Genomic DNA, 1153433 nt, shown 5'->3' on the forward strand with positions numbered 1-1153433 from the left:
AATTTTATCAAACATTCAAAGAAGACTTGGTTCCTATTCTACTCAAAGTCTTCAAAAAAATTGAAGAAGAAGCAATACTTCCAAACATATTTTATGAGGCCAACATAACCCTCATACCGAAACCAGGCAAGGATGGCACAAAAAAAGAAAACTACAGACCAATATCTCTAATGAGTACAGATGCTAAAATACTAAACAAAATACTAGCAAACTGAATACAACAACATATTAAAAAAATAATAATCATGATCAAGTGGGATTCATCCCAGAATCTCAAGGATGGTTCAACATACATAAAACGGTTAACGTAATACACCATATCAACAAAACAAAGAACAAAAACCACATGATCTTATCAATAGACACAGAAAAGGCTTTCAATAAAATACAATACAACACAATTTTATGTTTAAGACTCTCAACAAAATGGGTATAGAAGGAAAATATCTCAACATGATAAAGGCCATATATGATAAACCATCAGCTAACATCATATTAAATGGCACTAAACTGAAGGCTTTCCCCCTTAAATCAGGAACAAGACAGGGTTGTCCACTCTCTCCACTCTTATTTAATGTGGTACTAGAGGTTCTAGACAAGACAAAGAAATAAAAGGCATCCATATTGGAAAAGAAGAAGTAAAGGTATCACTTTTTGCAGATGATATGATTCTATACATCGAAAGCCCCAAAGAATCTACAAAAAGACTACTAGAAACAATAAGCCAATACAGTAAGGTCGCAGGATACAAAATTAACATACAGAAGTCAATAGCCTTTCTATATGCCAACAATGAAACAATTGAGAATGAACTCAAAAGAATAATCCCCTTCACGATTGCAACAACAAAAAAATATACTTAGGAATAAACATAACAAGGAATATAAAGGACTTATATAATGAAAACTATAAACCATTGTTAAGGGAAATCGAAAAAGATATAATGGGATGGAAGAATATTCCTTGTTCTTGGTTAGGAAGAATAAATATAATCAAGATGGCCATATTACCCAAAGCAATATACAAATTTAATGCAATTCCCATCAAAATTCCAATGGCATTTTTTAAAGAAATGGAACAAAAAATCATCAGATTTATATGGAACTATAAAAAATCCCAAATAACCAAAGCAATAATAAAAAAAATAATGAAGCTGGGGGCATTACAATACCTGACTTCAAACTGTATTATAGGGCCACGACAATCAAAACAGCATGGTATTGGCAGAAAAATAGACACTCAGACCAATGGAACAGAATAGAAAACCCAGAAATAAAACCACATATATATAGTCAAATAATTTTTGATAAAGGGACCAACAACACACAATGGAGAAAAGAAAGCCTCTTCAATAAATGGTGCTGGGAAAACTGGAAAGCCTCATGCAAAAGAATGAAACTGGACTACAGTTTGTCCCCCTGTACTAAAATTAACTCAAAATGGATCAAAGATCTAAACATAAGACCTGAAACAATAAAGTACATAGAAGAAGACATAGGTACTAAACTCATGGACCTGGGTTTTAAAGAGCATTTTATGAATTTGACTCCAATGGCAAGAGAAGTGAAGGCAAAAATTAATGAATGGGACTACATCAGACTAAGAAGTTTTTGCTCAGCAAGAGAAACTGATAACAAAATAAACAGAAAGCCAACTAAATGGGAAATGATATTTTCAAACAATAGCTAAAAACAAAACAAAAAAAACAATAGCTCAGATAAGGGCCTAATATCCAAAATATGCAAAGAACTCATAAAACTCAACAACAAACAAACAAACAATCCAATAAAAAAATGGGAAGAGGACATGAACAGACACTTCTCCCAGGAAGAAATAGAAATGACCAACAGATATATAAAAAGATGCTCATCTTCTTTAGTTATTAGAGAAATGCAAATCAAAACTGCAATGAGATACCACCTCACACCTGTTAGATTAGCTATTATTAACAAGACAGGTAATAGCAAATGTTGGAGAGGCTGTGGAGAAAAAGGAACCCTCATCCACTGTTGGTGGGAATGTAAAGTAGTACAACCATTATGGAAGAAAGTATGGTGGTTCCTCAAAAAACTGAAAATAGAACTACCTTATGACCCAGCAATCCCTCTACTGGGTATATACCCCAAAACTCAGAAACATTGATACGTAAAGACACATGCAGCCCCATGTTCATTGCAGCATTGTTCACAGTGGCCAGGACATGGAAACAACCAAAAAGCCCATCAATAGATGACTGGATAAAGAAGATGTGGCACATATACACTATGGAATACTACTCAGCCATAAGAAATGATGACATCGGATCATTTACAGCAAAATGGTGGGATCTTGATAACATTATACGAAGTGAAATAAGTAAGTCAGAAAAAAAACAGGAACTGCATTATTCCATACGTAGGTGGGACATAAAAGTGAAACTAAGAGACATTGATAAGAGTATGGTGGTTACGGGGGGAGGGCGGAAAGGGAGAGGGAAAGGGGGAGGGGGAGGGGCACGAAGCAAACTAGATAGAAGGTGACAGAGGACAATCTGACTTTGGGTGATGGGTATGCAACATAATTGAACGACAAGATAACCTGGTCTTGTTATCTTTGAATATATGTATCCTGATTTATTGATGTCACCCCATTAAAAAATAAAATTATTAAAGAAAAAAAACAGGGTAAAATACCCCCAGAGAAACCTTTTGGGCTATCGTCAGAGAGGGAGACTGACAACAGAAGAAAGGGCAGAGAAATGTGATATTGCTGGCTTTGAAGATGGAGGAAAAGGTTATGAGCCAAAGAATGTAAGTGGTCTCTAGAAGCCAGAAAAGGCAAGGAAATAGATCCACCTCTAGAGACACCAGAAAGGAACACAGTCTTATCAACACCTTGATTTTAGCCCACTGAGACCCACGCCAGACTTCTGACCTACAGAAGTGTAAGATAATAAATTTTTGTTGTTTTTAGTAACTGTGGTAATTTGTTATAAGATCAATAGAAAACTAATGCAAGTGAGTATATACATTTGTCAAAACTTATTAAAATGTACAGGGGGTTCTTGGATTACAACAGTCTCGACATATGATGTTTAGAGTTTACAACGCTCACTCCCATAAAAACTTTAAAAAAATTGAGATGTGTATGTTTAGGCTTACTCATTTTTGTAATTTTTTCTGTGTATTGCAGTACAGTGTACTGTATATTTATGTCCTTTTCTTTTTCTGTGGCTTAGTTGTGTTTTTATGTTCTAAATTATTATTTTACAACTGTGTTAAGATAGGTAAGTGACTTAGGCCAGGGTGTGTTTAGACTTACACCAAAATTCAGCTCATGTCACTGTTGTAGAAATGGAACTGTGTCATAACCCGAGAACTTTCTGTACATTTAAGAACTGTACATTTTACTGCATGCTTGTTGTAGATCAAATTGACCTCACCTCTCCACCCTTCAAAAAAGGTATGTTAAAGTCCTAACTCCCGGTATTTCAGAATGACCTTATTTGGAAATTGGGTCACTGCAGATGCAGATAGGTAAGATGAGGTCATACTGAAGTATCATAGAATGGACTCTTGCCTGACCTGTGGTGGCACAGTGGATAAAGCGTCGACCTGGAAATGCTGAGGTCGCCAGTTCGAAACCCTGGGCTTGCCTGGTCAAGGACATATGGGAGTTGATGCTTCCAGCTCCTCCCCCCTTCTCTCTCTCTGTCTCTTCTCTCTCTCTCTCTCTCTCTCTCTCTCTCTCCCCCTCTCCTCTCTAAAATGAATAAAAAAAATAAAAATAAAAATAAAAAAAAGAATGGACTCTTAATCCAAAATGACTAGGATCCTTATAATAGGAGGGAACAGAGAGTGAGAAGACTGTATGACAACAGGGGTAGAGACTGGAGTCACGCAGAAGCAAGACAAGAAACACCAAGGACTGCCAGTCACCACTGGGAGCTGGAAGGCAAGTAAGGATCCCACCCAGTGTCTCACAGGGAACAGCCCTGTGACATCTTAATGTTTGACTCCAAAACCATGGGGGAATGAAGTTCTGTTGTTTAAAGCCACTTATTTGTGGACTTTGTTATGGCATCCCCAGGAAACAATACTGTACATATCTCCAATTTTAAAAAAGAAGAAAGAAAGAAAGAAAGAAAGAAAGAAAGAAAGAAAGAAGAAATCTGTAATAAAAAAAAAAGAAAATATTACAGCTATAGTAGAGGCTCTCTTCATAGTCCTCCCCAGTAAATTCCTTTCTCCACTGAGGGAACTGCTATCCTGAACGTCTTGCTTTACCATTCCATTGCTTGTTCTTGTACATTTGCTGTATATCTACAAATCATAAGCATTTTGCTAATATTTTAAATTTTATATAATTAGAATCATATTGGATTTATTCTTTCTTATTTTTTTACTCCATTTGTCTTTGTCAGAGGAGTTCATTTTGCTATGTACTGCTCTAATATATTGATTTTCATCCATTTTTTTTACAAAGCATAACTTCCCAACCCATTGTCTTGTAAATGATACTTAGGATATTTCCTTCTTGCCCTACTATTACAGACATTGATGCTTTAAACATTTTTTAATGCATCAGCATTTCTGAAGGACATATACTTAAGAGAGGAATTGCCAAGTCTTAAAAGATGTGCATCTTCAATTTGGTGATAGCACCAAATGGCCCTCTGAAGTGACTGCCCCAATTCACACACACAACAGTGGTTGACATTCCTATTATTCCACATCCTCTGTGACCCTTGGCATTTTCGGGTATTTCATACAGAAGAAATTTACCATGAAATAAATGAAGCTTGCCTGACCAGGCAGTGGAGCAGTGGATAGAGCGTCAGACTGGGATGCGGAGGATCCAGGTTTGAGACCCTGAGGTCGCAAGCTTAAGCGCGGGCTCATCTGGTTTGGGTAAAGCTCACTAGCTTGGACCCAGGGCGCTGGCTCGAGCAAAGGGTTACTCGGTCGGATGAAGGCCCACGGTCAAGGCACATATGAGAAAGCAATCAATGAACAACTAAGGTGTCACAACGAAAAACAATGATTGATGCTTCTCATCTCGCTCCATTTCTGTCTGTCTGTCCCTAAGTATCCCTCTCTCTGTATCTCTAAAAATAAATAAATAAATAAATAAATAAATGAAGCTTAAAGGCAGGACCCTTCATTTGCTTGGGCTCCTTTAAAAACCCATAGCTAATTTTGTACTTGTATGTCGTGTTCTATCCTTAAAATGAGCCCCACAAATCACATAAACTTCAGACTCCACCAAATCTAGTTCCACCCCTTCTTGTGATAAGTGTGGAATGTATCTCATTGTGGGTTTTGTTTTAAATAATTTTATTTTTTTAATGGGGCGACATCAATAAATCAGGATACATATATTCAAAGATAACAAGTCCAGGTTATCTTGTCGTTCAATTATGTTGCATACCCATCACCCAAAGTCAGATTGTCCTCTGTCACCTTCTATCTAGTTTGCTTCGTGCCCCTCCCCCTCCCCCTTTCCCTCTCCCTTTCCCCCCTCCCCCCATAACCACCACACTCTTATCAATGTCTCTTAGTCTCATTTTTATGTCCCACCTACGTATGGAATAATGCAGTTCCTGTTTTTTTCTGATTTACTTATTTCACTTCGTATAATGTTATCAAGATCCCACCATTTTGCTGTAAATGATCCGATGTCATCATTTCTTATGGCTGAGTAGTATTCCATAGTGTATATGTGCCACATCTTCTTTATCCAGTCATCTATTGATGGGCTTTTTGGTTGTTTCCATGTCCTGGCCACTGTGAACAATGCTGCAATGAACATGGGGCTGCATGTGTCTTTACGTATCAATGTTTCTGAGTTTTGGGGGTATATACCCAGTAGAGGGATTGCTGGGTCATAAGGTAGTTCTATTTTCAGTTTTTTGAGGAACCACCATACTTTCTTCCATAATGGTTGTACTACTTTACATTCCCACCAACAGTGGATGAGGGTTCCTTTTTCTCCACAGCCTCTCCAACATTTGCTATTACCTGTCTTGTTAAAAATAGCTAATCTAACAGGTGTGAGGTGGTATCTCATTGCAGTTTTGATTTGCATTTCTCTAATAACTAAAGAAGATGAGCATCTTTTTATATATCTGTTGGTCATTTCTATTTCTTCCTGGGAGAAGTGTCTGTTCATGTCCTCTTCCCATTTTTTTATTGGATTGTTTGTTTGTTTGTTGTTGAGTTTTATGAGTTCTTTGCATATTTTGGATATTAGGCCCTTATCTGAGCTATTGTTTTTTTTGTTTTGTTTTGTTTTTAGCTATTGTTTGAAAATATCATTTCCCATTTAGTTGGCTTTCTGTTTATTTTGTTATCAGTTTCTCTTGCTGAGCAAAAACTTCTTAGTCTGATGTAGTCCCATTCATTAATTTTTGCCTTCACTTCTCTTGCCATTGGAGTCAAATTCATAAAATGCTCTTTAAAACCCAGGTCCATGAGTTTAGTACCTATGTCTTCTTCTATGTACTTTATTGTTTCAGGTCTTATGTTTAGATCTTTGATCCATTTTGAGTTAATTTTAGTACAGGGGGACAAACTGTAGTCCAGTTTCATTCTTTTGCATGAGGCTTTCCAGTTTTCCCAGCACCATTTATTGAAGAGGCTTTCTTTTCTCCATTGTGTGTTGTTGGTCCCTTTATCAAAAATTATTTGACTATATATATGTGGTTTTATTTCTGGGTTTTCTATTCTGTTCCATTGGTCTGAGTGTCTATTTTTCTGCCAATACCATGCTGTTTTGATTGTCGTGGCCCTATAATATAGTTTGAAGTCAGGTATTGTAATGCCCCCAGCTTCATTATTTTTCTTTAGGATTGCTTTGGCTATTTGGGGTTTTTAATAGTTCCATATAAATCTGATAATTTTTTGTTCCATTTCTTTAAAAAATGCCATTGGAATTTTGATGGGAATTGCATTAAATTTGTATATTGCTTTGGGTAATATGGCCATCTTGATTATATTTATTCTTCCTAACCAAGAACAAGGAATATTCTTCCATCCCATTATATCTTTTTCGATTTCCCTTAACAATGGTTTATAGTTTTCATTATATAAGTGCTTTACATTCCTTGTTATGTTTATTCCTAAGTATATTTTTTTGTTGTTGCAATTGTGAAGGGGATTATTCTTTTGAGTTCATTCTCAATTGTTTCATTGTTGGCATATAGAAAGGCTATTGACTTCTGTATGTTAATTTTGTATCCTGCGACCTTACTGTATTGGCTTATTGTTTCTAGTAGTCTTTTTGTAGATTCTTTGGGGCTTTCGATGTATAGAATCATATCATCTGCAAAAAGTGATACCTTTACTTCTTCTTTTCCAATATGGATGCCTTTTATTTCTTTGTCTTGTCTAGAACCTCTAGTACCACATTAAATAAGAGTGGAGAGAGTGGACAACCCTGTCTTGTTCCTGATTTAAGGGGGAAAGCCTTCAGTTTAGTGCCATTTAATATGATGTTAGCTGATGGTTTATCATATATGGCCTTTATCATGTTGAGATATTTTCCTTCTATACCCATTTCGTTGAGAGTCTTAAACATAAAATTGTGTTGTATTGTATTTTATTGAAAGCCTTTTCTGTGTCTATTGATAAGATCATGTGGTTTTTGTTCTTTGTTTTGTTGATATGGTGTATTACGTTAACCGTTTTATGTATGTTGAACCATCCTTGAGATTCTGGGATGAATCCCACTTGATCATGATTATTATTTTTTTAATATGTTGTTGTATTCAATTTGCTAGTATTTTGTTTAGTATTTTAGCATCTGTACTCATTAGAGATATTGGTCTGTAGTTTTCTTTTTTTGTGCCATCCTTGCCTGGTTTCGGTATGAGGGTTATGTTGGCCTCATAAAATATGTTTGGAAGTATTGCTTCTTCTTCAATTTTTTTGAAGACTTTGAGTAGAATAGGAACCAAGTCTTTGAATGTTTGATAAAATTCGCTGGTATAGCCGTCAGGGCCTGGACTTTTATTTTTGGGGAGGTTTTGAATGTTTTTTTCTATTTCTTCTCTACTAATAGGTCTGTTTAGGCTTTCTGCTTCTTCTTGACTCAGTCTAGGAAGGTTGTACTGTTCTAGGAATTTATCCATTTCTTCTAGGTTGTTGAATTTAGTGGCATAAAGTTTTTCATAGTATTCTACAATAATCTTTGTATATCTACAGTGTCTGTGGTGATTTCTCCTCCTTCATTTTGGATTTTGTTTATATGAGTTCTTTCTCTTTTTTCCTTGGTAAGTCTTGCCAAGGGTTTGTCAATTTTGTTGATCTTTTCAAAGAACCAGCTCTTTGTCCTATTAATTTTTTCTATAGTTTTACTGTTCTCTATTTCATTTATTTCTGCTCTGATTTTTATTATCTCCTTTCTTCAGCTGGTTTTTGGGTTGTCTTTGTTCTTCTTTTTCCAGTTCCTTAAGGTGTGAAGTTAAGTGGTTCACTTGGGCTCTCTCCTGTTTGTTCATATATGCCTGAAGTGATATGAACTTCCCTCTTATCACTGCTTTTGCTGCATCCCATAGACTCTGATATGTCGTATTGTCATTTTCATTAGTCTGTATATATCTTTTGATCTCTGCACTTATTTCTTCTTTGACCCATTCATTTTTTAAAAGTCTGTTGTTTAGTTTCCACATTTTCCCTTTTTCTTGTAGTTGAATTCTAGTTTCAAGGCTTTATGATCAGAAAATATGCTTGGTACAACTTCGATTTTTCTGACTTTGCTGGTGTTATTTTTGTGGCCCAACATATGGTCAATTCTTGAGAATGATCCATGTACACTGGAGAAAAAAGTATACTCAGTCACTTTGGGATGAAATGTCCTGTAGATGTCTATTATATCCAGGTGCTCTAGTGTTTTATTTAAGACCACTATATCTTTGTTGATTCTCTGTTTGGATGACCTATCTAGAGCCGTCAGCGGTGTTTTGAGGTCTCCAAGTATGATTGTATTTTTGTCAGTTTTTGTTTTAAGATCAATAAGTAGCTGTCTTATATATTTTGGTGCTCCTTGGTTTGGTGCACATATATTAAGAATTGTTATGTCTTCTTGATTCAGTGTCTCCTTAGCCATTATGAAATGGCCATTTTTGTCTCTGAGTACTTTTGCTGTCTTGTAGTCAGCATTATCAGATATGAGTATTGCTATGCCTGCTCTTTTTTTGGATGTTATTTGCTTGGAGTATTGTTTTCCAGCCTTTCACTTTCAATTTGCTTTTCCTTGTTACTTATAATAGATGAGTTTCCTGTAGGCAGCATACAGTTGGATTTTCTTCTTTAATCCATTCTGCTACTCTGTGTCTTTTTATTGGTGAGTTTAATCCAATTACATTTAGTGTAATTATTTTTTTTAATTTTTTTTTAAGTTTTTATTATTTTTTTATTCATTTTAGAGAGGAGAGGGAGAGACAGAGAGAGAGAGAGAGAGAGAGAGAGAGGAGAGACAGAGAGAAGGGGGGAGCTGGAAGCATCAACTCCCATATGTGCCTTGACCAGGCAAGCCCAGGGTTTCGAACCAGCGACCTCAGCATTTCCAGGTCGACGCTTTATCCACTGCGCCACCACAGGTCAGGCCATTTAGTGTAATTATTGACACTTGTGAGTTCCCTATTGCCATTTTATAGATTACTTTCTGTTATTTTTGTGTCTTGTTTGATTCTTCTCTTTTGTTTTTATTTGGTTTTATTCCATACATCTTTCCTCTGTTGCTATCTTTTTTATCTCATGTGCTTCTGTGGTGGTTTTTTTCAATGATGGTTACCTTTAAGTAATGAAAAGGGTTCCTACCCTGTTCATTGTAGTGCACTATTTTGTGGGTACTTTTGCACTCCATCGTCCTTTGCTACTGTTAATCTCCATCCTCTCCTTCTCCCTTTCTTTTTGTTGTTGTCACAGTTTAAATTTGGTTTTATTGTGTTCTTCTTGGAGCTTTTACTTGTGGCTTTGTTTTTTTTGTGTGTGTGTGTGTGTGTTCTTTGTATCTGATTGGAGAACCCCCTTTAGTAGTTCCTGGAGTGGGGGTTATCTGATGATAAATTCCCTCATCTTTTCTGTATCTGTGAATGTATTTATTTCTCCTTCATATTTGAAGGATAGCTCTGATGGGTATAGTATTCGTGGCTGAAAGTTCCTCTCTTTCAGGACTTGAAATATTGAGGTCCACTCTCTTCTAGCTTGTAGAGTTTCTGTTGAGAAATCGGATGATAATCTAATGGGCCTTCCTTTATATGTTGTATTCTTCTTTTCCCTGGCTGCCTTGAGAATTTTTTCTTTGCCGTTGGTTTGTGCCAATTTCATTATGATGTGCGTTGGAGTAGGTTTGTTGGGGTTAAGAAAACTCGGAGTTCTGTTTGCTTCTTATATTTGAGGCTTTAGTTCTTTCTACAGGCTTGAGAAGTTCTCTTCTATTATTTGTTTCAGTATGTTCTCCATTCCATTTTCTCTCTCTTCTCCCTCTGATATACCTATTATTCTTATGTTATTCTTTTTGATGGAGTCAGATAATTCCTGTAGGGCTATCTCATTTTTTTAAATTTTTGAGTCTCTTTCTTCTTCTCTCTGTTGTGCCTCAAGTTGCTTGTCTTCTATTTCACTAATTCTACCTTCTATCTGGCCTGTTCTATTAGCTAAGCTTGTTACCTCGTTTTTCAGCTCGTGAATTGAGTTTTTCATCTTTGTTTGATTTGTTTTTATAGTTTCAATTTCCTTGGACATATATTCTTTGTGTTCATTGAGTTGTTTTCTGAGCTTTCTAAATTGTATTTCTGTGTTTTCTTGTATAACTCTGAGTATTTTTAGGATTTCTATCTTGAATTCTCTGTCATTTAGCTCCAAGGTTTCCAATATATTAAATTTTTTCTCCATAGATTTTTCCTCATCTAGCTGTGCTACCTCTCTTTCTTTTGTATCCATGATATTCGATTTTCTCTTCCTTAATGGTGGTTTTGTTGATAGTATTAGTGAGATTTAATAATGATTAAAAAGTTAAAAAATAAAAAATCGAAAAGAGTTGTTTTTTAAAAAAAAATTAATAATGAAATGAAGAAAAATGATATAAAATAAAAATTTTACAAAAGGAAATTATTCCCCCCCTCCTTTTTTTTTCTCCTCTCCTCTCCCTTCTTTCTTGAGAAAATCTTGTGGTGAACTGTGAATTATATTGTATTAAATAGAACAAACAATGCCTGTAATGGAGGGCCTGAATTGGACAAAAGTAATAAAGGGGCAAAATAAAAAAAGAAAGAAAGAAAAAAGAAGGGGGTATGGACCCACAAAAAGCAAATAAGGAAAAAATTTGGGTCAAGAGTAAAATGATTTGCTTTTAGGTGTTTGTTGACTAAGAGTTATGATGAGAGGAATAAGAGGGAAACAGGAAAATGGGGGGACAAATTAAAAAATTACTCTTGTATTTAGTGGAACAAGAACTAGATAAAATGGAGAGCCAGGGATGGGAGCACTGCTAGTGAGTTAAAAAGATAAGTAAAAAAACCCCAAAATGCCATAAACATAAGTTTGAGTCCCAGATAAGATAATTTGTTCGTTATTGAGGTTTGAATGATAGGAGACATAAAGGAGAAAGGAAGAAACTAATATAGAAGGAGAAAAGAAAGAGAGAGAGAAAAAAAAAGAGGGAACCACTTAAAGAAGAAAAAAGAAAAAAGAGGAGAGAGAGAGAGTTAAGGGTTTTGGAGTGCAACCCTCATAGAAAGAAAGGAAGAGGAAAGAAATGATAATGGGAGATGTAACACTTATGGGTAGTGTAGTTCAAGGAGAGGAGAGAGTAAGACCGGCAGAGAGTTAATCGACCAAATTGGAGGAGGAAAAAAATATATCAAGAATGAAGATAAGAGAAACAAACGAACAAATAAAATAAAATGGGATAGGTTATAAAGTCTGCAGATTATTCTTGATTTTGAGAGGTTATCTTCTTGCTTTTTCTTTTCTCTCTCTCTTCCTGGTCGGTGACTCTGTACCCTGGGTTCTGTCCCTTTGGCACACTAAGGTAGAGGTTTGCAGTTGATAAGTCTCTATGGCGATGTCATATATTGTGCTTTAGTCTCGTTGGCAGTTGAGGCTCATTAGCATTTATAGGCTCCACCAGTGAGAGAGTCCGTGTTCCTGGAGCCTCTCTCCTAGTCTTTCCTTCCTCAATTAGTAGCCTGATAATCCAGCTATGGGGTTGCTGCTGCCTCTGCCTGGATAGTAAGAGGCTCAAAGAGCTTGCAACTCCCCACTCTATTCCCACTCAGGACAGGGCTCTGGGTAAGGCTCAGTCAGTCAGAGCTGCTAGCATAATCAGGCGGGTCTTCTGCCCACTCAAAGACCTCTGGCTCTGCCACTCTGTCTGGTATCACGGGCGGACGCCCACTCCCGAGGCGCTTGGAGGAAACTCTCGCTCACTGTCTGTGTGCACAGACCAGGATATTAGGCCAGCAGTCTCACACTCTGAGTGTAACCCCCACCCACATGGAAAAGTTCCAGCATTGGAATTGGCTCTCACTCTGTCCTGTGCATGGCTTTTTCAAGGCACTGGGGCGGCCCGAGATTCCGCTTTTGGCCCACACAAAGGCCCCTGACTCTGCTCCTCTGTGGGATAACATGGGCGCACACTGCCGAGGCACTCGGAGGAATCTCTCGCTCACTATCTGCATGTGCAGATCAGGATATCAGGCCGACTGCCTCACCCTCTGAGTGAAACCCCCACCCGCACGGAGAAGTTCCAGCATTGAAATTGGCTCTCACTCCCTCCCCATGTGCGGCTTTTTAAGGGCACTGGGGCGGTCCGGAGTTTCCGCTTTCGGCCCACACAAAGGCCTCTGACTCTGCCTCTCTGTGGGATAACACTGGCGCCCACTCCCGGGGCTTTGGAAGGAATCTCTCACCTACTATCTGCATGCACTGACCAGGGGATCAGGGAAAATGGCTGCCCCACTTTTCTTTCTTCGTCTGGGTTTGGCGCGAGTGTTAGCTTGTACTGCCCAGGTTGCCACAGGAACAGTTTTTCCTCGGCTTGAATCTCCGTGCCACAGCCTGGTTTGGCTGTTTATGCCACGGCCTGGATCTATTCACCCCCTTTGCCCACCTTAGTTTCTATATTCTCAGTTCCCAGTGAAAGCCACCCTGTTTAAGTTAGTTAGGAAGGTGGAGCATTTCTTAGTCCCTATTTCCTTCGGGGTTTGATTATATATTTAGCCAATTTTTCACTCTACCATACCTTCGGGTGTATTGCGAAATATCTGGAGGCTCCAAGGATAGGTTTTTCTGTTTCTGATTGAAGATCTTGTTGAGTTTTGGGGGAGATTTATCGGTATCGCTTCCTACCCCGCCATTACTGTGACGTCATCCACCCTCATTGTGGTTTTAATCTACTTTTCCCTAATTACTAGTAAAATCAAACATTTTTTCATATGTTGACACTTTAAGTTTTCTGTAAATTGACAGGTCATGTTGACTTTTTGCTTTTTGTCTTATTGATTTGTAGGAGTTCCTTACATATGCTAATATTATCTTTTAAAGACTTGAGGCAAATACATTGCCTAGTCTGCACAAGATCATTTAAACTTTCCTTTATAATATGCACATTTTTGTGACTTGGTTAAGAAATACCATTATTCCAAGGTTATAATGGTATTCTTTTTTTTTTCTTCTAAAGGTTTTAAATTTTTGCTTTTTACATTTATGTTTTCAGGTAACTTGAAAAGTTTTTTGTGTGTCTGGTGTGAAGTTGGAATCTAAATTTTACTTGTTCCATGTGGATAGCCAGTTGTCTTAACTCTATTTATTAAATAGTTAGCTTGTCCTTTCTGCTGTAATGTCACCTCAATCATAGGTCAAGTTTAAACACATGATTCTGGGCCTTCTATTCTGCTTTGCTGGTGCATTTGTCTCCATCAGCACAAATAGAGCACTGTAATAATTACTAAATCTTTGTAATATATCTTTATATCTGACAGAGTAAGTCTCCCCACTTTTAGATTTTTTATTACATTAGCATATTATACATTAGATTAATTTGAGGGAAATGTCTTTATGATATTGAGCCTTGCATCCAGGAAAATGTATGGCTATATGTTTTTCTTTTCATCCCTTAATGATGCTTTGCAATATTCTTCATAAAGTTCCCATATGTCGTTAGCTAAGATTCAGTCTTACTTACCTTTGGAGCTTCTGTTGCTATTACCTATGGTATCTTTTTTTCTATTATATTTCTGTTTGATTATTGCTAGTATAAAAGAATGCTTTTGATTTATCTTTATTCAGCTTGTATTCTTTAACCTTGAAAAACTCTTATTTGTTCTAAAATAAGTCACTTTAATCTGATCAGTAGTTCTAAGATTCTATCTTATATACATTCTTTTTCCAGTTCTTTCAGCAACCAAACCTAAAAAACACAATTTGAGCAATGCACAGTAGTCCTGAATAAATGCTGTACATTTGTTAAAACAATTAAAAGCTTTTTTGAGAGAGAGAAGCATCAACTTGTTCCACTTAGTTATGACTTTGATTGCTTCTCATTTGTGCCCTGACCAGGACTCAAACTGGCACCTTTGAGAATCCAGTTGAGGACCCTGGGCTTGAGCTGGCAACATCGGTGCTCTAGAGCTGCACTGTAGCAACTGTGCCACCGGCTGGGGCTCCAATTAAAAGTGTTAAATGAGCCCTGGCTGGAGGGCTCAGTGGATGGGGCATGGTACAGGTACACCAAGGCCAGGGTTTGATCCCTGGTCAAAACATATAGGAGAAGCAATCAATGAGTGAGTGCACAACTAAGTGAAATGGCAAGTTAGTGCTTCTCTCTCTCCCTTTCTCTCTCAAATCAATGGGGAAAAATATATTTTTTAAAAGCTTTAAATTATTCCACAGCTAATTCAATTACACAGTTGGTATAAGTTTGAGCCAACTTTAAAATACAGGTTAGATTAATTTAGAACAAACTAGTGCCTTATCCAAATTCTTCAGAGTTGTGTTATATCAACTATAATTCATTCATTTAACTGTCATTTAACTAGTTCTATTATAGATTCACTCTGGGTACTGGGGATATAGTACTGAATAAGACAATCAAGGTCCCTGCTTATATGGAGCTTTCATTCTACCAAGGGAGCCAACCATTAAACAAGTAGTTTATTAGTTTATTTTGGAATTGCTATGCTATGTTGGAAAAGTAAAGGATGTTATGAGGGAATACCACAAGTGGAGCTAATTTAGATTGGGGGACCAAAGGAGCTCTCTCTGAGGAAGTGACACTGGAGCTAAGTAATAGCCAGACAGAGGGGAGGAGAGCATTTCAGCAGAGGACATGCTGGACAGGGGCTGGCCAACTCCACAGCATCAGAGGCTGGAATGGAAAGGCGATGGTGAGGCTGGAGAGCTGGGGAGGGCGACGGCATGCAAGACTCTGGAGGTCTGGTGTTATAGGATTAATGCTGGCTCCCTGGAGAGGACTACCTGGAAGTGATCTTTCAGACCACTGGACGGTGAAGACACGAGAAGGTTTAAGAGAGGAAGCAAGAAGGCATTGTGAGATCTGGTGGTGGGTTAGGCCAGGGAAGCAGGAGGGAGATGAAACACAATGGCTCTGTGGTACAATTGGGAGGTAGAGTCCACTGGACTTGGTGATGGTGGATTGGCTGGCATGGGCAAGAGGAAGAGTCAAGGGTGATTCCCAGGTTTCTGGCATGAGTAGAGGCCGGTGTTCTGTACTGGAATGATAAACACTAGAGCACATTTGAAGGAAAGATCAAGAGCTCAGATTTGGATATTAAGACTAAGGTGCCCCCGGGACATCCAGGTGTTCAATATGTGGATCCAGAGGGCTGGAGTTAGTGACCCGGAAGTCACTGGGAACCACTGGACCATCACTTATGGCATCAGGGCAGAGAGAAAGAGCAAAAGGAAGTCCAGGTTGGACACAGGGGAGTTGGCAGAGAAGCATGAGGTGGAATATAAAGAGAATCATGGTTAAGGAAAAAAAGGTTTTTAAGTTTATAGAAGATTTCCAAGTAAAGTCTTCAGCTGGTTAAATGCTAAGAGGTTAAGTAAGATAAGGACGTCAAATTCCACTGGCTGCAGTAACAAAGGGGTCACTGCTTTCATGCTTTCAGTGGGAATAGCATGAGGCAGAGGGGCAGGAATCAGAGTCCAGACAGAGGCATGTTGCCCAGAGTTGGGACAGCTTCTTAGCAAAGGCTGTTATCATACCATGAGTTCACCTGTACAGCATTCTTGTGCAGCTTCTGAGAGCTCCGTGGAGTCAGCCAGCCAAGAAGCAACCATCTAAACTCCCATCTAAACTGGTAGATAAAAGGGCAGAAAGATAACCCTTGCTGAATTTTTTTTTTACTTCTACATGCACATCAGCTGCACAAATCTCTGCAAACCAATGAAACACACACACATGTGCAGTGAGGGGTATGTTCTCACACGGAACTTGAGGAAGCTGTTATCATCCCTTCTGCAGATCATAGTCTCAAAGGTCAAGACCACACTGGAGTCTTTCCATTGTTGTAAAAGTTAATGAAAGTTAATTATTAAAGCTGACAGAACCATAATTTCCCCGTTGACTTACATATTCTATATATAGACACCTTTGTACATATGGATGCATTCAAAGGCTATAGATCTAAGAGAGTGGATACCAGCCCTTAGAACTGGATTACTTTATCTCAGAAATTGCCCACTGTTCCTGAGTGCTTCATTGAGTGCATATCAAGTAAGAACCAAATTTATGATTATTTTACTCAAACTGTTTTTCTGTTTCTTAAAAATAATGTTATTTTTATCAAAACCTATTTAAAACAATAGGCTAAGCATGAATGTATGGAGCCTTGACAATGTGAAGTAAATATTTGTGTAGAATTTGATTTGACCAAGTAAATGATTATATGCAGTGTTAAGGCTTTAATAGTTTTTCTTCAAAGATAGCAGAAGTTTTTCTTTTCAAAGTTTCTAAAATTTGTTTAAAATTTTTATTGAATTTATTGGGGTGACATTGGTTAATAAAATCATACAGGTTTCTGGCATACAACTCCATACATAACACATCACCTGTACACTATTGTGTGTGTTCATCCCAAGTCAAGTGCAGAGGTTTTTGCCTTAATTGTTCACATAATTCCTGTATTCCTGCACCCACATTTGACTTTATAGGCAGACTGTTTGTTCCAAAGCGTGGCAAATAGAGCAGGCTATTAGGAAAGGGTTTTTCCAGTAAATTGAATCATCTGTTAGAAGGTTTTGAGAAAAGCTTTTTAGTCCAGAAGTAAGGGATTTATCTGCCAGACACCTAAAAAGTCCAAGAAGGAAAAGGGTGGAGAATAAAAAGGAATAGAAGTCAGTACAATAGACAGTGAAAAAGAAGAGAGTAGAGAAAAAAAATTATCTTTGGAAAACAGCAGAGTGCTGTAAAACACAAGTAATATTACAGTTGACCCTTGAACGACACAGGTTTGAACTTTGTGGATCCACTTAATATGTGGATTTCTCTCAACAAATACTGCAAATGTATTTTTTTCTTTCTTATAATTTTCTTAGTATTTTCTTTTCTCTAACCTACTTTATTATAAGGATATAGTCTGTAATATACATATAAAGTATGTGTGAATCAGCTTTGTGTTATTGGTAAGGCTCATGATCAACAGTGGTATTAGTAGTTAAGTTTTGGGGGAGCAAAAGTTATATATGCAAGGGTCAACTCTATACCATGCAGGGGTACTTATCCCACAGATAACCAGCCCTAACAAGATATTTGGAAAAGATCACACAACATTCTTTAAATGTGCAAGTAAGAAAAAAAATTATTAAATCATTGGACTAAATAATTATTTTTCCAAAGTAAATTTGTCATTCAGAGAAACAGTGTAGTGAAAGTTGGCCACATAAAGATCATTCTTACTGAAAAATTAGAAAGCAACTATTTGATTTCAGAAACAAGTAGTTTATAGTGGATTAATTTATACCTTACCTGCTCCACCTGGATAAATGAGTAAGTATATAAATAAATAAATGTGTCATTATCTACCAAATAACTCATATTCAAGTGGAAAACAAAACAGTTCAAAAATGAGAATGGATATTTTTAATTACTACAATAACAAAGTAATAACTTAGTCTAGCTTCTCTCCATATGGAACTTTTTGGTTCTCCAAAGAAAAAAGGAGAGCTTCCTCTAGCCTCTGTTCCAGTTTTTTAGGGAACAAAGGAGAGACTAAACCACTTTACTTCAAGAAGACTTAACTCCTGGCTACCCAGGCTCACATTTTGTGCATAGAAGGTTGACAGTAGGGACTTATGTTCATGGGCAAGGGCACGGAGGCACCTCACCTGGAATCTTGTCCTCTTGTCTTGTCTCTCTTAAGATCAGGGCTCATTGTACACACACACACACACACACACACACACACACACGCACACACACAAACTGGCAGAAAAGAGTATATATTGGGGAGAATCATTCATAAGAACTAGTTTATTGTCCCAGCTCTGTCACTCGCTAGCTGTGAGACTTGGAGGAGTTACTTATCATCTCTGATCTTAATTTCTTCATATGTAAAGTTGAGGTAATAATGCCTTCCTTCTCTGTCTATGTCATAGGAAAATACTTAAGGGGGAAAAGGGAAAATGCTTAGAAAACCACAAAGCCTTACAGAAAGTCAAGTGATTACCTTTATTCTTTTGTGAGCCTCTGGGTCTGAAACACCTTGCTAGGGCGCATCTTTTTTCTTTTTTCTTTTCTTTTTTTCTTTTTTTTTTTTCTTTTTTTGTATTTTTCTCAAGTTGGAAACAGGGAGGCAGTCAGACAGACTCTCGCATGCACCCGACCGGGATCCACCCGGCATGCCCACCAGGGGGCGATGCTCTGCCCATCTGGGGCGTCGCTCTGCCGCAATCAGAGCCATTCTAGCACCTGAAGCAGAGGCCACAGAGTCATCCCCAGCACCTGGGCAAACTTTGCTCCAATGGAGCCTCGGCTGTGGGAGGGGAAGAGAGAGACAGAGAGGAAGGAGAGGGGGAGGGGTGGAGAAGTAGATGGGCGCTTCTCCTGTGTGCCCTGGCCGGGAATCGAACCTGGGACTCCTGCACACCAGGCCAACGCTCTACCACTGAGCCTATCGGCCAGGGCTGCTAGGGCACATCTTAACATTTCTCTGAAGTTGGCCAGCAAGGTCTTCTGTTCCAGTGCTTGGATCATTGTCCCTTAAACATGATTTTTCACATTCCTGTCTGGTTTTTTCATCATCTCTCCCAAACTTAAGGTCTAACTGAGATCCAGTTTTTTTATTAAATCTTCCTGAATTTCAACCCAAATTCACACCCTTCTTCTCACAGTTTATTACTGTATCAACCATTTTGGGCATTCCTCCTCTGTATGCAAACTTCAGCTTTTAGAGCTACATCATTTATCATTTATCTATCTTTTGTTCATAGTTCAGTTTAGTGAAACAAACTTTTGTGAGCAATTACTATGTTACAGGCAAGAGAAAAAAAATTATTGGCCCTGGCCGGTTGGCTCAGTGGTAGAGCGTCGGCCTGGATTGCAGGAGTCCCAGGTTAGATTCCCGGCCAGGGCACACAGGAGAAGCGCCCATCTGCTTCTCCACCCCTCCCCCTCTCCTTCTTCTCTGTCTCTCTCTTCCCTTCCCACAGCCAAGGCTCCATTGGAGCAAAGTTGGCCCGGGCACTGAGGATGGCTCCATGGCCCCTGCCTCAGGCGCTAGAATGGCCCTGGTTGCAACAGAGCAATGCCCCAGATGGGCAGAGCATTGCTCCCTGGTGGGCATGCCGGGTGGGTCCCAGTCGGGCGCATGCGGGAGTCTGTCTGACTGCCTCCCCGTTTCCAACTTCAGAAAAATACAAAAAAAAAATTATTAAGATTTGGGCCTTGCTTTTCAGGAACCAAGTCTCACCAGGGAGAGAAACTTGTAAACAACAACACAGTATGATATGGGATACAAATATAGTCATGTTTCACTTAACATTCTGAGGATACATTCTGAGAAATGCATCATAGGTGATTTCATCATTGTTTGAACACTTAAAAGCCATGATGGAAAAAGCAACACAAGATTAAATCAAGCATAAAAGATAATGATGCAATCATGAGGTTCAGTAAACATGGGCTATGAGAGGGCATTGCCAGGTAACACAGCACACTGTTTCACATCAAACTCTTTTATAAGCAGAAAGAGTGCACTCTAAATAAAATAACAATAAAAAGTATAGTATAGTGAATACAGAATTCAGTAACATAGTCTTTTATTGTCATTGGCAAGCATTATGTCATGTAAATGATTGTGTGTGCTATACTTTTATGTGATTGGTAGCACAGTAGGCTTCTTTACACCAGCATCCACACAAATATGCACATTGTGTACAATGTTAAGGCCATGACATCACTAGACAACAATAATTTTTCAGCTCCATTACAATCTTATGAGACCACCATCATATCTGCTGTCCATCATGTACTGCAACGTTATGTGGTGCATGACAGTACAAGGTATGTACAAGAAAGAAATGACTCACTCTTCTTGAAGGATCCCACAAAGACTCCACAGCATCTTTTTATCTTACATACCAACGTTAGGAAAGTTCCTGATAAACAATAGGCCAATAGATGCTTATTGAAGGAACAAGTCATCGTCTGGAACAGCGGAGTATTTTTCAGCATGAACTGGAACATGCCAGGTGTTGGAGTAGAACACAGTTAAATGTGTGCGGAGGTGTTGACGTGTTAAGTATCAGAGTGGGCTGGGAAACTGCTGTGATTGTGCAGGAGGAGGAGTGAAGAAGCTTGACAGACAGGCCAGAGCCAAAACAGCAAAGGATTATTATGTCATAGACAAGCAGATGTTTTATAGTTAAGTTAAAATAAGTGGGTAAGAATGGAAAACCGCTCATTCTGGAAAAGCTCAGAGTGAACAGGAAGTCACAGAAAAGATTGCAACACTAACATTGTCAGACAGGTTCTAACTGGCTTTGGTCATATAGGTGCAGTTGTATGTTGTGTTTACACTAAGTCAACGTTAAACTCAGCCTGAGGCCTTTACCTGTGATATGAAAGCTAAGAGTCTCTCCTTACATACCTTACGTTCAGTCTTGACAGCAGCCCTACAACGAAGGTCATGAGGTGCAGCCACATGCTGGGTTTACACCACGGGAAAAGGCATCACCATTGGAAGAGTCAATGTCGGACATGCTGGCCCACAGAGGTGCACTGAAGCAATGGCAGAGACGGTGTGAGCCGGTCTGCTGAGCTGCTACATTCTCATTCTTTCTGGCTGTACCTCCTACCTGAATTAGCTATGGCTTAGTTTTCCAGCAGTGTGGTCAATAATAATTGCCAATAAAAACAGTTGTCAACAATAATAATAAGTTTAGCACCTGACTAAGATAAAGCTAAAACTAAGTTCCCAAAAGACATGATCAGACCACGTAAGTCGCACACACAGACGTCTTGAATAAGCAATGCAGGACATATGATATGTTCCTGCCCACTGTGGACCCGGAACTAGAGTTGTGTGAATTATCCATATTATTTTGGTAAAACAAACAAACAAACAAAAAAATCTTTCCCTTTAGTCATCTTGCCGTGGGCCTTCCTGGAAGAACTGCCTCCACACCTCCAGGATCCCCACCTCAGTCCCATCGCCTTCACTCACCTCCCTGTCAGCTGTCCCCTCTCTCCAGGGAAAGACAATGTCTTCAGAAACGACCTGGAAGCGTTTGTGAGATGCTGGTTGTTTTCAAAGGCTCGTCACTAGAGACAAGGAAGAGCAGGTGTGTTTTTTATGTTCTAAATGATAACTTATTTCTTCCAAGAAAACAGCAACTCAGTTCAGGTTTACATATATAACATAGTTTCATTAATTACTTACCCTGCTATGTTTCAAAAGTGACTGAGGCACACAGGAATCACAGGATTTATCCAGAACTTATTGCCTCAGCCCTGACCCCTCCTGCCTTCTCTTCATCAGCACCTGCACTATTACTCACCCCCACATGGCCCACCCCCAGCACAGTCACTCTGATCACCTCCTGGCCCGGCCAGTTCTGATGCCATCCTCTCCCAGTGTCTGTCCAGTTTGGCATCAGCCAGAATGTGGGATTTACGTGCCCTTGATTTCTGGTCCCTTTGGTTGCTGATTGCGGTCCCTCTCAAGGTGCTCATTTTTTTCTGCTTATTTTCTTCCCTCAATTTTCAATTATTCTGCTTGTTCTCCTACTTCTCTTCTAAGTATAGCTGTCCAGATTCTGAAGTGTTTCCCACGGTCCATGGGCCAACTCATGAAATAAAACTGCTTACCTCTGCTTTTCCAGAAGTTTACTGACTGGCATGGGGTATTTTGAGAGCCTACTGATGGGCAGAGAAAGAAGAGCCCACCTTGTGAGAGTGGAGGAATCTGCTGTGAAGGGTGGGCAGGAACGCTCTGCACTCCTGTGTGCCTCCCGGTTTCATGTTACCACTGGTTAGAGGAAAACACCAGCACTGCTTTTCTGAGATGTCGGCTCGCAGCTGTTCCAGCAGAAAAGGCAGACCGCTGAGAGACCAGGACACTGAGCAGATCAAGCCGAGGAGTGGGACGGTCAGGGCCATGGCTGCCTCGCAGTGGAGTGGGGCAGGCAGAGTGCAGGCAACAAGCAGGCAGTGCTCAGAACTGGCTGCTGCTTGGCCTGCAGATGGAGATGTGGAGCTGGCAGGAAAGGAGAGTTGGCCAAGACCATCTTAATCCTTAGAAATATCGTTATTAATAAACCAGAATAAACTGGGGAAAAAATAAACTTAAAAAACTAATCCTAGAATTAAATTTCTGTTCGGAAAGAAAAGGAAAGCAGAGAAAGATAAGTGTATATGACTGAGCCCCAGCACCAAGATTTTATATATATAACCATATATATATAATAAAGCCCCCCAAATTAAAAAGAACACATCATAGGAAAGGAAATAAAAGTGGAAATGTATACAAACAAAGCTTTGAATTCTAAATTTCTTAGAAGGAAAGGTCTCTAAGAGTGAGTTTCCCCCAAGAGCCTCTGACTGCCTCAGAGCTCAGGGAGAAACTTTGTGCATAAAGAGAAAGCAGAATACAGAAAGCTACACATTAATGTGGTGTCATATTTGAAACTGGAATTGTGATTCTAGAAACCAAGGGAAATCTTTCTAAGAATTTCTGGGGAAAAGGTAAATTGTTCGGGTCTTTTAATTTTTTTTAAGTTAAAAAATTAATTTTGAATTCCCAAGTAATGCAGGTCAGGAATCCCTGAGATGATGAAAAGGAGAGTAACCTGGTGGGTGTGGCAGCAGAGCCCCCGTGGGGCGGTTGACTCAGTGGCTCATGTGGTTACATGTGTAATGTGAGGTGGCAGCTGTGGGGAGCAGGCATGGCGGCTAGGGGAATCCACGAGACTGGAATGTGGCCATTAAGGTCTCTCTCCGTCTTTCTCTTTAAATTCTGAAAAGATTCTGTCAGCTGCCCTGATTTCTGTCCTGAGCACTCACCTTTCATTCAGCTCTTGGTGTGAGGAGGCGGCCAGAGTTCAGGCCCTTAATCCAGCCATGCAGGTGTGACAGAGCCCACTAAGGAGCCAGCCGTGGGCATCCTCAGGGAAGGAAGCTTAACAGAAAGGAAGTCGTTCCTGCCATCACTGTCATTGGCAGAGCAGTTAGACCATGACTTGGCAAAGAGAAAACATTCAGCAGCAAAAGGAAGGAAAGAAGTACTTTCAGGATCTTTCTTAAGGAAGAGAACTAAAGTTTTTGTGAACAAGTTGGTGAAAATATGAGTAAAACAACAACATAGTGGCAGGTTATTTTGTTTTTTGTTTTCTTTTTCTGTTCCTGACAGCATGTGATGGTACCTGAGTCTTCTTCAGCTAAGGATTAAAGGTGTTCTTGAAGGACACTCCAGACAGCCTTTGCAAGAGGGCAGAGGTGTCAAAAGGCAGTAACATGAATGAGATCTTAAGTACTAATGGCTGAACCATATTGTTGGTAATTGGAAAATTAAGATAAAAATCTGTGCTGTGCCCAACAATAAGTAAACCAACTCTACTCTATGTACAAGGGTTCCTGACAATGGGCAGAAAGTACTCTACATGAGTGAACTGTGACAGGTGGAACTGAGGTGACAGATGGGAGAGGAGACGGACATAAGAAGCAGGGAGACCCAGCAGTGTGAGTGGGAGGAGGGTCAGAAAGAACAGGTGAGGGAGTTTACAGTCATAACAAAGCTCAAAGGGGCTCAAATTTTGAAGATCAAGCCAGAAGGTGAACAAGAAGCCCTCTGTGGTCAGAGAAGGTCAGTAGAGAGTGATGGGTGGTCAAAGACAGTCAGGTGGAGCCAGAACTTGAGGCTAGCATCTGATTCCTGGTCATCACTTGAGTTCTGCAAACATGCTAAAAATCCCTGAGCTATGAGAGAGTATCATGTAACAAGATACAATCTGGTTCGAGAGAATTCAATCAATAATTGTGATTGTGGTCAGAAAAGAAAACTCTGGGTAGTAATACAGAACCAAGATAAGAGAAGAAAATACTAATAGTTAGAATGTCCTTTCATTATGTTCACGTTGGACAATAGAGAAGCTGCATGTTGAAGAAAGAAGTCTGAAAACAGAAGTCACGTTTTGACACTCTACTAGCTGTGTGGCCTGAAGAAAAATACTTAGATTTTTGTGGGAAGGAGTATGTTATTATTTTCTCATTTGTAAGAAGAAGACAATAATAATAACTGCAAGTGCCTTAAAGAATTGTGAGGACTAAATAAGTAATGTGCATTAAAAGTTTTTGCAAAATCAATCTTTTAAATGAAATATAATAGATTGAGATAAGAACAAAAAATTTAAACATCTTGTGCAGAAAATGCAAATAGAATAATAACTATCATTTAATGAATGTCTATTGTGTGCTAGGCACAGGTTAGACTGAGGCTTTGAAAACATTCTCATTTAATCCTCAGAATCATCCTGAAATTCAAGTTTATTATCCCAATTACATAGTCGAGACACAGAGAGGTTAAGTAAGTTGCCCAAGATCTTTCCTGAAAAAGATCTCATCACTAGTGAAGTAGGTAACCAAGTACAGTAATACTTTGCGCCAGTGTCATCAACTATAAAGTTTTCCTCTATTTAACTCTCAGAAAGAATAGAAAAATAATTTAAATGGGCAATATTCTTTCATTTTACACTTTTTCTATGGTATTACAAAAATTCTTATGGGTGCAATGGAGCTGCCTTGATGCATTATGGACAGTGAGTAGACTTTCGATCTACTCTGTCCCAGTACTCCAATGCCTTGTCTTTAGAAATGATTCTAGGAAAAAAATTAAAAGTTCTTCTCTAGAGGAGATCTTACTTTACAAGTAAAAAATACACTCATTGCCCTGGCCGGTTGGCTGAGCGGTAGAGCGTCGGCCTAGCATGTGGAGGACCCGGGTTCGATTCCTGGCCAGGGCACACAGGAGAAGCGCCCATTTGCTTCTCCACCCCTCCGCCGCGCCTTCCTCTCTGTCTCTCTCTTCCCCTCCCACAGCCAAGGCTCCATTGGAGCAAAGATGGCCCGGGCGCTGGGGATAGCTCCATGGCCTCTGCCTCAGGCCCTAGAGTGGCTCTGGTCGCAACATGGCGATGCCCAGGATGGGCAGAGCATCGCCCCCTGGTGGGCAGAGCGTCGCCCCTGGTGGGCGTGCCGGGTGGATCCCGGTCGGGCGCATGTGGGAATCTGTCTGACTGTCTCTCCCTTTTAACAGCTTCAGAAAAATGCAAAAAAAAAAAAAAATACACTCACTGATTAGTAAACTGAGTCAATTTCTACTGCTTTTGATGGCCTTTTAAAATAAATAAATAAATAAAAGCTCTTGTTTACTTCCCAAAGGAGCAGTGTCCAGCTCATTGGAATATTACTCTCACAAAACACAATCCAGGTCCCTTAATCCTGTCTCTTTTGATCTCAAAAGGTAGTAACATTCAGTCCAGAGCTCACTCATCTGTAAATTGCATCACATTATCTCCGAGTTATTTAAGAAGCAAGCTCTCTTTGGTTTCTGGCATTTTAACCTGCTAAAGGCAAGAAGAGGGTTGGCCCCATCATTCCAAAGGTCTTTCACTTACCGCAGTGTCAGAGGAAGCAAAATGATCGAGCCCATTGGGAATCAGTACATTGTGGCCCGGCCAGTATATTCTGCAAATGCTTTTGAGGAAGAACATAAGAAGAAACAGAGATATCATAAGACCTTTCTGGATCACCTCAAAGGGTGCTGTAGGTAAGAGATTTTTTTTTTTTAAGATAATGGCATTAAAAATAAATGAAACACTTTCTCCTAACTTTTCAAACTTTCAAGCTCTCCTTTCTGGCTCCAGCCCCTAGCTTTCAAAGTCTTCTTATCTTTGGTTTCCAAACTTCCCTGCCAGAGCTGGGAAGGTCAGCTCTGCAAATGAACACCAGCTCAGCTATCAGCACCATCTTCCCATATCAGAGGACTAATAGAGGAGGACAGAGCTTTCTCAATGGGAATGTTGAACAATTCAAGCTGAGGGTGACAAATAAGCTTTATTATGACTGAAGAAAAGCAGCATTTTTCTTTTTAAGAATCCTTTGGTAGTGGCCAAGGGGCTGTTGGTATGGATAAGGAGGAGACAGTTCGTGGGAAAGTTAGTGAAAAGTATTACTTTGTTCTTTAATATATTATCACCTTTATCAGTTTTCCACCTACAATGAGGTACTAAACTTAAAATTTGATATTAACTGACCTGTGGCTTTCAATGTTTTCAGCTGTTCCACACAAAAGGCCAAGAGAATTGCCCTGTCTCTGTTCCCCATAGCGTCTTGGTTACCAGCATACCGGATAAAGGAATGGCTGCTCAGTGACATTGTTTCTGGAATCAGCACAGGGCTGGTGTGTGTACTGCAAGGTAAATTTTTTTTGAAATATAATTTATTTATATACATATTTTTGAGATTTAATTCATCTGTCATAAAATTCATTTTTTAATGTGTACAATTCAGTGTTTTCTGGTATATTCACAAGGTTGTGCAACCATCATATTGAATTCCAGAATGGTTTGACTACCACCACCACCACCCCCCAAATCTCTAGCCTATTAGCAGTCTCCTCCCATTCTCCCTCCATCAATGCCCCTTGCAACAACTTTTTGTCTCTATAAATTTGCTTATTCTGGGCATTTTATAAAAATAGATTCACAGAATAGGTCTTTTGTGCCTGGTTTCCTTCCCTTAGCATCACATTCTCAAGGTTCATCTATGCTTCAGCATGTATGGATCCTAATTTCCTTTTAATGGATGAATAATATTCTATTGTATGGATAGACCACATTTTGTTTATTAATTTTTTAATTTACTTATTGACTTTAGAGGAAAAAGGAAGGGAGAGACAGACAAACAGAAATACTGATCTGTTCCTGTATGTGCCCTGACTGGGGATCAAACCCACAACTTTCATGGATCAGGACAATGTTCCAACCAACCAAGTTATCCAGCCAGTACCTTTTGGGTTGTTTTTGTTTCTACTTTGTTGCTATAAGGAATGAACAGGGTGTACAAGTTTTTGTGGGAACGTATGTTTCAATTCTCCTAGGAGTATAATCGCTGTGTCATATGGCAACCCACTAGCAACATATAGGCTTAAAATTTCTTCACATCCTTGTGAACACCAGTTATGTCTGCCATTTTTAACTGTCCTAATAAATATAAAATGGTATCTCATTATGGTTTTGATTTGGATTCCTTGAATGACTAATGATGTTGAATATCTTTTCATGTGTTTACTGGTGATTTATAAATCTTTCATGAGATGTCTATTTAAATACAGTATTTTGCTTTTGATAATTAGGTTGTCTTTTTATTGTTGAGTTGCAGGTTTATTCATATATTTTGGATACTAGACCATTAGTCAAGATATTATTTACAAATACTTTCTCCCATTCTATGAGTTGTCATTTTGCTTTCCTTATAGTATCCTTTGAAGCACACATTTAATCTTTTTGAAGAAACCCATTTTATGTTTTTAATTTGATTGTTTATGCTATAGGTAGCTTTTCTAAGAAACCATTGTCTAATCTAAGATAATGAAGATTTGCACCTATGTTTTCTTCAAAGAGTTTTATAGTTTTAGCTCTTACATTTACATCTTTGATACATTGAGTTAAAGTAACATATTTAGGATCCAATCTTAAATACTTAAAGAATCTAATGAGAACTTCTATGATTCCCCTTGCATGAAATAAAGACCCTGACATTTGTGTGTTTACAGGTTTAGCATATGCTCTGCTGGCCAACATCTCTCCAAGCTATGGGTTATTTGCAGCCTTTTTCCCAATCATAATCTACTTTTTCTTGGGCACCTCTAGACACATATCTGTGGGTAAGTGAATTTCTGGGCTCATTAATGCTCACACTGCCTTTCCCTTATAAATTCCATTAGCCATACATTTTATCAGTTTCAAATTATGCATAATGCAGAAGAGTCATAGTTTCCCGTGAAAATTAGGACTGAAAGACAATTGTTTTAAGGAGACATTTATTGACCACAATTCACCCTCTATTAATTAGGTCCGTTTCCAGTTCTGAGTGTCATGGTGGGAACAACAGTTATGAGATTAGCCCCAATGGCCAATCCAGTTGCTATGAATTTCTCTGATAGCACAATGAGTGATGATGATCCGTTACTAAATGAACATAAGGTGATGGTGGCTGCCACAGTCACAGTTCTTTCTGGAATCATACAGGTGAGCACTTCCTCATGTAATCTACCCTCCCCAATCTGTGTGTCCTGACTGGCACACATTTTTTTGATTTCCCTACTTCTTGCCACCCCCTCCCCATTCTTTCATTTGATCTATAGCCCTCCTTCCATAGCCCATAAGAAATAATATAAGAAGGGTCACTCACCACAACCAGAAGTGGAAGAGCAGATCCATATTGCAAAGATGAGTGAACGTGGATCTACAGAGAGGGAAAAGTGGAAACAGTATGACACATGTGGTGAAGAGTAAAATGCTGAATTCAATACATACCTGAGAATTAATAGTCACTAAACATAACTCTATATGCCTATATGGAAGTACCAGTGAAACTGGAAGCTTTGGAATATTTTTCTTTCTAATTCCTCAAGGACTATAATCTAGTTGGAAGGGATTGGGGTTTTGAACTTTGAACTGTCCATATCAAAGATATGGGACAAAGTTGAAGAGGTTTATGGATGTGACTAAAACCTCTCTCCCAAGCCACACCATTGCTGATAGTAAAAATGTCACAGACTCCTCAAGATGTTTCCCAAGTTAATGAATAGTGGTATTATTGGTAAGACCTTTCCTTAAACAAAGAGTCATCTTATACAAAAGCATGAGTGGTGTGTCTTATTGACAAATAGTGTGGTCAGTTCTTTCTAAGACATTTCTGAATATAATGCCTTTGCATGTCCACTGTTCTGGCTGCATTCCGGGGACATGAATGGAAAGGAAGGCCAGGTATCCAAAGGAAGGAAAATCCATCCATTCACTTGGTTTCAAAATATGATGTTTGAAAGCATTTAATCATTTTTGCCCCCAGTTAAAACTGAGCATGTCCAATATGCAGTTATTTATTTCTTACCAAAGTCAAGCAGCCTGTTTGAGGGAATAAGAATGCAGCTAGAAAGTGTAACTTAAAATTACCTAGGAAAATTGTTGAGGACTGAGGCTAGATAAGATTCTGCTATGAAGAGTTTATAGGTAAGTCTTCTGAAGATATTGCACGTTTAAAACGGGAGGCAGATAAGCCTGTACTTTTGGAGTGTGATAGATTTGCATGCTATTTGAACAGCATGTACCATTCCACCTTGGGGGATGAGGTGGAGGAGGGAAGGTGTTCTGGGAGGCTGGGACTCATGCTACTTTAAGACACACATGGACAGACTGAACCTTTACATTGTGATCATTTCAGTTGCCGATCTTTCAGGTTAAGGAGCTGTACTCCGAATCCATACTAACAAAGGCCCTTGCCCTTCTCCTTCCAGTTGCTCATGGGGGCTCTGCAGATTGGATTCATGGTGATATATCTATCTGAGTCCCTCATCAGTGGCTTTACCACAGCCGCCGCTGTTCATGTTTTGGTTTCCCAACTCAAATTTATTCTTCAGCTGAATGTTCTTTCATACTCTGATCCATTTTCAATTTTCAAAGTAAGTATTCCTTTTGCTTAAAAAATATTTAAGTACGTGAAATTCACTATCATGTTTCTGGGAGTACTTTCCTTTCATGCCTTTACCGTGGGGCTTACCTACAACTTCCAAAAAACAAATGGGTTATGAAATTTATTCACATTAAGGAAAAGTTAGTACAAGAGAACAACACTGAAAATCAACCCCATCTGTTGTATAGCTAATGTGAACAACAGAAACAAAAGTACTGTTTCTCTTATATTTGACTCTTAAGTATTATTAAAAAGAAAAACCTACATGCGTTATTAAAAGCTTTAATATTTTGTCCCAAGTTTTTTAAATTTCCTCAAAATCTTATTTTGAAAAAAATGTGTTAACTGAGTGATAATGCTTCTTTATTTCTAAAAGGCAGGTCTCATTCTTTTAGAATGGAAGTTCTTGTGACCATTGTAGGCATCGCTGTTTATAAAGCAAAGGAAATTGGCCAGTATGTAAATAGGACAGCAGTTCTTTCCTCCCACAGAGGATGTGCCATGGAACAGACAGTGCTCTTATCTCTTTTGATTTTATTTATTTGAGTTCCCTCTTTCTTTCCTTGGTGAGTCTAGCTAAACATTTGTCTATTCTGTTTATCTTTCAAAAATCCAGCTCTGAGTTTCATTAATTTTTCCTGTTGTCCTTTTAATCTCTATTTCTTTTATTCCTCTCTGATCTTTGTTGTTTTCTTCCTTTTACTAACTTTGGGCTTATTGGTGCTTCTGTCAAGACAACCTTTAGGAGTCTGAAATAGAACTTGTGCCATATTGGAGCCAACACTCTCTCACTCCCCTCCAGAGCTGTTCCAACAGTGGATGGCTCTAGGAGCAACTCGTTTGGGTCTGCCTGAGCTGCCCGAATCCCATGGATATGAAACCCAGCTGGCTTTGAGAATTAAGGTTACTCCCGTGTAATTAGCCAGGTAACTCATTTCCAAAAGTGACACGAGGAGTAAACTAAGAAATGTGAGGGTTCTTAACTTAAAAAAGGAAAGGAATTAAGGGATAAATGCTGAGGAAAACCTATCAGGGGTCAGAGGTTATTCCCTGGATAGAGCAATAGTGATGATTGTAAAATAAAAATTGATGGCCAAAGAGACCTAAAAGCAGAAGAGGCCACTTTTTAAAATGTGAAAAGTGTCCAAGAAAATTTGACACAAGCCAAAGAGATTGCCAGCCAAGATGCAAGAAGCATCCCTAAACCCTCACGGTGCTGAGGCAGTGGTACCCTTCTCAAGAGCAGAGCAGAGACGCTGTCAGTCTATGTCAGTTCTTTTGTTTCAGTGCTTATTTTTATCTATTTGGAAATAATTGAATGTCATATTTCAATTATATATTGGTATAGCACATGACTTGTTTTTGTTTTTTTGTTTTTTTGCTTTTATAATTTTAGGTACTAAATTCTATATTCACACAAATAGAGAAGACTAATATTGCAGACCTTGTAACATCTTTGATTATCCTCTTCATTTTATTTGTGGTTAAAGAAATAAATCAGTGCTACAAAACCAAACTTCCAGTGCCCATCCCAATTGAACTCTTCATGGTAATTGATCATCTTAAGACTTTCTTTCATAATTCTTTAGCCTCATATTTGTATGTTGAAAGCCCTTTACCATCTGTAGATCAGGAAGTTTTAGTGGGACAGATGACATCTCTTCAGTTTCTGGGTCTAATATTTAGTACAGTTTTATCCTTATTCAGAATTCAAGAATTTTCTCTTATGACTTTGGTGTATTCTATCCATTTAAGAGAAGGCTGGTGCTGTGGTTCTCAACTCTAGTGGGACATTAGAATTGCCTCAGGACTTTTATAAAGTAGCAAAGCCTTGGCTTGAGATTCTTATCTAATAGGTCAAGGGGTGGTATTGGTGATGGTATTTTTTTGGAAAGCAAGACTCTTGGGTATATCTCACATTTCTAACTTGGGTAATTTGCAACTTTGCAGACTGTGATCGCAACAGGTATATCCTATGGCTTTGACTTTGAAAACAGGTTCAAGGTGGCTGTGGTTGGGAACATGACACGAGGGTAAGTGTGTCTTTCATGATGGTATCTCCAAGCACTAATGAGGTAGCAAGCAGTACTTACTGAAGACAACCAACGGAAGTTCATTATCCATGTCAGAATCCTCCCTACATCTGGCATTTATAAGGAAGGCTCCATACTCTCCTTCTAGGAAGGAGCCACAAAGGTCATAAGAGTCTGCAGTATTTAATTGCAGGAAGTCCCTCCTTAGGGAAGAACTCCCAAACCAGATGAACAAGGACTCAAACACAAGTAAAAGTGAGGTAGTAAAAGTAGAAAAGTAGGCACTTGAACCTGCTTCTCCTCATAAAAAACAAAGAAGCCAGGAAGGAAGGAAGGAAGGAAGGAAGGAAGGAAGGAAGGAAGGAAGGAAGGAAGGAAGGAAGGAAGGAAGGAAGGAAGGAAGGAAGGAAGGAAGGAAGGAAGGAAGGAAGGAAGGAAGGAAGGAAGGGAGGGAGGGAGGAAGGGAGGAAGGAAAAGAGAGAGAGAGAGAGAGAGAGAGAACCAAGTGAAACCAGATTTCCTTGTCCATAAATTATTATAAACAATATGTAGTGTTTTGTTTGAGGTTACTGGAGCCAAGATCTGACAGTTCAAAAGAGACCTGAAGGAACAGCTGGCATACTGCCCAAGCCATCCAGTTAGCACACTCTGTCCTTCCTTGTGATCAAACTCAAAACAAGATCTAAGCAACTCCTGCTACAGAAGGGTGGGAAGTCCAATTCCTATGAGGAAGTTGACAGTGTATCCCGTTGCACTTATTGAATTGAGAAGGGAGATCCATACCTGTGCTCTCTCTCCTCTCTCTGCCCCCTGACTGTGGCATCAATTTCTTCTAACTTGCTTCCAACAAAAGGTTGTGTTCCCGTTTAAAAAACAAACAAACAAACAAAGACTTACCTCCCTTCCCAAGCTTAAGAATGCCACGAATCAGATTCTATACATATATGCATTGTTGACTTAAAAATAGTCAAGTTCTTTTAAAATCAAGTTTACATTTTTTCAAGCAAAAACATGTTTTTATCAGCAGATATTCATGTGTTACACTTAGTGAATCTGAAACATCACTTTTAATTTAAAATACTTTAAAGTAAGAATTAGGTTGAAGCTGAAAGACTATTTCCAGGGTTTCTTTCCACACTGCAGTTTTCAAGTAATTACACTTTTAAATTAAAGGAGATCTTGTCAGAAGGGTTTTGGAAATAAAAGATAAAATTAGCAGCTCTGTTACAATCTTAGAGACTTTACTTCAGGAATATATTTTAAATGTCAATGGACCTCACTCCACAGTGTATGGGGGTGGGGAGGAGGGGATTCACATTTATTAATCATTATATTCTACAGAGAGGCAGTGTAGCTTGGTAGGCAAGCTCACACGTTCTAGTGGCAGAGGGCCTAGGACTTACTTCTGACTCACTTCATCGCCTTGGGCTCAGGGAGTTTGGTAAATAACAGAACCAAGAAATGAACTCACTTTTTAAGAACACTCTGTCTAGGGTGTTTAGAGGCTAGAACAAATGAGTAATAGCTGATTTCTGGTTATTTTTATACAAAATACAAATTTTAATTTTAATTATATTACTAATTTTAGATTTACTTAGTAAATAGACAGTATTCCAAGCTGACATTCTGATTCATGGTAGTTGTAGAATATGAAATAATAGTACTTCTTCAAAGTAAAGCTGAAGATTTTTTAGCATAGATAGTCACAAAACGTGAACAGCAATTAAAAACGAGTTGAATGGAGCCTTGCCGGTGGTGGTGGAGTGGATAGTGTCAACCTGGGATGCATCAGGTCCCTAGTTCGAAACCCCAGGGTCACTGGCTTGAGCATGGGATCATATAATTGCTGGCTTGAGCCTAAAGGTCATTGTCTTGACCAAGGGGTCACTGACCTGGCTGGAGCCCCTCCCCTCCCACCCCTCCTGGGCACAGTGTATGAGAAGCAATCAATGAACAACTAAGGTGTCGCTACTATGAGTTGATTCTTCTCATCTTTCCCCCTTTCTGTCTATCTCTCTCTCTCTTTCTTTCTCTTGCAAAAAAAAGAGAGAGAGTTGAATGGAGCCAATTAACCCACCTCCAAAAAGCTTTAGATGTATACACGAGCTGTGCATTCGAATAAGTTGCTGTTGAGTTTGAGATGTATGTACCACTTATAATTAACAAATATCATTTAACAGTTCTAAGTTCATGAGGCATAAGTACAAAAGTGTCCTTTGTGAGTTGAACTTGACCCTGACGCAACATCATTTTAAATGGAAGCCTCTCCCCACCAGGCCACTGCCAGCTCCCACAGTCCTGTGGAGCCCCACAGAGTCCAAGGCCCTTCCGTTTGCTAAGGGTTTTCCACAAAAGGTTGTTATTCAAGGGAAGAAGACTTTCTTTCTTGCATTGCTTCCTGATTGTGTTTCCTCAAAAGCCTTTATCCATGGGTAACTAGTAGAAGTATCATAGGCAATGCTTTGCCACCTGGTGTAACAGTGCAAGTGGTACCTAAGATATTTTGCATGAGGTTTATGGGGATATAAGTGTACATTATAATATGTTTACACTAACAAAATTATATCTGGTGTACCACTGTCATTGGACTGTATTTACAATCTTATATCAAATTCAAGCAGTGTTGTTTTTCAACAAGATAACAGATTCCAGCATTTTCTTTTGTGCTAAATTCTTGCTAGTCATGCTCCAAAGTGAGGCCAGTTTCATCCTAGATGGCATTTATTCATTGATTTTTCCCAACAATTATTGACCACCTGATATATACCATGAGGAGGGTCAGTTCTGCTCACAGAATAATGAAGCAGCCACAGTCTCCACTCAGTGTCTGGGTGGAAAGTTGGCTGGGGGTGGGTGCAGGTTGGCAAGTATTAAGAGTGAGGGAAACACAGAGAATCTCTCTTTCCTTTACCTTGGTGGTGAGGGAGGAGTTTCTAGAATAAAAGATGAGGGCCCTGGCCGGTTGGCTCAGTGATAGAGCGTCAGCCTGGCGTGCAGGAGTCCCAGGTTTGATTCCTGGCCAGGGCACACAGGAGAAGCAACCATCTGCTTCTCCACCCCTCCCCCGATCCTTCCTCTCTGTCTCTCTCTTTCCCTCCCACAGCCAAGGGTCCATTGGAGCAAAGTTGGCCCCAGGCACTGAGGATGGCTCTGTGGCCTCTGCCTCAGGTGCTAGAATGGCTCTGGTTGCAACAGAGCGACACCCCAGATGGGCAGAGCATCGCCCCCTGGTGGGCGTGCTGGGTGGATCCCGGTCGGGTGCATGCGGGAGTCTGTCTGACTGCCTCCCTGTTTCCAACTTCAGAAAATACAAAAAAAAAAAAAATAAGGATGAGGGGAATGGTTCAGGCAGAGGGAACAGCAAATTAGAAGCTTCCAAGGTAAGAGAATGGGTGATGCCTCTGAGAAGCAAACAAATAAAGCTGGGTGTGGTTGGAGTGTAAATTCTGGGGAAGATAGTAATTAAATAGCAATGGGGAGAGGGGATAGACTGGGTCCTTGCTAAGGAATTTGGGCTTTTTCTGGGAGCAAATGCTATGGAAGGTTTATAGGTAGGCTGGTAACATTCAGGCTTGCTTTACTTTAACTTCAGATTTCAGCCACCTATCACACCTGACATAAAGATTATTGAGGAAACCATTGGGGACAGCTTCAGCATCGCCATCGTTGGCTTCGCAGTGGCCTTCTCTGTGGCCAGTGTCTATTCCCTCAAACACGATTACCCAATTGATGGCAATCAGGTAAATCTGCAGCCCATGCTGGTCTAACTCGGCCACTTTAGATAATATTCTGTGTGCACAATATCAGTGATGCAGCTTCTGTTCCCTCTTCAGGAATTAATAGCCTTGGGACTGAGTAACATAGTCACTGGGTCATTCAGAGGTTTTGCCTCGAGCACTGCGCTCTCCAGATCAGCAATTCAGGAGAGTACTGGAGGCAAAACACAGGTATGCAGGTATCTTGGGATCCTTGTGGGGCAGGGGGTCCAGCACCAGTCCCTAGGGAATGTGAGCTGAGGAAAGTAGGCTTGTGACGGGAATGTTCTTATTCACACAGGTTGCTGGCATTCTCTCTGCCTCCATTGTGCTGATTGTCATTGTAGCCCTCGGAAGTCTTCTGGAGCCGCTACAAAAGGTAACACCCCCCCTTGGGTGCTGTTTCTCTCCTTTGGGTGATGAATCAAAGGCCCTGGTTCCCAAACTCTGGAAACATAAACTCAATGGGAAAATGAGGTAACTGCAAACTCTCAAGTACTCTTCTCAGCCAATACACTATGGGCCAAAAAAACTTATTTTTTTCTTGGGGGCATTTTATGAATGTTAGGAATGTACATGCCCAAAAGACCTTATCTACTTTACTCTTCTCCTATCCGTAGCCCAGAGTCTGATTAATGTTTAGACATAAAGATACCTGGTACTGTTGTAATGTAACCTGTGAGTTTCATAAAGACTCCAAGTCCAGATGAATTTTTGAGGAGTTTATTAGCCAGTTAGCTACATGGGGCTATTAGCCAGCTAGCTACATGGGGTACAATCCCAAATCATGTTGGGCCTAATACAGTTCTGAGCCTGCTTTTATACAAAATCAAGTACTGGTTGCAGTGGCTAAGGAGGGGCTTGTGATCCCTTTGTCTAGAGGTATATGTTACTCTCATGACTTTAGGGTGAGTCTGAGATAGGAATTCTTGATTAAGGTACATAAACATTGTTTTCTAAGGTTTTCAGATAAGTTCTATCTTCTTTGCTCTGCGGCAAGTGGCCCCAGGCACCCTTTCTGAGAATTCTAGGAATTATCTAACCATGACTAGATGACCCAGTTGCCCTTGTAAGCTAGAAAGCTCCTGCACTTTTCTCTTGCCTTTCTCCACAAAAAGGAGGGGTAAGAGGCCTAACTTTTCCTCTTTAAAATGGTGTTGCTAATGCTAAGTTTTACAGTTCTTTGGCACCTTTCACATTCCTCACTGGTTTTATATCATGGGTCAAATCCTTGACTCATTTGCCTCTACGAGGTGGAGGTGGGGTGTAAGTGCCTTGGAGGATCATTAATTTGTAGTTTGTAGCTGCACGGTGATCTCTATCATGCTCTTTATGCTGTTCACTAGCAGGGGCAACAGACACAGAACTATCAGGCAAGTTCCTATAAGCAGTAAGACTGCTTCTATTAGGGTTTTGAACCCACCAAAGGCTGAGAAACACCCCCCAAAAAAGGTTATCGGGGTTCTATCCGCACAGGCACATGTGCCAGTTTTGTCATCTTCTTGACAAGGTCCTCAACTGCCTGGCCCTGGTCATCTATTTGCAGGCAACAATCTAGTGAGATTGAATTTTCTATACACTCCTCCTTCTGCTGCTAACAGATAGTCTAGTGCAGCGGTTCTCAACCTGTGGGTCGCGACCCTGGCGGGGGTCGAACGACCAAAACACAGGGGTCACCTAAAGCCACCGGAAAATACATATTTCCAATGGCTTTAGCCACTGAGAAGCCACGCTACCGTCTGCAGCAGCGCTATTCAGCTTGAACGCAGGCCATTATGGACGTGCGTTCCAAACTGAATGCCTGCGGTCATGCGCAGACGTGACGTGATTGCATCATCCGTCAGGGGCCTAAGGGGTGGGGGAAGCAGGGGGAATGCTCCACAGCATGGCCGCTCGTCCATAGCAGCGCATTACGTGTGTCCAGTGCTTGCTGATGTCATCAGTGGGCAGGTGCAGCAAGTACCGGAGTACAGAAGCCTAGGAGGCGGAGAGGCAAGAGGTGGAGAGCCAAGAGAGCCTGCGAGACAGCCTGCTGGTGTAAAAAAGGTTAATAATGTAAAAACAGTACACACACCATACACACAATACTGTGTAAGTGTAAGGTGCTTTGTGTGTAATCATTACACAGTACACAAAGCAGCTTACACTTACACAAAGCACCATACATTTACACAGTGTGAACTACATCGGTCTTATACTATAAGAGACCACTATAAGATGTAGTTCACACTGTTCCCCAATGTATAATTATCTCCCATATCTCCCACTATTTTCCCATATTCTGAATGAGGAAACTGCTGAAATCAGCGGTTTCCGGCATTGAATCCGCCTCCTATTGATTTCATTGGGAGTGCGGCAGATTTTGTGGAAGAGAGCTCCCGAGAATCTCGGGTTACCACACAATCCGCGCAGCCTCCTTTTTTTTTTTTTGTATTTTTCTGAAGCTGGAAACAGGGAGAGACAGTCAGACAGACTCCTGCATGCGCTCGACTGGCATCCACCTGGCACGCCCACCAGGGGCGACGCTCTGCCCACCAGGGGGGCGATGCTCTGCCCCTCCCGGGTGTCGCTCTGCCGCAACCAGAGCCACTCTAGCGCCTGCACAGCCTCCTTTTGATTTCAATAAGAGGTGGAGAAATGACAGTTTCCGACACATTTCTTCCTCTCCTATTCAAGTCAATGGGAGGCCGCAACAGATTCCGCTCAAATATAGAGCATGTTGCTTAATTTTTTTCACGCTAGAACTTTTCCTAGAGCAGAAAAATTCCAAAAGTGGAATCCACCACCCCCAATAGACTGAAAGAGGCCTCACACTGAGGAATCTGGGGTGCAGATTCTGCAGTGTAAAAGATCTGCCTCCTATAGAAGTTTATTGGGGGTGGCGGATTCTACCTTTGGAATTTTTCTGCTCTAGGAAAAGTTCTAGCGTGAAAAAAATTAAGCAACATGCTCTATATTTGAGCGGAATCTGCTGCGGCCTCCCATTGACTTGAATAGGAGAGGAAGAAATGTGTCGGAACTGCATTTCTGCCATACAGGGGATCTCTCTTCTGCGGAATCCACGGGTCTCCCATTGAAGTAAATGAGATGTGGATTCCACCGCAGAAACCGCTGCTTTATAGTGTGAAAGAGCCCTGAAAGATACCATGCTGTGCAGAAACTGCAGTGTATCCTATGATGTAGTTCACACCGTTCTATATAGAAAACTTGCCACTAATCTGGAAAAAACAGATCCATTAGTTAAGCAGCTATTTATGGAATGGTAGCCCCAATACACTAGGTAAGGAGGTCCATTAGTAATAAATATTTCTCAATATATAATTAAATATTGTTTTTGTGATTAATCACTATGTTTAAATTATGTTTAATTTGTAGCAATGAGAATACATAATGCATATCAGGTATTTACATTCTGAATCATAACTGTAGCAAAATTACAGTTATGAAATAGCCACCAAAATTATTTTTTGGTTTGGGGTCACTGCAACATGAGGAACTGTATTGCAGGGTCACGGCATTAGAAAGGTTGAGAACCACTGGTCTAGTGCTAATCTGTTTTGATAAATGATGTTTCTCATCTGAATTTGCTGATGTGCAAGGAGGGTTAGGGCTCTCCCAGTCTCATTGGTAATAACTTCCAAAACTGCCTGCAATCAGATAATCCAGTTAAACATGTAAATGGGGGTGTGGTACCCCCAAGATCCATCATTTGCCCAAGTGGCAGGTCCATAGTATTGGATTATCTGCTCTGGGGGCCACTCAACATTTTTCCAGTCTCCTATCTGGAGTTCTCTTTTTACCCATTGTAAGGGCTGTGGAGCTGGGTAGCCAAGAAGTTCCCCTGTTTTCAGAGGCAAAAGGAAAAAGGAGGCTTTATCATACCTATTACACAGCTTCCTTCCCAATTCTTGGTGAGACAGGTATAAGCTCTGTTCCCACAGATCCAGTAAAGTCCACATGGTGCCATCCAGTATCTGGCCCTGCCTGGGTCCCACTAGGCTCCAGTTAGCTCAGGGAACCTGGCCAACGGACTTCTCTTTGTCTGGTTTCCCCACCACACACTCTGCTTGGAGGTGGCATTATAATACCGTGTCCAAGGCAAGTCAGTTCTCCAATTGATCCAGTCAGGTCTCCTCCTCCTCTGGCTAAGAAGTGCTGCCCTATGATACTATGTTTTAAATGATATGATACTATGCTGCCCTATGATACCATTGGCTGTCATCAGAGGTGCAGGGGGTTGTTACATTTGGCCTAGCCTCTGTGGGAACTAGTTCCTTGGTTTCCCACGTCCATTTGTCTCCCACGAGAGTTCTCTACATACATATAAAGAGGTGACATTTAGGGAATGGGCTATCCCCTCAGCTGTCCTTAGGAATAAGTTCTTAGTTGACTGTGGGGGTGGAGGTAGAGGTTCAGTTGCTTCCTTATAAAAAGACATATACTTGGAAGGCTTGTGCGGGGTGATCCAGTATCTGACCTCTAATAACAATTGGAACAATGGGATCTAGCCAGCCCTGTCCCATCAATGCCAAGTGTTAGCACTTCTCCAGCCTTCCAGTGGGGGGTTAGAGGATTGGTTAGGATCAGCTCTAAGGATTACACCTCTGTGTGGTGCAGTTTGACAGAGCTACCCCTCTCTTAAAATATACTTCTTTCCTTTTAGAGGTGACTTTTCCCAAGTACTCCATCAGACACATGACCAATAGTAACAGCTTATTCCACAGGAGTAGCTATGAGCACATATATACTTTTCATTTACACTATAGCTCTCTCTTACCTGGGAGACCTGCACTCCTTTTCTGTGTGATTTATAGCAGCACATGCATCAAAACATAAGGTGAATTGTTCTGGCTTTCCTTAGACCCTAGTTTGAGTCATGGTTGGCCCAACCTTCCATCCCCAAACTCCTCCTCCTTTTGCTATTTTTCCCTCAAACACTACTTCAGTAGGAGGGTCTGTGGAGCTATAACAGATATAAGGTTGGTCATTCCCTGGGTCACATAATGAATATTGAGTCTGATTATAGGTACAGGTCCCTTTCTGAGTTCCCTGGCATTCATAGAAGCTATAGAAAAGCAAGGTGGTGGAGACCTTTTGGCCTTCCTTTGTGATATGAATACACAGTTCACAGTCCTCTGTCCTAGTTCCCCACCCTCCCCAGAGTCTAATTATAAGGAGGCCTATGGGGAGGTTCCTCAGGCTTCGGTCATAAGTGGACCAGCCAGCTCCCAGTTTGTGGCTGGAGCAAGGCATGTTGTCCTTCTCAGGGTCAACTTACAAGGGTAGGTAGGGTCAGTCTCTGCTGTCCATGAGGGCATCTCCGCTGGGGCTGCAGGCTTCAACCGGCTGTGATGAATCTAGGCAGGTATGCCTTCTACCTTGGCAGCAATGGGAGTGGTCAGGATCACAGTGTGTGGACCCATCCACGTGGGAGTCAGTCCTTGGGTAGTGTACTTCTTTACCCAGACTGAGTTCCCAGGCTGGAAGAAATATACTGGATCTCCTGGCAGTGCTGGAGGTGTCTCTTAGACAGTCTTTTGGACAGCCTTCTGAGTAATCTGCAGACCCTGTAAGTATCATATTTAAGGAAGGAGTGGTTACTTAACTCAGACTTTATTTCTTATCTGAGTTTTGGTAATAAGGGAGGGGGTCTCCCAAACATTATTTCAAAAGGAGTGAATCCTTCCCTTTAGGGGGTGTACCTTGCCCTAAGGAGGGCTAAAGGGAGTAAGGTGGGCCTCTTTTCACCAATTTCAAAAACAAATTTGGTTAAAGTTTCCTTTAAGATCCGATTCATGCATTATACCTGCCCTGAACTTTGGGGCCTGTAGGCACAATGTAATTTCCAATTAATATTGAGTGCCTTTTCTACTAGCTGTGAGCTCTTGGATACAAATACAGGCCCATTATTAGACCCAATATTAATGGGCAAGCTAAATCTGGGAATAATTTAATATAGCAATTTCTTAACTGTTACTGTAGTCTCATTTCTAGTAGGAAAAGCTTTTATCTATTCTAGAAAGGTGTCAATTACTTCAGTAAAATTTATTTCTAAATGTTCATCTGGAAAAGTTCCTCTCTTCTTGTTTCTCTTTATAATTTCTTTACTTTGCTTAGTATTTATTTGGGCACAACACTAAACACTCGAACAATCTGCAATAGATTCTAAGTCTGGCTTTTCTAATTATTTCTTCTTATTCTTAGTTGTGTCTTTCCTGCTGGCAAAATCTTTTTCTAATTGGTTGCAAAAAAACCTTTTGTAACAAGGGTTCTAGTAAAGTTACTAAAATTTCCTAAAAACTCTACTGGTTTTAGGGCTATCTTATTGGTAGTATCATCAGCTGCTTGGTTTTTCTTGAGTTTCTAGGGAGTCCCCCTCTTTTGGTGCCCTGGACAGTGAATGATGGCCACTATTTCAGGGGAGCAGACTTCTTGCATTGTTGGGGTAAGGGTTTGAGCCTCACTTTTGTTAGTTCTTAAGCCTTCTCCTGATGGCCCCTCTTCAACTGTGTCTGTCCTAGGTTGTTCTTGCCTTCAGGAATCTTACCTGTCTTTGACTAACCAGCCATCTTAGGGGCCAAAAAGAGTTATGTGAGTGAGGGAGGAGTAATGTCCCTTCCAAAATGCTTAGTTTTTTTAGCAGCTGATGTTTCTTCCTTTTTTAAAAACTTATAATACATTTTCTTTCTAATTTCTAGAGCTCAATGCTATCTGAAGGCTAAGTTGACTGCCTTAGCATTTTCTGGTGCCTCTGGATCTAGAGGTGCATAGACTCTGTAAGCTTTCCATAGTCTAAGAAAGTTTCAGGGGTCTTTTCAGGATCCTGAATAATTTCTGACACCTTAGACAACTTTATGGTTCTTTTTCTTAGTATCTTCCCTGATCCTGGACAACAGAAACTGGTGGAAAGTGTCCAAAATTCCCTCTCTTGCTTGGGTGTTAGGGTCCCGCTTAGGCCAGGCAACCAGAAACATTTTCTTGAGGTGGTCTTGGTTGTCCTAAGTGGGGAAGCATATGTACAGTACAGATTCTAACAGTCCTGTTAGGGCTTGAGGCTTCCCCTAGAAAGGGGATTCTGAACTTTCTAATTCTATAGGTCATTTGGGAGAAAGGAGTTTAAACTATGTCCTATAACATCCATGCCTCTAATTCTAAAGATCTAGTTAAAACCATCAACTGAAATGACCAGTACTTCATAAAATAAATCTTATACTCTACTTCATCAAAAATCCCTTTTACATTCTAAGAAAACATACCTTATTTATGCTGTAACTTTATGCACCCTAACAGAAAATGTCCAAAAAGCTCAAGAGAAACAGATTTCTGTTCATATCCCTTAGCCCTTTTAATCTGAGCACAAAAGTTAAATGTTTCCTATTACCACAATTAGTCATCTATTTTCTCCTTTCCACCTACTATGTTGAGAATTCTACCATTAATCAATAGTAATATTTGTCACTCTGGGTTTGGTTACTTAATATTGAACAATAGTGCTTCCATGGTCTACATGCTCATGAGCAGACTGGACCTTACCCCTTTAACTGCTTCAGAAATGATAATAAGCTGAACATTTATACACTGTATAAAAAGATATTATTAATAATCATTACATAGCTCCTAATATTTAAACCAAGATTTTAACATCACAGGGCTATGAAATTGCAAATAAAAGAGAGAATTAACAAAAGACTTTTGAAATAACATATACATTTCTAACATAGAAAATATTTTTTCCACAACAACGGATCCTTGGTACAAAAGGAAATCTTCATATTTGGCAGAGTATACAATTTTATATGCCTCATAGTTCAAATTTATTACAATTTACTATAGTGGATTGTAAACTACCACCCCTCAATGAACCACTGATTTACTGAGAAAAATAAGGAATGGTCAAAATGCACTCACTATTTCATAGCTATCCAGCTGGCATAAGAGATGCTAACACTCTTTTTGACCTACAGTGCTTTTCACCATCAAGTCAATATAATGGTCGGGGTGCCTGGGATTCCTGGTGGCTAAGGAGGAGCAGGCGCTGGGAGCTGCACGAGGAGTCGCCACTTGGCACCACTCCTTGGAGCATAAGTGAGCACAGCAGGGGTCCTGAACACTATGGAGGCGGCACTATCCCTGCTGCTTTTTCCATTTTTCTTTTTTTCTTTTTGCAAACTTGACTTCTTTCTCTGCCTCATCTCCAGAAGACATTAGCAAAAAAATAGCCCCTCTCAAGCAGGAATGTAATCCAATAAAGCAGGAATGTAAATCAATCCACCACTTTCAATCAACTGCCCTGCTCTGAGTGGCTGCCCAGCACTATTTTTTTTTTTCTTTTCATTTTTTCTGAAGCTGGAAACAGGGAGAGACAGTCAGACAGACTCCCGCATGCACCCGACCGGGATCCACCCGGCCCGCCCACCAGGGGCGAGGCTCTGCCATGTTGCGACCAGAGCCACTCTAGCGCCTGGGGCAGAGGCCAAGGAGCCATCCCCAGCGCCCGGGCCATCTTTGCTCCAATGGAGCCTTGGCTGCGGGAGGGGAAGAGAGAGACAGAGAGGAAAGCGCGGCGGAGGGGTGGAGAAGCAAATGGGCGCTTCTCCTGTGTGCCCTGGCCGGGAATCGAACCCCAGCACTATTTTTAACAATAAAAGTAGCAAACTCAAAAAACACAAATTTTACAAACTCATTTTCCCAATAGCAGGCTATTCTAGTTCACATGAGGTCCTCAATTTCCACAGGGACATATAACCCCATAATCCCTTGAGAACCCTTTCTTACAATTCTTGACAATCATGGTTAAAGCAGTGGGTTTCCCCTGTGAACCTCATGCCTCCCATGTCAGACAACAATTATACCACACAAAGGAATTGGGGAAGGGTAGGGGAAATTTGGAGGGGATCCAATGCTCTCTTTGGCCCTGTGGGAGAAAGTCAGAACCCTCTCCTAGTGTCAGTCTCATTTATCCCACATTCATTCTTTCACACAACTTCTCACACACCAGTGGAGGGCGACAAGTCACTACTCCTAACCTATGGAGGGCCTATGTGACTTTCATGTCTCAGGGAGGGGAATGGGAGAAGCAGCCAGGGGGTCTGGTTTTGATAATCCCATCTCTCATGATCTTATCACGCATAATCCTATCACTCATGATTCCATTACCCAATCTCCTTCCTGAAGCTTTAGTTCATTTCAAGGAACTGATAACCAGCAAGGTCCACACCTATGGTTTGTTATCTTCCAAACATTTCCATCTGGCCTTGTTTTCTTTTCTTTCTCTAAGATTCTTCTAAAGAAAAGTTCTAATCTTTTCTACTCTATACTTCCTCCAGCACTCTCTTAGGCTTTAGTTAGTTTTAGCTTTAAGCAATATAATATTTCTATAAATTTTGCTTTGCTATTTTTTATAATTTGTGAGCTTTAGAATGGTTTTCTCAGAGTTGATTTTCAAAAGTGACAACCATCTGCTGAGTCCACCTTGGGATATTCACTCTCCTTAGTATAGGCCAGTCAGTATACACCCCTGACTAGGTCAGACCCGGAGATGGACGAGGTTTCCCTCAGCTTCTGGCAGACGGCCACTAAACCATATGGAGTTTACAAATTTCCTTTCACTTTGTCATCTCATTTTAAGCCAGAAATTTCCAATTGAAATCACCTCTTAAGACTAAATGCCTCACACAAGAGAGAGATAGGAGCTAACAGAAAAAAGCAATTTCCTCTGGGGAAAATGGGACAGAGAGCCTTAAAACTAGAGGTCTTAGATCCAAGAAAAGAGATCTAGCAAATCCAAGGAAGGTGGCTCAAACTAGAAAATGACACAAGAGATTTCTCTGACGAACAAAGAGAAACTTCAGAACAGGCCATTTACCACGTATATTGTATATTAACACCTGACCTTTTAGACACAGTCTGATGAACAAGACAAACAAAAAACAGGGGATGCCTTGTGAGGAGCCACTCAGGTGCCTGCCTGGCAGTGTCCCTCATGGGAGCTTAGGCATCTCATAGTATTGGTGGAGCCACAAACTGGAAACTCAGGTGCAGGCACCAGAGATCCGCATTTACACACCAATCACTCAGGGGTTTTTAAACAGAAATAATAAGAGCAAAGAAAGAGATCTCAACATGGACAGACAGTCCAAAGGTATCCCGGGAAGTTCGAGGAAGGACTTAACTCAGTCCCACTAATGTCTTTTCTGAGAACACAAACAGACATGTCCCAGGAAGTTTGAAGCAGGACTTAACTCTTTGCCAACGTCTTGGCCTGGAGAGCTTATTGCGTAAGTCCAATCATGTCCAATCTTTTTTCGCAATAGTTCCAGATTGACTAGTCACAAACAGAAAAGCTAGAATTCAAAACAGACAGAAAGCTAGAATTTAATAAAGCAAAATATTTGCTTTACCTACCTCCAGAGGTCAAATTTACAATCCTTGATTTCTGTGCCAAATCATCAAATTTTAGGGACTGGGAGGTGTCTGCTGAGAAGTTGTTCGAGACCCACAGGGAAACTGGAGCTCTGGAACGTCTCAGGGGGCGCCTCTCCTAGAGATTCAGTGAGATCAGGCAACCTTCCAGAGAGGCCAGCCGGTCCAGGTGTCTCTATCCAGTGTCGTGGAACACCAGAATCTCGCTGGGGCCTCCAGATGTTGTCATGTAACCTGCGAGTTCCATAAAGACACCAAGTCCAGATGAATTTTTGAGGAGCTTGTTAGTTAGCTGGCTAGCTACATTGGGCACAATCCCAAATCATGTAGGGCCTAATACAGTTCTGAGCCTGCTTTTATATAAAATCAAGTACAGGTTGGATTGGGTAAAGAGGGGCTTGTGATCCCTTTGTCTAGAGGTATACATTATTCTCATGACTTTAGGGTGAGTCTGAGATAGGAATTCTTGATTAAGGTACATAAACATTGTTTTCTAAGGTTTTCAGATAAGTTCTAACTTCTTTGCTCTGTGTGGCAAGTGGCCCCAGGCACCTTTTCAGAGAATTCTAGGAATCAGCTAAACTGTGACGAGACATTCTTTTAAGCTAGGAAGCTCCTGTATTCTTCTCTTTCCTTTCTCCACAGAAAGGAGGGGGTAAGAGGCCTAACTTTTCCTCTTTAAAATGGTGTTGCTAATGCTAAGTTTTACAGTTCTTTGGCACCTTATCACAGCACTGTGGCTTCAGTACAAATTGACTGAAGTGGAGGTTTTTGAAAGGCTGAGGTGATCAAATCAGAGAACAGTGCTACCAGCTGCACAACCTGTTCTCAGGAATCCGCCCTGCAATTCCCAGAGCTTGGCTTGACTCCAAGACCAAAGCTGTCAGATGGCAGATGGGAACATATAGCTGATCACAGACATGCTCTGTCCTTGGCTCCTCTGTCCATTCCTGAACTGAAATCTCTGAACTTTAGGTGAATGTTTTGTAAACTGCTGCCACACCCAGATGACAAACCTAACATCAGACTCTGGAAAGCACAGGATCTCTAGGAAAACCAATCAACAGTTAAACACATTGTTCTTTGTGGTGTTAATATGATTGTGAAGCAGGATGTAGAACCGGCTCTAGAGTCCTGTGGACCTGCTTCTGATCCGGGCTCTGCCAAGTATCTGTGGGCTTTTGGGCAAAGCACTTAACTTCTCTCAACTTTAAGTTCCCCATTTGTAAAATAGGGAGGGAAATAGCACCCACATCACAGAGTTGCTGCAAAAATAAAATAAAATAAGTAGGTAAAGTACTTAGCTCATGGTGTGGCACATGATAAACCTTAATAGCTTATTGCTAATATTGCTATTATAATTAGTCAATGAGCATTCTATTATGCTTGTGACTACAAAGAACATAAAAATATGACAGCCAACCAGGGTTTATTGGTTGATATCTAGATCTTTTTTCTTGTGGGTTGGTAGCAGGAATATGAATTTCATCCTGGGTTTCTGGATTCCCGGTGCAGTCACCCAAAAAAGAAAGCCTCACTAGCCAAATCTGTCTTTAACAGTGCAGAGGGCCCTGGCCAGTTGGCTTAGCGGTAGAGCGTCGGCCTAGCGTGCGGAGGACCCTGGTTCGATTCCCGGCCAGGGCACATAGGAGAAGCGCCCATTTGCTTCTCCACCCCTCCGCCGCGCCTTCCTCTCTGTCTCTCTCTCCCCCTCCCACAGCCAAGGCTCCATTGGAGCAAAGATGGCCCGGGTGCTGGGGATGGCTCTGTGGCCTCTGCCTCAGGCGCTAGAGTGGCTCTGGTCGCAACATGGCGACGCCCAGGATGGGCAGAGCATCGCCCCCTGGTGGGCATAGCATCGCCCCATGGTGGGCGTGCCGGGTGGATCCTGGTCGGGTGCATGCAGGAGTCTGTCTGACTGTCTCTCCCTGTTTCCAGCTTCAGAAAAATGCAAAAAAAAAAAAAACAGTGCAGAGTACTGTTTGCCAAAAATAGGAATTCTCCATATGCTAACCTGATTTCCAAAGGAATGGCATAAATGGAATAAAAAGTCATCCCCCCAAAAATATAATAATGTGTATGTCAGTAAAATAAATGCATATACAGCCCCCATACAGAGAGAATTCTGCCCTCTTGTATTTCTTCCAAGTGTGCACTGAGCTCTCCCTCATCCACATCAACTGGGAGAAACTAAAGAAACCATTGCCATATAGAATCTCATCTCTCTTGTGAATAAACAATACACAAGGACATTGTCCAGGATGTAAATCAAAACTCTTTCCATAAATGACTCATGTGACAAAATCTTCTTAGACCATGTGTCTATAATGACCTTGTTTCACCCGACATTATGGGGGCAAAATAACCCACAATGATAGCTAATAATGAATGTTTCCTGGGCACTTACTAACTAACCATCATTAGAGTTCTAAGTATTTTACATGTATTTAATCCTTTATATTAATAACAGTGAGATACCAGGTAAAATTCCTCTCTATGGCTTCTCAGTGATCTGCATCTTTATTTTTTAAGGGCTCTATGGCGTATGTATTTCATTTTAAATAGTTTCAAATTGTTTTCCATGGAATACTGACCAGGTTGGAAATGATGCCTAATAAAAAGAAAATTGTGTTTTCTGCTGTTGGTACTGGACATACTTTATGCTAAAGTCCCCCAATGCAAAAGGTTCATTATAGAGTCTTATGGAACCCTCCCTCAGCCACCATAGTGATGACATGTTCTATAGTGTTGTATCAGAACAGCAAGAAACAGATGTTTTGCCATACAATTAAGCAGCCAAATTAACGAGTCTTTATTTTAAAGCCAGCGACCACACAGAGACCTAAGTCGTTCAAATCATGCGGCCCCAAACACAGTTTAGGGCTAGCTTTTAAAGACAAAATTACAGACTGATGGGGTATGGGGAGGAGGGGAAGCCTAGCAGTGAAACAAGCTTTCTTACACTGTTTATCTATAAGATTAATTCAGGGAGAAACATTCTGGGAACACCTGCAACCTTGCAGAACCAGCCCAAGGCCACAGCCTGGGAAACCCGCCTCAAAGCCAGGGGTAGGGAGTCTTTCAGAAAAAAGTAAGTTCTGCTAAAAGTCTTTGTTTTAGGGAAAGTGAGTTCTGCTAAAAGTTACTTGTGCTAAGAGCCTTCTTTTATACATTTCAGTAGCTATAGTATGATAATCAAAACCGTACATTGACATTGCTATAGTTCTGTTAACTAGATTACAGACTTTTTCCAGGTTTCATCATTTCTTTTTTGTTTTAAGATTTTATTTATTGATTTTACAGAGAGAGGAAGGGGATGAGAGTGAGAAGTGACAACTTATAGTTGCTTCACTTTAGTTATTCATTGATTGCTTGTCATACGTGCCTTGACCAGGCAAGTCCAGGGTTTCGAACCAGTGACGTCAGCATTCTAGGTCAGCACTCTATCCACTGCACCACCACAGGCCAAGCTCACTATTCTAATTAACATTTATTTGTGTACAATTTCTTTTTAAGGTTATTTAAAACACCATAGGTAGTCTTCTAAACAATTTCCTGTATTCACAGTGAGTAAAATGAACTATTGAATAGTTAGGTATTAAATTGTGTTACTGGTGAAAATAAAAAATGCCCAGATCAGTTAAGTGATTTTTTTTTAATTTTTCTGAAGTTGGAAACGGGGAGGCAGTCAGACAGACTCCCGCATGCACCCGAACGGGATCCACCCGGCATGCCCACCAAGGGGCGATGCTCTGCCCATCTGGGGCATCACTCTGTTGCAACCAGAGCCATTCTAGCACCTGAGGCAGAGGCCACAGAGCCATCCTCAGTGCCTGGGCTAACTTTGCTCCAGTGGAGCCTTGGCTGCAGGAGGGGAAGAGAGAGACAGAGAGGAAGGAGAGGGGGAGAGGTGGAGAAGCAGATGGGCTCCTCTCCTGTGTGCCCTGGCCGGGAATCGAACCCAGGACTCCTGCACGCCAGGCCGACGCTCTACCACTGAGCCAACTTGCCAGGGCCAGTTAAGTGATCTTTAGATATAAAAATAAAAACTTGTTTGGTGTTTCTTTGTACACTGTGCTTTTGTGGTATGAAAGCAATCAGCATGCAAATTCCAAGTCCATTTGGAATGGGACAGCTTGAACAGGGGGCCAGGGCTAGGGATATGTTTCTATCATTGTGTTAAAATCCAGATAAGAAAGGGAGCATTCTTGTCCAGTCAGCATTTCTCACCTTGACCATCATTGTGCCTCTGAAACTTAGGACCTCACTGGGAGCGGTGGGGAATCAGGAGCCTCCGGTGTTGCTGCAGCAGAGCCGAGTTCTTTGCCCAGATCTCTCAGTGAATCTACTCTCCAGTGGTTTCAACATCAGGACTTTGGAAATATTAATTCATTAGCTCATGTGCTCATTCACTGAATAAATACTAAGCCCCTGCTGTATATATCTACCATGCTCGGTTCTGGGGACATAACAGAGAATGTGACAGATATGGGTCATGCTGTCCCAGAGAGCATGCCTCAAACCTTTGTCAAACTCCCTGTGATCTTCGGCTTCTTCTTCCAAAATGGCACAATTGTTGAACAGCATCAAAGTTTTTCATTCTTATTCTAGGACCCCAAACTCCCTAAACCTTTTTTTTAAACAAAGAGCACCCCCCCTTTCCCACCTCTAATACATATAGACCCACGTTAGACTATCTCTGATTGAGAAGACTTTATTTCCACCATAGATCTTAAGATCTGCCTTTCCCTGTCCCTAGGTACAGGCAGGCTAGTGTGTGTTGTCAGCTCATCGATGGCATGTCACTGTCATTGTGGTGGGGACAAGGTCATGCATGGCAACAGGTCAGCGTCTCAGACCTGGGCACTGCACACCGGAACAGGGTGTGCCCTTTGTTCGGAGACCTTCTGAAGGACTTGCTTATCTTCAGCCTTCACCTTTGCTTCTGCCTGGTGTGTCTGGTTATCTGAAAGCACATCTGCAGTTTATGTTTTCACAGTCTGTGTTGGCAGCTCTGGCTCTCGGGAACTTAAAGGGAATGCTGATGCAGTTCACGGAAATACGGAGACTATGGCGGAAGGATAAGTATGATTGTGTAAGTAGAGGCAGCAAAATGCTGATGTAAAATGCATGATTATGTTATTGTAAACTAAGAGAAATTTTATTTCAGTATACCTGTTAAAGTGACCTTTGTTTTATTTACTATCATTAAACTGCATACTCTAATGATCATTCTCTGGGATTTTAATTTAAAAAGATGGGCTTCTTGCAAGTAGGAAATGCTCCAAGAAACAATAGTAAACAACTTCCTTTGATCTTCATTACATCTTATGTGAGTTACCAGAGAATCTGTGAAAAACTTAAATTACAAGCATTACTTTTGGAAATACTCTATAAAGGCTCTCATTGCTCTCAACATGACTTGCTGTGAGAAGCAGAATGCATAATTATATTAGGGTCAAAGTCTGTGGCATAAAAATGCTTAACATATACTGTAGTACTTTACAAGCATAAAGTAATAAACTACATTTGGTTTACTTTTTTATTCCTGCTAGATAATTGTTGGGGGGGTCTTCACATCCCTTTGGCATACTAAAATTCTTATAGAGATCATAGCCATTAATGAAATCAGCGGTACAAGAGTAAGAGATTAGTATATTATACACCAACTATTTCCTCATTTTAAGGAACAGCAGCTGGTTCTGGAATTTTATTTTATTTTAGCAAGAGAGACAAAGACAAAGAGAGAGTCAGAGGGAAGATAGGAACAGACAGACCAGAAGGGAGAGAGATGAGAAGCATCAGTTCTTCATTGCAGCACCTTAGTTGTTCATTGCTTTCTCATATGTGCCTTGACTGGGAGGTCCCAGGTATTCCAGTGGCCCCTTGCTCAAGCCAGTGACCTGGGCTCAAGCCAGCAACTTTGGGCTTCAAGCCAGTGACCTTTTGGTCTCAAGCCAGTGACCATGAGGTCATGTCTATGATCCCACACTCAAGCCAGTGACCTCGGGGTTTCAAATCTGGGTCCTTGGCATCCCAGTTTGGCACTCTATCCACTGCACCACCACCTGGTCAGGATGGTTTTGGAATTTTAACTGTGATAGACTCATCCATTTCCTTACTTGGATCAGGATGGGATTAGCAATGGATACACTCTCTTTGGATTTTTAAAATATCTGCATGTGTTTCTGTGGTTCAGAACCTGAACCAGTGGAAATGACCTCTGGAGGCAGGTCCATTCTCCTGAGCACTTTCAGTCTCTGCTGTGGTCTGTAGAAATTCATGCTTTCTCATAGCAATGGACCTAAGACGTTGTGCTTGAACCAGACTCAATTGTAGTGTATATGTTGCCTTCTTTTTGCAGCTGATTTGGATCATGACCTTCATCTTTGTCATTGTCCTGGGACTTGCTTTAGGCCTGGCAGCTAGTGTGGCATTTCAGCTCCTGACCATCGTGTTCAGGACCCAATTGTGAGTGATTGTCACATTCTGTATCTTTGCAGACTTTGACCAACCAATGTCAGAAAGAGAAAAAACTTGTTACTAGTTAAGGGAAAAGTAGTTGAGCTGTTAGGCATGCAAAATTATCAAGATTGGCCAGTCAGTTCTTCCTCAGGCTGTTCACCCATGAAGGGCAATAGAATGGCCTGAGCTTAGAGCATCAGCCCAGTCCCACCTGCTGATGGTCTGCTCCCTGCTGCACTCCATCAACAAAATCATATAAATTTCTTTGCCTTAGACTTTTTAACCACAGGAACATGTTACTGAGAAGATTGTAAAATTCTCCACATCTGGTGGAGAGCTGTTTCTCTTTACAGGTTGTAACCTTGTACTCCCACCTGAAAAACATAGAGCTGAATTAAGAAAATTTCTGAAAGGCCCCTCTCATCCTAGAATTTCACAAAAGCCACTTAGAATGATTGATTCTTAATAGTCATCCAGTCCTAACTCTTTAAACCACTGCATATAATGTTACCACTATGTGGTCACTCAGCCTATGTAGATTAGTTATGTGACAGAAAAATAAGGCTTCTTAGGAGCCTAAGGAATTCTAGAACAGAGGGTTATCATAGTTCTGTATAATGTATTGACCAATGGAATACACTTACATTGCGATGTTTCTGCATTCATTTACTCGTTTATATCTTCACTCATTTCGTGGGGGTTCACCAAACATAGGGACAAACTAAGTGGTGATAGGCAAATCATTATACTTCTCCATGTCCTCATCTATTCAGCTGGGTAATCATATCTGCCTTATGTCACCAAATAACTGATATTCAGAATCAAAACAGCAGAGGCATATAGAAGCACTTTGTGAACTGGAGTATGGTCAATGGGAGGCACTGTCTTAGGAGCTGTGAAAGAATCAGTAAAACAAGACCTGCTTGGCCTGCAGGGTCTCTGATGACATGATGAATCTTTACATTTTGAAAAGTGACCCTGTTTTGGTATGCTAGAAACATCAGTGTTAGCCTCACAAACCTCCCAAATGTGTATGAGTGATTCACATGGTGTTGATTTTTTCTACAGTCCAAAATGCAGCACACTGGCTAATGTTGGAAGGAGCAACATCTACAAGAATAAAAAAGATTACTCTGACGTAAGGAAGCTAGCTCCATTTCTTACATTGATTTGCTGACTGATGCTGATATGAATCTACTGGGCACCATCTAACACTGCTTCTCTGCCTTACAGCTGTATGAACTGGAAGGCGTGAAAATCTTCAGATGCCCATCTCCTATTTACTTTGCAAACATTAATTTCTTTAAGCAGAAACTTATTGATGCAGTAAGTTTAGAGACTATCAATTCCTTCTTGTAATTCCACTGAATATCTAGAAACACAATGTTTGTTTTGTGACAGGAGAAGGACATTGGCCGCACACATGTTGGGGCTCAGTGGTTAGTGTCTTTGTATCCCCGTTCCCAGAGCAGGTGAAAAACTACCTTAGAAGGGCTCCATCGATATGTTGAAAAATGAGTCTTGAGACAGTGTCTAATATACAGTCATCTTTCATTAAATTCTGCTGTGAAGTAGAAAGACAAGATTTGGGGCTACTGGTTTTTAATAGATATTATCCTACAAATTTTCTTGAGGAACCAACTTCAGAAACAGCAAGAGTACTTAATATTTGACTATCATTGAAGAGATTCAGAATAACAAACAAATTTTGTAATATAAATGAAATTAATAAATATAATATAAATGAATATTTAACACAAAATATTCAATAACAACTTAGTGTCCCCGGTGGCCTGGAGAGAAGGTGACAAAGAAGCAATCTTTAAGGTTAAGAAACACAAGCTTGACACTTCCTTCGGAACCTGCATTCTGGGCAACTCTGTCCCTTGCATAGCGCTTCTGTCTTAACCCTGATTATTAGTAGTAGTAGTTTGCTATGCATCAAATATTTCTCTACCCAATTTTTTTATAATAATGGATCATATTGTGTATGTGTATATATATATATATGGCTTTATATACTGTCCTTTTCACTTAAGCTAGTATCTTTCAATCTAACTACATTTTTTTTGTCAAGGATTTTTTTTTATTACTTAATATAATTCTCCTTAGCTGTTACTCTGGAGCTACATATTGCCACATAAAAACACCTTTCTCTTGGAAAAGGGGAAAATGAAGGTTATCCTCAGATCTAATACTAAAATTATAAAATAAAATATATTATAATAGATATCATAAAATATACATTATAATAAAATAAAATTATATAGGAGCAGAATACTAATTAGATGCCACCAATATTCAATAAATGAAATAAAATCCCTTAAGGACTCACAAACAGGTTCAAATTAGAGTTTAGGCCCATTTGTGGATAATTTGTGGATAAATCCTGGATGGTACAGAGGTTTATAAGTGTAGATAACTGTGTAAACCAGGGGTCCCCAAACTTTTTACATAGGGGGCTAGTTCACTCTCCCTCAGACCGTTGGAGGGCCAGAGTATAAAAAAGAACTATGAACAAATCCTTATGCACACTGCACATATCTTATTTTTAAGTAAAAAAACAAAACGGGAACAAATACAATATTTAAAATAAAGAACAAGTAAATTTAAATCAACAAACTGACCAGTATTTCAATGGGAACTATGCTCCTCTCATTGACCACCAATGAAACAGTTGCCCCTTCCAGAAGTGCGGTGGGGGCCGAATAAATGGCCTCAGGGGTCCACATGTGGCCCCCGGGCCGTAGTTTGGGGACCCCTGGCGTAAACCATAGGTCTGGCACAATGCTCTTGCTGATGTTGTTTGAATCATTTACACTTTATTCCAAATATCTCTATTATGTGTCTCAATCCCTCAGCCTCTCCCCTTAAAGTTATTAGAATTATGCTATATAAGTATCAAAATATCCGGTACACTGTAACACAGCAGTGACCTTTTTCAGGTTGGCTTTAGTCCACTTCGAATTCTACGCAAGCGCAACAAAGCTGTGAAGAAAATCCGAAAACTGCAGAAGGAAGGCCTGCTGCAAGTGACACCAGTGAGTTTCCTGACCACGTTCTGTGTGTTAGAGCTAAGGCTTAGTTAAATGCAGGTCAAGATGTTGGTTCTATTCTTTTATATAAAATGCCAGATAAATAAGGTATTTTATGTGTCAATTAGTGTAGTATTTTAAAGTGGTATCTTTGGGGGTCTTCTTAAAATTTTATTCTCTTGAAACAATTTTTTTTCTCCAAAGAAAAAAATTTACAATCTTATTTGCTTGACCCAACTTTGAATCTGTGCTTCAGAAAATCACTGGTCATCTTCGGCCTGCAGATGTATTTCTTGGTCAGAATGATCATGCATGTTACTGTCCTCTCTTGCAGAAAGGATTTATATGCACCATTGCCGGCTTGAAAGATTTCGATGAGGAGCTGGACAACAATCAGATAGAAGAACTGGATCAGCCCATCAATACTGCAGACCTACCCTTCCAGATAGACTGGAATGCTGATCTTCCTCTCAATATCACGGTCCCGAAAATTGAACTGCATAGTCTCATTCTTGATTTTTCAGCAGTGTCATTTCTTGATGTTTCTTCAATGAGGGGTCTCAAAACGGTAACTTTTTTTCTTAATGGAAACAACCAATCGGTGACGAAAGGTGAAAATTGTATTTGTGGAAGGATACTCCTTTAGACCATATACCCTTAAGTAAAAGTAAATTTTAATCTCAGCATACTTCATGGAAAGAGTGGGAGAGCAAGTGGGCATTTTCAGTGAACTCTTTAAAAGTGCATGTCCCATGAGACTGGCAGTCAGTTTTGAAGGCAATCAAACCTACATTCTTTTCTCTTTTTTTTTTTTTTTTTTTTTACAGAGGCAGAGATAGACAGGGACAGACAGACAGGAACAGAGAGAGATGAGAAGCATCAATCATCAGTTTCTCGTTGTGCGTTGCGACTTCTTAGTTGTTCATTGATTGCTTTCTCACATGTGCCTTGACCGTGGGCCTTCAGCAGACCGAGTAACCCCCTGCTGGAGCCAGCGACCTTGGGTCCAAGCTGGCGAGCTCTTTGCTCAAGCCAGATGAGCCCGCGCGGGACCTCGGAGTCTCGAACCTGGGTACTTCCGCATCCCAGTCCGACGCTCTATCCACTGCGCCACCGCCTGGTCAGGCTCAAACCTACATTCTAATGTATGTTGAACCTGCTAGTAGACAACTGCTCACACTCCTTTGAAATTCCAATCCTATGGCACCCTCAGAGCCTTATGGACATTGAATCTAAATTGTCCTAAAATACGAGAAGATTTGAAAAGTTCTTGGGAGAAAGTGAAATAGGGGCTTTCATTATAAACTGATGAAATTTCATTTGGCTAAATAATAGTCTGTTTCCCCCCCAAAAAAAGGAGTTATGTGAAAGAATAAATGTCACAATGTCACATATCATTTAAAAGCAGGACTGAAACAATCAGGTTTCAGGTTGCAGTCTGTTTTCTTTCCACAGTTTTGTCTGCATTTCTAAAATAAATTATTTTCTAATAAAATTTCAGAAATAGATAAAAAGAAAATTTAAGAAATTCCACACTTTCCTTTTTTGCTTAGTTTTTCACATAAATCTGCCTACATAAGAACTGAACTAAGATAAGAGCTATTAAGTGTGGGTCAACTGGACACAAAATTAGAAAATAGGATCAACTTCAGTTTATTCTCTCTTTCTTTTTTTTTTGTATTTTTCTGAAGCTGGAAACGGGTAGAAACAATCAGACAGATTCCTGCATGCACCCAACCGGGATGCACCCGGCACGCCCACCAGAGTGGATGCTCTGCCCACCAGGGGGCGATGCTCTGCCCCTCCGGGGCGTCACTCTGCCGCGACCAGAGCCACTTCTAGTGCCTGGGGCAGAGGCCAAGGAGCCATCCCCAGCGCCCGGGCCATCTTTGCTCCAATGGAGCCTTGGCTGCGGGAGGGGAAGAGAGGAAGGAGGGGGGGGGTGGAGAAGCAAATGGGCGCTTCTCCTATGTGCCCTGGCCGGGAATCGAACCCGGGTCCCCCGCACGCCAGGCCGATGCTCTACTGCTGAGCCAACCGGCCAGGGCCTATTCTAGCTCTTTAAAAAGAATCTTAGGCCCTGGTCTGTTAGCTCAGTCAGTTGAGTGTCATCCCAAAACGACAAGGTTGTGGATTTGTTCCCCGGTCATGGCACACACGGCAAGCAACCAAAAAATGTATGACCTAGTAGAACAACAAATGCTTCCCTTCTCCTTCCCCTCTCTCTCCCTTCCTCTTCTGTCTCTCTAAAAATCAACAAAACATTAAGCCCTGATCTGATGGCTCAGTTGGTTGGAGTGTCGTCCTAGAACGCGATTGCCAGTTTGATTCCCCGATCAGGGCACACACAGAAGCAGCTCGATGTTCCTGTCTCTCTCTCTCCCTTCCTCTCTCAAAAAAATATAATAGTAATAAAAATTAGTAAATAAATAAATAAACATGTGAAAAAAATAATCCTTATTTTTTTAATTTATTCATTTTATAGAGAGGAGAGGAAGAGGAAGAAAGAGAAAAGGTAGGGGAGTAGCAGGAAGCATCAACTCCCATATGTGCCTTGACCCGGCAAGCCCAGGGTTTTGAATCAGTGGTCTCAGCATTCCAGGTTGACGCTTTATCCACTGCGCCACCACAGGTCAAGCTAAAAAGAGAATCAGAACATCAAATAATACTCAAGACTGCTTGCTTTTTCTTTTCTTGCTTTATTTTTGTGTTTGTTTGTGTCATCTTTAAAGGAAAAAATACACACATAATAATTTACTTTTTATTCTAGTAGGATAGCGCAAAGGACAGGGACTCTTTAAGTGTCGTGTGTTGTGTTTCTCTAAAGCTCTAATTTTTAGCTCAGTGTCTCATATATCAACAATATAAGTTCCTTTTCTCATCTTACATGACCTTAATGATATCACTACTGGTATTTGCTCTTAGCCTAGAGACCAAGAAGTTGGATAAAGATTTGTTGATAGTAGACACATCCAATCACTGTGGACAGGAATAATGAACAGCATCTGGGTCCTAGGGTTCTCTTATGTTTATGTATATACAAAGCTCTAGTCAAGATCATCTCATAGAAAAAAACCTTTTAAAATCAGGGAGTGACATCAGCATCCTGGCGTACTGAAAAGACTCCTTTGTTTTTCCCTAAATTTAAAATTAAATCAGAGTTTACTTTATGAGTTTAGGCAGAACATTTTCCCCTTTTAACTTTTTCATCAGGAGAATTCTTTCATTTGGATTTATTTCTTTCTGTCACAAAGTCTTGTTTTTAACTTTAGTGTCTTTGTACCATTATCTCTTTTCAAAATATAACAGGTTCTGAAATCAATATGTGATCCATTAGGTATAATTATGACAGTTTTCTTCACATTTCTGACAAGTGAAACTGTTTCACAAGAAGGGTCTACTTTTCTTTTTGACAGATTTTGCAAGAATTTATCAGGATCAAAGTAGATGTGTATATCGTTGGAACTGATGGTAAGTTGTTTTATTTTTATATTCTGACAATCCCTTCAGGTTTATTGCCAACTCTCAATCTAGAGAGTCTCTCCAAGAACAGCTGGTTTTTATGATCACCAAGAAGGGAATCTAATTTGTAGTTGAGCCTATAGAAGTCCCTCTGGAAATAGTTTCTTTATATTTTAGTTGTGTCGATTAAATTAAATTAACCTTACAATTTGAATCCTAGTTTAATAGGCAGTAAAAAGTGAATATGTAACCACTTTCTACTCTAACCTTCCTGGAAAGTAGGCTTGTTTTGTCTTCTTGGCCTCCTTTGTTCTTCAGCCCATGCTAACCTGGTTTCTGCTTCACCTCTCTGATGATGTCATCAGTAATGTCCAGATTGCCTCCATCCCAGCCTCATTTTCATCGAGCTGTAGCATTTGGCCCTTTCTTTAGCATTTGTCTTTGAAAGTCTCTCCACGGCTTCTGCAAGGCTGTTATGATTCACTCCGCCACTCTCACAGCTCCTTGGGGTCTGACGTGGTCCTCTCCCACTCTGTCCATCTTTCCCAGGCTTCACCCTTAAACCTTAATCCTGTGGACTCTTTCTAGTCAGTCTGCTACATGCTTATGACTTTTGTTAATGATTTCCCAGCCCTTTTTTGAGCTGCAGATCCATGTATTCAATTGTCTGGGTGTCTCCCAGGCACCTCAGAATCACATGTTCAAAACTAAACATATCATTCTCCCCCCAGAAACTATCCTTCTCCTTTCCAATCTCAGTCATGCCATCACCACACACCCAGTTGCCCAAAGTAGAAACCCTGGAGCCATCTTTAATATCTCCTTCTCCCCTTCCTTCTACATTCAATGAGTCACCTGTAGACATTGCCTCCTGACTCAGTCTCTTCCTCTCCACTTTCCAAACCTTAATCCAGACCTTTATCATTTCTCATCTAGGCCCTGGGGAAGAAGTTTCTAACTAGTGTCCTTGTCTCTAGAATGACTTCCAATCCCACTTTCTGACTAGACAACTCCTTCGAAAGTTTATCTCTCAGCAACTGTGAGGACTTCCTTGCTTCCTCAGGCAGAGCACCATGGCCTTCAGACTTTTTGCACCTGTAGGACTCACACATCACATTATTCTGCAGCTCTATGCTATCTCACTAGGTGACTTTCTCTCCCAGGGAAGGTTCTGGGTGCTAGAACACAGCTGCAAATAAGACAAGCCCCTGCCCTCGTGAATCCTACAGTCTAGAGGAAAAGCTAGATAATAAGTAAACGAAAACATATTTCGGGTAGTAAGTTCAGTGAAGGACGATGCTGGTTGAGAGACAGAGCAACAAGGATGGTGCTATTTTAGACAGGTGGGCAAGTATGACCGCCAGTGTGACATTTGCACAGGGCCTGGACTGAGTGAGGGACTCAGCCCTGACAGGGTCCTGGGGGTACAGGTCCTGAGGAGGCGTGAAAGTGGCATCTCTAATTTTCCCTTTCTACTGGCTCCTGTCCCTAAAATCTACAGATATATTCTAGATTCAAGGCTTCCCTCCACTTAAAAATATCCTCTTGATCTCAGTAGCCCTATAATCTGGTAAACAATTTTACTCCTCCATCATCCCACATCTTTTTCAAAGTCCCTCTTCCTGCTGCCTCTGCTGCCTGGCATCCCTCTCAGTTCTCAACAAAAACTGTCGCCTTCTTCCCCCCATGTGCCACCCACCTTCGTCCTGGGTTCTGGAGACTGAAGCCCCTCTCTTGCCTTCCTTCAGTCACTGCTCGGTCCTGTCAGTGTTGAAAGCTTGCCTGTGAACAGACTTTTCCACTTCCATGTTTTCATACTTTCTCTTCCTCCATTTTTCTCCAAATCTTAGTCACTTTTAAATGGTATCTGCTTGGTCAAGTTTTCCCAGACACCCGCCAGGAGAAAACAATCTTTACCTTATATCCTCTGAGCGGCCATAGCACATAATCTGTACCTCTCTTATTGATCCAGCAAAATGATGAGTATGTGCTGGTCATCAATTTAAGAACTAAGAAAACACTGATGATAAAGATCAGATTGCTTCCCACCTTTCTTATTCTATACTTCTCCTTTCATTACTATAGGTATACATAAATGTTCTTTATCCTGAGGGCAAGATTCATGCATAATTTATCTTCTGACCCCTCATATTACCCAGCCAGGGCTTTGAGGTAATATTTTTTGACTGATCTGTGCAAACAAGTGCCGCACCTACAAGAAAGAGATTCCTCCAAGGTGGCTGGAGATGGAATGTGGGGTGGCCAGCAGCTTCAAGAAATGGACTACAGAAGTAACTGGCAAATAGTAGGTCTGGCTATCCAGAATGACAGTGGAGCACTGCTTTGTGAGCATGTGTCCTATTCTGGCAGAATCCCAGTTTTTGCGAATAAGCCACATGTGATGTGCCAATCATTAACTGGGGCAAGTAACTCACTAGGCTTTCAAGAACTGCTGAAAGTTTTTTTCATTTATACCTTTTCCTTCAGACATTTTACCTTAGGGCATTAAATATATACTTTTATTTATTTATTTATTTTTTACAGAGACAGAGAGTGAGTCAGAGAGAGGGATAGACAGGGACAGACAGACAGGAACAGAGAGAGATGAGAAGCATCAATCATTAGTTTTTCATTGCGTGTTGCAACACCCCAGTTGTTCATTGATTGCTCTCTCATATGTGCCTTGACCGCGGGCCTTCAGCAGACCGAGCAAGGTTACTGGAGCCAGCGATCTTGGGTTCAAGCTGGTGGGCTTTTGCTTAAACCAGATGAGCCGGCGCTCAAGCTGGCGACCTCGGGGTCTCGAACCTGGGTCCTCTGCATCCCAGTCCGACGCTCTATCCACTGCGCCACCGCCTGGTGAGGCCATGTATATACTTTTATTAGAAAGATATCCTTTAGTTTCAGACGACTGTGCTGACAGTATCCTTTGCAGATCCCAAACACAGCCAAACACTGATGAAATATACATTTGCAAATGAAAATTAAATCCCCAGCCTCAAGTACTTCTTCCTAACTATTCTTTCTTTTCTCTCTTCAGATGATTTCATTGAGAAGCTTGTACGGTGTGAATTTTTTGATGATGAAGTCAAGGACTCAATATTTTTCTTAACAATCCATGATGCTGTCTTGCATATTTTGATGAAAAAAGATTATAGTACTGCAAAGTTTAATTCCAGTCAGGTAGTAGCTTTATTATAACATTCACATTTGTATAACCAAATATCTTTGCTTCTTAAATTTCCCTTTATTTTCCAATATTTAAAAATATTGTTCCTAATCCATTATTCTATTATGATTATTTTTTCAGGGAACAGGAATAAAATTGGATTGTACCACAAATACATATGGAGGATTACATAATTGGGGATGTAAGGTAAGATGAGTCTCCAGCAGTAGACATCACAACACAATCAAACATGGGAGCACTGAGGCCTGCTCCACGTGCTGCAGAGAGTCCAGCACTATTCGAGCCCCTGGGCCTCGTGCCGAGAAAACTGAAACAACACCAATCTCACACAGGCTTTGGGAGAAACGACTCAAACCAGGACAGGATGAAAAACAGGGATTCTAGATCTCAACTAATGCAATATTGAGCATACACAAAGAAAACTTTTATATCTTCAAAGTACTTACAACCAACATCTTTTTTTGGTCTTGTAATGATCCATGAGGTAGGAAAGTATTGCTCTTTTTATTTATAAACAAATTAGTGATGGAGCTGAGACACTAACACATACCTCCTGCCTCCCAGGTACATGGGAAGGCCCTCGCACAATGTCTACCTACTCCAGCAAAGCAAGTTAAGTTTCTTCCTTTCCTGACTAGGAAAAAACTGCCAAATTATCACTTAACTGGACAGTCCCATTCCATTCTAGAACATTCATTTTTAGAATATTCAGTCCTTTAAGAGAATATCTATAGTTTGGGAAAAGCAGAACCACAAGACAGGTATCTGCTGCAGGACAGGTACATGAAGGTGCATTATATTTGTTATCTCAATCCTTACAATATTCAAAGAAGATATCTTCAATTCACAAATGAGGAAGTTAGGAGGGCTTAGAGAACTTAACCAGTTTGATTAAGGTCACACACAATAGTGACAGCAACAGGATTTGAACCAAGATCGATCAACAGGATTTGATGCCAAGACCTGTGCTCTGTTCCTTTGATGGAAGATCAAAGTAAGGGTCCTGAGAAAGAATCTAATAATGGTCTTCAAGTATGGGAGGTGGCTGGTGGTATTTCTCTTATTTGAAGAAAGGTCTAAGAGAAATAGCAAATGGAATTTAGATTAGAAATAAAGAAGAAATGGTAAGAGTTACATTAAATCAAAGAAGGTTGGATAAAGAGCTAGTCCAGAAAATCAGACAGGTGTGAAATGAGCAGAGAGCTGAGAATGAATGAGCAGTGTTTATTTCCCAAGGTGGGGTTTCCAAGAAACTCAAATTTAGCACCTGCCTAAACCCCCATGCAGACAGCCTTCCCAAGAACCCTCTGCCTAAGAGCTGGATTCAGAATCATCACCAAGTTTTAGAAGATAAAGTATAAGAACAGAATTTAAACCTGATGCCTGATTAAAGCTTTAGAACCAACTAATAGAATGTAGTCAGCACCATTTTATACCCGTTTCTCCATATGACACATTTAACCCCCGCTCCTTGCACTACTAAGAGGAAAACAGATGAGCAGTCATGGGTGAGCCACCAGAGTGGCTTAACCGAGTGTGCCTGGTGGACACGCACAGCCCCTTGGAGCTTGGGTGCCACATGGAACAAACGTGAATGAATACACTGCTATGTGAAATGACATTGTTACTTTAAGTTAAATTAGACCTCCAAAATATATTTATTTTACAACCTGGTGTCACATGGTTTTATGTTAAACAAGTAGCAATGAAAGGTATTTGACTATTAAAGTTCAAGACAAAAATTTGTTGATGATTATGGCAAATTCTAGCTCCTAGTTTTAATCAGATTGATGATATTTTAAATGCAAGATATGATTGTTGAAAGGGATAGAATTTAACACATTTTTTAAAACAAGAACTTTCTATCTTCTTCCAGGTACCAATTGAAACGAAATTCTAATCAAAATTAAATTTAGAGGGATACTCATTTGACTGTCACAGAAACTTATTGTTAACTTCAAATATTATATGAAGAATGTTTTTATTTGACAGAATTATGTTTCAAACTTTAGAACAATGTTATTCTAGCTTGGTATATTTTTCACATATGTAGTATAAAATTATGTAAATACTCTTAATGTTATAGCTTGTAGACTTATCAAAGGAAGAAAAATTTTTGTTTATATGTATTTTTGTAGCACTGACAGATTTCTACCCAAGTCACTAATTTCATGCATGTTTTACAGTCTACTTACACTACTGCTTTGAATCTTGTAATTTATACTGCTCATACTACAATAATATAGCTCCACTTAAAAAAAAATCAGTTCGTACAGTAGATGTGTCTCTTTTTTTGTTAAATTTCTTCTTTGTTTTTTGAAACATGCTTGCTGCCCGTCCCTTTTATCATGATCCAGTTGGTAGCTTGCTTGCTACATGAGAATCTTCTAAACCTTCAGCAATGAGACTTCTTTGTCCAGACTTCATGAGTATCACTACAGCTTTTTACAGCATCCGTTCTCCTATCCAGATTTAGACACAATCTTTTCATAACTAGCTTTAGAAGCAAATCCTTATTTTTTTTCCACCTTTTACTATGAAAATTCTGTAAACTAAGAGGATAAAAACTGAAAAGGCAAGAAGGTAAAAAGTAAGGGATAACTTGATATGTAGCCAATTCTTCTTGGTCTTCCTGGGAGAAGAGACAAGATAGCAGGAGGAGGTCTGCCTCTTCATTGCTGGTGATTATTGTAACTCACAGGCAGAATGGCAGCTCTAAGGCTCAGCTGACTGGTGGGTGAGATTCAGCACACATCTCTTTTTCACTGGCACCATTCATGGTGCAAATTGTATTTCTGTAATAATTAAAAATAAACATCAGCACTAACAGAAAAAAGATTCAGTGCCCTCTGTTCAAATCAAACCACTTTGTCAATGGGAGCTATTGTATTTCCCGGTTGTTCTAGACCTCATCTCTAAACGTTTATTCTCAAACTATCCTTCCACCCTTTATCAGTGTCTTTACTGAGTGCGCTTGTCTGTTGGCCTTTTTTTTTTTTTTTTTTTTTTGTATTTTTTTCTGAAGCTGGAAACAGGGAGAGACAGTCAGACAGACTCCTGCATGCCCCCGGCCGGGATCCACCCGGCAAGCCCACCAGGGGCGACGCTCTGCCCACCAAGGAGCGACGCTCTGCCCCTCCAGGGCGTCGCTCTGCTGAGACCAGAGCCACTCTAGCACCTGGGGCAGAGGCCAAGGAGCCATCCCCAGTGCCTGGGCCATCTTTGCTCCAATGGAGCCTTGGCTGCGGGAGGGGAAGAGACAGACAGAGAGGAAGGAGGGGGGGGGGGTGGAGAAGCAAATGGGCGCTTCTCCTATGTGCCCTGGCCGGGAATCGAACCCGGGTCCCCCGCACGCCAGGCCGACGCTCTACCGCTGAGCCAACCGGCCAGGGCCTGTCTGTTGGACTTTTAAACCAATTACAGAAAGGTGAGACAAAGGTTTATTTACATAGCTACTCTTATTAAAAAACAGAGCATCAACCTTCTTTATAGCAACATTTCTTAAACTATTTGCATCCTGAAAACCTTAGAGAGCCTCATGCACCCTGAGGTCTTTAGGAAAGAAGATACACATACACATACACATTTATAGATGATGCCCTGTGAGTCTTGTTAAGAGTGCTTTCTTTATAGAAAGCAGGAATAGAAATAAAAAACATGAGCCTATTTAATTAATCGTTTGGCTTGGGAGTAAGAGGGGCCAAAGCCTTGTATAGGATTATCACTGACGCCTGCACCTTCCCAAGCAAAGGTGCCCTCTATTCTTATTGCCAAACAAAATATTATAGAGCTGGAACAAGCACTCCAGTTATCATGCTCCCGGCACAGTCCACTCAACCCTCACATCTTAGAGGTTCCCTTACCCTCACCCTTAAATGTTTTGCCTCAGCCTGACCTGTGGTGGCGCAGTGGATAAAGCGTCGACCTGGAAATGCTGAGGTAGCCAGTTCGAAACCCTGGGCTTGCCTGGTCAAGGCACATATGGGAGTTGATGCTTCCAGCTCCTCCCCACCTTCTCTCTCCTCTCTCTCTCCCTCTCTCTCTCTCTTCCATTCTCTCTCCTCTCTAAAATGAATAAATAAAATAAAATTTTAAAAAATTAAAAAAAATTATTAAAAAAAAGAATACATTAAAAAAAAAAAATGTTTTGCCTCCAAGGCCTCCGAGATGAACTTGCGTTGGGTAACGGGAACACACGGGACTTGGCCTCCACTGCCTGGCTCAGAGCAAGTACTAGAAATTGACTAGCACAAAAACCTGATCCCTGGTTTAGGAAGAGTCCAACAGAGCGTGTTGGAAGATGAAAATAAAACAAATTAAACCGAGCCAGATGGCAGGGACAGAACAACTTGTGAAACAAAGAAAGTTTGAAGCAAATATATGTTGAGCAGTTTATCTTTAAAATTGATTTCTATAAATAGTTTCATTGCAAATTTATCTACATTTTAAGCATATTTGCTGAACATATGAATATAAAAAATAACTAATGAATTAAAGTGGAAAATAACACTTTACAAAAATAAAATAATTTTCTAATAATTATTTAAACATTTGATATCTTGTTTAAACACAGTAACTTACCAGTTAGAAATGTAAATGAAATGTTTTAAATGCAAGCTTGACTACACTGTGTAAACAAGAACGGAGAAACGAAGCAATTCATTCGCTTTGGACCATCTACACCCGGATGTTCATGTGTCAAACCCATCTGCTCCTCTCCTCCTGGAATCGGCTCCACCAGCACCTCTCCACCTCAGTCAGTGCTGGTTCCGTCCTTCCAGTTGCTCAGGCTGAAAAATCGGGAAATTCTATTGATCCTACCTTTAAAGTACACCTGGGGTCAATTCGTTTGATTCTCAACCTATCATTCATAAGATGGGTACAATATTTATCCTCACTTTTTATAAAAGCAAAATAAATCAAGCCACAAAGAGGATAAGCAATTAGACTGTTATACGGTTGATGTATCAGAGCCAGAATAAAGTTGGGACGGTTCCTCCCCAGAGCCCAGGCTCCTAACCGTTGAGAAATACTGTCTCCTAAAAGAAATTAAAATCTGTCTAAAACTGATCTAGTAAACGGCAGGACTAAAGTCAGGAACAATATAGGTGCATTTTGCAGATTTGTTCCAAAGTCACTAACTTAGAATTGTACAAGTATATGTACCTAGAAAAGCTATTAGAAAATATATTCAGGATTATGTAAATAAACAATATTTTCTCTCTTTATAGTTGTGTGTATGTGTGTTTTAGTGATATGTCTTTTAAAATACATTTTTTTCCGGTCACTATACTTTGAAAAAAATTAGAAGAACTTTTTGAGGAAATTGAGGGATGACGACCACAAACAATTCCCAGACAAGTTAGAACATAAACTCCTAAAGAGCAGGGACTGCTTCTATCAACTCATCGTATATCCATATCTAACATATATAAAGTTAGTGTTTAATTTAAATACAGAAAATTTACATTTTACTTATTTTTCTTATATATTTGTCTATGATTCATATATTTATTTTATATGTGTGTGTGTGCACCTGTAACACTAGTCTTGTGTAATCTATCGTACTTCCCATGTATAAGGTGCACCCTTTTTCAAAAAATTGGGGGTCTGAAAACTGGGTGGCATCTTATACAGTGGTTGTAGACTTTTATGCTTGCATTTCCTGTTTTATTTGCACTCATTGTTGTAGTTTTTTTACTTGCTTTTTCCACTTTTTCGCGCTTGTTGTCTTTGTGTTCATTGTTTTGCACTTGTTACCAGTATATTACGGTAGGGTTATGTTTTGCCATGTTCTGCCCAGAAACAGTTCAGAAAAAGTTTTTGTACAGTGCTGAATTCAAGTTAAAGGTGATCCAGTTTGGAAAAGTGAATGGAAATCGTGCTGCTGAACATAAGTTTGGTCCTCCTCCAACTGAGAAATCAATCTGAGACTGGCTACGGGAAGAGGAAACCTACTGAAAACGCCACAACAGAAGAAGTTCATGAGAGGCAAGTCAGCAAAATGGCCTGATTTAGAGAGGGAATTGAAGTTGTGAAGAGCAAAGGGCAATTGAATTCCTGTGTCCACAAAGATGGTTCAGCATGAGGCAAGAAAAATTGCTGATGAAAAAGAAATTACTGATTTCAAAGTGGAATGGACTAAGCATGCATACATGCACCAGATTTGCCCAAAAGATGCCTGAAAGCTATGAGCAAAAGGTCCTTGAATGTAATCATTTTGTCATTCGATGTCAGAAGACACATCAGGTTGAATTGGAACAGATTGCAAAGATGGATGAAGTCCCCCTTCAATTTGATGTCCCAAGTAACAGAACTGCTGATAAGAAGGGGGTGAAGACTAACTGTGAAGACAAGTGGACATGAAAAGAGCCATTACTCAGTTGTTTTAGCTTGTTGTGCTGACAGAACTAAGCTGCTTCCTATGCTAATTTCCAAATGCAAAAACAATGCCAAAAGAAGACATTACTCAAGGAGTGATTATACACATTCATGACAAGGATTGAATAGATCAGGATGGGATGAAGATCTGGTTTGAGAAAATTTGGAGAAAGAGACTGAGTGGGCCAATTGGTGCTTGATCAGTCCAGGGCACACATAACAAAAAACACAAAGAAGATTGCTGCAGAGAAAAAAACAAAACTTGCCATCATACCTGGGGGCTTGACATTCCAGCTCCAACCAACTGATGTCAGCATTAACAAACCCTTCAAAGCTGCCATGAGAGATGAATGGAACCAATGAAGTTTCTTGGGGACAATTTGACACCAGCAGGAAGAGTGAAGAAAACAACTATAAGGAGAAGTTTGTACCTGGGTGAAAAGATCCTGCAATAATATCAAGATTGAGATCTTTGTTAAGTCATTTAAGAAGTGTGGCATTGCAAATGCCATAGATGGAACTGAGGATGGGGCAATATATGAAGACAGTGATTCATCATCAGACACAGATGAGGACAAGCTAATGATGGGAGTTTTGACAGTGATGGGGAGTTGTATGAGTTTTATAATGAATAACACTTGAGTTCAATAACTTTATGTAATACATTTTTTTCTCAAATTTCGGTCCCCAAAATTAAGTAGTGTCTTATACATGGGGAAATACAGTATTTAAGCAACTTTCTGACTGGTCTTTGTGTTCCTCATCTCCTCAGCAGATATTTCACTCCTTTGCTTAGAACCCCACAATGTCTTCCCATATAAGAGGAAGGTGTCTTATGATAGCCTAGGAAGCCTATGATCTCTGCATTGTTACCTCTCTGACCTCCTGCCACTAATCTCAATCATTCCACTTTACTCTGCTCAGTGTTCCTCAAATACGCCAGGTGCAACGTGCTCTGGAACTGTCCTCTGGAAAGTTCTGCCCATGTTATCTGCATGGCTCTCACCTACTTAAATCTTTGACCAAATGTCTTTTCAATGAGTTCTACCCAAACCACTCTAATATATAGTTACAACACTGTCAACACCCAATTATCCTGGCTTTTCTATTCCATAGGATTTTATACTCACACAATTTAGTGAGATGCTAGTTGATTCTAGACTTGTGTATCTCAAGTGTAGAATGGTGTTTAGCGTATAAATACCTGAATGAATAAATTAATCTTTATATCCCAGAGAGTAGGTGCCCAGTATGTATTTATTGAATATAAATCATAAAATACCACATTTATCATGGGTTACAATGCTCAACCAGAGCCTGGAGCCTATTTATAGATCAGCTCTGTAACTACATATAATGACTAGGTAGAAATACACACCAAAGTTGTAACAGTACTTATCTCAGGGAGGTAAGTGTTCATGGCATCAGTGGTCAAGGGGATCTGTAGCTTTATTTGTAATATTACACTTCCCCCCAAAGCTATATTATCACTCCTGTGACTGAAATGAATAAATTTTAAAACAAAAAATTAGAGGTTTTGAAAATAACACAGCAAGAGAGAATTTTTCTAACTTAAGGCAGCAAGAGAACAATTTTAAAGGTAGATTAATAAGAAATGGGCTTAAATGCAATATGAAACTTAGTGCCTACTACTTAGAAATGAGATATTCTAAGGTAGTAACTTCAAAATGCTAGATTTTTAAAATATATATGGTTCTGTCCCAAGTGTAAGAGCTAAATCCACATCCTATCATTGTTCCTTTCAATCCTGTGATTTTCTAATGCCTAAAAAGTCTGTAACATAGGGCAACAGGACAATGAAACTTTAACACTACAATGTTCCTTTAAGAATTCTACCTTGGCCCTGGCCAGTTGGCTCAGTGGTAGTGTCAGCCTGGCGTGTGAGTGTCCCAGGTTCGATTGCTGGTCAGGCCACACAGAAGAGCCTATCTGCTTCTCCATTCCTCCCCTCTCTCCCTGACTCCTGCAGCCATGATTTGAAGCCACTTGGCCCTGGGCACTGAGGATGGCTCCATGGCCTCCACCTCAGGTGCTAAAAAACAGCTCCAGTTGCAATGGAGCAAGGACCCCAGATGGGCAGTGCTTTGCCCCCTAGTGGGCTTGCTGGGTGGATCCCATTTAGGGTGCATGTGGGAGTCTGTCTCTGCCTTCCCTCCTCTCACTGAATATATTTTTTTTAAATCTACCTTAACATCTTTTCTCTCGATGGGAAATTAAAAGGACATTTATCAAAACAAAAAAAAAGTTTGAAAATCCAAATGTTTTTATTAGTATCACTACTAAGTATTTTAACTAGCTTACCTCCCTCTCCACTTGAAGTTTAGGATATCCAGTATTGCTTTTAGATTGTGTATAAATTGCAACAAGTAAACTCTACTTGGTTTCAAGGCCACCATTTAAGTGATTACAGTTACAAACCAGTGAAAAATACATCCACTTCAGAAAATGTTTGAATGATTATGTCAAATTTCAATTAACATCAATATACCAGTTTGATGGCTGATCTAATAAGAAGTTTTTTGTTTTAGATATTTGTGAGGGTTTTTTTTTCCATGCACTTCTAGGATTTTCACAAAATTTTTTATCAGATAGGGCTACAGGGCTTTTCCAAAAAGATGGGTGAAAAATACTCCCAGTATGTTAGAACAAAGTCTAGAGCAGCTCTGTATACTATGTGAGCTTAAATATACGGTCAAATATCTTTTCCATTTATATTGCAGCAGTGTCTAACTAGTATTTACACAATAATTTTGAGGCAGTGGATTTTACAGGGCAAAATGGATATAAAGTCATTTCTTTACGGTCTTTGCAACTATTTCCCCAAAATACTAAATAATACTCATGTTTAATAAACATGCCACTAAGAAATTTATCGTTCAACTTGCTGGTTTTGATCTCCAAAAGTGAATCTAATTTTACTGCAAGTTCTTTCAACAGAAACATGAAAAATTCTGCATTTCCCCAAATGTGTCATCATTAGGTAAAAACTCATTTAGGCAAAATAGTATTTATGCTTGCATTTTATTGTTTTTAAGAATTAAACTGCCACCTCAGTAGTCTTAAGAGCAATATAATGAAACATACATACATTTAATTTAGACTATGTCCATTATAGATTCAAAGGCTTCCCTGAAATAAGGCTGGAATTCACATCTTTTTTCTTTAAGGAAAAAACAATACTAACAGTAATTTTGTTATTCTTCTACTACCCACCCACCCTCATTCAAACAATAACTGGATGAATTCAAGTCTAACACATTTAAAAATTTTGCCTACTACACATTCATCTGATTTGCCTCCCTGCATAATTTGTATTTCTTAAACCTAAATGAAATCATTTTTTAAAAGCCTCAAGAACTCCTAATATGTGGAATTTCATATTATTTTTTTGTCCAATGCATAGGCTACGTGGTTTCATAACCACATTCAACTCTAGCTAATTTCAATAAAAACAGAAGAGTTCTTCACAAATGAGAAGCTCAAATGAATTTGGGTATTCTATTACATGAAACCAAGAATAGTATTGGAGTTTCAACAGTGATATTTAACAGCTCCTAAATAGGGGCACAAAAGGAATCAAGTATGCAGCAGTCCAAGGACCTACAGTAATATGACAGGAGCACTCACCAGCTTTCAAGCGACTTCACTCCCATGCTTCTAGGAACAACGTCTCACTAAGAATATTACAGTAACACTGGACTCTCAAATTTATAGGTGTGAAAATTTACTTTTAAAAAAAGTGAATTATTTATGACTGGTTGAGGTTGAAATGGGGATTTATATTATTTCTAACTTCAGCTCTAGGTTCATAGATGACTTTGCATCTGATTATCCAAAATGAGAAACTGTTTTGCCTGTACCTGACAGAATTAAATGGTAAATTCATAATCAGTTCACCCTTTGTCAAAAAGAAATGTTCTAAATTTATATATTACAAACTATTCAATAAACGATATCTGCATACCACACATTTCATGTTTATATTATGCACCATTTTAGGGGGGAGGAAATACCTCACAGGGGTTTATTCAAAGGATACATAATAGAATCCTAAGAATAAGGAATTGTACATGAGTTCTGTAGAAACTGAGTGGTCATCTTAGCTGGACTATGTAACAAGCCCCTATAATGCAGAAGCTGACTCTAAAGGCACCTTATAAAGCACTGAGATTCACAATTTAGTCATCACTTTTCTCCAATACAAAATTATCTGGTAGTCTTCATTGCTGATGCCACACTAAAGTACCCAAATTTTAGATTGCTTAACCAATAAAAGGAAAAAAAATCATTTAAGTTTTTAAATTTCAAGTTAGAGAATCCTTACCACACAGAAATGAAACCTGAGCAATGCAAGTTTGTGACTTTAAGAATATCCTTCATTAATACAGTACTCCATTCCTCCATGGCATTCAATTTGTAATTTAAAACCCGACAAACAAGACTTTAAGCACAGGATCAAACTCTATCATGAAATGAGGAGTTACATAAAGCCTATTCAGCCCTAAATATTGAGTTTAAGACAATGAGCAGAGTAGAACATACTTCATTTAAAGAACACCATTTAAACAATTCTATAAAATAATGTTTCTTAAGACTAGTAAGTGGGGTGAATCATGTGATTCCAACCATTCAGTAACAAGCATCAATGAGTAACAACAGCATCCTCTCAACAGCTTGGAGCCTGTAAATTACTATGGCCGTGTCTTTCCAAATAACTAGTATTGCCTTCAATGTTACAAACATATCTCAGTTCTGGAATGCCGATGTATTCTGGTGCTCCTGAGGCTGCCTAAAAATGAAAAGGCATCCATGTGAAGTGCATTATATACTTAATATACCTCAAAATTTCAGTGCCTAGAGTGTGAAATAAAATTCTCTACCATTTAACAGTCTGCCTAACAGTAAATTATATTTTTACTTTTAGGATTTTATTGTAACTTTGGGAAAGTAGTGGTAAAACACATGGTTTTAAAAAACAGTATGTGGCTGCACTTAAATTCACATAAAAATGGCATTTTTACAACCATATTGAAATTTAATCCTTTTACACAGGTTAACAAAATGTATCACAAAAAAAAACAAACCTAGGTTTAACAAAAGCAATACTTTTGAAAGTGGAACAATAAAAATTTTTTCAGATTTTTACAAATGGATGCCTCTGGGTAAATTTACCACCCCCGGGGATCAGTGTTGTTAAAATATAGCTGGGCTCTACCGAGCCACATATCTGCACAACAGTATAATACTTGAAATCAATCCTAAAGTGAAGATTTAAAACCATTTTAAGAGACCATGACCTAAGTATTCTATAGGCACCTCATAAGAGGTGTTTTCCTTCCCCAGTCAAAGCTTAATTAAAAGACTGACTATACATAAGTTTTTTCATCGTATCTGCAGTTCAAAATGCTATCATCATTGGTAATACGGTCTATATCTTGTCTGATCTGGATGATGCGGTCCAGGAAGTGGGGTCTGAGAAGGCGGGCCCTGCATTCGTGGAGGCGGCGGCGGCCCTCTTGGTGCGGGCCATATACCAGGGCTCATCCCCCCCGGCTGTGTAAATGGGGGGCTCAGAGTTCCTTGGTCTTCAGTGAACTGGGGTAAAGAGTTAGGGTTATAATGGTGAGGAGGGGGTGCAGTTACAGGCGGACCACCATGTTGAGGTGGGGGAGGTCCTGGAGGAGGATGATTCATATAAGGTGGCATCTGGGCAATAATATGTCCAGGGGGAGGGGTTATTGGTGGTGGAGCAGAGGTCATTGGTGGAGGTGGAGCTTGGCTATAAACCAAGTGAGGAGTACCTGCAGCCTGGGGAGGATGTGGCATTGGATGGCTTATTGGTGGTGGAGGAGGTGGGGGTGGTGCATAATGTTGCTGTGGAGGCATAATATGATGAGGGTGCGAGACCACTGGCTGCCCCTGATACTCAGGATGATGGTGAGCAGGTGCTGGGGCAGGAGGTGGTGGTTCTCTAGCACCTGAATTTGAGTCATCCTGAATAGGGACAGTTATCAAATTGCTGTGCTTTCTTGTTGAAATACGAAAGGTTTCCTGACTGACTGAACGAGGCGGAGGTGGAGCCATGGACAACTCTGCTGGAGGAGCACGAATATCCTCGTGTGGCTGAGTATAGTGCTCATGTGACACATGTTGCAAAGGAGGTGGTGGCATCAGAATGTGCTGCTTTGGTGGAATATGGCTCATATGGTGCTTGTCTGGTGGCATGATAAAGCGATCAGGGATTTCAGCTGGTGGCGGAGCAATAGGAGGATGAACAGTTTCGAGTGCAGCCCGGGGAGCAGGCTTTCCAGCTCTCATGTGGCGGTGGTTGATATGAGCCTGTAAGTCTCTCTGAGACAGATACGTTCGCTTGCACCCTTGAACAATGCTGCACATGAAGAGAGAGCCTCGGGCACACTGCTCAATTCGCTGTACAGGGTCACTGCAGCTGAATTAGAAGCAGAAAAAGAACTGATTTACTAAAACAGACTGTAAAGAATAATGCACTTTCAAAGATATGCTTATTTTAAAATTTGTTATGGAAAATATTGCAAAAGTTCACACCAGAAATTATACTCTAAGTGAGCCTTTAATCTTTCCCAATTTGCTCTGTTCACTACTAAGCATCAGTATATCTATCAACTTCAGAACTCTTAATACAAGAAAAAACTGGTGTATCAAACAATGTTTTAAGAAAAACCTTATTCTTACCAAGACCTAGAATTTATCTGATTTTCTCAAACAATGCTATGCTTTGCATCCATTTGCAAAAATACAAACCCAGGAAGGGCAAACCAAATGTTACAATCACAGAACTCAAACTTGTCCGATATTTACTAAGCAACAAGCATCTGCTGTGCAAATACTACTAAGTGAAAGACAGGAAGTTGAAGAAGATGCTGCAAGAACTACAGAAACAAGTAAGAACATCCTAATTATCAGGGCTCTTCACATTACACAACATAAAATTTAAATTCAAACCATGGCTATCAAGAGTCTCTTAAGAATCTTTCTGGATGGTCAGTCAAATTTGCCACTAAAAAGTATTACACACTCCTGTCTTTCTAAGTTGTAAGCACTAGTTTTAACTTAACATTTTAATGACTCCAGGTCAAAATTATAACTATTCTTCATTCTCTATATTTAATCCACTCTTGCCTTTACTCTTCTGAAATAGTGGAGAAATGACTAAACTAGGAATCAGAGAACTGAGATCTGGTACCAGCTCTATAATCCTGGAGAAGACACTTAAACTGTTTCTTCATCTATAAAAGGGTTAAAACCCTACTCAATGTTTTTATATCTACTTCACCCAAGACCAATGGAACAATGAAAATGATAGTATTTAATCACTCAACACTATATATGCATCACTATAAGCTATTATCATTGAGCATGCATGCTGAGTCATTTGACACTATTAATTGGCTCTATGTTCTTGAATCTGAGTTGTGTCTGTATCTCCATCCTGCTGTAAGACTGGTACTAACAGGCTTCTAACTAGTGGCCATCTGACACACTTCTCCTTTTTTCTTCTTATTTACTGTAAGCTCAGAAGTATCTCCACAGTAACAGGATATGAGGCACTTGCTTTTGGATAATGCTTTAAAGCAGTGGTATATAACATTTACATTAACTTGGGATTGCCATCTCTTGACTTTCTGATTTGGGTCGGTTAATCCAGATAGGCTTATGTTCTAAATAACTAAGGGCCAACCAGTGAGGTGCTTACTGGAGTTACATTTAATGCCTTGAAAATTAAATTCCATTTCAAATATTAACATTGTTCTAATCTTACAATCAAAGAAAAAAGCTTTTAATGTACTCTACCATAGTGTACATCGAAAATCCTTTATCCCAATGAAGCTAACAAAGTAAGTTTAACATATAGTAATTTAGAGTAAATGTACACCATGTTGGAAAAGTATGCATTAGAGAAAACTATGCAAACAAGCAAACATGCACTTTTAATTTTGTAATTCTTCTGAATTATAATTCTAGAGAAGAAATATTCTTTAAACTCATACCACAGATTTTAAAACTTGTGACTTTAAAGAGCTAGTAAAAATACGCCAAGAGAATCAGTTTTTACTACTGGTTTGTCAAAGAAGCACCCTTTTCCTCTCCATGACGCCAGTCTTCCTATCTCACAAAAGGAAATCACCCCTTACAACTGTCTAGCTTTGGTTTCTTTGCTGTCAACCAAAAGTACGACTCTGGAGATAGCTTCTGACCCAGGCCAGGAGGTATCTAGGACAAGGAAGCTTCTCTCAAAGTTTTCCTCAAGCCTTCTATCAGGGGTTCCCACTGATACAAAAACTCCTAATTTAATCTGAATCCTTCAAGCCCATTCATTCCAGCATAGATCAACATAAACCAGTACCTCTAGATCTTTATAACTTGTCTGAGTCTATGCCATGATGGTGTTATAAGATATTCTCAGGACACAATAGTCAGATTTGAAGATAATAAATAAGAAGCTTATACTTACATATAGTACTTACCATACACTATTCGCCATACATATATATTTATTTAATTCTGATAACACAAGGAGGTAGAAGCTATTAGCTCTATTCTACAGATGAAGAAACAGTGTATATCACATAGCCAATAAATGGCAGAACAGGAATTTGACCCAGGAATTCTAATTCCAAAGTCTTTGCTCTCAATCACTATGCAACACTATCTCTCTAGCGGCATCCTATCAAAACAAGAAAACAACTGTTTTTGGCTTACAACAAATCTTGTGATGACAAATATACTTTGCCATTTTGGACACTCTGAAGTGACTGATGACAGCTCAGTATCCTAAGGAGAAGGCAAAGGCCAACTCTGGGCTCACAGAAAAGGGCAGCCATGCCCACACATTTGTACTCTGCTTTACATCACCTCTGACCTTTAACCAAGATTATAAATCTACAGCACAAACTTTATTATTTAAAAATTTACTGATGATCTTACCCTGGACACATCTTATCTCCTTTTTTTTCATGTAAAATAGCACAGTCATAGCAAAAAACATGCTTGCATGGAATCTGTGAACAGAGACATATTACAGTGATACATTATTAGAACAAATTAAAATATTTCCAAAAAAAATAATAGTAAGAACGGTGACCTAGACATAGAAGGCACTGGAGAACTGCTTGTTAAAATGAACATTTATGAAGTACTAATTACATCAAAGCAATAACCTTTTCAGTCACAAGCCCTTAAGAGGTTATGATGAACACTTGGATCCTTTCCCCAATAAATGTACACACATTCGCTTACACTTTCTGAAGGTATAAACCCTATAAATTGCATCCATGGTTCCTAAAGGTTAAAACTCCTGAAAAAGAATACTGTAACCATGTTTTATCTAATGTTGTTCCTCCTGAAACTATTCCAAAGCATTAAGATAACTATTTCCTACATGTAATAAAGGTTGCATTTTTCCCTGGTAGCTTTATAGTAATAAACTTATAAAAATCTAAAACTAAATCAAGAATCAGAAAAATGATGTTTGGCCATTTTAAAACTCACAGCCCATTACTGTTACTTAGCTATGTTATACTGTAAAGCAACAGTGCATAATCAATGCCCTTTACCATCAGAAATATATTGATTCAATTTTTTTTTCAAACACTAAAGTAGCCCTGGCCGGTTGGCTCAGAGGTAGAGCGTCGGCCTAGCGTGCGGAGGACCCGGGTTCGATTCCTGGCCAGGGCACACAGGAGAAGTGCCCATTTGCTTCTCCACCCCTCTGCCGCGCTTTCCCTCTCTGTCTCTCTCTTCCCCTCCCGCAGCCAAGGCTCCATTGGAGCAAAGATGGCCCGGGCGCTGGGGATGGCTCTGTGGCCTCTGCCCCAGGCGCTAGAGTGGCTCTGGTCGCAACATGGTGACGCCCAGGATGGGCAGAGCATCGCCCCATGGTGGGCAGAGCGTCGCCCCTGGTGGGCATGCCGGGTGGATCCCGGTTGGGCGCATGCGGGAGTCTGTCTGACTGTCTCTCCCTGTTTCCAGCTTCAGAAAAATGAAAAAAAAAAACAAAAAAACACTAAAGTAAAAGTACATTTTTAAAAGATTATGTCAAAAATACTATAAAATTACAGTTAGGGTTGTATTTTTCTTAATAATTAATATTCAATTTTCAGGCCCTGGTCTGTTGGCTCAGTAGTAGAGCATTGACATGGCTGTGGAAGTCTCAGGTTCGATTCCCAGTCAGAGCATACAGGAGGAACAACCATCTGCTTCTTCACCCCTCCCTCTCCCTACCCTGTTCTCTTTCTCTCTCTCTTCTCCTCCTGTAGCCAGGGCTTGATTGATTCGAGCACGTTGGCCCCAGCCACTGAGAATGGCTTCATGGAGCCTCAGCCTCAAGAACTAAAAATTGCTCAGCTGCAAGCACTGGCCCCAGATGGGAATCACTGGGTGGATCCTGGTCAGGGTGCATGTGGGAGTCTATCTCCCCTACTCACACTTCAATTAAAAAAAGGAAAAGCCCTGGCCAGTTGGCTCAGCGGTAGAGCATAGGCCCGGTGTGTGGAAGTCCTGGGTTCAATTCCCAGTCAGGGCACACAGGAGAAGCGCCCATCTGCTTCTCCACCCTTCCCCCTCTCCTTCCTCTCTCTTTCTTCCCCTCCTGCAGCCAAGGCTCCATTGGAGCAAAGTTGGCCCCGGTGCTGAGGACGGCTCCATGGCCTCCGCCTCAGGCGCTAGAATGGCTCTGGTCACGGCAGAACAAGGCCCCAAATGGGCAGAGCATCGCCCCCTGGTGGGCATGCCGGGTGGATCCTGGTCAGGCACATGCTGGGTGGATTCTGGTCGGGCATATGCGGAAGTCTGTCTGACTGCCTCCTGGCTTCTAACTTCAAAAAAATACAAAAATACAAAGGGGAGGGAAGGGCAGGGGAGAGGAGGGGAGGGGAGGAAGGAGGGAGGGAGGGTTGATTCAATTCTCAGAAATAACAATGCTACTAATGCAGTTTTACACTAAAAATTATAGCCTTCAGAGATGAATAACTGGGCCCTGGACAGTTTGCTCAATGGCTAGAGAATCAGCCTGGCACACGGGTATCCTGGGTTCAATCCCCAGTCAGAGCACACTTGAGAAGTGACCATCGACTTTCTTTTCTTTTTTTTTTTTTCATCGACTTCTTTTCAACTCCCTCTTCCCCTTCTCTCTTTTTTCCCCTCTCACAGCCAGTGGCTTGACTGGTGCAAGCGTTGGCCTGGGACTCTAAGGATAGTTCGGTAGGTCCGAGCGCGTGAGTCTCAAGCACTAAAAATAGCTTAGCTGATTCAAGCATCGGACCTAGACAGGGGTTGCCAGGTGGATCCCAGTCGCGGAGCATGTGGGAGTCTGTCTCTCCATCTCCCCTCCTCTCAAAACAGGAAAAAAAAAACAACGAAATGAAAAATTGTATATTAAACAAGGGCGAGGGGAACATTTTTCCTTAATAAACAGAGTATCAAATAGTACAAAGAAATTACTTAGTTTTCAGAAGTTAGTTCACTTAATACTTGACAAGCAATTCAAAAGTTTGTCAAGATCATTACATTAAATGAATATTACCCCAAAATTTCCCTTAACTATTTCACATTTATTTTAAATGTCATAAACTTAGCCATTAACAGTGATAAACCTATCAACTTAAATTTCAGAATCCTACCTCTACAAAAATGTTTACATTTACAAAGACACTTACCATTCGACCATAGATCTTAATAGGCAATCCACATTTGTCACAGAAATGAACTGGTGTATCATCCTTTTCACCTAGGATGTTTATCTGTTGAAATGGTACAATTAAAACTTTCCTTTTAAGCATTTCTAAAAATCCTACCTATAATTTATATAATAAATTTACATTTTATAAATGTCATAAAGTAATTAGAAATCAAAATTTCTTGGTATCCTCACATATTCTACACCATTGGCTGAACTACCAGGGTTTTTTGTTTTTCTCTTTAGTATTAATGGTTTTTTATTTTACTTGACTTTACTAAAATGGTTTCAAATTATTTTTGGAAATGGTGGAATTAAGGCATCAATAAACAAATAAGTTGTGTGTGGTGAAAGACACAGCTATTTCAAAAGTTTATGTCACCTGACCTGTGGTGGCGCAGTGGATAAAGCGTCAACCTGGAAACGCTGAGGTTGTGGGTTCAAAACCCTGGGCTTGCCTGGTCAAGGTACATATGGGAGTTTATGCTTCCTGCTTCTCCCCCCTTCTCTCTCTCTCTCTCCTCTCTATAATGAATAAATAAAATCTTAAAAAAAAAAAAGTTTACGTCACTGCCTATGTATTTGCACTGTTCTAATAAAATATTTAAAATATTTTATTGTTCTAATAAATGCTTTTATTTCAATTATACCTGAAAGTCCCAAAAAAGGTGTCCAGGAAATCTTCGCTGACTTCCAAACAGTTCGCCCCCTTTACAGTCATACCGTTCTTCTTCAGTATAATCAAATCCTTCTGAGAAAGAAAGGGTTGTCTATTAACTTTTCACATCTCAAATTTCATTCTGGAAGTACATATACATGGTAAAATAGGCCTGTTCCCTGATGCTCTTCAAAGCTCTATGACCAAGATAATCAAGAATAATTTATCCTGAAATAAGAGGGCTGCAGGTTCAATCCCTGGTCAGGGCACATACATGAAGCACCCAATAAATGCAGAATTGAGTGGAACAACAAATGAATGCTTCCCTTCCGCTCCCCTCTGTCTCAATCAATAAATTAAAATAAAAAAATAAAAATAAGCCCTGGCTGGATAGGTTGGTTGGTTGAGTGCCGTGCCAGAGCACAGAGGTTGCTGGTTTGATTCCCCAGTCTGGGCACATAGAGGAGCAGCTCCCTGATCCTGTCACTCACTCTCGCTATTAAAATAGAAGACCAGTTTTAACACCAGCTGGAAATTATCTTGGTGATCAATGTCTTCCAAATCTCTACTTCAAAACTGAAAATATTGCAATAAGGAGACCATAGTAACAACACAAAGAGGCCAGATCTAGAAACAGACCTCAGACCTCTCCACTACCATTCTAGTACTCTTATTACTGGTTCAACTATTTCTAGTATAAAACTTTACTAATTACCATCATCATGCTTATTATACAAACTAAGATAGATCATTTAATCTATCTACAAAAGTAGTACCATTCAGCAAGAGGCTAAGGAATATAATGAAAAATAAAAAAAATTCTTCAGGTATTCTTGTTATGACTTAATAAATTAGATATCTTCTTCTTCAGACTTAAACTGAGCCTGATTTTAGAAATAACAGCATATTGATACTTTATCCCTCCAATTAAAACCACTCCCTGATTAATTATCCAAATTGAAGAAGCTACATCATATCTACTTACAAGTATCCTCCCCTATACTGCATATATTAGGATCAGCATACTTAAAAAATATGAAGATTAAATGAGCTCGCTTTCTTTGAACTAATGAAAAGGGTGATGGTAATCTTGTCATTCCATACAAAACGAAATGAAAACTAATGACCAGTCTGATTAGGATTCTAAAGAATCCAATGTACTAAAGTAAAGCTGAGAAGACAAATCTATCCCTCCAAAGTGCCAGGCTTCTCACTACTTTTTTGGCCCTAAAACTAGTAAACATAGTAGTGAAGCACACAAGTTTTAACTTTATCCACATGACTAAATTACAGCACCTGTGTACAAACACAGAAACACAAACTGGGATGAGACAGACAAATGGAGAGACAAACACAGACAGACACACAAACACACACAGTGATACAAGAATTTTTTTAAAGCTGATATATATACTTCAGTATACTGCTATGTAATTATCTCCAAACAAATGTAGAGTTCAAAGAGTGTTCTTATAATTTTTATCTGAGTGACTATAGGCTCTTATATAACCTAATTATACCTTATAAAGGCCAGTGTCATCTAAAACTCAAAATAAGGCCCTGGCTGGTTGGCTCAAAGGATAGAGCATTGGCCCAGTGCATGGACATCCCAGGTTTGATTCTCAGTCAGGGCACAAGGGAGAAGTGACCATATGCTTCTCTACTCCTCCCTCAGACAGGGGCTCAATAGGTTTGAGGACTGGTCCCAGGTGCTAAGAATAGTTTGGTTGGTCCTAGCCTGTCAGCATCAGGTGCTAAAAATAGCTCAATTGATTTGAACATCAGCCCCAGACAGTGGTTGCTGGGAAGATGCTGGTTGGGGCACATGCAGGAATCTGTACCACCATCTCTCCCCTTCTCTCAAATAAATAAATAAATAAATAAATCTCAAAATAAAAAAATCTATTTTTCTTATTTATCTAAAACTCAAAAAATTATTGAGTAGAACAAGTGCCAAGGAAATTAGGAGTGCATTATCATTTTTCAGAGTAGTTCAACCTGCACTGCCATCTATAACTAAACCATACATATATTTGGATAGATACATACCAGCCCCAAACACCACTATTCTGAACAATAGCTAGGAATAAAAACCAATCAGTAATTTTTATACCAAACAGGTGAATCTAATATATCCAAAAATTATCTTCAGCCTCAGTTTGCTCTATTAAGAGAGAGACTTTGGAAAGGGATGTAGGCTTGAGGCAGAAGGAATAACTGAGAGGTAAACGGTGATAGGAGGATTTTAGCTCTTCTGCACTGTTTGGGTTATTACTAGACATAAACATTACTGTGTAGTTTTAAAAAGTTACTTAAAAAACAATAAGGCCAAAGGGGGAGACCCGAGTGACTGTTAGTGTAATAGCAGCCCTAAATTGCTACCACTATGATTTACAATATTTGACTTTAAATACTTGTTCTAATGGGGAGAGATACCCTATAATAAAGGGAACAATAATATAAGGTATAACTGAAACCATTTGATTCTAAAAAAGGAAATATGGACAGGTTATTAGGAAAGAATAGAAAATCTAGAAATAGATACAAATACTTGTAGAACTTTAATATATGATAATGGTGGGATTCCCATTCAACAAGGGAAAGATAGATTATTCAATGGCTGGGAGAAGTAGCTAGCTGTTTTACAGAAAAAAATAAAGCCAAACTCCACTTTTTTTCTTAAATAGCAGAATCCATGATGCTCCAAAGCAAGGGTCAGCAAACTCTGTAAAATACCAGATAAGTAAATACTTACTTACACAATTACTCAACTATGCCACTACAGTGTGAAAGCAGCCATACAATACGTGAATGGGTGGGCATAGCTATGTTCCAGTAAAACTTTATCTGACTCACGGGGCATAGTTTGCTGACATTGTAAAAAGGTAAGATGGGAAAACTGTTTTATACTCACAGAATATGAGACAGGCCTTTCTAAGAATGTCATAAAACCTAGAAGTCATGACAGAAAAGACTAGATCTGCTACCCAGAATCTTTGAACTTCTCTACAACAAAAATTTTATATATAAAATTCAAGACATGTAAACAATGTATGACAAAGAGCTAATTTTATTAATTTTAAAAGAACTCATAAAAATCAAGACAACTAAACAGAAAAAAAGAAAATGAGAAAAGAATATAAACCAATAGAGCCCAGACAAAAGAAACAACTAATAATGTGAAAAGATATGTAACCCCACTCAGAATTAAAGAAATGTGTTTTTTTTTCATTTTTCTGAAGCTGGAAACAGGGAGAGACAATCAGACAGACTCCCGCATGCGCCCGACCAGGATCCACCCGGCAGGCCCACCATGGGGCAACGCTCCGCCCACCAGGGGACGATGCTCTGCCCATCCTGGGCGTCATGTTGCGACCAGAGCCACTCTAGCGCCTGAGGCAGAGGCCACAGAGCCATCCCCAGCGCCCAGGCCATCTTTGCTCCAATGGAGCCTTGGCTGCGGGAGGGGAAGAGAGAGACAGAGAGGAAAGCGCGGCGGAGGGGTGTTGAAGCAAATGGGCGCTTTTCCTGTGTGCCCTGGCCGGGAATCGAACCCGGGTCCTCCACACGCTAGGCCAACGCTCTACCGCTGAGCCAACCGGCCAGGGCAAGAAATGTTTTATCAAAACAAAAATTGTGAGCCTGGCCAGGCGGTGGCGCAGTGGGTAGAGCGTCGGACTGGGATGCGGAAGGACCCAGGTTCGAGACCCCAAGGTCGCCAGCTTGAGCGCGGGCTCATCTGGCTTGAGCAAAAAGCTCACCAGCTTGGACCCAAGATCGCTGGCTCGAGCAAGGGGTTAGTCAGTCTGCTGAAGGCCCGCGGTCAAGGCACATATGAGAAAGCAATCAATGAACAACTAAGGTGTCTCAATGAAAACTGATAATTGATGCTTCTCATTTCTCTCCGTTCCTGTCTGTCTGTCCTTGTCTATCCCTCTCTCTGATTCTCTCTGTCTCTGTAAAAAAAAAAAAAATTGTGAAAGGTTAGTAGTATGTACCAATATTGGTGTGTGGGAGTATAAACTGATGTACTGTTTTTGAAGAGCCATTGGACAATATCTGTCAAATTCTAAAATGCACAGTATCCAAAAAGTTCTAAAATGCAAAGTTTAAATTCTACCAAGTATATACACTAAAGTATATGTACAAGGATATTTACTGCAATATTGTTTTTAACAGCTAAAAATTAGATAAACTGTTAAATAAGTTATGGTAGCCATAAATGATATACACAGCCTGACCGGTGGTGGTGCAATGGACAAAACACTGACCCAGAACCCTGAGGTCACTCGCTCTAAACACACAATCTCAAAGTTCACCAGCATAAGCCCAAAAGGTCACTGGCATGAAAAGCCCAAGGTTGCTAGCCTGAACAAGGGGACACTGGAATGGCCCTGATCAAGGTACATACGAGAAGCTCAACGTACATCTAAAGCGAAAGCAGCCTGACCTGTGGTGGCGCAGTGGATAAAGCGTCGACCTGGAAATGCTGAGGTCGCTGGTTCGAAACCCTGGGCTTGCCTGGTCAAGGCACATATGGGAGTTGATGCTTCCTGCTCCTCCCCCATTCTCTCCCCCCCTTTCTAAAATGAATAAAAAATAAATAAAAAAATAAAGCGAAAGCAACTGAGTTGATGCTTCTCACTCTCCCTTGCTGTCTTTCTCTTACTCTCTCCCTCTCTTAAAAATAAATAAAATAAATAATTTTTAGAAAATGAAATACCTAAGCCTATTTTCTTAAATGATGTACGTATATCTGTATGAACTGACAAGGCAAAACCTCAAATGCATCTTACTTGAAAAAAAGGGCAGTTAGACCTGAAAAAATAACTATTAAAAAGTCACAACAGATCATTTTGGGGAGAAGAGTTGTAGGGGACAGAGGGACACTAATATGCTTTCTGCAATATTGTTTAGATTTTTTATAAACAATAAACAGTTTTACTTCTTTTGTAAAAGAAACTGAACCAAAATACAGGGTGGAGCAAAAATTGGTTTACAGTTGTAAGTATGCAAAACAAAATTTACAGTGTATTTTTGTATTATTAATTACTGTATTATCTTCCAGAAGAACTGAAGACTTACTTTACCACCACCCTGTATTTATAAATGGACAGAAAAGTATAACATGCCCCAATGAGACATCAGTAAGACTGAAGAATGAGGAGTGTACAAGTTTTAAAAGGTAGCTATAAGCAAATAACATCACATGGATTACTTGGTGAAATCAGATACAACAAAAAGACCTCCGGACCTGTTAGTTTAAACAAATTACCTTCATCACCAGGTGGAGCCTTGGCAGGCATTCTGTTTATAGTCCTTGGAGTACGAGGTACAGTTTTGGCTTTGTTCCCTTGTTTGGAGATGAGCTTTATAGGAATTCTTCTTCGAACATCAAGACCACCCAATGATCCAGAACTATTAGTGCCTTGTAACTCATTGTCTATTTTAGGGGAAAAAAATAAGTTGTAATTTCTTTTAGTTTTTCTTTTTGAAGATTATTCTGCCAGTTATTAAAGCAAATACTCAACATTATCAAGGGCTGAATATCTGGGTTCTGATTTTAAATACTATGTTATATAAGTTTAAGTGCTAATTTTCTCTAATTTGGAAAAACCCTTTAAGAAATGCTTTTGAGCCTGACCTGTGGTGGCGCAGTGGGATAAAGCGTCGACCTGGAACACTGAGGTCGCCTGTTCAATACCCTGGGCTTGCCTGGTCAAGACACATATGGGAGTTGATGCTTCCTGCTCCTCCCCTTTCTCTCTCTCTCTCTCTCTCTCTCTCTCTCCCCTCTGAAAATTGAATAAACTCTTTAAAAAAAAAAAAAAAGAAATGCTTTTGAGACATGGAACCTTTCAAAAAGTTGACAAGTTATAGAACTCTCTCTAAAAAAGTAGACAATAAAATTATTCATATAATTCCAGAGGAATTTATGGAAACATAAAACCCCTCATGAGACCAAGATAAGGACTTCTGTCTTAAAGTGACTAAAAGAGATATTTTAAAATAAAAAGAGCAAGAGGGAGAAAAAAAAGAAAGTAAACTACCCCTATCTCCACCAAACATGCATTCAATAAATTTAGTAACTAAAACTACATCAGAGCAATCACTAAAATTGAAAACACAAAACTAACACTGACAATGGTAAAATTAAATAACACATTCAATTGAAGTTTGGTTTAAGGAAAAAAAATATTCCTTTAATTGTAAAACAGTTTTTCTAAGAGCAATTGGAAATATAGTAAAAACTATAGCACCATTTAGTAGAAGCACACAATAACATTATCTGTGCCATAACATTTCTAGATGTACACAACTGTTACTCTTAGCACTGTAATGGAAATTACAATAGTTTAGAAAGATACAAGGTTTCTGTACTTCAACTAGGTCTAAACAACTGACACTTTCTAAGTTCCTGCTTGCTATTAACTATGAAATAACTCTTATCCCGTAAGTAACAGGGGCACTATTTCATAGAACTGACTCCATTGGAAGCTTAAAAGTCACCTTTTCTCAAAATATTACCTCACAGAAATTATTCACCTTTACCTACCAAAGACAGAAAGGAAAATGCCATGAGTAGGAAATACAAATAAAATAATTCTCTAAAACAGTAATGCTTTAAACACGGCTCGTCATTGAAGCTGTATGACTGCCATTGTAGGCAATAATACAATCGAGACTGATAGCCAAGCAATCCACATTAATAAAGCCAAATTTGGAAGTAGTAACTAATGACCTCCAAAGACATACTAAATTCACAATGATTTCCACTCCTTCTGAACAGTATCTATACGAACAAAATTCAAAACGGGACCTTAATAATTAATTAAAATATCTTTCAGTCTACTTTCTATTACTTTTATCCTGATTTTCAAATAACTAAAAAAGTAAGTTGTTGCAGACAGAGGATTAACAGAACACCACCGCCCTTCAGAACTCTTAATAATGTTACTTTGGTGAATGATCAAAACACCAACTTTCCAATACTAGAGGTAGAGGCCTTTTCCCATCTCCCTAAGCATTTGAAGTCACTAGAGTAGCTTGCTTAGCCTACTTCGACTTTCAAAAGCCTGCTGTCCCTTAATACTTCGCTGCCAGCTTCATTCTGGGTCTAGCTTGGGTATCTGGTTTATTAGGAATCAGAATATACAGCACAATTTCCCTTTGAACATGCCAACTAAAAAACATAACGCACGTTAACACCAAGTCTTTGGATATCACAAAGAAAGAACTAAGGATATAACTGGCCAGTTAACGTGAATCCACTTTTTTTTTTTTTTTTTTTTCTCTGAAGCTGGAAACGGGGAGAGACAGTCAGACAGACTCCCGCATACGCCCGACCGGGATCCACCCGGCACGCCCACCAGGGGCGAGGCTCTGCCACGACCAGAGCCACTCTAGAGCCTAGGGCAGATGCCAAGGAGCCATCCCCAGCGCCCGGGCCATCTTTGCTCCAATGGAGCCTTGGCTGTGGGAGGGGAAGAGAGAGACAGAGAGGAAGGAGAGGGGGTGGAAAAGCAAATGGGCGCTTCTCCTATGTGCCCTGGCCGGGAATCGAACCCGGGTCCCCCGCACGCCAGGCCGACGCTCTACCACTGAGCCAACCAGCCAGGGCCAAGGTGAATCCACTTTAAAAAAGGAAAAACACTTCTATATTCTATCATTTTCTAAAGGCGTATTTAGAATTTTATCTTGAATTAAAGGAACCAAGAAATATTTTATTTTCTAAAATTTAGGTTACAGTTACAACTAGGTGCTAATTCTTAGAATGAGCCAAGAATAAATCAAATGTTAACTATGTAGAAGTTTCTTGGAGTAATTTTTCCAGCAAAATGCTATTCGAACACCACCAAATAGCCTTCATTATACAATATGTTTGACTTTTTCAGCATAATCACAAAATCAGTACTTTTGCATAATTTTGCATCAATTTCCAAGAGCATCTCTTAACCCTTTGATATTAAAATCATTCTTTTGAGATGCCTATCATGGCCTAATGTCTCCAATTAACTGGCTAACTGCCATTTCCTCACTTGCCAATTATTTTATTTATAATTCAAATAGCTTGTGAATTTCATGAGAACCTGAGTCTTTTGTATGGTTTGAAACATCAAGGATGCATTAGCTAAAAAAAATAGAAAACAAGCTAGTGTTAAGCAGCAGCAGGGATTTCTGAGCAAAAATTAATTTTTAAGTGGTCACTCATTAGTGATTATTTTTATGTTAAGATGACTCTCACTTTCTTAGGCAACCTTCTAAATTTAAAATTAGGACACTAAATACACATTTACCCGTATTCCAATTTCCTAACATAACATTCTCTAAACTGTGAATGAGGCTTGAGTTCCATCTCCAGTAATATACTCAAATGAGAAATATTTTGCTAATGTATGTGTTTGCTACTCAAACATCAAGATCCTAGAATTTCAGTTCTATAGTATTTCTAGACTAGTACTGGAGTTCCTCCTCTGTATTCCCTTTCCTTAAGTAATCTTGTCCAGCCTCATGCATTAAAACATCAACTATGCAGTACCAGGTCCCAAATATGTTTTTTTCAACTCAAATCTTTCCTCTGATCTCTACCTAACATTTCCCTTTGCATGACTCAATATATATTTCATACTTAACAGTCCAGTCCAAAATCTTGTTCCCAAATTCCCATGAATCACCTCTACCCTTTTAAAACGTTTTCCTCCCTTCGCCCTGGCCGGTTGGCTCAGTGGTAGAGCGTCCCCCTGGCGTGCAGGAGTCCCGGGTTCGATTCCCGGCCAGGGCACACAGGAGAAGCGCCCATCTGCTTCTCCACCCCTCACCCTCTCCTTCCTCTCTGTCTCTCTCTTCCCCTCCCGCAGCCAAGGCTCCACTGGAGCAAAGTTGGCCCGGGCGCTGAGGATGGCTCTGTAGCCTCTGATTGCGGCAGAGCGACACTTCAGATGGGCAGAACATCGCCCCCTGGTGGGCATGCCGGGTGGATCCCGGTCGGGCAGGGTCGGGCGCATGCGGGAGTCTGTCTGACTGCCTCCCCGTTTCCAGCTTCGGGGGGGGAAAAAAAAAGTTTTCCTCCCTTCAATTACCTCAATTGTCTATTTTCTATTATTCTTGCCTCCCTCTCTTAAACCAATTATCATAGAAGAGTGGGCAAAAAGAGACCTACAACTGTTGAGTACTCAAAAGTTCATTCTTGTATTACTAATTGTATTATTTTCCATAAGAAAAACTGTAAACCGACTTTTACCTCACCCTGTATTTTTAAAAGAGATGTTCCTCCTCTACTTCTGTTCAAAGGCTCCATATCGCAATTAAAATAAAATCCAAATCTTTGCCATGGCCTTCAAAGTCTTGCACAAACTGACTCCTGCCCTCCTTCCCAATCTCATCTGAGAGCTCTATCCCTCTTGCTAATATAACTAAGCTCCAGCAAACTGGTCTTCTCCTTTTTTTCCTATTTGTGTTTGTACTTGCTTTCCTCCTGATTTATTCCATGGCTGGCTTCTTCTCAACCATCAGATCTCAAATTTAAATGTAACCTTTCCAGAAAGAACTTCCCAGACCACCATTTCTGAAGCACCCTCCAATTAGTCTTTACAACAGCATCCATTTACTGTCTTCACAGAACTTATCATGATCTGTAAACATTCGGGAATTTTTTAAATTCTATTGTATCTTCCCCAATAGAATGTAACCTCCATGACAGCAGTAAGGCAGTCGGTCTTGTTTCCCATTCCATTTCCAGCCCTACAAGTATGTTTTATATGTCTACACAATATATATAAAAACACACTGAGGACATTCCAACCAAAACTTAATACAGGGAAAAGCCTTTTTCTTCTACTTGTGATATGATTGACATAACTGTATGGAGCACTAACTTAACTCATTCAATGTCCAAAACCATAAGGAAGCAAAAGCCAAAAGAGCACATAACGAAGAGTGGAACCATTCTCCCTTGGAGAAAGATTTTAAGTACTGTACCTCGATTTTAAACTCCCTTTGTAAATGTCCCCAAATGATGAGTAAGGATCACAGGGAAAGAACGCGGGGCATGCTTTGGGTTTAGATGGGAAAGCAGCTCCGGGTATCGTTCCGAAAACCACATCTGATTCATTTCTCCTACTTCTATAAGGGCCGGAGACAATAACGACAAGCGGTGACTGCCGCTGCACCCGCCCAAAGCCGACTGAGACAGCAGGAAGTCTCCAACCCACTCTCGCGCACCGACTCCCGGCGTAACGAGGATTCCCCGACGCCGAGATCGCGATCTACCAGCCAGTCCCATAACGCTGGGCAGAGTACCCGGGATGAGTTTTTGAAAAGACCCAGCGCGCTCTCCTCCCCACAAGGCCCGCGCCGCCCGCCGCTGGGGCTCGGGCTCAGAGCTCCGCAGAACGAGAGAAGCAGCGGCTACTGCAAGCACGGAGGCTGTGGGTACCACACCGGACAGTAGGCCAGGAAGCAGCAGGCGCTTGCCGGGCACCGGGAGGGGTCTGTGAGATTTCTTTCTCACCGCCACACCCCAGTGCTGTAGGTTGAGCACAACCTCTCTATGCCCGCTAAGCGACCAGTCCCAGGCCAGCCAAGGGGGCATAGTACCGGGACCCCCCACTGCCTCCGCCTCCTTACCAGTGTGATCCATGATTCGGCTCGCACAGCACAGTGGGAGCGGAAGTCAACTGCGCCGGAGTCGCAGGGAGCGCGTGCGCGCTACCTTCCGGAGCCTGGGAGGCGGAAGTGCGCCCAGGTTACCCCGGCTTTGGCCTGCAAGGGCCTTCGTCTCTCACGTACACTACCCTACTCCGGTGAGGAAGTCGGGCATAGCTCGGGCCGAGGGAGAAAGAGCGAGTGTGCGAAGAGCTTCGGTGTCGAGGTTGCTACGGCTTCTCCTCACGTGCTTCAAGAAAGAGTAGCCTTTAACTGTGGAAAGGAGACCGACGGAAGGGGGAAAGCGGTAGTAACCGGTGTAATAAACTCCCGGCAGGTGAGGCGGTGACCCGCCCCCGCGGCGCGTGGCCTTCTGGGACTTGTAGTACGCCGGAGCCCTCGAGCCGGCCAGGCCCACTGCGCAGGCTCGGCGGTTGGGCTGGCCCCACCCCGCGGGCGGAGTAACGGTTTGGAGTCCCCCAGGTCAGCGAGCTACTGTCTCCTCCCCGAGGTCTGGGGAAAGTGTGCACTCGCGCTCCGGCGGGCGTCCTCCTGCGGGAGGTTGCCCAGGGGATGGCTGAGCTGAGTGAAGCGCCCAGCTAGAGAGAAAGGTTCTATGCGTCAACTCACTGTCGCTTTGTCGTGACGAGCTGCACAGACCCACGCACAGCGGACTTGGGTTCCCACCTCCAAGTCTAACTGCGGCAACACGTGTACAATGCTTGACCAGCGTCCACTGCCCGGCGGGCCGCTCGTGACCGTGCCCATGCCGGTGCTCGTGCCCGTGCCGAGGGGCAGCCAGAGCGCGGCCCGGAGGACGCGCGGGTCGGACGCGGGCGTGGCGCGGCGGGCGCTCGGGGAGGGCGGGAGGCAGAGGTTACAGAGGAAAGGCCTGGGATGAGGAAAGGAGTTACCGTAACTGACAGTACCTAGTTCCAGCTCTCGGTCCCGGAGGTTTGTGGGTGCAGCCGCTTGCATCTTCCTCTGCCAGAACAAAGGCGAGGGCCGGGGCTCCCGGGGACCTTCGGTGCAGCCGCCGACCCGCTGAGCCCGCGGCCTCTCAGCCCTTCACACCTGCCCTCGGACGAGTCGAGGAGCACAATTACCGGGAAACAAGCTGGGGAGTCGAGGGATTTGGGTTCTATTCTTGTCTTCCCTTGGTGACGACATCGTTACCGGGTTATGCACGCTTTCAGTGCCAGAGTTCCTAGATCAATAAGAGCTTATTTTGACCTCTTTACAGAAATATTTTCGTGGTACTGACGTCCAAATAAAGTGTGTGTAGCCATGTGCTCTGTATGATTATACAATAACAGCTTTTAATAATAATATGATCAGTGAGTGGTTTTACTGGCATCTTTAAAAGACACACTATCTGCAGCTCTATAAACAAGTTTTTAAGTTCATTCACAACTAAGCACAATTGTGTATCAAAATTACCCCTGCTTTTGTTAAAATGTAGGTTTTTGAATTTGTAAGTGGTTTTCACGATATTTTCAATTGCTTGGGCTTATTTTTTATTTTGAAGGTTGGAGAAAGCTTAACCTTTCTCCCATACGTCCTTATCTTTTTAAATACGGTGCTGATGTGGTCGGACATTTCACCAATTTGGGTTATTAAAGAAGGTAGTTTTCACCTAGAAAGGGCTCTTTATTTTTTCTATCCTCATATTAGCCTATCGACCATGCTTTAGATTGCTGCAAATTCAGGTTCTGAATAATATCGGTGTCTGCTGATGCTACTATTGAAAGAATTAGAATAAAAAAGAAACTTTAAAATGTATTTAGTAAATCAGAAGTTTTGTCAGCGTTTTATGGTCCATCAAGTTATGAAAATTTATTAAAGGAAGAATCACTTATTTAGCCTTTCTGTTGATAAAATGTTAAACATTTGTTGAATTATTTGACTTGACATCGGTTTCCATGCATTGCTTTAATATCTGTCCTCTATATCCATTTCTCCCTAGCTCTAGTTGCCTCCCTTTACCAGTGCAGTAACTTGACAAGTTATTCTCTTTGCCTAAAGTAATAAGTGAAACTATATATAGACTTTATATTTTATCACTGTGCTCTGGTATCTATGGTCGATGACCTGTATGCTGTAATCAGTCACAGGTTTCACAGGTGTTATTTTTTATTGAAAGTTGACATTCACATTTATTTTATAGCATGGTACTGTCCTAAGCTTTGTAAAAATGCAACATCACTGTAATATGTGATCTGAAGCACTGAGGTGCATACTTTCCTCTTAGTGACAGACCATTTGCCAGTATGAATCATAAGCCAATGTTCTTCAAGATGTTTTGATAGCTTTCTATTTACATATTGTTGTAAAGTAGCGTACCTTAATTCCGCAGTTAATGTAGAGACACCAAGGCAGGATACAGAAGAATTGTTAGGAGGAGATTTATTAATAAGCCAGCTGCATATGACTTACATGGGTATAACTAACCCAAGTCGTGCAAAATAGCCCTGCAGCTCATTATATAGACTTGATCACACACTGGTTGGGGGAAAAGGAAGGGGAGCATGACACAATAATCATTAACAAGTTTACAACATTCGTCTATAGGATCCACAAAAACATTCCTACATATTAAAACTTACAAGGTAACATAGTAGTGATGTCATTTTACATATCAAAGACATTCACAAATCTCTTAGTGTCTACCTCCCATCCCTTTGTCTAGAGGTATATGTTACTCTCAGGACTCCAGGAAGGGAGGAAGAGTTAAAATCAGTGTAGGACATGTAAATATTGTCTCTTATTGAAAGGGAAAGGAAGTTTTTAAATAACCTTTATCTTCTTTGTTGTCTAGCAAGTAGTGGCCTCAGTCTCTCCAGAGAACTATAGTTAAGTTATGACTAGATGACCCATTTGTCCTTGTAAGCCAGAAAGCTTCTGCATTCTTCTCCCTCCATTTTCCACAGAATGGAAGGGGCAAAAAGCCTGACTTTTCCTCTTTAAAATGGTGTTGCCAATACTGTACTGAAAAATAATATATGATTGTAAAGACCCTTGAAAAGTAAGATTTCAGAGTAACAATTAAGAAAGAACACTTACAGCCCTGGCTGGTTGGCTCAGTGGTAGAGTGTGGACCGATATGTGGACATCCCAGGTTCTATTCCCAGTCAGGGAACACAGGAGATCATCTACTGTTCTACCCCTACCCCCTCCTTCTCCTCCCACAGCCGTAGCTCAATTGGTTTGAGCACATTGGCCCCAGGCACTGAGGATGGCTCTTTGGAGCCTCACCTTCAGGTGCTAAAAATAGCTCAGTTGCAAGCATGGCCACAGATGGACAGAGCATCGGCCCCAGATGGGGGTTGCTGGGTGGATCCTGGTTGGGGCACATGCAGGAGTGTCTCTCTAGCTCCCCTCCTCTCACTTGGAAAAAAAAGGAAAAAGAAACACATAAACAAAACCTAGCATGATATATTTATATAAACAACATAATTCAGAGATATATATTTAAAACAATGAGCAAATCTTAAGTTTGAGGGGAGAAGTGAATACTTCTAATGTGAGAGAAAAACAAGTTGACCAAGAAGCCAGAGAGCCCTATGATGGCCAAAATGCCAGCAAGTGTGAGTGAATGTTAATAAGAGAACTGGTCAGGATAGTGTCCATATACATTAACAAGTTTGATTAAGTAGAATGGATGGGAAAGGCAGTAGGAAATGGTAGGTAGATATATGGATTTGGAGTTATAGACTGTGGGGTTCAACCCCAGCACTACCATTTACCAGCTGTGAGACTAAACAGATTACCTAATCTTTGTGGCTGACCTTCATTTGTAAAATGTGGATAATATTAGTACCTATCTTGGGGTTGTTGTGAGACTTAAATGTTATCTAAAGCGGCCCTGGCCGGTTGGCTCAGCGGTAGAGCGTCGGCCTAGCGTGCGGAGGACCCGGGTTCGATTCCCGGCCAGGGCACACAGGAGAAGCGCCCATTTGCTTCTCCACCCCTCCGCCGCGCTTTCCTCTCTGTCTCTCTCTTACCCTCCCGCAGCCAAGGCTCCATTGGAGCAAAGATGGCCCGGGCGCTGGGGATGGCTCCTTGGCCTCTGCCTCAGGCGCTAGAGTGGCTCTGGTCCCAACATGGCGACCCCCCGGAGGGGCAGAGCATCGCCCCCTGGTGGGCAGAGCATCGCCCCTGGTGGGCGTTCCGGGTGGATCCCGGTCGGGCGCATGCGGGAGTCTGTCTGACTGTCTCTCCCTGTTTCCAGCTTCAGAAAAATGAAAAAAATAAAAAATAAAAAAAATAAATAAATAAATAAAATAAATGTTATCTAAAGCACTTAGCATCCTTGGGCACACAGTAAGTCCTCATCAAATGGTAGTTATCATGACCAGGGCAGTTATTATATTCATTGCTTCTGGAGGTGATAGTGAAGATTAAATAAAGTAACACTTAGTAGAGCAGCTAGCACATTATTAAATGAGTAGTAAGTGTTAGCTACAATTTCACTGTTATTTATAGAAATGGACTGGACATAGGTTTGGAAGATAGGGTCAGTAAGGCTGCCTCAGACCTAGTAGCCTCCTGAGCCACACACAAGGCAGCCTGCTGCTCAGTCAGGACTCTGACTTCAATCTATTGGAGCTGATTGAAGGGATCCCCTCAGACTGGGTTAGCAGGCTTAAAACTTCAGCCCCACAGAGTCCCAGCTTTCTCCTCTCCCTCCCAGCTCTTGAAACTGATCCCCAACATGTTACCACAGCCAAGTATTATCAAGTAAGGCAGTGTGCATCCCAAGTATAAAAAACTGGGCAAGAGACAGATCTGGGGAACGAGAAGGAAGTAAACACTGCAAGGTGAGGACTGAACATTGCTGGCTGAAGGCATCTCCCCGCTGTCATCCTCTGAAGCTGGCAGTGTAAGTGCCCAGTTGGATAGCAGGTTTTTGGTCTAGAGGCCCTGCAGCCTTCCTCATCTGAGAAGGAAAGTTTTGCAGTGGGTATCCTTTGAACTGGATAGGCCTGCTTCTCCCTAGCCTCTCTGCTAAGAGATATTTGCCTTATTTTTTTTTCTCCCCATATTTTTTTTAACTTATTGGTTTTAGCAAGGAGAATTGAAAGAGAAAGAGACAGGAACATCAATCTGTCGCTCTGTGTGCCCTGACTGGGGATCAAACTAGCAACCTCTGTGCTTTGGGACGATGCTCTTAACCAACTGAGTCATCTGGCCAGGGCTCTTGCTACATTTCTATTCAGCTCACTCCTGAAAGAATGTTTAGGATATTAAACTGCTTTATAATTAGGCCATATTTGTAAGCAAGCAGTCTGTGATGCTGTTTTCTAGATTTGAGAAAAGTTTTGTACAATGGCTTTGCTGACCCTAACTCCAGCTGCCACTCCATGCCCGTCGGAAAGGGCTTTCAGACTTCCCTGGTGTACATGGTTTGTAAATAGGCCCTGTTACTGTTTAAATATCTCTCATTATCAGATATATATTGTATTTTACATCATAACCCAGTACATAAACACAAACACACACATACGCATATATAACTGGCATGAAATGTTCTTACCCTTGCCATATACAAGGCTCTCTGCTATTTCTGTTCTATTCTGTCCATTTTTTTAAATGTCGTTTATGGCTCACTACAATGTCAGAATAGGCTAATGGCTTGGAATTTAAGTTTAAAAACCACTGCTTTATATCTCGTGGTATTTTGAAGAGCTTATGCTATTTTACAGATATCTGCCTGGAAGAATAAATCTTAACATCAGGATGATTTAATCTTTGTGTGGCTGTGCAAACTGGTGATGAGGAAGAAAATAGATAGATCCCCAAGACCAAAGAATACCAGGAAAGTAACAAACAAGGCTACTTTGAGTTTTTTCCTGTAATCTGTATAGCTACCTTCTGAGAACTGGGTCTCCAAATAAACAAAGCTGTTTCTTGGCAGATTTAATCCCTACCAGTCCCCCCACTGAGGAAAATACTAGGCATGGATTTATGGTTCTTACTCCCACCTTAAACCCACCTATTTATTAAAACACTTTCTCATATGCCACTTTCTCCATCAAGCCTTCTTGACTTATTCTTACAACAGGAAATATATGTAGTAGAGAAAGAGCAAGCACTTTAGAATCAGGCAGACTGAGTTAAAATGTCAACTCATCCTGTGTGATAATTTGTCAATTACTTAAGCTTAATTTCTGTATCAGTAAAATGGGGATAATGATAACTTTACTTGCAGAGTTGTCCTGACGATCAAAGGGGATAACATCTGTGAAGTCTCTTTATTGCTTGCCAAATAACAGGCTTTCAGTGTGTCCACCTTGGTTCATTCCTCTGTAATTACTGCCCCTCAGAACATCCAGGCACTATGTTTCCTTGAAGACAGTCCATTCTACTTTTTACTGTTGCAACATGCTTATCCACCCTACAAGACAGGCTCCTTGAGGATAGGGTTCATTGGCCATCCATATTTGTATAATACACAGTATTTAGAAGAAAGTACTTGCAAAATACTTGTTGAATTACTGAAGAATATTATCAGATAACATGATACTGTAAAAAAATTTCTTTAAATTTTTCACACAAATAAATGTAGCACTGGATAAAAGCTGACAATAAAAAAATAACTAATTATGAAAGGAGGGCACTGACCATTCAGATTGTAAAGAATTAGTGACAATTCTTTACACCAATATTCAGAGTTCACTCAATCAAATGAGCAAAGAACATCTAATGCAGAAAGTAACATCCCAATTCAAACATGAAGGAACTCAGCATAGCCTGTCTGAGCTTGTCTTGAGTGAGAAAAAACCGTGTGTGTGTGTGTGTGTGTGTGTGTGTGTGTGTGTAGATATGCATGTATACAATAATGAAATCCAGCCCATTAGAAAAATTAAAAATTTTAAACTAAGTGAAGAACTGTGGTGAGTAATTTATTCAAAAAGTATTTATTAGTGCCCAACACTAATAAATGACTACAAAAAGTAGTCATTTTAATATATCAGTGAACAAAGCAAATAACCCACCTTGCCTGTGTGAAACTTACCTGCTAGTGAAATATAACTGGTTCAAATATGTAACTTTACTAATACTAAGCGATTATGGAAATTGTGGTATGGACTAGAATGTGAATGTTACAAACCTAAACAAAATAAATATATGTAATGAGAACTTATGGAGAGGTGACAGAAAACATGTAATTGTCTACATTTACTGTCTAAAATTGAAAAGTAGTTTAAAATCTTAACAAAAATTCAACTTCTGAGACGTTTTCATAATTTCTTTCCTTAACCTATAAAGAGCTCTTACAAAGTAATATCCTTCATGTGAAACAAATGAAAGAATTACCTCATGTTCTTTTGTTGTATAAAAGTCAAGTAAAATTCACTAAAATTAGAATATTTTAAAGTAGCATCTATCATAAAGTAGTCTGGATTGAATAATTTCAGTGAGATAATTTAAGGCAGGGAATTGGTTTTATAGGTAACGTAAGAGCTAAGAAGCCAAATATGACAATGAGATAACCCAGTGATTAGTGTAAGAGCCAAAAGCCTCTGAGCCCTTAGGCTGAAGGGACAAAAGGAGGAAGCAGTGTCACCTGAAGCACAGGGGACCAGAAAAAAACACAGCTGCTGTGAAGAATATGCCCCGGGTTCTCTCTGTTCCTCACACTCACCAGTCTTTCATCAAATGACTCAGCCAGCTGTCAGCTGAGCAGGAGCCAGGCAGCCTCCAGGAACTAAACCCCCTTGCAGTACTGATGGAGCAGAGACAGGGCAAGGATGGGCACACTGGCCTTGCACTGAATGAAGAGTACCTATTATTTTTATAAAAGAATTGCTACCTATCTGCCCATGTAGATGTACAGAGAGATAGTTGGACATGCCGTTGTTGGGGAATAAAAGTAATTTCCTCCCACCCTTCTAAATTTTGAATGGACTAGTGACCAAACTAACCTGAGACAGATTAACAGGAGAAAATAACCAAATTTATTACAGATACACACAGGAGGACTTTGTAAGAATATGAGACCTAAGGACAGAAAGGGCAGGTAAGGCTCAAGTGCCATCCTGAGCTAAGGACGGGGGAGGGGTTTGTAGTTTGGGACTTGGATGGAGAGGAAGCAATTCACATGGCTGGGCCATTTTTAACAATGGGGCACAGGACTTGGATCAAATAGGCCCGATAGGTTTGTCCCCATCTATCATACACTAGTTCATATTAAACTACAATGATCTCTGATAATACCTTTCTTCCTGGAGCAGGTATTCTTAATTCTTTCAGACAATTAGGAGCAAGGTCTGCAGTTCTTCCTGTCTTTTCTTTAAAAATCACCAGCTTAAAGTAATATCCTATAGGCCATATTTTTTAGTGGCAAGCTCTGCTTCACCTCACTGTTCAGCTGTTGTTCATATAGTTATTTCCATATAGACTGAGTGATTCTTGCAATTTTATTCTTGCATTTTTCTATATGGTTTGAGAATATTTTTAGTAAGACTTAAAAATTTTTTCATCCACATATTTTGACAAGCTGAACCATTGACATACATAAGTGTAAAACTATGGTAAATTCAAGCACAGTTCTAGAATTATGAACACATAGTGTATTTCTGTGTTATCACCATGTAACAATATGTTAACTTCTGCAGTTGATAAGCTTTCCAATTCCACTCAGGTAACAAGTTTAAATTAAACCTGAGATAATTATGCATTGTATTTTTGTAACAGCTTTTCCCCCGCGTTCCTGGTAAATATTTCTGTATAAATCCCTAAGAGGGAGGAAGACAAGATGGCGATGGAGTAGGCAGATGTACCAACTCCCACCTCCCAGAACCAAATGGATTACAAACTAATTTTAAGAACCATCATCTGGAAAAACCAACTTTGGACTAAACTAAGAGGAATCTTCAACCAAGGAACACTGAAGAAGCCACACCGAGACTGATAGGAAAAGCAGAAACGCGGAGAGGGCTACTCAGCTCCCTGGAGTGAACGGCAGCCGGGAGAGACCCACATGGTGGGAAATGAGTCTAGTGGAGAGGGGAGGGTCTTGAGTCCCAGGAACAAAGCCCCAGCCTGCAGCCCCAGAGCCTAGAAGAGGTGTATGGACAGTATTTAGCTGGAAACAAGACAGGATACTGTTTGTGAGAAAGAGACTGATTTCTCAGACCCAGAATTCTTCTTAAAGGGACCGTGCAGAAAACCTCTCTCACAACCACTCACACGGGGCTCCAGGGGACGGGGAGAGAGGAGAGTACCGGAGTAACAGGAAGAGAGTATAATCTAGGAGGCACAGGGAGAAACATTTTGAGAGACAGGCACCTTAACCTCTGGGATGAGTCACTCCCCAAATCTGAAGCGAATATTTCCCCTGGAAACAGCAATGCCAGCAAAGGGAAGCAGGACACCAGCCAAACAAGCTCTCCCGCAGCACCCAGAGCAGAGTCGCTTAGAAGGAGGGAGTTTTTGGGACTACAGTAGTTAGTGTTAGGGTCTGAGCTGCAGCGCCCCCCCACACACATGGCTGAGGGCTCGCTCGAGGGTGGGCGGCTGTGGGACGTGGAAGTACAGTTCCATCAGCAAGGGCAGAAGCCAGCTGGCCACCACTGAGGCCCAGGTGTGAGCTCGGTCTTGCCCAGCTGGGGAGGAGGAGACGTACAAAAGTGGTCAAGCCCAGGCCCTGGCCGGTTGGCTCAGTGGTAGAGCATCAGCCTGGCGTGCATGAGTCCCAGGTTCAATTCCTGGCCAGGGCACACAGGAGAAGCACCCATCTGCTCCACCCCTCCCCCTCTCCTTCTTCTCTGTCTCTCTCTTCCCGTCCCACAGCCAAGGCTCCATTGGAGCAAAGTTGGCCCAGGCACTGAAGATGGCTCTATGGCCTCTGCCTCGGGCACTAGAATGGCTCTGGTTGCAACAGAGTGATGCCCCAAATTAGCAGAGCATCGCCCACTGGTAGGCATGCTGGGTGGATTCTGGTCGGGCGCATGCGGGAGTCTGTCTGACCACTCCCCGTTTCCAACTTTAGAAAAATACAAAAAGAAAAAAGTGGTCAAGCCCAGCTGCAGGCCGCCTGCAATCCAACCTGCAGGGGAAGGGCAGGAGCCCCAGAAGGGGCGGAGACCTGCCCTTGAGCAAGGGTGCAGGAGCACAGCCTTGCCCTGCCTGTGGGACCGAGGTTTTTGGCTTGACTTGGAAGCCTGCTCCTCCTGCGGGGGTGGAGCCAAAAGCCCAGAACAGGCGGAATCCCGCTACTGAGTGTGGGCACACAGTCCTGCCCAGCCTGTAGAGCCAAGGCTTGCAGCTGTACTGCGAGCAAACTCCTCCTGCAGGGGTGGGGTAAAAGTCTGGAATCAGGCAGAGGCCCGCAGCTGAGCAAAGGTGCTCACCCCTGCCTTCAGGGCCGAGCATATGCCACCCGTGGGGGCGGGGTGAAGGCCAAGGCCACCGAGACTTGTACACCTGAGCACATGATCACAGCCACTCCCCTGAAGGAGAGATGGAAACCACAGCAACAGTCTCACTGAGCAGGCACTGGCAACGCCCATACCTAAATGCCCTAGGCAGCAACAGCAGAGGGGGTGGTGGGCCTGTAGACAGACCACACCAAGGGAACACAGAGGCCACACCCAGTGGACTCCAGTGGCCAAAACCTTCTTTTACACAGACAAAATGAGAAGGCAGAGAAATGCAACACAAATGAATCAAGAGAAATCCCCAGAAAAAGATCTGAATGAGTCAGATATAACCAAATTACCAGATACAGAGTTTAAAATAACAATTGTTAGGATGCTCAAAGATATTAAGGAATTAAAAGCAGGATGGATGAAGCTGTGGATCAAATCAGAGAGTTAGAGGACAAGATAAATGAAAGTATAGAAGCAGAGTAGAAAAAAGAAAAGAGACTCAAAGAGTCTGAGAAAACTCTAAGAGAGCTCTGTGACAACATGAAGAGAAATAACATTCGCATCATAGGGGTTCCTGGAGAAGAAGAGAAAGAACAAAGGATAGAGACTTTGTTCAATCATATCATAGCTGAAAACTTTCTTAACTTAATGCAAGAAAAAGTCTAACAAGTTTAAGACGCACAGAGAACTCCATTAAAGAGAAACCCAAAGAAATCTACACCAAGATACATCATAACTAAAATACCAAAGCTAAGTGATAAAGAGAAAATATTAAAAGCTGCTAAAGCAGGGGTCTCAAACTCGTGGCCTGTGGGCCACATGCGGCCTGCTGAACAATTTTGTGCGGTCCGCAGACTAATCCACGAAGTTCAAAATATTTTGGATAAAATTAAGTAAGCCTAGGGGCCTACTTGTATTTTTCATTTCTCTAGCATCCTAGCTAGATATTAGCTTAGTTAACAGCAGTTGTGATGCGAACTACAGTTTCTGGTCGTTTTGTGACACTGAGTAAACTGCATGTACAATTGTGCTTGTTGTACTGATTTTTTTTTGTTTTCAACTGCAGTGAGAAAAGTGTTGCATAACAGTTGCCTTTTGTAGACCTAGTGCGGCCCGCCGAATGGCTGTGATCTTGCTCTGCGGCCCACATGCTGAGTTGAGTTTGAGAACCCTATGCTAGAGAAAAAAGATTATCACCTACAAAGGTGCCCCCATAAGGATGACTTCCGACTTCTCAACAGAAACACTTGAGGCCAGAAGGGAATGGCAAGAAATATTCAAAGTAATGCAGAACAAGAGCCTACAACCAAGACTACTTTATCCTGCAAGGTTATCATTTAAAATTGAAGGAGAAATAAAAAGTTTTCCAGAAAAAAAAAATTCAAAGAATTCACTACGACCAAACCAAGGCTGCAAGAAATGCTAAAGGGCCTGTTGTAAACAGATCAAAGAAGAAAAAGAATATAGCAAAAGAGGAATGCAGTTTTATTTTTTTTTTAATTTATTCATTTTAGAGAGGAGAGAGAAAGGGGGAGAGAGAGACAGATAGGGAGAGAGAGAGGAGAGAGAGACAGAGAAGGTGGGGAGGAGCAGGAAGCATCAACTCCCATATGTGCCTTGACCAGGTAAGCCCAGGGCTTTGAACTGGCGACCTCAGCATTTCCAGGTTGATGCTTTATCCACTGCGCCACCACAGGTCAGGCGGAATGCAGTTTTAAAGAATAAAATGGGCTCTGGCTGGTTGACTCAGTGGTAGAGCGTCGGCCTGGCGTGCAGAAGTCCCGGGTTCGATTCCCGGCCAGGGCACATAGGAGAAGCGCCCATCTGCTTCTCCCCCCCCCCTTCCTCTCTGTCTCTCTCTTCCCCTCTCGCAGCCGAGGCTCCATTGGAGCAAAGATGGCCCGGGCGCTGGGGATGGCTCCTTGGCCTCTTCCCCAGGTGCTAGAGTGGCTCTGGTCACAACAGAGCGACGCCCCAGAGGGGCAGAGCATAGCCCCCTGGTGGGCAGAGCGTCACCCCCTGGTGGGCGTGCCAGGTGGATCCCGGTCGGGTGCATGTGGGAGTCTGTCTGACTGTCTCTCCCTGTTTCTAGCTTCAGAAAAATACAAAAAAAGAAAAAAGAAAAAAAAAGAATAAAATGGCAATAAACAACTACATATCTATAATAACCTTAAATGTAAATGGATTAAATGATCTGATGAAAAGACATAAGGTAGCTGCGTGGATAAAAAACAGGACCCATACATATGCTGTCTACAAGAGACACACCTTAAAACAAAAGATGCACATAAACTGAAGATAAAAGGATGGAAAAAATTTTTCACGCAAATGGAAATGAAAAAAAAGCTGGGATAGCAATACTTATATCAGACAAAATGGACTTTAAAACAAAGGCTATAGTAAGAGATAAAGAAGATCACTACATAATGATAAAGGGAGCAATCCAACAGGAAGCTATAACTGTTATCAGTATCTACACACTTAATATAGGAGCACCTAAACATATAAAGCAGACTTTGATGGATTTAAAGGGCGAGATCAACAGCAATACTATAATAGTAGGGGATTTCAATAACCCACTAACATCACTAGATAGATCCTCAAGAAAGAAAAGTAACAAAGAAACAGAAGACTTAAAGTACATACTAGATCAACTTGATTTAATAGATATCTTCAGAACCTTTCACCCTAAAGCAGCAGAATATACATTCTTTTCAAGTGCTCATGATACATTCTCTAGGATAGACCACATGTTAGGGCACAAAAGCGGTCTCAACAAATTTAAGAAGATTGAAATTATATCAAGTACTTTCCCTGATCACAATGGCATGAAACTAGAAACCACTATAACAGAAAAACTAAAAAATACTCAAACACTTGGAAACTAAATAGCATGTTGTTAAATAACAAATGGGTTAACAATGAGATCAAAGGAGAAATTAAAAAAATCCTAGAAACGAATAACGAGCATACATCAACTCAAAATTTATGGGACACAGCAAAAGCAGTCCTGAGAGGGAAGTTCATAGCATTATAGGCATACCTTAAGAAGCTAGAAAAAGCTCAAATAAACAACTTGACCCTGTATCTAAAAGAACTAGAAAAAGAACAGCAAGTAAAGCCCAGAGGTAGTAGAAGGAAGGAAATAATAAAGATCAGAGAAGAAATAAATGCCATAGAGGCTAAAGAAAGAATACAGAGGATCAATGAAACCAGGAAATAACAACTGACACAACAGAAATACAAAATATTGTAAGAAAATACTATAAAGAACTGTACACCAAAAAACTAGACAACCTATATGAAATGGACAAATTCCTTGAAACATATAATCTTCCAAAAATTAATCTGGAAGAATCAGAAAACCTAACAGACCAATTACAACAAATGAGATCAAAACAGTTACCAAAAACTCCCAAAAAAGAAAAGTCCTGGGCCTGATGGCTTCACAAGTGAATTCTACCAAATATTCAAAGAACTAACACCTATCCTTCTCAAGCTATTTCAAAAAATTCAAGAGGAAGGGAAATTTCCAAGCTCCTTTTATGAGGCGAGTATAATTCTGATTCCAAAACCAGACAAAGACAACACAAAGAAAGAAAATTATAAGCCAATATCCCTGATGAATTTAAATGCTAAAATCCTCAACAAAGTATTAGCAAACCAGATCCAACAATATATGGAAAAAAATCATACACCATGATCAAGTGGGATTTATTCTTGGGAGGCAAGGCTGGTACAATATTCACAAATCAATCAATGTGATTCATCACATAAACAAAAGGAAGGAGAAAAACCACATGATAATTTCAATAGATACAGAAAAAGCATTTGATAAAATCCAGCACCCATTCATGATCAAAACTCTCAGCAAAGTTGAAATACAGGGAACATACCTCAACATGATAAAGGCCATCTATGACAAACCCACAGCTAACATTATACTCAATGGGAAGAAATTAAAAGCAATCCCCTTAAGATCAGGAACAAGGCAGGGATACCCCCCTTTCACCACTCTTTTTTTATTATTAATTTTAATGGGGTGACATTGATAAATCAGGGTACAGATGTTCAGAGAAAAAATCTCTAGGTTATTTTGTCATTTGATTATGCTGCATTCCCATCACCCAAAGTCTTCCTTCACCTTCTAACTGGTTTTCTTGGTGCCCCTCCCCTCCCCCAACTCCCACCCTCTCCCTCCCCACCCTGTAACCCCCACACTCTTGTCCATGTCTCTGAGTCTCATTTTTATGTCCCATTTATGTATGGAATCATATAGTTCTTAGTTTTTTCTGATTTACTTATTTCATTCAGTATAATGTTATCAAGGTCCATCCATGTTGTTGTAAATGATCCGATGTCATCATTTCTTATGGCTGAGTAGTATTCCATAGTATATATATATACCAAAGCTTTTTAATTCACTCGTCCACTGACGGACACTTGGGCTGTTTCCAGATCTTCGCTATTGTGAACAATGCTGCCATAAACATGGGGGTGCTATGGTGTTTTTCAACAGTGCTATGGTGTTTTGGGGGTATATTCCTAACAGTGGGATAGCTGGGTCAAAAGGCAGTTTGATTTTTAATTTCTTGAGGAATCTCCATACTGTTTTCCACAGTGGCTGCTCCAGTCTGCATTCCCACCAGCAGTGCAGGAGGGTTCCCTTTTCTCCACATCCTTGCCAGCACTTATTCTGAGTTGTTTTGTTGATGAGTGCCATTCTGACTGGTGTGAGATTATATCTCATTGTGGTTTTAATTTGCATTTCTCTAATGATTAGTGATATTGAGCATTTTTTCATATGCCTATTGGCCATCTGTAGGTCCTCTTTGGAGAAGTGTCTCTTCATTTCTTTCTTCATTTTTTGATTGGATTATTTGTCTTCCTGGTGTTGAGTTTTACAAGTTCTTTATAAATTTTGGTTATTAACCCCTTATCAGATGTATTGTCAAATATGTTCTCCCATTGTGTAGTTTGTCTTTTTATTCTGTTCTTATTGTCTTTAGCTGTGCAGAAGCTTTTTTAGTTTGATAAAGTCCCATTTGTTTATCCTGTCTTTTATTTCACTTGCCCGTGGAGATAAATTGGCAAATATATTGCTCCGAGAGATAGCGAAGATCTGGAAACAGCCCAAGTGTCCATCAGAGGATGAGTGGATTAAAAAGCTTTGGTACATATATACTATGAAATACTACTCAGCCATAAAAAATGATGACATCGGATCATTTACAACAACATGGATGAACCTTGATAACATTATACTGAGCGAAATAAGTAAATCAGAAAAAACTAAGAACTATATGATTCCATACATAGGTGGGACATAAAAATGAGACTCAGAGACATGGACAAGAGTGTGGGGGTTACCGTGTGGGGAGGAGGAGAGGGAGAGGGTTGGGGGAGAGGAGGGACACCAAGAAAACCAGTTAGAAGGTGAAGGAAGACAATTGGACTTTGGGTGATGGGAATGCAGCATAATCAAATGTCAAAATAACCTAGAGATTTTTTTCTCTGAACATCTGTACCCTGATTTATCAATGTCACCCCATTAAAATTATATTTTTTTGTATTTTTCTGAAGTTGGAAACGAGGAGGCAGTCAGACAGACTCCCGCATGCGCCCAACCGGGATCCACCCGGCATGCCCACCAGGGAGCGATGCTCTGCCCATCTGTGGCGTTCTTGTGTTGCAACCAGAGCCATTCTAGCACCTGAGGCAGAGGCCATAGAGCCATCCTCAGCGCCCGGGGCCAACTTTGCTCTAATGAAGCCTTGGCTGCGGGAGGGGAAGAGAGAGACAGAGAGGAAGGAGAGGGTGAGGGGTGGAGAAGCAGATGGGCGCTTCTCCTGTGTGCCCTGGCCGGGAATCAAACCTGGGACTCCTGCACGCCAAGCCAACACTCTACCACTGAGCCAACCGGCCAGGGCCCCATTAAAATTAATTTTTTAAAAATTACTATAAACAGAAAAAAAAATCCCTAAGAGATATTGTAATAAAGAAAGTCACAGCATCATTTACACAGCTTAGTCTCTTCAAAATATCAATGTCATTGTGGGGAAAGGGTAGAAGAACTTCTATAAATAAATGAGACTAAAGAGCTATAACAGCTAAATGTAATGCTTGAAGCTTCATGAATTCAAATTCAGGAGAAAACAACTCTTACAGCTATTGGAAAAATTTTAATATGAATTGAATAGAAATTGATATAATGGCATCCTTTCCTTAAGTGTAATAAGAGTATTTTACCTAGGAGATGCATGTTTACATAGTTAGGGGAAGAATATCATGATTTCAGCAATATACTTTGAACAAAACATATATTCCCGAATAGGCATATAGACATATAGATAAGGCAAATATTCCAATTATTGAATCCAGGGGGCGGTGTACTATTGCTCCCTTCTTTCAACTCTGCTGGTGTTTAAAATACTATATAATAAATTCCAGTAAGACTCATTTGCAATAAAAAATAAATGTAAACAAAATAAAATTAAACATAGCTGGTGTTATGGACTGAATGTGCTTCCTCTCACTTCATACCGTTGAAGCCTTACTCCCCAATGTAATGGTATTTGGAGATGGAGCCTTTAGAGAGGGAATCTAATTGGGTTGAGATGAGGTCATGAGGGTGGTGCCCTCATGATAGGCTTAGGACCCTTACAAGAAGAAACACCAGAGCACATGTGTGCTCTCTCTTCCTGCACACAGACCTAGGTACAGTGTGGTGAGAGGTCTCTTCCTGGCTGCCTTCTCATGGAACGCTCTCACAAGAACCTGACTCCGGGCCTGACCTGTGGTGGTACAGTGGATGAAGCGTCGACCTGGAAATGCTGAGGTTGCCGGTTCGATACCCTGGGCTTGCCTGGTCAAGGCACATATGGGAGTTGACGCTTCCAGCTCTTCTCTCTCTCTCTCTCTCTCTCCCTCTCTAAAAATGAATAAATAAAATAAAATAATTTTAAAAAAAAACGCCCCCCCAGCACCGTAGTTGGAAGCCGCGGGGGCCGGGAGGGCCGTGTCTGCCTGGGAGCCGCCGGGGGCGCGCAGCCTCCGTGCGTCCCCGCCACGTCGCGGGCGACCTGCGGCGGAGCCCCCGACGAGCCGTTCTTAGGCGCCCCAAACTTGCCACCAACTTTGAGCGGAGTTTGGCAGCGCGTCTCCCGGCCCGCGCGCTGCGTCCTGGGGCTGCAGAGGACGGCAGCCGCTTAGGGGGATGCGGCCGTCAGGCTGCGGCGGAGTCCCCACGGCGTCCCGGGCGCTGCTGTTGCTGCTGCAGCTCCTGGTGCAGCTCCTGGGGGCGCCGCGCGGCGTGGGTGCCGGGTCCGGAGCGCCGGCGGAGCTGCGTGTCCGCGTGCGGCTGCCCGACGGCCAGGTGACAGAGGAGAGCCTGCAGGCGGACAGCGACAACGACAACATCAGCCTCGAGTTGCACAAGCCCGACGGCACCCTCGTCTCCTTCACTGCCGACTTTAAGAAGTATGTTAAGATCTTCCGGGCCCTGATCCTGGGGGAGCTGGAGAAGGGCCAGAGTCAGTTCCAGGCCCTCTGCTTTGTCACCCAGCTGCACCACAATGAGATCATCCCCAGTGAGGCCATGGCCAAGCTTCGACAGAAAAACCCACGGGCAGTGCGTCAGGCAGAGGAGGTGCGGGACCTGGAGCACCTCCACATGGACATCGCTGTAAACTTCAGCCAGGGGGCGCTGCTGAGTCCCCATCTCCGCAATGTGTGTGCAGAGGCCGTGGATGCCATCTACACCCGTCAGGAGGATGTCAAGTTCTGGCTGGAGCAAGGTGTGCACAGCTCCATGTTCAAGACTCTGCCCAAGGACACAGAGCAGGCTTTGCTACCTTGCTGCGGGCAGGTGAGGGACCGAGGGATGCCCTGTATGTGCCACTACAGCTTGAGCCTGGCCTGGTACCCCTGCATGCTCAAGTACTGCCACAACCGTGACCGGCCAGTGCCCTACAAGTGCGGCATCTGCAGCTGCCAGAAGACCTACAGCTTCAACTTCTATGTGCCTCAGAGGCAGCTGAGTCTCTGGGACGAGGACCCCTAGCCGGCCGGGCTCGGGGCTCACCACTTCTTCCCCCAACCCCAAAGAGGCCTTATTTCCCTCTCTGCCCCTCCCCTTCCCTCCTCTCCTTTCCCCTCCCCTCTCTTCTCTTCCCCTCCCCTTCCCTCCCCTCCCCTCCTCTCCCCTAATCCCAGAGCCTCTGGTCCCGTCACTCATGACTGTGAAAGGGATGTGGCACAGCAGGGGTAAACTCATGAAGGTAGCTCCCACTCCCACTGTGTGCCTTCCTTGAAGACAGGAGAAGGAGGTTCTCCTCACTGTACTTCTCACCCCTCCTTTATCCCCCCCTTCAAGCAACCAAAGTATCATGGCCTGTGATTCTTCTATTTAACTCTTTGAAGGTTTAGACCCTAAAAGGTGTCTTCGCCTGTCATACCCACCTCCCCACACAGAACCTCCTCCCCAACCAACTGGCCCTCTTGCATCGTCAACTGCACAACAAGGAGGGGATCATTGCCCTAGAGAGGAGGTTGTTGGGACTGATGCTGCAGCCCCTACACCAGCTCATAATGTGTTGTTTGCATCACTGGCCTTCGAGGCTGCATTGGGACAGGCGGGGACCTCCCAGCTCTGAGACTACCTGTGCCTTTCCCCAGACCCAGAGTTGGCCACAAGTGTGGGTACCACCTTTCCCCTTCTAAACAGAAATATGTTTGTAGGGTTCTGGGACAGGGAGGGAGCATGAAGTATGAGGAAAACTTGAATTCCAGATTTTTAATGCAAAGTATTTATCATTTCTACCAGAAATAAAAGTTTCAATTTTGTACTTGAAAAAAATAATAATAATAAAAATAAATAAATAAATTTAAAAAACGCCCCCTGGTGGGCAGAGCGTCGCCCCCTGGTGGGCGTGCGGGGTGGATCCTGGTCGGGCGCATGTGGGAGTCTGTCTGACTGTCTATCCCCGTTTCCAGCTTCGGAAAAATACAAAAAAAAAAAAAAGAACCTGACCCCCAAATCTCAGACTTTAAGCTTCCCAGAACTGTGAGGAACTAAACTTCTGTTGTTCAAACCACCCAGTTCATGGTATTTTGTTATGGAGTCTAGAGTGACTTAACTTTCCTTAGTTACACAGAAAATCTTTGACAGCACCTTGAAGGTAGCAATAAGGTTTACTCCACAGAGAAAAAGTGGCATTTGAGTGCATTGAATCTTTCACTGAGAGGCTAGAAAATGATACACACTTTCTTTATCAGTAATAAATACTTCAGATTGTCAGCATAGAGTCTGAGCTTTCTAATTCAGTGTATGGGAGAGAGCATGTCAGCCTGAACCCCACTTTTGTTATCCCATTTAGTGCCAATAACTGTTTATTTCTTGCAACTAAAGACAATAATAAATGGCCTAGTCCACCTGCATCCTTGTCCAGGGCACCAGAGGAATTCAGAATGAATTGTCTGCCCAGTGTTCAGCGCAGAACATTTCTGCTTGCTTGGAACCTGTTAGTATTTAAGTCTTCTTAAACCATCTCCCAGGTGCTAAACCACATCATCAACACCCCCTCACTTACCAATATATAAACACAGCATACAGAATCATCAGTAGAATTGACTGTTTTGGTATATTATTTAATTAAGGTCATCATTAGCTGCCATTTACTTCCCAAGTGGCCTCAGGCAACTCAAGTTTTCATTGTCTCAGTTTCCATATTCTGCAAAATAGGAATAGTTGCTCCCACCTCCTAGTTGTTTTTGAGGTTAAATTAGCCAATAAATTTAAATATTGATATATTAACATGACATCTAAAATAATGCCTAATAAATAATAAGCACTTAATGACTGTTAGTCATCTCCATCTTCATAACCACTTTGCCAGGTAGTTAAAAAATCCTGGATTTAAAGCTGTTTAGGAGATGATGACCACTAGGTGGCACCAGTTACAGGTAAATAAAATCTCCCACGCAATAAGTACTGTATATTGTATTTCACCAAAAGTTTGGAAGTCATGTGAAGAGACAGAAATAGAACTGCAATGTTAACAAGGTAATGTGCATATATGAATGTAAATATATTGTGGCCCATAAACTAAGCATTTGCTCCATAATATTGTAATTAGTGAAAGCATATCTAAAACAAGTCAAATGTGTTCTGGTTTGATTCCCAGACCCCAGGGGATTTCTCCACTGGAATCAGCAGAGAGGCTTTAAGGAAATTCCTATTTTGTATGGAAGTGTGGAGGTGTGATTCTTGGTCAGGTTTGGCTAACACTGGGTCGTTTGTTTTCCAGAAATTTGCTCCTCTAGCTTTGTTTTGCTGAGCAGGGTGTGATCTGGAGCATTTCTATGTGGTAAGGAAAATCTGTAGTGCTTTTGCTATATTAGCTATGCTCCTCTGATGTCTAAGAAAACAATCTTGAGATAGAGTAGGAGCAAATGAGCTGGATGTTTGAGTTACAGCATGTTTTTACTTTCCTTTCTTGTCATTCCATTCCATTATCTCTAAACCTTCAAATAAAATCTTGTTGAAAATATCTTGATTATATTTTAGGAAGTTAAGGGAGAGGTTTGTGTTCATCTTTGGGCTGGCTTATTATACCAATTGGAACCGAATTACAGAAGTAAGGTGATGAATTGTGTGGAATGTGAAAAGACTCCATGGGAATCCTCATTAAGACTTAGCAAAATCAGGTAGAAGCCTGGAAATCCTAGTTTCCTAGGATGGGAGGTTTTGTCACTTGTTATCAAAGAGCAGGGTGATTCCAGACTGGCCCCTAACCCAGCAGAAGGCCAAGGGCCTGCAGGTGGACCCAGAACAGGGAGGAGTTGACCGACAAAGCAGAAAGGGCCAAAGTGAAACAATGTAAACAGGGTGGAGCAGAATTAAATTGGGTAAGAGGAGAAATTGAAAAGGGCAATTATTTCTAAGGTCAGGTTTCTGAGCTTTCTGTTTAAAAAGAAAATAAAGCCCTGGCTGGTTAACTCAGTTGGTTAGAGTGTTGCCCCTGTACACCAAGGTTGCGGGTTTGATCCTTTGTTGGGGCACATAAAGAATCAACCAATGGATGCATAAATAAGTGAAACAACCAATTGGTGTTTCTCTCTCTCTTTCTCTTTCTCTCTTTCTCTCAAATATCAACCAATAAATTAAATTTTTTAAAAAGAAAAGAAGGCTCTGGTCGGTTGGCTCAATGGATAGAGGATTGGCCCAGCATGCGGACATCCCAGGTTCAATTCTTAGTCAGGGCTCACATGAGAAGCAACTATCTGCTTCTTTTTCCCTCCCTATCCCCCTCCTCCCTCTCCTCCCCTCTTGCTCTGTTGATTCTAGCACTGGCCCCAGACAGGGGTTACCAGGTGGATCCCAGCCTGGGGCACATGTGGGAGTCTGTCTCTCTATCTTCCCTCCTCTCACTTAAAAAAAGAAAAGAAGCCCTGGCCGGTTGGCTCAGCGGTAGAGCGTCGGCCTAGCGTGCAGAGGACCCGGGTTCGATTCCCGGCCAGGGCACACAGGAGAAGCGCCCATTTGCTTCTCCACCCCTCCGCCACGCTTTCCTCTCTGTCTCTCTCTTCCCCTCCCGCAGCCAAGACTCCATTGGAGCAAAGATGGCCCGGGCGCTGGGGATGGCTCCTTGGCCTCTGCCTCAGGCGCTAGAGTGGCTCTGGTCGCAACATGGTGATGCCCAGGATGGGCAGAGCATCGCCCCCTGGAGGGCAGAGCGTCGCCCCATGGTGGGCGTGCCGGGTGGATCCCAGTCGGGCGCATGCGGGAGTCTGTCTGACTGTCTCTCCCTGTTTCCAGCTTCAGAAAAAAGAAAAAAAAAAAGAAAAAGAAAAGAAAAGAAAAAAAGGCCAGTGGCAGGCTCATTTCCTTAGCTTCTTGGCCTCCCCCCCCCCCCCCCGAATCCCTCCTTATGTCTTTGCTATCTCACAGGAAAGGGAAGTCCTTGTTCTATATATGCTAACTCTGTGCTTGTCCACCCACCATCAGTGATCTGTTCCCTCCCATACATTTTCAATTCTTTCATTACTGGTTTTATTCTTCTGAACTATAGAAGTTGAAATCTCTTCCCTCTAAAACAAAACAAAACAAAACTCTCTCGTCGTTTTTGCACCTGTCACTATTGTTTTATTCTTTCTTCCCTTTGCAACCAAGTTTCTAGAAAGATCAGTCTCCCTGGATTCATTTTTTCTCTTCTCTTTCTACCCACCTAAAATGGCCCTACTGAGTTTACCAGTGAACTTCATGTCAAAATCATTGGGTGATTTTCAGCCTGAATCTAAGCTCTCTGCAACATTTCCAACTGTTAATGTTCATTCAATAATTACTGAGCACCTACTATGTGTTTGCCACTGTTCTAGGCACTGTGATGTACAAATAGATGAGGTCCTGCCTCAAAGATGTAGCCAGGTTCTGACATCAGAGTTATATGGCCAGGGGCCAGAGCAAGGACTGGTGAGCGCCACAGCTGTGTTTGGTGTGGCAGCAAGCACTTACAAAGACGTCAGCTTTTGACTGACTACTCTGCTTGCATTGCAATCTGAATTTCAGACTGCTTGTCAATGTTATTCACATCATATTATTAACAACTCTCTTATCAACATACTATCTTTAAATTGCTGAAAAGATAATACTTTGAGAGAAAATGATCGCTCCTATGCTCCTAAACCCCCACTTTTCCCCAAACTAAGCTTTCCTTATATAGCTTTTTTTTCCCTCTTATAGCTTTCTTTCGGGGGGGGGGGGGAGGTTCACAGTATATATGTAAACAATTAAACAATAACTTCAGAGCATGGTAAGTGCTTTGAAGGAAATAGAGAACAATGTGACATGAAGTTCCTGGATGGTCTGAATATTTGTGTTTCCCCAAAATTCACTCATTGAAATCCTAACCACCAAGGTGGACATGTTAGGAGGTGGGGCCTTTGGGGTGTAATTAGGACTGAGGACGGAGCCCTGTGAGTAGGATTAGTGCCCTTATAAAAGGGACCCCACACAGACCCCTGCCCCTTTTACTACATAAAAACACAGTGAAAAGCACTCTCTCTCGTGAAGCAGGAAGTGAATCCTCACCAGATACCCAATCTGCCAGAACCATAGTCTGACTTCCTAGCCTCCAGAACTATGCAGAAGAAATGCTTGTTGTTTATAAGCCACTAAGTTTATGGCATTTTTGTTATAATGGCCTGCGTGGACTAGCATAAACACCCATGGCACAGGGTAGGGATGGAGAACTGCTTCACATAGTGTGGTCAAAGAAGGCCCCTTTGGGAAAATGGCATTTAAGCTGAGACTTAACAAGTTACTCTTTAGAGAAGCTTGGGGGAAAGCGTGCCAAGCAGAAGGAAGAGTAAGTGCAAAGGCACAGGAGAACTTGGTATGTTGGAGTAACTGATAGGAGAGCCATGTGCCTAAAGCTTTGTGATATGACAGTGGTTAGAAAAGCAGATGGAAGAGGTAGACATTGTTCTGTAAGACAGGATATGTCACCAGAACACGTGTAAGTGCTAATAGATACGATTCAGTAGAGAGAGGAACTGAGACACAAAAAGGGCGGGATCCATAACACAAATACAGGGGTTTGCTCTAAGAGGGAAGCACACATACCTTTTAAAGCTCTTTACAGTCTGAATGATGTTTTATTTTTTAAAAATGACCAGATTCCCTCTGTTACATCCATCTAAGACTCACTCTTGACACTTGTCTTGGTCACGTAATACATTTATCCGTCCCACCCTAAAGACCAGTCCGTGAAAATATTTTCTGACATTAAACCAGTTCGTGGCCCAAAAAAGGTTGGGGACCACTGCTCTAGACCACTTTCTTGGGCTTTACACTTTCATATCCAACTGTAGATATATATTATTAATTTCCCAAATTATATCTCCAACCCATACCTGTCCTCTGACCTTCTGATTGAACTACTTATTTGACACCTCCGCTTGGACAGAGGCATCTTGACTTTGACATGTCCAAAACTAGGATTCTTGCATTCCCCCACCCCAAGCATACAAAGCAGTGCTGGATGGGACCCGGGGCAGGCGCAGTGGGAAGCTGGGGAGAGGTTGGTTCACACTCCACTTCTCTTCACAGCTTCTGCCCCAGTCTTTGATACAGACTTTCAAAGTGGTTCCATTCTTATGTGAAATAGCATTGTGAACATTATTAGAGCTTAGCAGCACTTCCAGCTCTCCTTTCTGTTCTAGGTGTGAGAGAGGCTTTGACCCATGTCCCTGAAGCCACACGTGGCTATGGCACTTATTGCTTCTGGATGGAAATATTTAAGAGCAGGCACATAACTCTACCTGCCATCTTTAATTCACCTTTCTTTGTTCCAGGGTTGTGATTTGTTGAGGTATAGATGCCTAAGATCAAAACAGCCTGGAATGCTGAGCCATCATATGGAAGAAAACTGCTCAGACAGTCGTTTGGATCCATAGCAAACTTAGAGCAAGCAAGAAACGATAGGAGAAAAAAACCTTTGTTTTATAAATCACTGAGGCTTTGCTTTTTTAGTTTCGTGGTGTGTGTACTTGTGTGTATTTTAGGTTACTACATTATAAGCAAACGTGGCCTCACTGATATAAATGCTATGTAAATGTATATTTAAGACAAATCTCTTCTTGTTCCTTCTTCTGACTAGCTGGCCATCTCTTAGCCTCAACTAAATAGAAATTCTGGAGCTGCCAGTGCCCCCAAACAATCCCTCTTCAAGTCTCCACAATTTCAGTTTTTATCACTATTCACTGAGTTGCTCAATCTCGAATCCAAAATTAGGGATCATCTCCACTCCCCCCCCCCCCCCATACACACACACAGTTGGATCACCAAGTTTTTCTAAGTATGTCTCAAATTTGTTCTGGACATCTGCAATGACTTCTTCTTGCTCCTGCCTCCAGTCTCAGGATATATATGTAATACCAGCCACCCAGTCCCCTTCCTGTGGCAACCCAAATGACCAGGTCTTTGTGAACCCTGCGAGAGCTCTCTGCCCATGGACACAAACAAATCTAGGTGTCTCTCAGCATAATCTTCTGAAAACACAAAACTAGCAATGTTTCCCAGTTTAAAGCCTTTCAACACTTTCCCATTACAAACTCTTGACTTTTAGGCCCTGTGTTGGCAACCTTCCCAGTCCTGCTGATCGTCCAGCTTGACAGCCACCTTCTCCACTGAGATCTTTCCTGTCTCGGGGTTCTCACCCATGCTGTTCCCCCTGCGCAAACAGTTTCCCCAGGTCTGTGCATGCCAACTCTGTCTTTAAATATGACTTTCTCAGAGACTTCCCCCTGTTCTCTGTCAAGACAACGTTCCATTTGTTGCCACCACAGCAGTTATCATATGTCTTTTCGATGTTCACTGGCCATCTCCCATACTGGATCATACATTCATGAGGACAGAGATTGTCTAAGGCAGTGGTTCTCAAAGTGTGTGCCAGGGCACACTGGTGCACCCTAGAAGATTTCCAGGTGCGCCCTATGGTATTCCAGAGAAATATGTGCCTGTTGGGGACCGAAAAAACCAACAGGGTTTTTGGAGTTTAGATTTTGGGGGACAGAGGTGTGGGGAATTCGCTATAAGCTGAAAGTCTGCCCAACCCCCCACCTCACTTGCCTGATTAGGTTGCAAAAGGCTGTTAAGCTGTGGTGCTGGATTGTTTACACTACCCCCCATGTTCCCCAGAAAGACTGGAGGCAAGTTTCTTCTATCCTTTGTTTGGTGTAAAGCTAAGATGATATGTATGGTGGGGAATTTGGATTGATGATTAAACATAAGGAATTGTCTCTTGAAGCCTTTTGGATTACTATAAAAGAAGAATATGAGGCAATATCTAAAAAAGCTTTAAACATTTTACTACAATTTTCAACATCCTATTTATGTGAATTAGGATTTTCTACCCTCAACACAATTAAGAGTAAAAAGAGCAGAATTCTTCAGTGTACTGACAAGGAAATGAGAGTTTGCCTTTCAAATATATGCCCAAACATTGAAGAAATCGCAAGGACACATCAGGCTCATGTTTCTCATAGACACAAGAATGAAAAGCTTGAAAAACTGAGTTTTGGGATTCAGAAGATGGCAGCGGAGTAGGCGGATGCACAGACACCCAGCTCTCAACACCAAACTGGAATACAAATCAATTTAGAAAAAATCAGCATGAAAAACCAACACTGAACTGCAAGAACAGCTCTCAAAAACCAAGGAGCAAGGAGGAAGCCACAATGATCCTGGTAAGGAGTGCCTGAATCTCCTCTGCTTGCAGGAGCAGAGGGAGGGGGGTGAGGCTGAGAGCCCAGAGAGGATTTCACAGAGGAAAAGGAGCAGAGACTACTGCTCACAGCCACTTGCCTGGCGACCAGGGAGCAGGGTGGGTTGAAAGGACCAGCTTGTCTCCCAGGTGGAAAAGACAGGGAGAGGGACAGACTGTGAGGGGCTAGGGTATGCAAGAAACGAAATAAAAGGGCTGACTCATTCGTGCTGGAGGTGGCCATAGCTGGGGGAGGGACTGAACCTTTCACAAAACAGAGCTGAAGTGCTTCCGGATCAGAGATCTCCGGACATCTAACCAGCTCCAATCAGCGCAACAAGACACAGCTGAAAACAAGAAGTGGGGAGGAGGGGCAGTAACTCAGGTCTCCATGGAGATCTGAGATACACCTCCCCCTACTGAAGCTGAGAAAAAACCCTGCCCCCAGTGAGATTAGTTGGTGGAAGAGACCTTCAGCGTCTCAGGTTACACCCACAGCATTCCTGGTTACAGTTTCAAGGAAGCCCCCTGCTGAGATCAGTTAACAAGACTATCACCTGTTAAGAAAACAAACAAATCAAGACTTCAAAGCTGCCCAAATCCGAAAGTGGATTACAAATAATAGCTGATACCAACCCACGAAGACCTAAAAATAACACAACTGAAAACTGGAGGCAGACAACACCAAGCCTAGACTCAACCACCTCTACAAATAAAAAAATTAAAAAAAAGATGAGAAGACAAAGGAGTGCAATCCAAATGAAACCACAAGAGACACCTTCGAGAGATGAACTGAGTGATATGGAAATAATCAAACTCCCAGATGCGGAGTTCAAAATAATGATTGTAAGGATGCTTAGGGATCTTAGAACAACAATGGAGGGGCAGTTTGAAAACCTAAATAAAGAAATAGCAAGTATAAAAAAGAATCAGTTGGAGACCACAAATACAGTATCAGAATTAAAGACCACAATGGAAGGAATTAAAAACAGGATACATAGAGCAGAGGATCGAATCAGCGAGTTAGAAGACAACTGGAATGAAGGCATGAAAGCAGAGAAGAAAAGAGAAAAAAGACTCAAAAAGTCAGAGGAAACTCTTAGAGAGCTCTGTGACAACATGAAGAGAAATAACATCCGCATCATAGGGGTTCCTGAAGAAGAAGAAAAAGAACAAGGGATAGAGACTTTGTTCAATCATATCATAGCTGAAAACTTCCCTAAATTAATGCAAGAGAAACTCTCACAAATCCAAGAAGCACAGAGGACTCCATTAAAGAGAAACCCAAAGAAACCTACACCAAGACACATCATAATTAAAATACCAAAGCTAAGCGATAAAGAGAAAATATTAAAAGCTGCAAGAGAAAAAAAAGTTATCACCTACAAAGGAGCCCCCATAAGGATGACATCTGACTTCTCAACAGAAACACTTGAGGCCAGAAGGGAATGGCAAGAAATATTCAAAGTAATGCAGAACAAGAACCTACAACCAAGACTACTTTATCCAGCAAGGCTATCGTTTAAAATTGAAGGAGAAATAAAAAGCTTCCCAGACAAAAAACAACTCAAGGAATTCATTACAACCAAACCAATGCTGCAGGAAATATTAAGGGGCCTGGTGTAAACAGATAAAGTGGGAAAAAAATACAGAAAAAAAAAAAAAAGGAATACACCTTTAAAGAAGAAAAGGGCAATAAACAACTACATATCAATAATAACCTTAAATGTAAATGGATTAAATGATCCAATCAAAAGACATAGGGTAGCTGCGTGGATAAGAAAACAGGACCCATACATATGTTGTCTACAAGAGACACACCTTAGAACAAAAGACACACACAGATTGAAGGTAAAAGGATGGAAAAAAATGTTTCATGCAAACGGAAATGAAAAAAAAGCTGGGGTAGCAATACTTATATCAGACAAATTGGACTTTAAAACAAAGGATATAGTAAGAGATAAAGAAGGCCACTACATAATGATAAAGGAAGTAATCCAACAGGAAGATATAACTATTATAAATATCTATGCACCTAATATAGGAGCACCCAAATATATAAAACAGACTTTGATGGATTTAAAGGGTGAGATCAACAGCAATACTATAATAGTAGGGGATTTAAATACCCCACTAACATCACTAGATAGATCCTCAAGAAAGAAAATTAACAAAGAAACAGCAGACTTATTGGAAACACTAGATCAACTCGATTTAATAGATATCTTCAGAACATTTCACCCTAAAGCAGCAGAATATACATTCTTTTCAAGTGCTCATGGTACATTCTCTAGGATAGACCACATGTTAGGGCACAAAAGTGCTCTCAACAAATTTAAGAAGACTGAAATCATATCAAGCACTTTCTCCGATCACAACGGCATGAAACTAGAAATGAATCACAACAGAAAAGCTCAAAAATTCTCAAACACATGGAAACTAAATAGCAGGGTGTTAAATAATGAATGGATTAAGAATGAGATCAAAGAAGAAATAAAGAAATTCCTAGAAACGAATGACAATGAGCATACAACAACTCAAAATTTATGGGACACAGCGAAAGCAGTGCTGAGAGGGAAGTTCATAGCACTACAGGCACACTTTCAGAAGCTAGAAAAAGCTCAAATAAACAACTTAACCCTGCATCTAAAAGAATTAGAAAAAGAACAGCAAGTAAAGCCCAAATGTAGTAGAAGGAAGGAAATAATAAAGATCAGAGCAGAAATAAATGACATAGAGGCTAAAGAAACAATACAGAGGATCAATGAAACTAGGAGCTGGTTCTTCGAAAAGGTAAACAAGATTGATGAACCTTTAAGTAGACTCACCAAGAAAAAGAGAGAGAGGACTCAAATAAATAAAATTAGAAATGAGAGAGGAGAAATAACAACTGACACAACAGAAATACAAAATATTGTAAGAAAATACTATGAAGAACTGTATGCCAAAAAACTAGACAACCTAGATGAAATGGACAAATTCCTTGAAACATACAATCTTCCAAAAATCAATCTGGAAGAATCAGAAAACTTAAACAGACCGATTACACCAAAGGAGATCGAAACAGTTATCAAAAAACTCCCAAAAAAGAAAAGTCCGGGGCCCGATGCCTTCACAATGGAATTCTACCAAATGTTCAAAGAAGAACTAACTCCTATCCTTCTCAAACTATTTCAAAAAATTCAAGAGGAAGGAAGACTTCCAAACTCCTTTTATGAGGTGAGCATAATTCTGATTACAAAACCAGGCAAAGACAACACAAAGAAAGAAAATTATAGGCCAATATCTCTGATGAATATAGATGCTAAAATCCTCAACAAAATATTAGCAAACCGGATCCAACAATATATGGAAAAAATCATACACCATGATCAAGTGGGATTTATTCTGGGGAGGCAAGGCTGGTACAATATTCGTAAATCAATCAATGTGATTCATCACATAAACAAAAAGAAGGAGAAAAACCATATGATAATTTCAATAGATGCAGAAAAATCATTTGATAAAATCCAGCACCCATTCATGATCAAAACTCTCAGCAAAGTGGGAATACAGGGAACATACCTCAACATGATAAAAGCCATCTATGAGAAACCCACAGCCAACATCACACTCAATGGGAAAAAATTAAAAGCAATACCCTTAAGATCAGGAACAAGGCAGGGGTGCCCCCTTTCACCACTCTTATTTAACATAGTCCTGGAAGTCCTAGCCACAGCAATCAGACAAGAAGAAGAAATAAAAGGCATTCAAGTTGGAAAAGAAGAAGTAAAACTATCATTATTTGCAGATGATATGATATTGTATATAGAAAACCCTAAAGTCTCAGTCAAAAAACTACTGGACCTGATAAATAAATTCAGCAAAGTGGCAGGATATAAAATCAATACTCAGAAATCAGAAGCATTTTTATACACCAACAATGAACAGTCAGAAAGAGAAATTAAGGAAACAATCCCCTTCACAATTACAACCAAAAAAATAAAGTACCTAGGAGTAAACTTAACCAAGGAGACTAAAGACTTGTACTCGGAAAATTACAAAACATTGATAAAAGAAATCAAGGAAGATACAAACAAGTGGAAGCATATACCGTGCTCATGGTTAGGAAGAATAAACATCATTAAAATGTCTATATTACCCAAAGCAATTTATAAATTCAATGAAATACCAATTAAAATACCAATGACATACTTCAAAGATATAGAACACATATTCCAAAAATTTATATGGAACCAAAAAAGGACACGAATAGCCTCAGCAATCTTAAAAAAGAAGAATAAAGTGGGAGGTATCACACTTCCTGATATCAAGTTATACTACAAGGCCATTGTACTCAAAACAGCCTGGTACTGGCATAAGAACAGGCATATAGATCAATGGAACAGAACAGAGAACCCAGAAATAAACCCACAGTTCTATGGACAACTGATATTTGACAAAGGAGGTAAGGAAATACAATGGAGTAAAGACAGCCTCTTTAACAAATGGTGTTGGGAAAATTGGACAGCTACCTGCAAAAAAATGAAACTAGATCACCAGCTTACACCACTCACAAAAATAAACTCAAAATGGATAAAAGACTTGAATGTAGGCCGTGAAACCACAAGCATCTTAGAAGAAAACATAGGCAGTAAGCTCTCCGACATCTCTCGGAGCAATATATTTGCTGATTTATCTCCATGGGGAAGTGAAATAAAAGACAGGATAAACAAATGGGACTATATCAAACTAAAAAGCTTTTGCACAGCTAAAGACAACAAGAACAGAATAAAAAGACAAACTACACAATGGGAGAACATATTTGACAATACGTCTGATAAGGGGTTAATAACCAAAATTTATAAAGAACTTGTAAAACTCAACACCAGGAAGACAAACAACCCAATCCAAAAATGGGCAAAAGAGATGAATAGACACTTCTCCAAAGAGGACATACAGATGGCCAATAGGCATATGAAAAAATGCTCAACATCACTAATCATTAGAGAAATGCAAATTAAAACCACAATGAGATATCACCTTACACCAGTCAGAATGGCGCTTATCAACAAAACAACACAGAATAAGTGCTGGCGAGGATGTGGAGAAAAGGGAACCCTCCTGCACTGCTGGTGGGAATGCAGACTGGTGCAGCCACTGTGGAAAACAGTATGGAGATTCCTCAAAAAACTGAAAATCGAACTGCCTTTTGACCCAGCTATCCCACTTTTAGGAATATACCCCAAGGACACCATAGAACAGCTCGAAAAGGAGAAATGTACCCGCATGTTTGTGGCAGCATTGTTCACAATAGCGAAGATCTGGAAACAGCCCAAGTGTCCGTCAGAGGACGAGTGGATTAAAAAACTTTGGTACATATATACTATGGAATACTACTCAGCCATAAGAAATGATGACATCGGATCATTTACAATAACATGGATGGACCTTGATAACATTATACGGAGTGAAATAAGTAAATCAGAAAAAAAACTGAGATGAATCCATACATAGAAGGGACATAAAAATGAGACTCAGAGACATGAACAAGAATGTGATGGCAACAGGGGCGGGGGGTTGGGGGAGGGGGGATGGGGTGAAGAAGGAGAGAGGGGTTAGGGGAGGGGAGGGGCACAAAGAAAACCAGATAGAAGGTGACAGAAGACAATTTAACTTTGCGGGAGGGGTATACAGCACAATCAAATGTCAAAATAATCTAGAGATATTTTCTCCCAACATATGTACCCTGATTTATCAATGTCACTGCATTAAATTTAATAAAAAAATAAAAAATAAAAAAAGAATGAAAAGCTTAACACATTTGCTCCAGGACCTGCTGAATTTACTAAATCTTACTAAGAATGTATCTCTATATATAAAAAGACAATTTTTTGTCATTTTATTTATTTTTAACCCCTTTTTTACAAATTCTAAAAAGCATAACTCAAAAAATGTAACATAAAAATGTTTTCTAATGTCAGAATAAATTTAATTTTGTTGTATTTATTTTTGTTTAATTACCATAAAAGCATGCTTGGACTTTATTTTTTTTTCTAACATTTGACTTAATTATTTTAATATATTTCTCAGAAATTTGTATATAGTGCACCTACAATTATTTGTAGGCTTTTAAATGCACCCCGACTTCACAAAATTTGAGAACCACTGGTCTATGTATTTACTACTTACCATATACCCAGCTCCTAGTTCTGCGCCTATCACAAAATAGGTGCATAGTTAAGAATGAGTGAATGAATGAATGAATGAATGAATAAATGAGGAATTGATTTTAAAACTACTGTCTTGGAAAAAAAGGGCAGATGATACTAAAAGAAGAATCTAGCCTCAACTTTTTAATTGTCTGTAAAAGGCTAACTGTTTAAGGAGGTCTTCCTGTTGTTTCTGCCCCTAGGACAGATTTTTATCCCAAGCTCCCTCATAGCGTGTAGCCATGCGGCCAGCTGTGTCTCTGTTTAGGCCAACCACTCCATGTAGGAGGGAGGGATAAGAAGCAGGACATCGTTCCCAAAGGTTCAAGACCAAAAATTCTTTGTGAGACAGTGGCTGCAAGCACAGAGCTCTCCTTGCCAGACCTTGTATTTTGTCACAGGCATTTAACAACTGGTTTAAACAGAAATATTCAGCAATCACTTCTTCTTTTGTTGTAGGGACCAAGAATTCTTTTTGTTTGACAAGCAAGTAAAACCAGAGAAGACAATGACTCTTATGTAGAAACAGCAAGATGTGTATAAGGAAATATTAACTCCACAATCTCAAATCAGTATCCATTTCTGCCCTTAGTTCTTTAATATAGCGATATTTTCCTAATTATAAAAGTAATGCCTCGTATCATTTTCAATAATAGAATATTAAAATTGTCCTTAAAAGAATAAACTAAGGAAATACAAATCACATCCACAGAACAAGTTTATTTTTTCTAAATCACAAAAGCTAATATGTCTGCATTTGTCACTCTTTCCTTGGAAACTAAACAACAAAAGCTTCATTCATTTCTACTTTAATTACACGTTCTGAATTCATTTCTAGGTATCCAGGTCAGTTGACTGGATTAGCTAAGTAATGTAACCCAGCCATTTTGCCCTTTTATCAGAGTAAAGGATAAAATCCAAAATGCTTAATGTGGCATACAAGGTCCCTCGTAATCTGGCCCCAGTCCACTCCTGGCCTCACTTCTCCCCACTTCCTTCCCTTACTCACTTAAATTGGGAGCTTACTAGAGAAAGATCGTGAGCTCACAAGTGTGTTCAAATGGACCAGTTCTCTCCTATTTATTGGAACACTTCTGTGCAGGGGTACAGAGGACGAACAGGCTGCCTTTGTCTGTGGCATAAATTTGGGGGAATGGGTTAAAGGATCCTGATGTGCTAGATTTACCAGAAATTAATGCACTAGGAAGTGAATTCACTTCTAAGGGGTAAGGTTGACTGATCAACTCACAGAGATCAGAATCTGTCATTGAGGGTGTGGCAGTGCCACCTAGTTCACAGGCGTTTTGAAGAGAGGACAATTAACCAAATATGCCCCCCCCCAATTATATGTTGAAATCTTAATCCCAAAGTGATGATATTTGGAGGTGGGTTCCATGGGAATAATTACATCAGGGAAGTGGAGCCCTCAATAGTATTATACTGCTCTTGCAAGAAGAGCTCAGCAAGCCTGACCAGGCGGTGGCGCAGTGGATAGAGCATTGGACTGGGATGCAGAGGGCCCAAGTTCAAGACCCCGAGGTCGCCAGCTTGAGTGTGGGCTCATCTGGCTTAAGCAAAAAGCTCACCAGCTTGGACCCAAGGTCACTGGCTTGAGCAAGGGGTTACTCGGTCTCCTGAAGGCCCGCAGTCAAGGCACATATGAGAAAGCAATCAATGAACAACTAAGGTGTTGCAACGAAAAACTGATGATTGATGCTTCTCAACTCTCTCCGTTCCTGTCTGTCCCTATCTATCCCTCTCTCTGACTCTCTCTCTGTCCCTATAAAAAAATAAAAATAAATAAATAAAGCCAGAAGAAATAGATGAATTTAAAAAAAAAAAGAAGAAAAAAGAAAAGCCCAGCAAGCTAGCGATGTGAGAACACAGCAAGAACACACCCCATGCGGACGAGGAAGAGGGCACTCACAGGACTGGCCATGCTGGCACGCTAATCTCAGACTTCCATGCTGGCACGCTGATCTCAGACTTCCAGCCTCCAGAACTGTGAGAAATGATGTTTGCTGTTTCAGCCCCCCACCCTCTGGTGATCTGTGACAAAAGCATGAACTGAGACAACAGCCATACCCAATCTCCCTTCTGAAGAGCCTCCTCCAACTTGCAGGGCTGATTGGTTAAGGACTTGTGCCCTTCTTTGACTCTAAAGGGTGACCATCAGATGTTCCTTCTCTATGGCCTAGGGTTCCTCCATGACTGAGCTGGGAATGACTAACAATGGAGAAAGTCACAAATAAATTCTAAAATGAAATATGACGTGGCCAACTTATCTTGGGCATAAGAAGTATATTTTGAGAGGTGTCCCTCCAACTCCAGCTGTCAGTCTGAGATGCCGTGATGTGGAGGGTATATCTGCCCTGGAGTGCTTTTACAAAGGGCCCCAGAAGGAAACTTGTGCTAATGCTACAATTAAACATCTTGATTTTGGTGGTGTTTATGTGAAACTATTTTAGGGATAAAATTGTATTAACACACAAACACACACATGAGTGTATATATAACTGGTGAAATACAAGTAAAATCTATGATTTGTACCAATGCCAATTTGCTAGGTTTTATGTTGCACTACAGTTATATCAGATGTTAAGACTGGGGAGGCTGGGTGAAGAGTGCATGGGAATCTTGCTGTGCAGCTCTTTGCAAATTCTTGTCAATCTGTATTTCAAAATATAAAAGTTTTTGTTGAGGGAGGGTCTCAGAAAACTGAAGTATTTGACCTAAGCTATAAAATAGTGCAGTGGAGATGGCCTTGAAGCTAGAAGATCCTATGCAAAAACAATTCCTCTGTGTCCAGTCAAAGAAGCTCCTGAAAAAAGAATGAAGTGGATGACCCCAGTGAGAAGACTCAGGAGTAGGATCTGGGAGGGCTAGAATAGGACTGAAAAGCCCAGGAAACTCTGGGTGTCTTACGCATTTAGATGACTGCCATTCACTAACTATGTAGGCTTATTCAGCACCACTGCAGTGGAATTCAGTCTTCCAACAATATTGATTAAGCGCCAACTGTGTGTCCGGCACTCTTCACTCTTCCATTTCCAGGAATAAAAACAAAGAACCCTGCCCCCTGGTGAAGCTTGTGTCTAGCATAAGGGAGGAGCCAGGAAAGAAAATCAATAAGAATAAGTGAATTACAGAGCATTCTAGCTGGTAATAACTATTATGTTGGAAGAAAACAGAGCCAAGTAAAGGAGACCAAGAATTAAAAGAAAGTGTGGTGTGTGAGAAAAGGAGTGATGCTAAATTCTCTGAGTTCTTTTTTTTTTTTTAATTTTTCTTAAGTGACAAGCGGAAAAGCAGAGAGACACACTCCCACATGCACCCTGACCAGGATCCACCTGGTAAGCCTGCTACTGGGTGATGCTCTGCCCACCTGGGGCTCTGGCTCCATTGTTCAGCAACCGAGCTATTTTAGCTCCTGAAGTGAGGCCATGGAGCTATCCTCAGCACCTAAGGCCAACTTGCTCCAATGGAGCCAGGGATGCAGGGAGAACAGAGAGATAGAGAGAAGGGAGGGGGGAAATGGAGAAGCAGATAGTCGCTTCTCATGAGTGCCTTGACTGGGTATTGAACCTGGGACTTCCGCATGCCGGGCCAATGCTCTACCACTGAGCCAACTGGCCAGGGTCTCTGAGTTCTTAAATGACATGATTGTATTGAAATTAATTCTCTATTTGAATTTTCTTTGCCCACTACCAATTTCTCTCTATCGTTTCTATTTTTTTCTTATATCTTCTCTCATCTTCTCTCCACCTTTTATTTTAGCCTTCCTTTTTTTCTGTTTTTTTCAATTAATTCCCCTTTCTTATTTCTCTCCCTTCCCTTTCCTAATGCCTTTGGTAGATTTTTCACTTTTTTATATGTCTCTTTTCCCCCCCTTTAACCTCCTTTCCTTCCCTCATTGTTTTTATTTTTCTCTCTCTACTTGTTATTATATGGCTTCTTTATGAAACTAAAGTTTATGTGATTGAAGTTAATGTGGCTTTTGTTACATTATTCTACTTTTTGCATGATGGATACTTTCTAAACTCCTATCTCATCTTATCACATAGGTCTAAGTCCCAGAGAGAGCAACCCTCAAATATTTCTGGAAGTTCCAAAGAGTGCCTCACATGTACTCATGAGCAAGTCTATTCTATCCAGGACTGTTCTCCACGCATTCTTGCTGGTCACCATCGTTAAGACATGAGGTATTCAGAGCTGCAGATGTGCCTGGAGCCAGTACAGAATGTCTTCCTTTACCTTTGGAGTTATATTTTTATGGTGGGTGCCAAGAACATTGCATGTGGCCATCCTTTTATAGAGGCCTCAGTAAAGCAGCTTCTTTGGGTTGTATATTTGCAGCTTCTTTTCTTCATAGGACCCAAGGATGAGTTTATGGATCTGGCTCTAGAACATAGCCCAGAGTAACACAGCCCTATATCACCCCCAATTACCATTGTTCACCAACAACTAAGCTCTGATACTGGGTCAACTCTTTAAGCCTGATCCTTCTTGCTTTAGAATAAATTCTCTCTCTCCCTGGAGGCCTGCAATCATTAAACAAAATTCTCTTTAGCCTTGCCCTTCAGTGGCAGTATCTGGACATATCTCAAACCCAATGAGACACATGACCTCAACCCAGGAGTTTACCATGTACATTTGTGAAGCATATGAGTTGAAATTTGTATGAGAGAAGAAAGGGAGGATCAGGAAGCATCAACTCCCGTATGTGCCTTGACTGGGAAGCCCAGGGTTTCAAACGGGGACTTCAGCATTCCAGATTGACGTTTTATCCACTGAGCCACCACAGGTCAGGCAAAATTTGTATTTCTATCTAACTTAAAACAAACAAACAAATACAAAACTCAAGTTGCTTTTGCATTTTGTATCATCTAATAAAACATAGCAATGGTTAATTTATGTGACTTTCAATATACATTATTTCTTTTTAAAATTTTTTTCATTGGTTGGAGAGGGGGGAGGGTGTGGAGAGGGGGGAAGAGAGAGAGAGAGAGAGAGAGAGAGAGAGAGAGAGAGAGAGAGAAGCATTAATTCATTGTTCTACTTAGTTGTTCTATTTAGTTGTGCACCCTTCAGTTGCTTCTTATATGGGCCCTGACCAGGGATCAAACTCACAACCTCTGGTGTATCAGGTCAACACTTTATCCACTGAAGCACCCAGTCAGGGCCTATTATTTTATTTCATGTAAAGCATAATTTAATTTTTTGAGGGTCATTGTCCCTCATGAAAATTTTTGCTAATTCTAGGAAATATATTCATAGTATTTGTTAATAATAGATAGGCTATTCTAAAATATAGATAGAAATAAAGATGGCTAGGCATAAATAAATATAATAGGAAAGGAACAAACTGGAAAAATTACACTTCCAAATATATAGAGCTACTAAAAATCTGTGGTAATCAAGACAGTTAAAGTATTAGTACAAGGCCAGAAAAATAAGCCAATGAAACAGAGTAGAGAGTTCAGAAACAGACATGAACATTTACATTCAGGTGATTTATGATAAAGGTTATACTACATTGAAGAAAGAGAAAGGGTGACATTTTTATTGAAAGGTATTGGGCCAGGGGGATATCTCTTTTTGAAAAAAATGATAAGTATCTTCACCCCTTGCCTCACATCATGTACAAAAATTGGCTCCAGATATATCATATAATTAAATGGGAGAGGTAAAACAAACATTTTAAACAAAACATAGGGAAGCATAACCTGTAGTGACAACAGTGGATAAAGGTCGACCTGGAACGCTGAGGTCGCCAGTTCAAAACCCTGGGCTTGCCTGGTCTTGGCACATATGGGAGTTGATGCTTCCTGATCCTCCCTCCATTCTCTCTCTCACTCCTCTCTCTATCTTTATTTATCTATCTCTCCTCTCTAAAATGAATAAAAACCTTTTAAAAAGCCCCAAAACATAGGGAAAATATCTTCATTATCTTAAGGAAGCAAAGCTCTTTTAAACTAGATACCAAAAAAAAAAAAAATAATTAAATGGCAAACCATTAAGGCCATTAAGGGGAAAATGATAAATTGTACTACATTAAAATTAAGAACTTCTGTTCATCAAAAGAAATGATTAAAAGAGTGAAAAGTAAATCCATAGAGTAAAATATCTACAATACATAGTTTCAACAAAGGATTTCTACCCTTACTATACAAACTCTCACAGGGAATTTAGAAAAGGGCAGATGACCAAAAATAAAATAGATAAACGAGTTGGGCAGATGATTCATAAAAAAAGGAGTTAAATGATAATAAACATCTGAGAAGGTGTTCAAATTGTTTAGTTCATCAGTGACATGCAAATTAAATCACAATGTAATACTACTACACACCTACCTACAAGAAAAGCTCAAATGAAAAAGACGTGCAGACCCAATATCTATAAAAATATGCAGCAACTAGAACTCTAATTCACATCCAAAAGAAGTATAAATTGATATGATCGCTTTTGATAAAAGTCTGCTGCCAACACTAAATGTCTATTGTGTTATCTACTGAAGCACAACATATGTGTTTGACTCAGCAACTCCACTTTCCAGAACTGGGTGCATGTATTCACAACAAAAATGAAAAAGAATGTTCATAACAGCACTATTCATGAAAGCCAGAACCTGGAAAAAACACAAATGTCACAAAAAATAGTGTGAATAAATAAATGGTGATAAATTCAGACAATGGAATACTATACAACAGTGAAAATTAACAAATGATTATGTGCAATAACGTGTGAATCTCACAATTGTGATGTTGAGTTTAAAGAAACAGAAAAAAGGGGGGGAATAATCTTGTTTGATTTCATTTATATGAAGTTCAAAAAACAAGTGTTAGAAGTCAGGACAGTAATTACCCCTTGGGACAATTTCTGGGAGGGAGCATGAGAGGGCTTCTGGGTGCTGGTCATATTCTGTTTATTGGTCTGGGTGCTGTTTACATGGTGTGCTGTTTGGTGAAAGTTCCTCAGGCAGTGCACTATAGCTTGTATCCTTGTGATATGTCTGTTACACCAGCATGACATGCTTGTTTAAAATAAGGAAAATTATTGCATAAAAAGCTGGAAATATTTGAGTAAGAATTAAGATTTAACTGAGTTATTTGTGAGTAACATTGTTCATTGCACTGTGTTTTTATAAAAAGAAATTACACACACACAGAAGATGGTTGCTCAGAAAGGACACATAAGAGTAGTTTAAAAGGTATCTTTACATTTAATAAAAAACATGTGCAATTATTTCCAAATGTATGATTTGATATTTTTACTTATTTAAATTCATATACAATACTAGAATCTAATATAGTTTAAAAACATAACAAAAGACAATTGCAATTTCAAGTAAAATTTCCTTTGGCAATACAAAATTAAAATATGCTCATTATTCAAAAAATGCCTAGAAGAGACAGTATTCCTAGAGTGTGCTTGGTAAACTAGTCAAATAGACTGGGTTTATCTAGTCACAGATGGAGCCAGGATTTCACAAAACTCTAGCCTTATTATATATAAAGGGGAACTTTGGTATTCCATTTAACTAACAAAAAAAATAAGCAGTGCATATTTCCTCTATTCAACAGAGGTATTCATCCATTTTCTGCAAGGCTTTATTATTTTTACTCTTTAGAGATAAGATTTGTTGCCATTAGAAGTAAGTACTACTATGAAAATGAGATAACATTATAATCCTGGTTATACTATATTCAACATGGGGAGAAATCTATTCTAAGGCAATTAAAGGTAGAATAACGCATGAGCAGGAAAGAATGGGATATTATCACAATCTATTACAACCCACTCAAATTCCAGTGTGCAAAATGGAGCGGGTGGTGATGGTGATTCTTTTAGTTAACCAATTTGGTATGATCACTGATAATATTCCTTCAGAAGTAGAGACCTTGTTTCTTACTATATTTAAGAAGAAACAGAGATAAGACATGTGGCTTTCGGATAGCCAAACACATTTAGGGATTTCACTCATCTGTGCTAACTGTGCAAGACATTGTCTCATTTGGGGACTTGAGTATTTATTTTTCTCTAGAAATAAAATACAAGTTAATCTACTCATGAAATATATGAAAATAATCCACAGGACCACAGCCTATATATCACATGTAATACCTAGAAGATCTTTGGCCATCAGAAAAGATTAAGTAAAACTAAGAAGTATAAAATAATATATTCTGGCTCAAAATATAGATTTTAAAAAAACCTATACATTTTTAATGTGTATATTTCAAAACAATTTTTTGTTCTGCTATTGAAGTCATGTAGAATGTTTTGTCTTTAAACACTAATTTTAAACATAGATTTATATCCAGGTTGTTTATTTTTCAGACTTTTTTGTTTTGACCAGTGGTTGGAATTTAGTTAAAGGCCACTTACTTTACATACTGCTAAATTTTAGAGAAAAACATAAACTTGTTTTGATCACTACAGTCTTATAAACATACCAAAATTGTTTTCTGTTCAAAATAGCACAATTTTTGTATTAGATTTTAAATAGATCATACAACTATGTACCTGCACACAATGATTATTGTTTGAAACTAAATTAAAATTGCATTTTTAAGCTAGAGATAGTCTTTCATGTATTTTATTTGATCTTAATTGTGATCCATGATTATGATATAAAAAAGGTTTTTATAAACCACAATAATTTTTTTGCTTCACCTCTCTAAATCAGTGTTTTTAAAATATGTCAACCCAGTTCTGTAGCTTTGAAGTGAACCATTTCTTTGATTCTGAATTCTGGTTACATATAGGGCCAATATAACATTCATTACCAGGTAATAAGAAGACCGGCATTTAAAAAACTCTTTTGATGTATTTACCACAAGTGATTTTGAGGCTTTTGTTGGTAAATACATTAACAGCTATGTCATCATTTATTCCGTCAAGGGGTCAAGCTGGTCAGAAGTGAGTTTTGTTATGATAATCATTCCTGACCCAACTGGCCACAGAGGCTGTGGAGTCACACCTACCCTGGCGGAACAGAGGCACCCAGAACCCATGTGAACATTGTTACATATGTCCTGGAGCGGCAGAACATCCTAGACCTTGTAAATCGCCAGGACAGTTCTCTTCACCATTTTGCACATTTTAGAAGTAAGCTATTTTATAAATAAAGCTTAGAAACAATCTTAAGTGACTTTCAATGGCTAACCTATTTTTTAAAAATCCAAGATTTTAAAAAAATTTAATGAAAAAAGAATGAGTGTTTCAAGTCCAAAGAAATAATCAATGCAGAAAATGCTTGCATAGAATGATACTGGTGGTTAAATTTGGCCCTGAGGTCCTTGCTTTTAGGGACCTCCTGAGCCCACTTTCAAGAAGCAAGTCTACGCATAGCCTGTGGAGACAAAGCGGAAAGAAAAGTGTCAATACAACTGAATTCTCCTTAGGTCTTTTTTACAAATGTGTTTTGATAATGTTGGTTGCTTACATTTATCCTCTTAGGTGTGTATCATCATAATAAAAATAAATAAAAATAGGGTAAAAACTTAATTTTGTAACTCATCATACTTTAATTAGTTATGTTTAAAAGCAATAATTACTGTTTATTTTTAACATTTTACATATTTATTTTACAGAAAGAGGAGGGAAAGAGCTAGAAGTATCAACTCATAGTTCACTTTAGTTGTTCATTGCTTTAAAGTAATAATTACTAAATATTGAGCACTTACTATGCATCTTTTAATTTTTACAACTCTCTGAAACAGTAGTTTCTATTTACATGAAGATAGGGTAAATAATTTGCCCTGGGCTACACAGCCAGTAAGTAGCAGAATCAAGGTTGCGCTAAAACTCATCTGGTTCTAAAGCCTATGTCCTTAGAACCACTCTGCTATACCGTTACACTAACTACAGGAAGCCTACCTGAATGATTTTTTATGTGGCAATCAAAAATACTTCTATATAGCCCTTGTGGCTATATAAGTAAGGTTGCTCAGTGGATAGAGTATTGTGCTGGCATGCCAAGGTTGTGGGTTCAATCAATGGTCAAGGTGCATATGAGAAGTGACCAATGAGTGCATGGATAAATGGAACTCAGTTCAGCATTAAGTTGATGTTTCTCTCTTTCTATCTCTCTATTTCTCTCTCTCTCCCTTCTTCCCTTTTTTTCTCTCAGATCAATGGAAATTTTTTTTAAATACTTTTATATAATGTGGTGATTTCTAAAGTTTCAATTTTGATAAATGGATTTGTACAAGGCCTTCAGTATTCACCCTAGCAGGGTGTTTCTTCAACAGAAGTCTTCTCTGCCTGTCATTCTCACTGCCTGGTTTTAATATAGGGTTTGAATATTATGTTTTTCAACATTTTTATCAGACCAGAAACAGGGCAAAGAAGGCATGCTTCTCAGATCTGCATATGACACCAGTGATGGTGCATAATTAATATGCTGGATGATAGACTTAGAACTCAAAAGGATGTCAATAAATGGGAACAAACAAAATGTAATCTACCGGAAATGTGCAGTACTGCACAAAGGTTCAAAACCAGGTACATAAATATAAATGGGGAGCCCAACTGAATGACAATTTCTGTGAAAATGCCCAAGTCTTTAGTTGAGCACTGCTCAACAGAAGCAAAGATTTTGATCTAGCTATTATGAAAATAAACATATTTTTAAAGTCATAGTAATAGAAATATCTTAATGAGATAAGTCATGGTTGCTTAATTGCCATGCTGGGCCAACCCTGTCTACAGTTTTGCGTCACTTTCCTTGCCAGAGAAGCACTGACAAATTTTCTGTCTCTAAGGAATGGTAAAGGGAGCTGGAGGAGTCCCACCTGGAGTGGAGTCTAAGAGAAGCTCTCAAATATTTAAGGGCTGGTCAGTGGGAGGGTTTGTATTGCTAGAGAAGGCAGATTTCAGTCACCAGTTATTAGAGAAAGGCCAAATCTAATTTTGCAAGCACAGCTAACGCCTGGAGATTTCCAAACATGTAACAAAATCTCTGGAAAAACTACTAGTTGTTAATATCTGGAAATAGTCATCCAAAAACTTAGTGAACATCCTTAGACATGGTGTAGGAGGGATCTCTGTGGGACTACTTGATTTCTAATACATCTTTCAACTTTAAAATTCTCTGATCTTCTTTTGTTAGTCCCATTTCACTCATTGGTAGAGCTATAAAGTTTACTTGGATAACTTCAAGCTCCAGTCAAGTTTCCTAGGAATTGACTGATGCTCCCAAGAGCAACAGAAATACACAGAATCAGTCTTTTCTAAGCCATTATTAGTCAGATGAAGAAAGGTCATGAGGTCATGAGGTTTCTGTCCCTCATATACTATTTCTTAAGTTTATGAAATCCCTAGATTAGAAATTCCTTCTCCCTCTAATTGCCCTTCCTCTGGTTCTTAGGTCTCTGGAAGAGAAAGTATGCAGAGCTTGAGGTATAAAATCAGGACCAGTGAGTGTGCTGACTGCTTCCAGCTTCTGATCATACTATATACCTGGGAGGAAGGTTCCAAGTTCTTACTGTCTTCCCATTTTCTCCTTTCTATTAGGCCATACTTTTGGTATTTTTTAAAGTATTTTTTCTCTGAATAGTTTGTATCAGATATACTCACCATATGTATTATTCTATTTATTCAATATTTAATCCAAATTATTTTCTTTGAAAGAAAATAGTGTTCATACCTCATCCTCAACATTAAGTTCTTCTTCAGTCAGTTCTGCTTCCATTAATTCAAGAGGATCTTTATGGTCTTGGATGAGGGAGATCTTGACAAAGAGAACACAGACAATATTTATTGAAAATATAACATCAACCCACCTGATACTCCACTGAAAATGACTTGAAGAGCTGCTGGTGCTTCTCATTTATAATAATCTACTTCAAAATCCTTTTCAGCTCTCTTGTCCGTTTGTATTTCTCACTTAGAATTTTCCCTGTACCATTTCTTCACATTCGAGTGGGAACTGGCATGGTTCTCCACTGTTAACCTTCTCCTCAGCTCTCTCCCCCAGCCTCTGAAGTGCATGCCTGCTCAGGATGCGCCCCACCCTGCCTGAAAGATTCAGCAGTCAGTAACATCTTTATCTCAAGGGCTAAACTAAAAGCACTTAGTACAGCATTGAGCATACACTAAATAGGCTCGTGATGATGACTGTCAACAGTCCCAAGTTTGCTTGACCAGGCTGTGGTGCAATGGATAGAGCATCAGACTAGGACACAGAGGATCCAGGTTCAAAACCTTGAGGTTACCAGCTTGAACACGGGTCATCAGGCTTGAGCACAGGCTCAACAGTTTGAGTGTGGGGTCATACACATGACCCCATGGTCGCTAACTTGAGCCCAAGGTTGCTGGCTTAAGCAAGGGGTCACTTGCTCTGCTGTAGCTCTCCCCCAGCCCCCATCAAGGCACATATGAGAAATCAATCAATGAACAACTAAGGAGCCACAATGAAGAATTGATGCTTCTCATCTCTGTCCTTTCCAGTCTGTCCTTGTCTGTCCGTCTCTCTGTCTTTCCTTTTCTGTCATACACACACAAACAGTCCTCAGTTAAACTGGATTGATATTAACTTGACGGGAGATAGAAACCGATCTCTATGGACCACGTTGGTTGTTCAGGAAACCGCTTTTGAGTGGCAATCAATAACAGAGGACACCAGTAACAGTTTGGGCTTTGTCTTATGCATAAAGAATATGCCCAAGCAACTCCAAATGTATATCAAAATAAGTGACATTTCAAAGAGCTTTTTAGCTATTTTTATTTTTATTATTATTACTATTATTATTATTATTTTGTATTTTTCCAAAGTGAGAAGCAGGGGGAGTCAGACAGACAGACTCCCACATATGCTGGACTGGGATCCACCTGGCATTCCCACTGGGGGGCGATGCTCTGCCCATCTGGGGCATTGCTCAGGTGAAATTGGAGCCATTCTAGCACCTGAGGCAGAGGCCATGGAGCCGTCCTCAGCGCTCGGGCCAACTTTGTTCCAATGGAGCCTTGGCTGCAGGAGGGGAAGAAAGAGACAGAGAGGAAGAAGAGGGGGAAGGATGGAGAAGCAGATTGGTGCTTCTCCTGTGTGCCCTGGCCAGGAATCGAATCCAGGACTTCCACACACTGGGCTGACGTTCTACCATTATGCCAACTGGCCAGGGTCTTAGCTACTTTTTAATCACACAAATAAATGATCCAATTCTGTGTGTTAGTGTGGAAATGAATTGGAGACTCTGCTCCTTGTGTAGATGGTCAGACACAATGGGGAAGTTAGAGAATAGGAATAACTACAAATTGGGACTTTCCTGAGATAGGTCTTGTGATGGTCATATGAAGGGTTGGGGAAAGAATCGTATCACTGCACTCACAATACCGTATCCATAATACATACAAGGCACACTTCATGAAGATTTACCATCGTTACTATACATCTAACAGGTGCAAGGCTTTGTGCTGGATACTACACAGAAGGATAAGGCTCCTGACCTGAGAGGCCACCACTAGTGCTCAATCCTCTATCCCATGTACCAGTAAGTACATAATACAAGCACTTAGTTATACTAAGTCTGACATTTGTTCAGGGTCAAAAAATCCATCCCAGCCAGTCATGATGCCTTCCTGATTACAACAATGCTGAGTCTAACACTGGGCAGGGCACTGCTGGTTAGTGGTTCCTGTGATACTCATGGAATCTGAGACCTTGGATCAAAACACATGTTTTCATGTTGAGAAAGAACTTGATACTTTGGTTCTATTTTATTTTTAATGAAGGGTCTTGATTTAGATACTTTATATGATTCTGCTTTGCTATTACCTATGGATTAGAGAGAATTTTAAGTTACATAGAAAAAGGTTTATGAGTTTTCAGATGAGCATTTTGCATGTTGGTTTTATTGTTGTTGTTATTGTTAGATTTGTGGTTTTACTGCTTTACTTTTTTTCTGTTTTGTATGTCAGACCCAGATGTTGGTGTTTGGGACTAGTATTCTTTCCAGCAGCATTAGTGAGCAGTCTGTCCACTAGCAGGAGCTTAGAAGAATAATGTGCTATTGTTTTCTAAATTAGTTTTACTTCAGACATTAACTTCCAGTTTATAATCAGAATCTATCTAAATTTTAGGGAGGAGAAATTTCCATTTAAAATAGAGTAGACTGTGTTGCTGAAGTAATTATTATAGTTATTTGTATAGGTATTGTTTTCATTTCCCAAATTCACTGTGACAGGTCCAGGAGAGAAGCGATTCTTGAATCAGGCCCAATTGTTGGCCCATCCCACAGCAGACCACATGCGCTCAGCCCCCCAGGTATATGAGAGAGCTGACACAGTAAGGAGTCCCATAAGAAACCAGCCCACACCAGACCACATGCGCTCAGCTCCCCAGGTATACGAGAGAGCTGACACAGTAAGGACTCCCATAAGAAATCACAGTCTGTTTTGTGAGGAACAGTTAACTCTGGGCTAATTCGTGGCTTTTAATTTTTTTTCTTTTTCAAAGATCTCATATAACCTAATGGGTCTTATTTCAAGACATTTATAATCAAGAGTTTCTAGACTGCTGAGAATTTAAACTGCATTTTTACACAAATCCCATAAGATCCGAGACACGGTGCCTAGATTCTAAAAAGGCACTACAGGTAACGCCTACTTTTATTAGTAAACCTGCACATTACAGAACTAATATGGACCGGGTACTTCCAGGTGCTTTCCTATTATCAGTCATACTTAGTCTTCATATTGGCCCAGCAGAGTAAATGTTTTTACTCCCATTTTACTGATGAGAAAACAGAGGCTCTGAGAAGTTAACCAGGTGGCTTAACGTCCCACTAGGCTGGGATTTAAATCAATATTTGTGGAATTTTTGCCATTTATAGAAATCATGATAGTTCAGAAAAGATACGTATGTAGAAAGGTTAAGTGTTTACCGTTTCTAAAATGGAATCTTGAATTTCCCGGGATTTAACCTGGGTCTGTACGTGAAGGACAGCGTCATGGACAGTCAGAAAGAATATGTCCTTTCTGTTATCATTAAAGAACCCGCACCTCTCCAGTTTTTCTATTACATGATCTTCAAAAGAAAGAAATGCTTAGTTAGGCTCTAGGAAAATATATTGTTCTAACATCAAGTAATACTAAGTTTGGGGAGTACTCTTTTCCATTCTTTTTTCTCATTTCCAAAATGTGACCACGTTCTACACCGAGTTTCTCTTCGTGTATCACACAGCATGGTTACAGCCTAACTGGTTGTAGTAGGTGACCTTGGTTCCTGACAGGTGTCCCCTCGTCCAGCTGCTGAGGTTCTGGAGGCTAATGGGTCACAGCTGCAGCCTTCTCTGGAGAAAGTCCATGGGCCGATGTGAACTGTCTCCCCTGAGAATGCCTGACAGGTTGCATCCCCACCCTTGGGCGGCCTGCAGCCACCATGGCTGATATGGGGAAAAGGCCGGCTCCTGGCCACCAGGAGAACTAACCTCTGGTACTGTTCCTGCTGGACACCCCTGAATGCGGCCAAGGAGGACCTGTGCAACCAAATCTCTGTCCAGCTTCTTCCCCTGCCCTATGCTGCTCCCCTCAATCCATGACTTTTCTCAAGTGGACCATCTCTGTAAACCACTTATGCAGAATCCCTACCTCAGCCTCTGTTTCTAAAGAATTCAGCCTAAGTGCCAGTATTTTCCTCCACACACACTGGTGCACAGACTCAGGGCAGGGCCAGGGACCCTCTCGTTTCAGAGGTCCCAGTCCTCTCCAGTCCGCGCTTCCTATGACACCGCTTCCCTGCTGGTCTAGCACTGCCGGCAGGATTCTGTTTCTCTGTATCACCAGCGCGATGGCACAAGCTGGAGTGATATTGCCCTAGGTTCAGAAGGCCCTCAGTGGGATGGATTAATGTGTAGAGTTTCTCTTCGTGGCGATGTTTGTGGTTGCACAACATTGTACATGTACTTAATGCCACTGAATTAAATGCCACTTAAATGTGACTAAAAGAGCACATTTTGCTATACATCTTTTTATCACAATAAAAAATAATCTTTCGAAGGCCTTTGGTCATGATGTATCCACATTCCAGGATAGGAGAAAGGGCTTAGGGAAAATCTTAGAGATAGATACATACGTATATGCATTTACCTTGAAATGATGCAAAGTACACATTTACATCAATTCTTTGGAATTCTTTGACAACCTAAAATTTTAAAAAGGAGAATTTGAGTAACTTCACATCCCAGAATTCAGTAGCATTTAGTTACTTGCTCAGGAGAAGCTTCAGTACTTCCAGGTTAACAACACTTTGAGGGAAGTTCCTTCTTGGAAAAGCACAGAGGTTGCAACCAGCGGTGACGATGTGATTAGGGATGAGAGCACCACTTCTCAAGAAACGGCAGCAAGTGCTCAATAGCACAGTGCTCACTAGCACGGAGGTGCTTAATAAATATTTGTGGAAGGGAGAAAACAAGGGTGCACAGGAGGCTTCCTGACACAGCCCCTGCAGGTCAGAAATATGAGTTCATATCTTTGACTGGAAGATAGGTTGGTGTAGATATGTGGCCACCAGATTCTAAATGCAAAAACTGACCTAAGCACCAAGGGCTCTGCATTTTGTCTGCATCAATCTTGGTATCCCAGATTGCAATTTTAGACGATAGTTATGCAAAATGTTAGAATTGGGAGAAACCCGGTAAGGGGTACAAAGGATCTCTCTGTATAATTTCTTACAACTTCATGGGAATCTGCAATTTTCTCAAAATAAAAAGTTTAATTTATCTTTGGCTAGTGGCTCAGTGGCCAGGGAGTTGGCTCAGTGTATGGATGTCTCAGGTTTGATCTCCAATCAGGGCACACAAGAGAAGCAACCATCTGCTTCTCTCCCCTTCCCTCTTCCCCATCTCTCCCTCTTCCCTTCCCTCAGCCAGTGGCTCAATTGACTCAAGTGTTGGCCCCAGCACTGAGGATAGCTCAGTTGGTCAAAACATCAGCCTCACGTACTAAAAATAGCTCAGTTCATTCAAGCATCGGCCCCAGACAGGTTGCCAGGTGAATCCTGGTTGGTGGCACATAACGGGAGTCTGTCTCATTATCTCCCCTTCTCTAACTTAAAGAAAAAAAGTTTAATTGAAAAAAATCAAGATGTAAGACCTATGAGCAATAATAAAATAGAATCTGACATTTCTGAGGAGATCAAGACCTCCATATAAGTATAAACTTTGGATTTTTTTAATAATTGCCATTATAACATTTGAAAGCAATTATTTGTTAGATGTGGGAAATATTCTGGCATTAAATATGTCAAGACTCTTCCCAAAAGTAATTCATTAAACTCTTTGGTCAACACAATCTATAAGGCAGCTGAGCCAGTGCCTAGAGTGAAGTACACATTAAAGAACAAAACTATGCTCTCAAATGAGCTGATAACCAGGTCTACTAAGACACCTGGAAGAAAACCTGTCTGCATTTTCTCACATTTTTGTTCAATACAATCACTTTTCTCCCTTACTTGTCCAACACTTGCACCCTGGAATGATTTCCTACCCTTGCAGAGGTAGCCAAGAAGCTCAGCAAAGCTAAACCTTGGCTGAGGGTCAGTTCCACATTATTATATCTGATTGTTGGTGTCTCTAACCTGCTTCACACCTACCTGAAGCCTCATCTAAACTTAACACTCCTAACCAAGATGAGACTGCAGTTAGTCTGCTTTGGAGCACTTAGTAGAGTTATTATTTAATTTTTTTTTTATTTATTCATTATAGAGAGGAGAGAGAGAGAGAGAGAGAAAGAGAGAGAGAAAGGAGGAGGAGAGGAGCAGGAAGCATCAACTCCCATACGTGCCCTGACCAGGCAAGCCCAGGGTTTTGAACCGGCAACCTCAGCGTTTCCAGGTTGACGCTTTATCCATTGTGCCACCACAGGTCAGGCAGTAGAGTTATTATTTAAAAGATTACTTAGGCCCTGGCCGGTTGGCTCAGTGGTAGAGCGTTGGCCTGGCGTGCAGATGTCCCGGGTTTGATTCCCGGCCAGGGCACACAGGAGAAGCGCCCATCTGCTTCTCCACCCCTCCCCCTCTCCTTCCTCTCTGTCTCTCTCTTCCCCTCCCGCAGCCGAGGCTCCATTGGAGCAAAGATGGCCCAGGCGCTGGGGATGGCTCCTCGGCCTCTGCCCCAGGCGCTGGAGTGGCTCTGGTTGCAACAGAGCAACGCCCTGGAGGGGCAGAGCCTCGCCCCCTGGTGGGCGTGCCGGGTGGATCCCGGTCGGGCACATGCGGGAGTCTGTCTGACTGTCTCTCCCCGTTTCCAGCTTCAGAAAAATACAAAAAATAAAAATAAATTAAAAAATAAATAAAATTAAAAAATAAAATAAAAGATTACTTAATGTTTGCCTTGCCCTCTAGACTGCTTAGTCCCATGAAGATAGGGACTATGACCACTTCTTCATCTGTCTCTTCTGCATGGCTTAGTGCTTGGCACATATTAGGTACTTCATATCTATTTGTTGAAAGAATAAACTCAAACTTGCATAACTGGTGCCTAAATATCATGAGTGTTCCTGTCCCACGTGCTCCTCAATCCTTTGACTTCCTGTGTGTCTGCACTGTTTCCTACTTTAATCTCTTAATAATGCCTGGATTTTTGAGTCCCATCAGGTCTCCATGTACCATGTTCTTCATTCTGCTGCTGTTCCCATAACAAATAAAAATGTAATTCTTAACACAAACTTAATTCTTTTCATATTCCATTTCCTATATATTCTCAAAGAAATAAAACACAATAAATGGTAATATTTGCTGAGGGATAACTATATGCCATATACTGTTCAAAACAATAAATAATTGTCTATGTGCTTAATCTTTATAAAAACCATATGAAATAGGTACTGTCATTATCCTCATATTACAGATGAAGAAACTGAGGTGCAGACAAATTAAGCAACTTGCCTACAGTCACACTGCAGCAAGTGGCAGAGCCAGGATTCAACCCCGGGTAGTCGGCTCCACAGCCTGTGCTTTAAATTGTCACATGTGGCCTTGGCCAGTTGGCTCAGTGGTAGAGCGTCGGCCTGGCATGCAGAAGTCCCGGGTTCGATTCTCGGCCAGGGCACACAGGAGAAGCGCCCATCTGCTTCTCCACCCCTCCCCCTCTCCTTCCTCTCTGTCTCTCTCTTCCCCTCCTGCAGCCGAGGCTCCATTGGAGCAAAGATGGCCCGGACGCTGGGGATGGCTGCTTGGCCTCTGCCCCAGGCACTAGAGTGGCTCTGGTTGCGGCAGAGCAACGCCCCGGAGGAGCAGAGCATCGCCCCCTGGTGGGCAGAGCGTCGCCCCCTGGTGGGCGTGCCGGGTGGATCCCAGTCCGGCGCATGCGGGAGTCTGTCTGACTGTCCCCGTTTCCAGCTTCAGAAAAATACAAAAAAAAAAAAATTGTCACATGCTATGGTGAAACAACAGAGCCTATGCAATCAATCATCCTCTTGCAAGACTGTGCAACTCATATGGTTTTACTGTTGCTAAAGCTCCCAGTCTATGATTCAAAACACTTGGAACCTTACCACTCGCAATGATCTCACTCCAACAACATCCAAGAAAGATACAGCTCCACAGTCAAGCACAAGGCTATGGATTGGCACTTTGGGAACGTTCACTTTCACTGGAATCTCAGAATTCCAATCCACTTGAATCTCTATTTCCTTGGTTGGGATATCAAATTCTTCCGGCTCTTCAATATCTTCATCAGGCTCGAAAGCATTATTCGCTGAACCAACATCACTGAAAATGCCATTCTAAATGAAGAAAATACTGCCAACTTAATTCTAATGATTGGGGAGGTCTTTCAACAATTTATTTCAAATTATTTAAAGTCCTACACACCATTCTTTGGTAAGCAAAACACAGAGGGGATGAACTCTTAAGAAATGAGGTTCACCTCAGTACCAACTTTGATGTTCTCTAGGAAAAACAGTGGAAGAGTGGAGGAGCCAGGAAACTCTCATTTCTGGAGGGTTGTGGAATTGGCCAAGAGACACATTGGCAGGACAATCAAAGGTAATACTCTAAAATTTCATAAACTCACTCTTATCTATTAAAATTTTGTGGCATTGAATTAAATTTTTTTGTTCTTTTCAGTAAAAACAAGGTTTATTTCACAATGGAAATTGTGTTTTTCTTGCTGATTTCATTTTATTTTTTCCCATTCTCTCTTGCCTATAAGAACAATTCAGCTGTTCTTTGACAAATGTGTGACATCTGCTTGTATACTTCTTGGTACAAAAGTAGATAGATTTAATTTCAGACTCCCGAATTGCTTTCATATTCACCTGAGAAAGGGAATAATTGAATAGGGGAAAGAAAGGTATTGCCTCACCTTGGTTGCTCTGAGTTGCCCTTTTTTGATGAGTTTCTGTATTTTCCTCAGTGCTTTCAGCCTCTTATTATACACTCTAATGGCATCAAATCCAACCTTTAGAAGTAAGTATCAAGTTACTTAAAACATCTGGCTCCCAATGTTCATTAATGGCAATTATTAACTGGAAAGATTATTTCCCAAGTGGTGTCATTCCTTGAGACATCTTACCAAATAGGAGATTCTTGAAGTTCTACTGGGCCATCTACCCCACCCACCCAGAGACTCAAGGAAGACAGTAGCATATCAAAGACTCCAAGACAGTAAAAGACAAAACAGCAAAAGGTAATTCTTTAGATTTAAGTCTGTGTCTTCCAAATTCCTGTGACATTACAGAGCCCTTTTGTTGCCACAAAGTCTGTGAATGCCCCTCTAAACCAGTAGTTGACCCCAGAACTCATGCAGTGAAACACAGATCTAGAGACGAAACCCAACTTTGAAGCATAGTATGAAATTCAAGGCCAGAATTCCCTGCTTTCAAATGCAACTTATACTTTTTAGCTCTTTAATTAGTCAACCTCCTACCTTTTCCTCCTAGTTCTCGTAGTTCCCAAACACCTGATATAATATCTTCCTTGCTCACTGCCACACAAAGTTGGTTAAATTAGTTCTAACCAACAGGGATCACTCCCTTTTATGAACTCAATATGCACTATCTATACTGGTCATTTGGAACTTGCTCAGATTCTACCTGGAGACAATTCTAGTGCTTTGGTCCAGCATAGTTATTACTACTAGGATTTTAACGTATGTGTATTTTTTCTCCCTATCGCCAGTAGAGCGTAAGTTATTCGAGGGCAAGAATATTATGTTATAATTCATAATGTTCTATAAGGGCACGGGGTAAAGGGCCTTATGATCAGTTTAAACCCAATAAGTATCTGTAGAATGAATGAAGTCTTAAAGGAGGTTAGCAACCAAATTTCTAAAGATAAAATACTTACTGTAGACTTAATACATTTTTTAAAACCATCGACGTTGCCATAAAATATAGGGCTAGAAAACCTAAGAATCTTCATTCCTTCAGGTTCTTCAATCTAGTATTTAAAAATAAAATGTCTGAGGTTAAATAATTTCAGGGCTCAGATATTCAATTACATTTCTGATTGTTCAACTAGAAGCTGAGTTACAATTGCTCAAAGGAGATGGGTAGCAGCACTCAACTTTTCTTGGATAGGAGCTTCATCCCAGTTGGGAGGCAGTTGGTTACCTCAAACTCCTAAACATCCACAGTCCCACGGAAAGTCATGACAGAAAGAGCCTTAGAAAGCAATTATTCAACCCTCTGATTTCCAGATGAAGAAACAGGCTCAGAACAGTTTCATGAGTTGCCTCAAGTTCATACTACTGCCCTGCCTTTTCCCCCTCAAATTCTTTTAAAATAGAAAAAGGAGTAGAAAGTCAAGGGGATCTTCAGGAGCTGAGTCCTGTGATGTCACTTGCTTGTTCTCACTCTGGCACAGAATGGCCAGATGAAAAGTAAGACCCACAGAATCACAGACTCACCTAGTCTTTAGCAATCATAACAGTTTTAGTTCAGCCACCTCAGAGAAGAAAACAAAGGTCCTTAGAAGCTGTGTGGCTTGGGCTAGGCCCTGCAAGACAGGGCCTAGAACTGCAGGACACAGAACCCAGAGCCAAGAGGTTCGCTAGAATCATTAGCCCTTGCGGGCCCTTAGCTCAACATAACTGAGGAAGTTTGTGGAAATAAATGTAGAAACAGCTACTGGAATTCCAGATTCAGTGTCCAACATTTTTTTTAATATTAAGGTAAAATTAGACTACAACTTCCTAAATTAATTTAAAATATTTTCTGCTAAATTAGTCTTTTCTTCATTCTGATTCTCTGAGCTTTCACCTTTGCTTCCCCTGCCGGTCACTAGCAATCTCATCTGCAGGGGCCACAAGCCCATCAGTAAGATGTTTATTTTCTTTGTTTTTTATTTCCTGTATTATATATTATTTCTTTCAATTCTAATGATAGAGCACCATGTCAAATAAGATTTTTGGTGACAGAGAACATAAAAGTCTCTTATTAGAAATGAATGAACCTAACCAGGTTGTGGCGCAGTGGATAGAGCATTGGACTGGGACGCGGAAGACCCAAGTTTGAAACCCTGTGGTTGCCAGCTTGAGCACAGGCTCAAGATAGAGAAAGGAAGGGAGGGAGGGAGGGAGGGAGGGAGGGAGGGAGGGAGGGAGGGAGGGAGGAAGGAAGGAAGGAAGGAAGGAAGGAAGGAAGGAAGGAAGGAAGGAAGGAAGGAAGGAAGGAAGGAAGGAAGGAAGGAAAATCTTCCAAAGAGTTTAGACAATTCCATGAGAGATAAGGATTACAAAGCAGGGAAATAGAATTTGTTCTATTTGTTTAGTGCCGTGGCTTTCAGCAGTGTTTCAGTGGCCACCCAGCTGTGGGCCTTTCTATGTACAGTGACCGGTTCAGGGAACATTTTGGATTTGTATGTGATGGTTTTTATCAATTTTGCTGAAATTTTTGTATTTATTCAACTATTGTATCTATCTTTTTCCTTCCTTTCCTCCTTTTTTAGGACTGTCATTATACATATATCAATATGTTTAATTTTGTTCTAGAGGTCTCTGAGACTGTCATTATTCTTTTATTGGGGTATAATTGACATTAGCATTATATTAGTTTCAGGTGGACAACATAACTTGATATTTGTATATACTGCTAATGATCATTACAGTAAGTCTAGTTAACATCTGTCACCATGCATAATTACAATTTTCCTTGTGATGAGAATTTTTAAGACTTATTCTCTTAGCAACTTTCAAATACATAATACAATATTGACTGTAGTTATCATGCTATACAATATAGCCCCATGACTTATTTATTTGACATCTAGAAATTTGTACCTTTTGATCCCCTTTATCCAAAGAAGTAGAATTGATTCGACTTCTGGAAGTAACTGAATTGCCTATATTTAAAAATTCTTTTTACAGTGCTTTGACATTAAAAAGACACTCTGCTAGTATATACAAAACTCATGTAAACCATGGATATCAGATGGCACATTTAGTCAAAGCTTCTTATAACACCCCAGTAGACTCTGGTGTTTCCTGAAAGAAGCTCCCCCACCTGTGCCTACCTCCTCCCTAACATACCAGAGGAGAAATACACAGTCCCTGAAAATCCAGTCTAGCAAACCCACATCCAGCAAATGTCTCACAAAGGCACTTACATTTTTGTACTTCTTGGTACTTTTGTAGATGTCTGTGCTAGGGATGCTTCCAAGGCCATTCCAGGAGGGACTAAAAGAAAATTTAAATCAGAATTTTTTAGAATAGGCATGTTTTAGAACAAAAAGTTAAAATAAATAACAGATACTAGAGTCCATCATTCTGATGTTTGGGGACTCTATCTCTGTTGCAGATGACATGCTCCCATAGCTACCTCTGCCATGAACAGTGTGTCTGTGCACACCTAGAGGAGGAGGGGAAACGGGGACTCTTTAGATAGCTGAGAAAAATAACGAGCATCAGGCTTTTATGTGTATAACACTTTATAGGATAAGCAAAGAGCTCTCACCCCTGTTAGATCTTACTTAATCTCCAGCATAACCTGGAAAGGTGAGCAGGAATATCCTCATTTTTATTGGTGAATAAACTGAGAATCAGAGAAGTTGGAAAGGCCCCAGAGGGCAAGGGCAGCCTAGCCCCATCTTTAACCTGTTGGTCTTCAGTGCCTGGCATGGTGCCAGGGCCTGGAACTTGTGAGTTATCACAACTTTATAATGAAGTACAGAGAGTCTGGAGCGATCAAATTAGTCTCATTTTATGGAAGTAGGAGCCTGGGAGGACCCTTCCCATTTCCTATTCCTGCTGCAATCAGATAAATTCCATGATCCTTCAGATGTGATTAAGGACATATGCTAATACAACTCCTGAAGAAAGAGTGTCTGTTTGGGGCACTCTCAGCACTGTGCTCCCTGGACCGGCCTTATAATTACTGGAAATTGAACACTGTGGAGGATACTGCTTTCTGTTGGCTGAGAGCCTAGTTAAACCAACTCAGCAGCTAAAATGTGCCACTGATTTCTCCTTGGCTTACTGTGCTGTGCTGATTTTAAATTTAAAGCTCATAGAGTCTCTTCTCACAAAACCCTCTTCCAACCACATCCACACAGGACAAGTAAATGCTGAGGCAGGCAGAGCCTAAGGCAGTGTCTTTTAAGGACAGCTCCTGAGTGATTATACAGAGCACACCAGGCAGTGTGGGAGCTTGTGCACTCTTAGGGGCCCTGGGCACCATTTAAGGCCCTGAGGCAGTAAACAGAAAAGCCTTTTGTATGTTCCTTCCTACCTGCCGGGAAGAAAAGAGGGAGAGAACTGGTTGTCGGAAAAGGAAAGGTGGCCTTATGTGAAATTGGATGTTCTTGTTGATGGTTTACCAGTTGTTGTTTTTTTTTTCTTCTTTTCCAAGGGAGAGGAGGGGAGATAGACTCCCACATATGTCCTGACCGGGGACCCAGCAACCCCTGTCTGGGGTCAATGCTCTGCCCATCTGGGGCCATGCTCGCAACTGAGCTATTTTTAGTGCCTGAAGCAGAGGCTCATGGAGCCATCCTCAGTGCTCAGGGCCAATGCTCTTGAACCAATCAATCCATGGCTGCGGTAGAAGGAGAGAGAGAGAGAGAGAGAGAGAGAGAGAGAGAGAGAGAGAGAGAAAGAAGGGGGAGAGGTGGAGAAGTAGACAATTGCTTCTCCTGTGTGCCGTGACCAGGAATCAACCTGGGACATCTTCACACCCAGACAGTTGGGCAGGGCCTCCAGGTGTTTTATTCCTTCACTGCCAAGCACAGGCAGAGAAGGGGCCAGAGGTCTAGAAGGTATGTTTTGAGGAGATGATTTCACAGACCTAGAGGGCACATACCAAAAGCCTCTCATGGTCAAAACAAAATCAACAGAAGTCAGAGCTGTTCAGGCGGCTGCACAGATGGTAGTCCACAACTTAAACTGTCTTTGCTACTTTACTCCAAAGATGGGCAAATTAGGTTTTCTCCATAACTGTGTAGCTTATTGGGCACGTGGCTTATTGGACGCATGCTTTATTTAGAATATTTGAATAAATTTTGGCCACAATGAACTGATCTAAAGTCTCCAGGGTCTGAGTTACATAACTTCTGGGTTACCATCTTCAAAAGAAATAAGCTAAAAATATTTAGCAGCTATTTTGTCCCAAACTTTGGGCCCAGTGCCGCACAGACTTCATCTTATTTTGAAAAAAAACTAAGAAGCAATCTCAGTCTTTTGCTGCATCATGGATCTTTCGATCTTCCCATGAGCAAGAAGGGAGCACCAGCATTACAGCATGTGGCCAAGTGTATAGATGTTGAGGAGAGATGCATATGGGTTCAAATCCTGGTTCTGCCTCTTACTAGCTATGTGATCTTAAAAAACATTCTTTTTTTTTTTTTTTTTTTTCATTTTTCTGAAGCTGGAAACAGGGAGAGACAGTCAGACAGACTCCCGCATGCGCCCGACCGGGATCCACCCGGCACGCCCACCAGGGGCGACGCTCTGTCCACCAGGGGGTGATGCTCTGCCCATCCTGGGCGTCGCCACGTCGCGACCAGAGCCACTCCAGCGCCTGAGGTAGAGGCCACAGAGCCATCCCCAGCGCCCGGGCCATCTTTGCTCCAATGGAGCCTTGGCTGCAGGAGGGGAAGAGAGAGACAGAGAGGAAAGCGCGGCGGAGGGGTGGAGAAGCAAATGGGCGCTTCTCCTGTGTGCCCTGGCCGGGAATCGAACCCGGGTCCTCCGCACGCTAGGTTAAAAAACATTCTTAACCTTGCTGAGCTTCAATTTTCTTAGGTGTAGAATGAAAATAATGTAACCTGTTCATAGGATTTCTTTTGAAGATTAAATATGATAATGTGTGTAAAGCATTCACTATGTGATTAACTCATAGAAGCACACAATATATAATAACTATTATGAAAGGGAGTCATTTTACTATATTTATCAAAATGGTATAAGAAATCTCAGGGTGTGTTGTCCTGTTTATAGGAATCTGGGTCTTGTATTACTCACAACTGAACTCTCAGGACCACAGTCAGTAATCCAAATACAAGGCCAGCTAGTAAACCAAGGTCCAGCCCCAGGATGATGGACACTATGCATGTAAACACCCAGATGACCTAGGAAAAGTGGAAATAAAGTGAATCATATTAATTTATCATGTACCATCAGGTGAGAGGTTATCTGTAAAAATAATAAGCTCAATTGTTCATAACAAATTACAGTTGACCCTTGAACAACACAGGTTTGAACTTTATGAGTCTATTTATACACGGATTTTTTCAGTAAGTTCTGTAGGTATATTTTCCTTACGATTTTCTTAATAACATTTTCTTTTCTCTAGCTTACTTTATTGTAGGAATGCATATATAATATAATAGCATATAAAATATGTTAATCAACTGTTTATTGGTAATTCTGGTCAACAGTAAGTTATTAGTGAAGTTTTGGGGGAGTCAAAAGTCATGTGGAATTTTGACTGTGTAGGGGTCAGTGTCCACAACCCCCAGATCACTCAAGGATCAACTGGACAGTTTTTTTAATGTTCTGATTTCATTTGCTATGTAAGTGGTAGTGGAAATTGGCATTTCCAATATAGACCAACTATCCTATTTAAATATTTTTTATTTAGTTTTTGAATAGGTAATATATTAACATGCTCACAGTGGAATTACTGTAAAAATGATATGCAGTAACAAATCTTGGGTGCAGCTCTTTCCCTTCTTCCCCCATTCCCACTCCCCTCCCCATTTGTACCCTTTTATTTCTCTCTCTGAGTGTGTGTGTGTGTATACACGTGTGCACACTTTTCACCAGCATGTCTTTTTTTGCAAATACAAGTAATTATAACTACAAAGCAAGTTATATTTTCCCATCTTTCAGTAGATTATACACACTATCCTATTCTGCATTGGTCTCTTTTTCACTTAAAAATTTTGTCTCTTAGAGATCTTTCCATAGCAATATATAAGAAGTTTTCTCATTCCTTTCATCTGTTCTGATTTAAATTAGAGCATAACTCTAAAAGACTTAGTTTCTGGTGTTTATAATTCCTCAGAACAGTGGTGAAGGTTACTCTGGTCAGAAGTATAATCAGCATTGGGGTTTGTATTTGGGCGTTTTTGGTTTTGTGTTTACTTTGTTTTGTGTTTTGTTCTTCTATATTAGAGGGGGTTTTGTTGTTTGTCTGGCTCTGGACTTTAGAAAACCACCTGTGTATGAATGAGCTTCTATATGATTTTTGCTGGAAATGGATCTTCCCGGAGATGCAGGACCTTCAAAAAAAACAATTCACCCTGACCAGGCGGTGGCGCTGTAGATAGAGCATCGGACTGGGATGCAGAGGACCCAGGTTCAAGACCCCGAGGTTGCCAGCTTGAGCACGGGCTCATCTGGTTTGAGCAAAGCTCACCAGCTTGGACCCAAGGTTGCTGGTTTGAGCAAGGGGTTACTCGGTCTGCTGAAGGCCCACAGTCAAGGCACATATGAGAAACCAATCAATGAACAACTAAGGTGTTGCAACAAAAAACTGATGATTGATGCTTCTCATCTCTCTCTGTTCCTGTCTGTCCCTATCTATCCCTTTCTCTGACTCTCTCTCTCTGTAAAAAAACAAACAAACAAAAAAACAGCTCATGTGGAAGATTTCAAAGCTCTGACTTATCTACACAATTTGAATTTCTATCCTAGGGCTCCCAAAATGCAACTAAGACTTAGGAGATAAGAAAATATAATGATATGGCAGAAAGCATGTAAGAACCAAATCTTATTTCAGAGAAAAGTGGGTGACTTACAGCATCAACCTTGTTCTGTCTCCATAGGCAAGGAACATCACACACCTGCATAAACATCCCTTTCAGGTTGGCGATTACAACAGCTGCCAAGACCGACTGCCAAGAGAAACAGGGGAGGCTGTGTTAGTCAGGGAAATGGTTTTCCATGTGATGATTTGTAAATCTCCCATTATTTCTCTGTTGGCAGAGCAGACGAATTATGCAATCAGTGCATCCAGAAGCAAGGATTTAGCTACCTTCTGCAAGGGTTCCAGCAGTTTCCCCAAGGCAACAATGGCGATCATCACGATCCCAGCCGAGATGAGGCCAGCAATCTGAAAGACACACATCTCCCATGAGAGAGTTCTTCACCCTCCAGGCTCCCAGCTTGCTGGATGTGCATGTCAGAGAGCCCATTCACAGGTGCACACAATGCTTCCTGACCTTCCCCCTTCTGCTTAATACTGTTGAGAGAAATAAGAATTCTTTGCTGAAACTCTACAAAACTGAAGAAAATGGGAACCACATATAGTAGCTATGGCAGAGAAATTAAAGAAAACGTGGAGACTGAGTCTGCTGAAGTAAAGCCAGTTTGACCTGGATTTCATCTGGAAAGTAGTTTTGGTGTCAATTCAGGAGGCTAAACTTCTCACTTGGCCATACCAGGAAACATGAACCATCCGTGCCCCATAGCAGACCACGGTTATGGTTTGGGGAAGTAAGTCCTCAGAGTGCACGCTGATTCCTCTGCATTGCTAAATCAGCCGCCAGACTAACAATTCTGATAACACTTTGTACTGGTAGCACACTGTTACCACCAAAGTCTCAGAGAGACTTGTCAGTCTTACTACAAACTCAGAATGCCACGTAAGCCTCTGAGAGGTGAGACCACGTCTCCAGCTTCCTTTAACAGTTCCACAGATGCAGGCTCAGAACTTCGACCCTGGTAGCCCAAGTGATCATGGGCAATAATGGATAAAAAAGTTTCAGAAACTTTACCTTGACAGAAAAAAACTCTCCTAAGATCCATAAATAGTTAGGAGAGAGGCTAAGGGGGGTGGGGACTATTCTCTGGTTTGAGCAGATGGCCAATGAATTCTCTGTTGACAGCAGGGCATAGCCGAGGCGAAGACTAGAAGCTCTGGAACAAAAGAGAAAAGGAGACAGGAAACCAGAAACAGAGCTATCAGAGAGGAAGCAGAAAAGGTTGCGCTGGGCACATGTGCTGCCCAGTACAAGATGTGTGAGTTAAAGGAGACACAAAAGTCAAGGAAATTCCATAGTCGCACTCACTCACTTCACCTAGCAAATTGATCATTTGTGTTCAGAATATAACTACGTCAGACTCAGGCAATAGACTGTATTGGTTGGCAAGAAAGTAATTTCAGTTTTGTAGTATGAAATAAAGCTTATTTTATACAAAAAAATAAACTTTAATCAATTACATATTTTCCATTTGTTCAATGACCTTTTGCCATCTTTCTTGCAGCTTCATGATCCCACACTCATAGAAATTTTGGTCCTTATCAGCAATAAACTGAACCACATGCAATTTAAGGTCATAATCATTTGTGAAAGTTTTACCATTCAAAGAGTATTGCAAACTTTGAAATAAATGGTAATCAGATGGTGCCAGGTCAGGGCTGTATGGGAGATATAATATCACTTCCCAACCAAGTTCCAGTAATTTCCCATGAGTTGCTAAAGAAGTGTGAGACTTTGCATTATCATGGCAGAACACAATTCCTTGGCGATTTGCCAATTCTGGCCGTTTTTTCTTTGATTAATGGGACATTTTATTAGTTGTTGACAGTAAACATCTGAATTGATCGTCTGGTTTCTTGGAAGCTGCTCAAAATACACAATACCTTTGTAGTCCCACCAAATTGACAGCATGGCCTTTTTTGATGCAGTTCAGCTTTAGATGTGGTTTGTGCTGGTTCATCACGCTTGGACCATGATCATTTTCTAATGATGTTACTATAGATGACCCACTTTTCATCACCAGTGATGATTCTTTTCAAAAAAGGGTCGGTTTCATTGCGCTTGAGATGCATATCACAAACATTGACTCATTGTGTTAAGTGAATCTCTTTCAATCATGCAGAACCCAAATATTGAGCTTCTTAGCGAGTCCAAGATATTTTAAGTGATTTTCAGTTGTTGTGTGAGATACATTTAACCTCTCTGCAATCTCTTCAATTATGGCTTTGATTTGGTCATCATCAACTTCAGTAGGTCAACCAGAACATTGGTCATCTTTGAGTGAAAAATCTCCAGAACAGAATTTTTTAAACCAACTCTAACATGTGCGTTCTGTTATGCAATCAACACTGTAAGCTTCACATACCTTTTTGTGAGCCTCAGCAGCTTTCTTTCCTTTACAGAAATAAAAAAGCAAAATAGGCAGAAAATGTTTGTTTCTGCACTCCATGTCAAAATTGACCCTAAACTAAGGTGACCAACTTTAGAATAGAAAGGAAGACAAAAATAAATTGAAGAAAACAATATCATAAATAAAAGAAACATTTTATTCATTGTAACAATAATACACTATAATATGATAAATGCATAATAAAAACATTTGTAATATTTTATATTGTAATTATGCTTATATGCCTATTAATTTTTAGTAATAATTGTAAAACTCATTTGAGTACTTTTCCATTGAATGAATATTTGTCAATGTATCATCTTGTAACAATATATTGGAAATATCAAACAAGAAATACCCTCCATATTGAATTTTATGGCAAGTGCTGCAGCTAGAGTATCCACATTTAATCTCCATCTCTCACTGTCCAAAAATCATTAGCAATTGAAAAAATACTTTCAACTGCTGCATTAGTTCCAGGGCAGTACAATGTAAATTGAACAAGAATAAATAAATTTTCACATGGAATATGTTTATTTTTGAAATGGCTGAATATTTCCACCCATCTTTTATCAATTTCGATGTGTTCATTTTCCCATTGTATTAATTTTTCATAATTTAAATATACATTCAGTCTTCTAATTTCTTCAGAGACAATTGTTGTCTATTTTAATGTCTGGCATTTCTTTAGATAAAAACTCAAGACAAGATTCAATATCTGTCCAATATACTTACAATGAAGTAAAAAAACACCATTGAAAACTGGTTTTTTTTTTTGTGATTTTTGTTTCAGACTATTCTTTGATATATTGAAAACATAGCTGGTAAAAATTCTGCACTTCTTTGATAAACTTTTCTTTTATGCCCGGATTTGATTTCTCTAAGTCTGACAATTTTCTTTTTATAATTAAAGGAAAAAATTTTTCTTCAAAACAAGATTTATTTTATTTATTTATTTTTTATTATTATTTTTTTTTTTTCTGAAGCTGGAAACGGGGAGAGACAGTCAGACAGACTCCCGCATGCGCCGGACCGGGATCCACCCGGAACGCCCACCAGGGGCGATGCTCTGCCCACCAGGGGGGTGATGCTCTGCCCCTCCGGGGCGTCGCTCTGCCGGGACCAGAGCCACTCTAGCGCCTGGGGCAGAGGCCAAGGAGCCATCCCCAGCGCCCGGGCCATCTTTGCTCCAATGGAGCCTTGGCTGCGGGAGGGGAAGAGAGAGACAGAGAGGAAGGAGGGGGGGGGTGGAGAAGCAAATGGGCGCTTCTCCTATGTGCCCTGGCCGGGAATCGAACTCGGGTCCCCCGCACGCCAGGCCGACGCTCTACCGCTGAACCAACCAGCCAGAGCCTAAAACGAGATTTACATTGAAGGATAAAGTCATTCAAAGTAAGACTAATTTCCGTAGCTGAAATGTGTTCACCTCCAATCTTTTGAATCATTTTGTGAAAAATAGATGCTTGATTATGTACAAAATACATTAATATTTCAGATATTTTTTATTATAAAACAATCATCTAAACTTAAAAAATATGAACGGAGAAGCTCAGTTTTAGAACACGCTCTATAGCAGATGTTAGACCAAGCCATCTAACTTTTGAATATCCTAAAAGTTTTTGTATTCAACATTTGCTTCTTCACAAAATTGTTTTAAAGTAGCAAAATGAATGGTAAAAAAACTAAAATGTAAATAAATTGTAGTTATTATTACTTCTACATCAATTGGCATGGCACATGATGCTGTGTTGATTGCATTTGACAAAATATGTGCATTACAACCTTCCTAGTATTTTCTTTTGGAGTAACTCTTGTAATTTTACACACATTCACCCCTTTGCGTCTTCGCCCACCAAAATTTATACTTGTATTATCAGCCGTTAGTGCAACAACTGTGGATTTCAAATTGTTTTCATTTATTACTTTGTATAGATGGTTTGACAAAATTTCAGAAATTTCACCCTCAATGGATTCTAAATTTAAAATTTTTACTTAAATACCTTTGGTAACATTAAAATATCTTACTATTATTGGATACAATTTAATTTCACTATAATTTGATGCATCAGATAAAATAGTTACAAATGCAGTTTCCAAGTCCTCTGTAAGTATTTTGTCACAGTAATTTTTAAATACTGATTTCAAAATAGCCTCTCATTTTGTCCTGGCACATGAAAATTTTGCATTGTGAAACTTTTTCAATAATTTAGTTGTACAATCCATACTATTAAAACTTTGATTGTGAATTATGGTATGAAATGCAAGTGTTTCCTCCATTGCAGCCAACTGTTTTTCATCTTCAGAATAATTTGAAGTTTTTAAAACAACTTGTTAATTTACAACTGGAAGCTGATACATCTAATGATTGCTTATGTTTGTTGGTTGGTCAAGTGTTTTGTTATTGCTGCTCTGCCTCCAACTGCAATTCAAAATTCTCCGCTGCAAATATTGCAGAAAATAATAATATCTTTCTTTGATATGAGGAAGGAAATTCCTTTTTCACTTTATCATTGAAAAATGGCATTTTCTCTTTTTTTATTTTTCTATCCCTTAAATGAAATTTGAAATTAAAAATAAAATATAGGCCCTGGCTGGTTGGCTCAGTGGTAGAGCGTCGGCCTGGCGTGCAGGAGTCCCGGGTTCGATTCCCAGCCAGGGCACATAGGAGAAGCATCCATCTGCTTCTCCACCCCTCCCCCTTTCCTTCCTCTCTGTCTCTCTCTTCCCCTCCCGCAGCCAAGGCTCCACTGGAGCAAAGTTGGCCCAGGCGCTGAGGATGGCTCCATGGCCTCTGCCTCAGGTGCTAGAATAGCTCTTGTCGCAACAGAGCGACGCCCCAAATGGGCAGAGCATCGCCCCCTGGTAGGCATGCTGGGTGGATCTTGGTCGGACACATGCAGGAGTCTATCTGACTGCCTCCCCGTTTCCAACTTCAGAGAAATACAAAAAAATAAAAATAATAAATAAATAAATAAATAAATAAAATATAGAGCTACACGAATGATGCAAGCATATTAGGAACTGAAAATGTTACATCATGGTAGGCGAATTTTCCAGGAGCTGTATTAACAAAACTAAATATCAAACAAAACCACTAATTTGAAGTGATATTCAGGTGTATTTATCATTTTCTAATTAAAAAACGTCTGTTTTATGCAACTATTTAATCAAAATGTGTTATTAATAGCTATGGTTTCAGGTTAGATTTCCACTTTAAAATTTGAATTTCGGGAAAATACTTGTAAATAAAATTATAGTTTTTTTAAATTATTAAATATATCATGAATTAATAAAATGTGAATTTTGCTTACCTGTCTATGATTGAATATTCACTGAGAAAGAAATAATCGTGAGTCTACAATGTGTATATGCCCTGTAGTGTTTCAGTAAGAAGTACACAAAGCCATTTGCACGCTCAGTATATCACGCGCACTCTCTCAAGATCTCCCGTGTGGAGCGCATGCATCTCATAATTGCATCTTGCCGCACTGTACTGATCCTTGACAAATTGTCATCTCAAATACAAATACATCACATCACACACAATGGATTAACTCTGCATCAATTGAATATAGACATTTACAGATTAGTCTTTCAATATCAAAAAGGAGGACATGTAGGAGGACACTTTTAGAGGGAGGACAGAACTTACAAAAGAAGGACTGTCCTCCCTAAAGGAGGATGATTGGTCACCTTACCCTAAACTAACAGGTACAAACAAAATTACACACAACTTGCTTTTTTTTTTTAAACATACAGTATTTATTTTAATTTTTTATTTATTTTTTTATTTTTATTTATTCATTTTTTAGAGAAGAGAGAGAGACAGAGAGGAGAGAGAGACAGAGAGAGAGAAGGGGGGAGGAGCTGGAAGCATCAACTCCCATATGTGCCTTGACCAGGCAAGCCCAGGGTTTCGAACCAGCGACCTCAGCATTTCCAGGTCAATGCTTTATCCACTGCGCCACCACAGGTCAGGCACAACTTGCTTTTAAAGTAACCTAAATGTGACTGATATCAAATGTCAAAAGGAAAAAACCATAACACTGACAGAAGTCCTTCAAAACAATTACAACGCTATGTGTGACAACCGAAAATACTTTCTTGCCAACACAATATGTGATGCACTATAAAGTTTGCTTTGTACACCCACATCCCCTTTTCTAGGCAGTTTGTTACCTCCTGGCACCACGCCTCCAGATTCCCAGCATTGGTGAGCTTTCCTATCTACTATCTAAGCAGAGAAGCTAGTATCTTCCCTTCCTCCCTCTTTCCTTTCTTCCTTTTTTCCATGCATTTACTTAACCAATATTTATTGTCTATTATGAGACACTTGCAGCTCACTCTGGATGTAGGGTTCTATGAATTGGTGAGAGTTAAGGAGATTGGAGGACAGGGGCTATAGCCAGCTGCCCAACTCATGCCAGATGGGTGGCCACCTACTACTCAACAAGTATATGTAATAATAAGCCTCTGATTATGGGAATCAAGACTAATTTTGGTTACTATATTAAATCTGTTAGAAGGCCCCTTATTTGTACTTATTTAATTACAGCTGGTTTGTGGGAAATGCTTTATAGATTTTGTGTTTATGTGCAGATTCAATTACTAGAAAATTCATTATTCTGTTAAGTGGAAGGGTAATCAGAGAGAGAATAGTTTGTAATTAGAATTCCTTTTTCATGAATCAGTAGGAATCAGATGGGGGTGACAGAAAAACAGGTTCCAATGTTGAGCTCTTCTATAAATATAATGACATGTGTAATATATGTATCATAGATATCATAGGTATTAAGACACTGTTCCTATCTCAAGGAGGTAATGACTGAAACCATTTATAAGTACATATGTGCCAGGACTTTACATACATTTTCTTACAACATCCCTACGAGGTGGATACATGTAAAGCCAGTAGTCGCGGCCACATTCAGAGCTGCCTGGCCCGTGCAAGTTCTCATTTAATTGGGACAGGTGGTAATAAAACAACAGAGTCAAGAACTGGTAGGCCATTACCTTTAATCCTAGCTTGCACCCTGCGGGCGAGAAAATAAACACAGGGGGAAAACACTTCCCTTTCCATTCAGGGCTCCCAAAGCCACTGACTCATCCGAGTATTCCTAGAATTAAAGGTTTCTACCTCACCAACCTTATTCACCTCTGTTCCCCATCTCCTTCTCTTTGCACAAACTCTGCAAAAACTGGCTTCTCCTTCAGCACTTTGCCATCTTGGCTGCTTCTTCTCTGCAATGCTGATGGCAGGATCTGAGCGAAAGTGCCCAGTCTCCCTTATTTTATAGTGTAGAAAATTAAAGCTTTTAAGCCAATATACAAACAAGGAAGTCTCTGATACAAAGCCACTTATCTGAGGCATAAATGGGATTCCTCATAAGAATGCACCACCCCCCATCACGCAATAGTCAAGGGTGTGGGGAAAAGCTTAGCTTTGAAAAGATCTTCGTGTTAAAAGGGTGAGAAAGGCTTAGTTTTAAAACTAAGTCTTAGGCTATTAGGACTTTGCCAGCTTACAGCCTGTCTCCTACACTAAATGCAAACTATAAGCAAGCAAACATATATATTATATTTACAAACTTATTTGACCAACAATACAATTATTAGGCCCATTGTATAGATGCTGAAACTGAGGCTTTAACGTAAAAGAAAACATGAGAACCCACACAAGACCAGTTTATTTGGTAATGAGTCCTTGGATTTCAGTCCAAGCACTTAGACTTTTAACCCCAGAACTTAGTATACATTTCGGTAATTAAATATCAAACTGTTTCTGTGCTTGTTTCATTCTTCAATACTAAAGGCTTGGCATCTTTCACTCTTAAATATAATACACACCAGTGTGTGGCAGGGGAGTATTAGCTTACCAGAACACCATTATCCCTAAACCTCTGCCAAGGAATCATTTTACATGGGCATTCTTACTGGGGCAGCCAGCCAGTGCCTCATTTGAACCTGGAGTTAGCAGCAGACAGTGGACATGGGCATTTGGGGATCTGCTTGTACCTGCTTTCAGCCATGTGGCTTGGAGAGCTTGTCAACGCCCCATCTCAAATAAAAGCAGCAGAAACTCTTGCTGCTGACAGCTGCCCATTGAACATGGGCGTAGCTTGGAAATCACCTCTGACCTCTTCCCCTTTGACCACAAATCTCTAGTTACACCCTCGGGTATGGGATAGAAATGTTTGCAAAAAAAAGTAAACTCAACTTTAAGAAAAATTATGAAAATTAAAATTGAATTTTTGTTCATCAGGAGCCAGGAAATTAGAAGAGGTACATTCTTCCAACCCTGTCACAAAGCCCCATTTTAAATGGGGAAGGAACATTATGTGCACTTGAGGACAATTAACACTCTCCCTGGGCAAGCCACTGTTGAAGTCAGTGTCCTCAGTTATTCTCTTTTATACATATCTGTAGTGCCTCTGCCTTAATAAAATCCTATTTGAAGACTCTGTGTGTGCGCATGCACAAATGTATGATATACTATCTAATTTGGATTTGTTGTTCTCCTTTATAGATTCAAGGTACTCTTTACTCTTTACTCACAGCTCTCTCTGTGCTGGAAGGAGAAAGCCCTTCAGGCATAACAGAAACCCAATTCCTAAGCTTGCTCTTTGTCCCCAACCACTTGATTTGGCATTTCTGACTCCATGTTTGGCTGGAAAGAATGGCCTGGGAGAATAGCTCCTCAGTATTCTGACAATTAAAAAAGGTACTGTCCAGAGATTAACTAGGATGCAGGTTCTGAGGTCACCTTGTAAAGCCAACAACTTGAGAACACATGTAAAAGATTAAATCCACATTCAGAACTTCAGGGGGAAAATCTTAAGAAGAAATGTCAAAATGTTTCAACAAAAATATTCTTGGCTAGCAAACTGTTATTCTGTGGGAGCAAAGGCCTCTGGAGGAAGTTCCTTATCTTTTTAAAGGAAATGTAAACAGATACTATAAATTTTTCTGAAAATATAACTCTCTCTCTAAGCCAGAATGCGCTTTTAGGAGGCTTTCTCTATCTCCAGATAACAAATTGATAAGAATCAGCATTCTTCATTACCAGTTCTTTATCAGTCGTTACCTTCCCTGGAAAAGCAGTTCAGGGAAGCCATTTGACAGCTCAGCACTGACCAGAAAGATTTGAGAATTACCACCCCAGAAAAACAAACACCATTTCGGAAGTCCTTGGTGAGGGAGACAGGCAGCCCTGTGCGACCAAATCAGAGAGCATGGCTTTCTGTTCTCCACAGCTGATTGTCCTGCTCAGGTCTTGTGCGAGCCTTCCTGAACAGCATTCCTGGCTCTGTGGCAGTGGACAGACATCACCGTGCTATCATTCCCTACCTGTGTCTTTCCCCCAGTGCTCTCCTGGACGGCAGTGCGAGACAGGGCGGTGGTGGCCACAAAGCAAGAGAAGAACCCCGAGAAGACGTTGCTGATCCCAAAGGCAATGAATTCCTACGGGAGAGACCGGATGACAATGAGCCTACAAATACTATCTTTTCAAGACCCTCACCAAGTGTTTTAGAACATTGAGAAAGCAAACTCCCAAACTTATCCTGCCTTATAGTCCCAAATTAGTTTTTACCATGAAAGGTCCTTGGGGTCCTGAGAAACATCAACAGTTTGGGATCCTTAAGAGCCTAAAAGAGGCCTCACTGCTCTCAGTCATGTGTAAGGCTGATGAGGAACAGTAACTGAGGTTTTGCTAAAATGTTTATTTCCCTTCCTGGTGAGTGGCATACCTGCTATACCTCTCACAAAAAACATTCTTCCACTTTCCCATAATGGCTTATTTCTATGGTTGAATATTTGCTGTGGAGTATATTATGACTAAGAAAGCTACTATTCTGCTTGATTACTAATCATTTAACTGCTGTAATTGTTATGCTGTGTTTTCAGAAACATACCATATTGAGGATTTGTGAGCTCACCTGTCAAGTACCATATGCCTACAAAAATTGTCCTGAGTACATTAATTGCAGTCAACCACCTCAATATAAAGTGGCCACAACTACTGTGTTATTAAAAGTGTTTGTTGCTGCTTTGCCATATGATAGCCACCACTAAAACATTGCCGGGAGATATGAGACTACAGGAAAAATTTTTATTCTGACTTAACATGCTAATGTTAAATGTTATTTATGACCTGACTGAATTAACTCTTAAAATTCTGATCCCTTGCCTGATCATGACCAAGTGGTGGTGCAGCTGATAGTTGACCTGGGACACAAAGGACCCAGGTTAGAAATTCCAAGGTTGCTGACTTGAATGTGGGCTCACCAGCTTGAGTACGGGTTCGCTGGCTTGAGCGTGGGATCACGGACATGACCCCATGGTCGAGGGATTGAGCCCAAAGGTCACTGGCTTGAAGCCCAAGGTCGCTGGCTTGAGCAGGGGGTCACTTGTTCTGCTGGAGCCCCCTGGTCAAGGCACATGTGAGAAAGCAATCAATGAACAACTAAGGAGCCATCACAAAGAATTGATGCTTCTCATCTCTCTCTCTTCTTGTCTATCTGTCCCTACCTGTCTGTCTCTCGCAAAAAAAAAAAAAAAAAAAAAAAAAATTCTGACCCCTTCAACTAATTTCTTAAAAACTAACATGATGCAGCATGCCTATTTTAAAATACTTTCAAATTAGCACACACAAAAGGGAAACCAACTCAGTAAGGACTGATGGGAGAAACCAATCTTTTCTTTAGCAGACAACAATATCTCTCACATTTATTTATTTTTCTTGTTTTCAGTGCTACAAACCATTCAGCACAAGGGTAAGCATACCTGGTTCCCATCGATGGTATAGTCATACTTGATGGCGTAGACTTTTCCTACAGACACTGCAATAGCATAAGCCACCACAGCAATGGAAAAAGAGGCAGCCAGCATCTCAGAGAACAGGTTCACAGGCGGCAGTGCGGGAGGCAAGAACCTGGTGAGTTTTTAAATGAAAAGTGCTATGAATATTTGATTATAATTTTCTTTTCCCATCTCACCAAATGCTAGTCAACCCTGCCACAAGTTAGACAAGAAAGTACACAAGTTGATCCAAGAGGGCAGGAGTACATGAGCATAAGTGGTAGCATCCACTCTTAGGATTTTTAATCAGAAGCTTGTGCCCGCTCCTTGGTTGACTTCTTTGTCCTCTATTGAGAGCCTAGAGATGCTGCCTCACCAGCACCTCTGACATGAATAACCCTGTCTGTACTGGGCCTTTTTTTTTTTTTTTTTTGTATTTTTCTGAAGCTGGAAACGGGGAGAGGCAGTCAGACAGACTCCCGCATGCGCCCCCCGGCACGCCCACCAGGGGGCGACGCTCTGCCCCTCCGGGGGGTCATTCTGTTGTGACCAGAGCCACTCTAGCGCCTGGGGCAGAGGCCAAGGAGCCATCCCCAGCGTCCGGGCCATCTTTGCTCCAATGGAGCCTTGGCTGCAGGAGGGGAAGAGAGAGACATAGAGGAAGGAGAGGGGGAAGGGTGGAAAAGCAGATGGGCGCTTCTCCTGTGTGCCCTGGCCGGGAATCGAACCCGGGACTCCTGCACGCCAGGCCAACGCTCTACCACTGAGCCAACCGGCCAGGGCCTGTACTGGGCCTTTAATACCATAGAATCTTATGCCATGCTCTTTCATACATTAGTGTTTCTTCTTACACAGTTTCATCTTTAAAATTTTTGAATTTAAAAGCTATTTTAGCCATAAAATGAGATTTACCCTGTATATGAGATATGAAGTTTATTAAAGAAACAAATATAAGAGGCTAAAAGAGCTAAGTGGAAAATCCATAGCTTTAGAGCCATGATATTCAAAATCTTCTTGATTTCAAAAAATGATTAAATTTATATAATTATCAGAATGCTTCATAATCACAATGACTAACATATGCCAATGATCATGGTGAGGTCAACTGACTACTGTTTTATAAATCCAAAGCTACTCTACAAACTATATAAAGAAAAAACCTGTAAGTTTATAATCATGTAGTTGTCTTCAAAAATGAAAATTTGGGTGATAACCTTCATGGAGTTATATCTTAATGACTATCCATATGGTATAATTCCAGAGGCCCTAGAAAAAACAAATCTCCCTTACCTATCTCACTTATGCCTAATGTGACCAATCATCCTCCTTTAGGGAGGACAGTCCTTCTTTTATAAGTTCCGTCCTCCCTCGGAAGTGTCCTCCTACATGTTCTCCTTTTTGATATTGGAAGACTAATCTGTAAATGTCCGTATTCGATGGATGCAGAGTCAATCCATTGTGTGTGATGTGATGTATTTGTATCTAAATGAGTACTTTTTTCTTACAATTATTATTATTAAAAATTAATAGGCATGTAAGCATAATTACAATATAAAATATTACAATGTTTTTATTATACATTTATCATATTATAGTGTATTATTGTTGCAATGAATAAAATATTTCTTTTATTGACGATATTTTCTTCAATTTATTTTTGTCCTCCTTTTCATTGTAAAAAAGTTAGTCACCTTACTTACGCCTGAAGTTTCTTTTATAACAAATTACATTTTTGGCTCTGGCCATTTGCTCAATGGTTAGGGTGTCAGCTTGGTGTATGGATGTCCTGGGTTTGATTCCTGGTTAGGGCACACAAGAGAAGTGAACATCTGCTTCTCCCTACCCCTTTTCCTTCTTCCTCTCCCACAGCGAGTAGCTCTATGGGTTTGAGTGTGGCCCCAGGTGCTGAGCTCTGTTGGAGTGCATAAGCCTCAGGCACTAAAAATAGCTCAGTACTCAAGCATGGGACCCCAGATGGAGTTGCCAGTGGATCCCTGTAGGGCACATGCGAGAGTCTTCCTCACATCTCCCCTCCTCTAACCGATAAATAAATAAATAAAATTTTACAAAAAGAAGAAAGTTACATTTCCCCCTCTATAATTAGAGGGACATGGTAAAGTAGAAATAAGATTCTTATCATGTAAGATTCTTATATGGATTTATTAGGAGTCAAGTAAGCCTAACCTGTGGTATTGATCATCAACAGGATAAAAGGAAACTCTCCCCAGTGGCCTGGCTTTCGCTCCCTGATTGGAGGACTGAACGAGGGCAGAGTAAGAAGGTGAGCCACCTGACCTTTCTCTGCTCTTCCTGCTTTCCTTGTACCTTTGACACTCTACCTTTGCTTCTCTTTTTCAATCTCTTCACCCTTTCTTTTTCAGGTTTGTTCATGTCTTTAGCCTTGTTTCTGTGTCATCACATTAGATCAGGAAACAAAGTCCTTTCTGGGAGCTTGTTTATAATGGCATGTCATAGACTTGGCTATTTTATCTCTTCAACAAGTATTTCCTTGGACCCTACTAGGAGATAGGGACCGTGCTGGGAAGACATAGCTGAAGAGTACTGATAGGCTCCCTGCCTGTGAAGGAGGCAGGAGGGTCAGCTGACCAGCCACCAGACGGTCTGTCAGAGGATTCAACTAGATCAAACCCAGGAGCAAGAGACTAGAGATGTGTTTTCAGAGGGAAAGCAGCCAGGAAAGCTCTGGATATGGGAGGAAAGAGTGACCTAGGGCAGCAGAACTGAGTTCTCCATATCAATAAATGAAACATGGATTTACAGGATGAAGCATTTTCTGTGGACACCCTCAAAGTGTTACATCTTAGGAAGTTTGACAAAAGGGATCCGTAATATATGTTTATGTAGTTGGTTTTAACTATTCAAATAATCTGATTGTTCTGGTACGAATGCTATAATTCAAGTAATCACACTGTATCTTAATTTCTTTCAGGGCTAGAATTTATTATCAAAATGTTGATCTTCTAAGATAGAGTTTCGCAAATACACCTGATCATAAGAATCACTTGAAGCACCTTTGAAAAGCACTAATTCCTAGCTTTCATAGCTTTGGAGTGGGAAACAGGAACCTGTTGTTAACAAGGGTCTCACAGAAAGGTAAGTCTGAGAAACATTAGAATGGGTAATATGTTAATTAATCCCCATGTAGAAATGATAATTTTTCGAATACTTTTTGAACAGATATTATAAAAAATCATAAGACTGATCAGATGGAAAGGCAACAGTCCCTGAGGAATGAGCACGGGGACTCAGCTGGCCTGGGAGTTTCCACTCAGAGCGCAGAGAAACAAAGCTTGGGCTAAGGTCCCTCAGCCTCAATTAGGGGAGGGAAACTAGCACTTAGTGGTTCAATAGCAGCAAGTCTAGTCACAAATGCTCTAAGTTACTGTTACAAGTTGTTTAATAAACATTTGAACTTCTTTTTAAATACCATATGGTAAAATTATAGTGTAAGATACTTGGTCCACTCTGAGCATTTTATGAGAGATCTCAGCATTTCACAAGCTCAGGTTTAAGTTTCAGCAGTTGCCATTTACCCTTGTTTTATAGGAGAATCCCCCAGGGCCACAGAACTAGATAGTGTCAGAGATGGACAAAGGACCTTCGGTCTCTACTTGTCTGATTCATCAAACGACCAAACATATATAAAACTTATATTGCAGGTTGTGTGTTTTATTTAGAGGAACAAATGACACAATTATTATCTAAGATTGACTAAACTAAATGGTGGAGAATTTAGATCATATGTCCCTGATTCCTTAAGCAGATTGTTCTCAGTGTAAAAATATGTTACTATCCATGATTCCATTTATGTTATAATTGTACAAATAAGTTTAAATCAGGAATCTGGCAGTAACAATATGTCTTGCCACTTTTTAAGAAAATTAAGGACAGCCTGACCAGGTGATGGTGCAGTGGATAGAGCATCAAACTGGGACATGGAAGACCCAGGTTCACAACCCCGAAGTCACCACCTTGAGTGTGGACTCATCTGGTTTGAGCATGGATCACCAGCTTAAGACCATGCTGGCTTGAGCAAGGGGTCACTCAGTCTGCTGTAGCCCTCCGGTCAAGGCACATATGAAAAAGCAATGAACAACTAAAGTGCCGCAATGAAGAATTGATGCTTCTCATCTGTCTCCCTTCCTGTCTGTCTGTCCTTGTTTGTCCCTCTCTCTGTCTCTGTCACAAAAAAGAAAGGAAAGAAAATGAAGGACAAAGACAGAGCATATGGGGGCTGCTTTTAAACAAATGGATTGAACTTTATCTACGTACACACTGTTTATCTTATAGTTTGCACAAATGGGTGTTTTTTTAAGATCATACACAAATAGGACTATTGAAGGAACACCAATGAAATAAAGCTTGTAATGAATTGTGTCATTTGAATAGAAAGTACTGACTTAATGTATTAGTATTGCCTAAGAGTAATGCCATACTCACCCCCGTGGGATGGATTTAACAATGCCAGCATTGTAATTTTTTTCCAGGTTGGCTCCATATGAAATGGCAGTAGCAATTATTGTCTGAAATAAAACAAAACAGGTTTTGAAAATCCATTTGTTTTAACAATCCCTTTCTTGTCAAACTAGTTAATGCTTAATTTTCTAATTACATATTCTACTTACCACAATTACTTCTATAGGAATAGGGATTGGGATTTTGTGTTTAAATCGATCATTCACTTCCTTAACTGCCATACAGATAATAATGGTGAGTAAGCCAGCAATGAAATCAGCAAGGTTGGTGTTACCAATATTTTGAAAAACCTCAACTAGAGTCTGTAAAAAAATAAAATAAAATTATATGCTTCCCATATGAAGAAATCACGATATCATCATCAAATAGCACTTAAGAGCTTTATGTGAAATAATAAAAATGTGTTGGCAAATACAGACCATTAAATCCATCCAGTCTTTGATATATATGTATGCATCTTAGATTATTTTTAAATTTATATGTATTGATTTTTAGAGAGAGAAGAGAAACATTGATCTATTGTTTCACTTGTTTTGCACTCGTTGATTGGTTCTTATATGTGCCCTGACCAGAGATTAAACTCACAATGTTGGTCTATTGGAATGACACTTTAAACAACTGAGATACCTGGCCAGGGCTATCTCAAATTATTAATGATGGTTTACTTTGAGTTATAAACTATGGGTGATTTCTAATTACTTATTTTTGCTATCTATATTTTTATAATAATAATGAGATCTCCTAAAATAAAAAATATCACCTGTACTGTCTTTTACTTGCAAGAAAACTTTAAGAGTTTATATCTTTTTTTAATTATTTTTTTTTAGAGAGGAGAGAGACAGAGAGGGAGAGAGAGGAGAGAGAGACAGAGAGAGAGAAGGGGGGAGGAGCTGGAAGCATCAACTCCCATATGTGCCTTGACCAGGCAAGCCCAGGGTTTCGAACCAGCGACCTCAGCATTTCCAGGTCGACGCTTTATCCACTGCGCCACCACAGGTCAGGCCTATATCTTTTTTTTTTTTTTAACTTTCTTTAATCATTTTAGAGAGAAGAGAGAAAGAGAGAAGGGAGGAGGAGCAGGAAGCATCAACTCCTATATGGGCCTTGACCAAGCAAGCACAGTTTTGAACCGGCAACCTCAGCATTACAGGTCAATACTTTGTCCACTGCACCACCACAAGTCAGGCTAAAAGTTTGTATCTTAAAGTGGCTTTACAGGTGCCATTAACTACCTAATTTTACCATATTAATATGGTATTATTGAAACTAAAGACTGATAAACAAATAAGGCCCAATTAGTCAGTATTTTAGGTAAGGCTCTTTCCTAAACCTGAATGATACAGGTGACAATAAAATACTTCATATGTATATACATATGGACAGACTTACTCATTATAGCAAAGAAAATCTATTGAATTGGTATATAAATCAAGTATAAATTTTAGAAAGTAATTTGACACTTTGTTCAAACTTGAACTAAGGTGACTTAAATAAAAGTAACTCTTTCCAAGTAGAAAGATAAGCCTGCTCAAGAAAAACTGGTTTTGTTTTGTAAATAGGAGGTTTCTGGACATAGAGGGATATTATTAGCAAGGGAGAATCCCAGGGAAGAACACTGATATCTTTGTTATAGCAACCTCAGTCCTGGAGAAAGCGTGACTTGAGAAGGTATTCATCAATTCTAAGACATGTAATCTCCACTTTTCTTTAAATGAGTCTTTTTATATATTTTTTTATGTGATGATAAATGAATGGAGCATCTTCTAGTTTATAATATATATCCCATTTATTTTTACAGATGAACTATACTTAAAAGAATTATAATGACAATCTAACAACAATGATGTATTATGAATGTTAAGTAATCTAGGAGTCATTTGCCAGCAACTTCAACCCTCTGGAACACATTCAAGAGTAAAAGAACGAGGGGAGAAGTTATAATGCAAGCAGAATTCATTCCACTAAGGGCTTGAACTGGAGGGCATGTGACTTGCAGGAAGCCTCTTGGACTTTCACTCAGAGAGTATTTTTACTTTTGCCTTAAACTCAATACTAAAAGGTTTACTTTGTTTTCCAGAGTCAGTGAAAATTTCTAGAGTCAGATACACTGAAAACAAAATGAGGCAAGTGATAGCAGATTGAAAAAGAAAAAGTGGAGAAACTACCACAAGCAGACACAATAACTCAAGAACTTTGAGCACCTACCATAGGAGCAAACAGCCCTAGGTCCTGAAGGGATTGCATTTGGCTCTTTTCATAAGCAGTTTTCTGATGATGACCCTCATTAATTCATAAGCTAGATGTAATATTTTGATTAATTGTCTACAAAATAAAGGTTTACTTTCAACTCAAGATGGAAGAATTCAAAGTTAAAAATAGACATGGTTAATTACCCTAATCATAAAAACATTTTCACCTTACAAAAGTGAATACTACAAGATTCTCATTTAATCTGAGTCATTTAGCACTTTGAATAAGAAGGTGGTGTATTAACAATGTAATGTGAATTCCAAAAAACAAAATCAGTTTATATTACACAATTGCTTCAACTAAGGCATGTGAATATATTAGTTGCCTACACAGTGAGTGAATTATTCAGGATCACTTGCAAAAAATTCTGCAATAGAAAGTTAAGTTTAGCCTACATGGAAATAAAACTCATCCATATAAACTGAAATAGTCAAACTGTGCTCAAAAATATAGAAAAGATACTCTAAGAAAGTTCTAAAAAGTAATTCTATTTAAGTTTATTATTAAAATACTTTCTAAAATATGTTTAAATATACACATATAATTCCACATCCAGCCTACTATTCTAAATAATTCAAATCATAGAAATGAGTTTTGCAGTAATGGATATTGTTTTACTATATTTTCTACCATACTTGGAGAATTTTAGGGCCATTTCATTTAGATAATTTCTTCATTCTTACCTAGCTAGCATTACCTGGGTGTATGAAGTCATAAGAAAAATATTCCATTCACTTTTGGAGCCAAATTTATTTTACTTTGTCTTATTTCTATAAATGTAGCAGATTCTTCATAATCACCCCTTGCTGTCAAGCATTTCCTGCTATCAGAACTTGTGTGTGTATATCTACAAATCAACACATAAAGTGTTACTTTATTATAATGGTTTAAATTTTACAAATTTCAACAGATTCAAAGTAATGAATCTGATCAAGCTTAGGGGTAGCTTTCAAAACTCACCATCAGGCCTGACCTGTGGTGGCGCAGTGGATAAAGTGTCGACCTGGAAATGCTGAGGTTGCCGGTTCGAAACCCTGGGCTTGCCTGGTCAAGGCACATATGGGAGTTGATGCTTCCAGCTCCTCCCCCTTCTCTCTCTGTCTCTCTCTCCTCTCTCTCTCCCTCTCTCTCTCTCCTCTCTAAAAATGAATAAATAAATTTTAAAAAAAACTCACCATCAGGGCAAAACTTTTCAATGTTGTCTTCCACCTTGTTAGGGAAAAAATGGGGCATGTAGCATGAGTTTAGTAAGCATGAAGAAAATCTTCCTTTGTCTATTGAGACAAGCCATTCAAAGTAAATGGTAGGAAAACATAATCACTCTTAAATAAACTTTGGGATTTAGCTACATGGTAACATGAAGAGTATTACTAATTCTGACTTTTCCTTTCTGCATCTTATACCCAGCATCATTTGTGAATTAGTGTTTATATATTTTTTCTTTCCATTTTTCACCTTCCATTTTTTTTATTCCTTATTTCTTGTTTTTTTTGGGGGGGTGTCAATCCAAAGTACAACTATAACAAAAGGAATGTTAAGTTAACTACATTCCAAGGAAAGCATCTTACAACAATCTTAAAGTCTTTCTTGGAGGAATCCATTACCACTTTACATCTGTTGAAGGATTCTTTCATGAATGATTGCAATTGGTGATGTCATAAGCAAAATTCTCTGTTCATGTACTGAGTTGCTCATTCCACACTTATGCAATCATTTCCTGACCCACTGATTCTTTTTACTCAGAAGAGGAAGCTTTATAGTCACTATCACACAGGGATGGTTGGCATAGCTCCATCTAACTTGACAGTACTGGAAGGAATTACTGCAAAATTCTATGACAGATTGTAACCTGAGATTCTGAGATTTCAATAATAATGTTCAACAGAACATGTAACTTAATGACTGTGTTTGGTTTAAAAACTTTTTTGACCTTTTCCTAGAGTTTCCTAGTTACTTTTGTCCACATCGATAGTGGGATTGTTGGCAGCAAGCTTCATCTTAAACATAGTCTGGGGAGACCAGAAGAGCCACGTCAGTCTACAGAGGTCCAACAACAGGCCAGGAACCCAGGTTATCCATTGGCCTGGGCCTCCTGTGATCTGTGTGGATGCAGACCTAACAATATTCACACAAGGAAGTGATTACACTCAGTAAGGGATATCTTGGTGGATTCAGGGATCAGTGGGTTTGTATAGGGAATGAATGGTGAATGCCCAGCATATAGTAAGTAGTCAATAAACACTGAATAGATTAATTGAATTAATGACAATGAAGGAATAAATGGATGAAGAGTTGATGAGGAAAGTATGAAAGCAAGAAAAAGCATGCTGTGTCAGGGACTGTAAAGTAAACAAGCCTGTCAGAAAAAGCAGTCAGAAGATTTCAAAGCGAACCAAGGACCTGGAAAAAAAAGCAACAATGACATAATTCTGAACCAAAAAAAAAAAACCAGCCATTGTTAATGTGTTCTGATAGGTTAACTGCCTGGGAAGTGAATGGTAAGCTTGATGATGTCTGTTCATCATGATAATGAAAATAACAATATTATTATGAGTTTTTACTATGTGGCAGATTTTTTTTTTTTTCAGAGACAGAGAGAGAGTCAGAGAGAGGGATAGACAGACAGGAACCGAGAGAGATGAGAAGCATCAATCATCAGTTTTTCATTGAGACACCTTAGTTGTTCATTGATTGCTTTCTCATATGTGCCTTGACCGTGGGCCTTCAGCAGACCGAGTGAACCTTTGCTGAAGCCAGCTACCTTGGGTCCACGCTGGTGAGCTTTGCTCAAACCAGATAAGCCCGCGCTCAAGCTGGCGACCTCGGGGTCTCGAACCTGGGTCCTCCGCATCCCATTCTGACGCTCTATCCACTGCGCCACCGCCTGGTCAGGCATGGCAGATATTGTGCTGAGTACTATACACAACTTTTTCTTTTTTAATCCTCACAGCTTTAAGAGCTTTAATGAGCTATTAGTATCCTCATTTTACAATTCAGGGCACTGAGACCTAGGGAAATATAACATGCTCAAAATCACATTGGTAGTAGGTGGTAGAACCCAGGCTACAACTCAAATTTACTGAAGTTCAAAATTTATGATCTCAATTACTGTGTTATACTGTCTCCTCTATTATTGCTTAGCATAGTACCTGGCTTGTAATAGGCACTGGATAATATTTGTTGAATGAATGGAGTAATATGAGATTATGTCACTATTGTGAAACTGATCAAATTCCTGACCACCCCACAATGTTTTACATATAGATACATGGCCTTACATTATTTTAGAAGCTAATATATAGATCACTAAAGGGCTCCATTCTTAATGTTGACACATTATTTTTGTGTAGTATCATTCTACTCAAGCTAGAGTGACATGGTATTATTATTACCATCACTTTTCATTATTATCATCTCTTTTCAATCATCAATAACATGTCTTATTTAGAACATATATTTAGATCAAAGAGCCCTTAATCTAATTAGTGGGATCTACATCCTTCTTTTGCATGTTGAATCATCTCTGAAGCTAACATTCTTTTCATCTGTAATTGCTGAAGCATTTATATTATACATTTATGGACTCTCAGAGTTAGAAAGTGCTTTAGGGATACATGTCCAATTGTTTCATTTTACAAATAAGAAAGAAAAGAAGTCTTGAAATATAAAATAATAATTTCAAAATAACTACTTTTATTGAGTACTTGTTCTGTGCCCGCCTCTGGGCCAATCTAGCCTTATTTAACTTAGTTGGTCAATACTATTACCAACTTCACTGTACAGAGAAAGAAACTGAGGCAAGGTGATTGCTCATGACTAGTAGTAGAGTCAAGATTTGAATCCAGGTCACTAGCTCCAACCCTGAGCTTTCAGCCACTATTGTATATTATGTGCCAGTGGTCACCTAGCTCAGCAGAGGCACGGCTGAGACTGGAACTCAAGTCTGTTGCATCCTTGACCAGCCCTAGCTTCACTAGGAATTTGTTTTCATTAATATTTTTAAGTGCAGTGACAGTTCTGAAACCATTTTGACCAATTGAAAATAATGATTTGCAAAATCTGCCTTCCTTGATGTTACTCCTGATTCTATTGTTTCTTTCAGAAAAGAATGGTTTCAGTGGCTCCTAGAGTGTGGCCTAGAGCAGGGGTTCCCAAACTATGGCCCGCGGGCTGCATGCGGCCCCCTGAGGCCATTTATCCGGCCCCCGCCACACTTCCAGAAGGGGCACCTCTTTCATTGGTGGTCAGTGAGAGGTGGTCAGAGGATGCATCCCATGCTCCTGAAGTACTATATGTAGTGGTGCCGCAAAGCGCGGCATCGCTCACATACAGTAGTACTACTTCTGGTGATGTGGGATGCACGCGTCACAGCTCCGGAAGTGCATCATATCACTTGTTATGGCTAGCAGTGACAAATATGGAACCGGACATTGGCCATCTCCTTAGCCAAAAGCAGGCCCATAGTTCCCATTGAAATACTGGTCAGTTTGTTGATTTAAATTTACTTTTTCTTTATTTTAAATATTGTATTTGTTCCCGTTTTGTTTTTTTACTTTAAAAAAGAGATATGTGCAGTGTGCATAGGGATTTGTTCATAGTTTTTTTACAGTCCGGCTCTCCAATGGTCTGAGGGACAGTGAACTGGCCCCCTGTGTAAAAAGTTTGGGGATCCCTGGCCTAGAGGAACACAGGCTCTACAGGCACAGGTTAAAGAGGAAAAGGATACACTGTTCTTAGTGAGCCATCCCTAGAGTAAGAAGAAAAACTTACGTAGATAATGGAGAGAATTCCATTATAGTTTTTGGTTGAAACATTGAGGATGATCTTTAGCTGTGAGACCAAAACCTGGAAGGCAGCAGCTGTCGTGAATCCACCAATCAAAGGATCAGCCAAGTATCTCACTATGAATCCAATCTGCAAACCCCCAAACACCAACTAGAACAAGAAAAGGAAGCAAAAATTAAAGATTTGCCTGGAGGAAGAACCTACTTTCTCGAACTATTAACAGATTAAACTTAACACCCATTAAAACTCTGATAGGGCCCTGGCCGGTTGGCTCAGTGGTAGAGTGTCGGCCTGGCGTGCAGAAGTCCCGGGTTCGATTCCCGGCCAGGGCACACAGGAGAAGCGCCCATTTGCTTCTCCACCCCTCCCCCTCTCCCTCCTCTCTGTCTCTCTCTTCCCCTCCCGCAGCGAGGCTCCATTGGAGCAAAAGATGGCCCGGGCGCTGGGGATGGCTCCTTGGCCTCTGCCCCAGGCGCTAGAGTGGCTCTGGTTGCAACAGAGCGACGCCCCAGAGGGGCAGAGCATCGCCCCCTGGTGGGCAGAGCTTCGCCCCCTGGTGGACGTGCCGGGTGGATCCCGGTCGGGCGCATGCGGGAGTCTGGCTGTCTCTCCCCGTTTCCAGCTTCAGGAAAAAAAAAAAATCTGATAGCTTGCCAATAACAAAAAAATACTTGTAGAATACAAATCTGAATTTCTTAATGCCCTTTCTCTCCCCTCCATCACCCTAAAATTTGAAAACCATGGGTAATATGAACCTTGAAGTATTACTAGATATGTTCTATGAAAATAAAAAAATAATAATGTCACTTATTCTGTGATCTTTTGCAATGAAAACAAGAAATCAGTAATTCTGACTACCAGACTGATGATTACTGGACTGAAAATTAAAAACATTGCTTAGATTTAACATCACTATGTTATCTGCACCTATAGAAACGCCTTCCTTCTACTGAGGTCATTGCTCCCCTTCCCCTTTACATAAACACCCATCACCTTTGTTCCCTAATTGGAACAGTATCAGGCTTCTGCCTGAATCAGTGCTTCTGGAACAGCTATTCTTATTGATCTCAGTAAATGACTGTTGCCTCTCACTTTGAAGGGCCTTTTATTTTTAGGTCAGCAATAGTTAGTTACTTCATAAGAGATCATGCTGCCTGACCAGGTGGTGACGCAGTGAACAGAGCATCAACCTAGGACCCTGGAGACCCAGATTTGAGACCCTGAGGTTGCCAACTTGAGCGCAGGGATGCCAGCATCAGCGTGAGATCATAGATATGACCCCATGATTGCTGGCTTGAGCCCAAGGTCTCTGACTTGAGCGAGGGGTCACTGGCTTGGCTGAAGCCCCCAACCCCCATCAAGGCACTTATTAGAAAGCAATCAATGAACAACTAAAGAGTCACAACTATGAGTTGATGCTTCTCATCTATCTCCCTTCCTATCTTTCTTTCTTTCTCTTGCTTAAAAAAAAAATCATGCCAATTTATATTGTACTTGTAAGTCCATTACCTGTATGATTCCAACCAAAAGAGTAAGGGTGCTCGCAATCAACACTCTTGCTGCATCCCTGGCCCCACTGTCTATTGTGGTGGCATTCAATGCAGTCCCATTACTGCTGGATAGGAGGAAGTGTTCGTCCGGGGCCAGGCTCAGAACAACAGATCCCACCATTAAACTGACCACTGGGAAAGGTCCTGGAGGAAAAAGTCTATCAATTAATAATTATTAATCACAAGTGTTTAGGTTTAACATGTCATTTCTACACAGGATTAAAGAGATAATGAGCTGTGATTGGGAAAATATTGTTTGTAAAAGAAGCTAATTTCTTTTTAAAGCAAATGTTTCAAGACATTCTACACCCAGAAATGAGCAAGAGAGACATGCAGGTAGGTAATTATAATACAGCATTCAGAATGCTTTCTAAGTATACAGAAAGGGTATGTTTGTGTGATCTTCATGTGTGTAGTGGGGGGCAAGTTGTCAGGAGAAGTTTCCTGCCAGCCATGGCATACAACCTTGTTCTGTTTTATTCTTATCTTGTGGAGGCTCATTTCCTAGAGCATCCAGTGTCCTTCCCTTGATTGATGCACTACCACAGGGTTAAGGATAAGGAGACAGTTAAGGGTGTACGGGTATAGTTTCCCTTTTTCTCATTCCAAGACAAATTATTTTTTTCATATCAAATGACAGTCTGTAAGATCCTACATTTAAAGAGTACTCCTTCTCTTCCAGCAATTGCTGCAGACACTGCAGATATGTTTATCCATGATGATTGTTCTATCCTTTAACCACAGAAGGACTTTACCACCTAGGAGGGCTCAGTACCAAAGTCCAGTAACCTGGAGTTTCTGAATGGACAGAATATCAAAGAGAAAAAATCAGCTTCTATGTTTCTTATCTCATCAAGCATTTCATACTGATCAATTCTCCCAGATGAGGAAGTTCTTTCAATCAATAGAACCTCTTACCAACCTTCCACAGACAAAGCAATATACCAGATACTGGGGTAAATATTTATACAACTAAGAACAAGGACATGGGCTGAGGATACAGTGAACAGTTATATTTGTTTCAAGAAGACTGCCTGACCAGGCGGTGGCGCAGTGGATAGAGCGTCGGACTGGGATGCGGAAGACCCAGGTTCGAGACTCCCGGGGTTGCCAGCTTGAGCACGGGCTCATCTGGCTTGAGCAAAAAAGAAAAGCTCACTAGCATGGACCCAAGGTCACTGGCTCGAGCAAGGGGTTACTCAGTCTGCTGAAGGCCCATGGTCAAGGCACATATGAGAAAGCAATCAATGAACAACTAAGGTGTTGCAACGAAAAACTGATGATTGATGCTTCTCATCTCTCTCCATTCCTGTCTGTCTGTCCCTATCTATCCCTCTATCTGACTCTCTCTCTGTCCCTGTAAAAAAAAAAACAAAAAAAAAACAAAAAAAAAAACGAAGACTGTCCAGATAGATCAGCAGATGGATGTAGCGCAAAATTATCTCAAGTATAAGCATCAAAGTTGCAAAGTAGCATTAAAACAGTTATTACTAGAACATTCTAGCAAGAGAATTAAAATTTTAAAAACTGGCCCTGGCCAGTTGGCTCAGCGGTAGAGCGTCGGCCTAGTGTGCGGAGGACCCGGGTTCGATTCCCGGCCAGGGCACACAGGAGAAGCGCCCATTTGCTTCTCCACCCCTCCGCCGCGCTTTCCTCTCTGTCTCTCTCTTCCCCTCCCGCAGCCAAGGCTCCATTGGAGCAAAGATGGCCTGGGCGCTGGGCATGGCTCTGTGGCCTCTGCCTCAGGTGCTAGGGTGGCTCTGGTCACAACATGGCGACGCCCAGGATGGGCAAAGCATCGCCCTCTGGTGGGCAGAGCGTCGCCCCTGGTGGGCGTGCCAGGTGGATCCCAGTCGGGCGCATGCGGGAGTCTGTCTGGATGTCTCTCCCTGTTTCCAGCTTCAGAAAAATGAAAAAAAAAAAAAAGTTTTAAAAACTGCAGGAAATAAACTAATTTTGAGATATGCTGAGAAGGAAAGCAAAGCTTAGTTTCTAAATTGTTTTGGAACAATTTTGCCAGTTTTCTCATCTTAGCGACTTAAAATAAGTATGCTCTTTAATGAAATAATGAATATGTATTTGATGAACATAATTTAGAAAATGCTAAATTATTCTGGTAAAACAGTAAATCCAAAGACTTCTTGAAGATTTTTTTCCTTGTTGCATTTTGTTTCGGAAGAGAATACTTTTTAAATATGGAGTTAAATCTATTACATTTTAGAAACAAAACCAGGCTAAAATTTGAAGGTAGACTACAATTTAACAATTTTTAAATTTCCCTTCTTCATGTAAAAGGTTAAATGTAAAGCAAATGAAAGGCAGAGTATTTTAAAAGCTAAGAGGGACCATTTGTATCACTGAATAGAAAAACAGGCAAAGCACTGATGCCCTATTTCCCTGGAAACATTGACAAAAAGTTGGAAGCATGATACAAATAATATCGCCAAAATACATTAAACATGAATAATACAATTGTAGTATAGGCTTATAATTACCAACTGAGATGTGTCTTGATGTTCCAAAAATAAAGTATGTCAGGATAGGGAAAAAAGCGGAGTAGAGACCGTATCCAACAGGAACTGCAGCTAGTAAAGCATACGCCATGCCTGAAAGTACATCAAAAATGAACTCACAAACAAAAGTTATGGACTATTTCTACTATAAAATGAAGGGCCTTTTCATAGAGATCCACAATTTGCAGCTTGTCCTGAGCTACCCCTTATAGTGCATACAGACCGCAGCTATGCTAGATGCAGAACATAATTCCAATCTGCTGGGGTAATGATGGCATCCACACGAATCAACTGCTCTAATGAATTGACTCTGCTAAGCAGTAATTCAATCAGGTCACTAGTCACACAAGTGGAAAAAAGAAGCCAAGTCAGTTAAGTTCTTCATCAATTAAGTTCAAAGGCTTATACCAGTTTTGTATGTCGGTGGTTTCATCTGAATTCAGTGTTTCTCTGTGTTCTGAGGGACACAGTCATTGTTGCTCTGTCCTTTCTCCTTGCTTGTTGGGGGTCAGAAATTAGATTCAAACAAAGAAAAAATAACAATTGTACATAGCAACAGGACAGACAACTCCCCTGGGCTCTCTACTAGGAGATGAGCTTCTCCACTAAGCTAACCCAAGCAGTTCTGGGCACATGAATGTCATCTGGTATGAAGAAATCTCAACCTATCTGTGTACATGAGGGTTGGAAGATGATAATAATGTGTTCTTTTCCTTAGTTAAATAATTGTTACATAGTAAGTACATCTTAGTCCATATTACCTTCCCAAATTTCATTCACTTACAGTGAGAAAAAAATCAAGCTGTTTATAACAGTAAAGAAAGAAAAAGTGTAGCAACAACATAAATATCTTAGCCCATAGGCAACCCAAATTATTTATTTATTATTATTATTATTATTATTATGTGCATGTGACAGAGATAGAGAGAGAGAGACAGAGAGAGGGGCAATAGGGACAGACAGACAGGAAGGGAGAGAGATGAGAAGCATCAATTCTTTGTTGTGGCACCTTAGGTGTTCATTGATTGCTTTCTCATATGTGCCTTGACTGTGGGGCTACAGCAGACCTAGTGACCCCTTGCTCGAACCAGTGACCTTGGGCTTCAAGCCAGCTACTTTGGGTTTCAAGCCAGCAACCTTTCGGCTTAAGCCAGCGACCAAGGGGTCATGTCTATGATCCCATGCTCAAGCCAGTGACCCCACACTCAAGCCAGCGACCCAGTGCTCAAGCCAGATGAGCCGGCACTCAGGCTGGCGACCTCAGGGTTTCAAACCTGGGTCTTCTGCATCCCAGTCCAATGCTCTATCCACTGTGCCACCGCCTGGTCAGGCCCCAATTATTTTTTTAAATGAATGCCTCAAAATAAGGAGGTGGTCAGGAGATGACGTCAGAGTAATGGCGGGGTAGGAAGCAATACCGATAAATCTTCCCCAAACCTCAACAAGATCTTCAACCAGAAACAGAAAAACCTATCCTTGGAGCCTCCAGATGTTTCGCAATACACCCAAAGGTATGATCGAGCAAAAAATTGGCTAAATATATAACCAAACCCCGAAGGAAATAGGGAGTAAGAAATGCTCCGCCTTCCTCACTAACCTAAACAGGGCGGTTTTCACTGGAAACTGAGAATATAGAAACTAAGGCAGGCAAAGGGGGTGAATAGATCCAGGCCACGGCACAAATGGCCAAACCAGGCTGTGGCATGGAGATCCAAGCCGAGGAAAAACTGTTCCTATGACAACCCGGGCAATACAGCTAACACTCGCACCAAACCCAGACAAAGAAAGACAAGCGGGGCAGCCATTTTACCTAATCTGGTCGGCGTGCAGATAGTGAGCGAGAGAATCCTCCTAGTGCCTCGGCAGTGCCTGCCCGTGTTATCCCACAGAGGGGCAGAGTCAGGGGCCTTTGTGTGGGCCGAAAGCCTCCAGGCCGCCCCAGCACCCTGGGAGAGCGGCAGACAGGGAGGAAGTGAGAGCTAATTCCAACACTGGAACTTTTCAGTGCAGGTGGGAGTTTTCACTCAGAGGGCAAGACTCCGGCCTCACATCCTGGTCTGCGTGCACGGAGAGTGGGCAGGAGACTCCTCCCAGCACCTCGGGAATGGGAGCCCGTGTTGTCCCAAGAGGGGCAGAGTCAGGGGCCTTTGTGTGGGCCGAGGGTGGAGTCTCAGGCCACCCCAGCGCCTTGAAAAAGCCGCACATGGGGATGGAACGAGAGCCAATTCCAACACTGGAACTTTTCAGTGCGGGCGGGGGGTTTCACTCAGAGGGCGAGACTTCCGGTCTAACATCCTGGTCTGCGCGCGCAGATAGTGATCGAGAGTTTCCTCCAAGCGCCCCGGGAGTGAGGGCCCGCCCGTGTTACCGGACAGAGTGGCAGAGCCAGAGGTCTTTGAGTGGGCGGAAGCCCCACCTAATTATGCTAGTAGCTCTGACTGACTGAGCCTTACCCAGAGCCCTGTGCTGAGTGGGAATAGAGTGGGGAGTTGCCAGCTCTTTGAGCCTCTTACTATCCAGGCAGAGGCAGCAGCAACCCCATAGCTGGATTATCAGGCTACTAATTGAGGAAGGAAAGACTAGGAGAGAGGCTCCAGGAACACAGACTCTCTCACTGGAGGAGCCTATAAATGCTAATGAGCCTCGACTGCCAACGAGACTGAAGCACAATACATGACATCGCCATAGAGACTTATCAACTGCAAACCTCTACCTGAGCGTGCCAAAAGGGCAGAACCCAGGGTACAGAGTCACTGACCAGGAAGAGGGAGAGAAAAGAAAAAGCAAGAAGATAACCTCTCAAAATCAGAATAATCCGCAGACTTTATAACCTATCCCATTTTATTATATTTGTTCGTTTGTTTCTCTTATCTTCATCCTTGATTTTTTTTTTCTTTTTTTCCTCCTCCAATTTGGTCGTTTAACTCTCTACCAGTCTTACTCTCTCCTCTCCTTGAACTACACTACCCATAAATGTTACATCTCCCATTATCTTCTCTTTCCTCTTCCTTTCTCTCTATGAGGGTTGCACTCCAAAACCCTTAACTCTCTCTCTCTCCTCTTTTTTCTTTTTTCTTCTTTTAGTGGTTCCCTCTTTCTCTCTCTCTCTCTCTCTCTCTTTTTCTTTTCTCCCTCTATATTAGTTTTTTCCTTTCTCCTTTACGTCTCCTCTCATTCAAACCTCAATAACAAACAAATTATTTTATCTGGGACTCAAACTTATGTTTGTGGCATTTTGGGGGTTTTTACTTCAACTTTTTAACTCACTAGCAGTGCTCCCATCCCTGGATCTCCATTTTATCAAGCTCTTGTTCCACTAAATACAATAGTAATTTTTTAATTTGTTCCCCCATTTTCCTGTTTCCCTCTTACTCCTCTCATCATAACTCTTAGTCAACCAACACCTAAATGCAAATCATTTTATTCTTGATCCAAATTTTTTCATTATTTGCTTTTTGTGGGTCCATACCCCCCCTTTTTTATTTTTTATTTTATTTTATTTTTTTATTATTTTTTTTTCATTGCGCCTTTATTACTTTTCCCCAATTCAGGCCCTCCATTACAGGCATTGTTTGTTCTATTAAATACAATATAATTCACGGTTCACCACAAGATTTTCTCAAGAAAGAGGGAAGAGGAGAGGAGAGGAAAAAAAGGAGGGGGGGAATAATTTCCTTTTTTTAAATTTTTATTTTATTTTATTTTTCTTTATTTCATTATTAATTTTTTTAAAAAAACAACTTTTTTGATTTTTTATTTTTTTAACTTTTTATTTTTTATTAAATCTCATTAATACTATCAACAAAATCACCCTCAGATGCCATTAAGGAAGAGAAAATCAAATATCATGGATACAAAAGAAAGAGAGGTAACACAGATAGATGAGGAAAAATCTATGGAGAAAAAATTTAATATATTGGAAAACTTGGAGTTAAATGACAGAGAATTGAAGATAGAAATCCTAAAAATACTCAGAGATATACAAGAAAACACAGAAAGGCAATTTAGGGAGCTCAGAAAACAACTCAATGAACACAAAGAATATATGTCCAAGGAAATTGAAACTATAAAAACAAATCAAACAGAGATGAAAAACTCAATTCATGAGCTGAAAAATGAGGTAACAAGCTTGGCTAATAGAACAGGCCAGATAGAAGAGAGGATTAGTGAAATAGAAGACAAGCAACTTGAGGCACAACAGAGAGAGGAAGAAAGAGACTCAAAAATTTAAAAAAATGAGATAGCCCTACAAGAATTATCTGACTCCATCAGAAAGAATAACATAAGAATAATAGGTATATCAGAGGGAGAAGAGAGAGAAAATGGAATGGAGAACATACTCAAACAAATAATAGATGAGAACTTCCCAAGCCTGTGGAAAGAACTAAAGCCTCAAATTCATGAAGCAAACAGAACTCCGAGTTTTCTTAACGCCAACAAACCTACTCCAACGCACATCATAATGAAATTGGCACAAACCAATGACAAAGAAAAAATTCTCGCCTGACCTGTGGTGGCGCAGTGGATAAAGCGTCGACCTGGAAATGCTGAGGTCGACAGTTCGAAACCCTGGCTTGCCTGGTCAAGGCACATATGGGAGTTGATGCTTCCAGCTCCTCCCCACCTTCTCTCTCTCTCTCTCTCTCTCTCTCTCCTCTGTCTCTCTCTCCCCATTTCTCTCTCCTCTCTAAAATGAATAAAATTAAAAAAATAAATAAAGTTCAAATTTTAAACAAAAAAAAAAAAAAAAAAGAAAAAATTCTCAAGGCAGCCAGGGAAAAGAAGAATACAACATATAAAGGAAGGCCCATTAGATTATCATCAGAATTCTCAGCAGAAACTCTACAAGCTAGAAGAGAGTGGACCCCAATATTTAAAGTCCTGAAAGAGAGGAACTTTCAGCCACAAATACTATACCCATCAAAGCTATCCTTCAAATATGAAGGAGAAATAAAAACATTCAAAGATACAGAAAAGATGACGGAATTTATCATCAGAAAACCCCCACTCCAGGAATTACTAAAGGGGGTTCTCCAATCAGATACAAAGAACAAAAAAAAAATAAAGCCACAAGTAAAAGCTCCAAGAAGAACACAATAAAACCAAATTTAAACTGTGACAACAACAAAAAGAGGGGAGAGGATGGAGATTAACAGTAGCAAAGGACGAGGGAGTGCAAAAGTACTCACAAAATAGTGCGCTACAATGAACAGGGTAGGAACCCTTTTCATTACTTAAAGGTAACCACCATTGAAAAAACCACCACAGAAGCACATGAGATAAAAAAGATAGCACAAGAGGAAAGATGTATGGAATACAACCAAATAAAAACAAAAGATAGAAAAACGAAAGAGAAGGATCAAACAAGACACAAAACTAACAGAAAGCAATCTATAAAATGGCAATAGGGAACTCACAAGTGTCAATAATTACACTAAATGTAAACGGATTAAACTCACCAATAAAAAGACACAGAGTAGCAGATGGATTAAAAAAGAAAATCCAACTGTATGCTGCCTACAGGAAACTCATCTAAGTAACAAGGATAAAAACAAATTCAAAGTGAAAGGCTGGAAAACAATACTGCAAGCAAATAACATCCAAAAAAAAGCAGGCGTAGCAATACTCATATCTGATAATGCTGACTACAAGACAACAAAAGTACTCAGAGACAAAAATGGCCATTTCATAATGGCTAAGGGGACACTGAATCAAGAAGACATAACAATTCTTAATATATATGCACCAAATCAAGGAGCACCAAAATATATAAGACAGATACTTATTGACCTTAAAACAAAAACTGACAAAAATACAATCATACTTGGAGACCTCAATACACCGCTGATGGCTCTAGATCGGTCATCCAAACAGAGAATCAACAAAGATATAGTGGCCTTAAACAAAACACTAGAGCACCTGGATATGATAGGCATCTACAGGACATTTCATCCCAAAGTGACTGAGTATACATTTTTCTCCAGTGTACATGGATCATTCTCAAGAATTGACCATATGTTGGGCCACAAAAACAACATCAGCAAATTCAGAAAAATCGAAGTTGTACCAAGCATATTTTCTGATCATAAAGCCTTGAAACTAGAATTCAACTGCAAAAAAGAGGAAAAAAATCCCACAAAAATGTGGAAACTAAACAACATACTTTTAAAAAAGGAATGGGTCAAAGAAGAAATAAGTGCAGAGATCAAAAGATATATACAGACTAATGAAAATGACAATACAACATATCAGAATCTCTGGGATGCAGCAAAAGCAGTGATAAGAGGGAAGTTCATATCACTTCAGGCATATATGAACAAACAAGAGAGAGCCCAAGTGAACCACTTAACTTCACACCTTAAGGAACTAGAAAAAGAAGAACAAGGACAACCCAAAACCAGCCGAAGAAAGGAGATAATAAAAATCAGAGCAGAAATAAATGAAATAGAGAACAGTAAAACTATAGAAAAAATTAATAAAACAAAGAGCTGGTTCTTTGAAAAGATCAATAAAATTGACAAACCCTTGGCAAGACTTACCAAGGAAAAAAGAGAAAGAACTCATATAAACAAAATCCAAAATGGAAGAGGGGAAATCACCACAGACACCATAGATATACAAAGAATTATTGTAGAATACTATGAAAAACTTTATGCCACTAAATTCAACAATCTAGAAGAAATGGATAAATTCCTAGAACAATACAACCTTCCTAGACTGAGTCAAGAAGAAGCAGAAAGCCTAAACAGACCTATTAGTAGAGAAGAAATAGAAAAAACCATTAAAAACCTCCCCAAAAATAGAAGTCCAGGCCCTGACGGCTATTCCAGCGAATTTTATCAAACATTCAAAGAAGACTTGGTTCCTATTCTACTGAAAGTCTTCCAAAAAATTAAAGAAGAAGCAATACTTCCAAACACATTTTATGAGGCCAACATAACCCTCATACCAAAACCAGGCAAGGATGGCACAAAAAAAGAAAACTACAGACCAATATCTCTAATGAGTACAGATGCTAAAATACTAAACAAAATACTAGCAAATCGAATACAACAACATATTAAAAAAAAAATACATCATGATCAAGTGAGATTCATCCCAGAATCTCAAGGATGGTTCAACATACGTAAAACGGTTAACGTAATACACCATATCAACAAAACAAAGAACAAAAACCACATGATCTTATCAATAGACGCAGAAAAGGCTTTCGATAAAATACAACACAATTTTATGTTTAAGACTCTCAACAAAATGGGTATAGAAGGAAAATATCTCAACATGATAAAGGCCATATATGATAAACCATCAGCTAACATCATATTAAATGGCACTAAACTGAAGGCTTTCCCCCTTAAATCAGGAACAAGACAGGGTTGTCCCCTCTCTCCACTCTTATTTAATGTAGTACTAGAGGTTCTAGCCAGAGTAATCAGACAAGACAAAGAAATAAAAGGCATCCATATTGGAAAAGAAGAAGTAAAGGTATTACTTTTTGCAGATGATATGATCCTATACATCGAAAACCCCAAAGAATCCACAAAAAGACTACTAGAAACAATAAGCCAATACAGTAAGGTCGCAGGATACAAAATTAACATACAGAAGTCAATAGCCTTTCTATATGCCAACAATGAAACAACTGAGAACGAACTCTAAAGAATAATCCCCTTCACAATTGCAAAAAATAAAATAAAATACTTAGGAATAAACATAACAAAGAATGTAAAGGACTTATATAATGAAAACTATAAACTATTGTTAAGGGAAATCGAGAAAGATATAATGAGATGGAAGAATATTCCTTGTTCAAGGTTAGGAAGAATAAATATAATCAAGATGGCTATATTACCCAAAGTAATATACAAATTTAATGCAATTCCCAATGACATTTTTTAAAGAAATAGAGCAAAAAATTATCAGATTTATATGGAATTATAAAAAACCCCGAATAGCCAAAGCAATCCTAAAGAAAAAGAATGAAGCTGGGGGCATTACAATACCTGACTTCAAACTATATTATAGGGCCACGACAATCAAAACAGCATGGTATTGGCAGAAAAATAGACATTCAGACCAATGGAACAGAATAGAAAGTCCAGAAATAAAACCACATATATATAGTCAAATAATTTTTTATAAAGGGGCCAAGAACATACAATGGAGAAAAGAAAGCCTCTTCAATAAATGGTGCTGGGAAAACTGGAAAGCCACATGCAAAAGAATGAAACTGGACTACAGTTTGTCCCCCAGTACTAAAATTAACTCAAAATGGATCAAAGATCTAAACATAAGACCTGAAACAATAAAGTACATAGAAGAAGACATAGGTACTAAACTCGTGGACCTGGGTTTTAAAGAACATTTTATGAATTTGACTCCAATGGCAAGAGAAGTGAAGGCAAAAATTAATGAATGGGACTACATCAGACTAAGAAGTTTTTGCTCAGCAAGAGAAACTGATAACAAAATAAACAGAAAGCCAACTAAATGGGAAATGATATTTTCAAACAACAGCTCAGATAAGGGCCTAATATCCAAAATATACAAAGAACTCATAAAACTCAACAACAAACAAACAAAAAATCCAATAAAAAAATGGGAAGAGGACATGAACAGACACTTCTCCCAGGAGGAAGTACAAATGGCCAACAAATATATGAAAAGGTGCTCATCTTCTTTAGTTATTAGAGAAATGCAAATCAAAACTGCAATGAGATACCACCTCACCCCTGTTAGATTAGCTATTATTAACAAGACAGGTAATAGCAAATGTTGGAGAGGCTGTGGAGAAAAAGGAATCCTCATCCACTGTTGGTGGGAATGTAAAGTAGTACAACCATTATGGAAGAAAGTATGGTGGTTCCTCAAAAAACTGAAAATAGAACTACCTTATGACCCAGCAATCCCTCTACTGGGTATATACCCCAAAAACTCAGAAACATTGATACGTAAAGACACATGCAGCCCCATGTTCATTGCAGCATTGTTCACAGTGGCCAGGACATGGAAACAACCAAAAAGCCCGTCAATAGATGACTGGATAAAGAAGATGTGGCACATATACACTATGGAATACTACTCAGCCATAAGAAACAATGACATCGGAACATTTACAGCAAAATGGTGGGATCTTGATAACATTATACGAAGTGAAATAAGTAAATCAGAAAAAAACAGGAACTGCATTATTCCATACGTAGGTGGGACATAAAAGTGAAACTAAGAGACATTGATAAGACTGTGGTGGTTACAGGGGGAGATGGGAAAGGGAGAGGGAAAGGGGGAGGGGGAGGGGCACAAAGAAAACTAGATAGAAGGTGACAGAGGACAATCTGACTTTGGGTGATGGGTATGCAACATAATTGAAAGACAAGATAACCTGGACTTGTTGATCTTTGAATATATGTAACCTGATTTATTGATGTCACCCCATTAAAAAAATAAAATTATAATAAAAAAATTAATAAAAAAATTAAAAATAAGGAGGTGGTTAACTAAATTATACTTTACATGCTGTTATTCAACAAAATGAAATTGATGTGATATATTGAAATACATTTACATGGAGATATGTAAAGTATAAAAAAGTGAGAAAAAGCAGAATTCAAAATAATAAGTATTCATGTTTCCACTTTTGTAAAAGTAAACATGTATGTTGTATGCATAAAAATAATCTGGAAAGCCTGACTGGGCAGTGGTGCAGTGGATAGAGCGTCGGACTGGGATGCAGAGGACCCAAGTTCGAGACCCCGACATCGCCAGCTTGAGCGCGGGCTCATCTGGTTTGAGCAAAAGCTCACAAGCTTGGACCAAAGGTCTCTGGTTTGAGCAAGGGCCCCTTCCTGAGCTGCTGAAGGCCCACGGTCAAGTCATATATGAGAAAGCAATCAATGAACAACTAAGGTGTTGCAACGAAAAACTAATGATTGATGCTTCTCATCTCTCTCCGTTTCTATCTGTCTATCCCTCTCTCTGACTCTGTCTCTGTAAAAAAAAAAATCTAGAAAGATTTTTAATACAGTACAAAATAATCACATGCAAAAAGACTGTAATACAATGAACACTCATGTATCCACCATCCAGCTTAAGAAGTGATTACCAGGACAGTGAGACTTTCTGTGTGCTCTTCCTCAACCACATACATCCTTTTTCCTCTCTCCACCTCAAGGAGACAAACATGATGCTGAATTTAGTGCTTATCATTCTCAGACACGTTTTATACTTTTACATGGATGAGCATTTATGTGTCTAGTAGGACATTTACTAAAATATTAATGGGTTGTCTGTACAGCAGGATCAAAGGAACCTTTTAGTTTGTTAAAGAGGTATTTTTTCATGTATTTTCTAGTTCCCTACAATAAACATTCATTCATTCATTCATTCAATAACTAATGATTACGCACCTACCACATGCCAGGCACAGTTCTAGGTTTGAGAGAATATAGGAGTGGAGCAAAGAAAGTCTCTGCCCTTGCAGAATTTAGAATGTAGAAAAATCTGTATTACTGATGCAATTGTTTTAATATATAAAACTAAGACGAGGAATTAGCAATAATCAAACATCCCAAGAACATGGACTAGCAAGGTAAGTCCACAAAGGGAAGACAAGAAAAGAAGGCTCAGGGAATGAAAACAACCTATTTTTTATGTCCTTTTTCTCAAGTCTTTCTTTTTCTTTTTTTTGTATTTTTCCGAAGCTAGAAACGGGGAGAGACAGTCAGACAGACTCCCGCATGCGCCCAACCGGGATCCACCCGGCACGTCCACCACGGGGCGACGCTCTGCCCACCAGAGGGGATGCTCTGCCCCTCCCAGGCGTCGCTCTGCCGCGACCAGAGCCACTCTAGTGCCTGGGGCAGAGGCCAAGGAGCCATCCCCAGCGTCCAGGCCATCTTTGCTCCAATGGAGCCTCGCTGCTGGAGGGGAAGAGAGAGACAGAGAGGAAGGAGAGGGGAGGGGTGGAGAAGCAGATGGGCGCTTCTCCTGTGTGCCCTGGCCGGGAATCGAACCCGGGACTTCTGCACGCCAGGCCAACGCTCTACCACTGAGCCAACCAGCCAGGGCTTCAAGTCTTTCTTAAACTTCCATTTCCTTAAATGGTCTGGAAAATGTTCTTAAAGGCCTGGAAAATGGGGAGTTTTTCAGTCTTTATATAGTGTCTTACTTGAGGACAATTGCTACTTAAATGTATTGCAATCTTTATTATAAAATGATTTGGTACAACAATTTTGAAATGATACAATTTGTAAAGAAATCTAGGACACTGATTTAAACTGTGGCTTCTCTGTTGTTGACACCATTCATGTGCAGGAAGGACAGTGGCATATATTAAGAGAAGGAGTGCTAACAAACATCTGGAAGGATCTAGAAAGCAAAAGTAGAAAGAGGAGGGCAGCCTCCCATTAGTTGTAAATAGAGGTAGCACTAGGAGGGCTGCATTGATCTTTTGTTACTTGGTGAGAATTTTTTTTACTAACAGAAGTCACAACTTGCTCTTCTCTTTAGCAACAGCTGACTCCTCAGCAGCTTGAGGCTGACGTCTCTGATGAGTTTCCGCACAGCTCTGCTGCCCAACACCTGGTGATATCACAGACCTGCCACCACTAGAAACTGCAGCAAAATCTCTGAGATCTCAATTTTGAGCCTCTTTCTCTTTTATTTTTTAAAATTTTTATTTATTGTATTGATTTTAGAGAGAGGGGAACAGAGAAAGAATGAGAGAGATAGAAACATTAACCTGTTTCTTTCTTTCTCTTTTTTTTTTTTTTTTTTTTTTTTTGAGAGGAGGGAAGATAGAGACACAGACTCCTGTATGAACCTTGACCAGGATCCAAGAATCCGCCTCTAGGGCCGATGTTTGGACCAAGCTATCCTCAGCACCTGGGGCAATCAAACCAATCAAGCCACTGGCTACAAGAGTGGAAGAGAGAGAGAAGGGGGAGAAGGAGGGGAAGAGAAACAGATGGTTGGTTCTCATTATGCCATGACCAGGGATTGAACTGGGGACTCCCACATGCTGGGCCGATGCTCTGTCCACTGAGCCAACTGGCCAGGGCCACGGTCTGTTTCTGTAAGCCTGATCAGGGATTGAACTGGCAACCTTTGTGTATCGAGAGAGCCTCTTTCTCTTTAACTACAGCCACCTAGCCTTTCCATTCACCTATTCCAGTATCCTAATTGCAACATTTCTTGTCTTCATGAGGCTTCTAATCTATTAACTGAATACTTTCTCCCTATCCTTGGTGTCCTCCTGTCTACACTTGTCTCCTTGTCCATGGAATTTCACAAATACTCTGAACTCCCTTGCTTCACTCCCTCTCTGTCCCTTTTCTTGTCTGGCAGAACTCCATCCGGCTAAACTTAAACACCCACCTTTCCTAAGACTAGCATGTGAGCAGCTGGGTATGTGAAAGACATCTACATTCGGGCTGACCAGTTTCAGATCATCTGTGATCACAAACCCTAGGTGGACACGCAGAGTTAACTGCCTGGCAGACCAATGACGTTTCCTCCAGAAATGTGCTTTTCTCCTCTCTGAGACAACTACTCAAACCTCACTACTTCCCTCAAACTCCCACCCCCTTCTCAACACAAGTGCAGTTCAGAGATGAATCTTGTACTTCATCCAAAACATGAAATCTGTGACATGCCCTTAATTTTTGTTTTTTACCAATATGTCAAACGTCTCTGCATCTAAACTGTGTTGTCTGTCTCTCTTCCTTTGAAAATCGTGGGGGGCTATCTCTCCTTTCTTTAAGGGACCACTTTCCACTTCGGTCCTGGAACCCACCTCTGCTGGCCCCTTCTTGGACTTTCAGTTGTTTCTCCTCTACCTCTGGGACCACAGATCTCTTTCTTTCTACTAGATCCTTCCCACTAAGTCACAAATAGGTCCTAGTATATCTTATATTAAAAGAAAAATAAGATTCAATAATATTGTAATAACTATGTATGGTGCCAGGTGGGCACCGGAAATATCAGGGGAAACACTTTATAAAGTATTTCATTGTCTAACCAATGAAACTAATATAAAATTAGTATATCCCTGAGACTAATATAAAATAATACTGAATGTCAACTGCAATTGAAAAAGAAAAGTAAATCACTCTACCATCATCCCTTATTTCCTTCCTCTTGCTATTCTGCTTCACAAAAGCCTTCTTACAGGCATTGCCTGAATCCCATCATCACACTCGCCCCTCGAGAGCATTGGGCACTATCAGCACCTCATCCTTTTAAAACTAAATCTCTTCTCTTGGTTTCTGATCCCACATTTCTCCACTTGTTCTTTTTCTCGAACTGCCTGAGCCCAGTCTCCTCCTGTTTCTTTGTGGCCCCTCCACATCTTACTGACCTCTAAGTACTCCAGCAGTCCTCTCTTCCCATCTGTCCTTTCTCCCCAGGTAGTCTCAGGCATTCCCACTTTTTAAAATGTCTACATTTTAAATTCTACAGTGATGTTTTCCTGATTGTTATGTCCAACCCAGCCCCTCCTCTGTCCTTCACATCTGTAGTACTTCCAACTATACATTTGGCATCTCTGCTTAATTGTCTAACACGTATTTCAAACTTAGCATATCCAAAAGAAAATTTGATTTTCCATCCCAAACGTCAGCCAGTCTTTGCCATTGTAATAAATGACATAACCTACACAGCCTGACCAATGGTGGTGCAGTGAGTAGAGCACTGCCCTGGAACAATGAGGTCCCAGTTTGAAACCCCAAGGTCGCAGGTTTGCTACCTTGAGCACAAGGTTGCTGGCTTGAGTATGGGATCAACATGATCCCAAAGCCACTGGCTTGAAGCCAAAGGTCACTGGCTTCAAACTCAAGGTCACTGGCTTGAGCAAGGGGTCACTGGTTCGGCTTGAAACCCCCAGTCAAGACACATATGAGAAGCAATCAACGAGCAACTAAAGTGAAGTAACTACAAGTTAATGTTTCTCATCTCTCTCTCCTTCCCTTCTCCCCCCCACCCCCACCCACTCTCTCAAATCAATTTAAAAAAACTAAACCATCTGTCCAGTTGCTCAAGCCAGCAACCTGAGGGCATGTGACTTTCATCTAGGTGTAATCCATCGGTGTATCTCAGCGATATTTTTCAAAAACTTTTATTAGGTCTATGCAGCTCTCTCATCTCCTGTTTGACCTGGTGTAAGCTGACACACTTATCCTCAGGGCTGAGACGAGGGTGAGCTGCCTGGAATACAGCAGTTAAGGAGGGACCCTGAGAATGAGTGCTCAGCTGCCTTGCTGATCCCAGTCCTGCCTACCCTCTCACACTGCTGACCCACTTTTCCCCCATTACACTCCCCCTGCACCAGATGCTTTCCTTTCCTCCCTTGAAAATACAAAACTGCTTTGGCTTTCAGTGCCTTTGCCCAATACACTCCTTTCAGATCAGTACAGGCAGCTCCTTCTCATCCTCCAGTCCCTGATTAAATTTCACCTCTGTCCCCACAGTAAGGTCTTCCTCGACCATTCTATCTAAAATCTACCCTCTCCCAAAATTAAACCCTATTATAGCATATTTAATACACCACACTCTGCAATATCTATCTATTATTAATTAATTTATTTATTCCTTTTACTTGCCCCCCCTGGAAATGAGCTCCTTGAGATCAGTGCCTGTGCCTGTCAATAACCCTTTGAATCCCCATAGCTGAACACTTAAACAGAATTGTTCTATAATGTTATTAAGTGAATGAGTCATAAATGAATGTATGAATAAAATAAGGTTAACTTCCCAGAAATTCAACTTACATAGACAAAGTTATAAAGATAATGTTTCTGGAAAACAAATTATCATAAAGTAAAGAACTGTGCAGTATATAATCTTAGGAATTAGAGTCTGGGTTAAAATCTCAGCTCTACCACCTACCATACCAGCTCCATGAGCTTGGGCAAGATTGAACAGATTTCTCATCTAATAAAAAGGAGTTAATAATAGTTGTTGTGAGGACTAAATGAGATAACTGGCCTAAACCCTTACATAGTGTCTGATAATTAATAAATAAAACTAAAATTCTTATAAGGTGCTTGTCTGTGAAAACTTGGGAGAAACCAAACTTGACATACCATTTTCATACATAAAGATGATTCATTACCAGGATACAATCGGATGATCTTCACTAATATGTAAGGCGCCATCTATTTTGTGCCAGTCTCTATGCTAGGTGCTAACTAAACAAACATGGGTTTGATGCTTCCTGTCCCCCAGGTGTGCCAGGTGCTGCCATGTCACAAATGCGAGAGTCCACTGTGCATGCAGGCACTCAGCTGTGTTTAACTCAGGCTGTGCAGTCCCACCTGAGGCACCCATCCACCTCTGTGATTGCAAACATAGCTGACCAGGCTGAGACTCCACACTGGGACCATGAGCATCCTCTGTCTCCATATGAATCTACCTGGCTTGCTCTGAGTAATCTTGAGAGCTCCATGGGCAAATTTTAGCTCATGAATTGCTCAACAACTATTACTAACTTCTGAAATAGTATATTACCAAGGCATCTTTCTACACACATCCACACCCTACCCTATTTCTCTCACTCGGCAAACTCAGATTTAACTTTTAGAGAAACTCAGCTCTGACAGCTCTACCTACAGAAAGCCCTTCCCAATCTCCTAACTTACTTACCTCCACCACAGCCACAACCTGACATCTGACTGTTATCTATTCCCCATGGCTATGAGCTAGCTCCTTGAAAGCAGGTGGTACATCCTATTCCAGTTGGCACACTTATGCCTGGCATGGCCACTTCATACTCCATAAAATCATGAGAAATAAATGGGATTTCTGTTTTCCTGATCCAGGGGCATTGTAAAGCTGGAGGAAGGGCAAAAGCAAGATGAAGGGGTCGGGGGACAGGGGAGAATGTTATTCACCAACTGGGCAACAGATTTCCAAGACATTCATAGAAATGAGATATAAAACCAGTTTTTTTAAAAAAGTAACAAAAAATCTATGCTGGAACATTTTGCCAGTGATTATAACACAGGGATGATTTAAAAAGGAGGGGAAAGGGGAACAGAAAAAACCACTTATGTGAAGTCCAGGTTAAAATACCTCCTCCATTTTCCCTTACGCCAGTTTCAAACTGCTGATCATGACCATGTGTGAGATATAAACCCTGAGGTCACTGGCTAGAGCATGGGGTTATCAGATTGAACACGAAATGGATTTGCCAGTTCGAGTACAGGATCATTGGCATGATCCCAAGGTCACTGGCTTGAGCCCAATGTTGCTGGCTCAGCTTGAGGCCCCCAATCAAGGCACATATGAGAAGCAATCAATAAACAACTAAAGTAAAGTAACTACAAGTTGATGCTTCAATCTCCCCCCTCACCTCTCTTTCTTCCTGTCATTCTCTCTCTCTAAAAACAACAACAAAAATCATGTGTGAGATGTAAAGTACCTTAATGCGCTGTAATTATATCTATAAACATAATAAAATATATAAGCATAATAACATAAAAATAAAAAATATCAGAGTGTATCATTTGTAGTGGGGTAAATGTTATTTCACAAAACTTGAGTTATGTATGCACTGATCATGATGTGATAGATATTTCTTACTGTGGGTTATGGTCAATAAAAGTTGGCAAGCCACTGCTTAGGTAAGAGGCCTTTAGTTGCAGCCATACAGCTAAGGAAGCCAGCACCATCTCCCAGAAAGAGAATTCTAAGGAAGAGGAGGGGGAAAGAGGCAACTTTCTCCACAAAGAGGCTCTAGAGGAAAGATGAAGCCTTCAAGGGTGAGTGAACGTTCGGTGCAGCCCCTGCAGGAGCCTATAGGAAGTTAAGAACTGCTTCTGGATACTGTGATTCACAGTCACTCAGAGCCAATCCACCATCTTACCTTGCAGCGTACCCACTAGCCCAGTGCTAACTCCCGATATGATGTCACTAAGCAACCATTCCTTGACCCGGTATTTCGGGAGCCAGTCCAAGATGGGCATGAGCGTCTTCAGCACACCAAGGGCTTTCTTTCTTGAACAACTGTTGAGAAGCAAGAAAATTGGTTTCCAATCTAATCTCAGCCACAAGCAATCACAAAGTTTTGAAACAAACTCTACTTATGCTTACAACTATTTAGAAAAAATGAGAATTGCAAATACCAGCAATGAAGCGCTTACCATGATTTTGCCAGGAACTCTATCTATCCTTTTAAATGCACTAGACGAGAAAACACAGGATTAATTGCCCCCTATACACACCTTCTTAATCCTCTGAGAAAATATCTCAACACAACCCATTTTATGATCCAGCCATACATTGATCAATGTGGACGGAGTCTCTAAATGGAGATTAATTTTCAGACTTCTACCTCTAGGTGCCTCCGCCTCCTCCTCCTCCTCCTTCTTTTTCCTCTTCCTCTTCCACCTCCTCTTCCTCCTCTCTCTCTCTCTCTCTCTCTCTCAAGAAAAATAAACACACTCTATATTTTGGCAACACAAGCTTAGAACTAGTTTTTACAAAACTCTTAACATGATATTTGTACACCTCGCTGTAACTTGCTACTTAGTATTCTTTTAATTTAACAACCAAAAGATAAAAAAATATTAACATGGGTTTCTTTAAAATATAATCACTATATATGTGTATATAGAGAGAGAAATAGATACACTAGATGCTTCAAAAGCTGGGAGGCAAGCAGATGGCAATAAATGAAACAAGATTAATTCTGTAAATCATCATTGAAGCTAGGTGATGCACAAAAACACGGAGAGAGGTTCATTATACTACATTGCTTACTATTCTATGTATTTGAAATGTTCTATAATACAAGTTTAAAAAAAAAAAAAAAAAAACAATCTGGCCCTGGCCGGTTGGCTCAGCGGTAGAGTGTCGGCCTGGCGTGAGGGGGAACCGGGTTCGATTCCTGGCCAGGGCACATAAGGAGAAGCGCCCATTTGCTTCTCCACCCACACCCCCTCCTTCCTCTCTGTCTCTCTCTTCCCCTCCTGCAGCCAGGGGGCTCCATTGGAGCAAAGATGGCCCGGGCACTGAGGATGGCTCCTTGGCCTCTGCCCCAGGCGCTAGAGTGGCTCTGGTCGCGGCAGAGCGATGCCCCAGAGGGGCAGAGCATCGCCCCCTGGTGGGCAGAGCGGCGCCCCTGGTGGGCGTGCCGGGTGGATCCTGGTCGGGCGCATGCGGGAGTCTGTCTGACTGTCTCTCCCCGTTTCCAGCTTCAGAAAAATACACACAAAAAAAATACAATCTGGCAGCAGTTGCGGGTTCTCTAGTTCTTTTTGTTTGCGATATCTATTATAATAACAGGTGGCCCATTTGGGTTTAGAGACAAGTGGAGGTTTAGCAGGGGGTTCCGCTGCCTGATGTGAGGAACAGCGCACCTCTCTCTCTGCGCTCTGGCCGTCATTCTGCATCTCGACCTGAGTGGCATCCTTCCTAAACGAGCTCGGGCTTTCAGGGACTCCTCCTTGTCAGGTGATTATCCATCACCTCCTTTTAATCGAGATCCTTTTCTCCCCACTTTCCTCAGCCTGGACTAAACTTGAAAGTAATTAGGACCCGCTGGACCCACCCCCCCAAGGAGCACTGCAGGTGTCCCCAAAAGAGGAGGAGAGACGAGACTCCTGGAACACACTCTCCCCAAAGTTACGTTTCTGAGACTAGAGTCAACTTTGGGCGGAGAACGCGGAGCCTTCTCCCAGCAAGAAGGACTCGTGGCGGCCGCTACCTGCAGCTCTGGGCCAGGCGCTCCCGCAGCGTCCTGCGCTCCTGCAGCCGCCGCTCGTTCTGCTGCTGGAAGGCGAGCTCGCTGTAGACCGGCCTAGACACCACGTAGCTGCCGCTGTACACCGAGAGCGGCGGCGGCTCCGACCTGCGGCCCGGCGCTTCCATGACCTTCCAAGACGAGAGAGGAGACCGAGAGAAGAAGAAGAAACGGTGAAGAGGACGGGATAGGGAGAAGCGACCACAGTTTAGCCGACTCCCGGCCCCAATTCGGATCTTGGAGAGCCTGGACCGCGCGCAGCCACTGTGGGCGCGCACCGCCCCCTGCAGGGGATCACCTGAAGACCTCCGGGTCCCGCAGCCTGAACCTGCTTCCCGGCGTTCCCGAACTCTGCAAGGAGTGAGCCCCGCGTTGGGGGGCTTCGGGAGCTCAACTAGTCTCTCCCTTCTGGCCGGCAGCCAGGGCGCTGTCCGCGTTCTGAAATGTCCCCGAACTCGCGCTGGGGCCCGGGGCGAGGGCAAGGCTGGAAGGGGACCACCCTCCCTGCACTCAACCCAGGGCGCAGCCCCAGGCGCGCACTGGAGAGAAGCACAGCTCCGGGCTGATCGTGGGACACTCAAGCCACGCTCCCGGGTCCCGAAGCTGTGTGCATTGTAGGCAGATTCCGGGGAGGTGGCTCGCACTTCTCCTTGGCGCATAACCTAGGGCGAGTGAGGCAGAACTCTTCCCCAAGCTTGTTTTCCCAGCTTCCTTCTCACTCTCAGCTTCTCGGAAAGAAGGCCGTCTTGCCCCTCGTCCGCCGGCTCCAGGCACTCACACTAGTCCCACCTCCAACCCCAGCGGGGTAGCGTGCGCTACACCTTCAGCGGTGATCTCACCTACTGCTCCACTGTGTCCCGCCCGCAATGCCCTGGGCAGGGCTGTTTCACTGACTTTATAGTGCTCGCAGAAGGCAGGGACACGTTTTATTTATGGAGCAATAGAGACACCTAAGTAGAAAAGAGGGACACACAGGCAGCGGTTTTTCCCCATCTATCCTACCGGGAAAGAAATCCTACCCCTTCCGCATTCTTTCTCTTTCCCGAACAGGAAAGGCTGAGAATCTTACCGGCTGTCACTCACTCTCCAATTACTAATGGAGGCTGCGAAATCAGGGGCGCGACAACCTTGGGGAACTTGTTATAGACGTGCAGAGCCCCACTCAGGAAACTCCACAGCCTGGCACACAGCGCTCAGGCCAGGTAGGGAGTTGAAAAGGAGCAATGGCCAGTTTTGTATTTAATACGGCTTTGGATTTCTAGAAAGTGGAAGAGAATATAGGAGGGATAAATGGTGTGGACATACAATACAGTGTACATCTGATATGTTGTTGAATTGTGCTCCTGAAACCTGTATAATTTTGTTAACCAGTGTCACCCCAATAAATTCAATAAAAATGAAAAGAAGAAGTGAAAAGTCTTTAGAAAAACTCAGTGAACGGAGGCCATGGAGTTCATAATTTATTCATAAGTTTTAGATACATAGTTTGCACTTCTCTCTGTCTCTCTCGCTCTCTCCCTCGTTTATGTTTCACAATCAATATCAAGTGTCTAGGTGGACCCCTTTCTTACTTGACTGACTCTCTGGTTCTTCCTTCTCATTTACCTGGACAATAAAGGAGGGAACAAGCTCGACTAGAGTAGAAGGGAGTGAGGGAAAGCAGATCTATCCTACCTCATCAGTGTTTTATTTCTCCTGGGAAGACTCTTGTTGAAACTGACATCTGCAGGTTAAGATAAAGGGAGGGAGCTTTGGTGAATGGGATGATTCTCCTGATTATCAGTGTTCTGAAGTAAACACAGAAGAGGTTCTAAAATATGGACCTCTGGACACCGCCCTCAGTTACCCATCTAGCTGTAAGCACAGGCCAGGACAGTCCTGTAAGCTCCCAGAAACAGAACTCTTCTCAGGAGAACCCAGTGTAAATCCCTGAAACTGTATTTGACGTGATAGGAGCATGTGTGTTTTCCTGAGGAATGAATGAGTCAAAAGCTTCCAACAGATCTTTAAAAGCTTTCTTGACCCAGTAAGGTTATAACCCTTGAATGGAACTAAATAAAAATCCAAATCATGAGCTTTAAAATTATTAGTGGATAAGAATTAAGTACAAATGGTTCTTAATTAAAGACTGTTTTGTCCTCCAGAAGACAATGTCTAGAGACCTTTTTGGTTGTCACACTTGGGGTCATGTTACTGAAATTTAGGGGATAGAGGCCAGGAATACTACTAAACATCCTATGATGAACTGTATAGTTTTTCTAAGATTCTGTATGTTATTAAAATGTACATTTACTGATAAACTGCTGTGTGTGCTAAATATGCATCTCTCCATATATATGGAGACATAGGAGACACACCTATACATAGTGTACATGTATTTCTATAAGCACATTATTGTTGGATATGAAACTCAACTACACTGAAATAGAGGAAAGAATTTTTTTATTTTTTTATTTTACTTATTCATTTTAGGGAGGAGAGAGAGAGAGAGAGAGGGAGAAAGAGAAAGGGGGGGAGAGCAGAAAGCATCAATTCCCATATGTGCCTTGACCAGACAAGTGCAGGGTTTCAAACCAGAGACCTCAGTGTTCCAGGTCGATACTTTATCCACTGCGCCACCACAGGTCAGGCCAAGGAAAGAATTCTTTAAAATAGATTTTCATATCTTTAAGGCCCAGTTACACCACTGTCTCCTCCATTACATTCCTTGCTACTCTTCAGTCAGAATTAATTTAATTTCTTTTCTGGATTCTCTTGGTAACTTATCTGATCCTCTCTTTTTATTTTATTTTATTTTATTTTAATTTTTTAAAGACTTTATTCAATTTTCAGAAAGGAGAGAGAGAGAGCGAGGTGGGGAGAGACAGAGAGAAGGGGGAGGAGCAAGACGCATAAACTCTTGTATGTGCCTTGATCAGGTAAGTCTAGGGTTTCGAACCGGCAACCTCAGTGTTCCAGGTCAACACTTTATCCCACTGCACCACCACAGGTCATTAAATAAAAAATTTTTATTGATTGATTTTAGAGAAAGAGAAGAATAAGAGAGAAAGAGACAGAGACAGAGACATTGATTTGTTGTTCCACTTATTTATGCATTCATCGATTGATTCTTGTATGTGCCCTGACTAAAGATCAAACTCATAATCTTGGTGTATCAGGATGATGCTTTAATCAACTGAGCTATCCAGCCAGGGTTGGTCCTCTCTTAAAAAGCCTTTTACTATCCACCTTAGTATCAAAATTTTATTTACATACAAGTCTTATCTCCCTCACTAGACAAAAATTTTCTTGAGAAAAAACACTATGACTCCTTCCAACAATTATTTCCTATGATTTCTACCAGATATATGCATAGCTCAAAGATTTTTAAAAGGACTTAAAAAATATTACGTATTGGTCTACAGCATTTGTTTTGAAATTAAAGCTATCTCACAAAATATCTTTCCATGTGAGTACATATGAATTTTTTCTAACTTTGTCAATAGCAGCCTAGGATCTAATACTATCATACACTGAGTTACACAATAATTCACCTAGAGGACTCACTATTCTTCCTTGAGTTAATTAGGAGACGTTCTTATAGCTCATTCTGATAGACATTTTTGCTCCCTGTTACTTCTGTTTTGACACTTTTGGTCTGGTCCAGTAAGTTCTGTGGACCACTTTGGATCAGAACTTGGTGATGATTTGGTGGTGGTGATGATTCCAAGGAATAAAGAGTATTGTAAAGGTGTCAGAAGACAGAGGCAAGAAAAGATTACCAAATAACACCAAGAGTAAAGTGTGTACTTTCCCTTAAAGAATACACAGAATTCTTGAACAGCATTATTCTATATAAGAATTAAATTGAGCCCTGGCCGGTTGGCTCAGCGGTAGAGCGTCGGCCTGGCGTGTGGGGGACCCGGGTTGGATTCCCAGCCAGGGCACATAGGAGAAGCGCCCATCTGCTTCTCCACCCCCTCCCCCTCCTTCCTCTCTGTCTCTCTCTTCCCCTCCCACAGCCAAGGCTCCATTGGAGCAAAGATGGCCCGGGCGCTGGGGATGGCTCCTTGGCCTCTGCCCCAGGCGCTAGAGTGGCTCTGGTCTCGGCAGAGCGACACCCCGGAGGGGCAGAGCATCACCCCCTGGTGGGCAGAGCGTCGCCCCTGGTGGGCGTGCCGGGTGGATCCTGGTCCGGCGCATGCGGGAGTCTGTCTGACTGTCTCTCCCCGTTTCCAGCTTCAGAAAAATACAAAAAAAAAAAAAAAAATTAAATTGAAGAAAAACCACACTATATTAAGCCCTGCATGGACCTAGATGAAAATACTGCTTTCTTCTGTTACATGCAAGGGATAAATGCTGCATGGACAGAACAGCACCTCCCTTAGAGGTTTCTATAACAGTATAAAACTGCTTTTCTCCTAGATCTGAATTTGGCTGTCTTTTAAAAACAGAGATGAGTAGGAGGTGAAAACAGCTTGCTCTCCCCACCCAATTTACTTGTTATATTAAATAACTCAGATTACTCACTGGGTCTTTACAAATCAAGCTTCACCTGTTTCCCATAGAGGTGTGTGGTTCTTTTTTTATGATAATTTAATCATTTCCAGGACTTCTTTTCAAAGAGATAGATGTCACTTCAAAATAGTTGCTCTAGAGTACTTACTTAACAGTTAATACTGATTAAAATGCATTTCCTTATTTATCATTTAGGCACTTGGAATGTAAGGCAAATCACTATCAGATCTGCATACTCACTCATTCCTTTATTCACTTATTCAAGGGTTTATTAAGAATTTATTAGTGCTGGCCATGGCACAATGAGGAACAAAAGAAGCATGAACCATGGTCTCCTATCTGTGAGTGCAACAAACATTCATCAAACGGTCACTAAATGTACATCCTATTTCACTGATTCTAAAATACACATTTTTCACATTTTATCAGGACTCATCTTACAATTGATGGTGTTCTATAGTTTGACAGGTTTTTTTTTAGTGGTTCATAAAATAATTGTGAACTTTACAGTTAATGGCATACCAGAATTGATAAAATGTGGATCTATATGTGTAAAAGTGTAAGTCTATGTTTTTGAGTGACTGTGTGTCACAAGAATGATTTAATTGAGTCCTATGTTAATTAAAATCGAGAGCAAGTACACTGTAGTCAGTCTTGCTACTTTTTTCTGGTCTAGAGGGCAGATTTTTATTTATATTTTCTTCCTTTTTAAAAATATAATTTTAAAAGTTCTTTAATCAGAAGAATTTCAAGTAAATAAAATTATATCTTCTTTTGTTTCCAGAATAGTTTGGCAAATTATGGCAATGTAATAGGTACTGGAAGAATACTTGTTAAATTATTAATTGATCATTTAATGATGGAATCTTAAGAAGTCATTGTGTTGGAAAGAAACTAATTTAAAAAGATGAGAGTTTATTCTTTAAAAATAAAAACCACTAAACAAGAAAATTCTTTCTAAATCCATGTGGCAATTCATTTCAATTTAAAGCAACTTTCCGTATCAATAAAAATTTATTTTTATACATTATAACTCCATAAATGTCTCAGATAATGGAGGAAACACACATTATTTAATATTAATTCAAATTTGATATTTGGTTAGTAAATTTGTCACTCACTAGCATAAAATAATGGCATAGTTTTCTTTTTAAAAATTTTTTGACTGATTGATTTGAGAGAGAGAGAGAGAGAGATTTGTTCCACTTATTTATGCATTCCTTGGTTGATTTTTGTATGTGCTCTGACTGGGGTCAAACCCACAATGTTGGTGTATTGGAATGATGCTTTAATCAACTAAATTACCTGACCACAGCAATGGCATAGTTTTCTAAGCAAAGAATAATTTAAGAGTCTGCCTAAGTTTTTTATTTAAATATTTAAGTTATCCTTGCACACCATATCCCAAGAACTCTGTGGTTTGTCCATGAAGGGAGAAAAGGGAAACTTGAGGGATGTTTCAAGTAAATACTGATGTGCTATGTTATCCTGAATTGGATGTTTAAGTATTTCATCCATCCATTTATCCATCAATTTATTCACTCAGTGAGTATTTATTGAGCCCATTACTTGTGTCAGACACCGTTGCAAGTGTTGGGGGTACAACAGTGAACAAGTAGTTTGACAATGTTCTGCCTTCAAAGGACTTATAGCCTAGTGGGGGTCCATGTCTCTAAGCAAGTAAATAAATCAGATTAATAGTCTGTTATGATAAGAAGCTATGAGAGAAATAAGCAGAATGATATGTAGAATTACTGAAAGGGGCAATGCATAGCATGGGGAGAAGGAAGACCTCTTGCAATGGGGTTATTAGGGAAAACTTCTCTTTTCAAGGAGGTGACATCTGAAGAGAGATTTGAAGTACCAGTAGAAGAATGCCTTCCTGGGAAACACAGCGACAGCAAAATCCTGAGTCAGACTAGGGCTGCTGAGCTTGAGAAACAAAGGCAAGCAGGGCGGTGGAAGGTCAGGTGTGCCAATCTGCAGATAACAAAGCTGGAGTCTGCAGCAGCATGTGGCGATCACAACCAGGTATTTAGGGAGTGGAGGGAGCCAGGCTCCAAGGCTGGCAGCTAGCCCCAGAGAGCTCCTGGGAGAAGGGGCTTCTTTTCTTCTGTAAGATGCAGGTAATCCATGAACTCACATGAAGAGAAAAAAAAAATTAAAAATAAAATCTTTGGAGAACAATTTTATTCTCTGAATAAAATTTTTTGGCAGCTATGTTTTTTAATGACACATGTAAAAGTACAGGAAAAATTCTTAAGATTTAGAATGTATTAAATTGTTTCTAATTCTTGCATGTAGTTAGACTTTTCTGGTACTGGCAGTGCTATCCACTCAGAAAGTTCTCGGCTGCGGTGACACGCGAGTGGATCTGAGCAGAAGTGGGCTCAGGCAGGAAAACGAACTGCTTCTGGTGGAAGGCAGCCGCGTCTCTTCTGGGGAAGAGTATCTTTCTCTTTTTGGCTGGCGGACAGTCACTTGGCTTTATAAAAATGCTTTTTAAATTTATTCATACGTCTCCTATTGAACAATAAGTTAGTAAAAACACAATTAACCCTAGAATCTACTGTCTAATTCTTAGTTTTAAAATGAATGTTGCCTGATCAGGCGGTGTCGCAGTAGATAGAGCGTCGTACTGGGATGTGGAGGGCCCAGGTTCGAGACCCCAAGGTCGCCAGCTTGAATGCGGGCTCATCTGGTTTGAGCAAAGCTCACCAGCTTGGACCCAAGGTCGCTGGCTTGAGCAAGGGGTTACTCGGTCTGCTGAAGGCCCGCGGTCAAGGCACATATGAGAAAGCAATCAATGAACAACTAAGGTGTCACAACGAAAAACTGATGATTGATGCTTCTCATCTCTCTCCGTTCCTGTCTGTCCGTCCCTATCTATCCCTCTCTCTGACTCTCTCTCTCTCTGTTTTTTTTTAAATGAATATTAAATATCAGCAGAGAGAAAACCTAAGCTGCACAATGAGACAGATCAGTGCAGTGAGCAGAGAACAGGGAGGAGAGGAAGAAGCTGAGGGAGACTGAGGAGGAAGAACTGAAGGGTCAGGGAAGGGAGGGAGATCTGAATGGAGGCCCACGGAGTAATTTCCACTCCATGTGCCATATTGCCAAGTGTGGGCTGACTAGAAAGTTGACTTGATAACTAAACTGCTTTTGAGTGTAAGTATTACCTTGAAATGAATATTGTTATCCCCATTTTACAAATGAGGACATATACACAGAAAGGTTAGGTAATTCACCCAAGTCACACAGTTGGGCTGAGCTGGAATATAAAAGTCTGCTGGAATAGGAACTGGGACATTAGCAGCATCAGTTCACCTCACCACAGTGTCAAAATTTATCGTCAGTCATCACCCCATCACAGGCTGCATGGTCCTCGGCTAATTACAGCTTTTCATTCTCCCCTTTGGACATAAGATGATCTTCATAGATGATGAGATACTAATAAAGGGGATCAATTATATATGGACAGGGAAAGAAACCCAAAGTCTTCTATAGATGAAAAAAATGTGTAAAGTTGCTCATATTTGTACAGAAGGGAATACACATTTGAATATATTAATCAGAGTCATAGGAAGAAAGAGACAACACAGTGAGATAAAGTTAACACAGGGAATCTATAAAAGTGCGGAAGGGGCCAAAGAAAACTAGCAAAGCGCAGGAAGCATCTCAGGGCCAGCTGCGGAGCTTGCTGCTGTCCACCATCAGAGGAGGGAGCTGTCAGCAATCCCAGTCTGAGGGTCGGGAGGAGGGAGCTGTTACCAGAACCCAAGTGTTGATGGAGAGGGTTGACCAAGAGAAACTGCAGCCTTCAGGAAAAAAAAAGAACCTCTGCTAAGTCTGAGCTGAACAAGGAAGGAACTGGGGAAACAGTCACCTGCCTTTCCCCCTTCTCCCCCTGATCTGTGAAGTAGGGGCTTCCCCTCTCCTCTCCATCGCCCCAATTCTATGGAAGGAGCTTCAGAGCTGCTGAGCATATACTGACTGCCCAAATGTCACTCTTCAGGGTACAAGGCAGAGAAAGATGGAGAGAAGGAAAAGGGGCGAATGGAGACTATCTCTAAATACGGACTATTTCTGGAGAGAATCACACTTGGTCCTGATGGAAGCAAAAGACTTAAAAAGAATACACTGGATTTTCAGAACAGTTTTAGAGTTATAGAAAAATTGAGAAGAAAGCACAGAGAGTTCACATGTACCCCATCCCAGTTTCCTCTGTGAGCTCCTTAAATTTGTATGATATATTTGCCACAATTTAAAAAATAATATTGACACATTATTATTAACTAAAGTCAATAGTTTAGATTTCCTTAGTTTTCCCCTAATGTCATTTTTCTGTTCCAGAATACCACATTATGTTTGGCTGTCATGTTTTCTTTGGTTCCTCCCGGCTGTGACGTTTTTTAGACTTCCTTTGTTTTGATGGTCTTGATAGCTTTGAGAAGCACTGGCCAAGTATTGTGTAGGATGCTCCTTTGTTAGAACATGTCTGGTTTTTCTCATACTTTAACTAGAGTTACGGGCTTGGGAAGGAGAAGTACAGAGGCATTTTCATCACATCATACTAAGGATACATACCATCAACACGATTGATCGTTGTTGATCTGGATCTTGATCATCTGGCTGTGGTAGTGTTTGCTAGGTTTCTCCACTATAAACAGACTCTCTCCACTTCTACCCCCTTTTTCTTTTCTTTCTTTCTTTTTTAAAAGATTTTATTTATTAATTTTATCAGTGTAGGACAGTGAGAAGTATCAACTCATAGTTGTTTCACTTTTAGTGGTTCATTGCTTACTGGTCCTATGTGTCTTGACTGGGCAAGCCCAGGGTTTGGAACTGGCAACCTCAGCAACCAGGTCGATGCTGTATCCACTGTGCCACCAACGGCCAGGCTTTACCCTCTTTTCTATACTGTTCTCTTTAGAAGGAAGTCACTCTGTGCAGCTCATACTCAAGAACTGGGGGATTAAACTCCCCCTCCTGAGGGCAAAATACAGACATAAATTACTTGAAATTCTGCAAGAGATTTGTCTCCTCTGCTCCCGATTTATTTGTTCAATCTTTTATTCATGTTAGTATGGAATCATGAGTGTTTATTTTATATTTTATATCATGACCCCACACTAGGTCATTTGTTGATCAGACTGTTCCACTTTGGCTGTCAGAAAGCTTCTTATGTGGCTCTGTGCCCCTGTGACAAGCCCTCGGTTAGTGTAGGGTGGCTCTGCTTTTTGTTTTTGGGGCACTTCCTTACTTTCTGGGACTATAAAAAGCTCCAGGCTTATTTTGGATATTTCCTGTGCCAGTCCTTGAGAATCAGCCATTTCTCCAAGAACTCCTATTTCTTTTATCAGAGAATTTTGCTAGAAATCAAGATGTGGGCAGTAGATGTGCTCTTTGCTATTGGAATGGCATTGCTTCTAGGCCCTATCAGCTGACAGAGCAAAGAAATATATGTGTGTATATACTGTGAAATAATGTTATGTGATATTTTATGTAATATATTATTAAATATGTACATAAACATATATAATAGTTCTGTATGTAACCATCTTATATCTATTAAGCTAAATGGAAGTTCATACCAGTGACAAGACTTACAGTATTATAAAATATTTTGTATTGTTTGAGCTTATTTTTTTACTAGATCCATATGTTAGTTTTTCAAAAATTTTTCTATTTTATTTAAAAATTTTTATTTAATTTATTGTTTACATAGATTCTAGTGTCGCCCCGACTACATCTCCCCTCCCCCGTATACCTCTCAACATCTCCCTTGCCCCCCTCCCAACAACACCCTCCCCGCTTCCCTTCAGGTTTAATTCCGTTCCTTAGTTCACATTGCTCCTTAGATTCCTCAAATGAGTGAGGTCATATGATATTTTTCTTTCTCGGCCTGGCTTATTTCACTTAACATAATAGTTTCCAGGTCCATCTATGTTGTTGCAAAAGGTAATATTTCCTTCTTTTTCATGGCCCCATAGTATTCCATTGTGTATATGTACCACTGCTTTTTAATCCACTCATCCACTGACAGACACTTGGGCTGTTTCCAGATCTTCACTATTGTGAACAGTGCTGCCATAAATAAACATGGGGGTGCATTTCATTTTTTGAATCAGTTATATGATGTTCTTGGGTATTTAAAAATTTTTTGCCTAACCTATGGTGGCACAGTGTATAAAGTGTCAACCTGAAACACTGAGGTCACTGGTTCAAAACCCTGGACATGCCCGGTCAAGGCACATACAGGAAGCAACTACTACGAGTTGATGCTTCCTGCTTCTTCCCCTACTTTCTCTCTCTCCTGTCTCTAAAATTTAATAAATAAAATCTAAAAAAATTGTTTTACATATTGATTTTTAGAGAAAGCGAAGGAGAGAGAGACAGAAAAAAAACACTGATTTGTTGTTCCACTTATTTATGTATTCAGTGGTTGATTCTTGTATGTGCCTAGACTGGGGATCAAACCCGCAACCTTGGCATATCGGGACGACGCTTTAACCAACTTAGCTATCTGGTCAAGGTTCAATTATTTAAAAAGAAAAATATAGTCTGGCTTGTGGTGGTGCAATGGATAGAGAATCAACCTATATAGCAATGAGGTATCCAGTTCAAAACCCTGGGTTTGCCAGGTCAAGTCACATATAACAAGTAAGCAATGAACAGCTAAAGTGAACACTCTATAAGTTAATATTTCTTGACCCACCACTCCTTCAGCTCCCTGTAAAATAAATGAATAAAATCTTAAAACTTTTTTTAATTTAAAGAAAGAAAGAATATTATATTTGCAAAGTCCTAGTGATAAGATAAAAAATGCATATGTATGTCTTAATAGTTGTGGATAACTAGATGCAAAAAAAAAAAAAGGTTCTATTGGAAAAATTTTGTAAAGCAAGCTTTTAAAAACATGTTAGGAAAACTAAGTGATTAAAATCACTTCCACGACTTTTTTCCCTCTCTCACTGCTTAAAGATCAGCACCATTATGAATGACACAGTAACTATCTGGACCAGGAAGTTCATGACCAACAGACTCAGCGGAAACAAATGGTCAGTGATGTCCTTCACCCTGTGAAGGCAACAGTACCCAAGAAAGAAATTTGGGAAAAACTAACCAAAATGTATAGAACCACACCAGATATTATCTTTGTGTTTGGATTCAATATCAATTTTGGTGGTCACAAGACAACTGGCTTTCACATGATTTATAATTTAGATTATACAAAGAATAATGAGCCCAAACATAGACTTGCAAGATATAGCCTGTATGAGAAGACCTCAGAAAAACAGAGAAGGAGACTCAAGAACAGAATGAAGAAAGTCAGGGGGACTGAAAAGGCCAACATTAGAACTGCGAAAGTGAGCTGGAGACTGGACAACAGAAGGAGTAAGGATACTCTGGTGACTTTATCTGGTGGTTGTGCAGATTTTTTTTTTTTAAGATTTCATTTATTGATTGGGGGGGGGAGCATCACCTTGCTTCCAGTATATGCCTTGATCAGGAAGTCCAGGGTCTTCAACCAGCGACCTAAGCATTACAGATCAACACTTTATCCACTGCGTCACCACAGGTCAGGCAGTGCAGATTATTTATGAGAGGATTAATAAACTAAGAACTCTTACGGGAAAAATAAAATAACTCACAAGTTATTCTTTTATAAAGAATGATTCCCCTATGTATTTATATGTTGCATAGATACCTCAACAGAGTCAAAATGGAATTATCTTCTTTCAGCTACATTTTTGAACCTGTTTCTCTGCCTGGATTTCCCATGTTGGTGAGTGGCATCCCATCCATCCAGTTGCCCAAGGCAGAAATTTCGGATCCATCCTTGGTTCTGTCTTCTTTGTTGCCTCTGATGTCATTCTGTCATCTGCACTGTGAGCAGCTCTCCAGTGGTCTGCTTCTCCCATGTCCACTGCTGCTGCCTTGGTTCATGCCCAAGGCAATCGTCTCCTAACAAATTCCCCTGCTTCTTTTCTTGCTTTATTCACCAGTCCTTCTCCAAACCAGTCAAAAACAGTTTCAGAAATGCAAATCAGGTCCATCCTTAGCATACAAATCTATCAAAATGGACTAAACCTCTCCTTCCAAGCTCCGGCCTGAGTACTCTTCTCTCTGGGACACTTGCCTCTGGCACCATTTCCAGTTTCTGTCTTGGTTTAGCCATCTCTTGCATTGCTCTTCATAGCCACAAGCAAGGTCCAATGGTCTCCTACTAAGGTCTTCTGCACTTTTACTATGTATACTTACCAAACTAAAGGATACTTGTTTGAATCCACTGTCAGGTTATAAACTCCTTGAGGTTAAGGACTTTATCAACAGTGTAATAAAGTCAGACTGTCTGAATTCCATCCCTGGCTCTGTCATTTTTTATCTTTTCCATCTGGGGAAGCTAACTAGCTTCCCCTTGATTCATTTCAATACGATTATGTGAAAATAGTATCTAACTCCTAATGCTGATATTAACTTTAAATGTAATGCCTGGCACATAGTAAACACTTGAAAAATGTTAGCTTAAAAAAATAAGTTAGCTGCCTGACCTGTGGTGGCGCAGTGGATAAAGCATTGACCTGGAACACTGAGATCGCTGGTTTGAAACCCTGAGTTTGCCTGGTCAAAGCACATACGGAAGTTGATGCTTCCTGCTCCTCCCTTCTCTCTCTCTCTCCTCTCTAAAATGAATAAATAAATAAAGTCTTTTAAAAAATTAGCTATTATAATTGAGTTTTGGAGCCTTAAGGAGCAGTTTTAGTTAGATCTTGATATATTTTGAGCTTCGTTTCAAAAAAAGGTATGTGAATACATGTATATATGTTATTTGAGTTTGCCAGAATTAGCTAATTTTATCTGTCAGAAATTTCTCCCTAGCACACTCTTTTTAGTCACAGATTTTGGCTTTTAAGTAAGCTAAAGGTTGTTTGTTGGGAGAACAGCCAGGAAAACTTGTCCACGGCTTTTGAATCACATGCTGAACAAATCTGGCAACATAAGCATCAAGCTGCCTTCTGTTTCTAACCATTTTTCTTCCTAAATTAGTTCATCCCATCAAAAGGGACTATAATTGATTTTTATTGCAGAGTCCATGGAAGATGTCACAAGATGTACAAGCAATTTTTTTTCGGGTGGATAGAACTCATGTTACTAACAGTCACCATTGACTTCATCCCAGGGGCTAAATAAATGGTGGCAATAGTTCCTGAGACTGGAACGAGGTGCCACTGAGCTGAAGGACTGCAGACATCTTGGCTGAGAGAAATCTTTCTTCTCACCTATACCTCTAAAGTTCTTATTTTTAAAAAAGGATGACAGTATCCAATTTATGAAAACCTTTTCAAGAGCATAGAGGTCACAAAAGCTTTGAGTCCAAGACCTCTCTCAAAATAGACTTTCATCAGAGAATTTCACTTTCCTAAACTCTAATATTTTTCCCCTTTCATCTCTTTATTTCCTGGTATTTACCCCTCCTTCCTTTGTCCTAACCTTCCTCCTCTTGAGTTCCCACACTCTGCTCTTTCATCCAGACTTCTTACCATTTTCTAAGCTTAGGCATTTGTTCCTGCTTTGAAAAAAGGGGAATCTATAAAAAGAGGGGAATCTAGAAATGATTTCTGTCAACAGAAAAGCCAATATTTTGTAAAATAATAAACATTTACAAGAAGAGGAAAATTGCAAGAACAATAACTGGGAACAATGCAGTTCACCCTCCTCTTTGACTATTCAGAATGGACCCATCAAGCCCAGGAAGTCTCACCAGCATCTCCCTTAGTTTTCAATGTACTTTCTTGGAGACCTTAACTGCACTCTTACTTACCCACACATAGGGCATCATCTGCAGTTGTGTCTCCTGTTGTTTGCATTAACTTCTAGGAGAAATAAATTTTTTGAGAGCCAAAGCTTATCTCTGGAACTCTGGGAAGGTCTCCTAACCTCTCTCACAAGTATAAGCAAGTAATAATCATTCATTACATTGTTGTGATAATAAATACAATGATAGTACTTTCTAGACCATAGTAAAGTGCTCGGTAGTTAATTTATTTCTTTCTCTTCTTTGGTTCTGTGGTCTCCTCCACAGGCTTGATTCCCTGCTTTGCTATTTCCCAAGAAATTCAGAAAATGTACTTATTTTCTCCAAGTCTCATTTTCTTTGTCTGCAAATTGGGAATAATAAATATTTACTTCATAGTGTTTCTGTAACAATTAAGTGAGTAGGTAAAACAATTAGAACTTAGCATACTTTGAGTACTTGACTGTTGGCTGTTATTATTTTCATAATGCTCAATGCAGAGTGGGTGCCTGTAAAGCCAGTAGCCATGGCCACCATCACAGCAGCCTGGCCCATGTAGGTTCACATTTGATTTGGACAGTCGGTAATGAAACAAGGAAGCCAAGAACTGGTGGGCCATTAGCTTTAATCCTAGCTTGCACCCAGCGGGCAAGTAAAAACACACACTGGACTCCAAAACCCACTCATTCAGCCTGACCAGGCAGTGGCGCAGTGGATAGAGCATCGGACTGGGATGCCGAGGACCCAGGTTCAAGACCCCGAGGTCGCCAGCTTGAGTGTGGGCTCATCTGGTTTGAGAAAAAAAAAAAAAAGCTCACCAGCTTGGACCCAAGGTCGCTGGCACGAGCAAGGGGTTACTCGGTCTGCCGAAGGCCCGCGGTCAAGGCACATATGAGAAAGCAATCAATGAACAAAAGTGTTGCAACAAAAAAACTGATGATTGATGCTTCTCTCTCATCTCTCTCCATTCCTGTCGTCTGTCCCTGTCTATCCCTTTCTCTCTGACTCTCTGTCTCTGAAAAACAAAACAAAACAAAACCCACTCATTCAGTGCTCACAAAGCTACTGCTTATCCAAGTTTCCTAGAATCAAAGGTTTCTAGCTCACCAGCCTTATTCACCTCTGTTCCCCATATCCTTCTCTCTGCACAAACTCTGCACAAACTGGCTTCTTTTTCAACACTCCACCATCTTGGCTGCTTCTCCTGGCCTCCTCCACATGGCCTGCTCTCTCCTCTAATGCTGATCTCAGGAACCGAAAGAGAGCAAGCTCCGGTCTGCCCCACTTTTTATTATAGAAATCAAAACCTTTAATTCTATATACAAACAAGGAAGTCTCTGATACAAAGTCACTTATCTGAGGCATAATGGGATTCCTCATAAGAGGCACCACCCTACATCAAAAAGGGTGGGAAAGGCTTAGTCTTAAAACTAAGCCTTAGGCTATAAGAATCTTGCCTGCTTACAGCATGTCCCCCCACATCCAATGCAAACTATAAGCAAGCAAACATATATATCATTATTTACAAACTTATTTGACCAACAGTGCCTAAAAATCTTTAAAATAAATTGGAAAAGAATTCCTAGCATGGTCCTTCTAATAAATAGATCTGCGGAGGTAACCTTACTCTCTGTTTTCTACACTATGGTTGTCTTCTTTTCTATTTAGTTTGTCAATTTTTCTTACACCTGGACCTTGTAAACCATCTGCTGGACCAGTATAAACTGCATTCACGTAATAAAAAATAAAAAATTGTTTGAAAGACAAAAACCAGGAGGAATTAGTGGTCTTATAATCTGTAAAGCCAGTAGCCAGGGCTGCCAACACAGCAGCCTCCTGGCCCATGCAGGTTCGCATTGGATTCGGACAGTCGGTAAAGAAACAATGGAGCCACAAACTGGTGGGCCATAGTCTTTAATTCTAGTTTGCACCCGGCGGGCAAGTAAAAATACACACTGGGCTCCAAAACCCAGTCACATTCAGTGCTCACAAAGCTACTGACTTGTCCGAGTTTCCTAGAATCAAAGGTTTCTAGCTCACCAGACTTATTCACCTCTGTTCCCCATCTCCTTCCTTATCCCAGATACAAACTCTGTACAAACTGGCATCTCACTCAGCACTCCGCCACCTTGGCTGCTTTTCCTGGCCTTCTCCACGTGGCCTCCTCCCGCTGCTGGCTCTATTCTCTCTGCTCTCTCATGCTAACCTCAGGAACCAAGAGCCAGTCTCGTTCTGCCTCCCTTTTATAGTGTAGAAATCCAAACCCTTAATCCAATATACATAATAGGGAAGTCTCTAATACAAAGTCACTTCTCTGAGGCATGATAGGATTGTACCACCTCACACAAAAAAAGGGTGGGACAGGCTTAATCCCAAAACCAAGCCTCAGGCTACAACAATTCTCAACACACATTAATATCACCTGGGCAATGGCCTCACGTAGGCAGCGCCTATTTTTAACAAAGTGAGCATAATACATTTTATCTGCCCAACATAATCAAATAAGAATGGTGTTTAACAAGGGTGAATGAGAGATTTCCATCCGCATACTTACTGAAAATCTTAATTAGAGCTCTGGAAAAGGCAAAGTCATATGCTAACATAATGTTAACATAATTGCATTAGGTACAAATGGAAATGCTAATATGAGTTGAGGACCAATATAAAGAAATTTAAATATGGCTATTTTATTTCAAAGAGTTCATAATAAATTATAAACATCTCTTTTTTCTTTTTTTTGTATTTTTCTGAAGCTGGAAACGGGGAGGCAGTCAGACAGACTCCCGCATGCGCCCAACCAGGACCCACCCGGCATGCCCACCAGGGAGCGATGTTCTGCCCATCCGGGGCATTGCACTGTCAAGACCAGAGCCACTCTAGCGCCTGGGGCAGAGGCCAAGGAGCCATCCCCAGCGCCCGGGCCATCTTTTGCTCCAATGGAGCCTTGGCTGCAGGAGGGGAAGAGAGAGACAGAGAGGAAGGAGACGGGGAGGGGTGGAGAGGCAGATGGGTGCCTCTCCTGTGTGTCCTGGTCGGGAATTGAACCCGGGACCTCTGCACGCCAGGCCGACGCTCTACCACTGAGCCAACCGGCCAGGGCCTATAAACATCTCTTTAAACATTATTTCCAAAAAAGTAAAATAAGATTAACTCAGCAATATTGCTTTTTTTAATTTAAAATTTTAATTTTATCACTGTAACAATTTAAGGAATTGACTAGTTCCACAAGGGAGAGTAAAATAAGCAGCATTTCTCAGTCCTCCCCGAGTCCCCCTGTCCCACGGGCAGCCATTTCCAAGTGCTCTAACACGGTCCCTGACATGCACGTCCCGTGGTCCCGTCTCTCCACCTTCAGCCTCCTGTTCACTCCCGCTTCCTCTCTGGGGTTCACTCACCCCTTAGCTGGAGCACAGCCTCTGTCTACTAGCTCCTCAAGGAAGGGTGTGTGGGAGGTGACATTTTTGAGAATTTACAAGCCTGAAAATGCTTTTTCTTCAGGAATACTTGGTTTATAACTTGAGGGAGTACAGATTTTTTGGTTGGAAATCTTTTTCCCTCAGAAATTTGACAGCATTGCTCCATTGTCTCCTACCTTCTATTGTCCTTTTGAGAAATACAAACTCATTTGGACCCCTTAACCTTTCTGTGTAGTGTTCTCCTGCTGGGAGCTTGTAGAAACTTCTCTTCGAAGCCAGTTCAGTGTTGTGGATCTCCTTTAAGGCACTGGATTGGGTATTTGGTGGGCTTCCTTCCATTTTTCCTAAGGGCTCTTTTTTTTTTTTTTTTTTTTTTTTTTTAATTTTTTTTTTAAAATTAGGGGATATTTTATTGCTTCATATTCATTTTGAAATATCTCCTAGTTTTTTGTTTTTGTTTTTAATTTTATTTATTCATTTTTAGAGAGGAGAGAGAGAAGGAGAGAGAGACAGAGAGAGAGAAGGGGGGAGGAGCTGGAAGCATCAACTCCCATATGTGCCTTGACCAGGCAAGCCCAGGGTTTCGAACCGGCGACCTCAGCATTTCCAGGTCGACGCTTTATCCACTGCGCCACCACAGGTCAGGCCCTAAGGGCTCTTTTTATTTTCAGAAAAAATTTACTTTGATTTTTGATTTCGTGGGTGTATTGAGTAAAATAAGAATCCATGACTTCTTTGAAGCTAGTTGCTGTTATATTGTAATGTACTTTTACTTCCTGCATATTTTCTATTTTCACCACATTTTTTGGTTTTAGTCTCTAGTTTTTCATATTAGATGCTGTTCTCAGGTCTCCTCATGCCTGCTTTGCTGCTCATATTTAAAGGCAAGGGCGTCAGAAGTTGCCTGGAAGCTCTGAGAGTGGGTGAGACAGCCCACCTGTAGGATGAGTTGTCGGGGCATCTGTTGGGAACCCTCCAATGTCAACTTTCTGTCAGTGTCACTAGGCCTTTCCTCTGAGTCTGATGGTCTCCTACCTAGAAGAAGACTTGCCTAGTTTTCGGCATGGAAGTGAGGGACTGGCTGTTGTCATTCTGAGTAGAGGAAGAAGTTTTGCAATTAGTATGAACACATCATTTACTTAACTCCTGTTTTCTGGTTACTAAAAAGACCCTCTGTTTTACTGTTCTGCCTGAGGAAACTGTTTGAGGCTTCCTCCGCTAGGCTAGGAGAACATCACCCAGCAGTCTGGAGAAGAAGAGGAACATCTAGGGATCCAACTGCTTCTCAAACAGCTTTCTTTTTTTCTTTTTTTAAGACCAACACTTTATTTATTTATATTTTATTTATTGATTTTTTAGAGAGAGAGAGACAGAGAGAGAGAGAGAGAAGGGGGAGGAGCAGGTAGCATCAACTCCCATATGTGCCTTGACCAGGCAAGCCCAAGGTTTCGAACCGGCGACCTCAGTGTTCCAGGTCGACGCTTTATCCCACTGCGCCACCACAGGTCAGGCCTCAAACAGCTTTCAATCACCCTCCCTAATGGCACACGCACCCACCCCATTTTGCCAGAAGGAGCTGATGCCACTCATTCCTGGACTCTGATTACTTGGTGGTTTAGATGGACTTTGCTCTTGGCCTTCTCCACTGAGGAGACAGAATTCATTCTTCATCCATTCTGTAAGTCAGTACCGCTTGTTCATCCATTTCACAGCTTCCAAAGAGTTGATGCTGTTTCTTCTCACATACACTTTATCCTTGTAGGATTATGTCTTTAAAAATTCCTTTAGTTTTAGTAGTTTAGGAGAAAGTAAAAAGTGTGTTCAATCAGCTATCTTTTACAATTCTGTTTTCTTCAGGTAGAAATCCTACACCTGGTGTCTTCTAGTGTTGTAGAGTTTTGCAGCTGCCTTCAACTGGAAAAACCCAAAGGAAGCAGGCTGTGGGCATACTAACCTTGACCTGCTCCCTTTCAATTCTGAAATGTCCAAATGTGTTTTGGCTTCACTCACAGATTGTCTAATTAAAAATTCTCCAAGTTCAAAAGAAGTATGCACCCCCATGTTCACTGCAGCATTGTTTACAATAGCCAAGATCTGGAAACAGCCCAACTATCTGTCAGTGGACAAGTGGATTAAAAAGCAATAGTACATATACACAATGGAATATTACGTGGCTGTGAAAAAAAAGGAAATCTTACCTTTTGCAATGGCATGGATGTACCTGGAGATTGTTATGTGAAGTAAAATAAGCCAGGCAGAGAAAGACAAATATCATATGGTTTCACTTATATGTGGAATCTAATGAACAAAGTGAACTGAGGAATGGAACAGAGGCAGAGGCAAGATCACAGAGAGCAGAGGGACAGCTGTCAGAGGGAAGGGGGATAAGGGGATGGGATCAGAGAAGGTAAAGGGATTAGTAAAATTATATATACATAACACGTAGATACAGATAACAGTACAACAAATCCCAGAAGGAAGAGAGGAGAGAGTTAGGGGGAAGGGGACAAAAGGGATGTAATGGGGAATGAGGGGGTGGGGTGAGGGAATTATATTGAGTGGGACACTTGAATCCATGTTAACATAATAAATTAAAATTAAAATTTTTTTAAATAATTAAAAGAAAAAATTCTCTAAGTTCATCCCGACCTGTGGTGGTGCTGTGGATAAAACGTTAAGCTGGAATGCTGATGTCACCAGTTCCAAACTCCAGGTTTGTCTTGTCAAGCCACATATGAGAAGCAACTATGAGTTGATGCTTCCTGCTCTTCCACCACCACCTTTCTCTCTCTCTCTAAAATCAGTAAATATAATCTTAAAAACAAAACAAAACAAAAAACCAGTTCTTTGCCTGACCTGTGGCGGCACAGTGAATAGAGCACTGACCTGGAACACTGAGGTCCAGTTGAAAACCCAAGCTTCCCTGGTCAAGGCACATATACAAGCAATGAACAACTAAAGTGAAGCAACTATGAGTTGAAACTTTTTGCTCCCTATCCCTCTCTTGCCTCTCTCTCCTCTCTCTGTAAAATAAAAAAGCCTAGCCTGACCTGTGGTGAGGCAGCAGATAAAGCATCGACCTAGAATACTGAGGTCAGCAGTTCGAAAACCTGCACTCGTTTGGTCAAGGCACATATAGGAGTTAAGGCTTCCTTCTCCTCCCCCCTTTCTCTCTCTCTCTCCTCTCTAAAATTAATTTTTTTTTTGTATTTTTCTGAAGTTGGAAACGGGGAGGCAGTCAGACAGACTCCCACATGCACCTGACTGGGGTCCACCTGGCACGCTCACCAGAGGGCGATGCTCTGCCCATCTGGGGCATTGCTCTGTTGCAACCAGAGCCCTTCTAGTGCCTGAGGCAGAGGCCTGGAGCCATCCTCAGTGCCCAGGCCAACTTTTTGCTCCAATGGAGCCTTGGCTGCAGGAAGGGAAGAGAGAGACAGAGAGGAAGGAGAGGGGGAGGGGTGGAGAAGCAGATGGACGCTTCTCCTGGGTGCCCTGGCCAGGAATCGAACCTGGGACTCCAGCACACCAGGCTAATGCTCTACCACTGAGCCAATCAGCCAGGGCCTAAAATTAATTTTTAAAAAAAATATATTTCTCCAACTTCAGAACCAGTACAAAGTTATGGGAAGCTGATTGCAAAGGCTGTTTTCAAAAGTACTTAGTATTGGCCCTGGCTGGCTGGCTCAGTGGTAGAGCGTTGGCCTGGCGTGCAAGGGGTCCTGGGTTCGATTCCCGACCAGGGCACACAGGAGAAGCACCCATCTGCTTCTCCACCCCTCCCCCTCTCCTTCCTCTCTGTCTCTCTCTTCCCCTCCCGCAGTGAGGCTCCATTGGAGCAAAGATGGCCCAGGTGCTGGGGATGGCTCCTTGGCCTCTGCCCCAGGCGCTAGAGTGGCTCTGGTCGCAACAAAGCGACACCCCGGAGGGGCAGAGCATCACCCCCTGGTGGGCAAAGCGTCGCCCCCTGGTGGGCGTGCCAGGTGGATCCCGGTCGGGCGCATGCGGGAGCCTGTCTGACTGTCTCTGTTTCCAGCTTCGGAAAAATACAAAAAAAAAAAAAAAAGTACTTAGTATTCAAATAATTTACTCACTGTGGTGGACAAAATAATGACCTCCCAGAATGAGTATATTCTAATCCCCAGAAACTGTAGGTTTATGAAATTACATGGCAAAGAAGAATTAAGATAACATATGAAATTAAGATAGCAAGTCAATCAACTTTTTTTAAATTGATTGATTGATTTTAGAGAGGGGGGAAGGGAGAGAGAGAGAGAAATATATCGATTTGTTGTTTCACATATTTATGTATTTTTCAGTTGATTCTTGTATATGCCCTGACTGTGGATTAAACCCACAACCTCTGCATTTTGGGGTGATGCTCTCTAACCCATTGGGTTACCCAGCTATGGCATTTTGACCTTAAAATAAAGGGATTATCCTGGATTATGTGGATGGGCCAATGTAATCACAGTTGTCCTTAAATATATGAGGGAATAAAAGAACAATGTCACAGAGCAGGGATGTGAGAGAAACAACAGCCACTGCTGGCTGTGCGGTAGAATGGGGTCCACACACAATAACGCAGAGAGCAAAGACCACAAAGCTGGACAAGGCAAGGAACCGCTTCTCCTTGAGGTCTCCAGGCTTTCTTGCCCTCTGATGTTAGACCCATAACACTCATTTCAGAGTACAGAATTGTAAGAGGATGAATTTATGGTGTTGTAAGCCACAAAATGTGTGTTAATTTGTTACATCAGCAATAAGAAACTAGTGTATTTACTATAAAATAAAAGGGATTGTGATTTATATTCTTTTAAATTTTGAAGTTTTCAGCAAGTAGATTGCATTCACTTTGCCATCCCATTTCACACCTAGAGACAGATTTCTACGGGGTTAATGGAACTGAAGCTTCAAGCCTCTCCAGTGCACAGGTACCTTGGAGTCCTGGGGTTGTGCAGTGAGACAGGCAGAAAGAGGGCAGGCTCAGCCAGGACACATTCCTGATAAGCAGCCTGAAGAAACCTTAGAAGAAAGGGATCTGCATCTCCAAGCTTCAAGCAATTTGTTGTGATTTCTGTTTTTATTCTGAATAAATTCTTATGTTCAAACCTAATTTTGTTTTGGTAATTTTATATTCTTTTCCTTACAGAGAAGTCTCCAAATTGTATCTTCTCTTGGCTGAAAAAAACCTAGATCCACCCATCTTTGCCTTATTCCTTTTAAACCAGGGGTAGTCAACCTTTTTATACCTACTACCCACTTTTGTATCTCTGTTAGTAGTAAAGTTTTCTAACCACCCACTGGTTCCACAGTAATGGTGATTTATAAAGTAGGGAAGTAACTTTACTTTATAAAATTTATAAAGCAGAGTTACAGCAAGTTAAAGCATATAATAATAATTACTTACCAAGTACTTTATGTCAGATTTTTGCTAAATTTGACAGAATAAATCTTTATAAAACAACTTACTTTAATCTATCTTTTTATTTATACTTTGGTTGCTCTGCTACCACTCACCATGAAAGCTGGAGCGCCCACTAGTGGGCGGTAGGGACCAGGTTGACTATCACTGTTTTAAACCATCAGACACACATACAAACACACAGCTGAAAAACAGGGGTGGGGGGTGCGGGGGAGAGTTACACTTAATGTTTGACTGGCTTCTAAAACATCCAGACCCAGCCCTTCCACAACATCAAATCTGCCACTGGGATTTGAAGGGAGTACACTAATGTCTAGGAAGGGAGACATTAATTTTTTTTTTTTTTTTTTTTTTACAGAGGCAGAGATAGACAGGGACAGACAGACAGGAACGGAGAGAGATGAGAAGCATCAATCATCAGTTTCTTGTTGAGCATTGCGACTTCTTAGTTGTTCATTGATTGCTTTCTCACACGTGCCCTGACCGCGGGCCTTCAGCAGACCGAGTAACCCCCTGCTGGAGCCAGCGACCTTGGGTCCAAGCTGGTGAGCTCTTTGCTCAAGCCAGATGAGCCTGCGCTCAAGCTGGCGACCTCAGGGTCTCGAACCTGGGTCCTTCCACATCCCAGTCCGATGCTCTATCCACTGCGCCACCACCTGGTCAGGCAGGAGACATTAATTTTTAAAGAAAGTTGGTCAAGGTCCTGGCTAGGTGCTCAGTAGATAGAATGTCACCCTGGTGCACCACACTCATGGGTTCAATCCCCAGTCAGGGCATGTATGAGAGACAATGAGTACACAACTAAATGGAACTAAGTGGAACAGGGAGCAGCAAGTTGATGCTTCTCTCTCTCTTTCTCATATTAATGGGGAAAAATTTTTTTTTAAAGAAAGGTGGTCAAGCCCTGGCCGGTTGGCTCAGCGGTAGAGCGTCGGCCTAGCGTGCGGAGGACCCGGGTTCGATTCCCGGCCAGGGCACATAGGAGAAGCGCCCATTTGCTTCTCCACCCCTCCGCCGCGCCTTCCTCTCTGTCTCTCTCTTCCCCTCCCGCAGCCAAGGCTCCATTGGAGCAAAAGATGGCCCGGGCGCTGGGGATGGCTCTGTGGCCTCTGCCCCAGGCGCCAGAGTGGCTCTGGTCGCAATATGGTGACACCCAGGAGGGTCGCAACATGGCGACGCCCAGGATGGGCAGAGCATCGCCCCCTGGTGGGCAGAGCGTCGCCCCCTGGTGGGCGTGCCGGGTGGATCCCGGTCGGGCGCATGCGGGAGTCTGTCTGACTGTCTCTCCCTGTTTCCAGCTTCAGAAAAGATGAAAAAAAAAAAAAAAGAAAAAAAAAAAAGAAAGGTGGTCAAATTGTAACTGATCCTATCACAATCTTAAGACAACAGGACACACTCTAAAGACAAGGAATGAGAAGAGTCATCTGAAGAGAATCTAATATGTTAGAATTGAATTGAAATCAATCAAATTAAGCAAACATTTATTGCATTCCTAAATAAATCCTGTACTGTGCTTTGTCTGGGGCAGTAGGACGAGCTGCGGCAGGGAATGGCTGTCCACAGTTGTGAGGAAAAGTCATCCTAAACTGCCCACAATACATTTTCATTAGAGAGAGCTAACTGTATTTATAAAATCTACTTTCCAATTATCTTTTTTAAAAATGAGGGCAAGTTATAATTGGGAACCAGTTTTGTATAATGTTCAAGTAGTTTACCACCAGAAAAAGTTCTTTTTGCTGCAAACAATCATATAAATGGAGCCACTTTAAAATGGAGCGATAGCTGCCATGCCAGAGGAATTTCCTCCCATATCTTTTGTCTCAAGCCTTTAGAATATTAAAACAGGGCAAAACAACCTTTACCTTTGGCCTGAGCAACCTTGTGCCTTACAAAAGAATTGTTTGCAAAGATAACAGGAAAGCAGTTATGACTACCAGACTGAGGACTACTGGACTGAACTAAAAACCCTGTTTAGAATGAACGTCATTGTGTTATCTGCACCAATGGAAATGCCTTCCTTCTACTAATGTGATTGTCTCCCTTCTCATAAATACCCATCGCCTTTGTCTCCTAATAGTAACATTATTTGGGCTTCTGCATGAATCAGTGCTTCCCAAATAGCAATTCTAATCACTTCAATAAATGCTTGTTGCCTCTCTCTGAAAGGTTTTTATTTTTAGGTTAACAATGTGTATTACCTCATCTCATCCTCTCAGCAAATCCCTGAAGTAGATGCTTAGGGTTACTTTAAAGGTGAAGACATGGAAACAACCAAAAAGCCCTTCAATAGAAGACTGGATAAAGAAGATGTGGCACATATACACTATGGAATACTACTCAGCCATAAGAAATGATGACATCAGATCATTTACAGCAAAATGGTGGGATCGTGATAACATTATACGGAGTGAAATAAGTAAATCAGAAAAAAACAAGAACTACATGATTCCATACATTGGTGGAACATAAAAACGAGACTAAGAGACATGGACAAGAGTGTGGTGGTTCCCAGGGGTGGGGGGAGGGAGGACATGGAAGGGAGGGAGGGAGAGAATTAGAGGGAGGGGGAGGGGCACAGAGAACTAGATAGAGGGTGGCGGAGGACAATCTGACTTTGGGCGAGGGGTATGCAACATAATTTAATGACAAAATAACCTAGATATGTTTTCTTTGAATATATGTACACTGATTTATTAATGTCATCCCATTACCATTAATAAAAATTTATTTAAAAAAAAAAAGGTGAAGAAAGTAAGATTCAAAGTGGGTAGTAAGTAAAGGAAATATAATTTGCTACCAATAAGATTTGTACTGTAATCATAATATTCTACTGCTTCTGGAGCATTTTCTGCCAGTAAAGACCCTCATGAAATGTCTGACAACAGGGATACATTAAATACTCTTATATCCTAGGATTGTGGGTTTCACCCTTTCCTTCTGCTCTCACATACTGGGTGTTAGGCACGGTCCCATCACTAACACTGTGGTGGTAGTGATAGATGGGACATGTGAGTATGAGTGTATGTAGTTTGAAAAAACCCTGACCTCTCAAGTGATGAGTACATAACCTATCAGAGGTAAGTTCTCCTATAAAGAATTCTGTTATAGAAGAATTTTATAATGGCCTGACCTGTGGTGGCACCAACCTGGAATGCTGAGGTCACCAGTTAGGGATCCAGCACTAGCTAGGCCAAGGCACATATGGGAGTGGATGCTTCCTGCTCCTCCCCACTTCTCTCTCCCTCCCTAAAAACAAGTACATAAAATCTGCAAAAAAATTTTTATAACATAAATTTACACAAATAACAATAAAACAGGTCACAAAATAGCATAGGTCATATAATTCCATTTTTGTAAATATTTCTGCATTGTTTTACTGTAACTTCTAAATTGTCTATATATGCCATATGTCAATTTTGTTTCAAGACAAAAAAAATAAACTAAAAACACTTTTCAAGAAGTAAACTCCCATGGAGGGTTATTTCAGGAAGCCCTTGGCTTCTAGAAGTCCTTCACATTTCGGGAAATTGTCAGCCCTTGGAAGAAGGAGAAGGAAGTTCTTTGCCACTGCTCATGCTTCTGAGAGAACACTCTTTCTGAAGGAGCAGTGCACTCTCTGGAAAAACCTGGCTGACTGGGAGGGTGTCTGCTTCATGGCAGCAAGCCAAAACTTCAAATGCTTTTGTTGCTCAAGTTTAGGAAAAGGGGTGATCACCAAGAAAATAACTCTGTAAGAACTTAAAGTTTTCCTCATTTTGTCAGAATGACACCTCAAGCTCTTGTCCACTGTGTATCTACATGATGTAACCAACACTCTTGAGTTTGTTCTTGTGGCAAAGTCACAGTGAGGAGGAGGAAGGAGAAGACACCAGGATCTTCTCTTGTAAACTCTGTGTGAAATGCATAAATTGGGGTACACTGAACATTGCAGATGTAGTGAAATATAAAAGTTGAAAGTGCAAAGTAGAGGACATAATTTACAATCATATCCTGTTGGAAAAGAGCTGTGTTAGGCTTTCTCACTTATATTTTGTATGATTAGTGTGTGAGCACATAGGATAATCACGTGTGTATAGCCTATGTAAAGCTCTGGCTACTTTCCTCAGGGTGGATTGCCTGCTTGCCACCTCAAGGGGCCATTTGGCAGACTGCTTGCCCACCACAGTGACGAGGGCATTTTCCTGTTCATTTGCCTGCTGTGTGAGAAGCAGTTTCCCCGTGCCTGTTTGCTCATCTGCCATTGGGAGAATCTAATAAACAGGAATGGCCCAAAGCTTTCTGGCTCCACAGTTCCTCTACTTTCTGCCTGAATCTAGTTTGAACCTGTCTGGCTTCAACCACTGGCATTATATCTGGCATAGTGGGCAGAATTTGATACAGATTGGCATGGAGCCACCAACACCCTTGAAGAATGGAATAGAACAGTGGCTCTTCTTGAACATGTGGTTCCCTGTGGCTACCCTGTTGGGGGCCATGGGCAGGGTGGTTTTTACAGCCCTGTGAGAAGAAACTGAAAGCTCTGTGCAAGAGGCTAGCTGAGTTTGAGAGCTGCAGACTGAGCGCCAATGACAACTTGAACTAGAATGGTCGCTTGAGAAGGAACTGCAAGTTTGAGAACTCCAGTTTGCCCTTGAACCTGAATGCTGACACTGGAAGTTGTTAGAGACACTGCTGTAGGTTCAAGAGCTCCAGTTTTAGCTTCAGGCCAAGAGCCAGCAGCCAAAACAGCTGAAGTAGTTGCTGAAGGAGCTGCATTTGTGTGGGTAGAGGGGCTCTGAGTCAGCAGTAGTAGGTGTTTCCAATTCCTCCCTCTCTGAGAAGGAGGTTCAGCCTGAAACTGCCACTGCAGACTCCAAGCCTGGCTGGTGTTCACACAGAAGGTAAAAAACCAGCACAACCCCCTCTACAGGTAGTGGAGCACTTTGTGGTCTGGCCCTATATCCACGCAGAGTGAATGAAGTTAGGGGCGAAATTCAAGCAGAAACCCACTGAGCCTTTGGCAGCTTGGTTGCTGCAGTTGACGGACATAGGGGTGAATTGCATCATGCTCTCCAGAACAGGGATGGAGAAATTGGCTGCCATAACCACACACTATTCCATGAGGCAGTGTCAGAACTTCCATGACAACCCAGGAAACCATACTCTATTAGAATATGCAATGTGGCCCTGGCTGTTTGGCTCAGTGGTAGAGTGTTGGCCTGGCATGTGGATATCCTGGGTTCAATTCTTGGTCAGGGCACACAGGAGAAGAAAGTACCCATCTGCTTCTCTACCTCCCCTTGCTTCTCTCTCTCTCTCTCTCTTCCTCTCCTACAGTCATGGCTCAATTGGAGAAAGTTGGCCCAGGCACTGAGGATGGCTCCCTGGCCCCCAACTCAGGCGCTAAGAGCTCGGTTGCTGAGCAATGGAGCAATGCCCCAGATGGGCAGAGCATCGCCCCTAATGGGCTTGCTGGGTGAATCCCATTCATGGCATATGTGGGATCTGTCTCTCTGCCTCCCTTCTTCTCACTGATAATAAAATAAAATAAAAAGAATGGGTAATGTCTGCCATTCGTACAGTCTGGCAGAATGCTGGAGACTTGCTGGGGACAGTCAGTGGCAGTCGTATACTGAGCTGTAGCAGTTCTTCTGGAACTAGGTATGAAGAATGCTACTTTTAACCTGAGGTCCTATGGCCAAATGAGAAAGTATTTATAGACGTCAGAGAAATGGCGCCATAAGGAGTGATACTGATAAATCTCCCCAAAAATTCAACAAGATCTTCAACCAGAGACAGAAAAATCTATCCTTGGAGCCTCCAGAAGTTCCACACTAAATGCAAAGGTATGATCGAGCAAAAAATTGACTAAATATATAATCAACCCTGAAGGAAATAGGAAGAAACACTCCGCCTTCCTCACTAACCTAAACAAGGGCTGCTTTCACTGGGAACTGAGGTATGGAAACTAAGGCGGGCATAGGGTGTGAACAGAACAAGACTGCAGGACAAACGTCCGAACCAGGCTGTGGCACGGACATCCAAGCTGAGGAAAAACTGTGCTTGTGGCAACCCAGTCAAGACAAGCTAACGCTCGCGCCAAATCCAGACAAAGAAAACAAGGGGGGCAGCCATCTGCCCCAATCTCCTGGTCAGCGCACGCAGATACTGGGCAAAAGATTCCTCCTAGAGCCCTGGGAGTGGGTGCCCGTGTTACTGGACAGAGGGGAAGAGTCAGAGGTCTGTGAGCCAAAACCGGAGTCTTGAGGTTGCCCCTGCGCCCCGAAAAGCAGTGCATGGGGAGTGAGTGGGAGCGAAATTTCCTACGTTCATACTTTTCTGTGCAAGCAGGGCACCTCACTCAGAGTAAGAGGCTGCCAGCCTGATCTCCTGGTTGGCAAGCGCAGATACTGGGCAAGAGATTCCCCCGAGAGTGGACACGCGTGTTACTGGAGAAAGGGGCAGAGTCAGAGGCCCTTGTGTGGGCTGAAACCAGAGTCTTGGGGTTGCCCCAAAAAGCAGCGCGCGGGGAGGGAGCAGGAGCAAAATTCCCTACGCTCGCACTTTTCCGTGCAGGCGGGGCACCTCGGAGTGAGAGGCTGCTGGCCGGATATCCTGGTTGGCGAGCGCAGATAGTGGGCAAGAGATTCCCCCGGGAGTGGGCGCTCGTGTTCCCAGACAGAGGGGCAGAGTCAGAGGTCTTTGTGTGGGCTGAAGCCCCACCTGATTATGCTAGGGGCTCTGACTGATTTGAGCCTTACCCAGAGCCCTGGGCTGAGTGAGACTAGAGTGGGGACTTGCAAGCTCTTTGAGCCTATTACTCTCCAGGCAGAGGCAGCAGCAACCCCATAGCTGCATCATCAGGCTACTAATTAAGGAAGGAAAGACTAGGAGAGAGGCTCCAGGAACATGGACTCTCTCATTGGTGGAGCCTGCAAATGCTAATGAGCCTTGACTGCCAATGAGACTGAAGCCCAATATATGACATCACCATAGAGACTTAACAACTGCAAACCTCTAACTAAGTGTGCCACAGGGGCAGAACCCAGGGTACAGAGTCACGGACCAGGAAGAGGGAGAGAAAAGAAAAAGCAAGAAGATAACCTCTCAAAATCAAGAATAATCCACAGACTTTATAATCTATCCCATTTTATTATATATTTGTTTGTTTGTTTCTCTTATCTTCTTGTCTTGATTATTTTCTTCCTCTTCCAATTTGGTCGTTTAATTCTCTGCCGGTCTTACTCTCTCCTCTCCTTGAACTACATTACCCATAAGTGTTACATCTCCCATTATCTTTTCTTTCTTCTTCCTTTCTCTCTATGAGGGTTGCACTCCAAAATTCTTAACTCTCTCTCTCTCTCTCCTTTAATTCTTTTTTTCTTCTTTTTGTGTTTTCCTCTTTCTTTTTTTTCTCCCTCTATATTAGTTTCTTCTTTTCTCCTTTAATTTTCCTCTCATTCAATCCTCAATCACGAACAAATTATTTTATCTGGGACTCAAATTTTTATTTGTGGTGCTTTGTGGTTTTTTTACTTCGCTTTTTTAACCCACTAGCAGTGCTCCTAACCCTGGCTCTCCATTTTATCTAGTTCTTGCTCCACTAAATACAATAGTATTTTTCCCCTTCTTCCTGCTTCCCTCTTATTCCTCTCATCATATCTCTTAGTCAACCATCACCTAAAAGCAAATCATTTTATTCTTGACCCAAATTTTTTCCTTTTTTGCATTTTGTGGGTCCATACCCCCTTTTTTGCCCCTTTATCACTTTTCCCCAACTCAGGCCCTCCATTATAGGTAGTTTTTGTTCTATATAGCACAATATAATTCACAGCTCACAAGATGTTCTCAAGAAGGAGGGGAGAGGAGAGGAGAGGGAAAAAAAGGGGGGGGAATAATAATTTTTTAAATTCCTTTTTGTAGGAACCCTCATCCACTGTTGGTGGGAATGTAAAGTAGTACAACCATTATGGAAGAAAGTATGGTGGTTCCTCAAAAAACTGAAAATAGAACTACCTTATGACCCAGCAATTCCTCTACTGGGTATATATCCCCAAAACTCAGAAACATTGATACGTAAAGACACATGCAGCCCCATGTTTATTGCAGCATTGTTCACAGTGGCCAGGACATGGAAACAACCAAAAAGCCCATCAATAGATGACTGGATAAAGAAGATGTGGCACATATACACTATGGAATACTACTCAGCCATAAGAAATGATGACATCGGAACATTTACAGCAAAATGGTGGGATCTTGATAACATGATACGAAGCGAAATAAGTAAATCAGAAAAAAACAGGAACTGTATTATTCCATACGTAGGTGGGACATAATAGTGAAACTAAGAGACATTGATAAGAGTGTGGTGGTTACAGGGGGGAGGGGGAATGGGAGAGGGAAAGGGGGAGGGGGAGGGGCACAGAGAGAACAAGATAGAGGGTGATGGAGAACAATCTGACTTTGGGTGGTGGGTATGCAACATAATTGAACGACAAGATAACCTGGACTTGTTATCTTTGAATATATGTATCCTGATTTATTGATGTCACCCCATTAAAAAAATAAAATTATAAAAAAAAATTAAAAAAAATAAATTAATAAATTCCTTTTTGTTTTTTTAAATTTTTTAACTTTTTATTCTTTATTAATTTTCATTAATACTAGAAACAAAACCACCCTCAGATGTCATTAAGGAAAAGGAAATCAAATATCATAAATACAAAAGACAGAGAGGTAGCACAAATGGATGAGGAAAAATCTATAGAGAAAAAATTTAATATATTGAAAACCTTGTGGCTAAATGACAGAGAATTTAAAATAAAAATACTATAAAAATACTCAGAGATATACAAGAAAACACAGAAAGGCAATTTAGGGAGGTCAGAAAACAACTCAATGAACACAAAGAATATATTACCAAGGAAATTGAAACTATAAAAACAAATCAGCCTGACCAGGTGGTGGCGCAGTGGATAGAGCGTCGGACTGGGATGCGGAAGGACCCAGGTTCGAGACCCCGAGGTCGCCAGCTTGAGCGCGGGCTCATCTGGCTTGAGCAAAGAGCTCACCAGCTTGAACCCAAGGTTGCTGGCTCCAGCAGGGGGTTACTCAGTCTGCTGAAGGCCCGCGGTCAAGGCACATGTGAGAAAGCAATCAATGAACAACTAAGAAGTCGCAATGCGCAATGAGAAACTAATGATTGATGCTTCTCATCTCTCTCCGTTCCTGTCTGTCTGTCCCTGTCTATCTCTGCCTCTGTAAAAAAAAACAACAAAAAAAACCCAACAAATCAAACAGAGATGAAAAACTCAATCCACAAGCTGAAAAATGAGATAACTAGCTTAGCTAATAGAACAGGCCAGATAGAAGGTAGGATTAGTGAAATAGAAGACAAACAACTTGAGGCACAACAGAGAGGAGAAGAAAGAGACTCAAAAATTTTAAAAAATGAGAAAGCGCTACAGGAATTGTATGACTCCATCAAAAAGAATAACATAAGAATAACAGGTATATCAGAGGGAGAAGAGAGAGAAAATGGAATGGAGAACATATTCAAACAAATAATAGAAGAGAACTTTCCAAGCCTGTGGAAAGAACTAAAGCCTCACATTCAAGAAGCAAACAGAACACCGAGTTTTCTGAACCCCAACACATCTATTCCAAGGCACATCATAATGAAATTGGCACAAACAAATGACAAAGAAAAAATTCTCAAGGCAGCCAGGGAAAAGAAGAATACAACATATAAAGGAAGGCCCATTAGATTATCATCAGATTTCTCAACAGAAACTCTACAAGCTAGAAAAGAGTGGGCCCCAATATTTAAAGTCCTGAAAGAGAGGAACTTTCAGTCATGAATACTATACCCATCAAAGCTATCCTTCAAATATGAAGGAGAAATAAAAACATTCACAGATACAGAAAAGATGAGGGAATTTATCATCAGAAAACCCCCACTCCCGGAATTACTAAAGAAGGTTTTCCAACCAGATAAAAAGAACAAAACAAAACAAAGACACAAGTAAAAGCTCCACCAAGAACACAATAACACCAAATTTAAACTGTGACAACAACAAAAAAAAAGGAAAGGAGAGGATGGAGATTAACAGTAGCAAAGGACGATGCAGTGCAAAAGTACTCACAAGATAGTACACTACAATGAACAGGGTAGGAACCCTTTTCATTACTTAATGGTAACCACCATTGAAAAAACCACCACAAAAGCACATGATTTAAAAAAGATAGCAACAGAGGAAAGATGTATGGAATACAACCAAACAAATACAAAAGATAGAAAAACGAAAGAGAAGGATCAAACAAGACAAAAACTAACAGAAAGCAATCTATAAAATGGCAATAGGGAACCCACAAGTGTCAATAGTTACACTATATGTAAACAGATTAAACTCACCCATAAAAAGGCAGAGTAGCAGAATGGATTAAAAAAGAAAATCCAACTGTATGCTGCCTACAAGAAACTCATCTAAGCAACAAGGATAAAAACAAATTCAAAGTGAAGGCTGAAAAACAATACTCCAAGCAAATAACATCCAAAAAAAAAGCGTGTAGCAATACTCATATCTGATAATGCTGACTACAAGACAGCAAAAGTACTCAGAGACGAAAATGGTCATTTCATAATGATTAAGGGGACGCTGAATCAAGAAGACATAACAATGCTTAATATATATGCACCAAACCAAGGAGCACCAAAATATATAAGACAGCTACTTATTGACCTTAAAACAAAAACTGACAAAAATACAATCATACTTGGAGACCTCAATACACTGCTGATGGCTCTAGATCGGTCATCCAAACAGAGAATCAATAAAGACATAGTGGCCTTAAACAAAACACTAACGCACCTGGATATGATAGACATCTACAGGACATTTCATCCCAAAGTGACAGAGTATACATTTTTCTCCTGTGCACATGGATCATTCTCAAGAATTGACCATATGTTGGGCCACAAAAATAACATCAGCAAATTCAGAAAAATCGAAGTTGTACCAAGCATATTTTCTGATCATAAAGCCTTGAAACTAGAATTGAACTGAAAAAAAGAGGGAACAAACCCCACAAAAAATGTGGAAACTAAACATACTTTTAAAAAAGGAATGGGTCAAAGAAGAAATAAGTGCAGAGATCTAAAGATATATACAGACTAATGAAAATGACAATAGGACATATCAGAATCTATGGGATGCAGCAAAAGTAGTAATAAGAGGGAAGAAGTTCATATTACTTCAGGCCTATATGAACAAGAAAGAGCCAAAGTGAACCACTTAACTTCACACCTTAAGGAACTGGAAAAAGAAGAACAAAGACAACCTAAAACCAGCCGAAGAAAGGAAATAATAAAAATCAGAGCAGAAATAAATGAATTAGAGAACAGAAATACTATAGAAAAAACTAATAGAACAAGGAGCTGGTTCTTTGAAAAGATCAACAAAATTGACAAACTCTTGGCAAGACTCACCAAGGAATAAAGAGAAAGAACTCATATAAACAAAATCCAAAATGAAAGAGGAGAAATCACCACAGACATCACAGATATACAAAGAATTATTGTAGAATACTATGAAAAACTTTATACCACTAAATTCAACAATCTAGAAGAAATGGATAAATTCCTAGAACAATACAACCTTCCTAGACTGAGTCAAGAAGAAGCAGAAAGCCTAAACAGACCAATTAGAAGGGAAGAAATAGAAAAAACTATTAAAAACCTCCCCAAAAATAAAAGTCCAGGCCCGGACGGTTATACTAGCGAATTTTATCAAACATTCAAAGAAGACTTGGTTCCTATTCTACTCAAAGTCTTCCAAAAAATTGAAGAAGCAATACTTCCAAACACATTTTATGAAGCCAACATAAGCCTCATACCGAAACCAGGCAAGGACAGCACAAAAAAAGAAAACTACAGACCAATATCTCAAATGAATATAGATGCTAAAATACTAAACAAAATACTAGCAAATCGAATACAACAACATATTAAAAAATAATACATCATGATCAAGTGGGATTCATCCCAGAATCTCAAGGATGGTTCAACATACGCAAAATGATTAACGTAATACACCATATCAACAAAACAAAGAACAAAAACCACATGATCTTATCAATAGACACAGAAAAGGCTTTCAATAAAATACAACACAATTTTATGTTTAAGACTCTCAACAAAATGGGTATAGAAGGAAAATATCTCAACATGATAAAGGCCATATATGATAAACTATTAGCTAACATCATATTAAATGGCACAAAACTGAAGGCTTTCCCCCTTAAATCAGGAACAAGACAGGGTTGTCCACTCTCTCCACTCTTATTTAATGTGGTGATAGAGGTTCTAGCCAGAGCAATCAGGCAAAATAAAGAAATGAAAGGCATTCATATCGGAAAAGAAGAAGTAAAGGTATCACTTTTTGCAGATGATATGATCCCATACATCGGAAACCCTAAAGAATCTACAAAAAGACTACTAGAAACAATAAGCCAATACAGTAATGTCACAGGATATAAAATTAACATACAAAAGTCCATAGCCTTTCTATATGCCAACAATGAAACATTTGAGAACGAACTCAAAAAAAAAATCCCCTTCACGATTGCAACAACAACAAAAACAAATACCTAGGAATAAACACAACAAAGAATATAAAGGACTTATATAATAAAAACTACAAACCATTGTTAAGGGAAATCGAAAAGGATACAATGAGATGAAAGAATATTCCTTGCTCTTGGATAGAAAGAATAAATATAATCAAGATGGCCATATTACCCAAACAATATACAACTTTAATGCAATTCCCATCAAAATTCCAATGACATTTTTTAAAGAAATAGAACAAAAAAATCATCAGATTTATATGGAACTATAAAAAACCCCGAATAGCTAAAGCAATCCTAAAGAAAAAGAACGAAGCTGGGGCCATTAAAACACCTGACTTCAAACTATATTATAGAGCCACAACAATCAAAACAGCATGGTGCCTGACCAGGCAGTAGCGCAGTGGAGAGAGCGTTGGACTGGGATGCCGAGGACCCAGGTTCAAGACCCTGAGGCCGCCAGCTTGAGCATGGGCTCATCTGGTTTGACCAAAATCCCACCAGCTTGAACCCAAGGTCGCTGGCTCCAGCAAGGGGTTACTCAGTCTCCTGAAGGCCCCCGGTCAAGGCACATATGAGAAAGCAATCAATGAACTACTAAGGTGTTGCAACACACAATGGAGAACTAATGATTGATGCTTCTCATCTCTCTCCATTCCTGTCTGTCTGTCCTTGTCTATCCCTCTCTGACTCACTCTCTGTCTCTGTAAAAAAATAAAGTAAAATAAAATAAATAAAAATTAATTCAAAATGGATCAAAGACCTAAATATAAGACCTGAAACAATAAAGTACATAGAAGAAGACATAGGTTCTAAACTCATGGACCCTGGTTTTGAAGAGCATTTTATGAATTTGACTCCAAAGGCAAGGGAAGTGAAGGCAAAAATAAATGAATGGGACTACATCAGACTAAGAAGCTTTTGCCCAGCAAGAGAAACTGATAACAAAATAAACAGAAAGCCAACTAAATGGGAAATGATATTTTCAAACAACAGCTCAGATAAGGGCCTAATATCCAAAATATACAAAGAACTCATAAAACAACAACAAACAAACAAACAATCCAATAAAAAAATGGGAAGAGGACATGAACAGACACTTGTCCCAGGAAGAGATACAAATGGCCAACAGATATATGAAAAGATGCTCAGCTTCATTAGTTATTAGAGAAATGCAAATCAAAACTACAATGAGATACCACCTCACCCCTGTTAGATTAGCTATTATCAACAAGACGGGTAATAGCAAATGTTGGAGAGGCTGTGGAGAAAAAGGAACCCTCATTCACTGTTGGTGGGACTGTAAAGTAGTACAACCATTATGGAGGAAAGTATGGTGGTTCCTCAAAAAACTGCAAATAGAACTACCTTATGACCCAGCAATCCCTCTACTGGGTATATACTCCAAAAACTCAGAAACATTGATACGTAAAGACACATGCAGCCCCATGTTCACTGCAGCATTGTTCACAGTGGCCAAGACATGGAAACAACCAAAAAGCCCTTCAATAGAAGACTGGATAAAGAAGATGTGGCACATATACACTATGGAATACTACTCAGCCATAAGAAATGATGACATCGGATCATTTACAACAAAATGGTGGGATCTTGATAACATTATACAAAGTAAAAAGTATATCAGAAAAAAACAAGAACTGCATTATTCCATACGTAGGTGGGACATAAAAATGAGACTAAGAGACATTGATGAGTGTGGTGGTTGGGGGGGGAAGAAAAAGGGATAGGGGGAGGGGCACAAAGAAAATTAGATACGTGACGGACGGCAATCTGACTTTGGGTAATGGGTTTGCAACATAATTGATTGACAAGATAACCTGGACATGTTTTCTTTGTACATATGTACCCTGATTATTGATGTCACCCTAGTAAAATTAATAAAAGAGAAAGTATTTATAGCAAGGATGGGGTACTTTATTCTCTGTAGCACTCCATCAGCCCTTTTTGGGTCACTAGTGACTATCTTGAGCCTTTTTGTTGGGCAGCCCATCAATGCTCTTACAGAGATGATGGCAGATTTGGGGGAGGTGGAGGCAGCACACAACCATAAGGTTGTGCAGGCTGCTGCCCATGGTGACCCTCCGAATAACAAAAGAAACAGGACTGTAAAGGTTACCTGAACACAGATGTAGGTAGATTTGATTGCTGCCAGGGCAGATAGATGGCAGATCCAGTAGAGTCCTGTTAGACCTTTGGTGGGAGCTTAAACCAGAACAGACTTTCCATCCCCTGAAGAAGCAGGGAAGAGGGTGGCCCCAGCAGCTGCCAAGAAAATGGCTGGAGCTGTTGTATGACTGCAAGATTAAGTTTTGGAAAAGCTGAGGGAGAGGAGGATCCTCAAGACCCATTGAGCCAGTTTGAATAGGGGAAAGGCCAAGGGATCTAACAAAGATGGGCAGGGGCTGGAGGCCCAATGTGGAATTGGCAATCTACTGGTACCCTTCTAATATGCAGGTGTTGCCCTTACCTGGCACAAGGTGCTTTTGCAGCAGCTAAAAAAACTGTGAGGCACCAGCCTTGAATGTGTTTGACCCAACTGGGCCTTGTGAGCTTGCTGAGGGGTTTGGATGGGGCTTGTGGCAACAGAGAGCTTATGGAAAGACACTGAGGTCTGTTATCAAAGAGCTGTATGCCTAGTTGCCTATAATGGACTTTAACCTTGGGTGATTTGTACAGTCAACTGGTCTATCGTGGACTAATCATTAAGTGGTGTAATGGACTCTTGAAGCAGGAACTGCAACAAAGGGGGGGGCAGTTGCTAGAACATGCTGCTTGTAGATAGTAAGGAGACCTTGGCGGAGGGGCCCAGCACCTGTGGAGGCCCTCCTGCACCGGGAAGCTGCTGTCATCCAGTTGCAGAGATGGACCAATGACACTTTCTTCAATGGACACAGCCCTGGACTGTACTGAACCCCATCTACAATGGGTGGCCTTGTTGGCACTGTGGGGTAGAAGGCTAGAGGCAGGCCTCTAGTTAAAACCCTGGGGCAGAGTGCTCAGGGCAACATTGTGAAGGGCACCTTTGTAATAATTGTCATTTTTAGTATAGCTTGTGCCTTTATAATTAGGTTGCTGTAGTCTGTACTGTTTCTGTGATGTAATGTACCTCACTCCTTGCACAGAGACCATCAGGGAAGATACCTGTCATGTAGATTTTGATGCGAGCAACCCCAAAGGGGTGGAGTGTTGGGAAAACAGCTGTGTTAGGCTTGCTTGATTGCACTTTGCATGATCAGTGTGAGGACCCGTTTGTCTGATTGCTTGCCTGCCATTGTGTGAGGGGCTGTTTCGCTGTTCATTTACCTGCTGCCATGAGTTTTCCCTGTTTGCTCATCCTCTGTTGTGAGAATCTAATAAATGGGAATGGCTTGAAGGAAACAGTAGACGTGCAGGATTGGGGATGTATGGATGGGGGGGGGAGCTTTTACAGCTTTCTAGCTTTATCCGCTGAGCTGTGGCTTTTGGAACTCAATAAATATGCAATGGTGCAGTTTCTCGGGGCTGATTCCACTTCTGAGTTTCAGCCCTCTGCTTGTACTATTTTCAGCTGATGTGTCTTATTCCTTGCGAGTCCGAACTGTAAGGAAATCATAACATCTGGCGCCCAATGTGAGGCTCGAAAAGGAGCGAGTCTGCAGTTTCGGAATCATCAGACCGAAGGGGGAAAAGGTCCACTTGGTGGTAAGGGAAACCTTCGGGATATTTTAGGCAGACTCATGGGGAATTCCCTATCAATTAAGACCCAGTATATAAAAATACTACAAGCATTGTTAAAAGGGTCTGGTATAACTGATAAAGATAAAAATTTTAAGTTACTTGCCTGACCAGGAGGTGGTGCATTGGATAGAGCATCAGACTGGGATGTGGAAGACCCAGGTTCAAGACCCCTGAGGTCACCAGCTTGAGTGTGGGCTCATCTGGTTTGAGCAAAGCTCACCAGCTTGGACCCAAGGTCGCTGGCTTGAGTGAGGGGTTATTCAATCTGCTGCAACCCCACGGTCAAGGCAATATGAGAAAGCAATCAATGAACAACTAAGGTGTCACAACAAAAAACTAATGATTGATGCTTCTCATCTCTCTCCATTCCTGTCTGTCCCTATCTATCCCTCTCTCTGACTCTCTCTGCCTCTGAAAAAAAATATTTGTTTCTTAAATTTTTTAAACATTCTTAAAAATGTTAAGAAGCATTATTATTGGTTTCAGCCACAAGGAAATGCTGCTTTAAGTTTGAAAACATGGAAACAAGTAATGAGAGCTTTACAGCGTGCTCATCAACAAGGAGATATGGTTCCTCTTCCTGTTTGGTCTCTTTGTAATTCAATTTCCTTGGCTTTGCAACCCCTACAGTCTGATTCTGAATCCTCATGGCCTCCAACTCATCAGGTAATATCTGATATTGATAATGGTTAAGTAAAAAACCAATATAGGTTAAGCAGTAGCTGCTAAAAGGAGAGAAGCTTGAAGCTTTACATCAATTGGTACAAACTCAATTAGAATTAGGACATATAGAGAAATCACAAAATCCTTGGAATTTTCCAGTCTTTGTAATAAAGAAAAAATCTGGGCAATGGAGAATGCTTACTGATTATATTTAATGTTTTAGCTACAATCTTCTGAACTATCATTTTGTTTCTTTCTTATTCTTTGCCTGGAAATTTAGACGGGGGACTCATGATGGATCCGATTACAAAATCTCTTAGTGGCCACCGAGTTTTATTTTCTTCTTAGAGAGATTTTGATTAGTCTCATTCATCTTCAGTCTGTCAGAAAATGCCCTAAAATCAGGCAGGCATCTTTCTAGTCTGATTGTACTTTGAAATCCCGGGTTTCTCTCTGGTTTGTCTGATTCTAGTTTCTGTTTAGTTTTTGTTTGATGTTGTCTAAAATGTGTTTTTTAAGGCCTGAATTAAGTTCTTACATGCAAAAATTGGAAATGCCAGCTCTTATATTGAAAAAATAGTTTCATCCCTACATTTTTTGTTTTAAAATTAGAACTTGTAAGGAGTGATCATTTAAATTTAAATTGAATAGAATATGGATCCTTAAGAGTTGGTAATTTGGTTAATGCATTGTAAGGTGTATTCAAAGTTAGAAGTCAAATAGTAATTCAAGTATTAGGATTAATCAAAGTTATATGTTATACTTGTGTTTCTGTGCTAAAAATTGTCTTGTGTATAAAGATATGCTCAGATCTGTAGAACAAAGGAATTAAGCAAAATTAGGCAGGGCCCTGGTAAGTCATTTCAAGAATTTGTCTCAAGATGCTTCAGGCAGTTGGCTGCTTGTCAGGCCGTATTCTGCAAAAGGGCCCCAAGGAAAGCGGGAATTTGGCTCCTCTGATGCCCTGAAATAGACTTAGCAATACAAAAGTCTTTTAGATATAGAAGCTAATGCATCTGTTATCGCTAAGCAACATTAGTTTTCTTCCTGGTTCACTTATGCAGTGGTCACTAAGCTTCAAGGCTTAGGGCAAAGTCCCTAACAAAGCTCTAAGCTTTTTTACAATGGGAAGATAACAAGGGTCATTTGGCCTCTGATGAAAAAAAACATTTATCTTCTAAACAATTAAAGGAGCGACTTTTTAAAGTACAATCTAAACTTTCTGACAAGGAGAAATTGATCAAGATAATTAGACTCTGCCTCCTCCTTTTGTTACTCCCTCTGCTCCAGAATCATTTTCCTTGTATCCAGCCATACCCACAGACATCCCCTCTGTTAAGCCATTTGTAGATTCATTACCTATTGTTGTATCTGAAAAACAACCTAAGGGACCTATTTTTATACCTCATATGAAAGGAATAATGCAGACTAGAGAAGGGGATTTAAAATTTAAATCCAGCATTAAAACCCTTTTCTGTCACATTCACTCCATTTGGACCTAATCCACAATTCCCACAAGGAGGTTTTTATACTCAGTATGACCAAATCCCTGTCAAAACACTTAAAGAGTTAAAAATGGCTTCCTCCCAGTATAGAATTCTCTTTATATACAGGGACTGCTATCCTCCTTCATGGACTCTGAATGTTTTATCTCAAAAAAATTAGAGATGTTAGCTAGAACTGTTCTTTCAAAAGTAGAATAGTTAGAATAGTTACAATTTATGACTTAGTAGGAGGATCAGGCTCATATTCAAGCTAACACTAACCCTCCTGTTAATATTACACAAGGTGAACTTTTTAGACAGGGACAGTTTACTAATTTACGACAGCAATGTAGGCAAAATATAGCAGTGAGGATTTGTTCTTATCTCCACATACGAGAGACCAGTAGATACCTTCAAGAATATTGAAACCTCGTCATGAGTCAGAAATAGAAGGGAGATTTGACATCTTTGAGCCATCAGAAGAAGAAATAAAAAGACTACGCCTAGCCCTGGCCGGTTGGCTCAGCGGTAGAGCGTTGGCCTAGCGTGCGGAGGACCCGGGTTCGATTCCCGGCCAGGGCACACAGGAGAAGCGCCCATTTGCTTCTCCACCCCTCCGCCGCGCTTTCCTCTCTGTCTCTCTCTTCCCCTCCTGCAGCCAAGGCTCCACTGGAGCAAAGATGGCCCGGGCACTGGGGATGGCTCTGTGGCCTCTGCCTCAGGCGCTGGAGTGGCTCTTGTCGCAACATAGCGACGCCCAGGATGGGCAGAGCATCGCCCCCTGGTGGGCAGAGCGTCGCCCCTGGTGGGCGTGCCAGGTGGATCCCGGTCGGGTGCATGCGGGAGTCTGTCTGACTGTCTCTCCCTGTTTCCAGCTTCAGAAAAATGAAAAAAAAAAAAAAAAAAAAAAGACTACGCCTAGAGCGAAATGTTATTAGAGAAATGAAGATAAAGGCAACTACAACACAAAAAGCTGAACTGCCTACTTGGGGCAACTAAAGAAACTTACCCAGGAGGCAAAAAATGTTTTAATTAGGACTAAGACTTCAAAAACATCCTCGACTCTGTTTCTAGCAATGTTAGCTGTTCTGTCTAGAACAATAAGCAGAATTATTCTTATTAAATTTATATTCCTTCCACAAAGAATGTTAAATAGCCTAACATTGTGTCAAAATTATGTAAATCAACCTTTAGAAAAAATTCGTCATAAATATCCTCAATCTTTGATAACCCATTATATAAATAACATATTAATAGCTTATAAGACTAATACTGAACTTTCAGTCATCCTTACAGATACTTCTGAAACCTTGAATCAATATAGTTTAATCATAGCTGAAGAGAAAATTCAAACATCTTGTCCTTTTAAGTATTTAGGGCATATTATTGAAAATCAAAGAATTATTCCTCAAAAAGTCAATTTACAAACACCTTAAAAACCTTAAATGAGCCTGACCTGTGGTGGCACAGTAGATAAAGCGTTGACCAGGAATGCTGAGGTCGCCAGTTCAAAACCCTGCGATTACCTAGTCAAGGCACATATGGGAGTTGATGCTTCCTGCTCCTCCCCTCTTCTCTCTCTCTCTCTATCTCTCTCCTCCTTCTCTCCTCTCTAAAATAAATAAATAAAGTCTTAAAAAAAACCAAACCTTAAATGACTTTCAAAAATTATTGGGTGATATTAATTGGTTGAGACCCTCCCTAGGAATCCCTACTTATATACTAACAAATTTATTTAATATTCTTCAAGGAGATTCTGATTTAAACAGTCCTAGACAGTTATAGCAAAACAACAGCTATCACTTATTGAAAAGATTATGCATACTTATTTAGATAGAATTAATACACATCAACCTATTCAATTAATTATTTTCCCCTCAGAACATTCTCCTTCTAGCATCATATAGCAAGAAAACAAGATGTTAGAATGGCAATTTCTAACACATAAGACTCAAAAGAAATGATATATATACTTAGAGAAAATCTGTAGTTTAATTACTAAAAGTAAACTTAGGATAAGACGACTAGAAATAATCCAAATAAAATTATTGTACCTTTAACATGTAATCAGATTTCAGACAACTGGAAGTTAAATATTGATTGGCAAATTGCATTAGCTGATTATTTTAGTACTATAAACAATCAGTATCCTACAGAGAAAAGAATTCAATTTTTAAAAAGAACACAATGGATTCTGCCGACTAAAGTATCGGCTCAGCCAATTCAAAAGGCTTCTATGTTTTATACTGATACAAGTAAATTAGGTATAGCAGGATATACTAGACCAGTAACAAAAGTAGTAAAACCTCCATATATACCAGTTCAAAAAGCAGAGTTATCTGCCATATTACTTTTTAATGATTTTCCTTGCCCTATTAACACTGTTACTGATTCACACAATATGTAGAACATACAGTTAAACTTATAAAAACTGTTTATATTTCAAATGATGGTTCTGGATTATACAAATTATTTCAAGAGTTACGACTTTTATTGTGAGAATGAAATTTGCCTATTTATATAATTCACATTCATCCTCATACAGCTTTACCAGGCCCTATGTTTACTGCAAATAATAAAATTGATCAATTACTTATTGGATCGGTACAAATAGCCACGAAATTTCATGCAGAGATCAATATGAATAGAAAAGGTTTAATGCAAAAATTTAAGATAACCAGGTGAGAGGCTCAAAATATTGTTAGAGAATGTCCTCAATGAAGTATTATAAATGCTCCTCCATTACCGGCGGGGGGGGGGGGGGGGGGGGGGCACAACAAATCCTAGAGGACAGCATAGTAATGACCTGTGGCAAATGAATGTAACTCATGTTTCTTCCTTTGGAAAACTATCTTATGTACACTGTTCTATTGACACTTATTCTTCCTTTTGATGGGCCACACCTTTGCCTGGAGAAAAGGCTGATTGTGTCATTCAACATCTTATAGAGCTTTTAATGTTATGGGCATTCCTAAAGCAATTAAAACTGACAGTGGTCCTGCCTATACCTCTGCTACGCTTCAACAATCCTTAGCACTTTGGAATATTAACCATACTCCTGGAATTCCATATGAACCACAAGGACAGGCCATCATTGAGCGCAGCAATTGCACTCTGAAAAATATGTTAAACAAGAGAAGAAAGGAGATTATCCCCTAGAATTATGTTACACAAAGCTTTATTTAAATTTCTTAAATATAGGAGAGGATAATTTGACTGCTGCAGACAGACATTGGACAAAAAATAATAGTTCTAAGATTAATCAACCTGTGCATTATAAAAATGAGTTGGATCAATGGGTACCTAGTGTAGTACAACATTGGGGAAGAGGGTTTGTTTGTGTCATTTCAGAATCCGGCGAAGTCCTTTGGATGCCTGCCCGCAGAATTAAACTAACATGAGTTAGAAAAATAGATTCTTTCCATATCTGCCCATTGATAAGATGGAAGCTTTGAATCTCGGAAGAAGAACCTTAAAGGCACCGCTGCTTAGTACTGAGAAGGCTAAAATACCAAGGTGGGGTCAACTTAAAAAGCTGACCTTTGAGGGTAAAAAGATGCTACAAGCTACTGGAAAAGAACAAAATGCTACTAATCTGTCTTTAGCAATGATTGCCATGGTAATAATTCCAGTAAGTATGACTGAAAATTTTAGTTACTGGGCATACATCCCTAATCCTCTATTAAGTAGAGCTATTCATTGGGAAAATAGAGCCGTTCCTATTATTAATGATTCTAATTGGCTTCCAGGATCTTTTGATGATAGAAGCCCCTTAGTACCTTCAGAAGAAGGAATAAGATTAGAAAATTATATTGTACAACAGAAGTTGAGGGATTACCTATATGTATAGGATATGAGCCACATTGTTTAAAATTAGCTCAAGCTTGGCTCTCTATTGTAAAAAATAACAGTAAAGGAGAAGGAAAAAAAGTTTTTGTTACAAGAATATGGATTTAAAGGTAATACATCTGTACCTGGACCTGAACCTCCACCTAATTTACGACCCTGTCACACTGCAATTGTTAATCTGCTAAATGAATGGATACATTCGGAAGACTGCAGAGGTGAAACTGCTTGGGTTTTATTTAATATTTCCTATGGAAACATCATAGATTGGAGCTCTCATGGTTCTGCCCGAGTTAAAGGGCAGGATGTTGATTTAAGGTGGCATAAGAACAATGGTTCAATTACAGCTGATGGTCAAGGTAATCATACTATCGTATGGCATGAAGGAGGGATGTCACCCAAGCTCCTCCCATAAAATTTGGTCCTATATAGTATCATTTGTGGAAAATAGCTATGGCACTTAAACATACGTCAGCGTGGAAAAGAAAAATCTGGAGAAATCATCCTTCTGATCATACTATGTTAACCTTTAAAAAGAATGACACAGCCCTGGCTGGTTGGCTCAGCGGTAGAGCGTCGGCCTAGCGTGCGGAGGACCCGGGTTCGATTCCCAGCCAGGGCACACAGGAGAAGCGCCCATTTGCTTCTCCACCCCTCCGCCGCGCTTTCCTCTCTGTCTCTCTCTTCCCCTCCCGCAGCCAAGGCTCCATTGGAGCAGAGATGGCCCGGGCGCTGGGGATGGCTCTGTGGCCTCTGCCTCAGGCGCTAGAGTGGCTCTGGTCGCAATATGGCGACGCCCAGGATGGGCAGAGCATCACCCCCTGGTGGGCAGAGCGTCGCCCCTGGTGGGCGTGCCGGGTGGATCCCGGTCGGGCGCATGCGGGAGTCTGTCTGACTGTCTCTCCCCGTTTCCAGCTTCAGAAAAATGAAAAAATGAAAAAAAAAAAAAAAATTTATATCTGCTTGTGTTAGATTGTCCTTATATGTTTATTATCGGTGAAACCAAATGGACAGCTGAAAATTATTTATAACTTGCAATAACTGCTTTTTATACATGTATTAACTCTTCCATTCCTTTTAATAAAAATAGTCCAAGTCTATACATTTTAAGGACAGGAGTATGGATTCCAGTACAGATGCATCGAACGTGGCAAGAGTCCCCTTCTATGATGCTGTTACATCTTATTTAAGTGTTTGAAGTGAACCAAGAGACTAGTTGTACTGATCATCATCACCATCTTTATAGAATTAATAGCTATAACCACCACGGCTGCTGTATCTGGAGTCGCATTACATCAAAGTACACAGACTGTGGACTTTGTACAAAAATGGCATGAAAATTCTGAACTGTGGACTTCTCGACGGCGTATAGATAGCAAAATTAGTGCTAAGGTTAATGATTTAGACTGTTATTATGTTAGGACAGGGGTCCCCAAACTACAGCCCGCAGGCCACATGTGGCCCCCTGAGGCCATTTATCCGGCCGCACTTCCAGAAGGGGCATCACCATCTCAGTAGCCAAAAGCAGGCCCATAGTTCCCATTGAAATACTGGTCAGTTTGTTGATTTAAATTTACTTGTTCTTTATTTTAAATATTGTATTTGTTCCCGTTTTATTTTTTTACTTTAAAATAAGGTATGTGCAGTGTGCATAGGGATTTGTTCATAGGTTTTTTTTATAGTCCGGCCCTCCAATGGTCTGAGGGACAGTGAACTGGCCCCCTGTGTAAAGAGTTTAGAGACCCCTGTGTTAGGAGATCAAACTTTTAGTCTGCAAAAACAAATTAAACTAAAATGTGATTAGAATGTAACTACTCTTTGTATTACCCCAATTCCTGGGAATCATACTGATTTCCTTTGGGAAAATGTTAAAAAACACTTGTTAAATCATGGAAACTTAACTATGGAAGTTTTAGATTTACAAAAGCATACTGACACTATTTTTAAGGATCAGTTGAAATTGATTGGAGAAAATTTATTAACTGCTATTTCTGATGGAATCAGTAATCTGAATCCTCTAAAACAGTTTAAGATTTTTGGAGGAACTGTAGGAAGCATTATACTAATCATTTGCTTTATATTTCTTTTATTATATATAGCCAGAAGAAGAGGAAATTGGCATCAAAGCAAAATTGAGCAGCAATCTGCCACATTATCTCTTATGCTACATAAAGTGCAAGCTAAACAAAAAAGGGGGATATGAAGGAAACAGTAGACGTGCAGGATTGGGGATGGTACGAATGGATAAAAAGGCTTTTGTAGCTTTCTAGCTTTATCTGCTGAGCTGTGGCTTTTGGAACTCAATAAATATGCAGTGGTGCAGTTTCTCAGGGCTGATTCCACCTTATGAGTTTCTGCCCTCTGCTTATACTACTTTCATCTGAAGTGTCTTATTTCTTGCGAGTCTGAACCATAAAGAAATCGTAACAATGACTCACTGCTTTCCTGCTCCCAGTTCCTCCACCATCTGGCCAAATCCACTGTGAACCTGCCTGGCGATGGCCACTGGCATCACATTGACAAAAAAGGCAGGGAAGATGAGACCCCACAAGTAGAAAAGCAGGGGGAAAAGCTGATGGTTTTATTCTATGTAAGAACATTGTTTTGGCTTTTTATTCACCTCTAGGCCATTAAAAGAAACAATGCATTAAGGGTATGGTGCTCTGTAGTGTCAGTTATACAATGTCCCTCTATGTTGTTGCTTTAGCTTGCATGGCCTCAACCTCATGATCTAAGTAGTGTCTGTGTCTCAGGCAGCAGAATGAAGAAAAAAAAGAAAGCAAGTATTACCATATGACATTCCTTCCTATTTCACCTATAGTGAGATTGGATAATACTGTCTTTATGCTTGGCAGGTGCAAATAAAAAGATCAGGGTAGGCTCTGGACGGTTGGCTCAGTGGTAGAGCGTCGGCCTGGCGTGCAGAAGTCCTGGGTTCGATTCCCGGCCAGGGCACACAGGAGAGGCGCCCATCTGCTTCTCCACCCCTCCCCCTCTCCTTCCTCTCTCTCTCTCTTCCCCTCCCGCAGCAAGGCTCCATTGGAGCAAAGATGGCCCGGGCGCTGGGGAATGGCTCCTTGGCCTCTGCCCCAGGTGCTAGAGTGGCTCTGGTCGCAACAGAGCGACGCCCCGGAGGGGCAGAGCATCGCCCCCTGGTGGGCGTGCCAGGTGGATCCCGGTCGGGCGCATGCGGGAGTCTGTCTGACTGTCTCTCCCGTTTCCAGCTTCAGAAAAATACAGGAAAAAGGGAAAAAAGAAAGAAAGAAAGAAAAAAAAGATCAGGGTATATATTACCACAGAAGAAAGAATGGGTATTGGGGGACAACTAGTACCTACCACAAGCCATCTGCTCCAGGTATTTTAACTTTGGCAATTTTGACATGTAGGGTCAGATCATTCTTTTTGGAGGCCATTCTTTGCATTGTAGAGTGAGTTAAGCATCTCCTTAGTAGTGACAACCAAAAGCATCTCTAGACATTGCTAAATGCCCTTCAGAAACATCTTCCCGTTCCCTGTTGAGAAATTGTTCTATGGTGTTCAGGAACTGCTTAGTCACTGGGCAGGAGACAAATCCAAACCATAAACGAAAGTCTCGGACAATGACAAATGTTTCAGACAGACAGGGTGCAGGATGACCTGTGCATACAAAAGCCCTGAGAGTGGGAAGAACTTGTTCTAAGAACCTGACTGCAGGTGTGCTTGGTGGGGAAAGTGGGCTGAGAGGAGGCGGACAGTAGGTGGGAGCCTGGGGAGGTTTGTGGAGTTTGATATTCAGTGCAATGGGAAATAACTGGAAGACTTTAAGCAGGGGATGGCATGTTTATGACAGCACATACACGGAGGAACAAGAGCATGGAGGTCAGTAGGAAGTTGTCATAGTAGCCCAGGTGAGAAATGATGATGGCTTGGTTGGGCAGTGGGAATGGAAATAAAGTTGAAAGATAAATGTATTAGATTGCAGTGGTGCTTAAGAGTATGTTTCCACATACTGAAATTCAGTCCAACCCATTACAGATTTGTCCTATTGTTCCTGTATTAGTTTTCTAACAGTAACAAATTATCTCAAACTTGGTGGCTTAAAACAAATGCATTGTCTCATGGTTCTGGAGTCCAAAGTCAGTTTCCCTAGTGTCTAAGGGTCATGCCCTTGGACAGACTCTAGGGAGGAGTCAGCTTTGTGTCTTATGCTCTGGCAGCGACTGCACTCCAATCTGCCTCCGAGATCACAATGCCACCTCTTTTGTGGGTCTTCCTCTGCCTCTGATTAGAACACTTGTGATTGCATTTAGAACCACCCAGATTATCCAGGTTAATCTTTCCATCTCAAGATCCTTAACTTGGTCTTGTCATTTCCCATATAAGGTAATACTCATTCTTTTGCCATAGAAGAGAACATTCCCAGGATTAGGACATGGGTATCTCCTGGGGGCTATTATTCAGTTCTCCAGTGTTGAAATCACTTGTGGCCATAGAAGGAAAGAGCAAGGAGGTCTTAGGTTTGTTTAGACATCAAGGTGGAAAGCATCTCGGTGAAGGTAATAATGCTGTTTAGTAAACTGATTATAGAGAAATGTTAAAAAGAGAAAACTGAATTTTCATAAGTGGATTTTTAAGATTTCTCAGAAAGGTAGACTGAAGGACAAAAATATTCAGAAGGGGCCTGACCGGTGGTGGTGCAGTGGATAAAGCATTGACCTGGAAATGCTGAGGTCGCCGGTTCGAAACCCTGGGCTTGCCTGGTCAAGGCACATATGGGAGTTGATGCTTCCAGCTCCTCCCCCCCTTCTCTCTGACTCTCCTCTCTCTCTGTCTCTCCCTCTCCTCTCTAAAATGAATAAATAAATAAAAATATTCAGAAGGGATTCAAGGGCTTTAGACATATCATTCTGGATATCAAAGTCAATGCTTAAAAGGACTGCTACATTTATACATTGTATGGTGAGCACTCAAACACAGGGTGTATCACATGTCAGTAGGCTGGGTATGGGCCATTCAGCTGTGGTAGGACTCGGGTGGGAGGGATAGTGAGAAGGCAGTGGACAATGGAATGGAAAGGCAGGACCAGGCTAACCTACAGAGGTAGAGCAACACAGAAGAGCAGGTATATCCTGTAGCTGTAGTAGGGAGGCCGAGAAGGAAGCAGAAATGCCACTGCAGGCCAGCAGAGACTAGCACCAAACTGAAAGCATGTATACTTATCTAGAGATCCTGGCAGGCTGGTGGCATCAAGACAGTCTCAGGCCTGTGGTGGCGCAGTGGATAAAGCGTCGACCTGGAACGCTGAGGTCGCCGGTTCAAAACCCTGGGGTTGCCTGGTCAAGGCACATATGGGAGTTGATGCTTCCTGCTCTTCCCTCTCCTCTCCCTCCCTTTCTCTCTCTCTCTCTCTCCTCTCTAAAAAAAAAAAAAAAATTAATAAGAAGGGCTTAAAAGACAGTCTCATAGGATATACTTAAGCTCCAAGGCTCTAGTTACCAGTACTGCCACCCAGATATAGCCAGCTAAGTAATGAGGGTGCCTCCTACCAAATCCTAAAGTACTTGGTTAGAGCTTCTTAAGTGCTACTTCCTGGAGTTCTCAAGGTAGCTTTGTAAGTAGGGAGAGTCTGACAAAACTCTGTAACTCTGATAGAAATGAAAAAGAATGGCACTCCTGTGTCTGAATCCACAGTACAGCCCAGCCCCTATAAGACATAAGGAAATCATTACTGACAATAGAGAGGAACATAACTTAATACGCACTGTAACTAAATCCATGGAATGCATGTTTATTTTTTGCTAAATACCATCAGTGCCAAGGAGAGTAATACGAACTAACAGGCATAGTTTGATACCGTGGTAAAGTACACAGGTTTTGAAGCCAAAGTCCCTAGTTCAAATCCTGCATAAATCATGGCAATATTTCGTTTAGCAAATTATAGCTAATTTGTGTTTATAAAGACTAGAGTCCCCTCTGGGGAACCATGACACCTGAACTCTAGACTTAGTTCCTGGCCCTGAATCTAACCAGTCATGTTCCCTTGGGGAAATGGCTTCCACTTCTGAAGCCTCCAGTTAACCCTCTGTAAAACTGAGGGTTGAGGTCTAAGATTACTTAAATGTACACTTTAAAGTGACCTTGGGAAGCCTTTCAAATCCTCGTGCTCTGTAGAGCACCCAGACTTTCTCCTCACTGTAGACTGAAAGACTTTGAGAATCACAGCACTATTTTAGTTTATATAGTACTCCTGATCTAAACATTATTAATCCTGCTGAAGATGAGGAAATGAAAATCTAGCAGGTTTAAAACGATTTGTTCAAAATCACACAGCTAAATTACTGTGAGGCCGCTATTCAATTTTAGTTCTGCCAATTCTTTTTTTTTTTTTAATAAATTTTTATTAATGGTAATGGGATGACATTAATAAATCAGGGTACATATATTCAAAGAAAACATGTCTAGGTTATTTTGTCATTAAATTATGTTGCATACCCCTCACCCAAAGTCAGATCGTCCTCCGCCACCCTCTATCTAGTTCTCTGTGCCCCTCCCCCTCCCCCTAACTCTCTCCCTCCCTCCCTCCCATGTCCTCACTCCCCCCACCCCTGGTAACCACCACACTCTTGTCCATGTCTCTTAGTCTCGTTTTTATGTTCCACCAATGTATGGAATCATATAGTTCTTGTTTTTTTCTGATTTACTTATTTCACTCCGTATAATGTTATCAAGATCCCACCATTTTGCTGTAAATGATCTGATGTCATCATTTCTTATGGCTGAGTAGTATTCCATAGTGTATATGTGCCACATCTTCTTTATCCAGTCTTCTATTGAAGGGCTTTTTGGTTGTTTCCATGTCTTGGCCACTGTGAACAGTGCTGCAATGAACATGGGGCTACATGTGTCTTCACGTATCAATGTTTCTGAGGTTTTGGGGTATATACCCAGTAGAGGGATTGCTGGGTCATAAGGTAGTTAGTTCTATTTGCAGTTTTTTGAGGAACCACCATACTTTCCTCCATAATGGTTGTACTACTTTACAGTCCCACCAACAGTGAATGAGGGTTCCTTTTTCTCCACAGCCTCTCCAACATTTGCTATTACCCGTCTTGTTGATAATAGCTAATCTAACAGGGGTGAGGTGGTATCTCATTGTAGTTTTGATTTGCATTTCTCTAATAACTAATGAAGCTGAGCATCTTTTCATATATCTGTTGGCCATTTGTATCTCTTCCTGGGAGAAGTGTCTGTTCATGTCCTCTTCCCATTTTTTTATTGGATTGTTTGTTTGTTTGTTGTTGAGTTTTATGAGTTCTTTGTAAATTTTGGATATTAGGCCTTTATCTGAGCTGTTGTTTGAAAATATCATTTCCCATTTAGTTGGCTTTCTGTTTATTTTTATATCAGTTTCTCTTGCTGAGCAAAAACTTTTTATTCTGATGTAGTCCCATTCATTTATCTTTGCCTTCACTTCTCTTGCCATTGGAGTCAAGTTCATAAAATGTTCTTTAAAACCCAGGTCCATGATTTTAGTACCTATGTCTTCTTCTATGTACTTTATTGTTTCAGGTCTTATATTTAGGTCTTTGATCCATTTTGAATTAATTTTAGTACATGGGGACAGGCTGTAGTCGAGTTTCATTCTTTTGCATGTGGCTTTCCAGTTTTCCCAACACCATTTGTTGAAGAGGCTTTCTTTTCTCCATTGTGTGTTGTTGGCCCCTTTATCAAAGATTATTTGACCATATATATGTGGTTTTATTTCTGGGCTTTCTATTCTGTTCCATTGGTCTGAGTGTCTATTTTTCTGCCAATACCATGCTGTTTTGATTATCGTGGCCCTATAATATAGTTTAAAGTCAGGTATTGTAATGCCCCCAGCTTCATTCTTTTTCCTTAGGATTGTTTTGGCTATTTGGGGTTTTTTATAGTTCCATATAAATCTGATGATTTTTTGTTCCATTTCTTTAAAAAATCTCATAGGGGGCCTGACCTGTGGTGGCGCAGTGGATAAAGCGTCGACCTGGAATGTTGAGGTCGCCGGTTCAAAACCCTGGGCTTGCCTGGTCAAGGCACATATGGGAGTTGATGCTTCCTGCTCCTCCCCCTGTTCTCTCTCTATCTCTCCCTCTCTCTCTCTCCCCTCTCTCTCTAATAAAAATGAATAAATAAAAAAAATCTAAAAAAGTAAATAAGTAAAAAAAAAAACAAAAAAAAATCTCATACGAATTTTGATGGGAATTGCATTAAATTTGTACATTGCTTTGAGTAATATGGCCATTTTGATTATATTTATTCTTCCTATCCAAGAACAAGGAATATTTTTCCATCTCATTGTATCTTTTTCGATTTCCCTTAACAATGCTTTGTAATTTTCATTATAAAGGTCCTTTACATTCTTTGTTATGTTTATTCCTAGGTATTTTATTTTTTTTGTTGCAATCGTGAAGGGGATTATTTTTTTGAGTTCGTTTTCTAATATTTCATTGTTGGCATATAGAAAGGCTATGGACTTTTGTATGTTAATTTTGTATCCTGCGACCTTACTGTATTGGTTTATTGTTTCTAATAATCTTTTTGTGGAGTCCTTCGGGTTTTCGATGTATAGGATCATATCATCAGCAAAAAGTGATACCTTTACTTCTTCTTTTCTGATATGGATGCCTTTTATTTCTTTGTCTTGTCTGATTGCTCTGGCCAGAACTTCTAGCACCACGTTAAATAAGAGTGGAGAGAGTGGACAACCCTGTCTTGTTCCTGATTTAAGGTAGAAAGTCCTCAGTTTTATGCCATTTAATATGATGTTGGCTGATGGTTTATCATATATGGCCTTTATCATGTTGAGATATTTTCCTTCTATACCCATTTTGTTGAGAGTCTTAAACATAAAATTGTGTTGTATTTTATCAAAAGCCTTTTCTGCGTCTATTGATAAGATCATGTGGTTTTTGTTCTTTGTTTTGTTGATATGGTGTATTACGTTAACTGTTTTGCGTGTGTTGAACCATTCTTGAGATTCTGGGATGAATCCCACTTGATCATGATGTATTATTTTTTTAATATGTTGTTGTATTCGGTTTGCCAGTATTTTGTTTAGTATTTTAGCATCTGTATTCATTAGAGATATTGGTCTGTAGTTTTCTTTCTTTGTGCCATCCTTGCCAGGTTTTGGTATGAGGGTTATGTTGGCCTCATAAAATGTGTTTGGAAGTATTGCTTCTTCTGCAATTTTTTGGAAGACTTTGAGTAGAATAGGAACCAAGTCTTCTTTGAATGTTTGATAGAATTCACTAGTATAACCGTCTGGGCCTGGCCTTTTATTTTTGGGGAGGTTTTTAATAGTTTTTTCTATTTCCTCCCTGCTGATTGGTCTGTTTAGGCTTTCTGCTTCTTCATGACTCAGTCTAGGAAGGTTGTATTGTTCTAGGAACTTATCCATTTCTTCTAGATTGTTGTATTTGGTGGCATATAATTTTTCATAGTATTCTACAATAATTCTTTGTATATCTATGATGTCTGTGGTGATCTCTCCTCTTTCATTTTGGATTTTATTTATTTGAGTCCTGTGCCTTTTTTCCTTGGTGAGTCTTGCCAAGGGTTTGTCAATTTTGTTGATCTTTTCAAAGAACCAGCTCCTTGTTTTATTGATTTTTTTCTATAGTTTTTCTGTTCTCTATTTCATTTATTTCTGCTCTGATTTTTATTATCTCCTTTCTTCGGCTGGTTTTGGGTTTTCTTTGTTCTTCTTTTTCTAGTTCCTTAAGGTGTGAAGTTTAGTGGTTTACTTCGGCTCTCTTGTTTGTTCATATAGGCCTGAAGTGATATGAACTTTCCTCTTATTACTGCTTTTGCTGCATCTCAGAGATTCTGATATGTCCTATTTTCATTTTTATTTGTCTGTGTATATCTTTTGATCTCTGCGCTTATTTCTTCTTTGACCCATTCATTTTTTAAAAGTATGTTGTTTAGTTTCCACATTTTTGTGGGGTTTTCCCCCTCTTTTTTGCAGTTGAATTCTAGTTTCAAGGCTTTATGATCAGAAAATATGCTCGGTACAATTTCAATTTTTCTAAATTTGCTGATATTGACTTTGTGGCCCAACATATGGTCAATTCTTGAGAATGTTCCATGTACAATAGAGAAAAATGTATACTCTGTCGCTTTGGGATGAAGTGTCCTGTAGATGTCTATCATATCCAGGTGTTCTAGTATTTCGTTTAAGGCCACTATATCTTTATTGATTCTCTGTTTGGATGACCGATCTAGAGCCGTCAGCAGTGTATTGAGGTCTCCAAGTATGATTGTATTTTTGTTAGTTTTTGTTTTAAGGTCAATAACTAGCTGTCTTATATATTTTGGTGCTCCTTGGTTTGGTGCATATATATTAAGGATTGTTATGTCTTCTTGATTCAACTTCCCCTTAATCATTATGAAATGACCATTTTTGTCTGAGTACTTTTTCTGTCTTGTAGTCAGCATTATTAGATATGAGTATTGCTACACCTGCTTTTTTTGGGTGTTGTTTGCTTGGAGTATTGTTTTCCAGCCTTTCACTTTGAGTTTGTTTTTATCCTTGTTGCTTAGATGTGTTTCTTGTAGGCAGCATATAGTTGGATTTTCTTTTTCAATCCATTCTGCTACTCTGTGTCTTTTTATTGGTAAGTTTAATCCATTTACATTTAGTGTAGTTATTGACACTTGTGGGTTCCCTACTGCCATTTTATAAATTGCTTTCTGTTAGTTTTGCATCTTGTTTGACTCTTCTCTTTTGTTTTTCTATCATTTGTTTTTGTTTGTTTGTGTTCCATACTTCTTTCCTCTGTTGCTACCTTTTTTAAGTCAAGTGTTTTTGTGGTGGTTTTTTCAAGGGAGGTTACCATTAAGTAATGAAAAGGGTACCTACCATATTCATTGTAGTACCCTATCTTATGTGTATTTCTGCACTTCATCGTCCTTTGCTACTGTTAATCTCCATCCTCTCCCCCCTTTTTTTCCTTTGTTGTCACAGTTTAAGTTTGGTTTTATTGTGTTCTTGGTGGAGCTGTTATTTGTGGTGTTGTTTTCTTTTGTTCTTTGAATCTGCTTGGAAAACCCCCTTTAGTAATTCCTGGAGTGGGGGCTTTCTGCTGATAAATTCTCTCATCTTTTCTGTATTTGTGAATGTTTTTATATCTCCTTCGTACTTGAAGGATAGCTTTGATGGGTATAGTATTCTTGGCTGAAAGTTCCTCTCTTTCAGGGCTTTAAATATTGGGGTCCACTCTCTTCTAGCTTGTAGAGTTTCTGCTGAGAAATCTGATGATAATCTAATAGGCCTTCCTTTATATGTTGTACTCTTCTTTTCCCTGGCTGCCTTGAGAATTTTTTCTTTGTCATTGGTTTGTGTCATCTTTATTATGATGTGCCTTGGAGTGGGTTTGTTGGGGTTAAAAAAACTCGGAGTTCTGTTTGCTTCTTGAATTTGAGGCTTTAGTTCTTTCCACAGGCTTGGGAAGTTCTCGTCTATTATTTGTTTGAGTATATTCTCCATTCCATTTTCTTTCTCTTCTCCCTCTGATATACCTATTATTCTTATGTTATTCTTTCTGATGGAGTCAGACAATTCCTGTAGGGCTTTCTCGTTTTTTATTATTTTTGAGTCTCTTTCTTCTTCTCTCTGTTGTGCCTCAAGTTGTTTGTCTTCTATTTCACTAATCCTATCTTCAATCTGGGCTGTTCTGTTTGCTAAGCTTGTTACCTCGTTTTTCAGCTCGTGAATTGAGTTTTTCATTTCTGTTTGATTTGTTTTTAGTTTCAATTTCCTTGGTAATATATTCTTTGTGTTCATTGAGTTGTTTTCTGATCTCCCTATATTGCCTTTCTGTGTTTTCTTGTATATCTCTGAGTATTTTTAGGATTTCTATTTTAAATTCTCTGTCATTTAGCTCCAAGGCTTCCAATATGTTAAGTCTTTTCTCCATAGATTTTTCCACATCTATTTGTGTTACCTCTCTTTCTTTTGTATCCATAATATTCGATTTCCTCTTTCTTATTGGCATCTGAGGGTGGTCTTGTTGATAGCACTAATTAGAATAAAGAGTAAAAAGTAAAAAAAAAAGGTAAAACACCCCCCCCACACACAAAAAAAACAGTAATAATTTATTATTTCCCCCTTTTTTCTTTCTTCTCTTTCCCTCCTCTCCCCTCCTCAGGGAAATATCATGATGACCTGTGAATTATATTATGCTAAATGGAACAAAAACTGCCTATAATGGAGGGCCCGATTTGGGGTGAAGAGTTCAAGGGGCAAAAAAAGGGAGTAGGGACCTACTAAATGCAAAAAAAAAAAAAAAAAAAAGGGAAGAAAATCTTAGACAAGCGTAAGATGATTTGCTTGTAAGTGATGATCGACTAAGAGATATAATGAGAGGGATAAGAGGGAACCAGAAAAAAGGAGGAAAAAAAAAGAATAATAAAGAAGAAAAAAATAAAAATAATAAGTAAAAACCTGTTGTATTAAGTGGAGCGAAGACTAAATACAATGGAGACCTTGGGTTGGGAGAAATGCTAGTGAGTTAAAAAGCAACGTAAAAAGTACCCAAAATGCCACAAAAATAAACAAACAAGAAAAAAAAAACAAAAGCGAAAAAGAAAAATAAAGCCAAAAAAAACCTTGAGTCCCAAATTAACTAATTTGTTCGTGATTGAGGATTAAATGGGAGGAAAGTAAAACGAGAAAAGAAAAAACGAATAGAAAGGAAAAAATAAGAAAAAGAGAAAAACGAAGGAAGAAAAATAAAGAGAAAAAAAACAAAATAAAGCAAAACAAAAAAAACACAAAAGAGAGAGTGAGAGTTAAGTGTTTTGAAGTATAACCTTAAAGGAGGGTGAGGATGAAGGAGAGAAATAAAATGTAACACTCATGGGTAGTGTAGTTCAAGAAAAGGGAAGCATAAGATGGGCAGAGAATAGAAGGACCGAGGTGGAGGAAATAGAAATAATAATAATAAAGGCAATAAGATAGAAGAAACAAACAACAACAACAAAAAAATTAGTGGAACAAGTTGTAAAGTCTGTGGATTTTTCTTGATTTTGAGAGGTTAACTTCTTCCTTTTTCTTTTCTCTCCCTCTTCCTGGTCGGTGACTCTGTACCCCAGGCTCTGCCCCTGTTTCACACTTAGGTAGGGATTTGCAGTTGATGGGATTCTATGGCAATGTCATATAATTGGCTTTAGTCTTGCTGGTAGTCAAGGCTTGTTGGTGTTTGCAGGGTCCAACGATGAGAGAGTTTGCTTTCCTGGATTTTCTCTCCTAGTCCCCCCTTCCTGAATTAGCAGCCTGGTGATCCAGCTATAAGGCTGCAACTGCTTCTGCCTGGGGAGTAAGAGGCTCAAAGAGCTGGGAAATCCCCACTCTATCCCCACTCAGCGCAAGGCTTTGGGAAAGGCTCTGGCAGTCAGAGCCTCCAGTGTAATCAGGCAGGGGTGGGAGTCAATTGTTGTCAAGGTGACTGTTTAGCGCCTAGCATTCAGTTGGACCACTCAACCCAGGCTTTCCACACTTTGTAGCCTGTTTTGGCTGGGAAGAAGAGGCACTAGTCTCTGCTTGCGACTAGTGTAGTATAGATCTTATTATCTGCCAAGTCTCTCTTGTTAGCATTTATCCCTGAATATGGAGGCTCTATCAATCAGAAGTTGCCCCCCGTCCCTTTAGCGAGAGGCTCTAAAAAATATCACGCCTCTTGTCTTGGATCGCTGAACTGAGAGAGATCTTATCAATTAGAACCCATGGGTGCGCAGATTTCATGGGTTAAGCTAATTTCAGTGATTGGGTCCGCAGCTCTGTTCCCGAAGGTATTTCAGGCTGCCTGAGCGCCCCTCCCCCAACGCTTGTTAGCTTGAATGGCTGGGTGAGGTGTCCCGCCCACGGAGAGAATCTCCCAAGTAGGGAAGACCGCCTTGGCGCCTCTTCCGCTCGCCCCGCTGCTGGCGGCTGGGGCGCACCAGGCGCAGGATAATGGGGCACCCTGGGTGTGTGGGCCAGTAGGGCGCTCTGGGCGCGTGGATTGCCCAGGGCACGCACGCGAATGGAGTGCTCCGGGCACCAGTGGCTGGGGTCTCTCACTCGCAGTGCGCGGGCCCCTGGGAACGTTAGCAGTGCTCGCTCTGCAACTGGACCGGGCGCGCGCCGGCGGCTGCTCGCCGCTCCCGAGTGTGTGCTGACTCACCACAGGCACACTCCCTCCGCGGCTTGAATGAACGTCCCTGCGGTAGCTTCCTCTACACCCTCGTTTCTCAGATTCAAGTGATAACAGTCCTTTCGCTTTCAGTTTGTGTGGAACTCTGGAATGCTCCGAGGATAAATTTTTCTGTTTCTAGTTGATAAATTTGTTGTGATTTAGGGGAGATCTGTCGGACGCGCTGCTCACGGCGCCATTTCCGTGACGTCCGTCTAGTTCTGCCAATTCTAAAGCTGTGTATTTCTGCTTTTCTGTATGCCACCCTGTCATTAGACCTGATTTCTGCAGAGCAGGCCAGGTCACAGTGCTCACTGCCCGTACACTTCCCTACATGGCCCTCACTGGTGGTTCTGAGCCGACACTCGGCTGTCCTTTGTTCAGTTCGGTCCTGCTCAGCACTCCCTCCCTTTTCCTGTTATTTATGGTGCTGTCAGCCCATATGGTCTAGCTCCCATCTCTTACTCTGTCAAATGTCTCCTCCATTTCTTGTTTCCAGCAGTAATTATGGACTTTCCTCATGTACTTACTCATTTCATCCACTTCACAATAAAAAATTAAGTAAGTGTGAAGTTGGTGCTAAAATGATAATAAACAACAAAGGATGAAACAAATACCTAGAAAGTAAAAACTTTAGTAATTATTTTCCATTTTCTTTTATATTTAAGTTTTTGTTAGGTTAGGAAGATAATTTCCATGTCTGACCACTGGAACAATCTAAATCATATTAATGTTACAATCATCAATTCTAAAAGGAATTCAAAACGAATATTTGAATGGAAACATAATATGTTTAGCTTTCAGAATAGAGAACATCTTGGAGAAACTGTGACACCAGTGTAGGTATACTTAAGGTAATACTGGTATAATCAGTATCTCTCACAGCAATAGAAAATACTTGTTTTTTGATTACATTCTATATTAACTTTGAGTCAAGAATTTCAAATTGTTGTAAAATAATTTCAGTTCAGTGCTGTGACAATTATGCAAATAGATGTAAACTCCATTGCTAGATGAACTTTAAAAAGGTTGAACACTGACCTGTGGTGGCGCAGTTGATAAAGCGTCGACCTGGAAATGCTGAGGTCACAGGTTTGAAACCCTGGGCTTGCCTGGTCAAGGCACATATGGGAGTTGATGCTTCCTGCTCCTCCCCCCTTCTCTCTCTCTTTCCTCTCTCTTCTCTCTCTCCTCTTTCTCCCTCTCTGTCTCTCTCTCCTCTCTAAAAATAAAATAAAATAAAAAGGTTGAACACTTATGTTATTAACAAAAATGTCAACAAATACAGCCCAACAGATGCAGAAGCACCATAACAAAAAAAAAATTATAAATAACTGTTGTCTTAGAATAAACCATAGTATGTAGTATCAGGCTTAAAAAAACAACAACTAGATCATCGTTTTTATTTTTGATCTTTCTGACTCTTCCCTGCTAATATAGTGGCAAATTCTAATTATTTATCCTTAATCTCTCTACAAACATATTTGCTGATACTGGATACTATATTCAAATACATAATCCTCATCATCTGATTAATTTTTTTTTTTTTTCAGAGACAGAAAGAGGGTCAGAGAGGAGGACAGATAGGGACAGACAGGCAGGAAGGGAGAGAGATGAGAAGCATAAATTCTTCGTTGTGGCTCCTTAATTGTTCATTGATTGCTTTCTTATGTGCCCTGACTGGGGGACTGTAGCAGAGCAAGTGACCCCTTGCTCAAGCCAGTGACTTTAGGTTCAAGCCAGAGACCTTGGGCTTCAAGCCAGTGACCATGGAGTCATGTTTATGATCCCACACATAAGTCAGTGACCCCACGCTCAAGCTGGTGCACCTGTGCTCAAGCCGGCAACCTCGAGGTTTTGAACCTGGGTCCTCCGCATCCCAGTCTGAGGCTCTATCAACTGCGCCACTGCCGGTCAGGCTTATTAAATAGATTTTAGTGGAAAGTCTTTAAAGGTTTTAATAGGTATTAATGGTTTCATGCAACTTAAAAATTTTGGAAGTAATTGGCTATTGAAGTTTTCTTTTTGTTGGTAAACAGCTACAATACACCAATGTTACTGTGAATATCTAAATAATGTGTTTAAACATGCTTATATTTTACTTAAGAGTTAGACTTTATAATAAATGTGCAATATCATCAAATATTGTAATCATGTCATTACGATAACAGCTTATGTATGGCATTTAAAAAAATATTGACTAGTCACAATACATTTTTCTGGACTGAAATTGGCTAACGTGATAACAAGTCTATCATCTTCACACGGTGTATCCCAATCTTTTTCATACAGCTCACAGGCCTTTCTTGTTGCCTTTCCATAAACGATTCTGCAAGAAAAAAATTGACTTAAGTAGTTATAGTGAAGAGAAACAGAGTCATACTATTCAAAGACTTTTTAAAAATTCTCTTCAGTGTATAGTTATTAATTATAAGATAAAAGTAATTAAAAGTGAAACATAGATTGAGAAGGTCTCAAATTTTAAAACTATAAAATTTGTGGGTTTTACTTGAAAAAATGTCTACAGGGGAAAGTAACACTTTTGAGAAGTTCTTTGACCCATCTGTCTAATCTATTTTGCTTTAGTTTTACAGTTATATAAGGAAAACAAGATTTCTAAAATTCCCCTCTTGAAAACCCAATTAAGACTTGTTTTAGCAGGGAAAGAATGAAGGGAACCAAAAACCCCAGATGGGGTGGCCTTTTTTGTTGTTGTTCTTCAGATATTTGCCAACAGAACTAGCTACTCAAACTGTACTCTGTACTGACCATGTTAACAGATGACTATAATAATACATCATTTAAAGCTGGAGGAACACTCGATTGAAATGAACCTTAAGAGTTCATTTTGCACAAAGAAGGTAAGAATCTACCCTGAGGGAAAAATCTCATAAAATGGAGTTGTAGTGTCACTGCTTATTCAAGGGAAGTTCATCGAGATCTTGCTGCGGCTGAGCAGATTCTTTCAGAACAACTTTAATAACATTTAAGCAACCAAATCCAAAGACAGGATCAGAGGAGGCATTTTAAATAAGGTATCTTTGCATGTGTCTGTATGTATTGCCACACTTTAGACAAAAATCACAGCGTTAATAGAGCTGTTATTCTGGACAAGTCTCTGAAGTGAAGGGTGATTTTCCAAAATGAAATTTAAAAACTGGCAGGTGCGTATGTGTTCGTGCTGCCAAAGGAGAGGCAAAGACTACCTGTTTTGAAGGAACTGTTTTCTAATATTTATTTAGAGCCTATAACAAGAAGGGAACCAGATGGAGAAATCCAAACAGGTTTAAAAGTTGCAAAGTGGGATCTGTTTACAGTGAAGAAATCAGCTTTCCCTTCTTCTATCTTTATTTCCTTAACATTCTTTCTTTCTTTAATTTTTTCCCCTTCTTTTCCAAGTGAGAAAAGAGGGGATAGAGAGACAGACTCCCGCATGTGCCCTGACTGATATCCACCTGGCAACCCCCTGTCTGGGGCCAATGCTCGCCTCTTTGGGGCCATGCTCACAACTAAGCTCTTTTTAGAGCCTGAGGCGGAGGCTCCATGGAGCCATCCTCAGTGCCCAGGGCTGATGTGCTTAAACCAATTGAGCCATGGTTGCAGGAGAAAAAAAGAGAGACAGAGACAGACAGACAGACAGAGAGAGAAAAGGGAGGGGTGAAAAAGCAGATGGTGGCTTCTCCTTTGTACCCTGACTGGGAATTGAACCTGGAACATCCACATGCCGGGCTGATGCTGTACCACTGAGACAACCAGCCAGGGCCTGTTTCCTTAACATTCTACAGTCCCTTATTCTATGCTTATTTTATTTAAAGTAAATCAACTACGTAAAATTGAGAAAGCTAAGTTTCCCAAAGAGCTTCAGGATATAATCAGTGATGAAAGTTGATTTGACAATAGATATAAAATTCATAAAGGACACTGTATATGGTCTGCGGCAATCTTCTGATTCTCAAATAGGATTCAGAAGGTGACTATCAAAGTGTAAGAGTCACTTTTTTTTCCCTTCTCTGTATTTTTCTGAAGTTGGAAATGAGGAGGCAGTCAGACAGACTCCCACATGCACCCGACTGGGATCCACCCGGCATGCCCACCAGGGGGCGATGCTCTGCCCATATGGGGTGTCGTTCTGTTGCAACCAGAGCCATTCTAGCACCTGAGGCAGAGGCCATGGAGCCATCCCCAGCGCCCGGGGCCAACTTTGCTCCAATGGAGCCTTGGCTGCGGGAGGGGAAGAGAGAGAGAAAAAGGAGAGGGGGAGGGGTGGAGAAGCAGATGGGCGCTTCTCCTGTGTGCCCTGGCCGGTAATCGAACCCGGGACTCCTGCATGCCAGGTCGATGTTCTACCACTGAGCCAACCGGCCAGGGCCAAGAGTCATTTTTAAGAAGATGGTTCTCAGTTAATGACACCTAAATCTCAGAATTCCAATGTGCTTGTAATGGACAATGTATGTGAGAAGGTGAGTAGGTGAATGGGGAAAATATGTGTCCAATCAAGAAATAATTACTAGCATCTTATGGCTGTATAGAACTGTTCTTGTTTAGAAATATTTCAAGTATTTTTGCACAGGATCTGGTTTAGGTCATAAAGTATTACAATAGTCATTTAAGAATGAAGAAGCCGCCTGACCAGGCAGTGGCACAGTGGATAGAGCGTCAGACTGGGATGTGGAGGACCCAGGTTCAAGATCCCAAGGTCGCCAACTTGAGCGCGGGCTCATCTGGTTTGAGCAAGGCTCACTAGCTTGAGCCCAAGGTCGCTGGCTCGAGCAAGGGGTCACTCACTCTGCTGTAGCCCCCCAGTCAAGGCACATATGAGAAATCAATCAATGAACAACTAAGGTGCCACAATGAAGAATTGATGCTTATCATCTCTCTCCCTTCCTGTCTGTCTGTCCCTATCTGTCCTTCTCTGACCCTCTCTGTCTCTGCCACACACACACACAAAAAGAAACCAAGGAAAATAGGTGTCAAATAATTCACCTGAGGTTTTTAGGAGTGGTAAAATATGGAGCTGAGAGGTTTTTCTTTCCTTCAGACAGTTTTTAGAAGTAATGATTTTATATGTAGTGAGAGAATACAAACATCAAACAGGGTGGTAAAGCACCTAAGGGATTAACAACAGCAGAAAACTAACACCTCTCTTTGGGTGAAGAAACAAGGGAGGAGACAGTGTTATGGATCCCAGGAGTAAGGCTACCTGGTGGAAGCTGACCAGTGGGAACTGGAACCATGGAAAGAGACAGATCTGCTGCTCCTGTCTTCTACCAGTGCCACCCATTGGCTGAATCTACCTGAACCAGAGAGTAAAGAGGCTAGAAAATGCATCTCCATGAGATACACAGCAGAGAAGTAGTGAGAAAAATATGGGTCCCCGAATACAGTCTAATGGCCAGCACAGGCTAAAGACCACAGTGGTTAATAATGGAGGTTCTAGAGAAAGAGCTCCTGACTTTGAATGCTGTCACTTTCTAGTTCAATGACTTTGGGTACATTACATAACATCTCTGGTTCTCTATTTTCCTCATCTACAAAATAGGTATTAAATTTAATTTAGTGGGCTGTTATGGAGAATAAACAGGATAACATATATGAAACCATAAACTAAGTGCTTGGTCCAGACCACACTCTTAATGAATGTCATCCATTAAATATTTCAAAACATCTGGATACAGCAGGGACAAAAAAAAAAGCGCAAGACCTAAATGCACTAGTGAACAAGACCCATTTTCAGCATGCCACTTGGCATATCTGGGATGGGGTCATTTTTCAAAGAAACTGGTATAACAGCTAATTTCTAGGGAAGAAATTACTCACTGAAGCTTTTTAACATCTTTTATCAAGAATGCATAAGCTCCAAGCTGAAGTCTTTTTTCGGGAAGGAAAATGGGTTCTCACTGTCACATATATTCTTCAGGAATTAAGAAAATCATTAGCTGTTACCACAAAGGGGACATTTAGCAATGACCACTGGCCATAGGAAAATGAGGGTCTCTTTTCTCCACTCAGTGACTTAAACATTTCTGACACTGGCAAAGTCCCTGGTGTGGATCCTCACCCTTGTTGAGTACAGCCTGACCTCACAAATGGGAGGGAAGAGTTCTACTTCTAGCCAAGAGGCTTCTGAAGTGTTTGTTCACTTTCATGGTGGCTCTGGAAGGATGCCACGAAAGACCTCTCATCATGCCACAGTGACGTCAGCAACATTGAGACCTCTGTTTCAGAGAAGGGGGTGGGGAGTGGCACCGATGAGAATCTAACTGCCCACTCCAGACAATGTGAACTGAGCTCTTGGTGTCCTGGGTTTAAAACAACAGGATATCGATGCTGCTCTGCATCACCCTATTGTCAAAGTAGGTTAGTTAAATCAAACATGAAACATAACTGGGAATACCAGATTACAAATGTGCTTGGGATTGCTTCAGAACTGGCTCTAAGTCAAGGCCAAAGTGGCTGGTCGAGAAGTCATTCTTTCAGCAAAACTTCTACAAAGGAATTAATATTAATGATAATTATAATTATGATAATAGTTATCATTTCTTGAGTATTTACTATCAGCCAGCCCAGGCACAATGCTAAGCAGTGTACACATTCTATTTAATACTCTGCAAAACTCAGTGAGCCAGATGCTGTTATTGTTGATTTTATGGATGAAAAAACATAAGCCCCAGAGGGATTATGTAACATGCTTGGGATCATGACCTTGAAGTATGACAATTACAGTTATTTCAGGTATGTCTGATTCCAAGGCCTATAAGTATAGTGCCTTTTTGCCTTGTGCCAGGAACAGTGCTAGACCTTGAAGACATAATAATCATGACAATGAAGGAAAATGAGTTCTGGAACTAGGGCTTCCAGTGTAGTGAAATAACTGTAGAGCTGAAATTGCTAAGAAGCCTTGTTTGAAAGCCACAAGTCTGCCAGATTTTAAAGATGAGCCCATCCTGAAAGCTGAAGAGCACAGTTCCTCTGTCTCAAGTGGGCATGGGAGGGCCAGGGCTACTTGTAGGATGGCCTCCCCCTAATCCTTAAACACATGGTTAAAGTGTGGCTGGGAAATCAGTTCGAGGTAGGGGCTGCCAGCCCCAGAGGGCAGGAAAAGACAAACCCAACTTGCATAAGTGTTGGGAACGTACTCCTGCTGGACTGGTGGAGGAAAGAAAGAAAAATCTATGGCCTCGACTTTGTGACAACAAAAAAGTTTTTTTTCTTTATCTTTCAAATAAATTTTGCAGGAAAATCATGTGTTTGAATGCTAAAAGGCTTTATCCTAAGACGTCTAAAAGCGTGAGATAGAAGGAACAGTGTGATGGGGGACTTCAGTTTTTGGTTTCATTTTGGCATGAATGTGGCAAATATTCTAAACAGTAAAACTAAATTCTTCCAAAACCAGAGTGTTTTTCAATGCTGCTATTTTTGTGGCTCAATTATTTAGCTTAAACTTCACCAAAAACTATAATGCTGTAAGTTAGCATGTTAGCTATTCGCCACAATGTTAATGACCTTGTATTTTCATGCAGTGTCTTAATCTTCACCCTCTAGGTAAATTCTGACTTCCTTACTCACTTTAACAAAGCCAGGATGAAGCATAACCTCTTGATTTGGGAAGGGAAAATAACCCAAATAGTTGACTTAAGTAATTACAATTTCAAAAAATTTAGGTTCATGACGTGGATGTCACCCACCTGAAGTTCTGAGTATTCTTTTAGGAGTTGGTCATATTCTTTTGAAAGACTCTCTGATTGCATCTTCATTGTCATCATGTCATTTTGTGCCTTAGAAAGGGCTAGAAAACAATTAAAAAATTTTAATTTTGAAATAATTTCAATTTTTTTTTAACCCAAACCTTTAATCCGAAATAATTTCAAATTTACAGAAAAATTTCAAGTCTTAAATAGCTGACTCCTTTGTAGACTTTATGAAAATTCACCAACTGTTAATGATGTAGCACATTTGTTATTGTATTCTCTACACACACACAATTATTTTATTAAACCACCTGAGAATAAGTTACATGTCAACCTGGCATGTGGAAGTCCTGGGTTTGATTCCCAGTCAGAATACACAGGAGAAGCAACCATCTGCTTCTCCTCCTTTCCCCCTCTCACTTCTATCTTTCTTCCCCTCTTGCAGCCATGGCTGGATTGATTCAAGAGCATCGGCCCCGGGCACCGAGGATGGCTCTGTGAAGCCTCTGCCTCAAATGCTAAAAAAAGCTCAGTTGTAAGCACGGCCCCAGATAGGCAGAACATCAACCCCACACGGGGACTGCTGCGTGGATCCTGGTCAAGGTGCATGTGGAAGTCTGTCTCTCTATCTCCCCTCCTCTCACTTGAAAAAGAAGAAAGAAAAATTTAACAGAAGATATAAAGAATCTATACACTGAAAACTATGAGTCATTATTAAAAGAGATTGAAGAAGACACAAGAAATGTAAAGATATTCCATGTACAGGGATCAGTACAATCAACAATGTTAAAATGGCCATATTACGCAAAGCAACATGCACATTTATGCAATCCCTATCAAAATCCCAATAGCATTAAAAAAAAATCACTGGCCCTGGCTGGTGATTCAGTGAATGGAGTGCCAGCTGAGCATATGGATGTCCCAAGTTCAATTCCCAGTTAGGGAACATAGGAGAAGTGATCATCTGCTTCTTCCCTTCTTCCTCTGCCCCTTCTTTCCCTCTTCCCCTTCCACAGCCAGTGACTCGATTATTTTGCGCATGGCCCTGGGTGCTGAGAATAGCTCTGTTAAAGAGCATCAGCCTCAGGTGCTAAAAATAGCTCGGTCCTCGAGCATCAGCCCTAGACGGCATCTGCCAGAACCTGGAGGGTGGGTCCCAGTGGGGGTACATGGAGGAGTCTGCCTCACTATCTCCCCTCCTCTCACCTAAAAAGAAATCATCAGATTTGTATGAAATCACAAAAGACTCCAAATAACAAAAGCAATCTTGAGAAAAAATAATAAAGCGAGAGTATTATACTGTAAGCAACTATAATCAAAATGGCATGGCACTGAAACAAAAACACACAAAGATCAATGAAACAGAATTGAGAGCCCAAAAATAAAACCCATATGTATATGGGCAAAAATCTTTTGACAAAGGGACCCAAAACATACAATGGAGAAAAGAAATCCTCTTCAATATATGGTGCTGAGAAAATAGGAAAGACACAAGCAAAAGAATGGAACTAGACTGGTGTTTGTCACCATATACAAAAATTAACTCAAAATGAATCAAAGACCTAAATATAAGACTTAAACAAAAAATTACATAGAAAAAAATATAGCTAGTGAACTTACGGACCTTGGTCTTAAAGAGGACTTCATGAATTTGACCTCCAAGTCAAGGGAAGTAAAAGCAAAAATAAATGAACGGGGCCCTGGCCTGTTGGTTCAGCAGTAGAGCGTCGGCTAGGTGTGCAGGGGACCCGGGTTCAATTCCCGGCCAGGGCACATAGGAGAAGTGCCCATTTGCTTCTCCACCCCCCCCTTCCTCTCTGTCTCTCTCTTCCCCTCCCGCAGCCAAGGCTCCATTGGAGCAAAGATGGCCCGGGCGCTGGGGATGGCTCCTTGGCCTCTGCCCCAGGCGCTAGAGTGGCTCTGTTCGTGGCAGAGCGACGCCCCGGAGGGGCAGAGCATTGCCCCCTGGTGGGCAGGGCTTCGCCCCTGGTGGGCTTGCCGGGTGGATCCCGGTCGGGCGCATGCGGGAGTCTGTCTGACTGTCTTTCCCTGTTTCCAGCTTCAGAAAAATACAAAAAAAAAAAAAAAAAATGAATGGGACTTTATCAAATTAAAAGGCTTCTTCTGCACAGCAAAATAAACTGTTAACAAAACAAAGAGGCAACCAACTGAATGGGAGAAGATATTTGCAAGCAACATCTCCAACAAGGGGTTAATATCCAAAATACATAAGTCATTCATGTCCTGGTCGGGTAGCTCAGCTGGTAGAGTGCTGTCTCACCTGACCAGGTAGTGGCGCAGTGGATAGAGTATCAAACTGGAATGCAGAGGACCCAGGTTTGAAACTCTGAAGTCACCAGCTTGAGCGTAGGCTCATTCAGCTTGAGCATGGGCTCACTAGCTTTTGTGTAGGGTTGCTGGCTTGAGTGTGGGATCACAGACATGACCCCATGGTTGCTGGCTTGAGCCCAAAGGTCGCTGGCTTAAAGCCCAAGATCAATGGCTTGAGCCCAAGGTTGCTGGCTTGAGCAAATGGTCACTCGCTCTGCTGAAGCCTCCTGATCAAGGCACATATGAGAAAGCAGTCAATAGACAACTAAGGTGCTGCAACAAAGAACTGATGTTTCTCATCTCTCTCTCTTCCTGTCTATCTCTATCTGACCCTCTCTCTGTCTTTCTCTCTGTCACACACACACACAAGAGTGTTGTCCCAACACTCCAAGGTTGTGGGTTCAATCCCTGGGCAGGGTACATACCAGAATCAACCAGTGGAACAGCAAATCACTCTCTCTCTGTTTCTTACTCTAAATTCAATCAATAAATTTAAATTTTATAAATATACAATTTAACAACTAAAAAGCAAACAATCCAACTGAAAAATGGACAGAGGACCTGAACAGACACTTCTTCCAAGAAGACATACAAATGGCCAACAGATATATGAAAAGATGCTCAACTTCACTAGATATTAGGAAAATGTTAATCAAAACTACAATGAGATACCACTGCATACCTGTCGAAATGGCTGTTATCAACAAGACAAGTAATAATAAGTACTAGAAAGGTTGTAGAGAAAAAGGAACCTTTATTCACTGTTGGTGGGAATGTAAACTTATATAGCCACCATGGAAAACACTATGTAGGGTCCTCAAAAACTTAAGAACAGAGTTAACATATAACCTAGCAACCCCTTCCCTAGTTATCAACCTGCAGAATTTGAAAACTTCTATTTGCAAAGATATATGCACCTCTATAGTCAATGCAGCATAACTCATGATGGCCAAGACATGTAAACAACAGAAACATTCTTCGATGGATGATTGGAAAAAGATGTGGTACATATATAAAATGGAATACTACTCAGCCATAAGAAAAGATAAAATACCGCCATTGCAACAATAAGAATGGATCTTGAGAATATCACACTGAGTGAAATAAGTCACACAGAAAAGGTCAAGAATCACATAATTTCACTCATGTAGTATATAAAACTGAAAGTGATAAATGAACAAATAAGACAAACAAAAACTCACAGACACAGTATGGTGCCTACCAGAGTGAATGGGGAAGAGGTAGTAAAGGGTAAAGGGAGTCAAATACATGGTGATGGAGGTGATGGAAGGAGATTTGACGTACACTTGAAACCCATATAATTTTATTAGCCAATGTCATCCCAACACATTTAATTATTTATTTATTTATTTATTCATTTTTAGAGAGGAGAGAGAGAGGGAGAGAGAGAAACAGAGAGAGAGAAGGGGGGGGGAGGAGCTGGAAGCATCAACTCCCATATGTGCCTTGACCAGGCAAGCCCAGAGTTTCAAACCGGCAACCTCAGCATTTCCAGGTCGACGCTTTATCCACTGCGCCACCACAGGTCAGGCCAAAAGCATTTGATTTTTTTTTTAAGTTTTTATTTTTTTTTATTTATTCATTTTAGAGGAGAGAGAGAGAGAGAAAGAAGGGGAGAGGAGCAGGAAGCTTCAGCTCCCATATGTGCCTTGACTGGGCCAGCCCAGGGTTTTGAACCGGCAACCAGAGCATTCCAGGCCAACGTTTTATCTACTGCGCCACCACAGGTCAGGCTCATTTAATTTTTTAAAAAAGGTAGAGAACCACTTGTACAGCGTATTCAGAAGTTTTTCTCATCCTTGTAGTATGAAGCTATAACAAAACAACCATAAGCCAATCTTTTTTTCTGGCATTTATCAAGCCAAGGTATGAACTATGTTTCTTACTTTGTTTTGTATTTCAGTGGATATTAAAAAACCTAATTTACTATCTTACTGAATGTACTCAAGTGAGTGGAGACTGTTATTGTCTAGCCTTTTGGATTGTTTTCCAGTCCTTCAACTCTCATTTTACAAAAATTACAATATTCTCTTTTGTATATCTTCTACCTTCTTCTGGAACTGCCTTTGTAAGGATTATATAAATTTTTATCTGACATTTTGTATGCTTGTTTTATTTTGAACCACATTATTTTGAAAACAGCATATATTAGGGAAAGCATTATTGGACAAGGAGGCTTGAGGTAATATATCTAACTCCCTCTCATCTGCAAGTATGAGTTGCTGTCACTTGACAGTGGATTTATGGAAACGCAGAGATATATAGAAACTAGGTTATGTTCTAGTCACTAGGAAATTTCTGAGGCACATGCATCATTTATTAATATAGAAAGTAATCCCAACTGATGTTATAGTGACACAGAGTAAGCCAAATGTTTGTGTAAAATGACATGTAAGCAAGTGAAAAATATTTGTGGTTTTAAAAGTGCCAAACTTAGATTTATGGAGCTACCTGCACAGTGGGAGGAGCTGGTGACACTAATGCAACTGGGTGGTGAATGTAGTGTGTCACTACCATTTCTACCTGAGACAACAGACACTGCCAGTTAGGCTCTGCCAGGAAAAGGAAGACAAAGGTCTTGAGAAGCGCTGGCATGACAGTTAATACGAGCTGCAGTACAAGAGCTATCAGGATTGTGCCAGGGAAAACATTTTTGGTTTGATAAATTTCTACACATCTAGTGCTGGTTTGAGTTTATTTGCTTATCTTGTTGAGAACTCGAGAGTGTAATATACTACAGCTATTCAGTACCTAATTCTCACACGTACTATCCTTTACTAGTGATCAATTATTAGACCATTACTCTACAGTAATGCTTCCAAGATACTGGGAAAGTAGACTCAGATAACTTCTGTTAAGGAACATAAATTGTGGTTTTAATTTTAGTTATTTTTTATACATGTAGATGAAGTCTGTTTTAGTCATCATTTTAATCATCTTTTAAAAAATATTTTTAAAATTGATTTTAGAGAGAGAGAAAGGAGGAGAGAAAAAAGAGTGCGTGGAAGAAACAAGAAACATTGATTTGTTGTTCCAATCATTTATGCATTCCTTGGTTGATTCTTATATATGCCTGACTGGGGATCAAACCCACAGCCTTAGCGTATTGGGATGATACTCTAACCAACTGAAGCTATCTGGCCAGGGCTCATTTCAATCTTTTAACCCAAAGGCATACTTCCTTTATATCTCTCTGATCAATCTACTCTACTCCATCTCTGTTACCACTATCCTCATCTCTAGTTTAATGAAAAGGATTCCTCACTTAGTTTCCTGGCTCTTATAGTTCACTGTCCATGGTATTGTTAAAGTGATTGCTTCTCTGCCTAAAAACTCTCCAACAGTGTCCCCAGAATGTTAACATATAAACGTGGCGTATGAGGCCAGTCCTGATGGATCTCAGACTCACTGCTCAACTCTCACCATTGAGAGTTTATTTTACACTCCAGTCACACTGAGCTCCCTGTAGTACTTTCAAAGTGCCACACTCTTTCAGTTAATAAGCTTTTCACTTTGTGACATCCTTGCCCATCTCCCTTAACCTCCCTGCTTTTCTCCTCTCCCATTTAATCTGGCTAATTAAGATTCATCCTTCAATGTCAACAAATTGTCCTTGATTTCTGCTTCTACTTCACCTTGAGTTTACCTTTATTATAGCACTTACCATGATGAAGTATAACTATGTCCCCACTTAACTATGGACTAGCCAAGAAACAAAGCTGTGTCTTTTCTATCTTGAACAACTAGCACTTTGCCTAGCACATGGTAGGTGCTTAAAATATACTCCTTGAAGGAAGGAAAGAATAGATAAATAAAAATTCTAAGCTTGAAGCATCTAAAAGATTCACTTGTGTAAAACTAGTTAATTCCTAAAAACAAAATAAATGTCAGGTAAATAATGAAGTTTCATTTTAGTCACTGTACAGGAATCTTTGTTCCAACTAAAAACAGTTATATCTTTAATCAAAAGAACAAAATATTCATAGCTGGACAATCACAAAGCAAACAGATCATTATTGAAATATTTTGATGAAAATAGAATCATGTTATAAAAATCTCATGCTAATTCAAGAATTAAAAGCAGAAACCAAATAAATAGTATCAGAGAATCCAGCTTAATTTAAAAAAAACATAAAACACTCATTCTAGGAATAGGGCAGGATATATATATGCAAGGTAAGTCTGGAGCACCTTGTAGTGTCAGAAAATAAAAAAAGTACTCAAAAAAATAAAAAAGATTAGAACCCCCTCCATACACACAATGACAAGTATATGTCAAAGGGATATAGGAGACAACTGAAAGACTCCCAGTAGTCAAAGCTGAAACAACCTGATCCACAAAATAAATAAAATATTAAATTAGAACCCAACGTACAAAATGATACCTGGAATTTCACAGATATACATATATGAATGAATAAATAAATATGGGAGAATAGACAAATCTGTGAAGAATAGTTCCAACTAATTTATATAGATATTATACCCTCAGGAGGTGGAACATAATTCCTCACTTCTTAAGTATGGGCTGAGAATAGTGACTTCCTTCCAAAGAAGGGGAAGGAGGACCCTGACAGCTGAGAAACCTGACACACTGACCTCAGCGGGTCAACACCCAGCACTCAGTGTGCTGGTCTACACTCTAGACCTCAGGTGATGCAGTGGGTGCTTCACTTCTGTGCCTTTCCTCTCCAGTCCAGAGTCCAGGCTAGTCATGAGAACAGCATCAGATACATTCCAATGGAAAAACAGTTCACAAAATACCCAACCAGTTCTCAAAATTGCCAAGGTCGCCCTGGCCGGTTGGCTCAGTGGTAGAGCGTCGGCCTGGCGTGCAGAAGTCCCAGGTTTGATTCCCGGCCAGAGCAAACAGGAGAAGCGCCCATCTGCTTCTCCACCCCTCCCGCTCTCCTTCCTCTCTGTCTCTCTCTTCCCCTCCCACAGCCGAGGCTCCACTGGAGCAAAGATGGCCCGGGCGCTGGGGATGGCTCCTTGGCCTCTGCCCCAGGTGCTAGAGTGGCTCTGGTCGCAAAAGAGCGACGCCCCGGAGGGGCAGAGCATCGCCCCCTGGTGGGCGTGCCGGGTGGATCCCGGTCGGGCACATGCGGGAGTCTGACTGTCTCTCCCCGTTTCCAGCTTCAGAAAAATACACATACACACACACACACAAAATCGCCAAGGTCATCAAAATTAAGGACAGTCTGAGTAATTCTGATAGCCAAGAAGAGCCTAAGGAGACAAGAATACTAAATGTCAAGTGGTGTCATGCATGAAATCCTGTAACAGAAAAAAGACATCAGAAGTGACGTCACGGAAATGGCGCCGTGAGCAGCGCGTCCGACAGATCTCCCCTAAATCACAACAAATTTATCAACTAGAAACAGAAAAATTTATCCTCAGAGCATTCCGGAGTTCCACACAAACTGAAAGCGAAAGGACTGTTATCACTTGAATCTGAGAGACGAGGGTGTGGAGGAAGCTACCGCAGGGACGTTCATTCAAGCCGCGAGGGAGTGAGCCTGTGGTGAGTCAGCCCACACTCGGGAGCCGCGAGCAGCCACGGGCGTGCGCCCGGTCCGGTTGCAGAGCGAGCACCGCCCACACTCCGGAGCGGCGAGCAGCCACCGGTGTGCCCGGTCCAGTTGCAGAGCGAGCACCACCCACACTCGGGAGCCGCGAGCAGCCGTGGGCGCGCGCCCGGTCTGGTTGCAGAGCGAGCACCGCTAACGTTTCCAGCAGCCCGCGCACTGCGAGTGAGAGTCGCCAGCCACCGGTGCCCGGAGCACCCCATTCGCGCGCGTGCCCTGGGCATTCCACGCGCCCAGAGCACCCTACTGGCCCGCACACCCAGGGTGCCCCATTATCCTGCGCCTGGTGCGATCCAGCCGCCAGCGGCAGGGCGAGCGGGAGAGGCACCAGGGTGGTCTTCCCTACTTGGGAGATTCTCTCCGTGGGCGGGGCACCTCACCCAGCCATTCAAGCTATTGGGGGAGGGGCGCGCGCAGGCAGCCTAAAATACCTTCGGGAGCACAGCTGCGACCCAATCACTGAAATTAGCTTAACCCATGAAATCTGCGCACCCTCGGTTCTAATTGATAAGATCTCTCTCATTTCAGCGACCCAAGACAAGAGGCGTGATATTTTTTAGTGCCGTTCGCTAAAGGGGCAGGGGCAACTTCTGATTGATAGAGCCTCCATATTCAGGGATAAACGCTAACAAGAAGGACTTGGCAGATAATAAGATCTATACTACACTAGTCGCAAGCAGAGACTAGTGCCTCTTCTTCCCAGCCAAAACAGGCTACAAAATGTGGAAAGCCTGGGTTGAGAGGTCCAACTGAATGCTAGGCACTGAACAGTCACCTTGACAACAATTGACTCCCACCCCCACCTGATTACACTGGAGGCCTTGACTGCCAGAGCCTTTCCCAAAGCCTTGCACTGAGTGGGGATAGAGTGGGGATTTCCCAGCTCTTTGAGCCTCTTACTCCCCAGGCAGAAGCAGTTGCAGCCTTATAGCTGGATCACCAGGCTGCTAATTCAGGAAGGGGGGATTAGGAGAGAGAATCCAGGAAAGCAAACTCTCTCATCGTTGGACCCTGCAAATGCCAACAAGCCTTGACTACCAGCAAGACTAAAGCCAATTATATGACATTGCCATAGAATCCCATCAACTGCAAATTCCTACCTAAGTGTGAAACAGGGGCAGAGCCTGGGGTACAGAGTCACCGACCAGGAAGAGGGAAAGAAAAGAAAAAGGAAGAAGTTAACCTCTCAAAATCAAGAAATATCCACAGACTTTACAACTTGTTCCACTAATTTTTTTGTTGTTGTTCTTTGTTTCTTCTATCTTATTGCCTTTATTTCCTCCACCTCGGTCCTTCTATTCTCTGCCCATCTTATGCTTCCCTTTTCTTGAACTACACTACCTATGAGTGTTACATTTTATTTCTCTTCTTCATCCTCACCCTCCTTTAAGTTTATACTCCAAAACACTTAACTCTCACTCTCTCCTCTTTTGTTTTTTTTTGTTTTGCTTTATTTTATTTTTTTCTCTTCCTTTTTTATTTCTTCCTTCGTTTTTCTCTTTTTATTTTTTCCTTTCTATTCGTTTTTTCTTTTCTCGTTTTACTTTCCTCCCATTTAATCCTCAATCACGAACAAATTAGTTAATTTGGGACTCAAGGCTTTTTTTGGCTTTATTTTTCTTTTTTGCTTTTGTTTATGTTTTTTTCTTGTTTGTTTATTTTTGTGGCATTTTGGGTCCTCCCAACCCAAGGTCTCCATTGTATTTAGTCTTCACTCCACTTAATACAACAGATTTTTACTTATTATTTTTATTTTTTTCTTATTATTCTTTTTTTTGTCCTTTTTTCCGGTTCCCTCTTATCCCTCTCATTATATCTCTTAGTTGACCATCACTTACAAGCAAATTATCTTATGCTTGTCTAAGATTTTCTTCCCTTTTTTTTTTTTTTTTTTTTTTTTGCATTTAGTAGGTCCCTACTCCCTTTTTTTTGCCCCTTGAACTCTTCACCCCAAATCAGGCCCTCCATTATAGGCATGATATTTCCCTGAGGAGGGGAGAGGAGGGAAAGAGAAGAAAGAAAAACGGGGGAAATAATAAATTATTACTGTTTTTTTTTGTGGGGTGTTTTACCTTTTTTTTTTTTTTTTTTTACTTTTTACTCTTTATTAATTCTAATTAGTGCTATCAACAAGACCACCCTCAGATGCCAATAAGAAAGAGAAAATCGAATATTATGGATACAAAAGAAAGAGAGGTAACACAAATAGATGTGGAAAAATCTATGAAGAAAAGACTTAACATATTGGAAGCCTTGGAGCTAAATGACAGAGAATTTAAAATAGAAATCTTAAAAATACTCAGAGATATACAAGAAAACACAGAAAGGCAATATAGGGAGATCAGAAAACAACTCAATGAACACAAAGAATATATTACCAAGAAAATTGAAACTATAAAAACAAATCAAACAGAAATGAAAAACTCAATTCACGAGCTGAAAAACGAGGTAACAAGCTTAGCAAACAGAACAGCCCAGATTGAAGATAGGATTAGTGAAATAGAAGACAAACAACTTGAGGCACAACAGAGAGAAGAAGAAAGAGACTCAAAAATAATAAAAAATGAGAAAGCCCTACAGGAATTGTCTGACTCCATCAGAAAGAATAACATAAGAATAATAGGTATATCAGAGGGAGAAGAGAAAGAAAATGGAATGGAGAATATAGTTAAACAAATAATAGACGAGAACTTCCCAAGCCTGTGGAAAGAACTAAAACCTCAAATTCAAGAAGCAAACAGAACACCGAGTTTTCTTAAACCCAACAAACCCACTCCAAGGCACATCATAATAAAGATGACACAAATCAATGACAAAGAAAAAATTCTCAAGGCAGCCAGGGAAAAGAAGAGTACAACATATAAAGGAAGGCCTATTAGATTATCATCAGATTTCTCAGCAGAAATTCTACAAGCTAGAAGAGAGTGGACCCCAATATTTAAAGCCCTGAAAGAGAGGAACTTTCAGCCAAGAATACTATACCCATCAAAGCTATCCTTCAAGTACGAAGGAGATATAAAAATATTCACAAATACAGAAAAGATGAGAGAATTTATCATCAGAAAGCCCCACTCCAGGAAATACTAAAGGGGGTTTTCCAAGCAGATTCAAAGAACAAAAGAAAACAACACCACAAGTAACAGCTCCACCAAGAAAACAATAAAACCAAACTTAAACTGTGAAAACAAAGGAAAAAAAGGAGGAAGAGGATGGAGATTAACAGTAGCAAAGGACGATGAAGTAGAGAAATACTCATAAGATAGGGTACTACAATGAATATGGTAGGTACCCTTTTCATTACTTAATGGTAACCACCCTTGAAAAAACCACCACAAAAACACTTGACTTAAAAAAGGTAGCAACAGAGGAAAGAAGTATGGAACACAAACAAACAAAAACAAATGATAGAAAAACAAAAGAGAAGAATCAAACTAGATACAAAACTAACAGAAAGCAATTTATAAAATGGCAGTAGGGAACCCACAAGTGTCAATAATTACACTAAATGTAAATGGATTAAACTTACCAATAAAAAGACACAGAGTAGCAGAATGGATTGAATAAGAAAATCCAACTATATGCTGCCTACAAGAAACACATCTAAGCAACAAGGATAAAAACAAATTCAAAGTGAAAGGCTGGAAAACAATACTCCAAGCAAACAACACCCAAAAAAAAGGTGTAGCAATTCTCATATCTAATAATGCTGACTACAAGACAGAAAAAGTACTCAGAGACAAAAATGTTCATTTCATAATGATTAAGGGGAAGTTGAATCAAGAAGACATAACAATCCTTAATATATATGCACCAAACCAAGGAGCACCAAAATATATAAGACAGCTACTTATTGACCTTAAAACAAAAACTAACAAAAATACAATCATACTTGGAGACCTCAATACACCGCTGACGGCTCTAGATCGGTCATCCAAACAGAGAATCAATAAAGACATAGTGGCCTTAAACGAAATACTAGAACACCTGGATATGATAGACATCTACAGGACACTTCATCCCAAAGCGACAGAGTATACATTTTTCTCTAGTGTACATGGAACATTCTCAAGAATTGACCATATGTTGGGTCACAAAGACAATATCAGCAAATTTAGAAAAATTGAAATTGTACCGAGCATATTTTCTGATCATAAAGCCTTGAAACTAGAATTCAACTGCAAAAAAGAGGGGGGAAAAAAACCCACAAAAATGTGGAAACTAAACAACATACTTCTAAAAAATGAATGGGTCAAAGAAGAAATAAGTGCAGAGATCAAAAGATATATACAGACAAATGAAAATGAAAATACGACATATCAGAATCTCTGGGATGCAGCAAAAGCATTAATAAAAGGAAAGTTCATATCACTTCAGGCCTATATGAACAAACAAGAGAGAGCCGAAGTAAACCACTTAACTTCACACCTTAAGGAACTAGAAAAAGAAGAACAAAGAAAACCCAAAACCAGCCGAAGAAAGGAGATAATAAAAATCAGAGCAGAAATAAATGAAATAGAGAACAGAAAAACTATAGAAAAAAATCAATAAAACAAGGAGCTGGTTCTTTGAAAAGATCAACAAAATTGACAAACCCTTGGCAAGACTCACCAAGGAAAAAAGGCACAGGACTCAAATAAATAAAATCCAAAATGAAAGAGGAGAGATCACCACAGACATCATAGATATACAAAGAATTATTGTAGAATACTATGAAAAATTATATGCCACCAAATACAACAATCTAGAAGAAATGGATAAGTTCCTAGAACAATACAACCTTCCTAGACTGAGTCATGAAGAAGCAGAAAGCCTAAACAGACCAATCAGCAGGGAGGAAATAGAAAAAACTATTAAAAACCTCCCCAAAAATAAAAGTCCAGGCCCAGACGGTTATACTAGTGAATTCTATCAAACATTCAAAGAAGACTTGGTTCCTATTCTACTCAAAGTCTTCCAAAAAATTGCAGAAGAAGCAATACTTCCAAACACATTTTATGAGGCCAACATAACCCTCATACCAAAGCCTGGCAAGGATGGCACAAAGAAAAAAAACTACAGACCAATATCTCTAATGAATACAGATGCTAAAATACTAAACAAAATACTGGCAAACCGAATACAACAACATATTAAAAAAATAATACATCATGATCAAGTGGGATTCATCCCAGAATCTCAAGGATGGTTCAACATATGCAAAACGGTTAACGTAATACACCATATCAACAAAACAAAGAACAAAAACCACATGACCTTATCAATAGACGCAGAAAAGGCTTTTGATAAAATACAACACAATTTTATGTTTAAGACTCTCAACAAAATGGGTATAGAAGGAAAATATCTCAACATGATAAAGGCCATATATGATAAACCATCAGCCAACATCATATTAAATGGCATAAAACTGAGGACTTTCTACCTTAAATCAGGAACAAGACAGGGTTGTCCACTCTCTCCACTCTTATTTAACATGGTGCTAGAAGTTCTGGCCAGAGCAATCAGACAAGAGAAAGAAATAAAAGGCATCCATATCGGAAAAGAAGAAGTAAAGGTATCACTTTTTGCTGATGATATGATCCTATACATCAAAAACCCGAAGGACTCCACAAAAAGATTATTAGAAACAATAAACCAATACAGTAAGGTCGCAGGATACAAAATTAACATACAAAAGTCCATAGCCTTTCTATATGCCAACAATGAAATATTAGAAAACGAACTCAAAAAAATAATCCCCTTCACGATTGCAACAAAAAAAATAAAATACCTAGGAATAAACATAACAAAGAATGTAAAGGACCTATATAATGAAAATTACAAAGCATTGTTAAGGGAAATCGAAAAAGATACAATGAGATGGAAAAATATTCCTTGTTCTTGGATAGGAAGAATAAATATAATCAAAATGGCCATATTACCCAAAGCAATATACAAATTTAATGCAATTCCCATCAAAATCCCTATGAGATTTTTTAAAGAAATGGAACAAAAAATCATCAGATTTATATGGAACTATAAAAAACCCCGAATAGCCAAAACAATCCTAAGGAAAAAGAATGAAGCTGGGGGCATTACAATACCTGACTTTAAACTATATTATAGGGCCACGATAAACAAAACAGCATGGTATTGGCAGAAAAATAGACACTCAGACCAATGGAACAGAATAGAAAGCCCAGAAATAAAACCACATATATATGGTCAAATAATTTTTGATAAAGGGGCCAAGAACATACAATGGAGAAAAGAAAGCCTCTTCAACAAATGGTGTTGGGAAAACTGGAAAGCCACATGCAAAAGAATGAAACTCGACTACAGCCTGTCCCCGTGTACTAAAATTAATTCAAAATGGATCAAAGACCTAAATATAAGACCTGAAACAATAAAGTACATAGAAGAAGACATAGGTACTAAAATCATGGACCTGGGTTTTAAAGAACATTTTATGAACTTGACTCCAGTGGCAAGAGAAGTGAAGGCAAAGATAAATGAATGGGACTACATCAGAATAAAAAGTTTTTGCTCAGCAAGAGAAACTGATATAAAAATAAACAGACAGCCAACTAAATGGGAAATGATATTTTCAAACAACAGCTCAGATAAGGGCCTAATATCCAAAATTCACAAAGAACTCATAAAACTCAACAACAAACAAACAAACAATCCAATAAAAAAATGGGAAGAGGACATGAACAGACACTTCTCCCAGGAAGAGATACAAATGGCCAACAGATATATGAAAAGATGCTCAGCTTCATTAGTTATTAGAGAAATGCAAATCAAAACTACAATGAGATACCACCTCACTCCTGTTAGATTAGCTATTATCAACAAGACGGGTAATAGCAAATGTTGGAGAGGCTGTGGAGAAAAAGGAACCCTCATTCACTGTTGGTGGGAATGTAAAGTAGTACAACCATTATGGAGGAAAGTATGGTGGTTCCTCAAAAAACTGCAAATAGAACTACCTTATGACCCAGCAATCCCTCTACTGGGTATATACCCCAAAACCTCAGAAACATTGATACGTGAAGACACATGTAGCCCCATGTTCATTGCAGCACTGTTCACAGTGGCCAAGACATGGAAACAACCAAAAAGCCCTTCAATAGAAGACTGGATAAAGAAGATGTGGCACATATACACTATGGAATACTACTCAGCCATAAGAAATGATGACATCAGATCATTTACAGCAAAATGGTGGGATCTTGATAACATTATACGGAGTGAAATAAGTAAATCAGAAAAAAACAAGAACTATATGATTCCATACATTGGTGGAACATAAAAATGAGACTAAGAGACATGGACAAGAGTGTGGTGGTTACCAGGGGTGGGGGGAGGGAGGACATGGGAGGGAGGGAGGGAGACAGTTAGGGGGAGGGGGAGGGGCACAGAGAACTAGATAGAGGGTGGCGGAAGACAATCTGACTTTGGGCGAGGGGTACGCAACATAATTTAATGACAAAATAACCTAGACATATTTTCTTTGAATATATGTACCCTGATTTATTAATGTCATCCCATTACCATTAATAAAAATTTATTTAAAAAAAAAAAAAAGAAAGAAAAAAGACATCAAGGAAAAATGAAGGAAATCTGAATAAACTGGGAGCTTTAGTCAAGAATAATGTATCCATATTGGTTTGTCAACTATATAAATGTACCATATTAATGGAAGACATTAATACAAAAAGAAACTGAGTGTGGGATATATGGAAATTCTCTGTACTATTGTGTTTATTTTTCTGTAAATTGATATTACCCTAACATAAAAAATTTATTATAAAAAAGCATTAAGTCCTAAATAAGAACCTATCAAATCTGACCCCAAATTCCTGTTTTAAATAAACAAAAAATTAAAATTTATTTTGTATAAAATCTGATGTTTTAAAATTATTTATTATAGTATTATAGTGTGTATTTTTTTAAAAGAACCAAAGTAGTAATATTAGAAAAGGCAGTGACGCCTCACTCATGGTGGCGCAGTGGGCAGAGAATCAACCTAGAATGCCGAGGTCGAGGTTGCTGGTTTGACACTCTGGGCTTTCTGAGTCAAGGCACATATAGACAGTAACTACTATGAGTTGTTGCTTCTTGCTCCTCCCCTCTTCCCTTTCTCTCTCTCTTTCCTCTAAAATCAGTAAGCATATTTTAAAATCTAAAAAAAAAACAGCAGTGAGGAGGTAGTGAGAAAATGGATAAAGGAAAAGCAGATGTTCTAGTAAAGAAGGATGGACTTAATGAACTCAAGAATATCAAAGTCACTTAACCTTTATGTATACAACCTATTTGTAAAAGATTTAAGTTACTTAAGAGGAGGGTTGAGATGCAATATGATTATAAATATCTTTAAAATGTTTAAAATTAGGGCTCATAAAAATAGCTTTTATGAAATTATATATAACAAATATGGAAGGGCTGTGAGAATTAAACTTAACAGCAATGACAAACCTTTACTGTTTCCATTAAAAATATGAGGAAAGAAATGTTTCTCTTAGTCTGTAACTGCTGAGAGTCCATGAAACCTAAGAGTCTCTTCCAAAGATTCCTACTGTTCATAACCATAAAATACCAAGTTGGTACACAGATGAAAGTGCACTAAGACAAGGAAGTTATCTGCTCACTGATCCATTTAACAACTTATGGAATGCCTAGCAGGCATCGGGCATTTTTCTAAGTGCTAAGGATATAATGAAAATATAGCCAGGTATTTCTTATAACACTTATTTTCTAGTGAGAGTTAAAGACACACAATAGAGCACAACCAACCAAAGGCGACTGCTAAGTGTAATTGAGTGGTAAGTGTAATGCAGAGGTTAAACAGGTGATGAGATAGCAAATGACTGTGCAGCTGTATTAGGCTGAGTAGTCAGAAAAAGATTCTCTAAGGAGATGGAATTCAAGCTACTATTAGTTCTGCCAGCTGAGGGGCCTCAAATAATAACTCAGCAATGAGCACACTGTTCCATGTTTTATTTTATAAATACCATTCTTCACTTCAAGGAACCAAGGCTTAATGGAGAAGTGGAGAGATATAGTTATACCAGAAAGTAAGTGCTTATAGAATGGGGGCACAAAAAATGACAATGGCAAATGACCCAGTTTGAAAAGACCAAATCTGAGACATTTGAATAATAAAATATAATGCTCGTAATAGATTATAGTATACAAGCAAACATAAATGAAGAAGGAAACTTCTTCCTTAGATGAATAGTACCTAACACTGTAGAAAAAAAAACGAAATTAGAAAATTACCACTTTAAAAAAGAACTGAAGGATAATATAAAGAGAGAAAAGGATAAGGTGTATGTAAGATGTTATCATTTGGGTAACTGAGTGAAGAGTATAGGGGAGGTTTTTTTTGTATTATTCTGCATCTTTCCTGTGAGTTTGAAATCATGTTTATATAAAAAGTTAAGAAGAAAAAAAATTTTGTTAGGAAGCAGAGAAATGAGGAAGTAACCGGAAGAATATGAGACAAGGGGAGGTTTCTGTTTTTATTTTTGAACAGGAGAGGACAGAGGACTTTTGCAGGAGAAAGTGCAGAAACAGAGTCCCTGAGAAGGCCAGCAGGGCCGGAGGTACAGCACTAGCAGACTGACACTTCCTCCACTGCAACCAGGACAGGTCGGTCTGAGCCCCACTGGGAGAGGAGAGTAGTTCTGGGGTGAGTAGATGAAGTTTTTGTGTGATTAATTCTTTGTCCCTATTGAAGCAGGATGGATTTAGAATTAAGAAGTTAGATGATAAAATCTAAAACTGTTTTGGAAAATGGAAAGGTATAATTTCGAGAAGTACAATAGGACTGTCATGCAGTGTAGAGGGCCCGCTGAATTCAGTGACCATATATTTAAAACAAGAAGTTAGTCCCTTCAGCAATGCTGAGACGTTTGCGTGTAGGTACCAAAAAGATGAATATCTGACTGTTATTAGGGCTAGGTGTTTGAGAGAGGAGGGGAGTGGAGGAAGGGAAGGAAAGGGGAGGCAGAAGAAGGAGATAAGTAGTTCATAAAAACATAATTATGATAAACCATGAAATCTAAACTGGGTAAGGAGATAAGAGAGGGCATCAAATTCAGTGTTTGGGGTGACATTAGTACCTATCTGGACTATCAGGTGTGGGCTGGTGACAGCTGATTTAAGATGTGACTGGTGCCTGAACAGGCGGTGGCGCAGTGGATAGAGCGTCGAACTAGGATGTGGAAGGATCCAGGTTCAAGACTCCGAGGTCGCCAGTTTGAGCACGGGCTCATCTGGTTTGAGCAAAGCTCACCAGCTTGGACCCAAGGTCGCTGGCTCAAGCAAGGGGTTACTCGGTCTGCTGAAGGCCCACAGTCAAGGCACATATGAGAAAGCAATCAATGAACAACTAAGTTGTTGCAACGAAAAACTGATGATTGATGCTTCTCATCTCTCTATCCCTCCCTCTGACCTCTGACTTTCTGAACCTGTAAAAAAAAAGATGTGACTGGTGCCTTCAGTGCACTTAAAATCTAGTAAGAAAGATAAACAGATAAAAAGTGTAATAATTGACCATGCAGGAATATCACTCAACCCAGCATGAAGGGAGAAAAGTTTCAGGGACGCTTCCTGGAGGTGGCAACACTGAAGCTGAAGGACGAGCATAGCTATGGGAGAGAGTAAGGAAAAAAGACATTACAGGCAGCCTGACCTGCAGCCCTGGGCAAAGGTAGGCAGTAATGAAAAACCACTGTTGGTCCTGGCCGGTTGGCTCAGCGGTAGAGCGTCGGCCTGGCACGCGGGGGACCCGGGTTCGATTCCCGGCCAGGGCACATAGGAGAAGCGCCCATTTGCTTCTCCACTCCCCCTCCTTCCTCTCTGTCTCTCTTTTCCCCTCCCGCAGCCAAGGCTCCATTGGAGCAAGGATGGCCTGGGCGCTGGGGATGGCTCCTTGGCCTCTGCCCCAGGCGCTAGAGTGGCTCTGGTCGTGGCAGAGCGACGCCCCAGAGGGGCAGAGCGTCGCCCCCTGGTGAGCAGAGCATCGCCCCTGGTGGGCGTGCCGGGTGGATCCCGGTCGGGCGCATGCGGGAGTCTGTCTGACTGTCTCTCCCCATTTCCAGCTTCAGAAAAGTGCAAAAAAAATAAAAATAAAAATAAAAATAAATCTAAAAAAAAAGAAAAACCACTGTTACAACTACAAACTACAATATTTAATAAAGTAGGAGTATAAAATTCAGACTGGACAAGGGTGAGGGATAAAGCTAGAGATGATGTTGGGGCCCAGGTCACAGAAGACCACACCGGCCACCTTGAAGAGCTGTAAAGGTGCAGAAGCACAGTCAGACACGTGGTGCTGAAAACGGCTCCAGTGGTAAACTTATGGCAGAGAGACTAACGCAGGACATGCTTGAAGACTGCTTTCTTTGCAAGAGGAGCAGTAGGAATTTTTGGAATAAATATAAAGCACAGTAATGATAATACAGAATAAACATGAATGACTAAAACAAAAAATAGGTCTAGATTTCACACAAAGAACAAAGGAGAAATTAATGATTATTATTTTTTTTTTGCATGTGTCTCAATTTTTCTACCCATCATTAGGTATACTACTGCCTGCCCATACCTTCTAGGGTACTGGAAACATAAACGAAGCTTAAGGGTTTAAGTGCTTTCCGGTTTACAAAAGATATGGACTTAAAGCATGCCAATAGTTATAACAATTACTGGTACTCTGGGCCAGGGAACTGATAAGTAGAATTTCTAATTTAATAAATAAAACCAGCACCACTGTATGATGTAGGTTGCCAAGTAATGTATTTAAGAAAAAATTTTTGGTTCTGTACATACCAGAATAATTATAAATTACCATATTCCCCTATGTATAAGACACACCTTAATTTTGAGGCCTGAAATTTGAAAAAAAAATGTATTACATAAAGTTACTGAACTCAGGTTTTATTCATCATAAAATACATACAACTCCCCATCATGTCAAAACTCCCATCCATTAGCTTGTCTACATGTGTGTCTGATGATGAATCACTATCTTCATATATTGCCTCATCCTCAGTTCCATCTATGGCATTTGAAATGTCTTTTTTTTTTTTTACAGGGACAGAGAGAGAGTCAGAGAGAGGGATAGACAGGGACAGATAGACAGGAACAAAGAGAGATGAGAAGCAAAATCATCAGTTTTTCGTTGCGACACCTTAGTTGTTCATGGATTGCTTTCTCGTATGTGCCTTGACCGCGGAGCCTTCAGTAGACCGAGTAACCCCTTGCTCGAGCCAATGACCTTGGGTCCAAGCTGGTGAGCTTTGCTCAAACCAGATGAGCCCATGCTTAAGCTGGCGACCTTGGGGTCTTGAACCTGGGTCCTCCACATCCCAGTCCGATGCTCTATCCACTGTGCAACCTCCTGGTCAGGCGAAACGCCACACTTCTTAAATGACTTGACAATGATCTCAATCTTGATATTATCTCATGATCTTTTAACCCAGGTACAAACTTCTCCTATAGTTAGTTTCTTCACTCTTCCTGCTGGTGTCAAATGGTCCCTAGAAGACTTCATCCACTGGTTCCATTCGTCTCTCATGGAAGCTTTGAAGGGTTTGTTAATGCTGACATCAAGTGGTTGGAGCTGGGATGTCAAGCCTCCAGGTATGATGGCAAGTTGTGGACCGTTAATGGCAAAAAGCCATTATAGATTCGAGACTTAGCAAAAGGCTAAGTTCTTCCCCCTCCATCTCCATATTTGGCTTGATGCTGAGTATTTGCACCCACTCCACTTGCTTCCTTGGGTTGCTGGAAGCAATATACATGCCCTTCCTCTGACTCTGACTGTTTCAGATGTTTATAAATTTCACTAATGTATCTTGTTTTTGTCTTGGGAGAGTTCCTGTCTTAGCCTTTGATGTGCAACTTTGTATCAGGGTCCTTGATTTGCATAGGTCTATATAATAAAGCAAACTGGGCCTATAAGGCTCTCATATACTGCCAGGCAGTTTGAGGAGTCCTCCCGGTCCCATCGCTTTTGTTCTGACAAAGTATGTTTCCTCAATTCCACACCGTTATTAGGAGCTGCGCTGGTCCGCGGCAGCAAGTTTTGTTTTTTGCTCTGCAGCAATCTTCTTTGTTTTTTGTTATATGTGCTCTGAACTGAACAAGCACCAATAGAGCAGGTTTGCATAAGAGCCCACCTGGTCTCCTTCTCCAAACTTTCTCAAATCAGATCTTCATCCCATCCTGATCCATCCAACCCTTGTCATCAATGTATATAATCACTCCTCAAGGAATGTCTTCTTTTGACATTGTTTTGCATTTGAAAATCAGCGTAGGAGGCAGCTTGATTCTGTCAGCACAAGCTAGAACAACTGTATAATGAATCTTTTTTTTTTTTTTCCTGAAGCTGGAAACAGGGAGAGACAGACAGACTCCTGCATGCGCCTGACCGGGATCCACCTGGCACGCCCACCATGGGGCGATGCTCTGCCCATCCTGGGCGTCACCATGTTGCGACCAGAGCCACTCTAGCGCCTGAGGCAGAGGCCACAGAGCCATCCCCAGCGCCCGGGCCATCTTTGCTCCAATGGAGCCTTGGCTGCGGGAGGGGAAGAGAGAGACAGAGAGGAAGGTGCGGTGGAGGGGTGGAGAAGCAAATGGGTGCTTCTCCTGTGTGCCCTGGCTGGGAATCGAACCCGGGTCCTCCGCACGCTAGGCCGATGCTCTACCGCTGAGCCAACCAGCCAGGGCTAATGAATCTTTTCATGTCCACTTGTCCTCACAGTTACAGTTTTACCCCCTTCTTATCTACAGTTCTGTCACTTGGGACATCAAACTTAAGGGGAACTTCATCCATCTTTGCAATCTGTCCCAATTCAAACTAATGTGTCTTCCGACATTGAATGACAAAATGATGAAATTCAAGGACCTTCTTCTGCTCATAGCTTTCAGGCATCTTTTGGGCAAGTCTGGTGCATGTACGCATGCTCAATCCATTCCGTTTCATGAACCTGAAGCACCAATGTGTCCTCCTTTGAAATCAGTAACTTCTTTTTCATCAGCAATTCTTCTTGCCTCATGCTGAACCATCTTTGTGGACACCAGAATTCCAATTACCCTTTGCTCTTCAATCCACATCTTCAATTCCCTCTCTAAATCAGGTCATTTTGCTGATTTGCCTCTCATGGAGTTCTTCTGCCATGGCATTTTCAGTAAGGTTTCTTCTTCCTGTAGCCAGTCTCGGATTGCTTTCTCAGTTGGAGGAGGATCAAACTTACGTTCCGTAGCACGATTTCCATTCACTTTTGCAACCTCGGTCACTTTTAACTTGTATTCAGCACTGAATGAAAATCTTTTCTGAGTCACTTCTGAGCCGAACGTGGCAAAACATAACCTACAGTAATATACCGGTAACAAGTGTGAAACAATGAGTACAAAGATGTGCAAAAAAGTGGGAAATGAAAGTAAAAAATCTACAAACACTGTGTAAGATGCATCCAGTTTTTGGAGTCCTAATTTTTTGGAGAAGGTGAGTCTTATACATGGGGAAATACGGTATATTAATATGCTAGCTTTGCACTTAAAAATCAGAATGTATGTTTTAGACCAAGCATTGTGTAAGCAAAAATTATAGCAAATTGCTTTAAAAAGGTTATGCTTTATAAAGCAATTTCATATGTAAGCAAAAGCAACAAGTGGAATCGAGGAGACTTAACAACCCAAAGGAGTCAATTTACATAGACTATATTATATTATACATAAGCATATATAATTTTTTAAATTATGTGATCAATATTCATTCAACAAGCACTTAGGTGCACAGCAAATTTTTTAATACTAGCAGCAGAAGCAAATCTTTCAGCATCTTCACTTTATACTGGAAAACATACTCTTCTTTATTTGAAAACCCTCAATAAGGGTTGGTAAACTATTTCTAAAGGGCCAGAGAGTTAATAATTTCATCTTTCAGTGCCATGCAGACTCTGTCCAGTCTACTCAATTCTACAAACACAGAAAATAGTAAATGAGCCTGACCAGGTGGTGGCACAGTGGACAGAACACTGGCCTGAGACGCTGAGGACCAGGTTGGAAACCCCAAGGTCGCTGGCTTGAGTGTGGGCTCACCAGCTTGAGCATAGTGTCGCCAGCTTGAGCGTGGGATCATAGACATGACCCCATGGTCACTGGCTCAGCTGGAGCTCCTCGTCAAGACACAGATGAGAAAGCAAATAAACAAATAAACAATAAACAAATAAAGTGACACAACTACAAGTTGATGTTTCTCATTTCTCTCCTGTCCAAAGCAGACCTGACAAGGCAGTAGTGCACTGGATAGAGCTCCAGACTGGGATGCAGAATACCCAGATTTGAAACCCTGAGGTTGCTGGCTTGAGCATGGGCTCATCTGGTTGGAGCACAGCTCACCAGCTTGAATCCAAGGTTGCTGGCTTGAGAAAGGGGTCACAAACTCTGCTGGAGTCCCCTGGTGAAGGCACATATGAGAAAGCAATCAATGAACAACTAAGGCGCTGTAATGAAGAATTGATGCTTCTCATCTCTCTCTCTTCCTCTCTCTCTCTCTGTCTCTGTCACAAAGAAACAAAAAACAAAAGAAAACAAACAAAAAGCAGGAGGCTGGATTTGGCCCATGGGTCATATTTTGCTGACCCCTGTTCTAAAACAACCCTTGTCAAGTTTCTCAGTTCCTCTGAAGCTATCGATTCACTCAAGATAACTTAAAAATAAAGTATCAGAATATGAGGATAGGGTTCAAGTAATACTGGAAATTTTAAAAGTTTCCTTTTTTAGCTCTATCAATTTTCCTTATAAAAAGAACAAAGTTTATACAGACAGGGGACATTGCAGTAAAATTTAGTTTTGGATTTTCCAGCTCATTTTTCTAGTTGATTGCTTTCTGTCCATTTCAAAAGTGACTAAGTCAGGAACCAAGAGGGGACAATTTCAACAATAGGATCAATTCAATTTTGGTAGCCCTGGCTGGTTGGCTCAGTGGTAGAGGATCCACCTGGCGTGTGGATGTCCCAGGTTTGATTTCTGGTCAGGGCACACAGGAGAAGAGACCATCTGCTTAACCACCCCTCCCCCATTTCTCTCTCTCTTTTTCTCTCCCCACTTCCACAACCATGGCTTGATTGGTGCCAGCAAGTTGACCTTAGGGGTTGAGGATGGCTTCACGGCCTGCACCTCAGGCGCTAAAAATATGGCTCCGGTGGCTGAGCAACAGAGCATCACCCCCTAGTGGGCTTGCCCGGTGGATCCCAGCAGAGGCTCATGCAGTAGTCTGTCTCTTTGCCTCCCCTCCTTTCATTAAAATTTTAAAAAATTTAAATTCAATTTTGGGTAAGTTGTTTTGAGACTGGCTGAATTTTCCCATGAGAATGCCCCCATCAGGCAACCTCCAAAGCAAAAATTCACGCTTCAGTTTCTAAAGCAAAACTAATTCATTTTATTGGTGTTTATCACTTTTAATTACTAGCCTAATTAAAATACCCTGGGCCCAACCAATATAGTCCCAAGACATCTATTATGCTTTGGTTTTAGAAATCAACTGCAGATTTAATTAGCAAATGAATATATCAAACATCTAACACTGAATATGTTATCATTAACCAGGCTTTGCATTTTTATCTTTTTCAATTTAGAAGCTTGTAAAATATTTTACCTTAAATTGACAACTTTTTATGATATACAAAAAACGCAAATGGATTTCAAAAGTAAGATAGTGTCAGAAAAATCCTTAGACCTGTGGTGGCGCAGTGGATAAAGCGTCGACCTGGAAATGCTGAGGTCGCCGGTTCGAAACCCTGGGCTTGCCTGGTCAAGGCACATATGGGAGTTGATGCTTCCAGCTCCTCCCCCCTGTCTCTCTCTCCTCTCTCCCTCTCTCTCTCTCTCTCCCCCTCTCTCTCTCCTCTAAAAAAAAAATTAATAAATAAAATTAAAAAAAAAAGAAAAATCCTTAAACTTGAAGGAAATGTTTTAAGTTAATTTTGACAATTTTTTTAGATTAATAGTTAAAATCTAAATGAAAAAAATTTTTCTTTCTTGTTCCACTCATTCCTTATTTAATTTGTAAAGTTTCTTGAAAAAAAAATATAGCAATTTATTAAGTTGTAACATAGACAATGCGCTGGGCCTTTTGTGTATGCAGCTACTCTGTGAAGAACTACAGTTTAGAGAAACTTCCCCAAAGTGAAAGCCAGTCTGAAACCAAGTCTCAGTGACTTTAAGTTTACTTTTCCAAAGGCTAGTTTAGATGCTTTCACAGTATCTTTAAACAAACAAAGTGAGCAAGAGAATTCTTAACAAATTGAAACATTTCAATTATTTTATTCTTTCTTCTAAAATCTAAATTTCTATCTACAAATTATTTGGCAAAAGACAGTTTCTGGCTCTGTTTTTTCTTGCTAAAAATCTGCTGCTGCCTCTGTACTTACTTAAGTTTTGGACTTTTAAGCATGGGACTCACAGGCTCGCAGACGTTATCTCAGTTCTCCCACTCTACTTGGCCATAAGCCATAATTTTAGGCATCAAGGCCTTTCATCCTTGGTCCGTGTGCATTCTTGAGGGTAGGGGAAGACTTTCCCATTTCAGCTTCTGAATCCCACTTATCCCTGAACCTCAGCTCAAATGATACTTTCTCCAAGAATTTTTCTTCAATTCTGCCAGTAATAATGATCACCCTCCCTGCTAGGGACTTTCTCAGTAGACACCCTTGAAGACCAAGATGACAATGTATGTGTCTTGGTAGCCCTCAGAACATCCAGCACAATACTTTGTAGCTGGCAGTACAAGGAAAATTTTGTAAATAGGATTAAGCAGACGCTCCATGTTGCTAAAATTCCTGTAATATGCAACGCTGTAGAAACACAGTCATCTGCAGAACCACAAATCCCAGGTACTGATCCTATTAAAACTGTTGAGGAGTACTTGCTTCATGAAGGTTGTAAGACATTTTATAAAGTAAAAGAATATGCTGTCGATTCAGATTAGAGAGCAAAGGAGTACATGTTTTCCAGAAAGGTCAATTTGTGTAAAGACATACTGAAATATATGAAATATAAACCTTCAGAAGTATTGAGTAAGTAAAGTTTACCTTTGACAGCAATATCTTGCAAACAGTTAAGAAGAAAGTGAGGCCTGACCAGGCGGTGGCGCAGTGGATAGAGCGTCAGACTGGGACGCGGAGAACCCAGGTTCGAGACCCCAAAGTCGCCAGCTTGAGTGCGGGCTCATCTGGTCTGAGCAAAGCTCACCAGCTTGGACCCACAGTCGCTGGCTCGAGCAAGGGTTTACTCGGTTTGCTGAAGGCCCATGGTCAAGGCACATATGAGAAAGCAATCAATGAACAACTAAGTTGTTGCAACGAAAAACTGATGATGCTTCTCATCTCTCTCTGTTCCTGTCTGTCTATCCCTATCTATCCCTCCCTCTGACCCTCTCTCTGTAAATAAATAAATAAATAAATAAAAAGAAGAAAGTGAAACCAGAGGGGAAGCAAGTAAATGGAAATCCTGTCAGACTCTCTGAGGAAGAGATCAAGTTGTAGACGTCAGTGAAATAGTCCAGGCAGAGAGGAGGGAGCACGGCTGGGCGGTCAACACAGTGTCTGCTTCCCAAGTCTGTTTCCTTTATATCCCAACTTCCTCCAACTCCTATTAGCCACATACTTACTTCTCATATACTACATTCCTTCCTGCAATTTCAAAATGTTAGTACAAATTTTTAGGTAAAATTTCAGTAGAAAATTTTCTATATATACATAGCATTTTTTACTAAATACTTTCTAGATCATCAGTAGGCTTAGTGCTATTAATATACACTGAAAAGTAGAGGTATCATCTAGATCCAGAAAATATTTACTCATGAAGATTGAGAATTAATTGACTAGAAGGGACTAGTTGCCTGACCAGGCAGTGGCACAGTGGATAGAGCATCGCACTTGGATGCGGAGGACCCAGGTTCGAGACCCCGAGGTCGCCATCTTGAGCGCGGGCTCATCTGGTTTGAGCAGAGCTCACCAGCTTGGACCCAAGGTCGCTGGCTCAAGCAAGGGGTTACTTGGTCTGCTGAAGGCCCACAGTCAAGGCACATATGAGGAAACAATCAATGAACAACTAAGGTGTCGCAACGAAAAACTGATGATTGATGCTTCTCATCTCTCTCCGTTCCTGTCTGTCCCTATCTATCCTTCTCTCTGACTCTCTGTCTCTGAAAAAAAAAAAAAAAAAAAAAAGATAAGTGACTGAAATAAAAAAAAAAAAAGTGACTAGTTACCAGGTGAAAACTCTGATGACTTCTCACGTTCTAACCCCCAAGTGCTGTCCTGTGCCATACCTGTATGTTTCTTCGTCATTCTCCCCGATATAGGCTTCCTTCACTGGGAACCATCCACTCCCTGATTTAACCATCGGATCCATACATATGATGGGTTAGACTCTATCTTGAGACTACCTTTCTTTTAAGCTTCAAACTTGTATTTCCAACTGTTCTTGGGCATTTTTGCTAGGAATTAAACTTGGTATGGTCATCTGAAACTTCTACATTCTTCATTCCCCTAAACTTATTGATTCTGCATGCCTCCTAAAACCTCTCTTTAGATGAAATTTCATAACCCTGGCATGGACAGAAGATTCACAGCTTTCCTGAAAGCAAAACAAAACATAATAGGTCATATACAGAAAGCACCAGGGACTAGAATGACCCTGGCCATGTCAACAGAAACAATACAGTTCAGAAGATAATAGAGCACTGCCTTCAATTTTTTTTTTTGTATTTTTTTGTATATTTCTGAAGCTGGAAAACAGGGAGAGACAGTCAGACAGACTCCCGCATGCGCCCGACCGGGATCCACCTGGCACGCTCACCAGGGGCGAAGCTCTGCCCACCAGGGGGCGATGCTCTGCCCCTCTGGGACATCGCTCTGCCGCAACCAGAGCCACTCTAGTGCCTGGGGCAGAGGCCAAGGAACCATCCCCAGCGCCTGGGCCATCTTTGCTCCAATGGAGCCTTGGCTGCGGGAGGGGAAGAGAGAGACAGAGAGGAAGGAGGGGGGCGGGTGGAGAAGCAAATGGGCGCTTCTCCTATGTGCCCTGGCCGGGAATCGAACCCGGGTCCCCCGCACGCCAGGCCGACGCTCTACCGCTGAGCCAACCGGCCAGGGCCTGCCTTCAAATTTAAGAAGGTAAACATTTTTCACCAATGTTGAAGCTAAAATAATAATTTTCAGACATTCAGGTCTTCAAATTATTTATCTTCCAGTACTATATCTCAGGAAGCTATTGGATGGTATGCTTATAATAAAGAGAGTAAATAAAAAATGGAAAATATGGAGTCCAGGAAAGAGGGTAGCAACATTAGATAGAGGCAAAGGGGTCCTCTGTAATAATGAATAATAGATACTTAGTCACAATAACTTGATATAACAAAAATTGATATGCTTACATTGGAAGAATGGGGGTATGGGAAATGTGTGTGAGGAGTTAGGTGAGATAAGAGAGTAGTCCCCAGAGTTCTAAGTCCTTCTTTTTCTAAGATAGTCAAAGTAATATCCCAGACAAAGAAAGCTCAAGAAATAGCTACCTAAACACTGCATTTAGAAATCTGAAGATAAGCCTGACCCGTGGTGGTGCAGTGGATGAAGTATCTACCCGGAATGCTGAGGTCACCAGTTCGAAACCTTGGACTTCCCTGGTCAATGCACATATGGGAGTTGATGCTTCCTGCTCTCACCTCTCCTCTCTAAAATGAATAATAAAAAAAATTTTTTTTAATTAATTAAAATAAAGCCTGACTTGGCAGTGGCACAGTGGATAAAGTGTCAGCTTGGGATGCTGAGCACCCAGATTCAAAACCCCAAGGTCACTGGCTTGAGCAAGGAGTAACTCACTCTGCTGGAGCTCCCCAGTCAAGACACATATGAGAAAGCAATCAATGAACAACTAAGGCGCTGCAATGAAGAACTGATGCTTCTCATCTCTCCCCCTTCCTGTCTGTCTGTCCCTCCCTCTCTCTCTTTCCTTCTCTCACTAAAAAAAAAAAAAAGAAATCTGGAAGTGAGTATCAGAAAAAATAGCTAAATGAGGAGTTGAACAGTTGCTTCTGGGGATGACCCTCAAGGGACTGCTGTTTTTCATTTAAGTCTTGTAGTAGTACTATTTGACTTTCATGATTATGTATATATAAAACTTTTCTAAAAATTAAAAAGAAATAAAAAAGTACTCTAAAGTGACAACTTTGTGTTATAATCGCATAGGCAAAGGCTTTCAGAGCTGAAAGAGCTCTTGAGATCTAGTCTCATTTTTAATTTCCCTAATATAATAAAAAGAACATCCTGATCCTCTACTCAAATCAGTTCTCCTTTTCTGCAAAGTTTTATCCTTCCCTATCAATGGCTCCAACAGAAGTTCTAAACATACAACTACACTATAACATTAAAGAAAAACAGTCATGTTTATAGGCATATACACCTTCTCCTCTCCTCTTCCTCTAGATGCCCCACACAAGGGCAGTAAGCATTTAAAATCTGTGGCCCCATTCCATATAACACACTTGGGCTATGGGTGAATGAAACATGCCAGGTCCTGTTCTTATGATTCTAAGATTGCATGAAACATTTGTCTAATATGAGGAGAATGGTTTAATTAACCATATGCTGAAATTAAATATAGGAGAAGGGAAGTTATAGTGAAAAGTTTTTTCTCATAAAAAATAAATAACTTTAAAGGGTCAAAAAATCAACAATAAAAATACTTTGTGATGGTCACTTAGCTTACTTACATTATTTGGGGCTACATAAACAAACATTTAAGGTTAACTAGTCTATCCGCTCATTTTACAGAAGAGAAAATTGTGGCCTAAAAGGTTCAGAAACTTGATCAAGACCCCCCAGATAATCTCTATTAATCGGCTAGTGAATATATTTTTTCAAATGACAGTGTTTTAGACTAGAGTTGCCCAGCTTAATTTCAGTATCTCACTTGAAGGTACCCATAAACCTGATACAAGCTATTTACTCACTATAAAAGTACTTATCATGAAGGCCTTTAGTGATCATGTCTAGTCAAGTAGGGAATAAGATATCAAGGAAGAACATGAAAGCATCCTGATTAATCATCCCCTCAATCTTCTTAGGGGCTTTATCAATGGGCCTCTCAATATTACAGCTTTATCTTTGAACGTATCCTAGGGTGCACATATCAACTTTATTTTTTGGGAGTGAGAGAAAGAGGAATGGCGAGAGAGAAAAGTATCAACTCGTTGTTCTACTTAGTTGTGCACTGATTGCTTTTCCTATGTGCCTTGACCAGGGATTGGACTGGTGACCTTAGGCTCAAGCAGAGTCAACAATCCCTAGCTCAAGCCAGCGACCTTGGGCTCAATCTGGCAATCCCGCACTCTGGCAGGGGACCCAGGTTTTGAACCAATGACCTCGAGTTTCAAACCCGCAACGTCAACATTCCAGGTCAATACTTCATTCACAGCAGCACCACAAGTCAGGTGGTCATATCAACTTCTGACAGACCAGTTTGCTACATGCTTTGATTTTCTCACAACAGTAATGTCATTTCACTAACTTTCTGTCATTGTTATGTCCACAACATACAGGGTAGGGCAAAAGTAAATTTACAGTTGTTTGTATGGAAAAGAATACAATAGTTAATTAGTAATACAAAAATAAACTGTGTTTTGTGTACTCACAAAACCTACTTTTGCCCCACCCTGTACTTAGAGAACTGTGCTTGATTATAATCTTACCATCTAGAACATGCCTTTATTCAGTATGCATTTAGCACTCCGTAATCATGTTTTTTGATAGACTAACTTATGCTTCACACAGGGGAAGAAATGAATCACAGTCATTTTATGGATATGTTGGATCCATCCATCTAGACCGGGGGTCCCCAAACTATGGCCCCTGGGCCGCATGTGGCCCCCTGAAGCCATTTATCCGGCCCCTGCCACACTTCCGGAAGGGGCACCTCTTTCACTGGTGGTCAGAGAGACGAGTACTGTATGTGGTGGCAGCGTCGCTCACGTACAGTACTACTTCCGGTGACATAGGATGCACGCATCACGGCTCCGGAAGCACGTCATATCACACATTGACCATCTCATTAGCCAAAAGCAGGTCCATACCTCCCACTGAAATACTGGTCAGTTTGTTGATTTAAATTTACTTGTTCTTTATTTTAAATATTGTATTTGTTCCTGTTTTGTTTTTTTACTTTAAAATAAGATATGTGCAGTGTGCATAGGGATTTGTTCATAGCTTTCTTTAAAATCTGGCCCTCCAATGGTCTGAGGGACAGTTAACTGGCCCCCTGTGTAAAAAGTTTGGGGACCCCTGGTCTAGACTATAAGCTATTCAGAGAAGGGACTGTTTTATCTTACTCTAATGCCACTCTGTAAAGATCATAAAAGCTTTTCTAAAGTAGCATCAATTACACTTGCTGGTACTGTCAATAATATAGAAGGTATCCTTGAATTTCTGTGTTAAGTTTCTATCTTCCCCACAGCTATCCTTCCTGCTCACTGAATGACATTCATATGGTTTATTATACACATATAGGTCCTAGGAATGGATAAGATCAGGGGAAGGGAAAAATCAAAACTAAAGTAGGAATGTAATGGAAACCAAGCAGGAAAAATATTACCATTATATAGGACCAGGAAAGTAGTCTTACAGCAAGCAAGCTTCCTTTTTTGGTTTGACAATAACAACAATTGCATGTGGAAAAAATATAAACTAATAAATGATAATACATTTTTTTTATTAAAAAGAAACTTAATAGCTGAAACTTGACTAAAAGAATGGGCCGTATATTTTATTCTTTTTAATTATATATAGCCTACTGTCAAACCCATCAAATAAACCACCCTTTTCTTTTTTAATATGGTCTTTTCTTTAGTTAATGAAAGGAGGGGAGAAAATGTTAAAGAAGGAGATATAGCAACAAAGGAGGAAAAACATGTATTTTCTTATTCAAATCAAAACTCATTAAAAGGTAAAAAAGGAAATATATGACATGAGTAAAACAACCAAATCTTTAAAAGCATTAACAATTTTAAAGTAAGATGGTGGCTTTGATATAACAGCAAGTTCAAGATAGTTCAGTTCATGCCCACAAAAATTTACAACTGGCCTGACCAGGTGGTGGCACAGTGGATAGAGCGTCGGACTGGGATGCAGAAAACGCAGGTTCGAGACCTGAGGTCGCCAGCTTGAGCACGGGCTCATCTGGTTTGAGCAAAGCTCACCAGCTCCAAGGTCGCTGGCTCCAGCAAGGGGTTACTCGGTCTGCTGAGGCCCACAGTCAAGGCACATATGAGAAAGCAATCAATGAACAACTAAGGTGTTGCAACGCGCAATGAAAAACTAATGATTGATGCTTCTCATCTCTCTCTGTCCCTGTCTATCCCTCTCTCTGACTCACTCTCTGTCTCTGTAAAAAAAAAAAAAAAAAAAGAATTTACAACTGTAAAACATACTTAGCTTGGATTTGGAGAATGTTTTTCGATAGATAGATAGCTCACACTGTTCTGTAAGGAATTGGGAACCAAACACTTTTAAATCCATATAAAAGGCTTCTGTTTTATTCTCAAAAGGCAGGAATTTAGTTAGGGTTACTGGTATATATTGAATACAATAGCGATTCCACTGTAATTTTCTCTCATACTTTCAATTTCTTCTGAAAAGCACACCAACTATTTTCACTCCCTGGTCCCCATGTTAGCATGACTCATTACTGGCATTAAAGGATAATGACTTTTTAATTTTTACTCTAACATCTTCAAGGATAGTGAAGTCGGTCTGTAAAAGGAAATGTTAATTCTTTTCAAAGTAAGCCACAGTGATATGGAAGCATTTACCCAGGAACAAAATCAAGGTCCTTGTTAAATTCTGCCAATAGTTAGGTACATAGAATGGGCTTTTACATTCAGTTTCTGTTATGTTTGTATATACTCTGTTCAGGCAGCATTAAAAATTTTTAAAGGTATACTTTTCAAGAGCAGTTTTATAATTATGTTCATGTTAAAGAATCTTGCAATAATAAATAAATTACTTGAAAAGGTCTTAAAAAAACTGTTGTCAGAAACAGAAAAAGGAAAGGAAAGGAGAGGAAAGGAAAGGAAAGGAGGAAGGGAGGGAGGGAGGGAGGGAGGGAGGGAGGGAGGGTGGGTAAAGGAAGGAAAGAAAAAAGGAAGGAAGGAAGGAAGGAAGGGGGAGGGGAGGGAGGGGAGAGGAGGGAAGGGAAGGGAAGGGAAGGGAAGATGGGAGAAAGGAAAGGATGTAAAGGAAGAGGGAAAGGATGGAAGGGAGAAAGAAAGAATAAAGGTAGGGTCAGAGCCCTGGCTGGTTGGCTCAGCGGTAGAGCGTTGGCCTGGCGTGTGGGGGACCCGGGTTCGATTCCCGGCCAGGGCACACAGGAGAAGCGCCCATTTGCTTCTCCACCCCTCCGCCACGCTTTCCTCTCTGTCTCTCTCATCCCCTCCCGCAGCCAAGGCTCCATTGGAGCAAAGATGGCCCGGGCGCTGGGGATGGCTCTGTGGCCTCTGCCTCAGTCGCTAGAGTGGCTCTGGTCGCAACATGGCGCCGCCCAGGATGGGCAGAGCATTGCCCATGGGCGTGCCGGCTGGATCCCGGTAGGGCGCATGCGGGAGTCTGTCTGACTGTCTCTCCCCGTTTCCAGCTTCAAAAAAATACAAAAATAAAAAATAAAAAAATAAAAAAATAAAGGTAGGGTCAAGGAATTTGCCCTAATCACTTTTTGTCTTCTTTTTCTTTTTCCTTTTTGTAGGAGAGATATATTACTACTCAATCTCTACTATAAAATGGCAGTCCTAAGAAATCTGTTAATGCAGCATGTTATAGATACATTTCTGCTCTTTTTTTTATTTTATTTTTATTTATTTATTTATTTTTATTTTTATTTTTTACAGAGACAGAGAGTGAGTCAGAGAGACGGATAGACAGGGACAGACAGACAGGAATGGAGAGAGATGAGAAGCATCAATCATTAGTTTTTCATCGCACGTTGCAACACCTTAGTTGTTCATTGATTGCTTTCTCATATGTGCCTTGACTGTGGGCCTTCAGCAGACCGAGTAACCCCTTGCTGGGGCCAGTGACCTTGGGTCCAAGTTGGTGAGCTTTGCTCAAACCAGATGAGTCTGCACTCAAGCTGGCGACCTTGGGGTCTCGAACCTGGGTCCTTCCGCATCCCAGTCCGACGCTCTATCCACTGCGCCACCTCCTGGTCAGGCACATTTCTGCTCTTGAAGGAATGAGGAGAAGACATTTCCACATGCAGTATAGTCATTAATTAATCAATCACCTTATTTACTGAGAGATAGGAAGGAAGAAGGAAAGAAGCATCAACTCATAGTTGCTTTCACTTTTAGTGGTACAATGAGCTTCTTGCATATGCTTTGACCGGGCCCATGCTAGTGTCCCCTATCTCAGGCCAGCAACCTTGGGCTTTTCATGCCAGCAACCTTTGGGATCAAGCTGGCAAGCATGGGGATCATGTGGAAGATCACCCATTCAAGCCAGAGACCCCACTCTGAGAAAACAGAGCTCAGAGCCAGCGACCCTGGGGTTTCAAACAGGCAACTTCAGTGTTCTGGGCTGATGCTTTGTCCACTGTACCATCACAGGCCATGCAGTCCAATCACTTTTAAAATCACACGTACTTTTACCGCTAAATTTTCTGCTAACTATATGTCCACACGTTACAAGGTAGGGAAAAAGTAGGTTTACAGTTGTTTGTATGGAAAAAAATACAATTAATAAATAACAATACAGAAGAAAAAACCTCTGTGTTTCATGTACTCACAATTGTAAACCTACTTTTGTTTCACCCTGTATTTAGAGAATTGTGCTTGAGTATATATAATCTTACCATCTGGAACATTCCTTTATTCACTATGAATTTAGCACTCTCCACGATTTTTGATAGACTAACTCATATAATACAGGGGAGGAAATCAATTACAGCCGCCTACTGCCTGGATATATACAATGATTAAATGGTACATGTTTTTCCCATAATGATACTCAGAAGGTATTTATTTATAAAAATAAACATAGGCTCTTGGTTCCTGAGATTATCATTAGAGGAGAGAGCAGAGCAGAGAGCAGAAAGAGGCCATGTGTCCAGGAGAAGCAGCCAAGATGGTGGAGTGTTGAGTGAGAAGTCAGTGCAGAATTTATGCAGGGAGAAGGAAGGAGATGGGGAACAGAGGTGAATAAGTCTAGTGAGCTAGAAACCTTTCATTCTAGGAAACTCGGATAAGTCAGTAGCTTTGTGAGCACTGAATGTGAGTGGGTTTTGGAGCCCAGTTTGTGTTTTTACTTGCCTGCCGGGTGCAAGCTAGAATTAAAGATGACAGCCCATCAAAAATAAATAAATAAATAAATAAATAAATAAATAAATAAATATAGTAGCTATCCTGAAAGTCTCCTTTGAGGTCAATCTCCTTGAACATCAGAAGGTTTTCCACTACATGCAAGATTTATTTTTATTATGAAAGCCTTGGAAAATCTTCAAAACTTAAGTTCTCCTTTTTCATGGTAGGGCCCTTTCCCAATTACTCCTCACACTAGGACATCAGTTATTGTTAAATAGATTAAAAAAGACAGATCAGGCAGGTCCTTAACCTGACTGACTCAGTTCTGAGTGTAAATTAGGTGTTATGGGACGTGAGCAGTCTTGGATCATTACGGTCATATCACTGCACTGAAGTACAGGTAATTTACTAACTCTTGGCAAAATTGGAGTTGCTGGTTAAAACTTATGGAGAGTTTGTACTGAAAGAGTGTTAATACCTGCCTTTAGAATGCCAGCTTTCCTATTCAGGGCTGACTAAATTAAATAAACATTTGTATTTATGCTTTATTTCTACTAATACATTTTGAAAAAAATGTTTCCCTTAAAGAACCATCAAGGGCAAGACAAATTATATGGAAAACACTCTATTTCCTCCTATTTAAACACACACACACAAAACATTGGTTTTCTACTCAATTTTAAGTATAAAATAACTTTCTGAAACATTTCTTGAGCACTGTCAGCCTTATTAATATCCTTATTCTTTAGAAATCCGTGAATATATTTTTTCAAAGTATTGATTCTAAAGAGAAAGGAAGGGAAAGAGCGAAAGACTGATTTGTTGTTTAACCAATGCTTTCATTGGTTCATTCTGTGTGTATCCTGACTTGGGATCAAACCTGTGTACCCTGACTGAGAATTAAGCCTGCAACCTTGATATATGGGAATGACACTCTAACTAAATGAGCTACCCAGCCAGGTCCACCTATGAATATTTTTGAATGGTACTCCATACAAGGCATTGTGCTGGCTAAATTCTTCAAAATCTTATATATTTATGTAATTTTTTGGTTCTTGCCTTAGTAAATTTGATTGGTAGAGGTCAAGGGAACTAAGCCAAGGATATATTTCCTTTAGAAAAGAAACTTTGATCTTCTCAAGGTCATTAATAACATTTAAAATAACAACTTTGGGTAAATAAAATATATTCATAAAATACTATACACCTTGCAGGAACCAAGCAGGACCAACTCAAACAGGTAAAATCTGCTTTTACCTCAACACTGATTCACTTTGAATCAGCTCTGCAGTCTACACCTCAAACACAGAAGCTGGCATCCTTGTTACCAGATTGTAAACACAATGCCAATATTAAGAAATTCATTTTCTCAAACATCTGAATTGTCTGTTAAAGAAATAGAGTTTCTTTATGTTAATCTAAAGTAATATTGAGTGTAGAGCATTATATCTCTTTGTGAAGTTAAAGCACAAAATACCCTGGATTTGGAATTATTGAAAGGTGAAGGACAGAAACTAAACTGGCCAGAGTTGAGAGGTGCAGATGGCACACAAACTTTCCTATGTCTTTTATATCTGTACCACCCTGCTTACAACATGAGAAAAGGATCGTTGGCAGATATGAAAAAGCAAAGATTTTGAAATAATTTTTTTTTTTAGCTAATTAAAGGTATTTTGAAAATAGTCTCTTCTATTCTTCAGAAGGATTAGGAGCAATATTTTGTGGACAAACCAAAAAACCAAACAAAGAACAGTTTCTTTTCTGAAATGTCTAATATAGAGTCTATATTACTAAATTTATTTTTATACAAATATTAAAACCTGATTATGTTAAAAATCTTCTGGAATTGCAGAAGAGCCAACAGTACCAAGTATGACAAGATTTTTAAAATAAGTAGAAAACTGACTAAAAATTTTTATATCACATGAAATATCCTATGGATTTGGTTTTTTTTTTACATAATTAGCTTTTATCTTCAGACTTTCAACCTCAAATTCAAATACATTTTGATAAAGTATACTCTATCCAAACAATATAAAAGGATAATCAATTTGAAAGTTATAGTACAAAGAACTTCTATTATACCAAGGCCTATTTTAAAAAATCTAAATTTGGGACCTGGCAAAGTGGCTCAGTTGGTTAGAACATTGCCCTGATACACCAAGGATGCAGGTTCAATCCCTCGTGAGGACAAATACAATATCAGCCAATGAATATACAACTAACTGGAACAACAAATCGATGTCTCTCTAAAATCAATCAACAAATTAAAATATTTTTTAATCTAAATTTATAAATGGCGCCTGACCAGGCGGTGGCGCAGTGGATAGAGTGTCAGACTGGGATACGGAAGGCCCAGGTTCGAGACCCCAGGATAGCCAGCTTGAGCACGGGCTCATCTGGTTTGAGCAAAAATTCACCAGCTTGGACCCAAGGTCGCTGGCTCAAGCAAGGGATTACTCGGTCTGCCGAAGGCCCACAGTCAAGGCACATATGAGAAAGCAATCAATGAACAACTAAGGTGTCGCAATGTGTAACGAAAAACTAATGATTGATGCTTCTCATCTCTCCGTTCCTGTCTGTCTGTCCCTGTCTATCCCTCACTCTGACTCTCTTTCTGTCTCTGTAAAAAAATAAAATAAAATAAAATAAATTTATAAATGGCATAAAGTAGGTCCTTGATTTAGTCACTGAACATTCTCCAATATACCTCTAACACAATGTAATAAAAGAAACTTAAAATTCGAGAGGGTCCATGCATTGATCATTATTTTAACTCTGGCTGGTTGAGAGGTTCTCCAGTGTCTGAACAACATTAAGGAATATCTGTTATATGCAGAAATGGTGCTTGGGGTCAAGTCACAAACATTTATACAGTTTCCTGGGATGACACTGGACTGGGGGATATCTATATACTTTTCTGTGCTAAACGGCTGCAGGCGATAATAATTTGCTTGACTAAGAAGAAGAAATTACTATTGGAACTATTAAAAATGGGGGAAAATGTAGAAGAAATAGCTGCCATCAGGGGAATGAAATTAGAATGCTCTACCCCAAGTCGTCATCACAATGTATTTTGGAAAAGGATATTCAAATTCTCAGCTGACATCCAAATTTTTCTTACTTTATGCCCACCCATCTCTTTCAAGGAATGCTTTCCTTATATCTGGCAGATAGGAAATATTAGGGCTTGAGATGAGCAATATACTTTCTTATAATTAAAACCTTCTCCTGACCATCACTTCTCCCAAAGGAGATATAATGTATTTAAAGAATGTGATTTATTTTCCAATAATGTGTTTAAAAGAAACTTTTCAGGAACATAGCTCTTTTGCTCAGGTAGGAACACCTGTATTTACAACACAGATCTGAAAACCTAAATGTTTTTCTGTATAACACAGCATGTTTCTCTTGGCTGAAACAATGTTTTATCTTTGTATTTGAGCAGGATTTTATAAATAGGTTGCTTGTGGTATTTTAGCCAGAAGAACATTTAGCCATTAGATTTGTTTTAGGGAAAACAGTAATGTGTAACAGCATAAAATATGCTCTTTCTACTTTGACACATGCACACTAACTTACCATCTGAAGTCTTCTTTAATTCAGTTTTCAGTTTTTTCTGTTCTTCTACCAGTTTTTTACTTTCTGCTTCCAAATTGTGTTCTGCTTCCTTGTTAGAGCCTTTCAAGAGCTATCAGAAAAGAGAATTATATAAGTGAGCTTATTGCAATAGTCAGACATTCTTCCAGGACATGGTCTGAGTAACGTATTTAAAATTATTGGTCTTTATTTCATTACTTGTCTTTTTTAGTTTTTTTATAATTTACTTTTAAGCATTTTAATTTTATTTATTTATTTACTTGGTGACAGAGACAGAGAGAGGGACAGACAGGGAGGGAGATGAGAAGCATCAATTCTTCATTGTGGCACCTTAGTTGTTTGTTGATTGCTTTCTCATATGTGCCTTGACCGGGGGCGGGGGGACTACAGCAGACTGAGTGACCCCCCCCCTGCTCGAGCCAGTGACCTTGGGCTCAAGTTGGTGACCTTGGGGTCTCGAACCTGGGTCCTCTGCTCTATCCACTGCGCCACTACCCAGTTAGGCAGTATTTTATAATTTTCTACAACATAATTTTGCTAACAGAAACTTGGTGTCTGGCAAACATACAATAAATTTCTCCTCACAACGGTTGAAATCAGCCCTGGCCAGTGAACGTTCCGGGTTCCATCCCCTGTCAGGGCAAGCATGAGAAGTGACTATATGTTTCTCTTCCCCTCCCTCCCCTTCTCTCTCTTCCCCTCTTACAGCCAGTGGCTTGATTGGTTTAAGCGATGGCCAAGTGCTAAGGATAGCTTGGTTGGTCGGAGTGTAGGCCTCAGGCACTAAGGATAGCTTGGTTGATTCGAGCATTGGCCCCAGATGGGGGTTGCCAGATGGATCCTGGTCAGGGCACATGCAGGAGTCTGTCTTTCTATCTCTATCTCCCCTCCTCTCACTTAAAACAAAACAAAACAATGGCTAAAATCTCTGAAATAAAATATATTAAAAAGAGTTTCTGGTTGGGCTATGATTAAAATTGTATTTTCAAAAGTATTTACATAAATAATATGCATGTCTTTTTACCAATTAAGTGTGTCAAGCAAATCTAAGACCAGACAGTTCTGAGGACATGAATTAGAGGGCCATTATCTTCTAGTTGCAAAGCTCTAAACTCAGACTATTTCTATAAAGATGAACTTAGAAGAGGAGAACATAATGTCAGTTGTAGAGGTGGGTGAGTAGAAAATGAAAGGGCCATCACTACTGGAAAATTCTATCTAACTTTCAGTGACTAGTCTCCAAATTAATTTTATTCAGTTAATCTTTTATACTGCTCTTCATATTTTAAAATCTATTCTGGTCCTGGCTGGGTAGCTCAATTGGTTAGAGCATTGTTTAGATATGCCAAGGATATAGATTCAATCCCTGATTGGCACATGCAAGAATCAAGCAATGAAAAAAAAGAATCAAACATGAATACATAAATGAGTAGAAAAATGAGCCATGTTTCTCTCTCCCCCCCCCTTTCCTGTCTTTTTCTAGAATCAGTCAATAAAAAAATTTTTTTTTATCTATTCTGGCTTTTTAAATGTTTATTTTTCTAGTTTATACTTTCTAGGCAAGAAAAATTAAAATCTGAATAGTAAAATACTTGGCAAAAATAAAAACATAATGGAGTAAAAACGTCATTATGTAAGTACGTGTGGATGAAAACTATCATTGTTAACAAAATTAAGAAGTTGACATTATAAAGAAATTTTAAGAAATTCAAGTTACAAGAAAGGCAAATTAATGTTTGAAAAATAATATATGTACACAGTTTGAAAAACAGAATAATATAAACTGGCACAAGTTATTTGACTAAAGTGCTGCAACTTGACACTGATAGCTTTTATTGGTGAAAAAGCAACACAGGACAACTTAAAACAGACTCACTATGAAAGAATTTCTATAGCAGATAGTTCCTCCTTTTCTAAGCTGGCATATGTAACAAACAAAATGTTCGACAGTGCACTGACTACAGGCAAATATTTTACAATAGTAGGTGTTATAAGGGATAAAAATGTCAGAGAAATATGATCTCCGCTCTGAGGTAAGCAGTCTAGTGAGAAGGCTGGGACGAGCACACAAGCTGCAGCACAGTATCAAACAGACAGTGCTGCTGGGACATTAAGCTCTGAGCAGTTTATTATATAATCCCATGAGGGTTTTTTAGGAGATGAGAAGACTGACATACATATTACAACTGAAAAAGCCTTATACTTTCAAACATTAAAAAAAAATTTCTCTATGAATTTGTTGCCCACTTCAAGTTCAAACAACCCCTGCTGTTGCTTCATGGCATTTGGTTCTCAGAGTCCCCAGTGATTATCCAAATTGGAAGGGAATCATTGAGCTGCAGGAATGTTTTTACTGACTGCTTGAATTATTAAGCCATTTACTTGAAAAAGTTGGATTTGTGCTGGTCTTGTAAATAAACTTTTATTATTGCACCTGTAAACTTGTCCAAATTTATTATGTGCAACTTGATGCTGGGGAAAGACCACGGGTCCTGGAGTACGAAATTCAATAGCTACCAGCTCTAGTCATGCACATGTTCACTTTCCCACCTACCTCATCCCATGCTGGTAAGTACCTGGTAGAAAAATTAGTAACAATTAAAGCTCTGTCACTGCTGTGATTTAAAGCAATTAAAAGTTAACTGGTCTTTCATAATTATTATTATTATTATTTTGTATTTTTCTGAAGTGAGAAGAAGGGAGCAGCAGACAGACTCCCGCATGCACCTGACCGGGATCCACCTGGCATGCTCACCAGGGGGCGATGCTCTGCCCATCTGAGGAGTTGCTCAGCTGCAACCTGAGCCATTCTAGCGCCTGAGGCAGAGGCCATGGAGCCATCCTCAGCACCTGGGCCAACTTTGCTCCCATGAAGCCTTGGCTGCGGGAAGGGAAGAGAGAGATAGAAAGGAGAGGGGGAAGGGTGGAGAAGCAGATGGGCACTTCTAATATGTACCCTGACTGGGAATTGAACCCGGGACACTTCCACATGCCAGGCCAATGCTCTACGGCAGGATAATTATTTCTTTTAATTAACTGAATATCAGAACACAAAAGGGTCTTGGGCATCATCTGCAAGCGATAAGCTAAATACAAATGAAGGGATAATACGCCATGGTTAAGAGTGTGAACTCTAGACTCAAACTGCCTAGATTAAATCTTAGTTCTGTCACTTATCTGAAGTCATCTTAGCTGAATGATTTTGTGCAAGTTACTTAATATTTTTGTGCCTCCATTTTCTTATGTATAAAATGCAGATAATAAAGTATCAACCTCATTGGGTTGTTGCAAGAATTAAGAGTTAATACCTTACTGTGAAGCATTTGAAGTGATACCTAACAGAGTATCAGCTATTATTTATGACCTTGAGGCTCAGAACATATGAGGTGATTTGCCCGAGGTCACAAAGCTAATTACTGGTAGAGACTGGACCAGTAAGTCTCTTGCATCTCAGGGTAATATACTTTCCTTTAGATAATGTGTCTCTGATACAGATTGAAGAGGTATTTTAGCAATTTTATCCCTCCTTAACCAGTATTTCAAAACCTACACGAATAAAGTATCTTGAAATAACAGTCGTCTTTGATATTCTGACTTACGGCCCTCATTAATCAATACTTGCACTTGACAGTATTTATGTCCCTATTTATGTCTGGGTTACAGACTTTCTCCCCACTGTATACTGGCTTTAGCCCAGCATCTCTGTGCACCTCGGACAATCCAGGACCACTGAATGGGTCAGAGATATGCAGGAAGCAGGGAACCAGTACAGTGTGGAACCAAAGGGCAGGAAAACAAAAAATGGAAGCAATTGTGGGGGAATCAAAGAATCAGTAGTCATGAAATAAACTTCTTTGCAATAGTAACTGGTTCTGAAAATAATTTAAAAACCGTTTTGAGGAAGAGACTTTTTATGAAGGACAAGATTAATTTAAGCACATTAATTATGATATATAGGAGAAAAATAATTAGTAGTAGAACATTACAAAAACATATTCCATTTTCTTAGAGCTGACGAGTAGGAAGACAATAAATAAAGAATAAGAGGGAAAAAAGCAGTGTTCTACTAGGAGTTACAACTCATGATGGGCATAAAGTTAAATCAAGTAGGCATATGGTTAGTACACAAAGGCAAGGTTGTGTGCTTAGAAGCTAGCCCTCACATGAATCAATGCTTCAGGGTTTTGTTTCTTTTTTATCATTGGGAAAGGAGATCAAAGGACAGAAAATAAAGCAAATGATACTAAGGTGCAAAATGAGGCCGATTCTGTTGCTGAAACATTCCTCCAAAAAAGCAAAAATGACTTATTGCTCGCTTTTAAATTTACAAATACTAACAGCTTGATTTCCCAACTTATATTTACTACAAAGGGTAATTTATGTGACATCTGTAAGTCAATACCTTTTCAAAGCAACAAAACAAAGTAAAAAATAAACTGATGCTTATTCTCTAAAGATTCCTTAAAGTATCTAAGAAACATTTTTGAATTCTGTTTCTATATAAATACCTTTTTGTTGTAATGAAAATAACATACATCAAAATAAGTAAAACAGGGTTTTGAATAGATGACAATGATACTACAGCACAAGGCAGAATATTTTGAGTTTTGCCTTATTTAGTAAGTTTTAAAAAAACTTTAAATTGTATTATGTAATAGCTAACTCATTTAGAATTGATGAAAGGTGGTGCTTATAGTTTCTTTTATAAGAGGCTGGGCTTTAGGACATGGATAAGGATTGAATTCTCTATTGATGGACTCACACTTTTTACATAAATATAATGTGGGTGTAACATATAACTGACTGCACTTCATTATTTATAATAGAGAAATAAGCTTATTGCATTGTTTTAGAAATGCTTTCTTTCAAGAAAATCTATTTTTTTTTTTTTTTTTTTACATAGGCAGAGATAGACAGGGACAGACAGACAGGAACAGAGAGAAAGATGAGAAGCATCAATCATTAGTTTTTCGTTGCGCGTTGCGACTTCTTAGTTGTTCATTGATTGCTTTCTCATATATGCCTTGACCGCGGGCCTTCAGCAGACCGAGTAACCCCTTGCTGGAGCCAGCGACCTTGGGTCCAAGCTGGTGAGCTTTTTGCTCAAGCCAGATGAGCCCGCGCTCAAGCTGGTGACCTCGGGGTCTCGAACCTGGGTCCTTTCGCATCCCAGTCCGACGCTCTATCCACTGCGCCACCACCTGGTCAGGCTCAAGAAAATCTATTTTGCTTCTGAGTAATTCTATTGATACTTTTTATTAAAATGCAGAATTAGCCCTGGCTGGGTTGCTCAGTAGACACAGCATTGTCCTGGGAGGTTGTGGGTTCAATCTCCAGTCAGGGCACACACTGAAACAATCAATGAATGCACAACTAAATGGAACTAAGTGGAACAATGAGTTGATATTTCTTTCTCCCTTTTCTCCCCCTAACCCTCTTCTCAAATCATTGAAAAAAATTTAAAATATATAAAAAAATAAAAAGCAGAACTAGCAAAACACAGGGATTAATATGAACTGAAAACACTCCAGTATGAGATCTGAGCCCTAAAATTTAAACTGAAGTAAAAAATACCCAAAATAATTTTAGATATTTCATTTTTCCATTTGTTTGTCTTTTTATTTAATGGGAAAAGCATGGCAGTCCCTGAATGGCAGGGAAAGGACAGCACTGGGCTCTCAAAGAAAGATTATCAGCAGCATCACAAAGTTAAAGATTTTTTTTTTTTCAGAAAGAGAATGAGAGAAACATCTTTTTTTAAGTGAGAGGAGAGATAGACTCCCACATGTGCCCTGTGATCCACCCAGCAACCCCCGTCTGGGGCTGATGCTCAAATCAACCGAGCCACTGGCTGTGAGAGGGGTAAGGGGTGGGGCAGCAGATGGTTGCTTCTCATGTGTGCCCTGACAGAGAATGGAACCCAGGATGAACAGCCACATGCTAGGATGACACTCTATCCACTGAGCCAAATGGCCAGGGCCAGGAAACATCAATTTGTTGCTCCACTTATTTATGCATCACTGGTTGATTCTTGTATGTGCCCTGATTGGGAATTGAACCCACAACCTTGGCATATTAGGACAAACTCTAACTACCTGAGCAACCTGGCCAGGGAACAAAGTTAAAGATTTAAAATATATATTATATGCAGTCTTCAATCTACATAAACTATTTTCCTCTGCTTCCTACACAACCATCATTTAAAAGAAAACAAACAAACAAAAGGGCTTACAAAAATAACAGAAAAGGAAGCAAACAGAGAGACTTATGAATACTTGCTTTAGGTTATAAAGTAAAATTAAGGGTAATGAATGAATTAAAAATTACATTCTCAGAATACTTTTCTCCTTAAATCACAGGAAATAGATACAATGGCATTAATTTACTATAGAGGGAAACTGTGAGAATAAACAAATCTAAAAGATTATAAAATTATAAAATACTTTTGAAACAATTAATTTGTAGAATATTGCTATTTATGATCATTTTCTGCATATAAATTAAGCAAATGGGCCCTGGCCGGTTGGCTCAGCGGTAGAGCGTCGGCCTGGCGTGCGGGGGACCCGGGTTCGATTCCCGGCCAGGGCACATTGGAGAAGCGCCCATTTGCTTCTCCACCCCCCCTCCTTCCTCTCTGTCTCTCTCTTCCCCTCCCGCAGCCAAGGCTCCATTGGAGCAAAGATGGCCCGGGCGCTGGGGATGGCTCCTTGGCCTCTGCCCCAGGCGCTAGAGTGGCTCTGGTCGCGGCAGAGCGACGCCCCGGAGGGGCAGAGCATCGCCCCCTGGTGGGCGTGCCGGGTGGATCCCGGTCGGGCACACGCGGGAGTCTGTCTGACTGTCTCTCCCCGTTTCCAGCTTCAGAAAAATACAAAAAAAACCCAAAAAACAAAAAACAAAACAAAACAAAAAAATTAAGCAAATGCTCTTTTTAATGCTGAAAAATAATATACCACCTCTCAGAAATATTAACATTTACACAAATTTTTAAAAAGAAAACTTAAATACCTGTTTTAGTCTTTCATTCTCTTTCATGAAGTTTTTGGCAGCCTCATTAGTATTTTCTGCTTGAGTTTTAAGTACTCCTTTGTTTGACGTTTCTTTTGCCAGCTGAGTAATAAGGGTAACCAGACGTCTCAACACTCTAAGAAAATTAAAAAACAAACCAAAACAACCTTTAAAATAAAGAGTCATTGTCAAACAACTTCCTTCAGGTATAGATGAGAGATGACGGTTAGAAAGGACACCCTTTTTATTTTATGTATTAATATATGTATGTATGTATTTATTTTGAGGGGGAGAGAGAAATATAAAGTCGTCCCACTTAGTTGTGCACCCCACTGATTGCTTCTTATATGTGTCCTGACTGGGATTTGAACTGACAACCTCAGGGTTGAGCCAGCCCCATCAAGCCTATGGCCCTGAGATCAAGCTGGTGACCTTGGTGATGCTCTATGTACTGCACCACTGGCCAGGGTCACATACTTTTTTAAAAAAAAAATCCAAGTCTTCCAGTCAAAACACACTGCTGTATCCTGGCCAGAGAGCTCAGTTGGTTACAGCATCATACGAAATCACAGAGGTTGCCAGTTTGATCCTTGGCTGGGCACATACAGAAACAGATCTATGTTAAAATAATCTTTAAGTACAACCATGAAATGATACTTGAAAGTATATATATATACTGTTCACAAAAATTAGGGGATATTTCAAAATGAGTATGAAGAAGCGATAAAATATCCCGATTTTTGTGAGCAGTGTACATTCCATGGGAGCGTACAAAAGGAGACCTACCTACTTTGGGAGGAATGATGGTCAGAGAAGGATTCCCTGAGAAACACTGAAGGATAAAAAGTTAGCCGGGGACAGAGGGAAGAGGAGGAGGAAAAACAGCTGTGAAGAACCTGAAGTAGGAAGGAGCTAGGTACACAATAGGAACTCAATAAATATTCATTGTAAGAATGAATGAATGAATGAGTGAACAGTGGAGGTCAGTGTGGGAGGAATGTGGTGTACTGTATATGTCAGAGAACAGTATGAGAAAAGGATCAAGAGAGCAGGGGTCAGATCATGCAAGGCTTATTAACCTTTCAAACTGACAAGCCTTAACTACTGCTTATTTGGTTATACAGTCAGTTCTTTTATGAAGATGTTAGTATACTAAATATTATAGAAAAAATACCTTATGTAGGCTAAAAAATAAAAAACACAAATTATATTTTTAAATTGTGTGTGGTTTTGTTTTTATTTACTTACAACCAAAAAAATAATGAAAATCCAGAAATGTAAAGATTTCTTTGAGCCCTAAAAAGTTTCATATGCGTATGTTCATGGACACCAGGTTTGCTGGGTAAGAACTTCTCCATGTCAGCAGCAGAGGAGTATTTCCTTACTTCTCTCACAGCATCTGTTAGAGACAAATAGGAAACATTACTTTTGGCTTTTAAGAATATAAACTTACTATTAAAATGGGAAGCAGTTTTAGAATAATTGAGCTATCCTTTAAGTAACAGACTTCAGGTAGGGGCTCTGTTTTTGTCTTTCTCTCTACATACTTGAGAGGGTTCAATGCTCAAAGCAGATCATCTGTACGTGGAGATTAGTGGTCAACTTTGTAATAGCAATTTTGTTTTTTACTATATTTATCTAGAACTCATCATCATTGTACCATCTCTGTCTCTAGCTACACTACAAACTATTACCTTTCACTTTCTCTATCCCTAATAGGTTGAATAAATTTTAAGCACCGACAATAATGTATAGGCCATATCCCATTACAATCAATTCCAAGACACTATCCTATTTCTCTCACTGTACTAGCAATTTATTATACCTATCATTTTGTTGATGGTTTCCATGGCTGTATAGAAGCTTTTTATTGATAGTTTGATGTAATCTCATTAACTTGTTTTTGTTGCCTTTGCTTTTGGTGTCAAATCCAAAAAGTCATTGCCAAGACCCTTACTGCCTATGCTTTTTTCTAGGAGTTTTATAGTTTCAAGTCTTTAATACATTTTGAGTTAATTTAAAATTTTTTATTTTTCAGTTATAGTTTACAGTCAATATTCTTTTGTATTAGTTTCAGGTATACGATAAGTTAATTTTTGTATGGTATAAGACAGTGGTCCAGTTTTCCCAACACCATTTATTGAAGAGACTGTCCTTACCCCCATTGTATATTTGTATATTCTTGGTTCTTTTGTCATAAATTAATTGAACATATATGTGTGGGTTTACTTCTGTGCTGTTTGGTTGCATTAGTCCGTCAGTGGTTCTCAAAGTGTGCGCCAGGGCGCACTGGTGCACCCTAGAAGATTTCCAGGTGCACCCTATGGTATTCCAGAGAAATATATGCCTGTTGGGGACCAAAAAACCAACAGAGTTTTTGGAGTTTAGATTTTTGGGGACAGAGGTATGGGGAATTGGCTGTAAGCTGAGTCTGCCCAACCACCTACCTCACTTGCCTGATTAGGTTGCAAAAGGCTGTTAAGCTGTGGTGCTGGATTGTTTACACTACCCCCCATGTTCCCTGGAAAGACTGAAGCAAGTTTCTTCTATCCTCTGTTTGGTGTAAAGTTAAGATGATATGTATGGTGGGGGATTTGGATTGATGATTAAACATAAGGAATTGTCTCTTGAAGCCTTTTGGATTTCTATAAAAGAATATGTGGCAATATCTAAAAAAGCTTTGAACATTTTACTATGATTTTCAACATCTTATTTATGTGAATTAGGGTTTTCTACCCTCAACACAATTAAGAGTAAAAAGAGAGGAATTCTTCAATGTACTGACGAGGAAATGAGAGTTTGCCTTTCAAATATATGCCCAAACATTGAAGAAATCGCTAGGAAACATCAGGCTGATGTTTCTCATAAACACAAGAATGAAAAACCTTAACACATTCATACCGGGACCTGCCAAGTTTACTAAATCTTACTAAGTGTGTGTGTGTGTGTGTGTGTGTGTGTACACATATATATAAGGTCTACCGGAAAGTTCTGTTCGTTTCTATTACAGCAAGTTTTGACAGGTAAGCACATGTTTATTTGGCGCATGTGTGCCTCTCTATTTTTATCACTTAATGTATACATACTGACGTAGCAAATTAACTAAAATAAAGTTGATTCATGTTAGTCTTATGTGTGAGCCATAGTATATCCATGGCTGCTGATAAAGTTCATTTACGCCACTGTAATTTTTATGAATTTCAACAAGGAAGAAATGCTACAGAAGCATGTCTGTCACATTCACCATATTCCCCGGACTTAGCACCCTCCGACTATCACTTGTTTTTGTCTTTACAAAATTTTTTGAAGGGCAAAAAATTCAAAAATGAAGGAGATATCAAACAAGCACTGGTTCAATTTTTCACATCAAAAGATAAAACATTAAAAAAAAAAGATAAAACATTTTTCAAAAATGGGATATACATATTGCCCTCACACTGGCAAGTAATCATTAATAATAATGGTAATTATATTATTTAATAAAGTTTATTGATGGTAAAAAAAAATTTGTATTTTGTTTTATTCCAAAAACGGACAGAACTTTCCGGTAAACCATACATACATATATATATATATATATATATATATATATATATATATTTTTTTTTTTTTTTTTAAGTATTCTAAAAAGCATTAACTCAAAAAATATAACATAAAAATGTTTATTAATGTCAGAATAAATTTAATTTTGTTGTATTTATTTTAATTACTATAAAAGCATGCTTGGACTTTATATTTTTTAATATTTATTTTATTTCTCAGAAATTTGTATATAGTGAGCATACAATTATTTGCAGGATTTTAAATGTGCCCCGACTTCAAAAATTTTGAGAACCACTGGTCTATGTGTTAGTTGTTATGCCAATACTATACTGGTTTGATTATTATTACAGCTTTGCAATATTCCGTATTTTGAAATTAGGGAACATGATGCCTCTAGTATTGTTCTTTCTCAATATTGCTTTGGCTATTTTGACCATTTTGTGGTTCCTTACAAACTTCAAGATTGTTTCGTTTTTTTCCTTTTTGTGACAGAGACAGAGAGAGTCAGAGAGAGGGACAGGTAGGGACAGACAGACAGGAAGGGAGAAAGATAAGAAGCACCAATTCTTCGTTGTGGCACCTTAGTTGTTCATTGATTGCTTTCTCATATGTGCCTTGACTGGGGGCTACAGCAGACTGAGTGACCCCTTGCTCGAGCCAGTGACCTTGGATTCAAGCTGGCAATCCTTGCTCAAACCAGATGAGTCTGTGCTCAAGCTGGCGACCTCAGGGTCTCGAACCTGGGTCCTCCACTCTATCTACTGCACCATCGCCTGGTCAGGCAGGATTATTTATTCTGTAAAAAAAGCCATTGGAATTTTGGTAGGGATTGTATTGAATCTTCATATTACCTTGGGTAGTATAAACATTTTTTTCAATATTAATTTTCTAATCTATAGGCATGAAATACCTTTGCATTTATCTATTCAATTTCTTTCACCAATCTCTTATAGTTTCCAGTATACAGGTCTTTCACATTTTTGGTTAGTTATTCCTAGGTATTTTACCCTTTTTTTTTTATTCATTTTAGAAAGGAGAGAGAGAGAGGGAGGGAGGGAGGGAGGGAGGGAGGGAGGGAGGGAGAGAGAGAGAGAGAGAGAGAGAGAGAGAGAGAGAGAAACAGAGAGAAGGGGGAGGAGCAGAAAGCATCAACTCCCATATGTGCCTTGACCAGGCAAACCCAGGGTTTTGAACCGGCGACCTCAGCATTTCCAGGTCGACGCTTTATCCACTGCACCACCACAGGTCAGGCAATTTCTTTTTTGATGCACTTATGAGGTTTTCTTAATTTCTCTGATAGTTCATTATTAGCATATAAAAATGTAGATTTCTGTATAATGATGTATCCTGCAATTTTACTGAATTCTTTTTTTAAGTGATTTTTTTTCGATTTATTCATTTTTATAGAGAGAGGAGAAAGAGAAAGGAAGAGAGAGAGAGAGAGAAAGATGGAGGAGCAGGAAGCATCAACTCCCATGTGTCTTGACCAGGCAAGCCAAGGGTTTTGAACCTGCAACCTCAGTGTTCTAGATCAACACTTTATCCACTGAACCACCACAGGTCAGGCAACTTAATTCATTTACTAGTTTTAACCATTATTTTTGTGAAGTTCTTAGGGTTTTTTATATCTATACATAGAGATTTCTGTATCATGTTATCAGCAATAGTGACAGTTTTACTTCTTCTTTTCTGATTTGGATGCCTTTTATTTATTTTTCTTGCTTAATTGCTCTGGCTAGGACTTACAAATGCTATGTTGAATAAAAACGTAAGAGTGGGTATCCTCACTTGGTTACTGAAGGCTTTTAGCTGTTCACTGTTGAGTATGATGTTAGCTGAAGTTAGTCATATATGACCCTTATCATGTTGAGGTACACTGCCTCTACACCAACTTGGTTTAGAGTTTTTATCATAAATGGATGTTAAATATATATATTTTCAAATGCTTTTCCTGCATCTATTGAGATGATTCTATAATTTTTATTGCTAACCTTTAAAAAGAAATCATGAATGTCCTTAATATAAAAACTAAAATCACTGATTTTAACCCTTTCTTCTTTTTTGAATAAACACTCAGTTATAAATTTCCGCTAAACAGGACTTTATTGCCTAATTATCCTATGAATTTTGATATAATGTATTTTAACTAGTATTCAATTAAAATATTTTTTTGCCTTTGAGTACTTCTTTGACCCATGTGCTACTGACAAGTGTCTTGTCTAATTTCCAAATATGTGTGGTTCTTCCAATACATGTTACTGAGTTCTCTTTACATACTAGGTGATTTCAGTTCTTCTGTTAATTTATTGAGACTTATTTTTCTGGTCCAGAATATAGTGTACCTTGGTAAATAGAGTATATAGTATCTTTGGGTACCCTTGTGAAGAATATTTATATTTTCAGCTGTTGGGTGAGACTTGATTTTTACACTTTTTAGGGCTATTCTGTTTTGATTTCAATTTTAATTAAATTCCTAATCCCTGGCCACAATAAATTTTCTATTCCCAAGAGCAACCTTCTGTGATTTTAGTGAAAAGGTCCAAGGTGTTTGCTACAGCCCTCTAACTTCATGAGACTTGTAACTCTAAACTCTATTTCCCCTTGCTTGGCAGCATCTAAAATTTCTGCTCAGTTCTTTCAGCTTTCTAGCTGCTGCCTTCCACAGAGCTCCTTGAAATCTCCCCTACGGATCCACAGTTCAAAATTCAGCCAAGGCCTGACCAGGTGGTGGTGCAGTGGATAGAGCGTCAGACTGGGATGTGGAGGACCCAGGTACGAGACCCCGAGGTCACCAGCTTGAGTGCGGGCTCATCTGGTTTGAGTAAAGCTCACCAGCTTGGACCCAAGGTCGCTGGCTCGAGCAAGGGGTTACTCCGTCTGCTGAAGGCCTGTGGTCAAGGCACATATGAGAAAGCAATCAATGAACAACTAAGGTGTGGCAGCGAAAAACTGATGATTGATGCTTCTCATCTCTCTCCGTTACTGTCTGTTTCTTTCTATCCCTCTCTCTGACTCACTCTCTGTCCCTGTAAAAAAACAAACAAACAAACAAAATTCAGCCAAGGATTTGAGGAGAGTTTAGATGTAGATTTTGGGGTTTACTTTCTGAGGTTTTCTCTTTTCTTGCTCATCTCCCCTTAATTTCCAGTGTTTGTGATTTCTGACACCTCTAGCTAGTAAGACTGTGGTTTTCTGCTTGGAGTTCTGACCAAGCCACATGGGCTGAGAACTGCCCTGAGAGGAATCATTATATAAACCTGATCACACCCAGCGTGATTCCCTACTTTCAAGGTGTGACTTCCTTCCAGTACCCATCTACTTCTGGTTGCTTCCTATGCTTTCAAATACCTTTTTGCCCAGGTTTCACAAATAGGAGGATTAATCTACTACATGCTATTTTGTCATCTGACTTTTTTTTTAATATTTATTTTTAATGATTTGAGAGAGAGAGGAGGGAGAGGGAGAGAAAGAGACAGGAACATCAATCTGTTCCTGCATGTGTCCTTACCAGGAATCAAACGGCAACCTCTGTGCTTCGGGCCAATGCTCTAACCAACAGAGCTAACTGGCCAGAGCCCATTCAACTTTTGAAATATTATTATTTTATAAAATTTATTGAGGTGGAATTCACATAACAAAATTAACCATTTTAAAGTGAAAAATTTAGAGGCATTTAGTATATTCACAATATTTTGCAAGTACCATCTCTAGTTCCAAGTCATTTCTGTTATTCCAAAATAAAACCTAAATAAATCACTCCCCCCAAAATTTGACTGTAGTTATATACCACCATTTCTATTACTGAAAATCTTTTACTTTCTATTACTGAAAATTTCTAATGCCATTATCATACTAATTTATTTCATGCTGCAATATACATACAACAGTTTTAAAATTACTAACAATGAAATTAAGTGAAGTTTCAGATTTCTCTGCACTTTTGTTTTTAGAATTTATCCACCAAGGAGGTAGAGTTAGAGTGCTATGTTCAAGAGTTCCTTAAAACAATTATTTCTCTGTGTCATATGTTTCCAATCTTATATAATGTTCAGTTTATATATTCTTGTTTATTTTCAATTCTAGAGTTTGCTTTTTCTAGCTTCCTAAAACTTAAAGTTTTCTTTCTTTAAAACAGTTAAGCAGCATTGTAATACCTGTTTTTTGAAAGTGGTAACCTTTCTTGCAAAATTATCTGGCTTTACAGTTCTCTGAAGGGGGTAGCTTTATGACAACTTCCCATTTTTCTATAAAAGCTGGTCTTAAATTTTCTATATCTGTTAGGGTTCATTTGGCAAATTATATTTTCCTATGAATCACCCATGTTATTTAGGTTTTCAATTTGTTTGCAAATAAAAGTATATAAAGTAGTTTCTTAAGTTATCTTTTAAAATAATTTCTTTGGTTTTAACAGCTATTTCCCTTTTGACATTCCTCAGATTCCCTTAATAATATAGTAAGAGCATCCCAACCACTACAACAGGGGTTGGGAACCTTTTTAGCTGAGAGACTCATGAACACCGCATATTTTAAAATGTAATTCCGTGAGAGCCATACAACGACCCATGTACGTTAGGCATTATCCAATAAAAATTTGGTGTTGTCCCAGAGGACAGCTGTGATTGGCTCCAGCCACCCGCAACTATGAACATGAGCGGTAGGAAATGAATGGATTGTAATACATGAGAATGTTTTATATTTTTAACATTAGTTTTTTATTAAAGATTTGTCTATGAGCCAGATGCAGCCATCAAAAGAGCCACATCTGGCTCGTGAGCCATAGGTTCCCGACCCCTGCATTACAACATAATTAAAAAAACAAATAAAATAGTATTTATCAATTATTCTGAGCTAGCCAGAGGAAACAGATAGTAATATAATGGGTCATTATGCTTGTGATTCAGCTTCCTTGGAAATTTAATGGGAATAATACTACTGGATCCATTAAACAGAAATGCTGAAGACTGATTAATAATATCAAAAAAGTTTATGAGTGTAAATGGACATACAAAACCACGCACAGAGTGAATCACCTGTGTCTGAAAAGTGGTATGGAGGAAACAATAAGGAGAGGGTGTGATGTGTAGGCAATTTTCTATAAATCATGTGAAGAAAGTCTTTTTCAGATCATCTGTGGAAACTTTCAAATTCCCAGGATGCATTTCTACTGACACTAAACATTCCTGAATTTCGCGGTTCCTTTCTGCCTATTCCCACCTGTGAAAAGACTCATAGATGCACATACACTTTTGAGTCAGTACTGGCTCTAGGAATAGAAACACCTGTAATGATTACCTTACTGAAGACAACCAGGAACAATGAAATCAATTCCAAAGTAAAATATAAATTAAGCATGAGTAACTAATTTTGCATTATTTACACCACTGTCATTATGGTGGACAAGAATATTAGACTATGTACTTTACACACATTACTGCATTTAAACCTTCCAACACTTCAGTGAAGTACAGTAAATGTTATTACCCTATTCTGAGATATAAACACTGAGAATTAAAAGGTAAGTTCTAGCTTCCCACCTTTACCCATCAATGGTTAACGTTCCTGCATTAAACATCCATGATATCCATTTCTCTGCCCACAGATACAGGTTATACCCAGCAGTCATGAATCTGGTGTCCAACTCCGACCTTTAGCTACCGCTTACCAGACAAGACTTGAATACCTGGTGCTAGCTGGTCCGATTTTGAAAATTTAATGGCCTGACATTGGTTTGCAAAATCATACAGGTTCCAAGTATACAACTTAATAAAACATTGCCCCAAGCAAAGTAACTTTTTCTCCCCATTTTCCTCCCCTTTGCCCACCTCCACCTATCCCCCTGATCGCCCTTTCCTCTGGTGATCACTCCACTGTTATCTGTATGTATGTCATGTGTGTGTGTCTGTGTGTGTGTGTTCTGCTTAATCCTTTCACTTTCTTTCATCCAGTCCCCCAACACCGCTCTGCTCTGATAGCTGTCAGTGCTTTCCATGTATCCATGTCTCTGTTTCTATTTTATCAGTTTATTTTCTTCATTAGACTCCACATATAAGTGAGACATATAGAATTTGTCTTTTTTGACTGGCTTATTTCACTTAGCATAATATTCTCCAGATCCATCCATTTGGTCATAAAAGATAAGATTTCCCTTTTGGGAAAAAAAAAATTTCCTTTTTTGTTATGGCCAATAGTATTCCATTGTGTAAATGTACCACAGCATTTTTATACACTCATCCACTGTGGGCAGTTGAGCTGTTTCCAGATCTTAGCTATTATAATTAACTTTACAATAAACATAGGGGTGTAAATATTCTTTCAAATCAGTGTTTTGGGTTTCATTTTTTGAGGAAATCCCATACTGTATTCTACAGTGGTGGCAACAGTCTGCATTCCTATCAACAGTGCAGGAGGGTTCCCTTTTCTCCACATCCTCACCAGCCCGTTTGTTGATTTATTGATGACAGCCATTCTGATAGATGTGATTTCTCATTGTGGTTTTAATTTGTATTTCTCTGATGATTAGTGACAGTGAGCATTTTTTTCATATATCTATTGGCCATCTATATGTCCTTTTTGGAGAAGTGTCTACTCAGGTCCTTTACCTGTTTTTTAATTGGGTTGTTTGTCTTCCTGGTGTTAAAATATTTTGGAAATCAACCCCTTATCAGATTTATCATTGGTAAATATGTTCTCCCATTCAGTGGGTCATCTTTTCATCTTGTTGATGGTTTCTTTTGCTGTGTAAAGCTTTTTAGTTTGATGTAATCCCATTTTTTCCTTTGTTTTCCTTGCCCGAGATTGGGCAAATATACTGCTACAAGAGATGTTTGAAATTCTACTGCCTATGGTTTCTTCTAGGATTTTTATAGTTTTGCAACTTACATTTAAATCTTTTATTCATTTAGAGTTTAGTCTTGTGCATGGTGTAAGTTGGTGGTCTAGTTTTGGGGTGTTTTGTTTTTTGTTTTTTTTTTTGCATGTACCTGTCAAATTTTCCCAACACTATTTATTGAAGAGACTGTCTACTCCATTGTATGATGTTGCCTCCTTTGTAAACTATAAATTGACTATAAAGGTGTGGGTTTATTTCTAGTCTCTGTTCTGTTTCATTGATGCATAAGTCTGTTTTTATGCCAGTACCACAGTTTTGATTAATACGGCTTTGCAGTATAGTTTTATCTCAGGTAATGTGACGCCTCCAACTTTGTTCTTTCTTAAGATTGCTGAGGCTATTTGGAGTCTTTACTGGTTCCATATAAATTTTTGGAATATTTGTTTTCGACCTGTGAGATATGCCACTGGTATTTTAGTAGGAATTGTGTTAAATCTATAGATTGCTTTGGGTAGAATGGACATTTTAATAATGTTGACTCTTCCAATCTATGATCACAGCATTTGCTTCCATTTTTAAGTATATTCCTCAACTTCTTTCTTCAGTACCCTATAATTTTCCAAGTACAACTACTTTACCTCCTTGGTTAAATTTATTCCTAGATTATCTTATTTTTCTTTTGTTGCTATAATAATAAGTTTCTTAAGTTCTCTTTCTGATGGTTTATTATTGATGTATAAGAATGCCACCAATTTCTAAATATTAATTTTGTATCCTGCAACTTTGTTGAATTCATTTATCAGGTCTAGCAGTTTTCTGACTCAGACTTTAGGGTTTTCTAAGTACAGTATCATGCCATCAAAATTAAGGACAGTTTTACTTCTTCTTTTCCAATTTGGATGCCTTTTATTTTTTCTTCTTGTCTGATTCCAGTAATATGTTGAATAAGAGTGGTGAAAGTGTACATCCCTGTCTTGTTCCCAATCTTAAGGGAAACAGTTTTAGTTTTTGCCCATTGAATATGATGGTTGTGGATTTGTCATATGTGGCCTTTATCATGTTGAGGTATTATAATTCCAGTGGCTGAGGCCAGGCAAGTTCCCACTGAATTTGGGCAGATGGTAGAGACACTGTGGAGCCAGAAAGTATTGGGCCATTCCATTTAATTGTCTCACAATGGCGGACAGGCACACAGGCAGGGGAAACCGCTTCTCAGGCAAACAAACAACAAAAATGGCCCCTTACAGTGGCGGGCATGCAATCCGCCATCCACAATCCCCCATCTCTCTGAGCGCAAGCACCCATAACCTTACATAAGCCATACACACATGGTGCAGCCACACACTCACATACCAATCAAGCAAAGTGCTTACATCAGGTAAACCAGCGAGCAAGCACAATAATAGAGCTGACCCACAGGTATGATCGCTCTATTCCCACTCTGCTGAGAGTTTTCATCATAAAGGGGTACTGGATTTTATCAAATGCTTTTTCTGCATCTATTGATACAATCATATGATTTTTAGCCCTCATTTTGTTTATGTGATGTATCATGTTTATTGATTTGTGAATATTATAGCAATCTTGCATCCTAGGGATAAATTCCATTTGATCATGCTGTATGATCTCTTTAATGAAATTGCTGGCTCTGGTTTGCTAATACCTTGTTAAGGATTTTAGCATCTATGTTCATCAGGGATATCAGCCTATAATTTTCTTTCTTTAAAGTCTTTATCTGGTTTTAGAATTAAGATAATGCTTGCCTTGTAAATACAGCTTGAAAGTCTTCCCTCCACTTGGAATTTTTAGAATAGTTTGAAACGGACAGTTGTTAGTTCTTCTTTGAATGTTCACTAAAATTTGCCTGTGAAGCCATCAGTTCAGGACTTTTGTTTGCTGAGTTTCTTGACGACCGGTTCAATTTCATTTGTTATCATTGATCTATTAAGGTTTTCTGATTCATCTTGATTCACTTTTGGAAGATTGTGTATTTCTAGGAATTTATCTATTTTGCTCAGGTTATCCAGTTTGTTGGCATATAGTTGTTCACAGTATTTTCTTACAATCCTTTGAATTTCTTTGGTGTCAGTTATTTTTCATCTTTCATTTCTGATTTTGTTTGGATACTCTCCCTTTTTTTATTATCTTTTTCTTTTTTTGTATTTTTCTGAATTGAAAACAGGGAGGCAGAGAGATAAACTACTGCATGCACCCAACTGGGACCCACCTGGCATGCCCACCATGGGGCGATACTCTGCCCATCTGGGGCGTTGCTCCGTTGTAACCAGAGCCATTCTAGTGCCTGAGGAGGAGGCCATGGAGCCATCCTCAGCACCCAGGCCAACTTTGCTCCAACAGAGCCTTGGCTGCAGGAGGGGAAGAAAGAGATAGAGAGAAAGGAGAGGGGGAAGGGTGGAGAAGCAGATGGGTGCTTCTCCTGTGTGCCCTGACTGGGAATCGAACCTGGAACACCCACACGCCAGGCCAACACTCTACCACTGAGTCAGCTGGCCAGGGCTTCTCTTTTTTTCTTAATGAGTCTGGTTAAAGGTTTGTAAATCTTGTTTATCTTTTAAATAAGCACCTCCTGGTTTCAATGATCTTTTACATTTTTTTTTTTTTTAGTCTCTATATCATTTATTTCCCCTCTGATCTTCATTATGTCATTCTTTCTACATACTCTAGACTTTTTCTAAATCTTTTAGATGTAGGGTTACACTGTTAAGAGATTTTTCTTGCTTCAAGAGGTATGCCTGTAATGCTATAAACTCCCCTCAGGACTGCTTTGCCATATGTTCCATACATTTGTGGGTGTTGTCTGTTCATTTTCATTTGTTTCCAGGTAATTTTTACTTCTTCCTTGATTTCATTGATAACCCATTCATTATTTAATAACATGTTAGGCCCTGGCCAGTTGGCTCAGTGGTAGAGCGTCAGCCTGGCATGCAGAAGTCCTGGGTTCGATTCCCGGCCAGGGCACACAGGAGAAGCGCCTATCTGCTTCTCCACTCCTCCCCCTCTCCTTCCTCTCTGTCTCTCTCTTCCCCTCCAGCAGCGAGGCTCCATTGGAACAAAGATGGCCCGGGCGCTGGGGATGGCTCCTTGGCCTCTGCCCAGGTGCTAGAGTGGCTCTGGTCATGGCAGAGCGACCCCCCGGAGGGGCAGAACATCGCCCCTGGTGGGCAGAGCGTCGCCCCCTGGTGGGCGTGCCGGGTGGATCCCAGTCGGGCGCATGCGGGAGTCTGTCTGACTGTCTCTCCCCATTTCTAGCTTCGGAAAAATACAAAAATAAAATAAAATAAAATAAAATAACATGTTATTTAGCCTCCATGTGTTTAAATGTTTTGCAGTTGTTTTTTTGTGGTTGATTTCTAGTTTCATAGCATTGTGGTCAGAGAAGACGCCTGATATGATTTCAATATTCTTTTATTTTTTTTAAAGGTTTTTGTTTTTGGTTTATTTTATTTTATTTTTTACAGAGACAGAGAGAGAGTTAGAGAGAGGGACAGACAGATAGGAACGGAGAGATGAGAAGCATTACTCATTAGTTTTACGATGCGCGTTGCAACACCTTAATTGTTCATTGATTGCTTTCTCATACGTGCCTTGACCGTGGGCCCTCAGCAGACCGAGTAACTGCTTGCTCGAGCCAGCGACCTTGGGCTCAAGCTGGTGAGCTTTTGCTCAAACCAGATGAGCCCTCGCTCAAGCTAGTGAGCTTTTGCTCAAACCAGATGAGCCCTCGCTCAAGCTGATAACCTCGGGGTCTCAAACCTGGGTCTTCCACATCCCAGTCCAATGCTCTATCCACTGCGCCACCGCCCGGTCAGGCGATATATTCTTTAATTTATTAAGACTTACTTTGTGTCCTAACATATGTCCTTTAAATGTTCCATGTGCACTTGAGTTGAATGTACACTGCTCACAAAAATTAGGGAATATTACAAAATGAATATGAAGTAATAAAAAAGCATTTAATTTTTTTTAATTAAACAAGAACATCAGAAAAGCAAACAAGTCAAAGAAAGTTGTTGATTATGCAAATGAATATAAAATGAACTTTTATTTTATTGGTGAAAATGCATGATACAAAAGGCTGAAAGTACTGGAGTATCTGCACGTTCCCTGATCCCCTAATTATTGTGAGCAGTTTATATTCTTCTACTTTGGGATAAAATGATCTGTAAAAAGTAACTACATTGATCTGTCCCAGTGTGTCATTTTTTTTTCTTTTTTTGACAGAGACAGAGAGAGGGACAGATGGGAACAGACAGACAGGAAGGGAGAGAGATGCCTGGTCAGGTGACCCAGTGTGTCACTTAAGGTTACTGTTGCCTTTTGATTTTTTTTTTTATCTAAAAGATATATCCATTGATATCAGTGGGGTGTTAAAATCCCCTACTATAATTGTATTACTGTTGATCTCTCCCTTAATGCTCACCAAGATTTTCTTTATATATTTAGGTGCTCCTATGTTTGGTGAATACGTGTTTATAAAGGTTATATCCTCTTGTTGGATTGATCCTGTTAGCATTATGTAATAGGTCATTCAGGTTGACTGCTCTATAATTTAACAGTAAATCCAGTTTAGTGCTAGGAGACTTGTAAAGCTTCCACATACTCTGCAACCATCTTGGAATCCCCAATTTTTTTTCCCCTTAGAATTGGAACTGGGATTCAGAAATGGTTCATTAATCCTTGCATATGGGTGGGGTGATAACACTTGGCAACTAAGTGGTGTCCATTTTCTGCTTTAGGGATATAATATGAGAGTATATATGAAGATGAAGAACAAAGAAATATGCCCAAGGAGAAATTCAGGAACACAAAAAGGAGACTTCAGTTCCTTCTAGTTCCTCCTAGTTCCTCTCAGGAATTTCACTTCCTTCCTTCCCTGCGCTATTTTGAAACAACTCATATTTTATATAAATACCCCTTCTTGCTCAAATTGGTTTCTGATACAAGTAACCAAAAGAACTGTGACTAAAGTTCCCTTTCATTATAAGGGTTTTGGCAATTTTCAGTAGAAATTCTTGTGTTGATTTTAGAGTTAGATCTGAAAACACTTCAGAGTTAGTAAAAGCAGCAGAGATGATCTTCTCTCCCTTTAGTCTCGCAAATAGATAAACCAAATTCAGAGGAAACACCATTCCAAAGGTCATTTAGTTAGCTGGTGGCAACGTGAAACCTGTTTTCCTTATTCTTTACTATTTAGGGTATTACTTATATAGCAGGAGATGAAAATTGCTAACATTAACAGGTGTACCACAAGAATATTCTGACATTTCTGAAAGAGGCAGAAACCCATTTACACCAGTTGTTCCCAGTTTTATAAAGAGAATTCTATTCAAAGGTTGATGTTATGGACTGTGGGAAACGCTTTCTCACAAAATAATGGCATAGATGGTGGTTATGGTTCCAGGTGGGCCTTATAAAACATAACCTAAAACCAGGGGTCCCCAAACTATGGCCCACGGGCCGCATGCAGCCCTGAGGCCATTTATCCGGCCCCTCACTGCACTTCCAGGAGGGGCACCTCTTTCATTGGTGGTCAGTGAGAGGAGCATAGTTCCCCTTGAAATACTGGTCAGTTTGTTGATTTAAATTTACTTGTTCTTTATTTTAAATATTGTATTTGTTCCCACCCCCTTTTTTTTTACTTTAAAATAAGATATGTGCAGTGTGCATAGGGATTTGTTCATAGTTTTTTTTTTATAGCCTGGCCCTCCAATGGTCTGAGGGACAGTGAACTGGCCCCCTGTGTAAAAAGTTTGGGGACCCCTGCCTAAAACAAAACAACTTTTAGGGAAAACATCCTTTGTAATATGTATTAAAAGCTGAAGTCCAAGAAGTAGCTGAATGATCAGACAAGTTACTTAATTCTCTAAGCTCAGCTACTTCAAAAAAATATAACTATTTATATTTAGACTCACGGAATTTCTGGTTTGACAAGAACCTTAAGAGTTTACTTCTAATATCTAAGATACTTGTTATCACTAAAATTTCAAACATGTTGAAAAACTAGTACAATAAACACCTGTATTTCCATCATCTAGACTCAATAATTGCTAACCTTTATTAGCTTTATCTTCGTTTTTTAATAATTTGAAAGTAAGTTGAAAAAATCATGATACTTGCAATATTTTAGCATGCAGCTCTTAAGAATAAGGACATATCCTACATCACAAGTGTTGGTAAACTTTTTCTGTAAAGGGACAGAAATTCATGTTTTCAGCCATATGGTATGTCTGCTGCAACTATTCCACTCTGTAGTTGTCCGTGGAAACAGACATAAAGTGGGCATGGTTATGTTCCACTAAAACTTTCCACAATTGGCATTTGGTCTGCAGCCTATAGGTTGTTGACTTAGGCTATAAAACAATACTGTTATCATAACTAAAGTTAACAAAAATTCCCTAATATTATCTAACAACCAGTCCATATTGAAATTTTTGCAGTAGTCACCAAATGTCTGTGTTGTATTTAACCAAGATTCAATCTATATTTACAGCTTGCACCTAAGATTGCTTTTGAGGGCCTAATGACTTTATTCCTCTATTCCTCCCTACCAGCTAAGCCCCTGGTGCCTAAGACACCACAGTAAAAAGGACTGTATAACTGGTAACTCTGAAAAGTGGACTATACATTGGTATATGTAAATATTAACTTAAAAAAGAGGTTAAGAACCACTGTACTGTACTCTATTGGACTCTATGCTTCTGCATATATAAAATATATACTTACATACATATATCAATATCTGCTCTACATATTAATATATAAAGTCAACTGTATAGCAACATCGACAATTAAAAATCAACAAATTCATTAATAATAAAACTAGATAGAGTAAGCAGATTCAAGGAGGAATGATATTCCAGTACTTACCTAGAAACAGAACAATCAATAGCACTATAATAGTAAGAAAAGCCTTGTTCCAAAAAGTTGCAATTTTGCCCCAGACACTAAATGAAAAAATCTTCTGCCATCTGTAAAGCAATACAATTATATTAACGGATAAAAAAATTAAAAGAATGTTCTGAAATACTTTCTGAATACTGAATTGACATTTTGGTAATTGTGTAGTGAGTAAAAGGAGTTATAGAAATTTAACTTTTTATGTCATATCAGAGAATTATTAATTCATAGGAATGTCTCATAAAATAGAGAACTTCTTTCAAATTTAATAATCTGACATTTCAATATCTTCTGCCTGGTAGCTTAAATATTCTATAGTGAAAATAAAGGCAAGATACATGATTAAAATCTTAAAAAGGAATTCTTATAGTAAAATGGTATAGTGCTGACAGAAGCTATCATTTTACATCTTTCCCTAATAACTCAGAAATATTGGTCCAACAATTAGCAACACTTGAGGAGAAAGGGTCCAACTCCCTACACTATTTTTATATAATAGTACAACTTTAACATTTCAGTCAAGTAAAAGTTTCCCTACTTTTACCAGCAATTTAAAAATTATTGAGGTATTATATACACACAGCAAAGTGCAAAAATCTTAAGTATACAGTTTGATGAATATAAACATGTGTCTATACCCACGCAATCACCACGATCAAGATTTAAACATAGAGGAAATAAAATGGGGAAATAAGTCTAAAATGGACAAATTAAAAGGTATAAACAAAGACCGAGAGCTAATAATGTATGGATTATAAATGGCAAACTGTGATAAAGTAACTCATCACACGATTGAAAGGTAAGAAACTTTGCACAAGAGTATTTAAAATAATACACCGAGTCCAAAGAGGATATATACAGAAGCACTCAAATAAACTTCAAACACAACTTTTAAAAACTTTTAAGATTATAACAAATTATTAACTATTAAGTTTTGGAAACAACTCTAATAACTTGAAGTTGGTGGGGAGAGGAAGATTGATGTAAAATAAAGTGGTTTCTTTTATCTCTATGCTTCCAATTCCAAGGATGCTATTTAAATTTTACATTGTAAAAATTTATATATATATATATATATATATATATATATATTTTTTTTTTTTTTTTTTTTTTTTTTTTTTACTTTTCTGAAGCTGGAAACGGGGAGAGACAGTCAGACAGCCTCCTGCATGCGCCCGACCAGGATCCACCCGGCATGCCCACCAGGGGCGAAGCTCTGCCCACCAGGGGCATCGCTCTGCCGCGACCAGAGCCACTCTAGCGCCTGGGGCAGAGGCCAAGGAGCCATCCCCAGCGCCCGGGCCATCTTTGCTCCAATGGAGCCTTAGCTGCGGGAGGGGAAGAGAGAGACAGAGAGGAAGGAGGGGGTGGGGGTGGAGAAGCAAATGGGCGCTTCTCCTATGTGCCCTGGCCGGGAATCAAACCCAGGTCCCCCGCACGCCAGGCCGACGCTCTACCGCTGAGCCAACCAGCCAAAAAAAATTTATATTTTTAGAAAGAAAAAATAAGTGGCAATACCTTGATCAAGGTCAAACTGTAAATTCACATTTCAAGGGCCAGTATAAAACAGAAACACCACCAGCCTGACCTGTGGTAGCGCAGTGGATAAAGCGTCAACCTGGAAACGCTGAGGTTGCCAGTTTGAAACCCTGGGCTTGCTTGGTCAAGGCACATATGGGAGTTGATGCTTCCTGCTCCTCCCCCCATCTCTCTCTCTCTCCCCTCTCTATAATGAATAAAATCTTTAAAAACAAAAACAAAACAGAAACACCAAAGAGAACCCCATGGGGAACAACTAGCTGCTCATGTTAACATTCAATTGAAGCCTGACCAGGCGGTGGCGCAGTGGATAGAGCGTCAGACTGGGATGCGGAAGACCCAGGTTCGAGACCCCGAGGTCGCCAGCTTGAGTGAGGGCTCATCTGGTTTGAGCAAAAATTCACCAGCTTGGACCCAAGGTCCTTGGCTCAAGCAAGGGGTTACTCGGTCCACTGAAGGCCCATGGTCAAGGCACATATGAGAAAGCAATCAATGAACAACTAAGGTGTCGCAATGCGCAACGAAAAACTAATGATTGATGCTTCTCATCTCTCTGTTCCTGTCTGTTTGTCCCTGTCTATCCCTCACTCTGACTCTCTCTCTGTCTCTGTAAAAAAAAAAAAAAAAAAACAAAACAAAAAAAAACATTCAATTGAAGGCTGCCATATATTGAGTCTTTACCACACTATGGTTCAAAGCATTTTTACATTTTAGCTAATCTAATACTATGACCGCTATATAAGATGGATATTATCTCCATTTTAAAAATGGGGAAACTGACTACAGATGGTAACTTGCCCAAGGTCACACAGCAACATACATAGTTGTCACAGCAACATACATAGTTGTGATATAAACCCAGCCAGTCTGAGCATGTGTCTGACCAGCATGAATAGAATAAAATAAGACAGCCAAGCATGTGGCTTGAGCGCAGGCTCACCAGCCTGAGCATGGGTTTGCCAGCTTGAGTGTGGGATCATAGACATGACCGCATGGTCACTGGCTTGAGTCCAAAGGTTGCTGGCTTGAAGCCCAGGATTGCTTGCTTGAAGCTCAAGGTTGCTGGCTTGAGCAAGGGGTCAGTCACTGCCTCAGCTGGAATCCCCCCAGTCAAGGCACATATGAGAAAGCAATCACTGAACAACTAAACTGCCACAACAAAGAGTTGATGTTTCTCATCTCTGCCTTCATGTCTATCTGTCTCTATCTCTCTCTCTTTTTCTCTTGCTAAAAAAAAAAATAAGTGAATTAAGGAAAAAAAATTAGAGAGCCAAGGCCCTGGCCAGTTGGCTCAGTGGATACAGCATCAGCCCAGTGTATGGATGTCCTGGGTTTGATTCCTAGTCAGGGCACACAAGAGAAGCTTCTTTCTCCCTCCTTCTCCTCCTTCTCTCCCTCTTCCCCTACCACAGCCAGTGACTCCATTGATTCAAGCATTGGCCCTAGGCGCTGAGGAAAGCTCGGTTGGTCAGAGCAAGTCAGCCTCAAGCACTAAAAATAATTTGGTTGATGTATCAGCTCCAGATGAGGGTTGCCAGGTGGATCCTGGTCGGGGTGTATATAAGGAGTCTGTCTCACTATCTCCCCTCCTTTCACTTAAAAAACAAAAAAGAGCCCTGGCCGGTTGGCTCAGCGGTAGAGCGTCGGCCTAGCGTGCGGAGGACCCGGGTTCGATTCCCGGCCAGGGCACACAGGAGAAGCGCCCATTTGCTTCTCCACCCCTCCGCCGCGCTTTCCTCTCTGTCTCTCTCTTCCCCTCCCGCAGCAGAGGCTCCATTGGAGCAAAGATGGCCCAGGCGCTGGGGATGGCTCTGTGGCCTCTGCCTCAGGCGCTAGAGTGGCTCTGGTCGCAATATGGCGACACCCAGGATGGGCAGAGCATCCCCCCCTGGTGGGCAGAGCATTGCCCCATGGTGGGCGTGCCGGGTGGATCCCGGTTGGGTGCATGCGGGAGTCTGTCTGACTGTCTCTCCCCGTTTCCAGCTTCAGAAAAATGAAAAAAAAAAAAAAAAGAATAGAGCGCTAAATGAAATAAAGACTTAAATCTTTTCTTTTAAAACTATGGTGATACACAAATAATAGATAAAAAGATGGAGATATACACAGTAAGGACATATAAGTGATGTGCACAAACATACCATATTTTCTTATGTAGACGAGGGTATATATACACACATCTATCAAATATGATAGTTACTTGATCAGGATAGGAAAGAAACTGTATTTGGCAGAGAGAAAAAATTCCATAATTTATGGATCATTTTGATGGAGAAAAGATAAACTGACAAAAAAATTTTTTTGCAAGTCTTTACAAGTATTATCAAAAGGTTACGTTGAACCTGACCAGGTGGTGGCGCAGTGGATGGAGCGTCGGACTGGGATGCCGAAGGACCCAGGTTCGAGACCTCGAGGTCGCCAGCTTGAGCGCGGGCTCATCTGGCTTGAGCAAAAAGCTCACCAGCTTAGACCCAAGGTCGCTGGCTCCAGCAGGGGGTTACTCGGTCTGCTGAAGGCCCGCAGTCAGGGCACATGTGAGAAAGCAATCAATGAACAACTAAAGTCGCAACGCACAACGAGAAACTGATGATTGATGCTTCTCATCTCTCTCCGTTCCTGTCTGTCTGTCCCTGTCTATCTCTGCCTCTGAAAAAAAAAAAAAAAAAAAAAAGGTTATGTTGACCTGGAACACTGAGTTCGCTGGTTTGAAACCCTGGACTTGCCTGGTCAAGGCATAAATGGGAGTTGGTGCTTCCTGCTTCTCCCTCTCCCCCTCCTTTTCTCTCTCTCTCCTCTCTAAAATGAATAAATAAAAATTAAAAAAGAAAGCTAAACAGGATGTTATTGAGGACTAGAAACCAAATCAAGGTGATGAGAGGTAGGTAGGGTGATGGAGTAGAAACAGCACTAAGACTGAAAGCCATATTGTGTCTAGAATCTGCCATGGATCAGCGAGATGTCAGGCCACTTTCCCTATAGAATGAGTGGGTTGGATACAATTATCACTAAGGCCCCTTCCTATAATATGACTTAATTTTTCTCTTTAGTAAGGAAGAAAAAAGTGATGGTATCACTCACAAAGTGAGTAGAAATCCAGGTAGTTAAGAAGAGTTGTGAAAGAGTGCCTGAACCCTGAACCAAGGTAAAAGCTTTCATAAGTAAGTCTCTTCCAGTCATGAGAGCTTACTAAAACTTCAGTGGGTTTTTGCTAGGATTTCATTTATGCAAAATGTTCTTTTATGCCATCAGTATGAACAAATGTCTTACAACATTTTTACAAGTGTATTTTACTACAACTGTATTTCACCACTCATACTAACAAGTTTCTGGATCTAAAACTGAACTACCATTTACCACAGGGATAAAGTGAGCCAATGCTTCAAGACTTTCTAAGGTCTTCTAGGAACTCTCTTGACAATTTTTCATAATCAGCACTTTCAATATATATTTATTAATTTGGGGGTGGGGCGGTAGTAAATTACCATTAAATATTAATGAAACTATTTCTTGGTTACATAAGCCAAAACTAAGAATCATTTATTGGCTTGTTTCCAAACTGTCCTATTTAATTACCCTAGTGAAACATTTCTGCACCCATGCTGTGCTGTAAACATCATTTACCCATCTACCCTCATTTGGTTCACTGCTCCACTTCAGGGCAATAAGACAAAAGTAACTCCTGATGACAAGACAGGTTAAAAGTATAACTTTTATCTCTGATCAACAGGGAAAAAAAAAGCACTTGCTATTTTCCTTTTGGGGGTGAAGGTTCAATTCATTTGTACATTTAGCAGAAAGTCTTATATAAAGTGTATTTTAAATTGTCATATATTACGTAATTTGTTAGTGAGATTATATATATGTGTGTGTGTGTGTGTGTATATATATATATACACACATATATGTAAATCATTACTCAAAACTTCTAGATTTTAAGAAAACTTTTTCTACATCACACTGAACAGCCTACAGGAGCTACTCACATATTTATTATTGTAACAATTTGGAGGCTTCCTACCTCTGAGGAGGAATAAATGGTAGACAGAAGATTAAAATGAGTCCTATTTCAGCATAAAGAAAGGATGCAACTGCCGCCCACTGGAGCGTCATTTTTTCTCTTCACACCTGGATAGAAAAACACTCGTTTCACTTGGCAGCCTTTCAAAGAAAAGTGGGCGCAATGTTTCCGTGAGGCGTTTCTGGTCCCCTAGCTGGGGACGCGGGCCAACGGGCTGCAGGGAGCGGCAGGGCCGGAGTCCCCACCTCCCGCGGGCCGCGAAGCGTGCCAGGCGGCCTGCGCCGCGCCCACGGCGTGTTTGCCGCCAGCTCCGCGGCCACGGCTGCCGGACGCCAACCTCCACCGACGCCCGCGCCCCTGGGCCCCTGGGGCTTGGCGACCGTGCCCGGGCCCTTGACCCACGGGTCAGAGGCAAGGCCAGCACCCCGATGCCCAACCGCCGAGAGCGCCGCAACCACGCAGCCCCACCGGCCCACGGCCCGCGCGCGCACACCGCCTCCAGGCCCGCGGCCCCCGGCCCTCGCCAGCCTTACCCAGCCGCGGGCCGCCTAGCTCCGCGCTGCTCGGCGGCCGACAACGCGCCAGACGTCAGACGCCGCAGCGGGAGGGCGGGGAGCGTGCCCCACCCCTACTGCGCGCGGCTCCTTCCCGGCACCTGAGCGGACCTGGGTGCGGTCCGCGTGGGTTTCGCCCGCTGTGTGCAGACTGTCTGCAATAATTGTTTTCTAATTGGTAGTGAACTCAGGATGACTCAGCCTTTTCGACCGGATGCTTGGGGCTCCCAAAAGTGACCTGGGTAGGAGGGGTCTCACACGAGGTTTTCTGATAGAACCTAGTGCCTAGGGCTACGGAATGGCGCCGAGGCGGAGGTATAGGCAGGGCTGTGCAAGTTCCGTGAACGTGTTTGAAGCGCACTCCTTCCCTATCCTGGCTCTGTTCTGTGATAGAGCCAGTTTCACTGTCCGGAAGTAAGTTACAGTTAAATAGAAGGGCCAGGATAGGGCAGTTGTGTGGCTTTTTGTTCTTCTGAGACTAGACTGCATGGAGGCAAACGGAACTCTGCTTTTCTGCTCTGGTCATGGGCTGGGAGGAGGCAGTTATTTCAGGGTGATGTTTGGGGACGAAAGAAAAGGGAAACAATGTGGGTGTAAGTGTTTTTCTTTCAATTAGTATTTTCCAGGTTTTCAAATTGTGTACATACTTTCAAATTATTAAGTATATATTTTCAACATTGACAACATCATGAATGCAAATGAATATGTTTTCTTGGAAACAGTTATTTTGTGAACATTAAACAAATGATGAAAAACGCATAATTACAGAATATAAAAGCATTTAAGGCGGTGCTTTTCTTATCCCAAATATACTTGATATATATAAAAAAACCCACATACATTAACCATAAGGCTGTCATTAAAAAATATATAAGCCCATTTAGAACTCCTTGTTCTACCACACTTGACCCTTTGAAAGGCTATGAATTATCTTTCAAACATAAAGATGAAGAAATTTTGCTGATGGATCCCTATTCACTTGCATCAAATGAAAAAGCCAGTTATCTTTAAAAATATAGTAACTGAAAAATGAAAGGAGATTCATTAAGAAAAAATTATGGCAATGCAGTGCTTATGTTAAATTTGAAACATTTCTGCTGGCCAGTTTGTTCAGTGAATAGACCATCAGCTGGTGTATGGACGCCCTGGGTACAATTCCTGGTCAGGGCACACAAGAAGTGACCATCTGCTTCTCTCCCTCTTCCCCTCCTGCAGCCAGTGGCTCCACTGGTTCCAGGTAGTCCCTGGCACTGAGGATGGCTCTGTTGGTTCAGCCTCAACTGCTAAAAATAGCTCGGTTGATGGAGCATCGCCCCAGACAGGGTTGCTGGGTGGATTCTAGTCAGGTGTAATATTACAGTAATATAATGTTATAGTAATTAAATATATAGAAATATAGAAAATATATAGAAATGTTAGCATGTAATCATAAAAGCCATTAAGGCAAGTGAATAAGGCTACACCTTCTGGTTAGGAGGTAATCTAGTGTGTAGAGATGATAAACAAGACCATGCCCTATGAGCAGGGCCCAGTTAGTGTGTGTGTGTGTGTGTGTGTGTGTGTGTGTGTGTGAAATTATATACAGTATAGCTAAAAAGAGCTCCCTGTGAGGAACTCCTGAAAAGCAGCTTGATGTGATAATCCCGTAGGTTAACACTTGTTAGAAGGTGTTAGAAGCTCCCTTCTAGGAACTCCCTAAAAGTGGCTTGATGTGATTAAAGCCGGTTAGAAGAAGTATGCCAAAAAGGGTACTTAAGCTGAGGGGGCCCTTGCTGCAGTCAGTCGTCCGGACTCCAATGTTGAACATGGATCTTCTCTATGCCACTCTGACCAAAGACAGCCAAGAGGAGCATGCTGTTGGGGCCCTGTTAAGCTGTAACCAGGCACACCATAGGATCTGTGAGTAATAAACTGCCTGTGTGATTCTTGTAACTAACTTGTGTGTCAGTCATGTCTTTCCTCCAGTGGCGTGTTATCTGGGTACAAAGTAAGCAGAATTCTCATAGCCACCTCAAGAGTAGTGTCAAAGAGGCTACCAGCCCTGCTGTTAAGCAGGAGTGTCCCACTTCACAGGGAAGTAGAATCAGGACCGCCTGATCAATGTAGAGCTCAGGCTCTACTGGGACACATTACAGAAAGTCTGTCTCACTATCTCCCCTCTTCTCACTTAAAAAAAAATTGAGCCTGAGCAGGCAATGGTGCAGAGGCTAAAGCATCGGCCTGGGACACTGAAGACCCAGGTTTGAAACCCCAGGGTCACTGGCTTGAGCGCAGTCTCATCTGGCTTGAGAACAGGCTCACTAGCTTGAGTGCCGGGTCCTGGCTTGAGCATGGGATCATAGACATGACCTCATGGTCACTAGCTTGAGCCCAAAGGTCCCTAGCTTGAGCCCAAAAGTTGCTGGCTTGAAATTCAAGGTTGCTGGCTTGAGCCCAAGGTTGCTGGTTTGAGCAAGGAGTCATTGGCTTGGCTGGAACCTCCCCCTACTCCAGTCAAGGCACATATGCAAAAGCAATCAATGAACAACTAAGGTGCCTCAATGAAGAATTGATGCTTCTCATCTCTCTCCCTTCCTGTCTGTCCCTGTCTCTCTCTCTCTCTCTCTCTCTCTCTCTATATATATATATATATATATATATAAAATTGATACATTTAATACTCTTAAATACTTAATGAATTAAGCATTGTTTACATTATTTATTTTTTTATCTTCAATTGCAGTTCACATACATTATTACATTAGTTTCAGGTGTACAACCCAGTTATAAGACATTATGTAACCTAAGTGATTATCCCAATAAAGCTGTTCTATATGACATTATATAGTTATTAGAATATTGATTGTATTCTTTATTATCTATTTTACATCCCCATGACTATTCTGTAGCAACCCATTTGTACTTCCTTGTGTGTGTGTGTGTGTGTGTGTGTGTGTGTGTGTGAGAGAGAGAGAGAGAGAGAGAGAGATATGGAGAGATAGGGACAGACACAGGAAGGGATAGAGATGAGAAGCATCAATTCTTCATTGCAGCACCTTAGTTGTTCATTGACTGCTTTCTCATATGTGCCCTGACCGGGAAGGGGGCTACAGCAGGGCGATTGACCCGTTGGTCAAACCATCAACCTTGAGCTCAAGCCAGCAACCTTGGGCTTCAAGCCAGCGACCTTTGGGCTCAAGCCAGCGACCATGGGGTCATGTCTATGATCCTATGCTCAAGCCACTGACCCCGTGTTCAAGAGGGCAACCTTGGGGTTTTGAACCTGGGTCCTTTGCATCCCAGTTGGACGGTTTATCCACTGTGCCACCGCCTGGTCAGGCCAATTTGTACTTCTTAAACACTTCAACTTTTTCACCCATCCCTCAACAACCCCCTCCCATCTGGCAACTGTCAAAATGTTTTCTCTATAAGTCTGTTTCTTTTCTGCTTATTTTGTTTTTTTTTAGATTCATTTGTTGATAGGTATGTATTTATTACCATTTTATTGTTTATCTTTTTAATCTAGTTTTCTTTCTTAAAGAAGACCCTTTAACATTTCACATAACACTAGCTTGTTGGTGATGAAGTGCTTTAGCTCTTTGTCTGACAAGCTCTTTATATGTCCTTTGATTATAAATGATAGCCTTGCTGGGTAGGGTAATATTGGTTGTAGTTCCTTGCTTTTCATCACTTTGAATATTTCTTGCAAATTCCTTCTGGCCTACAATATTTCTGTTGAGAAATCAGCTTACAGTCTTATGGGAGTTCTCTTGTAGCTAACTGCTTTTCTCTTGCTGCTTTTAATATTCTCTCTTTGTCTTTAAACTGGCATTTTGATTATGTGTCTTGGTTTGGGCATCTTTGGATTTATCTTGCTTGGGACTCTGTGCTTCCTGGACTTGTATGTCTGTTTTCTTTTCCAGGTTAAGGAAATTTCCCACCATTTTTTTTTCCCAAATAGGTTTTCAATTTCTTGCTCTTTATTCTACTTCCAGCACCCCCATAATATGATTGCTGGCGTGCTTGAAGTTGTCCCAGAGGTTCCTTACACTATCCTAATTTTTTTGGCTTTTTTTTTTCTTTTTTTTTTTTGCTATTTTGACTGGGTGTTTTTTGCTTCCTTATACTCCAAATTGCTGCTTTGATTCTTGGCTTCAGCTACTCTACTGTTGATTCCCTATAAATTACTCTTCATTTCAGTTACTGTAGCATTCATTTCTGACTGATCCTTTTTTTATGCTGTTGAGGTTCTCACTAAGTTCATTGAGCATCCTTATAACCAGTGTTTTGAACTCTGTACCTGCTTCAATTTTGTTTAGTTCTTTTTCTGGAGTTTTATTCTATTTGTTAGGGATGTTTGTCTCATTGTTTGTTTCTATGTATTATGTAGAGCTGCTATGTCTCTGAGGCTTGGTAGAGTGCTCTAATAATGTAGTGGGTATCCAGTAGGGTCCAATGGTACAACCTCTCCAATCACCCAAGCTGGGCACTCAAGGTGCACCCCCAATGTGGGTCTTATAGTTGAACATTGATTGCTTTTTGCACATCAATGGGTGGGATTTACCCCCAGGCCAGTCAGCTGCAAGGACTGGCTAAGACCACTGACAACTGACCTCCCACCACTCTCGAGGATCAGCTGTGCAGGGCCCACCCCACAGGGCAGGATTTACTTCAGCAGGGCTCTAGTGCCTGCGGAGTCTAGCTCTTGAGCGTGTCACTTGGGTAGGTGGTTGAGTAGTGGTGCTTCAGTGTGGTTTGAAGCTCTCCATTGGGTGCTCTGGTTCTGAAGGTTCCAAGTAGGTACAGGCAAGGTCTACCTTGGGCCATTTGACATGAGCTACAAAGCAGTCTACATGTGCCAGGCTTGGAGGTGACCAGGTGATGGCAGGCTGTGAACCAAGGCTAGCTCCTGTAAGTGCCAGGCCTGAAGCCACTCACCAAAAGGTACAGGGTTCTGAAGCCAGATGCTGCTTGGTTGAGCAATTTTAGGAAAAATGAAGCATAAGCCAAGACAGGCCGTTTATATGGAAAAGCCACTGGAAACAGTGTGGGTGAACCAGAAACTTGGGTAGAGTCGGGCCTCAGGGAATGACTAGGTCAGGCAAGCAGTGTGAGCCAGGTTGATGGAATCTCAGATGTGGCACCTGCCTGCAGGCTATGGCGAGGAGACTCAGAAAAGGAACAATGGCCTCTGCCAACACTTCTGTCTGGGAGAAAACACCCCACCCCCAGCTCTTGCCCTGATGCTGAACAATTTAGTACCTCCCAGTATGTCTCTAGTGCCTGTCTCAGTGCTGGAGCTCAGATGGAGTGAGTCCAAGTTAGTCCCTGTGCAAGACTTTAAGAGTAACTACCTGGGACTTAAGCTACATTCTTTCTCACTCAGCCAAAATCCGTACTGGTTTTTATAGCCAGAGGTTATGGGGACTTCTTCTGGTACAGAAACCCTGGGCTAGGAACCTGGTGTGGGGCTAGGACCCCTTGCTCCTCAGAGAGGACCTCTGCAGCTAAGATATCCCTCACAATTTTTATCTGCCACATGTGGGTGTGGGACGGGCAGGCTCTGCACGTCTGCCCCTCCTACTCGTCTCAATGTGATTTCTTTAGTTCCCTAGTTGTAGGACTTCCATTCAGTTCGTTATCAGGCAGTTCTGAATGCTCGTTGTACTGCAGTGTTTTCTTTTCTTTTGGTTTAGTTGAAATTTTCATGTGGCTGTGGATGAAGGTGAGAACCGCATTTACCTTTGCAGCCTTCTTGACTGGAAGTCTTGAATAAGCCGTTTTAGGTAACTGCCTCCTTTTACACATTTTCATGTTGGTAATATAGATTATGGAACTTTATGGGACTATTTTATTTTAACCTGAGATATTCCTTTAGTGACAGATGCACCAAGAATAAAATTCTATTAGTTGCATTTCAAAATATGGAACTTTAAAGTTAAACTTATTATCAACTGCTGGGAAGCATAAAAATACCATCACTAAAAACAGGATATGAAAATTAGGTTTTTAAATTTGAAATAAAACCTGATTACTATTCCTCAGGAAATAATATTTCAGATATATAATCATTTTTTGATTAGGTATAAAATTTTGTATACTTAAAATAGGGGGGAGTTAAATTAATTCTATTATTTTAGGTATTTATATTTACCAAGCTCTCAGATCTAGATCAGTGATTTTCAACCTTTTTCATTTTGTGGCACACATAAACTCATTACTAAAATTTAATGGCACACCAAAAAATATATTTTTTGCTGATCTGACAAAAAATAGGTATAATTTTGATTCATTCACAACAATGGCTATTGTATTGGCTTTTGTAATTTTTTCATTTGACAATCTAAAGGAAAAGAGGTCAATGTCCCTAACTACACAGTCAGGTATTGAATGTTTTAAAAATTCTTGTGGCACATCAGTTGAAAATTGATGATCTAGAAGTCTTGAAATGTAACAGATTTAATGCCATTTAAGGAGTTACATGAGACTTAGTTTTAAATTATTAAAAACACACCAAATTAAATTCAGCCAGATACTATTTAAACAAAAACCTTGTGAGGTGTAATTCATTAATTAGGAAGTACCAGTTTGATTTTCCAATTTGAACTTTTAGTCTAAGCCCTGCGTGCAATTCTATATAGAATGTCTTGTTTCTTCTCAGTTTACAGAGGCTGGCATTTGTTCTGTCACTTCTCTGCACTTTGTTTTCCATTAAAAACATATTTTACATTGATTTACAGATACTATATAAGTCATAATTTTAGTATGAAAATAAAAAGTTTTATTTAAAAATGTTAAAAACACAATTCCTTTAAAATATATATTAAAACAATTCAGGAAGTTCAGTCAAATCCCATAATGATTTGTAAGGTAATCTAAGACTGCAGATGTGCTTGACAAAGCATTAAATACTCTTTTTTCTTGCCTTGAGGTTATCTTTTCCATCATGTACATTAAATGTTGATGGAAACACATATAAGGAGTTCCCAGTTCAAGAGCAAGGTCAACCCAGTCCCACATGCATTTTAGGGGAGTTTCCTCATATCCGGCAAACATGGCTGGGTTTGCTAGGAGTCCTCTTGCAACCATCACACCTACAAATTAAAGCATATCACGTTTGTCCACACATTAAGAACTCATAGTTACAAGGTAAAATTCAAACAAACTGACAATATTAAAAATAAAATATTATTATAAGGTTTTATAATATAATATTTAATTCAGTTATAATACAATTTATTTTGATAGTTTCTTTTCTTTTTTTAAGTCAGAGGAGAGGAGATAGTGAGGAAGGCTCCTGCATGAGCCCCAACTGGAATCCACCTGGCAACCCTATCTTGGGATGATGCTCAAGTACCGAGCTATTTTTAGCACCTGAGGCTGATGCACTCAGATCAACTGAGCCATCCTCAGCACCTAGGGCCATGCTCAACCAATTGAGCCACTGGCTGCAAGAGTGGAAGAGGAAAAGAAGGGGGAGAGAAGCAGATGGTCACCTATCATGTGTGCCCTGACTGGGAATCTAACCCACAACTGAGCCACCAGCCAGGTCTGGTAATTCTTTTTCTAAACCCAGAAAGTTTTTTTTTTTTTTTAGAGAGGACAGAGAGAGGGAGAGAGAGAGACAGAGAGAGAGAAGGGGGAGGAGCTGGAAGCATCAACTCCCATATGTGCCTTGACCAGGCAAGCCCAGGGTTTTGAACCGGCGACCTCAGCATTTCCAGGTTGACGGTTTTTCCACTGCACCACCACAGGTCAGGCTAAACCCAGAAAGTTTAATGGTGCTTACAGGTATTTTTTATTAAGACTTATACATTAAACAGTCTTTAGGCTTTTTGTTAAGGGTATATCCAAATTGTCGTAAATTGGGCTTGCTTCCATTCTCCCAGTGAGCAATAGGTACCACAGGGCTCGGTATGCCAGTAATTTAAGGGGATAATAAAACTGCCTAGCAGTCTGAAGTTCTTTTGGTTCCTATGACTGACTACTCTTGCGTTCACTATCAATTCTAGTCTAGGTGTTCTATTTTACTAATAGGCTATTTGGAAGATTCTTTTTTTGTTTGTTTTTTTCCAAAGTTAGAAGTGGGGAGGCAGTCAGACAGACTCCTGCATGCACCCAACCGGGATCCACCCAGCATGCCCACCAGGGGGCGATGCTCTGCCCATCTGGGGCATTGTTCCTCTGCAGGCGGAGCCATTCTAGCGCCTGAAGCAGAGGCCACAGAACCATCCTCAGGTTCTCAGTGCCCGGGCCAACTTTGCTCCAATGGAGCCTTGGCTGTGGGAAGGGAAGAGAGAGATAGAGAGAAAGGAGAGGGGGAAGGGTGGAAAGCAGATGGGTGCTTCTCCTGTGTGCCCTGACCAGGAATCAAACCTGGGACTTCCACATGCTGGGCCGACGCTCTACTGCAGAGCCAACCGGCCAGGGCCTACCTGGAAGATTCTTAACTGGTCATTTACTGGCTATGATGGAGGCAGTAAAGTAACTGAATTTAACCCAATTAAAATAATCTATTATTTCTAAGCAGAAGAGTTAACATAATTTTAATAAATTGCTTAGCTTAAACCAATACAAAAGAAAAATACAGTTCCAATTTGAAGAAAAAGGAAAACATTGTTATTCTCCCACCCTACTTTTTTGCTAATTAGAAGACAAATGTACAAGTACTTATTTCTTACCATCTGTCCCAGTAATATGCCACACATTTTCTGCTTCTTTTAAGCTTCTGATGTCTCCATTAGCAATAACAGGTATAGACATATTTTCCTTAATTATTTTAATGGCTTCATAGTGAACTGGCTGATGTCTTTCTTCAACAGTTCTTCCATGGACTGTAATCCAAGAAACTCCTGTTGCTTCAGCTTTTCGACAAAGATCTACAGTTCTTATGATGTCATCATGGATCCTATAATTTCAAAAATATATCCATCTTTTTACAGCCCACAAATGAAAGCTGAATTAGTAAACCAAATAAAATAATATTTCATATAAAACATTAGTTTTTGCTATATGTTATCACTACATGCTGTGATTAGTGAGGTTTTTATGCTCAGGGATGAGTTCCTATTTAAGATTTCAAATTTAGCTATTTCACTGTCAGCAACAACAGGATGACACATTTTGTCTTACCCAGTGTTCCTTCCCTTTGGGTTTCATAAGTGTAAAGGTCAACCAAATACTGTCACACATGAACTGAAAATGCTGTTCTAATAAGTGCTGTGCATACCCCCTCCCCCAAGAGGAGAACATAATACTTTATCTTGAAATAGGTTTTTAACTTGTCACCAAAAAAACTTGAAACCTGGTTTATTTTTTTTTCATTGTGAAATTTCAGTGTACATACCATTCCTATTTTCTATTCTTAGTACTAGGAATGTTTCTTAGCATTAATGAAGTATACATAGAAAATGTTAAGGATTTCTTTTGGGATAAAGTTTTTAATAATAAAGGGATGTTTTAATTTCTATTAAAAATTACAAAAAGCCTGACCTGTGGTGGCGCAGTGGATAAAGCATTGACCTGGAAATGCTGAGGTCGCTGGTTCGAAACCCTGGGCTTGCCTGGTCAAGGCACATATGGGAGTTGATGCTTCCAGCTTCTCCCCCCTGTCTCTCTCTTCTCTCTCTCTCTCTCTCTCTCTCTCCCCCTCTCTCTCCTCTCTAAAATGAATAAATAAAATAAAAATTAAAAAAAAATTACAAAGAGCCTGATCAGGCGGTGGCGCAGTAGATGGGAGTGTCGGACTGGGATGCGGAAGACCCAGGTTCGAAACCCTGAGGTAACCAGCTTGAGTGCGAATTTTTCTGGTTTGAGCACGGGCTCACCAGCTTAAACCCAAGGTTGCTGGCTTGAGCAAGGGGTCACTCAGTCTGCTGTAGCCCCCCAGTCAAGGCACATATGAGAAAGCAGTCAATGAACAACTAAGGTACTGCAAAGAAGAATTGATGCTTCTCATCTCTCTCCCTGTCTGTCTGTCCCTATCTGTCCCTCTCTCTGTCTCTCTCTGTCTCTGTCACACACACACAAAAAAAATTACAAAGAGCCTGACCAGGTGGTAGTGCAGTGGATAGAACGTCGACCTGGGATGCTGAGGACCCAGGTTAAAAACTCCGAGGTTGCTGGCTTGAGTGCGGGTTCACTAGCTTGAGGGTGGGATCATAGACACGACCCCATGGTCACTGGCTTGAGCCCAAAGATCACTGCCTTGAGGCCCAAGGTTGCTGGCTTGTACCCAAAGTCACTGGCTTAAAAAAGGGGTCACTGGCCTGGCTGAAGCCCCCTGGTCAAGGCACATATGAGAAAGCAGTCAATGAACAACTAAAGAGACACAACTACGAGTTGATGCTTCTCATCTCTCTCCCTTCCTGTCTGTCTCTCTTTTCTTTGCTTAAAAAAACCCCAAAACAACAACAAAAAACAAAGAGAAAGTTGTTCTGCATTATTTTTATTTTTACTGCAAGTAAGAGGAGGGAGATAAAGAGATAGACTTCTGCATACGCCCCAACCAGAATCCACCCAGTAACCCATCTGGGGCAGATGTTCTGCCCATGTGGGGCCATACTTGTAATCAAGCTATTTTTAGTGCCTGAGGCAAAGGCTCCATGGAGCCATCCTCAGTGCCCAGAACCAATGCTTTTGAACCAATTGAGCCATGGCTGCGGGAGGGAAAGAAAGAAAAAGAGAGAGAGAGAAGGGGGAGGGGTGGAGAAGCAGATAGTTGCCTTTCCTGTGTACCCTAACCGGGAATCGAACCTGAGTTTTCTGAATTATAAATAAAAATTATGGTATATATCCATTTATTAAATATCCTGTTTCAAAATTTCCACACACCAGCTACAAATTAAGGATACCCCAGCGCCTAAGACAGAAGGAATATTCTTTTATTTCCTTAAGAACTATGTGTCAATAGATTAAAATATTGTCTTTACCTTATTTTAATAGATACTGAAAATTTGGGATTTTCCACTTGATTTCTTACTTGTTTTACCATATCTTGAACAAGCTCTGGCTTGTTAATTAAACAAGCTCCATAACTGTCTGCCATTGCCCACCTGTATAAAGTAAACACAACAACAAATAAACTGTAAATAGCTGGAAGAGAAAATACATTCCTATAAGCACTACAAGTCCATCTATTTATTTTACTATCTAGCGATCTGAAATGGAATCAGATTTTTACAATTCACAGACCCAACATTTTTAAGTGGATCAATTTAAGACTAGGACAACATGTTCCCAGATCAAAAAGTTCTTAGGGGAATGGTTTTCATTGGCAAGTGAGAAAATTAAATTAGCATTCATTCAACCAAAACAGATTTAAGTATTTATAATTAATTGCAATTATTTCAGATTTTTTACATTCCAAATTTGATGTTTATTGTACATAACAAGAGGTTTTATTAGTCTTAATGGTAGAGTGATCATTTTGGTTTATAGCATTCCAATAACATTAAAAGCTTATTTAACTCTCCTAATGAGTATAAAAGTATGTGTAATCTGATTTGATTTCACTGTACTTAAAACCTTGTTTTATTATTTGGACATATTTTGAATTATTGTCAAATAATCTAGTACAGTGTCATAAAGGTTGGGATATTATTGTTAAATTAAGTACATCCTATCAATACCCAGTTATTTAGAATAAACCAAATAACTGTGATAGAGAAAAAGGGTAATTATAAGAATGTATTCTTTTTTTTAAAGTCTTTTTAAAGAATTTATTTCTTACTGATTTTATTTTATTTTATTTATTTATTTTTTCATTTTTCTGAAGCTGGAAACAGGGAGAGACAGTCAGACAGACTCCCGCCCGACTGGGATCCACCCGGCACGCCCACCAGGGGCGACGCTCTGCCCACCAGGGGGGGATGCTCTGCCCATCCTGGGCGTCGCCATGTTGCGACCAGAGCCACTCTAGCACCTGAGGCAGAGGCCACAGAGCAGTCCCCAGCGCCCGGGCCATCTTTGCTCCAATGGAGCCTTGGCTGCGGGAGGGGAAGAGAGAGACAGAGAGGAAAGTGCGGCAGAGGGGTGGAGAAGCAAATGGGTGCTTCTCCTGTGTGCCCTGGCCAGGAATCGAACCCGGGTCCTCCGCACGCTAGGCTGACGCTCTACCGCTGAGCCAACCGGCCAGGGCTCTTACTGATTTTAGAGAAAGGTGGGTTAGGAGTGGGAAGCATCAATTCGTAGTAGTTGCTTCTCGTATGTGCCTGGACCAGGCAAGCCCCAGGTTTCAAACCAGCAACCTCAGTATTCCAGGTCGACACTTTACCACTGTGCCAACACAGGTCAGGCAAGAATGTATTCTTATAAAGAAAATTAATTGGGAAAAAAAATAAGTGGTGAGCTCTCAAATCATAGAATGATAGTTTCTAGAGCAAGTATGTCTGTCATAAAGTTTATGTCTGTCATAAATGTGTCATATAGCACGTTTCAGAAAGTGCTATAAACAATGCCTCAAATAGTTACTTATGAGTAGGTTCAAGGCAGATCCACAGATTAAAAAAATTCTAGTGGTGAGGTAAAATAAAACACTTGTCAGGGGTCTATACATTGTTTTAGCCATCAGAAAATGCCTTTGCATGTATGCTGCTAAATAATCTCTTATTTTTTTCTTGCTTCTTTATTTAGAGCCCAAGGCTTTAATTCTATTTTCCTTGCTTTTTAATTTTTGGAAAACTAGAAAGATAGTTTACCATGTTCACAAATTTTTCTGATCTTTTTGAAAACTCTTCCAATTTCTTTGAGCATTACCTCTGAGGGCAACCACAGTTAATGTCTATTCCATTCGCATAAGGACAGACTATACGGGCAGCATCAGATAAAAGTCTTGCATCATTAGCGGCAAACTGAACAATCAATGGGCAATCACCTGATAAAATGAACAGCTCAACATTAAAATTCACATAAACACACATAGACACATGCGAGATACCAAACGCTAGTGTTTGTAAAATAAAAAAATAACTATTTTTAGCCTAACATACATCTATTTGTTCAAACCAGATAGCATTTAACTAATTTTAAACATTTTAAATTAAAAAAAATTGCATTTAGTACAGATTGAACAGTATAAAGTTTGATAAAATGAAAAGTACAACACTGGACAAAGACTCTCTTTCCAATGGTAAGAATTAGTTATTGTATTGCAGAACAGTATTATGTGTGACTGTAAAATTTAAACAAATGTGAACATTCCACATATACTGCTATGCCTACTGCAAGTTCTTTTCTTAGCTAATGTATCTGGGAGCTGTACCCACTCTTATTTTCCTCTTTTTAGTGGCATATTTCATTGTACACAGATGGATCACATTGTTCTTCTAGATTGTTTTTCATTTATGGTTCTTGCAAACAATGTGATGATGATACTTTTATATACAGTGCATGTTTTTTTAGTATATTCATAGGGTAAATTCCTAGGTGTGCAATTGTTGGGTGAGCATCTAACATTTTGATAAATATTACAAGTATTTCTTTCAAAAGAATTTACCAACATAAATATATACCAATATGAATGAAAGTTCTTGTTTTTTCACAGCTTATTATACATTGTATATCCAATAGTCTATATTTTTCTTTTGGGGTTCTCCATAGTCTTTGTACATTTTTCTTTGCATAATTTTTCTTTTAGTCTTTTTCTTTTATTCTTATTATAAATATTTAACTTTTTTATAGAACAGTCTCTATCATAAATATCAAAATATATTATAAAAATTTCCCCAGTTTTAGTTTGCCTTTGAGTATACTTGTGCTCTTTTCTTACACATAAAAGTTTAAATATTTAACATGGCCAAACGTATCAGAACTTTCATAGGTAAAGGATAATTTTTTTCTATCTTTGGGTTACTGTTATAAACTCTGAATATATGTATTTTAACTTTTCTAAAGACTTTTTGAAGACTACTTGTATTAGTCTTTCTGGGTGTTTGCCAAAATGCTGACTTCTGGATATCACCCTATTTCCCACCCATTTACAGTATTATCACAGGACTGGAGAATTTTTCTCCTGATGATATAAGGTACTTTCCCCTTTGACACTCAAAAGAGAGTTATAGAATTTCAACCTAACATTCATTTATAGGTCTAATATAAGGTCTACCGGAAAGTTCTGTCCATTTTTGGAAAACAAAAATACAAATTTTTCTTACCGTCAATAAACTTTATTAAAATGATTTCTTGCCAGCATGAGGGCAATTTGTATATCCTATTTTTGAAAAATGTTTTATCTTTTTTTTTTTTTTTTTTTTTTTTGGTATTTTTCTGAAGCTGGAAATGGGGAGGCAGTCAGACAGACTCCCGCATGTGCCCGACTGGGATCCACCCGGCACACCCACCAGGGGGCGATGCTCTGCCCATCCTGGGTGTCGCTCTGTCGCAACCAGAGCCACTCTAGCGCCTGGGGCAGAGGCCAAGGAGCCATCCCCAGCACCTGGGCCATCTTTTGCTCCAATGGAGCCTCGGCTGTGGGAGGGGAAGAGACAGACAGAGAGGAAGGAGAGGGGGAGGGGTGGAGAAGCAGATGGGCGCCTCTCCTGTGTGCCCTGGCCGGGAATCGAACCTGGGACTTCCGCACGCCAGGCCGACGCTCTACCACTGAGCCAACTGGTCAGGGCCTGTTTATTTTTTGATGCGAAAAATTGAACCAGTGCTTTTTTGATATCTTCTTCATTTTTGAATTTTTTACCCTTCAAAAAATTTTGTATGGACAAAAACAAGTGATAGTTGGTATTATTCCTTCACCAAACACTTTCAATAAATTTCTACATGCTTCTGTAGCATTTCTTCCTTGTTGAAATTTGTAAAAATTACAGTGGCGTAAATGAACTTTATCAGTAGCATGGGTACACTATTGCTTCACACATAAGACTAACGTGAATCAACTTTGTTTTAGTTAATTTGCTATGTCAGTATGTATACATTAAGTGATAAAAATAGAGAAGCACACATGCACCAAATAAACATGTGCTTACGTGTCAAAACTTGTGATAAAAACGGACAGAACTTTCCGGTAGACCTTATATATTTTTAATGCTGTGTTAGAAGCTGGGATACAAATCAGTTAAGAAATAGTTCCAGATCTCAAGGAGCCTATAAGTACAACATAAAGCCTGTGCTTCAGAGAAAGGACATGAGTGGAGGGGGATTAGGAAAGTACCTTGGCCACAAAACTTGAGAGCTGCATTAAGAAGCATAAACTATTACTTCCCAGAGAAATACAAGGTACGTGTGGCTGAGGATATTCTAGGTAGAGAAGAGAGAGAGACTAGGGCATATTTAGGGCCTTAAAATAACTTAGTATTGTGAATAATAAAATCGGCAGGCTATGAAGAGAAACTACTGGAAGATAAAGCTGCACATGTATTCAGAGGCTAGGTCATGAAAAATGCCATGTATTATTCACAGGTGCTGGAATTTAACTCTTTAGGTCAGTGGTTCTCAATCTTTAGCAAGCTTAGGCTTTTTAAAACAGACGCATGGACCATATATCCAGAGTTTCTAATTCAGGAGGCCTGGGGTGGAGCCCAGGAATTTCCAGTTCTAATAAGTTTCCAGATGCTGCTGGGGCTGCTGGTCTGGGAGTCACACTTTGAAAATCACTGCTTTAGGCAACGAGAGGTCTAAAAGACGTGATCAAGTTGACATTTTAGAAAAGCTCGCTTTGGGCTGACTGAACGGTAGTCTGGAATGGTACAAGGCTCTGGAGAGGGAGAGAGGTGCCTAATCTCGCAGTCTAGGTGAGAGAAAGGGGGCTGAGGGAGGCTTACCCGTACACCAGCCATAGTGTGAAGACACTCAGTAAAAACACAGTTAAAAAAAACTTATTAAAAACATGAAAAGGTTGTGGGTTCTATCCCTGGTCAGAGCACACACAGGAACAGATTGATGTTTCTGTCTCTCTCTCTTCCTCCATCCTCTCTCTAAAATCAATTAAAAATATTATTTGTTTAAGAAAAACATATAAAACGAAAAGATTTAAAAAGAAAATCTCTGCACTGTGTTGCCTCTGATTAGACAAGATAGTTGAGTTTTGTTTTGTTATTTTTTCCAAGTTTTATAAAGTGAGCAAACTCTGCGTCTCACATACCTTGGTTTGTGGTAAATTCACTGTCTCTGGCTTTTACAGATCTGACAAAATCAGCAGCAACGATCATTGGTGTATAGCACAGATCACAATTATATTTTCTTACCAGTGTTCTAAAAGCCAACCTTTAAATAGATAAAACTTTAATTAGGCATTTAGCAATCACCAATCATATGTACTTCCCAGTGTAATTTGGTTAATTATTAAATATAAATATATATGTGTATATATGTATACACACATATATATAAAGTCAGTGAGAAAAGAGGAGGCAGAGACAGACTCCCACATGCTCCCCAATAGGGATCCACCCAGAAAGCCCACTAGGGGGCGATGTTCTGCCCATCTGGGGTATTGCTCTGTTGCTCAGCAACCAAACTCTTCTTAGTGCTTGAGGAGGGAGGCCATGGAGCCATCCTCAGTGCCTGGGCCAACTCCCTCCAATTGAGAAATAGGAGAAAATCTTTAGAATCTAGAGCTACACAAAGATTTCTTATACTCAAACCAAAAGCACAATTAAAAAATATATTGATAAATTAGATTTAATTACTAAATAAAAATCTTTTGCTCTACAAAATACAGTTCATTAAGAGGATGAAAAGATAAACTACATACTGGGAAAAATATTTGCAAACCACAAATCTGACAGGAGTAGTATCAAAATACATAAAGAACTCTCAAAACTCAATAGTAAACAAAAACTCAAGAACAACAGAATAAGCTGATTCAGACATGGGCAAAGGACTTGAACAGAGTTCTCCAGAGAAGATAATACATATGGCCAAAAGCCCATAAAAAAATACTCAACATCGCTAGCAAAATATAAGTCAAAACCACAATGAGGTATCACTACATATCCATTAGAATAACTAATAAAAAACAAAAACAAGTGTTGGTGATGATGTTGAGAAATCAGAACTCTTGTACACTACAGATGGTAATGTAAAGTGGTAAAGCCACTGTGAAAAACAATATGGAGATCCCTTAAAAAACTTAAAATAGAATTACCACATGATACAGTAATTCTACTTCCGGGCATGTACCCAAAAGAATTGAAAGCAGGGTCTGGAAGAGCTATGTATACACCCATGTTCAAGGAAGCATTATTAGCACTAGCCAAAAAATGGAAGCAGCTCGAGTGTTCATCAATTAATAAATGAATAAACAAAAGGTGGTATATACATACAATGAAATATCATTCAGTCTTAAAAAGGAAATTCTGATATATGCTGCAACATGGATGAATCTTGAGGACATATTAATTGAAATAAGCTAGACTGAAAAAGACAAATATGGTGCAATTCAATTTAGATGAAGTACAGTGTATACAGACTATTCAAATTCATAGAGGGAAAGAGAATGGTGCTTGCTAGCAGCTGGGGCAACAGGGAATGAGGTGGTTGTTTAACAGGTATAAAGTTTCATTTTGTAAGATGAAAATAGACTAGCTATATAAGGTGAATGTACTTAATAGTACTAAACTGGGCCCTGGCCGGTTGGCTCAGCGGTAGAGCGTCAGCCTGGCGTGCGGGGGACCCGGGTTCGATTCCCGGCCAGGGCACACAGGAGAAGCGCCCATTTGCTTCTCCAACCCCCCACCCTCCTTCCTCTCTGTCTCTCTCTTCCCCTCCTGCAGCCAAGGCTCCATTGGAGCAGAGATGGCCCGGGCGCTGGGGATGGCTCCTTGGCCTCTGCCCCAGGTGCTAGTCGCTGGTCACAGCAGAGTGACGCCCTGGAGGGGCAGAGCATCGCCCCCTGGTGGGCAGAGTGTCGCCCCTGGTGGGCGTGCCGGGTGGATCCCAGTCGGGTGCATGTGGGAGTCTGTCTGACTGTCTCTCCCAGTTTCCAGCTTCAGAAAAAAGTAAAAAAAAAAAAAAAAAAATAGTACTAAACTGTACACTTAAAAATGTTTAAAATAGTAAATTTTAAATTGTATGTTTTTTACCACTATTGAAAAATTTAAAAACTTAACTCAATAATAAAAAAGCAAACAATCCAAGTAGAACAGTAGCAAAAGACATAAAAAAATTTTCTCCAACAATATACAGATGGCAAATAAGCACATGAAAATTAGACGTACAGGAAATGGACATCAAAACCACTATGAAATATCACTGTAAACAGAATGGCTAAAATAAAAAACAGTGATGTTATAAAAAGTTGGTGAGGAGGAGAAGGAGAAACCAGATCCCTCCTACATTGTTGGTAGGAACATAAAACAGTACAATCTAGAAAAGTTTGGCAGTTTATTAAAAAACTAAACATATAACTACCATATGACCCAGCAATTGTACTCCTGGGGATTTGTCCTAGATAAGTGAAGACTTATGTTTACACAAAACAACCTGTGTATGAATGCTTATGTTTATTTACTATCCATTATATCTTTATAGTTGGGAGTTATAAGCACTATAATTTTTATAGATTTAAAAATTGAGGCTTGGCCTGACCAGGTGATGGTACAGTGGGTAGAGCATCAGACTGGAACAGAGGACCCATGTTCGAAATCCCAATGTCTTCTGCTTGAATGCAGGCTCATCCGGCTTGAGAACGGCCTCACCAGCTTGAGTGCGGGGTCATTGGCTTAAGCGTGGCATCATAAACATGAACCCATGGTCACTGGCTTGAACCCAAAGGTAACTAGCTTGAGCCCAAGGTTGCTGGCTTGAGCAAGGAATCACTGGCTTGGCTGGACTCCCCCATTTAAGGCACATATGAGAAACCAATCAATGAACAACTAAGGTGACACAATGAAGAACTGATGCTTCTCATCTCTCTCCCTTCTTTTTTTTTTTTTTAAAACAGAGTTGTAATGGTTACAACCCTTGAGGATTTTAAAAAAAATTTTTATTTTATTTTATTTATTCATTTTAGAGAGGAGAGAGAAAGGAAGAGAGAGAGGAGAGAGAGACAGAGAGAGAAGGTGGGGAGGAGCTGGAAGCATCAACTCCCATATGTGCCTTGACCAGGCAAGCCCAGGGTTTCAAACCGGTGACCTCAGCATTTCCAGGTCGACGCTTTATCCACTGCGCCACCACAGGTCAGGCTTTTTTGTATTTTTTCTGAAGCTGGAAACGGGGAGAGACAGTCAGACAGACTCCCGCATGCGCCCGACCGGGATCCACCCGGCACGCCCACCAGGGATGATGCTCTGCCCACCAGGGGGCGATGCTCTGCCCCTCTGGGGCATCGCTCTGCTGCGACCAGAGCCACTCTAGCGCCTGGGGCAGAGGCCAAGGAGCCATCCCCAGCGCCCGGGCCATCTTTGCTCCAATGGAGCCTTGGCTGCGGGAGGGGAAGAGAGAGACAGAGAGGAAGGGGGGGGGGTTGGAGAAGCAAATGGGCGCTTCTCCTATGTGCCCTGGCCGGGAATCGAACCCGGGTCCCCCGCACATCAGGCCGACGCTCTACTGCTGAGCCAACCGGCCAGGGCCCTCTCTCCCTTCTTATCTGTCTGTCCCTATCTGTCCCTTTCTCTGTCTCTCTGGTTAAAAAAAAAATTAAAAAAATTGAAGCTTAGAGAAGTTAATTATTTATGCAGGACCACACACATATGAAGCAAGTGGGAACACCAGGACTCAATCCTATATCATGACCTCAAAGCTAATTGTCTGCAGAAGCTATGTGGTGAGGTGGTCTTACATTAAAAAGTCAGAGCATAAAAAGGAAATCACCATTTTAACAATACTTACTTTGAATATCGAACCATTGGAGCAGAGACTTTTACCAGCTGCCCAGAATGAAACATTTCTATTGGATCTTTTTTTCTTTCTTGACATATTGTGGTTTGTATGCAGTCGCTCTTCATGAACATAGATTTGTTTCAAATCTGAAAAAAAAAAAATCAGTTTACATTAAAAAAAAAGTTACTTTCATTAGATTAATTCCTAGTCACTCAAGTCAGAAAATTCCATAAGTGTGTTAACCAAAGTGGTACCTTTAATTAAATCTTGAGGACATCTTCATTGCCCCACAATCTCTGTACATACTCATCATCCTCGTCCTGTTGGTCTTTTCTGAATCCCAGGTACAGCTGATCTTATTTACCCATTACACCCATTCCTTTGTTTTTACCATGTGCCTCAGCAATTATTTTTATATTAACACATATCTATCCTTGATGAGTTTTGAGGGCATGGACATTATTTATTCATTCAACATTAGGTTCCTGCTATACATGGAAAATACAGACGAAAATACATTTCCTATGTCCTTAAAAACTTACTAGATATGCACAAAACAGTAGCTCCAAAACATATATGCACACACACAATTTAACTACTGTGGAAATAACTGCCAAGAGTACTGGTTTTCAACCGCCAGTCAGTGAAAAGAGTTAACCACCCCGATATATGAAGATTATAAACTCAATGATTATACTTTTTTTTTTTTTTTTTGGTGACAGAGACAGAAAGAGAGATGTAGAGAGGGGCAGATAGGGACAGACAGGAAGGGAGAGAAATGAGAAGCATCAATTTTTCATTGCTCCACCTTAATTGTTCATTGATTGGTTTCTCATATGTGCCTTAACCAGGGGACTACAGCACAGCGAGTGACCCTTGTTCAAGCTATGTCTATGACCCCACACTCAAACTGTTAAGCCTACACTCAAGCCAGATGAGCCTGAGTTCAAGCTAGTAACCTCGAGATTTCAAACCTGGGTCCTCTGTGTCCCAGTCCGACACTCTATCCACTGCACCACTGCCTGGTCAGGTTAGACTCAAGGATTATGGACACCATAATTTTCATACATCAGGATGGGTAACTCTTTCATGTGTTGGCACTGGACCAATGTTTGAAAAACACTGGTCTAGCAAAGGGGAGCCATCAACAATGGAGGAAGGAAAGCGTGACCTGACACTATGTGGACATGGAGGATCTACAGACACCACCAGGTATAAAAATAGATACTTGAAAGTGCTTGATGTTTTCAGTGAACCATTAGTGGTTTATTGTTGCTTGAGTTCTAACTCAACTAGAGAGTGAGAGGGCCCAGGTAGTAATGAGCATTTTAATTTTTTATTTTTTACAGGGACAGAGAGTCAGAGAGAGGGTAGATAGGGACAGACAGACAGGAACAGAGAAAGATGAGGAGCATCAATCATTAGTTTTTTATTGTAAGACCTTAGTTGTTCATTGATTGCTTTCTCATATGTGCCTTGACCGTGGGCCTTCAGCAGACCAAGTAACCCCTTGCTTGAGCCAGCGACCTTGGGTCCAAGCTGGTGAGCTTTGCTCAAACCAGATGAGCCCGCGCTCAAGCTGGCGACCTGGGGGTCTTGAACCTGGGTCCTCCGCATCCCATTCCAACACTCTATCCACTGCGCCACTGCCCAGTCAGGCTATTATTATTATTATTATTTTTTGTGACAGAGACAGAAAGAGGGACAGATAGAGTCAGACAGGCAGGAAGGGAAAGGGAGAGAGATGAGAAGGGGAAGGGAGAGAGATGAGAACCATCAATCATCAGTTTTTCACTGTGACACCTTAGTTGTTCATTGATTGCTTTCTCATATATGCCTTGACTGGGGAGGGGGGCTGCAATGGAGTGAGTGACCCCTTGCTCAAGCCAGCAACCTTGGGCTCAAGCTAGTGACCTTTGGGCTTAAGCCAGCGATCATGGGGTCATGTCTGTGATCCCAAACTCAAGCTGGCGACCCTGGGGTTTCAAACTTGGGTCCTCCATGTCCCAATCCAAAGCTCTATCACTGAGCCACTGCTTAGTCAGGCAGATATTGCATTTTTTAAAAAATTCTTGTGGCATACTGGTTGAAAATCACTGATGTACGGCCTTGGTTCTTAACCATTTTCCTCTTCCATGGGAGATTTTTACATATACACTCATGTTAACATGAGCATGTAACATTTCTTATTTATTTATTTATTTTAGAGAGGAGAGAGAAAGAGAAAGGGGGGAGGAGAAGGAAGCATCAACTCCCATATGTGCCTTGACCAGATAAGTGATAAGTGCAGGGTTTTGAACCGGCGACCTTTGCGTTACAGGTTGACGCTTTATCCACTGTGCCACCACAGATCAGGCCGTGCATGTAACATTTCCATGGGGATACCACATATTTTTGTTCAGGCCGTATGCCTCTCCTTGTTACTAGTTGTAATTGAAAATTTTTAGGGAAATAAATTACACAACCAGATTTCTGATTTAGAAAGATTTCACTAGAAGTTGTAGGGCTGTTGGGAAAATATCAGTGGGAGGCCATTGTAGTTGATCAGGCCATGCATATAATGAGTGTCTGACCTAAGATCTGGGAGTGGAATAGAGAAGAACAAATTTAGGAGTTATTTGGAAATAAGCTGGCAATGTATTTAGGAGGTGGAAATTCCTTTATAACATATAAAGGTGAATCACTTTATAACAGTGAGTGCTACATAGGAAGAAGAAATTCTAGAATGACATGTACACTTTTGGCTTTAGAGACAGGATGGATGGCAATTCCAAACCATGAGATAGAAAAGCAGAGGGAAAAATGGATTTTGTCAGAGAAACATGAGTTCACATCTGGGCATAGTGAACTTGATGTGCTCATGGGATGGATTTACAGAGGGTGATGCTTCATAACTGGTCATAAAGATATAGTGCTCAGGAAAATGTTTTTAACATTTAGCTAATAAATTGAATTTAAAAACATAAACAATACTTAAGGATGCCTTATCTTGCAAGACACCCTTTAAAACAGGGGTAGTCAACCTTTTTATACCTACCGCCCACTTTTGTATCTCTGTTAGTAGTAAAATTTTCTAACCGCCCACTGGTTCCACAGTAATGGTGATTTATAAAGTAGGGAAGTTGCTTTACTTTATAAAATTTATAAAGCAGAGTTACAGCAAGTTAAAGCATATAATAATAATTACCAAGTACTTTATGTCAGATTTCCACTAAGTTTGGCAGAATAAATCTTTATAAAACAACTTACTATAGTTAAACCTATCTTTTTATTTATACTTTGGTTGTTCCACTACCGCCCACCATGAAAGCTGGAATGCCCACTAGTAGGTGGTAGGGACCAGGTTGACTACCACTACTTTAAAACATCAACATTTAAGAGAAAAAGAAGAATGCAAAAGAGACAGAGATGAACTCTGGACCTGGGAAGAAACCTGGAGAATGATATTCAAAAACCAAGAGAGAGGAGAGTATTACAAAGAGGGAGGGGATAAGCATCTTAAACATCACAGAAAAGAAGTGTGTAATGGCAACTAGATCATTAGTGATTTTAGCAAGAACAATTTCATTCTTGTAATTTGCTGAATAAATTCATTAATCAGTAGCTCTCAACCAAGATAGGTTAGAATGACATGGGAGCATTTAAGAATCAGAATGCCCAAACCATATCCCAGACCAATTAAATGTGAATCTTTGGGCTTAGAATTTTGGCATCAGAAATTGTTAAGCTCTCCAGGTGTTTTCAGTGTGCAACAAAGCGATGTTTTCAATGTGCAACAAATCTTGTTTATAAACTCAGGCTGGTACATATAGTAGGGGCTCAAAACCTTTCACTGAATGAATAAATATTATGCAACTTTTCTAAAATATTTCAATGTAAAGACCAAGAAAAACAAATTTCGTATTTCAGAGCATTACTTAAAATTTTGTGTTCAGATAATGAAACCTGAGTCTGAGCACATTGCCCTTGGCAATTCCCGTGACCTCCATTTAGAACCATCAATTATATTCACACCATGATTGAGATCAAACAAGTTCAATTAGGGAAAAACTTGAGACAAAGAGAAAGCATAATGTAGTGTATCATGAGACTTGCTCACCTGAGCTGTTATAAGTATTGTGGGGAAAACAGCTGTGTTAGGCTTGTTGGCTTGCACTTTGCATGATTAGTACATGAAATGGCAGAGGCACTTGAGTATAGCCTATGGATGCTTGCCCTCAAGGCGGATTGCAGATGACTTGCCCACCACTGTGAGAGATCAGTTGGCCAGTTTGTTAGCCTGCTGAGAAGTGGTTTTCCCCTGCTGGTTTGCTTGTCTGTAGTTGTGAGACTCTATTCAACAAGAATGGCCCATTGCTTTCCAGCTCCACAGTTCCTCTATCCTCTGCCCAAATCCAATGTGAACCTGCCTGGCTTAGATCAGCAGCTTTACAAGTATTAAATGCATTTAGAGCCTGACCAGGCTGTGGCGCAGTGGATAAAGCGATGGACTGGGACCCAGAGGACCCAGATTTGAAACCCCAAGGTTGCCAGCTTGAGCTTAAGGTCACCGGCTTGGCTGGAGCCCCCCTGTCAAGGCACATATGACAGACCAATCAATGAACAAACTAAGGTGATGTTTGTTTATGAATGAAGAACTGACTCTTTTCATCTCTCTCCCTTCCTGTCTCTGTCACACACAAAAAAATGCATTTAGATTTATCAAGTACTTAGAAAAACCTTTAGCACAGGGTAACTATATATATAATTGTACTTTCTTGAAATACTCTCAGCAAAATTAAGAGAACCACGTAGGTCTGAATTGGGAAAATATGGCTCCCTGAATATATAAAGGAAAAATTGTATTAGTTTCCTTTTATGAAGAAATGCCTAAACTAACCTTATATCGTGACTGATCTGTTAATTTGTCAGAATTTATCTTGGGAGAAATCTATGTAAATGAATAATGCAGATGTTAACAGTGGAGATGAGGATGAACTTGATTTTACAGCTTCAGTGCTATTAGTTGAGACATGATAAATCTATCAATTTGTAATACTAAAAAGTTTGGCATCACTCGTAGCAGGTGGCTGAGACCGAGAGGAAGTAGTAAAGCAGGTTCTGATCACCGGGGACGGAGGACAGAGACTGAGTCCACTAGTTTTTTCCTGGTTCAGTCTCTCTTCTTCACCGATTCTCGGCTCTCCCTAACTCTACTTATACCGGGCAACTTTCCTTCCCGGGCTTTTCCCGCCTGTCTTCACCCCAGGATGGAGAATGGAGGCGCGGGACAGAAAGCTAGCCCCCGCCAGCCGGGCTTAGGGAACGCAGCAAAGCCCTGTTCTCAGGTTCAATACTTGCTCTAGCTAGGGCGCGGCGGCCACGTCCCGGCGCCCACCTCCTCTTCCGCGCGGGAACCACACCAGCCCCGCGGCGTGGCGCGAGACGGCAGAAAGCGCGGGCCTCGCGGCTTCGTCTTCCGGGTGCGGAGAGCCCCTAGCGCCCGCCTACTACCGCCGGCCGCAGCTGCCAGCCAGGCCCGAGCCAGCGGCCCCGAACAGGACAATTCTTCAGGCTGGCCGGAAGCCGTGGGCGGGGTGGGACGACCTGGCGGCGCCGGGGTTTTGCGTCACCACTTGAGCGTGCAGGCCCGCCGTGACGTCATCACTCGGGCACCTGAGAACATGGAAGGTGGCGACGGCGCTGGCGACGGCGCTGGCGTCGGCGCTGTGTCTGGCCGTGCGGCTCTGTGCTCTCGGGCGGCTGCAGTAACAGTTCGGGAGCTTCTGCAAGACGGTAAGGAATCGGAGTGGGTCGGATCGTGGTGCTCGGGGACTGCCCGGCTCCGAACCAGTGGCCAGTGGTGGACGCCACCCGTCGCTGTGCGGAAAGTTTTCCGGTCTCTACGTGATCACTCCCCTCCGCCCGGCCTCCTGTCGTCGGGGTGCTGGCCTTGCCAACTGGTTTCCTGGGATACCTGATTTCTAGTTACCCCTGGTTTCAACTCTACCCTCCACGCGTTTGGGGCTTCCCTGAAGTCCTGGGATCTGGGCACTGGTGACCCACGTTGGCAGCCACTGGCTGCTGCCGCAGTTCTTGACGAAGGGTGAAGTGTTCCTCCCATGGAAAGTGTTAAGACCTAGAACAGATGACAGACGCTTGATAAAAGAGGGCCTTATTTTTAAATACAGTTGGGAACGTACCCTCTGTTAAATTCTTGAACTGCGCACATGGTACCTCTTGCAGGTTCGTTTGTTTCTTTAAAGGCGTTTATCCACAACCACGAATGGGAGAGGGTATGGAACATTCGTTCAGGCTGAGATTAACCATATGTATTGAATATAGCAGTCAGGTTTATTGAAACTTTTGGACAGAAATTGCTAGACGTGAGAAGATAAGTTAAACATAGAAAATTTGAGGAACACATTAAGTTGTATTGCTCCGAAAAAAAAAAAAAAAAGCTGTATTGCTCCAGGTAACATGCTTCAAGTCGCAGCCTTTGGAATAAAGTTCAAATTTCTAAGACCCTTTTCATCTGCTCTTAAATTTCTTCCCGAATTATCATGACGTTCCATCTTGTAGTAAAATAATTTGGTAATTTTATCTTTTCTGCATTGCAAAACCTCTTTTTATATTCCACAGTGTTAATAACATTACCTTGTGGGTGCAGAATAAGATGTTTTTGTTTTGTTTTGAGAGAGAGGGGAGACAGGCAGAGTGAGAGATGAGAACCATCAACTCATAGTTGCAGCACTTTAGTTCATTGATTGCTTCTCATATGTGCCTTCACGGGGCGGGGGCGGGGGAGGTGCTCCAGTCGAGCCAGTGACCCCTTGCTAAAGCCACAGACCTTGGAATCAAGCTGGTAAGCCCACACTCAAGGTGGCAACCTCAACATTTTATCCACTGTGCTACCATCGGCCAAGCAGCATAAGGATTTTTTTCATTGAATATCAGTGTAAGAAGCATATGCACACGTTTGTAGACCAAAGTAGGTTATAAACGAATGAAATAAAGTTCTGTGAATGAAAAAGAGGCCACAGCCTGACCAGGCGGTGGCACAGTGGATAAAGTGTTGGACTAGGGCGTGGAGGACCCAGGTTCAAATCCCTGAGGTCACCAGCTTGAGTGCTGGCTTATCTGGTTTGAGCAAGGCTCACCATCTTGAGCCCAAGGTCGCTGGCTTGAGCAAGGGGTCACTCTGTCTGTTGTAGTCCCCCCCCCCCCCCCAGTCAAGGCACATATGAGAAAGCAGTCAATGAACAACTAAGGTGCTACAACAAAGAATTGATGCTTCTCATCACTCTCCCTTCCCTTCTGTCTGTCCCTATCTGTTCCTCTCTCTCTCTCTCTCTCTCTCTCTCTCTGTCACACGGAAAAAAAAAAAAGAAAAAGGGGCCACATACGAAACCTGACAAGCTCAAGGGAAGCCTGCATGGGTCTTACAAACTCAGAATCTTAAAGTAACCTCATTGGACGGTCTGAAATTAGAACTTTCTAGCTAAAAGCAGGTCATGGCAGGTAGTCATGTTCTAGGCTGGTATCTTCCTTGACAAAGGTTAATCTTTACGTTAGCTAAGCCCCTTGGTTGTCTTTTTGCATCTAGGATAACATTTTTGGAATGTCAGAGTAATACCCTTCTGTCATATCCCTCAAGGCACAGTTCCCCACCAGAGCATACCACAGATGCCCTAATTGTTGTTCTCCACATACTATATGTGCTATAAATGTTAATGGTTAATTGGTACCCACCAATATAAAAGAAGTATTTGTGTTTTCATTTTACTCTTTATCCAATCTCAGAAATTTTTGCTTCCTGCCAGTTGTCATCAGTTTGGCTCAAATAAACTCATAAAAATTCTTACAGATTTGGATGTTTGTTATATCTATCTGACAGTTCTAAATTGTATTCTCTGACCATTGTGTATTTTATTATTGCCCTTAATTACTTGACTTATAATTTATATACTTCTGTCAAAACTTAACTAATAGTGTTGTTTTCTTTTCTTTTTTGTTTTTAAAGACTTTATTTATTCAATTTTCAGAGAGGAGGGAGGGAGAGAGAGAGAGAGAGAGAGAGAGAGAGAGAGAGGAGGAGGAGGAACAGGAAGCATAAACTTCCCATATGTGCCTTGACCAGGCAAGCCCAGGGTTTCGAACCGGCAACCTCAGTGTTCCAGATTGAGGCTTTATCTCACTGCGCCACCACAGGTCAGGCAATAGTGTTGTTTTCTGACCTAGATTTTGTTAGATTCTGTAGGTTAGATTCTAATTCATCTTTGTATTTTAAATTCAGTTGAACCAAGTTTTGAGCTCTTCACATATGTGCAGTTCCCACCCTCAAGTAGCTTACCATTTTAGTAGGGAATATGGCCTTGTAGGGCTATAAGGATAGGCACTGTAATATAGGATTATAAGGGTAACAGTGAAATTGTGTACAAAGTGAAACATTAATACGAGGAGGATGATAACTGGGAGTGGTTAGGGGCGTTTTGGGAAGGTATAGTTGGAGTTAGTTTTGAAGTGTAAATGGAACTTACCAGAAGAAGTGGAAGAAACAATACATGCCAGACAGGTAAATATTTCAGTAGGATGCATTTCAGGAACTGTAATCAATTTTGGGGGGGTAAATATTTCTCAGTTCTGCCTTCTATATTTTCCTGTTTAGTTCTCTTACCCATCTTCCACAGTGGCTATTTTTTTTACTCTTTTCAAACCTCTCCCTTCAAGCTTAACAAATGACTTTCAATTTACCTAAAAAGAGAGAGATGCCCTGGCCGGTTGGCTCAGTGGTAGAGCGTCGGCCTGGCGTGCAGGAGTCCCAGGTTTGATTCCCGCCCAGGGCACACAGGAGAGGCGCCCATCTGCTTCTCCAGCCCTCCCCCTCTCCTTCCTCTCTGTCTCTCTCTTCCCCTCCCGCAGCCAAGGCTCCATTGGAGCAAAGTTGGCCCAGGCGTTGAGGATGGCTCTGTGGCCTCTGCCTCAGGTGCTAGAATGGCTCTGGTTGCAGAGCGGTGCCCCAGATGGGCGGAGCATCTCCCCCTGGTGGGCATGCCGGGTGGATCCCGGTCGGGCACATGCGGGAGTCTGTCTGACTGCCTCCCTGTTTCCAACTTCAGAAAAATACAAAAAAGAGAGAGAGAGAGAGAGAGAGAGAAACTCTACCAATGTGATTCTTTCCTTTTTCTCTAATATTTTCAATTACAACAGAAGTGACGTCTCTGCTTCTTCCTAAGGACATTCCCTCCTTTTGGGTTGGTTTTGCTTCCTGTCTTCTCAAAGATTCAGTCACCCTCATTCTGTGCGTTTGAAATCACTTTGCACAGGTTTCCAGTGATTTCTTTGTGGATCAATCAGATGAACACTGTTATTAATAGTAACCACGATATGGAAGTGGCCCAAGTGCCCATAAGTACATAGATGAGAGGGTATAAAAGCTGTGGTATATTTATACAATGGAATACTACTTAGCCAAAAAAATAGAGGGAAATCTTACCTTTTGCGACAGTATGGATGGACCTGGAGAATATTATGCTAAGTGAAATAAGGCAGTCAGAGAAAGACAGCCATATGATTTCACTTATATGAATCTAAAGAACAAAATAACACAGTAGAAACAGAATCATAGATACGTAAAACAGGCTGACAGCTGTCAGAGGGGCAGTGTGTTAGGGGATTGGGTGAAAAAGGTGGAGGGATTAAGATAGAAAGAAACTCCACATAGACATGGACAACAGTATGGTGAATGCCAGAAGGAAAGTGGAGTGGGGAGAGGTGGAAGAAGGCAAAAGGGGGATATATGATGGTGGTGAGAGACATTACTGTGGGTGGTGAGCACATGATACAGTGTGCAGATGACATGTTACTAAGTTGTACATTTGATACCTGTAGCTTTTAGTGACCAGCATTACCCCAGTAGATTCAATAAAAAATTTAAAGATGAACACTTTTTGATCTTGAACTATCTTTCTTTCTTTTCTCTCTTTTTCTTTCTTTCTCTCTCTCTCTCTTTCTTTCTTGTGAATGAGAGAGACAGACAGGAAAGGAGAGAGATGAGAAGCATTGCCTTGTAGCTGCGCCACTTTAGTTGTTCATTGAGTGCTTTTTCATACATGCCTTGACCTGGGAGCTCCAGCTGAACCAGCGACCTTGGGCTTCAGGCCAGCAACCTTGAGGTATATTAATGATTCCACACTCAAGCTGATGAGCCTACACCAGCGGTTCTCAACCTGTGGGTCGCGACCCCGGCGGGGATCGAATGACCAAAACACAGGGGTCACCTACACTGAACCCGGATGAGCCTACGCTGAAGCCTGATGAGCCCGTGCTCAAGCCAGCAACCTCAGGGTTTCAAACCTGGGACCACAGCATCTCAGGTTGATGCTCTATCCACTGCAGCATCACTGGTCAGGCTGAAATGAATTTTTTAAAACCTTGTTCTCCTAACATTTTGTAGTACTCCAGCCTGCTGGGAACTACCAGAGTTGCATGGAAGAAATCTACTCAAGACACAAACTTATGTAAGAAGGAAGAGAGGGGGAGGCCTGCCAAGGGAGGCAGAGAAGAGCTGAACTTCTTTCTCCCTTAGTTTTTATTGATCAGAAGCAGAACAGAGGTAACAGGATTATAAGGGAGGGAGATCAGGTGATAAGGGAAAAGAATGACTAATGGCCATTTTGCTGACATGGAGAAAGGGCTAGTTTGATCAGTATATTCTTTTTCTTTTGCTAATTAACAAGCACAAAGGAAGGGGCAATCTAGAACCTCTAGGCTAATTTTCTAAAGCCCGTTCACATGCATTCCTTTGTGTTTGCTGGAAGGTCACTCATCACACAGCTTCTTGATGTTTGCATCCAGGAGACATTCACTCAGGGCTTTTAACTAAAGTTCCCCAATCCAAGTCATAGAGGCTTCAATGTTATATGGGTGATTCCCTACCACCTTTCCACTGGTAGTCTCTGTTGCCATTAATTACATGTGGTTAGATGTGTGCTTGCTCCCTATGTAGATTATGAGTGCTTGGAGGCAGGGGATTTGTTCATGTTCATTTTTATATAAAGATGCCTAGTGGTCAGGTTTAATGCAAAGCTGAATTCCCTGTGTCAGTTACTTATCAAGGAACTTAGGAATCATCCTTCTTGCTCTACCTTGCATTTTTAGCTTGATTCAACATCTTACACATTACAGTGTCTGAATATTTGTCAGTTGTCACTTACTTGATGCTCTTAGTGCCACTCTTAGGCTTTCATCATGCCACTTGCTCTGTTAACATAGCATCCTACTGGCCTTTGTGGCTCTATTCCATGGGAGTGCTGATAAATCAGCTTTCTGGGAAAATAGGAAAAGCCTTGATTTTGTAGGGTGTGCTAATTTCTATGGTGTAAATCAGGGTCCCCAAACTATTCTCCACGGGCCACATGCGGCCCCCTGGGGCCATTTGTCCTGCTCTCGCCGCACTTCCGGAAGGGGCACCTCCTTCATTGGTGGTTAGTGAGAGGAGCATAGTTCCCATTGAAATACTGGTCAGTTTGTTGATTTAAATTTACTTGTTCTTTATTTTAAATATTGTATTTGTTCCCGTTTTGTTTTTTTACTTTAAAATAAGATATGTGCAGTGTGCATAGGGATTTGTTCATAGTTTTTTTTTTATAGTCCGGCCCTCCAACGGTCTGAGGGACAGTGAACTGGCCCCCTGTGTAAAAAGTTTGGGGACCTCTGGTGTAAATCCTTTCACCATGGTCAATTTGAAGATACCTACCTGTGATGTCAATTGGCTCAGAGAATCCTGAAAATTTAACAGTTAGCTCTCTGGAGCCACTACAAGTCAGCTCCAAAGCACCACTAGGTGACTAATCCCTTTTCACTCATTCTTCATCCTGTTTCCAGAAACTGTTCTTAAAGCTGATAGTGTTCTTTCTTGGCTTTAAACCATTGGGAAGCTGTAGAGAGTTCATTTGGTTGGAGCATTGCCCCGGAGCATGGAGGTTGCCGGTTTGATTCCCTGGTCAGGGCACACACAAGAAGCAGCTAATAAATGCATGTCTGAGTGGAACAACAAGTGAATGCTTCCTTTCCTTCTCTCTTCTCTCTCCCTTCCTCTCTCTGTTTCTCTAAAAATCAAGAAAAATTGCCCTGGCTGGTTGGCTCAGCGGTAGAGCGTCAGCCTAGCGTGCGGAGGACCCGGGTTCGATTCCCGGCCAGGGCACACAGGAGAAGCGCCCATTTGCTTCTCCACCCCTCCGCCGTGCCTTCCTCTCTGTCTCTCTCTTCCCCTCCCGCAGCCAAGGCTCCATTGGAGCAAAGATGGCCCGGGCGCTGGGGATGGCTCTGTGGCCTCTGCCCCAGGCGCTAGAGTGGCTCTGGTCGCAACATGGCGACGCCCAGGATGGGCAGAGCATCGCCCCCTGGTGGGCAGAGCATCGCCCCATGGTGGGCGGCGTGCTGGGTGGATCCCGGTCGGGCGCATGCGGGAGTCTGTCTGACTGTCTCTCCCTATTTCCAGCTTCAGAAATATGCAAAAAAAAAAATCAAGAAAAATTAAGCTCTGACTGCTTAGCTCAGTTGGTTGGAGTGTCATCCTGGAGCATAGAGGTTGCTGGTTTGATTCCCCAGTCAGGACACACACAGGAACAGCTCAATGTTCCTGTCTCTCTCACTGCCTCTTTCTCTCTCTCTCTCTCAAAAAAAAAAAAAAAAAAAAAGTTAAGTGGGATATAGTCTAAATGTTTGGATGTCTTACCAGCCTCTTTTTAAATTGACCCCAACTTTCCTTTGGGACCTCAACTTCTATTATTCTTTTTTTGATTAATTTTAATGGGGTGACATTGATAAATCAGGGTATATATGTTCAGAGAAAACAGCTCTAGGTTATTTTGCCATTTGCTTATGCTGCATTCCCATCACCCAGAGTCCAATTGTCTTTTGTCACCTTCTAACTGGTTTTCTTTGTGCCCCTCCCCTCCTCCATCCCTCTCCCTCTCCTCCCCCGCACCCTGTAACCCCCACACTCTTGTCCATGTCTCTGAGTCTCATTTTTATGTCCCTCCTATGTATGGAATCATATAGTTCTTAGTTTTTTCTGATTTACTTATTTCATTCAGTATAATGTTATCAAGGTTCATGCATGTTGTTGTAAATGATCCGATGTCATCATTTCTTATGGCTGAGTAGTATTCCATAGTATATATGTACCAAAGCTTTCTAATCCACTCATCCTCTGATGGACACTTGGGCTGTTTCCAGATCTTCTCTATTGTGAACAATGCCGCCATGAACATGGGGATGCATTTCTTCTTTTCATACAGTGCTATGGTGTTCTTGGGGTATATTCCTAACAGTGGGATAGCTGGGTCAAAAGGCAGTTCGATTTTTAATTTTTTGAGGACTCTCCATACTGTTTTCCACAGTGGCTGCACCAGTCTGCATTCCCATCAGCAGTGCAGGAGGGTTCCCTTTTCTCCACATCCTCGTTAGCACTTATTCTGTGTTGTTTTGTTGATGAGCGCCATTCTGACTGGTGTGAGGTGATATCTCATTGTGGTTTTAATTTGCATTTCTCTAATGATTAGTGATGTTGAGCATTTTTTCATCTGCCTATTGGCCATCTGTATGTCCTCTTTGGAGAAATGTCTATTCATTTCTTTTGCCCATTTTTGGATTGGATTGTTTGTCTTTCTGGTATTAAGTTTTACAAGTTCTTTATAAATTTTGGTTATTAACCCCTTATCAGATGCATTGTCAAGTATGTTCTCCCGTTGTGTAGTTTGTCTTTTTATTCTGTTCTTGTTGTCTTTAGCTGTGCAGAAGCTTTTTAGTTTGATATAGTCCCATTTGTTTATCCTGTCTTTTATTTCACTTGCCTGTGGAGACAAATCGGCAAATATATTGCTGCGAGAAATGTCAGAGAGCTTACTGCCTATGTTTTCTCCTAAGATGATTATGGTTTCACGGCTTACATTTAAGTCTTTTATCCATTTTGAAGTTTTTTTGTGAATGGTGTAAGTTGGTGGTCTAGTTTCATTTTTTTGCAGGTAGCTATTTAATTTTCCCAACACCATTTGTTGAAAAGACTTTCTTTACTCCAATGTATGCTCTTACCTCCTTTGTCAAATATCAGTTGTCCATAAAGGTGTGGGTTTATTTCTGGGTTCTCAGTTCTGTATCATTGATCTAAATGCCTATTCTTATGCCAGTACCAGGCTGTTTTGAGTACAATGGCCTTGTAGTATAACTTGATATTCGGAAGTGTGATACCTCCCACTCTATTCTTCCTTTAACTTCTATTATTCTTAACGCTTTCTGCCCAACACACATATTGCGATCTAGACATACTGAAGTATTTATTTCTCAAAATATGCCATGGTATTTGCTGCCTCTAAACCTTCTTGGAATGGCCTTCTCCACTTTGTCTGCCCGGGAGGCTCCTTAAGTCTGAGAACTTTTGGGCAAACTGGAAGAAAATATTTCTCAGACTTAAGGCCAAAGTAGCGGGTTCCTTCTTTTACTTCACTCTGCTTTGAAAGTTATCAAGAATGCAGAATGATACTTCCAGCTGATATAATGATTAATTAATTTATTTAACAATATTGAATACCTGCCATAAGTCAAGCATTCAGGCTCTAGGGATGTGGTAATAAATAAAAGCCTTGCCCTCATGGAACACTATATATATATCTTTATAGTGGATATAGATAATTGAAGTGTTTTCATAAGTACTCTTTTGCTTGCTTCATAATCTGTTGGGGCAGTCTTACCTATTTCTATTGTATGGTTAAGAAATGGTGATTTATACCTACATTGAGCTCCCTTCTACATATCTATTTTTGTTTTTTAAGTGAGAGAAGGGGAGATAATGAGACAGACTCCTGCATGTACCCTGATCAAATCCACCCTGTGACCCCCTCTCGGGCTGATACTTGAATCAACTGAGCTATTTTTAGCACTTGAACCAGACACTGGAACCAGTCAAGCCAAAGGCTGCAGAAGGGGAGGAGGGAGAAGAGGGGAAGAGAGAGAGAAAGAGAAGCAGATGGTTGCTTTTCCTGTGTGCCCTGACTGAGAATTGAACCCAGGATGTCCAGACACTGGGCTGATGTTCTATCCAGTGAGCCAGCTGGCCAGAGCCTCATTTCTATTTTTAACTTGTGATTCTTTCCACCTTTATTTTCATTCACAAATTTGTGGATTTCTTTACAGAAAAATATCTTAACATCTAGCATCACCTTTTTCCTGTCCATTAAAGGTATATTTTAAATATTATAGTTTCTCGTTCCAGTTACTATTTCACCCATAATCCTAAATTTTAGTAATAACTACAAGTTTGTATTTGCCTATTTCTATTAAAATTCCAGATTCTCTGTATTATAACAGTATTTGCATTGAATTATTTAAATTATTTAAATAATCTAGAGATATCAAGGACCATAAATATGAAATACAGTCTGTTTCCTGTTGTCTTAGTCAGTGACCTTATTTTCTTGTGTTAAAGGCTATGGTGAGTAGTTAATTTTTAATCTTTTATTCAGTGTATTTTTTTTTTTTTGATTCACTGGTAAAAGTTCTTTTCTAGCAGTGTGCATAGTGGCTCAGAGTGTGGGCTCTTCCGCTAGACTGCCTAGGTTCACGTGTCAGACAGGATGGACATTTGCATGCCGTAGCTGTACCTGTCTCTTCATCTGTGAAATGGGACAAATGAAAGTTCCAACTGATTTGTGTGAGGATTGAATGAGTTAACACTTGTGAAGTGCTTAGATCAATGCCTGGCACGCAGTAATATCTTAGTGAGTATTACACTCTCTTCTGCTGTTGCCTCCTCCTCTTCTCATTTACAACAGAAAGTATGTACAACAGTTTGTGATATATAGAAAGACCTCAGAATATGAATGAATTTTTTAGTATCTGTGATTTAGCACAGTGTAATTGTAAATAAAGACTTTTCCCTATTTTTTCCCAGACTGTTATAGTGATTTCTTAAATGAAGACTTTGATGTAAAGACTTACACTTCTCAATCTATTCATCAAGCTGTAATTGCTGAACAGCTAGCAAAACTTGCCCAAGGAATCAGTCAGTTGGATAAAGAACTACACCTACAGGTAATTCCAATCTTCTGGATCATACAGGTTATTCGGCCTCAAGTGGTAATTTATCATTTTTATAATCCTTTTATTCTTTCATCTAAATGCATATTTATGTAAACAAATGTATAATTTACTAGGATGGCTTATTTTTCAAAGTGTACTTTTGAAAAGTTTTCTGTTAAGTACTTTTGTTTGTTGAAAATTAATATACTAATCTGCCTAAAATGCATGTTTTCACTACCTTAACTGATGTGCAATGACTGACTATAAGGTGGCAAATGATAACTTTTTTTTTGTATTTTTCTGAAGTGAGAAGCAAGGAGGAAGAGAGATAGACTCCCTTATGCGCCTGACTGGGATCCACCCGGCAAGCCCGCTAGGGGGCAATGCTCTGCCCATCTGTGGTGTTGCTCCATTACAACCGAAGCCATTCTAGCACCTGAGGTGTAGGCCATGGAGCCATCTTCAGTGTCTGCGCCAACTTGGCTCCAGTAGAGCCTTGGCTGCGGGAGGGGAAGAGAGAGATAGAGAGAAAGGAGAGGGGGAAGGGTAGAGAAGCAGATGGGCGCTTCTCTTGTGTGCCCCGGGCAGGAATTGAACCTGGGACTTCCCATACTCTGGGCTGACACTCTACAACTGAGCCAACCCGCCATGGCCTGATAAGATGACTTTGATAAAGATTAAGTTGTCTGATTTCTTTTTTTTTTTTTAATCTCATTTTAATTCTTTTTTCAGTACACTTGTTTTTGTTTTGAAAATGGAATTTTGAAAGTAAGACATTGTGGACAGTAAAAATTGGGATGTTCATATTGGCAGTTCATACTTTATGAGCACAAAGTGTAACAATTGCTGAAATTATGGAAAGTTGATAAATTTGTGGCAGATAGAAAACAATATAGAAAGTTAGGAGATGGGTCCTAATCTCAGCTGCACTGTTGCCATTTATATCATTTGATGTCTTTGAGTCTTGCTTTAAAAATAAATCTGTCAAGTGGGTTACAGTGAATAAGAAAGAGAAGATTGTAGTAGAAAATCTTGAAGGTTCCTTCCTCTACTACAGTTATTTAATTTTTTAATTACTTTTTTATTTTTCAATTACAGTTTGCATTTAGTATTATTTTCTGTTAGTTTCAGCTGTGCAGCAAATTGGTTACAAAATGTACTTTACAGAGTGGTCCCTCCCACTACTTCTGGTAGCCACCTGGGCCCAAATATAAAATATTGATTTTTAGAGAGAAAGGAAGGGGAGGGGGATAGAGAGAGAGTGAGAGGCAGGGGTGGAGGGGGGGGCGGGAAACTCTGGTTTTGTTATTCCACTTATTTATGCATTCATTGGTTGGTTCTTTTGTGTGCCCTGACTGGGGATCAAACCTGCAATCTTAAGGTATTGGGATGATGCTCTAACCAGGGGTCCCCAATTTACACAGGGGGCCAGTTCACTGTCCTTCAGACCATTGGAGGGCTGCCACATACAGTGCTTCTCTCACTGACCACCAATGAAAGAGGTGCCCCTTCCTGAAGTATGGCAGGGGCTGGATAAATGGCCTCAGGGGGCTGCTTGCGGCCTGCGGGCTGTAGTTTGGGGACGCCTGCTGAGCTACTGTGCCAAGGCCAAATTATCTTGATATTGATTATATTCCCTATGCTATAATCTTCATCTCTATGGCTGTTCTGCAATACCAATTTGTACTGCTTAATCCCTTTACCTTTTTCACCCATCTCCCCACTCCCCTCCCCTCTGACAGCTGTCAGTCTTTCTCTGTATCTATGAGTCTGTATTTTGTTTGTTTATTTTGTTCATTAGAGTCTACATATAAGTGAAATCATATGGTGTTTGTCTTTTTCTGTCTGACTTACTTCACTTAGCACAATACCCTTTAGGTTCATCCATGCTGTAGCAAGATGTAAGATTTTTTTTTTTATGGCCAAGTAGTATTTCATTGTGTCGATGTACCACAGCTTTTTTATCCACTCTTCCGCTGATGGACACTGTGTTGCTTCCATATATTGGCTATTGTAAATCATGCTGCAATGAACATTGGGGTACATATATTTTTTAATTAGTGTTTGGGTTTCCTCAGATATATACCCAGAAGAGGATCACTGTGTCATAGGTCAATTTCATTTAAAAAAATTTTTCATAGTGGTTGCACCAATCTGCATTCCCATTCCCACCAACAGAGCTCAAGGGTTCCCTTTTCTCGACATCCTCACCAACACTTGTTGTTTATTTATTGATGATAGCCATTCTGCGGTGGTATCTCATTGTGGGGTTTTTTTTGCATTTCTCTGATGATTAATAATGTTGAGCAAGTTTTTCATATGTCTATTGACCATCTATATGTCTTCCTTGGAGAATTTTTTATTCAGATATTGTGCCACTTTTAAATTGGGTTGATTGGCCTTGTTGGTTGGCTCAGTGGTAGAGCGTTGGCCCTGTGTGTGGATGTCCTGGGTTTGATTCTGTCATTGCACACAGGCGAAGCGGCCATCTGCTTCTCCACCCCTTCCTGTCCCCTTTCTCTTTCTCTTTCTGTCTCTCTCTCTCTCTCTTCCCCTCTACTCCCACAGACATGGCTCTATTGGTTTTAGCATGTCAGCCCCGGGTGCGGACGGTGACTCCGTGGAGCTTCTTCCTTAGGTGCTAAAAATAACTTGGTTGTGAGCATGGCCCCAGATGGACAAAGCATCAGTCCCAAGCAGGGGTTGCTGGGTGAATCTCAGTTGGGTGCATGCGGAAGTCTGTCTTTCTCCCCTCCTCTCATTTGGAGAAGAAGAAAAAAAAAAATGGGTTTTTTTTTTTTTCTGGTGTTAAGTTGTCTGACTTGATTTTTTATAAATCTCATTTTAATTCTTTTCACTACACATTAATGTTTTTGTTTATTTCAGAGACAGGGAGAGTCAGAAAGAGGGAAAGACAGAGACAGAAAGGGAGAGAGATGAGAAGCATCAATTCTTCATTGTGGCACCTTAGTTGTTCATTGATTGCTTTCTCATATGTGCCTTGATGGGCTGGTACAGCAGAGTGAGTGACCCCTTGCTCAAGCCATGGGCTTCAAGACAGTGACCTTTGTGCTCAAGCCAGAGACCATGGGGTCATGTTTATGATCCCATGCTCAAGCCAGCGACCCCACGCTAAAGCCAGATGAGCCCACACTCAAGTCAGTGAGCTCGGGGTTTCAAACCTGGGTTGTTCGTGTGTCAGTCCCATTCTCTATCCACTGTGCCATCGCCTGGTCAGGCAAGTTGTCTGACTTCTTTATAAATTTTGGATATTAACCCCTTATAAGATGTATCATTGGCCAATACAGTGTGTGTTCTTTCATTTAGAGGCTTTCATTTTGTTGATGGTTTCTTTTGCTGTGGAAAAATGTTTTAGTTTGATGTAGCCCCATTTATTTTTTTCTTTTTGCTACCTTTGCCAGAGGAGCTATATCCGAAAAAATATTGCTACAAGAAATGTCTGAGATTCTGCTTCCTGTTTTCTTCTAGGAGTTTTACAATTTCCAGTCTTACATTTAAGTCTTTAATACATTTTGGGTCTATCTTGTAGATGGTGTAAGAAGGTGATCTAGTTTCATTTTTTTTTAATCTATCTGTCCAATTTTCCCAAAACCATTTATTGAATAGACTGTCTTTACTCCATTTTATGTTCTTGCTGCCTTTGTGAAATATTAATTGACCATGTAGGTGTGGGTTTATTTCTGGACTCCCTATTGTGTTTCATTGGTCTCTATGTCTGTTTTTATGCCAGTACCATGCTCTTTTGATTACTATGGGCTTGTAGTATTGTTGCAGGAACAAAGGAAGCAACTCCTGGAGGACAAAGATGCTCAGACAGCGTTCTGGAGGAAGAGGGTTTGTTAGCCAGTGTAGCAGCGTGACCTACTAGGCATCACAACATGAGCTCCCCCAAGTTATCTTTTCTGAGTCTTATATACCTTTATAGCTTTAGCTTTCATGTGAAATGTGCTCGACTTTTTTGACTTGTCTGCAGACCTATGTGACTTTTGTGTCTCTGGAAGGGGAGAGGGTATGAGAGGAGGTTCGGACCATTTGTCCTTGCTATTCACATATCCCATTTTTCTTGCTTGTGATGCAAGTTATTTCAGGACGCTGATAAAGTGACTGCACAGCCGTGGTTTGTTACTTTTCAAACTAACTACGTCAGCATTTCCATCCCTTCCTCCTTCAGTATAGTTTTTTTTAATTTTTTTAATTTTATTTTTTTTTGTATTTTTCTGAAGCTGGAAACGGGGAGAGACAGACAGACTCCCGCATGCGCTCGACCGGGATCCACCCGGCACACCCACCAGGGGGCGACGCTCTGCCCCTCAGGGGTGTCGCTCTGTCGCGACCAGAACCACTCTAGCGCCTGGGGCAGAGGCTAAGGAGCCATCCCCAGCGCCCGGGCCATCTTTGCTCCAATGGAGCCTCGGCTGCGGGAGGGGAAGAGAGAAACAGAGCGGAAGGAGAGGGGAAGGGGTGGAGAAGCAGATGGGCGCCTCTCCTGTGTGCCCTGGCCGGGAATTGAACCTGGGACTTCTGCACGCCAGGCCGACACTCTACCACTGAGCCAACTGGCCAGGGTCCTCCTTCAGTATAGTTTGATATCAGGTAGCATAAGACCTCCAACTTTGTTCTTTCTCCAGATTGCTGAGGCTTTTGGGGTCTTTTTAGTTCCATATAAATTTTTAGATTATTTGTTCTTGTTCTGTGAAATATGCCATTGATATTTTCATAGGAATTGTGTTGAATCTATAGACTGCTTTGGGTAATATGGACATTTTAATGATGTGAATTCTTCCTATCCAAGAATATGGTTTATGCTTCCACTTACTTGTATCTGTTTCAGTTTCTTTAGTGTGTTATCTTTTCCAAATATAGGTCTTTAACCTCCTTAGTTAAATTTATTCTTGGGTACCTTTTTTTTTTTTTCTGATGCAGTTGTAAATGGGAATGTTTTCTTAGTTTCTCTTTTTGTTTATTAGTATATAAAAATAAAAATGAAAACAATTTCTGGATATTTATTTTGTATGCTGCTACTTTACTGAATTCATTTATCAGTTCTACACTTTTCCGGTGGAATCTTTAGGGTTCTCTATATACAGTATCATGCCATCTGTAAATAGTGACAGTTTTAGGTCTTTTTTTACAATTGGATACATTTTATTTCTTCTTGTCTATCTGCTCTGGCTAGGACTTCAAGTACTATGTTGAATAAGAGTGGTAAAAGCGGACATCCCTGTCTTTCTTGTTCCTGATCTTAAGTGTAGTACTTTTAGGTTTGCCCATTGAGTACGATGTTGGCTGTGAGTTTGTCATTACGGCCTTTATTATGTTGAAGTAAGATCCCTCTATTCCCACTTTGCTGAGAGGTTTTTTTTTGTAAATGGGTGCTGGATTTTCAAGTGCTTTTTCTGCATCTATTGATAGAATCATTTTGCTTATGTGGTGTATCACGTTTATTGATTTGCAGATATTGTATCAACCTTGCATTCCAGGAATCCCATTTGGTCATGCTGTATGATCTTTCTAATGTATTGATGGATTTGGTTTGCTAATATTTTGTTGAGGATTTTTACATCTTTTGTCTGTCAGGGATTCTGGCCTGTAATTTTCTTACTTTATACTGTCTTCTTTTTTTAGTTTTGGAATTAGGATAACACTGGCTTTGTACAAAGAGCTTGGGAATCTTCCCTGCTCTTGAATTTTTTGGAATAGTTTGAGAAGGATGTGTGTTTATTCTTTGAATGTTTGTTAAATTCGCCTGTGAAGTTATCTGGTCCAGGATCTTGTTTGCTGGGAGGCTTCTGATTACTGCTTCAATTTTGTTAATTTAATCAGTCTGTTCGGATTTTCTGTTTCTTGTTCAGTTTTTGAAGATTATGTGTTTCTAGGAATTTATCTGTTTTCTTCCACATTGTCCTTTTTGTTGGCACATAATTGTTCATAATATAATTCTGTAATTTTTATCAGGTGGTTTTATGGTGTGCTTCCTAGTGTTGCCTTTTGTCTGAATAGACACATAATAAATACTTAAATGAATGAACAAATTTATGAATAAATGGACTGTTTACCAGGATATCTAGATCTGTTATGAGATATATTTGCTTAATTTTTTGTGTGTGTCTTTATCAATGAAAAGAGCAGCTAGTTAGGACTTGAAAGACTTCCAAGGTCACTTGAACACTAAAATTCTGATTATAGGCCCTGACCAGTTGGCTCAGTGGTAGAGCGTTGGCCTGGCATGCAGGAGTTCCGGGTTGGATTCCCGGCCAGGGCACACAGGAGAAGCGCCCATCTGCTTCTCCACCCCTCCCCCTCTCCTTCCTCTCTGTCTCTCTCTTCCCCTCCCACAGCCAGGGCTCCATTGGAGCAGAGTTGGCCCAGGTGCTGGGGATGGCTCCATGGCCTTTGCCTCAGGTGCTGGAATGGCCCTGGTTGCAACAGAGCGACGCCCCAGATGGGCAGAGCATTGCCCCCTGGGCATGCCAGGTGGGTCCAGTCGGGCACATGCGGGAGTCTGATTATAGTATAATTAGAGTTCAATTATTTATTGACAGATATTTATAAAACATTTAACTGTCAGGGTGTGGGGATAGAAAAATAAACATATTTTTCTGGCTCCTCATGGACTCACAGACCAGTGGCAGATATATACAGAAGTGATGACAGCCAAGCGATGCCTGTGTTCAGTAGCCTGGAACAAAGTGTCTATGGAGGCGGGGAGAGTGCACTTAACTCTGTCTGCAGTCTTGGAAGGTGGCTTTTTGTGAGAACCACCTGAAATTTTTTCTGCTGTTTTATTGTTGGTATTTTCCTTATTCCTTGCATGAACTATTTATTTTCTACAGGAATCAGTAAAAACTTAAAATTTATTTACTGTCTTATGGGTACTTAAAAGTACTTCTGAGGCCCACTTTGTAAAATATGTGGTTGTCTATTCACTATGCTGTACACTTAAACTTAATACAAAATAATATTGAGTGTAAAATGTAATTGAAAAATAAGTAGAAAATAAAGCTGTAAAAATTTATTTAACATCTCTTAGAGGGTAATAGTAGAGTTGTAGTAATTTTGGATGTGAGGTAGAAAAAGTCTCTTGAGTCCTCATATGAGATCTGAACCTGCTATAATTGTTTTCTGCAGGAAAAAAAATTGGAACAATGCTATTTATACCCATAAATAAAATACAACAAAAATAACTTAAAATATAATTGAGATTATCAAAATTACAAAATATGTATCAAAGTATGCATTAGTTGTGGTTTAGTACAGGAAACAGAAACCACTCTAGGTTTATTTTTTGTTTGTTTTTTAAACAGTTCTATTTTTTTTTTTAATTCATTTTAGAGAGGAGAGAGAATGAGAGAGAGAGAGAGAGAGAGAGAGAGAGAGAGAGAGAAAGGGGGGAGGAGGAGCAGGAAGCATCAACTCCCATATGTGCCTTGACCAGGCAAGTATAGGGTTTCTAACCTGCGACCTCATTGTTCCAGGTCAACGCTTTTATCCATTGCGCCACCACAAGTCAGGCCAAAACCACTGTAGGTTTTTAAAGCAGGAAGATATTTAATACAGAGAATTGGATACTTATGTAACCATTGGATGACAGCAAGTGGACTGAGTTGAAGGATCTGACATAAAAGCAACACAGGCCCAGAAGCTTCTGAGGTTACTTTCCATGGCACTGCTAAAATTATGCTTCTGGTAACTGGTAGCAAAACTCCAGAATGACCCCTCTATCTCAACTGTTTCTAAATCCAAAGGTTTCAGGACTTTGCTTACTAGCTGAAACAGGGACAGGAGGATAGCTTTTCTCTCTCTTTTGTCTTTTATTTTTTATTTTTTTTATAGAGACAGAGACAGACAGAGAGGGACAGACAGGGACAGATAGGAACGTAGAGAGATGAGAAGCATCAATCATCAGTTTTTCGTTGCGACACCTTAATTGTTTGTTGATTGCTTTCTCATACGTGCCTTGACCGCGGGCCTTCAGCAGACTGAGTAACCCCTTGCTCAAGCCAGCGACCTTGGGTTCAAGCTGGTGAGCTTTTTGCTCAAGCCAGATGAGCCCGCACTCAAGCTGGCGACCTCGGGGTCTTGAACCTGGGTCCTTTTGCATCCCAGTCCAGTGCTCTATTCACTGCGCCACTGCCTGGTCAGGCTCTCTTCTGTCTTTTAAATCTCTTGGAAATTCAACTGGTTGGCTTCAGGCAAGTCTATGAAAGTGTAGTTTTAGACTTTTCAATCTTTACAAAATCTTTATCATCAAGGACAGAGAGAAATAAAGAATTAAAAGAAAATTAGTCTTGCCTGACCAGTTGGTGCTGCAGGGAACAGAGCATTGGCCTGGGATGCTAATGTCCCAGGTTTGAAAACCCCGAGGTCACCCACTTGAGCACGGGTTCATTCGGCTTGAGTGTGGAATCATAGCCATGATCCCATGGTCACTGGCTTGAGCCCAGAGGTCTCTGGCTTGAGCCCAAGGTCACTGACTTGAACCCAAGGTCACTGGCTTGCGCCCAGGGTCATTGGCTTGAGCAAGGGGTCACTAGCTTGGCTGGAGTCCCCTGGTTATGGCACATATGAGAAAGCTATCAGTGAACAATTAAGGTGCTGCAACTATGAGTTGATGCTTCTTGTCTCTCTCCCTGTCCTTCCCCTCCCCCCCCCCCCAAGAAATAAAAAGAAAATTAGTCTTGTCAGAAGGAACACTTTGGTGTCTATATCAATGGACTGAGAAAAATTCAGATGTCTTCTGGCAATCTTAAGGATAAAGAGATATAGGAGAACAAAAGTAACCCTTATTTTAGATAGGTGTGATAGGAAGGGATTTGAGATGAAGTAAGTGGAGGAGGCAGGGGCTCTAGTGAATGAGTCCTTGCTGATCAGGAGCTTCAGTTTTCATATTAGACATGGAACTTCTTACTCATTAGAATAAAGGGTACAAAATGATAATGATTTTTTGTATTCTAAAGATTTGCATGATTTTTTGATGTTTCTAGATATCTCTTGCATGTGGCCTTTAGCTCTTAAGCTTCTTAGTTTTTAAATATGACCATTCACACAGCCCTGATTTTCCTAAAAATATCAGAGGATTAGTGATGGCTCTGGGAAACCAGAAGCAGAGTTCAGGAAGCTGGGCACTGACTCTTCTTCATCTGTCCGGATTGGAATGTGGACAGATTAACGATGCTGACTTAAATTCGAGAACTAAGAGAATCTACTGTTTGAAAACATTCTTTAAAGGAAAGCATATGATAGCAATGGCAAGAATTAGCTGCTTTGACACAACTCCACCTGCACATCCCATTAGGAAAGCAAAGGGTTCATTTTCGAAAAGGCTGTTTTTTTCTTTTTCTTTTTTTTTGGCTTTCTGTTGAACTATAAGTGTGTTTGTGTTTCTGCTAATAACTCATCTCAAATACACCTCTGTAACATACATATATATGTATATATAAATATATATGCATATACACACATATATATGCATATATACACATATACATATATATGCATACATATACATATAAAATGTTAGTATTTGCCCCCTTCCTGTGTGGAGAGAGACCTTCAGTTGTACATTGTGGTTACAAAGAAAAATATCTTATACTTAGAGCACATGCTGATTATTCACTTTTGATTTTTAGGTGGTTGCAAGACATGAAGATTTACTGGCACAAGCAACTGGGATTGAGTCTTTGGAAGGTATCTTTCCATGTACTATTACAGATTATATAGAGTTTTATCAGGGATTGGCAGACTTTTTCTGTTGAGAGTCTGATAGTTAATAATTTAGACCTTGCAGGCTACATTGTCTCTGTTGCAAGTACTAAGCTGCCATTGCAGAATGAAAGCAGCCAGAAAATATGTAAATGAATGTGTGCAGTTATATTCCAGCAGATGTTTAATAAAACTCTGCTCTCCCTTGAGCTAAACTATCTGTGTTCAGATCCTTGCTTTGCCACTTAATAGATGTCTGACTTTGGACAAATTACTTAATGTTTCTGTGCCTCAGTTTTCTCTGTAAAGGAGAGGAGTATTAATATCTACCAATATAGTGTTACTGTGAGGATTAAATGAATTAGCAAAGTCCTTAGCACAATTCCTGGCACATACTTAGTGCTTCTATAACTGTTAATTAGAACTAAGACATCAGCAACACCATAGTTTGTAGTAGTGGAAGTAAGCTTGAATTTTTCCTTATTTTTGTCTTTCTTTGAAATGCTTTTCAATGAAAGTATAGTACAACAATAATACATTGGATTTTTATTTTTATGAGTCCTCATTTTTGGCTTTCATGACTTTTTTCCTTTTGATTAAACTATATCATAAATATGAAATGTTAATATTGTGTTTTACATTATTACTTGTGTTGTGATTACTATTTTTTTTTTTTGTATTTTCCTGAAGCTGGAAACGGGGAGAGACAGTCAGACAGACTCCCGCATGTGCCCGACTGGGATCCACCCAGCACGCCCACCAGGGGGCGATGCTCTGCCCACCAGGGGGCAATGCTCTGCCCCTCAGGGGGTTGCTCTGCTGCAACCAGAGCCACTCTAGTGCCTGGGGCAGAGGCCATGGAGCCATCCCCAGCGCCCGGGCCATCTTTGCTCCAATGGAGCCTCGCTGCGGGAGGGGAAGAGAGAGACAGAGAGGAAGGAGAGGGGGAGGGGTGGAGAAGCAGATGGGCGCTTCTCCTGTGTGCCCTGGCTGGGAATCGAACCCGGGACTTCTGCACGCCAGGCCGACGCTGTACCACTGAGCCAACCGGCCAGGGCCGTGATTACTATTATTAATCATTGCGCTTCAAAAGAAAGCTAAGTGATCTTTTTCTGTGTTGATTAACTTCTTAAGGAGGAGGGATATTGCTTTTTGTGATACAATATTTTTTAATGTGTTCCCTAGTGTTTCTTATGAACTCAAAGGGATTATTCTCGGCATGTACACTGTTTGTAAAACATCTCGATGAAAAACTTATTATTTTCAGAAATAATAGTTTGACTGCTATTTTAATATTGAGGATGTGTATCAGACTATGTTCTTGGGAAAATTAAGAGGCTCTAAGTACTGATTTATTACTGGAAACGAATTATGTTTGTTTAATCTAAATATTTTTTTATGTGTTTCTGGTAGCAAAATAATATTCTGTTTTAATGGTAATTTTTAAAAAACAAATAATAAATGTTTTTTTCATTTGTAAAAATCCATAAGGATGGCATGATAGACATCGATTTTGAGTGTATATATAATATATGCATGTATACACATATACATGGATCATCACAATAGAAAAACTTCTTATTGTAGTTTTCTTACATATGTTTAGAGTGCTTGTTTTTCCCAGAGTGCTTTTCTACTGATTACAATATTTAAAATATACTGTTGGCCTGACTTAGAAGAACTATTAATTGGATAATTATATACAGTACAAAGGCTAGCTTCTTTGAATTACTGTGATAGTCTAAGAACATTCTCCATATTATTGAACATAAAAAGTCAAAGTGTGAATTGGTTAGGATTCATTTTAGCATGATGTGTATTTCTAATCCCTTTTGGAAAATTATTATGTGGTGCTGAAAAGTATGATAGATATTTGAAAAGGAATATTATCCCAACTTCTACTTCATCTGCTTTATATACTATATATCAGGGGTCCCCAAACTTTTTACACAGGGGGCCAGTTCACTGTCCCTCAGACCGTTGGAGGGCCAGACTATAAAAAAAAAACTAAGGCCCTGGCCGGTTGGCTCAGCGGTAGAGCGTCAGCCTAGCGTGCGGAGGACCCGGGTTCAATTCCCGGCCAGGGCACACAGGAGAAGCGCCCATTTGCTTCTCCACCCTTCCGCCGCGCTTTCCTGTCTGTCTCTCTCTTCCCCTCCCGCAGCCAAGGCTCCATTGGAGCAAAGATGGCCTGGGCGCTGGGGATGGCTCTGTGGCCTCTGCCTCAGGCACTAGAGTGGCTCTGGTCACAACATGGCGACACCCAGGATGGGCAGAGCATCGCCCCATGGTGGGCGTGCCGGGTGGATCCCAGTCCGGTGCATGCGGGAGTCTGTCTGACTGTCTCTCCCTGTTTCCAGCTTCAGAAAAATGAAAAAAAAAAACCCAAAAAAACCAACTATGAACAAATCTCTATGCACACTGCACATATCTTATTTTATTTTTTATTTTTTTGCATTTTTCTGAAGCTAGAAACAGGGAGAGACAGTCAGACAGACTCCCGCATGCGCCCGACCGGGATCCACCCGGCACGCCCACCAGGGGCGACGCTCTGTCCACCAGGGGGCGATGCTCTGCCCATCCTGGGCGTCGCCATGTTGCGACCCTCCTGGGTGTCGCCATGTTGCGACCAGAGCCACTCTAGCGCCTGGGGCAGAGGCCACAGAGCCATCCCCAGCGCCCAGGCCATCTTTGCTCCAATGGAGCCCTGGCTGCGGGAGGGGAAGAGAGAGACAGAGAGGAAGGCGCGGCGGAGGGGTGGAGAAGCAAATGGGCGCTTCTCCTATGTGCCCTGGCCGAGAATTGAACCCGGGTCCTCCGCACGCTAGGCCGACGCTCTACTGCTGAGCCAACCGGCCAGGGCCACATATCTTATTTTAAAGTAAAATAAACAAAACAGGAACAAATACAATATTTAAAATAAAGAACAAGTAAATTTAAATCAACAAACTGACCAGTATTTCAAGGGGAATTATTCTCCTCTCACTGACCACCAATGAAAGAGGTGCCCCTTCTGGAAGTGCAGCGGGGGGCCGGATAAATGGCCTCAGGGGGCCGCATGCGGCCCGCGGGCCGTAGTTTGGGGACCCCTGCTATATATACTGCTCATAAAAATTAGGGGATATTTCAAAATGAATATGAAACGATAAAAAAAGGAAGCATTTGATTTTTTTTAAACAAGAACATCAGAAAAGCAAACAAGTCAAAGTTGTTCAATTATGCAAATGAGATACAAAACAAACTTACTTCGTAGGTGAAAACGCACTGTACAAAAGGCTGAAAGTTCTGGAGTATCTGCATGTTCCCTGATCCCCTAATTTTGGTGAGCAGTGTATTTAAAATTTTGCCATATAAGTAGTGTGGAGCCATATTTATCAAGCCTATTAAAAGTTGCTGCCTATTTATTTTTTGTTCTTTCATTCATTTATATATTAACTGAGGATTTGCTAGGTTCCAGGCAGCTTAATAATAGATAGACTCCCTATTTTATAAAAAGAAGCAATATCCTCATTCATCTGTTCACTCAATCAGATAGTAATTGGGCACTTGTTAGGTATCAGGACACTGTGAATAATAGATAAGTCACTGTTCTTATGAAACTTATGTATCATGTGGGGAAGTAGACCAAAAAAATGTAGAAATAGGAAACTTCAGATATTTGTAAATCCTACAAAGAAAATAAAAAAGAAGATGAGTGGTGGAAGGGTAGTCCTTTACTAGTTAGGATGGTCAGGGAAGGCTGTTTTGGAAAGATGACATTTGAGTGGAAATCTGAATGATGAGAAAGAACTACCACAAGATCTGGGGTAAAGCAGAGGGAGCAATAAATGGGAAGGCAGTTATTAGTTTGGCAAGTTGAAGGGTACAAAAGAAGTCCGGTGTGACTGGAGTTTAGTGAAAGGGAAAGGTATGTAGACGAAGTTCTTGGAAAGGAATTTTGATTTTTGTTTAAATGTAACGGTAAACCATTGGAGGATTTTATTTAGGTGTCTTATGTTATAAGATTACTGATCTTAAAAGTTTTATTTTGTAGTTCCATAGGAAGGCAAAAGTAGAGTTGTTGGTATCAATGTAGAAGTTATTAGCACAGTGGAAGTTGATTAGAGTGGTGGATCTAAAGCAGGGGTCCCCAAACTTTTTACACAGGGAGCCAGTTCACTGTCCCTCAGACCATTGGAGGGCCGGACTATAAAAAAAACTATGAACAAATCCCTATGCACACTGCACATATTTTATTTTATTTTTTTGTATTTTTCTGAAGCTGGAAACGGGGAGAGACAGTCAGACAGACTCCTGCATGCGCCCAACTGGGATCCACCCAGCACGCCCACCAGGGGTGAGGCTCTGCCCACCAGGGGGCGATGCTCTGCCCCTCCGGGGCATAGCTCTGCCGTGACCAGAGCCACTCTAGCGCCTGGGGCAGAGGCCAAGGAGCCATCCCCAGCGCCCGGGCCATCTTTGCTCCAGTGGAGCCTTGGCTGCGGGAGGGGAAGAGAGAGACAGAGAGGAAGGAAGGGGGGGAGTGGAGAAGCAAATGGGCGCTTCTCCTATGTGCCCTGGCCGGGAATCGTACCCGGGTCCCCCGCACGCCAGGCCGACGCTCTACCGCTGAGCCAACCGGCCAGGTGCACATATCTTATTTTAAAGTAAGAAAACAAAATGGGAACAAATACAATAATTAAAATAAAGAACAAGTAAATTTAAATCAACAAACTGACCAGTATTTCAATGGGAACTAAAGGCCTGCTTTTGGCTAATGAGATGGTCAATGTGCTCCTCTCACTGAGCACCAATGAAAGAGGTGCCCCTTCCGGAAGTGCGGCGGGGGGCCGGATAAATGGCCTCAAGGGGCCGCAGTTTGGGTACCCCTGATCTAAAGAGAGAGAGAGAAATGGATGTGATAGAAAGTGATGGGATTTGTTGATGAGAGATAAAGGGCTGAGGGAAAAAGTCACCAGGAGGGTTTCCTAAGATTTTAGTTTGGAAAATCGGATAGATGATGATTTGAGTAACTGAGATGGGTTAGGCTGGAGAAGACAATGATTTTGATGGGTCTGAGGTGGAGCAGAAGTTATCTTGGATGTCTTAAATTTGAAATAAGAGAGCTCAGGACTAAAAATTTGTGTGCATACATGTGCATGTACATAGACAGATAAAATTATTCAGATATATGTACATGTGTATGTATAAATATATAAGCAGATGTATGTATGTATAAAATGAATATTTTATTGAACAGATAGTATTTAAAACCTTGGGATTGAATGGAATCCCAAAGAGAGATTGTAGGTAGAGAACAGAAGATGGCTGAGCATCAAATTTTGGAATAATCTAGCTTGTAGAGATCTAATAGAAGAAAAGTAGGAAGAAATGATGTATGTAATAGGAGAAAATCCAGGGGGTGTGATGACTCAGATGCCCAGAGGAAAAAATGTTTCAGAGTTCAAATAAGATAAGGACAGAACTGACAATCAAATTTGGCATGTTGGGAGATTTCTTGTTACCTTCATAAGACCTGTTTTGATGGAGTATGTATAAAAAAACCTACTGAGATTGCCTTGTGGAGAGAATAATATGTACAGAAGTTATGATAACAAGTGATGTAGTTGTTGGTCAAATAAGTTTGTAAATATGATATATATGTTTGCTCGCTTATAGTTTGCATTGGGTGTGGGGGACAGGCTGTAAGCAGGCACCGTCCTTATAGCCTAAGGCTTAGTTTTAAGACTAAGCTTTTCCCCACACCTTTGATTGTTGCATGATAGGGGGTGGTGCACTCTCATGAGGAATCCCATTATGTCTCAGATAAGTGACTTTGTATCAGAGACTTCCTTGTTTGTATAGTGGATTAAAGGTTTTGATTTCTACACTATAAAATAGGGCAGAGGAGCCCATGCTGTAGGAGAGCAGAGAAAGGCCACAAGGAGGAGAGGAGAAGCAGCCAAGATGGCGAGTGCTGAAGGAGAAGCCAGTTTGTGCAGTTTGTGTAGAGAGAAGGAGATGGGGAACAGAGGTGAATAAGGCTGGTGAGGTACAAACCTTTGATTGTAGGAAAACTCGGATAAGTCAGTGGCTTTGGGAGCTCTGAATGGAAAGGGAAGTGTTTTACCACTGTATGTATTTCTTGCCTGCTGGGTGCAAGCTAGGATTAAAGCTAATGGCCCACCAGTTCTTGGCTTCATTGTTTCATTACCGCGTCTGTCCGAATCAAATGCGAACCTGCATGGGCCAGGCGGCTGTGATGGTGGCTGCGGCTACTGGCCTTACATTTGTCGTAGTCTGTGGCAGGATTCGATACAGATTGGTATGGAGTCACCACCACCTTTAAATGGTGGAGTAGAGGACTGGCTGCTGTTATGGTTCCCCATGGCTGTCCTTTTTGGGGCTGTAGGCTGGCTGACTTTTACAGCCATGAGTGAGGAAACCAAGAGCTCTGTGGAAGAGGCTGCTTGGGATCTGCAAACTGAGCAGTGGAAAGAGCTGGAGCAAACGTGGGAGAAAGAGATGCCAACCCTGGAGCTCGAGCAAGCACTGGAGGAGGCCGACCTTGTTCATGAGATTCGCTTGTAAATGGAGCAGCCGCTGGAGAAGGAATCACAGGTTCGTGAGTTGCAGCTTGCCCTGGACGTTGTGGAGAGCCAGCAGCGGCGGGAGGCTGGGGCTGAGGCCGGAGCTGGAGCTGCAAGGCCCGTAGTGCAGAAGTCGGCGGGGGGCTGGGGCTTAAACCCAGCAGCGGGAGCTGTTTTCAGTTCCTCTTTGGAGGATAAGGAGAATCAGGCAGGAGTTGCAATCCACAGTCTCCAGAAGGTGAGAGCCCAGCAGCAAGGAGTACCTACTACGGCCCCTGGTAGGTCTGCAATTTGGGGACATAGGGGTGGATGCCATCATGATCTCCGGAGCAGAGATGGAAATGCTGACTGCCATTGCCACGTGCTCCTCTTTGGGACAATGTAAGACCTGCCAGGACGGCAGGGATGAGGGGGGTGGCTGATGCCCCATGTGCATAGACTGATTCCTGGACTTTGACCTGAGTGGCACTGGCTCCTTTGTTGGATGGACTTACGGATTTTGGACAATATGAAATACCCTGGTGAGGGTGGGGTGTGGCTTTGCTAGACGCCCTCTCCCTGCCTTGGGAAGCTTTTCCCATGGCTAGAAAGAAGGCTGAGGACATTTTGTGCTTTGGGCAAAGTGCTCAGAGACTGGTGAAATGTATCTTTGTAATAGTTGAAATTGTATGATTTGTCATGTTGTAATTTGTGTAATGTGCCTAATATCCTTTTGCAGGAATACCTGTGCTTTAGATTGTGAAGTGAGCAAAAGGGGTGGAATGTTGGTCAAATAAGTTTGTAAATATATATGTTTGCTCACTTATAGTTTGCATTGGATGTGGGGGAACAGGCTGTAAGCAGGCAGGATCCTTATAGCCTAAGGCTTAGTTTTAAGACCAAGCCTTTCCCACACCCTTGACTGTTGCATGATGTGGGGTGGTGCACTCTCATGAGGAATCCCATTATGCCTCAGATAAGTGACTTTGTATCAGAGACTTCCTTGTTTGAATATTGGATTAAAGGTTTTGATTTCTACACTATAAAATGGGGCAGAGGAGCCCATGCTGGAGGAGAGCAGAGAAAGGCCATGTGGAGAAGAGGAGAAGCAGCCAAGATGGCGAGTGCTGAAGGAGAAGCCAGTTTGTGTAGAGAGAAGTAGTAGATGGGGAACAGGTGAATAAGGCTGGTGAGGTACAAACCTTTGATTGTAGAAAAACTTGGATGAGTCAGTGGCTTTGGCAGCCCTGAATGGAAAGGGAAGTGTTTTCCCACTGTATGTATTTCTTGCCCGCTGGGTGCAAGCTAGGATTAAAGCTAATGGCCCATCAGTTTTTGGCTTCGTTGTTTCATTACCATCTGTCTGAATCAAATGGAAACCTGCATGGGCCATGTGGCTATGATGATGGCTGCAGCTACTGGCCTTACAGTAGTTTATTCTTGGAGGTTTAAGGTCAATGACTAGCAGAAAATGGGAATCCATAGAGCCAGATAAGATGTTTTGGGACTGAGCCATATGAAAGCATACAGAGTGGGGAAAAGTAAGTTTACAGTTGTTTGCATGGAAAAAGACATCAGGTTACGATTTACAATAGCTTTATAACTCTGTGTTAATAAATAGTGGTGCAGGTAAAAGGTATTGGTTGCTTAGGTTACAATGGTGGCAGAACAACTTGAAAATTTCTTTATACATCTATATATATATAATTTTTCTTTTAAATAAACTTTTTATCTAATTTGTGCCCTTGTAAATTTGTAAAGCAACCTGTTGTATTTTCCTAGGTGTCCTTCAGATGATGCAGACAAGAATTGGGGCGTTACAGGGAGCTGTTGATAGGTACTGTTGTTCATTTTGTAAATAAATGAAATGGAAGGATTATCGTCTGTTGATATTTTGAAAAATGATTTTATTATCACTTCTTTCGTTGTTCTTTCCTTTAGGATGAAAGCAAAAATTGTTGAGCCGTACAACAAAATAGTAGCCCGTACTGCACAACTAGCCAGACTTCAGGTATGTTCTCACTTTTCATTTCTTTATACTTTGTTTCTTTTTCTTTTGTTTTTATGAATGGATAAATTTCAAGTGAATGGATCCTGAGAAAATAAGAGAATATGAGAGAAAAGGGGAAAAATATTAAAGGACTTTAAAATAAGATATCTAGTTAAAAAAATACAACTCTAAACTATTCAAATGAATTACTCTTACTGTTAATATTTCAATGTATAATCATTTACTAACTTTTAGATTTAAAAATTATTTTTTTTAATAGAGAACAGAAAGAAATCTTGCATTGATTGAATTTGCTTTGATCAAATGCAAGGAACTCAAACCTTTAATTATTATTATTTTTTTTGATTCAGTGAGAGGCTTGACCAGGTGGTTGCGCAGTGGATAGAGTGTTGGATTGGGACTCAGAGGACCCAGGTTTGAAACCTGGGTTTCAAGCCAAGGTCGTCGGCTTGAGCTCGCGCTCATCTGACTTGAGTACGGGCTCACCAGCTTGAGCGCGGGGTCACTTCCTTGAGTATGGAAACAGACATGACCCCGTGGTCACTAGCTTGAAGCCCAAGGTCACTGATTTGAGCCTACGGTCACTGGCTTAAGCAATGGGTCATTCGCTCTGCTGTAGCCCACCTGTCAAGCCACATATGAGAAAGCAATCAATGAACAACTAAGGAACCACAATGAAAAATTGATGCTTCTCATCTCTCTCCCTTCCATAGGAGGCTATGGACTCTTCCTCAGTACTGGGGGCCAGCTCACTCTAATTAGAGTGCCATGGCTGCAGGAGGGGAAGGGGGGGGGACAGAGAGAGAAAGAGAGAGGAAGAGAGAGAAAGAAAGAGAAAGAGAAGCAAGAGGAGGAGGTGGGGAGAAGCAGATGGGTGCCTCTCCTGTATGCCCTGACCAGGAATCAGACCCGGGACATCCACATGGCAGGCCAGTGCTCTACTACTGAGCCAACTGGCTAGGGCTTATAGTTCTAATAGCAGTGCTCATTCAGGAAATTTAGTATTTGACCATAATTTAGTGACTTTTTAACTAAAAAGTCATCTCTTTAGAAGAAAGAGATATACAACATTTAAAGTTGTATCTCTTTAGAAGAAAGAGATATACAACATTTAAAGTTTTTATTTTCACTTAGTTTCCACAAATTATTAAAAAACTATTTGCCTATACTTTTTAGATGGTTTTAGACTTTTCACAATTGTAGGTATTCTTGCTGTGAATTTTATTTTATACATGCAGATTTTCCCCCTTTTTGGGTTATTTTCCTTGGAAATCCAGTAACTAACTTTGCACTTCATTGCAAAATAATTTTTTTTATTCCTCTCATTCCCTTTTTATGTTTTTTAGTGAGACAGACAGACAGCAGGCAGGAAGGGAGAAAGATGAGAAGCATCAACTCATAGTTGCTGCACCTTAGTTATTCATTGATTGCTTTCTCATATGTGCCTTGCCAGGGGTGGACAGGATGGAATCTCCAGCAGAGCCAATGACCCCTTGCTCAAGCCAGTGACTTTGGGCTCAAACCAGTAACCCTGTGCTCAAACTGGTGAGCCCATGCTTAAGCCGGATGAGCCTGCACTCAGCATCCCAGGCCAACACTATCCATTGAGCCAACTCCTTCCTGATCAGGCTCTTTTTTTATGTTTTATTAACATAATCAAGGGCCTGATACTACCCTTTAATTTTTTTCTTTTGTGTGTCTTCTGTTAGCAACACCTTTCTCTTCTCTCTTGGTGTTCTTGTTTATCATTATTCTATCCAAATTGTGTCCTTTCCCCATTATTATTATTTTTTTGCTATTGTTATTTCTTCAGTCTTAGGTTTGATCCATGCCTACTCCCATGTTCTCACCTTTAATAACCTGGTTTATAACATCTAATGTCTGCTATGGGCCAGAACTTTGGGAGTCACAGGTAATCATGGTGCCTTTCCTCAGTTCATTTAACATCATCAAACCTTGCTGTGCTTCAGACACTGGCCTAAGGCTCTAGTGCTGGAGGCATTCTTATGACTGTGGAGTCTTCTCTTAAATAGCTGAATGTAGAGTAGTGGAGATAGGCTGATGATTATAATGCACTATAATAAAGGCAGTAATAGTATTTGTTAACACTAATGAGTACTTACTCTATATGCAGTGCTTAAGCTGCATTATTTATTTATTTATTTTTTACAGGGACAGAGAGAGAGAGAGAGAGTCAGAGAGAGGGATAGATAGGGACAGACAGACAGGAACAGAGAGAGATGAGGAGCATCAATCATCAGTTTTTCATTGCGACACCGTAGTTGTTCATTGATTGCGTTCTCATATGTGCCTTGAACGAGGGCCTTCAGCAGACTGAGTAACCCCTTGCTCGACTCAGCGACCTTGGGTCCAAGCTGGTGAGCTTTTTGCTCAAGCCAGATGAGCCCGTGCTCAAGCTGGCAACCTCGGGGTCTCGAACCTGGGTCCTCCACATCCCAGTCCAACGCTCTATCCACTGCGCCATCGCCTGGTGAGGCTAAGCTGCATTATTTTGTTTATTCCTGATAGTAATCCTAAGAGAGTGTTTTATAAATAAAGACAAAATTCACTTTTAACCTATTTTTGTCTTATATTTGAAGTGCATTTCTTGTAGGCAACATACAGTTGGGTCTTTTCCTACCTCTCTTACAAAACCTGCTTTTCAGTTGGGATGCTTAGACCATTTACATGTAATATGACTGTTGATGTGGCTAGGTTGAAGTCAATCATCTTATCTGGTTTCTCTTTTTCCTCTTTTGTTCTTTATTCCTTTTTACCTCTTTTTCTGCCTTGTTTTCAGTTAATTGAATATTTTTATGATTCCATTTGTTTCCTTTGTTGGCTTATTAGCTATAACTTTTATTTTACTGGTTGCACTAGGATGTATAGTATACATTTTAACTTTTCTGTGTACCTTCTACTGATAATATCTCACTTCACATGTTATGTAAGAATCTAATAGTAGTATCTTTTTATTTCTTCCCTCTCAGCTTTAGTTCTATTATCATACATTTGACTTTTACCTATGTTATAAAGCCTTCTGATATATTTACTAACTTGTTATGTTTTTGTTTAAGCAGTCAGTTAGCTTTTAATAAGTTTTAAGAGAAAATCTTATCTATTTATGTATGCAGTTGCCATGTCCTTCTTTCTTTCTTTTTTTTTAAATACTTTATTGATTTTACAGAGACAAGAGAGAAAGGGGAGCATGGAATGGGAAGTAACAACTCATAGTTGTTTCAGGCTAGTTCTTCATTGCTTGCTTGCGGTATGTGCCTTAACCAGGGAAGCCCAGGGTTTTGAACCGGCAACCTTGGCATTCCAGGCTGAAGGTTTATCCACTGCGCCACCACAGGCCAGGCGCTTCTTTCATTTGTCAGGCGTCCCCAAACTACGGCCTGCGGGCTGCATTCGGCTCCCTGAGGCCATTTATCTGGCCCCACCACCACACTTCTGGGAGGGGCAACTCTTTCATTGGTGGTCAGTGAGAGGAGCACTGTGTGTGGTGGCCCTCCAATGGTCTGAGGGAAGTGAACTGGCTCCCTGTGTAAAAAGTTTGGGGACCCCTGGATTAGATTAATGTGTTTGGGTGGTATCATTTTCCTGTCTTAAGAACTTGTTTTAACATTTCCTATAGTGTCAATCTGCTGTTGATGAATTCTTTCAGCTTTTGTGTATCTAAAAAGTCCTTATTTAATCTTTCATTTTAAAAGCTATTTTGTTGGACATAGAATTCTAGGTTGACTAATTTGTTCCTTTTAGTACCTTAAAGATACTGCTTGACTGTCTTCTCATTTGCATTGTTTCCTTTGAGAAATCTGTTATTATTTTTGTTTCTCTATATAATTTGTTCTTTTTCCCAGTCTGTTTTTAAGATTTCACTTTATCACTGGATTTTAAGCAATTAGATTATAACATGCCTTCATGTAGTTTGTGTGTGAGTGTTGGCTTACAGTTCATTGAGCTTTATATGTGTAGGTTTAACTTTTGTATGAAATATAGAAAATGTGTGGCCATTATATCTCCAAATATTATCCTGTTCCTCTGCTTTTCTCTCCTTTGGGGACTACAATAATTACAAATACACTGTGTGCTATATTCATTCCCCACCCTCAAAGTCTTCTTTTGTCTGTGTGTTTTATTTTGGATAATTTCTATCACTTTGTTTTCAAGTTCACTCATCATTTCTTCTGTACTGTCTAATCTGCCCCTAATCTCATTCAGTTTATTTTTCATTTCGGACATTTTTGTTTTCACCTCTAGAAGTTTGATTGTTTTTGGTCTTCTAAACTTTCCATTTATCTACTTAACTTTTTGAACACATGGAATACTATTAAAATAACTCTTAATGTCTGTGTTAATTTATAAAGTGTGCCAGTCACACCACAGTGTAGTTTTAGAACATTTCCTTCACTTACAGAAGGATCCCTCATGTTCATTTGCCATTGTTTTATTCTGTTTGGGTTGCTGTAAAAGAATACAGCATACTGGTGGCTTATAAATTACAGAAATTTATCTCTCAGAGTTCTTTATCTCTCAGAGTTCTTTTTTTTTTTTATAAATAAATTTTTATTTAAATGGGGTGACATCAATAAATCAGGGTACATATATTCAAAGAAAACATTTTCAGGTTATTTTGTCATTTAGTTCTGTTGCATACCCATCACCCAAAGAGAGATCGTCCTCCGTCACCCTCTATCCAGTTTTCTTTGTACCCCTCCCCCTTCCCCCCCTCCTTCCCTCCCCCCACCCCCCGTAACCACCACACTCCTGTCCATGTCTCTTAGTCTCACTTTCATGTCCCACCAATGTATGGAATCCTGCAGTTCTTGTTTTTTTCTGATTCGCTTATTTCACTCCGCATAATGTTATCAAGATTCCACCAATCTGCTGTAAGTGATCCGATGTCATCATTTCTTCTAGCTGACTAGTATACCATGGTGTATATGTGCCCCATCTTCTTTATCCAGCCTTCTATTTTTTTTTTTTTTTACAGTGATTAAAAGCCTTTAAGCAAACTTTTGGCCAATACAGCAAGAATCCATAAAAGAGTAGTGTCCTTAACATGTTCACCAAGTCCAAGTTGGCCCCATCACAATGTCAACTCCCTGAAAAATGCAACCCAACCACAGTTCAGTCTGTAGGATCTGTCACAGGGAGCAGGAGTCCAGGAAAAGTCCACATCCAGGAAAAGTCCACATGGCACTAGAATTGTTGTCACCATTCTATACTTTGCAGCTTATGTCCAAGTCCCAGCGACCGCTGCTTCTAGCTGGTAATGATTCAGGTAGACTGGAAAAACCATTTGCAGCATGCGTGGACATGGAGCTTCTGTTCTCCTCTGCCTGGAGAGATGAGACCAGGTAGCTTTTCCCTGGAGCTCTGCGACTGTGGCATGGTAAAGAGAACCTTGGGATACATTAAGCTGGGTGGCAAAGGTAGATTCATAATAGAAGTTGGCAAAAGGAGGAAAGAGAGCTCTAAATTAGGAGTAGGTCCCAGCCTGAAATATGAGTGGGGCATTGAGATAGGAGGGATAAAGGAAACACTATATATTAAGAAAAGCAGCAGAACATAGGGCTATCAACACCCACAACAGAGATCTTCGAGGGAAGAATAAAAAACTTGACTATTCAGGCAAAACATAGTTAAGTGGCCCTTGTGCAAATGAGATCAGTTTACCTGCTTCTTGGAACAAATACCCTAGGCTCGTCCACAGTGTCATAGATGGGGCTGATGGTCCTGGGCACCTTCAGCCTTCAGTGGCAAACCCCAGCTTTCTGGGCAAGGTTAGGTCATAGGTGGCTGGAGCAGGGCTGGAAGAGACTGAACCCTCCCTTAGAGGAGCGAGGGGGAAGCCTACCTTCCAATGTCCCTGTTTCCTCACAGCAGAGGCATGTAAGCCTGGCAGGCTTTAGCTCAATGACCTTCCTTTCCACTATTGAAGCAGGACCCAGATGGCATCCTATGAGACCCCTTTGGGGCGTTGGAGCCTTTAAGGGCATATCCTAAAAGCTGGTAGTTCCCCTGATCTCTATTGGGCTTTTTCTGCTTCTAGGTATCTTAAAAGCCATGCTCAGAAGATCTCGTCTCAGAGTTCTTGAGGCTGGAAGTGTGAATCAGGATGCCAGCATGATTGCATCTCTGTAAGGGCTCTCTTCTGGGTTGTAGATAGTCATTTTCTCGTATCCTCACATGGTAGGTATAGTAAGAGAGCTCTCTGGGGTCCATTCATAAAAGAGAATTAATCCCATTCATGAAGATTTCACTCTTATGACCTAATCACCTCACAAAGGCCCCACTTCCTAATAAAATCACATTAAGTATTAGGATTTCAGCATAGTAATTTTAACATTCAGTCCATTTCAGCCTTCAGTCCTTGTTTTCACCCCCAGTCCTAGCTAACCCTACTCTATTTTCTGTCTCTGTGGACTTGTCTTTTCTGGTCATTTCATATAAATGGAACCATATAAAGGATAGTTTTTTTGTGTCTGTCATCTTTCACTTTGCATAATGCCTTTGAGGGTCATCCATGTTACAGAACCCTGGTTGGCAAACTACGGCTCGTGAGCCACATGCGGCTCTTTGGCCCCTTGAGTGTGGCCCTTCCACAAAACACCACGTGCTGGCGCTACCTTGATAAGGAATGTACCTACCTATATAGTTTAATTATAAAAAATTTGGCTCTCAAAAGAAATTTTAATTGTTGTACTGCTGATATTTGGCTCTGTTGACTAATGAGTTTGCCGACTACTATTATAGAATGTCACCAGTAGTTTATTTTTTTTCTTTTAATGCTGAATACTTTTGGATTTTTTGGATGCACCACATTTTTTATTTATTTTTTTCTTTTTTTTTTTCTTTTTTTTTACAGAGACAGAGAGAGAGTCAGAGAGAGGCATAGACAGGGACAGACAGACAGGAATGGAGAGATGAGAAGCATCAATCATCAGTTTTTCGTTGCGCATTGCAACACCTTAATTGTTCATCGATTGCTCTCCCATACATGCCCTGACCGTGGGCCTTCAGCAGACTGAGTAACCCCTTGCTGGAGCCAGCGACCTTGGGCTCAAGCTGGTGAGCTTTTGCTCAAACCAGATGAGCCCGCGCTCAAGCTGATGACCTCGGGGTCTTGAACCTGGGTCTTCCACATCCCAGTCCGACGCTCTATCCACTGCGCCACCACCCAGTCAGGCGGATGCACCACATTTTTTAAAATTCATTCACCAATTGATGGACATGTGGATTCTTTCCAGTTATTGGCTTTTATGAAAGTGCTGCTATGAACATTTGCTTACATGTATTTGTGTGTTCCTAAGTTTTCATTTCTCTTAGGTCAGTGGTTCTCAACCTGTAGGTCACGACCCCAGAGGGGGTCCAACGACCAAAACACGGGTTGCCTAAAGCCATTGGGCCTTTTCTTAGGTAGATTTCTAAAAATAGAATTGCTGGATTGTATGGTAAGTTTGTTTAATTATTGAAGGAATGACTGTGTTGTTTTCCAAAGTGCCTATGCTATTTTACATTTCTACAGAGAGTGAGGGAGCCAAGGTCTGCACATCCTCATGACACTTATTTTCCCTTAATTCTGGCCATTCTGGTAGGTGTGAAGTGTTATTTTGGTATAGCTTCAGTTTACATTTCTTCACCCTTTCAGTAGTGAGTTTTTTTCATGCTTTCTGACCCTGGGAGTGAGTTTAAAAAAAAAAATGAAATTAGTTCCAGTTACAGTTTTATTAACTTAAAGTCATGTTTGTTTGATAACCAATTTATGGAAACAAGAAGAACATACATTTGCCTTTTTTTAGTGTTGCCTTACACATTGTTAAAATAAATCGATCATACTCTGGATGGTCCGGAGGCATAAGGATGTATGTGAGTGTTCATTTTACTCAAAGGGTTAAATGACTAATGACATTGAGCATCTTTCCAGATACTTATTTGTTATTAGCATATCTTCTTTCATCTATTCAATGTATTTATATTTTTTAGCCATTTTATAATTGGGTTATTTATCTTACTGTTGACTTGTAGGAGTTTTTTTTATATATTATGATACTAGTACTTGATCTGATATATCATTTGCAGGATTTTCTCCCAGTGTATGCCCTAGTCTTTTGTGTGTGTGTGTGTGTGTGTGTGTGTGTGTGTGTGTATTTTTCTGAAGCTGGAAACGGGGAATTATATAAGTAAGACTGGTTAAGAAAATATTGGAGTGAAGGAAAAAATCATCCCTAAAACCTTTTTTTTTCTTTCATTATATAGCATATACTTTTGTATGTAGGAGTCTTTTTAGTTTTCAGTGTGATATCAACTTATTTTATCTTTATTATAATATGGAGTGATGACTTATTTTATTGGCTTTATAATTACCCAATAAACAAGTGAATATACCAGAAAGGATGACAACAGCAGCATAAAATGACAGTGTCCCCCTATAAAAACATACAGTGTATCTGACCTGTGGTGGCATAGTGGAAAAGCATCGACTTGGAATGCTGAGGTTGTCAGTTCAATATCCTGGGCTTTCTGGTTAAGGCACAAATGGGAGTTGATGCTTCTTGATCCTCCCCCCCTACCCCCTTCTCTCTCTCTCTTTCTTTCCCATCTTTAAAATGAATAAATAAAAAATCTTAAAAAGAAAAGGGCCACTCCCAGTGAGCCTCCACAAAAAATAATAAATAAATAAATGAATAAATAAAAACATATAGTGCAACTAAGATAGCAAAACCGAAGAACTGGTGCTGGTTTTTGGCCCAACCTTCTAGGAGCCTAGCAACTTTAGTTTCTGGTCTGGGAAAGCACTGTCTGTGAGAAGTCTAAATACCTTGACACCACCATGTTGTGAGGAAGGCCAGCCTGCCATGGGAGATGACAGAGGGAGAAGCACTGAGGCACCAGACATAGGAGTGAGCCTTCTTGTATGACCCAGATGAGCTTTGTTAGCTGAGTTCAGCAGAGTGAGGAATCCCAGGTGATACGACACGGAGCAGTGGAATACTGCTAAATTCCTGACACAGAATTGTGAGAGGTAACAGGTCATTTTAAACCACTAAATTTTGGGCTGTTTTCTTGTGCAGCAATAGAAATTGATACACCAGCCAAACTAATTCTTAAACATAGAGATTGCTATTCATATATTGGAATGTAAGTTCTTATACATTGATGGTTCCTGTGAATCTTTTCTAGGAATCTGATAGTACATTGGGTAAAACTAAAATGACTAGAGAACCATCAAAGTAAGTCTAGTGATACACATTAGAACTAGGACTAAATGATCAATATATAGGAGAGTATATTATGTAATAGTTGTATGTTTCTTATTTTATTTTCAATTACAGTTTACACTCAATATTATTTTGTATTAGTTTCAGGAATACAGCATATTGGTTAGACAATCATCTACTTTACAAAGTGTTCCTTCCTACTTACCTCGCACCATACAGCGTTATTAAAATATTATTGACTCTGTTCTCTATGGTATACTTTATTTTGTAACTAACAATGTATACTTCTTAATTTCTTTACCTTTTTCACCCAATCCCCCAACCCGCCCCTCCCCTCCCCTCTGGCAACCATTAGTCTGTTTTCTGTATCTCTGTCTGTTTCTGTTCTGCTTGTTTGTTTATATTCTTTCTTTCTTCTTTTCCCTTCCTTTCCCTTCCTTTCCCTTCCTTTCCCTTCCTTTCCCTTCTTTCCCTTCCTTTCCCTTCCTTTCCCTTCCTTTCCCTTCCTTTCCCTTCCTTTCCTTTCCTTTCCTTTCCTTTCCTTTCCTTTCCTTTCCTTTCCTTTCCTTTCCTTTCCTTTCCTTTCCTTTCCTTTCCTTTCCTTTCCTTTCCTTTCCTTTCCCTTCCTTTCCTTTCCCTTCCTTTCCCTTCCCTTCCCTTCCCTTCCCTTCCCTTCCCTTCCCTTCCCTTCCCTTCCCTTCCCTTCCCTTCCCTTCCCTTCCCTTCCCTTCCCTTCCCTTCCCTTCCCTTCCCTTCCCTTCCCTTCCCTTCTTTCTTTCTTTCTTTCTTTCTTTCTTTCTTTCTTTCTTTCTTTCTTTCTTTCTTTCTTTCAATTGAGAGCAGGGGAGGCAGAGAGATAGACTCCTGCATGTGCCCTGACTAGGATTCACCCTGCAAACTCTCTGTGGAGTAATGCTCTGCCCATTTTGGACCTTGCTCTGTTGCTCGATAGCTAAGCTATTTTTAGTGCCTGAGGTCATGGAGCCATCCTCGGTGCCCCAACAACTGCTCAAGGCAATTGAGCCATGGCTGTGGGAGGGGGTAAGAGAGAGAAAGAGAGGGGAATGGTAGAGAAGCACATGGTCACTTTTTCTGTGCCAGGCCCACGTTCTACCACTGAGCCAACCATCCAGGGCCTATACTGTTCTTTAGATCAGTGGTCCCCAACCCCTGGGCCGCGGACCAGTACTGGTCCATGGGCCATTTGGTACTGGTCCTGAGAGAAAGAATAAATAGCTTACATTATTTCCGTTTTATTTACATTTAAGTCTGAACGATGTTTTATTTTAAAAAAATGACCAGATTCCCTGTTACATCCGTCTAAGACTCACTCTTGATGCTTGTCTCAGTCACGTGATACATTTATCCGTCCCACCCTAAAGGCCGGTCTGTGAAAATATTTTCTGACATTAAACTGGTCCATGGCCCAAAAAAGATTGGGGACTACTGCTTTAGATTGCACATATAAGTGAAATCATGTAGTATTCGTCTTTCTTTGACTGACTTATTCCACTTTAATTAGCTGTTTCTTTTGACAAAGAAATAAAATTTAATTGTAGAAAACTGTGGGGAGAGCATGTGCAAAACAATTTTTAAAACTATAAATAATGTTTTCTGTATATTGTGCTGCAAAACTAAGGAGTCCTTTTAAATTATTCTAATTCTGTTATCTTATGTGTCTTGAGAGCCAGGAGTCCCTGAGTTGAAAAAATAAGATAGAAGGTTAAGTAAATACCCTGTTCTTGATTTTTAATCGAAAGTTTCAGTATAAACTCATATTTTCTTTTTATTTATTGATTTTTTAGAGAGAGAGTAGTGAGAGAGAGAGACAGAGAGAGAGAGAAGGGGGAGGAGTAGGAAGCATCAACTCCCATATGTGCCTTGACCAGGCAAGCCCAAGGTTTCGAACCGGCGACCTCAGTGTTCCAGGTCGACGCTTTATCCCACTGCGCCACCACAGGTCAGGCCTCATATTTTCTTAAAGTGGTCTATACATTATATATGTATATATTTTTGTACAGATGATATGTATGATGTTAATCTGAGAATTTTTTTTTTTTGGTAATTTTCTGAAGCTGGAAACGGGGAGGCAGTCAGACAGACTCCCGCATGTACCCGACCGGGATCCACCAAGCATGCCCACCGGGGGGTGATGCTCTGCCCATCCTGGGCGCTGCTCTGTCGCGACCAGAGCCACTCCAGCGCCTGAGGCAAAGGCCATAGAGCCATCCCCAGTGCCCGGGCCATCTTTGCTCCAGTGGAGCCTCAGCTGCGGGAGGGGAAGAGAAAGACAGAGAGGAAGGAGAGGGGGAGGGGTGGAGAAGCAGATGGGCGCCTCTCCTATGTGCCCTGGCTGGGAATCGAACCCGGGACTTCCGCACGCCAGGCCGACACTCTACCACTGAGCCAACCGGCCAAGGCAATCTGAGAATTTTTAATGTGGTTTGTGGAATAAAGCAAATGAATATTTGTATGATATTTTAATTCTAACATTTCTTAGCTGTGTTTACAGAAAAGTTCAGGAAATGAGCTAACCTAGTTCTTAGAATGTGGTCTTGACATGCTGTTGACTTCTAAAAGAAACCAGGGCGTCTGACCTGTGGTGGCGCAGTGGATAAAGTGTCAACCTGGAAATGCTGAGGTTGCCGGTTTGAAACCCTGGGCTTGCCTGGTCAAGGCACATATGGGAGTTGATGCTTCCAGCTCCTCCCCACCTTCTCTCTCTGTCTCTCTCTCCTCTCTCTCTCCCTCTCTGTCTCTCTCCCTTTCTCTCTCCTCTCTAAAATGAATAAATAAAATTTTAAAAAAATAAAAAAAAAAAGAAACCAGGGCTTCTTTGATAAATCATTCATTCCAGGTCTAGGGCATGAAATACATAAGGTGATCCTAGAATATTTTTATACCATATACCAAGGAAGCTATCAACAACTACTAACTAGAGGTGTGATGACAAAAAAATTCAGCAGCCAACCTGAAGAGGCTCAAGGCTGACCAACTCTTCCAGTTTTAGAACTGAAAGTTCTGTGTCCCAGGAAACCTCTCAGTCTCCCAAAAATCTGTGTATTTGATCATCTTCAGAGACTCCTATTGGCCAACTGGGACAGTGTGAGCTCTATAAGGATAAGAGCTACAGTGGATTGGCTTCCTTTATTATGCTTATATCTGTGAGTTCATAGTGATGTGATAGCCAAAATAAAACCAACTAATTGTTTAACTTTGGTGGATATTAAAAAAGCAGTTTATTGTATTTTTTGTGACAGAGACAGAGAGAGGGACAGATGGGGATTGACAGGAAGGGAGAAAAGAGAAGCATCAATTCTTTGTTGCGGTTCTTTGTTGCAGCTTCTTAGTTGTTGTTCATTGATTGCTTTCTCATATGTGCCTTGACGGGGGCTGGGGGGTACAGCAGAGCGAATGACCCCTTGCTCAAGCCAGTGACCTTTGGGCTCACGCCAGCAACCATGGGGTCATTATCTATGATTGCATACTCAAAGCAGTGACCCCACGCTCAAGCTGGTGACCCCGTGCTCAAGCCAGATGAGCCTGCACTCAAGCCAGCAACCTCAGGGTTTAGAACCTGGGTCCTCTGCATCCCAGTCTCACTCTATGCACTGTGCCACCGCCTGGTCAGGCAAGAAAACAGTTTTTCTTTTTTCTTTTTTTCTTTTTCTTTTTTTTTTGTATTTTTCTGAAGCTGGAAACGGGGAGAGACAGTCAGACAGACTCCCGCATGCGCCCGACCGGGATCCACCCGGCACACCACCAGGGGCAACGCTCTGCCCACCAGGGGGTGATGCTCTGCCCCTCCGGGGCATCGCTCTGCCACGACCAGAGCCACTCTAGCGCCTGGGGCAGAGGCCAAGGAGCCATCCCCAGCGCCCGGGCCATCCTTGCTCCAATGGAGCCTTGGCTGCGGGAGGGGAAGAGAGAGACAGAGAGGAAGGAGGGGGTGGGGGTGGAGAAGCAAATGGGCGCTTCTCCTATGTGCCCTGGCCGGGAATTGAACCCAGGTCCCCCGCGTGCCAGGCCGACGCTCTACCACTGAGCCAACCTGCCAGGGCCAACAGTTTTTCTTTTTGAAAATTGATAAACCATGGGAAAGAATCAAGTATTTATTTTTACTTTTCTTTATGAACCACACTACTGGCTAAACAAATAGTAGATGAGTTAAAGTTTCTTTTAATAGAGAAATTTTATTTATTTATTTTTTTTTTTCCATTTTTCTGAAGCTGGAAACAGGGAGAGACAGTCAGACAGACTCCCGCATGCGCCCGACCGGGATCCACCCGGCACGCCCACCAGGGGCGACGCTCTGCCCACCAGGGGGCGATGCTCTGCCCATCCTGGGCGTCGCCATATTGCGACCAGAGCCACTCTAGCGCCTGAGGCAGAGGCCACAGAGCCATCCCCAGCGCCCGGGCCATCTTTGCTCCAATGGAGCCTTGGCTGCGGGAGGGGAAGAGAGAGACAGAGAGGAAAGCGCGGCGGAGGGGTGGAGAAGCAAATGGGCGCTTCTCCTGTGTGCCCTGGCCGGGAATCGAACCCGGGTCCTCTGCACGCTAGGCCGACGCTCTACCGCTGAGCCAACCGGCCAGGGCTTAATAGAGAAATTTTATATGCTAGGAAATAAAGACAAAATGACAGAATTGGAGTGTCGCCATTTGCAGTCACCATTTTAGTGGATATTGACATTCAGTTTCAGTGGCTGCTAACAGCAGAAAAAGAGAGGAAATCATACATGTATTATAAGTATACACCACCAGCTAATGAGTAATCTTGCCAAATATATTCCACCTGATTCTGAAACTGCCTACATCCTACAAGAAATGTAGAACACAGTGGAGTATGTTAAACTACATTGTGGGGTTGCAATCAAGAAAATTCAGCTTGTGGGAAACTGTATAAAACAGGTGATTCAGTATATTCAACAGATTGTAAAGATAAAAAGAGATGGTGACTGAACCTGTATAGAATGAAAAGGGAAAAATTAACCTATCCCAATTATGTATATACATTTCAGTGATAAAACCATACATAAAAGTGAGGAGGTTGTTAGCACAAAAGACAGAATAGCGGTTTCTTTTGGTTGGGATGGGAAGGCGAGGGGGATGGATGATGGGTGTTGAGATTGGCTGAGGGTTACATTGGAGAGCTGACATGTTCTTCCTCCTGATCTGTATGGTGGTTCCAGGTTTATTTAGCTACATTTTCTGTATGTTATTTGTATTTTTAGTATCTTTATCTATCTGTATATTTGTTGGTTTGTTCTATTCAGTGAGAGGAAGGGAGGCAGAGACACACTCCTTTATGAGTCCTGACTAGAATCCCCTGGCAAGCCCACTAGGGGGCAATGCTTTGCCCATCTGGGGCATTGCTCCATTGCTCAGCAAACGAGTTCTTTGTAGCACCTGAGGCGGAAACCATGGAGCCATCCTCAGTGCCCACAGCCACTTGCTCCAATTGAGCTATGGTTTTAGGAGGGAAATAGAAAAGCAAGAGGGGGAGGGGTGGAGAAGCAGATGGGTGCTTCTCCTGTGTGCCCTGACTGTGAATTGAACCCAGGACATCTACATGCTGGGCCAATGCTCTACCGCTGAGCAAACCAGCCAGGGCCATATATTTAAAGACTTGATTTATTTAGAGCAATTTTAGTTTAACAGCAAAATTGAAAGGTAAATGCAGAGAATCCCCATATATCCCCTGCCCCAACATGTGAATACCTTCCCCCTTAATCAACTCTCTACAGTAGTACATATATTTTGTTTGTTTGTGTGTGTGTGTGTGTGTGTGTGTGAGAGAGAGAGAGAGAGAGAGAGAGAGAGATAGAAACAGAGAGAGAGGGAGAGATAGGGACAGACAGACAGGAAGGGAGAGTGATGAGAAACATCATTTCTTCATTGCGGCTCCTTAGTTGTTCATTGATTGCTTTCTCATATGTGCCTTGACTGAGGGGGGGACTACAGCAGAGTGAGTGACCCCCTTGCTTGAGCCAGCGACCTGTGCTTAAGCTGGTGAGGTTTGTTCAAACCAAATGAGCCTGCACTCAAGCTGGCGACCTCGGGGTCTTGAACCTGGGTCCTCTGAGTCCCAATCCAATGCTCTATCCACTGTGCCACCCCACTGCCTAGTTAGGCAGTACATACATTTTTTACAATTAATTATTCACTTAAAAGTCCCCAGTTTACATTAGGGTTCAATCTTGGTATACATTTTTTTTTTTCCGAAGCTGGAAACGGGGATAGACAGTCAGACAGACTCCCACATGCGCTCGACCGGGATCCACCCGGCACGCCCACCAGGGGGCGACGCTCTGCCCACCAGGGGGCTATGCTCTGCCCCTCCCGGGCGTCGCTCTGTCAGGACCAGAGCCACTCTAGCGCCTGGGGGCCTGGGGCAGAGGCCATGGAGCCATCCCCAGCACCCGGACCATCTTTGCTCCAATGGAGCCTCGCTGCGGGAGGGGAAGAGAGAGACAGAGAGGAAGGAGAGGGGTAGGGGTGGAGAAGCAGATGGGCACCTCTCCTGTGTGCCCTGGCTGGGAATCGAACCCGGGACTTCTGCACGCCAGGCCGACGCTCTACCACTGAGTCAACTGGCCAGGGCAATCTTGGTATACATTTTATGGGTTTACATAAAAGCGTAATGACATGTATCTATCAATATAGTGTCATACAGACTATTTTCAGTGCTCTAAAATCCTCTGTTCTCTGCTTCTTCGTCCTCAAACACTTGACAACCACTGATCTTTGTTTATCTCAATAGTTTTGGCTTTTCCAGAATGTTATATAGTTGGAATCATATACTAGGTAGCCTTTTCAGATTGGCTTCTCTTACTTAGTCATATGCATTTAAGGTTTCTCTGTGTTTTTTCATAGCTTGGTAGCTTATTCCTTTTTAGTGTTGAATATGTTTGTATTTACTTGATAATAAAAATCTAAAATAAAGATAAGGAAGGAAAGGAAATGGATTGGAGTGGAGGCCACTATGTTAGGAACTAGATTAGGAAATGGGGAGAGGTGATGCCTTATAGATGATCTAAGACTTATTGACTGAGGATTTTATGAAATGCTATTCTGAGAATATTCAACATAATAAACCAGTGAAGCTTATTAAAAAGGAGGTTGGAGTGCTGAAAACTGTTTCTAACAGGCTAAATCTGGCAGGATGGATTTCAGTAAGTGACTAGAGAGCTAGTCAAGAGACCATTTGATTAAAGTGAAGGTGATAAAGATTTGGATTAGGGTGATGCTTGTAGGAATAGGGGCAAAATAATTGTTGTGTTATGCAGCAGCAGAATAGTCAATAAGACTTAGTGACAGATTAAGTATGGTTAAAAGTAAAAGCATTAGAAATAAGCTCAAAGATTTTTTTTTTTTTTTAATTTTGAAGCTGGAAACGGGGAGAGACAGACAGACTCCCACATGCGCCCAACTGGGATCCACCCGGCACGCCTACCAGGGGCGAGGCTCTGCCCACCAGGGGGCGATGCTCTGCCCCTCCGGGGCGTTGCTCTGCCGTGACCAGAGCCACTCTAGAGCCTGGGGCAGAGGCCAAGGAGCCATCCCCAGCGCCCGGGCCATCTTTGCTCTAATGGAGCCTTGGCTGCTGGAGGGGAAGAGAGAGACAGAGAGGAAGGGGGGGGGTGGAGAAGCAAATGGGTGCTTCTCCTATGTGCCCTGGCTGGGAATCGAACCCGGGTCCCCCGCACTAAAATGATACTTTTTAAGATTTGTGATTATTTATATTTCTGATGAGTGGAATACAAAAAAGACAATGAATCTGCAGCATCTGGAAAGAATGGACAGATTTACATGTTTAATGTTGTGGTATTTGTACAGGTTGCTTGTGATTTGCTTCGGAGAATTATTCGCATCTTACATCTCAGTAAGAGACTCCAAGGACAGCTACAAGGGGGAAGTAGAGAGATAACAAAAGCCGCCCAGAGTCTTAATGAGCTTGGTAAGTCCTTCTTGATTACAAAGTTAGAGTTTTAAATTTTTTTTCAGCTGCTTGATTTGTTGACCTTTGTTACATTTATTACCATTAACAAATATTGAGCTAACTTATTTAATAATTTGCTGTTTACAACATTGTCAGTTGTCAAAAAAGGGTGAGTAAAATTAGTTTGATTTTTTAGGAATGCAGTTTATTTTAAAAACTATCATATAGTATAATTGGCCTTTTAAAAGTACAGATCTGTGAATTTTATTTTTATTTTTTTCCAAATTATAAGAGAAAGTGTATTTAGAAAGTCACAGAGGTAGAAGAAGTGAGCCATAGAAGACATGGGCTCAGGAAACAAGTCACAGCAGAAGAAGGGCCATTGGAGTTTAGGAGGGAGAGGGAGAGGGAGAGGAAGATGGAGATAGGTCCAGGAGCCTTGAGAGAGGAAACAGGGAGAAGAGGTTCCAGTGAGCTGGGAGAGGTCCAGAGCACACCCTAAGGAAAGAAGGAGGTGGGCAAAGATGCAGAGATGCTCCACAGAGAGAGAGCCTCCTAGACCTGTGAATTTTAACATCATGCATAGATTCATGTAATCTCCAGCACAGTCATGATACAGGATCTCTCCATTGCCTTAAAAATTCCCTCAGGGATATCTTTTATAATAATGCCTAACCACCCCTACACCTGACCCTTAACCCTGGCAACCACCCTTCAGTTCTGCATCATTGTAGTTTTGTGTATTAGACAATGTCACTTAAATGCAATTATAAAGTATTTAACCTTGTAAGGCTCACTTCTTGTATTCAGGATAATACCTTTGAGAATTATCCAGGTTTTTGTATATACCATAGTTTGTTACTTTGTGTTTGTTGGAATACCATTGTATGGTTGTACTACTATTTATTGATTCTCTGGTTGAAGGTAATTTGTGTTGTTTTCAGATTTTGGTGATTGTGAATAGAGCTACTGTAAGTAAACATTAGTGTACAGGTTTTTATGTGAACTTAAGTTTTCATTTCTCTAGGAGAAGTACTGTTTTTAGGTGACAAATTCCGTATTGTCATTATGCATAGAAGATTTATTGAATTCATTTCTTCATTTGTTCCTTATTTTCTCAAACATTTAGATTAGACTGTTGACATTCAGAAGTTTCACATTTATGGTTTTGGCTATTAATATGCTACAAGGTACATGATGGAGCAGTTCATAAATTTTCACGCAAATTTTTGAATAGCTATTGAGTGCTCATAGAACTACCTAACACTTGCATTTTAATGAGTATTCGTAGTTTTATTTTCAGTAGGTACTCAGTAATTTTTCTGAAGTGGATGTGTTTAGTAGTATTTATACCTTGTAGGTTCAAAAGGTCTTTTATCTACCTCAAATATCAAGATTCCACTTAGACTTTGTGGTATGCTTTGAAAGTAGTTATGCCAAAATAATGTCAGAGAGATGTCTACTGTATTTTTTTGAAATTTTCTGTCTTTGATATTTCAGTTACATAGTCATGCTGTAATGCTTATTTCATATTTTTAAGGAAATGTAATATACTTCACAAATCACACTTCAGTACCTTTCAATTTATAATGCTTAAACATATTACTTAGGTGCATCATTGGGAATATATCTAACTTGTGATTTGTAATGCTTGGAATATATTGTATAAAAGGTTAGGTTTTTTTTGTTGGTATTTTTTTGTATTTTTCTGAAGTTGGAAACGGGGAGGCAGTCAGACAGACTCCCACATGCGCCTGACCGGGATCCACCCGGCATGCCCACCAGGGGGTGATATTCTGCCCATCTACGGCGCTGCTCCGCTGCAACCAGAGCCATTCTAGTGCCTGAGGCAGAGGCCACAGAGCCATCCTCAGCACCCGGGCCAGCTTTGCTCCAATGGAGCCTTGGCTGTGGGAGGGGAAGAGAGAGACAGAGAGGAAGGAGAGGGGGAGGGGTGGAGCAGATGGGCCCTTCTCCTATGTACCCTGGGCAGGAATCGAACCTGGGACTCCTGCACGCCAGGCCGACGCTCTACCACTAAGCCAACTGGCCAGGGCCAAAAAGTTAGATTTTAGCAGTGAGTAATGATTGCTTTTTTAGACTGTGTGCTAAAAAGTAGTAGTATAAAAATCCTAGCCTCTCCTGTGGTGGCGCAGTGAGTAAAAGTGTCGACCCGGAATGCTGGTGTTGCTGGTTCAAAAACCTGGGCTTCCTTGGTCAAAGCGCATATGGGAGTTGATGCTTTCTGTTTCTCCCTTCCTCCTCTCTCTCTCTCTCTGTCTCTAAGAAGAATAAAAAAATATTTTTAAAAATTCTAGTATTAGCAGTTATTTTTTGCTTTATCAAATTTAATTTCTGTACTACAAAAAAATCTGTAGGATAATAGAATCAGTAAAATCAGATACAGATTATTTCAAAGTTCACTATATGTATTTGTTGTCATTAATACTTTCATAATAAAAACTTGTTAGATTTTTATTATGATTATCTGTTCTAGAAACGGTAGGTTCTGTAATGCAAAATACTGATGTCTTTTTTTTAATCTAATAAATTTATTCTGGAAAAAGTCACTGAATTGAGTATCTTTCCACCTTATTGTCATTCTTTAAGATAAATAGTCTTTCAACATTAAATAACTTTATTTTTAAATTTTATTTTTATTTTAACTTATTGTGTTTACATAGATTTCAGTGTATCCCCGAATGCATCCTCCCTCCCCAGTGTTCCCTTCAACATCCCCCTTGCCATCCTCCCTGCAACGCTCACCCCCTTCCCTCCAGGACTTTCTTTTCTGTTCTCTATAATGCTGTGTTATGTGTATATAATTTCACTAATCCCTTTCCCTCCTCTGATCCCATCCTCTCATCCCCTTTCCCTCTGACCGGTTTCCCTCTGGTCCCTTTGATCCTGCCTCTGCCTCTATTCTGTTCCTCAGTTCACATTGTTCATTGGATTCCTCAAATGAGTGACTTCATGATATTTTTCTTGCTCTGCCTGGCTTATTTCACTTAACATAATAGTTTCCAGGTCCATCCATGTTCTCACAAAAGATAAGATTTCCTTCTTTTTCATGGCCCCATAGTATTCCATTGTGTATATGTTCCATAGCTTTTTAATCCACTTGTCCATTGATGGACACTTGGGCTGTTTCCAGATCTTGGCTATTGTAAACAATGCTGCAATAAACATGGGGGTGCATTTCTCCTTTTGAATCAATGAGTTAGTATTCATAGGATATATTCCTAAAAGTGGGATAGCTGGGTCAAAAGGCAGTTCGATTTTCAATTTTTTGAGGAATCTCCATACTGTTTTCCACAGTGGCTGCATCAGTCTGCATTCCCACCAGCAGTGCAGGAGGGTTCCCTTTCCTCCACATCCTTCTCTAGCACTTATTCTGTGTTGTTTTGTTAATGAGCGCCATTCTGACTGGTGTGAGGTGGTATCTCATTGTGGTTTTATTTTGCATTTCTCTTATGATTAATGATGTTGAGCATTTTTTCATATGCCTATTGTCCATCTGTATGTCCTCTTTGGAGAAGTGTCTCTTCATTTCTTTTCCCCATTTTTTGATTGGATTGTTTGTCTTCCTGGTGTTGAGTTTTACAAGTTCTTTATAAATTTTGGTTATTAACCCCTTATGAGACATATTGTCGAATATATTCTCCCATTGTGTGGTTTGTCTTTTTATTCTGTTCATATTGTTTTTAGCTGTGCAAAAGCTTTTTAGTTTGATATAGTCCCATTTGTTTATCTTGTCTTTTATTTCACTTCCCTGTGGAGATAAATCAGCAAATATATTGCTGCGAGAGATGTCGGTGAGCTTACTGCCTATGTTTTCTTCTAAGATGCTTATGGTTTCACAAATTACATTTAAGTCTTTTATCCATTTTGAGTTTATTTTTGTGAATGGTGTAAGTTGTTGATCTAGTTTCATTTTTTTGCAGGTAGCTGTTTAATTTTCCCAACACCATTTGTTAAAGAGACTATCTTTACTCCATTGTATGCTAATACCTCCCTTGTCAAATATCAGTTGTCCATAAAGGTGTGGGTTTATTTCTGGATTCTCTGTTCTGTTCCATTAATCTATATGCCTGTTCTTATGCCAGTACCAAGCTGTTTTGAGTACAATGGCCTTGTAGTATAACTTGATATCAGGAAGTGTGATACCACCCACTTTATTCTTCTTTTTCAAGATTGCTGAAGCTATTCGTGTTCTTTTTTGGTTCCATAAAAATTTTTGAAATATGTGTTCTATATCTTTGAAATATGCCATTGGTATTTTAATTGGTATTGCATTGAATTTATAGATTGCTCTGTGTAATATAGACATTTTAATGTTTATTCTTCCTATCCATGTACACGGTATATGCTTCCACTTATTTGTATCTTTCTTGATTTCTTTTATCAATGTTTTATAATTTTCTGAGTACAAGTCTTTAATCTCCTTGGTTAAATTTACTCCTAGGTGCTTAAATTTTTTGGTTGCAGTAGTGAAGGGGATTGTTTTCTTAATTTCTCTTTCAGACAGATCGTTGTTGGTGTATAAAAATGCCTCTGATTTCTGAATATTAATTTTATATCCTGCCACCTTGCTGAATTCATTTATCAGGTCCAGTAGGTTTTTGATTGAGACTTTAGGGTTTTCTATGTACAGTGTCATTTCATCAACCAATACTGATAGTTTTACTTCTTCTTTTCTAATGTGGATGTCTTTTATTTCTTCTTCCTGTCTGATTGCTGTGGCTAGGACTTCCAGAACTATGTTGAATAAGAGTGGTGAAAGGTGGCAACCCTGCCTTGTTCCTGATCTTAAGAAGATTAATTTTAATTTTTGCCCATTGAGTATGATATTGGCTGTGGGTTTGTCATAGATGGCCTTTATCATGTGGAGGTATGTTCCCTGTAGTCTCGCTTTGCTGAGAATTTTGACCATAAATGGGTGCTGTATTTTATCAAATGCTTTTTCTGCGTTTATTGATATTATCATGAGGTTTTTCTCCTTCCTTTTGTTTATGTGATGGATCACATTGATTGATATGTGAATATTTTACCAGCCTTGCTTCCCCAGAATACATCCCACTTGATCATGATGTATGATTTTTTTCATGTATTGCTGGATCTGGTTTGCTAATATTTTGTTGAGGATTTTAGCATCTAAATTTATCAGGGATATTGGCCTATAATTTTCTTTCTTTGTATTGTATTTGCCTAGTTTTGGAATCAGAATTATGTTACCTCATAAAAGGAGCTTGGAAGTTTTCCCTCCTCTTGAATTTTTTGAAATAGCTTGAGAAGGGTAGGAGTTAGTTCTTCTTTGAATATTTTGTAGAATTTGCCTTGTGAAGCCATCTGGCCCAGGGCTTTTTTTTGTTGGGAGTTTTATGATAACTGTTTCAATCTCATTTGATGAAATTGGTCTGTTTAGGTTTTCTGATTCCTCCAGATTGACTTATGAAAGATTATGTTTCAAGGAATTTGTCCATTTTACCTACGTTGTCTAATTTTTTGGCATACTATTCTTCATAATATTTTCTTACAATCCTTTATATTTCTGCTGTATCAGTTGTTACTTCTTTACTCTCATTTCTAATTTTATTTATTTGAGTCCTCTCTTTTTCTTGGTGAGTCTGGTTAAAGGTTCATCAATCTTATTTACCTTTTCAAAGAACCAGCTCTTGGTTTCATTGATCTTCTGTATTGATTTTTTTAGCCTCTAGGTCATTTATTTCCTTTCTGATCTTATTATTTCCTTCCTTCTTTTCCCTCTGGGCTTTACTTGCTGATCTTTTTCTAGTTCTTTTAGTTGCAGGGTTAAGGTGTTTATTTGAGCTTTTTCTAGCTTCTTGAGGTATGCGTGTAATGCTATGAACTTCCCTCTCAGAACTGCTTTTGATGTTTTCCATAAATTTTGAGTTGTATGCTCATTTTTATTTGTTTCAAGGAATTTTTTTATTTCTTCCTTGATCTCATTGTTGACCCATTTGTTATTTAATAACATGCTGTTTATTTTCTATGTATTTGAGTGTTTTTCAGTTTTTCTATTGTAGTTGATTTCTAGTTTCATGCCATTGTGATGAGAGAAGATGCTTGGTGTGATTTCAGTCTTCTTAATTTTGTTGAGACTCATTTTATGCCCTAACAAATGGTCTATCCTAGAGAATGTACCATGAGCACTTGAAAAGAATGTATATTCTGCTGCTTTAGGGTGAAAGATATCTGAAGATATCTATTAAATTCAGTTGATCTAGTGTGTCCCTTAATTCTGCTGTTTCTTTGTTAATTTTCTTTCTTGAGGATCTATCCAGTGATGTTAATGGGGTATTGAAGTCCCCTACTATTATTGTATTACTATTGATCTCACTATGTATGTCCATCATAGTCTGTCTGCTTTATATATTTAGGTGTTCCTATATTAGATGCATAGATATTTATAATGGTTATCTTTTTCCTTTGGATTGCTCCCTTTATCATTATGTAGTGACCTTCTTTATCCCTTACTATAGTCTTTGTTTTAAAATCTATTTTGTCATATATGAGTATTGCTACCCCAGCTTTTTTTTCATTTCCATTTGCATTAGATATTTTTTTTTCCATCCTTTTATTTTCAGTCTATGTGTATCTTTTGTCTTTCGGTGGGTCTCTTGTAGAGAACTTATGTACAGGTCCTGTTTTGTTATCCATGCAACTACCCTATGTCTTTTGATTGGATCATTTAATCCATTTAAGGTTATTATTGATATGTAGTTGTTTATTGCCATTTTATTCTTTAAATCTACATTTTTTTTACTACATTTCCCCCACACACACACTTTGTTCTGTTTACAGCAGGCGCCTTAACATTTCTTGCAGCATTGGTTTGGTTGTAATGAATTCCTTGAGGGTTTTTTTTTTTTTTTTGGTCTGGCAAGCTTTTTATTTCTCCTTCAATTTTAAACAATAACCTTGCTGGATAAAGAAATCTTTGGCTGTAGGCTCTTATTCTGCATTACTTTGAATATTTCTTGCTATTCCCTTGTGGCCTCCGGTGTTTCTGTTGAAAAGTTGAATGTCATCCTTATGGGGGGCTTCTTTGTAGGTGATTGTCTGCTTTTCTCTTGCAGCTTTTAGTATTCTTTCTTTATCTCTTGGCTTTGGTATTTTTATTATGATGTGTATTGGTGTAGATCTCTTTGGATTCTTTTTAAATGGGGTTCTCTGTGCTTCTTTAACCTTTGTGATTCTTTCCTGCATCAATTTAGGGAAATTTTCAGCCAAGATTTCTTCAGTGTGGTTCTCTATCCTTTGTTCTTTCTGTTCTTTTTCAGGGACCGCTATTATGTGGATATTGTTTCTCTTCTTCTTGTCACAGAGCTCTCTTAGAGGTTTCTCCGACTTTTTGATCCTCTTTTCTTTTTGCTGTTCTTCTTCTGTGCTTTCTCTTATCTTTTTCTCTAAATCGCTGATTTGGTCCTGTGCTTCATCTAGCCTGCTTTTAATTCTTTCTGGTGTAGTCTTCATTTCTGATATTGTGTTTTTCATTTCTGTCTGGTTCTTTTTTATTATTTCAGTGTCCTTTTTTTTTTTTTTTTTTTTTTAAATTTCAAGATCTAATTTTCTTTATTTAACAATTCATGAATAGAACAGCATCCCACCCAGCATAGAAAGGGGCTGTCTCAGTGTCCTTTTTGATGCTTACACTTTCTTTAGGTGCTCATTAAGTCTATTTATTGTAGCTTTGAGATCCTTAAGTATCCTAACAATCATTATTTTAAGCTCTGTATCCTGTAATTTGATTTCTTCCATTTCATCCAGTTCTTTTTCTGGAGATTTTTTTTGTTGATTCATATGGCTTATGTTCCTCTGTCTTCCCATTGTTTCTGTGTGTGGTTTGCAGGCTTTTTAGACTTGTGAGTCTGACATTGGTTTATTTAATTTGGCTTCTTTTTCAGGCCTTTATTTCCTTTGCCTCTGCTGGATGCTTGGATTTAATTTTCCTTAACTAGTAGAGCTGCTTTAAAGTCTTCATTTGCCTGCTGTCTGTTTGCTTAACCCATCAGGGAGCTTCTGTTTACTGATCTCAGCATAGGGCTTAGTTGAAACTGTATCTAGGAATGTGTTGGGTGTGACCTCTGAGAGTCTGAACCTGTGTTCTGCCAGTTACTCTCTGGGGGTGAGGCGCAATCTCAGTATGAAGGAGGAGATGCAGCTCAAGTCTCTCTGGAAACCTGATTCACTGCCCCTCCCCCTTACTTTCTCCTTTCTAAAGTGTCTTTCCTGCTGATTGGAGCTGAAGAGCTTTTTGTCGGTGGGACACTTGGTTCCACTTTAGGCTTGTCCTGGGCAGAAGGATTGACCCCTCCCCTAGCTATGGCCGCCGCTGCACTGGAGAATGAGTCAGCTTAGCTCAGGTCAGCCCAGGCACTCCTCTCCTCACTTTCCTCATGCAAGACCAGTCAGGCCTCTCAGACCTCTCAGACCTCCATGCCCCTGGAGCCCTAGGCAAGTGTCTGTGAGCTATATTTTCTTCTCTGTCCCTTTAAGGCTTGTCAGCCACTTCCCATAGACAGAACTTTTGCTTTTCTCCCCACTCAATGCTGTCTGGCTGTCTCCTCCAGTTCCTGGGTTTGTACACTGGGTCGCCAGTTCTGAGATTGAGGCCCCTTGTGTTTTAAGATACCAAAAAGCTTCAAAATTAATATTGATATTCTAGGAGGAAAAGGTCAGGCTTTCCTGTCCTTTCTTTGGGAAATGGAGGAAAAAGAATATAGAATTCTCTTGAATTACAAGGACAACTAAGGTCATTTGGTTTTAAGTTCTCTGAAAGGATTAAGGTTATTTTATTTTTCAGTTACACTTGATATACAATATTGTACTAGTTTCACGTGTACACCCCAGTGATTAAACCTTAGATTGCTTACTAAAGTGATCGTCCCGATAAATCTTGTACCCACTGACACCATACATAGTTATTAGAATATTATTGACTGTATTCCCCATGCTGTACTTTACATCCTGAAGACTATTCTGTCTCAACCAATTTGTACTTCTAATTCCTTTCCCTTTTTCACCCATCCCCTCCAACTCCCTTTCCATCTGATAACCATCAAAATGTTATCTGTATCTATTAGACTGTTTCTGTTCTACTTGTTTTTTATAGTGTTTTCTAGATTGAATTGTTGATAGGTATGTATTTATTGCCATTTTGTTGTTCATATATATTTTTGAATTTTTATTGATTTTAAAGAGAGAGGAAGGGAGAAAAAGAGAGAAACATTGATTTATTGTTCCACTTATTTATTTATTTTTTGTATTTTTCTGAAGCTGAAAATGGGGAGAGACAGTCAGACAGACTCCTGCATGCCCCCAACCGGGATCCACCCGGCACGCCCACCAGGGGCTACGCTCTGCCCACCAGGGGGCAATGCTCTGCCCCTCCGGGGCGTAGCTCTGCCGCGACCAGAGCCACTCCAGCGCCTGGGGCAGAGGCCAAGGAGCCATCCCCAGCGCCCGGGCCATCTTTGCTCCAATGGAGCCTTGGCTGCGGGAGGGGAAGAGAGAGACAGAGAGGAAGGAGGGGGGTGAAGAATCAAATGGGCGCCTCTCCTATGTGCCCTGGCCGAGAATTGAACCCGGGTCCCCCGCACACCAGGCCAACGCTCCACTGCTGAGCCAACCGGCCAGGGCCCCACTTATTTATGATGATTGGTGTATTCTTGTACGTGCCCTGCCTGGGGATTGTACTTGCAACCCTGGTATATCGGGATGACACTCTAACCAACTGAGCTACCCAACCAGGGCTATTCATGTTTTCTTCTTCTTAAAGATGACCCTTTAACATTTCATGTAATACCAGTTTGATGGTGATGAACTCCTTTAGTTTTTCTGTTGTCTGGGAAGTTCTTTATATGTCCTTCACTTCTCAATGATAGCTTTACTGGGTAGGGTAATCTTGGTTGTAGGTACTTGCTTTTCATCACTTTGAATATTTTTTGCCTATCCCTTCTGGCCTGCAATATTTCTGTTTAGAAATCAGCTGACAGTCTTATAATGGGCACTCTCTTATAGGTAATTATCTGCTTTTCACTTGCTGCATTTTTTTTTTTTTTTTTTAACAGAGACAGAGAGTCAGAGAGCGGGATACACAGGGACAGACAGACAGGAATGGAGAGATGAGAAGCATCAATCATTAGTTTTTCGTTTTGACACCTTAATTGTTTATTGATTGCTTTCTCATATATGCCTGCATCAATCATTAGTTTTTCATTGTGACACCTTAGTTGTTTATTGATTGCTTTCTCATATATGCCTTGACCGCAGGCCTTCAGCAGACCGAGTTACCCCTTGCTTGAGCCAGTGACCTTGGGTCCAAGCTTTTGAGCTTTTGCGCAAATCAGATGAGCCCACACTTAAGCTGGCGACCTTGGGGTCTCGAACCTGGGTCCTTCCGCATCTCAGTCCGACGCTCTATCCACTGCGCCACCGCCTGGTCAGGCTTCTCTTGCTGCTTTTAAGATTCTTTTTTTTGGAGTGACGTCACTGAAATGGCGCCGTGAGCAGCGCGTCCGACAGATCTCCCCAAAATCTCAACAAATTTATCAACTAGAAACAGAAAAATTTATCCTCGGAGCATTCCAGAGTTCCACACAAACTGAAAACGAAAGGACTGTTATCACTTGAATCTGAGAGACGAGGGTGTGGAGGAAGCTAACTACCGCAGGGACGTTCATTCAAGCCGCAGAGGGAGTGCGCCTGTGTGCTATCAACAAGACCACCCTCAGATGCCAATAAGAAAGAGGAAATCGAATATTATGGATACAAAAGATAGAGAGGTAACACAAATAGATGTGGAGAAATCTATGGAGAAAAGACTTAACATATTGGAAGCCTTGGAGCTAAATTACAGAGAATTTAAAATAGAAATCTTAAAAGTACTCAGAGATATACAAGAAAACACAGAAAAGCAATTTAGAGAGATCAGAAAACAATTCAATGAACACAAAGAATATATTACCAAGGAAATTGAAACTATAAAAACAAATCAAACAGAAATGAAAAACTCAATTCACGAGCTGAAAAACGAGGTAACAAGCTTAGCTAACAGAACAGCCCAGATAGAAGATAGGATTAGTGAAATAGAAGACAAGCAACTTGAGGCACAACAGAGAGAAGAAAGAGACTCAAAAAAAAAAAAAAACGAGAAAGCCCTATAGGAATTGTCTGACTCCATCAGAAAGAATAACATAAGAATAATAGGTATATCAGAGGGAGAAGAGAAAGAAAATGGAATGGAGAATATACTCAAGCAAATAATAGACGAGAACTTTTCAAGCCTGTGGAAAGAACTAAAGCCTCAAATTCAAGAAGCAAACAGAACACCGAGTTTTCTTAACCCCAACAAACCCACTCCAAGGCACATCATAATAAAGATGACACAAACCAATGACAAAGAAAAAATTCTCAAGGCAGCCAGGGAAAAGAAGAGTACAACATATAAAGGAAGGCATATTAGATAATCATCAGATTTCTCAGCAGAAACTCTACAAGCTAGAAGAGAGTGGACCCCAATATTTAAAGCCCTGAAAGAGAGGAACTTTCAGCCAAGAATACTATACCCATCAAAGCTATCCTTCAAGTACGAAGGAGATATAAAAACATTCACAAATACAGAAAAGATGAGAGAATTTATCATCAGAAAGCCCCCACTCCAGGAAATACTAAAGGGGGTTTTCCAACCAGATTCAAAGAACAAAAGAAAACAACACCACAAATAACAGCTCCACCAAGAACACAATAAAACCGAACTTAAACTGTGACAACAAAAGCAAAAAAAGGGGGGAGAGGATGGAGATTAACAGTAGCAAAGGACGATGAAGTAGAGAAATACTCATAAGATAGGGTACTACAATGAATATGGTAGGTACCCTTTTCATTACTTAATGGTAACCACCCTTGAAAAAACCACCACAAAACACTTGACTTAAAAAAGGTAGCAACAGAGGAAAGAAGTATGGAACACAAACAAACAAAAACAAATGATAGAAAAACAAAAGAGAAGAATCAAACAAGATACAAAACTAACAAAAAGCAATTTATAAAATGGCAGTAGGGAACCCACAAGTGTCAATAATTACACTAAATGTAAATGGATTAAACTTACCAATAAAAAGACACAGAGTAGCAGAATGGATTAAAAAAGAAAATCCAACTATATGCTGCCTACAAGAAACACATCTAAGCAACAAGGATAAAAACAAACTCAAAGTCAAAGGCTGGAAAACAATACTCCAAGCAAACAACACCCAAAAAAAAAGCAAGTGTAGCAATACTCATATGTAATAATGCTGACTACAAGACAGAAAAAGTACTCAGAGACAAAAATGGTCATTTCATAATGATTAAGGGGAAGTTGAATCAAGAAGACATAACAATCCTTAATATATATGCACCAAACCGAGGAGCACCGAAATATATAAGACAGCTACTTATTGACCTTAAAACAAAAACTTACAAAAATACAATCATACGTGGAGACCTCAATACACCGCTGACGGCTCTAGATCGGTCATCCAAACAGAGAATCAATAAAGATATAGTGGCCATAAATGAAATACTAGAACACCTGGATATGATAGACATCTACAGGACACTTCATCCCAAAGCGACAGAGTATACATTTTTCTCTAGTGTACATGGAACATTCTCAAGAATTGACCATATGTTGGGCCACAAAGACAATATCAGCAAATTTAGAAAAATTGAAATTGTACCAAGCATTTTCTCTGATCATAAAGCCTTGAAACTAGAATTCAACTGCAAAAAAGAGGTGGAAAACCCCACAAAAATGTGGAAACTAAACAACGTACTTCTAAAAAATGAATGGGTCAAAGAAGAAATAAGCACAGAGATCAAAAGATATACACAGACAAATAAAAATGAAAATAGGACATATCAGAATCTCTGAGATGCAGCAAAAGCAGTAATAAGAGGAAAGTTCATATCACTTCAGGCCTATATGAACAAACAAGAGAGAGCCGAAGTAAACCACTTAACTTCACACGTTAAGGAACTAGAAAAAGAAGAAAAAAGACAACCCAAAACCAGCTGAAGAAAGGAGATAATAAAAATCAGAGCAGAAATAAATTAAATAGAGAACAGAAAAACTATAGAAAAAAATCAATAAAACAAGGAGCTGGTTCTTTGAAAAGATCAACAAAATTGACAAACCCTTGGCAAGACTCACCAAGGAAAAAAGGCACAGGACTCAAGTAAATAAAATCCAAAATGAAAGAGGAGAGATCACCACAGACATCATAGATATACAAAGAATTATTGTAGAATACTATGAAAAATTATATGCTACCAAATACAACAATCTAGAAGAAATGGATAAATTCCTAGAACAATACAAGCTTCCTAGACTGAGTCATGAAGAAGCAGAAAGCCTAAACAGCCCAATCAGCAGGGAGGAAATAGAAAAAAACTATTAAAAACCTCCCCAAAAATAAAAGTCCAGGCCCAGATGGTTATACTAGTGAATTCTATCAAACATTCAAAGAAGACTTGGTTCCTATTCTACTCAAAGTCTTCCAAAAAATTGCAGAAAAAGCAATACTTCCAAACACATTTTATGAGGCCATCATAACCCTCATACCAAAACCTGGCAAGGATGGCACAAAGAAAGAAAACTATAGACCAATATCTCTAATGAATACAGACGCTAATGTACTAAACAAAATACTGGCAAACCGAATACAACAACATATTAAAAAAATAATACATCATGATCAAGTGGGATTCATCCCAGAATCTCAAGGATGGTTCAACATATGCAAAACGGTTAACGTAATACACCATATCAACAAAACAAAGAACAAAAACCACATGATCTTATCTATAGATGCCGAAAAGGCTTTTGATAAAATACAACACAATTTTATGTTTAAGACTCTCAACAAAATGGGTATAGAAGGAAAATATCTCAACATGATAAAGGCCATATATGATAAACCATCAGCCAACATCATATTAAATGGCATAAAACTGAGGACTTTCCACCTTAAATCAGGAACAAGACAGGGTTGTCCACTCTCTCCACTCTTATTTAACGTGGTGCTAGAAGTTCTGGCCAGAGCAATCAGACAAGACAAATAAAAGGCATCCATATCAGAAAAGAAGAAGTAAAGGTATCACTTTTTGCTGATGATATGATCCTATACATCGAAAACCCGAAGGACTCCACAAAAAGATTATTAGAAACAATAAACCAATACAGTAAGTTCGCAGGATACAAAATTAACATACAAAATTCCATAGCCTTTCTATATGCCAACAATGAAATATTAGAAAACAAACTCAAAAAAATAATCCCCTTCACTATTGCAACAACAACAAAAAAAATACCTAGGAATAAACATAACAAAGAATGTAAAGGACCTATACAACGAAAACTTCAAGGCATTATTAAGAGAATTAGAAAAAGACACAATGAGATGGAAAAATATTCCTTGTTCTTGGATAGGAAGAATAAATATAATTAAAATGGCCATATTACCCAAAGCAATATATAAATTTAATGCAATTCCCATCAAAATTCCTATGAGATTTTTTAAAGAAATAGAACAAAAAATCATCAGATTTATATGGAACTATAAAAAACCCCGAATAGCCAAAACAATCCTAAGGAAAAAGAATGAAGCTGGGGGCATTACAATACCTGACTTTAAACTATATTATAGGGCCACGATAATCAAAACGGCATGGTATTGGCAGAAAAAGACACTCAGACCAATGGAACAGAATGCAAAGCCCAGAAATAAAACCACATATATATGGTCAAATAATTTTTGATAAAGGGGCCAACAACACACAATGGAGAAAAGAAAGCCTCTTCAACAAATGGTGTTGGAAAAACTGGAAAGCCACATGCAAAAGAATGAAACTCGACTACAGCCTGTCCCCGTGTACTAAAATTAATTCAAAATTGATGAAAGGCCTAAATATAGGATCTGAAACAATAAAGTACATAGAAGAAGACATAGGTACTAAACTCATGGACCTGGGTTTTAAAGAACATTTTATGAACTTGGCTCCAATGGCAAGAGAAGTGAAGGCAAAGATAAATGAATGGGACTACATCAGAATAAAAAGTTTTTGCTCAGCAAGAGAAACTGATATCAAAATAAACAGACAGCCAACGAAATGGGAAATGTTATTTTCAAACAACAGCTCAGATAAGGGCCTAATATCCAAAATTTACAAAGAACTCCTAAAACTCAGCAACAAACAAACAAACAATCCAATAAAAAAATGGGAAGAGGACATGAACAGACACTTCTCCCAGGAAGAGATACAAATGGCCAACAGATATATGAAAAGATGCTCAGTTTCATTAGTTATTAGAGAAATGCAAATCAAAACTACAATGAGATACCACCTCACCCCTATTAGATTAGCTATTATCAACAAGACAGGTAATAGCAAATGTTGGAGAGGCTGCGGAGAAAAGGGAACTCTCATCCACTGTTGGTGGGACTGTAAAGTAGTACAACCATTATGGAGGAAAGTATGGTGGTTCCTTAAAAAACTGCAAATAGAACTACCTTATGACCCAGCAATCCCTCTACTGGGTATATACCCCCAAACCTCAGAGACATTGATACGTAAAGACACATGTAGCCCCATGTTCATTGCAGCACTGTTCACAGTGGCCAAGACATGGAAACAACCAAAAAGCCCTTCAATAGAAGACTGGATAAAGAAGATGTGGCACATATACACTATGGAATACTACTCAGCCATAAGAAATGATGACATCAGATCATTTACAGCAAAATGGTGGGATCTTGATAACATTATACGGAGTGAAATAAGTAAATCAGAAAAAAACAAGAACTACATGATTCCATACATTGGTGGAACATAAAAACGAGACTAAGAGACATGGACAAGAGTGTGGTGGTTACTAGGGGTGGGGGGAGGGAGGACATAGGAGGGAGGGAAGGAGAGAGTTAGGGGGAGGAGGAGGGGCACAGAGAACTAGATAGAGGGTGATGGAGGACAATCTGACTTTGGGCGAGGGGTATGCAACATAATTTAATGACAAGATAACCTAGACATGTTTTCTTTGAATATATGTACCCTGATTTATTAATGTCATCCCATTAACATTAATAAAAATTTTTTTAAAAAAAGATTCTTTTTTTGGCCTGATCAAGTGGTGGCACAGTGGACAGAGCATTAGACTGGGATGTAGAGAATCCAGGTTCAAAACCCCAAGGTTGTTTGCTTGCATGTGGGCTCACCAGCTTGAGCTCAAGGTCTCTGGCTTGAGTGTGGGACCATGGTCACTGGCTTGAAGCCCAAGCTGTCTGTCTTGAGCCCAAGGTCATTGGTTTGAGCAAGGGGTCACTTGCTCTGCTTTAGCCTCTCCTCCCACCCCAGTCAAGGCACATGTGAGAGAGCAATCAATAAACAACTAAGGTGCTGCAGTGAAGAATTGATGCTTCTCATCTTTCTCTCTTCCTGTCTATCTGTCCCTCTCTCTGACTCTGTCAAAAAAAGAAAAGATTCTTTCTTTGTCTTTTAACTATAATGTGTCTTGGTATGGGCCTTTTTGGATTTATCTTGTTTGAGACTCTCTGTACTTCCTGGACTTGTATGTTTATTTCCTTCACCAGCTTAGGGAAGTTTTTGTCATTTTTTTTTATTTTTTTATTATTATTATTATTATTATTATTTTTGTCATTTTTTCAAATAGAATTTCTATTTCTTGCTCTCTCCATCCAGTACCCTCATGATACAAATATTGGTACACTTATAGTTGTCCCAGAGATTCTTTAAACCAAGGATAGTCAACCTTTTCATACCTTCCGCCCACTTTTGTATCTCTGTTAGAAGTAAAATTTTTTAACCACCCACCGGTTCCACAGTAGTGGTGATTTATAAAGTAGGGAAGTAACTTTACTTTATAAAATTTATAAAGCAGTTACAGCAAGTTAAAGCATATAATAATAATTACTTACCAAGTACTTTATGTTGGATTTTCGCTAAGTTTGATAGAATAAATCTTTATAAAACAACTTACTATAGTTAAATTTATCTTTTTATTTATACTTGGTTGCTCTGCTACTGTCCACCATGAAAGCTGGAATGCCAACTAGTGGGTGATAGGGACCAGGTTGACTACCACTGCTTTAAACTATCTCCATTTTTAAAAATTTCTGTTTCTTTTTACTGTTCTGATTGGGGTGTTTTGTTTTGTTTTGCTTTCTTGTATTCCAAGTGTCTGATTTGATTCTTGGCTTCATATACTTTAGTGTTGATTACTTATAAATTACTTATTTCAGTTTGTATATCTTTCATTTCTTTCTTTTTTTTTTCTTTTCGTTTTCTGAAGCTGGAAACGGGGAGAGACAGTCAGACAGACTCCCACATGCACCTGACCGGGATCCACCCGGCACGCCCACCAGGGGCGACGCTCTGCCCACCAGGGGGCGATGCTCTGCTCCTCCGGGGCGTCGCTCTGCCTTGACCAGAGCCACTCTAGTGGCTGGGGCAGAGGCCAAGGAGCCATCCCCGGCGCCCGGGCCATCTTTGCTCCAATGGAGCCTTGGCTGCGGGAGGGGAAGAGAGAGACAGAGAGGAAGGAGGGGAGGGGGTGGAGAAGCAAATGGGTGCTTCTCCTATGTGCCCTGGCCGGGAATCGAACCCGGGTCCCCTGCATGCCAGGCCGACGCTCCACCGCTGAGCCAACCGGCCAGGGCCATCTTTCATTTCTGACTGGTCATTTTTTATGCTATTGAGGTTCTCACTAAGATCATTAAGCATCGTTGTAACCAGTGTTTGAAACTGTTTCTATCAATACTAGATTGCTTGTCTCTGTTTTGTTTAGTTATTTTTCTGAAGTTTTGTTCTCTTCTTTCATTTGGGACGTGTTTCTTTATCACCTCATTTTTGCAGCCTCCCTGTGTTTCTGTGTATTAGGTAGAGCTGCTTTTTCTCCTGGGTTTGGTTGAGTGGGTTTGTCTATACTGCTTACAAAGATTAGGGGATATTTAAACGCTTCATAATCATTTTGAAATATCTCCTAATTTTTGTTGGCAGTGTAGTAGGTGTCCTATGGGGCGCAGTGACACAGCCTCCCCAATTACTGAAGCTGGGCGCTCAAGTTGTGGCATCCCCTCATCCCCCTTGAGCCTGTTGTAGTTAAGCCTTGATTGCTATTGACATATTAGTGGGAGGGATTCACCTCCAGGCCTATTGAGTATAAGGACTGGTTGTAACAACCAACCAGTGACAGCCAACTGTCATGGATGATCAGAACAGTAAAATGTAGAACTTTTTTCTGCAGGGCCCTCCTGAATCCACCCCTTGAGTGTATTACTTGTGGAAGTGGTTGGGTGGTGCTTTGAGGTGGTCTAAAGCTGTCCATTGGGTGCACTGGTTCTTGGTCCTTCTCAGAGCTCAGAGCTACTGGCCAAAGTCAGCTGCCTACTGTGTTCTGCCTGGTGCCACCAACATGAGCTACAAAATGACCTGCAGATAGCTACTACCTGTGCTGGACTTGGAGGTACCCAGGTAAGGCCGAGCTCTGAACTAAGGCCAGCTGCTGCTGGTGCTGGGCCTGGGGCCATGTAGGGAGAGGTATGGGGTCACGATGAGGCTGGGTGCTGCTTGTTTGAGAGATTTTAGTAAAGTCTGAAGTGTAAGCCAAGACAGGCCACTCCTATGGAAAGGCCTCTGGAAACAGCTAGGGTGGGCCTGCAGGGTGGGTGGGCAAACAATTGAGCCTGATTGATGGAGACTCAGATATGGTGCTGGCTGCAGGCTTTGTTGGGGGAGGGCTCATCAAAGGAGTGGTGTCCTTGCCCCCACTTCTGTCAGGCAGAAAGCTGTTCCCCCAGTCACTACTTTATGCCAGATGATTCAGTTCCTCCCAGCATGTCCTTGGTGCCTTTTGGGCTGCTGCCCCAATGCTAGAGCTCAGAGGGAGTGAGTCCAAGTAACTCGTGCACAGACAGGCCCTTTAAGAGGAGTTGCCTGGGATTCCAGCAGCCCACTATCTCACTCAAATTCCCTGCTATTTTTTTTTTTAATTAAAAAATTTTTTTTAAATTTTTATTTACTCATTTTAGAGAGGAGAGAGAGAGAGAGAGAGAGAGAGAGAGAGAGAGAGAAAGGGAGGAGGAGCAGGAAGCATCAACTCCCATATGTGCCTGGAACAGACAAGTGCAGGTTTCGAACCAGCGACCTCAGCATTCCAGGTCGATGCTTTATCCACTGTGCCACCACAGGTCAGGCTTCCCTGCTAGTTTTTATAGTTAGAAATTATGAGCACTTATCTTCCTGCTGTTGTGACCCCTCACTTCTGAGGGGGGCCCTCCACAGCTGAGATATTTCTTCCAATTTTAACTCCCCTCCCCACATGGATATGAACCCAGCCTGTTCCTGTTTCCTCCCCTCCTACTAGCCCCCATGTGGCATCTTCAATTCCCTGCTTGTAAGACTTCCATTCAGCTAGGTTTCGGGCGGTTCCACATGGTGGTGGTTCTGTAGTTCATTTGTCATTTTGATGTGGTTTGGGGAGGATGTGCATATTGCACTTACATATGCTGTCATCTTGATCCAAATTTATTAACTTTAAATAGTTCAGATTTATAAGTTATTTGATAATGTTTATATTGTTTTATAGTAGTAATGCTTTCTAAACAGAATCAAATCTCATTTCTTCCAGATTACTTTAGTATTTTCAAAGTTTTTTGATTTTTAAAAAATAATATATGTAGTCCTAGTTTATGTTTAATAAAATCCATTATTTATAATTAATTTAATTTATCAAGCAGTTAGGTTTCAATATACATAAGACTTGTGTATTGTTAGAAACTTGATATAAAATGGGTGAATTAAGATGCAGTTTTGTGTCACTGGTTTGAAACCCTGGGCTTCCCCGGTCAAGGCACATATGGGAGTTGATGATTCCTGCTTTACTCCCCCTTCTCTCTCTTTTCTATCTCTAAAATGAATAAATAAAGTCTTTAAATAAATAAATAAATAAATAAATAAATGGAAAAAAGGATGCATTTTTGTGTTTGAGAATCTTAAAGTACGTTCTTTTCTAAAACTAACCATAAAACTGATGATGATGGATGATGGCTGATGATGATCATTTATGGGAGAAACTAGTCTCCACTATTCCCAGCTTTATTGTTTTGGCTTATCTACATTTTCCATGAATAATATGAAAAATCTTGGCCCTGGCTGGTTGGCTCAGTGGTGGAGTGTCGGCCTGGCGTGCAGGAGTCCCGGGTTCGATTCCCAGCCAGGGCACACAGGAGAAGCGCCCATCTGCTTCTCCACCCCTCCCCCTCTCCTTCCTCTCTGTCTCTCTCTTCCCCTCCTGCAGCCAAGGCTCCATTGGAGCAAAGATGGCCCCGGGCGCTGAAGATGGCTCTGTGGCCTCTGCCTCAGGCGCCAGAATGGCTCTGGTTGCTACAGAGCGACGCCCCAGATGGGCATACCATCGTCCCCTTGGTGGGTGTGCCAGGTGGATCCGGGTCGGGCGCATGCGGGAGTCTTGTCTGACTGCCTCCCCGTTTCCAACTTCAGAAAAATACAAAAAACAAAACAAAACAAAAAAAACAACTTTATCATTCTCTTATTATAATACTTAAAATAAATTGATTCATTCATTTAACCAGTATTTGTTGAATACCTACAATGTATGCCATGTGCCATTCCAGATATTGAGGATACATCGCTGAAAAAAAATGGAAACCCCTCTGCCTTTTATGGATTTTGTGTTCTGATGGACTGAGTCCTAAAGTAACCCACCTGGCACAGCTGTAAAAATCTGATTCTGGAGTCTGAGCTCTTAACTACCAATGCTCTCCTCCTTCCCTTAAACTCTGTGGTGGCACCGGTTAATTACTTCATAAGAGTCATTGTTGCCATTGATAGATCTCCCAGTTTCTCTTTTATAATAAAAGATAAAGGATCACAATTAAGATAACGCTGTGTAAAGTGAATGTATTTTATGTTGTGGTAGTGGGCTCCCTGTTGTCAGTGACAACATTCTATATCAAAGCTTTACTGAGTTATTGCTTAAAGATCATTTTAAAAAATATATAATCAAGAAGTAAATTATTCAAGCAGGATATGATAAAAAGTATTTTCTCCATTAATTTTTATTTCTTGTGGTCTGTTTTTTGAGTTTTATAATTTTGTTGCTAAGCTGCAATATATTAATACCATGTATCATGATGGAATATTTTTATTTTTAATTTTTTTTTTTATTTATTCATTTTAGAGAGGAGAGGGAGAGACAGAGAGAGAGAGAGAGAGGAGAGACAGAGAGAGAGAAGGGGGGGAGGAGCTGGAAGCATCAACTCCCATATGTGCCTTGACCAGGCAAGCCCAGGGTTTCGAACCGACGACCTCAGCATTTCCAGGTCGATGCTTTATCCACTGCGCCACCACAGGTCAGGCATGATGGAATATTTTTAAAACAACATTTATGATGGAAACATTTTATGAAATATTTATTGTGGAATGAAGTAATAGTCTAAGTTTGTTTCATACACTGATGTTCTTACTGTAACTAATATTTTCTCAGTCTGATAAAACAGTACGTTAGGCAAACATTTCCAATTTGTGCACAAGTGAGAACTAGTGTGATTTGTATAATTTTGCCTTTTTGATGTCATATAGTTGATGAAAATTTTAGGAAGCTTTATTTTAAGCTTTTAAAAATTGTTTATTGTAGGAAAAAATTTTAAATGCAGTATTACCGTACTAAGTTAGGTGCATTGTGACTTCTTAATGCATTTAATAACATGCTTATCATTTGTTTCTTTGTCTTTGTCTTTTTTTGTGTGTGACAGCTTTAACACAGAGAATTCAATATGCATTTTTAAACCTACAGTGTTAATCACATATGATGATAAACATTTTCAGTAAGTGTGTTTGTTATAGGTGGTCTCTAAATTACTTGCATATGTGACTGGACTCAGCTACCACCAGGTGGGGGTAATGCTGTGCTCAAATCCAAATATTCAGAATAATGGGCTCATAATTGGGTATGGGTTTGCTTGTAAAGATAAACATTAAAATCACACTCACAAACTTCTTTTCTAAAAAAACTAATTGAACTTAATATTACTAAAATTCATATATTTAACAGAAGATACCTATATAACATTTATGATACATTTTTATTGTTTTTATCTTTCATCACACAGTATAAAAAAATAAGGATAACATCCAGACAAAAACTAAAACAGTTTACTTTTTATAAACTTTAGTGTTTTGTTTTTCATACATTTCAATTTTTTTTTTTTTTTTTTTCCTGAAGCTGGAAACTGGAAGAGACAGTCAGACAGACTCCCGCATGTGCCCAACCGGGATCCACCCAGCACGCCCACCAGGGGCGAAGCTCTGTCCACCAGGGGGCGATGCTCTGCCCCTCTGGGGCCTCGCTCTGCCGGAGACCAGAGCCATTCTAGTGCCTGGGGCAGAAGCCAAGGAGCCATCCCCAGCGTCCGGGCCATCTTTGCTCCAATGGAGCCTTGGCTGTGGGAGGGGAAGAGAGAGACAGAGAGGAAGGAGGGGGGGTGGAGAAACAAATGGGCGCCTCTCCTATGTGCCCTGGCCGGGAATCGAACCCGGGTTCCCCACACGCCAGGCCGACGCTCTACCGCTGAGCCAACCGGCCAGGGCCACATTTCAAAATTTTAATTGTATTTCTAGGTATATGTTTTATTCCATATACTCAGTTTATGCTCGTGGAAACTGTATATTTTCCCTTACTGTTTGTCAGCCCCTGCTGAATCATTTATCAGTGTTCTTAAACCCTGGTGAGATCCTATAAATTAGTAATATATCATATTTTTCTATTTATTGGTTCTAAGTGGTTTTCTTAGTCATTTGGATGCTTCAGTCTATAGTTTTCAATCTCTTTTGCATTCTAGTATATATATCATTACTGTTGTTTTTAAAATTAAAATGTATCTTAAATGAACATAAGCAGTATCTTAGAAACACTGTATTTATTATACTTATATAATTTATATATATATATATATATTTTTTTTTTTGTATTTTTCTGAAGCTGGAAACGGGGAGAGATAGTCAGACAGACTCCCGCATGCGCCCGACCGGGATCCACCCGGCACGCCCACTGGGGCGATGCTCTGCCCCTCCGGGGCGTTGCTCTGCCACGACCAGAGCCACTCTAGCGCCTGGGGCAGAGGCCAAGGAGCCACCCCCAGTGCCCGGGCCATCTTTGCTCCAATGGAGCCTTGGCTGCGGGAGGGGTAGAGAGAGACAGAGAGGAAGGAGGGGGGGGTGGAGAAGCAAATGGGCGCTTCTCCTATGTGCCCTGGCCAGGAATCGAACCCGGGTCCCCCGCACGCCAGGCCGACGCTCTACCGCTGAGCCAACCGGCCAGGGCATTTATATATATTTTATTGATTATTTTACTAACTGTTCTTTAAAAATTTTATCAGCCTATTTCTTAGTAAATTGAGGTTTTGGGTTTCCAAGTCTAATATTTGATGGGAAGATTAGATAGGCTATTTTACTTTTCATTTCTGTTATATTTGATTGCTTTATGTATAAAAGCCTAGGACTGTTTGAAACAGTCTTTGTCAATCATTTGTTTGGTAAATTGAAATTACTTAAGTTAAAAGAGTTCAATGCAAATAATGGTATATAATTTGCATTAGATCTATATAAGTATACATATACATACTTCTACATTTTAATACCATGTAAACAGTAGAGCAAGCAAGCAGGGAGGTATGGTCTTCTAAGAGATGTGTTTAGTAAAATAAGATACAGTTATATTCATTTATTTATTTTATTTTTACTTTTTTTGTATTTTTTGTGTTTTTCTGAAGTTGGAAATGGGGAGGCAGTCAAACAGACTCCCGCATGCGCCTGACCAGGATCCACCTGGCATGCCCACCAGGGGGGATATTCTGCCCATCTGGGGTGTTGCTCTGTTGTGACCAGAGCCATTCTAGCACCTGAGGCAGAGGCCACAGAGCCATCCTCAGCACCCGGGCGAACTTTACTCCAATGGAGCCTTGGCTGCGGGAGGGGAAGAGAGAGACAGAGAGGAAGGAGAGGGGGAAGGGTGGAGAAGCAGATGGGCACTTGTGCCCTGGCCGGAAATCGAACCCAGGACTCCTGCACGCCAGGCCGACGCTCTACCACTGAGCTAACCTGCCAGGGCCTATATTCATTTATTTTAATTTTTGTGCCAGGGACTTGAAATTCATTTCAATGAGTCAGCAATGTGTTTTCCATATTCAAATGTAAGACAATGCTGATATAATTTTATTATCATAACTAGGAATATATTCCTTGGTCAGTGGTGACAATCTATATTATTTTCATATTATATTACAACTAAAATCTACTTTGGGAAAAAAGTTCTGAAATCATATCTGGCAAACTGTTCTTTAAAATCTCGTCAGTTAACACCATGTAACTCAAAATGGCTAAGTTAGTTATCTGGTGATAATATTTTACAGCTAATTTATTTTGGTGTGTACAATTATAAAGGCATGATGATCAGAATGGGATGGTACATAGAGATTTATGAAGGTTTTTGTATAGCAGCAACAGGGATTGGTAATAACTGCTTTGAAAAATCTCTGTATCTAAAGTATATAGTCTGTGTTACTCACTTTACAAGTTTATCCAGAGCTTCTGGTTAAGAAAAGTGCTGAATTTGTCACCAACTATTCCTGAAGACCTCCCCTGTATGTTTTAGGAAAGAACAATTGAATAGGATCTCTATTTTTCAAAACAGGATGCCAGCAGTTACATTTTAATGTGTTTTCCCAAGCATATGTATCTATACTCTGTCAGTTATGGGTTAATTTCCCAATTTTTTTCTCCCCCATTCTTCCTTTCTGGAAGAGTTCAAGACTTGCTGAGTTGTCATCTTCTTAGTAACCCTGGGATCAAGGAAAGGGTCACACTTCTGTTCCAGGGCTTCAATCATGATTTGTCTATATAGTTTCATTCTTTTCTACAATTGTTTTGATATGGACATGTATCCTCATCTGGCCTAAGGAGACTTGAGGAAAGGGAGCTGGGAAGTTCCAAACTTTTTAGTAAGGTTTTTTTATGTAATAAATGCAAATTAAAAGGAGGAACTAGAAGTGAAGGCTAGGTAATGTCCCTATATATAAACTTTTAAGTTAAAATATACAGGTACTACTTTCCTGTTTTCAGTGAACAAACTCCAATTAACTACCATTTCATTCAGTTCTCATTTTCTTCATTCCATACACTTTTTTTTTTACTTTACTGAATGTTAATAGCAATACTTCATATTGGCTTGGTCTTTATAATTTTAAAGTATATTCACATACATCATCTTGTCAAGTTACTATATATTCCTTCTTTCATTTCTCTTCTCATCATTTGTCTTTTCATGCTCCCTTCTTTCCCTTTTTTTGTCTTTTTTTCATTCTGTAGTCTACCTCACCCATTTCTTCCTTTTTCTCCTTTGAAAGAATTTTTTTTAAAGAAATTTCTAAGGTACATTTCTATTGTACTTTAAATATATAGTCCCTTACTTCCAAAGGGGGGTTGGACTAATGAATGGTGGATTTGAGTAGAGAAATGGAACGAGGAACTTGGGTACAAGAGAGATTGACAGTGGGGTGGGTATTACTTGGGAAACATCAAGAAAAATACTGATTTAAATTGTTTGTAAAAATTAACTTTGTGTCTGTATAACTTATAAACAATAAAATGCATTCATATGAAGTGTACACTATGATGGGATTTGGCATATATGTATGCCGGGGTCCAGCCCCGGGGGGGATCCAGGGGTCCCACAGGAGGAGACGGCGTCGGCAAAAATCGAGTGAGACAGCCAAATTCTTTTCTCTTTATTCTCTTGTTAGCATTTACTGCCAGGCATCTCTACCAAATGCTGGTCTAGCTTTCTTTTTATGCACACACACTAAGTTACAATCACATGGTATTTTGTTTCACTATGGTTACATGTTTCCAGATAACAGTTAATTCATATCTATAAACTATAAATCAGGTGGTAAGTTATTCAAAGTACAGTTATACAATAGCAATAACAATATTGGTACAAACTTCTAAAAGATTAGTACTAATTAATAACTCTACTTTACTGTTGTTGTGAGTCAAGGGCACAGAGAGAGATTAGCAGACGAAATCATTAAGGACTAGCAAAGGCCCACCGCTTGCTCAGGCAAATGGCCTTGAATTCATGCAGTGTCCTAATTTTTCTCACAAGACTTCAAAAGGCTTGCTTATTAAGAAATTGTCATAACATCAAGAGTAACTTTTGCTTAAAGATATATAGAGTGCACCTGCAAGATAGCTTAGTAGCAACATAATATCAGAAGGCATTAATTGCTATTGCTTCTATGGATTCTTCCATATTCCTCTTTATTATCTGAATGAAAAACCTTGGGAAAGTATATAAATCTCATGAGAATGTCTCACTGAGAAAGCCCAGTAACTGCCTTCAGTCATAAAACAAGTCTCTTAGCAAAACATCCTTTTCTTGCTGACTGCATTCCCATCCCAGGCCACGCAACGGGCCATTCCATAACACCTTACCTAAGATTCTATTGTCTAGTCAAATTTTATTTATTTACTATATTCACACACTAGTTAAGTTCTAACTATATTCTTCTTAGAGTGTTCCACTATCTGCAGGTCAGGTAAGCAAGAAGAAAGGAAAGTTTCTCTACTCTATCACATGAAAAGGCTAGGGAGGAAAAATGATGAATTAAGTGAAGGCCGAAAGGTGCTTTGTGCACAGCCACTGCCTCCTACCCATTCACAAGTCACAATCTATTCTTTCTAACATGATTAAGAAGGAATTCTCCTACAAACTTAACCCTTAACGAGGGATATCATAGCCAGCCTCTTATGTTTATGAGCCCAGTTCAAGGGGCTTACAGGCTTTTCTGTGGAACTTACACCTTCTGTCTCATTTCCAAAGAAATTACTACAAATCTACAGGGAAAGCACGGTACTATTATCCCTGTGCCACAAATAATAGCACACACCCAGAAAAAGGGGGGATATAAGGCCAGATTAATTCAAAAAGTCAAAGGGGGAAGTATCGTTGTGCCTTTCCTTTGCGGTGACTTTGTCAACCTGCAGCCATTGGTCTTCACTGCGGTGACTTTGTCAACCAGCAGCCGTTGGTCTTCTCTGCTGTGACTTTGTCAATCAGCAGTTTTTGATCTTCCTCTGCTGTGACCTTGTCAGCCAGCAGTTGTGGGTCTTCTCCTGCTGTGACCTTGTCAGCCAGCAGTTGTGGGTCTTCTCCTGCTGTGACCTTGTCAACCAGCAGTTGTGGGTCTTCTCCTGCTGTGACCTTGTCAGCCTGCAGTTGTGGGTCTTCTGCTGCTGTGACCTTGTCAGCCAGCAGTCGTTGATCGGCTCCCGACATATGTACACATTGATATAATTACCACCATAAGAATACTTCTATCATCCCCCAGAGTTGCTTTGTTTCTTTTGAGTCTATCTCCCCATTTCCAACACAAATTTTTGGTTATTAGAGATTTCATTTTTTCTTTTCTTGAATTTCATGTACATAGAATTATTCAGTATACAGTATATTCATTTAATGAATGTATTTCACTATTTGCATATGTCACATTGTTTATCCATTCAGCTTCTGAGACATATTTGCGTTGTTTTCATTGTGAATAAAGCTTCTATAAACACTTATTTTTAGTGCTCATAGGTAAAAACCTAGGAGTGCAATTTCTTAGTCATCTGTAAGTATTATGATTAACTTAAGATTTGCTATACTATTTTCCAAAATGGTTGTACTATTTTATACTCCCACAGCAGTGAATGAGAGTCCTATTGGCATTATATCCTTTAGTGTTAAATATCATGAATCATTTTAATTTTTGCCAGTCTAATAATAAGTTGTGTAGTGGCATCTCTTTGTGATTTTAATTTGCATTTACATAAACACTAATGATGTTGGGCCTGCTTTTGTGTATTTATTTTACATTTTGTTTCTTATTTTGTGAAGTGTCTGTCTAGATATTTTGCCCTTGTTTCAAACTGGGTGTCTACATTATGGAGTTGTAAGAGGTCTTTATATATGCTGGATACAAATCTTTTGTGAGATATGTATACGGTTAATGTTTGCTCCCAGTATATGGTTTCCTTTTATTTTGAATAGGATCTTTTTTTATAGTTTAATGTATTTTATTTTATTTTATTTTTTTACAGAGACAGAGAGAGAGTCAGAGAGAGGGATAGATAGGGACAGACAGACAGGAACAGAGAGAGATGAGAAGCATCAATCATTAGTTTTTCATTGCGACACCTTAGTTGTTCATTGACTGCTTTCTCCTATGTGCCTTGACCGTGGGGCTACAGCAGACCGAGTAACCCCTTGCTCAAGCCAGTGACCTTGGGTCCAAGCTGGTGAGCTTTGCTCAAACCAGATGAGCCCGCGCTCAAGCTGGTGACCTCAGGGTCTTGAGCCTGGGTCCTCTTCATCCCAGTCCGATGCTCTATCCACTGCGCCACCGCCTGGTCAGGCTATAGTTTAATGTATTTTAATAGCAAACTTACAGGAACAGCACGGAAGACAGACAACATTAAAAACATGTACTTGCGGCCCTGGCTGGTTGGCTCAGTGGTAGAGCGTCGGCCTGGCGTGCAGGGGTCCCGGGTTCGATTCCCGGCCAGGGCACATAGGAGAAGCGCCCATTTGCTTCTCCACCCCCACCCCCTCCTTCCTCTCTGTCTCTCTCTTCCCCTCCCGCAGCCAAGGCTCCATTGGAGCAAAGATGGCCTGGTTGCTGGGGATGGCTCCTTGGCCTGTGCCCCAGGCGCTAGAGTGGCTCTGGTTGCGGCAGAGCGAGGCTCCAGAGGGGCAGAGCATCGCCCCCTGGTGGGCAGAGCGTCGCCCCTGGGTCGGGCGCATGCGGGAGTCTGTCTGACTGTCTCTCCCCATTTCCAGCTTCAGAAAAAAAATAAATAAATAAAAAAAATAAAATAAAAACATGTACTTGCATGTAGGACAACTCAGCAAATGAATGGATGGAATCTACTGTATGATAAAAATGCTACAAACACCATTTAATTGCAATCAATAAGACATTTACTTGTTTTAAAAAATTCAAATGCTGGCATTGTCCAGAAAAATTTAACAGGTTTGTATGTTGTTATAGAGTTGAACTGCTGAAACTCATTCACTGAAACATTTTGACTTGCAGTAATGCTTTATGTCCCTGTATTTGTATTTTAAAAATTCTGCCTGACCTGTGGTGGTTGCAGTTTAAAAAGCAATGATCTGGAATGCTGAGGTCGCTGGTTTGAAATCCCAGTCTTGCCTAGTCAAGGCACAAAGGAGAAGTAACTACTACATGTTGATGTTTCCCACTCCTCCCTTCTCCTTCTAGCTCTCTCTCCTCTCTCTAAAATCAACAGAATCTTTTTTTAAAAAATCACACATAAATAAAAATGAAAAAATTGCCAATTCTGCCTGATTTCTGTCCCTTGTTTTCCACTTGCAGTCATATACTTAGGTAACTTTTGACCCTAGGGAAAAAAAGTATCTAACGTTCAGAACTACCAATAACAGGAAGAAGAAAAAAAATTTTTTTTAAGCATTAAATATTTCTAATCATAGTGAATTCTTAAACATGTTCTCTATGTATGCGGCATGCTAGCTCGATGTCTTTTAGCATAATTGTTACACGTTTATGGCATGGATAGCACACAGGTTGGTGTCTTCATAAAGGCCAACAAGATATGCCTCACCTGCCTCCTGCAGAGTACCAATAGCTGGACTCTGGAAGCACAGATCTGTTTGTTTGTTTTTTCTTTTCTTTTCTGAAGTTGGAAATGGGGAGGCAGTCAGACAGACTCCTGCGTGCGCCCGACAGGGATCCACCCTGCACGCCCACCAGGGGGCAACGCTCTGCCCACCAGGGGGCGATGCTCTGCCCATCTTGGGGCTTCGCTCTGCCGCAATCAGAGCCATTCTGGCGCCTGAGGCAGAGGCCACAGAGCCCTCCTCAGCGCCCGGGCAAACTGCTCCAATGGAGCCTTGGCTGCAGGAGGGGAAGAGAGAGACAGAGAGGAAGGAGAGGGGGAGGGGTGGAGAAGCAGATGGGCGCCTCTCCTGTGTGCCCTGGCCGGGAATCGAACCTGGGACTCCTTCACGCCAGGCTGACACTCTACCACTGAGCAAACCGGCCAGGGCTAGCACAGATTTGTTTTGAAATCCTGAGCAATTTCACACACCAGACACTGGAAGGGAAGTTTGCAAATCTGAAGTTCTGTGGACTTCTGATAACGTCTAATTTCATGAAGTATCACAGTACCGGGCCTATAACGATGAGGTTCTTCACCCCTCCAATAGAGGGAGCTTTCCTTCCAGCTGTTTTGGTAGCCAGTCGTTTCCTTGGTGCTTACCACCAGTTGCTTTGCAGGCAGTGTGCTTGGTATGAGGCATGATGTAGAGACCTCTGTACTTACCCAACTTTTCCTTTGGCTGGAGCTCAGAGCACAGTGGCGGCTGCAAACACCCAGAAATGTTAATTTTTGAGGAAGCCTAATGTATCTGTTTTGTTTTATACTTTGTACTCTTGGGTCCGTATCTTAAGTCTTAAACTGTCTTTTCTGCCGTAGCTGGGTCCCAATAAACCAATGTTGCAGGTTCAGTTCTCTATCAAGACACATGAAAGACTAAACCAATGAGTTCATTAACATGTGGAATGACAAATTGATGTTTATCTTAATCCCTACCTCTCTCTCTAAAAATTAATCAATAATTTTTTTTTGTTTAGTTTATTCATTTTAGAGAGAGGAGGCAGAGAGAAAGAGAGAAGAGGGGGTGGAACAGGAAGCATCAACTCCCATATGTGCCTTGACCAGGCAAGCCCGGGGTTTCAAACCGGTGACCTCAGCGTTCCAGGTCGACGATTTACCCACTGTGCCACCACAGGGCAGGCCTTAATCAATAAATTAAAAAAATTTTTAGACGAGATCGGGCGCGTTCAGGGTGGTATGGCCGTAGACTAAAAAAATTTTTAAAGACTATCTCTTCCTCTCCTGTGTTAGCAAAGAATTTCTCCTAGATTTTCTTTTAGTTTTATAGTTTTGTTTTGTATTGGGATCTATGATTCATGCAAAGGTAATTTTTGTTGTATTGTCAAAGCTTATTTTCCTCTTGAAGATATCCAGCTGATCCAGTACGGTTTGTTGAAAAGATCTTTCTATCTCTACTGGATTACCTTGGACCTTTTGTAGAAATCAATTGACCATATATGTATAGGTGTGTGTGTGTGTGTGTGTGTATGTATGTGTATACATATATATATATTTCTTTTTTGTGACAGAAACAGAGACAGAGATAGGGACAGACAGGAAGGGCAGGGAGGGAGATGAGAAGCATCAATTTTCTGCTGCGGCACTTAGTTGTTCATTGATTGCTTTCTCATATGTGCCTTGATCGGGGAGCTACAGCAGACCATGTGACTCCTTGCTCAAGCCAGCGACCTTGTTCTCAAGCTGGTGAGCATTGCTCAAACCAGATGAGCCCGCACTCAAGCTGGTGACCTCGGGGTTTCGAAACTGGGCCCTCTTCTTCCCAGTCTGACGCTCTATCCACTGTGCCACCGACTGGTCAGGCTGAAGGTATATTTTTGGATTCTACTCCGTTCCATTTATCTCTATGTCTGTTCTAATGTTACATAATTATATTTTTTAAAGTTTACCTTTTGTGATGGCATGGATGGACTTGGAGACTATTATGTTAAGTGAAATAAGCCAGGAAGAGAAAGACAGATATCATATGATCTCACTTATATGTGGAATCTAATGAACAAAGTGAACTGAGGAACAGAATAGAGGCAGAGGTGGGGTCGCAGGGAGCAGAGGGACAGCTGTCAGAGGGAAGGGAATGAGAAGATGGGATCAGAGAAGGTGAAGGGATTAGTGAAATTATATATACATAACACATAGATACAGATAACAGGACAGCAAATCTCAGAGGGAACGGGGAGGGGCAGGCAATGCTGGACAAGGGGGTGAGCGTGAGAGAATTGTATTGAGTGGGACACTTGAGTACATGTTAACACAATAAATTAAAATTAATAAAAAATTTTAAAAATAAGTAAACATTATTTAAAGTGTAGATCTTATAGACAGAATATTGTCAGGTCTTGTTTATTTTCATTCTCATAATTTTGGTCTTTATTGTTTGGAATATTTAATTAAATATTAATGTGATTAGATTAAATTTGCTGTTTTTCTAATATGTTCCATATTTGTCATCTTTTTTCTTTTGTCCTTGTCTTTCCTGCTATTTATTTTATTTGTCCTTTATTAAAAACCAATGTTAAGTGCACAATTTATTGTCATTAAGTGCATTCACAATGTTATATTACTTTCCACAATATCTATTATAGAACCTTTCATCATCTCAAAAGAAATCCTACTCTTATTAAACAATAACTCCCCTCTTTTCTCTTCTCCCATGCCTTGGTAACTTCTGTTCTATTTTCTGGCTTGTGAATTTGCATATTCTAGATACTTTATATAAATGGAATAATTATTTTATTATATATATTATGTATTATATATTATTATTTTGTGTATGGCTTATTTCATTTAGCATGTTTTTAAGATTCATCTGTGTTGCAGCATGTATCAGATCTTCATTCCATTTTTGTACCTGAATAATAATTGCATTGTATGTATATGCCATATTTTGTTTACTCATCTGTTGGTTGATACTTGAGTTATTTTCACCTTTTGGCTGTTGTAAATAATGTTTATTCATCTGTTGATGGACAGTTGGGTTGTTTCCACCTTTTGACCATTGGCTGTGAACCTTGGTGTAAAAGTATTATCTATTTGAGTCCCTATTTATAGTTCTTTTGGGTATATATACTCAGGTGTGGAACTGCTGGGTCATATGGTAATTCTGTATTTAATATTTCGAGAATCAAACGATATTCCATAGCACCTGCCTAATTTACATTTCTACCAACAGTGCACAAGGGTTTTTATTTTTCCAGATCCTCATAAACACCTGTTATATTTCACTTTTTAAAAATAATTTTCACTTTCATGGGGATGAAATAGTATATCAAGTTTGTATTTGTTTTTTTATTCAGTGAGACAGGAGGCAGAGACGGACTTTTTAAGTTTTTATTGATTTTAATTTATTGTGCTTCCATATGTAGATTCAAGTGTCCCCCTGAATATATCTCCCTCCCCCCACCCCAGTGTTCCCCTTGATATCCCCTTTGACGCCTCCCCCCAACACCCTCCCTGCTTTCCTTCAGGACTTGTGTACTGTTCTCTATAACGCTGTGTTATGTATATATGATTTCACTAATCTCTTTCCATTCTCTGATCCCATCCTCTCATCCCCTTTCCCTCTGACCGCTTTCCCTCTGGTCCCTTTGAGCCCCCTTCTACCTCTATTCCATTCCTTAGTTCACATTGTTCATTAAATTCCTCAAATGAGTGAGGTCATATGATATCTTTCTTTCTCTGCCTGGCTTATTTCACTTAGCATAATATTCTCCAGGTCCATCCATGTTGTTGCAAAAGGTAAGATTTCCTTTTCCATGGCTGAGTAGTATTCCATTGTGTATATGTACCACTGCTTTTTAATCCACTCATTCACTGATGGACATTTGGGCTGTTTCCAGATATTTGCTATTGTAAACAATGCTGCAATAAACATGGGGGTGCATGTTTTTTTTGAATCAGTGATTTGGTATTCTTAGGATATATTCCTAAAAGTGGGATACCTGGGTCAAAAGGCATTTCCATTTTTAATTTTTTGAAGAATCTCCATACTGTTTTCCACAGTGGCTGCACCAGTCTGCATTCCCACCAGCAGTGCAGGAGGGTTCCCTTTTCTCCATATCCTTGCCAGCGCTTATTATGTGTTGTGTTGTTAATGAGCACCATTCTGACAGGTGTGAGGTAATATCTCATTGTGGTTTTAATTTGCATTTCTCTAATGATTAGTGATGTTGAACACTTTTTCATATGCCTATTGTCCATCTGTATGTCCTCTCTGGAGAAGTGTCTCTTCATTTCTTTTCCCCATTTTTTGATTGGATTGTTTATCTTCCTGGTGTTGAGTTTTATAAATTCTTTATAAATTTTGGTTTTAACCCTTATCAGACATATTGTCGAATATGTTCTTTCATTGTGTGGTTTGTCTTTTTATTTTGTTCATATTGTCTTTAGCTGTGCAAAAGCTTTTAAGCTTTATATAGTCCCATTTGTTTATCCTGTCCTTTACTTGCTCGTGGAGATAAATCAGCAAATATGATATATTGCTGCGATAGATGTCGGAGAGCTTACTGCCTATGTTTTCTTCTAATATGCTTATGGTTTCATGACTTACATTTAAATTTTTTATCCATTCTGAATTCATTTTTGTGTATGGTGTAATTTGGTAGTGTAGTTTCATTTTTTTGCAAGTAACTTTCCAATTTTCCCAACACCCTTTGTTAAAGAGACTGTCTTTACTCCATTGTATGCTCTTACCTCCTTTGTCAGATATCAGTTGTCCATAAAGGTGTGTGTTTGTTTCTGAGTTCTCTGTTCTGTTCCATTGATCTATATGCCTGTTCTTATGCCAGTACCAAGCTGTTTTGAGTACATTGGCCTTGTATGAGGAAGTGTGATACCTCCCACTTTATTCTTCTTTTTCAAGATTGCTGAGACTCTTCGTGTTCTTTTTTGGTTCCAAAAATTTTTTTGAAAAATGTGTTCTATATCTTTGAAGTATGCCATTGGTATTTTAATAGGAATTGCATTGAGTTTATAGATTGCTTTGGGTAATATAGACATTTTAATGATGTTTATTCTTCCTATCCATGAACACGGTGTATGCTTCCACTTGTTTGTACCTTCCTTGATTTCTGTTATCAATGTTTTATATTTTTCTGAGTACAAGTCTTTAACTTCCTTGGTTAAATTTACTCCTAGATACCTTATTTTTTTGTTGCAATAGTGAAAAGGATTGTTTTCTTAATTGTTCTTTCAGACAGTTCATTGTTGGTATATAAAAATGCCTCTGATTTCTGAATATTAATTTTATATCCTGCCACCTTGCTGAATTTATTTATCAGGTCAAGTAGTTTTTTGACAGACTTTAAGGTTCTCTATGTATAGTATGATGTCATCAGCAAATACTGATAGTTTTACTTTTTCTTTTCCAATTTGGATGCCTTTTATTTCTTCTTGTCTGATTGCTGTGGCTAGGACTTCCAGAACTATGTTCAGTAAGAGTGGTAAAAAGGAGCACTCCTTCCTTGTTCCTGATCTTAAGCAGATTGCTTAATTTTTGCTTATTGCGTATGATGTTGGCTGTGAGTCTGTCATAGATGGTCTTTATCATGTTTAGGTATGTTTTCTGTATTCTCACTTTGCTGAGAGTTTTGATCATAAATGGGTGCTGGATTTTATCAAATGCTTTTTCTGCGTTTATTGATATTATCATGAGGGTTTTCTCCTTCCTTTTGTTTATGTGATGAATCACATTGATTGATTTGTTAATATTGTACCAGCCTTGCCTCCCCAGAATAAATCCCACTTGATCATGATGTATGACTTTTTCATGTATTTCTGGATCCGGTTTCCTAATATTTTGTTGAGAATTTTAGCATCTAAGTTCATCATGGATTTTGGCTTATTGTTTTCTCTCTTTGTAGTGTCTTTACTCACTTTTGGAATGAGGATTATGCTTGCCTCATAAAAGGAGCTTGGAAGTCTTTCCTGCTCTTGAATTTTTTCAAATAGCTTGAGAAAGATAGGAGTTCGTTCTTTTTTATTTCATAATGTTTGCCTGTGAAGCCATGTGGCCAGGACTTTTGTTTGTTGGGAGTCAAATGTTTCAGCCTCATTTGATGTAATTGGTATGTTTAGGTTTTCTGATTCTTCCAGATTGATTTTTGAAAGCATATATGTTTCAAGGAATTTGTCCATTTCACCTAGGTTATCTAATATTTTGGCATACAGTTCTTCATAGTATTTTCTTATAATCCTTTGTATTTCTGCTGTGTCAGTTGTTACTTCTCCACTCTCATTTCTAATTTTATTTGAGTCCTCTCTCTTTTTTTGGGGAAGTGAGTCTGGTTAAAGGTTCATCAATTTTGTTTTCCTTTTCAAAGAACCAGCTCTTGGTTTCAGTGATATTTTGTATTGTTTTTTTAACCTCTATGTCATTTATTTCCACTCTGATATTTATTATTTACTTTTTTCTGCTTCATCTGGGCTTTGTTTGTTGTTGTTTTTCTAGTTCTTTTAGATGTAGGGTTAAGTTTTTTATTTGCGCTTTTTTTTGCTTTTTTTTTTTTTTTTTTTTGCATTTTTCTGAAGCTAGAAACAGGGAGAGACAGTCAGACAGACTCCTGCATGCGCCCGACCGGGATCCACCCGGCACGCCCACCATGGGGCGATGCTTTGCCCATCTTGGGCGTCGCCATGTTGCGACCAGAGCCACTCCAGCGCCTGAGGCAGAGGCCACATAGCCATCCCCAGCGCCTGGGCCATCTTTGCTCCAATGGAGCCTTGGCTGCGGGAGGGGAAGAGATAGACAGAGAGGAAGGCGCGGCGGAAGGTTGGAGAAGCAAATGGGCGCTTCTCCTGTGTGCCCTAGCTGGGAATCGAACCCGGGTCCTCCGCACGCTAGGCCAACACTCTACCGCTGAGCCAACCGGCCAGGGCCTTTTTTTTGCTCCTTAAAGTATGCTTGTAATGCTATGAACTTCCATCTCAGGACTGCTTTTGCTGTGTCCCATAAATTTTGAGTTGTTGTATGTTTATTTTCATGCGTTTCAAGGAAAGTTTTGATTTCTTTTTTGATCTTATTGTTAACCCATTTGTTATTTAATAACATACTGTTTAGTCTCCAAGTGTTTAAATGTTTTTTAGTTTTTCCATTGTAGTTGATTTCTTGTTTCATGTCTTTTTTTTTTTTTTTTTTTTTTGTATTTTTCTAAAGTTGGAAACGGGGAGGCAGTCAGACAGACTCCTGCATGTGCCCAACTGGGATCCACCTGGCATGCCCACCAGAGGGCGATGCTCTGCCCATCTGGGGCGTTGCTCTGTTGCATCCAGAGCCATTCTAGCACCTGAGGCAGAGGCCATAGAGCCATCCTCAGCGCCTGGACCAACTTTGCTCTAATGGAGCCTTGGTTGCAGGAGGGGAAGAGAGAGACAAAGAGGAAGGAGAGGGGAAGGGGTGGAGAAGCAGATGGGCGCCTCTCTTATATGCCCTGGCCGGGAATTGAACCCGGGACTCATGCACTCCAGGCTGACACTCTACCACTGAGCCAACTGGCCAGGGCCTTGTTTTATGTCATTTTGATCAGAGAAGATGCTTGATATGATTTCAATCTTCTTAAATTTATTGAGACTTGTTTTGTGTCCTAGCATGTGGTTTATCCTAGAGAATGTTCTAAGAGCACTTATAAAGAATGTATATTCTGCTTTAGGGTGAATGGTTCTGAAGATATTTATTAAATATAGATTGATCAACTGGATATATAGTATATTCTTTAAGGCTGATGTTTCTTTATTAATTTTCTTTCTTGAGGATCTCTCCAGTGATGTTAGTGGGGCATTGAAATCTCCTACTAATATAGTATTGCTGTTGATCTCACCGTTTAAGTCCACCAAAAATTGCTTTGTAAATTTAAGCGCTCCTATATTGGGCACATAGATATTTATAATGGTTATATCTTCCTGTTGGATTGCTCCCTTTATCATTATATAGTGACCTTCTTCATTCATCCCTTACTATAGCCTTTGTTTTAAAGTCTATTTTGTTAGATATAAGTATTGCTACCTCAACTTTTTTTCAATTTCTATATGCATGAAATATTCTTTTTTCATCTCTTCACTTTCAGTCTGTCTGTCTCTTTTGTTTTGAGGTGGGACTCTTTTAGACAGCATATGTTCAGGTCCTGTTTTCTTATCCATGCAGCTACCCTATATCTTTTGATTGGAGCATTTAATCCATTTACATTTAAGGTCATTATTGATATGTATTTGTTTATTACCATTTTTTTTCTTTAAATCTACGTTCATCTTTTTCTAGATTTTTTTTCTCTTTGTTCTGTTTACAAACGGCCCCTTTACATTTCTTGCAGCATTGGTTTGGTTGTAATGAATTCCTTGAGTTTTTTTGTTGGGAAAGATTTTTATTTCACTTTCAATTCTAAATGATACCCTTGCTGGATAAAGAAGTCTTGGTTGTAGGCTCTTGTTTTCACATTACTTTGAATATTTCTTGCCATTCCCTTCTGGCTTCTAGTGTTTCTGTTGAGAAGTCAGATGTCATCCTTATGGGGGCTTCTCTGTACATAATAGACTGCTTTTCTCTTCCAACTTTTAGTATTCTTTCTTTATCCCTTAATTTGGTATTTTAATTATGATGTGTCTTAGTGTAGGCCTCTTTGGGTTCCTCTTTAATGGGACTCTCTGTGCTTCTTGTGCTTGTGTGACTTTTTCCTTCATCAGTTTAGGGAAGTTTTCAGCTATGATTTCTTCAGTCAGGTTCTCTAAGTTCCTTGTTATTTTTCTTCTTCAGGAACCCCTATGATGTGGATGTTGTTTTTCCTCATGGTGTCACAGAGTTCTGTTAGAGTTTTCTCAGACTTTTTGAGCCTCTTTTCCTTTTGGTGCTCTCTTTCTGTGCTTTTGTTTATCTTGTCCTCTAAATCACTGATTTGATCCTCGGCTTCATCCAGCCTACCTTTTTTTTAATTTTATTTTATTTATTTATTTTTTATTTTTTTTTATTTATTCATTTTAGAGAGGAGAGGGAGAGACAGAGAGAGAGAGAGAGAGAGAGAGAGGAGAGACAGAGAGAGAGAAGGGGGGAGGAGCTGGAAGCATCAACTCCCATATGTGCCTTGACCAGGCAAGCCCAGGGTTTGAACCGGTGACCTCAGCATTTCCAGGTCGACGCTTTATCCACTGCACCACCACAGGTCAGGCTCCAGCCTACTTTTTATTCCTTCTAATGTAGTCTTCATTTCTGATATTGTATTTTTCATTTCTCACTGGTTCGTTTTTTATGATTTCAGTGTCCTTTTTGGTGCTTGCTATCTCTTTATTGAGGTGCACATTATGTCCCTCCATTGTTGCTCTAAGATCTTTGAGCATTCTCACAATCATTATTTTAAACTCTGCATCCAGTAATTTGGTTATTTTCATCTCATTCAATTTTTTTTTCTGGGGATTTCTCTTATTGATTTGTTTGGATTGCTTTCTCTGTCTTCCCATTTTGTTTGTGTATAGACATTTCCTTTGGGGGTGTTGTATGTATAGTTAGCTGAGTCTAGGGTTGGTATTGTCTGCTTCCAGTTTCCAGTTGTGTTGTTTCTAGATGTTTTTGGGTTGGAATCAGCATTGTTTGTAATTTGCTGTGGGCTAGTTGTCTGCTGTTACTGTTCTTTTTGCTATTTGTGTTGGCGTTTTCTTTTTGTTTTCTAACTTTATTTTTATTTATCTTTTTACAGTGACAGAGAGAGGGATAGATAGGGACAGACAGGAACAGAGAGAGTTGAGAAGCATCAATTATCAGTTTTTCATTGCGACACCTTAGTTGTTCATTGATTGCTTTCTCATATGTGCCTTGACTGTGGGGCTACAGCAGACTGAGTAACCCCTTGCTCGAGCCAGCAATCTTGGGTCCAAGCTAGTGAGCTTTTTGCTCAAGCCAGATGAGCCCGTGCTCAAGCTGGCAACCTCAGGGTGTCAAACCTCGGTCCTCCGCATCCCAGTTCTACACTTTATCCACTGCGCCACCGCCTGGTCAGGCTGTGTTGGCGTTTTCTATGTCTTAGCTGGGTTAGGTCTGCATTTCACTTTTTCACACTTGTCTTTGCGCTCATTGTTTCGCACTTGTTACCCGGTATATTATGGTAGGTTACGTTTTGCCACGTTCTGCCCAGAAATGGCTCAGAAAAGATTTTTGTACAGTGCTGAATTCAAGTTAAAAGTGATCTAGTTTGCAAAAGTGAATGGAAATCATGCTACTGAATATAAGTTTGTTCCTCCTCCAACTGAAAAATCAATCCGAGACTGGCTACAGGAAGAAGAAACCCTATTGAAAGTGCCACGGCAGAAGGCCATGAGAGGCAAGTCAGCAAAATGGCCTGATTTAGAGAGGGAATTGAAGATATGGATTGAAGAGCAAAGGGCAATTGGAATTCCACAAACATGGTTCAGCATGAGGCAAGAAGAGTTACTGATGAAAAAGACGTTACTGATTTCAAAGTAGAACACATTGGTGCTTCAGGTTCATGAAACAGAATAGACTAAGCATGCATACATGCACCAGACTTGCCCAAAAGATGCCTGAAAGCTATGAGCAGAAGGTCCTTGAATTTCCTCGTTTTGTCATTCAGTGTTGGAAGACACATCAGTTTGAGTTGGGACAGATTGCAAAGATGGAGTAAGTTCCCCTTCAATTTGATGTCCCAAGTAACAGAACTGTTGGTAAAGAGGGGGTGAAAACTGTAACTGTGAAGACAAGTTGACATGAGAGGAGCCATTATACAGTTCTAGCTTGTTGTGCTGACAGAACCAAGCTGCCTACTCTGCTGAATTCCAAACACAAGAAGACATTCCTTGAGGAGTGATTGTCCACATTCATGACAAGGGTTGGATGGATCAGGATGGGATGAAAATTTGGTTTGAGAAAGTTTGGAGAAGGAGACAAGGTGGGCTCTTATGCAAACCTGCCCTATTCATGCTTGATCAGTTCAGGGCACACATAACAAAAACACAAAGAAGATTGCTGCAGAGCAAAAAACAAAACTTGCCATCATACCTGGAGGCTTGACATCCCAGCTCCAACCACTTGATGTCAGCATTAACAAACCCTTCAAAGCTGCCATGTGACAAAAGAACTGAATAGGCACTTCTCCAGAAAGGATTACAGATGGCCAATAGGCATATGAAAAAGTTCACTGTCACTAATCATCAGAGAAATGCAAATTAAAACCACAATGAGATACCACTTTATACCTGTCAGAATGGTGCTCATTAACAAATCAACACACAATAAGTGCTGGCGAGGGTGTGGAGAAAAGGGAACCCTCCTGCATTGCTGGTGGGAATGCAAACTGGTGCAGCCGTTGTGGAGAACTGTATGGGATTTCCTCAAAAAATTAAAAATGGAGCTGCCTTTTGACTTAGCTATCTCACTTTTAGGAATATATCCTAAGAATACTAGATTACTGATTCAGAAGAAGATATGCATCCCCATGTTTATTGCAGCATTGTTTATAATATCTGGAAACTGCCAATGTGTCCATCAATGGATGAGTGGATTAAAAAGCAGTGGTACATATACACAGTGGAATACTACGTGGATGTGAAGAAAAAGGAAAACTTTCCTTTTGCAACAGCATAGATGGACCTGGAATGTTTTGCTAAGTGAAATAAGCCAGGCAGAGAAAGAAAAATATCATATGATCTCACTTATATGTGGAATCTAATGAGCAAAATAAACTGAGGAACAGAACAGGCAGAGGCAGGGTCACAGGGAGCAGAGAGACAGGTGTCAGAGGGAAGGGGGCTGAGGAGATGGTATCAGAGAAGGTAAAGGGATTAGTGAAATTATATATACATAACACAGATATAGATAACAGGACAGCAAATCCTGGAGGGAAGGGGAAGGGGAAGGGAGTTATGGGGAGGGGGGTAAAGGGGTATAAAAAGGGACACAGTGGTGGGGGCTGAGGGAATTATATTCAGTGGGACACTTTAATCCATGTAAACACAATAAATTAAAATTAATAAAAATTAAAAAAAAACTGCCATGAGAGACGAATGGAATCCATGGATGAAGTTTTCTGGGGACCATTTGATACCAGCAGGAAGAGTGAAGAAACCAACTATAGAAGAAGTTTATATCTGGGTGAAAAGATCCTGGGATAATACCAAGATTGAGATCATAGTTGTCATTTAAGTGTGGTATTTCAAATGCCATAGATCAGCGGTTCTCAACCTGTGGGTCGCTGCCATAGATGGAACTGAGGACGAGGCAATATATGATGACAGTGATTCGTCATCAGACACAGATGACGACAAGCTAATAGATGGGAGTTTTGACAGTGATGAGGAGTTGTATGAATATTGTTATATGATGAATAAAGCTTGAATTTCACAACTTTATGTAATACTTTTTTTTCTTCAAATTTTGGGCCCCAAAATACGGTGCACCGTATACGTAGGAGTGTCTTATACATGGGGAAATACAATATTTACTTAGACTCTATGAAACATTCCTGATTTACAACTTCAAGTTTAAAGCATTTACGTGACTTTTAAAATCCTATCATATGCTCATCTTTGAGTTGTTTGAGAGTTATATAAATTAATAAAGTCCATTTTTTATCTTCAGGACACTTGTAGAACCTGTTCCCCACCTGGTTACAGACAAGTGGTAGAGTCTAGTTTATTAGTCATAGTTACTTAATTTTTTGCAGAAATAAGAATAATGTTTAGTCAGGATTTCAATACAGTGAGGAGGAAATTTGCTATAGAACTTCCTGTTAAGGTTAGTACTTCAAAATCATGTTGTTTGAAATCATGCTCTGAGGAATCCTAGTTATTTACATTGAGTTATTTAACTCATTCCCCTTAATTTTACTTCATTGAGAGTAAGCTGCTTTAATCATGTTTATAAATTTAGGTTTTATAATATAATTTGCTTGTAAAAGAAAAAGTTACACCTGACCAGGTAGTGGCACAGTGGATAGAGCGTCAGACTGGGATGTGGAGAACCCAGGTTCAAGACCCCGAGGTCGCCAGCTTGAGCGCAGGCTCATCTGGTTTGAGCAAAAGCTCACCAGCTTGGACCCAAGTCGCTGGCTCGAGCAAGGAGTTAGTCTGCTGAAGGCCCGCGGTCAAGGCACATATGAGAAAGCAATCAATGAACAACTAAGGTGTTGCAACCAAAAACTGATGATTGATGCTTCTCATCTCTCCGTTCCTGTCTGTCTGGCCCTATCTATTCCTCTCTCTGTCTCTGTTAAAAAAAAAAAAAAGGTACATTGCTAAAAGAAGTTTGAAAATGGAAGTGATATTATTTGTTGGGAGATATAGATTAGTAAATCATTGATTGAGGCAGTTTTAGGATCCAAACCTTCACTTGGGAAGTGACTTTAGGAAGAATTACATCTTGGGATGGAGTGGAGAGCATGAATGGTTAAAATATATATTAATAGATAAATGGAGTAAGAGTGTTGGTAAGTAAAAATAGTTTTTCAGTGCTGTATGATGACCTAGGTGCTCCAGCTTGATCCAGTTACTCTTCCTGTGTGATGATACCCATGATGATGATCTCTTTGGAGGATAAAGGAGAGAAGTAACCTCTGCTTGGTTTTCTCCATAAATATTGAGTTGTGGTAGTTGCTGGTGAGAGGATAAAGGATAAAGAGAAGATAGTTTGTTGATTTTTTTTTTAAATAAGGTTTTGGGACACTAAAAGTAGCCACCTAAATGAGACTTTCCACTTAAAACTAATGAAATTGTTATTTTAGAGTGACTTAAACTATGGAAACAAAAATAACTGAAAAAAGTAGTTGGAAAGACTTCTACTGAGGGTAAATGACATGAATAAATCTTGTTGAATGGGCACACAGAGGCTAGTTATTTTAATGTAACAACGAGAACAACGCAGTATTCATAAACTTTCCTTTCATCAAAGTAATATTCACTTTACTAACACTTTAGAGACTACAAAACATCATAAAATTATAACATCAAATATCATAATTGTTTCTGCTGCTTGCTTTGTAATTAAGAGAAAGGAGAGCATAGGCTTTGAAACCATTTAGACCCTGATTTTAAATATAATTTCCTTCCCTCTTGCTAACTGTGAATTTCAACAAGTTAACTTCTCTCTCAGATTGTAAAGGGCTGTTGGGTAGATTTAATGATTACTGGTTTATAGATTGCCTTTGATCCTACCTAGCATATAATAGATTCCCCCAATACTGCTTTCGTTTTATCTTTCTTTCTTTAGAAATTGAAGTAAAGAATGAATGATGTTTTGAAGGTCACATTGGTTATATGTCATAATTTGTGGTTGTGTGTTCTACTCTTGTGTAAAAATGCAATTTTGTTTTTCAAAAATCACATCATAGCCTGACCTGTGGTGGCGCAGTGGATAAAGCGTCGACCTGGAATGCTGAGATCGCCAGTTCAAAACCCTGGGCTTGCCCGATCAAGGCACATATGGGAGTTGAAGTTTCCTGCTTCTCCCCCCTTCTCTCTCTCTCTCTCTCTCTCTCTCTCTCTCTCTCTCCTCTAAAATGAAAAAAAAAATCACATCATATAATGTGTATTTGTCATGCATTCTTTTCTGGTATCAAAAATTTGAAGTATTACTCTAAAGCAGCAGTTCTCAACCTGTGTATTTCCGATGGCTTTAGGCGACCCCTGTGTTTTGGTTGTTCCACCCCCGCCAGGGTTGCGACCCACAGGTTGAAAACCGCTGCTCTAAGGATTTTCAAGTTAAAGATGTGCATTGGAGGGGAATTAAAAACAATTACAAAAAGTGAACATCAAGTCTCAAATTCTTACAGGAGAGAATTATACACTTTTGAGGAACTAGAGTAGTCAATCCATAGTGATTACCTTTTTCTTTAATTTTTTTGTGGTTCTCTGAAGTGAGAAGCGAGGAGGCAAAGAGACAGACTCCTGTATTCACCTGACCAGATCCACCTCACAAGCCCGCTAGGGGGCGATGCTCTGCCCATCTGGGGCATTGCTCCTTTGCAACTGGAACCATTCTAGTGCCTGAGGCATAGGCCATAGAGCCGTCCTCAGCTCCTGGGCCAACTTTGCTCCAGTGGAAACTTGGCTGCAGGAGGGGAAGAGAGAGAGAGAGAGAAAGGAGAGGGCGAGGGTGGCGAAGCAGATGGTTACTTATTCTGTGTGCCCTGGCCAGAAATTGAACCCAGGACTTCCACATTCCAAGCCAACACTCTACCACTGAGCCTACCGGCCAGGGCTATAGTGATTACTTTTTATAATTATATTACATAATTAAATTTAAAATGTATTTGTTAATATTTTAAAAAATGAAATTTCAGGAAAAGGATAATAGCTTCCATGAATTACTGTATGGCAAGTACTGCTGAGCATGGTACGTGTTTTACCTAATTACAGCTTCACAAGAACCCCTTGAGGTTCATGCTGTTTTACAGATAGCGAAGCAGAGTCTGGATAAGATTTAAGGAAGATGCCCAGAGGAGGACCCTGACTTGTAGTTATTATTTATTTCCTCCGCTTGTGCACTGGTAGAGAGATGCTAATGGGCATCAGAGTTTTATGAGACCACAGGTATTGTGTGAATTGAGACTTTTATAGATTTGGGGTAGGGGCCATAACAATATCATTAGTCAGTTGAAGTTGAATGACCTATATAACTTACATTAAATTAAAAAAACATTGAATGGTACCTTCTTTCTTCCACTGATGTTTTCTGCATTTTTCTTTTGAACCAACATTTATCTCAGCTGAGATGTGAGATTGGCTTGGGATATATATGAGTTCCTTTTGAGTTTTCCAAGAAAATAAAAATGTATCTTAGCAAGGGTTTGTAATTTGCTTCTAGTTATTTAAATGTATTCTAGAGAACATTTAAGGACATTAAACAGGCATCATTTAAATAGCCCCTTTAGTTTTAGTTTTAACATTTTATTGAAGTATAAAAAATGTGCACATACTGTAAATGTATAGCTTAATGAATTTTTACTCCTGTAGTTTTGAAAGCATAGGCTAATTAAAATATAACAGAGGAAAACTCATTTAATGAACATTCCAAAAGTTGGAGAAATCAGAATGAATGTACTTTGTTTATGGAGTTATCCAGGGTACTTTAAATGGAAGTGTTATGTTTCATATGTTTAACATTTTAACTTTGGAGAAAATATATAGTTTTGAATGCAAAAGGTAGAAATGAGAAAAATGTGTCTATTACTCTTGGTTTAAAATAAACCAAATAATTAGGTTTTTATGTTTTACAATTTCTGCAAAATGTGGCAGAAGAATGAGTATTTTATAAAGTATGCATATAAATAAAGATAACATTAGCCTGACCAGGCAGTAGCTTAGTGGATAGAGCGTAGGAGTGGGATGCGGAGGACCCAGGTTCGAGACCCCGAGGTCGCCAGCTTGAGCTCAGGCTCATCTGGTTTGAGCAAAGCTCACCAGCCTGGACCCAAGGTCGCTGGCTCGAGCAAGGAGTTACTCAGTCTGCTGAAGACCTGCAGTCAAGGCACATATGAGAAAGCAGTTAATGAGCAACTAAGGTGTCGCAATGAAAACCTGATGATTGATGTTTCTCATCTCTCTCCATTCCTGTCTGTCTGTCCCTATCTATCCCTCTCTCTGACTTTCTCTCTCTTTGTAAAAAAAAAAAAAAAAAAAGGCCATGGCTGGTTGGCTCAGCGGTAGAGCGTCGGCCTGGCGTGTGGGGGACCCGGGTTCGATTCCTGGCCAGGGCACATAGGAGAAGCGCCCATTTGCTTCTCCACCCCCCCCCCCCTTCTCTCTGTCTCTCTCTTCCCCTCCCGCAGCCAAGGCTCCATTGGAGCAAAGATGGCCCGGGCGCTGGGGATGGCTCCTTGGCCTCTGCCCCAGGCGCTAGAGTGGCTCTGGTCGCAGCAGAGCGATGCCCCAGAGGGGCAGAGCATCGCCCCCTGGTGGGCAGAGCATCGACCCTGGTGGGCGTGCCGGGTGGATCCCAGTCGAGCGCATGCGGGAGTCTGTCTGTCTCTCCCAGTTTCCAGCTTCAGAAAAATACAAAAAAAAAAAAAAAAAAAAAAAGGTAACATTAAACTAAAGAGAAAACATGAGTTGAATATTGACAGATTAGTCTCAATTTGAGCAGTGTTCAATTAATTTGACTTTTGAAATCTAAGTTTTACTTGTGTAAGTTTCATTTAATAAAATTTTACACTTATGTTTGTGACTATTATTAAGGTCTAAATGCAGCTGAGGTAGGATTTTATTTATTTATTTATTTATTTTACTATTTTTTTTAACAGAGACAGAGAGAGGGATAGACCGGGACAGACCGACAGGAACAGAGAGAGATGAGAAGCATCAATCATTAGTTTTTCATTGCGTGTTGCAACACCTTAGTTGTTCATTGATTGCTTTCTCATATGTGCCTTGACCGCGGGCCTTCAGCAGACCGAGTAACCCCTTGCTGGAGCCAGAGACCTTGGGTTCAAGCTGGTGGGCTTTTGCTCAAACCAGATGAGCCTGCGCTCAAGCTGGCGACCTCGGGGTCTGGAACCTGGGTCTTCTGCATCCCAGTCTGACGATCTAACCACTGTGCCACTGCCTGGTCAGGCTTATTTATTTTTTATTTTTTTAATTCATTTTAGAAAGGAGAGAGAGAGGGAGAGAGAGAGGGAGAGAGAGAGGAGAGAGAGAGAGAAAGGGGGGAGGAGGAGGAAGCATCAACTCTCATATGTGCCTTGACTAGGCAAGCCCTGGGTTTCGAACTGGTGACCTCAGCATTTCCAGGTTGACGCTTTACCCACTGCGCCACCACAGGTCAGGCCTGAGGTAGGAATTTTGATAAGGCCTGCCATATACTATATCTTTTTATTTTTTAATAAATAGGTTTAGAATAATCAGCTCAATTCTGTGTTATTTTAGAATTTAAGTACTGTCAGACTACTATCAATGGCTTAATAGAATACTTCTTTAATTTGTAAAATTATACTAATATATATTCATTGTGAAAACTAGAAAAATCAGATATATGGTAATTGCTGGAAACTAGAAAATGTAGGTAGGTATTACCTAGAGATTTTTTTTTGGGGGGGAACTAAACTTCCAACTATTTTTCTATATATTACTCTGTTATTCATATTATTTTATTCTTAACATTACATTATGGACATTTTTCCATGTTGATAAACATACATCTATATCACTTTAATGGCTGGATAGTATTCTCTTGAACACTTCCTGTTAATTTGTGTTAAGTTTTCTACTATTTTAACTATTTGGGATTTTTCTTGATTTTTTTTTTTTTTTACTTTGATGACTATGCTTGAATGTACATTTTTGCAAAATTCTTTGTTTTTTTTAGGATAAACTTTGGAAGTTTAATTTCTGGTGAAAGGTTACATTGAAGATTTTGCTTAATAATTCAAAATGAAATTTATTTCCAGTACCAGTGTGAAAAAGCATACCTGCCTTGGTCATACTTAGTAGACATTAGCATTTAAAAATTATTTGCCTGCCCTGGCTGGGTTGCTCATTTGGTTAGAGCATCATTTTGATGCACCATCCTTGCAAGTTTGATCCCTAGTTAGGGTACATAAAAGAGGCAACCAGTGAGTGCATGAATAAGTGGAACAGCAGATCCATGTCTCTCTCTTTGTCTCTGAATCTTCCTCTTCTCTCTAAAAACAATCAACCCCCCAAAAATCTTTAAACAGTATTACCAATCATATTATGTGAAAAATGGTATACTAATTTGTTTTATAACTTACTCTAATTTGTATTTGTTTTAGATGACTGTGGTTGAACAGTTTTGTGTTGTCATTTGTTTTTTATTGGGAACTACCTGTTTATGTTCTTGACCCATTTTCCTATTGTTGTGTTGGTTTATAAGTATTCTTTACATAATAGAAGTATATTTGCGTTACTATATAGGCTGTAAGTTTGTTTTATCTTATTTGATTTTGATGTATACTTTTAAAAGTTTTATAGTTACACTTGTTAATCTTTTATTTAATGAATTACTTTGGTCCCTTACCACAATATTATAAAAATGTTCACCTACATACTTTTTAAATATTTTTTATTTTATTTTTATCCATCTACAGTTTATTTTGGTATAAGTTAAACAATGTAACCACCATATTTCACAAGCACCGTCCACTTTCATGTGAAATATAATGTGAACTGTGTTTCCTTGATGTATATGTAATGCACTAACCTTGAGGGTAGAGAAACAGTTGACTTTATTTGCCAGTTTAGTTATTTCTCCAGCAGCACTTAATGAATAATCTATTACTTTGCCTCACATTTGAAATATCCCATTATTTCATAATACATTTATTTGCTTGAGGTTTTTTAAAAAATTTTTTTCCATTATTTTGAGGAAGGGAAGAGAGGGGGGAGAGAGAGAAAGAGAGAGAGAGAGAGAGAGAGAGAGAGAGAGAAAGAGAGAAGCATCAACTGGCTGTTCCATTTAGTTGTTCCATTTAGTTGTGTACTCATTAATTGCTTCTTGTATGTGCCCTGACTGGGGATCGAACAGATGACCTCCACATGCCAGGATGATGCTTTATTTACTGAGCCACCTAGCCAGGGCCTTGCGTGAGTGTTTTATGGGTTTTCTATTGTATTTGTTGTCTATTCTTATTTTCCGTTTTAAATCTTGGGGTTAAGTTTTTTTGTTGTTGTATTTAATTATTTTTAAATTTTTCTCTTAATGATTTTAGAGAGAGAGGAAGGTGGGGAGAGAGAGAGAGAGAAACACTGAATGTTGTTTCACTTATTCATGCATTCATTGGTTGACTCTCGTATGTGCCCTGACGAGGGATTGAACCCACAACTCTGGTGCATTGGGATGATACTCCACCTAACCGAGCTACCTGGCCAGGGCTAATTGGTTTTTATTAATTACAGCTACATTTTTCTAGTATTTTCTTTTTTATAGTTTTTTTTAATTGTTTTTGTTTTTGTTTTAATTTTTTTTTTTTTTTTTTTTTTTACAGAGAAAGAGAGAGAGTCAGATAGAGGGATAGATAGGAACAGACAGACAGGAATGGAGAGAGATGAGAAGCATCAATCATCAGTTTTTCGTTGCAACACCTTAGTTGTTCATTGATTGCTTTCTCATATGTGCCGTGACTGCGGGCCTTCAGCAGACTGAGTAACCCCCTGCTCTAGCCAGTGACCTTGGGTCCATGCTACTGAGCTTTTTGCTCAAGCCAGATGAGCCCGCGCTCAAGCTGGCAACCCTGGGGTCTCAAACCTGGGTCCTTCCGCATCCCAGTTTGATGCTCTATTCACTGCGCCACCGCCTGGTCAGGCTCTTTTTTATAGTTTTAAATGCATTTTTTTCACTGACATTTTTTTAAGGCTGTGTCTTTGTGTAATTTGTGGGGATCTCCAATTCTACATTTGAAAAACATAGAGTTGTTACTACTAAATATTTTGATTTTAATTATTTTCCACTAAATATTATGTTGTATTTTAAATCTCAATGAAAAGTATTTGATGGGAGATCTACTGTGATCAGGTATGAAAATGAGTGGAATTGTACTTGAGGAAAATGAAAATTGAGAGGGATCAAGGTGGAGAGATCAGGTCAGAGGCTAATATAGTGCTCTAGGTTTTGGGGGCCTAAACTATGATGATAAATAAAGTATAAATATATACTTTATATATACATACACACACACACACACACACACACACACACACACACACACATATTTTAGTTGCCCTCAAATCGAGAAAGACTTTCACTGGGCTTTGGGTGTAAATAAAATTTTTTAGCCTGACAGAACAAGATTATAACCTATTTTGCAGCTTTCTCTCTCTTGCTTCCATATTCATAGTCTGTGCACCAGCCAAATTGAATTGTTCCCTGGTCTGGAGATGTTTTCTGGCTTCTCTGCAATTGCTCATGCTTGTGTCTGCCTGATACACTGTTGTTGCCTAGCTGCCTCGGCCAGTCTCATCCCTCAGTTCAAGTTCATTTCAGTTGCTGTTTCCTTTCTGCAGTTGTTCCAGGTACCTGTGCTCCTTTTCCTTTGAGCCCCATTGTTCTTCATTTGTACTCTTGTTGTAGTTATAGTTTGCCTTGTGATACCGACGTTGCCATATTTGTCTTATTGCCACCACTTAAGCAAATGCATACAACCCAAACCTTTTATGAAATGTTCAAATTTGGGCATGTGAGGGCTAAGTGCTATTATAATGGGCCATTTAAAAGTGCTTTTATGATTTTTTAAATGCTTACAAGATAACAGACTTGTTTATGATAGTAACTGGGATTTTATGGTTATTGCTACTTGACAATTTCATGTGGGTGCCTTGTGTATCTGCATTCTAGATCCTGTGACATGTTATTCATTAAGTCTTTAGAAACATTTATATGTTATAGAACTAGTAAGCATATTTGTTCATATAAATGATACTGATAGAATACTATATTTAAAAGTAAAAGCTTCTCATATCTTATCTCTGGAATTTTTTACAACAGTGATAAAATATTGATATGGTATCTTTTACCATGTAGTTGAAAGCACAGTTCTTTTAGCACTTATTCTATCTGTATCTGAATCATTGGTAGGTAGATGTTTTAAGTAGGGTCAGAAATTTCAGGCAAAGTACATTACTGTAAAATTGGTTGATGAAAATTCAGGCTTTTAACTTGTCATTTTAGAATTTGCTAACAGAAAAGAGTGTGCAAGAGTGGATTGTCAATCTGTGAGTGTTCGTTTTTCTATCAGCTCAGTTGACTATTCAGGTTTAAGGTTTTGCACTTAACTATTTACATGCCAATGATTTTTTCCAGAACTTTTGGAGAGAGAATATTTATGGAAAAATTTCCTGGAGAGTAGGGGAGGAGAGGAGTTGAGTACATTAGAATTACATGGAAGCCATTTTTTGTTTATTTTTAAGAGCACCTGTCTTCAGCTGGAAGTACCACATCTCTCTCCCAGGGAGTCTGACCAGGCTGTAGGTGCACATATGGAATGATGAGAGCCTCCACTCTACCATTCTGGAGTCTGTCCTTGAATTGAACCACAGTGGGGTTTTGTACCTGGGTGTTAATTATATTATTCATTCCTGTATAATTCTTTTTATTAAATTTCCCTTTAGTTTGCCATAATTGTGCAGTGAGGAAAATTATAATCATATAAAGATTTATAGTTGCTTTTTCTATAAGGTTGTTGTGGCCATTTTTATATGTTGAAGGACATAAGAAATAAGTTGTATATAATTTTTTCATTTAATTGTATCTAAAATTGTATGCATTTGGCCTGACCTGTGGTGGCGCAGTGGGATAAAGTGTCGACCTGGAACACTGAGGTTGCCGATTCGAAACCTTGGGCTTGCCTGGTCAAGGCACATATGGGAGTTGATGCTTCCTGCTCCTCCCTCTTCTTTCTCTCTCTCCCTCTCTCTCTCTCCCCTCTCTTTAAAAAATCAATAAATAAAATATTTAAAATTGTATGCATTTAAATGTTGTCTTATCTTTGAATAAGGCAGGATATGAATAAATAAAATTATATGTAACATTTACCAATTTTGCTTTCTTACTCTCTTAACAATAAGAATAGTTTTGGTTTTGGGCTACATACTCTTTTTTTTATTTTTTATTTTTTATTTTTTTGCATTTTTCTGAAGCTGGAAACAGGGAGAGACAGTCAGACAGACTCCCACATGCGCCCGACCGGGATCCACCCGACACGCCCACCATGGGGCGATGCTGTGCCCACCAGGGGTGATGCTCTGCCCATCCTGGGCGTCACCATGTTGTGACCAGAGCCACTCTAGCGCCTGAGGCAGAGGCCACAGAGCCATCCCCAGCGCCCGGGCCATCTTTGCTCCAATGGAGCCTTGGCTGCGGGAGGGGAAGAGAGAGACAGAGAGGAAGGAAGGGGGGGAGTGGAGAAGCCTTTGGCTACATACTCTTTTGAGGATCTTACTGATCTGTAGATGTTTGCTCCAGAGAAGAAACACACACGTACCCATGAAATTTTTCACACAATTTCAGCAGACTTATGAGACTCTAAGAAAACCTATAACAAAGTCATTGTTTATTTAGAATATATTACTTGACAAATGTATTTCTGTAAGGTGGCTATATCCAATCACCTGACCTGTTATATTGACTTTATATATTTAAATTGTATTCCCTAGCAGCCCATTTTCAATAATACTAGTTTGCCATAGCTTGGTTCTAGGATTCAATGAATGAAAATGCTAAAAAGCAAGAGTTGTAACCAAAGGTGATAATATCAGTATTGTAGGAAAGAGCTCTTAGTGAAAGGGTTAATAAGAAATGTTCCCAGGATAGTGTTTCCTTAGTAGCATTTGAAGTATGTATCAAATATCAGTGTTGCTTAAACTGTTATACAAAAGAGTAGGAAATTAAAGTTGTCATAAATTATTAAGAGTAGCTATATGCACTAAATTGTGTTGATAGTACAAAGGAAATTATAATCATGAAGGAAAAATGTTTGACTCAAACCATCTACCTAACTTCAGTGACTTTTGTTCAAAAAATATGCAAAATATAGTTTATTTTCACTGAAAATTAATTTTAGAATTATTTCTTATTGTCTATGTACAGTATTATGCTTTCATAGAAGTTTTACATTGAAATGAGCAGAATGTGCAAGTATTATGCTTATCTTTGGGTCAGAATACTTGTGAAATTTTATAATTAACTGAGTATTTTGGTTGAATGAAGTAAAAGTAAATAAATACCTTATGGTGTCATGTTTTATGTTTGTTACCTTTTTGTATTCTGAGTGTATGATTTCTAAAGGAAACTTTTTATGTTAATAGCTTCTTTTAAAAAACTAAAATTTTAGTCCTTAGGAAGCCAAGCTGGATTGTAGTATATATACTCCAACTAAGATTTTGTTAGTTAAAATGATATAAGCTTTAAAAACTTGTCTTCAAGAAGGTACTGTGCCTTCAGTTGAGTTCAGAGCTGCTTTTATACCTTTTCATTTATTGCTTGAATGTGTCACTTTGATACATAGTCTGTCTTCTAGTATATAAAGTAGTGATTCTTAAACTTTTGCACACAAATCACCTGAGAGTACTTATTAAAGCTATTGTTCAGGGCTGCAACTATAGAGATTCTGATTCATTAAGTCAAAGGTGGGGCCCAGAAGTTGGAATTTCAAACAAGACCATAGAGAATTCTAATATATATAGGTGGTATACATTTTGAGAAACATTCCCCTAAATAATATACAGTAGGGTCCATCAGAAGTTTAAAAATTGTTCATTTCAGTTTCACAAATATTTACTGATTGTTGGTATGTATCAGGCACTTTTGGGGAAGCATTAACAAAGGCTACTTTAGTATTACAACATTTATTGTTTGGGTTAAATACTCTTATAAAGTTAGGCAGCTAAATCTGCTGGCATTTTGTTACCTGTAAGAAATGATGAAAAAAATTTAACATTAAAAGAAAGACTGAAGTGATTACGGGGGTAGGGGGAAGGGGATGGTGGGGGAGAGGGGAATAAAGAGGGACAAATATACAGTGATGGAAAATGATTTGACTTTGGGTGATGGATACATAACACAATCAACAGTTTAATTTTATTTATTCATTTTAGAGAGGAGAGAGACAGAGAGGGAGAGAGAGAGGAGAGAGAGACAGAGAGAGAAGGTGGGGAGGAGCTGGAAGCATCATCTCCCATATGTGCCTTGACCAGGCAAGCCCAGGGTTTCAAACCGGCGACCTCAGCATTTCCAGGTCGACGCTTTATCCACTGCGCCACCACAGGTCCACAATCAACAGTTTAAATACTGTAGTGATGTTCACTTGAAACCTGTGTACTTTTATTGATTAATGTCACCCCATTAAATTTAACTTAAAAAAATCATATTCTAAAAAAAAAAGAAAGACTGTGGTTTTTTTAGAATTGGAAAGAAAACTGTTGAAGTGTGGACTGTGGAGTTTTGAATTTTTCATTTCGACCTGTCCTAAGGCATTAACAATATTAGAATGAAATATGTATCTTTGATTCTTCTCTACTCAGTCAATATACAATATACCACCCAATATAGAGTATATGACATATGGAATTGTGTATAATATTAATATTGCAAGAACTCATTTATTAGCATTAACATTGAAAATATTTTATGTTGAGTTAAATTTTTTTCGTTTGGAATCTGTTAATAGTATTGTAGAAAACAGTTTCCTGTAACCTTATTATAGTCTCTTGCTCCTTTTTCTTTTCAACCTGAAAAATTGGTAATGTGCTTTAATTCTGCCTTAATGCTTCTCAGAAATGTATGGCCTATGGTGTATCTTTTTCATGGGAGACAGACTAAACTCTCCTCCTTTATCTTACCTGATGCTTCAGGGTTTGATCGTAGGATGGAGTTAATATTAGTGGCAGTGACAGGAATGACAGCACTTTGTACTACTTGCTGGTGGAAGTGCAAAGCTGTCATGCTTGAAACCCTTGGATACATCTTACAGTGGTCTATAAAAAAATGTGTGGATAGAAGGGTAGAGATTTAGGATTATTTTACATGTTAGTTTATCATGAGCAAGGGGACAAATACTAGTTTGTTTGCTCAACTCTTTTTATCCTGCAAAAATGGTGTTAGTTTTCATGTTCAGGATGAACTCACTTTTCCCTTTGTTTCCACATTTCAGTGGCACTGTTCTAAATGGTTGTGAGTTGTAGTGTTTTAATATTCTTCCTTTGCTGCATATAGGTATGTTATTATATTGCTAATTTTTCCAGTCTGTCAACTGGAGTTTATTTTTTAAAAACATTCTTTGCATTGATTGGAATCCTTTTTTCTTTCATTTAAAATTTTTTATTTTATTTCTTTTAAGCGAGAGAGTGAGTGAGAGAGAAGAGAAACAGAGACAAGAGGGACAGAGATCAGAAACATTAGCTCATAGTTTTGTCATGTTAGTTCTTTATTAATTGCTTCCCATACACACCTTGATAGGGGGGCTCTAGGCAAGCCAGTGACCCCTTGCTCAAGCCAGCAACCTTAGGCTCAAGCCGAGACCTTGGGCTTCAAGCCAGCGACCTTTGGGGTCAAGCCAATAACCATGGGATCATATGTATGATCCAGCGCTCAAGTCAGCAACCCCATATTCAAGCTGGTGAGCCCGTGCTCAAGCCTCAACTTTGGGGTTTCAAACCTGGGACCTCAGTGTTCTAGGTGGATGGCTCTATTCAGTGCACCACCACTGACCAGGCTAAAAATTTCATTTATTTATTTATTTATTTATTTATTTTTAAATTGAATTTATTGGATGATATTGTTTAATAAAACCATACAGATTTCAACTGTACAACTCAGTAACACGTTATCTGCACACTGCTTTATCTGCTCACCACGCAAAGTAAAGGCTCTCACTGCCACCACTTATCCTCCTTTGCCCTTTTCCACCTTTCCCCGCCTGACTTTCCCTCTGGCCATTACCATACTATTGTCTGTATCTTTTTTTGGGGGGTAATTCTTCACCTTTTTTACTCACCCCTGCTACCCCCTCCCCTCTAACAGCTGTCAGTCTGTTCTCTGTATCTATAAGTTTGTTTCTATTTTGTTTACTTTGTTCATTAGATTCCATATATAAGTGAAATTATATGGTATTTGTCTTTCTCTGACTGGCTTATTTCACTTAGCAAAATGTTCTCCAGGTCCATCCATGCTGTTGAAAGGGTAAGATTCCCTTCTTTTTTATGGCTGTGTAGTATTCCACCGTGTAAATGTAGTACAGTTTTTTATCCACAAATATACTGATAGGCCCTTGGGCTGCTTCCCAATCTTGGCTACTATAAATAACGCTTCAGTGAACATAGGGATGCATATATTTTTTTGAATTAGTGTTTCATGTTTCTTGGGTTAAATTCCTAATAGTAGAACCACTGGATCATAACATAGTTCTGCTTTTAATTTTTTGAGGTAATGCCAGAGGCGGATTTAATGGCGGATGCACTGGGCACGCACCCTAGCCCCTGACTTCTGAAGGGCCCCACAAACCCCAACTTTACACTTTTTTCTAATGTAAGGGGCCCAATATTTTTTTCTCTGCCTGGGGCCTCAACCAACCTTAATCTGCCTCTGGGTAATGCCATACTTTCTTACACAGTGGCTGCACCAATCTGCATTCCCACTAACAGTGCATGAGGCTTCCCTTTTCTCCACATTCTTGCCAAAACATGTTGTTTATTAATTTGTTGACGATAGCTATTCTGACAGGTGTAAGGTGATACCTTGTTGTGATTTGAATTTGCATTGCTCTGATTAGTGATGTTGAGCATCTTTTCAAAGCAAGTCAGTCTTCAAATTAGTATTTTTTGTGAACTCTGACCAACAATTCTGTGTTCTCTTTGTATTTCTCTAAGAGCTAAGCATCTCTGAGTATTTTATATTTTTTTCCTATTTAATTTTCTCTTTTATAATTATCCTGAGTCCTTTAACCCCTAACATTTATTATTATATCATGTTGACCTTTCTTAGAATTCAGTGCAGCTCCATAGGGGTTTATACTCAGAATTAAGTACATATAAGATCCATCTCTGGCCTGACCAGGCGGTGGCGCAGTGGGTAAAGCGTTGGACTGGGATGCGGAAGACCCAGGTTCGAGACCCTGAGGTTACCAGCTTGAGTGCGGGCTCATCTGGTTTGAGCAGGAGCTCACCGGCTTGAGCCCAAGGTTGCTGGCTCAAGCAAGAGGTTACTTGGTCTGCTGAAGGCCCGCGGTCAAGGCACATATGAGAAAGCAATCAATGGACAACTAAGGTGTTGCAACGAAAAACTAATGATTGATGTTTCTCATCTCTCTGTTTCTGTCTGTCTGTCCCTGTCTATCCCTCTCTCTGACTCTCTCTTTCTCTGTAAAAGAAAAAATAAAATAAAAAAAAGATCCATCTCTGAAATGTAAAGAAAATAGGCTCCAAAAGTTTCCTTTAGTTTTTATTTCTTATCTTATTTAGTGGAAGGGAAGAAAAAAAATGCATTATGCTTTTTCCCTTGCTTCTTCCCACCATTTAGATAAATAATGTGCTTCACATTTGGCCAAGTTACCTTTCTTACCTTTAACAAAATGATCTGGAACTATAGCTTGAAGCTATATGTCTACGGCCATACCACCCTGAACGTGCCCGATCTCGTCTGAAGCTATTTATTTTAATAGAAAAATAGTTTAAGTATTTGATATTTTATCAGTATTATATTTTAGTACTATTGTTATGTTTTTTAATTTTTAAAATTATTTTATGCAGCTATTAAAGAATGAAGTAGATACGTATATAATGAGTTGGATGGATATTTATAGTAAATTATTAGAAAAAAGCAGACCCCAGCCTGACCTGTGGTGGCGCAGTGGATAAAAGTGTCTACCTGGAACACTGAGGTCGCCGGTTCAAAACCCTGGGCTTGCCCAGTCAAGGCACATATAGGAGTTGATGCTTGCTGCTCCTCCCTCCTTCTCTCTCTGTCTCTCTCTCTCTGTCTCCTCTAAAATGAATAAATAAATAAAAATAATTCTAAATAAATAAAAGATGAGAGAGAAAAGCAGACCCTGGCAGGGTAGCTGAGTTGGTTAGTGTGTCATCCAGACATGCTGAGGTTGCAAGTTTGGTCCTGGTCAGGGCACATATAAGAGTCAATCTGTGATGACATGAATAGGTGGAGTAAGAAACTGATGTTTCTCTTCCTCTCTATCTGAAAATCAGTAAATAAAAATTTAAAAAGAAAAAAAAGCAAAGGATGGTATTCATATTTTTTGCTTTATATGCCTTGAAATCTCCCCATTGTGTTTATAGTTTTTTATAATTAAAACTTACTGAGGAAGAAAATAGGTATTTAGTAGAAAAACTGAAGAAACCAATATGCAAAATATAAAGTAGTTTAAAACATCAATTGAAATTTTCATTTTGAATATATTTTTTTTGTTTGGTTTCTTCCTTTCCCCCTCCCCTTCCCTCCCCTTCTTCCCTTCTTTCCTTCCTTCTTTTCATTCCTAGTGAGAGAGAGAAAGGGGCAGACAGACAAGAAGGGAGAAAGATGAGAAGCATCAACTCACTCATACTTGTGGCACTTTAGTTGTTCATTGATTGCTTTCTCACGTGTGCCTTGACAGGGGGTTGCAGCTGAGCCAGTGACCTCTTCCTCAAGCCAGTGACCTTGGGCTCAAGCCAGCGACCTTTGGTCATGTCTATGATCCCGCACTCAAGCTGGCAACCCCGTGCTTGAGCTGGTGAGCCCATGCTCCAACTGGGTGAGCCCGCACTCAAGCCGGATGAGCTTGTGCTAAAGTTGTACACCTTGGGGTTTTGAAACTGGGTTTGCAGCATCCCAGGCTGACTCTCTATCCACTGTGCCACCACCTGATCAGGCTCATTTTGAATAGTTTCTAATATCTAAAACATTCTTGAATTTTCTGCTTTGCCAGAATTTTTTGTTTTTCCCATTATTATTGGTATACTTTCCACAAAATATAATTCAAAAGTTCTTATATCATTGAGGATAATCTGGTCTTTTATGGTTCTTTTTATGGCCACTATTTTTAATTCTTTTTTTTTTGTGGAACAATGAAAGCTTTATTTAGTACAGCCATCCTGCCTGACGAGGTTCTCTGGTCCAGGGTCCAGGGGCCAGAGAAGTCGCTATATTTAATTCTTAATCACTTATACCAGTTGTCTTTGTAGTTGGTTGGTACTCCCTGTTGATTCTACCCAGATGTGGATTTAACGGCGGGTGCACTGAGCGCCTGGACCCCAACTTCTGAGGGGCCCCACAAAGCCCCAATTATACACTTTTTTCTAATGAAACCAGTTTGGTTTCATATGTGCAATTTTAACATTTTAACATTAATAGTACATAATATTTATTATTTATTTAAAATATGGTTAACATGTATTTTTATTTTCTCTGTCTCTCTCTTTTTTAAGGGGCCCAATATTTTCTTATGCACTGGGGCCTCTACTGACCTTAATCCGCCTCTGATTCTGCCTCACTTGCCGGCCACATTTCTCTGCTCCAATGCAGAGCTACTGCCAGGCCTTTAATTACCTCTCCAGGTAATGGCAACAGCTTCCCATCTTTCGGGTTTTACTCAGCAACAATTTGGTTTCTCAGCTTCCCATTTCTATCTTAGTCAACTCTTTATTCATATTAGTATTTATTATTATTATTATTATTTTTGTAGCTCATTTCTCATTGTATAGTATTATGCCCTGCTGAGATTTCTCTGCTGGCATGAAAGGCCTTCTGTCTCTTGGCCCCAACTTAACTTACTAGGTAACTTCTCACTGCTATATTACTTTCTTTTTAAAGAAAACAATTTACTATTTCCAGAATATGCTTCAGTAGCTTCCCTCACAATGCTTTTGTTTTAAGTTTTTAAATCCAACATAATTTCTTTTGTCTTAAGTTTATTAAGAACTTTATTTTTTTGTAGCATTTATCACATTCTGCCTTTTTTAAAAAAAGAATAGATATTACTATACTTTTTAACATATTGATTCTAGATTAAAGTTCTGGGGGTAATGACTATTCTGGATGAATATTTGCTATAATGCCTTCTACATTTTAAGGATTACCGTAATGTGTTAATTGAATTACAAAGCTTATTTAAATGTACAGTCATAAAATATAATAAAACCAAAAGTTCCGTTGAATTTGGAAAGTAGTCTTGAAATTACTATGTTGATTAAAGTACTACTGAGTACCTATTTTCTTATACTTTTAGGTTCTCAGTTTTAAGTCTAATCTCAGTTAAATGAGGAGTTTGATTTTTTTTTTTTTAATGTCTAGAGAACTGAAGTGTTGCTATACTTTTATTTGGGAGCATTAAAAAAATATACCACATACCTAAAAATTGACTTACGATGAGTGAGAAGTACAGAATTATTATGAATGCCATTTTTAATGAAAAGCATAATCATAAATAATTCAGTTTTCATAATAGGTTGAACATCTGTTGAGTACTAGTTGGTAGAATAATAACCTCAAGTTAGCAAACAAAACAAAAGAGAAAATAGCAGTTTCATATTTTGTTGAGCTTGTCTTTGGTTAGTTTTTAAAATAATACTTATTTCTATTGTTTTGAAGAACTAACTCAGTTAACTAATAGAAATTGATATCTGTGTCTGTGATTTGTAACATGGGCAGGAAAACAATTTTAAGAAGGATCCCACATTAAGTTTACTGTTACCTCTACTAACAGTAGAATTTAAAATTTAAATTCTAACATGAACAATTATCATTAATACTTTTTTTTGTAAAGTTATTTGAAGTAAAGTGAAAAATTTATACATGTGGTGCAAGTCATCACGAGGAAAATTTTCTTTTCATAAAACCAACATTCAAGAAAACATTATCTCTCTTGTTCTTTCATTTAAGCTGAGGTCAGTAATTGTAAACGTGTCCTTTTTTAAAAAAGCTAAACTTATAAATATGATTTTGATGTACATATTACACACTATTTAACATGATAAAGCTATTCAAAGTTGTCTGGTAACTGATTTTTCTTTATTGTAAATTGGTGAGTACACTTTTGTATTGCTGGAATATCATTACAGGTGGGCAAAACTACTTGTTAATTCTCTGTTTCAATGTCAAGTGTAGAGATAATAACAGTTTAGAGGGCAACATTATAATAGTTGCCTTTTATTTCTTACTTTGCTAGATGTCTTATTACAGAGAATAAGAGGGTTTGAAAGCAGTTAAGGTAAATATATTAGAAAAATGTTTTTGAACTGAATTATTTGGCATGCATATAGACCTGAAGATTAAAAAATATTTAATACACAAAGGGTTTTCTCTTAATATGAAAACTCTAAAAATAGTCTGATTTTTAATAAAGATTTTAAAAATAAATTTTAAAATTATATGCTCAGTAGTCCAAGTATAAAGTTAGTTTAAAATTTTTAAAATATTAGCAGATATTTTATGCCAAATATATTTATCAAATGAATATTTTTAAAATGTCTTTGTGAATTCTTAATTTTTATTCAGGGTTTCAAAAATAAGTCTTATGGGCCCTGGCCGGTTGGCTCAGTGGTAGAGCGTCGGCCTGGCGTGCAGAAGTCCCGGGTTTGATTCCTGGCCAGGGCACACAGGAGAAGCGCCTATCTGCTTCTCCACCCCTCCCCCTCTTCTTCCTCTCTGTCTCTCTCTTCCCCTCCAGTAGCCAAGGCTCCATTGGAGCAAAGATGGCCCGGGCGCTGGGGATGGCTCCTTGACCTCTGCCCCAGGCGCTAGAGTGGCTCTGGTCGCAACAGAGTGACACCCCGGATGGGCAGAGTGTCGCCCCCTGGTGGGCGTGCCGGGTGGATCCCGGTTGGGCGCATGTGGGAGTCTGTCTGTCTCTCCCCGTTTCTAGCTTCGGAGAAATACCAAAAAAAAAAAAAAAAAAAAAAAGTCATGCTACATTTGGTTAAATTGAAGCATTTCTTTAATTCTATAAAAGAGTTGAATATAGGTAGAAAAGAGGGTAATTTTGGCCTTGCTGAGATTTGACAATGTTAGCATTATTATCAGAAGTAAATTACTATTAAGTTTGTTGTGTAAATTCAGGGAATTCAATTATTGCATGGTGATCATTTTCCCAAGGATTAGGGTATTCAGTAAATGAGACTGGATGAATCTCATTTATTTGTATAAAAGTGATAATATTATTTAACTGTTTGATATAAAAATTAATTTAAAATACTTGCTACTTGATGTATTGAATACAGTGTTAAAAAGTAGAATAAAAAATGTCCAGTTAACCATTGATAAGGAAGCAAGTATTTGCTTACTTTAAGTAATTTATTATTTTTCTGATTCAGTGATACTTGACAGTCCTGGAAATCAGATTATTACAGTTGGAAAATATTTGTTTGTTACGAATTCCCCAACCTGACAGCTATAGTTAGGATTAGTAATTTTATAGTTTTCCAACATGAATTGAGGATTGGAGACAAAATGCTTAAAGTTAAAAATTAAGTGGTGTAGAATAAAGCAAATTGACAAGATTTGTTGCCACTTTAATGATTTTCAGAGTAGAACTAGAACTACTGTATTTTGAAACATTTGGGAACTATGAAAGGGTAGAAATATTGTGTAAATTGTATTACTCTAAAGTTGCTATGTATCTAAAATAAGAAATAGTTGGCTTTCTTAAGTTTTTCTCCCTTGTATTCAGATTTTAATAGTTAACTTCTATTAAACGAAAGTTCAACTTGAATAAAGTTATTTTAATGCACTATTTTTTCTGCAGATTATTAATTCCAAGCATTTGTTTAGGCAAAGTGAGAAAGGAAGAAAGAGGCTGGTGCTTTAATTTTCTTCCTTCTCTTTATTGTCAGTTTATTTGTATAGTATAGGCATAGTGCCCTTGTTCTTAGAAAATCAATCTCTTTTTCATAATGAAGTTGAATTTCAAAGTTTCTCTACCTTGGTTTGCAGATACAGGTTGTTTATCTTTGATTCTTGAGTTTTAACATCCTGATAAACTCTACAGTTTGTACATTAAACAAAAGTATAAAGTTTTATACCTGGTTCATTATTTTTGGTTCATTAAATATTATAGCAAGTTGACTATGCCAGAAAACAGTATAGTGATACAGAAAATCCTAGATTGATTTGTTTGGAGCCGTGATTATGGTTCTTATGTTAAAATGCTATTCCAGTTGTCATTATATAAATATATCTATAGTTTATAGCTTAGAAACAATATACTTTACATATATTTATATATGGTATATGCAAGGATACCTGTGTCAGTTACATTTTAAAGTTATACACTGTTTTAAGGCTATGTATTTATTATTTAGAAAATATGACTTACATTAATATCTTCTGATGGACATAATATTGACAAAATATACACGATATTACTTTAACAAACTGCCATGCAACAAATACATTACATTATGAAAAAATTGGATATATATTACCTAATCTAATCTTGACATTTACATTGAAAATTTACAACATAAACAATTCTTAAAATGTTTTTCTTATATTTGGCAGTAATTTTACTTTTTACAATTTAAATTTGAAACTTCTCAATGTGGATTTGGTGAAACTTAGATTTTCCCTAGTCAGTGACAACCTGAGGTACTAAACATTTTTCTCTTATTTCACTATCTTCAAAGGTAATTTTTTTGTTTCTTTTAGGGTCTATCCAAGAGTTGTGAATTACAGCATTGTTAGGCATGGGATCAGCTTCTACTATAGAAACAACTCGCTTTTTCATTTTACTTTTCAAGACCTTTTGAAATTTTTGTCTAGTGAATGCATATAATAGAGGGTGAAATATAGTTGTTCCATAAGCCATGACTAGAAAACACAACCTTAATTTTACTAAAAGGTCACTTGGGCCTAAACATAAAATGGTGGTATTTAAAACAGAAATTGGTGTCCAGCAGAGAAGAAATGTAGAAATAATCAATAAAGACATTCTGAAGACTCTTTTTTGCCTTTCTCGTCGTTCACGGTGTCGTTTCACAGCTCGCCGGAGGGCAATTATTACAGAGACTGAAGTTCTTACACCAAAGACTACATTTCTCCCACCACTGCTTTGTGACATGTCTGTAGTTTCATGTTGCGTGGTTAGAGAAATTGTCTTTTTTTTTCTTACTTTCTTCTTCTGTCCTGTTGAAAATCTGGTGCCTATTCGAATATTTAGAGCCTGAAGTATTTTGGTGTATGTGATTAGCATTACTATGACAGTGAAAAAGAATATCGGAATCTGTACAAGCAGATGGTAGTACATGCCCAGTTCAGTGTAGTATTCATTTGTACTAACACAGAGAAGTGTCTTGTTTTCCCATGTATTTCCACTTTGAAGACTGAAAAAATTTACCTCAATAAAGGGAATCAGAAAAGAGAAAAACGAAAAAATCCAAATGGATATCATTAGCATTACAGCTCTGCCCATTGTCAGAATTCGGTTTGCAGGTTTTACAGAGATGTCATATCTGTCCAAAGTGATAGCAAAAACGTTGATTGCTGTTGAGACACTTGCAAAAGATACACAGGCCTCATGGAAACAGCAGATAAGAGCAGTGTTACTCTCCAGTGAAAGCAGAAGGATAACTATAGTTAGAGGAATACATCCCACACAAATTATTACATCAAGTACATGGAGATTCATTGTAATAATGTTACTGACAGAGTTGATTAAGTTGGATTTCATGCAGTAAAGTACCAGTACAGTGAGGTTGCTGCCGAGTCCCAACACAATTTCTAACATAAGAAATCCGGTGAGAGATGCTTGAAAGCTTAATGGATAGGATAGTGGTTGGTACATATTGGTATTGATGTCATCAATGTCATCTCGAACTGTAATGTTAGATTCAGACTGCATGTTGATTTCCAGAATGGGGGGAAAACACATCCTTTTGGAGCAGTTGTTTTTTTCCCCTGGAAAACAAAATAGAATAAACTATTTGATATTTGGCAATTTACATGATATATAAAACATGTGCTCTTTGTTGAAAAAAAACCCCACAACCCTTCTTTTGTATACTTAGTTTAATTTTTAAGTTTATAAACTATTAATGGAAGACATAGAAACATAATGTTGCGTTGTTTTGATGTAGAACGAAATTGGGTTCTCCCTTTGAAGAAATAATTATATAGGGATTACTTCTATATAGATCAAAATTATTTCATATGCTAAAAGTTCCTCATTTCGGTTTTTCAAGCTTATTATTTGAAACACAGTATATTTTTGTATAATAAAACTACCCTGTATTTAAAAAATAATTTTAGCCCCATGTTTTAAGATTTCATTTTAAAATATGAGTAGGTATGAAATAAACATTGTTTTAATTTGTTCTAGCATAATTAGTCTAGGTGTAATTGTTACTGGGAGATTTCAAATGAACAGGGCAAGTGTTCATTTAAAATGCTAGATGGCATACAGCCTAGTTTAAATTATTTTTTTCATGTTCTTGATTGAAATTCATATTCAAAAGTCAACAGTATGATTATTTGGATTTTTTTTCCCACAGAGTAGACAAAGGATAAGTATTCTACATTTTGTAGTTAAAATGCTCACTGAAGTTTTATTGTGGGCAAACTTAGGTAATAAAAATTAGAAGAAAAAAGACATGTTGAAATAAAACACCACAAAGCTTGGAACAATAATCACTCCTATGAATTGAATGATTTATTTTGAGACAACACCCTCTTAAATCTTGTGGAAGGAGAAATTAAAATTAATATCAGTAATAAATAACCAGTTTTGAAGTGCTTTAAAAGACTATATCAGTTGATTTTATTTAAGCAGAATTATTTTTCAAAAGTGAAATTTTAGGGAAAAGGAGTATGTGAGGCCTATTTTCTGAGGAATCTTTTAAAGTTACACGTTCCTTTTGGAACCTTTTATGTAAATCACCGTGTATAATTTTGAGGAAACTTAAAAAAAAACAACTTTTGCTAATTTATGCAAATTTATATTTTAATATGTGGAGGTTTAGAGTAATTTATAAAAATGTCTGATTTTCTGGGCTAACATGTCAATAACTAGTAGTATATTCAGTTAAAATATAAAATCATACAACCAACTATATTTCACATTTCAACTACAGCATTTTCATTACAAAATCATAATCAAACAAATTATAAAGGTTAATCATTTTCAGAACTTACGTTAACCTTTCACTCGATGTAACCTTTTACAAGGTTTAGAAAACTTTTATTTATGCATAAATATTTTAGAGGTAATATTTCAGAAGTGCAAATGAAAGCAATATTAATTTCTTTTGAGCTTGGTGTAAAAGCACATATTCAAGTAAATGAAAGTCTTACCTAACATTGAAATCCTATAAAAATGGAAAATTTTAAGTGTGCCAAATTTTCTGAACTGACAGATTAAATATCATATTTTTGTCACGTCAGTTAGATTTGTAAGTAAATAAAGCAGAAATGTCAATTAGGTGATAATTAAGAAAAACACATATCCTTAGAGCAAAATCCTTTTTTTTTTCTTCTGGTAAATGTAAAACCGTGTGGTAGGGTGCATGCATCTTCTGACCTACCTGTTTGCTGTTGCCTTAGGGGACTTTTGGTTCACTACAACAGTTTTTCACAAATTGTTACATGATGTCATTGAAAGATTTTGACATGAATTTTTACCTGACAAAAGTGAAGTAGCTGTGTTTTATTTCATGTCTTGTAGGAATTCTTTCATTTTCTCTCCAATACTTCAACTGCATGAATTGTGAGATTTAGTTGGCTGATGGATTTCTAAAGACCAGTACAAAATATTTTTTGTTTTGTTTTAAAACATCATGACCAAAAGAAACTTCTTCAAATGATAGGAATTATGTTTCCCTTCAAATAATAGGAATTATGTTTCTTTGCAGAAATATATGATACTGTCTCTTTATTTTCCAAAACATGTGAAAACAAAAAAGGAAACATAAGGTTTCTAGCTCCTAAAATGTATTTAGACATCCTTTTGTTACACACTGTCTCTATAGCAGTCTTGATTATTTTGAAATGATTTCTCAATCATTTAACTTGTTTTATTTTATAAATCCAGTCCATGTTCTTTTGATAAAAACCATCTGCTATGTAATCTGATTTGTTTTCATTAGAAGATACATAATTGGTCATAAAACTCCAATGGAAAAAATCCTTTAGTCATATCAATTAATACAAATCTCTGAATATTTAGTGCAAAAAATACTTGCTAATGCTCACTTAGCTTGCTGGTAATGTATGGCATTCTTATTTTGGCATTCCATGTTTCATTGTTTCTTTAAGAATCAGTAGCTCCATAATTCTGGTATGCTAAAGTATAAACTCCCTCTTTAAAAATGCTCACCATTTTGTCTTCAGGATTTTATAATTATATTGTTTTTCTTTTTGAGGCTATTTTATACAGCATCTTCTTAGGATGGTTATTGTCGATTTGTTATATTCCAGCAGTAATATAGACCTGTATTCTCTGGTTTTAACTCCTTAGTATCCTAAAATCATATGTTACAAGAATATCCTGCAGGTTATGTTCAAACAGCTAGGGAGATAGATTCTCGGTCAGATGCATTCTTCATATTTTCAGTTGTGAGTACTGAATTAGCTGCTGTGAGTGAGCCCTTGTGGAAAAGAAAAACAATGGTTCAGAAGTAGGGTTTCTAATAATTTCCAATTAATTGAAAGTTACTGTAGTTTTATTTTAATAGTATATTCAGTATTTGTTACCAAAGTAAGCAAACAGTATTTTTATAGTCACAGCTTATACATAAATTTAAGGATTTCTTTAAATAAAAGATTCTTTTACTCTAACAAGGATTGTAAATATTATGTTATTTAATAACAGAATTAACATTGCAAATGTAACCATGAAAGAAAAGCTGTAATTTTTAAAAATAACTGATTTCTGCTGTCATTGTTGAAGCTAACTTTTATTTTCAGTGATTATGAGCAATAAGCTTATACTAAACATGCGATCATTCCCTCATCTCTGTAATAAATTTAACAGCATTTCCTGCTGTAAAATATTGTAGCTTACTTACTGTTAGCTCATGGTTTGAATTTAGATTGATTAAAACAGATTTCATGATATTTTAAATTTCCATTGAAGAATTGCTCATGTAAATGACATGATAATGTAAAATGTAACTTTAAATTATTTTCAGTGACCATGACCAATAATAAACTTAACCAAAAATTGAGTGATAAGTCATAGCTAAATAGTAAAACCTGGATCTTTTTAGAAAAATTGTATTGATGACAATTAAGGAAGTATATCGGAGTTGACTTAAAAGCTGATGTCTTCATAGTGAATCAACAAAGAATATTTTTTATATTTAACAAGCATCCTATAATTACATATAAAATATATCATGTTATAAAAGAAATGGATCTAAAAATATATGCTTAACAATAAGTAGAATTAAGCAAATAAGCTCTTAAAATTCAGGTTGAAATTTTTCAAAGTAATCTTACCCCACTATGCCAGTTCAAAAGCAGCTACATACTATGTAATAAGGAACCTTACCTCTGCTAAAGATTTGATAAATTCTTGATGTAGTTGAAGCGTCTCCAGTTTGGATTGATTCATTTTGTTCAGTTGTTAGTCGAGTACTTGGGGAAGAGGGTCATAAACATCTCTTCGATAAGACCTTAATGAAAATATGTGTCTGTACTGTGCCATTGTTTCAGCAGAACTGCTAATGTATGGAACATGTAGTGCTGCTTCGAGGCTGCTGCAGTCTCTCACTCTTCCCACTGTGGAATCAATACGCATCTGAAAATACATAATCAAAGTAATTTAACATACTGAAGGCTTCTTGTCTTCAGAGACAACATTTAGATTCAGTCTTTCTAAAAAGGAATGGCCCTGCTTTTCAGAGGAAAGCCTGTTCTGGGCAGCTTTTGCAGAATGACAGCCTACCTTGTCGCTGCTCTCCACTGCAGAGAGATGCAGTGCATTCACTAATTTTGATTGGACAGTTGTATTGGGCTTGAACTGTGCTTCATATGTATAGCATCCCCCCCCCCACCACTGTTTTTATATAAGGATGCTTTTTAAAAAGGCTATATTTATAAGTGGTTGTATATTGCTTTTAAATAGAATATAAGTAAATCAGTCCTTTAAAAGTGTGTATTCTCTTCTGGTTTGTTGTTCATTTATGCCAAACATTAAAAAATGCAGGGAGGTGGGGGGGGGGGAAGAAAAACTTCACACAGAGTATATATTATTTTTAAGGCCTGGACAATTGCTTTGAGGCTATTTTAGTCATACATATTTTTTTCGTTGAGGTTCTTTGTTGTACAAATAGAAAGCCACTGCATCTTTACTGTAAACCACATTGCATTTCAACTATATAGTTTGTATCCAAGTCTTCTTCTTCTCTGTATTCCAAATTGTTATCAACATCTCAAAGTGTTAAATATTTCTTTTAAATTCCATTTCTGTTAGCATACTCTTCATGTATATTCAATCAAATGCATTATTTCTGAGATTACTGTTCAACCTTCTCCGTTGGTAACTCTTTTATTCAGTAGGCATATACTAATAATTTACCATAATATTTTATTTTAACTGACTATTGTTATTTTTAACCTGGGTACTGTTAGTGGATTGCTATGTTTTAAGTATTATATGTAGTTATATACTAATGTTATTGGCTAAATATATGGCAAAGGAAAAAGGAATTAGTCACAGGTTTTTTATAAATTATAAAGCTAAATTATTTTGAGCTAGATAGGCTGTCAAAAGAATAAAAACAATGGCATAAAATATAAGTAACTTAAAATAGTACTTTAAAGTAGATTTCTATTAACTATATATAACCTATAATTTTTTATTCTCAAATTAACTATATATATAACCTATAATTTTTTATTCTCAATATTGAGAATTTTTTATGACTTGAATATATAAAGAAGTTATATTTTATCTGTTGACAAAATAGAAAACATGCAAATTGACTGAATTATTAGAATATTGACCATCCTGTTTCTATTACTTTAGGAATATTAGTGATTGTCACTTTTTAAAATATATGCTGAGTTTTAAATCTATAATGGGAATTATTCTTTTATGACTTTTACAACCAGTATACATTTTTATAATCTGCTGGTAGTGTTTAAGCATTACATGGGGCTGGCATAATAGATGAATTTTGAATTGCATTTCTGTAGAAGTTGAGAGTAATGTGGTGGAAAATTTTGTGAATTTCTAAAATCTTCTGCATAGCTTTAGGTGGCAAGGCTTTGGTAATGCTAGAAACTAAATATTGTTGTGTTACTTTTCCTGCATTTTTAAAGTTGGAGAAAAGGGGCTTGTTAGAACACCAGCCATGTTGAAAGATAGTGTGTTCATGTGCATAAACATGTTATTTCAAGTTTAAAACTAAAATAAAAGATATTAGCATCAGTTGACACTTGTGGGGATGAGAAATTATTAACATAGTAAAATACATATAGTGCTTTTCTGCCAGAGTTCAAGTATTTGCTTGTATTTATCATTAAAATATCCCCACGAAATGGAGGAAACCAAAACACTGTGAAGCTGAATGACTTGAAAAAGTCTAGGTAAGTTAGTAGCAAAACCAGTGTTAGAACTCATCTCTACCAATAGTTGGCGCTCTCTCTTTAGAAAATTCTGAGGGGCCCTGGCCGGTTGGCTCAGCGGTAGAGCGTCGGCCTAGCGTGCGGAGGACCAGGGTTCGATTCCCGGCCAGGGCACACAGGAGAAGCGCCCATTTGCTTCTCCACCCTTCCGCCGCACTTTCCTCTCTGTCTCTCTCTTCCCCTCCCGCAGCCAAGGCTCCATTGGAGCAAAAGATGGCCCGGGCGCTGGGCATGGCTCTGTGGCCTCTGCCTCAGGCGCTAGAGTGGCTCTGGTCGCAACATGGCGACGCCCAGGATGGGCAGAGCACCGCCCCCTGGTGGGCAGAGCCTCGCCCCTGGTGGGCGTGCCGGGTGGATCCCGGTCGGGCGCATGCGGGAGTCTGACTATCTCTCCCTGTTTCCAGCTTCAGAGAAATGAGGAAAAAAAATTAAAAAATTAAAAAAAAAAAAAAAAGAAAGAAAATTCTGAGGGTACTTGTGTTTAGTTTTGGATGATCTGGGTTTAGATACGTCTTAATAGTTATATGATTTTTGTCAAGTCAAACATTTTCTGGGACACAAATTCTTTTTTTTTTTAATGTAAATTTCTGTGCTTTGTTTAACTCTCTGTGAGGCTGAATTTTCCAAGTTAAATAAGACTATTTTAAACAAATTCTGGGATCTCTAAGAAATAATGACAGCAAAAGAGCTCATGTCTGGACATTGCTCTTTACTCCCTGTGCAAGTGACTTGTGGTTAAGGATACACAATATATTATAAACAACAATTTTTTCCTGCATACAATGGTTAGTATACTTTTCTTTCTAAACACCACAAATTTGGTGTTTTGATTACAAGGTTCTCTGATTTCTTATCTGTAATCCTAACTTTCTTTATCTTTAACAAAGATGAAAATATCTATACCTCTGAATTGAAAATCAGATGATATAATTTCTTGGAAAAAATAATATCAAATTACATATGTTATAATTTACAAAGATTCTTACTTCCATAGTAACAGATTTTCATACTTGTGTATTTAATATATGTAATTTGTATCTATATAGGATACTAATTTTTAAAAATGCTACATACAATTGGTGACTTAAAACCAATTTTTGGGCCCTGGCTGGTTAGCTCAGTGGTGGAGCATCAGCCTGGCATGCAGAAGTCCCGGGTTCGATTCCCAGCCAGGGCACAGAGGAGAAGCGCCCATCTGCTTCTCCACCCCTCCCCATCTCCTTCCTCTCTGTCTCTCTCTTCCCCTCCTGCAGCCAAGGCTCCATTGGAGCAAAGTTTGTCCCCGGGGGCTGGGGATGGCTCTTGGTCTCTGCCTCAGGCGCTAGAATGGCTCTGGTCGCAACAGAGCGACGCCCCGGATGGGCAGAACATTGCTCCCTGGTGGGTGTGCCGGGTGGATCCCGGTTGTGCGCATGCGGGAGTCTGTCTGCCTGCTTCCCTGTTTCCAGCTTCAGAAAAATGCAAAAAAACAAACAAAAAAACAACCTCTAATAAAAACAACAACAATTTTTGTATGTTATAAAATACCTATGGAGTAATTATGAATTAGTTAATTAACAACTTGGGAAGGCTGTTTAATTTTTCTAATGATAACCAAGCAACAGATATGAATCTAACCCTAAATATCTCTATTAAAATCCCTTTTCACAAATTATGTTTTCTTTTTGGTTATAAATAGTTTGGTTGCATAGGAATTTTAATTCCTAAAATTTCTGATATGTAAGCCTCTAGTATATATGCATATATATTTAAAGACTTTATTGATTTTAGAGAGAGGAGAGAGAGAGAAAGGGGGGAGGAACAGGAAGCACTAACTCATAGTAGTTACCTCTTATATGTGCCTTGACACAAGCCCAGGCACCTCAGCATTCCAGGTCGATGCTCCATCCATTGCACCATCAGAGGCCAGGTGGAAGCCTTTAATATTTAATTTTACACATTTCCCCCCTTAAATTTGGACAGTTGTGAGAGAGTAGTTTATTGTTTACATTTACCTTGCACTGTTTGTATTAGATCCCTCTTATCCAGCTTGTGTCTGGTTCTGATTCTACATTTTTGATGATTCTGAATTTGTAAGCAAAAAAAGCTCAAAATATTGAAACCACAATTAAAAGTGCTTTGAAACTACTTACAAAGTAAGTAGGTGAAAAGTCACCTTTTAAATTGTGTGCAGCCCTGGCTGGTTAGCTCAGTCAGTTAAGAGCATGGTCCCCAATGACAAGGTTGTGGGTTGGATACCCAGTCAGGGCACAAATGGGAAGCAACCAATGAATGCACAGTTGAGTGGAACAGCAAATGAATGTTTCCCTTACCCTTCTTGTTTTTCTCCCCTCCTCTCTCCATCTCTCTAAAAATCAATCAATAAATAAAAAAATTAAGCACTGCCGAATAGCTCGGTTGGTTGGAGCATTCATTGTTCCAGAGCATAGAGATTGCTGGTTCAATTCCCTGGTCTGGGCATATTCAGGGGGAGCTTGATGTTCCTGTCTCCTTTTCTCTACCTCTCTCAAAAAATAAAATAGAGTAAGTTAATTAAATTAAAATTGAAAAAATAAGTTGTATTGCTTGAAGTGCGCTTTTTCAACGAATACTTAACAAAGCTAATTTTCGACTCTCTGATCTTGGAGCCCAAAGAAGAAAGGTCTATTTTGGTTTAAACCAGGGGTCTCAAACTCGAGGCCTGCGGGCCGCATGCAGCCCGCCGAACAATTTTGTGCAGCCCACAGTCTAATCCACGAAGTTCAAAATATTTTGGATAAAATTAAGTAAGCCTAGGGGCCTACTTGTATTTTTCATTTTTCTAGCATCCTAGCTAGATATTAGCTTAGTTAACAGCAGTTGTGATGCGAACTACAGTTTCTGGTCATTTTGTGACACTGAGTAAACTGCATGTACGATTGTGCTTGTTGTACTGATTTTTTTTTTGTTTTCAACTTCAGTGAGAAAAGTGTTGCGTAACAGTTGCCTTTTGTAGACCTAGTTCGGCCCGCCGAACGGCTGTGATCTTGCTCTGCGGCCCACATGCTGAGTTGAGTTTGAGACCCCTGGTTTAAACCAATCCAACACTTTCACTTGGCTTCTCATACATTTCTTTCACAACAAATATCTTACCAGAAAAATAGAAATGAACTATCTGTTGAAAATTCCATCAAATGGGGAGTAGCCAAGATAGTAGAAAATCAACATTAGTGATTCGTTATGTATAAGAGAATAATTGAACATTGGTTATGACTGTATAAAGTACATGCATCAAAATTCTATATTCCTTTTTTTAGTTGAATTTATTGGGGGTGACATTGGTTAATAAAATTATGTAGGTTTCAGGTGCACAGTTCCATAACATCATCTGTATATTGTATTGTGTTCACCACCCCAAGCCAAGTCTCCTTCCATCACCATTTTGCCCTCCTTAAAACCTCTCTTACATGCCCCAAACCCCCTTTCCCTCTGGTAATCACCACATTGTTGTCTGTCTATGAGGGTTTATTTATTTTTTGTTTATTTATTTATTTATTTTTGCTTAGTTCTTTAACCTTTTTTACTCAGCTCCCCACCCCGCCTTTCTAAGAGCTGTCAGTTTATTCTCTGCATCTGTGAGTGTTCTATTTTGTTTATTTTTGTCATTAGATTCCACAAATAAGTGAAATTATGGTATTTGTCTTTCCCTGACTGGCTTATTTCACTTAGCATAATACTCTCTAGGTCTATCCTGTCACAAAAGGTAAGATATCCTTTCGGTAAGTATTATTTCGTTATTTAAACGTACTACAGCTTTTTTATCCACTCATCTACTGATGGACACTTGGGCTGCTTCCAAATCTTGGCTGTTGTAAATAACTGCAATGAAAATAGTGGTGCATATATTCTTTCAAATTAATGCTTTGGGTTTCTTCAGATATATTCTCAGAAGTGGAATTTCTGGGTCATAAGGCATTCCCATTTTTAATTTTTGATGTAACTCTATACGTTTTCCACAATGGCTGTACCAGTCTGCATTCCTACGAACAGCTCAAGAGTGTTCCCTTTTGTCCACATCCTCATCAACACTTATTGTTTGTTGATTTATTGATGATAGCCATTCTCACAGGTGTGTGGTGGTATCTCGTGGTTTTAATGTGCATTTCTCTTATGATTAATGACATCGAATATCTTTTCATATGTCTATTGGCCATCTGTGTGTCCTCTTTAGAGAAGTTTTTATTCAGGTCCTTTGCCCATTTTTTAATTGGATTGTTTGGGGTTTTGTTTGTGTGAGTGTTGAGTTTTATAAGTTCTTTATTAATTTTGAACACTACTCCCTTATCAGATGTATCATTGGTGAATATATTCTTCCACTCAGTGGGTTGTCTTTTCATTTGTTGATGGTTTCTTTGTTGTGCAAAACATTTCAGTTTGATATAGTTCCATTTCTTTATATTATTTTTTGTTTCCCTTGTTTAGAAGATATATCAGAAATAATATTGCTACAAGAATTATCCAAGATTTTACTGCTTATGTTTTCTTCTTGGGTTTTTATGGCTTTGAGTCTAATATTTAAGTCTTTAATCCATTTTGAGTTTATTCTCGTGTACAGTGTAAGAAGGTAGTCTGGTTTCATTTTTTGCACATTGTTCAATTCCCAACACCGTTTATTGAATAGACTGTCCTTACCCCATTGTATGTGCCTGCCTACTTTGGCAAATATTAATTGACCATAACTGTTTGGTTTTATTTCTGGGTTTTCTCTTCTGTTGCATTGATCTATAGGGTGTCCCTGGGTTACAAACAGTTCTGTTCCTATGATAGTGATGTAACCCGAATTTTGTTGTCAGTAGAAACATACCCTAGCCTAACACAAACAAAACACTTTAAATAGTCCAGAATAGCATAGGTAAGCATGTTTGGGGACGCCAGCTCCCTCCCTCATATGCTGTGTTACTGTGTAGTCTTTGGCCATGAGCAACCAAACTAGTTTGCCCATGTAGTCTGTAAGTATAACGCTAATGGCATAAGCCAAAACATTCACGTCTCAATTTTTTTACGTATTTATGGGAGTGAGCATCATAAACTCAAAACATCGTATGTTGAGACTGTCGTAACCTGAGGACCCCCTGTATAACACTGTTTTTATGCCAATACCATGCTGTTTTAATTACTATGGCTTTATAGTATAGTTTGATGTCAGGTAGAGTGATTCCTCTAACTTTGTTCTTTCTCAAGATTATCACCAGGCTGGGTGGCTCGTTGGGTAAAGTGTCATCCCAGCACACTGAACTCACAGATTCCGTCCCCAGGCAGGGCATGTGTAAGAAGCAATCAATGAGTGCACAACTGAATGGAACAACTAAGTAGGACGACAAGTTGATGCTTCTCTGTCTCTCTCAAACAGTGGAAAAATAAAAAAAATAAAAGAAAAAGGGTTGCTGTAGAATACTCTGAACAGAACAACTCCACAAAGCATTTTTCCCTTTTTCTACCTCACTATGCTGGGCATTTAAATTTTTTTAATTTTTATTTTCTAAACTATATTTGTAACTCATTGGCTAGCATCACTTACAAAAATAAATATATGGCATTTCTTTTCATTTTCTCACTCAACCTAGAGTTTGGACTATTACTACTTTTTTAATCCTCATCTGTTGTCCAGCTTTGGCATGTCATCTTTGGCTACTTGTCCAAATTATTACCACCTCTGCCCCCAATTTCTTGGTTTATTGTTATGACTGCTTTATATCCCTCTTTGCATTCTTAAATTTTATGGATTTTGTTAATGATTTTCTCTTATATTTTCATCAAAATTATATAAAATCTTATTTTTGCTCCTTTTTTCACATTAGTTTCTCTTTCTTTTCAGTTGTTTCATTTTCTTTGCATAATTATCCTATGGGTTTATTTTGCAGTACGAAGTTTATTTCTGTGTCCTGAAACCAAGCCAGTAGGTGAACTAGATTATATATTTAACAAAGCTGTGGCAAATCCCTTCTTCTCTGCTGTTATGTGTGCTGTGCTCTGGCAGGAGACTTAGCTGAATGCTGCCTGTGAACTAGTAGTGGTCCGTTATAGAAATCAGAGACAGAATGCTTTTGTAAGAAGGCTGCTATTCTTGATATATGGAGCAAGAGAATGGTAGAATTCTACAGACTTAGTAATTTCCATAGTAGTATTTGAGGAAAATGTTTAAAGGCTGTGCTCACTGGTGACTTTCTGCTAGCAAAATACAGCAGTGTCTCTTTAGTTACTGCTATCCTGTAGTTCCCACTTAGGGATATACTGTCTACAAAAAGTCCTGCTAGTGCCTGACCTGTGGTGGCGCAGTGGATAAGCGTCGACCTGGAAATGCTGAGGTTGCCGGTTCAAAACCCTGGGCTTGCCCGGTCAAGGCACATATGGGAGTTGATGCTTCCAGCTCCTCCCCCCCTTCTCTCTCTCTGTCTCTCCTCTCTCTCTCTCTCTGTCTCTCCCTCTCCTCTCTAAAATGAATAAATAAATAAAATTTTTTTTAAAAAAAGTCCTGCTAGTGTCTACAAAATGTCCTGTGCTTTTGATTAGTACTGCAGAGGATTTGTGGATCAATTTGAGAGGTAACATCTTAACAATATTGAGTCTTCCATTTTTTTAAAAAAAATTTTATTTTTTTATTATTATAGAGACAGAGAGAGAGTCAGAGAGAGGGACAGACAGACAGGAATGGAGGGAGACGAGAAGCATCAATCATCAGTTTTTCGCAGTGACACATTAGTTGTTCATTGATTGCTTTCCCATATGTGCCCTGACCACGGGCCCTCAGCAGACGGAGCAACTCCCTGCTTGATCCAGTGACCCTGGGTCTAAGCTGGTGAGCTTTTTGCTCAAACCAGATGAGCCTGCGCTCAAGATGGCGACCTCGGGGTCTCAAACCTGAGTCCTCTGCATCCCAGTCCGACGCTCCATCCACTGCGCCACCGCCTGGTCAGGCAAGTCTTCCATTTTATAGATACCATATCTCTGTTATTTTTGGTCTTCTTTGATTTATTTTATTAGTATTTTCTAGCATTTAGCTTATACGTTCTGCACATATTTTGTGAGATTTTTATCTTTGTATCTAATTATTTCTTTGGTGCTATTTGAAAGAGCACTTATTTTTTTTTAAAGCAATATTTCAATTGTTTATTTTTAGTATATAGAGGTATGTTCTTTTTTTTTTTTTCTTTTTCTTGGTAGACCTAATATCCTGCAACTTGACTAAACTCATCCATTAGTCTTGAGATCTTTTTTAGTGGTTTTTTTTTTTAATCTAGATAATGTTGTCTATAATCAGAAACTGTTTAATTCTTCTTGAAACATATGTGACTTTTATTTACTTGCCTAATTTTACTGCCTAAGACTTTGGTATTAGATTTGAAAGGAGTGTGTGGGGAGAAACAAGCTGCCATGAGCCCTGAGCATCCTTGAGTGTCCTAGAGTATGGCTGGATATGCTAAGAGTGCAAAGACCTTCTGTCCATTACCTGATTCATTTCTCAGGGTTGTGTTTGAAGAGAGCTACCTTGATAGATGCAATAATGACAACCCAGGCAAAGAGCAGACTTGCTTCTGCTTGTTATAAAAATGGTAAATTTTCTAAGCTCAGTATCCTTCAGCTGTGATGCAAACCTACACTACCAGGGCCCTTGAAGGGGGAGGGGAACTGTCACTGACTTGATCCTCTGCTGCTTGCTGTGTTATGGCAAGTCCTTTGCCTCTGATTCAGGCATCTTATGACTTGCCAGTATCCATGATAGAAACATCATAGCTTTGTAGCTTGCAAGTAGGGTCAAGTTCTAGACCCTTCATGATTTTTGATAGTTTTGGCAACAAGGATGTGATATTGACAGGAACATGGCTTCCTGCAAGAGAAAAGACAAGGGCTCTTGTAGGCCAGTTTAGGGAATTTGAGATCCAGTAGCAAATGGTCTTATTTAAGTGGTGGGCCAGTAGATATCATACTGACTTTTAGAGGCTAAGCAATGAGAGGTAGAATTAAATGAAGCTACCTGAATGCTGCTTTTGCTCATTGCTCACTCTCTAGGCTAGAGGAGGAAATAATATTATTGCATCAATGGAAAGAATATTATTGCATCAGTGCAGCAGCCTCTGGGTCCTAGGCAGAAGGCAGTAAGTGTGACTGTGAATGCTGAACCAATGGCCCCAGAGCTCAAATAATAGATGTCAGCAATGAGGATATAGAGCTTTGCTGAGACTGGATGAACTGTAAGTTCATTTGTCGAATCCAAGTCAGCAGCTCCTTGAAATTTACTGTAAATGGATGGGAAACAAAGCCTGGCTTATTGGTGTAGAGCTCCTCTTTCCTCCTATGCCCTCTGATTCCTTTCTCCCTCTACTCTAACCTTAGCTGCTTAAGATAAAAGCCAAGTATGATAGGGAACCTCAAGGAGGGGAGAGATGAAAATTTGAGAGTCTGCTGAATAGGGGTGCCTAGGCACCATTCTACCCCGTCATTCCTGTGGGGGTTAGGCACGAGAAGGCCCAAGGGCTGCTGAAGGCACTGCGGACTAGGGCGGAGCTTTGCACAGGGCCAGTGAAGGGCCCGTAGGCCTAGGTGCTTTCAGGAGCTTGGAGCTAAGGAGAAGGAAGTGGCACGCGAGGAGCCATCAGCAGAAAATCCTCGACCTCTGTAGCCCTCCTTTCAGGTTGGCCTGCCTCACCACCCTGTACTCCCAATGATGCTCGTCAGAAAATGTCATCACCCGTTAGCTATGGCTCAAGTCCTTTCTGTATGTATGTTTCTGCTGAGGGAAAAACACTTAAGTTCAAGAAAAGCTGAAGTGTGGGTGTAGTCTCTGAGCCTATTCTGTGTACTGTTGTTATGGCTTTCTCTCTCAAATGTATATTTGGTGTTGCCATTTCTTACATACTTACACTGTGAATGCTTATAACTTTGTAGAAGATTCTTCCATTCACAGGCTGCTACATGTCCTCTCCCCAGGTGATCCAGCAAAAACCATGTATCATACCAGGAGAAGAGAAAAGAAAATCACAGCTTTAGTTGTGATTTTTGGTGGCTGCAAAATCACTCAGACTCTTTCTTAGTACAGCAGTGCCACCTGCCTGACCCATCTACCAAGTGCACTTCTTAAAAGTGTCTACTGTGAAGGCCATGTTTAAAGGAAACACCTGACCCATAGATACATTGAGACTCTCAAGCTGATGTCACCATTGTAGACTAGGTTAACTTGACTACTGACAAGCAAAGGGTCCAACAGACATTACTGATCAAATGAAAACGGTTTGTTCAGGGGGCATCTTGCCTAGACATAGTGTAATTGTGGTTTAGCATGGTTTTTCCCTTTTGGCAAAAACCATATCTTCACCTGAAGCATAGCCACTGGCTTAATGGAGTCTTTGATTCACAGAAGTTTCTTTAAATACTTGATGGTTCAGCAAAGATAAGAACTAATGATATCAATTGTGCTGCTACAACTGGTCAACCTTCGGGTCAGCTATAGAAAACTGAGAGTGGAAGTGACCACTCTACTTCATTCTCATAGTTCTGACCAACACTCCCTGTTATTAAGATCGGTATATTTTATTGACTTTGGGGCTGTTGCCAGTTGCCTAGCCTTCTGGTGTGCCACTTGGAAGATCTCTTTGGGCTGCAAACCATGAAAAAATTTGCAGCTGTGACTCAGATTGCTGCAGTTTCTACCTGGATTCATTATTGAATTAGATATAGCTACATGGCCACCTAATGTACTGGGCAATCATTGTATCCTGGGTTTTGAGAAAGGGGACTTCTTAGTGTCCTTCCCCCACTGCCACTTATAGGGCACACTCCTTTTCCTCCTCCAGGGCTGTAGGGTTTTCTGTTCCTTCTCTCCCCTAGCTCTAGTGAGTTTTTAACGGTCTCCAGGGTGATGGGGTTTGCACTTCCCTCAGTGGTTTTAGTTATCCCTCCTGCCCCCCCCCCCCCCCAGCATTAGAGATGGTAGAAAGCATCCAGGCTGGACTTCATACCTTTTCCTCAGTGGCTCTCGCCTTCCCCCAAGGCTGCACCATGAAGGATGCTTCCTCAGGACCCTTACTCTGCACCTAGTCTTTTTTGTGCTCACCTGGTGAGGTCTGTGAAGGACCTGTGAATGGATACGTGTTCCCTTAGTGTGTGTGGTCTCCATGAATTCTATATTTTCTCCCTAGTACATGCTCAGTCTTTAGCAATTTATTAACAGTTTTAGCTGAAGCGTTCTTAGAGGTGTCCAGTATTGTCTTCACAGGTACTCATGTGCTCATGTCCCATTTGTCCTTTCAGGCACCTGTTTCTCCTTAAGAGTGTGGGTTGGTCTGTTGTCCTGTAGCTTCAGCTCTCCTTGCAGCTGTTTCCATGATAACAGATTAATTTCTTGACCCAGCTTGGTCACGACTGATTACCTTGGTAGATGTTGTATGATTTTATTTGTAGTTATCTTGGTAGTCTTTTCCTGTATGTTTAAGAGAGATACTGGTCTGTCATTTTCTTTTATTATAATGTTTTTGTCTGGTTTTAGAATTAGAGCAATGTAGGTTTCATAAAATGAATTGAAAAAGTTTCCCCTTCCTGTGCTTTTAAAAAAGCTTCTGTAACAACAGTATAGTCCTTTCTGAAATGTTTAATAGATTTCAATAGAGAAGATATTTGGGCCAAAAGGATTTATTTTGTTTAAAGTTTTAAATTCCAAATTCTAATTATTTCATAGTTAATAGGTTCAAATTTTATATTTTTTTCTGTGTCTGTTTTGGTGGTAAATATGTTTCAAATAATTCGTTTATATTATGTAGTCAAATTCATTGGCATCTATTTGTTTTTAACATATTATATGGATCACTGCTGATATCTTACCTTTTATTACTGATATTGGAAATTACAATTTTTGGAGTGATCATTTTTCTTAGAGCTTTATTTCTACTCATTTTTTTTTTATTCGGAGAATTTTTATTAGAGCTTATTTGAGCAAAAACTGATGACAGTTGCTGGGAAGCAAGATCTCAAATGCTCCGCAGAATGCTTTTATGCATTTGAAATTAAGAAGGAACATAAGAAAGATTGCATGAGTGTGGGAGAAGGCAAGGCAAGTCTGGATTATAGAGTAGTTGAGATTATGTGCTCTCTGTTGAGGAAGACTGCCTTTGAGAGGTATTACTTCTGGCACTTCAAAGGCTGTGAGCATCAATGCACAAGAACAATGGTCAGGCCTGGCTTAAAGACCTTTCATCAAAGAAGTTAGAGGCCTGGGACATGACTTCCCACCAGGACCTGCCCAGCCCTTATTCATCCACAGGTGTATGCTCTTAGAATTATTTCCAGACACAATAAATGGTTGTGGGTTTTTCTGGGATAACCCACTACTAATCTTTGCTAATCTTGTTTTTTCAGTAGATTCTCTGAAGAGAGGGTCCATGGAGCACAACATGCTATCTACAGGAAGTCAGTCCTTCCTCTCCTTTCCTCATTTAGCTCACCAGAAAGCCCTCCTTTGGCTTTAACACTTTGAACCACATTATTCATACTGACCAATATCCTGTTCCCCTTTCTTGGACATATTCAGGAAACTATGAAAGCATATTTCTGAGGATATTATTTTAAACTGCTTAATTTCAAGAAATAGCAGATATGGGAGAAGCTCTAAAAACCAAGCAGAAGTTAGCCGCCCCCCTTTTTAATATTAAGTGAGAGGCGGGGAGGCAGAGAGACAGAATCCCACATGTGCCCCATCCAGGATCTACCCAGCAAGCACCCTACAGGGTGATGCTTTGCCCATCTGGGACTACTGTCCTTTGCTTGGCAACCAAGCCATTTTAGCACCTGAGGTGAGGCTATAGAGCTACCCTCAGTGCCTAGGGCCAGCTTGCTGGAACCATCTGAGCCATAGCTGTGTGTGTATGTGTGTGTGTGTGTGTGTGTGTGTGTGAGAGAGAGAGGGGGGGGGGAAGGAAGGGAGGGAGAGAGGCAGGGAAGGAAAGGAAGGAGGGAGGGAGGAAGGAAGGGAGGAAGGGAGGGAGGAAAGGAGGGAGGAAAAGCAGTTGGTCACTTCTCTTGTGGGCCCTGATCAGGAATTGAACCCGGGATTTCCACACACTGAGTCGCCCTACCACAGAGCCAACTGGCCAGGGCCTGAAGTTAGTCTTTGTAAAGGACATTTAAATTTGTAAGGGAAATGTTACAAATGTAAGAAGGGTCTCTCCCTCTCTGTCCCAGGAAGAAGAGATCCAAATCTCTACAAACTGTTATCAATGGAGATAATAGCCTGGACTTAAACTTGCTTAACATCCTTATCCTTGTTTACTTTGCTTTCCTGATAACCTCCCATAACTGCTCTCCATTTCCAAGGTCTTCTTTTTGTCTTCAGCTGAAGATGGTATAAGGTCATGGCTTCCATTTAGGCAGGTTACTCAGTTTTCCTGGGTCTTTCCCATGTTTATAGGAGATATCCATGTTATTAAACTTTAATTTGTTTTTTTCCTGCTAATCTGCCTCATTTTAATTTGATTATTAGATTAGCCACAAGAATCAGCCTAAAATAATCCTTATTCCAAAGAGATATATTTTGGGCTGACAAATTCTGCTCTCCCACTCTTCCTCATGTGAAACTTCAAATAAGAAGTTGTATATTTCAGAAGCTAAGTTGATAGATTGTTCTATATTGCATTAAGCCAATCTCAGGTCTTGAGACTAGGTCACTTCAGTTAAGAGTTGTGTCTCATTTCAGGAGACAGTCTCGTGGATGGGCTCCCAAGTTAGGCCTATATTATACAAGCAAGCAGGTAATTCATAAGAGTCATGCCAATGAAAACAAATGAAAAACAATTATTAATGATTGCAACAAATTATAAAAGTGTCTGAACCAAGGATGCAGCCAATCAAGATTTCTGGATGTCAGGGTTTAAACAGCTTTTGATGGAGAGAAGGCAGGTGGTAACATAGACTTTCCTGATTTTAAGTTTGAAAGTCTCTGGTGCTCTTTCTGGTAAGGCTACTAGGAACCTTGTAAGCAAGGTGCCAAACCAGTACTTCCAAGGCTTTGATTGGCTTCGATAAGTCAGTCTTAATTCTGGGAAATTATTTTCTTGTTCGATGTATTTCTTTTGCAGTTTTCTTCATGTAAATAAAGCCAGCTTTATTGGGGTATAATTGATATACAATAACGTGCACATGTTTAAAGTGTACAAATTGAGCCTGGCCTGTGGTGGCGCAGTGGATAAAGCGTTGACCTGGAATGCTGAGATCGTCGGTTTGGAACCCTGGGCTTGCCTGGTCAAGGCACAAACGAGAGGCAACTACATATTAGAAAAAATATTGCTATCAGAAGTGCCCAGATTTTTTTTATTGGCTTCGATAAGTCAGTCTTAATTCCTTAAAGCTGTCTAGTCATATCTGAGTCTGTGTATGTTTCTCTAATTTGACTTTCAAGTCAAAGCCATGTGCTTTCTGCCTGTGCTTTCTTCTAGGAGTTTTATCAAGTCTTACATTTAAGACTTTAATCAGTTCTGAGTCTATTCTTGTGGATGGTGTAAGAAGGTAATCTCATTTCATTTTTTTCCATGCATCTGTCCAGTTTTCCCAATGCCATTTATTGAATAGAATGTCCTGACCCCTTTGTATGTTCTTGCCTGCTTTGTCAAATATTAATTGACCATATAGGTGTGGGTTTATTTCTGGGCTTTCTGTTCTCCTATTGATGTATATATCTATTTTTATGCCAGTACTGTGCTGTTTTGATTACTGTAACCTTATAGTATAGTTTGATATCAGGATATGTGATACCTCCAACTCTTTGTTCATCTTTCTCAAGATTGCTGTGGCTATTCAGGGTCTCCTGTGGCTTCATGTAAATTTTGGGATTCTAGTTCTGTGAAATATGCCATTATTATTTTGATAGAAATTACATTGACTCTATAGGTTGCTTTGGGTACAATGGGCATTTTAATGATGTTAATTCTTTCTGTCTGTAAACATGGTATATGTTTCCATTTCTTTGTTTCATCTTCAGTTTTTTTTTTTTTGTTTTTTTTTTGCATTTTTCTGAAGCTGGAAACGGGGAGAGACAGTCAGACAGACTCCCGCATGCGCCCGACAGGGATCCACCCGGCACGCCCACCAGGGGCGAAGCTCTGCCCACCAGGGGGCGATGCTCTGCCCATCCTGGGCGTCGCCATGTTGCGACCAGAGCCACTCTAGCGCCTGAGGCAGAGGCCACAGAGCCATCCCCAGCGCCCGGGCCATCTTTGCTCCAATGGAGCCTTGGCTGCGGGAGGGGAAGAGAGAGACAGAGAGGAAGGCGCGGCGGAGGGGTGGAGAAGCAAATGGGCGCTTCTCCTGTGTGCCCTGGCCAGGAATGGAACCGGGGTCCTCCGCACGCTAGGCCGACGCTCTACCGCTGAGCCAACCGGCCAGGGCCTTCATCTTCAGTTTTTTTATGCACTATCTTAACAATAAAAAAAAATATTTATTGATTCTAGAGAAAGGATGGGAGCGAGAGAGAGAAACATCAATCCATTTCCAGTTGATGGGTATTGAACTGGCAACCTCTGTGAATTAGAGCAATTTTCTAACCTACTGGACTATCTGGCTAGGACATTGTCTAACCATTTTTTTTTAATGTTTATTTTTTTGAGGTTAGAGAGAAAGGAAGGGAGAGAGAACAAGACAGAAACATTGATTTGGTCCTGTATGTGCCCCGACTGGGGATTGAACCGGCAACTTCTGCACTTTGGGACAGTGCTCTAACCAACTGAGCAATCTGGCCACGGCTTTTTTTGAGTGCAGATGTTCTACCTCTTTGCTTAAATTTCTTTCTAGGGTTGTTTTTTCTTCCATGCAATTGTAATGAAACAGTTTTCTTAGTTTCCCTTTCTTATAGTTCATTACTGGTGTATAGAAATGCAGCTGATTTATGATCACTTATTTTGTATTCTATGTTACTGAATTCATTTATCAGTTCTGATAATTTTTAGGTGGAATCTTTAGTATTTTCTATATATACAGTAGTATATATATATAGTATATACTATATATAGTATTTTCTAATATATATAATATTTTTTATCTGCAAATAATGACAGTTTTACTTCTTTTCCAATTTGGATGTTTTTTATTTCTTCTTTTTGTCTAATTGCTGTTGCATGGACTTCTAGTACGATGTTGAATAAGAGTGGTAAAAGTGGACACCCTGTCTTGCTCCTGATCTTAAGGGAAACACTTTTTGTTTTCTTTCATTGAGTTTGATTTTAGCTGTGGGTTTGTCATATATGGCCTTTATTATGTTGAAGTATGTTCCCTCTATTGCCACTTAGCTCAGGTTTTTTTCATAAATAGGTGCTGGATTTTGTCAAATGCTTTTTCTATATCTATTGGTATGATCATGTGATTCTTTAGCCTTTATTTTGTTTTATGTGGTTTATCATATTAATTGATTTGCAGATAATGAACTAGACTTGCATTCCTGGAATAAATCCCACTTGATTATTGTGTATGATCTTTATAAGATGCTGTTGAATTTAGGTTTGCTAATATTTTGTTGAGGATTTTTGCATCTATGTTTATAAAAGATATTGGCCTAAAATTTCTTTTTTCCTTATGCTGTCTTTTTCTGGTTTTAGAATTAAGATAATGCTGGCCTTGTAAAATGAGCTTGGCAATCTTCTCTCTTCTTGAATTTTTTGGAATAGTTTGAGAAATACAGGTGTTAGTTTTCTCTGGAATGTTTGGTAAAATTTACCTGTGAACTATCTAGTTGAGGACTTTTATTTCTTAGGAGATTTTTTTTATTGTTGCTTTGATTTTGTTGGTTGTAATTGGTCTGTTCAGATTTTCTGTTTTTTATTCATTGACTTTTGGAAGATTGTGTCTCTAGGAATTTATACATTTCTTCTAGATTGTCCAATTTTTTGGCATATCGTTCCTTGTAATATTTTCTTACAGTCTTGTGTTTCTGTGATGTCAATTTTTACTCTCTTCTTTTATTTTTTATTTTAATTTGGTCCTCTCTTTTTTCTTTTCTGATGGTTGTTGTTAACGGTTTATCAATCTTGTTTATCTTTCCAAAGAACCAGCTCTTGGTTTCATTGATCTTTTGTATTGTTTTTTTATTAGACTCTGCTTCAGTTAATTTTGCTGTGATCTTTATATAAATAATTTTTTTATTTCTACTCACTTTGGCTTGTTTGTTCTCTTTCTAGTTCCTTTAGGTGTAAAGTTAGATTGTTTATTTGACATTTTTATTTATTCTTTTTTTTTTTAATGTGAGAGGAGGGGAGATAGACTCCTGCATGCACACTGACCAGAACCAACCGGGCAACATGCGTCTGGGCCAATGCTCAAATCAACCAAGCTATCCTCAGCACCTGAGGCTCATTGTCAAACCAACTGCGCTATCCTTAGTGCCCGGAGTCAACGCTCAAACCAATCGAGCCACTGGTTGTGAGAGGGAAAGAGAGAGAGAAGTGGGGAGAGAAAGAGGAAGAGAAGCAGATGGTCATTTCTAACGTGTGCTCTGACCAGGGATCAAACCCAGATATCCACACGCCAGGCTGATAGTTAGCCAACTGGCTAGGGCTTATTGATCCTTCTGGAATTTTTCTTTCAAGATTGCTTTTACTGTATCCTGTAGATTTTGGGTTGTTTTCATTCTCATTTGTCTCATGATATGTTTGATTTCTTCCTTGATGTTACGGTAAACTTGTTGATTATTTAGTAATAAGTTACTTAGTCTCTATGTGTTTCTGTTTTTGTTTTTTCTTGTAATTCATATCTAGTTTCATACCATTGTTGTTGAAGAAGATGCTTGATGTAATTTCAGTCTTCTTAAATGTATTGAGGCTTGTGTTTTGGCCTAACATGTTTAATGGCTGTATAGTATTTTTCCCCAATGAGAAAGAAGGAAGGGGCTGGAACCAGGAAGTGTGGAATAATAAAAGGCTTTATTGTGCACAGCGCACATCCCGCCTGACGAGGTCCTCTGGTCCCGGGGGACAGAGACCAGTGGAGTCACAAGAGGTGCCCCGTGTGGGAGATATTTAAAGGGTCCCGAGGGTGTTCAAGCTAATACGACGTGGTGAAATCTCACTGGCTGACGGAGGTGTCACTCTTTTCCAAAGGGCTTCTGGGATGTTTCTTTTGGCGCACTTGGTTGTGAGCGGGCCTAGCCAAAGTTCCCAGGCCTGAGCTGCCCACGTGACCTTCCCCATTATCCACCGACCTTACAATGGCAGTGTTACATGTGCACATATAAAGAATATATATATTCTGCTGCTTTGGGGATGAGATGCTCTGAAAGTACCAATTAAATTCATCTGGTCTAGGGTGTCATTTAAATCTACTGTTTTCTTGTTGATTTTCTGTCTGGAAGATATATCCATTGATGTTAATGACTGTATTACTGTTACTATGACTGTGTTACTGTCTCTCTCTCTTCCTCCATGTCCATCAAGAATTGCTTTGTGTATTTAGGTGCTCCTGTGCTGGCTTCATCAATGTTTATAAGGGTCATATACTTTTGTTGGATTGACCCCTTAATCAATGTTGTAAGGCCAGTGGCCGCTGTTGTCATGGCCATTCACATGCAAGTTCTCATTAGATTTGGGCAGACGTAAAGAAACAGTAGAGCCAAAAAATGGTGGGCCATTCATTTATTAAGATCTCTCACCGGCCGACAAGCAAACAGGCAGGGAAGACCTCTTCCCCCTCTTTCAGTGGCTCCCAAAGCCCTGAGCATTCTCTGGTTCCACAACCCGGAGAATCTTCTCTGGTTCCTCCTGGAATCAAAGGCCCCCACAGGCCTGACCTGTGGTGGCACAGTGGATAAAGCGTCAACCTGGAAATCCTGAGGTCGCTGGTTCAAAACCCTGGGCTTGCCTGATCAAGGCACATATGGGAGTTGATGCTTCCAGCTCCTCCTCACCTTCTCCCTCTCTGTCTCTCTCTCTCCCTTTCTCTCTCCTCTCTAAAATGAATTTAAAAAAATTTTTTTAAAAAAAGGCCCCCACAAGCCTCAGTTGGGCTCCCAAAACCCCTCAGCTCTGGTTCCCTATCTGTACACCTTCTCTCTTTCTGCACAAACTGGCTTTATCTTCAGCACTGTGAATCTCTCTGCTCTCTCTGCAAAACTGCCTAGGGCAACAAAAACCCCTTCAGCACTGTGAATCTCCGCTCTCTCTGCAAAACTGCCTAGGGCAACAAAAACCCCTTCTCCAGCAAACAGTAGCAAAACAATGGCCCCTCCCAAGCAGGAATACAGTCTGCAATTTGCAATCAACTGCCTTGCTTTGAGGGCAAGTATACACTTGGCCACTCAGTGCTATTTTGTAACAATAAAAGTGAGCAAACTAAAAAAAATACAAATTTTACAAACTCATTTGCCCAACAAATGTCCTTCCTTGTTTCTGCGTATAGCCTTTTTTTTAAAAAGTCTATTTTGTCTGATACAAGTATTGCTACCCCAGATTTTTTGTTTGTTTCCATTTTTATGAAATATTTTCTTCCATTTCTTTTTTCTTTCAGTCTGTGTCTTTTCATCTGAAGTTTGTCTCTAACAGACAGCATTTATGTATATGGACCTTGTTCTTTATTCATGTAGCTACCCTGCTTATTTTTATTGTAATTCATTTACATTTAAATGTAATCCATTTAGATTTAAAATGACTATTGATATGTATATATTTATTGCCACTTTATTATACATATTTATGGTCCTCTTTCTTTTCCTTAAAAAAGTCCCTGTAACATTTCTTGAAATACTGGTTTGGTGTGATGAACTCTTTTAGCTTTTTCTTTTCTGGTGAGCTCTTTATTTCTCTTTTAATTTGAAATGATAGTCTTGCTGGGTAAAGTAGTCTTGGTTTTAGGTCCTTGCTTTACATCAGTGATTTTTAGCTGCTGTTTTGTGGCTGTTTGCCAGTCCACCAGAAATTTCATGCCAGGGTACATCAGGGTGGTTAAATCTTTCACAGACTGGCACGAAATTTCTGATGCACCAGCACTGGTCTGTGGACCAGTGGTTGAAAACTACTGCTTAACATCACTGAGTATATCATGTCAGTCCTTTCTGGTCTGTAAAGTTTCTGTTGAAAAATCAGCAACAATATTTTGGGATTCCCTAACATATAACTGTCTTTCTAATTCTCTCTTTATCTTTAACCTTTGCCATTTTAATTATGACGTGTCCTGGTGTAATCCTCTTTGGGTCATCTTGTTTGGGACTCTCTGAGCTTCCTGGACTTGTGTGTCATTTCTTATTCATCAGGTTAGGGAAGTTTTCAGTCATTATTTCTTCAAATAGTTCTCTATCCCTTGCTCTCTCTTCTTCTTCTGGTACCCTATGATGCAGATTTTGTAATGCTTAATGTTGTCCCCAAAGTCTCATAACGATCTTCATTATTTAAAATTTTTTTTTCTTTTTGCTGCACTGATTGTTTTTTGCTACCTTGTCTTTCAAATTGTTGATTCAATTCTGTTTCATATCTGCTGTTGATTTCTAGTGTATTTTTCACTGAAGATATTTATTCTTTATTTTTTACCTTTTAAATGGTTTTTATATTCTTTTTTAAGGCTTATACTCTATTGATATTCTCCTGAGTTTCTTTATATCTGGTAGTTTGTTCTGAACTTTGTATCTGGTAGGTTGCTTGCCTCCATTTCATTAAATTATTTTTCTGGGGGTTGGGGATTTTATTATTTCGCTATTTTGACTTCCTCTTTGTATATATTTCTATATATTATGTAGATCTACTATATCTCTTAGTTTTGGTAGGGTGGCCTTATGTAGTAGGTGTCCTGTGGGGCTTAGTGGTCCATTCTTTCTAATCACCTGAGCTACGTGCTCCATTGAGTGTCCTTCATGTGGGTTATATCAGCCCTCCTGTTTTAGTTCAGTTCTGATTGCTGTTGGCCCATCCATGAGTGTGGTTGACCCTCTGGCTGGCTGACTATGAAGTTTGACCCTGACCCCACTGTCTAGCTGCTGTGTGTGGGCTGGCCTTTTGAAGCCCCCTATGAAACATAATTTGCCCCAGCAGTTTCTGGGCCAAGATCTCTCTTTGAGTGTGCTATTTGTGGAGCTAATTATTTCATGCTTTGATATGGTATCTCTTGGAAGGGACTCCTGTGCAGGTCAGTATCAGATGCTGCCTGAGACTAGACCTAGGCTATCTGTTAAGAGCTACAAAGTGATCCACAGTTGGTGACTGTCTCTGGTGGGCCTGGATGCACAAGGGAAGGGACAAACAGCATACCAAGGCCATCTTTCTCTAGTACTAAGTCTGGGGAAAGTCTGCAAATGGCCCAACGCACCATGAGATTCAGTTCTGTCTTCTGGCTGGTTTTAAGGTCAGCCACTGAAAGAACCTCTGGCACAATGTGATTTGTGGGACAGGTTCTCAGTGAGTCAACAGGTAGGGATGAGTGGTCCACAAATTTGACACACATTCAAACTGGGCAGCAGTGCTTGGTTTGAGGCCATTCAGCAAAATTATCAGGTCATGCCAAGACTAGCTGCCACTCAGCTGGTGCCTGTGAACTTTCGTGGTGGAATGGCATTTTAGAAAGTCATCAGGGTGAGGCCAGAAGAGTTCATCAGGCTGAAGCAGACTAATAGTTGGCTCTGTTGAGGCAGGGCTCTGCATAGGAATGGAGGTGCTAATCAGGGTGCACGGGGGGGAAATGGTCCTTGCCTGAAAGCCATACAACTTGGTCTCTCCCTGTTTGTCTTTGACACACCTTGAGTCTACATAAATCTCCCAAGAGTCCCTCAAGAAAAATTGCGACTTGGGCCCAGGGTACCCGCAGCTAGCTTATTCTTCTTCATGGCAGGAGTTTGGAAGGCTGAGGTCATAGGGTGTTGGGAAGGTGGGGCTAGTCTCCCCACGTTGATGCCCTGTGAAGGGGAGTGCTTGACCCAGGACAGATAGCATCTTTGGGTAGTGTGGGAGAGCAACTCCCCACAAAGTACATTGACAAAGAAAAAAAAAAGACATTGGCACCTGGCCCTCCAACCTTCTGCTCAAAGTAACATAACCTAATGTCTCCCTGTATGACCCAGTTATACAGAGCATTTATATTTAATATAATTTTCAATATGGTTTGGTTTAAGTCCTTAACATTTGTTTTGTTTGTTCTGTGTGTTCTTTGTTAAATTTTCTCCTTTCCTACTCTTTTTGTAATGAGTAATCTTTTTTTTTATTTAAATAAATTTTTATTAGTGTTAATGGGGTGACATTAATAAATCAGGGTACATATATTCAAAGAAAACATGTCTAGGTTATCTTGTCATTCAATTATGTTGCATACCCATCACCCAAAGTCAGATTGTCCTCCGTCACCTTCTATCTAGTTTTCTTTGTGCCCCTGCCCCTCCCCCTAACCCTCTCCCTCCTTCCCTCCTGCGTCCTCCCTCCCCTCACCCCTGGTAACCACCACACTCTTGTCCATGTCTCTTAGTCTCGTTTTTATGTTCCACCAATGTATGGAATCACGTAGTTCTTGTTTTTTTCTGATTTACTTATTTCACTCTGTATAATGTTATCAAGATCCCACCATTTTGTTGTAAATGATCCGAAGTCATCATTTCTTATGGCCGAGTAGTATTCCATAGTGTATATGTGCCACATCTTCTTTATCCAGTCTTCTATTGAAGGGCTTTTTGGTTGTTTCCATGTCTTGGCCACTATGAACAGTGCTGCAATGAACATGGGGCTACATGTGTCTTTACGTATCCATGTTTCTGAGGTTTTGGGGTATATACCCAGTAGAGGGATTGCTGGGTCATAAGGTAGTTCTATTTGCAGTTTTTTGAGGAACCACCATACTTTCCTCCATAATGGTTGTACTGCTTTACATTCCCACCAACAGTGGATGAGAGTTCCCTTTTCTCCGCAGCCTCTCCAACATTTGCTATTACCCGTCTTGTTGATAATAGCTAATCTAACAGGGGTGAGGTGGTATCTCATTGTAGTTTTGATTTGCATTTCTCTAATAACTAATGAAGATGAGCATCTTTTCATTAATCTGTTGGCCATTTGTATTTCTTCCTGGGAGAAGTGTCAGTTCATGTCTTCTTCCCACTTTTTTATTGGATTGTTTGTTTGTTTGTTTGTTTGTTATTGAGTTTTATGAGTTCTTTGTAAATTTTGGATATTAGGCCCTTATCTGAGCTGTTGTTTGAAAATAACATTTCCCATTTAGTTGGCTGTCTGTTTATTTTGATGTCAGTTTCTCTTGCTGAGCAAAAACTTTTTATTCTGATGTAGTCCTATTCATTTATCTTTGCCTTCCCTTCTCTTGCCTGTGGAGTCAAGTTCATAAAATGTTCTTTAAAACCCAGGTCCATGAATTTAGTACCTATGTCTTCTTCTATGTACTTTATTGTTTCAGGTCTTATATTTAGGTCTTTGATCCATTTTGAATTAATTTTAGTACACGGGAACAAGCTGTAGTCAAGTCTCATTCTTTTGCATGTGGCTTTCCAGTTTTCCCAACACCATTTGTTGAGGAGGCTTTCTTTTCTCCATTGTGTGTTTTTGGCCCCTTTATCAAAAATTATTTGACCATATATATGTGGTTTTATTTCTGGGCTTTCTATTCTGTTCCATTGGTCTGAGAGTCTATTTTTCTGCCAATACCATGCTGTTTTGATTGTCGTGGCCCTATAATATAGTTTGAAGTCAGGTATTTTAATGCCCCCACCTTCATTCTTTTTTTCTTAGGATTGTTTTGGCTATTCGGGGTTTTTTATAGTTCCATATAAATCTGATGATTTTTTGTTCCATTTCTTTAAAAAATGTCATAGGAATTTTAATGGGAATTGCATTAAATTTATAAATTGCTTTGGTTAATATGGCCATTTTAAGTATATTTATTCTTCCTATCCAAGAACAATGGAGCACTTTTGCACTCCATTGTCCTTTGCTACTGTTAATCTCCATTCTCTCCTCCCCCTTTCTTTTTGTTGTTGTCACAGATTAAATTTGGTTTTATTGTGTTCTTCTTGGAGCTTTTACTTGTGGCTTTGTTTTTTTTTTGTTCTTTGTATCTGATTCCTGGAGTGGGGGTTTTCTGTTGATAAATTTCCTCATCTTTTCTGTATCTGTGAATGTTATTTCTCCTTCATATTTGAAGGATTGCCGGGGTCCAGCCCCGGGGGGGATCCAGGGGTCCCACGGGAGGAGATGGCGTCGGCGAAAATGGAGTGAGAGAGCCGAATTCTTTTCTTTCTCTTTATTCTCCGGTTAGCATTTACTGCCAGGCATCTCTGCTCAATGCTAGTATAGCTCCCTTTTTATACACGCACACCGAGTTACAATCACATGGTGTTAATTATTATTTTTGTTTTCACTATGTTTGCATGTTTCCGGATAACAGTTAATTTACATCTATGAGTCACAAATCAGGTAGCAAATCATTCAAAATACAAAATAACTTGAATAGCGATAACAACATCAGTAAAAGCTTTTAGAGTATTAGTTCTAAAAGGCTTGCCTCTAAAGAAATTAACATAACATCAAGAATAGCTTTCATCCGGCCCTGGCTGGTTGGCTCTGTGGTAGAGCATTGGCCTGGCGTGTGGGAGTCCCAGGTTCGATTCCCAGCCAGGGCACACAGGAGAAGTGCTCATCTGCTTCTCCACTTCTCCCCCTCTCCTTCCTCTCTGTCTCTCTCTTCCCCTCCTGCAGCAGAGGCTCCACTGGAGCAAAGTCGGCCCTGTCACTGAGGATGGCTCTATGGCCTCTGCCTCAGGCGCTAGAATGGCTCTGGTTGCAGCAGAGCGATGCCCCGGATGGGCGGAGCATTGCCCCCTGGTGGGCATGCCGGGTGGATCCCGGTCGGGCGCATGCAGGAGTCTGTCTGACTGCCTCCCCGTTTCCAGCTTCAAAAAAATACAAAAAGGAAAAAGAAATTAAAAAAAAGAAAAAGAATAGCTTTCATCCAAAGATATGCAGAGTGCACTTGCAAGATAGCCCAGCAGCAACACAAGACATTCCATGGATTTCCCTACATTTTTAAATCTCATGAGAACATCTCATTGAGAAAGCCTAGCAATTGCCTTTAGTCAAAAGACAATTCTCTTAGTAAAACATTCTTTTCTTGCTGACTACGCTCTCATCCTAGGCCACACAATGGGCCATCCTACTATACCTTACCTAAGATACTATTGTCTAATCAAATATTACTTATTATATTTAAATACTAGTTAAGGTCTGACTCTATTCTACTCAGAATATACCACTATTTGCAGATCAAAGAAGAAAGGAATGTTTCTCTACTTATCACATGAAAAGGCTAGGGAAGAAAAATGTTAAGTGAAGGCCTAAGGGTGCTCTGTGCACAGCCACTGCTTCCTAACCATTCACAAGTCACAATCTCTTCTTTCTAACATGATTAAGAAGGAATTCTCCTACAAACTTAACCCTTTACGAGGGATATCATAGCCAGCCTCTTATGTCTCTGAGCCCAGTTCAAAGGGCCTGCAGGCTTTTCTGTGGAACTCACACCCTCTGTCTCATTTCCAAAGAAATCACTACGAATCTACAGGGAAAGCACGTTACTATTATCCCTGTGCCACAAATAATAGCACACACCCAGAAAAGGGGGGATATAAGGCCAGATTAATTTAAAAAGTCAAAGGGGGGAGTATCGTTGTGCCTATCCTTTGTGGTGACTTTGTCACCCCGCAGCCATTGGTCTTCACTGCAGTGACTTTGTCACCCCACAGCCATTGGTCTTCTCTGCTGTGACTTTGTCAATCAGCAGTTTTTGGTCTTCTTCTGCTGTGACCTTGTCAGCCAGCAGTTGTTGATCGGCTCCCGACAAAGGATAGCTTTGATGGGTATAGTATTCGTGGCTGAAAGTTCCTCTCTTTCAGGACTTTAAATATTGGGGTCCACTCTCTTCTAGCTTGTAGAGTTTCTGCTAAGAAATCTGATGATAATCTAATGGGCCTTCCTTTATATGTTGTATTCTTCTTTTCCCTGGCTGCCTTGAGAATTTTTTCTTTGCCATTGGTTTGTGCCAATTTTATTATGATGTGCCTTGGAGTAGGTTTGTTGGGGTTAAGAAAACTCGGTGTTCTAGCCTGACCTGTGGTGGCCCAGTGGATAAAGCGTCAACCTGGAAATGCTGAGGTCGCCGGTTTGAAACCCTGGGCTTGCCTGGTCAAGGCACATATGGGACTTGATGCTTCCAGCTCCTCCCCCTTCTCTCTCTCTGTCTCTCCTCTCTAAAAAAAAAAAAAAATTGAATAAATAAAAAATAAATAATAAAAAAAAACTTAAAGAAAAAAAAGAAAACTCGGTGTTCTGTTTGCTTCTTGAATTTGAGGCGTTAGTTCTTTCCACAGGATTGGGAAGTTCTCATCTATTATTTGTTTCAGTATGTTCTCCATTCCATTTTCTCTCTCTTCTCTCTCTGATATACCTATTATTCTTATGTTATTCTTTTTGATGGAGTCAGATAATTCCTGTAGGGCTATCTCATTTTTTTTTTAATTTTCGAGTCTCTTTCTTCTTCTCTCTGTTGTGCCTCAAGTTGCTTGTCTTCTATTTCACTAATCCTCTCTTCTATCTGGCCTGTTCTATTAGCTAAGCTTGTTACTTCGTTTTTCAGCTCATGAATTGAGTTTTTCATCTGTGTTTGATTTGTTTTTATAGTTTCAGTTTCCTTGGAAATATATTCTTTGTGTTCGTTGAGTTGTTTTCTGAGCTCCCTAAATTGCCTTTCTGTGTTTTCTTGTATATCTCGGAGGATTTTTTAGGATTTCTATCTTAAATTCTCTGTCATTTAGCTCCAAGGTTTCCAATATATTAAATTTTTCTCCATAGATTTTTCCTCATCTAGCTGTGTTACCTCTCTTTCTTTTGTATCTATGATATTCGATTTTCTCTTCCTTAATGGCATCTGAGGGTGGTTTTGTTGATAGTATTAATGAGATTTAATAAAGAATAAAAAGTTAAAAAAATAAAAAATCAAAAAGTTTTTTTAAAAAAATTAATAATGAAATAAAGAAAAATAAAATAAAATTAAAATTAAAAAAAGGAAATTATTCCCCCCCTACTTTTTTCCTCTCCCCTCCTCTCTCCTCTTTCTTGAGAAAATCTTGTGGTGAACTGTGAATTATATTGTATTAAATAGAACAAACAATGCCTGTAATGGAGGGCCTGAATTGGGGAGAAGTAATAAAGAGGCAAAAAAAAAAAGAAAAAAAAGAAAGAAAAACAAAAAAAAAGGCGTATGGACCCAGAAAAAGCAAATAAGAAAAAAAATTGGGTTAAGAATAAAATGATTTGCTTTTAGGTGTTGGTTGACTAAGAGTTATTATGAGAGGAATAAGAGGGAAACAGGAAAATGGGAGGACAAATTAAAAAATTACTATTGTATTTAGTGGAACAAGAACTAGATAAAATGGAGAGCCAGGGATGGGAGTACTGCTAGTGTGTTAAAAAGGTAAAGTAAAAACCCCCCAAAATGCCACAAACATAAGTTTGAGTCCCAGATAAGATATTGTTCGTTATTGAGGTTTGAATGAGAGGAGATGTAAAAGAGAAAGGAAGAAACTAATATAGAGGGAGAAAAGAAAGAGAGAGAAAAAAAAGAGGGAACCACTAAAAGAAGAAAAAAGAAAAAGGAGAGAGAGAGAGAGAGAGTTAAGTGTTTTGGAGTGCAACCGTCAAGAGAGAGAAAGGAAGAGGAAATAAAAGATAATGGGAGATGTAACACTTATGGGTAGTGTAGTTCAAGGAGAGGAAAGAGTAAGACCGGCAGAGAGTTAAACGACCAAATTGGAGGAGGAATAAAAAATATCAAGAATGAATATAAGAGAAACAAACGAACAAATAAAATAAAATGGGATAGGTTATAAAGTCTGCGGATTATTCTTGATTTTGAGAGGTTATCATCTTGTTTTTTCTTTTTTCTCCCTCTTCCTGGTCGGTGACTCTGTACCCCGGGTTCTGCCCCTTTGGCACGCTCATGTAGAGGTTTGCAGTTGATAAGTCTCTATTGCGATGTTATGTATTGTGCTTTAGTCTCATTGGCAGTCGAGGCTCATTAGCATTTATAGGCTCCGCCAGTGAGAGAGTTCGTGTTCCTGGAGCCTTTCTCCTAGTTTTTCCTTCCTTAATTAATAGCCTGATAATCCAGCTATGGGGTTCCTGCTGTCTCTGCCTGGATAGTAAGAGGCTCAAAGAGCTGGCCACTCCCCACTCTATTCCCATTCAGCACAGGGCTCTGGGTAAGGCTCAGTAAGAGCTGCTAGCATAATTAGGCGGGGCTTCTGCCCACTCAGAGACCTGTGGCTCTGCCACTCTGTGGGATAACACGGGTGCACACTGCCTAGGCACTTGGAGGAATCTCTTGCCCACTATCTGCGTGCGCAGACCAGGATATCAAGCCAGCCGCCTCTCTGAGTGAAACCCCCGCCTGCACGGAAAAGTTGTAGCGTTGGAATTGGCTCTCGCTTCGTCCCCGTGCATGGCTCCCTCAGGTCGCTGGGGCTGTCCGGAGATTTCACTTTTGGCCTACACAGAGGCCTCTGACTCTGCCCCTCTGTGGGGTAACATGGGCGCCCACTCCTGAGGTGCTCGGAGGAATCCCTTGCTCACTCTCCGCGTGCGCCGACCAGGATATCAGGCCAGCTGCCTCACCCTCTGAGTGAATCCCCTGCCCGCACGGAAAAGTTCCAGTGGTGGAATTGGCTCGTGCTCCCTTCCCGTGCTTGGCTTTTCCAGGGTGCTGGGGCGGCCCGGAGATTCCGCTTTCGGCCCACACAAAGGCCTCTGACTCTGCCTCTCTGTGGGATAACACGGGCGCACACTCCCAGGGTTTTGGAAGGAATCAATCGCCCACTGTCTGTGCACGCCGACTAGGGGATCGGGGAAAATGCCTGCCCCACTTGTCTTTCTTAGTCTGGGTTTGGCGCGAGTGTTAACTTGTATTGCCCGGGTTGCCACAGGAACAGTTTTTCCTCGGCTTGGATCTCTGTGTCACAGCCTGGTTTGGCTGTTTGTGCCGTGGCCTGGATCTATTCATCCCCTTTGCCCGCCTCAGTTTCTATATTCTCAGTTCCCAGTGAAAGCCGCCCTGTTTAGGTTAGTGAGGAAGGTGGAACATTTCTTACTCCCTATTTCTTTCGGGGTTTGATTATATATTTAGCCAATTTTTTGCTCGACCATACCTTCGGATGTATTGCGAAACATCTGGAGGATCTAAGGATAGGTTTTTCTGTTTCAGGTTGAAGATCTTGTTGAGTTTTGGGGGAGATTTATCGGTATCGCTTCCTACCACGCCATTACTCTGACGTCATCTCCTGCCATTCATTTTTTAAAAGTATGTTTTTTAGTTTCCATATTTTTGTGGGTTTTTTCCCCTCTTTTTTTGCAGTTGAATTCTAGTTTCAAGACTTCATGATCAGAAAATATGCTTGGTACAATTTCATTTTTTCTGAATTTGCTGATATTGTCTTTGTGGCCCAACATATGGTCAATTCTTTAGAATGTTCCATGTACACTAGAGAAAAATGTATACTCTGTCGCTTTGGGATGAAGTGTCCTGTAGATGTCTATCATATCCAGGTGTTTTAGTGTTTCGTTTAAGGCCAATATATCTTTATTGATTCTCTGTTTGGATGACCAATTTAGAGCTGTCAGCGGTGTATTGAGGTCTCCAAGTATGATTGTATTTTTGTCTGTTTTTGTTTTAAGGTCAATAAGTCGCTGTCTTATATATTTTGGTGCTCCTTGGTTTGGTGCATATATATTAAGGATTGTTATGTCTTCTTGATTCAGTGTCCCCTTAATCATTATGAAATGACCATTTTTGTCTCTGAGTACTTTTTCTGTCTTGCAGTCAGCATTATTAGATATGAGTATTGCTACGCCTGCTTTTTTTGGGGTGTTATTTGCTTAGAGCATTGTTTTCCAGCTTTTCACTTTGAATTTGTTTTTATCCTTGTTGCTTAGATGTGTTTCTTGTAGGCAGCAGACAGTTGGATTTTCTTTTTTAATCCATTCTGCTACTCTGTGTCTTTATATTGGTAAATTTAATCCATTTACATTTAGTGTAATTATTGACACTTGTGGGTTCCCTATTGCCATTTTATAAATTGCTTTCTGTTAGTTTGTATCTTGTTTGATTCTTCTCTTTTGTTTTTCTATCATTTGTTTTTGTTTGTTTGTGTTCCATACTTCTTTCCTCTGTTGCTACTTTGTGTGTGTGTGTGTGTGTGTGTGTGTTTTGTATTTTTCTGAAGCTGGAATTGGGGAGAGACAGTCAGACAGACTCCCGCATGCGCCCAACCGGGATCCACCCGGCACGCCCACCAGGGGGCAATGCTCTGCCCCTCCGGGGCGTCGCTGTGTTGCGACCAGAGCCACTCTAGCGCCTGGGGCAGAGGCCAAGGAGCCATCCCCAGCGCCCGGGCCATCTTTGCTCCAATGGAGCCTTGGCTGCGGGAGGGAAAGAGAGAGACAGAGAGGAAGGGGGAGTGGAGAAGCAAATGGGCGCTTCTCCTATGTGCCCTGGCCGGGAATCGAACCCGGGTCCCCCGCACGCCAGGCTGACGCTCTACCGCTGAGCCAACGGGCCAGGGCTGTTGCTACTTCTTTTAAGTCATGTGTTTTTGTGGTGGTTTTTTCAAGGGTGGTTACCATTAAGTAATGTAAAGGGTGCCTACCATATTCATTGCAGTACTCTATCTTATGAGTATTTCTGCGCTTCATTGTCTTTTGCTACTGTTAATCTCCATTCTCTCCCCCCCTTTTTTTCTTTTGTTGTAACAGTATAAATTTCGTTTTATTGTGTTCTTGGTGGAGTTGTTACTTGTCGTTTTGTTTTGTTTTGTTCTTTGAATCTGGTTGGAAAATCCCCTTTAGTATTTTCTGGAGTGGGGGCTTTCTGATGATAAATTCCCTCATCTTTTCTGTATTTGTGAATGTTTTTATATCTCCTTCGTACTTGAAGGATATCTTTGATGGGTATAGTATTCGTGGCTGAAAGTTTCTCTCTTTCAGGCCTTTAAATATTGGAGTCCACTCTCTTCTAGCTTGTAGAGTTTCTGCTAAGAAATCTGATGATAATCTAATAGGCCTTCCTTTATATTTTGTACTCTTCTTTTCCCTGGCTGCCTTGAGAATTTTTTCTTTGTCATTGGTTTGTGCCATCTTCATTATGATGTGCCTTGGAGTAGGTTTGTTGGGGTTAAGAAAACTTGGTGTTCTGTTTGCTTCTTGAATTTGAGGCTTTAGTTCTTTCCACAGGCTTGGGAAGTTCTCATCTATTATTTGTTTGAGTATATTCTCCATTTCATTTTCTCTCTCTTCTCACTCTGATATACCTTTTATTCTTATGTTATTCTTTTTGATGGATTCAGATAATTCCTGTACGGCTTTTTCAGTTTTTATTTTTTTTGAGTCTCTTTCTTCTTCTCTCTGTTGTGCCTCAAGTTGCTTGTCTTCTATTTCACTAATCCTACCTTCTATCTGGGCGAGCTAAGCTTGTTACCTCTTTTTTCAGCTCGTGAATTGAGTTTTTCATTTCTGTTTGATTTGTTTTTATAGTTTCAATTTCCTTGGAAATATATTCTTTGTGTTCGTTGAGTTTTTTTCTGAGCTCCCTAAATTGTCCTTCTGTATTTTCTTGTATATCTCTGAGTATTTTTAGTATTTCTATTTTAAATTCTCTGTCATTTAGCTCCAAGTTTTCTAATATGTTAAATTTTTTTCTCCATAGATTTTTCCACATCTATTTTTGTTACCTCTCTTTCTTTTGAATCCATAATATTCTATTTCCTTTTTCTTATTGGCATGTGAGGGTGGTTTTGTTGATAGCACTAATGAGAATTAATAAACAATAAAAAGAAAAAAGAAGGAAAAAAGAAAAACACCCCACAAAAAAGTAATATTTTATTATTTCCCCCTCTTTTCTTTCTTCTGTTCCCCTCCTCTCCCCTCCTCCTTAGGGAAATATCGTGATGACCTGTGAATTATATTATGCTAATTGGAACAAAAACTGCCTATAATGGAGGGCCTGAGTTGGGGTGAAGTGTTCAAGGGGCAAAAAAAGGGAGTGGGGTCCTACAAAATGCAAAAAAAGGAGAAAATCTTGGTCAGATATAAAATGATTTGCTTGTAAGTGATGGTCAACTAAGAGATATAATGAGAGGGATAAGAGGGAAACAGAAAAAAGAAAAAAATAATAATAATAAAAAATAAATAAATAAAAACCTGTTGTATTAAGTGGAGCAAAGACTAAATACAATGGAGACCCTGGGTTGGGAGGAATGCTAATGAGTTAAAAAGCAAAGTAAAAAGCACCCAAACTGCCACAAAAACAAACAAACAAAAAAAAAAACAAAAACAAAAACCAATAAAAAACCCAAAAAAACTTGAGTCCCAAATTAAATAATTTGTTCGTGATTGAGGATTGAATGGGAGGAAAAGTAAAAGTAGGAAAAATGAAACGAATAGAAAGGGAGAAATAAGAGAAAGGGAAAAACGTAGGAAGAAAAAAAGGAAATGAAAAAAACAAAAGGGAGAGAGTGAGAGTTAAGGGTTTTGGAGTGTAACCCTAAAGGAGAGTAAGGACGGAGAAAAGAAATAAAATGTAACACTCATGGGTAGTATAGTTCAAGAAAAGGCAGAGAATTAAAGGACCGAGGTGGAGAAAATAGAAATAATAATAATAATAAAGGCAAGGAGATAAAAGAAAGAAACAAACAAAAAATAGTGGAACAAGTTATAAAGTCTGTGGATTTTTCTTGATTTTGAGAGGTTAACTTCTTCCTTTATCTTTTTTCTCTGTCTTCCTGTTCGGTGACTCTGTACCCCAGGCTCTGCCCCTGTGTCACGCTTAGGTAGGGATTTGCAATTGATGAGACTCTATGGCAGGGGTCCCCAAACTTTTTACACAGGGGGCCAGTTCACTGGCCCTCAGACCATTGAAGGTCCGGACTAAAAAACTATGAAAATCTCTATGCATACCGCACACATCTTATTTTAAAGTAAAAAAACAAAACAGGAACAAATACAATATGTAAAATAAAGAAGAAGTAAATTTTAATCAACAAACTTACCACCATTTCCATGGGAATTATGGGCTTGCTTTTGGTTAATCAGATAATCAATGTCCGGTTCCATATTTGTCACTGCTAGCCGCAATAAATGATGCAAGTGTTCATCGGTTAGTCTAGATCGGGTTGGACATTTTACAATAAATTTTTCATCCTAGAAAATGTCTGTTCACAGACATAAGTGCTGCCAAAAATTGTTGACATTTTAAGAGCATGGTTCCTGATATTAGGATATCTCTCTGATGAGAGAGAGGCATAGAAATTAGGCAAGTTGTTTGACTTGAATGCATCTTTCAGAGAGTCACAATTCTGCAGTTCAGCCAGTTCCATTTGGTAAATTGAGTCCACATTTTCAACTGTCAATAGAAAATGGGTTACGGAAAAGCTGAATGTCCTGTTCATGGAGATGAAGCTCTTTAAATCTAAATTGGATCTCCGTTTGCAACTTTTCCAGTGAATCCACTCATACTTCTTTTGGGAATGCAATCAAGGGTTTTTCCACTAACAGATTTTTTGTTACGGGGAGATGGCAGAAATTTTCCTCCTTCACTTGTTTAATAAGGAGGCCTAATTTTACTTCAAATGCTTTTACATGTGATTGCATATCACAGATGAGCTTCCCTTTTCTTTGAAGTTGCACATTGAAACTGTTGAGTAGCTCTGTTACATCTGTCAGAAAGGCGAGGTGCCATTTCCATTCTGCATCATTGAGCTCTGGTACTTCTTTGTTTTTTGAAAGCATTAAAGCTGTAATCTGTGGAAATAAGTCATAGAAATGTCTCAAAACTCTCCCTCGACTCAGCCAACGGACTTCGGTGTAGTACAGAACATCTTCATAGGCCACATTTAGCTCAGACAGAAATTCCTGAAATTGCCTGTGGTTTAGTGCATTAGTTCTAATGAAGTTAACACAACGTACCACAATTTTCATAACAGAGTCCCACTTCAGTGATTTACTACATAACGCTTGTTGGTGGATGAGGCAGTGTATGGCTATTGGATGAGAATGGTTAAGTTTGTCCATCTCTAGGTTAATGCGAGCAATTACTCCTTTCTTAGGCCCCACCAGACTAGGCGCACCATCAGTTGTCACATTGAATAGTTTAGCCCAGTCCAGCTCCAAATCCTTCACAGTTTGGGAAACCTTTTCATAGATATCCTCTCCCGTAGTTGTTCCTTTGATGCTTTGCAGTGCAGCAAGCTCTTCTGTGACTTCGAAATTGTCATTCATCCCATGAATAAAAATTAGAAGTTGTGCAGAATCACGAACATCATTGCTCTTGTCGAGTGCCAAGGAAAAATAAGAAAGTTTTCTCACAGTGTTTTGCAAATCCTGATGCAAATTGTCCCCCATTTCTTCAATCCTTCCTGTTATTGTAGATCCTGAAAGACTAACTGTACTAAATAAGTCTGCCTTTTCTGGACACATCTCTTTGGCAACAGAAAGAAGGCACTCTTTAACAAATTCTCCCTCCACGAATGGCCTGCCAGCGCACGCTATTAGCTTGGCACCTTGAAAACTTGCTCGCAGTGATGAAATATTTAGCTGCTTCTGCTTCATAAAAGTATTTTGCTGAGTTGACAATGAATTTTTCAGTTTTAATATTTTATCTTTTCTCACATCTCCAACCAAACAATCATATTTATCTTTATGTTGAGTTTGATAGTGTCGACGCAAATTATACTCTTTGAACACAGACACTATATTCTGACATATCAAACACACAGCTCTTTCCTTGTACTGCATGAAAAAGTAATCATAAGTTCACTGTTCTTTGAATATCCTACACTCTGAGTCAATTTTTCTTTCTTGACGTCATTGTTTCCTAGGGATTCCAAATTGATAATAGTTAAATACCAATATATATATGCTCTCTGCTTCTCCATATAGGTCCCATGCTCTCTGCCCTTCATGTAGGTCCAGGCCTTTGCCTCCCATGTAGGTTCAGGTTTCTGCCCACAATGTAGGTCCATGCCCTCTGCCCCCCCATGTAGGTCCATGCCCTCTGCCCCCCATGTAGGTCCAGGTCTCTGCCCTCATGTAGATCCAGGTCTCTGCCTCCCATGTAGGTCCATGCCCTCTGCCCCTCATGTAGGTCCATGCCCTCTGTCCCCTATGTAGGTCCATGCCCTCTGTCCCCATATAGGTCCAGTTCTCTGCCCCACCATGTAGATCTAGGTCTCTGCCCCTCATGTAGGTCTAGTTCTCTGCCTCCCATGTAGGTCCAGGTCTCTGCCTCCCATGTAGGTTCAGGTCTCTGCCCACAATGTAGGTCCATTTTTAAAATCCAATTAAAAAATAAATAAAAAATATACTTACCTAGTGCGGCAGCCGCTGCCGCGCTGTGGACCCGGTGCCTCGGTCTTCAGTCTGTCAGGCCTAGATACGCACGTCGCGCGCTACAACGTCGCGACGTGATCATCTAGGTAGGACAGTGAGCGCCGAGCGCAATACAGGAAAGAGAGTTCCTGTATAGCGGCGGGCGCATTATTTCAATTGTAAGTGCCAGAGTGCTTACAATTGAAATGAATCAGGGAACCAGCTGAATCCCCGTAAGTGCGACGGGGGCCGGGTAAAAGGCCGTCGCAGGCCACATACTGTTGGCCCGTGGGCCGTAGTTTGGGGACCCCTGTTCTACGGCAATATCATATAATTGGCTTCAGTCTCGTTGGTAGTCAAGGCTTGTTAGCATTTGCAGAATCCAACAATTAGAGAGTTTGCTTTCCCGGAGCCTCTCTCCTAGTCTCCCCTTCCTGAATTAGCAGCCTGGTGATCCAGCTATGAGGCTGCCACTGCCTCTGCCTGGGGAGTAAGAGGCTCAAAGAGCTGGGAAATCACCACTCTATCCCCACTCAGCGCAGGGCTCTGGGTAAAGCTCTGGCAGTCAGAACCGTCAGCATAATCAGGCGTGGCTGGAGCCAATTGTTCTCAAGGTGACTTTCAATAAGCCTCTAGGCCTGTTCAGCGCCTAGCACTCAGTGGGACCACTCTTCCCAGGCTTTCCACACTTTGTAGCCTGTTCTGGCTGGGAAGAAGAGGCACTAGTCGCTGCTTGCAGTACAGATCTTAACATCTGCCAAGTCCCTCTTGTTAGCGTATATCCCTGAATATGAAAGCTCTGTCAATCAGAAGTTGCCCCCTCCCCTTTAGCAAGAGACACTAAAAAATATCACGCCTCTTGTCTTGGATCACTGAACTGAGAGAGATCTTATCAATTAGAGCCCCATGGGTCAGTTGGGAGGTGCACAGATTGTGGGTTAAGCTGATTTCAGTGATTGGATCCACAGATGTGCTCCAGAAAGGTGCCCCTCCCACGGAGAGAAGCTCCAGTGTAGGGAAGATCGCTTTGGCGCCCTTCCCGCTTGCCGCTGGCGGCTGGGGTGCACTGGGCGCGCGGGAGAATGGGGTGCTCTGGGTGTGTGGGTGAGTGGGGTGCTCTGGGCGCATGGGCGAATGGGGTGTTCTGGGCATGCCAGCGGCTAGGGATGCTCACTCGCAGTGTGCAGGCGCTGGGGATGCTCGTGGCACACGGGAGCTCGCTGTGCGCCCGGACCATGGTGTGGTTTCTCCCCCAGTGAGGGCGGGCAGTTGCTCGCATGGGTTGACTCACCACTGGCGCACTTCCTCCTCCTCGACTTGAGCGAACGTCAGTGTGGCAGTTAGCTTCCTCCACACCCTCAGCTCCCTTCCGACTCTTAGCTCCAAGTGATAGCAGCCCTATTGCCTTCAGTGTATGTGGAACTCCAGAATGCTCCGAGCATAAATTTTTCTGTTTCTAGTTGATAAATTTGTTGAGATTTTGGGGAGATCCATTGGACGTGCTGCTCACGGCGCCATTTCCATGACGTCACCTCCGTCACCTTCTCATGAGTAATCTTTTTTTTGTTTTTTTTTTTTTCTGAAGCTGGAAACGGGGAGAGACAGTCAGACAGACTCCCGCATGCACCCGACCGGGATCTACCCGGCACGCCCACCAGGGGGCGATGCTGTGCCCCTCCGGGGCGTTGCTCTGTTGCGACCAGAGCCACTCTAGCGCCTGGGGCAGAGGCCAAGGAGCCATCCCCAGCGCCCGGGCCATCTTTGCTACAATGGAGCTTGGCTGCGGGAGGGGAAGAGAGAGACAGAGAGGAAGGAGAGGGGGAGGGGTGGTGAAGCAGATGGGCGCTTCTCCTGCGTGCCCTGGCTGGGAATCGAACCCAGGACTTCTGCACGCCAGGCCGATGCTCTACCACTGAGCCAACCGGCCAGGGCCTGAGTAATCTTTTTTAAGAGAGAGAGAGAGACAGGAAGGCAGAGAAATGAGAAGCACCAACTCATAGTTACATAAGCACCTTAGTTGCTCATTGATTGCTTTTTCATTTGTGCCTTGAGAGGGGGTTGCAGCTAAGCTTGTGACCCCTTGTTCAAGCCAGTGACCTTGGGCTTAAGCCAGCGACCTTTGTGCTGAAGCCAGCGACCTTTGTGCTGAAGCCAGTGACCTTTGTGCTCAAGCCAGCAACCATGGGTTCATGTCTATGATCCCACACTCAAGCCAGCAACTCTGCACTCAAGCAGGTGACCTTGAGGTTTTAAACCTGGGTTCTCAGTTTCCCAGACTGATATTCTATCTACTGCGTCACTGCCTGGTCAGGCTGAGTAATCTTTACTATTCAATTTTTACTATGTTAAACAAAATTGAATAGTAAAAATTGATAGTAATTACTACTTATACTAATAAATAAAGTGGAATAGTAATAAAAAATGGAATAGTAAATAGTATCTCAACTTACTAAGTTTTAGTTTTCTTATTTTAGTGTATGTTTTAGGTTTTGTGCTACAGATGGTTAACTTACTACATTCTATTTACAAGTGATAGATCACATCATATATAATGTTATATTCTTAGTATATCATCACTTCCATTGTCCCTCTCCCATTTTTTGTACTTTTTTAAAATAGAATTTATTGGGGTGACGTTGTTTCACAAAACCATACAGGTTTCAAGTGTACAACTCAACAAAACATTATCTGCACACTGTACTGTGCACCTATCACCCAAAGCAAAGTCTCTTTCCCCGTTTATCCCCCTTTTGCCTACTGCCATTCACCTCCATCTTCCCCGTCTCCCTTTTCCTCTGGCTGTCACCATACCATTGTCTGTCTATGTGGTGTGTGTGTGTGTGTGTATCTTTGAATAGTCCCATCACCTTCTTTCTAGTCCCCCAACCCCCCACCCTCTAACAGCTATCAGTCTATTCATTGTATCTGTGCCTTTATTTCTATTTTGTTTGTTTATTTTGTTCATTAGATTCCACATATAAATGAGATCATATGTTATTTGTCTTTCTCTCACGGGCTTATTTCATTTAGCATAATAATAGTCTATAGGCCTGACCCTGGCCAGCTAGCTCAGTGGTAGAGTGTTGGCCTGGCGTGCGGAAGTCCTGGGTTCAATTCCCGGCCAGGGCACACAGGAGAAGTGTCCATCTGCTTCTCCACCTTTCCCCTTCTCTTTTCTCTCTATTTCTCTCTTCCCCTCCCACAGCCCAGGCTCCATTGGAGCAAAGTTGGCCTGGGCGCTGATGATGGCTCTATGACCTTTACGTTAGGCACTAGAAGGCTCTGGTTGCAGCAGAGCAACGCCTCGGATGGGCAGAGCATCACCCCGGAGTGGGCATGCCAGGTGGATCCCAGTCAGGCGCATGTGGGAGTCTGTCTCTCTGCCTCCTTGCTTCTTACTTCAGGAAAAAAAAAATACAAAAAAAAATAGTGTATAGTCCCATCTATGCTGTTGCCAAAGGTAAGATTTCCTTCTTTTTTATGGCTGAGTAGTAGACTGTGTTAAGTGCCTCACAGCTTTTTTTTATCCACTCATTTAATGATGGGCACTTGGGCTGTTTCCAGATCTTGGCTATTGTAAATAATGCTGCAGTGAACATGGGGGTGCATATATTATTTTGAATTAGTGTTTCAGATTTCTTCAGATATATTCCCAGAAGTGGGATTGGTAGATCAAAAGGAAATTTTATTTTTAATTTTTTGAGGAACTCCATACTGATTTTCACAGTGGCTGCACCAGTCTTCATTTTCACCAACACAAAGGTTCCCTTTTCTCCACACCGTCACGAGCACTTGTTTGTTGATTTATTGATGATACCATTCTGACAAGCATGACGTGATATCTCATTGTGGTTTTAATTTGCTTCTCTCTGATGATTAGTGACACTGGGCATGTTTTCAAATGTCTTTTCACCTTCTGTATATCTTCTTTGGAGAAGTGTTTATTCATGTCCTTTGCCCATTTCTTAGTTGGGTTGTTTGTCTTCTTGGAGTTGAGTTGTGTAACACCAACTCTATTTTGGAAATTAGACCCTTTATTACATGTATCATTGGCAAATAATGTTTTCCCATTTAGTGGGTTCCCTTTTCATTTTGTTTACAGTTTCTTCTGCTGTGCACAAACTTTCATTTGATGTAGTCCCATTTGTTTATTTTTTTCTTTATTTCCCTTGCCGTAGGAGATACATTGGCAAAAATATTGCTACAAGAAATGTACGAGAGTTTACAGCATATGTTTTCTTTTATAATTTTTATTGTTTTAAATCTAATGTTTAGATCTCTAATCCACTTTGGGTTTATTCTTGTATATGATGTAAGTTTATCTAATTTCATTTTTTTCATGTATCTGTCCAATTTTCCCAACACCATTTATTGAAGAGACTGAAGGACAAAAATCAAATGATCATATCAACAGATGCAGAAAAAGCATTGATCACTTTGTAAGGTCTATTACTGTTGAATTACTATGTTTTACATAGGAAACTAATATAATACTGTATCTTTTATAATTAAAAATACATTAATTATGAATAAATGTTAAAAATAGTAAGGAAAGAAAAAATAGAGGCTTGAACTTTGTCAATTTCTTCTTCCTATGTATTCCATCCAAAAACATATCTAGATCTTCAGTTATTTATCTGCCTTTCATTCTGTGTCAATGTATACAAATTCTTCAAGTCTAAGCCTGCTATGTGGATTCCTGCTTTTGTTCTCTTCAAAGTTCATTTACATCTTAAGTATTTTTAGTTGAGATTAAATTCTAAATGAAAAATGTTTTGCTTTAAACTGAAGTAAAGTGCATAGGTATGAGGTGTTTTACTGACACATACTCATTTCTGAGTTGATCTTGGCTATGTATTTTTTTTCTTTCATTTCATAAATTAACGTTCCCCTACCTCCCCAGTGGCAACATACTAAGACTAATGAATTAGAACAAAGAAAGTAAAATGTTCTTTGATAGGGAGATATATACTGCTCACAAAAATTAGGGAATATTTCAAAATAAATATGAAGCAATAAAAGGCAAAACATCAAGTATAGAATTAAAAAAAATTTTAGGAATCAGACTAGTTATAGGCACATTGTGTTGTAGGCATTGCCTCACAAATCTGCCAACGCATGTCCTTTCTGAGCTTCAACACAGCTGTTGTCCCAACAGCCTCTCTTCTCTCCTCTGCCTTAATAGAATGGTTTACATCGGTGTTTTGGTTCATGATGGGGAAGGAAAAAATACAAAAGAATCCCTTCCTCATTTTTCTTATGATATTCTGGGTTTAAAAAAAGCAATACTATGAATTAAGTAGTGACTTCTCTGGATCATTCTTATACTAAGAAACATGAAGGGGAAGGGTATTTCGTGTTTTAAATATAGATGAGTCCATTTAGATGAATACAAAACTTCAAAGAATAAGGTTACTTGTAAAGATTAAGACACATTTAAAAAAACTACATGTTCTTACATTTTGTTCTATCCTTTTTTCTGTAATACAGTTCTTCCTCCCCCGCTCCCCACACAACAGATTTATAATGTAAGAATAGAATCCTGGTGCAGCATGCAACTCCCAGAGGTAAAGCACACAGTACTAGACTTCCATCTGCAGATTTCACTTTTCAGATTTCATGTCATTTTCTGAGTTAATTCAAATTTGAATTAACTAATAAAATAATAAAATAATAAAATAATTTTAAGCTTTTAAAGACTGTATTTATGTTAAGTTGTTTACTTAAGTGGCTATATCATAGGGTAGTTATTTGTATTCGGTGTTATTTTGTTAGGTGCAATTCCTTGATTCTTCTTTTGCAATCACATATACTACAAGTTGGCAGTGTTTTGTGTCTTGTATTTTGATTGCTTGTTTTTGTCTTACTTGATTTTTTTTTGTATTTTTCCTAAGTGAGAAGCTGGCAGGGGGAGGGCCGGGGGCTGGGGGAGGCAGGCAGATAGACTCCTGCATATGCCCTACCGGGATCCACCCGGCATGTCCACGAGGGGACAATGCTCGGCTCCTCTGGGGCATTACTCCACTGCAATCTGAGACATTCTAGCACCTGAGATGGAGGCCATGGAGCCAGCCTCAGTGCCCAGGCCAACTTTGCTCCAATGGAGCCTTGGCTGCAGGAGAGGAAGAGAGAGAGAGGAAGGAGAGGGGGAAGGGTGGAGAAGCAGATGGGTACTTCTCCTGTATGCCCTGGCCAGGAATTGAACCAGGACTTCCACACACCAGGCTGACGCTGTACTGCTGATCCAACTGGCCAGGGCCTTTATTTTTATAATGGTCTTTTATTGTAGAATTTTTTTGTTTCTTCTTGCAAACAGTTTTTGATGGAGTGTTTTATCTAAAATTAGTTTTTAATTGGATATTTTAGTTATGTAAAATATAACTCAAAAACTTTCAAAATTGAAGAATGGTACTCTGAATGACCTGGAAGGATTCAGAATACAATAATGTAATATTTGTAAATGTATGTTTAATGTTGCACTTGGATTTAAGAATATTTGAGCCAGAAATAACGAAACTGTAAGAGTATCATAATAGCTTTGTTGAATATTTAAATCTGTTGAATCACATGAACTCTTACACTAATAGAATCAAAATTTGTACAGTGCTGTTATGATATATTTATAAATGTGTTGTAATTAAGATACTTTAGATAAGTTAAAAATAAAATGGTTTTTACTAGCTTTATAAAGGAGAAGAGTAGAAGTATTACCATGGCTTGTTACCTGAAAAAATTGCTCTGTGAAACATTAAATTTAACATTTTAGGTTTTGACTCTGTTTCATTTGTCTTGGAAGAATCCTTGATTTGCAGTGATTTATTTGCTGAGACAAAAATATGAAACACATGGTGTGGCTGATGTTCAGGGAGTCATTGTGCTGATATGTAGCCTAGTCCTCCCTGCTTTCTCAGTCTCATCCAGGGTAGATCTCCATTATTTCTCAGATTTTTTTTTAATGATGCTACCTACATGCAGTAATTCTCATGTAAGTAATATTTTAAAACTGGTGTGAATTCTTGAAGTTACTGTCATTTATATCTTTTGAATGTACTGTATTTTATGGGAAATTTGACTTTTGTACTTTTAGCTATAATTCTTACTCTTATGTACTGAAGACATGACTCTTATGCAGGGGGTTATTTTAAATAATATCAAAATCACCGTAGGAAAGTCTGATGACTTGGTTAGTCATTTAACAACTATTTATTCAGTAATTCTGTGTGTCACAAAATAGGTAAGATGCTAATAAATTATGATAAATAATGAGTTTTTAGTTTAGTGAGACAAATACACCATGATGGTAGAGTAAGTGTAGTAACTGAGGGTCAAATATGAGATGCAATGAAATTATCGTAAGGGCAATAATCTGGAGGGAAATTAGGGAAAACTTCCCAGAGGAAGTAGGTAAATTGAGCTATGAATGCTATTCAGGTATAGCCAGATTAAGGGAATGGGTGCTGGTCCAGGTTGATGAAAGTATACCTGACAAAAGAAACAGTCTTTCCTAGCAGGAGTTAAAGGTAGGGAAGACGGAAGAAGACAGCAAAGTGTTGAGACAGCCAGACAGTAAATGGTCATGCAAGCCATGTGAGAGAGTTTGAACTTTTACAGTAGGGCAGTGAAGACTTCAGCAAAGGCCTTTAAGTAAGAGAGTAATGTGATCACACATTCTAGAGAGTCTCTCTGATAGCCATGTCAAATGGATTGGAAAGTCGAGAGCATAATTAGAGACTCAGAAACCTAGTATGTTAGGCAAGAGTTGATTGTGATAAGAATTATTGGAATATTGAGGGTGGGACAAAGTAGTAAAAACCATTTTAAGGAGATATAAAAGCAGTGAGATTTGGTCAGAGGAATAATGCTATCTGGACCAATTAAGCGGACAGTAGGGCCACTCAGACTGAATTATGGCGCTTAGGAGGATTGGTATCACGAGGGTTGTTTATAAATTTACGTCAGGATGTGTTGAATTAGAGAAGATTGTTGGACTCCAAGTGTAGGTATTTAATAGGGAAAAGTATATGTGGAATTGAGGAGAAATCCTAGGAGAAAAATTGGGGCAGAAACTGCGGATCTTAGAGTTGCCACTTATAAATGGTAATTGAATATGAAGACATGTGGAGCTGGATACCCCAAAGGAAGTGGAAATAGGAGTGACCCCTGAGAAACTGTAATGTGTAAGGGATGGGCATAGGAAGAGAAGACCACAGAGACAACTGAGAGGCAGTAAATAGAGAGGAGAGAGGGTGTTTGCTAGGATGGAAGCTAAGAAAAGATATGATTTAAGGCTAGATTAGTCAACATTGTTAGATATTTCTGGGACTTCAAATAAGATTAAAAGGGGCCTTAAGATTTTTTTTTAAATAGTTACTGACTTTGGCAAGCACAGGCACTGAGATCAAATGGACACTGGCATGAGCACATTTTCTATGTGACCTTTTCAATGAGAAGCAATTTCAGTTGTCAGATTATAAAGCAATTAATGTTTCTTTGGGGGTGGGAGGAAGAGTATCAGTAAAAATAAAATAAATTTGTGCAAAAGTATTTTCCAAAACTTTATAATTAGAATAAAAATCAGATTTTTGAAATGCTATAACTTGAAACTTGAGATTATAAGAGAGAAAGAAATGTGTCATAAATATAGTTTGACTTGAAATAACTGAGATTTAATCTATACTCTACCAATTATTAGGAGTTTCATTTTGTATATAATATGTGGTTATTGAAAGAATTATAAAATTTAGTAGATTTATTAAGAATTTAGAGATAATATATGAAAATGTTTAGCATGACAGATGACAGGGTTGCATGTGTCTGTATCAGTGATTTAACCGGGGTGCCACAAGAATTTTTAAAATGTGCAATAGCTGACTATTTAGTCAGGGGCACTGACCTCTTTTCCTTCGATTGCCAAATAAAAATATGACAACAATAGCCATTTGATTTGAATGCCCTGTCTTGAACCATATATTAATAGGTTATATAATAGAGTTGCATCTTATTGGTCACATTACATAATAAGGTTGTATCTAATTGGTTAAATCTTGGTACCAGAAATCCTTTTATACAAGTATAGGCACCTGATTTTTTAAAAAGTCGCTTTGGAGCAAAAAGGGTTGGTAATTACTTCTTTTTTTTTTTTTTTTTGTAAATCAATCAAAATTATACCTATTTTTTTTGGTTAAATCGGCAAACAATATAATACAGTTTTTGGTGTGCTGCAGAATTTCTTTTTTTTTTTTTCTTTCTGAAGTTGGAAACGGGGAGGCAGTCAGACTCCCGCATGTGCCCGACCGGGATCCACCCAGCACACCCACTAGGGGGCAATGCTCTGCCCATCTGGGGCGTCGCTCTGTTGCAACCAGAGCCATTCTAGTGCCTGAGGCAGAGGCCACAGAGCCATCCTCAGTGCCCGGGCCATCTTTTGCTCCAATGGAGCCTTGGGTGTGGGAGGGGAAGAGAGAAACAGAGAGGAAGGAGAGGGGGAGGGGTAAAGAAGCAGATGGGCGCTTCTCCTGTGTGCCCTGGCCGGGGATCGAACCCGGGATTCCTGCACGTCAGGCCGACACTCTACCACTGAGCCAACTGGCCAGGGCCCAGAATTTTAATATTAGTTTATGTGTGCGATGAGATGAAAAAGATTGGAAATTATTGCTCTATATAAATATGTGATATATTGAACACCTTATATATAACTATTAATATGTATACTGACTGATAACTTTCAGGGCACTTTTTCTCTTGGTGTGTACATTGGTTATCTGTTGTATAATAAATTATGCTCAAAAGTTTAAAACAACAAACATTTATTAAATCACACTGTTTCTGAGGATGTGATAGACAGAATCATATCCCCCTAAAGATGTTCATGTTGTATTTTCCAAAACCTGTGAATATATTACATTACATAGTAAAAGAGACTTTGCAAATATGATTGAGATTACAGAGATGTGGAGATCATCCTAGATTATCTGGATGGGCTCAATCTAATGTATGAGCCCTTAAAAGTGGAAAACGTTTCCTGGCTGAGTCAGAAGAGAGGAGTCAGAATATGAGGCCAAAGGGGGCAGAGTTTCAAAGCATGACGTGGAGGTAGGGGACCATGAACCAAACAATGTGAACAGCCCTTAGAAGCTGACAGCCAGCAAGGAAACAGGGACCTCAGTATTTCAACTTCATGGAACTGAATTTGCCCCAAACCTGAACTACTAGAAGCAGATTCTTCCCCAGAGCCTCCGGTCCATAATGCACATAGATAGCTGACACCTGATTCTAGGCTTGTGCTGCCCAGAGCAGAGAACACCAGCTGAGCTCGCTGGACTTCTGATATACGGACCTGTGAGATAATAAATCATAATGTTTTCAGCCACTGATTTTGTAGTTTTATGACAGCAATATCAAACTCCAGTAAGTTCTAACTTCATGTCATTAAGTGCTGCAACTTTAAGGCAAATGACATGTAATGAAACCAATGTTCCCATAAGCTAATTGATATAAACAAGAGTTAAGTTGCTGTGGCAGGTCATCAACATTACAACAAGACACCGAGTGAAACAATGTTATCTAAGGACCTGCTGTGTGCAGAGTCAGGAATGCAGAGCCAGCTTAGCTTGGGTGATTCTGACTCTCAGGAGTTCACAGAGAAGCTGGAGCTATAGTTCTCTGGAGGGTTGATGAGGGCTTCACGATTCTTTCAAGGGTACTTCCAAGCTCACTCATGTGGTTGTTGGTAGGCCTCAGTTACGAACCATGAGTGCCTTTTCACAGTGCTGCTTACAGCATGGCAGCTGACTTCAAGAGTGAATGGCGAGAGAGAGAAAGTGAAAGAATGAATTTGAGAGCATCTGACCACTACACAATGTAGAAGCCACAATGCCTTTATTTCATTCATTCATTCATGCAGTGAAAGGGGGAGGAGGCAGAGAGACAGAAAGCTACATGCATACTACTGGGATCCACCCAGCAGGCCCACTAGAGGTGATGCTTTGCTCATCTGGAGCATTGCTCTGTTGCTCAGCAACAGAGCCCTGTTTAGAACCGGAGGCGGAGACCATGGAGCCATCCTCAGTGCACTGGGCCAGCTCTCTCCAATCGAGCCATGGCTGCAGGAGGGGAAGAGAGAAAGAGACAGTGAGAGGGGAAGGGTGGAGAAACAGATGGGTGCTTCTCCTGTGTGCCCTGACTGGGAATCGAACCCAAGACTTCCACATGCCAGGCCGACGCTGTACCAGTGAGCCAACTGGCTAGGGCTAGAAGCTGCAATTCTTTTAAAAGTAAATCTCAGATGCAATGTATAATCATGTCTGCCACTCTCATGGACCTAGATAAAAGTGAAGTGATTACCAGGGTATGGGGGGAGATGGGGGAGGGGTGTGGGGAAGCAAATAAAGAGGGATAAATATAAGGTGACAAAAAATAATTTGACTTTGGGTGATGGGTATACAAAATAATCAACAGTTTAAATGCTGTGGAACCGTTTGCCTAAGACCGTTATACTCTTATTGATCAATGTCACACCATTAAATTTAATTTTCTAAATAAAATTTTTAAAAAAAATTAGTTGAAATTAGTTTATATGTCGGTACTAGAAATCAACTTAAGTTAGTTTAAGCAAACACGTATTTTTAGAGGTCTAGTACTTACTTTTTTTAAAAAAAAAAATGATTTTAGTGAGAGAGGAAGGGTGAGACAGAGACAGAAACATCACTCTGTTCCTGTGTGCGCCCTGACAGGGGTCCAAACAGGAAGGAGCCTTTGCGGTTCAGAACAATGCTCCAACCAACTGGGCTACCTGGTCAGGGCTAGCAGTTACTATTTTTGAATGTGCTACTTTAAGATTACGGATCCTGAGGTATTTTTTTGAGAAATTCTAGGAATTCTTGAAGATAGAAGACTGTTTATTGTTAGATAGGACAAGGGTCTCAAGGTCTGTGCTGTTCTTACTAAATGCTATTCTTGCTGAATGTTAAACATAGCACAGTAGTTTGTGAATGTAGCTGTAACCCGAGAAACTTAATGGGAAGTAAGTCCAGCCAACTACAAAGAAGAAATCAACATGTAATCAACCAAACAGTGTATATAATAAGCAATGGCTTATCCTCCCTTCATGGAGATAGAGCTTTACATGTGAATCCCGTCTTCTTTACTTGCTGCAAGTAAATAAAACTACCTAACAGCAACCATATCTTGTTCTTGAATAGAACACCGCAAGCAGTGAACCCATTGAGTTTAGTAAAACTATGACTGGTTTATCTTGGTTTAAATGATAAATTCCTGAACCAATTAAGTTTGGTCACATCATAGGAACATGACTTCTTCCTCTGCAATTGGCAATATTGTCATTGTAGTTTATATAACATCACTTGTAAAATTGTGTGGTAGACAATTTGCATAGCTGTACACAGTGGCTTTGTGTTGATGTGTTCTTTACAATTTTAGGACTCATCCCCATAGAAATGTCTCTTTTGTTCATTGATGTGCCTTGTAGCATAATGTTTAACACAATTACCAAGTAAATATTTGTTGGATGGATGAGTTAATGGTAATGTGGCAATATGACCACTATTCATATATTAAATACTTTCCAAGTAATATCATTCTTTTCAGTCTTCATAAGTAATATTGTTGACTTACCTCTCATATTATGATATATATCCCCCCCCCCCCGAAGTTAGAAGTGGGGAGGCAGTCAGACATACTCCTGCATGCGCTGGACCAGGATCCACCTGGCTTGCCACCAGGGGTGATACTCTGCCCATCTGGGGCGTTGCTCTGTTGCAACCAGAGCCTGGGCCAACTTTGCTCCAATGGAGCCTCAGCTGTGGGAGGGGAAGAGAGAGATAGAGAGAAAGGAGAGGGAGAAGGGTGGAGAAGCAGATGGGTGCTTCTCCTGTGTGCCTTTGCCAGGAATCAAATCCGGTACTTCCACACGCCAGGCTGATGCTCTAACGCTGAGCCAATCGGCGAGGTCAACCAGCTTCTATTTTTAAATAAAGAATGAACTAGGCCCTGGCCGGTTGGCTCAGCGGTAGAGCGTCGGCCTAGCGTGCGGAGGACCCGGGTTCGATTCCCGGCCAGGGCACACAGGAGAAGCGCCCATTTGCTTCTCCACCCCTCCGCCGCGCTTTCCTCTCTGTCTCTCTCTTCCCCTCCCGCAGCCAAGGCTCCATTGGAGCAAAGATGGCCCGGGCGCTGGGGATGGCTCTGTGGCCTCTGCCCCAGGCGCTAGAGTGGCTCTGGTGGCAACATGGCGACGCCCAGGATGGGCAGAGCATCGCCCCCTGGTGGGCAGAGCATCGCCCCTGGTGGGCGTGCCGGTTGGATCCCGGTCGGGCGCATGCGGGAGTCTGTCTGACTGTCTCTCCCTGTTTCCAGCTTCAGAAAAAATGAAAAAAGAAAAAAAAAAAAAAAGAGTGAACTAGAACAAGTTGTAAAATAAATAAATGAAGGTGTTATAATTATAAGACAAATTTTCAGTACATCTTTGAACAGCTAAGTTCAACATGGAATTAACAGTAATCCCATTTGCAAATAGCAGTTGTGCACTGGAGAGGTGCATTCAGTTTGTTTAAGTTCACCATAAATGTAAAAAGCTTAATAATCTTAAGTATTTTGTGGTTAGTATGTAAAACTGTATCTTGAGGAATCGTACTATTGTCTCAGTTAAATTTTAAAAATATACTGTTTATGGTTTTAAATACAAAATTTAATAATTACAGGCCTACCAGATATTATTTTCTTCTTTTTCCAAGTTTGAAGAGAGGAGATAGACAAACTCTCACATGCACCCTGACCAGAATCCACCCGGCAATCACCCCCCCCCCCCCCCGCCACATCTGGGGCCAATGCTCTGTCCATTTGGGGTCATGCTTACAACCAAGTTATTTTTAGTACCTGAGGCGGAGGATCCATGGAGCTGCCCTCAGCACTGGAGCTGATGTGCGCTAACCAGTCGAGCCATGGCTGCAGGAGGAAATGAGCGCGCGCGCGAGAGAGAGAGAGAGAGAGAGAGAGAGAGAGAGAGAGAGAGAAGGGGGGTGCAAAGGGGTGGAGAAGCAGATGGTTGCTTCTCCTGTGTGCCCTGACTGGAAATCAAACCCGGGACATCCACACGCTGGGCTGACACTCTACCATTCAGCCAGCTGGCCAGGGCCCTACCAGATATTTTTCAATCTAAAAATATTTATTAGTTATATTTATACTTACTAGAGTAAGACATATACAATAAGTGTCTGGATTACAAACATCCAACTTATGTACAACTTGTACGTATGACTAGAGCATCATAAAGGCTATTGATAATCAAAAGTAGTTGAATGTCAGTGAAAATGATATCATAGAGCTATTCGACTCCTGTGGCAAAGAGCTAACCAGTGACGACCTTATGGAACTAGAGCAGCAGGTGATAGCATTTAGTGAAGAACACAGGGACCTAGAAACTCCAAAACTGAAAAAAATTTCTACAAATGAGTTAGCTGATGCTTTTCATTTCATAGAAGAGGGAATGGCAAAGTTAGAGGAGCAAGATCCGGTTACAGCAAGGTTCACCAAAGCTTACTGTACAGTTACCGAAGGCCTGAGATGCTACAGGGCCATTGATGATGAGAAAAAGAGAAGCTTGGTACAAACCTCCCTTGATGCCTGCTTCCAGAAACCAACTCCAGCAGCAGAATCAGACCCCGACTCTAACACCAGTCTCATCCTTTCCGTCATCTTCTGCATCATCTAAGATTGTTTATAATTATATTTGAAAATGTTTAAGTATTTATATGCATCCAAAGGTAAAAATAAATACTATAATAAGACAAACATCCACCTAAGCTGCATTTAGTAGGTAAACATACCTGTTCCAACTTACATACAAATTCAACTTAAAAACAAATGTACAGAATCTATCTCATTTGTAATGTGCGACTGCCTGTAAATTTTAGGGTATGAATGTTGAAAGACAAAAGGAAACCCTCTTTGTGATTGTTACTTTTCTAAATTGCCAGTTTTCCGGAGAGTCATTTTATTTAATTCAATTCAGTTTTGCTAAGTGTTTCCTCTGTGGAAATTGCTAATTTTTATATTACAGGGGAGGCATAGTTTTTGCTGTCTGAGAGTTTGTAATAAAAATATTTGGGATGAATGAATCTCAGAAAAATATAAAAATAACTGATATGGTGAATATTTTATTTTATTTATTTTTGTGACAGACAGATAGGAAGGGAGAGAGATGAGAAGCATCAATTCTTCGTTGTGACACCTTAGTTGTTCATTAATTGCTTTCTCATATGTGCCTTGACCAGGGGGCTACAGCAGACCGAGTGACCCCTTGCTCAAGCCAGAAACTTTGGGCTCAAGTTGGTGAGCCTTGCTCAAACCAGAGGAGCCCACAATCAAGTTGGCGACCTTGGGGTTTCAAACCTGGGTCCTCCACATCCCAGTCCAACACTCTATCCACTGTGCCACCGCCTGGTCAAGCTGAATATTTTTTTTTTTTTTAATTTTTATTTATTTATTTTTATTTTTTACAGAGACAGAGAGTGAGTCAGAGAGAGGGATAGACAGGGACAGACAGGAACGGAGAGAGATGAGAAGCATCAATCATCAGTTTTTCATTGCGCGTTGCAACACCTTAGTTGTTCATTGATTGCTCTCTCACATGTGCCTTGACCGCGGGCCTTCAGTAGACCAAGTAACCCCTTGCTGGAGCCAGCGACCTTGGGTTCAAGCTGGTGGGCTTTCCCCTCAAACCAGATGAACCTGCACTCATTGGTCAAGCTGAATATTTTATCTTTTAATATTAAGTTGAATTTATTGGGGTGACACTGGTTAACAAAATTTTGCAGGTTTCAGGTGTTCAATTCTACAACACATCTCTGTATACTGTTTTTACCTTCTCCCCAAGTTGTGTTGAGTATTTTAAAAGAGGTATTAATAATGTGCTATGAAGTGTCAAAAAAGACCATCTGTTTTGAAGCACCTGTACAAGTTTTATGCAATCGAGTCGAGGTGTAAGAATAGGTGTAATTTTGAAAAGTAGAATTGAGGTGTATGGAGAAAACAGTGTGCTGAAGATTGCAGGTATCTAGCTGATTTAATCTTTTAGCTTATAGCTTTAAAATCCTGAACTATTTGATGTTGGCTGCTTTACATGGCTGACTCTTTACTTTTGATTATTATTACTGAAAGTCATGATGAAAGAGACTTGAGTATTTTAAATTCTATTGAAAATAAACTTGAATAATTTAGAATCTACTTTAAATATAAATTTTATGATTAATTTATTGCTGTAGCATGCGACCAACCAGTTTACTGAAAATAGGACTGTGGTAGCATTGTCTAGATTATAGGATGATATAGAATTTACAAACTAACAGAACTGGAAGGAACAATAGAGACCTGTAATTCATTATGTTATTTTAAAGATTAAGAACCCGAACCAGAGAGAGAGATGAGTTGCCTGTTTTTCCACAGTTATTTACAGAAGTGAATGTCTTCCAAAATCAGTCTGTTAAGACTGTGACATAAACCACTAGTTCATTTTTGTTAAGGTAACTGAATTGGTAATATTTAATTTTTACAAAATTTGCACACTCTTATAGCTGTCCAGTCAAGTGTTTTTCCATGCTACTTACCCCCTTATTCAAGATCTCATTTATTTTTCACATTTTGAAGATGATAAAAAAAAAAAAGAAATATGTCAGTTTGACTGTAGCAGAGATGTTGAATGGAATGGATAGAAACATAATTATACCTGTTGGTTTGTTCTTCAGGGCCCATAAACCTGAGGGAAAATTCTAAATCATCCTGAAAGATGGGGAGATTTAATCTACCACAAAATAAAAGTTGGATTTTTTATTACAATTTGTTTATTTAAAAAAAATTTAATTTAATAGGATGACATTGGTCAATAAGAATACATGGGTTTCAGGTAAACATTTCTGTAGCATTTGAACTGTTTATTCCATTGTGTGCCCATCATCCAAAGTCAGATCATTTTCCGTCACTGTGTATTTGTCCCTCTTTACTCCCTAACCCCCACTTCTTCCCCCTGCTTATCACTTCACTTTTGTCTGTGTCTGTGAGTCTCATTTTTATATCCCACCTATGTGAGAAATCAAATAATTCTTAGCTTTTTCTGATTTACTTACTTCACTTAGCATAATGTTCTCAAGGTCCATCTATGTTGTTGTGAATGGCAATATATCATCATTTCTTATGGCTGAGTAGTATTCCATTGTATATATGTGCCACATCTTCTTTATCCAATCATCTGTTGAAGGGCACTTTGATTGTTTCCATGTCTTGGCCACTGTGAATAATGCTGCAGTGAACATGGGGCTGCATGTGTCTTTACGTACCAATATTTTCTAGTTTTGGGGGTTAATACCCAGTAGAGGGATTTCTGGCTCATATGGTAGCTCTGTTCTTAATATTTTGAGGAATCTCCATACTTTCTTATATAATGGCTATACTAGTTTACATTCCCACCAGCAGTGAATGTGAGGGTTCCTTTTTCTCCACAGTTTAGCCAACACTTGTTATTACCTGTCTTGTTGATAACAGCCAGTGTAACAGGTGTGAGGTGGTATCTCATTGTAGTTTTGATTTGCATTTCTCTAATAACATTTTTTAGATATTTATTTATTATTTATGTCTTCATGAGAAAAGCGACTGTTACAAGTCCTCTCCCTATTTTTTAATTATATTGTTTGCTTGTTTATTGTTGAGCTTTGTGAGTTTTTTATATATTTTAGATATTAACCCCTTGTCAGAGTTGTTTGTGAATGTCAACCCCCATTTGGCTGTCTTTTTGTTTTGTTGTTGGTTTCTTTTGCTGTTCAAAAAATTTTTAAATTAATATAGTCCCATTTATTTATTTTTGGCTTTACTTCCCTTGCTTTTGGGGTCAAGTTCATAAAATGTTTTCTACAGCCAAGGCCCATGAGCTTAGTACCTATATTTTCCTCTATGTAATTTATTGTTTCAGATCTCATATTTAGGGCTTTAATTCATTAAAAAAAAATTTTTTTAAGACTTTATTCATTTTAGAGAGGAGAGAAGGAGGAGAGAGAGAGAGAGAGAAGTGGGGAGGAGCAGGAAGCATCAACTCTCATATGTGCCTTGACCAGGTAATCCCAGGGTTTTGAACTGGCGACCTCAGCATTCCAAGTTGATGCTTTATCCACTGTGCCACCACAGGTCAGGCAGGTCTTTAATTCATTTTGAGTTAATTTTTGTGCTTGGGGACAAATGGTAGTCAAGTTTTATTCTTTTGCATGAATGAAAAATCTTTTTCATTCTTTTGGCTTTCCAATTTTCCCAGCACCATTTCTTGAAGAGGTTTCTTTTCTCCATTGTGTGTTTTTGGCTCCTTTGTCAAAGATGATTTGTCCATATATATGTGGTTTTATTACTGGGCCTAGATTCTGTTCCATTGTTCTGTACATCTATTCTTCTTCCAATACCTGGTGTTTTGATTATCATGGCTCTATAGTATAATTTTTTTTTTTTTCTTTATCATTTTTCTGAAGCTGGAAATGGGGAGAGACAGTCAGACAGACTCCCGCATGCGCCCGACCGGGATCCACCCGGCACGCCCACCAGGGGCGATGCTCTGCCCACCAGGGGGCGATGCTCTGCCCATCCTGGGCGTCGCCATATTGCGACCAGAGCCACTCTAGCGCCTGAGGCAGAGGCCACAGAGCCATCCCCAGCTCCCGGGCCATCTTTGCTCCAATGGAGCCTTGGCTGCGGGAGGGGAAGAGAGAGACAGAGAGGAAAGCGCGGCGGAGGGGTGGAGAAGCAAATGGGCGCTTCTCCTATGTGCCCTGGCCGGGAATCGAACCCGGGTCCTCCGCACGCTAGGCCGACGCTCTACCGCTGAGCCAACCGGCCAGGGCTCTATAGTATAATTTGAAGTCAGGTAGTGTGATACCTCTGGCTTTATTTTTTTCCCTCAGAATTGCTTTGGCTAGTCAAGGTCTTTTATGGTTCCATATAAACCTGGTAATGTTTTTGTTCTATTTATTTAAAAAAATGACATTGTGATTTTAATGGGGATTGCATTAAATTTGTATATTGCTTTGGGTAATATGGCTATTTTAACTATGTTGATTCTTCCAATCCATGAACATGAAATATTTTTCTATTTCACTGTGTCTTTTTCAATTTCTTTTAGCTATGCTTTTTAGTTTTTAACAAATTATTTTTGAACTATTAGCAAAATCAATTTACATTTTCACTTTTTATTGGTGAGATACATTTTAGGTCTGTCCTTAGTTATAATACTTTATTGTAGTGTTAGAAATACCATTTCATTCAGAGGTAATATTTTTAACAGCTTTATTAACATATAATTAACATACCATGTAATTTGACCATTTACATTCAATATTTTTCAGTATATTCAGAGTTCTATAATTACATATCTAGTTTTAGTATATTTCTTTACCCTCCCAAATGAAACTGTACCCATTACCTGTCACTCCCCGTCTCCCTCCCCACAAACCAAGTGGTACCAGGCAGAATCTGCCTGGTCTGGGTATCTCATACAAATAGAATGATGTAGTATGTGATTCTTGGTGACTAGCTCTTTCACTTAGTATATGTTTTCAAGGTTCATCAATGTAGTATGTACCAATATTTTATTTTGTATTGCCAAGAAAATTCCAGGTATGAATATATCAAATTTTATTTATTATCATCTGATGGACATATGAGTTATTTCTGCAAATATTTTCTTTTCTTTTTTAACTTAGAGCTAATACAATATAAGAAATATAACTTATCTCCTTTTAAGGGACTAGCAGTAAAAGATAACCCTGATAACTACATCTTTTAAGGATATTATCCTTTGAAACCTAGAAAGAGAATAATAAGTATGAATTAAGGAACTGAGAGGTATACTTGCAAGGTCAGCTGTTTTATATTATAGTATTCTCCAAACTCTATGTTTGGATCCTGTTTTCTCTTTCTGGTGTTTCTTTCTCCAGCTTTGAAAATCTCACCACACTTGTTTTTCTTGGAACACCTCTGTCATAGGGTATTATTGGGTCTACTGGTCTACTGTCCACCTAAATGGTCTATAACTCTAAATTATCTCTCTCTTGGTGACAGATTACATGCTATAAATTTCTCTCCTTATTGCTTTTTTTTTAAGATGCAATTGATTTAAACAATAGGCAAGACTATATTTCTAGACAGTAACATATAGCCTGAGGCATATATGTGAAGAAGAGAGAGAACATTGTTGACATGATTTTGGCCTGATGTTTACCTTGAGTGCATAAATATTAGAAAAAATTTTGAACTCCTATGGATTATTCATAGCACTTCTGTCCATATCCTGCTTACTTATTTTTTCAAAGGCCAGATTCCTAGTCCTTGAAATTGTACAAGGTTTCCTTTTCTTACCTATCAGATTTCACATTTACTTAGTGCTCGGTTCATTGTTTGGTATAGAAGAAAAAGTCTTATTGAAGTAATGGTAGGCTGATCATTTTTGAGGGGTATTTTGTATTTCAAAAGTTCACTCACTTTATTAAGTAAATATCTGATTGATAGAATTTAAAATGTTTTAGTGAAGTGAATAACTTTGGGCAATGGAAGAGATTTTTGAGCATTAGTCATTAAAATCTAGCACATAGCCTGACCTGTGGTGGTGCAGTGGATAAAGCGTCGACCTGGAAATGCTGAGGTTGCCAGTTCGAAACCCTGGGCTTGCCTGGTCAAGGCACATATGGGAGTTGATGCTTCCAGCTCCTACCCCCTTCTCTTTCTCTGTCAATCTCTCCTCTCTCCCCCTCTCTATCTCTCTCCACTCTAAAAATGAATAAATAAATAAATAAATTTAAAAAATATCTAGCACATATGGTCTAAGTAAATGCCAGAAGAAATGCAAGCAATATGCTGTGAAAATTCAGAACATAGATAAATTATTTACAGTTTCGGAGAGTAGAAAAATGTTATATGTAGTTAGCACTAAAGATTAGGATTTTATTGGGATGTTTGGAAATTGGGAAGATGCAAGCATTTAGGGTTGAGGAAATAGTATATATAAGCTCTGGGTTACTGGTTAAGTAATAGTGGATTGAATGTACACCTCTAGTTCTGCATCTCCTAAAATTCACAAAAATGACAGTAAGGTAATAAAAGATTTAAATCTACAAGGGCAAAGAATACAAAAAAGAGCAGCAGAAAGAAACTAACAGAATTTTGGAATATGGAAAGCAATTAGGTGAAGGATAATTGGTTTACTAAAGTCTAGACTGTGGAAACAGAAATATGTGCAGGGGCAGTGCCAAGAAGAAGCATGTTACCCATGGAATTGTGGAATGGCTCAGAACAAGAAGCATCAGAGGCTTCTGAAGATAGGATGAGGGATGGAACTAAAAGGGTATGTGTGGAATTTCTTATAAGCCATCACTTAGAACTTTGAGGAAAACAGTTTGGTGTTGAAAATAGGTGTGTGACTGGCAATATTCTCTTTACTAGTAACCAAACACTCCCTAAGACCCATCCTGCTGGTCATTGAAGATTAATAGGCCAGGCAAGAAGAAATTGTAAAATAGATGGTTGCTCTAAGTTTAGAGGAGAAAGAAGAAAATGAGGTAGCATTTTGGCACGCCTCATTTCCCTGTGAGTAAATCTTTTCTCCTCCTTAATGGTAAAACCTTGTCTGTTTTAACCCTGATTTTTCTCTTCCCCTCTGAACCTGCTTTGAATGAGGTGTTCGCATGGTGAGTCTCCTCTCTGTATGTTATAAGACTAATCTTGTTAAAGCGGTTCTAGGCATATCTATCATGATAATGGCCACAAATAAATTTGCTCACTTTTGGCCCTGGCCGGTTGGCTCAGCGGTAGAGCGTCAGCCTGGCATGCGGGGGACCCGGGTTCGATTCCCGGCCAGGGCACATAGGAGAAGCGCCCATTTGCTTCTCCACCGCCCCCCCTCCTTCCTCTCTGTCTCTCTCTTCCTCTCCCGCAGCGAGGCTCCATTGGAGCAAAGATGGCCCGGGCGCTGGGGATGGCTCCTTGGCCTCTGCCCCAGGTGCTAGAGTGGCTCTGGTTGCGGCAGAGCGACCCCCCGGAGGGGCAGAGCATCGCCCCCCTGGTGGGCAGAGCATCGCCCCTGGTGGGCGTGCCGGGTGGATCCCGGTCGGGCGCATGCGGGAGTCTGTCTGACTGTCTCTCCCTGTTTCCAGCTTCAGAAAAATACAAAAAAAAAAAAAAAAAAAATTGCTCACTTTGTGTAATTAATAAGGGAAAATACTATTTTCTTCCAACCCTGTTTTCCTTTCTGCTCCATACTGAGTACATGTATATACATATTCATTTTGGCTTTTGTTTTGTTTACCAGGAAGAATGAATATCTTGGCCCTGGCCGGTTGGCTCAGCAGTAGAGCGTGGGCCTGGCGTGCGGGGGACCCGGGTTCGATTTCCGGCCAGGACACATAGGAGAAGCGCCCATTTGCTTCTCCACCCCCCCTCTTCCTCTCTGTCTCTCTCTTCCCCTCCCGCAGCCAAGGCTCCAGTGGAGCAAAGATGGCCCGGGCGCTGGGGATGGCTCCTTGGCCTCTGCTCCAGATGCTAGAGTGGCTCTGGTCGCGGCAGAGTGACGCCCCGGAGGGGCAGAGCTTCGCCCCTGGTGGGCGTGCCGAGTGGATCCCGGTCGGGTGCATGCGGGAATCTGTCTGTCTCTCCCCGTTTCCAGCTTCAGGAAAAAAAAAAAAAAAAGAATGACTATCTTATAGCTGCTTGAAAATTTCATTCTTTTACTGATTTATTTTTTTATTTATTTTTTAACAGAGACAGAGAGAGTCAGAGAGAGGGATAGATAGGGACAGATAGACAGGAACGGAGAGAGATGAGAAGCATCAGTCATCAGTTTTTCGTTGCGACCCCTTAGTTATTCATTGATTGCTTTCTCATATGTGCCTTGACCGTGGGCCTTCAGCAGTCTGAGTAACCCCTTGCTCAAGTCAGCAACCTCGGGTCCAAGTTGGTGAGCTTTGCTCAAACCAGATGAGCCCGTGCTCAAGCTGGCGACCTCGGAGTCTCGAACCTGGGTCCTCCGCATCGCAGTCCGAGGCTCTATTCATTGTGCCACCGCCTGGTCAGGGTCTTTTACTGATTTCTATTGGTCACAAGACCACACTTAATTTTCTGGTAATTAATTCACTCAAACAAGTAATTATTGATATTCTTCTCTGTCCTAGATATTGAACTAAGCATTAGAGATAAGAGAGCCAAATTTCTGCTTTCAAGGAGATTACAAGAACATTTTATGGGGCACTTTGACAAATAAATACATACATGGTACTCTTTACGGAGAATATTGAGGGAGGAGCAGATTTACCAGGGAAGTAATTCGTTTTGGATATATTAAATTTGAGATTCCTTTTTTAAGGTACGCAAGAGAAGATGATACATGAGATAGGGAATTCATTGGAGAGGTTGGAGCTGAGAATGTAAATGTGAGGTCACGCGCAGGCGTCCCCAAACTACGGCCCACGGGCCGCAATTTGACCCCCTAAGGCCATTTATCCAGCTCCCGCCGCACTTCCAGAAGTAGCAACTCTCTCATTGGTGGTCAGTGAGAGGAGCACTGTATGTGGGAGCCCTCCAATGGTCTGAGGGACAGTAAACTGGCCCCCTGTGTAAAAAGTTTGGGGACTCCTGAACGGCTCTTCTCTGCAGAAGCGTAGGCCTCCTTCCTTACCCTCTTCCATAGCTTCTCCCCTTTGCTTGGATACTGCTCTCCTCCTCTTCCTCTCCCCTTGTCCTCTCCTCCTTTTCCCAGCTTGTCTCATTTTTAAATGTCATCTCGGCACAGGATTTTCTCTTTTGCCCAGTGTTTCAGATCTGGTGAAGTTATACCCATTTTCATTATGCCCTCGTACAACTTCCTATGCTCATAATTTCCAACTTGTTAGGTCAGAATGGCATTTTCTCTAGTTTCACCCTTTGAACCCTCCACTTTCTGGAAACCCTGTGGATAAAGGAAAGAACAACTTTCTTCCTGTATTGGATGACCTACTTAATGGATATTTTAACTTAAGAACCTAGAAAACTCTATCCATGGTGAAAAAAGTTTGGAAACCATGGCTTTTAAAGTGAGAGAAGGAGTAGTGAGGATTCTAGCAATGTTTTAAAAGGATACAGCATCAGAAGAGAATTGAATTTATATGGGGCACATGAATTTAATTCAACATTAGAATAATCAGTTAATTACATTGACAGTTTACATGAAAACAACAACAGCATCTCCATAGATGGAGAAAAGTATTCAATACATTAACCTGTCTTTATTTTTATTCATTTATTTATTTATTTTTATTTACTTTTTTTTTTCTGAAGTGAAAAGTGGGGAGGTAGAGAGACTCCCACATGTGCCCGACCAGGATCCACCCGGCATGCCCACCAGGAGGTGATGCTCTGCCCATCTGGGGCATTGCTTCATTGCAACTGGAGCCATTCTGGTGCCTGAGGCAGAGGCCATGGAGCCACCCCTCAGTGCCCAGGCCAACTTTGCTCCATTGGAGCCTTGGCTGCAGGAGGGGAAGAGAGAGACAGAGAGGAAGGAGAGGGGGAGGGGTGGAGAAGCAGATGGGCGCTTCTCCTGTGTGCCCTGGCTGGGAGTCAAACCTGGGACTTCCACACACTGGGCTAACACTCTACCACTGAGACAGCCAACCAGTTTTTACAATAAAGATATACAGGGAACAAGAAATACGTAGTAAGGGATGTCCTTTATCTGATTGTGAATATCTGTTAAACAAGAGGAAAACTAGGTTTCATTTGGACAAAGAGGGTGTGAATCTGTTTCCTTCATACAGTCTGTTTATGACTCTCTAAAGTGTATTTCCTTTCAGGGTCTTTTCAAGCACTTAAATCATTGTTTATAATTACTATTTTTTTTACTTTTAAATAATTATAGTTGGTATGCAATATTATATTAGTTTTACTGTACAACATAGTGATTGGACATTTATATATTTTATGGATAGTCAAATAAAATCATGACAACACTAAATTGAAGAGACATGTACCCCTTGTAATTACTTATTTATAAGTACCATGCATCAACATTTTGGCTGTGAATGACACAAACACTGTCATACTGTGGTTTAATAGTAGCAGGTGCATCTTATGTAACAATCCAGCAGTGGCATCAAGGAACTAAGGATGATGTCAGAGAACTCAGTTTCTTCTCTTTTTCTACTCTGCCATTCTTATTTTTATCCCTAGGGCTTCAGTAAGATTGCTGTACCTCTGAAGTTCACATCCAGGATCCAGATAGGAAAAAGAGGTCCCTGAGAAAGGGGGTGTTGTCTGTCAGAGAAAGTAAAACTGTCTCCAGAGATTTTTGACCTACTGCAATATATCTAATTGATATTTTATTTTAGTATGTGAATGGTGTCCTATGGAAACACTTAGCTGAAAAAGGTTATTTGGCCCTGGTTGGTTGGCTCAATGGTAGAACATTGGCCTGGCGTGTGGAAGTCCTGGATTTGATCCCGGCCAGGACACACAGGAGAAGCGTCCATCTGCTTCTCCACTCTTCCTCCTCTTCTTTCTATCTCTCTCTTCCCCTCCCGCAGCCAAGGCTCCATTGGAGCAAAGTTGGCCTGGGCACTGAGGATGGCCCCATGGCCTTCCCCTCAGGCAGTAGAATGGCTCTGGCCGCAACGGAGCAGTGCCCCAGATGAGCAGAGCATCGCCCCCTGGTGGGCATGCCGGGTGAATTCCCGTCAGGCTCATGTGGGAGTCTGTCTGACTGCCTCCCTGCTTCTAACTTCAGAAAAATACCAAAAAAAAAAAAAAGAGATTTATTAAGCTGGGTAACCTGCTCCCTTGAAAAAAATTGAAGTTTGGTTAATAATGAAGAACAGGAAAGTGGATATTGGTTTCACATGTTGCAGTGACTACAATGAACAAATACTTAGTATCCTGTTATAGCAAAGCAGGAACTTCAATTTCTATGAGGAATGTCAGATTCTGTTATAGTTTTTTTATAAAAACAATTAGAATGCATATGAAAATGTGGCTCTTAATATATCTATTCATAATAAATAATAAAAGTAAAGTGTGCATATAAAATCATATTAACATCTTATAATTTTGTATCAATGGTGAAACTTTGAACTATTTATCTAGAAGAGCACCTGTCAAACAGTGGCTATTCAGCAATAATTTTCCAGTAGAAGGAAAGACATGCTTAATTCTGTTCCAGCCATGGCCATGTAGCTCAGTTGTTAGAGCACCATTCCAATATTCCAAGGATGCAGGTTCTATCCCTGGTTAGGGCACATAGAAGAAGCAGCCTAGGAGTGCATAAATAAGTGGAAAGCCACACTGATCCTGTTCATCTCCCTCCCTCTCCTTCTCCTCATTCTCCCTCCCTCTACTTCACTCTTCTTCATCCCTGTCCCTCCCTCTCTTTCCCTGTCCCTCCCTCACTCTCTCCCTTCCTCTTCCTCTTCGTCTGCCTCCCTCTCTGTCCCACTCTTTTCCTCTCTTTCTCTTCTACTCTTTCTCCCACTTTCTCCCCCACTTTCTCTCTCCCTCCCTTTTCCTCTCTCCCTCCCTCCCCCTCCCTCTCCCTCTCTCCCTCTCCCACTCCCACTCCCACTCCCTCCTCCCTATGTCTCCCTCTTTTACCCTCCCTCTCCCTCTCCCTTCCCCCTCCCTCCCTCTCCCTCTCTCCCTCTCCCACTCCCACTCCCTCCTCCCTACGTCTCCCTCTTTCACCCTCCCTCTCCCTCCCTCTCCCTTCCCCCTCCCTCCCTCTCTTTCCCTTTCCCTCTCCCTCTCCCTTCCCCCTTTTTCCCTCTCCCTCTCCCTCTCCCTTCCCCCTCTCTCCCTCTCCCCCTCCCTCTCCCTCCCTCTCCCCCTCCCTCTCCTTCCCTCTCCCTCTCCCTTCCCCCTCTCTCCCTCTCCCTCTCCCTCTCCCTCTCCCTCTCCCTCTCCCTCTCCCTCTCCCTCTCCCTCTCCCTCTCCCTCTCCCTCTCCCTCTCCCTCTCCCTCTCCCTCTCCTTTTCCCTTTTCCTCTCTCTCCCTCTCCCTCTCTTCCCCTCTTCCTCTCTCTCCCTCTCTCTCCCTCTTCTCTCACTCTCCCTTCTTCCCTCCCTCCCTCCTTCCTCTCCTTAAAAAAGAAAAATCAGAAATTTTGTCCTAGGCACCAACATTTTAGATCTTTAGGCAGAAAATATCACAGAAGCAAGAATAAAAATTACAATAATATTTTGTGTAAGATGCCTAAACCTTGGTTTTCAGTTAATTGTTGTTAAATGAGTGACATCAGGGACTGTACATACATATCATGTCCTACCTAATCCAGTTGATGTCACAGAATGCACTGGGGCTGGGGCTGGATATTCACCTCTATGGAGCGGAGGCGTGTGGAGGAAAGGGACTTGGTGAAATAAAGTAGGAAATAAATCATTATGTGGAAGTATATCTCTTAGCTGCTTATGTTTAACTAATAAAATTTCTATTTATAATACTTTGGATTTGTATAAATTATTCATATTTTCTCTAAGAGATTTCATAGATACCTCATTTGAAATGCACACTAATCCAGAGAAGTGATCCTAGTTGAGTAAACAAGCAAACTGAGGGTCATACAGCTCCTTGTCCAGGGGTTCATGACCTATAAATGGAGAGTTGAGATTAGATCTTTGATTCCTGATTTGTGGTCTAGTTTTTTGATAATATGTGCTGTTTGACCATAAATTGTATCATTGGAATATCTTCTTTTGAGGGGAGGGGCAGAGGAAGAAATGAGAAGCATCAACTTGTAGTGCAGCATTTTAGTTGTCCATTGATTACATTTCATGTGTGCCTTGACCTGGCGAGAGGAGGGGGGCTTCCAGCCGAGCCAGTGACCCCTTGCTCAAGCCAGTGATCACGAGATCATGTTGATGATTCCCATTCCCACGTTCAAGCTGTTCAAGCCGGCAACTCTGCCCTCAATCTGGTGAGCCTGTGGGGTTTCGAACGGGGGTCTTCAGCATCCCAGGCCGACACTCTATCCACTGTGCCACTGCCTGGTCAGGCATCCATTTCTTGATGAATGCTTAGGTTGCTTCCACCATTTAAGTACTATGAATAATGCTACTGTGAACATGAGTGTAACAAATATCTGTTCAGATTCCTGCTTTCAAATCTTTTGGGTATGTACTAGAAGTAAAATTTGGTGAATCACATGGTAATTTTCTGTTTAATCTTTTGAGGAACCACCAAACTTTCCACAGAGGCTTCCCCATTATGTAGTTCCATCAGCAGTCACAAGTGTTACAGTTTTTCTGTATTCTCTTCAGCACTTATTTTTTTCTGTTGGTTTTATCTTTTAAGTTATGCTAGAAAACACACATACAATTTACCACCTTATCCATTTTTAAGTTTATAGTTTAATAGTGTTAAATATGTTTAGGGTGTTGTGCAAAACTAAAGCTGTACGTGTTGAACAACAACTCGTTTCCTTCCTACCCGGTTTCTGGCTGTCACCAGTCTGCGGTGTGCTTCTCTGTGTTTGATTACTTTTAATACCTCACAGAAGTGAAAGTATATAGATGTGTTGTTTGGGAACTGCTCATTTCACTTAGCACAATATCTTCAAGCTACTCCGTGTGACAGGATTTCCTTTTTTTTTTTTTTTTAACAATTGAGTAATATTCTGTTCCATGTACATACCACATTTTCTTTGTCCATTCATCCGTCAGTGGACATTTGGCTTGATTCCATCTCTTGGCTGTTGTGAATAATGCTTCAGTAAACATAGGTTTGCAAATATCTCATCAAGATACTGTTTTCAGTTCTCATGGGTGCGTATCCAGAAATGGGATTTCTGGATCATATGGAAATTCTATTTGGAATTATTCTGTGAAAGCCTCATACTGTTTCCCATAGTAGCAGCATTTTACAGTCCCACCGCAGTGCTTCAGGGTTCCAGTTTCTCCAATACTTGTTATTTTCTGGTTTTTCATAGTGACCATCTTAATGGGTGTGAGGTACTATCTTGTGGTTTGATTTACATTTCTCTAGTATTTAATAATGTTGAACATCTTTCCTTATGCTTTTTGGCCATTTGTATGTCATTTTGGGAGAACTGTGTACTCAAGGCCTTTTCACGTTTTGAAATTGAGTTATTTGGGATTTTTGGTTGAATTTTAGGAGTACTTTACATTTTTTTTTTTTAAAGCTTGGAAACAGGGAGAGACAGTCAGACAGACTCCCGCATGCGCCCGACCGGGATCCACCTGGCACGCCCACCAGGGGGACGCTCTGCCCACCCGGGGGCGATGCTCTGCCCCTCCGGGGCGTCGCTCTGCCACGACCAGAGCCACTCTAGCGCCTGGGGCAGAGGCCAAGGAGCCATCCCCAGCGCCCGGGCCATCTTTGCTCCAATGGAGCCTTGGCTGCGGAAGGGGAAGAGAGAGACAAAGAGGAAGGAGGAGGGGTCGAGAAGCAAATGGGCACCTCTCCTATGTGCCCTGGCCGGGAATCGAACCTGGGTCCCCCGCACGACACTCTACCGCTGAGCCAACCTGCCAGGGCCGCTTTACATATTTTGAATAGTGTAAAATCAAGGTCATGAAGTTTTGTTCTGTTTTTACTTTTTTTCTAAAAGCTTTTATAGGTTTAGCTTTTTCTTATATTTAGGTCTTTAATTCATTTTGTGATCATTTTTTTGTGTGTGGTGTAAGTTGAGGGCCTAATTTCATTCTTCTGCATGTAGATATATAGCTCCCATTTCTATTTGTTGAAAAGACTCCTTTCCCATTTAATGGTCTTGGTACCCTAATCTTGATAAAAATCATTTGACTATATATGCAGATTTATTTTGAGCTTTCTAATTTATTCCACTGGTTTATATGTCTGTTTACACCAGTACTTTTGTGTTTTTTAAATTTATTCACTTTTAGAGAGGGCAAGGCAAAAAGAAACATTGATTTGTTGTTCCAGTTATTTATGCATTCATTGGTTGATTCTTGTATGTGCCTTGACCTGGGATTGAACTCACAGTTTTGGTGTGTCAGGACAGAGCTCTTAACCAACTAAGCTACCTAGCTAGGGCCTACAGTTTTGATTATTGTAGCCTTGTTATAAGTTTTGATTGAAATCAGAAAGTGTGTAACCTTCGATTTTTTTTCCTTTTAAAAAAGATTGTTTTGACTATTCAGGAGATTCCATATGAATTTTAGGAAGATCTTTTCTATTTCTGCAAAAAGGCCATTGGGATTTTTAATTAGGGGTTGCATTAAATCTGTAGATCACTACGAGTAGTATTTTTTTTAAGTGAGAGGTGGGGAGGCAGAGAGACAGACTTCTGCATGCACCCCAACTGGGATTGATCTGGCAAGTTGCCTACCAGGCGATGCTCTGCCCATCTGGGCCCGCTGCTCTGTTGCTTGGCAACCGAGCTATTTTAGTGCCTGAGGCAAGGCCATGGAGCCATCCTGAGTGCCCTGGGCCAACTTGCTTGAACTATTTGTGCCATGGCTGCAGGAGGGGAAGAGAAAGAGAGAGAAAGAGAGAGAGAGAGAGAGAGAGAGAGAGAGAGAGAGAGAGAGAGAAAGGGAGGGTGAGGGTTGGAGAAGCAGACAATTGCTTTGTCAATATGCCCTGACCAGTAATGAAACCCAGGACTTCCACTCGCTAGGCCTATGCTCTATGGCTGAGCCGACCAGCCAGGGCCGAGCAGTATTTTATCTTAACAATGTTTCATTCATCTAATTCATGAACACTAGATAGTTTTCCATTTATTTATGTCATCTTTAATATCTTTCAGCAGTGTTTTGTTTTCAGAGTATATCTTTTGTCTCCTTGGTTAAAGTTAATTCCTAAATATTTTATTCTTTTTGATGCAATTTATTATAAATGGGATAGTTTACTTAATTTTCTTCTTAGATTGTTCACTGTGAATGCGTAAAAAGGCAGTGATTTTTGTTTGTTAATTCTGTATCCTGCAGCTTTCCTGAATTTATTATTATTTGCTTTTGTGTGTGTGGAATCTTTAGGATTATTTACATATAAGATCATGTTGTCTGTGAGTAGAGATAATTTTACTCCTTCCTTTCCAATTTAGATGCCTTTTCTTCCCTTGTGTAATTCTTCTGGTTAGGACTTCAAATGCTATGTTGGATAGAAAAAAACAGAAAGGTTTTTTGGGGTTTTTTTGCAGAATTTTTACTGAAAAACATGATGTATTTTAATATTTTTATAGTACATGTTAGAGTATATATAATAAAAGTATATGACTGTAGAGATCCACATTTTTCTAGTTTGAATTGCTATTTAAGGGGAAAAGACTATTTTCATCAACAAGCAGCCTTTCTTACAAGGCTACTTTGATACCTTTTTGGAGGGTAATTCTTGGTTAACTGAAGTGTTACAGTGAAACTATTGCCTTTTAGTATTATGAACTTGTCTACAGTTGCTATACTCATGTTCTCATTAGTTTCAGTATCCTTAGATTGTATCCCCAGTGGATGAGATGGTTCCATTTCAATTGTGTGTGTGTATGTGTATGATACTTTTAAATTGCTAAAATGTTTTGTAGCCTGGCATATTTTATCATCTTAAATTTTATTTTATCCAAGGAGTGTTTTGTCTGATTTCCTTGTGCTTAATTTTCCAACTTTAGTAAACTAAAAAGCAGCTATTTTAGAAGCATACTTGGGTCTTTTCACTTGACATATTCTTGAAGATTTTTTTTCTGCTTGAGATGTTAATGCTTATGCTGTCGTACATATGGGGGAAATAACTTGATTTCTGAGACTTACTTTAGAAAACTTCAACAAAACAAACAGTGAATTGATGCTATAAATAAAATAAGATGGTAAATGATGGTCATGGTTGAAAGTCAATAATAGGCTACTGTGGTCTCAATTTACCATTTCATCTTCTTTTATAAAATTTTTATAATAAAACGTTAAAGAAAACCCACAGAATTTATTGTTCAAAATAACATTTCTTTGCACTGTATGTTTGGAGGCTGACCTTTATTTAAATCAGTATTTGAAAATAATAGAATTTTTTTAGGCAATAGCAATACCTTGATGATAAGATGGTCAAATCTGATTATGCCCAAAATAAAAAGATTATATTTCATTTATTATGTTCTCTCTACTCCAGTGAATTTTACCATCTTATTGTTTTGAAAAATTTTAAACTAGAGAAATACTGAAAACAAAACAAAACAGTCAAGTAAATAAATGCCCTTTTCCCGTACCCAGGCTACCAATTATAAAATTTTGGCCACATCTGCAGATAACCTCTGTGGTTGTCCTCCCTGATTTTCTGTGTGCCTGGACTTTCAGTTATTGAGAAATATCTTACTATAGCTATAGATTTTTGTTTCATTTTTATGAGTTTTTGCTACATGTATATTGAACTCTGTTAAGATGTACAAAAACACTGTAAGATATATTATGGGCCCTGGCCGTTTGGGTCAGCGTTAGAGCGTTGGCCTGGCGTGCAGGAGTCCCGGGTTTGATTCCCGGCCAGGACACACAGGAGAAGCACCCATCTGCTTCTCCACCCCTCCCCCTCTCCTTCCTCTGTCTCTCTCTTCCCCTCCCGCAGCCAAGGCTCCATTGGAGCAAAGTTAGCCCGGGCGCTGAGGATGGCTCCATGGCTTCTGCCTCAGGCGCTAGAATGGCTCTGGTTGCAACAGAGTAACACGCCAGATGGGCAGAGCATCGCTCCCTGGTGGGCATGCCGGGGGGATCCCGGTCGGGCGCATGTGGGAGTCTGTCTGACTGCCTCCCCATTTCCAACTTCAGGGGGGAAAAAAAAAAGATGTATTATGTATATGTATTATGTATATTAGTTTACTATGGCTGCTTTAAAAAATTAACACAAATTTGGTGGCTTAAAGGAACAACAAATATAACCTCTTATAGTTCGGTAGGTAAGAAATGTGTGATGAGTGTTATGAGACTAGAATCAGATGATTGTCTGGACTGGTTCCTTCTGCATGCTGGAGGGGAGAATCCATTTCTTGCCTTGTCCAGGTTCTGGAGGCTGTCCTGGTTCCCCGGCTCACGGGGGTTCATCCCATCTCCTGTGCGCCTACCAAGCTCCCATTCTCATGTTACCTTCTGTGGTCAGATCTCCCTCTACGTTCCTCTTATAAGAACACTTGGATACATTGGGCCCACTCATGTAAGGAGGATAATTTCCCCATCTCAGAAATCCTAATGTGTTAACATTTGTGCAGTTCCTTCCACCCTGTGTGGGAGCGTATTTACAAATTGTGATGATTAGGACGAGGATATCTTTGAGGCACCATTGATGGCAAAACTCCCCAAAGTAATCTGCATATTCAATGCACTCCCTATCAAAACCCCAACTGTTGTTTTTGCAGGAACTGACAAGATGATCTTAAAATCCATATTGAAATGCAAGTAACTCAGAATAGCTAAAACAAGATTGAAAAAAGTAGTTAAAATAAACTTGAAAGAGAACAGAGTTGGGAGCTTAAAGCTTCTGATTTTGAAACCTACAAGGTTTCAAATAATTCAATTAGTCTGTCACTGACATAAGAATAACATATAGGTCAATGAAATAGAATTTAGAGTCCAGAAATTTACACTTTCACTCTCATTTGACAGTGAATTGACTTTTTACGTTGATGTGAAGACAATTCAATGGGGGAATGAACAGTCTTTTCAAGCAAGTGATGCTGGGATAAGTGTATATCCACATGTAAACAAGTGAATTTGCATCTTTCCCTCCCATGCAAAAAAAATAAAAGTACCATAGACCTAAATATAAGAGCTTAAAACCAAAAACTCCCAAAAGAAAACAGGAGTAAATTTTTGTGACCCTTATATTTTTAGACTTAACACCAAGAAGAAAAATGACAAAACTATAAATATCAGCTGCATTTCATCAAAATAAAAAAAATTTTGTCCTGAAAAGGACACTATCAAGATAGTAAAAAAGATAAGACACCATCAAGAAGGTATAAAGGGCCTGACTAGGTGGTGGCGCAGTGGATAGAATGTTGGACTGGGATGCAGAGGACCCAGGTTCGAGACCGAGGTCACCAGCTTGAGCGTGGGCTCATCTGGTTTGAGGAAAAGCCCACCAGCTTGAACCCAAGGTCGCTGGCTCCATCAAGGGGTTTCTGGGTCTGCTGAAAGCCCGCGGTCAAGGCACATATGAGAAAGCAATCAATGAACAACTAAGGTGTTGCCAACGCGCAATGAAAAACTAATGATTGATGCTTCTCATCTCTCTCCGTTCCTGTCTGTCTGTCCCTGTCTATCCCTCTCTCTGACTCACTCTCTGTCTCTGTAAAAAAATAAATAAATAAAAATTAAAAAAAAAAGAAAAAAAAGAAGGTATAAAGGGCCTGACCAGGCAGTGGTGCAGTGGATAGAGCGCAGACTGGGACACAGAGGACCCAGGTTCGAAACCCTGAGGTCACCAGCTTGAGTGCAGGCTCATCCAACTTGAACTCAGGCTCAGCAGCTTGGGCGCAGGGTCACTGGCTTGAGCGTGGGATCATAGACATGACCTCATGGTTGCTCTCCTGAGCCCAAAGGTCACTGGATTGAACAAGGGGTCACTTGCTCTGCTGTAGCCTCCCCCCCCCCCCCCCATCAAGGCACATATGAGAAAGCAGTCAATGAACAACTAAGGTGTCGCAACAAAGAATTGATGCTTCTCATCTCCCTTCCTGTCTGTCTGACCCTATCTGTACCTCTCTCTGTCTCTGTTACAAAAAAAAAATGAAAGAAAAATAAAAAGAAAGTATAAAGGCCCTGGCCAGATAGTTCTGTTGGTTGGAGCCTTATCCCGAAGCTCAGAGGTTTCTGGTTTGATCCCCAGTCAGGGCCCAAACAGGAACAGCTTGATGTTCCCGTCTCTCTATCTCTCTCCCTGCCACCCTCTTAAAAAAAGAAAAGGTAAAAAGACAATTTGTAGAATAGGAGATGTTTATAAATCATGTATCTGACAAGGTACTTGTTTGCAGAATGCATAAAGGACTGTTATGGGTTGGGGGCTCATCAAAGGAGAAAGCGGTGCGGCTTCTAGGCAATTCATTTCCTACCTGTATGTCCCTGGTGCCTCTCAGGTTGCTACTCCAGCTTTGGAGCTCAGAGGAAGTTAGATTAACTTTTAAAAACAAAAGCCATTGTAAATGTGTCTGATATGGAAATTCACAACATGTCTATACCAGAAAAGGTTGCAGAGCATATACCCACGAGGTCCATTTGTGTTGTTGCAAGTAATGAAAGAGAAGATAACATTAACACATACTCACTTAAATTCACTGGTGGTGATGCTGAAGAAAGTGACTCCTGGCCAGTCCAAGCCAGAAAACTGATCAAGAACCAGAGCGTGAGTATCAGGATCAGGCCTTACCTGCTATCTTCAAAAACAGACGCTGTTTGATCATTTCTTGAGAAAGACCTATTTCAAGAATGAACAGGAAATGTCATTTATTATCTGTATCTCTAGGCTGATTTTCCAAATGATTTGTGAAGCTGTTTCTAGAAGATGAGAAACTAAGGAGACTTCTGTCCAGTTTCATAGCTATTTGTTTTTATAGCTATTTGCTTTCAGAAATTATTTTAACTTTCTTATTAGTTTGGTAATAATATCGGAAAACATCTTTAACTGCATATTTAGGAATTAAGAGGCAATGTGCTATGAATGCTCTGATCTAAAGATGCATGTGAAAATAAAGTTGTACTTAATGTTGGAAAATAATAAAATAACCATTACAACTTAAAGAAAGGCAACCCAACTAAAAAATGGACAGAGGACTTGAATAGACATTTCTTTTTTTTTTTTCTTTCAGAGACAGAGAGAGGGATAGACAGGGACGGACAGACAGGAACAGAGAGAGATGAGAAGCATCAATCATCAGTTTTTCATTGCAAGACCTTAGTTGTTCATTGATTGCTTTCTCATATGTGCTTTGACCTTGGGCCTTCAGCAGACCGAGTAACCCCTTGCTTGAGCCAACGACCTTGAGTCCAAGCTGGTGAGCTTTTTGCTCAAACCAGATGAGCCTGCGCTCAAGCTGGCGACCTCAGGGTCTCGAACCTGGGTCCTCTGCATCCCAGTCCGACGCTTTATCCACTGCGCCACCGCCTGGTCAGGCCTTGAAGAGACATTTCTTGAATGAACATATACAAATGTTTGATAAACACATAAAATTAAAATCATTAGTCATTAGGGAAATGCAAATTAAATCACAGTGAAATACCATTTCATATCCTCTAGGATGGATGGAATAAAAAGACATAATAATTTTTTTAAAGATTTTATTTATTCATTATAGAGAGGGGAGAGAGAGAAGGGGGAAGAGCAAGAAGCATCAACTCCTATATGTGCCTTGACCAGTCAAGCCCAGGGTTTTGAACCGGCAACCTCAGCGTTTCCAGGTTGACGCTTTATCCACTGCACCACCACAGGTCAGGCTGAAAAAGACAGATAATAATTTAAGTGTTGATGAGGATGTAGAGAAATTGGAGCTCTCATATCCTCTAATGGGAATGTAAAATGGTGCAACCACTTTGAAAGGTAATTTGCTAGTTTTTCAGAATGCCACAGAGTTCCACTATTAGTTCTTATGAGGAATTAAGTGTACACATAAATGTACACAGAAACTTGTACATGAATATTGGGAAAACAGCTGTGTTAGGTTTGCTCGCTGGTTTACTGTCAGCAAGCACTTTGCTTGATCAGTGTGTGAGCACGATGCAGAGGCACGTGTGCATAGCTATGTAAGGCTGTAGGTGCTTGTACTCAGGGCGGATTGCAGATGGCGGATTGCCTTCCCACTACTGTAAGAGGCCTGAGAAGTGGTTTTCCCTGCCTGTTTGCTTGTCCACCATTACAAGAGTGTATGAAATGATAATGGCCCAATGCTTCCTGGTCTGCAGTTTTTGTACCGTCTGCCTGAATCTAATGTGAACCTGCATGGCCTCAATCACCGGCATTACAGATATTTATAGCAGCATTTTTATAATAGTTCCCAAACTGAAAACAGCCTAATGTCTATCAGCTGATGAATTGTTGAAGAAACATGGTATATTCACACATGGAATATTATTTGGCAGTACAAAGGAATGAAGTACTCATACATGCTTCATCATTGATGAACCTTGAGAACTTTATGCTAAGTGAAAGAAGCCAATCACGAATACCAAATTTTATTATTTATAAAAATATCCAGTGTAGGTAAATACAGAGACAAAATAGATTAATGGTCATCTGGGGCTAAGGCAGAGTGGGTTGGGGAGAATCAGAAATAGGAAGTGACTGTTAATAGACATGGGGTTTCTTTTTGAGGTGATAACAATGTTCAAAAATCAGCATCATGGGCCCTGGCCGGTTGGCTCAGCGGTAGAGCGTCAGCCTGGCGTGCGGGGGACCCGGGTTCGATTCCCGGCCAGGGCACATAGGAGAAGCGCTCATTTGCTTCTCCACCCCCCCTCTTCCTCTCTGTCTCTCTCTTCCCCTCCCGCAGCCAAGGCTCCATTGGAGCAAAGATGGCCCGGGCGCTGGGGATGGCTCCTTGGCCTCTGCCCCAGGCGCTAGAGTGCTCTGGTCTCGGCAGAGCGACGCCCTCGAGGGGCAGAGCATCGCCCCCTGGTGGGCAGAGTGTTGCCCCCTGGTGGGTGTGCCGGGTGGATCCCAGTCCGGCGCATGCGGGAGTCTGTGTGACTGTCTCTCCCCGTTTCCAGCTTCAGAAAAATACAAAAAGGAAAAAAAAAAATCAGCATCATGGATGGTTGTACAGCTCTATGAATACACACATACAATTAATTAATGGGTGAACAATGACATGTGAAATATATCTCAATGAACTGTTTTTAAAACTACCCAAAAGATTATTTTACAATGCTATATAAATAGTATAGCATAATTGTACTCATTCTTAAAGTAGAGGAAACATTAGAATATTTTGGTTTTTAAAATTTCTTTCTGTTTTATGAAGGGTAACCTGTACCATAGTATCATATGATATGATGAAGTTTTTTTTTTTTTTCATTTTTCTGAAGCTGGAAACAGGGAGAGACAGTCTGACAGACTCCCGCATGCGCCCGACCGGGATCCACCCGGCACGCCCACCAGGGGCGACGCTCTGCCCACCAGGGGGCGATGCTCTTGCCCATCCTGGGCGTCGCCATGTTGCGACCAGAGCCACTCTAGCACCTGAGGCAGAGGCCACAGAGCCATCCCCAGCTCCCGGGCCATCTTTGCTCCAATGGAGCCTTGGCTGCGGGAGGGGAAGAGAGAGACAGAGAGGAAAGTGCGGCGGAGGGGTGGAGAAGCAAATGGGCGCTTCTCCTGTGTGCCCTGGCCAGGAATCGAACCCGGGTCCTCCGCACGCTAGGCCGACGCTCTACCGCTGATATGATGAAGTTTTAATGTATCATCTAGCCATTCTGAGTTTCCTGAAACTGTTTTTTTTTATTTATTTTATTTTATTTTATTTTATTCTTTTATTTATTTATTTTTTATTTTTTTACAGGGACAGAGAGAGAGAGTCAGATACAGGGATAGATAGGGACAGACAGACAGGAACGAAGATAGATGAGAAGCATCAATCATCAGTTTTTCATTGCGACACCGTAGTTGTTCATTGATTGCTTTCTCATATGTGCCCTACTGCAGGCCTTCAGCAGACTGAGTAACCACCACCCCCCACCTCCCCATCTCCCCACCCCCGCTCGAGCCAGTGACCTTGGGTCCATGCTTGTGAGCTTTTTTTTTTTTTTTTTTTGCTCAAGCCAGATGAGCCCGCGCTCAAGCTGGCAACCCCGGGGTCTTGAACCTGGGTCCTTCTGCATCCCAGTCCAACGCTCTATCCACTGTGCCACCGTCTGGTCAGGCACGTTTCCTGAAACTATTGGTGAGCTAATTCAGGACTTTGCAGTTGGAAACATTTCACTTATTCAAAACTCACATTCAAATTATGCTTACTAGAGATCTACCAAGATCATAATTTTTAAAATGCCTTTGAAAGTCTAACTAAAATATGATTGTTCTCTAAAGATTCTATATAGTAAAAAACTATATATATATATATGTCCAATATGTTTTAGGTAAAATTTGGATAATTATACTCTTAGTAATTTCTAGTTCTTAGTATTTTTTATTATACAATTGGTTTGACATGTACAATTTTTTAATATTTTTGTTAATATAGAGCATACAAGAAATGCTAATTATGGAATTGACATCATAATCTCCATTTTATTTAGCAATATGTCTGATTCCTGTGCTTTAAGCTCAAATAGTTGTTGTTTGACTTTCCTAACTTCTTTACAAGCGTAAATCACGCATTGTGAAAATTGTGTTCGTTAGCTCAAGAGCTTTTAAGCTAAGAGGACAGGGAACTTGCTGATAAAGGGCCAGTGAAGGCTGTGCTATAGTAGATTGAATGGCTCATCCTGCAGCTGCTCTGCCCGTGGAGGCTTCATTGACATCATTTCTTAATTACCTCTTGTGGTCTATAGCTTGAGGCCTAAATTGGGAGTTTGTTGAAGTTGAAAAAAGTGAATGTATCTGAAAGAAGACATATGGTTTTCTAGGGCTACTCTAACATATTTAAAAAACAAAACAAACCCAACAACCCTGGAGTGTCTTAAAACAATAGCAATTTATTCTCTCACAGTTCTGGAGGCTAAACATCTGAAATTATTGGCAGGCCCATGCTGTCTCTGAAATCTCTAGGGGAAGAATCCTTCGATGCTTCCTCTAGCTTTTGCACTGGAAATCCTGAGTGTTCCCTTGATTTATAGATGTGTCATTCTGCTAAGTCTTTCCTAATGAATGCCCTTCTTCTTTGTGGGTTTTTATGTCTCTACATGGCATTCTTCTTTCTGTGTGTCTGGGTTCTAATTTAACTAGCAAGTTGTGAAAAACTTGTGTGCTGTGTCTTTACAAGGAGTTAACATGACGTGAATTTAATTAAGAGCAATGAAAAGATAAAGAATTATCAAGCTTGGGCCATTGTCAACTTTGATGTGTAGGAAAAACCAAACCTCAACTACTGATCTCTAGTTTCCTCTCTTGAAGCCCGTGGAAGTGCTGACCCCTCTATTATTCTTCTTACCTCTCTACCCTACACCCCTCAATTGGACTCCCATATGGTCTATGTGTTTATGGCCTAGCTTTTGGAGAGAGGTCTAAAGTGTTTATGGTCACAATAGATAAAGCTACTTTAAGATCATAGGAATTAGTTTTTATGCCCCTGCTTCCTAGAGAGACACTTCTGTACCTCAGTGCAAAACTCAAAATTCAAAACTCATATAGCAAATGGTAATTAGAGATCACATGGAAATTTTTTGAGTCTGGGACCACTGTCAAATTCTGTAAGTACTTCAGCTTTCTCCCACACTCTGGTTCCTACCTGGAGCTTCCGTTATCCATCAGTCAGGGTTCCTAGCTGAGGCAAACTGAATCTTTTCCCACTAGTTTAAGCAGAAAGGAATAATTGTAAGATTTTAAAGTGTATGAAAAGAACAGTGCTTTAGAGGGGCAGGAAATCAAACTGGGACGTTTAAGAGCCAGACAGGGCCCTGGCTGGTTGGCTCAGCGGTAGAGCGTCGGCCTAGCGTGCGGAGGACCCGGGTTCGATTCCCGGCCAGGGCACACAGGAGAAGCGCCCATTTGCTTCTCCACCCCTCCGCCGCGCTTTCCTCTCTGTCTCTCTCTTCCCCTCCCGCAGCCAAGGCTCCATTGGAGCAAAGATGGCCCGGGCGCTGGGGATGGCTCTGTGGCCTCTGCCTCAGGTGCTAGAGTGGCTCTGGTCGCAACATGGCGACGCCCAGGATGGGCAGAGCATCGCCCCCTGGTGGGCAGAGCATCGCCCCTGGTGGGCGTGCCGGGTGGATCCCGGTCGGGCGCATGCGGGAGTCTGTCTGACTATCTCTCCCTGTTTCCAGCTTCAGAAAAATGCAAAAAAAAAAAAAAAAAAAAGAGCCAGACAGTTGGAGTATTCAGCCATGCTATGGGACTGTTTCATTAACATCACTGTGTGTGTCACTTCCCAAATTTTGCATTACAATTTCATATTTGGGAACCTGGGCAAGATAAATTAACTGCTCTGTGCCTTGGTTATGTTGTTTGTAAAGTGGAATAGGTAAGAGAACCTTAACTAGAGGGTTCTTGTAACAAATGAGTAATACACACCTTGCCCGGACACACTGTGTATTCACTTGCTAGGGCTGCTCTAACAGAGTACGACAAACTAGGTGGCTTAAACAACAGACATTTACTGTCACATAGCTCTGAAGGCCAGAGGTCCAAAATCAAGATATTGCGGGATTGGTTTCTTCTGAGCCTGTGAGGGAGTATCTGGTCTGTGCCTTACCCCTCCTTCTGGTGGTTTGAAGGCAATCTTTGGAGTTCTTTGGCTGGTAGAAGCATCACCCCAATCTCTCCTGTCATACTCACATAGTGTTCTCCTTGTGTGTCTGTGTCCAAATTTCCCTTTTATAAGGATACTAGTCATATTGGAGTAGGGGCCTTTTTAACTAATTACATATGAAACTACTGTATTTCCAGATAAGGTCACATTCTGAGATACTGGGGGTTAGGACTTTAACATATGAATTTTGGGGGTATACACTTCAACCCATAACACATAGTAAGCACTATATGAGTGATAATTCTTATTATTAGATTACTAGTTGTATTATGACTATAAATTTTCTAATCATTTTGCATCACTGTGCTATGTTTATAACATATGGATTAGAGAGTAGATATTCTGAGAGTTAATTTTAATTCTATGAAGCTTAGTAATTAACAGAATTACTTACTGTTAATAACCTTCGTGTTGCTTCTTCACAGTAAAGAGTCTTTATAATGTGGATAAATGAAGAGAACCATATGATATTTCTTGTGTTTTATTTTTAAGTAAAATTCAAATATAAAATAAAAATGTGGCTAGAAGTTGTTATTTAAATGAATGAGAGATATTGATCAATTCTGTGGTCATAGATGTTTATCTAATAGATGTTTACTATGAATACAAGAAGGAAGATAAGTATCTTCCTCACCTTTTGTATATTAGTTACTTCATATCACAGTGTTAGTCCTACTCAATATGCAATTTAAGGGGAAAATGGGATAAATAGATTTGGAAAATGCGGGTTGGGGCAAAACTAGGTTTACAGTGGTTTGTATGGAGATTATACAATACTTAAATATCTATGTGATAATAAACTCTTGCTCATACTCATAACTGTACACCTACTTTTGCCCACTCTGTACATATTATATGCCTCTTTTGGATGTTTCTAGTATATCTTAATCATTTTGAGGATTGTGATAGTAAAGAAACCTGCTTTATTTTGTGTATAACTGGGCATTTCCTAATTTTTTTTTATCTTACCCTGATTATTATAGTGAAGAGTCAGTGTCCATTAGGCACTTAATCTTTTGTTGTGCCAAGACCTGAGAGAAGTAGTCTCTCTAGTATCCTAATTGGAAATTATATGATCATTCTTAGCTCTCTGAGAACAAAACCTTATAATATGTAGGTTTTTTGTTAAACTTTTTGGTTAGGATGACTGCCTGGATTATGAAGTTCTATTTTCTAGTTCATCAACAAAGCTATAGAGTAATTGTTTTAAAGGCAGGATTGGTGTCTATGTCTATGTCTATGTACAGACAGAACCTAGCACAAAGGAAGCATTTAAATGGCTGCTCAAAAGGCAAAATCAAAGTCATACAGATCCTTCTTGATGTCTTTAATAAAGATGAAGAGAGAAAATGATTTTTTCTTTGCCTTTCAAATGAGAGAGGGGAGATAGAGAGACAGAATCCCACATGTGCCCCGACTGGGATTCACCTGGCAGCCCCCTTCTGCAGCCGATGCTTGAATCAACCGAGCTATCCCCAGTGCCTGAGGCTTACACTTAGACCAACTGAGCTATCCTCAGCGCCCAGGGCCATTGGCTGCGAGGAAAAGAGGGGGAGGAGGAAGAGAAGAGGGAAAGAAAGGGGAAAGAAGCAGATGGTCGCTTCTCATGTGTGCCCTGACCGAGGATCTAACCAGGGACATCCACACGCCTGGCCAATGAAAAATTATTTTCTTGTTTGGTGTATTTCTTTTGCAGTTTTCTTCATGTAAATAAAACCAGCTCTATTGGGATATAATTGATATACAATAACCTGCACATGTTTAAAGTGTACAAAATGAGCCTGACCTGTGGTGGCGCAGTGGATAAAGCGTTGACCTGGAATGCTGAGATCGAGAGTTTGAAACTGGGCTTACCTGATCAAGGCACAAACGAGAGGCAACAACTAGTTGGTGCTTCCCACTTCTCACCCATCCCACCTTTCTTTCTTTCTTTCTCTTTAAAAGTCAATAAATAAAATTTTAAAAAGAATTTTTAATAAAAAATAAATGTACAAGTTGATAAATTCTGATACCTGTATATGCAGAGAAACCATCAGCACAATAAAAATAAATATACTCATCACTTCCAAAAGTTTTCTCCCTCCTAGACTCACTGAAACCCTCCCCTTTCCAGGGAGCCACGGTCTTCTGCTCCAGCTGATGTTCTCTAAAATTCTAAAATAGAGTTATATAATATGTACTGGGTTTTTGTTTTTATTTTGTTTTGTTTTTGTCTAGCTTCTTTTGTACAGCATGATTATTTGATAGCTACCTATATTGTTTGCAATATAAAGTTATTCATAATATTATCTTTTTAACCTTTTAATATTGATAGTTTTTTTAGTGATGTCATTTCTCAGTACTGATGTTGGTAATTTGTGTGTGTTTTTCTTTTTTCTTACTAAGTTTAGCTAGAGATTTTCTGTCTTATTTATCTTCTAAAAGAGCTAGCTTTGGTTTCATTAATGTTCTTTATAGTATAAATTTCCACTTTGTTCATTGTTTTCTTTATTCTTCTTATTTAGAGTTTTGTTCTTTTTCCACTTTTTTAAGGTGGAGATAGTTTATCTATGGGAAACTTTTTTTTTTTTTATAATATAGGTCTTAGTGTTATAAAATTCCATCTAAGTATTGTGTTAACTGTATCCTGTATACTTTGCTGTGCTATGTTTTCATTTTCACTTAGTTTAATCTTTTTTTTTTTTTTTTGTATTTTTCTGAAGCTGGAAACGGGGAGAGACAGTCAGACAGACTCCCGCATGCGCCCGACTGGGATCCACCCGGCATGCCCACCAGGGGGCAACGCTCTGCCCACCAGGGGGCGATGCTCTGCCCCTCTGGGGCGTCGCTCTGCGGCGACCAGAGCCACTCTAGTGCCCGGGACAGAGGCCAAGGAGCCATCCCCAGCGCCCGGGCTATCTTTGCTCCAATGGAGCCTCGGCTGCAGGAGGGGAAGAGAGAGACAGAGAGGAAGGAGGGGGGGGTGGAGAAGCAAATGGGCGCCTCTCCCATGTGCCCTGGCCGGGAATCGAACCCGGGTCCCCCGCACGCCAGGCCGACGCTCTACCGCTGAGCCAACCGGCCAGGGCTCTTTTTCACTTAGTTTAAAATGCTTTCTCATTTTTAAAAAATGTTGTCTTTGGTCATGGGTTTTTTTATTTTGTTTTGTTTTTAAAGACGTTATTTTGGCCTGACCAGGCAGTGGTACAGTGGATAGAGTGTTGACCTGGGACACTGAGGACCCAGATTGGCTTGAGCATGGGGTCATAGGCATGACCCCATGGTCGCTGGCTTGAACCCAAGGTTGCTGGCTTGAGCAAGGGGTCACTAGTTCAGCTGGAACCCCCAGTCAAGGCACATATGAGAAAGCCATCAATGAACAACTAACGTGCCACAACTACAAGTTGATGCTTCTCATCTCTCTCCCTTCCTGTCTTTCCCTCTGTTCCTCTCTCTCTCCCTTTTTCACTTAAAAAAAAAAGTTATTTTGTTTTGAATATTTAGAATTTTCTAGGAATCTATATTATTGACTTCTAACTATTCCACTCTGTTCAAAAAAGATACTTTGCCTGACCAGGCGGTTGCACAGTGGATGGAGCATCGTACTGGGATGTGGAGGACCCAGGTTCGAGACCCCGGGGTTGCCGGCTTGAGCTCGGGCTCATCTGGTTTGAGCAAAGCTCACCAGCTTGGACCCAGGGTCGCTGGCTTGAAGGGGGGGTTACTTGGTCTGCTGAAGGCCCACGGTTGGGGCACATAGGAGAGAGCAATCAATGAACAGCTAGGGTGTTGCAACGAAGGACTGATGATGGTGCTTCTCATCTCTCTCCATTCCTGTCTGTCTATCCCTCTCTCTCACTCTGTCTCTGTAAAAAAAAAAAGATACTTTGTGTGAACTGAATCCTTTTAACTTTATTGAAACTTGATTCAGGCCCAAGAGTGTTGTCCTATTTGGTAAATAATTCTTGTCCACTTGAATGTATGTTCTGATGTTATATGGAATAATGTATAAATACCAGTTGGGTATATATTGCTTGATAATATTTTTGTTTGGTAAACTTGTTCCAGTCTTCTGATTCTTTATTGATTATCTATCTTTTTGTTCTGTCATCATTTTAGAGAGGTGTTGTAATCTCTCAGTATATTTTCCAATTTGACTATTTCTGCTTGCAAATTCTATCAGTTTCTTCTTGATATATCCTATTAGATGCATAAATGTTTAGGATTATGTTCTCTTAATGATTTGACCATTTCATTAAAATTAAATGATAACTTCCTTCTCTTTGCTATTATATATATATTATATATGAGCAGAGAAAAGAGTGTATGTTTTCATCAATTATTATTACTATTACTATTATTATTATCATTAATACTCAACCTTTAGTAAGTGGAGGCTCAAATCTCATTGTTGATTGGATAAATTAGTTCTGTCAATATCCATGCTATTTGGTGTTGTTTTATAGTTGTTTTGTCTTCATTTACATTTGTAATTTAGCTCAGTATTCTCTAGTAACTGTTATTTATACAGCATATGACGTGGTAGCACAGAAGACTCACGTTCCAGAACAAGTTCAAGTGGAGCTGGTGTGAAGCCCCCATCCTCCCCTCCCCTCCCCTCCCCTCCCCTTCCCCCCTCCCCTCCCCTCCCCTCCTCCCTTCTGCTGGTGTGAAGCTCCCATCCTTCCCTCCCCCCTCCCCTCCCCTCCCCCCTCCCCTCCCCTCTTCCCTCCCCTCCCCTCCCCTCCCCTCTTCCTTCCTCCCTCCCTCCCTCCCTCCCTCCCTTCTTTCCTTCCTTCCTTCCTTCCTTCCTTCCTTCCTTCCTTCCTTCCTTCCTTCCTTCCTTCCTTCCTTCCTTCCTTCCTTCTTCCTTTTTTTAAGATTTTAGAGAGAGGAGAGAGAAAGAGAGAATGAGGGAAGGGAGGAGCAGGGAGCATCAACTTGTAGTAGTTTCTTCTGGTATGTACCCTGACCAGGCAAGCCCAGGATTTCAAACCAGTGACCTCAGCATTCCAGGTCAACACTATGCACTGTGCCCCCACAAGTCAGGCATGAAGCTCCCATCTTATAATATGATTTATAGTATTTTGAATGTTAAAGATTAAGTTTTGGTTAAATGGATTCTAAAACGACAGCTTTTCTTTCTAGATTGTTATTTATCAGTCTCCCAAATACCCTTTATAAATTATCACCTTTCATCTTGATATTTGCTTTTGTAAAGATAGGCATTGGTCTGAAGTTTCTAAATAATCAAGGCTATGTAGAATAATCCAATGTGGAGCTTTGGATAATATAATTCTACAATTGTATTTTGAAAATGGCCACAAGAAGTAATATACAAGTAACTAAAATTTTTATAAATGAATAGAATAGAAAAATATTCACAGCAAATATGATAGGCAAACAGTGAAAATTATTATATAATTAATACAAAGTGACGTAAGAAAAAAGTTAAGGAAGTAAAAATTATGTAGATTTTTCAAGAAAATACAGTTAGTGGCCCTGGCCGGTTGGCTCAGCGGTAGAGCGTCGGCCTAGCGTGCGGAGGACCCGGGTTCGATTCCCGGCCAGGGCACACAGGAGAAGCGCCCATTTGCTTCTCCACCCCTCCGCCGCGCTTTCCTCTCTGTCTCTCTCTTCCCCTCCCGCAGCCGAGGCTCCATTGGAGCAAAGATGGCCCGGGCGCTGGGGATGGCTCTGTGGCCTCTACCTCAGGCGCTAGAGTGGCTCTGGTCGCAACATGGCGACGCCCAGGATGGGCAGAGCATCGCCCCCTGGTGGGCAGAGCGTCGCCCCTGGTGGGCGTGCCGGGTGGATCCCGGTCGGGCGCATGTGGGAGTCTGTCTGACTGTCTCTCCCCGTTTCCAGCTTCAAAAAAAAAAAAAAAAAAAGAAAATACAGTTAGTAAAAAAGTTATTCAGCCTCATTTAAAAAGGTGCTGGAAAATGATTTGACTTTGGGTGATGGGTATACTACATAGTCAACAGTTCAAATGCTCTAGAAATGCTTACCTGAAAACTATGTACTCTTATTGATCAATGTCACCCTGTTAATTTTCTAAATAAAATTTAAAAATTAAAAAAAATTGTCATACCATCAGAAGAACAGATTTCTTTTAGACTCATATAAAATATTCAAAACAGTGATAACATCCAGTGCTATCTATAGTGAAGTAACTCCCATTGATTACTAAAAAATGCATAAAGCAGCATAGCTAGTTTAATTTGATCATTTATATAAATACATTTTAAAATGTTACTTTGATTTAAAAATAATTTTTTCTTTTATTATTTCCCTAGGAAATAATTCTAGATATTTAAAATGTTTAAATGTACTCTTATTGATCAATGTCATCCTGTTAAATTTAATTTTCTAAATAAAATTTTAAAAATATGTTTAAATGTAAAGATGAAGTATTTATGATAACTATCCCATCTTAGGCAGATGATTGAATAATTTCGCTTCATTTATTTGATGGAATATTGGACAGCTGTCAAAAAATTCTATTTAAAAGGACTAAAAGCATGGGTGAAGCTTGTAACGTTATGTTAATAAAGAAGGCATTAAATGTATAATTACAAATAAAAATAAGAACAAAACTCATCAGAAGATCAAAATGATAAGATTTTAAAGGAATATTGTAGACCTTTGAAGCACAACCAAAATTTTAAGTATTTTAGGAACGTATGAAGGTTGCTTCAACTTTCTCTTGAGGCGTGTATCTGCATTGTGCATTCTGCAAAGTTGATGTGTAGGAGGGAGTCACTTTCATTGCTAAGGATCTATAGCCAGCTGCCCAGTCCCTCTTTGTCAAATTTTGCTTTTTCTGCTCTTTCTCACATAAACATACAGGAGGAGGCTATGTGTTATTTTGGTGCTACTTCAGAATTTGAAGATTCATAAATTTCTGAAACATACTCATGTATATTCCAGTGATCCACTTGGCAGTTGTGGTCTCTATGTTGTGTGGTTATATAATTTCTTCCCCCACTTTAAAAATATTTTTCTGATTTCCAAAAAAATTTTAATGAGCATGATATGTTTATTTTAAATTTTATTTACTGATTTGAGAGAGAAAGAAACATCTATTTGTTGTTCCACTTATTTATGCATTCATTGGATGATTCTTGTCTGTGCCCTGACTGGGGATTGAACCCACAACCTTGGCCTGTTGAGATGATGCTCTAACCAACTGAGCACCCGACCAAGGCCACAAGCATATTTGTAAAAGGGAAAAGAAAAGCCTTTATCCAGTTATCAGTTAATAATCCTGGCATTAAACTCTTCTTCATGAGACAATACATTCAGTTCTTCCTACAGAGTCTCATCTGTTGAAGTTCAATTTGTCTTTTACTAATAATATCTGTGTTTTTACTAACATGTTCACTCTTTTCAGGCATATGTATGGCTAGTGGCCACTGCCATTGTGGCCATCCAGATTCACATTAGATTCAGGCAGACTGTAAAGAAACCAAAAAATGGTGGGCCATTTCTTTTTTTTTTTTTTCTTTTCTTTTCTGAAGCTGGAAACGGGGAGAGACAGCCAGACTCCCGCATGCGCCCGACCGGGATCCACCCGGCACGCCCACCAGGGGGCGACGCTCTGCCCACCAGGGGACGATGTTCTGCCCCTCCCGCGCATCGCTTTGCCTCGACCAGAGCCACTCTAGTGCCTGAGGCAGAGGCCAAGGAGCCATCCCCAGCGCCGGGGCCATCCCTGCTCCAATGGAGCCTCGGCTGCGGGAGGGGAAGAGAGAGACAGAGAGGAAGGAGGGGAGGGGGTGGAGAAGCAAATGGGCGCCTCTCCCACGCGCCCTGGCCGGGAATCGAACCCGGGTTCCCTGCATGCCAGGCCAACGCTCTACCGCTGAGCCAACCAGCCAGGGCCTTGGGTGGGCCATTTCTTTATTAAAGTCTTGCATCAGCCTGACCAGCTGGTGGCGCAGTGGATAAAGTGTCGGACTGGGATGCAGAGGACCCAGGTTCGAGACTCCGAGGTCGCCAGCTTGAGCGCGGGCTCATCTGGTTTGAGCAAAAGCCCACCAGCTTGAACCCAACGTTGCTGGCTCCAGCAAGGGGCTACTCAGTCTGCTGAAGACCCGCCCATGGTCAAGGCACATATGAGAAAGCAGTCAATGAACAACTAAGGTGTTTCAACACGCAATAAAAAACTAATGATTGATGCTTCTCATCTCTCTCCGTTCCTGTCTGTCCCTGTCTATCCCTCTCTCTGCCTCACTCTCTGTCTCTGTAAAAAAAATAAAATAAAATAAAATAAAAAAATTAAAAAAAAAAAAATCAAGTCTTGCATCAGCTGACGAGCAAACAGGCAGGGAAAACAACTTCCCTTTCATTCAGGGCTCCCAAAGACCTGACACATTCCCCAGTTCCACAACCTAGAGAATTTTCTTGGGTTCCTCCTAGAATCAAAGGCCCCACCAGTCTCAGCAAAGCTCAGAAAGCCCCTCAGCTCTGGTTCCACATCTGCACACCTTCTCTCTGCAGAAACTGGCTTCTTCTTCAGCAATCTGCATTCTCTCTGCTTTCTCTGCAAAACTGCCTCAGCCCACAAAGACCCCTCCACCAGCAGACATTAGCAAAACAATGGCCCCTCCCAAGCAGGAATGCAATCTGCAACTTGCAATCAGCTGCCCTGCTCTGAGGGCAAGCACACAGCTGCCCAGTGCCATTTTTTAACAATAAAAGTGAGCAAACTCAAAAAATACAAATTTTACAAACTCATTTGCCCGACATATAAAATACAGTTATAACTGTTGTAATAAAAATAGAGCCCTGGCCGGTTGGCTCAGTGGTAGAGCGTCGGCCTGGCGTGCAGAAGTCCCGGGTTCGATTCCCGGCCAGGGCACACAGGAGAAGTGCCCATCTGCTTCTCCACCCCTCCCCCTCTCCTTCCCCTCTGTCTCTCTCTTCCCCTCCCGCAGCGAGGCTCCATTGAAGCAAGGATGGCCCGGGCGCTGGGGATGGCTCCTTGGCCTCTGCCCCAGGCGCTAGAGTGGCTCTGGTCGCAACAGAGCGACACCCCGGAGGGGCAGAGCATTGCCCCCTGGTGGGCGTGCCGGGTGGATCACGGTCGGGCGCATGCGGGAGTCTGTCTGACTGTCTCTCCCTGTTTCCAGCTTCAGAAAATACCAAAAAAAAAAAAAAAAAAAAAAAAAAAGGAAAATGGAAAAAAACACACATTTGTAACATGGATAAGATACAGATACTACTCACCAGTTAAAAAATCGATATAAGCAGGTTATATCGCTTACCTCTACTAACTTTTCTAAATGTTAATATTTGTATGTGTCCCTAAATAATACATTGTTTAGTTTTACATGTTTTAATATCAATAACTTTTTACTGTGTATATTCTTGTAAAACTTGTTCTTCTTCATATTGCTATTGAAAGATAATATTGATGTATACACTTGTTATTTCCTTCTTTTTTTTTTGTATTTTTCCGAAGCCAGAATTGGGGAGGCAGTCAGACAGACACCCTCATGCGCCCAACCGGGATCCACCCAGCATGCCCACCAGGGGGCGATGCTCTGCCCATCTTGGGGCGTTGCTCTGCCACATTCAGAGCCATTCTAGCGCCTGAGGCAGAGGCCACAGAGCCATCCTCAGCGCCCAGGCAAACTTTGCTCCAGTGGAGCCCCGGCTGCGGGAAGAGAAGAGAGAGACAGAGAGGAAGGAGAGGGGGAGGGGTGGAGAAGCAGATGGGCACTTCTCCTGTGTGCCCTGGCCGGGAATCGAACCCGGGACTCCCGCACGCCAGGCCGACGCTCTACCACTGAGCCAACCGGCCAGGGCCTGTTATTTACTTTTACTCCTTTATAAGTACTATTTTGAATGAATATATTATATTTTATTGATCTGTTCTTTATTTGATTGTCATTTTAGTTTTCAGCTTTGTTTTGTGTTTGACAATGCTATTATAAGCATTACTGTACATGTCTTCCTCTGTAGACATAAGGACCTTCTTGGGTTATGTGCTTAGGAATGGCATATTTTAGTCATCAAGATGAAATCTTAGTAGATTATTCCAAATTGATTTCCAAAGTGGTCTTCATTGATCTCTAATTTCTATTTAAAATCACACGCACACATATATGCACATATCTATGTGTGTGTGTATCCATTTGTACACATGTATGTATTTACCCTTGCAGTTAACATTGAGCTAGATATCGTCCTGTGCAAATGTATTCAGTTTTTCTTTTTAAAGATTACTTATATGTGGAAGCAGAATCATTGATTTAGAAGATAAGAATTTTAAAATTAAATCAGCCTCCTTATTTTAATTTTTATATTACTTTTAAACTTTACTTTTTTTTTTTTTTTTACAGAGACAGAGAGAGTCAGAGAGAGGGATAGACAGGGACAGACAGACAGGAATGGAGAGATGAGAAGCATCAATCATTAGTTTTTCGTTGCACGTTGCAACACCTTAATTGCTCATTGATTGCTTTCTGATACTTGCCTTGACCGTGGGCCTTCATCAGGCGGAGTAACTCCTTGCTCGAGCCAGCGACCTTGGCCTCAAGCTGGTGAGCTTTTGCTCAAACCAGATGAACCTGCGCTCAAGCTGGCAACCTCGGGGTCTCGAACCTGGGTCTTCTGCATCCCAGTCCGACGCTCTATCCACTGCACCACCGCCCAGTCAGGCCTAAACTTTATTTAATTTAGTTTTATTTGTTATTCAAAAGGTTTGTTACAAGGTTATTTAAGCCCTGGCTGGATGGCTCAGTTGGTTGGAACATCGTCCCAAAGCGCAGTTTGATCCCCGGTTGGGGTGCATACAGAAACAGTTCAGAGTTTCTGTCTCTTTCTCCTCCTTCCTCTCTCGCTAAAATCAATAAATAAAAATTTAAAAATATATATGTATAACTTAAAAAAAAGTTATTCAAAAGGTTTGCTACATGGTCCTTGCCAGGTGGCTCTATGGATAAAATGTTCCCCCAGAGGACCAGAGGTCCGCAGGCGCAACCTTTGGTCAGGACCCTTATGAGTAGCAATCAGTGAGTGCACAAGTGAATGAACAACTAAGTGAAACAAGTTGATGCTTTTCTCTCTCCCCTCCAGCATCAATGGAAAATATTTTAAAGTTCTACATGGTTTGTTATTTAAAAAATAACAGTCCCCTGCCCTCCTCTGCCTTGTTTACTCCCCCCCTAGAAACAATTTTTTTTTTTTTTTTTTTGTATTTTTCTGAAGTTGGAAATGGGAGGCAGTCAGACTCCTGTATGCGCCCGACCGGGATCTACCCTGTATGCCCACCAGGAGGCGATGCTCTGCCTATCTGGGGCGTCGCTCTGCCGCAATCAGAGCCATTCTAGCACCTGAGGCAGAGGCCACAGAGCCATCCTCAATGCCCAGGCCAAACCTGCTCCAATGGAACCCTGGTTGCGGGAGGCGAAGAGAGAGACAGAGGAAGGAGAGGAGGAGGGGTGGAGAAGCAGATGGGCGCTTCTCCTGTGTGCCCTGGCTGGGAATCGAACCTGGGACTCCTGCACGCCAGGCCGACGCTCTACCGCTGAGCCAACCGGCCAGGGCCAACAATCAATATTTTTAATGTAATAAACATTTTTTTGATGATTCTTTTGGTATTTACTTCTGCATTTCTAAATAACTTGTCAATGTTTGCACTTTTTAGTGTTTTTGGCTTCCCACTATGACGCATTTAGCGAACTAATATAATTATTCTTTAGTGTTTTGTTCTTTTGCGAGGGTGGGAGACATGAGAAGCGTCAGCTCCTGGTTGCTGCACTTTGGTTTTCATTGATTGCTTCTCAGAGGTTTTTTTTTGGTGTTTTTTTTTAAACGAAGGTGGATGCTAGTAAAAGAAGAGGCTGGTGAGGCTCCATTGGAGCAAAAGATGGCCCGGGCGCTGGGGATGGCTCCTTCACCTCTGCCCCAGGTGCTAGAGTGGCTCTGGTTGCAACAGAGCGACGCCCCGGATGGGCCGAGCATCGCCCCCTGGTGGGCGTGCCGGGTGGATCCCGGTTGGGCGCATGTGGGAGTCTGTCTGACTGCCTCCCCGTTTCCAGCTTCAGAAAAATACAAAAAAAAAAAAAAAAAAAAAAAAGAGGCTGGGAGGGTTTTGGAAATCAATAAGGGGGATTTGAATTGCAAAAGAGGAGATTTTGTTAGTCAACATCAAGCCATAGATTTCATAAATGGGAAGAGACACATGAAGGGAATGTTTATTCTGGTAGCCATGTTTAGTATTGATCAGTACATATAAAGCCTATTTTTTTTGTTTTTTGTTTTGTTTTTTGTATTTTTCTGAAGCTGGAAACGGGGAGAGACAGTCAGACAGACTCCGCATGCGCCCGACCGGGATCCACCCGGCACGCCCACCAGGGGTTACGCTCTGCCCACCAGGGGGCGATGCTCTGCCGCGACCAGAGCCACTGTAGCACCTGGGGCAGAGGCCAAGGAGCCATCCCCAGCGCCCGGGCCATCTTTGCTCCAATGGAGCCTTGGCTGCGGGAGGGGAAGAGAGAGACAGAGAGGAAGGAAGGGGTGGGGGTGGAGAAGCAAATGGGCGCTTCTCCTATGTGCCCTGGCCGGGAATCGAACCCGGGTCCCCCGCACGCCAGGCCGACGCTCTACCGCTGAGCCAACCGGCCAGGGCCCATATAAAGCCTGTTAAAGTGACCTGCATGGGGGCCCTGGCCGGTTGGCTCAGCGGTAGAGCGTCGGCCTAGCGTGCGGAGGACCCGGGTTCGATTCCCGGCCAGGGCACATAGGAGAAGCGCCCATTTGCTTCTCCACCCCTCCGCCGCGCTTTCCTCCCTGTCTCTCTCTTCCCCTCCTGCAGCCAAGGCTCCATTGGAGCAAAGATGGCCCGGGCGCTGGGCATGGCTCTGTGGCCTCTGCCTCAGGCGCTAGAGTGGCTCTGGTCGCAATATGGCGACGCCCAGGATGGGCAGAGCACCCCCCCTGGGGGGCAGAGCACCGCCCCTGGTGGGCGTGCCGGGTGGATCCCGGTCGGGCGCATGCGGGAGTCTGTCTGACTGTCTCTCCCTGTTTCCAGCTTCAGAAAAATGAAGAGAAAAAAAAAAGTGACCTGCATGTATTTTAGTAGTAAATAATTTTTATGCTATTTAAATATTGCTTTAGTTTGAATACTAAAGAAATCCCAGGAAATAAATAAGATATCCAGTCCCTGAGATCGAGTGACTACTTCAGGGCAAAGTATATTAAGTTTATTCTCAAGTTTTTAATTTGAGACCAGAACAGTGATAATGGGGGGGAATCAGAATTCATTTTTGAGTATACTAAATTTCAAGGTGTTGAGTACATTTGACAAAACTTTTATATGCTCATATTACCTATGCTCTTGATACCTTGTTAGGTATTTTGATTGAATTCCTTTTCTTTTATTAGATTCATTTTTTTCTCAGTGTAAAGTTAACAAAGAAGTGAGCAATATAATTTCTTTTACAGTAAAATTAAGAGTCTCATTGTTTTATCACATCTAAGGAGATAATAAATATGTTAAATCCAAATGAATTAGTTAAACTTCATACTGTTATATCTGGACAGTGAGGAAAACAACGTTTTGCTACACAATTAAGTAGCCAAATAAGGAGTCTTTAATTTAATGCCAGCGACCACGAGTGGATTCACATTCTCCCATCCAAGTATTGTACTAACCAGGCCCGACCCTGCTTAGCTTCCGAGATCAGACGAGATCGGGTGCGTTCAGGGTGGTATGGCCATAGACATGATTCACATTCTAAAGAACTCATGGCCCTGAACAAACTCAGGGATTTGCTTTTAAAGGCAAAAAGAAGCGAGGGTAGTGGGTGAGCACCTAGCCAACGCAGTTTTACAGAAGCAAAACAGGCTTTCAGTTATTGTTGGAACAATCTAGGGAGAGGGTGCTCAGAGAAGCATTTTACAAAAAGCAAAAGAATGTGCTCAGTTGTCTTGGCCTTTCACAGAGGTTGTCAAAGCAGCATCCTGAGGGCTTTCTAGTATCTAGACAGTAGGGAGCATTTATGGCCTTTACACAACTCTTTTCATTTTCTCATCTGCACATCTTGCAAAAGTCGTTCTATGGTCAGGGATATGGTGTTTCTACATTTCAATACATATTTTTGTACAAGGAAGGAGTCAACAGGTACTAATTTGTATTAAATGTCTAGAAAGATAATTCTGGCTGTATATTCCAATTTATTGAGATTTAATTGTTAAAGTGTGAGTAATTTGGTATTTTAACGCATTTAATATATTTTTGACATTGTTATTTTTAATTAACTCAGAATACTAGTTGTTTTTTGTTTTGTTTTTTTGACAGAGACAGTGAGAGTGTCAGAGATAAGGACAGACAAGAAGGGAGAGAGATGAGACGCATCAATTCTTCATTGTGGCTCCTTAGTTGTTCATTGATTGCTTTCTCATATATATATATTTTGATGGGGGGGGGGTCCAGCAGAGTGAGCGACCCCTTGTTCAAGCCAGGGGCTTCAACTAGCGACCTTTGGGCTCAAGCCAGCATCCATAAGGTCATGTCTCTAATTCCATGCTCAAGCCAGCGACCCCGTGCTCAAATCAGCGACCCCACACTCAAGATGGTGAGCCTGCACTCAAGCAGGCAACCTTGGAGTTTCGAACCTAGGTCCTTCATGTCCTAGTCCAATGCTCTATCCACTGCGCCACCATGTGGTAAAGCAGAATACTAGTTATTTGATGCTGTCATTGTTCTAACCTAGCCAAACTTAATTCCCCGAACAGTAAAACCTGATGTGATTTTTTTCATCTTGATTCTTTCACTAAGCAAATTAGAAAATTATAGGAAAAATACTATCTGTCCTTTGAATATAAAGCTTTTTTCTTCCTGAGGCTTGTGGATTGGTCTGGGATGATCTAGTGAAAAGATTGAAATTAGACAGTTCTGGATTTGAATTCTGCTTCACTGGTTAATATCCAGGTGAATTTGTTAATGTTTCTAGCAAAGTCAAATACTCTAAATAATAGATGCATACATTAAAATAGAAAATACACATTTTGTGCCTAATTTAATGCTTTTTACGTGCTAAGTCTTCAAAAATTATAGTTATTGTTATTAGGATCACCATTGTCATCTGAAGCCCAGAGCTCCAGTCCCTAGATGTGCTTCACAAAGAGCGAAAGTACAAAACTCAACCGCTGACAATGATTGTATGCATAGATAAAAAGAAGGGGGAAATTGAGTATTATCCCTCCATTCTCCTGGGTGGGTGGTGATGTATTGCTACATTTTTTTTCTGTTGCTCCCCACCCATTTTTACATTTATCTCTTTTATTGGAAAGCAACTATGTGGAATAATCAGTAAGGAAAACAATATGATTCTCCCTCCCAGCTGATAGAACCCTTTGTGCTTTAAATCTAGCTTGTTTTTAGGTTATTTCTTTAAAAAAATTTTTTTTAATGTATTGATTTCAGAGAGAGAGAGAGAAAAACCGATTTGTTGTTCCACTTATTTATGCATTCATTGGTTGATTCTTTTTTTTAAGATTTATTTATTGATTTTACAGATAGGAGAAAGAGAGGGGGTAGTGAGAAGTATCAGCTCATAGTTGCTTCACTTCGGTTGTACATTGCTTGCTTGTTGATTGTCATATTAATCTTGATCAAGCAAGCCCAGGATTTCAAACTGGCAACCTCAGCATTCTAGGTTGATGCTTTATACACTGCGTCACCACAGGCCAGGTCTTTGGTTGATTCTTGTATGTACCCTGACCAGGGATCAAAACCACAACCTTGGCATATTGGGACGAGTTGATCTTCTAACCAACTGAGCTACCTGGCCAGTGCCAGGTTATTTCTTAAAGGGAGTGATTGAAAATATAGTGTTAGCCTGACCTGTGGTGGCGCAGTGAGATAAAGCGTCGACCTGGAACACTGAGGTTGCCGGTTCGAAGCCTTGGGCTTGCCTGGTCAAGGCACATATGGGAGTGGATGCTTCCTGCTCCTCCCCCTTCTCTCTCTCTCTCTCTCTTTCTCTTTCATTCCTCTCTCTCTAAAAATCAATAAATAAAAATTTAAAAAAAAAATCCTAATTTCATTAAAAAAAAAAAAAGCCCTGGCCGGTTGGCTCAGCGGTAGAGCGTTGGCCTGGTGTGGGGGGGACCCGGGTTCAATTCCCGGACAGGGCACATAGGAGACGCGCCCATTTGCTTCTCCACCCCCCCTCCAAAAAAAAAAAAAAAAAAAAAGAAAATATAGTGTTATAAGCAGAGGTGGGGAGGCGGAAGAGGGAGGTTGCTAGATAATGTGATATAGGCCATTTGTTTACCTTTTTTATTTTTAAATATTTTTAGAGAGTGATAGAAAGGGAGAGAGATGAGAAGCATTAGTTCATACTTGCATCACTTTAGTTTGTTCATTGATTGGATTGCTTCATCATTGTTTACCTTTAAAAAGTATTGGGATTAATCATTTATGTTTCTTTCTGCCTTTCTAGATTGTAAACCTTGTTGAGGACATTAAGTATATTTACTTTGTTTCCCACAGCACCTGGAATAAATGCATTTTATCTGTATCTTTTTATGTATCTTTCAAAGTTATATATATATATTTTTTTAGCTAGAGAAACAGAGAAAGACAGATAGGGTCAGACAGACAGGAAGGGTGAGAGATGAGAAGCATCAGTTCTTCGTTGTTCATTGATTGCTTTCTCATATGTGCCTTAACCAGGGAACTCCAGCTGAGCCAGTGACCCCTTGACTCAAACCACTGGCTTTGGGCTCAAGCCAGCAACCATGGGGTCATGTCTATGATCCCACACTCAAGCCAGTGACCCCTCGCTCAAGCTGGTGAGCCCATGGTCAAGCCAGGGGAGTTCACGCTCAAGCCAGCGAGCGACCTTGGGGTTTTGAACTTGGGTCCTCAGCATCCCAGGCTGACACTTTATCCACTCACCATCTCCTCGTCAGGCTCAAAGTTAACTTTGTGCTTTTTCTTTCTTAGATTTTTCTACTTGGGGTCAGACTTTCTATCTGATTCATTTCTTTGTGTTTGTGACTTACAAATGATTGATACTTAATAAATGGGTTGAATGAATGATTTAACTGTCTTCAGAGTTATAGGTAAGCATTTATAAGAATAAAGTCAGCAATTTATAACTGGAAGAAACTTTAGGGTTTATATACTCTAGCTCTTTAATTTTCAAATAAAGTAACTTACAAAAGGTTGCAGGACTTATATTCAGAAACAAACAGCAGAGGTAAAGTTAGAACCCAGCCAGATCTCTTACTCATAGTGCCTTTTTTTTTTTTTTTAACAGAGACAGAGAGAGAATCAGAGAGAGGGATAGACAGGGACAGACAGACAGGAACGGAGAGATGAGAAGCATCAATCATTAGTTTTTCGTTGCGCATTGCGACACCTTAGTTATTCATTGATTGCTTTCTCATAATGTGCCCTGACCGTGGGGCTACAGCAGACCGAGTAATACCTTGCTTGAGCCAGCGACCTTGGGCTCAAGCTGGTGAGCTTTTTGCTCAAACCAGATGAGCCCACACTCAATCTGGTGACCTCAGGGTCTCGAACATGGGTCCTTCCGCATCCCAGTCAGACGCTCTATCCACTGTGCCACCGCCTGGTCAGGCTCATAGTGCCTTTTATTTCTTCTTTTTTTTAACTTGATTGGGATATTTGTGTTCTATAGGGAAAAAGAAAAAAGAAAATTTTCATAGCCAGCTTGAAAGAAAAAAAATATTATATAGTCTGTAATGTCTTTAATATTTTTTATTTTACTTATTGATTTTTAGAGAGAGGAGAGGAGAGAGAGATTGATAGAAAGAGAAAGAGAGAAAGGGGGAGAGGGAGAAGCAGGAAGCATCAACTCATAGTAGTTGCTTCCTATGTGTGCCTTGAACAAGCAAGCCTTTGGTTTCGAACCAGAGACATAAGAGTTCCAGGTCAACACTATCCACTGTGCCACCACAGGTCAGGCTAGTCTGTATATCTAGTTTGGTTGTCTATGTTCAGTCAGTATTTTCAGGATGAACATAGTATTTCCTCACTTATCATTACCACAACTTTGATCAAATACAATTTTCTTAAAATTCTCTAAAAACTAAAAAATAAAATATTAGATTTTTAAAATTTCTTATTGATTATAATCCACCCTACATTTACATAGTATATTAATATATGAAATATCTTGACATTCATTCTCTTATTTTGATTCCAATGATAGTCTTAAGAGTTATGTTGGGCCTTGGCTGGTGGCTTGGTGGATAGATTGTCAGCTTGGTGTAATGGACATTCTGGGTTCAATTCCCAGTCAGGGCACACAGGAGAAGTGACCATCGGTTTCTCCTTACCCTCCCTCTCCCCCTTCTCTCCTTCTTCCCCTCCTTCAGCTGGTGATTTGGCTAGATTGGTTCAAGTGAGGCCCTGGGCACTGAGGATAGCTCCCGGGAGCATGACAGCCTCAGGTGCTAAAAATAGCTCAGTACCTGAGCATTGGCCATAGATGGGGTTACCAGGTAGATCCTGGTCAGGGTGTGTGTGGGAGTCTGCCTCACTATCTCCCCTCCTCTCACCTAAAAAAAAAAAGTTATGTTGGCCCTGGCCAGGTGGCTCAGTAGGTACAGCATTGTCCTGGCATGCTGATGTCACAGGTTCAATCTTTGTCAGGGCACATACCAGAGGTAACCAATAAGTGCATCTCTAAATGTAACAACTAAGTGGAACAAGTTGATATCTCTCTCTCTCACACAAATCAATGGAAAAATTTTTTTTTGTAAATGTTATGTAGGGAAGCCCTGGCCAGACAGCTTGGTTGGTTGGAACATTGTCCAGAGCATGGAGGTTGCTGGTTTGATTACCTGGTCAGGGCACATACAGGAGCAGCTTCCTGTCTCTCTCTGCTTCTCTCTCCCCCCCCCCAAAAAAAAAAAAAAAAAAAAAAAGGTTATGTGTAGGGCATGGATTTCATTTAGATACTTTAATTTTTAAATTATAGTTGACATTCAATATTAGTTTCAGGTATACTGTGTAGTGGTTAGACATTTATATAACTTATAAAGTGATCTCCTGATAAGTCTTGTACCCACTTGACCATATAAGTTATTACTGTATTGGTTGTATTCCCTAAGGGGTACTTTTACGTCCCTGTGACTATTTTGTAACTGCCAAATTGTACTTCTTAATCCCTTCACCTTTTTCACTCATCTCCTCAACACCCCTCCCATCTGGCAACCACAAGTATGTTCTCTGTGTCTATGAGTGTATTTCTGTTTTGTTTATTCATTTATTTTCTTTAGATGCCATATGTAAGTGAAGTCATATGGTATTTCTCTTTATCTGATTTATGTCACTAAGCATGATACCCTTTAGGTTAGGCCCATACATGTTGTCTCCAGTGTTTTTTATGCTGAGTAGTACTCAATTGCATCACATCTTTATCTATTCATCTTTTGATTAGTGCATTTATATAGCTAGATAGATATTGATATATATCCATATATATGTCCATATATGTATATAAAGTAATTATTGATAGGTATGCCATTTTATTATTTTCTGATTGTTTTTATAGTTCTCTGTTCCTTTCTTATTCTCTTGCTTTTTTCCTCTTGTAGGTTGAGGGCTTTCTGTATTGTTGTATTTGTATTTCTTTCTCTTTATTTTTTGTATATCACTTCTAGATTTTTTGTTTGTGGTTACCCATCTATGTTTATAGCAGTCTATTTTAAGTTAACGGTTGCTTAAGTTTGAACAAATTCTCTAATCACTATCATTTTTACTCACTTCTCTCTGTTTGTTTTTGTCATTATTTTTTACTTATGTTTGTTGTGTGTTTGTGTGTATCCCTTAATTTACTGTTATAATTACACATGATCTTCCTACTTTTTCCTTTTAACCTTTTTGTGCCAGCTTCAGTGTTAGTTGATCCACAGCTTTTGTAATGTGTTTGTCTTTGTCAGTGAAATATTTTTTTCTTTGCAGTATTTTCTCATTTTTATTTTTTTTTCCTTTTTACAGAAGTCCCTTTAACTTTTCTTGTAATGCTTATTTGGTGGTGATGAACTCCTTCAGTTTTTTTTTTGGGGGGGGTGCTTTTTATTTCTCCTGGTTTCTAAATGATAGTCTTTCTGAGTAGAGTAGTCTTGGTTATAGGTCTTTGCTTTTTATCACTTTGAATATTTTGGGCCAGTTTCTTCTGGCCTGCTGAGTTTCTGTTGAGAAATCAGCTGTGCTATGGGAGCTCCCCTGTAAGTAACTAACTGCTTTTCTCTTGCTGCTTTTAAGGTTTTCTCTTTGTCGTTAACCTTTGGCATTTTAATTATGATCTGTCTTTGTGCAGTTCTCTTTGGGTTCATCTTGTTTGGGACTCTCTATACTTCCTGGACTTTAATGTCTTTACCCTTTACCAGGTTAGGGAAGTTTTCAGTCATTATTTCTTCAAATAAGTTCTAAAGTCCTTGCTTTCTTTCTTCTTCTCGTACCCTGCTAATGTAATAACACTTGATGTTGTCCCAGCAGCCCCTTAACTATCCTGATTATTAATTTTTTTTCTTTTTGCTTCTCTGAATTGTGTTTCCTGCTACCTTGTCTTTCAAATCACTGACTCAATTCTGTTTTGTCTAATCCGCTCTTTATTCCATCTAATATATTCATTTCCGTTAATAAATTCTTCATTTCTGACTCTTATGTTTTCTGTCTCCTTTTTAATGTTTCCTATATATTTTTTTAAGTTATCCCTGAGATCATCTTCTTTTCCTGAGTTCATTGAGCAACCTAAAATGAGTGTTCTGAACTCTGCATCTGGTTGATTGTGTCCATTTCATTTAGTTCTTTTCCTGGAGCTTTATCCTGGTCCTTCATTTGGGACATGTTTCTTTTTCTCCTCATTTGCCTCTCTGTTTCTTTCTGTGTATTATATAGCTACATCTCCCACTTCTGGCAGAGAAGTCTTATGGTAGCAGGTGTCCAGTGAGGCCCAGTGGTGCAGTCTCCCTGTTTACCTGAGCTGACTGCTCCAGGTGTATTCGTTGTATGGATTGTATGTGCCTCGATTGTGGTTGGCTTATTGGTGGGTGGGATTGATCCTTAAATTGACTGGCTATGAAGATTAGCTGTTGTGTGAAAGCTGACCAACGAAGAAGGATTTGCTGTAGCCAGGCTCTGCTGCCTGCTGAGGCCACCCTTTGTGTGTGTAGTTTGTGCTGCTAGTTTTTTTATTCTCTGGTGTGTTCTGAAGCTTACCACTAGGTGTGTTAGTTCTGGGGACTTTTGAGAGGGACTATTCAAGGACAGCTGCTCCCTGTGACCAGCCTGGGGCCACCGTCTAGGAGCTACAAAGTGATCTGTAGTTTGCAGCTGCCTATGTTGGGCTTGGAGGCATCTGGGAGTGTTTGTGCTGTGAACTAGGCTGGCTGCCAGTGGCACAAGGCTTGGGACCACTTAGCAGAAGGTGCAGGGCACGCTAACGCCATCCACAGCTTGTTTGGGTTTTAGGGGCCTTTGAGAGATTCTAGGAACATTTGAAGCGGCGCCCCAGCCTGATCCACTGCTTGTCTGGATTAGTCCCTAAAAGACATTTGTGCCTTCCTTATGAATTTTAGTGGGGCAAAGTCTCAGAGAATCACCAACATGGTGTGACAGGTGTTAGGCAGGTTAATGGAAAATCAGATATGGCAACAATCTGCACCTGGAAGCTGTTTTCTGGGAGGGCTGAATGAAGAACAAAGGCGCCTGCCTGCTTTGCCTTGAAGCCAGACAATTCATTTCCTCCCTGTATATTCCTGGCAATTTTCAAGCTGCTATGGCTTCTCTGGAGCTTAGGGCAAATATTTGTGATTGAGTCTTATTCAGATCCTTGAAGATTCCCGGGGTCTACAGTAGCCCTCCAACTCACCTGAGTTCTGCTGATTCCCACAGCCCAGTCTTGTAGGGACTTTTCTTTCTGGCACTGGTGCTCAGTCCTGAGGAGCCTGGTATGGAGCTTGGACCCCTCACTCATCAGTGGGAACCTACATAGCTGAGAGATCCCTTCCCTTTCTTTTTTATTTTTATTTTTATTTATTTATTTATTTATTTATTTATTTTTAGAGAGGATAGAGAGACAGAGAGAAGGGGGAGGAGCTGGAAGCATCAACTCCCATATGTGCCTTGACCAGGCAAGCCCAGGGCTTTGAACCGGCAACCTCAGCATTTCCAGGTTGACACTTTACCCACTGCGCCACCACAGGTCAGGCAACCCTTCCCTTTCTTAACCATCATACAGGGGTGTGGGACCAGACTGTTCTGGGCCTCTGTGCATGAATTTTACTTATTTAGTATTTTTCCGAAGTGAGAAGCAGGGGGCAGCAGACTGACAGACTCCTGCATGCACCTGACCAGGATCCACCCGGCATGCTCACCAGGGGGTGATACTCTGCCCATCTGGGGCATCTGCAACCGGAGCCATTCTAATGCCTGGGGCAGAGGCCATGGAGCCATCCTCAGCGCCTGGGCCAACTTTGCTCCCATGGAGCCTTGGCTGCGGAGGGGAAGAGAGAGAGAGAGAGAGAGAGAGAGAGAGAGAGAAGAGTGGAGAAGCACATGGGCACTTCTCCTATGTGCCCTGGCCGGGAATCCAAGCCATGACTTCCACACGCCAGGCCGATGCTTTACCGCTGAGCCAACCGGCCAGGACCCCATGAATTTTAAATCGTTGGCATTTTATAAAAAAGTATATGAGGCCCAATGACACTATTATTGCTTTACTGATTACCTAGTGAGTAAATTATGAGGTAGACTAAATGCAAATGATTTAAAGGATTTTCATTACTCTTTCTACTGTGGTAAGGCAAATGACCCTTTAGATCAGGGGTCTCAAACTCAACTCAGCATGTGGGCCGCAGAGCAAGATCACAGCCGTTCGGCGGGCCACACTAGGTCTACAAAAGGCAACTGTTACGCAACACTTTTCTCACTGCAGTTGAAAACAAAAAAAATCAGTACAACAAGCACAATCGTACATGCAGTTTACTCAGTGTCACAAAATGACCAGAAACTGTAGTTCGCATCACAACTGCTGTTAACTAAGCTAATATCTAGCTAGGATGCTAGAGAAATGAAAAATACAAGTAGGCCCCTAGGCTTACTTAATTTTATCCAAAATATTTTGAACTTCGTGGATTAGTCTGCGGGCCACGAGTTTGAGACCCCTGCTTTAGATGTATACATTTTTAAAATACGGTCATGATTGAAGAACAGTTAGCAATACCACTATTCAGTTCCCTTTACTTCATTTTTATTTGTCCTCTTGTGTAGAAATAATTATTATATGGTGTTCAATCAGCGTATATTTGAGGGCTGCTAGGTGCTTAGCATTGGTAGTTTTAGTTTGGTAGTAGATTTAAATAAGGTAGATAATATGTAAATGTTAGGGATGTATTTTAATATGACAAAGTTTAAAAGTTCTAATTAAGAGAATATAGTGAAAAGCACATTTGATATTTTGTTGAGTAACTGGAAAACAGTCATCTATCTAAATCAGTGTCTGTTAGAAATAATTTATCTTACTAGAATAGAAAATATGAGTTCTTAAGTACATTGAGATACTTAATGAAACCTTGACCTTTATTTCTAGCATTTTAGTTACCTTACACTAAGACTCAGCCAACAATTTTTGAAAAATAATAAATTTCTCAAACTAAATATGCAGAGGCAACTGTCACAAACATTTTGGTAGGTATCTTTTCACATTTCTTGCTCTGTGTATATAATTCTATAAAGAGTATATATAATTTTATAGAGTTGATTCCTCTGTGTAATTTTTTTTAATTCAGTAATATCATGAAAGCTTTTCAGTGTAACTATTAGAACTGCATGATCATAAAACCTGGAAGCGTACTAAGTTTTCTTTTTTATAATTTATTAATCATTCTCCAAATGCTGAACATTTATTTCAAATGTTTTATTATAGAATAACTTCTTAGAACAGCCTTTCAAATTGAGAAATTTGTATGATTATTTATTTATATTAAAATAAATTTGAGCCTGGCCTGTGGTGGTGCAGTGGATAGAGTGCCCACCAGGAACTCTGAGGTTGCCCATTTGAAATCTTGGCCTTGCCCTGTCAAGGCACATACAGCAATCAACCCATGAACAACTAGAGTGAAGCAACTATTTCTCATTCCCCACCCCACCTCTCTCTCTCTAAAATTTAAAAAAATAAAGTAAATTTGTCATTACTTTTTATGTTATCTGTTGACATTATTTTGAATTTATGATCATAATTTATACTCTTTTTTTTTACCAACTCTATCTTATGTGGAACATTTTGCTCTAGAATAAAGTTATTTATTGAGTAGAAAATGTTTGGGTATTTTTAAAAATACATAATTTTTAGAATACAGATTTTGAAATGGAATAGTGTTCAACAGCAAATATTTTGAGTAAGTTATACATGATGCTTTGATATCTTCATATGTACCTGATATTGAAATATTTAAATGTGTGTGTTTTTTTAAAAACAGGTTATCTTTCTCAAGGAATAGACCTTTCTGGAATCGAAGTAATAGAAAATGATCTCCTTTTCATTGCAAGAGCTCGACTTGAAGTGGAAAATCAAGCCAAGCGCCTGCTGGAGCAGGGTGTGGAGACTCAGGTAATGAAAACAGCACCTTTTAGGCCCTGGCCAGTTGGCTCAGTGGTAGAGTGTCGGCCTAGCGTGCAGGAGTCCTGGGTTTGGTCCCTGGCCAGGGTACACAGGAGAAGCGCCATCTGCTTCTCTGCCCCTCCCCCTCTCCTTCCTCTCTGTCTCTCTCTTCCCCTCCCGCAACCAGGGCTCCATTGGAGCAAAGATGGCCCGGGTGCTGAGGATGGCTCTGTGGCCTCTGCCTCAGGCACTAGAATGGCTCTGGTTGCAACAGAGCAACGCCCCAGATGGGCAGAGCATCGCCCTCTGGTGGGCATGCCGGGTGGATCCCGGTTGGGCGCATGCGGGAGTCTGTCTGACTGCATCCCCGTTTCCAACTTCAGGGGGAAAATAAATAAATAAATAAATAAGAAAATAGCACCTTTTAATGTGAAAAATATGTCATTATACAGATGAGCATTAACTTTGAGTTTATAAAAGTAATGTTTTTATTTTATCATTGAGAAACTGTAATATGAATTGGAAAGTAGGGCATTAAGTACAGTGTAAATTTATTTAATATAATTTAATTCAAAAATTAGATTCTAAGATTTCTAATGTATAATGTATATACTATGAAATATATTTTTATATAATGTATATATGTAAATGAGAGTTGAAACCTGTTGAGCATGTTTACTTTGCTTGAGGCATTATTACTCATTTACGTTTTTTAGCAGCTTAGTAAGGTTGGTAGTATTATGAGGACACTGAGAGCCTAAGTATTGATACTTTGTCCAATTTTAATTATATTTTATTTTTAAATTACAGTTTATGACCAATATTATTAGTTTTAGGTGTACAGCCCAGTGATTAGACATTTATATAACTGATGAAGTGATCACCCCGATAAATCTAGTACTCATCTGCTACCATATGTATAGTTGGTTCAATATTACTAAATACATTTCATCTGCTCTATTTTACCTCTTCTTGACTATGTGTAACTACCAATTTGTACTCCTTAATTCTTTCACCTTTTTCATTCATCCTCCCTTAACCCTTCTCCCATCTGACAACCATAATTTATTAATCATTCTCCAAATGCTGAACATTTATTTCATATGTTTTATTATAGAATAACTTCTTAGAGCATCCTTTCAAATTGAGAAATTTCTATGATTATGTATTTATATTAAAATAAATTTGAAAAAATAAAAATAAATTTGAGCCTGGCCTGTGGTGGTGCAGTGGATAGAGTGCCCACCTGGAACTCTCAGGTTGCCCATTTGAAACCCTGGGCTTGCCCTGTCAAGGCACATACAACAATCAACCCATGTCACTCAAAATGTTCTCTGTATCTATGAGTCTGTTTCTGTTGTACTTGTTTGTTTGTTTTTAGATTCCACAATTAAGTGAAATAATATGGCATTTTTCTTCCTCTGACTTATTTCATTCAATACAGTATCCTCTAGTTCTATCTGTATTGTTACAGATTTTTTTTTCTTTTTTTGTATTTTTCTGAAGCTGGAAATGGGGAGAGACCGTCAGACAGACTCCCGCATGCACCTGACCGGGATCCACCCGGCACGCCCACCAGGGGCGATGCTCTGCCCACCAGGGGGCGATGCTCTGCCCCTCCAGGGCGTCACTCTGCCGCGACCAGAGCTACTCTAGCGCCTGGGGCAGAGGCCAAGGGGCCATCCCCAGCGCCCGGGCCATCTTTGCTCCAATGGAGCCTTGGCTGCAGGAGGGGAAGAGGGAGACAGAGAGGAAGGAGGGGGGTGTGGTGAAGCAAATGGGCGCTTCTCCTGTGTGCCCTGGCCGGGAATCAAACCCGGGTTCCCCGCACGCCAGGCCGATGCTCTACCGCTGAGCCAACTGGCCAGGGCCACAGATTTTTTTTTTTTTATGGCGGAATCATATTTTATTTATTTATGCACCATTTCTTCTTTATCCATTCATCTATAGATGGACACTTAGGTTGCTTCCATATCTTGGTTCTTATAAATAATGCTGCAGTAAACTTGTGGATGTATATGTCTTTGGTTTTCTTTGGATAAATACCCAGAAGTGGAACTGCTGGATTCTTCTTTGTCTCTTATTTATTATACTCTTTGTGTTAGAGTCTATTTTGTCTGGCATTAGTATTGCTACCCCAGCTTTTTTTTGTTTGTTTTGTGAAATACCTTTTTTCATTTCCTTACTTTTCAGTCTTGGTGTATCTTTTGATCTGAAGTGAGTCTCTTGTAGACAGCTTATATAAGGGTCTTGTTTTGTTATCCATTCACTCAATATATGTGTTTTGATTGGAGCATTTACTACCTTTGCACTTAAAGTGATTGTTGATAGACATGCATTTATTACCATTTTAATAATCCTGGTTTGGTGGAGTGGGACTTCTTTAGCTTTTTTTTTTTTGTCTGGGAAGCTCTTTGTGCTTTGATTTTAAATGACAGTCTTCCTGGGTAGAGGAAACTTGGTCGTAGTCTTGCTTTTTATTTGAATATTTCATGCCACTCTCTTCGGCCTGCAAAGTTTCTGTTGAGAAATCAGCTGACAGTCTTATGGGCGCTCCCTTGTAAGTAACTAACTGCTTTTCTCTTGCTGCTTTTAAGATTCTCTTTTTGTCATTAACCTTTAGCATTTTAATTATGAAGTGTCTTGCTCTGGGCCTCTTTGGATTTATCTTTTTTGGGACTCTCTGAACTTCCTAGACTTGTATGTTTATTTCCTTCACCAGGTTAGGAAAGTCTTTCATCATTATTGTTTCAAATCAATGTTTAATTTCTTAGTACGGGGTCCTCAGGTTACAACAGTCTCGACAGTCAATGTTTGGATTTATGATACTCATTCCCATAAAAACTTGAAAGAATTGAATGTTTTGGCTTACACCATTAGCGTTGTACTTACAGACTACATGGGCGAAGTAGTTTGGTTGTGTGCAGTGGAAGCATACACAGTAATGCAGTGTGTTTGTGTTTTTATGTTCTAGATTATGATTTTACAACTGTGTTAGGATAGGTAAGTGACTTAGGCTAGGATGTGTTTCGACTTACACCAAAAATTGGGTTACATCACTGTGGTAAGAACGGAACTGTGTCTTACCCAAGGACCTCATGTATCTCTCTTCTTGATGCGAATGTTGCTATGCTTGAAGTCATCCCAAAGGTTCTTTATTCTATCCTTATTTTTTTTATTTTTGTTCTCAGTGGATATATTCTGCTTATTTTCTAAATTATTGACTTGATCTTCTGGTTTGTACTCTTTATTTATATTCAAATGTATTATTCATTTTATTGATTGTATTCTTCATTTGTGACTGATTCTTTTTTATATTTTCTATTTCCTTTTTTGTGTTTTCTATCTCTTTGTTGAAGTTTTCACAAAGTTCATGTATTCTCCTAAGTCATTGAGCATCCTGATTTGAACTCTGCATCTAGCAGAGTGCTTGTTTCCATTTTATTTTGGGTTTTTGGAGGGGAATTTTGTTCTGTTCTTTCATTTGGGGCATGTTTCTTTGTCTCCTCATTTTGGCTGCCTCCCTATATTTGTTTCTATCTATAATATTAGGTAGAGCTGCTACATTTCCCAGTCTTGGTAGAGTGGCCTCATGTAGTGGATGTCCTGTAGGGCTCAGTGGTAGAGCCTTGTAGGTTACCTGTGTTAGGGACTTCAGTTATGCCAACCTCCCCCTCCCACTTTGCCATGTGGGCGGTGTGTAATTCCTATTGTAATTGAGCCTCAGTTGCTGTTGGAACATAAATGGGAAGGATTTATCCTCAGGCCAGTTGCTACAAGGACTGGCTGAGACCACAGTAGAGGATCTGCTGTGCAAGGGCCTGCCCCACAGAGCAAAAGTCACTGCAGGGGGCTGGTGCCTGATGAGTCTGCCCCTTGAGTGTGTCATTTGTGGAGCTGGCTGCATTATGCTTCGGTGTGGTCTAAAGCTGACCACCGAGTATGCTGGCTCTGGATCACCCTAGGAGTTGCAGGCCAAGATCAGCCATCACTTGTGCCTTGCCTGTGGCTACCAGGCATGAGCTACAGAGTGATTTACAGATGGCTGCTACTTGTGTTGGGCTTGGAGGTGCCTGGGGGAGGCTAAGTTGCAAAGCAAGGTCTGGTGCCACTAGTTCAGAGTTTAGGGTCACTTAGCAAGAGGTATGGAGCACACTGAAGCCAGTTGCTGTTGTGTGGGGTTTGTGAACCTTTGAGAGATTTTAGGAATGTCATTATGAGCCAAGACAGGCTATTTGTATGGAAAAGTCACTGGAAATGGCTTGGGTTGACTTACAAGTTGGATGGGGCAAGGTGTCAGGGAGTCACCAGTACAGGTAGAACTGTATGGTACCTACTTGCTAGCTGTGTTGCGGGAGGACTCAGCAAAGGAACAATCAGTCACCTCTGCTAGCACTTCTGTCTGGGATTAAGCTGTCCCTCCAGCCCTCGCTTGAAGTCGAACAATTCCACTTCTCCCATTATGTCCCTGGTGCCATTCAAAGTGCTGCCCCAGCGCTGGAGCTCAGAGCAAGTTCCATTAAGTCTGTGAGCAGGGGCTTTTGAGAGGAACACCTGAAATTCTAGCAGCCCTCCATCTCCTTCTGCTGTATACTCTCTAGTTTTCACAGCCAGAAGATATGGGGACCTCTCTTTCTTACACTGGAACCCTGGGCTGGGAGTCCTGGTATGGGGCTGTTATCCCTTGTCCCCTTCAGGGGGTCCTGCATAGCCAAGGTACCCTTCCCTATTTTTAATTGCCATGCATGTGATGGGACCAGCCTGTCCTGCTCTCCACCATTTCTGCCAGTCTTGTTGCTTCTTTATTATATATTTAGTTATTGGACTCTATTCGGCTAGATTTCAGGTGTTTCTGAATGATGGTTCTGTAGTTTAGTTGTAATTTTGATGTAGTTGTGGGAGAATCTGAGTACTGCATTTACCTAGTCTGCCATCTTGAACAGCAGCCAAGAGCCTATAATTTGTCAAAGGTCAGACAGCTAGTAAATGGTATAGTTTGGATCAAAACATTTTTAACCACTCTAACCCAGACGACCTACCCTTAATAAATAACTGTGCCATAATTTTTTTAAGTTGACTTAAAAAAGTCAACTTAAAAAGGTGTTATTTTCCTGATGCTTAATTTTCTGAATTAGAAGAAATCCAAAGGTACTGATATAGTAGAATCAACAAATCACTCGGGGTGGTAAACACTCAGTACAATATACAGATGATCAAACAGAATGTCGGGATGATGTTCTAACCAACTGAGTTACCCAGTAAGGGATCTCTCTTTGATTCTTGATGAGTCTGATTAAAAGTTTATTCATCTTATTTATCTTTTCAAAGAACCAGCTCTTGATTTCATTGCTCTTTTGTATTCTTTTTGTAACTCTATTTTATTTCTGCTGTAACATTTATTGTGTTTTTTTTTCTACTTTGGATATATTTTGTTCTCTATTTTTCATGATCTTCGTGTGTTTTTCAGTTTTTTTTTCTTGTAATTGATTTCTAGTTTTATACCACTGTGGTAAGAAAAGATGCTAGATATTATTGCAGTCTTCTTCAACTTATTGATACTTGTTTTGTGTCCTAACATATGGTCTGTTATAGGGAATATTTCATGTGCACTTGAAAATTATGTATATTCTGCTGCTTTGGGGTGAAATGCTTGAAAGTATCAATTAAATTCATCTTGCCTAGTGTATCTATTTCATTGTTGGTTTTCTGTCTGGAGGATCTATCCATTGATATAAATGGAGTGTGAAAATCTCCTACTATTATTGTGTTACTATCAATCTCTCTCTTTATGTCCATTAAGTTTTGCTTTATATATTCAGGTCCTCCTATGTGGTGTGCATAAATGTTTACAAGGATATCTTGTTATATCTTATTGGATCGATTCCTTTAATGTGTTGTCTCTTGTTTGTATTAAAGTCTATTTTGTGTGATATAACTATTGCTACTCCAGCATTTTGTTTGTTTTTTATATTTTTCTGAAGTGAGAAGTGGGGAGGCAGAGAGACAGACTCGTACATGCGCCCAAACGAGATCTACCCGGCGTGCCCAGTAGGGGGCAATGCTCTGCCTATCTAGGACGTTACTCCATTGCAACCAGAGCCAATCTAGCACTTGACGTGGAGGCCATGAAGCCATCCTCAGTGCCGGGGCCAACTTTTTGCACCAATGGAGCCTTGGCTGCAGGAGAGGAAGACAGAGATAGAGAGAAAGGAGAGGGGGAAGCGTGGAGAAGCAGATGGGCACTTCTGTGGGTTCTGGCCGGTAATCGAACCCAGAACTTTCACACGCCAGACCTATTCTCTACCTCTGAACCAACCAGCCAGGGCTTTGTTTGTTGGTTTTGATTTTTATGAAATATCTTTTTCATATCTTTACTTTTAGTCTTTGTATATATTTTGTTCTGAGATGGGTCTGTTGTAGACAGCATATATGTGGGTCTTATTTCTTATTCTGTGTCTCTTTTGATTGGAGTATTTAATTGGAGGGAGAAGGGAAGGAAGGGAGGGAGGGATGAAGGGAAGAAAGGAAGGGATGGAGGGAGGGAGGGAGGAAGGGACAGTTAAAAAGTGGCAATAAATAAGTACCTAACAATAATTAATTTTAAGTGATAGCCTTGTTGGTAGAATAGTATTGGTTGTAGATTCTTGCTTTATACCACTTTGAATATTTCATGTGAATCCCTTCTGGCCTGAAGTGTTCCTGTTGAGAAATCAGCTGACAGCCTTATGGGAGCCCTTGTGAGTAATGATCTGTCTTTTTATTGCTCCTCTTAAGATTCTGTCTTTGTATTTAACCTTCCCCATTTTAATTATGATGTGTCTTCTTGAAGGCTTCTTTGGGTTTTTCTTGATTGGCACTCTCTGTGCAAATATCTTTTTACTTTTCCAGGGTTACAGAACTTTTCAGCCATTATTTTTTCAAATAGGTCATCAATCCCTTGCTCTCTCTCTCATCCTTTGGTACCCCTATGATGTGGATATTGTTACGCTTGATGTCCGTTAAGACATTTTTTATTTTTTAAATTGTTTTTTCTTTTTGTTGCTCTGCTTGGGTGTTTTCTGTTATCTTGTCATCTGAATCACTGATTCAGTCCTCAGTTTCCTCTATCCTGCTATTGATTCCTTCTATTGTATTCTTCATTTTGGTACTATATTTTTCCGTTCTGACTGGTTCTTTTTTTATGGTTTCTGTTTTTATAAAGCTTACTATCTCTTTTTTTATGTTCTCGTTGAGATTATCCATTCTTCCCCTAAGTTTTTTGAGCATTTTTATAGCAATTGTTTTAAACTCTGCACCTGATAGCCTGGTTGATTCCATTTTATATAGTTCCTTCTCTGGGGATTTCTCTTGTTCTTTCATTTGGAGTATATTTATTTTTCACTCTGTTTTGTCTGCCTTTTAGAGTTTGTCTCTGTATATTAGTAGATCATCTATGTCTCTCAATCTTGTTATGTTGGTCTTATGTTGTAGGTGCCTTGGGAAGTTCAGTGGTGCAGTTTTCCTTTTCACCTTAGGTGCTCCAGGAATGTCCCTTGTGTGGGTTATGTGAGCCCTACTGTTGTGGTTGAGTTTTTTATTATACCATTCTTTTTTTTTTAATTATTCATTTTAGAGAGGTGAGGAGAGAGAGAGAGAGAGAAGAGGAGAGGAGCAGGAAGCATCAACTCCTATATGTGTCTTGACCAGGCAAGCCAAGGTTTTGAACAGTGTTCAAGTTCAATACCTTATCCACTGCGCCACCACAAGCCAGGCCTGTAGTTGAGTCTTAAATGCTGGTGGCTTTTTTTGTGAGTGAAGTTAACCCTCAGTCTGGCTAGGTATGAGGATTAACCCTGACCACAGTATAGGAGCCATTTTGCAGGGTGTGGGGGCTGCCCCTTGAAGCAGAACTGCCATAGTTTTCTCTTTTCTTTCCTTTTTGTTTTCCCTCCCCTCCCCTCCCCTCCCCTCCCCCTCCCTCTTTTTTCTTTTGTTTTTTTATGAGAGAGGCAGGGAGAGAAAGAGATGGGAAAATTGTGCTGCTCCTGTATGTGCCCTGACTGGGGACTCAAGCTGGCAAGGTCTGTACTCCAGGCTGTTGCTGCCCTCAACTGAGCTATCCGGCCAGGGCTTAATTTTTACTGATTTTTAGAGAAATAGGAAGGGAAAAAGAGGGCAGGAGAAGGGAAGTATTTGTTGTTCCACTCAGTTGTGTATTTTTTTTTTTTTCCTGAAGCTGGAAACGGGGAGAGACAGTCAGACAGACTCCCGCATGCGCCCAACTGGGATCCACCCGGCACGCCCACCAGGGGCGATGCTCTGCCGCGACCAGAGCCACTCTAGCGCCTGGGGCAGAGGCCAAGGAGCCATCCCCAGCGCCCGGGCCATCTTTGCTCCAATGGAGCCTTGGCTGTGGGAGGGGAAGAGAGAGACAGAGAGGAAGGGGAAGAGAGAGACAGAGAGGAAGGAGGGGGTGGGGGTGGAGAAGCAAATGGGCGCTTCTCCTATGCGCCCTGGCCGGGAATCGAACCCGGGTCCCCCGCACGCCAGGCCGACGCTCTACCGCTGAGCCAACCGGCCAGGGCCCAATTGTGTATTTTTTTATTGCTTCCAGTGTGTGCCCTGACCAGGGATCAATCCCACAACCTTGTTGTTTTGGGACAACACTCTTAACTGACTGAGCTAACTGGCCATGGCCCATATTTTCTTTAAAAAGAATTGTTTTACTGATTTGGGAGAGAGACAGAGAGAGAGAGAGAGAGAGAAAGAGAAACATTGACTTACTGTTTCACTTATTGATCCATTCATTGGCTGATCTTATATATGCCCTGACCAGGGATTGAACCTGCAACTTTGGCTTAGTAGGATAACATTTTAATTAACTGTGTTACCTAGTCAGGGTCTGCCATCATTGTAAGAGTTAATTACAAGAAAATCAGTGCAGCCTGACCTGTGGTGGCGCAGTGGATAAAGCGTCGACCTGGAAATGCTGAGGTCGCCGGTTCGAAACCCTGGGCTTGCCTGGTCAAGGCACATATGGGAGTTGATGCTTCCAGCTCCTCCCCCTTCTCTCTCTCTGTCTCTCTCTCTCTGTCTCTCTCTCTCTCTCTCTCTCTCTCTCACCCTCTCTCTCTCTCCTCTCTAAAAAAAATGAATAAATTAAAAAAAAATGAAGAAAGAAAATCAGTGCAGCCAGGCCTGTGGGGGCACAATGGATAAAGTGTCAACCTGGAATACTAAGGTTGCCATTTTGAAACCCTGTGCTTTTCCGGTCAAAGCACATAGACAAGCAAGCAATGAACAACTAAAGTGAAGCAACTATGAGTTGATACTTCTTGCTCCCTCTTGCCTCTTTCTTCTCTCTATAAAATCAATAAACAAAATCTTTTAAAAAAGTGAGTACATTTTCCTTTTATTAGCATTTTTCCCCAAAACAAAAATTTTTAAACTAAATACAGATTTTTTTTATTGTAACCATTTTCTCCTAGTTAATTTCTTAAATGTGCTATATTTGTAAGTTTTCGATAGTTTTGTCGTATTACAGAGTCTTTATTATAATATTTTAAATTTCCCATTTTTGAAGACGTGAAGTAAATAACTACTTAGATACTGAGGAACTATTGTTTCTTTCTACATAAAACATGCATAAGTAAACTTCCTTTTTAAAATAATTAATTAATTTGTTTAGCTAGAGAGACAGACTCCTCGGCCTACCGGGATCCACCCAGCAACCCCCATCTGTGGTGCTCTAACTAGTTAAGCCACTGGCTGTGGGAGGGAGAGAGAGAATGGGGAGAGAGGGAGAAGCAGATGGTCACTTCTGTGCGCCGTGACCAGGGATCGAACCCAGGACGTCCACATACCAGGCTAGTGCTCCATCCACTGAGTCAACCCACCAGGGCCAAAAATTTTGACCCCATCAAAGTTGTACTATTTTTATATGGAAAAGATTATTACTTTACAAAATGTTTGGCAGTATTAATGACTTAGGGTATATTGTCTGGTAAAGTTTTCACATCATTTTATTAGTAAAAGTATTCTTCAATTCAGTAGGCAGTGTTTGTCACAAATGTGTGGCTTCATCTGCAGCTCTTTGTTGATTTCTGTTTCTTTCTCTCTCTCCCTTTCCTCCTGATCCTCAGAATCTTTCAGTGACAGGTGCCTGACAAAGAGAAACGTTATGGTATTTTCAGAATTGCAACAGATTTCATTACCACAAGTTCTAACTAGATTTCAAAAATAGGTGATAAAGAGATTTTGATCTAGATGAGTTCCTGCATTACCATAAGTACCAGGCCCCCACAGTGAAATGGTGACATATTAATTAAAAAGATGGCTTTAACTTGTGAATTAACAGTTTCCCAGAAACAAATGTGGAACTTTCTGGAGGTTCCAGAATGGAGGAAGATGATCTCCTTACTTGTTTCTAAAAGCAGGAAGAGAGTGTATGCACTCAGTTCTTTCAGAGCTCAGTACCTGCGTGTATTCTGCCCTGTAGTAGTAAATGTTGCCAGCGCTAGGAAGTAAACATCTGTGAATCTACCTTTTCCCTGAGACAGAAAACCTCAGGCCAGGGGTCCCCAAACTTTTTACACAGGGGGCCAGTTCACTGTCCCTCAGACCGTTGGAGGGCCGGACTATAAAAAAAACTATGAACAAATCCCTATGCACACTGCACATATCTTATTTTAAAGTAAAAAACCAAAACGGGAACAAATACAATATTTAAAATAAAGAACAAGTAAATTTAAATCAACAAACTGACCAGTATTTCAATGGGAACTATGCTCCTCTCACTGACCACCAATAAAAGAGGCGCCCCTTCCAGAAGTGCAGCAGGGGCTGGATAAATGGCCTCAGGGGGCCGCATGCGGCCCGCAGGCCGTAGTTTGGGGACCCCTGCCTCAGGCCAAAACTATCAGGACAGCATGATCCAGAGACTAAGATGACAATGTAGAATTAATGCTCACTAGATCTATCAATGTCCACATAGCATACAGGAAGTGATTATATATTATTAAACGTTTTTACTTTTGTAGTTCAACTTTCTCAGTTGTTTATAGCATAGAAGGTGTACCAATTCAAATAAATTCTGTTGAAAATTAATGGATTTAAGCATTTCCTTAAGCTTCTTGGCAAAGTTGAATACGTTGATTCCTCTTGTAGTTTAATTATGGTAATTTAGCATGCAACAATTCTTTTGTGTTCTTGTTTTTTCTTTGAGTCCAACAGACTTTGATAGTGTACTCAATGTCAATTGATTTGTCAAGCTAAATATGTATTTTAAGAAATTTTCCTGGCTGATTTCATGAATTCTATAATATATTTTAGAATTTGAACCTACAGAAACTTTTTATGTACTTGGTTCCGATATTGTTTTTGCCACTTACTGTATATAACGTTTCATTAATTTTTCAACACTTGTACAAATCATTTTTCTTGCCACATTTAAGGCTGGTGGTTGTGGCCATGCAGATTTGCATTGAATTCGGGCAGATGGTAAAGGAACTGTGGATCCAGAAAACTGTGGATCCTCCAATTCTACTTTTATTGGAGGCTCACAAGGACAGGCAAGCCACAAGAAGGAAGAAAACAAACAAAAAAACAAAAACCAAAGGAAAACCTGCTTTTCACAGTGGAGGGCAAGGGATCAGGAAACTAACCACACCTGTCTGTGGTGGGAGGGGGACGTCATCTCTTCACCCCTGAGGGGAAGCACTTATATCCTTGTAATAGTGCTGTCCTGTGCTCCTGCACTAATTGCACAGAGGGCTTACAGCTGGTAAACCTGTGAGCAAGCCTAACATGGCTGTTTTCACCAAACCACACATTAATAAACAGTTTGGGGAAGGAGTGAAATGGTTGAAGAGGGTCAAAAAGTACAAATTTCTAGTTATAAAATAACTAAGTCATGGATACATAAGGTACAGCATGGCAACTTGAAGTTGCTAAGAGAGTAAAAAAAAATTGTTTAACCATGAATGGTGATGGATGTTAAGTAGACTTATTGTAGTGACCATTTCACAATATACAGAAATACTGAATTATTATCTTGTACACCAGAAACTAATATGATGTTGTATATGTCATTTATATCTCACTTTTTTAAAAATTGAGAGATTGGTTATAGTCTTTTCAGGTGACACAGATCTGAAGGCTTTATATGTTCCTTTAGTTTACCAGCCTCAGTGGACAATCTGAGACTCCCACACCCACCCCAATATTTGTCTGTTTGATCCTGTCACTGTTAGCTCTCCTTGTATTTAGTAGCAACCTGGTATGGGTGCATTTACATGAAATTAGGTAAGTTTTATGACATGTATTAAGAAAATATTAGTTTCTCTTTAAAGGTATTTGTTACTTATTGCTCTTAATAGTAGTAATGTTATTAATATGTACTGGTATAATGTTTTATAATTTAAAAACACTTTAAACTGATCATTTAAATGTTTTCCCTAAGCTTGGTCTCCCTTGTGTAGCTTGTTCTTACTATTTTATTCTTAAATTTGAATGGAAATTAATTTGAGCTCTTAAAAATTTAACACTCTAAATCAAAGATTGGCAAACTACAGTTTGTGGACAATTATTATATGGCTCAGGTGCTAAGAATTGTTTTTACATTTTTAAATGTTTTGAAAAACAAAAGAAGACCATATAACAGAGGCCAAATGTGTACCAAAAACCTAAAATATTTACTGTCTTGCCCTTTAGAGAAACAGTATGTTGATCTCTGCTTTAAATGGGTAATTGTATTTTCTTCTGGTGAGCATTTTAATTTTCCCTCTCTTCCTCCCTTCCACCCTCTCCCCCAACCCTTCCTCTTTTGTAGTATTTCATTTACCATAGAGTATTTCTCTATGTTTTTGTTTTATGCCAACTATAAAGTAGCACTGTTATTCTAGTTTCTGTATTTGCAGTCGTGTTATTTGCTTAGTCTCCTGTCATGAACGGCCCATAGTAACATCAGTTGCTCTGTCCTTTTACTATATTTTATTGTTGTTTTATAGTGGAGATTCACTCTGATTGTTAACTGCTGTCGGCTTTAGGGTCCTTTGGCAATTTTTTTTTTTTTTTACACATTTTATTGTTCAATCACAGTTTGCATTCCACACTGATCTTTTGGCCTTGTTGCTTTCCATAATTTCTAGTTTACTGAGCGAGCGGCATTTTGTTTTAATTCTGCTGTGTGGATCATTTTTTCAGTAATTGACTAAATTTTCATTGTTTTGTGTAAAATTCTATCACTGCATTTTGGTTGAAATTTGGTAATTGCTTTTCAATCTGTGTGTAATTGTTTTTCTGTTTCTAAAAAATTCAGAACTTTTATACATGGGTAATTTTATTATCTGATTTTATTTAATTTAAACAAATCTTATCCTGGTTCCTTTTTAGAGTGGTGAATAAAAAATTTTTTATTTTGAAGTTCAGAGAAAATGAATACCTAGAAGCCACTTTGGGACACTATAAATTAATTTGCATTTTCATAGTTTTATATAATTGGAGCCATACAGTATGTACTTATTTATGTCTGGTTCTATTCTTTCAACATAATTATTTAGAGATTGATTCGTGTTGTGTGCATTAGTAGATTGGTCCATGTTTTTTAATTGCTAATTAGTATTCTATTTTACTGTACTACATTTGTTTATTCATTTATTGATGGGCATTTGGGTTATTTCCAGTTTCGGGCTATTGTAAATAATGCTTCCATGAACGGTTAAATACAAGTTGTTGTGTTAGCATTTGTTTTCCTTTCTTTTGGGTAAATACCTAACACAAATAATGGTTGTGTTTTGCAAAGAATTGTTTGCTTTTTTTTTCCTTTTAATGTTTATTGTATTCATTTTAGAGAAAGAGAGAAGGTGAGAGAGACAGAAACATCAGTCTGCTCCTATATGCCCTGACCGGGCATCAAACCAGCAACCTCTGTGCTTCGGGATGATGCTCTAACCAACTGAGCCATCTGGCCAGGGCTATTTATGTTTACTCTTTAAAGAGACTTACCAGTTTTCTAAAGTGCTTTCATCATTTTACTTTTGTCTATTAGGAGGTAGGGTTTTGGTTCCTCCAGATTCCTCACCAAAGTTTGATGTTGGCAATCTTTTTAATCTTACCATTTTTTATTGGGAGTGTAGAATGTAGATTCTCATTGTAGTTTTAATTTATCCAACTTTTCAATGCTAAGTAGTAAAGGGTCTATGCCCAACATTTAAATAGTTTATAATTTTCTTCTTATTGATTTGTAAGAATTTTTTTTTTTTTTTATTTTTTTTATTTTTTTATTTTTACAGAGGCAGAGATAGACAGGGACAGACAGACAGGAACGGAGAGAGATGAGAAGCATCAATCATCAGTTTCTCGTTGCGCGTTGCGACTTCTTAGTTGTTCATTGATTGCTTTCTCACATGTGCCTTGACCGCGGGCCTTCAGCAGACCGAGTAACCCCCTGCTGGAGCCAGCGACCTTGGGTCCAAGCTGGTGAGCTCTTTGCTCAAGCCATATGAGCCCGCGCTCAAGCTGGCCACCTCGGGGTCTCGAACCTGGGTCCTTCCGCATCCCAGTCCGACGCTCTATCCACTGCGCCACCACCTGGTCAGGCATTTTTGTAAGAATTTTTAATGTAACCTGGATACAAGTTGTCATATGTATGTGTATGGCCAGGGTCCACTGCCACCACAGCCATGTAGGTTCTCACTGGATTCGGGAAGACAGTACAGGAACTGTGGAGCCAGAAGATGGTGGGCCGTTCCATTTATTAAAGTCTCATAGCGGTGGATGAGCAAACAGGCAGGGAAGACCGCTTCTCTTTCTCCCACCTAAGGACCCCACCAGTCTCAGCAGTCCCCAGCCAAATAGACCAGGCGGAAATCAAGGCTCCCAAGACCCGACCTGATCTCTAGTTCCACAACGAGGACTCATTCTCAGGACTCACCCTCTAGACCAGGGGTAGTCAACCTTTTTATACCTACCGCCCACTTTTGTATCTCTGTTAGTAGTAAAATTTTCTAACCGCCCACTGGTTCCACAGTAATGGTGATTTATAAAGTAGGGAAGTAACTTTACTTTATAAAGTTTATAAAGCAGAGTTACAGCAAGTTAAAGCATATAGTAATAATTACTTACCAAGTACTTTATGTCGGAATTTTGCTAAATTTGGCAGAATAAATCTTTATAAAACAACTTACTATAGTTAAATCTATCTTTTTATTTATACTTTGCATACATAGAAATTACATTAGTTAATTGAATTATTAGTGGGATCCCTGAGGCTGATACTGTGAAACTAAATATTGAGTATCCAGTTCAATTTTTATGAGGCCAAACGAAGGTCTCCCCTTTCAGTTATATTTAGGCTGTTTTTTTTTTCTTTCGTCATATGATTAACAGCACTAAATCCTGATTCCACAAGATATGAGGTAGGGAAAGGTATCAATAAACTGAATACTGTTTTCCACATATTTGGATATAAGACCGTCATTTTTTTATTTTGCCATAGGTTTTTATATCCACCACTGTCGAATTTATATTTACTTGCTTCATCATATCGAATTTGTAACAGTTCTTCTTGGCAAGTTGTACCAGCCTCTTCAATATTTGCGGTAAAAGGATTTTTCATCCAGTTATATACCTTCAATTTCAAAATATCTTCAAATTGTTTTTTTCACGTCCAATTTAAGTTTGTTGAGGTGGCTACTGAATCTGTCAATATCCTCTTGAGTTACATCATCTTTTATAGATGATAATTGAGGAAACTGATGAAATTTTCTCTTCAGTAGATTATGACGAAGTAGTTCAAGCTTGTCAATAATAGCACAATACTTTGGCAACCTATAATAGTTTTATTAGCTCCTTGAAGCTGCAAATTGACATCGTTAAATCTCTTGAAAATATCTGCCAAGTAAAAGGCATCATTTTTTACTGTTTTTAACTGTTGACACAGATGTCTCATTATTACTTTCAAAAAATTGTATGACACTATCATATAATGCTACAAATCTAGTCAAAGATGTACCCTTTTACAGCCACCAAACTTCTGTGTGCAAAAGTAACTTAATAAAATCTTCATTATTGTCCTGGCAAAGCTGCCAAAACATTCTATCATTCTTTGCATTGGATTTGATCTGTTTACAGCTCAAATTATTATAGTTAATGATGAATGGAGACTTGTACTTAGATGTTGTTGTCTTTTTTTTTTTTTTTTTTTTAAAGCTGGAAACGGGGAGAGACAGTCAGACAGACTCCCGCATGTGCCCGACCGAGATCCACCCGGCACGCCCACCAGGGGCGATGCTCTGCCCACCAGGGGGCGATGCTCTGCCCCTCCGGGGCATCGCTCTGCCGCGACCAGAGCCACTCCAGCGCCTGGGGCAGAGGCCAAGGAGCCATCCCCAGCGCCCAGGCCATCTTTGCTCCAATGGAGCCTTGGCTGCGGGAGGGGAAGAGAGAGACAGAGAGGAAGGGGGGGGTGGAGAATCAAATCGGCGCTTCTCCTATGTGCCCTGACCGGGAATCGTACCCTGGTCCCCCGCGTGCCAGGCCGACGCTCTACCGCTGAGCCAACCGGCCAGGGCCAAGATGTTGTCTTTGCACCACACAATGAATACGTAAGACATTTGGCACTTCCTGTTTCAAATAAGCAACAAATCCACAATAGCGACCTACCACTGATGGTGCTCCATCAGTAGCACATGCAACAATATTATTCAAAGGAATATTATTTTTTTGTAAAGTATGTTCTCACAGTATTAAATATAGATAATCTTTTCGTATTTGTGATGAGATTTATTGCGATTAGCATTTCTTCTTGTAGTATATTGTTTTCATCAAAATAGTGTCATATGCCATCAATAAAGCATCATTATCTGCAATGGTAGATTTATCCAATTGCATGGAAAATGAAGAGTTTTGGAGAAGACTTATAAGTTTGCCTTCAACATTAACTGCCATTTCATCAATTCATCGCTTTACTGTGCTATTGCTTAGGGGCAACGTTTTTAAAATTTGAGGTATATTCTGATGTATTACTGTTGAGATAAATTCTTTTATAGAGGGTATTATTACAGTTTCTCCAATATTATAGCTTTTACCACTTTTTGCAATTATTTGTGAAATGCGATAAGTGGCAATTAATCCATCTATATTCAGTGTATGTTGTTTCTTAAATGATGCAATGATAGTTGAACAATTTTGAAATTTTTTATATATTTCCAGAAAATAATATTCAATGAGTTTGTCCTTGTCATTTGGATGCTTTGTAGAAAGATGTTCTCGCAATCGACTTAGCTTCATTGCCTCATTGGATAATGTTTTATGGCAGAATAAACATATTGGATGTTGTTTATTTGCAACAGATTCTATGAAACCCATCTTCAGATACTTTGGCGAATAGCTGCGTGTGTATTTTTTTTTTTTGAGACATGGGCTCACGATATTTCACAATATTTTGTTTGAAGCTGTAAGCCCGTGCTTGCTCTCAGAGATCTAACTCTACGTACTGACTTTAGTTTCAATTACATAACACTTTAGCTTTACTTACGTAATGTGAACAAAACTTAGGAGCTTGAAGTGTGTTGCGTGGTCGCGACGTTACAAGTGTCGTGGTTGAGCAAGAGTTTGTTGAGAGGAGACTAAGTTAGTGAGTATCCGTGGCTGTGCGTTTTATAAAATTTTATGTAGTGGGTGTTGGCCAATGACATCACTTCTTTGCAATCGGGGCAAAGTAGCGAGATATCGGCTAGTTTTGGCAGTCCAAGGGGGGGTTCCTAGAATGTCACCCTATTACCCTAAAATCCAGAATCGAGAAGAAAATATGAGTTAATTGGTGTCTCCATTGTCCAGCAGTTTCTGTCATAGAAAAAAGCGACGAACCATGGAGTTCTTTGCCTACGGGGTAATAAAATGAGGAACTGCTAGTTTTAGGGCAACAATAACGGTCTTAAACTGCCCGCTGGATCGGGCGGTGGATGTGGACCCGGGGTCAGGTACCTGGCCGCTCGCTGATGCGGGCCGGGTGGTCGCGAAAGAGATTGGGTGTGATCCCAATACAAATGCCCTGACCGCTGTCCTGATCTTGACTGGTCAACAGTTAGTCGATTAGTACGTAATTGCAGTGCCGTTTGGTTGCTCCGCTACCGCCCACCATGAAAGCTGGAATGCCCACTAGTGGATGGTAGGGACCAGGTTGGCTGCCACTACTCTAGACTCTAGTGCTCCCCAGCAAAATCAGCTGGGGGAAAAAAAACCTTCTCCAGCAAACAATTGCCCCTCCCAAGAAGGAAGGCAATCTGCAATTTGCAATCCATTGCCCTGAGGGCAAGCGCCCACAGCCTTACATAGACCCCCCCCCCACACACACACACCTGCCCCAATACAAGCTAACAAACTTAAAAAACACATTTGTTTACCCAACAATATGTAATTGTTTTCTGCCATTCTGTGGCTTGACTTTTTCTCTTTTAGTATTGTTACTGAAGTATAATTTATATACTGTACTGTGCTATTCATTCATTTAAGTATGATGAGTTTTGGTAAGTTTATACAACTGTGCAATCATCTCACAACCTAGGTTTTTGGGGGTTTTTTTAAGGAAAACTGTTCTTTCAGCGAAATAGTTCCCTCATTCCTATTTGTGGTCAGTCCTTCCTCTTCCCCCACCCCAAACCTGGGCAGTCACTGATCTGCTTTCTGTCTCTATTGATTTGACTTTTTCTAAAAATTTTATATAAATATAACCATATAACAGGTAATTTTTCATATCTAGGTTCTTTTACTGAGTACAGTGTTTTATTTATCTATTGTTGTTTATCTATTGTTGTTCATATATAAGTAGTCCTTTTATTGCTGAGTAATAATCTACTCAATGGATATAGTCACTTTGTTTCTATATTGACAGGTTGATGGACATTATTAGATTGGTTAGTTTTTGGCCATTAAGAATAAAGCTTACTTTTTCCACCACTTGCCACTTTTTTGTTTAAGAGCAAAATTTTTAGTTTTGATAAGTCAGTTTATGTTTTTGTTTGCATGTTATATAAGAAAGTTTTACCTACTCTAACATTGTAGAGCTTTCTTCCTTTGTTTTCTTTAGAAATTTTTAATTTTATTTTTTAAGTTTTATGTACATTGTAAAGTTCCATTTTTTTTCAGAGAGCTATTTAGTTGTTTGAGTACCTTTTGTTGAAAAAAAGATTAATTTTTCTTCATTAAATTACTTCATTGTAAATTTGTGGTATTTTGCACCCTGAGAATATTTAATTCCCTGTCAAACTTTCTCCTAATGGTTTTAATATCTATTGATGATTTTGCCTATATATTTATTTTTTATCAGAGTTTGTGAATGAATGATTTTTAAGTTTTATTATTGTGTATATCTGCTGTCATTCTTTTATAAAAAATAACTTTCACTCATCAACTGAGAAGAGTTGTTTACTCTGAACTAGTTTTATTTATTTATTTATTTATTTATAATTTCTTTATTTTAGAGAGAGTGAGAGGAAGGGGGGGAGAGAGAGAGAGAGAGAAACATCGGTTTGTTATTGTACTTATTTATGCATTCATTGGTTGGTGGATTCTCATATATGCCCTGGTTGACTGCAGTTTTCTTTTTAAATGATTGGTAAATATTTAAATTTTGTACTTTCATTTTCCATTTACAGAGTAATGAGTTGATATAATAGTCATATCCAGTGGTAGCAAATGAGGCATGATTTTTTTTTAAGTTAAGTATTCTTTTGGAGTTATATTTTATATATTGTATTTCAATCAATTTGGTCAGAGATGAGACCCTAGAGTTGTAACAAGAAGCTAGACCAACAGTGGTTTAGCCATGTCGGTATTTGAATGTGAGTGGTTCCAACATTGTTCCAGCTATTTCTTTCCCCTCCCTCCCTCCCTCCCTCCCTCCCTCCCTCCCTCCCTCCCTCCCTCCCTCCCTCTTTCCTTCCTTCCTTCCTTCCTTCCTTCCTTCCTTCCTTCCTTCCTTCCTTCCTTCCTTCCTTCCTTCCCTTTCTTTCTCTTTCTCTCTTTCCCTCCCTCCCTCCCTCCCTCCCTCCCTCCCTCCCTCCCTCCCTCCCTCCCTCCCTCCCTTTCTTCCTTCTTGGCACCTTAGTTGTTCATTGATTGTTTCTCAAACATGGCTTGACCTGGGGGTTCCTGCCAAGGTAGTAACCCCTTGCTCAAGCCAGTGACTGTGGGCTTCCAGCCAGCAACCTTTGGGCTCAAGCCAGTGACCACAGGATCATGTTGCTGATTCCACGCCCAAGCCGGTGCCCCTGGGCTCAAGCCAGATGAGTCTGTACTCACGATGACCTCTTGTTTTCAAACCTGGGACCTCAGCATCCCAGGTTGATGCTCTGTGTACTGCACCACCACTGGTCGGCAGATTCAGGTCTTTCTTTCTATTCTGTCATCCTAATGTTCTATTGCATGTCATGCCATAGTCACAAGATAACTGTCACACCCTTAGACATATGTCCATATTCAAGTTGTGGAGATGCAGCAGTGCCAGTGGCCAGCCAAGAGGCGGTGTTTTAAGTCCTTTTCTAAAATGATTTCAGCAGACTTGTCCTTATATCTTATTGGCCAGATTTGGGTTGCAATGTTGCCCCAGCTGTCAGGAGGACTGTGAAATCAAGTATGTTGGCAAAGAGGAACAGAATTGTCAACATTGGCTTTGGCCATTTATGATCCATTGCCTGGGGCAGTGCACATTTTCACCCCTTGAGAAAATTGGGTTTTTACTAATATGAAATGGGAAGGGGGAATTAACTAGTAATACTTTCCATAACTAGTCTTGGTAAAGCATAGAATGAGTAGAATTATTAATTACATTGTTATTTTATATGAAAAATGAGCCATATGTATATCTTTAACTTAAAACATATATTAAAAGAATAAGAGCCTGACCAAACGATGGAGCAACCGATAGAGACTCGGCTGGGGACGCAGAGGACCCAGGTTCGAAACCTCAAGGTCACTGGCTTGAACATGGTCTCATCCGACTTAAGCTTGGGGTTTGAGCGTGGGATTATAGACATGACCCCATGGTCACTGACTTGAAGCCCAAGGTTGCTGGCTTGGCTGTAGCCCCTGATCAAGGCACATATGAGAAAGCAATCAATAAACAACTAAGGTTCTGCAACGAAGAACTGATGCTTCTCATCTCTTTTCATTCATATCGGTCGCCTTGTCTCTCCCGCTAAAAAAAAAAAGAGTAGATTTTGACTTTTAATGTTTCATGATTACTTTCACTGTCCTATAAAATTCATTTATTATTGTACACATTTTAGATTTCTTGAAATATTATCTATTATCTAATATGATAAAAATGTTTCTCTAGGTATTGATGTTACTTAAAAACTTTTATTTAATTCTGAACTATAAATTTACATAGGCTATGCTTTTTAGATTATTATGTAAAGAAATTTGAAAGTTAAAAATAACCTTTTTGAGGCCCTGGCCGGTTGGATCAGTGGTAGATTGTCGGCCTGGCATGTGGGAGTCCCAGGTTCGATTTCTGGCCAGGGCACACAGGAGAAGCACCCATCTGCTTCTCCACTCCTCTCCCTCTCCTTCCTCTCTGTCTCTCTCTTCCCCTCCCGCAGCCGAGGCTCCACTGGAGCAAAGTTGGCCCGGGCGCTGGGGACAGCTCTGTGGCCTCTGCCTCAGGCGCTAGAATGGCTCTGGTTGCAACAGAGCAATGCCCCAGATGGGCAGAGCATCGCCCTCTGGTGGGCATGCCGGGTGGATCCTGGTCGGGCGCATGTGGGAGTCTGTCTGACTGCCTCCCCGTTTCCAACTTCAGAAAAAAAATACAAAAAAAATAATAATAATAACCTTTTTGTCTAAACTGATTATTCCTTTACTATCTTAACCATTTTCTTAGGGTCTCTGTGTGTTATCTCTTCTTTTCTGTAGAACCTTCCTCTTCCAAACCATATTCACTTTCATTTTTTCTCCCTTCCCTTTTTTTTTTTTTTTTTTTTTTGCTTTTTTCCTTTCCTCACTATAGCTCTGCATTTTATTTCTGCTTCTTTTTAAAAGGGCTAGAATAAAGTTGATTTCTGGTTGATAAGATCATATTATGCTATTAAATATCCTGCTTAGTCTCTAATTTCATTTAGGTTATGCACTGTTGATGTTGATTGTTAACAGGTTCTGAAATAATCAGATTAGGTTAGCTGAGAAGTACATATCAAGCATTAATGGCTACATATTACTGAATCAGAAAAGCCAGTGCAAGTTCTGAATCACAACCAAGGCAGCTAATGTAATTCTTTTTTTTTTTTAATAAAATTTTTATTTTAATGGGGTGACATCAATAAATCAGGGTACATACATTGAAAGAAAACATTTCCAGGTTATCTTGTCATTTAGTTCTGTTGCATACCCATCACCAGAAGAGAGATCATCCTCCGCCACCCTCCATCCAGTTCTCTCTGTACCCCTCCCCCTCCCCCTCTCCCTCCTTCCCTCCCCCCACCCCTCATAACCACCACACTCCTGTCCATGCCTCTTAGTCTCGCTTTTATGTCCCACCAATGTATGGAATCCTGCAGTTCCTGTTTTTTTCTGATTCGCTTATTTCACCCCACACAATGCTACCCAGACTCCACCATTCCGCTGTAAGTGATCCGATGTCACCATTTCTCCTAGCTGAATAGTATACCATGGTGTATATGTGCCCCGTCTTCTTCATCCAGACCTCTATTTTTTTTTTTACAGTGATTAAAAGCCTTTAAGCAAACTCTTGGCCAATACAGCAAGGATCCATAAAAGAGTAGTGTCCTTAACATGTTCACCAAGTCCAGGTTGGCCCCATCACCATGCCAAACCCCTGAAAAATGCAACCCAACCACAGTTCAATCTGTTAGGAGCTGTCACAGGGAGCAGGAGTCCAGGAAAGTTCCCCATGGCACTGGAATTGTTGTCACCATTCTATACTTTGCAGCTCATGTCCAAGTCCCAATGACTGCTGCTTCTAGCTGGTAATGATTCAGGTAGCCTGGAAAAAGCCATTTGCAGCATGCGTGGATATGGAGCTGGCAGCTAATGTAATTCTTGCTTTTAAATTTCCTTATTTAATGTGATTCTTTTTCCTTTATTATATGTAATCTCCCATGGAGCTCCATTAAGGTTTTTTTTTGTTTGTTTGTTTGTTTTGTTTTGTTTTTGTATTTTTCTGAAGCTGGAAACGGGGAGAGACAGACAGACAGACTCCCGCATGCACCCAACCGGGATCCACCCGGCACGCCCACCAGGGGCGAAGCTCTGCCCACCAGGGGGCGATGCTCTGCCCCTCCAGGGCGTCACTCTGCCGCGACCAGAGCCACTCTAGTGCCTGGGGCAGAGGCCAAGGAGCCATCCCCAGCGCCCGGGCCATCTTTGTTCCAATGGAGCCTTGGCTGCGGGAGGGGAAGAGAGAGACAGAGAGGAAGGAAGGGGGGTGGAGAAGCAAATGGGCGCTTCTCCTATGTGCCCTGGCCGGGAATTGAACCCGGGTCCCCCGCACGCCAGGCCGACGCTCTACCGCTGAGCCAACCGGCCAGGGCCTCCATTAAGTTTTTGATGTTTTATTCCAAACACAGTGTCATGTATGTATCATGTTAGGACATATGCACACAGATATTGTAAATTGCCTTAAATATTTTGTCCTAATATAGAAAGAACTGTTATATATAAGGTGTTGTGAGTTTATTAATATTACTCTTGATGAATAAAGTATTTGGATTTTAAAGTTACTCAATTACTATACAAGATTAAAGTTTTCGTGCTTTTTAGTCTTAAAACTTAACCAAAATTCAGCTTAATTTTATTAAATATGTATTCTACTGAGAGTTGTTTAAAGAATTACTTGTATTTTGGTAAAGATCTGTATCCTTTCTATGCTATAAAAAAAAGCCTTTTTTTTTTTTTTAAACAGATACAGAGAGTCAGAGAGAGGGATAGATAGGGACAGACAGGAACAGAGAGAGATGAGAAGTATCAATCATCAGTTTTTCGTTGTGACACCTTAGTTGTTCATTGATTGCTTTCTCATATGTGCCTGGACCGCGAGCCTTCAGCAGACTGAGTAACCCCTTGCTCGAGCCAGCGACCTTGGGTTCAAGCTGGTGAGCCTTGTTCATACCAGATGAGCCTGTACTCAAGCTGATGACCTTGGGTTCTCGAACCTGGGTCCTCGGCATCCCAGTCCAACGCTCTATCCACTATGTGACCGCCTGGTCAGGCTAAAAGCCTTTTTTTTTTTTTTTTTCCAGTAATAAGGATTACCCATATAGAAAGGGTTACCTGTTCTTTGAACTTTTGCTGGAAGTGAGTTTGCCTCTTTGTTGCTATAACCCTGTGTCTTTGGGGAAGCCAAGTGGGGGACATGCTGATCATTTCTGCCTCTCTTTCTCCACCTCCCCCCATCTTTTAAAAATGATTCTAGGGTTTCTTTTTCTTTTTTTTTCTTTTTTATTGTATATGAAATGGTTTACCAAGTAAATTTTGAGGAAATATTGTGGTCCTGAAACCTCCTTACTAATAAATTGTTTAGGAAGTAAAATTTCATGATCTCTGCTTGTCTTTCTAGTTAAAATCAGTTGTAATCAACTCAGACTTTATCATAGTGCATAAAGTTTGTAAACCAAGTCATTTTGTGAAATGCTGCCTGGACTATAACAGCAGAATAGCATCAGCAAAATTTATATTCTATATTTGTTTTTTTCCTTTTCTGAATGTCCATTTCTCCTCTTGTATATGAAACAAAGAAAAAATAATTTAGCTGCTGAAAATTATTTAGTTAGGAGAAAAAGTAAAATGTGATAGTTTTTGTGATGAAAGGATTATAGGATCCTTTTAGACTTAATATATCATCCACAGTGGAATCCTAGTCATGTACATTTATGTCATTTTTGTATTTTGTTTCCAATTAAATCGAATTGTCATTCTTTTTCATTTCTAATTTCAGTGATGAGAAACTTAAAATCCTGTCAAACATTTGACTTAATGCTGTATTTATGCTCACGAAAGTCATTTCCTGTTAGCCTATAGCCTGGTAAATGTCCTAATATTGCTTGCTATTTCTTGGTATAATCTTTACAGTAGTGTCCCAGTACAGCCCAAGTTCTGTGTCGATCAGGCGTTCCTGATTCGACTTCCCCGTGCAGTGGGACACTCCTGCTTATCAGCAGGCTGGCAGCCTCTTCGAGACTACTCTCGAGGCGGCTATGAGGATGCTACTGATCAGTGCCGTCACCAATAGCCACAGGAGGAAAGACACGAGACTGACACACAAGTTAGTTGCAAGAATCACGCAGGCAATTTATTACTCACAAATCCTTTTGGCGTGCCTGGGTACAGCCTAAGGGGACCCCGTCGGCTTGCTCCTCTCGGCTGACTTTGGTCAGAGCTCAGAGCAGCATGGAGAGCATTGGAGTCTGAGCGACTACTGCAGCAGGGGGCCCCTCAGCTTTAGTACCTTTTCTGGCCAAAGCCTTCTAACAGGTGTCAATCTACAGGATTATCACCTCAAACCACCTTTTTGAGAATTCCTTGCAGGAAGCCCTTTTTATATTAATCCACTGAAATGTTACATCAAGCCACTTTTAAGATGGTTTCTAGGGGAGCTTCTTATTTATGTTAACTTACAGAGTTATGCCATCAAGCCACTTCTTATCTATGTATAACTTCACACACACACTAACTAGGTCCTGCTTGAAAGTCAGAGTGTTTATCACATCCGCACACAGTATATTAATTCCTATCCAGATGGCATAACTTTAATTTCCTTAATTTTAATATTATATCTTAATTACTTTTATATATCTTCCATTTTTTAATATTTCTATATATTTAATTACTATAACATTATATTACTACAACAAGTAGTCTACAGATTTATCTCTGTTCTGTTAGCTCAGTGCCTGCTGTTGCTTTGGTTACAGTATTACTGTTTTGGCAAGCTTATTAAAGATCTTAAACAACTATGCTTTTTTTCTGACTGTGCCTTGTGGGATTTTATTTTCCTCCCTGTAATGTTACCAAGACATTAAAAAAGAAAGAAAGAATTACATCATATTTATTTCCAACGCAGGAGAAATAATTTTAGTTTAATAAATGAAATGGCTCTGCCATCATCTGAAATGCTGTTGAAGCAGAAGTCTATCTTGATCTACTTATGAAATTATCCTTTCTACTCTATTACGTGATCTTTCATTGCATTTTATATTATAATTTATGAAGTTGGGTAATTTCCTGTAAGGTTAAATGATTTGTTGAAAGTCACAGTGACAATTTTTAGAAAAATTATTGTTAGAATTTGAACTTATGTTCATTTAAAGAGAAGACATTGTCTAGAAGTACTGCTGTCTTTTCAGTAGAAGTTTATCTCTTTCTAGCATGGTATTTTTTCTCTTTAAATTTTTAAACTTTTTTATTGAATGTATTGGGGTGACACTGATTAAAATTATACAGGTTTCAGGTGCATAGTAATGTGTTTTTCTTTTCTTTTTTAGCAAGAAAGAGAATAGGGACAGACAGTGATAGGCTGAAAGGGAGAGAGATGAGAAGCATCAATTCTTCATTGTGGCATCTTAGGTGCTCATTGATTGCTTTCTTTTTGTGCCTTGATGGGGGCGGGGGGAGGGGCTCCAGCAGAGCAAATGACCCTTTGCTCAAGCCAGCGACCATGGGGTCATATCTGTGATCCCACACTCCAGCTGGTAAGCCCACGCTCAAGTTAGATGAGCCTGCACTCAAGCTGGCAACCTCGAGGTTTTGAACTTGGGTCCTCTGCATCCCAGGCCACTGCTCTATCCACTGCACCACCAACTGGTCAGCCTTTACCTTCTTTATTCTTCAGTTTCCCTGACTTTCAGTAGGGAAGAACAACAGCTACATTGAAGATATTTTGGGGAAGGATTAGACATGTTAAAAAACAAAATTTAGGCCCTGGCCGGTTGGCTCAGTGGTAGAGCATCGGCCTGGCGTGCGGAAGTCCCGGGTTCGATTCTGGGCCAGGGCACACAGGAGAAGCACCCATCTGCTTCTCCACCCCAACCCCTCTCCTTCCTCTCTATCTCTCTCTTCCCCTCCCGCAGCCGAAGATCCATTGGAGCAAAGATGGCCCGGGCGCTGGGGATGGCTCCGTGGCCTCTGCCCCAGGCGCTAGAGTGGCTCTGGTCACAACAGAGCGACGCCCCGGATGGGCAGAGCATCGCCCCCTGGTGGGCATGCCGGGTGGATCCCAGTCGGGCGCATGCGGGAGTCTATCTGACTGCCTCCCCGTTTCCAGCTTCAGAAAAAATGCATAAAAGGAAAAACAAAAAACAAAACAAAACAAAAAAACACAAAATTTAACTGAATAAACTTTAAAAATCTAATTAGCTTTACTGAGAAATTGCTAAATCAGGAAACATCCCATCTAGTAGGTAGAAAGGAGCCCCAAGGAGTGCTGCAAAGTGGAAGGTGTCTGCAGGCAGAAGGGTGAGAGACAAGGAAAGAAAGGGTTGCCTCACCTTCCTCTGGGGAACAGAAAGGGACTATGTGGCAGATGACGTCATTGGTGCTGACCAGAACATTCCAGACTGACCACTTAAGACTATATCATTGGGGAATGTTGTAACTGTTATTACGTTAGGTGTTAAATCATAGTTTGGTGATGCATAAGTGACTTCGTTTTGTGCCTGTTGTTTCTTTTTAACAGACATCATATATGTAAAGCCCCTAAAATAATCCATGGTTTATAATAGGGTTCACTGGATAACTGCAGCAAAGAAATTATTATTTTTACCGCCATAAAAAATACAGGTTTCTTGACCTCATTCCTAAACCTATCAAATTAGGATACATGAAGATGAAATACAGCATATGTATTTCTTAAATTGTGGTAAAATCTACATAAAATTTGCCATCATAACCATTGTAAGTGTAGAGCTCAGTAGTGTTGAGTACACTCAGTACTGTGCAGGCCTTCTCCAGAACTCCGTGCATTGCAGAACTGAATCTTTGTACTGTTAACTGTCCCATTCCTCTTTTCTCCGTAGCTTCTGGAAACCACCATTCTATTTCCTGTCTCTATGAATTTGACTACCCTAGGTATTGTCTTCATATAACAAATAATATATAAGTAATACTGTCTTCATAAAAATGCAGTTATACAGTATTCTTTTTTTGTGACAGGCTTAGTTCATTTAGTGCAGTGGTAGTCAACCTGGTCCCTACCGCCCACTAGTGGGCCCTCCAGCTTTCAGGGTGGGTGGTAGCAGTGCAACCAAAGTATAAATAAAAAGATAGATTTAACTATAGTAAGTTGTTTTATAAAGATTTATTCTGCCAAACTTAACAAATATCCAACATAATGTACTTGGTAAGTAATTATTATTATATGCTTTAACTTGCTGTAACTCTGCTTTATAAATTTTATAAAGTTACTTCCCTACTTTATAAATCACCATAACTGTGGAACTGGTGGGCAGTTAGAAAATTTTACTGCTAACAGAGATACAAAAGTGGGAGGTAGGTATAAAAAGGTTGACTACCCCTGATTTAATGTAATATCCTCAAGGTTAATTTATGTTGTAGCATGTGACAGGATTTCCTTCCTTTTTAAATCTGAGTACTATCCCCATTTTTGTTGCTCCATTTGATGGATACTTGGGTTGCAAGAATATACATTTTTTTCCTTTACCTTAACTCTCAATTGATTTCCTAGGGCTGCTATAACAAATTACCACAAACAAGTTGGCTTAAAACAACAGAAATTTATTCTCTCACAATTCTTGTGGTTAGAAATCCAAATCAGGTGTTGAGCCGACTGTGCACCCCTCTGAACACTCCAGGGAAGAATCCTTTCTTGCCTCTTTCAATTTCTGGTGGCCTCAGTTAGTTGTCGAGTTTCCATGACTTGTAATTGCATAATTCCCATCTTTGCCTCTGTTGTCACATGGCCATTTTCACTATGTGTCTGTTCTTCTCTTGATAAGAGCATGAGTCATTAGATTTAGAGTCCAACTTCATCTCAACTTTATTCCTTACTATAGTCTTTGTTTTAAAGTCTATTTTGTCAGATATAAGTATTGCTATCCCAGCTTTTTTTTCATTTCCATTTGCATGAAATATTTTTTTCCATCCTTTTACTTTCAGTCTATGTGTATCTTTTGTTTTTAGGTAGGTCTCCTGTAGACAGCATATGAATGGGTCCTGTTTTCTTATCCACGCAGCTACCCTGTGTCTTTTGATTGGATCATTTAATCCACTTACATTTAAAGGTATTACTGATATGTAGTTGTTTATTGCCATTTTTTTCTTTAAATATACATTCCTCTTTTACTAGATTTTTTTCCCTGCTTTGTTCTGTCTACAGTAGCCCCTTTAGCATTTCTTGCAGCATTGGTTTGGTTGTGATGAATTGCTTGAGTTTTTTGTTTTGTTTTGTTTTGTTTTGTCTGGGAAGCGTTTTATTTCTCCTTGAATCTTAATTGATAGTCTTGCTAGATAAAGAAGTCTTGGTTGTAAGTTCTCATTCTGCATTACTTTGAATATTTTTTGCCATTCCCTTCTGGCCTCAAGTGTTTCTGTTGAAAAGTCAGATGTCATTCTTATGGGGGTTCCTTTGTAGGTGATTGACTGTTTTTCTCTTGCAGCTTTTAGTACTTTTTCTTTATCTCATAGCTTTAGTATTTTTATTATGGTGTGTCTTGGTGTGGGTCTCTTTGGGTTCTTTTTTATCATAGGGACAGAGAGAGAGTCAGAGAGAGGGATAGATAGGGAAAGACAGACAGGAACAGAAAGAAATGAGAAGTATCAATCATCAGTTTTTCGTTGCACATTGCAACACCTTAGTTGTTCGTTGATTGCTTTCTCATATGTGCCTTGACCGCAGGCCTTCAGCAGACCGAGTAACCCCTTGCTCGAGCCAGCAACCTTGGGTCCAAGCTGGTGAGCTTTTTGCTCAAGCCAGATGAGCCTGTGCTCAAGCTGGCGACCTCAGGTTCTCGAACCTGGGTCCTCTGCATCCCAGTCCATTGCTCTATCCACTGTGCCACCACCTGGTCAGGCTCTTTGTGTTCTTTTTTAATGGGGTTCTCTCTGCTTCTTGAACCTGTGTGACTCTTTTCTGCATCAATTTAGGGAAATTTTAAGCTATAATTTCTTCAGTCAGGTTTTCTATATCTTGTTCTTTCTCTTCTTCAGGAACTGCTATTATGTGGATATTGTTTTCTCTTCATATTGTCACAGAGCCCTCTTGGAGTTTCCTCAGACTTTTTGATCCTTTTTTCTTTTTGCTGTTCTGCTTTCGTGCTTTCGCTTATCTTCTTCTCTAAGTCGCTGATTCGATCCTCTGCTTCATTCAGCCTCCTTTTAATTCCTTTTAGTATAGTCTTCATTTGTGATATTGTGTTTGTCATTTCTGTTTCTTTTTTATTAGTTTTGTGTCTATTTTGATGCTTACAATTTTTTTATTTAGGTGTTCATTAAGTCCATCTATTGCAGCTTTGAGATCCTTATGCATCCTTACAATCATTATTTTATACTCTGCATTGGTAACTTGATTACTTCCATTTCATTCATATCTTTTTCTGGGGATTTTTCTTGTTGATTCATGTGACTTAATTTCCGTTGTCTTCCCATTGTTTTTGTGTGTGGCTTGCAGGCTTGTTTGAATTGTGGTCTCTTTAACTAGTAAAGCTGCTATAAAGTCTTGATTTGTCTGTTTTTAGTTTACTTAATTCAGGAGGGAGCTTGTTTACTGGTTTCAGCAGAGGGCTTATTTGAAACTGTATCCAGGAAAGTAGTGGGTGTGACCTCTGAGAATCTGAAGGTGTGTTCTTCCAGTTGCTCTCTGGGTGTGAGACGCTTTCTCCCCCTTATTTCCTGCTTTTGGCTGTGTCTTTTCCGTTGATTGGAGCTGGAGAGCTTTTTGGAGGTGGAACACTTGGAACCAGCTTACGCTTGTGCTGTGTGGAGGGATTAACCCCTCCTCCAGCTATGGCTGCCTCTGCACTGGTGAATGAGTCAGCTTCTCATGTCAGCCCAAACAAGTCTCTCCCTTTCACCTTCTGTCTTGCTCTCCTCACTTTCCTTGTGAAAGACAAGCCAGTCCTCTCAGCCATCCTCTCCCCCAGAGCCCCAAGCAAGTAGTTGTGAGTGATATTTTCTGCTGTGTCCCTTTAAGGCACCCCCATCGCTTCCCACATACAGAACTTTCACTCTTCTCCCCACTCAATGCTTTCCATCTGTCTCCTCTGGTCCCTGGATTACTTCGCTGGGTCTCCGGTTCTGAGACTGAGAGCCCTCATCTCTCAGGGTCTCTCTCCTTGTAATGAGAGCCCATCTGGACCCTCATCCTCAGCCTCCCCTCACTCCTGGGAGCAGGGGAGCCCTCACCGTGGCCCCTGATTTCTTACCAGGATTGGTGTGGATTCATTTTTGCTCTTTGGTTTTTGAGACCTGTTATTTTAGTCCAAAGTTGGTTTTTCACGGTGATTGTTCCTACATTAATTTGTAATCCAGTTTGGTGGTGTGAGCTGGCAGTCTGTGTGTCTGCCTACTCCACTGCCATCTTGGAGTCCTAGAAACTAAAAAATTAGCAAGAAGATATTCGGTATAACTTTACACCAAAAATTTGAAAACTTGATGAAAATATGAAATTTCTAGAAAAATAACTTACCCAAATAATACTTGGAAAATTAGAAAATCTGAATTGTTTTATTGATAAATTGAATTTATTATTAAATGCCTCTCCTCAAAGAAAACTTCAAGGTCAAATAGCTTTACTGGTAAAGTCATTAAAGCAATTAATAAATAAACTCTATCCAAGAATTGAAGAAGAGGGAACACCTAACTGATTATGAGGTCATATAAACTTGATATCAAAATAAGGATATTATGAGGGAAGAAAATTACTAGTTGTGTCTCTTGAAAATAAATGCAAAAGTACTAAGCAAAGTTTTAGTAACTGGAAGTGAAGGATAGCTAAAAGGTATAATCCATCATGACCAAGACAGCTTTAGTTCAGAAATACAATATAGTTTCTTCTTAAAGGTAAAAATTTATAATCTTAGCACATACATCAAAAGCATTTAATTGAGAAGGCCAAGATGTCCAGGCAAGACTGTGGTTAGTTAAGCACGGGACTTGAGTCTTCCCACAACCACATCAGAATTATAACTAAACTACAGAACAACCATATTTCAAAACTGCCTCAAATCTAGATGAATGGAAATCCTACAATTATGGAATGAAAGACGAAGCAACATCAGGACTGTAGGAGGGGCAGAAATGCAGACAGACTGGTCCCACACACGTGTGGTCATTTAAAATTGGGAAGGATATCTCAGCTGCAGAGGCTCCCCCCTGAGATGTGAGGGGTCCTATCCCCCATCAAGCCTCCACAGCCCAGAGTCCCAGTGCCAGGAAGAGAAGTACCCAGAACTTCTGGCTGTAAAAACAGTGGGGATTGTGGCTGAGGGAGATAGCTGCAGGAGTCCCAGGCAATTCCTCTTAAAGGACCCTTGCACAGACTTGCATAGACTTAGTTGGATTCATTCCCTCTGAGTTCTAGTGTTGGGGCAGCAGTTTGAAAGGAACCAGGGACATATGGAGAAGCACTGAATTGTCAGGCATCAGAGTGAAAGTGGGTGTGTGGGTGGGACTTTGTGCCAGACAAAAGTCTGGCAGAGGCCATTGTTCTCTTTCTGAGACAATCCCACACGAACAGAGCTGACAGGCTCCGCCATATCTGAGTCTCCATCAGCCTGGTTCATACTGTTTGCCCTGCTCCACTCTGGTGATTTCTCTGAGACCCCCCCACCCCACCCAACTTCTGAGCCAGCCGATCAAAGCCATTTCTAGTGGATTTTCCTTACAAATAGCCTCTCTTGTCTCATGCTTCAGACTTGCCTAAAATCTGTCAATCAAATGGTATCTGGCCACTGCGTACCCAGTACCTCTTCCTATGTGCCCCCAGGCCTGGCACAAGTGGCAGCCGGCTGTGGTTCATAGCTTGACCTCGCCTGGGCACCTCCAATCCCAATACAAGTAGCAGCCTCCTGCACATCACTCTGCAGCTTGTGCTGAGTAGTGTTAGGCAGGGCACAGGTAGTGGCTGACCTTGCACTTCCCAGGAGGATCCAGAGCCACTGAACCCAGTGGACAGCCTTAGACCACAACAGAATACAACCCTTCTACCTCCATGAACAACATATTTAAAGAGCCGACTAGATGAGCACCAAAGCCACACTGAAGTAAGTTATGCTTAGTAGTATCAACTCCTGACAGCAGTTCCTCTGCTGTAGTCACAGCTGATCCTTACAGCTGATCAGTCTAGCGGGGGTCATTCCCTCCCCGTTACAACAACAGCAATCAAGGCTCAACACAATAGGACGGTGCACACAGTCTAGACAGGGGAGTACCTGGCGCACCCAGTTTGACTGGGGAGGCTGTGTCACTGGGCCCTAGAGGACACCTACCACACAAGGCCATTCTACCAAGTCCAGGAGGTATAGCAGCAACATAGGGAAGTAGCCGAAATGCAGAGACAAAGAAACAGTTCCCAAATGAAAGAACAGGAATACCTAAATGAAATGGAGGCAAGAAAATGACCAGATGCAGAGCTCAAAACAGTGGTTTTGAGAATGTTCAAGGAACTTATAACAGCATGAAAAAGAACATAGAAACCATAAAAAAGAACCAGTGAGAAATTATGGATACACTAGCTGAAATGAAGAGTAAGTTATAGGGCATCAACAGTAGAGATGAAGCTGAGATTCAAATTAGCAATTTGGAATATAAGGAAGCAAAAAGGCAAAAGAATCCAAAAAAAATGAAGATAGTATAAGGAGCCTCTGGGAAAACTTCAAGTGTACCAGCATTCACATCATGGAGGTGCTGAAAGGAGAAGAGAGAGAACAAGAAATTCAAAACCTATTTGAAAAAAGTAGTGATGGAACTTCCCTAACCTGGTGAAGGAAATAGACATACAAGTTTAGGAAGTAAAGAAAGTCCCAAACAAGATGAACCCAACGAAGCCCACAACCAAGAAAAATCATAATTAAAATGCAAAATGTTAAAGACAGAGAGTCTTAAAAGCAGTAAGAGAAAAGCAGTTAGTTCCCTACAAGGGAGCTCCCATCAGACTGTCAGCTGATTTCTCTACAGAAGCTTTGCAGGCCAGAGGGAATGGCAAGAAATATTCAAGGTGATGAAAAGCAAGAACCCACAACCAAAGCTATCACTTCAAATTGACAGACCTATAAAGAGCTTCCCAGACCAAAAAAATAAAATAAAAAAATGAATTCATCATCACCAAACCAATATTTCATGATATGTTAAAGGATCATCCTTAACAAGGAGAAAAATGAAAGATAAAAAATGAACAATAGTCTGACCAGGCAGTGATGCAGTGGATAGTGTTGGACTGGGATGCAGAGGACCCAGGTTCGAGACCCCAAGGTCGCCAGCTTGAGCGTGGACTTATCTGGTTTGAGCAAAGCTCACCAGCTTGGACCCAAAAAGTCGCTGGCTCAAGCAAGGGGTTACTCAGTCTGCCATAGCCCCACTGTCAAGGCACATATGAGAAAGCAATCAATGAACAACTAAGATGTTGCAAGGAAAAACTGATGGTTGATGCTTCTCATCTCTCTCCATTCCTGTCTGTCTATCCCTATCTATCTCTCTGACTCTCTCTGTCTCTGTAAAAAAATAAAAAATTAAAAAATGAACAATAACATGGCAATGAGTACATATGTTGACAGTTGAATCTAAAAAAATAAATGACAAACAGAACAGAAACACACTCATAGGTATATACAGAGACATTTTAACAGTGGACATTTAACTAAATGAATAGGAACACCACATTTATGAATTAAAGAGCTCAATATTATAAACATGTGGTTCTTTCTAATTTTATCTATAGATTTAATACAATCTCAAAATTCTAAAAGCTTTTCCAATGGAAATTGTCAAGCCTATTATAAAATTTATATGGAAGTACCATGAACCAAGAAGAGACTATCTCAATTTGACTACCAATTTCAAGAACAGAGGTGCAGGACTATCAAACCTTACTCTGAAATAGAAATAATTTACACAGGTGAATTTGTGTCAGGACAGATTAATGGTACAGAATTGCAGGTTCAAAAACCAACACAGGCCCTGGCCGATTGGCTCAGCGGTAGAGCGTCGGCCTGGCGTGCGAGGGACCTGGGTTCTATTCCCGGCCAGGGCACATAGGAGAAGCGCCTATTTGCTTCTCCACCCCCCCCCCTTCCTCTCTGTCTCTCTCTTCCCCTCTCACAGCCAAGGCTCCATTGGAACAAAGATGGCCCGGGCGCTGGGGATGGCTCCTTGGCCTCTGCCCCAGGCGCTAGAGTGGTTCTGGTCGCAGCAGAGCGACGCTCCGGAGGGGCAGAGCGTCGCCCCTGGTGGGCGTGCCAGGTGGATCCCGGTCGGGCGCATGCGGGAGTCTGACTGTCTCTCCCCGTTTCCAGCTTCAGAAAAACAAACAAACAAACAAAAAAAAACACCCAATACACACCCTTAGAAACTTGATTTATTTCAAAGGTAGCCCCTGAGGTGGTTTAGGGGTGTTGTCCATTAGTTGTGTTTTCAAATAAATTGTGTGTCAATTGCATATTCATATAGAAAAACACTAATCATGTCTCCTATCTTACAATATACAAAAGTAATTTTATTTATTTATTTATTTTTTTATTTTTTTCTCCTGAAGCTGGAAACGGGGAGAGACAGTCAGACAGACTCCCGCATGCGCCTGACTAGGATCCACCCGGCACGCCCACGAGGGGCGACGCTCTGCCCCTCGGGGGCGTCGCTCTGCCGTGACCAGAGCCACTCCAGCGCCTGGGGCAGAGGCCAAGGAGCCATCCCCAGCGCCCGGGCCATCTTTGCTCCAATGGAGCCTCGGCTGCGGGAGGGGAAGAGGGAGACAGAGAGGAAGGGGGGGGGGCGGTGGAGAAGCAAATGGGCGCTTCTCCTATGTGCCCTGGCCGGGAATCGTACCCGGGACCTCCGCACACCAGGCCGACGCTCTACTGCTGAGCCAACCGGCCAGGGCCACAAAAGTAATTTTAGGTGGATTATGTATCTAAATGTGAAAGTTTCTGGAATTGAACTTCATGAATAAAGGGCATTTTTATGAATATGGAATGGAGAAAATTTTTAAGCAGGATGCTAAAAGTGCTAACCGTAGATTATAAGGTTAATAAAATGAACTTCACTCAAATTTGAAACTTAAAATACTTCTTGAGAGTGGGATAATATATTTGTAACACATATAATCATCAAAGCAATTATATCCAAAATCTATAAGCAACTTCTATAAATATGTAAAAGACAAACAACCATGGAGATAAACGGGTAAAGGAGATGAATATGCACTTTATAAAAAAAAAGACATCCAAATGGATAATTAACATGCAAAAAGGGATAACTTTTTACTCATCAGAAAAAGGCAAATTAAAACTGCACAGCACTCAGCTAGTAGTGGCACAGTGGATTGAGCATTGACCTGGGATGCTAAGGATCCAGGGTCATTGGCTTGAGCATGGGATCATAGACATGATTCCATGGTCACTGGTTTGAGCCCAAAGTTGCTGGCTTGAGCAAGGGGTCACTGGCTTGGCTGGAGACCCCAGTCAAGGCGCATATGAGAAAGCAATCAACGAACAACTAAAATGCTGCAACTGTGGGTTGATGCTTCTTATCTCTCTTTCCCTCCTGTCTCTGTTCCTGTCTTTGTCTCCCTCCCTGTCTCTCTCTCTCTCAAAATAAAATAAAATTAAAATTAAATGCTCACTCAAAAGAATAGCTAAAATAGAAGAGATGGATAATTCTAAAATTCAGTAAGGTTTGCCTGACTAGTGATGACACATTGGACTGAGTGTCTGCTGAGGATGCTGAGGGCCTGGGTTCAGAACCCCAGGTTACTGGCTAGAGTGCAGGCTTGATCATTGACATGATCCCAAGGTCACTCAGCTTGAGCCCCCCAGTCAAGGCACATATGAGAACCAGTCAGTGAACAACTGAAGTGAAGCAAAGACAAGTTGATGCTTCTCATCTCTCGCCTTTGCCCCGCTTTTCCTGTCTTTCTCTCCAAAAAAAAATCAGCAAGGTTGTGGAACACCCACATTCTCATGTGACTGGTGTGGACATGAATTGGTGCAGTGACTTTAAGAAATCAGCGTCTACAAACACCAAGCATACAGATACCTCATGGCCCAGCAGTTCTGCTCTCATCCAGCAGAAAGGCAAATATGTTCACTAAAAGCCACTCACTAGTTGTTCATTACAGCTAAAAAAATGGAAATTCAAATACCTAAAAAAATGGAGGCCCTGCACGGTTAGCTCAGTGGTAGAGCGTCGGCCTGGCGTGCAGGAGTCCCGGGTTCGAATCCCAGCCAGGGCACACAGGAGAAGCACCCATCTACTTCTCCGCCCCTCCCCCTCTCCTTCCTCTCTGTCTCTCTCTTCCTCTCCCTCAGCCAAGGCTCCATTGGAGCAAGGTTGGCCCGGGGCTGAGGATGGCCCTGTGGCCTCTGCCTCAGGCACTAGAAAGGCTCTGATTGCAGCAGAGCAATGCCCCAGATGGGCAGGGCATCCCCCCTGGTGGGTGTGCCGGGTGGATCCCTGTCCAGCTCATGCGGGAGTCTGACTGCCTCCCCGTTTCCAGCTTCAGAGAAGTGCAAAAGGAAGGAAAAAAAATAGAAATAACTCAAATGTACATCAACAGTGGAATGGATAGATGCGCCAAGATAAAGTTCTCTACTGGAAGAGTTGTTAACACTGAAAATGAATCAGCTACTGCTACATGCACCAGAATGGATGGATTTTTTTTTCCTTTATTTTAATTTCTGAAGCTGGAAACGGGGAGAGACAGTCAGACAGACTCCCCCACGCGCCCGACCGGGATCCACCCAGCACGCCCACCAGGGGCGACGCTCTGCCCACCAGGGGGCGATGCTCTGCCGTGACCAGAGCCACTCCAGCGCCTGGGGCAGAGGCCAAGGAACCATCCCCAGCGCCCGGGCCATCTTTGCTCCAATGGAGCCTCGGCTGCGGGAGGGGAAGAGGGAGACAGGGAGGAAGGGGGGGGGGCGGTGGAGAAGCAAATGGGCGCTTCTCCTATGTGCCCTGGCTGGGAATCGAACCCGGGTCCCCCGTACGCCAGGCCGATGCTCCACCGCTGAGCCAACCGGCCAGGGCCTGAATTTTTTTTTTTAAAAAAAGACGTTATTGCCTGACCTGTGGTGGCGCAGTGGATAAAGCATCGACCTGGAACGCTGATGTCGCCGATTCGAAACCTTGGGCTTGCCTGGTCAAGGCACATATGGGAGTTGATGCTTCCTGCTCCTCCCTTCTCTCTCTCTCTCTCCCCTCTCTCTCTAAAAATCAATAAATAATTTGATTGAGGAGAGAGAGAGAGAGAGAGAGAGAGAGAACAGGGAGGAGCAGGAAGCATCAACTCCCATATGTGCCTTGACCAGGCAAGCCCAAGGTTTCGAACCGGCGACATCAATCAGCGTTCCAGGTCGATGCTTTATCCACTGCGCCACCACAGGTCAGGCTGGATGAATTTTTAAAAGTCCAAAATGGGCAGTCTTTCATCAGCCATGTTTTCTGATATTTTCTACTTTGCCTGTGTATATTTGTGTAGTTTGTGCCATTATTAGCACCAGTAGATTTCAGGAACAACCTTTTGTCTTATTTATAAACTTAACAGTCAAGAATATGTTAAAGATATAATTTAACTTTTAAAATATATATTTTTCTAATAACAGACACTAAATCATAAAAGAAAGGAATTTCAGCTTTTTGGGCCTAGGAATACATGTTGGTGTCCTAGATTCAGGCTTGGTACCATATTCCCCCATGTATAAGATGCTCCCATGTTTAAGACACACCTTAATTTGGGGGCCTGAAATTTGAAAACAAAATGTATCACATAAGGTTTCTGAACTCAAGTTTTATTCATCATAAAATTTATACAACTCCTCATCACTGTTCAAAACTCCCATCCATTAGCTTGTCCTCATCTGTGTCTGATGATGAATCACTGGCTTCAACAATGAGCACAAAAAAAGTGAGAAATGCAAGTAAAAAAATATATAACCACTGTATAAAACGCATCCAGTTTTTAGACCTCAAATTTTTTGGGGGAAAGTGTGTCTTATACATGGGAAAATATAGTAGTTTGGTTGTTTATGACAAATCCAACAATCTATTAATAGTATGATGGACTTAGCCTTCTCTCAGTATTTCTGCTACCTTCCTTATCACCTGCCTCCCTCTGCTTTAGTCAGTCTGCTCTGGCCAGTAAGGCCTTTTTGCTATTTGACTGGCTACTAAGCACATTTCTACCTCAGCACTTAACAATGATACCTCTACTCATATCTGTAATTTCTAAGTTCTCCTTAAACTCCCCATTATTTCCCACCACCTAGAACCAAGATAGACATATAGTAATCACAGAATAATTATTTATAGTTAGACTGAGTGAATAAAATATAATGAAAAGTTAAGTATCAATCTACATGGATGGCTCAGCCCTCGGTTAACTATGCAGAATTGATTTATTTACTCTATAAGCAAATGTAGGATTGTTGTTAGTTCCAGCATGGCTCTCTAATAGGGATTGGTGGTTTTTATTTTTATTTTTGACAGAGGCAGAGAGAGACAGAGAGAAAGACAAGAACAGACAGGAAGGGAGAGAGATGAGAAGCATCAGTTCTTCGTTGTGGCACCTTAGTTGTTCATTGATTGTTTTCTCATATGTGCCTTGACCAGGAGCTACAGCAGACTGAGTGACCCCTTGCTCAAGCCAGCGACCTTGGACTCAAGCTGGTGAGCCTTGCTCAAACCAGATGAGCCTGCTCTCAAGCTGGTGACCTTGGGGTTTCGAACCTGAGTTTTCAGTGTCCCAGTCTGATACTCTATCCACTGTGCCACTGCCTGGTCAGGTGGTGGCACAGTGGTTTTAAATTTTAAAAACACACTAATCATATAATAAACTTCTGATCTTATTCTTTAAAGGAGGAAGGAAATCAAAAGGGGTAAAATTTATATATAGAATATTTAACTTTGTCTTTTATGAAATAAATAGTAGCTAATAATATTTGCTCCAAATGCATCACCTTTGTTCTTATCTTTGATAATTTAAAAATATTGTAGTGCCTGACCAGGCGGTTGCGCAGTGGATAGAGCGTCAGACTGGGATGCGGAGGACCCAGGTTCGAGACCCCGAGGTCGCCAGCTTGAGCAAGGGCTCATCTAGTTGAGTCCAATATCGCTGGCTCAAGCAAGGGGTTACTTGGTCTGCTGAAGGCCCACGGTCAAGGCACATAAAAAACAAACAAACAAACACAAAAAAATATTGTAGTAACTGCTCAAGTACCAGTAAAAGTTGTAGTTTATATATATTTATTTATTTTTTTCTGTTTATCTCTGTTTCCACCCTACCCACACTTCCTTTTAAAAGAATCCAACCCAAGTTGGGACAGCTCTTCAGGTTTTCCATAATCTTGGCACTTTGAAGAATACTGTCACCAGTGTCGTGGACGGTTATTGTGCTGCTTTAGAAGAAAGTATCAACAGTGCATTGGATATCAAAGTTTTGACTCAGCCTTCCCAGTCAGCTGTGAAAGGTAAGGATATAATTTATATTTAGCTTCTTTATTTATTTATAACTGAGAAGTCCTTTGAACAGTATACAAAACACTGCAGTTTCAAAGCATTTTAATGACTCATTTTTTAATAGACAGAAAATGAGAGAAGAAATTATGTTTCAGAATTTATTTATAACATTTTTGTTTAATCAGTGAGTTGAACTGGCCAATTGGTATATTCAGAACTTCTAGATAAAAATCTATAAACTGTGACTTTATTTAGTTCAGAGGAAACAGATGCAAGAAAAAAAAAGGGAACATATTTTTTTTCTCTAAAAGCCTTATCCTCACATGTACTTCTGAGACAGAAAATATTTTTTAAGGAAATGCCATCTCTACCCTAGCTTTTGGGGCTTTTCCATGTGATAATTGTATTCAAGAGCAGTAATGGCTAACTGTGAAGAGAGAACCTGATAAAAACCATTGGGAACATTACAGCTACAGCAAAATCTAAAGAAAACTACTAAAGACCTGTAGATTCAAGGTGGAGAGGAGCAGCCCTACATTGCACTCGATGACACTCACATATATAATATACTTCATAAACCGGAAAGACTATACTTTATGTATTCCTCTCACTTATCTAAGCAATCCCAACTCTGCCTTTCTTTCCTCACAGTCTTCTCTCCTATTAATATGGATGCACTGCACTTGCTCCTGGCAAAGACCAGGTACTCCGCTTTTGCATTAGATCCCATCACTCAAGGGCATTGCTTTAGTAGATCCCCTCTCTGCTACTTCATCACTTTTTCATCTTTTACATATCTCTTCCATCACATATAATCATGCTAGTGTAGCCTGACCTGTGGTGGCGCAGTGGATAAAGCGTCGACCTGGAAATGCTGAGGTCGCCAGTTCGAAACCCTGGGCTTGCCTGGTCAAGGCACATGTGGGAGTTGATGCTTCCAGCTCCTCCCCACCTACTCTCTCTCTCTCTCTCCTCTCTCTCTCCCTCTCTGTCTCTTTCTCTCCCTTTCTCTCTCCTCTCTAAAAATGAATAAAAAAAAAAAAGATAAAAAAAATCATGCTAGTGTGTCTTCTGCTTAAGGACAGTCAACCAAATATATCTTGTCTGTTTCTCTTTTCAGCTTTACTACCATATTTTATTTACTCAGACTACAGAATAATTTCCCAAATGTTGTCTATGTATACTGTCTCCAGTTTTTTTTCTTTCCATTTTTCTGTTGAAGAAGGTACTGTAATTATTGTAGAGATGTCTTAAGGAATAAATGAAATAACACATGTAAAATTAATAACAGAATTCTTGATACATGGTTAATACTAAAATATTATGGGCAGCCATTATTATTTTTATATTTATTATATAAACATAACCTTGTAACGAGATATGTCACTTATAAGTAAGTTTCACTAGATAGAAAGATAAAAGAATCTTAGATCTTAAATGGATTTTTAAAGGTTAGCACTAGCTCTGAATAGGTCTGTAATAAGATTATTTTAAGAGAGATTTAAACAATAATTGCCAAAAGAGATTTCACTCTGTTTTTCCCAGCAACTATTCTCAGAAAGGTTGATCTAAAGTTTAAATTTTCAGGAGCAGTTTAATCTCACCCCTCTTGTGTTGTCAAAAGAATAGGGGAGAAAATGAAAGCCATTATTCACATGCTGTCAATCCTAATGTATGCTCTTTTATTGAAAGAATAAAGAGTTTTAAACTCTTATTATCATCTGTTAAGGAGAATTGATGCTTCTCATCTGTCTTTCCTATTTGTCCCCCTCTTTCTGCTTAAAAAAAATGAAAATTAGAAATACATACCATTAATACAATTTTAAGGGGAAAATGTTACCTATAACATATATATATATATATATATATTTTTTTTTTTTTTTTTTTTTTTTTTTTTGCATTTTTCTAAAGCTGGAAACAGGGAGAGACAGTCAGACAGACTCCCACATGCGCCCGACCGGGATCCACCCGGCACGCCCACCATGGGGCGACGCTCTGCCCACTAGGGGGCGATGCTCTGCCCATCCTGGGCGTCGCCATGTTGCGACCAGAGCCACTCTAGCGCCTGGGGCAGAGGCCACAGAGCCATCCCCAGCGCCTGGGCCATCTTTGCTCCAATGGAGCCTTGGCTGCGGGAGGGGAAGAGAGAGACAGAGAGGAAAGCGCGGCGGAGGGGTGGAGAACCAAATGGGCGCTTCTCCTGTGTGCCCTGGCCGGGAATCGAACCCGGATCCTCCGCACGCTAGGCCGACGCTCTTACCGCTGAGCCAACCGGCCAGGGCTATAATATATTTTAAAGCTTATAATTCAGTAAGAAAAGGATAAGCAACTCAATTGAAAAAATAGATAAAGACTATGAATAGGAAATTTAAAGAAGAACACATCCAATAAATGTGAAAAGATGTTCATTCTCTATCTGGAGGATGGACTATTAGGGAAATATTAATTAAACAAGTTAACTATTTCTCAGTCATGAGATTGGCAAAATCTAAGACAGAACTAAGTGTTGTATGAGATTGCAAAATCTTGTCCTGTAATTGTAGGAGAATAAAATGGTTCAAACGCTTTACTCAGTTTTATCAAATTGATCTGTAAGATTTAAAATATGTATACCTTATGATTTTATTATTTCTTTTAAGATTCTATCCTAGAAAAAAAAAAGAAAAGTTTCTATCCTAGAGAAACTGTGGTATACATGCATAAGAATTCTTATTGTACTAATGTTTATAATAGTGAAACAGTGAAAACAAGTTTTCCTTCAACAGAAAAATGATAAAATTAATACATTTGTAAATTTCCAAATTTAAATATAATTATCAAAAACATTACATGAAAAAGTAAGTTGCAGAAAGGTATGTATAGTACAATCCTATATTTGAAGTCTAAGAACATGATAGACTTTGCTATATATTGTTTTGCATATGTAAATATGTAATGAAAGTATAAATATATATACACACACACACACACACACACATAATATATCAAATTCAAAATAGCATTAGCTCTGGGTGTAGAGCAAGGGAAATGGGACCAGAAATGGAAGGATTTAAAGGGAACTTTATTCATTCATTTTAAATCTTTTTCATCATTTTATTTTTCAAGACTATTTTTTGCAGCAGTTTTAAGATCACAACAAAATTCAAAGGAAGGTTTCTGACCAGGTGGTGGCGCAGTGGATAGAGCGTCGGCCTTGGATGTGAAGGACACAGGTTCGAGACCCCAAGGTCGCCAGCTTGAGCATAGGTTTATCTGGTTTGAGCAAAGCTCACCAGCTTGGACCCAAGATCGCTGGCTTGAGCAAGGGGTTACTTGGTCTGCTGTAGCCCCACGGTCAAGGCACATATGAGAAAGCAATCAATGAACAACTAAAGTGCCACAAGGAAAAATTGATGCTTCTCATCCCTGTCCCTTCCTGTCTGTCTGTCCCTGTCTATCTCTCTCTCTCTCACACTCTCTTTGTCTGTCAAAAAAAAAAAATTCAAAGGAAGGTAACAGAAATTGCCCATATGCCTCTGTCTTTATACATGAATAGCCTTCCCTATTATCAACATCCTCCACCAGAATGGTAAATTTGTTACCAAGGATGAAATAACATTGACACGTTGTAATCACTCAAATTCTATAGTTTATATTAGGTTACACTCTGGGTGGTATACATTCGTCCAAACAAATGTATAATGTCCTATCTCCATCATACTGAATATTTTCACTGCCCTAAAAATCCCATGTTCTGCCTGTTCATCTCCACCATAATTGAAAGTTTCCTTTCAATTATGAATAAAGCTGCTAAAACATCCATGTGCAGTTTTTTTTTGTTTGTTTTTTTTAAATTTAATTTTATTTATTCATTTTAGAGAGGAGACAGAGAGGGAGAGAGAGAGACAGGGGGGAGGAGCTGGAAGCATCAACTCCCACACGTGCCCTGACCAGGCAAGCCCAGGTTTCCGAACCGGCGACCTCAGCACTTCCACGTCAACGCTTTATTTATCCACTGTGCCACCACAGATCAGGCATGCAGTTTTTTTTTAAATTAACTCCTTGAGGTAAATACCAAGCTGTGTTGTACAGTAGGAGTACTGTAAATGTGGTGAGAAACCACCAAACTGTCTTCCAAAGTGGCTGTACCATTTTGCATTCCCACCAGAAGTGAGCGAAGGTTCCTATTGCCCCACGTTCTTGGCAGCATTTGGTGTTGTCAGTATTTCCAAATTTTGGCTATTTTGATAGATCTGTAGTAATATTTTATCATTTTAATTTGCATTTCCTTGATGATGTATGATGTTGAACTTTTCATATGCTTATCTGTCATCAGTAAATCTTTTTTGGTGAGGGAGGTGTCTGTTATGGTCTTTGCCATTTTTAAATTAGGTTGTTTGTTTTCTCATTGTTGTATTTTAAGTGTATATTTAGGATAACAATCCTTTTCAATGAAGTCCAGCTTATCAGTTATTAATTTCATGGATTGTATCTTTGGTTTTATATCTAAAGTCATATTCATAAACAAAGTCGTCTAGGTTTTACCCTGTGTTTCTATGAGGTTTATAGTTTTGTGTTTTACAGTTAGGTATGTGACCCATTTTGAGTTAATTTTGAGGAAGGGTGTCTAAATTCCTTTTTTTTTTTTTTTTTTTTGCATGTAGACAACATATGATTGTAGGTTTTTAAAATTTTTTCTATTGATTTGAGAGAGAGAGATAGAGTGAGAGAAAGAGAGAGATATAGAAGCATCAACTCGTTCCACTTATGCATTCATTGGTTGCTTCTCGTATGTGCTCCGACCAGGGATGGAACCCACAACCTTGGCACACCAGGATGACGCTCTATCCACTAGCCAGAGCCTTGAGTTGTGTTATTTTTCTTCTTCTTTTCCAAGAGAGAGGAGAGGAGAGAGAGAGACAGACTCCCACATGGCCCAGACTGGGATCTACCCTCGGTAACCCCTGTCTGAGGCTGATGCTCTGCCCATCTGGGGCCTTGCTGCAGGAGGGGAAGAGAGAGACAAAGGGGAGGATAGGGGGCAGGGTGGAAAAGCAGATGGTTGCTTCTCCTGTGTGCCTTGACTGGGAATCAAATCCAGGATATCATTACTGTTTTCTGTTGTTGCTCTTGTTCTTTGTTTTTATCTTTGTCTTTTACTCTTTTTCTTTTTTATTGTTTGTTTTGCATGATTTCAATTTTTTCCTTCCTTTTAATATATCAGTTATACTTCTTTTTAGACTTTTTATACCAGTTTCCATACAAATTGCAATAGAAATTTAGAACTAATTGAAGTCCACTTTAAAATAACACTATACCACTTCAAAGATAGTGTGAGTACCTTGTAATGACAAAATAATTCTAATTCCTTCCCCTGTACCATTGCTGTCATTCATTTTACCTACATATAAGTATACATAAACATACACATATGTACACACATATAAGCTATAAACATGAGCATATATAATCAGATACATTGTTTGTAAAGCCAGGAGCCGCCATCGGGGCCATTCACATGCAGGTTCGCATTGGATTCGGACACTCGGTAAAGAAACAGCGGAGCCAAAAACTGATGGGTCATAGTCTTTAATTCTAGCTTGCACCCGGCGGGCAAGTAAAAAAACACACACTGGGCTCCAAAACCCAGTCACATTCAGTGCTCACAAAGCCACTGACTTATCCAAGTTTCCTAGAATCAAAGGTTTCTAGCTCACCAGACTTATTCACCTCTGTTCCCCATCTCCTTCCCCATCCCAGTTACAAACTCTGCACAAACTGGCATCTCACTCAGCACTCCGCCATCTTGGCTGCTTCTGCTGGCCTCCTCCACGTGGCCTTTCTCTGCTCTCCTCTGCTCTCTCCTCTAATAATAATCTCAGGAACCCAGAGTGCAAGTTCCCGCTTCGTCCCCATTTTATATTGTAGCTTCACAACCTTTAATCCAATATACAAAATAGGGAAGTCTCCAATACAAAGTTACTTCTCCGAGGCATGATTGGATTGTACTACCCCACATCAAAAAGGGTGGGAAAGGCTTAATCCCAAAACCAAGCCCCAGGCTCCAAGGATTCTCAACACACATTAATATCACCTGGGCGACGGCCTCACATGGGCAGCGTTAACTTTAACAAAGTGAGCATAATACATTTTATCTGACCAACATTGTTGCTATTATTATTTTGAATAAACTGTGTTATAGTTAGATCATTTGAGAAGTGTTTTTTTACCCTCTCTATTCCTTCTTCAGTGCTATTCCTTTCTCTTTTTTTTGATTAATTTTAATGGGGTGACATTGGTAAATCAGGGTACATATGTTCAGAGAAAACTTCTCTAGGTTATTTTGACATTGGATTATGCTGTATTCCCATCACCCAAAGTCCAATTGTCTTCCGTCACCTTCTAACTGATTTTCTTTGTGCCCTTTCCCTCCCCCAACCCCCTCCCTCTCCTCCCCCCTCCACCCTGTAACCCCCACACTCTTGTCCATGTCTCTGAGTCTCATTTTTATGTCCCACCTATGTATGGAATTATATACTTCTTAGTTTTTTCTGATTTACTCATTTCACTCAGTATAATGTTATCAAGGTCCATCCATGTTGTTGTAAATGATCCAATGTCATCATTTCTTATGACTGAGTAGTATTCCATAGTATATATGTACCAAAGCTTTTTAAGTGCTGTTCCTTTCTTTATGTAAATTCAGGGTTTTGGTCTATATTATTTTCCTTCTCTCTGAATAACTACCTTTAACATTTCTGGCAAGGTGGGTCTGTTGGCAAGAAATTTCCTCCATTTTTGTTTGACTGTAAAAGTCTTTAATTATCCTTCACTTTTGAAGAATAATTTTGCAGGGTACAGAATTTTATGGGGGTTTTTTGTTACTGGTTTTTTTTTTAATGTCAACATGTAAATACTCTCTCAACATTCCACTCTTCTTTCTTGGATGATTTCTGAGAAGTAGATATAATTCTTATCTTGGTTCCTCAACTTTGATTTTCTGTAATTTGAAAATGATATGCATAAATGTAGTTTTGTTGCTATTTATCGATGTTGGTGTTCTTTCAGACTCATGGATCTGTGGTTTGGTATCTGATATCAGTTTGGGGAAATTCTCAGTCATTGTTGTCTCAAATATTTCTTATGTTCTTTCTGTCTTCTAGTATTACACCATTACTTGTATATTATACGGTTTGTATTGTCCCACAGTCCTTGGTTGGTCTGTTTTCTATTGGGTTGGGGAATAAGTTCGTAGCGTTTTTACCAAAGACTTTTATTTAAACAAAAAAACAATAATTATATCAATAAGCTAATCAATTATATATTCGCCGTTGCTGTTTACAACCTCTTCCCACCTCTTGACCAATTTGTTGATGCCGTTCCGCCAAAAATCGCCTGGTCTGGTGTCAAAGAAGTTGTTGAGCCAGTTTTTAAGGATCTCTTTGTTATCGAAGGTAATGCCCTTCATATGGTTTGACAGGGATCGGAAAAGATGGTAATCGGTTGGTGCAAGGTCCGGAGAATACAGCAGATGCTGAAGGACCTCCCATTCGAGCTCTTGGAGTGCAGCTTTGACGACTTGTGCAACATGGGGCCTGGTGTTGTCGTGAAGGAGTATGGTTTGACCATGTCGATCAGGTCTTTTCAGTTGAATAGCCTCATTCACGTGGTATAGCTGGGCAATGTAGAGCTTCTTGTTGACCGTGGCATTCTTTTCGAGCATTTCCCAGTTCTTCATCGAATTCAGAAGGTCTTCCGCTGCGGCATTTGTCGTCGACGTCAAAGTCGCCATTTTTTAACTTTACAAACCATTTCTGTGCTGTAGCCTCGCCTATGACACCTTCTCCATACACGTCGCAAATGTCCCAGGCTGCTTCGGCAGCTTTTTGACCTCGATGAAAAGCAAAAGAAGAGCAGGTGTCGAAAATGTTGATTTTTGCCTCCTGGGTATTCCATTTCTAAGCCTCAAAACTAATAAAAAATTAAATAATTCAAAAATACAATTAACATAGTTTTGTAGAGCAGAAAGAGTTTTATCGAATGAATACTTACCCTTTGCCAAACAGCAAACAAATTGTTGTAAAATAAAATATAAAAATGCTACGAACTTATTCCCCAACCCAATATTTTTCAGTGTTTGTTCTCTTTTCTTTACAGTTTTTGAAGATTTTATTGATATATCCTCACCTCAAAGATTCTTTATTCAGCTATCTCCAGTCTACCAATAAGCCTGTCATAGGCATGCTTCATTTCTGTTACAGTGTTTTTATCTTTACCATTTCTTTGGCTTTTTTTTTCATAGCATTTTCATGTTTGCTTAAATTGTTCATCTGTTCTTACATGCTGTCTACTTTGTCTATTAGACCCTTAGCATATTAATCTTAGTTATTTTAAATTTTTGATCTGATAATTCCAGTATCCATGTCATATCTGGTTCTGATGCTTGCTCTCTTTCTTTAGATCCTGTGTTGGGCAGATAAAATGTATTATGCTCACTTTGTTAAAGATAACAGGAGGAGGCCGTCGCCCAGGTGATATTAATGTGTGTTGGTGTGGGCTAAAGGCAGGCAGAATCCTTGTAGCCTGGGGCTTGGTTTTGGGATTAAGCCTTTCCTACCCTTTTTGATGTGGGGTGGTACAATCCAATCATGCCTCAGAGAAGTGACTTTGTATTAGAGACTTCCCTATTTTGTATATTAGATTAAGAGTTTGGATTTCTACACTATAAAATAGGGAAGGAGCTGGAGCTTGGGCTCTTGGTTCCTGGGATCATTAGAAGAGAGAGCAGAGAAAGGCCACGTGGAGGAGGCCAGGAGAAGCAGCCAAGATGGTGGAGTGCTGAGTGAGATGCCAGTTTGTGTAGAGTTTGTATTTGGGATAAGGAAGGAAGGAAATGGGGAACAGAGGAGAATAAGGCTGGTGAGCTAGAAACCTTTGATTCTAGGAAACTGGGATAAGTCAATGGCTTTGTGGGGAAGTGTTCTATCATGCTAATAGTAGGTCTCTTTTAGTGAGCCTATACCTTTGTTCTGGGAACTTCAGAAGAGTTTTGAATTTGTTTTCTCCTTTAAGTGGGAAAGGATAACTAGAGCAGGCTTGAATGGGCTTATTTCCCTTCCTTGGGTCAGTTAGGCTCTGGTAATATTCAAGCAGATAAGGCTTTGGTTAATTAGTTTCTCTAAGAGCAGGCCCTGTTAAGAACAGAGTGCTCTGGCATATTTCAAAATGATTCCTTTTTCTCTTCTCCTCTGGAAACCTGAGGGGATGTTTCTCTGATATTTACTGTGGGGAACTAGTCAGGCACCTGAAGTAAACCTCAATATTGTAGGGTTCCTCTGTGACTGGGTCCCCCTGGAATCTAATCTCAGAATTGTCCACACTGGGCCCCTAGCAATTCACCAGTCACCGTACTGTGGTACTGGTTCCCTCAGTAGTTTTCTGCTAGGGACATTGTTTTGGTAAGCAGCAACTCCCGGTATTTGCTTGTAGGTCTGTTGGTCAAATAAGTCTATAAATATTATATATGTTTGCTTGCTTATAGTTTGCATTGGGAGTGAGGGACAGGCTGTAAGCTGGCAGGGTCCTTATAGCCTAAGGCTTAGTTTTAATACTAAGCCTTTCCCGCCCTTTTGATACTAAGATCTTTTCAAAACTAAGCTCTTCCCCACACCCTTGACTGTTGCATGATAGAGGGTGGTGTACTCTCATGAGGAATCCATTATGCCTCAGAGAAGTGACTTTGTATCAGAGACTTCCTTGTTTGTATATTGGATTAAAGGTTTTGATTTCTACACTATAAAATGAGGCAGAGGAGCCCATGCTGGAGGAGAGCAGAGAAAGGCCACATGGAGAGGAGAAGCAGCCAAGATGGCGGAGTGCTGAAGGAGAAACCAGTTTGTGCAGAGTTTCTGCAGAGAGAAGGAGATGGGGAACAGAGGTGAATTAGGCTGGTGAGGTAGAAACCTTTGATTCTAGGAAACTCGGATAAATCAGTGGCTTTGGGAGCCCTAAGTGGAAAGGGAAGTGTTTTCCCACTGTGTGTATTTCTTGCCCGCTGGGTGCAAGCTAGGATTAAAGCTAATGGCCCACCAGTTCTTGGCTCTGTTATTTCATTACCATCTGTCCGAATCAGATGTGAACCTGAACGGGCCAGGCGGCTGTGATGGTGGCTGTGGCAACTGGCTATACAAGGTCTTTCTAATTTGGAAGGCAGTGTTCAGCCATATGTCCTCCCCTCTCTTATGGTTCCAAGAATTGTTGAGTTTTCAGTCAGTTGAGTTTTTTTATTTGTTCTTAGGACAGGGTGGTAACTTGAAGCTCTTTACATGTAGAACCAGAAATGGAATTGCTAATCAGATTTTACCACTTACATAGCTCACTTATTTTTTCTTTGATGTTTAAATAGTTCTTTAGTAGAGGAACTGCAGAGCCAGAAAGTGGTGGGCCATTCCTGTGTGTTAGAGTTTGCAACAGCAGGGTAGCAGATGTAGCATCCACCGGGAACGAGAACAAACGTCGGAGACTTTCAGGAGTTAAGATGTTACTTTATTGGCCAGTTTAACCTGCGCAGGGGCGAACTCCAGAGATGTCCGGAGACACCGTACTCACAAGGAGCTGCAAATGGGAGCCGTGCCTGGAGCTTACAGCCAGGCCCTTATATATCCTAAGTGAGCAAGCATAGTACAGAAGCAAATGTGGCAGTTTAGCTATTGGCTAGGGAGGTCGCACGCAGCATAGCAACAGGCCGGCATAGCAACAGGGGCCGGTTTTAGCTTAGTGGCGAATTTCAAACCTAAACTTCTGATAAGGGTCTCTGACCTTCTTTGTTCCTAGCCTCACAGAAGCCATATCAGCACTTACTGTTCCTTCCATAGTTACACTCTTTGCAGCACTCCCTGTTCCTTCAATAGTTACACTCTTTGGCAGCCCCAGTACTCCCTGAATCTAACAGCAGACAGAGGAAAACCTCTTCTCATGGCAGCAGACACAAGAACAGCACAACAGCTCCCCTCGTGGTGCAGGCAGGCAATCCACAGTCCTCCCTGAGGACAGCACCCGTAGCCTTACATAGGACATAGGCCACACACACATGGCTCTGCCACATGCTCACACACCAATCATGCAAAGTGCAAGTGAGCAAGCCTAACACAGCTGTTTTTCCCAACTGATATATTTTGAGTTCAAATGCTCTATATCTATTTTTTAGAAGACTTTTCTTACCTGTACATTTGAATATTTTTTTATTTCAGGAATTTTATGCATATATCACATCTTTAGTATCTCTAATTTTTTTTTATTTATTCATTTTAGAGAGGAGAGGGAGGCCTGACCTGTGGTGGCGCAGTGGATAAAGCGTCGACCTAGAAATGCTGAGGTCGCCAGTTCGAAACCCTGGGCTTGCCTGGTCAAGGCACATATGGGAGTTGATGCTTCCAGCTCCTCCCCCTTCTCTCTCTCTGTCTCTCTTTCCTCTCTGTCTCTCCTCTCTAAAATGAATAAATAAAAAAAACATGAGAGGGAGAGACAGAGAGAGAGAGAGAGGAGAGACAGAGAGAGAGAAGGGAGGGAGGAGCTAGAAGCATCAACTCCCATATGTGCCTTGACCAGGCAAGCCCAGGGTTTCAAACCGGCGACCTCAGCATTTCCAGGTCGATGCTTTATCCACTGCGCCACCACAGGTCAGGCCCATTTTTAGTATCCTCTTAATTATATTTTATATCTTTGTATTTCATTTAATTTTATATGATTTCCTCTTGCCTATTTCCAATGTCTGTATTTTTGCTCTTGATCATTATAATTTTTTTTCTAATGTGGTCATAATCTTTGTTATATAGTCACACTGAGAATGTTTTTTCTGGTCACTGAGACAGTGGAAAATTAAGTAGCTCTTTCTGTTGTTTCCTTTGGGAATTTTTGGTAACTTAGGTTTATCATTGCTTTTTCCTTTATTTTTCTGCTTTCTTCCCCCCAACCCCTACCTCAGTATACTGGTTAAGTCTCAAGTTGCTTTGTTTCTGGTTACCATTCATCCTTGAAAGGTACTGCTTCTTCTTTGAAGAATAGTATGGGAATGGTTGGTTGTAGGGAAAGAGCTAGGATAATCTATAACTTTGATTTAGGTTTTTTGTCTAGTATTAACCAATAAAAATTTGAAGCTTGTTAGGCAAATGAGCTTGTAAAATTTGTTTTTTGAGTTTGCTCACTTTTATTGTTAAAAATGTCACTGGACAGCGCCAGGTATGTGATCTGTGAAACTGCTAATTACCTTCCTGCTTGGGAAGGGCCGTTGTTATGCTAATATGTGCTGGAGGAGAGGTTTTCCTTCCAGAAAAGTTGTAAAAAGGAGAAAAGGAGAAGAAGGGAAGGAGAAGCCAAGATGGCAGGAAAAGAGAGAGAAGCCAGTTTTGCAGAGTTAAAAGCCATGTTGGTAGATGGGGAACCAGAGGTGAATGACTTTGAGACTGGTGAGGCCTTTGATTCTAGGAGGAACCAGAGAAGATTCTCCTGATTGTGGAACCGGATAATGTGTCAGTGGCTTTGGGAGCCCTGTATGTCTCTTTGCTTGTCAGCCGGTAGGAGTCTTGAATAAAGGAATGACCTACCATTTTTTGGCTCCACTGTTTCTTTACTGTCTGCCTGAATCCAGTGATGGTGGTGGCCCTTGGCCTTACAAGGCTGTAATACAGAAGTGTATTTGAGGTCTTGGACTCAAAGCCCAGAGATGCAGGTTCAGCTAGCAACCCAAAATGTGCTCTGAAGAGAACAAAGAGAGACAGGATTTATAAAGACAGAAACCACAAAATTTAATTCTTTCATCTAAATGAAGGGTTGCTGCCTAGGTTGATGGGAATTGGTTAGTTTTAATATGCAAATGAGGGAGGCAGAAACTACAAGGAAAGAAGTAATATCTCTATATGACAGCGATTTTCAACGGTTTTCATCTCTTGGCACACATAAACTAATTACTAAAATTCTGCACCATACCAAAAAATTTATTTTTTGTCTATCTGACAGAAAAAATAGGTATAATTTTGATTTATTCACACTGGACAGTTATTGCTGCGTTGGATGTTGTCATTTTTTAATTTGACAATCTAAGGGAAAAAAGGTCAGTGCCCCTGACTAAATAGTTGGGTATTGCATATTTTAAAAACACTTGTGGCCTGACCAGGCGGTGGTACAGTGGATAGAGCATTGGACTGGGACACGGAGGACCCAGGTTCAAAACCCTGAGGTCGCCAGCTTGCACATGGGCTCCTCTGGCTTGAGTCCAAGGTCACTGGCTTGAGTAAAGGGGCCACTGGCTCTGCAGTAGCCCCCCCACCCCCAGTCAAGGCACATATGAGAAAGCAATCTGAACAACTAAGGTGCCGCAGTGAGGAGTTGATGCTTCTCATCTCTCTCCCTTCCTGTCTGTCTGTCCCTGTCTGTCCCTTTCTCTGTCTCTCTCTGTCTCTGTCACCAAAAAAACCCCAAAACATTCTGGGCCCTGGCTGGTTAGCTCAGTGGCTGAGCATTGACCCAGCGTGTGGAAGTCATCCTGGGTTAGATTCCCAGTCAGGGTACAGAGAAGTGACCATCTGCTTTTCCTCTGCTCCCCCTCCCCTTCTCTCTTTCTCTCTCTTTCTCTCTCTCTCTCTCTCTCTCTCTCTCTCTCTCTCTCTTCCTATTCCACAGCCATGGCTCGATTGATTCGAGCACTGAGGATGGCTCAGTGGAGCCTCCACTTCAGGCGTGGCCCCAGATAGGGGTTGCCAAGTGGATCCTGGTCAGGGCACAGGCGGGAGTCTGTCTATCTCCTTTCCTTTTACTTAAATTAAAATAAATAAATAAATAAAATAAACCCTTGTGACACACAAGTTGAAAATCACTGATATGTGGTCATTGGGGGCAGTTGTTATTCCAGAATGTTTATGACTCGGCCTTGAGCTGAGTTTAGCAACAGGCTTAGCAACTTAATAGCAGCTCTGAGAACTCAGGTACAAGATGTCTAGAGGCCCCATTTCCTTCATAGCCTCCTGACTCTATTTTAAGTGATTCTCTTAGCAATTTTCATTCCATTTCTCCCCATTGTCATCTAATGTAACAGTTCACGAACTTTTATTTCCTTCTCTTTTAGGAATACTTCTTTTCTCAAATTTTGGATTATTCTGGAACTTAGTGGGAGTTCCAGTAAAGCATTTAAGCAATTTCTGTGTGGCAGCCTCAGATTCTCTGCTTTTCTTTCCTCTTTTCACCTCATTTTACCTCTAATGTCTCCCCATGCTAATTCTTATACAATGTCAGTACCATTTTATTCTTTCCTTTTCAGCTTTTCTTTCTTTGCCACTGCAACATGAACACATTACTAGCTTCTTCCCTGGACCGTCCATATATCTATCCATCTCAACTCTAAGCAAAGAATCATTGTTATTACAACTTATTTTAAGAATAATTTCTTCTTTGTTAAATGGTTTTAGATGTCAGCTATCTGGTTTCTTGTTCATTTTGATTTATCAACAGTGAATACTTATACCACAATGTCAAATTTGAAGTTTTAGTTGATTTCTTGGTTTTTTAAAAATTATTTCACACTTCCTTTTAATTTTTTTTTTTTTTACAGAGACAGAGAGAGTCAGAGACAGACAGACAGGAAAGGAGAGATGAGAAGCATCAATTATTAGTTTTTCGTTGCACATTGCGACTTCTTAGTTGTTCATTGATTGCTTTCTCATATGTGCCTTGACCGCAGGCCTTCAGCAGACTGAGTAACCCCTTGCTGGAGCCAGCGACCCTGGATACAAGCTGGTGAGCTTTTTGCTCAAGCCAGATGAGCCCGCGCTCAAGCTGGCGTCCTCGGGGTGTCGAACCTGGGTCCTTCCACATTCCAGTCCAACACTCTTATCCACTGTGCCACCGCCTGGTCAGGCCCTTTTAAATTTTTTTAATTAATTATTTGAGAGAGGGAGAGAAATCAGTTTGATCTTCCATTTATTTTTGCATTCATTGGTTGACTCTTACATAAGCCAGGAATTGAACCTTCAGCCTTGGCATGTCAGGAGGATGCTCTAACCAGCTGTGCCATAGGGCCAAAACGTTTGAAGTTGACGTTTTGTTTTACTTTATGTTCTTATTTTCGTTGCCTTTCGAAGGATGACAGTAGGAAAATGACTTTATTCCACTATAACTAACTGGAAATCACTCTTAAATATTGTTTATTGAGGTACTCTAGTTTTTTTCTATCACTTTAATAATACTTAGTTTATGACACTATTTTGTTTAATGAGTCCCCCTTAAGCTAACTAATAATGGCATCTGTTTTTCTCTTAATTATTCTTTCTTCCCTTTCTTTGCACAGCTGTCCTATGTTCTGGTGATTATTTCTATTGTATTTATGTCTTCAATGAGATGTATTTAGTTTATGAGAATGAAAATCTTTAAGTACTAAGCTATAAGTAAGAAAAATAAAACTACTATTTTAGAATTAGTTGAACCTGTGAATGTAACCTTGCTTTTCTGTGTTTCCATTTTCTCCATAGTAAATAAGAGAAGAAAATAGTATCTACTTGTATTTCTGCTGATGTTTATTTGGAGAGTAGTAGGTTGATGCATCTCAATTCTTTGTAATAAAACCAAGCTGTAGTCTCACGCTGGGCTGCCGGCGCGCGTCGGCGGATGGCATGGCGGGAGCCCCGGAGGAGCGCAGGCCGGGCCCCGCGGCCGGGGAGCAGCAGCCCCGCGTCGCGTGTCCAGCCTTCGCCAAGAGGCTGGGGCAGGGGAAGCCCCAGCAAGGGTTCCTCTCCAGCTTCTTCTCCAGCAACCAGAAGTGCCAGCTCATGCTCCTGAAGACTCTGCAGACAAATCCATATGTCAAACTTCTACTTGATGCCATGAAGCACTCAGGTTGTGCTGTTGACAGAGAAAGACACTTCTCTTGTGAAGATTGTAATGGAAATGTCAGCGGAGGTTTTGATGCTTCCATGTCTCAGATTGTTTTGTGCCAGAATAATATCGGTAATCAGGCTCATATGAACAGAGTGGTCACGCACGAGCTCATTCATACCTTTGATCATTGTCGTGCTCATATTGACTGGTTCACCAATGTCAAACATTTGGCTTGCTCAGAGGTCCGAGCTGCTAACCTTAGTGGAGACTGCTCACTTGTAAATGAAATATAAAGGTTACGTTTTGGATTAAAGCAACACTATCAGACTTGTGTGAGAGACAGAGCCATTCTTTCTATCCTGGCTGTTAGGAACATCAACAAAGAAGTAGCTGAAAAGGCTGTCGATGAAGTTTTTGAATCTTGTTTCAATGACCATGAACCTTTTGGAAGGATCCCACATAACAAGACTTATGCAAGATATGCTCATAGAGACTTTCAAAACCGTGATCGATATTACTCAAATATATGAAGACAATGACATTTTATGTTATAGAGCTTCAGTGATCAAGGAGAAAATATGGTTCTCAAGTGCACAAACCTATAAAACATAAACAATCAAATACAGATAAAACATATATATATTTTTTTGTTTTATGCATGATTTCATACATTGGTGGAACATAAAAACGAGACTAAGAGACATGGACAGGAGTGTGGTGGTTACCAGGGGTGGGGGGAGGGAGGATGCAGGAGGAAGGAGGGAGAGAGTTAGGGGGAGGGGGAGGGGCACAGAGAAAACTAGATAGAGGGTGACGGAGGACAATCTGACTCTGGGCGAGGGGTATGCAACATAATTTAATGACAAGATAACCTAGACATGTTTTCTTTGAATATATGTACCCTGATTTATTAATGTCATCCCATTAACATTAATAAAAATTTATTTAAAAAAATAAGCACACATTTTTACTTAAAAACACACACACAAAAAAATAAATACAGATAAAACAGAAGATTCTGATTTTAGCATATGATTGAAAAAGTGACTGGTGAAAACTGAAACTCCAAGGCAAAAAATTGTATCTTTATAGCTAACCATTGGTAAATAAGGCAAATAAATTACATTTTTATATTTAAAAAAAAAACAACAAAAAAAACAAGCTATACAATGGAATACCATACAGCCTTAAGAAAGAGAAAATCTTACCTTTTGCAACAGCATGGATGGACCTGGAGATTATTATGTTAAATGGATAAGCCAGTCAGGAATAACAATCACCATATGGTTTCACTTGAATAAGATAAACTAACAAACAAAATAGAAACAGACTGTTAGCTGTCAGAGGGGATAGAGTGTGGGGGAGTGAAAAGGTGAAGGGATTAAGAGAAAAGAAAACCTCATAGACACAGACAACAGTATAGTGATTATAAGAGGGAAGGATAATGGAAAGAGACTTGACTTGGGGTGGTTAACACATATTACAATATACAGATGATGTATTGTAGAATTGTATACCTGAAATCTATATTAATCTGTGTCACCCTGATAAATTCAATAAAATATAAATAAAATTATAGAAATAAAACCAAGCTGTACATATTCCAGAAATTTGATTATCATTTTTCATTTTCGCAGAGACACTACATAGCCTTTCCTCAATATCACAAGTTCATTCTTTACATATGAAACAATTGCAGATTGGTTCAGTATTACCTCTCTATTCCCTGTATATTTTTATTTAATATTCTTTGCTAAACAGTGCAAATAATTTTAAAAATTAATTATACCTAGAATATTTTTTTATTAAGTGAGAGCTAGGGAGGCAGTGCCCCAACTGGGATCCCCCTGCAAGCCTCCTACCTGGTGATTCTTTGCCCATCTTGGGCTGCTGCTCTGTTGCTTGGCAACTGAGCTATTTTAATATCTGAAGCGAGGCCACAGAGCCCTCCTCAGCACCTGGGGCCATTTTGCTCAAACCATTTGAGCCATAGCTGCAGGAGGAGAAGAGAGACAGAGAGAGAGTAGGGGGAAGAGTAGAGAAGCAGATGGTCACTTTTCCTTTGTGCCCTTACCAGGAATCGAACCTGGGACATCTGCTCTCCTGCTGAGCCAACCAGCCAGGGCCATTAGACCTAGATTTTAAACAGGAATACTGAAACATTTATATTTTTAAAGTCAGTATCTTTTCTATATGATGATTCTCTTTTTTTTTACTTTTGAATTATCAAAGTAAGAATGATCAGACCATCTTCTTACTAAAAGTATGTGTAATTTTCTAAACAGAATTGTTAAAAAGTTAAAGCAGCTTACAAATACAGCTTCTGGTTTTATTGATTTTTGCCTTTCTTAAATGCAGAATAGACTATGTAATCACTGGTGAGCTCTTGTACTGTGTGCTTTTTAAGCTTAGTTTGGATTGACATTTATACTTTTCAATTTGAGATATAAATGTCCTTTTTATGTTGAAGCATTTTAAACGTGTACAAATAGCTGTGTGTGTAATACATACAGTAACGATATTAGATATCAATCTCAAATAATTTAACAGATAGACCGTATTTCTCCATGTATAAGATGTACCTTAATTTTGGGGCCCGAAATTTGGGGGGAAAAATGTATTACATAAAGTTATTGAACTCAAGTTTTATTCATCATAAAATTCATACAACTCCTCATCACTGTCAAAACTCCCATTAGCTCAGGGGTCTCAAACTCGCGGCCCGCCGGCCACATTGGCCCGCCGAACAATTTTGTGCGGCCCGCAGACTAATCCACGGGCTTACTTAATTTTATCCAAAATATTTTGAATTTCGTGGATTAGTCTGCGGGCCGCACAAAATTGTTTGGCGGGCCGCATGCAGCCTGCGGGCCGTGAGTTTGAGACCCCTGCATTAGCTTGTCCTCATCTGTGTCTGATGATGAGTCACTATCTTCATATATTGCCTCATCCTCAGTTTCATCTATGGCATTTGAAATGCCACACTTTTTTTTTTTTTTTTTTTTTTTTTTCTGAAGCTGGAAACGGGGAGAGACAGTCAGACAGACTCCCGCATGCGCCCGACCGGGATCCACCCAGCACGCCCACCAGAGGGGGATGCTCTGCCCCTCCGGGGCGTCGCTCTGTTGTGACCAGAGCCACTCTAGTGCCTGGGGCAGAGGCCAAGGAGCCATCCCTAGCGCCCGGGCCATCTTTGCTCCAATGGAGCCTCGCTGAGGGAGGGGAAGAGAGAGACAAAGAGGAAGGAGAGGGGGAGGGGTGGAGAAGCAGATGGGCGCTTCTCCTGTGTGCCCTGGCCGGGAATCGAACCCCGGACTTCTGCACGCCAGGCCGACGCTCTACCACTGAGCCAACCGGCCAGGGTACACTTCTTAAATGACTTGACAACCAGTATATGATGCACCCAGTTTTCAGACCCCCAATTTTTTTAAAAAAGGGGTGCGTCTTATACATGGGGAAATATGGTACTGAAATTATTTGATATGAAATATATATTCCACATTTTCCAGTTGTTACACAAATAGTTTTCATAGCGGGTTTTTTTCCCAGCTGGAGCCAATGAGGCCCTATTGGTTATTACTGTCTTTTTTTGTCTTTTATGGCATTACCAGGTTTGGAGAGCACAGAAACTTGGATTTGTATGGATTTATCTGATTGTTTTTTCATGATTACATTCAGGGTAAACAAACTGGTAGGGTGGTGATGTGTGTTCCCCATTACATCATATCAGGAAGCAACAAAATTATGTTAGTCTGTCTCATAATTGCTGATGCTAAATGAAATCACTTCGTTGCTGTGGTAAATGCGGGATTGCTCCTTGTAAATGTACTCTCTTTTCTTTGTAATTAGTAAGTAATTTGTGGCACATACTTTGAGACCATGTGAACATCCTGTTTCCTGTAACATTTCTCTCAGTGTTTCCTGTAACATCTTTCTCTCAATTAATTATTTTACTAGTAGTTTCAAAATGGTTATTTTTTCTAATTCTGTCATTTCATCTGCATTTATTAACTTCTCTTTTGTAAGCAGCAGTTTTACAGAAACATCCTTTTAACATAATTTTTCACTATGAGCTCATGAATTATTCATCAATTTTATTCATGTAGTCCATTATGATCAGCATTATTTTGGATGGCCAAATATTCCCAACTTTATTTTGTGAAGTCCCCCTTAGTCAAGTTCTTAATATCCTTGGACATATCTACATTTGTCCTTGAACATTTCTGTACTCTCTGCCACAGAATATATGAGCTTCATGATCTTTATTCACTGTTCCAGATATGGAGTCACCCTTTTCTTCAATAAGCCCTGGTTTCTTTTATTGGGATATGGTATATGCAAATCATAATTTGGGTACTAAGGATGCTCATTTATATTGAGTCATTGTCTGTCTGTCCTTGTAGTGGACAGAATTGAGAAATACCTTTAATCAATCCCCTTTGTATATTTGTATCTTTACTCTGGTTTACAGTGAGAACCTTTATTTGCTCTATTCTAAAATAGACCTAAACTAGTTTCAGAATTACTATATCAATACTACATCTAGCATCAAATCTATTATTAAGTACAGCATTTCTCTGCAATTCTCTTTGCCCCTAATATATCTTACTAAAGTCAAGTTTCTGTAATTAAAAATTACAAGAATTACTTGTTTTTCCCTGCATGGTTTTACATTAACAATTTGAAGTACAATTAGCTTTATTTGTTTCTGTATTTGTTTGTATTTAGTTTTAGAGTTTGCTTTTCCATTCTTGTAAAACTTAAATGTATTTTGAAATATCTGAAGCATTTGTATATCTCACAAAGACTTACTATTTTTATCACTGTTGTTTTTATCTGGGTACTATGTTCTCCCACTTCCACCCCCCTTTCAGGAAACTATTTTTATTTGTGTGTGTGTGTGTGTGTGTGTGTTATCCTTCCTACATGTGCATGTGAGAGAAAGAGAGATCTCTTTCCCTTTTGTAAACAGAAGGGGCTAAGATTCTTTTTATATCATGTATAAGAAATTATTTCTTAAAGAACTCTAATTGTTTAGCTTATATATCCTTTTTATAATAACATGCAGTTGTTATCATTGGAAAATATATTGTTTACATGTCTTTGTCACTGATATTCACAGGGGGACCAGGACGCTCCACCCTGCCAGCCCCCGGACACATGGCTGCATTTCGTGCTTCCCTCTGGACCAACTTAGAGAAACTAGGGGATCAGATTTGTACTGTTTGTGGACAGGTAAATATTTTAGAGGACTGAAAAGAAAATTAGTTATGGATTAATTCCTGGTTATTTAAAGATTGGGCAGGTTTCTTAAATTCTCTGAGCATTCAAAATAACTTACACTAGCTGATTATCTTGTATGGAAAGGCTTTGCCAAAACGCCACTTCTCTTGTTTTTTCTGGTGTCTGCTCCTCACACTTGTTTCATTTGTAAATACCAATAACATACATTCTCCCTCTTCCTCTTTCTAGGTGCAACATCTACAGAAGATATTAACCAAGAAGAGAGATCCTGTTTCTCACATTTTTTTCATTGAAGAAATAGTTAAGGTATGTTTTAATGAAAATATATGTATATTATCTCTTTATTAAAGAATGCAGGACGATAATGAGTTAGTATTATTTGTTTCTATCTTACAGAGAAGTTACATGTCCAATAGTTGCAGAAAAAATTTTTTTTGACAACCAAAATTTTTTTGCAATATGTGTATAAATATGTTTGTTTATTGAGTAGCTTCTGGCAGTAATACTATTTATGGAATAATTTCTGAAATTCATATAATAATTTCTCTTTTTCTTTCATATGATTTCTATAAATGTGTTTTGAAGCTTCACTAGAGAATACAATGAAACTTTCTGGTAACTAAGAAATTTAATTAGTGGTTATTACAGTGTCTTATAAAGTCTGCACTCAGGATGGTAGGATTCATTCAATTGTTGATTTTTCATAAATAGCACATTGCTGTATTCATGTTCCCAATTCTGAAAGATCCCTCCTGTCCTTCGATCTGCTGGCAGGATAAGCAGTAAGAATGCCATCTGCGCATAGGAAACCCTAACTCTGCATTTTATTCATTCACTTTTATATACTTTTGATAATGATTAATGGAATAACTGATTATTCATTAAATATTAACACTTGGGGCCCCAAAGAAACAATTTCTCTACGGTTCCAGCTTCATGATGTAGGTGGTTTCCTTTTGTAGTTCAAAATTTTAAATATTTTATATATCATGTTGGGGATTTCCAAAACTACCTTCCAGTTTGCTGATTCACCAGGAGCGTTCACAGCACCCAGCTGCCGTCACACTCATGGCTGTGATTTATTATATGTAGTGAAAGTGGGAGAGGCAGAACTAGCAAGGGAAAATGTATATGTGGTGAAGTCAGGAGGGAACCAGGTGCAAGTTTCCAAGAGTCCTGTGCCACTGAAGTTACATGGGACACCCTGCATTCCTATATCAATAAGTTGTGACATCACACATGAACTGCCTTCCAGGGAAGCTCATTTTGTGCCTGGCGGTTCAGGATTTTCATCAGAAGTCAGTGCCTAGCATGTACCAAAATTCTAGGTTCCCCAAAGCAAAGCAAGTGTTGCGCATAAACCACAGTATTTAAACAAAGAGTTTAAATGCAGTGCAAAGTCCAGTTGTCAGATACCAGGCAAGGACCGGACTTGTAAGCAGGCGTTTTTAACTAGTGTAGTTTTAGACCTTCTATGTTAACTTTTTTCTGCACAGATACTTATATTAGTACATCTTGCTTGCATAACCCTGCTTCATATTTGGCTTTTAATTGTATGAAAGAGACAAAAAGATACTTTTGTCATTTTTTTTTACATTTACTAGTAGGATTACTAATAATCAGGTCTTCATTTTTTTTTTTTTTTGTATTTTTCTGAAGCTGAAAACGGGGAGGCAGTCAGACAGACTCCCACATGCGCCTGGCCGGGATCCACCCGGCATACCCACCTGGGGGCGATGCTCTGTTGCGACCAGAGCCAGTCTAGTGCCTGAGGCAGAGGCCATGGAGCCATCCCCAGTACCCGGGCCATCTTTGCTCCAATGGAGCCTTGGCTACGGGAGGGGAAGAGAGAGACAGAGAGGAAGGAGAGGGGGAGGGGTAGAGAAGTAGATGGGCACTTCTCCTGTGTGCCCTGGCCGGGAATTGAACCCGGGACTTCTGCACGCCAGGCCGACGCTCTACCACTGAGCCAACCAGCCAGGGAAGGTCTTCATTTTTATAGGCAAGCAACTGCACACGAAATGTTATCATTCATTTCTTCTATTTTGGTCATCTTTCTATCCAAATTAATTTAATCTTTATATGGAATGGCTTGGTTTTAAGCTTTTACTATCGAATCTTTTGTATATATTTTTTTTGTTTTAATAGTTTATTTACCATATTCCCCCATGTATAAGACGCACCCTTTTCCAAAAAATTTGGTGTCTGAAAACTGGGTGCATCTTGTACGTTGGTTGTAGATTTTTTTACTTATATTTCCCGCTTTTTCGCACTGTTTTTGCGCTCATTGTAGATTTTTTTACTTTCATTTCCTGCTTTTTCGCATTTGTTGTCTTTGCGCTCATTCTTTTGTACTTGTTACCGGTATATAACGGTAGGGTTACATTTTGCCACGTTCTGCCCAGAAAGGGCTCAGAAAAGATTTTCATACAGTGCTGAATTCAAGTTAAAAGTGATTCAGTTTGCAAAAGTGCATGAAAATTATGCTGCTGAACATAAGTTTGGTCCTTCTCTAACTGAGAAATCAATCCGAGACTGGCTACGGGAAGAGGAAACCTTCTGAAAACACCACGGCAGAAGAAGTCCATGAGAGGAAAGTCAGCAAAATGGCCTGGTTTAGAGAGGGAATTGAAGATGTGGATTGAAGAGCAAAGGGCAATTGGAATTCCTGTGTCCAAAAAGATGGTACAGCATGAGGTAAGAAGAATTGCTGATGAAAAAGAAGTTACTGATTTCAAACGAGGACCCAATTGGTGCTTCAGGTTCATGAAACAGAATGGACTAAGCAGGCATACATGCACCAGACTTCTCCAAAAGATACCTGAAAGCTATGAGCAGAAGGTTCTTGAATTTCCTCGTTTTGTCATTCGATGTCAAAAGACATATAAGTTTGAGTTGAGACAGATTGCAAATATTGACGAAGTCCCTCTTCAGTTTGATGTCCCAAGTAATACAACTGTTGATAAGAAGGGTGTAAAACTGTAGCTGTGAAGACAAGTGGACATGAAAAGAGCCATTATACAGTTGTTCTAGCTTGTTGTGCTGGCAGAACCAAGCTGCCTCCTATGCTGAATTCCAAACACAAGAAGACATTCCTTGAGGAGTGATTGTCCACGTTCATGACAAGGGTTGGATGGATCAGGATGGGATGAAGATCTGGTTTGAGAAAGTTTGGAGAAGGAGACCAGGTGGGCTCTTATGCAAACCTGCCCTATTGGTGCTTGATCAGTTCAGGGCATACATAACAAAAAACACAAAGAAGATTGCTGCAGAGCAAAAAACAAAACTTGCCCTCACACCTGGAGGCTTGACATCCCAGCTCCAACCACTTGATGTCAGCATTAACAGACCCTTCAAAGCTGCCATGAGAGACGAATGGAACCAATGGATGAAGTCTTCTGGAGACCATTTGACACCAGCAGGAAGAGTGAAGAAACCAACTATAGGAAAAGTTTGTACCTGGGTGAAAAGATCCTGGGATAATATCAAGATTGAGATCTTTGTCAAGTCATTTAGAAAGTGTGGCATTTTAAATGCCATAGATGGAACTGAGGATGAGGCAATATATGAAGACAGTGATTCATCATCAGACACAGGTGAGGACAAGCTAATGGATAGGAGTTTTGACAGTGATGGGGAGTTGTATGAGTTTTATGATGAATAAAACTTGAGTTCAATAACTATGAAATACATTTTTTTTTCATATTTCGGGCCCTAAAATTAAGGTACATCTTATACATGGCAGCGTCTTATACATGGGGGAATACAATAATAAGAGTCTAAAAAATAAGAAGGGGATAGTGCCATTTAAAGAGATTTATGTTTGTGATATTATTGCAAAGTTCCAACATTAAAAACTCATATCAATTCTCAACATTCAGGTATCATAATGAATAGAACTGGAACCTTATGTAGGACAGGTTTTCAATGGGTTTGAATTATTACCAAGTAAAGAGGATTATTAGGAATAGGGATATATGATTTCATCTTATTAACGCTCTTCATTTACTTACAAAATTTTTTGTTTAATAAAATAAAACCAATAAAGATTTCTTTTTTTTTTTTTTTTTTTTGTATTTTTCTGAAGCTGGAAACGGTGAGAGACAGACAGACTCCCGCATGTGCCCGACTGGGATCCACCCGGCACGCCCACCAGGGGGCAATGCTCTGCCCCTCCGGGGCGTCGCTCTGTTGCGACCAGTTCCACTCTAGCACCTGGGGCAGAGGCCAAGGAGCCATCCCCAACGCCTAGGCCATCTTTGCTCCAATGGAGCCTCGCTGCGGGAGGGGAAGAGAGACAGAGAGGAAGGAGAGGGGAGGGGGAGAAGCAGATGGGTGCTTCTCCTTTGTGCCCTGGCCGGGAATCGAACCTGGGACTCCCGCACGCCAGACCGACGCTCTACCACTGAGCCAACCAGCCAGGGCCAAAGATTTCTTTTTCAAACATTATTGTAAAGCTATTTTAGAAAAGTTATATGTAACACACCCACATATTTATAATTATATTTAATTTATTTTTAAGTGAGAGGAAGGGAGATAGTGAGACAGACTCCTGCATGTACCCCAATTGCGATCCACCTGGCAACCTCCATCTGGAACTGATGCTCAAATCAATTAAGTTATTTGTAACACCTGAGACTGATTTGATCAGACCAACTGAGCCATCCTCAGTGCTGGTTTCCAACATTCCAACTAGTCGAGCCACTGGCTGTGGGAGAAGAAGGTAGAGAGAAGGGGAAGAATGAGGGGGAGGAAAGCAGATGGCCACTTCTCTTGTGTTCCTTTACTGGGAATCGAATGTGATGTCCATATGCCAAGTTCACTGAGCCAACCGGCCAGGGCCAATATTTATATATAAATTTTAAAGTGAATTTCCAGGTTAGCTGATATTTGCAATTTTAGGGTAATACTTATGAAAAAAAAATTAGTCCCTCTTGAAATTCAGTGTACTTAACTATATTCAGAAGACATTAGGTTTTTATTTGTGAAAAGTCTAAAATCACTTTTTTTTTTTTTTCTGAAGTTGGAAACGGGAAGGCAGTCAGACAGACTCCCGCATGCGCCCGACCGGGATCCACCTGGCATGCCCACCAGGGGGTAATGCTCTGCCCATCTGGGGTGTTGTTCTGTTGCAACCAGAGCCATTCTAGTGCCTGAGGCAGAGGCCATAGGGCCATCCTCAGTGCCCGGGCCAACTTTGCTCCAATGGAGCCTTGGCTGCGGGAGGGGAAGAGAGAGACAGAGGAAGGAGAGGGGAAGGGGTGGAGAAGCAGATGGGCGCTTCTCCTGTGTGCCCTGGCCGGGAATCGAACCCGGGTCCCCCACATGCCAGGCCGATGCTCTACCGCTGAGCCAACCAGCCAGGGCCCTGAACATCTTTTCTAATTTAGTGGTTTAGCCTTTTAAACATTTGAATGTATTTTTAAAATACCAAAACTGTGTAAATAATTTAAGGTGAAAATATTAGGATTATGCTCTGTGCTTTCTATAATATCTGTTTAGAAATTGATGCTTTTCTCCCTTCAGAGATTATTTCTAGTAAATATCTTTTAAAAATTGAAATCTGCCTAGAACATATTTTTAAAATATGTATTAAATTTTTGTAGGCAGTAGTCCATATTCTGAAATGTACTAAAAACTAAACTAGTAGTTTCTTTTTGGTTTATAAAATGGATTTTATACAAAATTACACTATTTATTTCATGTTAATAGGGAAATGAAGAATCCATTTCCCATGTGTCTTTGTTTTTAAACTATTAATGGTCTGTAATTCACTATAAACTATGATGGAATTTCCATATTTTATTTTATTTTTTTTGTATTTTTCTGAAGCTGGAAACGGGGAGAGACAGTCAGACAGACTCCCGCATGCGCCCGACCGACCGGGATCCACCCAGCACACCCACCAGGGGCCACGCTCTGCCCACCAGGGGGCGATACTCTGCCCCTCTGGGGCGTCGCTCTGCCACGACCAGAGCCACTCTAGCGCCTGGGGCAGAGGCCAAGGAGCCATCCCCAGCGCCCGGGCCATCTTTGCTCCAATGGAGCCTTGGCTGTGGGAGGGGAAGAGAGAGACAGAGAGGAAGGGGGTGGGGGATGGAGAAGCAAATAGGCGCTTCTCCTATGTGCCCTGGCCGGGAATCAAACCCGGGTCCCCTGCACGCCAGGCTGACGCTCTACCGCTGAGCCAACCGGCCAGGGCCTGCAGTTTCTTTGGTTAAACAGATTTTGTCATAGCTTTTTTTTTTTTTTTTTTACAGAGACAGAGAGTCAGAGAGAGGGATAGACAGGGACAAACAGGAACGGAGAGATGAGAAGCATCAATCATTAGTCTTTTGTTGCAACACCTTAGTTGTTCATTGATTGCTTTCTCATACATGCCTTGACCACAGGCCTTCTGCAGACCGAGTAACCCCTTGCTTGAGCCAGCAACCTTGGGCTCAAGCTGGTGAGCTTTTGCTCAAACCAGATGAGCCCTCGCTCAAGCTGGCAACCTTGAGGTCTTGAACCTGGATCTTCCACATCCCAGTTCCACGCTCTATCCACTGTGCCACCACCCGGTCAGGCTGTCATAGCTTTTTGTTGTAGTTCAATACCTATGCATTTTATCTTTTTTTTTTTTTTTTAGCTAGAGAGACAGAGAAAGGGACAGAAAGGGTCAGACAGACAGGAAGGGAGAGAGATGAGAAGCATCAATTCTTTGTTGCAGCGTCTTAGTTCCTTGATTGCTTTCTCATATGTGCCTTGACTGGGGGCTCCAGCCGAGCCAGTAACCCCATGCTCAAGCCAGTGACCTTGGCCAGGGACCTTGGGCTTCAAGCCAGAAACCATGGAGTCATGTTTATGATCCCATGCTCAAGCCAGCAACCCCACACTTTAGCTGGAGAGCCCGCGCTAAAGCCAGTGATTTTGGGGCTTTGAACCTGGGTCCTCAGCATCCCATGCCGACACTCTATGCATTGCACCACTGCCTGGTCTGGCGGTACCTATGAGTTTTTAAAAACGATTAATGTTCTTGACCCTGGCTGGTTGGCTCAGCGGTAGAGCGTCGGCCTGGCATGCAGGGGACCCGGGTTCGATTCCCGGCCAGGGCACATAGGAGAAGCGCCCATTTGCTTCTCCACCCCTCCCCTCCTTCCTCTCTGTCTCTCTCTTCCCCTCCTGCAGCGAGGCTCCATTGGAGCAAGGATGGCCCGGGCGCTGGGGTTGGCTCCTTGGCCTCTGCCCCAGGCGCTAGAGTGGCTCAGGTCGTGGCAGAGCGACGCCCCGGAGGGGCAGAGCGTCGCCCCTGGTGGGCGTGCCGGGTGGATCCCGGTCGGGCGCATGCGGGAGTCTGTCTGACTGTCTCTCCCCGTTTCCAGCTTAAAACAAACAAACAAACAAAAAAACCCCACAAAAAACGATTAATGTTCTTTAATTTTTATGGAAGGTTTAGGTTTATAAAAGAATTTAGTAGAAAGTACATCTATTACTTATATTATCATAACATCCATTAAGTATTATGGAAAACCCCCAGAACTATACAATATAATGAGCTAATGTAAACTATATAAACCTTAATGTAAACTATGAACTTTAGTTAATAATAACATATTAATAATGACTCTTCAGTTGTAGCAGATGTGCCATACCAATGCAAGATACATAATGCATTATGTAAATGCATGGTGTCATGCACCATCATAGTATTCTACAAAATAGATGCAGTGGTTTCACTTCTCTAGCAATAAATCCCTTATGCTGTACCTATTCTTTTCCCACTTCTCTCTTTAACCCGTAATTACCACTGATCTTTTGCCCCTTTTAGAATGTCGTATAATTGAAACCATACAGTAGATAACCTTTCCAGACTGGTTTATTGCACTTAGTAATTTGCATTTAAGGTTCTTCATATGTTTTTGTGGCTTGATTGTTCAGTTCTTTTGATTACTGAATATTGTTCCACTGTATGGAAGTACCTTGTTTGTTTCTCCACTCACTTATTGAAGGACATCTTGTAGCTTCCATTTTGGGGGCAATTATGAATAAAACTGCTATAAACATTCATATGCAAGTGTTTGTGTGGAAATAAATTTCCAAGACACTTGAGTAAAGACTGAGGAATTAGTTTGTTGGATTGTATGGTTAGACCGTGTTTAACTTTGTAAGAAATCACCAAACTGTTTTCCAACATGGCTGTATCATTTTGTGTTCCCACCAGCAAAGAAACAGAGTTGTTGCTACACAACCTTGCCAGCATTTGATGTTGTCAGTGTGTTAGGTTTTATGGTGTATATTTTAGATTTTAGTAGGTGTGTATTGTTATCTTATTGTTTTAATTTGTATTTCCCTGTAGACTTTTTAATAATTAATTTATGGAAAAATATCTTCATTAGTTAAGGTTCTACGACTTTATCCATAGAATCAAGTCTTGCCACACACATTATTTAATAACATTTATCTGTTATAGTCAATCCAAGTGCTTTAAATGTTTTAGAATATTCTAAAATAATTTTATAAGATCAAGTATAGTTTTTTAGTATTTGAAAAGCCAAATCTTAAAGGTTTCTTTTTTGAACACCTATTTAAGTAGTGTCAGGCCCTGGCCAGTTGGCTCAGTAGATAGAGCATTGGCCTAGTGTGCAGATGTCCTGGATTCAATCTCGGTCAGGGCACACATGAGAAGCGACTATCTGCTTCTCTCCTTCTCTCTCTACCCTTTCTCTCCTCTTCCCCTCCCACAGCCAGTGGTTCGATTTATTCAAGCATAGGCTCTGGGTGCTGAGGATAGCTCCATTGTTCCAAGCATCAGCCTTAGGCACTAAAAATAGCTTGGTTGATTTCAGCATCCACCCCAGACTGTGATTGCTGGGTGGATCCCAGTTGGGTCACATGCAGGAGTCTGTCTCACTTAAAAAAAGGGGCCCTGGCCGGTTGGCACAGTGGTAAAGCATCGGCCTGGCGTATAGGAGTCCCAGGTTCGATTCCCGGCCAGGGCACACAGGAGAAGCACTCGTCTGCTTCTCCACCCCTCCCTCTCTTCTTCCTCTCTGTCTCTCTCTTCCCCTCCTGCAGCCAGGGCTCCATTGGAGCAAAGGTGGCCCCGGGCGCTGGGGGTGGCTCTATGGCCTCTGCCTCAGGCGCTAGAATGGCTCTGGTTGCAACAGAGCAATGCCCCAGATGGGCAGAGCATCGCCCCCTGGTGGACATGCTGGGTGGATCCCGGTCGGGCGCATGTGGGAGTCTGTCTGACTGCCTCCCCGTTTCCAACTTCAGAAAAATACAAAAAAAAAAAAAAAAAAAAAAAAAAGGGAGGGAAGCAGGATAGTACAGTGACCTGGGGCCTTGTGCCTAGTTATCAGACAGAACTAAGCTTTCTATTGATTATGCAACTATGGGTAGGTTCTGTAATCTTTCATAACATCAAATATCAAATGAGAATGGTAAGACTACCTATTAAAATGAGGTATTCTGAGGGAAAGTGAAATGATATAGACTTAATTCAAATATTGGCTCAGTTAAAAAAATATTGGCTCACCTGATCTGTGGTGGCACAGTGGATAAAGCGTCGACCCGGAAATGTTGAGGTTGCCGGTTCGAAACCCCGGGCTTGCCTGGTCAAGGCACATATGGGAGTTAATGCTTCCAGCTCCTCTCCCCTTCTCTTTCTCTGTCTCTCTCTCCTCTCTCTTTCCTCTCTAAAAATGAATAATAAAATAAAAATTTAAAAAAATATTGGCTCAATAATGTTCTATCATAATTATTTTAATCTTTTGTTTTTAAACCTTGAAACTTTTTATGTAAGGATCTTAAACTTACCATGTTCTATGTAATGTAGAACCCTGCAGTGTGAGAAGGTTAGTTTTGTCTAACAGTTCTAATAACGTGATATACATGTATATTAATTCATTCAGAGTATCAGAAACTTAATGTAAGAAATGATTCTTTCTTGACTAAGACAGTATCAAAGATTTACTATCAGTGTGTCAGATAGTATATATCTCACTTTATTTTATTTTTTTTTGTTTTTTATTTTTTACAGAGACAGAGAGTGAGTCAGAGAGAGAGATAGACAGGGACAGACAGACGGGAACGGAGAGAGATGAGAAGCATCAATCATTAGTTTTTCATTGGGCGTTTCAACACCTTAGTTGTTCATTGATTGCTTTCTCATATGTGCCTTGACCGTGGGCCTTCAGCAGACTGAGTAACCCTTTGCTGGAGCCAGCGACCTTGGGTTCAAGCTGGTGGGCTTTTGCTCAACCTAGATGAGTCCGCGCTCAAGCTGGCGACCTCTGGGTCTCAAACCTGGATCCTCTGCATCCCAGTCCGACGCTCTATCCATTGCGCCACCGCTTGTTCAGGCTATATCTCACTTTATTAAGGTTTATAATCTAATATTTGTTAATTTTGTAGGCATAAAAACAATTTAAATAATTTTTCTCAGTTTTTGTCTGTGAGATCTTGTGAAAATTGTTAAATCATGTGTACTCTTTTATTAGGCCATAAAAAAGGCGTTTATTTTAAAATCTTTTAGTTTTGAAATTAATATTGCCAAATCTACCTTGATGTTTGCAAGATATTTGCTTCCTGATAACAAAGAGTACATATTTGTAGTATTCAGACTCTCATCTTAAGAACATTCAAGAAGAGCCTGACCAGGCGGTGGCACAGTGGATAGAGCATTGGATTGGGATGCAGAGGACCCAGATTTGGAACCCTGAGGTCGCCAGCTTGAGCACGGGGTCACTGGCTTGAGCAAGGGGTCATTTGGTCAGCTGTAGCCCTCTCTAGTCTTGGTCAGCTGTAGCACTCTAGGCACATATGAGAAAGCAAATCAATGAACAACTAAGGTGCCGCAGTGAAGAATTGATGCTTCTCATCTCTCTCCCTTCCTGTCTGTCTGTCCCTCTCTGTCTTTCTCTCTGACTCTCTCTCTGTCTCTGTCAAAAAAAAAAAAAGAGAAAAAAATTCCTGACCTGTGGTGGCACAGTGGATAAACCATCAACCTGGAATGCTGAGGTCACAGTTCAAAATCCTGGGCTTGCCTGGTCAAGGCACATACGAGAAGCAACTACTACGAGTTGATGCTTCCTGCTCCTCCCCACTTTATGTCTCTAACATTTTTTTAAAAAATATCCATATGTGGTTTCTGTAATGCTGTATTAGTTCAGAAGGTCGTCAGTAGATTTCATCATGTTATAAAGAAGACATCAGCCTGACCAAGTGATAGTACAATGGATAGAGCATCAACCTGGGAGGCTGAGGATTCAGGTTTGAAACCCCTTGCCTACTTGAGTGCAGGCTCACCAGCTTGAGCGCCAGGTTGCTGGCTTGAGCATGGGGTTATTGATATGATACCATGGTTGCTGGCTTGAGCCCAAAGTTCACTGTCTTGAAGCCCAAGGTAGCTGGCTTGAGCAAGGGGTCCTGGCTCAGCTGGAGCCCCAGTCAAGGCACATATGAGAAAGCAATCAGTGAACAACTAAAGTGACGCAGCTATGAGTAATGCTTCTCATCTCTCTCCTTTCTGTCTTTCTCTCTGTGTTCCCCTCTCTGTCTCTCTCTATATCTCTTGCTTGAAAAAGAAAAGAATACATCAAAGTGTAAAGAAGACATAAATGGGTTGAGTGTAAAATAAAACTGGACCAATCATATTGGGTATAATAAATCTTAGGAATATAGTTTAAATGTAGACCCTTTTTAGAACGTTTATTTAGAAGATAATTAACTTTGTTTCTGCTTAATTTAATAAATATCCTATAAATTTGTAAGATTAGCTTATTTCTAGTTCATACTGTAGTTTGAAAAAATACATTCATACCTATTAAATTATTTATATTTAAATGTAGAATATACATTTTTTTCTCTTTCTATATTATATTTTATAGTTTACTTGAATAAATAAATAATTTCATTTAAAATCAAACTTTTAGACTTTATTTTTTAAATATCAAAAGTTCAGTTTTGGGCTCTGGCCAGGTTGCTCAGTTGGTTAGAGCTTTGTCCCAATATGCCAACGTTGCAGGTTCAGTCCCTAGTCAGGGTGCATAGAGGACTCTACCAATGAGTACATAAATAAGTGGAACAACAAATCACTGTTTCTCACCCTCTCTAAAAATCAATTTTAAAAATTTCAATTTTTTTAGATCAATTGAGTTATAGTATTACTATATAATCACTAATATTATTTAACACTTTGTTTTAAAGTGGGTAAAGCAAATTATTGACAAATTATTTAGGATCCACATAGTTGAAAACAGGTTTTTAGATTCCCATTCATGGAATTAAGCCAGTTTAGCTTATGTGGGAGTATAGATATGATACTTTCATTTTCTAAGCCAGCAATTTTTATCATTGAACAGAATCTTATAATCATGTGTGTAGGATGTATTAGGCTATATTTGGAATATGTTCAGCATTTTGAGCAGCTATACTACTTATGAGAATTTTAACTATGAAAATCATTTGCTTTTTAAGACATAACAGATGATTTCATAATAGCATTAGAGACTTAGAAAAAATTTAGGACACCCAAATATGAAATATTTTTAATTTTATGAGGAAATATTTAGTTTATCTTTGGCATCTCAATTTGATTTAAAAAAAGCAAGTAGTAATAGTTATTTAAATATTTAAGTCATATATTATCTACAAATACTCTCATCTATAAAGGGTTGAAGATTTATGCTTCTACTACTACAGGAACCAGGTATTCTTAAGGGTTGTCTCAATACAGTGCAAACACATTTTAGATAAATTAGAAAAGCATTGTTTTTAATGCATTGTTGTGTCTGCAAAAAGCAAGAGAGGGGCATATATACATATGCATATACATAAGCAGATAAAATAGTTGAAACTATAGTGGAGATTTCTGCATATAAGTCCTTGCAAAAGCAATGTTCATGTCTGATGGGATCAGTCCATTAGGCTCTGGGGCTCCAAAAAGGTAGAATACAACAGATAGCTGAGGCCTGTGGCAGTGGCTAATATGGTCCTCAATAATAGTACTTCACTCCTACAAGAAGCAAACATGTATCTTCTGTGGAAGAAAACATTTCTAGTTTTAGCCATCAGAATTCTCCACAATTTAAGGTCAGCCAAATATGAGCTCACAGGGAAAAATCACCAATCTTATAAATAAAGTAGAAGCTCTGACTGAGAATCAGCAGGAAGAATAAAGACAATGTAAGACAAATTTTAGACTCCCAAAGAACTTTTAAAGGACACTGGACTTCAGTTTAGAATTATCTGATACAAATTTAAAATCTCTATATATTTTGAAAATAAAGAATGGAATAAAAATGATAAACAAATTACTGTTTAAAAACACCATTTAGGTCTGACCAGGTGGCGGCACAATGAATAGAGTGTCGGCCTGGGATCCTGAGGACCCAGGTTCGAAACCTTGAGGTTGCTGGCTTGAGTGTGGGATCATAGACATGACCCCATGGTCGCTGGCTTGAGCCTAAAGGTCGCTGGCTTTAGCCCAAGGTTGCTGGCTTGAGCAAGGGATCACTGGCTCAGCTGGAGCCCCACAGTCAAGGCACGTATGAGAAAGCCATCAATGAACAATTAAGATGCCACAGCTACGAATTGATGCTTCTCATCTCTCTCCCTTCTGTCTGTTCCTCTCTCTCTCTCCCAAAGGAAAAATAAAAAATAAAATAAAAACACAATTTAGCTATCAAAAGAACCAAATAGAACATACAGAAATTAAAAATAAAAATACTGAAATAAAAATTTAGCAGATTTTTTAAACTGACATTACATAAAGCCAAAGAATGAATTAGCAGCCTGGCAGATAAAATTGACTCAATTATCTGGGCTGTAGCATAAAGATAAAGGTATGGAATATATGAAAGGGTAAAATTTACAGAGAATTAAAAGAGACTTTAGTATAAAACTAAGTGGAAAAGAAAAACCAGCAAAGAAAAAACAACAACAACCACATTATCATCTCAATACATGCAGGAAAAGCATTTGACAGAATCTAACATCCATTTTTGATAAAAACTTTTAGCAAACTAGGATAGAAGAGAGCTTTTTTAATCTCTTAAAAGGAATTTATGAACAATGAATAGGTAAAATCATACACAATGGATGAGACTGACTGCTTCTCCCCTAAAATTAGGAAGAAAACAATTTGTTGCTGCTTTCACTAATTCTATTAACATTATCCTAGCTAGTACAATGAACAAGAAAAAGAAGTAAAAGACTTTCAGGGGTGAGGGAAAAGTAAAATTGGTCTTTTATTTACAGATGACATGATTATCTATGTAAATAATTCAGTGGAATCTACAAGAAAGTGACTAGAACCAGTAAGTGATATTTTGCAGACTATAAGGTGAATATACAAAAGTGTATTGTACTTTTATGTGTAATTCATAATGCATAATTGAGAATTGAAATTTAATAATTCCATATACAGTAACATCAAAGAATAAGAAATGCTTAGGAATAAATCTTTTAAAAGATGAACAATTTGTGTACTGAAAAGTATAAATATTGTTAAGAGGAAGTAAAAAAGACCTAAATAAATAGAGGTATCTTATTTATTGGTTGATGGATTCCCTGTTGTTAAGAGTCTGTTCTTCCCAAACTGATCTATAATCTCAACAGGTATTTCAGAGAAACTGACAAGCTGATTCCAAAATTGAAATAGAAATACAAAAAACTGGGATACCCAACACAACTTCGAAAAAGAAAAGCAAAACTGGGGGGCTAATAATGCCTGATTTCTTGGCTTATTATAAAACCACAGTATTTAAGAAAGTGTGGGCCCTGGCCAGTTAGCTCAGTGGCAGAGCGTCGGCCTGGCATGCGGGAGTTCCGGGTTCAATTCCCAGCCAGGGCACACAGGAGAAGCGCCCATCTGCTTCTCCACCCCTCCCCCTCTCCTTCATCTCTGTCTCTCTCTTCCCCTTCCACAGCCAAGGCTCCATTGGAGCAAAGTTTGCCCGGGCGCTGAGGATGGCTCTGTGGCCTCTGCCTCAGGCGCTAGAATGGCTCTGATTGCAGCAGAGCGACGCCCCAGATGGGCAGAGCATCGCCCCCTGGTGGGCATGCCGGGTGGATCCCAGTCAGGCACATGTGGGAGTCTGTCTGACTGCCTCCATGTTTCCAACTTCAGAAAAATACACACACAAAAAATGAAAGTGTGGGATTAACATATAGTTAAAGATATAGATCACTGATGTAGAATAGAGTGCAAAAATATATTCACACATATATGGATAACTGATTTTCAAAAACAAAAAGTTGCAGCCCTGACCAGGTAGGTTGTGGGTTCAATCCTCAGTAAGGACACATGCAAAAATCAACCAGTGAATGCATAAATAGTGAAACAACAAATTGATGTTGCCTCTCTCTGTTTCTAAAATTAATAAATTAAAAAAATTTTTTTTGCAAGAGGAGAGAGGGGGAGGGAGAGAGATGAGAAGTATTCGCTCATAGTTGCGACACTTTAGTTGTTCATTGATTGCTTTTCATAGGTGCCTTGAATGGAGAGCTGAAGCCAAGTCAGTGACTCCTTGCTCAACCCAGCATCCTTAGGTTCAGCCCAGTGATCTTTTGGCTCAAGCTAGAGACCTTGAGATCGTGTTGATGATCCCACAATCAAGCCAGTGGCCGTGCACTCAAGCTGGTGAGCCTGCACTCAAGCCAGATGAGCCTGTGCTCAAGCAAGTGACCTTGTTTTGTTTTTACAGAGTCAGAGAGAGGGATAGACAGACAGGAACGGAGAGAGATGAGAAGCATCAATCATTAGTTTTTCATTGGGACACCTTAGTTGTTCATTGATTGCTTTCTTTTTTTTTTTTTCCTCTTTTTCTGAAGTCAGAAACGGGGAGAGACAGTCAGACTCCCGCATGCGCCCGACTGGGATCCACCCGGCACGCCCACCAGGGGGCGATGCTCTACCCCTCCGGGGCGTCACTCTGTTGCGACCAGAGCCACTCTAGCGCCTGGAGCAGAGGCCGAGGAGCCATCCCCAGCGCCCGGGCCATCTTTGCTCCAGTGGAGCCTCGGCTGCGGAAGGGGAAGAGAGAGACAGAGAGGAAGGAGAGGGGGAGGGGTGGAGAAGCAGATGGGCGCTTCTCCTGTGTGCCCTGGCTGGGAATTGAACCCAGGACTTCTGCACACCAGGCCGACGCTCTACCACTGAGCCAACCAGCCAGGGCTGATTGCTTTCTCATATGAGCCTTGACTGTGGGCCTTCAGCAGACCGAGCAACCCCTCGCTCTAGCAAGAGACCTTAGGTCCAAGCTGGTGAGCTTTTTGCTCAAGCCAGATGAACCCACGCTCAAGTTAGCAACCTCGGGGTCTCAAACCTGGGTCTTTCTGCATCCCAGTCCAATGCTCCATCCACTGTGCCACCGCCTGGTCAGGCAACCTTAGGGTTTTGAAGTGTTCCAGGTGGACACTATACACTGTGCCATCGCGGGTCAGACAATAAATAAAAAATTTTTTTAAGTGCAAAGGTAATTGAGTGATGATATAATAGTCTTTTTAACAAATAGTGCTGAAACATTTATACCAGGGGTAGTCAACCTTTTTATACCTACCGCCCAGTTTTGTATCTCTGTTAGTAGTAAAATTTTCTATCGGCCCGCTGGTTCCACAGTAACGGTGATTTATAAAGTAGGGAAGTAACTTTACTTTATAAAATTTATAAAGCAGAGTTACAGCAAGTTAAAGCATATAATAATAATTACTTATCAAGTACTTTATGTCGGATTTTCGCTAAGTTTGGCAGAATAAATCTTTATAAAACAACTTACTATAGTTAAATTGCTCTGGCCAGTTGGCTCAGCGGTAGAGCGTCGGCCTGGCGTGCGGGGGACCCGGGTTCGATTACCGGCCAGGGCACACAGGAGAAGCGCCCATCTGCTTCTCCACCCCTCCCCATCTCCTTCCTCTCTCTCTCTTCCCCTCCCGCAGCCGAGGCTCCATTGGAACAAAAAGATGGCCGGGGCACTGGGGATGGCTCCTTGGCCTCTGCCCCAGGCGCTAGAGTGGCTCTGGTCGCGACAGAGCTACGCCCCGGATGGGCAGAGTATCGCCCCCTGGTGGGCGTGCCGGGTGGATCCCGGTCGGGCGCATGCGGGAGTCTGTCTGACTGTCTCCCTGTTTCCAGCTTCAGAAAAATACAAAAAACAAAAACAAAATATGCCAAAAATTTGAATAGACACTTAACAGATAGATGTGAAATAAGCAAAATTGAAAAGAACTGATCATACAAGTGCTGGTGAGGATGTGGAACAGCTGCACCTCTTTTATCCTGCTTATGGGAAATGTAAAATTGTGTAAACATTTTGGAAGACCCTGAGACAGTTCTTTTTATATATATATATAAATTGGCTAAGGATTTTTTTTTTTTTTTTTTTTTAGGAGTATAGATGTTTCTTTATTGGCCAGTTTAACCTGCGCAGGGGCGAATTCCCAGGTGTCCGGAGACACCGTACCCACAAGGAGCTACAAACGGGAATCGCGCCTGGCGCTTACAGCTAGGTCCTTATATATCCTAAGTAAGCAAGCATTTACAGAAGCAGATGTGGCAGTTACCTATTCGCTAAGGGGGGCACACACAGCATAGCAACAGGGGCTGGGTCTAGCTCATTGGCGAATTTCAAACATAAACTTCTGATAAGGGTCTCTGACCAATGGAATGCAAACGTTTGTCTTCCTTTGTTCTCAAAATTGGCTAAGGATTTAATTTATTCACTTTTTTTTTTTTTTCTCTGAAGCTGGAAATGGGGAGAGACAGTCAGACAGACTCCCGCATGCGCCCGACCGGGATCCACCCGGCACGCCCACCAGGGGCGATGCTCTGCCCACCAGTCATACTGGATTAAGGTCTACCCTGATGACCCTGTTTTAACTGAATTACTTTTTTGACAACTCTATCTCTAAATATCCAGTTAGGACTTCAACATATGAATGTTGTAGGGATAGAATTCAGTCTGTAAAGTGTTTTATGTTGATGGCAATGAAAATGAAGAGTAGTGGACTGATTTGACAATTATTCAAGAGATATAACTGGCAAATCATAGGGATAGATTAGAGGTGGTGTGATGGAGAGGAAGGTATCAAGGATGATAGCACTAGTTCTGGTTTGACAAGGTTCTCGTGGATAACAGTGACTTCATTTGAGAGCACATCTGATAGGAACGATGAAGAGGTCTTTCTTCAAGTACTCATGTAACATCCAAGTGAAGATGTCACTTAGGGAATTTAATATTTGGATCTGGAACTCAGAAGAAAAGTCTATGCTAGAGGCATAAAATTTGTGAGACAGTGTGTCATGGCTCAGTTGGTTGGAGAGTTGTCCTGATATGCAAAACTTGTCGGTTCGATCCCCAGGCAGGGCAAATATAGGAACAGCCCAGTGTTTCTGTCTGTGTCTCTCTCTCCCTCCCTTCCTCTCTAAAATCAATAAGTAAAATTTAAAATTTGAGAGACATCAGCTCATAGATGGCGATCAAAGCCATGGTAATGGATAAAGTTGGTAATGGAGAAAAAAGTAAAATGTACCTAGACAGAGTCCCAAGAAAATGCAACTTACAAAATTCACATAGAACTCAGTTTTCCAAAATGGTAGATACACATTTTGACATGGAAAAAGATAGTTATTATTTCTGTTTATATATTTTAAATGTGTTATCTTTTAAATTATTATTTTTTAAATTTTTATGAATTTTGAGAGAGAGAGACAAAGGGAGAGATAAAGAGAAACATTGATTTGTTGTTCTACTTACTTATGCATTCATTGGTTGATTCTTATGGGTGCCCTGACTGGGGATTAAACCCACAACCTTGAGATGTAGTACAGCTCTGTAACCAATTGAGCTACCGGGCCAGGGCCCATTATTGTATGTTTTATATTGTACATATTTTATTAATACAGGAATATTTGTATATAATTTTGAAACAAATAAGTAAGCTTATATTAGAGTGTAAATTTAAAAATATTTTACATTCATTGAGTTTCAGGAACAATGTAACAGAGGAGGCAAAAAGGAGTATCCCACTGGAGGATGAAATCAAAGAGAATATGGCTAGGGAAGCCAAGGGAACAGTTTTACAGAGAGTATGGTTCATCCTAAATCTAATTTGTACTGTATTTAGAATACCAGAACGTCATGCATTCTTTTTTTTTCAGCTTTATTGAGCTATAATTGACAAATACATATAATCGTATCTAAAGAGTTCATTGTGATGACTTACGGTAATATATGTATACCTTGTGAAAGGATTCCTCTTATCTAATTTATTGACACTTCTATCACTTTATTTTTATGAGAACAGTAAGTTCTACTCTGTTAGAAAATTTTAATTGTATAATACAGTGTTATTAACTCTAGTCACCATGTTTTCCATTAGATCCTTAGACCTTATTCACCTTATAGCTGAAAATTTGTGCCTTACCAGTCTCTCCCTATGTCTCCTACCCTCAGCTTCTGGCAACCACTTTTCTATTTTGTTTCTATGAGTTTGACTTTTTTTCCACCTTAGATTCCATATATAAGTGATACCATGTGACACTTGTCTTTCTCTGTCTGGCTTATTTCACTTAGCATCATGCCCTACAGGTTTATTTATGTTGTTGCAAATGGCAGGGTTTCCTTTTTTCTTGTGGCTGAATTATATTCCATTGTGTGTGTGTGTGTGTGTGTGTGTGTGTGTGTGTGTGTGTGTGTGAGAGAGAGAGAGAGAGAAATTTTTTTTATTAATTTTAATGGGGTGACATTGATAAATCAGGGTTCATATGTTCAGAGAAAACAGCTGTAGGTTATTTTGCCATTTGCTTATGCTGCATTCCCATCACCCAAAGTCCAATTGTCTTTCGTCATCTTCTAACTCGTTTTCTTTGTGCCCCTCCCCTCCCCCATCCCCCTCCCTCTCCTCCCCCCCCACCCGGTAACCCCCACACTCTTGTCCATGTCTCTGAGTCTCATTTTTATGTCCCTCCTATGTATGGAATCATATACTTCTTAGTTTTTTCTGATTTACTTATTTCGCTCAGTATAATGTTATCAAGGTCCATCCATATTGTTGTTGTAAATGATCCGATGTCATCATTTCTTATGGCTGAGTAGTATATATGTATTCCATAGTATATATGTACCAAAGCTTTTTAATCCACTCATCCTCTGACGGACACTTGGGCTGTTTCCATATCTTCGCTATTGTGAACAATGCTGCCATAAACATGGGGGAGCATTTCTTCTTTTCATACAGTGCTATGGTGTTCTTGGGGTATATTCCTAACAGTGGTATAGCTGGTTCAAAAGGTAGTTCGATTTTAATTTCTTGAGGAATCTCCATACTGTTTTCCACAGGGCTGCACCAGTCTGCATTCCCACCAGCAGTGCAGAAGGGTTCCCTTTTTTCCACATCCTCACCAGCACTTATTCTGTGTTGTTTTGTTTTTGTTTTTAAAGAGACTATTGCTTTTTAAAAAAAATTTTTTTTTTAATTTTATTTATTCATTTTTAGAGAGGAGAGAGAGAGACAGAGAGGGAGAGAGAGGAGAGACAGAGAGAGAAAAGGGGAGAGGAGCTGGAAACGTCAACTCCCATATGTGCCTTGACCAGGCAAGCCCAGGGTTTCGAACCGGCGACCTCAGCATTTCCAGGTCGACGCTTTATCCACTGCGCCACCACAGGTCAGGCTCTGTGTTGTTTTCTTGATGAGTGCCATTCTGACTGCTGTGAGGTGATATCTCATTGTGGTTTTAATGTGTATTTCTCTAATGATTAGTGATGTTGAGCATTTTTTCATATGCCTATTGGCCATCTGTATGTCCTCTTTGGGGAAGTGTCTATTCATTTCTTTTGCCCATTTTTGGATTGGATTGTCTTCCTGGTATTAAGTTTTACAAGTTCTTTATAAATTCTGGTTATTAACCGCTTATCAGACGCATTGTCAAATATGTTCTCCCATTGTGTAGTTTGTCTTTTTATTCTGTTCTTATTGTCTTTAGCTGTGCAGAAGCTTTTTAGTTTGATATAGTCCCATTTGTTTATCCTGTCTTTTATTTCACTTGCCTGTAGAGACAAATCAGCAAATATATTGCTGCGAGAAATGTCAGAGAGTTTACTGCCTATGTTTTCTTCTAAGATGCTTATGGTTTCTCAGCTTACATTTAAGTCTTTTATCCATTTTGAGTTGATTTTTGTGAATGGTGTAAGTTCGTGGTCTAGTTTCATTATTTTGCAGGTAGCTTTCCAATTTTCCCAACACCATTTGTTGAAGAGGCTGTCTTTACTCCAATGTATGCTCTTACCTCCTTTGTCAAATATCAGTTGTCCATAAAGGTGTGGGTTTATTTCTGGGTTCTCAGTTCTGTTCCATTGATATAAATGCCTGTTCTTATGCCAATACCAGGCTGTTTTAAGTACAATGGCCTTATAGTATAACTTGATATCCTGTAGTGTGATACCTCCCACTCTATTCTTCCTTTTCAAGATTGCTGAGGCTATTTGTGTTCTCTTTTGGTTCCATATAAATTTTTGGAATATGTATTCTATATCTTTGAAGTAAGTCATTGGTATTTTAATTGGTATTGCATTAAATTTATAAATTGCTTTGGGTAATATAGACATTTTAATGATGTTTATTCTTCCTAACCATGAGCACAGTATATGCTTCCACTTGTTTGTATCTTCCCTGATTTCTTTTATCAATGTTTTATAATTTTCCGAGTACAAGTCTTTAATCTCCCTGGTTAAATTTATTCCTAGGTACTTTATTTTTTTGTTTGCAATGGTAAAGTGGATTGATACCTTAATTTCTCTTTCTGACAGTTCATTGTTAGTATATGAAAATGTCTCTGATTTCTGAGTATTAATTTTATATCCTGCCACCTTGCTGAGTTCATATATCAGGTCTAGTAGTTTTTTGACTGTGACTTTAGGGTTTTCTATATACAATATATCATCTGCAAATAATGATAGTTTTACTTCTTCTTTTCCAATCTGGATGCCTTTTATTTCTTTTTCTTGTCTGATTGCTGTGGCTAGGACTTCCAGAACTATGTTGAATAAGAGTGGTGAAAGGGGGCACCCCTGCCTTGTTCCTGATCTTAAGGGGATTGCTTTTAAATTTTGCCCATTGAGTATGATGTTCGCTGTGCATTTGTCATAGATGGCCTTTATTATGTTGAGGTATGTTCCCTGTATTCCCATTTTGCTGAGTTTTGATCATGAATGGGTACTGGATTTTATCAAATGCTTTTTCTGCATCGATTGAAATTATCATGTCGTTTTTCTCCTTTTGTTTATGTGATGAATCACGTTGATTGATTTGCGAATATTGTACCAGCCTTGCCTCCCCAGAATAAATCCCACTTGATCATGGTGTATGATTTTTTTCATATATTGCTAGATCCGGTTTGCTAATATTTTGTTGAGGATTTTAGCATCTAAATTCATCAGGGATATTGGTCTATAGTTTTCTTTCTTTGTGTTGTCTTTGCCTGGTTTTGGAATCAGAATTATGCTCGCCTCATAAAAGTAGCTTGGAAGTCTTCCTTCCTCTTGAATTTCTTGAAATAGATTGAGAAGGATAGGAGTTCTTCTTTGAATAGTTGGTAGAATTCACCATCAGGTCCAGGACTTTTCTTTTTTGTGAGCTTTTTGATAACTGTTTCAGTCTCATTTGTTGTAATTGGTCTGTTTAGGTTTTCTGATTCTTCCAGATTAATCTTTGGAAGATTATATGTTTCAAGGAATTTGTCCATTTCATCTAGGTTGTCTAGTGTTTTGGCATATAGTTCTTCATAGTATTTTCTTACAATCTTTTGTATTTCTGTTGTGTCAGTTGTTATTTCTCCACTCTTGTTTCTAATTTTATTTATTTGAGTCCTCTCTCTTTTTTTCTTGTTGAGTCTGGTTAAAGGTTCATCGATCTTGTTTACCTTTTCAAAGAACCAGTTCCTGGTTTCATTGATCCTCTGTATTGTTTCTTTAGCCTCTATGTCATTTATTTCTGCTCGGATCTTTATTATTTCCTTCCTTCTACTACATTTGGCTTTACTTGCTGTTCTTTTTCTAGTTCTTTTAGATGTAGGGTCAAGTTGTTTATTTGAGCTTTTTCTAGCTTCTTGAGGTATGCCTGTAATGGTATGAACTTCCCTCTCAAGACTGCTTTTGCTGTGTCCCATAAATTTTGAATTGATGTATGCTCATTATTGTTCGTTTCTAGGAATTTTTTAATTTCTTCTTTGATCTCATTGTTTACCCATTTGTTATTTAATAACGTGCTATTTAGTTTTCAAGTGTTTGAGTATTTTTCAGTTTTTCTGTTGTGGTTGATTTCTAGTTTTATACCATTGTGATCAGAGAACGTGCTCGATATGATTTCAATCTTCTTAAATTTGTTGAGACGGCTTTTGTGCCCTAACATGTGGTCTATTCTAGAGAATATACCATGAGCACTTGAAAAGAATGTATATTCTGCTGCTTTAGGATGAAAGGTTCTGAAGATATCTATTAAATCGAGTTGATCTAGTATGTCCTTTAAGTCTGCTGTTTCTTTGTTAATTTTCTTTCTTGAGGATCTATCTAGTGATGTTAGTGGGGTACTGAAATCCCCTACTATTATGGTATTGCTGTTGATCTAGCCATTTAAATCCATCAAAGTCTGCTTTATATATTTAGGTGCTCCTATATTAAGTGCATAGATATTTATAATGGTTATATCTTCCTGTTGGATTGCTCCCTTTATCATTATGTAGTGACCTTCTTTATCTCTTACTATAGCCTTTGTTTTAAAGTTCATTTTGTCTGATATAAGTATTGCTACCCCAGCTTTTTTTTTCATTTCCATTTGTGTGAAATAATTTTTTCCATCCATTTATCTTCAGTCTATGTGCATCTTATTTTTAAGGTGTGTCTCTTGTAGACAGCATATGTTTGGGTCCTGTTTTCTTATCCACGCAGCTAACCTATGTCTTTTGATCGGATCATTTAATCCATTTACAATTAAGGTTATTATTGATATGTAATTGTTTATTGCCATTTTATTCTTTAAAGCTGTATTCCTCTTTTGCTATATTCTTTTTCTCCTTTGATCTGTTTTCAACAGGCCCCTTAGCATTTCTTGCAGTCTTGGTTTGGTTGTAGTGAATTTCTTGAGTTTTTTTTTTGTCTGGAAAACTTTTTATTTCTCCTTCAATTTTAAATGATAGCCCTGCTGGATAAAGTAGTCTTGGTTGTAGGTTCTTGTTCTGCATTACTTTGAATATTTCTTGCCATTCCCTTCTGGCCTCAAGTGTTTCTGTTGAGAAGTCCGAAGTCATCTTTATGGGGGCTCCTTTGTAGGTGATAGTCTTTTTTTCTCTAGCAGCTTTTTATATTTTCTCTTTATCACTTAGCTTTGGTATTTTAATTATGATGTGTCTTGGTGTTGATTTCTTTGGGTTTCTCTTTAATGGAGTTCTCTGTGCTTCCTGAACATGTGAGATGTTTTCCTCCCTTAATTGAGGGAATTTCTCAGCTATGATATGCTTGAACAAAGTCTCTATCCCTTGTTCTTTCTCTTCTTCTTCAGGAACCCCTATGATGCGGATGTTATTTCTCTTCATGTTGTTACAGAGCTCTCTTAGAGTTTCCTCAGACTTTTTGAGTCTCTTTTCTTTTTTCTGCTATGCTTCCATGCCTTTATTTATCATGTCCTCTTACTCACTGATTCGATTCTCAGCTTCATCCATCCTGCTTTTAATTCCTTCCATTGTGTTTTTCATTTCTCATATTGTATTTGTCATTTCTGACTGATTATTTTTTATTATTTCAATGTCCATTTTTATATCTGCTATCTCTTTATTTAGGTGTTTGTAATGACCATCTATTTTTGTTCTAATATCTTTGAGCATCCTAATAATTGTTATTTTAAACTCTGCATCTTGTAATTTGGTTATATCTGACTAGAAAGCCCGGCGGTCATACTAAATGACCGCTGTTCTAGATATTATAAATTGTAATTAAAATGATTTGTGCAAAGGTGTCTGCTAACTCAAACTGAATTACCCAGGGCAGGTGGCGAGGACACCCCTTTGATTTGTGCCCCACGGGGTTTCCCCCTTCTACTTGCTTAATTGCTTAAAGTAGAGTGCAATGAAGGAAACCACTGGCGGTACATTTCTTAAGAGCCACCGCTAGCTCAATAAATAAAGGTGATTTAAATAATAAAATGTTAATTCACATGTCAAAGATCTTCATTTGAAACTGTTTTAATCCTTTTTGCGTTTCGGTCAGCATTACTCTGTCATTTTTTTGCATTTCTCTCCTGCCTTTGTTCAAGGGACTCATTTTGTCGAGACAGGCTTTTTTGTCTTGCATCTGAGGCAAGCCTTGTTTCTCTATGTTCATCAGTCTCATTTTGCCGAGAAAGACGCATTTGCTCTGCGACTGAAGCAAGCCTTGTCTTTCTCTACTCAGTGGTTTCTTTTTGTCGAGAAAGCCGTTTTTGTGCAGCTTTAGCTCCTTTTTACTCCTCTTCAGTGCTGTATTTTCTAGGAGGCATTCTTAAAAGAAATTACGTTAAGACGTAGTTTTTATGTAAAACAGATGATTGCCAATGCAAACAAATGTTCATTTTCCCCCTGACACGCTCAATTTGCGTTCAGCCTTAAATTGTTTCAAAAGCAGATGATTGCCAATGCAGACAAATGTTCACCTTCCCCCTGACCCGCTCAATTTGCGTTCAGCCGTGGCAACTTCACCTCATTGGCTATTATAGTTACGCAAGCAACCAATAAGCTATTGGTGACAAACAGACACTTAAGCCACATATAATAAAGATTCATGCAGGTCCTTTTCTGGGGATTTCTCTTGACTCATTTGTGTTGCGTTTCTCTGCCTTCTCATCTTCTCTGTTTAAAAGAAGGTCTTGGCCACTGGAGTCCACTGGGTGTGGCCTCTGTTCCCTAGGTATGGTCTGTCTGCAGGACCGCCACCCCCTCTGCTGTTGCTGCCTAGGGCATTTGGGTATGGGCGTTGCCGGTGCCTTCCCACTGGGGCTGTTGCTGTGGTTTCTGCCTTTCCTTCACGGAATGGTTGTGATCACATGCTCGAATGAACAAGCCTTGGTGTCCTTGGCCTTTGCCCCGCCCCCGTGGGTGGCGTTATGGTCGGCTCTGAGGTCAGTGGTGAGCACCTTTGCTCAACTGCGGGTCTTCGCCTGTTTCTGTACGTTCGCCCCACCCCTGTAGGAGGAGCCCGCTGGTGGGACTGCTGCAAGCCTTGGCTCCACAGGCCAGGCGGGACTCCGTGCCCAAGCTCAGTAGCAGGGACTCCGCCTGTTCTGGGCTTTTGGCTCCACCCTCGCGGGAGGAGCCGGCTCCCAAGTCAGGCCACAAGCCTAGGTTCCCGGGCGGGGCAAGGCTGTGCTCCTGCACCCTTGCTCAAGGGCCCATCTCCACCCCTTCCAGGGTTCCCGCCCTTCCCCCCGCAGGCTGGATTACAGGCGGCCGGCATCTGGGCTTGACCACTTTTGTACTCCCCCTCCTCCCCATCCCAGCAAGACTGAGCTCACACCTGGGCCCAATGGTGATAGAACGCACTTCTGTGTCCCGCCGCCGCCCGCCCTTCGGCGAGCCCTCACCCATGTGGGTGCGGGTGCTGCAGCTTAGACCCTAAGACTCACTACTGTCTTCCTGCTACTCTGGTCCTCTCCTCTCTCTCCGTTCCCCGGAGCCCCAGGTGAGTGGTTGTGAGATAGGTTTTCTGCGTGGTCCCTTTAAGAAGAATCCTGGGTCTGAGAAATCAGTCTCTTTCTTGCAAACAGTGTCCTGTCTTGTTTCCAGCTAAATATGTCCATATGCCTTTTTTGGGGTCTGGGGCTGCAGGCTGGGGCTTTGTTCCTGGGGCTCAGGATCCTCCCCTCTCTGCTAAACTCATTTCCTACCACGTGAGTCTCTCCCAGCTGCCTTCGCTCCGGGAGCTGGGCAGCCCTCTTCGCGTTTCCGCTGTTTCTACCAGTCTCGGTGTTGCTTTTTCAGTGTTCTTTGGTTGAAGAGTCCTCTTAGTTTAGTCCAAAGTTGGTTTTTCCAGTTGATAGTTCTTAAAATTAGTTTGTAATATCCACTTTGGTTCTGAGAGTTGGTACATCTGCCTACTCCAGCGCCATCTTGTCTTCTCTCCATGCAGTCTTTTTTTTTTTTTTGTATTTTTCTGAAGCTGGAAACGGGGAGAGACAGTCAGACAGAATCCCGCATGTGCCCAACCGGGATCCACCCAGCACGCCCACCCGGTGGCAACACTCTGCTCACCAGGGGGTGATGCTCTGCCCCTCCGGGGCATCGCTCTGTTGCAACCAGAGCTACTCTAGTGCCTGGGGCAGAGGCCAAGGAGCCATCCCCAGCGCCCGGGCCATCTTTGCTCCAAGGGAGCCTCGCTGAGGGAGGGGAAGAGAGAGACAGAGAGGAAGGAGAGGGGGAGGGGTGGAGAAGCAGATGGGTGCTTCTCCTGTGTGCCCTGGCCGGGAATCAAACCCGGGACTTCTGCATGCCAGGCCGACGCTCTACCACTGAGCCAACCGGCTCTCCATGCATTCTTACTAAGGGAAGTATTGACCCCACGAAGGAGACAGAGTTGTTTTTGGGGGAGGGGTACAAAAATTCTTAAATGTTGGGCCTGACCTGTGGTGGTGCAGTGGATAAAGCATCGACCTGGAATGCTGAGGTCGCTGGTTCAAAACCCTGGCTTACCCAGTCAGGGTACATATGGGAGTTAATGCTGCTCCTCCTCCCCTTTTTTCTCTCTCTCTGTCTCCTCTAAAATGAATAAATAAATTAAAATTATTAGATATTACAGTGGTTAGTGGCCTCCAGAGCTCAACCCTACCCTACAAAATCTTTTATTTTATTTATTTATTTTTTTCAGAGACAGAGAGTCAGAGAGAGGGATAGATAGGGACAGACAGACAGGAACTGAGAGAAATGAGAAGCATCAATCATTAGTTTTTTGTTGCGACACCTTAGTTGTTCCTTGATTGCTTTCTTATATGTGCCTTGACTATGGGGCTACAGCAGACCAAGTAACCCCTTGCTTGAGCCAGTGACCTTGGGTCCAAGCTAGTGAGCTTTACTCAAACCAGATGAGTCCACACTCAAGCTGGGGACTTCGGGGTCTTGAACCTGGGTCCTCTGCATCCCAGTCCGATGCTCTGTCCACTGCGCCACCACCTGGTCAGGCAAAATCTTATTCTTTAGTATTTAGTTTTTCTTGTTATGGAGAATCTAAATAAAATTTAAGATTAAATTAATGAAGTACAATTATGTGATTATATAAGTATAATATAGACACATATAATTAATTTAGTTTTCTGTTTGGAAGGGTGATCATGAAAAGAAAGGTTGAAAAATGCTACAGTAAGCTACATGGAAATGGTTTTGAAACCTTTTTTTTTTTTTAAGAGGGAGGGTGGGAGGAAGTGGAAAACATTGATTTGTTGTTCCCCTTAAAATGCATTTATTTGTTGATTCTTGTATATGCTCTGCTGACTGGGGACCAAACCTGCCAGGGCTTGAAACCTTTGACACTGTGGTTTAACAATAATCTCTAGGGAAGAGTATGGGATTCAGGGATTTAAGTTTGAAGAGGAACTTAAAATTTTTCCTTATGTATATATTACAGTATTGAACTTTTTACAAGAATTTATTCTTCAACAGCATGGATGGACCTGGAGGGTATTATGCTCAGTGAAACAAGCCAGCCAGAGAAAGACAAGTGCCATATGATTTCACTTATATATGGAATCTAATGAACACAATAACAAACAAAATAGAAACAGACTCAGAGGCAAGGAGAACAGACTGATAGCTGTCAGAGGAGATGGGGATGTGGAGGCTGGGTGAAAACGGTGAAGGGATTAAGCAAAAACAAACCAAAAAAATACAAACTCATATACAGACAACAGTGTGGTGATTACCGGAGGGAAAGGGGGGTGGAGAGGTAGAAGAGGGTAAAGGGGATAGATGGTGATGGAAGGAGACTAGACTTGGGGTGATGAACACACAATATACAGATGATGTGTTATAGAATTGTATGCCTGAAACCTATATGATTTTGTTAACCAGTGTCACCCAATACATTCAAAAGAATATTTTTTAAAGAATTCACTATTCTGTTTAGAATTAAGTTAAATTATCTGAATTACTTCTCCAAAAATTTAAAAAGAATTCAGGAAACATTATTGTTCAAAGAGAAAAGAAAATGCCTATGTTTTAATAAAACCCTACATTTTAATTTTAACTAAAATTCTTTTGGTTGTATGGGCTTTCTCTTTTTAAAATTTATTATTTATTTATTTATTTTACTTATTCATTTTAGAGAGAAGAGAGGGAGGGAGAGAGAGAGAGGAGAGAGAGACAGGGGGGAGGAGCTGAAAGCATCAACTCCCATATGTGCCTTGACCAGGCAAGCCCAGGGATTCGAACCGGCGACCCCAGCATTTCCAGGTCGACGCTTTATCCACTGCGCCACCACAGGTCAGGCTGGGCTTTCTCTTTTGCTGTGTTGTGTTCATCTTGAAATCTCTACTGAATTTCTATAGCTTCCTTCTTTTATAATTAGACACAGCAAAATGTGTCTTCCTGACACTGTTTTCTGGTAAAGAAAAAAAATTTTTTGCCTTGTATTTGGTTAGCCAGGATCCCTCTGCTTTGAATCCAAAAAATGATTAAGAGTTAATTTAAGATTCATATTTAGTTGGTTTCTTTAATCAAGTCGGCAGGCTTTCTTATTCATTACATGGTCTCTCCACAGAGATCTCTGGCACAGACTTTCTGATTTTACTTAGTTCCCCTGCTTCTCTCTGACCTCCTTTCCCTGAGCATCTGACATGAGCTCTGTGTGGGAGCTGGTCCTCACCCTCCCCTTTTGTCTCAGTTAGAAGTAGATTATATCTGCTCTTTCTCAGACTCATCCTGGTATGTTGTATTTTATTCTCCATCTTCCCCTCTCCAAGGACATTCTCTACTTTCTCAGTATCAGCCTTTCTGGGCTATTTCCTCTCAAGGGTCTACCATCTAAAACAAAAACAAAAACAAAACCCTTGATCCTTGGTCCTATACCTGCTTTTTTCTTCTCTTCATGCTCATGGTTCAGTAAGTTAGTTTAATGTTTCTACTTTATTGAATCTGAGTTGCCCCAAATCACTAAAGTCAAGCTTGCACCCTGCTGAAACAGTTCTTGATAAAGGCATTCCAGGGACCCACCTTCTAAATCCTTCTGCTGACTCTGACTCTACGGAGGTAATTACTACTTATGCTTTACAGTTTCCTCCCTCGCAGTGTCAATGTAGAAACATCCAGACTTGCAGAGAATTTTTGTAAAAATTTAGCCAAACTAACCTGCTGGGAAACAAGATCTAAGATGCTCCTGAGAATAACAGTTTTGCAGCTTCTTTTGATATTATACATTTGGATTTAAGGAAGATTGCAGGAAGATGGGAGAAAGCAAGGAATGGATTGGATTACAATATAAGCAACAGATTGTGTGTTCCTTTGAGGGTGGCTGTGCTTTTGAGGGGTCTGAAAAAGAGGATTACTCTAATATTTCAAAGTTGTGTTAACCTACGCATGTCCTGACCAGTGGTGGTGAATTGAATAGAGCATCAACCTGGAACGCTGAGGTCCCAGGTTCAAAACCCTGAGGTCGCTGGCTTGAGCACGGGTTCATCTGGCTTGAGCTTGGGCTCACCGGCTTGAGCGCGGGGTTGCCGACTTGAGCTATGTGATCATCAACATGACCCCATGGTTGCTGGCTTGAGCCTAAAGGTCACTGGCTTGAAGCCCAAGGTCACTTGCTTGAGCCCAAGGTTGCTGACTTGAGCAAGGGGTCACTGGCTCATCTGGAGCCCCCCAGTCAATGCACATCAGTGAACAACTAAAGTGTTGCAACTACGAGTTAATGCTTCTCATCTCCCTCCCCTCCTTTCTCTGTCTCTTTCTGTCTATCTCTCTGACTTAAAAAACAATGTGTTAATGTATACGCAGAAGAACAATAGAACTTGTGTAAGGCAAAGACAACCTTTTACTAAAGAAGTTATATGGCCTGACCTGTGGTGGCGCAGTGGATAAAGCATCGACCTAGACTGCTGAGGTCGCCAGTTTGAAACCCTAGGCTTGCCTGGTCAAGGCACATATGGGAGTTGATGCTTCCTGCTCCTTCCCCCTTCTCTCTCTCTCTCTCCTCTAAAATGAATAAATAAAAATAATTTTAAAAAAAGTTATATGCCTGGTGGGGGAGTACCCACCAAGACCTGCCCAGTTACAAAAATAACCTCACCTGTGAGGTTATTTTTGATCACTGGATTGTCAAATTTCTTAGAGCCTTTTTTGGTCCACAATGGATACTCCATCTCTTCAGAATTTTTCACTGATTCATCCTATTTTATCTACCCCTCCTTTTAAAATAATTTATTTACATCATTTCAAGCATATACCAAAATATAGAATCAAAGTATAGGACAGCAAAATTTAATGTGCCTATTATCCAAATTCAGCAATCACTAGCTTGTTACCAGTCTTTTTTAATAACTGGCTTCACCCATTCATCTCTCTCCACTCTGAATTGTTTCCTCTACCAGTCTTTAGTAATGTTTCCCTGGGACCCACCCTGAATATTCTTCTGATACCACATACAGTCTGTGGAAAAGCTCACATGCTAACAGTTTCTACCACCTCCAAATACTGATATATATATATGCCTGCCTCTAAAAATATATATAATTTTTGTATTTTTTTGAAGTGAGAAGTAGAGAGGCAGAGAGACAGACTCCCGTATGTGCCCAACCAGGATCCACCCAGCAAGCCCATTAGGGGGCAGTGCTCTGCCCATTTGGGCTGTTGCTCTGTTGCAACTGGAGCCATTTTAGCACCTAAGGCAGAGGCCATGGAGCCGTCCTCAGTACCTGGGCCAACTTTGCTCCAATGGAGCCTAGGCTGCAAGAGGGAAAGAGAGAGTTAGAGAGAAAGGAGAGGGGTATGGCTGAAGAAGCAGATGGGTGCTTCTCCTCTGTGTCCTGGCCAAAAATTGAACCTGGGACTACCACACACCGGGCGGATGCTTTACCACTGAGCCAACCGACCAGGGCCACAAATATATTTCTTTAGCTTAGACCTTGTTCTTTTTTTTTTTTAATTTTATTTTAAAAATATTTTATTTATTGATTTTTAGAGAGAGAGGAGTGAGAAAGAGAGAGAGAGAAGGGGGAGGAGCAGGAAGCATCAACTCCCATATGTGCCTTGACCAGGCAAGCCCAAGGTTTCGAACTGGCAACCTCAGTGTTCCAGGTCAATGCTTTATACACTGCACCACCACAGGTCAGGCCTTAGACCTTGTTCTTAAGCAAGAGAGTTATATTCACTACTCTGCTTAGATTATCCTTACTTGTATGCCCCACAGATTTTAGGAAATAGGAAAAGATCTCTCTCTGCCCACTTGCTGCTCCTTCTAAAATTACATATTAATTAAGCTCCATATTCTAGTCCAACACAAATATATCTGGTCCTAGTCCTACGTAAGGCCAGTAGCCACGGCCACCATCACAGCCGCCTGGCCCGTGCAGGTTTGCATTTGATTTGGACAAATGGTAATGAAACAGTGGAGCCAAAAACTGGTGGGCCATTACCTTTAATCCCAGCAGGTGAGAAATACACACAGTGGGAAAACACTTCCCTTTCCATTCAGGGATCCCAAAGCCACTGACTTATTCGATTATTCCTAGAATCAAAGGTTTCTACCTCACCAGCCTTGTTCACCTCTGTTCCCCATCTCCTTCTGTCTGCATAAACTCTGCTCAAACTGGCTTCTCCTTCAGCACTCCACCATCTTGGCTGCTTCTCCTCTGCAATGCTAATTTCATGAACGGAGAGAGAGAGCGAGAGTCCCTGGTCTCCCTTATTTTATAGTGTAGAAATTAAAGCCTTTTAGCCAGTATACAAATAAGGAAGTCTCTGATACAAAGTCACTTATCTGAGGCATAAATGGGATTCCTCATGAGAGTGCACCACTTCACATCATGCAACAGTCAGAGGTGTGGGAAAAGCTTAGTGTTGAGAAGATCTTAGTATTAAAAGGGTGGGAAAGGGCCCTGGCCGGTTGGCTCAGTGGTAGAGCATCGGCCTGGCGTGCAGGAGTCCCGGGTTCGATTCCTGGCCAGGGCACACAGGAGAAGCGCCCATCTGCTTCTCCACCCCTCCACCTCTCCTTCCTTTCTGTCTCTCTCTTCCCCTCCCACAGCCAAGGCTCCATTGGAGCAGAGTTGGCCCGGGTACTGAGGATGACTCTATGGCCTCTGCCTCAGGTGCTAGAATGGCTCTGGTTGCAACAGAGCGACGCCCCAGATGGGCAGAGCATCGCCCCCTGGTGGGCATGCCGGGTGGATCCCGGTCGGCACATGCAGAAGTCTGTCTGACTGCCTCCCCATTTCCAATACAAAAAATAAAATAAAATAAAAGGGTGGGAAAGGTTTAGTCTTAAAACTAAGCCTTAGGCTATAAGGACCCTGCCTGCTCATAGTCTGTCCCCTACACCCAATGCAAACTATAAGTGAGCAAACATATACATCATATTTGCAAACTTATTTGACCCACATCCTTCATAAATATATTTGTCTGCTCATCATGTCCTACCAATTTTTCTGCCACCCATTCTTACTACTTTTCTTCTGCTATATCCTTTCACCTAGAGTTTTTTAGTAAACTGATAATTGATTTTGTTGCCTGCAATCTCACTACCTCCTTGCACATGATTTATGATTTCTGTAAAGCACAAGCTTAACCTATGCCCTTGCCAGTGCCACAATGGATAGAGTGTCAGGCAGGATTACCAAGGTCACTGATTTGAGCTCTGGGTCACCAGTGGAGCGTGGGGTTGTCTGCTCCATCCCAAGGGTGCTGGCTTGACCCCTGAGCTTACTGGCTGGAGCCCCAGTCAGATAGGCACAATGAGGTGGAACAATAAATTGATGCTTTTCCCCCCTCCCCCTCTCAAAAACAAACACACATACAAGATTAACCATTAAAACCCTGAAATATTTACTGGTGTTTATACAATGTGTCCGTAAAGTCATGGTGCACTTTTATTTTATTTTTTATTTTTTTGTATTTTTCTGAAGCTAGAAACGGGAAGAGACAGTCAGACAGACTCCCGCATGCGCCCGACCGGGATCCACTCGGCACACCCACCAGGGGGTGACGCTCTGCCCACCAGGGGGCAATGCTCTGCCCCTCCGGGACGTCGCTCTGCCCCTACCAGAGCCACTCTAGCGCCTGGGGCAGAGGCCAAGGAGCCATCCCCAGCGCCCGGGCCATCTTTGCTCCAATGGAGCCTCGGCTGAGGGAGGGGAAGAGAGAGACAGAGAGGAAGGAGAGGGGGAGGGGTGGAGAAGCAGATGGACGCTTCTCCTGTGTGCCCTGGCCGGGAATCGAACCTGGGACCCCTGCACGCCAGGCTGACGCTCTACCACTGAGCTAACCGGCCAGGGCATGGTGCACTTTTGACCAATCACAGGAAAGCAACGAAAGACAATAGAAATGTGAAATCTGCACCAAATAAAAGGAAAACCCTCCCAGTTTCTGTAGGATGATGTGGCAGCATGTGAGCATGCGCAGATGATGACGTAACACCATGTATACAGCGGAGCAGCCCACGGCCATGCCAGTCGAGATATGGACAGTAAAGAGGAAAGTTCAGTGTGTTCTGTGGCTTGCTAAATTCGAATTCGTGACCAAAGTGCAATGTGAATATCGGCATGTTTATAACGAAGCGCCACCACATAGGAATAACATTACTGGGTGGGATAAGCAGTTGAAGGAAACCAGCAGTTTGGTGGAGAAACCCCGTTCTGGTAGGCCATCAGTCAGTGATGAGTCTGTAGAGGTTATACGGGATAGCTACCTAAGGAGCCCTAAAGAATCTGTGCGTAAGCCCACATCTAACTGCACTGAATAGTATGATACTGGGAAAGTTTTCCTTTTATTTGGTGCAGATTTCACATTCCTATCGTCTTTTGTTGCTTTCCTGTGACTGGTCAAAAGTGCACCATGACTTTGCAGACACACTGTATAATGAATTAAGATATTCCCTTATCTGATCCTGGTCTTACTTTCCATTTTCATTTCTTCTTTCCTGAATGCTCCTTACTATGTAGTCAATGGATAGAAAATGATTTTTCACATCTTTAGGCATTGTTCATTCCTCTGTCTCAAATGCTCTCTATTCATCTTCTTTTCTGTTTAGTAAGTATTCTTTTTATTTTATTGATTTGATACAGAGAAACATGAATTAGTTCCACTTATTTATGTGTTCATTAGTTGATTCTTGTATGTGCTGTGACTGGGGATTGAGCTGGCAACCTTGGTGTATCGGAACAATGCTCTAACCCAGTGATCCCCAATCCTCGGGCCGCAGACCGGTACCAGTCCGTGGGCCATTTGGTACTGGTCTGCAGAGAAAGAATAAATAGGTTACATTATTTTCGTTTTATTTATATTTAAGTCTGAACGATGTTTTATTTTTTTAAATGACCAGATTCCCTCTGTTACATCCGTCTAAGACTCACTCTTTTTTTTTTTTTTTGTATTTTTCTGAAGTTGGATAGAGGGAGGCAGTCACCTGACCGGGATCCACCCGGCATTCCCACCAGGGGGCAATGCTCTCCCCATCTGGGGCATTGCTCTGTTGCAACCAGAGCCATTCTAGCACCTGAGGCAGAGGCCACAGAGCCATACCCAGCGCCCGAGCCAACTTTGCTCCAATGGAGCCTTGGCTGTGGGAGGGGAAGAGAGAGACAGACGAAATTGGGCGCGTTCAGGGTGGTATGGCCGTAGACGAAGAGAGAGACAGAGAGGAAGGAGAGGGGGAGGGGTGGAGAAGCAGATGGGCGCCTCTCCTGTGTGCCCTGGCTGGGAATCGAACCCGGGACTCCTGCATGCCATGCCGACGCTCTACCACTGAGCCAACCAGCCAAGGCCTAAGACTCACTCTTGATGCTTGTCTCGGTCACATGATACATTTATCCATCCCACCCTAAAGGCTGGTTTGTGAAAATATTTTCTGACAATAAACCGGTCCATGGCCCAAAAAAGGTTGGGAACTACTGCTCTAACCAACTGAGCTATCTGGCCACGGCTCATCTCTTCTTATCTGAATGGTGAATTCCTATCTTTCTTTATAAAGAATCAAGATATCTTGATTTTTTTATATGATTCTTTTTATAAGATTCACTTTCACTTATATCTTGATTCTTTATAACAAGTGAATCGTATAAAGTATTACAACCCCTATAGTCTCCATAGGTTACAAGCTCAGAAAGGTAAAGCACCCGTCCACCACTATAGAGCCAGTAAGTTGCAATCATTGGACTTAAGTTAAGGTTATCTTCAGATCGCCCACTCTACCCACAGACAATATTGCCACACCTACTGCAAGAATGTTAGCTTGAAGTTTGGACCTTATACTGTGTGCAGTAAGACTATCAAATACATTTGAGCAAGGAAATCTGTGGTTAGTTTTATGTTATAAAGACAGAGAAACAGTTCTTTCTGTTTGAAAGTATTTTTATCATTCTAAGTTTTATATATTTAATTACATCAGAATCTATGACAAAGGCATTCAGAGACCAAGCTGTGACTCAAAAGAACAGATTTATTAGTATTTCTGTATATTTCACTTTTTTTTTTTTTGCATTTTTCTGAAGCTGGAAACAGGGAGAGACAGTCAGACAGACTCCCGCATGCGCCCGACCGGGATCCACCCGGCACGCCCACCAGGGGGCGACGCTCTGCCCACCAGGGGGCGATGCTCTGCCCATCCTGGGCGTCGCCATGTTGCGACCAGAGCCACTCTAGCGCCTGGGGCAGAGGCCACAGAGCCATCCCCAGCGCCCGGGCCATCTTTGCTCCAATGGAGCCTTGGCTGCGGGAGGGGAAGAGAGAGACAGAGAGGAAGGCGCGGCGGAGGGGTGGAGAAGCAAATGGGCGCTTCTCCTATGTGCCCTGGCCGGGAATTGAACCTGGGTCCTCCGCACGCTAGGCCGACACTCTACCGCTGAGCCAACCGGCCAGGGCATATTTCACTTTTATTCTATTTATATGTATAAAATATATCTGATTTTGGGTTTATTTTCCAATTAGTGTTCTCAGCCAAAGGTTCAGATTTCATCGTTTTAAAAGAGTTATAGTTTTGTTTTTATTTATAACTAAGAAACAAGGGCTAGAAATTGTTTTAAATTTTAAACATTTTCCAGAGTTGATCTGAAAGCATGACTGCACTGACCTTAGGAAAGTGCTATGGTGTGAGTGTTGGTGTCCCTCTAGAATTCAAATACTGAAACCTCCTAGTGCCCACATAAAGGAGACCTAGAGAGCTCCTCCTTGCCACCGAGGGAGTGATTGTGAAAAGATGACCGTCTCTGAGGAAGCAGGCCCTCCTCACCAGACACCAAACCTGCCAGCTCCTCCTGGGACTTTTCAACTTCTCGAACTGTGAAAATCAATCTCTGTTGTTTTTAAGCCACCCAGTTCATGATAATTTTGTTATAGCAGTCAAAAAGGACTACGACAGAAAGTAAGACAGTATTGGATATAGATCATAAATGGATTGATGTCAAATGTCCTTCCAGTTGAAATCTAGTTGAATTATTAAAATCTGGTTGAATAAATTTTATTTCAACATGCTTAGGAACAATTATTTGGGAGGCTAATTTGATTTGAAAAACTAAGTGAAGTGATTTTTTTATATATCTTCATATTCTCCTATTTTATACAGGAAGTTATGTTTATATAATATATATTTTGATGATTCTTTAAAATGAACATTTTATCTATTTTGGCAGAACATATAAATTATATATGTGTATATATGTACAGCATATATGTATACAAAAACATACATATATATTTATATGAAATCTTTGTTTTAATATGTTATTTTACCCCCCAAATCTACGTTGTCATCATCTCCTACACTTTTCCCATCCTTCTGAATCTACTTTATCTCCTTTTATCTTTCCTAAGTACTTTTATTTATTTATTTAGTGATAGACAGAGAAAGGGTCAGATAGAGAAAGGGACAGACTAGACAGGAAGGGAGAGAGATGAGAAGCATCAATTCTATGTTGTGGCGCCTTAGTTGTTCATTGATTGCTTTCTCATATGTGCCTTGACCAGGGGGCTACAGCTGACCGAGTGACCCCGTGCTCAAGCCAGCGACCTTGGAGTTTCAAACCTGGGTCCTCCACGTCCCAGTCCAGTGCTCTATCTACTGAGCCACTTCCCAGTCAGGCTCTTTTCTATGTATTTTTTCTGTCCTTTTTATTCTAACAATTATATGTCTTCTTTAGTATGCATCTTTGGTAACTGACTGCAACTCTTTAATAATATGACTGGTCCTTGGATTTGACTGATTGATTAATTCATTTTTCAGCAATTGTATTAGCCTTCTTCAGAAAAACAGGACCAATATGATGTATATGTATAAAAAGAAGAAGATTTGTTATAAGGAATTTACCCATTCCTTTATAGAATTTGTTAAGTCTGAACATCTGCAGTTGGCAAGCTGGAGACCCTGGAGAGCTGATGGTGTAGTTCCTGTCTGAGTTCAAAGGCCTGAGACCCAGGGGAGCCAATAGTATAGTTATTCTCAAAGGCCTGTAGGCTCAAAACCCAGGAAGAGCTGCTGTTTCAGTTTAAATTATGAAGCATAAAAAAGGTGGTGCTTAAACACAGAAGGCAATAAACCAATACAGTAAGGTCGCAGGATACAAAATTAACATACAAAAGTCCATAGCCTTTCTATATGCCAACAATGAAATATTAGAAAACGAACTCAAAAAAATAATCCCCTTCACGTTTGCAACAACAACAAAAAAAATACCTAGGAATAAACATAACAAAGAATGTAAAGAACCTATATAACGAAAACTACAAGGCATTGTTAAGAGAAATAGAAAAAGACACAATGAGATGGAAAAATATTCCTTGTTCTTGGATAGGAAGAATAAATATAATTAAAATGGCCATATTACCCAAAGCAATATATAAATTTAATGCAATTCCCATCAAAATTCCTATGACATTTTTTAAAGAAATGGAACAAAAAATCATCAGATTTATATGGAACTATAAAAAACCCCGAATAGCCAAAGCAATCCTAAGGAAAAAGAATGAAGCTGGGGGCATTACAATACCTGACTTTAAACTATATTATAGGGCCACGATAATCAAAACAGCATGGTATTGGCAGAAAAATAGACACTCAGACCAATGGAACAGAATAGAAAGCCCAGAAATAAAACCACATATATATGGTCAAATAATCTTTGATAAAGGGGCCAAAAACACACAATGGAGAAAAGAAAGCCTCTTCAACAAATGGTGTTGGGAAAACTGGAAAGCCACATGCAAAAGAATGAAACTCGACTACAGCCTGTCCCCATGTACTAAAATTAATTCAAAATGGATCAAAGACCTAAATATAAGACCTGAAACAATAAAGTACATAGAAGAAGACATAGGTACTAAACTCATGGACCTGGGTTTTAAAGAACATTTTATGAACTTGACTCCAATGGCAAGAGAAGTGAAGGCAAAGATAAATGAATGGGACTACATCAGAATAAAAAGTTTTTGCTCAGCAAAAGAAACTGATATCAAAATAAACAGACAGCCAACTAAATGGGAAATGTTATTTTCAAACAACTGCTCAGATAAGGGCCTAATATCCAAAATTTACAAAGAACTCATAAAACTCAACAACAAACAAACAATCCAATAAAAAAATGGGAAGAGGACATGAACAGACACTTCTCCCAGGAAGAAATACAAATGGCCAACAGATATATGAAAAGATGCTCAGCTTCCTTAGTTATTAGAGAAATGCAAATCAAAACTACAATGAGATACCACCTCACCCCTGTTAGATTAGCTATTATCAACAAGACGGGTAATAGCAAATGTTGGAGAGGCTGCGGAGAAAAGGGAACTCTCATCCACTGTTGGTGGGACTGTAAAGTAGTACAACCATTATGGAGGAAAGTATGGTGGTTCCTCAAAAAACTGCAAATAGAACTACCTTACGACCCAGCAATCCCTGTACTGGGTATATACCCCAAAACTTCAGAAACATTGATACGTAAAGACACATGTAGCCCCATGTTCATTGCAGCACTGTTCACAGTGGCCAAGACATGGAAACAACCCAAAAGTCCTTCAATAGAAGACTGGATAGGCCCTGGCCGGTTGGCTCAGCGGTAGAGCGTCGGCCTGGCGTGCCGGGGACCCGGGATCGATTCCCGGCCAGGGCACATAGGAGAAGCGCCCATTTGCTTCTCTACCCCCACCCCCTCCTTCCTCTCTGTCTCTCTCTTCCCCTCCCGCAGCCAAGGCTCCATTGGAGCAAAGATGTCCCGGGCGCTGGGGATGGCTCCTTGGCCTCTGCCCCAGGCGCTAGAGTGGCTCTGGTAGGGGCAGAGCAACGTCCCGGAGGGGCAGAGCATCGCCCCCTGGTGGGCAGAGCGTCACCCCTGGTGGGCGTGCCAGGTGGATCCTGGTCGGGCGCATGCGGGAGTCTGTCTGACTGTTTCTCCCTGTTTCCAGCTTCAGAAAAAAAATAAATAAATAAATAAATAAAAAATAAAAAAAAATTAGAAGACTGGATAAAGAAGATGTGACACATATACACTATGGAATACTACTCAGCCATAAGAAATGATGACATCAGATCATTTACAGCAAAATGGTGGGATCTTGATAACATTATACGGAGTGAAATAAGTAAATCAGAAAAAAACAAGAACTACATGATTTTATACATTGGTGGAACATAAAAACGAGACTAAGAGACATGGACAAGAGTGTGGTGGTTACCAGGGGTGGGGGGAGGGAGGACGCAGGAGGGAGGGAGGGAGAGAGTTAGGGGGAGGGGGAGGGGCACAGAGAAAACTAGATAGAGGGTGACGGAGGACAATCTGACTCTGGGCGAGGGGTATGCAACATAATTTAATGACAAGATAACCTAGACATGTTTTCTTTGAATATACGTACCCTGATTTATTAATGTCATCCCATTAACATTAATAAAAATTTATTTTAAAAAATAAATAAAAAGGATAAACACAGAAGGAATTCTCTTAACTTTTTGGTCTATTCAGGTTTTCAGCTGATTGGATGAGGCTTGCATACATGAGGAAGGACAACCAGCTTTACTCAGTGTACCCTTTCAAATATTTAAATGAGTCCAAAAACACCCTTACAGATACACCAGAATTGTTTGACTAAAATTAATTATTACGACAATATTAGGTCTACTATGTGGCAGTGACTGGAAATAAAATGAGACATATTATATTAGTTATTCCTATTAAATTGCAAAGAGTGTTAGCAATTTTTTTAAAATTATTTTTATTTATTTATTTATTTTTTACAGAGACAGAGAGAGTCAAAGTGAGGGATAGACAGGGACAGATAGACAGGAATGAAGAGATGAGAAGCATCAATCATTAGTTTTTCGTTGCGCATTGAGATACCTTAGTTGTTCATTGATTGCTTTCTCATATGTGCCTTGACCACGGGCCTTCAGCAGACCAAGTAACCCCTTGCTTGAGCCAGCGACCTTGGGTCCAAGCTGGTGAATTTTTGCTCAAACCAGATGAGCCCACGCTCAAGCTGGTGACCTCGGGGTCTCGAACCTGGGTCTTCCGCATTCCAGTCTGACACTCTATCCACTGCGCCACCACCTGGTCAGGCAGTGTTAGCAATTTTTATAAATATTTATAATGTGCTTGCTTTGCCAGGCACTATTTTAAGCACTTCATATTAATTCAGTCTTTGTGATAAATGTATGAAATGGATTTCCAATTTACAGATAGGGATACTGTGGTATAGAGAAATTAAGTAACTTATCCCAAGTCACACAGCTGGTAAGTGTAGTTTGGATTTGAACCTTATTATTCTGGCTCCACCGTTGCTCTTTTTAGCCACCACTCTGTTCCTTTACTTAGGAAAATATTATAATGGGGAATATGGGATGCCATAGAAGTATATAGCAGAACCCAGGGGAACCAAGAGAAAGACACCTAAACTGAGCTTAGAAGGAGGTGCAGGTTTTAATACTGAGACAGATGGCAAAAGAACCTCCAAGAAGCTGAATATGCATGTGGTTAGATCTTTGACTTCAGTGGTGCGTAACAAGAGCAATAGGTTTGGAAAATAGTCATAAAGAGGTTTGTAAGTCTAGTTTAGGGGGAATAATATTAATCAATCAGACCTGTCAAATCCTAGTTCTGCTACTTTCTGTATAATTCTAAAAAAATGTCACATTGCCCTGGCCAGTTGGCTCAGCGGTAGAGCGTCGGCCTAGCGTGCGGAGGACCCGGGTTCAATTCCCGGCCAGGGCACACAGGAGAAGCGCCCATTTGCTTCTCCACCCCTCCGCCACGCTTTCCTCTCTGTCTCTCTCTTCCCCTCCCGCAGCCAAGGCTCCATTGGAGCAAAGATGGCCCGGGCGCTGGGGATGGCTCTATGGCCTCTGCCTCAGGCGCTAGAGTGGCTCTGGTCGCAACATGGCAACGCCCAGGATGGGCAGAGCATCGCCCCCTGGTGGGCGTGCCGGGTGGATCCCGGTCGGGCGCATGCGGGCGTCTGTCTGACTGTCTCTCCCTGTTTCCAGCTTCAGAAAAATGAAAAAAAAAAAAAAGTCACATTATCTCATTGAGCTTTTATTTTCTCTCAGAAAGGACTAAGAATGCCTGACCAGTGGTGCCACAGTAGATAGAGCATTGACCTGGGACTCCGATATCCCATGTTTGAAACCTCAAAGTCCCCGGCTTTAGCATGGGGTTGCTGGCTTGAGCGCGGGATCATCAACATTATCCCAAGGTCACTGGCTTGAAGCCCAAGGTCACTGGCTTGAGCAAGGGGTCACTAGCTCAGCTTGAGCCCCCTGATCAAGGCACGTATAAGAAGCAATCAGTGAACAACAAAAGTGAAGCAACTATCAGTTGATGCTTCTCATCTCTCTCCCTTCCTTTCTTTCTTTCTCTCTTTCTCTCTAAAAAAAAAGCATTGTTCAATTCATTCTTTCAATAAGTATTTAGTGTGTGCCTTTTATGGCTTCAGCAAATTCTCAATGCTAAAATCACAAAGAAATTGAATGCTTCTCTTATACTGTACAAAAATTAATTCAAAATGAATTAAAGACCTAAAATTATAAGACTATAAGATAATATAGAGGAAAAACTTTATGACGTTAGGCAGTGATTTCTTGGATATGATACTAAAATCAAGGTAACAAAAGTAAAAATAGATAAATGGGACTACATCAAACTTCAAAATTTCTGTATGACAAAGGAAACTGTCAACAGAGTGAGACAGCAATCTACAGAATGGGAGAAAATACTTGTAAACCATATATCTGATAAAGGGTTGATGTCCAGAATATATAAAGAACTACAACTCAACAACAACCATAAAAAACTCAATTTAAAAATGTACAAAGGGCCTGACCAGGCGGTGGCGCAGTGGATAGCGTGTCGGACTGGGATGCCGAGGACCCAGGTTCGAGACCCTGGGGTTGCCAGCTTGAGTGTGGGCTCATCTGGCTTGAGCAAAAAGCTAACCAGCTTGGACCCAAGGTCACTGGCTCGAGCCTTGGGTTACTAGGTCTGCTGAAGGCCCGCGGTTATGGCACATATGAGAAAGCAATCAATGAACAACTGTGGTGTCGCAATGAAAAACTGAAGATTGATGCTTCTCGTCTCTCTCCGTTCCTGTCTGTCTGTCCCTATCTATCCCTCTATCTGACTCTCTCTCTGTCCCTGTAAAAAAATTTAAAAACAATAAAAATTAAAAAAAATGTACAAAGGAATGGAATAGTTCTCCAAAGAAGACACACAAATGGCTAACTAGAATATGAAAAGCTGATCAACATCACTAATCATCAGGAAATTCAAATCAAAATAATGATATATCAAATCACCCTGCACTCATTAGGATGACTACTATAAAAAACAAACAAAACAAGTGTTGGTGGGGATGTAAAGAAACTGGAACCGTGCCCTGGCTGGTGGCTCAGTAGATAGAGCATTGCCCAAGCATATAGACATCCCCGGTTCGATCTCCGGTCAGGGCACACATTAGAGGAAAGTGACCATCCACTTCTCTTCCCTCTCTCTCCCCCTTCTCTCCCTTTTCCCCTCTTGCAGCCAGTGGCTCAATTGGTTCAAGCATGGCCTCGCGCACTGAGGATAGCTCGGTTGGTCCAAGCGTCAGCGCCATACAGGAGTTGCTGGGTGGATCCTGGTTGTGGTGCATTTGGGAGTCTGTCTCTCTAGCTCAAAAATAAAAAAGAAATAAATTGGAACCCTTGTACACTGTTGATGGGAATATAAAATGGTGCTGCTACAAAGATAAACAGTATGGAGGCTCCTCAAAAAATTAAAAGTAGAATTACCATATAATTCAGTAATCTCACTTCTGGAGAGATATATATATCCAAAAGCATTGAAAACAGGATCTTGAAGAGATATTTGCCTACTCATATTCACCACAGCATTATTTATAATAACCAAGAGATGAAAGCAATCCTGGTGTCAGTCAACGGATGAATGAATAAAGAAAATGTGGTGTATATATACAGGAGCATATTGTTTTCACCTTACAAAGGAAAGAAATCCTGTCACATTCAACAACATGGACAAAACTTGAGGATATTATGCTAAATGAAGTAAGCCAATCTCAAAAGTACAAATATGTATGATTCCAGTTATATGAGTTGTCTAAAGTAGTCACCCTCTTAGAAACAGAAAGTAGGTAACTGGTTGCCAATGGCTATAGGGAGGAAGAAAAGGGCAGTTGTTCATTTGGTAGAGTTGTTCCTCTGTATTCAAGGATTGGTTCCAGGACAGCCCTCCATACCAAGATCAGTGGGTGCTCAAGTCTCTTATATAAAGTAGTATAGTATTTGCGTTTAACCTATGTACATCCTTCCTAATTTAAATTAAGTTTTCTCTAGATTAATTATAACTAATACAATGTAAATGCTTTGTAAATAGTTGTTACACTGTGTTGTTTAGAGGGTAATAACAAGTTGACTACCTAGGCAACCACTGTAGGCTTTACTATATAGTACACATCAACAATAATGTAACTTTTTCCCCCAAATATTTTTCATCTGCTGTTGATTGAAGCTATGGATTCAGAAGCCATAGATACAGAGGTTCAACTGTATAGAGTTTGTTTTGCAAGATAAAAAAAGTTCTAGAGATCTATTTCACTACAAGCTGCATATAGTTAACACTACTGCACACTTAAAAATGATTAAGATGGGCCTGACCTGTGGTGGCGCAGTGGATAAAGAGTCGACCTGGAAATGCTGAGGTCGCCGGTTCGAAACCCTGGGCTTGCCTGGTCAAGGCACATATAGGAGTTGATGCTTCCAGCTCCTCCCCCCTTCTCTCTCTCTGTCTCTCCCTCTCCTCTCTAAAATGAATTTAAAAAAATTTTTTTTTAAAAATTAAAAAAAATGATTAAGATGATAAATTTCATAGGTTTTTTACAACTACAGAAGAGAAGAATCTTATGCATTGTTTTCTATGAATTTTTAGAATATGAGAATTAGGTATTATTAATTTAATTAAAGAGTATAATTTGCCTTTTATTCACTCAACTATAGATACCTTTACTGGACACTGGGCTGTTATATTAATAGATTTCATAATTATTTTAATACACTTGAAATAAATTTGCTTTCATATCTGAGCGTTTTGTACTTGATTCTTAAGCAACATTGACCAAGTTTTCTTCTTTAAGTGTATGCATTTGTGTGTATGTGAAAGTATTTATACTCATTAAATTTTCCACATCTTAGAAGGGAAGCTTTTTGTTTTTCACCATTGTGATCTTAGCTATTAGCTTTCATACACAGCTTTTATTATGTTGCAGTAATTTCCTTCTGTTCCTAATTTGTTGAGTGTTTTTGTCATTAAATAGTGTTGAATTTTATTGAATCCATTTTTGTGCATCAATTGAGATGATCATGTGGTTTTTGTCCTTTATTCTGTTAATGTGGTTTGTTACAATAGTTCTTAAATATGATAAAAAACATAAACTTTAAGTGCATGATATACATACAATACACATGTTGTATAAAGTCTTAGAAATCTGAAGGATTGCATAAGAAATTAACAGTTATTTGATATGCCTTTTTTATGGTGTACAATACCCAGAATTCAAAGCAAAAGATGTATTAATAAAAGAAACAAGTAACAATGAGAAAACAAGTTTGCACATAAAAGTGAGAAATCAGTATTGTTTTTGTTGATCATCTTTTCATTTATAGCCTTGAAAATTAGAATTTTTGGCCTGACCTGTGGTGGCTCAGTGGATCAAGCATTGACCTGGAATGCTGAGGTCACTGGTTCAAAAACCCTGGGCTTGCCCGGTCAAGGCACATATGGGAGTTGATGCTTCCTGCTCCTCCCCCCTTCTCTCTCTGTCTCTCTTCTATAAAATGAATAAATAAAAATAAATTAAAAAATTAAAAAAAAAAAAAAGAAAATTAGAATTTTTGTTATAAGTATAAAACTAAAACAATTAACAAAGTTTCTAATTCTTTTCTATGAAAGTATTAATATTTGAATACTAGACAAATTTTATTGATATTTTAGGGTAAACCATGTGAAATTGTCATTTTTGTACTTCAATAATAGAACAATAGCAATTTGATATTATATTTCACACATGTAAAAAAAGTACCTTAAAAATATGTGCTAAAATTTCTAGAAATTTGATTGTTTTAATAGTATTGAAATACTTTGTCTTGATTTAGCAAATGATACTTGAACTAATATTATCTTTTTTTAGTAGTTACTTTCTAAAAAATATATTGAAAGTTGAATGAAAAATCAGTTAAGTAATAGTAATTCCTGCAATAAAAGAAAAACTGTATCTGTTTTAGGCAGTTTTCTTTTGTAATTGGTGAATTATATCCTGGTGACCATTATGGGTCTAACCATGCTTTGTCCATCGTTTTGTTATGGTCACAGAAGTTGTTTTTTTATATCAAAGTGTGATGATGATAATTGTAATAACTAACATTCATTGCGGTTGATTATATGTCAGGAACTGTCCCAAGACTTAACTTTTATAGACTTCTTAACTCTTCCTAACAATCTGGCAGTGAAAATGAAAGAAAGAACAAACAAACAAACAATAATCCCGCAGTATAGGTACTGTTATCATCTCCATTTCACAGATGGGAAGGAGGCAACTTACCCAACCTCACACAGCTAGTAAGTAGCAGAGCAGGTAATGACTGTTTACCTGAACAGGAGATCTGAGTTGAGTCATCTGTGTATTTCTACTTAGTTACTTAATAATTCTGTTGTTTGATAGATGTCTTAGAAATGTTCATGTCAACACATTTTCAATAAATTTTCACGTCTCATTCATTAGAATTTTAAAAAACCAATGAATATATTCCTTTTTTGGGTCACAGGATGGACAGCCTGAAATTTTATACACATTTTGGAATTCAATTACTCAAGCACTTTATTCTCAATTTCAAATGGCAACAAATTGTAAGTATATTATTTATTTTGCAAATTCATTTCTTTTTTATTAAATAAGTGGTGTGACACTGGTTAACAAAATTATAGAGGTTTCAGGTGTGCCTTAACAAAATTATACAGGTTTTAGGTGTGCAATTCTGCAATGTAAATCCATTTCAAAGTGTTTTCCTTTAAAATTTTGGCCCTAGCCAGTGACTAGTGGTGCTGGCTCATTGTATGGACATTTCGGGTTCAGTTCCCAGTCAGGGCACACAGAAGTGACCATTCGCTTGCTTCCCTTCCCCCCTCTCTCCCCCTTTTCTCTCTCTTCCCCTCTCGTAGCCAGTGGCTCAAGTGATTCAAGCATTGGCCCAGGTGCTGAGGATAGCTTGGTTGAGTTGAGCATCGACCGGGCCCCAGATGGCAATTGCCAGATGGATCCCAGTCAGGGTGCATATGGGAGTCTGTCTCTCTATCTCCCCTCCTCTCATTTGAGAGAAAAATTTAATGTCAAGAAGCTTTCCTCTATGTTTATAAAACATATCTTTAAAACTTCTGACTGCCCTGGTTGGGCAATTCAGTTGGTTAGAGGGTCACCCTGATACAGCCAAGTTGCAGGTTTTATCCCCAGTCAGGGCACATACAAGAATCAATCAATGAATACATAAATAAGTGGAAAAACAAATTGATGTTTTTTTTCTCTATCATTCTCCTTTCCTTTCTCTAAAGTCAATATAAATAGTTAATTAATTAAAACTCCTAGCTAATTGTTATTTTTTAGGATAGCTATATATTCAGTTTTATAAACAATAAGTTAATTTTTACATTTTTTATAATTAGTATCTTGAATAAAATTCTCCAAAGAATAAGTTAATTTTCCATCATTCAAATACAGAAGAATTCTATCTGGGTTTTTTTTTGTGTGTGTGTAAAGGATATAAAGCAATAGATGTTGAAGAAATTAGTTAATGCTTGTAGAATTATTTTTATAACTTAAATTTTTTAAAAATTAAATTAAATTTATTTATTACATGAGAAGCAGGGAAGCAGAGAGCCAGGCTCCTGCATGCCCCCCAACCAGGATCCACCTGGCAAGCCCCCTCTCAGGGAGATACTCTGCAGTTCTGGGCCCCTGCTCCGTTGTTCGGCAACCAAGCTATTTTAGCACATGAAGCGCAGTCATGGAGCCTTCGTCAGTACCTGGGACCAACTTTTGTTTCAACTGTTTGAGCCATGGCTGCGGGAGGGAGAAAAAGAAAGAGAGAAAGAGGAGGGAGATGGGTGGAGAAGCAGATGGTCTCTTCTGTGTGCCCTGACCGAGAATTGAACCTGGGATATCCACATGCCTGGCCAAAGCTCTACCGCTGAGCCAACCAGCCAGGGCCAATATTATTTTTAATTTATTATGTCCTACTCAATATAACACCCTCTTTCCCCTGAATTGTGTGCCCCATGCCCCATGCAAAGTCTAACTTAAAAATATTAAAATGATAGACTTTATGGTTTTTCCTTATTGTTAAAAATGAAGACTTATTGAATGTACAGGTGAAATATCGGCATTATGAATTAAAAGTTGTTTACCCAATATGATCCACAAAACATTTAAAATTTGTTTTTGCCATGAATAACTACACAAGGTAGTTCTAAACAATGAAATATACAAAGTAGCTAATAATTTAAGAGTGTTATTGTCTAATCACTGAAGGTGAGAATATTAAATGTCCTAGGCTTTTAAAAAGCATTTTCAGAGTTTGTATATAGTTAAATTTTTATTCACAAACTTACTGAAAGTACCTAGTACATAGAAACATTATTTAGTCACTGATAATACAGGGTTAAGTAAACCGTACTACCTACCTCCCTATTTCTATTTCTGAAGAAGTATGTAGAAAGACTCTGTCCATAGGAGAGGTCTTCATTAATGTGTGGCCAAACAACCCTGGCCTGGTAGCTCAGCTGGTTAGAGCGTTTTGTGGATACACCATAGCTGTAGGTTTCATGCCTGGTCAGGGCATGTATAGGAGTCAACCAATGATGCATAGATAAGTGGAACAACAAATCTATTTCTCTCTCTCTCTCTCTCTCTCTCTCTCTCTCTCTCTCTCTCTTACTCACTCACTCCTTTCTCTAGTCAGGGCTAAAACTCATGAAATATTTTAGGATATAATCTTTTAAATATTCAGATGTAGTATTATATAAGTATAGCCTTTAGGCACTGGTCGGTTGGCTCAGTGGTAGAGCATCGGCCCAGTGTGGAAGTCCTGGGTTCAATTCCTGGTCAGAGCATACAGGAGAAGTGACCATCTGTTTCTCCACTCCTTCCTCTCCCCCTTCTCTTTCTCTCTCCTTCCTCCTCCCTCCCTCTCTCTCCTGCAGCCATGGTTGGAATGGTTCCAGCAATTTGGCCCTGGGCACTGAGAATCACCTCAGATGCTGAAATAGCTTGGTTGCAGAGCAGTGAAGCAGCAGCTCAGATGGGCAGAGTATATTGCTGTAGGGGGTTTGCTGGATGTGTTGCAGGAATGCAGGAAGCAACTCCCGGAGGCCAAAAGACTCTCAGACAACTTGCTGAAGGAAAGGGGATTTATTTAGCTTTTGCAACAACATGGCCTAATTGGATTCAAAACACAAGATCCCTGGAGACAGATTTCTTCCATCTTACATACTTTTACACGGGCTCCCCGAAGTTGATTTTGTTACAGGTTATATACCTTTACAGTATCTAAGCAATGGGCATGTAGTTTCTTTGTTTAAGGTTTCCCAAGACTCAAGGAGAGAGGAGGGAAAGTTTCAGTGGGGTCAGCAAGGGAGAAGGGGTTTCCAGATCACTAGCCATAATTACACACAGATCCTGCTGTTCTTGCTTTGTATTGTAACTATGGAATACAGTTAATTTATCACTGGCTGACTCGGTTACCCCAGCTGGCTCCTTTCCCTTGTATTCTTTTTGTTTCTTCCTTTTAAGCCAAGAGGGGGCCTGCCCCTCCTTCCATACTTCCCCCTTTGAGAGTTCAGAATTCCTTTTATACTGGAGTCTCACATTCTTCATCTGATCCCAAGGGCAAGGCCTTATAGTGGTGGGTAAAGTATACATAGGCCGTGGTTCATTGCTGTACTATGGCCTCTATCATGTTCCTTGTGCTATTCATTAATAATGGCAACAGAGCCTGACCAGGTGGTGGCGCAGTGGATAGAGCATCGGACTGGGATGCGGAAGGACCCAGGTTCGAGACCCCGAGGTCGCCAGTTTGAGCGCGGGTTCATCTGGCTTGAGCAAAGAGCTCACCAGCTAGGACCCAAGGTCGCTGGCTCCAGCAGGGGGTTACTCGGTCTGCTGAAGGCCCACGGTCAAGGCACATGTGAGAAAGCAATCAATGAACAACTAAGAAGTTGCAACGAGAAACTGATGATTGATGCTTCTCATCTCTCTCTGTTCCTGTCTGTCTGTCCCTGTCTGTCTCTGCCTCTGTAAAAAAATAAAAATAAAAAAAATAATGGCAACAGACACGGACCTATTAAGCAAATTCCTGGGAGTAGTAAGACTACTGCTATTGGGGTTTTAAACCCACCAAAAGCTGAGAACCATCCCCCCAAAAGGCTTTTAGAGTTTCATTTCTGCCAGACTTGCACAGGCACATATGCCAGTTTTATCATCTTCTTGACAAGGTCCTCAACTGCCTGGCCCTGGTCACCTATTTGCAGGCAACAGCTAGTGAGATTGAATTTTCTACACACTCTTCCTGCTGCTAGCAGATAATATGGTGCCAATCTGTTTTAGTAGATGGCATTTGTCATCTGAGTTTGCTGATGTGCAAGGAGGGTTAAGGCTCTCCCAGCTCATTGGTAATGATTTCTAAAACTGCCTGTAATCGGATAATCCGGTTTAACATATAGATGGGGATACAGAATCCCCAAGATCCATCCTCTGCCCAGGTGACAGGTTTCATAGTGTTGAATTATCTGCTCGGGGGGCCACTCATCATCTTTCCAGTCTCCTATCTGGAGTTCTATTTTTACCCATTGTAAGGACTGTGGAGCTGGGTAGCCAAGTAGTTCCCTTGTTTCCAGAGGCAAGAGGAAAAAGGAGGCTTTATCATACCTATTACACAGCTTCCTTCCCAATTCTTGGAAAGGCGGGTATAAGCCCTGTTCCCACAGATCCAGTAAAGTCCACATGGTGCCATCCGGTCTCTGGCCCTGCCTGGGTTCTGCCAGGCTCCAGTTAGCTCAGGGAATCTGGCTAATGGATTTCTCTCCATCTGTTTTCCCTACCACACACTGAATATTGAGTCTGATTATAGGTACAGGTCCCTTTCTGAGTTCCCTCACACTCGTAGAAGCTATAGAAAAGCAAGGTGCTGGAGACCTTCTGGCCTTCCTTGGTGACATGGATACACAGTTCACAGTCCTCTGCCCTAGTTCCCCTCTTTCCTCAGAGTCCAATTATATGCAGCCCCACAGTGAGATTCCTCAGGCTTCAGTTATGTGTGGACCAGCCAGCTCATGGTCAATTTACAAGGGTTGGCAGGGTCAGTCTCTGCTGTCCACAAAGGTGTCTTCGCCAGGGCCACAGACTTCAGCCAGCTGTGGTGAATCCAGGCAGGTATGCCTTCTATCTTGGTAGCAGTGGGGGTGGTCAAGATCACAGTGTAGGTCCCTTCTACCTGGGTCGGAGGGGAGCTGGATTCCAATCTTTGGGGAAAAAGAATGGGAATGGGCAAACAAACTGATTGGACCCCTATCTAGCACCCACTTGGATATGGTACTGGCTACCTTGCCTAAAGCTTCTATTTCTCCTAATTCTCGGGGAGTTCCTGGCAAGCTATGTAATATTGGGGGAGGCCTATTGTATAATACCTTATAAGGTGAATACCCAGTGTTCTTGGAGGGGGTACACTGAATTGTAAGGTATTTTCTGCTGAAGAAAGAAGGACATAGCTACCAAGTGTGGACAAGCAAAAGCTTTATTTAGAGCGCTCCCGGGCGAGGTTCACTGGTCCACAAGACAGGGGCCAGGGAAGTAGCACAGCTTCTCCCACCCAGGGGTAATTTATACAATAGCATTGGTAGGGTGGTGGTGAGGTAATAGGTTGTGGTGAAATTTCATTGCACAGTTGTTGTTTTTCAAAGTGCTCCTGGGCCATTTCTTTTGGCAGCCGTGGGTGTGGGTGGTTTCGGCCAAAGTTCTTGGACCCAGTTCTCCATGTGACTTTCCCCCATTGCCAACCGACCTCACACAAATCTTAAACAATATTAGAGGCAAGGCTTGTACCCATTTAAAACCTGTTTCCTGACATAATTTGCTAAGCCCTAACTTCAGAGTCCTGTTCATGCATTCTACCTTTTCCGAGCTCTGAGGACTGTATGCTCCTTGAAGCTTCCAGGTGATGTCCAATGCTTGAGCTGTTCCTTGTACTACCTTAGCCATAAAGGCTGGGCTGTTGCCAGAGCCTATCCAGAGTGGCAGTCCAAACCTTGGAATTACTTCTCTGAGCAATGCCCTTGTTATTTCTCTAGCTTTTTCAGTCCGAGTAGGGTAGGCCTCTACCCATCCTGAGTAGGTGCATACTAATACCAACAGGTACTGGTAACCTTGACTCTTGGGCATCTTGGTGAAGTCCACCTGCATATCCTCAAAGGGGGTTGCCCCTTACAACTGAATACCAGAAGGCACTGAAGGTCCTTGTTTTGCATTATCCTGATGGCAGATTGAGCAGTGCAGGCTGACTTTCTTGGCTAGGGTTGCCAAGAGGGATATAGAAGTATCTCCCTAGCAGTGTTTCTGTCTTTTCTTGTCCCAGATGGGTGGCAGTATGCAAAGCCTGGATACTGCTGGCCCCAACAGATGGGGGATGACAACTCTACCATCGGGCAGTTGCATCCAGCCGTCCTTTAATTCCTTAGCCCCTTCTTTCTCTACTTTTTCTCTCCCTCAGAATATCTGGGTGCAAGTTCTGGGGCCCACGGGATGAGAGGGGCTATCGTATCCTTGAGGTAAGGCAGGCATTTGCCTCTGCATCTGCTCCGGCATTTCCCTGGGCTTCTACCGTTCCCCTCTTCTGGTGTCCTCAGCAATGGATCACTGCTACTTGCTTTGGCTTCCAGACTGCTTCCAGCAGCTGGAGAATTTCTCCTGGATATTTAAGTTCTTTGCCCCCAGAAGTTAGGAGTCCTCTCTCTTTGTAAATTGCCCCATGTACTTGGAGAGTGAGAAAGGCAAAACAGGAATCTGTAAAGATACTCTTTTCCTTTCACTGAGCTCTAAGGCTCGGGTCAAGGAAATCAGTTCTGCCTGCTGAGCAGAAGAGCCTTGGGTTAGAGGCTGTGCCTCTACAGTCTCTGTTAGAGTCACTACTGCACACCCTGCCTGTATTTCTCTCCTTGAGTTGCTGGAGCTGTTTCTGTCCACATACAGCTCCCAGTTGGGCTCCCTTAGGGGTTGACCCAGTAAGTCTGGCCTGCTGGAGTATACTGAGTCAAGTATTTCCAAGCAACTGTGCTGTGGCTTTCCCTCATTCACTAGGAGCCACAGTGTTGCTGGATTTAAAGTGGTATACACCTCTATTTCTAGTCTTGGGTTTTCACATAAGCTCTGGTACTTAGTGAGGTATTAGTGAGCCAGTGATGTCCTTTTGCATTCATCAGAGACTCTTCTGCATGTGGCACCCACACTTTCAGGTCTTGTCCTAAAGTTATTTTGTCTCCCTCTTGTACCAGCATGGCAGTGGCTGTTAGGGCTCTCAAGCATGGTGACCAGCCCTTTGCAACTTCATCTAGTTGCTTGGAGAGGCAGGCTACCTACCGGTCTGGTCCATGACCCCAAATCCTGGGTTAATATACCCACTGCTGTCTTGCTCCTCTCTGAGACGTACAGCACAAAAGGTTTTGCTAGGTTAGGAAGACCTAGTGCTGGGGCAACTTGTAATTCCTTTTTAAGAGTCTGAAAGGCACAGTCCTGTTCTGGCCTCCAGTCCATGGGCTTTTTTTCTCCCCCCTTTGTGACTTCATAGAGGGGCTTGGCCAGTACTGCAAAGTTGGGAATCCACAAATGGCAGAATCCTACTGCACCCAGAAACTCTCTAACTTTCCTCATGGTGGGGACTGGGGTGTTCTGAATAACCTGTTTCTGTTCTACTCCCAGCCTTCTCTCCCCCTGCTGGAGAATGAATCCCAAGTATTTTACCTGCCTTTGGCAGATCTGGGCCTTCTTCTTCAAGACCTTGTATCCATTCTTCTCTAGATGACATAGAAGCTCATCCATTCCTCGGTCACATCCTTGGAGAGTCTCATGACCTAGCAACAGGTCATCCACGTACTGAAGGAGGACACACTGATGTCCTGTGCAGGAAACCTCTGGAGGTCCTGGGCAAGGACTTCCCCAGAGATGGTAGGGGAGTTCGTGAACCCTTGCGGGAACCTAGTCCAGGTGTACTGCATCTTTGCCCCTGTAGCCAGGTCCTCCCATTGGAAGGCAAACAGCTCCCGGCTTTCAGGAGCCAGTCTTATACTAAAGAAGGCATCTCTTAAGTCCAAGCAAGTGAACTGTGAGACTCGAGCAGGGAGGAGACTTAGGAGGGTGTGAGGATTTGGTACTGTCAGGTGCAGAGTCACTGCTGCCTCATATACGACCCTCACATCCTGGACTGGCTGACAATCATTGGTCCTCGGTTTTTTGACAGGAAGCAAAGGAGTATTCCAGGGTGACTGGCATGAGATAGTGATTTTATACTCTTTGAGTCTGAAAATGCACCTGGATCCCTTCCAAGGCCTCCCTAGGAATCGGGTATTGTTTCTGGCTGACAGGCAGTGTCCTAGGTTTTAGCTCTCTCTGCACTGGCACTTGGTTTACTGCCAGCCCAGGAGAGGGTTTTCTTCAGCCCAGACTCCAGGGTATTTTTGAATTAGTTTTTGGCTTGGAGGCTTCCCAGACACGGCAGCAAAAATCCTCCAGTCCTCCTCTCTGGGGACAGTTAGAGTTAGAACAAGCCTGGGCTCAGGCACCTGTACGTCCAGCTGTTCATTGTTAGCAAAAGATATAGTAGCCCTTAATTTGCTCAGCAGATTGCATCCTAATAAGGGCACTGGACAGTCAGGCATGTATAAGAATGGATGTATAATTTCATGACCTCCTATTGTACATTTATGGGGCAGACAGAATGCCTATTCGTCTTGTGTTCCTGTAGCTCCTATAATGTCCACTCTACGGGTGGAGAGTGGTGCTACTGGCCAGGTCATCACTGAGTGTTCAGCCCCTGTATCAATCAAGAAGTCCATCAGCTGGCCCCCTACCTCCATGTGGACCATAGACTCAGTAGGGTCTCTGAGTCCAGTCACCTCAGTCTTAGAGGGACTCCCCAGCTATGTTGAACAGGGTGCCTTCCCCTTGGGAGGTGGCTAACAATCATGCCTCCCCCTCGTCCCAGTTGGGACATTCATTTTTCCAATGACCTGTTCCTCTGCAGATAGCACACTGAGCACGTCGCAGGGGAGCTCTGCCTGACTGCCCTTTCTTGCCCTTTCTTGCCCTTTCCTGTCTTCTTTCCATTTTCGAACAGGGGGGATTTTCCTTTTCCCTTCTGCTGAAAGGCTGCAGCTGTGAACTCTGCCTTTTTCTGCATTTGGCACTCATCTTCCTTTCTGCTCGTAATCTCCCGGTTCACATAGACTTTATTGGCTACTGCTAGGAGTTGGGACATATTCATTCCCACAAAGCCTTCTAATTTCTGGAGTTTCTTTTTTATATCTCCTGCACCCTGGCGGACAAAGGCCATATTAACCATTCTTTGGTTCTCTGGACTCTCTGGGTCAAAAGGGGTATAGATTCTATAGGTCTCACACAATCTCTCATCAAAGTCACGCGGACTTTCACCCTTCCTCTGCAAAGCCTCTGCCACCGTGTTGATAGTGGACTTCTGGCTTCCCTTCTGCAGGCCTTGGAGGAGAGACTATCTATATCTCCTCAGTCGTTCCAAGCTTCCTCCTCATTTGGGTCCCACTTAGGATCCTCTCCTGGCATCTGGACCCTTGCATATTCCTGGGGTTCTGGTATTCCTCAGGAGCATTCTTCTCTAGCCATTTAGTTGCCACCTGCATTATCCAGCATCTTTCCTGTGTAATGAACAGAGTGAGGAGCAATTGATTGATGGCAGTCTGCCCACATAGGATTGTGGGTCTGGAGTATGGATTGCATGAGATCTATTAGGGCCTGAGGCTTTTCCATATAAGAGGGGATGTGGTGCTTCCAATTGAGAAGGTTGGTGGTATGAAAGGTTTATACATCAGCACGCGCCATTCCACTATATTCCCTTGCTCATTTATTACCATGTTTCTTACTTCTCTCAGAGGCATCTGCATACCAGGCAACAAGGCATTTTTTTTTTTTTTTAGCATAACCTCCCAGGTAGGGGGGGAAGAGCCTGGGCCTGATTCTGGCAGTGCAGTGGGAATCACCTCCGGCTTGGGCTCAAGCGACCTTATGCTGGGACCTGATGTATCTGGCGATGATGGGCTTGAGTCAGTGGTAGTCTCTGGGGTGGACAAAGGGTCAGGTATGAATGGGTAGAGCCTTGCCGGTACGTAAGGTGAAGGAGCCAGAGTTTCTGCCCCTTCTGGTTCACTAAGGGTTAAAATTTCTGGGTTTGGCTGCTGCAGCAGCTTTCTGGGTCTGGTGGAACGCTTCTGTGCCTTAGCCGCCAATACTGTAGAGGCCTGACCTCTAAGCCAAGTGGGTGGGTACAACACTAGTGTAAGCCAAGTGTCTATGTAGGGAAACTGGTCGGCGTGGCCTGGATCTCCAGTAACTGCCACACCTTCTGTACAACAGACTTATCCAAGCTTCCTTCTGATGGTCACCCTATCCCAAAAATGGGCCATTCTAATTCACATAAGGTCCTCAGTTTCCCTGGGGACATAGTAACCCCATACTCCCCTTTCTTAAAATTCTTGACCATCGTGGCTAAAGGAGTGGGTTTCCCCTGTGAACCTCCCATACCCCCCATGACAGGTAACAGTCACCCCACAAGAAGAAATGGAGGAATGGGAGGGGGAACTTGGAGGGGACGCCATTCACTCAGTCTGTCACCGGCCACTCCCCTTGCAGGAATGGCAGGCCCTCTTGGCTTATGGCAGGCTGATATAAACCATCAGCATGCAATTCTGCCTCTTAACCATATGAGGCACCCTACAGAACCATGGTTCAGGACCCAACACTTGCTTCGGCCCTGTGGGGGAGTCAGAACCTTCTCCCGGTGTCCGTCTTGTTTATTCCGCACTCACTCTCTTCCACACAACCTCCCACACACCAGTGGAGAGTGACAAGTCACCACTCCTAACCCCGTGGGGTCCATTCCCCCACAACCAGTGGAGAGTGCAGTCACCGCTCCTAACCTATGGAGGGAGATTAGTGACTCTCCGGAGGCTGATCAGACCTCCCTTCTGCCCAGTAGGGCAGGACCTCAGCTAGCTACCCTTGCCCGGTATGCCTTACTGTGATTCAGATGCGCCCTGTTCCCGTTCCTCTGTTATCTGAATCATGCTGGGACCGGCAGGTGGGAATTCTTTTTGCCCTGTGAGGCATCCACACTAGAAAATTCCCGGTACGTCTACAGGATGGTTTGGGGGCTCCCCAGTGGGGTACCCAAAATCTGCCAAATGCAGGTGTCTCTCCTCCTCGCTTCCCAGCCAGTGCATCAAGATTTGTTCCAGGAAGCGACCCAATGTAGGATAGACACTCATATAACTCAATCATTAAAGGAAGGAGAAGTTATTAAGTTTTGTAGCTCCAAAACACGGGGTCCCCAAAGTTGACTTTCTTACAGGTTATATACCTTTACAGTATCTAAGCAATGTGCATATGGTTTCTTTGTTTAAGGTTTCTCAGGACTTAAAGAGAGGGAGGGCAAGTTTCAGTGAGTCAGCAAGGGAGAAGGGGTTTCCAGATCACTGGCCATAGTTACACACAGATCCTGCTATTCTTGCTTTGTACTGTAACTATGGGATATAGGTAATTTATCACTGGCTGACTTGGTTATCCCAACTGGCTCCTTTCCCTTGTATTCTTTTCGTTTCTTCCTTCTCAAGGAAGAGGGGGTCTACCCGTCCTTTCACAATGTCTCGGGAGGAGAGGAGGCATGAGGGGAATTTCTGACCATTTGTCTTAATTCTGTATAAATCGTGTTTTTCTTGTTTTATGTTGCAAGTTGTCTCAGGAAGCTGATAGGGAACTGTAATTAAAGTGGCTGACTTAGTCATTCCTGCCATCTTTCTCCTTCCTCAGGTGAATTCCAGTCGGGGAGCATGTGGGTGTCTGTCTCTCTGCTTCTCTGCCCCCCTGCCTCCCTACCTCACACTTAAAAAAAAAGTATATCCTTTTAGTAGTTTCTGACTTCATGTATGAAGGTGATGGGTTTTCACGAGAACAATTATCATCATAAAATTTTTTTCACATTGTAATCCAATTATTTCTAATGGAATACAATTGACTAATTACCAGTTAAAAAAAAAAACCCTCAGTTTTTTTAATTAAAGATAGCAAATGTAAATTAGTTGGCCTCACAAGAAAGCTCTGTTATTTTTTAAAAGCTGAGGTGTAGTATGGGCTTCTTTGGTTGTGGGGCAGTGAGCTCTTGCTCCATAACAAAATTATATGATGTTTATGCTTCACTCCAAAGTAGCTGGTAGTAGGGAAGGATTCTCTAGGAAGGTAGATAAACAAGATTGAGTTAAGTGCAGAGCACTTATTATACGTTTGATGTCTATAACAGGTTTTTTCAAAATGTCAAGGAAAATGTTTAAGGCAGATAAAGTCAGCAAAGAAGAATAAGAAAAATCAGAAGAGTAGAAAACCGAGGAGAGAATGAAATCATGGAGAGTTTCTCAAAGGAGTGATAAACAAATCAAATGAGAGATCAGCAAATTACGCTCTGATCATAGCAGTTAGAATGAGATTGTAACTTTACCTAAAGAATCTCAGTTGCATTCTGGAAAAGGCAAGAAATGTGTATAGACTATTATTACAAGTGTTGCATCTGGACAGCAAGGAAACAAACTTTTTGCCACACGAACAAGAAGTCAAATTAAGGAGTTTTTATTTTTAAGCCGGAGATCATACGGAGACTTAAGTAAATCAAATCATGGGGCCCTGAACAAGCTCAGGGGTTTGTTTTTAAAGGCAATAAAAGAAGCGAGGGGAGTGGGTGAGCACCTAGCCAAAGCAGTTTTACAGAAGCAAAACAGGCTTTCAGTTATTGTTGGAACAATCTAGGGAGAGGGTGCTCAGAGAAGCATTTTACAAAAAGCAAAAGAATGTGCTCCGTTATCTTAGCCCAGGGGTACCCAAGCTACGGCCTCGCAGGCTGCATGTGGTCCCCTGAGGCCATTTATCCAGCCCCCCCCACCGCACTTCCAGAAGGGGCACCTCTTTCATTGATGGTCAGTGAGAGGAGCATAGTTCCCATTGAAATACTGGTCAGTTTATTGATTAAATTTACTTGTTCTTTATTTGAAATATTGTATTTGTTCCCGTTTTGTTTTTTACTTTAAAATAAGATATGTGCAGTGTGCATAGGGATTTGTTCATAGTTTTTTTTATAGTCTGGCCCTCCAACGGTCTGAGGGACAGTGAACTGGTCCCCTGTGTAAAAAGTTTGGGAACCCCTGTCTTAGCCTTTTACAGAGGTTGTTAAGGCAGCATCCTGAGCGCTTTTCCGGGATCCAGGGACATTTGGGAACATTTATGCCCTTTACAGAACTAATTTTTGGTTTTTGTATTTTTCTGAAGCTGGAAACGGGGAGAGACAGTCAGACAGACTCCCTCATGCGCCCAACCGGGATCCACCCGGCACGCCCACCAGGGGTCAATGCTCTGCCCACCAGGGGGCGATGCTCTGCCCCTCCGGGGCATCGCTCATTGCGACCAGAGCCACTCTAGTGCCTGGGGCAGAGGCCAAGGAGCCACCCCCAGCGCCCGGGCCATCTTTGCTCCAATGGAGCCTCGGCTGCGGGAGGGGAAGAGAGAGACAGAGAGGAAGGAGAGGGGGAGGGGTGGAGAAGCAGATGGGTGCTTCTCCTGTGTGCCCTGGCTGGGAATCGAACCCAGGTCTTCTGCACGCCAGGCCGACGCTCTACCACTGAGCCAACCGGCCAGGGCTACAGAACTAATATTATGGCTTTACACAACTCTTATTATTTATTCATCTGCAAACCTTGCAAAACTTGTTCTATGGTCAGGGTTTTGGTGTTACTGCACTTCACAAGGAGTGACCGGACAGTGGCTACTAGTGAACAGTTTGTAGAGTCAAGGGGTATGTGTTGCCATGATATTTGTATTTTTGTTCTTTTATACTATGAGCGCATGTTCAAGCATTTCTTTTTAAATTGATGGGAAGCTAAATATACAAAGAAATAGTTTTGGAGGAGATGAGAGGAAATGGATGGGATTACGTGCAGAAGCTGAAGAGTTGGTCTTGAATAGAATGGACACTTGTTCCTGTTAAGAAGTTGAAGACTTGACCAGGCAGTTGTGCAGTGGATAGAGTGTCGGACTGGGACACGGAGGACCCAGGTTCTAAACCTCTAGGTCACTAGCATGAGCACCAGCACATCTGGCTTGAATATGGGGTTGCTGGCTTGAGCGTAGCACCGGCACATCTGGCTTAAACGTGGGGTCGCTGGCTTGATCGTGGGATCGTAGACATGACCCCATGGTCACTGGCTTGAGCCCAGAGATCACTGCCTTGAAGCCCAAGGTCACTTGCTTGGGCCCAGGGTCACTTACTTGAGCAAGGGGTCACTCACTCTGCTGTAGTCCCCCGGACAAGGCATGTGTGAGAAAGCAATCAATAAAGAAGCAATCAACAAACAACTAAGATGCTACAAGGAAAAGTTGATGCCTCTCATCTCTCTCCTTTCCTGTTTGTCTGTCCCTCTCTCTGATTCTCTGTCTCTGTCAAAAAAAAAAAAGAAGAAAAAGAAGTTGAAGGTCAGAAATATTTATAGGGGAATAGAGGGTTAAAAAGTTAAAGAGATTCTCTTCTGGCAACTTTTCTTTTTTCTGTGAGCTCGGGAAAGGTGGTCATCCACTTAAGTGGGTTGATTCAGCATCAGCTAGTCAGGAAACTGAAGGAGAATGTGTATGGTTTGTATTCCTGCTAAAACAGAAGGTTGTGATATAAAATGCATACCTAGTTGATAGTGAATTCTATAACTTCATGTTGCTGCTATAAGAAACGTTCCAGGGACCATAGCTAGATATTTCAGACAGTTACTCCATCCTAATTTTATTTATATATATAAATAATGTCTGGCTGTTACATATATATATATATATATGAAATGTGATTTTATTATATATCTATAATTGGGGTAAGGGTATATATACTGTTAGGGTTTTTTTTTAGTCAGATTGTCCAGTCAGAACTTAATGTTTCAGGTTTTGATAGGATTTTACATTCAAAGCTTACTTTTTTTTTTTTTTTACAGTGACAGAGAGAGAGTCAGAGAGAGGGATAGATAAGGACAGACAGACAGGAACGGAGAGAGATGAGAAGCATCAATCATTAGTTTTTTGTTGCAACACCTTAGTTGTTCATTGATTGCTTTCTTATATGTGCCTTGACCGTGGGGCTGCAGCAGACCAAGTAACCCCCCGCTCGAGCCAGCGACCTTGGGTCCAAGCTGGTGAGCTTTGCTCAAACCAGATGAGCCACACTCAAGCTGGCGACCTCGGGGTCTTGAACCTGGGTCCTCCGCACCCCAGTGCAATGCTCTATCCACTGCACCACCGCCTGGTCAGGCTCAAAGTTTACATTTTAATAACAGTTTATCTTACATGAGATTTCTCTTGAGTTTTTTTTTTAATTATTTTTATTTATTTATTCATTTTAGAGGAGAGAGAGAGAGAGAGAGAGAAGGGGGGAGGAGCAGGAAGCTTCAACTCCCATATGTGCCTTGACCGGGCAAGCCCAGGGTTTTGAACTGGCAACCTCAGCATTCCAGGTTGACGCTTTATCCACTGCGCCACCACAGGTCAGGCCTCTCTTGAGTTTTAAAAAGGACTATTTCTATTCTGAATTTGGCTTTATATTAATAAAAATTATAGTTAAATTAATTCAAAAGGCATATTAATTTTAATAAGATATACTTACAATTAATATTAATTCATATAAACATTTATTTGTTTTTAATATATGTCTTGGACCATAAAATTCTCAAACATAGAAGGAAAAGTTATTGCCCATTTCAGTGGCTAAATTAAAAGAGGTAATGGGGCCCTGGCTGATTGGCTCAGCAGTAGAACGTCGGCCTGGCGTGCAGGAGTCCCGGGTTCGATTTCCGACCAGGGCACACAGGAGAAGCGCCCATCTTCTTCTCCACCCCTCCCCTTCTCCTTCTTCTCTGTCTATCTCTTCCCCTCCCGCAGCCGAAGCTCCATTGGAGCAAAGATGGCCCGGGCACTGAGGATGGCTCTGTGGCCTCTGCCTCAGGCGCTAGAATGGCTCTGGATGCAACAGAGCGACACCCCAGAGGGGCAGAACATCGCCCCCTGGTGGGCATGCCGGGTGGATCCCGGTTGGGCACATGCGGGAGTCTGTCTGACTGCCTCCCCATTTCCAGCTTCAGAAAAATGGAAAAAATAAAAAAATAAATTTAAAAATAAATAAATAAATAAATAAAAAGAGGTAATGGGGCATGTTCTGTGGTGATGCAGTGGGTAAAGTATCGACCTGGAATGCTGAGGTCACTGGTTTTCAAACCCTGGGCTTGTTAGGTCAGAGCACATATGAGAAGCAACTACTACAAATTGGTGCTTCCTTCTTCTCCCCCACCACCTTTCTCTCTCTCTCTCTCTCTCTCTCTCTCTCTCTCTCTCTCAAAGCAATAAATAAAATTTTTTTTAAAAAGAAAAAAGAATAACAAAGGTAACAGGAAAATTTACTAATGGAATGATTGACTTATCTATATTTTATTCTGGTACTTTATTTTACTTCTATTTCTGTAGAGTATTTGGGCTATTTTTTCAATAATACTTTAAATAATTATATTTTTCCATAATAATTTCAAGAAAATGTTTTTTCCCTTTTTGTTGAGTTTATTGAGGTGACAGTGGTTAACAAATTTATATAGGTTTCAGGTGCACAATTCTATAATATATCATCTGTACACTGTATTGTGTGTTCCCAACAATATACTTCTTATAAAAACTGATTTTTGTTTTCTATTGGGAAGGAGTAATATAGTCCATGATACCAGTCTTTGAAAAGTAGGTGTTTGTAAGACAACTGTATATCTCTAAACATTTGACTTTCATATGATTTTTGTTGATGTGAATGAAGTATAGTTGATTTTATTATGGCAAGCAGATTCTACAGTGATCCCTGCCTCCTAGAATTTATACTCTGTATAATCTCTTCCCCTTGAGTATAATAAGAACTTGCTTCTAACCTACTGAACATGCAAAGGGGTTGTCTTTTCTGTGATTAGGTTACATAAGACTGTAACTTCTATCTTGTTCACAGACTATTGCTTTCCTGACTTGCAAGCTTTTAAAATAAGCAACCAAGTTGGAGAGGTCCACTTGGTGATTAACTAACATTGACCTGACCTCCAGCCAACAGCAAGCTAGTATTGAGGCCCTCAGTGTAATAGCCTTCAAGGAATTGAATCCTGGTAAGCAGTATATGAGCTTGGAATCAAATCCTTCCCTGCTTGAACATGTAGATGAGATTCCAGCCCTGACTGACAATCTCATTATAGCCCCCGAAGCAGAGGACTCAGCATGCCTAACCCACAGACACTGTTAGGTAGTAAATGTATTTTTAACATAAACAGCTACATTTGTAGCAATTTCTTTTGTAATAATATTTAATATAATTATGAAACAAACCCTAGTATATTACTGGCCTCTGATACTTTCATAATGCTAGGTAATTTAGGTACAAGGCCTGATAATTTATTGGGAACTGAGCCAGTAGGAAGGGAATGAATTAGAAATGGGTAGCAATATAATTACAAAGGAAGGACCCAACCTAGTTATGGAGGCCAACTCTCAGGCCAATGTATCTAAAGAGCATTGCGGCCCTGGCCGGTTGGCTCGGCGGTAGAGCGTTGGCCTGGCGTGCGGAGGACCCAGGTTCGATTCCCGGCCAGGGCACATAGGAGAAGCGCCCATTTGCTTCTCCACCCCCTCCCCTCCTTCCTCTCTGTCTCTCTCTTCCCCTCCTGCAGCCAAGGCTCCATTGGAGCAAAGATGGCCCGGGCGCTGGGGATGGCTCCTTGGCCTCTGCCTCAGGCGCTAGAGTGGCTCTGGTCGCGGCAGAGCGACACCCTGGAGGGGCAGGGCAGAGCATACCCCTGGTGGGCATGCCAGGTGGATCCCGGTCGGGCGCATGCGGGAGTCTGTCTGACTGTCTCTCCCCGTTTCCAGCTTCAGAAAAAATACAAAAAAATAAAAAATAAAAAATAAATAAAGAGCATTGCAAGTTATTACAATTAGAGCAGCAGCCACTACTGGGATAATCTACCTTAAGTTCTTTGCATTTCCCATCTGTTCTGTCTTCCCCAGATGTCCAGATGGGTCATATTCCTGCTTCATTCAGACAGGCCCTCCCTGTCTGCAGTTTATAAAATACCACTCTCTATCACTATCCGTTTTCTTTTTTTTTTTTTTAATTTATTTATTTATTCATTTTTAGAGAGGAGAGAGAGAGGGAGAGAGACAGAGAGCGAGAAGGGGGGAGGAGCTGGAAGCATCAACTCCCATATGTGCCTTGACCAGGCAAGCCCAGGGTTTTGAACCGGCGACCTCAGCATTTCCAGGTTGACACTTTATCCACTGCGCCACCACAGGTCAGGCCACTATCCGTTTTCTAACCGTACTTAATTTTTCTTCACTGCCTAACATTATGTTGCATACATATTTGTTTATTGTCATCCTTTCTTAGATTACAGGTTTCTTATGGGTAAGAACTTTGCATATTTTGTTCATTATTACAAATGCAACATTTGCAGCAATACTTGTCATATAGTAAATGATCAGCAAATATATGTTGCATGGATAAATGATTGAATCTCCCAGGTAGATTTTGCACTCTCCATTATTGAGTTGCCTGAAGGTTGCTGGGATTGTTAAGGAGCACTGCCCATTGTTGGCCGGGACCTCAGCCGCTGGCTGAGGTGTAGTAGCAGCAGTATACATGCATGTCAAGATTTAGCACAGCTACTCAAGACTGAGGCAAGAGGTATGAGTATTACAGCTCTGGGATAAAGCAAATATTAAGGTTGTTCTCTGAAGCCTTGAACTAGGCAATCTGGGAGTAGTGCAGCAATTAAAACTAGACTGTTAGAGCCTGAGGAAATTATTTCATTCCAAACCTAGAGCCCTCTTCATTCTTTTTCTTTAGTCCGTTTGTTCACTCAGTGACTCGGTGCCTGATGTTATTCTAGGCAAAGGAAATATAGAGACATGTTAAGTAATATCAATCCTCTCATTAAACTTGATAGTCAGTACAGCACAGACCAAGGAATAACTTCTTATAGTGTTCATTGCTGTAAGGAAAGTAAAACAAACGTACTGGAATAATGACAGGAAGAGAAAGAAGGAACACGGGGACAATTTCTATTATTTCTTCTCTACATGACTTAGCTAAAGATTTGAGATGGGTTTCAGCCAACACATTTTTGAATGTACAGAGATATTTACTATAATGAATTGAAGAATACAGAGATAAGGAAATAAAATCAAAGACAGACATTCTTAATGAGGGTTATTTTTCCAGAGCTGTTACCTGTCTAAAAAAATGTACATAAAATTATTTTTTCTAAATGATGAGATATCTATTCTAATAGTAATAAAATTGGTTAATCTGAGTTTCATCTCTATGTTAGTACCTGTGTTGGAGTCACTGGTAATTAATAGAAAAGAACAATAGCTTGCACAAGGGGATACTCTGGATAATAAATTGCTAAAAAACTGGGAATTGGTGACCTGTCATTTTCTTTCTATAAATAATTTGTTAGATTATTAAGTATGCAATATGTTTTCTACAAATATTTATCAAATGTTGAGTATTATCAAGTTTGTAGTTAGTTTATTGTGAACATTTTATAACTGCATATAAAAGAAAAAGTAGACCCCGAGGTCGCCAGCTTGAGTGCAGGCTCATCTGGTTTGAGCTAAGCTCACCAGCTTGGACCCAAGGTCACTGGCTTGAGCAAGGGGTTACTCGGTCTGCTGTAGCCCCACGGTCAAGGCACATATGAGAAAGCAATCAATGAACAACTAAGATGTCGCAACAAAAAACTAATGATTGATGCTTTTCATCTCTCTCCGTTCCTGTCTGTCTGTCCCTATCTATCCCTCTCTCTGACTATCTCTCTGTCTCTGTAAAAAAAAAAAAAAAAAGTCAGACAAAAGAAAAAGTAGAAATGGATTCAATATTTAAATTTATACTTATTTGTAAGCTTTAAATATTATATATCTGACATAAATAACATGAAATTAATCACATGTACTGAGATAATATAAAGTTTGGCTATCTGAAACCCTCAATAATGATTTGTTCTAAAAACAGATAAGATTTCTATGAAAGTCAGCATACTGCTCATTAAAAACTTAATTCATCCTATCATAAAGAAATATTTATTTAATTTCTATTATTTCAGGCTCTGTGCTGAGTACCAAATATGCCTCAAAGAAAACAAGCATTATTCTTGTCCTACAGGAGTTTACAGTCAAGTAGGGAAAACAGTCTTTAGCCAAATACAATTACAAATTGTGATAAATGCAAAGAAGGCAAAGAACAGATGGTTGGGGTAATAACCAAAGGTATATGGTTTGGCTAGCCTGCCAAAGTTTGCTGAATGTTGTCAGAAGAGATGACACTCCTGAGTCAGAGCAAAAGGACTTTATTACTCTCAGCACAGCAAGCAGCATGAGCCTCAGAGTATTTGTTTGTTGGTTCCCTGTGCCTCCAAGTCTCCTTGGGAGACAAAATGGGCCCAAGTGGTCAGTGTACAGCTATGAGTTCACATTGCAGATGAGAATCTACCACTTTTGTAGTAAGCAAGAAGCAAGCCTGCTCTTTGTGTGCAGGGAGAAGTTAACTTGTCTCTTCAAGTTGCTTGCTACAGGTAGGAACCAACCTGATAACTGGCCTGGATAAAGAGTATCCAGGAGGCCTCCCATTGTCAGCATTTCCTGCAGGAATGTGTAGGGGCACTCGGGCTATGGTGGATCACTTCTTCGTCAGGGGAGGAGGGATTTCAAAGAAGTCCTCTCTGAGATTCTTTTTAAAAACAGCTTTACTAAGCTGTAATTGGCATATAGTAAACTGAACATGTTTAAAGTGTGCAGTTTGGTAAGTTTTGACATGTGTATGCATACCTATGAAAACATCACAGCAGTCAAGATCAGTGTACAGAAAAGTGCCCTGGACCCCTTTGTAACACCTTTCCCTTCCATCTCCTTCCCCCTTCCTTAGGCAAATGCTGATCTGACTTTTATCACTAAGTGTTGCTTTACATTTTCTAGACCTTTGTACAAATTGAATAGCATGTATTAGGTATCCTTATTTGTCTTTCGTGCAGCATGATTATATAGATTCATCCATATTGTAGTATGTTCTTACTGCTGGATATAGTATTCCATTGTCCCAGAGTTTCTTTATACATTCACCTATTGTTGGACATTTGGATTATTTTCAGTTTTTGGCAATTGCAAATAAAGGTGCTTTGAATATTCATATACAAGTCATCATATGGATTTATACTTTTTATTGGATAAATATCTAGAAGAAGAATGTTTTGACCATATCATAGGCACATATTTAACATTTTAAGGAAATGCCAGATTCTTTTGCAAAATGTTTATACAACTTTTTTTTCACCAACAGTATATGAGAATTCTAGTTTTTCTCTTCTCACCAATGTTTGGTTTCTTAATTTTAGTCATTCTAACAGGTATATAGTCATATCTGATTGTGGCTTTAATTGCATTTTGCTGATGACTAAAGATGTTGACTTTATAGTATGCTTATTTGCCAATCATATACTTTCTTTGATAAAAGTCTCACTTTAAAATTAGGTTGTGAAGGCCCTGGCTGGTTGGCTCAGCGGTAGAGCGTCGGCCTGGCGTGCGGGGGACCCGGGTTCGATTCCCGGCCAGGGCACATAGGATAAGTGCCCATTTGCTTCTCCACCCCCCCCCCCTTCCTCTCTGTCTCTCTCTTCCCCTCCCGCAGCCAAGGCTCCATTGGAGCAAAGATGGCCCAGGCGCTGGGGATGGCTCCTTGGCCTCTGTCCCAGGTGCTGGAGTGGCTCTGGTTGCAACAGAGCAATGCCCCAGATGGGCAGAGCATCGCCCCCTGGTGGGCAGAGCGTCGCCCCTGGTGGGCATGCCGGGTGGATCCCGGTCAGGCGCATGTGGGAGTCTGTCTGACTGTCTCTCCCCGTTTCCAGCTTCAGAAAAATACAAAAAAAAAAAAAAAAAAAAAAAAGATAAAATTAGGTTGTTTTCTTATTATTGAGATTTGGCAGTTCTTTATATATTCTATATACAAATCCTTTATCAGATATATGGAAAATTTATTTTCTCAATTTGGAGCTTGTTGTTTCATTCTCTTAGGTGTCTTTTGAAAAGCTTATGCTTTTAATTAGATACATTCAGTTTATCAGTTTATTGTTTTATAGATTATAATTTTGGGTTCATATGATGCCTAAGCCAAGGAAGGAAAGGTTCTCTTATGTGTTCTTAATTGAAGATTTGTAGTTTTAGGATTTATATTTGGGTCTTGAATCCTTTCTGTGTTAATTTCTTTATAAGGTATAAGGTATTTAATGTCTTTTTTAAATACAAATATCTAATTATTACAATATCCTTGTTGAAAGGTGTCCAAATGTCCACTAAAATTGCCTTTGCACTTGGTCAAAATTTGTTTTTTTTTATATATGCATGGGTTTACTTTTAGATTCTTTTTTTTTCATTTTTCTCTGTTATCAGTCTTTACACTAATACCAATATTTTGATTTGTGTAGTTTTATAAATCTTATAAGCAGGTAGTATTTCTTCAACTTTATTCTTTTTGACTATTCTAGGTCCTTTTGCATTTTCTTTTTTTTTAAGTCCTTTTCATTTTCATATGAGTTTTAGAACCCTTCTTTTCAATTTCTACAAAAGAAAGGTTGCATTGATTTTAATATGTAATTTTGGGGAGAATTTATATATTTTTTCTTTTGTATTTTTCCGAAGTTGGAAATGGGGAGGCAGTCAGACAGACTCCCGCATGCGCCCGACCGGGATCCACCCGGCATGCCCACCAGAGGGCGATGCTCTGCCCATCTGAGGCCTCGCTCTGCCGCAATCAGAGCCATTCTAGCACCTGAAGCAGAGGCCACAGAGCCATCCTCAGCGCCCTGGCCAACTTTGCTCCAATGGAGCCTTGGCTGCGGGAGGGGAAGAGAGAGACATAGAGGAAGGAGAGGGGGAGGGGTGGAGAAGCAGATGGGCACTTCTCCTGTGTGCCCTGGCCGGGAATCGAACCCGGGACTCCCGCACGCCAGGCCGACGATCTACCACTGAGCCAACTGGCCAGGGCCGAGAATTTATATCTTAACAACACTGAGTCTTCCAAACTATGACTATTTTGTCTCTCATCAGTTATTTAGATCTTCTTTAGTTTCTCTCAGCACTGTTTGCAGTTTGTAGTGTTCAGATCTTTCACATATTTTTGTCAGCTATATCTCTTAAGTATTTCATATTTTTAATCTATTATAAATTATATTATTTTTTTAGTATTAGTTTCTGATTGTTCATTGCTAATATAGTATATAGAAATGATTGAATATTATATATTTATCTTATATCCTGTAACATTGTTAAATTTATTTATTAATTCTTATAGCCATTTTTGTGGATTGCATCAGGTTTTCAACATAGATGATCATGTTGTCTCTGAGTTAAATAGTGGTATCATGCCTGACCAGGTGGTGGTGCAGTAGATAATGTCAACCTGGGACACTGAGGTTCTAGCTTCGAAACCCTGAAGTCACTGGCTTGAGTGTGGGGTCATCAACATGATCCCAAAGTTGGCTTGAGCAAGGGGTCACTGGTTCAGCTGGAGCCTGCCTCCACACCTTTCGTCAAGGCACGTATGAGAAGCCATCAATGAATCCTGGCCAGTTTGCTCAGTGGTAGAGCATCAACCTGGTGTGTAGAAGTCCTGGGTTTTTGGTCAGGGCATACAGGAGAAGCAACCATGTGCTTCTCCACCCCTTCTCCTCTCATTCTCTCTCTCTCTCTCTCTTCTGCTCCCACAGCCATGGCTCTATTGATTCTAGCATATTGTCCTGGGCATTGAGGATAGCTTTGCCACAAGTGTTAAAAATAGCTTGGTTGTGAGCTTGGCTCCAGATGGGGCTTGCCAAGTGGATCCTGGTCGGAGTGCATAAGAGAGTATCTCTCTCAATCTCCCCTCCTCTCACTTAAACTTGAAAAAAAAAGAAAAGAAAAAGAAAAAAAAAAGCAATCAATGAACAACTAAAGTGACACAAGTATGAGTAGATGCTTTTCATCTCTCTCTCTCAAAAAAAAGAAATATATATGTATGTATGTATTTTTAATTAATTTATTTATTAATTCATTTTTAGAGAGGAGAGGGAGAGAGAGAGAAAGAGAAGGGGGAGGAGCTGGAAGCATCAACTCCAATATGTGCCTTGACCAGGCAAGCCCAGGGTTTCGAACCGGCGACCTCAGCATTTCCAGGTCGACGCTTTATCCGCTGCGCCACCATAGGTCAGGCTGTATGTATTTTTATATATCACTTATGGCTTTCCAAGCTGATTTTTTTTTTTTTTGCTTGGTTGTTTGATTGGGTTTTTTATTTGTTTGTTTTGGCTTGTTTTTGGTCTTACTACACTGACTGGAACCTCTAGGATATTGTGAAATGGAAGTGCTGACAGCAGACATTCTTTTCTTATTTTGGGGCAAAAGCATTAAGTCTTGTTAAGTATCACATTAGCTATGGCATGTTTTATAGATGCCTTTTCTCAGGTTGAGAATGTTCCCTTCTGTTCCTACTGGACAGAGTTTTTGGTAGGAATGAACTGTTTATTTTTTCAAATGCTTTTTCTTCATATATTTATATGATCACATGCTTTTCATCTTAGTTTGTTAATATGATGAATCACATTGATTGATATTAAAATGTTAAACCAACCATAAATTCTTAGGATAACCCACCTGGTCATATGTATTATTCTTTTTATATATTCTGGGACTAGATTTGCTGAATTTTTTGCATGTACATTCATGAAGGATATTATTTTTTTCTCTTTTGTATTTTTTTGTTTTTCTTTACCTTTTTTGTATTTTATTTTATTTTATTTTTATCAGTCTTTTTGTCTGTTTTCCTGTTAGGTCTTTGCTTTTGTCAGAGTCTTATAAAAACAGTTGGTGGACCATTTTGAGATCCTGCTTCCAGGCAATGCCATCAGTTTTTACTCAAACTCATAAAAATTCTCCAAAAAAAAAAAAAAGATAAATAAAAGGAGTTGGCAATTGGCATTATTTCTTCCTTAAATTGTTTGGTTAGAGGCCCTGGCCAGTGGCTTGGTGGATAAAACGTTGGTGCAGCATATGGATATCCTGGGTTCAATCTGTGGTCAGGGCACATAAGAGAAGTGACCATCTGCTTCTCCTCCCCCCTCTTCTCTCCCTGTTCCCCTCCCGCAACCAATATCTTGATTAGTTTGAGCATAAGCCTCAGGTGCTGAGGATAGCTCTCTTGATTGATTCAAGCATCAGCCCCAGATAGTGGTTACCAGATGGATCCCTGTCAAAGCGCATGTGGGAGTCTGTCTCACTATCTCCCCTTCCTCACTTAAAAAAAAAGTTGTTTGATAGTATTTATCACTGAAATTATTTGAGCCTGTATATTTTCTCTGTGGAAAGTTTTTTAACTAGAAAATTTAATAAATAATAAGATCGTTTAGTATATCCTTTTCTTCTTGAGTGAGCTCTAGTAGTTTGTATCTTTCAAGGAATCTGTACAGTTCGTGGAAGTTTTCAAATTTATTGGTATAAGGTTGTTCATAATTCAAGCCCTGGCCAGGTAGCTTAGTTGATTAGAGCATCATTCCAATATGCCAAAGTTGTGGGTTGCAGGTTCAGTTTCCAGTCAGGGCACATACACGAATCAACCAATGAATGCATAATAAGTCGAAAAACAAACCAATGTTTCTCTCTCTCTCTAAAAATAAATTTTTTAAAAGTTTTTTATTGATTGATTTTTAGAGAGAGGGAGAGGAAGAGCGGGGAGAAGCTGAAAGCATGAGCTTATAGAAGTTGCTTCCTTGGATGTGAGGGTGATCTGGCTGCGACATCTGTCACCCCATTGATCGCCGGGGTTGATTCGGCTGATCTGGCTGGCTAGGCGGGTGTCCCCTTCCTCCCTCACCACTCCATGTGCATCCCTCTCGAAGCTGCGCGCTCGGTCAAAGAGGACGATCTTCCCCGCTAGAGGAGAGGACCGTTCTTCGGTCAAGGGTATACGAGTAGCTGCATTCCCCTGCTAGAACCTCCAAACAAGTCTCAAGAAGTTGCTTCCTGTATGTGCCTTGACTAGGCAAGCCTAGGCTTTCAAACTAGCAACCTCAGTGTTCCAGGTTGATACTTTATCCACTGCGCCACCACAGGTCTGGCTAAATAATTTTTTTAACAAATGGGGAAAAAAATCCAAACACAAAAAACTAAAAAGTGAAAAAAGAACAAAGAAAACCCCATAATTCCTTATGATCCTCTTAACATCTATAGAATATATAATGAGGTCACCTCTTTCATTCCTAATATGGCTAATTTGTTTCTTCTCTCCTTTCCTAACCAATCTGTCTAGAAGTTTGTCAATTTTAATTATTTTTCTCTAAGAACCAGTTTTTGGTTTTAGTGTTTTATTTTTCTGTTTTATTGATATCTGTATAGATCTTTCTTTTCTTTTTTTTTTTTTTTTTTTACAGAGTCAGAGAGAGGGATAGATAGGGACAGACAGACAGGAACAGAGAGAGATGAGAAGTATCAATCATCAGTTTTTCGTTGCGACACCTTAGTTATTCATTGATTACTTTCTGATATGTACCTTGACCACGGGCCTTCAGCAGAAGGAGTAACCCTTTGCTCTAGCCAGAGACTTTGGGTCCAAGCTGGTGAGCTTTTTTGCTCGAGCCAGATGAGCCTGCGTTCAAGCTGGTGACCTTGAGGTCTCAAACCTGAGTCTGCCACATCCCAATCCGACGCTCTATCCACTGCGCCACCGCCTGGTCAGGCTAGATCTTTATTTTCTTTCTTCTGTTTATGTTAGGTTTTATCTGCTTTTCTTTTTCTGTGTTGTTAAGATGAAAGCTGAGGCCATTCAAAACTTGTCTTTTCAAATATAGATGTGAATATAAAATTCTCCCCAAGTAAGGAGCCCTGAGGAGCCACTGCGCCACCTCACCCGCAGGTGTTGTAAAGTACCAAAAGCTACAGAATCGATATTAATATTTTAAGAGGCTTAAAGAACATTTTATTAATTTGGGTTAAGGTGTGCAGAGAAATTTTGTGAATCTCTGTACTGTGTGATTGGCATAAAACCAGGATGGCCCTTGGCATTGTATTGTAAATGCAAAGGGAAGGAAAACATGGATTCCCTGACATTCCACCACACCCGTGGGGAAAGGGGTGAATGGCTAGCCAGGTACAGGAAGAGAAAAGCCAGAATAAACCTTTTCTTATAGTAATGAGCCATTTGCGGGCATTTGTTCTCGGAAACTACCTCTCCCATATGAATGCATATGGTTAATGTGTGTGACTCTGGATAAAGAGATGGCGGATAAACATTAGAAAATATAGGAATGTCGCCCTGGCCAATTGGCTCAGTGGTAGAGCGTTGGCCTGGCGTGCAGGAGTCCCCGGTTTGATTCCCGGCCAGGGCACACAGGAGAGGCGCCCATCTGCTTCTCCACCCCTCCCCCTCCCTCTCTGTCTCTCTCTTCCCCTCCCGCAGCTGAGGCTCCATTGGAGCAAAAGATGGCCCGGGCACTGGGGATGGCTCCTTGGCCTCTGCCTCAGGTGCTAGAATGGCTCTGGTTGCAACAGAGCGATGCCCTGGATGGGCAGAGCATCGCCCCCTGGTGGGCGTGCCAGGTGGATCCCGGTCGGACACATGTGGGAGTCTGTCTGACTGCCTCCCCATTTCCAGCTTCTGAAAAATACCAAAAAAAAAAAAAAAAAAAGAAAATACAGGAATGTTTTTTAATATGTAAAGAGACATCTTTCTATCATTGTGTTGACTTGTAAATTTTGTTTTCTCCAAAATGATGTATGGCCTACAAATTGAACATGGTCCTATCATGTTAAAGGGCATATGACTATAACCAATAGTGGTAAAGGGCACCTAATTGCAATTTTTGCTTCTATACTTCCCACTTGCAAAACTATAAAAACTAAGCAGAACAAAGGACCGGCGTGCTCTCCCTCAGATTTCTGTCGGAGTTCCCGCCGCTTGGCCAAGCTAGACAATAAAGCTTTGGTGTGGAATCGATGGATTTTGTTCGTGTCTTCAATGTTTCAAGTCCCTCAGGATTAGGCTTAACACAAGTACTCCTTTAGTGACATTTCACAAATTTTCATATGTTGTGTTATAATTTCCATTGAGTTCAAAATACTTTCTAATTTTTATTTTGGTTTCTTTTATGAACAACATAAGTTATTTATTTAGAAGCTTGTTTTTTAGTTCCAAATATATCTTGCAAAGATATCTTTGTTACTGATTTCTATTCTAAAACTATTTGATTAGAGAACATACTTTGTATGATTTGAAACCTTTTACATTTATTCAGACTGTTTTATTGCATCAAAAATTGTCAATCTGGGGTAAATGATTCATATGCACTTGAAAATAATGTGTACTTAGCAGTTTTGAATAATGTCAATTAAGTAAATTTTGTATATTTAGATTTTCTATATTCATACTGAATTACTTGTTTTATCAACCATTGGGAGAATGAATTGAAATCTTCAACTGTAATTTTCAATTTACCTATTTTTTTTGGTTTCCATTGATTTGAGAGAGAGAGAAGCATGAATTTACTGTTCCGTCTAGTTCCACTTAGTTGTGCATTCAGTAATTGGTTCTCGTACGTGCCTTGACTGGGGATCTAACACATGACCTCGGCTTGTGGGATAATAATGCTCTATCCACTGAGCCAACCAGGCAAGGCTCAGCTTGCCTATTTCTTTATAGATTATACTTCAAAACATATGGTCCACAAGTGTATCAAATGTAGTGAATTGTCTGGATAAAAATTTACCGTTACCAGCATTATTTACTTTATTTATTTTACCAGCATTATTTTTAAAAGCCTCATTAGAATACATCTGTGGTTTGTCCTGTAATGTAGGCTGTATGTCTTATCATCTTCATATACAAAATAAACTTTTATTTGCTATATTTTATTGTCTTATCATTTATCTAATGCATGTTATTGTTTTGCTTGGCAGCTTCTATGTTTTTAAAACAGGCATTTGAAGGAGAATACCCTAAATTATTGCGCCTTTATAATGATTTATGGAAACGTCTTCAACAGTACAGCGAAAATATTCAAGGAAAGTTTAATGCAAATGGAACTGCAGACCTCTATGTTGAACTGCAACATATGGAAGATGATACCCAAGACATATTTATACCACAAAAGCCAGATTATGAGTATGTTTATTTAACCAAACCTCTTTCTTAGCATATTAAGGATTTAACATAATTTTATGCTGGAATAGGTTCTATGGTAGAAGAACTGAATCTACTCAAATATGAAAATGCCTTAGATTACTCATATTTAGGAGCTGTTTTGGAAAGCAACATATATCTCAGTAAGTTTAAAGCAGCCAGCTTTTCCTCCAGAAATAGAGTGTTATCTTCACTTTAAATAAAATTTGATTACCAAATTAATTGATTTGCATACCTCTAAACACTAGAATCATATTTGTATTGAGGAGACTGACTCAAATAACAGTGTTATCACCTACTTGCAAAAAAAATGTTGGATAGATTCATAAGTGATATTTAAATATTTGTTTCTCTTTCACTTTTAAAAATTGTATACTGCAGTAAGAAGTTCTGACTGGTAAAATATAGGAAGTAGAAGTTTTGACTGGAAATATAAATGGAAGAATAGGCTAAAATGATAGAATGAGACTTTACTGTTTTTATTATTTTCCTTTTCTTAAAAGGAAAATAAGAGTTTTTTTATTTTGAGAGTTTGTCTGCTAAAACTGAGGACAGTGAAACAAAAAAAGGCTTAGGATAGAAGTGACAGAGGTGAGCCAAGGTGGACTGCTTGGGCTCACTGAAAAGCCAGAGAAGAGGAGGCCTTGGACACAGGTTCTGGTGAGCCCAGAACCAGCTGCCACGGCCCACTGCTCCCCTGGTTGCAAGTCTGTGGGGACCCTTACAGTTTAAGAGGTACACGCCTGTGGGGATAGAAAGGTGTAGGCATGCTACCTGGATAAAGAGTGTTGTATTGTTTTCTTCAATTAGTCTTTCATGGCAAAACATGGAGATTGAATGAGGATTAACGGAAGAGGGGACAAGGGAAGGAACCCATGTATAGATCGACAAAGATCTAATAATATCAAAAAGTACATTAAATAGGCCCTGGCAGGTTGGCTCAGTGGTAGAGCGTCGGTCTGGCGTGTGGGAGTCCCGGGTTCGATTCCTGGCCAGGGTACACAGGAGAAGTGCCCATCTGCTTCTCCACCCCTCCCCCTCTCCTTCCTCTCTGTCTCTCTCTTCCCCTCCCGCAGCCAAGGCTCCATTGGAGCAAAGATGGCCTGGGCGCTGGGGATGGCTCCATGGCCTCTGCCTCAGGCGCTAGACTGGCTCTGGTCGCAACAGAGTGACGCCCAGATGGGCAGAGCATCGCCCCCTGGTGGGCGTGCCAGGTGGATCCCGGTCGGGCGCATGCGGGAGTCTGTCTGACTGTCTCTCCCCGTTTCCAGCTTCAGAAAAATACAAAAAAAAAAAAAAAAAAGAAAGTACATTAAATAGACTATCATCCTTTTCTGTTTTAGTTTTTAAATGTATGTTGCTTACACTGAAATAGGTCTGGAGATATACATAGCAAATGGTAAAATGGTAAAAGTGGTTTATCTTTAGCAGGTAGAATTTTTATATGTATTTTCTGCTTTTTAAATTCAATGAAGAGGGCCCTGGCCGGTTGGCTCAGTAGTAGAGCATCGGCCTGGCGTGCAGGAGTCCCGAGTTCGATTCCTGGCCAGGGCACACAGGAGAAGTACCCATCTGCTTCTCCACCCCTCCCTCTCTCCTTCCTCTCTGTCTCTCTTTTCCCCTCCCACAGCCAAGGCTCCACTGGTGCAAAGTTTGCCCAGGCGCTGAGGATGGCTCTGTGGCCTCTGCCTCAGGCGCTAGAATGGCTCTGATTACGGCAGAGTGACGCCCCAGATGGGCAGAGCATCACCCCCTGGTGGGCGTGCCGGGTGGATTCCTGTCCGGAGCATGCGGGAGTCTGTCTGACTGCCTCCCCGTTTCCAGCTTCGGAAAAATACAAAAAAAAAAAAAAAAAATTCAATGAAGAGAAAAAAATCACAGTATTTTGGGTAATGGAATGTCATTGTCACCCTTTAGAGGAGCTATATTTAAGAACCTCCAAAATCCTGAGTTTACAAGAAAACAAATACAGTGGGTTTTAAAGATTCCTTTGAAAAGTAAGGCAGAGAAGAAAACACATTTGACCATGTTAGCTGAGTCAAAGGAAAGTCTTTGCTCTTAATAATACAGGGGGAGGTGAGACTGTTTATAGATAGCTAAAGAAATTGATGTAGGAAAGGGAAGAGGTAAAGAATGGAACAAGGCCCTTGGTGAATCAAAATCTAGACCAGTGGTAGTCAACCTGGTCCCTACTGCCCACTAGTGGGCATTCCAGCTTTCATGGTGGGCGGTAGCGGAGCAACCAAAGTATAAATAAAAAGATAGATTTAACTATAGTAAGTTGTTTTATAAAGATTTATTCTGCCAAACAGCGAAAATCTGACATAAAGTACTTGGTAAGTAATTATTATTATATGTTTTAACTTGCTGTAACTCTGCTTTATAAATTTTATAAAGTAAAGTTACTTCCCTACTTTATAAATCACCATTACTGTGGAACCGATGGGCGGTTAGAAAATTTTACTACTAACAGAGATACAAAAGTGGGCGGTAGGTATAAAAAGGTTGACTACCCCTGATATAGAATAATATCTGAACAATGGTGCACTGGATAAAGTGTCAGCCTGGGACACTGAGGACCCAGGCTCAAAACCTGAATTTACTGGCTTGCACAAGGGCTCATCTGGCTTGAATGCAGGCTCACCAGCTTGAGTGTAGAGTCACCAGCTTGAGTGTGGGATTATATCTGTGGCTTGACCCAAAAGTCACTGGCTGAAGCCCAAGGTTGCTGGTTTGAACCCAGGGCCATTGGCTTGAGCAAGGGGTCACTGGCCTAGCTGGAGCTCCCGGTCAGGGTACAAAGAGAAAGCAATCAATGAACAACTAAGGCGCCTTAATAAAGAATTGATGCTTCTCGTCTCTCTCCCTTCCTGTCTTTCTGTCCCTGTCTGTTCCTCTCTCTCTCTTTAAAAATAAAAAAGATAAAATGTGTGTTAACCTAGAAAAATGAACAGGGCTGGCTTAAAACCTTTACCTAAAGAAGTTGTCGGGCTGGGGCATGACTATTTATCATGCCTATTCATTATGACTATTCATCATGACTAGCACAGTTAGGAATTTCTGATCAGATTACCCTGTGAGGTTACTTCCCATGGAACCCCTTTTTTTGATCCACAGCCCCCAGATCCCAATTGGAGGGCTGTTTTTTGGTTTGTTTGTTTTTGTATTGATTTTAGAAAGAGCATAAGGGGAGAGAGAAAGAGACATTGATTTGTTGTTTCACTTATTTGTGCATTAATTGATTTATTCTTGTATGTGCCTTGACCAGAATTGAACCTGCAACCTTGGCTTATTGGAATGATGCTCTAACTCAGTGGTTCCTCCCCCCCCCCCATTTTTAAAAAGACTTTATTTATTCATTTTAGCAGAGGAGGATTTAATGGCAGGTGCAACAGGCATGCGCCCTGGGCCTCGACTTCTGAAGGGCCCCACAAAACCCCAACTTTACACTTTTTTCTAATGACACCAAGCTTGGGTTTATATGTGCAATTTTAACATTAATAGTACATGATATTTTTTATTTATTTAAAAATATGATTAACATATATTTTTATTTTCACTGTCTCTCTTTTTTTTAAGGGGCCCAATATTTTCTTCTGCGCCTGGGGCCTCAACCAACCTTAATCCACCTCTGCATTTTAGAGAGAAGAGAGAGAAGTGGGGGAGGAGCAGGAAGCATCAACTCCCATATGTGCCTTGACTAGGCACCCTGGGTTTCGAAACAGCGACTTCAGCGTTCCAGGTTGACATTTTATCCACTGCGTCACCACAGGTCAGGCCTCAGTGATTTTCAGTTGCTGGTCTGTGGACCACTACCAGTCCACCAGAAATTTCCTACCGGTCCATGAAAAAGGTAACCACTCTGATGTTGTATGAAGATTAGACTGTATATAATCAGGGTGGCTAACTCTTTCGTGGACCAGCATGAAATTTCTGGTGGACCAACCATTGAAAACCACTGCTTTAACCGACTGAGCTACCTGACCAGGGCTTTTTTTTTTCTTTCTCTTTTTTGGAGGTTATCTTTTTGGGAGGAGCAGAGACTCAATATTTCTCATCTTGCCCATGGCTGCCCATAGGTTCAGGCAAATGAGGTCAAGACGTAGGTACTCTATATTGTGCCCAACCACTGCTCAGGGTGGCATCTCTACCTTGTTGTGACTCCCTGAAAATACTGAAATCTCAATAAACTTTCCCCTGGCTTTTGCAAGAGTGACCTCATGCTAGGAAATGCGGACTCAGAGGGCCTCAGGCTGCTGCTCCCTCCCTGTCACCACCAGCAAATTTCTAGAGTAAGGTGTTACCTGAAGCTTTTTGCTTAGGACAGTTTGATGCTGACCAGCGTCTTATATCTTAAGACTTAATGATTAAGGCAGAGAGTGGATGGATAGAAAGGAGAGAAGTTCATGTTAAAGAAATGGAGTTTCTACAAAGTTACAGAATTTATTGAAAGACATTAATCTATACATCTGGTATGGTCAACAATCTCGAAGTAAGATTAACTCTGAAAGACCACAAATAGGCAAGTCATATTCTTTTTTTTTTTTTTTTTTTTTTTTTGTATTTTTCTGAAGCTGGAAACGGGGAGAGACAGTCAGACAGACTCCCACATGCGCTCGACCGGGATCCACCCGGCACGCCCACCAGGGGCGATGCACTGCCCACCAGGGGGCGATGCTCTGCCCCTCCGGGGCGTCGCTCTGCTGCGACCAGAGCCACTCTAGCGCCTGGGGCAGAGGCCAAGGAGCCATCCCCAGTGCCCAGGCCATCTTTGCTCCAATGGAGCTTTGGCTGCGGGAGGGAAAGAGAGAGACAGAGAGGAAGGAGGGGGGGGGGGGTGGAAAAGCAAATGGGCGCTTCTCCTATGTGCCCTGGTCAGGAATCGAACCCAGGTCCCCCACACGCCAGGCCGACGCTCTACCACTGAGCCAACCGGCCAGGGCCAGCAAGTCATATTCTGTATTTAACTCATTAAAAAATTTTTTGTATCACTTTTATTGAGAACAGGATTTTTCTAACTGATTTACTGCTACATTTCCTACAGTTAGGAAGTACCTGGCAAATTATGGAGACTTAATCTTATTGATAGGAGGCAAGGAAGAGTTAGGGGTATGGAAAGTTCTCAAGCTTGAAGATCTTAGAGTAGGAACACTTCAAAATATTGACTCAGAAATGTTTTACTTCTATTCCATAATAGAAGTAAAATAAAGGTAGGCTTCTGTAAGGCCAGGAGCCGCCATCGTGGCCATTCACATGCAGGTTCCCATTGGATTCGGGCAGACGGTAAAGAAATGGCGGATTCGGAGGATGGTGGGCCATCCTGTTTATTGGTGTCTCACCAAGACAGGCAAACCACAAAAGAAGACAAGGGAAAAGCAGAAAACTAGCTTTTCCCATGAAGGGCAAGGGATCAGGGAAGTCCCTGCGATCGTGATAGCAGGAACTGTGTGAGCCAGCTCCTGGTCTGTCCCACTTTATAGTGTAGAAAACCAAAAACCCTTAATCCAGTATACAAACAAGGAAGTCTCTGATACAAAGTCACTTATCTGAGGCATAGTTGGATTCCTCATGAGAGTGCACCACCCAGATCATACAATCAGTCAAGGGTGTGGGGAAAAGCCCAGTCTTAAAACTAAACCCTAGGCTACAAAGACCCTGCCTGCCCACAGCCCGTCCCCCACACCCAACACAAATCACAAGCGAGCAAACACATATATCATATTTACAAACTCATTTGACCAGCAGCTTCTGATACAGGATATAAAAAAGAGAAGTTACCTGTTTTGACAGCTAGCCACCAAAAAATCTTAGTGAACTTGGAGAACAGTAAGAGTGTTGTACTTACAATTCAGTGCTAAAATTTCTGTGGGAGAGTGAAGAAGCTTCTCCTTTTTCTTCTTCTTCTTCTTCTCCTTCTCCTTTTTCTCCTTCTTCTTCTTTTTCTCTTTCTTCTCCTCCTCCTCTTTCTTCTCCTCCTCCTCTTCCTCTTTCTCTCCCTCCTTTTCCCCCTCCTCCTTTTTAACTTATTGTGTTAAGATTGGTTAATAGAATTATATAGGTTTCAGGTGGGTGTAATATATTGCCTATATATTGTGTGTGGGAAGAAGCTTCTTAAGGTTAGTAATGACAGAAGGCAAAATAGAGAAGACATTTAAATAGATGGCATGACTTTATTAGTAATTGTCAGAGGAAAACTATACAAATCAAAAATTGGACTGCTAAATAAAAATCGACAAATAATTGAAGACATGGGAAGAGTAAGAAGGAAACAAGTATTTAGTAGGAGTAGGTTAAGTTTTCTTTTGTGAAGAATATTGTAAAACAAATTAGAAAATCCAATTGGTATTATTTATGTGATTAAAGGACTTTAAATAACTTTGGCATGGGAAGGCTGATAAAAACCTAGTCTCTCTTGAAGCCAGAAATGTCAGCATTGACGCTGCCTATCACCACCCAGCCAGATAAGTGGAGAGGCAGGGATTGAATTTTTATGGACACTTGATTCAGATGGCCTGCAACCTGAGGAGAGGGTGGGTGTGGGGGAGCTAGTATGCTAACAAGCCATCTCAGCTTAACAATAACCCACCACCTTCGGACCAACTAAACAAGCCATCTCAACCTCTTATCCTGAGAGCAGTCTTTTTGTAAGTGTAAGAATGGGGTAGGTAAGGGTTTTAGAATTTCAAAGGCAAGTTAATCAGATGACAGTCAAAATTAATTGGGTCACAGCCAGCAGTCCTTGGAGCACAAAGATTTTGCTCACAGATCTCCTCATGCACAAAAGTGGATTATTTGCCAGTCCTCTGGGGCACAAAAGTGGATTACTTGCAGATCTTCCTAAATCATGTGGGCCCATTCAGGTATCCCACTTCCAAAACAAAGCTTTTTACTTCCATTAACCATTAAGCCTATTGATTATAACTAAAGCTACTACTACTCAAGCTAGAATTGAGTTCCCCCAGTTACTCTCAGACAGTGAACTGTATGGAAGGTGGAAGCTATGGGTGAAAAGGTTTGAGCCTAGTTACAGCAATTTTCAAATGGTGTGCCACAAGAATTTTTAAAACATGCAATACTTGACTGTTTAGTCAGGGACACTGACATCTTTCCCCCTAGATTGTCAAATAAAAAATGACAACAGGTGTAAAGCCGGTAGCTGCGGCCACCATCACAGCCGCCTGTCCCGTGCAGGTTCAAATTTGATTCGGACAGACGGTTATGAAACAACGGAGCCAAGAACTGTTCAGTCATCACCTTTAATCCTAGCTCGCCGGTGGGTGAGAAAATACAAACAGTGGGAAAATACTTCCCTTTTCATTCAGGGTTCCCAAAGCCACTGACTTATCCGAGTTTCCTAGAATCAAAGGTTTCTTCCTCATTAGCCTTATTCACTCTTCATGAGAGTGCACCACCCCACATCATGCAACAAAGGTGTGGGGAAAAGCTTAGTTTTGAAAAGATCTTAGTATTAAAAGGGTGGGAAAGGCTTAGTCTTAAAACCAAGCCTTGGTTTGCTGGTTTACAGCCTGTCTCCCACACCTGAGGCAAACTATAAGCGAGCAAACATATATATCATTTTACAAACTTATTTATATATTTACAAACAGCCAATGCAACAATAGCCATCTGGTGTGTAGGAGAGATCTCTGCAGACCTGATCCTGTATAAAGATAGGATTTGCTAAGTAAAGGCTTTACCTCACTAGAAAATTAATTGAGAAGATTTTACAGTGTTACTTCTTTGGGTTTCAAGTGACAAACTTCCTCCAGTAGGTACTGGAGCATGTTATATTGCATTCATACCTAGGATTTATGCATAAATTAAAATGCTTAGTCTTTAATGAATGTTTAATTATGAAATGTATTTCTAACAATGTTTATATATTTTTAAACAAAATTTTTTCTTTTTCTGCATATGCAGTTACATCTTATTTAGGAGAACTTTTTTTTTTTATTTATTCATTTTAGAGAGATGGCAGGGGAGAGAGAGAGAGAGAGAAAGAGAAGGGGGAGGAGCAGGAAACATCAACTCCCATATGTGCCTTGACCGGGCAAGCCCTGGGTTTCGAACCCGCAACCTCAGCATTCCAGGTTAACGCTTTATCCACTGTGCCACCACAGGCCAGGCCGAGAACTTTTTTTTTTAAGAAAGGCACAGCCTGCTATAATAGCATTTAGTTTTGTATAATTTAAGTTCACTTTAAATAAATTTTGTTTCCACAGTCCAGAAAAGGCTTTAAAAGACTCCATACAGCCTTATGAAGCTGCTTATCTATCAAAGTCCTTATCTCGCCTCTTTGATCCTATCAACTTGGTGTTCCCCCCTGGTGGTCGCAATCCTCCTTCTTCAGATGAACTGGAAAGTATTATTAAAACTATAGCAAGGTATGTATTTTTTATATAATGGCATGTTATTAAAATGCCTGCTGTTTGTTAGTCATGTGTGATAGCAGTCTGTTTAGTTTATCTCAAATTATTCAAGTAATTAGTCCTGCAATTAAATCAAGAGTTTTGCAGTGAATGAGTGCACATAAAATAAGTACTTGAGATTCCAATTAATAAAACCATTTAAATACAATCCAAAAATAGTTTGTTCTAATTATTTGGATTTTGTTAATAATGCAAAGTAAACCTCTTTTTTTATTTTTTATTTTTTTTGTATTTTTCTGAAGCTGGAAACGGGGAGACAGTCAGACAGACTCCCGCATGTGCCCAACCGGGATCCACCCGGCACACCCACTAGGGGGTGATGCTCTACCCATCCGGGGCGTCACTCTGTTGAGACCAGAGCCACTCTAGAGCCTGAGGCAGAGGCCATGGAGCCATCCTCAGCACCCTATCCACCTTTGCTCCAATGGAGCCTTGGCTGTGGAGGGGAAGAGAGAGACAGAGAGGAAGGGGGGGGGTGGAGAAGCAGATGGGCGCTTCTCCTGTGTGCCCTGGCCGGGAATAGAACCCGGGACTTCTGCACGCCAGGCCGACGCTCTACCACTGAGCCAACTGACCTTTTTATTTTTATTTTTAATTTTACTTTATTGATTATAGAGAAAGAGGAAGGGAAGGAGAGAGGAAAAAAATAACATCAATTTGTTGTTCCACTTATTTATACATTTATTGGTTGAGTCTTGTATGTGCCCTGACCAGAGATCAAACCTGCAACCTTGGCACGTTGGGATTACGCTCTAACCAGCTGAGCTACCAGGCCAAGGATAAACCTTACTCTTTATACCAGTGGTCCCCAACCCCCGGGCCGCGGACCGGTACCAGTTCATGGGCCATTTGGTACTAGTCCGCAGAGAAAGAATAAATAACCTAGATTATTTCCATTTTATTTATATTTAAGTCTGAACGGTGTTTTATTTTTTAAAAATGACCAGATTCCCTCTGTTACATCCGTCTATGACTCACTCTTGACGCTTCTCTCAGTCACATGATACATTTATCCATCCCACCCTAAAGGCTGGTCCATGGAAATATTTTCTGACATTAAACCGGTCCATGGACCAAAAAAAGGTTGGGGACCACTGCTTTATGGCATAGTAAATTTCTACAATTACACAGGAAAGTAAATATAGGGATAAATTTACAAATTGAAAGGCATAGCAATACGTTTATTATCTTAAATCATGGCATACGTAGGATTATAATCCTTACTAGCCTACTGTGTTTATTATTTTAAGCTTTTTAAGTGAATGTGACAGCTTTTAAAAGTCCCCAAATTAAAAATTTTTGGTTGCCACCTGAATGCTTGCAGACAATGTAATTATCCTGATGCCTTTAGACATTTACAGTTACCCAGATTAATTTGCAGTTGCACTGTCTTAGTTCCTGTCATAGTCAACAAGCTGTCATAACAGTAGGTCTTTACATTTGTAGATGAACACTTTAAGGAGTAAAAATAATAGGCGCCTGACCTGTGGTGGTGCAGTGGGTAAAGCATCAACCTAGAAACACTGAGGTTGCCGGTTCAAAACCCTGGCTTGCCTGGTCAAGGCACATATGGGAGTTGATGCTTCCTGCTCCTCCCCCTTCTCTCTCTCCCCCCCCCCCTCTAAAATGAATAAATAGAAAAATAATTTAAAAAAATAAAAATAATAGGCAATAGAGGGCCAAGGTATAGAAATGTCTAAATTTCATTAGACTGTAAATTGGATGATAATGAATCTGAGGCGTGTGAGGATAAGACTAAAAGCCACAGGTTTAATACACATAAGCATCTCTCCAGCTGCAGGTATACCATGCAGTATCTAAATTGCCCAGTGTCTTGATCCTAAATCTCTACAATTAGCTTGACTTTCCAGAGTCCTGACTAGATTTGTTTACTCTAATGTGTTTGTTATTTGTGTAGCATGGTAATGACAGAAACAGTCCGGGACTCAACTTGGTCTCTTTGACCTGTTAATGGGAATATTAAAGGGGCATCTCTCCCATTCCTCTATGCAGCCTGACAGTACGATCATCAAATATAATGTGGGGCTTAAAGAGACATATTTATGCCAGTGTTTAAAAGTGAACATTAAAGAAATTCTGTCTCACTATCATATGAAAGGACATTTTTGCCATAGGTAGTATGCACTAGTATTGTTTCAAAGATCTTCATTTTCTTTATAAAGAGAATCAGATAAGTGCCAAGATTTATTCTGCTACTTTAGAAACAATAATTACTTCTGCTTTCTACCTCTATGTGGGTTTTCTTGTAATTTTTAACTCCTAGTATTCTTTTTATGGTCTTTGTATACACTACTTTATTTTTGTTTGTTTGGTTGGTAATCAGCTCCGATGTCCCAGTTAATTCAATGTTAAGCCCTGGCTGAATAGCTCAGTTGGTTTAGAGCAGTGGTCCCCAACCTTTTTTGGGCCACGGGCCGGTTTAATGTCAGAAAATATTTTCACGGACCGGCCTTTAGGGTGGGATGGATAAATCTATCACGTGACTAAGACAAGCGTCAAGAGTGAGTCTTAGACGGATGTAACAGAGGGAATCTGGTCATTTCTTAAAAATAAAACATCGTTCAGACTTAACTATAAATAAAATGGAAATAATGTAAGTTATTTATTCTTTCTCTGCGGACCGGTACCAAATGGCCCATGGACTGGTACTGGTCCGCGGCCCAGGGGTTGGGGACCACTGGGTTAGAGCGTTGTTCCAGTATGTCATGGCTGCAGGTTCATTCTCAGGTCAAGGTACATGTTAGACTCAATCAGTAAATACATAAATTAATGGAACAACCAATCACTGTTTCTCTCTCTCTCTCTTACTCTTTTTCTTTAAAAATCAATCAATAAATAAAAATTTTTAAATGTCAATGTTAAAGTTAAAAGTAAACATGACAGCCTGACAAGGTGCTTGCACAGTGGATAGAGCTTTAGACTGGGACGCCAAGGACCCAGGTTCGAAACCCCAAGGTCGACAGCTTGAGCACGGGCTTACCAGCTTGAGCATGGGGTTACTAGCTTGAGTGTATCATCAGAGACATGACCCCATGGTTGCTGGCTTGAAGCCCAAGGTCACTGGCTTGAGGCCAAGGTTGTTAACTCAAGCAAGGGGTCACTCAGTCTGCTGTAGCCCCCTAGTCAAGGCACAGATGAGAAAACAATCCATGAACAACTAAGTTGCCGCAACGAAAAATTGATGCTTCTCATCTCTCTCCCTTCTTGTCTCCCTTCCTGTGTGTCTGTCCCTATCTGTCCTTCTCTGTCTCTCTGTCTCTGTCACAAGAAGAAAGTAAACACAACAAATAAATACTTTAAGAATTCAAAATTTTAAATTTCAAATTAAATGTTTATGTGTGATATACACTGCTCACAAAAATTAGGGGATATTTTATCACTTCATATTCATTTTGCAATATCCCCTAATTTTTGTGAGCAGTATATTTAAAAAGCTACACAAAAGAGCATGAATTGGCATAATTTCTAGAATGCATATTTTTATGTATCATATGTAATTTATATTTTTAGCCCATGTCCTTCCAAGGTCATCATTTTCATTCAGAAGCTGTCATTTCCTTGCAGATGTCTGTGATATGCTGTGTCTCTAATTGCACTTTTCAGTATTTAACAAGAGTGCCACTTAAAAAATCTGTACACAATTTACTCTCATAATCACAGCCTGAACCCACACATGATATGCTTTTATTAATGAGAAACTGGTCATTAACCAAGACATCTGAAAGAATTTTTTCTAACATTGAATTTAGGAGGGAAAATGAAACAATGCAGCCAGTTCTTGCAAGCAATCAGTGAAATCTATAAAAAGAATTACCATATTGCATATTGGTTTTAGGTTTATGTGTGCTCCTTACTTGGTTGATGAACAGTGCTGCTAGTAATTGAAGTCTGCTTTTGTTTTCTTTAGTGAACTAAATGTAGCTGCTGTTGACGCAAACCTCACGTTAGCTGTATCAAGAAATGTGGCAAAGACCATCCAGTTGTACGGTGTGAAATCGGAACAGCTTGTAAGTGATACCACTTCGGCAAACTTTCATGATTTTGTTTAAAATTACTAATTATTTAATACTTGACCAACTATAAATATTGAATTGACTGAATATTAATTTACTGGCATTTTTACTTTATTGAACTTTTGAAACTTTCTGATGAATTTAAACCAGAAAAAAATGTTACATCTATTAAAAAATGGCCTGCCTACCACTGTTACACTTTCAAAATGCAGGCAGGTTTTTTTTAATTAAGGCTTTGAAAAAATACATATGCCACTTTATGGGCTAATTACATATTTTTAAAAATAATAATTATTTCAGATTGATTAAATTTTTTTTTCATGTGATTACTCTCTAGATATGCACTGTTACTTAGTGTGAAATTGACTTGAACTGTAAGAGAATGATTGGAAGAAGTAAAATGCTTAAAGTTTTAATAGAAAAATGTTAACTTTCCTAAAGGTTCTAACCCTAGAGCACAGAAGCTTACCTCTAAAATTATTCTATTTGAAACAGCTGTTTGCATATATTTAAAATAATAGGTATATAACTGAATCATAATCTTAATTCTCTACATAATGTTTTAGAGTAAGGCACACATATTTAATTAGTATATATGTGTGCTAACTGAAATCTAAAGAATAAGGCTTTAGTATGTCTTTCACTATCATTATAGGGCTAATTTAGCCAATGTGCCAAAAGCTGCTGTCTCTATTGTCTTTATGGGGAGACAATCATGTTTTCAGTTTAGCTTTTCCAACTTCTCTGAATTGAAATGTCAGAAAATGAATTAGTCTGGTTTCACCTATGTCTTAGTAGCTTCACTTGGTTCTGGAATAATTCTTGGGTAGGTTGGTAACAAATTGAACTGAAGGAATTTGTATAAGATGATCCTTGATGGTAATAGTCATAATATGAGCCTTCCTACTTTCATTTCCAAAAGATGGCCATATTTTGTTTGCATATTAATATGGTGATATTTTTCATTCAATTGTTCTTACAGCCTTGACAAATAATTTAGAAGCATCTTTTTAAAAAAACTTTATTGAAAACTGGCCCTATGGGGACCATCAAAGCTCTTTGTAGGTAATTAGATGACTAATTTTTCTCTCAAGCTTTTTTTATAGAAGCTTTATTTTGATGTTCATGGTGTTTTTATTTATTTATTTATTTATTTTTAAATTTTATTTATTCATTTTTAGAGAGGGGAGAGAGAGAGAAACAGAGAGAGAGAAGGGGGAGGAGCAGGAAGCATCAACTCCCATATGTGCCTTGACCAGGCAAGCCCAGGGTTTCGAACCGGCAACCTCAGCACTTCCAGGTCTACGCTTTATCCACTATGCCACCACAGGTCAGGCTCATGGTGTTTTTAAAAGTATGGTTTAGCCTGACCAGACAGTGGCACAATGGATAGAGCATTGGACTGAGATGTGGAGGACCCGGACCCACATTCGAGACCGTGAGGTCACCAGCCTGAGCGCAGGCTCATGTGGTTTTTGCAAGGCTCACCAGCTTGAGCCCAAGGTCACTGGCTTGAGCAAGGGGTCACTCACTCTGCTGTAGCCCCCCAGTCAAGGCACATATGAGAAAGCAATCAATGAACAACTAAGGCGCCCCAACAAAGAATTGATGCTTCTCATCTCTCTCCCTTCCTGTCTTTCTGTCCCTATCTGTCCCTCTCTCTGACTTTGTCTCTGTCACACAAAAAAATGTATGGTTTATTTCTATAAATAAAATTTAGTACCATATCCAATAGAGTTTAGTATAACTACTGAAAATGTTAGAAAGATAATTCTTATGAGATGGTCCCACCTAAGGACAACATTAGAAGGAAGAGCCAGCATATATATAGGAAATAATTTACTTTTGTATAGCAGGAGGAGGCAGTGGTAATGGTAACTTATGACTTCATTTAAGCCAATAATAACAGAAGCTGTTGACAAAACTAAAATATATTAAATTGATACTTTTGGTCAAATACTCTGTGACCTTAAATTAGTCAGGCCTACTAAACCTTACTATGCTAAAAGCTAGCAGAAACTCATTGATTTTTAAAAATTTTTAAGTGGCGCATCCTTTGAATACATCAAGGTTGTGGGTTCGATCCCAGGTCAAGGCGCAATCGAGGATGGGAGGGGGATATAAACATTTAGACAATAGCAGATATTTAGATGATTTCATAGTTTAATTAAGAAATAATAGGGGCCATGGCTGGATGGCTCAGCGGTAGAGTGTCGGCCCGGTGTGTGGATGTCCCAGGTTTGATTACCGGCCAGGGCACATAGCAGAAGTACCCATCTGCTTCTCCTTCCTTCCCTCTCTCCTTTCCCTCTGTCTCTCTCTTCCCCTCCCACAGCCAGGGCTCCATTGGAGCAAAGTTGGCCTGGGCGCTAAGGACGGCTCCATGGCCTCTGCCTCAGGTGCTTGAATGGCTCTGGTTGCAACAGAGCAACACCCCTGATGGGCAGAGCATTGCCCCCTAGTGCGGATGCGGGTGGATCCCGGTCAGGCACATGCGGGAGTCTGTCTGTCTGCCTCCCTGCTTCTCACTTCAGAAAAAATAAAATTTTAAAAAAGAAATAATAGGGATTGACCCTGGCCTATTGGTTCAGTGGTAGAGAATCCACCTGGTATGTGGATGTCTCGGTTCAATTCCTGGCCAAGGCACACAGGAAAAGCACCCATCTGTTTCTCCACAACCTCCCCCTCTTGCTTCTTTCTCTCTCTCTCTCTCTCTCTTCCTCTCTCTCTTTCTCTCTTCCTCTCCTGCAGCCATGGCTCAATTGGAGCATGTTGGCTCTGGATGATGGCTCTATGCCTCTGCCTCAGGGGCTAAGAAGAGCTATGTGGCTCAGCAACAGAGCAATGCCCCAGATGGGCAGAGCATTGCCCCCTGGTGGGCATGCCTGGTGGATCCCAGTTGGGCGCATGAGGCAGTCTGTCTGACTGGTCCCCGCTTCTCACTTTGGAAAAATACAAAAAAATGGGGGGGGCAACTATTAAAAAACCCCAGGCACCAAGGACAGACAGAAGAGATGACACTCAAATACTTTCTTTTAAAAAATTAGGATACGGCCTGACCAGGCGGTGGCACAGTGGATAGAGCATTGGACTGGGATGCGGAGGACCCAGTTTTGAGACCCCGAGGCCAGCTTGAGCTCGGGCTCATCTGGTTTGAGCAAAGCTCACCAGCTTGGACCCAAGGTTGCTGACTTGAGCAAGGGTTACTTGGTCTGCTGTAGCCTCACGGTCAAGGCACATATGAGAAAGCGTCACAAAAAAACCCTGATGATTGATTCTTTTCATCTCTCTTTGTTCCTGTCTGTCTGTCCCTATCTATCCCTCTCTCTGACTCTCTCTCTCTGTCTCTGTAAAAAATAAAATAAAATAAAGTAAAAATTAGGATACGCACTAAAATCCACTACATTTGAATATAAAAGACTCATTTGCATTTCAGAAGCTATTGATTGTCTTTACTCTTTACTTAGCACCTAGCACACTGGACTAAAAGGGGTTCTAAGAAAAAGTAATTCACAGGGTGATCTATCTGATCATAAATTCCCAACTGAGCAGTCATGATACAATGAATAGTTACGCCCAGGCATGTAACTTCTTTAGTAAAAGGTTTATCTTTGCCTTAAGTGAGCCCAACCCATTCTTTCTGTGCTTCCTGGTTAACACACCTTTGAAATGCCACTTTTCAGACTCCTCAGAAGGGAAACCACCCTCAAGAAAGCATATACTTCTGCTTTGTTTTGTTTTGTTTTTTTATTTTGACAGAGAGAGTCAGAGAGAGGGACAGACAGACAGGAAGGGGGAGAGATGAGGGCATCATTTCTTCATTGTGACACCTTCTTTGTTTATTGATTGATTTCTCATATGTGCCTTGACCAGGGGCTACAGCAGAGTGAGTGACCCCTTGCTCAAGCCGGTGACCTTGAGGTTTCAAGCCTGGGTCCTCTGTGTCCCAATCTAACTCTCTATCCACTGCACCACCACCTGGTCAGACAAGCACATGTATTCTTGCTAACTGTTCTGTACATGTACATGGATTTCACAAAAGTCACTTAAAATTTTTGGATGAAAAAGTAGTGCTGTGGCCCTGACCAGGTGCTCAGTTGGTTGAATCATCATCCCAAACAGGTTCGGTCCCAGATCAGGACACGTACAGGGATCAACCAATGAATGCATAAATAAGTGGAAGAACAAATCAATGTTTTTCTCTTTTTTTCTCTAAAATTAATAAAGTTTTTAGAAAAGAGAAAAAATATTCTTAAACTAAAGGTCAAAAGGCAAATTAAATTTGTAACAAGTAGAAAGAATGAATAAAAAGCAGAATCAATCAAGTTGAAAACAAACCAGTAAAGAAAAATCAGTGAAACCAAAAACCTGTTTTAGAATTTGTTGATATAAGAAACATCCAAAACCTATAGAGATTTTTTTGTAAGAGTTTATTTGAACCAAACTGACAGCAATTACCTGGAAGCAAATTTACAGATGCTCCTGAGAATGACTGTTTTGCATTTTCTTTTATACATTTGGAATTAAGGAGGGAACTTTAAAAGAATACCACTTGAAGGTAGCAGAAAGTAAGATACAGGATAGTTAACACTATAATGTGCTCCTTTAAGGATGGCTGCACTTTAGGAGATCTGGAAAAGAGGATTATGCCGGCATTTCAAAGGTGTGTTAGCCTAAATGCACAATAACAATGGACAGAGCTTGGTTAAACCTTTTACTGAAGAAATTTATACGTTTAGGACATGCTTTTGCATCATGACTTGCCCAGTTAGAAATTTGTAATCAGATCAGCCTGTGAGATTATTTTTGGTTAGATTACAGTACTACTTTTTCTTTAAAAAAAAATTTTTTTATTGATTACTTTCAGAGATAGAGAGAGAGGAAGGGAGGAAAAGAGAGAGAGAAAGTGTGGGAAGCACCCATTTTTTGGTCCACTTAGTTATATATTCATTGGTCGCTTTCCATATGTGCCCCAACCAGGGATTGGACCTGTTTCAAGATGATGATCTAAACGACTAGGGCCACGGCACTACCTTTACATCCAAAAATTTTAAGTAACTTTTATGAAATCAACGTGTACATGGATGGGAGAAATGACTTTTCTTCTAACTCTCCTAGGTTTAGTAGCCAGGTCTATGAAATAAACTGACAACAGAGAGGTTAAAAGGAGAAAAATTATACCTATTAATTTTACATGTATGAGGGCATCAGAGGGAAAAAAATGAATACCCAAAAAAGGGATGAAATTTGAGAGTTTATATCCATCTTAATAGGGGAAGTGGAAGGGGGAATGGAATATCAGCTATTTGGGGTAGAATAAATTATTTTTAGAAAGAATGAGCTTTTAGAAGAATAGATGGAATATATGATAGTTTGTGATCAAGTTTGTATTGGTGTGATATTTACTTCTAGCTTCCTTTCCTGTGGTAAGAGTCAATCTTTCCTGGTTGATGAAACTCCTCCTGGTAAAATTGATGACAATTGAGTTACTTTTGGAGGATCTGTCTTTAGGTAGAGAGATGAATTCAGAGAAAGCCTCTCCCTATATTTGTTGTTTTTCAAAATAATCAGTATTTCAAAATAATCAAAGCAGCATACATTTTAAAATTGAGTTTATTGTGGTGACATTGTTTCACAAAACCATAAAGGTTTCAAGTGTACAACTTAACAAAATATCATCTGCACACTGCATTGTGTGCCCATCGACGAAAGCAAAGTCTGTTTCTATACTCATTTATTCCCTTTTGCCCACTTCTACCTCTCCCCACCCTCTCCCCTCTGGCTGTCATCACACTGTTGTCTGGGTGTTTTATATATATTTTAAAATATATATATATATTTTTTTGTTTAATCCCTACACCTTTTTTTCACCCAGCCCCTAACCCACCTTCCTTCTGACAGCTGTCAGTTTTATATATTTATGTTTCTGTTTCTGTTTTATTTGTTAAATTATTTTGTTCATTAGATTCCACATATAAGTGAAATCATTTGGTATTTTTCTTTCTCTGACTGGCTTATTTCACTTAGTGTAATATTCTCCAGGTTCATCCATGCTGTCACAAAAGATAAGATTTCCTCTTTTTATGGCCGTGTAGTATTCCACTTTGTAAATGCACCATACATTTTTATCCACTCAACTACTGATGGAGATTTAGGCTATTTCCAGGTAATGCTGCACTGAACATAGGGGTGCATATCTTCTTTCAAATTAGTGTTTTGGGTTTCTTCAGATAAATACCCCGAAGTAGAATTACTGGATCATAAGGCAGGTCTGTTTTTAATATTTTGATGAAACTTAATACTGTTTTCTACAGTAGCTACATCAGTCTGCATTCCAATCAACAGTCCATGAGGGTTCCCTTTTCACCAGATCCTCACCAGCACTTGTTTTTTGTTGATTTATTTATGATCGCCATTCTGACAGGTATGAGGTGGTATCTCATTGTGGGATTTAAAAATAAAATTGATTGATTTGAGAGAGAGAGAGAGAGAGAGAGATCCATTTGTTGTTTCATTTATGCATTCATTTGTTGATTGTTGTATGTGTCCTAACTGGGGATTGAACCTGCAACCTTGGTATATCAAGACAATGCTCTAGAGCAGGGGTCCCCAAACTTTTTACACAGGGGGCCAGTTCACTGTCCCTCAGACCATCGGAGGGCTCCCACATACAGTGCTCCTCTCACTGACCACCAATGAGAGAGTTGCCCCTTCTGGAAGTGCGGCGGGAGCTGGATAAATGGCCTTAGGGGGCCAGATTGCGGCCCACGGGCCATAGTTTGGGGATGCCTGCAGAGCATGGTTGGCAAACTCATTAATCAACACAGCCAAATATCAACAGTACAGTGATTGAAATTTCTTTTGAAAGCCAAATTTTTTACACTTAAACTATATAGGTAGGTACATTGTTATTAACTTAATTAGGGTACTCCTAAGCTGTCCAAAGAGCCGCAGTTTACTAACCACAGCTATAGAGAGACAAGATGGCCACAGAGTAGGTGGACGCTCCAACTCCCACTTCCCAGAACCAACGTGGATTACAACTGAATTCTGAGAACACTCATCTTGAAAGACCAACTTTGGACTAAACTAAGAGGATTCTATAGCCAAGGACCACCAAAGAAGCCACACTAAGACTGGTAGGAAAGGGCTGCCCCGCTCTTGCAACAGAGAGGGTTGCCCGGCGAGTTGTGGGTCCTCAGCCCCAAAACAAGAATTCCAGCCTTGAGCCCTGGAGCCTGGAAGGGGCTTACAGACTATATTTGGCTGAGAAAAGAGCCTAGATACTGTGTGCGAGAAGGAGGCAGAACTCTCGGACCCAGGCTCTGTATTAAAGGGACTGCACGGAGAGCCTTGCTCACAGCCACTTTCCCAGAGTTCCGTGAGTGGGGAGCACTGGGAGGACTGGAGTTGCCAGGGGAGAGAGTGGTCACAGAGGCACAGGGAGAGACACTTTGAGGGATGGACACCCTAACCTGTGGGCTGAGTCACTCCCCAAATCTAAAATGAACATTTTTCCTGGGAACAGCATCACCTGCAAAGGGAAGAAATTACCCCGTCCACCAGAGGCTCTCCTACCCCAGTTAGAACAAAGAGGCACTTAGAAGCAGGGAGCACTGGGGCTACACCCACTGGACCCCTGTGATACACCCTACTGAGTGCTGAAAAATAAGAAAAAAACAAAATAAATAAATAACTAAATAAAAACTGGGTAGAATGACACCTGAGGCTAAGGGGCAGGCCACATCCAATACTGTATCTAATCACTGAATTACAGTATTGAGCCCAACAAGTAGCCAGCAGTAAGAGGCAACAGAATGTGGATCTCAGGGGAACTTAAACTTTTTTTTTTTAATTCATTTTTAGAGAGGAGAGAGAGGGAGAGAGAGGAGAGAGAGACAGAGAAAGAGAAGGGGGGAGGAGCTGGAAGCATCAACTCCCATATGTGCCTTGACCAGGCAAGCCCAGGGTTTCGAACCGGCGACCTCAGCATTTCCAGGTCGACGCTTTATCCACTGCACCACCACAGGTCAGGTGGGGAACTTAAACTTTTAAAGGAACTTTCCCCAGGACAAGAGTATATAAAAGCAAGCATAGGAGTGCAGCTGATATTTACAATGGCACCTGGGGCCAGCAGAGACAGCCTCAGATCTGGATCACCTGTAGCTCCAAAAAGGTTGATAAGAGCCAGTCATAGGCAGTGACCCCAACTGATCTACACCAGGCCCTGGGCAGGGAGGTCCAGGGCAGGCACATTCAGCAGCCAGATACGGAAAGCACTAGTTCAGGACCTAAGAACCCTTGTTAGAGTGGAAGCTTAAGGAAGGCCTTCTCACACGTGACCCAGCTAAGACAAAGAAAAGGCCAACAGAAACAGCAAAAAGAACAGTGATAGCAAATAAGTAGCCCACAACAGATTACAAACAACAGTTGATGCCAACCCAAGAAGACCAAGAAATAACACAACTGAAAATTGGACGCAGATAATACCAACCCTAGACTTAGCTAGCTTCACAAACAGCACACCCAAACGAGGAGTATATACACAGACAAAATAGGAAGACAAAGAAATGCAATCCAAATGAATCAACAAGAGAAATTCCCAGAAAAAGTAGTGAATGAGATGGAAATAACCAAACTACCAGATGCAGAGTTTAAAATAATGATTATTAAGATGCTCAAAGATCTTAGAGCAACAATGGATGGACACAACCAACACCTAAATAAAGAGATAACAAGCAAAAAGGTCATTGAAATAATAAAGAAGAACCAGTCAGAAATAACAAATACAATATCAGAAATGAAGACTACACTAGAAGAAATTAAAAACAGGTTAGATGAAGCAGAGAATCAAATCAGTGATTTAGAAGAGTAGATAAATGAAAGCACAGAAGCGGAGCAGCAAAAACAAAAGAGGTTCAGAAAGTCTGAGGAAACTCTAAGAGAGTTCTGTGACAACCTAGAGAGAAACATCTACAACATAGGAGTTCCTGAAGAAGAAGAGAAAGAACAAGGGATAGAGAGCCTGCTTGAAGAAATCATAGCTGAAAACTTCCCTAAATTGATGCAGGAAGAGGTCACTAAGTTCAAGAAGCACAGAGAATTCCATTAAAGAGAAACTCAAAGAAACGTACACCAAGACACATCATAATTAAAATACCAAAGCTCAGAGATAAAGAAAAAATACTAAGAGCTGCAAAAGAAGAACAGTCAATCACCTATAAAGGAACCCCAATAAGGGTGATATCCAACTTCTCAACAGAAACACTTGAAGCCACAAGGGAATGGCTAGAAATATTCAAAGTAATACAGAACAATAGGCTACAACCAGGAATTTTTTATCCAGCAACGCTATCATTTAAAAGGAAAGAGAAATACAAAGCTTCCCAGACCAAAAACAAACAAACAAACAAAAAAACCTCAAGGAATTCATTACAACCAAACCAGTGCTGCAAGAAATGTTAAAGGGCATGTTGTAAACAGAAGAAGAAAGGGCGGAAAATATAGTAAAAGAGGGATGTAGATTTAAAGAATAAAATGGCAGTAAACAACTGCATATCAATAATAAATGATCCAATCAAAGACATAGAGTAGCTACATGGATAAGAAAACAAGACCCATACATATGCTGTCTAAAAGAGACACACCTCAAAACAAAAGATACATAGACTGAAAGTAAAAGGTTGGAAAAAAATGTTTCATACAAATGGAAATGAAAAAAAGCCGGGGTAGCAATACTTATATCTGACAAAATAGACTTTTAAACAAAGGATATAGTAAAGTATAAAGAGGGTCACTATGTAATGATAAAGGGAGCAATCCAACAGAAGATATAACCATTATAAATAAATATGCACCTAATATAGAAGCACCTAATATAGGAGCACCTAAATATATAAAGCAGATATTGATGAACATAAAGGGGGTGAGATCAACAGCAATACTATAATAGTAGGGGGTGTCAATATCCCACTAACATCAGTAGATAGCTCCTCAAAAAATAAAATTAACAAAGAAACAGCAGACTTAAAGGACACACTAGTCTGAATGAGCAGTGGTGCAGTGGATACAGCGTTGGACTGGGATGCAGAAGACCCAGGTTTGGGACCCCGAGGTCGCCAGCTTGAGCAAGAGCTTATCTGGTTTGAGCAAAAGCTCACCAGCTTAAGCCCGAGGTTGCTGGCTCGAGCAAGGGGTTATTCAGTCTGCTGAAGGCCACCAGTCAAGGCACATATGAGAAAGCAATCAATGACAATGAAGGTGTTGCAAGGCACAACAAAAAACTAATGACTGATGCTTCTCATCTCTCTGTTCCTGTCTGTCTGTCCCTGAAAGTAAAAGGTTGGAAAAAAATATTACTTACAAATGGAAATGAAAAAAAGAGAGAGTCTCTCTCTGACTCTCTCTTTGTCTGCGTTAAGAAAAAAAAAGACACACTAGATCAACTGGATTAGATATCTTCAGAACCTTTCACCCTAAAGCAGAATATACATTCTTTTCAGTGTTCATGGTACATTTTCTAGGATAGACCACATGTTACAGCACAGAAGGGGTCTGAACAACTTTAAGAAGATTGAAATCATATCAAGCATCTTCTCTGATCACAATGGCATGAAACTAGAAATCAACTACATCAGAAAAACTAAAAAATACTCAAACACTTGGAAACTAAATAGCATGTTATTAAATAATGAGTTGTTTAATGATGATATCAAAAAAAATAAAAAAGTTACTAGAAACAAATGAAAATGAGCATACAACTCAAAATTTATAGGACACAGGAAAAGCAGTCCTGAGAGGGAAGTATAGGCATACCTTAAGAAGCAAGAGAAAACTCAAATAAACAACTTAACCATGCATCTAAAAGAATTAGAAAAAGAACAGCAAGTAAAGCCCAGAGGAAGTAGAAGGAAGGAAATAATAAAGATCAGAACGGAAATAAATGACATAGAGGCTAGCCTGACCAAGCGGTGGCACAGTGGATAAAGCATCGGACAGGGATGCGGAGGACCCAGATTCGAGACCCCGAGGTCACCAACTTGAGTGTGGGCTCAGCTGGATTGAGCAAAAGCTCACCAGCTTGGACCCAGGGTCACTGGCTTGAGCAAGGGGTTACTCGGCCTGCTGAAGGCCCATGGTCAAGGCACATATGAGAAGGCAATCAATGAACAACTAAGGTGTTGCAATGAAAAACTGATGATTGATGCTTCTCATCTCTCTCCATTCCTGTCTGTCTCTATCCCTGTCTCTGACTCTGTCACTGTCTCTGTTAAAAAAAAAATGACATAGAGGCTAAAAAAACAATACAGAGGATCAATGACACCAAGAGCCGGTTCTTTGAAAAGGTAAACAAAATTGATGAACCATTAATCAGACTCACCAAGAAAAAAAGAGAGAGGACTCAAATAAATAAAATTAGAAATGAGAATGGAGAAATAACAACTGACACAGCAGAAATATATACAAAGGATTGTAAGAAAATACTATGAAGAACTGTATACCAAAAAATTAGACAACCTAGCTGAGATGTACAAATTTCTTGAAACATATAATCTTTCAAAAATCAATCTGGAAGCATTTGAAAACCAAAACAGATGGATTACAACAAATGAGATTGAAAGTTATCAAAAAACTCCCAACAAACAAAAGCCCTGGGCGAGATGGCTTCACAGGCGAATTCTACCAAATATTCAAAGACAAACTAACTCCTATTCTCAAGCTATTTCAAAAATTCAAGAGAAGGGAAGATTTCCAAGCTCCTTTTATGAGGTAAGCATAGTTCTGATTCCAAAACCAGGCAGAGACAACACAAAGAAAGAAAATTATATACCAATATCCCTGATAAACATAAATGCTAAAATTCTCAACAAAGTATTAGCAAACAAGATCCAGCACTACATGAAAAAAATCATACATCGGCCCTGGCCAGTTGGCTCAGTGGTAGAGCGTCGGCCTGGCGTGCAGAAGTCCCGGGTTCGATTCCCGGCCAGGGCACACAGGAGAGGCGCCCATCTGCTTCTCCACCCCTCCCCCTCTCCTTCCTCTCTGTCTCTCTCTTCCCCTCCCGCAGCCGAGGTTCCATTGGAGCAAAGACGGCCCGGGCGCTGGGGATGGCTCCTTGGCCTCTGCCCCAGGTGCTAGAGTGGCTCTGGTCGCAACAGAGCGACGCCCCGGAGGGGCAGAGCATCGCCCCCTGGTGGGCAGAGCCTCGCCCCTGGTGGGCGTGCTGGGTGGATCACGGTCGGGCGCATGCGGGAGTCTGTCTGACTGTCTCTCCCCGTTTCCAGCTTCAGAAAAATACAAAAAAAAAAAAAAAAAAGATCATACATCATGATCAAGTGGAATTTATTCTGGGGAGACAAGAATGGTACAATATTCGTAAGTCAATCAATGTGATTCATCACACAAAGAAAAAGAAGGCGAAGAACCACATGACAATTTCAATAGATGCAGAAAAAGCATTTGATAAAATCCAGCACCCATTCATGATCAAAACTCTCAGCAAAGTAGGAATACAGGGAACATACCTCAACATGATAAAGGCCATCTATGACAAACCCACAGCTAACATCATACTCAATGGGCAAAAACTAAAAGCAATCCCCTTAAGATCAGGAACAAGGCAGGGGTGCCCCCTTTCACCACTCTTATTCAACATAGTTCTGGAAGTCCTAGCCACAGCAATTAGACAAGAAGAAGAAATAATAGAAAATAAAATAAATTTTCTAAATTGGAAAAGAAGTAAAGCTATCATTGTTTTCAGATGATATGATACTATATATAGAAAACCCCAAAGTCTCAATTAAAAAACTACTGGACCTGATAAATGAATTCAGCAAGGTGGCAGGATATAAAATTAATACTCAGAAATCAGAGGCATTTTTATTTTTCATTTATTTATTTTATTTTATTTACAGAGACAGAGAGAGAGTCAGAGATAGGGATAGACAGGGACAGACAGACAGGAATGGAGAGATGAGAAGCATCAATCATTAGTTTTTCACTGTGCATTGCAACACCTTAATTGTTCATTGATTGCTTTCTCGTACACGCCTTGACCATGGGCCTTCAGCAGACTGAGTAACCCCTTGCTTGAGCTTTTGCTCAAACCAGATGAGCCCTTGCTTAAGCTGGTGACCTCAGGGTCTCAAACCTGGGTCTTTTGCATCCCAGTCCAATGCTCTATCCACTGCGCCACTGCCTGGTCAGGCGAGAGACATTTTTATACACCAAGAATGAACTATCTGAAAGAGAAATTAAGGAAACAATCTCCTTCACTATTGCAACAGAAAAATAAAGTTTCTAGGAGTAAATTTAACCAAAGAGATTAAAGACTTGTACTCGGAAAATTATAAAACATTGATAAAAGAAATCAAGGAAGATACAAGCAATTGGAAGCATGTTCATGGATAGGAAGAATAAACATCATTAAAATGTCTATATTACTCAAAGCAATTTATAAATTTAGTACAATACCAATTAAAATACTGATGACGTACTTCAAAGATATAGAACACATATTCGAAAAATTTATATGGAACCAAAAAAGAACACGAATAACCTCAGCAATCTTGAGGAGAAAGAACAAAGTTGGAGGTATCATACTACCTGATATCAGACTGTACTACAAGGCTATAATAAGCAAAACAGCATGGTACTAGCATAAGAACAGGCATATAGATCAATGGAACAGAACAGAGAACCCAGAAATAAACCCACACGTTTATGGACAATTAATATTTGACAAAGGAGATAAGAGCATACAATGGAGTAAAGACAGCCTCTTTACAAATGGTGTTGGGAAAATTGGACAGCTACCTGCAAAAAAAATGAAACTAGATCACCAACTTACACCGTTCACAAAAATAAACTCAAAGTAGATAAAAGACTTAAATATAAGTTGTGAAACCATAAGCATTTGAGAAGAAAACATAGGAAGTAAGCTCTCTGACATCTCTCGCAGCAATATATTTGCTGATTTATCTCCACAGGCAAGTGAAATAAAAGACAGGATCAACAAATGAGACTATATCAAACTAAACAGCTTTTGCACAGCTAAAGACAATATGAACAGAATAAAAAGACAGACCACACAATGGGAGACTTATTCAGTCTGATAAGGGGTTAATAACCAAAATTTATAAAGAACTTGTAAAACTTAACACCAGGAAGGCAAACTATCCAATCAAAAAATGGGCAAAAGAAATAGACACTTCTCCAAAGAGGACATACAGATGGCCAATAGGCAGATGAAAAAATGCTCAACATCACTAATCATTAGAGAAACGCAAATTAAAACCATAATGAGCTACCACGTCACACCAGTCAGAATGGTGCCCATTAACAAAACAACACAGGATAGGTGCTGGTGAGGATGTGGAGAAAGAGGAACCCTCCTGCGCTGCTGGTGGGAATGCAGACTGGTAAAGCCACTGTGGAAAACAGTATGCAGATTCCTCAAAAAATTTGAAATAGATTTTTCCCTTTGACCCAGCCATCCCACTTATCAGAATATATCCCAAGGACACCAAATCACCGACTGAAAAAAAGAAATGCACCCCCATCTTTATGGCAGCATTGTTCACAATAGTGAAGAACTGGAAACAGCCCCAGTGTCCATCAGTGGACAAGTGGATTAAAAAGCTGTAGTACATATATACAATGAAATACTATGGGGCAATGAGGAAGAAGGAAATATTACCTTTTGCAGTAAGATGGATGGACCTGGAAACTATTATGTTGAGTGAAATAAGCCAAGCAGAGAAAGAAAAATATCATATGACCTCACTCATTTGAGGAAACCAAGGAACAATGTGAACTGAGGAACGGAATTAAACCTGAAGGGAAGGGGGGAGAGAGAGCTGTTGGGAGGGGCTAGGGGAGATGTTGCTGGAATACAGGGAAGGGGTATGTTTTTGGGGAGACACTAGAATCTATGTAAACACAATAAATAAATTAATAAAAAATATTCAACATCACTAATCATTAGAAAAATGCAAATTAAAACCACAATGAGATATCACCTCACACCAGTCTTAATGGCGCTCATCAACAAAACAACACAGAATAAATGCTGGCGAGGATCTGTAGAAAAGGGAACCCTTCTGTACTACTGGTGGGAATGCAGACTGGTGCAGCCACTGTGGAAAACAGCATGGAGATTCCTTAAAAAATTAAAAATGGAAATGCCTTTTGACCCAGCCATCTTACTTTTAGGAATATATTCCAAGAATACCATATCACTGATTCAAAAGAAGAAATGCACCCCCAGGTTTATGGCAGCATTGTTTACAATAGCGAAGATCTGGAAACAGCCCAAGTGCCCATCAATGGATTAAAAAGCAGTGGAACATATACATAATGGAATACTATGGGGCCATGAAAAAGAAGGAAATCTTACCTTTTGTGACAACATGGATGGACCTTGAAACTATTATGTTAAATGAAATAAGACAGGCAAAGAAAGAAAAATATCATATGACCTCACTCATTTGAGGAATGCAATAAACAATGTGAACTGAGGAATGGAATTGAGACAAAAGAAGAATCAAAAGGACCAGAGGAAAAGAGGACAGAGGGAAAGGGGATGATAGGATGGGATAAAGCTGAAGGGAACTGGGGAGGGCATGATGGGGAGGGGGTAACAAAGATGTTGAGGGCAATACAGGGGGGTATGCATTTGGTGTGACACTAGAATCTTTGTAAACAAAATAAATTAAAAAAGAAAGACAAGACAATTCTCTAACCAACTGAAATACCTGGCCAGGACCTCTCATTCTGGTTTAATTTGCATCTCTCCAGTGATTAGTGACATTGAACATCTTTTCATATGTCTTAGGCCATCTGAATATCCTCTTTGGAGGACTGTCTACTCATATCCTTTGCCCAGTTTTTATTTTTTAATTTTTTTAATTTTAAATTTTATTTATATATTGTTTTTAGAGAGAGTGTAAGGTAGGGTAGTCAACCTTTTTTATACCTACCACCAACTTTTGTATCTCTGTTAGTAGTGAAATTTTCTAACCGCCCACCGGTTCCACAGTAATGGTGATTCATAAAGTAGGGAAGTAACTTTACTTTATAAAACTTATAAAGCAGAGTTACAGCAAGTTAAAGCATATAATAATAATTACTTACCAAGTACTTTATGTTGGATTTTTGCTAAGTTTGGCAGAATAAATCTTTATTATAAAACAACTTACTATAGTTAAATCTATCTTTTTATTTATACTCTGGTTGCTTCGCTACTGCCCACGATGAAAGCTAGAACGCCCACTAGTGGGCAGTAGGGACCAGGTTGACTACCACTGGTGTAAGGGATAGAGACAGACAGACATCAATTTGTTGTTCCACTCATTTATGCATTTATTGGTTGATTCTTTTTATTTTTTTCTTTTGTATTTTTTCTGAAGCTGGAAACGGGGAGAGACAGTCAGACAGACTCCCGCATGCGCCTGACCAGGATCCACCCGGCACGCCCACCAGGGGCGACGCTCTGCCCACCAGGGGGCGATGCTCTGCCCCTCTGGGGTGTCGCTCTGTTGACCAGAGCCACTCTAGCACCTGGGGCAGAGGCCAAGGAGCCATCCCCAGCGCCCAGGCCATCTTTGCTCCAATGGAGCCTTGGCTGCAGGAGGGGAAGAGAGAAACAGAGAGGAAGGATGGGGGGGGGGGTTGGAGAAGCAAATGGGCGCTTTTCCTATGAGCCCTGGCCGGGAATCGAACCCGGGTACCCCGCACACCAGGCCGACGCTCTACCGCTGAGCCAACTGGCCAGGGCTATTGGTTGATTCTTGTATGTTCCCTGACCAGCTATTGAATCTGCAAACTTGGCATATTGGGATGAAGCTGTAATCACGGGAGCTATCCAGCCAGAGTCTTTTGCCCATTTTTTAAATTGGATTGGTTTTTTTTTCTTGGTGTTGAGTTATATAAATTCTTTATGTATTTTAGATATTAACCTCTTATCAGATGTATCATTAGCAAATATGTTCTCCCATTCAGTGGGTTAACTTTTTATTTTGTTGATGGTTTTTTTTGCTGTGCAGAAGCTTTTTAATTTGATGTAGTCCAATTTGTTTACTTTTTCCTTTCCATTTTCTGAAGAGATATGTCAGCAAAAGTATTGCGAAGAGAAATGTCAGATTTTACTTCCTGTTTTCTTCTATGATTTTTTTATGGCTTCACGACTTACATTTAAATTTTTAATCCATTTTGAATTTAATCTTTGGTATGATAGTCTAATTTCATTTTTTTGCATGTATCTGTCCAATTTTCCCAATATCATTTATTGAATAATCTATCTTTACCCCATTTTATGTTCTTGCCTTCTTTGTCAAATATTAATTGACCATAAAGACGTGGGTTTATTTTGGGCTCTCTGTTCTGTTCCATGGATCTGTATGCCTGTTCTTATGCCAGTACCGTGCTATTTTGCTTATTACAGCCTTGTAGTACAGTTTGATATCAAGTAGTGTGATACCTCCAACTTTGTTCTTTTACCTCAAAATTGCTATGGTTATTTAGGTCTTTTGTGGTTTCATATAATATTTGGAATATTTGTTCTAGGTCTGTGAGATATGCCATTGGTATTTTAATAGTAATTAATGTTGTATCTTTAGATTGCTTTGGGTAGCATGGACATTTTAATGATGTTAATTTTTCCTTTCCATGAACATGGTATATGCTTCTATTTTTTGTATCTTTCTCAATTTGTTTTTTCTGTATCCTATAATTTTCTGAGTACAGGTCCTTTACATCCTTGGTTAAATTTATTTCTAAGTATCTTTTTTGTTACTTTTGCAACAAAGCAGCATATTTTGGAGTGGCATGTCCTGAACTCTATACATAACAACAGTGTAAGACGTCCAAACCTGTAGAGGATTTTTATAAAATTTTATTTGTGTCAAACAGAAGTTATGCCTAGAAGCAAGATTTCACCAGTTGAGAAAAATGCTTTGGAAAATAACAATTTGCAGGGGTTTTTTTTTGTGTGTGTGACAGAGATAGAGAAAGACAGAGAGAGGGACAGATAGAAATAGAGCGACATGAAGGGAGAGAGATGAGAAGCATCAATTCTTTGTTGGAGTGCCTTGGTTGTTCAGTGATTGCTTTCTCATATGTGCCTTGACTGGGGGGGACTACAGCAGACCGAATGACCCCTTGCTCAAGCCAGCTACCTTAGTTTCAAGCAGGTGAGCCTTTCTCAAACCAGATGAGCCCACACTCAAGCTGACGACCTCTGGGTTTCAAACCTGGGTCTTTTGCGTCCTAGTCTGACGCTGTATCCACTGCACTACCTCCTGGTCTGGCTGCAGTTTCTTTTATGCATTTGAAATGATGGAGGGAATGTATGGAAGATTACATGAAATGATGGAGGGAAAGTAAGGTGGGCATATGCTGGGGATCGGATTACTGGATAGTTAGGATTATGAGCTTTCTTGAGAATGGTCAGGCTTTAGAAGGAGGGATCTGAAAAGAGGCTTTTCAAAGGTATACAGAGTTATCCTAGCTGTGGCCTGGTAGCTCATTTGGTTATCGTTGTCCCTATATGCCACCGTTGCAGGTTTGATTCCCTGGTTAGGGCACATATAAGGATCATCCAGTAGCCTTACTTGTGGTGGCGCAGTGGATAAAGCATCGACCTGGAACACTGAGGTTGTCTGTTTGAAACCCCAGGCATGCCTGGTCAAGGCACATATAGGAATTGATGCTTCCTGCTTCCCCTTTCTCTCTCTCTCTCTCTCTTCTCTAAAATGAATAAATAAAATCTTTTAAAAAAAGAATCAACCAATAACCTTGTGGTAGCACAGTAGTTAAGCATCAACCTGGAATGCTGAGGTCACTGGTTCAAAACCCAGGTCTTGCCTGATCAGAACACATACGACAAGCAATGAACAACTAAAGTGAGGCAACTATGAACTGATACTTCTTGTTCCCCCATCCTCTCTCTGTAAAATCAATAACTTTTTAAAAATAAAACTTAAATAAAAACAAAAAATAACCAACCAGTGGCCCTGGCTAGGTAGCTGGATTGGTTGCAGTGTTGTCTTGATGTGCCAAGGTTGCAGGTTCCAGGTCGGAGCACATGCAAGATTCAACCAAGGAATAATGCATAAGTGGAGAAGAAAATTGATGTTTTTCTCTCTCCCTCTCTGTTTCTAAAATCAATTTTTAAAATTTCTGTAAAAAAGGAATCAGCCAATGAGTTCATAAATAAGTAGAACAACAAATCATCTTTCTCCTTCCTCTCTCTCTAAAATCAATAAATAATTTCCTGGCTGGTGGTAGCACAGTGGATAGAGTATTAACCTGGCTCACTGAGGACCCAGGTTCAAAACCCCAAGGTCACCAGCTTGAGTGCAGTTCATCTGGTTCCAATGCAGGCTCACTGGCTTAAGCACGGGGTTGCCAGCTTGAGCATGAGATCATCGACATGATCTCATGGTTGCTGGCTTAAGTCCTAAGGTTGCTGACGTGAACCCCAAAGTCACTGGCTTGAGCCCCAAGGTTGCTAGAAGGTTGCTGGATTGAGTAAGGGGTCACTGGCTTGGCTTGAGTCCCTCAGTCAAGGCACATATGAGAAGCAATCAATGAACAACCAAAGTGCTGCAAGTATGAGTTGGTGCTTCTTATCTCTTTTCCTTCCCACCCTGTCTCCCTTTCACTATCATAGAAATTAAAAAACTAAAATAAATAAAAAATTTTAAACCAGAAAAGAAAAGCTATAATAACCTAGATGCATAGAAAAAAAAAATCGACAGGGTATCTTAAGGCAAAGTTAAGATTTTTATTGAAGAAATTATATTCCTAGGGCAATGGTTCTCAAACTTTTTTTTTTTTTCCTGAAGTTGGAAACGAAGAAGCAGTCAGACAGACTCCCGTATGCACCTGACCGGGATCCACCTGGCACGCCCACCAGGGGGCGATGCTCTGCCCATCTGGGCCATCGCTCTGTTGCAACCAGAGCCATTCTAGCGCCTGAGGCAGAGGCCACAGAGCCATCCTCAGCGCCTGGGCCAACTTTGCTCCAGTGGAGCCTTGGCTGCGGGAGGAGAAGGGAGGGGTGGAGAAGCAGATGGGCGCTTCTCCTGTGTGCCCTGGCTGGGAATCGAACCCGGTACTCCTGCACACCAGGCTGATGCTTTACCACTGAGCCAACCGGCCAGGGCCTGTTCTCAAACTTTTTGAAGTCAGGGTGCATTTAAAATTCTACAAATGTAGATGCACTATATACAGATTTCTGAGAAATTAAGTCAAATATTAAAGAAAAAATATAATGTCCAAGCTTGCTTTTATGGCAATTAAATGAAATAAATAAGACAAAATTAAATTTATTCTGACATTAAAAACATTTTTATGTTACGTTTTTTGAGTTATGCTTTTTAGAATTCATAAAAAAGAGGGGTTAAAATATTAAAAAACGATAAAAAAGTTATCTTTTTATATTTATATAGATACATTCTTAGTAAGATTTAGTAAATTCAGCTGGTCCTGGCACGAATGTGTTAAGTTTTTTCATTCTTGTGTTCATGAGAAACATAAACCTGATGTGTCCTAGCAAGGGGGAAGGGTGGAGAAGCAGATGGGCACTTCTCCTGTATGCCCTGGTCGGGAATTGAACCCGGGACTCCTGCACGCCAGGCCGACGATGTGTCTCTTCAGTGTTTGGGCATATATTTGAAAGGCAAACTTTCATTTCCTTGTCAATACATTGAAGAATTCCTCTCTTTTTACTCTTAATTGTGTTAAGTGCAGAAAACCCCCACCATACATATCATCTTAACTTTACACCAAACAATGGATAGAAGAAACTTGTCTCCAGTCTTTCTGGGGAACATGGCGGGTAGTGTAAACAATCCAGCACCACAGCATAACAGCCTTTTGCAACCTAATCAGGCAAGTGAGGCGGGGGTTGGGCAGACTGTCAGTTTACAGCAAATTCCCCATATCTCTGTCCCCCAAAAATCTAAACTCCAAAAACCCTGTTGGTTTTTTGGTCCCCAACAGGCACGTATTTCTCTGGAATACCATAGGGTGCACCAGTGCACCCTGGCACACACTTTGAGAACCACTCTCGTAGGGCATGAATACCCACCATGACCTGCCCAGTTAGAAATCTGTGATCAGACCATCCTCTAATGTTACTTTTTGTAGGACCCCTTTTTTGTGCACAGTAAGATATATAAAAATAAACTATTTTTATTTGCCAGCTATAATCAGAAAATAGAATTTATTATTTTTTAAAAACTATACTATTTATAGTGGCATCAGAAAATATCAAATTCCTATGAATAACTTGAAAGAGTATGGGCAAGACTGAATTGAAAACTATGTCATATTGAGATAAATTAAAGAAGAGTGAAATACATGATAGCATATACTGTATTCATAGATTATATAACTTAGTATTAGAAACATGTCAGTTTTCCAAAATTGATCTATAGATTTAATTGAACAGAATACTCTTTAACAACACAGGAAGATTTGTTTTATTAGATATCAAGACTATAAACCTACAATAATTGATGTAATTAAGTATTAGTGCAAGAACAGAAAAATAGAACAGTGGAAGAGAAAGAGCACCACACAGGTATTGTTCTTTGCTGTGTGACAGAGATTGCAGTGGACAACAGGATAGTATTTTTGGTAAGTAGTGATGAGTTAGTTTAATAGTCCAGTGGAAAAGAAATGAAAGTTGACCCTCAACAAAGAGAAAAAGGAATTCCAGAAGTCTATGGAAGTAAAACCTAATAGAAATATCTGCATGTGTACACTAAGAGATATGTATAGCAGCATTGTTTTTAAGAGCTCCAAACTATTGTAGAAACAACCTAAATGCACATTAGCAGTAGAGTGGATATGTAAATTCTGAGATATTCATCAGTGAAATAATATACACTGTTGAAAATTACTAAATTGCAGCTTACATATATTTCTACATGAATGACTCTCACAAACTTAATATTGAGCAAAATATAAATATACCTAATAATGTTAGTGTAAGTGAAATAATATATCTAAAATTATTCCATTTATATAAAGAAATTACCTTACAGGAGGAAGAAATAGTGATTGAGTTGGGACCACAGGGAGGGTTTTTGGAGTGCTAATCACGTTTAATTTAAACTTTTTGTCTGTTAGTGGTTAAAACAATTTTTTATTTGTGATCATTTATCTGTGCATTATTTTTTATACATTCTGTATTTTATTTTTAAATTAAAAATACTTAAAACTGTACAGGGATGTGCATAGGTGGAACATAGATGAATCCTAGCTTTTTCAGAGGACAATCATTCATTCTAGGACTTGAAAGGGTATGAACGCTTTTATAAATTTTGTAAGATATTTAGTGAATCTCTAATATTTAGTAAGTAATCTTAGGGAAAAAATGAAAAAGGCTACAAAGGAGAAGTGACCCAGGGATTCCACTGCTGGGCATTTATCTGAAGAAACCCAAAACACTAATTTGACAGAATTTATGCAACCCTATGTTCATTGCAGCGTTAGTTACAGTAGCCAAGATATGAAAGCAGTCCAAGTGCCAATCACTAGACTAGTGGGTTAAAAAGCTGTGGTCCATTTATACAATGAAATATTGCTTGGTCATAAAAAAAAAAAAGAGTGAAATCTTAATCATTTGCAGCAACAGGGATTCACCTTCAGTGTATTATGCTCAATGAAATAAATCATAGAAAGAGTAACGCCATATGATTTCACTTATATGTGGAATCTAAAGGAGAAAATAAACGAACAAACAAAACTGAAACAGACTAATAGACACAGAAACCAGACTGGTGACTGCTAGATGGGAGAGGGTTGGGGGATGGGTGAAAGAAGTAAATAGATTAAGAAGTACAAATTGGGAGTTACAAAACAGTCATGGGGATGTAAAGTACAGCACAGGGAATATGGTGAATAGTATTTTGATAACGATGTATGAGGCCAGGTGGGTACTAGAAATATCAGAAGGAACACTTGTAAAGTGTATGATTGTCTAAAAACTATGCTGAAACCAATACAAATAATACTGGGAAAAACACGATTTTTCTCCCGTAATTAAGCAACCACCCACATCTCCCCAGTTTAAATATCTAAGAACTTTCTAAAATGAACTAACTAAGACTAAATATAAATATAATATGCTATGTATTTTGAAAATGTGGAGAACATAAAGGGACATGTGTGTGTGTCTGTTTGTGTATATGAGGCATCTTTTCTTGGAAGTAGATTTCTTCTTTTCACTTCTGTTAATTCAGAACATATGTGAGCACTATCTTTGCTGAGAACCCTATTTAGTTGGGAAATTGCATTTCTCACTAATTCTCTTAGCCTTCAAAGACAGACAGTGATAACAAGGAACACTGAGCTCTGAGGAATTTGCATCTCCTTTTCTTTCTCGAGCATCCACAGAAAATGCTTCAAGAAAATAATGATCATTTGGAAGCTTGATTACAGATTGGTGAGGGAAATACTTTATAGTCTTATAAACATTTCTATATGCTGATTTGGAAAATTCTGTACGATATATTATTAGGCTAGAAAATGAAGTTGAAGCTTGATCAGGCGGTGGCACAGTGGATAGAGCGTTGGTCAGCCTGGAACGCTGAAGATCCAGGTTTGAAACTCAGGTTGCCAGCTTGAGCGCGGGCTCACCAGCTTGAGCACGGGGTTGCCAGCTTGAGCATGGGATCATAGACATGACTCTATGGTAGCTGGCTTGAGCAAGGGATCGCTGGCTCAGCTGGAGCCCCCCTGTCAAGGCACATTTGAGAAGCAATCAGTGAATAACTAAGGTGCTACAACTATGAGTTGATGCTTCTCATCTCTCTCCTTTTCTATCTGCCTGTCTGTCTCTGTCTTTCTCTTGAGCTTAAAAAAAAAAAAAAAGAGTTGAAAATAGTAATGTAGTTGTCCCACCTGTAAGAAAAAAATAGATACATAAATAAATTTTTTATGCTTTTTCTTTTTCTTTTTCTTTTTTTCCTGGCAAATCACAAGACACTGTTAGTGTATAACTATGGAGGTTGGGGCTAAGGATGTGGAGAGAGAAATGTTATTTTTCAGTTTATGCCTTTCAGTTCTATTTCAGTTTTTATCATATGCAAGTTTTTAACAGAAGAAATAATTTAATTAGCAGCCAGAGGGACTGAGCACACTGAATGGGGCTTCAAGTGATTTAAAAGCCAACAGAAGTCTGCCAGCTATTAAAATAGTTTGTGCTCTGGACTTCGATTTATCCCATCATAAAGTGGTATCTTCAACCCAGAGCCTCTAGTTCTCGGGTTTGTTTCCTCAACCTTGCTTATATGCTGGATACCTGAATTCCGAGAGACTGGAGGCTAATTCAATGCTCTTCCCTTTCCTAGAATTACTGTGATCCATTGTAGTATACATGAGACTGTGACCTTCACTCTGGGCAAAAGAAAGCCATTTATTGGTGTAACAAAGAAGGAGGAAATCTGACTCAAAGGATTGACTAGCAAGAAGTAATAGAAAGCACAAATATTGGTAAACATTTAGGTAAACCTAAGCCTTAATTCCATAAAATAAGAAACAACAGCCTGACCAGGTGGTGGCGCAGTGGATACCGCGTCGGACTGGGATGCTGAGGAACCAGGTTCGAAACCCCAACGTCACCGGCTTCAGTGCGGACTCATCTGGCTTGAGCATTGGTTCACCAGCACAGAGTCGCTGGCTTGACTGTGGGATCATAGACATGACCCCATGGTCACTGGCTTGAGTCCAAAGGTTGCTGGCTTGAAGCCCAAGGTTGCTGGCTTGAGCAAGGGGCCAATCACTTTGCTGTAGCACCCACCCACCCCTGGTCTAGGCACATATGAGAAAGCAATCAATGAACAATTAAGGTACCACAATGAAAAATTGATGATTTTCATCTCTCTCCCTTCCTGTCTGTGTGTCCTTCTCTGTCTTTCTCTCTCAGTCTCTGTCACCAAAAAATAATAATAATAATAATAAATACATAAAGGAATAAATAAAAAATAAATAAAAAGAAGTAACAGTGACTGATTTGGGACATATAAACAAGGTAGAATGAAAATACAGGTCCACATTGAAGTTTAAAGTGAAGAACAGATAATGAATTTTGAAGCATTCTAAATTACTTGTGTAGTTCAGGAAGATGATAAGACCGTACAGATACTTTGACTTAAGTTGAGTATGAATTTTAACACTTAACTTAATACCACTAAGAGAATAGGAAAAAAAAAAAATATATATATATATATATATATATATATATAAATATATATATATATAACTTCTAAATGAATTGATGGGAAAATGAATAAAAAGAGAGACAAGTACCAGTTCAGTAAAAGGCTGATAACTAAACAGAATAAAAAGAAGCAAAATAAAAATCATAAAAAGTTCATAATAAGATGAATTCCAGGTATACCATTAATCGTGATAAATATAGACTAAACTGGTTATTCTCAATTTGGATAGAATCCATAACTAAATTTATTTTTATGAGATATTAGCTAAAGCATAAGAACATATAAAGGATGAAAGTAAAGGAATTGAGAAAAAAGAATTCAGGCAAATACTAATTATATAAAAGTTGATATAACTGTACTATCCATCAGAAAAAAATAGACTTTAAAGCCAAAAGCATTATTGAGTAGAGAAGAGGGGTCACAAAATGAGAATAAGAACAGTTTACTAGGGAAGTATAAAAATTATGATACATGTTTGACCAGTTGTGGATCAATGGATGGAGTATCAACCTGGGGTCTGAGGATCCAGGTTAAAAAACCTGAAGGCATTGACTTGAGCGCGGGCTCACCAGCTTGAGTGCAGGGTCACTAGCTTGAGCATGGGATCATAAACATGACCCCATGGTCACTGGCTTGAACCCAAGGTTGCTGGCTTGAGCAAGGCGTCACTGGATTGGCTGGAGTCCCCTAACCCCTCATCAAGGCACATATGAGAAAGGAACTATGAGTTGATGCTTATTTCTCTCCCTTCCTGTCTGTCTGTCCTTGTTTGTTTGTCTCTCTCTCTTTCTTTTGCTTAAAAAAAATAATATATAGGGAAAGTCTCATTTGCTTGGAGTTCAATAATATAAAATTATTAAAATATTTTTATTGATTGTTTGGATAGAGAGAGGAAGGAGGAGACAGACAGGCAGACAAAAGCATTCATTTGTTGTTCCACTTAGTTGAACATTCATCAGTTGCTTCCTGTATATGCCCTGACCAGGGATTGAACCCATAACCTTGTTGTTTTAGGAAAATGCTCTAACCCACTGAGCTAACCAGCCACGGCTAAAATTTGTATTATTATTAAGTCTTTAGTTAAATTGAAATTTATCTTCAAACTGACCGGTGGTGGTGCAATGGGTGGAACATTGACCTGGAATGCTGAGGTCGCTGGTTCAAAACTCTGGCCTTGCCTGGTCAAAGCACATACAACAAGAATCAATGAACAACTGAAGTGCAGCAACTATGAGTTGATACTTCTCGCTCCCCTCCACCTCTCTCTCTCCCTTCCACCTCTCTCTCTCCTCTCTGTAAAATTAATAAATCTTTTTTTTTATTTCTTTTCAGAGTATAGATTAAAAACATTTGCTATGAAAATTAAAAATGCATGCAGTATTATAGATTTAATTATATAGGAATGTATATCTGTGCCTGACCAGGCAGTGTCGCAGTGAATAGAGTGTTGGACTGGGATGCAAAAGACCCTAGTTCAAAACCCTGAGGTGACTGGCTTAAGCACAGACTCTACCAGTTTGAGCATGGGCTCACCACCTTGAGCGCAGGGTCGATGGCTTGAGTGTGAGATCATAGACATGACCCCATGGTCACTGTCTTGAGCCCAAGGTCACTGCCTTGAAGTCCAACGTCACTGGCTTGAGCCCAAGGTTGCTGGCTTGAGCAAGGGGTCATTTGCTGTGCTGTAGTCGCCCCGCCCAATCAAGGCACATATGAGAAAGCAATCAATGATCAACTAAGGTGCTGCAGCAAAGAATTGATGCTTCTCATCTCTCTCCCTTCCTGTCTGTCTCTATCTATCCATCTCTGACTCTCTCTCAATCTCTGTCAAAAAAAAATTTATATCTAAAACTGTGAAAGTACTTGTTTTTACAGAAATATATGATATATGTACTACTGATTATTAGTTTATGTATTTGCAACTAACTTAGGCCTTAATAGGAGGAAACTGGGATATTAGTTTTTCTCTATCCCTATTGGTAAAAAAATTTTTATTTCTTTTGGAAATTATGTGGTTTAAAATGTAGGCCTGGCCTGACCAGGCGGTGGCGCAGTGGATAGAGCGCCGGACTGGGATGCAGAGGACCCAGGTTCCAGACCCTGAGGTCGCCAGCTTCAGTGCGGGCTCATCAGGTTTGAGGAAAAGCCCACCAGCTTGAACCCAAGGTCGGTGGCTCCAGCAAGGGGTTACTCGGTCTGCTGAAGGCCCGCGGTCAAGGCACATATGAGAAAGCAATCAATGAACAACTAAGATGTTGCAACGCGCAATGAAAAACTAATGATTGATGCTTCTCATCTCTCTCCATTCCTGTCTGTCTGTCCCTGTCTATCCCTCTCTCTGACTCACTCTCTGTCTCTGTAAAAATTAAAAATTAAAAAAAATTTAAAAAAAAAATGTAGGCCTGTACTAAACCCATATTACCCTAAATCAAAGAGCCCTTATTCTGTATATTTTATGTATATGTGAAGGATTTTTCTACTGACTAATAAATTTGTTATTAGCAGTGTTTTCTTTTTATTTTATTAAGACAATTTTAACGGGGTGACATTGATCAATTAGAGCACGTAGATTCAGAGAAAACAACTTCAGATTATTTTGACATTTGATTATGTTGTATACCCCTCACCCAAAGTCAAATTGTCCTTCGTCAATTTGTTTCTTTTTATGCCCTTCCCCTCCCCCCACCCTCTCTTTCATTCCTTCCCCACCCCCTGATAACTCTTATCCATGTCCTTGAGTCTCAGTTTTGTGTCCCACCTATGTATGGAATCATACAGTTTTTTGTTTTTTCTAATTTACTTATTTCACTCAGTATAAGATCCATCCATGTTGTTGTTGATGATCCTATGTCATCATTTCTTATGGCTGAGTAGTATTGTAATACATAGTATATATGTGCCACATCTTCTTTATCCAATCTTCTATTGAAGGGCTTTTTGGTTGTTTTCATGTCTTGGCCACATGAACAATGCTGTGATGAACGTGGGGCTGCATGTGTCTTTACGTACCTGTGTTTTTGAGTTTAGGGGATTATATACCCAGGAGAGGGATTGCTGGGTCATAAGGTAGTTCTATTCTTAATTTTTTGAGGAACCACCATACTTTCTTCCATAATGGCTGTACCAGTTTACATTCTCACCAGCAGTGAATGTGGGTTCCTTTTTCTCCACAGCCTCTCTAACACTTGTTGTTACCTGTCTTGTTGATAATAGCTGATCTAACAGGTGTGAGGTGGTATCTCATGGTAGTTTTGATTTGGATTTCTCTAATAGCTAATGAAGATGAGCATCTTTTCATATATCTGTTGGCCATTTGTATTTCTTCCTGGGAGAAATGACTGTTCATGTCCTCTTCCCATTTTTTTATTGGATTGTTTGTTTGTTGTTGAGTTTTATGAGTTCTTTGTATATTTTGGATATTAGGCCCTTATCTGAGCTGTTGTTTGAAAATATCATCTCCCATTTAGTTGGCTGTCTGTTTTGTTGTCAGTTTCTCTTACTGTGCAAAAACTTCTTAGTCTGATGTAGTCCCATTCATTTATCTTTGCCTTCACTTCCCTTGCCTCTGGAGTCAAATTCATAAAATGTTCTTTATGACCAAGGTCCATGAGTTTAGTACCTATGTTTACTTGTTTGTAATTTATTGTTTCATATCTTATATTTAGGTCTTTGATCCATTTTGAATTAATTTTAGTACAAGGAGACAAACTAGTCGAGTTTCATTCTTTTGCACGTGGCTCTCCAGTTTTCCCAGCACCATTTATTGAGGAGGCTTTCTTTTCTCCACTGTGTGTTTTTGGCTCCTTTATCAAAAATGATTTGACTATATATATGTGGTTTTATTTCTGGGCTCTCTATTCTGTGCCATTGGTCTGACTGTCTATTTTTCTACCAATATCATGCTGTTTTGATTATTGTGGCTCTGTAATATAATTTGAAGTCAGGTATTGTAATACCCTGAGCTTCGTTCTTTTTCCTTAGGATTGCTATGGCTATTCAGGGTTTTTTATATTTCCATATAAACCTGATGATTTGTTGTTGCGTTTCTTTAAAAATGACATTGGAATTTTGGTTGGAATTGCATTAAATTTGTATATTGCTTTTGGTAATATGGTCATTTTAACTACATTTATTCTTCCTACACAAGAACAAGGAATATTTTTTCATTTAATTGTATCTTTTTCAATTTCCCTTAACAATGCTTTGTAGTTTTCATTATATAGATCCTTTACATTTTTTGTTATGGTTATTCCTAGGTATTTTATTTTATTTTTTTGGTTGCAACCATAAAAGGGATTATTTTTTTGAGTTCATTTTCTGCAGTTTCACTGTTGGCATATAAGAAGGCTGTAGACTTCTGTATATTAATTTTGTATCCTGCGACCTTACTGTATTGGTGTATTGTTTCTAATAGTCTTTTTGTGAAGTCTTTGGGGTTTTTGATGTACAGGGTTATATCATCTGCAAAAAGTGAAAACTTTGGCCCTGGCTGGTTGGCTCAGTGGTAGAGCATCGGCCTGGCATGCAGAAGTCCCGGGCTCGATTTCTGGCCAGGGCACACAGGAGAAGCACCCATCTGCTTCTCCACTCCTCCTCTTCTCTTTCCTCTGTCTCTCTCTTCCCCTCCCGCAGCCAAGGCTCCATTGGAGCAAAGTCGGCCTGGGCGCTGAGGATGGCTCTGTGACCTCTGCCTCAGGTGCTAGAATGGCTCTGGATGCAACAGAGCAACGCCCCAGATCGGCAGAGCATCGCCCCCTGGTGGGCATGCCGGGTGGATCCCAGTCAGGCGCGTGCAGGAGTCTGTCTGACTGCCTCCCTGTTTCCAACTTCAGAAAATACAAAAAAAAAAAAAAAAAAGAAAAGAAAAAGTGAAAACTTTACTTCTTTTACTTCTTCTTTCCCAATATGAATGCCTTTTATTTCTCTCTCATCTGATTTCTCTGGCTAGAACTTCGAGCACTACGTTGAATAAGGGTGAAGAGAATAGGCAATCCTGTCTTGTTTCTGATTTTAGAGGAAAAGTCCTCAGTTTTATATTATTTCATATGATGTTAGCTGATTGTTTATCATAAATGGCCTTTATTATGTTGAGATATTTTCCTTCTATACCCATTTTGTTGAGTGTTTTAAACATAAAATGATGTTATATTTTATCAAATGCCTTTTCTGCATCTATTGATAAGATCTTATGGTTTTTGTTCTTTGTTTGTTGACATGGTGTATTACGTTAACTGTTTTACGTATATTGAACCATCCTTAAAATTCCAGGATGAATCCCACTTGATCATGATGAATTCTTTTTTTAATATGTTGTTGTATTCAATTTGCTAGTATTTTGTTTAGGATTTTAGCATCTGTATTCATTAGCGATATTGATCTGCAGTTTTATTTTTTTGTGTTGTCCTTGCCAGGTTTTTGTATGAGGGTTATGTTGGACTCATAAAATGTGTTTGAAAGTATTGCTTCTTCTTCAGTTTTTTTGGAAGACCTTGAGTAGAATAGAAACCAAAGCTTCTTTGAATGTTTGATAGAATTCACTAGTATAGCCATCAGGCCCTGGACTTTTATTTTTGTGGAGGTTTTTGATAAGGTGTTTCTATTTCCTCCCTCTTATGGGTCTGTTTAGGCTTTCTGCTTCTTTATGACTCAGTCTAGGAAGATTGTATTGTTCTAGGAATTAATCCATATCTTCTAGGTTGTTAAATTTGCAGGCATATAGTTTTTCATAGTATTCTATGATAATTCTTTGTATATCTATGATATCTGTGGTGATTTCTCCTCTTTCATTCTGGATTTTGTTTATATGAGTCCTTTCTCTTTTTTCCTTAGTGAGTCTTGCCAGGGGTTTGTCAATTTTGTTGTTCAAAGAACCAGCTCCATGTATTATTCATTTTTTTCCTATACTTTTTCTGTTCTCTATTTCATTTATTTCTGCTCTGATTTTTATTATTTCCTTTCTTCTGATAATTTTGGGTTGCCTTTGTTACATTTTTTCTAGTTCCTTAAGATGTGATGTCAAGTTGTTTACTTGGGCTCTCTCTTGTTTGTTCATATAAGCCTGTAGTAACATGAACTTTCCTCTTATTACTTCTTTTGCTGCATCCCAGAGATTCTGATATGTCGTATTGTCATTTTCATTTTTCTCTATATATCTTTTGATCTCTGCTTTTATTTCTTCTTTGACCCACTTATTTTTTAGAAGTATGTTGTTTAATTTCCACATTTTTGTGGGTTTGTTTACTTCTTTTTTGCCATTGAATTCTAGTTTCAAAGCTTTATGGTCAGAGAATATGCTTGGTATAATTTCAATCTGTTGATGTTAGTTTTGTGGCCCAACATATGGTCAATTCTTGAGGCTGTTCCATGTACACTGGAGAAAAATGTATACTCCGGCATTTTGGGATGAAATGTCCTGTAGATGTCTATCATATCAAATTTTTCTAGTGTTTTGTTTAAGCCCAATATTTCTTTATTGATTTTCTGTTTGGATGAATGATCTAGAGCCATCAGTGCTGTATTGAGGTCTCCAACTATGATTGTATTTTGTCTGTTTTTATTTTTAGATCAGTTAGTAGATGTCTTATATACTTTGGTGCTCCTTGATTTGGTGCATATATATTAAGAAGTGTTATGTCTTCTTTATTCAATGTCCCCTTTATCATTATGAATTGACTATCTTTGTCTCTGATTACCTTTGCTGTCTTGTAGTCAGCATTGTCAGATAAAAGTATGGCTTGTAGCTTGTACACTTATTGTACACTTTAAGTACACTTGTAGCTTAGATGTGTTTCTTGAAGGCAGCATACAGTTGGATTTTCTTTTTTGATCCATCTGCTACTCTGTGTCTTATTGGTGAGTTAAATCCATTTACATTTAATGTAATTATTGACACTTGAGGATTTCCTGTTGCCATTTATGTATTGCTTTCTGATAGCTCTGTATCTTCTTTGGTTCTTCTCTTTTGCTTTTCAGTAATTTGTTTTTGTTTGGTTGTATTCCATACTTCTTTCCTCTATTTTATCTTTTTTTTAAGCCATGTGTTTCTGTAGTGGTTTTTTCAGGAGTGGTTACCATTAGGTAATAAAAAGGATATATATCATATTTATGTAGTACATTATCTCATGAGTGCTTCTGCTCTCCATTCTTCCTTGCTACTGGTAATCTTTGTCCTCACCTCTTTTTTGTTTTTGTTGTCACAGATTAATCTTGTTTTTCTTGTGATCTTGTTGGAACTTTTACTTGAGACTTTGTTTTGTTTTGTTCTTTGTATCTGATTGGATAAATCCCCTTTAGTATTTCCAGAAGTGGGGGTCTTCTGGTGATAAATTTCCTCATCTTTTCTATATCTGTGAATGTTTTTATTTCCCCTTCATATTTGAAAGATAGCTTTGATGGATACAGTATTCTTGGCTGGAAGTTTCTCTCTTTCAGTGCTTTAAATATTGGGGTCTACTCTCTTCTGGCTGTAGAGTTTCTGCTGGGAAATCTGATGATAGTCTAATGGGCCTTCCTTTATATGTTGTATTCTTCTTTTCCCTGGCTGCCTTGAGGATTTTTTCTTTGTCATTGGTTTGTGATGATTTCATTACGATGTGCCTTGGAGTAGGCCAGTTTGGGTGAAGGTAACTCAGTATTCTGTGTGCTTCTTGGATTCAGGGCTCTAATTCTTTCCATAGGGTTGGGAAGTTCTCATTGATTATTTGTTTGAATATGTTCTCCATTCCATTTTTTCTCTTCTCCTTCTGCTATACCCACCATTCTTATGTTGCTCTTTTTGATAGAGTCAGACAATTCCTGTAGGGCTTTATCATTTTTTTTTCATGAGTCTCTTTCTTCTTCTCTCTGTAGTATCTCTAGTTGCCTGTCTTCTATGTCACTAATTCTCTCCTCTATCTGGCTTGTTCTATTAGCTAAGCTTGTTACCTTGTTTTTCAGTTCATGCATTGAGTTTTTCATCTCTGTTTGGTTCCTTTTAATAGTTTCAATTTTCTTGGTGAAGTATTCTTTCTGTTCATTAAATTGTTTTTTGAGCTCTCTAAATTGCCTTTCAGTGCTTTTTTGTATTTCCCTGAGTATTTTTAGACTTCAGTGTTTAATGATCTGTTATTTAACATCAAGGTTTCCAAGCCATTGAAATTTTTTTCTAAGGATTTTCATCATCTCTCTGAGCTACATTTTTGTCTTTTGTATCCATGATATTTTATTTCTTTTTTCTTAATGGCATTGTAGAGTGGTATTGTTAATAACACTAATAAGAGATAATTTAAAAAAATAAAAATGGAAAAGATACAGTGAAAAAATGAAAATTCTATAATGATAAGTGGAACAACAACTACAGAGAACAAGGAACAGGAACTGAGGAAAAATGGCGAGATAAAAAATGAAGTAAAAAGCATGCAAAATGCCACAAAGAAAAATATGAATCCAAAATATAATAATTTCTTGATAAATGATGATTGAATTAAGAAAAGAGAAAAAGGAAAAAATTAAAAAGTAGAGGTTTTTGAAATGAAACCCTCATAAAAAACAAGAATGAAAAATGTAACAACTATGGATAATGAAGTTCAAGAGGAAAAGGAAAGAATAAAAAGGAAAGAAGATATTACCAAAATGGGAAAAATGAGTTATAAAAATATAATTTTCTCCTGATTTTGAGAGGTAGTTTCTTTCTTTTTTTTCAGCAGGTGGTGGTGTTCTACAGGTTTTGCCCCTGTGGGGCTCTTGAGCAGAGGTTTGCTGTTGTGTCACTGGCAATGATGTAGGCTGGGCCTCAGTCCTGTTGGTAGGTGGGGCTTGTTAGGGCTTGGAGGCTCTGACAATGTGAGTCTTAGTTTTTGTTTTTTAATTTATTCATTTTAGAGAAGGGGGAGGGGGGGAGGAGCAGGAAGCATCAACTCCCATATGTGCCTTGACTGGGCAAACCCATGGTTTTGAACCGGCGACCTCAGTGTTCCAGGTCGACGCTTTATCCACTGCGCCACCACAGGTCAGGTGCCTAAGTTTTTCAGGTTCCTCTCCCACGTCTCTCCCACCTTAGCTAGCAGCCTGGGGACTTAGCTGTGAGGTTTTTCCCAGCCACTGCTTGCAGAGCAAGAGGCTCTAAGAGAAGCCAGGTCGTTCCTCCTGTACCGGTCAAAGCACAGTTCTGGGTAAGGCTGTGCCAACCAGAGCCACCAGTGAGAGCAGGTAGGACAGTGAGCCGATTGCAGATCTAGCACCTTTCTAAGGGCCAGTGGACAGGTGTGGCACATCTCAGCGTGTTGGAGGCTGGGAGCCAATTGCAGATCAAGAGCCTTTCTAAGGGCCCCCAGGCATGTCTAAATGCCTCAGTGCCCTGGGCGTCTAATCTCCACAAGTTTCTCCCTTGTGCACTGTTTGGTAGCCTGCAGCAAGCCACGTGCGCGCCCAGCCCCCATGACTTCAGCAGTGCAGACAGAGGCCTGCACATGCCCACTTAGGGTCACAGCGCCTGTGATCTCAGTCAGAGCTGGGAATGCAGGAATGCACTTAAAAACCTGTATTGGCCCCATGGAGGCAACCCACCAAGGTAGTGCCAGGCCTAGGGATCCTGGCCTCTGCATATGTCCCATGCTGGTGGTCCTGCAGCTGGGAATGCACAAGGACGCTAGCAACAGCCCACACAGATGTCTATTGCTGATAATCTCAGACTAAACCTTCCAGCCTGTGAGCACACGTGCCCACGCCAGTGGTGCCTAGTGGAGCCACTCACACCTGATCATGGACCAGGGAATGCACAAACCTGTTGGCATCGTCACCAGCTCCCACAGTCATACCGAACCAGTTTGTCAGAAGCTGCTGCCCATGCACACCATCGTCCATGATCTCAGGCTGCTCTAGCGTGTTCTTTTTTCTGCTTGATCATCCACCCCAGCCCTGCTCCTTCCCTCTGCCTCCGACCTTCCACATCGCTCGGTTCTAGATGAAAGCAGCCCTTCCTCAGATCAATGAGGAAAGTGGAATACCCCATTCTACGTCTTATTTCCTTCAGAGTGGATTATATATTCAGCCACCTTTTCACTCAGTCATACCTTTATCTGTTGTGTGTATATTTCAGGTGCTCCTGAGATTTTTTTCTGTCTTTAGTTGTTGAATTTGTTGAAATTTCAAGGGGAGATATCAGGGAGCACCCCTCACAGCGTCATTTCTCTGGCATCACTCTATTAGCAGTGTTTCAAATTGCCAGTCAGTGGACAGGTCTGCCAGAAATTTTGTGCCAGTTTGTGAAAGTCCTGACATTGTAGGAAGGTTATAGGCCCAATAATCTTAGTCAAATTCACTTATGCTCTGGGTGATTTCTGCCTTAACAGTCCCCAAAATAATTCTATTTTCACCAGTCCCCAAGTGTAACAAGTTTGAAAACCAGAGTTATAGCATTCATTATTGAAAAATAAGAAAGCTCAGTAACCTGACAGTGAATAGTTCTTTCTTTCTCAAAGAATTAAAAATATGCAGACTTTTGACTCTAAATTTAATTAACAAGGCCAATGTTTAGGTGCTAGTGATTGGTTTGGGTCAGTGGAAGTTCCATCTGTTTTTCAAAAGTATAAGGCCCTTGAGGAAAAATAAAGTGAAAACTGTAAATCAGGGGTCAGGAACCTATGGCTCACAAGCCAGATGTGGCTCTTTTGATGGCTGCATCTGGCTCGCAGACAAATCTTTAATAAAAATAATAATGTTAAAAATATAAAACATTCTCATGTATTACAATCTATTCATTTCCTATCACTCATGTTCATGGTTGCGGGTGGCTGGAGGCAATTACAGCTGTCCTCCGGGACAACACCAAATTTTTATTGGGTAATGCATAACATACACACGTAGTTGTATGGCTCTCACGGAATTACATTTTAAAATAGGTGGCGTTCATGGCTCTCTCAGCCAAAAAGGTTCCCAACCCCTGCTCTAAATGATCCATTGTTTGCTGATTGTGTTTGCCTTCCCCACCCACTGTAGTTACCAAATCCCATGTGCCAAGTGGAAAGGACAGGAACATGGAGATGTAGAGGAGGTTAATGAGAGAGGCAGGTTAATAAAAGGGCTGTGTAACAGAAATACAAGCTATCTGAACAGTACAGCTTTGGATTATAAGCTATATTTTATTCCTGTGTGCTGGTCTTGCTCATCTCTTTTGTATAAACAAGATTGTATTTTGTTTCCAGCTTTTTGGTTATATGTTAACTATTCAAAATGGAACCCATCTCAAGCTGTTTGATATTCTCTTTGATAACAGATTTGAAACTGAATGTTTAGTCTGCTGTCAAGAGGTAGTGTTAGCACTGACTCTGTTCTATGATCGAAAGAACCACTTCTTATTTTTAGATACATTTGCACTGGCTGGGTAGCTCAGTTTGTTAGAGCATTGTCCCGATACATCGAGTTTATGGGTGTGAGCCCTGGTCAGGGCACATACAGGAACAGATCGATGTTTCTCTCTCTCTCTCTCTCTCTCTCCCCCTTTCTTCCTCTCTCTCTAAAATTAATAAATTTTTTAAGTAAAAAAAAAAAAAGAAAAAATAAGAGTAATGCCCTCTTTTCACCACTCCTTTCATTGGAATATTATGATGGCTGTTAAATGCATATAGGATCTAGGTTTATTTTTATTCCTTTCTCCTCACTTCCTCCCTTTCTGCCTCCCTCCTTCCCTTCCTTAACAGTTGCCAGAAAGTGTTCCCTAAGGAGTACTATGCTAACATATCAAAATAACAACAGCCTTTCCTCCTCCACTTCTTCCAGGCAGCATATCTTTGCTTTCTTTCTTCTAAATTGTAAGGGCCCTTCTTTTGCCTTTCTTTCTTGTTTCCTGAGCCCACACATCCCAGCTGGCTCACTTCTTCTACCTCTGTGACTTTCTAAATAAACATTTGATTGTAAAAACAAAAACAAAAAAGACATACTGGGCTTGGGCTTTTGGGTCCCACCTGCCTGTAGTCCATCAGCTATGATGTACTGATAAAGGCTATGCCCACTGTGCATGAAGTCCAAAGCTTGGCCTGAATATTTCCAGTTAAAATTCTGTCAGAGGGGCATTAATTCCTCCCCTCCCCAGTTAGATATGAACTATCACTTTGGTAGTTTCTTTTTTTTTTTTTTTGTAATTTTTATGGTGTTGAATTCTTACAGCTCTCCACACAAGGCGATGCAAGCCAGGTGATCGGGCCTCTTACTGAAGGGCAGAGAAGAAATGTGGCTGTGGTGAATTCACTATTTAAGTTGCACCAGTCAGTAACAAAGGTAACATTTTAAAAATTCTTTTGACTTAATTTTAAATTTTTGTTTCTTCTTGCCTGAAAATTAGACAATGTACAAAATTTTTTTTTTTTTTGCAAAGAAATACAATGAAAACATGACGATTATAAAATAAGCTGAGAAATAACTTTTTACACAGTTTTTGACCCTGGTCTATTTTATTTGTTGTGATTTTTATCTAAACATTTAGTTTAAAACACATGAACTATAGACTCACATTTGGTTGTTAAGATCAAGCTTATTGGATAAATGATTTAAGGGTAAATAATCTGTTTCATACCTATTAAAAAACATAGTATGATACAATGTGGGTGGTAGTAAATTATAGCACAGGTAGTGAAATAAGCTAATGACAAGGTAAGAACTCTAAGCCCTGCAATGTGTCAAAAGGTTCTACATTTTTTCACAAAAGAAGGAGAAACTGCATTAAAACTACATTTTTATGATACAGTCACTGATGACTACTTTCAAGCAGAAAATATATGTTCCTTTTGCCATTAAAGAAAAAGACTGAACTTTAACTTATTTGCCTTTATATATTTTGTCTAAGATGACTATTTATAATGACTAGAAAAGCACTTTCACCCATTCTTTGACTTTTGAGCAGCTTGTGTTTACTCTATAAATCATCTTCAAACTATTTAGTAGGTAGGAAGATAAATGTTTAGAAGCCTGAAGTATGCTAAACGTTAGATTATGTTCTTTAAAACTTGACCTCTAACATGAACTTTAATGTGCTAAATTGTATTTAAAATAATTTTTTACTATAATTCACTTACTAAACAAGTCTTTATTACGTAGGGGTTTCCAAAAATGTGTATTTCACACACTAAGGAAAATATAAGGGTTATTATCAGGTAAATCTTAGAAAAATAAATAAAAAGAATACATGATGGCCCTAGCCAGTTGGCTCAGTGGTAGAGCATTGACCCAGCTTGTGGAAGGAAGTCTTGGGTTTGATTCTTCATCAGGAGACACAGCAGCAACCATCTGCTTCTCATCCCTTCCTCCCTGATCTCTCTCTCTCTCTTTGTCTATCTCTTCCCCTCCTGCAGCCATGGCTCAATTGCATTGGCCATGGGAGCTGAGGATGGCCCGTGGAGCCTCCATCTCAGGCGCTATTTAGCTTGGTTGCAAGCATGGTCCCAGATGGGCAGAGCATTGGCCCCAGATGGGAGTTGCCGGGTGGATCCCAGTAGGGGTGCATGCAGGAGTCTGTCTCTCTACCTCCCCACCTCTCACTTAAATAAAAAATAAAAAAAAAGATGTATTTTTTGTTTTCTTTAATAAAGGTTGTATTTATTTAGCCTAATTTAAATGTCTTTATTGATAGTTTCAGAATGTTTGTATTGATTTGTATAAAGGGAAATGTTTGACATTTATATTTTAAAGACATTGAAAATTACAATCAACCTAGAAAAGTTAACTTTTTAAAGAAATGCATAAATATGGCTTTAGACTGACCTTTTCAAGTTAAAACTTTATTATTTAAACTTGTGTAGACTGATTTAAAGAAAGCTAGCTCTTAGAATTCTTAATGTTTCGATTATTCAAAGTGCACATATATTTGCTTTATATAGGAAAGTATGTTTCAACCTATTTTAACTAATAAATACTAATGAGTTTTTAAAATATTTGTGAGACATTACAGTAAAGTAATGATAGTGTTTTATATGTGCCTTGTGGAAACAGCTTTATCTTGTTATGATTAAAATCAATATTTATAAATACAAATGGCTTAAGCAAAAGTATAACTGGATAAAAACCTTGTTTTAGGTGGTTTCGGGTCAGAGCTCATTCCCACCAGCAGCTGAGCAAACTATAACTTCAGCCCTAAAGGTAAAATAATTGAATTTAATCTTTGACTCTGTAGATCAAAGTGGGTTATAAAATTGTTTGGATGAGTGAGAGGTGTCACATTTTTAAAATAATTCAGAATTCTTTACATGTACCAAAAGTAGCATGTTGCTAATTATTCTAAAGAGAGAGGGTAATGTGTGTTTATATTTTCTAGAATTTAAAAATAGACCCTGTTCTTGTCTGTAGACTGTATGCTACCTCTGATAATTGCATCATAAGTAAGAGAAGCAAGTCTTACAAGCACTCACTGTAGCTTCAGGCAGAGCCCCGAGTGTTAGCCTGGTGACACCGTGGTTTTCCCTCTGGACGTTTAACATCTGAAGACACTGTGACTGTCAAAGCTGGGAAAGGTGTACGTCTGGTGCCAGGGATGCTGTTAAACATCCTGCAGGAGGGCTCCCCACAACAGAATTATCCAGTCCAAAATGTCATTAATACCAAGGTTGAGAAACTCTGATGTGTATCTGTAAGGTATGAACCCAGAGTAAATACCCTTTCTTCTTATACACTAACATAAATATTCTCCCTTTCCACTACTAAGGAAGTTTAATGAAAAATAAGGTTGGTATGAGATTTAGTCATATGTAGTTTGATTGTAGGTAACTCTTTTAAAAAGCAATCAAATTATTCATCCTAATAATAGTAAGAGATATCCTTTAGCACCAGTTGCTTGTCAATCACCTGAAACATATTGAAATATTACAGCAACTGAAATACAAATATAAAATGGTACAATATAACAACACAAAAATAATGTCAACTATTAGATAGGATTTAGATCACTTGGGTAGTGTTATAAAGAGAGAGAGAGGAAGAGAGACTACCAATGATCTTTAAGGAGAAACATTTATATTTAGAGAGTAAAGAGGATACAGAGAAAGACAGTGAGCAAGAAAATTGGGAGAGAACAGTGTCACAAGTCCTAAAGGAGAAGGGAACTTCTAAGGTCAGATGCTATCCATAAGTGACATGAATGGCAATTTAACGGGCCCCAAATTTAAGAACACTAAATTTAAAAATGAGGTTGAGAGGAGACGGTCTTGTTTTCCCTCAGCGTGTTATGTGTATACTTGGATGTTTTCTCTGTATCCTTTTCTTTTCCTGCGCACTCATCTCATTATAATAAAATATATACTATTAAAGCTTCCATAGTAAAATAATTGTTTTTAAGTAAGAATTGTCAAATTTATTGATGGTCATAAAAACAGTATAAAATCAGGTTTGTGTGACAAACCAAAAAGTCTTAATATTCTTGCTCCCAAGTAGGAAATACATGTAGTTTTCTTTTCTGTAGCTCCACATTTTTTCCTTATGTTCTAGCAGTAGCTGTCAGACATCTTTTGATCACTACCCAAGATAAAAATACATGCTACTTTGTCACCTCATACATAATATGTAAGCATTTATAATTATATATACACACAAAACAATACTTTTCTTTATTTTGTGATGTACTCTGTTATTTTTCTATACTCATATATTACTTTTTAAAACATTTTAATAGTGATCCACTAAACTGACTTTTTGGCCCCTAATGATTACAACTCATAGTTTGAAAAAGTTCATTCTATGGGTTAAGACATGAGTGTCTACAGTTTGCCTGATGATTAAAACCTCCTGGCAAAGTTAAAAATAGAAATTCCTCTGGGACTGTAATTTGGTATAGAGTGAACTCTCTGAATCTGTATTTTAACATACATCAAAGGTTATTCCTAATATTAGTCACTTTGTCTGGGAGATGAGGTCAGTGTGGGAAAATTGCCTTGATCTTGGGCGAGCGCCCTCACTCTGGGGTCTGCCCCCCAGAAGCAGTGTTTCCTGTGGCTAGCTGGGTGCTGCACTTTGCTGAAGCATCACCGGTTTTGCCCTTGAGAACTAAATGAGAGGAGGTTAGCAATCAGTTCAAGGCCGCCCTGTGGTGGCCCTGCTGGTTAGAGACAATTGCTTATGTCAACAGAACTCAGGGAAAGACTTTGACCTGGCTTTTTAGTTAAAGCTTATAAAAATCTTTATGACATATTTTGAAAACTAACAAAACCTTCCATCTTTAAAAAAAAGACTATTCCATAAAATTGCATTTCATGAAATTGTAGAAAACTTATTATACCACTTAGAATTAGAGATAGAAGGTTATGATACATAAGTGACTAGAGCTCAAGAACCAAAAAATCTATATTTTTATTATTTGATAGAGAAAATATTAAACATACCTTTTTACTTACTGATAATATAGGTCAAGACACATAATAGTCTTTTCTTCTCCGCTTTATTGAGATTTTATCTAAAATTAAATGTTATTTTAGGCTTGAAGTTCAACATCTCATAAGCATTATCTAGTTTGTCATGAATGGCATAATTGCTAATACTGAATATACATTTTAAGTCATTTCATTATTAACCATCTCTGCTATAAGTACCATTTACACACCTTGGCCCAGTTATTTTGATCATTTATTACTATGATTATCTGGTGCAGATAGTGATTGTATTGCTAAGCTTATATGTGACAGTTTTTCATTTCTCCCTTATTGTGAAGGTTTGATGTTCTGTATAAGTGAATATTCCAGATTGCTGAGGCTTCAATATTTTTTAATCTTATTTTGGGTAAATCCTTTTAAAATGTATTACACAATTCCCTGCTTCATAAAGAGCTTATGAGATATAATTTTGTCTCCTTTCTCAATGTCCTCTGCTAGCTATTAATCCTCTCTACCTGTCCTGGAAATGCAGGCATTCCAAGATGCTCTCTTCTCTTCCTATTCACATTTTCCTTAAGTGGGGATCGTCCTCCAGCTCTGCAGTTGTCTGTGTAAACCACCATATCATATACAAATAGAAGCAATTGTATTTCTTGTTTCTGCCCTTTCTGCCTGCTTCTTCATGCTTTTTATGGCTATGCCCTCTAGGACAGTCTTCAATAGAACTGGTGAGAATGACCTTGTTAACCAAGGGAAACTCAGTATTTTACTGTTTTAAGTATGATGTTAGTTGTTGTGTTTATTTTAGATAGCCTTTCTCAGGTTAAGCACATTCCCTTCTATTTTTAGTTTACAGAAACTTTTTAAAATTATAAATGGTATTGTTTCATCAAATAGCTTTTTCTGTATCTGTTGAAATGATCATATGGTTTTTTTCCTTTTTTCTCTTAATAAAATACTTGACAGGAATTTTTTTCAAATCTGAAACTGACCTTGGTAATGATGTATTACTCTTTTTCTTATTCTTGTATTTGATTTACCTAATTTTTGTTATAGATGTTTATATCTATAACCATAAGGAATATTGGTATATAGTTTTCTTTTCTTATAATTCTTTGTTTGGTTTTCATATAAAGTTAATACTGGCTTCACTAATTAGGTCTAGAAATGTTTCCTCCTCTTTTCTGGAAGAATTTGTATAGAATTTGTACTGTTTTCTCCTTTAAACGCTCAGTAGAATACACCAGTGAAGCCATCTGGGCCTGTGGTTTTCTTTGTAGAAAGTTTATAGCTACATATTTATTTGTTTAACAGGTAAAGAATTATTCAGTTTATCTTTTCTTCAGTGAGCTTTGATACTTTGTGACTTTTTAGGTATTTGTTTATTCATCAAAGTTATCTAATTAGAATAATGGATATGCTATTCTCTTGCTGTCCTCTTAATGTCTTCAGGACCTAGTGATAACCTCTTTTTCATTTTTTGTATTGATTTGTGTTCTCTTTCTTTTCTTGATCATTTTATTGAAGGTTTATCAATTCCATCTTTTCAAAGAACCAACTTTTGGTTCTATTAATTTTTTCTTACGTTTGTGTTCCTATTTCATTGATTTCTACTTTTGTCTTTTTTATTTCCTTTTACTTACTTTAGATTTTCTTTGCTTTTTAAAAAAATTTTAAGTCATTATATCATTGATTCTTAGACCTTTTCTCCCCCAAAATAAACATTTAAATTTGTAAATTTTCCTTAGATTATGGTAGAAATAGACAAAAAGATTTTCACGAGAAAGGGTTGGTTTTCTACCCTGATATAAAGGAGTGAGTGTTGCCCTGGCCAAATGGCTCAGTGGTGGAGCATTGGCCCAGTGTGTGGATGTTTGGGTTTGATTCCTGGTCTGGGCACACAGAGGAAGTGCCCATCTGCTTCTCCACCCCTCCCCCTCTTCTCTCTCTCTCTCTCTCTCTCTCTCTCTCTCTCCCTCCCTCCCTCCCTCCCTCTCCAGCCATGGTTCGATTGGAGCAAGTTGGCCCTGGGTGCTAAGGATGGCTCCATGACTTCTGCCTCAGGTGCTAAGAAGAGCTTGGTTGCTGAGCAATGGATTAACACCCCTAGTGGGTTTGCTGGATAGATCCCAGTCGGCACACATGTGGGAGTCTGTCTCATCCTCCCCTCCTCTCACCGAATAAAGCAAAAAATTTAAAAATAAAGGAGTGTTTATTACACATGCTCCTGCAAATAATTATGGGAAAATATACCAAAACAAATAAAGGACCTATGGAGGGCTCTGGAAATGGAACAAAAGCAGGTCGTTTTGTAAGGGTGTGGCAATCTGGAGCAAGCAGCAAGAACAGAATGAGTTGTCCATTTTTTGTGACTTTGATTTAAGAGTGACTACAGTCATGGTAGAAGCAAGGCTGGGTGGCTGAATCTCAGAGAAAACAACACAACAGATTTTCGGATCAAAAGAACATGGGGGCAAAGCCCTGGTTCAGCCAGAGCTGCTGGAAAGTGAGAGGCAAACCTTGGAAAGGAGAGCCAGAGACCAACATGTAGTGCTCTATTCAGACTCAGCTCTAGTCTTCATCTGAGTCATCAACCATTCATATGAAGAGCAAACTAAAGGTGGTTTTTGCAAGTAAGGCTTAACGAATTGAACTGAGGTCTGAGGCATGGCCAGCTGCAGGCATGTGAGAGCACAAATTGATTTTAATCAAGCTTATTAATTGCTAAAGAAACATCAACACTCTTAGGAACAATATCAAAAAATACTTAGTCTACACAATATAACATTCACAATATCCAGAATATATTAAAAATTACTACATATTTAAAAATCTATAAAATGTTATCATTGTCAAGGGAAAAGATAATATCTGTCAACCTTGAGATGACCCAAACTCTACAATTAGCAGGCAGGAACTTCAGGTAAAGAAAAAACTGCTAAATAAAAACTTTTAAAAATCTCATTATAATAATTAAAAATGTGGGGAAAAAAACCCGAAGTGGCAATTTGGTTCTGTTTTCAATGTCTCCACACTCTGTTTCCCCCGCCTCTGACTTGGTTCAGGCACTTACCATTTTGCATCTGTACTACTATTCTGTCCTCCTACCTATAGTCTGATTTATTTTGTCTACCATCCAACAGGACTTTTCCCAAATTCAAACCTTTAACCTCATACTTCTATTGATTATAATGCGTCACTGGTTTCCCAGTCCCTTCAGGATAAACTGGAATCCTTAGCGGGCACACAGGCACGTCTGCTCTGCACTGTCTTCCCCAGAGGCCAGCACCTCACTTTGCACTGAGTACTGCAGTGCCCCAAATGCACTGGCTTTCCCAGGCGCCTCTGTCTTTGACACGAGCCTTCTGAGCTACTGTCTGAACCACCTACTGTCAAGTGGTTCTTACCAGTTTGTCCTTGGAAATTCAGTTCACGGAACACCTTTTGTTTTTCACATGCTTGGTATAAGTTGAAGTCTCTTTCTTAATCCCATAGCACTCTGCTGAGCACTGATGTCACTGTAACTTGTCTGTTGTCACTAAGTTAGAGCTCCTCAAGGGATAGAAATGACATTTAAGAATTTATAAGGGTCCTATTTAAACTTTTCTCATTTTTTTTAACTTTTCTCATTTTTTGAAATCATTTGTATGAGCTAAAACCATCTGTCTTCATTCTGTGTATAATCATCAGTGAAACATGTATAATATACTTAAATGTGAGATTTGAGTGTTTACTGAGCCCAGTCAATATGTTCACACTGAAAACCTGTAACTAGGTCTGTGATCTTACATAAGCTAAGCTCTGATGACCCTCCCTGTAGACCAGCTAGCTGCTCAGCCTCAGCACTGTGACATTTTAGTTCTTTGTTGTGGGGGACTGTCCTGTAGGCTGTTTAGCAGCATCTCCATCTCTGCCCACTAGATGCTAACAGCAAAGCTCTCCTCATACACCCCAGTTGTTACAATCAAAAAACGTCTCCAAACATTTTCAGATGCGGGAGCAAAATTGCCTCCAGTTGAGAATCACTACTGTAAAATTTTAAACAGAAAACTTCATGAAATGCCTAACTTGTGCCCTATAAGAATCACTAGTATATAAAAAAAAATAAGTCTATTTATTATATTCACTCTGGTTATAAGCATATGATGTTGTTCCAGTTCGGTTTTTCCTTTTTTCCTTCCCTTCCCTTCCCCTTCCCCTTCCCCTTCCCCTTCCCCTTCCCCTTTCTCTTTCTTTCTTTCTTTCTTTCTTTCTTTCTTTCTTTCTTTCTTTCTTTCTTTCTTTCTTTCTTTCTCTTTCTTTCTTTCTTTCTTTCTTTCTTTCTTCTTTCTTTCTTTCTTTCTTTCTTTCTTTCTTGGAGAGAAACATCAATTTGTTGTTCCACTTATCTGTGCATTCATTGGTCGGTTCTTCTGTGTGCCCTGACCAGGGATCAAAAAAAAAAAATCATTTCTGACAGCAGTTAGGGAAAGGAGCAGACTTCTGTTGAGTTATTATAATTAAACTGTATATAATTTGAATTTGATATAATATGAAAACTTTTAGTCAAATGCTTCTCACTTGTCATATTTCTTTGTGTTAGTTTTCTTTCATTTTTCCTCTCCTTCCTTTTTTCTTCTTTTCAGATGATCCATGTTCTTATGGGAAATGCTGTGCAACCCTTACTGACTTCTGTGGGAGATGCTATAGAAGCCATAATCATTACCATGCATCAAGAAGATTTTTCTGGGTAATAACTTTAAACCAAAATATTTACTAATTTATTATCATTATTATTATTATTATTATTATTATTAAGTGAGAAGCAGGGAGGCAGAGAGACAGACTCCCATATGCACCTCAACTGGGATCCATCTGGCAAGCCCCCTATTGAGTGATGCTCTGCCCATATGGAGCCGTTGCTCTATTGCTCAGCAATCAAGCTATTTTAGTGTCTGAGGTGAGACCATGGAGCCATCCTCAGAGCCCAGGGCCAACATGCTGGAATCAATCGAGCCATGGCTGTGGAAGGTGAAGAAAAAGAGAGCATGGAGAGGGGGAGGGGTAGAGAAGCAGGTGGTTGCTTCTCCTGTGTGCCCTGATTGGGAATCAAACTTGGACATCCACATGCAGGGCTGACGCTCTACCACTGAGCCAACCAGCAATGGCCTGTGTTCACTAATATTTATTGCATTTGTTTTTCATTCTCCCCTCTACCCCTACTCCTTAAAGTCTCTTGACATCTAGAACTTGTTCCTCCTGTGACAGGGTTGACCTCCAACCTTATCCTGCTTTATTCATTGTGAGCACCATTAGCAGATGAAATTATTTTCAGTTCTTGTTTTTGTCATTTCTCTCCTGTTATTGAAACATAGAATCATTAACATCTACAGGACTCAGCGTGGTACTTCAGTACTTTTGGTAGATTGTTCTATCTTCTCTTTCCAATTTTATCTTTTTCTTTACTTCCCACAAACACCTGTGCTTGAATTCTGGCAGAGGCATGGTATTTCTTGTATGAAATTCCAGTCCTTCTCTGGCTCTGAAGGCGAGCTCCTGCCCAACTTCTCCCGGAGTGATTGTCCTTTCTCAGAGTTTTGTGGCAGTTGAATCTAGCTGTATCACATGCAGCTATAAACATTTGGTATTATTCCATAGCTATTTCATGTTTGCTGCTTATCCATATCATATTATCTTGAGAATAAGAACGATAGCTCCTAACCCAGTGTTTACTGCAGTCTTTTTAAGTAAAATGATTTTGAGTTGGCGTATTAGAAAACTGTTTATGGGGAATTTGGAATACTTATTGTTGACATAAGAAATGTCCAAACCTGTAGAGAACCTTGATAAAAATTTATTTGAGTGAAACAGAGGATATACTTGGAAGTAGGATCTCAACAGACATAAGATAAATGCTCCGGAGCATAATAGTTTGTAGGGTTTTTTTTAATGTATTTGAAATTAAGGAGGAACATGAGGAATTACCTGAAAGTGGGAAAGAGCAACATGGGGATGGGATGACAAGGTAGTTAAGATTATATTCTCTCGAGGGGTCTTAAAGGGGGCATTTCGATGGTGAGTTAACCTAGATTGCACAGAACCAATGGACAGGGCTTGCTTAAAACAAAGATAAACCTTTTACTAAAGTTATAACCCTGGGAGGTGACTACCCAGTATAATCTGCCCAGTTAGGAATTTGTGATCATTTCACCCTGTTATAGACACTACTTCCCATGGAGCCCTTTTCTCATCCATATTATTTACACTGCTAACAGTGATTTAAAAAACAACAACAACAAAATTTAACCATACTCTAGAATTAAACATTTAAATATTAAATGTGACTGTGGAAAAATTGTGTGATTATTACACTGTCCTTTAACTTTTCAAATAATTTATTTTTATATTTACAAATATCTCCATTTTTAAATACAGAACGCTTCACAGATTTGCATGTCACCCTTGCACGGGGCCACGCTCATCTCTGTGTCATCCAGTTCTAATTGCCTGTGCTGCAAAGTGGGCACCACAGAATGGTGAAAAGTCAGTCTCTGCTTTTCACACTGGTAGGAAGCCCAAAAAGGTAAAGTGGATCCTACAGAAAAGTAGTATAGTGCGGTGGCGTAGTGGATAGAGCGTCAGACTGGGACACGGAGGACCCAGGTTCAAAACCCCTAGGTCACTGGCTTGAGTGCGGGATCATACAGCTTGAGCACGGGCTCACCAGCTTGACTGAGGGGTTGCTGGCTTGAGCATGGGATCATAGACATGGCCGCATGGTTGCTGGCTTGAGCCAGGTCATTTGCTCTGCTGTAGCCTCCATTCAAGGCACATATGAGAAAGTAATCAATGCACAATTAAGGAGCTGCAATGAAGAATTGATACTTCTCATCTCCCTTCCTGTCTGTCTGTCGCTATTTGTCTCTCTCTCTATCACAAAAAAAAGTATTGTTGTTTAGCAAAAATTTTCTACTTTCTGCAATATTGTTATTAATAATTCTGATAGGTCATGTTGTATATGTATAGTTTGCATGAAATTAAAGGTAAAGTTAACCTGATCTGTGGTGGCACAGTGGATAAAGTGTTGACCTGGAACACTGAGGTCACTGGTTTGAAACCCTGGGCTTGCCCGGTCAAAGCACATACAAGAAGCATCTACTGTGAGTTGATACTTCCTGTCCCTCCCCACTTCTCTCTCTCTCTTCCTCTCTCTCCTCTCTCAAAAATCAATAAAGAAAATATTTTTTTAAAAAAAGAAAAAAGAAATATAAGGTAAAGAAACCATTCAAAAAGTAGCATCATTTTTATAGTAGAGCTAGCTCCAGGGGACACACTTGGGAAACACAGTAAACACCTGCCCTTCTGAGACCTCTGCATATGTCCTAGGTGAGAGGACTGAACCAGGTGTACCTTCCTCTAGGCCAGCCTCCTCTGCAGTGTAGGTAGAGAGTTCCCCTGCCATTTAAAGAGTGATCCCCGGCCCTGGCTGGTTGGCTCAGCGGTAGAGCGTCAGCCTAGCGTGCGGAGGACCCGGGTTCGATTCCCGGCCAGGGCACACAGGAGAAGCGCCCATTTGCTTCTCCACCCCTCCGCCGCGCTTTCCTCTCTGTCTCTCTCTTCCCCTCCCGTAGCCAAGGCTCCATTGGAGCAAAGATGGCCCGGGCGCTGGGGATGGCTCTGTGGCCTCTGCCTCAGGCGCTAGAGTGGCTCTGGTCCCAACATGGCGACGCCCAGGATGGGCAGAGCATCGTCCCCTGGTAGGCAGAGCATCGCCCCATGGTGGGCGTGCCGGGTGGATCCCGGTCGGGCGCATGCGGGAGTCTGTCTGACTGTATCTCCCTGTTTCCAGCTTCAGAAAAATGCAAAAAAAAAAAAAAAAAAAAAAGAGTGATCCCCAACACGGTTTTCTGATACTTGAAATCTATTTACTAGGACCAATGTTTTTGCTTTTTTTTTTTCAAAATTAGGTAGACTTTAAATTGTAAATATTCGATTGACATAGTACATTGTTTGAAAATTTTTATTTATTATTTATTAAAATTTTTTTATTGATTGATATTTTAGAGAAGGGGAGAAACATCAATTTGTTGTTCCACTTACTATTTTTTATTTTATCTTTTTAGCGAGTGAGAGAGAGACAGGAAGAAACAGACAAGAAGGGAGAGACGAGAAGTATTGACTTGTAGTTGAGGCACTTTAGTTGTTCATTGATTGCTTCTCATAAGTGCCTTGACCAGGGGTGAGGGGTCCTCCAGCCAAGCCAGTGAGCCCTTGCTTAAGCCAGCGGCCTGGGGCTCAAGCCAGTGAGCATAGGGTCATGTCAGTGATCCCACACTCAAGCCAGTGACCCCACACTCAAGCTGGTGAGCCTGTGCTAAGCCGGCAACATCAGGGTTTCAAACCAGGTTCCTCAGTGTCCCGGGTTTATGCTCTATCCACTGTGCCACCACTTGGTCAGGCTGTTGTTCCACTTATTTATACACTCATTGGTTGATTCTTATGTGTGCCCTGATTGGGGATCGAACCCACAGCCTTGGCATATTGGGACAATGCTCTAACTACCTGAGCTAACCAGCCTGAGTGAAATTCTTTTATTTAATGTAAAATAACTCATGTTCAATTATTTTTAATGGAGGAACGAGGCAATAAAGTAGGAGGACCCTCAATCCTTGAAGTGATAGACTGAGCACCCAAAAGGAAGGAAGCATTACACACCCTCACTGAAAAGATTGGTGGTGGGAAGATGATCATCAACCACTTCTCAGGTGTACATTTGTAGTCCATCTTCAACTTCCATATGTAGTCTCTCATTGTAAAGACCTTATATTTCTGCACAACTTATTTCTGTATCAGTTGAGAACCTCTTACTAAAAGGTTTGCCATAATTTGGAAAACTGACCTTCAGTAATTGTCAAGCAATTTTTGTATTCTAGTAAATTATTTGTTTATTTATTTATTTAATGACAGAGAGAGGGACAGATAGGGACAGACAGGAAGGAGAGAGATTAAAAGCATCAATTCTTCATTGCGGCTCCTTAGTCTCCTTAGTTTTTCATTGATTGCTTTCTCATGTGTGCCTTGACTGGGGTCTACAGCAGAGCGAATGACCTCTTGCTCAAGCCAGCAACCATGGGCTCAAGCTGGTGACCTTGGACTTCAAGCCAGCTATCTTTGGGCTCAAGCCAGCAACCAGGGGGTCATGTCTATGATCACACGCTCAAGCCAGCAACCCCGTAGTCAAGCCAATGAGCCTGCACTCAACCTGAATGAGCCCGCACTCAATCAAGCCAACGACCTTGGGGTTTCAAACCTAGGTCCTCTGCATCCCAATCCGATGCCCTATCCCAGGTGTGGCCAACAGGTTTTGCCCCTGGGCCAGATTAGAAAGAAAACATTTTTCACGGGCTGAATGAAATATTAAAATTTAAAAATGTTAAATACAAAAACGATTCGTTTAAGTAAACAAAATGTTATTATGTAATTTGTTTGTGAATAAATGTGAGTGAAAAAAATTTTAATATACAATATTATTTTAATAAAAATATTTTTTAATAAAAATATAATTACATACCATATAAATATCCAAACTGTATCGCAGTCAATTGAAACAATATTTAATTAGTAGAATGAGCTTGAAGAGGTTATATCACAAATAAAACAATTATTTCTTTTTACAAACAGCCTAGACACGTTTTCAGTTATCAACTACAGCTATTGTCTATGCTACAATGCCACTTGATTCAGCACACTTGACCACAAAAATAACGAATTGTTTGACCTTGGGTGCGCACTGCAAACTCCACCTAAAAGAATGTGGGTTTCAAATTGCAGCTAAACATCAAACAGTTCATATCGAGTATAGACGAGTACAAAAGTTGTAAATCTTTATAATGGAATTTTTTTAAAAAAGTAAAGTACCGTGAATCCATTCGACCAATTATTGGAAGTTAATCCTAGATTAGTCACACACGGAATTCTTTTCCGCGTATCACTAACTTTTTAAATATCTCGATTTCCAATAATCAAAGATGCTTCCGCTTCTGAATAGCTGAGATTTTAAAGTAGCAAAGAATATTTAAAAATTAATCGTGGGCTGCATAAACTCATTACACGGGCCAGATTCAGCCCACAGGCTGTATGTTGGCCATGCCTGCCCTATCCACTGGGCCACTGCCTGATCAGGCTGTATTCTAGTAAAATTAAATGAGTCTTGTAATCCACACTGAAAATTGGTAATATATGTAAGGTATTTTCCCCACCGAGGAAGAAAGAAGGGCATAGCCACCAAATGTGGAATAGCAAAAGCTTTATTTAGTAGAGCACTTCCTGAACGAGGTTCTCTGGTCCACAAAACAGGCCAGAGAAGTTGCACCACCTCCCCTGTTTGGGGGTAATTTATAGCATCATTAGGGTGATTGGGTTGATATGATGTGGCAAAATTTCATTGGCTGACAGACAGTCTTTCTTTTTCAAAGGGCTTCTGGGAAGTTTCTTTTGGCGCACATGGGTTTGAGTGGTTCCAGACAAAGTCCCAGACTGGTTCCTCACGTGACCTTTCCCCATTGCCAGCCAACCCACATTCTGATCTTTTATGTCAGATAGGGGCACCGCTATTCATCTGGCTACTTCCTGCTGGTTAGGGGCATCGTGGGAAAGGGGAGGTCTGAAGGTGGTGGCTCTGAAGGGAGTCATGTTTATGGGTGTAGGAACATCTGTTTGACCATGACTTGAGAAACCTTGTGGATGTGGCCCTGTAAGAATTTTTTTAAAAAGGAGCAAATATGAGTAATATGCTGATAATTAGAGGAGGACCTAGGATAGGGGCAGTCCAGGGGAGGATGGGTGGCTGCCACCAGGAGTGAAGCGGGTTGTAGGAGAGGACCTTGTGCAGTTTCTCTTGCAGACGGTGGAGGATCCTGATGCTTTCTTCCATTGGGCCAGTCTCACTGAACAGCATTGCTCCCTGCTTTAGCTCACTCTGGCTGCAGGTTCCTGGTGGGAGAGATAGGAGCAACAGGGGAATCTGTAGGGCCCAACCTTTTTCTTTTCTTTTTTTTTTTTTTTTCCAGGGACAGAGAGAGAGTCAGAGAGAGGGATAGATAGGGACAGACAGGAATGGAGAGAGGTGAGAAGCATCAATCATCAGTTTTTTGTTGCAACACCTTAATTGTTCATTGATTGCTTTCTCATATGTGCCTTGACTGCGGGCCTTCAGCAGACTGAGTAACCCTTTGCTCAAGCCAGCGACCTTGAGTCTAAGCTGGTGAGCTTTTTGCTTAAGCCAGATGAGCCCATGCTCAAGCTGGCGACCTTGGGGTCTCGAACCTGGGTCCTCCTCATCCCAGATCGATGCTCTATCCACTGCGCCACCTCCTGGTCAGGCAGGGCCCAACCTTTTGATGAGCCGGAGATGGGTAGGGCCCAGTAGTTCCGATTGCCAGCAGTCCTGCATGGGGGCAAGCTTGAGGTGAGAGACATGGTTACAAGGTCTTTGTCGTAAGAGCTTGGCTGCAGTACGAGTAGTCAATATTACCGTATGGGGTCCCATCCACCTGGGCTGTAGGGAGCCAGGCTGGAGCTCCCTCAGAAGAACCCTGTCTCCTGGCTGGAGAGGAACTGCTGGGTGTGCTTCATCTGGACCCCCTATGAGAGGAAGGGTCCGGTCCACGTGTTCTCTGAGAAGATGGCGGAGTAAATACAGAAAGGGGAGGTAGGTGGCAAGAGGAGGGGTTTTGGCTAAGAGAGCAAAATTGGGAATTCAGTGTCAAAAGAAGCCTATTAGATTGAGGAAAGAAAGAATCTGAAGGAGTGCAAAAAAGGGGATTCCGTCCAAACTGCATGTCAGGGGTGGCGTGCAAAGGAGAAGAGAAGGGATCCCATCCACTCCCATAACCGAGACCTGTCAGGTAAGTAGAGGTCCAGAGTGTGATGGCAAAACAGAGAAGGTAGCCCCCATGTCCACAAGAGATGAGATGGATGTACCCGCTACCTGCAACATTACCCTGGCTTGATGAGGGTAATGGGGGTCTTTGAGTCCAGGCCACATCAGTCATCCATGAGACCAAGAAGTTCGAGCCATGGGCCGCCTGGCTGGCTTGACCTTCCATTTGGGTGGCTTGTCCTCCACGTAGAGGCGCCGAGGAAGAGCCTGTTGCCCAAAAGGGGCAATTGCTCTGCCAGTGACCAGGCTGCTTGCAGTTAGGGCAGGGTTCAGTGGGCAGCCGCAGGCAGGGCCACTGCCAGGACCAGTGACCCTCCTTGCCACGTTTAAAGCAAGCTCTTGGTGGGGTTCCTCTTTGTGGCCTGGACTTGGGTCTGGCACCTCCTATGTCTTGCCCCTGTTGCTCTGCTGGCCTCAGGGCTGCCACAAGAGCCTGGGTTTGGAGTGTCACCTTCTGCTGCATGCGGGCCTGGCAAACAGCCTTGGCCCTTTCCTACAAGCCACGACTATTAAAAACTTTAAATGCTATGTTCATCAGGTCTCAGATTGGGGTTTGGGGGTTGAGAATAAGAGGAGGGGGTCTCCTGGGGAGCCCAGCACCCAGATTCAGCCAGAAATGCCAGAGCTAGAGGCAGGACAGAAGGAAGATCGGCGTTGGGCTGTGGAGTCAGGAGCCCTGCAAACCCGGGTGAGGGCCAATGGCCAGTGGAGGAGGGTGGCCTGATTGGGGAGAGGGCTTCCTGGAGGGAAGAGACCCAAGCAGAAGAGGTCCACAGAGGGACCAGAGAGGGGTCCCGAAAGAGGGGCACCCCCCGGGGGTCGGGCAGGAGGGAGAGAGAGTTGACGGTCAGTGAAGGAGGAAATATCAGGAGTGAAGGGTTTAGCTGAGTTTTCTCTGGCCAAAAAGGGCCTGCGCCATAGAACAGGCAGCACAGAGATTAGGACGGGAGTGCAAATACTAGAAATCCTGAATGTAAGGGATCTCCAACCATTTCCCAGTTCCTTGGCAATAGTTAAATTGGTGAGGGTGTTAAAATCGAAAGTCCCTTCAGGAGGCCACCTGGTTCGATTATCCAATGGGTATTGTGGCCCGGCCACATGGAGAAGAAGATCAGAGATCAGTTTCTTCTTCTTTAGGGAGGGAGAGATTTCAGATAGGGTACTCTAGGAGTGTTTTTGAGTCAGGTTTAGATTCCTGTGCCCTCCATGGCCACCCTCAGCCCTTGGAGTGATCAGAGATGAGAATTAGCATCCTGCAACTCAAGCTCTGGTCACCAGAAAGTTAGGTAGAGTGGGTGTGTCTGGGACGTCTCCACGGGCACACACGCATTCGGAATGGATAAGAGGTCCCTGACACAGCTGTGATTATGGACAGGGAGTCTCGGCAGAAAGAACTGAGGGGAGGCTGGAGGTAGGGGACTTACTGCACCATGTGCTGAAGTGGGTGGGAGGTCGGAGATCCTGGTTCTTCCTCGGAGGGGAAGGAAAGAGGAGCGGCCCCAGCAGGCTTCAAGCTCCTCTTGGATTTTGGCATCAAATGTAAGGTATTTTCCCCGCCGAGGAAGAAAGAAGGGCATAGCCACCAAGTGTAGAACAGCAAAGGCTTTATTTACTAGAGCGCTTCCCGGACAAAGTTCTCTGGTCTGCAAAACGGGCCAGAGAAGTCACGCTGTCTCCCCTGTGTGGGGGTAATTTATAGCGTCTTTAGGGTGGTTGGGTTGTTATGATGTGGCGAAATTTCATTGGCTGGAAGACACTTGTTCTTTTTCAAAGGGCTTCTGGGAAGTTTCTTTTGGCGTGCATGGGTGTAGGCGGTTCCAGCCAAAGTTCCTGGGTCTGGTTCCTCATGTGACCTTCCCCGATTGCCAACCGACCTCACAATATATATTTAAATATTTTGTATAATAGATCATTTTATTTTAATTATATTATCACATGCTTGTGGCACTTATTTTAGTATGTTATTTTTAATTCTTAAGAAAATCATTTCTACTGGCCAGATTAAAAATTTTGAAACAATTCTCCAAAGTAGTTTCAATGTAACAACTGTGCTTTTGATAAGGCATAAGAAGATATGAAAGGCCCTGACCAGTGGCTCAGTGCATAGAGTGTTGGCCTGGCATATGGATGTCCCAGGTTTGATTCCCTGTCAGGGCACACAAGAGAAGCAACAATATGCTTCTCTTTCCCTCCCTCTCCCCCTTCTCTCTCTCTTCTCCCACAGCCAGTGGCTTGAGCATTGGCCCCAGACAAGGTTGCTGGGTGGATCCTGGTCATGAAGCATGCAGGAGTGTCTCATTATCTCCCCTCCTTTCCCTAGGAAGGGTGGGAGGAAGAAGGAAAAGGAGGGAGGGAGGGAGGGAAGGAATGGAGGGGAAGAGAGGGAGGGGGGAAAGAAACGGGAGGGAAGGGAGGGAGGGAGAAAGGGAGGAAGATATGATAGTTTTGGGGTTTTTTTGCAATCTTAACCTTTGGACCCATGAAACTGTAATCAAGATAGGCCATGCAGGGTCTGATTCTGGCCAAACCAAACCCCGTGTGAAGACTGCCATCATTGACTGTGCCTGCACTCTAGCACGCAGCTCTCCACCCTGTGACACTGAAAATAGTAGCATTGCACTGTGCCCCTCAGTGGCATTGCCATAGGCTGGTCTTTCTTACACCTGAACAAAATCTCTTTCTGTTGGAACTTCATAAGCCTATTTTTATCTATTTTAGTTATTTTCTTTTTTTAATTTTATTTTTGGATTACAGTTTACATTCAGTATTGTTTTGTATTAGTTTCAGTGGTTAAGCAAGCATGTACTTTACAAAGTAATCCCTCAATATTTCAAGTACCCACTTAGCACTGTACATAGTTATTACAATATTTTTTTAGAAGGAAATCTTAACCTTTTTTTTTTATTTTATTTTTTTTATTTTATTCATTTTAGAGAGGAGAGACAGAGAGGAGAGAGAGACAGAGAGAGAGAAAGGGGAGGAGCTGGAAGCATCAACTCCCATATGTGCCTTGACCAAGCAAGCCCAGGGTTTCAAACCGGTGACCTCAGCATTTCCAGGTCGACGCTTTATCCACTGCACCACCACAGGTCAGGCAGTTATTACAATATTATTGACTATATTCCCTGTGCTGTACTTGACATCCTCATAACTGTTTTTGAAACTACCAATTTGTACTTCTTAATCCATTTACCTTTTTTACCTCGTCCACCTAAGCCCCCTTCCCCTATGACTACCATCAGTCTGTTCTCTGTATCTATGAATCTGTTTCTGTTTTATTTGTTTATTTTGTTCTTTAGATTTTACAAATTAGTGAAACCATACGGTATTTGTCTTTTATTGTCTGACTTATTTCATTTAGCATAATACCTTCTAGGTCCATCCACGTTGTCCCAAATGGTAAGATTTTATTTTTTATGTCTGAGTAATAGGCCATTATGTATATGTACCACTACTTTTTTACCCACTAATCTACTGATGGGCACTTGGGTTGTTTCTGTATCTTGACTATTGTAAATAATGCTGCAGTGAACATAGAAGTGCATATATGTTTTGGGATTTTTTATTTAGTTACTTTAAAATTTTTTTAGCCTGACCAGGCGGTGGCGCAGTGGATAGAGCGTTGGACTGGGATGCGGAAGGACCCAGGATCGAGACCCCGAGATCGCCAGCTTGAGTGCGGGCTCATCTGGTTTGAGCAAAGCTCACCAGCTTGGACCCAAGGTTGCTGCTCCAGCAAGGGGTTCCTCGGTCTGCTGAAGGCCCATGGTCAAGGCACATATGAGAAAGCAATCAATGAACAACTAAGGTGTCGCAACGAAAAAAACTGATGATTGATGCTTCTCATCTCTCTCCGTTCCTGTCTGTCTGTCCCTATCTGTCCCTCTCTCTGACTCTCTCTCTGTCTCTGTAAATAAAAAAAATTTTAAAAAAAAAATTAAAAAAAAAAATTTTTTTTATTGATTGATTGGTTTTAGAGAAAAAGAAGAGAGAGAAAGAGAGAGGAACATCAGTTGTTGTTCCACTTACTTGTGCATTCGTTGGTTAATTCTTGTGTGTGCCCTGAATGAGGATTGAATCTACAACCTTACCTTATTGGGACAATGCTCTAACCAACTGAACTATCCCGCCAGGGCTGTTTTGGGTTTCTTTAGCTATATACCCAGAAGTGGAATTGCTGGATCATAAGGTAGTTCCATTTTAAATTTTTTGAAAGTTCCATAAAATTTTGATAGTTTTCTGTAGTGGCTGTACTAATCTGCACTCCTACAGAAGTGCACAGGGTTTTCTTTTTCTCCATATCCTCATCAACACTTGTGTTTTTGTTTTTGTTTTAAGATTTTATAGGTTGGGGAGGACAAGAACCAGTTGTTATACCCTAGCTGTTCATTGGTTGCTTGTCATAAGTGCCTTGACTGCGGACAAGCCGAAAGTTTTAAACCAGGGACCTAAGTGTTCTGGGTCTGTACTCTATCTACTGTGCTACCACAAGTCAGGCCAACTCTTGTTTTTTGTTGATTTTTTGATGATGATAGCCATTCTGATAGATATGTGGTGATGTCTCATTATGGTTTTAATGTACATTTCTTTGATAATTAGTAATACTGAATATTGTCTATTGGCCATCTATATCTCCTCTTTGGAGAAATGACTGTTCAGTTCCTCTGCTTGTTTTTAAATTGGATTGTGTTTTTTGGTGTTAAGTTGTATAAGTTCTTTATAAATTTTGAATAGTCATTTCTTATCTGATACATCATTGGCAAATATCTTCTTTCATTCAGTAAGTTGTCTTCATTTTGTTGATGGTTTCCTTTTGTGCAAAAACATTTTAGTTTGATGTGGTTTCATTTGTTTATTTTCTTTTCTTTCCCTTGCCCAAAGAGATATATCTGAAAAATGTTGCTAAGAGAAGTGTCACAGATGTTATTGCCTTATGTTTACTTTGAAGAGTTTTATGGTTTCAAGTCTTACATTTAAGTCTTCTCTCCATTTTGAGTTTATTCTTGTGTATGGTGTAAGAAGGTGGTCTAGTTTCATTGCTTTGCATATATATGTCTAATTTTTCAACACCATGTATTGAATAGACTATCTTTCCCCCATTGTATGTTCTTGTCTCCTTTGTCATGTACTAATTGACCATAGAAGTGTAGATTTATTTCTGGGTTTTTCATTCTATTTTATTGATCCACATGTCTGGTTTTAGGACAATACCAGTTTTTAGGCTATATTTGTGATAATATAGCCTTGTAGTATAGAGTTATATCAGGTAGCATACTACCTCAAACCTTTTTTTTTTTTTTTTTACCTCAAACTGTTCTTATTTCTCAAGATTGCTGTGCCTACTGAGGTTCTTTTGTAGTTTCATATAAATTTTTGGATTATTTGTTCTAGTTATGTAAAATATGCCATTGTTATTCTGATAGGAATTACATAGAATTATATAGGTTGCTTTGGGTGGTATGGAACATTTTAACGATTTTAATTCTTCTTATCCATGAGCATCATACATGCTTTCATTTATTTGTGTCTTCATCAATTTCTTCAATGTTTTACAATATTCTGAGTATGGGTCTTATAGCTCCTTGGTTAAATTTATTCCTAGGTATCTTTATTAATGCAATTGTAAATGAGATTGTTTTCTTAGTTTCCCTTTCTGATAGTTTATTGTTAGTGTATAAAAATGCAGCTGATTCCTGGGTATTTATTTTGTATCTTGCTACTTTACTAATTTAATTTATCAGTTCTAATAGTTATTTTGGTGGAATCTTTAGGGTTCTCTATATATAGTATAATGTCACCCGCAAATAGACAGTTTTACTTCTTTCTCTCAAATTTAGATGCCTTTTTCTTCTTCTTATCTGATTGCTGTGACTAGGACTTCTACTACTATGTTGAATAAGACTGGTGAAAGTGGACATCCTTGTCTTGTTTCTGATCTGAAGGGAAATGCTTTTTGGGTTTTTTCAGTTGAGTATGATGATAACTGTGCGTTTGTCATATACAGCCTTTGTTATGTTGAGGTATGTTTCCTCTATTCCCACTTTGCTGAGAGTTTTTATCAAAAATGAATGTTGTCAAATGCTTTTTCTGCATCTATTCATGTGGTCATATAATTTTTATCTTTTATTTGTTTATGTGGTGTATTATGTGAATTAATTTGTGGATATTGAACCAACATTGAATACCAGAAATAAAATCCTACTTGATCATGGTGTGTGTGTGATCTTTTTAATGTATGAATTCGGATTGATAAAAAAAATTTTTTTTTTTTTGCACTTTTCTGAAGCTGGAAATGAGGAGGCAGTCAGACAGACTCCTGCATGCGCCAGACTGGGATCCACCCGGCACGCCCACCAGAGGGCGATGCTCTGCCCATCCAGGGCGTCGCTCTGTTGCGACCAGAGCCACTCTAGCGCCTGGGGCAGAGGCCAAGGAGCCATCCCCAGCACCCGGGCCATCTTTTGCTCCAATGGAGCCTCGGCTGTGGGAGTGGAAGAGAGAGACAGAGAGGAAGGAGAGGGGGAGGGGTGGAGAAGCAGATGGGCACTTCTCCTGTGTGCCCTGGCCGGGAATTGAACTCAGGACTCCTGCACGCCAGTCCGACGCTCTACCACAGAGCCAACTGGCCAGGGCCGGCTTGATAACATTTTTGAAGATTTTTGCATTTATGTTTATCAGGGATATTGGGGTTTAATTTTCTCTTTTAATGTCTTTATCTGGTTTTGAAATAAAAATAATGCTAGCCTTTTAAAATAAGCTTGGCAGTCTTTCCTCTTTTTTTTTTTTAACAGAGACAGAGAGAGAGTCAGAGAGAGGGATAGATAGGGACAGACAGACAGGAACGGAGAAATGAGAAGCATCAATCATTAGTTTTTCATTTTGCGCTGCAACACTTTAGTTGTTCATTGATTGCTTTCTCATGTGTGCCTTGACCGCGGGCCTTCAGCAGACTGAGTAACTTCTTGCTTGAGCCAGTGACCTTGGGTCCAAGCTGGTGAGCTTTGCTCAAACCAGATGAGCCCGCGCTCAAGCTGGAGACCTCGGGGTCTCCAACCTGGGTCCTCCACATCCCAGTCCGATGCTCTATCCACTGTGCCACCGCCTGGTCAGGCTTTTCTTCTCTTGATTTTTTTAAAAAAATTTGGGGGGTGAATAGTATAAGAAAGGTAATTATTAATTCTTTTTTGACTATTTGGTAAATTTACCTGTAATGCCATCTATCTAGTCCAGGACTTTTGTTGTTAGGAGTTGTTTGATTACTGCTTTGATTTCATTGTCTCTGTGTAATCAGTCTGTTCAGATTTTCTGTTTCTTGGTTCAATTTTGAAAGATTTTATTTCTAGGAATTTATTCATTTCTTCCAGTGTCTATTTTGTTGGCATGTAATTAGTCATAGTATTTTCTTATAACCCTTTATATTTCTGTGGTATCATTTATTACTTCTCTTCTTTTGTTATTTTATCTGTTTGGAATCTCTCTTTTTCTTGATGTGCCTGGTTAAAAGTATATTAATCTTGTTTATCTTTTTTTTTTTTTAATCTTGTTTATCTTCTCAAAGAAACTGGTCTTGGTTTTATTGATTTTTTTTAGACTATTACGTTTATACTCTGATCTTTATTACTGCCTTTTTTCTACTCACTTTGCTCTTTGTTTCATTGTTTGTTTTTAGTTAGCTTTGTAGGTATAGGGTTAGATTGTTTATTTGAGATTTTCTTGTTTCTTGAGGTTTGTCTATAATGCTATCAATTTATTTCCCTCTAAGAACTGCTTTTACTTTGGGCTATTGCGTTTTCATTTTCATTTTTCCCAAGATATGTTTTGATTTCTTGCTTGATCTCATTAATTGTTTAGTAATTGTTATTTTTGTTTGTTTGTTTTGTTTTTTTTATAAATAAATTTTTATTTTAATGGGGTGACATCAATAAATCAGGGTACATACATTCAAAGAAAACATTTCCAGGTTATCTTGTCATTTAGTTATGTTGCATACCCATCACCCGAAGAGAGATCGTCCTCTGCCACCCTCCATCCAGTTCTCTCTGTACCCCTTCCCCTCCCCTCCCCCTCTCCCTCCTTCCCTCCCCCCACCCCTCATAGCCACCACACTCCTGTTCATGCCTCTCAGTCTCGCTTTTATGTCCCACCAATGTATGGAATCCTGCAGTTGCTGTTTTTTTCTGATTCGCTTATCTCACTCCGCACAATGCTACCAAGACTCCACCATTCCGCTATAAGTGATCCAATGTCACCATTTCTCCTAGCTGAATAATATACCATGGTGTATATGTGCCCCATCTTCTTCATCCAGTCCTCTATTTTTTTTTACAGTGATTAAAAGCCTTTAAGCAAACTCTTGGCCAATACAGCAAGAATCCATAAATGAGTAGTGTCCTTAACATGTTCCCCAAGTCCAAGTTGGCCCCCTCACCATGCCAAATCCCTGAAAAATGCAACCCAACCACAGTTCAGTCTGTTAGGAGCTGTCACAAAGAGCAGGAGTCCAGGAAAGTTCCCCACAGGAAAAGTCCGTATGGCACTGGAATTGTCACGATTCTATACTTTGCAGCTCATGTCCAAGTCCCAATGACCGCTGCTTCTAGCTGATAATGATTCAGGTAGACTGGAAAAAGCCATTTGCAGCATGCGTGGATATGGAGCTTCTGTTCTCCTCTGCCTGGAGAGTTGAGACCAGGTTGCTTTTCCCTGGAGCTCTGTGACTGTGGCCTGGTAAAGAGAACCTTGGGATACACTAAGCTGGGTGGCAAAGGTAAATTCATAATACAAGTTGGCAAAAGGAGGAAAGAGAGCTCTAAATTAAGAGTAGGTCCCAGCCTGAAATATGAGTGGGGCATTGAGGTAGGAGGAATAAAGGAAACACTATATATTAAGGACTATCAACACCCACAACAGAGATCTTTGAGGGAAGAATAAAAAACCTGACTATTCAGGCAAAACATAGTTAAGTGGCCCTTGTGCGAATGAGATCAGTTTACCTGCTTCTTGGAAGAAATACCCTAGGCTCGTCCACAGTGTCGTAGATGGGGTCGATGGCCCTGGGCACCTTCAGCCTTCAGTGGCAAATCCCAGCTTTCTGGGCAAGGTTAGGTCATAGGTGGCTGGAGCAGGGCTGGAAGAGACTGAACCCTCCCTTAGAGGAGCGAGGGGGAAGCCCACCTTCCAGTGTCCCTGTTTCCTCACAGCAGAGGTGTGTAAGCCTGGCAGGCTTTAGCTCAATGACCTTCCTTTCCACTATTGAAGCAGGACCCAGATGGCATCCTATGAGACCCCTTTGGGGTGCTGCAGCCTTTAAGGGTGTATCCTAAAAGCTGTTAGTTCCCCCTGATCTCTAATGGGCTTTTTCTGCCTCTAGGTATCTTAAAAGCCATTCTCAGAAGATCTCGCTGAGGGGTTTGAGGATCCCCATTCGCCTATATAAATCTTTTCCATATATCTGGAGCTATTTGGAAAAAAGAACAGTGTTATTAGCTAGATCTAATAAAGAAGGTAGATTTGGTGTCTCCTGTTCATCAGCTTTCAAAAGAAATGTAATTTTTTTTTTTTTTTAAGTAAAAAGCATGATATGGTAGACCCGTCGGAGTCATTGGCCTGGTGTGCAGGATTCCCGGGTTCGATTCCTGGCCAGAGCACACAGGAGAAGCGCCCATCTACCTCTCCACCCCTCCCCCTCTCCCCCCTCCCGGTCCCTCTCCTCCCGCCCGCAGCCAAGGCTCCACCGGAGCAAATCCACCCTGGGCACTAAGGATGGCCCCATGGCCTCCGCCCCAGTCGCTAGAATGGCTCCGGTTGTAACAGAGCAACATCCCAGATGGGCAGAGCATTCCCCCCGGTAGGCACGCCAGGTGGATCCCAGTCAGGCGCATGCAGGAGTCTGTCTGCTTGCCTCCCCATCCCCATCCTCAGAAATATACAAAAAATAAATAAATAAAAGAAAAAATACAAAAAAAAAAGGTGGGGCATTCCCTTGTGCTAAAGCTCCAGGAAGCATGGAGTGAGCTTGAGTATGTCCTATGAAACATGGAGCTCTATGTTTACATATAAGTCTTTGAAGAAGGAAGAACTGCTGAAATAGTTTGTCAGCATTTGTCCCTAAGACAGCAGTCTTTATAGTGGGAACACCATACGTAAATATTTGCTGTCTGTCTATAGATTAAGGGGGGAATATGGCCAATGCTGAAAAGCTATGATCTTTGTGCCCCTCCCCTCCCCCAACCCCCTCCCTGTCCTCCCCCCACCCTGTAACCCCAACACTGTTGTTCATGTCTCTGAGTCTCATCTTTATGTCTCACCTATGTATGGAAACATATAGTTCTTAGTTTTTTCTGATTTACTTCTTTCACTCAGTATAATGTTATCAAGGCCCATCCATGTTGTTGTACAAGATCCTATGTCATCATTTCTTATGGCTGAGTAGTATTCCATAGTATATATATACCAAAGCTTTTAATCCACTCATCCTCTGATGGACACTTGGGCTGTTTCCAAATCTTTGCTATTGTGAACAATGCTGCCATAAACATGGGGGTGCATTTCTTCTTTGCAAACAGTGCTATGGTGTTCTTGGGGTATATTCCTAACAGTGGTATAGCTGGGTCAAAAGGCAGTTCGATTTTTAATTTCTTGAGGTATCTCCATACTGTTTTCCACAGTGGCTGCACCAGTCTGCATTCCCACCAGCAGTGCAGGAGGGTTCCCTTTTCTCCACATCTTCGCCAGCACTTATTCTGTGTTGTTTTATTGATGAGTGCCATTCTGACTGGTGTGAGGTGATATCTCATTGTGGTTTTAATTTGCATTTCTCTAATCATTAGTGATGTTGAACATTTTTTCATATGCCTATTGGCCATCTGTGTGTCCTCTTTGGAGAAGTGTCTATTCATTTCTTTTGCCCATTTTTGGATTGGATTGTTTGTCTTCCTGGTATTAAGTTTTACAAGTTCTTTATAAATTTTGGTTATTAACCCCTTATCAGACGCTATGTCAAATATATTCTCCCATTGTGTAGTTTGTCTTTTTATTCTGTTCTTATTGTCTTTAGCTGTGCAGAAGCTTTTTAGTTTGATAAAGTCCCATTTGTTTATCCTGTCTTTTATTTCACTTGCCTGTGGAGACAAATCAGCAAATATATTGCTGCGACAGATGTCAGAGAGCTTACTGCCTATGTTTTCTTCTAAGATGCTTATGGTTTCATGGCTTACATTCAAGTCTTTTATCCATTTTGAGTTTATTTTTGTGAGTGGTGTAAGTTGGTGGTCTAGTTTCATTTTTTTGCAGGTAGCTGTCCAGTTTTCCCAACACCATTTGTTGAAGAGGCTGTCTTTACTCCATTGTATTGTCTTACCTCCTTTGTCAAATACCAGTTGTCCATAGAGCTGTGGGTTTATTTCTGAGTTCTCTGTTCTGTTCCATTGATCTATGTGCCTGTTCTTATGCCAGTACCATGCTGTTTTGAGTACAATGGCCTTATAATATAACTTGATATCTGGAAGTGTGATACCTCCCGCTTTTTTCTTCCTTTTCAGGATCGCTGAGGCTATTCGTGTTCTTTTTTGGTTCCATATAAATTTTTGGAATATGTGTTCTATGTCTTTGAAGTAAGTCATTGGTATTTTCATTGGTATTGCATTGAATTTATAAATTGCTTTGGGTAATATAGACATTTTAATGATGTTTATTCTTCCTAACCATGAGCATGATATATGCCTCCACTTATTCGTATCTTCCCTGATTTCTTTTATCAATGTTTTATAATTTTCTGAGTACAAGTCTTTAATCTCCTTTGTTGGATTTATTCCTAGGTACTTTATTTTTTTGGTTGCAATGGTAAAGGGGATTGATTCCCTGATTTCTCTTTCTGACAGTTCATTATTAGTGTATAAAAATGCCTCTGATTTCTGAGTATTGATTTTATATCCTGCCACCTTGCCAAATTCTTTTATCAGGTCTAGTAGTTTTTTGACTGAAACTTTAGGGTTTTCTATATACAATATCATGTCATCTGCAAATAATGATAGTTTTACTTCTTCTTTTCCAATTTGGATGCCTTTTATTTCTTTTTCTTGTCTGATTGCTGTGGCGAGGACTTCCAGAACTATGTTGAATAAGAGTGGTGAAAGGGGGCACCCCTGCCTTGTTCCTGATCTTAAGGGGATAGCTTTTAATTTTTGCCCATTGAGTATTATGTTGGCTGTGGGTTTGTCATAGATGGCCTTTATCATGTTGAGGTATGTTCCCTGTATTCCCACTTTGCTGAGAGTTTTGATCATGAATGGGTGCTGGACTTTATCAAATGCTTTTTCTGCATCTATTGAAATTATCATGTGGTTTTTCTCCTTTCTTTTGTTTATGTGATGAATCACATTGATTGATTTGCGAATATTATACCAGCCTTGCCTCCCGAGAATAAATCCTACCTGATCATGGTGTATGATTTTTTTCATATATTGCTGGATCCGGTTTGCTAATATTTTATTGAGGATTTTTGCATCTAAGTTCATCAGGGATATTGGCCTATAATTTTCTTTTTTTGTGTTGTCTTTGCCTGATTTTGGAATCAGAATTATGCTTGCCTCATAAAAGGAGTTTGGAAGTCTTCCTTCCTCTTGAATTTTTTGAAATAGCTTGAGAAGGATAGGAGTTAGTTCTTCTTTGAACATTTGGTAGAATTCACTTGTGAAGCCATCAGGCCCAGGACTTTTCTTTTTTGGGAGTTTTTTGATAGGTGTTTTAATCTCATTTGTTGTAATTGGTCTGTTTAGGTTTTCTGATTCTTCAGATTGATTTTTGGAAGATTATATGATTCAAGGAATTTGTCCATTTCATCTAGGTTGTCTAGTTTTTTGGCGTACAGTTCTTCATAGTATTTTCTTACAATATTTTGTATTTCTGTTGTGTCAGTTGTTATTTCTCCACTCTCGTTTCTAATTTTATTTATTTGAGTCCTCTCTCTTTTTTTCTTGTTGAGTCTTGTTAAAGGTTCATCGATCTTGTTTACCTTTTCAAAGAACCAGCTCCTGGTTTCATTGATCCTCTGTATTGTTTCTTTAGCCTCTATGTCATTTATTTCTGCTCTGACCTTTATTATTTCCTTCCTTCTACTAGCTCTGGGCTTTACTTGCTGTTCTTTTTCTAGTTCTTTTAGATGCAGGGTTAAGTTATTAATTTGAGCTTTTTCTAGTTTCTTGAGGTATGCCTGTAATGCTATAAACTTCCCTCTCAGGACTGCTTTTGCTGTGTCCCATAAATTTTGAGTTGATGTATGCTCATTATCGTTTGTTTCTAGGAATTTTTTAATTCCTTCTTTGATCTCAATGTTAACCCATTCATTGTTTAATAATGTGCTATTTAGTTTCCAAGTGTTTGAATGTTTTTCAATTTTTCTATTGTGGTTGATTTCTAGTTTAATGCCATTGTGATCAGAGAAAGTGCTTGATATGATTTCAATCTTCTTAAATTTGTTCAGCCTGCTTTTGTGCCCTAACATGTGGTCTATTCTAGAGAATGTACCATGAGCACTTGAAAAGAATATATATTCTGCTGTTTTAGGGTGAAAGGTTCTGAAGATATCTATTAAATCGAGTTCATCTAATATGTCCTTTAAGTCTGCTGTTTCTTTGTTAATTTTCTTTCTTGAGGATCTATCTAATGATGTTAATGGGGTATTGAAATCTCCTACTATTATAGCATTGCTGTTGATCTCGCCCTTTAAGTCTATCAAAGTCTGCTTTATATATTTAGGGGCTCCTATATTAGGTGCGTAGATATTTATAATGGTTATATCTTCCTTTTGGATTGCTCCCTTTATCATTATGTAGTGACCTTCTTTATCTCTAACTATGGTCTTTGTTCTAAAGTCCATTTTGTCTGATATAAGTATTGCTACCCCAGCTTTTTTTTCATTTCCATTTGCGTGAAATATTTTTTTTTCCATCCTTTTATCTTCAGTCTGTGTGCATCTTTTGATTTAAGGTGTGTCTCTTGTAGACAGCATATATATGGGTCCTGTTTTCTTATCCACGCAGCTACCCTATGTCTCTTGATCGGATCATTTAATCCATTAACATTTAAGGTTATTACTGATATGTAATTGTTTATTGCCATTGTTTTTCTTTAAAACTGTTTTTCTCTTTTGCTATATTCTTTTTTTCCTTTGATCTGTTTACAACAGGTCCCTTAGCATTTCTTGCAGCCTTGGTTTGGTTGCAGTGAAATCCTTGAGTTTTTTTTTGTCTGTAAAGCTTTTTATTTCTCCTTCAATTTTAAATGATAGCCTTGCTGGATAAAGTAGTCTTGGTTGTAGGTTCTTGTTCTGCATTACTTTGAATATTTCTTGCCATTCCCTTCTGGCTTCAAGTGTTTCTGTTGAGAAGTCGGAAGTCATCCTTATGGGGGCTCCTTTGTAGGTGATTGTCTTTTTTTCTCTAGCAGCTTTTAATATTTTCTCTTTATCATTTAGCTTTGGTAATTTAATTATGATGTGTCTTGGTGTTGGTTTCTTTGGGTTTCTCCTTAATGGAGTTCTCTGTGCTTCCTGAACATGTGAAATGTTTTCCTGCCTTAATTGGGGGAAGTTTTCCACTATAATATGTTTGAACAAAGTCTCTATCCCTTGTTCTTTCTCTTCTTCTTCAGGAACCCCTATGATGCGGATGTTATTTCTCTTCATGTTGTCACAGAGCTCTCTTAGAGTATCCTCAGACTTTTTGAGTCTCTTTTCTTTTTTCTGCTCTGCTTCCGTGCCTTTATTTATTGTGTCCTCTTACTCACTGATTCGATTCTCTGCTTCATCCATCCTGCTTTTAATTCCTTCCATTGTATTCTTTATTTCAGATATTGTATTTGTCATTTCTGTCTGATTCTTTTTTATTATTTCAATGTCCTTTTTTATATTTGTTATCTCTTTATTTAGGTTTTCGTAATGGCCATCTATGGTGGTTCTAATATCTTTGAGCATCCTAACAATCGTTATTTTAAACTCTGCATCTGGTAATTTGGTTATATCTGATTCACTTAGGTCCTTTTCTGGGGATTTCTCTTGGTTTATTTGTGTTGTATTTCTCTGCCTCCGCATTTTCTCTTCACAAGAGTGGCTGTGATCACGTGCTCGGGTGCACAAGGGTTGGTGGCCTTGGCCTTTGCCCTGCCCCCGTGTGTGACGTTATGCTCGGTCCTGAGGGCATTGGCGAGCACCTTTGCTCAGCTGCGGGTCTCCGCCTGTTTCCGAGCTTTCGCCCTGCCTTTGCAGGATGATCCCACTCAAGGAACAGCTGCTAGCCTTGGCTCTACCGCCAGGCAAGGTTGCGTGCCCAAGCTCAGCTTCGTAGCGGAACTCCGCCTCTTCTGGGCTTTTGGCTCTACCCCAGCGGGAGGAGCCGGCTACCAAGTCAGACCGCAAGCCTGGGTTGCATGGGCGGGGCAGGGATGTGCTCTTCTGCCCTTGCTCCGGGGCTGGTTTCTTCTACCCTTTCTGAGTTTCCCGCCCTTCTCCCGGAGGCTGGATTACAGGCTGCCAGCAGCTGAGCTTGGCTGCTTTTGCACGCCCCCTTCTCCCTAGCCGGGCAAGATTGAGCTCACACCTGAGCCCACTGGTGGCCAGCCGGCTTCCGCCCCTGCCAGCAGAACCGCGCTTTTGTCTCCCGCTGCCGCCCGCTCTCTGGTGCGCCCTCAGCCGCGTGGGGGGGGGCGTTGCAGCTCGGACCCTAAGACTCACTACTGTAGACCCGAAAGCTCCCTCCTTCTATGCGACTCTGCTCTGAATGCTGCGGGGGAGCTTGTTTGGCTGCTTTCCTGCTTCCCTTTGCTGGTATTGCTGTTTCCGGGGGAAATATTCACTTCAGCTTTGGGGAGTGACTCGTCCCAGGGGTTAGGGTGGCTATCTCCCAAAAATGTTTCTCCCTATGCCTCCTAGATTGCACTCTCTTCCTGTTACTGTGGTTCTCTCCTCTCTCCTCCCGTCCCCAGGAGCCCCGAGTGAGTGTTTGTGAGAGAGATGTTCTGCGTGGTCCCTTTAAGAAGGATCCTGGGTCTGAGAAATCAGACTCTCTCACAAACAGTATCCTGACTTGTTTCCAGTTAAATACTGTCCTTATGCTTCTTCTGGGCTCTGGGGCTGCAGGCTGGGGCTTTGTTCCTGGGGCTCAGGACCCTTTCCCCTCTGCTAAACTCACTTCCCGCCACGTGAGTCTCTCCCTGCTGCCATTCACTCCGAGAAGCTGGGCAGCCCTCTCCGCGTTTCCGCCTTTCCGCTTTTCCTATCAGTCTCTGTGTGGCTTCTTCAGCGTTCCTGGGTTGAAGAGTCCTTTTAGTTTAGTCCAAAGTTGGTTTTTCCAGCTGATAGTTCATAAAATTAGTTTGTAATCCACATTGGTTCTGGGAGGTAGATGCTGGTACGTCCGCCTACTCCAGCGCCATCTTGTCTCTTAGTAATTGTTATTTAGCTTCCATGTCTTTGTATGATATATTTTTCAGGGTTAGTTTTTTTTTTTTTTTTTTTTGTAATTATTTCTAATTCATAACATTGTGGTCAGAGAAGATGCGTGATATGATTTCAGTCAACTTAAATTTATTGAGACTTGTTTTGTGACCTAACGTGGTCTGTTTTATAAACTATTCCATGTACACTTGAAAGAATGTATAGTCTGCTGCTTTGGGGTGAAATGCTCTGAATATGTCAATTAAATTCATTTGATCTAATGTGTCATTTAAGGCTACTATTTTCTTGTTGATTTTCTGACTGAATGGTCTGTCCATTGATATCAATAGGGTTAGAGTTTCCTACCATGATCCTATTGTTGTTGAGCTCTCCTTTTATGTCCATCAATATTTGCTCTATATATTTAAGTGCTTTTATGCCCTTTTTTGTCTCTTGTTATAGTCTTTGGTTCAAAGTCTATTTTGTCTAAGTATTGCTACCCCAGTTTTCTGTTTTGTTTTGTTTCCATTTTTATGAAACATCTTTTTCTTTCTCTTTCAGTCCCTTTGCATCCCAAGTTGGTCTCTTGGAAAGAGCATATATTTGGGTTTTATTTCATTATCTGATCAACCAACCTATGTCTTTTGATTGGAGCATTTAACCATTTACAATTTAAAATGACTTGATAAGTACCTAGTTATTGCCACCTTATCATTCCTATTCATATTCCTCCTTTATTTTCCTTTTCTTTTTTTTAAGGAGGTCCTTTCCTTAAAATTTTATTTATAAAATTAAAGTTAATGGGGTGATATTGGTCAATAAGAGTACATAGGTATCAGGTAAACATTTCTATAGCTTTTGAACTGTTGATTGTGTTATATGAGCATCACCTAAATTCAAATCATTTTCTGTCACCATATAGTTGTCTCTCTCTCTCTCTCTCTCTCTCTCTGAAATCAATAAATAAAAATTAGCCTGACCAGGCAATGGCGCAATAGATAGAGTGTCGGACTGGGATGTGGAGGACCTGAGGTCACCAGCTTGAGCACGAGCTCATCTGGTTTGAGCAAGGCTCACCAGCTTCAGCCCAAGGTTGCTGGCTCGAGCAAGTCTGCTGTAGCCCCCTGGTGAGGCACAGATGAGAAATCAATCAATGAACAACTAAGGAACCGCAATGAAGAATTGATGTTTCTTATCTATTTCCCTTCCTGTCTGTCTGTCCCTATCTGTCCCTCTCTCTGACTCTCTCTGTCTCTCCCACAAAAAAAAAAAAAAAAAATTAAAAAAAGATTTTTTTGTTGCTCCGATTGGGTGTTTTCTGCTACACTGATTTGATCACCTGCTTCATCTAATCTGATTTTGATTACTTCTAGCGTATTAGTAATTTCTGTTATTTTATGCTTCCTTTCTGACTGGTCCTCCTCCCCTTTTTTGTTTGTTTTTGTTTGTTTGTTTTTGCAATAGAGACAAAGAGACAAGGAGAAAAATGAGAAGCATCAACTCATAGTTGTAGCACTTTAGTTGTTCATTGATTGCTTCTTATAGGTACCTTGACTGGAGGACTCTAGCCAAATCAGTGACCCCTCACTCAAGGCAGCAACCTTGGGCTCAAGCTAGCAACCTTGGGCTTCAAACTAGTGACCATGGGATCATGTTGATACCACATTCAAGCCAGCAACTCTGCACTTAAGCTGGTGAGCCTGCTCTCAAGCTAGATGAGCCCGTGCTTAAGCCAGCAACCTCAGGGTTTCGAAGCTGGGCCTCAGTGTCCCAGGTATATACTCTATCCACGGCACCACCACCAATCAGGCCTGACTGGTCCTTTTTTATGCTGTTGAAATTCTCACTAAGTTTCTTGAGCATCTTTATAACTATTTTTTTCAATTCTGTTTTGGGTGGTTTGTCTCCATTTCATATACCGTATTTCTCTATGTATAAGACACACTTTTTTCAAAAAATTTGAGATCTAAAAATTGGTGTGTCTTATACAGTGGTTTTAGTGTTTTTCGGAGGGTCTTTTACTTGCATTTTCCACTCTTTCGCGTTTGTTGTTTTGTGCCCATTGTTTCGTACTTGTTACCGGTATATTACGGTAGGTTGCATTTTGCCATGTTCTGCCCATAAATGGCTCAGAAAAGATATTTGTACAGTGCTGAATTCAAGGTAAAAATGATTCTTTTGGCAAAAGTGAATGGAGCCTGACCAGGCGGTGGCGCAATGAATAGAGCATTGGACTGATGGGGAGGACCCAGGTTCGAGACCCCAAGGTTCCAGCTTGAGCGTGGGCTCATCTGGTTTGAGCAAAGCTCACCAGCTTGGAACCAAGGTTGCTGGCATGAGCAAGGGGTTACTTGGTCTGCTGAAGGCCCATGGTCAAGGCACATATGAGAAAGCAATCAATGAACAACTAACGTGTTGCAATGCAACGAAAAACTAATGATTGATGCTTCTCATTTCTCCGTTCCTGTCTGTCTGCCCCTATCTATCCCTCTCTCTGACTCTCTCTCTGTCTCTGTAAAAAAAAAAAAAAAAAAGTGAATGGAAATTGTGCTGCTGAATGGAAATTTGGTCCTCCTCCAACTGAGAAATCCAAGACTGGCTACAGGAAGAAGAAACCCTACTGAAAATGATACGGCAGAAGAAGGCCATGAGAGGCAAGTCAGCAAAATGACCTGATTTAGAGAGAGAATTGAAGATGTGGATTGAAGAGCAAAGGGCAATTGGAATTCCTGTGTCAACAAAGATGGTTCAGCATGAGGCAAGAAGAATTTCTGATGAAAAAGAAGTTATAAGACTTCAAAGGAGGACACAATTGGTGCTTCAGTTCATGAAACAGAATAGACTAAGCATGCGTACATGCACCAGACTTGCCCAAAAGATGCCTGAAAGCTATGAGCAGAAGGTCCTTGAATTTCATCATTTTGTCATGCTGTCGAAAGACACATCAGTTTGAATTGGGACAGATTGTAAATGTGGAAATGTGGATGAAGCCCCCTTCAGTTTTATGTCCCAAGTAACAGAACTGTTGATAAGAAGGGGGTGAAAACTATAACTGTGAAGATAAGTAGACATGCAAAGATTTCATTATACAGTTAGTTGTTCTAGCTTGTTGTGCTGACAGAACTAAGCTGCCTCCTATGCTGATTTTCAAACACAAGAAGACATTCCTCAGCCCTGGCTGGTTGGCTCAGTGGTAGAGCATCGGCCTGGCTTGCAAGAGTCCCGGGTTCGATTCCTGGCCAGGGCACACAGGAGAGGCGCCCATCTGCTTCTCCACCCCTCCCCCTCTCCTTCTCTCTGTCTCTCTCTTCCCCTCCCGCAGCCGAGGCTCCATTGGAGCAAAGTTTGCCCGGGCGCTTAGGATGGCTCTGTGGCCTCTCCCTCAGGCGCTAGAACAGCTCTGATTGTGGCAAAGTGATGCCCCAATGTGGGCAGAGCATCGCCCCCTGGTGGGCATGCCGGGTGGATCCTGGTTGGGCACATGCGGGAGTCTGTCTGACTGCCTCCTCGTTTCCAGCTTTGGAAAAATACCAAAAAAAAAAAAAAAAAAAAAAGAAGAAGAAGACATTCCTCAAGGAGTGATTGTCCATGTTCATGACAAGGGTTGGATGGATTAGGATGGGATGAAAATCTGGTTTGATAAAGTTTGGAGGAGACCGGGTGAGCTCTTACGCAAACCTGCCCAGTTGGTGCTTGATCAGTTCAGGGCATACATAACAAAAAACCCAAAGAAGATTACTGCAGAGCAAAAAACAAAACTTGCCATCATACCTGGAGGCTTGACATCCCAGCTCCAACCACTTGATGTCAGCATTAACAGACCCTTCAAAGCTGCCATGAGAGACGAATGGAACCAATGGATGAAGTCTTCTGGGGACAATTTGACACCAGCAGGAAGAGTGAAGAAACCAACTATAGGAGAAGTTTGTACCTGGGTGAAAAGATCCTGGGATGATATCAAGATTGGGATCATTGTCAAGTCATTTAAGAAGTGTGGCATTTCAAATGCCTTAGATGGAACTGAGGATGAGGCAATATATGAAGACAGTGATTTATATCATCAGTCACAGATGAGGACAAACTAATGGATGAGAGGTTTTTTTGTTTTTTTGGGGGGGATTTTTTTTTGTATTTTTCTGAAGTTGGAAACGGGGAGGCAGTCAGACAGACTCCCGCATGCGCCCGACCGGGATCTACCCGGCATGCCCACCAGGGGGCGATGCTCTGCCCGTCTGGGGCGTCACTCTGTTGCAACCAGAGCCATTCCAACGCCTGAGGCAGAGACCACAGAGCCATCCTTAGCACCCGGGCCAACTTTACTCCAGTGTAGCCTGGCTTCGGGAGGGGAAGAGAGAGACAGAGAGGAAGGAGAGAGGGAGGGGTGGAGAAGCAGATGGGCGCCTCTCCTGTGTGTCCTGGCCGGGAATCGAACCCGGGACTCCTGCACGCCAGGCCGACGCTCTACCACTGAGCCAACCGGCCAGGGCCTGGATGAGAGTTTTGACAGTGATGAGAAGTTGTATGCATTTTACGATAAAACCTGAGTTTAATAACTTTATGTAATTTTTTTTTTCCAAATTTCGGGCCCCAAAATTAAGGTGCATCTTATACATGGGAGTATCTTATACATGGGAGTGTCTTATACATGAGGAAATACGGTAGTTAGTTCTTTTTGGAGAGTTTTGTTCTTTTACTTGGGGCATGTTTTTTCCCCCACATTTTTGGCTGCCTCTGTGTTTGTTTCTGTATATTAGTTAGTTCTGCTATGTCTCCCAGTCTTGGTAGGGTGACTTTACGTAGAAGGGTTACTGTGAGACCCGGTGACACAGTCTCCCTGATCACCTGAATTGGTTGCTCCTATAGTGTCTGTCTCTCTTTTTTTGAGAGAGAGAGGGAGGGAGAGATACAGGAAGAGTTTAGTTGTGCTTTGATTGCTTCCAAGAGAAGGAGGGAAGAGAATGAGAAGCATCAACTTTAGTTGCTTTCCCGTTAGTTGTACAGTGAGCTTTTTGTACGTGCCTTGACTGGTGCCAGGCTAGTGTCCCCTTGCTCAAGCCAGTGACTTTGGGCTTTTCATGCCAGTGATCTTTTGGGGTCAAGCTGGCAAGCTTTTGGGATCGTGTGGATGATACCCTGCCCAACCCAGTGATCTCTCACTGACGAGCTTGCACTCAAAGCCAGCAACCTTGGGGTTTCAAATCAGCAACTTCATTGTTCCAGGTCAATGCTTTATCTATTGCATCACGACAGGTTGGGCACCAGTAGTGTCTCTTGTGTGCGTTATGTGAGTCCTTTTGCTGTAGCTGAGCCTTGGTTGCTGTTGGAATGTTTGTTGGTGGGGTTGACTCTCAGGCTATCTGTTAGTGAGTATTGGCTATGATACAGCATACAAGCTGCTGTATGGGGGCTGGCCCCAGAGAACAAAATCCACCTCAGCAGGGTCTGGTCTCTGCCAAGAATTCTGTTTAAGTGTGCTGCTTGTGGAGCTAATAAGGTCATACTCTGTATTGTCTGAAGTGAGCTACTGGGTATGTTGATTCTGGGGCCTCTGGGGAGGTACTCCAATGAAGGTCAATGTGAGAAGCTGCCTGTGACCTGCCCTTGGCTACCAATTAGGAGTTACAAAGTGATCCATGGTTGGTAGATCCCTGTGCTTAGCTTGGGTGCACATGGGATGGACAAGCTGTATACCACAGCCAATTGCCACCAGTACTGGGCTTGGGGCAGGTCAGCAAAAGGCCCAAGGCACCTCAAGACCTGCTGCTACTTCTTGATGGGCTCCACCACTGGAAGAGCCTTAGGCAGTACGTGAGTTGTGTGAGGTACCAGGTAAGGGCTAGTGGTATTCACTAGGTTAGTACAGATTGAAACTCAGCTCCAATGCTGGGTCTGAGGCCACTCAGCAAAAGTACCCATTGGGTGTGTGGGAAGAAGCCTTTACCATAAAGCCACAGAACTTAGCCTGTCCCTGTGTGTTTCTGGTACCCCCACAGCCTACCCAGAACCCTTCAAGAGTTTTTCAAGAACACCTGCAGCACAGGCCCAGGCTGGCCACCACCAGCAGAGCCCATAGCCTTATGCCAGCTGGACTGGGTGAGGCCTCAGGGAGTTGCCAGTGTGAAGCTGTGTGTCGCTTGAGGCTGGTGCTGTGTGTGTGTGTGTGTGTGTGTGTGTGTGAGAGAGAGAGAGAGAGAGAGAGCGCGCGCAAGTTGGGGTGGGCGGAGAAGGCCCAACACAGGAACAGTGACATAGGTTGGGCACAGGGAAAAAATAGCTTTCTTCCTAAATCCACACAACTTACTCTTTCCTTGTGTGTCTGTGGCACTTGCTGAGTTTGCCTCGAATTTCTAGCCACTTTATTTCTATCTGCTTCTGGAAGTAGAAAACCTTTGATTGGCATCCTATTTATAATAACCATTACTGTATTTGAGAATAAGTTCACCCCATTTTCTTACTCTTGGCATTTAAACCAGTTCTTCTCTAGACCGTTGCCAGTTTCTGTATGTCACTCTCAGAATATAGAAACACTTTTTTTTTCAAATTATAAAAAAGTTTATTTAGAAAGTTACAGAGGTAGTAGAAGTGAGCCAGCTGGGTTGTGTGGGCTCAGGAAACACGTTACAGAGGCAGAGGGAGGAGCTTAAGAGAGAGGAAGGCAAAGGTAATGTGCCCTGGGGTGTGGGGAGGCCTAAGGGAAGGCCAGAGCGGAGGTATCTGCTCTGAGACAGAGAGCGCCTTATTTTTTCAAATACGGTTCAGTATTGTATAGCCAGTGATCTCACTGGCTATCTGATTAATATCAGGTGATTTCTAATTTGGGTATAACTCTTCTTTCCCATAAATATTTCACATGCTTTTAATATATTATTTAAAGAGCAATTATAAACACTTATAAATTATAAATAGTATTTAATGGAGCACCAGTTGGCATCATCTGTTGATCCAAATTAAAGCCTTTCCAAACTTCATCAACTGGGAGGAAAAAAATGCATATAATGTGTATTGTTATTGTTATATAATCAGTTCCACAGTCAGAATTCTACCACTGGACTGATTAGATTAAATAGTACAAGAGCAGAAATATCTTTGCTACAGATTTGTTTGGGAAAGGCAGCACTTACTGCCATTACAAAGTGTAAAACCTCACTCCAGGATCCATTATTCATTTACTCACTAACCAGGCAAAGCATAGGAGTGGATGAAGAGTTGTAAGGTGCAAGACGGTGGGGGGTAATGGGGTGGGGGAAGGTGGAGCAGGGAAAATGAGGGTTAATGTTGATGGGTGGAGACTTGACTCAAGATGCTGAATACACAATGCAGTGTACAGATGATGTGTTGTAGAATTGTGCACCTGAAATCTGTATAATTTTGTAAACCAGTGTCACCACATTAAATTCAATAAAAAGAAAAAATTTTAAAGGAGTTATAAAGTTAGGAGAGACCTTAGAGGTCAAGTGCATAAGGCACTCAACATGAATTATCCAGTACAAATGGTTGTCTATTTTATTTTTAATAATCTTGTGGTAAATTGATTCTATGATTTCTTCAGTAATCTTCCTTTAGAATATATACTGCTCACAAAAATTAGGGCATATTTCAAAATGAATATGAAGCAATAAAAAAACAACATTTTTAATTATTATTAAACAAGAACATCAGAAAAGCAAACAAGTCAAGGAAAGTTGTTCAATTATGCAAATTAATGCAAAACCAACTTATTTCATTGGTGAAAATGCACCACACAAAGTGCATTTTCACCAATGAAATAAGTTGGAGTATCTCTGATCCCCCAATGTTTGTAATTTAAATATTGTTTTATGCCCTTTAACTCTTTGCAGAAATAGCAATGCCTTTTCTATAGGGGGGGGGGGATGCTTAGGATCCATAGGCAGAAGGGGAACAAAGGTGAAATAGTCCCTTTTAGCACGCTGGTTTTCTTTTGCAGGTCATTACCCAGCTCAGGAAAGCCTCAGGTTCCTTGTTCTCTGTATATGAAGGAGCTTCAAGGTTTCATTGCCAGAGTTATGAGTGACTACTTTAAACACTTTGAATGCTTGGATTTTGTCTTTGACAACACTGAAGCTATCGCCCAAAGAGCAATTGAACTTTTTATCCGAAATGCCAGTCTTGTAAGACCTCTCGGTGAAGGCGGGAAAGTGCGCCTGGCTGCTGACTTCGCACAGGTAAATTGACCGTGGCTGCAAGGTGGGAAGATTCCGCCTCAAGGTTATCTGTTAAGTAAAAGAGTACGCAGTTTTCAGTGTCTTAAAGAGTTGAAGCATGAAGAAAAATAAATTTATTTAAAATTAATTGGTAAAAAAAATACATACTTAAAAAGTTTAAAGGTACTTTCATAGCAAATCATAGTGGATATTTTTTGGGGGTATTTAACAAAAGAATCATCACTCATCTATGATACTTCATGGTTAAGGTGAAGTCACTCATTCCACAGGAAAGCAGCATTTTTCACTTTGATGCGCTTTGGGCTTTCTCACTATGTTACTACCCAACCAGGGCAAGGCAATATTGTTAAGAGTGATTGCTAGAAAATAATGTAGGCAATGAAATACAGCCTTCATATTTTTTTTTCTTTTTTCATGTAAAGAGGGAGAACTCCAACACATCTACAATCTTCTGGTGGCCAGTTCAGCACTCCACGACAGTGTTTTAATTCCTTTAGCTGCACAGTGGGCCAGGTAGATTAGGAGTTTGAATATTTGCTTGCCTTTATTAAATAGAGTACCTTTCTTGTATATGGTCAGTTTGAAATCATTCCAGGCTATATGATGTAGATGAGATAAAATGACATTAAAGTAACAGAACCATAATCAGCTTTTACAGAAAGGATCCCACCCCCACTTTGTCCTTTAAGACATATGTTTTAAGCCTTCCAATAGTATCAGAGGCAAAGAACAACCATCTCAAACATACACATTCATTAAGACATCATTTTTGGTGCAGGCCAGTTAGCTCAGTTGATTAGAGCATCCAGAAACACCAAGATTATGGGTTCAATCCAGATTAGGGCACGTGGGGAAGTGACCAAATGAATGCACCACTAAGTGGAACAAGAAATGAATGCTTCTCTGTCTCTCTCTTCCTCCCTCCTTCTCCCTCTCCCTCTCCTCTCCTTCTCCTTCTCCTTCTCTGTCTCTCTGAAAAAAAAAAGAGAAAGATTCAGATAATTCACATTTATATAACATGTCAAAAGTTAAATCATTTTTGAGTCTTTCAAAGCTGTTAGCTTTGCTAGTCTAAATAGTTATTCAAATGGATTATTCATAGTGGTCTCCCAGACCCCCTGCTATAAAAATAGACAGACTGTAGTGTCCCTGTTTATTCCTGTGTGTATCTGTGAGCAAGTCCTGGTTTATTCTTCCTACCTAGAGGAGTGTGGCAGGCTGCTTGTACTAGCTGGTGGTGTCTGACACTCCTCGCACCTGGTGGAGTCACAAAGGAACCAAGTAACATAACTTAATATTTAGAAAGCTAGAGTATATCAGTTGGTCTAGAAATAAGTCAGTTTTATTCCCAAATGATATGCCTCAGACTCATCACTAGACCATAGTAAAGAGCCTTCCTTTGGGAAGTATGCCTTTGTTAGCCTTAGCATGAAAATGGAAATTGTTACCGCTAATGTGGCTCCTTCTTCTCATTTTTGCCAGCTTCTTTCTCAGGCACCTGTGCATTTTTCTTTGTTATTTCATGTTAACTCAGCTTAGAGAAAATTATATATGGTGTCTTACTTGTCCCTTATAGGGCTTATAGACCGTCATTGAAATGAAGACACAGTGACATACCAAGGCCTGCCTATATTAAGACGTTACAAGCTATACTCAAATGAGTGTCCTTCTTTTCCCTTTCCTTCTGAATTTGTTTTTCTTTTCCTGGCCTCCTCTCCTGGGCTCCCTCCTCCACCCATTTATTTGCATTCTGCTCCAGCTGGTTCTTGAGTCACTTTCCTGGAGGCAGCACTTCAAGTCCAATTAGAGTGGCAGCCAAGGGGACGAGTGGGGGATGGCCAGAGCACAGTACTGGAGGAAAAAGGCGGTTTGGTTTTGCTTTTCATTTTAATAGTATGTTCCCTGGGGGTCTTGGAAGATGGAAAGCATCCCCCCTAGCTCCGCGCTGCCGCAGCTCTGCTCCCAACACTGCCTCACTCAGGACTCTGAATGGCCTTCCTTCTTTCTTGAGACAAGTTGCCCAATAGACCAGAGCTTTCCCAGGTTTCTTCCCTTAAGGGAAGTGGACTCCTAGGGTCCAAGCATCCTGTGTTGTTCATTCCTTAACTATACAGAGAAAAGACTCTTCCACACAGGGTTTCCTTGGTGTGAGCAGCATGTGTCCTGCCCACACTGACAGTGGCTGCTGCCATCTGTCACGCTGGTTTCTGTGTCACTCCTGTCCAGCGGCCCAGTTTTCGGGTTTCCTCCTTTTCCCTTGGGAAGGGCCTCCCGGGCCTGGGGGTAGTGGGCACAGGAAGGGTGGGGGTGGAGGAGTACTGTCAGTCATCATATTCACAACCAGTAATATTGGCAAACATTATGCAGCTGCTATAGTATGCCCTCGCCCATATTTTTAAAAATTAAAGTGAACTTGGGTTTTTTTGTGGTTTTTTTTTTAATTAATTTATTTATTTATTTTACAGAGACAGAGAGAGAGTCTGAGTGAGGGAATAAGACAGGGACAGACAGACAGGAACGGAGAAATGAGAAGCATCAATCATTAGTTTTTCGTTGTGCATTGCGACACCTTAGTTTTCATTGATTGCTTTCTCATATGTGCCTTGACCGCGGACCTTCAGCAGACCGAGTAACCCCTTGCTTGAGCCAGGGGCCTTGGGTCCAAGCTTTTGCTCAAACCAGATGAGCCCATGTTCAAGCTGGCGACCTCGGGGTCTCGAACCTGGGTCCTCAGCATCCCAGTCCGATGCTTTATCCACTGCGCCACCGCCTGGTCAGGCAGAACTTGGGGCTTTGATTTGATTTGATTTGGTGTCTTGCCACAACTGCAGTTATGTGTTGTTCAGAGTCGTGCTTGAGTGGAAGTATTTTTCTGGGGTCAATCAAAACACTTAAATAAGCATCACCCTGACATTTATATTCATGACAGGCATCAACCAGGAACTAGAAAGCCTTAGACTGCCTCATTATTGAAAGTTCTAGCAATTGGTATTCAAAATTAAACAAAGCCATGGAAGCCAGTGGAATCAGGAATACACAGATCTTCTGTGAGTTTGGAAAGAGTTCTTGGGAGAGACGTGCCTGCTATTCAGGCAGAAATACTAGGAAAAGAAATTGCTCAGGAAGAGACACTGGAGTGTTTGGGAATGCTGATTATTTGGCCGAAAGTCCAGTTGCAGTGACAGATACAACATATTTTGAAGATCTCTTCAGGAACCCTAACTTCTCCCACCGGCACCATTGCCCAGGTGGAAGAGGAGGTGGGTGCAAGGGTGCCATCTGGAGGGCTCAGGGCAAGGAAGAGCCCAGCACACAGTCCCCTTAGCAATCAGGTCACAGCACACGGTGCTTTCCTGCAGGTAATTAATTCCTTGCTGTGACCACATGGCCTCCTTGTCTGCACTGATCACGGTGCAACCCTAAAAGCACCAAGCTTGTCCAACGCCCTGGGCTTCTGCTGGTTAGGATCTCCTTAGGGACATGTCCACAGTGTCCTCTGAAGCACATGCTCCCCTCTGCTTCTCAGTTATGTTTTTTCCTTGAAGGAATGCATAACTATTATGTTTTAAAACTGTCTCTTTTTAAATTTTTAAACTAATGTTTTTAATTCATTTTTATTTTTATTGATTTTAGAGAGAGAGACATCAATTTGTTGTTCTACTTATTTATGCATTCATTGGCTGATTGTTATATGTGCCCTGACCAGGGATCAAACCTGCAGCTTCAGCACATTGAGACGATACTCTAACCCAGGTCTAGTCAACCTTTTTATACCTACCGCCCACTTTTGTATCTCTGTTAGTAGTAAAATTTTCTAACCACCCACTGGTTCCACAGTAATGGTGATTTATAAAGTAGGGAAGTAACTTTACTTTATAAAACTTATAAAGCAGAGTTACAGCAAGTTAAAGCATATAATAATAATTACTTACCAAGTACTTTATGTCGGATTTTTGCTAAGTTTGGCAGAATAAATCTTTATAAAACAAGTTACTATAGTTAAATCTGTCTTTTTATTTATACTTTGGTTGCTCTGCTACCGCCCACCATGAAAACTGGAACACCCCACTAGTGGACGGTAGGGACCAGGTTGACTACCACTGCTCTAACCAGCTGAGCTACCAGGCCAGGGTGGGAATGGCTAACTGTTGATGTTAGTATTAAATTATTTCGTCAATGGTACTTCTAGCCGTTTTTGGTTTTTTTTTATTTTATTCATTTTAGAAAGGAGAGAGAGGGAGAGAGAGAGAGGAGAGAGAGGGAGAGAGAGAGAGAGGAGAGAGAGATAGAGAGAGAAGGGGGGAGGGGAAGGAAACATCAACTGCCATATATGCCTTGAGCAAGCAAGCCCAGGGATTCGAACCGGGGACCTCAGCATTTCCAGGTCGACGCTTTATCCACTGCGCCACCACAGGTCTAGCCGTTTTTATTTATAAGGCTTCTGGTGTCCTTGAAGTGAAATCTGTATTTCACTTTTTGCCTGGAAATATAAACTTAGAAAAAAAATTAATCAAGATTCTAAGTCCTGTTCTAATTCCTGTTGCCTTTTCTTCTGAACAGTCTATGGCAGAAGTGTCCTAGGAGCATCGAGAGATGCCCTGTGGCTAACCAGATATCTGGGATGGGCCAGGAGCAGCTCTGTAATTAGCTCACGGAGCCTCAGCTCTCCCCCGACAGGAGAGCACACAGGAGGCAGTGGCACATGCCATGTTTGTCTCCACAGCTGACTGCAGGGTCACCTCCTCTGAAAGTAACACTCCCGCCCTTTAGAAACATGGCCTTTATTAGTTAATGAAATTCTGGCAGAAGAAAATGTTTTTCAGTACCCTAGAGGTTCTTTGTGGATAAGAAATTAATTTTAAGCACTTAACATTTTGAAAGTGTCCTGTGACAGAGATATCTCCTGCTTCCTCATAGATTGCACAGCTATTTGAGGTCATGTTCTCTGAGAATTTTTCCCCAGCCATTTACTTGTTTTAACATTTGATCCTGTTCAATAGTTAAGGCAAAGGTTGTTTGGTTTAATCTTTAAAGATGATGAAATTCATTGGAGTACTATAATTTTTAAAAAAATATTTCACGAAAAATACTTCGTATAATTTCAGTCTATAAAAAAAATCACGTAGCCTGACCAGGCAGTGGCACAGTAGATAGAGCATTGGACTGGGATGCAGAGGACCCAGGTTTAAAACACCAAGTTCGCTGGCTTAAGCGTAGGCTCACCAGCTTGAGCAAAGAGTCACTTGCTTGAGCATGGGATCATAGATATGACCCCATGGTCGCTGGATTTAGCCCAGAGGTCGCTGGCTTGAGCCCAGAGTCACTGGCTTGAACAAGGAGTCATTTACTCTGCTGTAGCCCCCCTCCCCACATCAAGGTACATATGAGAAAGCAATCAATGAACAACTAAGGTTCCGCAATGAAGAATTGATGCTTCTCATCTCTCTCTTCCTGCCTCTGTCCCTCTCTGTTTCTCTCTCTGTCTCCGTCACACAAAAACAACAAAAATCACGTATATGTATATACATAAATGCACACAGAATTAGGTGTATGACTGGAATTACCAACTCAAATACGTGATAATCACATGTTTACTTTGTGCTCAGTATAAAATCAATGACACAGTCTGAAGAAAACCAGAAACTTCTACAGAGTGAATCAACTAAACAGGCCCTAAGGAACAGCCCATCACCCATTATCTTTTGAGTTGAACACCAACTCGAGTCTGCTTTATTTTGCATTGTTAGCAAGAATCCTGACTTTTCTTTCTTAAGTTTTTCTCTTTTTATATACTTACTCTTCTCTATTTTAGCAGCTTTTTCAAACCTGTGAGTTTTCCTCTAGGACATACAGTGTATACTCTGTGTCTTTGTCAAGAGAGATATCACTTATCCAGAAGTCACCCTCAAGACCATCTCCAGGACGCTGCACCCCCATTCTGCTGACACTCAGTTCGTACATTTGATACCACAGGTCATTTCTCTGACTAGTCATTATTGTGGATATGTGCGTATATGTATACACATGCATCTAGCATATGATTTTTTAGAAATTATATCATTTAGATATATATCAATCACATAAATATATATGAATATATAAAAATATATATCCTTTTTTTGCTAAATTTGAGAGAGCTCCTTGAAGCCTAGACAGTCTAATTCGGTGTTTCCCAACGTGGGGCCCACGCCCCACAGGGGGGCAATTCAATAGTTAAGGGGGGCAATTTGAAAATGGATTCGACACGACTTTAACTCTTTCGCCCCGGGCCATTTAAATGCAATGCTAGATATCGGTGCCAAATTTAACAAAAAATGCAATTCTTAAATAATTGCGGTAAATAATTATTAAGTATAATTTCATTTGACGAGAGCAAAATATCAACTGGGTGATTGGCTGTCGTCAAGTAAACTTCGTCCTGGGTTCACCGCGGAGCGTGCCGTCTGCCACGGGGAACCCCGGACGTTTTAAAAACTCGCTAAACAACGCAGTTATTCTCACCTAAGTGACCCATCGCAACTTCTGTAGTGTTTCACATCATTCAGTTGGTGTTAATTTGAAATAAGTGTCAGTCAAAACTGTTGTAAAAGCTCATTGATTTAATAAATATACATATATATATTGTATAGATATAATTGGTAAGTATTTGATTTTATTTTTATCAATATTAAAGTCTTTATTAAGTACTTCTTGCATCGGGGCTAGAAAGCACTAATATTTTATAAATATTATTGGGGCTATAATAGTGCATGCACGACAATTTTAATTTTAGAAGCATAACTTTCCAGAAAATTTTGTCAAGTGGAAAAAATATAGATACCTTTTGATTTGCGGTGGTAGTGTAGTAAATGTGTTATATACATTTAAATAAATATGAATTTTTAGTATACATTTACTCTATGTCACATTGAATATATTTTAACACATGTTTTAATATTAGTTTTTAATTGATCTTATTTTTATTATAGCCCATAATAAAATGAGTGGTGCAAGCAAGAAAAAAACTCATCAATATTCGGAGGAATATTTAAAATTTGGGTTCATACCCGCTGTTCACCATGAGCGGATTCCTTTTTGTCTTTTATGCCAGCAATGCTTGACCAACGGAATCAATGAAACGAGGTCGTCTTGAGGCGCATTTGAAGGCGAAACATAGTGCTCATATTAATTCAGATTTGAGTTACTTTAAAACTTTAAAGAAAAATTTTGAAAAAAGAACAACATTAAAGTCTCTATTTACTGCTCATACTTCAACTAATAATCATGTTCTTGAGGCTAGTTATCAAATTTCTTTATTCATCACTAAAACTGGAGAAAATCACACTATAGGAGAGAATTTAATAAAACCATCAATATCAGCATTTCTTAAAACGGTTCTTGAAAAAGATGACAAAGATGTAAAAGCTATGCCACTCAGTAACAATTCTGTTAGCAGAAGAATAGATGAAATGAGTGAGGATATTGAAAAACAACTTATTGAAAAGCTGAAAACAAGAAAATTCTCCTTGCAAATGGATGAATCAACTTTGAGAGACAGTGAGGCAGTATTGATAACTTACGTAAGATATATTGATAAAGGACATTTTGCTGAAGAAATGTTGTTCTGTAAAAGATTAGAAAGCACCACTACCTCCAAAGATATATATAATAAGCTAAAAATCTACTTAGATGTCAATGATATACCAATGAAAAATATAACATCTTGGGCTGCAGATGGTGCTCCCAATATGATGGGCAAGAAAAATGGCTGCTTAAAATTGATGAAAGATGCGAATCCAGAAATGATTCTTGTGCATTGTGTTATTCATAGGGAAAACTTGGTAGCTAAAAACATCTTGCCTGTTCTGAATGAAGTATTACATACAGTGTGTTACATAAAGTGTGTTAATGCTATTAAAGCTAGTGCCAAATGTGAGCGTCTTTTCAAGCTATTTTGTGAAGAACAAAATGAAGACCATGTGAGACTTTTACTTCATACTGAAGTAAGATGGCTATCTAAAGGAAACTGTTTGAAAAGATTTATTGAACTGTTTGATACTCTTAGTGATTTTTTAAGCGACAAATCTGAAATGAAGTATCTGTTAACAATAGATGGTAAAGCATTTGTGAGTTATTTAGCCAATATCTTTGAAAAACTAAATATATTAAATATGCAACTTCAAGGAACAAATAAAACTCTTGTCGATGCAAAAGCAAAGATATTTGGTTTCATTACCAATATTGAGTTATGTCAGAAACATATTAACAACAAAAACTTTAAACAGTTTCATTGGCTTCAAAAATGTGCAGTAACTGATACCGCTTTACTTGTTACTGTCAATCATTTGAATATTCTATTGGCTGATTTAAAAGAAAGATTTTCTGATTTAAAACAAATTGATTTCCCAACATGGATGATGCAGCCAATGTTAGTGGATTTGTCTGATATATCAAATATGCAGTATCAAGAAGAACTCGCAGAATTGCAAAATGATGAGTCAGTTAAAGCTTTATTTAATATCAAAGGAGCGATGGCATGGCTTGGTGAGGAAACAGAAATCAAATACCCAAATTCAACCAAATGTGCAAGAAAACTATTGCTACTGTTTCCATCTTCATTTTTAGCTGAATGTGGATTTAGTGCTGTAAATGATTTACTGGTAAAAAAAGAAATTGGCTGGATATAACACAACGTGGAGACTTGAGACTAAAGCTAACCAAATTGGAACCTAATATAAAATCTCTGTGCAGCAAGCATCAAGCGCAAGGATCACACTAAATTAAAATAATAAATTAATATAGAAAAATCTGTATTAAAATTATTTGGAATTTAAATTTCTGTTTTTCATTATATGTTTTGAAATTTTACTTACTGTGTTTTGTTAACAATTTCATAGTGATTTCTTCCTAGAACCTATCATTTATGTTTATTAAGTGAACAAATCAAATTTTTAATGTTAAAAATTATGTATGTTACATAGGGGGGGGCATAAAAATTTTAGAAAGGTTAAGGTGGGGCATGGCACAAAAAAGGTTGGGAAACACTGGTCTAATTCATCTTCTCATCTCCATGTCTAGCTTTGTGCCTGCCATGAATAAGGAAGTAAACATCTTTCTTTAAAAAGTGAGTGTTTAGGTGCACATGGTGTTTCAGGAGCAAGGAGACTTGAACAGTTTTTAGAAGGATGGCCAGCATGATGGCCAATGGAGGGATGCCCCACTTCCCTTCTGGATGCTTTTTTTATGGAAAGATGCTGCATTACCAGGAAGGAGCCTTTTTTCCCACCTCTTTTCTAAACTTTGTTACTAGGATCCTCTATAAAGCAAGAGTGGAGAGACTATCATCTGAGTGCCACATATACCATTGCACTTGCAATTGGTAGATAAAGGATAGGTAGCCTAGGCCTGGCCGGTTGGCTCGGGTCGAGCATCAGCCAGGTGTGTGGAAGTCCTGGGTTCGATTCCCGGTCAGGACACAGGAGAAGCGCCCATCTGCTTCTCCACCATTCCCCCTCTCCTTTCTATCTCTCTCTTTCCCTCCTGCTGCCAAGGCTCCTTTGGAGCAAAGTTGGCCCTGGCACTGAGGATGGCTCCATGGCCTCTGCCTCAGGTGCTAGAATGGCTCCAGTTGCAATGGAGCAACAGCCCAGATGGGCAGAGCATCGCCCCCCTAGTGGGCATGCCGGGTGGATCCCGATTGGGTGCATGTGAGAGTCTGTCTCTGCCTCCTCACTTCTAACTTCAGAAAAATACGAAAAGAAAAAAAAAAGGAATAGGTAGCCTAGCCCCCTGGCCGGCAAACTGCAGCTTGCCAGCCACATGCGGCTCTTTGGACCCTTGAGTGTGGTTCTTCCACAAAATACCATGTGTGGGTGCTACCTTGATAAGGAATGTACCTACCTATATAGTTTAAGTTTAAAAAATTTGGCTCTCAAAAGAAATTTCAATCATTGTACTATTGATATTTGGCTCTGTTAACTAATGAGTTTGCTGACCATTGGCCTAGTCTGACCAGGTGGTGGCGCAGTGGATAGAGTGTTGGACTGGGATGTGGAGGACCCAGGTTTGAAACCCCAAGGTTGCCAAATTGAGCATGGGCTCACTGGCTTGAGCGTGGGATCATAGACATGACCCCATGGTTGCTGGTTTGAGCAAGGGGTCACTGGCTTTGCTGTACCCCCCTGATTAAAGCACATTTGAGAAAGCAATCAATTAACAACTAAGATGCTGCAACAAAGAATTGATGTTTTTCATCTCTCTCCCTTCCTCTCTGTCCCTATCTGTCCCTCTTTCTGACTCTCACCATCTCTGTGGAAAAAAAAAAGGTATCCTAAAACTGTAGTTAATGACAAAATTTTCAATCAAAGAAGAAAAATAAAGAGAAGTGAAACCAATTGATAAATTATTGAGTGAGGATGCAAACTAATTGAAATGGGGGGAAATTTTTAAAATACTGATAATAATTGTCAACATTTATTATTTTTTTAAATTTATTCATTGATTTGAGAGAGAGAGAGAAACATCATCTTGTTGTTCCACTCATTTATTTATGCATTTATTGGTTGATCACCTTGTATGTGCCCTAACCGGGGATTGAACTCACAGTCTTAGTGTATCAGGACTATGCTCTGAACAACTGAGCTACCCGACTGGGGCAATAATTGCCAGCATTTAAAGAGCTCTTACTACATATGCCATGTGCACAGTGCTTTGTCGAATTATCTATTTATTTGGATAATTCTATGAAGTCAATATTATCTCCATTTGGCGGATAAGAAATCTAGGACTTTGAGAGTCACTGTAGATGGATTCCTCCACAGATGTGCTGCCTCCACAGCCAGTGCTTTTACTCCCTTGGACCAGCCTAGTAAAAATTGTCTTTCTTCATGTTAAATATAAAAAGCTTGTTATGCCTATTTGAAGTATGGACACACAGTTTTGAAAACCTTATATTCTCTGTTTTTGAATTGAAAAAGAAGTCTAAACTTTCTCCTCTTACATAACAAAAAAAATGTGGGGTTTTTTTCATGAAGAAGTGTCTTATTTTGTGCCTCTTTACTAAATAAGTGTAAAAGTTATGTAAGATCTTATATTTTAATAAATTTGATTGGTTTTTAAAACTTGTCTGTTAGTCCAGATAAAATTAGGTTTAACACAAGCTACAACTTTCTACGATCCAGGTATGTCCCCAGTTCACCTTAGGATTCTGACATTAAAAGCTATGAGTATTATCTTTTCATATTTCAGATGGAGTTGGCTGTGGGTCCATTCTGCAGAAGAGTATCTGATTTAGGAAAGTCCTATCGAATGCTGAGGTCATTCAGGTGAGACATAATCCTGTTATTGTTGTTAATATATCCATATCCTATTAGTAGATAAATCCTTCGCTGCTATTCATGTTGAATTATATGAAATTGCCAATATTTAACCATTTTGTGACCTACAACAATGGCGTTTCATATGGTTCATCTTAAAAGTTATGCAAACTAGAAACATGTATAGAATTTCACGCAGTAACTAATGAGTGTGTGTTATATTTGAGTTACAGTTCACAAGATTGAGCTGGTAAATATTATGCTCTTTCTAGGGGAATTTTTAAATTCATTTTTTACAGAAAAATATTGAATAATAATGCCAGATAGTTTGTAATTATATAGACATCTTTTTATGAAATGTTTATTTATTTACTTCATACATTTTAATGCACTCTACTTCTAAATAGGTCATACGTTATATCCCATAGCAAAACTATTGAATAGAGTATTAAAAAACTATTTAGTGCCTGACCAGGTAGTGGTGCAGTGGATAGAGCATCAGCCTAGGACGCTGAGGACCCAGGTTGCAAACCCCAAAGTCACCAGCTTGAGCATGGACTCATCTGGCTTGATTATAGGCATGTATAGGATTATAGGCATGACCCCATGGTCACTGGCTTGAGCCTAAAGGTCTCTGGCATGACGCCCAAAGTAGCTAGCTTGAGCAAGGGGTCACTGGCTTGGCTGGATCCCCCCACCCCTGTCAAGGCACATATGAGAAAGCAATCAATGAACAACTAAGATGCCACAACTATGAGTTGATGCTTCTCATCTCTCTCCCTTCCTGTCTGTCTGTCTCTCTCTCTCTGTATCTCTCTTTCTCTCACTAAAAAAGAAAGAAAAAAACTATTTATGAAACGTAGCAAGTAACTGTCAGTGTAGTAGATAATTTAGACTAAAGATGGGTAGTGTAGCTGAGCACAAAATTTAGAATTGAGCTTCCTAAAAACCAGTTCAAAAAAGGAAAACAGGTTAATTACTGCTTATGATTTAAGAATATACCAGTTTAGTGGAAAAATCCTTTTCAGTGCTGAAACCTTATATAGATCTTTTACTAACTCAGATTTTAAAGGTTCGGATCCTGCTCACAGTGCAAGTAGGTTGCCTGACCAGGTGGTAGTGCAATGGATAGAGTGTCAACCTAGGACATTGAAAACCCAGGTTTTCTGAAGTTGCCAGCTTGACTGTGGGCTCACCAGCTTGAGGCCAGGGTTGCTGGCTTCAGCATGGGATCATAGACATGACCATATGGTCACTGGCTTGAAGCCTAAGGTCACTGGCTTGAGCAAGGAGTCACTGGCTTAGCTGGAGCTCCCAGTCTAGGCACAGATGAGAAAGCAATCAGTGAACAACTAAAGTGCTACAACAACTACAACAACAAGTTGATGCTTCTCATCTCTCTCCCTTCCTGTGTCTACCTTCCTGTCTCTGTCCCTGTCTCTCTCTCCCACTAAAAAAAAATAAAAATAAAAGATTTTAAGGAACACTGAGTAACTTAATGACTTGTGTCTTCAATAGCAGATTATAGAAGATAAGGTGTTCATGTGGCTCTTTATTCAGTAAGCCGGGACTTCCACACTTTTTCACACCATAGCATACCTAGAGCATGTGTGCATCCAGACAGATGGTCATCCCTGAGGGCTGATAACACTTCCCACCAATATTTGTGGTCACAGCACCACAAGTAGGAATCCTTCATATAAACTATCCATGACACTCAACAGCATCCAGTGTGGGCGAAAGTACGTTTACAGTTGTGAGTATGCGAAACAGAGTTTTCTTGTATTGCCATTTATTAATTATTCTATTTGCCATATGAACAACTGTAAATCTACTTTTGCCCCACCCTCTATAATGGTCTTTGAGTGGATTTCTGTGACAATAATACAGGAGAGTTTAGTCATGGAATTTTTAAAAACTGGACTCTGCTGGGGTCCTGGCCGGTTGACTCAGTGGTAGAGCGTCGGCCTGGCGTGCAGGGGACCCGGGTTCGATTCCCGGCCAGGGCACATAGGAGAAGCGCCCATTTGCTTCTCCACCCCCCCTCCTTCCTCTCTGTCTCTCTCTTCCCCTCCCACAGCCAAGGCTCCATTGGAGCAAAGATGGCCCGGGCACTGGGGATGGCTCCTTGGCCTCTGCCCCAGGCGCTGGAGTGGCTCTGGTCGCAACAGAGCAATGCCCCGGAGGGGCAGAGCATCGCCCCCTGATGGGCAGAGCGTCGCCCCTGGTGGGCGTGCCGGGTGGATCCCAGTCGGGTGCATGCGGGAGTCTGTCTGACTGTCTCTCCCCGTTTCCAGCTTCAGAAAAAACAAAAACAAAAAAAAACAAAAAACAAAATTGGACTCTACTGGAAACTAGAGTAATCAGTAAGCAGTAAGTCCTTTAAATAATCACTCTTCTCTCTTTTTTCATCCAAGCTTTCAGCAGTAAAACATTCAGGTGTAATGTCACTTGATATATAAGAATCCAAGGTTGGTGATTGAGAAGGGAGTCCTATGCTTTGTAATTGGCAAAGATTTTTTTTAATGCCAACACAAGAGCCTGAATTATCTCAAATACCCATGTGTGCAGAGGTGATTTTAAAAAAAATTTAAAGTGGACTCACAAGTGAGGATTTCAAAAAACTTAAAATGAGACGCTACCAAACATGGAGAAGTTGAAAGATTAAGAGGTCTGAGGTTACTGATCCACCAATCTGTGTATACCATAAAACTAACCTCAATAAAGCACCTGTAAAATCACTTCTTTGAATAAGATGGGAACATAGTGATCCCATATAGGTAATGAAATACTGCCCTCAGTAATAGACTCAGCATAGTAGGGAATATTAACCAACTAGTTATTGAAAAAGACATGGGAAAAGTTGTGGTTTGGGATTTGCTATAGTAAAATTAGACTATTATTTTTTATAGTCTTAGTTCTCATGTTTAGCTGTGTATTGCATGTGTTTGTTTTAAAATGGTGCTTACCTTCATGTTTGTTGAGGCAAGATGGCCTTTATTAAAGTTGTGTCACAGGATAGTGATACAAGTTCTGAGGATTTCACATAAGACCCATTGTTAAAACGGTCATTTAAAATGGGAATTTTCTGTTAGCCTCCCAATTTTCACATGAGAAGAGGACTCTAAAGGAGCATTTAACAGTTTGAATAGTGACACCTTCTAGTACCTATTTATAGAAAATAGGTTTATCAATGTATAATAAAAGAAAATCCAACCTGACCAGGCGGTGGTGCAGTGGATAGAGTGTCGGACTGGGATGCAGAAGATCCAGGTTCAAAACCCCAAGGTCGCCAATTTGAGCGCGGGTGCACCAGCTTGAGCACAGAGTCGGTGGCTTGAGTGTGGGATCATAGACTTGACCCCATTGTCACTGGCTTGAAGCCCAAGGTTGCTCATTTGAGCAAGGGGTCACTCACTCTGCTGTAGCCTCCGGGTCAAGGCACATATGAGAAAGCAATCAATGAACGACTAAGGAGCCATACGAAGAATTGATGCTTCTCATCTCTCTCCCTTCCAGTCAATCTGTTCCTATCTGTCTCTCTATCTCTATCTCTGTCACACGCACACAAATCCTGAGTTTTTTTTTATGTCTAGCTTCTCTGTGGAGCAGTAGTCAACCTAGAGAGTTCCAAACTTGTTTTCTTTTCATTTTTTCATTATTTCATTTTTCCATAGGAAGGAGGGAAGGAGATAAGCATCAACTCGTTCTACTTAGTTGTTCACTTTAGTTGTGCACTCATTGGCTGCATCTTCCATGGTCCCTGAGGTATCAAACCTGCATCCTCAGCATGCCGGACAACATTCTGTCCACTGAACCACCTGCCAGGGCCTAGAGCAGGGGTCCCCAAACTTTTTACACAGGGGGCCAGTTCACTGTCCCTCAGACCGTTGGAGGGCTGGACTATAAAAAAACTATGAACAAATCCCTATGCACACTGCACAAACCTTATTTTTTTTTTTAAAATATTTTTTTATTTTATTTATTCATTTTTAGAGAGGAGAGAGAGAGACAGAGAGAGAGAGAGAAGGGGGGAGGAGCTGGAAGCATCAACTCCCATATGTACCTTGACCAGGCAAGCCCAGGGTTTCAAACCAGCGACCTCAGCATTTCCAGGTCGACGCTTTATCCACTGCACCACCACAGGTCAGGCCACAAACCTTATTTTAAAGTAAAAAAACAAAATGGGAGCAAATACAATATTTAAAATAAAGAACAAGTAAATTTAAATCAACAAACTGACCAGTATTTCAATGGGAACTATGCTCCTCTCACTGACCACCAATGAAAGAGGTGCCCCTTCCGGAAGTGCGGCGGGGGCCGGATAAATGTACTCAGGGGGCCGCATGTGGCCCGCGGGCCGTAGTTTGGGGACCCCTGGCCTAGAGGGTTCCAAACTTTTAAAAAATTTTATTTATTGATCTTTTAGAGAGAGAGAGAGAGAGAAATCAACTTGTAGTTGCTTCACTTTCGTTCATTGATTGTTTTTCATCTGTGCCTTGAACAGGGCAGGCCCGGGGTTTCGAACTGGTGATGTCAGCATTCCTGGTCAACACTCTACCCACTGTACCACCAGAAACTTTTGACTCTAACTCACAATAAGAGTTATTCTGTGTTACAGTCTGGTATAGATTTGCATGCACACATGCAAGCATACTCAAATCCACATACATGGCACACATGCACAATTGTGTCATGAAGCGTTAGTTATTCTCACATGAGATGTGCTCTGACATTTCTTTTTTGTTCGATTATTTTAGCCCACTAAATTGGTTTCATGACTCATTAATGGTTTGCATCCAGCAGTTTCTCATCTTTCTCACAAACTCACACTTCTGCTGCTCTAGTAACGGGCAGAGTTTGTGCATTTCCACAACTGTAAAGATGTATGCCCCTTTTCTCCTGGGGTGCTGGCACACCTGACCTCCTCCTGCAGATAGCTCATTCGCTCCCAAGGCCTCTGCACTTTTATAATAATGGCATTTACCTATGGACACTCTCCATAGCTTGAATTCAGTAAAAAATTCTAACAAATTTGTATCTGCCAATATATTTCTACAGTTGTATTGAATCACAAAAATTCTACCTAGCATTTTCTCAGTTACTTAATAGTACTTGGACAACCATTTGATAAAGATTTTAGGATTAACTGGATCAGGGAATAAAATGAAAGCATGGTGTATATGTATTCTGAGGTCAAATCCAGCCCTAGTCTGCAGTGACTGTTATAGGTCCCATCTTCTGAGAGTACAGATGTCATCAGTACATCCCACTGCCTCTGCCTGTAAATATTGGGAAAGCGCCTGGCCTTGCCGCAGGCTTCTCCACAGGTGTCGTGTAGAAAGAATGGACTGAGGAGGGCTTACCTGTTTGGAATGGCAGGCCCTACAGAATCCCTTCCTAGAGAGGAGGATATCAGTACAGAGCGATCTTTATTCCAGTAACCCAATACTAGACCCTTTATTTGCCTACCTGTAAAAACTTGTTAGAGATATGTCTCTAATCCAAAACTAGTTCTGAGCAGTTGCAGTGGAAGGGCCCACTCTTGTTAGTCCTCCCATCTGTGCTGTGGGTTGTGACAAAGAGTAGGCATCACCCAGTGGCCATGTATGGGGTCAGTTTGGCTCTTGTTCATGGTCTCTCCTCCACACACATTCTGAGTGATGTTCTGAGTCACTCAGAACCAGCTGAATGGCAGTCAGCAGAAGTTGGCCAAATAATATATGTCATATTCATAGGATCAAATACATGCAACAATAAGCATTTAGTTAATAACTAATAATTTGCAAAATCCTTTTTGATACATCATGAAATGAAAAAACAGTCTACTAAACAGTATATATGATGTGCTCTTTGCTATTTTTTAAATAATAGTGTGTGTGTGTGTGTGTGTGTGTGTGTGTGTAGAAGAAAAGCCAAGAATGATAAACATCACAGTGTTATATTCAGATAGGATACTCACTAGCAATTTTTCCTTTAAAGTCTTTCTGCAATTTTCACATTTTCTGCCTTGGCTGTTTTATAGTTGTGGTCAGAAAAGTCAGTAAACATTTTAAGATTCTTCTTGCAATGTTTTTCCCATTTTAAAATAACAAGGGAGCTAAAAAGCAATATACAATATACTAACACCATTATGCAATGTGTGCAGGTGGGGGAAGCAAGAAAATGGGCAGCCATACAGCCCCCCCCCCAGCAGGTCGGGCCTTGGTCTGAATTAGTGGCATGGCTGCAGGAGAGGGCAGTGGTCCCATCACAAGGGAGAGTGACAGTGCCAGCCAGAGAGCCCAGTCCAGGCCCAGTGCCCTGCTCTTTGCACACAGACGCAGCTCTGCAGGGCCCTGCCCCCCGCCACGCAGCCATCAGCTGCAGGGCACTTTCTTCCTGACGGTAATATTAGTGGACTACTTCATTAAACCAGCCAGCTTCCTGCATGCATTTCCATTTCTCTTGTCTACATTAGAGTGTCTCAGCAGTAGGAAGCTTTCCTTACCCTATACAGGATGCTGCCTCAGAAAGCTGACGGCATCAGGGACCTGCGCCAGGATGATTTCTGTTTCTACACAGGCAGTCAGAGCTCTGCCTGCCAGGAGCCAAAAGCTCTGGCTCTTGACATTCTCAGTGCAGATCTTTGAGGTAAATGACCGAGAAGGGACCGCATGCCTTTCACTAACTCGGGGACACAGACCCTGCCTTGGGGCAGACACTACCGCCTTTGCTCTGGAAGGGGCAGCTTTGCCCCTGAATTTGGTCCACAGCCTGCTCTGCAGGAGGCTTGGTTAGGTTTAAAGAAGGAGCAGCAAAAGCTGTCAGGAGATACGGGCTGTTAGGGTGGGCCTGTTAGCACGGCACCTTAGAAGGAGAAAACCGTCAGTAACTCTCGAGCGTCATGTTCGTGTCAGCTGGTTTTAGTTGTAGCAAGATGAGAGTTTTCGTGTCTACAGTTTGTGTTGGAGACTATCTGCTGCTGAAAGCCCCACTCCCGGCCTGCGTTTCTGTAGAACTGAGGCAGCCGTCTGGGCGGCGCCTGTCCCAGCACTGGACACATGTTCTGTCCTTTCCTTCCACCTGTGAACCTGGAGCTAATCAGCCAGCCCCTGAAATAACGAGTTCCCAGGGTTTCCAGATTCTCAACCTTGAGTTTGAGATTCCAGTGCTATTGCCAGAAGGCAGCCTCAGCTTGGGCTTGGCTTGGTTTGTCATTTGCCAATACTTCGGCAGCGCCAGGAGCATCCAGAAAACATGGAAGGATGGGTATTTAGTGTGTTCTTGTTTTAATTCTAGCAATCATTATTTAGTCATTTACTTTATGCTAAGTCTGTGCTAGTGTTTTACTGTATTTCTCATTTTGCCCTCACAACACTTGCAGTCAGGGGTGGCTCAAGGCAGTGAACGCTGACGGCTGCAAGTTGCCAGGGTAGCAGTTTGGAAAATGTTGAGAGAAAATGGAGCTGCATCTCAGACACAGGGCTGTGTGGTCCCAAAGCCTGTGCTTGTAACCACTTCCTATGCCAGGAGTTCCCGTGTGTCTGCACTCACTTAGACCACATTCCAGTGCTTCTGTGAGTCATCTAGGGAGAATGTCGGAGAATTTAAGAGCATCTACCCCCTCACACACACTTTGGTGGAGACCTACTGCTGTGAAATGCCCCCCTTCACTGTCTTGCCACCTACAGGCTCCAGGAGATGCCTCAGGACCCTGAGCCCCTGTGTCGTTTATTCTATAGGCTGCCTGACGCTCGCCTCCTTTCATTCTGTCTGCTGCAGCTGGCAGTCCAGACCTAAGACAGGCACCTGGAGTCCACTAGCTTCTCACCTCCTAGTCACAGCCTCCAGCTTCACTCTCTTCTGGGATTCACAGGACCCGCCCTTGCCACAATATCCGGGCCTTCCTAAAAAAACTCCATGGAGGCCTTCACTTCCTGCGGGCCTCCAGCACTCACTGGAAACTGGCCTCTTTCCCCTAGTCCTCCCAGAAACCCTCAGCATGTCCTGGGGAGGGAGGGAGGAGTGCTTCCCTCCTGCCTGCTTCCTTCCTGCACTGCATCTTGCGCTCAGCACACAGCCTCATCCACCAGCCACTGTTCCAGGCCCCTCACCCAAAGGGGGTTTGGGGTGGGTAGCGGTGGGTGCCACGGGCCACCACTGATGTTGAGTACGCACATGGGGACAGCAGAACTTCTTTATTTGTAATCATCTTTAACGGGTTTATAGCTACACAGCTATGAGTTACTTAACTGTTGACATCCTCTACTAGAAGTACAGTTTTTTCTAATGAGATCTAACATTTGATTAAGCCTACCTGCTGGCTGTAGAGTTGAACCTTCAAAGTGCTGCTATGTTTATTTTTCTCTAAGAATGATATTGTGGCATTTGGGATATCTGCATTTTATAACATCTAAATTAATTTCCATTTCCTTCTATTTTCTCATGATGATTTATTTATTAAATTGCTTGTGTTTCAGATTCCACTTGGATTCAGAGAGAAAGGAGGTTCTCATGTTGTTTTCTGTCAGACTCTTAAAAAAACACCAGGAAGAAAATGTCTACATTTGATGTTTACAGTTAATTACTATATGTCAGTGACACATAAAATGGAGTCAAATTCAGTTCTGCCTCTATGGCTGTTTGGCAGTGCTGATGGTGGCTACAGTGGCAGAAAAATAACTGCTGTGGCTCAGAGCTCCAAAGGGTTAGGTGATTTACTAAAAGAACCCATTTTAATCTTTTTTTTTATTAACGAATTTTAGAGAGAAAGAAAGGGGAGAGAGAGAGAGTCAGAGACAGGAACAAGAACAATGTTCTGTTCCTATATGTGCCCTGACTGGGGATCGAACTGGCAACCTCTGTGCTTGGGCCGACACTCTATCAACTGAGCTAAAAGATCCCACTTTAAAATGAGCTGGGTTTTACCAGGCCTTGCTTATGCAGGCAGCTCCGCCAACAACTTTGGTGTTCGTCAGCCTGCTGGACACGGCACATTACAGATTGTCCTCTCTGCTGTCTGTCCCACTCCTCCCGTCCTCCTCCATCTGCCATTGCATCATTTGCAGTTTGCATCAAGAATATATTGAAGGAAATTAAAGGAAAACACAAATATTCATACTATAAAACTAATTTATTTGCCATAGGTAATTTTCAAATTTGACTTTCAAGTTCCTGAGGCTAATGATAAAAGAGAAACAGAATCAACTCTGTAATTCTCATGTTCAGAGGAAGGAAATCTATCTATTCCTAGGAGAAAGTTCAGTGTTCCTGGTCCTTCATTTTAAAGCCCTTTTATTTATTTTCTTTTTATTAATTTTAATTTATTGTGTTTACATAGATTCTAGTGTCGCCCCGAATGCCTCCCCCTCCCCCGTATTCCCCTCAACATCTCCCTTGCCGCCCTCCCCCCTTCTCTTCAGCTTTCTCCCTTCCTATCATCCCCTTTCCCTCTGTCCTCTTTTCCTCCTGTCCCTTTGATCCCTCCTCTGTCTCAATTCCGTTCCTCAGTTCACATTGTTCATTGGATTCCTCAAATGAATGAGGTCTTATGATATTTTTCTTTTAATGCCTGTTAAAGCCCTTTTACATGGGACCTCATATAGAGAGCACCAAGAGAACTAGGGACCAGAATTCTTGGTTATCTGTTGTTGAGGCCAGAAGGGTTTCCACAGGGCTGTCTTCAGTAAGTCAGAGACTGTCATACAGGACTGACCTCCCAGGTCTCCTTGTGTCAGAAACTAGTATTCAAGTCTACGGCCATACCACCCTGAATGCGCCCGATCTCGTCTGATCTCGGAAGCTAAGCAGGGTCGGGCCTGGTTAGTACTTGGATGAGAGAAACTAGTATTCAAGATGATTCCTACAATATCACATGGCATACGCAAAGGGTGGGCTTTTCTGGCCAACCAGAGTCAGCCCTCAGAAGCCTTTAAGACTGAACCACTCGGTTGCGTGACCAGGCGATGGAGCAGTGGATGGAGCATCGGACTGGGAAGCAGAGGGCCCAGGTTCAAAACCTTGAGGTCGCCAGCTTGAGCGCGGGCTCATCTGGTTTGAGCAAAGCTCACCAGCTTGAGCCCAAGGTCCCTGGCTTGAGCAAGGGTCACTCAGTCTGCTGTAGCCCCCGCCCCCGTCCTCAAGGCACATATGAGAAGGCGGTCAATGAACAACTGGGGTGCCGCAGTGAGGAATTGGTGCTTCTCGTCTCTCTCCCTTCCAGTCTTCTGTCCCTATCTGTCCCTCTCTCTGTCTCTCTCTGTCTCGGTCACACACACAAAAAAAGAAAAGACTGAACCACTCCGTGCCCCACAGGAACTTACCAGTCATGCCAGGTGAAAATAATTCTGAGAGGCTGTGATGATGTGGTTCAAGTATGTAGGCAACGTGAGTCCACTTGGACCCAAAGAGAGAATTTGGTACCTAAAGATAAAATTCTAGACTGTAGAATTGCATGGTCTTCAAGTGGTGCATAATTATTTTCAGGTTGGTTTTTTTTTCTTTTTAAATAATTTTTATTTTTTAGTTATAGTTGGCATACAATATTATATTAGTTTTAGGTGTACAGCCTAATGATGAGACATTTATATAACTTATGAAGTGACCACTGCGATAAATCTAGTACCTATTTGACACCATACATAGTTATTACATTATTATTGACTCTGTTTCCCATGTTGTGCTTTACATCCATAGCTATTCTGTAACTACCAATATATACTTCTTTTTTTTTTTTTGTATTTTTCTGAAGCTGGAAACGGAGAGACAGACTCCCGCATGTGCCCGACCGGGATCCACCCAGCACGCCCACCAGGGGCGACGCTCTGCCCACCAGGGGGCGATGCTCTGCCCCTCTGGGGCATCGCTCTGCCACGACCAGAGCCACTCTAGCGCCTGGGGCAGAGGCCAAGGAGCCATCCCCAGCGCCCGGGCCATCTTTGCTCCAATGGAGCCTTGGCTGCGGGAGGGGAAGAGAGAGACAGAGAGGAAGCAGGGGAGTGGAGAAGCAAATGGGCGCTTCTCCTATGTGCCCTGGCTGGGAATCGAACCCGGGTCCCCCCGCACGCCAGGCCGACGCTCTACCGCTGAGCCAACCGGCCAGGGCCTATACTTCTTTTCTTTAGGTTATTAAACAATATGATAAAAGCTACAGATGAGCAGCCAGATAAAGAGATACATAGGGTGAGGTCCTGTCAGGTCCTGACAGCCAGAACTTCTGTCTCCATGGAGTTGAGGTGTGTCCTCCGCTGTGAGTGTGCTCACCAGCCTGGAAGCTCTCCAGCCCCGACCACTGGGGTTTGATGGAGGCTTCCTTACATAGGAATGACCAATTATTAACTCCACTTCCTGTCCCTGTCCCTCTCCCTCTCTGGAGGATGAAGGCTGAGGCGGAAATCCCAGTTTCTTTTTTTTTTTATTTTAGGAATTCAATTTCTCTTTAGATAAAATAAGAATTGAAGTCTCAATACATTTGGGTTGTGTAAAACCAGACCTTTCCTAATTATTATAGGCCACAATCTCTTTTTCTTCACTGCCTTCTAGAATATATACTAAATGAAAAAAAATCACTTATTTTGTATTTCTCATAGGCAGTGTAAGTTTATTATTTAATATTTCATTTTGTTAAGGCTTGCTTCTGCTCTATATGAGCTGTAAGCCACTGATGGACAATCATTGTAATAATCAAGGCTGGTAATAATTTGAGAGGTTACTATATACCAGGTGTATTAGCCAGGGTGGACTAGGTTATGCTGTAATAGCAGATGACCTCAAAATCTCAGTGGCTTAACAGTTATTTTTTCCCTGCACATAGTACGTGTTCATGGGAGTCATCAGGCAGCCTCTGCTCCACATAGACTCTCAGGATCTAGATTGACAGTCTCTATCACAACCTGTGCTCCTGTCTTCCCAGCAGAGCAAGGGAATGCGACACACTGTGCATCATCTCTCTCTCTTTTTAATTTATTGAATTTATTGGGGTGACATTGGTTAATAAGATTATATAGGTCTCAGGTATAGAATCTATAACACATCATCTGTAAATTGCACTGTGTGTTCACCACCTCAAGTCAGGTCTCCTTCCATCACCATTTATCCGCCTTCACCCTCTTCCTCCTCTCCATACCCCCTTTCCTCTGGTAATCACCACACTGTTGTCTGTGTCTATCAGTTTTTATGGGTTTTTTTTTGCTTAATCCCTTCACCTTTTTCACCTGTCCTCCTAATCTCCCTCCCATTTGACAACCATCAAAATGTTCTCTGTATCTATGAGTCCACATAGAAGTGAAATCACATGGTATGTATATGACTGATTTAATTCAGCTCAATACCCTAGAGCAGTGGTTCTCAACCTTTCTAATGCCGTGACCCCGCAATACAGTTCCTGCGGTGACCCCAAACCAGAAAATAATTTTGGTGGCTACTTCATAACTGTAATTTTGCTACAGTTATGATTCGGAATGTAAACACCTGATATGCATTATGTATTTTCCGATGGCTTTAGGCAACCCCACTGGGGTTGCGACCCACAGGTTGAGAACCGCTGCCCTAGAGCCACCTCAAGTGGCTCATGTTGTTGCAGATGGCAAGATTTCTTTTTTTTTTTTTAATGGCTGAATCATATTTCATTGTTTTTATGTCCCACTTCTTTAAACATTCATCTGTTGCTGGACACTTAGGTTGCTTTCATATCTTAGCTATTGTAAATAATGCTGCTATGAACATATGTATGCATAAGTCTTTTCAACTTAATGTTTTGAGTTTCTTCTGGTAAATGCCCAGAAGTGGAATTGCTGGGTCCTTCATTGTCTCTTGTTACAGTCTTTGCTTTAAAGTCTGTTTTGTCTGGTATAGGCATTGCTACCCCAGCTGTTTTTGCTGCTGTTATTCCATTTTCATGAAATATATTATTCATCTATCCTTTCATTTTGTATCTGTGTATGTGTATGTCTTTTGATCTGAAACCAATCTCCTATAGGCAGCCTATGGTATATAATGGTCTTGGTTTTTCATTCATTCAGCCACCGTATGTCTTTTGATTGCAGGATTTAATCCATTTGCATTTAAATTAATTGTTGATAGGTATGTATTCACTGTCATTTTTTTATTCATATTTTGATCATTTTTTTCTTCTCAAAAAAGACCCTTTAATATTTCTTATAATGGTGGCTTGGTGGTGATGAATTCCTTTAAGTTTTCTTGTCTAGGAAGCTCTTGATCTGTCTTTTGGTTCTAAATGATAGCTTTTTTTGGGTAGAGTAATCTTGGTTGTAGGTCCTTGCTTTTTATCACTTTGAATATTTCATGCCAGTCCCTTCTGGCCTACAAAGTTTCTGTTGAGAAATCAGCTGACAGTTTTATGGGAGTTCCTTTGTAGGTAACTAACTGCTTTTCTCTTGCTGCTTTAAGATTTTCTTTTTGTTTCTACCCTTTTGCATTTTAATTTGTTTCTACCCTTTCTTGATGTTGGCCTTTTTGGTATCTTGTTTGGTACTCTGAGTTTCCTGGACTTGTATGTCTATTTTCTTCACCAGATTAGGGGATTTCTCCATCATTATTGTTTTCAAATAGGTTTTAAGTTTCTTGCTCTCTTCCTTTTCTGGTATCCCATGATATGAATATCAGTGTGCTTGAAATTGTCCCAGGGGTTTCTTATACTATCCTCATTTTTTTTGGTTCTTTTTGCTGTTGATTGGGTGTTTTCTGCTTGCTTAAATTTCAAATCGCTGATTTGATCCTTTGCTTCATCTGCTGTAGTGTTGATTCCTCCTAATGTATTCTTCATTTCTGTTATTGTATTCATTTGTGACTGGCTCTTTTTTGTTTCCTCTATTTTTATGTTTCCTCTTTGTTGAAGCTCTCACTAAGTTCACTTACTCTTTCTCTAAGTTCATTAAGAATTGTTATAATCGTGGCCTGACCTGTGGTGGCACAGTGGATAAAGCGTCGACCTGGAAATGCTGAGGTTGCCGGTTCAAAACCCTGGGCTTGCCTGGTCAAGGCACATATGGGAGTTGATGCTTCCAGCTCCTCCTCCCTTCTCTCTCTCTCTCTGTCTCTCTCTCCTCTCTCTCTCTCTCTCTGTCCTCTCTAAAAATGAATAAATAAAATAAAATTTTAAAAAATTTTAAAAATAAGAATTCTTATAATCAGTGTTTTGAACTCTGCATCTGGTCAATTGCTTATCTCTATTTAGTTCTCCTTCTGGAGTTTTGTTCTTTTATTTCACTTGGGACATGCTTCTTTGTCTCCTCACTTTGGTAGCCTCCCTGTGTTTGTTTCTATGTATTAGATAGAGCTGCTATGTCTCTCAGTTGTGGTAAAGTGGCCTTCTATAGTTGGTATCCTATAGGGCCCAGTAGTGCAGACTCTGGTCAGCTTAGCTGGGCATTTCAGGTGAGCCCCCCACCCCCTGTGTGCTGTGTGCACCCTCCCATTGTAGTTGGGCCTTGATTGTTGTTGGTACATCAGTGGGAGTAATTTATTTACCCTAGGCCGTGGGCCGTGAGAACACACCCCAAGTAGAGGGAAGGATCAGTTGTTCAGCAGCCCGCCCCCCAGAGCAGGGCTCACTTCAGTGGGGCTCGGTGCCTCATGAGTCTGCTCTGTGAGGATGTGGCTTATGGAGGATTTGGGGCTGCTTGGGTGTGGTCTAAAGCTGACCACTGGGTGGCTGGCTCTGGAGCCTCCCAGAGGTGCAGGCCAGGTTCAGCCACTGCCTCTGCTGTGCTTGGTGCCCCCGAGCGTGAGCTACAGAGCAATGTGCAGTAGCTGCTTTCTGTACTGGGCTTGGAGATACCTGGGAGAGACCAGTCTCTGACCCGAGTCTGGTTGTCACTAGTGCTGGGCCTGGGGCTACTGAGCCAGAAGTATGGGGCATGCCGAGGCCAGATGTGGCTTGTTTGGGATTTGTGACCCTCTGAGATATTTTAGAAAAGTCTACAGCAGGAGCCAAAAAGGACATTTTATATGGAAAAGCCCCTGGAACATCGCATGGGTGGGCTTGCAAGTTGGGTGGGGCAGGATCTCAAGGAGTCACCGGGTAGGATGAACACTGTGAGCCAGGTTGATGGGGACTCAGATATGGCACCCACCTCTGGCTCTGCCTGCTCAGGTGGGGAGGACGCAGTGAAGGAGCAATGGCCTCTGCCAGCACTTTTGTCTGGGAAAAAGCTGTTTTTCAGCACTGGAGGTCAGAGCAAATAAGTCCAAGTAAGTGCACAGGCCGGTTAAGAGGAAAGCCTGAGACTCCAATAGGTTTCCTTCTCGGCCGCAATCCCTGCTGGGGTTTTTTTTGTTTGTTTTTGTTTTTTTCATTTTTCCGAAGCTGGAAATGGGGAGGCAGTCAGAAAGACTCCTGCATGCACCCGGCATGCCCACCAGGGTGCGATGTTCTGCCCCTCTGGGGGGTCGCTCTGTTGCATCCAGAGCCATTCTAGCGCCTGAGGCAGAGGCCACAGAGCCATCCCCAGTGCCTGGGCCATCTTTTATTCCAATGGAGCCTCGGCTGCGGGAGAGGAAGAGAGAGACAGAGAGGAAGGACAGGGGGAGGAGTGGAGAAGCAGATGGGCACCTCTCCTGTGTGCTCTGGCCGGGAATTAAATCCGGGACTCCTGCACGCCAGGCTGACGCTCTACCGCTGAGCCAACCGGCCAGGGCCTCCCTGCTGGTTTTTACATCCAGATATTATGGGGACTTCTCTTCCTGGCCCCTGACCCCTGGACTGGCAGATCTGGTGTGGGGCTGGGGCCTAGGCAGCTGAGATACCCCTCCCAATTTTTAACCACCATAGGTTGTATGGGACCACTCCATTCTACTTTTCTGCCCTTCCTACCAGTCTGGCTGTGGCTTCTTCTGTATATCCTTAGTTACATGACTTCTTTTGAGCTAGATTTCAGGTGGCTCTGAATGATGGTTGTTCTATAGTTTAGTTGTAGTTTTTTTTAAGTGAGAGGAGGGGAGATAGAGAAAGTCCCCCACATGTGCCCTGACCAGGATCCATCCAGCAGCCCCTGTCTGGGGCCAATGCTCAAATCAGCCGAGCTCTCCTCAGCACCTGGGGCCAAGCTCCAACCAGTCAAGTCACTGGCTGCAAGAAGGGAAGATAGAGCCTGACCTGTGGTGGTGCAGTGGATAAAGCGTCGACCTGGAAATGCTGAGGTCGCCGGTTCGAAGCCCTGGGCTTGCCTGGTCAAGGCACATATGGGAGTTGATGCTTCCAGCTCCTCCCCCCCTTCTCTCTCTTCTCTCTCTCTCTCCCTCTCTCTCTCTCCTCTCTAAAATGAATAAATAAATTTTTAAAAAAAATTAAAAAAAAAAAAAGAAGGGAAGATAGAGAGAAGGGGGAGAAGAAGTAGAAGCAAAGAAATGGTTGCTTCTTATGTGTGCCCTGACCCGGGATCAAACCTGTGATGTCTGTATGCCAAGCAAATGAACTGTAGACAATGCAAATGAACTGTTTTAACAATAACTAAGTAAAATAAATTACTGATAAATGTTATTTTTTAATCATTTTTTGATAAATATTTGATATTTATCAGTTGAAATTAGAAAAATCTTATCAGAGGTAGATTTTATAAAATAGTTAATATAAAGACATTCTTTCTAATAATATTCTGGATGCTACAAGAACCACCTGTCTGTTGAGAGCACTCCTGAGTTGACACCAGTGTGAGGCAGACGCCACCTCTGGCCTGTGCAGGCCTCCAGTGTCGACGAGTGATTGCAATGGGCGAGGACAGCCTGTGATGCAGGCTGTGTCCCATCGTGCAGCATCACTGCTGCTCTGTCAGGAGGTGTAACTGCCATCTTACCCCTTGAGATTCAGCCTCTCCAGCTGTGCCTCTAATCACCTGTTGTCCATCAGAGCCCAATGCCAACGACAGGTCAATAAGAGTTTGTCTTTGTTCTTGCCAGCCTTTTGACAAGGTGGTAGGTGACTGACAGTTGGGCAGGCTTGCGTGCGTGCTCCCATGGAGTGGTGGGTGGCGCCCCCAGACAGGCACTGCACTAGACGGGAGCTGGCATAAATCTTTGATGGACTGTTCTGCAAAGGAATAGCTTTGTATCTACAAAGACATAATCGCCCTTTGAAAAGTTGTATAGAAAATATTTGAATTGACTCACTTTAGATTATAACCCAAAGAAGGAGTTTATTTAAAATGAAAACAAAGTTTTGATGAAGATAATTTGTTAGTTATAACTTCCTGAAGGCTTTACTGTGTGTCTAGTTGATGAGCTCTAAGAGGAGATTTTTGCTGAGTCACTAGGAAGGAAAAGGAGACCCATCTGCCAGTGAGCCGGGGGTCAAGGAGAGAGCTGAAGGGCAATGTCTGTGCCCAGGCTGAATGAGGGGTTAGAAAGTGGTTAAAAATTGGCCAGTTCAGGAAGAAGCTATTGTTTGTTCATCTTTTGTGCTGTTACACTCCTATGCTGTTGTATCAATATACTATTATGGTTTTTCCAGCAACTTACCTCTTTTACTGGTGAACAGTACACAGTGACTTCTGCTTTTCCTCTTTCAGACCACTGCTCTTCCAGACAAGTGAACATGTGGCCAGTAGTCCTGCACTGGGAGACATTATTCCTTTCAGCATCATTATTCAGTTTTTGTTTACGAGAGCGCCTGCGGAGCTGAAATCTCCCTTCCAGGTAATACAGGGAAGCATTGACTGAATGCATTGCTGGCCTTCTCTTTGTCCTGTTTTGTCATGGATTTCTGTCTTAGCAGTGAATCATTAAGGAAGGAAAATTCCCACTGCCCTGTAGTGTGAGAATTACCTGAAGAATCTAGAATGATCCCTCTAAGTAAGAACACAAGTGATTTATGTTCATAAAGCTTCTCTGATAGAGGCCCCATTTCCTGTGCTGACCCAACTTCAATTGGCAAATCCACAGGCTCCTTGGAAGTTAGGAAGGTGCCCACCCAAGGGCTGTGCCCACCGGAGGGCTAGTTGGTGTGGGAGGTGTTTCACGTCAGGAGCACGTTTTGAACCAGCGCTTGCTGCCATTCACTGAAGAACTGTGTGCACGTCTCTAATTGTGTCTCAACCCTGCAGAGGGCAGAGTGGTCCCATGCGCGCTTCTCCCAGTGGCTGGATGATCATCCGTCGGAGAAGGACAGGCTCCTCCTCATCAGGTAAAGCCGTGTGCTCCAGGTGCACCTGTATGTTCTCAGAAGCGCAGGGAGAGTGGGAGCCGCGGGGGAAGAGGAAGAAGCGGGCCTGTGGACGGCACGTGTGGTGGCGCCCTCTGGCCTCTGGTCGCATTACTGCAGGGCTCACGGCGGGGAGTGTGGCCAGCCGCCCAGTTGGGCACCAGTATTGCTTTCCGGTCCCTTCGTGTCCAAATCTTTATGTCCCTGTGTGCTCGCCCACGCCTGAGGCAGCCTAAGAACTGTGCACTTGCGGTTTTGAGAGCCAGTCTCAGCTGGGCGGTTAACTGCCCTCTGGTCCACTGTTAAACCGACTCAAACCTGGTTTCGTTACTGGTAGGAAACAAGGGCGAGCCAGCAGCTGCCTAGATGCCCACTCCTCTGTGTACTCACTGTGTTTCCGCGCGCGCGTGCTGCCAGTGCAGCGTCTTCCCTGTGTCTCCTCCCCCGGGCAGGAGGCTTTCACTGTCACTCGCTATATCACATAGCAAGCCTTGTCTTCCATCATCACTCTCCAAAATGTCTTCACCACAGTCTCCAGAGGCCTCTTAGCACCACGTCCAAGCATCCCGCTCTTACCCTCTGCAGCTTAGCTGGAGTTGACCACCTCCTTCTTGAAACTGCTCCCCCACTGACTGACTGACTGGCTTCTTTATTGACGCTGACTTGGTGCCAGGCCTGAGGACACAGCAGACTGAGATGCAACCCTGCCTTCTCTGAGCTTGCATGGCACCACAGCCATATCTGTCGTCTATCTTTCTTTTCTTTTCTTTTCTCTTTTCTTTCCTTTCCTTTCCTTTCCTTTCCTTTCCTTTTCTTTTCTTTCTTTCTTCTTTCTTTTTCTTTCTTTTTCTTTCTTTCTCTTTCTCTCTCCCTCTCTCCTTCCCTCCCTCCCTCCTTTCCTTCCCTCCTTCTTTCCTTCCTTTCCTTCCTTCTGCCCTCCCTCCCTTCCTCCCTTCTCTCTCTCTCTCTTTCTCTCTCTATTCAGGAGGCAGAGAGACAGACTCCCACATGCACTCCAACCAGAATCCACGTGGCAAGTCCACTAGGGGGCGATGCTCTGCTCACTGGGGCTGCTGCTCTGTTGCTATTTCAGCACCTGAGACTAGATCGTGGAGCCATACTCAGCATCTGGGGGGCGAGGGAGGCAACTTGCTCAAGCCATTGGAGCCATGGCTGGCAAAGGGAAGAGAGAGAAAGAGAAAGGGGGAGGACGAAGGGTAGAGAAGCAGATGGGCGCTTCTCCTGTATGGTCTGGCCAGGAATTGAACCCAGGACTTCCACATGCCAGGCGGATGCTCTGAACAACTGCTGAGCCAACTGGTCAGGATCCACCTCTTTGTGTTCTAACTTTTCTTGCCACTTTTTTCCTCTATCTCATTTGCTGAATTGTCTTCTGTCTGCTCTGAAATGCCATAATTTCTCACAGCTTATTCCTGGCTCATTTTCTTTTTTTTTTTTTTCTTTAACATTCCGTCTGTCCTTGGGTCTCCAAGTGAGCTTGTCCGGACCCTTGTCTCGTGCTGTCCTCTGTCCCATGGCTCCCAGGTCTGTCTCACCTTGATTGCCTAAGACCGGGCCAGTAAGCTTGCTGTCTTCTGTTGCCCCTCAAAGTTCCCCAAAAATCAAATCATCTTTCCTTTCAAATCTGCTTATTCTTCTAGACTCCTTGTCTTGGATAAAGTGTCACTGTCATTTATTCAGCAAGTGAGAAAACCTTTAGGTCATCATTCAGCTCTTTGTCACATTTCTCCTCCAAATCAACAGCTCTGGAAACCATTCTCAGGTCTCCCAGATCCCAACAATGTCGCTCTGGGGATCGCACCCAGCAGGCTTTCTGGAGCCTGAGAGCAGGTGATGAGTTGGGTTACCTAAAGGATATGTGGTGATGTGCTGTCAACCAAGTTGCACACTCACAGAGCTTTGAAAACCCTGGTGTGCAGGCCACACCCTGACTGGCTGAGACTCTAGAGCGGAACCTGGCCTCCGGTTCCTTACAGCTGCCTGGTCAGTTCTGCAGCACAGCCAGGGCTGAGCCGGGCCCGGTGCCAGGTGACAGGTCCACCAGGGAGGGTACTGTCGGAGGCCAGTGAGGGACACGGGACCAGCCTCAGGGAGGGCGCTGAGACCTCAGGTGTGGTGTCTTGAGCCTGCCTGAATCCCTCAGCCTCTGCACCTCTGAGGGGAAAGTACATTAGTTTGGGCCCTGCTCTTCTGTACTTGCTTATCTGTACTCTTCTCAGCCATGAGCATCTGACCGAGAATTGGGAGGGTGCTGGGCCAGCCTCCCCAGCCCTGACACTGGCTCCAACCACCTCAAAGAAGGCTTCTGGGCCCAGTCTAACTCAGGACTCGGCAGTGTCCGGGCATTTTTTGTTCTGAGTCTCAAAGACTTGCTCACCTGCAGCCCATTTGGGAATAGAAGAGTATTTAGAATTCAGTTCATTGAACAGGGATCAGTTTTGTCTTCTTAACCAGTTGGAATTTCACCCACAACAGTTGACTGCTGTGGACACATCACAAATCCTTTTCCTTTAATTCTCTTTAAACATGCCTCCTGGGTGATTTCATCAGAAGCACTGTTGCTAAGCCTATATTTAGCAACTGAAAATCATGCTAAAAAATAATGTCATGCTTTTTAAACAAGCTCTAACCCACACATGTGCTAGCAGAGTCTTGTGCTCTGAGCTACAAACCAAGCCCTCCCTGCAGCATTCCGAGCCCTGCGCCTGCTGGGCCCAGGCTGTGGACGAGGCAGAGCTTTGTCCTGGAGCATTTTGTCTCTTAGCTGTTACTGCAGCTGGCTCTGTCCCTGCACATGGGGCGAGTTTCTTCCCCTGGAGATAAACCCAGGGTGAGTGTTGCTCTTTAAAGGTCAGTAAGTTTGTTTGGCTCTGGGGGCAAAGCTTGCCATATACCCTCCTGTTCCTCCCAGGCAGTGTGTTAGGTTGTCATGAAACAGGGCAGCCTGAGGGTGGCGAGCCTCCTGCTCCTGAACAAGTGGCGAAAGGGAACTCTGCCTGCCTCGTGTCTCCTGTGACACCACAGGTTTCTCCAGAGCTTCCTTTCTGTCCCTTTCGACAGCAGATGTTTCTCTAGCGTTATCTAAATGGATACTTGCCAAGTTAACTTTAAAATTTGAGTATGCCCTGACTCCCGGGGCCAAAGGGGGGGGACCGCACCCTCTCTGTGCCCAGCAGCAGTGCCCTGCCCTGGGCGCTCTCGGGGCAGAGACTGCCCGGGAGACCTGCGGGCCTCTAAAAGCTGTGTTTTCAGTAAAGATGAAGACTGTTTGGTGAAAAGATTTCTCGAGCTCTGCAGAAGTGGTAGGATTGATCTCCAGCCCATTTAGTTTTTTGTTTTTTGTTTTTTGAGACAGAGACAGAGAGGGACAGGCAGGAAGGGAGAAAGATGAGAAGCAACAACTCAGAGCTGTGTCATTTTAGTTGCTCACTGATTGCTTCTCATATGTGCCTTGACTGGGGGCCTCCAGCTGAGCCAGTGACCCCTCGCTCAAGTGAGAGATCTTGAGCTCAAGCCAGTGACCATGTGGTCATGTCTATGACCCCGCGCTCAAGCTGGCGACCCTATGCTCAAGCTGGTGAGCTTGTGCTCAAGCCAGCAACCTTGAGGTTTCAAACCTGGGTCCTCAGCTTCCCAGGTTGACACTCTATCCACTGTACCACCACCTGGGCAGGTAGGCCCATTTAGTCTTCTTACTGTGACCCGCTTCTCCCTCACTTTTCCCTTAGTCTAGTTAGATCACCTATACGATGTCAAAAATGTGTCCAGATATTATTGTCCTATTGGTATTTTTTATCTCTGCAGTTATTGTACAGTTCTGGGTGCCAGATGCATCCGTGGGCCCCTTGCCCTTCTGCCTTGTCCAGGGCCCAGAGCTAAGAAGCATTCCCTCAGCTCCTGCACTTCAGGTCCTATAGATGGAATGTCATATTCAGTCTCTCCTGGTGTCCCTGTGGCACTAGATACCCACTAGTTCAGGAAACTATTTGCCCGAGATAAGACCAAAAGGGAGGATGGAGCCAGAGAAAGCAGGGGTTCACCTGGCCCTGAAGGCACATGGCAGATCTTGAAGTCATGTGTGTATTTCAGTACTAAGTACACTTCTATAGAATGCTTGACAAAAAACAATTTTGTATTCCATAAAAGCCTCCACGTGGCTAGTTTATATCATATTGAACAGCATTGCCATGTTACAAGTAATTCCTCTCTTAATTGTTTGCACAGTTCCTATACTAATTCTTTTCAGGAAGGGTAACTAATGATCTATTATGATTACAAACCAGAGTTGGGACTAATTCTTACATAATGCCTAGCCTGACTTTCAAGAAAGCTGATGTTTTGTTCAAGCAAATGAAGTAATTTAATATTTGCTTGAAAATCTTGCTCTGATTTTATGTGGGAGGGTAGCTTTAATCTTTTATTCTTTACATGGCTCTAATAGTGTTTTTGACAACTACCAAAAAAACTAACCAAATTGATTTCTGAACTTTCTTTTACATTTTGTGTATAGTTCATGTCTTATCCTTTTAAATGCAAATGAAGCTAGGTTGATTTTTGTATTAGATAAAATGGATCTAATCCACTCATTACAGAATGATTACAGTTTCTGAGAATTTCAGTGCACTGATTTCTTAGCTTGATACATCTTGTTGTCTCAAAGACAGTTGGGCCCTTGAGCATTTTTCTACTGTGTACAAGTCTTCAGGGACTGCATTTTGGGAGTGGGGCGATTGCCCAAGCAGGATGCCATAGCAACTTGAAAAGTTACTAAAAGCAAGTCCTTTTTCATAAAGAAATAGCGTCATTAAGGCTCAGCTCTGACATGAACTAAGGCATCTCACAAAACAGTCTTCTCCGAGAGCATTAAACCGCCTTGCGCACGCCTTTGCTTCTCTAGAGGGCGCCACCATTAGCTTCTCCTTTCCTCTCCTGAACTTCTGCCTTTTCATCACAGTTCTTCCTGTATTTCTAACTCATTTTTTTATTCATTCCTCATGCATTTATCAAGCACTCAGTCCTAGGGTTACATCAATAAAGAAAACAGCCCCAGCCTTCAAAGTTAAGTCTTAAGGGGAAACTGACCAGCAACAGGCTCATCCAGTAGAAGTGTAAATGTTTTGCTCAGTTCCTGAGGTATCCTGGGAAGGGTGCTGGGGAGACAGTGTAAGTGCTTTATTAGGTTCATAGTTGTACCTGCAAGAGAGCTAGTGCTTCAGAGTGTTATCTTTTAATTCTCCTAACTGTATCATGAACATATTATTTCCATCTTGCAGATGAGCAAATCATCTCAAATGTAGCCAGACCATACTGCATGGATTGGGGGAGGAGGGTGAGCCTGATACACTGCTAGGCTGCTTAAACAGGGTAGCCAGTCCTCTACATCGTGTGAACACTGCATAGAGCCAGCCTTCGGGGATCCCAAACGCTGGGATTTTGCTAAGCCAGGGCTGTTGATGCCTGGAGTTAGGAAAGGCTTTCTCAAAAACAGTGCATTTGAGCTGGGTCCTAAATAAGAGCTCTACAAGGAAGAAAGCAAGAAAGGGAGGTAGAAGAGAAACGGCCCTTTTGTAGTACAGCCCTACCTTGTTAGGCACGGACATCTCTATGCAATCATGTTTGCATACCCTCTGACCTCTCCCTGCTGGGCATTGGGGTTGGAGTTGGAGCCACAATGGGGAAAGCTGCTATGCATGTATTGGTTAACACAAACAATAGAAACTAAGGATTTGAGAGCCCTTTTAGGCCACAGCGAACTGTCTAGAACTCAGCAGTAGCAAAGACAGGGTTGGGGGTGAGTTTACCCATTGTCCTAATGGGTCTGGGGCATGGCCAGTGATGGACTGCAGGCAGATGGCTCTGGCTAGTGTGGCAGGTCCACTAGTGTGGAGATGAGGGCGCCAGGATGGCTAGCATCTGCAATGCCACAGCAGTAATGAGGGCACATAATGGCAGGACTCAGACTGAAGCAAAGGGGGGAGGTGGGACTGGATGTGGAAATACAGAAGACAAATTAGTAGGACTTGGTAACTGATTCAGTGAAGCACTGAAGGAGAGCTTTTAGAGATGATGGTGCCTTTGTTCAAACAGGGAAAGGTGCACAGAACAGCCCAGAGGTGGTTTTTTTCCTCGTCCGTTTCATTTGTTTTTTGGCAGAACTCATTTTTTAGAGCAAATTTAGATTCAGCAAATTTGCAAAAGTACAGAGATTTCCCATACAACCCCTGCCCCCAGAGGCACAGCCTCCCCCATTATCAACATCCCCAGCAGACGTCCATTTACTACAGTCAGTAAACCTGCACTGACACATCACTGTCACCTGAACCAAGCACATGGTGTGCACTAGGTTGGGTTTTATTCATAGTATATCCATTCTGTGGGTTTGCACTACACTAAGTCTGACAGGTAAGTTTGAGGGATACCTGGAAAAACTCAGGTAAATACCCAGAATGCAGTTAGCAACAAACCAGGAGGGAGGTCAGGGCTGGAAATAGAGGAGTGATTACTTTTGTAGTAGCCTAGGCTGTGAGCGTCAGTGGTGGGGCTGGAGGGGCACTGCGAGTGAGTGTCGAGCTGGACAGCTCCAGCAGGTGTGTCCCCAGTTAAAGGGAAACAGTGAACAACCCTGAGCAAGGATTAACACTATTTTCAAGGTTTGGGAGCAAAACTACCAGTTAAGAATTAGAGGGAAACTAAAACTGAGTATGTGAGCTAAAGTATTAGTATTTTTTTAAAAATTATGATAAAAATGTGTTGTATCTGGGACTTAAATAGACCAGTAATAATAAAAATATCTTTTAACCATTATTTTGGCTCCACTTAAATATGATCTAACATTTAAACAGATCATCTCATTTAAGGATTGAAAACTTACTGTGAAGGGCCAGATACTAAATATTTCTGGCTTTGCGTGCCATGTGACTTCTGCCTGCCAATTCAGTCTGTCACTGTAGTGTAAACGCCACCAGAGACAATATAGAAACCAAAGTGCAGGCCTGACCTGTGGTGGCGCAGTGGATAAAGCGTCGACCTGGAAATGCTGAGGTCGCCGGTTCGAAACCCTGGGCCTGCCTGGTCAAGGCACATATGGGAGTTGATGCTTCCAGCTCCTCCCCCCTTCTCTCTCTCTGTCTCTCTCCTCTCTTAAAAAAAAAAAAAAAAAAAAAAAAAAAAAAAAAAAAAAGAAACCAAAGTGCATGAGCTGGATTAGGTCTATGGGCAGTTTGCTAACCCCTTGATCTAGTTCAGAGAACATTGTAACCATAAATAGCTGCTGGTATCCCATACCCTTGACTAAATTCAGGCTGCCTCATCATACTATCATTTGTCAAAAATTTGAGCGCAAGAGCAACTCGCTTTGCGGGTTCATGTTCCATCAAGTAATGAGTACGGTGCTCCTACTGGCGATACCATGTACACCAAGGGCCCCAGCCCCATGCTCCGAGCAGACCTGCCCAGGCGTGAGCTCTGAACAGCCATGAGCTGCATGTGGCTTTTCAGAAGTCCAAGGGGGAAACGGGAAAGGAAAATTGAGAACAATCTCAGAGGGCAGAGAGCCTGATGGTATTGTTAGAGCACTAAGTACAATGCAGACTGAGATGGGGTTCTGTGGCTCAAGCACAGCAACATTACCAATAAACGTTTGAAGGCTGTGGTCACTTAGTTTCTGGGACTGGGCAGAGCAGTTCCAGAAACGGGCTTTAAAAGTATTGACACCCTCTAAGCTGTTTTATTTATGTAATTTTTTTAACATTGTTTTCATTTTGGTTTTCAGGGGAGCCCTGGAAGCTTATGTTCAATCAGTAAGAAGTAGAGAAGGCAAAGAATTTGCACCAGTTTATCCCATAATGGTTCAACTGCTTCAAAAAGCTATGTCTGCTCTTCAGTAACTATGTGAAGAATTTCTTCATCTCCACTCTGTGCTAACACATTCAGGGGTGACGGTTAAACTAAGTGACACATACTCTAAAAGATACCATTTACTATGTATTTTAAGAATATTATCAACTTTTCTGTATGCCCTATTGATCTTTTCCTGTTTTAGCCCTTTTGCTTAAGTAGCATAAAATGTCAAAAATCACCTCCACCTTCAATTCCAGGACCTGATTTCCCAGAAAAATAATCAGCTCTTCTCCTTTTCCGGCCTCTACAAGGCTAGCTGCTCTCTTTCCCAGCCCGAGTCCCTGCAGGTAGCGCACACTAGGTCTCCATGCTTTTGAAGGTATGTGTCAAGTTAGTCAGTGCCCTGCTTCCTCCAACCACCTTTTTTTTCTCATTAGGTATGTAGCCCAGTGGTTTCCACATCTGGTTGTACATTAGAATCAGTAGTGGAAGCTTTAAACAACCCTATTATGTACCCCATATCAACACACCTGGGGTAGGAGCCAGGCAGTAGTATTTTTAAAAAGCACCCTCTGCCTGGCCTGTGGTGGTACAGTGGGTCAAGGATCAATCTCAACCAGTGAGGTCACCAGTTTGAAACCCTGGGCTTGCCCAGTCAAGGCACATACAGGAAGCAACTACTACAAGCTGATGTTTCCCACTACTCCCCTTTTCTCTCTCCACCCACCCACCTCTCCTCTAAAATAAAAAAATTAATTCTTTAAATAAAGTCAAAAGCATCCTCAAGTGTTTCTAATATGAACAAAGTATGCAAACCACAGTCAGATCCCAAAGCAAAGATGTGCAGCTGAATGTTCTGGCTGAATGTCTGTCAAACACACTGTCTGTAATAAAGACAGGGCAAGGCTGTCTCGGCACGGTGTGGCATTTATTAAAAGCAGCTTTGGGGCTGTTTAACTTCGTAACAGAGATGCCAAATTAAAAATAAAAACAAGTTTTACTTTACAAATATTCTAATAAATAGCAGATAACAGGTCTTTTTCTATTGCCCTCACCCTGTTAACATTTTATTTCTAACTTAATGCCTAAAACCCCATCAAGCAACTTAATTTCTATCCCTGAACCTGTTATTGTGACATGTCATACATAATTTTCAATCAAAATCAACAGAAGTCAGAGATAAACAATTTTTTTCATTTTATTTGAAATAATATACAAGAATATACTGTGCAAAATTTTGGGGCAACATCATGAAGTGTAATGAACTGAAATCAATTTTACAGCTGTGATTCCTAACCAGAAACTCCACTTGGTAAGTAACATGAAAGCCATGATTGTAGCTCAGAGCAAAGGCAACTGTTTTGCCAATGGATTTGCTCTAATTTGAGAGTCAGGAAAAGTAAAGTGCCAGTGTTGCACTGTAGTAAGTGCAGTCTGCCCCCACCATAAGGATATGATGACAAAATAAGATATTTAAGCTATGTGGCTGAGGAGATACAGAACAAAGTGTAAAAATACAATGGTATCAAGTGTTAATAGCACCATTACAGTGACTAGATCCCAATGCTATTAACGTCCCAGTGGCCTGGGCCAGGTCTCTCACTAGGAATGGGTGGGTGCTGCCACCTGGTGCCTCGGCCCGGGATGCGTGAGGAACTGTAGCAGGCGGCTGAGGCTGGGCCGCGCACTCCAGCTACCTGCCACGTGCTCTGGTAGCCCCTTGGCACTGGCCAGACTCGGAGCTCCTGTGTTTGGCACAGATGCTGAGCCGTGTGGTGGTCACTCAAAGAAAGGCCAAGCCCAGCTTTCATTCCGTCTGTGTACAATACAGATTAATAAGCAGTAAGGAGCCAATGTATAAACAGCAGTTACATATTTTTAAATTCCCCTTTTGTACAATTGAAAATAAAACATGTATACACTTCTCCTCTTTCTATTGTACTTTAGCACCACAGGATATCCATTTTCAAGCCTATTATTACCTGATAGACATATGTGAAATTTGGAAGGAAAATAAGGCAATTTGGTTTACAATGTTGATAGTTTTAGCTTACTTAATGCTCTAATGAAAAAGCAAATCCTCACTCATTATTAAATCATTTCAAGACTTGATGCTATCAGTATCTTATGGTCACACAGATTCAGGACAAATGGTGAGACCATGATCTTCTTCAGTCTTTCCGTCAACAGTCCAGGTTTATGCAAACGCAGGCCTAATAGAAACGCCCTGCCTCAGTGCTGCTGTGAGCCCTGCAGAGAGAGAAGTAAAACCCAGTGAATGCTGACAAATCAGTAGACAGGAACTCTAACAATGAAAACTAAAAAGGACATATGTTTATCAACATCACTTTCTCAAAGGTTCACTAATATCTGATGGCTGAAGCATTCAGAAAATGTATGAAAATGGAGAGAAATGATCTAAGAGATGCAGACTGATCCTTAAGGGAATCAAGAACTTCATACGTCCATTCAGCCACCCTTTTATATTGGAACGAGACTACTATTTCTTTAAAAAGAAAATCTTGAAAAATTTGAACAGACATGAACTCTTAAGTTCCTATACATAAACAAGCATAAACAGAAAAATTTCAGACCTCTTTGGCCAGCCCTCCTGCTGCAAACATATCTTCCCTTCATTTTTAGATATTCAAATTGAGTTCATTCTGTTCTATCATGTGACATTTTCTTGTATTTAATCTAAGAACACAACTTAAAAGAAAGATGCTAATCTAGTAATGGAAAAGCTCTAAGAATCAAGCCTCTAAAGGTAGTATTATTTTGGTGCAAACTTTTTACCAGTCTCCATGGGCCTTTCTATTTCTTCTCCTTCCCAGAGATGTTAATCTAGAAGTTCTATACAGATGTCAGAAGTCCCTGTGAAGGTTGGGTAATACACCCCTCTATGTCCAATCCTTTTATCACCCCTTACCAATTAAGAAAAGGCTGTTGAGACATACATACCACCCCAAAAATCAGAAAAAAATTCCTTTGATATTAATGAGTTAATTAACACCCATTGAGAACCCAGCTAGAAATACTACACTCCAAAATTATTTTTATACTGCGACATTTCCAGACAAACACTATTCTTAAGCATGTCTGGTATTTCTGCCTGCCATGCTTAAAGAGTAAATGGCACTGAATGAAGAAAAGAAAGCCTCCAGCTTTACCCTACAGCATAAAAACATTAGGTTCTGAAGTACAAAAAGGCTAAGCAATAGCATAGCAACCTTTAAAGGTATAACAATCAGTCCAACAAGCCAGTACAATTTGGGGAAAGATAACATTAACCAACTACTTGTTAAAACATACTGAATTGGTTCTTTTCCTCTTCCAACAGTCAGGATTTAAACGTTTTTGTTCTTCAGCCAAAGCCTTTGCTTCTAACGTATATATCCTTCTCTCCTCGTTCTTCATTTTCTTCCACCTGTCACCCAGAATCACACTTATGGCTCTGTAAAAATCAGTATTTACACAATGGTGAAGGCAAGATTTTCATTAAAACTCATGTCAAGTGCTGCCACTTCAGAAAGAATCATAAAAAGGAAAAAAAAAAAAGACAAAAATCTCGTCCAACATAGAGGAGAAAAAAGGTCAAAACTATGGTAGTCATTTCCAGTAAAGTCCCATCACATGGTGCATTTATCATAATCTTGGCAGTTCAAGACTCTTGGAACAGCACCAAAATGTCCTATTGTCAAACAGTATCTAAAATAGCTAAAAAATACATGTTATACAAAGCACAGATTTAAAGAAAAATATTTCATAGAAATGGTTTAAATCTGGTTTTCAACTGCCATCCGTGGACCAGCTATTTAAAAGCACCAGTTTAAATTACCACTGGATCTGGCCCTGGCCGGTTGGCTCAGCGGTAGAGCGTCGGCCTAGCGTGCGGAGGACCCGGGTTCGATTCCCGGCCAGGGCACACAGGAGAAGCACCCATTTGCTTCTCCACCCCTCCGCCGCGCCTTCCTCTCTGTCTCTCTCTTCCCCTCCCGCAGCCAAGGCTCCATTGGAGCAAAGATGGCCCGGGCGCTGGGGATGGCTCTGTGGCCTCTGCCTCAGGCGCTAGAGTGGCTCTGGTCGCAACATGGCGACGCCCAGGATGGGCAGAGCATCGCCCCCTGGTGGGCGTGCCGGGTGGATCCCGGTCGGGCGCATGCGGGAGTCTGTCTGACTGTCTCTCCCTGTTTCCAGCTTCAGAAAAAAAAGAAAAAAAAAAAAGTATAAGATAAATTACCACTGGATCTATCCTGATACAGTGGTTTTTAAAAGATGTTTAAGACATTAAGGCAGACACTATTTATAGTTCAGCAGTATCCATCTTGTTTTAAAAAACATCCTTCCTTTCTGTTTGTGCCCATAACATATCAAATAATTATGATGTCTTTTTTCATTCATGCAACCATGGTGAACATGTCACATTAACAATGAATACCTTACTGTTTACCTCCTAAGACCAAATAAACCTTAGGCAGTCTTTGCATTTATCACTTGGGAAAACTAGATAAATTCAAAGGGAAAGAAGTCAAAACGATAGAAATTTGAAGTTATTTTCTGTATTTGTTAATTTGCTTCCAAACCTACAACAGTCTCATTCAGGAAGGGTAGACATAAACCGTCTTCCTTCCATGAGGAGCTTTTAACCATTTCATGACACTCATACAAAACAAAAGGTCCTGGAATGATTTTACAATAACTGACAGGGAAGCTAGAGACACACATCTGAGCTTTAGAAAAACAGCTATGATAAAAAAGGAATCAGCTGTGTAATACTTTAATCCAATAGACTGATGCAGTCAACTTCCTGACCTGCACAGTAAATCAAACACTACTCTATCTGCCTTCATTAAAATAAAATGGGGGTTTTGGGGTTTTTTTGTATTTTTCTGAAGCTGGAAATGGGGAGAGACAGTCAGACTCCCGCACACGCCTGACCAGGATCCACCCGGCACGCCCACCAGGGGACGACGCTCTGCCCCTCCGGGGCGTCGCTCTGCCGCGACCAGAGCCACTCCAGTGCCTGGGGCAGAGGCCAAGGAGCCATCCCCAGCGCCCGGGCCATCTCTGCTCCAATGGAGCCTTGGCTGCGGGAGGGGAAGAGAAAGACAGAGAGGAAGGAGGGGGTGGGGGTGGAGAAGCAAATGGGCGCTTCTCCTATGTGCCTTGGCCAGGAATCGAACCTGGGTCCCCCGCACACCAGACCGACGCTCTACCGCTGAGCCAACCGGCCAGGGCCATAAAATGGGTTTTATAGTAGTCTCTAAAGGTACCACATAACAGTTGACACATTTAGCAGTTAAACCAAGAAATATTCACATATGTATCAATTCCTAAATCAGAGATGCATTTGATGTAAGAAGCTTCTCTTTTTAAGTGTAAATTACTTAAACTCAAAACCAAACTGGCAGTTACCAGTTATGGGGGGGGGGGGATACAAAATAGGTGAGGATGGTCAAAAGGTACAACTTCCAAGTCCTGGGGATATAACTTACAACAGAGGGACAGTTAATAATATTGTATTGCTTATTTGAAAGTTGCCAGGAGAGTAGATCTTAAAAGAGTTTTCATCACACACAAAAAACTGCATGTATAGTGATTGGATGTTAAGTAGTAGACTTATCGGGATCATTTTACAATATATACAAATATTGAGTCATTTATATACCTCAAACTAATGTTAATTACATCTCAGAAATAGATACATAGTATATAAAAATTAGGGCCACTTAACATTCAGCCCTGATTATTTTATGTGGATAATTATTTTATGTGGACTTCTAAAGGAAGCAGTAGTTTTGACTGGGAACTAGGAAGACTGAAAGAAGGTAATTTTCATCCATGGAGACGTGGTTGGTCTGAGAAGGCGTGAGCAGTAGAGGGCTTTAAGAGATGGATTAAGGCAAACAGAACAGGAAGGACTGGGTGCATTTTTACCCCTGGGCTCTACTGAGGACACCTCTAGGTTTAGTCCTGACAAATCTGGCAGTTATTGCAAATTCTCAATGTCTGCACATTGCATACTAGGACACAACTATTAAATGAAATCTGATTCAAGGAAGTGCTAGTCTTTTCTGTAAGGCTTTTCAATCAAGATGGAACTGTCAGTTGTTAGAACTGTGTCCTTTAACAGACAAATGACATTTAATACTATATTAGAAGGCAGATCCTTACCACTTAGGTAACCTACTTATCCCTCCAGGTATTATAACACTAAAAATTCCACTTAAACTTTTTATAGTCAACCTAAGAAATCAAAGAACTCAGTATCAAAAGCAGGCCCAGTTCCTGTGAAGTACACCAAAGTGTTACTCAATTATTACAATCATCACTATGATGTCTGACCTGTGGTGGCACAGTGGATAAAGCGTCAACCTGGAAATGCTGAGGTTGCCGGTTCGAAACCCTGGGCTTGCCTGGTGAAGGCACATATGGGAGTTGACGTTTCCTGCCCCCCCCAATCTCTCTTTCTCTCTCTCCCCTCTCTATAATGAATACATAAAATCTTTAAAAAATATATTAAAAAGAAAAAAAGAATCATCACGATGTTTACCTGTTATCTTTCCCTGGATACATCTGAGTATATTCAACTCTGTATTTTTTGGCAAAAAGCATGAAGGCATTCATTGGTCTTTTGCACTTGTTAGGAGATGTGGCACTCACAGTCCCTGAGCTGTGGGTTTTGACAGCTTTCGCATACAAAGAACCAGAAGAGAGCTGTGATGAGCCAGAGGAGCCACAGTTCTTACTGAACCCGGATCTCGCGAAATCTTGACCTCCAGGTCCTCCACATGACAGGGATGCACGACGCTGACGAGCCATGCTGCTTAGCACATAGACTGCAGAAGAATCCATAGGTGTGAAGTCATAGCTAAAAAAAAAAAAATTATAACATGGTTTTAATTCAGTTTAATTACCTGATTTGTAAAAACAGGATTTAAAAAAATAGAAAAGAAACCCTTACCCTTAGCATCTAATTGGAAATTTCAATGTATTTTCCCCTATATACTGTTACCAACATTAACAACTTCGCCACTGGTAGTTACTTATAAAATGAAAACTTATGTATGTGCTAAAATACAGTATTTTTTTTAAATCTGGGAATACAAAAGTTGAAAATTAAAACAGAATGGCTGGTATATATTCCAGGCCTCAAACTACACAGATGATAAACATAGCCTAATAACAATATCAGCTCCAACTCTACAAGCCTGCCTGACGAGTGTCACTACCCTGCCTTTTACAGGAAGAAACAGGCTAAACAATTGTTCCCCTCCACATGACAAAACTTGTAGAGTCTAGATCAGTGCTGGTCAACCTGGTCCCTATCGCCCACTAGTGAGCACTCCAGCTTTCATGGTGGGCACTAGTGGAGCAACCAAAGTATAAATAAAAAGACAGATTTAACTATAGTAAGTTGTTCTATAAAGATTTATTCTGCCAAACTTAGCGAAAATCTGACAAAGTACTTGGTAAGTAATTGCTATTATATGCTTTAACTTGCTGTAACTCTGCTTTATAAATTTTATAAAGTAAAGTTACTTCCCTACTTTATAAATCACCATTACTGTGGAACCAGTGGGCGGTTAGAAAATTTTACTACTAACAGAGATACAAAAGTGGGTGGTAGGTATAAAAAGGTTGACTACCCCTGATCCAGACCCAGATCTGCCTGTCCACTTCCATAGCCGCGGATGTCCGCACCAATACTGTGGCACCTCTAACTGCCACTGGCTCTTCTCAACAAATAATCATTAATTGAAAATATTAGCTGAAAATTAGAGCAAAAGTAGACCACAGCCTATATTTGGTAAAGGATATACCTGTGAAAAAAAATTCTTTTGTTCCAATTATGTTAACTCCTTCTGCTTATACTTTGTCTTACTGGAAAACCTTTCACACATTTCTTATTCTAAACCCAACTCCTCCTCCTCTCCCAGACACAAAAACTCTGGTTATACATCAAAACAGGTTGCTATCAGCTATAGAAGTATTTATTATCTACCTAAAGGTAAAGCATGAGATTATTAATTATTCTTAAGACAGAGAGAGCAAAACAAATGAGGTCCATGCTACTAACTGCACATAGTAAAAATAATTTACACCAGTTATCAACCACTGTGTCTTTCTGAAGGGTATTATATGAAATAAATGTACTTAAAGTGTGACTCCAAAATCATCTAATGAACGCACCCAATCAGTATTAGGTCAGAGAAGTAATTTTTGCTATCTTAAGCAATTCCCAAATATAATTTAAAAAAGCAGCAAACTTAAGTATACTGCTCACAAAAATTAGGGGATATTTCAAAATAAACATGAAGCTATAAAATATCCCCTAATTTTTGTGAGCAGTATATTATAAATTAATCTGACACAAAATTATTCATCTCTACTGGAGGCAAATATTTAATTACAATTTGAAATATCAAAAGATTTCAAAATAGGCTAAGAAAACACACGGATGGACGCTGCGGACATGATAAGTGAGATAAGCTGGACAGGAAAAGACAAGCACTGCCTGACTGAGTGGGTCAAGCATCTACCCAGAATGCTGAGAATCTCTGGCTTGAGCACGGGATCATCAATATGATCCCAAGGTGGCTGGCTTGAGCCCAAGGTCACTGGTTTAACCTAAGACACCCAACTCAAGGCACGTATGAGAAGCAATCAATATACAACTAAAGTGAAGCAACTACGAGTTGATGTTTCTCACTGTCCTCAATCTCTCTCCTTTCCTATCTCTCTCTCAAATCAAAAAATAAAATTTAAATTAATAAAAAAAAGACAAGTTCTATGTAATCTCACTAACATGTGGAATCTAAAAAAGCCAAATTTATAAAAACAGTTACCAGGGAATGAGGAGTCAAGGGTATAGGACAGATGTTGCTTAAGTGTATAAACTTGCAGTGAGTAATATATAAGCCCTAGAGATCTAATGCACAGTATAGTGAACATAGACAACAATCTGTATTATCATCAAACTCGCTAAGAGACTAGAACTTAATTATTCCAACCATGAAAAAGAATTATGTAACATAATAGAGGGGCTAATTATCACAATGGCAATCATATTAAATATATTAAATCAGCATGTTGTGCCTGACCAGGTGGTGGCACAGTGGATAGAGTGTTGGACTGGGATGCAGAGGACCTAGGTTTGAAACCCCGAAGTCACCAGCTTGAGGGCGGGCTCATCCAGCTTGAGCGCAGGGTCACTGGCTTAAGTGTGGGATTGTAGACATGACCCCATGGTCACTGGCTTGAGCCTGAATGTCATAGACTTGAAGCCCATGGTCACTAGCTTATGCCCAAGGTCGCTGGCTTGAGCAAGGGGTCGTTCCCTCTGCTGTAGCCCCGTGGGTCAAGGCATATATGAGAAAGCAATCAATGATAACTAAAGTGCCACAACTACAAATTGATGATTCTCATCTCCATTTCTGCCTGTCTGTCCCTATCTGTCCCTCTATCTGACTCTGTCACAATAAATAAATAAAATCAGCAAGTTGTACATCTTAAATTTACACAAATGCTATGTGTCAAATATATTTCAAAAAAAATTTTAAAATAAGCTAATTAACTACTGAAATTTGAAAACTCCACCATCTAGTGGCACAAATATAACCATCACTTATTTCTAGTATGGATACAATTTAAAGAAGTTTGAAATATTCAACCACAGAATTCAGGATTTTGATATAACTACAGCATTAAAATATTACATAGACTATTTTAAAAACAGCCTGGCCTACACCACCTCAGCATCTGTTTCTTCACTGTCTGCAGTTCCTGAAATGTGCCTTGTTTCCACCGCTGCTTTTTGTTTGTTTGTTTGTTTGTTTGTTTTTGTTTTTTTTTTTTCATTTTTCTGAAGCTGGAAACAGGGAGAGACAGTCAGACAGACTCCCGCATGCGCCCGACCGGGATCCACCCGGCACGCCCACCATGGGGCGAAGCTCTGCCCACCAGGGGGCGATGCTCTGCCCATCCTGGGCGTCGCCATGTTGCGACCAGAGCCACTCTAGCGCCTGAGGCAGAGGCCACAGAGCCATCCCCAGCGCCCGGGCCATCTTTGCTCCAATGGAGCCTTGGCTGCGGGAGGGGAAGAGAGAGACAGAGAGGAAAGCGCGGCGGAGGGGTGGAGAAGCAAATGGGCGCTTCTCCTGTGTGCCCTGGCCAGGAATCGAACCCGGGTCCTCCGCACGCTAGGCCGACGCTCTACCGCTGAGCCAACCGGCCAGGGCCTCACCGCTGCTTTTTGTACATGCAATTCATTAAACGTAGAATGCCTTTTCTGAACTTCACTATCATGTTATTATTCTTAAAGAAAAACTCCCTAATAGTGTAATCTCTATTATGTTTTATGTATTCATTTAATCTTCCCTTGAACATTATCCTTCTTTTAAAGATTAAAGATAATAATAAAAGAGCCATAAAAGGTTAACTCACTGCAGCTTCCAAAGCAAATCTATCGCAGAGCCAGGACCTGCACTCAAGCCTTCCAGCCCCAGAGGCTTGTCTGCACCAGGTTACCTGTCTAAATCAGCATTCACCAATGCACTTCTTTCTCTAGACTGGAAGCGAAGAGGCAGGCCCATGTCTTTTCTATTCATTCATTCATTCATTCATTCATTCATTCATTTTAGAGAGGAGAGAGAGAGAGAGAGAAAGGGGGAAGGAGTAGGAAACATCAACTCCCTTATGTGCCTTGACTAGACAAGTGCAGGGTTTTGAACCAGTGACCTCAGCGTTCCAGGTCGATGCTTTATCCACTGTGCCACCACAAGTCAGGTCCATGTCTTAAGTGATTTTAAATCCCAATACCAGCATATACTAAGCCCTAAAATGTGATGAATGAGAGGATAAAATAATTTTTCAAAACATAATAGTTCAAAATTTGGGTTCAAATCCCACCTCTGCCACTTACTTATAACCTTGGGCAAGTTAAACCCTCTCGCCTCAGTTTATATATTCATAAAATGAAGATAACACCTGGTGTGCAATGGTACGTTGCTAAAAGAATAATAGACATAACAAAGCTTAGGGCAGAAGCTGGCACACAGCAGGTACTCAGTCGGAGCTATCTATTAATGTAGATAAATCTGGAATCCTTGTAAGTTACTGACTTGAATCCCAGTTCTAATACTAACTGACTGACTGGGGCATACTTCTTTGACCTCTCTCAGCTTTAGTTCTCTTTCTCGGTAAAATGAGGATATAATCTACTAACAGGGTAGTGAAAATTAAGTTAATATATGTATAGTGCCTGGTCATAATAGGCACTCAATATGCTTGTTAAGTCATATTACTTGAACAGAAACATCAACTTCACAAAGTCAGAAGTAACTGTTTTAAACCTGCCTGATGCCTGGAAGACTGATCTCTACTCTCAGTGTCTGGAAAAGGGCGTCTTCACATCATGCTCCTGCTTAGAAACTTCTTTCTCCAGGACAGCTACAATTTTGTTTAAGAACTCATCAATTTATTGCTTATTTCTGGTCCTTACCAAGCTAGAACAGGGGTCTCCAAACTGCGGGCCCCTGCAGCCATTTATCCGGCCCCCGCCGCACTTCCGGAAGGGGCACCTCTTTCATTGGTGGTCAGTGAGAGGAGCACATTGACCACCTCATTAGCCAAAAGCAGGCCCATAGTTCCCATTGAAATACTGCTTAGTTTGTTGATTTAAATTTACTTATTCTCTTTATTTTAAATATTGTATTTGTTCCCGTTTTGTTTTTTTACTTTAAAATAAGATATGTGCAGTGTGCATAGGGATTTATTCATAATTCTTTTTATAGTCCGGCCCTCCAACAGTCTGAGGGACAGTGAACTGGCCCCCTGTGTAAAAAGTTTGGGGACCCCTGTCTTAGAAGTAAAGTTTTACCTATACAGTACATTAGATGTTAAATACATTTTTATGCATAATATATGTAAATACTTCCACAGGGAGCAGATGGGCACTTCTCTTGTGTGCCCTGACCGGGGATCAAACCTGGGAAATCTGTACACCGGGCCAACACTCTACCACTGAGCCAACTGGCCAGGGCTAATAATTTTTTTTAATTGATTAATTTTAGAGGAAGAGGGAGGGAGGGAAAGAGAAGCATTTATTTGTTTTTCCGTTTAGTTGTACATTCGATGGCCAGTTCCCACAGGTGCCCTGACGGGAGACAGAACCCACAGCCCTGGCATTTAAGGTTGACGTTCTAACCAACTGAGTTAACAGGCTGGCACCTGTAATATTTTGTTTGCAGAGAGAATTAATATAGCAGGCCTGACTGCTATCAAAGGTTTACTTACAAGGCTAGCCCTTGATTAACTTGAATTTCAGAAAGGTTCCCATCATTCCCACAACTGAGTGAGTGGCTCACTATGCCTGAACTGTATACAAACAATACGGTGGACCCTGAATGCCTGCTTTCCCTTTGGAAGTTTAGAACTGGGTATGTGCCAAGCCTGAGGCAGCCCAGATTACCAGCTCCCAATAAAAACCCTGCTGAGTGTCTACATGCCTCCCTAGCAGATAACACTTCATACCTGTCACAACTCACTGCTGACAGAAATAAGCAAGTCCTTTCTGACTCTACTGGGAGAGGGTCTTGGAAGCCTGGCTTCTCCCAGACTTCACCTGTGCCTTTAATTTTCCCAATTTTGCTTTGTGTCCTTTCACTGTGTGCCCAATTCAGCCCTTGAACGTAGAGGTGGTACTAATGACCTGCAGCATAACTGTGTATGTGTTATATGTATTATACATGTAATTATATTCCTAATTTTAGTAAATATATACTGCTCATAAAAATAAGGGGATATTTCAAAATGAATTAATGAAGCTATAAAATATCCCCTAAATTCTGTGAGCAGTGTATTTTAAAAAAACATCTGATTCCATAGAAAATGGAAACATACTAAAAAAAAAAAAAAAGGAAGCATACTGTATTTTTTAGACTAATTTGCACTTAACATTCTTTCTAAAACAGATCCGTGTTTCAAAAATCTATATCTAAGGTTCATTAATCCTCCATTGACAGAGAATTCCATGGTATGACTATATCAGTTTATTTTTTATTTACTTTCCAGTTAGTGAATATTGATTGATACTGTTTCCAAGTTTTATTATCATGAACAATATAGCTATAGAATTGTTTACCTAGCTCCTAGTGCATGTCTACAAGTTTATTCTTCTACCGCACATATACAGAGGAACAGGATTGCTGACATTGTGTTGTAAACTAGACAAATTATCTTTCAAAATTTAATTTACACTGTAACCAAAACATAAGATCTGATCTACGGTCACTGGCTCGGGGGGGGGGGGGGGATTCAGTTTGCTGAAGGCCCGCGGTCATGGCACATGAGAAAGCAATCAATGAACAACTACGGTGTCACAACAAAAAACTAATGATTGATGCTTCTCATCTCTCTCCGTTTCTGTCTGTCTGTGTCCCTATCTATCCCTCTATCTGACTCTCTTTCTGTCCCTGTAAAAAAATAAAAAAATTAAAATTAAAAAAAAAAGATCTGATCTACATAATAAAAGTATCACATCATAAAGTTTTATCTCATTTTCTAGTTTTTTTCAGTGTACAGGAGGGATGTAATCAAATGGCTTCGAGAATCCAATCTTTAATATGTTACTGAGTGCCTGACCAGGTGGTGGAGCAGTCGACAGAGCATCGGTCTGGGATGCTGAGGACCCAGGTTCGAAACCCTGAGGTCACCGGCTTGAACACAGGATCACCGGCTTGCATGTGGGATCAGACACGACCCCATGGTCAATGGCTTGAGCCCAAAGGTCGCTGGCTTGAAGCCCAAGGTCACTGGCTTGAGCAAGGGATCATGGGCTCAGCTATAGCTCACTAAGTCAAGCAATCAATGAACAACTAAGGAGCCTCAATGAAATATTCATGCTTCCCATTTCTCTCTCTTCCTGTCTGTCCGTTTGTTCCTCCCTCTCCCTAAAAAAATGTATAAAGTATAAAGGCCCTGGCAGGTTGGCTCAGTGGTAGAACATTGACCAGTGTAAGGAAGCCCCAGGTTCGATTCCTAGTCAGGGCACACAAGAGAAGTGACCATGTGTTTCTCTTCCCCTTCCCGTCCGGCTTTTCTCTCTCTCTCTTCCCCACCCAGAGTCATGGCTCAATTTGGGCACATTGGCCCAGGAGCTGAGGATGACTCCATGGAGCCTCCACCTCAGGTGGCCCCAAATGGGCAGAGCATCAGCCCTAGATGGGAGTTGCCAGGTGGATCCCAGTTGGGGTATATGTGGAAGTCTATCTCTCTCCCCTCCTCTCACTTGGAAAAGAAAAGAAAAAGAGAGAAGAGAGGAGAAGAGAAGAGAGAGAACAGAAGAGGGGAGAGGGGAGAGGAGAGAGGGGGAGGGAGAGAAAAGAAAAGAAAAGAAAAGAAAAGAAAAGAAAAAAGACAGTTAACTACAAAGTACTATTTAAGAGATTTATCAACTGGTTAAAAATAAATAGCCAGATTTTTAATTCTTGGTCATCTTTAGTGTTTTACGTACTCACTTTTCCTCTATGACTACTCTGTAAAACTCTCCATGAGCTGTTATTTTACTTTATCTAACATTTTTTCACTTAACCATGCATATATACTTTCTCTAAGTTTTTTTTTTTTTAATTCTCAAAACTTTTAAAGGTGTAACTTCTTAAATATTTGACTTAGCAATCACTTGGGAGATTTAGAGTAAACTTTAAACAGAAAAAAGAATCCAATATTACCTTTTAAATGTATCAAAAACACCTGAATCATCAAAATTAATGGCATCAGGGTGTCCAGGAGGTAGACATACGTCACCAATATGAATCTCACAACATGGGATGCCATGCTGCACCACAGTCAAGCTTGGGTAAAACGATGACCAACCTAAAGTTAAATCAAATAACAGCTGTATAAAGAATTGACAGAAAGCATCCAAATTATTTATTATAAAACATATAATTTCTGACTCTTAAAAATAAGTCCCCAAAAGATTTTCTAAAAGTCATGTAAATTTACCATAAATCTTTAAGCAATGTAAAAGCCCTCCAAAATGTAGTTTAATTTAGCATTTTATTAACAGAGTCTATCTGTCAGCACATCCATCAACCTGCACGAGTGATAAATGATGAGCAAGACCATGAAATACTCTGAAGTAGTTAACATGAAGGCATTTTAACAGGGCTCTGTGGTGATTCAGGTAAACAGCAGATTTGGTAACCCTAAACCAAAATGCAATTACCAGAATATTTGTTTCCCTGAACTATATACCAAGATTACAGAGCTTACTGTTGTATGCTACACGAATCTAAAAGTGACTCACACCCATAGGAAGCAGAGCTTGGTGTGATTACCACTAAGACATTTAAGCATTATAAGGCATTTCCTAAGGTAGGTTTTATTTAGTTTGAAATTTTCCCTTCAAATTTCTTAATCATCAAAGACATATTAATAGATTTAAGATTTCTTTAAAAAGTGACTACAAATTCAAATTGAAGCCCTACCTTTATTTTTAACATAGAAAGGGTGGTCCAGCTTACACTCCACAGTTAGTAAACCATCTTCTACTGTACCAGGATCAAAAGTCAACTTCAGTACAGACTCGCCAAAGGATACACTTTCTTCATGTGACAGCAACTTTAGGCCATCAGAACCATAACCCTGAAAATACATACACATAATGAATGAACTGGCAACATTCGATTTAACACATGGTTAAGTTCCTATTATGGGTATATCTTTGTTGAAAAGGTAAAAACAGCCTGGTCTGTGGTGGCGCAGTGGATAGGGCGTTAACCTGGAATGCTGAGGTCGCAGGTTCGAAACCCTGGACTTGCCCGGTCAAGGCGCATATGGGAGTTGATGGTTCCTGCTCCTCCCCCCTTCTCTCTCTCTCTCTCCTGCCATCTCTCTAAAATGAATAAATAAATAAATAAATTAAAAAAAAAAAAAAGGTAAAAACAAACAAGACAGGATCCCTGTCTCTAAGGTGCCTTCAACCCAATAGTGAAAAAAGCTTCCCTCCAAAAAAAGCACATATATAAATCACAATATAAGGCAGAATGAAATAAACATTTTAATTCAAGTATAAAGGATGCTAATGCAATTTAATAAAGGAGACATTAATTCCAAGAGAAAGAGATTAGGAGGCTTCTGATTCCTATTTGAACAAGATTTAAAAGAACGAAATTGAGAAAGGGAGAAGAACATGCCTCATACCAGGGAGAGCTGTAACTAACAACTGCTTGGGGTGTGCTGTTTGCTAAAAATACAATATGAGTTGGGGCAAGGCTGAAAAGGAGGGGCCAGTCAGTAAATAAAGGGTCTCAGCAAAAGGCACAGGACTTTCACCTTTCCTTTGAGAGGGTACTAAGGAAGTCATTAAGTACTTTTATTAATATGATTGTTTAAGGTAACAATAAAGACTACAGAATAAAAGTTACCTCTAATATTCAATCTATTTCAAGATACCAACGAGAGAAGCTCATTAGTCTTGAATTGACAAGTACAAGGTGGCAGAACCAGGCTAAATTTAAATTCAACAAATCTTTACTGAGCATTTAGTACATGCCAGGTACTAGGCTTTGAAAATATAATACAAGCATTAACAACACTTTATCCTTACCCTTAAACTTACTGATAAACAAGAGACAGACATGCCAACACCTAGGTATAATATCCAATTATTATTACACTAGTGCATGAACAAAGTAAAGAAGGGAAGGACAGTAAAAATCTTTAAGGACCTGACCAGCAAGCGGCACAGTGGATAGAGTGTCGGACTGGGACACAGAGGACCCGGGTTTGAAACCCCAAGGTCGCCAGCTTGAGCATGAGCTCATCTGGCTTGAGCACAGGCTCATCAACTTGAGTGTGGAGTCACTGGCTTGAGCAAGGACTGGGACACAGAGGACCCAGGTTCAAAACCCCGAAGTCACCAGCTTGAGCATAGGCTCTTCCAGCTTGAAAACAGGCTCACCAGCTTGAGTGTGGAGTCGCTCGCTTGAGCAAGGGGTCACTCACTCTGCTGAACTACCCCGTCAAGGCACATATGAGAAAGCAATCAATGAACAACTATGGTGCAACAACAAAAAACTGATGATTGATGCTTCTCATCTCTCTCCATTCCTGTCTGTCCCTGTCTATCCCTCTCTCTGACTCTCTGTCTCTGTAAAAAAAAAATTTTTTTAGAAGAAAAAAATATCTTAGGAGAAAACACAGTATATCTTCATAACCTTGAATTAAGCAATGGTTTCTTATACACAACACCTAAAGCACAAGCAACCAAAGAAACAAATTGCACTTCATCAAAATAAAATTCTTTTATGCGTTTGAAGTACAATAGCAAGAAAGTAAAAATACAACCCACAGAATGGGAGAAAATATTTGCAGATCTCATCTGATAAGGTATATTTTCCAGAATATCTGAAGGACGCTCACAAAGGAATAAAAAGACAACCCAATTTGAAAATGGGAAAATTATTTGAATGGACATTTCTATGAAGATAATATACAAATAACCAACAAGCACATGAAAATACGCTCACCATCATTAGTCATTGGGAAATGCTAATCAAACAAGGATACCAGTTCATACACACTAAGATGGCTTTTTTTAAAGATTTTATTTATTCATTATATAGAGGGGGGGGGGAGAGAGAGAGAGAGAGAAAGAGAGAGAGAGAAAAGGGGGGAGGAGCAGAAAGCATCAACTCCCATATGTGCCTTGACCAGGCAAGCCCCGGGTTTTGAACCAGCGACCTCAGCGTTTCCAGGTTGACACTTGATCCACTGCGCCACCACAGGTCAGGCTAAGATGGCTTTTGAGTGAAATGGAAGGTAAGTGCAGATGAAGATTTAGATATCAGAACTTCCATACATTACTAATATGGATGTAAAATGGAGCATTCACTGTAGAAAACTTTTATGGAAGTTCTTCAAAATGTTAAACTTGGAGTTACCATATGACCCAGTAATCCCTAAGTACCGTATATTTCCCCATGTACAGTGTGTCCGTAAAGTCATGGTGCACTTTTGAACGGTCACAGGAAAGCAACAAAAGATGATAGAAATGTGAAATCTGCACCAAATAAAAGGAGAACCCTCCCAGTTTCTGTAGGATGATGTGGCAGCATGTGCGCATGTGCAGATGATGATGTAACACCATGTATACAGCAAAGCAGCCCACGGCCATGCCAGTCGAGATGTGGACGGTACAGAGGAAAGTTCAGTGTGTTCTGTGGCTTCTAAATTCAAATCCGTGACCAAAGTGCAACGTGAATATCAGCGCGTTTATAACGAAGCGCCACCACATAGGAATAATATTACTCGGTGGGATAAGCAGTTGAAGGAAACCAGCAGTTTGGTGGAGAAACCCTGTTCTGGTAGGCCATCCGTCAGTGATGCGTCTGTAGAGGCTATACAGGATAGCTACCTAAGGAGCCCTAAAAAATCTGTGCGTGAACTGCACTGAATAGGTATGAAACTGGGAGAGTTTTCCTTTTATTTGGTGCAAATTTCACATTTCTATCGTCTTTTGTTGCTTTCCTGTGACCGGTCAAAAGTGCACCATGACTTTACGGACACAAGGTATATGACGATCCCATTTATAAGATGCACCTTAATTTTGGGGCCCGAAATTTGGGGAAAAAATGTATTTGGGGAAACTTCATGTATTACATGAAGTTACTAAACTCAAGTTTTATTCATCATAAAATTCATACAACTCCTCTTCACTGTCAAAACTCCCATCCATTAGCTTGTCTTCAATCTGTGTCTGATGACAAATCACTGTTTTCCACAATGAGCACAAAAACAAGTGTGAAAAAGTGGGAAATGCAAGTAAAAAAACCCTACAACCACTGTATAAGACGTGCCCAGTTTTTAGACCCCAAATTTTTTCGGGAAAAAAGTATATCTTATACCTGGGGAAAGAGGGTATATAACAAGAGAAATGAAAACACGTCACGCAAAAGCTCGTACAAGAAGGTTCATAGCATTATTCCTAACAGCCAAAGAGTGTAAACAAGCCAAATGTCTTTTAGCTGACTAATGAATAAATCAATGCAGTATATCCATACATAATATTATTTAGTCATAAAAAGAACACAGTTCTTACATACATAATTACACAGATGAACCTTGAAAACATTACACTAAGTGAAAGAAGCTAACTTTCACAAAAGGTCACATATGATTTCCTTCACATGAAATGTCCAGTATAAGCAAATCCATAGGTACTGAAAACAGATTTGTGATTGCCAGGGTCTAAGGAGAGGAAAGGAATAGGAAATGATCACTTAAGGAGTTTCTTTTTAACATGATGAAAATATTCTGGAATTAGATACCCGTGATGGTTGCACATTCTTGTAACATACTAAAAAGCAATGAATTGTACATCGTAAACGGTGAATGCTATGGTGTGTACACTATAATTCAGTAAAATTTAAAATATAATTGAAAACTTGAAAAAACGAAAATGCCAGTCTTTTTATGGAGTCATTTAAAAAGTAATTTAAGCCCTAGCAAGATAGCTCAGTTGGTTAGTGTCATCCTGAAAAGTTGCAGAGGTCTGATCCCTGAGTCAGGCACATACAGAAACAGATCGATATTTCTGACTCTCTCTAAAATCAACAAATAAATTTTTAAAATAAATAAAAAGTGTAAGGTATTTTTACCCGCCGAGAAGGAAGGAAGGGGCCAGAGCCACCAAGTGTGGAATAACAAAAGGATTTATTGAGTACAGGGCATCCCGCCCAGCAAGGTTCCCTGGCCCCAAAGAAAGAAAGATGGAGGAGATGGAGGCCAGGGAAGTCGCAAGGATTAAACCGCACTGGAGATATTTAAAGAGGTCCCTCTAGGGAAGCCGAGCTAGTATGATGTGGTGAAATCTCGCTGGCAGACGGTCACTTTTTCCCAAACAGTTCCTGTGAAGCCTCTTTTGGCGTGCTTGGTTGTGGGCGGTCCTAGCCAAAGTTCGGGGGCCTGGGTTCCCCACGTGACCATCCCTCATTATCCACCGACCTTACAAAAAGTAACTTAATATAATCGACTCCCAATTATCTTTAGGGGAATTAACCACTTTGTAGATTATCAAAGATAAAGCTTTGCTTCATTTACTTCCTTATTTATTTTTAATACCAGTTAAGTCTGCCTCATCTAAGAAAGCATGACTACAAAGGTAAACCTGAAGCCTCTCCCTCCATTAGGCTAATCAGCAATAAATCAAACCACCACGACCTAAAATGTAAGATATCACTTACATATGGAAGTAAACAGAGAGTACTGTTGTAGAATAACAAAAACTCTTCTCTTTTTGAGATAGAGAGAAAGGGACCGATAGGGACAGACTAGAGAGATGAGGCGCATCAATTCTTCGTCTGCAGCACCTTAGCTGTTCACTGATTTTTTCTTATGTGCCTTGATGGGGGGTGGGTTAGAGCAGAGCAAGTGACTCATTGCTCAATCCAGTGATCTTGGACTCAAGCTGGTGAGCCCGCACTCAAGCCGGCTACCTAGGGGTTTTGAACCTGGGTCCTCTGCGTCCCAGTGTGACACTCTATCCACTGTGCAACCGCTTGGTCAGGCGAATAACAAAAAATTTTGTTACATTTTGAAAAAATGTTTAAAGAATTTCAAATCAACCTTGTGAGTGCCCATTTGGAGATCCTCCTCATTCTCACAGCCTTCAGCTCTAGCAAAATCTTCAACGTCCTGCCATTCCTTATTGCTTCCCTTATGAAAGCAGAGCCGTGTACCTGAAGTTTAAGTAAAAAACAAGTATTAGGTCTGTGACAGTGCTACACAAGTAAGCTATACACAAAATCAACTTTGTTGTTTTTTTTTTACCTTTCAAAAAACAGTGCCAAGCAGTCGACGGCCAAGAATTGCACCACCCCAAATCATCATCATCTGAGAGGGAGGACATGCAGAAAATGCCAGACTCGGACTCACTATTTGCCTGTGAAAAATAACATTATACACTTTATTCCTTTAAGACATACCTTGTTATTATCTGTCTCTATCTCAGGCTTTCGGCTCTCCTATTAGGGGATAACTTAACTATTTTAAACTTAGGAGAAAATACACCTTTGAATACCAAAGTTTATAAAAGGTTTTATTAAATATATAGTCCCATTTGTAAATAACTTTTCTAATAGTTAATAATAGGGCGGCTGTACATAAAACTGAATTCAGATCACTAGTAGAACAATGACATACTGTTATCTATCTGTATGTGCTTCAAAAGACTTTTTAGAGAGGGAAAGTTAATATATTACAACTACTGTGCAAACTTTGTAAAAGTTTAATCTCATGAATAAACTCACCCTTTCATGTCTGACTGGTGTTTCCTCCTTCCAGTGGTGAGGGAAGGCTGGCTCACTCTTAGAAGAAGAGGACACTGGTGGAGGGCGTGCATAGGAATGTAAACTTTTACTAGTAGCTATGATGTGTACAGGAGATGATCTAAAATAAAGAAGCAGTTTTAACCATAAAGCATAAGTCCTTAAAGCAGATCTTTGCTTTTGATGAAAAAAAATTTGTATTCAAATGCCAGTGTTATTACATATAAGACACCTATGGGCCCTGGGGCTGGATGACTTGGTTGGTTGGAGCATCGTCCCCGAGGCAGAGGCTGCTGGTTTGATCCCCAGTAAGAGCATATGAAGGAACAGCTTGATCCCAACTTTCTCTTTCCCCCTTCCTTTCTCATCAAAATCAATCAAAATAAATAAATAAATAATAAAAAAAGAAAAGACACTCATGGAAAACACTAGTAAAGACATCAAGATTTCATTTATATGTTGTTCCTTATTCAACTTCTTATCCAAGCTCACATATTTTAAAGTTTTTTTTCATATTTGACAGTGTATTTCAAGTTCTAAATTACTATTTCCTTTATTCATTTGCTTTTATATTAACATTTATTTTAAATGTTAGCATTTTCATTCATGAATAACCCCTGTGCAGGGCTCCATAACCATTTCTTCTCCTTCTTTGATGTTGTCTTAAGTCCTAACATGAGTGAATCACCCTTGGCTGGTTGGCTCAGTGGAGAGCGTCAGCCCGGCATATGAATGTCCTGGGTTCAACTGCCAGTCAGGCACACAGAGAAGCACCCATCTGCTTCTCCATCCCTCTCTTTCTCTTCTCCTCCCTGCCTACAGCCATGCCTCAGTTAGGGCGAGCTGGCCCTGGGCACTGAGGATGACTCCATGGCTTCCGCCTCAGGTGCTAAAAATGGCTCCAGTTGCAACAGAGCAAGGGCCCTAGATGGGCAGAGCATCGCCCCCCCGGTGGGCATGCCAGGTGGATCCCAGTTGGAGAGCATGTGGGAGTCTGTCTCTGCCTCCCCTGCTTTCACTAAAAATAAATTAATTTAAATGAGTGAATCTACACTTAATGCAACCAACACTGAACTCTTTATCTACCAACCACCTATCACTGGGCAACAATAAACTACTTTAAGCCAAAATGCTTAAACTTTTTATAGCAGAAAGCAGATTATTTGCAACTTCTTGTAACTGGACACCATTTCTTGTTTCTAATACAAACTTGTTGAAAAGCATCTACACATCAGATCTAATAATTTTCCCCTAGGATCACCTTTTAAAAAGTAACCCCTTGCCTGACCTGTGGTGATGCAGTGGATAAACTGTTGACCTGGAATGCTGAGGTTGCCAGTTCAAAACCCCGGGTTTACCTGGTCAAAGTACATATGGGAGTTGATGCTTCCTGCTCGGCCCCCTCTCCCCTCCTCTCTAAAATGAATAATTAAAATCTTTAAAAAAACCTAAAGAAAAGTAACCTCTTCCCCAGTTTTCTCCTCAGTCTCTTTAGCAGGCAGTGCTCTCTCTAGAGTACCTGCACTCCCAAGAACATACTAAGACCCTCTGCCCATAAACAGATCAGCTAATGCTCGGAGGGAGGAAGTAACAGTAAGAAGCAGGTCCTAATGGATGACCAGTGCTGTGACTGACAGGGTAGTTCGGAAAGCAGCGAGGGAGACTGGGGGTAGATCTGTCTGAAGCTCCCAAATCAGGACAATTCTCTGCAATACCAAATAGGGATTTGGTCCTTAACAGAAAAAAGTTGATGCATATCTGTACTAGCCTCGTTTTTAAACAGGGGAAGAAAAATCTTACTTTCCAATTCTTCCCCATTCCCTGAGAAATTTTATTAGCCTCTCAATTTTAATTTTATCCTCATTAATCATTTTTCATTATAAATTATTTTATAAGGATCTATGAAAGCATTCTTTGCTTTCATGTTCATATTACTTCTTAAATAAAACCCCCACCAATTTCATTTTAGCATGTTCTCCAATCATTTTTGGATTTTAAAATACAAATTTTTTTTTTTTTTTTTTTAAAGAAGCCGTTGGAATTTATTTATTTATTTATTTATTTATTGTATTGAGGTTGGAAACGGGCCTGCGGGAGGGGAAGAGAGAGACAGAGAGGAAGGAGAGGGGGAGGGGTGGAGAGGCAGATGCGCGCTTCTCCTGTGTGCCCTGGCCGGGAATCGAACCCGGGACTCCTGCACGCCAGGTCGACGCTCTGATACTGAGCCAACCGGCCAGGGCTAAAATACAAATATTAAATGTTTTGTCTTTTACTAATTTCTTCCTTTATACATTTAAAACTTGCCTGGCCAGGAGGTGGTGCTGTGGGTAGAAAATTGTCCTGGGACACAAAGGACCCAGGTTTGAAACCCTGAGGTCTCCGGCTTGAAGCCCAAGATCTCTGGATTGAGCAAGGGGTCACTGGCTCAACTGGAGCCCCACACTCAAGTCATAAATGAGAAAGCAATCAATGAACAACTAAGATGCTGCCAAGAAAGAACTGATGCTTCTCATCTCTCTCCCTTCCTGTCTGTCTCTGTCTCTCTGTCTCTCTCACTGAAAAAAAGAACTCCAAGGTCCTGGGGCAGGATAGCTAAGTAGGTTAGAGCATTGTCCCTATACACCAAGGTTATGGGTTCGATCCCAAGTCAGGGCACATACAAGAATCACCAGTGAATGTGTAAATAAATGGAACAATAACAACAAAAAAATCAGTTTCACTCCCTATCTCCTCCTCTTTCCTCTCTCTAAAATCAATAAATTAAAAAAAAACCTTTATGAAGTATTAGAGAATGGCCAAACTGCTAAAAATCCCTAAAGTTCATTCCTGCCTTCATATCTAACAAAAGATTATGTATGAGTTTTATCAATTCTCTGTTTAACCATTTAAAAGAGATAGTAACACTATGTTCTTTTTTTTTTTTTTTTTTTTTTTTTCCAGAGAGGGATAGACAGGGACAGACAGACAGGAACGGAGAAAGATGAGAAGCATCAATCATTAGTTTTTCGTTGCACGTTGCAACACCTTAGTTGTTCATTGATAGCTTTCTCATATGTGCCTTGACTGCAGGTCTTCAGCAGACCAAGTAACCCCTTGCTGGAGCCAGTGACCTTAGGTTCAAGCTGGTGGGCTTTTGCTCAAACCAGATAAGCCCGCGCTCAAGCTGGCGACCTTGGGGTCTCAAAACTGGGTCCTTCCGCATCCCAGTCTGACGCTCTATCCACTGCACCACCGCCTGGTCAGGCAATAACACTATGTTCTAAAATCTGTAATAGCCTGGATTATCTGTAAAAATTAACATGCTGAACATATGGAAAACACTAATACCATTGGTCTCTTCATCCCTCTATCTACGCAGGGATAATATAAAGTTTACCTGGCCTCAACCCCTTTGCACTGTACAGTTATGACTTCAGACATTCAAAGCTCAGTAACAAACATAATGAAACATTCTATAAGAAGTTGTGTGAAAGTCACTGACAGTGTTAGATGGCAGGTAAGACAGCAGAGCATGACTCTTGGTCTTGTTCCCTAGGAAGAAGGGAAGCACAGAAAATGCTGCAGCAAATAAATTTAGATCTTTAGGGAAATACTCCTTTACTTATGTTTTTATTTATATTGCTTTTCTTCTGAAAGGTTTATTCAACTTTCAAGAACTATTATAATATTCATAAATTTGTGGCGAAAATGAAAAGTATTATCTCTAAACTATAAATGAGGAGGAAAAAAAAGTCCAATAGCAAAATCAGGGTTTTGGATTTTTTTTTTAATGTAAAAGAATTTTTAGCTTTTTTATTATTAAGATAATAACAAAAACTGGGACTATAAAGGATGTAATACTTCAGCCTGACCTGTGGTGGTGCAGTGGATAAAGTGTTGACCTGGAAATGCTGAGGTCGCCAGTTGGAAACCCTGGGCTTGCCTGGTCAAGGCACATATGGGAGTTGATGCTTCCAGCTCCTCCCCCCCTTCTCTCTCTCTGTCTCTCCTCTCTCTCCCTCTCCTCTCTAAAAAAATGAATAAATATTTTTTTTTAAAAAAGGACATAATACTTCAAAAGGTAAGTTTTCTTTCCTGGAGAATTTTCATGGAATTAAACTGAACGTTAACTAAAATGATTTTGCTTTAATCCAGACCAATATCCTGATGAACAGAAGAAAAGCAGCATAATTTAATGCAGTGGTCCCCAACCCCCGGACTGGTACCGGTCTGTGGGCCATTTGGTACCGGTCCAGAGAGAAAGAATAAATAACTTACATTATTTCCACTTTATTTATATTTAAGTCTGAACAATGTTTTATTTTTAAAAAATGACCAGATTCCCTCTGTTACATCCGTCTAAGACTCACTCTTGACGCTTGTCTTGGTCACATGATACATTTATCCGTCCCACCCTAAAGGCCGGTCCGTGAAAATATTTTCTGATATTAAACCGGTCCATGGCCCAAAAAAGGGTGGGGACCACTGATTTAATGGGTTGTAAGAAAACCAGGTTTTGTCTGACCAGGCGGTGGCGCAGTGGATAGAGCATCGGACTGGGATGCAGAGGACCCAGGTTCCAGACCCCGAGGTCGCCGGCTTGAGTGCGGGCTCATCTGGCTTGAGCAAAAGTCCACCAGCTAGAACCCAAGGTCGCTGGCTCCAGCAAGGGGTTACTTGGTCTGCTGAAGGCCCGCGGTCAAGGCACATATGAGAAAGCAATCAGTGAACAACTAAGGTGTTGCAACGCGCAATGAAAAACTAATGATTGATGCTTCTCATCTCTCTCCGTTCCTGTCTGTCCCTGTCTATCCCTCTCTCTGACTCACTCTCTGTCTCTGTAAAAAATAAGTAAAATTAAAAAAAAAAAAGAAAACCGGGTTTCACACCTAAAAAGCTTACTCTTTCGCAAAGAATTATACTAAGAGCACTTACCAAAACTGAGTTATTTCTACATCACCCAGTGTGAATTAAAGTCTAGCTACCCACATGACTGCAAATCTGGGCATTTCTTCCCTATACAAACTATCATATTTATTTGTGTCATTTTACATAGATAATTTTATGATTTTAGGCATAATAAAATATCCAATTTAGGTCTCTCTGGAAATACTGCTTAAAAGCTTCTATAATTTCATAACACAACAACTCATTTTCATAAACTGTGGTCCGGGTATATGGAACAGTGGTTTTCACCAATGGGAGTCCACTTTTATAAGTTGAAGATTTTAAGATTAGCTAATTTTAATATTAACAAACAAATAAATAACGCAAGGCCACATACACTGGAAGAAAATAAAGGTAGACAAAAAAGGAACTGAACTCAAGTTTAATAAAAAGTTCTTTATACAGCCTGACCAGGCGGTGGTGCAGTGGATAGAGCACTGGACTGAGATGCAGAGGACCCAGGTTCGAGACCCCGAGGTCGCCAGCTTGAGCGCGGGCTCATCTGGTTTTGAGCAAATATCACCAGCTTGGACCCAAGGTCACTGGCAAGGGGTTACTCAGTCTGCTGAAGGCCCATGGTCAAGGCACATATGAGAAAGCAATCAATGAACAACTACAGTGTAGCAACGAAAAACTGATGATTGATGCTTCTCATCTCGCTCCGTTCCTGTCTGTCTGTCCGTCCCTATCTATCCCTCTCTCTGACTCTCTGTCTCTGTATATATATAAAAAAAAAAAAAATTCTTTATACAAATACAATTTTGATTGCAATAAATAGAAATCTAGTATAATAAAAGTATTTCTTGGTCCGATTTATTTTCTAGTGACTTTAAAACATCTATGAATATTCTTCATTTACTGTTCTCATATCAGTTTTATCTAATTCTCAAGAGTTGAAATGTTAGTAAGCGAAATAGCTCTTTGAACATTATAAGACAAGAAGCTTAATGCTAATGATTTTACTTAAATCCTAATGGTTAACAGCATTACTTTTAAAACTAGAAAAAAAATGTTATTTTTTTTTTTTAATTCATTTTAGAGAGGAGAGAGAAAGGGAGAGAGAGAGACAGAGAAGGTAAGGAGGAGCTGGAAGCATCAACTCCCATATGTGCCCTGACCAGGCAAGCCCAGGGTTTCGAACCAGCGACCCCAGCATTTCTAGGTTGACACTTTATCCACTGTGCCACCACAGGTCAGGCAATAACAGCTATTTCTAATGACAGAAGTGTTCAATAAAAAGACAGTGTTGTTACCTGTTGTAAAATGAGCACTGCATAAGTGGACTTTGTGGACTGGTGGCGATATTTGCTAGTTCTGTTAGCCAATCTACCTCATTTTCACGAAAAGTATTTTCTGATATATCTGAGGTATTTTGGTTCCAAGATGGTCTTGGATATTCTTGATGTGAAACATCTGAACTTAGCTGGTATATGGCAGATTGAGTAGGATCACTTTGAACAGCTTGAAGTTCAGGAAGATCATCTGCAAATACATATCAAAATTATGAAAAGGAAATTACTAATATAGGGTAATATAATTACAGTTGGAAGAGACATCTTCAAATTTAGCAAATTAGTTTTATGAGAGGAAAAGTATAAATTCAAAATAATGAGACAAATTTCAATTTTAAAAAATAACACCTAGTACAACAAGTGAATCCAACCAATGTAAATGTACGAACAACTTTACAACCTAAACCAGGCAGTTACCACAACTGTTCATAGATTGGAAAAACAAGGCTGTGCTTCCTGGTTTTTCCTTTTAGTTTTTTACACTTCACCGAGGAGTAATCCACATGCTATTGAGACATTTGTATATAAACACATTGAGTGAAAAGGCATTTTATGTGTGCATGTATATATTTATCATTCATATATAGTACTTTTATTAATCTGTTATATGAAATTACTGCAGTAATAAAAAAAATTAAAAAATCATATACATAAATTTTTAGGTACTATAAGCCAAATTATTTTTACTGAGAAATTCTGAACTTAGAAATATTTACTGATTATTTTTTCCTGTACATGTTATTGTGTTCCCAAAAGGTACTTTATGACAGACTTTTACTCCCCAAGAGAGAAGACTAGAAATACACACTACCCAAGTACTACTCTTGTTATTTTTTTTTTGTTATTTATTTATTTTTATTTTTTTGTATTTTTCTGAAGCTGGAAACGGGGAGAGACAGTCAGACAGACTCCCACATGCGCCAGACTGGGATCCACCCGGCACGCCCACCAGGGGGCGACGCTCTGCCCACCAGGGGGCGATGCTCTGCCCCTCCCGGGCGTTGCTCTGTTGCGACCAGAGCTACTCTAGCGCCGGGGGCAGAGGCCGAGGAGCCATCCCCAGCGCCCGGGCCATCTTTGCTCCAATGGAGCCTCGCTGCAGGAGGGGAAGAGAGAGACAGAGAGGAAGGAGAGGGGGAGGGGTGGAGAAGCAGATGGGCGCTTCTCCTGTGTGCCCTGGCCGGGAATCAAACCCGGGACTTCTGCACGCCAGTCCGACGCTCTACCACTGAGCCAACCGGCCAGGGCCCCAAGTACTACTCTTATAAGGCAGGGGTCAGAAGCCTATGGCTTGCGAGCCAGATGTGGCTCTTTTGATGACTGCATCTGGCTCGCAGACCATCTTTAATTAAAAAAAAAAATAGTATCATTAAAAATATAAAACATTCTCATGTATTAAAATCCATTCATTTCCTACTGCTCATGTTCATGGTTGCGGGTGGCTGGAGCCAAACACAGCTGTCCTCCGGGACATCAAATTTTTATTGGATAATGCGTAATGTACACGAGTCATTGTATGGCTCCCATGGAATTACATTTTAAAATATGTGGCATTCATGGCTCTCTCAGCCAAAAAGTTTCCCGACCCCTGCTGTAAGAAATGCTATAATACTGGGGGAAAAAATACACACATAAAGGAAAAAAAGTATCTTGCAGGCCTTAAAAAATCCTCTATGAAACACACACTTACACATTCTACAGATCCATTGGTTCCCTTCAAATATGTCAAGAAACTCTTCCTAGTCTTAGGAGTTGTCCTAAACTATCACTATAAATGTACTTACACATAATTCCTATTCAGGCATATATCCCAGAATAGCCTATTAAAACTGCAATGTCTCGCCTGACCTGTGGTGGTGCAGTGGATAAAGCGTCAACCTGGAAATGCTGTGGTCGCCGGTTCAAAACCCTGGTCAAGGCACATATGGGAGTTGATGCTTCCAGCTCCTCTCTCTCTATCTCTCTCCCCCCCCCCAAAATGAATAAATAAAATAAAATTAAAATTAAAAAAAAAAAAACTGCAATGTCTCAGAAGTACTCATTCAGAATATCCATTCACAAAACTGAGTAAAAGGTATCCCCCCCCCCTTCACGGAGAGTCAAAATATCACACCAATTTGAGATAACTCCACCCCAGAATTCTCATGCTCGTGTAGCCACTTCCCTTCCCTCACTGCCAACATCCTTTTTTGACTATCACTTCTTTTTTATTATAAAAAGTTCATTTCTGTATCTCAAGTTCAGGAAATTATGGTAACTGCTTTTAAACTGAAGTCATTCTGGATGGTACAAATTTTTTAACCCTGCCAGGTCCCAAGTGTCAGGTCCTGAAACCTAAAATGTGACAGTGGAGAATCACTTATCTGATTAAAATGGTGTCTTTTCGCAACAATAACCATTACTCAATGAATATTAGGGCCCAGCAAACTCTTGGCATTCAAACAGGTTATGTACAAAGACTGTCAGGATCTTCAGATTCCCACACACAGCACTCGGGCATATAATCTCCTCTATTTCATCTTTTGTAAAATGAGGATGATCACATCTTCTCAGGGTTTTGTGAACATTAAGGAAAACTACCTATTAAACGGGGACAAAGCCAAGCTAAAAAGCTGGGCAACAAGCCAAGGTTACTCATTAGCTTTTTACTTCTCAACATCTCAAAGCAATACTTTATTAAAAACCATACCTCAACCGGTCAAATACCTTTGAAACAGCTCAGCAATAGTGATAACCACAAATGTCCAAATCTCAACACTGTAATTTTCCCATCATACTAACAAGCCAGTCATGAAGAATGGCCAAGCATAACTTCTTGAGCTCACTGGGATGTTTCAAAAGTAACATCTGTTGAAAAGCTACACAGTAGGGGTTTCCTAAGGTGTTGAATAGCCCCATTTTTACCCACAATGTAAGGCAGGTTAATATAGTAATTTGTAAATGAGTCTCTCTGATAATCATAAATAGCTCAAATTTATGTTGGTTTTAATTAATATTTTAGAAGCAATAACAAGAGAACATTGAAAACTAATGTACAACACTTCACATACTTTTTAGCAGTTCGAGTTAGGCTAAACATGAAAATTAATCTGAATTTCAGTGAGATCCCTAAAATCTTTAATGTTATTTACCAAGCTCCATGTGCTCATCACAGGAGTTGTAGCCAGGTGAGGATGGCAGATTTTCATTACACTGCAGCAACTCCAGCGAGTCATTCATTCCTGCAGCTCTCTTGTCCATTACCAGCAGGAGTTTCTGTACTGCATTAGGCATCTGATTTGTCTTCACTTCCCACACCATGTTATGGTGCTCTGACTTTAAAATAAAAAGGAAAATATAAGGAAATATAAAATATAAGGAAAAATATGTCAAATCATGTAATCTGGAGATTATATAAGTATAGAATTAATCAGAGACATCAAAATGTTGAATCTTTAATCTATATATTGCTATTTGCAGACCCATCAAATCCTTTAATTTTTTTTTTCTTATTTTTGATCTTTTGAGGATCTGACGACAGGTCTAATGTTGATTCACTCACACCAGATTTATTGATTTTAGCGAGAGACAGGTAGGGGACAGAGAGAGAAAAAGAGACAGAGTCAGGAACAATGAGCTGTTCCTATATGTGCTCTGACCAGGAATCAAAACAGCAACTTTTTTTTTTTTTTTTTTTACTTTGAACAAGTCATTTACTCAACTGCCCAGTGCTTTATTTTTTGTTTTGTTTTGTTTTCATTTTTCCAAAGCCGGAAACGGGGAGGCAGTCAGACTCCCCGCATGCGCCTGACCGGGATCCACCCGGCACGCCCACCAGGGGGTGATGCTCTGCCCCTCTGGGGCATAGCTCTGTTGCATCCAGAGCCATTCTAGCGCTTGAGGCAGAGGCCACAGAGCCATCCCCAGCGCCTGGGCCATCTTTGCTCCAATGGAGCCCTGGCTGCGGGAGGGGAAGAGAGAGACAGAGAGGACGGAGAGGGGGAGGGGTGGAGAAGCAGATGGGTGCTTCTCCTGTGTGCCCTGGCCAGAATCAAACCCCGGACTCTTGCACGCCAGGCCGACGTTCTACCGCTGAGCCAACTGGCCAGGGCCTAAAATGGCAACTTTTATGCACATTCGACACTCTTGACAGAGAAATCCTTTAATTTTTTTAAAAATAAATTTTATTTGTTGATTTTAGAAAGAAGGGACAGACAGAAACATTGCTCTGTTCCTGTGCGTGCCCTGACCGGCAATTGAACTGGCAATCTCCGCGTATACAGGACACTTGAACCACTCTAACCAATAGAGCTATCAAGCCAGGGTGAACTTTTTTTTTTTTCATTTACTGACTTAGATTGGGGGGGAGAGAAAGGGAAGGAGGGAAAGAGGAAGGAGAAAGGGAGACAGGAAAATGGAGAGAGGAGGGAGGAGAGAAAGAGAGAAGAGAGAGGAAGACAGAAGGGGAGAGGGGGAGGGGGAAAGTGGGAAAGAGAGAAACACTGATTTGTTGTTCCACTTATTCATGTACCCTTTGGTTGATTCTTGCATGTGTCCTGGCCAGGGATTGAACTCACCTCAGCAGATCTGGTATATGTTCTAACCAACTGAGCTACTGGCCAGGGCCTGTAAACCTATCAAATTGTTTATATCAGGATAACTCCCTGATATTTTGGCTGGCCTACATCCATGCAGTCAGCAATAAATTATACCCAAATGCCAAAGGATTTAGTATCTTGAATTTTTAAAGGCCCTTTCTTCTCAAGAATAATAGAGTAATTTATAAATCAAGTATCTCTTTCAGATTCCTAATACGAGACCAATAAAACCTTTTTCAACTTCAAATTTAAAAGAAAATTAGGGCCCTGGCCGGTTGGCTCAGCGGTAGAGCGTCAGCCTGGCCTGCAGGGGACCCCAGTTCGATTCCCGGCCAGGGCACATAGGAGAAGTGCCCATTTGCTTCTCCACCCCCCCCCCCCTCCTTCCTCTCTGTCTCTCTCTTCCCCTCCCGCAGCCAAGGCTCCATTGGAGCAAAGATGGCCCGGGCGCTGGGGATGGCTCCTTAACCTCTGCCCCAGGTGCTAGAGTGGCTCTGGTCGCAGCAGAGGGACGCCCCGGAGGGGCAGAGCATCGCCCCTGGTGGGCGTGCCGGGTGGATCCCAGTCGGGCGCATGCGGGAGTCTGTCTGACTGTCTCTCCCCGTTTCCAGCTTCATAAAAATACAAAAAATAAATAAATAAATAAATAAATAAAAGAAAATTAGGCCCTGGCCAGTTGGCTAAGTGGTAGAGCGTCGGCCTGGTGTGTGGAAGTCCCGGGTTCGACTCCCGGCCAGGGCACACAGGAGAGGCGCCCATCTGCTTCTCCACCCCTCCCCCTCTCCTTCCTCTCTGTCTCTCTCTTCCCCTCCCGCAGCCGAGGCTCTATTGGAGCAAAAGATGGCCCAGGCGCTGGGGATGGCTCCATGGCCTCTGCCCCAGGCGCTAAAGTGGCTCTGGTCCCAACAGAGCGACACCCTGGATGGGCAGAGCATCGCCCCCTGGTGGGCATCCCGGTCGGGTGTATGCGGGAGTCTGTCTGCCTGCCTCCGTTTCCAGCTTCATAAAAATGCAAAAAAAAAAAAAGAAAATTAAACGTTCCTTAAATTAAAAAAGACTAAAAGGCTGTTATTTTTTCATTTAAGATTCTACTTTAGCCTGACCAGGCGGTGGCATAGTAGATAGAGAGTCGGACTGGGATGCGGAAGGATCCAGGTTTGAGACCCCAAGGTCGCCAGCTTGAGCGCGGGCTCATCTGGTTTGAGCAAAAAAAAAAAAAAAAGCCTGACCAGGTGGTGGCGCAGTGGATAGAGCGTCGGACTGGGATGCGGAAGGACCCAGGTTCGAGACCCCGAGGTCGCCAGCTTGAGCGCGGGCTCATCTGGCTTGAGCAAAGAGCCCACCAGTTTGGACCCAAGGTCGCTAGCTCCAGCAGGGGGTTACTCGGTCTGCTGAAGGCCCGCGGTCAAGGCACATGTGAGAAAGCAATCAATGAACAACTAAGAAGTCGCAATGCGCAACGAGAAACTGATGATTGATGCTTCTCATCTCTCTCCTTTCCTGTCTGTCTGTCCCTGTCTATCTCTGCCTCTGTTAAAAATAAATAAATAAATAAAGTTTAAAAAAAAAAAAAAAAAGCTCACTGGCTTGGACCCAAGGTCGCTGGCTCCAGCAAGGGGTTACTCGGTCTGCTGAAGAGGCCCATGGTCAAGGCACATATGAGAAAGCAATCAATGAACAACTAAGAAGTCACAACGTGCAACGAGAAATTAATGATTGATGCTTCTCATCTCTCTCCATTCCTTTGTCTGTCCCTATCTCTGCCTCTGTAAAAAAATAAATAAATAAAAATTCTACTTTAATTTCTTTATTTACTGTGTTCCTTATTTTGTTTTCTCATCTTCCAAAATTAAACAAGTTTAACACACTTAAAAAAAATCTATCATTTGAGTTTCTTTAAATGGTCATATATTACATTACTCATAAAAGTAAAAATGTTCTTATGTCTTCTTAATGAGAATTTGGGGCCTAACTTAATAAAAAGACAACCGTTCTTAATAGGCTATTATTTCTAGAAAAATGAATACTAATCATGGGAGATTTAGCTAAACAAACACTTGAACTACCCTTCATCTACAAGACCACCAAGTTATCACAAGGAAGAAAATAATAGATGTTAACACATCTAAATAATTTCTCAGGGAAGTCTGCCAACTAAATTTTGTTATGAGAATTCATGTGTTATACCTTTTACACTCTTCTTTGGACATGATAAATTGGTTATTTAGCACAGGTGACACGAGCAAGATTTCCTGATTTCTCAGACTCAACTTCAGATCTCTTTTTTTTAAAAAGTTCTGGGCTAACGGGCGCTGAGGATGGATCTGTGGCCTCTGCTTCAGGTGCTAGAATGGCTCTGGATACAACAGAGCAACGCCCCAGATGGGCAGAGCATCGCCCCCTGGTGGGCATGCCAGGTGGATCCCGGTCGGGTGCATGCAGGAGTCTGTCTGACTGCCTACCCCGTTTCCAGCTTCAGAAAAATGAAAAAAGTTCTGGGCTAATATGAAATATACTAAAAATTCTGAAAACATAGTTTTTTTTCCCTCAAATAAAATATATATTTCTGTTAAATGTCACTAAAAGTAACCCAGCCCAGCTAATCAAAAAATGCAGTGAAAAGATGTTAAATTCTTAATATTTATACCAGAGCTTTCTTTTCTTTTTTAAAAAATTCATTTTAGAGAGGGAAAAACACACACACAGAGGTAGAGATTAAGGGAGAAAGAAGAGGGGAGAGGAGCAGGAAACATCAACTCCCAAATGTGCCTTGACCAGGTAAGCCTGGGCTTTTGAACCAGCAACCTCAGTGTTCCAGGTCGACACTTTAGCCACTGAGCCACCACAGGTAAGGCCAGACCAGAGCTTTCTAAGTCATGACATACTCACCAAGAACACAATGGCAATACTGATGAGTTTTTCCTACAAAGGCTTTTTTTTTATAATCTCTTAAATAAAGAAACTTTTCTCATTATAAAATACATAATCACTGTGGCAAAAATTTTAAGTCTTTTTTAAGAAAAAAGTAAAATAATTACTTCCATTCCCACCAACCAGACTTGGATATTGTTAACATTTTGGTTTATTATCTGACATCTCTTTTCCATGCAGATACCCATGATTATATTTTTCTTCATATATCTTTTCCTTAAACATAAGTTCATAAGCATTTTCCTATGTTATTAACATTTTTCAAATACCTATTTTAAATAATCATACATCATATGGATGTACCAAAGTTCATTTATTCTTCCTATTGCTAATGTTGTTCTAAGTTTTTTCACTCAATTATATTTTTTAAAAAGGTATTGGCTTATATTTGTTATTTCTAAACAGATTCCTACAAATAGGTGCATGGCAACTAATTATCTTCCAAAAGTTCTTGAAACATACAGTCAAACTGCATATTACCTTACTTTATTTTCTAATATTCTATTTTTTGGTGCTTGCTTCCTGTTCGGCTTAAAAATGACCCATATTCTGGGAGTTGCTTTAGAGCCTTACTCAATATCAACTGTATTTTGTACTATGGAGTAGTGAAAAGGGCACTGGGTTAGATGTAGAAAACATGGGTTTTGATTCCAGCTTGATCACTTACTAAATAGATGATGTAAGGGCCTGAGCTACTCACTCAATATCCTCACGTGTAAAATAGGATTAATGACACCTGCCCACCTTTCCTCCCAGAGTACATGTAAGGGTAAACTGAAACAAAGTGAGTTTAAAAAAAAAAAAGAAAAAGGAAAATGACCCCTTTAAAACTTGTTTTATTTAGTGACACAGGGCAAATATTATACATACACTCTGGGCACTTAATATTCTAAACAGAAGTTATTGAGACAGAATAGTTCACAACAGGAGACCAGACAGCTTCAGCAATTTCCTCTCTGGAACTATGGTAAGGTGTCCAACATCTCAATAAAAGTCAAGTGTTAGGCCATTACTCTGGGCAAATAACAGTTTTATCTAAAACATATCTGAGGCATTTACAAGCAATTAACAGTTTTCCAGTTTAGTATAATCTATTATGTTCTGATTAATCAGTCTTACAAAGTGGTTACAGCAAATCTGCTGGGGTCTGACAAATTCCTACAAAATCAGTGGCTACAAGAAATATGAATAATAACACAAATTGATTTAAGTAAAAATTGGCCAAATTGTGATTCTGAGCCTCCACCTCCTCACAGCAAAATGTTAATACATTCTGGTTTTTCTTTATTTATTAATTTTAGAGAGGAGAAAAAGAGAAAAAAAGTAGGGGAGGAGCAAATCGTAGTTGCTTCCTGTATGTGCTTTGACCAGGCGAGCCCAGGGTTTCGAACTGGGGACCTCAGCGTTCCAGGTCAACACTTTATCTGCTAAGCCACCACAGGTCAGGCAAAAACAGAAGTAATTAAAAAATAAGGACAGCCTAAAAACAGCCTGACCTGTGGTAGCGTAGCTGATAAAGCATCAACCTGGAACACTGAGGTGCCCCCCCCCCCTTGAAACCCTGGGCTTGCCTGGTCAAAGCACACGAGAGTTGAAGCTTCCTGCTTCCCTCCCAACTCTCTCCTCTCTAAAATGAACAAAACCTTAAAACTTAAAAAAAAAAACACCTGTTTTTAATACATTCCCTTAAATGTTATAGATGTTTCTGCATATTCATATAGTATTTCAAAATGACTTTGTATAAATGTGAAGACTGTTTAACCTTTTTAATGAGTTTTTTTTTCAAAAAATGAAATCCATTCCAGTTCCAGTTTTATTAATTTAAAATCATATTTGTTTGATAACCAATTTATGGAGACAAGAGGTACATTTGCCATTAAATGCTGCCTCACACATTTTTAAAATAAATCCATTGTACTCCAGATGGTCAGGAGGCACGAGGACATACATGAATGCTCGTACTTAAAAGTATAGTTCTGAGGCCTGACTGCTGGTGTGGATTGAGCATTGGCTTGGGACACTGAGAACCCAGGTTCGAAACCCCAAGGTCGCTGGCTTAAGCAAGAGGTCACCGGCTCAGATTTGTTTTGTTGGGCACTATTCTAAGCTTTTTACATTTATTGTTCATTAAGTTTTTACAATGACCTATGATGTAGAGGCTTAAATTACTTCCATTTTATAAACAAAAACACTCCTTTTCTGCAGTGTCCACCATTCAACACTTACATGAATACCTCCTTTCAACTATTTCTTCAGCACCTAGCCTTAATTATCTACCAATATCCTATCACAATATTCCTTAATGTGTTGAAAAAAATTAATTTCAAAACAGTTACCTACAAATAGTAAAAGGGACAAAATTAATAACTTGCTAAACTTGAGTTCTATCTGTTTATACCTCTCATTTACTGGCTATCAAAAGTTGGTCTTGAGATAATGGAGGTATTGCTACTGTAAATGTCCTGTACAGTAAGTGGGAGCCTAGACTTAGTCAATAGTCTTGAATAGACCATGTCACCTTGGGCAGGTCACCTGATCTCAGCCTTCCAGTTCCTCTACTTATCTCACAGGGCTAGTGTGAGAATTAACTACAATGAGCAGAATTCAAACTCATATACAAATATAAGTTTTTGGTTCTCATTTTCTTGTCCAACTATTTAAGGGAAGCAAAGCCCCTGATATAATAAAAGAATACCAAGAGTCAAAAATACTCCCCTAAATACATTATACCAATTAGATACTCATTTTGATAAACAAGCTCCTCTTTCAAATATTTCCTGGTAGAGCTGATGCTATTGTTCATTCACATTTCTGTATGCTGCTGTTTTTAGGATTCACATATCATCTCTTCACAAAATCACTGAGTCTCAAAAGGAAAGAATAAAATTCTCCAGCAGCTGTGTTTTAAAATGTCCTGTTCAGTGGACAAAGTTGTATTGGGTGGTGTTGGCAAGACCCTCTCTGCTTCTGTTTGGCAAACTTTCAGAAATACACATCCACAAAATCTTAGGCAACAAGTCTCAGTAAATGAAAAAAGAAAACAGGTTTTACTAAATGCCATGCAGAGCATTTCCACATAGATGATCTAATCTTATATAGCCTCAAAACAGCTCTGTGAACAAAGTATTATTACGGATGAGGAAAACAGGACTCTGCTGACTGAAAAGGACAATTTTTATAAAGAAACAAATAAAAATGACAAGATATAGACCAACATAAGTTAAACTACTACTTTCAAGTGCCTATTCTTTCTTGAATCCTTCCCTTTCCATCCTTACTATGGATATCACTGACAGGAACGCCTATATGCCCTGCCCCAATCCTGAAGGACTCGATACCAAACTCAAAGGTTTGGGAGCAATAGGTGAAGAGAAGAAATCTGCAATGAATATATATCTCTAACATGAGAACTGAGATATTTAAGTAGATTATATAATCCAAGCTAAAATGAGCTTCTATTACAAACTATGTTAAATGCAACTTTCTATACTAAAAGCAGTTGGGGGCCTTAATGCAATTCTTCTAGAATATTTTCTTGAAACTGGAAACAAAAGATTTCAAAGAAAGGTTTCTACAGTTTGTTTGCCATTGTGCTAAGGAAAAAAAAAGTCCACACCTCAACAGTGAGTTAGATTTTGTGTGTGTGTTTTATTTTTTACTGATTTGAGAGAGAGAGGAAACAGGGAGACAGAGAAGCAGAAACATCAATTTGTTCCTATATGTGCCACAGCAACCTCTGTGCATCCAGACCATGACCAACCAAGCATTCTGGCCAGGGTGAGTTAGATACACTTTTGGTAAAATATACTACTCTAGAATATCACTTACTCTCAATATGACTGAAGAATTTAACTTCTATGCCTCAGTTTTCTTATTTATAAATAGGACCAGTACCTGTCTACTACTCATAATTACTATAAGTATAAAAGATATTACATCCCACATGCTTCCCTGATTCCAAAGCACTCTTATATCTCATCTGTCACTGCTGCCCAGACCAGAATCCTTGGTCAGTGCCAAATCACATCTATTCAAATTCTTATTAATTCTGAGCTGATCTGAAACAAATACTGATATTGATGAAGATAACAGAAACCCCACAATACATCACTACAAAAAACCATGCACAAACTTGTTTAAAAGAAGACTGTCAATTCAAATACTCAAGATGAGCCACTGTATGAAAAAAAAAATTGAAATCATCTAAAATTCATATATGAAACTTGTTTTCCAAAACTTGACTGTAATCCTAAAAAATTTTTACATTACCTATAATAACTTGTGAAAAAAAACTTTTCTAAGTTACTATCAATAGCTTTAAAAATATTAGAAAATCAGCCTGACCAGGCGGTGGCACAGTGGATAAGAGCGTCGGACTGGGATGCAGAGGACCCAGGTTCGAGACCCCGAGGTCACCAGCTTGAGTGCGGGCTCATCTGGTTTGAGCAAAATCTCACCAGCTTGGACCCAAGGTCGCTGGCTCGAGCAAGGGGTTACTCGGTCTGCTGAAGGCCCATGGTCAAGGCACATATGAGAAAGCAATCAATGAACAACTAAGGTGTCCCAACGAAAAACTGATGATTGATGCTTCTCATCTCTCTCCGTTGTCTGTCTGTCCCTGTCTATCCCTCTGATTCTATGTCCCTATTAAAAAAAAATACATGCCTGACCTGTGATGGCGCAGTGGATAAAGCGTCAACCTGGAAACACTGAGGTTGCCGGTTCAAAACCCTGGCTTGCCTGGTCAAGGCACATATGGGAGTTGATGCTTCCTGCTCCTCCCCCTTCTCTCTCTCACTCTCTCTCTCTCCCTCTCCCTCCCTCCTCTCTAAAATGAATAAATTTTTTTAAAAAAATACATATTAGAAAATTTTTTCTATTCTTTATGGAAAATGATAGTATAAAGCACCAAAGTAAATGCAAACCAAAATATGAAAGAATATGAGTATCATTGATGTGTCAGGTAGTTAACAAGAATATCATTTTTCCTAAATTCTGTGAAATATAAGCTATTTGTCAGCTTTAAAACCTTTAAAATTCATTGTGATTTTTATTTTCATTCTAAGTAAATATTCATTTTCATATTCAATACATGCAAAACACCCGGCACTATCTCATGAACATGGTTGTAACTTATAATTTATGACAGGGAAAAAAAGTACCAATACCTCCAAGACACCAGCTTGCAATTCTCCCTCCAGGAAAACTTGAGGGCCTAAGAGTCTATTCTTTCATTAAGCCCAGGACATATACCTCCCTCCACTGATAACTTGGGTAGCGACAAGAGTCCAAAGAAGTGAAAATACAGTGGAGGAAACCATTCTTTAAAGTGACAGTACTGTTTGAAGTCTAAGAGGTAGGTAACAGTGTGAATCATGGAAGATTGTGGAGACAGGTGTGCAGGGAAATCCTGGCAGAAAGTAACCTTTTAACTAATGTAAGTAGAAGTGAACAAAATTTGAGAAATGAACAAAGGGGAAGGGTTTTCAGGCAGAAAGAAAAGATAATTAGACTTGTAAAACTACATAAAATGGACTAGAAAGTGAAATCAAGTTTTCATTCTATAAATAATGTATTAATCAAATGAGAATAAAGAGCAACATTCTGCTGTTGAAGGCTTTCTTAAAAGTATAAAGTAGCTCAAATAACTTAAGAATGGCCTGACTAGGTGGTAACACAGTGGATACAGAGTCAGACTGGGACTCGGAGGGCCTAGGTTCAAAACCTCGTGGTTGCAGGCTTGAGCGTGGGGGTCTCTGGCTTGAGCATGGGATCATAGACATGACCCCATGGTTGCTCTGCTGTAACCCCAGGTCAAGGCACATATGAGAAAGCAATCAATGAACAACTAAGGTGCTGCCAGGAAGAATTGATGCTTGTCTTTCTCCCTTCCCGTCTCTCTGTCCCTATCTGTCCCTCTCTCTGACTCTGTCAAAAAAACAAAAACTTAATGGATTTAATTCTTTTAAACGTATTTCGAATTTCCTTAAAACGTACTAGATATTGCCAACCCAGAAAGAACTGGGTAGTTCAATCAAGGAAACTGAACAGACGATACTAACGTTCTTGGTTACCAAGGTAAAGCAAAAGAAACAGCAAAAAACAAAAACAACAAACCAAAAGTTCAAGGAATACATTATAAATGTAGATTAATAATAGTTAAATAGAAGAGTATTCACAAATATTAAAATTATCCTAATTCTCAAGTTAACTTTAATTTCAAAAACACTGTTCAGAATTATCTCTTACACGTACTTAGATGGAAATAAGTCTACGGCCCTCCGTAGGGAGTAGGTGGTAGGACTCCAACATTTCCTCGTATACACAACTCCCTTTTACCTCCGTGCCACATCAGTGGCACCCTGTGCTTTTAAAAAACTCTTTGAGTGTGCTCTGCTGTCAGTGCTCCTTTTAAAAGCGGTTCTTGCTAAAACTTCCTAAGAATGAACTCTTAAGTACTGTAGAATGGACAAAAGCTAGCGAAACGCTCTAAACAGCAAGCAGCGTTTAATTAAAGCTACAAAAACCTAGCCCCCTCGGTCGACTACGCCTGGATTCTTTTTTGTTTTGTTTCAATCTGCCTGGGGCAGCAGCATAGGCTGGAAGGCGGAGACTGGACTCGCCTGCCAAGTCTCTGCTCTCGGTCACACAGAGGCAGCGCCCGCAGGTTAACGCCAAGTCCATCCCCCACCCTCTTTCGCCATTCATCGCGGTCCTCTCCCCTCCCCCCATCATGTGACCGCAGCCTGGACTCAAGGCTTGTTTTTCCCCTCCGCTCTGCCCCAGCGCGCAGGCGCCTCGGAGCCCATTCATTCGAACTGCGTAACAATGAGCCCTGGGGCCCAGCGTCTCCCCGAGCTCCCCAGCTCCGCCCGCGCCCGTCTCCGACCCGAAGGAGGGGGTGCCTCACTGGGGTCCCCCATCTCCGGCCGGTCCTCCATTGCAAGCCAACCTCCGACCCTCTGCCCACACACGGGGGAGTTGAAGTCAAACTTTCCTGGGCAGCCCCGGCACCGCATCGTCCCGTCCCCCACCCAGATTCTCCCCATCTCGGCACCAGGTCCGACTACCCACCGCGCAACCGGGCCCGGAGCAAGTCCTAGCCGGTTTCTCCTCTACCCCGCCCCGAGACCCCTCGAGCCGCGCCGCCGCCAAGCCCAGGTGAGCTCGCGGGGGCCACTGGTGCGGTGGGTTCACAGCGGGCAGTTACCAGATGGTCCACTGCCCCACCGTGAGGGCCACCCTTCGAAGACTAGGAGCGCGGCCGCGACCTCGCCCAGCCGCCCGTTCCCCTCAAGACTGTGCCCCTCCCTTCCCCACCCCCACCCCTCCCGAACAGACACAACAAACCCGCCGCGGAGTGAGGGGAGCCCCGGCGCGGGCGGCCCTGGCGGCGACAACACCACCGGAAGCTTATGTAACCCCTCCCCGACTGACGCCGGCCTCTCAAGCATCCGTTTCTGCTCCCGCCACCGCTCTTACTCCTGAACCGAAACTTTCCTACTTACCAAACCCGTCGCCATTACCAAGTCTTTCAAGCTTCGTCTTCCCCCTCCCTCAACCCCCCTGGGGTTGAGCCGCCTCCCAGCCTTTTCGCTTTCTTATTGGTCTGCATAACTGCCACTCGACAGTTTTTCTTTCCTATTGGGTGATACTGTGGCCCCTCTCGGTTGGCGGGCTTGTATTGACTTTTCTGTTGTGTTTACTGGAGAAGATGGCATGTCAGTCACTAAAATGAGCGCTTCGGATTGGATTGCTGCCGGGACTCCGGGAACCTACGCCAAACTTTACCCCCGAAATGGATTGTGGGTTCGTAGTCTGAGCCTCTCTTGTTACCGCTGGTAAACCGCGCGCGGCAGGAACTGGTTAGACTACATATCCCAGAGGTGCGTGAACAGCGCAGTCTTGATAGTAAACAAGAGTCATAGGGACACGTGTATCAGCTCGTTTGTTTTGGTGTCTGGGACAAAAAGGAGGAGGCGGAGGAAGGAGTATTTTAAAGCTTTCGACTCTTCTCTTCTTCTGAACCTGTCCTAGAACTCAGAGCTGCCCCAGCCTCTTGTAGCACTGGGTCCGGCCATAAACAGCCAAAGTATCTCGCTGCCCAAAGTTTGGCAGCAGGCCAAGGTATTGTTTTAGTGCTAGGGGAAGGAGATGACTACACACTGGCGGAAGCAGTGCAGCCTCGGGAGAGACCCAGTCACCCACAAATCTCGGTCCCAGTCATGATGGGGACAATAAAGGTGGTGCTGGGCTCCAGTAGAAAAAACTAGCTTTTCTTTATCCTGAGCCTTACGTCGTCACCCCCAAGACAGTGACAAGGTTTCTTTGCCAGGTCAATTGGGTTCATACAAGATTTGTTGCTGGCAATATGCCAGGCATTGAGAGGCTAGGGAGTGGGCAGTTGAGAGAGAAGCTGAGGGTCTGGAGAAATTACAAAACTGTAAGGGGAGGAGGTGGGCAATTACTATTTGTTTTGAAATTGAGGGAAGTCAGAACGGTGTTTTCCTTATTGACCAGCTTGCTCGTACATTACTGTAATACAAAGAGGTAGAATGTGACGTAAGCTGATTTAATTTGTGAATTATCACGTAAGTTTCACTCGTGAGTTTTTGGAAACCATTTTTCCTCTCCAGATGGTTTCCCATGGATGAGAGAAAGAATGTCTTTCCACTTCGTTTCCACTAGGAGTTCCTCAAATTATTAATGCCCGGCTGACTCAAGGATGGCTTCTCTGCTTTACAGTAGCCTTCACTTTAAACATGGCTGTCCATCATAGCCCATCCAGTCTGTAATTGATGTGTTTACCATTCACATTACAAAGGCATTATTAAGCCTTTTCCCTATGAACCTTTAGTGTTTAATCATTTAAGCTATGCTTTGGGTTTTGTATCTTTAGATCGTTATATGTATGCTTCAAGTTTAAGAGGAGGAAAACTTACATTAGTAAGAAATCAGTAAAGTCAAACATTTGGAAAGAACCTGAAATCATAGCTAATTATTTCTTTTTATTTTATTATTATTATTTTAATTAATTTTTTTTTTTTGCAAGAGAGAATGGGATGGATAGACAGAGACAGGAGGGAGAGAGATGAGAATATCAATTGATTGTGGCACCTTAGTTGTTTATTGATTGCTTTCTCATATGATCTGTGATCCCTTGCGCAAGCCATCAACCTTTGGGCTCAAGCCAGTGACCATGGGGTCATGTCTATGAGCCCGTGCTCAAGCCAACCACCCTGTGCCATGCACAAACCAGATAAGCCCATGGTTATCGGGGCCTTGAACATGGGTCCTCAGCATTCCAGGCCAATGCTCTATCTGCTTCGCCACAGCCTCGTTAGGCACTAATTATTTTTTAATTAATTCCTTAATTATATTTCTTGAATTTTTAAAAATATTTTATTTATTGACTTTAGAGAGAGGAGAGGAGGTGGGGAAAGAGCAGGAAGCATCAACTCGTAGTAGTTGCTCCTCGTCTGTGTGTTGACCAGGCAAGCCCAGGGGTCTCAAACTGGTGACCTCAGCATTCCAGGTTGACCCTTTTTCTGCCCTGCCACCACAGGTCAGGATACATTTTTTGAATTTTTATTTTATTTATTTATTTATTTTATTTTTTTGTATTTTTCTTAAGTTGGAAATGGGGAGGCAGTCAGACAGACTCCTGCATGCACCCGACCGGGATCCACCAGGGGGCGATGCTCTGCCCATCTGGGGCGTCGCACTGCCGCAATCAGAGCCATTCTAGCGCCTGAGGCAGAGGCCACAGAGCCATCCGCAGCTTCCGGGCAAACTTTGCTCCAATGGAGCCTTTGCTGTGGGAGGAGAAGAGAGAGACCCGGGACTCCTGCGCGCCAGGCCGGACGCTCTACCACTGAGCTAACCGGCCAGGGCCATTATTTGAATTTTTAAATCTGCCTAAAAGCCACATAACTCATGAAATCCAAAGTTACTCTCATACATTGAAACAAGTTTCCAAATTCTTTTGGGTATTCCCTGTGTGGACAGGGGGCCATATACTAAACTAAACCTGACAAACTCAGGGGAGGCATGGAGGCCTTATAGATTTGGAGATCTAAAATAACCACATAGGATGATATGAAATTAAAACTTACTAACTAAAAGTCATGACAGGTAGTCATGTCCTAGGATAGTATCTTCCCTAACAAAGGCCAATCATTACCTTGACTAAGCCTATCTGAAACCGGGAAAATATTCGTGTTCGTGCTGCCTGTCACCACTCAGCCAAACAAGTAGAGACAAGGGTTGTATATGGGCACTTTATTCAGCTGGCTGGTGATCTGAGAAGGTGGGGGTTTTGTTCCCAAAAAAAATCTTAATATCTAGTCTCAGCCAACTTTTTTCATAAGGAAAAGAAAAAGGTAGGTAAGGAGTCTGGAATTTAGGAATGTGGGGTTGATGCTGGACATGGCCCTTCCACCTCCCTAGTCCCTGACACAGGAGTCGGGATCCTTTTTGGCTGAGAGAGCCATGAACGCCACATATTTTAAAATGTAATTCCGTGAGAGCCATACAACAACCCGTGTACCTTACGCATTATCCAATAAAAATTTGGTGTTGTCCTGGAGGACAGCTGTGATTGGCTCCAGCCACCCGCAACCATGAACATGAGTGGTAGGAAATGAATGGGTTGTAACACGTGAGAATGTTTTATATTTTTAACCTTATTATTTTTTTCATTAAAGATTTGTCTGCAAGCCAGGTGCAGCCATCAAAAGAGCCACATCTGGCTCGCGAGCCATAGGTTCCCGTCCCCTGCCCTGACACCATGGTCATATTTTCTGGCCATGAGCTATGGAAGACAGAGTAATAAAACTGCACGTGAGGTTTTACTAAATACAAAGTAACTGAGTCACCAGATATTATCAAAGAGAAACAGCACAGAATGGTGCATACACACACATCCTCCCTGCTTGCCTGATTGCTTTCCCAGACAGTTTTGTTTGAGCAGTCACCCAGGACTTAGCTCTACAAACTGCAGCCCCCACCCCTCAACACAGTGCAGAGCTTTCACTGACATGGCGCCATCGGTGCTGCCGCCGTCTGTAAGTAATAAACGCTATGTCTATCTGGTCCTCCTTGTGGTTTTTTGGGATCCCCAAACAACACCTGACTGATTTTCCCAGATTGGATCTCCTGTGTTACAAGGGAAAAGCTAATTAGATAAAAGCTGCAGTCCAGGGATTCTTCTAGCAACTTTTCATCTGCTGACCAGTAATTCTTTATCTGCATCTTGTCATCAAGCATTCTGTCCTTGGAGCACAGGGCTTAGATACCATTTTTTTTTATGTATCTCCTGGGCCTGGGGTACAAGGTGGATTGCTTGCAGTCTCATGAAGTCATATGGGCCCATTCATGTATACAGCACCTGAAACAAAGCTTTTTTACTTGCATTACTCAATCCTATAGATTAGAACTAAAAGCTATTCTTACTAAAACTAAATTTCTAACTCTTGAGTTCCCCCATCATGTCTATTGTCCTTTTGCATCTACAAAAAGAGACCTCTGGTGTGTCAGGGTAATTTCCCTTTTTTTCCCATACCCTTCAGAGCACATCCACTCACCAGAGCACAGACCACAAATCCATTCATTGTTATTGTATTAATTATTGACTGTTGTCTGACCTGTGGTGGTGCAGTGGATAAAGCATCAACCTGGAACACTGAGATCACTGGTTCAAAAGCCCAGGCTTGCCTGGTCAAGGCACAAATGACAGTTGATGCTTCTTGCTCCTCCCCTCTTCTCTCTCTTTCTCTTTCTCTCTCTTTCCCCCTCTCTAAAAATATGAGTAAATAAAAAATTATTGACTGTTAGCTATCCTATTCCAACCTATGTAAAAGAAGTTTTTGTTTATTCTTCTTACTTTTTAGCTAATCCTAGGATTTCCCCACTTACTTTCTCCCACTTCCCTAATTTATCGCCAGCGAATTTCAGGCAACCCCGTTGTGTCTCCTCCTTTGATTCTAAGGTATAAAATAAGATGCAAAACTGCCATTCTCTGGAGCATTTTCTCAAACAGAGATTTTGCTTCCAGGTAATTGTCATCAGTTTGACTGAAACTCATAAATTTTTTTACTGATGTTACCAAAACAGCATCTGGCCCTTTGGTCTGCCTAGGGTCAGCCATTAATGGGAGGGTTCTTGACTTCATATAGGAAAAATTTCACAACATGAGTCTAGGTGATACTGGGAGTACCTTTATTAAAGCTGCGGACTATGGCCCTGGCCGGTTGGCTCAGCGGTAGAGCGTCGGCCTGGCGTGCGGAGGACCCGGGTTCGATTCCCGGCCAGGGCACACAGGAGAAGCGCCCATTTGCTTCTCCACCCCTCCGCCGCGCTTTCCTCTCTGTCTCTCTCTTCCCCTCCCGCAGCCGAGGCTCCGTTGGAGCAAAGATGGCCCGGGCGCTGGGGATGGCTCTGTGGCCTCTGCCTCAGGCGCTAGAGTGGCTCTGGTCGCAACATGGCGACGCCCAGGATGGGCAGAGCATCGCCCCCTGGTGGGCAGAGCATCGCCCCATGGTGGGCGTGCTGGGTGGATCCCGGTCGGGCGCATGCGGGAGTCTGTCTGACTGTCTCTTTCTGTTAACAGCTTCAGAAAAATGAAAAAAAAAAAAAAAAAAAAAGCTGCGGACTATGAAACAAAGGGTTTAGCACACAAGAAACACAGGAGAGCCTGAGCAGGGCTGCTTTGTCTGTCTGCACGTGCCTCTTTGGAAAGAAATAGGCCTAGGGGCTATCATGCTTTGGCTCACTGGGAAGTCAGAGGACAGAATAAGCAACAGGAGAGCCTGGGTGGAGGAGACCTTGGAAACAGGTTCAGGGGGTCAGCCTGGAACGAGCTGCTGCTGCCCACTGCTCCCCTGGTTGGTTCCCCTGGTTGCAGGTTTCATAGGGACCCATAAAGTTTAGGAGGTACATACCTGTGGGGGGAGGAGGAACGGGAAGGAGGAAGGCATGGGTGTACTTCCCAGAGGGAGAAGCTGAGTCCTTTGTTTTGAGGGTTTTTAAAGACTGGGAGTTTGGGGGAGGATTCCAATAGAATATTCATATTGGTAAGCTCCAGGTTAGGGGTCATTAGTCCTTGTAGCTGGTCCTGGAGTCACCTTGTCCTGGAACTAAAATACAACAAAGAGCCTGACCTGTGGTGGTGCAGTGTATAGAGCGCTGACCTGGAACATATAGGTCACAGGCTCGAAGCCCTGGGCTTGCCTGGTCAAGGCACATACAACGAGCCAGCAATGAACAACTAAAAATTAAGCAACTATGAGCTAATACTTCTCACACCCCACCCCCTCTCCTCTTTCTGTAAAATCAGTAAATAAAATCTTTAAAATTAAATTAAATTAAATTGCCTGACCAGGCAGTGACACAGTGGATAGAGAATCAGACTGGGAGGCAGAGGACCCAGGTTTGAAACCCTGAGGTCACCGGCTTGAGCACAGGCTCCTCTGGCTTGAGTGCAAGCTCACCAGCTTGAGTGCAGGGTTGTTGGCTTGAGCATGGGATCATAGACATGACCTCGTGGTCACTGGCTTGAGCCCAGAGATTGCCAGCTTGAAACCTAAGGTCGCTGGCTTGAGCCCAAGGTCTGCTGTAGCACCTCCTACCCCCTATCAAGGCACAAATGAGAAAGCAATTAAAGAACAACTAAGGTGCCACAACAAAGACTTGATGCTTTTCATCTCTTTCCCTTCCTTTCTATCTGTCCCTCTTTTTGTCTCTGTCGCAAAAAAATAAAATACCACTGAGGCCTAATCTGATTTCTAGGGAGATGACATTCTGCATCTGGATGTAAATTGCTTGTCCAGTTGTGATAAGGTGCCAAGGAACTGTAAAACTTAGCAATAGCAACTCATTTTCAAGAGGAAAAGTCAGGCCTCTTCCCCCCTCCTTTCTGTGGAGAAAGGCAGGAGAAAAGTGCAGGAGCTTCCTAGCTTACAAGGGCAGCTGGGTCATCTAGTCATAGTTTAACTGTGCCTAGAATTCTCAGAAAGGGTGCCTGGGGCCACTTGCCACACAGAGCAAAGAAGATAGAACATATCTGAAAACCTTAGAAAACAATGTTTATGTACCTTAATCAAGAATTCCTATACTTGGACTCACCCTAAAGTCATGAGAGTAACATATCCAGTGGTCGACAAACTCATTAGTCAACTGAGACAAATATCAATAGTACAACGATTGAAATTTTTTTTGAGAGCCAAATTTTTTAAACTTAAACTATATAAGTAGGTACATTTCTTATCGAGGTACCGCCCCCACGTGGTATTTTTGTGGTAGAGCCACACTCAAGGGGCCAAAGAGCCGCATGTGGCTTGCAAGCCGCAGTTTGCGGACCAGGGGCATCTATAGACAAGGGAATCACAAGCCCCTCCTTACCCACTCCAACCAGTACTTGATTTTGTATAAAAGCAGGCTCAGAACTGTACTAGGCCCTACATGATTTGGGATTGTGCCCCATGTAGCTTGCCGGCTAATAAAGCTACTCTTACTAAAATTTCTTCTGTAACCTGCTTTGGTGTCTCTATGTAACCCGCGGATTAAAGTACAATACTTTATAACACAGTCTGTCCAGCTATTTGTCTCAGTTTCCCCATTCTACTTGCATTCTTCCCCATTTCCCTGCCTTACTATCCTGCCTGACAGGTTTGAACATTACTTAATTACTTACGTTGACATCTGTTTGAATCCTTGAAGTGAGTTGATTATAAAATAGTCCTCCCTACCATGTGATCAAAGTTTTACTTTTGTATTCACAAATAGTAATCAGCCTGACCTGTGGTGGTGCAGTGGATAAAGCATTGACCTGGAACACTGAGGTTGCTGGTTCTAATCCCTGGGCTTGCCTGGTCAAGGGACATACAGGAAGCAACTACTACAAGTAGATGCTTCCTGCTTCTCTCCTCTCTTTCTCTTTCTCTCTTTCACTCTCTGTTTATCCCTTCTCTTCAAAAATCAATAAATAAAAATCTAAAACAAAAAGAAACCTACATAGAGGCCCTGGCCGGTTGGCTCAGCGGTAGAGCGTCGGCCTAGCGTGCGGAGGACCCGGGTTCGATTCCCGGCCAGGGCACACAGGAGAAGCGCCCATTTGCTTCTCCACCCCTCCGCCGCGCTTTCCTCTCTGTCTCTCTCTTCCCCTCCCACAGCCAAGGCTCCATTGGAGCAGAGATGGCCCGGGCGCTGGGCATGGCTCTGTGGCCTCTGCCTCAGGCGCTAGAGTGGCTCTGGTCGCAATATGGCGACGCCCAGGATGGGCAGAGCATCGCCCCCTGGGGGGCAGAGCACTGCCCCTGGTGGGCGTGCTGGGTGGATCCCGGTCGGGCGCATGCGGGAGTCTGTCTGACTGTCTCTCCCTGTTTCCAGCCTCAGAAAAATGAAAAAAAAAAAAAAAAAAAAAAAAAAAAAAACCTACATAGTAATCCAACATATATATAAGGTCTACCGGAAAGTTCTGTCCGTTTTTGGAATAAAACAAAATACAAATTTTTCTTACCGTCAATAAACTTTATTAAATAATATAATTGCTATTATTATTAATGATTTCTTGCCAGCATGAGGGCAATTTGTATATCCCATTTTTGAAAAATGTTTTATCTTTTGATGCGAAAAATTAAACCAGTGCTTGTTTGATATCTTCTTCATTTTTGAATTTTTTGCCCTTCAAAAAATTTTGTAAGGACAAAATCAAGTGATAGTTGGAGGGTGCTAAGTCCGGGGAATATGGTGGATGCAACAGACATGCTTCTGTAGCATTTCTTCCTTGTTCAAATTCGTAAAAATTACAGTGGCGTAAATGACCTTTATCAGTAGCCATGGGTACACTATCGCTTCACACATAAGACTAACGTGAATCAACTTTGTTTTAGTTAATTTGCTACGTCAGTATGTATACATTAAGTGATAAAAATAGGCACACACACCCCTGCACTCCCCCCTCACAGCCCCCTCACACCCCCCTGCACTCCCCCCTCACACCCGCCCCACCCCCCTACAGTCCCCCCTCACACCCGCCCCACACCCCCCTGCACTCCCCCTAAGAAAAAAAAGAAAAGAAAAAAAAATAGGCACATATGCGCCAAATAGACGTGCTTACGTGTCGAAACTTGTGATAGAAACGGACAGAACTTTCCGGTAGACCTTATATTTTTTAAAATAATTCAAAATGCCAGAATTTCCCCCAAGGAAAAAGGACAGGATTTGAATGTATCATCATCCTTCAGAGATTAATAAAGTGATCTAAAATAGAATTCAACCGTGTCCATGCAATTCTGCATATCTTTATTTTCTTCCTCAATTTTTTTCAGTAGAGACTCTTGATGCCCCAAAATTGAAAATATAAATTCCAATGTTAAATTTCTTTGCAAAAAGAAAAAAAAAATCCATGGAATTTACCTAAATGTTGAAGATTAAAATCTGAGATATTTATGTCTAAGTCCCTTCAGGAAGTCTTTATTAAAATTGATTGATTTTAGTGAGCAAGGAAGGGAGAGAAACATTTATCTGTTCTTGTATTGATTGCCCTGACAGAACACTGAACCAGCAACCTTTGTGCTTCAGGATGATGCTCTAACCAACGGAGCCAGCCAGCCAGGGCCCCTCAAGGAAATGAAAAAGCTTCCCCTCCAGCACAGCTGGCTCAGAGCATCATCCAGATAAGCCAAGGTTGCTGGATTGCATTAAGTCCCCGCCCCAGTGGGGGGACACATGCAGGAGGCAGCTGGTGAATGCATTGGTGGGTGGAGCAGCGGATTGATGTTTCTCTCTCTCCTTTCCTTTTATTCTAAAATCAATCAATAAGTCAGGCCTAACCTGTGGTGGCGCAGTGGATAAAGCGTAGGCCTGGAACACTGAGATCACTGGTTCGAAACCCTGGTTTTGCCTGGTCAAGGTACATGTTGATGCTTCCCGCTGCTCCTCCTTTCTCTCTTTTTTTTTTCTCTCTCTCTCTCTCCTCTCTAAAATGAATAAATAAAGTCTAAAAGAAAAAAAAAGAAAAAATAATACCTTCCACATTTTCCTCTTACTCCCTTGGACGCCTGTATTCCCCCATGTGGCCGAGTGGTATGGTGTGCCTATTTCTCTTGGGAATTGGGAGTAACACAGTCTTTTCAATGGCCATTGTCTCCTTATCTGTTGGCCTCACAATACAGGAATAACAATAAACCTACATTAAAAAAAAAAAAAAAGGCTTCCCCTACCCAAAATATGAGCTCTTGAAAGAGCTTGTGCCTGACCAGGCGGTGGCGCAGTGGATAGAGTGTCGGACTGGGATGCCGAGGACCCAGGTTCGAGACCCCAAGGTCGCCAGTTTGAGCGTGGGCTCATCTGGTTTAAGCAGAAAGCTCACTGGCTTGGACCCAAGGTCGCTGGCTCAAGCAAGGGGTTGCTCGGTCTGCTGAAGGCCTCCGGTCAAGGCATATATGAGAGAGCAATCAATGAACAACTAGGGTCTCGCAGCGAGAAACTGATGATTGATACTTCCATTCTCTCTCCGTTCCTGTCTGTCTGTCCCTCTCTCTGATCTCTCTAACTAAAAAAAAAAGAAAGAAAGAAAGAGTTTGAGCCACTTTTCCCCCTCTGTAGGGCATAAACTCTGAAGTCTGCTTTTGGCTAAACCTTACTTTAAAAGTTTTTGTATTTGTAAGTTTATTTTTTTTAGCTGATGTTACTTTTTTTTTTTTTTTTCATTTTTCTGAAGCTGGAAACAGGGAGAGACAGCCAGACAGACTCCCGCATGCGCCCGACCGGGATCCACCCGGCACGCCCACCAGGGGCGACGCTCTGCCCACCAGGGGGCGATGCTCTGCCCATCCTGGGCGTCGCCATGTTGCGACCAGAGCCACTCTAGCGCCTGGGGCAGAGGCCACAGAGCCATCCCCAGCGCCCGGGCCATCTTTGCTCCAACGGAGCCTCGGCTGCGGGAGGGGAAGAGAGAGACAGAGAGGGAAGCGCGGCGGAGGGGTGGAGAAGCAAATGGGCGCTTCTCCTGTGTGCCCTGGCCGGAATCGAACCCGGGTCCTCCGCACGCTAGGCCGACGCTCTACCGCTGAGCCAACCAGCCAGGGCCCTGATGTTACTTTTTATTGCATAAAGTAGGAGCAGCACAAGCACACCAGCGACAGGTGCATCCACAAAGCAACTAAAGAAAGGAGCCAGTCAGCACTGTTGGAATCCATGGGAGTCCGAAAGACCAGAGTAACAGGCTTTGTTGAAAGGAAGAAAGGAACCCTGCCAGGCACTCCTCCTGGGGGAGAAGAGCACCGGTTACAGACTAGGGGCGAGTTATATAGTGTTTGGGAGAGCCTGAGGGGATACTGAGGCAAAAGTCCTGGTATGTCCGGAATGCTCCTCCTTGGGGGGCTTCGAGCATGTGGGTGTTGAATCAAAAGTCCTGGTATGTCCGGAGCCCCTCCTTGGGGCGGGTTGTCAACTTTTTGGAATTCCTCTGTCTCAGGGTCAATAGTCCAGTAAGGGTGAGGTCTGACAGATAAGCGGAACATCAAGAGGGCAGTTTGGAATTCACGTATCTATCAAGCACAACCAGCTGATGATGCTCAAGATGCCTCCTGTTTGTCTTCTGGGCCCACGCACTGAGGGACTCCGCCAGGGTGGCGGGTGTGAGTGGGAGGCAGTGAGTGCGGCCCAGCCTGTGTCATGTTCTCTATGAGTCCATGCTGCTGGACTTCACCATGGAGGTCTTGTTCATCCAGGGGACAGTGTAGATCTGGAAAGAGCAGAGTGCTTTCTTCCTCAGGTGTGGCTGGTCATGGAAGGGACACTTGTCCAAGTTGGGCAGGGACTTGGTACATGTGGTTCGACGACTTCCACATCCAAATAGTACTTCAACCCAGCCATGATTTGTTTGCGGGCGCGCACCACCCGCATGGCGTGGCTGTGGAAGGCGTCGTTGCTCGCCTTGTTGTACTCGCTCAGGACGAACTTGAGCGCCTGCTGCACGCCCTCCTCCTCCACGTGGGCTTCTGTCAGGCCGCCGAGCAAGGGGGCCCTGCCAGGGCTCGCTCCGGCCACGGGGCTCACGGCCAGGGCCAGGGCCAGGGCCGCCAGCAGGAGCAGCGGGGCGCGCAGGTCACCGGCCATGGTTGGATCGATGGACACGAGCTAGGACGGGCACAGAGAAGATAAGGGGCGCATCCCTTGGCCGCACCACAGGCCCACTGAGCCTTTTATCCCCTGCCTGCCCTGCCTCCGCCCACCCTGCCCTCTGCTCCTTTTTCGTATTTGTAAGTTTTTACTGAAAGCCTATGACAGAGAAATGGCCTTCAGGCTAATAGCTCCTGCTATAGATAGGCAATTAACTAGAGGAATTCTGCTTGAGGCTTAAGCAGCCCCTTTGTTAGTAAAGAGGTAGGGAAAAGTGCACAAAATAATGACTCAAGAACCAGACTCCAATCTGCAGGGATCTCCAGGACCAGAGGGAGTTAGAAATTTCACCCTTGTCCTTGGATCCCTTTCCTGGCTGCAGGCCCCACCCAACGCTGCCTCACCCATTAGTCTTCCCTTGATGCATAAAACAACTGCATTTTCAGCTCTCAAGATGGATTGTTCTCCCATTTTTTCGACTTCCTTTCTTACTCCCTACTCTGATATGTTGAATATTGGCCTTTCTTTTGAAGCATTAGGCACATGAACCTTCACATTCTTTAGTGAAGATATCCTTATTGGTGGATACTGTGATGCGAAGAATAACTTTAATCTCAGATCAAGGTATTGTATGTCATTATAACTAATACTTTATCTCTTTATAAATTTTATTTTTTAAAAATGTTTCTTAAAGCTAGGGACAGTGAAACAAAGGAGAAATTAGAATAGAAGAAGCAACAGGAAAGAACCTAGAAATATTATGGGGAAAAAGCTTACTCTGGGAAGTCAGAAAAAGGGACCTGGAGACAGGTTCAGGGGGGTAGCCGGGGATAAGCTGCCACCCATTGCTCCTCTGGTTGCAAGTCACATGGGGACTGTAAAGCCAGTAGCCATGGCCACCATCACAGCCGCCTGGCCCATGCAGGTTTGCATTTGATTCGGACAGACGGTAATGAAACAATGGAGCCAAGAACTGGTGGACTCTTAGCTTTTTTTTTTTTTTTTGCCCCTTGTATTTTTCTGAAGCCGGAAACGGGGAGAGACAGACAGACTCCCACATGTGCCCGACTGGGATCCACCCGGCACGCCCACCAGGGGGCGACGCTTTGCCCACCAGGGGGTGATGCTCTGCCCCTCTGGGGTGTTGCTCTGTTGTGACCAGAGCTACTCTAGTGTCGGGGGCAGAGGCTGAGGAGCCATCCCCAGCGCCCGGGCCATCTTTGCTCCAGTGGAGCCTTGGCTGCGGGAGGGGAAGAGCGAGACAGAGAGGAAGGAGAGGGGGAGGGGTGGAGAAGCAGATGGGCGCTTCTCCTGTGTGCCCTGGCCGGGAATCGAACCCAGGACTTCTGCACGCCAGGCCGACGCTCTACCACTGGGCCAACCGGCCGGGGCTTAGGCCCTTAGCTTTAATTCTAGCTTGCACCCAGCAGGCAAGAAATACACACAGTGGGAAAACACTTCCCTTTCCATTCAGGGCTCCCAAAGCCACTGACTTATCCGAGTTTCCTAGAATCAAAGGTTTGTACCTCACCAGCCTTATTCACCTCTGTTCCCCATCTCCTTCTTTCTGCACAAACTCTGCACAAACTGGCTTCTCCTTCAGCACTCCGCCATCTTGGCTGCTTCTCCTCTCCCCTACATGGCCTTTCTCTGCTCTCCCTCCATGGGCTCTTCCTAGAATGTAATCCCTCTTCCTCAGAACAATGTGATCTCTCTTCCTTTTAAAACCTTTTGGTGTGAAAGCCCTCCCCCAACACACATTAATATAATCACACCCATCCTAAGCAAGAAGGGCAACTAATATTATCACCTGGGCTATGGGCTTCCACGTGGGCAGCGCCATCTTTAGCAAAGTGAGCATAGTATATTTTATCTGCCCAACAGGGACCCTTTGAGTTTAGGAGGTACACTCCACAGGGGTCTTCAAACTTTTTATAAAAACCACCCACTTTTGCAGTGCTGGTCAACCTGGTCCCTACCTAGCAACCAAACAGTGCTGCGATTGGCCCACCATGAAAGCTGGACCGCCCACTAGTGGGCGGTAGGGACCAGGTTGACCAGCACTGCAAAAGTGGGCGGTTTTTATAAAAAGTTTGACGACCCCTGCAAGTTAGGGGAACAGAAAGGGGAAGGGAAAGGCACAGTGTGCTCCATGGAGGGAGAACACGTCAATACATCTTTTAATAGCACTATAAAGTTGTTTCTGGCCCTGGCCAGTTGGCTCAGCGGTAGAGTGTTGGCCCTGTGTGTGGATGTCTAGTTTGATTCCTTGTCAGGGCACACAGGAGAAGCACCCATCTGCTTCTTCACCCCTCCCCCTTCTTTCTCTCTCTTGGCCTCCAGCAGCCATGGATGGATTGATTTGAACGCTTAGAGCCCCCCCCACCCCCCCACCCCACTCCCGCTGAGGATGGCTCCATGGAGCCTCTGCCTTAAGTGCTAAAAATGGCTCAGTTGCAAGCATGGTCCTAGATGGACAGAGCATCGACCCCACACAAAAGATTGCCTGGTGGATCCTGGTCCCGGCAAATAGGGAGTCTGTATCGCCTCTTCTCACTTGGAAAAAGAAGGGGGAAAGAAGCTGTTTCTATTCATTCATTAAAAAATATTTATTTAATTCCAATTAATTGTTGACTACTTTGCTAATTGATGTGTCAAAGATAAAATATTTTGACATACTTTCAATTCTTCCCAAGTCATTGAAAAAAAGAGTAAAATTCTAATACAACAGTTTAGTCACAACTGATTAAATGTCAGCATTAGAATTCTCTACACCTTTAAGTGGGCAATTAGTCCTATTTTCTGAATTCCTGAGAAGATAAATGACCACATTAGTACCTTACATATATTTAACAGGAATATCACCATTAACTCCTGCGTGACCATTACAAAACCAGTCAACTTGAAAGCCAGAGCAAAGATCAAAGAACAAAACTAGTAAGATCTCCTTGGAAATCTTTATAGGTGTAAATTCTACTCTTTCACGAAAAGAGGTATACAAGGGTAGGCGTAAAAGTATGTTTATAGTTGTATGTTAAAGTTTATTCTTTAATGTTTTTCTTTTAATTTTTTATTCATTTTTTTTTAGAGAGAATAGAGAAAATAAGGGAGGGGAGGAGCAGGAAGCATCAACTCCCATATGTGCCTTGACCAGGCAAGCCTGGGTTTTTTTACTGGCAATCTCAGCATTCCAGGTTGACGCTTTATCCACTGTGCCACCACAGGTTAGGCAAGGGTTTATGCCTGTCCTGACCGGGCAGTGGCGCAGTGGATAAAGCGTCGTACTGGGATGCGGAAGACTCAGGCTCGAGACCCTAAGATCGCCAGCTTGAGTGAGGGCTCATCTGGTTTGAGCAAAAGCTCATCAGCTTGAGCCCAAGGTCGCTGGCTCCAGCGAGGGGTTACTCAGTCTGCTGAAGGCCCGCGGTCAAGGCAAGTATGAGAAAGCAATCAATGAACAATTAAGGTGTTGCAACGCGCAACGAAAAACTAATGATTGATGCTTCTCATCTGTCTGTTCCTGTATGTCTGTCCCTGTCTATCCCTCTCTTGGACTCTCTCTGTCTCTGTGGAAAAAAAAAAGTTTATGCCTGTATAATTATTTGTTAATTATTATATTGTTTATTTGTATTACAACTGTAAATTTATTTTTGTCCATCCCTGTAATTTTTTTTTTTACAGAGACAGAGAGAGAGTCAGAGAGAGGGACAGACAGGAACAGACAGGAATGGAGAGATGAGAAGCATCAATCATTAGTTTCTCACTGCGCATTGCGACACCTTAGTTGTTCATTGATTGCTTTCTCATATGTGCCTTGACCGCGGGCCTTCAGCAGACCGAGTAACCCCTTGCTGGAGCCAGCGACCTTGGGTCCAGGCTGGTGAGCTTTTTACTCAAGCCAGATGAGCCTGCGCTCAAGCTGGTGACCTCGGGGTCTCGAACCTAGGTCCTTCCACATCCCAGTCCGACGCTCTATCCACTGCGCCACCACCTGGTCAGGCCCTGTAATTAATTTTTTATGAAAATTATTTTAAAAATGTTTTATTTATTGATTTTAGAGAGAGAGAGGAAGGGAAAGATAGAAAAAAGTGACTTGTTCCCCCTATCCACACACTCATTTGTTGACTACTGTATGTGCCCCTGCCAGGGATAGGGTTGCAAGTCGGGACAATGCTCCAACCAACTGGGCCACCTAACCAGAGCCCATTTTATGTTTCTTAAATTAAAACTCACATTCAATATTATTTTGTATTAGTTTCAGGTGTACAGCACAGTGTCAGACAGTCATACACTTCACAAGGTGCTCCCCCTGATATTTCTAGTACCCACCTGGCATCATACAGGATTATGACAATATTATTGACTATATTCTCTGTGCTTTACCTTACACCCTCTCCCCCCTGACACTGACTATTCTGTCTTTCTAATCCCTTCACCTTTTCCACCCAGTCCCTCAAAACTCCTTCCTCTCTGGCAACCACCTGTCTCTTCTTTGTATCTATGAGTCTGTTTCCATTTTGTTTGTTCATTTATTTTGTTCTTTAGATATCACATATAAGTGAAATCATATGGAATTTGTCTTTCTCTGACTTATAATTGTTGGCTATCCATGCTGTTGCAGTTAATAAAATTTTATTCTTTTTTATGGCCAAGAAATATTTTTTGTATATATGTACAACAGCTTTGATAGAGGTAACCAATTTTAATCTGTTCTTCAGATGTTTCCATGATAGAACTGACATTTAAAAAAATAAGTTATGTGCCTGACCAGGAAGTGGCGCAGTGGATAGAGTATCAGATTGGGACGCAGAGGACCCAGGTTTGAAACTCCGAGGTTGTGGGCTTGAGCGCCAGCTCATCTGACTGGAATGCAGACTCACTAGCTTGAGCATGAGGTCACTGGCTTGAGCCCAAAAGTTTGAAGCCCAAAGTCACTGGCTTGAAGCCCAAGGTTATTGGTTTGAGCCCAAGGTCGCTGGCTTGAGCAAGGGGTCACTGGCTTGGCTGGAGCACTCCAGTCAAGGCACATATAAGGTGCTGTAACTATGAGTTAATAATGTTCTCATCTCTCTCCCTCCTGTCTGTCTGTCTCTCTTTTGGTGTCTCTATCTCTCTCGCTTAAAAAAAAAATCAGTTTTGTTAAATAACACCTATTCTTGGTTAGTACAGATACAATAGTATTACACATACTATTGCCAAAATATGTCAAGAAGTTGTCATCTAAAAACAAGGTCTTGACAACAGTTTGTAAAATTCTGTTATTTAAAAAGAATGGCCTGACCTGTGGTAGCGCAGTGGGATAAAGCGTTGACCTGGAACACTGAGGTTGCCAGTTCGAAACCTTGGGCTTGCCTGGTCAAGGCACATATGGGAGTTGATACTTCTTGCTCCTCCCCCTTTTCTCTCTCTCTCTCTCTCTCACTCCCTCACTCCTCTCTCTCTAAAAATCAATAAATAAAATATTAAAAAAAAAAAAAGAATGTTTTCGGCCCTGGCCGGTTGGCTCAGGGGTAGAGCGTTGGCTAGGTGTGTGGAAGCCCCAGGTTTGATTCCCAGTCAGGGCACACAGGAGAAGCGCCCATCTGCTTCTCCACCCTTCCCCCTCTCCTTTCTATCTCTCTCTTCCCCTCCCGCAGCCAAGGTTCCATGGGAGCAAAGTTGGCCCGAGCAAATCAAGTACTAAAATTGAGAAATGGAACACATGCATGGTTTGAAAACTAAGTGCCCTAACTTTTCAAACAGTATCTTTCTTGGTAGATTATTTATTTATTTATTTATTTTTAATATATATTATATATATTTTTTACATATGTATAATATATTATATATATATTACAGGGACAGAGAGAGAGAGTCAGAGAGAGGGATAGACAGGGACAGACAGGAATGGAGAGAGATGAGAAGCATCAATCATCAGTTTTTCCTTGCGACACCTTAGTTGTTCGTTGATTGCTTTCTCTTATGTGCTTTGACCGTGCGCCTTCAGCAGGCCAAGTAACCCCTTGCTCGAGCCAGCAACCTTGGGTCCAAGCTGGTGAGCTTTTGCTCAAACCAGATGAGCCCACGCTCAAGCTGGCGACCTCGAGGTCTCGAACCTGGGTCCTCTGCATCCCAGTCTGACGCTCTATCCACTGTGCCACTGCCTGGTCAGGCGGTAGATTATTTAAACTCTCACAAATATCCTTCCATGTATTACTATAATTTAAAATGAGTTAATTTTATAATTAGTTCAAACATAATTAAACTTAAATTGTAATGAAATGCCTAGATGATTAGTGCCATTTTAGAACTGAGTCTTGTGCTTGTTATTATTAATGCAGGTAACAGCTAAGATTTGGCCCTGGTGATGATGAAGCAAGACCTTTGGTCAATGGTTCATATGTGGGTGTATTAATACTCTCACCAGCAGGAGGACAAATCAAGGGAAAAGGAGAAATTAAGAATAGTTGTTTGGGCCTTGGCTGGTTGGCTCAGCAGTAGAAAGTCAACCTGGTGTGTGGAAATTCTGGGTTTGATTCTTGGCCAGGGCACACAGGAGAGGCACCCGTCTGCTTCTCCACCCTTCCCCTTCTCCTTTTTTTCTCTCTCTTCTCTCCCGCAGCCAAGGATCCATTGGAGCAAAGTTGCCAGGGCACTGAAGATGGCTCCATGGCCTCCACCTCAGGTGCTAGAATGGCTCTGGTTGCAACAGAGTAACCCCTCAGATGGGCAGAGCATCGCCCCCTAGTGGGCATGCCAGGTGATCTGGTCCAGCGCATGTGGGAGTCTGTCTCATTGCCTCCCTGCTTCTCAATTCAGAAAAAAAAAAAAAAAAGAATAGTTGTTTGACCTGGCCCTTGGTGGCGCAGTGGACAAAGCATCAGCCTGGAATGCTGAGGCTGGCTGTTTGAAACCCTGGGCTTGCCAGGTCATGGCACATACGAGAAGCAACTACTATGAGTTGATGCTTCCTGCTCCTCCCAACCCCTTTCCTCTCTCTATCTTAAAATTAATAAATAAAATCTTTAAAAAAAATTTTGTTGGGTTTCTAGTTTGGGTCGAGTTGCTGGCTTGGGTAACTGGTATGCCGATGCTATTGACTAAGATAGGGAATGTTGTAGAGAACAGATTGGGGACTGGGAGAAGGATTCTACTTTATTATTTATTTATTTTATTTATTTATTTTCTGAAGTTGGAAACGGGGAGGCAGTCAGACAGACTCCCGCATGTGCCCGACCGGGATCCACCCGGCATGCCCACCAGGGGGCAATGCTCTGCCCATCTGCGGTGTTGCTCTGTTGCAACCAGAGCCATTCTAGCACCTGAGGCAGAGGTCATAGAGCCATCCCCAGCGCCTGGGCCAACTTTGCTCCAATGGAGCGTTGGCTGTAGGAGGGAAAGAGAGACAGAAAGGAAGGGGGAGTGGTGGAGAAGCAGATGGGTGCTTCTCTTGTGTGCCCTGGCCTGGAATTGAACCTGGGACTCCTGCACGCCAGGCTGACCTACCACTGAGCCAACCAGCCAGGGCCAGAAGGATTCTACTTTAGATGAACTTGTTGTGCAGGCAAAATATTTGTGAGCAGGGTTTCTGTAGCAGCTGAACATAACTGGAGTTTATGAGATCCGAGTGTGGAGAAATAAAGTTGGGTGTCTCAGGACATAGAGGGGACTACCCTTTGTGGTTTTAATTGCTCTCAAAAAGTTTTTGTAAATAGTTCAGTTTGGTATGAATGAAAATGTATTTAGAGAAGGCAACATAATTCTCCTTCATTTTACTTCCAATTTATAAAATCAAAACGGAATATGAGGGTTTTTATCCATTCAGATGACTTCTCATGGCTTTCATTTCCAATTTTCTATATAATTTGTATCTTACCCATTTAACACAAATTCCCACGTATTTTCAACTTCTATCTATTTGGTATCCCTGACCCTTCTCTATGTACTTTTAGTTGCCAGTCAAATGGACCTCATTTTGGAGACAATTGAGTCTGACAGAAAGCAATTAGAATCGTAAGAATAGTGTGTACGAAGGACTTACACACACTCCCACACTTGATATTGATTCTTACATTTGTATCCCTTTTTGCTCCAAAGTGACTTTTTTACGCTGGATGTCATATGCTTTTTTGAACATTAACTCTGTTAAATAGCTTCCATGTTCTATATATTCATCACTATTATTTGAGAATAGGTTTCATCATCCAGCTACATTATACATAATTAGCACTATTCTCATTTATTTTGCCTCCTTATGGTGAAACAGGTTTTCAACTTCTCAAATGACCTCTCAAACAAAAGCAAACAATATTTGTGTAATTAATACACTTCTATTCTTCAAGTTATATAGCTTATCGTAATGTACTATAGCAGCGATTTTCAACCTTTTTCATCTCATGGCATACCTATGCTGGAATATAAGGATTTCTGATACCAAGAATTAACCAATCAGATGCAATCTTATTATTGATGTGACCAATAAGATGTAACTATTATATGACCTATATATTTAAGGTTCAAGACAGGGCATTCACACTGGACAGCTGTTGTTATTTTTTTTATTTGACAAGGGGAAAAGAGGTCAGTACTCCTGACTAAATAGGTATTAACATGTTTTAAAGTTAAACATTCTTGCAGCACAGCAGTTGAAAAATCACTGCACTATAGCAATAAATATACTGAAGATTTTTAGGTTCAGCTTTAAGGAGCAATTATGAGAAAAAGACTTGCAAAAGATAGCTTTATAGCAAGCACCTTTCTTAAAATAATTAAAATATTATTTGGCTTTAAAAAGTGTCAGTCATAGCCTGACCAGGCGGTGGCGCAGTGGATAGAACGTCGGACTGGGATGTGGAAGGACCCAGGTTCGAGACCCCGAGGTCGCCAGCTTGAGCGCAGGCTCATCTGGTTTGAGCAAAGCTCACCAGCTTGGACCCAAGGTTGCTGGCTCCAGCAAGGGGTTACTCGGTCTGCTGAAGGCCCGCGGTCAAGGCACATATGAGAAAGCAATCAATGAACAACTAAGGTGTCGCAATGCGCAGTGAGAAACTAATGATTGATGCTTCTCATCTCTCCATTCCTGTCTGTCTGTTCCTGTCTGTCCCTCTCTCTGACTCTCTCTCTGTCTCTGTAAAAAAAAAAAAAAATGTGTCAGTCATATACATTTCAAAGAATAAAGTCATCATGTAAAGGGAAGTACAGTTGTATTACGTGTCAGCCTTTGGCCTAAAAAAGGCAGCGGAGTTTTAGGGATGTACGTTTATTTCTTGTTTCTCAGCAGGAACCAGGTAGGTTTTCAAAAAAGTGAAAGATTTATGCGATCTGAAGAGAAACCAGAGTATCAGGTAGGTTTTCAGTTAGGACAAAGATGGAAAATCAGCAGGTGGAAACAACTCATCCAAGATTTTAACTAGTCATATTTACTGCTCATAAACTTAGTCATGGGTTCTACTTTGCAAACTTTTTTTTTGTGTGTGTGTGTTTTTCTGAAGCTGGAAACGGGGAGAGACAGTCAGACAGACTCCCGCATGCGACCGACTGGGATCCACCCAGCACACCCACCAGGGGTGAAACTCTGCCCACCAGGGGGCGATGCTCTACCCCTCCGGGGCGTCGCTCTGCCGCAAACAGAGCCACTCTAGCGCCTGGAGCAGAGGCCAAGGAGCCATCCTCAGTGCCCGGGCCATCTTTGCTCCAATGGAGCCTTGGCTGCGGGTAGGGGAAGAGAGAGACAGAGAGGAAGGAGGGGGGGGGGTAGAGAAGCAAATGGGCGCTTCTCCTATGTGCCCTGGCCGGGAATCGAACCCGGGTCCCCCGCACGCCAGGCCGACGCTCTACGGCTGAGCCAACCGGCCAGGGCTGCAAACTGTTTTTGATATCAAATAGAAAGCAGTTAGGCTTTCACGTCTGAATTATCACAGTTAGAACCCAAGCGTCTCGTCATCTCAGAGCCCATTTCCTGCTTACGTGTTAACGTTCCCTTGCACCTGGAATAAAGTCACTTTCTGTTTTTCAAAAGTAGTAAAAAATGCATTCACTTACTATAATGAATGGTATAATTGTTACTAATAAAACATTTCACGTATATATATAGTTTTATAGTTTATGGGTTTTTTTTTATTTGGGAAAATGGCAAGTCTTAAGCTGTGGTTAAATTCAAATCTTGAGAAACCACCTGATAGGTGGCATTTCATATATCAATTATCATCACATGCTTCTTCAGGATTTCCTACAAAATTTCAGATTTACGAACAGCATAAAAAGGGACAAAATAAACCTGGCTGGATAGTTCAGTTGGTAGAGCACTGTCCTGATACACCAAGATTAGGGTTTGATCCCTGGTCAGGGTACATATAATAATCAACCAGTGAGTGCATAAATAAGTGGATCAACAAATTGGTTTCTCTCTCCCTTCCTTCCTCTCTCTATAAAATCAATCAATCAATAAAAAAACTTGCCCGACCTGTGGCAGCACCATGGATAAAGTGTTGATCTGGAATGCTGAGGTCACTGGTTTGAAATCCTGAGCTTGCCCAGTCAAGGCACAGATGAGAGGTGATTCTTCCTTCTCCTCCCCTCCTTCTCTCTCTTTCTGTTTCTCTTCTCTAAAATGAATAAATAAAAAAATTTTAAATAAAATAAATGAATTTTGCTTGACCTGTGGTGGTGCAGTTAATAAATAAAGTATCAATCTGGAATGCTGAAGTCGCTGGTTCGAAACCCTGCGCTTGCCTGGTAAAGGCACATATGGGAGTTGATGTTTCTTGCTCCTCCCCCTTCTCTCCTTTCTAAAATAAATAAAATCTAAAAAGTATTATTTTAAAGGGACAGAATAGTCCAGATCTGTTGGCCAAATATTAAAGTTTTCCTCTCAAAATAATGTCTGTAGGCCTGACCTGTGGTGGCTCAGTGGATAAAGTGTCAACCTGGAAATGCTGAGGTCACCGTTCGAAACCCTGGGCTTGCCTGGTCAAGGCACATATGGGAGTTGATGCTTCCAGCTCCTCCCCCCTTCTCTCTCTCTGTCTCTCTCTCCTCTCTAAAAATGAATTAAAAAAAAAAGTCTGTATTAGACACTTTCTAGAAATATCTGTGCTAAATAACATCCCTATTAGGGAAACTATATGAAGCCAAGAATTACACAAGGAACCAAGAGATCTTAATTGTCCATGAATTCTGCCAAAGACCCACAAAGTAAATAATTTGGTTAAATCACTGTCATAGAGCTGAATTGATTTAAGCCCTCGTGATTGTTGTAGGGCACACAAGTTGTCTGGAAATAGCTGATGTACTTTATTGCTTATATTTGCATAATTATACTTTATTTATTTATTTATCTTTTGTATTTTTCTGAAGCTGGAAACGGGGAGAGAGTCAGACAGACTCCCGCATGCGCCTGACCGGGATCCACCCGGCACGCCCACCAGGGTGCTATGCTCTGCCCCTCCAGGGCGTCGCTCTGCCGTGACCAGAGCCACTCTAGCGCCTGGGGCAGAGGCCAAGGAGCTACCCCCAGCGCCCGGGCCATCTTTGCTCCAATGGAGCCTTGGCTGCGGGAGGGGAAGAGAGAGACAGAGAGGAAGGAGGGGGAGGGGTGGAGAAGCAAATGGGCGCTTCTCCTATGTGCCCTGGCCAGGAATCAAACCCGGGTCCCCCGCACGCCAGGCCGACGCTCTACCACTGAGCCAAACGGCCAGGGCCTACTTTTAATATTTTAAAAATTTTTTTGTGTGTGACAGAGTGAGAGAGGGACAGATAGGGACAGACAGGAAGGGAGAGATGAGAATGAGAAGCACCAATTCTTCTTTGCGGCTTTGTTGCAGCTCCTTAGTTGTTCACTGCTTGCGTTCTCATATGTGCCTTGACGGTGGGGAGGGGGTGACAGCAGAGCGAGTGACCCCCTGCTCAAGCCAGTGACCAATGGGGTCATGTCTATGATACTGCTCTTAAGCTCAAGCTGGCGACATAGGGGTTTCAATCCTGGGTCCTCTACGTCCCAGTCCAATGCTCTATCTACTATACCACCACCTGGTCATGCTTTTAATACTTTTTCAAAGATACCTGTGAAGAATAACAACTATATAGTTTCAATTGTGCAACCAGTTTTGCTGCCTTAAAAGTATCCTGGAACAGGTAAGATAGTCTTAACTATTTTTAATTTTTAAAAAGGATTTTATTTATTCATTTTCAAAAGGAGAGAAAGAGAGAGAGAAGGGGGGACGAGCAGGAAGCATCAACTCCCATAAGTACTTTGACCAGGCAAGCCCAGGGTTTCAAACCGGCAACCTCAGTGTTCCAGATCGAGGCTTTGTCCACTGTACCACCACAGGCCAGTCCAAGTTGTTTCAACTCTTATTCGTTTCCTTTTGTCAAAATTCTGATATTCTGCCCTGGCCGGTTGGCTCAGTGGTAGAGCGTTGGCCTGGTGTACAGGAGTTCCAGGTTCGATTCCTGGCCAGGGCACACAGGAGAAGCGCCCATCTGCTTCTCCACCACTCCCCTTCTCCTTCCTCTCTGTCTCTCTCTTCCCCTCCCGCAGCTGAGGCTGTATTAGAGCAAAGTTGGCCTGGGCGCTGAGGATGGCTCTGTGGCCTCTGCCTCAGGCTCTAGAATGGCTCTGGTTGCAACAGAGCAACGCCCCAGATGGGCAGAGCATTGCCCCCTGGTGGGCATGCCGAGTGGATCCCGGTTGGGTGCATGTGGGAGTTTGTTTGACTGCCTCCCCATTTCCAATGTCAGAAAAATACAAAAAAAACCCAACAACTGATATTCAGTATCAGACTATTGTATACTACTTTTACTTTTTGAAGCCAGCATTATTTATAATTCTATACTCCATTATATATCATATTAACATAATTAGATAATGAATCCCTTATTCAGTTAACAAACCCTGGGCTTATCCAGATGTATTACTTACCCCTCTTAAGCTTGCACATTATTTTAAGAATGCCAAAGGTCATCTAATCCTTATCATTAACATATTTATTTCTAGAGAAATGTAAGGAAGATTATATCATTAAATAAGCTTTAGCCTGACCAGGTGGTGGCGCAGTAGATAGAGCCTCCGATTGGGATGCGGAGGACCCAGGTTCGAGACCCCAAAGTCGCCAGCTTGAGCAAGGGCTCATCTGGTTTGAGCAAAGCTCACCAGCTTGGACCCAAGGTCGCTGGCTCGAGCAAGGGTTTACTTGGTCTGCTGAAGGCCCGTGGTCAAGGCACATATGAGAAAGCAATCAATGAACAACTAAGGTGTTGCAACGAAAAACTGATGATTGATGCTTCTCATCTATCTCTGTTCCTGTCTGTCTGTCCCTATCAACCCCTCTGACTCTCTGTCTCTGTAAAAAAAAAAAAAAAAGCTTTAGAAAGGAAGAAGACTCAGCACTTAATCTTATATATTTGGAGAGGCAAGAAAGAGAGACAGAAAAAAAAGAGATGAGAAGCATCAACTCGTAGTTGCTTCACTTTTAGTTGTTCATTAATTGCTTCTCATATGTGCCTTGACTGGGGGGATCAAGCTGAGCCAGGGACCCCTTGCTCAAGCCAGCGACCTTGGTGCTCAAACCAGTGACCCCACGCTTAAGCTGGTGAGCCTGTGCTCAAGCCAGCAACTTCCTGGTTTCAAGACTGGGACCTGCCTGACCAGGCGGTGGCACAGTGGATAGAGCGTCAGACTGGGATATGGAAGGCCCAGGTTCGAGACCCCCGAGGTCTCCAGCTTGAGCGCGGGCTCATCTGGTTTGAGCAAAAATTCACCAGCTTGGATGCAAGGTCGCTGGCTCAAGGGGTTAATTGGTCCGCTGAAGGCCCACGGTCAAGGTACATATGAGAAAGGAATCAATGAACAACTAAGGTGTCGCAATGTGCAACGAAAAACTGATCGATGCTTCTCATCTCTCCGTTCCTGTCTGTCTGTCCCTGTCTATCCCTCACTCTGACTCTCTCTCTGTCTCTGTAAAAAAACAAAATTAAATTAAAAAGGAGTTAAAAAAAAAAAAAAAAAGACTGGGACCTTACCATCCCAGGTCGATGCTCTATCCACTGCGCCACCAGAGGTCAGGCTTAATCTTACATATTGCAATAAAATCCAAAGTCCCTGTTTCAGGCCTTAAGTTTCACTTGCAGCATTTTTTAGCACAGTAAATGGTCTGCTAGCCATAGTATATAATAGTAAACCAAATATATTTACCTAACTTGTGTTACAGGTAGTATTTATGTTAAATATATATATCAAATCCTAGTTCATATAGATATGAAAGCAGACACACACACTTTATATTTAAAATAAGGGGAAGGACCTTTTTTCTTTTTAATTTTATTTATTCATTTTAGAGAGGAGAGAGAGAGGGAGACACACACACACACACACACACACACACACACACACACACACACAGGGGGGGAGGAGCTGGAAGCATCAACTCCCATATGTGCCTTGACCAGGTAAGCCCAGGGTTTTGAACCGGCGACCTCAGCATTTCCAGGTCGACGCTTTATCCACTGCGCCACCACAGGTCAGGCAGGACCTTTTTTCTAAAAGAATGTTTTCTGAGAATTTTTAGCTAAACACAATACTCCCTGAATGAAACTCTGACAATTTCCAAGTACTAGTCAAGATTCTTGATTAGCCTAACCAAGCAGTGGCGCAGTGGATAGAGCGTCAGACTGGGATGCAGAGGACTCAGGTTCGAGACTCCGAGGTCGCCAGCTTGACGCGGGCTCATCTGGTTTGAGCAAAAGCTCACCAGCTAGCCTGACCTGTGGTGGCGCAGTGGATAAAGCGTCGACCTGGAAATGCTGAGGTCGCCGGTTTGAAACCCTGGGCTTGCCTGGTCAAGGCACATATGGGAGTTGATGCTTCCAGCTCCTCCCCCCTTCTCTCTCTGTCTCTCCTCTCTTTCTCCCTCTCTGTCTCTCCTCTCTAAAATTAAAAAAAAAAAAAAAATTGACCTGTGGTGGCGTAGTGGATAAAGCGTCGACCTGGAAATGCTGAGGTTGCCGGTTCAAAACCCTGGGCTTGCCTGGTCAAGGCACATATGGGAGTTGATGCTTCCAGCTCTTCCCCCCCTTCTCTCTCTCTCTTTCTGTCTCTCCCTCTCCTCTCTAAAATGAATAATAAAAAAAATTAAAAAAAAAAAAAAAAAGCTCACCAGCTTGGACCCAAGGTCGCTGGCTTGAGCAAGGGGTTATTCGGTCTGCTGAAGGCCCGTGGTCAAGGCACATATGAGAAAGCAATCAATGAACAATTAAGGTGTTGCAACGCTCAACGAAAAACTAATGATTGATGCTTCTCATCTCTCTGTTCCTGTCTGTCCTATCTCTCTGTCTCTGTAAAAAAAAAAAGTGATTCTTGATTAGGGATTAAATAACACCCACTAGTTAAACAAGAGGTGTTTTACATACTTTAGACATATTCCTTAGATTTATTTGGTTATTCTAATATAGCATAATAATATAAACATACCAAAATTATATGAGAATAAAGTATTTAAAAATCTATTGCCATTCAGAAGCATACTTTTTTGCTACATTGTGTCCAGTGGGTTAGTTCACATGCTGTATGTGTGTGTCTCTGTTATGCTTTCCACAGGGCAATATGCACTATGGAAGTCATGTTACAAAAACAAGCCAAAAAAAGCCTCATTAAACACAGTTAACATAGTTTATTATAAAAGTGTACAATAATATATAAGGAAAATTTAAATATAACCAACAATACTGAAAATAATATAACTGGCATTTACAGCCTCAGAGTTCTTTATTAAACAGGCATTTTTTTGCTATTCCATGAATTGTTCATAATCAGTTATGCAACAAAATAGCTAAAAAAAACTGAATAAAGAATATAGAACAGGCCCTGGCCGGTTGGCTCAGTGGTAGAGTGTCGGCCTGGCGTGGAGGAGTCCCGGGTTCGATTCCCGGCCAGGACACACAGGAGAAGCGCCCATCTGCTTCTCCACCCCTCCCCCTCTCCTTCCTCTCTGTCTCTCTCTTCCCCTCCCGCAGCCAAGGCTCCACTGGAGCAAAGATGGCCCGGGTGCTGAGGATGGCTCCATGGCCTCTGCCTCAGGCGCTAGAATGCTCTGATTGCGGCAGAGTGACGCCCCAAGATGGGCAGAGCATTGCCCCCTGGTGGGCGTGCCGGGTGAATCCCGGTCAGGCACATGCAGGAGTCTGTCTGACTGCCTCCCCATTTCCAGCTTCGAAAAAATACAAACAAAAAAAAAAAAAAAAGAATATAGAACAATGAACTGGAAATCTGGTGTTTTGTGTATTTTTTTTAACATGGCATTTAAAATAAAATCAAATAGAAAACAAGTCATCTTCTGCAACGCGTTAAATTCAGTTCAGGGCACTTTCATGATCTGTTAATTAAACCGTGAGACACTGAAACCTAAGCTAGGGGAGAGGAGTGGATAGAAAGCATTGCTCGACCCTGGCCGGTTGGCTCAGCGGTAGAGCGTTGGTCTGGTGTGCCGGGGGGACCTGGGTTCAATTCCTGGCCAGGGCACATAGGAGAAGCGCCCATTTGCTTCTCCACCCGCCTCCTCCTTCCTCTCTGTCTCTCTCTTCCCCTCCTGCAGCCAAGGCTCCATTGGAGCAAAGATGGCCCGGGCGCTGGGGATGGCTCCTTGGCCTCTGCCCCAGGCGCTAGAGTGGCTCTGGTCGCGGCAGAGCGATGACCCGGAGGGGCAGAGCGTCGCCCCTGGTGGGCGTGCCAGGTGGATCCCGGTCAGGCGCATGCGGGAGTCTGTCTGTCTCTCCCCGTTTCCAGCTTTAGAAAAATACAAAAAGAAAAAAAAGAAAGCATTGCTCTATTCATTAACCTCCCAGTCTATGAAAAAGGAAAAAAAAAAGTCATCTTTGAGTAGTATGCTCTCTTCCTACAATAAAGTTTGTGAAATTGTTAAACCCTGTTCTAAAATGTGGCTGATGATATGTTTTACATACTTTAACTTCTTATATATACATTATTTGGTTAACATTTTAACCACACTTTCATTATGTAAGACCATAAACATTCTTGAATAAGATCACACTAGCCACAGAAAAGTTTTACCTATGTATATATTTCTTTTTTTTTTTTTTTTTTTGTATTTTTCTGAAGCTGGAAACGGGGAGAGACAGTCAGACAGACTCCCGCATGCGCCCGACCGGGATCCACCTGGCACACCCACCAGGGGCGACGCTCTGCCCACCAGGGGGTGATGCTCTGCCCCTCCGGGGCGTCACTCTGCCGCGACCAGAGCCACTCTAGCGCCTGGGGCAGAGGCCAAGGAGCCATCCCCAGCGCCTGGGCCATCTTTGCTCCAATGGAGCCTTGGCTGCGGGAGGGGAAGAGAGAGACAGAGAGGAAGGGGGGGGGGTGGAGAAGCAAATGGGCGCTTCTCCTATGTGCCCTGGCCAGGAATTGAACCCGGGTCCCCCACACGCCAGGCCGACGCTCTACCGCTGAGCCAACTGGCCAGGGCTATGTATATATTTCTTTAAAACATCTTTCCCAAAATGGAATTGCTCATTTAAAAGTGAATTGATTAGAATTCATCTCTGTAGTCAGTGGGGTCATGTAGGCTAGAAACAAGGCTAAATTGCTTTGGTTGAATATAATTCATCTTATGTAGTCAAAAATAAGGATATCAATTATCAATGAAAATCTATTCTGGTAGTTCATTCTGCACTTTTAACTATGAATCTATACTAAAGTGAATGGCAAGGCCTAATGGTACATTTAGAATGGGCAGAAATTTTTTATCTTTGCATATGATTTTGTCCATAAAAATTTATTTCTATGACTGTGGAGGAACCCCATGGGAGCGGATATCTGAAAGAATTGTATTTTAGGTACCAAGTGAAGAATAAAGAAATGTCCTGTGAGCGTGTTGATAAGGACCCCAAATTATTTTTGGTATTGAACATTCTTTTTGTAGTATATAGAAGATCTTAAGACTTTTAGAAGACAACAAGTAAATTAAATAGCTTTTTAAAAAACCTTGCGACATTAAATGTCATACTCAAAATTTTAAAGTTAAAGAATACAGAGAATTGGAAATGAAAAAGAAAGCAGAGATATATGCTCTGTGAGGAGAAAGTGTTAATGATCTCTCTTACCTAAAAGAGACTCTTCCCTATCACAATGACTAAACTGCCTGTCCTTGTAACTACTGGTTACTGACATTATGCAAAAGGAGTCAAAATGTACTTTGTTGCAAAAATAGAAAAAGTTTTTAAATTGGCTATGATGTTGTATACCATTTCACCAATAGGCCAAAGCCAGCACATAACTTCTCAAGCCAGAAAACCTTTAAAACAAAAATGATTAAAATTGTACTTACTATTATATATAATGAGTTGTAAAAAGAATGTGACGCCATGCTGTATAGCATGGTTCATTGCCAAGTTCCCTCTTAACATGAATAGTCACTGACATCTATCAACCTGCTTAAATCCAAACAAACACAAATCGCCTGATAACATCCTTTAATTATCTTCTTAAACACAGATATTTTCAGTATATTACAATCATTTGAATAAATCTTTCAGTCAAGTTTGTGGAGTAGGAGATTATTTTATCAGTATGTCAATATTTTTTATGATCTACTCTTTATAAAGTGATGTTAAAGCGTATTGCCTATTAACTCACTACTCTGTTTACTGATACACTGTAAATGTAAAAAAAGGAAAAACCAGAAATCACAGAAAATGCTTGGCATCTACACAAACACATTCTCAGTGGACTAACCACTACTGGATAATTTTGTCACTATAGTTCTTCTTGCTCCATACTCTTGCTTCATGCAGTGGGTTCAACAATATTCATGTTTGTTCCAAACAGGGCAACTAATTGTTCTTCATACGTGGCAATGTTCCTTTTCATAATTTCCATGCAAGGTCCCAAAAGCCTTTCAAATGCTTGTACATCCATGGCTAGGAAAAGGAGAGAATAAGACAAAAATGAGTAACATTCCTTCAAAATCTACAGAATTTCTGGGTCATTTCTGATACCATTCTACATATGTCAATAATGCAATGGTATTTCTAGGTAAATATACAAGAAGAAGGCATAAAGATAAAAAAAGTTCCACTTCAAAAAGAAATAGCCAGAGTCCCTTAGCAATATGATGTGCAGTGTGAGGTTGGTGGGTGGTCCCTGATCCAGGCTGAGAAAAGAATGAGGGGCTGTCATGTCTAACTTAAAAAAAATAGTTTTGATGTCATCACCTGAGTAGATATAAACTCCTCAAAGATGGATGGCACGGAATTTCTTCTGTTTTCCCTCAGGGTTTACAATGCCACATTTTGAAAAACAAATGTTAACTTTTACAAATTTTACTCTCATACTATTGTCTAGTCTCCTCAAAATGACAGCCATTATAACTATATATAACATTTACTATAGTTATAGACGGTATATGTCACTTTGCATGCCTGTTCCTTTTAAATTTTTTTTTAGATTTTATTTATTCATTTTTAGGGAGAGAGAAGAGAGGAGAAAGGAGAGAGAGAAGGGGGGAGGAGCAGGAAGCATCAACTCCTATATGTGCTTTGACCAGGCAAGACCAGGGTTTCGAACTGGTGACCTCAGCATTCCATGTCAAAGCTTTATCTATTGTGCCACCACAGGTCAGGCACTTGCCTGTTTCATGCATTTTAAAAACTAAATTTATAATACGCACATGGAAAATATGGTCACTCTCTACCATAGAACAACTATGAATTCAAATATATTTTTTTTGCCTTTCAAATTTGCAAAGTTAACAAAGGCAATGTTTATAAATAGAGCAAATGGACATTCTTGCACTGCTGGTAGCCTGTAAACTGGTACAAAAAAAAGTGATCCGGCAATATGTATCAAAAGCTGTAAAAGAGCCTGACCAGGTGGTGGCACAGTGGATAGAGCATCGGCCTGGGATGCTGAGGACCCAGGATCAAAACTCCGAGGTTGCTGATTGTTTGTGGGCTCACTGGCTCAGCTGAAGTCCCCCCCCCCCCGCCCCCGGTCAAGGCACGTATGAGAAAGCAATCAATGAACAACTAAAATGCTGCAACAAGTTGATGCTTCTCATCTCTCTCCCTTTCTGTCTATCTGTCCCTGCCTATCTCTCTCTCTCTTGCTAAAAAAATAAAATAAAATAACATAAAACCTGTCAAAAGAACACACACTTCTAAAACCGTTTAATTATTATTATTAAAAAAACTTTTTTTTTTTTTTTTTGGTATTTTTCTTAAGTTGGAAACGAGGAGGCAGTCAGACAGACTCCCGCATGCACCCGACCGGGATCCACTTGGCATGCCCACCAGGGGGCGATGCTCTGCCTATCTGGGGTGCTGTTCTGTTGTGACCAGAGCCATTCTAGCACCTGAGGCAGAGGCCATGGAGCCATCCTCAGTTCCCGGGCCAACTTTGTTCCAATGGAGCCTCGGCTGTGGGAGGAGAACAGAGAGACAGAGAGAGACAGAGAGGAAAGAGAGGGGGAGGGGTGGAGAAGCAGATGGGTGCTTCTCCTGTGTGCCCTGGCTGGGAATTGAACCCGGGTCCCCCTCACGCCAGGCCGATGCTCTACCACTGAGCCAACTGGCCAGGGCTAAAAAAATTTTTTTTTTTAGTGAGAGAGGCAGAGATAGACAGAGAGAGGAAGAGAATTAGGGACAGACAGACAGGAAGGGAGAGAGATGAGAAGCATCAATTCTTTGTTGTAGCACCTTAGTTGTTCACTGATTGATTTCTCATATGAGCCTTGACCAAGGGGCTCCAGCTGAGCCAGTGACCCCTTGCTCAAGCCAGTGACCTTGGGCTCAAACCAGTGACCTTTGGGCTCAAGCCAGTAACCATGGGATATCTATGACCCCATGCTCAAGCTGGTGACTCTGCACTGAAGCTAGTGAGCTCACGCTCAAGCTGGTGACCTCTGGATTTCAAACCTGGGTTCTCTGCGTCCCAGGCCGATGCTCTATCCACTGCATCACCATCTGGTCAGGTATTAAAACCATTTCTAAGGAAAAATCCTATGTATGGAAAAGTAGTCTATGCACAACAAAAAAAGCCCCCTGCACCCCAAATGAAGCTAAACCCCTCACAATATTTACCAGTGGGGAATCATTAGTTTATAATGTGCATATTTCCCTAATAGAATGTTACAATTTGCTGTAAGAAAATGAGAAAATGCTGAGGTTATAATGAATGAAAAAATCAGTTTACAAAATTGTTTAAAAACAGAAAATCCAGCTCATGCATGGGACAGCAAGGTGATGAACGCTGTGGGGTGTGGCCTTGGCTGCCAGGCCCAAGTGTCCCACATCATCTTCTGTAGCACGACCCACGGGCTCCACGGCAGATCTCTCAGGAATGAAGAAAAATTGAAAATGAGAAATGCAACAAACCAAATGGTCATAGGCACAATTAGTATATAAAGATCGATCCTGTTACAGGAATGGTTATGAATCTGACCAACCTCAAATTCACAGAGGAGGCAATTCTGAAGCCCCTTGATGGTTAGAATCTGGATCTAGATGTGCCATACTTTGCAGATGTTATAAGCACAGCAGAAAATGTAGTATATAACTAGGAAAACCTACAGAAATGTTTTCCTGGGGGAATTCTTTATTAAGTAAAAGTATATGAAACATAAAATAACACTGTAGTCTATAAAGGAGAATAGCCCCTTAGGGGTTAATAATACAGAAAGATTTAATCTCTTTCCATATTTGAAAATACCTTTATCCCCTTGGATTTTTAAGAAATCATAAAAAAAAAGTCATCACATAATTATTGTACCTCCACACTGTGTTTTGGAGTGCCTGATTTATTGAAATCATGTGAGTAAAACTTGTTTTAAGTTCAAATCTATTTTGGAACTAAATTTGTAATGTATCTTGAGAATCATTTAGAGATCTATAGATTAAAAATCGCTTCGCATGAGCAAAATGTTTTGGTGTAGAACTGTTTGAAAGCAAAAACCATCTAGGTTTGTTTTTCTATTACCTTACTTTTAGTATTCATTTTATTCTTGTATAAGTAGCAGAAATGTTTGAGACTCACAGTATGTGAATCTTTTAAAAATTAAAATACAGATGATCACAAAGTCTGGAAATACAGGTTACATATTTTTAATATATTGAGTTTTTTTTATTACTTCTTCTAGGGTATGTTATAGGCACAAGTTTATTCAGTAAAAATTAGAAACAAATAACCAGAGGCAATGACTGTGGATGGATATACAAAGTTTAATGAGATGCTACTTTAGTGTACACTGTTCAGTGCAGTTTTGCACAGCTTATTATTGAAGTGTGAATGGCCAGTGAGGAACAGCACACTGAACATCTTACAGAATATCAGTAAGCTACTTGGTTAAATATATTTGTTTCCAAACCTTATTGCCACCAGAACAATATTAACTCAGAAGAGTAAAGAATAATCACCTATATTAAACCGTTAAAATAATCAACACAGGAAAAATATATTACTCTGTAAAGCAACTCTTACAACATATAATTTTTCTTAATTGATTTCACTTTGTTCTGATTATTAAACTTATCGCTTAACTTAAAAAAAACAACCACAAAAATCAAAAACAGAAAACTCATGTAGATGAAAGATGAGCCGGAACTACAATAGGACATGGGAGTCACTGAGTGCTGGTGGGTGCCTCTTAGTTTCGCCTACCTTTTCTTACTTCTCAGAATTCTTCTAATATAAATGTTATTATAGAACAAAATTCATGGGCTTTCACTCATATCACCTTTGCTCTCATTGTCTACTATCTCTACTTGGGAAATCACCTGTCAGTTTCTGTCTTCTCTTTCATCCAAGTATAACGCTTGATTAATATTATACTTGAAAACCTTTTAAAAAGTGACTTCTCTAAGAAGTTAACTCTGAGAATACTAAGATTTTTTTCTGTTAAACTGGATGAAGAGGATATAGTGGCTAATTATTGTTGGATCACTTTAAAAAATTTTTTTCGGCCCTGGCCGGTTGGCTCAGCGGTAGAGCGTCGGCCTGGCGTGCGGGGGACCAGGGTTCGATTCCCGGCCAGGGCACATAGGAGAAGCGCCCATTTGCTTCTCCACCCCCCCTTCCTCTCTGTCTCTCTCTTCCCCTCCTGCAGCCGAGGCTCCATTGGAGCAATGATGGCCCGGGCGCTGGGGATAGCTCCTTGGCCTCTGCCCCAGGCGCTGGAGTGGCTCTGGTCACAGCAGAGCGACACCCTGGAGGGGCAGAGCATCGCCCCCTGGTGGGCAGAGCATCGCCCCCTGGTGGGCAGAGCAGCGCCCCTGGTGGGTGTGCCGGGTGGATCCCGGTCGGGCGCATGCGGGAGTCTGTCTGACTGTCTCTCCCCGTTTCCAGCTTCAGAAAAATACAAAAAAAAGGGAAAAATAAAAGAAAAAAAAATTTTTTTCATTGAGTTGTGAGAGGGAGAGGAAGGAGGAGGCAGGGGTGGCAAGGGAGAGAGAAGCATCAATTTGTTGTTCCATTAGTTGTACCATTTAGTTGTGTACTCATTGACTGCTTCATATGTGCCCTGACCAGGGATTGAACCTGTGACCTTGGTACACTAGGATGACCTGGCCAGGGCCTGTTGAATAATTTTTTTTTTTTTAAAGAAAATGTCATCTGGGCCCTGGATTGTTGGCTCAGTGGATAGAACATTGGCCCAGCATGCAGATGTCCCAGATTTAATCCCTGGCCAGGGTACACAAAAGAAGTGACCATCTGCTTCTCCTCTTCTCATTCTCTCCTTCTCTCTCTCTTCCCCTCCTGCAGCCAGTGGCTCCACTGGTTCGAGCATGGCCCTGGGGAACTGAGGCGCTGAGAATAGCTCAGTTGATTCGAGCATCGGCCCATGACAGAGGTTGTGAGGTGGACCTTAGGGCACATATGGTAGTCTATCTCCCCTCTACTCACGTAAAAAAAGGGGGGGAAAAAAAGAAAATGTCATCACTATTGACACCCTCTGAATTATATTTTTCATTAGTGAAGTAAGTTATTTCTCATATTTAAAATCTCATCTTATAGCTAAAAATGGCATTTCTGCCAAGATACTACACAGTATATAATAAGGTAATTAAACAGCTAAACAATAAAATTTTACTGTTCTTTGACAACCTGAATCTTTGTTTCCAATACTAGGATAAGTGTTCCTGCAGACATTCCAACTTTCCACACAGAGCTTAATTCACTCTATATAAAAATACTGTTTTTTTAAAACAATCTTTTTTTTTTTTTTTGTATTTTTCTGAAGCTGGAAACGGGGAGGCAGTCAGACAGACTCTAGCATGCACCCAACTGGGATCCACCTGGCATGCCCACCAGGGGGCGACGCTCTGCCCACCTGGGGCGTTGCTCTGTTGCAACCAGGGCCATTCTAGCACCTGAGGCAGAGGCCATGGAGCCATCCTCAGTGCCCGGGCCAACTTTGCTCCAATGGAGCCTTAGTTGTGGGAGGGGAAGAGAGAGACAGAGAGGAAGGAGAGGGGGAGGGGTGGAGAAGCAGATGGGCGCTTCTCCTGTGTGCCATGGCCGGGAATTGAACCCGGGACTCCTGCACACCAGGCCGACACTCTACCACTGAGCCAACCGGCCAGGGCCTTTAAAAACAATTTTTAAAAAATAAAAAAATACCTTTTGAGGAAAATAGTGCATGTTGATAATTTGGAAAATCGGATATAAAACTTGGTACTCAGGCCTGAGCAGGTGGTGGTGCAGTGGATAGAGCATCGACCTGGGATGCTGAGGAACAAGGTTCAGAATCCTAAGGTCCCTGGCTTGAGTGTGGAATCAAGACATGACCCCATGGTCACTGGTTTGAGTCCAAAGGTTGCTGTCTTGAGCCCAAGGTCACTGGCTCAGCTGGAGTGCTCCCCACCCCCGTCCTAGTCAAGGCACATATGAAAAAGCAATCAATGAATAAGTACAGTGTTGCAACAACAAATTGATGCTTCTTATCTCTCTCCCTTCCTGTCTGCCTGTCCCTGTCTGTTCACCCCCATCTTGCTTAAAAAAAATTTTTTTCATACTCAGAATTCTTATATTAAAATAAGATACTATTTTCATGCCTATAAAAAAGAACACAAATGTATATGAAGCTTTTTTTATTTTTGGTTATGTGAAATTTCTTTTAAGAAAAGAAAATGAATGCCTGACCAGGTGGTGGCACAGTCAATAGAGCGTCAGACTGAAATGCGGAGGAGCCAGGTTTGAAACCCTGAGGTCACCAGCTTGAGCGCGGGCTCACTTGGCTTGAGCGCGGGCTCACCAGCTTGAATGCGGGGTCGCTGGCTTGAGCGTGGGATCATAGATGTGATCCCATGGTCACTGGCTTGAGCTCAAAGGTCACTGGCTTGAGCAAGGGGTCACGTCAAGGCACATATGAGAAAGCAATCAATGAACAAGCAAGCAATGAACAACTAAGATGCTGAAACAAAGAATTGGTACTTCTCATCTCTTTCCCTTCCTGTCTGTCCCTATCTGTCCCTCTCTCTGACTCTGTTTCTTTAAAAAAAAAAAAAAAAAAAAAAAAAAGGCCCTGGCCAGTTGGCTCAGTGGTAGAGCGTCGGCCTGGCGTGCAGAAGTCCCGGGTTCGATTCCCGGCCAGGGCACACAGGAGAAGCACCCATCTGCTTCTCCACCCCTCTCCCTCTCCTTCCTCTCTGTCTCTCTCTTCCCCTCCCGCAGCCAAGGCTCCATTGGAGCAAAGATGGCCCAGGCGCTGGGGATGGCTCCTTGGCCTCTGCCCCAGGCGCTAGAGTGGCTCTGGTCGCGGAAGAGCGACACCCCGGAGGGGCAGAGCATCGCCCCCTGGTGGGCAAAGCTTAGGTCCTGGTGAGCGTGCCAGGTGGATCCTGGTCAGGCGCATGCGGGAGTCTGTCTGACTGTCTCTCCCCGTTTCCATCTTCAGAAAAATACAAAAATACAAAAAAAAAAAAAAAAAAAAAAAAAAGGAAAAGAAAATGGCTTCTAAAAACTGATTTTATAATACAGTGAAATGCTTCCCTTGTTATATTTTGTGGGGACCATAAAAAGTATGAACCCAATAAAATAATCTGTAGAACATGAATACATAAAATGCAGACATAAGAATTCCATCAGGAGAAGCACGCCCACCACTGTGAGTCCTACCTAAACATTTGACAGTTCCAATGGCGTGTGCAGAGGCTGCTCGAGGCTTGTTAGTTACCAGAGCAAGTTCTCCAAAGTACTGTCCCCGAGAACACCGAGCGATTTCTACAGCACCATTCTCTTCCACTTCTGATTTACCCTGACAAGGTAAATAACAGCATCAGCTTTTACTCAGCATGTTGAAAAAACAAAAAGTTAACCTTAGTCTAAACATCAAAAAGAAAATTTATGTTCCTAATATGTGGACTTTTTTAGAACTCACACTTACCTTCCTTTTCATAGTAATTTTCACTTCTCCAGATTCTACAATGAAAAAAGAATCAGCCAAATCTCCCTATTAGAATAAAAAAAACAGGATAATAATGCAAATTTAGTTGATAAAAATCCCCTTGCCAATCATAACCCTGAAGTCAATCCAACCCCAGTGTACAGATGATTTGCCTGGACAGGGAAAATCCATAGGAACAAGCGCTCTCACTTTCAAACAGAAGTTACAATGGACAATTATGTAATAATGATTTTATTTGTAAAAGTATTTGAAATAATATACTCTCTACCAGTTTTTTTGAGTTAAGAAAATATGGCAAGTAACACTGGAGTAAGGACTGCACCCACACTTCAGCCTGGATAACAGCAGGGCCCAGGAAAGGCGGGGGGGGGGGCACTGCAGCAGCACCTCCTGGGCCAGCAGGACCACCCGCCGAGAACCTTGAGTGGTCCAAATGGAACAAGCATTAGCATGATCGTCCATGGTAAGCTACTGATGCCCCACGAGGAGAATGCACCAGGCTTGTTCAGAACTATCCATTTGGGCCCTGATGTTTTGACTGCAGTTAGCTAGGGATCAGCTCTGAGATGCCATTTTACTGACAGTCCACCTCAAGGCCTCGAAAAGACTTCTGTAGAAAAAGTATTGGGGGTTGCAGGCTGTGTGAAAAGGGTGAAGGGATTAAGAAAAAAGCCAAACAAAACAAAACAAAAAATAAAACCTTTGAGAAAAAAAATGAAAACTGTTATTGTTTCTAAGTGCATATCCATTTTTCTTTGGTGGTGGTTTTGATTAAGCTCTGCCTTGATTCCCAATGATCATGCCTCTGAATTAAATAGTATTAATACAGAAGATAAACAGATACTGACTTTCCTGAGCCTCTCAAAGTGATTTTGAAGAAACAGGTTTCTTCAAAACTTTAGTATAACTCAAGAAATAGAGTAACAAATTACATCACAAAATACTGAGTCTAGATTTATATAATATAGACATGTACCATATGTTTATAAATGTTTAAAAGATCGTATCTCAAAATATCCCTAATAAACTCCAAGTGCAGTTATACGTATCTCCTTTCCCTTATCTTTACATTAGGTTTTCATAAGAACTGCATGTTAAATTTTCAGGTGCTCTGAATCATAGTAGGGTTATTGACTGTTGTGTAATTTGGCTTTGAAAATATGCTCTAAATGCATGTAAAATTAGTGAAACTGAGTAAGGTCTGTGGATTTGGCCAATATCAGTCCCTTAGTTTTCTGTTCCTGGGCTATAATGATGCAAGATGCATAGGGGAAACTGGGCAGAGTGCATGGGACTTCTCTGTACTATTTTTGTAACTTCCTGTGAAACTGTAATTATTTTAAAATAAAAATCTCAAAAAGCATTTCAAAAGTGCTTTATACTTTGTTATTAATTTATACATTAGAACCTTGGCCTTATTTTCTAAGTTATTTCCACCTCTTCCCAATCCTTCACAGCTCCAATCTGTGTCTGTGGTGGTGGGGGTGGGAGAGGGACAGAGAATGATTTACTTATTTGACTTCTAACAATGGTTTTTTCCTTGGTCTCAAATCTTGAATCTTGTTTCACATTAGCAGTTAAATCGCATGTTGGCCCTCATTTACTGCCTGGAAAGGCAACCCAGTACACGGTGTGTTCCCTTCCTGGTTAATTCTATCAGGGAGAAGCCTCAGGAGGCATCATCGTGAATTGATAGAAAAAGTTGAAAATCTTCCAATATACTTTCAGAGTCCTTATTAATCTCATGGAGCACTCACCTGTTTTTTTTCCTCTTATAAATGGCATCTTCTTTTTATATATACATGTCACGCACAAATATAAAATTATGCAGAAATCCATTTGATAATTTAATATATATTGATTAGCAGTTAATTATATAAAGAAAATAGGCCCTGGCCGGTTGGCTCAGCGGTAGAGCGTCGGCCTAGCGTGCGGAGGACCCGGGTTCGATTCCCGGCCAGGGCACATAGGAGAAGCGCCCATTTGCTTCTCCACCCCTCCGCCGCGCTTTCCTCTCTGTCTCTCTCTTCCCCTCCCGCAGCCAAGGCTCCATTGGAGCAAAGATGGCCCGGGCGCTGGGCATGGCTCTGTGGCCTCTGCCTCAGGCGCTAGAGTGGCTCTGGTCGCAATATGGCGATGCCCAGGATGGGCAGAGCATCGCCCCCTGGGGGGCAGAGCACCGCCCCTGGTGGGCATGCCGGGTGGATCCCGGTCGGGCGCATGCAGGAGTCTGTCTGACTGTCTCTCCCTGTTTCCAGCTTCAGAAAAATGAAAAAAAAAAAAAAAAAAATTATATAAAGAAAATAGTCAAATAGTTTAATAGCTGTGAATTAAACCATTTTTAACAGGTCATTTGGTAAAAGTAATAATCATTTAATCTATCATTATATGCTAATTATAGATATAAAAATTCATCAAGATTTACAATGTATAAGCACCTACTGGAATTTAACCCTAAACTGAATTATGTGAAAAGGATTATACCTGAGCAATGATCTGTTCTCCATCGTTGTATACTTTGGTGCCTATCACATCTACCACTTTCAGGCGTTCAGAAACCTACAGAGAACAAAAGACTACTAAATAAAAAGATTAATTAGGTAATCTTATCTATTTTAGACATTTAAATATTGGTAGCCTATAAGCCAAATAAACCAAGTACTGTGTAGGTTTATGTGTTATTTTAATCAACAGCCAGCATTTTAAAATAAATTTCTTAGAAAAATTTGAATTTCCACCTTCTCTTGAAAAATCAGGCGAGTCAGCAACACTCAGCTCTTCTTTCCATATGGCAACAGTAAACTATGTCGGGAGAGCAGCTGTTTCTTCAGATGGAACACATGCTCTCCAGGCTACCGACATCGCAGCCTGGCTTGCTTTTTCTTCTTTATGTTACTTGCCTAGTTTGGAAGGCATCTGGATATCCAACCCCTGATCTATTTTTATTTAAACAGATATGCAGCCAGAGGAGATCAGCTGCCTAATAGGCATTCTGTAATGTGGCCAAAATTTCTACCAGGCATATACTGACAGTACAGCAAAGACACTGCAGTAGGTGAATTGGTACTAACCCCAAAGATTTTGGCCAGGATGCCTGGAAGGACGGTGTTGCCAGCCACCAAGATGGAAAAGAGAGGGAGGAGTAGATTTAGCACATGAGGTTTGAGTTGTCTATTAGGTGCCTAGGAAAAGTTAAATAAGCAGTTAAATAAATGATTCTGGTATTCCAGGGAGGGACCTTGTCCCACAATGTCAATTTTATATATGTTTTTTTTTTTTTTTAAAGATCTTACTGATTTTACAGAGAGAGGAGAGAGAAGGGTAGGGGAGTGAGAAGTATCAACCCATAGCTGCTTCACTTTAGTTGTTCACTGACTGCTTCTCATATGTGCCTTGACTGGGCAAGCCCAGCGTTTTGAACCAGTGACCTCAGCATTCCAGGTCAACATTTTATCCACTGCACCACCACAGGCCAGGCTGACATATCCATTTTAAAAGGCATCAACATATAGTATTTAAAGCCTGGGGAGTTGACAAGTTCACCAAGTGAGAAAGAGTAACCTGAAAGAAGAGACTGGAATGCCAATTTTAAGAGGAACAAAAACAGGAATAAAAAACAAAGATGAGAAGTAGAGGCCAGTAAAGACACCTTTTTTGGTAACAGGGAGGATTTTTTGGTGAGGGGGAGAATTTTGTTTTTTCTCTCTGGTATGTTTATAATGCATATTTGTTCTACTGAGTTAATATCTACATTTTGAATTTAGATAACCTCTCCCTGTTAAGGTGTAAATAGTGGCTACTATTTACATGATTATATAAGTCAAGTCTGCTTATAGAAAGAGACCACCTTTAACTGCTATAGATGCTCACAGGACTCTATTATAAACAATAAAACAAATGAAGTTATGGGTAGTAAAAGAAACACTGAGCTATGCGAAAACCATAATTGAATCTTACAGTGAAATCATGAGTACATTTTTATTCAAAGAAACTTTTGTTCTAATATTCCTAATAAAACAAGCTTTTAAAGCAAAATAAAAGTGTAAACATACTTACTTCCAAAGATTTAAGGAATGGCAGTGACTCGATAAAACTTTCATACATTTTTCTCTTTTTGGCATTATTTTTTACAATTATTCTCCTGAAGGTTACTCTATCCTAAAGGCAGAATATCAAAAACAAATACAGTTAAAATGTTTACTGACAAAAAAGTTTTAAGAGATAGTTTCATTTTATTCCCAATAAAAAATAACTGAAAATTTTGAAATAAGGTTAACATTGTTATACTTTTTAAAATTTTATTTATTCATTTTAGAGAGAGAAAAATGGAGAGAAAGAGAGAGAGAAAGAAGTGAGAAATACCAATATGTTTCTGTATGTGTGCTGACCGGGGATGGAACCTGTAACTTTTGCTTTTTGGGACAATGCCCTAACCAACTGAGCTATCCCACCAGGGAGACATTATTAAATGTTTTTTTGATATTATTATATTTTTAGTGTAACATATTTAGGATTTTTATTTCTTCAAGCATAAAATATAGAACCTATATATAAACTACTATTTTCAGTTTTGTTTTTTTATTTAGACAATTTTAACGGGGTGACACTGGTCAACTAGAGTACATAGAGAAAACATCTCCAGATCATTTTGACATTCAGTTATGTTGCATACCCATCACCCAAAGTCAAATTGTCCTCCATCACCTTTTGTTTCTCTTCATGCCCCTCCCCTCCCCCACCCTTTTCTTTCTCCTCCCTTCCCCTCCCCCTTGTAAACACTGTACTCTTATCTACGTCCATGAGTCTCAATTTTATGTTCCACTTATGTATGGAATCATACACTTCTTAGTTTTTTCTGTTTTACTTATTTCACTCAGTATAATGTTATCAAGGTCCATCCATGTTGTTGTAAATGATACTATGTCATAATTTCTTATGGCTGAGTAGTATTCCATAGTATATAGTACAACCATTATGGAAGAAGGTATGGTGGTTCCTCAAAAAAATTAAGAATAGAACTACCATATGACCCAGCAATCCCTCTACTGGGTATATATCCCCAAAACTCGAAAACAACCAAAATGCCCTTCAACAAAGTATTAGATAAAGAAGATGTGGTACATATATACTATGAAATACTATTTTCAGTTTTTTAAGGAAGTATCAGTTTACTTTTATTCAGAACAGATCTATCACCATATAATTAGGCTAAATCCACGAGGTGGCACTGCTGCATCATTTTAAAAGCTAATACTAGCACCATGTTTTTTCCACCTCAGCTTTGATACACAACTGACCTATATTGTGTAAGTTTAAAGTATACAATGTGTTGATTTTACACAGTTATACACTGTGAAATGACTACCACAGTAGAGCTAGTTAAAGCTTCTATCACCTCACAGAGTCCCTTCCTTTGTAGTGAGAACATTTAAGATTTACTTTTATCAACTTTCAAGTATAAAATACAATACTGCTAACTCTAATTACTATGTTGCACATTTGATCCTAGAATTTATTCATCTTATAACTGGAAGTTTATAGCCTTTGGCCAATATCTCCCCATTTCCCCTATTCCCTGGCACCCAGCACTAAATTTCTGAGTTCAAGAAACCTAACACTCAGTTCTTTAACCATGGATGACAGTCCTAGAGTATTACCAAATCAATTTGAAAGACATGACCAGCATTCTTTTTTTATTGAGGTATAACATATCACATTACTTTCAGGTATACAACATAATGATTCAATATTTATATATATATTGTGAAATTATCACAATAAATTTAGTTAATATTGATCACTTGACAGTTATAAAAACTTTTCTTCTTGTGATAACTTTTTTGTGTGTGTGTGACAGAAAGAGAGAGAGAGAGAGAGAGAGAGGAACAGATAGGGACAGACAGGAAAGGAGAGAGATGAGCAGCATCAATCCTTCCTTGTGGCTCCTTAGTTGTTCACTGATTGTTTTCTCATAGGTGCCTTGATGGGGGGCTACAGTAGAGGGAGTGACCCCTTGCTTAAGCCAGCAACGTTGGATTCAAGCCAGTGACCTTTGGACTCAAGACAGCGACCATGGGGTCATGTCTATAATCCCATGTTCAAGTGGTGAGCCCGTGCTCAAGCCGGATGAACCTGTGCTTAAGCCAGCATCCTTGGGGTTTCGAACCTGGGTCCTCCATGTCCCAGTCTGACATTCGATCCACTGCGCCACCACCTGCTCAGGCTCTTGTGATAACTTAAAATACACTCTCAGTTAGACTTCTTTTATTTTGTTAATTAACTTTAATTAAAAATTTTATTGAGTTGAGAGAGAAACACTGATTTGTTGTTCCACTTATTTATGCATTCATTGGTTGATTCTGATATGTGTCCTGACTCGGGATCGAAGCTGCAACCTTGGTGTACTGGGATGATGCTCTAACCAACTGAGCTACCCAGTCAGGGCCAAATTATTTTCTCTGAGAATTTTTATATGTTTACTTGAGCCAAAACTGACAACTACCAGGAAGCAAGATCTCAATGCTACCTAACTTTTATTTATTTATTGACAGAGACAGAGTCAGAGAAAGGGACAGATAGGGACAGACAGACAGAAAGGGAGAGAGATGAGAAGCATCAATTCTTCGTTGCAGCACCTTAGGTGTTCAAAGATTGCTTTCTCATATGTGCCTTGACGGGGGAGGGGGGATACAGCAAAGCAAGTGACCCCTTGCTCAAGCCAGCGACCTTGGGCTCAAGCCAATGACCTTGGGCTTCAAGCCAGTGACCTTTGGGCTCAAACTAGTGACCATGGGGGTATCATGTCTATGATCCCATGCTCAAGGTGGATGAGCCTGCAACCTTGGGGTTTTGAACCTAAGTCCTCTGCGTTCCAGTCCAACGCTCTATCCACTGCACCACCACCTTGTCAGCTGCTACCTCACTTTTAAAAATTTTCATTTATACTTGACATACAATATTGTATTAGTTTTAGTGTATACCCCAAAGATTAGATTTTTAAAAATTCCTTTTAGGCCTGACCTGTGGTGGCGTAGTAGATAAAGCATCGACCTGGAAATGCTGAGGTTGCTGGTTAGAAACCCTGGGCTTGCCTGGTCAAGGCACATATGGGAGTTGATGCTTCCAGCTCCTCCCCCCTTCTCTCTCTCTGTCTCTCCTCTCTCTCTCTCTCTCTGTCTCTCCCTCTCCTCTCTAAAATGAATAAATAAATAAATCCTTTTAGAGAAGGGAGAGAAAGAGAGAGAGAAGAGAGAGAAGGGGAAGAAGCAGGAAGCATCAACTCCCATATGCGTCTTGACCCGGCAAGCCCAGGGTTTCGAACCAGAAACCTCAGCACTCCAGGTCGATGCTTTATCCACTGTGCCACCACAAATCGGGCAGGAATAGATCTTATATAACTTACTAAGTGATCATTCCAATAAATCTCTTACCCATCTGACACCTTACGTCTCTTACCCATCTGACACCTTACGTAGTTATTAGAATATTATTGACTATACTCCTTATGCTGTACTTTATATCCCCATGACTATTTTGTAACTATTAATTTGTACTTTATTTTCCAAGAGAGAGGGGAAGGGAGATGAAAAGCATCAACTCATAGCTGTGGCAGTTTAGTTGTTCATTGATTGCTGCTGATATGTGCCTTGACCAGGGGGTTCCAGGAGAGCCAGTGACCTCTTGCTCAAGCCAGTGACCATGGGATCATGTCGATGATCCAATGTTTCAGCTAGTGACCCCATGCTCAAGCTCATGAGCCTGCACTCAAGCCAGCGACCTTGGGCTTTCAAACCTGGGACATCAGCATCCTAGGTCAACATTCTATCCACTGTGCCACTACTGGTCAGGCCCAATTTGTATTTCTTAATCACTTTACCTTCTTCACCCATCCCTCAAAGCCCTTCCATCTAGCAACTGTCAAAATGTTCTTTTTTTTTTCTTTTTCTTGTTAAAGAAGATCCTTGTTAAAGAATCTTCTTTAATGGTGGTTTGGTGGTGATGAACTCCTTTTGCCTCTTCTTGTCTGGGAAGCTCTTTATCTGTCCACTGATTCTAAATGATAACTCTGCATGGTGCAGTAATCTTTGGTTGTAGGTCCCTGCTTTTCATTACTTTCAATATCTCTTGCCAATCCCTTCTGGCCTGCAAAGTTTCTGTTGAGGAATCAGCTGATAGGGAGCTCCCTTGTAGGTAACTAATTGTTTTTCTCTTGTTGCTTAGAAGATTGTCTTTAACCTTTTAATTTTAATTATGCTATATTTCTGCATTTTAATTATGCTGTGTTTTGGTGTGGGCCTCTTTGGGTTCATCTTGTTTGGGACTCTGCACTTCCTGGACTTCATTTTCTTCACCAGGTTAGGGAAGTTTTATCATTATTTTTTCAAATAGGTTTTCAATTTCTTGCTCTCACTCTTCTCTTTCCGACCTCCAGGATGTAAATGCTGGTGGTCTTGAAGTGGTCCCAGAAGCTCCTTACACTATCTTCATTTTTTAATTCTTTTTTCATACTATTCTGATTGGTTGATTTTTGCATCCTTGTATTCCAAATCGCTGATTTGATTCTCATTCATCTACAGTACCGCTGATTCCCTGTAAATTATTCATTTGTTAGTGTACCTTTCATTTCTGACTAGTTCTTACTTATGATTTCCATGTCCTTTTTCATGCTGTTGAAGTTCTAAGTTCATTGAGCATCCTCATAACCAGTGTTTTAAACTCTGCATCTAGTAGATTGCTAGTCTCCATTTTGTTTAGTTCTTTTTCTGGAGTTTTATTCTGTTCTTTCATCTGGGACATGTCTGTCTTCTCATTCTGGCAGACTCCCTGTGTTTCTTGTGCAGTGGTCGGCAAACTCATTAGTCAACGGAGCCAAATATCAACAGTACAATGATTGAAATTTCTTCTGAGAAAAAAATTTTTTAAACTTAAACTATATAGGTAGGTACATTCCTTATTAAGGTAGCGCCTGCACGTGGTATTTTGTGGAAGGGCCACACTCAAGGGGCCAAAGAGCTGCATGTGGCTTGTGAGCCACGGTTTGCCAACCACTGAATTAGGTAGAGCTGCTGTATCTCCCAGGCTTGGTAGGGTGGCTTCATGTAGTAAGTGTTCTATAGGGTCCAGCTGCATAGCCTCCCCCAATCACCCAAGCTGGGCAATATAGGTATGCTACTCCCCCCCCCACCCCCACCCCCACCAGTGTGGGCTGTGTATACCTTTCTCTTGTAGTTGAGCCTTGATTGCTGTTAGCATGTCAATGGAAGGGATTTATCCCCAGGCCAATCAGCTATAAGGACTAGCTGTGACCACTGACCAGCATGGAGGATCAGCTGTGCAGTGGCCACCCCATGGAGTAGAACTTACTTTATCGGGGCTCTGGTGCCTGCTGAGTCTGCCCCTGCCCCTTGCGTGTGTCGCTTGTGGAAGTGGCTAGGTGGCGCTTCAATGTTGTATGAAGCTGCCCACCTGGCACACTGGCTCAAGGGCCTCATGGGAAGTGCAGGCCAAAGTCAGCCGCTGTCAGTGGTCTGCCAAAGACTACTCAGCATGAGCTATGAAGATTTACAGATGGCGGCTACTTGTGCTGGACTTGGAGGTGCCCAGGCAAGGCCAAGCTGCAAACCAAGAACAGCTGCTGTTAGTGCCAGGTCAAGGGCCACTTATATTGAGATAGGGGCATGCTGAAGCCAGATGCTGCTTGAGAGATTTTAGCATAGTCTGAAGCAAGAGCCAAGAGACACCATTTGTATGGAAAGGCTACTGGAAACAGCTTGGGTGGGCCTGCAGGTTGGGTGGGGCAGGGTCTCAGGGAATCACCAGCATAGGCAGAACAGTATGAGTCAGGTTGGTGGAGACTCAGATATGGCACCCACCTGCCAGCACTGTTGAGGGAAGGCTCAAAAAAGGAACAATGGCCTCTGCCAGCACTTCGGTCTTGGAGAAAGCTGTGTCCCAAGCTCTTACTCTGATGCCAAATAATTCAGTTTCTCCACATATATACCTGGTGCCTTTTGGGCTGCTACCCCAGCACTGAAGCTCAGAGCAAATAAGCCCATGTGCAGGACCTTTAAGAGGAACTGCATAGGCCTGACCAGGGGGTGGTGCAGTGGATAGAGCATCAAACTGGGATGCGGAGGACCCAGGTTCGAGACCCCGAGGTCACCAGCTTGAGTGAGGGCTCATCCGGCTTGAACATGGGATCATAGGCATGACCCCATGTCCACTAGCTTGAAGCCCAAAGGTTCAAGCCCAAGGCCACTGCCTTGAGCAAGGGGTCACTTGCTCTGCTGTTGTCCCCACCCATCAAGGCACATATGAGAAAGCAATCACTGAACAACTAAGGAGCTGCAAAGAAGAACTGATGCTTCTCGTCTGTCTCCCTTCCTGTCTGTTTGTCCCTATCTGTCCGTCTCTCTGACTCTCTGTCTCTGTAAAAAAAAAAAAAAGAGGAACTGACTGCCTGGGACTCTAGTAGCCCTCCGACTCCCTCAGCCATAATCCCTGTCGGTTTTTACAGCCAGAAGTTATGGGGACTTCTCTTATGGGCACTGAAACCCTTAGATGGTGGTCCTGGGGTTGAGGTGGCGACTTCTTGCTCTGAAGGGGAGACATCTTCAGCCCAGATACCTTTCTCAATTTTTATCTGCCATACGTGGGTGTGGGACCAGCCCATTCTGTGTCTCCTTCTCTCCAACCAGTCTCGATATAACTGCTTCTTTAAATCCATAATTGTAGGACTTCTATGTGGCTAGATTTAAGGTTCTGAATGATGGCTGTTCTATAGTTTAGTTGTAGTTTTGATGTGGTTGTGGGTGTATGTGAATACCACATTTACCTATGCCACTATCTTGACCAAAGTCAGCAATTTTTAAATACACAATACAGTATTATTAACTATTATCCTCATGCTGTACATTATATACCCAGGACTTTTTATTTTATAGAATTGGAAGTGTGTACTTTTGACTCCCTCCACCCAGACCAGCACTTTTATAAAAAAATAAAGTAAAATAGAAAATAGCATTCATCCCTTTAGTAAAGCGTTTTTTGGCTATGTATTTGTTTCAGTTATACACAAACACATACAAACATATGCACTGGTTGCGATGTTTCCTGATGTGATTTTTAGCATGGGTTGAAGTAAAAAATACATAAAAAACACTATTACAAAATTTTTTATTATAAAGCAATTATAATGTAAAAGTTCTTAAAAAATTCATTTTCTGTCACATTTACATTATATCAGTTCTTTTAAAAATGTTCATTGAGAAACTAAACTTTTTCTTTTTAGTGAGAGAGAGAGGGAAAGAGGAACAGACAGGAAGGGAGAGAGATGAGAAGCATCAATTCTTCATTGTGGCACCTTAGCTGTTCATTGATTGCTTTCTCATATGTGCCTTGAGTGGGGGGCTACGGCTGAGTGAGTGACCCCTTGCTCAAGCCAATTACCTTGGGTTCATGTTTATGATCCCACGCTTGAACCAGTGACCTCCAGCTCAAGCCAGAGACCTTGGGCTTCAAGCCAGAGACTTCTGGGCTCAAGTCAGTGACCATAGGGTCATGTCTATGATCCCATACTTAAGCCAGCAAGCCCACACTTAAGCTGGTGAGCCCATGATCAAGGTGCCGATTTTGGCATTTGGAACCTGGATCCTCTGCATCCCAGGCCAATGCTCTATCCATTGTGCCACTGCCCAGTCAGGCTAAACTTTCTTGAGAAAAGTCTAATTCCAGTGTTTACTTCAGAAGCTCATCATTCCAAAATGTTCCTATGTTTATACTACTTGACCTCAAAGACACAGAACTCAGTTAAGGAACTAGAGAAATTTTAAAGAAAACAGCTCAAAAAATGGTTTTATGGCAAGTCTTATTTTGAAAAAAATTCCTATAAAACATTACTTTTGTTCTTTAGTAAAGAGTCTAAAGAATTAAGTTTAGTATAACTTGATAAATAATACAATTTTTAAAAATTGTATTGATTTTAGAGAGTGAGTGGAAGAGAAACACTGATTTGTGTTCTACTTATTTATGCATCATCAACTGATTCTTGTATGTGCCTGGACTGGGGATCAAACTTGCAAACTTGGCATATCAGGATGACACTCTAACTAATTCAGCTACCTGGCCAGGGCAATAATACCCTTTAAATATAAAATAAAATTAATTGAAATAGGTCCTATAATAAATTGTGCCCACATATTAAGGCTGAATTTAAATAAACTGATAGGATGGAGAAAAATGCCAGTGTATATATTTCTCATGGATATTAAACATCCTGTTCGCCAATTTAGTTTATTAAAATTTTATCAGGGCTATTAATTTGTACTTGTACTCAATAATTTTTTACTAGGTAATTAAAAGGTAATTAGTAAAAAATATTAAAATAATTTTCAAGCTTGGATCTGCGTCAGAATCAGCTGAGCGTTAGAAAATACTTCTGGCCTAACCTGTGGTGGCGCAGTGGATAATGCACTGACCTAGAATGCTGATGTCACTGGTTCGAAACCCCAACCTTGCTTGGCCAAGGCACATACGAGAAGCAACTATGAGTTGGTGCTTCCCATTCCTCCCAGCCTCTCTCTCTCTCTCTCTCTCTCTCTCAAATCAATCGATAAATAAAAAATCTAATAATAATAATAATAATAAAAACATAAAGGGTTCTGAGATCCCAGGCTTGAATGACTGAAAATCTTTGCATGTAAGGCTCAATAACCTGTTTCATAAAGCTTCCCAAGTGATTCTGACATATAATCAAGTTTGGGAACCCACTGCAGCACCATTTTATGGATAGTTTATTGCAAAACAGAGAAGACTGGGAATAGTTTAGCAATTTAGAAATTAACCACAATGAGCTATGGCTCAAGAAAATATTTCTATTAGTGAACTGCCTCTTCATAACCACAGTGACATATAAATAAAATCCAGAAAGTCCCGTTTCAAATGTTTTCATCCTAGATACTTCAATAATACCCTCTCTGAATCATCAGCATGGTCATGTTGATCAGTTAATTCTCTAAGGCTAGCAGGCAACCCTGTTTGGAGGCCTTTAAATAACACTTTCCTTAATGAAACAGGTCATGGCAGACTCTACCTTTACCCAGCACTCTGACAACAAGTCTGCTCTGGTTTGGAATTTTTATTGTGCTGGCTTTGGGTATTCGAATCTTTGATAGTCCTTAAAACACTTAAGATAATGAGTTTTCCTCTACCTGAATAATTCCAATGTTTCTTCTACAACTTAAAAAGTGACTAATCACATTTTTAATAAGCAGACAGTAACTGGTTCCAAAAATAAAAATGAACACACAATGTCTTGTTTCTCTAATCAAATGATATATTTTTTCTTTTTTAAAAAAAATTTCCATTGATTTGAGAGAGGGAGAGAGAAAGAGAGAGGGAAAGGGAGAGAGAGAGAGAGAGAAAAGCATTAACTTACTGCTCCACTTAGTTGTTCCATTTAGTTGTATACTCATTGATGGCCTCTCATACACACCCTGACCAGGAATTGAACCCACAACTTCAGTGCACTGGCACTGTGCTCCATCCACTAAGCCACCCAGGCCAGGGCTCAAGCAATATTTTTATCAGCTGAATTTATTTAAAAAAATTTATTTTTAATTTATTGATTTTTAGAGAGAGAGAAAGGGAAAGGAGGGGAGAAAGAGAGATAGGAACATAAACCTGGTTCCTGTGTGTGCCACCTGGTCAGGCTGAACCAAACTTGTAAGTCTTGTAGGAAAAACCACCATTCAGAAAGTTATTTTGGCCTGAGCAGGCAGTGGCACAGTGGATAGAACATCGAACTGGGACGCAGAGGACCCAGGTTTGAAACCTTGAGGTCACCAGCTTGAGCATGGGCTCACCAGCTTGAGTGCGGGGTCGCTGGCTTGAATGTGGGATCAGAGACATGACCCCATGGTCACTGGCTTGAGCAAGGGGTCAGTTGCTCTGCTGTAGCCCACCCTGTCAAGGCTCATATGAGAAAGCAGTCAATGAATAACTAAGGAGCCGCAAAGAATTGATGCTTCTCATCTCTCTCCTGTCTGTCCCTTTCTCCGTCTTTGTCACCAAAAAAAAAAAAAGTTATTTTGCCCTGGCTGGTAGCTCAGTTGGTTAGAGTGTCATCCTGAAACACCAAGGTATGGGTTTGATTCCTGATCAGGGCACATATAAGAATCAATCAATAAATGCATAAATAAGTAGGACAACATCAGTTTTTTTTTCTCTCTCTCTTTCCTCTAAAATCAATAAATAAAAATATAAATAAATTTATTTTGAAGGCCCAAGACACAACTCCTGAAATTTGATTAAATTTGCCTGTGGTGGGGCCTAGTCAGGATCATTTTAACTGCCCCCCCCCAATAATTCTGATATGCTTCCAGGTGAAAGGCAGAAGCATCAATATATTTTCTCTACACAGCTGCTTTTTAATGCCAAGTGGTTACTGAACAATTTCTATCACACCAAGAGAACCCATTTAGAGCAGCTCCTCACACTCCAGGGTACACTGAATCACCAGGCAGGCTAGCTCATCCATAACTGCAGGGCCCCAGCTCCAGAGTTTCTGATTCAGTGGGCCCAAATCAGCAAGTGGGGCCCCATACACAGATGATACTGGTCAGGGAACCACACTGCGGGAACCACAGATTATAATACACAGAATGCTCTCTCAGAAAATAGCACTGAGAGCTTTGGTTGGTTGGTTGTTACTGTGTGGCTGGTGGGCTAAGAGTGAGTATAAGAGGACCTGTTTGGATTGGAGTGTCCTTCCCAGGCAGTGCACTGAGTCCTTGACGTGACTGGGGAAAGGACATGAAGACTGCACCCAACTTGGGCTCAGTGCCCAACAGTTCAGCGTGCAGTAGTTGCTTAATAAAATCCCCGGTATTCCCATTTGACTAGCACATTTTCTACTAATAATAGATTTTAGTGGCTATGCTTATGGGATAGATTAATGCTGCCATGATCTGAAGAGGGAGGGTTTTTTCTGTGTCCTCCTCCTATATGAAATGGCTAAACAGAAAAAAAAAAAATCCCCAGTGCCTGGTGGTGAACCCAAATAAATCTACCTATCAAAACTAAAATACTGTATCTACCTGATTTTTGTCATAATACTTTTTACAAATAACATTCAGGTCAAAGAAGTACTGCACTCACCAAGCCCCACAGAGCACCAGGAGAGGTGGCAGTGATGGTAGCTGCTCGCGGTGTATTGTACATTAAGGCCAGTTCACCAAAACTCCCACGATTATCATAGTTACCGACACATCTTCCGACACCATCACATTTTACATAAATATCAAACGTTCCTCTGTTGGACAAAGGAAAAATAAGAGTAATCCAAGTAAACTCTCATTACAATAAACCCTGATTTGAGAGAAAAGTCCTGTGCAAGAAAATCTCCTTCCCAGCCTCCCTGTGCCCTCTGATGACAATAAGTGACAAAAGTGAATTAGTATGTTCCAGAGACACCATCTGACCCTGACGGGCACGAAGAGACTGTCACCTAAACCAGGGTGAGGACCTGCATGTGCTTGCTGGAGAAAAGGAGACAAAACACTAACAATCTGAAGTGACACAGGATAAAACTGTAGTTGATAGCACTGCATGGTCCAATTGAAATTTACTAACAGGAAAACTTAAATGTTCTCACCCCCCCAAAAAAAAGTATATATGTGAGCTAATCACTGTGTTAATTAACTCAGTGGGGGAATTCCTTTCATAGTAAATATGTATAGCAAATCATCGCATTGTGTACTTCAAACAACTTACAACTTTATTTGTTAATTATTCCCCAATAAAGCTGCAAAAATATCAGGGGGTTATACGGGAACACTTTTATCTCTAAGCATAATGAAGGATTCCAGGAAAATGATCTAATTAAAGAGTTTTTGTTCCTAAAATGAACATGTATTATTTTTTAGATCAGAAGAAAATAACTATTAAAAATATGTATATAGCTCTAACTACTTGGACAGCCATTACTGGACAGTCCTTGTGAGGGTCCTTTATAATCCAAAGGAAGGGCTGGGCCTACTGCAGCCCACACACTGGCTGCCCCTTTCATAAACAGTGTTACTGGAACACAGCACAGTGGTTTATGCATAATCTACAGCTGATCTGTGCTACAGCAGAGCTGAGTAGCTGAAACAGAGATCACACAGTCTCAAAGCCTAAAAAGTTTACATCTGGTCCTTTATTTTGGATCAACCCCCAATCTAACTAAGTAAATTCATAAAAAGTGGTAGAAATTCAGACTAAATATCTGATCCTGGTATTTTTATTGTTTTTCTGTGCTTTATCTTTTTTTCCCCTGTGCTTTATCTTTTAATTGGAGTTCTTTTCTAAGCAAATAAGCCTGTCCGCATGCCACTGCACTATGCATCACCCCGACCCTGTCTCTGAACTATACTCCTGACGGGCAGGGCTGCCTTTCCATGCACTGTGGATGGTGGGAGAGATGGTTTCAAGGCTGGCTGAAGCAGTTGTGACAGCAGACAGGACAGGTTCTTTGGTTTTTTTATCTTACTGGCTAAACCCTAACAAAGACAAAAAAGGGAGTGCTTTCATTAAAAATGGATTATGAATGGTAAAAACACAATACAAGCAGAAACATAAGAAAACAGACAAAGATCTTAATAAATAAGGAAGAGAATAATTGGTTTTTAATATAATTCACAGACAGAACAGCTGCTTCAAGGATTCCATCTAGAATTTTTTCATGAAAATTACTTTTGAAGTATAGATGAATTCTTCTATTACACTTTTACATTAAAACTGTTCTCTATATTTTCTACTTTGAATAAGATAAAATACACAAGAAATGTGTGGATGAGAAGCAAAATGAGCTAGTCAGTTAAAATCAGACTTGTCTAAAATCTGTTAAAATACTGTGTGCTGCCTTTTAATGTAGATCCCTTCCCTAATAACATGAGACCTCAGACATAAAAAGAACACGAATGGTGGCCAAGAGCCCAGCCTGGTGGTCGGCACCACACTAGTAATCTGGGTGACCTGACCCCAATCATTTCACTGTGTGTGCCTGAGAGTTTTCATCTGTCCGAGGGGTAATTAGGATCTACCTGAAAAGTATGTACTGTATGCAAATGTGAGGGAATTATTACAGTCAAAATACCTAAAAGAAGAGTAACCCTGTATTCTATTTGGGGTTCACATACACGCCTGATTAAATTAAGCAGCTGAGTAAATTTCTGAGGGGTTTCACAGGTGAAAGCTGTTAATGATATATCAAAACCATGACTTCAACCAGAGATAACTGGTTCTGTTCTATTCTAAAGTCAGAGTCCACCTCACCCCTGGCTACTGCCTTGGCAACAGCTCTCTAAGGTCACCAGGGAATCTGGAATGAGGAAATAGAGGAGTCGGTAAAACCCTTAGATTCAGAGCCTGTACTACGATTTATGAAAGATACCACTTAGAGCCAAGATCGAGGAATGAGGATAAGCAGACAGATGGGGAGCAATTTTCCACAAGGCTTCTGAGTTGAACACAACTCTACTCAGAGAAGCAAATGTAACCCAATAGCTCAGGCTGGGAGATGATCTGTATTCCACACAAAACGACAAGAGGCTAGGGATACCAACTGTCTCAGAGACATTCATCATCACTTTATACAAGTGTCAAGAAGTAAAGACTCAGTTCACACTGCTCTCCTACTACATCTTAGGACTCTAATTACCACTAAAAGCATACTTGTAAAACAATTTTATTTATTGACTTTAGCGAGAGGAGAAGGGGGAGAGAGAGAGCGAGACAGGAACATAGCTGTGCCCTGACTTGGGATCGAAATGGCTTGGAGGATGCATTAACCAACTGAGCTATCCGGCCAGGGATAAAAGCATACTTACAGTATCAAGTTTTGATGAAGTAAAGCTCAACTTTAAGTTTTCTAAAATTAAACTTTTTTCAATATTGACACATGCCTTTTTATTTAATTTATAGTTTTTAAAAGACAAATATAATAACGCAGACACAATTTCTGGAAGGACACATAAAGCACCACTCTCCTGACTGACTGTACGATAATGAAGCAGGAGGAGGTGAGAAGACGGTTTATCTCCTGCGGCTCTGATTTTTTAAGCTATGAGCATGTTTTACTTTATAATTAATAAAAAACATAACACAGGTTGAGTTATACTGATTCAATATCCCAGTTGCTGTATTATGCTTCTAATTCTCAGTGTAATAGGCATCTATATATAATATACAAACTACCTCTCAAACAGATGTTAACAAAGGAGAAGGTTCACAGTAAGTGACTAAAATGTAGATTAAAAGACCCAAAAATCACAGTCCTTTTATAAGCGATGCCTATTCATGCTCTAGTATGATCTCACTGCATGTATTCACAGCAGGTTCACAATGCCTATTACATTGTTGTAAGGGCAGAGGCAATAGCAACTATATATTAATTTGTTATCATTATAACTGTTGAGATTTTACATAAAAGGTTCATTACAGTTCAGTGTGAAGTCACCTATCGATTATGTTAGAATTCAGCAAAACTTACCTATCGATGACGTAAAAGTTGTCACCATCATCACCTTGATCAATTACATGTTCCCCTTCTTTGACCAATTTTTCAAACATGGCATCTAATACTTGAGACATCTGCTCCTATTTTTTAAAAAGGTAAGATATGATCTCTATGTTTATCTAGGACATGTTTTCTTACTTAAGTAACCAAAATTAGCTTTATATTTCTGTGAACAAGTGCAAATAATGGAAATATTATCACTGCTACTGAGTCTTATGAAAAAAAAAGCAGTCTTTCTGAGCCCATACAAATGAGATGATTAGACATTTACTCTCATATTCAGTATCTAAATGAAATTATAATTAGTCTATTTCAGAATACTTGCAATTATCATCATTTTAACATGAAAAATTAGCCACAAAACCACATATACCTTGTGAAATATAATCTTAGCAACTAAAACGAGCAGGTTAAATAAAGAACTAATACAAATATCTTTTTTAAAAATGTTTATAAAATTTCCTTATATTAGTCATCACTAGAATTTATACAGAGATTACCTAAATACTTAGTGAATTTAATTTCTGGCTTAGTACCAATAACAAAACAGAAATAACAACAAAAACAAAAATGTGGCAAGCCTAACCAGGCAGTGGATGAAGTGTCAGCCTGGGATGCTGAGGACCCAAGTTTGAAACCCCGAAGTCGCTAGCTTGAGCCCAAAGGTCACTGGCTTAAGCAAGGGGCCAATGGCTTAGCTGGAGGCTCCAGTCAAGGCACATATGAGAAAACAATCAGTGAACAACTAAAGTGCTACAATGAAGAGTTGATGCTTCTCATCTCTCTCCCTTCCTGTCCCCCATCATCTCCCTCACTAAAATAAATAAATAAAATAAATAAGTGGTGAATATTCTATCACTACTTTTTGTTACTAAGGTTCTCTTCTAGAAGCATCCATTCACTTCCCTAGTTTGCAACAGCATGAATGGACCCAGAAATTATTATTCTAAGTGAAATGAGCCAGTCAGAGAAAGATGAATACCGTAAGTTCTCACTTACATGTGGAATCTAATGAACACATTAAACTGACAAACAAAATAGAAACAGAGATGTGGATACATGGAACAGACTGACAGCTGTTGGGGTAGGTTAGATGACTGAATGACAGAAGGTAAGGGACTAAGCAAAGAAATAACATGTGTGTGTGTGTGTGTGTGTGTGCACGCGCACACGCGCGCGCGCACACACACACACACACACACACACACACAACAGGGTGGCAACTGCCAGAGGGGAGGCAGGTGAGGATGATGTTTTATTGAGTCGCATACCTGAAACCTGTACCCAGTTCAATTAAAAAATAATTTAAACCTGAAGCCAGAAATATCATACCTATTAATCAAAAATGCTTAAAATACATAAAATTTTTATTCTGCTAAAGTGTGGTGGACAAGGTTTCAGGATACACTTCAGCTAGTGAGAATAACCTAGGATATAAAATAAATCCTTTCTCAGAACAAACACAGAAACAATTCAAAGGGCTTCAAACAGACAAAACAAATGGATATGAAAACACAGTGTGCCCTGACTGCACCACTTAGAGCTCTGTCCTGAAGCACAGAGGTTGCCAGTTCGATTGCCAGGTCGGGGTACCTACAGGAGCAGACTGATGTTCCTCTATCTCTCTCTTCCTCTTTCTAAAATCAGTAAAATAAACAAAATAGTATGATGCACAGTTATAGAAAAGTCAAAAGACTTCAGAGGGTTATTTGCTTTGCCACTTATTAGCTAAGGACATTTGATCAAGTTGCTCTCTATGGGAATTAAAAGGGTGCAACACTTACTTGCCCAGGCCAAAATCAATAATTATTATAAGTTAAGGAGCTGCAGGCAGGTTAGAGGTGGGGAAATATACAAGTGGAAAACACAGGTTGAAGAACAAGATACTCTGGATCAAAGCCCATAAGACTCTCTTCTTTTTTAACATTTCACAAGGAATATGAAGGAATGAATACACACAGTACAGAGAACGGGGAGAGGAAACTGATGGGAGTGAGCCATCTGGGGTGTCAGTGAGAGGGGGCAGAGAGAAGGCGGAGCCCAGAGCAGGGCCAGTGGGCCTGTAGCAGGAAGGGGTCAACAAGCCATTAGGGCACTCTCAGGTAGGAAACACCTGGTTTGGTCAGGATGGGGCTGAGACACAGCTAAGAACAGGACAACTGATTCAGAGTCCTACATGATCAGGTGCTACCTTCCTAAATGCCCCCATCCCGAACACTGATTGCCTAGCAACCAAGTACTGACCCCAACTCTTTCTAAACAAAACTTCAGTCAGGGTTTTGGCAGAAACTAAACAGATTAGAAAAAAAGAGCAACTACTATGACTACTGGTGCCCTAGAACAAGGACATTCACTTGCTGCCTTTAGGGGTACCCCCAAGCAATAGTCGATTCCCTGTCCGTTCAACCTGAACAATCACTACATTGGTTGAATTTTTGTAAATTGTATATATATATATGGATTTCACATTTTCAATTAATTTGAAAACCAAACTCTCTAGCTAAACAGAGTCCATAATATTCATCTTCATGTGAGCTAAGAAAACTTCTGGGAGAATGATGGTGATGGGTCTGCAGGAAGTGTTTTCATCCCTCCCCGGCTCTGTGTGAGCTGGGGCTCCTGTCTGGGAACCAGCAGCCAGGGCCGAAGATGATGCCAGTGTGGCAGCAAAGCCATGCCTTCTGGGTGTGGTACTAACTGACCCCATAGGGACCATTCACCCAAATGAGTTCACAAACTAGGCAACATATGGTCACCTGTCAAAATCATGAAGTTTGACTAGATAATTTACTAGTACTTGCTTTCCTTACTTTTATACTTCAACTGTTTTTAGGGCAGATGGAGGGGCAACATCAACTTTACTGATTAGCTCACGCTGTAAATGTCAAGTGAAGAAAAATATAAAAACACTATTATAGCACATATCTTTGCTATCTTTGAATTAAATGCATTTTAAAACATAAAGCTTGAGAATTCATATATGGATATAATAAAAATGTAATTCTATATAAAATACAGAACAAAACTTTTTCTAGAATTTCTCTATGTGACAGGTCTCTGTTCTAGTCAATCAAAATAATTTCCCCATAATTATGCACAGGGTGGAAAGAACACAGGAAATACTGAATATGCAGAGGCTTACCACAATGACTGACAACTGCTATAGGAAGTCCACATCCCATTCTCCCACAGAACGCAACTTCCAGACTGAGCTCAGTAAAAGGGCTCTGACTCACTTAAAAAATAACAATTTACTCCCTGTTAATGAAAGAGCCTATCAAATAGGTTAGGAAAATCATTTGTTTGCTTCATATTAGAAATTGTTCAGAAAAAAATGGCCTACTAAGTTGAGTATTAAAATATTCATGAAAAGCTTATCTTCAAAGAGACAAGTAATTATAAATGCTGTGCTCAACATATGAATATCCAGCATGCCAAGGGAAAATGTGCTGAGGCCTAGGAGGTGCGAGATCTTTGAGATAAACAATGACTTCGATAAATGGTGCTGGGAAAATTGGAAAGCCACATGCAGAAAAAGTACACCTTGTCCCCCTGCACAAAAATTAATTCCAAATGAATTAAAGATCTAAATATAAGATCTGAAACAATAAATTACAGAGAAGTACTAAACAGGGTACTAAACTTAGAAATCTTGTTCTTACAGAACATTTTGTGAATTTTACATCAAATGCAAGGGAAGTAAAAGCAAAAGTAAGTGAATGGGACTATATCAAACTAAAAAGCTTCTGTACAGCAAAAGAAACTGACAACAAAACAAAAACTCAGCCAACTGAATGGGAGATGATATTTGTGAATAACAGCTCTGATAAGGGTCTAATATCCAAAGTAGATAAAGAACTCACAAAGCTCAGTGACAAACAAGCAAACAATGCAATTAAAAAATGGGGAGAGGACCCGAACAGACATTTCTCCCAAGATGCTACAAATGGCCAACAGGTATTTGAAAAATGCTCATCTTCATTTGCTATTAGAGAAATGCAAATCAAAATTACAATGAGATATCACCTCACACCTGTTAGATTGGCTCTTACCAACAAGACAGGTAATAGCAAGTGCTGGGGAAAAGGAACACACTCATCCACTGCTGGTGGGAATGCAAATTAGTACAACCATTATGGGAGAAAGTATGGTGGTTCCTCAAAAAATTAAGCAACAGATCCAGCAACCCCTCTACTGGCTATCTACCCTACGAACTCAAAAAACTGGTACGTAAAGACCAGTTTGTCGCAGCATTATTCAGAGGGGCCAAGACAATGGAAACAACCAAAGTGTCCCTCGATAAAGGATGGGGTGAAGAAGATGTGGTACACAAATACAATGGAATACTACTGACTCATAAGAAATGATGACATACTGCCATTTACAACAACACTGGATGGCCTTGAGAACATTATACTGAGTGAAATAAGTAAATCAGAAAAAGCTAAGACTTATGTGACTTCACAGATAGGTGGGACATAAACATGACACTCATGGACATAGACAAAAGTGAGGTGGTTACTGGAGGGGGGATAGTGAAGAGGGACAAATACATGGTGACGGAAAATGATTTAACTTTGGGTGATGGTCACACAACACACATACATACACAAAAAGATCATCTTCTAAGAGACTAATAGTTATAAATGCTGTGCACAATCTATGAATATCCAGCCCGCCAAGGAAAATGTGCTGATGTGCTGAGGCCTAAGAGGTGCAAGATTTTCAAGATAAACAATGACTTCAGGAAATTCAAATGAGATAGTAGACACAAAGCCAAGATTGTTCTTCTTGCTTGTCAGTAATTACTGCTTCCTGCTCCTTGGTCAAGTGTCCCCATTTCAGGAAAAGGTACCACATTCACAGTCATTCTGCAAGACTGGGAGCCACCCTAGGCTCTTTATCAGGGCCCAACTCAGTCAGTCACCAGGTATCAACTTCTTTTCCCTGGATCATGGCATTGTTTCCTCACTGAGCTCCATTTCTTTGTTCTTGCCCACCCCTCTCCCACTTTTACTCCACCCTCTACGCTGTCACCACAGTGAACTTAGACACATATGATTGTTACATCTGTTTAAAAAGTTTCAGTTGAACTCTGGGCTTGCCTGGTCAAGGCACAAATGAGAAGCAACTAGGAATTGATGTTTCCCACTCCTCCCCCTGCCTCCTTCCATTCTCTCTCTCCCCTTTCTAAAAATCAATAAATCAATCAATAAAAGTAAATTATACAGTAAGTGTCCCATGCTACAGCAAGGTGTTCAAGAATTGTCACAGAATGCCCGTCTTAGCCCCCACCACTGGACATCTTCCACTTTAGGCTCTGGTGATAACACTCTCTGTGCTTTTCTTCTTTTCCAAGTAAGAGGAAGGGAGATACAGAGACAAACTCCTGCATGCACCCCAACTGGATTCAACCAGCAACCTTCCTCTGGGGTTGATGCTCTGCCTATCTGGGGCCATGCTCACAATCCAGCTATTTTTAGCACCTAAAGTGGAGGCTTCATGGAGCCATCCTCAATACCTGGGGGCGATGTGCTCAAACCCATCGAGCCATGACTGCAGGAGAGAGAGAGAAAGAAGAGGGAAGGGGAGGGATAAAGAAGCAGATGGCTGCTTCTCCTGTGTGCCCTGACTGGAATTGCACCTGGGACATCCACATGCAAGACTAATGCCCTAACACTGAGCCAAACAAGCCAGGGCCTCTCTGTACTTTTCTTTGACTGGCAGTTCTCTCCTCATTTTCTGAGGCGGATCTCTAGCCTCCTGAATCCTCAGATGGGGCTGAGAGACTCTCACTCTCTTAGTGCCCTGACTCCATTACAGCATTTATCATGTTTACCCAACTGCTTCGTATGTGTGTTAAAATCCCACATCAGATTGAAGTTCCAAGTAAGTATTCTGGTGGCCTCCAGCACTTCAGACAGACCCTGGAACACACTGGGTAGCTAAGGAACTGAACTAAGAGGAGCTGCTGCACAATAAGCAGATTATAGAGCTGAACATGTAACCCAATTCAAGTACACTTGGGTTAGGGTAAAAAATGTATACTATAAAAAACTAGAAAGCTACTTGAAAAATGAGCTTATCCCAAAATTTTCAATTTGCCACATTTGAGGACACATCTCTTAGTACAGGGATAATTTGCTGAGAAAAATTAACTAAAATTAACTTTTACTTATTTAAAGATTTTATTTATTCAATTTTCAGAGAGGGGAGAGAGAGAGGGAGAGAGGGAGAGAGAGGGAGAGAGAGGGAGAGAGAGGGAGAGAGGGAGAGAGAGGGAGAAAAAGGGAGAGAGGGAGAGAGAGAGAGAGGAGGAGCAGGAAGCATCAAGTCCCATATGTGCCTTGACCAGGCAAGCCCAGGGTATCGAACAGGCAACCTCAGTGTTCCAGGTCGACGCTTTATCCCACTGCGCCATCACAGGTCAGGCCTTTTACTTATATATATTCTGTATCTTTTCCTATAAGGCAAAGTGAGATAGTGGAGAAATAAGTCCAGATGGTTTTAGCTCAAACTCAATGATAGGGTTTTGTTTTTTTTTGACAGAGACAAGAGAGAGACAAAGAGAGGGACAGACAGACAGGAAGAGAGAGAGATGAGAAGCATCAAATCCTCGTTGTGGCATTGATTGTTTGCTCATACGTGCATTGACTGGGGGGCTACAGCAGAGCGAGTGACCCCCTCCATAAGCTAGGGACCTTGGGCTCAAGCCAGAGACCTTGGGCTTCAAGCCAGTGACTTTTGGGCTCAAGCCAGCAACCATTGGATCACGCTTATGATTTCATGCTCAAGCCAGCGACCCTGCGCTCAAGCTAGTGAGTCCACACTTGAGCCAGATAATGCCGGCTACCTTGGGGTTGGAACCTGGGTCCTCTGCATCCTAGTCCAATGCTCTATCTACTGCACCACCACCTCGACAGGCAATGAAAGATCTCTTAGAAACAACTATGTCAATAACATTTGCTTCTTCCTTATAAAACATTAAATAATGATAATTCATAAATTAGTAGTTTCATGAACTGTTTGTCTCTTTTTTTCTTTATTTTTTTTATTCAGTGAGAGAAGAAGCAGAGACAGACTCCCACATGCACCCCGACCAGGATCCACCTGGCAAGCCCACCCAGGGGCAATGCTCTACCCATTTGGGGCTTGCTCTGTTGCTCAGCAACTTAGCTCTTCATAGTGCCTGAGACAGAGGTCATGGAACCATCCTCAGAGCCTAGGGCCAACTCACTCCAATCAAGCCATGGCTGCAGGAGGGGGAGAGAGAAAGAGAGAGAGAGAGGGAGAGAGAGAAGCAAGAGGAATAAGGGTGAAGAAGCAGATAGGCGCTTCTTCTGTGTTTCCTGACTGGGAATTGAACCTGGGACATCCACAAGCTGGGCCAACACTCTACCACTGAGACAACCATCCAGGGGCCTCTTTTTCTTTTAATAATTTTTATTTATGGATTTTAGTGAGAGAAGAAGGGTGAGAGAATGAGAGAGATAAGAACATCAGTATGGCTGGACCTGAAGATGGCCGTGGAGTAGGCGGATGCACAGACGCCCAGCTCTCACCACCAAACTGGAATACAAATCAATTTAGGAAAAATTAGCGTGAAAAACCAACTCTGGACTACAAGAACAGCTCTGAAAAATAAAGAAGCAAAGAAGAAGCCGCAAAAAAACCTGGTAGGGAGGGCCTGAATATCCCCTGCATACAGGATCAGAGGGGGGGGGGGTGAGGCTGAGAGCCCAGAGGGGATCTCACTCCAGAGAAAAGAGCAAAAAATACTGCTCACAGCCACTTGCCTGGTGACCAGGGAGCGAGGTGTGTTGAAAAGACCAGCTTATCTCCCAAGTGGAAAGGAGAGAGAGAGGGACAGACTGTGAGGGGTTAAGGAATGCAGGAGACGACCTAAAAAAGCTTACTCATCCATGCTGGAGGCGGCCATAGCTGGGGGAGGGACTGATCCTTCCACAAAACAAGATTAAATTGCTTCCGGATCAGAGATCTCCAGACATCTCTCCAGCTCCAATCAGCACAACAAGACACAGCTGAAAACAAGAAGCGGGGAGGAGGGGCAGTAACTCAGGTCTCCATGGAGATCTGAGATACACTTCCCCCTACTGAAGCTGAGAAAACACCCTGCCCCCAGAGAGATTAGTTGGTGGAAGAGGCCTTCAAAGTCTCAGGTTACAACCATAGCATTCCTGGATACAGTTTCAAGGAAGCCCCCTGCTGAGATCAGTAAACAAGACTGTCACCTGTTAAGAAAACAAACAAATCAAGACTTCAAAGCTGCCCAAATCTGAAAGTGGATTACAAATAATAGCTGATACCAACCCAAGAAGATCTAGAAATAACACAACTGAAAACTGGAGGCAGACAACACCAAGCCTAGACTCAACCATCTCTACAAACAAAACACCCAAACACAGACAATGAGAAGACAAAAAAGTGTAATCCAAATGAAACCACAAGAGAAACCTTCAGGAGATGAATGGAGTGATATGAAAATAATCAAGCTTCCAGATACAGAGTTCAAAATAATGATGGTAAGGATGCTTAGGGTCTTAGAACAACAATGGATGCTCATTATGAACTCCTAAATAAAGAAATAGCAAGTATAAAAAAGAATCAGTTGGAGATGACAAATACAATATCAGAAATAAGGACCACAATGGAAGGAATTAAAAACAGGATAGATAGAGCTGAGGATTGAATCAGCAAGTTGGAGAACAACTGGAATAAAGGCATGAAAGCAGAGAAGAAAAAAGAAAAGAGACTCAAAAAGTCTGAGGAAACTCAAAGAGAGCTCTGTGACAACATGAAGAGAAATAACATCCACATCATAGGGGTTCCTGAAGAAGAAGAAGAAAAAGAACAAGGGATAGAGACTTCGTTCAATCATATCATAGCTGAAAACTTCCCTAAATTAATGCAGGAGAAACTCTCACAAGTTCAAGAAGCACAGAGGACTCCATTAAAGAGAAACCCAAAGAAACCTACACCAAGACACATCATAATTAAAATACCAAAGCTAAGCGATAAAATATTAAAAGCTGCAAGAGAAAAAAAACTAACACCTACAAAGGAGCCCCCATAAGGATGACATCCAACCTCTCAACAGAAACACTTGAGGCCAGAAGGGAATGGCAAGAAATATTCAAAGTAATGCAGAACAAGAACGTACAACCAAGACTACTTTATCCAGCAAGGCTATCATTTAAAATCGAAGAAGAAATAAAAAGCTTCCCAGACAAAAAATAACTCAAGGAATTCATTACAACCAAACCAATGCTGCAGGAAATGTTAAGGGGCCTGTTGTAAACAGATCAAAGTGGAAAAAGAATATAGGAAAAGAGGAATACAGCTTTAAAGAATAAAATGGCAATAAACAACTACATATCAATAACCATAAATGTAAATGGATTAAATGATCTAATCAAAAGACATAGGGTAGCTCCGTGGATAAGAAAACAGGACCCGTACATATGCTGTCTTCAAGAGACACACCTGAGAACAAAAGATACACACCGACTGAAGGTAAAAGGATGAAAAAAAACATTTCATACACATGGAAATGAAAAAAAAGCTGGGGTAGTAATACTTATATTAGACAAATAGGACTTTAAAACAAAGTATATAGTAGGAGATAAAGAAGGCAACTACATAATCCAACAGGAAGATATAACTATTATAAATATCTATGCACCTAATATAGGAGCACCTAAATATATAAAGAAGACTTTGATGGATTTAAAGGGCGAGATCAACAGCAATACTATAATAGTAGGGGATTTCAATACCCCACTAATATCACTAGATAGATCCTCAAGAAAGAAAATTAACAAAGAAACAGCAGACTTATTGGACACACTAGATCAACTCGATTTAATAGATATCTTTAGAACCTTTCACAGTAAAGCAGCAGAATATACATTCTTTTCAAGTGCTCATGGTACATTCTCTAGGATAGACCACATGTTAGGACACAAAAGTGGTCTCAACAAATTTAAGAAGATTGAAATCATATTAAGCACTTTCTCTGATCACAACGGCATGAAACTAGAATGAACCACAACAGAAAAGCTCAAAAATTCTCAAACACATGGAAACTAAATAGCAGGTTGTTAAATAACGAATGGATTAAGAATGAGATCAAAGAAGCCCTGGCCGGTTAGCTCAGTGGTAGAGCGTCGGCCCGGCGTGCAGAAGTCCCGGGTTCGATTCCCGGTCAGGGCACACAGGAGAAGTGCCCATCTGCTTCTCCACCCCTCCCCCTCTTCTTCCTCTCTGTCTCTCTCTTCCCCTCCCACAGTGAGGCTCCATTGGAGCAAAGATGGCCCGGGTGCTGGGGATGGCTCCTTGGCCTCTGCCCCAGGTGCTAGAGTGGCTCTGGTCGCGACAGAGCGTCGCCCTGGAGGGGCACAGCATCGCCCCCTGGTGGGCGTGCCGGGTGGATCCCGGTCGGGCGCATGCGGGAGTCTGTCTGATTGTCTCTCCCCGTTTCCAGCTTCAGCAAAATACAAAAAAAAAAAAAAAAAATTCCTAGAAACGAATGACAATGAGCATACAAGAACTCAAAATTTATGGGACACAGCAAAAGCAGTACTGAGAGGGAAGTTCAAGCTCAAATAAGCAACTTAACCCTGCATCTAAAAGAACTAGAGCCCTGGCCGGTTGGCTCAGCGGTAGAGCGTCGGCCTAGTGTGCAGAGGACCCGGGTTCGATTCCCGGCCAGGGCACACAGGAGAAGCGCCCATTTGCTTCTCCACCCCTCCGCCGCGCTTTCCTCTTTGTCTCTCTCTTCCCCACCCGCAGCCAAGGCTCCATTGGAGCAAAGATGGCCCGGGTGCTGGGGATGGCTCTGTGGCCTCTGCCTCAGGCGCTAGAGTGGCTCTGGTCGCAACATGGCGACGCCCAGGATGGGCAGAGCATCGCCCCCTGGTGGGCAGAGCGTCGCCCCTGGTGAGCATGCCAGGTGGATCCCGGTCAGGCGCATGCGGGAGTCTGTCTGACTGTCTCTCCCTGTTTCCAGCTTCAGAAAAATGGGGGAAAAACAAAAAAGAAAAAAGAACTAGAAAAAGAACAGCAAGTAAAGCCCAAATGTAGTAGAAGGAAGGAAATAATAAAGATCAGAGCAGAAATAAATGACATAGAGGCTAAAGAAACAATACAGAGGATCAATGAAACTAGGAGCTGGTTCTTTGAAAAGGTAAACAAGATTGATGAACCTTTAACTAGAATCAACGAGAAAAAGAGAGAGAGGACTCAAATAAATAAAATTAGAAATGAGAGTGGAGAAATAACAACTGACACAACAGAAATACAAAGGATTGTAAGAAAATACTATGAAGAACTAATGCCAAAAAACTAGACAACCTAGATGAAATGGACAAATTCCTTGAAACATACAATCTTCCAAAAATCAATCTGGAAGAATCAGAAAACCTAAACGGACTGATTACACCAAATGAGATAGAAACAGTTATCAAAAAACTCCCAACAAAGAAAAGTCCGGGGCCTGATGGCTTCAAATTGAATTCTACCAACTATTCAAAGAAGAACTAACTCCTATCCTTCTCAAACTATTTCAAAAAATTCAAGAGGAAGGAAGACTTCCAAGCTCCTTTAATGAGGCGAGCATAATTCTGATTCCAAAACCAGGCAAAGACAACACAAAGAAAGAAAATTATAGGCCAATATCTCTGATGAATATAGATGTTAAAATCCTCAACAAAATATTAGCAAACCGGATCCAACAATATATGGAAAAAATCATACACCATGATCAAGTGGGATTTATTCTGGGGAGGCAAGGCTGGTACAATATTTGTAAATCAATCAATGTGATTCATCACATAAACAAAAAGGAGAAAAACCATATGATAATTTCAATAGATGCAGAAAAAGCATTTGATAAAATCCAGCACCCATTCATGATCAAAATTCTCAGCAAAATGGGAATACAGGGAACATACCTCAACATGATAAAGACCATCTATGACAAACCCACAGCGAACATCATACTCAATGGGCAAAAATGAAAAGCAACACCCTTAAGATCAGGAACAAGGCAGGGTGCCCCCTTTCACCACTCTTATTCAACATAGCTCTGGAAGACCTAGCCACAGCAATCAGACAAGAAGAAATAAAAGTCATTCAAGTTGGAAAAGAAGAAGTAAAACTATCATTATTTGCAGACGATATGATATTGTATATAGAAAACCCTAAAGTCTCAGTCAAAAAACTACTGGAACTGATAAATGAATTCAGCAAAGCGGAAGGATATAAAATCAATACTCAGAAATCAGAGGCATTTTTATACGCCAACAATGAACAGTCAGAAAGAGAAATTAAGAAAACAATCCCCTTCACAATTACAACCAAAAAAATAAAGTACCTAGGAGTAAACTTAACCAAGGAGACTAAAGACTTATACTCGGAAAATTATAAAGCATTGATAAAAGAAATCAAGGAAGATAAAAACAAGTGGAAGCATATACCATGCTCATGGTTAGGAAGAATAAATATCATTAAAATGTCTATATTACCCAAAGCAATCTATAAATTCAATGCAATACCAATTAAAATACCAATGACATACTTCAAAGATATAGATCACATATTCCAAAAATTTATATGGAACCGAAAAAGAACACGAATAGCCTCAGCAATATTAAAAAAGAAGAATAAAGTGGGAGGTATCACACTTCCTGATATCAAGTTATACTACAAGGCCATTGTACTCAAAACAGCCTGGTACTGGCATAAGAACAGGCATATAGATCAATGGAACAGAACAGAGAACCCAGAAATAAACCCACAGTTCTATGGACAACTGATATTTGACAAAGGAGGTAAGGAAATACAATGGAGTAAAGACAGCCTCTTTAACAAATGGTGTTGGGAAAATTGGACAGCTACCTGCAAAAAAATGAAACTAGATCACCAGCTTACACCACTCACAAAAATAAACTCAAAATGGATAGAAGACTTAAATGTAGGCCGTGAAACCATAGCATCTTAGAAGAAACATAGGCAGTAAGCTCCCCAACATCTCTTTAAGCAATATATTTTCTGATTTATCTCCACTGGGAAGTGAAATAAGACAGGATAAACAAATGGGACTATATCAAACTAAAAAGCTTTTGCACAGCTAAAGACAATAAAAACAGAATAAAAAGACAAACTACACAATGGGAGAATATATTTGACAATACGTCTGATGTGGGGTTAATAACCAAAATTTATAAAGAGCTTGTAAATCTCAACACCAGGAAAACAAACAATCCAATCAAAAAATGGGAAAAAGAAATGAATAGACACTTCTCCAAAGAGGACATACAGATGGCCAATAGGCATATGAAAAAATGCTCAACATCACTAATCATTAGAGAAATGCAAATTAAAACGTCAACGAGGGCCCTGGCCGGTTGGCTCAGCGGTAGAGCGTCGGCCTGGCGTGCGGGGGACCCGCGTTCAATTCCCGGCCAGGGCACATAGGAGAAGTGCCCGTTTGCTTCTCCATCTCCCCTCCTTCCTCTCTGTCTCTCTCTTCCCCTCCCGCAGCCAAGGCTCCATTGGAGCAAAGATGGCCCAGGCGCTGGGGATGGCTCCTTGGCCTCTGCCCCAGGCGCTAGAGTGGCTCTGGTCGTGGCAGAGCAACGCCCCTGAGGGGCAGAGCATCGCCCCCTGGTGGGCAGAGCATCGCCCCTGGAGAGCGTGCCGGGAGGATCCCGGTCGGGCGCATGCGGGAGTCTGTCTGACTGTCTCTCCCCGTTTCCAGCTGCAGAAAAAGAAAAAGGAAAGAAAAAAAAAACGTCAATGAGTTATCACCTCACACCAGCCAGAATGACGCTCATCAACAAAACAACACAGAATAAATGCTGACGAGGATGTGGAGAAAAAGGAACCCTGCTGCACTGCTGGTGAGAATGCAGGCTGGTGCAGCCACTGTGGAAAACAGTATGGAGATTCCTCAAAAAACTGAAAATCGAACTGCCTTTTGACCCAGCTATCCCACTTTTAGGAATGTACCCCAGGAACACAATAGAACGGCTCCAAAAGGAGAAATGCACCCCCATGTTTGTGGCAGCATTGTTCACAATAGTGAAGATCTGGAAACAGCCCAAGTGTCCATCAGAGGACGAGTGGATTAAAAAGCTTTGGTACATATAAACTATGGAATACTACTCAGCCATAAGAAATGATGACATCGGATCATTTACAATAACATGGATGGACCTTGATAACATTATACGGAGTGAAATAAGTAAATCAGAAAAACTAAGAACTATATGAATCCATACATAGATGGGACATAAAAATGAGACTCAGAGACATGAACAAGAATGTGATGGCAATGGGGGTGGGGGGAGGGGGGATAGGGGGAGGAAGGAGAGAGGGGGTGGAGGAGGGGAGGGGCACAAAGAAAACCAGATAGAAGGTGACAGAAGACAATTTGACTTTGGGGGAGGGGTATACAGCACAATCAAATGGAGATGTTTTCTCTCAACATATGTACCCTGATTTATCAATGTCACTGCATGAAATTTAATAAATTAAAAAAAAAAGAACATCAGTCTGTTCCAGTATGTGCCCTGACCAAGAATCAAACTGGCAACCTCTGTTTCAACCAACTGAGCTATCTGTCCAGGGTTCAAACTGGCTTTTTCTTTGTTAAAAAAGTATATATTGAAGACCTTTAAAAATATACATATATTTTTAAGATTTTATTTAGAGAGGAGAAAGAGAGAGTGAGAGTGAGAGAGAGAGAGAGAGAGAGAGAGAGAGAAGGAGCAAAAAACATCAACTCCCACACATGACTTGATTGGGCAAGCCCAGGGTTTTGCACCACTGACCTCAGCATTCCAGGTCGACACTTTATTCACTGTGCCACCACAGGTTAGGCTAAAATACATATATTGAAAAACTTCTACAAAACAGCAAAAGAAGTCTAAAAAAATTCCTATCTTTTTATAAAAATAACCACTTTAAGCAAAGATGATCCTTGCCAAAACATCACTGCTTAGACACTTCTGAAGCATTAAAAGACTGGTTCAACTGCACAGGGAAATGCAAACAAAATAACATACAGTAGTACCACAAAACACTGAGCTAGAGCATCTCCACATCTGGCTGTACAACTTGCTACTGGACATGTGGTTTGGGGGCAGAAGCATGAACACTACCTGGGAGCTCATGAGAAGAGGGGACGTTCAGGCTCCACTTGGAAGAGAATCTGCATTTTTAACAACATAAAGTTTGAGAATCACTGTTTTTGGTGACCTCTGAAATTCTCCAATGTAAAGTTCTAGTTGAGAAATAGAGAATCTCCTTGGCTGAAGCCTATACCTAAAGGTAGAACTAAGGGTTAACTTTATTTTTAATTGAAAGATCAGGGTCAATTTATTTTATTTTATTTTATTTTAAAGAGAGAGGAAGTAAAGAGAGAGAGAGAGAGAGAGAGAGAGAGAGACAGGGACATTAATCTGTTCTTGTATGTGCCCCGACTGAGGATTAAACCGGCAACCTTTGTGCTCCAGGGCAACTCTCCACCAACTGAGCTACCCAGCCAGGGCTAAGGGTTAATTTTATAGCTGTATGCATCTAGACAAGAGTTAAATTCCAAATTCATTTATTCCACTACCAAAATTATCATCTTATACACACACACACACACACACGTATCTTTTTTTTTAATAATTTTATTTTTTTTAATGGGATGACATCAATAAATCAGGATACATATATTCAAAGATAACATGTCCAGGTTATCTTGTCGTTCAACTATGTTGCATACCCATCACCCAAAGTCAGATTGTCCTCTGTCACCTTCTATCTGGTTATCTTTGTGCCCCTCCTCCTCCCCCTCCCCCTCCCCCTTTCCCTCTCCCCCTCCCCCCCCCCCCCCCCCGTAACCACCACACCCTTATCAATGTCTCTTAGTCTCACTTTTATGTCCCACCTACGTATGCAATAATGCAGTTCCTAGTTTTTTCTGATTTACTTATTTCACTTCGTATAATGTTATCAAGATCCCACCATTTTGCTATAAATGATCCGATGTCATCATTTCTTATGGCTGAGTAGTATTCCATAGTGTATATGTGCCACATCTTCTTTATCCAGTCATCTATTGATGGGCTTTTTGGTATACACACGTATCTTTACACTAATAATTTGGACTCATGAGAGATCACATAGTTTAGTGTCCTTTATTTCACAGATTCATTACTATTCTACACAAATGAGATTTGGGATTATTTAGAAGCCCATCAAAATTTTCCAAATTCCTTTTAGTCTTTTGTGTGTGTGTGTGTGTGTGTGTGTGTGACAGAGAGAGTCAGAGAGGGACAGATAAGGGACAGACAGACAGGAAGGGAAGGGAGAGAGATGAGAAACATCAATTCTTCGTTGCGGTTCCTTAGTTGTTCATTGATTGCTTTCTCATATGTGCCTTGCGGGGGGGGGGGGCTACAGCAGACCAAGTAAACCTTTGCTCGAGCCAGCAACCTTGGGCTCAAGCTGGTGAGCTTTGCTCAAACCAGATAAGCCCGTGCTCAAGCTGGTGACCTTGGGGTCTCGAACCTGGGTACTCAGCATCCCAGTCCGATGTTTTATCTACCGTGCCACTGCCTGGTCAGGCCCTTTAGTCTCTTATTCCACTATTTAAACATATGGGAAAATTTCCATGTGTAAACTAATTTTTTTTCTTTTTTCAAAAGAGATAGAGGGGGACAGATAGGGACAGACAGACAGGAAGGGAAAGAGATGAGAAGCATCAATTCTTTGTTGTGGCACCTTAGTTGCTCATTGATTGCTTTCTTATATGTGTCTTGACCGGGGGGTGGGGGGGGGGACTACAGCAGTGAGTGATCCTTTGCTCAAGCCAGTGACCATGGGGGCATGTCTATGATCCCATGCTCAAGCTGGCAACTTTGGGGTTTTGAACCTGGGTCCTTGGTGTCCCAGTCCGACACTCTATCCATTGTGCAACTACCTGATCAGGTGTAAACTAAATTCTTAAATTTCCTACTTTAATTCCATTTCTTAGGCTTCCAATATTATAAAGAATAACCAGCAACACCATTCTTTACAGCTAGCTCCTACTTCTGCAAACTCAGGGATAATTCTGGAGGACCTGGATCAAACTATACAAAACTTATAATTCATGGTCCTAAAATATGGTCTCCAAAGGCACAAAAAATAACCTGTGTTCCTAGAGAACATGATATAAACATAAATGGTGTTAGGAACACAGCTTTATAGCCTGACCAGGTAGTGACACAGTGGATAGAGTGTCAACCTGGGACACTGAGGACCCAGGTTCAAAAGCCCAAGGTTGCCAGCTTGAGCGCAGCCTCACCAGCTTGAGTGAAGGATCATAGACATGATCTCATGGTCACTGGCTTTAGCAAGGGGTCACTGGTTCAGCTGGAGCCCCCTGGTCAAGGCACATATGAAAAAGTAATCAATGAACAATTACAAGTTGATGCTTCTCATATCTATCCATTACTGTCTGTCTCTGTCTCTCTTGTTTGCTCGCTCTTGCTAAAAAAAGAAGAAACACAGGAGCTTTAAAACTTATTTCAGTTTGTAATAAGGTCCAATGTAGAAGACCTGGTAGAATACAGTACCTTCCTCTTTATAAAGATGGCCTTTCAGAGAAAACTTCACCCTAATACTTTCTTCTCTAAGCCATCAATCTGAAAACTAAGACAGTCTGACCAAAAAAATGGTGAGGTTAAGTCACAAAAGCTGGCTGAGTTTTCACATTTGGAACATGGCAGCGGGGGTTCTTTCCCAAACGACCACAGAACAACAACTAAGCACAATCTGTGACAATGGATGCAGAACAGGGCGAAATCTGAGCAGCAGGCCCTTCCATACTGAGATGGGGGTTCAGAAACAGACTCCACACCAAAGACTAGAAATTTAACAATCCTTACAATAAACTAAAAAAATCCCTCCTTTTAAAAAGTGCTTGATTTTACAGAGAGGGAAGGGAAAAAGAGAGAGAGAAAAACAGCAATGCTCCTGTATGAGCCCTGGTTGTGGATTGAACCAGCAACCTCTGCACTTCGGGACAGTGCGCTAACCAACTGAGGTACCCGGCCAGGGCAAAAATCCCCGACCTTTCAAGCCATGTAAAATGTGACCTTTAAAAATATGTGGAAGAGTTATATTAGAATATAGTTACTATTACCAGCTGCTGAGAGACAGTCTGCCATGACCCTGCATGTCTCTGCATGGTCCAGCTGGGTGTACAAAGAATGCAAGGTCCTGACTTCCCTCCAGCTGGGCCATTTCTCAGGGCTATGTTTGCCGCCTAGTAACTCTGAGGGATGAGATAATGTCTTCCACAGATAAATGGTGGTTCTGCTCACTCCTTGTTCTAATAGCAGTGGACCTCCCACGCTCAGTACAAGTACAATACCACCCTTACAATACAGCGCACTGCGTGTGCAGACATCCACAATGGGGCCTTTACACTGCCCAGGTGATGTTAGCATGTAAGGAATGAAACCCAAGACCTGCACAGTTCTTCACACTGATCCCGCAAACACCATTTCTATTACTGAGACTTATCTTACCGGATCCAGGTTCTTAAACAGCAAGATGTCTTTGCAAGCCTCTTGCAATCTATTCCTTTGATCATCAGTTTTTGGATGTATAATCTAAAAAAATACCAAATAAACAATTAGTTTACTCTTCTTACTTATAAGGGATAGAATTTCCTAGCAGGATGTTGGAAGGAAGAATGGTGAGTGTTGAGGTTTACGTTAGGTGACTAGACACCTAACAACCCAATAAGCAGGGAAAAATACAGTTTGTCTCAGGGAGGGGTACACATTGATTTATTAATGCCTCAGTTAAATGTTTCTCTTTCTCTTTAATTTTTCAATTACACTTGACATTCAATATTTTATTAGTTTCAGGTGTACAACATAGTGGTTAGACATTAGTTATAATATTATTGATTATGCTGAACTTTACACCACCATGATTATTTTGTAACTTTTAATTTGTACTTCTTTTTTTTTTTTTTTTTTTCATTTTTCTGAAGCTGGAAACAGGGAGAGACAGTCAGACAGACTCCCGCATGCACCCGATCGGGATCCACCAGGCACACCCACCGTAGGGCGACACTCTGCCCACCAGGGGGCAATGCTCTGCCCATCCTGGGCGTCGCCATGTTGCGACCAGAGCCACTCTAGTGCCTGAGGCAGAGGCCACAGAGCCATCCCCAGCACCCAGGCCATCTTTGCTCCAATGGAGCCTTGGCTGCGGGAGGGGAAGAGAGAGACAGAGAGGAAAGCGCGGCAGAGGGGTGGAGAAGCAAATGGGCGCTTCTCCTGTGTGCCCTGGCCGGGAATCTAATTTGTACTTCTTAATTTCTTTACCTTTTTCACCCAGCCCCTTAACCCCTCTCCCATCTGGCAATCATCAGTTTGTTCTCTGTATCTATGCATCTGTTTCTCTTTGTTTGTTCATTTACTGTGATCTTTAGATTCCACAGATAAGTAAAACCATAGAGAATTTGTCTTTCTCTGTCTGACTTAGTTCATTTAGCATAATACTTTCTAGGTCCATCCATATGGCCACAAATGATAAGATTTCATTCTTTTTTTCTATGATCGAGTAATATTCTATTATATATACAGGGTGAGACAAAAGCAGGTTTCCAATTGTCTGTATGGAAAATATCACAATAATTAACAAGTAATGATATAAGAATAAACTGTGTTTTGCATACTTACAGCAGTAAACCTACTTTTGCCCCTCCCTGTATGGACCACATCATCTTTATTCACTCATTTACTGATGGACACTTAAGATTGCTTCTGTATCTTGGCTATTGTAAATAAGAATGCAATGAACACGAGTGCATATATCTTTTCAAATTAGTGTTTTGGATAACACTTGAGTGGTTCTCTTCTATTTTTATTTATTAATTTTAGAGTAAAAGAGGACAGGAGAGAGTGAGAAACATTGACTTGTTGTTCTACTTATTTATATATTCATTGGTTGCTTCTATGTGCCCTGACTGGGGATCAAACCCCAACCTTGGCATATTGGGCAACATTCTAATAAACTTAGCTACCAGGTCAGGGCTTGAATGTCTTTCAATGGAGTACAGTATTTCCTTCAGGTCAGCAAGCTTACTTTGTAAAGGTCTGTGACCTTCACACCACAAAGACACCCAAGCTCCCAGCTAGGGGAACATACAATAAAACAACAGGTGACAACAGATATACAGGAGGTCTGGAGACTTCCTTTACTCTTTTTAATACTCTTTTAATATTCTTACTCTTTACAACTTTTATACTCTATCAGAATATAGTTCTTTCCTTTGAAATTCGATAAAGTCTTAGAACAGGGGTCCCCAAACTACGGCCCGCAGGCCATATCCAGCCCCCTGAGGCCATTTATCCGGCCCCTGCCACACTTCCGGAAGGGGCACCTCTTTCACCTGGTGGTCAGTGAGAGGAGCACATTGACCATCTCATTAGCCAAAAGCAGTCCCATAGCTCCCATTGAAATACTGGTCAGTTTGTTGATTTAAATTTACTTGTTCTTTATTTTAAATATTATATTTGTTCCCGTTTTGGTTTTTACTTTAAAATAAGATATGTGCAGTGTGTATAGGGATTTGTTCACAGTTTTTTTTATAGTCCGGCCCTCCAACCGTCTGAGGGACAGTGAACTGGCTCCCTGTGTAAAAAGTTTGGGGACCCCTGTCTTAGAAGCAAGTAAAGTTTTACCTGTACAGTGCATTAGATGTTAAATACATTTTTATGCATAATATATGTAAATACTTCCAAAGGGAGCAACATTCCAAAGGGAGGGAGCAACCATGCCATCATACACCAAGAAGGTAGATTTTGGAAAAAATTAATCCAACAGTCCTGATGTGCTCACTTTAGAATGAACTCAAAGAAACCAATGCCCACCCTGGCCAATCTGCTCAACGGATAGAGCACTGGCTGGCATGAGGATGTCCCAGGTTTGATCCCCGGTCGGGACACATATAAGAAACAACCATCTGCTTCTCTTCCCCTCCCTCTCTCCCTTCTCTGTCTTCCTTTTTCAAAGCCAGTGGCTCAAGTGGTCCGAGCATTGGCCTCAGGCACTGTGGAAAGCTCAGCTGATTCAAGCAACAGCCCCACACAGGGGTTGCCAGGTGGATCCCAGTCAGGGCACATGCAGAAGCCTATCTCCTCTCCTTCTCACCTGAAAAATAAAACAAGAAAAAAAAAACCAGTACCCTATATTCTTACTAAACTTTCACTTGAGGAGGGTGCAGACCAACAGCTCTGTGTAAGGGTAGCCTGCCAACTCTTCAGACTCCCGTTTAATTAGCAGAAGGCACAACTGACTTGGATCAAATGGTCTATTTTTTTTTTTTAACGAAAAGCTTTATTTACTTATTTTATTTATTTATTTATTTATTTATTTATTTATTTATTTATTTATTTTTACAGAGACAGTGAGTCAGAGAGAGGGATAGACAGGGCCAGACAGGAACGAAGAGAGATGAGACGCATCAATCATTAGTTTTTTGTTGCGCGTTGCAACACCTTAGTTGTTCATTGATTGCTTTCTCATATGTGTCTTGATCGTGGGCCTTCAGCAGACCAAGTAACCCCTTGCTGGAGCCAGTGACCTTGGGTCCAAGCTGGTGAGCTTTTGCTCAAACCAGATGAGCCCGTGCTCAAGCTAGCGACCTCGGGGTCTTGAACCTGGGTCCTCTGCATCCCAGTCCTACGCTCTATCCACTGCGCCACCGCCTGGTCAGGCAAATGGTCTATTTTTTCACGATCATATTGGTAGCTTGTAACCCTTATAAAATGAGTAAGAGGGGCAAAAGACAATCATAAAAGCAGCAGGCAACACACTGGTCTCCTGGAGATCTATAAACCAGTATTTTTCAACCATGGTCTGCGGACCAGTCCACCAGAAATTTTGTGCCAGTACGTGGAAGAGTTAATCACCCTGATGTTGTATGAAGATTATAGATCCAATGATCTTATTTGAATTCATTTCTACTCAGGGTGATTTCTGCTATTTTCACCAGTCCCCTTATATAAAAAGGTTAAAAACTAGTTCTACAAACTACCTTTCCCTATTGTAATGGTCACTAAAAGAGTGACTGTGGGAGATGATGACTGATGCCCCACCTCTTCAGTCAGCCAACCCCACACCAGAGCAACCAGAATCAGGCAGTGATGAGTTCTGTGCCTCTGAATATATCAGAACTTACAATGGGAAATAAACATTGGCACTTCAAACTCATCTCAGACGGCTAAAAATTAATGAAAATCAGGCCCAATAACAATTGAGGAAATTTATAGTACACGTTATAGTATTTATGTGTGTACTGTTTATATACTACACAGAAGACTATTTGTGAAAAGTCACTGCATTTTTCTTGTAAGGGTAAGATATATGCAAACTTTTGTTCACTATCTAATCAATATTCATCTCAAGCTAGATTCTAAGGTGAAACATGAACACATAAAAAAAAAAAAGATTTGATGTCTACTAACTCATTGTATACAAGAAACTTTTAAAATTTGAGTATTAAGTAAATCATGCCAACCAAAATTCACTTCTCCCTACTTTAAATAAGGAAAGTTAACTAATAACGCACAAAAAAAGTTACTCTTCACTTCATGAAATTTATCTAGAAGTTCAAGCCAAAGAATTGTAATGTCTACCTGATGAGAAGCTCTATCCTTGGAGAAAAAGTTGGGGATTCCATGTCACCATTGTTGAAATAACTTTCTAGGTCCAATATGGAGCTGCTTCCACACAGGGTGCCACATTGGAAAACCAAAACTCTGATAACTTTTGAGTACTTGCAAATGCTTGACTTCCCCAGAAATGTGATATATCCAGTCAGCCAGCCGCTGAAAGCTAAGCCAACTCTGGTATCTACAGTAATTTCTTTGTTCCTTATCAATTTTCTAGTTTTTTCCCCAACCCTGGGGGATGTTCAGGATCCCCATGGTGGGAGTGTGAATTGTCAGTTCCCTGAAGATCCTCTGGTCATATCCGTGTCTTGCTATCACTAGATCATGTGTATATTCCAGAAAGGTTAGTGCTGCAATGACTTAGGGATGCAGCATCTGCTTTTCCATATTAAAACGCAATCTTACTGAAGCATTTTTGAGAGCTACAGAAATAGATTTTATATATCTATATATATATTTTTCTTATTTTTCCCTGAAGTTAGAAGTGGGGAGGAAGTCAGACAGACTCCGCATGTGTCTGACCAGGATCCACCCTGGCATGCCCATCAGGGGGCGATGCTCTGCCCATCTGGGGCGTTGCTCCATTGTGGCTAGAGTCATTCTAACAGGGGTCCCCAAACTTTTTACACAGGGGGCCAGTTCACTGTCCCTCAGACCGTTGGAGGGCCGGACTATAAAAAAACTATAAACAAATCCCTATGCACACTGCACATATCTTATTTTAAAGTAAAAAAAAACAAAACAAAAACGGGAACAAATACAATATTTAAAATAAAGAACAAGTAAATTTAAATCAACAAACTGACCAGTATTTCAATGGGAGCTATGGGCCTGCTTTTGGCTAATGAGATGGTCAATATGCTCCTCTCACTGACCACCAATGAAAGAGGTGCCCCTTCCGGAAGTGCGGCGTGGGCCGATACATGGCCTCAAGGGGCCGTATGCGGCCTGTGAGCCGCAGTCTGGGACCCCTGTTCTAGCACCTCTGGCAGGGGCCGTGGAGCCATCCTCAGCACCCGGGCCAACTTTGCTCCAATGAAGCCTTGGCTGTGGGAGGGGAAGAGAGAGACAAAGAGGAAGGAGATGGGGAAGGGTGGAGAAGCATATGAGTGCTTCTCCTCTGTGCCCTGACCACGAATTGAACCTGGGACTTCCACACGCCGGGCTGACGCTCCACACCGCTCAGCCAACCAGCCAGGGCCAGATTTTTATATTTTTAAAGGCCAAATAGAAAAGAGAAATTTTTGGAAAGTATGTACTCAGAAAGTAAATTATTACTACCATTACCAGGCACAATAATTTTATTTATTTATTTTTACAGAGACAGAGAGAGAGTCAGAGAGAGGGAAAGATAGGGATAGACAGGAAAGGAGAGATGAGAAGCATCAATCATTAGTTTTTCGTTGCAACACCTTAGTTGTTCATTGATTTCTTTCTCATATGTGCCTGGACTGTGGGCCTTCAGCAGACTGAATAACCCCTTGCTCGAACCAGCGACCTCGGGTCCAAACTGGTGAGCTTTGCTCAAAACCAGATGAGCCCGCACTCAAGCTGGCGACCTCGAGTTCTCGAACCTGGGTCCTCCACATCCCAGTCTGATGCTCTATCCACTGTGCCACTGCCTGGTCAGGCACAGTAATCTCTTATTTAGTTTACTTTTACTAAATAAATAATAGAAAAATGGAGCTAGAGAACACAGCTTAAAAATTTGTTTGAAACCAAACTGAACAAATTTTTACAAAAATATCTGAAATGCTATAAAAATCAGTTTTTGCCCTGGCTGGATAGCTCGGGTGGTTAGAGCATCGTCTCTGAAGCACAGAGGTTGCTGGTTAGATCCCCAGTCAGGGCACATACAGGAATAGGTCAATGTTCCTGTCTCTCTGTCTCTCCCTTCCTATCTCTCATTAAAATCAATGAATAAAAATTAAACCTCAAAAAATTAAAAAATAAAACTATGTTATGACCCAGCTAGCCCACTTTTAAAAATATGTCCTAAGAATCCCAAAACACTAATTCAAAAGAAGATATGTACCCCCATGTCCATTGAAGAATTGTTCGCAATAGCCAAGATCTGGAAATAGTCCAAGTGTCCGTCAGTGGACAAGTGGATAAAAAAGCTGTGGTAGCCTGACTAGGCGGTAGTGCAGTGGATAGAGGTCAGACTGGGATACAGAGGATTCAGGTTTAAAACCCCAAGGTCAACAGCTTGAACGCAGGGTCACTGGCTTGAGCGTGGATCATAGACATGGCCCTATGGTCACTGGCTTGAGCCCAAAGGTCGCTGCCTTAAAGCCCAAGGTCACTGGCTTGAGCAAGGGGTCACTGGCTCAGCTGGAGCCCCCTGGTCAAGGCACATATGAGAAAGCAATCAATGAACAACCAAAGTGCTACATCTACAAGTTGATGCTTCTCATCTCTCTCCCCTCTTATCTGTTTGTCCTAGTCTCTCTCTCTTTCTCAAAATCAAAAATAAAAACAAAAGAAATGGTCAAAAGACTTGAATAGATACTTCTTCAAAGAGGAACCACAGATGGCCAATAAACATATTAAAAGATGCTCCATGTCTAATCATCAGAAAAATACAAATTAAAATCACAATGAGATATCATCTCACACTTTCAGAATGGCTATCATCAATAAATCAACGAACAAAAAATGTTGGGGGGGGATTTAGAGAAAGAAAACCCTCCTGCACTGTTGATGGGAAGGCAGATTGATGCAGCCATTGTGGAAAGCAGTATGGAGTTATTTCAAAAATTAAAAATGGAACTGCCTTATGATCCAGCAATCCACTTCTGGGAATATATCCTTAAAGACTGAAAACAGTAATTCAAAAGAAGATATGCACCCCTGTGTTCACTGCACCGTTGTTCACAATAGCTAAGATATGGAAACAACCTTAGTGCCCTTCAGTGGATGAGTAGATAAAAAAGTTGTGGTACATTTACATAATGCAATACTACTTGAGCATAGAAGGAAATCTTACTTTTTGCAAAGCATGGATAGACCTGGAGATCATCATGCTAAATGAAATAAGCCAGGCAGAGAAAGACAAGTTCCGTATGATTTCACTTATAAGTGGAATCTAATGAACAAATAAACTAACAAGCAAACAGACACAGACTCACAGAGAGCAGGCTGATCACTATGGGAGGAGGGAGGTAGGTGGAGGGATGGAGCCAAAAAGGACAAAAAACAAAAACAAAACTCATGGAGACAGACAACAGTGTGTGACTGCTGGGAGGGGGAAAAGGTGGAGAAGGGTATGAGGCCATAAATTGTTGATATATGGAGACCCGACTAGGGGTGTGTTTGAACACATAATATAGTGTTCAGAAACATGCTATAGAATCAGGCACCTGAAACCTGTATAATTATGTGAACTAGTGTCACCCTAATAAATTCAATAGAAATAAAGAAGGAAAAAAGGAAAGAAAAAGTATCGCTGTGAGAAATATCTGAGGTTTCATTGCCTTTTTTTCTTTTAGGATTTTTATAGTTTCTAGTCTAACATATATATCAGTCTTTAAACTCATTTTGCTTTTACTCTTGTGTACAGTGTGAGAAGGTGGTCCAGTTTCATTTTCTGCATGTACCTGTCAAATTTTCCAAATACCATTTATTGAATAGACTGTCTTTACTCCATAATATGTTCCTGCTTCCTTTGTCAAATACTAATTGACCATATAGGCATAGGTCGATTTCTGGGCTCTCTATACTGTTTCACTGATCCACATGGCTGTTTTTATGCTGATACCATGCTGTCTGGCCTTGTAGTATAGTTTGATATTAGGTAGGGTGATTCCTCAAACTTTGTTCTTTTTCAAGATTGCTGTGGCTATTCAAGGTCTTCTGTGGTTCTATATAAATTTTTGGAATATCTGTCCTAGTATGTGAAATACACCATTGGCATCTTGATAGGCATTGCACAAAATCTATAGATTTCTTGGGGTTTACCCTGATTTTTTTGTTTCAGAATAAGCTTCTGTTGTTATAAATTAGTAGGAGCAGAAGGCTCTTCCCAGTATTTTCTTTACTGGAAATACTACAAAAATAAATTATCACTATGAGAAAGCTGCATTTTTACAAAAGAATTAAAATCACAATTGCAGTTAGTTTTTATATTCCCCTTTCCTTCAGCCAAAGGGAGAGATATTTTGGATAAAAGTCATCCTACAGAACTTAAATGAGAAGTTAGCTATCAGAGATAAGAACAGGAAAAGAAATAGTCAAAATACTTCCATTATGTCTTCTGTTAAACAATATGCTTGTTAACATATTCTCTCTTATCATTTTCCTTACCCAATACAAGAGTAACTTAAACTTTATTTATTCAATAAATTACATACCCTGGACTCTGCATCATCCTCTTCTTCATCAGGATTATAAGCTTCTGCACATACTATAAAAATAAAAATGGACATTTTAGAGATTTTTTCATCAAGAAACATACTATAAGTGTCTTTTTATTTTTTTTTTACAGAGACAGAGAGAGTCAGAGAGAGGAATATATAGGGACAGACAGGAACAGAGAGAGATGAGAAGCATCAATCATCAGTTTTTCGTTGCAAAACCTTAGTTGTTCATTGATTGCTTTCTCATATGTGCCTTGACCGTGGGGCTACAGCAGGCTGAATAACACCTTGCTCAAGCCAGCGACCTTGGGTCCAAGTTGGAGAGCTTTGCTCAAACCAGATGAGCCCGCGCTCAAGCTGGCGACCTCAGGGTCTTGAACCTGGGTCCTCAGCATCCCAGTCTGAGGCTCTATCCACTGCGCCACCGCCTGGTCAGGCTATAAGTGTCTTTTAAAAACTAATAAACAAAAAGAGTACCATGGTGTAAAAACTATTAATTCACCTCATCCAGGGCAAGCAATCTACCCCCTAAACTGGTTTCCTCTTGCAGTATATGTGGAATTTATTAAAATACAGAGCTGCATTTTAAAACACTGACAATTGCTTTTCGCTTTTTCTTATTCAGAGAAGCATAGTTTAACCTTTCATTTTCATTTCCAAGTTATAGAAATGCAAAGATCTAAAAATTACTTTAAAGGACAAAAAAAAAGAAAAGTCTAACTCTGCTACAAAATGATAAGTTTAATTATATAGTTAGGAGTAACTTCTGTAAATTATCCAGAACCCAATCTTTCCAGGAGCAAATACTACTGTTTCATTTTGCATATTCCTAGCCAGTCTTTATTCTGAATTCAGTTCATAGTGCATATGCAATTTTAAAACATTTTTTTCCATTTAACACTGTAAGAATTTCACATGCCATTGGAAACATTCTATAAATATATTTTTTAAAGACTGCTGATTGTTCATCATAAGCAACAATCAACCACTCCTCTATTGGGACACTTAGCTGGCTTCTATTAAAACAACCTTGCAATAAACATCTTCATGCAGAAATACTTTAGATTATGCTGTAGGAATTATTCCCAAATGTTATTTGGGGTAGAGGTTTAAAAGATATGACAATTTTTTTAAGGTGAGAGGAGGGGAGATAGTGAGGCAGATTCCAGCATGCACCCTGACTAGGATCCATCTGGCAACCCCATCTGGGGTCGATGCTCAGTATTGAGCTATTTTTAGTGCCTAAGGCTGATGCGCTAGGACCAACTGAGGCATCCTTAATGCCCTGGGGACAACTGAGCCACTGGCTGGCAGGAGGGGAAGAGGGAGAGAGGAGAGAAAGGGAGAGGTAGAAAATCAGATGGTTGCTTCTCCTGTGTGGCCTGACCTTAATCAAACTCGGGATGTCCATACGTCAGGCTGATGCTCTATCCACTGAGCCACTGGCCAGGCCTAGATATGACAATTTTTAAGATGTACTTATCACCAAGCTTCTTTTCAGAGAGACTGTACCCATTCACTGTCCTACAAAGAATATCTGTAAGGAGACTCCTCTAAACTTATACAACGGAGTTGGATATTAATGCTTAAAAATTTTTCCAATTTAGATTTAAAAATTTTAATTATTGAATTTGAACAATTTTCAAATATTTATAAGCTGACTATATTTCCTCCCTTGTCCTTACATGTGAAGAATTTATGTATGCATTTGGTTTCTTTTTTACTTATATCAGTTCCTTAATACCACTGTGTCATTCACAATCATTTTACCCAGTTTGCCTTTTAACTATAATTATGAAATTTTTATGAATTACACATTTATTTATCTTTAATGTAGTGGCGCCAAGGAAGAAAATTCTTCAGTATAATTTAAATTAAAATGTTAAACATCACAAAATACCACCAGTTCCGGGCTTGGAAATCCTTCTTTTATTTGCAAGTCTCAAAATTTGTTACTTTTCTTTCAGTTTTAAAAAAGTAGATCTTGCCTGACTGGTGGTGGCGAAATGGATAGTGTCAACCTGGGACACTGAGGACCCAGTTTCGAAACCTTCAGGTTACTGGCTTGGGCCCAAAGGTCTGTGGCTTGAAGCCCAAAGTCGTTGGCTTGAGCAAGGGGCACTTGCTTGGCTGGAGGCTCCCCCACCCCCGTCAAAGCATGTATGAAAAGCAATCAATGAACAACTAAAGTGACACAACTACAAGTGGATGCTTCTCATCTCTCTCCCTTCCTTCCTCTCACTAAAAAAAAAAAAAAAAAAAAAAAAAAAAAGTAGACCTTTTTTACATTTATCCTTTAATCCATATGAACTTAACTCTGCCACAGATACAGAAATGTAAAGGAGAGAGCACAGGTGAAAGCTGACAGCTGTCTTTCTGAAGGTCTCCAGATGGCATCAAGAACATTATCATTAGAGCTACTATTACTGTCATTATTCTAAAACCTGACAGTAGCTTCCTTTCCCCCTGGGCATTGCTCTATTTACCTAGGTCAGTGGGTGATTCTTAACCAGAGCCAAATTTGTCCCAGGGGACATTTGGCAATGTCTGAAGATATTTTGATTTTTACACCTATGGGGGAGCTGAGGAGGAAGTTACTGGGGGAGGCCAAAGATGCTGCTAACCATCACACACTACACAGGACAGCTCCTCTGCCCACCCCCAAGTAAGAATTAGTACCTGGCCCAAAATGTCAATAGCGCTAAGGCTGAGAAACCCTGGCCTAGCGTGTATTTTCTCATTCAACCTCACGACAACCCTAAGATAGGTGTTATATTACCACTCGACAAATGAAAGACCAGGGCATAGAATGGTTATACATCTTATAAATTAAAAAAAATAAAATAAAAGGTAGGTTAGGTATCTTGGCCAAAATCATACATTGTAGTACCACAGGAGCAATATACCTGATCCCAGAATTGGCTGGCTGACTCCAAAGCCCTTGCTCTTAACCATGGTTCTTTCTGCATTCAACTGCTTTGGGGAATTCACCAGCACGCTGCCTGGGCTTCATTCAGTCTTGTCTCAGAAATCTAACAGAAGGGGACCTGTCCCTACTGCATATCACCGGTATTCCAATTTGATAACTGACTTCCTGAACCAAATAGGGAGACAGCATGACTAGCCAGCTTTCTACCTGCAGGAAGACCACAGAAAAAGCCAAATCACAATGAAAAGGTTGCTTGGTGGGAAGGAGATGGGAGGAGGAGAGTTTGTCAAATAAAACGTGTGTTTAATGGCATGTGGCAGTCTGGGACAGTGGTAGGCACCTGCATGCATAACAGATGCTCCTTGCTAATGTGGCCCTAACACTTTAATTGTGTTGGCTGCAACTCGCCTAAAAGCACAAGGACATCTACTTCTGAAGTTGGGCTCTGTAACAACTTTGTTTCCATAAATAACCAATCTCACAGGCAGTACTGCTACAAAATTTGTAGGGCTCAGTGCAAAATAAAAACATAGGCCCCATTCTCAAAAATCAAGAATTTCCAAAGATCAACAACAGAATATTAAACCAAACTCCCTTGTGAGTATGCCCTGCTAATGGGATGAATACATTCAATGAGGTGATGATATAGTAGGTTAATATATTTGGTTCCTTAAAGTAACTTGCCACACACACACACACACACATTGTCTACTGGAAAGTTCTGTCCGTTTTTGGAATAAAACAAAATACAAATTTTTCTTACCGTCAATAAACTTTATTAAATAATATAATTGCCATTATTATTGATTTCTTGCCAGCGTGAGGGCAATTTGTATATCCCATTTTTGAAAAATGTTTTATCTTTTGATGCGAAAAATTGAACCAGTGCTTGTTTGATATCTTCTTCATTTTTGAATTTTTTGCCCTTCAAAAAATTTTGTAAGGACAAAAACAAGTGATAGTCGGAGGGTGCTTAGTCCGGGGAGTATGGCGGATGTGACAGACATGCTTCTGTAGCATTTCTTCCTTGTTGAAATTCGTAAAAATTACAGTGGCGTAAATGAACTTTATCAGTAGCCATGGGTACACTATCGCTTCACACATAAGACTAACGTGAATCAACTTTGTTTTAGTTAATTTGCTATGTCAGTATGTATACATTAAGTGATAAAAATAGAGAGGCATACATGCGCCAAATAAACATGTGTTTACATGTTGAAACTTGTGATAGAAACGGACAGAACTTTCTGGTAGACAGATATATATATGTATGTATATATATATATACACACACATATATACATATATATATATATGCATGCTCTGAGCATTGATCTTAAAATTTAATTCACAGAGAAAAATCCTAATCCTGTAATTTTTTAATTTCAAGCACCTTAAACTCTGACTAAAAAATCATGACAAGAATATGTTATTTTTCTAAAGAACTTACCAATTGTCTCAGTATTATTATTTAACAGCCTTCTGATTTTTGATAACTATTTTATCACATGTTTGTTGTTTGGTTCTGAACTATCCAACTCATGGAACTATTTATTTTGCCAGAATAAAAGGATTTAGTTCTTGGTATTTATGTTAAAAAGCCTTACACCATTTATTCAAGAAATTGCGACAGAGAGGATAAGTGAAAATGTGGACTTTCTGTCTTGTTCATCACGGGGCCTGGCACAGAGATTAGGAGCTCGTAAACATGTGTACGAGTGAATGGATGAAATGCTCTATGCTTGGATGGACCCTCAAACTGAAGTCTCCAGATAATTTGAGGTTCCTCATATTCTTTTTGAAATGTATTTTCCCCCTCCCTCCTGGGAAGACTGAAATCAAGCTTGACACTACACACTCCCTTCCTTATTAGGTAATTACATAAAAGTGAGGGACAGGGCCTTCTAGTTTAAGTGAGCCCAGTATTGAGGCTTTCCTGTTATGCTGTGTGTACATGTATTTGGATAATACATTAGTCATTGAGAATGGTCCAATAATTTAAGTAGATTCTCACACTGCAGACAGGATAATGTATATTGCTGTTGCCAGACACTTGTCACAGTCTGTAGAACAGGACAGCGAGAACTATATGACTGCATCTTCTGGGGCTCTGCCTTCAATATTTTCATGTAATTTGATATACAGAGAGAGAGAGAGAGAGGGAGAGAGAGAGAGAGGGAGAGAGAGAGAGAGAGAGAGAGAGACAGATGATAAATAAGGAGTAAGGGTTTTTTTCGTCCTGACACCAAACGTGTTATTTTTTCCAATACCAATTCTCTAACTCTCCAACATCAACTGGATATCCAACAATTCAGTTCAATCCTAACATTATCTACCTGAAATCACATTAGATTCCACATGTTAAAGGGCTGAGTCCCACAAGAATGCCTCACTTCAGATCCAAGTGCAATTCTCAAGCTACCCATGCTTCTGACTAATCAGCTATAACTGGAGGTTCCTAAACCCTCTCCTGAGTTTTTTTCCCACTCAGTGAGAGGAGGGGAGGCAGAGACAGATTCCAACGTGCACTCTGACCGGGATCCACCTGGCAAGCCCACTAGGGGTTCATGCTCTGCCCATCTGGGCCTGCTGCTCTGTTGCAACTGAAGCCATTTTTTTAGTGCCTAAGGTGAGGCCATGGAGCCATCCTCAGAGCCCGAGGCCAACTCGCTAGAGCCAGTCAAGTCTTGGCTGCAGGAGGAGAACAGAGAGGAGAGAGAGAGAAGGGGGGGGGGGGACGGAGAAGCAGACAGGCGCTTCTCCTGTGTGCCCTGACCGGGAATCGAACCCGGGACTTCCTCACGCTGGGCTGATGCTCTACCACTGAGCAACCAGCCAGGGCCTCCCTTCCTAAGTTTTGATAATTCACTAGGATGACTCAAGAGAACTTAGGAAAGTGCTTTTTCTTACTCTTATCGGTTTATTATAAAGGATACTCAGAACAGCCAAAGGAAGAGTACAGGGCAAGAGATGAGGGTGGCATGGGATTGGGGGGCACAGAGCCTCAATGCCATCCTCAGTGTGCCACACTCCCAGCACCTCGATGTGTCTGTTCACCAATCTGGAAGCCCTGTGACCCCTGTTGTTTAGGGGTTTTCATGGAGATCTCATTACACAGGCCTGAGGCAGGGCTGAACGTTTCATGCTCCTAATCAAAGTTTAGTCTTTCTGGTGAACAGCCCCCTCGGAAGCCACCTAGCCCTCCAAAGAAACTTATCACTCAGCAGATTCCAAGGGTGTTCGGAGCTCTGGGCCAGGCACACAGGACAAAGACCGACTATCTTTCTTCCTGTATCACACAAGGGCTACATCAACTCCCAGGGTCTTTCACAAAGTGCCCATCATACTTTGTTGGTAATGTACAAAAATCAGTACAATCAAAACGACTCTGCACAGGACAAGTTTACATAACCCAAGTTAGCTTCAATAAAGCTAACAAAACGTAAAGGAACATGACTGGATTCCAGGAGCCACTGGGCCTCAACACCTGGCACAGAGCCTTGTACACAGAATAAAAAGCAAATGTGGCCTGCACAGAAATACTTCATGGTTTAAATGCCTTTTGTGTAGAAAAAGACTGACTTCTTTAAATACATAAAATTAACTTTTCCAATGTTTTCAATATATTAAGATTTTAGCATACTTATTTAAATGATAATCAGCTTAATATCAAAAGTATATCAGACAACAGAGTTCTGATTTAATATGGTTAATCTTAGCTCACTGAAGTAGAAATGCCCTCCTATAATGGGAAAAAATTTACCTTTTACACTGAAAATAGAACTACCTTATGACCCAGCAATCCCTCTACTGGGTATATATCCCAAAAACTCAGAAACATTGATACGTAAAGACACATGCAGCCGCATGTTTATTGCAGCATTGTTCACAGTGGCCAGGACATGGAAACAACCAAAAAGCCCACCAATAGATGACTGGATAAAGAAGATGTGGCACATATACACTATGGAATACTACTCAGCCATAAGAAATGATGACATCGGAACATTTACAACAAAATGGTGGGATCTTGATAACATGATACGAAGCGAAATAAGTAAATCAGAAAAAAACAGGAACTGTATTATTCCATACGTAGGTGGGACATAATAGTGAAACTAAGAGACATTGATAAGAGTGTGGTGGTTATGGGGGGGAGGGGGGAATGGGAGAGGGATAGGGGGTGGGGAGGGGCACAAAGAAAACAAGATAGAAGGTGACAGAGGACAATCTGACTTTGGGTGGTGGGTATGCAACATAATTGAATGACAAGATAACCTGGACTTGTTATCTTTGAATATATGTATCCTGATTTATTGATGTCACCCCATTAAAAAAATAAAATTATTAAAAAAAAAATTTACCTTTTACAAAGATTAGCTTAAGGCATTCATTCTCAAAAAAGATTAGTTGGGGAAGGGGTCAAAAAGTATTTTTTTTGTTCTGGCTGTTGGCTCAGTGGATAGAACTTTGGCCCTGCATGTAGGTCTCCCAGGTTCAATTCCCGGTCAGTACACACATGAGAATCGACCATCTGCTTCTCTTCCCCTCACTCTCCCCTTCCTGCATCCAGTGGCTCAATTGGTTCGAGTGTGGGTCCGAGTGCTAGGGATAGCTCCCTGGAGCACGTCAGCCTCAGGCACTGAAAATAGCCGGGTACACAAGCATCAGTCCCAGACAGGGGTGGCTGGGTAGATCCCGGTCAGGGCGCATGCAGGAATCTGTCTCACTATCTCCCAGCTTCTCTTACCTAAAAAGGTATTTTTTTCACATAAAGAACAGATATACATATAATATATAAACAGATATATATTTGTGTGGTATTAAAACATCACTGGAGGCTTTTAAGGGGAAAAATTCTAAAAAAGATTTGGGGGAGAGGTGATAATAAAAATAAAACCGAGAAACAGTGTTAAGAGAATATACTAGCTATAGCTAAGTAGAGGGGAGAGGCAAAATGACAAGTCAATTCAGTATTTCCTCATTCCCCACTCATTCACATTTCTGTCAAAGTAACCTGCTCTATATCTTCTCTGACACATTGGTGATAATATTGTCAACAAAAGTTAGCTTCCACCGAGCTAACATCAATAGAAGTCCCCAATCTGTGGTGCAGAAAAAGAAGGTACTTTATTCCGGTGAACAGTTTGCAAACTGGAGAAATGCAACCTTTGGTAGAAATCAAAAGTGGTCTCCACAGAGACAGAGGAGAGCACAGCATATACAGAGAAAGTTCCTGCCCTGGTTCCAATCAGTCCATTTTTATGCAAATGAGGACTACAAATTTGCAATCTGATTGGTCACAATAGCACTTTCCCGGTTGGTCAGCTTCACACATTCTGCTTGGTCATTATGGGACCCACTTTGATCAGTAAGTATAGATGCAAATGAGGATATATCTATGCAGTTCCAATTGAATGGGGCAGGACTTAGCTTACTGGTCCAAAAACAATACCAGAAACTCTTGATAGGGGTTGACTCAGAGGGCAACAGCACAGTCAAGAGGCTGAAGGGTCAATGTACAGCTTTCCCCTGAAATGCAGTATATTGAGAAGACTCTATTGGCAACAGCTGCTAGACTCTAGTTATAAATTTGTGCCTTGTTAACCACGAGGAGTGTTTCTTGACAGATACATTCCTTCTTGAGGTCCACAATCTTAAACTTAAGTTCACAGAGCAAAGGCATTTGACATTTGTCCAAAAATATAGAAGTTCACATTTTGATTCCAAATCACAATCAAGAAAAAGGACCTATAGGAAGTCTCATTTATGCATTTAAAAATATAGTTTGTATATATCAGAGGAATGGCATGTGAGAGATCCCCTTTGTCTCTCCCTTGAAGTTTCAACAATTTGAACAGCTGTAATGCAATAAAGGACTCCCTGCTCAGTGAAAAAACACGCCTGAGATATGTATATTGAAACATCTAAAGGTGGGCAAGTGGGAACAAACAGGAGTTGCGAGAGGGGGGGAAAGCTGAGACTAGCCAGGGACACAGCCCTACAGCTGAGAGCTCATGGCATGCTCAGCCTGAAAAGAGGAGGAATCAGGTTGTTGCATGTACTTTCTACAGTTGGAAGGAGCAAAAAGAATCAGTAGGCATTCCTGCAGGAGGGGACACTACAAGCTGTGGCTGAGTCCAGAAACCTGGGGAAGGACACAGCATGGAAATGTGGCTGGAGTGTCAGGCAATCGATAGTTCAGGCTTCCAGACACGGAAATAGAGCCACAGAGCCTGGGCACTCCAGAAGCCTCCCAACTTGCCTCCCTTTACCCTTAGTGTCAGGTTATGGAGCACATTATCTACCAACCTAAGAACTGGTATTCAGAATCACTTTCCACTGAGCAAAAAGGTGCAGTCTATGACAGGTCCTGGCACAGGGGGGACATATAGAGGTTTGAGGTTGCCATTACTGGGAGGGCAAAACAACAAAGAAGCCAGTCAGGTTCCCCTAGCCTACCCACCCCTGTGCACTGCTGCTACACTGATGGTACAGCTGGCTGCAGAGGACAGCAGTGGGACTTCATGGATTTGCAGACCCACTGCCCACCATGTTCCCCTGCAGTAAGACCAGAATACAGGGGAGGAAACAATCTACCCAGGAATACACCCACAGAGATTTGAAAATCCACAAAAGTACAAGAGTTAAAAACTTGTGATTCAGTGCCACCTACTGGAAAATAGAAATATCTTTGTATTACTTAGCTAGAGAAATTGCACTCACATATAGATGCCTATATACAGAAGGGATTCGTCAAATAGCTAGGCAGCTCAAAAAGAAAATAAAAACTCTCCAGAAAACAAACTTAAAGATCTGGAATATTATATAAATGATAGAAAACTCAAGGTTGCAGTTCTGAAAAAACTCAACAAGAGGAAGGAAAATACAATCAGGCAATTTAATGAACTCAGAAAACAAATCAAGTACTTTGCCAAAAGGACTGAAACTTAAAAAAGAAAAAAAATACAAATTATGGAGATGAGGAACTCAATAAAAAATATCAAGAATGAATTAGCAAGCACAGGAAATAGAGCCAACGTGATGGAGGAAAGAATTAGTGATATTAAAGATAGAAAGCTAGAAGTGATATAGAGGGGAAGAAGAGACTTGAGTATAAAAGAGAAAAAAGAACTCTACTAGAACTATCTGACTCCATCAGAAAGAACAACATAAGAATATCAGGCAAGACAGAAGAAAAAGAGAGGGAGAAAGGAATGGAAGACCTATTTAAACAAGTAGTTGATGAGAACTTCCCATATAGAAAGAGCTAGATCCTCAAACCAAACAAACTAACAGAACACTAATTACCTCATCTAAAAAGGTCTTCTGCAATGCATATTGTATTAAAGCTGACAAAAAAACAGTTCTCAAGGCAGCCAGGGAAAAAAAGAAAGTAAGCTATAAAGGAAAGCCCACTAGCTTACCATTGGTCATCTCAGCACAAACTCTACAAGCTAGAAGAGAGTGGAACCAAATATTCAAACCACTGAACAAGAAAAATTACCAGCCAAGAATAATATATCCACCAAAGTTATCCTTTAGATATGAAAAATAAATAAAGACTATTCCAGACATAAAGAAACCAAGGGAATTTATCACCAGAAAACCTCCATTGTAGGAAATATTCAAAGGGGTTGTTCTACCTGAAACAAAGAACAAAAGGTCACAAAAATATAAGATCACCAACAAACTTTCAGCATAAACGGAAACAATTTTTGACAACAAAAACATAAAAGCAAACGGGTAAAAGTCTAAATTAGCAAAGGAAGATAGAGAGCAGGTGCATTCAACAGAATAAGGGGCTACTGTATATATGAAACTTTATTTTTCAATAACCTAATAGTAGCCATACAACCCCCCCCCCCGACATATATCTTAAAAAAAGAGCAAAGAAGTGTGGAATAACACCAAACAAAAACAACAGACAGAAACACAAAGGAAAAAGAACGAGTGGAAGCACAGAGCTCCCAGAATAAATGGCTAGAGGAAATCGTCATGCAACAGCAATCATCCTCAATATAATGGACTGAGTTCACCAATAAAAAAGGCACAGAGTAGCAGATTAGATCAAAAAACAAAACCCATCTATATATTGCCTTCAGAAGACATATCTAAGCTGCAAAGACAAAGTTAGTCTTAAAGTGAAAATATAAAAAATGATTCTCCAAGCAAATGGTGCCCACATAAAAGCAGGTGTAGCCCTACTCATCTCTGACAAAATAGATTTCAGATGAAAGAGGCGATGAGATAGACATTTTATAATGATAAAGGGGAGGCTACATCAACAAGACATAACATTTCTCAATATTTGTGCACCCAATCACGGAGCACTGAAATGTATAAAGCAACTACTAACAGAACTAAAGGGAGAAACTTTAAAAAGCATAATCATAGTTTGGGATGTAAATACCCCACTGACAGCTCTAGACAGATCATCCAAACAGAAAATCAATGAAGAAATGTTAGACTTAAATGACACATTAGACCAAATGGACATAATTGACATTTACAAAGCCTTTTATCCCAGTACAGATTGTTCTCTTAGTACACAAAGAACATTCTCAAGAGTAGACCATATGTTGGGACACAAAACTAGCCTCAACAAATTCAAGAAGATTGAAATCATACCAGTCACATTCTCTGACCACAATGCTTTGAAATTAGAAATTAGAAACTGCAAAAAGGAAGAAAAGAAACCACAAATACGTGAAAATTAAACAACATACTACTAAAAAATGACTGAGTCAAAGATGACATAAAAAGATACATAGAGCCTGACCTATGATGGTGCAGTGAATAAAGCCTCAACCTGGAATGCCGAGTTTGGCGGCTTGAAACCCCAAGCTTTGCCAGTCAAGGCACATATGAGAAGCAACCACGAATTGATACTTTCTTTTTTTTTTTTTAAGCTGTTTTTTTAAAAAAAATTTTTATTTAGTTACTTTTTTAGATTTTTATTTATTCATTTTTATTAGAGAGAGGAGAGAGAGAGAGAGAGAGAGAGGGAGAGGGAGAGGGAGAGGGAGAGGGAGAGATAGAGAACAGGGGGAGGAGCAGGAAGCATCAACTCCCATATGTGCCTTGACCAGGGTTTTGAACCGGCGACCTCAGCATTCCAGGTCGACGCTTTATCCACTGTGCCACCACAGGTCAGGCCACGAATTGATACTTTCTGTTCCTTCCTTCTTTATCTCTCTCTCTCTAAAAATCAATAAGTAAAATCTTTTAAAAAAAGGATAGAGACAATTGAGAATGACCATACAACCTATCAAAACTTCTGGGATGCAGTAAAAGCAGTAATAAAAGGGAAATTTATATTATTAATGTCTATCTAAAAAACAAACAAAAAACTGAGAAATCCCAAGTAAACAACCTAAAATTACATCTTAAAGAACCAGAAAAAGAGAAAAGCAACCCAATGTCAACAGAAGAAATAATAAAAATTAGAAAACTGAATGAAATTGAGAACAAAAAGACTATATAAAAAATTAATAACAAAAGAACTGGTTCTTTGAAAAGACTAATAAAATTGACAAACCCCTCGCTAGACTCACTAAGGAAAAAAGGGAAAGGACTCATATAAACAAAATCAGAAATAAAAGAGAAATTTCCTCAGACATCACGATATACAAAGGATCATACTATGAAAGACTATATGCCACCAAATTCTATAACCCAGAAGAAATGGATAAGTTCCTAGAAATACATAACACCCCAAGACTGAATCATGAAGAACTGGAAAACCTAAATAGATCAATAAACAATGAGGAAATTGAAACAACCATCAAAAACCTCCTATAAATAAAAGTCAAGGACCAGATGGCTTCACTAGTGAAGTACCAAATATTAAAAGATTTGATACCTAATCTCAAACTCTTCCAAAAACACTGAAGAAAAGTCAATACTTCCTAACATAACCCTGATACTAAAACTGGGCAAAGGTAACACAAGTAAACAAAACTATACAACAATGTCTCTGATGAATACAGATGCAAAAATATTAAGCAAAATACTAGCAAATCGAATACAACAATATATAAAAAAAATAATACATTATGATCAAGTGGAGATCATTCCAGGGGTACAAGGATGGTTCAACATATGCAAATGGAACAATGTAAAACAATGTAATATACCACATTAACATAACAAATAACAATATGATCTTATCAAAAGATGCAGAAAAAGCATCTGATAAGATACAACATCCATTTATGATTAAAACATGCAATAAAATGGACATAAATGGTAAGTACCCCAACATAATAAAGGCTATATATGACAAACCCTCTGTCAATATTCATACTCAATAATGAAAAACTGAAAGCTTTTTCTCTAAAATCAGGAACAAAACAAGGATGCCCACTCTCACCTCTCTTATTCAACATAGTTTTAGAAGTCCTAGCCAGAGTAATCAAGCAAGAGAAAGAAGTAAAGGCATCCCAATTGGGAAGGAAGAAATAAAAGTGTCACTTTTTGCAGATGACAGGATTCTGTATACAGAAATCCCTAAAACTGGACCTGTCGTGGCACAGCGGGTAAAGCATCAAATCTGGAATGCTGAGGTTGCCAGTTCAAAACACCAGGCTTGTCCAGTCAAGGAACATACAAGAAGCGACAACTATGAGTTGGTGCTCCCCACTCCTCCACTACCACTTTTCTTTCTTTCTTTTCTTTCTTTCTCTCTCTCCCTCTCCCCCCTTATCTAAAATCAATAAAAAAAGAAATAAAGAAAACCCTAAAGACTCCCCCAAAAAACTATTAGAAACAATAAACCAATATAGTAAACTTTCAGGATGCAAAATCAGTGTACGAAAATCCACTGCTTTACAATATACTAACATGACACTTCAGAAAAAGAAAAAAAAATGCTTTTGCAATTGCAAAAGAATAAAATACCTAGGAATAAAAAAGGATGTGAAAAACCTATATACTGAAATCTACAAAGCATTACTGAATAGACTGAAAAAGACACAACGAATGGAAAAATTTCGTATTCATAGTTTGAAGAATCAACAAAACAATATACAGATTTAATGAAAGCCCCATCAAAATCCCAATGTCACTGGTTAAAGAAATAGAGCAAAAAAAATTCATCAGATCTATATGGATCCACGCAAGATCCTGAAAAGCCAAAACAATCCTGAAAATAAAGAACAAAGCCAGAGGTATTGAACTACCTGACTTCAAATAATGCTACAGAGCTATGATAATTAAAACAGCATGGTATTGGCAGAAAAGCAGACACACAAGACAATGGAACAGGATAGAAAGTCCAGAAAGAAAACCACATGTATTTGGGCAAATAATTTTTGACAAAGAAGCCAAAAACACAACAGAAAAAAGAAAGCCTCTTCAAAAAATGGTTCTGGAAAAATCGGAAAGCCACATGCAAAAGAATGAAAACTAAATTACAGTTTATCCCCATGTACAAAAATGAATAAAAAATTAATTAAAGACTTAAATATAAGATCTGAAACAATAAATTACATAGAGTAGTAAATAGAGGTATTAAACTTATGTATCTTGTTCTTACAGAACATTTTATAAAGACCCCAAAGGCAAGGGAAGTAAAGGCAAAAATAAATGAATGGAACTATATCAAACCAAAAAGTTCCTGCATAGCAAAGGAAACCGACAACAAAACAGAAAGGCAACCAAGTGAATGGGGGAAGATACCTGCAAATGACCGTTCTGACAAAAGGTTAATATCCAAAATATATATAAAACTCATACAACTCAACACCAAACAAATAAACAATCTAATTACTCTAGTTTGTCTTATCTCTCCCCAAGGTTATTCATGGGGAACCAGCCCGTCATAAAACACCTCTGGTTCTCTGTAAAGTTCTGTTTTAAATTTCATTCAGGTAAGCTACTAAATTATCCCAAGCATGCGCGCGCGCGCGCGCACACACACACACACACACATAATTTTTTTCCCTTTTGTATTTTTCTGAAGTGAGAAGCGGGGAGGCAGAGACACAGACTCCCGCATGTGCCCAACCGGAATCCACCTGGCATGCCCACTAGGGGGTGATGCTCTGCCCCTCTGGGGCATTGCTCTGCTGCAATTGGAACCATTCTAGCACCTGAGGCAGAGGCCATCATGGAGCCGTCTCAGTGCCTGTGCCAACTTTACTCCAATGGAGCCTTGGCTGTGGGAGGGGAAGAGAGAGAGAGAGAGAGAGAGAGAAAGAAGAGGGGGAAAGGTGGAGAGAAGTAGATGGGGTGCTTCTCCTGTGTGCCCTGGCCGGGAATCAAACTCGTGACTTCCACACACCAGGCCAATGCTCTACCACTGAACCAGTCGCCCAGGGCCTATCCCAGACATACATTTACCAATCCTAAAGTACACCTATAAATTATTCCTGCTACTTCTAGTATAAAACATTCTACTGTCTCATAAGTATTTCAGATACACTGTATTAAATATTTCACTAAACTGTCCTGATTCATTACAAAACCATTATTTTTGTTGTACTTTAACAAGAAAGATATTTTGAATAAAACCACATAATTCATCAGTTCCTATGTTTTTATATTTCTAAAAACAGTTTTCTTCCATCTGTGTATCATTCCTCTTTAAGTGACTGTATATTCAAGAACCACTCATACCTTCTAGATAAACCATCATGTTCAAGACTATTTGATCAGGCCGTGGCTGGCTGGCTCAGTGGTAGAGCATAGACCTAGTGTGTAGATGTCCCGGGTTTGATATCTGGTCAGAGCACACAGGAGAAGTAACTGTCTGCTTCTCTACCCCATACCCCCTTCTCTCCTCCCCTTGGCCCCACCCACCCAGACATGGCTCTATTGGTTCCAGTGCATCAGCTGGGGTGCTGAGGATGACTCCATGGAGCCTCTGACTCAGGCACTAAAAATAGCTTGGTTGTGAGCATGGCCCTAGATGGGCAGAGCATTGGCCTCAGACGACGGTTGCCAGGTGGATTTCGGTCAGAGCGCATATGGGAGTCTCGCTCTATCTCCCCTCCTCTTACTTAAAAAAAAAGAAAAAAAAAGGATACTATTGGATCAGTGTCATTGGGATGCACAAATAAGCAGTAACAGAGAGCTTCAGACAAATGAGAATTTGTCTATAATTTTTTATTTTCCTATTATTAAAGCTACAGAAAACATTCTTTGTTTCAAAAAATGTAATTTTCTTCAAAATCTCCTCCTCCAAAATAAAAACACACATGAACTATACTGCTAGAATAAGATAAGTAATATAATGCAAAGAGCCTGAAGCATAATTCTGAGAATATATTTGGATAACCATTAATATTTTAAACTCCAAGTATGTGTTTGCTACTAATCACAATTCCTCAATGATACTCTCTAGAAATATTAAGTAGCAGACAGTAAGTGGGTTATCTGTACTAGAAGACATGTAATAGAAATTATATTGTGCTTTGCTAAAAATGATCTAATGATGATCTTTGAGCATTTTAATTGATGGTTATGGTTTTTCAGAAATTAATTGCCAAGAAGAGGCTATATCCTCTAATTTTTGTGAGCAATGTATGTTAGAACCCATGTACAAATGGTAAGTTTTTATTCTATACTTGAATTCCAAAGTACTTTACTATTTTAGTTATGAAGCATGTGGACTCAATCATTGCATCTATCCTAATTCATTTTTTTCCATTACATGATCTACACATATGCATTAATCCACCACCTCTTTTAATAATTAACTAACTTATAAGGAATATAGCACAATTTAGAGGACAAATCATTCAAAAGGTTTATAGAAAGAATCATGTATATACGGAATGTACTTGTGAAGATGAATCCAGAATCTGATAGGCTCAAACACTCTACATATAGTCCACAGTTCATACACTACGAGTAGCCTGTGGGATTCAGAAGATGGAGGAAATATCATGAGCCCTTACTACCTCTCACATGGAAGACTGATCCCCACAGCTACTATTATTCCTTTTATTAGTAAGAATATAAGAAAATGAACAATGTGCAAGATCCAGGATAGGGCAAGTGCATGTAGTCAAAGGACCAAATTTCTGGATATTTTTCAAATAATCTATTCCAAGTAAATTTCCTTTAAGTGAAAGTATAAAAACTTACAAATAGCCAAGAATAAGATAAGTAATATAATGCAAAGAGCCTGAAGCATAATTCTGAGAATATATTTGGATAACCATTAATATTTTAAACTCCAAGTATGTGTTTGCTACTAATCACAATTCCTCAATGATACTCTCTAGAAATATTAAGTAGCAGACAGTAAGTGGGTTATCTGTACTAGAAGACATGTAATAGGAATTATATTGTGCTTTGCTAAAAATGATCTAATGATGATCTTTGAGCATTTTAATTGATGGTTATGGGTTTTCAGAAATTAATTGCCAAGAAGAAATCAACAGCTTCCCAATAATTTTTGCTGATGCCTTTATAGTTCAGAAAATGTGGTCATCTCGTGGCATTTTACTTTGGTCTGAGATCTTGAAGTCACATTAAAGTAATATGAATATAAATACTAGCAGATAATGAATAATATACCCACATTTATCAAAACACAAGTTTGCCCTTCAGATGCAGTAAAGCTAGAGCTCTTAAAGTTCTGAATAACTTTGTTTACTCTTTCTTGAGACTAATGCCTAACATGTAACTATAAGAGAATTATAGAAAGATAATCACTACAAGGATTCCTATACTTTATTAATATGTTTTCAGAAACAGTATCTTTTGACCAGATAGTTCTAGGATGTTACATTTGGACTTAAATATAGGCAGAATTATAGGGAAATAGTTTAGTCAGTTCTCATCTTTCAGATTTAGTAATAAAACTACCAAATGGGAACATCTTTCAATCAAGTCTCTCTATATGATCATCAGAAGTCTGATAAGAATTTCAATGTTATTTTAGAAAAAAAATTCCAAATTGTGACAGAATAATGCATATAAACATCCAAAGACTTAAATAAATATATATATATTTATAAGTAAGAGCAATTTGGTTAAGCCTTGTCACTAATTAAATTCAAAAGATAAATCCTTATAAGTAGTCCAATAGAATTTTCTTCTTGGAGAAAGGAAAATTTCCATTTCTAGGGGAGACAAAAATGTCAAGATTTGTGACGTGATAAATGAAAATAAATTTATTTTACTTTTAATTTTTTTTAGACAGAGAGGGAGACAGGAAAGGAGACAGAGAGGGAGGAGAGAGATGAGAAGGATCTTGTAGTTGCTTCACTTTAGTTATTCACTGATTGCTTCTCATACATGCCTTGACCAGGGGGCTCCAACCAGCCAAGTCAGTGACTCCTTGCTCAAACTAGTGACCCTGGGCCAGTGACCTTTGGGCTCAAGCTGGTGAGCCCATACTCAAGCCAGTGAGCCCACACTCAAGCTGGCAACATTGGGGTTCTGAATCAGGGACCCCAGTGTCTCAGGCTGATCCTCAATACACTGCACACCACTGGTCAGACAATGACAATAAATTTAAATGAATTTTAATTATAAATAAAAATGATGTAATATAAAGACAATAAAATAGGAGATATGTAAATAAAACAGCAATTAAATATTTTAAATGAGCAGTTACTTGTTTTTTAATAAAGACCATTTTTAAAAGGGGTGCATAGATTAGAGTGAAGTTTTGCATACACTGTGGGTGAAATGCTAAACCAGGAGTGGAGTTAAGACATGGAGGAGTCAGTGTGACAATATTAAAAGCCTTGAAAATGTTCATGCCCAATTTAGCAAGTACTCTTCAAGTAATTTGATCTGAAGAGATAATGATAGCTGAAAACAGAAGAAACCTCAATTCCCAAGAATAAACAAATAATAAATTATAATAGATATCCATATATACTACTGATATATTATGCAGTAATTTAAAATTGTTTTACAGAAATATCTAATGACAAATGTTTACCAACTCTTACTAGTTTTGGGGTTGTTTTAAAAGCAGGTTTGGCCCTGGCCGGTTGGCTCAGCGGTAGAGCGTCGGCCTAGCGTGCGGAGGACCCGGGTTCGATTCCCGGCCAGGGCACATAGGAGAAGCGCCCATTTGCTTCTCCACCCCTCCACCGCGCCTTCCTCTCTGTCTCTCTCTTACCCTCCCGCAGCCAAGGCTCCATTGGAGCAAAGATGGCCCGGGCGCTGGGGATGGCTCTGTGGCCTCTGCCCCGGGTGCTAGAGTGGCTCTGGTCGCAACATGGCGACACCCAGGAGGGTCGCAACATGGCGACGCCCAGGATGGGCAGAGCATCGCCCCTGGTGGGCAGAGCGTCGCCCCTGGTGGGCGTGCCGGGTGGATCCCGGTCGGGCGCATGCGGGAGTCTATCTGACTGTCTCTCCCTGTTTCCAGCTTCGGAAAAATGCAAAAAAAAAAAAAAAAAAAAAAAAAGCAGGTTTCAAGACAGGTGCATGATTTGAGTCCATATAAGGTAAGGGTGCCTGAAATCTGAGAGGGTAGACACAAAAGTTTATATCATAGCTGCTTATTAGTAGCATGACTATGATGATTCTAATATTCCTATTTGTATCTTCCTATGTTTTCCTTATTTTCAACAGAGAATGTGTTTATAACCAGATATAAAGCATTTTATAAAAAAAAGAAATGATTGTAGCCTGACCAGGCGGTGGCGCAGTGGACAGACCATTGGACTGGGATGCAGCAAACCCAGGTTTGAAAACCCGAGGTTGCCAGCTTGAGCGTGGGGTCGCAGGCTTGAGTTTGGGATTATAGACGTAATCCCACGGTCACTGGCTTGAAGCCCAAGGTCACTGGCTTGAGTAGGGGGCCACTTGTTCTACTGTAGCCCCCTCCCCCGTCAAGGCACATATGAGAAAGCAATCAATGAACAACTAAGGAACCGCAATAAAGAATTGATGCTTCTCATCTCTCTTCCTTCCTGTCTGTCTGTCCCTCTGACTCTCTGTCTCTGTCAAAAAAAAAAAAAAGAGATGACTGTAAAATTCCCTGAAACATTCATATTGCAAACATGCAAAGGGATTAAAAATAAGTTATCTTGCTAATAATTAGCCTTTTTCTTACATCCTTTTATAACTTAATATTTTCTAAAAATGCACAGCTTCTACAACTGGCAGAATTAAGGTACTAAAACTTCTTAGGAAGTAGTAGTTATGAAAAAGAATCTCATCAACAATACTATTATGAAACTGAAAATTTTCTAATAAAACTTCTCAAATAAAAATACAGATTTAAAGTCTACCTCCATTTTATAATTACATGACTTTCTCTATCCTTGAATGCTTAAGAACCATCTGCAGGTGTGCAGCACAACCAAGTGAAGAGTGTGGCAAGTCCTTGCCCCAAATCAATAATAAAACAAGACAAAATTTTCACACATAAAAAAACATTTCAGGACTCTAGAAGTCAATTAAAGACATACAACAAATTGAGAGTCATTTCATGGGAAATTACTGAATCTCAATTTAGAACAGTGGGAGTGTATGGGAGAACTACAGGAATGATTTTCATTTATTCAAACTACTACCACACTCACTACACTGCTGACACACATATGTGGGTTATTTCTACACTGGCTGATTCTCCAAAACTGGCTGGGTGCTTTACTTTCCAGTCCAATTCTGACACTACCTACATTTAGTTAGCATCAGATCCCATAAGGTAAGGGTTCAGACCCACAGGACCACCCTCCACTTCAGATGTCAATGGCAGGTAGTAGGTACCGAGATTATCTACAACGTCTGACACGGCCGCACACTGGAGGTTATCGCAACCCTCTCTTCAGATCTGATCATTTGCTAAAATAGCTCACAGAACTCAGAGAAAACAGTCAGATTAAGAGATATGTAGGGCAAGGTCTGGAAGGGTCTGGAGAGCAGGAGCTTCTATTCTGGTGGAGTCGGGTTGTGCTTCCCTTCTAGAAAGACCAGTTCTCATCTCGAAACTATCTAGGAGCCCACCATGAGTCACCTCACTAAAACAGAAGACACTTCTATCACTCAGGAAAATCCAAAGGATTTAGAAGTTATTTGTCAGGAATTAGGGTCAAAAACCAAATATTAGAACAAAAGATGCCCCTAGTGCTATTATTATGTTGAAAATTACAGGGTTTTAAGAGCTCTGTACCAGGAACTGGAGAAATGGGAAGAAATAACCAAAGAATTTTTATGAAAAACATCAATTTACAGATCCAAGAAGCTCAATGAACCTTAGTCTAGAGCAGTGGTAGTCAATCTGGTCCCTACCGCCCACTAGTGGGCGTTCCAGCTTTCATGGTGGGTGGTAGCGAAGCAACCAAAGTATAAATAAAAAGATAGATTTAATTATAGTAAGTTGTTTTATAAAGATTTATTTTGCCAAACTTAGCGAAAATCCGACATAAAGTACTTGGTAAGTAATTATTATTATATGCTTTAACTTGCTGTAACTCTGCTTTGTAAATTTTATAAAGTAAAGTTACTTCCCTACTTTATAAATCACCATTACTGTGGAACCGGTGGGCGGTTAGAAAATTTTACTACTAACAGAGATATAAAAGTGGGCGGTAGGTATAAAAAGGTTGACTACCCCTGGTCTAGAACAAACACAAAGAAATCTGTAGGTAGGCTCATTTTAATCAAACTGTTAAAAGTTAAAAACAAAGAAAATCATCAAGACAGAAAAAAAAGATTATACTAGGGAACAATAAAACAATTAATGGTTAACTTCTCATTAGAAACAATGGAGATCAGAAGGCATTAATGGCATATTCAAATTCCTGAAAGAAAAATAAAAAATAATTCTTTATCTTGCAAAAAAAAAAAAGATCCTTTAAAAATGAAAGTGAAATGAACTTATTCTCAGACAAAGACTGAGAATTTGTTGCAAGCAGATGTGCCCTAAAAGAAACACTAAAAGGAAGCTCTTCAGGCCAAAAGGAAGCGACACCAGATGCTAAGACAAACTAGCAGGAAGAACTGGGGAGCACCAGAAAAGGTAAATATCTGAGTAGATAGCTGGATCAACACATACTTTTGCTATTTTTCTCTTAATTTTTACTTTAAAAGACAAGACTGCATAAAGTTATAATTATAACACTAAACTGTTGGGTTTATAACAAATGTAATACATATGTTAGCAACAGCACTGTGGGCTGACAATCTAACTCTATTATCCTCAAGTCCTCCTAGTTGACACAGCTGAGTAAGGCAGTCTGATGGTTACATGCCGCCATGCCCAGAAAGACATCTCCTCAGTTTGCTCCTGGGTGATGATCAAGGTGAAAGAAGTGTGGAGAATAATATGGACCTATTTTGAAACTTCAGAATTCTATCCAGACCATTCCTGGTCATATACAACTCTGATCAAAATTAAAAAAAAAATTTTTTTAAGTGAGAGGAGGAAATATAGTAAGACTCCCACCTGTGCCCCACCGGGATATGCCTGGCAACCCTCGTTTGGGGCTGATGCTCGAATCAACTGAGCTATCCTCAACACCTGAGACTGATGCTCAGACCAACCAAGACACTGGTTGCCAGAGAAGAGGGAGATGGAGGGGAAGAGAAGCAGCTGGTCGCTTCTCATGTGTGCCCTGACTGGGGATTGAACCCAGGACATTGTACGCCAGGCCAATAGTCCATCCACTGAGCTAAATGGCCAGGGCCATCAGAAATATTTAATGCTTCCCACAACATGCAGAATAAAACTCAAACTCTTGCCATGAGTTTCAAGGCTCTCTATGATCTGACTCAAACCTATTTTTTGACACTTTTGTCCCACTCTAATATAGTAAAGCCCATAAATTTCTAACTTCATTAAACTATTCACTATTCCCTCAACACAATTTATTTGCTGAGGTTTGCTCAATGGGAAATTCATCGCTTCCACTCCCCATTCCCACCTATCACAATCTGCCTCTTCTCCCAAAGCTCTGCATAAATGCTACATAATCCCCAGCACTTTCCCAAGCACAAAGTTAGAATTAAATGTTTCCTTTTATGTAGGAACAGAGAATGCACCTTGTATGTATCTTTACTTCAGTGCAATCACATATTATGTGGGGTAAATTCCAAAGGCAATATATGAGGGAAAAATCTCCCAATAGTCAATGTTATTCTTGAAAATGCCAAAGCAAACCATTGCTGAAAATGGACACCAGGCCCCGCAATAAATGCACAGCAATGGGGTTTACGCTCCAGCATTAAAACTGACTGCTTTTTCTTCTCTTGAGCACTAGAGGTTGTTGCTGGCTTAATTTAGAAGCTATGTGTAGAAGAAAATGGATACCTTTAAACCCTAGAAATGCTCATACTTGGAGAGGCATGCAGGAACTGAGCAGGCCAGCAGAAATGACAGATTCACATCTCCTTACCACTGAGCGCACAAACCCACTGAGGGGCATGTCTCTCTGCTCCTTTGCACTCAGGCTCTCTGTGGAATGTGGAGAGTGGAAGAAGAGCAGGTGGCACTGACCACACCCAACTCTGTCTGGTAGGACAGTCATGGGAACGCAGGGAGCTGTTTCAGGGGCTTGGGCACAAGCAATATCTTCCTCAACTTTAGCAATCTCACAGTAATCACAGAACAGTTTTACAAATAGTGAGTTAAAGATACGCTTGAACCTCTCCCGGCAGGGAGGGCGCCTTACCCAGGGCGAGAGGGAGCCAGCACGATATCCTGGTCGGTGAGCGTGGAGAGTGGGCGAGAGATTCTCCTGGGAGTGGGCACCCGTGTTACCGAACAGAGGGGCAGAGTTAGAGGCCTCTCCGTGGGCCGAATCCGGAGTCTCGGGGCCGACCCTGCGCCCTGAAAAAGCGGTGCGCGGGGAGTGAGCGGGAGCGAAATTCCCAATGGTGGAACTTCTCCCGGCGGGCAGGGCACCGCCTCACCTAGGGAGAGAGGCAGCCGGCCTGACATCCTGGTCAGCGAGCTCGGATAGTGGGCAAGAGTTTCAAGGCTCTCTATGATCTGACTCAAACCTATTTTTTGACACTTTTGTCCCACTCTAATATAGTAAAGCCCATAAATTTCTAACTTCATTAAACTATTCACTATTCCCTCAACACAATTTATTTGCTGAGGTTTGCTCAATGGGAAATTCATCGCTTCCACTCCCTGGGAGTGGCGCCAGTGTTTCCGGAGAGAGGGGCAGAGTCAGAGGCCTTTGTGTGGGCTGTGACCGGAGTCTCATCAGTGTCACTGACCCCGCGCCCTAAAGAGCGGTGCGCGAAAGCGAGATTCCCTACCTCAAACTTCTCCAGGTGGGTGGGGCGCCTCACCCAGCCACACAAGCTAACAGACCCGTGAAGGATTAGCTTAACTCACAGTCTGCTTGCCTCCCAACTGACCTATGCAACCCTAACTGACAGGATCTCTCTCAGGTCAGAGATCTAAGACAAGAGGGGAGATATATTTTAGTACCTCTTGTTATGCTAAGCACATAGGGTGGGGGCAACCTCTGACTGGCAGACCTTGCAAACTCAGGGCTATATGTTAAAAAGAGGGATTTGGCAGCTTGTAAATCCTCCTGCTTTGCAAACAGTGACTAGGCCATTTTCTACCCAGCCAAAACAGGTTACAAAGTGCCAAAAGCCTGGGGAAAGTAGTCCCACAGAGTGCTGAGGCATTCGGGACCTGCCTAGAGGCACATAGAATGGCACCTTGAAAACAATTGGCTCCCAGCCCTGCCTGATTATGCTAGCGGCTCTGACTGATAGAGCCTTACCCAGAGCCCTGCACTGAGTGGGAATAGAATGGGGATTTGCCAGGTCTTTGAGCCTCTTACTCTCCAGGCAGAGGCAGCAGCAATCCCATAGCTGGATCATCAGGCTGCTAATTCAGGAAGGAGAGACTAGGAGAGAGGCTCCGGAAAAATGGACTCTCTCATTGTCGGAGCCTGCAAATGCTAATGAGCCTCCACTGTCAATGAGACTGAAGCCCAATATATGACATCGCCATATAGACATCAACTGCAAACCTCTACCTAAACGTGCTACAGGGGAAGAACCCGGGGTACAGAGTCACCAACCAGGAAGAGGGAGAGAAAAGAAAGAGCAAGAAGATAACCTCTCAAAATCAAGAATAATCCACAGACTTTATAACCTATCCCATTTTATTATATTTATTCGTTTGTTTCTCTTATCTTCTTGTCTTGATTATTTTCTTCCTCTTCCAATTTGGTTGTTTAATTCTCTGCCGGTCTTACTCTCTCCTCTCCTTGAACTACACTACCCATAAGTGTTACATTTCCCATTATCTTTCCTTTCTTCTTCCTTTCTCTCTATGAGGGTTGCACTCCAAAACCCTTAACTCTCTCTCTCTCTCTCTCTCCTTTTGTTCTTTTATCTTCTTTTTGTGTTTTCCTCTTACTGTTTTTCTCCCTCTATATTTGTTTCTTCTTTTCTCCTTTACTTTTTCTCTCATTCAATCCTCAATCACAAACAAATTATTTTATGTGGGACTCAAATTTTTCTTTGTGGCGCTTTGGGGTTTTTTTACTTTGCTTTTTTAACTCATTAGCAGTGCTCCCAACCCTGGCTCTCCATTTTATCTAGATTTGCGCCACTAAATACAATAGTAATTTTTAATTTTTTTTTCATTTTTCCTGTTTCCTTCTTATTCCTTTCATTATATCTCTTAGTTAACCATCACCTAAAAGCAAATCATTTTATTCTTGACCCAAATTTTTTCCTTTTTTTGCATTTTGTGGGTCCATGTCCCCCTTTTTTGTCCCTTTATCACTTCTCCCCAACTCAGGCCCTCCATTATAGGTAGTTTTTGTTCTATTTAGCACAATATAATTCAAAGTTCACCACAAGATTCTCTTAAGAAGGAGGGGAGAGGAGAGGAGAGGAGAGGAAAAAAAGGAAATAATAACATTTTTATTTTTTTAACTTTTTATTCTTTATTAATTCTCATTAGTACTATTAACAAAACCACCCTCAGAGGCCATTAAGGAAAAGGAAGTCGAATATCATGGATATAAAAGACAGAGAGGTAGCACAGATAGATGAGGAAAAATCTATGGAGAAAAATTTAATATATTGGAAACCTTGAAGCTAAATGACAGAGAATTTAAAATAGAAATCCTAAAAATACTCAGATATACAACAAAACACAGAATGGCAATTTTGAGAGCTCACAAAACAACTCAACGAACACAAAGAATATATTACCAAGGAAATTGAAACTATAAAAACAAATCAAACAGAGATGAAAAAATCAACTGACGAGCTGAAAAACGAGGTAACAAGCTTAGCTAATAGAACAGGCCAGATAGAAGGTAGGATTAGTGAAATAGAAGACAAGCAACTTGAGGCACAACAGAGAGAAGAAGAGAGAGACTCAAAAATTAAATAAGAAAGTCCTACAGGAATTGTCTAACTCCATCAAAAAGAATAACATAAGAATAATAGGTATATCAGAGGGAGAAGAGAGAGAAAATTGAATGGAGAACATATTCAAACAAATAATAGATGAGAACTTCCCAAGCCTGTGGAAAGAACTAAAGCCTCAAATTCAAGAAGCAAACAGAACATCGAGTTTTATTAACCCCAACAAACCTACTCCAAGGCACATCATAATGAAATTGGCACAAACCAACAGCAAAGAAAAAATTCTCAAGGCAGACAGGAAAAGAAGAATACAACATATAAAGGAAGGCCCATTAGATTATCATCTGATTTCTCAACAGAAACTCTACAAGCTAGAAGAGAGTGGACCCCAATATTTAAAGTCCTGAAAGAGAGGAACTTTCAGCCATGAATACTATACCCATCAAAGCTATCCTTCAAATACGAAGGAGAAATAAAAACATTCACAGATAAAAAAAGATGAGGGAATTTATCATCAGAAAACCCCCACTCCAGGAATTACTAAAGGGGGTTTTCCAACTAGATACAAAGAACAAAACAAAACAAAACCACAAGTAAAAGCTCCACCAAGAAAACAATAAAACCAAATTTAAATTGTGACAACAAAATCTAAAAAGAAGGGGAGAGGATGGAAATTATTAGTAGCAAAGGACGATGGAGTACAGAAGTACTCACAAGATAGTGCATTACAATGAACAGGGTAGGAATCCCTTTCATTACTTAATGGTAACCACCCTTGAAAAAACCACCACAGAAGCAAATGATTTAAAAAAGATAGCAACAGAGGAAAGAAGTATGGAATACAACCAAACAAAAACAAGGGACAGAAAAACAAAAGAGAAGAATCAAACAAGACACAAAACTGACAGAAAGCAATGTATAAAATGGCAATAGGGAACCCACAAGTGTCAATAATTACACTAGATGTAAACGGATTAAACTCACCAATAAAAAGGCACAGAGTAGCAGAATGGATTAAAAAAGAAAATCCAACTGTATGCTGCCTACAAGAAACTCATCTAACCAACAAGGATAAAAACAAATTCAAAGTGAAAGGCTGGAAAACAATACTCCAAGCAAATAACAACCAAAAAAAGCAGGCGTAGCAATACTCATATCTGATAATGCTGACTACCAGACAGCAAAAGTACTCAGAGACAAAAATGGTCATTTCATAATGATTAAGGGGACACTGAATCAAGAAGACATAACAATTCTTAATATATATGCACCAAACCAAGGAGCACCAAAATATATAAGACAGCTACTTATTGACCTTAAAACAAAAACTGACAAAAATACAATCATACTTGGAGACCTCAATACACTGCTGATGGCTCTAGATCGGTCATCCAAACACAGAATCAATAAAGATATATTGGCCTTAAACAAAACACTAGAGCATCTGGATATGACAGACATCTGTGGGACATTTCATCCCAAAGTGACAGAGTATACATTTTTCTCCAGTGTACATGGATCATTCTCAAGAATTGACCATATGTTGGGCCACAAAAATAACATAAGCAAATTCAGAAAAATCGAAGTTGTACCAAGCATATTTTCTGATCATAAAGCCTTGAAACTAGAATATAACTAAAAAAAAAAAAAGGCCCTGGACAGTTGGCTCAGTGGTAGACCATTGGCCTGGCGTGCAGGAGTCCCGGATTCAATTCCCGGCCAGGGCACACAGGAGAAGCACCCATCTGCTTCTCCACCCCTCCCGTTCTCCTCCCTCTCTGTCTCTCTCTTCCCCTCCCGCAGCCAAGGCTCCATTGGAGCAAAGTTGGCCCGGGCACTGAGGATGGCTCTATGGCCTCTGTCTCAGGTGCTAGAATGGCTCTGGTTGTGCACAGCAATGCCCCAGATGGGCACAGCATCGCCCCCTGCTTCTTTGAAAAGATCAACAAAATTGACAAACCCTTGGCAAGACTTACCAAGGAAAAAATGAGAAAGGACTCATATAAACAAAATCCAAAATGAAAGAGGAGAAATCACCACGGACACCGTAGATATACAAAGAATTATTGTAGAATAGTATGAAGAACTTTATGCCACTAAATTCAACAATCTAGAAGAAATGGATAAATTCCTAGAACAATACAACCTTCCTAGACTGAATCAAGAAGAAGCAGAAAGCCTAAACAGACCAATTAGTGGGGAAGAAATAGAAAAAACTATTAAAAACCTCTCCCAAAATAAAAGTCCAGGCCCAGATGGTTATACTAGTGAATTTTCAAACATTCAAAGAAGACTTGGTTCCTATTCTACTCAAAGTCTTCCAAAAAATTGAAGAAGAAGCAATACTTCCAAACACATTTTATGAGGCCAACATAACCCTCATACCGAAACCGGTCAAGGACAGCACAAAAAAAGAACACTACAGACCAATATCTCTAATGAATACAGACGCTAAAATACTAAACAAAATACTAGCAAATCGAATACAACAACATATTAAAAAAATAATACATCATGATCAAGTGGGATTCATCCCAGAATCTCAAGGATGGTTCAACATACGTAAAACGGTTAATGTAATATACCATATCAACAAAACAAAGAACAAAAACCACATAATCTTATCAATAGATGCACAAAAGGCATTCGATAAAATACAACACAATTTTATGTTTAAGATTCTCAACAAAATGGGTATAGAAGGAAAATATCTCAATATGATAAAGGCCATATATGATAAACCATTAGCTAACATCATATTAAATGGCACAAAACTGAAGGCTTTCCCCCTTAAATCAGGAACAAGACAGGGTTGTCCACTCTCTCCACTCTTATTTAATGTGGTACTAGAGGTTCTAGCCAGAGCAATCAGACAAGACAAAGAAATAAAAGGCATCCATATTGGAAAAGAAGAAGTAAAGGTATCACTTTTTGCAGATGATATGATCCCATACATAGAAAACCCCAAAGAATCTACAAAAAGACTACTAGAAACAATAAGCCAATACAGTAAGGTCACAGGATACAAAATTAATATACAAAAGTCCATAGCCTTTCTATATGCCAACAATGAAACATTTGAGAACAAACTCAAAAAATAATCCCCTTCACGATTGCAACAAAAAAAATAAAATACCTAGGAATAAACATAACAAAGAATATAAAGAACTTAACATAATGAAAACTACAAACCATTGTTAAGGGAAATCGAAAAAGATACAATGAGATGGAAGAATATTCCTTGCTCTTGGATAGGAAGAATAAATATAATCAAGATGGCCACATTACCCAAAGAAAAATACAAATTTAATGCAATTCCCATCAAAATTCCAATAACATTTTTTAAAGAAATGGAACAAAAAATCATCAGATTTATATGGAACTATTAAAAACTCCGAATAGCCAAAGCAATCCTAAAAAAAAAGAACAAAGCTGGGGGCATTACAATACCTGACTTCAAACTATATTATAGAGCCACGACAATCATAGCATGGTATTGGCAGAAAAATAGACACTCAGACCAATGGAACAGAATAGAAAGTCCAGAAAGAAAACCATATATATGGTCAAATAATTTTTGATAAAGGGGCCAACAACACACAATGGAGAAAAGAAAGCCTCTTCAACAAATGGTGCTGGGAAAACTGGAAAGCCACATGCAAAAGAATGAAACTCGTCTACAGTTTGTCCCCTTGTACTAAAAGTAATTCAAAATGGATCAAAGACCTAAATATAAGACCTGAAACAATTAAGTACATAGAAGAAGACATAGGTACTAAACTCATGGACCTTGGTTTTAAAGAGCATTTTATGGATTTGACTCCAAAGGGAAGGGAAGTGAAGGCAAAAATAAATGAATGGGACTACTTCAGACTAAGAAGTTTTTGCTCAGCAAGAGAAACTGACAACAAAATAAACAGACAGCCAACTAAATGGGAAATGTTATTTTCAAACAACAGCTCAGATAAGAGCTAATATCCAAAATATACAAAGAACTCATAAAACTCAACAACAAACAAACAAACAATCCAATAAAAAAATGGGAAGAGGACATGAACAGACACTTCTCCCAGGAAGAAATACAAATGGCCAACAGATATATGAAAAGATGCTCATCTTCATTAGTTATTAGAGAAATGCAAATCAAAACTGCAATGAGATACCACCTCATACCTGTTAGATTAGCTATTATTAACAAGACAGGTAATAGCAAATGTTGGAGAGGCTGTGGAGAAAAAGGAACCCTCATTTACTGTTGCTGGGAATGTAAAGTAGTACAACCATTATGGAAGAAAGTATGGTGGTTCCTCAAAAAACTGAAAATAGAACTACCTTATGACCCAGCAGTCCCTCTACTGGGTACACACCCCCAAAACTCAAAAACATTGATACGTAAAGACACATGCAGCCCCATGTTCATTGCAGCATTGTTCACAGTGGCCAAGACATGGAAACAACCAAAAAGCCCTTCAATAGATGACTGGATAAAGAAGATGTGGCACATATACACTATGGAATACTACTCAGCCATAAGAAATGATGACATCGGATCATTTACAACACAATGGTGGGATCTTGATAACATTATACGGAGTGAATAAGTAAATCAGAAAAAACCAAGAACTACATGATTCCATACATTGGTGGGACATAAAACCGAGACTAAGAGACATTGATAAGAATGTGGTGGTTACGAGGGGAGGGACAACTGTAAAGTTACATGCATAAGAATGAAACTTGACTACAGTTTGTCCCCTTGTACTAAAATTAATTCAAAATGGATCAAAGACCTAAATATAAGACCTGAAACAATAAAGTACATAAAAGAAGACATAGGTTCTAGAAGAAGATGTGGCACATATACATTATGGAATACTACTCAGCTATAAGAAATGATGACATCGGATCATTTACAACAAAATGGTGGGATCTTGATAACACCATAGAATAAGTAAATCAGAAAAAACCAAGAACTGCATTATTCCATACGTAGGTGGGACATAAAAGCAAGACTAAGAGAGGAAGGCATTTTGCATACGATAAATATGATAAATCAGAATTTTAGTAGTTAACAAATAAGTTGTTTGCAGGGTGCATATATCACCTGCAAACAACTTGCAGGATGCATATATCACCTGCAAACAACTTGCAGGAGCGGGAGAGAGGAAGGGGGAGGGGGAGGGGCACAAAGAAAACTAGATAGAGGGTGACGGAGGACAATTTGACATTGGGTGATGGGTATGCAACATAATTGATCGACAAGATAACCTGGACATGTTTTCTTTGAACATATGTACCCTGATTTATTGATGTCACCCTAGTAAAATTAAAAAAAAAAAAAGAATTAGCTAGCAGAGATGATTTCAAGAATCCAAAGTAGATCAATTAAAATTAGTCCCAAGGGAGGTTGGGTTTCTGAGCCTCATGTCACAGCAGTCTCTAGACCAGCAAATGAGATGTCTTCTAGGTCAACCCAGGATGACGGGGCTAATTAGAACCCTTTCCTGGGATTTTGGGGGCCTTGAATCAGAGGGAGTGTCAGGCCAGTCTCTTCTGGTGGCTACTGTAAAGTGTGGAGTTGTGGAAGTCACAGTCCACACCATAGGGAAAAGCTGTCCACAATGAGAGAAAGTAGAGAAGTAGAGGCAAGAGAGGGAAAGATCCTTCCCTAAGCGTTTCAAAGCCCATGTTGCTATCGCTCCTGAGGCCTAGCTGCATTCCTGTCCTCCACCCCAACACTTTAATACATTTTTCATTTTCACTTAATTAAATTCAATGTGTGTTTTAGTAACTCACAACCAGGAGACATCAGAAACCCAGGGGAACACTAGTTCAAAAAGATCAGGGCAACCAGGAAAACATCATAATAAAGGTTCATTCAATTACCAAAAATAATTAAGCAGAGCTGTCATTAATAAGGAAGTAGTATTTGCAGACTAACAAGTTCAAGCTCTAGTGACTATTCAATGACATTCTAACAAAATCTGATGATATATATAACTTGGGACCACAGTGGTTCTAAAGTACCCACAATTGTTCATCTATGATATTAGAGAATGTAAATGATAAACATGGCCCACAAAATCAAAACTATTCTCTGCCACCAAGTTTTGCTATCTTGCAGAACAAATAATCCTGGGCTTAGGTCTTTGATTTAGTTTTTATGTCCCATGGACTTCAGAACCACTGACTGGTATTTTTAAAAATAGCTTTATTGTTTTTATGAAAATGATATATGCACCCTGCAAACAACTTATTTGTTAACTATTAAAATTCTGTTTTATCATATTTATCATATGCAAAATGCCTTCAGCTTTAGTGAAACTAACACAGGGAAACTAACTCTATTTGTAAAGCTGTGATTGGTGTTTATAACGGACCCAAGTACTGAGAACTAAATAGGGTCTCCGTACTTGACTAGCTTACAACCGGGTTAGGGAAGTTAATTCATCTGTTATCTGAGGTTATATAGAGAGGGGCTGACACACAGTGGGGGGAGAAGAGTGCAGGATTCAGATAGAGTAAGCTATGTCTCAGCTCTGCCATTTTTTTCCTGTCATGTATTAACTGCATGACCTTTATACATTACGAAGCATTATGAATCTCAAACTTTTCAACTGTAAAGTGTGGCTATTATGAAATACTCGAGTTACTATGATTAAATAAATAAATGTCAGCTGTATAGGAATCACATGAGGAATAAACAGTGAGAAACAGGTTCGTATACATGGCTTACACGCAAACACATACTGATAAACACATTCATAGGTGCCTATGAAAGAGAGGAAGCTCCAGACCTCTGCACGTAGAATCCCCTGGAATGCTTCCCTCATCCCAAGCCCTGTCACCCACTTATTCCCAGGCCTTGGCTAAAACACGATCTCCTGGGAGAGGCATTCTTCCCCCCTGTAAAGAGTTAATCCATGTAAACAGGTGGCATGTGTCACTGAAGAGCTGAGTCACCCCACAAATTCTCATTCAAGATGATACCTGAGTGGGGCTTTTGCCCCCAAGAAAGGCTGTGCAAAAAGCCTACATCTGAAGGAAACAACCTTTGGCTTCACTCCAGACAAACTGAGGGACCTTGGACCAGTTATTTAACTTATCTGTGCCTCAGTTTCATTGCCAATAAGATGGGGATACTAATAGTACCTTGCTCAAAAAGTTGATGGGAGGGACACATGATATATTTTAAATAAAAGAATGTTCAGGCCTGACCGGTGGTGACACAGTGAATAAAGTGAGATCCAGAACACTGGAGTCGCTGGTTTGAAGCCTCAAGGTCAACTGGCTCTAGGGCAGGCTCAGAACGGGGTCACTGGGCGGGGAATCGTCCACCTGATCCCAAGCTTACCAGCTTGAGCCCAAATAGGTCATTAGAGTAAAAAGCCCAAGGTCAGTGGCTTGTACCAGGGGTCACTGGCTCAACCTTGATCAAGGCACGTATGAGAAGCAATCAAAGCACAACTAAAGTGAACGCAACTACAACTTGATACTTCTCACCCTCTCTATCAAAAATAGTTTATAACACAGTAGGCAACCACAGCTTGGTTGTAGGACAATGTTCTTGTTAGGGGTAACAGAATACAGGGTGGGGTAAAAATAGGGTTACAACTGTGAGTATGTGAAGCACAGAGTTTATTCTTATATTATTATTGATAATTGTATTATTTTCCATATAAACTGTAAACCTACTTTTGCCCACCCTGTATAGTATTGTAGATTTGAATATTGATTAAAAATATATAGATTTTTATCTTGTGTGTTATGTAGATTATGAAAGAGATGTACCAGATGAATTAGAAAAGAAGAGGAAGACTAAAGCAAGAGAGATCGCTTAGCATCCCTACTGCAATCTGCGTTCATGGTAACTGGAAGGGTGACAACAGAAACAGAAAGCAAGTAAAAGCAAGCATTAACCCACTGACAAACTAGATACAGAGCCAATGTTAGTAAGTGTACACATTAAAATTTTAATTAACAGAAATGGTTTCTATCAAGAACTCACCATAAGGCCCTGGCCAGTTGGCTCAGTGGATAGTGTTGGCCCCACATATGGACATCCCAGGTTTGATTCCCAGTCAGGGCACACATGACAAGCAACCATCTGCTTCTCTTCCCCTCCCTCTGCCCCTTCTATCTCTCTGCCCCTACTGCAGCCAGTAGCTCAGTTAGTTAGCGTCTGGGCCCTGGGTGCTGAGGATGGCTCAGCTGGTCGGAGCATCAGCTCCAAACAGAGGTTGCCGTGTGGATCCCCCAGTCGGAGTGTATGCAGGAGTCTATCTCCCCTCCTTTCACTTAGGCAAAAAAAAAGAGAACTCACTATCATACAATAAAATCTAATTATAACATTATACTCAGTTGCTAAATATTACAAAAATGGTTCCAATGAAATAAATGTGGATATTAATAAGTATAATCAAATAAGAATATAATATAAAAACTGATGCCAAAATGACAAATTACTTTTATGGTACCAAATACAGAAATGAATTGTATTGTAATATACCAATGCCAATGAAAGGAAATTTTAAGAAAATAGTTGGTTATTATGTATTTTTTTGTACTTGACTCTTTCAAAATGATGTTTTTATGAATACTAATTCTAAGTTATCTTGAAAATATCAACTTTCTCAACATTTGCCTAAATGACAATTTCAAATAAAAAGTACCTGAATTAGAAAAAATATAGCATTTTGGTGAGAAAAAAATTCTATAAATATACATTTCTATAAATGTATAGAAAATTCAATGTAGCCTTTCTACTTGCATTTATATCTTTAGCTGAAAATTATTATGACTAGAAAATGTAGAGAAGGAAAGAAACCAATGATTACTCAGCCTCTTCTATGTCATGCACTGTGCTAGGAGCTTGTGTTCACTCAATCCTAACAACCACCCAAGAGGTAGGCTGTTCAACGCCCAGTTTATAAATGGAGACATTAAGTAAGCTCAGCGTTCGCATGCAGCTCGTACATGATGGAGCTCCCACATTTTTACCCAAGCTTTCACGAAGTACAGGGATCTCTCCTCACTGATAGCCAAGGGAGGGAACTCACAAACCCATCAAGTAAATGAAGAAAGTGTGAAGAACATCACTATGAAAAACTTCCATAGACTATGGACTTGAATTTGCATTTCCTATTTCCATAAGAGTGTACAACTCATGTGGGCAGGGGGCACCATGGCACTGCCCCTGGTCGACTGAGAATTTCCACACACTGTAGGCACTCAATAAACATCTGCTGAATGGAAGTAGTTCCATCTTTGTCAGATTGAAGTATACTGCTCACAAAAATTAGGGGATATTTCAAAATGAACATGAAGTGATAAAATATCCCCTAATTTTTGTGAGCAATGGTTCTGTAGACAGAATGCCTGAATTTGCATCCTGTCTCTGCCTTCTGTTACTTTGGGCATGGACCACCTATTTGTACACCCATTTCCTTAACTGCAATATTGAAACAATAACAGTACTGCTTTAAGAATAAGATGAATTGATATATACACAAAACACTTGTGTAAAAAACAGTTCCTGGCTCATGGTGAGCCCTCAATAACTGGTAGCTAATAGGATTATTCAGTGTTTCTCATTGGTATTCCAGGTCTTAATTATATATAGTGTGTTTGAATACAAAACACACCCCCTAGCATGGTACCCAAATTTTTACTTTTCCAATGTAAAATATCTTTACCCCATGCACATCACATTTCTAATGCCCTTAGTACTATGAAGTTAAAAATGAAGAGTTAAGAAGTCAGTACTGGACCTGGCCGGTTGGCTCAGTGGTAGGTGTTGGCCTGGCGTGCAGGAGTCCCGGGTTCAATTCCTGGCCAGGGCACACAGGAGAAGCGCCCATCTGCTTCTCCACCCCACCCCCTCTCCTTCCTCTCCGTTTTTCTCTTCCCCTTCCGCAGCCAAGGCTCCATTGGAGCAAAGTTGGCCTGGGCACTGAGAATGGCTCCATGGCCTCTGCCCCAGGCACTAGAATGGCTCTGGTTGCAACAGAGCAACGCCCCAGATGGGCAGAGCATTGCCCCCTGGTGGGCATGCTAGGTGGATCCCAGTCGGGTGCATGTGGGAGTCTGTCTGACTGCCTCCCCGTTTCCAACTTCAGAAAAAAAAAAAAAAAAAAGAAGTCAGTACTGGATGAATGAAAATGGTTTTAGGAAGGATAACCAGGAGATGTAATTTGCACAAAAGTTCCCAATGTATTTATTTCATTTCTCTGTTAGATTCCCAATACAAAACCAATCTTAATTAACAAAATTTGTGTAATCAAAACAATATAACATACTATTTCAGAAGTGCACACATCCTTAAAAGACACAAATTTAGAGCATGTTAGACCTTCCTTATGTATGAAAAGTTTTATTGCAGTATAAAACCACACTGACTAGGACATTTCATACGCAATAAATGCTTCTTATTGAGGTCGGCAGGTGCTTCAACCAATAGCAGGGAAGACCTCGATACACTTTTTTGTTTCAGTTGTGCCATTAGTTTTTTAAATATCAGAAACATTATCAAGTGATTAGCTAGTATAAAATACATTGTTGGGTTCTCAGAGTCTCAAAACCCAATGAAAGTAACATTCTCTAGCACTCAGCTCCAAAACACAGTTGGTTCAATCTGATTAGGGGGAAAGGCAGTAAATTTATACAAACCTGTTTTAAATTAAAGGTTAAAATTTAAAAGGCAGATCAATTTATTTTCAAAATAACAGTCTACAAATACAACTTATATTTTAGAGGAGAATAAAGTTGCTTTTTTGTTTTTTATCTAAAAAGCTAAAGGATGTTATATTTCAGAGAAATCTCTTCCATCTCCCACAAAATCTCCATACAATATTAAATCAATCCAAATTTCGGGTAAGGTAACTGTCAGAGATACACAAAATTATGTACTTTCGCCAATTTAAGTTAAGTGGGATAAATTATAGAAAGAAATATCAGAGATACTAATATTATGGCAATTTTATTTTTAAACTGAGCTTACTATGTGTCAGGCACTGTGCTTTAAAAAACCAGCTGTGCTTGTATTGTCATCACGAATGACAACAGCCCAGTTTACAAATGACTTGAATAAGTTGTCTAAGGTCACAGAGCTAATAAATGATGCAATTAAGACCCTAAATGATATCTGTTTGCCTCAGGCCCAACTCCAGTGCCATGCACACTCTAGGTTTTCATTGACAATTTAATATATAAATGAAAGGATGGCCCAAACCCAAGCTCTTCACGTCGACACCACACTGCCTCTATACTTAAGGTAAGTATCAGGAAGCTACAATGCTCTCGCTGGAACCTGGCAGAGTTAACCTTGAAGAAAGCCGAGTTAAACAAGTACTCCATTAGACCCTAAGGACCCTGGGACCACACATGCCCTCTACTCTGTCATCCGTGGTTATCCACAACATGCACCATCCTCCAGACAACTGCCTCCTCCCCAGGGTCATCATGTTCACTGTCCTTTAAGCTTCCCCATTAGACTGTAAGTAACTTGAGGGCAGGAAGTGTTTGCTGCTGCTGTACCCAGTGCCTAGCACAGTGCTTGGCAGTGGTAACTGCTCAACAAGTATTTGCTCAATTGAACTGCTGACCTATGGATTCCTCCTGTCCACTAGGCACCTTCTTTCTAACACTTTCCCTGTACCCTCCAGTGCTTCTATAAAACCAGCAGTTCTCAACCTAAAGCGGTTCTCAACCTAAAGCTTTAGGCAACCCCTGTGTTTTGGTCATTCGATCCCCGCCGGGGTTGTGACCCACAGGTTGAGAACCACTGTATAAAACATTTCCCCATTTTTCTGCCTTAGCTAGAATGTGGTTCCCTTCAAGAATACCACCTCTCTAAAAAGGACCCACACCGTGCACACAGTGAGATCCGAAAGGTAGTGAGGGGCCCTCGCGGCTCCCCACACTGGTATCCAGACCACTACTGGGGCCTCCCATGCAAACGCCTGTGCTTCTCTGAGAAGCACAGCACCCATGTATCCCTCATGATTGGTACCGGACTCAATTTTCTTTCCACTCCAGTTTTGCCATCACAGAAGACTTCAATGTCCGAGCCCATCCTCAAATGATGTTTGCTTCTTTGACACCAATAAAACTTCACTCACTTGATTGCCCTTGCCTAGTGGCTCAGTTGGTGAGCAGTGTTTACCAACCGCCGGTCCACGGACCAGTCTGCCAAAATTTTTCCTGCCACTCCGTGAAGAGTCAACCACCCTGATATTGTATGAAAATTATAGACCTAATGATCTAACTAAAATTTGCTTATGCTCAGGGTGATTTCTGCCTTAGTAGTCACTGAAATAATTCTATTTTCACCAGTCTCCAAGTGTAAACAGGTTGAGAAATACTGGGTTAAAGTGTCGTCCTGACATGCCAAGGTTGAGAGTTCACTCCCCCATCAAGGCACGTACAAGAATCAGCCAATGAATACATAAATAAGTGGAAGAACAAATTGATCTCAATCTCTCTCTCTCTCTCTGAAAATTAACTAAAAAACTAAAAACTCATCCACTCTAGCAGTCTCACTTTGTAACTACATACATGGCTGATCTTTTCTTCAAGACCCTTAAACCTCATTACACACATCTGACCAAATCCTCCCATCCATCCAGTACCCCCACTCTTATTTCTGCATTCTACTTTTTCTTTTACTTCACCCAGAAATACTCTTTCTCTTAGTTGCTCAATTATGATGCTCACAGTTCAGTGGAGGGAAGGAGAGAGACATACGAACAAACTACAGTATCCAATGGTGTGTAACTGTAACAGCAGCAGGAGTGTATGTACACTGTGTACAGGAGGCATCTAGATTGGGCGGAACATGCTGGGGTGAGCTGTAGCCAGGCCAGAGAAGCAGACAAGCACCTGCCACAGAGCAGGGCTGCCGCTGTACGATATGCTGCCTCTCTGAGGGACACTGTTCACACTGCACTCTGTTCTTACAAAATGCCCAAGTGGCAAAATAAGGTTTTTGGTCATGTTTTAATATGCAGTTATTTTAGATAAACGTAATTTTCCCTTATAAAAGCTTCTTATGAGAACTTTCCTATCTCCTACAAAGCACACCAAGGTCATGGCACCCAAACCACAGCGGTCCCAATGAGACAAGTACACACAGAGAGTGGAAGTGTTAGGAACTCTTATAGCTATTTGACTGGGTGGTGGCAATTTTATCATATTTTACAAAAGTACTGGTCTGCAATGAATTAAGGGGAAAAACTGGCCCTTCACATTGAGAATTGTAGTACTAACCTAAACTTTGATCAAAATTAGAGAATGGTTGCAATAAGTTCAAATGTCCATTCTAACTATCCATGTCGGTCTTATAGGCAATACCCAGTGACCAGGACACACAAGGGACTAAGTGAGCTACGTAGGTTTCCCATGTCACTTTCCAAGTCCCTCCTAACCTCCTGATGTGAAGACTATGAGGCACAGTTAGGGGCAGGAGACACCCCACCCTTCCCTGCTCAGAACTGTTGATCATGTTTTTACTGTTGTGTTCCTCTCTCTCTTCCCTGAAGGATTCAAAGAAAACTTTGCAGAAAATGTAGTCAAGTTCAAGAGATAACTGAACTTTTCAGGGGCCTTGACATGGTTCACCAGCATTCCTGGGCCTAACAAAAAAGAACCAGACTTAACACTTCCCATAGGTTGCGTTGGAATCCAATTCCCGCAGCAGGCTGAGGCCTCAAGAACACAGTGTGCTTAAGAAGTAGAAATAAGTGAGCACTGCTAGAATATGAAGGAAGATACAGAAGACAAGGACGAGTGGGAGTAGCACCTACTCTGTTCATTGCTTTTATTTGTAACCATCCACAAGGGAGAATCCATTTTAACATGGTCCTGGGCTGTGGGGAATCAGTCATCTCACCTTGAACCCTCTATGACTTGGATTGGGGAACTTTAGTTAAAAGCCCTGAGTGAATGTCTCTTGGATGCAAATACCAAGAAACTATGCGCGTGACCGACCTTTGTGCAGACACAAAGTAATGTATGTAAAGGAGCTTTAGAAAATCAGAGAGGTTCTAGATTGCCCCTTCCTTTGTGCTTATTAATTAGCAAAAGAAAAAGAATGTACAGTACTGACCAAATTAGCCCTTTCCCCATGTCAGCAAAATGGCCATTAGTCATTCTTTCCCCTTATCACTTGGCCTTCCTCTTGTAACCCTGTTACCTCTGTTCTACTGATCCATAAAAGCTGAGGGAGAAGGAAATTTAGGTCTTCTTTGCCTCCCTTTCTTTTCCTCTTGACATTAGTTTGTGTCTGAGTAGGTTTTTTCCATGCAACACTGGCAGTTCCCAGTGGGCTGGAGCGCTACACTGGGCACAAAGGGATAATAGGTGCCTGCAGTGGTTAAAACCACTTCCACCCCATCTGAGGAAGAAGCCTGGACAAAGAGTCCCAGCGACTGCGCTCTGGAATCTCAAAGACCCTCCCTAGCTCCACCTCCATCCTCTCTGCTCACCTCCCAGGCCCAGTGTGGGCATCTCTGGTTTCACCCTGTTGCCCTGGTTGAACTCTCTGACTTTTGTTGGACACTTGGTTTCAACCTCACCCTACCATCTTTCTAAAAATTCTTCAGGTCTAGCTTTGTAGTCCATGAGTTATTTCTGACCCACCTGGACACCCAGTCCACACTCCTGGATGCCCCTGCCTATCCAAGGGGACACACTTGGACAACAGGCTGGTACTGGGAAGCCAAACCGGACAAAATACTGTTAAGTGTTTTTCACAGATTACTGACTGTTTAATCACTACAACAATCTTGTTTTTCTTTATTTTTATTGTATTTTTTTGCAAGAGAGACAGAGAAAGGGATAGGGTCAGACAGGAAAGGAGAGAGATGAAAAGCATCAATTCATCTTTGCAACACTTTTGTTGTTCATTAATTGCTTTCTCATATGTGCCTTGACCGGGGTATAGGAGGGGCCAGTGACCCCTTGCTCAAGCCAGTGACTGCGGGGTCATGTCTATGATCCCACGCTCAAGTGAACTCACAGTAAAGTTGGCGAGCTTGTACTCTAGCTGGTGACCTCGGAGTTTCAAACCTGGGTCCTCTGCGTCCCAGTTCACACATGCTCTACCCACTGCCCCACCGCTTGGTCAGGTTACAACAATCTTATGAAATGAGTACTATTCCTACTTTCTACCTAGAGAAATTGAGATTTAAAAAGTTGAGCAAGGCCCTGGCCGGTTGGCTCAGCGGTAGAGCGTCGGCCTGGCGTGCGGGGGACCCGGGTTCGATTCCCGGCCAGGGCACATAGGAGAAGCGCCCATTTGCTTCTCCACCCCCACCTCCTTCCTCTCTGTCTCTCTCTTCCCCTCCCGCAGCCAAGGCTCCATTGGAGCAGAAATGGCCCGGGCGCTGGGGATGGCTCCTTGGCCTCTGTCCCAGGCGCTAGAGTAGCTCTGGTCGCAGCAGAGTGACACCCCGGAGGGGCAGAGCATCGCCCCCTGGTGGGCAGAGCGTCGCCCCTGGTGGGCGTGCCGGGTGGATCCCGGTCAGGCGCATGCGGGAGTCTGTCTGACTGTCTCTCCCCGTTTCCAGCTTCAGAACAAAAAAAAAAAAAGTTGAGCAAGCCTGTGCATGCACGCACTCACTCACATGCATACACTCACTTTTCATAAGTAGACACGTGAGTGGCAGAGGCAGTCCTCTGACCCAGGTCTGTCTGAACCCAGAGCCCAGGCTGCCTACTCTAATAAAAGATGCTCACATTCTGAAACAATAGCAAGTTAAAGGCAGAAGTAACTCTTGGCCTTCAGGCTGCGCAGGCCATGGCCATGGGCATCAGGTTACTTTGTGCACAGCTGCTTGATGGCAGGGTCAAGTGCAGAGCAGCAGACCATGAAAAAAGACTTTTTACACTAAAAATAGCCAGTTATTAGCAATAAAGCACAAGCACTCCTCTTATTTCCTATTCAAAAACCCATATTATGAGCCTAAATTTAAAGATCAGCTTAAATGGCACCTATCTGTGAACCACACCCCGGAAGAACTGTTTTTTTCCTTTTCTCTTTGTGGATATTGTGGTATTTACCACACTCTGAGTCACAACCAGCTTCCCTGCTAAACTCTGAACTGCTCCAGGGCTGTATCTGACTCTTCCGGCAGCCCTAGCACTGTATCTGGCACATAGTAGGGACTCAGTAAATGTTTGCTGAATGAATCAGATTTCTTCTTTTCGGCATTATCTTTCTAGTGTTGGTGATGATCAAACTTGAACTTAACTTCCAAAATATTCACTTCAAAAACAAAATATAAAATGTAAGTATATTCATACCAACAAATTAGTTTGATAATCTGAAAATGACCTCTGGAAAAAAACAGTGGGGGGTCAAATATCTCATCAAATAACTTCAGAGTAAAAACAATGAATGCCACGGCTACAAAATATTTCCAAAACAAAACAAAAGGAAGCATATGTTCCCTGAATCAGATTCAAAACAAGATCTGAACTTCGGCTATTTCATTACCTTCTTGGGGATTAATCATCTTCTGTTTGGAGTGATTTCACTGTTTTTTGTTTTTTTATTTTCCCAAAGTTAGAAGCGGGGAGGTAGACTCTTGCACGCACCCAACTGGGATCCACCCGGCATGCTCACCAGGGTGCATTGCTCTGTTTCAGCCTGAGCCATTCTAGCACCTGAGGCTGAGGCTATGGAGCCATCCTCAGTGCCCGGGCCAACCTTGCTCCAGTGAAGACTTGGCTGTCGAAGGGGAAGAGAGAGACAGAGAGGAAGGAGAGGGGGAAGGGATGGAGCAGATGGGCGCTGTGTGCCCTGACCAGGAATTGAACCCGGGACTTCCACATGCCGGGCCGACGCTCCACCGCTAAGCCAACTGGCCAAGGCCTCACTGTGTTTTTAAAATGTCATTTTACTCAGTGGGTGTGTGAGATTTAAAAACTTAATTTCGGCCCTGGCCGGTTGGCTCAGCGGTAGAGCGTCAGCCTGGCGTGCGGGGGACCCGGGTTCGATTCCTGGCCAGGGCACATAGGAGAAGCGCCCATTTGCTTCTCCACCCCCCCCTTCCTCTCTGTCTCTCTCTTCCCCTCCCGCAGCCAAGGCTCCATTGGAGCAAAGATGGCCCGGATGCTGGGGGTGGCTCCTTGGCCTCTGCCCCAGGCGCTAGAGTGGCTCTGGTCGCGGCAGAGCGTCGCCCCCTGGTGGGCATGCCGGGTAAATCCCGGTCAGGCGCATGCGGGAGTCTGTCTGACTGTCTCTCCCCGTTTCCAGCTTCAGAAGAATACAAAAAAAACCCCCCAAAAACAAAAGCAAAACTTAATTTCACATGTGAATTATTTTAAATGCTAGTGGAGGAAAAACTATAAAATTTTAGCTCTACTAAAAATACACTATAAAATTCAAAGTACACGTTATGGCTAAAAATCTAGATGTGGTTAATTATATACATGAGAAAAGAAAATTAGCAAATTCATAATTTAGTTTGATTTCACTTTTATTATAAGAAACAATTGTTTTAGAACAAGTAATGCTCTAGAGTAGTCCATGAAAGCAACACTAAATGTCAATGCAAAGACTTCATCCATATCAATGGGGCACAGTGACCAGACAGTGGATGTACCCATGCAATCTAAGAATTCCTAACAAGTGATGCAGCAAACTGTTTCACTGTTAAGGATAATTTTCAGAACTCGACAAAAGCAAATTGAAAAAATTACAGGGAGTCAATTTATGAAAGACAAGAAAAGCACAGTTGTGACAAATTTACATGAGTCTTGAACAAACGTGAATATAAAAAAAGAGGAAGAACATATCAGGACAACTGAGGAAATTGGACTCTAGACTGTAAATAACAGTATTGTATCAAGATTAAATTTCTTGTGTTACATCATGTAGAAAAATGCCCTGTTCTTAGGAGAGATTCATAAAGGATTTAGGATTTCTAAAAGGTTCAGTGAAAAAACAAGTGTGTGTGTGCATGTGTAAGGAAGGAAGAAAAAAAAATGTGCAAATGTGGTAAAAATTAACGATTGAGAAATCTAGACAAAGGTGTTCACTGTTATTAGTCCTCACACTTTCCTTTAAGCTTGACTTTTTTCAAAATAAAACCCTGGAGTTAAAAAAGATTCAGAGCGGTCTTCCCTCATGCTCGAGTCACTGTCTCAAGATTACCAGATACTTTTGGAAATTTTTATTTTTTCAATTCAGAGGGGTAAAAAAACCACAGAGGGAAATCATTATAACCTTTTTAAAAATCGTAAAGTGTGCCCTGGCTGGCTGACTCAGCCGTAGAGCGTCGGCCCAGCGTGTGGATGTCCCAGGTTCAATTCCCAGGCAGGGCACACAGGAGAAGCATCTATCTGCTTCTCTACCCTTCTCTCTAACTTTCTCTTCCCCTCCCGCAGCCAAGGCTCCACTGGAACAAAATTGGCCCGGGCACTGAGGATGGCTCCATGGCCTCCACCTCAGACGCTAGAATGGTTCTGATTGCAGCGGAGCAATGCCCCAGATGGGCAGAGCATCACCCCCTGCTGAGCATGCCAGGTGGATCCCAGTCAGGCGCATGCGGGAGTCTATCTATCTGCCTCCCCCCCCCCCCCCCCGCTTCTCACTTGGGTGGGGGAGGAATCGTAAAGTGCAAACAATAAAAAGAAATGCCAATATTAAAGATAACTACCAAATAGTGTTACAACTCTTAAGGCTTTTTTAATGACAGGCTAAGCACAGAGCTCAGGGTTTTATTGTTTTCTTTGTTTTAAACAATGTTCTAGAGAAGAACCACTAACACTTCGAGAACCTAAACATAATGCTTTATAAAAACCATCTAACTTGCCTGACCAGGTGGTGGTACAGTGGATAGAGCGTCAGACTGCAATGCGGAGGACCCAGGTTCAAGACCCTGAGGTCGCCAGCTTGAGCGTGGGCTCATCTGGTTTGAGCAAAGCTTACCAGCTTGGACCCAAGGTCGCTGGCTTGAGCCAGGGGTCACTTGCTCTGTTGGAGGACCCCCCTACCCCCGTCAAGGCACATATGAGAAAGCAATCAATGAACAACTAAGGTGTCGCAACAAAAAACTGATGATTGATGCTTCTCATCTCTCCGTTCCTGCTCGTCTGTCCCTATCTATCCCTCTCTCTGACTCTATCTCTGTCTCTGTAAAAAAACAAACAAACAAAAAACCATCTAACTTGTCTGACCTGTGATGGCACAGTGGGTAGAGCTTTGACCTGGAACGCAGAGGTTGCCGGTTCAAAACCCTGGGCTTGCCATGTTAAGATCCATATGGCAAGCAATGAAAACTAAAGTGAAACAGCTATGAATTGATATTTCTTGTTCCCTCTCCCCTCCTCTCTCTGTAAAATCAATAAATATAGTCTAAAAAAAAATGAAGTATCTAACTTCACTATCACAACCAATATGTCATAGCTGGTATGATCTCAAACTGAAAGAAAATGAAAATAAAGTAAAACTCAATGAGGTAACGAACTTAAATGCAAATTCAGAGTAAATGGGTGGCCTGAACTCAAGTCTGTATAACTTCACAGTCTAGGGTTTTTCCCACATGATATATTATTGTTTGCTTAGTTTTACTCTTCAAAGTTTATTGAGTTACTGCATCTATCACCCACAGCTAATTTTTAATAATTACAATAATAAATGCTATATTTCTATTTTTCCATCAAAAAGAATGACCTTCTAAAACAAAGCCCATAAGTTTTAAGAAAAATTAAACTCCAAATTTTCAATGTTAGTTACAAAAATTATAAAATAGATTGTGTATAACTTTTGTGAATTTAAAAAGACATACATATAAGAAATAATTTTTCTTTTTTTAGATTTTTAACTTATTTTTAGAGAGAGGGAAGAGAGAGAGCAAGAGCGAGAGAGAGGAGGGAGGAGCAGGAAGCATCAACTCCTGTATGTGCCTTGACCAGGCAAGCCTAGGGTTTCAAACCAGCGACTTCAGCATTCCAGGTCTATGCTTTATCCACTGCGCCACCACAGGTCAGGACACCATCTTTCGTTTTTTTGTGTGTGTGTGTGACAGAGACAGAGTCAGAGAGATGAGAAGCATCAATTCTTTGGTGCAGCTCCTTAGTTGTTCATTGATTGCTTTCTCATATGTGCCTTGACTTGGGGGGCTACTGCAGACCAAGTGATCCCTTGCTCGAGCCAGCAACCTTAGGTTTAAGCTGGTGAGCCTTGCTCAAACCAGATGAGCCCGTGCTCAAGCTGGTGACCTCGGGGTCTAGAACCTGGGCCCTCCGCATTTCAGTCCAATGCTCTATCCACTGTGCCACCACCTGGTCAGGCAAGAAATAATTTCTAAGAGTAGAAATAAGATTAAAAAGAACAAAAGCAGTATTTTTTGTTTGTTTAAAAATAGGATTATGGGTGCTATTTAAAAATAAGGTTATGGTAATCATATTGTATGCAATATAGAAATGTATCAAATCAACACACTGTACATCTTTTTGTGTGTGTGTGTAACAGAGAGAGAGAGACAGAAAGAAGAACAGATAGTGGCAGACTGACAGGGAGAGAGATGAGAAGCATCAATTCTTTGTTGTAGCTCCTTAGTCTCCTTAGTTGTTCATTGATTGCTTTCTCATATGTGCCTTGATGGGAGGGGGGGAGCTACAGCAGAGCGAGTGACCCTTTGCTTAAGCCAGTGTGACCTTTGGGCTCAAGTCAGCGACCATGAGATCATGTCTATGTTTCCATGCTCAACCCAGCTACCCCGTGCTCAAGCTGGTGACCTCATGCTCAAGCTGGCGACCTCTGGGTTTCGAATCTGTGCCCTCTGCATCCCAGTCCAATGCTGTATCCACTGTACCACCACCTGGTCAGGCAACACATTGTACATCTTAAACGTACATAATTATAAGCCAATTGTATCTCAATTCCAAATAAAAATAAATAATAAAACTAAGGTTATAGGGTGTTGCAAGATATCAAAGGTACATTTTACCTGGCTTTCAGGACATACCTTACAGTTTCAAGCATCAGAACTTACCAGTCTAACAGGCAAGGCCCTGTTCTTCCAATGCTCACCTATGCTTGTTTCTGTTAATCATACTATACTCGGCCCTGGTTGGTTGGCTCAGTGGTAGAGCGTCAGCCAGGCGTGTGGGAGTCCCAGGTTCAATTCCCGGCCAGGGCACACAGGAGAAGCACCCATCTGCTTCTCTACCTCTCCCCCTCTCTTTCCTCTCTGTCTCTCTCTTCCCCTCCCGCAGCCAAGGTTCCACTGGAGCAAAGTTGGCCCGGGCGCTGAGGATGGCTCCATGGCCTCTGCCTCAGGCGCTAGAATGGCTCTGGTTGCAACAGAGCGATGCCCCGGATGGGCAGAGCATCGCCCCCTGGTGGACATGCCGGGTGGATCCCTGTCGGGTGCATGTGGGAGTCTGTCTGACTGCCTCCCTTTCCAACTTCAGAAAAATACAAAAAAAAATCATACTATACTCTATGCCTTTCATTCTTATACTATTTGGAAAACTGCTTATGAAACCCTGAAACCTCTACAAACTCTTAAGATTCTAGAAAATACTAAGTGAAACTGATTCCTTTTACTTATAGAAATAAAAAGTGAGTTTTGTGGGCAACTACTAAAAACACGAGAAGCATTTAGAAGTAATAGTGTTACTAAAAGTATAAAAATGATCCTAAATAATGTACTTGTTAAACACTTTAATATAAACATTCCTCTCACCCTCATGAACCACAGCAAAAGGAAAAGGTATAAAAGGGAGAAATGTTTTGTTTGAATCATTCAGGTTAAAATACTCATTTTTGATAGATGCAGAATGAATATCAAAAGCCAAAACTTCAAAGACTTGGGAAACTCAGCCAGAAGATTAAAAATATAACTTTTTTTTAATTCAATCAATAGCAATTAAACACCTAGCACTACACATAGTATATTTATTGTTGTAATATATACATTCATTTGTTGTTGTAATTATTAAAAAGTAGATGAATAAGAAAAAAACTTTAATATCATATAGATTTCTAATTGATTTTATCTGACTTCTTTTCTTCCCCTAAATCACAAGAAGTCTTATACTAAACTTTCACAGTTTATTTTTGAAGAGGTATTTCTGAAATAAAACTCCATCAGAGGCCTGATTTTTGTGGGAGCAGTAGATAAAGCTTTGACCTGGAATGCTGAGGTTGCCGGTTCAAAACTCCAGGCTTGCCCAGTCAAGGCACATACAAGAAGCAACTACTACTTGATGCTTCCTGCTCCTTCTCTCACCCTTCTCTCTTTCTCTCTCTCCCCCCCATTATAAAATCAATAAATAAAAAAATAAAAAATAAAAATAAATTAAAATTCCATCAGAAAAGATAGCCTAAAATATTTTTAATTATGAAATATGACTACCTATACTAAGCACACATTTATTTTCATTTTCAGGAAATGCTAGTTGAAAAGAAATTGATATGTCTCTTCTATGAAAATAAATTACATTTAGCCACTAAATTAAATAGGCCTTGGCCGGTGGCTCAGTGGATAGGGAGTCAGCCTGCAGTATGGATGTCCTGGGTTCAATTCCCAGTCAGGGTACATAGCAGAAGCAACCATCTGCTTCTTCTGCCTTCCCTCTCCCTCCCTCTTTCTATTCCCCTCCCACAGCCAGTGGCCCGACTGGGTCAAGCATGGCTCCCCTGGAGCGCATCCGCCTCAGGCACTAAAAATAGCTTGGTACTTGAACATTAGCTCCAGATGGTGCTGCCAGGTGGATCCCTGTCGGGGTGCATGCAGGAGTCTGCCTCACTATCTCTCCTCCTCTTACCTTAAAAAAAAAAAAAAAAAAAAAGATATTAAATTAACAAAGAAAATTATAGAATTTCCTCTTCAAGATGTCTTAAGACTGTTACAATATTCTCCTTTGCGAGAAAGTTTTAGATAAATTTTTTTAAAAAATAAGAAAGTCAATATAAATTATAAATATGTAGATATTAAATAGATCCCATTCCTTTTTTTTATTATTTTTTACAGAGACAGATAGAGAGAGTCAGAGAGAGGGATAGACAAGGACAGACAGAAAGGAATGGAGAGAGATGAGAAGCATCAATCATTAGTTTTTCGTTGTGATACCTTAGTTGTTCATTGATTGCTTTCTCATATGTGCCTTGGCCTCGGGCCTTCAGCAGACCGAAGAACCCCTGGCTCAAGCCAGTGACCTTGGGTCCAATCTGGTGAGCTTTGCTCAAACCAGATGAGCCCATGCTCAAGCTGGTGACCTTGGGGTCTCGAACCTGGGTCCTCCGCATCCCAGTCCGATACTCTATCCATTGCGCCACTGCCTGGTCAGGCCCATTCCTTTATTTTTAATCACTGTTGTTTTTATCTGAGATAGTAAATAATCCTATTTCCCTTGCTTGAAAGACTTAAAATGTATATAAAAGGCTTAGTCCCTATCCACCAGGGTACTGCACAAGTTAGTTCTCTTTTCCTTCCTATAATCAATGTCAAGATTCACTCTCATAATGGTTTCCAGCATGTTATATTACAATAACAATTTTTAATCCTTTTAAGGCTTATTGCTGTATATAACATGATTCTTGAACTTGATATCACTTTATTCTTTTTCTCTAAATGATTCTTGAACTTGATATCACTTTATTCTTTTTCTCTAAATCAAACTGCTTCTTATAGTTTTCACTGACACTACTCTAGGAATAAATGCAACATCTGACTTCAATGTACACTTTGCTGGTATGCCCTCCTCAGCCAAGCCCTACTGTGATATACTGTTCATACATTTGGAGGGGGGAAAGTTGAGGGGGGCTAAAATAACAATGTTTCAAAAGTACCCTATATACTGAAGGCTAACGCCTGGATTGATAACCTGTATAATGTATAATAAATACTCACGGAACTTGCCCAGACACAGCTCACGTTTAAGACTCTTAACTATGTTTAGAGACCCGAAGATGGCAGCAGAATAGGTGGACGAACAGACGCCCAGCTCTCACCACCCAACTGGAATACAAATCAATTTGGGACAAATCAGCGTGAAAAACCAACTCTGGACTACAAGAACAGCTCTCAAAAATGAAGAAGCAAAGAAGAAGCCACAAAAAAACCTGGTAGGGAGTGCCTGAATCTCCCCTGCATACAGGAACGGAGGAGGGGGGTGAGGCTGAGAGCACAGAGGGGATCTCACTCCAGGGAAAAGAGCAGAAAATACTGCTCACAGTCACCTGCCTGGCGATCAGGGAGTGAGGTGTGTTGAAAAGACCGGCTTATCTTCCCAGTGGAAAAGAGAGAGAGAGGGACAAACTGTGAGGGGCTAAGGAATGCAGGAGACGACCTAAAAAAGCAGAATCATCCATGCTGGAGGTGGCCATAGCTGGGGGATGGACTGATCCTTCCACAAAACAAGATTAAACTGCTTCCAGATCAGAGATCTCCAGACATCTCTCCAGCTCCAATCAACACAACAAGACACAGCTGAAAACAATAAGTGGGGAGGAGGGGCAGTAACTCAGGTCTCCACGGAGATCTGAGATATACCTCCGCCTACTGAAGCTGAGAAAACACCCTGCCCCCAGAGAGATTAGTTGGTGGAAGAGGCCTCAGAGTCTCAAATTACACCCATAGTATTCTTGGATACAGTTTCAAGGAAGCCCCCTGCTGAGATCAGTAAACAAGACTGTCACCTGTTAAGAAAACAAACAAATCGAGACTTCAAAGCTGCCCAAATCTGAAAGTGGATTACAAATAATAGCTGATACCAACCCAAGAAGACCTAGAAATAACAAAACTGAAAACTGGAGGCAGACAACACCAAGTCTAGACTCAACCAACTCTACAAACAAAACACCGACAATTAGAAGACAAAAAAGTACAATCCAAAGGAAACCACAAGAGAATCCTTCAGGACATAAACTGAGTGATATGGAAATAATCAAACTTCCAGATGCGGAGTTCAAAATAATGATTGTAAGGATGCTTAGGGTCTTAGAACAACAATGGATGCTCATTATGAACACCTAAATAAAGAAATAGCAAGTATAAAAAAGAATCAGTCGGAGATGACAAATACAATATCAGAAATAAAGATAATGGAAGGAATTAAAAACAGGATAGATAGAGCTGAGGATCGAATCAGCGAGTTGGAGGACAACTGGAATGAAGGCATGAAAGCAGAGAAGAAAAAAGAAAAGAGACTCAAAAAGACTGAGGAAACTCTTACAGAGCTCTGTGACAACATGAAGAGAAATAACATCCACATCATAGGGGTTCCTGAAGAAGAAGAAAAAGAACAAGGGATAGAGACTTTGTTCAATCATATCATAGCTGAAAACTTCCCTAAATTAATGCAGGAGAAACTCTCACAAGTTCAAGAAGCACAGAGGACTCCATTAAAGAGAAACCCAAAGAAACCTACACCAAGACACATCATAATTAAAATACCAAAGCTAAGCGATAAAATATTAAAAGCTGCAAGAGAAAAAAAAGCTAACACCTACAAAGGAGCCCCCATAAGGATGACATCCGACCTCTCAACAGAAACACTTGAGGCCAGAAGGGAATGGCAAGAAATATTCAAAGTAATGGAGAACAAGAACGTACAACCAAGACTACTTTATCCAGCAAGGCTATCATGTAAAATCGAAGGAGAAATAAAAAGCTTCCCAGACAAAAAACAACTAAAGAAATTCATTACAACCAAACCAATGCTGCAGGAAATGTTAAGGAGCCTGTTGTAAACAGATCAAAGTGGGAAAAGAATATAGCAAAAAAAGGAAAACACCTTTAAAGAAGAAAATGGCAATAAACAACTACATATCAATAATAACCTTAAATGTAAATGGATTAAATGATCCAATCAAAAGACATAGGGTAGTTGCGTGGATAAGAAAACAGGACCTAGGCCTGACCTGTGGTGGCGCAGTGGATAAAGCATCAACCTGTAAATGCTGAGGTTGCCGGTTTGAAACCCTGGGCTTGCCTGGTCAAGGCACATATGGGAGTTGATGCTTCCAGTTCCTCCCCCCCCTCTTTTTCTCTCTCTCTCCCTCTCTCTCCTCTCTAAAAATGAATAAATAAAATTAAAAAAAAAAAAGACAGGACCCGTACATATGCTGTCTAAAAGAGACACACCTTAGAACAAAAGATACACATAGACTGAAGGAAAAAAATGGAAAAAAACATTTCATGCAAATGGAAATAAAAAAAAAACTGGGGTAGCAATACTTATATCAGACAAATTGGACTTTAAAACAAAGGATATAGTAAGAGATAAAGAAGGCCAGTACATAATGATAAAGGGAGAAATCCAACAGGAAGATATAAGTATTATAAATATCGGATGACATCAGAGTAATGGCGGGGTAGGAAGCGATACCGATAAATCTCCCCCAAAACTCAACAAGATCTCCAACCAGAAACAGAAAAACATATCCTTGGAGCCTCCAGATGTTTCGAAATACACCCGGAGGTATGGTCGAGTGAAAAATTGGCTAAATATATAACCAAACCCCAAAGGAAATAGGGAGTAAGAAATGCTCTGCCTTCCTCACTAACCTAAACAGGGCGGCTTTCTCTGGTAACTGTGAATATAGAAACTGAGGCGGGCAAAGGGGGTGAATAGATCCAGGCCGCGGCACAAACGCTGAACCAGGCGGTGGCACGGAGATCCAAGCTGAGGAAAAACTGTTCCTGTGGCAACCTGGGCAATACAAGCTAATACTCGCGCCAAACCCAGACAAAGAAAGACAAGCGGGGCAGCCATTTTCCCCGATTCCCTGGTCGTCGCGCACAGATAGTGGGCGAGAGATTCCTTCCAAAACCCCAGGAGTGGGCGCCCGAGTTGTCCCACAGAGAGGCAGAGTCAGAGGCCTTTGTGTGGGCCGAAAGCGGAATATCTGGGCAGCCCCAGCGCCCTGGGAAAGCCGCGCACGGGAGGGAGCGAGAACTAATTCCAATGGTGGAACTTTTCCGTGCTGGTGGGGGTTTCACTCAGAGGGAAACGCGGCCGGCCTGATATCCTGGTCTGCGCAGATAGAAAATGAGAGACTCCTCCTAGTGCCTCGGCAGTGCGCACCCGTGTTATCTCACAGAGGGGCAGAGTCAGGGGCCTTTGTGTGGGCCAAAGCAGAATCTCGGGCCGCCCCAGCGCCTTGCAAAAGCCGCGCACGAGGACGGAGCGAGAGCCAATTCCAACGCTGGAACTTTTCCATGCGGTTGGGGGTTTCACTCAGAGCATGAGACTGCCGGCCTGATATCCTGGTCTGTGCGCGCATATAGTGAGCGAGAGTTTCCTCCAAGAGCCCCGGGAGTGGGCGCCCGCCTGTGTTATTGGACAGAGTGGCAGAGCCAGAGGTCTTTGAGTGGGCGGAAACCCCGCCTGATTATGCTAGCAGCTCTGACTGACTGAGCCTTACCCAGAGCCCTGTGCTGAGTGGAAATAGAGTGGGGAGTTGCCAGCTCTTTGAGCCTCTTACTATCCAGGCATAGGCAGCAGCAACCCATAGTTGGATCATCAGGCTACTAATTGAGGAAGGAAAGACTAGGAGAGAGGCTCCAGGAACACGGACTCTCTCACTGTCGAAGCCTATAAATGCTAATGAGCCTCGACTGCCAACAAGACTGAAGCACAATACATGACATCGCCATAGAGACTTATCAACTGCAAACCTCTACCTGAGCGTGCCAAAGGGGCAGAACCCGGGGTACAGAGTCACCGACCAGGAAGAGGGAGAGAAAAGAAAAAGCAAGAGGATAACCTCTCAAAATCAAGAATAATCCGCAGACTTTATAACATATCCCATTTTATTATATTTGTTCATTTGTTTCTCTTGTCTTCATCCTTGATTTTTTTTTCCTCCTCCAATTTGGTCGTTTAACTCTCTACCGGTCTTACTCTCTCCTCTCCTTGAACTACACTACCCATAAGTGTTACATCTCCCATTATCTTTTCTTTCCTCTTCCTTTCTCTCTATGAGGGTTGCACTCCAAAACCCTTAACACTCTCTCTCTCCTCTTTTTTCTTCTTTTAGTGGTTCACTCTTTTTTTTCCTCTCTCTCTCTTTCTTTTCTCCCTCTATTTTGGTTTCTCCCTTTCTCCTTTACGTCTCCTCTCATTAAAACCTCAATAACGAACAAATTATCTTATCTGGGACTCAAACTTGTTTGTGGCATTTTGGGGATTTTTTATTTCACCTTTTTAAAACACTAGCAGTGCTCCCATCCCTGGCTCTCCACTTTATCAAGCTCCTGTTCCACTAAATACAACAGTAATTTTTTAATTTGTCCCCCCATTTTCCTGTTTCCCTCTTATTCCTCTCATCATAACTCTTAGTCAACCAACACCTAAACACAAATCATTTTAATCTTGATCCAAATTTTTTCATTATTTGCTTTTTGTGGGTCCATACCCGCCCTTTTTAAAAAATTTATTTTATTTTTTTTATTTTTTTTCTTGCCCCTTTATTACTTTTCCCCAATTCAGGCCCTCCATTATAGGCATTGTTTGTTCTATTAAATACAATATAAATCACAGTTCACCACAAGATATTCTTAAAAAAGAGGGGAGAGGAGAGGAAAAAGGAGGGGGGGAATAATTTCTTTTTTTTTAAATTTTTATTTTATTTTATTTTTTTGTATTTCACTATTAATTTTTTTTTTAAAAAAAACCAACTCTTCGATTTTTCATTTTTTTAACTTTTTATTCTTTATTAAATGTCATTAATACTATCAACAAAACCACCCTCGGATGCCATTAAGGAAGAGAAAATCAAATATCATGGATACAAAAGAAAGAGAGATAACACAGATAGATGAGGAAAAATCTATAGAGAAAAAATTTAATATATTGGAAACCTTGGAGTGAAATGACAGAGAATTCAAGATAGAAATCCTAAAAATACTCCGAGATATACAAGAAAACACAGAAAGGCAATTTAGGGAGCTCAGAAAACAATTCAATGAACACAAAGAATATATGTCTAAGGAAATTGAAACTATAAAAACAAATAAAATAGAGATGAAAAACTCAATTCACGAGCTGAAAAACGAAGTAACAAGCTTAGCTAATAGAACAGGTCAGATAGAAGAGAGGATTAGTGAAATAGAAGACAAGCAACTTGAGGCACAACAGAGAGAAGAAGAAAGAGACTCAAAAATAATAAAAAACGAGATAGCCCTACAAGAATTGTCTGACTCCATCAGAAAGAATAACATAAGAATAATATGTATATCAGAGGGAGAAGAGAGAGAAAATGGAATGGAGAACATACTCAAACAAATAATAGATGAGAATTTCCCAAGCCTGTGGAAAAAACTAAAGCCTCAAGTTCAAGAAGCAAACAGAACTCCGAGTTTTCTTAACCCCAACAAACCTACTCCAAGGCACATCATAATGAAATTGGCACAAACCAACAGCAAATAAAAAATTCTTAAGGCAGCCAGGGAAAAGAAGAATACAACATATAAAGGAAGGCTCATTAGATTATCATCAGATTTCTCAGCAGAAACTCTACAAGCTAGAAGAGAGTGGACCCCAATATTTAAAGTCCTGAAGGAGAGGAACTTTCAGCCATGAATACTATACCCATTAAAGCTATCCTTCAAATATGAAGGAGAAATAAAAACATTCACAGATACAGAAAAGATGAGGGAATTTATCATCAGAAAACCCCCACTCCAGGAATTACTAAAGGGGGTTCTCCAATCAGATACAAAGAACAAAAAAAAAAAAACAAAGCCACGAGTAAAAGCTCCAAGAACACAATAAAACCAAATTTAAACTGTGACAACAAAAAGAAACGGGGGGGAGAATATGGAGATTAACAGTAGCAAAGGACAATGGAGTACAAAAGTACTCACAAAATAGTTTGCTACAATGAACAGGGTAGGAACCCTTTTCATTACTTAAAGGTAACCACCATTGAAAAAACCACCACAGAAGCACATGAGATAAAAAAGATAGCAACAGAGGAAAGATGAATGGAATACAATAAAATAACAACAAAAGATAGAAAAACGAAAGAGAAGGATCAAACAAGACACAAAACTAACAGAAAGCATGATATAAAATGGCAATAGGGAACTCACAAGTGTCAATAATTACACTAAATGTAAACGGATTAAACTCACCAATAAAAAGGCACAGAGTAGCAGAATGGATTAAAAAAAGAAAATCCAAGTGTATGCTGCCTACAGGAAACTCATCCAAGTAACAAGGATAAAAACAAATTCAAAGTGAAAGGCTGGAAAACAATACTCCAAGCAAATAACATCCAAGAAAAGCAGGTGTAGCAATACTCATATCTGATAATGCTGACTACAAGACAGCAAAAGTACTCAGAGACAAAAATGGCCATTTCATAATGGCTAAGGGGACACTGAATCAAGAAGACATAACAATTCTTAATATATATGCACCAAACCAAGGAGCACCAAAATATATAAGACAGCTACATATTGACCTTAAAACAAAAACTGACAAAAATACAATCATACTTGGAGACCTCAATACACCGCTGATGGCTCTAGATTGGTCATCCAAACAGAGAATCAACAAAGACATAGTGGCCTTAAACAAAACACTAGAGCTCCTTGATATGATAGACATCTACAGGACATTTCATCCCAAAGTGACTGAGTATACATTTTTCTCCAGTGTACATGGATCATTCTCAAGAATTGACCATATGTTGGGCCACAAAAACAACATCAGCAAATTCAGAAAAATCGAAGTTGTACCAAGCATATTTTCTGATCATAAAGCCTTGAAACTAGAATTCAACTGCAAAAAAGAGGAAAAACATCCCACAAAAATGTGGAAACTAAACAACATACTTTTAAAAAAGGAATAGGTCAAAGAAGAAATAAGTGCAGAGATCAAAAGATATATACAGACTAATGAAAATGACAATACGACATATCAGAATCTATGGGATGCAGCAAAAGCAGTGATAAGAGGGAAGTTCATATCACTTCAGGCATATATGAACAAACAAGAGAGAGCCCAAGTGAACCACTTAACTTCACACCTTAAGGAACTAGAAAAAGAAGAACAAAGACAACTCAAAACCAGCCAAAGAAAGGAGATAATAAAAATTGGAGCACAAATAAATGAAATAGAGAACAGAAAAACTATAGAAAAAATTAATAGAACAAAGAGCTGGTTCTTTGAAAAGATCAACAAAATTGACAAACCCTTGGCAAGACTTACCACGGAAAAAAGAGAAAGAACTCATATAAACAAAATCCAAAATGAAAGAGGAGAAATCACCACGGATACCATAGACAAAGAATTATTGTAGAATATTATGAAAAACTTTATGCCACTAAATTCAACAATCTAGAAGAAATGGATAAATTCCTAGAAAAATACAACCTTCCTAGACTGAGTCAAGAAGAAGCAGAAAGCCTAAACAGACCTATTAGTAGAGAAGAAATAGAAAAAAACATTAAAAACCTCCCCAAAAATAAAAGTCCAGGCCCTGACGGCTATACCAGCGAATTTTATCAAACATTCAAAGAAGACTTGGTTCCTATTCTACTCAAAGTCTTCCAAAAAATTGAAGAAGAAGCAATACTTCCAAACACATTTTATGAGGCCAACATAACCCTCATACGAAAACCTGGCAAATATGGCACAATAAAAGAGAACTATAGACCAATATCTCTAATGAATACAGATGCTAAAATACTAAACAAAATACTAGCAAATCAAATACAACAACATATTAAAAAAATAATACATCATGATCAACTGGGATTCACCCCAGAATCTCAAGGATGGTTCAACATACGTAAAACGGTTAACGTAATACACCATATCAACAAAACAAAGAACAAAAACCACATGATCTTATCAATAGATGCAGAAAAGGCTTTTGATGAAATACAACACAATTTTATGTTTAAGACTCTCAACAAAATGGGTATAGAAGGAAAATATCTCAACATGATAAAGGCCATATATGATAAACCATCAGCTAACATTATATTAAATGGCACTAAACTGAAGGCTTTCCCCCTTAAATCAGGAACAAGACAGGGTTGTCCACTCTCTCCACTCTTATTTAATGTGGTACTAGAGGTTCTAGACAGAGCAATCAGACAAGACAAAGAAATAAAAGGCATCCATATCGGAAAAGAAGAAGTAAAGGTATCACTTTTTGCAGATGATATGATCCTATACATCGAAAACCCCAAAGAATTCACAAAAAGACTACTAGAAACAATAAGCCAATACAGTAAGGTCGCAGGATACAAAATTAACATACAGAAGTCAATAACCTTTCTATATGCCAACTATAAAACAATTGAGAACGAACTCAAAAGAATAATCCCCTTCACAATTGCAACAAAAAAAATAAAATACTTAGGAATAAACATAACAAAGAATGTAAAGGACTTATATAATGAAAACTATAAACCATTGTTAAGAGAAATCGAGAAAGATATAATGAGATGGAAGAATATTCCTTGTTCTTGGTTAGGAAGAATAAATATAATCAAGATGGCTATATTAACCAAAGCAATATACAAATGTAATGCAATGCCCATCAAAATTCCAATGAAATTTTTTAAAGAAATAGAGCAAAAAATCATCAGATTTATATGGAACTATAAAAAACCCCGAATAGCCAAAGCAATCCTAAAGAAAAAGAATGAAGCTGGGGGCATTACAATACCTGACTTCAAACTATATTATAGGGTCTCGACGATCAAAACAGCATGGTATTGGCAGAAAAATAGACACTCAGACCAATGGAACAGAATAGAAAGTCCAGAAATAAAACCACATATGTATAGTCAAATAATTTTTGATAAAGGGGCCAACAACACACAATGGAGAAAAGAAAGCCTCTTCAACAAATGGTGCTGGGAAAACTGGAAAGCCACATGCAAAAGAATGAAACTGGACTACATTTTGTCCCCCTGTACTAAAATTAACTCAAAATGGATCAAAGATCTAAACATAAGACCTGAAACAATTAAGTACATAGAAGAAGACATAGGTACTCAACTCATGGACCTGGGTTTTAAAAAGCATTTTATGAATTTGACTCCAATGGCAAGAGAAGTGAAGGCAAAAATTAATGAATGGGACTACATCAGACTAAGAAGTTTTTGCTCAGCAAGAGAAACTGACAACAAAATAAACAGACAGCCAACTAAATGGAAAATGATATTTTCAAACAACAGCTCAGATAAGGGCCTAATATCCAAAATATACAAAGAACTCCTAAAACTCAGCAACAAACAAACAAACAATGCAATAAAAAAATGGGAAGAGGACATGAACAGACACTTCTCCCAGGAGGAAGTACAAATGGCCAACAGATATATGAAAAGATGCTCATCTTCTTTAGTTATTAGAGAAATGCAAATCAAAACTGCAATGAGATACCACCTCACACCTGTTAGATTAGCTATTATCAACAAGACAGGTAATAGCAAATGCTGGAGAGGCTGTGGAGAAAAAGGAACCCTCATACACTGTTGGTGGGAATGTAAAGTAGTACAACCATTATGGAAGAAAGTATGGTGGTTCCTCAGAGAACTGAAAATAGAACTACCTTATGACCCAGCAGTCCCTCTACTGGGTATATACCCCCAAAACTCAGAAACATTGATACGTAAAGACACATGCAGCCCCATGTTCATTGCAGCATTGTTCACAGTGGCCAGGACATGGAAACAACCAAAAAGCCCTTCAATAGATGACTGGATAAAGAAGATGTGGAACATATACACTATGGAATACTACTCAGTAGCCATAAGAAATGATGACATCGGATCATTTAGAGTAAAATGGTGGGATCTTGATAACATGATACGAAGCGAAATAAGTAAATCGGAAAAAAACAGGAACTGCATTATTCCATATGTAGGTGGGACATAAAAGTGAAACTAAGAGACATTGATAAGAGTGTGGTGGTTACGGGGCGGAGGGGGGAAAGAGAGCGGGAAAGGGGGAGGGGGAGGGGCACAAAGAAAACTAGATAGACGTCAGATTGACATAGGACAATCTGACTTTGGGTGATGGGTATGCAACATAACTGAATGACAAGATAACCTGGACTTGTTATCTTTGAATATATGTATCCTGATTTATTGATGTCGCCCCATTAAAAAAATAAAATTATTAAAAAATAAAATAAAATAAATATCTATGCACCTAATATAGGAGTACCTAAATATATAAAGGAAACTTTGATGGATTTAAAGGGCGAGATCCTCAGCAATACTATAATAGTAGGGGATTTCAATACCCCACTAACATCACTAGATAGATCCTCAAGAAAGAAAATTTACAAAGAAACAGCAGACTTATTGGACACACTAGATCAACTCGATTTAAAAGATATCTTCAGAACCTTTCACCGTAAAGCAGCAGAATATACATTCTTTTCAAGTGCTCATGGTATATTCTCTAGGATAGACCGCATGTTAGGGCACAAAAGTGGTCTCAACAAATTTAAAAAGATTGAAATCATATCAAGCACTTTCTCCGATCACAACGGCATGAAACTAGAAATGAACCAAAACAGAAAAGCTCAAAAATTCTCAAACACATAGAAACTAAATAGCAGGTTGTTAAATAACAAATGGATTAAGAATGAGATCAAAGAAGAAATAAAAAAATTCTTAGAAATGAATGACAATGAGCATGCAACAACTCAAAATTTATGGGACACAGCAAAAGTAGTACTGAGAAGGAAGTTCATAGCACTACAGGCACACTTTAAGAAGCTAGAAAAAGCTCAAATAAACAACTTAACCCTGCATCTAAAAGAACTAGAAAAAGAACAGCAAGTAAAGCCCAAATGTAGTAGAAGGAAGGAAATAATAAAGATCAGAGCAGAAATAAATGACATAGAGGCTAAAGAAACAATACAGAGGATCAATGAAACTAGGAGCTGGTTCTTTGAAAAGGTAAACAAGATTGATGAACTTTTAACTAGAATCATCGAGACAAAGAGAGAGAGGACTCAAATAAATAAAATTAGAAATGAGAGTGGAGAAATAACAACTGACACAACAGCAATACAAAATATTGTAAGAAAATACTATGAAGAACTGTATGCCAAAAAACTAGATAACCTAGATGAAATGGACAAATTCCTTGAAACATACAATCTTCCAAAAATCAATCTGGAAGAATCAGAAAACCTAAACGGACTGATTACACCAAATGAGATAGAAACAGTTATCAAAAAACTCCCAACAAAGAAAAGTCTGGGGCCTGATGGCTTCACAACTGAATTCTACCAAATATTCAAAGAAGAAATAACTCCTATCCTTCTCAAACTATTTCAAAAAATTCAAGAGGAAGGAAGACTTCCAAGCTCCTTTTATGAGGCAAGCATAATTCTGATTCCAAAACCAGGCAAAGACAACACAAAGAAAGAAAATTATAGGCCAATATCTCTGAATGTAGATGCTAAAATCCTCAACAAAATATTAGCAAACCAGATCCAACAATATATGGAAAAAATCATATACCATGATCAAGTGGGATTTATTCTGGGGAGGTAAGGTTGGTATAATATTCGTAAATCAATCAATGTGATTCATCACATAAACAAAAAGCAGAAAAACCATGATAATTTCAACAGATGTAGAAAAAGCATTTGAGAAAATCAGGCAACCATTCATGATTAAAACTCTCAAAAAGTGGGAATACAGGGAACATACCTCAACATGATAAAAGCCATGTATGACAAACCCACAGCCAACATCATACTCAATGGGCAAAAATGAAAAGCAATCCCCTTAAGATCAGGAACAAGGCAGGGGTGCCCCCTCTCACCACTCTTATTTAACAAAGTCATGGAAGTCCTAGCCACAGCAATCAGACAAGAAGAAGAAATAAAAGACATTCAAGTTGGAAAAGAAGAAGTAAAACTATCATTATTTGCAGACGATATGATATTGTATATAGAAAACTCTAAAGTCTCAGTCAAAAAACTACTGGAACTGATAAATGAATTCAGCAAAGTGGCAGGATATAAAATCAATACTCAGAAATCAGAGGCATTTTTATACGCCAACAATGAACAGTGAGAAAGAGAAATTAAGGAAACAATCCCCTTCACTATTACAACCAAAAAAATAAAGTACCTAGGAGTAAACTTAACCAAGAAGACTAAAGACTTGCACTTGGAAAATTACAAAGCATTGATAAAAGAAATCAAGGAAGATACAAATAAGTGGAAGAATATACCGTGCTCATGGTTAGGAAGAATAAACATCATTAAAATGTCTATATTAACCAAAGCAATCTATAAATTCAATGCAATACCAATTAAAATACCAATGACATACTTCAAAGATATAGATCACATATTCCAAAAATTTATATGGAACCAAAAAAGAACACGAATAGCCTCAGCAATATTAAAAAAGAAAAATAAAGTGGGAGGTATCACAGTTCCTGATATCAAGTTATACTACAAGGTCATTGTACTTAAAACAGCCTGGTAATGGCATAAGAACAGGCACATAGATCAATGGAACAGAACAGAGAACCCAGAAATAAACCCACAGCTCTATGGACAACTGATATTTGACAAAGGAGGTAAAGAAATACAATGGAGTAAAGACAGCCTCTCTAATAAATGGTGTTGGGAAAATTGGACAGCTACCCGCAAAAAAATGAAACTAGATCACCAGCTTACACCACTCACAAAAATAAACTCAAAATGGATAAAAGACTTAAATGTAGGCCGTGAAACCATAAGCATCTTAGAAGAAAACATAGGCAGTAAGCTCTCCGATATCTCTCAGAGCAATATATTTGCTGATTTATCTCCACGGGGAAGTGAAATAAAAGACAGGATAAACAAATGGGACTATATCAAACTAAAAAGCTTCTGCACAGCTAAAGACAATAAGAACAGAATAAAAAGACAAACTACACAGTGGGAGAACATATTTCACAATACATCTGATAAGGGGTTAATAACCAAAATTTATAAAGAACTTGTAAATCTCAACACCAGGAAGACAAACAATCCAATCAAAAAATGGGAAAAAGGACCCTAGCTGGTTGGCTCAGTGGTAGAGCATCAGCCTGGCGTGCAGGAGTCCTGGGTTCGATTCCCGGCCAGGGCACACAGGAGAGGTGCCCATCTGCTTCTCCACCCCTCCCCCTCTCCTTCCTCTCTGTCTGTCTCTTCCCCTCCTGCAGCCGAGGCTCCATTGGAGCAATGTTTGCCTGGGCGCTGAGGATGGCTCTGTGGCCTCTGCCCCAGGCGCTATAGTGGCTCTGGTCGCAACAGAGCGATGCCCCGGATGGGCAGAGCATCGCCCCCTGGTGGGTATGCCGGGTGGATCCTGGTCGGGTGTATGCGAAGTCTGTCTGACTGCCTCCGTTTCTGGCTTTGGAAAAATACAAAAAAAAAAAAAAAAAGGGAAAAAGAAGTGAATAGACACTTCTCCAAAGAGGACATACAGATGGCCAATAGGTATATGAAAAAATGCTCAACATCACTAATCATTAGAGAAATTCAAATTAAAACGTCAATGAGATATCTCCTCACACCAGCCAGAATGGTGCTCATCAACAAAACAACACAGAATAAGTGCTGGCGAGGATGTGGAGAAAAGGGAACCCTCCTTCACTGGTGGTGGGAATGTAGACTGGTGCAGGCACTGTGGAAAACAGTATGGAGATTCCTCAAAAAACTGAAAATCGAACTGCCTTTTGACCCAACTATCCCACTTTCAGGAATATACCCCAGGAACACCATAGAACGGCTCCAAAAGGAGAAATGCACCCCAATGTTTATGGCAGCATTGTTCACAATAACGAAGATCTGGAAACAGCCCAAGTGTCCGTCAGAGGACGAGTGGATTAGAAAGCTTTGGTATATATATACTATGGAATACTACTCAGCCATAAGAAATGATGACATCGGATCATTTACAATAACATGGATGGACCTTGATAACATTATACGTAGTGAAATAAGTAAATCAGAAAAAACTAAGAACTATATGAATCCATACATAGATGGGATATAAAAATGAGACTCAGAGACATGAACAAGAATGTGATGGCAACGGGGGTGGGGGGATGTTGGGAGAGGGGATGGGGTGAGGAAGGAGTGAGGAGATGGGGGAGGGGAGGGGCACAAAGAAAACCAGATAGAAGGTGACAGGAGACAATTTGACTTTGGGGGAGGGGTATACAGCACAATCAAATGTCAAAATAATCTGAAGATGTTTTCTCTCAACATATGTACCCTGATTTATCAATGTCACTGCATTAAATTTAATTAAAAAAAGAGGCTCTTAACTATGTTTATATGGAAAAAGTTTTAAATCACAAAAATAACACAGCACACTACTGATTATTACTGTTCCTCCTTCGTTTCCACGACTACTCATAAAAACTTCTCTATTTTAGGATAAAGTTTGATGACAAACATAATCTTTCATTGCACATAAGTTATTACAATCTACTCTTTGCTTTCAACATTTACAATAAAATATGCCTTGAGATTACAAAAAACTCAGGAGGGCAGAATAGATACCATCCCAATATAGCACATTTTCCTAGTTCCTGTCTTTCCCTTATAGACCTGGTCACTACATAATAAGGGTAAATTGTTTCAGTAACTGCTGACAAAAATAAAACACTATCTTAAAACACCTTTGGTAATACAGCACAGATGCAAATCAGGCAATTTCATGAAATATATTACTCATTTGTATTATATAAATGTCAAAGATGATCTGTTTGAAATATTTACCATGTGTTTTTCTTTTTTTTTTTTTTTCACTGTGCGTTGCAACATCTTAGTTGTTCATTGATTGCTTTCTCATATGTGCCTTAACCATGGGCCTTCAGCAGACTGAGTAACCCCCTACTGGAGCGAGTGACCTTGGGTTCAAGCTGGTGGGATTTTTGCTCAAGCCAAATGAGCCCGCACTCCAGCTAGCAACCTCAGGGTCTCGAACCTGGGTCCTCTGCATCCCAGTCCGACACTCTATCCACTGCTCTACCGCCTGGTCAGGCTACCATGTGTTTTTCAATGAAAATATCATTTTATTTAAAATAATTTTCTGAAACCAAATATAGCAAGATTTCATTTGTTCCCTATCTTCAGAGAAGAAGGTATTCCACAGAGATGCATTCTTCAAAAAACAGTTTATCTAGGCCCTGGCCGGTTGGCTCAGTGGTAGAGCGTTGGCCTGGCATGCAGAAGTCCCGGGTTTGATTCCAGGCCAGGGCACACAGGAGAAGCGCCCATTTGCTTCTCCACCCCTCCCCCTCTCCTTCCTCTCTGTCTCTCTCTTCCCCTCCTGCAGCTGAGGCTCCATTGGAGCAAAGATGACCCAGGCGCTGGGGATGGCTCCTTGGCCTCTGCCCCAGGCGCTGGGGATGGCTCCTTGGCCTCTGCCCCAGGCGCTAGAGTGGCTCTGGTCGTAACAGAGCGACGCCTCGGATGGGCAGAGCATCGCCCCCTGGTGGGCAGAGCGTTGCCCCCTGGTGGGCGTGCAGGGTGGATCCCAGTCAGGCGCATGTGGGAGTCTGTCTGTCTCTCCCCGTTTCCAGCTTCAGAAAAATATAAAAAACAAACAAACAAACAAAAAACAAAAACAGTTTATCTATTCCAATACCCAAACTCATCTTACTTAAACCATTTTGGATAGAAATGTCTCAACTATGATCTGTATTTCTCTAGCAATGTAAGTAGTAAACCTAACTGAAGCACTTGCTAATGCTAAGATTTATCACTGTGAATATGCGTTAGGTTACTGAGGTATCTTTACTACAGCAATGATCATAGCGGTACTAACACATGGAGCGCAATTTGCTCTGATTCTAACTGGTCCCATGAAGATAAGATTTTATGGTATCTGCATTTTAAGTTTTCCTAACCCTTACCTCTTCCATTACTGTCTCTAGAGTGTACTTTACCCCAGTGGTTTTCAACGTTTCTACACTTGGGGACCAGTAAAAATAGGAAATTTTTTTTGGGAACCACTAAAGCAGAAATCACCTTGAGCATAAGCGAATTCAACTAAGATCTCTTGGTCTATATACTCTTCATACATTAGGGTGGTTAACTCTTTCGCAGACCAGCGGACCAGTACATAGACCAGTGGTTGAAAAACAATGCTCTACCCAATCTTCTAAATCACTGCTTCTGAACTGTGGCTTGTCAGGCAGATAACCACGCAGATAATAACTAGTCAAGAACTGGAATAAACAAATTGGGCTAAGAGTCTCCATTTAAAAAGGTATCATACATTAGACTCAGTGCACAGTGTGATTTTAAGTTTATACAATCAGAGAATATTTCCAATTATTTCCTAGTTCTTGCTTATATATCAGAAGGAATGTTTTTCTGGGAAAATGACAAATAAATTATTACTCTATAGTAGCTATTATTAACCTTTCTGATCTCATGGCAAACATAAACTAATTACTAAAATTCTGCAGCACACCAAAAATATATTTTTTGTCGATCTGATATGAAAAAATAGGTATAATTTTGATTCATTCACACTGGACAGCTATTGTACTGGCTGTTGTCAATTTTTTATTTAACAATCTAAGTAAAGAAAGGTCTGTGCCCCTGAAAAAAGGTGTTGTGTGTTTTAAAAATTCTTGCGGCACACAGTTTGAAAACTGCTGCTCTATAGCAATTATTCTCTTCATACCATCTTCTCCAACACTACATCATTTAAAAAATGTCATCATTAGTAAGCAAAATCCATAATATAGTCAGGCTTACCTGAGGCACGTCTTGTGAATCGGTTTATTACTGGAGCTAAAAGGAAAAAGAAGTAGAATAATATGATTAGATAAAATCTAATACAGCTAAAGCCCTGAAAAGAACCTAAATTGTTAAGTGATCCCGTAAGTTAAATATGAGAACAGTAAGTGAATAAATAAACACTATAAGTATATGAAAATGAAATGTTTAAACTTACTAGCCAAAGAAATACAAATTAAAATATTTCACCTGTTAAATTAGTTCCTCCAAAACACTTTAAATAAAAATCCTTAGTTATAGACAGCTGAACCTACTTAACTGAAGACAGTGTAAATCTATAGAATATTTTCATAATTTGGCAATTACATCAAGTGCCAAAAAAGGTTTGTGTCCTTCAATAGAATAATTCTACTTTTTGAGATCTATCCTAAAGAAATATTACTAGAGAAAGAAAAGGCAATGTGTGTAATATAACTATTAAGGAGCATAATTTTTATAATGAAAAACATTTAGGAAACACAATTTTAAATGTTCATGTATACTAGAATCATTAAGTGAAGGACAATATATCCCTGATATTCTCAGATTTAAGATATGTGGTTTTGACAATTTTTCTGTAACCCATAGGTCCATGACATACAAAGGCTGCAATACAATTTCAGGCTGGTTGTGGGAGTGTACCACTCAACTAGTAAGCCTATCACTCCCCAGACTCAACTCAGCTCTGCTGTTTCTTCTTCGTTCTGATTTTAGTTATCTCGAGAAGTGAGGTTTTATGTTTTTTTTAAGACTTTATTCAATTTAGAGCAAGAGGGCAGTGGAAGAGAAGAGAGTGGAAAGAGAGGGGAAATATGGGAGAGAGAGGAGAGGAGGGGAGGGGAGGGGAGGAGGGGAGAGAGAGAGAGAGAGAGAGAGAGAGAGAGAGAGAGAGAAGGGGGACGGAGGAGCAGGAAGCATCAACTCCCATACGTGACTTGACCAGGCAAGCCCAGGGTTTCTAACTGGTGATCTCAGCATTCCAGGTCAACATTTTATCCACTGTGCCACCACAGGTCAAACCTCGAGAAGTGAGGTTTTTAAAATTTTTATTTCTTGGCCCTAGCCGGTTGGCTCAGTGGTAGAGCGTTGGCCTGGCGTACGCAAGTCCCAGGTTCGATTCCAGGCCAGGGCACACAGGAGAAGCGCCCATCTGCTTCTCCACCCCTCCCCCTCTCCTTCCTCTCTGTCTCTCTCTTCCCCTCCCGCAGCCGAGGCTCCATTGGAGCAAAAGATGGCCTGGGCGCTGGGGATGGCTCCTTGGCCTCTACCCCAGGCGCTAGAGTGGCTCTGGTCATGACAGAGCAACGCCCCGGATGGGCAGAGCATCACCCCTTGGTGGGCGTGCTGGGTGGATCCCGGTAGGGCGCATGCGGGAGTCTGTCTGACTGTCTCCCTGTTTCCAGCTTCAGAAAAAAAAAAAAAATTATTTCTTGAGAGAAGCAGGTAAGTTTACTGTCCATATTATTTATATAAAGAATATCATGTACTACACAGTATATTTAGTGGCAGAATGTCATGGATTTTTTGTAATACTTTTTAATACTTCAATATTTTTAAAACAGTAATTATAAAGTTGTTTATATTATGAAAGTAGGTCAAGTAAAAAAGGCAATTTTAATCAGCACTATGGTCATAGTGCATGAAAAATATGGATGCACAGGAACAAGTATTAGGAGAAAACTGTCAGATGTTTTACGTTAGTCCCTGCAATCCTGCATCACCATATTACCAATGAGGGCAATTTATAGTAAGGTTTAGATATTAATTTGCTTTGGATCACACAGCCACCCTATGACAGAACTGGAGAATATGAACTTAGGTGCAAATGCTGCCCCATAAAGAACAGAAAGCAAAAACACTGATTCCTGAAATAACAATAATAGCCAAGTACTTACTTCCATATTGATACCCATTGTTATTAAAGATTAACTTTTTAAATAATTCACAAATCTGCCTGAGCAGGCAGTGTAGCAGTGTGGATAAAGCATTGTATTGGGACGTGGAGGACCCAGGTTTGACACCCCGAGGTCGCTGGCTTGAGCACAGACTCATCTGGCTTCAGCATCAGCTCACCAGTTTGAGTGCGGGGGTCGCTGCTTTGAGCGTATAATCATAGACATGACCCCATGGTTGCTGGATTGAGCCCAAGGTCGCTGGCTTGAGCAAGAGGTCACTTGCTCTGCTGTAGCCTCCTGGTCAAGGCACATATGAGAAAGCAATGAATGAACAACTAAGGAGCCGCACGAAGAATTGATGCTTCTCATCTCTTTCCCTTCCTGTCTGTCTGTCCCTATCTGTCCCTCTCTCTGTCAAAAAAAAAAAAAAAAAAAAAGTAATTCACAAACCCAATTATAAAAATACTGGAGTTTACAGCAAAATTACCCCCTCCAATTAATCAAGAAAGATAAAATTCTTATAACTTATATACCCAAATAATTTAGCTATATATTTGCAAAGTCACAAACTACTTACATAAAAGCCTTTCACTGGGTAAAGTGTAGGCTATGTATGTATACTTACACTTTCATCAGTTTTCTTGAATACTTTCAAACCCATTTTTCACATTTACTTCTTAACCTAGTCTACAGAAGCCTCCCAGAAAGCTACAAGGACAGGAAATGGAGGGGATACAACAAACTTTAACAACAGGAATGCAGGATAGGGCAGTGCAGGCTGATATAAAGGCAACATGAAGGCAAAAAACATCTCTCAGCCTTGAGGGGAAAACAGAGCAGACTTTCTCCTCCTGCCTCTCTAGTCCTCTAGTCTCTCTGGGCAATGCCACCACAGCACCATGAGCTTCTGGTCTGAAATGTTGGGAAATCTTTGTTCTCTTGGGGTTTCTGTGTCTCTCTGAAGTGCTTAAGGCAGAGATTTTCAACACAAGTGGCACTGTCATCTCAAAACTGTACTCTGGATTAGGACAAATTTTTCTTTGTTACTATAATTTAGAAGACACCATTGGCATTTGGAGGACAACAAAGAGGACAGTCCTATACTGCCGCGACCAGCGTGGGGAAGTAGAGACCTGAGTGGGGGTGATGGAGGATGAAGGAAAACACAGAGACATAAAGTCTGGGCCAGGTGGGACAGTGTGCTCTGATGGAGACACAATGATTCCAATCCTGTTTTCAGGCTGGCAATCTCTTGGGGCTTCGAACATGGGTCCTTTGTTATCCTAGTCTGATGCTCTATTCATTGTGTCACCGCTGGACCTGCTTTTGGCGTCAATACCACAAACAGCTTTCCAGTTGTTTTAGTGACCTGCCCTGCTAGGTACCTCAAGGCCGAGCAGGGCCCTTCCTCTGCTCTCAGCTGCACATAGGCCGGACGCATTCAGATGCAGTGGCTCTCGACACTATACAACAAAGAACTGTTCTGAATCCCACAAGTTTTGTCCCATTCTGCTTTCAAATATCCCACTGGACAGTCACATTGGCAAAATTCAGTTTAGAAACATCTGACCCTAGATATGAACACTGTTCTATGATATATAAACATGATTATTTTATACAGTTTTAATACACATCAAATTTCCCACAACATAACATAAATTAAGAAATTTGGAGTGGACGATTGTATTTTGTTTTCTTTGGAATTTTACCAAAAGATGTTCATCATTTCAAGAAGTCGTGTCACGGCTATAATGCCAATTCATACTCTCAGTTGTTTCCCATGGAAGTGGGAAAATCTAACTACATTGTCTTCTTGTGTCTTGATGCACACACCTACCAGAATACCTTTTACTTACTATAAATTACTTTCCTTTTCTAGAAATTACATCCATTTTTAAACTGCAGATAGATAGGTTATATGAGTATGATTTCCATTTCCCAATTGTTAATGGGGCACAGGATCAGATAGCTGAAAAGATGGTTGCCCCAGGCAGATGATATACAGTAGCCAAGGTAAACACTGGATTTTGAATTCCCAAAAATCCAATCCCTCATATCCATATTCCTCCATATCCACTTGCAGGGATGAAACACACACATTTCCTACACAAACTTTTGGCAAGCTAGTAGTCACTTTCACAATTTTTCTAGATTTTTTAGTCTAGCTACCATGGGTGGTAGCCTTGCTAGAAATAAAGCAATGTTTGGGCAAGGTCCGCCTGATGCTCTCTCTCCCTCAGGACACTCAGCGCAGGGAAGGGGGCAGCAGGAAGGGGGCAGGGGCTCCCACATTCCTCACCCTTGCTGATGGGGGCTGAGACCCAGGGCAGGGCACCACTGGGATCAAGAGGCTCAGGCTCCACCCACTAATGGCCTGGCTACCTTCTGTGAAATCTTGGATGAATCAGGTAACTTTGACTTAAATTCTCAATTTATAAAATATTAAAAAAAAGACCTACCTTCCTTCTTTTGGGGGAGGCAGGGAGGCTTATGAAGAAAAAAATATAAACATCTTTGAAAGTGCCTGTAAACTATAAATTTCAATTCAAATATAAGAGATGGAGCTCACACTGTTACCAATTTAAATTTTATTATTTTTAACATACACAAAGTGAACAGCAGTCACATTTACAAAAAAGTTAACAGATGATGTTTTAAAATGTGACAAGTCAAATGAAGTTTTCTTGGACTCTTGATTTCCACCTTAATCTTCCTATCTATAAATATTGTATGAATATATTTACATACATCCACACCAAAAAACAAAAAGCAATACTAGAGACCAAGAAAACATAGAAGGAAAAAAATAGAAAGTATATTATGGTCTGGAGAAATATGAAATATGACTTAATATACTAAACTGGTAAATATAAGCTAAGATCTTAGTGAACCCTTAAAGAAAAACGCAGAAATATTTGTATCACTTTGACTTTCTTCAGAATGCCACTCCAGTGGAACACTGAGAGTCCCGTGTTCCTGTGAATACTTTCACACTCGTCTAACCGGGGATTCCTCAGATCCCAACCCATGTTCCACTAGAGCAGTGCTGGTCAACCTGGTCCCTACCGCCCACTAGTGGGCATTCCAGCTTTCATGGTGGGCGGTAGCGGAGCAACCAAAGTATAAATAAAGAGATAGATTTAACTATAGTAAGTTGTTTTATAAAGATTTATTCTGCCAAACTTAGTGAAAATCCGACATAAAGTACTTGGTAAGTAATTATTATTATATGCTTTAACTTGCTGTAAATCTGCTTTATAAATTTTATAAAGTAAAGTTACTTCCCTACTTTATAAATCACCATTACTGTGGAACCGGTGGGCAGTTAGAAAATGTTACTAACAGAGATACAGAAGTGAGCAGTAGGTATAAAAAGGTTGACCATCCCTGCACTAGATGATGGTCTTCATTCCTCTGCCCTCAGGAGACCCAGACGTGTAACTGCCACAAGTCCTCTTTAATCCTGAAGTATCCTCACAAGAGAAACCTTCTGAGGCTTGAGGTTAGTAGAATGAGCCTCTCTATTCCGAAACCCTCCCACACTTTGACCCCACTGGTGCCTGCAGGACTTGCTTATCCTCCTACTGCTTTGTCCCAGCGCCTACACAGTGCCCGGTGGGCAAGGCTCAACAAGCTCGGGGCTGTGACCGGAGGGGCTCCCCGTCCCAACGCATCCCTGCCCCTGAGGAGCCTGCCAAGGCCAGGTGTACTTTCAAAGCAGTGACTGCAAAGCTTTACACCACGCAAGTAGCTACCCAACCAAAAAAAATAGGTAAAAAGAAATTCCATGGAAGGCTAAAAACCTTCAGTTCTATAAAAACAAAAGCAGTCAGCGGGAAGCATGATCCTGGGAGTTTGGTCTTCAAGAAGGAAAGCCAGGGTGATAGTGGGCACATATATATAGCTTGCATCCTGGAGCAAATGCTGGGAGAGAAGTTCCAAGTTAAAAATGAAACAGCCCAGAGTCGCGATCTGTGACCACTATACACAAACACAAATACACCCTATCTATACTGAAGCTACATGAGTTAACTGGACCTTATGCAGAAAAATGGTCATGTACCCTGAAGTGAGATGCATACAATAATCTTGGAGTCAGTGGAATAATGAGCTCCCTACCCTCCAATTAGTCTCCTTTTCCAGTAATAAACACTTTCTGAATCTGTTAACTGTCTAAATGAAAGATACTAGAAATTAGGTAAATTGAAACCATGTTAATTAGTTATTTTTAACAGGGTAAATACAAAGCACAGAATAAATTAATTTCTCTTATGCCCATACTTCAAAAATTAAAAGTGAAATAACGTTTACCCTTGAACCAAGGAACAATGAACTCTTTAGAAAGATCAATAGCAGAAAATCAAAAAAACAACAAAACCTAAAATATTTTGCTACTTAACGTGATTTTCAAAGTTTCTGATATGTGTTTAATTCCTGACACAGAAAATGACCACTTATTTTCTATATTTTTGTAAAAGACTATGAGCTTTGAGCACTTTTATCATACTCTAGTTGAAAATGAGTGTTTGCGGACACACTGAGTCTCTGAAGGGCTCAGGGGCACCAGGAGCAATCCACAGCTGGAGGGAGCCCCCAAAGTTTCCTCGTCTCGGTCCTAAGTAGACAGATCACTGGCCACGTGTCCTCCACGTGCTTCTGAGCAAACATTTCGGGATCTTCTTCCTTTCTGCTTACACAGATGCCATCAGGTGTCCAGCCCACCTGGACAGAATGAAGCAGGGCCAGAGGCAGGGCAGAGTGAGATGAAATACAGACACTTGAGCTTTTAGAAAGTGCCAGCTTTAAGGAACACAAAAAAGATACGTATTTTCATTTTGTCTATTCATGAACCTCTCTATATAGATGTAACTGATAACTTAAAATATTGTGGCAATAAAATATAACTATTACATTAAAAAAAACACAGTTATTTTTTCTTATGAACTTGATTCTCCACTGTTTAAGTCATGAGAACTTGACCAAAATGCCTATATAAACTGCAAAGTTGATGCAGTAACAGTGGCCAGAGAAGGGCTCCCAGGTACTCCTAGAGTTTTTACACAGTAGTTCCGAAGAGAAGTGGGATACAGGTAGGAAGGCTGTTGTCACAATCGCAGAAATTCACTCTCTGCTTCTACATATGTCAATACTGTCTCTTCTAAATCTCTGTGGTCAAATATGTGCAAAGGGAAGAAGATTTACAGAGACAAAATGTTCTTTTTCTAAGAGTGAACAATGCAGACTAAATTACTAAGAGCAGAAAAGCCAAAAGCTTAAGAGTTCAAATTGTCTCACAACCATGAAGTCACAACAAAACAGACCCATTAAACGGTAATTAAGAAAAATATAAGGGTTTTGAAATTAAGAACACTGAGAAAATGATCGGGGATGAGATTATAGTTGGCCTAATCATAAAAGTACAGTTATAGAAACTCCTCCCTCCATATCTACACAGAATGAAACTGTTCCTGCTATTCCAAGTCTCAGCTTAAACATCCCTCTTTAGGAAGCCTTTCTCTGAACAACCACTTTAAAGTACCCCCTCCAGTTCCTCTCAATCACAGCATCCCATCTCATTATCTTCCCAGTGGTCAGTGCTGTCTAAAGGGATCTAGAGTATTACCTTTACCTTCCTCCCACACTAGGCTCTAACCTCTGTGAGGGCAGAATCCTTTCTTGTGTGTCCGCTTCACTACTGCATCCCCAGGGCCTAGAATGCTGCTTCATATAAATATCATACATTAGGACTGACCAGGCAGTGGCACAGTGGATAGAGTGTCGGACGGGGCACAGAGAACCCAGGTTCAAAACCCCAAGTTCGTGGGCTCACCAGCTTGAGCACAGGGTCGCTGGCTTGAGAATGGGATCACAGACATGACCCTATGGTCACTGGCTTGGGCAAGGAGGTGTCACTTGCTCTGCTGCAGCCTCAGGTCAAGGCACATATAAGAAAGTAATCCATGTACAACAAAGGTGCCACAAAGAAGAACTGATGCTTCTCATCTCTCCCCCTTCCTGTCTGTCTGTCCCTATCTATCCCTTCCTCTGTTTCTGTCACACAAAAAACCCTCAAAAAATAAAACATTAGGTTCAACAAATGCTGAATAGTGCTAATGAAAAATTAATATAACGGGTCATATATAACAATAATATATAAATATCACTTATACTTATGTGAACAAGTATAAGTGATATTTATACAAGTATAAAATTTGTGAAACCAATAAAGTAAAATAAAATACAGTACTGACCGGAAACATAAAATGGACTTAGAAACAGTAGAGCTTGACTAACCTTTGGCTTTTTGTACAAGTAGCAAAAAGCAATCCCATTTATGTCCCATAATTATGAAAATGTAACCCAGATGTTAGTGTTCAACAAAAATAATGAAAATTTCACAAGATAACTAGTGTAGAAAGCAATGGTACTTTTCAATTAAAATATGGAGAAGGGGATTTCAAGAGTATCCATGTTTTCAATTAAGGTGAAAAACTGACATACAATGAAATGCACAATTTCATAAGTTTTGACAAATGTATATATACTCTTATGTAATCAACACTCCAATCAAAATAAAAAACATTTCCAACACTCTGGAAAGGTCCCATGAGTCCCCTTACAGTCAATTCCCATAGGAAACCACTATTAGGATTTCTACCACCATAATTTAGTTTTGTCTGTCTTTGATCTTCATATAAATGTCAGATTCATTCTTGCTATTGAGAGGATCAGTAGTTTGGAAGGAAGGAAGGGAAGGAGGAGGGGAAAGGGGAGGAGGGGAAAGGGGAGGAGGGGAAAGGGGAGGAGGGGAAAGGAGGGGAGGGGAGGGGAAAAGGAAGACAAACTCTCCTACAAATCAGTAAAAAAGCTACAATCAGGCAGATAGAAAAATGGCAAAGACTAAGAAAAAAATTTTTTTTCACAGAAGATAAACTACATATATGATCAATGAACATAAAAAGATCCTAAGCATCACTAGTAATCAGGGAAAAACAAATTCAATTAACAATATGATTCCATCTAACAAGCATTCTATTGGCAATGCTTGTTAAAATCTGACAATATCAAATGTTAGCTTTAATGTGGAGAACCAGGAACTCTGACACTGTTGCAGAGAATGTAGACTGCAGTAACAACTTTGCAGAACAAGTATGGCAGTATGAGGTGGGCATAACCTACAACCAGCCTTCCCATGCTTAGTTATACTTTCTAGAGCAGCAGTCTTCCATCTTTTTGGTCTCAAATTTTACACTTTTTTTTTTTTTTTTGACAGAGACAGAGTCAGAAAGAGGGACAGATAGGTATAGACAGACAGGAAGGGAGAGAGATGAGAAGCATCAATTCTTCGTTGTGGCACCTTAGTTGTTTACTGATGGCTTTCTCATTATGTGCCTTGACAGGGGGGCTATAGCAGAGCAAGTGATTCCTTGCTCAAGCCAGTGACCTTGGGCCTCAAGCCAGCGACCTTTGTGCTCAAGCTAGTGACCATGGGGTCACGTCTATGATCTTATGCTCAAGCCAGCGACCCCGGCACTCAAGCTGGTGAGGCCATGCTCAAGCTGGACAAGCCTGTGCTCAAGCCCGCAGCCTCGGGGTTTCAAACTTGGGTCCTCTGTGTCCCAGTCCAACGCTCTATCCACTGTGCCACCACCTGGTCAGGCTCAAAATTTACACTCTTAAGAGTTCTTTGTTTATATGAATTATATCCATCAATATTTATTGTATTAGAAAGTAAAATCGATGTTTTAAAATATTACTTTAAAAGCAACAAAACAATTATGTTATCCTAATATTTTTAAACACATTAACTATTGTTACCAAAACCCCCCAAAATTTAGTAAAAAAATGATTTTTACATTTTTGCAAATCTAGTATAATAAAAAACAGTTGGATTCTTCTATCTGCTTCTGCCTTTAGATCTGTTGCAATATCATGTATCATGTATCCTCTGGAGAATTCTACTATATACTTATGAAAGAATGAGAGGGGGAAAAAAGCAAAGAACATTATTATTATCGTTAAAGGTTTCACCCCATAGACTCCCTAAAAATGGTCTAGTGCAGGGGTAGTCAACCTTTTTATACCTACTGCCCACTTTTGTATCTGTTAGTAGTAAAATTTTCTAACTGCCCACTGGTTCCACAGTAATGGTGATTTATAAAGTACGGAAAGTAACTTTATAAAATTTATAAAGCAGAGTTAAAGCATATAATAATAATTACTTACCAAGTACTTTATGTCGGATTTTCGCTGTTTGGCAGAATAAATCTTTTAAATCTTTATAAAACAACTTACTATAGTTAAATCTATCTTTTTATTTATACTTTGGTTGCTCCGCTACCGCCCACCATGAAAGCTGGAATGCCCACTAGTGGGCAGTAGGGACCAGGTTGACTACCACTAGTCTAGAGTGAGAGGGGAATGGTCCTCCAAGGGTACCCAGATCACACTTTGAAAACCACCAACAAAACAGTAGCACATTTGTATAACACACAGACACATTTACTACAGCAATGTAATAATGACAAATTGGAAACAACCAAAATATTTATCAAAGAATGAATAAAGTGTCCATTTATACAAGGGTATATCACAGAGCAGTTTAAACTAAATGAACTAGAGTTAAATGAATTAATGTGACATCATCAAACATTGTTCTCAAAAACAAGTAGAAAGATGATAACTTACATAAATGAAACTTTTGTAAATGGCACATTAGAAAATATGCAAAATAGCACTATTTCTAATCTTAGGATAAATGACTATGTAGTGACAGCACAAAAACATGCACATGAAAGAGGAAAACCACATTTATCATAGTCGTGGTGTCTGCAGAGAAGTGTAAGAGAATGGTGAGAGGGTGCACAATGGACTCCTGCTGCACTTGTGATAGTTTTCTGAAAAGACCTCAAGTGTTAAAACCTTAACATTTTCTATGAGCTCCAGGATGGCTTATGGGAGTATTCTTTATTTAGTCTCTGTTCCTTCCTATATGCTGCAAATACTCAAAATTTTTAAAAGAGAAAAAATGTTCTTCTATACTTGGTTTTGGCAAATAAAAAATCTCTCACTTTGCTCTAATGCTATCATCAGCCCAATCATATTAGTTCACATTATTTAAATGATCATCTTTGACATATAAAAATTGTACATATTTAAGGTGTACAACTTGATGCTTTATTATATGCATACACTGTGAAATGATTAATCATGATCAAGTTAAGTAACTTGTCACCTCTACATCACTCCCACTGTGTGTGTGTGTGTGTGTGTGTGGGGGGGTGACTTAAGATCTATCATCTTAGGAAATTCAAGTACAGCTAGTGCTCGACTTATGATCACGATTGGTTCCGACAGACCGGTCGTAACACAATTTGTTCGTAAGTTGAGTAGGCTATATGTACAGTATTGTGAAATGATGTTATAAAAATCTTTGTCATATTTTATCATAATTTTCTTTCATTATTGTTATATATCATAATTTTCTTTGTTCATTTTATGCCATTTGTATCATCTCTACACCATTTTGTTTCTTATTTTTACATTCGTCAGGTTTAAGTAAAACACTGCATTACCAGTACAACTGGTTTAATATTTGCAAAGACAATTTCCTCTTGGTAGACATCTTGGGAGGGGTTTGATGAAAAATATCCAAGACACAAAACACAAATTGCTGTACCGAGTCTGGGATAACAGTTGAAATGGTGCACGTGGAGATGGTAGTGCTGCCGGAAGCTGGTCTGCACTGTCATACGCCCAGCTGGGCAACGCTTGCGCTGCCAGACATGGAGCAGTCGTGGCTAGCGACTATGGGCGTAAAGTTGAATGATCATAAGTTGCATAGGTTGTAAGTCGATCAATATTTGTATACAATCAGTACTGGTAACTATCGTCTCCATACTGTACATTAGGTCTCCAGAACTCATTTATCTTGCATTAATTGGAATTTTGTACCCTTTTAATGCTGTTTCTAAAATATTTTTTACAAAATATCCTTTACACAAATAAATGTTAAAATTCAAACACTGAAATCCTTTTGGATTCTTTTAAAGAAATTATAAGGAAATTACTTTAAGGAATTATTATGACTCAAAATTTCTATTATAACTTAAGTTGGTAAACTGTTGTTAATGACAGTCAAATAACAACTCAAAGATCTGTGAATAACTCCGTATACCATTTAATCCAAAAGGACTGTCTTTTTTCCTTCTAAAAATCTAGTAAGCTAGCAATTTGTAGTGTAGCAAGTACAGAATTATGGATTTTTGGAATAAAATCACATTCTAACATAAAACTTAGGTATAAATGTGTCCTACCTTGAACTTACTTTTATAAATATTATGACATGAAGAAATAGCAACAAGCTGTCAATTTAATGCAACTAAATTTTTCCAGTTAATTTCTATTTCAGACACACATACTAATGTTTTTACTATAAACATCTGCCTCATTTAAATAAAGTGACGATTTTCAATATTCCTACCATTTAATAAGGTGTTTTAAGATTTGTTAAAACTTCAACAAAATCACAAACTTGGAGATTTTGCATACACAAGTTTATGTACTCTATCAGTTAAACACTGATCCACAAGGTAGTGAGTTGATGTGAAAATACAAAGCTTTATCGCACTGCTTTTGTGACTTTTTAAAAAAGGTTAGACTAAATGTAATTAAAGGAAGGTTTGAGATTTAAAGGATTTTTTTAAAGTTTGAAACAGCTTAAAACCTAGACTATTTTTATATTTTTCACTAAGTTTTAAAGTTACTATTAGTAACACTGCCTTGAAAGCAACCTCTTGTTCCTATATTTCCAACCAAACTGTCCCATTCTTACAGAACGTCTAAAACTTATGTCTCTTTTCCCTCCCCCCTCCCCCCTCCCTCCCTTCCTCCCTTCCTTCCTTCCTTCCTTAACAAACTCATAATAGTAAGTGTATGCCAGACAGTGTTAATTCATTCAATTCTTACAGTAACCTTCTGAGGGAGGTTGTAGGAAAATGGCCTGGAATCAGACTGTTGTCCAGAGACAAGTGTTTGGTGCAGACTTTGGAACGCCAAGTCCTGTGGGGGCAGAACGCTGCCAGGCAAGCACTGATAAGACTGTTTAAAGGAAGCAGCTGATCCCCATAGCCTTTTCCCTACATACCTGAAAGGTATAAATTGATCATCCTTCTCTGCACCTGAATCTACTCTAGGCTAATCTGACCCAGGCTCTGCTAATTTGCTTGATGAACAAAGAGACCAATAAATACGATGAGGCTGCAGAGATCTGGGCTCTCAGTCCTTGAGGTTGGGAGTCCCCATACTCATCTTTGTGTCTTGAGTGTTTTTCTTAAGTCCTGCAGCGCCTTCCTTTGGTGCACACCCTTGCCGAGCTGGTCTCAACAGCAGGTACTATCATTGTTCTTATTTCATAGATGAGGGAATTGAGGCACAGATGGTGAAGTAACTTGCTCAAGGTTCCAAATGTTATAAATGGCAGAGCCAGGAACCTGAAGTTCATACCAAGTAAAGTCATTTTTTTTTAAGTTTCCATTGTTTCTAATTGTTACTGTCACTACTCTTAAAACTTCAGCAACTAAAAGTAATGTTTATTTTCCATAAACTACCTGGTTTCAGAAGTATAAGGCAGAGGAAAGGGGCTCTGTTTATCAAATTAGTGGGTCAAAAAAATGACATGAGTGTGTACAGGAAAGAATAACTGAGGCAGAAGATAACACATTCAGTTTAGGAGAAAAGTACGTATTTGTAGGTGCCTGAAGAACATGCAAGCAGAGCAGGCTGGTAAGCGGTAGGGTGTTAATCTGAAACTTAAAGATAAGGGGAGGTCCCTGCTGGCAGAGAAAACCCGGAAGGCTCCAAAGAGCAAGTGAGCCTTGAGGGGTGGGCAGGATTCATGCAAATCAAGGAGGAAGGCAGCCTGCCGGCGAGGTAGCAGAAGGTGGCTCAGGGCAACATACAAGTTCTGTATTTAAATATCCGCGGCATTACCTTTTGCCTGGAAACTATTATGCTAAGTGAAATAAGCCAGGCAGAGAAAGACAAATATCATATGACCTCACTCATTTGAGGAATCCAATGAAAAATGTGAACTGAGGAACGGAATTAAACCTGAAGGGAAGGGGGGAGGGAGCTGTTGGGAGGGGGATAAGGGAGATGTTGAGGGGTTTACTGGGGAGGAGGGATGCATTCAGCGAGACACTAGAATCTATGTGTACACAATAAATTAAATTAAAAAACTCCAAAAAAATACAAGTTCTGGACTTGGCAGAAGGCTCACATAAGCAGAAGCAGCAACACAGAATATCAGAGAAAGGCAATTCTTATGTAAAAATTAAACACTCATTAACACAATCTAAAGAGGCACATGGCATGGTTCTTAACTGATGTGGTCAGAATGTCTCCTAGCCTAGAATGTGAACTCCTTCCCAGCAAGACTAACCTGTGAACCTATGTTCTTTGCATTTTTCAGAGTGAACAAGTATCAGGCCAGTATACCAGCCTCATTTTTAATACAATGAAGTCTAAACCTATGAACCGAAGATAAGCTAAGGCTATTATATTTCATGTTAACATTTTAAAATGCATTCATGTAAAGGATTATTAGATTATTTTTAAAACATACAAACCTAAGAGAGTTTCAATCACTTTAGAAATATACACGTACAGACATTTACTATTAATCAGACATTCAGCTGAGGTTAAAGTTTATCTGAGCACCTACTAAGGGCCAAGTGCACCGCACAAAGGAAAGCCTCAGAGGCGGAGAACAGAAGCCTGCATATTCCGGCCTGCTTGGGATGCAGACACCAGCCATCTGGAGCGCCTCCTCTGCAGTAGGGCATATTCATCCTGCCATACTGACACCATTAATGTCAACCAGAGAACTCACAAACATTTCTGGTAGGCTGCAATGTAAGCTAGCCTTTGAGAAAGAGTGGGTCTCAGTAGCAAGTTATGAAAAGAAGACTGGGCACTCAGGACCAGGGGAATGTTATGCAACAGTATTTGGCTACATCAATTAAGAACCATGCCATGCGCCTCTATAGATTGTGTGTTAATAACTAATGGATATTTTCAAAAGAACTGTCTTTCTTTCATGTGTCTTTACAGTTACAATTATTGTAATAGGTAATATAAATATGATAAACATTTTTTCAAAAGTTACAATAAAGGAGATAGTGCAAAGTCTCCCTCCTAACCAGATATCCTCTCCAGAGATACTCATTCCTCCTCAGATACTCCATAAAACTGCATTTCTTATAAACTATTTTAAGCTTAGATTTTCTTCTAATTCTGATTGGCATTTTCATGATTTAGTGATTCTTAAATACCTACAGTATGATATGATTCCTTTTGTCCCCAAATTTTGCACCAAGAATATTGGTACTCTATAATCTAGGTTGGAGTTCAACGTAGAGACAGGAATATAGGCTTAAAAGAAAAAGCCTGGATCTTACCTTTCAGGTAATGTAGTTTTGGCTTTATTTCCTTTTTGAAGATAGAATTTTCCTCGGCCCTGCCAGTTGGCTCAGTGTTACAGTGTCGGCCTGGCATGCAGGAGTCCCGGGTTCAATTCCCGGCCAGGGCACACAGGAGTAGCGCCCATCTGCTTCTCCACCCCTCCCCCTCTCCTTCCTCTCTGTCTCTCTCTTCTCCTCCCGCAGCCAAGGCTCCATTGGAGCAAAGTTGGCCCGGGCGCTGGGGGTGGCTCTGTGGCCTCTGCCTCAGGCGCTAGAATGGCTCTGGTTGCAACAGAGCGACGCCCCCTGGTGGGCGTGCCGGGTGGATCCTGGTTGGGCACATACAGGAGTATGTCTGACTGCCTCCCCGTTTCCAACTTCAGAAAAATACAAAAAAAAAAAAAAAAAAAAAAAAAGAAAGATAGAATTTTCCTCTATTCTGCCAAAGTTCTGTTGATTCAAACAACTTAACCTAAGGAATGTCCATTAAAACACACACACATACACACACACACACACCCTGCCTATGTGCAGGTCCTTTATAATCTAAAAGCTTAAATCATTGAACCAAAGTTGGTCATTATACCTTATACACGAACAGAGTACTGAATTGTGGTGTGTATTGTTTAGAGCTGTGGTCTCCAAAATGGGGTCATGCATGCCAAGGCAGAGCATAAGGCAATCCTTTGCCAAGTAGGAAAAATTAGAACTTGTTTACAATTACTTTTCCTTTCAAAATTTATACTGTGGGAACTTTATCATCTACATAATAAATCAATATACCGGTACATGTATAAAATTTATAGAGACACATTGGAAATGTATATTCTAATATATTCTGCAAATGAGGGTACATAATAAAAAAATAACATGTTCATTTTAAAAAATAAATATTATATTGAACTTCTAAAATATATAAAGTGCTAATTTGAGTGGAATAGGCAGAGAAAACAAACTGTAACAGGGACAGATCAATGCTAGACTAGACTACAAATTTTTAAGAAGGCAAAGTAGGTAGCTTACTTTTTGATATGTGGTTCTTTTTCAATCATGTCACTGCGGTCAGAAGTACTGAAAATGAAGGGGATGTAGCATGGTTAAGGAGATGGGCTCATCTGAACTCACACTGTCAGGCTCAAATCCTGAATCCTCCACTTACATGGTATAAGCGTTATAAATCTGTAAGCGGCCTTTTTCAATGTCTGGTACTTTGATATCCCAAATGTTAACAATTATTAAATAAAACAAATGTCATTTAACAAACATAAACTTTCTATAGTAACTGAAATGAAGCAGCTGAGTCATGTTTTAATTTAGGTAACATTTTGAAATGATACATTTTGGGACTAACTGAAAGGTATTTAAACAAATGGAAACTTTTTTCTTTTTTTTAATAAAAAAAAATTCTCTCAATGTCACTGCCATGAACTTTTGTCTTGGAATAGCTAATGTAAATTAAACAGTGTCAGTCCCTAGCCAAATGGATACTGGAATAACTGTATACAGTATATCTTCTTGGCTCCACTTTTATGTGGAACATGTGTTCATATTTTGACCTTTTGTCTTTTTTTCTAATACAGAAACTTTTTTTTTTTTTGTATTTTTCTGAAGCTGGAAACGGGGAGAGACAGTCAGACAGACTCCCGCATGCGCCTGACCCGGGATCCATCCGGCACGCCCACCAGGGGGCGAAGCTCTGCCCACCAGGGGGCGATGCTCTGCCCCTCTGGGGCATCGCTCTGTTGCAACCAGAGCCACTCTAGCGCCTGGGGCAGAGGCCAAGGAGCCATCCCCAGCGCCTGGCCATCTTTGCTCCAATGGAGCCTCACTGCAGGAGAGGAAGAGAGAGACAGAGAGGAAGGAGAGGGGGAGGGGTGGAGAAGCAGATGGGCGCTTCTCCTGTGTGCCCTGGCCGAGAATCGAACCCGGGACTTCTGCACGCCAGGCCGATGCTTTACCACTGAGCAAACCGGCCAGGGCCCAGAAACATTTTTAAACAGTAGCAACTAAAATGAATTTTTTTTTAGTTTCCAAACATATGAAGCTACACATGGCAAAGCCTATTGCTGAAACATTTATAAATGTTACACCAACTGTGTTTATATATCTGATTTTTTTATATTTTGTTTTCATGTAAGCCATGACCTACAAATTTTAGATCAAATTCTTTCCACAAAACAATTACATAATGGAGCAGTCTGAGTCATTTTGAATTTCCAAAACACAAAACTTGCCCCCATAAAATAAAGATAATAATTGGCATCATAATGAGATTTTAATATGTGGTTCTGTGACTATCCCAATCCCAACAAAATGGTATGGATTAGAGTGGAAGGACAATAAGAACAGAGCCAAGAATATGATGATATAACCCATTCAACTCAGAAAAACCACTGTACTCCTTTTTGTTTTCAACTGTCTCTTCTTAAGCAATACAAAAATAAAGTCTAATATGTGATTTCATTGCAATGAAGAAAATGGTAATTCTGAAGGCAAAAGTACAGAAGTACTAGCTTAGCTCAGCAATTTTCAATCTTTTTTATCTCATTGCATACACAAACTAATTACTAAAGTTCTGTGGCACACCAAAAAATATTTTTTGCCAATCTGAGAAAAAATAGTTATAATTTTGATTTATTCACACCAAATGGCTATTGTTGTGTTGGCTGTTTTATTTGACAATTTAAGGAAAAAGAGGTAAGTGTCCCTTACTAAACAGTCCAGTGTTGCATGTTTTAAAATTCTTGTGGCGCCTGACCAGGTGGTGGTGCAGTAAACAGAGCATCGGACTGGGACACGGAGGACCCAGGTTTGAAATACTGAAGTCACCAGCCTGAATGCAGGCTCATCCGCTTGAGCATGGGCTCACCAGCTTGTGTGTGGGGTCTCCGGCTTGAGCGTGGGATCATACATATGACCCCATCATCGCTGGCTTGAGCATGGGATCATACATATGACCCCATGGTCACTGGCTTGAGCCCAAAGGTCGCTGGCTTAAGCAAGGGGTCACTTGCTCTGCTATAGCCCCCTGGGTCAAGGCACATATGAGAAAGCAATCAATGAACAAATAAGAAGACAAAAGAGTCTCAATGAAGAATTGATACTTCTCATCTCTTTCCTTTCCTGTTTGTCCCTATCTGTCTCTGTCCTGTCACACATAAAAAAAATTCTTGTGGTACCCCAGTTAAAAATCAGTTGGCCTAGCCTTTTAAACATTATCTAGCACCTGGATGGAAAACAGAAAGAATTCATAATATGTAAATTAATATAAATAGCACTCAAAATTTAAGTTCTAGTTCTATGTACAAGAAGACCAAAACCAACTCAATTTGGATAACGAATGTCTGTCTCAGCTGCTCTGTGTTAACATAATTTTTAAAATTTATTTATTGGCCCTGGCCAGCTGGCTCAGAGGTGGAGTGTCGGCCTGGTGTGTGGAAGTCCCAGGTTTTTGTTTTTTTTTTGTTTTGTTTTTTGTATTTTTCTGAAGCTGGAAACGGGGAGAGACAGTCAGACAGACTCCCGCATGCGCCCGACTGGGATCCACCCGGCACGCCCACCAGGGACGATGCTCTGCCCACCAGGGGGCGATGCTCTGCCCCTCCGGGGCATCGCTCAGCCGCGACCAGAGCCACTCTAGCGCCTGGGGCAGAGGCCAAGGAGCCATCCCCAGTGCCCGGGCCATCTTTGCTCCAATGGAGCCTTGGCTGCGGGAGGGGAAGAGAGAGACAAAGAGGAAGGAGGGGGAGGGGTGGAGAAGCAAATGGGCGCTTCTCCTATGTGCCCTGGCCGGGAATCGAACCCGGGTCCCCCGCACGCCAGGCCAACGCTCCACCGCTGAGCCAAACGGCCAGGGCCTGGAAGTCCCAGGTTTGATTCCCAGTCATGGCACACAGGAGAAGCGACCATCTGCTTCTCCATCTTCCCCCTTCCTGTTCTCTCTCTCTCTCTCCCCTCCTCTCCCACAGCCATGGCTGATTCGAGCAAGTTGACCTCGGGTACTAAGGATGGCACCATGGCCTCACATCAGGTACTAAGATAGCTTAGTAGCCAAGCAACAGAGCAATGGCCCCAGATGGGCAGAGCATAGGGGGCTTGCGGGCTGGATCCCGGCTGGGGTACATGCAGGAGACTGTCTGCCTCCTTGCCTCTCCCTTAATAGAAAAAAAAAGTTATTGATTGAATTTTAGAGAGGAAGGGAAAGGGAGATTTTATTTAACAGGCAGAGCATACATGACCAGATTGATGCTCTGCCTGTTAAATAAAATAATTACATATTACTATGGAATAGTCTCTAACAAAAGGATTGATTTTTAAGAACTCTAGAGATAGAAAACTTGAGAGAATAATTTTTTCTTAAAAAAAAAGGAGTTGACTCTCAAAACTTTCTGCAGTGAGTGGATGAGTGAATCATCATAGAATCCTACCTTCCAACTTTCACATATTTCTGTTCCAGGTCTCAGCTCTTTCTGGTACATTATTCTATACCAGTGGTTCTCAAAGTGTGCGCCAGGGTGCACTGGTGCACCCTATAAGATTTCCAGGTGCGCCCTATGGTATTCCAGAGAAATATGTGCCTGTTGGGGACCAAACAACTAATAGGGTTTTTGGAGTTTAGATTTTGGGGGGACAGAGGTGTGGGGAATTGGCTGTAAGCTGACAGTCTGCCCAACCGCCACCTCACTTGCCTGATTAGGTTGCAAAAGGCTGTTAAGCTGTGGTGTTGGATTGTTTATACTACCCTCCATGTTCCCCAGAAAGACTGGAGGTAAGTTTCTTCTATCCTTTGTTTGGTGTAAAGCTAAGATGATATGTATGGTGGGGGTTTTTCTGCACTCAACACAATTAAGAGTAAAAACAGAGGAATTCTTCTATGTATGGACGAGGAAATGAGAGTTTGCCTTTCAAATATACTGTATGCCCAAACATTGAAGAAATCGCTAGGACACATTAGGCTCATGTTTCTCATAAACAAAAGAATGAAAAAACTTAACACATTTGTGCCGGGACCTGCCGAATTTACCAAATCTTACTAAGAATGTATCTATCTATCTATCTATATATATATAAATAACATTTTGTCATTTTTTTATTTAACCCCTTTTTACAAATTCTAAAAAGCATAACTCAAAAAATGTAACATAAAAATGCTTTTTAATGTTAGAATAAACTTAATTTTGTCATATTTATTTTGTTTAATTACCATAAAAGCATGCTTGGACTTTATATTTTTTTAATATTTGACTTATTTATTATAACATATTTCTCAGAAATTTGTATAGAGTACGCCTATAATTATTTGTAGGATTTTAAATGTACCCTGACTTCAAAAAGGTTGAGAACCACTGCTCTAGACACTAATAAAGTAGACCCTGCAGTAAGTTACTCAATCTCCTTAATTGAACTCCTCACTCTCCAACAGTGTATCAAGTCCAACCTCCACCAGACACCTTCTCTATTGCTACTCCTCTCATTAAATTACTTCCTGGATTACAAAGAAACTGGTCACTGATCAAATCAAAGGTCTCTTGTTAGCATTCACACAGTTTAAAAATAAACACATTTGTTTTTTGACACAGGTATGAACAAAATCGTGACAGCTGAAAAATTACCAGAATCTGTGATGGCCCTGGCCAGTTGGCTCAGTGGTAGAGCATCCACCCAGCATGTAGAATTCTGGGGTTTGATTCTGCTCAGAGCAGGAAAGTGACCATCTGCTTCTCCTCCCCTTCCCTTTCTCTGAGTCTCTCTTCCTCTTCAACAACCATAGCTCAAATGAATTGAGCATATTAGACCCCGGTGCTGAGGATGGCTCCATGGAGCCTCCACCTAAGGTGCTAAAAATAGCTTGGTTACCAGCATGCCCCAGAGGGCAGAGCACTTATCCCAGACAGGGGTCACTGGGTGAATCCCAGGGCGCATGTGGGAGTCTGTCTCTCTATCTCCCCTCCTCTCACTTAAATAAATAAATAAAAATTTAAAAATCTCTGAAATGAAGATTTGCAACAATAAGTAACCATTAAATATTTATTCCATGCCCATCTAGACACAATACGTCACTTTATTTGTAACCTCAAATGTAAAGCTTAGAACTATCACATTAAATAATAACTAAATAGTTTTTTTTGTGTGTGTATTTTTCTGAAGCTGGAAACGGGGAGAGACAGTCAGACAGACTCCCGCATGCGCCCGACTGGGATCCACCCGGCACGCCCACCAGGGGCGACGCTCTGCCCACCAGGGGGCGTTGCTCTGCCACGAGCGACCAGAGCCACTCTAGCGCCCGGGGCAGAAGCCAAGGAGTCATCCCCAGCGCCCAGGCCATCTTTGCTCCAATGGAGCCCCAGCTGCGGGAGAGGAAGAGAGAGACAGAGAGGAAGGAGGGGGGGGGGTGGAGAAGCAAATGGGCGCTTCTCCTATGTGCCCTGGCCGGGAATCGAACCCGGGTCGCCCGCACGCCAGGCCGACGCTCTACCGCTGAGCCAACCGGTCAGGGCCAATAACTAAATAGTTTGAGCCTAACCAGGCTGTGGCGCAGTGGATAGAGCACTGGACTGGGACTTGGAGGGCCCAGGTTCGAATACCCAAGGTCAACCAGCTTGAGTGCAGGGTTGCTGGCTTGAGTCTGGGATCACAGACATGACCCCATGGTCGCTGGCTTGAGCAAGGGTCACTCACTCTGCTTGAGTCCCTCCCCCTCAAGGCACATAAGAGAAAGCAATCAATGAACAACTAAGGTGCTACAATGAAGAACTGATGCTTCTCATCTCTCTCCCTGTCTGTCTGTCCTTATCTGTTCCTCTCTGTCTCTGTCAATAATAATAATAATAATAATAATAATTAAACAGTTTGATTTTTAAGATAAGTAGACAATGGAAGTATCCCATGCTTCCATTATTGTCTAGCTGCTTTATTCTGCATCCTATTCAGACAAAGTCTAGTTCACTCAAAGAACCCTTCACAGGTCCCAACTGATGTCACTCCTCTTTCAGTTCCTGTCTCCCTGCCTCTTCTTGCCTTTCTCCTTTTACCTCCCTCTGTAACTTTTCTGAAAGCCTCAAATAAAGGATGGAAAAGAGTTTGAGAAAGGACACTATTTCAAGTCCTTTGATTTTCTAATTTTAATACTAAAACAATTCACTAAATACTACTATCAAAATTAATAATGTTTTTCATTGTCTACTTTGAAAATCACAATTGTCACCTATAACTCAAAATATTTTTTAAAATCTCTAATATCACTGGTTTATGCTCATAAGTAAAATAATAGCTTCAATACTTTAGCCATTTGTCATGATGTAATCCATTTCGGGAGGATTTAAAACTACCACATTATTTCTAATACCAAAAGACCATTAAGTCTCATTAACTACAAAATCCTGGCACTTAGCTACAAATCATGAGTTGAAAGATTATGGGGTTTTTTGTTTTGTTTTGTTCTACTGTGCTACATAATTGCACATTAAATCCTAAGTAGACCTGCACATAAACTCATTTCCTACCTCATCTCTCTAAAAAGAGCAAATGCTAGATTGATTTCCACCAAATACAGTGAAATTGCTATTCTCCAAGGAAAGTTTACCCCTCTAGAAGATTTCATGTTAATGAAATAATTTGTTTAACATACAATCAACGTTTTATGTGTCCCATGGGCCTTAAAATATCAAATATTAATTCATTTAGCCTTGTAGCAACTTTATGAGGTAGGTACTATTAGTATGATAACATGTCAACATGTCCACCACAGCCCTTCATACATAAAAGAAAAAAAATGTTGCCTAAATTTAAAGTTAACCCCAAAACACTAATTTTCATGAACATTTTTCAAACTGATTAAATGTATTTAAGAAGTTGATATATTAAAAGATATTTTAACTTTTAGTCAGTTAAGATTAACCACAACAACTAAAATTTCTTCAGCTATATGTTGACAGCTATAAGCAGTAGGAGGCAAGAGCTGACAATCGGTTGCTTCATCTCATAATAATCTCTAGTTGCCATAAAGTTCCTACATTAAGGGCACACAGAAGGGAGCCTAGTAAATCAGCCAAAGCAACAATTCTTTAAAGCTATAATTACTCTCTACAATTTCCTGCTATCAGTCAGGCCACAAACTCAAAAGATAAACATACTTCTTACTTTGAGTATGAACATAATTAAAAATATTTTCACAGCAGATTCTTGGGAAGTCAATCTGTCTATTGTCCCTACTACTTTGCCATCATCTCATTTTAGGAAGATCACATAAACCTTTCAACAGATGGATTTCTGACTTTTATTCTTCAAGTTACAATGAAACTTCAGTTCTTCTAACTCTAAGAGCTTATCTAAGAAAATTTTTACAGACACATGACTATTCTTCTCCACTCTTCTTCAACCATTTCTTCTCACAATAACTTTGTTCTTAGTCTCCCACTGCCAAAACCACAACCTCTACCACCACAAGCTTCAATTTTCCAATACTTTTTATGATTCTGAGGATCCCTTTAAACTGTAAAAAATTCAAGGTAGATAAGATTTTTCAACAAAGATTTGACATAGGTTAGAGTTAAGAGGATTAAGTCAGTTTTCATGTGGTAAATATCTATTTATATACCTTTGACATGCTTGCTTATTAGTGTATGGTTCTTTATTTCTGGCTTGATATCCACTTTAAATTATTTTCCACAATATAGAAAATTACTTCTTCCATATTTTATATTAGTTTATTTTTCTTCTAGGTTGATTGCTTTTCAGATACCCATATATTTTTTATTTTGTTTTGGCTACTTGTCAATTTATTAGAGTATTTTTGAATTTTATTTCCTTAATTTTATAATTTCAGCAATTTCACTGAAGAAATTGTTAATCAACCCAATGATGCCTATGCAAAACCACTACAGGCATTGTTTTTTTAAAAGTTCATGTTACACTGCTTTGCTTTTATACAACACCTACATTATTGCATACCTATTTTCACTAACCAAAAAAAAAAAAAAACTCCAAAGAGGATTTTCACTTGTCTTTTTGTTTTTTTTAGCGAGCGAGAGAGAGAGAGAGAGAGAGAGAGAGAGAGAGACACACAGGAAGGGAGAGAAATAAGAAGCATCAACTCGTAGTTGTGGCACTGCAGTTGTTCACTGATTGCTTCTTATACGTGCCTTGACCAGGGGGCTTGAGCTGAGCCAGTGACCCCTTGCTCAAGCCAGCCCCTTGGGCTCAAGCCAGTGACCTTGGGCTTCAAGCCAGCGACCTCTGGACTCAAGCCAGCAACCCCACTCTCAAGCTAGTGAGCCTGTGCTCAAGCTGGCATCCTCAGGGTTTCGAACCTGGGACTTCAGCGTCCTAGGTCCATGCTCTATCCACTGTGCCACCACAGGTCAGGCAGGATTTTCATTTTTATGAAGAAAGGCGAGAAGCAAAAACAGCATTCAGCCTTTGTTTTGCAGCAAGCCACAGGAGTGGCACTGCTTTTACTATATGTCAGTGTTATTTTAGGTTTTATGTGCTATTTGGCATGATTTAGTAGGTTATTCTTTGGGTCAAAAAATTTTTCCATATAAATGGTACACAGTTGATCCTTGAGCACCACAAGTTTGAATTACACGAGTCTACTTACATGCAGATTATTTTTAATAAATACTGTAAATGTATTTTATCTTATGATTTTCTTAATAACCTTTTTTCTAGCTTACTTTATTATAAAATACAGTATATAATACATATAACTTTAAAAAATGTATGTTAAAAGATATATATGTTAACCAATTATCACTAAGGCTTCCTCCAGTCAACAGTAGGCTATCGGTAGTTAAGTTTTTGGAGGAGTCAAAAGTTAAGCATGGATTTTCAGTTAAGTTTTTGGAGGAGTCAAAAGTTAAGCATGGATTTTCAACACCACGTGAGTTGGCACCCCTAATGCCCCTCCTCCTTCCTTTTGTTCAAGGGTCAACTGTAATTGCTTCTTCACTTCCTAAAAGATTTCACAGGAACTCTCTACTTTCAGATGGGAGAAAGAGGTAATTACCATAGACACCACTACAAATTGGTACTAATCCAATTCTTTGGCCTGTAAAATCTAAACTCTTCTAATAAATTCCAGGCCTGGGGACACTACTCTTTCAAAAGTGACAGATCAAGCTTTATGCACCTTTTACAGAATGGGTAAGAAAGAGACAGTCTCCATTATAGGTTTCTTTAAGAGTTCCCCAAAAGGGGGATCACCATACACCCTTACTCTAATACCTAAAAACTGCCCATTTAACCAGAATTGACAGAAAACTAAAAACAGAAATTAGAAGTGATAAAAACTGAAAGGAAAAAAAAAGGAAATGGGAAAGCTATCAGCAGAAGCGTAAAGACCACATTCACCCATCTATTTGGCCTAGTGCCATCAATGGCCATACTACCAGACCCTAGCTGGCTTGATTCAACCACCACTGAAACATCGATGTCATATTCCTGATCCCCATGTGAGTCAATGGGCACCAGTGTCATGGTAAAAATCTTGCCTATTTGCCCATTCTCCAATAAATACCAGTTACTTGTCTTAAAGAGATTCATGAGAATGGTATGAATAAATCAATGCAATTTTATCACCATTACTGGAAGAATAATCAGGAAAATCTGACCTGTGAGTTAGCCAATAATACCAGTTTAATTTAGGAAGATTTCCCCAATAGGCTTGGGTCAGAGAGGTGTAAGAAACAAGGCTCCGCTACTTACTAACCCTATGTGTGACCTTGGACAAGTTCATTTTTCAGAGCTTTAAAGATAAAACACATTAAGGTAGGGTTTGACATCACATAAATGCTCAAGTGATGTGAGTCCCACACCCTTCGGGAAAGAAATGCTCAAGTTAAAGAGTATACAAGGATGTAGCCAAGCTGACCTGTATTCCAATCCTGGTTTTGCAGCATACTAACTGTGAAATACTAGGCAAGTGCCAGTCTTATATTTCTCATAAAGCTGGGATGATGAATTGAAGCATTTAGCTATTGCCCAGCACACACTGAATATCAATAAATTGTTAATAGGAGAAAGATATCATTATCAGCACTGTCTGCTGATCAGTGTTTCTCAAAGTATAGTCAGGAAACTGAATAGTATCAGAAAGACTGGGAATGTCTAAAAAAAACCCAATAAACAAACAACCCATGTCCCAGCCAAACCTATTCAAAAAAGTTTTCCGAGAATGGTATCTGGTAATATTCATTTCTGAACCAAACTTCCTTGAGGTGCATACTAAGAGTTAAAAATTACTGATCCAGCTGGTCTTGTGCTCTGTCACTAAATTAAGACTTAGCTTCTAGTGCTTATCCTTTACTATGCTAGAATTACCCTGTATGTTTTTGTTGTTATTGTTGTTAATATTTTGGCACTGTTGTGGACCTAGACATTAAATTGATAGGCCCACTCCTGCTCTGCTTCCCAAAGGCATCACTTTGACTTTCCTTTCCCTCTCTGACCAGAAGTTGGCACACTATGGCCTTGTTCTGTGGTCAATTTTGTATAAATCCAATCTCCAGAGGGAATATGTGTTCAACGGGTTGTTTTTTAAAAAAACGAATATGCATGCCATAGAGACCAAATGTTGCTCACAAAGACTAAAGTACTTACTGCTTGAGCTTTTTTTTCTTTTTCTTTTTTTTTTGTATTTTTCTGAAGCTGGAAACGGGGAGAGACAGACAGACTCCCGCATGCGCCCAACCGGGATGCACCCGGCACGCCCACCAGGGGGCGTTGCTCTGCCGTGCCTGGGGCAGAGGCCAAGGAGCCATCCCCAGCACCCGGGCCATCTTTTGCTCCAATGGAGCCTTGGCTGCGGGAGGGGAAGAGAGAGACAGAGAGGAAGGAGGGGGGGGGTGGAGAAGCAGATGGGCGCTTCTCCTATGTGCCCTGGCCGGGAATCGAACCCGGGTGCCCCGCACGCCAGGCCGACGCTCTACCGCTGAGCAAACCGGCCAGGGCACTGCTTGAGCTTTTACCAAAAAAAGTCTGCCAGCCCCTTGTAAGCCTGTAATTGTTTTTAAACTCCAGGTCTCAAAACACTTTACTTTAAGAAAAGAGAATTGAGTGTAATAAAACATATTCTAGTAGATATTTTCTACTGCACCTACCAGAGGCAAGTACCATTGCCTCTGAAGTGTGGTGTGTGTGTGTGGGTGTGGGTGTCTGTGTGCGTGTGTGTGTGTTTAAGCCCTTGGGGGCAGGGCAGGAGTTAACAAGTGTAACTGATTAACAAGTCTTTATTAAAACTCACAAATTTTTACAATAAAGATGCCTTGGACAATATAAAACCATATAAAATGATTCCTGCTGTTTAGAAGTTAATAGCTTATTGTTTCATTGCAAAATAAAAATAAAATCTGCTTTGTGTATAATACATTGCTGTAAGGAAAAAATGGAATCACCAATGCCAATACTTCAAAAGCATTATACAAACAAAATATTTTAGTTATACTAACCATATTGTATTGAGCATCTATAGGTTCTTTAACAAGTGCCTTAGTTCCTAGTTTCCTCCAACCTTGGAAACTAGTCCTTCTTTCCTTTGTGTGTGTGCGTGTGAGCATATATATATATATATACACACACACACACACACACACACACACACACATATACATACACACACACATTTGTGCATGCATGTGTTGGAAGCATATAAAAAAGTATTAGATGTTTCTGTCCTTTGTGTTATTCACTAATGGCTTCTTCTCATTTATTTGAAAGATGTATTCCTTTATCCTTTTCTCATTTCTAGTAAGAAAGACATTTGATTAAATTCTTGTGCAAAAAGAACAATTAAGACTGATGAAAAAAATTTAAGTAACAATCTGTCCCTTTATCTTCATAGAGCACTAATTTCCAGGGATTTTAGAAAAAGCTAAAAAAATGTTATTTTATAACTTGTTTCAATTTTGCAAAGAAAATAAACACCAACACCTTCCTAGGTATATACACAAGAAAATGACACTTGAAAATGTTTTCATTTATGAAATGGCTGCAGGCACACAAACCACAAGCAGTGTAAATAAAAGCTGGTGCAATGCTGAATGCACGTTTCCCTTATACCACAAAGAGAAACAGTTGCACACTGCACACCATGTTGTTTCAGCTGGGATGCCATAAAGATGGGATTAAGGCATCTGTGTCAATACAGGAGGCTGAAATGTGCGTGTGTATGTGTGTGTTAGGGAAAGAGGGTTGTAAGCAGAAGGGGTGGGACTTGCCAAGAGCAGCTATTTGAGAAAATTCCCTTTTCTTTCCCATTCATTCTTTCTAGCTTCAGTGGCTGGTACAGTCCTTACAATTACTCACAGGCTTTTCATTCTAAAGACAATTCACAAGCTTTCAAAACTTCCTATAGTGTTTTTCACACACTTTTATTTTTTTAGAGCACCAAATCAGTCAATATTTCTTTTGTATAAAAGGCAAACTATTAGCCTGTTTCCTCATTCAAAAGACCTGTGTGCTAAAGGCTAAAAAGGATCCTTTTTTGTGTATACAAAAAGTAACACAACGCGGGGGTATAGATAAATTAGAAAAATAAAAGGTTACTTTATTTCCAAGACTGTCAACGCTATTAACATAAATTTAGCTCTGCCCCAATTTCATGCTTTCAGAGAATTTGCCTTCCTAACCACAAAGCCGATCCAATTGAGTACCCCTCGCCTTTTCGCTGTGGACACTCCATTAATAAATATGAGCTAAAGAGGATGCAAAGTGGGCCAGTTTGCTTTATGCACACGGTACCTGTCCAAAGGAATTACCTCTAGCCACAGTGAAAGTTGTCTTGCAGATGCCCACCCGGCACCGGCTGTCCTCTGCCTCTCAGCTTGGGCCAGAGGGGCAGACTGGCAGAGAACCCTTACCTTTCCGCTTCCCACCTCCAGAGGAGGATACGAGGGGAAAGGCATGACAAGAGAGCAGGGTAGGCAGGTGGGCGAATGGGAGAGACAGAAATGGATGCTAAGGGGGTGGGCGAGATGGGATAGTGGGGAAGGAGCCTGCGGGGAGAGGTAGGTGAGCACAGCTGCGGGATGGAAAAGCACACCGGAGCCAGGCGATGGGACAGGGGGCGCGCAGGGGGTCGGTCCTCACCGGTGAAAGCCCCTGAGTCCGCGGCCTCCTCCTCCTCCTCCTGTTCCCCGTTCTCGGAGTCGGTGTGCATGGGCTCCTCGGCGAAGTTGACCTCCTTGCTGGGGGTGCCGCCCCCGGCCGGGGCGCCCGCGTCCCCCCATGTCCTGCCCTCGTGGCCGGAGCGCGCGGCGCCCTTGCGCTCGTTCTCCTGCTGCAGGCGCGTGAAGTGCTGCAACGCAAACTCCAGCAGGTCCGCGGGCTGGTGCCGAAGCACCTCCACGGTGAAAGCCTGCAGCAGCTCCGTCAGCCCCGCCGGGATCTCGATGCTCATCCTGCCTTCCGGGCGGCGGGCGCCTGCGCGCCGCCCTCACCCCTCCCTTGGCAGGCCTCGGGCCCCGCGCCCCGCGGACGGTGCTGGCGGCGCTACCGGCTGCGAGCGCGGCGCACCGGGAGCCGGCTGCCCCGCTGGTCCCGCGCGCGGCTGCTGGGTGCGGCGGCGGCAGCTGAGCGAACACCGCCCGGGAGGGCTGCCTGCATCTCCGGCTCCTCCCGCTCCCGCCGCGGCCGCTCCTCTCCCCCGCCCGGGCCGCCCCGCCCCCGCCCCCGCCTCCACCCCACCGCGGCAAGCGGGGGGAGCTCCCGAGCGCGCCCACGTGATCCCCGGAAACCATGGTAACCCCGCCGGCGGGCGCCATGCGCCCGCCAGTCTGATGGCTTCCGGGCTGAGGGCACTGGCGGGCGAGCGCGGGTTTGCGAGGTACGCTGTCTCCGCGAGCGGCGGAGGCGTTTGCTGCCCCCCACCACCACACACGCTCCCCAGGGTTGTGCCCGCCCCCCGACAACAGGCCGCGCCTCGCCGTCCACCTGTGCGCACGCGATGGAGCGGGCGGGCTGCACGGCCGGATTCTTACTCGTCACTCACCACTGGGAGCCCACGCAAAGCTGGTGCGGCGCGATTTGCCCAGAAACTTCAGTCTCCACCTCGGTAGTGACATTTTCTTACGAGAATCTGGTTGCGTTGATAAGTGTTGGTCATGTCTTTTGTTTAAAGTCATGGAATAGTACTGTTTCTCTTTTGGACAAAGAAATACTACCCCCCATCTTTGTAACACCTTTTTCTTTTACCACGTTTTATCTAGCCTTTCTCCATTCATCTTTTTATTATTTTTGCTTTAATGATTCTAATCCATTTTCCACACTATGAATTTACTACTATTTATTGAGACAAATGCACCATTTATTGTGAGGCACTTATCAAAGTTAGTTGATATCCTTCAAATAGAGCAGTGCAGGAACTGGAATAAAATCTCATAGTTAGGACAGATCCTAAAGCAAGAAAAGCTTTGCTTGATTAGACTTATTTTAAATAAAACTGTCTTTTAGGCCTTGAGTGATTTTGAAAGATATCTCTTCAAAATAATAATACTACTGTATAAAGAGAAATATAAATAAAGATGTGTGCTTTCAAAGTAGAAATCTTGACTTTGAACTGAGACTAATTATGCAAATGTTTACAATTTTGAATTATAAAATTGTCTTTTGCCAATTAAATGCTATTTTAAACCACATACTTCATTTTCTGCAGTGACCACCATATTATTGTAAATAAAATATTTCAAGGGCAAGCTCATTTAGTTATTCTGAGTTATCTTTCTACCCGCAAAAAAATAAATACATGACTCAGGAAATTCAGAGACTAGAAATCCAGATGTAACAAAATACTCCCATTTATAAAATATATCTCGATATTAACCTTTTTTATTAATCCAATTTGAATTCACTCCATGAATGAATGTTTTCTCTATTTTTGTTTCTTTTCAACCTCATAATAATATATTTTTAAATATAGTAATGTACTTCTTGTGTCAAGCATTTTCAAAAGCATGCTTTCATTAAATATGATTCTCACGGGCCCACAATATTAAACTAATTACATAAGCATTATTAACTGTATAAATCTAGTAATTTAAGACAATTTTGCATCATCTGTGTTTAGTCATGATGTTTTGATTAAGATTATCATTGTTTGCATGTGGCAGAAAATGCAAAATACAGTATCTTATACAAGACAGAAGCTTATTTCTCTATAATGTAAAATGTAAGCAGTTCAGGGCTATTATGGTGGTTCCATGATCAGCAGGCACTCAGGCTCCTTGAAGCCCCCTGCTTTGTAATCCTCAATTTGTGGTCCAGAATTACAGCTCCATATTCAGACGTCTCATCCATACTTCAGCAACAGGAAGGTGGGAAAGGAAAGGGAACTTGTTCCCAACACCACACACCCTATCTCTAAGGACGTTTCTAGGAAGTTAAACAGACCTAGTAGTACTCTTATATCCTCTTGGCCAGAATTTAGTCAAGATGGCCACATCTATGGTGTGACAAATAGCATTTTCCAAAAGTGGCTGCAAAAATATCTCCTGTTCTGTGTGCTCTTCTGTGCCACTCCCCTATCAAGAGTTGAAGTATTAATTCCTTTCCTCTGACTCTGGATGGACGTGTGGTAGACGTTATCCCAGTTCTTTTTTTTTTTTTTTTTTTTTTCATTTTTCTGAAGCTGGAAACAGAGAGAGACAGACAGACTCCCGCATGCATCCACCCGGCACGCCCACCATGGGGCACGACGCTCTGCCCACCAGGGGGCGATGCTCTGCCCCTTCGGGGCGTCGCCATGTTGGGGCCAGAGCCACTCTAGCGCCTGAGGCAGAGGCCACAGAGCCATCCCCAGCGCCCAGGCCATCTTTGCTCCAATGGAGCCTTGGCTGCGGGAGGGGAAGAGAGAGTCAGAGAGGAAAGCGCAGCGGAGGGGTGGAGAAGCAAATGGGCGCTTCTCCTGTGTGCCCTGGCCGGGAATCGAACCCGGGTCCTCCGCACGCTAAGCCGACGCTCTACCGCTGAGCCAACCGGCCAGGGCGACGTTATCCCAGTATAACAGGAACAGCCAATGCTGTGATTCCCTGTCTGAAATTCTATCCCACAGAATCTGTGAGCATAATAAAAAGGTTGTTTTAAGCCTCCTAGTTTCAGGGTAATTTGTTACATAGCAATTGCAACTGAAACGCATGGCTATAAGGAAAGCTTGGAAATGTGGTCTTTATTTTGAGCAGTCATGTACCAAGTAAATATTTGCAGATCAACCGGAACCAATTGTGGGAACAATAATCAGTATCTGTCACAATGCTCATACCCTTCCCACCAGATAAGGCAGAAAAAAAAAAGCACTCTTTTTCCAGTTACAAGAGCCATTTTTCAAAGTAGTATCTTGCTTTATGTTCAAAAATGCATTTAGTCCTTTTTGTTACTCTATGAGGCATGGTAATCATCTCTATGATCAACCATACTGCCAGTCATTTCTTTAGGGGTATAGAAGTGAGTCAAACATGAAATGTGTAATTGGATTAGATAACCTATACTGTGATGTTATTGTACAAGAGTATAATAATATTAAAAGGCGACATTTTGGATTTAAAATATCTTTGCAGATAGCTCTCTTATAACAATATTTATTTGCATTAATTCTTAAATCAATAAACATGACCTGGAAAAGTAAAGCTTGATCCTGATATTCCTTTTATGTTAATATTGTTCTTAGAACAAATGCTCACTTTTCAAATAATAGGCTGGCTTTTATTCACTACCACATAACTGTTTTGGTAATGTATGATTTTCTTTGCCTTCATTTTATGAATACTTCCTTTTGAACCTTGGAATGCAGAGACTGGCTTGTGGGGACTATTTATCTTTGAATTCTTTAAAAGACAATGACTGATATGGATTCTTTGGTGGTTGATTTACAAAGCAATTTGCATTAGTTTCTCAGAGAACCAGAAACAATGATAAGGGAACTCCAAGAGTTCGGCATTGAAATAAAATACTACTACCAAATTTGTATTCATGCATTAAAAAAAATTAAAAAAATATTGGCTAAAGACATCAATTTGTTTATATGCAGCTGCCAAAACAGGATAATAGCATGGACAAGTCAATAGTTTGGGTAAGCTTTACAAAGGATAATAATAACTATGACCAATCTATCATACAGAATTTCTTATCAATATTTGAGATGTATCCTGATCAAGTGTCTTTGCTACAAGAAATGTATATGCACTCAACGGGGGAAAATAGGCAAATTGAAAGGACACAGGAGCTATGTGTGCATAGGGCCCACTGTGGCCATCACTGTCAGTTTCATGTACCTTAGCAGTATTGACTGTGGGTTTGGTGTCTCCAGTTCATATTTTCAAGAGACAATCCAATTAATTGGCCTTGATCATCCAGTAGATTGGCTGGCCTTGAATGAGAGCTTTTCACTTGATGAGGTCAGTGTGGCCAGTGCGGTGCAGGATAAGGAAGAGGTCAGGTAGTATAAATATGACAAGGTGAGCTTCTTCAGCAGACAGAAAAGTGCAAAACTTAGGCACTGCAGGTGGTATAGGCACTTCACAACTTATCTGCTAAAAGATGCGCCTCATAGCCTAAAAAATTGAGAATGGTTAGACTAAGACGAAATAGAATTGTTAACTCTAGATGCAGCTTTACAAAAGGTTGTGTTTGAGGACTCATTTCTCAAACCTCAGCAAGCCTGGAAGCACCTGCCTGGCTCCCCAAAGCTCAGGTGCTGGCTCTACCTCCTGACTCACAGATTCAGTAGGTCTGAGATGAGGCTGGGGTATTGGGAATTAGTGTTTCTGTCAAACTTCTAGGTGATGCGTAAGCTGCAGGTCTGGAGACCACACTTTGAGATCCACTACACTACGATCTCCAAGGAAGAATTGATATTCATACTAAAAACAGCTGCTTGAGTGCAGGGTCGCTGGCTTGAGCGTGGGATCATAGACATGATGACTCCATGGTCGCTGGCTTGAGCCCAAAAGTCACTGGCCCAAAGGTCACTGGCTTGAAGCCCAAGGTTGCTGGCTTGAGCAAGGGGTCACTGGCTCAGGCTGTAGCCCCCCCCCCCATCAAGGTACATATGAGAAAGCAATCGTGAACAGCCAAGGTACCACAACAAAGAATTGATGCTTCTCATCTCTCTCCCTTTCTGTCTGTCTGTCCCTTTCTGTCCCTCTCTCTGTCTCTCTCTCTGTATCTGTCACAAAAAAGAAAAAAACCCAGCTGCTTGAAGTAACTTTTTTGCTTAACATCAAAGCATATTTTTTCATTGGCTAAATTAAATTAAATATAGCTTCATTGTTCTGTTCTCCCTTAATGGGTTTTGCAAAGTTAAAGAGATCCTCAAAAGCAACAGAGAATATATCCTTAAATGGTACATTTCATAAATAGAAAGTGGGTTTCCTATTAAGGACTAGTTTGGACTCACAAGTTTATCTCTGCTTCCTGAAATTCCACTAAAATAGTGGCAAAGGGAATGGAGAAAATAGAACTTTAAACTTGTAAGCACAAGAGAACCATAATAAATTTTTTTTTAAAAAATTTAAATTATTCAGCCTTAAAAACGAAGGAAATTTTGACACACGCTACAACATGGAATAATTTTGAGGATATTATGTTAAGTAAAATAAGCCAGTCAAAAAAGACAAATGCTGTATGATTCCACTTATATGAGGTATTTAGAGTAGTCAAAATTTTTAGAAACAGAAAGTAGAATGCTGATTGCCAGAAGGTGAGGGGTGGGGAATGAAGACTTGTTTAATGGGGAAAGAGTTTCAATTTTGCAAGATGAAAGAGTTCTGGGGTTGGTTGCAAAGCAGTGTGAATATACTTAACACTACTGAACTATAGAGTTTAAAATGATTAAGATGGTAAACTTTGTTATATATATTTTTTCACAATTTAAAATTAAAAATGTTTGGCCCTGGTTGATAGCTCAGTGCAAAGAGTATTATTGGTCTGGTGTATGGACATCCTGGGTTCGATTTCCAGTCAGGGCACACAAAAGAAGCGACCATCTGCTTCTATCCCCCCCCCTTCTCTCCTTTCCCCTTCCGCAGTTAGTGGCTCGATTGGTTTGATTGTCAGCCCAGGGAACTACAGATAGCTCAGTTGGTTTGAGCATCAGCCCCAGATGGGGGTTGCCAAGTGGATCCTGGTCGTGGCACATGTGGGAGTCTCACTATACCCTCCTCTCACTCAAAAAAAAAAAATTAAAAATGTTTTAATTACAAAAGAAAAAGAACAGGAGAAGAGACAAGAGCAGATGAGAAATGAACAACTAAGGAACTGCAACAAAGAATTGATATTTCTCATCTCTCAGTTCCTGTCTGTTTGTCCCTATCTATCCCTCTCTCTGACTGTCTCTGCCACAAAAAAAAAAAAAAGCAGATGAGAATTGTCTATGAGAATTTTGTAACTAACTTAGCAAACTAGAGAATGCTGGAACCTAACCTTAGGTGAGGGGTCAGTGAGAGGAAGCCAACAAGAAGCAAGATCCCATCTGTCTCCCAGAGCACAAGATCTGGAGACATGGGGTGCTTCTGAGGGGTAAGGAGCGATGATTAGTGAAATGTTTGTATAGGGAGCTGATAACACAGTCCACCCTCTGGCCCCTCGTCTGTCAACCACATGCCAGTGACTGCTGTCCTTCATCTCCAGCAGAAGGTGGAGGAGCTGGCTTTCTGTAGAGGTTTGCACAGCTGATGAGGTACTATACTGAAAAACAAGGGAATTGATTCTGATTTGGTGAACTACTTATCAGTGGCCTCCTTCTTTCACTTGAAGGAAATGTTTACCTCATGTTCTTTTCTTCAACCATTCCCCAACCGCCTTCATCTGGATTCATCCAACCAGGGGATGAGAGAAGAAACAATTTGTTAAGGTATTCCCTGACCCTCTCATCCAGTTAATGATGTCCCCATCTCTTCCTTCCCCCTTTGCGCAGCCATTGAGACTAGTTAATCAGGAAAGAGTAGATTGTACAGTCACCACCCCAGCCAATGGGGCAAGACCCAGCATAGGGCCCACGTTAAGATTGAAAATAGAACCCAAACCCCTAACCACACACTTGCTGGCTGGCTTTCACTAGGGGCAGCACACCCTTCAGCAGACGTTATTAAAGTTGCTTTGCCAAGGTATTTTGTCTTCATGAGTCTTGCTTAATTCTACCTCTAACACACTGGACTCCCAAATTTATGAGAACCAGATTCATACCCTCCCAGGCAGGGAAATTAAAGAATTCCTCTTTAGGGAACTAACAAGCCTAAGGTACAAGAAGTACAGATGCTGATATTTGAGGCTGAAAAACACAGCTTTCTGTCTTCTTACCCCATTGTGAAGCTCCCCAGTCAATGGCCACAACCACCTCTACATACTTTGTAAACATGAGGTCAGGTAATAGTCAACATTGTCCAGTAAAAACTTTCAGTATGAATGACTGGGACCAAAATAAATGAACTAAAAAAAATGTACCTCAAAGAAGTAAAGACCACAGTGAACAGAAAGAAAAATTCAAAAAGCACTTTAACATCCTTAGATATACAATAATAACAATAATAAAATAGCATTTATCAGCTACTGTTCAGAGCACTTTTATCTATTTTCTCATTTAATGTTCATAAGAACCCTATGAGATATATGTATATTATTACTCCACAGATGATAAACCAAGGCACAAAGAGGTCAAATAACTTGTCCAAGATCATAGCTTACATATGGTACTGGGAAGGGACCCCAAGAAGTTTGGCTCTGCAGCCACTATTCTATAGTAGGAAAGAATAAGAAATAACTGCTAGAAATTAAAACTGTGATTATACAGCCTGGCCTGTGGTGGCATGGTGGATAAAGCATTGACCTGGAATGCTGAGGTCACCAGATTGGAACCCCAGGCTTGCCCGGTCAAGGCACATACAACAAGCAATTAATGAACAATTAAATTGAAGCAGCTATGACTTGATACTTCTTACTTTTCCCCTTCCTGTCTCTGTAAAATCAATAAATAAAATCTTTAAAAAGGAAAAAAAAAAAGTGATGATACAAATATCTATAAAAGGGATCAAGATAAGTGTAAGGTCGGTGGATAGAGGGATAGTCATGTGGAGAACTCAGACCCGCCCACTTTGGCTAGGACTGCCCACAATCAAGCCCACCAAAGGAAGCTTCCCAGGAACCATTTGGAAAGAAGCGATCGTCTGACAGCCAGTGAAATTTCACCACGTCATAGTAGCTCCACTTCCCTAGAGGGACCCTTTAAATATCTCCCATGCGGTTTAATCCATGCAACTTCCCTAGCCTCCATCTTTCTTTTTTCGGGGCCAGGGAACCTTGCCGGGCCAGGTGTGCGCTCTGTCCTCAATAAAGCCGTTTATTATTCCACACTTTGCGGCTCTGGCTCTCTTCCTTCCTTCTCGGCGGGGAAAAATACCTTACAATAAGTTAAGAAAATTTGTCAGAAAATAGAACAAAATAAAAAAATTTAGGAAACAACAGAGAAAATTTTTAAAAAGCTCAATATAAGTTCAAGAAAAAAAATTGTTAAAAATATCATACAGGAATTTATCTTATAATTGAAAGATACTGGTTTCTAGATGAGAGGGGCCCATTGACGGGCTTATGGATAGGCCCTTGGAACGGTAAATAAAAACACCCTCACTAAGCCTTTAATACTGAAATTTCAGGGCACTAACATAAGCAGAAGAATATAAAAGCTCAGAATATCATCAGACTTCAAAGCAGTAGCACTGGAATCTAGAAGACAATGGACAAATATCTTCAAAATGCTGGAGAATTCTGTATCCAGCAAAATAAAGGTAGAATGATGATATTTTCAGATGTCAATTTTTTAATAATACAAATACCCATTACCTTTTCTCAAGAATCTGAGTAAATTTTATCAAAACAAGGAAATAAACTGAGAGATGGGAATATATAGGCTCCAGTAAGCAGAAGAGAAGTTACCTATGCTTCTATCATAGGTCAACCAGCCTGTCTGTGCCTGTCCTCTCATACCTGTACTTCTGCCTGTCAATTCAGAGTTCTATGTTCTATCCACCTGTTCCCTCTGACCTCAAGGAAGCTAACTGCTACGTATTGCCATCTCTTTCTTGTGCCGTTGTTTCACTTTCAGCTGGACTACTTGGTAGCACACAGACTCCATGCTGCCTGGTATTCGGGGCTTGTAGAATATCCTCCCTAAGTGTGAGTAGTTCCTGTTACTTCCTTTTAGGCAGTAAAAAATGGCAAAGATGAAGAGATTTTGCAGGTAAACTTAGGTCCCAAAACAGTTCATTTTGCATCAATCCAAAATGAATTTATCCAGGGCTGACTTAATTAGATGAAAATCCTTTAAACAGGGATGGGGCTCCTGAGGGAGAGACTCCTTGCTAGCTTGATGGAGAAGCCCTGTTGAAGAAGCTGATGGGAAATGCTTTTTTACTTAGTTTTCAGGCTGGTTCTCTTTTGACCTCCCTGTCCGTCTGGATAGTAAAAAGTCTTATCCACTTGACCTCTAAATATTGAAGCACATCAAGTCCAGTGTCTATAAAAATTATTTATATGTAAATGATTCTCAAATTTATACCTCCAGATTACCTCTCTGAACTCAATACTTTTTTTCTTCAACTGCTTTGCAATGTCTAATGGCACCCGAGACAGCCTGGTCCACACTGAACTCTCCATTACTAGCTCTGCCCTACTCACAGCACCTGGAACAATGCCTGCAACAGAGCGGCACTCAATGTTTATTGAGTAAAAAGACAGAAGGAGGGAGAAAAGAAAAAAGTTGGGGGCATGCATGCAGCAGAAAGCTTAAGGGAATTTTTGGATAATGGTGAGGAAGAGCCTGGGATAGCTGAAGCGGTAAATCAAAGACATACAAAAGGGTGTCTGAGGAAAAAGAGAGGCCCTGATAAATTATCTAATGTGTTTGATTGTTTTGCAAAACACTACACCTCTGGCAGACGGTTTGGGAAATGAATAAAAGATAGTTTCAGGGAAAACTAGATAACAAGAAAACAGCACAGTCCACTCCAGGAAAAACAGAAGGTTGAGCAAGATAGGAAATAAAATCAAAGAGCACTAGGTGTCTTAACCATAAGCAATATTTACATAGTCAAAACAATCAGAACAGCCAATACTGATAGAACCAGAAAGTGTGGTATGGTTATACAAGGGCAACAAAAGGGAAAGGGAAGAGTGTAGCTGTGTTTGTGTGTCTGTCTGTGTTCTGGGAACACAAAAGCAAGAGCACTAAATCCTCATGTTTAAACAGGAAGTCAACAGAAATGTCTTAAGTGGAGCAGCAAGAAATTGTATCATATATATTATTTAGAAACGTCATTAAATAGCAAAAGAAACAGCTTAAATAATTGAAATTGGTTGCTTCTGGGAAATGGGAACGAAATACTTATATTAAGAATATGAATTTTTATAGCAGGTCCTAAGTTACAGGGATCCCCACATTTCATGCAACTCCTTTTTCTGGGTTCAGGGGACCCTATAGCTGAGATTTTCCAGTCTTTGGTTAGTGGGCTAAACATCTGTGGGAAATTCTAAGCCAGCATCTTCAGGTTCTATGAATTTTAGAACTTAGTTGTTCTTAAGACAGGTAGCCACTTTTTACAGGGAAGTACCTTCAAAGTATTCATTCTCTAAATATTCTATTTATTGTACATCTAAGTTTATGAACTTTTCCTTTGTTTTGTAATACCTTGTCCTATCAGTTATTTCATCTTTTTTATACCTTGTTTTCTCTCTCCAATTTAGTTGCTCCATTGTCACTTGTGAAATTCAAGAACAAAAATTCAAGAACAAAAATTCCCAGATTTAGAATTCTCTTGCCAGTCATCATCCAGACAAGTTAGAATGTTCTGGTTTTGCTTTCCGTCCTCTTAGAGCTAATATGTGCCTCATTTAAAGAGCGCTGTAGCCTTTACCCTGCCTCAGAGTCCTTGTGGCTTTTATTTGTTGAACTGTATGGTCTAGTCTAGTAAAGTCTATTTGGCCTTTTTCTTGCCAATAGAAACAAATTGCACATGTGTCAAAACAGAAGGGGATGCTTGGGGTGTTTACATTTTATACTACTCACAAAAATTAAGGGATATTTTCAAACGAATATGAAACAATAAAAAGCATTTGATTTTTTTTTATTAAACAAGAACATCAGAAAAGTAAATGACAAGTCAAAGAAAGTTGCTTGATTCTGCAAATGAGATGCAAAACCAACTTTTATATCATTGGTAAAAATGCACTATACAAAAGGCTAAACGTACTGGAGTATCCGCACGTTCCCTGATCCCCTAATTTTTGTGAATAGTACATTTACCATTTTAAAGGTAAAACCTCTGCATTTTCATCTCTTGTACTGCCTAAGTTCTAGAGTTTGTAAAAACAAATGTAAGCTGGGCATAAATAGCAAACAGAGCTAGATACTATTTTGGGTATAGTCAGGGTCATTTATATCTTTTTGTACATGAATGTTGTTGTTCATCCATGAGTAGTCCTTGGTGTTACTCCTGTGCAGATGACTTTAAAATGATTCAGACTTTTAATTCATTCATCTCTTTTAACCACCGAACCCACAATTCCATTCACGTGCTGGAAGCCTCTGCTTGGCTATGTTGCCAGCATCTCAAATTCAATCACCAAACTTGTCAGAAACAAAAATTAAGCTCTGCCTTTTTAGAATTGTTCTCCCTCCTCTGTTCTCTCATCTGTAGGTAGCATCATAACACCTCCTAGGCGCTGGCTTAGACTCAGTCTCTGTTGACCTTTGCCCTCTACATCCCAAAGTGGATTAGTCGTCAAATCCTGTTGATTCTATTTCTGTGGTTTCTTGCTTACATTTGTCCTCTCCATGCCATTCCTGTCTGTCTGTCTTAGCATTCTCAAGCTGCCACTGTGAAGTGGGTGTCTTAAACAACGGAAGTGTGTTCTCTCACAGTTCTGGAAGCTGGAAGTCTAGGATGAGGTTACCAGCATGGGTAGGTTCTGGGAGAGCCCTCTTCCTGGCTTCTCATTGTGTGCTTACATGGCCTTTGCTCTCTGTCTCCTTCTTATAAAGCCACCAATCCTATTGGATTAGGACCCCATCCTTACGACCTCATCTAACTTTAATCTCATAAAAGCTCTTTCTCCAAATACATCCCCAACATTGGGAGTTAGGGCTTCAACATATAAATATGGAGGTGGGGGGGCACATTTCAGTCCATAGCACAGTAACAGGCTGGGTCTTCACTGCTTGCCAGAGTGTGGCTTCTAATTTGCCCTCCCGTCTCCAGTCTCTTATTTCTAATTACTGTGCACATCATTTTGAGATCTAGTTATATTTCTGGTTATACCACGTTTCACAAAAAAGATGGTTGTCTAATTCCTGGAGAATAAAGGCAACCCTCATTATCATGAAAGTTAAGGACTTTGATAATATGATCTCAACCTAATTTCCTAGCTTTAGCTCAATGTCCCCATCATGTTGTTTTTACTACAGCCAAACTGGAACATTTATCATTGTCTTAACATGTCTTTCAATCTCCTGCCTCCACACCTTCAGGTGTTTGACCACTTAGAAACCCTCCTGCTTCTTCCCCAGTCAGAAGACTTACCTCTTGGTCAAATGCTACCCCCTCACGAGGACTTCTTTGATCCCCTGGTCAGAAGCATTCATTTCCTATTTGGTGTATCCTTTTGTACTTGTATTACAAATTTTTGTTTTACTTCTGGAATTATGTGGTCTCCTCTGGAAAATAGTTTGATGGAAGCCCTAGGTTGTGGCTTGGCTTGCAGAGGGTGTAGCAGAACCCTGCGGGGCCTAGACCAGCAAGCACTCATTGAGTGTTTGTTTATATGAGCCATGAATCTATTAATGGAGTGATAATACTTCATAGTCAAGCAGACATAAGATAGTATTTAGATTAGTGATTTTCAAGGACAAAATATTTTATTTGAAGAAAAGGTTTTGTTCGAAATATTTTAGATCATTGATTTTACTCAATTCCTTCTTCTTGTAAGTGAGAAAAACCAGGCCAGATGAAAATTGAAAATTGAAAATCCTTCCCATGGTTTCTCAACTATTAATCAGTAAGATTCTGATATATAAACGGTGTCATTTAAAAATACATACTTGTATCACTTCTTGGCCTTTTGGCTAAGATCAAGTGAAAATATATACTTGTAGAGCTGCTTAGCGACCTCATCCTTTGTAAGATAGCACCCTTCTAATGGAAAAATTAAGATAACATCTGAAACAAATCATAATCACTCAGTAATGGCACCTAAAGTTAAATCTTGTTAAATCATTTTTTTCTAGGCTCTGTTTGGTACTGCAAGACTATGAAAAATTGTGTTTTCTCAGGAAATGTGTTATTCACCATGGATTCTAATAAAATAAACCTTTGGTCTTAAAGGGCTGGACACAAGCTAAAAAAAATCACATTATATGTAGTGAGCAAAGATTTGAGCATATAGTATTCCCCATGATTTCTGAGGGACTATATCAAATTAAGACCACTTAGTAATTAGGACATCAAATATATTTACTCTCTGTTTATGCTTGCATGAATGATAATGTTAATGATATGATGGCATTTTTAGCTTTTTCTTAGTTCTCAATTAAAAAAAAAATTTTTTTAAACCAATCCCTAAATTCACAAGTTCTCTAAAAGACAAGGAAGGATGAAGGAACTTGGAAAGCTACTGCAAGTATTGTTTTTACTGCAGTGTTACTTTACAGTAGAAGTTCATGCAGTAGGAGCACAGCCTGACAAGGCTTATTTATGTATTTAAATAGAACCTACTGGGGTTGATATACCATTTTTTTTTTTTTTTTTTTTTTTTTGCTATTAAATAGAGTCAAATGTTAGCACAAGGCTGCCAGAGAAGGAGCAGCTGATACCATTGTAAAGATCCCTGGCCCAGATCCAGAGCCCCAGAGATGCAGTTGGGAAACATAGCCATTTTCCACAGGACTTCCTCTCTTTTTTTTAAATTTTTTTTATTTATTCATTTTAGAGAGGAGAGGGAGAGACAGAGAGGAGAGACAGAGAGAGAGAAGGGGGGGAGAAGCTGGAAGCATCAACTCCCATATGTGCCTTGACCAGGCAAGCCCAGGGTTTCGAACCGGCGACCTCAGCATTTCCAGGTCGACGCTTTATCCACTGCGCCACCACAGGTCAGGCCATGGACTTCCTCTCTTAAAACACTGTCTCTTCTAAGTGTGCAGGACACCCCACCTGGCCCTCCCCAGCTGACTTTATTGTGTATTGCAGGAGCCTCTGACTTAGTGGGAAGTGGATCAACGTTAGTCATGAAGAAAATATTTGACACTCTTTTTCTTTGACTTTAAACTGCCAATGCTTCACTGATAAAACTTCATAAATATCTTTAATTCAAGGCAATTTTCTGGGTCATATTTTAGAAAAACAAACTCTAAAGATTCACAATTGTAATATTTTTCAAAAGCCAATCTTCCTCCTTGCATTATTTATATATCGATGAGTTTCTTCAATGAAATTCTGTTCATTTTTATAGGTTAAAGTTATTCACTGTTAATGAATAAATTTAAATATCCCCAACCGCTATTTATATATTTTTGTTATGCATTATTTCTACTCATTAGAGAGGATTTTCTTCCTGAGACTTGGATGGACTATTTTAGATCAATTCCTTGAAAATCCAGTTTATTTCCTTGTTCCTATGGTCAGTATTGTCTGTGATCCACCCTCCTTCTGCTTCCTACTTTTTAAGTAGTAGTTCCCTGAACAGAAGAATTCTATTTAACCTTCTGTTCTCCTTTCAAGACTTCCAGATAATTTTGCTATTTGGGTTTTCATAAAATATTATTTCTGAGTCTATTTGTCTTTCTGTAAACTTAGACCCTAAACACCTAAAATTTCATTATTTTTATCAATCATCAGTTTTCTACAGAGAGCTCTCTGGTTCTATCCATTTTCTCCCTTGAGTCGGGTCTCATTTATTCATACTTTCTTTTCTTTCATTTTTTAAAAGATTTTATTTATTGATTTTAGAGAGAGAAGAGAGAGAGAAAGTGAGGAGGAGCGGGAAGCATCAACTCATAGTAGTTACTTCTTGTATGTGCCTTGACCAGGCAAGCCAGGGTTACACAGCCTAGCCACCTCAGTATTCCAGGGTGATGTTTTATTCACTGTGCCACCACAGGTCAGGTTGCTCATACTTTCTAAATTGTGTTTGAGTTCATTGACATCCCTGTGTCCACTCCAGCATCCCCATTTTCTCCATTTAATCTACAAGTAACTTACTTCTTTCTTTTAGTTTCCTGTTAGTTTTCCAATGATTTTCTATTTTAGAAAAGTCAAACACATTTCTTTAAAATATGCATTTATCGTGTCATGGCTCAGCCCTAATGAATGTTCCTTCCCTTCTTTGGAAGTTGTAAGAGGATGACTGCAGTGCTCACATACAGCATAAACTACAATAAAAACAGACAAAAGGAGTACTGAATCCTGAAGTTCTGTGTTCAAATCCCAAACCCTCTATAACTAGCTTTGGGTCACATCATTGCCTTTTGGAAGTCTCAGTTTTTTCTATAAAATGAAGGATTTGGATACTAGATAATACTTAAGATTCTTTTCAGGTCTAGAGTTTATAATTCTACCAATATCTCAATAAAATTACTTTATATTCTATACAATGTACATATATGTTATAATTTTAAACTCTATAGGAAATCAACTCTGTTTAATATTCTTGGGGTTTTTAAGATTTTATTTATTGATTTTTAGAGAGAGGATAGAGAAGAGAAAGAGAGAGATAGATGAGGGAGAGGAGCTAGAAGCATCAACTTGTAGTGGTTGCTTCTCATAAGTGCCTTGACCAGGCAAGCCTGGGGTTACAAACTGGCAACCTCAGCACTTCAGGTCAATGCTCTATCCACTGCATCACCACAGGTTAGGCTGTTTATTATTCTTTTTATTTTTTTATTTAATATTCCTGCCAATTTTTGTTTTATGTTCTTTCACCTTTAAAAAATTATACTCTTAAGACTCTAATAAAAACTATTTTTTTCCTTTTTTTATTAATTTCACTAGGGTGACATCAATAAATCAGGGTACATATGTTCAAAGAAAACATGTCCAGGTTATCTTGTCAATCAATTATGTTGTATACCCATCACCCAAAGTCAGATTGTTCTCCGTCACCTTCTATCTAGTTTTCTTTGTGCCCCTCCCCCTCCCCTTAACTATTTTTCTTTTTATATATTTTTATTTTCATTTCCTCAGTCACTCTGTATATGTTTACTCTGCATCTAGACCTGTATATTTGTTACCAAAATGAAAATATGATCCACCTGTTCTTGTCATCCTAATAAGATTATTTTTGTAGGCTACAGCTGACATGTACTCTTTCTCTAGAAACAAATTTGGAATTATACTTTACATATTATTATTATTATTATTATTATTATTATTATTTTAGCGAGAGAGACAGAGACAGAGATAAGAAAGGAGAGAGATGAGAAGCATCAACTGGTAGTTGAGTCATTTTAGTTATTCATTGATTGCTTCTCATATGTCTTGACTGGGCAGCTCCAGCTGAGCCAGTGGCCCCTTGTTCAAGCCAGTGACCTTTGTGCTCAAGCCAGTGACCATGGGGTCATGTCTGTGATCCCACGTTTAAGCTGGTGACCCTGCGCTCAAGCTGGTGAGCCTGCTCTCAAGCCAGCAGCCCTGCACTCGGGCTGGTGACCTCAGTGTTTTGAACCTGGGTCCTCAGCATTCCAGATCAGCATTCTACCCACTGTGCAACCCGGTCAGGGTCTCCTGAGTTTTTACACAATATAGACTGCTACCATTACTAATTCTGTCCTCTTTATTTATAGTTTCACTTTTTCCTAATCAATAGATTTCTGTTCTCTACTTTCACTAATTATACACAGAAATTTTTGCTTATTAATGTTTTATTGACATTTTACTGTTCACTGTGTTTTCAGAGTTTCTGTTGTTATGCATATTGCAGAGAGTTTCATGAATATTTTTTGCCATATTTTGAGCTTTATCCACAATGTGTTTAAATTTGAATCACATTTTCCTAGCATTGTTATATATTTAACACAGTTTCAAGGCAACCCATGTGCTGGCTCTATTTTGTGTTGATGACGGTCTCCTGACACAAAGGCAAGCTTTCTGTTCATTTTACATATTATTGGTTTTAAGATAATGGAAAGTCTTGTCTATCATTGTTTTGTAGCATAATTTTAGGGCTGAGGTGTTATTCTGCCACTTGCTACTACTAGTCTTTGCAATTAAATTATGATAACAAAATTTAATGTGAACTCCAAAATGTTGAGCATCTCCCATCACTGCTATTCTTTTGTTAGCTTCCTTAACTTAAGTAGTCAAAGGTACCGGGCACATAGTTTTAGTATTTCTCTTTTCTCCAGAATCAGGCTATGTATGCCAAAGGCTTATTTCAGCAGTAGGAGAATTATTTGCCAGTGCCACAGTAAGCCAGTCTGGTCCGGGAACTCTCTTTTTCCTCCACGCACTCTCAGACGTTTGCCTCTGCCACTTAAAGTCCAGTTTCCCATTAGGAAACTAAACAGTACAATCCCAGAGCATTAGAAGGAGTCCTGTTTCAACCCCTAATATTTGTATAATTACCTGAGGCTCTCTTTTCAGGCTGGACTGTATGGACATGAATCACTTCAGGAATCTTGGTGTCACTCACAAAGTTATTGCAGGCTTTTCATTATTCTGGGGGAAAAAGAACAAGGTAAACTCTCATACTGTTCATCTTTTCTTTTTACTGGTATTTATTTATTCATTTATTTAGTCTCTTACCTAGAGAGCTAGCCATCAAACCCATAGCCATTTTCTCCCTTCTCTGACTTATACATGTTAGTGTATCTAAGGAAAACTTCCTTGAGTCAGTACCCTCCTTCACCTTTCATAAACTTGCTTGCTCTGACGTGGCTTGGCCATCGCACTGTGCTGTTTACATTTACTCAGTGGCTCTTCTTCCCAGCACTCAGCACAGCTGCTCTTGTATCACAAGTTTTGCTTGTCTGGGAACAAATGATTATCTTTCTATACTGTTCAACTTGGTTTTTTTTTTTTTACTTTGTATGATAGTCATATTTCTTCAGCTTGGCACTCCTCCTTAAATGTCTGCCACCCTTGAGTCTGTGAAGAGGAAAGCTGAATGGAAAGGAATTAGATTATAAAAGAAACAACCCACATTTTAGATGACTGACAGCAACCAAATATCAGAATCACCAATTGGGGCACTTTCAGCAGAGACTTCAGAGGGCCCCCCTCATCCTGTATCAAATATATCATAAAGCCACAATGATAGAGTTTCATAGGGAGACATTTATACTTAGCAGGAAGGGCTTGTGTCATTCACAAAGGCCCAAAACAGAATTGTTTGACAAGAACAACTGATCTTCACTGAGATTAAATCTTTTGTTGAGATAGATAATGACTAACACTTTGGTTATTTTATGGAGCCTTACTAGTCTCTGATAGCCATCCTCTCCCCAAATATTAACATTGAACTAGCAAATCTTCCTTTAGCTTCTAATCTTCCAGATTTCCTGCCAAGACTCACAATAATTTTAGCTGTAAAGATCAACTCTTGGAGCTTAGAGGTGGTTTTAGGGAAAAAAAATATGGTAGAGAACTCAGTACTTTTTTTTTAAGAACAGTCTCTCTTTCTATATATATACAGGGTGGGCCAAAAGTGGGTTTACAATTGTAAGTGCGCAAAAACACAGAGTTTATTCTTTTGTGTGTGTGTGTGACAGAGACAGAGAGTCAGAGAGAGGGACAGACAGGAAGAGAGATGAGAAGCATCAATTCTTCATTGCGGCATCTTAGCTGTTCATTGATTGCTTATTCATTGATTGCGTTCTCATATGTGCCTTGACCGGGGGCTACAGCAGAGCGAGTGACCCCTTGCTCAAGCCAGCGACCTTGGGCTTCAACCCAGAAGCCTTTGGGCTCAAGCCAGTGACTTTTGGGCTCAAGCCAGCGACCATGGGGTCATGTCTATGATCCCATGCTCAAGCCAGCGACCCTGTGTTCAAGCTGATGCGCACACTCAGACCAGATGAGCCTGTGCTCAAGCTGGCAACCTCAGGGTTTTGAACCTGGGTCCTCTGCATCCCAGTCTGATGCTCTATCCACTGCGCCACTACCTGGTCAGGCTAGAGTTTATTCTTGTTCGTTATTATTTATTATTGTATTATTTTCCATACAAACAATGGTCTACTCTTGCCCCACCCTGTGTATGTGTGTGTGTGTCTATCAATCTTTCCATGAAATTAGGAATGGTGATGTTCTCTTAATTTCAGAAGTCAGTACCGTAAAGAGTAATCATATTCTCTCACAAAATCTTGTTCTAACACCATAAGTAGGGTATTGGGCTGGTATAAACCATGATCTGACCAGAGTGACACTTTGCAAGTTTTTAATCTATAAAACACTTTTTCTTATATTCTTACAGAGACCAGGGCATTCTGTGCTCTAAATATATCAATTGGGCACCTCCCCAGCTTATCAGCCTTTTTTGTTGAATACTTATTCTCCATAGTTTTTGGCTGTGGTGTGTAAGAATGTTTCCCAATCAGCATTTTTTCCCCATGACTACTTTTTCTCCCTCCTTTTTCTTTTTCTGCCTGCCTTCCTGTTCCTTGCTGTATTTATTAACTATGTAACAAATTGCCCTCATACTCAGAAACCTAAAATAATAAACATTATTATCTCATAGTTTCTGTGGATTAAGAGTGCAGAAGAAGCTCAGAGGGCTGGTTCTAGCTCTGGATTGAATTCTAGCTGTTATCCAGCCTATAGTCATCTAAAGACTGGACTTGGGTCGGAGAATTTCCTTCCATGGTGGTGCGCTGAAATGACTATTGGCAGTGGCCTTACTTCCTCTCCATAGGTTTGCTTGAGTGTTCACAGAGCATAGCATCTGGCTTCCGACAGAGCAAGTGTCCAAGACAGAGGAAGAAGAAAGCTACATTTCCTTTTATGACAGTCTTGAAAGTGACATAATATCTGTTTTACCATGCTGTTTGTTAGAAGCAAGTCAGTAGACCCAGCCAACACTCAAGAGTAGAGGAATCTAGCCTGACCTGTGGTGGTGCAGTGGAAAAAGCATCAACCTGGAATGCTAAGGTCGCCGGTTCGAGCCCCTGGGCTTGCCTGGTCAAGGCACATACAAGAAGCAAGTTGATGCTTCCTGCCCCCCTCCATCCTTTCTCTCTCTTTCTCTGTCTTCTATATAAAGTCAATTAATAAAAGAATCTTAAAAAAAAAAAAAAGAGTAGAGGAATCTAGTTCCACCTCTTAAAGAGTTACCAAAAAAATTGCGGGTATATTTTAAAATCACCACACCTACCTCCTTTCCCCTCCTTTTTTGGGAATTCTTGTTTGATGAAAAAAATATATAAGACACCTATGTTCCTTTTATTCTAGGAACAAAAATAATATTCCCAGGAGGAATAGAGTAGCAGAAGACTAGGAACCAGAAAACCAAATCTACCCTCAATTCTATAGTTGAAGAAATTTGTCACCTTGGGTGAGTCACTTACTTTAACTTGCCTCAGTTTTATACATTGTTAAGAAACTTGAAACTTGAGAGTCTTCAAGGTACCTTTTCAATTTAAAATTCTTTCACTGCCCCCAAATTAAATTCCTAGCTCTTTGAGTACCAATCACTATATATCCTAGTTGTCTACATCGCTGTGCTCCAGCCTATTTACTTTACCTTTTTTGGTAACATACGGGCTTTAAGTCAATCCCAACCTATATCAGGATCACAACAGGAAAGATCTGGCCTATCCAAATTAGATAATTGAGGAGAGTTTAAGAAAAAAGACTGTGCACTGGTGTGGATAGGATTTAGGGAGACCAAAAGGGACAGCACACTCTCTTGGGATTAGCAACAACAGGGAATTGTTACCCCTGAGGCAGAAAGGGGGAAGCAGTGTGGACACAGAGAGGACCCTCCCAACAAGAGCTGTGATCTTTGCTCTTAGACATGGAGCCTATTTGCAGTGACCTCATAGAGAAAGAGATGAGATATTAAATATCCCAACCTCATTTTCCTCCTTCCTTCTGATGTCTAACACCCATTCATTGGCCCAATCCAACCTTAGCTGGCTAGAGAGTACACTAAGAAGTGGAAAATAAGAAGCATACCCCCTAAATGAGGTTATGAAAATAGGAATAATTAAAACATTAGAGATAAAGTCAGACCTACAGAGAAAGGATCCAACAGATTGTAAGTGCTCAAATATAATCTGTGTATCACCTTAAGAGGGCAAGACTGAATTGTGATTATATCTAAGAAAAATTATATTTAGTTAATTAAATTATACCATGCCTGGGCCCTGGCTGGTTGGCTCAGTGGTAGAGCGTTGGCCTGGTGTGCAAGAGTCCCGGGTTTGATTCCCGGCCAGGGCACACAGGAGAAGCGCCCGTCTGCTTCTCCACCCCTCCCCCTCTCCTTCCTCTCTGTCTCTTCCCCTCCTGCAGCCAAGGCTCCATTGGAGCAAAGTTGGCCTGGGCGCTGAGGATGGCTCTGTGGCCTCTGTCTCAGGCACTAGAATGGCTCTGGATGCAACAGAGCAATGGCCCAGATGGGCGGAGCATTGCTCCCTGGTGGGCATGCCAGGTGGATCCCGGTCGGGCGCATGCAGGAGTCTGTCTGACTGCCTCCCCGTTTCCAACTTCAGAAAAATACAAAAAAAAAGAAAAAAAAGAAAAAAAAATTATATCATGTCTGCCGAATGAATGTGTACATAGAAGTAGGGGAATCCACAAAGAAGATATTGAGAAAGATAGAATGTGACAGCTCCTCTGGCAGTGGGCAGAGGGATGGTACCCTGACAAATGAACACCAACACCTTCTGAGAGGCAGATGAAGACTAGAGTGCACTGGGTTCTCACTGCTTCAGAACATGGGGCAATGAGGTAATCCAGGTTCCTCCTCAACCCCCACCAGCTGTGATTCACTCTATTTGAGCAATCCAGCTCCACTTAGATTTGTTCATTAGGAAGGAATGTGTTCATCAGAGAATACTATCACTCAATAAATTGGCCTTCTGGTGGTTATGTCTTTGTGAGCTTTGCTAAGGTGTGGCCATCCCCCAAAGATGGATGTGGGCATGGAAGCAGATTAAGTGTCCACCTCTATAAAGTCCAAGAGCCAGCCTCTGAATTAGGGGAACTTCCTGCATGAAAATGAAGGTGGCCCTGTGAGGACCTGCCATGCAAATGTATCTGCTTGGTATGTAATGCAGTTTATTATAATTGTTTAGCTGTTTGTCTCCATTCCTAGGCTCTAACCTTTGTGATCAACATCATATCCATCTTGTTAATTGCCAGAGAACAAGATTACGGTAATAACTATTTGTTGACATGAATGAATGAATGAATGAATGAATGAATGAACGAACTTGTCAAGGTGTGTATGTGGATCTTCCTAAAAAATAACCCACCTCACTAAACATTTTCTTTAAACTGTAGCACCTTAAATCCACCTGCTGCTGTGTGGCTTATCTGAAGAACTCTTCGCTCCCTCTACTTGGTTTCCTCACGAAGCATCCTTCTGTTTGATCTTTCACTGTTCCTCCTTTGGAGTTGAATCCTAATCCTTTCCATCTCAGATAAGACTTTTTTGCTTGTGCCTTAACTTTTGCCATTCAGCTTCACCTTAATGCTTTCATCTAGGTTTAGTTTCCCCTTTTGTGCTCCCACTTGTTTCTCCTTCCCTCTTTCTTTGCCCCTGTAATCATGGCCTTGGGTTGTCTTTCTCAGGCCCCTGCTTCTTCCTTCCTTCTGTTCACTCCTCCGTCCACATTAAGTGAGGCACAAACTTCTTTTGTCCAAGAGTCAATAAGTTTCTGGTAGGCTGCTGTCAAGTACTTTTTTGTCCCACTGTTCTTTTCTGTCTCTGAGAAATTAGATTTCATATGCTGAGTGTTTGTTTTTTTAAAATTTTATAATGCAAATTTTCAAAAATACATAAAAGTAGGGAGGATAATAGAATCAGTATCACCCAGTTTCAACAATTAACATTCACCAGTTTTATTTCTAGATGTGACCTAAGATTACAGATTACTTAACTCCTGTACCTCCAACCTGCAAGTACGAAGCAGGCTGTATCCTAATGCCCTTGAAGCCACAGAAAGTTCAGGGAGAATCGGCTGCTCACTACTCTGCTCCCAACAGACACTCTGCATAGACCTTCGTGTGGTTCTTACCACACTGTTCTGATAGAATTTATGTACTTCTCTCTCTTCTCCTAGAAGAGGTGAACACTCTAAAATTGGGAGTTTTATATTCTTCCTTATATTCCTAGCATCTTTCTCTCAGTGGCTGACATTAATGAATGGGTCTTAGCAAAAAGTTCTTGAATAAATGAATCAAGAATGAATAGATGAAAAAAATATAGTGCAATGACTTTATATCAAAATTTAAAAATCAGGTATTCTGGTCAGTTCCTTACAATGGTCTACTCTACCTCCATTTCCAACTTTTTTTTCTGAGGCAGGGCAGTTTTTCCCTCAGTTCACTTAGGTGACATATTTTGATAATCATCATTTATGTAATATCTATATTGTACCTATCAATCTTTTTGTTTCTAAATTATATAAACAACCACTTTTATGTACACTTATGTGCTGGACACTGTACTAAGTCTTATGCAAATATTATCTTTTTTAATTCTAAATCGCTCATGTCCAAGAACTAGAAACTATTATTATACCCATTTTCCAGGTGAGGAAGCCATGGTCCAGAAAAAATAAGATCCATCACCAGTGAGAGGAGTCTTTACTTAACCCTAGATCTGTTTGATTCCAGAACCTGGGCATCTAACCACTTTGCTAGACTACTGTGAAAGTAAGTGGTCTTCATCTTTGCTTGACTTAGTGCTATTTATGTCCAGCCAATTTGATTTCTTTAGATGCTGTGTCCAAAATAAATAAGAAATTTCTATGCTCCTAAGGCTTAAGGCTTATTCTTTCTGCTCTTTCGCCCTTTGCAACTTAATCACTGCAAAAATGTCTCTTGAGGTCTTCCCACTAACTTGATAATCTGAGTTCCCACACGAAATCCTCAAGCAGGCACTTGATGACTGCTTTCCTCTTGTCCTGATGACAAGTTGTCTTGTGGATGGCTTCACAGTCTGTTCGCCTTTCCTTCAGGGACCAAGGAAGTCTTTGTCTTCTCCTTGAGGAAAAACAGCTGCACACTCCCAATAGGACGTTTTCTTTCATCTTTTCTCTTTTCTTCTCTTGTTCTTGAATTCTACTTCTCCTTTTTTTTTTTTTTTTTTCCTGAAGCTGGAAACAGGGAGAGACAGTCAGACAGACTCCCGCATGCGCCCGACCGGGGTCCACCCGGCACGCCCACCAGGGGCGACGCTCTGCCCACCAGGGGGCGATGCTCTGCCCATCCTGGGCGTCGCCATGTTGTGACCAGAGCCACTCTAGCGCCTGAGGCAGAGGCCACAGAGCCATCCCCAGCGCCCGGGCCATCTTTGCTCCAATGGAGCCTTGGCTGCGGGAGGGGAAGAGAGAGACAGAGAGGAAAGCGCGGAGGGGTGGAGAAGCAAATGGGCGCTTCTCCTATGTGCCCTGGCCAGGAATCAAACCCGGGTCCTCCACACGCTAGGCCTCCTTTTTTTTTTTATATCATCACTTCAGTCAGCCTGGCTTTCAAATCTACCTGTTCTGGGCTTGCTCACCTTCGTGATCAATTCTCTGATCACCAGAGAGTACATATGTTGTTCTATGATCAGTTTGACTTTTGGGCATTATCCCTCACACCCATCCTTTTCAACCCCCGTTTTCTGCCAGAACAGGCCTTTCCCTGATGCTGGGGTTGGGCACATGAACCCAGCCTGGCCAATCATAATTATGAATTACTCCAGCCATAGTAATTGGATCAGCATGAGCTAATCCAATTACTAATGATGAGCCAATCAGATCCTTGAAGGAGAGTTGTGCTATTAAGGAAGTGTCACTCCCTCCTGAAATTGTAGACACCACCAGTGAGATAAGCCTGAAACTACTGGTAGCCATCTCTGCCACAAGTAGAAAGAGCCTTGAGAATAGAGTCCTCACAGAGCATGTACTATTGACAACGGAGAGACACAGATTCCTGACCCCACAGTTTAAAGCCACAATCAAGCCATGCCTAACCTCACCTCAACCTCTGAGCAGGATAACTGTCAACAGGAAAATACTCGACAGAGTAGATCTGTGTCCTGTTGTTAGGAGAAAGAGAACACCCACCCTTCCTTATGTATAAATAATGTGTTAGGTTGGATGTTAAGGAAGGAGGCAGATATAAAAACAGGAAGTTACAACCATGCCCTGAGCTGGCCTGAAGGGTTTTATGAATGTTCCTCAGGGGACCCCATGGAAACCCAAAGCAAGGTACAGAATACTTTGTATCTGAAATAAGATTTCTGAAGAAAGCCTCTGTTGCTAACAAAGCAAAAACAAAACTTTGAAAATCATTGATATAACATGTATGTTAATTTTTCTAGAAACCAGTAGCTTCAACTGTCTAAATACTGCTTCCCACTTACTTTGTCTGTGTTGCGCCCCCAACTACATTTCATTGCATTTCATACTTTTTTCATTTACCCTGTCAGGGTGGATAACCAAGCCTCCAACACTTCTCTCCTTTCACATGTGAGTCTGCCAATTCAAATGTTCAATTAAATTCAAATACAGCAAATATTTATTGAGTGCAGGGTAGTGCTATGTGCTGTATTTTGTAACATTCATGAATTCTTTGAACTCCCTGAGAGGGAGGTAGCTATTTCTATTTGTGTTTAATGAATAAGGTAAAATGATCATCTCAAAGGTCACATGGCAAATTGTTGATAGAGCTAAAAATCTAATCTCTACCGTAGTTAAGTATAATATAAAGAGCCTGAAGTTTGGGAACAGACAGGCTTGGATTTGTATCCTGATTTATTACTTACCTATTTCTGGAACTTGAGGAAGTTATTCAGCCTCCCTGAGCTTCAGTTTTCTACCCATAAAATGTAATAATCTCTGCCTTGCAGTGACATATGTTGATCATATTAAATGATGTGTTAAATACATTAGCACAAAGTTGGCTCAGGAACTTAGTTTCCTTCCACTGTACCAGGACGTGCCTGTGTTCCTCCATCCAGGATGATTTACACATAAAAGAGTTATATGTTCGTTCCCTTTAACTACTGTTTTTCATTTAAGTGCTCATATATGTAGAACATATTGTGCTATAAGTTATAATATTTAGTCATTTTATTATTGATCAGACTTTTGTTGGCCAGGAAAGAGCAAAGACCTATTACTGTGGATTTTCAACTCTAGATTCATAACAGAAAAGAATTATATTTACTGAATCAACAGTTATATTGTTAGGCCTAATGTACATGAGGCACTGTTCTAGAGGCTGGAGATACAGTGTGAACAAGACGGACTGTGTCTGTGGAGAGGACAGGTAGATGCTGATGACCCATCCATTCCGTCCCCTGCCCTTTATGGCCCTATGCTTGCTGCAGTTGATTGGGACAGAGTCAGCAAATTATGTTTTGGTACAATGTGCCTCGTGTACATTCTTTTATTTTTTTATTTTTATTTTTATTTTTGTGATAGAGACAGAGAGAGGGACATATAGGGATAGACAGGAAGGGAGAGAGGTGAGAAGCATCAATTCTTTGTTGCAGCTCCTTAGTTGTTCATTGATTGCTTTCTCATATGTGCCTTGATCTGAAGGGCTACAGCAGAACGAGTGACCCCTTGCTCAAGCCAGTGACCTTGGGCTCAAGCTAGATGAGCCTGCGCTCGAGTCAGTGACCTTGAGGTTTCAACCCTGGGTCCTCCAATCCCAGTCCGACTCTCTTTCCACTGCACCACTACCTGGTAAGGCATTGTGTACATTTTTAGCTAAGAATTTTTACATTAAAAAATTTGATGTAAATGTAATCAAATTTTTATAATACATTAAGTTTTTTTTTGTATTTTTCTGAAGCTGGAAACGGGGAGAGACAGTCAGACAGACTCCCGCATGCGCCCGACCGGGATCCACCCGGCACGCCCACCAGGGAAGACGCTCTGCCCACCAGGGGGCAATGCTCTGCCCCTCCGGGGCATCACTCTGCCACCACCAGAGCCACTCTAGCACCTGGGGCAGAGGCCAAGGAGCCATCTTCAGCGCCCGGGCCATCTTTGCTCCAATGGAGCCTTGGCTGTGGGAGGGGAAGAGAGAGACAGAGAGGAAGGAGGGCGGGGGGATGGGTGGAGAAGCAAATGGGCGCTTCTCCTATGTGCCCTGGCCGGGAATCGAACCCGGGTCCCCCGCACGCCAGGCCGACGCTCTACCGCTGAGCCAACCAGCCAGGGCCTTTTTTTTACATTTTTAAAAGAAATTTTGTGTATCTTCTAAAGCCTAAAACATTTAACATCTGATTCTTTATAGAAAATATTCTTTCATCAAGACAAGAGTAAACAGTTTCATGATGTAAATACTAGAGTCTTTTGAAATAATGTTATTTATCTAAAGCATTATTAAGTATTATTTACTATGTTGTTAAACAGTATTAAAGGAGTCTGATCAGGCAGTGTTGCAGTGAATAGAGCATTAGCTGGGAATGCTGAAGACACAGGTTCAAGGCCCTGAGGTCACCGGCTTGAGCGTGGGATCACAGACAGGATCCCATGGTCGCTGGCTTGAACCCAAAGTTGCTGGCTTGAGCAAGGGGTCACTGGCTCAGCTGGAGTCCCCCAGTCAAGACACATATGAGAAAGCAATCAATGAACAACTAAGGTTTCACAACTATGGGTTGATGCTTCTCATCTCTTTCCTGTTCTGTCTGTCTATTCCTGTTCGTCCCCCTCCCCACCTCTCTTTCTCTCTCACTAAAACAAAACACAAAAAACAGTATTAAAGGATAAAAAGTGTTGGCTAATGGAAGAGTAGACTTCTTACATCAATTTGTAAAAAAAATAATTTCTTTTCTAAATCATTTGACTATAACTTTGTTTCCTAAACTCCACATACAATGTGGGCCTTCTCTATCTAGATTTTCTGGGATTTTTCTATAACTTTTCCCCCTGTATCAAAACAGAGGACCAGTAGATGACCTAGAGGAAGGGTTATCATTTCCCTATGACAGTAGAGGAGGTAGAAGAAAAATTACTCTGTTGAAACTTTTGCCCTTTAACAATTACTATTTTTTAATTGATTTTAATATATTGTGTTTACATAGATTCTAGTGTCTCTCAAATGCATACCCCCCCCATATTGCCCTCAACATCTTCGTTACTCCCTCCCCATCACACCCTCCCCCCTTCCCTTCAGCTTTATTCCATCCTATCATCCCCTTTCCCTCTGTCTTCTTTTCCTCTGGTCCTTTTGATTATTCCTTTGTCTCAATTCCATTCCTCAGTTCACATTGTTTATTGCATTCCTCAAATGAGTGAGGTCATATGATATTTTTCCTTCTCTGCCTGGTTTATTTCACTTAACATAATAGTTTCCAGGTCCATTCATGTTGTCACAAAAGGTAAGATTTCCGTTTTTTTCATGGCCCCATAGTATTCCATTGTGTATATGTTCCACTGCTATTTAATCCACTCGTCCACTGACGGACACTTGGGCTATTTCCAGGTCTTCGCTATTGTGAACAAGGCTGCCATAAACATGGCGGTGCATTTCTTCTTTTGAATCAGTTATATGGTGTTCTTGGGATATATTTCTAAGAGTGGTATGGCTAGGTCAAAAGGCAATTCCATTTTTAATTTTTTGAGAAACCTCCATACTGTTTTCCACAGTGGCTGCACCAGTCTGCATTCCCACCAGCAGTGCAGGAGGGTTTCCTTTTCTCCACATCCTCGCCAGCATTTTTCTGTGTTGTTTTGTTGATGAGTGCCATTCTGACTGGTGTGAGGTGGTATCTCATTGTGGTTTTAATTTGCATTTCTCTAATGATTAGTGATGTTGAACATTTTTTCATATGCCTATTGTACATCTGTATGTCCTCTTTGGAGAAGTGTCTATTCATTTGTTTTGCCCGTTTTTTGATTGGATTGTTTATCTTTCTGGTGTTGAGTTTTACAAGTTCTTTATAAATTTTGGTTATTAACCCCTTATCAGACGTATTCTCGAATATGTTCTCCCATTGTGTAGCTTGTCTTTTTATTCTATTCATATTGTTTTTACTGTGCAGAAGCTCTTTAGTTTGATATAGGTCCATTTGTTTATCCTGTCTTTTATTTCACTTGCTTGTGGAGATAAATCAGCAAATATTATTGCTGCGAGAGATGTCAGAGAGCTTACTGCCTATGTTTTCTTCTAAGATGCTTATGGTTTCACGACTTACATTTAAGTCTTTTATCCATTTTGAGTTTATTTTTGTGAATGGTGTAAGTTGGTGGTCTAGTTTCATTTTTTTGCAGGTAGCTGTCCAATTTTCCCAACACCATTTGTTAAAGAGGCTGTCTTTACTTCATTGTATGCTATTACCTCCTTTGTCAAATACAAATTGTCCATAAAGGGGTGGGTTTATTTCTGGGTTCTCTCTTCTGTTCCATTGATCTATATGCCTGTGCTTATGCCAGTACCAAGCTGTTTTGAGTACAATGGCCTTGTAGTATAACTCGATATCAGGAAGTGTGATACCACCTACTTTATTCTTCTTTTTCAAGATTGCTGAGGCTATTCTTGATCTTCTCTGTTCCATATAAATTTTTGGAATATGTATTCTATATCTTTGAAGTATGTAATTATTATTTTAATTGGTATTGCACTGAATGTATAAATTGCTTTGGTTAATATAGACATTTTAATGATGTTTATTCTTCCTATCCATAAACACGGTATATGCTTCCACTTATTTGTATCTTCCTTGATTTCTTTTATCAATGTTGTATAATTTTCCGAGGACAAGTCTTTAATCTTCTTGATTAAATTTACTCCTAGGTACTTTATTTTTTTTTGTTGCAATAGTGAAGGGGATTGTTTTCTTAGTTTCTCTTTCTGACAGTTCATTGTTGGTATATAAAAATACCTCTGATTTCTGAGTATTAAATTTATTCCTGCCACCTTGCTGAATTCATTTATCAGATCCAGTAATTTTTTGACTTAGACTTTAGGGTTTTTTATATACAGTATCATATCATCAGCAAATAATGATAGTTTTACTTCTTTTCCAATTTGGATGCTTTTTATTCCTTCTTCTTGTCTGATTGCTGTGGCTAGGACTTTCAGAACTATGTAGAATAAGAGTGGTGAAAGGGGGCACACCTGCCTTGTTCCTGATCTTAAGGGGATTGCTTTTAATTTTTGCCCATTGAGTATGATGTTGCGTGTGGGTTTGTCATAGATGGCCTTTATCATGCTGAGGTATGTTCCCTGTATTCCCGGTTTGCTGAGAGTTTTGATCATAAATGGGTGCTGGATTTTATCAAATGCATTTTCTGCATCTATTGACATTATTATGTGGTTTTTCTCCTTCCTTTTGTTTATATGATAAATCACATTGATTGATTTTGCGAATATTGTACCAACCTTGCCTCCCCAGAATAAATTTCACTTGGTCATGATGTATGATTTTTTTTCATGTATTGCTGGATCCGGTTTGCTAATATTTTGTTGAAGATTTTAGCATCTAAATTCATCAGGGATATTGGCCTATAATTTTCTTTCTTTGTGTTGTCTTTGCCTGGTTTTGGAATTAGAATTATGCTCGTCTCATAAAAGGAGTTTGGAAGTCTTCCTTCCTCTTGAATTTTTTGAAATAGCTTGAGAAGGACAGAAGTTAGTTCTTCTTAGAATTCACCTGTGAAGCCATCTGGCCCAGGGCTTTTGTTTGTTGGGAGAATTTTGATAACTGTTTCAATCTCATTTTTTGTAATCGTTCTGTTTAGATTTTCTGATTCTTCCAGATTGATTTTTGGAAGATTATATGTCTCAAGGAATTTGTCCATTTCACCTAGGTTATCTAATTTTTTGGCATACAGTTCTTCATATTTTTTTCTTATAATCCTTTGTATTTCTGCTGTGTCAGTTGTTATTTCTCCACCCTCACTTCTAATTTTATTTATTTGAGTCCTCTTTTTTTCTTGGTGAGTCTAGTTAAAGGTACATTGATCTTCTTTACCTTTTCAAAGAACCAGCTCTTGGTTTTATTGATCCTCTGCATTGTTTTTTTAGCCTCTATGTCATTTATTTTCACTCTGATCTTTATTATTTCCTTCCTTCTTCTACTTCTGGGCTTTCCTTGCTGTTCTTTTTCTAGTTCTTTTAGATGCAGGGTTAAGTTGTTTATTTGAGCTTTTTCTGGCTTCTTAAGGTATGCCTATAATGCTTTGAAATTCCCTCTCAGAACCGCTTTTGCTGTGTGCCATAAATTTTGAGTTGTATGTTCGTTATCATTTATTTCTGGGAATTTTTATATTTCTTCTTTGATCTCATTGTTAACCCATTCATTATTTAATAACATGCTATTTAGTTTCCAAGTATGTGAGTATTTTTCAGTTTTTCTGTTGTGGTTGATTTCTAGTTTTATGCCATTTTGATCAGAGAAGATGTTTGATATGATTTCAGTCTTCTTAAATTTGTTGAGACCCCTTTTGTGCCCTAATATGTGGTCTATTCTAGAGAACATAACATTAACACTTGAAAAGAATGTATATTTTGCTGCGTTAGGGTGAAAGGTTCTATAGATATCTGTTAAATCCAGTTGATCTAGTGTGTCCTTTAAGTCTGCTGTTTCTTTGTTAATTTTCTTTCTTGAGGATCTATCTAGTGATGTTAATGAGGTATTGAAATCCCCTACTATTTTAGTATTACTGTTAATCTTGCCCTTTATATCCATCAAAATCTGCTTTATATATTTAGGTGCTCCTATATTAGGTGCGTAGATATTTATAATGGTTATATCTTCCTGTTGGATTGCTCCCTTTATCATTATGTAGTGACCTTTTTTATCTCTTACTATAGCCTTTGTTTTAAAGTCTATTTTGTCAGATATAAGTATTTTTACCCCAGCTTTTTTTTCATTTCCATTTGCGTGAAATATTTTTTTTCCAACCTTTTACTTTTAGTCTATGTGTAACTTTTGTTTTGAGGCGTGTTTCTTGTAGACAGCATATGTATGGGTTCTATTTTCTTATCCACGCAGCTACCCTATGTCTTTTGATTGGATCATTTAATCCATTTACATTTAAGGTTATTATTGATATGTAGTTGTTTATTGCCATTTTATTCTTTAAACTTCATTCCTCTTGTACTATATTCTTTTCCCCCTTTGTTCTGTTTACAACAGGTTCCTTAACAGTTCTTGCAGCATTGGTTTAGTTGTAATGAATTCCTTGATTTTTTTTTTTGTCTGGGAAGCTTTTTATTTCTCCTTCAATTTTAAATGATAGCCTTGCTGGATAAAGAAGTCTTGGTTGTAGGCTCTTGTTCTGCATTACTTTGAATATCTCTTGTCATTACCTTCTGGTCTCAAGTGTTTCTGTGAGAAGTCAGATGTCATCCTTATGGGGGCTCCTCTGTAAGTAATAGACTGCTTTTCTCTTATAGGTTTTAGTCTTCTTTCTTTATTTCAGAACTTTGGTACTTTAATTATGATGTATCTTGGTGTAGATTTTTTTTTTTGGTTTCTCTTTAATGGAGTTCTCTGTGCTTCTTGAACCTGTGTGACTTTTTTCTGCATCAGTTTAGGGAAGTTTTCAGCTATGATTTCTTTGAACAAGGTCTCTATCCATTGTTCTTTCTCTTCTTCAGGAATCCCTATGATGCTGATGTTATTTCTCTTCATGTTGTCACAGAGCTCTCTTAGAGTGTCCTCAGACTTTTTGAGCCTCTTTTCTTTTTGCTGCTCTGCTTCCGTGCCTTTATTTGTCTTGTCCTCTAACTCACTGATTCAATCCTCAGCTTTATCCATCCTGCTTTTAATTCCTTCCAGTGTGGTGTTCATTTCTGATATTTTATTTGTCATTTCTGACTGATTCTTTTTTATTATTTCAGTGTTTTTGTTTATACTTGCTATCTCTTTATTTAGGTACTCATTATATTTATCCATTGTTGCTTAAAGATCTTCGAACATCCTAACAATCATTATTTTAAACTCTGCATCTGGTAATTTGGTTATATCCAACTCTTTCAAGTCCTTTTCTGGGAATTTCTCTTGATTTATTTGGGTTGCATTTCTCTGCCTTCCCATTTTGTCTTTGTATAAGAAAGATTTGGCCACAGGAGTCTGATGGGTGTGGCCTCTGTGTTCCCTAGGTGTGTTCTGTCTGCAGGCCCACCACCCCCTGTGCTGCTGCCTCAGGTGTTCGGGTATGGGTGTTGCCATGGCCGGCCCACTGTGGTTGTTGCTATGGCTTTTGCCTCTCCTCCAAGGCAAGGCTGTGTTCATGTGCCCTGGCTACAAGCCTGGGCTGGCCTTGGCCTTCACCCTGCCCCCACGGGCCAGGTTGCACTCATGAGCTGTGCTGGGGCCGTAAGCCTCAGCCTGCGGGTGGGGCTCCGCACCTATGCTCAGCTGTGGGTCTCAGCTGATTCCCCAGCTTTTGCCTCGTTCCCACTTGTGGGACTGCACACCTGCATTCACTGTTCCCAGCTTTCGCTTTGCCCCTGCAGGCAGGACTGAAGGCATGACTGCTCTTGTTCACCTGGCCCACAGCTGCTGGTCGGACCATTTTCATGCGCCTCTTCCGCCCCCACTGGGTGAGATTGCGCTCATGTCGGGCTTCAGTCATGGCCAGCCCCCAGCTTCTACCCCACCAATGGGACCGCTCTTCCACGTTCCGCCGCCACCCGCCCTCCGGCAAGCTCTCATCTCAGCAGTATGTGTGTGTGTGTGAGGGGAGACGATGCAGCTCAGACCTTAGCACTCAATAGCACTCAGACCTCTTTCCCTTTGCTGGTATTGCTGGTTCCAGGAAAAATATTTACTTTAGATTTGGGGAGTGACTCATCACAGGGGTTAGGGTGGCTGTCCCTCAAAGCGTTTCTCCCTGTGCCCTCTAGATTACACTCTCTTCCTGCTACTCCGGTCCTCTCCTCTCTCCCCATCTCCCAGAGCCCTGGTGAGTGGTTGTGAAAGAGGTTTTTTGTGTGGTCCCTTTGAGAAGTATCCTGGGTCTGAGAAATCTGTCTCTTTCTCACAAACATTATCCTGGCTTGTTTCACAGCTAAATACTATCTGTATACCTCTTCTAGGCTCTGGGGCTGCAGGCTGGGACTTCGTTCCTGAGGCCCAGGGCCCTTCCCTCTCCGCTAAACTCACTTCCCACTACGCGATTCCCTCCGGGCTGCTGTTTGCTCCCAGGAGCTGGGCAGCCCTCTCTACATTTCCGCTTTTCCTACCAGTCTCAGTGTGGCTTCTTGAGTGTTCCTTGGTTAAGGAGTCCTCTTAGTTTAGTCCAAAGTTGGTTTTTCCAGATGATGGTTCTTAAAATTAAGTTTTAATCCACTTTGGTTCTGAGAGGTGGAAGTTGGTATGTCCACCCACTCCATCGCCATCTTGCCACCCCCTAACAATTACTATTTAAAAAATATCTTTCCATCTAAATGTGCTCTGCCTTTTTTTCCTGTGCCATATTTATTTAAGGTGAAACAGTCCTTCTTTCACTTGTCTAAAATGTTTCTTAATACTGTCTTTCTTGTTGCACTGGTATGTTTCCTTCTCTTCCTGCCTGCCCGAGCTTCTCCTCCTAGCAAAGTAGGGGTCACCAGCTCGTGTGCACTTACTTAGTGCCTTGGCTTGTTGACTCTTACTCCTAAAGTATAATTCAGAGCCTTGGAGTTGCACACTCTTCTTCCTGTTCACTTTGTCTAGGTAACAACATGGTTGTTTCCCGCCTTGAGCCTGTAATAGGCTGTCCTGGTATCACCCTTGTGTAGAAGAGGACATGCCAAGCCAAGCTTGCAGTGCCCACAATTTGAAGAGGGCACAAGTGCCCTGGCTTGGGTGTCAGCACCCTCGTTCCAGCTCTTCTTCCTCTGATTCATTGTTGGATCTGAGCCAGCTTCTTAGCTTTTGAATGCCTCAGTTCTCACATCTGTAGCATTAAGAGAATACCAACTTTCATCTCAGCTTCTGGAAATAGAATTAAACTGTATATGGGTATTGATGTTTCTATAGTAACAGTATCTAGCATGCTACCAGAGGCAATAAATTATTTATGATAAGTGCTTGTAAAAACTCCTGTCACTGTAATAAAAGATTCTTACAGGGAATCCTGGGGTTATACTTTTACATTAATTTGCATTCATTATTTCAGGTAGAGTTTATCCTTCTGCTTCAAACTACCTAATTATAAATTCACAGAGTAAAAAAAAAATTCACAGAGTAAAATCAATTAGCACATGCTGGAGCTGTTGAATTCAAATACAAAACCAAGTGCTCCAGTGGCCCTTGTAAGAGGAAGCAAGAGACTGACTTTCTGGGTCAATTTATTAAAACAGAGAGGAGTCAGTGGGTATGGCTTCTGTGGGTAGAGATGGTTCCAACTTGGGACTCTCTAAAGAAAACAGGAATGATAGGCAGCTCTCCCAAAAGAAATTAGTTGTAACATTATTGTTGTTACTATTATTTTGAGAAAATTAAATATGCAATAAAATACAAAAAACGTAATAATAATCTTCACACTATCATCATTCAGAAATAACCCAAATATATTTTTGTTTATAGTCATTCTTCTGTACTTACATTTTTTTATATATATTGTTTTGTAATCTGCTTTTTGATTTGTGAACATTTTGTTAAGTCATCAAATATTCTTCCAGAACATAATTGGCTGAATATACCATCATAAAGAAGTATCAATTTATTTAACCACTTCACAATTATTAAATGTTTGGGTTGTATTCTGACTTGTCTTTTAATTAAAATCTATTCATGTATCAATCTGAGATCTCATGTTAATTTTAGACCAACAGATATTTTTATCTGTCCATAACACTTCCATTTCTAACAAAGCTCTCTGTCTTCTGTCAGGGGTTTGGCTGTCACCCACTGGAGCAAATACACCCCATCCCCTTCAAAAACAAATTCCCATGCCAGTCTCAAAGAAACGAGCCCTTTCCTGAACTTTACTTTTCATATTCTTTGGTCCTTGCATATGTATCTTTTGCCTAAACCAGGAGTCCCCAAACTTTTTACACAGGGGGCCAGTTCACTGTCCCTCAGACCATTAGAGGGCCGAACTATAAAAAAAACTATGAACAAATCCCTATGCACACTGCACATATCTTATTTTAAAGTAAAAAAACAAAACGGGAACAAATACAATATTTAAAATAAAGAACAAGTAAATTTAAATCAACAAACTGACCAGCATTTCAATGGGAACTATGCTCCTCTCACTGACCACCAATGAAAGAGGTGCCCCTTCCGGAAGTGCAGTGGGGGCTGGATAAACGGCCTCAGGGGGCCACATGCGGCCTTCGGGGCCGTAGTTTGGGGACCCCTGGCCTAAACTTTATTTTCTTTCTTAATCTAATTGAAAACTATCTTTTCTTTCTGAATTCTTTTTTTTCCTTTAACTCCAACATTGATCTCTCCATTTGAATTTCAAATCCATCCTTACTGTTCTCTTTTGACAATGTGATTTGACTTTCCCTTTTAACAGGGCTTTTATTTCTTCACCCAGCAGATCTCAAAATTTTTGGTATCGAGATTCCTTTAAAATTTATTGAGAACCTCAAAGTGCTTTTGCTTATGTGAGTTATTTCTATTGCTGCCTATCATACTAGATATTAAAACTAAGACATTTTAAAAATATTTATTTCATTTCAAAGTAACAATAAAAACCCATTACATATGAAATAAATAATATATTTTATGACAAAAACTATATTTTGCAAAGCAAAAACAAATTCAGTGAGAACAGTGGCATTGTTTTATATTTTGTAAACCTCTTTAATGTGTGGCCTAACAAAGGCAGTTTGATTCTCCAGTTTGCTTCCTCATTGAAACTGTTGCCATATGTTGTTTTCGGTTGAAGTATATGAATAAAATCATGGAAAAGAAAGGACCTGGAAAAGTCTGCCCACACTTTGAGAATCATTGCCCTAAACTGACTCTGATTGCTGGAAAATTTTTTTATGCTTCAATTTCCTTTTTGTAAAAATATAGTGGTAATAATAGTATTTCAAAGTATTCTTAAATTATAACATTAAAAATACAGTGACAAGCTGAAATCTACACTTGTAAAAAAATAGGAAAACACTTCTTATGGGGCATATGGGAGCCACTATGCTATTCAAAGTAACCTGGTTTCTAAAACAAGTTGTTCTTTCCAATAGATATTTCCATTTCATATTTTACAACTGCAAAAACAAACAAACAAAAAACATCAAAAGAAACCACTAGGAATTTTCTAAGGAAAATTTAGAAGTTGCTTATGGTTTTCTTAGGGAATGCTTTTTCAAGAGGGTAAGATGTAACTGACCAGGCAGTGGCGCAGTGGATAGAGTGTCGGACTGGGATGTGGAGGACCCCAGTTTGAGACCATGAGGTCACCAGCTTGAGCACGGGCTCATCTGGTTTGAGCAAGGCTCACCAGCTTGAGCCCAAGGTTGCTGGCTCGAGCAAGGGGTCACTCGGTCTGCTGTAGCCCCACAGTCAAGGCACATATGAGAAATCAATCAATGAACAACTAAGGAGCTGCAACAAAGAATTGATGTTTCTCATCTCTCTCCCTTCCTGTCTGTCTGTCCGTATCTGTCCCTCTCTCTGACTCTCTCTGTCTCTGCCACACACACACACACACACACACACACAAAAGAGGGTAAGATGTGAATTCTGACTCAATTCAAAATGGAGCCATATTTCTCTGAAACCCATTGCCTAGTTTCCTTGGCATTCTTTGATCTGTAAAATGGACTCATGCTTTGATTTTTGGAAAATGTTGAATGTTTCTCATTTTAACTTACTTTAGGTCAGAGGTGGAACTAATTCCTACTGGACATTTTAGAGTTAGAATATCAAGTGTTTCGTGGGAGACCTCATACTGGGCTCTGAGTACTGCCACTGATCCAGCAGGAGCTACCATCACATTGTATTCACATTCCACAGTGGGCTTGACTGCGTGCACCCTGGGAAGCTGGAATGTGGGATGCCTCACAGGGCTTGTTCCACTGCAGTGCACGTCTTGCTTAATCTGAGTGACTCAACCTGAAAAGGAGGGATTTGGCACGTAGGATGGCATGGAAGCCTGTCCTTAATCCCACCCAGAGGTCGAATATATTGTCCATGCCCGCAAGAACCTCACACTGGTGACTCTTGTCTGGCAGTAGCAAGGGATAGTGCAGAGATGTTTCTCTCCGATCTGCTCCAATTTCTGGACTGTATCTCAACATTTCATCTTGTGTTGAGTGGTGGCAGCGTGGGGTTCAGAGAAACAGTGTGTCTGCATTTGGTAAATGGAGATAATGAGCTGGTGAGGACAAAATGAGAAAGGATGTGGAAGTGTTCTGAAAACACTTGAAGTCCCACGTGACTATAAGAATTATTATTGTTTTTAAGTGCCTAACCCGTCCTCAGTGTGAGAACTGAATAGGGATATACCAGGCCTGAGAGTGGCTGTATCATGTCAGGGAAAAGGATAGGCTGGATCCTTCCCAGATCTTCTCGTTAAGCTAATCTGCCCTGGGGAGGTCCTGACTGACTTGATACTGACTTAAAAGCCATTTGTTGATCCCTCACCCCTCCCTTACATCACAAATGAGAAGGTACAGTCTGGTACTGAACGTTTGTATCATCTTATATTATCTGGCGACTGTTGTGCCATGCAAAGTTGATTGCAGCATCTGTTATCAATGACTTTATTTTTCAAGTGTTTTATACTTCTTTGACATCTAAAAGTAGCTAATAAAATTATTGAATATGCTCTTTATGCTCTTTATGAGACTATATCAAATACTTTAGTGTGCACAAGAAACATGTCAAAAATCCTCTACTAATTATTTTTCAGTTAAAAGTAAGCTGAACCTTGTTACTGAAGTGTTGAATTTAAAAATTGGTTCTTGAGTGAAATCTTAACTTCTCTCTGTTTAATTAGACTTCAATTGTTCCACTTAAAAAAGGTCACCTAAATTTGGAAAAGACAACTGATTCTAATTGTGACAATCTCATTCTTGCTGAATTTTATCAGAAAGGCTAAAGCACTTTTCCTATTTACTGAGTAGCATTCGTCCATACTTTCATGGCAATGTCCCACCAGAAAAAATCTTGGGTTCTAAGGAAATGAAGCGATAATACACTGCTCACAAACAGGGGATATTTTATCGCTTTATAGTCATTTTGAAATATTCCCTAATGTTTGTGACATTATATTTTAATGGATTGGAGTTGGATTTCTCATCTCAGCAGCTGCATCAGTTTGCTATGTGCAATTATCTTAGACTATTTACACCTAATTTTCTTTGCAGCAATAATGGAGCTGAATCCCATGGGTCTATTAGAGGTGTGGCAAGTTGAATAAGAAAATGTCCGTAAAGCACTTAGAGTTTCTAGAGATAGCTGGATCATAATCGAAGTGACTTTATTTTTAGAAAGCCAAGGTGGGATAAACTGGGTGACTGAGGGAGAAGGTTTAACAGGAATTGAGGCAGAGGAATTTGAGAGAAGGAGCCATGAGGAAAGACCCTGTGCTGGAGTAGCATGGACCTCTTCAGCTACCATGCCTCCTGTGCAATGTGAAGCCCTCGGGCTGCATAATATTCATATTGTTCTTTGGCTCCATGGAAAATGGGAGGTTGGTTCTAGGCTCATGACTGAGCACTAGACAAAAGGTTCCAGCTAGATGTGAACCATGTCAACTTAGCTTGTATACAAGTATTGGGTAAAATGAGGAAAGTATTTTAGCCAAATATTATATCCCAGAGCATCTTGCATAGACCACTATTGAAACATAAACTGGATAGGGATTTACTTATTTATTTATTTTTTGTGAGAGACAGGAAGGGAGAGAGATGAGAAGCATCAACTCATAGTTGCAGCACTATAGTTGTTCATTGATTGCTTCTCATATGTGCTTTGTCCGGGGGAATCCAGCTGAACCAGTGACCCCTTGCTCAAGCCAGCAACCTTGGGCTTCAAACCACTGAGCATGGGATCATGTTGATGATTTCACTCATTCTGGCAACTTTGGGGTTTCACATCTGGGACCTCAGTGTCTCAGGTTGATGCTCTCTATCCACTGAGCCAACCAGTCAGGCTGCATTGGGATTTTTTAAAGCAGATGTGACCTTTTTCACAAAGATGGTAATTTCAAATACTATAGCATTATTATGGTGCTTAAAATGTAGTTTTGCCTTAACAGCAAAATAACAGTCTGAGTTGTCATGTTCCCAGAGGTGTCTCTGAAAGGACAAGAGTGGCCACATCTAAGTCTAGAATGAAGGAAAGGGACCGAGATGGGGAGGGCTATCAAAGCTGCCACCATTGTAGCTGCTGCTGCAGTTGCCCTGATAAAGACAGGAGGAACTGAGCCAGCCCCAGTTCTGAGCCTTGAACCACTTGATCTACCAGTAGGACAGGAAAATAGCGCTGAAGAACTTATCAGCAGTTTCTTTTAAGGTTTTTTTTTTTTTTTTGTATTTTTCTGAAGCTGGAAATGGGGAGAGACAGTCAGACAGACTCCCGCATGCGCCCGACCGTGATCCACCCGGCATGCCCACCAGGGGCAATGCTCTGCCCACCAGGGGGCGATGCTCTGCCCCTCCGGGGCGTCGCTCTGCCACAACCAGAGCCACTCCAGCGCCTGGGACAGAGGCCAAGGACCCATCCCCAGTGCCCGGGCCATGTCTGCTCCAATGGAGCCTTGGCTGCAGGAGGGAAAGAGAGAGACAGAGAGGAAGGGGGGTGTGGAGAAGCAAACGGGTGCTTCTCCTATGTGCCCTGGCCAGGAATCGAACCCGGGTCTCCCACACGCCAGGCCGACGCTCCACCGCTGAGCCAACCGGCCAGGGCCTATTGTAACATCCACCGGGTAAGAGAACAAACGTCAGAGACTTTCAGGAGTTAAGATGTTACTTTATTGGCCAGTTTAACCTGCTCAGGGGCAAACTCCCGAGATGTCCGGAGACACTGTGCCCACAAGGAGCTGCAAATGGAAGCCACGCCTGGAGCTTACAGCCAGGCCCTTATATATCCTAAGTGAGCAAGCATAGGACAGAAGCAGATGTGGCAGTTTAGCTATTGGCTAGGGAGGTCACACGCAGCATAGCAACAGGGGCCGGCATAGCAACAGGGGCCGGTTTTAGCTTAGTGGCGAAATTCAAACCTAAACTTCTGATAAGGGTCTCTGACCTTCTTTGTTCCCAGCCTCACAGGAGCCATATCAGCACTTACTGTTCCTGCAATAGTTACACTCTTTGGCAGCCCCAGTACTCCCTGAATCTAACATTCCCCCATCTCTTTTGGGCATAAATCAAACCCTTGATTCTTCATCATTGGGGAGAATGGTATAAGGCTGGGGCTCATGACAATTTTCTACTTTAGCTGTAGCTATAAGCTAATTGGGTCTTATACACTGTCTAGTGATTAGCCTACTATGCCTCTCACAATGGTCAGCAATGAGCTCAGGGGGAGAGGGGTATTTATAGGTGAAACCTACAAGGTTACAATGTTTTCAGCACATTTGTACAATATCTTTGCAAAAGTACACAAGCACAGGCTGTTTTAAGATAATAAACTAGGAGATGACATCAGAGTAATGGTGGGGTAGGAAGCCATACCAATAAATCTCCCCTAAAACTCAACAAGATCTTCAACCAGAAACAGAAAAACCTATCCTTGGAGCCTCCAGATGTTTCGCAGTACACCCAAAGGTATGATCGAGTGAAAAATTGGCTAAATATATAACCAAACCCTGAAGGAAATAGGGAGTAAGAAATGCTCCACCTTCCTCACTAACCTAAACAGGGCGGTTTTCACTGGAAACTGAGAATATAGAAACTAAGGAGGGCAAAGGGGGTGAATAGATCCAGGCCGCGGCATAAACGGCCGAACCAGGCTGTGGCATGGAGATCCAAGCCGAGGAAAAACTGTTCCTGTGACAACCCGACAATACAGCTAACACTTGTGCCAAACCCAGACAAAAAAAGACAAGCGGGGCAGCCATTTTACCTGATCTCCTGGTCGGCGCGCGCAGATAGTGGGCGAGAGATTCCTTCCAAAGCCCCGGGAGGGTGTGCCAATGTTACTCCACAGAGAGGCAGAGTCAGAGGCCTTTGTGTGGGCTGAAAGCCTCCGGGCCGCCCCAGCGCCCTGGGAGAGCCGCACACGGGGAAGGAGCGAGAGCTAATTCCAACACTGGAACTTTTCAGTGCGGGCGGGAGGTTTCACTCAGAGGGCAAGACTCCGGCCTCACATCCTGGTCTGCGCGTACGGAGATTGGGCAGGAGACTCCTCCCAGCACCTCGGGAGTGGGAGCCCCTGTAGTCACACATAGGGGAAGAGTCGGGGGCCTTTGTGTGGGCCGAGGGCGGAGTCTCAGGCCGCCCCAGCGCCTTGAAAAGGCCACACACGGGGAAGGAGCGAGAGCCAATTCTAACGCTGGAACTTTTCAGTGCGGGCAGGGGATTTCACTCAGAGGATGAGACTTCCAGTCTAACATCCTGGTCTGCGCATGCAGATAGTGAATGAGAGTTTCCTCCAAGCGCCCCGAGAGTGGGTGCCCGCCTGTGTTACTGGACAGAGTGGCAGAGCCAGAGGTCTTTGAGTGGGCGGAAGCCCCGGCTGATTATGCTAGTGGCTCTGACTGACTGAGCCTTACCCAGAGCCCTGTGCTGACTGGGAATAGAGTGGGGAGTTGCCAGCTCTTTGAGCCTCTTACTATCCAGGCAGAGGCAGCAGCAACCCCATAGCTGGATTATCAGGCTACTAATTGAGGAAGGAAAGACTAGGAGAGAGGCTCCAGGAACACGGACTCTCTCACTGGCGGAGCCTATAAATGCTAATGAGCCTCGACTCCCAACGAGACTAAAGCACAATACATGACATCGCCATAGAGACTTATCAACTGCAAACCTCTACCTGAGTGTGCCAAAGGGGCAGAACCCAAGGTACAGAGTCACCGACCAGGAAGAGGGAGAGAAAAGAAAAAGCAAGAAGATAACCTCTCAAAATCAAGAATAATCCGCAGACTTTATAACCTATCCCATTTTATTATATTTGTTCATTTGTTTCTCTTATCTTCATCCTTGATTTTTTTTTCCTCCTCCAATTTGGTCGTTTAACTCTCTACTGGTCTTACTCTCTCCTCCCCTTGAACTACACTACCCATAAGTGTTACATCTCCCATTATCTTTTCTCTCCTCTTCCTTTCTCTCTATGAGGGTTGCACTCCAAAACCCTTAACTCTCTCTCTCTCTCTCTCTCCTCTTCTTTCTTTTTTCTTCTTTTAGTGGTTCCCTCTTTTTTTCTCTCTCTCTCTTTCTTTTCTCCCTCTATATTAGTTTCTTCCTTTCTCCTTTACATCTCCTCTCATTCAAACCTCAATAATGAACAATATCTTATCTGGGACTCAAACTTATGTTTGTGGCATTTTGGGGGTTTTTTACTTCACCTTTTTAACTCACTAGCAGTGCTCCCATCCCTGGCTCTCCATTTTATCAAGCTCTTGTTCCACTAAATACAATAGTAATTTTTTAATTTGTCCCCCCATTTTCCTGTTTCCCTCTTACTCCTCTCATCATAACTCTTAGTCAACCAACACCTAAATGCAAATCATTTTATTCTTGATCCAAATTTTTTCCTTATTTGCTTTTTGTGGGTCCATACCCCCCCTTTTTTATTTTTTATTTTTTTTATTATTATTATTTTTCTTGCCCCTTTATTACTTTTCCCCAATTCAGGCCCTCCATTACAGGCATTGTTTGTTCTATTAAATACAATATAATTCACAGTTCACCACAAGATTTTCTCAAAAAAGAGGGGAGATGAGAGGAGAGAAAAAAAAGAGGGGGGAATAATTTCCTTCTTTAAAATTTTTATTTAATTTTATTTTTCTTTCATTATTAATTAAAAAAAAACAACTTTTTTTGATTTTTTGATTTTTTAAACTTTTTATTTTTTATTAAATCTCATTAATACTATCAACAAAACCACCCTCAGATGCCATTAAGGAAGAGAAAATCGAATATCATGGATACAAAAGAAAGAGAGGTAACACAGATAGAGAAAAAATCTATGGAGAAAAAATTTAATATATTGGAAACCTTGGAGTTAAATGACAGAGAATTCAAGATAGAAATCCTAAAAATACTCAGAGATATACAAGAAAACACAGAAAAACAATTTAAGGAGCTCAGAAAACAACTCAATGAACACAAAGAATATATGTCCAAGGAAATTGAAACTATAAAAACAAATCAAACAGAGATGAAAAACTGAATTCATGAGCTGAAAAACGAGGTAACAAGCTTGGCTAATAGAACAGGCTAGATAGAAGAGAGGATTAGTGAAATAGAAGACAAGCAACTTGAGGCACAACAGAGAGAAGAAGAAAGAGACTCAAAAATTAAAAAAAAATGAGATAGCCCTACAAGAATTATCTGACTCCATCAAAAAGAATAACATAAGAATAATAGGTATATCAGAGGGAGAAGAGAGAGAAAATGGAATGGAGAACATACTCAAACAAATAATAGATGAGAACTTCCCAAGCCTGTGGAAAGAACTAAAGCCTCAAATTCATGAAGCAAACAGAACTCCGAGTTTTTTTAACCCCAACAAACCTACTCCAAGGCACATCATAATGAAATTGGCACAAACCAACAACAAAGAAAAAATTCTCAAGGCAGCCAGGGAAAAGAAGAATACAACATATAAAAGAAGGCCCATTAGATTATCATCAGATTTCTCAGCAGAAACTCTACAAGCTAGAAGAGAGTGGACCCCAATATTTAAAGTCCTGAAAGAGGGGAACTTTCAGCCACGAATACTATACCCATCAAAGCTATCCTTCAAATATGAAGGAGAAATAAAAACATTCACAGATACAGAAAAGATGAGGGAATTTATCATCAGAAACCCCCCACTCCAGGAATTACTAAAGGGGGTTCTCCAATCAGATACAAAGAACAAAAAAAATAAAGCCACAAGTAAAAACTCCAAGAAGAACACAATAAAACCAAATTTAAACTGTGACAGCAACAAAAAGAAAGGGGGGAGAGGATGGAGATTAACAGTAGCAAAGGATGATGGAGTGAAAAAGTACTCACAAAATAGTGCGCAACAATGAGCAGGGTAGGAACCCTTTTCATTACTTAAAGGTAACCACCATTGACAAAACCACCACAGAAGCACATGAGATAAAAAAAGATAGCAACAGTGGAAAGATGTATGGAATACAACCAAATAAAAACAAAAGATAAAAAAACAAAAGAGAAGGATCAAACAAGACACAAAACTAACAGAAAGCAATTTATAAAATGGCAATAGGGAACTCACAAGTGTCAATAATTACACTAAATGTAAATGGATTAAACTCACCAATAAAAAGACAGAGAGTAGCAGAAAGGATTAAAAAAAAATCCAACTGTATGCTGCCTACAGGAAACTCATCTAAGTAACAAGGATAAAAATAAATTCAAAGTGAAAGGCTGAAAAACAATACTCCAAGCAAATAACATCCAAAAAAAAAGCAGGCGTAGCAATACTCATATCTGATAATGCTGACTACAATACAACAAAAGTACTCAGAGACAAAAATGGCCATTTCATAATGGCTAAGGGGACACTGAATCAAGAAGACATAACAATTCTTAATATATATGCACCAAACCAAGGAGCACCAAAATATATAAAACAGCTACTTATTGACCTTAAAACAAAAACTGACAAAAATACAATCATACTTAGAGACCTCAATACACCGCTGACGGCTCTAGATCGGTCATCCAAACAGAGAATCAACAAAGATATAGTGGCCTTAAACAAAACACTAGAGCACCTGGATATGATAGACATCTACAAGACATTTCATCGCAAAGTGACTGAGTATACATTTTTCTCCAGTGTACATGGATCATTCTCAAGAATTGACCATATGTTGGGCCACAAAAACAACATCAGGAAATTCAGAAAAATCGAAGTTGTACCAAGCATATTTTCTGATCATAAGGCTTTGAAACTAGAATTCAACTGCAAAAAGGAGGAAAAAAATCCCACAAAAATGTGGAAGCTAAACAACATACTTTTAAAAAATGAATAGGTCAAAGAAGAAATAAGTGCAGAGATCAAAAGATATATACAGACTAATGAAAATGACAATACAACATATCAGAATCTATGGGATGCAGCAAAAGCAGTGATAAGAGGGGAATTCATATCACTTAAGGCATATATGAACAAACAAGAGATAGTCCAAGTGAACCACTTAACTTCACACCTTAAGGAACTAGAAAAAGAAGAACAAAGACAACCGAAAACCAGACAAAGAAAGGAGATAATAAAAATCAGAGCAGAAATAAATGAAATAGAGAACAGAAAAACTATAGAAAAAATTAATAGAACAAAGAGCTGTTTCTTTGAAAAGATCAACAAAATTGACAAACCCTTGGCAAGACTTACCAAGGAAAAAAGAGAAAGAACTCATATAAACAAAATCCAAAATAAAAGAGGAGAAATCACCACGGGCACCATAGATATACAAAGAATTATTGTAGAATAATATGAAAAACTTTATGCCACTAAATTCAACAATGTAGAAGAAATGGATAAATTCCTAGAAAAATACAACCTTCCTAGACTGAGTCAAGAAGAAGCAGAAAGCCTAAACAGACCTATTAGTAGAGAAGAAATAGAAAAAACCATTAAAAACCTCCCCAAAAATAAAAGTCCAGGCCCTGACGGTTATACCAGCGAATTTTATCAAACATTCAAAGAAGACTTGGTTCCTATTCTACTCAAAGTCTTCCAAAAAATTGAAGAAGAAGAAATACTTTCAAACACATTTTATGAGGCCAACATAACCCTCATACCAAAACCAGGCAAGGATGGCACAAAAAAAGAAAACTACAGACCAATATCTCTAATGAATACAGATGCTAAAATACTAAACAAAATACTAGCAAATTGAATACAACAAAATATTTAAAAAATAATACATCATGATCAAGTGGGATTCACCCCAGAATCTCAAGGATGGTTCAACATACGTAAAACGGTTAATGTAATACACCATATCAACAAAACAAAGAACAAAAACCACATGATCTTATTAATAGACGCAGAAAAGGATTTCGATAAAATACAACACAATTTTATGTTTAAGACTCTCAACAAAATGGTTATAGAAGGAAAATATCTCAACATGATAAAGGCCATATATGATAAACCATAAGCTAACATCATATTAAATGGCACTAAACTGAAGGCTTTTCCCCTTAAATCAGGAACAAGACAGGGTTGTCCACTCTCTCCACTCTTATTTAATGTGGTACTAGAGGTTCTAGCCAGAGCAATCAGAGAAGACAAAGAAATAAAAGGCATCCATATCGGAAAAGAAGTAAAGGTATCACTTTTTGTAGATGATATGATCCTATACGTCGAAAACCCCAAAGAATCCGCAAAAAGACTACTAGAAACAATAAGCCAATACAGTAAGGTCGCAGGATACAAAATTAACATACAGAAGTCAGTAACCTTTCTATATGCCAACAATGAAACAACTGCAACAAATAAAAATAAAATACTTAGGAATAAACATAACAAAGAATGTAAAGGACTTATATAATGAAAACTATAAACCATTGTTAAGAGAAATCGAGAAAGATATAATGAGATGAAAGAATATTCCTTGTTCTTGGTTAGGAAGAATAAATATAATCAAGATGGCTATATTACCCAAAGCAATATACAAATTTAATGCAATTCCCATCAAAATTTCAATGACATTTTTTAAAGAAATAGAGCAAAAAATCATCAGATTTATATGGAACTATAAAAAACCCCGAATAGCCAAAGCAATCCTAAAGAAAAAGAATGAAGCTGGGGGCATTACAATACCTGACTTCAAACTATATTATAGGGCCTTGACAATCAAAACAGCATGGTATTGGCAGAAAAATAGACACTCAGACCAATGGAACAGAATAGAAAGTCCAGAAATAAAACCACATATATATAGTCAAATAATTTTTGATAAAGGGGCCAACAACACACAATGGAGAAAAGAAAGCCTCTTCAATAAATGGTGCTGGGAAAACTGGAAAGCCGCATGCAAAAGAATGAAACTGGACTACAGTTTGTCCCCCTGTACTAAAATTAACTCAAAATGGATCAAAGATCTAAACATAAGACCTGAAACAATAAAGTACATAGAAGAAGACATAGGTACTAAACTCATGGACTTAGGTTTTAAAGAGCATTTTATGAATTTGACTCCAATGGCAAGAGAAGTGAAGGCAAAAATTAATGAATGGGACTACGTCAGACTAAGAAGTTTTTGCTCAGCAAGAGAAACTGATAACAAAATAAACAGAAAGCCAACTAAATGGAAAATGATATTTTCAAACAACAGCTCAGATAAGGGCCTAATATCCAAAATATACAAAGAACTCCTAAAACTCAACAACAAACAAACAAACAATCCAATAAAAAAATGGGAAGAGGACATGAACAGACAACTTCTCCCAGGAGGAAGTACAAATGGCCAACAGATATATGAAAAGATGCTCATCTTCTTTAGTTATTAGAGAAATGCAAATCAAAACTGCAATGAGATACCACCTCACACCTGTTAGATTAGCTATTATTAACAAGACAGGTAATAGCAAATGTTGGAGAGGCTGTGGAGAAAAAGGAACCCTCATACACTGTTGGTGGGAATGTAATATAGTACAACCATTATGGAAGAAAGTATGGTGGTTCCTCAAAAAACTGAAAATAGAACTACCTTATGACCCAGCAATCCCTCCACTGGGTATATACCCCCAAAACTCAGAAACATTGATACGTAAAGACACATGCAGCCCCATGTTCATTGCAGCATTGTTCACAGTGGCCAGGACATGGGAACAACCAAAAAGCCCATCAATAGATGAATGGATAAAGATGATGTGGCACATATACACTATGGAATACTACTCAGCCATAAGAAATGATGACATCGGATCATTTACAGCAAAATGGTGGGATCTTGATAACATTATACGAAGTGAAATAAGTAAATCAGAAAAAACCAGGAACTGCATTATTCCATATGTAGGTGGGACATAAAAGTGAAACTAAGAGACATTGATAAGAGTGTGGTGTTTACGGGAGAAGTGGGGAAAGGGAGAGGGAAAGGGGGAGGGGGAGGGGCACAAATAAAACTAGATAGAAGGTGACAGAGGACAATCTGACTTTGGGTGATGGGTATGCAACATAATTGAAAGAGAAGATCGAGATGACGTCAGAGTAATGGCGGAGTAGGAAGCGATACCGATAAATCTCCCCCAAAACTCAACAAGATCTTCAACCAGAAACAGAAAAACCTATACTTGGAGCTTCCAGATTCTTCGCAATACACCCAAAGGTATGATTGAGTGAAAAATTGGCTAAATATATAACCAAACCCCGAAGGAAATAGGGAGTAAGAAATGCTCCGCCTTCCTCACTAACCTAAACAGGGCGGCTTTTTCTGGTAACTGTGAATATAGAAACTGAGGCGGGCAAAGGGGGTGAATAGATCCAGGCCGCCGCAGCAAAAACGGCCGAACCAGGCTGTGGCTCAGAGATCCAAGCCGAGGAAAATCTGATCCTGTGGCAACCCGGGCAATACAAGCTAACACTCGCGCCAAACCCAGACAAAGAAAGACAAGCGGAGAGGCCATTTTACCCGGTCTCCTGGTCGGCGCGTAGTTAGTGGAAGAGAGATTTCTTCCTAAGCCGCGGAAGTGGGTGCCCGTGTTGCCCCACGGAGAGGCAGGGTCAGAGGCCTTTCTGTGGGCTGAGGGCAGAGTCTCTGGGCAGCCCCAGCGCCCTAGGAAAGCCACGCACGGGAGCGAGTGAGAACTAATCCCAACGGTGGAGATTTTCCGTGCTGGAGGCTGTTTCACTCAGAGGGAACCGCAGCCAGCCTCATATCCTGGTTTGCGCGCGCAGATAAGGAGTGAGCGATTCCTCCGAGTGCCTCGGCAGTGCGCGCCCGTGTTATCGCACAGAGGGGCAGAGTCAGGGGCCTTTGTGTGGGCCAAAGCGGAATCTCGGGCCGCCCCAGCGCCTTGCAAAAGCCGCACACGGGGACGGAGCGAGACTCAATTCCAACGCTGCAACTTTTCCCTGCGGTTGGGGGTTTCACTCAGAGCGTGAGACCGCTGGCTGGATATCCTGGTTGCAGACAGTGAGTGAGAGTTTCCTCCAAGCGCCCCGGAAGTGGGCGCCCGCTTGTGTTACCGGATAGAGTGGCAGAGCCAGAGGTGTTCGAGTGGGCGGAAAGCCCGCCTGATTATGCTAGCAGCTCTGACTGACTGAGCCTTACCCAGAGCCCTGTGCTGAGTGGAAATAGAGTGGGGAGTTGCCAGCAATTTGAGCCTCTTACTATCCAGGCAGAGGCAGCAGCAACCCCATACCTGGGCTATCAGGCTACTAATTGAGGAAGGAAAGACTAGGAGAAAGGCTCCAGGAACACGGACTCTCTCACTGTCGGAGCCTATAAATGCTAATGAGCCTCGACTCCCAACAAGAATAAAGCACAATACATGACATTGCCATAGAGACTTATCAACTGCAAACCTCTACCTGAGCGTGCCAAAGGGGCAGAACCCGGGGTACAGAGTCACCGACCAGGAAGAGGGAGAGAAAAGAAAAAGCAAGAAGATAACCTCTCAAAATCAAGAATAATCTGCAGACTTTATAACCTATCCCATTTTATTATATTTGTTCGTTTGTTTCTCTTATCTTCATTCTTGAGACTTTTTTTTCCTCCTCCAATTTGGCCGATTAACTCTCTACCGGTCTTACTCTCTCCTCTCCCTGAACTACACTACCCATAAGTGTTACATCTCCCATTATCATTTCTCTTCTCTTCCTTTCTCTCTATGAGGGTTGCACTCCAAAACCCTTAACTCTCTCTCTCTCTCTCCTTTCTTTTTTCTTCTTTTAGTGGTTCCCTCTTTTTTTCTCTCTCTCTCTTTCTTTTCTCCCTCTATATTAGCTTCTTCCTTTCTCCTTTACATCTCCTCTCATTCAAACCTCAATAACAAACAAATTATCTTATCTGGGACTCAAACCTATGTTTGTGGCATTTTGGGGGGTTTTTACTTCACCTTTTTAACTCACTAGCAGTGCTCCCATCCCTGGCTCTCCATATTATCTAGTTCTTGTTCCACTAAATACAATAGTAAGTTTTTAATTTGTCCCCCCATTTTTCCATTTTCCTCTTATTCCTCTCATCATAACTCTTAGAAAACCAACACCTAAAAGCAAATCATTTTATTCTTGACCCAAATTTTTTCCTTATTTGCTTTTTGTGGGTCCATACGCTCTTTTTTTTTTTTCTTTTTTCTTTTTTTTTTTTTCCTTTTTTTTTTTTTTTTCTTTCTCTCTTTTTTGCCCCTTTATTACTTTTCCCCAATTCAGGCCCTCCATCACAGGCATTGTTTGTTATAACTCACAGTCCACCACAAGATTTTCTCAAGAAAGAGGGGAGAGGAGAGGAGAGGAAAAAAAGAGGGGGGGAATAATTTCCTTTTTTAAAAATTTTTATTTTATTTTATTTTTCTTTATTTCATTATTAATTTTTTTTTAAAAAAAAAACAACTCTTTTCGATTTGTTATTTTTTTATTTTTTTTAACTTTTTATTCTTTATTAAATCTCATTAATACTATCAACAAAACCACCCTCAGATGCCATTAAGGAAGAGAAAATCGAATATCATGGATACAAAATAAAGAGAGGTAACACAGCTAGATGAGGAAAAATCTATGGAGAAAAAATTTAATATATTGGAAACCTTGGAGCTAAGTGACAGAGAATTCAAGATAGAAATCCTAAAAATCCTCCGAGATATACAAGAAAACACAGAAAGGCAATATAGGGAGCTCAGAAAACAACTCCATGAACACAAAGAATATATGTCCAAGGAAATTGAAACTATAAAAACAAATCAAACAGAGATGAAAAACTCAATTCACGAGCTGAAAAACGAAGTAACAAGCTTAGCTAATAGAACAGGTCAGATAGAAGAGAGGATTAGTGAAATAGAAGACAAGCAACTTGAGGCACAACAGAGAGAAGAAGAAAGAGACTCAAAAATTTAAAAAATGAGATAGCCCTACAAGAATTATCTGACTCCATCAAAAAGAATAACATAAGAATAATAGGTATATCAGAGGGAGAAGAGAGAGAAAATGGAATGGAGAACATACTTAAACAAATAATTGATGAGAACTTCCCAAGCCTGTGGAAAGAACTAAAGCCTCAAGTTCAAGAAGCAAACAGAACTCCAAGTTTTCTTAACCCCAACAAACCTACTCCAAGGCATATCATAATGAAATTGACACAAACCAACAGCAAAGAAAAAATTCTCAAGGCAGCCAGGGAAAAGAAGAATACAACATATAAAGGAAGGCCCATTAGATTATCATCAGATTTCTCAGCAGAAACTCTACAAGCTAGAAGAGAGTGGACCCCAATATTTAAAGTCCTGAAAGAGAGGAACTTTCAGCCACGAATACTATACCCATCAAAGCTATCCTTCAAATACGAAGGAGAAATAAAAACATTCACAGATACAGAAAAGATGAGGGAATTTATCATCAGAAAACCCCCACTCCAGGAATTACTAAAGGGGGTTCTCCAATCAGATACAAAGAACAAAAAAAAACAGAGCCACAAGTAAAAGCTCCAAGAAGAACACAATAAAACCAAATTTAAACTGTGACAAGAACAAAAAGAAAGAGGAGGAGAAGACGGAGATTAACAGTAGCAAAGGACGATGGAGTGCAAAAGTACTCACAAAATAGTTCGCTACAATGAACAGGGTAGGGACCCTTTTCATTACTCAAAGGTAACCACCATTGAAAAAACCACCACAGAAGCACATGAGATAAAAAAGACAGCAACAGAGGAAAGATGTATGGAATACAACCAAATAAAAACAAAAGATAGAAAAATGAAAGAGAAGGATCAAACAAGACACAAAACTAACAGAAAGCAAGATATAAAATGGCAATAGGGAACTCACAAGTATCAATAATTACACTAAATGTAAATGGATTAAACTCACCAATAAAAAGGCACAGAGTAGCAGAATGGATTAAAAAAGAAAATCCAACTGTATGCTGCCTACAGGAAACTCATCTAAGTAACAAGGATAAAAACAAATTCAAAGTGAAAGGCTGGAAAACAATACTCCAAGCAAATAACATCCAAAAAAAAGCAGGTGTAGCAATACTCATATCGGATAATGCTGACTATAAGACAGGAAAAGTACTTAGAGACAAAAATGGCCATTTCATAATGGCTAAGGGGACACTGAATCAAGAAGACATAACAATTCTTAATATGTATGCACCAAACCAAGGAGCACCAAAATATATAAGACAGCTACTTATTGATCTTAAAACAAAAACTGACATAAATACAATCATACTTGGAGACCTCAATACACCGCTGACGGCTCTAGATCGGTCATCCAAACAGAGAATCAACAAAGACATAGTGGCCTTAAACAAAACACTAGAGCACCTGGATATGATAGACATCTACAGGACATTTCATCCCAAAGTGACTGAGTATACATTTTTCTCCAGTGTACATGGATCATTCTCAAGAATTGACCATATGTTGGGCCACAAAAACAATATCAGCAAATTCAGAAAAATTGAAGTTGTACCATGCATATTTTCTGATCATAAAGCCTTGAAACTAGAATTCAACTGCAAAAAAGAGGAAAAAAATCCCACAAAAATGTGGAAACTAAACTACATACTTTTAAAAAATGAATGGGTCAAAGAAGAAATAAGTGCAGAGATCAAAAGATATATACAGACTAATGAAAATGACAATACGACATATCAAAATCTATGGAATGCAGCAAAAGCAGTGATAAGAGGGAAGTTCATATTGCTTCAGGCATATATGAACAAACAAGAGAGAGCCCAAGTGAACCACTTAACTTCCCACCTTAAGGAACTAGAAAAAGAAGAACAAAGACAACCCAAAAGCAGCCGAAGAAAGGAGATAATAAAAATCAGAGCAGAAATAAATGAATTAGAGAACAGAAAAACTATAGAAAAAATTAATAGAACAAGGAGCTGGTTCTTTGAAAAGATCAACAAAATTGACAAACCCTTGGCAAGACTTACCAAGGAAAAAAGAGAAAGAACTCATATAAACAAAATCCAAAATGAAAGAGGAGAAATCACCACGGACACTGTAGATATACAAAGAATTATTGTAGAATACTATGAAAAACTTTATGCCACTAAATTCAACAACCTAGAAGAAATGGATAAATTCCTAGAAAAATACAACCTTCCTAGACTGAGTCAAGAAGAAGCAGAAAGCCTAAACAGACCTATCAGTAGAGAAGAAATAGAAAAAACCATTAAAAACCTCCCCAAAAATAAAAGTCCAGGCCCTGACGGCTGTACCAGCGAATTTTATCAAACATTCAAAGAAGACTTGGTTCCTATTCTACTCAAAGTCTTCCAAAAAATTGAAGAAGAAGCAATACTTCCAAACACATTTTATGAGGCCAACATAACCCTCATACCAAAACCAGGCAAGAATGGCACAAAAAAAGAAAACTACAGACCAATATCTCTAATGAATACAGATGCTAAAATACTAAACAAAATACTAGCAAATCGAATACAACAACATATTAAAAAAATAATACATCATGATCAAGTAGGATTCATCCCAGAATCTCAAGGATGGTTCAACATACGTAAAACGGTTAATGTAATACACCATATCAACAAAACAAAGAACAAAAACCACATGATCTTATCAATAGACGCAGAAAAGGCTTTCGATAAAATACAACACAATTTTATGTTTAAGACTCTCAACAAAATGGGTATAGAAGGAAAATATCTCAACATGATAAAGGCCATATATGATAAACCATCAGCTAACATCATATTAAATGGCACTAAACTGAAGGCTTTTCCCCTTAAATCAGGAACAAGACAGGGTTGTCCACTCTCTCCACTCTTATTTAATGTGGTACTAGAGGTTCTAGCCAGAGCAATCAGACAAGACAAAGAAATAAAAGGCATCCATATCGGAAAAGAAGAAGTAAAGGTATCACTTTTTGCAGATGATATGATCCTATACGTCAAAAACCCCAAAGAATCCACAAAAAGACTACTAGAATCAATAAGCCAATACAGTAAGGTCGCAGGATACAAAATTAACATACAGAAGTAAATAGCCTTTCTATATGCCAACAATGAAATAACTGAGAAGGAACTCAAAAGAATAATCCCCTTCACGATTGCAACAAAAAAAATAAAATACTTAGGAATAAACATAACAAAGAATGTAAAGGACTTATATAATGAAAACTATAAACCATTGTTAAGGGAAATCGAAAAAGATATAATGAGATGGAAGAATATACCTTGTTCTTGGCTAGGAAGAATAAATATAATCAAGATGGCTATATTACCCAAAGCAATATACAAATTTAATGCAATTCCCATCAAAATTCCAATGACATTTTTTAAAGAAATAGAGCAAAAAATCATCAGATTTATATGGAACTATAAAAAACCCCGAATAGCCAAAGCAATCCTAAAGAAAAAGAATGAAGCTGGGGGCATAACAATACCTGACTTCAAACTCTATTATAGGGCCACGACAATCAAAACAGCATGGTATTGGCAGAAAAATAGACACTCAGACCAATGGAACAGAATAGAAAGTCCAGAAATAAAACCACATATATATAGTCAAATAATTTTTGATAAAGGGGCCAACAACACACAATGGAGAAAAGAAAGCCTCTTCAATAAATGGTGCTGGGAAAACTGGAAAGCCACATGCAAAAGAATGAAACTGGACTACAGTTTGTCCCCCTGTACAAAAATTAACTCAAAATGGATCAAAGATCTAAACATAAGACCTGAAACAATTAAGTACATAGAAGAAGACATAGGTACTCAACTCATGGACCTGGGTTTTAAAGAGCATTTTATGAATTTGACTCCAATGGCAAGAGAAGTGAAGGCAAAAATTAATGAATGGGACTACATGAGACTAAGAAGTTTTTGCTCAGCAAGGGAAACTGATAACAAAATAAACAGAAAGCCAACTAAATGGGAAATGATATTTTCAAACAACAGCTCAGATAAGGGCCTAATATCCAAAATATACAAAGAACTCATAAAACTCAACAACAAACAAACAAACAATCCAATAAAAAAATGGGAAGAGGATATGAATAGACACTTCTCCCAGGAAGAAATACAAATGGCCAACAGATATATGAAAAAATGCTCATCTTCTTTAGTTATTAGAGAAATGCAAATCAAAACGGCAATGAGATACCACCTCACACCTGTTCGATTAGCTGTTATTAGCAAGACAGGTAATAGCAAATGTTGGAGAGGCTGTGGAGAAAAAGGAACCCTCATACACTGTTGGTGGGAATGTAAAGTAGTACAACCATTATGGAAGAAAGTATGGTGGTTCCTCAAAAAACTGAAAATAGAACTACCTTATGACCCAGCAATCCCTCTACTGGGTATATATCCCCAAAACTCAGAAACATTGATACGTAAAGACACATGCAGCCCCATGTTCATTGCAGCATTGTTCACAGTGGCCAGGACATGGAAACAACCAAAAAGCCCATCAATAGATGACTGGATAAAGAAGATGTGGCACATATACACTATGGAATACTACTCAGCCATAAGAAATGATGACATCGGAACATTTACAGCAAAATGGTGGGATCTTGATAACATGATACGAAGCAAAATAAGTAAATCAGAAAAAAACAGGAACTGTATTATTCCATACGTAGGTGGGACATAATAGTGAAGCTAAGAGACATTGATAAGAGTGTGGTGGTTACGGGGGGGGAGGGGGGTATGGGAGAGGGATAGAGGGTGGGAGGGGTACAAAGAAAACAAGATAGAGGGTGACAGAGGACAATCTGACTTTGGGTGGTGGGTATGCAACATAATTGAACGACAAGATAACCTGGACTTGTCATCTTTGAATATATGTATCCTGATTTATTGATGTCACCCCATTAAAAAAAAAAATTAAAAAAAAAAAAAAAAAAAAAAAAAAAGAAAGAGAAGATAACCTGCCCTTGTTGATCTTTGAATATATGTAACCTGATTTATTGATGTCGCCCCATTAAAAAAATAAAATTATTAAAAAAAAGATAATAAACTACTTTCCTGCAATATCTGTAGGGCTGATACACAAGTAACGTGTCCTGCCTTGTATTTTTCTTCTCTGTACTAACTTCTTACTTCTTGCACAAACCTTCTGCAACTTACACAAACCTTCTGCAACTTATATAAACCTTCAACTTTTATGTACTTTCTTATCCAGAAATAACTGGCCTTCATAACAACTTGCTTTTCCCTTTTCTTTTTAAAAGTACCTCTATATTTTATACTTTCTATTATCAAAACTATACAATTCCTTTCCAGTCAAAACACTTGATTTAAAAATCTTTAACCTTTAGTGACAATTAAGTTGACTTTCTTTTTATCCTAGTTTCCCTTTTCCTAAAGCCTGATTAAAAGAGTCCTTAGTTAGTTCCTCTAGGCATTAGCCATGCGTGGACCAGTTAACTTCTGGTTTATGGCTGAAGCAGGGCATGCTGTCCTTCTAAGGGTCAGCTTACAAGGGTTGGCGGGGTCAGTCTTCGCTGTCCACAAAGGTGTCTCTGCTGGGACTGCAAGCTTCAGCTTGCTGCGGTGGACCCAGGCGGGTATGCCTTCTACCTTGGCAATAGTGGGGGTGCTCAGGATCATGGTGTGTGCACCCATCTACGTGGGAGTCAGTCCTTGGGTGGTGTACTGCTAGAAGTACCTCTTGGACAGTCTTTGAACAGTTTGCTGAGTAACCTGTAAAACCTTCTATGTCCTACTTTCCACAGCACGGACGTGTCCCTTGATGGGGCCGTGAAGCCTGGCAGGCTTTCAGTTCAATGACCTTTCTTTCTACTCTGGAGCAGGGCCTGCAAGGACTTGAGGAAATTATGATTAGAAATCTCTAGTTCCCCTCTGGTCAATCGAGTTACAAGGGGCACAGGTTGCCCAAATAAGATTTCTTAAGGGATCTATTTATTGAGATAGGGGGTGCATCTGGTTCTAAAAAGGGTGAAAGGGAGGAGCTCAACCTAGTTTTCACCGGTCTCTCCTCTCAGCTTAATTATAGTTTCCTTTAGAATCCTGTTCATTCTTTCTACCTGTGCTGAACTTTGGGGCCTATAAATGCAATGCAATTTCTTAATGATACCTAACTTAGTGGCTAATTATGAGATATTGTGGATATGAATGCAGGTCTATTGTCTGATCCTAGGGCTAGGGGAATGCCATATCTAGGTATGGTTTCCCTTAATAAGACTTTGCAGACTGTGGAAGCAGCCTCTCCTCACGTGGGGAATGCTTCTACCTATCCTGAGAAGGTGTCTAATAATACTAGTAGATACTTATAACCTGACTTCCCAGGGGTCATATCTGTGAAATATATTTCCTACAGTTCTCCCGGAGCTTTCCCCTGATACCTCACAAAGGGGGGTAGCTTCTTATTCTGCGCATTTACTCTGGCACAGATGCTGCACCTCGAGACAATGGAGTGGACAATATCTCTGATGTTGGGCCCTACATAATACTTCCTAATAAGTTGTTCTAGCTTGTTTTGTCCTAGATGGGTACTAGTATGAATACTCCTACTATTTCTCTTACTATTCCCTGGGGTAAATAGAGCCGGGAGTCTGGAAGCTCTATCTATCCCTGATGATTTTTCTTCCCTTTCAACTGCATCCCTTCCTGCTCTTCTTCTGGGGAATATCTAGGATCCGGGGGTAGCGTTGGCTTAGGCAGCAATGGCAGAAGGCTTTCTTGTGGCCTAATGGCTGCCCCTCTCTGGTGTCCTTTGCAGTGGATGATGGCAACTTTGGTAGGTAGCCAAATGGCGTTTAGGAGGGCAAGAATTTCATTGCGATTTTTAATGTCTTTCCCCCATGCTGTCTGTAAGCCTCTCTCCTTGTATATGGCTCCATGGACATGGGTAGTGGCGAATGCATACTGGCTGTCAGTATAGATGTTGGCAACTTTTCCCTCTGCTATCTGTAAGGCTCGGGTTAGTCCTATTAGCTCTGCCCTTTGTGCAGAAGTTCCTGCGGGCAGTGCTTTCTGCCACAGGACCTTATTTTCCATGGCCACTGCTGCCCCTGCATGTCGCTGTCCATCCTTAATAAAATTGCTCCCGTCTGTAAAGAGGGTCAGGTCTGCCTTCCTATATGCTTGATCCGATAAGTCCGGGTGGGAGCCAGTTACTGTGTCAAGGATTTATTTGAAACTGTGGACCAAAGTGGAGTCACTGGGTTCAGGGCAGCAGTTTTGAGGAACTGTACAGATGGAGGGTTCAGCAGCTGAGCCTGATACTGCATTAGCCGCACATTACATAGCCACCAGTCAGGAGGTGCTTACAGCACTTGCTCTACGTAGTGTTCCTCAATGACTTTGATGTCCTGCCCTAAAGTTAATTTACTAGCCTCCTTGACTAGTATGGAGGTGGCAGCAAGTGCCCTCAGACATGTTGGCCATCCCGAGGCTACAGGATCAAGTCTTTTGGACAGATAGGCGACAGGCCTCTTCTACGGCCCAAGTTCCTGGCTCAGTACCCCTAAGGCTACGCTTCCCTTTTCTGCTATAAATAGCTGAAAGGGTTTGGCCAGATCTGGCAGGGCCAAAGCTGGGGCAGCCGCCTGGGCCTCTTTCAGCACTTGGAACGCTTGCTTCTTCTTATCTGTCCATGTGAACTGCTCTTCCTTACCCCTGGTCAGTTCGTGCAGGGGTTCAGCTAGTTCTGCAAAGCCTAATATCCACAATCGGCAGTATCCTACTGCACCTAGGAATTCTCGTACCTGTCTCTTGTTAGTAGGCTCGGGGATCTGCAAGACCGTCTGAATTCACTGGCTGGATAATGTCCTTTACCCTCTCTTTAAGTTATAACCCAAATAACTTACAGTTTGCGTCACAATCTGGGCCTTCTTGGCGGAGACTCGATACCCTATTTGCCCGAGATCTTGTAGCAGGTCCGAGGTAGCTTCCTCATACGCTCCTTCGTCCTTGGCAGCTATGAGGATGTTATCTACATACTGGAACAGTATGATTGACGGATGGGAGCAGCAGAAAGCCTGCAGATCTTTGCTGAGGGCTTCATTAAAAATGATGGGGGGATTCTTAAACCTTTGTGGTAGTCTGGTCCAAGTGAACTGCCCCACCAGTCTATTATCTGGGTCATTCTATTCAAAGGCAAAGATCCCTTGGCTTTGAGGTGCCAGGGGAATACAAAAGAAGGCATCCTTCAAATCCAGGACAGAATGATAGGTATGGGTTGGGGGCAATGAGCTCAGTAAGGTATACGGATTGGGCACTGTGGGATGAATAGTCTCTACCTGTGCATTTACCTCCCGCAAGTCCTGGACTGGATGATAGTCTTGGCTCCCTGGTTTCTAGACAGGAAGCAGCGGGGTGTTCCAGGCTGATTGGCACCTTCGAAGGATGCCTGCCTCTAGCAGGCGTTGCAAGTGCTGGGCGACTCCCTGTTTAGCTCGGGTTGGGACCGGGTACTGCCTGATCCTAACCGGTCTAGCAGTGCTAAGCAGTTGCACCAGGACAGGCGGTTGGTGAGCAGCCAAACCTGGGGGGTTGGTTTCCGCCCAAACCTCAGGTACCCGGGCACGCAGGGCGTCTGGAACCCTTTCCTCGGCCTCCTTACCTTCTAGGACGGTGGCAAGTAAGTGTTCTTCAGATAGTGGGACAGTTACTTCTATGCTGACCTCTGCCTCTTTGTTCCCCATAGGGCTTTCCTCCCGTCGGAAGGTTATGGTGGCCTGAAGTTTCTGCAATAAGTCCCTTCCAAGCAGTGGGTAAGGGCAGTCTGGAATGACTAGGAAAGAATGGGTGATGGTGCCTCGACCTAAGTCAGTAATTCTTGTGCTGGCCCATGGGTAAGCTTCTGCTTTGTCCATTGCCCCTCTTATCTTAGTAGTTGTCTTCTGCATCTGGCCCTGTGGTTTCTTTAGGACTGAGTAGGTGGCTCCCATGTCGACTAGGAAGTCTATTAGTTTTCCTTCGACTGTTAAGGTGACTATGGGCTCCTGGGAGCCGATGGGAATGGAGCCCTGGCCCCATCAGCCTAAGGTTTGGAGCAAGACCTCTGGGCCCTGTCTTGGCCCTTGGCTGTCGGCCTTTAACCTTGGACACTCTCTTTTCTAGTGCCTTTTCTCTTTACAATAGGCACATTGATCTTTTGCTATTCGCCGTCCCTGGCCCTTTTGCTGTCGCCCTTTCCCTTTGGGAGGAGATTTCTGGGCAGTGGCAGCAATCAGAATTTTGGAAACTTCCTTCACCCTGCCAACCTCTGGATCATCCCTATTGACATACATCTTCTGGGCTATCTCTAATAGCTTGCTTCTATTCTCTCCCTTGAACCCCTCAATCTTCTGAAGCTTTTTCCTAATATCTGAAGCGGCCTGAGTCACAAAGGCTATATTTACTAATCTCCTGTTCTCTTCTGCTTCAGGATCTAGAGGGGTATATACTCTATAAGCCTCTATGAGTCCCTCTAGAAAGGCTGCTGGGGATTCCTCTCTTCCCTGGATGACTTCACTTACCTTGCTAAAGTTGGTTGACTTTCTAGCTGCTGCCTTGAGCCCCCTCAACAGAGCCTGGCGATACTGGAGGAGCGTGTCCCCTCCCCCAGTGGTATTAGGGTCCCAGGTAGGAGGTTGAGATGGGAGAATGTCTTCTATTTCCCTTTCTTCTCCTAATACCGCCTTAGCAGCTTCTCTTATTATTCTGTCCCTTTCTTCAGAAGTGAAGAGGGTTTGTAAAATCTGCTGACAATCATCCCATGTGGGTTGATGGGTCCTAAAAATGGTCTCAAGGAGAGATATTAGTCCCTGAGGTTTCTCGGAAAATGGGGGATTCTGATGTTTCTAATTGTATAAATCACTAGTGGAAAAAGGCACATAGATGAGGTGAGGAGGTGCCCGTGGGCCAGCATCTGGTGCTGGCGGCACTTCCAGAGGAGGAGGCAAAATGGCTGCCCTCCCGGAGGAGGAGGCAAAATGGCTGTATCTACCCACACATCTATATACAGGTATTGGTCTGGGTGGGGAGCCCTATAGACCGTGGCTCTGACAGCAAACAAAATTGGAAGGTCAAAAGTGCCCTCTGTGGGCCGTCCCACATTAAATGCAGGCCATTCCAGCTGGCTCAAGGTCCGGAGGAAACCTGGACTAGGCTGCGGACCTCCGTACCCCTGAGCCCTCTTCTGGAAATCAGAAAAATTCTTCAACAGGCACTCGAGCGGGGATCCTGGCACAGACTCCTGTTGTCCCATCCTAGATGACTCAGGAATAATGAGAAAGGGTAAGATACAGGCAACACACACTATTAACACAAGGAACACACTTGTCTCTCTCACACTCAACTCAGTCATTTGAGCTCAGACAAAACGCAGCGCAGTGCAAAACGGATTCTAATGTGACCGATCACTCCCAAAGTTAACTCCTAGAGTTAACAATTCCTTTCAGAAAACGGCGTCCCGTTCTGAAAGCCCTGGGTAGGTTACCAGCGGCGTCCCACCTACTACCTCAGGTTTATATGCTCCGGAGCCCAAAACCAAACCAAATGAGGATCCTCCATGAATACTTACTCAGCTCGAGCTGTCCTTCCGGTCTCTGACCCAAAACTCCGCCAAGGGAGGATCCCAGATGAGCCCCCAAAATGTAGCATCCACCGGGTAAGAGAACAAACGTCAGAGACTTTCAGGAGTTAAGATGTTACTTTATTGGCCAGTTTAACCTGCGCAGGGGCGAACTCCCGAGATGTCCGGAGACACCATGCTCACAAGGAGCTGCAAATGGGAGCCGCGCCTGGAGCTTACAGCCAGGCCCTTATATATCCTAAGTGAGCAAGCATAGGACAGAAGCAGATGTGGCAGTTTAGCTATTGACTAGAGAGGTCACACGCAGCATAGCAACAGGGGCCAGCATAGCAACAGGGGCCGGTTTTAGCTTAGTGGTGAAATTCAAACCTAAACTTCTGATAAGGGTCTCTGACCTTCTTTGTTCCCAGCCTCACAGGAGCCATATCAGCACTTACTGTTCCTGCAATAGTTACACTCTTTGGCAGCCCCAGTACTCCCTGAATCTAACACCTATCAGCAGTTTCTTACAAACAGTTGAACAGTGTCCTGGAAGATGAACTGGTTTCTGTTCTCCAATGTTTCTAGTAAAAAAGGTTTGCACTCCTGTTTCAGATATAATGACCACCCTAAGAATTTGAAATATCTCATAGGGATTTTTTTAAGGCCTCTGGGATATGAGCCATTTCATCAGAATTTTGAGCAAAATACAACTTAGTTATGGAAGACTTTCTGACCGTAGCATTTTATCTTCCAAGTCTCGCTAACATACCAGTTACTTTAAAGGACTAGTTCTGGGTTCTTTACTTGCTTGTTAATGGTGAGGATGTTCCCAGGACAAAGGGACCTAGCTATCACACATGGCCCAAGAGAAACTGGCTGGTGACTTTTTCCTCCTCTGTTTTCTCCTTACCTAATAGCCCTTATTCTCTATTGCAGTGCTCTCAGGAAAGGACTTGGTCAGTTCCTTTCTCCAAAGAAGCCAGAAAAAATGACAAAGGTTTAATGCAGGGGTCTCCAAACTGCAGCCCCCTGAGGCCATTTATCCGGCCCCGCTGCACTTCCGGAAGGGGCACCTCTTTCATTAGTGGTCAGCAAAGCACAGCGTTGCTCACATACAGTAGTACTTTCGGTGATGCGAGATGCACACTGTCACGGCTCTGGAAGCACGTCATATCACTTGTTACGGCTAGCAGTGACAAATATGGAACTGGGCATGGACCATCTCATTAGCCAGAAGCAGGCCCATAGTTCCCATTGAAATACTGGTCAGTTTGTTGATTTAAATTTACTTGTTCTTTATTTTAAATATTGTATTTGTTCCCGTTTTGTTTTTTTACTTTAAAATAAGATATGTGCAGTGTGCATAGGGATTTTTTTATAGTTTTTTTTTTATAGTCTGGCCCTCCAATGGTCTGAGAGACAGTGAACTGGCCCCCTGTTTACAAAGTTTGGGTATCCCTGGTTTAATGTATTATCCCCTCAGGAGTATTCTCGTTAGGGAACTAAGGAATGAAACTACTTACAGAATTTCAAGCATTAGCTTTCCCAATAGGAAGGGATTTGAGATGACAAGTAGAACATTGCCTATTCTACCTAGTTGTCTCTCTTCTTTTAACAAGGCAGACAGACCCCAGTGGATTCCTACTTATGTGGTAGACAACCCTTATAGCCTCTCAGAAATCATACTTGTCTATGTTGTGAGTCATGGAAAGTGACTGAGTGGAGGAGATGTTTTGCCATGTCCTATCTGGCACTGCCCCAGGGATTGGGTCTAATGTGACCTTATAGCAGAGACATGAGTTTCCAAGCTGAAGGCCCTCTTGTTGAGGGTGAAGACAGCATACATGGAAGAGAGGCCAGTTGCTGAGAAGGGTAGCTATTTTTTCTTAGGATGATTTTTTTTAAAAAGCAAAGGGAAATTGTGATTGCACAATTGCAACAGATTATAGTAAGAAATACTAAAGCAACATTAAGTGTAAAACTACCTTCCTTCCCTTAAACCAAAAACTGCAAGACTCTCTTAATAGTAATGGTTCCTCCCTGTACGTTGTGGACTTGCTTTACTTTGCATCCTTACTAAATTGTAGACCAACATAAGAGGGAGCCCCCACCTTCCGAACCCATGAATCAATCTGCACAACTCTTTCTTTATTTCCTTTGAAAATCTATTAACCAAGGACACCAAGAATATCAGCCTACTCTGTGAAGGACACTTGGATACTTCAGGTGGAAAAATTAAAAGTCACATTGTTTTGGAGGGTCTACAATAAGTGCTATTGGAGACATATAAACAAATGCTTTTAGAATGGAAGGAAGGAAATAATTCCAACTGGGGAAGAAAAGTATATTGATAGTAAATATAATAGCAGCAGATATTTATTCAACTCTCCAGTTAAGCCCTAAAAGTACACCTGGGCTTAATCTTCAGACATAAATGTCTGTTTCAAAGGGGGAGAATTATAGTAGGTGATGGTTCAGTCCCAGTGTCACCATTGATTACATAATAGATTTTCAGTAAGATTTTTACTGATTTTATTTGTCCCACATTCTTCACCAGCATAATAAGGTTGATGATACTTGTGCATCACATTTTCATAGGAAAACTTCAAATGAGAATAAATGCAGAGTCACACAAGCTGTTTTCTGATAACAGCAGTAAAGTGTTGCTATGCATTTGACATTGCTATTATGTCTAAGCATTGGTTATGTGTTGAAATATATTTGATAAGCATTTTTGGAGGTGAATTTAGGCTTTTTGAAATACTGGCATGTTTTTTCAGTAATTTCAAATGGGAAATGTTCAAATAAGCTTTATTAGGCTCTGATATATTTAAACATGTTCAACATACAAAACAACTTGTACTGTGAATGCCAGGCTAGAAGGAGGACTCCAAAGATGAAGCTGACCAGACCTCTGCCCTCATGGCTCTTCCAACTTATTAAGGGAGACAGTTGTTCAACCAACATTTTAAAACCATGACAGACTTAAGGATAAAAATAGACCTGGCTGGTTGGCTCAGTGGTAGAATGTCGGCTTGCATGTGGATATCTGATCAGCACAAAGGAGAAGTAACCACCTGCTTTTGTACACCCCTTCCCCCTTCTCTCTCTCTCTCTCTCTCTCTCTCTTGCCCTCCTGAAGCCATGGCTGGATTGGTTCCAGTGCATCAGCATTGGGACTGAGGATGACTCCATGGAGCCTCCAACTCAGCTGCTAAACATAGTTAGATTTCAAGCATGGCCCCAAATGGGCAAAGCATCATCCATAGGGGGCTTGTTGGGTGGATCCCCATCAGAACATGTGTGGGAGTATGTCTTTCTGCTTCCCTGCTTCTCACTTAAGAAAAAGAAATAAAAGAATAAAAATATTGGATTGGCAAGGAGGGAATATGAATTCTAAATGTGACAATTAGAGAAGGAAATTATACCAACAGTAACAACAAGGATAATAATAGCTATGATTATTAGAGTATTTTATGTTCATGACACACTAAAAATGTTATCTCATTTACTCCCTTCCAAAAATCTATAAAATAATTATTGTCCTTATCTTATAGATGCAGAAACTGGGGCAGTTTAGTTAGGAACATCATTTAAAGTTACATAATATAGCCTGGATTCTTTTGTAACTCTAATATTCTGATAACTAAAAGTGAGTTTGCATTTTGTTTTTTGTCTTTTTCCTTTTAAAAATTTTTATTTAGAAAATTAAATTTAACAGAGTAACATTGGTCAATAAGAGTACAGAGGTTTCGTCTGTCCAGGTGGTAGTGCAGTGGTTAGAGCAGGGGGTCAGGAACCTATGGCTCGCAAGCCAGATGTAGCTCTTTTGATGGCTGCATCTGGCTCGCAGACAAATCTTTAATAAAAAAATAATAACGTTAAAATATAAAACATTCTCATGTATTACAATCCATTCATTTCCTACCACTCATGTTCATGGTTGCGGGTGGCTGGAGCCAATCACAGCTGTCCTCCGGGACAACACCGAATTTTTATTGGATAATGCGTAAGGTACATGGGTCGTTGTGAGGTCAGGAAGTAAACTTTCCTCCTTTTAATCAAGTAGTCAGCTAGCTAATTGCAGAAACCCTTTTGACGAAGAAGATGACTAAAAGAATAAAAGATGAGGAGTATCGTACCTTTCAGCAGGAATGGACAGAGGAATTTGCCTTTGTGGAGAGAGCAGGTTCTGTAGTGTGTCTAATATGCAATGATAAAATTGCATCAATGAAACAGTCAAATATAAAGCGGCACTTTGACACACGCCATACTACATTTGCATCAAAATATCCAGCTGGGGACAGCAGGAAGAAAGCACGTCAAGAGCTACTGTGCAGAGTGCAAGCTAGTCAGCAGCAACTTCGTGTTTGGTCCCAACAAGGTGACTGGAATTCGGCTAGCTTTGCTGGTGCTTTAGCAATTGTGAGAAACAGAAAGCCATACACAGATGGGGAGTATGCTAAAACATTCATGCTTGATGTTGCCAATGAACTTTTTGACAACTTTTCGGATAAAGATAAAAACTGTTCACGATCATACCATCATGATGGCAAATCAAACTGAGGCAACACAAGTGAAGGACATAAATGCAGCACCATTCTTTTCTCTCGCTTTGGATGAGTCAACAGATGTAAGCCATTTATTCCAGCTCAGTGTGATTGCAAGGTATGCTGTCTGTGACACACTACATGAGGAAAGTCTTGCTGTTTTGCCTATGAAAGAGACAACAAGAGGGGAGGATTTATTCAAGTCTTTCACTGAGTTCACTAAAGAAAAAAAATCTACTGATGGATAAACATTTCGGTGTGTACTGATGGTGCTCTGTGGGGAAAAACAGAGGATTCGTAGTGCTTCTTTGTGAACATGAAAAGAAACCCATCCTAAGTTTTCACTGCATCCTACATCAGGAGGCGCTTTGTGCTCAGATATGTGGCGAGCAGCTTGATGAGATGATGTCGCTGGTCATTTGGGTGGTCAACTTTATTGTTGCCCGAGCTTTAAATGATCACCAGTTTAAAACACTGCTGGATAAAGTTGGGAATAATTATCCTGGTCTGCTTCTGCACAGCAGTGTGCATTGGTTGTCAAGAGGGAAGGTGCTCAGCTGTTTTGCGACTTGTCTGAGTGAAATCCAGAATTTTCTTGAAATGAAAAATGTCGAGCATCCTGAGTTAGCTAACAGTGAGTGGCTCCTGAAGTTCTACTATCTCGAGGACATGACTGAGCATCTGAACCAGCTCAATGTGAAAATGCAAGGCGTTGGAAATACAGTCTTATTTATCCCTTCAACAAGCAGTGTTTGTATTTGAAAACAAGCTGAAACTCTTCATCGCCAACATTGAAACAGATCATTTACTACACTCTGAAAAACTGGGAGAGTTTAAGGATGCATGCACAGCAAGTGACCCTGCTCAACATCTTGATCTCCAGCAGCTAGTGGGTTTCACATCTAATCTCCTGCAGTCATTCAAAATGCGCTCTGAAGAATTTCGTGAGCGCACTTGTCTTTTTAAGTTCATCACCTATTCACACAAGTGTGAGGTGGACAGTGCCGACCTGAGTTACATCCCTGGTGTCTCCATCAGAGATTTTGAGCTACAAGCTGCTGACGTGAAGGCCTCAGCCATGTGGGTGAATAAGTTCAAGTCACTGAATGGAGATTTGGAAAGACTTGCACAACAGCAAGCAGAGTTGGTGAGCAAACACAAGTGGGGAGAAATGAAAAAACTTCAACCCGCAGATCAGCTGATTGTCAAAACTTGGAACGTGCTTCCTGTCACATACCACACACTGCAGCGTGTCAGTATTGCTGTACTGACCATGTTTGGCTCTACATATGCATGTGAGTAGTCTTTCTCACATCTAAAGAACATTAAGACCAACCTACGATCATGTTTAATGGGTGGAAGTCTCAACACCTGCATGAAGCTTAACCTCACCATGTATCAACCAGACTACAAAGTCATCAGCAAAACCATGCAGCACCAGAAGTCGCATTAATGATAAGAAGTACTTTATTCATCATTGGTTAGCAACAGCATAACGATGTTATTAAAAAGAATTCAGAGACTTATTGTATTTTAAAAGTGTTGGTCTTACATAAAATGCACACATTTACTTGTATTTATTGTTAAATATATTGTATGGCTCTCACTGAATTACATTTTAAAATATGTGGCGTTCATGGCTCTCTCAGCCAAAAAGGTTCCCGACCCCTGGGATGGAGTGTTGGACTGGGACGCAAAGGACCCAGGTTCGAAACCCTGAGGTCGCTGGTTTCAGCATGGGCTCATCAGCGTGAGTGTGGGGTCGCTGGCTTGAGTGTAAGATCATAAACATGACCCTATGGTCCTTGGCTTGAGCCCAAAGGTCACTGGCTTTCTTGAAGTCCAAGGTTGCTGGCTTGAGCCTGAGGCAGCTGGCTTGAGCAAGGGGTCACTCACTGCTGTAGCCACCCCCTCTCCCTGTCAAGGCACATATGAGAAAGCAATCAATGAACAACTAAGGAGATGCAACAAAGAATTGATGCTTCTCATCTCTCTCCCTTCATGCCTGTCTGTCCCTCTCTCTGTCTCTGTCACACACACATAAAAAAACACCCCCCAAAAAACAAAACAGGAATATATAGGTTTCAGGTGAATTTTTCTATAGCATTTGAACTGTTCATTCTGTTGTATACCCATCACCTAAAGTCAAATCATTTTCCGTCACCGTATATTTTTTCCTTTTTCCTCCCTTTCTTTCATTCCCATCCCTACATACCTCTCCTCCTGATAACCACTTCACTTTTATGTATGCCTATGAATCTCAGTTTTATATCCCACCTAAGTGTGAAATCATCCAGTTCTTAGCTTTTTCTAATTTACTTATTTCACTCAATATAATGTTCTCAGGGTTCATCCATGTTGTCTTAAATGGCAATATGTCATCATTTTTTATGGTTGAGTAGTATTCTATTGTATATATGTACCACATTTTCTTTATTCAATCTGCTATTGAAAGACATTTTGGTTGTTTCCATGTCTTGGCCACTGTGAATAATGCTGCAATGAACATAGGGGTGCATGTACCTTAACATAATGTTATTTTAGCTTTGGGGGTAGATACACAGTAGAAGAATGGCTGGGTCATATAATAGTCCTATTTTTTATTTTTTGAGGAACCACCATACTTTCTTTCATAATGGTTGTACTAGTTTGCATTCCCACCAGCTATGAAGGAATATTCCTTTCTTCTCGAATCCTCTTTAACACTTATTATTACCTGTCTTGTTGATAATAGCCACTCTGAACAGTGTGAGGTGTTATCTCATTGTGGGTTTAATTTGCATTTCTCTAAGAGCTGGTGAAGATGAGCATTTTTTTCATATATCTGTTGGCCATTTGTATGTCTTCTTGGGAGAAGTGTCTGTTTGTCTTCTCCCCAATTTTTTATTGGATTGTTTGCTTGTTTGTTGCTGAGCTTTTTGAGTTCTTTATATATTTTGGATATTAACCCCTTATCTGAGCTGTTGTTTGCAAATATCTCCCACTTTGTTGGCTATCTTGTTTGTTTTGTTGTCAGTTTCTTTTGCTGTGCAGAAGCTTCTTAGTCTGATGTGGTCCCATTCATTTATCTTTGCCTTTACTTCCCTTGCCTTTGGGGTCAAATTCATAAATCTTTTTCTATGGCCAAGGTCCATGAATTTACTACCTATGTTCTCTTCTATGTAATTTATAGTTTCAGATCTTATATTTTGATCCATTTTGAATTAATTTTTGTGCAAAGGAACAAACTGTAGTCAAGTTTCATTCTTTTGCATGTGGCTTTTCAATTTTCCCAGCACCATTTATTGAAGAGGTTTTCTTTTCTCCATTGTGTGTTTTTGGCTCTTTTCTTGAAGATTATTTGCCACATATATGTGGTTTTATTTGTGGGCTCTCGATTCTGTTTTTTTTTTTTAATCTATATGTCTGTTTTTCTGCCAATACCATGCTGTTTTGATTATCGTGGCTTTATAGTATAATATGAAGTCAGGTAGTATGATACCTCCAGCTTCATTCTTTTATATCAAGATTGCTTTGCTACTTGGAGTTTTTTTGTTTTGTTTTTTTCGGTTCCATACAAACCTGGTGATTTTTTGTTCTATTTCTTGAAAAAATGACAGTGGGGTTTTGATGGAGATTACATTAAATTTGTATAATGCTTTGGGCAATACCGCTATTTTAACTATGTTGATTCGTTCAGTCCATGAACATGGAAAGTTTTCCCATTTCATTGTGTCTTTTTCAATTTCTTTCAATAATGCTTTATAGTTTTCAGTATATAGGTCCTTTATCCTTTGTTAAGTTTATTCCTAGATATTTTAGTTTTTTTTTGTTCCAATTGTAAAAGGAATTGGTTTTTTAGTTCATTTTCCGAAGTTTTATTGTTGTCGTATAGAAAAACAATAGACTTCTGTATATTGATTGTGTATCCTGCAACTTGACTGTATTGATTTATTGTTTCTAATAGTTCTTGGTCAAGTCTTTAGGGTTTTCTAGATAAGGAATCATGTCATCTGCAAAAAGTGATAATTTACTTCTTCTTTCCCGATATGAATGCTTTTTATTTCTTTCTTTTGCTGGATCTCTCTGGCTAAAACTTCTAGAACTAAGATAAATAATAGTGAAGAGAGTGGGCAGCCTTGTCCTGCTCCTGATTTTAGAGGAAGAGTTTTCAGCTTTTTACCATTTAGTATGATGTTAGCTGATAGTTTGTTATATATGGCCTTTATTATGTTGAGGTATTTTTCTTCTATTCCCCTATTTATTTATTTATTTATTTATTTTTACAGGGACAGAGAGAGAGTCAGAGAGAGGGATAGACAGGGACAGACAGACAGGAACAGAGAGATGAGAAGCATCAATCATTAGTTTTTTGTTGCACATTGCGACTCCTTAGTTGCTCATTGATTGCTTTCTCATATGTGCCTTGACTGCGGGCCTTCAGCAGACCAAGTAACCCCTTGCTCGAGCCAGCAACCTTGGGTCCAAGCTGGTGAGCTTTTGCTCAAACTCGATGAGCCCTCGCTCAAGCTGGCGACCTCGTGGTCTCAAACCTGGGTCCTTGGCATCCCAGTTCGACGTTCTATCCACTGTGCCACCGCCTGGTCAGGCATCTTCTATTCCCATTTTATTAAGTGTTTTAAACATAAAAGGATGTTGTATTTTATTGAATGCCTTTTCTCCATCTATTGATATGATCATATGGTTTTTGTTCTTTGTTTTGTTGATATGCTGTATTATGTTAATTGTTTTACATATGTTGAACCATCCTTGTGTTTCTGGGATGAATCTCACTTGATTGTGATGTATTATTTTTTTTAATGTGTTGTTGTATTTGATTTGCTAGTACTTTGTTTAGGATTTTTGCATTTGTATTCATTAGAGATACTGGTCTGTAGTTTTCGTTTTTAGTATTGTCCTTTCCAGGTTTTGGTATGAGAGTTATTATGTTGGCCTCATAAAATGTGTTTGGAAGTATTGCTTCTTCTTTAATTTTTGGAAGACTTTGAGAAGGACAGAAACCAAATCTTCTTTGAATGTTTGGTAGAATTTACTAGTGTAACCATCGGGCCCTGGACTTTTATTTTTTGGGGAGGTTTTTGATATTTGTTTCTATTTCCTCCCTGTTTATGGGTCTATTTAGGATTTCCACTTCTTTGTGATTCAGTCTAGGAAGATTGTATAGTTCAAGAAATTTATCCATTTCTTCTAGAGTGTTGAATTTGGTGGCATATAGTTTTTCATAGTATTCTATAATGATCCTTTGTATATCTTTGATATCTGTGGTAAATTCTCTTTCATTTAGGATTTTATTTATATGACTTCTTTCTCTTTTTTTCTTAGTGAGTCTTGCCAAGGTTTGTCAATTTTGTTGATCTTTTCAAAGAACCAGCTCTTTGTTGTATTAATTTTTCTATACTTTTTCTGTTCTCTATTTCATTTATTTCTGTTCTAATTTTTATTATTTCCTTTCTTCTGCTGGTTTTGGGTTGCCTTTGTTCTTCTTTTTCTAGTTCCTTAAGATGTGATGTTAAGTTGTTTACTTGGGTTCTCTCTTGTTTTTTTGGTATAAGCCTGTAATGATATGAACTTCCCTCTTATTACTGCTTTTGCTACAATCCAATATTCTGTTATGTTGTATTGTCATTTTTATTTGTCTGAATATGTCTTTTGATCTTTGCTTTTATTTCTTCTTTGACCCAGTCATTTTTTAGAAATATGCTGTTTAATTTCCACATTTTTGTGGGATTATTTCTTTTTTACAGTTGAATTCTAATTTCAAAGCCTTATGGTCAGAGAATATGCTTGGTATAACTTCAATCTTTCTGAATTTGTTGATGTTAGCTTTATGGCCCAACATATAGTCTATTCTTGAGAATGTTCCATGTACACTGGAGAAAAATGTATACTCTGATGTTCTGGGATGAAATGTCCTGTAGATGTTTCATTATATCCATTTGTTCTAGTGTTTCATTTAAGGCCATTTTTTTTTATTGTTTCTATTTGGATGAATGATCTAGAACCATCAGTGGTGTATTTGGATCTCCAAGTATGATTGTATTTTTGTCAGTTTCTGTTTTTAGATCAGTTAGTAGATGTCTTATATATTTTGGTGCTCCCTGGTTTGGTGCATATATATATAGAAGTGTTATGTCACCTTGATTGTGTCCTCTTTATTATTATTATGAAATGACCACCTTGGTCCCTGATTACCTTTGTTGTCTTGCAGTCAGCATTGTCAGAAATGAGTATGGCTACACCTACTTTTCTTTAGATAGTATTTGTTTGGATATTGCTTTCCAACCTTTCACTTTGAATCTATTTTTATCCTTGTAGCTTAGTTGTGTCTCTTAGAGGCAGCGTACAGTTAGGTTTTGCTTCTGATCCAGTTTGCTACTCTGTGCCTCTTTATTGGTGAGTTTAATCCATTTACATTTAATGTAATTATTGACATGGGGGTTTCCTACTGCCATTTTGTATATTGCTTTCTGATAGCTCTGTTTCTTGTTTGGTTCTTCTCTTTTGTTTTTCTGTCATTTGATTTTGGTGGTATTCCATACTTCTCTTTTCTTCTTTTTTTAAGCTGTATGTTTCAGTAGTAGCATTTTCAGAGGTGGTTACCATTAGGTTATTAAAAGAAAATTTATCGGCCCTGGCCGGTTGGTTCAGCGGTGGAGCTTTGGCCTGGTGTGCAGGAGTCCCGGGTTCAATTCCCGGCCAGGGCACACAGGAGAGGCATCCATCTGCTTCTCCAACCCTCCCCCTCTCCTTCCTCTCTGTCTCTCTCTTCCCCTCCTGCAGCCAAGGCTCCATTGGAGCAAAGATGGCCCGGGTGCTGGGGATGGCTCTGTGGCCTCTGCCTCAGGCACTGGAGTGGCTCTGGATGCAACAGAGCGACACCCCAGAGGGGCAGAGCATCGCCCCCTGTTCGGCATGCCGGGTGGATCCTGGTCGGGCGCATGCGGGAGTCTGTCTGACTGCCTCCCCGTTTCTAGCTTCGGAAAAATGAAAAAAAAAAAAAAAAAAGAAAATTTATCATATTCATTAGAGTCCATTATCTCATGAGTGCTTCTACACTCCATCCTCCTTTGCTACTGCTGATCTTTGTCCTCTCCCCTTTTATGTTATTGTTGTCACAGCTTATCTTTGTTTTTATTGTGGTATTTTTGGAGTTTTTACCTGTACTTTTGTTTTGTTTTGTTCTTTGTATTTGGTCGAATAACTCCCTTTAGTATTTCCTGTAGTGGGGTTTTCTAGTGATAAATTCCTTCAGCTTCTCTATGTCTGTGAATGCTTTCATTTCTTGAAGGATAGCTTTGATGGACATAGTATTCTTGGCTAGTAGTTCCTCTCTTTCTGTACTTTAAATGTTGGGGTCCACTCTCTTTTGGCTTGCGGAGTTTTTGCTGAGAAGTCTGATGATATCCTAATAGGCCTTCCTTTATATGTTATATATTTTTTTCTCCCTAGCTGCCTTGAGGATTCTTTCTTTGTCATTGATTTGTGATAATTTCATTACGATGTGTCCTGGAGTAGGTCTGTTTGGGTTGAGGTAACTCAGCATTCTGTTTGTTTCTTGGATTCAAGGCTCTAACTCTTTCCACAGGCTAGGGAAGTTCTCATCAGTGATTTGTTTCAATATGTTCTCCATTTCCTTTCCCTCTCTTCTTCTTCTAATATACCCATTATTTTTATATTGCTCTTTCTGGTGGAGTCAGACAATTCTTGTAGGACTTTCTCATTTTTTAAAAGTTGTGAGTCTCTCTCCTCTTCTCTCTGTAGTATCTCTAGTTGCTTGTTTTCAATGTCACTAATTCTGTCCTCTATCTGGCCTATTAGGTAAGCTTGTTACCTCATTTTTCAGTTCATGTATTGTGTTTTTCATCTCTGTTTGGTTATTTTTTTATAGTTTCAATTTCCTTGATGAAGTACTCTTTTTGTTCATCAGATTGTTTTTTGAGCTCTCTAAATGCCTTTCATTGTTTTCTCGTATCTCATTGAGTATTTTTAGAGCTTTAATTTTCAATTCTCTGCCATTTAGCTCCAAGGTTTCCATGTAATTGATGTTTTTCTGGAGGTATTTATCATCTCTCTGAGCTACATGTCTGTCTTGTGTATGTATGATATTTGATTTTTTTTTCCTTGATGGCGTTGGTGAGTGGTATTGTTAGTAACACTAACAAGAGATAACTAAGAAAAATAAAACTAAAAATTTAAGAAATACAGTGAAAAAATAAAAATTCTATAAAAAATGATAAGCAGAACAAAAAATACAGATAATACGGAGCAGGAACCGAGGAAAAATGAAAATATGAGTCTAAAATATATTAATTTAATGAAAGATGACATTCAGATGAGAGGAATAAAGAAAGAAAAAGGAAAGAGAAGAAAAGGGAAGAGAGAATAAAAGACATAAAAGAGAAAGTGTCTGAAATAAAACCCTCACAAAAAACAAAAAAACGAAATATTGAAAAAGAAATACTAAGAAGAATGAAGTTTTGAGAGGTAACTTTTCTCTTTTTCTGGCAGGTGGCACTGTACTACAAGCTTTGCCTCTGTGACATTATTGGGCGGAGTTCTGCTGAGGTGTCGCTGTCCTAGTGATATAGACAGGGCTGCGGTCGCATTGGTAGGAGGGGCTCATTGTTAGGGCTTTGCAATTTGATGGCTCTAGCAATGGCCATCTCAGGTCTTACACCTCTCTCCACATCCCAGCAGAGCAGGGGATCAAACACTCCGTACCTCTGCCTCTCACAGAAGCAGGCACCCTGGACACTCAGCTGTGGGGTATCCTCTACCACTACTGTTCACACATCAAGGAAGCAATGTGTGACTTGGGATACTGGGGAAGGAGGGTCCTAGGCATGGCAGGGACTGTGCACTGGGAGCCAGCGCTGAGCTTTGGGAGTGGAGCGGGTGGGGTGTAGATCTCATATAAAGCACGCCTCCACGTCACACAAGCCAAACTCTGTGGGCCACACAGGCAGATCGAGCATACCTCAGCACCCCACAGGTCAATCTTAGGAGCCTATGGCAGACTATGTGCGTGCCCAGCGCCTGTGATTGCAGATGGAGCTTGGCAATGCAGGTAGATGCTGGGAGGCCATGTTCCTGCTCTTGTTTGTGGGCCCATATTAATTCAGCTCCTTTCCCTTTGTCCCTCAGTCTCTCTACTTCTCCCAGCTCTGAAAATAAACCCATGTTGAAAGTGCTTCCCTCCCTCAGAACAGTGAAGAAAGAAAATCTCCATCCTCTGGCTTTTTTCCTTCATGAGTGGATTCTATCTTCAGCCCACCTTCTCAACAAATCATACCTCTATCTGGTGTGTATATATTTAAGATGCTCCTGGGGTCTTTTCTCTGCATATACTTGTTGAGTTTGTTGAAATTTCAAGGGGAGAGATCAGGAGTATCTCTCATGCACCATTTCTCTGACCCAGCTGTTTATTGTCTTTCAAAGTGATCATTTTAAACAAAAACATCTTTTTAAAAAAGTCATTAAGAACTGATTTGTTACAACTGTTAATCTAAAATTAAAAGTTGAAATGAGAGTCAAGAAGCATTTATTTGGAATCAAAGAATTTCAATTCAGGGAGCATAAATTCAGGCAGACAGCCAAGTAGTGCCCCAATTACAGGGTAAAGAGGGATTTTTATGAGAAAAAGAAAGGAATAATTAACACACAGAATAAAAGAATTCCTATAGGTGCTGATCAGCTGAGTTATTCTTGGCTATACATGACTGGTTATAGATTATATCCTCAGATAGTCTGTAATCATCAGTCCTTGTGGTCAGGATATCCACTGTCCTGATGGCTTTACAATCAGTTGTAAGACAATGTTGATTTCACCTACCCTGGTCGGAAACTGTGGCTTGCAAGCCACATGTGACTCTTTGGCCCCTTGAGTGTGGCTCTTCCACAAAATACCACATGCGGGTGCTACCTTGATAAAGAATGTACCTACATATATAGTTTAAGTTTAAAAAATTTGGCTCTCAAAAGAAATTTCAATCGTTGTACTGTTGATATTTGGCTCTGTTGACTAATGAGTTTGCCGACCACTGACCTCACCCAAGGTCAGGTTCAGTCCAAATAGTCCAAAGTTTAAAGGCACAAGATGTGCAAGGCAGTTTCTCTAGCCTGGCAGCTCCGACTCCATTTTGAAGTGTGTCCATTTATGTCATTCTTAACACAATTGTTCAATGTGCTTATTCATATACCGAGATTTCCATTTGTTAGCTATAGTAACTAGAAAATTAACATCACGTCTTTTTAAAAAAAATTTATTGATTTTAATTTATTGTGTTTACATAGATTCAAGTGTCCCACCGAATACATCCCCCCCATCTCTGTGTTCTCTTCGACAGCTCCCTTCTCTGTCCCTCCAATGCTTATTCCCCTCCCCTCCAGGATTTTCTGTCCTGCTCTCTATAACGCTGTGTTATGTATATATAATTTCACTAATCTCCTTCCCATCTCTGATGCAATCCTCTCATCTTCTTTCCTTCTGTCGGCTTTCCCTCTGGTCTCTTTGATCTCGCCTCTGCCTCTATTCCATTCCTCAGTTCACATTGTTCATTAGATTCTTCAAATGAGTGAGGTCATATGATATTTTTCTTTCTCTGCCTGGCTTATTTCACTTAGCATAATAGTCTCCAGGTCCACCCATGTTGTCGCAAAAGGTAAGATTTCCCTTTTTCACGGCTGCATCGTATTCCATTGTGTATATGGAATTGTATATGTGTACCACAGCTTTTTAATACACTTGTCAACTGATGGACACTTGAGCTGTTTCCAGATCTTGGCTATTGTAAACAATGCTGCCATAAACATGGGGGTGCATTTCTTCTTTTGGATCAGTGATTTGGAATTCTTAGAATATATTCCTAAAAGTGGGATAGCTGGGTCAAAAGGCATTTCCAGTTTTCATTTTTTGAGGAATCTCCATACTGTTTTCAACAGTGGCTGCACGAGTCTGCATTCCCACCAGCAGGAGGGTTCCCTTTTCTCCATATCCTCACCAGCACTTATTCTGTGTTGTTTTATTAATGAGCGCCATTCTGACAGGTGTGAGGTGTTATCTCATTGTGGTTATAATTTGCATTTCTCTGATGATTAGTGATGTTGAACATTTTTTCATTTGCCTATTGGTCATCTGTATGTCCTCTTTGGAGAAGTGTCTATTCATTTCTTTTGCCCATTTTTTTTTTTTTTACAGAGACAGAGAGAGAGTCAGAGAGGGATAGATAGGGACAGACAGATAGGAACGAAGAGAGATGAGAAGCATCAATCATTAGTTTTCCGTTACGACACCTTAGTTGTTCATTGATTGCTTTCTCATATGTGCCTTGACTGTGGGACTACAGCAGACAGAGTAACCCCTTGCTCAAGCCAGCAACCTTGGGTCCAAGCTGGTGAGCTTTGCTTAAACCAGATGAGCCCACGCTCAAGCTGGTGATGTCGGGGTCTTAAACCTGGGTTTTTGGCATCCCATTCTGACACTCTATCTACTGCACCACTGCCTGGTCAGGCTCTTTTGCCCGTGTTTTTTGTTTGTTTGTTTGTTTATTTGTTTTACAGAAACAGAGAGAGAGAGTTGGAGGGATAGATAGGGACAGACAGACAGGAACGGAGAGAGATGAGAAGCATCAATCATCAGTTTTTTGTTGCGACACCTTAGTTGTTCATTGATTGCTTTCTCATATGTGCCTTGACTGTGGGTTTTCAGCAGACCGAGTAACACCTTGCTCAAGCCAGTGACCTTGGGTCCAAGCTGGTGAGCTTTGCTCAAACTAGATGAGCTTGCGCTCAAGCTGGTGACCTCGGGGTCTCTCTGCATCCTAATTCTACGCTCTGTCCACTGCGCCACCGCCTGGTCAGGCTGCCCATTTCTAAAATTTTTAATTTATTAATTTTAAATGCAGTAACATTGATAAATCAGGGTACATATGTTCAGAGAAAACATCTCCAGATTATTTTGACATTTGATTATGTTGCATACCCCTCACCCAAAGTCAAATTGTCTTCTGTCACCTTCTATCTGGTTTTCTTTGTGGCCCTTTCCTCCTCCCACCCACTCTCTCTCCTTCCTCCCCCTCCTCCCCCCTCCTTATCATCACATTCTTGTCCATGTCTCTGAGTCTCATTTTTATGTCCCATCTATGTATGGATTCATATAATTCTTAATTTTTTCTGATTTACTTCTTTCACTCAGTATAATGTTATCAAGTTCCATCCATGTTATTGTAAATGATCCGATGTCATCATTTCTTATGGCTGAATAGTATTCCATAGTAAATATGTACCAAAGCTTTTTAATCCATTCGTCCACTGATGGACACTAGGGCTGTTTCCAGATCTTCACTATTGTGAACAATGCTGCCTTAAACATGGGGGTGCATTTCTCCTTTTGAAACAGTTCTATGGTGTTCTTAGGGTATATTCCTAAAAGTAGGATAGCTGCAAATAATTTTTAATTGGATTGTTTGTCTTCCTGGTGTTGAGTTTTACAAGTTCTTTAAAAATTTTGGTTATTAACCCCTTATCAGATGTATTGCCGAATATGTTCTCCCATTGTGTGGTTTGTCTTTTTATTCTGTTTATATTGTCTTTAGCTGTGCAGAAACTTTTTAGTTTGATATAGTCCCATTTGTTTATCCTGTCTTTTATTTCACTTGCCCGTGGAGATAAATCAGCAAATATATTGCTACGAGAGATGTTGGAAAGCTTACTGCCTATGTTTTCTTCTAAGATGCTTATGGTTTTACGACTTACATTTAAGTCTTTTATCCATTTTGAGTTTATTTTTGTGAATGGTATAAGTTGGTGGTCTAGTTTTATTTTTTTGCAAGTGCGTTTCCATTTTTCCCAACAGCATTTGTTAAAAAGACTGTCTTTACTCCATTGTATACTCTTACCTCCTTTGTCAAATATCAACTGTCCATAAAGGGGTGGGTTTATTTCTGGGCTCTCTATATGTTTTATTGATCTATATGCCTGTGCTTATGCCTGCCCTTCAGAGGGTACTCGGCCTTGTGGGGAGGGCAGTGTAGCCCAGACCTTAGCATTCAGAACCTGTGTCCCTGATGCGCCCCCTGCTTCTAAGTGACTCTTCACTCTGAAGAGTAGGAGAGTTGCCAATGGGAGGAGTAATTGCTTCCCTTTGCTGGTGCCACTTCTTCCAGGAAGAATGGACACTTTAGATTTGGGGAGTGACTCAGCACAGGGGTTAGGGTGGCTGTCTCCCACAGTCTCTCCCTGTGCCTCTCGAGATTACATTCTCCTCTTGCAACTCCAGTCCTCTCAATGCTCCCCGCTCCTGGACCCCAGGTAACTGGCTGTAAACGAGGTTTTCTGCATGGTCCTTTTAGACCAGAGCTTGGGTCTGAGGATTTTGTCTCCCTCTTGCAAACAGCAACCCAGATCTTCTTTCAGCTAAATACTGTCTGTATGCCTCCTCTAGTCTCTGGGGCTCTAGGCTGGGGCTCTGGTCCTGGGGTTGAGGACTCTGGGCAACCCACCTCACTGTGAGAGATCCTGCAGGCTGCTGCTCACTCCTGGGAGCAGTGAAGCCCTTTCTGCATCTCTGCTCTTCCTACCAGTCGCAGTGTGGTTTCTTTGGTGATCCTTGGTTATAGATTCCTCTTAGTTTAGTCCAATGTTGGTTTTTCAAGATGATTGTTTTCAAGTTAAGTTGTGATCCACTTTGGTTTTGGAAGGTGGGAGTTGTAACATCCGCCTACTCCTTCGCCATCTTCTTGTCTCTCCACATGTCTTTTTGAAACAGAAAAAAAATAAACATTTTCTTACCTTTTATTGCATGATATGTAGGAAATCTTGAGCTTGTTTCCAGAGTTGGAAGATCTCTTGTTCTACTGCACTGTGTGTCAGAGTGTGGATATTAACACCATGTTTCTTTGATGTGAGAAAAGCAGAATATTTTCACTTGCCACAAAGCTAAACTCCTAGGACTGGAGAAAGAAGAGACAATCTTATTACAAGACGGGACCTTGAAGTGTCTCAAATCCTGAAGGGTCCATAGATGTTACATTTTATTCAGTGGAACAATAGAATCATTGAGCAAAACTGTCAAAGTCTATAGAAAACGATGAATCTTGTATTAAAGCTTAAAAAATAATAATAAATTACAAAGCTTTTACAAAGACTGTTTTCAGAGCACAAAGAAGAAAACTGAAGGGATTTTTAGTAAATATCATTTATTCTCACTTCAAAAAAGTAATAAAGCAGGGATTTTTTTTGTTTGTTTGGTTGGTTGGCTACATTTGGTTTTCCTTTTTATTGTAAGGACATAAACAATGGAAGACTATATGACTTAAACTAGTCATGAACCTAAATATTTGCCCAAATGGCTAAGGCATGAAATAATATTTCATGTTTTATTTTGCCAAAGATTTTAAAAATGTACTTCTTTATTAGAGAAAATAACAAAGAGTAAAATGTAAATGGCCCATAACCCCTTTGTCTAGATAACACTGTTGATATTTTTATTTTATTTTATTTTTGACACTGAGAGAGAGGAAGGGAGAGAGATGAGGAGCATCAACTCATAGTTGAAGCACTTTAGTTGTTTATTATTTCTCATATGTGCCTTGACCAGGGGGCTCCAGCCTAGCCAGTAATCCCTTGCTCAAGACAGAAACCTTGGGCTTCAAGCCAGTGACCGTGGGGCTCAGGCTAGTGACCATGGGATCATGTTGATGATCCCACTCTCAAGCTGCGACTCCACATTCAAGTTGATAAGGCTGCGCTCAAGCTGATGACCTCAGGGTTTTACTTCTGGGAACTCAGCAACCCAGGTCAATCCACTGTGCCAGTCCTCTCAATGCTCCAGTCCTCTGTTGATATTTTTAAAAATTTTAAAGTAATATAAGCACATTTAAAAAATTATTCAAATAGTACTGAGAGGTGTAAATGATAAATAGTAGTGTTTCTTCCATTTTTTACCATCTGCCTATTTCTCCAAAAGAACAATTTTGAACAATTGCTTATTTATCCTTCCAGGAAAATGGAATATATCCCCAACCACACATATACATGTATGTGTGTATATAGGTGTATGTATGTAATTAAGATATTTTTTCACAAAAGTGTTATGTCATTCCATTATACCTTGAATTTTTTATTTAATAATATATTCACAGATCTCCCCAGATCAACACCCACAAAACTATTACATTATTTTTAACGGTTGTATAGTTGATCATTATACAGAATACTGTAAGTATTTAACCAGTTTCCTATTAACATTTAAGTTGTTTTAATTTTTATGACTATATCTGAAAATACATGGCAGTTGAATAGCTAGTGAAAGAATGTCTGCATATTTTATTTTGATAGATATTGTATAATTTATTAAGTTGGGTTTTTTTCCCACCAATATTTGAGAGTTACTGTTTCTATAACACTGGTATTATAAAAGTTTTAAATGTTCATTCAAAAGAAATTTATAGAATCCTACTTTTATTCTTTCTTAAATGGATAAAGCTTTACTTAAGGGATAACCAGAATGTACTTGTGTTTGAAGTGTTTATTGTCCTAGACCAGTGATATGTAGATCCATGAAGGAGGAAGAAAATAAAGACTGGATTGGCAAATGTGGCAAGTAAAACCCTAAGTAAAACTTTCTAAGACAATAAATTTTAGGAAACTTTTAAAAAAGTAAATTAAACTAATAACTCTCATGTTCAGAAGAAAATATGCAGATCCAAGGGAAAAATGGTAAAGTTGTTTAATAGGTAGAGTTTCAGCCTGACCAGGTAGTGGTGCAGTTGACAGCATTGGTCGGGATACAGAGGACCCAGGTTTGAAATCCCAAGGCCACAGGCTTGAGTGCAGGCTGACCAGCTTGAGTGAAGGGTTGCTGGCTTGAATGTGGGATCATTGTAACTGGCTTGAGTCCAAAGGTAGCTGGCTTGAAGCCTAAGGTCACTGGCTTGAACAAGGGGTCACTGGTTTTGCTGTAGCCTCCCCACCCCGGTCAAGGCATGTATAAGAAGCAGTCAATGAACAACTAAGGTGTCTCAACAAAGAATTGATACTTCTCTTCTTTCTCTCTTCCTGTCTGTCTATCCCTTGTCTGTCCCTCTCTCTGTTTCTCTCTGTGTGTCTCATTTGTAAGATGAAAATAATTCTGGAGATTGGTTGCATAATGTGAATGTACTTAGTTTGTTGGAACTATAAACTTATAAATGGTTAAGATGGTACATTTTATGTTATGTGTATTTTGTCACAATTTAAAAACTATAATGTACAAAATTATTCATACATAGAAAAAGAAGACAGTTACCTAAAATATAATTTCTAAAGAGTAAGGGAAGAGCTAGAGCCTCTACCAGAAATTGTCAAATACCTTCATTAGCCAACTGATGTCATAATACAATCAGATAAGGTCCAAAATGCAAAGGTCCTTGGCAATGGACTGAAGTTTTAATTTAATGCACAAAAGGCTAATAGCAGCAGCAGTAATCACCCCTAGTTGGCTATGGAACAGTTGTGTGCTGTATCTATGACTATTAGGACATTTCTAATGATCAGATTTAGTGCCTGGAGTTGATCAAAGTAAAGAAGACCACACTGAAGACTAAGGGGCTCAGGTCATTCTCTGACATACACCACTGTTTAAAAGCACCCTATAATTTTTGTATTTATCATCCCTCATAGCCACCTTGTGATAAAAACCAAAGTGAAAGGAAGAGTGCAATCTCCAGAACCCAGAAAAAATAACTTTTGTTCACAATGAATTTGAGTTTTGGGTCCTGATTACCATAGCAGACAAATCACAGCTATAAAAATATCTTGGAAAGGTGACTCACAATGAATATAAGAAATTTTCTAAATAAAGTGTTTTACAAACTTAATACGCCCATTTCTCAACTATTCAGTGGAAGCTGGATTGTATGCTTGCTGGCATTAGCCAAGCTCAACCTTGGCTACACATTAGAATCATATCGGGAGCTTTAAAAAGTCTGATGCCCTAGGATCATCCTTGACCAATTCATTAGAATCTCTGGGGTGGGTTTCCATATGATTGTAACATGTAGCGGAGGCCAAGAATCACTGCCACAAATACTCTCACCTTTAGTGTTCGTAATTTCTGGGGTGACTGACCCCTCCCACAACAGAAATTTGGTTTAGTACGATTTGGATCTTCCCAATATCTGCATTTCTTACCAGCATTGCAGATATGCTGATGTATATGGTCTCTGGTGCACACTTTGAAAAATACTTTAACAGTGACTGAATTTCCTGATTTTTCATCCTAATCACTGATCTCCTGTTTCTCCATAAACCCCCCGGGTTTTATTAATAAGGCTTATTATACCAAGCTAATAATTTTTATTGATTTGTCACTGGAATGTGCCCAAGACTTTCATGTAGCACTTGCAAACAGTGGCTCCAGAATGGTGGCATGGGAGGAGATCTAAGATGGCGGGCAAGTATGTGGATGTTACACTTATCTCCTCCCATGACCAAACTGGAATTACAACTAAAATATAGAACAATTATCTTGAATAGCCAACTGAAGACTAGCAGAAGTCTTATAACCAAGTGTTGGGAAAACAGCTGTGATAGGCTTGCTCACTGGTTTACCAGCTGCAAACACTTTGCTTGATTAGTGTGTGAGCATGTGGCAGCATCACGTGTGTATAGTCTGTATAAGGCTATGGCTGCTTGCACTCAGGGTGCATGGTGGATTGTGGATTGCCTGCCCACCACTTGAGGGGTTGTTTTTACTGTTTGTTCACCTGACAAGCAGTTTCCCCTGCCTGTTTGCTCATCTGCCGTTGCAAGACTTTATTAAATGATAATGGCCCAACGCATTCCAGCTCTACATTTTTTATGTTGTCTTCCTGAATCCAATGTGGACCTGCCTGGCCTTGGCCACAGGCATTACACCAAGGATTTTCAGAAGAAGCCTCATCGAGACTGGTAGAAAGGGCGGAGATGAGATAAGGATGGCCCCACTCCCATGGGAAGTCGCTGAGGTTGTGGAGGGATATTTCTGCTGAAAAGGTTCCCCCTGAAAAGTGTGCGGTCTAAACCACATGCCAGGTTCCCCAGCCCAGAGCACCAGAGCCTGGAAGAGGCAAAACATCTAGCTGTAAAAAGCAGAGGGGATTCTGTCTGCAAGGAAGAAATGGGAGTCTGCAGAGATGCACACACCCTCTTAAAGGGCCAATGCACAAAATCCCATGCAAAGCCACTCACCCTTTGCTCCAGTGCAGTGGGCGTGGAGTGGATTACAGTCTCATGACAAGAGTGTGAGGTTTGTGGCTTTAGAGAGAGAATTAAAGGGACAGCCATCAGGATCCCAGTGCTGAGTCATTTTCTCATACCATACCACAGATGCCATCTTTCTTGGGTGGAGCAGTCCCCTCTGAGTGGCGTCAGCCTGAGGGAAAGCAATAGCTGCACCCTTTGGACACTCTCTTGTCCCAGCCTGTGGAGTTTATGATATGAAAAGAAGAACAGCCAGAGGCTCTTTGAGTGACTGATCCTAACAGGCAGCAGGCAGGCAGAGGCTGGCAGGAACAGATCTTGGGGTCCCCTGAGACCTTTACTGATCTGTCCCCAGACTAGTTGTTGGTAAAAGCTGGCCTTGGTGTGCAACTTGGTCTTTCTTCCACATACCCAGGACCAGCAGATATCCAGGACCACAATCTGTGGATTGCTTGTAGCTTCAAACAGGTTGGTGAGGGCCAGTTACAGGCAGAATATTATGTTGGCCTGGACCAGAGTCCATTCCAAGAAGCTCAAAACCAGTGCATTCAGTAGCCACTTCAGACAACATCAAGGCAGGATCCGATAAACTTCACGAGCAGAGTATCCAAAGGGAGATCACAGCAGGCATCAAAACCAGCTGAGGCAAATTCTGCTTTATGTGGTCATTGCCTGCATAGTAGCTTGCTGTAGTTGGTGTTGACCTCACAGTCAGCCAGCCTGAGGGTCAGTCCCATGCAGGGACGGGCCAATAGCAATCGAGACTCAATTACAAGAGGAGGGTTCACATAACCCAATAAGGGACACTCCTGGAGCACCCAGATCAGGTGATCAAAGGAGACTGCACCACTGGACCCATAAGACACCTACTACATAAGGCCACCCCATGAAAACTAGGAGTCATAACAGACCTAGCTAATACATAGAAACAAACATAAAGAGGCAGCCAAAATGGGGAGACAAAAAAACCAGGACCCAGATGAAAGAACAGGAGAAATCTCCAGAAAAATAACTAGATGAAATGGAGGCAAGCAATTTATCAGCTATAGAGTTCAAAGTAATGGTTATAAGGATGCTCAATGGCATGAAAAAGGACATAGAAACCATAAAAATGGACCAGTCATAAATGAATAATACAATATTTTAAATGAAAAATACACTAGAAGTAATAAACAGTAGGTTAGATGAAGCAGAGGATTGAATCAGTGATTTGGAAGACAAAGTAGAAAAAAACAGAGCAGCAAAAAGAAAAATGATATAAGAAAATGAGGATCGTTTAAGGGACCTTTGGGACCACATGAAGCATAACATCTGCATCGTAGGAGTACCAGAAGGAGAAGAGAGAGAGCAAGGATTCAAGAGACTATTTGAAGTAATAAGGGATGAAAACTTACCATATTTAATATGGTGAAAGAAGAAGACACACAAGTCCAGAAAATACAGAGTCCCAAACAAGATAGACCCAAAGGAGCCCACACCAAGACACATAATAATTAAAATGGCAAATGTTAAAAACAAAGAATCTTAAAAGCAGCAAGAGAAACTCAGTTCCCTGCAAGGGAGCTCCCATAAGTTCATTGCTCAACAGAAACTTTCAGCTGATTTCTCAACAGAAACATTTTAGATTAGAAGGGACTGGCATGAAATATTCAAAGCCACAAATGATGAAAAGCAAGGTCCTACAACTAAGACTACTTTACCTATCAAGTCTATCTTTTAAAATTGAAGGAGAAATAAAGAGCTTCCCAAACAAGAAAAAGCAAAAGGAGTTTCTTATCACCAAACCAGTATTACAAGAAATGTCAAATGGCCTGCCAGAAGGAAAAGGAGAAAGAGCAAACAGAAAACACAGTTAAAAGAATAAAATGGCAATAAATACATGACTATCAATAATCA

General features: G+C 40.6%; 10 protein-coding genes, 1 long non-coding RNA gene, 3 other non-coding genes and 5 pseudogenes across 29 annotated transcripts; 8 read left to right on the forward strand and 11 right to left on the reverse strand.

Annotated features, from left to right (window-relative positions):
- Nucleotides 1-16602: 16602 nt before the first annotated feature.
- On the forward strand, nt 16603-65825 carry SLC26A3 (solute carrier family 26 member 3). 4 transcript variants are annotated; one of them, XM_066272188.1, is made up of 22 exons: nt 16623-16725; nt 21594-21791; nt 25967-26272; nt 26782-26921; nt 28280-28390; nt 28579-28754; nt 30023-30187; nt 31595-31747; nt 32149-32231; nt 35824-35971; nt 36065-36178; nt 36288-36365; nt 51408-51503; nt 52773-52879; nt 53942-54011; nt 54107-54199; nt 55819-55914; nt 56243-56476; nt 59325-59379; nt 62411-62553; nt 62681-62746; nt 64437-65825. In XM_066272188.1, the coding sequence occupies exons 3-22, from the start codon at nt 26142-26144 to the stop codon at nt 64458-64460; spliced, it is 2283 nt and encodes a 760-aa protein (XP_066128285.1). In that variant the 5' UTR covers nt 16623-16725; nt 21594-21791; nt 25967-26141; the 3' UTR covers nt 64461-65825. The 4 variants fall into 4 exon arrangements, with proteins under 4 accessions (XP_066128286.1, XP_066128284.1, XP_066128285.1 ...); XM_066272186.1 differs by having other exon boundaries at nt 26126-26272; XM_066272189.1 differs by lacking the exon at nt 21594-21791 and having other exon boundaries at nt 16603-16725; nt 26126-26272; nt 64437-65824.
- A 4206-nt stretch (nt 65826-70031) lies between these two features.
- Nucleotides 70032-93235, reverse strand: CBLL1 (Cbl proto-oncogene like 1). Of its 4 annotated transcripts, none has more exons than XM_066272193.1 (6): nt 92907-93235; nt 86609-86776; nt 81326-81423; nt 80656-80739; nt 77927-78000; nt 70032-75410 (listed from the first exon to the last, which is right to left on the reverse strand). In XM_066272193.1, exons 1-6 carry the CDS (start codon nt 92953-92955, stop codon nt 74375-74377), a joined length of 1509 nt encoding a protein of 502 aa, XP_066128290.1. In that variant the 5' UTR covers nt 92956-93235; the 3' UTR covers nt 70032-74374. The 4 variants fall into 4 exon arrangements, with proteins under 4 accessions (XP_066128290.1, XP_066128292.1, XP_066128289.1 ...); XM_066272195.1 differs by lacking the exon at nt 92907-93235 and adding an exon at nt 91960-92317; XM_066272192.1 differs by having other exon boundaries at nt 70033-75410; nt 81326-81426; nt 92907-93229.
- A 16133-nt stretch (nt 93236-109368) lies between these two features.
- Nucleotides 109369-110442, forward strand: LOC136335367 (out at first protein homolog pseudogene; annotated as a pseudogene).
- A 21587-nt stretch (nt 110443-132029) lies between these two features.
- SLC26A4 (solute carrier family 26 member 4) lies at nt 132030-199343 on the reverse strand. 3 transcript variants are annotated; one of them, XM_066272196.1, is made up of 21 exons: nt 199318-199343; nt 198443-198609; nt 196601-196740; nt 179722-179832; nt 177186-177370; nt 175662-175826; nt 168791-168943; nt 168606-168688; nt 164130-164277; nt 162693-162806; nt 153229-153306; nt 152993-153088; nt 151212-151318; nt 148361-148430; nt 146102-146194; nt 145119-145214; nt 144307-144537; nt 140902-140956; nt 139698-139840; nt 136463-136546; nt 132030-134164 (listed from the first exon to the last, which is right to left on the reverse strand). In XM_066272196.1, exons 2-21 carry the CDS (start codon nt 198604-198606, stop codon nt 134141-134143), a joined length of 2340 nt encoding a protein of 779 aa, XP_066128293.1. In that variant the 5' UTR covers nt 198607-198609; nt 199318-199343; the 3' UTR covers nt 132030-134140. The 3 variants fall into 3 exon arrangements, with proteins under 3 accessions (XP_066128293.1, XP_066128294.1, XP_066128295.1); XM_066272197.1 differs by lacking the exon at nt 199318-199343 and adding an exon at nt 198777-199259; XM_066272198.1 differs by lacking the exon at nt 179722-179832.
- A 10628-nt stretch (nt 199344-209971) lies between these two features.
- Nucleotides 209972-216493, forward strand: LOC136335562 (small ribosomal subunit protein eS24 pseudogene; annotated as a pseudogene).
- A 42271-nt stretch (nt 216494-258764) lies between these two features.
- BCAP29 (B cell receptor associated protein 29) lies at nt 258765-335294 on the reverse strand. The gene is made up of 8 exons (XM_066272206.1): nt 335107-335294; nt 334574-334680; nt 328990-329090; nt 312978-313128; nt 311730-311865; nt 304707-304815; nt 265836-265936; nt 258765-260479 (listed from the first exon to the last, which is right to left on the reverse strand). Exons 2-8 carry the CDS (start codon nt 334663-334665, stop codon nt 260444-260446), a joined length of 726 nt encoding a protein of 241 aa, XP_066128303.1. The 5' UTR covers nt 334666-334680; nt 335107-335294; the 3' UTR covers nt 258765-260443.
- LOC136336737 (small nucleolar RNA U109) lies at nt 299565-299660 on the reverse strand. The gene has a single exon (XR_010731559.1). It is a non-coding gene; the product is annotated as a small nucleolar RNA U109 (small nucleolar RNA).
- A 6585-nt stretch (nt 335295-341879) lies between the features above and the next one.
- On the reverse strand, nt 341880-360442 carry DUS4L (dihydrouridine synthase 4 like). Of its 6 annotated transcripts, none has more exons than XM_066272200.1 (7): nt 360254-360442; nt 354886-355022; nt 351197-351318; nt 347863-347980; nt 346038-346160; nt 343788-344014; nt 341880-342200 (listed from the first exon to the last, which is right to left on the reverse strand). In XM_066272200.1, the coding sequence occupies exons 2-7, from the start codon at nt 355005-355007 to the stop codon at nt 341953-341955; spliced, it is 960 nt and encodes a 319-aa protein (XP_066128297.1). In that variant the 5' UTR covers nt 355008-355022; nt 360254-360442; the 3' UTR covers nt 341880-341952. The 6 variants fall into 6 exon arrangements, with proteins under 6 accessions (XP_066128297.1, XP_066128296.1, XP_066128298.1 ...); XM_066272199.1 differs by having other exon boundaries at nt 360217-360442; XM_066272201.1 differs by having other exon boundaries at nt 360213-360442.
- Nucleotides 354551-354626, reverse strand: TRNAI-GAU (transfer RNA isoleucine (anticodon GAU)). Its single transcript has one exon. It is a non-coding gene; the product is annotated as a tRNA-Ile (tRNA).
- Nucleotides 360443-360521: 79 nt separating the features above from the next.
- Nucleotides 360522-845455, forward strand: COG5 (component of oligomeric golgi complex 5). 2 transcript variants are annotated; one of them, XM_066272211.1, is made up of 23 exons: nt 360522-360651; nt 370808-370947; nt 380586-380643; nt 388989-389043; nt 389148-389217; nt 406283-406403; nt 577441-577571; nt 618022-618187; nt 639142-639254; nt 639492-639569; nt 686750-686831; nt 715327-715531; nt 723772-723933; nt 727907-728006; nt 765392-765502; nt 767294-767356; nt 774201-774304; nt 784429-784584; nt 805870-806107; nt 817334-817410; nt 834906-835032; nt 835440-835519; nt 843330-845455. In XM_066272211.1, the coding sequence occupies exons 1-23, from the start codon at nt 360540-360542 to the stop codon at nt 843442-843444; spliced, it is 2664 nt and encodes an 887-aa protein (XP_066128308.1). In that variant the 5' UTR covers nt 360522-360539; the 3' UTR covers nt 843445-845455. The 2 variants fall into 2 exon arrangements, with proteins under 2 accessions (XP_066128308.1, XP_066128309.1); XM_066272212.1 differs by lacking the exon at nt 784429-784584.
- Nucleotides 436046-436866, reverse strand: LOC136334000 (histone H3.3A-like; annotated as a pseudogene).
- Nucleotides 470046-473535, reverse strand: GPR22 (G protein-coupled receptor 22). The gene is made up of 2 exons (XM_066276661.1): nt 473272-473535; nt 470046-471552 (listed from the first exon to the last, which is right to left on the reverse strand). The coding sequence occupies exon 2, from the start codon at nt 471524-471526 to the stop codon at nt 470225-470227; it is 1302 nt and encodes a 433-aa protein (XP_066132758.1). The 5' UTR covers nt 471527-471552; nt 473272-473535; the 3' UTR covers nt 470046-470224.
- On the forward strand, nt 633781-634646 carry LOC136335455 (mitochondrial inner membrane protease ATP23 homolog). Its single transcript, XM_066276691.1, has 2 exons — nt 633781-634261; nt 634346-634646. Exons 1-2 carry the CDS (start codon nt 633815-633817, stop codon nt 634547-634549), a joined length of 651 nt encoding a protein of 216 aa, XP_066132788.1. The 5' UTR covers nt 633781-633814; the 3' UTR covers nt 634550-634646.
- Nucleotides 844571-886114, reverse strand: HBP1 (HMG-box transcription factor 1). 2 transcript variants are annotated; one of them, XM_066272213.1, is made up of 11 exons: nt 885967-886114; nt 874082-874265; nt 870912-871140; nt 864715-864853; nt 864236-864347; nt 864032-864144; nt 858892-859048; nt 858130-858274; nt 849951-850268; nt 846710-846851; nt 844571-845647 (listed from the first exon to the last, which is right to left on the reverse strand). In XM_066272213.1, the coding sequence occupies exons 1-11, from the start codon at nt 885979-885981 to the stop codon at nt 845630-845632; spliced, it is 1572 nt and encodes a 523-aa protein (XP_066128310.1). In that variant the 5' UTR covers nt 885982-886114; the 3' UTR covers nt 844571-845629. The 2 variants fall into 2 exon arrangements, with proteins under 2 accessions (XP_066128310.1, XP_066128311.1); XM_066272214.1 differs by lacking the exon at nt 885967-886114 and adding an exon at nt 885809-885828.
- A 10896-nt stretch (nt 886115-897010) lies between these two features.
- On the reverse strand, nt 897011-897611 carry LOC136335625 (cystatin-C pseudogene; annotated as a pseudogene).
- Nucleotides 897612-913178: 15567 nt separating this feature from the next.
- LOC136335630 (uncharacterized) lies at nt 913179-914679 on the forward strand. Its single transcript, XR_010731304.1, has 2 exons — nt 913179-913976; nt 914360-914679. It is a non-coding gene; the product is annotated as an uncharacterized lncRNA (long non-coding RNA).
- A 319-nt stretch (nt 914680-914998) lies between these two features.
- PRKAR2B (protein kinase cAMP-dependent type II regulatory subunit beta) lies at nt 914999-1066585 on the reverse strand. The gene is made up of 11 exons (XM_066272215.1): nt 1066026-1066585; nt 1036562-1036597; nt 969633-969685; nt 961117-961200; nt 942500-942606; nt 939127-939280; nt 928027-928128; nt 926455-926529; nt 923950-924015; nt 923682-923820; nt 914999-916489 (listed from the first exon to the last, which is right to left on the reverse strand). The coding sequence occupies exons 1-11, from the start codon at nt 1066333-1066335 to the stop codon at nt 916356-916358; spliced, it is 1260 nt and encodes a 419-aa protein (XP_066128312.1). The 5' UTR covers nt 1066336-1066585; the 3' UTR covers nt 914999-916355.
- LOC136333249 (6-pyruvoyl tetrahydrobiopterin synthase pseudogene) lies at nt 918812-919221 on the forward strand (annotated as a pseudogene).
- Nucleotides 938856-938996, forward strand: LOC136336669 (small nucleolar RNA SNORA29). The gene has a single exon (XR_010731504.1). It is a non-coding gene; the product is annotated as a small nucleolar RNA SNORA29 (small nucleolar RNA).
- Nucleotides 1066586-1153433: the final 86848 nt, after the last annotated feature.

This window comes from Saccopteryx bilineata, chromosome 4 (assembly GCF_036850765.1).
Source record: "Saccopteryx bilineata isolate mSacBil1 chromosome 4, mSacBil1_pri_phased_curated, whole genome shotgun sequence".
Classification (NCBI taxonomy): Eukaryota; Metazoa; Chordata; class Mammalia; order Chiroptera; family Emballonuridae; genus Saccopteryx; species Saccopteryx bilineata.

Excerpts from the sequence above, each read along its gene's own strand:
- GPR22 (XM_066276661.1), bottom strand. The coding sequence starts at position 471,526 with ATGTGTTTTCCCCCCATTCTGGAAATCAACATGCAGTCTGAATCTAAC.
- PRKAR2B (XM_066272215.1), bottom strand. The coding sequence starts at position 1,066,335 with ATGAGCATCGAGATCCCGGCGGGGCTGACGGAGCTGCTGCAGGCTTTC. Across the intron at positions 928,129-939,126 it reads CTGGTGCTCTGTGGGGCTTG|GATAGAGTAACCTTCAGGAG; the intron begins GTGAGTGCAGTA and ends TTCTGCCTTTAG. Across the intron at positions 923,821-923,949 it reads AAATTACTATGAAAAGGAAG|GGTAAATCAGAAGTGGAAGA; the intron begins GTAAGTGTGAGT and ends TTACCTTGTCAG.
- DUS4L (XM_066272200.1), bottom strand. The coding sequence starts at position 355,007 with ATGTTCATGAAGAGCGACTGCATACAAACCACAATATGTCAAGAAAGA. Across the intron at positions 346,161-347,862 it reads AACTGTGGTTGCCCTCAGAG|GTGGGCAATGGCAGACAGTT; the intron begins GTAATGCTCAAA and ends TACTTTATACAG. Across the intron at positions 344,015-346,037 it reads TCAGTATCTATTAAAATAAG|GATCCATGATGACATCATAA; the intron begins GTAAAGACAATA and ends TTGAAATTATAG.
- CBLL1 (XM_066272192.1), bottom strand. The coding sequence starts at position 92,955 with ATGCAAGCGGCTGCACCCACAAACCTCCGGGACCGAGAGCTGGAACTA. Across the intron at positions 81,427-86,608 it reads GGCTCCACCTGGTGATGAAG|AAGGATTTGATTATACTGAA; the intron begins GTAATTTGTTTA and ends TTTCTTTCTCAG. Across the intron at positions 78,001-80,655 it reads TTAAGATCTATGGTCGAATG|ATTCCATGCAAGCATGTTTT; the intron begins GTAAGTGTCTTT and ends CTCTGTTCACAG.
- LOC136335455 (XM_066276691.1), top strand. The coding sequence starts at position 633,815 with ATGGCGGGAGCCCCGGAGGAGCGCAGGCCGGGCCCCGCGGCCGGGGAG. Across the intron at positions 634,262-634,345 it reads AACATTTGGCTTGCTCAGAG|ACTTGTGTGAGAGACAGAGC; the intron begins GTCCGAGCTGCT and ends CAACACTATCAG.
- SLC26A3 (XM_066272186.1), top strand. The coding sequence starts at position 21,745 with ATGCTGGTTGTTTTCAAAGGCTCGTCACTAGAGACAAGGAAGAGCAG. Across the intron at positions 26,273-26,781 it reads CACCTCAAAGGGTGCTGTAG|CTGTTCCACACAAAAGGCCA; the intron begins GTAAGAGATTTT and ends CAATGTTTTCAG. Across the intron at positions 59,380-62,410 it reads GTATATCGTTGGAACTGATG|ATGATTTCATTGAGAAGCTT; the intron begins GTAAGTTGTTTT and ends TTCTCTCTTCAG.
- COG5 (XM_066272211.1), top strand. The coding sequence starts at position 360,540 with ATGGAAGGTGGCGACGGCGCTGGCGACGGCGCTGGCGTCGGCGCTGTG. Across the intron at positions 774,305-784,428 it reads CATCAAGAAGATTTTTCTGG|AGAGGAGAGACAGAGAGGAG; the intron begins GTAATAACTTTA and ends TATTCATTTTAG. Across the intron at positions 835,520-843,329 it reads GACAGGCTCCTCCTCATCAG|GGGAGCCCTGGAAGCTTATG; the intron begins GTAAAGCCGTGT and ends TTTGGTTTTCAG.
- BCAP29 (XM_066272206.1), bottom strand. The coding sequence starts at position 334,665 with ATGACGCTCCAGTGGGCGGCAGTTGCATCCTTTCTTTATGCTGAAATA. Across the intron at positions 313,129-328,989 it reads ATTGATTGTTCTGTTTCTAG|ATGCTGTGAGAGAAGTAAGG; the intron begins GTAAGTACTGGA and ends TGTCTCTAACAG. Across the intron at positions 265,937-304,706 it reads ATTAAAGAAGACTTCAGATG|CCCTTTCTAAGGCACAAAAT; the intron begins GTAAGTTAGTGT and ends ATTGTTTTCTAG.
- SLC26A4 (XM_066272196.1), bottom strand. The coding sequence starts at position 198,606 with ATGGAAGCGCCGGGCCGCAGGTCGGAGCCGCCGCCGCTCTCGGTGTAC. Across the intron at positions 153,307-162,692 it reads GCACTGGGGGAAAGACACAG|ATTGCTGGCCTCATCTCGGC; the intron begins GTAGGGAATGAT and ends TGTGTCTTTCAG. Across the intron at positions 148,431-151,211 it reads GTGGTCCTGAGAGTTCAGTT|TCCCTCCTGGAATGGCCTTG; the intron begins GTGAGTAATACA and ends ATTTTCTTTTAG.
- HBP1 (XM_066272213.1), bottom strand. Across the intron at positions 864,854-870,911 it reads CAGTGCTCATTTTACAACAG|ATCATCTCCTGTACACATCA; the intron begins GTAACAACACTG and ends TCTTTATTTTAG. Across the intron at positions 864,145-864,235 it reads TTGGCACTGTTTTTTGAAAG|GTACACGGCTCTGCTTTCAT; the intron begins GTAAAAAAAAAA and ends CTTAAACTTCAG.